Source organism: Panthera onca, chromosome D3 (assembly GCF_046562875.1).
Source record: "Panthera onca isolate mPanOnc1 chromosome D3, mPanOnc1 haplotype 2, whole genome shotgun sequence".
Lineage (NCBI taxonomy): Eukaryota > Metazoa > Chordata > Mammalia > Carnivora > Felidae > Panthera > Panthera onca.
The window spans coordinates 22,815,669-23,969,101 of NC_138350.1; the positions used below are offsets into that span (position 1 = coordinate 22,815,669).

Sequence of the window (1,153,433 nt, forward strand, 5' to 3'; positions counted from 1 at the left end):
AATGCCCATCCACAGAAGAATGAAATGAGTAACATCTGACATATCCATGCAATGAAATATTACATAAGAGTCCAAATGAGTGGACTTTAATGATTCACAACATATGGAATGTACAGAAGAAACTGTTACCAGAATTGTTTGACAATAAGAAAACTGGAAGTCTGGGCTGGGAGAGAGACTGATTGAATCTTTTCTCTCACAGCAACAGAAATTCAACTCAAACCTGCCCTAACCAAAGAAGGGAATTTAATGACTTATATAACTTCAAGGTCCAAGGATACCCAGGAGCTGGTCCAGGGGCTCCAAGGATGTTTGTTAGTGTCTCCTCTCTCCAGCTCTCCACTCCACTTGCCTCTGAGATGTCATTTTTCTTGGTTTCTACACCTTGGCCCCTCTCTTCCAGGCTCATATTATCCATCCTGCCAACACTCCCAGGGAAGAGAGCTTCTTTCCTCTCAGCTCCAACCCAAGTCATGCACTGACTCTCATTGGCCAGAATTGGTTGACACATCTCACTGAACCAATCACTTTAGCCAAGGCAATGGGATATGCTGATTAACTAGACCTGGCTCATTTGCCCTTCTCCCAAGCAGGACAGACCGGGGTCAGTCCCTTTTAACCACATGAAGAGAGATTGGCTGACTGTTTCCTCTTAGGAATGGTTGAATGGATGCTGGGCAGGCAGAACCCACCAAAGCAAAATCAGATGCAGCCGTTGCCTTCTCTTTGCCTGGCTCCCCACCCCTGGGTGGGCAGATGCTTCTCCCCCTGCTCCTGTGGCACCTTAAGCAGATCTCTTTTAGAATCTGGATCCTGTTGCCCAACATGCATCCATTTCTGTCTGTTTCCTCCTGTAAACCATTCAACTCCTTCAGGACAAGAACCATGCCTTTTGCTTTGGTAGGTAATCCCTGGCAAAACGCCTTACATACAGTTGGCACACGATAAATATTTGCTAAATGAATGAATGGCTCTTGAGTCTATGCCAAAATAAAGTCCTGACATTCAAGGTTTTTCCTGATGGGGCCCCACACCATCCTTCCTGCCCCTTCTGTACTTTCCATGGCCCATAGGTGAGCAGCCAACAGACCTTTTCCCACCTTTAAGCCTTCATCCTGCTCTTCCCCCAGCTTGACTGCCCTCCCCCTATACCCAAAGGGATCATGATGGAGGAAGCTGGAAAGTTGGCCAATCAGTTTTCTGATCACAAGACCTTGCAGTGGAGATTTCTATAACAGAAACCCTTTAGTCTGCTCAGCTTCTTGACTTCACTTTTCTTAAAACTAGCCCCCACACACCCAAGACTGTGCGTGAACAAAAGGACCCTGCCACTCTCCCTTGCTGTGGTTGGTTCTCTGGCTGAAGAAGTCAGAGCCGGGTGCTAGTAACTTGATGGGTAGTGCTAAAGCCAAGAGGGCTGGGGAGGCTATTTCCTATCATGCAAAATGATAACAGCAACACCAATATTGAGCATTTATAATGCACCCAGCCTGTGCCTAGGCCTTTGTGCATGTTTTCTCCTTTGATCCCCACACGGGGACCATAGAATCCTCATTTTATAGGAGGGGAAGTGGGGAGGAAGCGGCTTGCCTGAGGTCACAGAGGTAATAAATAGTGAGGCCAGGACTGGATCCCACTCTGATGTCAGAACCCTTGCTCTTGTCCCCAAAAGAGAGGGAAGAACAAAATAAGTGGCAAGTAGAATTGGGAGACTCAGCAATCCCAGAAAGAGGAAGACAAGGGGACAGTGGCTACCTTACCCCATGATGGCTTTGCTGGTCCTGACCCCTGTTTTCTAGGAGGCCCAGCTCTACTTACTATCCTGAGGTTCCTAAACACACCCTGAATCCTAACAACTCATCCTCCTTTTTGCTGAAGCCAGCCCCCTTTGTCTTCCTCCACCACTGGTGAGCTGTGTGGCTGGACAGGTTCTCTCCCTCTCTGGGCTTGGGTTTCCTGGTCTATGAAATGTAGGCAATCCTCACACAACTCAGGGGATCAGCATGAGGATGATGAGAGATGATGCATGGGCCATGGAGGGCACAGTGAGAGGCTGTGAGTTTTGATTACCTCCAGTTTGGAGCGGAGGGCCGATGCTGACTGTCTTTATGCATCTGTTCTCCTAGAGCCTGGCACCATGACTCACTCGTAGAAGTTTCTCAGGCCATACTTGGACTAGCCTAGGGGAACCACTCCTGATAAGCAGCACTTCTTAACTTCCATGAGGCTCCTGGTGCTGGCGATATGGCCTACACTCCTGTTTGTTTCTTCAATGAGTTAATAATTTACCTCCGGTGTTTGATTTTGTTTAAACAGACATGACCCCATTGGTGCTCAAGGCTCTGTTCCTGCCAAAGTGGCCCAGGGATCAAAGAAGCCCAAAGACACAGAGAGCCCTCCCCCTGCCCTGTCCCAGAATTGTCCTTTAGCCTGCTGGCATCTACCCCTGCCTCGTTGCCCTCTTGACCTTCCCCACCCTGCTTTCAGCCATGCTCGGCTAGCCCTTAGCTTCTCTTTGAGATTATTCCACCTCTGTGGTCCACCGCAGCAGTCGACATGTCGACTTCCTCACTGCCCAGTGCTCCCTGAGCCTCTTTGGGGTCCCTACGGCCTCTCTCTACTGTAAATGAGGTATCTCAAGGTGTCTGGAGTGTATTCACTCATTCCACTGAGGATACTGGGAGCCCAGGGTCCCTCCAGTGTGGCCCTGTGATTTACATTTATGGCTGCTGTTTCCCCTCCTCAGCCTGGGGGAGCGAACTTGCCTCCTGGCTGGGGATTTGGACCTACCTCATCTTCTCCAGCCCTCTAGTCAAGGCTCCCTGTCCCCCAGCCTTTCCGGCTCCCTACTCCAGCTTATATTAGTGTCCTAGGGCTGCCATCACAAATCACCACAAACTCGGTGGCTTACAGTGACAGCAGTATATTCTCTCACAGTTCTGGGGACCAGAAGTCTGAAATCAGGGTGTCACCAGGACCATGCTCCCTCCAAAGACTCTAGGGGAGGATCCTTCCTTGACTCTCCCAGCTTCTGGTGGCTTCTAGGGTTCCCTGGCTTGAAGAGTTCCCTTGACTGCATCCCTCTAGTCTCTGTCTCCATCTTCGCATGGACTTCTCTTCTCTCTGTGTGTCTCTTCATCTTCAGTTTCTTATAAAGACACCTGCTATTGGATTCAAGTTCCCCCAGGTAATTCAGGATGATCTCATCTTGAGAATCTTATCTTAGTTACCTTTGCAGAGACCCTCTTCCCAATAAAAGTCCCAGAAAGAGCATAGGCAGTAATTTCTTTGACAGTGGCCATAACAACATTTTTCTAGATATGTCTCCTAAGGCCAGGGAAACTAAAGCAAAAATAAACTCTTGGGACTACATCAAAATAAAAAGCTTCTGCACAGCAAAGCTAAAAGGCAACCCACTGAATGGGAGAAGATATTTGCAAATGACATATCTGATAAAGGATTAGTATCCAAAATATATAAGAAACTTGTACAACTCAATGCCAAAAAACCCCAAATAATCCAACTAAAACGGGCAGACATTTTTCCAAAGAAGACATCCAGATGGCCAAAAGACACATGGAAAGATGCTCAACATCATTCATCATCCAGAAAAGACAAATAAAACTACAACGAGATATCACCTCACACATGTCAGAATGGCTAAAATAAAAAACACAAGAAACAACAAGTGTTGGCAAGGATGTGGAGAAAAAGGAACCCTCTTGAACTGTTGGTGGGAATACAAACTGGGCAGCCACTGTGGATAACAGTATGGAGTTTCCTCAAAAAGTTAAAAATAGAACTACCCTATGACCCAGTAATCACACTACTGGGTATTTACCCAAAGAATATGAAAACACTAATTCAAAAGGATACATGAAAAAAACAAAAGGATACCTGAACTCCTATGTTTATTGCAGCATCACTTATAATTGCCAAATTATGGAAGCAGCCCCAGTGTTCATTGATAGATAAATGGAAAAAGAAAATGTGAAAGAATATATGTATATATATGGATATATATATATATATATCCATATATATATGTAATTGAATATATATATATACATAATGGAACATATATATATAATGGAATATATATATAATGGAATATGGATGGAAATATATACATATATAATATGAATGGAAAAAGAAAATGTAAAAGAATACATATACATATATATAATGGAATATTACTCAGCCATTAAAAAGAGTGAAATCTTGCCATTTGCAACAACATGGATGAATCTAGAGGATATAATGCTAAGTGAAAGAAGTCAGTCAGAGAAAGATAAATACCACTGGTTTCACTCATGTGGAATCTAAGAAACAAAACAAATGAACAAAGGGAAAAAAAGAGACAAACCAAAACACAGACTCCTAACTACTAAAAACAAACAGATGGGGTTACCAGAGAGGAGGTGGATGGGGGAGGGGTGAAATAGGTGGAGGGGATTAAGAGTACCCTTACCTTGATCTCATTCTTTTTTATGGCTGAGTAATATTCCAGTGTGTGGGTGTATCATGCCTTCTTTATCTATTCATCTATCGATGGGCACTTTCACTGATGGATTCCATATCTTGGCTATTGTAAATAATGCTGCAATAAACAAAAGGATGCATGTAAAAAAAAAAAAGGGTACACTTACCTTGATGAGCACTGAGTTAAATATGGAATTGCTGAATCACTATATTACACACCTGAAACTAACATAACACTGTATGTAGGTCAACTATACTGTAATTAAAATAAAATTTAAAAAAAACAGGTAAGATCAAATTTACAGATTCTGGGTGGATATATCTTTGGAGGAGCCACGATTCAACCCAATACAACTAGAACTGACACCAGAAGATTATGGACATGCCAAGTAGTATAGGAACAAAGCCAGTGGAGGTTGGAGGGAATAGTCTGGTTGGTTGGCGCACAGGAAGATGGTAGGAGGGAGTTTGTGCAATGCCCAGTAGAGTGAGGCAAGAAGACTCAAGCTTCCCCTTGCAGCACTGGAAAGCCACGGGAGAATTTTAAGTAGGAGAATGGCATTAGTCAATGTCACTGATTGCTGAGCATCTGGTGAACAGACAACTTATTATCCAAATAGGAAAACGAGGGAGATCCCCTGCATCACCACATACCCACAAATCAATTCCAAGGAGGTCAGATTCCTAAACTTGAAAAGCAAAACTTCAAAAGTTTTTGAAGGAAATAGAGATGAATATTGTTTTGACTTTGGAGTAGGAAAAGATTTATTAAACAAGTCATACCATAAAGGAAAAAAGAGACAAATCAAACTTTAAATCTTCTGTTTAAAAAAAAAAAAAAAGACACTGGGGGCTGGGTTGGCTCATTTGGTAGAGCATGCAACTGTTGATCTCAGGGTTGTAAGTTTGAGCCCCACGTTAGATGTAGAAATTACTTAAAAATAAAATTAAAAAGGGATGCCTGGGTGGCTCAGTCAGTTAAGCATCCGACTGTACCTCAGGTCATGATCTCACAGTTTATGAGTTTGAGCCCCACATCGGACTCTGTGCTGACAGCGCGCAGAGTGCTTGGGATTCTCTCTCCCCCCTCTTTCTCTGCCCTCCCCCCTCTTCAAAACAAATAAATAAACATTAAAAAAAAAAACACATGATGAGATTCTACTTCCTACCCAATAGTCTGGCCATAACCAAAAACAACAAACCCAAAGACAGACCAACAAAAACAAAAAACATAAAATAACCAGTGCCAGTGAGGATGTAGATAAATTGGAACATTCTTGCACTGCTTGTGGTAATGTAAAATTGCAGCATGTGCACAAAAGTTTGGCAGGTACTCAAAAAGTTAAGCATAAAATCACTGTATGATCCAGCAATTCCACCTCTAGGTACATTCGCAAAAGAATTGAAAGCAGGAATTTGTACACCAACATTCACGGCAGCATTATTCACAATAAGCAAAAAGTGGATCAACCCAATGTTTATCAACAGATGAATGGAAAAACAAAATGTGGTATATCCACACAATGGAATATTGTGCAGCCTTAAAAAATTAAGTCTTGATACATGCTACAATGTGGATGAACTGTGAAAACATCATGCATAGTGAAACAAGCCAAACACAGAAAGACAAACGTTATGTTATTCCACTTGTGTGAAGTACCTAGAATAGGCACATACACAGACAGAAATTTGCAGAGACAGAAAAGTGAATGAATAGTGGTTTCCAGGGGCTGCGAAAGTCATTGCTTAACGGGGACAGGGTTTTTGGTTTGGGATGATGAAAATGTTCTGGAAGTGGATAGCGATGGTTGCTGTGCAACATTGTGAATGTACTTAATGGCACCAAATTAATTGTGTACTCAAAATGGCTAATATGGTAAATTTTATCATAAAAATTCATAAAAAAATAAAAGGATGGGAAAAAATATATACCAAGTAAATTCTAAGGAAAAAAACCTGTAGTGACTATATTTAAAAAAAAAAAAAAAAGACACTATAGATGGGCGCCTGGTGGCTCAGTTGGTTAAACATCCAAGTCTTTTTTTTTTTTTTTATGTTTATTTATTTTTGAGGGAGACAGAGCATGAGCAGGGGAAGGGCAGAGAGAGAGGGAGACACAGAATCCAAAGCAGATTCCAGGCTCTGAACTGTCAGCACAGAGCCCAATGTGGAGCCCAAATTCACAAACCATGAGATCATGACCTGAGCTGAAGTCAGACACTTAACCGACTAAGCCACCCAGGTGACCCAAGCATCCAACTCTTGATCTCAGCTCAGGTCTTGATCTTAGGGTTAGGAGTTCAAGCCCCATGCTGGGAGTGAAGACTACTTAAAAAAAAAAAAAAAAAAGACACTATAACAAAGAGGCACACCTCTGAATCCAAGCTAGTTATCACCAATATTTGCTTAATAAATATTTTAGCTTAAAAAATTAACTCTTTTTTAAGATTTTTTTTATTTTCAAGTGATCTCTACACCCAATGTGGGGCTCAAAATTAGAGCCCTGAGACCAAGAGTCACATGCCCTGCCACCTGAGCCAGTCTGGTGCCCCTGAAAAATTAAGTCTTGAAAATAAAGTTTCTGGGGGCACCTGAGTGGCTCAGTCGGTTGAGCATCCTACTCTTGACTTCAGTTTAGGTCATGATCCCAGGGTGGTGGGATTGAGCTCTGTGTTGGGCTCTGCACTGAGTAGGGAGCCTGCTTAAGATTCTCTCTCTCTCCCTCTGCCCCTCTCCCCTACTTGCACTCACTCTAAAAAAAAAAAAAAAAAAGTTTTAATTAAAAAAAAAAAAAAGTAGAGTTTCTGGTCAGGGCATGAACATTATTTACTAAACTTTTTATTGAAGGTTAATATACTTGCCAAGAGGTACAAAAATCCTAAGTGCACAGCTTGATAAAGTTTTATACAATGAACATATCTGTGGAACTAAATCAAGAAACAACATTATCCTGCCTCACCAGCAGCCCTCTTAATACTTACTCCTTGCCCTACGTTCCCTGTAGGTGTAACCAGCATCCTGACTTCGATACCCCAAAGGAGTTTTGCCTGTTTTTCAACTTTATATAAATGGAATTAGATGATATATAGTTTTTTGAGGTGGCACTTTTTTTTTTTTTTAAGTAATCTCTATATCCAATGTGGGGCTCAAACTCATGACCCGGAGATCAAGAGTCACATGCTCTACCGACTGAGCCAGCCAGGCGCCTGAGATGGTACTTTTGTGTATTTTCTAAACATTTTTTATAATTTTCAGAGAGAGAGAAGGGGGGGAGTGGGGCAGGGGGAGAGAGAGAGAGAGAGAGAGAGAGAGAGAGAGAGGATAGTAAGCAGGCTCCAAGCTCAGCGCAGAGCCTGGTGTGGGGCTCCATCCCATGACCCGAGCCGAAATCAAGAGTCAGACTGAGTATGTGCTGTACCAACTGAGCCACCCAGATGCCCCTTGTGTGCCTTTTTTATCTGAGCCAATCTAGTGGGTATATGGCAGGCACGCACATTTTTAAGGCTTTTGATTCATATTGCCTCTGGAAAGTTGCCCTGATGTACATTCCTGCCAGCAATGCATAAGAGCTCCAAAATCTTTAGTTCCTTGACCGAGTGCAAGATGATAAAAACGTCCCCCATGGTCCCTATAAAATTCCATACCCTGTATCGTGCATTGCCCTTTGCAGTATAATCTCATTTGACCCTCAGAACCTCAGATAGATAGAACAGGTACAATTACTCCCATTTTACAGGTGGGAGGACTGAGGTTCTGAGATGTTTAGTCACTCAGCTTGTAAAGGGTGATGCCAAGAACAGAACCCAGTTCTGATTTCTACTCCAGTAATACTATTAAGAGGACGCATTTTTCTTGCACCCATTTTTAAGTGGATAGTGGTAATATCATAGAATAGAGACATCTTCCAGGAATGGAGTCCAAGTTAATTCCAAATTTACTTGGAAGAGCCTGATCTTCATGCCTAAAGGTACCACATTCTGCACCTGGACCTGGAAATTTCAAGCTAAGATCTGAAGGTCAGGGCAAAGTTGAGTACATGCTCTCCTACCTCTTAATTGCTTTGGAACATGCCAACCAACCTCTCCACACAAGTAAAGACTTTTTGCTAAGCCAGTGGGCTACAGCATCACATTCTTCAACCCTTGCTAAGCATTATAATCACATAAAGCAAAAAAACTTTCCTGTCTCTACCCAATGTACAAAGTCATTGAAATATTGACCCAAACAACCCAGAACCAGCCTAAGTTGGTCAATGCAGAGAGGTCTCGGCTATTAAAACCCCATTACCATAAAATGCTGGCACTGGAAAGAGTTTGAGAAATATTTCAAGGTCAACAGAGAGGGAAAAAATGTTTCACTTCACAGGCCAACTCCCACCAGATGTAGTGCTGAAAAATATTCTGAGGCTGTGTCTAGACTCAGTAGGGAAAGTTTCTTAAGACTGGTGAGATACCTGCCAGATACAGGAGGTGGTGGGAAGGCATACAGGATATGCATTTGCTATGTATAGGTCTCTTTTTCTTATTTAATATGTAGAAACTGATATTTGGAGGGGAAGTCACTTATCCAAGGTCACACAAATGTGTCACTGGATGAGCATTTCAGGCTCTATGCAGTAGACCTTCCCACCACAAATGGGTCTCATCTGGACATCATAGCAAGACAGTATTACTAAACTATTCTCTCTTCCAAAGAAACATCTCCGTCCATATCTCAGTTTTCTTCCTTCTGGGTGTCTGTCATTCACAGGCAATTCATTATTCAGATGCCATCTTTCCAACCACATCCATGTTCCGTGACAGAAAAGTGATGGGTGCAAGATTTCGTGCGTGATCCAGCCCCGTTCCCTTTGATGCAAGTCTGATCTCTGACCAGCCATAGAAGGCTTGAATTTGTGGGCTTATGACCAAAGCGGAGAGCAATCATTTTTCTGCATCAACTCCTTTATCAAACAGCAGGAACTGTAATAGCAGAATGCGTGCCAATACTCTGGTTGTATTGCCCCCTGGTGGCAGAAACAAAAACAGCACTCTAGGAGACTTGTAACATTTTCCAGCTGCAAAGTGATCTCAGAGATCTTAATTCAATCAAAACCCTTTATTTCAAGTTCTTATAAGGACACTAATCCTAACAGATTAGTAAGGAAGTTCAGGAAGGAAAGGGAATCACCAGAACATATGGCAACGTAGTGATGAAGTAAAAAAAGTGGAACCAAGTCCTAAAGTTTAGCTCCTGTGCTCAGACCACTTAGCAGAATGATAAACTAAGAAATGATTTTCTTGGGGCACCTGGGTGGCTCATTCGGTTAAGTGGCCAACTTCGGCTCAGGTCACGATCTCACAGTTCATGGGTTCAAGCCCTGTGTCGGGATCTGTGCTGACAGCTCGGAGCCTAGAGTCTGCTTTGGATTCTGTGTCTCGCTCTCTCTCTGCCCCTCCCCTGTTCATGCTCTGTCTCTCTCTGTCTCTCAAAAATTAACAAAGGTTAAAAATTTTTTTAAAAAAGAAATAATTTTCTTAAAAGAAGTAATGACCCAACATAATACATGCTATAAAACACACAGCAAAATGAACATAAAAATCTTTCTTCTTCTAGAATGTAAATTCTTTGATGGCAGAAACTTTGGGTGATATACTGAATACCCTGAGGCTTAAGAAAGCACAAGGAGCAACGCACCTGGGTGGTTCAGTTAGTTAAGGGTCTGATTCTTGATTTTGGCTCAAGTCATGATCTCGTGGTTGTGGGATTGAGCCCCACGTCCACATTGAGTGTGGAGTCTGGTTGTAATTCTCTGTCTCCCTCTCCCTCTGTACCTCCCCAGCTCACGTGCTCTATCTCTCAAAAAAACAAAAACAAAAAACAAACCCAAATAGTTTTATGAACATTGATTGCTACCTGTCCTGTCTGGGAACAATAAATCTGCTGTTCTGAGATGACTTCCCTCCTACACTTTTGTTGTTAAGGTGACCTTCTTAGGAGGAGGTTGTATATGACAGCGGATTTGGTTTTTGTCTGTTCATGGAAAATAAAAAGTTGGCAAGTCTCAAAAACAAAACAAAACAAATACACTCTTACTGATTTAAAAAAGAAAAGAAAAAGAAAAAGAAGAAAAAGAAAAAGAAAGAGAAAAAGAAAAAGAAAAAGAAAAGGAAAAAGAAAAAGAAAAAGAAAAAGAAAGGGTGCCTCAGTGGCTAAGTTGGTTAAGCATCCTACTCTTGATCTCGGCTCCGGTTGTGATCTCACAGTTCGTGAGTTTGAGCCCCACAGCAGCCTCTGTGCTGGTATCGCAGAGCCTGCTTGGGGTTCTCTCTCTTTCCCCCTCTCTCTGCCTCTCTCTCTCTCTCTCTCTCTCTCTCTCAAAATAAATAAATAAACTTGAAAATTACTTTTAAAAATAAAGAAAGAAAACATAATGACCATGGTAGCCCTTATCACCTACTTCGTATTTCCATGTGCCAGACGCTGGGCTTAGTAGCACTTAGCTCATCCTTCTTTCATTTATTCAACAAACACCCAAGGAGCTCCTTCTCCTTGCTGGGCACTGTCATTGGCATTGGGGTTGCCACAGTAGCCAGAACAGAATCTCTACCCTCAGGGAAACTACGTTTCAACTGGGGGAGATAAATGATAAATAAGTCAGTAGCCGAACATGTTGGTGTCACCGACTGGATATTCATGTCCCCCCCACCCCCCCAATCCATACATTGAAGCCCTAAACCCCAGTGTGACTGTGTTCGGAGATAGAGCCTATAAGGTTAAATGAGCGAGGCCCTGATCCGATAGGATCAGTATCCTTATAAGGAGAGACACCAGAGAGCACTCACTTGATCTCTCTGCCCCCAAGTGCACAAAGAGATCACGTGAGTACACAGTCAGAAGGCGGCTGCATGAAAGCCACGGGAGAACTCTCACCAGAAATCAGATCAGCCAGAACATTGATCTTGGACTTCCCAGCCTCCAGAACTGTGAGAGAATAGATGCCTCTTGTTTAAACCTCTTATTGTGTTATGGCAGCCTGAGCTGACTGACAGCTGAGTAATAACCATAACTACTATGGAGAGAAATAAGGCAGGGCCGGGGCATCAGGACGATGGAGGGGATGTGGTCCTTCCACTTAAGTGTTGAGGAAAAGGTGCCAGTGTATAGCTCGAGGAATTTTACGTTTGTCACACCCATGTAATATCCACTCAGATCAAGATTTGAAACATTTCCAGCATGTTCTCTCATGCCCCACCCCTCCTCAGCTCTCACCTAAGGGTAGCCATTATTCTGACTTCCATCAGCATGGATTCAGTTTATCTGTTTCTAAACTTTATAGTAGTGGAATCTGATAGCATGTTGATGGACATTTGGGCTGTTTCCAGTTTGAAGCTATTATGAATGAAGCTGCAAAGAACATTCTTGAACATGTCCTTTGGTAGACGTAACATTCACTTCTGTTGGGTACATGCCAATGAGTGGAATTGCTGGGTCAGAGTATGCACATATTTCGACTTAGTAACTACTGCCAAATATTTTTTCAAAGTGGTTGTATCGATATGTGTTCCCATCAACAAATAAGAGAATTATGGTTCTTCTTCATCAACACTTTGGAAGTCAGTCTTTTTAGTTTTAGCCATTCTGGTAAGGATGCCATGGTATCCTTTTACGGTTTCTATTTACTTTTCTCTTGTGGAAAAAAAGATGTTGAGCAGCTTTTCATATTTTATTGCTCATTTCCTATAGTGTATTGGTCATCTTGATATTCTTTTCTGTGAAATATCTGTGCAGGTTCATTGCCCGTGTTAAAACTGTGAATTGTCTACCCATTGAATGGGAAGAAATATGTGCAAATCATATGTAAGAGTCTAGTATCCAGAATATATAGAGAATTCCCACAACTCAATTACAAATGGGCAAAAACTTGAATGGACATTATTTCAAAGAAGATACACGCACAGCCAGCAAGCACATGAAAAGATGTTTGATGTCACTAGTGATTAGGGAAAGGCAAATCAAAACCACAGTGAGCTACCACTTCACACCCACTAGGATGGCCATTAAAACAAAGAAGGGAAAGTAGCAAGTATTGGCAAGAATGCAGAGAAGTCAGAACCCTCATACATTGTTGGTGGGAATGTATAACGGTATAGCCATTGTGGAAAACATCTTGGTGGTCCCACAATAAGTTAAATGTAGAATTAGCATGTAACCTAGCAATTCCACTCCTAGGTATTATCCTCAAAAGAACTGGGGCGGGGGGGGGGGGTGGCAACTGGGTGGCCCAGTCAGTTAAGCGTCCAACCTTGGCTCAAGTCATGATCTCACAGTTTGTGAGTTCGAACCCCACGTCGGGCTCTGTGCTGACAGCTCAAAGCCTGGAGCCTGCTTTGGATTCTGTGTCTCCTTCTCTCTCTGTCCCTCCCTCACTTGTGCTCTGTCACTCTCTCTCTCTTTCTCTTAAAAATAAACATTAAAAAAAAATAACAAGAAAAGAATTGAAAACATACATCTACACTTGTATAAAAACTTGTATACAAATGTTCATAGTGACTCTATTAACAATAGTCAGAATACAGAAATAACTCAAATGTCCATCAACTGTTGAATGGAAAAACAAAATGTGGTACATCCATACGATGGAATATTATTTGGCCGTAAAAAGAAATGAAGTACAACATGGATGAACCTTGAAAACATTATGTTAAATAAAAGAAGCCAGTTCCAAAAGGCCATGTGTTATATGATTCCATTTATATGAAATGTCCAGAGTAGGCAAACCCATAGAGACAGCAAGTCAGTGGTTACCAGGGTGTGAGGGGAGGCGTGAACGGGGAGTGACTGCTTCATGGGTATAGAGTTTCTATTTTGGGTGATTAAAAAGTTCTGGAATTAGACAGAGGTGATGGTCGCACAACATTGTGGATGTATTTAATATCACTGAATGGCACATTTTTAAAAATTTAGAGTGGTGGTGGTGCCTGGCTGGCTCAGTTGATAGAGCATGCAAATCTTGATCTCAGGGTGGTGACTTTGAGTCCCACACTGGGGGTAGAGATTACTCTAAAAAACTAAAAAAATAAAAACTTAAAAAAACACAAAAATTTTACAATGGTAGATTTTATGTTATGTGTATTTTACCGTAATAAAAAAATGGATTGTCTTGTCATTTCTTATTGATTTGTAAGAGTGCTTTATATGGTCTGGATGTTTGGCTTTTTCCAGACACATTTCTTTCTCTCTGGGTCTTACCTTTTCACTCTCTTAATGTTCTATTTTGATGAGTGGAAGTTATTAATTTTAATGACCTCTTAATCACAAAACTTTTCTAGTTATGCTTTTCATGTCCTATTTAAGGAATCTTTGCCTACCCGGAGGTCATGAAATGTTCTCCTATTCTGGATGCTTGATTTGTTTCAGATTTAAGTCTATGATGTATCTCTAATTAATTTTTGTGTATTGGTGTGAAGTATGAGTCAAGGTTCATTTTCCTCCGTACAGAAATCAACTTTATCCAGATTGTTTACTGAAAAGACCATTGTTTCTCCCAGAGTACTGTAGTGTCACTTTTGTGATAAATCTGGTGACTGTCTATGTGGGGGTCTGTTTCTGGACCCCATGTTCCATGGGTTGGCCTATTTGCCCACCTTGTACCAGTACCACATTGTCTAATTTGCTGTAGCTTTTTAGAAAATTTCAAAATCCCGGGTGCCTGGGTGGCTCAGTCAGTTGAGCATCCAACTTCAGCTCAGGTCATGATCTCGCGGTTGACAAGTTCCAGCCCTGCGGTGGGCTCTGTGCTAACAGCTCAGAGCCTGGAGCCTGCTTCGGATTCTGTGTCTCCCTCTCTCTCTGCCCCTCCCCTGCTCATGCTCTGTCTCTCTCGGTCTCAAAAATAAATAAACATTAAAAAAAAATCTTTTAATAAAAATAAAAAATAAAAAAAAAGAACGTTGCAAAATCTGGTAGTTTCTGTCTCCCAGCTTTGTTCTTCTTTGATATTACCTTGGCTATCCTAGGTCTTTTGCATTTTCATATAAATTTTAGAGTCACTTTGCTGATACACACACACTCACACTCCCTGCCGGGATTTTGATTGGGATTATTTGGACCCTATAGATCAATTTGGGGAGAACTGACAGAGGTAATGGGCCATCTGCAATCTTTTTTTCCAGGGAAGCATGAAAATATCCTGCTTGCCATCAGGCTCAAATGCCTCCCTGCATGTCCCTCTCCATTTTCTTGTAATCTGCAAGGTTCCGTTAATGCTACTTTCTCCCAGGGATGCTTGCTTCCTCCTCTGAACTCCCACAGAAAGCTCTCCACATCTTGTGAATGTATCTCAACACAGTTCTACATAATATTAAAGTCTTTTGGGGGTGCCTAGGTGGCTCAGTCAGTTAGGCAACCAACTTTTCATTTCAGCCTAGGTCATGATCTCATGGTTCGTGAGTTCGAGCCCCACATGGAGCTTCACCCTAACAGCCTGGAGCCTGCTTGGAATTCTCTCTCCTCTCTGTCTTCCCCTCCTCCTGCTCCTGATTGTGCATGTGTGTGCTCTCTCTCTCAAAATAAATAAATAAACTTAAAAAAAATTTTTTTTAAGTCTTTTGGTTACCTGGTTGTGAGCTTCTAGAGAGCAGGGAACCATATTATTCATTTGAGACTGGGTAGGGGAACAGAATAATAAAATAGAAGAGGTATAGATCACCACATTCCAACAGAATTTCTATGATGATGGAAATGGGCTATATTTGCCCTGTCTAATACTATGGCTAGAAGCCAGGGATGGCAATTGAGTGCTTGAAATGTGATCAGTATGACAGAAGAATGGAATTTTCAATTTTCTTTCATTGTAGTTAATTGAATTTTAACAGCCATGTGTGGTTGTTGGCCACTCCACTGGACAGCACAAGAATAGACTTGGGAGGAAGGCAATTGACTCCCAGCTCTGCCACTCAGAAACCGCCATCAAGCCCTATCCATTCTACTTCCAGAAGGTGCTTCAGATACACTGCCCCCTCTCCATTCCACTGCCACTCTTGCCTAGATCACTCTGGGCCACACCTTGGCCCGGTGTGTTCTTCAGGTGCCAAACTCATGTTTGGGATAAAAAATCTGATCCTGTCCCTTCTCTACTGCCCCCCACTGGCCACAACTGCTTCTTAAACCTGGAGCTAATAACCTATTCTTGGGGCTCCCTGAGTTCTCTAGATTTCTTTAAAATTTCAAACTCACAGAAAAGTGGACAAAACAATGTATATAGCTGTCATTTAGAATCGCAACTTACCAACATTTTGCCCTATCTTTCTGTTTAATTTTTGCTGAGCTGTTTGAAAGTAAGTTGTTAATATGAAAACATTCTACTCCCATTTACTTAAAAATACATCTCTTAAGAATAAGGATGTTTTCTTACATAACTGCAGTATCATGTTTAAGAGCATTTTAATGCTTTGTTTTAATAATGTAAACAACTTAATATAAACACATTCTGGATCATCCAAATGACCTCTATATGTTACAGTATTGCCACTCAAATTCAGTGCCTGTATTAGTCAGGATAGGCTAGATTTTGCCGCCGTAACAAATAGTCCCCAAACTTCAATGTTTTGTAACAATCAGAGTTTACCAGTATCTCATGCTACATATCCTTTATATGCTGGCTGGTGCTTTGCTCCATGTCACTTGCCTCCAAATGCCAGGATGATACCAACGTAGCCCCTATTTGGAAAATTACTGGCTGCCATGACAGAGGGAAAGAACTCTGAAAGATCTCACACCAGCACTTAAATGCTCTGGCCCAGCTCACAACTCATTAGTCCATAGGTGCTCAGAAGACAGAGGCAGAAATATTTTTTTAAGTTTATTTATTTATTTTTGAGAGAGAGAGCGAGCATGTGCATGAGCAGGGGAGGGGCAGAGAGAGAGAGAGAGGGAGACAGAGAATCCCAAGCATGTCCACACTGTCAGCACAGAGCCCAAGGTGGAGCTTGAACTCACCAACCATGAGATCATGACCTGAGCTGAAATCGAGAGCCAAACACTTAACCAACTGGGCCACCAGGATGCCCCAGGAAATTTTTAATTGTTACTTTTTAATTTTGAGAGAGAGAGAGAGTGTGCACAAGCTGGGGAGGGGCAGAGAAAGAGGAAGAGAGAGAATCTCAAGCAGGCTCTGTGCCCAGCACAGAGCCAGACAAGGGGCTCAATCTCATGACCGGGAGATCATGACCCAGAAGCAGAAATTTTGATGAACAAAGTTAATATGCACCAAAACAGTTTTTGTTGGTGTTTGCTATCGCCGTGGAGAGGAAATAGCACTACTTTAATTGTCATGGGCTAATTAAAAAAGAACAGAGTTGCACTTAATGCTTAAAATTTGCATTTTATATAAATCAAATTTATATTCTCATCAAGTGAAATCTGGTGCCATCCCAGCATGGTATACAGTGGGGCGTTTTGGAGACCCCCTTCTCCTCTCTCTCTCCCTTCCTTCTAGAACTTATACTACCACGAATGAAAGCACACTGTCCTAAGCATTTTACACTAATTATTTCATTTCACTCTCCCTATGAGGCAGGTATTATCACCACCATTCTACTCTTGAGAAACTGAGGCTGTGCGATGTGAAGTCATCTGCCCAAAGCACACAGCTGGTAAGTGGGGGAGCCCCTGATCTACCACAGCAGGTGACTCCAGAGCCCACACTACGAAGAACAGATGTTGTAAATACTCAAATGGAGGAAAGCTGTGGGCAAACAGAGCCAGCCTGACCAAGGTCTCATAAGCAGAGCAAACTCAGAGAACTGAGCCATTGCAGTCAGCAGCATCTCCTCGCTGTGAGTGGTAATTCAGTTCCAGCAAAATAACATTGTCTGTCACATGAAATCGTGGACAACTGCACTTTTTACTTGTCAATGTGGTTCTATGGTTCTGTAAGGAGTTCATATCTAGTGTTAAGCTTCGACATTACAATAAAAGTACTTTCAGTGAATACTATGGTGGCGAGAGGGTCAGGAAGACGTTTTTCCCCTTTAGAACGGTCTACCTTCAGTTTCGAGGAAAAGCCTCCAGGATAAAGCCCAAGTTCCTAAGCAAGCCTTCAAAGACTCTTTGTGATCTGGTCCCTGTACATGCCTCCAGCCTCATCATCTCTATCTTTCCTTCTCTCCAGTCCTGTGAACCACTTGTCGCTCCCCACCTTTCTTTCTCAAGCTTTGTACAAGTTAGGAATTGGTTTGGCTCCATATAACAGAAAATCTTGGCTTAACCAAGTAGAGGTCTTATTCCTCTCATGTAACAAGAAGTCCGGAGGTGGGAAGCCTAGAGCTTGTAACGGTGGGTCCTCGATGCCAGCAGATACCCCCACTCCATCTATTATTCCTCACCCTCAGTGTGTAGGCTGTCAACCTCGGGATCATCTCCTCCTGGTCACAAGACGGCTGTTCTGTCCCTACCACCTCCTCTACATTCCAGGCAAGAGCAAAAGACATGCCAGTTGAGTCGACCTCCTTAAAAAAATTTTATGAAAGCCCCTCTTGGGGTGCCTGAGTGGCTCAGTCGGTTAAGCGTCTGAGTTCGGCTCGGGTCATGATCTCAAGGTCCATGGGTTCGAGCCCCACATCGGGCTCTGTGCTGACAGTTCAGAGCCTGGAGCCTGCTTCAGAATCCGTGTCTCCCTCTCTCTCTCTGCCACACCCCTGCTTGCTCTCTCTCTCTCGCTCTCTCTCTCTCAAAAATAAACATTAAAAAATTAAAAAAAAATAAGCCCCTCTTAACATCTTCTGTTCACGTTGCATTGGCAAGATCTCTGTAATCTTTTTCCCTTGATGCCTGAAGGCTCACTTACCTGCTGGTGGTGACTATACTTCTCTCTGGTGAAGCTGAATAAATTAGCAGGATTTCCATACCCTGGACAATGCCTGCTTGGCATTGGAACAAAAAGTTCCAAAAATACGAATATATCTGTTCATCTGCTCCAAGGAGCAGACACCGGGATGGGATTAGATGCGCAAGAGATTTATGGGAGAGACACCTGTGGACAATAAAGGGTCAGGGGCTAGAGAAGGCAGGGAGAGCCTTGATGCAGGTCTCACACCTGCAAAAGGGAGGGGAAGGAAAGAGAATTGGGTAAGAAGAGTCTCAGGTGCCTCTACAGTTCTAGTAGTTTCAGCTAGGCCAATCAGGGGTCCCTGAGCCAAAGTAAGCATCCCATATCTCCTAGGAATGGCACCAGTACCCACACTGTGCTCGCTCATTGGCTGGGAAGCCTCGACAAGCAAACACAGGGTGGATTCAGAGGGGCAGCACCTGGATCTGCCAGTCAAACATGCTCCCCCAGCAGAGGCTCTAAGTGGGACAGTTTAACGACTGCCATACAACATTGGATAGAAGAACCTCTAAAAACCCTCCCCCAACAATACCAACAGAAACAAGTCTGAAGATGGGTGCCTGGGTGGCTCAGTTGGTTAAGTATCTGATTTCAGCTCGGGTCATGATCTCACAGTCCTTGGGTTCGAGCCCCACATCAGGCTCTGTGCCGACAGCTCAGAGCCTGGAGCCTGCTTCGGATTCTGTGTGTCCCTCTCTCTCTGCCCCTCCCCTGCTCACACTCTGTGTGTGTCTCTATCTCAAAAATAAACATTAAAAAATTAAAAAAAAAAAGAAGTCAGAAGTTCAAACACACATCCTGGATGTTCTGTGCTCCTCTCCCCTTCCACCATTCCCCAAGATAGAGAAAGGAGTCACAACTACTGAGGGTCAAGTATGTGTTGGAGCTGTTTTGTGTGCTTTTTGACCCCATGTAGTCATCAAAGTGATTCTGCAAAGCAAGTACTGCCTTGGTTGCAGTAGGGTGGCTAAGCCTAGACACTTAGGGGCAGGGGTAAGCTGGTATCTGGTGTTTGGGGGTTTCTGGGGTGGGAAGTGAGTGGGTTCTTCCAAAACTTACATAGTAAGAAACCGCATGAGCACAGAAAGGGATGGGGAGGTCCATATGCTGGGTCGTTGGGGGGTGGGGGAGGAGGAAAGAAAGAGAAATGCCCCCTCTACCTTTCCTGATTTGGACCCTCATCTAGACAGGGCTGCGATCTCCCCTCCTGCCCCCCAGTGGAACTGGTCCACGTCCTTATTGTGGCCTTGGCCATATCTGTGATAATTGCTTAGGTTTATCTCCCCCCGTTTTAACTCCTTGGTCATATGCACAGGGTCCTGGTCATTATCCATTCAGCCCTGTGAGCCCTGGGGATTCGGTGGTAAAGGTGATGGACACTATCGCTGCCCTGCACAAACTTCTGGTCTGGTGAGGAAGATGACAGACATGAAAGATGCAGAGATGGGTGTACAGAGTCCCATGGAGGGCACAGCAGATGAATGAAGCTGGGGTAGGGGGGAGAGGAATTATTTGAAAGCCAGTGCTAGCCGTATATCTATTACAGCATGCTCTCCCCTCTCAGCCTACCTTTTCCCAGCTCCTGTGGTCCAGGGAAGGCTCTCATTCACAAGGCTCTGTCCCTGCGCCACCACCACCCAGCTGAGCCCTGAGCATGTGGTCTAGGCTGGCCAATCAGAACACCCATCCCCATGTCCACAGGGACTGGTTTAGGCCTGGGTATGGAAGCCTAGTAGGGCCAATCAAAGTCTTCCCTGAGCTTTGATGTAAGGAAACATAGGGACTTCTCTTCCTTTAAGATCATAAGTGATAAGCTCAAGGTGAACTGGAGCTTCTTGCCATTTTCTCAGACCACATGGAAAAAGCCATCTGATTAGGCAAGAATGAGGCCGATGCACAAAGGGAAATAAATAAAGATGGGGTCAGGGGAGCCACGGTGATATCTTTCAAGGGCCTGGAACCATTCATGCCTGAAGTCCATCTCTAGACTTTTTAGTTAATGTGAATCATTAATGGGTTGTGGGGTTTTTTTGCTTGTTTGTTTTTGTTTTGTTTTTGTTTGTTTGCTTTTGTTTACGCTAGCTTAAATGGAGTTCTGTCACTTGTTAACAAAATCATCCTGACTGATCCATTGAGCCTTTCATCCTGAATTTTTGGTGCTTAGCCCAGAGTAAGATAAATACTTGTAGATGGATGGGGGCTGTGGGCAGAGGTTGATATTGTTTTTTCTCCATCCTGTTTTCCACCTTTTGAAGACGAGTAATTGAAATGCTCTGTGAATAATTCCTAAATTCACTTTATTTTTATTTTAATTTTTTTAAATGTTTATTTTTGAGAGAGAGCCACAGAGCACGAGCAGGGGAGGGGCAGAGAGAGAGAGAGGGAGACACAGAATCTGAAGCAGGACCCAGGTTCTGAGCTGTCAGCACAGAGCCTGATGCGGGGCTCAAACTCACAATCTGTGAGATCATGACCTGAGCTGACAGTCAGATGTTTAACCGACTGAGCCACCCAGGTGCCCCTCACTTTATTTTTTAAAAACATTTTATTATTTATTTCCTTACATCTCTAGTTTTACTGAAATATAATCGACATATAACGTTGTGTAAGTTTAAGGTGTACAAAATGTTGATTTGATACACACTTCATTTTTGATCTTTGAAAAATGCAGCCACACAACTACGGCTTTGTGGCAGCTTGCAAGGACTTTTTCGTTAGGCACAGACGATCATCTTTAGTAACAAATGAATTGGTTTTGCTGTAAAAAAAATTTTAAAGATCCAAATGTAGCCCTAAGATCTGTAATAATAAAAAGGACCATGACTGAGCACATCTTGAGTCCAGATCTTGGTTTCTAATACCATTTTCCAAGTAAAGGAACCGGAACTCTTTGGAGAAATAGGGGATCCTAGGACTGGGGCAGGAAATATACAAGATGAGCCTGGATCATCTTGTAGTGACAGGATAAGGAAGAGCCCAGCAGCAATCATACGTTGATGGAGACATGTAAAAGGGACACAGATCAAAACGATCGAGGCTGGAACAATTTGAACAATAAAATAAATAAAGTCGTAGTGTTAGATCATAGCCCAAAGTGTAAAATATTTATTTACCCTTGAGTCAACACTGATATAGTGATTGAATAAAGAAACAAATAGGAAAGAAAAGACAAATCTCCCATGCAGTAGAGTTCTAAGTAATAGGTAGCAACTCTGTCCTCGAGGAGGGTGTAACTCCTTCTTCCTTAGGTGTAGGCTGTACATAGTGACACCCTTCCAAAGAGTAAAGTCTGGAAAAACAGGCAAAAAGAGAATCTTAACATTTGGGAAAGCTGACCTGTGCCACCTCAGCCAGGTAATCAAGGTCAACATCAACAGTGACATAAAAATGAATCATGTCCAGGGGCACCTGGGTGTCTCAGGTTGGTTAAGCATCCGACTTTGGCCCAGGTCATGATCCCACCCTTCCTGGGTTCAAGCCCCTTTTCGGGCTCTGTGCTGACAGCTGAGAGCCTGGAGCCTGCTTCAGACTCTCTGTCTCCCTCTCTCTCTCTGCCCCTCCCCCACTTGCACTCTGTATCTCTGTTTCTCAAAAATAAATAAATATTTAAAAAAAAAAAAAAGATGAATCATGCCCAGAGGTACGTGGGTGGCTCAGTTGGTTGACTCCTGATCCAACATTGGATCAGGTCATGATCTAAATAAAATAAATGATTTAAAAATAAATAAAGATTTTTTTTGCTGTTTATTTTTTTTATTCATTTTATTTTTTAAATTTACATCCAAATTAGTTAGCATATAGTGCAACAATGATTTCAGGAGTAGATTCCTTAATATCTCTTATCCATTTAGCCCATCCCCCCCCCACACCTCCTCCAGTAGCCCTCTGTTTGTTCTCCATATTTATGAGTCTCTTATGCTTTGTCCCCCTCCTTGTTTTTATATTATTTTTGTTTCCCTTCCCTTATGTTCATCTGTTTTGTCTCTTAAAGTCCTCATATGAGTGAAGTCATATGATATTTGTCTTTCTCAGACTGACTAATTTCACTTAGCATAATACCCTCCAGTTCCATGCATGTAGCTGCAAATGGCAAGATTTCATTCTTTTTGACTGCCGAGTAATACTCCATTGTGTGTGTGTGTGTGTGTGTGTGTGTGTGTGTGTGTATATACACCACATCTTCTTTATCCATTCATCCATCGAGGGACATTTGGGCTCTTTCCATACTTTGGCTATTGTTGCTAGTGCTGCTATAAACATGGGGGTGCATGTGTCCCTTCAAAACAGCACACCTGTATCCCTTGGATAAATACCTAGTATGCAATTGTTGGGTCGTAGATTAGGTCTATTTTTAGTTTTTTGAGGAAACTCCATACTGTGTTCCAGAGTGGCTGTTCTAGCTTGCATTCCCAATAAGTAAAGATTTAAAAAAAAATTTTTTTTAATGTTTATTCTTGAGAGAGAGAAACAGAGTGTGAGCAGGGGAGGGGCAGAGAGAGAGACACAGAATCTGAAGCAGGTTCCAGGCTCTGAGCTGTCAGCCCAGAGCCCAACGTGGGGCTCAAACACAGAAACCGTGAGATCATGATCTGAGCCAAAGTCAGACACCAAACCAACTGAGCCACCCAGGATGCCCTCTTTCTCTTTCTAAAACAAAAGCAAAAAACAGTCAAGGTCTTCAAAAACAAGGGGAGTCTGAAAAACTGTTCCTGTCAAGAGGGGCCCAGAGAGACTCAACAACTAACTGCACTACAGTATTGCATATGGAATCCCAGAACAGAAAAAGGACATTAGGTAGGGGTGCCTGGGTGGCTCATTCGGTTAAGCATCCGACTTGGCTTGGTCATGATCTCACAGTTCATGAGTTCAAGCCCCATGTCGGGTTCTGTGCTGACAGCTCAGAGCCTGGAGTCTGCTTCGGATTCTGCATCTCCCTCTCTCTGCTCCTCCCCCACTCACACTCTGTCTCTCTCTTTCTCTGTTTCAAAAATAAACATTAAAAAAAATTTTTTTTAATTAATTAAAAAAAAAAAAACAAACCTATAGTCTGTGGCCACCCAGGCCAGCCCTGCTGCAGCTGAAACTTCAAGCAGGCTTTACAGGGCAGCGAGAAATAAGGCCCACATGTGACAGGTAACAAGGAGATTTGAATTTATAAGTCAGACAGACAGGCTCACATCACAATGGTTGACATACTCCCTCTTCCAGAATAAAAAGGGACACATGATCCCCAAGGTTCTAGATCCCTCTGCTGGGGAACATTCCTCATCCCCCTAGAAAAGCTGAGGCCACTGGGACTTCAGGGGCACCTCTGAGGACCGGGGACAAGGGCACCTTCCGTGTCAAATATTCCCTTCTCACTCACAGCTCTTTTGCAGCTTCTATAGAAAAGCCAAGTGAAAATGATTTCAACTGGGTCCCAGCCACCTGCTTCACCAGTTCTCAAACTTGGCCCAAACTTGGGGGGATCTGGTTCACAGTCTTGCCCATTATCGGTGGTCACGGACAACAGGGGAGGGGAAGGGTGACAATATGGCTTCAAGGGTAAGACCCCCCCCCTCCAGGCAGAAGGCCTGTGAGTGAGACCCACAAAGTAAGTTGGAAGCTGCCATCTGATACTATCAAGACTTTTGCTTTTCATTTTATGATGCATCTGCCATACAGATACTTTTTTTTTAAGTTTATTTATTTATTTTGGGAGAGACAGAAACAGTATGAGCAGGGGAGGGGCAGAGAGGGTGGGGGAGAGAAAGAGAATCCCAAGCAGGCTCCACACTGTCAGCGCAGAGCCCGATGTGGGGCTCTCATAAACTGTGAGATCATGCCCTGAGCCCAAACCAAGAGTCAGATGCTCAACCAGCTGAGCCATCCAGGTGCCCTTAAATGTGCTTCTTACATTTTCTTCTAAAGTTCTTCTGAAGTCATCAGGTTTCATTTTTTTTTTAAACGTTTTATTTATTTTTGAGACAGGGAGAGACAGAGCATGAACAGGGGAGGGTCAGAGAGAGGGAGACACAGAATCTGAAACAGGCTCCAGGCTCTGAGCTGTCAGCACAGAGCCCGACGCGGGGCTCGAACTCACAGACTGTGAGATCATGACCTGAGCTGAAGTCGGACGCTTAACCGACTGAGCCACCCAGGCGCCCCATCATTTTTTCATATTTAGAGGTTTGATACATCTAAAGTTCATTTGTGGTCTCATGTGACATAGGGAACGAATTCCACTTTTTTTCAAAAGGTTTATGTATTTATTTTGAGAGAGAGAGTGAGAGAGGCAGAGAAAGAGGGAGAGAGAGGATCCCTGGCAGGCTCCATACACTCGGTGCAGAGACTGACACAGGGCTCGATCCCACAAACGGTGAAGTCGTGACCTGAGCCGAAACCGAGAGTCGGACACGTAACCGACTAAGCCACCCTATTTTTTTCCATACGAATAATCTGTTGTCCCAATGTCACCCCTTCACCCCTGACCTGCTGGTCTGGTGATGTCTGGGCTGAGTTGCAGTGAGCCAGGTAGAGTCAGTGGAGGCTAGAGGAGGCCACTCCCCTGGGTGTTAAATATTGGCCTTATAGCACCTTAGAAGCTGTGCCGATGAAGGAAGACACCTCTTACTTTTTTTCAGAGAGAGAGAGCATGTGCAAGCAGGGGAGAGGGGCAGAGGGGGAGAGAGAGAATCTCAAGAGGCTCCACACTCAGCTTGGAGCCTGATGAGGGGCTGGATCCCACGACCCTGAGATCATGACCTGAGCCAAGATCAAGAGCCGGACGCTCAACCAGCTCAGCCACCCAGGCGCTCCATGTTTTTTTTGTTTGCTTGTTTGTTTTGAAGTTGATGTATTTATTTAAGTAATCCCGAGATCGCTCCTTCTTCCTGAGCCAGCCAGCCACCCCCTCATCTTCCGGCTTTTAGAAAAGTTGTGACTTGGGGGCGCCTGGGTGGCTCAGATGGTTATGCGTCTGACTTCATCTCAGGTCATGATCTCATGGTTTGTAGGTTTGAGCCCCGCGTTAGGCTCTGTGCGTCATGACAGTGCCTAGCCTGCTAGGGATTCTCTCTCCCTCTCTCTTTGCCCTTCCCCTTCTCTGTCCTTCTCTCTCTCTCTCCAAATAAATAAATAAACTTTTTTTTTTTTTTTTAAGTTGCTACTTCAACCAGTAGAACGTTTCTAGGCCCTGCTCCAACCACCTCTGCCCCAGCTCTTCCCTGGCTGCCTAACAGGTATCCCCTCCCCAAATCACAGAAGGCACAGATGGGCCCTGGACAAAGGGAGACCACCCTCAGAGACTTAAATTCTGGCTCCCCAGAAGCAGAGACTGAGGCAGGTGGGGATTCTCTTGCAAGTGACTGACTGAGGGGGGCCCTCGGGAGAAACCTGTGCAGAAGTGAGGGGAAGCTGGACGGAGCCGGGGAAGGAGCCAAGCAAGTAAGAGCTTTCAGGAGAGGTCTAGCCGCAGCCTGACCCCACAGGGAGCTCTGGGGTATTTATTACACTGCGTGGTTTGTCCTGCCTTGAGGCCAGGGAACTGGGCTTTATACCCCACCCTGTTAGTCAGTCATTGGCCATGGGCCAAGCTGGCCGTCTGTGTAACCTCCCAGGCATCTCCTGGCAGGGCAGCTCCCATTAGCTAAGAGAATCTTCCAAAGAAGCCTGGAGCCCTGCGCTTTTAGCGGCCAACACCCACACCAGCTGGAAGGTAGGTGCACTGGCCTATGAAGAGGACTGGGCAGGACACCAAGAGGATCCGGCACAGAAGCCAAATCTCGCTATATGCTGCAATCCAGGGTGAATTAGAAAGAAAGAGTCTAAGCAGAGACTGAAAACACGATGACGAGAAAAAGTTAGCAAAAAAATATGTACTTGGACAGATCATCACATCAGCTCTGAGAATGATCTGTTTCACTGTTTGATGCTTGTTAACGTTTTATTGGCTTAATTATATTGTCCTTTGGCTTTATTTTTACTGATGACAAAAGAAATCTGTTTGCTGTCAATTATTCAGATGCTAAAGTAACTTATCTTCTAGAAAATAAAACTTTGCCAGGACACCTGGGTGGCTCAGTTGGTTAAGTGTCTGATCCTTGGTCTCAGCTCAGGTCTTGATCTCAGGGTCCTGAGTTCAAGCCCCATGTCAGGCCCTGTGCTAGGCGTGAAGCTGACTTAAAAAAAAAAAAAGCTCCCCATAATGTCATACAACTTCTTCCCACACTCCCGTCCTGATATAGCCGCTGTTTGTTGTTTTTTTTTTTTCAAGATTTTATTTTGTTAAGTAATCTCTACACCCAGCATGGGGCTTGAATTTACAACCCTGAGATCAAGAGTCATAAGTTCGGGGCGCCTGGGTGGCTCAGTTGGTTGGGCGTCTGACTCTTGGTTTCACCTCAGGTCATGATCTCGTGTTTTGTGGGTTCAGGTCCCACATCAGGCTCTGTGCTGACAGCATGGAGCCTGCTTGGGATTCTGTCTCCCTCTCTCTGCCCCTCCCCCACTCACTCTCTGTCTCTCTCTCTCTCAAAAATAAATAAAACATTAAAAAAAAAAAGTCACACGTTCTACCAACTGAGAACTGAGCCAGCCAGGTGCCCTTGATGACCACTGTCAAGAATTGGAAATATATTCCCTCCAGTATTATCTACAGAAATCATTGTTTGAAAAGGCCTAGAAAGCAGAGATCTCATTAAATATGATCTAAAAACTTTTAGCGAACATAGTTAATGGTAAATTTGAAAGATCTCTTTCTGGGATGGAGAACCAGACAAAGGTGTCTGCTTTCATCACAGATATTACCAATGTCCTAAAGGCCTTAGGCCATGCAAGATGGCAATAATTAAGAAAGGTTTGGAGGCACCTGGGTGGCTCAGTTGGTTGAGTGTCCGACTTCAGCTCAGGTCACGATCTCACAGTTCGTGAGTTGGAGCCCCACATCAGGCTCACTGCTGTCGGCGCTGAGGAGCCTGCTTTGGATCCTCTGTCCCCCTCTCTCTCTGACCTTCCCCTACGTGCCCTCTCTCAAAACTAAATAAAATATTTTTTTTAAAAAGGAAAGTTTGGAAAGAAAGAGGTAAAACTGCGACTGTTAATAGTGACATGATTGTGCACAGAGAAAGCCCAAATTAATCTAAAAATAAATTATGAGAATAAATTACTTTAACAAGTTTGCAAGATACAGATCAAAAACCTACTTCTATACACAGCACCAATTATAAAATGAAATGTAAAAAAAACACAATATACAATGGCATCAAAAATGAAAATATCTAGAAATCAATAAAAAAATTTGTGCATGGGGGCACTTGGCTGGCTCATTTGTACAGCATGCAACTTTGACCTCAGGGTTGTGAGTTTGAGTCCTGCATTAGGTATAAAGATCACTTAAAAATAAAATCTTAAAGGGGCACCTGGGTGGCTCAGTCTGTTGAGCGACCGACTTTGGCTCAGATCATGGTCTCGTGGTTCAAGGGTTCGAGCCCCACATCAGACTCACTGCTATCAGTGCAGAGCCTGCTTCGGATCCTCTGTCTCCCTTCCCTCTGCCCCTCTCCTGCTTGTAATCTCTCTCTCAAAAAGAAACAAACCTTTAAAAAAAATTAAATGAACTAAAATATTTTTTAAAAATGTTGTGGGGCACCTAGGTAGCTTGGTTGGTTAAGCAAGCATTTTTGGCTTAGGTCATGATCTCGCAGTTCGTGAGTTCGAGCCCTGCATTGGGCTCTGTGCTGACAGCTCAGAGCCTGGAGCCTGCTTTGGATTCTGTGTCTCCCTCTGTCTCTGCCTCTCCCCCATTCATGCTCTGTCTCTCTCTCTCTCAAAAAAAAAAAAAAAGAATAAACATTAAAAAAATTTTTTTAGGGGTGCCTGGGTGGCTCAATCCGTTAAGTGACTGAGTTCGGCTCAGATCGTGATCTCACGGCTCTTGAGTTCGAGCCCCATATCCATCTGGCTCTTTGCTGACAGCTTGGAGCTCAGAGCATGTTTCAGATTCTGTCTCCAACTCTCTCTGCTCTTCCCCCATCCACTCTCTCTCTCTCTCTGTGTGTGTCTCTCAAACATAAATAAACATTAAAACATTTTTTTATTGAAAATTTTTTTTCTAAGTTGCGTATGATCTCTATACCAAACAAAAACAAAAACAAACAAAACCCAATAAAACATTACTGAAAAGAAGTGAAGGATTTTTGAGATACTGCTCAGGCATCTCAAACCTTTTACTTAGGCCTGTTTCGGGGGTGATTTTCTGTCCCTTACCTGGACTACACCATCTTTCCATAAGCATTGAACAAATCAATAGCAATGCTCACCTATCAGGAACAGCCAAAAATACATGACATGCACACTTCCCTTTATCTTCAGAACAACTCTGTCCACTGTTACTGTCTCTGTTGTACAAGAGGAAATGGAGGGTCAGAGGGTTTAAATAAATTGCCCAAAGTCACCCAGACAGTAAATTCTAACCCAGGCCTGTCTAACTCAGGAAACACTGCTCAGAATCACCATTCAGTGGCTGGAAACTCACTCTTCAGATTTATGGTGAAGCAATCTTTTGAAGTCCGAGACTGTAGGAACATTTATAAAATGAATTTCAAAACTTCCATGAAGTAGCAAAGATTGATCTTCATGCCAGAAACCCAAGGTGTGAGTTCACCATTTGGGGGAACTATTGGCAGGAAAGGCATTCACTTGCATGTGCATTGAGGACAACTGGCCACTAGATGGCCTTGCAGCTCTTTTCAGCGCCATCACCAGGCGCCCTAGTTGGTTTGTTTCTGGAGGCCAAACCACAGGAGAGCAGAGAAATGAGAAAAATAAGCACAATGTAGGGCATTAAAAAAAAAAAAAAAAGCTTAATATACTAAATTTACAAGGTCAAGGGCGCCTGGGTGGCTCAGTTGGTTCAGTGTCTGAGTCTTGGTTTCAGCTCAGGTCATGATCCCAGGGTCAGGGGATTTGGCCCTGGAGCTCCTCACTGAGCATGGAGACTGCATGAGAGTCTCCCTCTCTCTCCCTCTGCCCCCTTCCCCGCTCTCTCTCTGTCTCTCAAATAAAAATAAAAATGAATAGGGGCGCCTGAGTGGCTTAGTCGGTTGAGCATCCAGTTTCAGCTCAGGTCATGGTTTCGAGGTTTGTGAGTTCAAGTCCCACATCGGGCTCCCTGCTGTCAGCTCAAAGCCCACGTCAGAGCCTCTGTCCCCCTCTCTCGTCCCTGCTCCTGCTTGCGCTCTCTCAAAAAGAAAAAAAAAAAAAAAACATTAAAAAATTAAGAATAAAAATAAAAGGCCATTCTATATTCTGAGAGTGTGTCCTTTTTATCTGAGTGGTAATAGATGGGTATTCCTATTGTGAGGGCCTCCCTGACCACCACCTTTAAAAAAAAAATCTTACTAGGGTGCCTGGGTGGCTGAGTCAGTTAAGCATCTGACTCTTGATTTCTGCTTAGGTCATGACCTCCCAGTTTGTGAGTTAAAGCCCCACATCAGACTCTGCACTAACAGTGCAGAGCCTGCTTGGGATTCTCTCTTTCTCCTTCTCTCTCTGCCATCCCCCCCCCCACAAATAAATAAATAAACTTTTTTTTTTTTAACTTTTATTTATTTTTTTGAGACAGAGAGAGACAGAGCATGAATGGGGGAGGGTCAGAGAGAGAAGGAGACAGAATCCGAAACAGGTTCCAGGCTCTGAGCTGTCGGCACAGAGCCCGACGCGGGGCTTGAACTCACAGACCGTGAGATCATGACCTGAACCGAAGTTGGACGTTCAACTGACTGAGCCACCCAGGCGCCCCAAATAAATAAACTTTAAAAACCTCTTACTGAACTGTGAATTCTGGAAGTCTGGAATCAGTCAAGTACCAGCTTCCCATGAAAAATGGATCCAAGTCAAATATCTTAATGTGGTTTAAAGATTCCTAGCCCTCCAAGCAGCATTTCTTGAAATAAACAAGCTGCAAAAGTTAAATACAGTCATGCACATTATATTTAGAAGCTCTCTTATTTTTTATTGATAGTGACATGAAAAGATGTTGATGAAAGAGTCATGAAATTGAGGAAACTCAGAGTCAGTAGGAACTTCCCAAAGGAAATGCTGACATGAATTCTTAAATAGTTGGACCGTCAATGGGGAGTCAATTCTAGAGAAAGTAAAGCAAAAAGTCTTTTAGCCCATCGAAGGTCAAGGCACAATTGAGGTGTTGAGGAGAAGGCGCAGACCTGCTACAGGGGACTGGAGATGTTCTGAAATGGAAGGGAGGGCAAGGCGGAAGAGGAATCCTGGATGAATATAGCCTTGTTTTGCTCTTAAAGATGGTGACTCTCTGTGTCTCTGTCTGTGGCCAAAAGTGTCAGGGTCCCAAGGATGGGCATAGAAGACCATCCAGTTATAGACACAGCTCTGCTTTGTTTTGTTTTGTTCATTCAGAACTGTGAAATCTTAAACTTTCTGCTTGGATTTGCTTCTAGAAATTTCCATTTATTCCTGCTGCCGTCATGCACACCAAGCCAGCTATCTGTTGCTATTTCTCAGTGTTACTTGAAATTCTACTTCAGTGTTTCTCTTTCTTTCTTTCTTTCTTTCTTTCTTTCTTTCTTTCTTTCTTTCTAGACAGAGAGAGAGAGAGAGAGCATGCATGGGGGAAGGGCAGAGAGAGAGAGAGAGAGAGAGAGAGAGAGAGGCAGAGGATCCAAAGCAGGCTCCTCACTGAGAGCAGAAAGCCTGACATGGGGCTTGAACCTACAAACCATGAGATCATGACCTGAGCCCAAGTCAGATGCTCAACCAACTGAGCCACTCAGGCACCCCTTCAGTGTTTCTTTACCTGATAATTTCCTCAAGCCTACTATGTGCCAGTCACAGTTCTCACTGCTATACATTTTGAATCTTCACAATAGAAATCATTTCTCCCAAGTCACCGGTGAGGAGCCTGTGATTACAGACAGATGTGACAGTTCTCTCAGCATGACGTTTCTTCTTGGTCAGGCAGGTGGATCCTGGCTTCTACCCAGGCCAGGGCTCCAGGGACTGGTCTGAAGGTGGGGTTGCCTGTAGCTGTGGGGGGTGGAGTATCAGGGAATTTAGAGTCTGAGTACCAGTGAGGAAAACCAGGGGAAGTCCCAAGCATCAAGTTCAGGAAAGTAGGTGTTGGGCAAGAGTCCTATAGGAAGCCAAGGCTGGGCACGTGAGAGCAAGCAAGATGGTCCAGCAAGTTTGGGAAGAGGTGCTGGAAAGATTCCCAGAGGTACAGGAGCTGAAGGGCAAGAGCGTTCTGGGTGTGCCACTGTGTGGCACCCAGAACCTGTAACTTCAGATGGTGAAGAAAAGAGCAAGGAAAGAGGCTAGCCCAGTGTCGGGTTTCCTGTAGGAGGCCCCAGGCATTAGACACAGCTGAGAAGGTGGAGGACAATGTCCTCTGCTGGGACAACTCTCTTCCAATTCTCCCATTGGTCTCCTCCCTCTAGGTGCTCTGAGCTCTAAAATTAACCCCATGTTTCCTGAATAGGAAATGGCCATGCAAAATAGGTTCTAGTTTCCATTTTTTAAAATACATTTAAAAACACGTGCATATAGCTTGTTTTGTTTTTAGTCGAGGCAGATTTAAAAGGCTTACAACAGGGACACCTGGGTGGCTCAGTCAGTTAAGTGTTCAACTCTTGATCTCAGCTAAGGTCTTGATCTCAGGGTCATGAGTTCAAGCCCTGCATTGGGCCCACAGTGGGCATGAAGTCTACTTAAAAAAAAATAAAGGCTTACAACAAAATCCAGGTTTGCCTATCCCATCCCTCTCCTCTTCCCAATCTTCCTCCTCAGAGGCAACTTCCTTGCTATTACTTCCTGTTATATCATCTCCATTTCTTAAATAATAGCCTTACATTGCTCTATCTCAATTATCAATCTTTGACATCATTAATTGACTTGCACATGAGGAATTAATTCTCTTTTCACAACCTCTTCCACCTTCCTTCATTCTCCCAATGATTTTTATGTCATTATTTTTATTAATGGTGAGCAATGTTATGATGATGTAATTATTCACAGGTGAGATGCATAGTATATGGTAATTAAACATTTTCTTTTTTTTAAGTTTATTTATGTATTCTGAGAGAGAGAGAATGCGTGCATGTGTGTGAGTGGGAGAGGGGCAGAGAAAGAGGGAGAGAGAGAATCCCAAGCAGGCTCTCTGTTGTCAGTACAGAGCCTGATGACACAGGGCTCAATCTCATGAACCGTGACATCATGACCTGAGCTGTAATCAAGAGTCAGATGCTTAACTGACTGAGCAACCTAGTTGCCCCTAAACTTCTTCTTTTACAGCTTTTTGTTTTTCCTGTAATTAATAACTGCCTTGGTTTTTCATTGCCTTACTTTTCTATGTATCTATTGTTTTTTTGTGTTTTTCTTTTTTTAACCAAGCACTTAGTAGATTTTTTTCTTTTTCTTTTCTTTCTTTCTTTTTTTTTAGTAGATTTTTTTCTATTCCTATCCAGAGCCCTCCTGTTCCGATGCAGGCCACTTGCTCTCTTAGCCTGTGGTACCACCTTTCTCCTCAGATTCCCTTTATCCCAATCCCATCCTATGTGGGAGTCTCTGTCTCCTGGATCCCATGCCATTCTTTCTTGGGATAGTTCCTTATTCTCATAAAACACATCCAGTCTTTTCTAAACATATTCAACATACATTATTAACAGCTCAATTTAGATAAAAGTCACATTCCATACCATTAACTGGCTTAAAGTATAAAATTATCCTCCTAACCCCTCTCACCATACCACCACCCCAGCCCCTGGCAACCACTTTTCTGTCTGTATAAATTTGCCTGTTATGGACATTTCATAATATGGAATCATAGAATATATGGCCCTTTGTGACTAACTTCTTTCACTCAGCATGAAGTTTTCAGGATTCATCCATGTTGTAGCCTGTATCAGTACTTCATTCATTAATTCATTCATTCATTTATTCATTCATTCATTTATATCATGGTAAAATACACATAGCATAAAACTTACCATATTAACCATTTTTAAGTGTATAGTTTAGTAATGTTGAGTACATTCACACTGTTGTACAAGCATCACCACTATCCATCTCTAGAATTCTTTTCATCTCATAAAACTGAAACTCTATACCCATCAAATGGCCCCCTATTCTCCCTTCCCCCAGGTCCTGGCAATCATCGTTTTACTTTCTGCCTCTATGAACTTGGCTACTCTGAGTACCTCATATCAGTGGAATCATACACTGGCTTGTGACTGGCTTATTTCACTTAGCATGATAACCTCAAGGTTCACTCTTGTTGTATCAGAATTTCTTTCATTTTAAAGACTGAAAAATATTCCATTGTATGTATATGGTACATTTTGTTTATTCATTCATCCATTGGGTTGCTTCCACCTTTTGGTTATTTGTGAATAATGTTGCTGTGAATATGGATGTACAAATATCTTGAGTCTCTGCTTTCAATTTTTATTGCCAAATAATATTCCATTGTATGGATACCATACATACATCTGGATATACCAAATTTTATACCTCCATCCATCATTTGATGGACATTGGGTTATCACAATTTTTGGCTATTATAAATAATGCAGCTATGAAAATTTGTGTACAGGGGCACCTGGCTGGCTCACTCAGGAGCATGCAACTCTTGATCCTGGAGTTGTGGGTTCAAGCCCTGTGTTGGGTGTAGAGATTACTTAAAGATAAAATCTTGAAAGAAAGAAAGAAAGAAGGAAGAAAGAAAGAAAGAAAGAAAGAAAGAAAGAAAGAAAAGAAAAGGAAAAGAAAAGGAAGGAAGGAAGGAAGGAAGGAAGGAAAAGAAAATTTGTGTACAAGTTTTTGTGCAGACATATTATGTTTCTTAGGTATATACCTAGGAGTGGAACTTCAAGGTCATATGGTAACTCTATGTTTCATTTTTTGAGAAACTGACAGGCTGTTTTCCAAAGCAGCTGCACTATTTTAAATACTGTACCTATTAGCAGTGGGTGAGGGTTGGTTCCAATTTCTATCCTCATCAACGCTTGTTATTATCTGTCTTTTTTATTATAGCCTCTGGGTATGAAGTGGGTACCTCATTGTGCTTTTAATTTGCATTTCCCTAATGACTAATGATGTTGAGCATCTTTTCATGTGCTTTTTGGCCATTTGTATGTCTTCTTTGGAGAAATGTTTTCCTCAGATCCTTTACTTATTTTTTATTGGGTTGTCTTTTTATTATTGAATCGTAATACTTTATGTATTCTAAATACAAGTCCATTATCAAATACAAATGTGCATTTTTCCCTCCCATTCTGTGGGAATGGCAAGACACACTTTTTTTAAAGTTTATTCATTTATTTTGAGAGAGAGAAAGATGGGGGAGGGGCAGAGAGAGCAGGCTCTGTCAGTACAGAGCCTGATATAAGGTTCCATCTCACAAACTGTGAGATTGTGACCTAAACTGAAATCAAGAGTCAGATGCTTAACTGACTGAGCCACCCCGGTGCCCTAAGATACACTTTTTGAGTCCTCAAATGTTTTAAGAAATTCTTTATTCTATCCTGACACTTGATTAGTCGGTTTGGCTGAGTCTCAAAGTTCTAGAGACTGAGAAGTCCAAGATCAAAATTTTGGCCAATTCTGTTTCTTTTCTTTTTTTTTTTTTTTTTAACGTTTATTTATTTTTGAGACAGAGAGAGACAGAGCATGAACAGGGGAGGGGCAGAGAGAGAGGGAGACACAGAATCTGAAACAGGCTCCAGGCTCTGAGCTGTCAGCACAGAGCCTGACGAGGGGCTCGAACTCACGGACCGTGAGATCATGACCTGAGCCGAAGTCGGATGCCCAACTGACCGAGCCACCCAGGCGCCCCGGGACAATTCCGTTTCTGATGAGGGCTCCCTTCCTAGCTTGCATGTAGCTGCCCTCTCATTGTGTGCGCATATGACCTCTTTGTGCAGGGTGTTGGGGGCACAGAGAGAACAAGTGAGTACTCTCTGGTGCTTTTTTTTTTTTTTTTTTTTTTTTTTTTTAGAGAGAGCACATGAGTGGGGGAGAGGGGCAGTGGGAGAGAGAGACAGAATGAGAGAGAGAGAGAGAGAGAGAGAGAGAGAGAATTTTAAGCAGGCTCCATGCTCAGCATGGATCTGGACTCGGGGCTCAATCCCATAACTCTGGGATCATGACCTGAACCGAAATCAAGAGTCAGATGCTCAACCAACTGAGTCACCCAGTGCCCCTGGTGTGTCTTCTTATGAAGACACTAATTCTATTGGATCAGGGCCTCACTCTTAGGTCTCACTTAATCCTTCCTCCAAATACAGCCACACTGGGGGTTAGGGCTTCAACATATAAATTTAGGGGTGGGGGTGGGGTATAAACATTCAACTCATAACAATCGTATGCCAAAAATTATTTGCTGTTTATTTGAAATTCAAATGTAACTAGACATCCTGCATTTTACCTGGCAATCCTACTCACCTGGCCATGCTTTCTGTGCACTTTCCCTGTGCCAGGCCCCGGGCATTGGTTCATTCAGTCCTCACAACAGCACTGCTAGGGAGATGCCGTCCCTGCTTTTGCCTCAGGAGGAAGCCACGCCTTGAGAGGTTAGGCAACTTACCCAAAGTCACACAACCACCAAGTGGCCAAGGTGGATGGATGAGGCAAGAATCAAACCACTCCGGAAGCAAATCCAGAGCATCTGACTGCCAAGCCAAGGCTGGTAACTACTTTGTTAAAGTCTTTCTAAACACAATGTCATGCTTGAGACCAGGCTCTTTTAGCCCAAAGTGTCTGAAGTTATCAGAAATAAAACTATGGGGCCGCCTGTGTGGCTCAGTCAGTCGAGCACTGGACTTTTGATTTTGGCTCAGGTCATGATCCCAGGATCATGGGGTGGAGCCACCCATCGGGCTCTGCTCTGAGTGTGGAGCCTGCTTAAGATTCTTTCTCTCCCTCCCTCTGCCCCCTCCTCTGCCTGCGATCTCTTTCTCCCTAAATTAAAAAAAAAATTAACTAAAAAATAAAGAAATAAAATTACGTACAAAAGCCAAAAGCCCGTGAGTGTCAGAAGACAGTTCTTCAGAGTAATACATTAAAAAAATTTTTTTTTAAGTTTATTTATTTATTTTAAGAGAGATGAGACTGCATGAGTGGGGCATGGAGAGGGAGAGAGAGAATCCCAAGCAGGCTCCACACAGCACAGAGCCGGATGTGGGGCTAAAACTCATGAACCGCGAGATCATGACCTGAGCTGAAACCAAGAGCAGGACACGTAACTGACTGAGTCACCCAGGCACCCCTGGAGCAATACATTTAAAAATGGATGAATCGGGGTGCCTGGGTGGCTCAGTCGGTTAAGTGGCCGACTTCGGCTCAGGTCATGATCTCACAGTCCATGAGTTCAAGCCTCGCGTCGGGCTCTGGGCTGACAGCTCAGAGCCTGGAGCCCGTTTCAGATTCTGTGTCTCCCTCTCTCTCTGACCCTCTCCTGCTCATGCTCTGTCTCTCTCTGTCTCAAAAATAAATAAACGTTAAAAAAAAAATTTTAAATTGAATGAATCGACTCCAGGGAAATTTGAGTCGGATATCACCGGGTCCTTGCCTTCTTTTTTTTTTTTTTTTTTCTTTTCTCTAGGATATTCACCTTTCCTTTTCTTTTTCAACTTAAAATTTTTCCCATTTTATTTATTTATTTATTTATTTAGTTAGTTAGTTAGTTATTTTTAAGTTTATTTATTTATTTTGAGAGAGTGAGAGAGAGCTCGTGCACACACGCAAATAGGGGAGGAGCAGAGCAAGAGGGAGAGAGAGAGAATCCCAAGCAGGCTCTGTGTTCACAGCACCGAGCATCATGAGGAGCTCAGTCTCATGGTGGTGAGATCATGACCTGAGCTAAAATCCAGAGTCAGACACTGAGCCACTCAGGTGCCCCTCCATTTTTATTTTTATTTATTTTTTTCCCATTTTTATTCTTTAAATGAGGTATAATTAACATCAACAATTCACAGATCTTTTTTTTTTTTTTAAATGTTTATTTATCTTGGAGAGAGAGACAGAGCACAAGCGGGGTAGGGGCAAAGACAGAGGGAGACACAGAAACAGAAGCAGGCTCCAGGCTCTGAGCTGTCAGCACAGAGCCTGATGCGGGGCTCAAACTCACGAACCACGAGATAATGACCTGAGCCGAAGTCGGACGCTCAACGGACTGAGCCACCCAGGTGCCCCAACAATTCACATATCTTAAAAACGATCAAATTCACAGATCTTTACATATGATTTGATACTTTGGGGCTCTGTAACCACTGCCCAAAACAAGATGTAGAGTATTTTCACCACTGCAGAAAGTCCCCTCCAACTTCTTTCCTCTCCCCTCATGGCAACCATTTTTCTGATTTCTATCACCATAGGTTAGGTTAGCCTGTTCTTGAACTTCATATAAACAGATTCATACAGGTTATACTCTTTTGTACCTGGCTCCTTTCATTTAACATAATGTTTTGTTCCTTTTTTTATTTAAATGAAATTCACATAACATAAAGTGTACAAGGCAGTGGCATTTAGTACATTCAGTGTTGTGAAACCACCACCTCTATCTAGTTCCAAAGTTCTATTTTCATTCACCCCTAGAGAAGACCCCGTTCCCCACTCAGCAGTCACCCTCTGGTTCTTCCCCACCCCCAGCACTTGGCAACCACTGATCTGCTTTCTGTCTAACCTTTACTGTCTACGGTTCATCAGTTCTCAACAGTCTGGTAAAATCCCACAGGCAGAGGGGAATTACTAACAAGGGCTCTAAAGAAAGGGAGGAAGACAGAAACAACACTAGGTAAAGTAAAATTAAGCCAGATGATCAAGCCATGATCCCTACTCTTCAGCCATGAAGCCTACTCTTCATCTTAAGCGGAAGGTCCCTGCTCAGATCAGTCTTGAAGGTTAGGCTGGCGCTATCTACGCGAGCGGTGTTTTATTTTCTGACCAATAAAGCACAATTCAGTGCCAATGTGGAAAGAGAAAAAAAGCTCCACAGCTGGCTCATTCTACAAATGGCATTGACATAAAGACCAAAGTAAATGTTAGCAACCCGCAAACAATAGCAGGTGTTTTAAATACAGGAATAGCAGCAGCACTGGGGAGAACTGTGGCCACCTGCTAAGTTGCATCTACTCAGAGTTCACTTTGAAACAGTCATAATAGGGATGATTTCTGACTTGTAGGTGCATCCTATTATTGGTTTTGGGGGTGTTTGTTTACCACCATACCCTTAGGACCTACTACCTAAAGTTATGCTTGGCGCACAGTAGGTGAACAATAAGACATTTTGGAATAAATGAACGAATAAATGAATTGATTATGTGTCCTACCGACTGTAAAAATGGAATCATACAGTTGTTGCATTTTTTTTTTAACATTTATTTATTATTGAGAGACAGAGAGACACGGAGTGTGAGCAGGGCGGGAGGGTGGTAGAGAGAGGCGGAGACACAGAATCTGAAGTAGGCTCCAGACTCTGAGCTGTCAGCACAGAGCCTGATGCGGGGCTCGAACTCACAAACTGCGTGATCATGACCTGAGCCGAAGTCAGTCGCTTAACGAACTGAGCCACCCAGGCACCCCAGTTGTTGCATTGTAGACTCAGAGGAGAACTAGAGAGAAGGAAAACAAAATGAATAATCTCTCACAAGGGACTACGCAAGGTGGTTTTTATACATTATCCTATTTAATCCTGTTCTTAGCTGAAGGCACGATATAATGATCTTTGAAGCAAAATGCCCATTTGTGTCTAAAGCACAGAAAGTTTCAAAAGGCAGCGTATTTGTTTGTAAAAAAAAAAAACAAAGCAAAGCAAAACAAAACAAAACAAAAACGATGGAGGGGCGCCTGGGTGGCTCAAAAGGTTAAACATCCGACTTTGGCTCATGTCATGATCTCGTGGTTTGTCAGCAGGAGCCCCACATCGGGCTCTGTGCTGACAGCTCAGAGCCTGGAGCCTGCTTTGGATCCTGTGTCTCCCTCTCTGTCTGCCCCTCCCCTGCTCGCTCGTTCTCTCTCTCTCTCTGAAAAATAAATAAACATTTTTAAAAAATGGAGTACAGCTTCCTGGGCAGGTTTTAGGCAAATAAGCCTTTACTGGTTACACAAGGTGGATTCATATTTTAGGAATCTCAGAGATGGTCATGAATAAGCAGCAGCAGGCAGGACACTTGGGAGGCCAACAGGCTTGGCTCTGGAGCATCAGGGATTTGCCAGTGGAGCCTGGCCAAGACAGCCTTTCTGTGCCTCAGATAAGCAACTGATTAGGGCTGTGCTCAGTGCCTGCCAAGCACTCCCCCACAAAGGGCAAATTCAATCAATAATAATGACTCAGTGTAACCAAGGGGCTCAAGGGTACACAAGCGCCTAAAATCCGGTCCCTGCTTCCTTCTCTGATAGGACAAACAACCATCCTGGTTTGCTGAGACTATCTCAGATTATCCCAAGAAACGTCCTATATCCTGGGAAACCCCTCAGTCCTGGGCACACCAGGACAGCTGGTCACCTATGAGAGGACTTGATGGGCAGAGGAAACCACATGCACAGTAATAAAGAATACTATGAGTAGCATGTGATGCTGTGTCTAATACAGTGTGTCCAACAGACATAGGCAACTGACCACATCAGTGTCTACAGCAAAAGGAAAATCCAACAATCATGATCCTTCTTTGTTTAAAAATGTGATACTTTGGGGGCGCCTGGGTGGCGCAGTCGGTTAAGCGTCCGACTTCAGCCAGGTCACGATCTCACGGTCTGTGAGTTCGAGCCCCGCGTCAGGCTCTGGGCTGATGGCTCGGAGCCTGGAGCCTGTTTCAGATTCTGTGTCTCCCTCTCTCTCTGCCCGTCCCCCGTTCATGCTCTGTCTGTCTCTCTCTGTCCCAAAAATAAATAAAAAACGTTGAAAAAAAAAAATTTAAAAATGTGATACTTTGGGGTGCCTGGGTGGCTCAGTTGGTTGGGCATCCGATTGTTGATTTCAGCTCAGGTCATGATCGCAGGGTCGTGGGATCAAGCCCCATTGTCGGGCTCCATGCAGAGGGTGGAGCCTACTTGAGATTCTCTCTCTCTCTCTCTCTCTCTCTCTCTCTCTCTCTCTCTCCCCCCCCCCCACCTCGCCCCTCTCCCCAGCTTGTGCTCTATCTCTAAAAAAAAAAAAGTGATACTTTGTGGGGGTGCCTGGCTGACTCGGTAGAGCATGTGACTCTCAACCTCAGGGTCATGAGTTCAAGCCCCACATTGGGTATGAAGCCTACTTAAAGAGAAAATGTGATATTTTGTGCATTATAGTTTTTTGCATTAATTTAGATTTTTAAAAATATTGCAGCAAAATATTTTAAAATCTCAATTACTGAATTTGGGGGCACTCTCTGAAATTTTGCACCCAAGGCAAATTTTACTCTATGCCAACCTTGCAATGCAGCCCTAAATGTTAGCCCCATGTCTCCAGTATAGTCTTTGAGACCTGGGACAAATTGCTTGCATTCTCAATCTGAATGTCTTCATCTACACATAGAGGAGGGCGAACTACACAGCCACTAAGGGCCCCTCCAGGTCCAAGTTCTTTGCTTTCATGATGAGGTGTCAGGGAACTGAGAGGACCAAGGGCTAGATGAGGTTGGGGACAATCAGGGAAGTGAAAGAGAAGTAGCATTTCTGCTTGCCTACTCTCAGAGAAACAGAACTAGTAAGATATTTTTACATCTATCATAGATATGTGATATATATCATACAGCATGTGTGTGTATAGACACAATCGCATATGATATATAAATGATATATATATGATCTACATATACATGATTTTTTAACCTTTTAAAAAAATTTTAATGCTTAATTTTGAGAGAGAGAGAGAGAGAGAGAGAGAGAAAATGCAAGTGGGGGAGGGGCAGAGAGAGGAGGCAGAGGATCCAAAACGGGCTCTGCACTGACAGCCGGGAGCCTGATGTGGGGCTTAAACTCATGAACCATGAGATCATGACCTGAGCTGAAGTCGGATGTCCAGCCAACTGAGCCACCCAGGTGCCCCTACATACACATGATTTATCTTGAGGAATTGGCTTATACGATTGTGGGCTGACATGTTTGAAATTTTTAGGGCAGATTGGCAGGCTGGAGACTTGGTGCAGGAGCCAGCCAACACAGCAATCCATAGGTGAAATTTCTTCTTCTTCAGAGAAACCTTAGCTTTGCTCTTAAGGCCTTTCACTGATTGGATGAGACCCACTCAGGACAGTCTCCTTTACCTAAAGTCAGCCGATTGAGATGTCGACCATGTCTACAAAATATTTCCACAGCAACGTCTAGATTACTCTCAATAGAATAACTGGGTCTTACAGTTTAGCCAGATCGACTCATAAGATTAACCATCACAAGAGGAGAAGATAGCTCAGAGAAGTTATGTAAATTGGGGGCACCTTGGTGGCTCAGTTGGTTGAGCGTCCACTTCAGCTCGGGTCATGATCTCGCAGTTCGTGGGTTCAAGCCCCGCGTCAGGCTCTGTGCTGACAGCTCAGAGCCTGGAGCCTGCTTCAGATTCTGTGTCTCCCTCTCTCTGCCCCTTCCCCGCTCATGCTCTGTCTCTATCTCTAAAAAATGAATAAACATTAAAAAAACAAAAATTTTAAAAAAAAGAAGTGATGTAAATTGTCCAAGATTATCCAGCTGATTAGTGTCAAAGTTGGGACTGAAAAAGTGCTATGTGTGACCACAAAGGCCATGCCCTCCCAGGAGTCTTACTGCATCTGGGCCTCCGGAGAATTTCCTGAAGCATCAGGGCAGATTCCTAATCCCCTCATGACCCTGTTACTTCTCTGTCATAGGTATTTGTGTGTGTCTCCTCCTAGACTGGGGGTTGTTTGGGAAAAGGTCCATGTGTAAATATCTTTTTATAACCGCCAGAACTAGTAAAAAGCCCCACATCTGCCAAGCATTCTGTGAATATCCGCAGAATTAGAGAACCACTAATAGTTCCCAACATGCCGTGTTTCCTATGTGCCAGCGCTGAACTGAGACTTAACTATGAGACATCAGCTGTAACTTCTAACTTCTCCTCCTCCTTCTAGTTTGTTCACTTTTGCTTTAATTGCATTTCTAACTCCCCACCAAAACAGAGTCTAAGGAAAGGACCCTTGTGGCCATGACAGTATATTCTAGAATTGTGCTGGGCATTCTTACATAACGTCTTGGCAACCCTATGGGGTGGGTTCTACTAGTATTCTTAGATGTATGATAGGAAGATAGGGTCCCTGAAAAGTTAAGGACTTGTCTAGAGTCACAGAGTTTGTAAGAGGTGAAGCTGATGCTTGAACCCGGGCAACTGGATTCTTCTACTCTCTGCATGCCCAACCACTGTGCTGCACTGCTCCCGCCAAACTCCTGCAGCCACATTGGACCCGAGACCTCATCAGGCTGAGTTCCTCTACCTCGAGAGGAGGGACGGAGAGGCACGCGTGTTAATAATGGCAGCACCGGGACCAGAGCTCTGAGCTTCTGGCTTCTAGCCCAAGGGTACATTCTCTTGGTTGTCTCTCAAAGCAAGGCCGCGCTTTGGGACCTTGCAGGCCCTGCCTGGGCCTCCAGGTGCTATTTACTCAGCTAGGTGTGGGCTCTGCCTGGTTCCCAGTCTGTTTGCACAGTAAATGTCACCTAGGCCCCACCATCTACTCCCCAACCAAGGAAGGACAATGGCAAAAGAGACAGAAAGGTACATCCTTTTGCTGGTTTCAGACACCTTGGCTTCAGTTTTCAGTTTCTATCGAATAAAATGCAAATCACTGAAAGGGGAGGGGGTGGTCGCCTCAGAAGCCTCAGGGCCTATAAGCAATGAGCCTGGCCTGTGTGTAACCTCCAGGATTCCAGGCAATAGCTGAAGGCACAGGGATCTAGGCTCCAGTCCCCATTCTACCACTGACAAGTGGCATGACCTTGGGCTTGACCTCTCAACCTTCCTCCTCTGAGAAATGGAGGCAGTTCATACCCCGCAGGAATAAAAGTCAGAACGGATGCCAGGGCCTTGCATGGCATCTGGTACACACCCCGTGCTCGTCTGCTATTGTTTGCACTACTGACTTATTTCACACACCCTCGTGCCTGTTTCCTTGACAATAAAAAGGAGCTTTAGACTCAGGAGGACAAAAACAAGGCTTGATGTTCTTCACTGCCCTGACTTCCTCCTACCAGGCTTCTTCCTGGAAAAAGGTTCCAAGAACTTTTCAAAGTAGAAAGTGAACAAACAAGGGAGATTTTAATCAGTAAAAACAGGTTCTGTCTTTCTCTGGGGAGGCGGCTGCCTGCAGCTCTAAGCAAATCCACTCAATCCCGAACGTTACCTCCCCGATCGATTTCCAACAGGAGGTTCCTGTTCTGGAACCAGGATATGCAAACAAGGGCACTTTCCAGAAGGGAGGTTTCAGGGCCTCTGGATTTCATCAGCTGCCCACTCTCCCAGGAGAGCCAGCGGGACCTGTCAAGCCAGTGGCTGAGCCCAGAAGGCAAGCAGAACGTTTCAAAGTCTATGGGGCCTCTGTCTTTTGAGTTTTTAACTGAAGTTCGATACATTTAAGAATTGCCAGGGAGGTTGGGGGCGCCTGGGTGGCTCAGTCTGTTGAGCCGTCCGACTCTTGATCTCAGCTCGGGTCACGATCTCACAGTTGTGAATTCAAGCCCATGTTGGATTCCATACCATGGAGACTACTTAAAATAAGTAAATAGGGGTGCCTGGGTGGCTCAGTCACTTGAACGACGGGCTCTTGATTTTGGCTCAGGTCATGGTCTCACAACTCCTGAGTTCAAGCCCCACATCAGGCTTGAGCTGACAGTGTGAGGCCTGCTTGGGATTCTCTCTCTCCCTCTCTCTGTTCCTCCCCACCATGTTCTCTCTCTCTCTCTCAAAATAAACAAATAAACTTAAAAAATATTTTTTAATAATAAAACTAATTAAATAATTAATTAAACCCAAGAAACGCCAAGGAAGAAATAGTGTTGATTTCTGATTGCCAAGCCACCACGTGGGATGTAGAGGAAAAAACAAAACAAAACAAAACAGGATGAAATAGAAAAGGTCAGAGCTACCTCACTGTGCAAAGTGAGGAGGCAGGATAGGTCCAGGGAGCACGGTCTTAGGAGCCCTGAGTTCCCATGCCAACTCCTGACCCCAAGAGATAGCCTCTCCCTGGGACTCCAAGGGAGAGGAACAGAAGGATGTGAGCTCAGACACCCGAAAGTCCCTTCTGGCTGCTTTAGAGAAAGAGAGCAGGAAACGGGAGAGGGAGTGACTGCAGAATTGAAAAGCCAAACAAGGGCAGAGTGGGGGTGGGGGTAAAGAAATCCTCCCCCACCTTTTCTCCCTTGTATCCTTGCTTCCAGTTTTTAGGAATAGTTATTGGTTAAATGAGAAATATTAAGGACACCTTCAAGAGTGCTGAGGATGAGGGAGAGGAGGAGCAAGGCGTGTCTCAGAAGGGTTAAAATAAGTACAAAGAAATTCAGAAGGATCTTCTTACCCACTTAGTTTTGAGAATATTCACAGATGTTAAAGGCTGAATATATTTTTTGTGTGTTAGTTTCAGGTCTTTTTTAGCACCAGATGAACTATCAGCGCTTCTCTATCTCAGGGGCCAGATGGCGTCTAAGCTTCTCCAGAAAAGAGAAGGGTCAAGGGTAAAAGAAAAGTTAAATCTTGTGCAAACTCCTACTCATCCTTCAAAGCCCATGAGAATATCTCCTTTATGAAGCCTTTCCTTATGGCCCTCTGCCTCAGTACCACCATAGGGCTGGGTGCAGTTATACTGCACTGGAAATTATTTATTTGTCTCTTTGCTCTTCTAGGCTCTTCTCCCTTGAGAGCAAGGGAGAGGTAGGACAGAGCCCAGGATGAATGAATGAGCTGAAATCAAGGTTTTCTGGCAGTGAATCCGATCACGATGCTGGAAATAACAGTGTACTGTGTGTGGACACCCAGTTCCTGGAAACCAGGTAAAAATCATCAAAAGCAAATGGTTGTACATTGGGTCAGGGTGGAGATGTTCAGGAGAACCTCAAGTCGATACAAAGGCAAATTGTTCTCTCTCTTCTTGCTGGTAACTGGGGGGTGTGGGACACTTGGATGATCAAGATGAGAGAGTCCCTTTAGAAAACTTTGTTGTGAATCCCCCCACCCCAAAGTTTCAAGTAAAACTTAGACAATCCACTTCCTGAAAGCCCGAGATTTCTTTCTTTTTCTAATTTTTAAAAAATATTTATTTATTTATTTTTGAGAGAGAGAGAGAGAGAGAGAATACAAGAGGGGGAGGGGCAGAGAGAGAGGGAGACACAGAATCCAAAGCAGGCTCCAGGCTCTGAGCTGTCAGCACAGAACCCGACACAGGGCCTGAACTCAAAAACCATGAGATCATGACCTGAGCTGAAGTCAGACGCTTAACTGACTGAGCCACCCAGGCAACCCTAGCCTGAGAATTCTGAGTTTTCAAGACCCGGGTGAAACACGTCAATTGAGAAATGTTTATTCCCATCCGGAGCTGTAGCCAGGAAAGCTATCTCTGTCCTCCTTTATCTGTCCCAGAAGGTAGGAAAAAGTCAGACTCACAGACCCTTTGAGCTTTAAAGTCATCTGGTCACCTGGGAGGTGACTCTAAAAGACACCCTGCCCCCTAGTTTGCATCTGTGGGATGTCAGAGAATCTGAGTTCATTCCTTCAGCTGCTGCACCTGTCTCTGTACAGAGCTGCCCCCCTGGGTGGGCTCAGAGACCAAATTGGTGCGCCCTCCCGTCCCCTACACAGCATTGCCATGTGCCCAGGAGGCCATTTGTGGGCAGGGAGAGCTCAGGAGCAGGTGTTTGTTCCTGTTGCAACCACCTTCCTTTACATATCAAGGCAGAGCCTCCTGAAGTGAAGACAGAGTGGCTCAGGCTGGGTGAGCTGCACTTGCTCTGAAGCCTGGAACTAAACAAAAACAAGCTCCTTCCTGTGTTCCGGTCACTCTGTTGGGTTGCTTTCATGCACGCACGTTCCTGCCTCTTCAAACAACAACAAAGGAATCTTTTGAAGAGGTTCGCAGTGTACTCCAGGTCCTCCTGGAGTTAGAGCCAAGCTCTAACCTCCATTGTATCCATCACTCAGGTGCTAACCTCCATCGTACCCATAGCTCAGGTGCAGCAATGGGTCCTCTACCCCTCAGCTCCCCAAGAGGCTGCAGGTTGCCACAGGTACAGACAACGATAAGTGTTTTTGGAAAAACAGTGTAGGTCTTTTTTGCTTTTTAAGTTTATTTATTTATTTTGAGAGAGAGACAGAGACAGCATGAGTGGGGGAGGGGCAGAGAGAGAGGGAGACAGAGAATCCCAAGCAGGCTCTATGGTGCCAGCGCAGAGCCCAACCTGGGGCTTGAACTCACGAAACTGGAAGATCATGACCTGAGCTGAAACCAAGAGTCAGCCCGACGTTTTATGGACTGAGCCACCCAGGTGCCCGGAAAACATGGTAGGTCTTAAGGGCTATAATAAATTCTATAATTCCGAGAATATATGCTGGAAAATACAAGTCATTTGCAAACAGAAAATGATTGTGTCTTGTAAAACACAATGGGGTCCCACTTGAAAATCCCAACTTCTTCCCCAGACCACACAGCTTTGCTTGCCTGTTCTGTGCAGAGCAGGCCCCACAAGCCACCAACCCTCAGCTATGGTGTAAGCCAAACTCAACCCCCGGAATCTCACCATAGGTCACGGGTCCGTGTGCTCAGCAAATGTTTGCAGCCCTCTGCTGGGAATGTTATCCCAGGTCACACTAACAGGGTAGATCATTGGCAGCCTGTGGCCAGACCAGGGATCAATTGTTCTCAGGGTGGGGGAGGGAATAACTGGGGAACACTCACCTGGTGTCCATTGCTATGACACTTTTCCTGCTTTGTAGACTCTGTCCCTGCTTACGACGGGTGACCAAATTTTATAGTTACTCATATGTTTTTTTTTTTTTTTTTCAACGTTTATTTATTTTTGGGACAGAGAGAGACAGAGCATGAACGGGGGAGGGGCAGAGAGAGAGGGAGACACAGAATCGGAAACAGGCTCCAGGCTCTGAGCCATCAGCCCAGAGCCTGATGCGGGGCTCGAACTCACGGACCGTGAGATCGTGACCTGGCTGAAGTCGGACGCTTAACCGACTGCGCCACCCAGGCGCCCCGAGTTACTCATATGTTTTTAAAGACTAGACCCTCAATTGTTCTGCTTAGCCTTCTGGGACCTGTCAAACCTCTGGGCTACCAAATACCAAAAGATGGAAGAAAGGATGAGATTAATGGTAAGCTAGAGAAAATGTGAGAATGCCAGGAGGCATTAGGGTAGACGGCCCTTGATAACTATGATGCTTCACACACATATTCATGCTTTCCCTGTGTCACCCACTGTGTTAAGTGCATTATCTTGTTCAATATTTGATTCTCAGGGGCACCTGGGCGGCTCAGTCGGTTAATCATCCGACTTCAGCTCAGGTCATGATCTCACAGTTTGTGAATTTGAGCCCCACATCGGGCTGTCTGCTATTGGCAGAGTCCACTTTGGATCCTCTGTCCCCCCCCCTCTCTCTCTCTCTCTGTCTCTCCCCAACTCGTGCTCACGCATGTGTGCTCTCTCTCTCAAAAGTAAACATTAAAAAAAATTACTTGAGTCTCATTTTACTGAGAAGGAAACTGAGGCTCAGAGAGGTTAAGTAACTTGTCCAAGGTTACCTAACTAGTATGTGTTAGAGCTGAAAACCTACACTGTGTCCATCCATGTCACAAGCCAAGGCCCACACTCCCCCCTTTCCATCCCCAGGCTGCAATGACCATTCTTACAGGGCCTAGAAATGGAAGACGGATGGCCTCTGTCTCGATGTTCTCTGAAGCAAACATAATTCTTTTTCTTCCTCCTCTCTTAAAGCTTTTCTCTTCTCACATCCCCTTTATTCACCAAACCAGAGTTTGGTCTATATTTTACCCAACTGGCTCTTGGAACCACATAAATCTTGGCTGTTTTCATGAGAAAAAAAAAAAAAGTTTATGACAGAATGAAATGGTATAGCTTGCTGTCTTTTCAATGGTACATGAATATCAAATGTACAAAGTCAGCTATAAATAAAAAAGAGGAATGGGACACCTGGGTGGCTCAGTCTGTTGAGCATCCGACTCTTGATTTCAGTTCAGGTCATGATCTCAGGGCCATGGGATCAAGCCCTGATTTAGGCTCCACACTGAATGTGGAGCCTGCTTAAAATTCTCTCTTTCTCCCTCTGCCCCTCTCCCCTACTCGTGCTCTCTCTCTAATTAATTAATTTTTAAAGATGATTTATGTATTTATGTATTTATATATTTATTTTTAGTGAATTCTGTCCCCAATGTGTGTCTCAGAATCACAACAGGAGATCAAGAGTTGTAAGCTCTACCAACTGAGCCAGCCAGGTGCCCCGGGATTATGTTGTTGTTGTTGAGAACCCCTAGGCCATTCTCCCTTTGGCTCATGTAAAAGCTCACAGCATCACCTGCAGACAAAGCCACCTGACCAAAGGGGGGTGGGGTGGGGGGAGATTCAGTCTATTATTTTGGAGTCAAAGCCTCGGGTTATGTATGTGTCTCAGAAGGTTGAACCTGAGTCAAGTCAGTTCCTCAAATAAATATCCTTTACTGAAGTTAGTCATGAAATATTTTGGAAAAACAGATATACCACACAGAAGCTAAGGAATCAAAAACAAGGCAGGATCCCGAAATGGAAAACAGATATTAAGGGAAAAACTGGTGAAGTCCAAATAAAGTCTCGAGTTTAGTTAATAGCAATGTGTGAGTGTTGGTTGCTTAACTTTGACCAATGTACCACTGGTAATGGCAGGTGATAACATTAGGGGGAACTGGTCCTGGGTGGGGAAGGGTGTATGGGAATACAGTAAAACCTTGGTTTGCGAACATAACTCGTTCTGGAAACATGCTTGTAAGCCAAAGCACTCGTATATCAAAGCAAATTTCCCCATAAGGAATGATGGAAACTCAGATGATTCGTTTCACAACCCAAAAATATTCATATAAACATGATTACAGGGACTCCTTGGTGGCTCAGTCGGTTAAGTGCCTGACTTCGGTTCAGGTCATGATCCCGAGGTTCATGAATTCGAGCCCCAGACAGGCTCTGTGCTGACAGTTCAGAGCCTGGAGACTGCTTCAGATTCTGTGTCTCCCTCTGTCTCTCTCTCTCTCTCTCTGCCCCTCCCCTGCTCAAGCTTTGTCTCTCTGTCTGTCTCTCTCTCTCAAAAATAAATGAACATTAAAAAAATTATTTAAGAGGCGCCTGGGTGGCTCAGTCGCTTAAGCATCCGACTTTGGCTGAGGTCATGATCTCGCGGTCCGTGAGTTCGAGCCCCGTGTCGGGCTCTGGGCTGATGGCTCGGAGCCTGGAGCCTGCTTCCGATTCTGTGTCTACCTCTCTCTCTGCCCCTCCCCCATTCATGCTCTGTCTCTCTCTGTCTCAAAAATAAATAAAACGCAAAAAAAAAAAAAAATTTAAAAAAATTATTTAAAAGTTATTACAATACTGTAATATAATACAAAATAATAAAGAAAATACAAAAAAAAGTAAAGAAAAATATATTAACCTGCACTTACCTTTGAAAACCTTCGTGGCTGGTGTGAGGGAGACAAGAGAGAGGAGGGTTATTATTGTGCAGGAAAACTTTCACTATCACTAACTGATGCTGACTACAGTACAGTATTAATAAACTCTTGTCATCTACTGCATTTAATGTACCCGGCAATAAGGCAGCAGAGGAAAGGGTCTGTACCTGCAGGCAGCCTGACCTAGAATGAAGCAAAGCATTCCTAAGCTTGCTCTTGTAGGAAAAGCAAAGGACTGTCCCTAGGTGCTTCGAAGGGACAAAAAACACACTAGTGCCAGTTGTGGGCCCCTTCCGACGTTCCGAAAAATCACTGATTTTTGCCAAACACCATGGCCTGAGACCGAGCATCTGAGCATGGAAGATGATCACCCACAATCCCCCAGAGAGAGAGAGAGAGAGAGAGAAGAACCATTGGCTCAGCTGTGATCATGTGATGTTCGTTATCAAGTACTACTCATATTGTAAGTCATCGCTCATTTATCAAGTTAAAAACTTATTAGAAATGTTTGCTCATTTGGTGGAGCACTCGCAGAACAAGTTACAATCCAAGGTTTTACTGTATTTTTTTTATCGTACACTGTACTGGCTTTGCAGCTTTTCTGTAAATCTAAAATGAAGCCAAAACAAAAAGTTGAATGTTTGAAACCAGGGGTGCCTGGGTGGCTCGGTCAGTTAAGTGTCTGACTTTGGCTCAGGTCATGATCTCACGGTTTGTGAGTTCAAGCCCCATGTCGGGCTCTGTGCTGACAGTTCAGAGCCTGGAGCCTGCTTCGGATTCTGTGTCTCCATCTCTCTCTGCCCCACCCCCGCTCACACTCGGTCTCTCTCTCAAAAATAAATAAACATTAAAAAAACTTAAAAATTTTTTTTTGAAACCAGTGAATTGATATTTATTCTCCCAGTACTAATGCAGGGAGCCTGCGGCACTTAAACTCCTTTCAAGTAAGATAAGACTTGCTTCTCTAGCCGCCTTTGAACCTTGGTGTCAATAGAGGTGTGGACAATGGAGTGTTTGCACTTTCTTTAAAGAGACAACACCCGATGCAGAGCCATTTACTGCTCTGGGTCAATGCCAGGTGAAAGAAGAGAGGCAAGTGATATCTTTCCACTTCTCAAACGAATCTTTTCCTTTTGTTGTTGTGTCCTTTAGCCCCTGTTTAGCTTACTGGGCAAATGAACTGCAGCGTTTTGCAGAAACCACAGGAGTATTGAATTTCTTAGAACCTTAATACACACAAATAAAAGTCAGGAAGTGTTGCAACCATTCTCCAGAAAGGGGCGGGCAGCCGCAGGATTGAAGGGAACATTCATCAACGTGACCAGGAGGATTTCCTGTCCACAGGCTCAGAGTCTCAACATGACTTAAATGGTTCACAAATGTCCTGCTTTAAAAACACACTAGTAAAATTAAAAGCACTTGGTTCACTAGTCCTACAAACCAAAAGACTTCATTCCTAGCAGGTAACAAAGCCCTGTGCATTCAAGATTGGTTTCTTAGTTGTGACAGATGTACCACGGTCTTGTAAAATGACAACATTAAGGGAAACTGGAACTGGAGAGGGGGTACATAGCTCCTTCTGCAAGGCTAAGATGCAACTTTGATTTCATTAGGGAAACAAAAATATTATATAGGACTCTGCTCTTCAAGCTTCCCTGTATCATTAAGAGTTTTTCAGAGGCACCTGGGTGGCTCAGCTGGTTGAGTATCTGATTTTGGCTCAGGTCATGATCTCACAGTTCATGAGATCGAGCCCCACATCGATCTCTCGCTGATGTTTACACAGAGTCCACTTCAGATCCTCTGTCCCCCCTCTCTCTCTGCTCCTCCCTTGCTCATGCTGTCTCTCTCAAAAATGAATAAACATTCAAAAAAAAGTTTTCGGGGGCGCCTGGGTGGCTCAGTCAGTTAAGTGTCTGACTCTTGACTTCCATGCAGGTCATGATCTCACAGTTCATGAGATGGAGCCCCACATCAGGCTCTGCACTGGCACTGTGGAGCCTGCTTGGGATTCTCTCTCTCCATCTCTGCCCCTCCCTGCTTGTGCTTGTGCACTCTCTCTCTCAAAAATAAATAAATAAGTAAATAAGTTTTTCATTTTTCCTTGTGAGAATATAAAGTTGTCTTAGAATATTTGCTTCCCGGGGCGCCTGGGTGGCGCAGTCGGTTAAGCGTCCGACTTCAGCCAGGTCACGATCTCACGGTCCGTGAGTTCGAGCCCCGCGTCAGGCTCTGGGCTGATGGCTCAGAGCCTGGAGCCTGTTTCCGATTCTGTGTCTCCCTCTCTCTCTGTCCCTCCCCCGTTCATGCTCTGTCTCTCTCTGTCCCAAAAATAAATAAACGTTGAAAAAAAAAAAATTTAAAAAAAAAAAAAAAAAAAAGAATATTTGCTTCCCTTTTCCAGTGTAGTTGGTGTTTCAAACAAGAGCAATTAGCACATTTTTGCTAGAATCTGCCTCTTGACTACAGTATGGGAGTCTATAAAACATGATGCCAAGCAAAGCAAGGGGACACATGAGTCTTTAACAATGAGTATCAAAATCATGGCATCAGAAAGCCAGAATTCCTGAATTTTATTCCCATTCTTCTCCTGAACCATTTTTTAAATGTGTATTTATTTATCTTTGAGAGAGAGAGAGAGGGAGAGAGCGTGTGAGCAGAGGAGAGGCAGAGAGAGACAGAGAATCTCAAGCAGGCTCTATGCTGACAGCGCAGAGCCCGACTCAGGGCTTGAACCCACGGAGCATGAGATCATGACCTGAGCCGAAATCAGGAGTCAGACACTTAACACCTGAGCCACCCAGGCGCCCCTGAACCATCTTTAAATCTATTGAGTCAACAAACAGGGGAATATTAAGATGAGTCAGATGCAATCCTCACCTTCAAGGAGCTTATGGCCCAATAGGGAGATTCAGGCAGGTAAATTTGAACCGTCAAGTGTCACAGGTGTTTTGCTGGGCATCTGTGGAGGACCACATGGGAACGAAGCAGGTGCAGAGTGGAGTGATTTTTGGCACAAGTTTAAAGCAGTGGTTCTCGATGGGTGGGGGGCAGATCTTGGCTCTCAGTGGGCATTGGTAATGTTTGGAGACAATTTTGGTTGTCATAACTGGGTGGGGGGTGCCGCTGGCATCCAGCGGGTAGAGGTCTGAGATGCTGCTAAAATCCTATGATGCACAGGATAGTCCTCCCACCCCACCCCACAACAAAGAACTGTGTGGCCCCAAATGTCAATAATGTCGAGGTTGAGAAACTATGGTTTAAACAGGGAGAGAAACATGCGTTTGCCAAGCAAACTCAGGGGGAAAGGACATTCCAGGAAAAACGGTAGGACTGGTGTGTGGGACGGACAAATAAACTGGAAAAGTAATCTACAGCCTTAGGCTGATTATTTTGTCCTTTTGAACCCCAATTTTCCCGGCCACAAAATAGTGATGGTAAATGACCATCTCTTTTCCTGGTATCAGAAGAAAGTGCCACTGATAAAAATTATGTCCCTGGGACCCATCTACTTCCAGTTGTCCTATTCAAGAATACTTGTTCCCCAGCAGGGCTAGTAACCCATTCACAAGAAAAATAAGGACAGTGTTTGGGAAATCTCACTTAGGGCAATGTGGTGGGAAAAGTGCCCGTATGAAGTGAGGACTGCGTTGTATGGTGTGTATCAACAACCTAGCCACCACTATTTCTCGCATGACTTGGGATTGGGAAGAGCTAGGTTCGGGCTTGAGGGTCACTCCATGATGCCATCAGGAACCCAGACTCCTTCTGTCTTTCTTCTCTGTCATCCTTAGCAAGTGGCCTCCTTCCTCATATTGCAAGATGGCTGCTGACTTCTTAGTCGTTTGCCCTTTTATCGGCATTCCAGGCAAGAAGAAAGGGTTAGGAGGAAAAGGGCAACAGGCAAAACATGAAAGGAATCCCAGTTGAGTCTACATTTAACAACTTTTCTGGAATCCTCTCTGCCTAGAACTTCCACTTTCCATTAGCATAAATTGCATTATTACATGGCTATCCATAGTTTCAAGGGAATCTGGAAACTGAATGCTTTCAGCTGGACACTTTGAACAATTGTTTTTTTCTTAATAAGGAAGATTGCCTTAGTGTCTTAAAATGAGCACATTCCAGGCTTTTTGTAATGAGTCCAGTATAAACCAATCTTATGTTGAATTCTGCGTTTAAGAAAATGGTATTATGTAGCAATCTTCCAGGGTAATATAAAAGATTTTCTATCTTTTAAAATATATTGAAAAAAAAAACCATATTGCAGACAACCTAATAGTTGAATAATCATTCAAAAAACATTTTTAAAATTTTATTTATTTGTTTATTTGAGAGAGAGAGAGAGAGAGAGAGAGAGCACATGAGCTGGTGAGAGGGTCAGAGGGAGTGAGAGAGAGAATCTCAAGTAGGCTCTACAATCAGTGTGGGTTTGATCCCACAAACCTGAGCTGAAATGAAGAGTTGAATGCTCAACTGACTGAGCCACCCAGGTGGCCCCCCCAAAATATTTATTGAATGCCTAGTACTCAAGACTATATTAAACATAGATGAGCAAAGGAGGTTAGCACATGGCTTCTACTTCTACTGAGCATATTGAAATCCAGTTGGAAAAAACATACAACATGATGAAAAGTTGAGTATTAATGAAAAGTTAAATAACTATCTACAATAATGACATAAGAAAATAAACAGTACATCGAGGGGTGCCTGAGTGGCTCAGTGGGTTAAGCATCTGACTTCCGCTCAGGTCATGATCTCAAGGTTTGGGAGTTTGAGCCCTGCATTGGGCTCTCCACTCTCAGTGTAGAGTCCGCTTTGGATCCTCTGTCTCCCTCTCTCTCTGCCCCTCCCCCACTCATTCCTTCCCTCCCTCCCTCCCTCTCTCTCTCTCTCTCTCTCTCTCTCTCTCAAAAATAAATAAACATTAGAAAAAAAGAAAAAGAAAACAGTACATCACTAGTGGGAATGTAAAATGGTAAAACCAGTGTGGAAAACTGGAAGTTTCTAAAAAAGTTAAACATACACCTACCACACCATCTCACAATTTCACTCCTAGGTATTTAGTCAAAAGAAATGAAAATACAAGGATTTCTTTCACACAAAGATTTGTACCCAGGGGTGCCTAGGTGGCTCAGTCAGTTAAGCGTCTGACTTCGGCTCAGGTCATGATCTCCAGGTTCGAGGGTTCCAGCCCTGCCTTGGGCTCTGTGCTGACAGCTCAGAGCCTGGATCCTGCTTCGGATTCTGTGTCTTCCTCTCTCTCTGTCCCTCCCTTGCTTACGCTCAGTCTCTCTCTCTCTCTCTCAAATAAATAAACACTAAAAAAATTAAAAAAAAAAAAAAAGATTTGTACACAAATGCTCACCACAGCTTTATTCACAGAAGTCAAAACGTGAAAACAATTCCATTAAAAAAAAATTTTTTTTAATGTTTATTCATTCTTTGAGAGAGAGAGAGCGAGCGAGCATGCCCAGGGGGAGGGGCACAGAGCCACACACAGAATCCAAAGCAGGCTCTGGGCTCTGAGCTGTCAACACAGAGCCCGACCTGAGGCTTGAACTCATGAACCATGAGATCAGGAACCACAAGTTAAACCAATGGAGCCACTCAGGCACCCCAGCAATTCCATTTCTAAACCTATAGCACAATGGTCAGTCTCATTCTTCAAGAGTAAAATGGGATCAGTCATGAGGAGGAAAGATTCAGCATAGGGAATATAGTCAATGATATTATAATAGTGATGTGTGTGACAGATGTCAGCTCTGCTTGTGGTGAGCACAGAATAACGAATGTATTGAGTTGTCAACCATTATGTTATACACCTATAACTAATGTAACATTGGGTGCCAACTACACTTTAATAATAATAAAAAGAGTAAAATGGGATCAAATTTTGGAAATGTTTCTCATTTGAATAAAAACATGTTTTTGGTTAGCGGCACCTGGGTAACTCAGTCGGTTAAGCATCTGACTCTTGATTTCAGCTGAGGTCATGGTCTCATAGTTTGTGAGATCCGACCTCATGTCGGGCTCTGAGCTGATAGTGCTGAGCTTGCTTGGGATTCTCTCTCTCCCTCCCTCTCTCTGTCCTTTCCCCACTTGTGCACGCACACTCTCTTTCTCAAAATAAATACATAAACTTAAAAAAACACAACTTGTTCTTGGTTGGGGGTGTTACATTAATTAAACAAGGGGCTATTAGACTGGGGTGGCTCTAATGCTTTAGTAGCTTATGTAAGCATGTAGGCAAACTAAAACCTAGGGCCGTAATGTCTTGATGTTAAGAAATCAAAACCTAACATTAAAAAAAAAAAATTAACAAAAAGGGGGCACGCCTGGGTGGCTCAGTCAGTTAAGTGCCCGACTTCTGCTCGGGTCATGATCTTGTGGTTCAGTAGTTCAAGCTCCAGGTCAGGCTCTGTGCTGACAGCTCAGAGCCTGGAGCCTGCTTCAGATTCTGTGTCTCCCTCTCTCTCTGCCCCTCCCCTGCTTGCATTCTGTCTCTGTCCTCTCTCAAAAAAAAAAATAAATAAATAAACATTAAAAAAAATTAAAAACAAATCAAAACCTAAAGACAACAAATCACTAATAGCCTACTAAGCCTTCCCAAATAATGCAACAATTTTATTTATTTATTAAATGTTTATTTATTTTTGAGAAAAAGAGCATGAATGGAGGAGGGGCGGAGAGAGAGGAAGACCACAGAATCCAAAGCAAGCTCCAGGCTGTGCACTGTCAGCAGAGCCCGACATGGGGCTCGAATTCATGGGCTGTGAGATCACGACCTGAGCTGAAGTCGGATGCTTAACCGACTGAGCCACCCAGGCGCCCCATAATGCAACCATTTTAAACTCCGGCCAACCGAACAATTCTTGCTTTGCTTCTACCTCTTCTCCACCAAAGTCTTTCCCCAGCTCCTGTGGGTGGTATCCTCCTAACCACTTCCAGCTGGGCACTGCCCCATTCGATTTTTGCTCAAACTCTTAAAAATGTTTAATATGCCTCAGTTTATCTTTTAACAGGGAGAAAGTTCTCTGTTCGATCAAGCTTGCTAATTGCGCTATTCCAACTTGTCTGTCTGCTCCATCCGTTGTTTCTGAGAGAGGTGTATTCGTCTCCCCTTGTGACTGCGGATCTGTCACTGTCACCATTTATTTTCAGTCTCTGTTTTGTTCATTTCAAAATGATGTTACTCTATAAAGATTTATGACTGATAACTTGTGCCTTTAATCATCATGAAATACCGTTTTTTGTCCTTTTTTAATGCCTTTGCCTTAAACTCTACTTTGTCTGATTGTTAATATTGCTACGTAGGCTTTCGTACTGTGAACATCTGTCCAATAAGCCATTTTCCATTCTTACCCTATTTGGTTTTATGTGTATCAATTGTAGACAGCATATGGTTAGATCTTGGATTTTTCACTCAAGAGAGGCTTTCTCTTTTACAAAGATAATATAATCCATTCCCATTTAATTTTTATTATTTATATACTTGGCCTTATTCCTTCCATATTATTTCCTGTTTTGTACTTACTATGTTTCTCATGTTTTCCTCTTTCCTTGTAATTTCTGGAATGATGCTTTCTTGTTCTTTGCCTCAGTTGCTCACCTGTCTTTGTCTTTCCTAATGTTTTGGTTCTGCAACAAGGGTCTTAAAACTTTTTTGTTCACCTGGTCCCTAAAATAATTTAGTAAAACTACATACCCCCCCGTATATTTTAAATTTAACACCTAAAGTTCCTCAATCATAAACTTAAATGTCATTTCTAACATAACTGGGAGTATTGACATTTTAAAATAAAACTTTTTCAAATCATTCTTTTAAATGTGTTCAATGAAATGTGAATACGCATTTTAAAATATGAGCCAAGGATTTGACCAAGAGTGGCTGGCTGTGGTGGAGGGTTGGTACGTTCCAGGTCTGAGGATTCAACTAACCATTGCTAATAGGGTGGTTACAAATATTCGCATACATGAGGATTTAGCAAATAAGTAACCATATTGAGATTAATGGGAGCCTGTGTCAATTAACTGAGTTAAAATTATGAAAAGAGGAAAGGCTAGAATAAACTCTTTGGTGCTGGACTGGATTGGAGTCATTGGTGTGCACTCATGAGCTTTTAATACAGATAGATGGATATAAAAATAAGTATAAATGTACATAAGTCTCTTTCTATATCTCTCTATATATGTGGATATGCATATGCATGCACAATAAATATATCTCCTAATTCTATCCACTGAGAGGACCTAGAAGCGATGATCCCCTAGAGCAGGGAGCACACCTAGTGCCCATATCTGTGTCACTAAACATCATTTTCCACTAAAAGGAGTCAGAGCTCATTGGAGAAATGGCCAATTCCAAGGTGGGGCCTGTGAAAGAATGAGTATGGAATATCTTATTTTACCAGAAAATAAAGATATGCTCAAACAGGGATTAGGACATGTCAGAGAGGACACATGTCAAAAAGAGACTCTGATACATGCTACAACACACATAGCCTTGAAGACATTATATTAAGTGAAATGAATCAGATACAAAGGGACAAATGTTGTATAATTCCACTTACACAAGGCACCTAGAAGAGGCAAATTAACAGAGACAGAAAATAGAATAGAGGGGCTAGTCTAAGAATAACTAGGGGCTGGAGGGCTGGAGAATTATTGTTTCATGGACACAGAGTTTCTGTTTGGGATGATGCAAGAGTTCTGGAGATGGATGGTGGTGGTGGTTTTACAACAATGTGAAAGTACTTAAGGCCACTGAATTGCATGCCTAAAAATGGTTATGATGGTAGATTTTATGTTATGTATATTTTACCACAACTTTAAAAGGCGGGTTCTCATTGGCTGAGCCTGAGGCAGTTTGAGAATAAAATAATGTAGTAATAGAGTCTTTTTAACATTTATTTATTTTTGAGACAGAGAGAGACAGAGCATGAACAGAGGAGGGGCAGAGAGAGAGGGAGACACAGAATCTGAAACAGGCTGCAGGCTCTGAGTGGTCAGCACAGAGCCCGATGTGGGGCTCGAACTCACCGGCCGTGAGATCATGACCTGAGCCGAAGTCGGACGCTTAACCGACCAAGCCACCCAGGCGCCCCAGTAATAGAGTCTTTTTAACCCACTGAGTAAAATAAGACTTTATAAGTGGATAATGATATAAGTAAATAAATAAGAAAAGAAAGTTCTACTTCATGGTAGAATTCCAGGTAAAAATGGAGAAGGAATGATGGAATTAGGAAATCGCTATTTGGTAATCATTATAGTAACAATTAATTTAGGCAAGAAGCATCAATGGATACTAAAACTGTGGGTGAAATCTAATAAAAACTAGGATGGGGGGGGCGCCTGGGTGGCTCAGTCGGTTAGACGTCCGACTTCGACCCAGGTCACAATCTCACGGTCCGTGAGTTCGAGCCCCGCGTCGGGCTCTGGGCTGATGGCTCAGAGCCTGGAGCCTGCTTCTGATTCTGTGTCTCCCTCTCTCTCTGCCCCTCCCCCGTTCATGCTCTGTCTCTCTCTGTCTCAAAAATAAATAAACGTTAAAAAAAATTAAAAAAAAAACAGGATAGGTAGATATCTTAAAATATCTTTCGATAAAATACTTATTAATAAGTGTAATACTTAATAATTAACTTCAGAGTGGAGAAACTTAACAGACATCTTAACCAATTTATAGTTATAGGTATAATCACTGGTTATGGGACAAGTCAACATCATGTACCTCCTGATATGATGCACTAAGAAGAACACAGCAACACTGTGATATTGCTACCCTAAATGCATAAATCATGAAGAAACATCAGACAAACCCAACCTGTGGCTTATCTGTACATTTCAAAATGTCAAGGTCAGAAAAGACAAGAAAAGACCAAGGAACTGTTCCCAATGAAAGGACACTAAAGAGACATGGTCATCACGATATGCCATATTTGATCTTTGACTGGATATGGGACTTTAGAAGACATTATTGGAACAATCAGAGAAATTTGAATGGAGTGCGAGGACTAGATGGTGATGTTGCATCTATACATATGTTAATTTCCTGATTTTGATGGTTGTGCTGCAGTTATGAAGAGAATATGCCTTGGTTTTTAGGAAATATGTGCGAAGTAGTTAGGAGTAATGGGGCATCTTATCTGCAACTTATTCATAAATTGTTCAGGAAAAAAACGAATACACTCTTACATACATACATACAGAGAGAGAAGGGAGAGAGGGATTGATCAGGCAAACACAGTAGAAAGTTAATTGGGGAGTCTGAGTAAGGCATCTGAGTGAGAAGTATGTCAGAGCTCTTTGTTCCTTCTGTCTCTCTGTCTCTGCTCCTCTCCCGCTTGTGCTCTCTCTCTTTCTCAAAATAAATAAATAAATATTTAAAAGAAGAAGAAAACAAAAAATCAGAACCAGTGCAGCTGGAAAGAGATTTGATACTCACTGATGACTGTCATTTCCTTTCTCAACACCATCACTAATAGTTAAACTGACCTATTTGTTTGGACCCTCAGAGATTTTTCTTTTCCTTCTTTTTTTTTTTTTTTAAGATTTTATTTTTAAGTAATCTCTGCACCCAACGTGGGGCTTGAATTGTCAACCCCAACTCCTGAGATCAAGAGTCACATGTCCTACCAATGAGCCAGCCAGGTACCGCATAGACCCCCTGAGATTTTTCTACCTCAGGGCAAAGCACCGTAGGAAGATTAAACATGAGCGAGAAGAGGGTCTACCCTTCTGCAGAATGCAAGAATGGTAACTCAAAAAACAAGGTGAGGGGTGCCTGGTTGGCTCAGTAGTTAGAGCATGTGACTCTTGATCTGGAGGTCATGAGTTTGACCCCCACATTGGGTGTAGAGCTTACTTAAAAAACAAAACAAAACAAGGGCGCCTGGATGGCTCAGTCGGTTGGGCATCCAACTTTGGCTCAAGTCATGATCTCGAGGTTCACGAGTTGGAGCCCTGCATTGGGCTCTGTGCTGACAGCTCAGAGCCTGGGGCCTGTTTCAGATTCTGTGTCTCCCTCTCTCTCTGCCCCTCTCCCACTTGCACTCTGTCTCTCTCAAACATTTAAAGACAAAACAAACCAAAAAAACAAGGTAGGAAAAAGAAGCTGCTTCAGAGGTACCATTCTCAAGGATTTGGACCTTGGAAAAGAGATTTTATCCATGTACCCACATGTTGCTTGGAAAATCTTTGTATATCCTTAGGGGTATATGCACCCCAATTCTAAAATCAATATTAACACATCTACTTATTCTTTTTTTTTTTTAATATATGAAATTTATTGTCAAATTGGTTTCACATCTACTTATTCTAATAGCATCTAGGATTAATCATTATGCATACCTTTTCCCTGAATGAGGCAGGCAAGAACCTTAGCACACTTTCATTTCCCTTTCTCCTCTTTATCTGTGTCATCTCCCACATTGATATCATGTAGACCAGTGCTACCCAACAGAAACAGATTGCAAGCCACTTGCATAATTTAAAATGTTCCAGGGGCGCCTGGGTGGCTCAGTCGGTTGAGTGTCTGACTTCAACCCAGGTCACGATCTCATGGTTCATGAGTTCGAGCCCCCTGTTGGACTCTGTGCTGACAGCTCAGAGCCTGGAGCCTGGTTTGGATTCTGTATCTCTCTCTCTTTCTGCTCCTCCCCTGCTCACACATTCTCTCTCTCCCAAAAATAAATAAAGATTTAAAAAAAATTTTTTTGACGTTCCAGTAGCCAATTTAAAAAAAGAAACAGGTGAAACCAATTTCTAAAAAGCAGTTTAACTCAAAATATCAAACATACTATCACTTCAACATATAATCAATATAAAAATTGATCAACCAGATATTTTACATTCTTTTTTTTTCATACTAAGTTTTCAAACTGAGGATGTATTTCACATTTGCAGCAAATTTTAATTCAGAGTAGCAACATTTCAAGTGCTTAATAGCCACATGTGGTTAGTGGCTACCACATTAGAGCAGTTTTTGAATTTTAGTTTCAAATTGCAACTGGGTTTTGTTTTGTTTTGTTTTGTTTTACACTGACATCTATTTAGACTTAATGACCTATGGCTTCTCATTACTATTTCCTGCATTTCACAAAGACTAAGAACTTTGTGTTTTATATATCTCTTATCACAAGTGCCTAGTAAATGTTTTAAAATATTAATGGCACCTGATGCAAGAAACATCAGATTACTCTTACAAAGAGGATATGAAACTGTTCAAAGGTTTGGACTTCAGTGTTTGAGACTTCATGGATAGTAACCTGCATTGGGTCAAATTACTGTTTTTGAGCATGATTTTAAACGTTTATCAAAAAGATAAAAGCCTTTGGGGCGCCTGGGTGGCTCAGTCAGTTAAGCGTCCGAATTCAGCTCAGGTCACGATCTCGCGGTCAGTGAGTTCGAACCCCCTTCGGGCTCTGGGCTGATGGCTCAGAGCCTGGAGCCTGCTTCTGATTCTGTGTCTCCCTCTCTCTCTGCCCCTCCCCCATTCATGCTCTGTCTCTCTCTGTCTCAAAAATAAATAAACGTTAAAAAAATTTTTTTTTTAAAGATAAAAGCCTTGAAAAAGCCTTGAAAACAAAACTGGAGGAGTCAATTTCAACATTCCATTTCTACCCCATTAACCAAGACCAAAACGCACTCCATCCACCTCTTCTTCTCTGCCCTTCTCCACATGGTTACTCAAGTACACCCTGCTGGACTAACAGGGGCTTCTCTGATCACCTCCCAACCCTCTTTTCCAGTTCTCTGAAGCAGTGTATGTTCAGGTCGCCCTGAGGTGCACAAGCTCAGTGTACTGTGGGAGACTCATGGCCCAGTTCTGGGAATAACAGAAATTGTGCCTCTTGAGAACGGATCTGTATATCAAAAAACTGATTTGATTTAGTTCCCTCTTCCTATCCTGTTTCCTCCCCACCAAAATATAATTGAAGAGCTAATCCGACTTAATGACACTGAAAAATCACCTAGACCCATTCTATCTTTTCACTTTTTGAGTAGTGCCAGCCACCAGCTAGTTTCACTAATGTTTGCATCCCTGGAACCCATTACGGTGCTAAGCACAGGGGAAGCGGTAAGTACTTGCTAAAGTTAAGTATCACTTTGTAATTCCAGGGAACTTAACATTTTGTAATTTGCTTCAAAAGAAGTGAACATGCCTGTGGGGAGTGATTCCACGGATTTCTCGAGTCTAATAAATTTATGTGCCTAAATTGCTCCTGAGCTGTCAGGGCAGGAGCCTCGATCCTCTCCGCGTGCCAGGGGGGATGAAGGTAGACCCCGGGACCCTCGTTTTAACACCTGAAATGAAAAAAGTATGCTCATAATAGAAAATTTAGAAACGCAAATTAAAATTGCATGTATTCCTTCCACTCGGAGATCACAAGCCTCAGTTTATGAAACCTCACCTAAGAGCCAAGCCTAGTTATAAAACGCGCTATCTCATTCCCTAAACACTCTTTATTTCGCGGAATTCCTTGCAGGCTTTTCTCTAATCCAAGGCCCCGCTGGCGCGCTCTCCCGACTTTCCGCTCCACTTGGAGCCCGACGTGGCGCACGACATAAAATATGTTCGGGCAGAGGTGACAGCCGGCTGGTGACAAGCGGTCTTGGTATAAAATCATCAGTCTGGAAATCTCTTCGTTTGGAATTAAACACAGTTGTTCTAGGTGGAATTGCGTCAGCCTAGGGGGTAAAAACCCGTCCGACGAGGAAATTCCGCGGGGCTCCGGGCCCTTGCAGAAGAGACCTGGAATCTCCAGGCCCTCCAGGCCGCATCCCGGGGTCCTCCCGGTCCGCCCCCGCCCCCTCCTGCTTGGGCCTCGCAGCCGCCACGCTGGACGCTCAGGCCCCGCCTCCTAGGGGCCGGCCGGACCAATGGGTGCCGAGAGCGGCCACGCGTCATGCGGCGCTGACCAATCGCGGAGGGCCACGACCGTAGAAAGTCTGGGTGCGGCGGGGCCGCCCCGAGGACGGCGGCGGCGGCGCGCACTGGCGTACACACTCTCGGGCCATGGTGGTGGTGGCATCCGCGCAGAGCCCGGCCGCCGGGGCCCCCAAAGTGCTGCTTCTGTCCGGCAAGCCCGCCGCCGCCGCTGCCGCCGCCGCCGCCGGAGCCCCGGCCGGCCGGGCTCTGCCACTTATGGTGCCGGACCAACGAGGGGCCAGCCCGGAGGCGGCGAGCGGAGGGCCACCCCAGGCGCGCAAGCGACAGCGCCTCACGCACCTGAGCCCCGAGGAGAAGGCGCTGCGGAGGTGGGCGAGGGTCGGAACGCGGACGCTGAGGGCGAGGGGCCGGGGACTGGCCGCCTGCCGCGCTTGGGCGCCCTTGGCCTGACCGGTGCGGTGCCAGCGTGGCGTGGGGCGGGGCAGGAAGTCGGGAGTGAGGGGCCGCCTAGGCCTTTTTTTTTTTTTTTTTTTTTTTTTTTTTTTTAAATCCCCCACTAGCCCAATTTTGTCTCTAATGTCAGAGATACATAGAGCTGGGTGTTCGGGCACATGGGTTCCGAGTCCTCATGCTCTGTGACCGCAGACCTGTCATTCAGTGTTTCTGAATTTGGGCAGTAGCAGGGAGTCGAGGAACCTTTTCCTGGTTTACCTACTATTTTGGGAAGGCGCGGAGCCGAAATGACAATTGTTGGAAGGTCTGTGAGGCTCACTAGTCAAACTTAGTCTCCGCGTTCTTAAGATGGTATCTATTTCATGAGGTCTTTGGAAAGATCGGCCGAGAAATGCCACGTATTCACCTCTCCTCAAATGTTAGTTCTTCTGTGATCAGTGTGCCTTTTGTGACCTAAGTGCCTCCTTGAGCAGACACGGGCCCAGGCGTCCCGGGACTGCCCAGAATATCGGCAAGGGCGAGAGGCATCCGCCTCTCCCTTATTTGAGTTCTACGAGGGAGTGAAAAAAGGGGAGGAGGAAATCTCTTATGATGCAAGATGAGTAGTATTTGTGTCCAGCGTCCTTGCTGTGGCCGGGATGCGACGGGGGTGTGGATGACGCAATATGGGGGAGAATGAAGCAGTTTTTCAAGCTAGATCCATGAAAAATGCTGTATTTTTTGTTTCGTTTCATTGAGGGGAGGAGCCTGGAGTGTATTTTACCTTAGTCTACCGTATACTGTAAGCGAAAATGAAAGCAGCAGCTGGCCAAGTTTTCAAATAAAGATATAAATAAGGTTTGGGAATGACTCTGTGGTATGTCTCTTCTGTTCTCAGGAAACTGAAAAACAGAGTGGCAGCTCAGACTGCCAGAGACCGAAAGAAAGCTCGAATGAGTGAGCTGGAGCAGCAAGTGGTAGATTTGGAGGAAGAGGTAAAAATACTTAAGGTGGAACTCTTACCTTTTATTGCTCGTACATCCTTCCTTGGTGAATATTCTGATGTTTGCTGCCTATCCCAAGTTGTTTCCATCTCTTTAGAATACAATTGGACAGTTAATTGGAAGTTAAACTAGTCTAAATTAGGGGAGCTAGGTAATTAAGTGGTTAAGTGGTGAAGCTTGAGGAGAGCAGACGTGATCACCCGCTTCGACCTGCTGGCATCCATCCATGTGAGATCTGTCTCAAAGTTGACCAGTTACAACATTACAACAACATTACGTTTATCAAGTTAGTACTAAGAAATTCCTAAAAGCAGATAGGAAATTGTCGCTTAAACCTGAGACCCTTCCTGGCTTGGCCAAAAGTCTGCTAACGTTTCCCTTCCCCTTCCATGGTCCACTGATTACCTAATCTTAAATTGTTGCCAGCAAACATATTTTGATTTTATGGTTCGCTGTTGTCACTTCTATTACTTGCTAGTTCAAGATAGGGGTTTTTTTTGCCATTATATTTAAAGTCACAAGTCACCCTTTGCTGGGTCTATATTAGTAGTTAGAGGCATTGTGGTATTTGTGACCCCACAAAATGGCACTTCTTAGATTATTTTTCATAACTATGACCTTTCCTTAGAGTACCTACTGTGAACAACTGTCTGTTTTCCAAAAGGTGAAGGAGAAGGAAAGGAAACGAGCTGTAGTGAAACTTCACCAGGTGGACCCTTAAGTGAAAGAACTGGATGTTTTAAAAGCTTCTTACGAACTTTTTCACAGAACCAGAAACTCTTGCTAGAAAATCAGCTTTTACGAGAGAAGACGCATGGCCTTGTAGTGGAGAACCAAGAGTTAAGACAGCGGTTGGGGATGGATGCCCTGGTTACTGAAGAGGAGGCAGAGACCCAGACCAAGGTGAGTTGTCTCCTATATCTGATGTCCTGTGTGAGAACTGGTTCTAAGTGACATGACCCCTTAATGACACTTAAACTCATTTTTCAACTGGGTAGTGAATAGTACTAGAGCCTAATAATTAAAATAAGTTACACAGCTCTCTAAAAGCAAGTACTAACAAATACTGATAGCCAACAGAATGTACCATGTCAGCATTAAGGAGAACTAGAGAAACAGAGCCAGTCAAATCTGACTGAACGCTACTAAAACTAGAGTGGTTTTTTGATGAATATGAATAAGTAGGGAAAGGATTCATTTTGATGGTGACACCCCTCTGATAGAAGGTGATGCATGGGTTTTAATGTATGGACCTGGCCCATTTATTGAGATCACTTAAGTGGTCTAAGATTGACAGTAGGGCCGTTCTAGTCTGTAAGAAATTGCTGTCCAGAAAGATTTGGGGCCTAAATGCACTGCAGTACTTTATTAAGGACATTATTATGGATGGGGGCCCTGGGTGGCTCAGTCGGTCAGAGCGAGTCAGAATCTTCAGCTCAGGTCAGAATCTCACAGTCTGTGGGTTCAAGCCCTGTGTGAGGCTCTGTGCTGACAGCTCAGAGCCTGGAGCCTGCTTGGGATTCTGTATCTCCCTCTGTCTGCCCCTCCCCCTGCTTGTGCTCTGTCTCGCTCTCAAAATAAAGACATAAAAAAAATTTAAAAAAAAAAAAAACATTATTATGGAGAACATCTCTGAAGATATTATTTAAGAATTTCAGTCCTTTGTGAATCTTTTCTTGGGGAGTGAAAATGTTTCATTGCATAGAAAATGACAATGAAGTTAGTCTTAACCTTTCCTCCTCTTCTTGTGGAGGACTCCATAAAATGGAAAGGTAACAAAGGTAAGGGAAAGGTTTCAGCTCTAAAGAATAGTTTTCTAGCTTTCTTGAAAGTAGAGAACCACAGTTGCCTGGTGAGTGTTTCCTTGAGGACTCAGCAGTTTGAGCTGTTCATCCACGGTGGTCTTTCCTCCTAGGGGAATGGAGCGAGGCCGGTGGCCGGGTCTGCTGAGTCCGCAGCACTCAGACTACGTGCACCTCTGCAGCAGGTGCAGGCCCAGTTGTCACCCCTCCAGAACATCTCCCCATGGATTCTGACGGTGTTGACTCTTCAGACTCTGAGGTAGGGGTTATTGGGATTTAGTGAAGAGGTCTATAACTTGTTAATTCCATCTGTTTGATGGCTGATATCCCTAACCAGGCAGAGGAGGGCAGGAGAAGTTGGTTTTGGTTGGGTTAGAAGTGAATATTGACGGTCTTCCCTATCTGCGGATGGTTTAGAGCACAGAGTGAAGCGTAGGTAAATGGGTCTGTGGGTCTCGGAGGTCGTCCTATTGCATGATAATTAACTTACATTGTGGGACCTAGTAGTGTTCTAAGGTAGATTCTTGGGTGCATTCTAATGATTGGATTCCATTGAATTTTTGCCTCTTGCAGTCTGATATCCTGTTGGGCATTCTGTTCAACTTGGATCCAGTCATGTTCTTCAGATGTCCTTCCCCAGAGTCTTCCAGCCTGGAGGAACAACCAGAGGTCTACCCAGAAGGACCCAGTTCCTTACCGGCCTCCTCTTCTCCGTCACTGGGGACGTCATCAGCCAAGCTGGAAGCCATTAATGAACTGATTCGTTTTGACCACGTGTATACCAAGCCCCTCGTCTTAGAGATACCCTCTGAGACAGAGAGCCAAGCAAATGTGGTAGTGAAAATTGAGGAAGCACCTTTCAGCCCCTCAGAGAAAGATCACCCTGAATTCACTGTCTCAGTGAAGGAAGAACTTGTAGAAGATGACTTCATTCCAGAACTGGGCACCTCAGATCTACTTTCACCCAGCCACTGCCCGAAGCCATCTTCCTGTCTACTGGATGCTTATAGTGACTGTGGATATGAGGGCTCCCCTTCCCCCTTCAGCGACATGTCCTCTCTGCTTGGTGTAGACCATTCTTGGGAGGACACTTTTGCCAATGAACTCTTTCCCCAGCTGATTAGTGTCTAAGGAATGATCCAATGCTGTTGCCCTTTTCCTTGACTATTACACTGCCTGGAAGATAGCAGAGAAGCCTATGCTTCATTCAAAAAGCCAAAGTAGAGGGTGTACAGTCCTAGGGAATTCCTCTAAAGTATTTGTTCAAACTTTATAGGTCACCCCAAGTACTGTCTTTTGTCATCCAGCAGTCCAAGGTACTCAGATTTATTACTATAATCTAGAATCACAGCTTTTGAGGTTGTACCTTTATCTTAAGGGCAGAAGTTTGCCCTAAAATTCTCCTGTAAGGGTCACTGGACAAGTGTCTTAGACATGGAATTTATGAATGGCCCTTTATAATTTTTCTCCCTTCTTGGCATCCCAGGCTTGTCTCCGATTTTAGGTCCTTTAGTTTGCTTCTGCAAGCAGAACACCTACCTGAGGGGACTCCTTTCCCTCATGTACAGTTCAAGTAAAGATCAAGAATCTTTTGTAAAACTATGGAAATTTACTATGTAAATGCTTGATGAAATCTTTCCCTGCTAGTGTAACTTTTGGAAGGTGCTTTCTCCATTTATTTAAAACTACCTGTGCAATTAAAAAGTGCAATGCAATGTCTTTGTTCTTTGATTTCTTCTTGGGCTTTTTAAGTCTTACTGTTGTGTTTCACTGATTGCCACGATAGTAATTTATCCAACTTCAGGGAGCATAGCATGCCACTTTTTAAAGCGATGGAAAGTTTTACCCCCTTAATTACTGCCTGCTTTGATTCTTGGCTGCCATAAGTGATAGGAACCTATTCTTTGAGTAGTTACTGTATTTCTGAGCTTCTTTAGCTTTACTGACCAATATTACAGACGTTAAGTGACCAAGCTAGAACACTTAACCATTATTTTGCTATATACCATCTTAAGAGAAAAACATGCCATTACATATCAAGATTCTCTTGGCATTTTTACAGGGATAAACGTTTTCTAGACTCAAGTTTAAGTCTGCCACTGGTTTGCCAGGTAATCCTGGACATGTAATATCACTTTCTCACCTGTAAAGGGGCATAATAGTCACTATCTAAAGGTTGCTAGAGGTGATACATTATAAGTTCTTGGTATATGTACACTTAGGCACCATCCCAAGCGCTCAAAAGTTAGCTATTTTCCCCTAATCCACTTAGGGATTTTAATCTTACAGTATTTTATATACCCTGGAATTTGTTTCACAGAATGAACCTGTTCAAGGAAAAATCCGACACATCAACATTACCCCAAAGCTATAGAGATGATAACCTCATCCTTCATGTGCGTTTTTCCTTGGGAATCCTCTTAAAAGGTACTGAAGGGCTTCCCTCAGAAATCATTTCACCTATGCCAGCATCCTGTGCCAATATTAAGCCTACCACTGGAGAGGTCAAAGTAAAGGAGTGTAGACAAAAGGATTCAAAGAATCCCAAGCAGCAAGACAAAGCAGGCTATACTTTCAGCCAAGTATAAGGGAATATGTCTGGTGTGATTGGAGGCAAGTCCACACGACAGCCTAAAATCCCTGGTCACTAAGGCCAGAGCTCAATCCTATTATTAGCAATGCAAGCTTGCTTAGGCTCAGTTTCTGTATTATAAATGTACAACAGCCTCCAGCTGTCCCCATGATTAAAAATCTGATCACCTGATTTTCTATAACTGAAAACCTAAGTGCTGGGTGTCTATTTAGGGATTGTCTAGGCAAATGCAATTACAGATGCATTTTAGCCACTCTCCATCATAATTGCAGAAGCATCTGGAGATTGAGGCTCAAATAATTTACATTGAATGACATCACATGAAAGAGTCAGCTGTACGAACAGGGATAACACAGGACGTACATAACCTGCGTTGATCTTCAGGGTTTTCATTTCCTGCACAGATGGGTGAAAATGACCCAACACTGCTCAGCCTTGACAAAACACCTGTTATTTAAGGATATCTTACTGAAACAAATTGGTCAGAAATAAAAATCAAGATCTCCTTCTGCAAAACCAAAGCAAGATTTCTATTAGATGCAGAGGGCTGTCCATAACTGAAAGTGAATCAGGCGACAAATGTCTGCACACCATTTTCCTGGGTCTTGTAACACCAATGTATATGTGCCCCCTTGCTTTTCTACTAGGTATGCTACTGGAGCAGACATAAGGTAGGAACAGAACTGTAGGCAAAAGGTAACCCTGCCTACTCCAGAAAGATTTTATCAGTTAAATTCTAATATGCTAAGAATGAAATCTTTACCTGGGGACTTCTCAAGTTCATTAAAGGACAGGAAGACGGGCCTGTTTACCCACTAATCAGTTGTTGAAAGACAACATCCTTGTCTTGCTGGAGCTGTAGTCTAAATGCATGCAACTGAGCTCTAAAATGCCACTGGCAGAGTATTTGGACCAGACAGATATACACAAAACTGTATTTTCTCAAGGAGTTTAGTATCACACTGACTGAACCACACTCTATCGTAGATTATTTCAATGAAATTTAAATGACATTTTAAGGTATTCTATGAGAAGACTGTAAAACCAATGGTCAAGTAGGAAGAACACTGAACCTGCTGAGTTTGATTCTAATACTAAAAGGTCATTCACTAATTAAGCTTTAGTTTCCAAATCTGTAAAATAACGAGGGTAGGTAACTTTTAGCTGTGATTTCCAAATTTTAGTGAAAAACAATATCTTGAATTTTCCACAATTGCACCCCATACTTAACTCCGCCTGCCCACGATTCAGGGATTCAAGGTTATCAAGATTGTAAATATGCAGGCAACACTGCCACCCAGTGACCTGTCAACTCATAGGGAATGACCACTAACCAAATACCATGCAATTTTCTTATTCCCTATTTTTAAAGGTCCCCAACTTGTAAAAACAAAAATGCTGTGAAGTCCATATACTGTTTCCAACTCTATATTTAAACAGTTTTGAAGACTGTCACTACTGCCATCTGAATACTGGCAATCAGTCACGACTGCCAATCAATGCTAGTGACTGACAGCAGCAAATTGCTAAGTAGAGTGGAAAGCATTCTGTGGGTTTTAGAACGGCAAAACCTAGTTTATTTTGGAAATAGCTAATTCATTTATGAAGCTTACTTATAACCCAACACAGTCATCTCTTCAAAATAAACTTAAGCCCCTCACTAATATGAATGCTGCTTTAAATACAATTTAAAAGAAAGAGGTCGCTAATTTTGTTTACTTATGTGCAGGAATACAAATACCTCAAAATCAAAACACTTAAGAAGTTTTATTGAAAACAATAAAATACAGAAACACCAGATTCTCATTTTAAAGTTGACAGCATCTTCCAGAACCTTCCTAGTACTACACCATTCTTGTCACTATTAAATAATGAAACCAAATTTCAAATCCAAAATAATTAACGAACCTGCTTATAAATAAGCATTTCTTCTCATGGTTCTAGCCCCACACCCTAGTTTGTTTTTTTCTAAATTTTACATTTGCACCTTTTTTGAAAATGAGTTTGTTTTTTTTTTTTAACGACTGATTAATATTTTTGAGAACTGGACTTAACTTTATATTAAAAAAAAAAAACCCACACACACCTACTCAAACTCAGAGAAAATACACATTTGTTCATTAAAGCTCACCTGCTTTAGATAGTTTTTCTCTTCACACATTAGCATAATAAGCCAATGTTTGATCCATGCTTCAAAGCTGTACGAAATGAAAAGACCTGTTGATTCCCTAGGGAAACCTTAAGGCAAAAGCAAAAGCCTTACACTATAAAAGAAAAACAAAGAAAAACAAAGCAGAGGCATGGAGACTGTGGAAACGGCTCAGATGAATAAGCACCACAAGGATGAAGAAAATTTCTGTACAAACATATGCAAAAGGATAAAGTTTAAAAAGGAGCATTAAACATCCATTTTCCTGCAGAAATAATTAATCACGTCAGATAATCTGACTCCTGAAACAAGTTGTTTGGATTTTAATGAACAGATTCTTAATTCTCTCCTATAGTTACCAGTGGTATCAGAGCCTTGTTTTGGAGCTGTTCCTCCTTTTCCTCATACAGACCTTCGAGCAGAGGCTTGCCCCACAATTCCTATCGAAGACACTCTTAGTGTGTTTTGGGTCCTTCTCTGGAAAGTCGTCACCCCTTCCACCCTAACACTGGGACGAACTCCAAATTCTGGATGGTCACTTCACGTTTTTAAGTTACACCAGAACAAAATTTTTTAGCACGGCGATTTCTTTAAGGCTACAAACTTTGTAAGTTGGTCCCATTAAACAGTGACCTAAAGGCAGGAGTTTTTCAAACAGCATGAATCAAACACTTGCACATTTCAACAGAATACAGTTTACATTCATCTCTAAATCTGAGATTAAGAAACTATTAGCTGGTTTCCAACTGGTTTTAATACTGGTTTGAAGTTCGAATAATTTTACTGTGTAGACATTAAATATTGTTTAAATATTAAACATTAAATCTTTTCCTGACTGTCCAGACAGAAATAGAGAAAGCAGGAACAACAGGCAAAGGAAGAAACAGTCCAATGAACAGACTTGTTACTTCTACGCCATCTGTTACAAGGGGAGGGATTTCAGCATGGGTTTCAAAAATGCCTGGGAGCTGGTTTCTCAAAAGTCACCTCTACTTGGCATAAACCATTTTTTTTTTCTACATAAGATATCTGATTCCTACAAAGGAGGAAGAAACCCGGAAAACAAAACAGAACAAAAAGAACTGGGGTGGTCTCCCATTGTGTTTTAAGGGCCAGTATTACACTATTACACTCATTTAATAAGTTATAGTGGAGATTCTGTAGCACTAAAGGAAGTGTTGTTTTAATCGGCACTACTGAGTCCTTGCCACACAGAAGAGCCCTTCCTGAGAAATAAAAAAACTTGAATCCTGGTTATCCCCAAAGGACACCTTGAGCCTGGTTTAGTTCCTCAAGATGAAGATGTCCTATTAGCAGGAAGCTGTTCTCTATTAACTCTGAGGTTTACTGCACCAACAGCTGAAGCACCGGGCAAAATGGCTAGTTCAGTACATCTCAATGTCACTCACCCATATGTTCTCAGTTCATTATTCTGTCACTGTTTTCTACGTTAACACTAAAATACTCGACTTGCTAACATAGGCATAACCTTTTAAAAATATCTATCAATGCTGGGCTTAGCTGACACAGCAGTTCCTTGGGATTACTTAAGGGAACTTTCTTCCGTAGCCAATTTACACATGGGTTACCTCACAATCACTTTTTAACTATCGTTCAAAGTTAATTACGTTGTAAACACTCCTGAAGTGTTGTGCAAGGGAAACCAAGGAGCAACAGTAGCACAAGGCAAAAAAGCCTTGAAGGAAAAACCTTTTCTATTTTCACTGCATTTGCAGAGGCTAAGAGGTGAGCCACAGTGCTACCAGCTATTAAATCAATATAGATACACAGAACGGACAACATACAAGTTTCAGAGCCTCTGTTAAATCTCTTAGCAATAGGCTTAAGCTACTGCTTTTCTCCCTCCTCTTCCCAATCATACACAGTCACCATTGTAAACAGAGCTCCTATATCCATAGATGGAAGTTGTGACTCAACTGTCAGGGCACAGTCATAGTAGGAGCATCCTTCTTTCTTAATGCATCTTTTTCAGATTCAAGCATCTGCATTTTCTCTGATTATCTGAATGGTTTAGATAATGTAACAGATGACTGAAGTCACCCTTGGATACACAGCTTTTATACTTGCCTCTGCAGGCCGCAATTTCACATTCCCTTAATAAGCCCCCTGGAAAACTGCTTTTCCCTTGAGACAAGCTTCCTTGGCAAAAAGTTGGATTCAAGAAATGGCTACCCAAAATGAGAGTCCCACCCCAAATCACAGGTGGAGATATTATTACACCCGTTTTATAAAACTTTCAAGTCCCTACACTATACAAGTAGGCTCACGACTAAATACATGAGCCTTCTAAAATTTGACAACTTTAGCATAGAAACTGGTTTCTAGAGTTCCATCTCTTCTTCTGTGCAAGCGGCTGTCTCCAAACCACTGTAAACAGGCATCCCTGTTTGCCGAGGTTCCAAGAACAGTTCAGTTCTCCCAGGGAAGGCAGTGCCGGCAGCTGCATGCTTGGTTTGGCTCTCTCCTGTGTAGTTCTTAGCATTAGATGACGGCTTTGGCTTATCAGAAAGGAGTTCAGGGAGAGGTTTCCAGAGCACAAGCTCCATGGAAGGACGGCTCCTAAGACACAAAACACAGACTTTATCAAAACTTTTAGGATACGGAAATAAAGGATACATGTTGAAAAGCTAACGTTTGCTACCAAATATCTAGAGTTAAGAACTGATGGCATCAAACTAGGAGACTTATGGGGTAGGGTACCTGGATGGCTCAGTCAGTTGAGCATCCAACTTCAGCTCAGGTCATGATCTCATGGTTCTTGAGTTCGAGCCCTGCATCCGGCTCTCTGCTATCAGCACAAAGCCCACTTCAGATCCTCTCTCCCTCTCTTTGTCCCTCCCCTGCTCGTTCTCTCTTTCTCTCTCAAAAATAAGTAAGCAAACTTTATTTTTTTTCTTTTAAAATTTTATTTATTTTGAGAGAGAGTGCGAGTGAGAGGGGAAAGGGTGGGGGTGGCAGAGAGAGAGAGAATCCCAAGCAGGCTCTGCACTGTCAGCGCTAAGACCCATGCAGGGCTCAAACTCACAAATCGTGAGATCATGATCTGAACAGAAGTCAAGAGTCAGAGGCTTATCTGACTGAGCCACCCACGTGCCCCAAGTACATAAACTAAAAACAGAAAGAAAAAAAAAAAAAATAGACTTGTGATGATCCAAACAGATCTTTAGAAAGACACTCAAATACATATAATTTTACAGTTCTGCATGCATTTTTAACCAAACCAACCAGCTGTACTGATGCTGTGATTAAAACTAACACAGGGGTAACTGACTGGCTCAGTCAGAAGAGCATGTGACTCTTGATCTCAGGGTTAAGTTCAAGCCCCACACTGGGCATAGAGATTACTTAAAAAAAATTTTTTTTTAATGTTTGTTTATATTTGAGAGACAGAAAGAGACAGAGGGCAAGTGGGGGAAGGACAGAAAGAGAGGGAGACAATCTGAGGCAGGCTCCAGGCTCTGAGCCGTCAGCACAGAGCCCCACGTGGGGATCGAACTCACAAACCATGAGATCATGACCTGAGCCGAAGTCGGGCACTTAACCGACTGAGCCACCCAGGTGCCCCGAGATTACTTAAAATATTTAAAAATAAAAGCAATATAAACATGCAATGTGAAAAAGAGGCCCCTTATTATGCTAAGTGAAATTAGTCAGAGAAAGACAAATATATGACTTCACTCATGTGAGGACTTTAAGATACGAAACAGATGAACATAAGGGAAGGGAAGGGAAGCAAAAGCAATATAAAAACAGGGAGGGAGACAAAACATAAGAGACTCTTAAATATAGAGAATAAACAGAGGGTTGCTGGAGGGGTTGTGGGGGATGGGCTAAATGGGTAAGGGGCTTAAGGATTCTATTCCTGAAATGATTGTTGCACCATATGCTAACTTGGATGTAAACTATAAAAAATAAATTAGATTAAAAAAAGAAAAACAGAGGCCCTTGATTCAATGCCGTTATAAGTTTCTCAAATTGTGGTTAATATTAGTAGATATGAGCTACCATCTTCTACTAAACTATTATAAATTTGTTTATGTTTATTTATTTTTGAGAGAGAGAGAGAGAGAGAGAGAGCGCGAGCACAAGAGGGGGAGGGGCAGGAGAGAGGGAGACACAGAATCCGAAGCAGGCTCCAGGTTCTGAGCAGTCAGCACAGAGCCCGATGTGGGGCTCGAATCCACGATCCATGAGATCATAACCGGAGCCGAAGTCAGATAGATGCTCAACCGACTGAGCCACCCAGGTGCCCCTAAACTATAAATGAAACACTGACCAAACACATTAAAAGCATCTCTGTATACCTTTTGCTTAGTATAACTATGAAGTATAATGCTTTTTGCAATAAGTCTAAACGATTATGTTGCCAGGGCCTGCCTGCCCCTCAGTCCTCCTCCATCCAGTGATGGTTTGATGGTTTCTGGAACCTAAAGGCAAATAAAACTAAATAAACCACAATGAAGAATACTCCCAAAGGTTAGCTTCTGGAAAACTACTGAGAGCAGAAAGTGCTATTTTTTTTAGGTTGTAGGGCAAAATGACCTGTTTACTCTTGGCTATTTACCCACTCTCAGGGCTGGTTAGTTAATTATAAGCTCAAGCTAGGGGGCTAATGCAAAACCTCTGTGATCTAACATCAAGCAGCAGCTGAACCCACTGTGGCCAAAGGCAATAATGCCTCATCTGCTTGGCATCACTGGGGCTGGTGTCCTGAGAGGTTTTTTCAGATATCTGACACTTACCCTCACAAAGTATCAAATCTGTCTACGGTATTTTCCAGGCAACACCTAAATGGCACTTTGTGACTTGACTATTACTTTACACGTGGATAATGATGGCTTCAGATCTTGTAAGCTCAAGGACTATAGGAATTACAGACTAGCATTAGTTTTTACGTTAATGGCCCCAGGCTGCTTTGCTTTTTAGGTTATGTGTGCTTTCTAGTTTCCGCTCTAGTCCTCACACTGTATTGTCACTACTCACTACTATGAGTTTGTACTGCTCTCACTTGCTGTTTCTTCGTTTCTACTCTGATGCTCTAAGAATCCAGGTACCTGAGGTCAGTAAACTGGGTCTAACTTAAGAGCAAACTGGCTTAGAGCTAAAGCCCTGAGAGACTATCCACTGTGAGACAAGAACACGAGCTTTGGATTGTGGCCTTTGTGGTAACTGTTTTGGCTGATGGTAGATTTCTTCTGGTTTATTTTTAAGGTCTTTTTATTTTTTATTTTTATTAAAAAAATTTTTTCTTTAATGCTATTTATTTTTGAGAGAGAGAGAGAGAGACAGAGTGGGAAAGGGGCAGAGAGAGAGGGAGACACAGAATCCAAAACAGACTCCAGGCTCTGAGCTGTCAGCACAGAGCCTGATGCAGGGCTCATGAGTGGTGAAATCATGACCTAAGCCGAAGTCGGACACTTAACTGAGCCACCCAGGCACCTGTTTTCTAGGTCTTAATGGTGTTCCTGAACAACTGAGAGAGGCTGGTAAACAAGAGCTTTTGAAATGTGGTTCCATATCCTACGACAATACTTTAAGAGAATAGGCTATTGTCAATCCTCCCATCCCGAAGTATTAGATGGTCACCCACTTCAGAACTTCAAAAGAATCTGAGGTTAAGAAGGTATGTATACTTCAAACTTGTCCATGCACAGTATCTTGTTCACCCACAGTTAACTAAGAAAAAAGTCTGTATCCAGACTAAGCTAAATAGAAAACCTATTGTACTTTCATTGGGCTGGTGAGCAGGAGACATGGCGAGCAGGAGACAAGACTAGGATAGCACGGGCCTTGTCAGGAGACACCACCAGGTCTCCCTTCAAGATCACAATTAAAAGGAAACCAGGAACCAACACTTACATGGACTCAATCATTTTCTTTGTAAAGACTTCATCAAATTCCCTCTTCAAACCTGTTTTCATGGTGTCAGAAAGAACAAGACTGGGGAGATGGTTAATATTTCTGTCAGCTTCAACTTCTTCATCTTCATCAATTATCCTAAATAAAGGCAGCAGAAGCAGAGAAAGAAAAATTAGTCAAGCTGTTATGTACTGTAGCAATTGAACAAAATTTTAAAAATAATAATAAAAGCAACAGATGCTATAGGAAAAGATCAAGTAAAACATGAGGCTGAGTGAAGAAAGTACAGGCAGAAGAGTTACTCAGTATTTAACACAAGTTTTACATCAGATGCAATCAAATTTGAAGAACATGTCCCTGAAAACTCCCATAAACCAAAAATTAATATTCAGAAACACTAACATCCAGCAAAGTTCTGTGAGAAGAACTTACTTTAACATTGAATGTGTAAACTTTGAGTTACTAGTCTGAGAGATTGAGAATCACCATTATGACCAAACTGACTAATTAGACTAGCTTAAGAGAGCAGAGATGGCACATGAGACCAACAAGAAGCCAGCAACATACACTACCCATTTACCTGTCCTCAATTTCCTGAAGCCTCCTTCGGGCAACTTCACACTGTGGTTCTCCCGTTGTCTGATCCATTTCTTCACAAATTACATCTAACATGCCAGGTGCAGAGAGGCCACTAGTACACGGATTTACTCCATGACTCTCTATATCCTGATGTGCACAAAGAATCCAGTCATTAGGACCAGCACACAGCCCTGCTTCAGTTAGCCTTTTCTTTCTTACTGGACAACTGAAAAAAAAAAAAAAAAATCAATGAAAATTCAGAATCATATAAATAAAACATTTATCATCCCTATGTCTAATCCCTATGCCTAAACTCTTATACAAAAAACTCTAATTTTTGATAGTGTGTGATTGCAAGATGGAGAATTTTGCATTTTGCCATTTTGACAGCCTCCTTGAGATGTTTTCTTCTACTGCTCTCTACTGTATCAGACTGTACCTGCAAGATTTTGCTTTCTCAGATTAGAAGTAGTCAATGTGGGAACTTAAAATCATTCCTATTTGGCTCTGGGTAGGTCACGTGGAAAGTACAGAAACCAAAACCACAAGGCAGCAATTCAGCACCAGCCATATTTTGTCACAATTCTGCTTGCTCCACATGGGGAGATAGTCTACAGGTGTTCTATACTCCTGCAGGACGAAAATACATGCTTGATCAGGTATGTTCCAATAGGCTGTAGATGATTCTCTTGATCCTCTCCAGAATGTCAGAGACTATGATTTGGCTCTGAGTCTCTTTGTCATATAAGGTAGAGTTACACGTTGGGCACCAGACACCAAAGCTCCCAAGTCCTAGCTCTTATGCCATTCTCACTGGAACTTGCGGCCTCCTTACAGGAAGTTCAACAGTTCAAGCTTATGCCATGAACTAGTATTTGCATGTACTACAACATGCCCAATTTAGTTGAAAACACTCTGAAGCAGATAAAATAGACAACTGGTCCTATTCTATTTAAGTATTTAGACCAGAAGTACTTTATTGCTTGGGCATCAGCAAGTGCAGTGTCAGAAACAGAACACAGCTCTGCAACTAAAAAAAAAAAAAAAAAAAAAAAAAAAAATTTGTTAATGGTTACCACAGCTTCTGACTCTCTAAACTGAAGGTCAAAGGAAGTGGTATGTATTTTACAAGAAATTTCTGTTCACGGTACAACTACAAAAATCAACTTTAAAAAAAAGGATACAAAAAACAACATTAAAGTCTCTGGCAATATAAAATCTGACAATGCTCTCTTGAACCTAGACTTTTATTGGAATCAACTATTAAATGTTTTTAAAAAATGGTTTAGTTTTTTGAGGTCTTTTTTTCTTTTTAGCATAGTTGACATACAGTGTTACATTAGTTTACGGTGTACAACATAGTGATTCAACAACTCTAAATCTTATGCTATGCTCACAACTGTAGCTATAATCTGAATATATGTAACTCCACGAATCTGTGTATCATCCTTGCACAGGAGCCACGCTAATCTCTGTTATCATTCCAATTTTTAGTACACATGCTGCTGAAGTGAGCACAATATGTTTAGTTTATAGTTGGTTTTAAGTGATAAGAAAGTATTAAAAATGTCTAGCTATACATCAAATATTTCTGTAATAGTGGATAGTTTTATGGTGTGGTGTTTTGGAAAGCAGGAGAAACTATACACACAAAACCAGCTAAGAAAAAGAATACATCTATCTGGAGAGAACAGATAATTTCCTAGCACATCCAATAATTCAACTACGAAATGCAACTGAGTGTAAGAGTTGCGTTCTGATCTCTAACCTCCAACACGATTTGGACTAAATTATCTCATGCCTTGTAGGTCCATTTGCAAGTAATTAGAGATCAATGATAATTAAGCTCCAAAGAAAATGTGATATAAAAGACTTCAAAGTACAGATAAGAGCTATGGAAGTGGCAGGTGGGCAGTACGCATTAGATATCCAAATGTCAAGTTCCTCATTCTCAGGGCCTCAATCTCTTCATCTGTAAATTAAAGATGGTTTTGTTTATTTTTTAAAGTAAGCTTTACACCCAATGTGGAGCTTGGACTGTCAACCCCATTGCATGCTCTACCAACTGAGCCAGACAGGCACCCCAAAGGTGGTTAACTTTTTAAGCCAACAGATTTTACGCTTCAAACTTTTAACACTGGGACTCTTTATTCAAGTATGTCTTATAGAGTACTCCAAAAGACAAGGGCAAAGAGGTCCCTATGTATGCGCAGCAATCCCAAGGCAATTAAGAACCTAAATCCTGTCTGGCCTGATGGTTTTTAAACTGACACAACTTTCGGGGCGCCTGGGTGGCGCAGTCGGTTAAGCGTCCGACTTCAGCCAGGTCACGATCTCGCGGTCCGTGAGTTCGAGCCCCGCATCGGGCTCTGGGCTGATGGCTCGGAGCCTGGAGCCTGTTTCCGCTTCTGTGTCTCCCTCTCTCTCTGCTCCTCCCCCGTTCATGCTCTGTCTCTCTCTGTCCCAAAAATAAAATTAAAAAAAACGTTGAAGAAAAAAAAAAAAAAAAAATTTAAACTGACACAACTTTCAAATCTATTTAGCCTGTGCTTCAAAAAGTTAGAAAATCCAAAGTTTCTGCTGGCCAAAAAACAAACAAAACCTACACAAAGTTAAAAGGCAAATGACAAATTTTGGGGAAGCATAACACACATAAACAAACTACTGATTTCTTTCGTAAAGATTTCTTATGGATGAACAAGAAAAAGATCAATACGGCAATAGGAAATCTGCACAAACATGAACTGACACAATGAAACACGAATGCATTAAATGAAAAGATATTCGACGTAACTTTAATTTACAAGATATAAGTTAAAACAGTGATCATATTTTAACTATGAAATCCTACACTTACACAATTCAATGAATAATTAGAAAATATGCATCCATAAAGATAACATTTGTAGGAGCGCCTGGGTGGTTCAGTCGGTTAAGCATCTGACTCTTGGTTTTGGCGCAGGTCATGATCTCAGTTTGTGAATTTGAGCCCCACATCAGGCTCTGTGCTGACAGTGCAGAGCCTGCTTGGGATTCTCCCTTCTCACTCTCTGCCCCTCCTCTGCTCTCTCTCAAAATAATAAGCATTAAAAAAATAATAACATTCAAGATACAGACCTCTGCCAACATCCCAAAATGGTACTCTATATTCTCCATCCTACAGGTAAACACTGTATTACAGTATTTACTTCTTTTAAAAAATACATTATCAAGCACGTAAATATGCATCTCTAAACAGTGTTTAGGGCAAAACTATGCCTGGCTTTCAACCTTATACTTAGGAAATTGTACTGTATACATTCTTGGGATTTTTTTTTTTTTTTGCTCATATTATGCTTATAAGACATATCCATGTTGATAAATGCAATACACTCTCTTTTGCCCCTTTGTACTGAATAGAATTCCTTTGTATGAATTTAATTTACCCATTTTACTGTTGAGGGACCTATGGGTCTTTTCCAGTTTAGAGCTATTATGAACAAGGATGCTATGAACCTTCTTGTACGTGCCTCCTGCTGCGAGTGTGTACCTACTCAAGAGTGGAACGTTTGGGTAACAGAGTAGGTATGCCTTCAACTTACTAGATAATGCCAAACTATTTCCCAAAGTGCTTGTACCAATTTACATTCTCATCTATAGTATTGCAGAGTTACCGGGTGCTCCAATATCTGGTGGTAAAGTAGATCACACTGCGGCTTTTACTAGGCATTTTCCTAAAGACTGATAAAGTTAAATGAACACCTTTCTTTTGGTTGGTCATTTCGATATCTTCTTTGAGAGATTCTTTCACTCATTTTTCTATTATACTGCCTGTCTAGGAGATGTAATTATTTACCCGGAAGTGAGGGTAAAAAAAAAAAAAAGTTTGAAAACAAACGGTTTGAAAATACAGTTCTGGTGACAAGATGGAGAAGCAACCATTTCCACTGTTAAAAGGAATATAAGTTGGCAACAACTCTTGTTCAAATTTAAAATGCATGCCATACCCCATCTAGAAATCCATTAACCTACTTGTACATATATACGAGGAACTTTTTTTTTTAATGTTTATTTTTTTTTTTAAATCTTGTTTTTATTTCTTTTTTTAAATTTTTTTTTAACGTTTATTTATTTTTGAGACAGGGAGAGACAGAGCATGAACGGGGGAGGGGCAGAGAGAGAGGGAGACACAGAATCGGAAACAGGCTCCAGGCTCTGAGCTGTCAGCACAGAGCCCGACGCGGGGCTCGAACTCACGGACCGCGAGATCATGACCCGAGCTGAAGTCGGCCGCTTAACCGACTGAGCCACCTGGGTGCCCCTTTAATGTTTATTTTTGAGACAGAGAGAGAGAGAGACAGACAGACAGAGCGAGCGCAAGCAGGGGAGGAGCAGAGAGAGAGGGAGACACAGAATCCGGCAGGCTCCAGGCTCTGAGCTGTCAGCACAGAGCCCGACGTGGGGCTTGAACTCAGCAACCGAGAGATCATGACCTGAGCCGAAGTCGGACGCTTAACCGACTGAGGCACCCAGGCGCCCCTACAAGGAACTTTAAAAAAGAAGGGCATGGTAGATTTAACCTACAGTAAAAGCAAAAGACTAGAAAGAATTTAGAAAGCCATGGACAGGAGACTGGTTAATGATCTATACCTACTTACAACAGAATTCTATTCAATGTTGCAGAAGAAATTAGGTAGAAGTCTACCTGCCCATATGCAACAAGCCACAGGATAGCAAAATGGAAAGATCCAAGTGTTACACAATGTGAAGTTACCTTCTTAGAAATGTAGAAAACCTGAGGTATATACAGTTATAAACTCGCTAAGTTTTTAGATTATCTTCCAAAGGAGAAATTGGAAACAGGTAACAGGGGTCGCATCTGTGGAGAAAAGGGGAGCATGCACTCTAACACTTCACAATTTTTACCCTTTTGCACACTTGAAATTCTTTTACTTTCTGCACGTAATAATATTTACATGGATGAAAACTCAAACATTGCTAAGGATTACGGAGAGAAGTCTCCCTCCGGCAGGCCAGCTACCCAGTTACTTTCCCTAAAAGGCGACCGACGTTAGCAGTTCCCTGTGCCTCCTTGCACAGCTACCTAATGTTTCACCTTTTCACTTTTAGGTAACTGGGAATATAAAATAGATGAAATGACCATAAAGTGAATAAATGGCACCTGAAACTTACTCATCATCCTCCTCCTCTCGCTTGTGTTTCTTTTTACAGCGAACTGAAACACTGTTGAAACAAACAAAATCAGTCAATTGAGAAATTTACTGAGCCCGGGCTTTCGGCATCCACTCTTCCTTTCCCCAGTAACCTTGCCGATGCCACAAGTACTGGCTTGTCCCCTTCCTTCCCGACTGGGATTGGATATCCAGATCACAAGGTCGGTCTGGTTGGGTGGTCCCGACCGAGTCAGAAGTTGAAATTTCAACTTCCCACTTTGTCGAGAGAGTGGGAAATGAATCCGGAGGGACCGACGTGGGGAAAACGTTTCCAGGGGCAGGCACTGTGCTAAGCACTTTGCTTCCACGGTCTCACTAGCAGGACCCATTTCTGTCCCTCTTTGCAGATGAGAGACCGAGTGTGTGTCTGAGAAGCCCTGAAAGTTAGCACTGGCGGCCGCGCCGAGGGGACGGCCGGGCTCCGGGCGGCCCGGGTTCCACCCCCGGCCCGAAGTGGACAAGCTCGGTAAAGTCTGCTCACTTTTCGGAAGCGCAGGCCTGCCGCGGTCCTCCCCGGACTCCCGGGCTGTGTGGCCCCAAGCGACTTACAGTTAACGTCCCTGGGGATCAGTTTCTCATCTGCTATGTGGGGGCTCAGGAGCCCCCCCCCCCCCCCCCCCCGCCCCGCGGAGGGTCATGAGGATTAATGAGCCGGAGCTCCGCGCCCGCCCGCCCCGCCGGCTCCTCACCGTCCGCGCGCCGCGCTCCCGCCGGGGCTGCTCGGGGAGGCGCGGGGTCCCGGCCGCGGGGCCAGCTCGGCGCCGTCCACTCCCGGCGGGAAGGCCCGGCCGGGGAAGGCCGGCGGCGGCTGCAGGAAGTCCGGGCCGCCGCTCAGAGGGAGGCCGCTGAAGGGCCGGCCGAGCGCGGCCATGGCCGGGGAGACGAGGAGGCTGCGTCCGCGGCCCCGGCCGCCCGCGTCCCCAGGCCCGGCAGCTGCGGCCACAGCGACTGCCGAGAGGCGCCCGCCTCTGAGCCCGCTCTCGACCCCACGTCACGCCTTCTAGAACCCTCCACCCCGGGCCGCCGAGGGGCACGCCGGGATTTGTTGTGTGTGGAGAGCTGCCGTCGCGAAGGGTGCTGGGAGTTGCAGTCGAAGAGGACTACAAACAAGATGGCTGCCTCGGCTTAGCTGGCAGGGGCTGGAGGGTGGCTCTGAAGGGCCTTGAGTGGGAAACGGGTTCCAATTCTCACACCTTTGTACCTCAGTTTTCTCAATAGTAAAACCTGGTAATAATAGTACCTATCTTCTTAGCGTTGATGAGAGAATTAAGTGAATAAAAACATGTAGCCCTTGGGGTGGCTGACTGGCTCAGCGAGCTTGCGACGCTTGATCTCCAGGTCATGAGTTCGAGCCACACACTAGGCGTAAATCCTACTTTAAAAAACAAGCAAAGAATAGATCCCTTAGAACAATGCTTGGCACCAGAACAATTCTTGGCACATAGCACATATTCGTTAAATATCAGCTATTATTTCTTTCCACGTTTTAATGTAAATGAAGTTAGTGTTTCCTTAGTGAGACCTGCTTGGCGGATCAGGAAAAACCTCAGGAGGCTTGTGAGAGGTACTGGCAAGTCCTCCAGCCTGTGACTGGATCCACAGACACTCTGGCCAGAGGGCCCATTAGAGTTAGTCCACCGCAACCACTGATCATACCATTTTTCCCATCTCAGAATGACAGTATCATCCAGTCTACTTGCTTAAATGCCCTTTAGCCAAAGACCACCAAGAACATACCTGTAATTGAACAAAGATAGATTTACTGATTGCTTACAGTGAGGGAGTGTCTCGGTAAGAAGGTGTTAGAAAAAGCTTCTTCTGGGGCCCCTGGGTGGCTCAGTCGGTTGAGCGGCCGACTTCAGCTCAGGTCATGATCTCACGGTCAGTGAGTTCGAGCCCCGGGTCGGGCTCTGTGCTGACAGCTCAGAGCCTGGAGCCCATTTCAGATTCTGTGTCTCCCTCTCTCTCTGCCCCTCCCCTGTTCATGCTCTGTCTCTCTCTGTCTCAAAAATAAATAAACGTTAAAAAAAAATTAAAGAAAAGAAAAAGCTTCTTCTAGGGCCACCTGGGTGGCTTGGTTGGTTTAGCATCGACTTCCGCTCAGGTCAAAGTCTCACGGTCTGCGGATTCCAGCCCAGCACTGGGCGCTTTGCTGACAGCGCAGAGCCCACATCGGAGTCTCTGTCCTCCCCCCTCTCTGTACTTCCCCTGCTTACTCGCTCTCTTTCTCTTTCTCTGAAAACATAAACATAAAAAAAAAAAAAGAAAAAGAGAAGAAAAAGGAAAAGCTTCTTTTAGGATTTGGGACTGTCTTAGGTGATTTGGGGGGAAGGATCAAGGAAGCAGGGCTTTGTTCTAGAAATTATATTGTCAGAAAACAAGGATAATTCTATGATTGGGTAACTTAGTCTTTTCAAGAAGGTGGGAAGAATGAAGGCAAGCTAAACCTGGTGAGGAAGCAACAGTCCTTCATATTAGCTAGGGGGATGTTTGGCCAATTTTGTGGTTTGCATGATGTTCACATTTTTGTCTGTGTTCAGACACAATTACGAAGTGGTCTTGTTTCTATCTTGATCCGTCAAAGTCACGTCTCAGTCCTTGTTTGATGGTGATGTCCTGTGAAGTTGTTTAAAAGGAAGACACTGGGGCCCCTGGGTGGCTCAGTCAGTTGAGCGTCCGACTTTGGCTCAGATCATGATCTCGGGGTTCGTGAGTTCCAACCTGGCATTGGGCTCTGTGCTGACAGCTCAGAGCCTGGAGGCTGCTTCAGATTCTGTGTCTCCCTCCCTCTGCTCCTCCCCCATTCATGCTCTGTCTCTCTCTCTCAAAAATAAACACTAAAAAAAAATTTTAAAGGAAGACACCAAAGCCTATGTGATAGATAGTACCAAGCCAGTTACAGCTGTCAGAAGATGCTTTTCTGTTTCTAACCCAAAACCTAAGCGTCATCATTGATGCCTCCTTCTTGTTCACCCCCATACTTAATCACTTAGAAATTCCTATGGGCTTTATTTGTGAAATGCTTCCAAATTCTCTTCATCTTTCTCCATTTCCCTTGCCCTCATTATAGTCTAAGGAAAAAAAAAAAAAGAAAAGAATGAACCTCTTTTGCCTAATGTAATATCCTAGATTAGGTTTAAGTTTTCTTAGTGGCATTTAGAATCCAGTTTTGCCTCCATAAGGTAACACCCTACTTACCTCAATTGGATATAAAAGATAGTCTCCTGGGTCATTTCTGCAAATGGCCACCTCATTCTTCCCCTGAAAAAATACCCTTTCAGATGATATTATATACACATGTAAATATAAATATATATTTATGAAAAGGGAGTGTTGGGGAGGAAGAATTTTCTCCTGCCCTTCAAGTCCCTCTAGCTGGACTGAATCAAATTGACATGGGACAGATTAACAAGAGAATATCAAATTTAATTTTGTGCATAGGGGGAATCTGCATAGATAAGAAATTCCAAACATAGGCAACAAAAGGGGCTTATATGAGGTAAAGAGAGGGGTGGGGATCAAGGACACAAAGGGGGGGGTCTCCTCAGTGGATCAGACAGTTAAGTGGCTGACTTCAGCTCATGTCATAAGCTTCCGGTGCCTGAGTTTGAGCCCCACATCAGGCTCTCTGCTGTCAGCACACAGCCTGCTTCAGATCCTCTATCCGCCCCCCCTCTGCCCCTCCAACACCCCCCCCAAAAATAAAAAAATAGGGGCACCTGGGTGGCTCAGTCAGTTAAGCATCTGACTTTGTCTCAGGTCATGAATTTGTGATTCCTAGGTTTGAGCCTGAGTGTCTGAGCTGACAGCTCAGAGCCTGGAGTCTGCTTCAGGTTCTGTGTGCGTCTCTCTCTCTCTGTACCTCCCCCACTCATGCGCAATCTGTCTCTCTCAAAAATAAATAAACATTTTTAAAAATTTAATAAAATAAAATAAAAATAAACAAACAAAACGAAACAAAAAGGATACAAAGTGAGAGGGAGACCATTAGCAAAAAGGTGTAGGGAGATGTTTCTGGAAAACAAAGGTTCCCTTATTATGTATGTAAATTTCTTGGTAAAGAAGAATCTCTGTTAATGGCTCTCTTCCTGGTAAAGCAAGCAGTTTAGGGGGTGGTAAAGAGCTTTTCTTAAATCTGTTGGGTTTCACTCTCTTTTTTTAATTTTTTTTATTTTTTTTAATGTTTATTTTTCACAGAGAGACAGAGCATGAGCGGGGAGGGCCAGAGAGAGAGGGAGACACAGAATCAGAAGTGGGCTCCAGGCTCTGAGCTCTGAGCTGTCAGCACAGAGCCCGACGTGGGGCTGGAACTCACAGACCGGGAGATCATGACCCGAGCCCATGTCGGACACTTAACCGACTGAGCCACCCAGACGCTCTATTTTAACTTAAAATAACATTCACGCAAAAGTGGCTTGTTTTGTGGCATTGACCTCTACAATTGTCGTACTCTAAATATCATTGTAAAACCACTGTCCACCTAATTGTATTTCTTGAAAGCCCATCCAAATTCATTCTTTAGTTCACACTTCTATACTAAGTTGTATATCCCTTATCAGGCAATGTACTAGAATTAATAATTTATTAGGTTCTTCCTATTTGCAGGTCAAATATTAGGTCAAGTATTCTTCACAATAACGCCACGAGTTAGATGCTTTTATTACTCCCCATTTTACAGATAAGAACGTTGGGGCAAGTTACAGTTCCCAGTTTCCTTATGTATAAGTGAAGGAGTTCAACCCCACGTCAACCTTAGACACTGACGTAACATGCTAGGCTTTGCTCCATCTGTTTGAATTCCCTGGCAGAAAGCCCTGTGTCTCTGTGAGACACAGACTCCTTGGGACTTCAGACCCTAGAAGCAAAAGACTGAGGATTATTGTGCATCGTCTCCTACAGTAGACTGGGAAGAGCGGGTACAGAATTTGATGGTGGCTGCTGAGAGCATCTCTTCTTTTCAGTGACAATCCAGGCCTGCCTCTTTGAAGTGACTTCCAGTCAATCTCTCATGCAGTTGCTGGGTCAGACATACAGACATTTAGACAATACCCTCCTGACTCTTCTCCTGGTGACTCATCTTATCTGTCGTCTTTAAGAACAAAACCAGTATTTTCTGGTTATAAAACTAACACAGACTCTAGTAGAAAATGAGTGGAGGTGGTGATAAAAATATAGAGAGCCAAAAAATAAAAATAAAAAGCCTTAGTACCATCCCACAGGGAGCTCCATTATATGAATATCCTCCGAGTCTTTTTCTTTTTTAATTTTGTTGTTTTTAAATTTTATTTTAGAGAGAGATCGTGCAAGTAGGGAGAGGGGCAGAGGGAGAGAGAGAAAGAGAGAGAGAGAGAGGAGAGAGAATCCCAAGCAGACTTCACACTCAGTGCAGAGCCCAGCGTGGGGCTTGATCCCAAGACTCTGGGATCATGACCTGAGCCAAAATCAAGAGTCTGACTCTTGACTGATTCACCCAGGCCCACCTCTAGTCTTTTTTCTTATTTGCGTGCATGTGTACACAGAAGCTGTCTTGCTCATTTATAGACTCCAAACAGTTATTTCTTATTGCCCTTTCTTGAGGCATTCACAATTACCAGAACATTCCATTTACGAGACCAGTAAAACCCTGATAGCAGTGGAATGCCTAGAAGACCTCCACACCCCACACATCCCTTTCCCTGCCCTTGGTAGGCTGAACACTCCAAATCCCACCCACGATCACGTGCTCTCTGCTTGTTTTCTTACAGGTACCCCCTGAACCTCTTTCTACAAAACTCTAGGTATCCATCTTGGAATTGGAAAGGTCAGGTGTTAAGGCTTGAGTCTTCTACCTCTGCCAAAATAAATTTCTCTCTCTTTTCCAGATCCTTGACTTTTGAGTGATCAGCTTTCCTAGCAATGAGTTTATCAGAGTTTGTTTAGCAACAGTGTTGGCAAACCCAAGCAGCAGCTATGCTTTTGATTTGTCCAGCCCCCTTGGGATATCCCGGGACAGAGCAGTTGTTTGAGCAGCTCGCCAGAGCTCACCTGTTCATTTCCTGAGTCAGTGGCTATGACAGATCATTCAGTAACATGTGCACACACATATCTGTGTGCTAGTGAATAACACACACACAAAAACTCCACATTTTCTCATTTTACTCTCATAACAGGGCCACAGGTACACGTACGATTCTATATAAAGGTGATAAAACTAAAGCTTAGAGAGGATAAGTAATTTGTCTACCTAATTAATCACAGTAGTTAATAGAACTTAGCAAGAAACAACCTTCACAGGATATTAATACAAAAGTATTAAGCTTCATCCTTTCTGGAAGAAAAGATACCAAACCAAACTTGATGGCAATGACCCATGAGGGGTGGGGTTATCAGAACTTGCACTTTGTGGGTGTAAATTTTAAGCTTTTATTTTTTCCAAGGAATATGTGTTACTTTGTAGTCAGACAAAGGATACATGGTTTTGGTTTTTACTTAAGATTTTTTAAATGTTATTTAATTTTAAAAATTTTTTAATGTTTATTTATTTTTGAGACAGAGACAGAACACGAGCAGGGGAGGGGCAGAGAGAGAGGGAGGCACAGAATCCAAAGCAGGCTCCAGGCTCTGAGCTGTCCACACAGAGCCTGATGCAGGGCTCAAACTCATGAACTGTGAGATCATGGCTTGAGCCAAAGCCGGACACTTAACCAACTAGCCACCAAGTTGCCCCAAGGTTTTTTTTTTTCATTTTTAAGTAGTCTCTACCCAGTGTGGGGCTCAGACTCACAACCTTGAGATTAAGAGTTGCATGATTCACCCACCAAGCCAGCCAAGTACCCCAGATAAATGTTTTTGAAATAAATATGTTCAATATGACAAGTGCAATGGACTGAATGTTTGTGTTATTCCCTCCACCCCTACCCCCCCACCACCAAATTCATATGTTGAAATATGAACCCCTAATGTAGTGGCATTAGAAGTTGGGGCTTCTGGGAGGTGATTAGGTCATGAGGGTGGAGACTTCATGAATGGGATTAATACTCTTATGAAAAAAACTCCCTTGCCCCTCACATTAGGTGAGGACACAGCAAAAAGATGGCCATCTATGAACTAGGAAATGGGTCGTGTGAAAAATCAGTAATGGGAAACCACACCAAAAAATGAAGTCGGGGGGGTTTTGGCAGGGGGAGCTCTCATGCCCTACTACTTGTAGTCAATTGCAAACCCAACAGGAAAAGCCAGACTTGATCTTGCAGGTGGATACTACTCTACTATTCCAGCCCAGGAAGAGATGCTTTCCTCATCAGGCAACAGCTCAGCCAATGAAAAGCCACCATACTTCGAACTCCCAGTTTACTCCAATGGACTTCTAGTTTGTAACAGCCTCCACAACATATCCCTTTTCTCCTTAAAAAGGGACTTTTTGTTCCCTGGACTTGCCTATGGTTTTGCTGCAGCTTTTTTCACCCAAATTGCAATTTTCTTTTATTCCTGAATAAACGCATCTTTTGGAGGTAAAATAACTGGAACTTTTTACTTTATCTTATTTTTAAAGTTTATTTATTTATTTTGAGAGAGAGAGTGTGTGTGTGAGCAGGGGAGGGGCAGAGAGAGAAGAAGAGAGACAATCCTAAGCAGGCTCTGTGCTGTCAGCATAGAGCCTGACATGGGGCTTGAACTCACAAACCATAAGATCATGACCTGAGCTGAAACAAAGAGACACTTAACCAACTGAGCCACCCAGCCACCAAAGGGCGCCTTCTCAAAAGCAGCATTTGTTCATAAATGTTCAGATCATAAAAGTATTGATATATTTTGACTACAGGTATGAAAAAAATGTGTACAGGAGTGCTTGGGTGGCTCAGTCAGTTAAGCGTCTGACTCTTGATTTCAGCTTGGGTCATGGTCCTAGGGTCAGGGATTGAGCCCTGTGTCAGGCTCTCCTGCTTGGGATTGTCTCTCTCCCCCTCTGCCACTCTTCCCGACTTGTGTACGCTCTCTCTCTAAAGTTAAAAAATAAAAAAGTTCATATGAGGATAATAAGGGGGTATGATATGTAAATAGGAAATACTGTATTAGGTCATGGGAGTTTTTCATGATTATTTTAAATCAAATCCCAGAGTCATATTTTATCTGTGAATGTTTTAGTGTTTATCTCTAACAAATGCTTAAAAAAGAAAGAAAAGTAACCAAATGCTATTATCACACATAACAAAAGTAATAATTCTTTAAAAACACCCATGGCACATGGGTGGCTCAGTTGGTTAAGTGTCCAACTCTTGATTTTGGTTCAGGTCATGATCTCGGAGTTGGTGAGTTCAAGCCCCACATTGGACTCTGTGATGACAGTGTGGAGCCTGCTTGAGATTCTCTCTTTCTCCCTCTCTCTCTGCCCCTCCCCTGCTCTCACTCTTTCTTTCAAAATAAATACATGAATTTTTAAAATATATATAAAAAATAAAATCACCTAATCTGTAATCACATTTTCCCAAGTGTCTCTAAATGTCTTTTTATAGATGGCATCATGATTCAACACTGCATTAGGTTTCCTTGTCTCTCGAGTCTCCTTTAGTCTAGGTCTCCTGTCCACTTTTTTCCTTGTTTATTATTAGTTGACTAACTGGGTCATCTTGACATTGGCATGGTCATGGTGAGCACTGATCGTGGTGATGAGGCATCTACACGTGGCTTCTCAGGTCAACATCAACAAGAGAGCCTGGGGCAGAAGAGAAGGGGCAAGACAGATAATATCACTTGCTTGGTAAGCACAGTCCCAGTGGGTGGCAGCTTCCTCCCATAAGCAAGTAGGACTTTGCAGAAAGCGGGATATTGGTACCACTATGACCCTGCAGGCTCCATGAACCTTGCTGGAACCGCCTAGCCAGTCTTCCTGCTCTACTCTAGCTCCTCCAGCCTGTTAGCCATAGCACAGACAGAGATACTTGTCCACTATGCAATCCTGATGTGTTCCTCCCCTGCCTTAAACCCTTCCATGACTCCCTATTACTCTCGGGTGAAGGTCTAGCTTCCTTACCAGACTCCTATTCCTTCAGGATCCCTCCCCTGCCTACCTCCCAGCTTCATCTCTTCCCACTCCTTACCTGATGTCTGCAGCCAGCAGTTTGGATTTTCCTCTGTTTTCCATTGAATTTCTCTGTTCCTCCCTCTCACCTCCAAATTTTTGCATACATTTGTCCTTTTCTTGAATAACAACTGCCATCTTTTGCATGCAAACAGACCTTTCCAGTATAGGAAGTGTTTGTGGTGTTTTTGGAGCCAGAAGGGGAGTTACTGTAGATTGCAGGCAATGACAAGCGCTCCCACTCTAAACTCTTGGAGCACCTTGTAGAATGGATTCTGGCAAGAGTAGGCTTGAAATTAGGGATTCTCACACGGCTCTTTGGAGTTAATGTCAATGAGAATACCCACGAAATTCCTTGGTTTCTTCGGTGTCCATTACCGGGGCAGAATAAATGGGCAATTAGTCTGAGAAATGAAATACCTTCCTTGTTTCCACATTGTTCCAAGAACAATGGAAGGGCTACTGTACAAATTCTTAGCTACTCATTAAACTTGGTTTTCACAGTCCTCGCGTGTGTTTTAAAAAACCCAAAACTTTATTAATGAAGTTTTACCCAGAGATGTTTTACCTGCATAATACGGTGATGTGGTCTATAATTTGTTTTTTTTTAGTTTATTTATTTTGAGAGAGAGACAGAGACAGCATGAGTGGGGAAGGGTCAGAGAAAGAGAGAGGGAGAGAGAAGAGAGAGAGAATCCCAAGCAGGCTCCATGCTGCCAGCACAGAGCCCGATGCCGGGCTCCAACCCACGAAGCCGTGAGATCACGACCTGAGCCGAAACTAAGAGTTGGATGCTTAACCAACTGAGCCATCTTGGTGCCCCTACAATTTTTTTTAATGTTTATTTTATTTTTGAGACAGAGAGTATGAGCGGGGGAGGGGCAGAGAGAGAGACACACAGAATCTGAAGCAGGCTCCATGCTCCGAGCTGTTAGCACAGAGCCTGACGCGGGGCTTGAACTCATGAACTGTGAGATCATGATCTGAGCCGAAGTTGGACATTAACTGATTGAGCCACCCAGGAGCCCCTGATGATTCATTTCTGATGATTCTTCTGCCTCCTGACTGTGACCCCGAGAAAGGACAAGATGGTGTGTTGTATTTTTTTTTATCTGGCCACCTCTGATACATTCTACATGTGACATAACAAGTGACAGAACCAGAAGAATTCTTTGTCAAAGTAAAGCTTTACCTGCAAGTCAGGCACAGGCTCTGTCACCTGCTATTGAACACCCTAGGAGGCCTGACTGCTACCTTGACTCAGAGCAGCATCCTTCTCTTTGCTTGGTGGCAGCCACAGAGATGGGAAAAAGCCCTTCAGCAATGGAGGCGCCTTCCTCTCTGCTTTTGGATTATTTGTTATAGAATTCCCTCTGCTCTGATGCGAATGCCCTTGGCTTTTGCGCAGAAAAAAAGTTAACATAGCAGTCCTGAGATTGCGTATCCTTAGAAAGGCCTGCTGACAAGGTTGGCCCTTGGCTGGGAATTTGGATTTGGGGAGAGTGTAGTTATTCCCAGGATTGATAAGACTGGCCCACTGTACCTAAATTGTAGAAACAATGTAGTTTATGCTGACTACCTGTTTTTCCTTCTGGGAGTCTAGAATTCTGGCACATGCTAGGCAATCAGTGCTCATATGACCAGTGCTCAAGAAACAGTCCGGGTCCTGAGTCTCTAATGAGCTTCCCTTGAAGATGACATTTTCACAGAGGTTGTCATAGCTTGTTGCTGGCAGAATGAGCGTGCCCTGTGGGACTTCCTGGGAGAGGACCCCTAAAAGCCTGTGCCTGGTTGCCATTGGACTTCATCCCATGTGCCTTTTCCCTTTGTTGAGTTGGCTTTTGATCCTTTCATTGTAATACATCGTAGCCATGAGTAAGGACGATATACCAGGTCCTGTGAGATTTCCTAGAGAGTCATTCAACCAGGGGATGGGGCTTGGGGACACATGATACAGCTTCTCTCTGCCTGTCTGGACTCCACTCCCCCTCTTCCCTGAAACCTGCTTACCTGAGAGCGATCCCTCCCTATGCCCAGTGAAGCTGTATATGCAGGCCTTGGAAATAGGGACTTGGGTCAAGTCCTGCTTCTGTTTGGCATGATGTGGGCCCTGGTAAATGGCCCCTGGTGTACAAATTGTTTTATCTTCTTGGCTGGTACTTAATCTGGTGGGTTCAGCCTCCCTAAGAGCACAGGCTGAGGTAGACTTGGGTTTGAATCATGGCTCTTGACTCTTATATTCTGGGAGCTTGTTTCTTCATCTGTGAAATGAGCTGAATTGGGTGTAATTTGATGGATTCATGCAAAATATTACACATAGTAACTATGGAGCAAATAGGAACTTTTTTTTTTTTTACTGATTTTTTAAAACTAATCTCTGAACCTAATATGGGGCTCAAACTCATGACCCCAAGATCAAGAGTCACATGCTCTACTGACTGAGCCAACCAGTCTCCCCAGCAAATGGGAACTTTTATTATTGTTTTGATTATTGGTATAATCCTCAAATAGACAAGAAGCATCTGTTTATGTATTTCTTCCAGGGCTGAACATTCTCTTGCACAAAATAGGTGCTTGAAACTCTGCTGAAGGGGTATTGTTTACTCTGATGCGAAAAGATATGACTTTGTTGCCAAATAATAAAAGTAGTCATTATAATTTTATTTTAATTAATTAATTAATTAATTGGGCGCCTGGGTGGCTCAGTCAGTTAAGCGGCCGACTTCAGCTCAGGTCACGATCTCACGGTCCTTGAGTTCGAGCCCCCACGTCCGGCTCTGGGCTGATGGCTCAGAGCCTGGAGCCTGCTTCCGATTCTGTGTCTCCCTCTCTCTCTGCCCCTCCCCCGTTCATGCTCTGTTTCTCTCTGTCTCAAAAATAAATAAAATGTTAAAGAACTTTTTTTTTTAATTAATTAATTAATTAATTTTTGTTTAATTTTGAGAGAAAGAGAGACAGAGTGAAAGCTGGGGAGGGCCAGAGAGAGAGGGAGACACAGAATCTGAAGCAAGCTCCAGGCTCTGAGCTGTCAGCACAGAGCCCAACATGGGGCTTGAACTCATGGACTGTGAGATCATGACCCAGAGCCAAAGTCAGTCACCTAACTGAGCCACTTAGGTGCCCCAGTAGTTATTATAATTTTAAAAGTCACATTTCAGTGCTTCCCATATGCGATGCACTGGGCTAAACAATTTGTTTAGATAATTTATTTCATTTGATCCTTACAACAATCCTGTGAAACAGGTATTATTATCACCATTTTAAAGATAGGAAATGAAGCTTAGCGTAATTGTGGACTCAAGCAAATGGGTGGCAGAGTTAGGATTCAAATCCAGGGGTATCAGACAGGTCAGATCCCATAACAAAATACCTCAGACTGGGTGACTTAAACAATAGAAGTTAATTTTCTCATGGTCTGGAGGCTGGAAATCCAAGATCAAGGTGCCAGCATGGTTAGTTTCTATTTCCGGTGAGGAGTCTGTTCCTGGCTGCCTTCTCTCTGGCTTTCTCACAAGATTTTTCCCTAGTGCATGAGTGTAGGGAGAAAGTATCTTTTCTCATAAGGACATGAATCCTGTCTGATGAGAGCCTTACCCTTATGACCTCATTTAACCTTAATGCCTTGGAGGTACCATCTCTGAGTATAGCCACACTGGGGGTTAGGTCTTCACCATGTAAATTTTTGGGGGGACCCATCCAATCCACAAGACTGGGCCTGTCTGAACAGCAGAGTTGGAGAAGAAATAATCACAAATTAATCAAAACCTCTTATTGTTCTGATAATTTTTTTCTGTATTGGGAATAATGTGGGGAGGGAGGTGAGTGCTTAATTTGTTTCACTTGGTACCTGGCTGGCTCAGTCTGAAGAGTATGTGACTCCTGATCTTGGGGTTGTGAGTTCCAGCTCCACATTGGGTGTAGAGATTACTTAACTTAAAAAAAAAAAGAGGGGTGCCTGGGTGGCTCAGTCAGTTAAGCGTCTGACTTTGGCTCAGGTCATTATCTTGTGGTCCGTGAGTTGGAGCCCCACTTCAGGCTCTGTGCTGACAGCTCAGAGCCTGGATGGAGCCTGCTTCAGGTTCTGTCTCCTTCTCTCAGCCCCTCCCCTGCTTGCACTCTGTCTCTCTCTTTCTCAAATATAAATAAACATTAAAAAAATAAAAAAATAAAAAAAACCTTTAATCCAAATAGGGCTACTAACCTTGCAGATGCCAGGAAGTATACTTCCCCATAAGGGCTTTGTCAGGGAATACGTGCAAAGGTTCCTGGATTTAGAGGTCCCACTAAACTTAGACTTTACACTAACAGGGAAAGAATTTGAAAGAGTGAAGGAAAAACAAAAAAAAGTAATCCCAGACTCAGAAATAATTTTTTTTTTTTTTTTTTTTTTTTTTTATCCCTTAAATCAGAAGTAGTTTGCCGGGAGGCATAGTGAGCTTCCTAGCTCATGGCAACAGGTAGGGGAAAAGTTTCTTTGAAATTCCTCCAAAGATGTTTATCTGATCTCCTTTTGTGGTCAGATTGTGCTGGTTCTGGTCATTGTTCTGAAGGAGGAATGAAGATTGTCTGCAGAAGTACTTCAAGCACTGCTGTCATCTCCTATTCCTTTGCAGAAGCACCCAATTTAATCAGGACATTTGCTTGCATTGTAATTGTTTACTTAAAGACTCCCTGTGTGTTTTTAGACAAATCACTCATTCTCCTCCTAAAATGTGAGAGAGTTGGTGATCGTGCTGATATTCCTAAATACCATTAAGCCAGACAGCTGCTGTGGTTAATTTGCCTTCAGAAGATCCATAAATCCTAAAATGTTAACAAACTCAGTATAACAGGATTAGGATTCATGAGATGTAAATTTCTTAGACAAGGATGAGGGAGGATGCAAAGGAGTCACAGTTTTTAAAAAAATTTTTTAAATTCTTTTAACGTTTATTTATCTTTGAGAGACAGAGCATGAGTGGGGGAGGAGCAGAGAGAGAGGGGGACACAGAATCGGAAGCAGGCTCCAGGCTCTGAGCTGTCAGCACAGAGCCTGATGCAGGGCTCGAACTCATGAATCCAAAGATCATGACCTGAGCTGAAGTCAGACATTCAACTGACTGAGCCACCCAGGTGCCCCAAAGAGCCGCAGCTTTAAGCTCTAGGAGTTAAACCTTGGTTCTCACTTTTCAATTATAAACAAGTAATTCTCTCCAAGAGTTGTCATTTCTTCAGATTCCTTCCTTCCTTCCTCCCCTCCCTTCCCCTCCTCTCCTTTCCTTTCTTTCAAGTTTATTGATTTTTTAGTAATCTCTACACCCAATGTGGGCCTCAAACTCACAACTCTTGAAATTGAGTCACATGTCCCTCCGACTGAGCCAGCCAGGCACCCATCTTGGAATTTGTTTCTATTTATTATTATTTTTATTTGAGAGAGAGAGAGAGAGAGCGCGAGCACACCAGTGGGGGACAAGGGCAGAGGGAAAGAGAGAAAATCTTAAGCAGGCTCCAGACTCGGAGCAGAGCCCGATGTGGGGCTTGATCCCATGACCCTGGGATCATGACCTGAGCCAAAATCAAAAGTTGGATGCTTAAATGACTGACCCACCCATTCAGTTCTTGGAATTTTTTAAGCAGAATTTTCTATTTTAATCTTCCTTAATCCAGAGATTTAAAAAAAGGGGGGACATTTTTTTCCTTCTAGAAATGAATCAAGAACTTAATCTGAATTTCCAAGGATCCAAAAGAGTAAGCAGGAGTTGCTCTTTGGGTGGATTAGAGGAGTGGGGGAATAGAGAAGAGAGTGTCAACTGTCCAGAAAGAAATTAAAACTGCTCCAACCCCACCAAGGTGGAGCTGGAAATGGGGTTGGTGTTAAATACCAGACTAACTGGTAATAAATATTGTCTACATTCTGAAATGTAGGCCTGAGAGATTCTTAGGCAGCTCTGCATGGTTACCAAACTGAATGCAGTTTGTGGTAACAAGGGCACTACTAATTAGAAAGAAGATGTAGTTCTAGGGTGGACGTTGGGAAAGCCTGGACCAAATCTAGTCCCCTGCCTGTTTTGTAGACCAAAAGCTGCAATGACAGAGTTGAGTAGTTACAACAGAGGCAGTATGGGCCACAGGGCCTGAAGTATTTGCTATCTGGCCCTTTGTAGTAAAAACTTGCCAACCCCTTCTCCAGGGCCTCGAGCTGGCCACATCCCCACTTCCTCACTTACTGGCCTAGAGGGGGAGCATGCTGTATTAAATATCACACAAAGAATGGACCACCCAAGCTCTCCCTACACTGTTTCCTCTCATGACAAACTTTGACATCCCGTGATGTTTGAGCCACGGGTTTAACTAAGATGCTATAAGCGGTCAAAGCATCTCTAGTCTCAATTAGCAGAAGCCAGAAAAGAAATATATAAGAACTTTATTTTTAAAACTTTTAAACTAGTAATCATTAGAGAGGTATCTTCTTTAACTTGATCTTTTCTTCTACATTTGAAAAGTATCTCATCTTTGTTAAAATTTCCTTGGCTTTTTCAAAATCATCTGAAATAAACAGAGACATTAATGTGAGGCTTCATTTCAAACAAGAATAAACCAACTCTGTTGACCAAGGTAGCCAGTCTGACTTACAGATAAAATTTAAAAATGAAAACTGAACTATCTGTATTTGTGTCTATATATATATCTATAGATATACATATATCTATATCTATATCTATATCTATAGATATGTATATACATATCTATATCTATAGATATATATATACATATCTATATATCATATATATCTATGTATCATAGATATATATCTATATCTATATCTATATCTATATAGATATATATATATATATATATGATACATACATATATATATGTATATATATGAATGATATTTCTCTATCTCCAGATGGGATTACCAAATTAATTTATAAAATCCCTTAAAGGAGTTGTATCTTAATTGGCTTAGAAAGAAGTTCTTATGTAAACGAAGTCTTCTAAAACTTCCAGAATTATAGGAGCCAACTCAAATATTTTTCATTGCCACGTAATTTGTATAAATCTTTGGTAAATAAGACTAACTTGATATTGTTGGGTTTAATAAAATAGGCATGTTTATAGAGTTGCTAACATTAAATATAATGCAAACATACATTTTCATTCTATTTGGACTTACTGGTCAAATAACCTAATATTATATTTAACTAGATGTTTAAGATTCTAGAGATGGTAAATCTGATATTACTCAAATTAAAATCATTCTGACAAACTTTATTTTCCCAACAAAAAATATGTTTTATAATATGCTGCCTAAAAATCATGTCCAAAATCTTCCTGGCAACTTGAAACCTTAGTCTTGCTAAGTAAACTAAGTTAAATAATGGATATTCATGAAATATCTAAATAATTTCTAAATAAGATAAAGTGCTAAAACATTTACTATTTTTTAAACGTTTATTTATTGTTTAGAGAGAGAGAGAGAGAGAGCGGAGGAAGGGCAGAGAGAGGGGGACAGAAGATCCCAAGTGGACTCTGCGCTGACAGCAGAGAGCCTGCTGTGTGGGGCTTGAACTCACCCTGCCTGATGGCATGGGGCTGAGATCGTGACCTGAGCTGAAGAATGATGCTTAACTGTATGAGCCACACAGGCACTACTAAAACATTTACTATTAAGCAAAAGTTTAAGTTTATATACTTTTTTTTTTTTTAAGTTAATTTATTTTAGAGAGAAAGAGGGGAGGGGCAGAATCTAAAGCAGGCTCCCTGCTGTCAGCACAGAGCCCATGCCGGGCTCGAACTCATGAAACCGAAACCGTGAGATCATGACCTGAGCTGAAATCAAGAGTTGGACGCTTAACTGACTGAGCCACCCAGATACCCCGAAATTTATATATTTTTGTCCATTTATTTATTTACATATATATTTAAATGTTTATTTACTTTGAGAGAGAGAGAGAGAGAGAGAGAGAGAGAGAGAGGGAGAGAGAGAGAGAGTGTGAGCTGGGGTGGGGCAGAGAGAGAGAGCGGGAGAAAGAGAATTCCAAGCAGGCTCCATGCTGCCAGTGCAGGGCCCAACTTGGGGCTCAATCCCATGACCTGAGTGGAAATCAAGAGTTGGATGCTTAACTGACTGAGCCACCTAGGTGTCCATTGGCTATTTATTTTTATATGGTCCAGAGAGGCCAAGGATTTTGAGTCTCTTAATAAACATGTTCTTGCCATATTAAAAAAAAAAAATGTATTACAGGAAGCATATACACCTCTACAGTTTATGAGATGGTATAGTCATAAATTTGCTTACTACTACAGAATACTGGCATATTATAGTTCTCAATTGTCTACTTCCTAGTAAAATAAAGCTTACTAATGGTTAAAACTTATAATCAATATATAAAAAAATATGACTACAACTTCAGGGTACAAAGATTGGAAGAAACGTAGGATGTGTTTTTATATGAAAAGTACACGAAGAATGAAGAATATGTTTCTGCTAAGATAAAGGAGTAATTGTGTCCTAAAGTAGAATGTGAAGGAAGAAAGGAATACAACAAAATATGAATGGATATTGAAAGTTGTAGAGCATTTGTGGAAAAGGAATTTTATGTTGTGAGGTCAAAGCTGGTTAAGATTAAGTGGATTTATACATATTTTTGAAATGAATTTCAGTTTTTTAGTTTTATTTTTTTTTAAGATTTTATTTTTCTCAAGTAATCTCTACACCCAATGTGGGCTCAAACTCATACCCCTAAGATCAAGAGTCGCACACTCCACTGACTGAGCCAGCCAGGTGCCCCTTGAAATGAACTTCAATGTCAATAGTGCACTGATAGAAAACCAGAGTTTGGTTTTCGTTCTGTTAAAATGACAAATTTCCTTGGGTCATTGGTCTGCTCTTAATAAAAGACTGCAAAATATTTTTCTTAACCTTTTGAGTAATCTGCCTAGGAAACAAACATTGTGTGTCTTATCAAAGTAACTTCCTGTGCTTCATGTTGTCTTTATCATGTCCTTCATTGCTTCAGAGAAGAGTCTTCTCTCTATTTGGAGCTAAGGATCTTTATTTTTCATGTTACCGCTTGTATTTGCCTTTGAAATATTTTATCATCACATTGTTAAGTGGATAACTAAGTATTGTTTCACGATGACCTATGATCCTAAAATATTTAAAGCATTCGACACTTCAGACAACTTCCCAAAATCAAATTCTAAATAAAGTCTTCCTGACCTAAAACTAAGTTTGAATTTTCTGAGGGTCCCTGGAGAACCTCAAAGGATTTGTTCTCTCACCTTCTAAAAGGAGAGATGTTAAACTAATTAGGTTTATTCGATGAAATTATATTACATGGGAAGCATTGTCAAAGAAGAGATACTTAACTTTCTGGAGGTTATATTTGTATGGGTAGAATGCTATTATTTCAGAAATCTTATAAAGTTCCCAGAAATTTGTCAATGCTCTATCTATAATAGGTTCTTGCATATTGTGATCAGCCTAGTTATTATTTCACAATGTGCTGACTTACAGAAACAACCACATTTCCCTGTCAACCGTAGTATTTTTACAATGATCTTTCATCAGGTCTTTAACTGTGGTCACTTTAAGTCTTCTGCTATCCACAGAGAGTTGTTGCTTTACGCTGATGCTTTCCTACAAGCTCTTGCAACCAGCTACATGGCATGGCAGACTACTGTAGTTAACAAAAAGGGCCTGTCTCAGAGACCCTCGAAAAAAGATTGTACCAGGTACTCCTGAGGTATAGCCTTCTGATGGCATTGCTTAAATAACCCTGAGACTAAAATGATAAACGAAGTTAGGATTTTCAAAACTCTAAAGAAAAAGCCATTGGGGTGGGGGTGGGGGCATTCCCGGGTGGCTCAGTTGGTTGAGTGTCTGACTCTTGATTTTGGCTCAGGTCGTGATCCCAGAGTCACGGGATCGAGCCCTGTGTTGGGCTCCATACTGATGGTGCAGCCTGCTTAAGATTCTCTCTCTCTGTCTCTCTCCCCACTTGTGCTCTCTCTCTTTAAAATAAAAATACATACATACATACATACATACATACATACATACTAAAAAAAAACAACCAAAAAAAGCCTATGGGTTTATGACTTAATGATCCAGGAAGTTTTAGTCTTGTTTTTAAAAAAATATTTAGGGGCTCAGTTGATTGAGCACAGATTCTTGATATTGGCTCAGGTCATGATCTCATGGTTCATGGGTTAGAACCCTGCAGTGAGCTCTGTGCTGGCAGCAAGCCTGCTTGGGATTCTCTGTGTCCCTTTCTGTCTGCTCCTTCCCTGCTTGTGTGTGTGCTCTCTCTCAAAAATAAATAAATAAATAAATAAACAAACATTTAAAAAATATTTATGTATTTATTTAAGTTTTTACTTAAATTCCAGTTAGCTAACATAACGTGTCATATTAGTCTCAGGTATACAATTTAGTGATTCAGCACTTAAATACAACACCCAATGCTCATCTCCTTAATCCCCGTCACCTACTTAACCCATCCCCTCACCCACCTTCCCTCTGGTAACCATCAGTTTGTTCTCTATAGTTAGAAGTGTGTTTCTTGGTTTGTCTTCCTCTTTTTTTCCCATATAATCATTTGTTTCATTTATTAAAAAAAAATCTTAACGTTTATTTATTTCTAAGAGAGTGCACATAACTGCCCCCTCTCCCACCACACACACACATGTGGGAGCGGTGGAGGGGCAGAGAAAGATTGGGACAGAGGATCCCAAGTGGGCTCTGCTCTTACAGCAGAGAGTCCAATGCAGGGTTCAGACTCATGAACCATGAGATCATGACCTGAGCTGAAGTCAGATGCTTAACTGACTGAGCCACCCAGGCACTTCTCATTTGTTTTGTTTCTTAAATGCAAACTGGTACAGCCACTCTGGAAAACAGGATGGAGATTCCTCAAAAAGTTAAAAATAGAACCACCTTATGACCCAGCAATTGCACACTACAAGGTATTAACCCAAAGAATACAAAAATACTAATTCGAAGGGAGACATGCGCCCTGATGTTTATAGCAGCATTGTCTACAATAGCCAAATTATGGAAACAGCCCGAGTGTCCACGACTGATGAATGGGTAAATAAGTGGTATATACATATACACAATGGGATATTTCTCAGCCATAAAAAAAGAATGAAATCTTGCCATATGCAACAACATGGATGGAACTAGAGAATATAATGCATAGCAAAATAAGTCCATCAGAGAAAGACACTATTATTTTCATGGCACTATATCTATTTGCTAGGCTCAGGAAAATAGTCAATAGAATAGAACATAATTTAAAACATTGGTTTTATGACCAAAGCTTTGATAGGAATGTCACATTTGAAAATGATGCATAAAATCAGACAGAATGGACAATTTTAAGGAGGTAAGGTTGACTTTATGGAGCCAAGCTTACAAAGCCCTCTAGGAAAAAACTGGGTTGGCACCTGGTTTATAGGGTTCCCAGCCTTACAGGTGAGTAAAGTAGGTCATTTCCCAATAGGCCCAGGAAATTTAGGATGTTTTGGGAAACCTCGAGAAAAGAGGAATTCACCCAAGTCCATAGGTAGTGCAGGTGATGTCTGACAGTGAATTCTTCATTTGAATTCCTAGCATTAAGAGGCTTTTTAAAGTCCAATCTGAGATTCCTTATAAAAGGTTCCATAAAGGAAACTTAATCTGTATGGGTGATTACCATTCTCATTTCACTCATGCTAATAATTAGGCCAACTTTAATGAAACTAAAATTATTTTGCAAACAGAACTATTCTTACTCTGATAACCTTTTTTTTTAAGTTTTTAATTTTATTTGGGGGGAGGGAGGGGCAGAGAAAGAGGGAGAGAGAGAATCCCAAGCAGTCTCCAAGCTGCCAGCACAGAGCCCAATGCGGGGGTTGAACTCACAAACCGTGAGATCATGACCTGAGCTGAAATCAAGAGTCGGAGCCTTAACTGACTGAGCCACCCAGGCACCCCACTGATAACATTTGATTAAAAAGGGGGGTGACTGTAGAGAGAAATTTCATGACAGTGGAAAAGTATGTCACACCCGGAATCTATTTCTGCTCATTGTCTCTGAGGTTATTATCTTCCTGAAAACCGAACTGGATCCTTCCTGCCATCTTACACATTTTGTCAGCCCTTAGCAAATTCTTTTTTTTTTTTTTTTTTTTTTTAGCCCTTAGCAAATTCTTAATCCTCCTAGTTTCCTTCAATATTTGCCTACAACTCTCCAAATTTGTTTCCCATTTTTCTCCTTCTCTCCTGACTTGGCATCACTGAGAACTAAAACCTGACTGCCCAGGTCCTTACTGGGACTCAGCTTGTCTTGTGGTTGCCCTTTCCTCCAGGATCTGAAAAAGCCCCGTAAGCTGATGCCAGACAACTTGATATAAACATCAAAGAACCTGTCACTACAAATCACGTGTGGGCAACCATTGCTGCCACTTGGGCTACCCAGAAAATCCACCAGAACTCCTGTGTCTTCCATGCTCTGCTCTGGGAAGTAGCCATGACTGTGACATTGATGTCTAGGCCATCACTACTGGCATTCAAACTATAAACTAAGATATCTATCAGATTGTCATTGCCATCCTCATACCACCATGTAAAGATGCTTAAGAGTTCAGAGTCTTAAGCGACTGCCCACCCTCTGGACTCAGAAACTGGCTTTATAGTCTGCTCCCACCATTAATCTTTGTTTTTCTTTTTGTTTCCATAGAGATGCTCCTCATTAAATGCCTGACTGCTCATGTCATCCAGTAAATATCTTCTCCTACCAAGTAGCAACAGATGGTTCAGCTAGACCTTAATAAACAAAGGGAGATCGAATGAGAAATGGACTTCCATTGTTCCGAGAAAGAAGAATGTCTCTTGCTGTCTCTTTCATACTGTTTGTTGCAGCCAACACTAGAAAATAGGGCCTGTCTCTTAGTGTCTGAGCCCCACTCTAATTAAGCCCCAGTTAGCAACCCAGGTCAGTTTCACATGGACCAACCCCCACTACCTTCCCATTTTTGTAATTTTCATTTCCCAGACTCTACTGAGACAACACTCACCCCCCTCCCTATTCCCTCCTTCTCCCTTTAATTTAAAATGCTCAGTCATCTCTGTACAAATTGGAGTTCGGTTCACACCGCACTCTTTTCCCTATGGCGATAGTTATTACTGATTAAAACCTATCCTTACAACTTTAACTAGTATATGGCTTTATCTTTGACAGTATGCAAGTATCTCTTTGAGTCAATTCTTCAGGGGTAAACTCAGAAGTGGAATTGCTGGGGGTGCCTGGGTGGCTCAGTCAGTTAAGCCTCTGACTCTTGATTTTGGCTCAGGTCGTGATCTCACAGTTGGTGAGTCTGACCCCCACATCGGGCTCTGCGCAGAGCCTTCTTTGGATTTCTCTCTCTCCCTCTCTCTCCTCCCACTCCAACAAATAAATAAAGTTAAAAAAAGAAAAAAAAAGAAGTGGAATTACTGGATTGTATGGTAATTCTATTTTTAACTTTTTGAGGAAATACCGTACTGTTTTCCACGGTGGCTGCACTGTATTACATCCCCTTCACTAGTGCACAAGGGTTTCAATGTCTCTAGACCCTCACCAATACTTGTCATTTTCTGGGTTTTCTAATAGCCATCCTAATGAGTATGAGGTAGTATCTCACTGTGGTTTTGATTTCCATTTGCCTAATCATTAGTGATGCTGCACATCTTCCCATGTGCTTATTGGCCATTTGTATATCTTCTGTGCATGTTCTATTTCTTAAGCTGAGCGGTAGGGACATGGGTGTTTTTGTTTTTATTCCTTAAATTGTACTTATGTATTGTGTAGTCTTCTTAAAAATTATATTTCATAATCAAAAACATAAAAATCTGCCAACATGTGCTAGGAGATGGTGGAATACGTGAACATCTTAGCCAGTGGGCTGGGTTCATGGATTTCAGGCAGATGTATCAGGCTAGGTTCCAGACTCTTCTGCTGTTAATCTAGCTTTCTCTCACATCTTTTTAGAGACTTTCCCTCTGCCTGTGCCTCAGAATGGGCTCCTACAGTCCCTGCAAACTGGGCGGCACACTGTATAAGCCTATGCCCTCAGCACTAGCTGGACTGCAATGGGCATCTGGCTCCATCAAATCCCCTCTCTCAGGAATCCGGAGATGGGTCTAGGGGACTCTAATCAGATGGTCAAAGTCTTTGTTCTTATAAGGTAATAGACCAAGGAGGACTAAAGAGTCATCCCATGGGGGAGGGCATTTTGGAGCACTGCACGCTAATGAGGAAGGTGATGGAGCTGGTTTACAGTGAGGAGAGGATGGAAAGGAATTGCCAGAAGCACCGAGTCCGTGACCACAGCTTTGGTTCCAGACTGTTTTCTGGTCCCCAGGCTTTGCCCCAGAAGAGCTCTTATCACACTATGTACTATAATCATCACAGGGACTTTCTCTTTGGATTCTGGGAGATAGTCCCAATTCATTATAATAATCTCCTTTTGATCTGGGCTAGCTTGAGTGGCCTTTTGCTTCCCACAATCAAATGATCTCTCAGGTAAAGGGTAAAAGGCCATTATTTTGTTATTTAAGGGGTGGCATAAGTCTGGGATGGAGAAAAAGACTGTTCTTGCTTCAAAATAGCTAGAAAAAGACCCAATCTCTTCAACCTGGGAACCAGGAGCAATGGGGACCAGGATGAATAGCCCATATTTGTAATTTGGGCACAGCTCTGCCACGGGCTTCTCCTCCTGGGCTTTGCAGAAGAAAGGGGTGTGCAGGCTTTGCCAAATGTTGATTGTGCAGCCTTGCCCTCAGGATCTGTCTCTGTTGGCTTCAGCCTACAACCCTCACCTTCACTTCTCCTACTTGCTAAAGGGGAATAGAAGCACTTTCATCTAATCTTTCTCTGGCATATCACTGTTTTTTGGCATACCAGTTGGTTCTCTAGCAAGGCTGTGAATCCTTGAAGGGAGAAATGTAGGCTTGCCTATATTTTATAGCTCCTCATGTACCTATCCTAGGATGGATATATAATAGCTACTTATTGAATGGTTATACCTCAGTGCTTACAATCTATTTTCATATTTAAGAAAGTCAAGAAATGAAGAAAGTACCTTGTTCAAAAGCTTTGCTCACATTGTCACTCAATTCCTTCTGTTTAGCTGAAAGAGAAAATCAGTATCTTAATTTTTCTATTCAAATAGACTAATAATGTCAGGGTAACACTTTGTAGCTGGTTACAGCACAGCACAACACAACACAACACAACACAACAGGGAGCTTAGATTCCAGGGTAAGGCCTCATAAACTCTGTCTCCACATGTCCCATGAAGACAGCTCCTGTTTGGTGCAGCTGACCCTAGTTACATTATGTTTTTCTACTTACAAAAGGTCTGAGGGGTGGGGGCGTCCGGGTGGCTCAGTTGGTTAAACAGCAGATTCTAGCTCAGGTCATGATCTCACGGTTTGTGAGTTCGAGCCCCACATCAGGGTCCTTGCTGTCAGCATGGAGCCCTCTTGGGATCCTCTGTCTCTCTTTCTCTGTCCCTCTCTCTCTCTCTCAAAAATAAATAAACATAAAAAAAAAAAAAAAAAGGTCTGAAGGGCAATCACTAAGTCATGTAAAATGGCTATAGAGTCATAAAAATAAATAAATAAAATAAACAGGACAAGGAAATGCTTTGATTATCTCCATCAAGTAGTATGAATCTTCCAGATTTCAAGCAGGAGAAAATTAGCAAGCTAGGATTGCCTAGGGCAGGGCATTACAGTGTTTCAAGCAATCTCTTGCAACTTCTACAGCCGCCCAGGAAAATGAAACATTTAGATTATGTTGTACCATAAGAGAGAAGATGCCAAAGGAGGTAGAGAAGCGGCCACCTGATGTTTCTGCTGGGTCTTCATTAGAAAATGAAGAATTTTATGTGTGTTTTCCAGATATAAATAGTATCAATCATTTATATGGTGCCTGCTTTCAAAGCATTTTCAAACATGTTATATCCGCATTGCAGGCAGTTACAGGTATTGGGAGATGGCCCTATGGTCACATGGTCGGTTGAGTGGAGGAGCTGGGAACAGACCCCAAGTGTCCAGATTCTCATACAGTGGCGGGAAACTGGCAATGTGGTGTTGGCAAAAGAACACTGGCTTAGGAGTCTAGAGGCTCTGAAGTTCTGTCCCAGATCTAACTAGCCCTATGCCCTCGAATACGCACTCACTAACCTTGGGCCTTAGCAGGTGCCTATAGGGAAAGAAACTTAGGAATTAATCTAAACGAAGGTCAGTGACCTGCTCAAAACCAGACATTTACTCTAGGGCTAGAATAACCTCCACCAATGACTGAGCACCTGCTACAGGCCAGACACTGTGTTAAGCGTTTTACATGTTTTATTTCATTTACTTTAATCCTTGTAACAACCAGTACTGATGTTATCTCCATTTTACAGATAAGGAAACTGAGGCTCAGAGGGTGAAGTCACTTGCTCAAGGTCACACATAAATTCAGTGGCAGTGTTGACAGTGCACCCAAGACTCCCTTACCGTACAGCATCATAGTCCTCTGCCTTCCAAAGCTGTGCAGATGGGGCTTCTAATTGCAAGCACTGAATTCTTCTCCCAACACCACCCAGGTGTAAGGCTGTTGATACACTCCTGGCTGATAGACCTCCCCTCACCAATTGTCATTTTACTGCTTTTAAACAAGTAATTCTTTGATCATGATTCACTCAATATTTACTGAGCCCCTGTTATACGCCAATATACCCTGTGGAATAATATTCCATGGGCTGAGGATATGAGGGGACCAAAAAGCAGATACAATTTCTGCCTCTGCAGAACTTCCAGTCCAAGGAGGGAGGGAGGTTGAAATTGGTCAAATAATCTCATGTACAACAGTAAGGTTACAACTGTGATTGGTCCTACAAGGGGGGAGTGTCCACTGTCAAAAGGTATAGATAAAGAGGTTCGCTGAGGATTCTCTGAGGAAGGGATGATTGCCCCCAGATCTGGAGCAAGAAGAGTTAACTAGAAGTAGAAGAGGGTTTCAAGCAAAAGAACAGCCTGTGCAAAGGCCCTAGGGTAGAAAGGTGCTTGATACAGATGGAGAACTAGAAATAGCCTGTGTGCCTAAGGTGGAGAGGCAATTGGGAGGAAGAAGCCCCTGGAAGCCCATAAGACTTTGATCTTTAACTGGGAAGCCAGTTAAATTTTAAAGTAAGACCAAGGGTAATGTGATTAGACTTGGGTTTCAAAAGATCACACAAATCACAATGTAGGAATATATTTGATTGAGGGTACAGCTAGACCAGTCTAGAGCTACTGCAGTTGTCCCAGTGAGAATGAATGGTAGCTTGGAACAGGGTGCTGGCAGTGAAAACACAGATTTGGGTCACATTTAGAAGGTTGGCATTTCGAGATTTGGTGATGACTGTCTACGGGGGTAAGGGAGGATAAGTTGTTAAGAATGCCTCCTCAGTGTTTTGGACTTTGCAACTGGATGGTGTCATTTACTTAGGGAACATCAGCAGAGGAGTAGTTTTTTTTCAGGAGGGAGGGGAGAGGCTCATGAACTCCATTTTGGACACAATGAGTTGAAATATATAAACTCCATGAAGACACGGGCCGGTGGTGTGTTTCTTATTCACTGTGTCGTGCACAATGCTTGGTACATAGTAGGCATGCCACAAACGTTTGTGAAAGTACATACGTGCATACAATCGGGAGAATTTGGAAACTTTTGTGCATGGCATGGTTAATTTTATGTGTCAACTTGGTTGGGCTATGGTCCAGTTGTCTTGTCAAATGCTAGTCTGGATGTTGCCGTGAAGGTATTTTGTAGATGTGATTAACATTTACAGCCAGTTGACTTTAAGTAAAGATTAGCTTTGATAATGTGGGCATAGAAGTCCTGCCTGAGTTTCCCAGCCTGCTGGTCTGCCCTTCATATTTTAGACTTGCTAGCTCTCACAATTATGTAAGCCAATTCCTTAAAATAGGTTTCTCTCTTTCTCTCCCTCTCTCTCTCTCTCCATGTATACATATATACTATTGGTTCTGTTTCTCTGGAGACCCCTGACTGATACACTATGCAATAAGATGGAAAGCGAAGCAATGAGATCAGAAGTCAGTTTTTCAGTCTTTGCTCTGCAAGGTGACCTTGGGCATTTCCATGAACTTTTAAGGCCTATTTATTCTTTTTTTTTTTTTTTTTTAATGTTTATTTCCTTATTTTTGAGACAACGAGAGAGAGAGCAAGTGAGCACAAGGGGGGAAGGGGCAGAGAGAGAGGGAGACACAGAATCTGAAGCAGGCTCCAGGCTTTGAGATGTCAGTGTAGAGCCTGATGCAGGGTTCGAACCCATGAACCATGAGATTATGACCTGAGACCAAGTTGGATGTTCAACCAACTGAGCCACCCAGGCTTTTTTTTTTTTTTTTTTTTTTTAAGTTTTTATTCATTTATTTTACCAGGGGAAGGAGTAGAGAGAGAGGGAGAGAGAGAGAATCCCAAGCAGGTTCCACACTGTCAGTGCACAGAAAGCCCTATTTATCTTTGTCAGAGACAATAATAACATCTAAATGATGTCATCGGGGGCGCCAGGGTGGCTCAGTCGGCTGGGCAACCAACTTCACTCAGGTCATGATCTCACAGATTGTGAGTTTGAGCCCCGCATCGGGATCTGTGCTGTCAGCTCAGAGCCTGGAGTCTGCTTGGGATTCTGTGTCTCCCTCTCTCTCTGCCCCACCCCCACTCATGTTCTATCTCTCTCCTTCAAGAGTAAATAAAAACATTTTTTTTAAATGATGTCATGGGTAGGAAGGAGGATTGCAATCTGCAAAATACTATTACATTCTTGGTTTAGGGCTGCCTTCCGGCAAGCTACGGATGTTGCAAGTCTAAACTTCAGACAAAATTGCTTTCAGTATAATCAAGAAAAAACATACTCCCTGAATCATTATGATGACCAATATGTAGTTTTCATATTCGTTCTCCACTTAACCTTGGGCATGTACTCACAACAGCAATAAAATGCATTCAGTGGTATTTTATCTTTTACCTCTGACAATAGATTCAATCTCTTTCATAGCAGCTTCACTTTGAGCTTCTGCAAGTTTTTCATTGATTTCCATTATTTCCATGAGGAATTGTTGGTCCATTGCATAATCTGTCCCTTCGGCAATCTCTACTCCATGGAGCTTTAGCTATTGGGACATGAAGCAGAGAAAGTAAGGTTAGTTGAAGAAACTGTGGCCAGAGTCATAAATCCTACTCACCCTTCAGAACAGAATACCATGCATAAAAACAAAACAAAACAAAACACGGAACTGTCTTAATAGTGAGAGTGTGAAGGTAGGGTATGAGAAAGTCACACTGACATAAGAGAGCTGGGACAGGATTCCTCTCTGCTCCCTGGGACTGTGTAACCCTGGAGGAGTCATTCCTCCACTCGGGAGACTGAACTAGATATTTGTAAAGATTCTACTAAATCCTAAAATTCTAAGGTGCTAAACTCTTCCCTCTGCTCCTCCCCACCAAAAAACCAAACAAACAAAAACCCAAATTACTCTTCCCTAAATGCCATCACCATCCAACCCTTGAAATTTAGAGAAAATGGTAAAAAAAAAAAAAAATGCAATCAGGCAAGCAGATTTACAAGTATTCAGAGAAAACTATCTCCATTCAGTATCTTTGAGGCTAATTATTTTTGGATCCCTAGACTAACTCAGGTCTCAAGCACCCTTCTGCTGAATACAGGGGAGCAGCTGTCCCACAGCACAATGGATACCATGTAGGCAGGCATAGAAGGGTTGGGAAATCACCTTACAAGGTATAGTCCCCTGCTCAGCGGGGCCAGGAGGGTCTTATAGGCATCATTCACCAGGGTCGCATGCTTCTCTGAGAAGTCTTTTTCAGTCTGTTAGTGGAGATGAAGATAATCTTATTACCATCGGTATAGCCACATTACATTCACAAACTGTTTCATAAAATGCTGATGGGCCGGCACCTAAGGAAGTCATCAAAGTAGAACTGGTGTGGGATGAGCTGTCTTTATTTTCAACAGATGGGTTCTAACTCTTCTGGGAAGTCAGGTAAAAGCTGTGAGTGCAGGGTAGATCCAGGGCCTGGCAGTCTGGGGTCAAGCTGTCCCCGGGTGGAGCTGGCTGTTTAGCTCTGTCTCTGATAATCACATCACTGCAAAGCCACGGCTACCCACCCCACCACGCACTAGTGTTTGGGTATGATTAGGGGTGGCTAACAGGCTACCTGAGACCTCTGGCTGAAGAAATCAGGGTGGACAAGACGCTGTAGCTGCTGGTACCTATTCTGGAGCTTCGCTGTGTCCACTGCGAAGGCACGGTTGCTGTAAGGAAATTGGGAGATAAAATTCATGCCTCAAACATTTTTGTATTTTTATACTGTGGGCCTGGTTCCTGTTCTCATGGGGGAAGATGCAATAAACATGTAGAGAGAGAGAGATAACCTTAAAAAGTGGTAGGTGCTGTGAAAGAGAAAAGGGTCGAAAAAATTAAAAAAAAAAAAAAAAAAAAAAAAGGAAAGAAAAGGGGTGCCTGGGTGGCTCGGTTGGTTAAGCAGCCGACTTCGGCTCAGGTCATGATCTTGCCGTCCGTGAGTTCGAGCCCCACATCGGGCTCTGTGCTGACAGCTCAGAGCCTGGAGCCTGCTTCCGATTCTGTGTCTCCCTCTCTCTCTGACCCTCCCCCGTTCATGCTCTGCCTCTCTCTGTCTCAAAAATAAATAAACGTTAAAAAAATTAAAAAAAAAAAAAAAAAAAGAGAAAAAGGTCAGAGAAAGGGGTAGATGTGGTGGACAAAGAGATGACATTTGAGCTGAGACCTGAATAATGATGAAAAATAATCAGGGGTGCCTGGTTGGCACAGTTAGGCGACACACTCTTGGTCATTATCTCAGGCTTCATGAGTTTGAGCCCTGTGTTCTGGAAGCTGCCTGGGATCCTCTCTCTCTGCCCAGCCCAACCCCACCACATAAATAAATACACTTAAAAAAAAAATAATCAAAGATGAGAGGAAAAAGTCATGCAGAGGCAGAGGGAACATGCAAAGGCCCTGAGGTGCGAACGAGATGGGCGTGTTCCAAGAACTTAAAGGATAGTGTTACTGCAGCCCATCATAAGTATGCAGTGACTGGCAGGGGCAGATCCCAGAGTTAAGGGGACCATTTCGAATCCCACCCGATCTTTTGAGAGGCCAGGTCCCTTCATCTTGGTCTCCCACTTTATTTTAACCCAGTCCCTTTCACTTTCTATTCGTGGAGTCTGCCCTGTCATAATAGTTTGGCTCGGTCCAAACTTCACCTCTCTCCAAGCTCCTCGACCATTGGAGGAAAACAGGAAAAAGTCATTTCTCAGTCTCTCTCCTTCCAAATCTCCCTTCTCTCTCAGACTCAGACCACAACGTTCAGTTTTTCGGTGCTTTTACACCCTATTTTGTTTGTTTTTCTTACTAGATTACCCATTTATTATAAAGGGATGTAACTCGGGAGCAGTCAGATGGAAGAGATGCGTAGGTGGAAAGTTCCGGGGAGCCCCCAAGCCCTCTAGGCGCACTATTCTCCCAACATCTCCATGTGTTCACAAACCTGGAAGCTCATTTACTCCCTTATTTTGCATAACACCTCAGTACCCCTTTCTGAAAATCCTCACTCCAACTTTAACCATTTTGACCCTGTCCTTCCAGTCTGCTTTCCCTGGCACTCCAGTTCATTTCACTCAGGCCCCGCCCCTCAGCTTCTCTTCTCAGGTCCCAACCCTCCCTCCACTGAAGCCTCCTTCAGTTCCCCCAGAACTCCATCCCCGCCCTTTCAGTCCTCCCTCCATTCTGGTCTCTATCGATCAAAAGCCTATCCTTAGGCCCACCCCTCAATTTCCTCTCTCACCGGCCGCAATCCCACCCTCCCAGTCCCCGCCCCCAGTTTTCCAGGGCTCCGCCCATCGACCTAACAGGTCCCGCCCTCTCCTTCCCAAGCATGATCGGCCCTCCACGCTAGTTCGCCAGTCCCGGATGTGTCTCTCGCCCGGCGCATTTCCTGAAACCGCCTTTCGTACCAGTCCATGAGGCTGAAGTAATCTCGAGTGAGGTCAGGTGGCTGCAGCGCGCGGCACTGTGGGCAGAAGAACCCGTCTCCCCGCTTGGGGACCCCTGGGCCGCCGCAGTTCCAACACTGGGGGGAATTGTTTCCGGCCAGAGACGCAGCATTGCAGCCTAGAGGTCTCCGCCCGCGGACCCCTGCGGGCCACAGCCCCCACACCCGCAGCAAGGCGCCGGTCCTTCCGCCCCACATCTGGCCGCGGCCTGTCTCGCCACGGTCACCTGTGGAGGGAAACCGTGAGCGAGGGCCCAACCAGACTACTGCTGCTGATTGGCTGGGCAGCTAAGGGGGCGGGATAACCCGGGGGAACCTGGATTCTGGGAATCCCGCTCCTCATATTAAACTACAACTCCCAGAAAGCATTGAGGCTACGCGTAGACGACCACATCGGCTGCTCTTCATTGGTCTGGCGGCGGCGGAGGGCTGTTTTGATTGGCTGAGGGTGGAGTTCGTATGTGCTTGTTTAGCGCCACAGTGCTGGCTGCGGCTGCTGTGAGTCGTGTGGCTGCAGGTGGGCTCACGCGGTGAGTCGTAGCGGGGAACTTTCTCTTGGGTGTTTGGGGGGTTCGATTCCCGTTCTTGGGGTCTTGATGCGAGCTGAATCTCCCGAATTTTCACTTTGGTTTTTGAGCTTGGTTTGGGGGAGGAGAGGAACGCGTGGGCGACTGTCTTCCTTCGTAGATGAACTTCGAGGTGAAGTTCACTTCCCCTGTTGCTTACAAGCTGAAACTGGCCCAGACGTGCATGGTAAGAAAGAACAAAGTTGTGTTCTTCAAAATCAGAGGGAAGTTGCTTTGTAAAGATTATATAAATGTTAGTAATTATTACCATATTTTAGATTCAATTTCGAAAAAAAACCTATTGAGAACTCACTCTTAGCTGCTAGGCGCTGCAGGAACTGGAAACACACTGACCTGTGTAAGAGGATGCCCTGCGAGTGTCCATAAGTAAGTGTGTGGGATGGCTTGGCGAGGAGAGGGTAGGAGGGCACCAGTCCACCATGGGATTCAGTTTCTCTATTTGGAAAAAAAAAAATGTGTTACACTTGTAAACCCTTTTCCGGTTGTCTGATTCTTTGGGACTGGAATTCTGTTCTCCCAATTATCAAGCATTGCTGGGGGAGGAACGTTCATGTGTCATCTCATTTAATCCTCAAGATCTATCTACTCCAGATTTGTTTGCCTCTAACCTTTCCATATACTTCCTCCTCATGGCTGAGAGTAATGTGTTTTCCGTTCGGTGGACCCTTACCAATAAGCAAGGATAGCAGCCACTACTTGACTCAGTCTTTTCCCAGTTTTCAGGGTGGAGAAGTCTCGCTCAAAAAGCTGAAAGAGGTTGCAACCTTGACCGAGGTAGTATTAGAGCTGGCGTACTCAGCTCTGGCATCACCTTACGGGTGTGGCTTAAGAAGAAGTCATCAGGATCTTTGTATTTGGAAAGCTATATAAATGTCAGTGTGAGTAATGTTTACTATGTTCTCCTGGAGGAATACCTGAGTATGGATATCTGGGGAGAAGAGAGAATGCCCCTCTCCCCTCTTTATAAAAATCACATTAGGGATTTAAAGTTAAGGATTGACTTTGTTATAATTTCTGTTATTAAGCTGTCCATCAAGTTAATTCTAAATAAGGGTGGGAACCTCTTATGGTTTCTGCAGAATTTTGTTGGGCTGGAAGGCCATTTAGGATGCTGAAAAGATGAGCATAGTAACTTAGCATCACAAAGTGCTAGGTGGAGTTGTTTAGAGCAGTCTTCTTTGTGTTCTGTCTCATTAAGTAGCCTGGCCCTTAGTTAGGAGTCAAGGAATCTAGATGAACAAACAGGATGTGGTCTGCACAGTCTTGGGGCAGGTTTGGGGGAGGAGGGGCATTAGTGACATTTTACATAAATGGTCACCTCTTGAGTGGTGCAGTGAGTTAGTATATAGTTTCTCTTTAATCATCTTCTACTCCAATCCTCACCAACATTCCCTTTCTTTCTTGTTCCAAAACATGAAATTTAAGTGTAGTGTTGATTGTATTAGTGAATACCTTTTAGGTTTCATTCCTAATTAAAAAAAAAAAAAAATTAAAAAATTAGATGAATGTAAGCTGTTATCAGTCTTCCCTCCCACCCCCAACTTAGTTAATTGCTTTTAGCTTATTTATAACCTTCAAATATTTTTTTTCTTTCTTTTCCCTGTGGTTTGTGGCTGCCCTACAAAACACTCATCTGGTGAAAGTGATCTGATGGCAACCTCAGCCCACAAGAACTATAGATCTATTTAGATCTATATTTTTGAAATATTTAATGTTTTTTTAAAGTTGATTGATTTTGAGAGAGAGAAAGAGAGTGTGCACTCATGTGTGGAGGGGGAGGGGTGGAGAGAGAGAGAGAGAGAGGGGGAGAGAGAGCCGAGCAGACTCTTCCATGTCAGCACAGAGCCCAATGTGGGGCTCCATCTCACAAACCGTGAGATCATGACCTAACCTGAAATCAGGGGTCGGATGCTCAACTGACTAAGCCACTCAGGCTTCCCATGGACTGTTAGAATTTTAACTCTTGCAGAACATGCATGCTCCGGATTTTTTTTTTTTCTGATGTAAATATGTCCGTCCTTCACTCTTGACCTTCAAGTCTTGTTCCTTGAAACTTATCTTATTATTGGCCACTTATTTTTGAGGTCGTAATGTCTCGGGAGACGGATGTGGAGGGTCAGCCGCCCCATGGCAGTGGTGCCTGTTCACAGTCCCAAGGCAGCTTCTCGCAGTCTCAAGGCATCTCCTCCCAGACACATGGCTCCTCCTCACATTCTCAGGGCACGTCCAGCTCTTCCACCAACACAGCACCCACATCCAGCCAGTCCTCTCATTCCAGCTCGGGGACTCTGAGCTCCTTAGACACGGTGTCCACCCAGGAACTCTGTTCGATTCCCGAGGACCAAGAACCGGAGGAGCCTGTCCCTGCCCCTTGGGCTCGATTGTGGGCTCTTCAGGATGGATTCACCAATCTTGGTAAGACCCTTGGTTATATTGTGTAATATTTTAATTGTAGAGAGTTGTAACAGAAAGCTTAAGACCATCTGGAATGATCCCGGAGTTGGAAGGTGGTGAAAGTTGGAACCAAGAAAGCAGTTTTGGGGGAGTTTACTGACTCTCACTTGCTGTGGATCCCCCTTCATTTATTCTTTCAACAGGTATTATTGGGCGTCTGTAATGTTCTGTCTGTCTGAGGAGAGCAGTGGACCCTTTCCCAAGAAAAATGCTGATTCATTCAAACTTGCAGACAGTTTTGAACTCATCACAGAAACTTCACCACTTAACCCCTCCTGTGGCAGCTTTAGAACATCCCTCTTACAGTTTCAGAATATGTAAGGCTGTTTGTTGACTGTTACTTGATTTTATCTCAAAATAGTCAACCCTGCAGTTTAAATACATTCATCCTCTCTGACACTTCCTGATTCCAGTAGGAAGGCCTTGCTATGTGTGTGTTTGAAATAGCATTTTAATATTAAAAGTGAATGATTAATGTATTATTTGTACCTTATCACTCTTTATTTCATGTCCAACTTTGATGACCTGAAAAAGAAACAGTAGAAAATGGAGAAATAATATAGGAATGTTTATAGGTACAACTTTAAATTGAGAAGTAAGTATCTGAAGCTATTTTGTACTCATTTAAGCCATAGTTTTAAGATAGGGGTGGGGCTGATGTATGGTGGGTGGGAAACAGATAAGGGGAGAAAGGGTGAGTGGGCTGCATCACTTTTATTGATTTACTTATTATTTATTTATTTTTAATTAATTACTTAAATTTTTTTTTTGAATTTACACCCAAGTTAGTTAGCATATAGTGCAACAATGATTTCAGGAGTAGATTCCTTAATGCCCCTTATGCATTTAGCCCATTCCCCCCCTCCCCTACAACCCCTCCTGAAACCCTTTGTTTACTCTCTATATTTAAGAGTCCCTTATGGGGGCGCCTGGGTGGCGCAGTCGGTTAAGCGTCCGACTTCAGCCAGGTCACGATCTCGCAGTCCGTGAGTTCGAGCCCCGCGTCAGGCTCTGGGCTGATGGCTCGGAGCCTGGAGCCTGTTTCCGATTCTGTGTCTCCCTCTCTCTCTGCCCCTCCCCCGTTCATGCTCTGTCTCTCTCTGTCCCAAAAATTAAAAAAAAAAAAAAAAAAAAAGAGTCCCTTATGTTTTGTCCCCCTCCCTGTTTTTATATTCTTTTTGCTTCCCTTCTGCATGTTCATCTGTTTTGTATCTTTAATTCCTCATATGAGTGAAGGCATATGATATTTGTCTTTTTTTGGCTAATTTCATTTAGCACAATACCCTCTAGTTCCATCCATGTAGTTTTAAAAGTGAGATTACATATATCTGAGGATCCTGATAGGGTGAACAGCATAAAGTATATGATGCTCCATTAGGAGCTATCATAATTAGTTATTGATTCACACCTGTTTTCTTCTAGATGTTTTATATGTTTAGACCTTACCCTGATCCATTTTGAGTTGCTTTTTGTTTATGGTATGAGGCAGAGGTCCACATTTATTCTTTTGCATGTGAGTATCCTAGTTGTTTGAGCACATCCTTTTTTCAAATTTTATTTTGTTTATTTATTTTGAGAGAGAGAGAGAGGGTGGGGTAGGGGTAGAGAGAACAGGGGAGAGAATTCCAAGCAGGTTCCACACTGTCAGCACAGAGCCTGATATGGGGCTCAAATTCATGAACCGTGAGATAATGACCTGAGCCAAGATCAAGAATCAGTTGCCCAACCGACTGAGCCACTCAGGCACCCCGTGTTTGAGCACTTTCTTGAAGAGACTATTCTTTTTCTGTTGAATGGTCTTGGCACCCTTGTCAAAAATTATTTGGCCATAAATCCGAGGGTCTATTTCTGGACTTTTCAATAATATTTTATTGATCTATGTCTATTCTTTTTTTTTTTTTTTTTTAATTTTTTTAATGTTTGCTTATTTTTGAGACAGACAGAGCATGAGCGGGGGGGGTGGGGGGGGTACAGAGAGAGAGAGACACAGAATCTGAAGCATGCTCCAGGCTCTGAGCTGTCAGCACAGAGCCTGACGTGGGGCTTGAACTCATGAACCATGAGATCATGACCTGAGCTGAAGTTAGATGCTTAACCGACTGAGCCACTCAGATGCCCCTGGTCTATGTCTATCCTTTTATGCAAGTACCACAAAAATCTTGATTACTGTTGCTTTGTAGTAAGTTGTGAAATCCAGAGTGTGAGCCCTGATTTGTTCCTCTTTTTCAAGATTGTTTTGACTATTCTGGGTCCCTTACATTTCCATATGAATTTTAGAACAAAGTTGACACTTCCTGCAAAGAAGGCAGCTTAGATTTTGATAGGGATTACACTGAATCTATAGATTAATTTGGGGATTATTGACATCTAATATTAAGTCTTCCAATCCATGAACATGGGATGTTTTTCCATTTATTTAGGTATTCTTTAATTTCTTTCTGTGATGTTTTATAGTTTTCAGTATACAAATCTTGTACTAAAAAAAGAAAGTATTCCTAAGTATTTTTAATGTTGCTTATTATATTATTATTATTATTATTATTATTATTATTATTATTATTATTACTAAAGTGAGCTCTGTGCCCAAAGTGGGGCTTGAACTCATGGCCCTGAGATCGAGAGTTGCATGCTCTACTGATTGAGCCAGTAGGCACCAGTGTTTACTTATTTTTATTGTGGGAAAATAGATACAACAAAAAGTTTTGTCACTGTAACCATTAAGTATACAGTTTAATGGCATTAAGTACATTCACAAAATGTGCAACTATCACCATTATCTATTTATAAAATTGTTCCTCTAGGGGCGCCTGGGTGGCTCAGTTGGTTAAGCGTCTGACTTCAGCTCAGGTCATGATCTCAACATCTGTGATTTCAAGCCCTGTGCTGGGCTCTGTGCTGACAGCTCGGAGCCTGGAGCCTGCTTCAGATTCTGTGTTTCCCTCTCTCTGCCCCTCCCCCGCTCATGCTTTGTCTGTCTCTCAAAAATGAATAAATGTTAAAAAAAATTTTTTTTAATTGTTCCTCTCGTAATTGTCCTCTTCCCCTCCCCTACCCAAATTTTACATATAATTGACATGTAACATTGTGTAAATTAAGGTGTACAATGTGTCAATTTGATGTAGTTACAAATTGGAAAATGATTACCACCATAGTGTTTACTAACATTTCCATCACATTCCATAATTACCATTTCTTTTTTGTGGTGAGAACATTTAAGATCTATGCTCTTAGCAGCTTTCAAGTATATAATGTAATATTATTAACTGTAATCACCATGCTGTACATTAGATCCCCAGAAGTTACTCATCTTATATTTGGAAGTGTGTACTCTGTAATGAATATCTCCCCATTTCCCCTACTCTCCAGTCCCTGGTGACCACCACTCTTGTTTATATGAGTTTAGGTTTTTTATTTTTATTTATTTACTTAAAAATTTTTTTAGTGTTTATTTTTGAGAGGGAGAGACACATAGAGGGTGAGCAGGAGATAGGCAGAGAGAGAGGGAGACACAGAATCGGAAGCAGGTTCCAGGCTCTGAGCTGTCAGCACAGAACCCGATGTAGGGCTTGAACTCACGAGCCTTCAAGCTGTGAGATCATGACCTGAGCTGAAGTCAGCCGCTCAACCAACTGAGCCACCCAGGTGCCCCGAGATTAGGTGTTTTAGATTCTACATATAAGACACTTAAGTGAGATTATACAGTGTTTGTCTTTCTTTGACTTATTTCACTTACAATGCCTTCAAAGTCCATCCATGTTGTTGCAAATGGCAAGATTTCATACTTTTTTAATGGCTAAATAATGTTCCATTGTGTGTATTTGTGTGTGGGTATATACACTTAACCGACTGAGTCACCTGGGCGCCCCCCCCTTTGACTGATTTTTATAGATATACAGTAAAACCTTGGTATGCGAGCCTAATTCATTCTGGAAACATGCTTGTAATCCAAAGCACTCGTATATCAAAGCAAATTTCAAGAGCCATTGGCTCAGTTGTTATCATGTGACATTTGGCGTTACATACTACTCATACACATACTACTCTTGCAAGACATCACTTGTTTATCAAGTTAAAATTTATTAGAAATGTTTGCTTGTCTTGTGGAACACTCACAGAACAAGTTACATGCAATCCAAGGTTTTGCCGTACTTAATTTTACTGCTTTTGTGCTTTTTACTTTTCTTACTTTGTCTATGGTCTGCTTATGACCTTTCCTTTCTACTCAAAGTCCCTTTTAACATTTCTTGGGGGTGGTTTAATGGTCATGTATTCCTTTAACTTTTGTTTGAGAAACAATCTGTTCTATTCTGAATCCTAGGCTTGTTAGAGAGAGTATTCTTTGCTGCAGGTTTTCTTGTTTCAGCACTTTGAATATGTCATATCATTCCCCTCTGGCCTGTTAGGTTTCTGGTGAAAAATCAGCTGTTAGCCATATGGGTTTCCCTTGTATGTAACTGTTTTCTTCTCTCTTACTGCTTTTAAAATTTTCTGGTTATCACTACTTCTTGTTCTTTTTTTTTTTTTTAACGTTTATTTACTCATTTTGAGAGAGAAAGAGCTTGTGTGTGCAAGTGGGTGATGGGCAGAGAAAGAGGGAGAGAGAGAGAATCTCAAGTGGGTTTTGTAGTGTCAACTCACAGCTGACACGGGGCTCAATCTCATGAACCATGAGATCATGACCTGAGCTGAAATTAAGAGTCAAATTCTTAACCTACTGAGCCATCCATGTGCCCACTACTTTTTGTCCTTATAATTGCTGTGTCTTGGTGAGGAAGTCCTTGGGTTGATTTTGTTGGGGGCTCTTTGTGCCTTCTTCATCTGGGTGTCTGTTTCCTTCCCCAGATTAGGGAAGTTTTCAGCTATTAATTTTTCAAATAAATTTTCTCTCTCTTTTTCTCCCTTTTCTCTCTCTTGTCCTTCTGGGATCCCTATAATGTGAATGTTATTATACTTGATGGTCTTGCTGAGTTCCCTAAGTCTTCTTTCATTTATAATTATTATTTTTCTCTCTCCTGTGCAGCTTGATTGCTTTCCATTACACTGTCCTCCAAGTCGTTGATCCATTTTTTTTGCTTCCTCTAGTCTGCTCTTTATTCCCTCTAGTGTATTTTTAATTTCAGTTATTGAGTTCTTCATCTCTGATTGGATCTTTTCTATATTTTCCATATCTTTGTTAAGGTTCTCATGAGGTCCTCTACTCTTTGATCATTATTTTTATTATTATTTTAAGTTTATTTATTTTGAGAGAGTGTGCAAGCGGGGGAAGGACAGAGAGAGAGAGGAAGAGAGAGAATCCTAAGCAGGCTCCATGCTGTCAGCACAGAGCCCCGTGTGGGGCGCAAACTCATGAACTGTGAGATCTTGACCTGAGCTGAAATCAAGAGTCAGAGGCTTAACTGACTGAGCCACCCGAGTGCCCCAATCATTATTTTAAGTTCTCTATCAAGTATATTACTTATGTTTGTTGCAATTAGCTCTTCTGCTGTGATTTTGTCCTGTTCTTTCATTTGGAAAGTATTCATCTGTCTCCTCATTTTGTTCAACTCACTGTGTATGTTTCTATGTATTAGGAAAGTCAGCTACATCTTCTGCTCTTGAAAGTAATGGCTTTAGGAAGAAGAGGTCATGTAGTGCTCTGCAATGCAGTGTTCCTTGTTCACAGAACCTGAAGCTTCAGGGTGTCTCATATGTGTGTTTCCTGTACCCTACTGTTGTGGTTGAGCTAATTTTTCCTTCATTCCAGTCATCTGTGATGGCTGTCTTTGCCTGTTGTGGGCAGGGACCGGTCCCTGTGTTGTTAGTGGGCCAATTTGAGGCCGCCTAGGGATTCAGTTGAGTCAGACCAGGCGTTCGCCAGAAATGAGGTAGCATCAGGCTGCAGGTCACTTTCCATGTGTTGTCCCCTGAGAATCTTTCATTGGTGGGTGGGGCCTGTAGTCAGATCAGATGTTTGCTCCCAGCCCACTGCTGAGGCCCTAGTTGGACTGGTGTGTGTGGTTATTGTCTTTCCCTCCCCCTAGTGCAGGAGTCACTTTGGAGTGGCGCTGGCCCTTGTCAGGACTACTTGCACACTGCCAGGCTTGTGGCACCACTTTGAACGGGTTCCGGCCTAGGGCCTATTAGAGGGTGGCAGGTCTGCAGGGCGACATGGGTGCATGGTGTAAGCAAAGTGTGTGTAGGTCTGCTGTGGGAGGGGACCTAGAGCCTGGGCCTGGCTGGAGCAGGCGTGTCCACAGAAGAACTTGGGGCAATGTGGTGCTATTAATAACCTAGGTACCAAGTGTTGGTGCTACACAGGTTCCTGTAGCTGTAGGTGTTTTTGTGTGTAGGCCAAGGAGTGGGGGAGGGAAATGGTGCCTATCCCCTCCTCTGTTCCTGGAGAGAAGTCTCCCAAATATTCCTGCTTCTCCAGTATTTGTTCTGAGATTAGTAAAAGTCCTTCCTGTATAACCCACGTACTTTTCACATTGCTGCTTCTATGCTGTATCTCTGCCGTGGTCTTTGTTGTGCTGTTTCCTTAAGGGCAAGGACTCAGTTTCCTCTCACCCTCCCAGGGAGACTGCTGAATTTTTAAAGTTCCAGGTGCTAATCGCTGCTGATTGTAAGAACTCAAAGCAGTATGTTATAGGGATTCTTCTTCCTCATGCATGCTCCCCAGTGTGAGGGTCTGTTTCTTTCCTTTCTTTGTGCTACGGTGTCCCTACCTCATGGACAGTCCTACAAGTTTGTTTGGCTCCCTTCTGCATCTCTGCCCTTCCTACTCTCATCGGTATGACTTCTTTTCTACATTTAGTTGCGGAGGGTCTGTTCTGCCAATCGTTGGGCTGCTTTCTGAGTTATTTACACTAATGTGGGTTATCTAGTTGTGTCTGACATGAGGTGAGCTTAGGGGACTCCCACTTCAACAGCTTCCCATGGAAGACTCTATGATTAATATTTTAAGGAACCACTAAACTGTTTTCCACAGCAGCTGCACCATTCTATATTCCTACCAGTGGTGTATGAAGGTTCCAACTTCTCTACATTTTGCCCCAACTTACTATGTGTCTTTTTAATTATAGTCATTCTAGTGTGAAATGATCTCATTGGGCTTTTTAAATTTTATTTTTGTGGGGCGCCTGGGTGGCTCAGTCGGTTAAGCGTCCGACTTCGGCTCAGGTCATGATCTCGCGGTCCGTGAGTTCGAGCCCCGCGTCGGGCTCTGTGCTGACTGCTCAGAGCCTGGAGCCTGTTTCAGATTCTGTGTCTCCCTCTCTCTCTGACCCTCCCCCGTTCATGTTCTGTCTCTCTCTGTCTCAAAAATAAATAAACGTTAAATTTTATTTTTGTTTCTAAATGTTTGTTTATCTATTTATTTTAGTTTAGCTTCTTTTTTTTTTTAACTTTTTTTTTTTTTTTTTTTAATTTACATCCAAATTAGTTAGCATATAGTGCAACAATGATTTCAGGAGTAGATTCCTTAGTGCCCCTTACCCATTTAGCCCATCCCCCCTCCCACAACCCCTCCTATAACCCTTAGTTTGTTCTCCATATTTATGAGGCTCTTCTGTTTCGTCCCCCTCCCTGTTTTTATATTATTTTTGTTTCCCTCTCTTATGTTCATGTTTTGTTTCTTAAAGCCCTCATATGAGTGAAGTCATGATTTTTGTCTTTCTGTGACTAATTTCACTTAGCATAATACCCTCCAGTTCCATCCACATAGTTGCAAATGGCAAGATTTCATTCTTTTTGATTGCCGAGTAATACTCCATTGTATATATATACCACACTTTCTTTATCCATTCATCTATCTTTTGGGCTCTTTCCATACTTTGGCTATTGTTGCTAGTGCTGCTATAAACATGGGGGTGCACGTGTCCCTTCGAAACAGCACACCTGTATCCCTTGGATAAATGCCTAGTAGTGCAATTGCTGGGTCATAGGGTAGTTCTGTTTTTAGTTTTTTGAGGAGCCTCCATACTGTTTTCCAGAGTGACTGCACCAGCTTGCATTCCCAATGTTTGGTTATTTTTGAGAGAGAGAGAGAGGGAGAGAGAGTGTGTGTGTGCGCATGAGCGGGTGAGGGGCAGAGAGAGAGGGAGACAGAGGGTCTGAAGTGGGCTCTGCACTGCCATCACAGAGCCTAGTGCGGGGCTTGAACTCACGAACTGTGATCATGACCTGAGCTGAAGTCAGGTACTTAACCGACTGAGCTACCCAGGCACCCCTCATTGTGGTTTTGATTTGCATTTTCCTGATGACTAATGATAATTGAACATCTTTCTAGGTATTTATTGGTTATTTTATATCGTCTTTGGAGAAATTTCTATTCAGAGCCTTTGTTAATTTTTAATTGGATTTCTAATCTTTTTATAGCTGATTTAAAAAAAAATTTTTTTTAACGTTTATTTTTTTTTAATTTTTTTTTTTAACGTTTATTTATTTTTGAGACAGAGAGAGAGAGAGCATGAACAGGGGAGGGTCAGAGAAAGAGGGAGACACAGAATCCGAAACAGGCTCCAGGCTCTGAGCTGTCAGCACAGAGCCCGACGCGGGGCTTGAAGTCACAGACCGTGAGATCATGACCTGAGCTGAAGTCGGACGCCCAACCGACTGAGCCACCCAGGCGCCCTGACGTTTATTTATTATTGAGAGACAGACACAGAGCATGAGCATGGGAAGGGTAGAGAGAGGAGGAGACATAGAATCCAAAACAGGCTCCAGTCTCTGAGCTGTCAGCACAGAGCCCGACACAGGGCTTGAACTCACAAACTGAGATCATGACCTGAGCCAAAGTTGGTCACCCAACCAACTGAGCCACCCAGGCGCCCCTTTTTATAGCTGATTTGTAAGTGTTCTTTATATGTTCCAGATATAAATCCCTTATCAGATATATGTTTTGCAAATATTACTTCCATTCTTTGGGTTTCTTTTTTGTTATCTTTTTTTTTAAAGTTTATTTATTTATTTTGAGAGAGAGGGAGAGAGAAAACTTCAAGCAGACTCTGCACTGTCAATGCAGAGCCTTACATGGGGCTTGAACACACGAACTGAAATCATGACCTTAAACCAAGACCCGGGTGCTCAACTGACTGAGCCTCCCAGGTGCCCTTCTTTTTTGCTTTCTTGATGATGTTCTTTGATACACTAATTTCAAACTTGAATTGTGGCCAATTTCTCTCTTTTGTCACTTGTGCTTTTAGTGTCATATCTAAGAAGGCATTGCTTAACCCAAGATTACAAGGCTTCATTACTATTCTTTCTTCTTTGAGTTTTATAATTATGGTTCCTACTACAGTTAGCCTTTGATTTTGTGTAAGTTGATTTTTGTATATGGTGTGAGGTAAGGGTTCTAACTATTGTTTTGAATGTGGATATCTACTTGTCCTAGTACCATTTCTTGAACAGACTATTCTTTTCCCAGTGAACTGTTTTGGCACTCTTTTTCAAAGTTAGTTGACTATAAATGTGGTTTATTTTTGGTCCTTCATTTCTTCCCTATTCATCTGTATGTCTGTCCTTATGCTAGTACCATAACATCTTAATGATGGTAGCTTTGGAGTAAGTTTTGAAATTGCAAAACATTGGTAACTCTTTCAACTTTGTACTTCATTTTCAAGATTATTTTGGATAGTCTGTGTCTTCATATTAACATAAGAATTTTAGTTTCAGATTGCTAATTTCTGCAAAGAAGGCAGCTGGGATTTTGGTAGGGATTGTGTATGTCAGTAGTATGGGCATTTTGCTATCTTTGCAATAGTATGACTGATTTATTTATTTATTTATTTATTTACTTATTTAATTAAAACTTTTTTTTTTTTTAATGTTTATTTTTGAGAGAGAGACAGAGTGCAAGCGAGAGAGGCAGAGAGAGAGGGAGACACAGAATCTGAAGCAGGATCCAGGCTCTGAGCTGTCAGCACAGAGTCCAACGTGGGGCTCAAGCTCATGAATCTCGAGATCATGACCTGAGGCAAAGTCAGTGCTTAACCGACTGAGCCACCTAGGTACCCCATCCATGAACATTTATAAAAGTCTTTCAAATTCTTTCTCAGCAATATTTTATAGTTTTTATAGTATTAGATTTGTACTTTTGTTAAATTCATTCCTAAGTATTTTATTCTTTTTATGCTATCATAAATGTACTTATTAGTATTTTTAAATATACATATGTTTTTTTAACTCTACATCCAACATGGAGTTTGAACTCATGATCCCAAATCTAAAGAGTCACATGCTGTACCAACTAAGCCAGTTAGGCACCCCAAAAGGAATTATTTTTAAATTTCATTTTAGGTTAGTTAGTTCATTGCTCGTGAACAAGTGGGGTTTTTGGGGTTTTTTTTTTTTTGTATATTAATCTTGTATTCTGTAATGTTGCTGAATTTGTTAATTAGATCCAATAGTTTTTAGTGGGTTCTTTAGTATTTTCTGCATAAGATTATGTTATCTGTGAATAGAGATAGATTTGCTCCTTCCCTCCTTCCTTCCTTCCTTCTTTCCTTCCTTCTTTCCTTCCTTCTTTCCTTCCTTCTTTCCTTCCTTCTTTCCTTCCTTCCTTCCTTCCTTCCTTCCCTCCAGTGCCCTGGTTTGAATCTCTAGTACGATGAAGAAAAAGTAGGGGCACCCAGATTGCTCAGTTGGCTAAGTGTCTGACCCTTGATTTTAGCTCATGTCATGATCTCACAGTTCATGGGATTGAGCCCTGTGTTGGGCTCTGTGCTGACCGTGTAGATCCTGCTTGGGATTCTCTCCCTCTCTCTCTGTCTCTCCCCCAAGCTGTGTTTCAAAAATAAATAAATAGACATTTAAAAAAAACATTGTAAGAGCAGATATTCTTGTCTTATTTTGATGTTAAGGGGGAAGCTTTCACTATGCAGTTAGCCATAGGCGGTTCAATAAGTGCTTTTTCTCAGGGTGAAGAAGTTCCCTGCTATTCCTCATTTATTTTTATTGTTGTCACTATTGTTTTGAATCATGAAGGATATTGGATTTTGTCAAAGCCTTTTCTGTCTACTGAGATGGTCTTGTGGTTTTGTTCTGTATTGTATTGTGATTGCATGTTACATTAATTATTTTTCAGATGCTAACCCTAACCCAACCATGTTTTCCTGGGTTAATTCTCACTTGGTCATATCTAATCCCTTTTACATGTTGCTGGATTTGGTTTGCTGAGGCCTGTTGGTCTGTTGCTGTCTTCTGATGTCTTTGCTTTTGGCATAAGTGTATTAGTAGCCTCAGAATGAGTTGAGAAGTTTCCTTCCTCCTGTGTTTCTTGGAAGAGTTTGGGCATTGGTATTAGTTCTTTAAATGCTTGGTAGAATTTAAAATGAAGCTATCTTTTAGACTGCTTGGTTCAGTCGGTGGAGCATGTTACACTTGATTTTAGGATTGTGGGTTCGAGCCCCACATTGGGTATAGAGATTGCTTAAAAATAAAATATTAAAAATAAAACCCAGCTTTTGGCTTCATTATTATTTTTTAAAATTTATTTATTTATTTTGACAGAGACAGAGATAGCATGAGTGGGGGAGGGGCAGAGAGAGAAGGAGAGAGAATCCCAGGCAGGCTCCACACTGTCCACACAGAGCCCAACGCTGGGCTTGGGCTTGAACCATGAACTGTGAGATCAGGACCTGAGCCAAAATCAAGAGTCAGACGCTCAACCAACTGAGCCACTTAGGCTCGCCTCCCCTGCCCCCCCCCCCCCCAACTTCTTTTCTTTTTTTTTTTTTTAATTAAAGGTTATTTATTTATTTTGAGAGAATGTGAGTGGGGAGAGGGGCAGAGAGAGAGGGAGAGAATCCAAGCAGGCTCTGCTCGGCGTGGAGCCCAACACAGGGCTCAGTCTTCTGACTGTGAGATCATGACCTGAGCTGAAACCAAGAATTGGATGCTCAACTGACTGAGCCACCCAGGATCCGCAGTTTCATTGATTTTCTTAATTATCTTTGTATTTTCTATTTTTTTCTGCTCTGAATTTTTTTTTTTTTTTTTTGAGAGAGGAAGAGCATGCAAATGGGGAAAGGACAAATGGGGAAGGGGCAGAGGGAAAGAATCTTAAGCAGGTTCCAAGCTCAGCATAGAGCCTCTTGCAGGGCTCAGTCTCATGACTGTGAGATCATGACCTGAGCTGAAATGAGTTAGATGCTTAACCTACTGAGCCACCCAGGCGCCCCTCTGCTCTGATTTTTATTATTTTTTTCCCTCTGCTTGTTTTAGATTTTGCTTGCTTCTCTTTTTCAACATCTTAAGGAAGGTTAGGTTATTGACATAAAATCTTTATTTTGTAACTTAGACATTAACAACTGTAAATTTCCCTAAGAAATGTTTAAGCTGCATCCCATAAATTTTGGTATGTTGTTTTCTCATTTCATTAATTTCAAAGTATTTCTTAATTTTCCTTAATGATTGTTTTTCTTTGTCCCTTTGGTTTTTTTAGTTAATTCTGCTTAAATGGGAATTCACTAAATTTCTTTGTGTTTTTGAGCTCCAATTTCATTACATTGTTATTAGAGAACATACTTTGTGTGATTTCTGTTCTTTTATGTTCATGGAGTAGGTTTCTCGCTCTAGCTTATGTTCTATCTTGGAGAATATTTTTCATAAGCATTTGAGAAGAATGTACGTTTTCTTTTTGTTGGGTGAAGTGTTGGGACTATTTTATTTAAATTTCAAAATAATCTAATGAGAGACTATTTTTATTCTTACCTCCATTTTACAGAAGAGCAAACTGAGGCTCTAAGCCTCAGTTGATTAACTTGTCTACAGTCATATAGCCCAGAGTTGGTAGAGGCAGGATTTGATCCTACAACTTTTCAACTTTAAACCTATGTCCTTAACCTGCCATTGAGAAAGAAGTGAGTATGCTGTAAGAAATGTGATGAAAGTTAGCAACCAAAGGGGAGTGTGGAGCCCAAGGGAGGCTTGTTCCTGTTTGAAATGAGCGTGAGAGAAACTGGTAGAGGAAGAGATTAAAAATGCTTGAGTAGGAAGAAAATAAGGGTGAGAGTGTAGCTTAAGGGCTGAAGCTGGGAAAGAGTGAGGGTGCTGTAGTCAGAAAGACATGGGTTCAAGTCCTAGCTCTGTCATCATCTAGCTGTGTGACCTCAGGCAAGTGATGCTACCCCTCTGAGCCTCACCATCCTCATCTGTAAAATGGGGCGGCGGGGGAGGGGATGTTAAAGCAAAGGTGAAGATGATAGGCCAAAGGTCAGAGCTGAATGGGGATCAAAGGGAGAGATGGGTTAACTTTTCCCAGATGGTTTTAATTTTTTTGTCTGTGATATAGGATCCTTTGAGAGGGAGGACAGTGAATTCGAACTTCAGAGAGGAGAGGTCTAGAATCCCTAAAAGAAAATAGCTTACCTAAATTTTCTTTTTCTTTCTTTCATTCTTTTTTTTTTTTTTAACTTACCTAATTTTCAGTTCACTTGCCAAAACCAGTGTATCTGTTGCTCTCCCTACACACCTTCTCACCTGCACCCCTTCCCTACTGGGAAGATGGACCCATCCTTCCCTGGATTCATACCCCTCATTGCCTTTCTGAGAACTTCTGGTCCCCTTGCCTCCTCCCTTGTTCTCCCTGCCCTCCTCCACACTTCTGCCTGGGGGCTCTCCTGATCAGCAAAGGTCAGAACAGACCCTTTTGTAGGGGCCCACTTCTTACAGTCTCTGTCCACCATCCTTGTCCTGATGAATTCTCCATGCCCTTCCTTGTCCCAGCTGGTGCAGTAGTTCTGCATTTCTAGTAGAAATACCATGGTTCATTTATTCCTTCCCCTATTAACAGATACTTAGGTTGTTTCCAGTTTTCGTTCCTGTAAGCAAGACTCCTTGAACATCCTTGTGGTTGTCTCCTTGGTCAATTGGCAGATGTGTCTGTGGGGTAGAGACTGAGTTGAATTGCTGGGTCTTTGAGTCGGCATGGCTTTACTTTGTAATGGATGATGCCATATTGCTAAGTGCCTGTATATTCTTATTTTCCTTTTATTTTTAGATTAATTATAATTCACAACACATTGCTTGCAACTGGCATTTAATACTCAGCATTGTATCTTAGATATCCTTATCTCAGAATGTAAAGATTCTCATTCCTTTTTATAGATGTAAGTTTTTTTGAAGTTGTCCCTTACTAATGGAGATTTAAGATGTTTGTAATCTTTTGCTGTAAGAATAATGCTATAGTGAATAACTTTTTAGTTTTGTCCTTATATCCTTTCATAATACATATGCCTCTATCCGTAGGATAAATTCCTAGAAGTAGAATTTCTGGGCCAGTTATGTGTGTCTATGTAATTTTTAAAAATTGACGTGTGGGGTGCCTGGGTGGCTCGGTAGGGTAAGAGTCCGAGTCTTGATTTCAGCTCAGGTTATGATCTCACGGTTCGTAAGTATGTGTGCTCTCTCTCTCTCTCTCTCTCTCAAAATAAATAAACCTAAAACATAAAAACCTCACAGTGAAATGCACATGACATAAAATTAACCACTTTATTGTTCTTTAATTTTTTTTGAGTCTCTTTATTTAATTAATCTTTACACCCAGTGTGGGGCTCAAACTCGTGGTCCTACAATCAAGAATTGCATGCTCTTCTGACTGAGCCAGCCAGGGGCCCCAGATTAACTATTTTAAAGTGAACAGTTCAGTGCCATCACAACCTTTGTCTAGTTCTGAAAAACACTTGTGTTACTCCAAAATAAAACCCTGCACCTGTTAAGCAGTCACTTCCCTTTCTTCTCTCCTCCTGCCCCTGGCAACCAGTAATCTGTATTTCATTTCTATGGATTTAAGTATTCTGGATATTTCATATAAATGTAATCATACAACTCATGGTTTTTTTGTGTCTGGCTTCTTCTAACTTTTTCAAGGTTTATACATGTCGTGGCATGTATGGGCTGTAGCATTTATTTTTTACGGCTGAATAATATTCCATGATAGGGGCACCTGGTTAACTCAGTTAGTAGAGCATGAGACTCTTGATCTCAGGGTCATGAGTTCAAGCTCCACATCAGGTGTGGAGCCTACTTAAAAAAAATGCATATATATATCTACATATATATATTCCATTATATGTAAGTACCACAATTGTTTAAAAACATTTTTTTTAATGTTTAATTTCTTTTGAGAGACAGAGACAGAGAGACAGAGGAGTGAGTGGGGGAGGGGCAGAGACACACACACACACACACACACACACACACACACACACACACACAGAATCCCAAGCAGGCTCCAAGCTGTTAGTGCAGAGCCTGACTCAGGGCCCAAACTCATGACCCGTGAGATCATGACCTGAGCCAAAATCAAGAGTCGGACACTTAACCAGTTGAGCTACCTAGGCACCCTGAAATATGAAATTGTAATGTATTATTGGTTTTTAAAATTTCTTTTTTTAAAATGTGTACATGTTTATGCATTTTTTAATTTCATTTTTAAAAAATATTTTATTTTTAGGTAATCTCTACACCTAACGTGGTGCTCGAACTCACAATCCCAAGATCAAAAGTTGCATGCTCTATGGGGTGCCTGGGTGGTTTAGTCAGTTAAGCATCCAACTTCAGCTCAGGTCATGATCTCACGGTTCATGAGTTTGAGCCCCTTGTCGGGCTCTGTGCTGACGGCTTGGAGCTTGGAGCCTGCTTTGGATCCTGTGTCTCCCTCTCTCTCTGCCCCTACTCTGCTTGCGCTCCGTCTCTTGCTCTCTCAAAAAGTAAGCATTAAAAAAGGAAAAAAAAGAGTTGCGTGCTCTACCAGGTTCCCCTGGTTTTTAAATTAAAAAAAATTTTTTTTTACCTTGGCCATTTTTTCGTATGTTTGAGCCATTTGTATTTCTGTCTCTTGTAAATTGTCTCTTCATATCTTTTACCCATTTTTTACTGGATTGTTTGTCTGTTTTTATTTGTAGGAACTTGACATACATTAGGGAAATTAGTACTTTGTGATATGAGGTGCTAACATTTTGCCTGGTCTGTCTTTATCAACATTTACTTGCCTACTACATTCATTGTCCTTGGTGCTGGAACTAAAACACAGGAGACCCAAGGCTGCCCTCCTGGAGTTTGTTCTAAAAGGGGTGTGTGGGGAGACAATATATAAATAATCAAGATAACTTCCAATTATGGTCCATACTTAGAGGGAGACAAAACGGGATGTCATTATGATAATGGATGACGAGGTAGGAGTCTGCTAATACAGAAAGCTGAGTGGAAGATGACAGTTTGAGTCCAGACACAAAGCAAGATGACTATGCAAGTAGCTGTGTTTGAACAGAGAATGCAAAGGCCACAAGGTGGGGGTTGAACCCGACATGGGGCAATGGAAGCCACCAGAGGGACTAAGTAGAGTGATCAAGGGGAGCGGTGCAAGGTGAGGCTGGGAGGGAAGCAGGGGCTGGATCCTGAGCATCTAGCCTGCTATGGGGAGGAGTGCACATTTTATAGTAAGTACGATGGGAAGCCTCAGGAGGGTCATGAGCAGGAAGTTATTTGATTTTAAGTGTTTTTTGAAATCATTAATAATTGCTTGAGAACTTTTAATGACGGCTTGTTATTTCATAGGTATGTATAAGTCACGATTTATTGAACTCATTGGAAAATTGTTCTTTTCCTCCTCCCTCATTTTTGTTCCTATATCATTTTGATAAAGGTATCTGTAAGCTTGATTGCTTTCTTAGGTTATTTTCCTCTAATTACATTTTATAAGCAGTTTTTAAAAGTGTTTGATGCATGAAATTCGACAGCACTCCGGTGTATACTTTTGTGTTACAGACTGTGTTAATGACAGCTACTGGTTTGGGAGAGATAGGAGCTGCGAATACTGCTTTGATGAGCCACTGCTGAAAAGAACGGATAAATACCGGACTTACAGCAAGAAACACTTTCGGATTTTCAGAGTAGGTGACAGAAATCCATATGTTTGGGAAAATTGGTAATCTAGTCCTTCACCGTGAGATATCTTAGCACTGTCACTCCCCACTGTTAAAACTTTGAAATAAAATGTTCTCTATTTTAGGAAATGGGTCCCAAAAACTCTTACATCGCATACATAGAAGATCACAGTGGGAATGGAACCTTTGTAAATAGAGAGCTTGTAGGGAAAGGAAGACGCCTTCCTTTGAGTAACAATTCTGAAATTGCACTTTCAGTGTGGAGTAATAAAGGTAACATTACTATCTTCTGGTTACTGAATCTTTTTTTCCTCTCCTGTAAAGGGAAGATCGACATTATGCCCTTTGCCGAGTATGGTTTAGTTACGTAAAGTAAGACGGTTAGTATTCAGGATTCAACTCAGTCCTGGGTGCATCCTTAAATTAGGAAAGATTTCTATCAAGATTGAATTTCTAAAGTTTAACTGCTGTGATAAGTTTTATTTAAGGCTGTATGCTGTCAATGGGATGATATTGCTTAAGATGTTTCATTGTTCATTGATTGATCCAGTTTGTACCACATCAGTCTTAGATGTCAGTGAGTTGTTGTTTTAGACCATTAATTCTTCTCCCTCCCTCCCTCTTTCCTTCTTCCCTTCCTTTCTCATTCTTCCCTTTCATTCCTTCCATTCATTAATTGCACATGTATTTATTGAAGTTTGTTTATATGCCAGGCATTAGGTTTTTTCTGTAAGAATCTCAGTTTAAACCTTCTTCCTTCTTGGGGCACCTGGGTGGCTCAGTCAGTTGAGTGTCAACTTCTCATTTTGTCTCAGATCATTGTCTCACAGTTCATGAGATTGAGCCCCATGAGATTCTCTCTCTCCCTTTCTCTCTGCGCCTCCCCTTTGTGCACACATGTGCTCTCTCTCTTTCTCTCAAAATAAATAAATAAACATTAAAAAAAACCCCAAACTGTCTATTTTCTTAGTTACCATTTGGTGATTGTCTGAAAGTTTTGATGTTTATTGTCATCATCAGGCAGCATTTTATAAGCAGCCGTTCCTAAAACTACTAATATCACATCTAAAATGAACAGCTGTCATTCAGCACAGAAGGAATTAAAGCAACCTAAAGAGTTACATGTAATCTCACAGTGATTTTAAATCCTTGGACAAAAGGAATACTTTTGTTTCTTTGATTAAAAACAAACCCGCAGAATTTCACAAAACTATCTGAGGGTTGAATGAATGGGAAGGGAGTGTGTGTGGGTAATAACTTAAAAATAATAGATCTCCACGGGGTGCCTGGGTGGCTCAGTGGTTAAATGTCCTACTTTGACTCGGGTCATGATCTCCTGGTTTGTGCGTTCAAGCCCCACTCTGGGATCTGTGCTGACAGTGTGGAGAGCCTGCTTGGGATTCTCTCCCTCTCTCTCTGCCTCTCCCCCACTCGTGTGTGTGTGTTCTCTCCCTCTCTCAAAATAAATAAACTTAAAAAAAAAAAAATAGATGCTCACAAACGCTGTCCCACAGATCCTGGTCTAGTAGGTCCAGGGATTTAAAAAATCTTGCTTAGGTGATTCTTAGGCAGTCAGTCTTCAGCCTGGCATCTGGGAACGATGGCCACGCTGGGCATCCTAAAATGCATTTTATGACAGTTTTCCCCATTTCTGACTATTTTGTTTTCAATCTGATAATTATAGTCAGGGCAGCTGCATAGGGTTTTGCTGTTTGAGAGCACCTGGTGCAGGCGACATCTGAATGCTGAAATTTGGCCTGTCTCACTTGACCAGCTGTGTGCCACCTTTTCGTAGTTGGTCCATCTACGGGGCAACTGTTCTGTTCTGAACAGATGTGTTATATGGGCTAAAGGTGGCCTTAATTGAAATAGATCAGACTGGCACTCTGCAGATGGCATTCAGTTTATTGACATTTTATTAGGCATTTGTTATTTGTACTTTAACGTCAAAATCTAGATTGCTTTGAAAAAGGTGCACTGCCTGGCCATACTGAGCCTATAATTCCATAACTGGAGGATTTGCCAGTGCTCAGTAGAGCCTTCCTGGTTTAGATGGACGGCATGTTTTCCCCATTCAAGTCCTCATTGCTCCACGTTGTCCCACCCTCAACCCAGCCTTCCCTGTGTACATGACCTTGGCTTGTGTGGACAACTGAATTTGTAGCCCTTGAAGTAGACCTTGACATCTGTGAGATGTAGCCCTCCAGAGCCCCTCAAATTCCCAGATTCTCAGATGCCACTGGAACATCTAGGTTCATAAATATCCATGAACACAGAGAAACTGTCGGTTTGCTGGAAGGTTTCCTTCACTATGCAAGTGTCTGTCTTGTGCAGACCAGCCTGGAATGAAGCACACTCAGGTGGCTCAGATTTGTGCCAGAGACTAGAGCTCTTGGTTACTCCAGGGAGGTCAAAACCTGTTGCCTGAAATCTGAGAAACTCAAGGGTCTTAACACATTTTACTGTTTCAAGATATTGCAGGCAGTTGCAAATTTACTATTGATTTTGTAGAATTGAAATGTCGATAATTGATTGCAGCCTTGGTTCACGTGGATGGTTAAATTTTTAAATGAGTGGGGTTATATTTTTTCTTTTTCTGGAATACAACCCAAATAATGGAGAAAAAGGGGATTTGGGGGGAAACGCTACTTATTTAACTTTACAATCAGGTTCAAGATGGTTTGCACTATAAAATGCCAGACATGTAAAGGTCTATGAATGGCAAAGAGAAATAATACTAGTGTGATGACCTATAGTCTAATTTTTTTGGGATGTTTATATGTCTAGAACATTTTTTTCTATGCTTGAACTGATTGCTTTTTGGTTCTGGGTTTCTGCTAATCTGCATGGGTGTTTTATATCAGTTGCAGTTGACTAATATTTTGAGACTGAGGAATAAGATTAGCATATATGTATGGATTTCCTGCACTAACCTGAGATGATGTTGTGTATTTCTATTGAAGAATGAGATTTGACTGTCATTGTCCATGGGTTTCTCTGGGTTTCATAACAGGGGTTAAACTGGCTAACCAATTCCTTTAGGGTTAGGTGTTAAATGTAATTGAAAACAGTTGTCTTATATTTCATATGTTTACTAAATTTTAGGACCATTTTATCTTTATCGAATGAATTAATGAGACCTATTTCTGCCCTTTCCCCCTTAGTTTTTGTATTTTTTGACCTGACTGTAGATGATCAGTCAGTTTATCCTAAGGAATTAAGAGACGAATACATCATGTCAAAAACTCTCGGAAGGTAAATTGTTTTTTTTGTTGTTACAGAAATTGCAGTTCATTTTTTTTCTAAACATTTGTCATTGATTAGGTTCTTGTTCCTGGTTTATAACATTTATATTTGTAGGACACCTATTTGTGATAGGCATGTTATTCATTTACTTGACTATCATCAGTTGAAATGAAGAGTTTTCCTTATACACTTTACCTTTGATAGCTCAATAAAGTGGCTTTAAAAAAGTTGGTATTCACAGGGGCGCCTGGCTTTTACTCAGAAGAGCAACTCTTAATCTCAGTTGGAGGAGCATGCGACTCTTGATCTCAGGGTTGTGAGTTCGAGCCCCATGTTGGGTGTAGAGGTTACTTAAAAATGAATAAATAATAACATTTAAAAAAAAGTTGTTACTCACATACCATGCAATTCACACATGGAAAGTGTACAATTTAGTGATTTTTAATTTTTTTAATGCTTATTATTTTTTATTAAAAATTTTCTTTTTAATGTTTATTTTTGAGAGAGAGAGACAGAACATGAGTGGGTGAGGGGCAGAGAGAGAGGGAGACACAGAATCCGAAGCAGGTTCCAGGCTCTGAGCTGTCAGCACAGAGCCCGACATGGGGCTTGAACCCACGAACAGTGAGATCATGACCTGAGCCGAAGTTGGACGCTTAACTAACTGAGCAACCCAGGCACTCCTACAATTTAGTGATTTTTAACATTCACAGAGTTGTGAAACATTTTCATTACCTTCTAAAAAGAAACATTTACTGCGTTTCTGCCTTCTTCAGAATTTGTGACATCTTGGGAACTGAAATGAAACTGACCACTGAATATAGCAAAGTTCTCAAAATTTTTGGTTTCAGGACCCCTTACATTCTTAAAAATTACTGAGGGCACCCAAGAGCTTTTGTGGCTGATATCTGTTGATATTTGCTATATTAGAAATTCAAATGGAGACATTTATAATATTTGTTAATGCATTAAAGAACCCAATTTAGGTTAAGATAACTGTGTTTTAAAATTTTTAAATGTTTATTTTTTTGAGAGAGAGGGAGAGAGCCAGAGACAGAGCACGAGTGGGGGAGGGGCAGAGAGCGGGAGACACAGAATCAGAAGCAGGCTGGCTGCAGGCTCTGGGCTGTCAGCACAGAGCCAGACGTGGGACTCGGATTCATGAACTGCGATATCATGACCTGAGCCAAAGTTGGATGCTTCACTGACTAAGCCACCCAGGTGCCCCCAAATAATGTTTTTAATGCAGAATAATTGTTTAAATAAAGATCAGTGAGAAGAGAGGCACTGTTTCACATTTTTGCCTATCTCTTTGCTATCTGGCTTACTAGAAAATGGCTAGATCCTGATATTTGCGTCCTTGTTCAGTCTGTTGTCACATGCCACGTAGCCTCTGGAAAACGCTGTATCCTCATGAGAGAATGAGGATGAAAAAGGCATATGATGTCTCAGTATTACTCTGCAAATAGTTTGACTTTGTGGACACCCTGAAAGCATCTTGGGGTTCCTTAGTGGTTGCCTAATCCTACTTTGAGAGCCACATCCTTAGGGACACTTTTACCACATTGTACCATGTTCTTCACTCTCCCACCCTTCCCCCTCTCCCAAAGGCCTTTCTCTTTATTGACATTTTTGGAAACTTGGAAGTAGAAGTTAATAGAAGGAAATAATCACCCATATTCCTGCCACATAGAATCAAACACAGTGTACTCTTTGCAGCCATCTGTGGGAGATATTTTAGTTTATGGATATTAAATTCAGTAACTCACTGTATTTTCACAATTGCATTGGTGCTTGGAAGTTTATAGCCAAATTTTGTGCGCACCCCTAAGAAATGCATGGGACTCTTATTTTTTCTAAGGGAGGATTCAACACAAATCTTCTATCAGGTGACGGAAACTTAACTCACCTGAGTCAGGTAAAAAAAGAAATTTATTGGCTCTTGTAAGCGGGAGATACATGGGCACAGCTGTTTTCAGGTATGACTGGACCAGGTGGCCTTTAGGGCTTTATGTCACTCTTTGAATTCTGATGCTCTATGTGGCTGTATGTGTGGCTGGATTTAAGGGCTCCTCCAGTGTTGCCAGGGCACTGGCTCCATGTATTGATTTAGCTACTACTGGTTGTCTTCCTATAGATTTGTTTTCTCTGTGTGGCAGGAAGAATGGCTTCCAGAAGCCCCACATTCATATCTTCTTCCTGGTAGAAACCACTGCAGAGAGAACTTTTCCCCAACATCAACATTTGATTCCAGGGGAAACGTTGATTGGCTTGATTTTGGTTACACGTCATCCCATAGTACTCTTACAGACTCTCCATTAGAGCTATATTGACTCAGGGAAGATTTCTCAGGCAAAAGGTGACTGTGATCAGAAGGGGAATTGGAAAGTGTTTTGAGCAGATTTTAAACAATAATAGTTAAACGGACCATTTTCTCACACCATATACAAAAATTAACTCAAAAGGAAAAAAACTAAATGTAAGAGATACAGCTATAAAACTGTAAAAAGAAAACAGAGGTAACTCTTCAGGACCTTAGGTTTGGCATTGGTTTCTTTTCTTTTCTTTCTTTTTTTTAATGTTTATTCATTTTTAAGAAAGAGAGAGAGAGAAAGGGAGATACAGACACCGAAGCAGGCTCCAGGTTCTGGGCTGTCCGCACAGAGCCCGATGCGGGGCCCGAACTCACCAATCGTGAGGTCATGACCTGAGTCGAAGTTGGACGCTTAACTGACTGAGCCACCCAGGTGCCCTGGCAGTAGTTTCTTAATTATGGCACCAGAAGCACGAGCAACAAAAGAAAGAAAAATAGATAATTTAGACTTCATCAAATTTAAAAACTTTAGTGCATCCAAACACTATCAAGGGAGTGAAACATAACCCATGGAATGAGAGAAAATATTTGCAGATCATTTATCTGATAAGGATCTAGTATTCAGCAAAAAGAACTCTTATAAGTCAACAACAAAAACAACCCACTTTACAAATGGGCAAAGGATTTAAATAGCCTTCTCCAAAGATCTACAAATGACCAAAAACCACATAAGAAGATGCTGGGCATCATTTATCATGAGGGAAATGCAAATCAAAACCACAAGGGTTACTGCTTCACAGCCGCTAGTATTACCATCATAAAGAAACAGAAAGTAGCAAGTGTTTGTGAGGATGTAGAGAAATGAAATCCCCTGTATACTACTGGTGGGAATGTAAAATGATGTAGCCACTGTGGAAAATAGTTCCTTGGTTTCTCAACAAGTTAAGCATAGAATTACCCTATGACCCGTGATTCCCCTTGTAGGTATATAATTTCCGTCTCCCAGTTGACAATAGGTGTTTAAGTAAAAATTTATGCATGAATGTTCACAGCATGTATCCAAAAAGTGGAAACAACCCGAATCTCCATCCACAAATAAACAGGTAAACAAAATGTGATATATCCATACAATGGAATATTATTTAGCCACAAAAAGGAATGAAATATTGACCCATGCTACAGCATGGGCTAACCTTGAAAACATGAGTGAGAGAAGCCAGACACAAAGGGCCACATATTGTGTAATTTCATTGATACGAGATATTCAGAATAGGCAAATCTATTGAGAAAGCAGATTAGTGGTTCCCAGCAGCTGGGAGAAGGATAGAATGGGGGTGGAGTTTCCATTTGATCTCATGAAAAATTCTGGAGCTAGATGGGGGTGATGGTTACACAACATTGTGGATGTGCTTACTGCCACTGAATTGTAGATTTTAAAATGATAACAGTGGTAATTTTTATGTATACATATAATACACAATAAAAAGGGTGTCTTGACAAACCTACCTTCCCACCCCAAACTCACAATAGTTATAGTCTGCTTGGGGCATGTAATGAGTGATTGATATGTGAGTAGCCACTACCTTGGGCTGACCCAGGCTTTGGAGAACAGAGTCCATTGGGTTACCTGTATCCTGGGTATTATTCCTCTTCCATTATAGTATCCCAATTAATTGCAAATCTTTAAGAGTTTGCTGCAATTAAGTTAATCGCATAATACTTTTGGTTGTTATTGTGATTTTATTTAGGGTGCAGTTTATGGCATCAACTATGGCACTTTGAATAAGAAAGAGCATATCAATGAAAATAATTCATTTACAGTTATCTGCTGTAACTTGGGTCAGGCACTCATTTTTGTTTAGGACTTTGTTCTCAGTGATGTTTCTCTGCCTCTAGGATAAGTAATTTCTGTCTTATTTGTTCTTAGTGTCTTTCTGAGGATTTCACATTCTGGGGTGCCATTAATACTTAAGTCTGTATCACTCAGCTCAAAAAGTAGAATTTGGAGCTGACTCAGCACTATTGGATGGTCCACATTCACTTATGCCCTTGACATTTTACATTGGTTATGTTTCATTGTGTTGTTTGAAAACAGGGACAATGGAAGTGTTGTATGTGGACAGCGGTTAACTTCTAAACTGATCTCGGCTAAAGTTAAGCCCAGATCAGGAATGATGAACCATTCTGACAATTGATCATTTTATGTTTCTCTCCGTAGTGGTGCCTGTGGTGAGGTGAAGCTAGCTTTTGAGAGGAAAACATGTAAGAAAGTAGCCATAAAAATCATCAGCAAAAGGAAGTTTGCTGTTGGCTCTGAGAGAGAGGCAGTAAGTACCTGTGTTTGTGCATGCTCAGCTATTTATTTTTATTTTTTTAATGTTTATTTTTGAGATAGAGAGAAACAGAGCATGAGTTGGGATAGGGGCAGAGCAAGAGGGAGACACAGAATCCGAAGCAGCTCCAGGCTCCGAGCTGTCAGCACAGAGCCCGACGTGGGGCTCGAACCCACCAACTATGAGATCATGATCTGAGCCGAAGTTGGACGCTTAACCGACTGAGCCACCCAGGCTCCCTGCTCAGTTGTTTTTAACACTTCTTAACTTCCCCCAAATAATTTTAGAGTGGTGAGTTTTTTCTTTTTTTTAAGTTTTTATTTATTTATTTTGAGAAAGAGGGAGAGTGAGCAGGGGAGGGGCAGAGAGAGAGGGAAAGAGAGAGAATCCCAAGCAGGCTTTGCACGGTCTGTGCAGAGCCCATTGCCAGGCTCAAATGCACAAAACCGTGAGATCATGACATGAGCCAAAGTCAAATGCTTAACCGACTGAGCCACCTAGGTGCCCCTAGAGTGGTGATTTTCAGTGTTAGGAAGAATTCATTGTTCACATACGTGAATTTGTATTAAACAGCATTGAAATATTTTGAGTATATTCAACTAACCTAGAAAGTTACTTATCCATAATTTGGTTCCAGAAATATTTTGTTGTACATAATTTACCAGCAAGAAGTGCTTCCCCCCCCCCCCCCCCCAGTTGTTACAAGTTTTACAGTACATGAAAGGAAATTGGGGGGTGCCTGGGTGGCTTAGTTGTTTGAGTGTTCCTCTTGAATTCAGCTCATGATCTTACAGTTCGTGAGTTCGAGCCCCACGTGGGGCTCTGCACTGAGCACAGAACCTGCTTGGGATTCTCTCTTTCCTCTCTCTGCCCCTCCCCTGCTCATTCTCTTTCTCTCTTTCTTTCTCCCTCAGGCGCTCTCTCTCTCTCTCTCTCTCTCTCTCTCTCTCAAAAAAAAATCAATAAACATTAAAAAAAAAAAAAAGGAAATTGAGGGGAAAAAACAACCTGGCTATATATCCCACCATTGTAACTCCACAGCTGTTTGCAGTTTTCTTTTTCCTTCTAGTCCTTGTTCATACAAATTTGCATTTTTAGATGGTTGAAGTCATACTGTATATACAATTTTGTGTTCTACTTTTCCACATAAGCATTAATGCATAAACTTTCCCCTAATTGATGCTTTTTGATGATGGAGCCTCTATTTCATGAACTTTATTGTAATTTATTCCCCCATTTCTCTGTTTGATCATTTAGGGTAATTTCCAATCCTTTGCTCTTCCCAATAATGGAGTTAATACCTTAGCATCTATAGATTTTTAAAAATCCTAATTATTTAACAGTCTCTATATAGTAGCCATTCATTTTATTGCATTCTGTAATATACATTTACTGTGTTGGTGAAATGGTCAAATGTATTGGTCTTTCAACACACGACCCAACAGAATAATGTAAAATGAGGTCTCTAGTCACATTTTCCTTTGTGGCCAGCTGTTTCTGGCCATTATACTTTAATGTTCTTTAAAGATCAATTCCTCCCCCCCCCCCCCCCCACCTCTGCCCCCAAGACAATGCCATTTTCACATGGCAAGAGGAATTTCCTTTCTGTGTTCACTTTGTTACAGATCTTTTTCCCCTGTGATTCTGGATTTGTTTCCTGTTGGGGGTGTGTGGTGGGGAAGAAAATACCTACCATTCTTGAAGACTTGGAGCAAAATTTTACCTCTTAATTTCATCTTTCAAATCAGATTGGACTCTTTTAGACCTCTCTATCATCAGAGTATGTCCTGCCATGGTAATGAGTTTAACAGCTTACAGGAAGAGGCAGACTTTTAAAATTAAACATCTGGGTTTCTTAGCCGAAGTCCATTTTACATAAATATGTAATTCTATATCCTCTTTGCTTTGGAGGGTGTAGCCCTTGAGGCTGAGTAACTCGATTCATCCTTTTGGAATTGGAACAGAGAGCAACTTCGGTCCCCTGATGCTTCCTCTCATTGGTGTCTCACTAAATATGTTAGCCTGCAGTAAATTGGAAACTGTGTCTGCTCTATTATTAGAAATGTGGCTTGACATTTTCCTTATGTAATTTAATTAAATACCTCTTGTCTGTGGTGTTTATTTGTTGTATCACTTTTATGAGTATAAACAATTGTACAGCCAGAGAGAGCTTACAACTAATATTACATTGTATGTTAGCTAACTGGAATTTCAATAAAAACTTAAAAAAAAGAGAGACAGAGACAGAGCTTACCAGGTAAGCATGAGAACAGTGGAAACACACTTGTTTCTGATTGTGAGAACTGGAGCAAGTGGCTTCCTTTCTCTGAGCCTCAGTTACTCCATCTGTGAACTGGGGATAATTCTAGAACCCAGTTCACTTTGGGATTTTGAGACCTATTAAGTAAAATGATTCTTTTTCTTTTTTTAAATATTTTTTTAAGTTCACTTTTTTGTTTGTTTTTTTTGGGAGAGAGAGCATGAGAAGGGGAGGGGAGAGAGAAGGGGAGAGAGAAAGAGAGAGAGGGAGAGAGAAAATCCCAAGCAGGCTCTGCAGGGTCAGTGCAGAGCCCAATGTGAGGCTTAAACTCACAAACCATGAGATCATGACCTGAGCCAAAATCAAGAGTCTGATGCTTAACTGACTGAGCCACCCAGGCGACCCCCAAGATGACTCTTAAATAAAGAGGTTGGCATAGGGCCCGGTCGTTTACTGAATGCTTACTATTTGCCAAGCACTTTGCAGAGTGATTTTTAGGGGAGTTATTTAATTGATCGACCTCTAATCCTTGATGAGTAGGCGCTAAGTGTGGAACTCAGACAGCTTTTACTCAACTAAGCTTTAACTAAGCATTTTCCAAGTGTTGACTATTATTATTATTAATAAACTTGAATGTTATTTTTTTATCAAAGGATCCGGCTCTCAATGTTGAAACAGAAATAGAAATTTTGAAAAAACTAAATCATGTAAGTATTGCTGTAAAATCTGACCCAGACTTACATTCTTTCCTCTCAAAATATGGGAGTTGTATAAAGTATTTCAGTGTAATCAAGCTAGTATTAACTTGCATTCCTTAAATGTGTGTGTGTGTGCGCGTGTGTGTACGTGTATACATGTGTGGGTACACATGTATGGGTGTATGTGTTTAGCTATAATGTAGATGGGAAAAGCTTTGCCCTGAAATTTTGAGAGGACAATACTGTATAAAGATTTCATGATTAAATAACTGTGATATTTCCACTGAGTGAGTTTTTGACCAAAATGCATGGTAAATTTCCCTAATATTTTATCTCATATTGTTTATGGGAAGACAGTGCCAATTTGGTAAATTTGGCTTAATTATACCTGTTTTCAATACCTCTAAATACCTTTTGGTGGTACTGATTTCCATTTACCTCGGTGGGTGTGAATAGTTGCTATCGTTTTTGTGCCTTGTCTCACTGGAAAGTGAGTCTGTCTTTTTTTTTTTTTTTTTTTGAATGTTTATTTATTTTTGAGAGAGAGAGAGAGAGAGACAGAGCATGAGCATGAGCATAGTAGGGGCAGAGAGAGGGAGACACAGAATCCAAAGCAGGCTCCAGGCTCTGAGCTGTCAGCACAGAGCCGGATGCGGGGCTTGAAACCACGAACCATGAGATCATGACCTGAGCCAAAGCCAGACATTTAACCGACTGAGCCACCCAGGTGCGCACCATTAAGTCTGTCTTTTAAGAAGTGAGAAAAGAAGCAGGCTCTGTGCTGACAGCAGAGAGCCCAATGTGGGACTGAACCCATGAACCATGAGATCATGACCTAAGCTGAAGTTGGACACTCATTGACTGAGACACCCAGGTGCCCCATGAATTAGCCTCCCCCCCACCCCAAGGGATCTGGAATCTCTTGTGAAAGAGAGGAGCCCTCTAATTTTCTGGGGTGGGGTTGCTTCAGACATACCCCTAAGATAAACAGAATCCTCAGAGTTTTTTCTGATGTCGGAGAGGATCCCCAAACATAACATTTATGCAAATCCAATGTCCACTGCAGTCGAGAAGAATTGAGAACCCTCAAAAAAGATCTCGAGAGAATTTCTTGGCAATTTACAAGGGCATGTGGAAAGCTCTTGGAAATGAAACACAGGCTCATGAGTGCATTTGGGGGATAATGAGTGGAGCCTGGCGTTTGGAGCCAGGCATTGATTCAGTCTGTTGTTAAACACTTACTGTGCCAGCCTGCCTTCTAGGCCCGGGGGTGGTGAGCACAGATGGGACTTGGCCATCCCTCCCCTCCTCTGGTTTCAGCCTAGTGGGGAGACAGACCAGGGTTCCCACTCCCATCTCTCTTACCTCCTGGCTCTGAGAAGGTCATTTCATTTTTCAACGCCCCTGTTTCCTTATCGCTGCAGTGGAGACAATATGGATACATACCTTAAAGGTCAGTGTAGGAATTCGATGAGATGTGCTTGCCAAGCTTTCCGCATGGAGAACACGCTTGGGGGAATGTTTTGCGGTCTGGAGAAATCACTGCCATTCCCTAAACTTTTCCCTGTGTGATCTAACTGGAAGGTTTAGGGTGGTAGCCTCCGGTTCATGAGAGACACCTTCAGCCGCGACACTCCAGCCAATGAATGACCCTAGAGACGGTGGTACCTTAGAGGATGCAGTCCTGCAGGCTCTGACTGTTGGGCACCTCCTCGTGCTCTGCCAGCTCCCAGACCAGTCCATTCCCAGGTGGGCGCTGGCCTGATGATGCCAGGCAGAACCAAGCAGCTCTCCTCTGTTCCTCTCAATTTCTGTTCCTTTTCCATGTGTGTCTTTTCTTCTACTTCTGCTTTATTATATCGGGATATCACGTGCATGTGATCTAGAGAGTCAAATATTGCTCAAAGGTTCACACATAGACTGTAGGTCTGTAGCCCCCACGGCCCCCCCCACAAACATTTTAAAACTCTTGGATCTCTTTTTTGTTTGAATGAATTTATCTCCGTATTTCTACATAATACACATAAACTGCTATCTCTTGGTTTATCAATCTTATTTTTTTATGATCAAATTCTTCTTTTTAAGTTCATTAACTTATTTTGAGAGAGAGAGCGAGAGCGCATGCGTGTACAGGTAGGGGAGGGGCGGAGACGGAGGGAGAGAGAATCCCAAGCTGGCTTTGCACTGTCAGCGTGGAGCCTGACGCAGGGCTCAAACTCACCAACTGTGAGATCACGACCTGAGCTGATGTCAGACTCTTAACCGACTGAGCCACCCAGGTATCCCTATCGATTTTAGATAGCCTGTTGCCTTCCTGTGACAGCATAGAGAATCTTGGTTCCCCTTTCCATTCCTCTTAGTATAACATTACAGTGCATATCCAGTGTCTTCATTTTTGTGGCAATACAGCTGGTCATGCAGAGCCAAATGTGCTGGGATCATAGGTAAGGAGTGGCAGAGCTGGTTTGCTCTCAGCCTCACTCTCATGGTGTGTGTGCCATGACCAACATGTGGTGGTAGAGTCTGCCTTCAGTGGTGTTTCTGTTACTGCCATTGTTCTCGTTAATCTGCGCAGCACATGAATGTCTCCTGTGTGCCAGCTGCTCTGCTGAGTGTTGGTTCTAGAAAGAGAAATAAGACTTGACTCAGCCTGTCAAGCGCCTGATGAAAGGAGACCCGTGGTGGGTGTTAGTTTCCCTTTTCTGCCCTCCTGGAGGTCGCAGTCTGATGGGGAGACAAATGTTGAAGATGCAGCATGAGGCCACATGGATGAGAACCAACGCAGGGGACTGCGGATGCATCCTGAGGGTGACATTCGAGCTGGGGCCTGATGCTTGAGACCAGGTGTGCCCAGAGGGCTGGATCACCAGGCAGGAGGGCAGCAAGCAGAGGTGTGACATTGGGAAAGAACACAGCAAGTCTGGGGCAGGCAGGGTGTTTTGTGGTCTGGAGAGGAGGATGCATGGGACCAGGAGCAGGAGATTTGGCCATGGTCGGGGGGTAGGGGCAGGACAAGGCTGGGTCTCCAGGGTTTGCTAATTCCTGCTGAAAAGTTAGGTTTCCGAAGGTTTGCTTTCCTCTGTCTTTCTTCTATTTCCTTCCATCTCTCCCTCCTGATTGGTCTCCTTTCCTTCCTTTAAATATGTTTAAATTATGTAACATTTGGCACATGTAAAACAATAAATTATGAAGCAAAGCAATGAAATGAACACCTAAGAACTAACCAACTTAAGAATGAAAACTTGAGGGGGTGCCTGGGTGGCTCAGTTGGTTAAGTGTCCAACTGTTCATTTTGGCTCAGGTCATGATCTCATTGTCGTGGCTTCGAGCCCCACACTGGGCTCTTAGCTGGCAGTGCAGAGCCTGCTTGGGATTCTCTCCCTCTCTTTCTGCCCCCCCCCCCCCACCCCGCTTGCACTTCCTCTCTCTTTCAAAAATAATAATAATAATAAAAAAGGAATGAAAACCTGACCATGCAATTGAAGCTACTCCATACACTCTGAAGTCTTTTGTGACTTGCCTCTTCCACTCGGCATTATGTTTCCAGGATCCATTGTGCTGGGGAAGCAGTGGGGCATCCCTTCACTGCTGTTCAACAGTTCATTATGGGAAGCTACGACTTGAAGGATTTTAAAGTTTATTTATTTATTTTAAGAGAGAGTGAGCAAGCAGGGGAGGGGCAGAGAGAGAGAGGGAGAGAGAGAGAATCTTAAGCAGACTGCACACTGTCAGCACAGAGCCAGATGCAGGGCTCAATCTCGTGAACCATGAGCCGAAATCAACAGTTGGATGCTTAATAGACTTAGCCACTCAGGTGCCCTGTACCACTAGGAGGACTTTAATCAGAGCATTGGGTGTGATGAAATTTGCTTTGTAGGACAGTCACTCTGGTGAGTTTTGCTACTCTTCTTACTCTAAAATCTAAAAATGTAACTCTCTTCCCTTTAATTTATTTTTTATTTTTTTTTAACGTTTGTTCATTTTTGATAGAACGTGAGCAGGGGAGGGGCGGAGAGAGGGGGAGACACAGAATCCAAAGCAGGCTCCAGGCTCTGAGCTGTGAGCACAGAGCCTGACGCAGGGCTCGAACTCACAAGCTGCGAGATCATGACCTGAGCTGAAGTCGGACCCTTAACCCACTGAGCCACTCAGGCGTCCCTTCCCTTTAATTTTGATAATAACTACAAGCCTCCTCTCTGCTTGGGGTGGGGTATGTCCCTGAGAGATACTTACCACATCTTTTACTTACCCAGACCACTCAACTCTACTGTCTATCTTCACATTGTAAAAACAATAGGTGTGCTTTCTAAGTATAAAATCATAATATTAGGGGTGCCTTGGTGGCTCATTTGATTAAGCGTCTGACTCTTGATTTCGGCTCAGGTCATAATCTCATGGATTTGTGAGTTTGAACCCTGCATCTGGCTCTGTGCTGACAGGCTGTTTTGCCTTTTCTGCTATATGAACTTTAGAGTGCCTTGAGGTAGGGGGGCAAATGCCTCCATTCTGCTTCTGTGGTTTTCCTCTTGGGAGTTTCTCACTACATTTCCTCTTTTTTCCCCTCTTAGCCTTGTATCATCAAGATTAAAGACTTTTTTGAGGCTGAAGATTATTATATTGTTTTGGAATTGTAAGTAATAAAGTTTTCTATTTGTTTCCATTCAAGTGCTTATAAACCACCAAAAAATCCAATGCTGGCTTGCATTTCTCATCCTGGGGACTCTCATCATATGTATGTGGTGGTGGGGCCCACAAAGTGTGCATGTGGGGTTAGTACTAAATCTAAAGTCCTCCCAATGTTTCCAAAGGCATGTGGCTTAGAGGTTCCAGGCCCTGGGTCTGAGGTCTGGGTTTGAATCCCGCTGTGCAGGTGACTGCTTGTGAGTTAGTTTACTTCATGTCCTTGACTCTTACTTATTTTCCTAGTGTTGGTGGGGGTGGGGTGCTAATAGTGATACTCCCCATATGTAGAGTCATAAGGATCAGATACTATGAAGGATGGAAAGTGCCCAGCAGAGTACCTGGCACACACAGTTGTTCAACCACAGGTGGATATTACTACTCTGAAATATCTGCCTGGGTGGATGTTTCTGCTTGGGATCACAGTGCTTAGGGGCATGGTGATACCTCGTTATCTTTTCAGTACTGGTTTACTTGCTGGGTTATTTCAGTAACCACAAAGTCCTGTCTTCTGTGGTGTGACCAGAATAATTCCCTGGCTCATTCATGGAAGGGGCCTGTCTTGATGTTCATTTCTATGTAAATATGTAGTGTTTCTGGGAGTGGCTGTTGGAGCAGACAGGCAAGGCTTTGCTCCTGAGTGGTATCCAGTGGCTAAGGAGGTTGGTTAGTAAAAGATTTTATAGTAAACATGGGAATGCAAGCTGGTGCAGCCCCTCTGGAAAACAGTATGGAGGCTCCTCAAAAAACTAAAAACAGAACTACCCTACGACCCAGCAGTTGCACTACTAGGCATTTATCCAAGGGATACAGGGGTGCTGTTTCGAAGGGACACATGCACCCCCATGTTTATAGCAGGACTATCAACAATAGCCAAAGTATGGAAAGAGCCCATATGTCCCTCGATGGATGAACGGATAAAGAAGATGTGGTATATATATACAATGGAGTATTACTTGGAATCAAAAAGAATGAAATCTTGCCATTTGCAACTACGTGGATGGAAACTGGAGGTATTATGCTAAGTGAAATTAGTCAGTCAGAGAAAGACAAAAATCATGACTTCACTCATATGAGGACTTTAAGAGACAAAAACAGAGGAACATAAGAGAAGGGAAACAAAAATAATATAAAAACAGGGAGGGGGACAAAACAGAAGAGACTCATCGATATGGAGAACAAACTGAGGGTTCTGGGAGGGGTTGTGGGGAAGGTGAATGGGCTAAATGGGTAAGGGGCACTAAGGAATCTACTCCTGAAATCATTGTTGCACTATATGCTAACTAATTTGGATGAAAATTAAAAAAAAAAAAAAAGCATTCAGGGAAGGAGAAACCATAAACTTAAAAAAAAAAAAAAAAAAGATTTTATAGTAAACAGCCTCAATCATAGCACTGGGAGAGACTGAATGGCCCCTGTGGTGCTTGAAGGAATATCTGTTGCTGTCTGACTGGACCTAGTTAAAACAGAAGTAATACAGTAACAGTCACTGATGCTAATTACTTACTATGAGCCAATTACTGCTCCAAGCACTTTACATGGATTGACTCATGTACCCTTCATTAACAGTCATCCATGTTACTTACAGGTTACTGATGGGTTACGATCTTTAGTCCCACTTTACAGAAAAGGAAACTGAAGCTCAGAGGAATTGAATAACCCTGCCAAACAGCCACTTGTGCCAGGCGCCTTACCTCCATGAATTATCTCTTAATTTTTACCACAGCCATCAAGGTAGGGGGAGGATTGTCCCTATTTTTTTAAGAGGCAGAAACAAGCTCAGAGAGGGTGTGTAACTTGTCCAGAGCTCCAGAGCTAGGAATGGTGGGGCTAGGGTTCAGACACCCGTCTGATTGTGGGCTCCAGTTTGCCGCTCTGGCTCAGTCTCTGAATCAGCTGGGGTGCATGATGAAAACGCGGACTCTTGGGCTCTGCCTCCCGTCTGCTGAGTCAGATTCTTAAAAGCTCCTGAGTGTCTAGTGCCCACTGCCCACCCCTTCCATCTTTCCCCATTCCTTAGTTTCCAACAAGGACATCTTCATTGTGGAGAGGAGACTTCCTACCTCACTGTTTGTACACACGGGAGTCCTCATGAGAATAAAAAGGGCAGCTCTTTGCCTGTCTGCATGAGTTTGTTTTGTTTGTATTATTATCTTCCACCCAAGAACCACCCCCTGCTTTGCCTGTTTGTTTCAGGATGGAAGGAGGAGAGCTGTTTGACAGGGTGGTGGGGAATAAACGCCTGAAAGAAGCTACGTGCAAGCTCTATTTTTACCAGATGCTCCTGGCTGTACAGGTAAGAGAAGCCCTCAGTTCTTGGTTTTTTTTTTTTTTTTTTTTTTTTTTTTTTAAGTTTATTTATTTATTTTGAGAGAGAGAGGGAGCGTGAGCCAGCATACATGTGGGGGAGGGGCAGAGAGAGAGAGAAGGAGAGAGAATCCCAAGCAGGCCCCACTCTGTCAGCACAGAGCCTGACACAGGGCTGGCTGTCTCACAAAACGTGAGATCTGGGCGCCTCCGTGGCTCAGTCAGTTGAGCTTTTTCCACTTCCGCTCAGGTCATGATTTCACAGCTCATGAGTTCAAGCCCCCGTTTTGGGCTCTGTGCTGACAGCTCAGAACCTGGAGCCTGCTTTAGATTCTGGGTCTCCCTCTTTCTCTGCCCCTCCTGCACTCATGCTCTGTCTCTCTCCCTCTCTTAGAAATAAATTAGCATTAAAAATATTTTTAAAAAAATTCTCAGGAAGTGAATGACCAAGTACATAATTTTGGTGGAATTTTTATGCTTTAATAAATTCTCAAAATACTTTAATCACTCATTTACATTTTTATAAATGAAATTGACACCTTAGATTTCTGCCTATATGAAGGGATATTTACTAATTTGAAGAGTGAAATGAACGGTCTATTGTCATAAGTTGCATTTTTCATCTTTCCTACTTTTTAAATCTTTTTAAATTTACATCCAAATTAGCATATAGTGCAACAATGATTTCAGGAGTAGATTCCTTAGTGCCCCTTACCCATTTAACCCATTCCCCCCTCCCATACTCCCTCCTGTAACCCTCTGTTCTCCATATTTATGAGTCTCTTACGTTTTGGCCCTCTCCCTGTTTTTATATTATTTTTGTTTCCCTTTCCTTATGTTCATCTGTTTTGTCCCTTAAAGTCCTCATATGAGTGAAGTCATATGATATTTGTCTTTCTCTAATTTCGCTTAGCATAATACCCTCTGGTTCCATCCACATAGTTGCAAATATCATTTTTCCTACGTTTTAAAGATTTTCTTTCTTTCTTTTTTTTTTTTTTAAGATTTTCTTTTTAAGTAATCTCCACCCCTAATGTGGGGCTCAAACTGACAACCCTGAGATCAAGAGTTGCAAGATCTACTGCCTGAGCCAGCCAGGTGCCCCTAAAGATTTTCTTGAAAACAAATTTATAAACACTAAGCCCTTTACCCAGTAGTTTTCTATGATTTGGGGTAATGTGGTTGTGAGTAACCTGGCTTATGGTTTCATCCCAGCTGTAAGGGGGGTGTGTGTGTGTGTGTCTTGTCTGTCTGTCTTTACTCACATACCTACTCCATAAACCTGAGGGTCATGCCTCCTTTTCTGTGTAGTACCTTCATGAAAACGGCATTATACATCGGGACTTAAAGCCAGAGAATGTTTTACTCTCATCCCCAAAAGAGGACTGTCTTATAAAGGTAAGAAAACTCTTTCTGTGGCCACCCCAAATTTCTATTCGTAAACTTTAAAGATTCATCAAGTAAAAAGTGGGAGCATAAAAAGGTAGAGAACTTGACCCTTCCACTATTAGCAATTATTTAAAAAAAATTTTTTTTTAACGTTTTATTTATTTTTGAGACAGAGAGAGACAGAGCATGAACGGGGGAGGGGCAGAGAGAGAGGGAGACACAGAATCGGAAACAGGCTCCAGGCTCCGAGCCATCAAGCCCAGAGCCTGACGCGGGCCTCCCTCGAACTCACGGACCGCGAGATCGTGACCTGAGCCGAAGTCGGACGCTCAACCGACTGAGCCACCCAGGCGCCCCAAAATTCACCTTCCTAGCAATTATTTTAGAGACCAGGTGGTATTGCTTTGATTCAGATTCTTATGGGCATTTACTGAGCTCCTCTTTATAGGAGCCACTTTTGTTCTGAGAATGGAAGGAGGGATCTAGATGGATGAGAATCACATTCCTTATCTTCTCCTGCTTTCTAAGGTGGTGCTTCCCAAGCCTGGCTTCCTATAGAATCTCCTATTAATTAAAAATAAATAAATAAATAAATGAATGAATGAATGAATAAATAAATAAAAATCACGACACCCACACTGCATCTCACAATCACTGAAGGTGGCATCTGGGTGCCAAGTATTTTTTCCAAGCTCCTCAGTTATTCCAGTGTTGGGATATTGGTTGAGAAACCAGAGCCTAAAAGAAACCATGGATAACTGATTAGGACCCTAGAGTCTATGATAAGGGTCACAAACCTTTTGTAAGGTTACAGAGAACCACGGAAAAGTTGGAGAAAAAACCTTCAGCTTTGTTCGCTTGGAAATTTTAGTTTAAACAAAATTCCAGATTTTAACAGCAGGCATGGACTGTATAGGATAGGAACTGATCTAGCCTGCATAGCTTTTGGGACTGGCAGACTATGCTGATCGTTTAATTTTATTTTGCCATTAAAAATGATTCCCTTTTGTCCTTAATTTTAGATTACTGATTTTGGGCAGTCTAAGATTTTGGGGGAGACCTCTCTCATGAGAACCTTATGTGGTACCCCTACCTACCTGGCTCCTGAGGTTCTTAATTCCTTTGGGACTGCTGGATATAACCGAGCTGTGGATTGCTGGAGTTTAGGAGTTATTCTTTTTATTTGGTAAGAAAAGTTTTATTGCTTCAGAGTCTGGTTGGAAGTAGTTAGGTGAAAACAGAAACGTGCCCAGGTAGAGAGCTTGTGTTTAATTTGGGTGACTTATCTTGACCGTTGATTTAAAGAAAAATCTAATCTATAAATGTCCAAATGCCACTGAGAATGCTACTTGATTTCTTTTCCTTTCTTTCTCTACCGATGTTAAGCCTTAGTGGGTATCCACCTTTCTCTGAGCATAAGACTCAAGTGTCCTTGAAGGATCAGATCACCAGTGGAAAATTCAACTTCATTCCCGAAGTCTGGGCAGAGGTCTCAGAGAAGGGTATGGATATGAAAAGGTTAAGAATTTGTCGTTTGGTAAAATGTGTGTGCCGTGGTGGGAATTTCTTTTCAAGTTGTTATGTTTCTCCTGTTACTTCTTATTTTCTATTGTTTGTTTTGCACCTTTTGAGGGGCAGAGCAAGTTATTAAGAACATGGGCTCCTCAACCAGGCTAAGTGAGACTCATGTTTTGGGTTGGCTACTTCCTAGCTATGTGACCTTAGGCAAGATACCTAACCTCTCTGAGTCACCCTTTCCTTTATATGTAAAGCAGGTACAATAAACTTTACCTTAAGGGGTTTTTGTGAGGCTAAGTGGAACAGAAGCATGTGCCCTGTACCTATTTAAGGGTACAAAATAATAAGTAACTTTTCAGTTACAAAGTCTCCTGTGAATGAGCATGTAAGAGCTAAAGTAATTACTTTGTGTTTTAGGATGTAAAAGTGTAACTTTGTAATTCTCAAAAGGGCAAGTAGAAAACTAAAACTAAATGTGAAGTAACATAGGTGATTCTGTTAAATCTTAGAATGTGAAAGGAATAATACTGTTGCAGTAGAAAGGCAGTCTCAGCATGGTGATTGCTGTTAAGCTTTGTTTCTGCCAAGCCTTCAGTTCCAGGGAGCCTGTTGCTGGCCGAGAAACTCTCTCTGTCATTCCATGGGTCTCGGGAGAGTTGGCCGAGCATCCTGAGCGTCTTAGAACGAGGCAGAAGTTCAGATTTAATTAGTTTGAAGTTGAATCCAGCAACGAGCGAGGGAACAGGGGGCGAAGAGGTTGTGATGTGCAAGCAGGGAGAGATGGGGGGCATCGAGGTCATTCCTGGTTTTCTCAGAGAGCTCTAAATACAAAGAGGAGGACAGGGGACACTGTCCACCACACCTGTTGGCTGGCAATGACCTTAGCCCCCCTCTCTTTCTGGATGTTGGCCTGTGATTCTGGCATACTTTAATTTTGCGGATTTAATGTATCTACCATTTTTACTGTGATGTGATAAATTATCCTATTGCTTTAGCTCTGGACCTTGTCAAGAAGTTGCTAATAGTGGATCCAAAGGTGCGTTTTACGACAGAGGAGGCTTTAAGACACCCATGGCTTCAGGTGGGTATGGGGCAGTGCTCGCTAGCATGAACTATATGGGCAGCCCTCAGCTGTGCCTGAGGGATGAGGAAGAAGTTGCAAACACGTTTGCTTTGTTGAGTCTGTTTAGTGCACTTGCTTGAGATTGAGCTTTAAGTGTGTCGGGTATGTTTATGTGTGTATATGGGTCGTGAGTATAAGCGTATCTTTGGGTATAACCGTCCCAACTTAACTTGTGGCTCCTGGGGTAGACAAGCTCACTTTATGGCCTGTCCTAGGCCCACTCGGGTTCCCTGAGTGTGCAGTTTGGCTGTGGTACTTTGAGAGGTTGTTCCAGCTGTAAACCTCCACCCCCAGCTGTGTCATCCTCTTTCCTCAAACCTCTCACCCTGAACAGGTGGGGTTGGCTGCATTCCAGCTGCCTTCAACCTTAAGCCACGGGAGGAGGAGGGCAGATTCTCTGGGGGAGAATCTGGCTATTTGTTTAAGCCTAAGTAATTGGGCATACAGGGTCTCGCTTCTTTTTTGGGGGGGGGGGGGGTGGAGGGCAGGACCAGAAGGAGCATCTTAAGCAGGCTCACGGGCACATGAGCCTGATGTGGGGCTCGATCTCATGACTGTGAGATCATGACCTGAGCCGAAATCAAGAGTCAGACGCTCAATAGACTGAGCCACCCAGGTGCCACTAAGGGTCCCACTTCTTATTCATGGCGAATAAACATGCCATTACTGCAAAGTTACCTGCACCTTTGAAGTCTGTATTACCTATGTGTCCCTCTAGGGGTTTGTGGCTGCTGTTAGATTATACCCTGACCTCATTCTAGCTGCCAGACTTGGAAGTCCTTTGTGGCTTTGCTGGACTAAACTTTGGTTTTAGAATTAGCTCCAGCATGGTTGGGCAGGTTTTCTGATGGATGTCAGACCTTCTGTTAAGTACGGTTCCATTCAAGCACAGACATACCCATTCTTGTTAACTTCTAGTTGGTCTGTTTCCTATTGGGATGGGGAACTTAACCAGCTAGCTTGAGCTAGAGGCTCAAGTACTGTGGGGATCACCTGGTCCAGGAACTCCTTGGGGCCATCCATTCTCAGAACTCTGCTTCTGGAACTCTGGGAAGACTGCCTCTATTCTTTTTCTGTTCCAGCCCTCCACACTTAACGTGTTGCTCCCGCTAGCTCAGGTGGAGAAAAACAAATCCTTAGAAGAAAAAAAAAAAAAAAGTAGATACATTTGTTTGGGCTATTGCCCTGGAAACAGCAGTCTCCCTCTGCCCCCAAGAAATCTGTCAGATGATTTAGCACTTAATAGACCACACAGATTTGAAACAGCAGGACCCTAGAGAAAAGGAATTTGGAAACAAAGGGTGCCTTTGCATGTGGGGATTTAATTTTGGTGAAAAAGAAAAACATGCCTCTTGGCTCTTTTTATGTGCCCTAATAGGGAAACTCTTGGGGCCAGATGTGGAGGTGGAGGAGCTGTGTTAATCTTGAAAAAAACAGAGCTTGCCAGTTAGGTCAGGGAACAGGGTCTGTAGCTGCCTGAAATTTACGAAGGAGCATAGCCTGTTTTTCTTGTTATGTTTGTCTCCAAAGAAAACTGTTACTAACAACTGAGGAAAAGGTGAAGTTCAGCCCTGCCATGGGGGTCTCACCTGAATATTCTTTTGTCCGCATTGTGTTTTTGCTGCAGCATTGTGTTTTTGCTGCAAACGGTGGAACTGGACACAGAGTGAGGACCAGAGTGCAGACGCTGCCCACATAAATCATCTGCTAGTGATAGTTTAGGTTTTATTTTGGGAAAATCCAGTATTTTTGAAGAAGCCAAATGGTTTTGTGGGTCTGGCCCTGGATGGAGTGTTTGGAATGTGAGTTCCAGTCTCTCCTGTTATTAACAGTTCAGTTTGGGGAACATCCTTTATGTCGACTTTTTGGCCTCATATTTACCTCTTGAAATAGAGAATTCCTTCCTACTTGTCTTTGAGGCATATTACAGTTTAATATTTTTGAATAGGTTGTAAAGCTCTGAAAGGAAGGCTATTTTCAGATACCCATTGCTACCTGCCGTATTTAATGAGCCCCTTTTCCATGTTATTGCTAACTGATGACTTGTTTAAACACAGGCCACAATAGGCGTGTGGTCAGTTCTGTTTGGCTGTACTGAAGAGTTGCCATTTGGGGCATGGGGTGTGGTTTCATTTCCTCATGCATTCATTCTTTCAGAGGACAGTTAATGAGTTCATGTGTCAACACTTACTGGGGATGCAGAGAAGAGTAAGTTAAGTCCTGGACTTGCGGAGCTGATGGTCTGGGTGGGGGCCAACCCCGACCACAGTCACAGGCCAGCAGTGGGATACACGTGGTAACAAGGGTAGGTGCAGAGTATGGGGGGGATGCTCAGAATGAGATAGGGGCTTCAGGTGCTCACAGGTTCACACAATATGAAGAGCATCTAAAGGTTCAGTGGCCTGGGGATGACATGCGTGTATCAGTTTGCTGAGGCTGCTATAACAAAATAGCACAGGCTGGGTGGCTTACATGGCAGGAATTCATATCCTCACCGTTCAAGGGGCTAGAAGTCCCAGTTTCAAGATGTTGGCAGATTCGGATTCGGTTTCTCCTGAAGCCTCTCTCCTTGCCGTGCAGATGGCTGTCTTCTCTCTGTCCTCACGTGGTCTTTTCTCTGTGCTCACATCCCTGGTGTCTCTTTCTCTTCTAATGAGGACATCCTTTGTATTGGATTGCGGCCCCACCCTAACAGCCTTATTTTAACTTAATTACCTCTTTAAAGGCCCTGTCTCGGGGCGCCTGGGTGGCTCAGTCGGTTAAGCATCCAACTTCGGCTTAGGTCATGATCTCGCGGTCCGTGAGTTCAAGCCCCACATCAGGCTCTGTGCTGACCATTCAGAGCCTGGAGGCTGTTTCAGATTCTGTGTCTCCCTCTCTTTCTGACCCTCCCCCGTTCATGCTCTCTCTCTGTATCAAAAATAAATAAACGTTAAAAAAAAAAATAATAATAAAATAAAATAAAGGCCCTGTCTCCAAATAGTCACTGGGGGGTTAGGGCTTTCACATATGAACTAAGGGGGTGGAGGTGGACATATCTTAGTCCATAACAATGGGGAGCAGCATTTTCAGTGTTGGTTTTGTCCCTCTGACATGGAGGCACCTGTGACTTTTATGGTACCTGGCTCCTAAGGTTGCTCACAAAGTATTTGTTCACTGAGTAAATGAGAAGGTGGTTGAGGTGGATGGGCAGGAAGGCAAGGAGGGCATTGCCGGTGGAGGCTGTGAGCAGGTATAGGAGGAAATAAGGGAAGGAATTTTGAGAGTGGCATTACATAGGAGGTGAGATTCTAAGGGAGATTGTAGAGCAGAATCCGGATGAACCTGGTGCTCTCAAAATGGGCAGTGGGCGCTACATGGAGTGATGCAGAAAACAGTGTGATCGAAGCGGGTGATCCAGCTCCTCGATACACAACAGGTGTCTTAATCCCCAAGCACTGCAGTTATATACACCTCGAACTGCTGAATGTTGGAGGCCTTCACCCCTATGTCCTCTGCTCCCCGCTACCTCCACCCTGTGTTGCTCTTGGCTCAGTGTGGGGAGTGGGAATCATGGGACTTCGGAATCAGGCAGCTGTGGGTCCATATTGTGCGCACACTCCTCGTTAGTGGCTGAGCCGGGCTGTTAGCTGGCCCCATCCTAGTCCTGGATGTTCACCTTTCTGAAGGTGGGGAGAGCTGTGCCTGGTTACCTTTCAGGGTTCCCAGATGCAAATCCTTGAGCCTTGTGGAAGTGAACATTCCTGGAGGTGGGAATTACCCTCACAGACATGTGGGCAGGATTTCTGTGTGTGCACATGCACCCCTCTCCCTGCTTCTCTGTCTAGCAGCACAAAACCCCTGTAATGCTATGTATGACCTGTTCATCTGTCTTCCTTTCTCATTAGCTCTGGGATATTGTGGGCTTGAAGTCCTTCTGGTGACTTGTGTAGCCCTTGCTGGGAGAATTTTTCTGGGGTGCTGTGTTGCTTGGTTAGGGTGGCCCTAGTAAATGACCTTATTGTTGGCACAGGGAGTGGGCACCTCCTGGAAAGATTTGGGGAGCTGCAGGGAGTCAGCCCTCAGGGAACTGAGCTAGTCCCAGCCTCTGGCTTCTCGATTGCCATCTCTCAGGATCTGGGATGCTAGTCCTGAAAGTCTCTTGACTGCTAATGTCTGTGGTTGTCTCTGCACTCCTGACAGCTCTGAGGCCTGTGGGTTTGATTCAGCCAGTGTTGACTAAGCATTGACTGCTGATTAGATTCCTCTGGGAAGGCAGAGGAGAGGAGCGCGTGGTCCTTTCCCTGCTGGAGCCTTAGCAAGAGCATGCCTTTTGGTGGACTGACTGGGTGTCCTTACCCACTTTCCTCTTTCCAGGGGCATCCTAGACCTGTCTTCCTAGGAACTTTCGTTCTTTCAGACACAGCCCACTTAGGTTTTTTCATTTCTTCACAGGATGAGGACATGAAGAGAAAATTTCAGAATTTGCTTTTTGAAGAAAATAAGTCGATGACTGTACCCCAAGTCCCAGCCCAGGTATTTCGGATGATGGTCATTAAATGTAGTAGCCTCAGTTTTAAAGAACTAACGAGCAAGGGTGAGGAGCTTGAAAGGTCTCCTTAGTAGCAATTGCTTAATATTTTTTGGAATAACGTCGTAGATATTTTGTTTCCACTTGATTGGCCCTAGCACCCTTAGAAGATTTAATAATGAAGAGTGTTTAACGCATTAAACAAGCACAGCTAGGGATTGTCATTCAAGAGGTCTCCTGCAAGGCAGAATTGGAAGACTCTAGTAGGAGTTCAAATTTAAACTTGTTGAAAATTTAAAATCTGGGTGAGTGGTTGATTATTTATTGGTTACAATTTTATTTCCCCCAAAGTTGTTAGTATACTTCAATATCTATTCATTACTATCCTGCCTTCTTTTGGTGAATAACATTCCCTTTCCTAATGTCCCCTGGGTATTTTATCAATGTGAAAATAAAGACACACACAAAAAAGATGGTCTTCCCAAAAAAGAGCAAGATTTGGGGCTCCCAGCAAGAGGTTTTGTAGTCCCTTTAAACTTCATAATTTAGGAGAAGATGACAGAGAGGAGGGAGGGCGGTTATGCTGCTTAATGTCAGTATTATATCAAGTGCTCACAAGCCACAAGGGAGAGAGAAATGTCCATTTGATAAGCATGTCTGAGTCCAGGGAGGCATGGTGGGGACTCAGGTGTCCAGGGGGACGACTCCTAATTCTTGGTACTAGAAGTTGCACATGAAATGCTCCAAACTTACCAGAAGCATTAGTGGGACACTTTGATAATCTTAAAGCCGACAGTTCTCTTTGATCATTCTTCCCTTTTTATTTCCAGCCTTCCACGAGTCGAAAGCGACTTCTTGAAGGGGAAGCAGAGGACGCTGACACCACAAAGCGTCTGGCTGTGTGTGCTGCTGTGTCGTGAACACTGGCTGAATGAAAGCAACCTGCCTTCTTGGACCCTGCTGCCACTTTTTTTGAAGTCTGTGTTTTATAGTTTGTATCGTAATTATGGGGACGGTTCCTTTTCCACGATCATCAATACACAATTCTAAACCTAGCGGAACCTGGGCTTTGTGCTTCTGCTTGATGTTGAGCTCTTTACTTTCATTGCCTTTTTTGTGAATTTGAAGTTGCGTGCTTTTTTTCTGAAATGCTTATTTATTTTTGAGAGAGCATGAGCGAGTGCATGAGCGGGGGAGGGGCAGAGAGAGAGGAAAAGAGAGAATCCCAGGCAGGCTCCAGGCATGCTGTCAGCACAGAGCCTGATGCGGGGCCTGAACTCTCAAACCTGGGATCGTGAGCTGAGCTGAAATCAAGAGTTAGACGTTTACGGGGCGCCTGGGTAGCTCAAAAATAAATGAAAACATTAAAAAAAAAAATTAAAAAAAAAAAAGAGTCAGACGTTTAACCGACTGAGCCACTCAGGCGCCCCTGAAATTGTGTGCTTTTTGTCTGGTGCTCTATGTTGGCTGGAACCTGTTGGGTTTCTCAGAACGTATCCCTGGTCTCAGCCTGGGTGAGCCGCATACAAATTTGAAAAGCCCTTCAGAAAGTTGCAGGGAAAGCGGCACAGCAAGGCTGGGGTAGAGTTAGTAGAGACTGGCTGGCTGCCAGAGTCCTCATAAGATGGGAGGAACCTTGATACCATATACCGCGGGCCAGTTTTAGATTCTCATCTTGACCTTCGTGAAGATACAGGTCCATGGTCCCTGAAACAACCAGAAAAGTTGTAAAATTTGAAATTTTTCTCATTTTAGGAAGAATACACTGACCATTATGTGTAACACTCAGCAGAGTCCTGTAACCAAACATTTAAATATTTTGCAGTTGGGGCGCCTGGGTGGCTCAGTCGGTTAAGCGGCCGACTTCGGCTCAGGTCATGATCTCATGGTCTGTGAGTTCGAGCCCTGCGTCGGGCTCTGTGCTGACAGCTCAGAGCCTGGAGCCTGTTTCAGATTCTGTGTCTCCCTCTCTCTGACCCTCCCCCGTTCATGCTCTGTCTCTGTCTCAAAAATAAATAAATGTTAAAAAATAAATAAATAAATAAATAAATAAATATTTTGCAGCAAATATACAAAATAAAAGGGTTAGAGAAGACTTAAGTAGCTTCATGTCAGTTCAGGTCAGTTTTTCCAGTGAAATGAGTTATGGATAACTCTCAGGTTTTAGAGCTGTTTGGGTTTTTTTGTTTTTGTTTTTGTTTTTTGTTTTTAAGTTTATTTTGAAAGAGAGCTTGTGCCAGCTGAGGAGGGGCAGAGAGAGAGGGAGACAGAGAATCCCAGGTAGGCTCCACACTGTCAGCATGGAGCCTGATGCAGGGCTTAAACCCATGAATAGCGAGATCGTGACGTGAGCGGAAACCAACAGTCAGACGCTTAAGTGACTGAGCCACCCAGGTGTCTCTGAGCTGTTTGGATGTTGGAAATGTAAATAAGGCATGTGAGCATGTCTAAAGCCCCTCCCTTGGTTGGTCTATTCCAGTTCTCACAGTGATTTCTTTGGGCTAAGTCCTCTGACTGCCCTCATGTTGTAGGTGAAGAACCCAGGCTGAAGGAGGAAAGTGAATTGTCCACTGTCATACAGCAAATGGCAGAGGTGGGACTCAACCCAGATCTTTCTGATTCTAAAACTAGTATTCCTCATCTCCTCAGGCCCATATATAGTCAGACTCAGGGATATTGACTCACACTGACAAAACTCACAAGAGACTGATCTCTAAATCCTGAATGCCAGTGTATCCAATTATTATGAATGGGTACAGCCCCATGATCTGTGGAAGTTGGGACACCTTGGTGGCAAGGAACAGAAATCCATTCAAGTCACTTCATGAAAAAGGAGATTTATTTCAAAGTATAGGTGGCTGGGCCTGGGATCCATCAGGAGCCCAGGCAGTTGTAATGCCTGGCTCGTCTTGTCTCTTTCTGACTCACTGATTTTTGCTTCTGTTTTAACTTTGGCTGGTTGGTCACATTGTAGCTCACCTGCCATGCCAGGAGTTGCTTGTCTTATAACTTTGGCTAGTAGCTACATTGTAGCTCACTGGCCATGGCAAGAGTTGAATGCCTTGGTTCAGATGCCACTGATAAACCAGCCAGGGCATCAGGGGCACATAGCTGTTGCCCTGGGCAGTTGGGTAGTGGTTGGTGATTTCCATTAGAAGGGTGTGCAAGCATTCTGAGGCTTGGCTGGCCTGGTGTGTGTGTGTGGGGTGGGGGTGGGGGGTAGATGGGGATTTGAATGGTTTGCATATTTAAAGGAATGAGGCTGAGATTGCCAAGTTAGATGGGTTTTTAGCTCATTTGAATATTTAATGTGAAGGCTGTGGTTTCTTAGGGCATTTTTTCCCTCTTGGTGCAGAGTCAGCCAGCCCTTCTCCATTTCCAGAGCACTTTACATTAGCTCCCTCTGATTATACCTACCGTAGTAGCAGAATAATGTCTCCCAAAGATGACCTCATCCTAATCCCCAGAATGTACGAATCTGTTCCTTTATGTGGCAAAAGAGATTTTACAGATGTCAGTTGAGTTAAGGATCCTGAGATGGGAAGATTATCCTGTCTTTTCTGGAGGGGTCCAATGTCATCACAATGTTCTTTTACGAGGGACACAGGAGTCAGAAGAGATGAATGAGCCACTTAGAAGAAGGAGGAAGGGGCCACAAGCCAAGGAATACAGGCAGCCACTAGAAGCTGGAAAAAGGCGATGAAATGGATCCTCCCTTCAGCCTCTCCTGAAGGAAACAGTCCTTTACACTTTGACTTTCACCAGTGGAAATGGTATCAGACTTCTGAACTACAGAACTAGAAGAGAATAAGTTTGTGTATGTGTGTGTGTTTAAATGTTTATTTTTGAGAGAGAGAGGGAGCGAGAGACAGACACACACAGCGTGTGAGTGGAGGGGCAGAGAGAGAGGGAGACACAGAATCTACAGCAGGCTCCAGACTCTGAGCTGTCAGCAGAGAGACCGACGCGGGGCTCGAACTCACCCACTGCAAGATCATGACCTGAGCCGAAGTTGGACGCTTAACTGACCGAGCCATCCGGGTGCCCCAATTTGTGTTGTTTTAAGCTACCCAGTTTGTGGTAATTTGTTATAGAGACCACCGGAAGCTAACATTCATCAATAAGGAGATTTCTGCTGCTTTTTTGGGGCCACCACCTGGCATCCACTTCCTCTTTCTGACCTCACTCTAGTTTTCTGTGGAGGGAATTCTTTTTCCTTTTCCCATGAAGTATGGGGAGAAAGGGGGAGATGGTAAAGCTAAGGGTCTGCCTCTCTCCGTACTATGGAAGCTGATGGGGTGCCAAGGGTTTCCTTCCCTGGTGGAGCTCCTCCCACTGGCCTCCCACCTGGAGATGGGCCCAGGGCTTTGAAAGGAGCAAGTGGAGCTGGGGTGGCAACATAAATGGTAGCAGTATTGTGCGAATCTGAGCTCTCTGCGCTTCCTGACTTTGGCTTTGGAGTTGATGAGCTTTTCTTTCTTTATCTGTACGGTGAGTGCAAGAAAACTACCAACCTCAAATGGTGTTTGTGAGGATTCGGGGGTGGGGGGTGGTCCATTTGAAGTGCCTGGCATGTGATTAGCAATCTATCCGTGTTGGCCTCCATCATTAAAGATGGGAGGGCCGCATAAGTGGCCGTGAGGGAGCCACAGAAAGTCCTTGAGCAGGGAAGTAACATAATCTGTTGGGCTTGTGGGGGGTGGGGGAGGGGGAGGGCACACAAGATGGGCAGATAATTGAGATGCCTTTGACCAAACATTTGGGAAATGTCAGGACTGGGTGGATGGTGGGAGCAGAGGTGCAGGGGCATTTCCCAGTGCCTGAAGTAACTGCCACTCCCTTGCAATGTTGCCCCACGGTGGCCTGCTGCATGCCTGGATAATGGTGCAGTAGACCATTCTTTTTTGTGCCTGTCCTCACCTCATGTCTCTTGTGGTAACTGGCTTGCTATTTTTCTGGGAGAGGCATCCCTCCTCCCACTCGTCCTCACCCCATGTCCTTCTGGAAGGGCTGACCCCATCCTCTTCCTAGAGGGGCTCAATCTAGCCAGGTTTGGCCAATCTTGCTGTGATTGGCTCAGGTAAGGACTTGTAATCCAAATGAGTACAATGGAAGTCAGCCCTGAGACTGGCTGGGATTGTTGGCAAACAGCTCCTGCTTTCCTGGTCATGTGTGACCTTGGTGCTGCCCCGGACACTGGAGAGAGCTGTAAGAGAAAGAAATCAAGGAGGGAAGCAGAGCTGAAAGAGATTCAAGATTTAGGTCACTGCTTGATCACCTGGATCCAGCTATGCCTGAAGTGTGGTACGACCCCAGGGCTTTTAAATAGGTTTCCCTTTTTGTTCTAGTCCAGGTTGAATTATTGTTGTCACTTGTATCTGTAAAAGGTCAGACTAATAAATTCAACCATTTACAAACTCCCAAGAAACCCTTGGAGACTTTTTCTAGTAGGGAAGACATTCACTGCTGTTGTTTTTCTGCCAACTTCAGGGTTTTCAGAGAGGTTTGGGGCAGAGGCTGGAAAGCGAAGATGTGGGAAGTAACAGTCCCTCCAGCCCCAAGGTTGAGTGAACCCCTCCCAGCTAATTATACCACAGAGTTTGGGAGCAGAGCCCCTTTCGTTAAACTTTTAGGAGTCTTGGAAGGATAGGGCCAGAATTGTACCAGAGAAGCCTGGAAAGCTTGGCATCATCTGAAAGGTCACGTCGACCCTGTGAGGCATTACTGCCCTTCTCCCCATTTGCTGATTTAGAAACCAAGGCCCTGTGGCTCAATCAAGTCACCTGGTAAAGGTTTCTTTTCGCGAGAGGTGGAGGCCAGACTTGAACCGAGACTTCCCTTCTCCAGAGCCCCTGGCTTTAACCAGTACACAAAAGTACTTAGGTCTTGTCTCCCGACTACCAATTGGTAAGTACTAGGCTCGGTGCCGGCACCACCTGGATTGTTCCAAACATGCCTTCGTCGTTGGCCTTCCTGATTAAGGAGAAACAGGCCCCCAGAGACATTACCCGAATCACGCAAAGGATGGTGGAGACGTGGGACTCGAGCTCCAGCTTCTGCCTTGAGTCTGGCTGTCCCGGGGACACGGGCATTCACTGTACCACCTAACTCTCGCGCACGTGCTTGCACACTTCCATGACGGGGATCTCATCACCTTAGCGGCGTTCTCCACCCACCTCCTCCCCCGGCATATATTAGGGCTAATTCCCTCCTGGCCCAGACCCTCGCCGCCAGCCTGGCGTGACGGGAGAGGCAGAAAGGGCAGTGCAGGGGCTGGGGGCCGGGCCGGGGGTCGTCCGCAGTGCGGCAGGCGGCGGCGCTCAGTACGGAACGGCGAGCGCTCCAGCCCGGCCGGACGGGTGCGGCGGGGGTGGGCTCGACGCCGGGAACAGCGGCCGGCTCCGGAGGGCGCAAGGCGGGGCGCGCGGGGAAGGGGCGCGGCGAGTGCGCGCTTGCGCGGTTGGGGGGACCCTCGGAGGCGCGCGGGGAGCTGGTGCGGCGCGTGCGCGCGTGCGCGGTTGTGGGGGGGGTGGTGTGGGTTGCCGCGGCGGCGCGCGGTACGGCGGGAACATGGCGCGCGGGGCCGGCGCGCGCGCCTAGCTGGCGGGACCGTTAGCTCGAGGCGGACGCGGCCCGGGCCCCGCGGGGATGGAGCAGTCGCCGCCGCCGGCTCCCGAGCCAACACCGGGGCCGACCCCGGCACGGAGCCGTAGGCGGCGGGAGCCGGAGTCGCCGCCGGCGCCGGCGCCGGTGAGTGCGTGAGGGGCGCGGGCCGGGAGACTTTCTTTGTGAAACTCCGTCGGTGCGAGCCGGGCCGGGCCTCGGCGACTGACGAGCGCCCGCGAGGCGGAACCCGTCCCGCCGTGCGGCTTCGAGTTGTCCCGCCTCGCGCCGTTCTGCGGCGGGATTCGGTCCGCCGCCTGCCCAGCTCGGTTTCGAAAGAGTGTGTATGTGCGCGCTCGCGCGCGCGGTCGGGGGGTGGGGGGGTGGGGGGTGTATACAGTAGGCGCCTACTGCGCACCGCGTCTCCCCTGTTGCCTTCGCTCCCGCAGGGCGGCGGCTGCCCCCCGCCCAGGGCCCACGGGAGAGGGAGATGGCAACCGCTCGGAGACAGGTGTCGGTGCAGCCCTGGGAGACTCAGGTGCCGATAGCCCCAGGTGGAATCACAGGGAGTAAGCGGTCCGTCCCTGGAAGCAACCAAGTCTGTCGGTGGCTCGGCGCAGCGTGATTTTGGAATGCTTGACATCCTTCCTGGCTTCATGGTGCCTTTGGGGGTATCGGTCGGGGTGAAGGATGCTGAGCAAAATGGGCTTTGGAGGTGTGGCTCTCAGAGGGCGGGACGGGATGGCCCTGAGGATTTGGCTTCCCAAACCGCCCAGGCGGAGGAAACAATCCGTAGCTTGGTAAAAATACTGGCGTCACAACTCTTCCCAGGGCCGTGGACTCAGACTCTCCAAGGCAGAGGAGCAGAGTTTGAATTTTTAACACACTCCCAAGTTGTTAGGATCAGGCAGGTTCGACAGGCACTGTTTCAGAGTAAGCTTCCAGCAGCCAGGGACCTGTTGTTTGGAGCTCACCATGGCATCCTGGTACCGGCGCAGTGCTTGGCACACGGTAGATGGTCATTCATTATTTGTAGGAAGACTGAATAACTCAGAGAGTTTCCAAAATAGGAGTTCTTGAGACATTTTCAGGAGCTTTTGAGATTAATATCTCTGTCAGATTTACTGTAAAATGTGATTTTTCTCAGGTCCCAACTTCTGTGACTGTTTATGTTGTAGGCAAAATCAGAGTATACATTGCTTAGTGTAAACTATCAACTTTGTATACCCTAGCTGTGTTAAAATTAATTCTAAAACAACGCCTGAATAAAAAAAATGCGTGCTTCTTTCTCTTCATCATTTGGGAACACTAGGCTTAAAGGATTTTGTTCCTTTGAGGCAGGTAAATATTTACATTTTATCAAAGCAAATCTGAATTACTGTTTATTCAGAAAAGTTGGCTATTTGCTTAGACCTTCTGAGCATTTGTGGTTTTTATGCAACATTTTGAAAGTGAGATTAATGTTTAGTTCAGAGTTAATGCTAAAGTAGAATTGTTTGAAAGTGATTTGATATTTCAGGGCTAGTTTTTTTTGTTTTTTTTGTTTTTTTTTTTGAATTTCAGTAGTTGATTTCATTTCACTCTCTTTTTTTGACTGGAAAAATATGAATATATAGGAAGACAGGACTTTAGGAGTTGAGATTGCATCTGAGGAAGAAAAATTAGGTTCTTTATTCTTTGAGTCATTTTTGCAGTTTATGTGGATTTAAAAAAAATTTTTTAATTGAGATACAATTGACATATAACATTAGTTTCAGATGTATAACATAATGATTTAATTTTTGTATATTTTGCAAAATGATCACAATAAGTCTAGTTAACATTCATCACCATACATAGTTACAATTTTTTTTCTTGTGATGAGAACTTTCAAGATCTACTGTCTTAGCACCTTTCAAATATATAATTCAGTATTATTAGCCATAGTCACCACGCTGTACATCACATCCCCATCATTGCAATTTTTTAAGTGTGTTAAAAAGAAAAAACAAACTCAACTTTGTTGAGGTGTAATTCACCTACCCTAAAATTAACCTTTTCAGTGTAGATTCACTCTATGCCCAACATCACCATTATCTGCTTTTAGAGCATTTTCATCGTACTTCAAAGAAATTTCGTGCACGTTACCATTCTTTATTCCCCTTTGACCAGCTGCTGGCATTGAGCTATTCTGGACATTTCACATGATGTGATCTTATAGTAGTCTGGCTTCTTTCACTCCGCATGGTCCTTTTGAGGTTCATCCATGTTGTAGCATGTATAAATATTTCATTCCTTTTTATTACTGGATAATATTCCATTGGTGGATATACCACATTTTGTTTATCCATTTATCCATCAATAGACGTGTGGGTATTTTCCTTTTTTTTTTTTTTTTTTTTTTGGTTATTATGAATATTGCTGCTGTGAACATTTATGTATAAGTTTTAGTGTGGACATATGTTTTATTTTCTCTTGGGCATATTCTAATCGCTGGATCATATGGTAACTCTATTTTAACCTTTTGAGGAGCTGGCTGACTGTTCCTATGGCACTACTACATTGTTTTACATTCCCACCAGCAGAGTATGAGGGTTCATTTCTCTACATCCTTGCCAATACTTGTTACTGTCTCTCTCTGTATTTGTTTCTCTTTAGCCATCCTAGTAGATCTAAAATCGTAACTCCTTGGGGCGCCTGGGTGGCTTGGTCGGTTAAGCGTCCGACTTCGGCTCAGGTCATGATCTCACAGTCTGTGAGTTCGAGCCCCGTGTCGGGCTCTGTGCTGACAGCTCAGAGCCTGAAGCCTGTTTCAGATTCTGTGTCTCCCTCTCTCTCTGCCCCTCCCCTGTTCATGCTCTGTCTCTCTCTGTCTCAAAAAATAGATAAACGTTAAAAAAAAAAAATTTTATAAAATCGTAACTCCTTGCCATTTTGATTTACGTTTCCTTGCTGACTACTGATATTGGGGAGTTTGTGTGTGTGCTTACTGGCCATTTGTATATCTTCTTTGGAGAAATGACTATTCAGATCCTTGGTCCATTTTTTAATTGAGTTATTTGTATTGAGTTGTAGGAGTTATTTAAATATTCTGGATACTAAACCATAATCAGATATATGATTTACAAATACTTTTTCCCATTCTGTAGGTTGTCTTTTCACTTTTTTGATACTGTCTTTTGTTGAAAAACAAAGTTTTTAAGTGATGAAGTCCAATTTATTTATTTTTTCTTTTGCTGCTCATACTTCTGGTGTCATATCTAAGGATCCATTGCCAAATCCAAGGTCATGAAGATTTACCCCTGTGCTTTCTTCTAAGAGTTTATGTTTTTTTGAACCCTTATATTGAGGTTGTTGATCTATTTTGAGTTAATTTTTGTGTGTGGTGTAAGGTAATGGTCCACATTCGTTCTTTTGCATATAGTGATCCAGTTGTCCCAGGACTATATATTGAAAGGATTGCTTTTAAGCCCATTGAATGGTCTTTGTACCCTATTGAAACCCAGCTGATTATGTGTTAGGTTTTATTTTTATTATTTATTTGTTTTAAGTTTATTAATTTATTTGAGAGAGAGGGAGAGCACGAGAGAGTGGGGGAGGGGGAGAGAGAGAGAGAGAGAGAATGAATGAATATCCCAAATAGACTCCTTGTCGTCAGCAAGGAGCATGCTGCGGGACTCCATCTCGCAAACCATGAGATCGTGACCTGAGCTGAAATCGAGTTGATGCTTACCTGACTGAGCCACCCAGGTGTCCCTGCTAGGTTTTATTTTTGGACTCTGAATTCTATTCTATTGTCTACCCTCTACCAGTACTATACTATTTGATTATAGTAGCTCTGTAAAAGGTTTTGAAATTAAATGTAAATCCTGTAACTTTGTTCTTTTTCAAGACTGTTTTGGTTTTTCTGGGTCCCTTACTTAATGGATTTTAGGATCAGTTTTTTAATTTTTGCCAAAAAATTAGCTTGGATTTTTATAGAGATTGTGTTTAATCTGTCCTTTCATTGGTGTTTTGTAGTTTTCAGGCCCAAGACTTGACCTTTTTTCAAAAATTTATTCCTTAGTATTTTATTTGATGCTACTATACATGGAACTGTTTTTAAAATTTCATATTGTTATTGTTTATCACTAGTTCATTGCTGGTATGTAGAAGAAATATAGTTGAATTTTGGATAAATCTTTTAATCTCATCATTTAGTAGTAGACCGCTCACATTTTCTAGATTTTGGCTCTGCTACTTACCAGTTGTATGTGTTTTGACAATTCTTACCTGTTATACATTTCAGTGTTCTCATTTGTATAATGGAACAGTAATATCCATCCCAAAGAAGTGTTAAATAAGAGAAAATGTTGATAGGTATTAAGAACAATGTCTCACATGTGGTGGGAATTTGATGTTTGTTATCTTATTCTGTTAAAATAACTCAATTTAAAATTAAGCCAAAAAACAAAAAGCAAGCAAAACACCAAACCCAAACAAACAAAACCAAAAAAAGCTCCCCAAACAAACCCAAAACCATAGACCAAAAAAAAAAAAAAAAAAAAAAAAAAATCCCCTATAGACCCCAAAGCCACAAAGAAAAGCCACAGGCAAAAACCTCAAACCTCTTCCTGTCCCCATTACTTTTCTGTGATCTAAGACATCCCTGTGAGTACTTGAGGAGTAGTGAAAGATAGTCTCTAACACCTCACAATTGTATTGTAAAAGCAATTACCTAAATCTAGGCTACTATATAGGGTATTTGATAATGCATTATTTTGGTAAGTGTTATTAAAAATAATAAAAGTGTAACTCAAAAATATTTCTTTTTACACTATAGTTCTTATTAATGTGCTGTTCTTTTATTACCTATTTCTCCTAAAAGCAGAATATATTTTTCATTGAATTTGATGGTTACAATTCTTGTTTATTTTGAGCGATTGCTGTTTTTAAAAAAAACCCTGTTAGAGCTGTGGCACCTAGGTGGTTCAGTAGGTTGAGTCCTGACTTGTGATCTTGGCTCAGGTTGTGATCTCACAGTTTCATGAGTTTGAGCCCACATCTGGCTCTGGCTCACTGACAGCGTGGAACCTGCTTGGGATTCTCTCTCTCTCTCTCTCTCTCTCTCTCTCTCTCTCTCTCTCGTCTCTGCCCCTCCCCCACTGGGGCTGTGTGTGTGTGTGTGTGTGTGTGTGTGTGTGTGTGTCAAAAATAAATAAATACTTGGGGCGCCTGGGTGGCTCAGTCGGTTGAGCGTCCGACTTCGGCTCAGGTCATGATCTCACGGTTCGTGAGTTCGAGCCCCGCGTCGGGCTCTGGGCTGACAGCTCAGAGCCTGGAGCCTGTTTCAGATTCTGTGTCTCCCTCTCTCTCTGCCCCTCCCCCATTCATGCTCTGTCTCTCTCTGTCTCAAAAATAAATAAACATTAAAAAAAAAAATTAAAAAAAAAAAATAAATAAATACTTGAAAACAAAACAAAACTCTGTTAGAGCCAAACCTGATGCTTAAATTTAATATTACTCTTATTTTTGTGTTTTTTTCAGTAGCCAGAGTAGGTTGCTATTTGGGAGGAAAACAGAGACACAGTGTAATCCAAATATGATGCTGGAACATATCATATTCATTGAATGTGTATTCACTATGATCCAAAGAAAATAATTATTTACCTTGTAAATATTATTTTGACAATAAAAACTTACCTCCAAATTCACAACTGTAATTAAATTTACAACCCACAAAACCACAGGTTGATAACTCATAGACATGTCTATAAGAAAATTTTAGGGGTGCCTGGGTGGCTCAGTCAGTTAAGCAGCCGACTTCGGCTCAGGTCATGATCTTGTGGTCCGTGAGTTCGAGCCCCGCGTTGGGCTCTGTGCTGACAGCTCAGAGCCTGGAGCCTGTTTCAGATTCTGTGTCTCCCTCTCTCTTACCCTCCCCCGTTCATGCTCTGTCTCTCTCTGTCTCAAAAATAGATAAACGTTAAAAAAAAAAATTAAAAATTTTAAATCAAAATTGATCTTTGTTTAAAAAAACCCTTTTATTATTATGACAGTTGTACATATACATTGCATAAAATTTAAAAAACAATTTAAAATAATTTAAAAGACAAGACAAAGAAAAAAAAATAAAGTTATAGTACTACCAATATGGGGATTACTACTATTAATACCTAAATAGGTATCTTTCTTGGGGCGCCTGGGTAGCTCTGTCAGTTAAGCCTTAGACTTTGGCTCAGGTCATGATCTCACGGTTTGTGAGTTTGAGCCCCACATTGGGCTCCATGCTGACAGCTCAGAGCCTGGAGCCTGCTTCGGATTCTGTGTCTCCCTCTCTCTCTGCCCCACCTCTGCTTGCACTCTGTCCCTCAAAAATGAGTAAATGTTAAAAAAATTTTTTAAATACATATCTTTCTCAACTTTTTTGTGCATCTTTTTATCCAACAATATTTGCATACATATACACAAATGTTTATAGGTATTTCAACTAAGACAAGATAAAAATACACAAAATAATCTTTAAAAATCAGCTTTATGGGGCCTCTGGGTGGCTCAGTCAGTTAAGCATCCGACTCTTGATTTCATGCTTAGTTCATGATCTCATGGTTCATGGGATTGAGTCCTGCCACGGGCTCCACGTTAACAGCATGGAGCCTGCTGGGATTGTCTCCCTCTTTCTCTGCCCTTCCCCTACTCACATACACACTCTCTCAAAATAAATAAGTAAACTTAAAATTTTTAATTAAATTTAAGTTAGATTAAAAATTTTAAATAAACTTTAAAAATTGGCTTTATGTAGGTATAATTTGCATACAATAAAATTTACTAATTTTAAGTGTATACTTATGTGAGTTCTTTTTTTTCCCCCCAAGAATCATTCTTCATTTTTAATTCAAAATAGTAACAATGAGAATAATATAGGAGTTACACCTACACTCAGTGGACATTGAGGGACATTCATGATCAATTTGCAAATGACTTGAGTTTGTATATCCCAGATATGTTGAACTTTAATACCACCAAAGTCAGCAAACCCTTTCATTTTGCTAAGATCTAGTCCTCAGAGGTCCAAGGCAATATAGAAATTGTGACCACATATATATATCAACATTTGGCCTTAGACCTTGCCCATACTTTTCTGTTGTAGTTGTGTGAATTCTGACAAATATATATAGTTTTGAAGTCACCACCACAGTCAGTAGAAGTAATAGACTGTTCCTTGTTATTACCGAGTACTACTCCATTTTATGTGTCCTGCAATTTGTTATCCATTCACCAGTTAATGGACATGTTTTTCCAGTTTTTGGTGATTGTGAAGAGAGCTATGAACATTCACATACAAGTCTTTGTGTGATATATATATATATATATATATATATATATATATATGAGTGTTATATATATATATATATATATATATATATATATATATATATATAAGAGTAAGTATTTAAGAATGGGATTGCTGGTTTGTGTGATAAATATATGTAGGTACTGTTTTGAAATGTTTTTTCTTCAGTTGATCCACCCCCCACTTTCCATTTAAGTAGTTCCTCTTACTAAGTGCTTTTGCATTATTCAATTATTGTTTTCCCAATCTGTCCCAAAATATTCTTGAAAGATTTTGTGTCAAAATCAGTATCTAATCTAGGATCTAATCCAGAATCAGTATCTACTCATATCTTAGTTATTGTCACTTAAGTCTCTCTTAATCTCACATGGTCCCGTTTTTCATAACACTGACTCATCAAACAGACCAAAACAGTTGTCCTAAAGAATGTCCTATTTTCTGGCTTTTTCTGGTGGTTTACACGTGGTGTCATTTATCTTGTTCCTCTGTTTACTATGAACTAGGCACTGTATAAAAAGACTTCATGGATACAAGTTAAATTTTTTGACTAGATCATACAATTTACCGTTGTAACATAAGGCTCGTTTTATCATTAGTATTTTCTTGCTGTTGAGAATGGGAAAGCAGTGGTGATATGGTAAAACCTTGGATTGTGAGTAATTTGTTCTGCGAGTGTTCCGCAAGATGAGCAAACATTTCTAATCAGTTTTAACTTCATAAAGAAGGGATGTCTTGCAATATGAGTAGTACGTGATGCCGAACGTCATATGATCACAACTGAGCCCAGTGGTTCTTCTCTCTTTCTGTCTCTCCCTGCGGGACTGTGGATGATCATCTTCCATGCTCAGATGCTCGGTCTCAGGCCATGGTGTTTAGCAGAAATCAGTAATTTTTCAGAACGTCGGAAGGGGCCCACAACTGGCACTAGTGTGTTTTTTGTCCCTTCGAAGCACCTAGGGATAGTCCTTTGCTTTTGCTACAAGAGCAAACTTAGGAATGCTTTGCTTCATTCTGGGTCAGGCTGCCTGCAGGTACAGACCCTTTCCTCTGCTGCCTTATTGCCGGGTACATTAAATGCAGTAGATGACAAGAGTTTATTAATACTGTACTGTAGTCAGCATCAGTTAGTGATAGTGAAAGTTTTCCTGCACAATAATAACCCTCCTCTCTCTTGTCTCCCTCACACCAGCCACAAAGGTTTTCAAAGGTAAGTGCAGGTTAATTTATTTTTGTTCATATTTTCTTTATATTTTATATTATATTACAGTAGTGTAATCATTTTTATATGAATATTTTTGGGTTGTGGAACAAATCATCTGAGTTTCCATTGTTTCTTATGGGGAGATGCGCTTTGATATACAAGTACTTTGGATTACAAGCCTGTTTCTGGAATGGATTATGCTCGCAAACCAAGTTTTGCTGTAGTGTCTTTTTATTTTTTAACTAGTCCCTTTTACTAGAGGTCAGAAGTGGTATTAGGAGGTTGATAAGGCAGTAACAGTAACTAGAGAGTAGGACAGAAAATGGGGGAGGGAAATAGATGTGACAGTGTGTCTCTAATTGCCTTATTTTTCATCTTGAGGCTATATTACCTCTAAGGGAGGATATTCCAGTCTGAAGAACGTGCATTATTTTACTGGGTATTTATTTTTTATTTTTTAGGATTTACTTATTTTTGAGAGACAGACCACGTGTGGGGGAGGGACAGAGAGAGAGGGAGACGCAGAATCCAAAGCAGGCTCCAGGCTCTGAGCTGTCAGCACAGAGCCTGGAGCGGGGCTTGAACCCACGGACCATGAGATCATGACCTGAGCCAAAGTCAGACGCTTAACTGACTGAGCCACCAAGGAGCCCGGGTATTTTCTTTTTTAATTAAGTAAGCTCTATGCCCAATGTGGGGCTTAAACTCATGACGCTGATATCAAGAGTCACATGCTCTACTGAGCTAGCCAGGTGCCCCTAACATGCATTATTTTAAATGATGAATAGAGAAAAGATAACTTCCAGCAATCTGAAATACGATTTGTTGAGATTCTGGTTGACAAATGATAATTTATAATGAGGATGTGGTACTATTTTGTGGATAAAGCGCAGAATTGCTAAGAAATAGCAGGTGTTTGGGGCGCCTGTGTGGCTCAGTGGATTAAGCGTCCGACTTCAGCTCAGGTCATGATCTCACAGCTTGTGTGTTTGAGCTCCACATTGGGCTCTGTGCTGACAGCTCAGAGCCTGTAGCCTGCTTTGGATTCTGTATCTTCCTCTTTGTACCTCCCCTGCTTACACACACTCTCTCTCTCTCAAAAAATAATAAACATTAAAAAAAAAAAAAATAGGTGGTCTAAGTAACAGCAAACCTGGCTTTGTGTTGTAATTTTGCAAGGGTAAAAAATAGGTTAGCGTTTTTTAATAGTGAGTGTTAAGCAAGGGAAGGCATATAATTGTATGTGGCTTCTCCTTCCATGATTATACATTTGGCATTTCTGTGCTATCATTGGGTAAGTTTACTATTGTGGAAGTTTAAAAATTGCCATGGTAATTAATGTTTTAACTTACTATAACTTAGTTCAGCAAAGGGTAGGAAAAGTTTGTCAATATTCATTGCATTTGTAGAATTGCATGAAGAATAGCACTTTGATGGTGAAAATTACTCAGATTATTGTCCTCTAATGTTAGCCATCGTAGGAATCATATGCTCCAGATGTATTCTTATTTTAAAACTACATTCCTTGGGGTGTCTTTCTCTCTGCCCCTCCCTGGCTTGCACTCTTTCTCTCTCAAAAGTAAATAAACGTTAAAAAAAAGATAAAATAAGAATATGTCTAATCTTGACATTCCATGTTCATGGACCAGAGACTTAACATTGTTAACTTAACATGGCAGTGTTTCCCCAAGTGATGTACAGAGTCAGTGCATTCCCTATCAAAATCCCATCTGCCTTTTTTTTGCAGAAATCTATAAGCTTATCCTAAAATCCAGATGGAAGTGTGGGCTACCCAGAATAGCCAAGACAATCTTGAAAAAGAACAAACTTAGAGAACTCACACTTCCCTGTTTTAAAATCTATAAAACTATAGTAATTAAGTCAATGTGGTACTGGCATTAGAATAACATAGATCAATGTAATTGAGAGTCCATTGTGTAAATTGTGTAAATTTCCCACATTTATGGTTAGTTGATTCTCAACAATGGTGTAAAGACCATTCAGTGGGGGAAAGAAGGGTCTTTTCAACAAATGGTGTTAGACAACTAGATGTCCACATGCATGAATTTGAATCCTTGCCTCACACTATACACAAAAATAAACTCAAAATGCATCAAAGACCCACACATAAGGGCAAAAATAATGAAACTCTTACTAGAAACAAAGCAGTAGGGACTCCTGGGTGGCTCAGTTGTTTAAGCATTTGGCTTCTGCTGGGGTCATGATCTCACAGTTCCTGAGTTTGAGCCCTGCAATGGGCTCTCTGCTGTCAGCACAGAGCCTGCTTTGGATCCTCTCTCCCCGGCTTTCTCTGCCCCTCCCCCACTTGTGCTCGTGTTCTCTCTCTCGAAAATAAATAAACATTAAAAAAATTAAAAAAAGGGGGGCGCCTGGGTGGCGCAGTCGGTTAAGCGTCCGACTTCAGCCAGGTCACGATCTCGCGGTCCGTGAGTTCGAGCCCCGCGTCAGGCTCTGGGCTGATGGCTCGGAGCCTGGAGCCTGTTTCCGATTCTGTGTCTCCCTCTCTCTCTGCCCCTCCCCCGTTCATGCTCTGTCTCTCTCTGTCCCAAAAATTAAAAAAAAAAAAAAAAAAAAAAAAAAAAAAAAAAAAAAAAAAAAATTAAAAAAAGAAAACACAGGAGTAAATTTTTGTGACCTTGGGTTAGGCAGTGATTTTTACTTTATTTTTCTTGAGTAATTTCTATGCACAACATGGGGCTTGAACTCACAACCCAGAATACAATAGTTGCATGTTCTGTTGACTGAGCCAGCCAGGTGCCCCGTAGGCAGTGATTTCTTAAATACCAAAAAGACAAGTAACAAAAGAAAAAGTAGAAAAATTGGACTTAATTAAAAATTGACAACTTGTGTGTGTCAAAGGACAGCATCTAGAAAGTGAAAAGAGGCCTTCCATAGGAGGCCTACATGCTGCTGTTAGAGCCTCCATCATGTCTCTAGTGATCCCTGAGAGTTCCAGCACGTTTTGCAAGTAGTTGGTATTGATGAGCAGTGGAAAATAGACTTTGCTATCACTGCAGTTAAGGATGTGGGGTAAAGATATGTGCATGTGGTGTTGAGGAAAGCAGAGACATCCACCTTACCAAGAGGGCAAAAGACTCTTTGAGGATGAGGTGGAATGTGTGATCAGTATTATGCAGAATTCACACCAGTATAAGATCTCAGACTGGTTCTGGAACAGACAAAAGGATGTGAAGGATGGAAAATACAGCTAGGTCCTGACCAATGGTCTGGACAGAAAACTTCATGAAGACTTAGAATGAAGAAGATTTGAGCCCACAGAGGGCTGCACCATTTCTAGAGACTTCGTGTCCCAGGCCAGCATGCTAAGACCACTTAGCTAAGCATGCTAAGGCTGCTTGTGGCTGCACTGTGGGTGTGTCCAAGAAGAAGTATATCTACAGGCCTTGTCTGTTAATCTGTTAATAGTTTATGCACCGATGGCTTCCTTATTAAAAAAAAAAAAAAAGGAAAGTGAAGAAATCCCACATAATGGAAGAAAATACTTACAAATCTGTTTGTGGTAACGGACTTGTGTCAAGAATACATAAAGAACTCTGGGGCTCCTGGGTGGCTCAGTCCATTAAGCATCCACCCCTTGATTTTGGCTCAGGTCATGATCTCACGGTTCATGGGATTGAGCCCTGTGTCCAGCTGGTGCTGACTGCACAGGGTCTGCTTGGGATTCTCTCTGTCTCTGTCCCTGTCCTGCTTGTGTGTGCCTGTGCATGCGTGTGCTCTCTCAAATAACATTAAAATTAAAAATATATATATAAAGAACTCTTACAACTCATGATAAGACAATCCAATTTGGGGCGCCTGGGTGGCTCAGCTGGTTAAGCGTCCTACTTCAGCTCAGGTCATGATCTCACAGTTCATGAGTTCGAGTCTCATATCGGGCTCTGTGCTGACAGCTCAGAGCCTGGAGCCTGCTCTGGATTCTGTGTCTCCCTCTCTCTCTGCTCTTCCCCTGCTTATGCTCAGTTTCTCTCTTCTTCAAAACAAACAAACGAACAAAAACATTAGAAGACAATCCAATGAAAAAATGAACAAAGTCTTTGAATATATGTTTCTCAAAGAATATGTACAAGTGACCATAAACACACGAAAAGGTATTAGTCATCAGGGCAATAAGGTCAAAACCACAGTGAGATACCACTTCACACCTACTAGGATGCCTTAAAAGTAAAAATGATAATAAGAAGTGTTGGTCCCCTCATACATTGCTGGTGAGAATGTGAAGTGGCTCAGCCATTGAGGAAAACAGTTTGGCATTTCTTTAGAATGCTAAACGTGGAGCTTGCATATGATACAGTAATTCTACTCCGATTATATATGTAGAGAGAAGTGAAAAACTTTGTCTACACAAACACATGAATGTTCATGGCAGCATGGACATTTAGTTGATACAACCTGTAAGTATATCAATTAACGCTTGAGTGAATAAACAAAATGTGGTATATTCATACAGTGGAATATTACTCAGCCATTCAAAAGGAAGAAGTATTAACACATGATATGATATAAACCTTGAAAATATTCTGAATGAAAGAAGCTAGTCACAAGAGATCACATATTGTTTGATTCCGTTTATGTGAAATATTCAGGATAGGCAAATCCACAGATGCAGAAAGTGGATTAGTATTAGCCAGGGACTTGGGGAGAATGAGTGGGGAATGACTGTTAATGGGTATGGGGCTTCTTTTGTGGGTGATTGAAATATTAAAATTGTGGTAATGGTTACAAAACTCTGTGAATAAATAAAAAAACCACTGAGCTTCACAGTTTAGTAGGATAAATTTGGAGAGCCTGGGTGGCTTAGTTGGTTAAGTGTCTGACTCTTGGTTTTGGCTCAGGTCATGATCTCATGGTTTAGTGAGGTCGGGCTCTCTGCTGGCAGCGCAGAGCCTGCTTGGGATTCTCTCCCTCCCTCTCTCTCTCTCTGCCCCTCCCCTACTTGCGCTGTCTCTTTCTCTTTGAAAATAAATAAACTTTAAGAAAATAGGATGAATTTTATGATATGTGAAATAGATCTTACTAGAGGTATAAAGAAAATCAACTAGAAAATGAAAAGAATGTCTAATCTTTTAAAATGCCATTAAAGATATTCTCCTAAAAAAAAAAAAAAAAATCTTCTCCTACAGTCTTTATTTGCCCCTGTCTCATTTTTGTTTTCCCTAGTACATGATAAATGAGCATGATTATACCTGTCATCTAAGATGATCCTGTCATCTAAAGCTGTCTTATGGAGTGACAAATGAAACCCAAAAGTAATAGTTTAAAAATAGAGTATATATGTATCAATAATTTCAAGCATATGGAAAAGTAGATTGACTCTAATAATAATGTCTATTTATTTTTGAGAGAGAGAGAGAGAGAGAGAGAGAGAGAGAGAGAGAGAGAGAGAGGGAGCGCACATGAGCAGGGGAGGGACAGAGAGAGAGGGAGTCACAGAATTCGAAGGAGGCTCCAGGCTCTGAGGTGTCAGCACAGAGCCCGACTTGGGGCTTGAACTCATGAGCTGTGAGATCATGACCTGAGACAAAATCGGACGCTTAACTGACTGAACCACCCAGGTGCCCCAGATTGACTCTAATAATAAACCCTTACATTCTCTCATTAGTTTGACTTAGATTATTAATACTTTGTAATAGCTAGATATATTTTGGGAAATAGTTGAGATTTGTAGAATCTGTCTTTACATTATCTAAAATAAAATGTTCACTAAGCATTTATGTAGAGTGCATCTGAAATAAATAGGAATGAGAGTTTCTGTGAATTAAATGTTGCATGGACATGTTAGGGTGTGTGTCTGAACTTTGAAATAGACAGGTCTGTAAGTGACAACATTTTTAATGGTAGTATATTGACCCTCATGTGCTTATAAGATTACTGTGCCAAGTTGTAGAACAGAGGACACTGTCAACTTCATAAGACTTTCCCTGTGACCTGTCCTCTGAGACTAGCAGCTTAGTTTCCTGATATTTTGTTAGTGCAATTTGATATTAAGGAGTACATATATTAAAAAAAGCTAAGCACTTGGTTGGCATAGTACCTTTTATTTTGGAGTTAACTGGTTACACATCTGGGTATGTTCTCTCAGGAATTTGCATGTTTGTAACATGATTTTGGAATTCAGGCACCTTCGTAGGGCATTTGGCCTTGTGTATAGTTTCTTATCATTAGGAAAATTGTATTATAGCAGATTGCACAATTTCCTGAGAAAGTACTAAAAACACTGCCACAATTCCTTTTGTTCTGTATGTAATGTTTTTGTACTGAGTGCTGTCTTGGATCCTCATGGTTTTAGCTTATGTAGATACAGGAGTTTTGAAAGTTGTTCCACTGTCAAATAATGCTCTTGTTAAGTTCAAGAGCTTCCCAATCTCCACAAAGATTTATGAAAACCATTTATAAAAATTGTTCAGGAAATTGGCCATAAATTCCAAATATATTAAAAAAATAAAATTTCCATCAGGTATATTTGGGAGAACCACGTAAATTGTAGAGTAGTTGTATGGAGGCAGTGTTCCTTTCATAAGTATAGAGTCTGTCCCTTTGTCCCTGGGAAATGGGATGCCACTGGTAAGGGGGCCGCCCCCTCGACACCCATCAAGCAATGCTTGCTCCTTGGGAACCTGGTGCTAACCCATTCAAAGATGACCTGCTTCTGGGTTGGGATTTCGTTGGTAGCAGAGCAGCTCCCTTGCTGCAATCTGTTGAAAGTCAGCCCTCCACACAGGGTTTGTTTAAAAAAAGAAAAAAAAAAAAAAAAGAAAAAAGTATAGAGTCTGTTGGGTTCAGATTATTGTAGCTAACATATTGTGCTCGCTATGTGTCTGACACTGTTCTTAGTCCTTTTTGCATATTAACTCATTTAGTCCTCCTAACTACCTTATGAGGTAGGTACCGTTGTTATTACCATTTTACATATGAGGAAACTGAGGTACAGTGAGGTTATCAAGTAACTTGCTCAAGATCACATATTATCCTGGACTGTGATTTAGCACTCTAGCTCTAGAGTCTATATTCTTCTTTATCTTTATTTTTTACATTTATTTATTATTGAGAGAGAGAGAGAGCATGAGCACGGGAGGGGCAGGGAGGGGCAGAGAGAGAGGGAGACACAGAATCCGAAGCAGGTTCCATGCTCCGAGCTGTCAGCACAGAGCCTGACATGGGGCTCAAACTCACAAACTGTGAGATCATGACCTGAGCCGAAGTCAGACGCCCAACCGACTGAGCCACCCAGGCGCCCCTAGAGTCTATATTCTTAAACATTGTACTAGTTGGTCTTTGATTTGAATGGTCATTAAGCAAATAGGATCAATTATAACTATCTTTTGCTATTAAATGTTAGAGTTATTGCAAGACAGTAATATAGGCAATTCCTTGAATGTCTTGTTAAAAACTAGTTTTTTACTGTGAGGTTTAAGGTTATGTTGGCACAGTATTCTGGAATTCAAGTTTCTATAATGATAGAGCAAAGGGATGACTGTTTGATACTAAGTTTATTCTTGAATTTTATCATCTAGTAACTTTTTATCAGTCAAAAGTTAAAATTAACTACAATGTAAGTGGTTTAATTCTTTAAGTATTTGAGGTTACAAAACGGTTATTAAACTAATAATGTAGTACCTAAAATAAATGTTTCTTGAATGAAGCATGGGGATTAACCCAGACAAGGAAGAAAAGTATTAAATGAAATGAGGCTATAAATAAAAACGATTTTTAAGATAGTAAAGGAATGATTCTAATTTCATATATATCTCTGAAATAAAAAGAATTAGAAAATAAGACCACTGCTTTTTTTTTGTTTTTTTTGAGGTTGTCTTCATTTATTATTGGTGAGGAAAATCCTCATGAGTTAATATGCGTCCACTTTCCCCAGAGGTGTGTGCTGAGGGAGGGGGCCCTACAGCACTCCAGAGATAGCTTTTAGCAATAGTGCTTTGGCCAGGAGCTGCTGGACACATTCCTGGGGAATAGGCAGTTGTCTCCGTTGGCTTCTCCTCTCCCATTGCCAACTCAGTGGGGTGAGTGGTCATCAGTCTTTGAGGGGGGCAAGTTGGGAGAGAACAGACAGTAGTCGAGTGTGAGAGGACATGAGGACAAGACTGGTGATGGCCACGTACAGGGATGGGCCCACCATCCCCACCCCTGGGGTCCAAGTGAGGGGTCAGACTGTACAGTGTGTTAAGGAACCAGGGGAAAATGACTGCTTGTATCTTCCCTTCTTAATGTTGATGAGGAATCAGTGTTTATAGTGCAAATTAAAAATTGTTAACTAAAGACACAGCATATTAATACTGTAAATCATTTACTGATTCAGGATTTTAGCCCAAGGCTAGGTTTGCAAAATGGATGTATACAATTCTAATTTCCTGAAATAAGTTTTTATGTTATTAAAAAATAGATTCTAGAAATTCTTCACTGGAGTATTCTTCATTTGAATTTCCGGTGGCACGAAAATGTAGGTATTTACTTAATAAATATTAATCTTTGAGCTTATTATTCTTAAGATAAAGAGAGTTGAAATAGTTGAATGTCTGGAGGCAGTTTACGCTGCTACATTTTTTTATTAATTTTTTTTTAACGTTTATTTTTGAGAGAGAGAAAAGAGTGTGAGTGGGGGAGGGATAGAGAGGGGGACAGAGAATACCAGCCAGCTCTGCGTTGTCAGCGCAAAGCCAGATGTGAGGCTTGAACTCTCAAACTGTGAGACCATGACCTGAGCTGAAGTCACACACTCAACCAACTGAGCCACCCAGTTGACTCCTCCCCCCCTCGCCTTTTTTTTAAGTTTATTTTATTTTGAGAGAGAGGGAGAGAGAGAGCGAGAGCGAATCTCAAGCAGGCTCCGTGCATCAGCAGTGCAGAGCCCAATGCAGGGCCCTTTATAAACAGGGCAGCAGGTGTATAGACATATGATTACTCTTATACTTTGGAGTACATATTTATTTCTTATTGAGGTTGGAAGAGCTGGAATTAATTCATGTGTTTACATAGTTAAAATTTTTTAAAGTGTGCTTGTTTTCCTACCTTGTAGTAGTTTGATTGATTTTACAGAGGGAGTTGTGAAATTTGTATTGATTTGCCTGAAAAAAATTTTCTTTAAGTTTATTTACTTTGAGAGAAGAGAGAGAGAGAATGTATGCAAGTGCAAGTAGGGAAGGGGCAAAGAGAGAGAGAGGGAGAGAGAGAATCCCAAGCAGGCTCCACACTGTCAGCATGGAGCCCGATGCAGGGCTTGGTCTCACAAACTGTGAGATCATGACCTGAGCTGAAATGAAGAGTCGGTCGCAGGTGCCTCTAATTTTTTTTTTTTAAATTTTGTTTCTTGTGTAGTGTTTTATTACTTTTTGTAAATAGTGGCTTAAGATGAAGCAGTATTTTAACATTGGCTTTTGTAATCCTGAATCCTCAGTCATGACACTAAAAACATATATAATTATGGTTAGCAGTACTGCAAGAAAGTAAAAAATATTTTATTAAACTTACACTTATGCAAAGTTTGTATGTAAGACATGTATTTAGTATTAAAAATCAGAGATTCTTTGTTTTATGTTCTCACCCCAGGATATTTGTGAGCTTCAGTCTATTTAAGTAACAATTTATAAAATAAATTGTATGCATCTACCATGAATTAACTTACTTCTGATTTCTGAGTGTGACAGTAGTGAAGGTGGTAGTTTTATTTCGCAGTGTGGAAGATCATTTCATTGCTTAATTTTCTGTCCATTTTATCCTTTATTGCTCAGGGTACCAGGAGTTTGTTGCCAGGTTGGATGTTCTCAGCAGAGAGTCTTAAAAAATACTCCACATGTGAGAATATATCTATAGATAGATTTTCTGTCTAGCTACAAATCCAAATATGAACTTTAAAAAGCATGTAAGCAAGTTGTGTTCAACCAGTGTAACACTTCGAAGGCTGACTTCAATTTAGAGGAAGTTGTGTATCGTGGCCTTGTAGCATATATAGTGATCACAAGCATAGGATCTGAACCTTATTGTCCTGTGTATAAAGTGAGACTACTACCATTTCCTACTTCACAGTAAGGCTGTTGTAAGGATTAAATGAATTAATACATATATGCTATTTAAAACCGTTCCAGGAATGTAGTAAACGCTAAATAAATGTTTGGTGTGTTTTTTGCTGTTGCCGTTATTACTACCATCTTTCTTACTCCTCAGGGTAGTGGGAGGTCATTAAGTGTTGGATACAGATTGATATCATTGATTTTGATGCCCTGCACAAAGTTGTAGATTAAACAGTTTATGTGACCTTAGAGCAGAAAGTATTCTGCCAATTAAGTTATCTCTTAGCTCCAACTCTATCTTGTTTTTTCTGCTTTGTGAACCTGGGGCCTGGGACTCGCAAGCCACATTTCTGCATGGCCTGCCGCTCCCTGTGGCTGGCAGATTGGGGGCAGTAAAGGGCTGGAAGGGCAGGCAGGCAGGGACTGGTCTTTCTTCTTTGCTTCCTGTGGCCTTCCTCTCTGCTGTTTTTGTGAGTGACACCCTAACAACACTTCTTCATCCTGGCAGCAGCAGGACCTGCCTGTAGCTGTGACTGGATGCTGTTTGTAGTTTTTCCAACACTTGAGGACTGGTTTCATCAAGCTTTCTTCAGAGACCGCTTGCACCAGCAGCTAATGCTCCTCTTTAGAGGTCTGGGTGCCAGGCCCATGGTTTCTCTCCTTGGAATTCAGAGACACCTGCCCCAGCCGAGCAGCGCCTTCTCCTCAGAAGTCTGACTTTAAGTGCCCTGGACCCCTCCTCTAAGCTTTTGTTAGCAGATCCCTGGGCGTGATACCTGCTTTCTGCAGTTGCTACTTCTGTGATTCCTTAGAGTTCTCTTTTTGCCCCTTCAGCCATTTACCTAGAAACTTCCTACTCATTAACAAATCTTATATTAAGTTCTGTCTTTAAAAAAAAATTTTTTTTTAACGTTTATTTATTTTTGAGACAGAGAGAGACAGAGCATGAATGGGGGAGGGGCAGAGAGAGAGGGAGACACAGAATCGGAAGCAGGCTCCAGGCTCTGAGCCATCAGCCCAGAGCCCGACGCGGGGCTCGAACTCACGGACCGCGAGATGACCTCCACATGAACTATCTTCAATTGCTAAGTTAATGAATGCAGTCTTAGTATTCATTAGTGACAATATTGTTACAGTCTTAGTATCATCATTTCCTGTTCTTCACCTAAAGATTTACTGGTCCACTGGGGATGATTGAAGTGACAAATTTGTGATAACTTGTTTTCTTGAGAAAACACTCCACAGTGAGGGAAGGGAAAGGAAATACTAGGGAGACTTTTTTAGCAGCCTCTCAGTTCTGGGAAGGCATAAGCTGGCTTAGGTGTACATAGTCCTTAATTAAGGATTTACTAGATTGCTACTTTTCAGCCCTTACAAATTACTGAGGGCACTTGGGCTTTTTTTTTTTTTTTAATTTATATCCAAATTAGCATATAGTGCAACAGTGATTTCAGGAGTAGATTCCTTAGTGCCCCTTACACATTTAGCCCACCCCCCCCACACCCCCTCCAGTAACCCTCTGTTCTCCATATTTATGAGTCTCTTCTCTTTTGTCCCCCTCCCTGTTTTTATATTATTTTTGTTTCCCTTCCCTTATGTTCATCTGTTTTGTCTCTTAAAGCCCTCATATGAGTGAAGTCATATGATATTTGTCTTTCTCTAATTTCGCTTAGCATAACACCCTCCAGTTCCATCCATGTAGTTGCAAAGAGGGCACTTGGGCTTTTAAATGGGGAAGTGGTGGGAGAGCTATACCTTATCAAATAGAAATGAACAGGCCCAACCAGCCCTTTTATAATGTACTCGTTCCTTTTCTTCTCCTCTCCCTTGCTCTTTCTCCCAAGTGAAAAGGAAATGTTGCAGGGACAGAAGTTCAGCACACAACTGTCTTAAACCACACATGCTATAAGAAGCATACAAAAGATGTGAGAGTTGGGTATACTGTCTGAAGGCAGAACACTTAATATGTTGTTGAGGGCAGAAAACTCAGACCAGTGTGTGGAAATTAATCAGGAGGCAGATTTAGGCTAATGAAAGTGTAACTGAACCAACATGGGTATCCTCCTTGGTGGGTCATAGAAACTATACCAGGTGAGTTGTTGCACAAAGTTTATTTGCAGCAAATAAGGAGATTACGGGAAATAGCTTCCAGAGCTGTGACTCCCAGAATGAGAGAGAAAGAGAGAGAAGGGGCTGGCAGGGGGGAGAGAGAATGGGTACCTTTTGTTTAGGATTAGGATGAATATTTAGAAGGGAAGCCTTGTCATCCTATGTAGAGGTGGGAATAAGGTCCCACATGCGCCTTAAGGAAACATGCCTATACTTACATTGTATGTTATGTAAATGAGGCTTGTGCTCCTCTTTGGATGGGGATTTTAGTATAATGAGCTAAGGGTAATTGCCATTCATTCCAGGGGTCACTCGATGGCCCATCTCTGCAGGCGAACGTCAGGGGTTTAGTTCAAGCGGTCGAGGTCTGGAGGTCTAGGTGGTCTGAGCCGGTGGGAGGTCTTGTCAGGACAGTTGCTGTCACCTGAGGGGTGGTTTTGGGTTTCCTTCCCCTGAGTTAAGAGGTAAGCTGGAAAGAAGGAAAGAAGAGCTCAAGAAAAAACCGTAAGACAAAGGTTAGTGAGTACAAGCAGGTGGGCAGTAAAGATCAGGTCTTGGGATCTGGCTGGTGACAAAAGAAAAAAACCTTTCTAGACAGCAAAGAATAGGAGGTTGTATTTTCTGATGAGGGCTTGGGACAGGGTGTACCCTGAGGGCATATTCATACAATAGGGATCAAATGGGCAAATGGTAAAGATGCTGTCAATTTCCTTTTTGCAGTATTGTGATGTTTAACCTGGTGTCTTATCTGATTGAAGGACCATCCTATTGGCTGACAGCATTTTCTGAGGAAATATTTGTCTATTTCAGTTCTGGAACAAATGATAATCTCAAAGTTGTGCAATTAAATCATGGCTTAGAAGATTTTGATATGAAAAATTTCTAAGCAGACATCCACATAAACCATAGAACAAAATCTCAAGTGTTTCTATAAACTTTCAGTTCTGTGTAACATAACTCCCCTTTGAATTCTCCAGGTCAGATTACTACGAAATATTCCCTTAAGTAACTAACTAAATAAACCAAGATTACTGAGGTTTTTTTACATTTTAAATGACGTCTGGTAAAAACAATTGAATAGTTGATATCAATGGTGAGATTTTGCAGTGGTGGGGGTTCGAAGCTGACGGCCAATAAAGAATTCTTGAAGACGTCTTTGGTTGAAAAAGGTGATTTTATTAAAGCACAGGGACAGGACCTGTGGGCAGGAAGAGCTGCACTAGGGGTGTGAAGAGTGACTGATTATATATGATGGATTTGGGGAAGTAGAGGCAAAAGGGAGGCCTCCAGGAGGACTTCCGTATGCTAAAGAGGACTCCTGAGTTACTGAGGGCTTGCTATTGTCAAGCTATTTTTTCTCTAATGAGGGATTAACATTAGGACAGTAGGGGGTTCCTGGAGAAATGTTATACTCTGTATTTATCTCAAGTATTTGTCAACGGGCTGCAGGTTATAAAAAATTTAATTTTACCTGCCATTTCCTCCTTGCCTTTGTTCCCCACATCACTATGGAGGGAGGGTGATATTAAGGGCTTCTAAGAAACTGAGTCTATAGGTTTCTGGAAATGAAGCTATTGATAAGATTGCCTTTTTCTTGCAATTTACTAAGGTATTGGTAAACTGATGGAGACTCATGTTCTGTATGACTGTGATCTCTATCAGTTAACCATTTGTTTCCTTTCCTTTGTTCTTGGGCTGCCGGGAGTGCCTGAGGAATATCACACATATCCCACCTGGGGGTGGGGGGTGGGGGTTGTTGGCTTGTGCTTTGCCCTCAGCTTGCCTTATGTTCCTCATCATCAAGCTATTTCTGGTGACAATTAGCAGAATTGATTAGGCATCATAGCCTTTTATTCTCCGTAGCCAGGAAACTCCCAGCAGTTCACTGTTTTGTGGACTCCAAGTGAAAGACGACTTAACTTCCGTTTTGACCTCAAACTTTCTAATTGATTAAGTTATTTGCAGCTGCATCTCTTAACTCAGGCAAAAGACCCTGAGCAAAGTATCCACTGGGGGAGGGGGGATGAAAATGATATGCCCCGATTCGAGAGACACCCCCCCCCCCCCCCCCCCCCCGAAAACAAACCACCAGAGTCCAGAGCCAAAGCCAAGCGGCAAGGGTCGTTTATTGCAGGTTCGAACCCGGTCCTCCGCGCACTCGTTGCCGGTGAGGCAAGAGGCCCCGAGCAAGGATCTTACAGCTTCTTTTATAGACAGGCACAAACAAGTTAGGGATTTTTTTGAGGTTACAGAGTTGTTATAGGTTGACATTTAAATTTGAACGCTCAGCAGAACTTGATTGGTTCCCGCCTTTATTTCAAACCATTCACCAGAACTTGATTGGTTCCCGCCTTTATGCGCCCTGGCTGGTTTCGGGAACGGCGGGGGAAGGGAAAGATCTTTTCTTTGCAGTTGTGAGTACACCTGGTAATTTTTCTCTTAGCCTCTCAAAAACTACCCCCTCAAGCAATAAGGACTGCTCTCAACCAGCAAGACCCCTCCTGATGGACATCCTTATAGTGGCCTGACCTTTACTGCCCACCTGCACACATCACCGACTTTTGTCCCACATTTTCCTTATATAAACCTGCAAGTATTTTTGGCACTTTGGAGACAGCCTTTGAGACTCTAGTCCCCCGTCTTCCCGGTGTTGGCCTCACTGGAATAAATTCCTCATTTGATTCACCACTGTTGTCTCTCCGGCTTTGGATTTTGGCAGCTGCGAGAGGCGAAACCTGGTCTGCGTGGGACACCTGGAGTCAGGTGTACTTTCATCCCAGCACCCCGGCTGCACAAGGGAGGTCCATGGTTCAGTTCACAGGTACACCAAGAATTACCTGTAGACTGAGTAAACAAAATAACTTGTTTACGTGCATGCTTCTTTCCCCCCAAATTTGTATAGATACTGTTTGATTCATAAAATATACATTTATTTAAAGACAGTACTGAATTCAGAGTAGCCTTTGCTGTTTGTGTTTCTCAATTAGCTGTCTTAAAATGTACAGCTAAGAAATCAGAAAAAGGTTTTGATGTCTGAAAGGAGTCAAGAGAGGAGAAAGTATTGGCAATGATTGATCCAGATCAGATGGTGACAAACTTTTAAAAAGGGTCTGACAGTAGATACTTAAGGTTTTATGGGCTGCAGTCTTTGTTGTGATAGTAAAGTCTGCCATTGTAACACAAAAGCAGACTTAAACAATGTATAAATAAATGGAGGTGGCTACGTTCCAATAAAACTTTATTTCCAAGAACAGGCAGTTGAAGTTTTCTGAGCCCTGATCTAGATTTTGTGAAAGTGACTTCAAATTCTCAAAATTAACTTTAAAACAATGGAAGTGGGGGCCGCCTGGGTAGCTCAGTTGGTTAAGTGGCCGACTTCAGCTCAGGTCATGATCTTGCGGTTCGTGAGCTCAAGCCCCTCGTGGGGCTCTGTGCTGACAGCTTGGAGCCTGGATCCTGCTTCGGATTCTGTGTCTCCCTCTCTCTCTGCCTGCCGCACACCCTCTCACACTCTGTCGATCTCTCAAAATAAATAAACGTTAAAAAAAAAAAAAGATGGAAGTGGACGAGGGGTTAGACTCTAATCATTTTTTATACCTTACACAACACTTGTTGATGAGGTGGACAAAGTCAAAAGAAATAGAAAAATTCAATTTCCTTATAATTTGCAGCCCATTGACAAATACCTGAAATGGGCAGAGTAGGACATTCCTCAAGGAATTCACAACTGCCTTAATGTTAATGCTTTGCTAGAGGCAAAAAACAACATTAGCTTGACAATAGCCAGACCTCCAGGATCCTACAAGTATTCTTTAACAGATGAAAATTCCTTTAGAAACTTCCTTTATGTCCTACCCCTCCCCCCATTAGAAGTATGTAATCCATCTCTCCTCACAGAGGAGCTTCTCCTGCCCATGGGTCCTGTCCCCATGCTTTAATAAAAATACCTTTTTGCACCACATATGTCTCAAGAATTCTTTCTTGGCTGTTTACCCCTGGCTTACATCACATCAGGGTGATCAGGGACCTTTCCTGCCAACCATGACCCTTACATTGGATTAAAATATCCACTTTGTAAGTCTACTGGTAAGTGTCAAGTTTAGAATCCTGTATTTCTATCCTTTGACCTTCGTTTTATTCTCCTCTCGTTGATGTTGAATACACAGAGATTTATATTTTCATCAATTATGCATTCCTAGGTTCTGGATTGAGTCTGTTCATTTGCAGCATTCTTTCCTTCTAATTATCTCATGGTGGGCTTTTTTTGGTCATATTTATTTCAATAAAAGGTAGTTCCTTTTCCTTGATTCTAGTGCACTTCACTTTGGGACTTTCTGGTAAAATAGTGAAAGACTTGAAATGGATTTGGAAAAAGATTACTAGGTGCCTTCGGTTGAGTAGGTTGCCTGGAATGTGTGTACCTTTCTGGATTATCTGATTCTATGAAGTTTTCACCTTTCATGGTCTTTGAACTGCTTTATACTTCTGTTCATTGTCCAAACTGATAGCAATGCAAATTATTCTTGTCCATAGATATGCAAATGATTATTTCCAGGTGGAGGGGCAATTGATTTCACTTTCTTCCTCTGGAAAGGCCAGTTTGCATCTATTTGCAGAGAAATTTATTTCAGCATTTTTGATTACCTATACATGGGGGGTACTTTGAACATTTTACTGGGTTACTCATTAATTAATGAGTTAAGTAAAGTCTTTGAAGTGTGTTCATTTCGTATTTGTATGAGAGTCGTAGTTTTACTTTTACAAGAATGGATATTATAACAGGAACAAAGGCTACTTAGTGGTTTTTATTCACTAGTTCACCTGTCATAAAATGCATTTCAAAAAGAACATGAAAGTACTAGTAAGCTCAGAGATAAATAACACCCTCAGGAATTTTATTATTTGTCGTAATTGCTGAAAAATGGTGTGAAAATTGCTGAAAATTTAAGGGCATGATATAACGTAAATTATGCTTATATGTTAGTTTAAGTTGCATGTATTTGTAACTTGGTTGAATTTGACATTTTAATAACTAACTTTGACATGTGTGTTTTGAGTATCTGTTGTTAGGATGGGCTGGAGCGGGCAAATGCTGACCCCCCAGGCATGGGATGGCTTTGCTATTTTCCACATTAGTCTTAAAAGAAGGGGCTTGGCTGTTTACCTAATAAAATGGTATCAACTTATTTATAATCGTCTGAAGTTAATAGAACAGTGTAGAAACACAAAGTTATGAATATCAGATTTATGTTTGTTAAAAAACAAAATTCATCTGAGTAGATGTGAAGATCTAATGGCTTTATTCAGTGATTCTTGAATCAGGCAGATTCTGACTAGCAAGTAGAAAGGAGCTCTGGGGAGACACCGAATGGAGGGCTTTTATAGGCAGAAGGGGTCAGAAAAAGGAAGTTTCTAACAAAGAGTGGATTGTTTCAGGCAAGGTCACCTTCCTTTGGGGGAAGGGTGGGGGTGGAGGGCTGTCATGCAAATTATCTCACTAGTGCTGATCAGGTAATTCCAGACTGAGTTGTTACAGGTTACATCCCTGAGAGAGGTTGAAACTACAATTAGGTTAGATATTAGGTCTTGATTTGCTGTCATGGGGCAAGTGAACTCCATTTTGGGCCTGTTATTCCTTTTTTGAGGGGGGAGGATGCAGGCAGGGAAGGGACAGAGAGGGAGGGAATCCCAAGCAGCCTCCTTGCTGCCAGTGCCAGCTTAGAGCCCGATGCCGAGCTGGAACTCATGAACTGCAAAATGATGACCTTGAGCTGAAATCAAGAGTCGACACTTAACCAGCTGAGCCACCCAGGCACGCCTAATCATCCCTTTTGATCAGACTCTCACATTAACTGAGAGACATGATAAAAATTTAAATCATTAATGTCACTCCCATCTATTGCTCTGAAGTTCTTGAAGTTTTTGTGGATCCTTTGTGTGGTGTTCATGACATTTGTTGCTTAATCTCATATTCACAGGGCACAACTTCAGGTTCACATTTTTTTAAAGTGGGTCATTCTCTTTGTTCCTTTTCTGATGTTCCAGTCTTAGGAAGATCATTTGCTTGGTGGTAAGTGTGAGCAAAGGCGTTTAAAGCCTTTGAGAGAATACAGCATGTTAGGGAGACTGCTATGACTATGATAAGCAGGATAATTCCCAACATCTGGAGTTCACTTACCGTGGTCCCTAAGACCCAAACAAATCAAAATCAGGTAGGTCAAAGAAAGACCTCATTGGAGGGGTCACTTGAAATTTTTTTTTTTTTTTTTTAGTATTTATTTTTGATAGAGAATGAGAGAGTGTGATCAGGAAAGGGGCAGAGAGAGAGACAGAGGGAGACACAGAATCCAAAGCAGGCTACAGGTTCCCAGCTGTTAGCACAGAGCCTGATGAGGGGCTCGAACTCACGTACCTCAAGATCATGACCTGAGCCAAAGTTGGATCTTAACCAACTGAGCCACCCAGGCGCCCTGAAGGAGTCACCTTTTCAAGCCAAGTGGCTTGCTCAGTAATCTTATGTACCTGAGTTTCAGCTTCCCCGTGGGTGTTAATCCAGGTGCAGCAGGTGGTGTTGGCCAGGGAAGTAGGGCCCTGCCAAAGGAAGCAAATCTAGAATCATGAGTGCCTCCTGGTAATTCCCATTTCAGTCCGTGGTTCAGTACTGGAAAGGTGACAGCCGTGGAAGCCAGTGAAATTTTAAGGGTTTGTAGACCACACGTGCCTTTTTATTCTGGTTATCCTTGCCTATGTTCCTTTCTTTGTATAGAGCTTGTACATAAAGTTCCCCAAGTTTGGGGTTGTTAACCAGAGACAGGAAAAAGACCAGAGTGGGGTGGGGGGGAGTGTCTCTAGCATCATGGATAGATCAGAGCTCTTGATGAAAAATCCAGCAGTTGAAAGTTTGTTACTCTTAACAATGGTCTGGGATACATGAATGATGGCATTGTGTTTCCAGGCCAGTGCTGAGTAAAGGAAAGAAAGAAGAGGATTTCATGTTTAGTTAAAGTATGTAGTCTTTTTTTTTTTTTTTTTAATGTTTTTATTTATTTTTGAAGGAGAGAGAGACAGAGCATGAGGGGGGAGGAGCAGAGTGAGAGGGAGACATAGAATTTGAAGCAGGCTCCAGGCTGTCAGCACAGAGCCTGATGCGGGGCTTGAACTCACGAACTGTGAGATCATGACCTGAGCTGAAGTCGGATACTTAACTGACTGAGCCACCCCGGCGCCCGGGAGAGTATGTAGTCTTGATGTGTGGCATTGGGAGCAGTTTATCTTGAGGTCAGTTCCTGCTCTTTTTAGTTAATTTGATTTTGAGGTGTCCAGCTGGTGTATAGGACCAGATGTCAGGTGGAAACTTACTCAGCTGTGAGGTATATACCCAAGATTCAAGGATATATCCCAGAGACCCGAGTCTCTGAGGTTTGGCTGCCGACTGGGTAGTGAGGAAACCCTGGTATAGTCCTTTCCAGGGAGATTTGTGGGAAGTCTTTGTTCTTAAGGAGACTAAATTAGAAGGTGGGAGAAAACTGGAAATGTTAATTTGGAGAGTTGTAGACAGATATTTGAGGAAACTTAGAATTCAGGATCTAATCCAGTCACATGTATATAACGAAACCTCAAAGGCAATTGACAGGATTAGAGGCTAATATAGGTAAAGGTACACAAACATAATTTTTCTCTCTACAGTTACCCCCATTTTTTTCTTCTACAAAAGATGATTATAGTAAAACTAATTTGTTTGCATCTAACTTGGCTTGATTACTTACATAAATGTAGCAAGAATAGTGATGGACCATATAAGCTCTTTTTAAGGCTGTTTGGCTGAAACTTTTTATCTCGGGTGGGATTCTTTTTTTTTTTTTTTTTTTTTAAATTTTTTTTCACGTTTTATTTATTTTTGAGACAGAGAGAGACAGAGCATGAACAGGGGAGGGTCAGCGAGAGGGAGACACAGAATCTGAAACAGGCTCCAGGCTCTGAGCGGTCAGCACAGAGCCCGACGCGGGGCTCGAACTCACGGACCGCGAGATCATGACCTGAGCCGAAGTCGGACGCTTAACCGACTGAGCCACCCAGGCGCCCCTCGGGTGGGATTCTTAAAAGCCTCTGAGGCTAGGAAGCCAAGCCAAGCCAAGGACTGACCATCAGATTTTGCTTGCAGTACTTTTCCAGTCAAAGCCTTGGCAACGTTTCCAATTGTGTCCTGTTATATGGAGAACATATTCTTAATGAACTTATGTAAATAACTGGGGGCACCTGGGTGGCTTAGTCGGTTGAGCGCCTGACTTCAGCTCAGGTCATGATCTCACAGTTTGTGAGTTCTAGTCCCTTATCAAGCTCTGTGTTGGCAGCTCAGAGCCTGGAGCCTGCTTTTGATTCTGTGTCTCCCTCTCTGTCTCCTTCAAAAATAAATAAACATTAAAAGAAAAAAAAAAAAAAAACCCAGCTAAAGTGCTATGAAGATAATACCTCAGGAGTTTCTGAATTCTGGATGGATCAAATGGGGAGAAAAAGTAAGTCTTTTATCTTTGTTTACAATGGGGTACATTACCAAATTGTAAGTCATAGGTAGCTTAAGAGAAAAAGTATATTTAAAGCTGGGAAAAACCCAAAACATTAAAAAGCCAGCAATGTTTCAGACAAAAAGTCATACAAATTTATAATATTCCTCCTTAGTTAATTCAGTCCCATATAATTAGTACTTTTTTTGCTTGAATCCAGTTTAGTTTATGATTTTAAAGCTTTCAGAACTCTGTACTTGTCAAAATCCTATCCATGAATCTTCTCCTTTTTTTTATTAAGTTTATTTGAGACAGAGAGAGAGGAAGAGAGAGAGAGAGAGAGAGAGAGAGAATGCATGTGAGCAGGGGAGGGGCAGAGAGAGAAGGAGAGAGAAAGAATCACAAGCAGGCCCCATACTGTCAGTGCGGAGCCCCGATGCCTGGCTTGAACTTACAAACCATGAGGTCATAACCTGAACTGAAATCAAGAGTTGGACACCCAACGGACTGAGCCACCCAGGCACCCCTCCATTAATCTTCTTGACAATGAAACACTTTTGCAAAACATTTGAGTACAACAATAACTCTGTAAATGATAAAAGATTTTAAATCCCCATTGTTAAAGATCTGATGAGAGAGTTCGTTACAGTGGAAACAACAAGGAAATTTGGTTATTTCTGTGATACACAACATTTAAAAATAACTGGAATTATGACTGATAACATTATATACCAGGGCATATCAGATTTCTAAGAATTTCATACAATTTCGAGCATACTTATAAGGTATACATATACAAAGATAACAGAAAGAAAGCTTAGTATTATTTTTTGATAATGCTTCCAATATAATGTAACATCAAATAGCCCTAATTATTTTAACATTTCCTTTTTTAGAAGGAGAGAGAGAATAAATCTTTTGAGATATTCCAGAGACCCTCTGAAAAATCCCAAAGTTAAAAGAACTCCATTTAGGATTTGGTTTGGGGAAGTTTGTCAAAAATATCAAAGGTTTTAAAATACTTGGTCAGGGGGCGCCTGGGTGGCTTGGTCGGTTAAGCGTCTGACTTCGGCTCAGGTCACGATCTCACGGTCCGTGAGTTCGAGCCCCGCATCGGGCTCTGTGCTGACAGCTCAGAGCCTGGAGCCTGTTTCAGATTCTGTGTCTCCCTCTCTCTCTGCCCCTCCCCTGTTCATGCTCTGTCTCTCTCTGTCTCAAAAATAAATAAATGTTAAAAAAAAAAAACAAAATTTTAAAATACTTGGTCAGGTAGGTTGTTGTGAAACAACAGTTACCCATCTAAGCATAGTGACATAAAAGACTTGCAGGCAAATACAGAAAGTTACCTCATTGTAAAGAAACCCAACTAACAAAACCCAAAAAACCATAGCTCTTTTAACAGAGAGGATTTAGGGGCACCTGAGTGGCTCAGTTGATTAAGTGTCTGGCTTTGGCTCAGGTCATGATCCCATGGTTTGTGGGTTCGAGCCCCGCATCGTGCTCTGTGCTGACAGCACAGAGCCTGGAGCCTGATTCAGATTGTGTGTCTCCCTCTCTCTCTATTGCTCCCCCACTCGTGCTCTTTGCCTCTCTCTCAAAAATAAACATTTTTAAAAAATTAAAAAAAAATAGAGAAGATTCAGCTTTCTTGAGTAATTAAACACCTGATAAAGTCAACACAGGAAATTATTTTGCCAGGACACACAATCTTTGTTTTCTCTGAAGATTACGTTAAGAGGTGAAGAAAAATCTTTCATACTCTCTTAGCAAGAACAGACCAAGAGTCCAAGAAAACTTTGTCCTTTTAACAGAGAGACAGCCAAATTCTAATTTTGCACCAACTTACTTTTTATATTAAAGCTTATTTGCTTGGGGTGCCTGAGTGGCTCAGTCAGTTGGACATCCAATCTTGATTTCTCCTCAGGTCATGGTCCCAGGGTTGTGGGATTGAGTGCTGTGTTGGGCTCCACGCTGAGCGAGCATCTTGCTTAAGATTGTTACTCTCTCTCCCTCTGCCTCTCTCCCCCTCTTGTGCTCTGTCTCTGTCTCTGTCTCTCTCTCTCAAAGAAAAAAAATAAAAAATATATTAAAAAGTTCATTTGCTTAATTAAATTTATTCTAATCTTAGCCAGTCATAACCAGCTTAAAATTCTTTTCTGAAGATTCCTTTTCTGCAAAACTTAGTGGCTTTAATTGCATATGTTAAAATTTAAAGCCTTCAAAAAGCCTGAATTTTTACTGAAAATAGAGAAGTAAACAGTTATGAACTATTAGCATTTTGTGGGTTGAATGAAGTTCTTAACAGTTGGTTCAATATTCTGTGCGTTGTGTTTCAAATTATACTTTTTATAATTTCTAGAAAACATGCTTTCTCATAATGACTTTCTCAGTCTGACATAAAACATGTTTTGTTATTGATCTTCATTTATTAATTACCTCCTGTATTTTGTGTTATCTATCCATCTATCTTAAACTTCACAAGTAATTATAGTTAGAATAATAGTATTTATTTATATTTATTTATAACTATTATTATTTTTATTCCTTTCTTACTACATTTCTGTTTTCCTTCAATATTTCTTTTAGTGAAGGCCTATTGTTGATGCATTCCTTTGGTTTTGGTTTGTTTGTACAAATAGTTATTTTACCTTTTGAAAAATTGTGATACATTAGCATACCATAAAATTCACCATTTGAAAGCATACAATTCAGTGTTTTTTTAGTATATTCACAACCATCACCACTAATTCCAGAACATTTCCATCACCTTCAAAAAAAGCCCTCATTGGGTCACCCATTTTCCCCTACCTCTAGCCCCCTGGCAACAAGTAATTTGCTTTCTGTCTCAATGGGCATGCCTTTCATGGACATTTGATATAAACGGAATCATACAAAGCGTGGCCTTGTGTCTGGCTTCTTTCCCTTAACATAGTGTTTTAAAGATTCATCCATGTGCTCATGTGTGTCAGTAGTTTATTGCTTTTCATTGTTCCATTGTATGGCTATGCCACATTTTGTTTATTCATTCATCAGTTGATGGACATTTGAGTTGTTGGCTTTTATAAATAATGCTTCTGTAAATATTTGTGTACAAGTCGTATGGAACGCAACAATTCATTTGGGTAAATGCTTTGGAGTGGAATTGCTGGGTCATATGATAACTCCATGTTTAACTTTTTGAGGATGTGACAAACCGTTTTCCAGAGTAACTTTACCATTTAAAATTCTACCAGCATTGTATGATGGCTCCTGTTTCAACTTCATTTTTGAACAATATTTTCTCTGGGTATAGACTTTTAGATTAGCTATTTCATCTTCCCTCATTTCTGTTAAGCTTTGAAGATAATGTGTCTTTTCCTGTCCTCTATCTGTTTTAATATTTTCTCTTTGTTTTTGGTTTTTAGGAGTTTGACCATGATGTGTGTAGGTCTAGTTTTTTTGTTATTTTGGGGTTGAATGGAGTTCTTAACATTTGGTTCAGTATTCTATGCGTTGTGTTTCATCGGTTTTAGAAAATTCTTGGTCATGAGGTATTCAAATATTGCTTCTACTTCCTTCTCTTTCTTCTGAGATTTCACTGCAGGTGTGTTAGACTTCTTAGGCATGTTTCTTATTATGTCTCTTGTGTACCTATTTTCTCCCCCACCCCTTTCTTTTTGGGTGTATTTCATTTTGGGTATTTTCTATGGACTTTTCTTCCAGTTTATTAATCCTGCCATTTGTTATGTCACATCTTGTAAACCCATCCACAAAGTTGCTAATTTGAGGTATTATATAGTTTAGTTTTGGGATGTACATTGAATTCTTTATTATAAGGTCACTTCTCCAGTGAGATTTTGTCTTAACCTATTTTGTTTTTGAAATATACAACTAATACGTGTTATCCATATGGGACTTCGGTGTAAATTCAAAAAAGGTCCTACTCTCTAGGCATAAGAATAACTTGGTGAGTGGAGAATAACTTTGTAAGACTTAAAAAGTGGTAGCCCCTTTCCTGTAGGCCATGCAGCTCTGGGCCAGGGGACAAAGGCTGGTTTTGTATCTCCCTTTTGTCTTCTCATCCAGACATACTTAGAAAGTGAACAGATTCTACAACTATATATATATATATATACCGCTATGCTCTGTTTTCAGAGGTTTTTTTTTCATATTTTGAAAAAAGCTAATATATGCATATAGTAAAATATCAGATAGTATAAAGTGGAAATGTTGGGTACCTTCCTAATCCTTTCCAGTCCTGAAATAATTTTCTATTGAGGCAGTTACTCTACTGGTTTATGTATTGTTTCCGGCATAATTAGTCCATATATATTTAAGCATGTAACTGTGTGTATGTTTATGTATTATTTCCTCCCCCCACCCCTTTTTTCATGGGATATAACATATTCTGTATCGCTGTTCTGCAACTTGATTCTTTTCTGTTTTTCCATATCAGTATGTAAAACCTGCCTCATTCTTTTGGCTGGATTTGTAGTGTCAATTGTTGATCTGATTATTTTGATGTAATGAAAACTGTTTTTCTGTTGTCTAACATTTAGGTTATTTCTAACCTCATGCTAATACAAATGATGCTGTTGTGAATATCTTGCATATGTGACTTTGCTTACATAGGTAAATGTGTCTTCAGGATAAATGACCAGAAGTGGAAAAAATTTCTAGAATTCAAAGGATACGTACCTTTTGTAACTATTCCTTAGTTCTATAATGAAATCATATCATTTACCACTTCCATCAACAATGTATGAATGTAACTTTTTCTTTATTCCCCTTACTATGAAAATGTACTGATAATTTTTTTCCATTAGTATGAGAGAAGAAAAATAATATCTCAGGGTTTAATTTTCTTTTAAAATAACTGAAGTCATGGGGTGCCTGGCTGGCTCTGTTGGTTGAGCACATGACTCTTGATCTCAGGTTCGAGAGTTTAAGCTCCATGTTGGACCTGGAGCTTACTTTAAAAGAAAAAACAAAAAAACTGAAGTCACACATTAAAAAAAATGTGCTTAAAAGCCATGTGGATCTCCTTTCTTACTGCCTGTGCATATTCTTTGTCCATTGGATTTTTTATTTGTAGATTTTTATATAGTAAGAAAATTAGCTTTTTATTATATGTTGCAAAGAGTTTTAAAATTGATTTGTTACTCATATTTTCACTTTTTTTAAATTTATTTTTTCTTAGATATTTAAAGCTTTTATGTTGTCAGATTTATGTCTTTTATGTCTTTAGGTTGTGTTATAATTAGAAAGGCCTTCCTTAGCTTAGATGATAAAAAATTCTTCTATATTTCATTTTAATAATTTAATAGTTTATTTTAAACATTTAATTCTTTGATTCATGTATCATTTTTTGATATAAAGGATGATAAGTATTTTTCTGTATCATTTGAATGCTCAAAATTTATAACTGGTCTGGAACTATTACAGTTTAGTAATTGTACGTGGCTGAGTATTCTGAGCCTATTTCATTTATGTTATTGCCACTATCATTTCAAGATGAGTTTGTCAGAGGATCATTGAAAAATATCGACCATGTTAATATTTGTTGACATCCTTAAACTGTAAATACTGGAAATATATGAGAAAAGAAAGAATATTATAATCAGTTAATCTAACTAAATTAGTGATTCAGAAGTTTATTTTAGTTTAGTTTAGTTTATTTTTTTGAGAGAGAAAGAGCACAAGTGAGTGAGGGGCAGAGAGACAGAATCCCAGAAGGGATAGAGAGAGAGAGAGAGAGAGAGAGAGAGAGAGAGAGAGAGAAATAAGTGGGGTTCACCCAAAGTGGGATCATGTTTTTACCTGAAGTGGGGCTTGAGCTCACCTGATGAGAGACTTGAACTCACGAACTGTGAGATCATGACCTGAGCCAAAGTCAGATGCTTAACGACTGAGCCACCTAGGAGCCCTGAAATTTCATTTTATTTTTTAAAATCTCCATGGTACTATCCACTCTGTTTCTGAATTTAATATGGCCAGTTTTTCCAAGTACTGTATATATAATCTGAAATACATGCAGGGGCCTTTTTTCCCCCCTCTCTGTCATGCCAAGGTTATTAATAGCAGAGAAGATAAAGAGGAACTAGGTAGATTATATTCCTTTCTTTAACCATACACAAAATGCTATTTATTAGCCTCCTAAGGATAACACCATAACTAGCTTATTAGAAACAGGCATAGTTTGACAGTTTAGAAGCTTCTGTGGACACTTATTAGAGTGCTTTTTTCTTTTAAATTTATGGACACGTGGTGGTGGTGATTTAGTATTTATTTATAATCTAGTATTTATAATCTGTCTGCACTAGCACTTTTCCATGGTGTTTTACTTTGCTCTCAGAGGCTTTATTTAGTAGTTTATACCAGAGGGTTTTTGTTTGTTTGTTTTTTAAGTAGGCTCTACACCCAACATGGAGCTTGAACTCATGACTCTGAGATCAAGGGTCACATACTCTACCAACTGGGCCAGCTAGGCACTCTAGTTTATAACAGAGTTTTAGCAACTTCCTGTCTGGGAACATACTCTACCAAAAAGATCCTTTGATCTCATATGTATGGTATCTCCTGTCTGAGATTCACAGTATGTAAAATAAAAGCTCTGAGGTCTTCCACTAAAGCAGAAACTCGTTTTCCTTGTTCCTCCAAGTATCCTGAGGACCTAGGGTTCTTAGGGGTGCATAATTTGGGAAATGTTACTTTATATTACTGTATATGGAGGTAGTGGAATGCAGAACTTTTCTTAATTTGATTCTTATTTGTGTTGGCATTGAACCAAATTATTACTCTGAGAAGTAGGGAGGGGATGCTCTAATAGTAGGATCATGTCTTTTTCACTTTTAAGCTACATTTGAAGCTAACCATTTTACTGTTAAAGGCTGTTATTTATATTTTTATGTCATACCCTTGAGTTTTCAAATATAGAATTGGTTTTCATAACTTATGGCTAGTACTGCCCTTATTTTGGACTCCTGATGACTATATTTTCCAAAATGAAATCAGTTTTATACATTGTCAGTATCTCAATACATTGGTTTGATGATGTGGATAAAAAAATTAAGAATCAAGCCTCTTTAAAGGAAAATCCTTGTTTGGTAAATGTTACATAGTCCGTTAATTTTCAAACAGTATGTTTCATGATCATAATTTAAAACAGCAACAACAGACTAACCAGAATACAATCTTGGTTTGTCACTTCCAGTATGAGGAAGTTGAGAGATATAACTTGAACACTGATATTGGACATTTCTAGAATATATTTTATTATTCTTATTTTTTTAATTTTATTTTATTTTGAGAGAGAGAATGCACAGAGAGAGAGAGGGAGAGAGAATCACAAGCAGGCTCTGCATTGCCAGCACAGAGCCCAATACAGGGCTCGAATTCTCGAACTGTGAGATCAGGACCTGAGCCGGAAACCAAGAGTCGGACACACAACTAACTGAGCCACCCAGGCGCCCCAAGAATATTTTTAATGTTTCAAATTGTCATGGAAATCTAGTTCATGATATTCCTGTAAACAGGAAAAATAGTAATTGTCTGTGTGAAGATTAGCTCTGCTTTTTTCCTCCTTTCTGTGGAATTTGTCCTTTGTCCTCTGTGAAGAGTCTGGTACTTTTTAAGTATTGGTTGTGTTACATCTCAGATCTGTCCTCTTTTTTTTTTTTTTTTTAAGATTTATTTATTTAAGTAATCTCTATACCCAACATGGGACTCGAACTCATAACCCTGAGATTAAGAGTCACATGCTCTACCACTTGAGCCAGCCAGGCACCCCTGTGTTCTTTTGAATGGAGGGACTTAGTCTTAAAGAAAGACATGAGGAAGAAAATTATACTTTACACTTTTTGTTTTAATTGTACTCAGGGCAAGTCTGCTTAGAATTGCAAACTGTCTCTCTGGAAACTGATGTCTTAAGTTTCTTCTCTTGGCACTCTGATGCAGTTCCTAATTTTCCTATTTTAAAAATAAGTAACGTTTGACTCATTCACCACTCCCTTTGGTTTTAAGGTCAGTGTTATTAAGTCATAGGAAACTTAATGATTTGGAAGAAATCAACATAAAAAACGGGTCTTAAATTGCCAAGATACAGTTTACGGCAGGTATTTTGTTTTTCTTTTTGGTGATTTACAAAAACTGGTGTTTGTCTTTGAAATTCCATGGTAGAAGCCCAATTACCAAATTTGTCAGTCTAAAAGATTCATTGATACATTAAAATTTATGTTTTTAAATTTTTTAAATTTTTAAATTTTAGAACTCACATATACTTACTGTATAACATTTGGATAAGAAAGGTAACTCTGGGGTGCCTGGGTGGCTCAGTTGGTTGAGTGCCTGACTTCGGCTCAGGTCATGATCTCGCGGTCTGTGAGTTCAAGCCCCGCGTCGGGCTCTGTGCTGACAGCTCAGAGCCTGGATCCTCTTTCAGATCCTGTGTCTCCTTCTCTGTCTGCCCCCACCCCTCCTCTCTCTCTCTCTCTCTCTCTCTCTCTCTCTCTCTCTCAAAAATAAATAAACATTAAAAAAATAAAAAAAGATAACCCATAATTTTATATCCAGAGATAACTTAGCATAGTTATTATTTTGATCATTTATTTCATTTTCTGAGTGCAACTATCTTAATATAGTTTAGATCATGTTCTCTGTATTGACTTGTATTTGTATTTTTTCCCTTAATATAAATAACTTTATGCACGTGTGTATGTAATCTCTACACCCAACATGTGGCTTTAACTCAGGTCCCAAGATCAAGAGTCTCATGCTCTACTGAGTGAGCCAGCCAGGCACCCTCACTTAGTAGAACTGTAAATTGCCAGGAAAAAGTCTAAGTATTCTTTTGCATTCACTCATTCATTCATTCATTCATTCATTTATTCAGTCATTCTGTCAATCCAAAAAGTATGAATATAAATATGCATGTTTTTTAAAGTTTGTTTTGAGAGAGAGAGGCAGAGAGAGAGGGAGAGAGAGAATTCCAAGCAAGTTCCTCCGTGAGTGCAGAGCCTGATGTAGGACTCCATTTCACGAACCACAAGAACACAACATGAGCAGAGATCAAGATTAGGATGCTTAACCAACGGAGCCACTCAAGTACCCCTAAATATGTATGTTTATAACTATATATATATATATATATATATATATGCATTCAAAGTACTATGTTGGCTGCTTCTTTGAAAGGTTATTAACTTTCAGGCTACAAAAGTTTACTATATAAAGCAGACCATGAAGAATGTCTCTGTTCTTTTATTTATTTATTTTTACTTTTGAGAGAGCACAGGCAGGGAAGGGGCAGAGAGAGAGGGGGACAGAAGATCTGAAGAAGGCTCTGCGCTGACAGCAAGAGCCTGATTAAGGGACTTGAACTCACGAACCGTGAGATCATGACCTGAGCCGATGTCAGACGCTCAACAAACTGGACCACCCAGGCACCCCAGAATGTCCCTCTTCTCTTGAAATTCAGACAAAGAAACCCTCTGGATTATCTGACAAAGTTTCTTTGTTTGTAGATTCCTCTCTTTGGTGCTAAGACTATTGGTCGGAGAAGTCCTGATGGACCAGTGTTGAGCAAAGCTGAATTTGTTGAGAAAGTTCGTCAGAGTAACCAGGCCTGTCATGATGGAGATTTTCATACAGCTATTGTTCTGTACAATGAAGCCCTGGCTGTTGACCCTCAGAACTGCATCTTATACAGCAATAGATCTGCAGCCTATATGAAAATCCAGCAGTATGACAAGGCACTGGACGATGCAATCAAAGCTCGACTTCTCAATCCCAAATGGCCAAAGGTAGAAATTTCATTTACTTTCACAGAATCTTTTGTGCTGATTTCTTATTTTAATGTATCATTTCATTGAATTTGCAGTTGTTAATATTTTGATACTCTGTACTTCAGCAAAATGTTGAATGGCCTCATTGAGCTGGTATGCTAGTGAATGGCTTCCTTTTTTATGCTTTGTAATAGTGCTCTCCATGTTCAAGTTTAATTCTTTTCCTGTATGTTTGAAATTTGAAATTTTTTTCTACTCAGCTTCTTGATAGGATACATTTTAGTCATTTATATAGGTTTCCACGTCTCCTTTTTACACAGATGTTTTAGATGGTGATGGTTTTTTTCTTTGAATTTAAAAGAATTAATTTTATTCTGTCAATCGTTGCTTGTTTTCAGAATGGTATTTAACCAGAAAAACTTTTTTTCCTAATACATCATTTTAATTATCTATGTTCCCTTGGATAGTTTTAGGTTTGAATGATCTTTGTTTTGTATATACTTTATTTTCAGTGTGCCTGTTTGCTGTCTAACCCCCATTAAGATGTACTGAAGTGTTTGAGATCCTTTTTATTGAGCCACGAAACCATTTGATACCATTTTTGGCTTTCTGTTGCATTAACAAAGGTTCATGGATATTTGCTAGAGATTTAAAAAATATTCTTACTGTCTTATTAATGCTATAGTTACATTAATTTATACTTTAACTGTGGTAGGTACTTTTGGCCTCGTTCAGTGGAATTTCCAGTATTGCTGCTGCCTCATGAATTGTTTAGTATTGTGTAATTCCCTAACAGAGTTGTTTTGTAACTATAATTACTGCAAATTAAACAAAATCTATTTTAAAAAATTGTTATAGGACACCACTTGGGGGTTAGAATGTTGTTTTCAAAGGACAGACCCAGGTTCAAATTCCTTCTCTTTTGTTAATGGCTCTCTTTTGTCTGGCTTTTGGTAAATTTCTTAACTTCTTTAGGGTTAAGATAAATGGAATAATAATACCTATCTTGTGAGGCCATTTAAGAGTCAGAGATAATTTGTTACTTGTACATAGTATGCATTTGATAGATAATAGCTATGATTGTGACATTTTTATCGAAGGTACAAGCAAGTAGGTTATTCTAGCAAAGCTTGGCATGTGTCTTCTCTTTCTCTTTCCCTTTTTCTTTTAAACCTGTGGTTGATTGCAATGAGCCTGATAAATAGCTTAATTCTCAAATTAAGTATTTCCATTCTTTCCTTTTTTGGATCCACTTATTTTATGTCCTTCCTATATTTGTGAACATTTTAAAACTTTCATCTTTTTCCTTTTTTCTGTCATTCTACTTTCTTTTGTCACCCTCTTGCGATTTAGCACACACACGCACAAAATAGCTGAAAAAGGTGCACTTTTATGATTATAGATAAAAAAAATCAACCTTTCAAGGTAATCTTACCAAGTTTTAGTCTCTGATGTTTTTCCCCTTATGATAAGTGAAGTTGTTCTATGTTTACCACTTGCATTAATATTTCAGCTCCATATTTGGCTTCAAGGAAAACTAATTTAGGAATATCTAGAATTATGTAACATGTAAATTAGTTTTTATTATTGAAATCATGAAAGGGTTTTCATATACAATGTGATTCATAATAAAATTAATTTATAAAGAAATTTCCACTACCGTATAAATTCTTTCCATTTCATAAAAACTTTATTTTATACTTAGTTTTCTAGGAATATACTTACAATATAAAAGAAGGTTAAGTTGTACTGTTTTGTTGTAAAGATATGTCTGTTGAAATTTTATCAATTTTTTTTTCCTTTGCTGAAAAGACTATCTTTTCCCCATTGAATTATCTTTAGTGCCTTTGTCACAAATCATTTGAGCATAAAAGTGTGGGGCTATTATTGGTCTTTCTATTTTGGCTTTTCTAACTTTCTCATTAAAATCTTTTTGCCTTTTGAAGTCTTTTTCTGAAATGTCATTATTGTCTAGTTTGATTAGGGAAAACATTAATTCTAATTTCTATTTATGGTAATTAAAAAAAGTGTTTTAAAAATGTTTATTTATTTTTGAGAGAGAGAGAGAGACAGAGTGCGAACAGGGGAGGGTCAGAGAGAGAGGGAGACACAGAATCTGAAGCAGGCTCCAGGCTCTGAGCTGTCAGCACAGAGCCTGATGCGGGGTTCAAACTCACGAACAGTGAGATCGTGACCTGAGCTGAAGTCAGACACTTAACCAACTGAGGCACCCAGGCATCCCTCTATGGTAATTTTTTATGTAAATATCTCAGGGCTCCAGCGATTGGATAGAGTCTTTTATTTGTGTCTATTTTGTCTGAATGAGAAATGATTTTGGTGTGTTATGGGCTGCAAAAGAGGTTATGAAAGCCTCTAAAAAGAATAAGCTCAGTGTTATTACCAAATTATGATAGTTATCTCCAACTGCCTCTTAGCTATTGTCTGTTTATGTTCATTCTTTTGTGTCCTGTTTAAGAAATATTTATCTTACTCGGGGTTATAAAGTTTTTCTAAGGTTTTCTTCTAGAATTTTTATAGTTCTTACCTTTCGGTCTTTGATTCATTTCAAGTAAATTTTGCGGTATGTTGTGAGATAGGGGTCAAGATGTATTATTATTTTTTCAATATAGATAACCATGTTCCAGCAACATTTGTTGAAAAGACTATCCTTTCCCCATTGAATGATCTTTGGTGCCTTTGTCACAAATCATTTGACCCCATAAAGTATGGTGCTATTATTGGTCTCTATTTTGTTCCATTGACCTATCTATCCTATGCCCTAAATGCACTGTCTTGATTACTGTAGCTTTATTTATTTATTTATTTATTTATCTATCTATTTATTTATTTATTTATTTTTAACGTTTTTATTTATTTTTGAGACCGAGAGAGACAGAGCATGAATGGGGGAGGGTCAGAGAGAGGGAGACACAGAATCTGAAGCAGGCTCCAGGCTCTGAGCTGTCAGCACAGAGCCCGACGCGGGGCTTGAACTCATGGACCGCGAGATCATGACCTGAGCTGAAGTCGGCCGCTTTACCGACTGAGCCACCCAGGCGCCCCTACCGTAGCTTTATTGTAAGTCTTGACATCAGATATTGTGAGTTTTCCATCTTTTTTTTTTTTTTTAATGTTTATTTGTTTTGAGAGAGAGAGAGAGAGAGAATGCATGTTTGAGTTGGGGAGGGGTAGAGAGGGAGGAAGAATCCCAAGCAGGTTACTTGCTGTCAGCTTGGAGCCCAACGCGGGACTTGATCTCACGAACTGAGATCATGACTTGAGCCAAAATCAAGAGTTGGACATTTAACTGACTGAGCCATCCAGGCTCCCCTGAGTCTTTCATCTTTATTCTTCTTTTCCTAGGTTGTTGTTGATATTATCAGTCTTTGTATTTTTATATAAGTTATGAAACCATCTTATCAATTTTTTCAAAAAGCCTCCTGGGAAATTAATGGGGTTGCATTGAACTTTTAGAGCAGTTTGGAAAGAATTGCCACCTTAACTTTATTCAGTTTTCTAATCATGAACATGGTATCTGTCCCCATTTATTTAGTCCTTCTTTCATTTTCCTTTGTAACCTTTTGTAGTTTCTAGTGTTCAGTCTTGTACATATTTTATTAAATTTATTCCTAAGTATTTTGCTTTTTGATGCTATTATAAATCGATTTAAAAATTTTTATTTTCTATTTCTTCATTGCTAGTATATGGAAATGGAATGGATTTTTGTACTTGGTATCATGTGACCCTGTTAAATTCACTATCAAGTTCTAGTGGGGTTTTTTGCAGATGCCTTAGGATTTTTTCTGCACATGATCATATAACCTGTAAGTAATGACAGGTCTTTTTTTCTTTTGCATATGCTTTTTATTTCTTTCTCTTGATCCATTGTACCTGTTAGGATATCCAGTCTAATTCTGAATAGAAATGGTGACAGCAAACTTCCTTATTCATTCTTTTTTTTTTTTTTTTTTAATTTTTTTTTCAACGTTTTTTATTTATTTTTGGGACAGAGAGAGACAGAGCATGAACGGGGGAGGGGCAGAGAGAGAGGGAGACACAGAATCGGAAACAGGCTCCAGGCTCGGAGCCATCAGCCCAGAGCCTGACGCGGGGCTCAAACTCACGGACCGCAAGATCGTGACCTGGCTGAAGTCGGACGCTTAACCGACTGCGCCACCCAGGCGCCCCAATTCATTCTTGATCTTAGTGGGAAGGCATTGAGCTTTTCTTTGTTGAGAATGATGTCCTTAATCTGGTGGAGGATGTTCCCTTCAATTTCTGTTATGACTGAGTGTTGAATTTTGTCATTTTTTCTTCATTAATTGAAATTATAATTTTTTTCTCATTTAGTCTGTTAATATCATAAATTAAATTGATTCTGTTTTGGAATGTTAGGCCAAGCTTACCTTCCATGGGATAAATACCACTTAGTTATTATGTCTTAATCCCTTTTATGTATTGTTGGATATGATTTGCTATAATTTTGTTAAGAGTTTTTGCATCTTTGTGAAAGATCTTGATCTGTTTTCTTTTCTGATGATGTCTTTGATTTTGGTATCAGAGTGATACTGGCTTCATACAATGAAGTGTTCTCTCTTCTTGTATTTTTTGAAAGAGTTTTTGTTGGATTGGCATTGTTTGTTTCTTAAATATTTGGTAGAATTCACCAATTAAGCCATAATTGCATGTAGTTTTCTTTATGAGAAGTTTTTATTTTTATCTTTTTATATTTTAAAGTTTATTTATTTATTTTGAAGGGGAGGGAGGGATAGAGAAAGGAAGAGAAAGAATCCCGAGCAGGCTGCACGCTGCCAGCACAGAGCCTGATGCCAGTCTTGACCCCATGAACCTCAAGATCAATACCTGAGCTGAGATCAAGAGTTAGACGCTGAACTGACTGAGCCACCCAGACGCTTCTGTGGGAAAGTTTTAATTATGAATTCAATTTCTCTGATTGATATAAGACCATTCAAGTTTTCTGTTTCTTCTTAGTTTGGTATTTTGTTTGTTTCACTTAATTTTTACATTTAATTTGGGTTGCAAATTTATTGCTGTAAATTTGTTGATAACATTCCCTTACTATCCTTTTAATTTCTGTAGGATCTTTAGTGATGTCCTTTCTTTCATTCCTGTTATTAATTTGATATTAATTAATTTCTCTGTCTTATCTCATTAGTCTGCTTAGGGATTTATCAATATTATTCATCTTTCCAGACAATCAGCTATTAATTTCATTGATTTTGGATATTATTGTACATTTTCTCTTCCATCAATTTCTGTTCTTTATTTCCTTCTTTATAATTATTTTACATTTAATTTGCTCTCTCTTCCTTTTTCTTTTTTTTTTTTTAATATTTATTTTTGAGAGAGACAGAGTGTGAGTGGGGGAGGGGCAGAGAGAGGGAGATACAGAATCTGAAACAGGCTCCAGGCTCTGAGCTGTCAGCACAGAGCCTGACATGGGGCTCAAACCCACAAACAGTGAGATCATGACCTGAGGTGAAGTTGGACACTTATGATTGAGCCACCCAGGCGCCCCTTCCTTTTTTTTCTTAAGATGAGAACTTAGGCCATTGATCTTAAATATTCTTTTTTTTTTTTTTTTTAATTTATTTATTTACTTTGAGAGAGAGACAGAGTGAGTGGAGGAGGGGCAGGGAGAAAGAGAGAATCCCAAGCAGGCTCTGTGCTGCCAGTGCAGAGCCCGATGTGGGGCTCAACTCATGAACCATGAGATCATGACCTGAACTGGAACCAAGAATTGAAGACTTAACTGCCTGAGCCACCCAGGCGACCCTTAAATCTTTTTTTTTTTTTTTTAACTTTAATTTAATTTTTTTGTGGGGAAGGGCAAAGGGAGAGGGAGAGAGAGAATCTTCAGCAGGCTCTGCACCCAGCACAGATCCTGATGCAGGGTTTGATCTTACGACTGTGATATCTTGACCTGAGCGAGTTGGATGCTTAACCAACTGAGCTACCCAGGTGCCTTTTCTTTTTTTAAGAAATATAAGCACTTAAAGCCAAAATTTTCTTTGCTAGTACTGCTTTTGCTGCATCCCACAAATTTTGCTGTCATATTTTGTCATTCTGTTTAGAATAGTTTTGAATTTTCCTTGGCGGTACTTACTTGATCCATGGGTTATTTTAGAAGTATATTGTCAAATTTCCTAATATTTCTTATTTTTAAAGTTATCTTATTGTTGATATCTAACTTAATCCCATTGTGGATAAAGAACACAATTGACATGATATTAATTTTTTAAAATTTACTGGGGCTTGTTTTATGGCCCATCATGTTTTATCCTGGTGAAACCTGCTATGAGTGCCTGAAAGGAATATGTATTCTGTAGTTGTTAGGTGTAGTTCTATAGATATCAGTTAACTCAAGGTGATTGATACTGTTTATGTCTTCTAGGTCTTTGATGACTTATTATTTTTTGGTCTAATTATTCCATCAATTGTTAGAATAGAGAAGTTAAAATCCACAACTAAGATTTTGGAATGGGCTCTTTTTTTTTAATATTGTGAATTTTTGCTTCATGATTTTTAAAGCTCTGTTATTAACATATACCACTTTATTATTATTTTGTGTTCTTGATGAATTGATCCTTTTATCATTGTGCTAGGTCCCTTTTTATCTTTGGTAGTAATTATTGTCGTAAGGTATATCTGCTTGATTCTAATATAGCCACTTCAGTTTTTTTATTCTTACTCTTTGCATTATGTATCTTTTCTATCCATATATTTTCAGCTTCTCTGGGTCTTTACATTTCATATTCATCTTTTTTTGACAATATGTATTATTTCTTTTTTTAAAAAAAGTTTATTTTTAAAAAAAAAATTTTTTTTTTAACATTTATTTATTTTTGAGACAGAGAGAGACAGAGCATGAACAGGGGAGGAGCAGAGAAAGAGGGAGACACAGAATCTGAAACAGGCTCCAGGCTCTGAGCTGTGGCACAGAGCCCGACGCGGGGCTCGAACTCACGGACCGCGAGATCATGACCTGAGCCGAAGTCGGACGCTTAACCGACCGAGCCACCCAGGCGCCCCAAAAAAGTTTATTTTTGAGAGAGAGAGACAGAAAGAGTGAGCGAGCTCAGAGAGGAGCAGACGTAGAGGGAGACAGAGAATCCCAAGCATTCTCCATGCTGTCAGCACAGGGCCTGATACAGGACTCAATCTCATGAACAGAGAGTTCATATCATGAGTGGAAATCAAGAGTTGGATGCTCAACTGACTGAACCACCCAGGCACTCCTGTTTCTTGCTTTTTAAATCAATTTTTTCAGTCTCTGCCTTTTAATTGGAATCTGTGTTTATTAACATTTAATATAATTATTGATGTTGATTTTTTTTTTCTGTACCATTTTATTTGTATTCTCTGTTTTTTCCTGTTACTCTTTTCCTGATGTTTATTGGTTTATTTGACTACTTTTTGAGTTGATTTGTTCTTTTCTTTTGAGAGTTTTTCATTGTTTTTGATTGTTATTGATGTTGTTTGGCAGGTTGTTATTATTTTGATTGTTATTTTTTTAGAGACAGAGAGAGGGAGAGGGTACAGGGGCAGAGGAAGATAGAGAATCTTAAGTAGGCTCCACACTCAGATTGTGGGCTCAATCCCACAACCCTGGTATCATGATCCAAGCCAAAATCAAGAGTCAGACACTCAACTGACTGAGCCACCCAGGGGCCCCTGGCAGGTTATTATCTTGGTTAGAATAGAATTGCATACTTTGTTTCTTGAATTGCAGCTCTAGTTTCAGTACAGATATTTTGTCTTTATTTGAGCTACTCAAGGATTAGCCAAAGATGTGGGTAGACAGAATTTGAGTATCCCTTTTCTGGTTCTTGTCCTTCTGGGATTCTTTTCCTCCTTGGCCACAGGCAGTGGTTTCCTGTGCTTCAGTATTCTGATTTCCCCAGCCAGAATGACAGTGCTCCAGTCACCCTGGTCACCACTCTGATTGGGAACTCACTTAACAGCTCTCTTCCTCCAGAATCTGTTGGCTTCTATTCACTCTCCAGTGCTTTCAGGTAGGTTATTTTTGTGTTGTATCTAGATTTTGTAGTTGTTTTCTTTGTGGGAGTGGGTTCACTAGGATCTTGCTCAGTAGTTAGTGGAAACAGAAGTGATGTCTTCTCAGTGATCTAAGGTTCCTCATTTTCAGTGGATCCCAACAAAGTCATCTTGCTTCCTTAGGCCCAGTAGCTTTCTTGATGTTTTGAGTTCTCTTTTTAGGGTCATTGTTCCTAGTTACTCATCTTATTCATTTACAATATTTATTTCTGTTTCCTTTTTCATTCATTCATTATATTGGTGAATAGCCCTTCTGCATTCTGTATTCCTTATATATCTTATGCAGTGTATTTCCACAGCCAGTATTATAGTCTAGGTTATTATAGTTTCATTCTTACTTTGTTGTGAGTTTAAAAAAAGTTTTTTTAAATGTTTTTATTTATTTATTTATTTATTTATTTTATTTTTTTTTCAACGTTTTTTATTTATTTTTGGGACAGAGAGAGACAGAGCATGAACGGGGGAGGGGCAGAGAGAGAAGGAGACACAGAATCGGAAACAGGCTCCAGGCTCCGAGCCATCAGCCCAGAGCCCGACGCGGGGCTCGAACTCACAGACCGCGAGATCGTGACCTGGCTGAAGTTGGACGCTTAACCGACTGCGCCACCCAGGCGCCCCTGTTTTTATTTATTTTTGAGACAGAGAGAGACAGAGCATGAGCAGGGGAGGGGCAGAGAGAGAGGGAGACACAGAATCCAAAGCAGACTCCAGGCTCTGAGCTGTCAGCACAGAGCCTGACGCGGGGCTCAAACTCACGGACTGTGAGATCATGACCTGAGCTTAATTCAGACGCTTAACCGACTGAGCCACCCAGGCGCCCCTGTCGTGAATTTTTTTATTGTAACAATATTCTAATGAAAAACTTTCTGTTGTTTCGTGTTTCCAAGTAACCTGATATTCAAGACTCTGCACAAATGGTTATATTTCCCCCTTTATTACCTGCTGCTGGGATGACAAACCTGCTCTTTTTGTTGATTGTGTCTTTTCCTTTTTTTTCTTCCTTCCTGTTTATGCCAAACTGTGCCTGGAGTTTTGTTCCTTGCTTCCGCTTGTCTAATTCAATTCTCATCTTTCCCTGAAAGCTACATTGAGCTTCTGTGAATATGATAGTCATTTTGCTAATTTCAATTAATTATTTATATTGTTTTACATATATATATATATATATATATATATATATATACACACACATACATATACACACACATACATAAAAATGTATGTTACTTAAGTGTATCTGAGTCTTTAGCTTGAAAGTGCCTGGAAAGCTTGTCTTCTACTATAGCCCAGACATTGCAGAGAGAGAGAGGGACAGAGGATCTGAAGCAGGCTCTGTGTTGAAAGCACAGACCCTGATGCAGGGCTTGAACTCGTGAACTGTGAGATCATGACTTGAGCCGAACTTGGACGCTTAACCGACTGAGCCACCCAGCCATCCATCCTTAAAATTTTCTTTTCACTTTAGTGTCTAAGTCAAAGAGAAAAGAGATATAATTGTGCATTTCCGTCTTGAAGACTTCTAAGGAAGTAGATGTCACAGACCATAAGCTTTGACAATATAAGTTTTCTTTTTTTTTAATTAGCCAATTTTCTCAATAGATTTAGTTCACTTTTTAATCAGTTGTGGAAGGGATCTAACATTTCTTTCAAATCTCCCACCTTAAAACCTTTCATGTATTTAGTGAGTTAGCATAGTATAATGTAAATAGGATGTACAGGCAGTCTTCACTTTGCATGGTAGGACAGTACCATAGAGGCAACTGTACAAGCTGAAAAATCTTACATGAACTTTGCAATGATTTCAACTGTTCTGTGGCCTTTTTAAAATTTTTTAAATTTTTTACTTAAAAAACTTTTGATATTTATTTATTTTTGAGAGAGAGAGAGAAAAATTGTGCCTGCACGCGCACGCACACAAGCTCACACACACACATATGCACGTGCAAGGGGGAGGGGCAGAGAGAGAGGGAGACACAGAATTGAAAGTAGGCTTCAGGCTCTGGGTGGTCAGCACAGAGTCCAGTGTGGGGCTCTAACTCATGAATGACAAAATCATGACCCGAGCCAAAGTTGGACACTTAACTGAGAGCCATCCAGGTGCCCCAAGAATGGAAAAACTATTAAAACAGATATTTAGTACATTGTGCTTTAAAATGTTAGAAACATTGAGAATTTGTTTTATTTTTTTGTAAAAAACTTCTCTGTAGTTATTTGAATTGTTCTTGTTGCTTTCTTCTCATCGTATAAATTACAGTACAGAGTATCTTTTCTGTGCCTTGGTGAATTGTCATACTACTTTCTAGTTTGGGTCAGCTTATAAAATGTTAATCTTCAGTGTGAAATATCTCTGAGCATTCCTGCAGTTACAGTAATTTTGCCAGAATAATGTTCTCTGGAACATTTTAGCCTTTTGGTCACAACCACTTTCCTCATTTACGTTGACAAGTTCATTCTCAAAGTTCTTCTAACTGGACCTCTTCAACAGTGGCTGTGTCAACATTCCCATTGTCCACTATTTCTTCTATAACTCTCTTTGTGTTTGAGCTGAATTTTATCTTCAGCATTATCACTCTTTATTTCTTTGCTGCATTCATCTTTGTTCCTCAATTCTCCTTTTCCAAAACCCATTTTTATAAAATGTCCACACGGGTTTGTCACTGGAAGATAAAGGGGCAACACAACCACCTTTTTGCTGTTTCTGTGTGAGCTGAATAACAGAAGTATGCAGTGACCAATCATCACAGAGTTTGAAACGAGTGATGTGATTGGTCATTAATCATGATGCATAACTCTTAATTATATAGCAATTGTGGACTGAAAAACCAGCAGTGGAATTTGTACTTTATGCATTTACTCACAGTTAATATACCATGGTAATTGAAATTTGAATTGTGGTATTAGGGAATTGGTGTAATTTAACTGTGGTAACTGAAATCCTCATATATTGAAACAACATACATGTGAAGCAAGAACTGCTGGGTTTTTGGAGTTGGATCTAAGTTATTTCGTCCTTACACGTTGCTTCACTTTCATATGCCTCAGTTTTCCCATTTGTAATTTGGGTTAATATCACAAACTTGAAAGGGTTGTATTGAGGATTAAATAAAATAATGGTAGGCACTTAGCAGAGCATTTTTCACATATAGTTTTTTTTTAATATATTATGATTATTAATGGTGATCACCCTCATGGTGATATTTGTATTTAGACACACATTAATTTTTTTCAAACTATCCAATAATTTTTTGACCATTTCTTTTCACTTTATAATAATCTCAGTAATTTTCTGAATCTTTCCAATTTCTACTGATCATTTTTCAAAAAGTGTGATGACAAAATGGGTAAAATATTCCATTAAGATATATCTGTTGCAGAGGGAAGGGGAGGAATTATTTTTTGCCACTTATAGAGGACATATACTCTTTTGAATAACTTATCAGATCCTACTGGTCTTTTTAAAGTATGCTATATTTCATTTATTTGATTTCAGTAAATATCTATTAGGCATTTACTATAAATGCAAGCATCGTTCTGCTTTTTCCTCTGATAATGGTATTCAGTTGATTTGTCTCCTTTTTTAAAATTTAGCATATTCATCTTTTTTCATTGTTTTGGTATTCTGCTTCTTTTCCATGATTAAAAAAAAATGCATCATTGAACTGTACTTGTATCCACTGGTTTTTGCTTTGTAACAAATCACTCCAAAACAGTGACTTAAAATAACAACCATTTATTTAGCTCAGGATTCTGTATGCCAGCTGAGTGACTTTTCTAGTCTGGGCTGACTCAGCTGATTTCTGCTGGACTTGCTCATGTGTTCAAGTTCAACTAGAGGTTTGCCTGATGGTTGGATCATTGAAGATAGTCTTACTCACATTTCTGACATTGCTATGCTGTTGGCAACAGCAGCTGGAGAACAACAGTAACTGGGCCTTGTGCCTCTCATCATTTTCCCGAGCTTCTTCCCATGGCAATTGTAGGATTCCCCCAACTACAGGAGAGTGGAAGCAGCAATGTGCAAGCATTTTCTGACGACTCTCTTTCTACCAAATATGCTATTATCCTCTGGGGCAGAGTAGGTCACATGGCCAAGCCCAGAACCATGTAGGATGGGATTACCCAAGGGCATATATATAGAAAGGGAAGAATCTACAGCCATCCTTGTAATTTTCCCCAGTATTCTTTGTCAGTCAGATTATACACTTAGTGTGGTACATATTCACGTACCCCCCTTCCTAGAACATAACCCTCTTTAGTTGTTTGTATTTTGTTTTAACTTTTTACCCTAGATCTTTCTGGTCTGGAATTTTCTTGAATCACATCTTTTCAGACAAGTCTATTGTGAAGTAGTTTATATCATTTCAGTGTGAATTATGAGTTATAAAAAATAGTTATATTCTTTAAGGGTACCATAGGAAAAGAAAACCAAAGGAATGGTAGATTTTCATATGGTGTAACTATATAAAAACTATATAAGGGAAAGTTCCACAGCAGGACTTTCCCATTAATTGTAAAGCATACCACGAATACCTTGTCTTTCTGTATGAATTTAAAGCTCTTTCATATTTTCATTTTTTGATTATACTTGATGAGAGAATCCTATTATCAAGTATAATTCTTAATGAGAGAATATTATACATTGTCAGGTATTATACCTGATGACAGTTATATGTAAAAAAAAAAATGTGAATATCTTGGCCCCATGTTTCCTTTTGGTTTACCTATATTATAATAGTAACAAAATATAATAGCTTTTGTTGAATGGTTATTTACCAAAAGATTGTCTGAATCGTTTTATTTGTGTATCAATTTTATACTCACAATCTTAGAAGTTAGATATAATTATTAGCCCAACTTTACAATAGTGAACATTTACAGTTAGTGAGAGATTAAATAACTTGTCTAGTACATCCAACTAGTAAAAGAGTTGGACTTTAACCCAGGTCTGTCCTATCTGAGTCTAAAGAATTTTTCCTTTATCCGTATACTGTACTACTTGCCTAAACAAAAGAGTTCATCAGTTAAGAGATTTTAAGAGTTCAGAATTCTCTTTTAAGTTTTAACACTGTTATGTTCATAAGATGTTGAGGATACTATTCAATTTCACTTTTCTATAATATAAACCAGACTCTGACAGTGCAGTTTTTTTTGCCTTTTACTTGTCATTACAAGTAAACAAAGTGTTTTAAATGCATTGAATTTTAAAAAGAAGTTTGTAAATGTATTGGAGCTTAATAACAGAAATGCATAAAATAATGTTTTTAAGCTATATATATATATATATATATTTTTAAAAGTCCAGCATGGAACACATCCAGCATGGAACCCAACACAGGACTTGAACTCATGACCCTGAGATCAAGACTTGAGCTGAGATCAAGAACCACACTTAACTGACTGAGCCACCTAGGCACCCCTAAGTTAGATAATCTTAATAGTATGCATTCATTATATACTTTTGAGACCATATATGTTTTTATAATTAACTTTTTTTTTTTTTTTTAGCAAGAATTAAGTATATTTATTGAATAGTTCTGTGATGCTAGGCAGTGTTCTAAACCAAGAATACGGCAGAACAAAGTTACAACTAATGTTTCAGTGGAGAGAAGCAGAAAATAAAGTAATATATGAAAAGATTTTAAAACAATAAGCACTCTGAAGATAATTTCAAACAGAGTAAAAGAATTGAGAGTACTGAGAAAAGAGGATGACCGAGTTATGGAAGAGTTTGTGGGAAGAGATGATTCAGATGAGACCTGAGAGAACCAGATGTGGGCAAAGTGCATTGTAGGCATAATAAACAGCTAATGTGAACTTGGCTAATTGAAGAAAATAGCACAAAGGCCAGTGGAACATAGTGAGTGAGTGAGTGAAATGGAGGTGGTAGGATAAGGTTGTTGAGGTGGGCTGTGGCCAGGTCATGCGGGGCCTTTTAAGGTATTATAAGGAGGTAATGTTTTATTCAGATACTTGATGGATGTCACGTGTGTGTGTGTGTGTGTGTGTGTGTGTGTGTGTGTATTATATATGTTTATATATAATATATATAAAATACAATATATTATATAATATATAATATATATTATGTATGTATTTATTTTGAGAGTGAGAGAGCAAGAAGAGGAGGAGCAAAGAGAGAAGGGAGAGAGAGAGAATCCCAGGCAGTCTCCACACTGTCAGCACAGAGCTGGATGTGGGGCTCAAACTCATGAACAGCCAGGTCATGACCTGAGTTGAAACCAAGAGTCAGAGGCTTAACTGACTGAGCCACCCAGGTGCCTCAGATCTAAGGTAGACAGATGACATACTTAATTTATGGTCATTCTAGTTAAAGATTAAACATATGTTTAATTTCCTCATATTTGTGACTTTCCAAATTTCCTTCTATTATTGATTCCAAATTTCATTCTATTATGTATGATTGGAGAACATACTTTGTATCATACCAATCTTTTAAAATTTATTTAGGATTGGTTATAGGTTTAGGTTATGGCCTTACATATTATCTGTATTCAAGAATATTTCATGTGCCCTTAAGAAAAATGTGTATTCTGCTGTTGTTGGGTAGGGTGGTCTGTAGATGTTCATTAGGTCTAGTTAGTTTATAGTGTTGTTCAAGTCTTCTGTTTCTTTGTTGATGGATGATCTTATTCATTATTGAAAGTGGGATATGAAGTCTCCAATTATGGTTGAATTTTCTATTTTTCCATTTAATTCTATCAGTTTTTGCTTCATGTATTTTGGGGGCTTTGTTGTTGGGTATTTGTCACAGACTTTGAGTCTGGAGTTCTCTCTTGTCCAGCAAGAGAGTGGATGCAGAATTGAATATGAGAGAGGCTAACGTCTGGGAGGAGACAAGAGCCCCAAGTAAGGGTCCTTGCTCTGTATTAGGATCAGAAGGCTTACAAACGTCATGGGCATGCAGAAAGAGACAATAACACAGTGATCATTAACTCGTGTGTGAGAGAAAGGGGGTTTTGAAGATATGCAGTGTTAGGGGTAAGAGTCAATACAAATGAAAATCATTTGTAAGGGGTTAAGAGTCAATTTGTTAGGGGTAAGAGTCAATACAAATGAAAGTGCTGAGCAGAGGGCCGATTACTGCAGGCAGCAGGCACCGTGTCTGTTTATCTTAACTTTTCTAGGCTAAGACAGATAGAATATGCTACCACAGGGTTAACAAGGCATTTTTCTTGCTAATTAGCTCTGGGTGTTTTCACCCTGTTGCTGCAGCTTTCCAATTGTACCTGTTCTCGGATGCTTTCTTCCTGTGGAAGCAGCTTTCTGCTCTGCACTTTGTTCTATGCTGGGGGCACTCTCACCCTGTGGTGGCTTTCCACCCTAAACCTTGTTAACCGATTGGTGCAAGCTCAGAGAATTCTTAAACTTATTCCCCACAGGTATTTATATTTTTATGATTATTATATCTTCCTGGGAGATTGATCCTTTTATCATTATAGAATATTCTTCCTTGTCTTTAGTAACAATTTTGGTTTTAAAATCTATTTTGTTGATATTGATATAGCCACTCCATCTCTCATTTGGTTACTGCTTGCATGATGTATCTTTTTCCATACTTTCCCTTTCAACCTATTTGTGTCTTTGAAACTAAAGTGAGTGTCTTCTAAAACTTTTTTTTAAGGTTTATTTATTTTTGAGAGAAAGAGACAGAGCATGAGCAGGGGAGGGGCAGAGAGAGAGGGAGACACAGAATCTGAAGCAGGCTCCAGGCTCTGAGCTGTCAGCACAGAGTCTGATGCAGGGCTTGTCAGCACAGAGTCTGATGCAGGGCTTGAACCCATGGATCATGAGATCATGACCTGAGCCAAATTCAGACATTTTAACCGACTGAGCCACCCAGACGCCCCATAAAGTGAGTGTCGTCTAGACAGCATATAGTTACATCATTTTTAAAATACTTTTTAAAAAAGCTTATTTACTTATTTTGAGAGAGTGTGAGCAGGGCAGGGGAAGAGAGAGAGAGGGAGAGAGAATCCCAAGCAGACCTTTCAGTGTCATTGTGGAGCCCAATGCAGGGCTTGAACCTACAGATTGTGAGATTATGACCTGAGCTGACCAGAAGTCAGAAGCTTAGCTGACTCAGCCACCAGGCGCTCCCATTGTTTTTTAAATCCATTTTTCTAGTCTGCATCCTTTGATTGTAGTGTCTCAATATAACTCCATTTATATTTAATGCCTTTTTGTTACTTATTTTTTTATATGTCTTTTTTTCTATATGTCTTTGTTAATTTGTTTTCTATATACCTTTTTCTTATTCTTTTATGTTAAATATTTTGTAGTGTACCATTTACATTCCCTTGTTTCTTTTACTATATATTTTCTTGGTGGTTGCCCTAGAGATTGTAATTAGCAGTAAAATATGTGTCAACTTAATTTTATTTTTGTATATTTATTATTTTATTAAAGTTTTATTTATTTAAGTAATCTTTACACCCCCTGTGGGGCTCAAACTCATGACCCTGATGTCAAGAGTGGCACATGCTTTTGAGTCCACCAGATGCTCCTCGACTTGATTTAACAGTGTACAAAAACTTTGGTCCAGTATATCTCTATTCCCTTTTCTTTTGTTGTATTAGTGTCATACAAACTGTATCTTTCTATATTGCAAGGTAATCAGCATAGTCTTATATGCCACTGTCTTTTAAATCATAGTAGTTCTGTCTTTTTATTGATATTCTCTATTTGATGAGACATTGTCCTTTAATTGTTTAGGCATGGTTTTCTTTACTACTTTGAACATGTTTATAATGGCTGATTTAAAGTCTTTGCCTAGTAAGTTCAATGTTAGTATTTCTTCAGGAACAGTTTCTATTGCCTGCTGTTTTTGCAGTGTTTGGGCCATGCTCATCTGTTTTTTTCTATGTCTCATCATTTTTTGTTGAAAACTGGACATTTTAAGTAATATGATGTGTCAACTCTGAAAATCAGATTCTTCCCCTCCCATCCCCCCACTGGGTTTACTGTTGCTTTTGTTGTTGCCTTTTTGAGTTAGTTACCTCTCTGGACTAATTTTTTAAAGTCTATATTCTTTTTCATGTGCATCCACTGAAATCTGTGCTTGGATAACTTAGTGGTCAGCTTTGATGGGACAGAGATTCTATAAATGTCCCCCCCGCCCCCCCCCAGCCAATGCCTCCCCCGCCCTCAATGAATGCCTTGAATGAATAAGTCTTCTAGCCTTTGTTAAAGAGTTCCCTGTGTGTGTTGGGCATATCTTCAGTACTCTGGCAGTTTACAACCTTGTCTTAGCTTTTACTTCCTGTTGGTTTGAACCTCAAGTTCAGCCAGAGGTAAGAGATTAGGGTGTTCTTGAGTCTTTCTTGGGCAGGTGTATAGCCCTATACGTTCCTACATTCACAAGAATATTCTAGAGTTTTTCAAAGCCCTCTAAGAACATCTAATTTCCCAGATTTTTCTTTTAATTTTTTCGTTAGCCTGTTTTTTTAAGTTTTGTTTGTTTGTTTGTTTATTTATTTACTTATTTAGAGAGAAAGAGAGAGGAAGGGAGGGGCAGAGAGAGGGGGCGACAGAGAGAATCCCAAGCAGGCTCGCAGTGTCAGCAAGGAGCCCGATTTGGGGCTCAAACCCATGAACCATGAGATCATGACCTGAGCTGAGATCAAGAGTTGGATGCTTAACTGACTGACACACCTAGGTACCCTAAAAAGGAATACTTTTTATATGTTAGATTTGCAGTGTGTTTATTTTTCTCTGTTAATTTATATACCTAATTATTATTTTTTAAAGTTTTTTAAATATTTATTTTGAGAGAGAATGTACTCGTGTGCAAGTGGGGGTGGGGAAGAGAGAGAGGGAGAGAGAGAATCCCAGGCTCTGTGCTCACAAACGGTGAGATTATGACCTGAGCCAAAATCAGGAGTTGGTTGCTTAACTGACGGAGCCACCCAGGTGCCCTATACTGAATTATTTTTAACAGGTATATAATATTGCAATTTAATATTTTTGACTTTATTTAAGAAGAAAATGGTAATCTTTAACAAGAGATGAGGCAAAAGTAGTTTGCAAGGTTTTTTTCTTGGGTACATTTATGAAGGCAAAAGTAGTCTTTGTTTCTTTGTTATTCAAGAAAGATTTCAAACAGACTACAGAGAAAAGTACATTTTCTAGTTGCCACCATGTGACTGGTAGCTTTTTCCCCTTGGTGTTGAAGTGAGCCTTTCTTAAAGCTCACTCGTCATTGTTTACTTATTTATGCATTTATTTTTTATTTTACTATTGTTGATTGGAGATGAAAAACCAGTTTTTCACTGAGAGGCATTTTTCTCATAAATTTCAGCCTGAAGTAGTGCTGATCCACAGCATCTTATTGGGAACCAGGCTTTTGTGGGATAGAACCAACTACTTTAAGGTGCATGCTTTGTCCTTGGGAAATTATTCAGGAAGTCTGACAAGAAGGGAAGTCTTGCTGTAAAGGAAATTCAGGAAATAGGAGCTCAGTTATTTAAATTCTCAGATTTGTTTATCATAATTCATTTTTAAGAATGTTTTAATGACAAAGTTATAAACATGATAAGTATGATAAGTAACAAATTTCCTTCCAGCTCCCAGATGGTATGTATTTACCACTAAGGAATGTGAATGCATTGTTTTAAATGAAGTGAAAGTTTTCTTGTCATTTATACTTGACAGTTGATTAAACTGTAGATAAACACTTTGTGGGTGATATTATTTAAAATGTATTAGAACACCCAGCCTTTTAAAGGTTTCTATTTGTCTTGGTTCCTGTAATAAAAGCTTGGTAGCATTTTTCATGTTAACGAAGAGAGTAAACTATCCCAGGGATTTTCATAGTCATTTCATAAAAGCATGTTTCAGTAACTCTCAAAAAAAAAAAAATTCAGATTAGAAGTTATGAAAGCAACTCCAGAAACAACGTCAAAGAAAGTTTTTCCAAAAAATATACATACTTTAAAAAATATTTATTTATTTTGAGAGAAAGAGAGTGTGTGCATGTGTGTGTGTGCAAGTGCAAGCAGGGGAGGGGCAGAGACAGAGGGGGAGAGAGAATCCCATGCAGGCTCTGCGCTGTCAGCATAGAGCCTGATGTGGGGATTGGTCCCACAAACTGTGAGATCATGACCTGAGCTGAAATCAAGAGTTGGTTTCTTGACCAACTGAGCTACCCAGGCACTCTCCCAAAATAGTTTTAAATGATAAGATTGGTAGATGACCCATATATGTAAATAAGATTTATCTTTTTTTGGAAATTGAAGTATTACTACTACCAAAATTAGAATGTTTTTTATATTTGTGTTACTATAGAAACACTGGAAGTCATTGAATAAATCTGGTTATTGATTAGATTTAGTAATTTTTTTCTTGAGATTAATTACATAGTTGCATTTTTAAAAAAGTTTATTTAGTTTGAGAGAGAGACAGCGTGAGTAGGGGTGGGGCAGAGAGAGAGGGAGAGAGAGAATCCCAAGCAGGCTCTGCACTGCCAACACAGAGCCCAACAATGCAGGGCTCAAACTCACTGAACCCAGAACTGCGAGGTCATGACCTGAGCTGAAACCAAGAGTTGGACGCTCAACCGACTGAGACACCCAGGTGCCCCATACAGTTGCAGTTTTGGAGAGGGCTATGAAAAGCTTTATTTTTACAATATATTTTAAAAGGCACTTGTAGGTAACTTTATAGAATATTTCTGTTGTTGTGTTAATTTGCATTCTCTGGAAGGAGTATCTTGTAACTTAATTTAAAGGAAATATTTTTTCTTGCCAATTGAAGTCCAGTGAGGCTTTTAAGAACTGCAGTTATTATTGCCTCATGGGTTTATTAGTTTAGACAATTTTTGAGATATAATATATTGTCAAAACATTTATTTTAATTTTTAACTTTTAATTTTGAAATAATGTCATGTGTTTATTAGTTTAGATACTTCTTTTTAAATATGCTACACTCCACTGTTAGAGCAACTATAAATTTTATTTACTTATGTTTTTATATTTTAATTTTGGAATAATGTGAAACATATAGAAAAGTTGTGACATGAGTTCGAAGTACTTTTTAAAAAAATGTTTATTTTGAGAGAGAGAGAGAGAGAGGGAGAAAAGAGAAAAGAATCCCAAGCAGGGTTTGTGCTGTCAGCAAAGAGCCTGACGTGGGGCTCTATCCCATGAGCTTTGAGATGATGACCTGAACCAAAACCAAGAGTCATACACTCCAGGTGCCCCTAGGTCAAAGTACTTTTGTATATATCCTTCCTCTGGATCCTCCAGTTATTAACATTTTATCATATTTGGCTTATATTTTCCCTTACCTATTATTGTTATTTTCTCAACCATTTGAGAGTAAGTTGTAGATATGATGTCCCATCATCCCTAAATCCTTAGGTATATATCGAGAGCACGCTGATATATAACAGTAATAAAACCATTAAAATCAAGACATTAACATTGATGCAACACTGCTATGCAATCCATAGACCCTATTAAAATTTCAGCGATTGCCCAGGATTATACTTTATAGATGCCCTTTCTTTTCTGGCTCTGGATGATGAACCTGGCAAGAAATATATTAGGAGTTTAGTTCAGATAAACTCTAGTATCAGGTCTGTACCACCTGCTCACGTTATGAGTAGTTTATTTGATTGACTAGATTTTGACCATTAGTGGGTTCCTTGGTTTGTGCCCTGACCTTTGATCACTAAAATAATATATTTTTAATCCTAAAAGCTGGACTGGCAGCTTTTACCTAGCCTGAGGCTCACTGCTACCGGTCTGGACTTTTTGCCTGACTCTTAATCCTGGCAGCCAGTTCATCTCTCATTTTTGTATCTTTAGCATAGTTATATAAAAATAAAATATTTTTGTGCCTGTTCAGTATCATGCCAGGCCCTCTGTTGGGTGCCTCTTCTCTTCTCTGTAGGAGTTAGGCACAATATAAAACTATTGGCATTTAGAATAATTCCATGTGTCACACACAGTCAATTATTATTACTGTATAAAGCTGAATAGAGCTACTTACCTGGAACTCTGTGTGTGGGTATTATATTCTCCTGTGAATCTTGGGGCAGGGAGAATGTGCTCTGGAATTACTTTGGATTATGCTCCTGCCTATAGGCTCCATCTGACTTCAGCTCAGGTAGTGATCTTACGTTGGGGAGTCCCAGTCCTGCATCTGGTGATCTCACCTGCTTCTGGTGAACAGGAGCCTTGCTTTAGGTGAGCCCAGCTTCCTCTCTCTCTCTCTCTCTCTCTCTCTCTCTCTCTCTCTCTGCCCCTCAGTCACTTGTGCCCTATTTCTCTCTCTCTCTCTCTCTCTTTCTCTAAAAACAAAACAAAACGAAAACAAAAACAAACAAAAACCTCCTCAGGTAGTTTGTTATTTCACGAGGGAATGAATTAATGAAATCATAGCCTACCGTTTGGGATTGGTCGGCGACTCTTGGAATAGTTATTGTAGACAGAATATTCAGTGCTTGAGAATTAAATAGTGAATATTAGTATGATACACATTTGCATCAATTTCTAAAAGTCAGAGGTCTATTTCCTATGGTAAGTTTATTATGGTTCTAATAATACAGTGAGTAATTTTCAGTGTAATTGGCCTCTTGTGCATGCATAAAGTCTTTTATACATCCATATGATCTTGCATTAAAAGCTGCACATTTTTGAGTAAAATTCAACTTGCCTTTGGTTTTATGAATCTTCTAGACTTGTGCGCCCTCTTGTGTCTAACTTACAGTTAACACTGTTCTATATTTTGTGGCTTTCAGGAGTTCGATGTATCATGTTAATATATGTGCATTTTTTGAAGAGATTAAAGATTTACAAGTAAAATAAATATTCAATGCATTTTACCCAATCTTGTTATTGTAAGAGGAAAGAATGTTGTTTCCTGGTTTTGTTCCTTACATTAACTTTCACACACTTGACATCAAATTTTATTATATTTAATTAATGCATTTATTGAAGGATATGTCCTTGATCATAAATTATTTTGAAAAAGGCTTAGAAGGTTTCATTATACTATTATTTTTACATGAAGGTTTTGTGACTGTTGTCAGCTATGTTGGGTGGTCAAGCTAGTAATAGTAAGTGTTTGGCATATTGTAGACCTTCAGTAAATATTTGTTGAGAGGAAGAATGGAAGTATCATAACCAAAGACTTGTATTTTCTTATTGACTGGGAGAATTGAAATTAGTTGGATAATTGCTAAGTTTTGCTATATTCTGAAGGATAATTTGTTACTCTGGTTACAAAGACACCTGGAAAACAAGTGACTTTTGATTTTTGGGACCATATTTAATTGAAGTAGCACCTTTATACCTCATGATATTTATGATCATATTAAAATCTCCATGTATACGGGCCACTGAGTGTGGGTGGCTCAGTCGGTTGAGTGTCCAACTTCGGCTGAGGCCATGATCTCACAGTTCTTGAGTTCAAGCCCCGCATTGGGCTCTGTGCTGTCAGTGAGGAGCGTGTTTGGGATCCTCTGTTGGCCCCTAACCAGCCCCTCCTCAAAAATAAATAAACATTAAAATATTTAAAGTCTCAATGTATAGCCCTCTTCTGATCACCATGGAGCTAGAGCTCCCTTTATCTGGAGCCATCATGGACTGAATTGCTTTGATTTTGTGGATCCCTTTGGAATCAGATCAACTTTGGTGTGGGTTTATGAGCCATTGTATCAAGTGATAATAGAAGATTAGCAAATAGTGTCATAAACAAATCATTCCTGGGTAGGTGATGGGTATTGAAGAGAGCATCTTTTGGGATGAGCACTGGGTGTTGTATGGAAACCAATCTGACAATAAATTCATATACTAAAAAAAAAAAAATACAGATGGAAAAAAAACCAAATCATTCCTTTTAAATGGGGGTGGAATTAAAAAGGTGATTATGAAGAGTTTGTTATCAAAGGTTCAGAATTTGAGATTGCCTTGCCTGCCTACTAGATAATAATAAAACCCTCTTACATTTGATTTGTGTAGGCAATTATAGGTTAAATTGGTACAATTTAGAGATGGAGATAAAAGACTTTGTATGGCTTTCTTGATTATATTCTTAAATTTAATATATTAAATTTTAAAGAGTGAGATGTAGGATTCTTCCTGTAAATCCCACATAGCTTTATAAATATATGGTGTCACAGAGAAATAGATATGTTCTTGATTTTAGTGTTAATTTGTTCTGTACAGAATCATGCCTGTGCTTGTGCCCTTGGAATTTTCATTCAACAAGGAATTCACTCATAGTTTTGCAATTTACCAAATCACTAAATCAAAAAGAAATTACTTTTGGAAAATTTACTTACATATAGTGTATTTTTCTAAAGATTTGCTGCTCTGTGTCGTGAATAACCACACCCATAATCCTGCCTCTTTTTGTTCGTATTATATGTAGTATGTAGATTGATATTTTGATCTTCTTTTAACTTTCATCTCACAATTAACAGATTTAAGAGAGCTCATTTTCTGTGCACCAAATTGAGGAAATTTTGCTCTCTCTATATATTTAGGGTACTGTATACATTATTTGACAAATTTTTAGTAAATAGTAATTGCATGCATAATACCATGTCAACCATTCCATGGTTATAAGCAATACATTTTTTGATTTACCTTTAGACAATTTGTATATATGTAGAAGTGTTTACACCTTTCAAATTACATTTCCATTTATTATTACAGCTTTTTCCTTGTTTCAACCCTATGAGGTCAGCATGGCAGGCATTTTATTTTATTTTAATTTAAAAACATTTTTAATATAATTTTTCAATGTTTATTCATTTTTGAGCGAGAGAGACAGAGTGTGAGCGGGGCAGGAGCATAGAGAGAGGCAGACACAGAATCTGAAGCAGACTCCAGGCTCTGAGCTGTCAGCAAAGAGCCTGACACAGGGCTCAAACTCACAGGCCATGAGATCATGACCTGAGCCGAAGTTGGATGTCTAACCGACTGAGCCACCCAGGTGCCCCAGCATGGCTGGCTTTTTAATCCCAGTTTCACAGAGATTGTGACTTGACTCGATGAATTGGTGTATGTGGAATTTCCTTGTAACGTATAAAAGGATTAAAAATGTAAGGGAATTTTATTATCTATTAGGCTATTCTCAAATTTTAGTCTTTTTTATTTTAAGTCCAATATTCATTTTCCCTCTGTATGTACTGTGTTTTTCCATACAGAGCACATCATATTGGCCTGTTGCCATACTGCTCGTGGCCAGTAATTCTGCTTCTCTTTAATAGTTTTGTTAATTGGAAATAGTGTCATGTACCTTGCAATATAATTCTCAGGCTCTTCTTTTGTGTTCCTGTCCACATAATGGAGGCAGTTTTAACCCTTCTACTATCCACATTTTGGTTTAAGAAACAGGGATAAAATTGTGTTTAAACAAAAACTAACTAAAATACCAATATCAAAAGCTTGTACACAGGGGCACCTGACTGGCTCAGTCAGGAGAGCATGCAACTCTTGATCTCAGGGTCATGAGTTCAAGCCCCATGTTGGGTATAGAGATTAGTTAAAAATAATATCTTAAAAAAAAGTTTGTACACATAGGTTCTTTTAGAGTGGCTTGGGTACTGTTACAACGTGATCTTAGCAGTGAGAGTGGCATAGAAACACAAAGTGGAAAGGTGGTTGCCAGTGACTAGAGGGAGGGGGAAAAGGAGTTGTTCAGTGGGTATGGAATTTTAGTTTTGCAAGATGAAAAACGTTCTGGGGATTCATTGCACAACAATGCAAATACACTCAATGCTACTGAGCTGTACACTTAAAAATAGCTAAAATGGTATTTTTATATGTTGTGGGTTTTTTTAACCACGTTTAAAAAACACATTAAAAAGGGTAAAAAGTACACAAAGTTTAATATATCACATGTTCAGGAACCTCCTAACTAGAAGGAGCTAATGATAATATACTCTGCAGGGATTTATTTGTGAAGTTAAATTTAACTGGATCTTGGTGGGATAGCCTGGTATTAGCCTTGAGGCTTCTGCAGCACCTCTGTCATTTCAGGTGAAATATAAACTAGCCCTTAATTTTTAAGCCTTTTCTGTATTTTGTTCAGTTCATATGGTGAGAACTGTTCTTCTAAGTGTATGTTACCTTTTCCATTCTGGTTTCTTGGGTAAGAGGAAGAGATTTATCATGTTTAATGACACTTCCATTCTTTCACTCAGGAACCTCCTCTCCAGATGTCTGTCTGGCACTCATCATGAGCTATTTGGAGCTATCTTAGGTTTTGCAAAATTAATAAGCAATTAGCATGGGATCCTACTATAGTCACATCTATAATGTACAGCGGTTTATGCAGGAGCTCTTCAGTTCCTTCCAATAATGACTGTCAAAATCTCATTATTCTAACTTCTATTAAAATATTAGTAGACACTGCTGTTTTATCCTTTAGTCTGAAGATTTAATTATAAAATAACTTTTCACTAAAAAGTAATTTATTAAAACAGAAAGGCTCCCTAACCAATAGCACAGTAATTTTCCTTTCTCAGCATTAATTTTCCTTTTAGTGGTACCTAATACTCAAGTGCAGCAATTCAAATGGGCAGATACATGTGATGGAGTCTTAAATAACTTCTCATCTCACTTAGAATACAATTCTTGTCATGGCCACAAAAAAACCTTTGTTTGGCTCCTACCACCTCTCTGATTCATCTTCTGTCCCTCACTCATTGGCCCACTTTAACCACAGTCTTTTAAAAAATTTTCCTGTTCCTTGGGGTGCCTGGGTGACTTAGTTGGCTAAGTGTAGACTTCGGCTCAGGTCATGATCTCACAGTTTGTGCGTTTGAGCCCCACATCGGGTTCTGTGCTGACAGCTTGCTTCAGATTCTGTCTCCCTCTCTCTCTGTTCCTCCCTTGCTCACACTCTATCTCTCTCAAAAATAAAATAAAACATAAATTTTTTTTTCCGGTTCCTTGAATATTTGTGTTTTTTTGCCTTTTTGGACCTTTTGCATTTGCCACTTGAAATTGTCTTTTCCCCATATAGTTATGGCTGATTCTTTCTTTCTTTCTTTCTTTCTTTCTTTCTTTCTTTCTTTCTTTCTTTCTTTCTTTCAATATTATGTTGAGAGAAAGAGAGAGTGAGTAGGTGTGAGAGCTGGGGAGAGGGAGAGAGAGAATTCCAAGCAAGTTCCACACTGTCAGCGCAAAGCCCAGTGTGGGGCTTGATCCCACCAACCATGAGACCATGACCTGAGCTGAAATCAAGAGTCGGATGCTTAACCGACTGAGCCACCCAGGTGCCGCTGGTTGTTTCTTACATTCAAATATCAGCTTGAATATTACTACCTAATCTAATGTAACTACTTATCTGTCTGTGGTCACATTGCCCTCATTAATTTTCTCTATAGCTCTTACTACCTGATAGTTTTTTTTTTTTTTTTTTTGTCACCTGCCTTTGTCTCCTAGCCTGTATTCCCCATGAGAGTAGGGGGCTTGGCTCTCTCTCTTTAAAAAAAAAAAAAAAAAAAAAAAAAAAATATTGTTTAATTTAAATCCAAGTTAGTTAACATATAGTGTAATAATGATTTCAGGAATAGAATTCAGTGATTCATCACTAACATATAACACCCAGTGCTCATCCCAACAAGTGCCCTCCTTAATGCCCATTGCCCATTTAGCCCATCCTCCCACACAACATCCCACCAGCAACACTCAGTTTGTTCTCTGTATTTTTTTTTTTTTACCACTGTACCCCCATGTCCAGAACAGCATCTGACTATAACAGCATTAACTATAGTTAATGCTTAATAGTTGGACAGATGGCTGAATGATTCATTGTTGTCCCTTGTTATATGATTGACACTAGGCAAAGTCTTATGGAGGTACAGAGTTTAGTCACAAAGACTGGCAATTCAATATCTATAATGCAAAAGTATTAATCCTTATAATAGACGGATCTATAAAATGCTAAGGGACCACTGATAAAAGAGTAACTAATTTCTCCTAGAGGTAGGTCATGGGGTATTAGAGATGAGTTAATGTATTAGTGCTTCATATTTCACATTAGACTATTCTGTGGCACTTTTCTGATTACTTACTGATTAGTTCTTGAATTTCTAATACTTCACTTAACCTTGCTATTTACTTTTCTGTAAAAAAGATAGTGATGATATTGACCTCAAGAATGTTACAAAGATTAATCGTTTAATGTTGGTTAAGTGCTTTGAAAATGCAAAATGCTGTATAAGCCCTGATGTTCTTAATCATATTAACAACCACTTTCTATAATTAAGTTTTATTGTGTACTTTATTCCCACTTATTCAGATAGAAATAAATATGATACCATACTTAAAAAAAAAGAGATTATTTAGGACAGGCCTGTTTGTTATTTGACGTATTTTTGCATTGTGTTTTTAGTAGAAAATAATATCTATATTTTCTGTTTACACCAGTGGTTTCTCAGAAGAGTAGTAATGTGCTGTAGCCCCCAGGAGGCAGTACTATACTAAGAAGATTTTGTGCTTAGGCAAGCTAAAGAGCAGTGTGAACTGTTAGTGATTAGTGACTTGATTTAACATGCAGAGACTCCCCTTCTTATTGATCAGATAGTGAAGGTTTTAACAGATATTTTAATATTCCTTTTCCCATAGTATTGTGTTATCTTGTGTTTAAGAGTTTTACCTTCCTCAGAGAGAGGATCCTGTCTATTACAGTACTTGGAGTATAAAGATATCTAGGGATTGTTATATTCATAGGGGTACCTCATTTTATACTATATTATACTATCCTATTCTATCTAGTTGAGTCTTGAACGACGACGCAGGGGTTAAAGTTGCTGACCACTGTGCAGTTGAAAATGGATGTATAACTTTTGACCCCCCAGAATTTAACTGCTAATAGCCTACTGTTGACTGGAAGCCTTACCAGTAACGTAAACAGTTGACTGACACATATTTTGTATATTATATATATTATATATTGTATTTTTACAATAAAGGAAGTTAGAGAAAAGAAAATGTTATTAAGAAAATCATCAGGAAGAGAAAATACATTTATAGTACTGTAAAAAGTCCATGTAGTTCAAAACCACATTTTTGAAGGTTCAACTGTGTTATAGACTTTTTTCTAAAAGTTATGAATAGATTGGAATTTCAATACATTGAATCTTTAAATTTATTTTGGCATTGAGTTTCAACTTTTTTTTTCTGCCATAAATTACTAAGGGATAAGATACACTTAATACTCTTAGTTAACAGTGGCTTATAGCTTGAGTGATTCTCAACTTATGGCATTTTTTTCCCCCACGTCGTAGAGGCCTTCATGTTTTAGTATCTCCTTAAAGAGTCCTACTTCAGAAAGTTAGCGTTAACCATCTTCACAGAATTAGAGTTAGCGACTATCAAAAAGAATATTATTCTTAGGGGCACCTGGCTGGCTTAGTTGGTAGAGCATGAGACTTTTGATCTCAGGGTTGTAGTTTTGAGCCCCACACTAGGTGTAGAGATTACTTAAAAATAAAAAAAAAAGATTATTATTTTTAGTATTTTATTCTTGTATCCCACTTAAGGGTTTTTTGTATTATAACAGTGTTTTCTAAATGCAAACATTTTAAAGATTTTTTTTCTTTTTTTTAACAGTGAAGCAGTTGGGCATTTACAGGTTCTTCTTGGGAGCCCTTCTGTGTGCTCTCATAATGTCCTACCCTTATCCCTACCCTAAGTACTGACTTATCACGCTGTATTATAATTTTTAGTTTTATCTGTATTCCTAGACTGTGAGCTTCTTGAGGGCTGGGATATTGTCTTCTTCATTTATATCCTCCAGGGACAGTTTGGTGCCTGACACATAGTAAAGTACTCAATGAATATTGTAAAGGAATACTGAGTTTGTTAGACTTGAGATATTTTAAATAAAGATAATTAGTGCAGAAACAAAAAGATGCCATTTACAAAGGTTTTCTGTTGTAGAGGGTGTTTGAGAGTTGTTTTTACACAATGCAATGTATCAGTAAAATTTTAGGAAATTCTCATTGGGAATACTGGTTTCAGAGCTTCCTTAAAGTACCAATGGACACTTAAAAACTGGTTTTATTCCTTTGTGACAAAGATCTGGATGCTGACAGGTTAGATAATATTTTTAGAAGGTGGTTTGGCACATTTTTTCTTTTCTTTTCTTTTCTTTTCTTTTCTTTTCTTTTCTTTCTCATAACTGTGAGAGTGCAAGTGGGGAGGGACAGAGAAAGGAGAGAGAGAATCTTTTTTTTTTTTTTTTAATGTTTATTTATTTATTTTGAGACAGAGTTAGAAAGCAAGAAGTGGAGGGGCAGAGAGGGAGACAGAATCCCAGGCAGGCTCCACACTGTCAGTGTGGAACTCCACGCAGAGCTCAAACTCACAAACCGTGAGGTCATGACCGGAGCCAAAATCTAGAGTTGGACGCTTAACTGAGCCACCTAGGACCCCATATTGTTTAATTAATTACTGTTTTTTGGAAGTTATGTGTTGTTGATGAGAACTAGCATTTTAACTAATTTCAGAATAGGCGTTGAGACTTGATTTTGATGTTTTTGTATTAACCACCCCCCCTTTTTTTTCCCCCAAACACTCTGTGACATTATATACTTTATGGAGACGTGAAGGTATGAAACTCCTCATCTTCCTCCCTGTTATTCTACCCTTATACTTCCATGAGTATTTTCCTGATACTAATTTTAGAGTCAGCACATACATAGTTTAGGTCATGCTGTCAACCTAGGTAACTTAAGCAGATTGGCAGTGTAAGGTACCAGTTCAGAGATAGGGTCTTTGGCTAAAGCTTGATTGACTGCATTTTCACCTGCCTATGCATCCTCATTACTATAATCTGTACTAAAAACTGCATAGCTTTATGTTACATAGGCTGTTTTTTGTACTCTTTGTCTTCTGTCATCTAGAACACAAGGAAATGCTTTTAAAAATATTTGAGCTCCAGCATAAGACTTCCCATTACTATTATTTTAATTTGTTTGGGGCTCACTAACAGGTAAGTGCAAGGAATATATTTTCCTCCATTGTAATTTATAAGAATTGAGAAAGAACAATATCCTTTTTTGAAAATGTTTACTTATTTGAGAGAGAGCGAATGAATGGGGGAGAGGGCAGAGAGAATGGGGGAGAGAGAGAATCCCAGGCAGGCTCCATGCTCAGTGCAGAGCCTGTCCTGGGGCTTGATCCCATGACTGTGAGATCATGACCTGAGCTGAAATCAAGAGCCGGCCACTCAACCGGCTGAGCCACCCAGGCACCCCAAAACTATTCAGTTTTAATTTTTTTTAATGTTTATTCATTTTTGACAGACAGAGAGAGACAGAGCATGAGCGGGGGAGGGGCAGAGAGAGAGGCAGACACAGAATCCGAAACAGGCTCCAGGCTCTGAGCTGTCAGTACAGAGCCCAACGCGGGGCTTGAACTCACAAGCCACGAGATCATGACCTGAGCTGGAGTCAGACGCTTAACTGACTGAGCCTCCCAGGTGCCCCTTGTCTTTGTATCATTTAAAAGTAGTTGTTAAATATAACAAGGAATGAATGAGAAAAATTCTTCCAAACTAGAGAAGGCTTGACCAATAGATCTTTTCTCTGGGAGTACAAAACCTCATTCCTGAGAAGTCATTCTTCCCTTCCTATACCACTTCTCCTTACAGTTCAGACGTTTGAGCAGGGACCATGGACAGAAAAAACTTCTGGGTCCATGGGGCCCATAGGGGCATAAAACAATAATTATGTGGGCATATAACTTTTAAGTAATTATTTCATATTTTAATAGGTGTATATGCTTATAGTATGAAATTCAAGAAGGTTCAAAAGGGTGTATAGTAAAAAATAAGTTTTCCTTCCATTCCTGTCCTCTGGCAATTCAGTTTCCCTCCCCAAAGGCAACTGCTATTTATGAAGTTGTTTCTATCCTTCCCAGGGTATTTGACAAATGTATAAATCTCTACATCCACATAAGGTTAGATCGATCTATCTATCTGTCTGTCTATCTATCTATCTATCTATCTATATACCTAGTCTATATCCATGTCGTTGTTAAGTTTGCAATTGGTAAGGAAAATGGGCTATGTTAGGAATGATCTGGGAATTAGGGCTTACATGAATCTTGGAAGAGCTGGCAGAGTGAATGTCAGAGGAGTCACCTTGGGAAGTCAGGAAGGCTTCTTCTGCTGGAAGGTCAGGAAAGTAGACACTGAAGACCTCCAGAGTTCTCAAAAGCTGATTGGGAAACTGCTGCAATTATCAATCATCTTTGAGGATGCTTCTCTCGTGTGTCTTGGGCTGCAACAATAAAGCAAGTGATTCTCAAGCAAAAGCTGCCGTGCTCCAAAGCTGCTATGAATCTAACATCTGCCTCCATCCACCCACAGTGAGTAATGGCTTCTCCTCTTTCCAGATTTCACTTGCATTCCTTTCACCTGCAAAATCTGACCCAGATCTATATGGGGAAGGGGTTTCTGGGAAATATAGAGGTGTCTTAAAATAGTAGAGGGTTGTGCTAAGTAACCCAGACAGTGGTCAATAGATGCCGACCTGGAAAAACTGCTGTGTTCCAAATGGGATTGTGAGTCTTACCTGTACTTTAAGAAAGGATTCAGAGATTTTTGATAAAAGGTAATAGGTTATACACAACAGAGAAGACCACAAAAAAAGGAGAATTGAACGAGTGCAGTATCCTGAAAGCAAATGATGGAAAAAGTTTCCTTAAGAATCAAGCAGGTTGTAAAGACTGTCATGAAGCAAAAGGGAGGAGGAAAAAGAAATATACTGAGTTTGAAATTGACAAATGGTCATTAGTGAGACTCATTACTTTTTGTGAATTATCCAGAGCAAAGATGACTTTATAACTGGTCGATAGCATCATCATAACCAACCACATAAGTGAAGAAAAGTTTATCAAATCAACTTTGCCCACTTTATCATCTTCTAATCATAATTTCATATCTTCTAATCATATCTAATCATATCTTCCTTTTCTGCTATATTATTTATATTATTAAACATAAATACCCAAATGGAATGTAATATTCCTATAGTTGTCAGGGTAAAATAGTGTATACCTAGTAATTACCTGTTAGCTCATTTACATAAGTTATCTTCACTGGAGTTAAGAAAAATCTTTGAGTCATATTGTTTGTGGTTCATTATCATGAACCAGGCACCATAATAAAAAGTATACAGACCAATATGAATTCATGGTTTTGATATCATACTATATTTATATAAGATGTAACCATTGGAGGGAACATAGTAAAGGCTGCATGAGTATGTATTATTTTTACAACTTTTCTGATTCTGTGATTATTTCAAAAATTTAAAAAAGTACATGGACTTGGAATTGAATCTAGGAATCTCTACTTACTAGCTGAGTCACCTTGGAAAGTTCACCTAACTTCTGTTAGCCTCAGTTACCACATCTACAAAATGGGGTTGATAATACACCTATATAAGATCAAATTAGAGTTTTTCTGAAAACAGTTTGTAGACAGCAGAACTCTAAGTGAATCTTACTTAAAATTGTATACTTTTTGCAATTAATATTTTTACTTATTAGGGGCCATCTTGCTCTTTTTTTTTTTTATGGACCATTTCACAAATTTATTAAAATCACTTTGAAGCTTTAAATTTTAATTCCACTTTCTAAAATTATAATTCTTTTTAAAAAATTTATTTAAGTTTATTTTTTAGTTTGAGAGAGCAAGCAGGGGAGAGGCAGAGAGAAAGGGGGAGAGAGAGAATCACAAGCAGGCTTCACACTGTCAGCATAGGGCCTGCCTGACACAAGGCTAGAATTCATGAGCCATGAGATCATGACCGGAGCCAAAATGAAGAGTCACATACTTAACTGACTGAGCCATCTAGGTGCCCTGAAAATTATGATTCTTTTAAACTTGGTTTTACTTGCAAACAACGAGTGTACTCTCAATACTATGTGTATGCAAAATTTTGCAGTCAGGTATGGTCCCTTTTGGATTAAAATCATATTTTTATTTTCTTAAGAACAACAGCTTGAAACTGTCACATGCAAAGGTGTGCCATTAATTGCAGGGCCACAGTACTGGCCCTACAAATAATGTGAGGGTAGAATGAACAAAAAGAATCATGGCTCACGGCTCTTAGCAGTTGTGGTCTATTACATTCCTTAGCCACTGGCAGGCCATTGACTTAAGATTTTTGGGAATTTGATTCTGCAAATGTTAATTGGGTATCTATTATATGCTGGATAATATAAGCACTTGGGATATATCTTTGAACCAAAAGAAAAAGTTGCCATCAGCTCGGACATAGCTTTCTAATGGGACAGGAGAGAAATAAACAATAATCAAAGTAAATATATGGTACATTAGAAAGTGGTAAGTGCTGTGGAAAAAAAGGAACGTAACGGGTGGGAGTGAGGGTAGGTTTTATACAAAAGGTAGTATTTGAGCAATGAGTTGAAGGAAGTGAGGAAGTTAACCATGAAGGTATCTGGAGAAAAAGTAGAGGGAACAGCTAAAGCAAAAGCTCTTAGTCAGGAGGGTACTTGGCACATCTGAAAAAAAGAATTTCATGTCGCTAGAGTGAATGAGCGAAGGGGAAATTAACAGGACATTAGGGGGACCAGATCATGTAGGTCATTGTAAGCCATTGTAAGAACTTGAGCTTTTACTGGGGATATGTGGAGCCATTAGAGGGTTTTAAGCAGAGAAGTGATAATCTAACTTACCTTTTAAGAGGATTACTCTGGCTGCTGTATTAAGAATGGGTTTTGGGGCCTCAGAATAAGAGCACAGAGACCTGTTACGAGGCCACTGCGGTAATCCATGTGAGAGATGGTGGTGGTAGAGAAGGGGTAGTGAGAAGTGGTCAGGTTTTGGATATCTTTTGAAATAGTGCCAACCATATTTTGTGGCAGTTTGGAGGAAGTCCGAGAGGATTCCTAGGTGTTTTGCCTGAGCAAGTAGAAGGATTAGATTGCCATCACCTGCAATGGAGAAGTTTGTGGTTGGAGTTGGATTGGGAAAAAGATCAGGGGTTTAGTTTTGGACATACTGAATTTGAGATACCTAAAAGATATCCAAGTGAAGCGTTGAGTAGGCAGTTAAATATGTAAGTCCAGAGTTTGACAGAAGTGGGAGCCGGAGATATATATTTGTATTTAAAATGGTGATACCAGATGGAATTACTGAGGAGAGTTAAATGGAAAAGAGAAGTGGTCTAAGGACGGAGTCTGGAGGTGCTCTTCCATTCAGAGGTCAGGGAGAAGACAGACAACAAGCAAAAGAGAGTGCTGAGTGATGCAGAAAGAAATGAGAGAAAGTGGCATCTTGGAAGCATTGTTGGGCTGGTTATCATTGAACACGGGCATGATCAAGTTACATGAAAATGTGTATGATATCAAAAGATGCTGTGTGATTATCACTCCTAAAGATAGTGGGTTTAGTTTAAAGTGGGTGTGGAAGTTTATGATAGCATATAGAAAACATTCTAGAAAAAATTTTTTGAAAAAATTACAATTTCTGTAATTGTCTTGCAAAGGTTCATTGATCTTGCTAATTCATTGCATAAGCAAATATTTTGCATCATTGCTGGGAATTTTGAAAGTTCTTGCAGATTTATTCTAATTTTTCATGGGGAAGATTACTGAGACCCCATATAAGATTTAGAAATTGGAATATGCCCATGAGATCAAATAGGAAGTTATAGGAACCTTTTTGAGTTCATTGTTATTTTTATAATTCAGCTGGAGATAATTGAAGGAAGTTGCCAAAACCCCCATAGGCTCTATAAAACTGGACTTATATATAACAGTCCCTTTAGAAAAAGTGTTGTGAAGGATGTACAAGATTATTTAGATAAATTGGAGGTTGGAAAATAGGGGGCTGGTAGTTTTATCTTTTAGGAGTTAGGAATGCTTGAGGTAAGAATTGGAAGGTCTCAGTTAAGAATATCTCAGTGCTGCTTTATTTTTCTTAAGTGGTAAAAGAGAAATGAGCTAAGAAGGCTTGAGCATAATATGTATATAAGTGAAGGATGATGCTCAATGAAAGATGTGTAGTTTTTTTTCTCTAGGATCTGAAAATGTGAGATGATTTTTAGAAATACACCTCATAAGTTATTTTTACATTAGAGTCATTTACTTAAGGATTGTAGTCTTTAGAACAGAATAACCAATCAAAAGGCAGTTTCGTAATATAAATGAACAAGTTTTCAAGAGCTCCAGGAGCAGCATGCAGACCCTGGGTTTAGTTATTCATAGTCAGTTTAGAAAATTACAAGTAAAAGTGCAGAAGTCCACCCAAAATTGAAGCCCTGTCTGTGGTTCTGGGATTGAAGTTTGGCTTACTACTTTGTCTGCTAATGGCAGTTGAGGGTCTTCAAGTTCAAAAATGTATTTTATTTTTTGTACTGTTGTGCTAATGTCAGATCTGCTGGTTGTGCTAGATGCTAGGGAAGCAAAGAGAAATGAACTTGGATCCTGCTTTGAAGGAACTAAGAATCAAGTTGGGAAGATAGACCTAAAGCTATGCCTTTTCCATTTCAACTATTGTAATTTTTAGACAGGCTTTTCTGGGGATGCCTGGGTGGCTCAGTCAGTTGAGGGTCCAATTCTTGGTTTTGGCTCAGGTCATGATCCCAGGGTTGTGAGATGGAGCCCTGTGTTGGGCTCTGTGCTCAGCGTGGAGCCTGCTTGATATTCATTCTCTCTCTCTCTCTCTCTCTCTCTCTCTCTCCCCGCCCCCCCTCTGTCCTCCTCTGCCCCTCTTTCCTGCTCATGCGCTCTCTTTCTTTAAAAAAAAAAAAAAAAAGGATGCTTTAAGGAAAAAGGCTTTTCCCACTATTCTACCATGTTAATCTCAGTGATTTTAAATTCCCTATATGTTAGTTCCAATATCTGGGCTGATTCTATTGATTGCAGTGTCTCCTGACAGTATGTTATCTTTTCTTGCTTCTTTGTGTGTTTCATGTTTTGATTGAAAGCGGACATCTTTGTGTAGAAGTCACTATTATTTATGCCTGGAAATGGTCATTCTTCTTCTTTTGCTTGGCCTTTGTTGTAGGAATTGTGTTAGGTTGGACAGAAGCTGAGCTGAGTTTGGGTTTCCTTAGTCTTCCAAGGGCTTCAGATTCATCTAGTGTTTTATCTTGTGCCCAGGCGAGGGTTGGTTTACCAGAGACTTTTCCTCAAAATCTGATCCACCCTCAGCTTCCCTCTGAATCTGCACTTCAGAGAGGGCTTTTTTCCACATTCCTGCCTTTCCCCCAGCAGTGGATCTGCTATTATTTGTTACTCAGTGCCTCCTAACCTGGTACTGGGGGTGGGGGACGGGTGTTTTCTGTTGTCCTGGTTCAGCCTCAGCCTTAGGCAGTTGCTGGGTTGGGGTCCTATTAGTGTTCCTGACTCCAGTTCTCTCAGAGGTGGAGATTTCCCTGTCTCTTCCCCTGCCTTGTGTGTTTTTCTGATCCCTTCTCCCAGTCAGGTTTTGGCTTTTGTTCTGTGGGGTAGAACGATCCAGAAGGGGCTTGAGGCATTCCTTGGAACAGTTGCTGCTTCCCTTTCCTGGGCCTGCAGCTCAAAGGAGGCCTTCTTTGGTTTCTTACTTTGCCCCCTCACTTTCTCCCCAGCACCCGGTAAGGTCTCTAGAGAAGAATCTGTGAGTAGGTGCAGGCTCCTCTTGTTCTGTGGCTCCCAGGGGTTTTCCACTCTCATGCTAGCCCACATTTAGCTTTTAGCAGTTAAAAAATTCAGCTGAATTTTTTTCTACAGGTGTAGAGCACCTTGGTATGTGCCCAAGTAAGCGTTTGCCTCCTTTTTCTCTTTGGAGTCATCTGTCTTTCCTTAGATTTCAGGGTAGTTGGTTGTCCTACAACCTTAGCTCTCTAAGTTATAGTCTCCAGAAAAATTATATTTGTTTAGATTACCCACTTTTTTCTTATTGGACAAGTGGGAGCAACTCTGTTTCAAGCATTATACATCCTAAATGGAAGCCAGGAATTATTTATGATGTTTAAAAAATTTTAACTTTGTTTCTATCATAGCCAAGCTTAAATGATATATAAAGATAAATGGGTTATAGTTATTAATGCCAGAAAGCATAGTGCTTCATTACTGAAGTTTATAGCTTTATACATATTTTAACTTATATTATGCTCTTAGTAACATCATGTTTTTATAAGTATATATTTTTTCTGCTTTAAGGAAAATCATTGATACTTTAGAAATTAAAAAAATAATTAATGTTTATTTAATTTAGGAAGACCATTTTATAGTTCACAATTCAAGGTCTGAATAGGTCTGGGGGCATCTGGGTGTCTTGGTTAGGTGTCTGACTCTTGATTTTGGCTCAGGTCATGATCTCACCGTTGGTTGCTAGGTTTGAGCCCCATGTCAGGCTCTGCACTGATAGTGCCAAACCTGCTTCCAATTCTGTCTTCCTCTCTCTGCCCCTCCTCCACTCGCATCTCTCTCTCACCCTCTCCCTCCCTCCTTCCCTCCCTCTCTCTCTCTCTCTCTCTCAAAAATAAATAAACATTAAGACAAAATTTTGGGGGGGCACCTGGGTAGCTCAGTTGATTGGGCATTTGACTTCGACTCAGGTCATGTTCTCACAGTTTGTGGTTTCAAGCCCCGCGTCGGGCTCTGTGCTGACAGCTCAGAGCCTGGAGCCTGCTTCAGATTCTGTCTCTCTCTTTCTCTCTCTGCCCCTTCTCCACTTGTGCTCTGTCTCTGTCTGTAAAAAAATAAATAAACGTTAAAAACTTAAAAAAAAATTTTTTTTTTTTGGGTCTCAGGCCCATTCCTCCCTTTCTCTCCATCATGGCTAGGTCAGACCATCCTCTTTAAACTTTTGCTCTCATCTTCTCACGCAAGGTCTTGCCTTCTGCTTCACAGGGAAAATAAAGATCATCAGGTTTTAATTTCAGCTGTTTCCTGTCATCCCTAAACCCCTTGTAGTATAAACATGCACACATTCACACTTACTGGATTTCTGTTTCCATCTCAGAGGAACGGATTTTCCTGTTCTCATCCGAGGTTAATATCTCTTGTCTAGACTCTATTTCTCCCTATCTTCTCCAGAGCCTTGCTCATTAATTACTCTATCACTCTTTCCTATCTTTAATCTTTCCACAGATCCGTCCTGCATTTCTGCTTGACCTTTAAGAGAATGAAGTTTGGCCTGAAAAAGACTCTAGTTTTATAATCCCAGACCTACCAGAGTGTCCCTGAGCAAGTCAGCCCCTCTGAGGCTTCATTTCTCAATTTCTGTAAGAGGAGGTTTATTGCAGGTTTGAAGATTAAGCAAAGGAAATGGAGTAACCAATGTGAAGCTCCTTCTTTAAAATTCTGGCACACGAGAGGTTCTTCATGATGTTTGTTCCCTACTTCCTCTCTTCCTTCAAAGCCAGACTCCTTGAAAGAGTGGTCTGAATTTGCAATCTCTGTTTCCACTGAAGTTTATAACCCCGCTTCTCCACTCTAAATTCTCATTCTGAGATTACCAGAGACCTTGTAATTGCCAAATCCGATGAGTACTTTACAGACCTTTAGCATTTTCTTTCCCTTCCCAGCCTCTAAAATCATACTCCCAAAAAGCAGCCAGAAAACACTTTCTAAAATGTTAAGTCCAACCTTTGAGTAACTCTCCCATCATCTACAGGATAAAATAAATGATTTCCGGTAGGAAAAGAAGCAGTCTTGCTCTAGATTTGTGCTGTCTCTGGTAGGTTACTAGTCCTATGCAGCTATTTAAATTTATATTTAGTTGCAGTTGAATAAAATATAAGAAGTCAGTTCCTCAGTCACACTAGCCACATTTCACGTGTTCAGTAGCCACACATGATTCATAGCTACCACAGGCAGCTCAGATACAGAATATTCTCATTATCACATAAAGTTCTTTTGGACAGTGCTCATCTAAATTCAGATTTTTTTTTTTGAGAGAGGGAGACAGATTGGCATTATACCAGACCTGGTGAGGTTGGCCAAGAGGTGATGATGCTCGAGAGCTCATATTGTTAACCTGCAGAGTCAGGGTTCTCAGGGAGAAGCTGGAGCTGCCTTGAAATGAGGAGTACTTTATTTTTTTAAGAATGTTTTTGTTCATTTACTTTGAGAGATAGAAACAGAGAGAGCATGTACATGACTGGAGGAGGGGGAAGGAGATAGAGAATCCCAAGCAGGCTCCGTGCCACCAATGCAGAGTCCAGTGCAGAGCTTGAACCAGCAAACCGTGAGATCATTACCTGAGCCAAAATCAAGTCAGACGCCCAACTGACTGAACCATGCAGGCGCCCCTGAGGACTACTTTCAAAGATCCGCAGGAGTGATGATGGTGTCGGGAGGGGCAGGAGCTTCTGTCATTATATTGATATCAATAACTTGTGCCATTATATTGAACTACGAGGAATAAAAAGAATCTCATTGATTAAAAGATACTTTTTTGCATCAGGTTGAGCATTTATCTCAAAAAAAGTACTTTTATTATTATAAGAAAATAATAAGTTGATTGAGAAATAGTTTCTTGGGATTTTAACCTTTTGGTAAATGTTACCTTAGACCTGATATTAATCTGTCTCCTTTTTTGGCTTATAGGAAAATTTTGCAAGTATAAATGCTTTTGCCAAGCTGAAAGAGATAATTTTGCTCTTATATTCTGTAAATCGTCATCATTAGTCTTTAGATTTATTTTCTGTTCAGCTTATAGTTAAGAATGCTGTGACTGTTTTACTCCCATCTGTGTAAGTTATTAGTGCTGTGATGTTTTTAAGCTCCTGGATATTAATGTTTTAAGTTCCCAAACTTCTACAAGACAGGGTCCATACTGAAGGAGGCAGCTGTAAAATGCAGATGCTGACAAGCAGAAAAACAAAGAGATTTTCACAAGGAATTGTGGGTATTTAATGTAACTCTTTAGTTCACAGTTCAGTAAAACCATGTTGTTTCCATAGTACTGCATTGTGTATTAACCTCCTGCCTTACTGCACAGCCAATTTTAAGAAAGAAAGATGTGTTACATTTGTCATCCGCTTCCTATCCTGCATTTGAACATTGGATCCTCAGAAAGCAGGCATTCTACTGTCCCAGCACAATGTAATCTACTTAAAGTAGTTTGTCCACATTTATATCTTTTACTCACGTGGAAACTTCAATTTGTATTTTGTCGTGCTTGTGAAAGTGAAAACGAATCACAGATTATAAGTGAAGCTGACTTTTTATTTACACTTGCTCCATTTCCTCATAAAGTTCTTTTAAAAAATGATGTTGTAAGATGAGAATACTGCAGTGCTGCAGAGGAAGAAAGGGAGAAGTGGTTGTACTGTGAGGGTGGATAAAGGGGCAGGCATTGAGATCACTAGGCAACAGGCTGTGAGAAATGTAGCATTTCTCATTTGTGTTGTCATGTAACTATGGAAGAACTACCATAGCGCCTAACCTGGTATTTCTTTTTAATCAAGTCCAGCTGTTGGTCATGTGACCACACTCCTTCCTTTGGGTATTTAGGGTGTGTTTTCTCCTTTCTTACGGTGTCTTACACGGCTACTTATCACCTGGAATGTACTCATGTGCTCTAGGAGCCCCTGTTAAACTTGTCTTTACTTACACTGATTCTTTATGAATCACAAGCAAAATGCTCACCCCAAGTTGCATATAAAAACTTCAGAACAAAGAATGTGACTTGACCACATAAGTATTCTTTTAAATTTTTTTTTTTTTTTTTTTTTTTTTTTATGAATAGAGCTCTTGTTTTTAATTTGATGAGCAGGGAACTTTCCAACTCCAACCCTCTCTTTACAATCTGTCTTTAATTTGTAAAAAAGATGCATTCCAATTTTTTAGACATAAAACTTTAATGGACTTTTTTGGATTTGCTAGTTCTCTAGTCATGATGGGTTATCCTGAAATTCAACATATACCATTTCATGGATTTCAATCTCCTTTTCTCATTTGCACATTTACTACTCTGATATTAAAAAATAATTAGATGTCATCTCACCTTAGTCCTCCTTAAATAATGCACAGTTGCAACTGTTAGACTGTTTTTATAGAATGTTGTTACCAACCAGGTATTCCCTGAAAGAAATATGGAGCATTTTCAACATCTTGGATCATTTGGCTCATTTTATTTATCCTCTGTGAGACATAATCTGTGTGTATTTTTAAGGCTGCTTGGTGTTTAACCATGGAACTTTTTTATCATAGCTTCTTGGTGGCACTAAGAAGCATTTTCCCCTTTGTTTTCTGGGATCTTCTCCCCATCACTCCTTAATGTTATAGCAAATATTTTTAAGACAGTCTAAGTCTCAATACTAGATGAGCTTGGTCATCAATCACCCATTCTTAGCTGAGAAAAATAGATGGTAATTATAGGCATGAATATTTGCTTATAATAATAATAATAATAATAATAATAATAATATTGCTTTGTTTAAAAAAAATGAAACAGATATTATTTTGAGATAAAAACATCGTGTTTGCCAAAACATTCTAAATAAGACACTCTTTCAAATACACTTGACTCTCTTTTAGGCCTTATCTCAGGTACTTGAGATTCCACATACATCAGTGTGTTGTTTGTGATACATGATCTACTAATAAGATCATGCCAGGTAACATGGATACGTAGGAAAATAACTATGTAGCAAAAGGAAGAAATGTTCTTGTGGTGATATCTATAGATAAAATCACTGAATTCTGTTTGTTAGTGGTATCTTGCTCTTACTTGTTGAAATTTCAGATTGTATGCATGTGTCTGATAATTACTCATGATTATTAGTTTCTTTAAATACTTTTTTTAGACCTATCTCCATGAAATCACAACATACTACATATTTATTGTTTGGAATTTCCTGATATTACTTAATTTGCTAGCAGATTGCTATTTTGTGACATTCTAAGGTATATCCGTTATCTCAAGGATGATGTAAAACTATTAAAGTAAAACTTACTATTTATTTAACATAAATATATTTTTAAAAATTATTTTTAAGGAAGAGCGCTATTGCAAAATCAAACAATGATAGTATGAGAATATTTGGTCTAAACAAATACTAATTTTCACTAGTCCTAGAAGATACACAGTTGACCCTTGAACAACACAGAGGTTAGGGGCACCGACCCCCCCCCCCCCCCCCCCAGCGCAGTTGAAAATTCCATATAACTTTTCACTCCCCAAAGAGTTAACTACTAATAATCTACTGCCAACTGGAAGCTATACTGATAACATAAACAGTTAATTAACATATATTTTGTTTGCTATTTGTAGTATATACTGTATTCTTACAATAAAGTAAACTAGAGAAAAGAAAATGTTACTAAGAAAATGTAAGTATTTACAGTACTGTATTATATTTACTGGAAGAAATATGCGTATAAGTGGACTCATGCAGTTCAAAACCATGTTGTTCAGGAGTTAACTATAGTTTGAAACCCCTGGGATTTTAGCTTCCTGAGACAGCCTTTGTAAAACCCAACGAGCCAGTTCTTTTCTCCCAAAATATCATATTTTATAGATTACTTTAGGAATTAATACCAGATTTATCAAAGAAAAGCAGGTAAAAATAATTTTGATTCTGTATTCAGTGTGAAGAATATTTTATTCTACATCTTATATAGTGTTTAGCATTACTGGTGTTTGGTAAATATTTTTTTAGTAAATGCTTAAACATAGCCATGTTTGAAATTTGTGTAAAAATGGTATTAGTTCTAAGGAGATGGGTGAATTCAAGGGACTCCTGAATAAATTGAATATGTCATAAAGGGAATCTCTGTAGAGAGGTAAAGAGATAGAGTAGCCTCTCTTTATCCACAGGGATACATTCCAAGACTCCCAGTAGATGCCTAAAACTGTGGATAGTAACAAACTTTATACATATTTTTTTCCTGTACATACATACATACCTATGATAAAGTTTAACTTATAAAATTGTTGCAGTAAGAGATTACCAATAACTAATAATAAAATAGAACAATTATAATAATATACTGCAATAAAAGTCTTATGAATGTGGTCTCTCTCAAAATATCTTAGTGTACTCTTTTTTTTTGTGATGATATGAGATGATAAATGCTTATGTGATGAGATGAAACGAGGTGAATGATGTAGGCATTGTGACTTATCATTAGGCTGCTGTGGACCTTCTGATGATGTGTTGGAAGGAATATTATATGCTTCTGGACCGCAGTTGACTGCGGACAACTGAAATAGTGGAAAGTGAAACCGATGATAAGGCTTTGTGGTGCAAGATGGCCACAGTTTGTTAAAGAACATATTGGTAGTTATTCGGTGGGGGTGAGGGACAGGGAAATGAATGAAGGTGGCCAAAAGGTACAAACTTCCAGTTATAAGAACTAAGTTCTGGAAATTTAATGCACAGCATGGTGACTGCTGTATGGTATATTTGAAGGTTGCCAAGAAAGTAGATCTTTAAAGTTCTATTTACGAGAAAAAGCAATGTTAACTGTGAGGTGATGGGTATTAACTTATTGTGATAATCATTTTGCAATATATGCATATCTCAAATCATTATATACCTTAAACCTATATAATGTTATATGTCAACTATATCTCAATAAAGCTGGTGGAAAAAGTAGAAACATTTCACTGAGGAAAAAAATGAAAAGATGGTATGGTTCTTTAACAACATTTGGAGAAGAATCACATTAAAAGACATAGCACTGTAATGAGGAAATCAGGAAGGTACACTTACCCTTCCAACCTATATAATTACCTATTATTTGGTGGAGTAGGAGTATTAAGTAAAAAACTACCTACAGGCTGGACAGAGTTTCTATTCCCTGTGTTTTCTTATTACCCTATGTGTAGCCTTATTGCTTTTTGTCATACAGTACATTGAAATTATCTGTTTGCCTGGATATATATTTTAAAGAAATAACATGAAATACAAAGATAATTCAAAAAAATAATGAAAAACCGAAGACAACCCGAAAGCCCTATATTAGGTAGATGGTCATATAAATTTCAGTTTATCTATTTGAGGCAATGTGCTATGTTGGCCTGTCATCAGGCTGGTAGCCAATTGGCCACAACAGTTCCCAGATATGAGAACCTCCAGAGAGTGAAGAAGAGCTCTCTCTTCCTGTTTCTCCTTTAGGAGTGTGCACATCTTTCCCAGAAGTTCCCAGCTGACTTCCCTTTCTTTCTCATAGCCTCGAATTGGGTTTCATGCCCAGGCATTGGCAAGGGTGATAGGATTTATGGTGACGAGGATTCAGTGACAATTACTGGTACAAGATGTTCAAAGTGGTTCTATTTTTGTAGTGGGAATAATAGAAGTATTTTATTACCTCATTTTTACTTTGAGTTTATAAGGTTTAAATACTGAAAGAATACTGCTTTAATCATCAGGATAAAATAGATATTAATTAAAATATTTTTCTGTTTGTGTATCTTTGTCCTCAGGCCATTCGAGGGCAGGGCTGTGGGCTATGACTTCTTTGTCATGGTATCCCCAGTGCTTAATCCATGCCTGGTGCATAATAAGTTCTCAGTAGTTGCTGAACTGAGTCAAGTATTTAATTAAAGTTAAAAAGAAACAAGCAATAAAGTAAAATTTTATTACTTTTAGGTACAGTTAACATTATGAACTACACTGTATTTAAATGCTAATATGTGAAATAATTAATGAAAAAGTTACTCACAATAGGCTCACATTAATGCAATGCATTTTTCTCAATTTTTAATGTTCCTCTTTTTTTATAGGATTAATTTTTCTTTACTTTTTATGAAATATTACATAACTATACATAAAATGTGTATGTGTACCTTTAAAAATAATTATAACATGAACAGTTCTATAACTACCTTCAAAAAGAAATAGAACATTACCAGTAACTGGGGCGCCTGGGTGGCTCAGTCGGTTGGGCATCTGGCTTCAGCTTGGGTTGTGATCTCGTGGTTTGCCAAGTTCGAGCCATGCATTGGGCTCTGTGCTGGTGGCTCAGAGCTTGGGGCTGCTTCAGATTTTGTGTTTCCCTCTCTCTCTGTCCCTCCCCTGCTCATGCTCATGCTCTGTCTCTCTCTCAAAAATAAATAAACATTAAAAAAAAAAAACAAAACCAACATGACCAGTACCTTACATACTGCCTTACCTTACATGCTGCTTCCTGCGTATGTCACTCTCCCAATATGGTAAACAGTGTTCTGGTTTTTATGATAAATCATTCTCTTAATACAATACCTAGAGTTTTTTGTTCTTGAAATTTTTTATAAATAGAATGATCTTTTAAGTATTCTTCTGTGACCTATTTCTTTAGGTCATTGTCATGTTTTCATATTCATCAATTTTGATGAATATAGTCAATGCTTGTTCATTTTTACCTCTTTATAGAATTCCATTGGCATAAACACACTACAATTTATTTATGTATTTCACTATTCGTATTTGCAAGTTTTCCCTATTATGAACATTCTGAATATTGCTATGAACAATTCTTTGTAAGAGAGTTCCTCTTACAGTTAAATTGCTGGGTTGCAGAGCATACATATTTTCACCTTTAATACATAATACAAAATTGGTTTTCAAAGTTTTGTTCCAATGTACCCTGCCACCAGCAGGATAAATTTGAGAGTTCTTATTGCTCCATATTCTTGCCAATACTTGGCTAACACAGTTTAAATTGTTTGCCAATTGGATAAGTTGTAATGCACTTTTAACTACTTAAATAACTAAAACTTATGGCTGATTCTTGATTTGAAAGCATAGTAAATTAATCTCTAATTTCTAAACATGTTCTTAAAAAGAATGTATCTTTTCTGAATTATTGTAAATTCTGAATTCATGGTATCTAAATTGCTAAGGGAATGTAATAGAGAATTTGCATAGTTTCATGTTAAATTCATTTATCCAGATTATTTCCTTCAATTAGAACAGATATACAGGGCTCTAGTTATGATACAGAAATTTGAGTCAGGGAGAAGAGGTGGTGCCAGAGATTTATTCTGCATAGTTTTATTTTGCTTAATCTGGCTAATGTCCAAAATTGCATGTAGCCTCATATACTTTGCTTTGGGTAACAGGCATAAACATATTTATGAGCATAGACCTATTCAGGACATACGCTTTCCTCAAATGTTCATGCATATCATAATTTTGTATGTTGAACTTTATTTTATTTAATTAATTAATTAATTTATTTATTTAAAAAAATTTTTTTAACGTTTATTTATTTTTGAGACAGAGAGAGACAGAGCACGAACGGGGGAGGGTCAAAGAGAGAGGGAGACACAGAATCTGAAACAGGTTCCAGGCTCTGAGCAGTCAGCACAGAGCCCGACGCGGGGCTCGAACTCACATACCGCGAGATCGTGACCTGAGCCGAAGTCGGACGCTTAACCGACTGAGCCACCCAGGCACCCCAAACTTTATTTTATTTTAAAGTTTGTTATTTTCAGAAAGAGTGAGCGAGTAAGCGTGAGCAGGTGAGGGGCAGAGTGAAAAGTTGAGAGAATCCCAAACAGGCTCTGCGCTGACATTGGACACCACCCAGGCGCCCCATGTATGTTGTACTTGAAAGATCAAATTAAGAGTAGTCTAAATCTTACCTATATAGACAGGAAAAAAAGGGCCAGCTTTAAAATTTCCTGATTAGTTTCTTAAATTTAATTTTAATTTTTATCAAAGTTATATATCTTTTTTATTTATTTTACTTAGTTTTTAAAGTTTATTTATTTTTGAGAGAGAGTGAAAGAGTGTGCGAGCAGGAGAGGGGCAGAGGGAGAGAGAGAATCGTAAGCAGGCTCCATGCTGTCAGCACAGAACCCCACGTGGGGCTCAAATTCATGAACCATGAGATCATGATCTGAGCTGAAATCTAGAGTCTGACGCTTCACTGACTGAGCGACTCAGATGCCCCCATATAACTCTTTTAAAGGCCTGAGGAACTCCTACGCTCCCCTGCAATATCTTGCCGCTCCTTACCCTCCCTCAACCATCTAGCTTCCTTCTCTTTAAAGGCAACAAAGTTCAACTCTTAGCAGTTTGTTTTGTCATTTACCTCCTGTATGCTTTTGCTTTTACCTTTTGTTTTTTAAAGAGGAGGAGAGTGTACATGTAGGGGAGGGGCAGAGTGAGAGGGAGAGAGAGACTCTCAAGCAGGCTCTACACCCACTGTGGAGCCCTACATGGGGCTCCAAGAGTCTGACGCTTAACCGACTGAGCCACCCAGAGCCCCTACCTTTTCTTTTCTTTTTGGTTGCAGTTAATATATATAACATAAAATTTACTATTTTAACCATTTTTAAGTGTACAATTTAGTGGCATTAAGTACATTCTCATTGCCACACAGCCATCATCACTTTTGCTGTGAATTCTTAATTTTAAAGTATTATCTATTGTCCCACATGAAAGATGAGGATTCAACTCTTTTTCCCCCTCTCTCACTTATATACACACTTCCTGTACTCTCATTCTCCCAGTGTAATTATATCCAAAATTTGTGTGGATTAGAATTGATTATTTGTATTGGTATTACTCTGAACAGGTAATTCACAGCTGAATTATTTGGCCTGCTCTTGAGTCATTGATAATTGTCCCCCAGTTTTTCTGTGTATGTATTACTTATCCATTACCAAACTACCCCCTAATTCTCTAAATGTCTTCTCATTGCATTTAGACACACTGAGTGTTCCATCAACCTCCTCTTCTGGAGGATGGCTCTGCTGACTGGTTTCGGTTAGGACCCGTTGCTCTTTCCCCAAATGTGCAGTTGTCATTTTTGGATCTCCCTTCTCCATCCGCCTGAAAATTCCCTTTGCTTGAGTTAAATATGGAATTGATTCCATATCTTCTTCACTTGTCATTCATTCCCTCCATTTGGTGGTATACTTTGGTCAGTAGCTTCCTGAGAATGAGCGGATGGGAGGTAAGTTGGCTGAGACACTGCAGGTTTGAAGAATACCTGTTTCTTTTGACTTACACTTGATATTTTGACTGCTTATAGAATTCTAGGTTAGAAGTTATTTTTCCTCAGGTTTTGCTTGTCGTTTGCCTTGTCGTTCCACCAGACTTTCTCAATCTGAAGACCTTCTGAATCCTTCTTTGTGTCAAACCTGTTTATTCCATATGGAAGTTTTAAAGCATTTTCTTTTTAATCATAGTATTATGAAATTTCTTTTTTTTTTTAATTTGAGAGAGAGAGAGAGAGAGAGAGAGAGTGCATGTGAACAAGGGAGAGGGGCAGAGAGGCAGAGAGAATCTTAAGCAGGCTCTCGACTCAGCATGGAGCCTGACATGGGGCTTGATCCCACAACCCTGGCATCATGACCTGAGCCAAAAACAAGAGTCAGCTGCCTAACCAACTGAGCCATGCAGGGGTCCCCATATTATGAAATTTTTTGGTGATATTTTTTATTTGAAGAATACTAGTTTGGGTGTATATTATTTGATAATCTCTTTTAATTTGGAAATTTATGTCATCAATTCTGTTTTCTTTATTATTGATTTACACCTTTAACATCTTGTTACATTTTCTTTCTGGCACTTCTCTTTTACAGATATTGTAATTCCTAGACTCTCTAGTTTTACTATCTTTTCTGTGATTTTTGTCTTTTTGTTCTGCTTTGTAGGATATTTTCTGTTTTATCTTTTAATTCTTATGCTGAGATTTTTGTTTCTGTTATCTTATTTCTAATTTCTAAGAACTTTTCCTTTGCTTTTTTTTTTTTTTAACTACCTTGTCTTGTTTCATGGAGTAGTGTCTTACCTGAGGATGTTTATGATAGTAATTTTGAATTTTGATTTGTTTTTACAAAATGGAAACAAAAGAAAAGGAAATGAAAAAAGGAAAATGAAATAAAAATTACTAAACATTGTTAGCAAGTTTGAAAATTTTGCATCTTACTCAAAGAAAATATAGCTTCTTTGTTTTTTGTAATGATTCTAATCTTCCTTACAAGTCTCTCACCCAGTTGGGTAGTGTTAGGCAAGGGAACAAAGCGTTACACAGCTTGAACTTGCTCATTAATGTCACTTCCATTAGCTAATTCAGCTTCTCTTAGGTATATGCTCAGTCTTTCAGATTATTCCCACTGCTTGCCCCTGCTGTACATCAAGATGCTGTTTAAGTGCTATGGGGGTGGGTTCAGGTGATTTTGTGAAGGTGGTAGAGAGTATCTTGAAATTCTGTACTGGTCATTGGTCTTCATTGGTATCCATTGTGGGTTGCTTCTCCAATCTTGTCTTGGACTTACTTGATTGCTTAGATCCTTTTGGATTGATACTTCCAGAGCTTATGAAGCTTCTGGATCCTCTTTATATATGTAGGTCATAGGAATCAGGAGTGTTGCCTCAAGCTCATTTATTTGCTTCTTTCCTCTGCTAAGATTCTGTTGTTCCTCCTTCCAGACCATACTGCCCCAGGAGCATCCTGCATGATGGTCTTTTCTCAGGGCTTCATGTGGGGATCTAGGCAAAAGCCTTGTGCTATATTCGATTTTTCCCTTGTTTACATACTAGGCATAGAGGGGGTGGGCTTTCTCTTTCCTCCTAACATTTGGAAGGTCCTTTATTTCATTGCTGTTTCTTTTCTGAAGTGTAGTATGTGTCCTACCCCCTTGACTGGAGCTACAATGGCAGGTATAGGGAGAGAAATTTGCCAGTAAGGGAGAATCCAAAAATATCATCCCAATTATATTAATTAATCATTTCATTATATATCAGGAAAAATTTTGTCATCTCCTTTTAACATGATTTCAGCACTACTGAACTTTTTCCATCTGTAATAGTAAATATACTTTTCCAACTCTGAATCAGTCATTCTCAGTCATGATTTGTGAGATGTAGTCTCAAAACCGAATTTGAAATTAGTAAGCAGTTAGTAAGAGCTATTTTTATATTCTTATGGCATTTCCAGAAGTTGGCTGGGATGTGCAGATTCCATTTTAGCTGCTTTTCATTTGGAAACTCTTGGATCAGATCCAGTTCTTTGAAAGATGGATTATGTGAATATATGTGTTTTAAGAATATATCAAAATGTGTAATCAGGGAATTCCTTTTGATAGTGTTACTAGCCACTCCAGGCACCATATCTTATTAAATTCAACCAGGTATCCTAAAATGTCCTTTTTGGTACATTTGGAGCAATTTAATTTTTTGTGGATATTTTGGTAAATTAAAATTGTTCTTAATTTTCTTTTTCTAGAGACAGAGCATAGGCCTGTATTACCCAGATATATTGTTTCTCTTGTCTTCCCAGCTGAAGTGAGTGATAGTTGTTCTCTGCTGTGGATTGTTAAATTGTCAGCCTGGAGAACTGTACTATATATGGATGATCCTCGCAGAATGTAGCAGGGATTTTCACCTTTGGTGGAGATGGGTCATATTTCTCTTTTGAGAGCCTAATGAAGGCTATTGATCACTTCCCTTCCTGTACCTTCACCCCAAAATAGTACGTCAACACATTTGTTTCCACTTTAGTGTTTTGCATTGGAATAAATATAATTTGTAGACCAGTGAGTGGTTCTCAAGATTGATAGCAGAGGTGGGGCAAGGTGAGATGAGCACAGGGAGAGAGGGATCAGAATGATTTGAAATATTTTGAAGTTTATATATGTTCTCTTATTTTCTTTGAAGTATTCTCATATTCCTTGAAGTATGACTAGCTCTTTGAAAATTCACTGCTAGAGTGAGCCACTTTATGCATTGTGTAGTGTTGTTCAGATATTTAGAGTGTTGGGTGGAAAACGTATGGAGAGACTATCTCAGACAAAAATGAAACAATTGTGTGTAAAGCATTATGGTAATATCATTTTAATGTAAAAACTAAAAACTTAGTGGTTACTTCCTTAAAAAATTAAAGTAAAACCAAATTTGGCAAATAAAAGAATTAAGTCTGAATAGACCATTAAATCTATTTTGTGGAGTACTCCTTGAAGTGGCATCTTGTAAGTTCTTTGACATTAATTTGGTTTCAGCTTTAGAGCGGTGCCTGGCTGGCTCAGTTGGTAGGGCATGTGACTCTGGATCACAGGGTTGTGAGTTCAAGCCCCACATTGGGCATGGAGCTTACTGAATAAATGAGTGAATGAATAAAAATAAAGATACTGCATCTGATTTCAACCTTAGAGTTTAAAAAAATTACTTCAAAAATTTTACACTTAAAGGAGGTGAAATTGACATTAAATAGAAGTAAACCATTCAGTGGGATTTAGTACATTTGAAATATTGTGCATCCACCACCTGTCTTTAGTTTTTCCAAAACATTTTCATCACCCCAAAAGGAAACTCCATACTTCGTAAGCAGTTGTTCCCCATATCTCCCTTCCCTTGCCCCCTGCCAGCCACCAATGTGCATCCTGATGGTGGATTTACCTATTATGTAAATTTCACATAGCTAGAATCATACAATATGTGATCTTTTGTGTGTGGTTTCTTTCACTTAGCATAATGTGTTTGAGATTCATCTACTTTGTAGTATTTATCAGTACCACATTCCTTTTTATTCCTGGATACTATTTCATTGTGTATATACATTATAATTTGTTTATCCATTGGCAGACTTTTGGGCTAGTTACACCTTTTGTTTATTGTGAATATTGGTGCTATGAACTTGTGTGTACATGCATTTGTTTGAGTGCTGTTTTCACTTTTTTTTTAAGTAAGCTCTGTGCCCAACGTGGGGCTTGAACTGACAACCCCGAGATCAAGATCGCATGCTCCACTGACTGAGCCAGTCAGGTGTCCCTGTTTTCACTTTTTTAAGAGTATATATCTAGACATGGAATTGCTGGGTAAAAGAAGAAAACTATCATTTCCTTTTACACTTAACACTTTTATACTACCCCTGACACCAAATGTGTGGATTCTTCACCACAAGCAATTTTCTTATTCTCTGTGGACACCAACTGGATCTCTTACAGTTTAATTCAGTTCTGACCCTAACTACCTGGAGTTGACATAGATTCCACAGTTAAGGGTTCAGTCCCATGAGACTGCTCCCCACTTCAGATATTAATTCCAAGTCCTAGGTTGTCACTTGAACTTCTGACCAAATGGCTATAAATTGGGGATTCTCACAAACCCCTCTTGGGTTTGTTAATTTGCTGGAACAGCTCACGGAACTCAGGAAAGTGCTTTACTTACTGGTACTCATTTATTATAAAGGATACAACTCAGGAACAGCCAAATGGAAAAGCATAGGGCAAAATCTGTGGGAAGGGGCATGGAGCTTCCATGGCCTTTGTGAGCATGCCACTCTCCCAGCACCTCAATGTGTTTACCAACCCAGAAGCTCTCTGAACCCCTTCAGTTAAGGTTTTTTATGGAGGTTCAATTATGTAGACATGATTGATTAAGACATTGGCCATTGGTGATTGAAGTAAGTCTTCAGCCCTTCTAGTCTCAGAAGTTGGGGGTGGAGCTGAAAGTTCCAACCTTCTAATCACATGGTTGGTTCCTGTGGCAAGCGATCCCCATCCTCCAAGAGCTACCTCATTAGCACAAATTCAGATATAGATGAAAGGGGCTTATTATGAATAACAAAAGACTCTCCTCACTCCTGTCACTCAGGAAATTCCAAGAGTGCTAGGACCTCTGTGCCAGGCCCTGGGGATGAGGACCAAATATGTATTCCTTATATCACAACATCACATGGGTCACGTAGTAATCCTACATGTAACTTTTAGAGAAACTGCCAAACTGTTTTCCACAGCCATTCGACTATTTTACATTCCTACTAGCAGTTTATAAGGGCTCCAATTTCCCTACAACCTCACTTGTTATTTCCATTTTTTAAAATTATAGCTATCCTAGTGAATGTAAATTGGTACCTCCTTGTGGTTCTCATTTGGATTTCCCTAGTGACTCATGATGTTGAGCATCTTTTCATGTGCTTATTGGTCATTTGTATATCTTCTTTGCATCAATCTTTGGTTTTGATGGTAAGAATTGTTGAACACCTTGATTTACAAAGGTGTTTATAGTAGTCACAAAGCACATCATTTCAACTCATAATTTCTTTGACAGGAATTACTTGCCTCATATCAAAGAATCCCAGAAATTTTCAAGACTTGATTTCTATATATGTTATATTGTTTGCTCTGCCCTTTAGCATGGTCACAGCATTATTGACAGTGTCATTAGTAAGAAATGGATAACAAATATACATATCCCATTTAAGGTCTTTGAGCAAAAGAATTCTTTTAAAATATTTCTATAGATTTCTATTATTTTTTTGATTGACTCTTTTTGTTCATTAATAGGTGTTTTTTTTTTTTTTTTTTTTTTTTAGAGTGAGCAAGTGGGGGAGAGGGGAAGCAGGAGGGGAGAGAGAGAGAGAGAGAGAGAGAGAGACAGAGACAGAGACAGAGAATGAATCTTAAGCAAGCTCCATGCTCAGTGCAGAGCCCGATGCAGGTCTCAATCCCATGCCCTGGGATCATGACCTGAGCCAAAATCAAGAGTCAGACATGCAACCAACTGAGCTACCCGGTACCCCAGTATGTATTCATTTTATTTTTATTATTGAAATCTAGTTGACATATAATGTTATATTAGTTTCTTTTCTTGAAACACCTTAACAGCCTTCCTCTGATGGAGTGATTGGCTTTAATGTTAGAGGACTTCTTTTGGGCTTTTGGTAATCTTTGACACTAAGCTTGGTGTGCTGGTTGGTCAACTATTGTTTCTCAAGCTCCAAACCTACCTTGTTATACACTGTGATCTTGGGGATGGGACTCTGCAAACTACTTTTTTTTTTTTTTTTCTTTTTTGCCAGCTGCTCTCTTTTTCTAGTGCAAAGTGCTAGAAGGAGACTGGAAGTCAGGAAGTAGGAGAATTTATATGCTTATTCTTGTTTGCTTGCATTTTTCAGTGTCACTCTAACAATGATATTTACCCTGGCAGTGGCAGTTGGTTTGAGTCTCTAGTTTTTACACCATCCTTGAAACCAACTTTATGTTGCCCTTTCAGAGATAAGTCTTCAAAATTAAATCTTCATGACAGTGTCCCTCAAACTCATCTTTACATGTCATAAATGTAAAATAACTTATTTTGCTCAAACACATATATTTTACAATGTCTATAATGAAGATACAAATACAAAGTAGTTGTTCCTATGTCTGTCTTCTATGAAGTCATTTTTAATTAACTTCAATAAAGGTGGCTTATTCTCTTCTGCACATATTACATGATTCATTTTCCATTACAAGGTTTTTGCCTTTATTTATTTATTTATTTATTTATTTATGAATGAGAGAGTGAGCACACGAGCAGGGGAGAAGGCAGAGGGAGAGACAGAGAATCTTAAGCAGATTCTATGCTCAGCACAGAGCCTGATGTGGGGCTTGATCCCACAACCGTGGGATTGAGACCTGAGCCGAAATCAAGAGTTAAAACACTCAAGTGACTGAGCCACCCAAGTGTCCTGCCTCATTATTTATTTTTACTAAAAGTACTTAATTACCATGCTTACTCAGTATTTTAAAGGTGGTCTAAGCATCTATTTCACCTTTTTGTGTGAGTGTACATTTTAATGATTCATTCTGGCATTCCATAAATACTTGAGCATCCCATATGTGCCAGATGTTCTGTTCGATATTAGAAATATAATGATACACAATTCAGACATGCTCTCAAAGAATACTTTATTTTGGCAGGGCATATAACTATTGAATAATTACAAAGCTAATACTTCCTGATAGGGAAAAAACAGGATAGTATAAGAGCACACGGCAGGGATTAAGCATGGTTCACCTAGTTGGGTGATTCAGGGACAGCATCTCTTAAGTGATATTAAGTCTCATTTAAGATGAGACTTAAACAATGATTAGAGGTTAGCTGGATGTGAGAGAGAGAGAGGATATGGAAGAGCATTCCAGGTTCAGCATTGAGAGAGTGGTTCCAGTTGAGACAGGAACTGTATCATAGTGGGTTTTATAATTTATGTTAAATAGATTGGAGTTTATCTAAAAGCCAATGGGAAACCATTGAGGGTTTTTTCCTAGCAGAGGAATAACATTATATTCATTAATTACATAGAGCATGTCAGATGCTCTTCTAAGCCTGGGGATACAAAGGTAACATGGCAAAGTTCCTGCCTCCTGGAATTTGCATTCTGTTGCAGGCAACAGATGGACACACAAATATACAGTATAATTTCAGAATCATCTTGATAAATGCTATAGAAGAAACGAAGTAAGGTAAGGAGATAGAAAATGAAGGAGAGGAAGTAATTTTAGGTGGAGTGATCAGGGAAGTTCACCCTGAGGAGATCATCCAAGAAGATTTCTCTGAGTAGACATTTGAGCAGAGACCAGAATGAAGTAAGAAAGTGAGTCCTATGAAGATCTGTGGAAAGACTTCCAGGAAGAGAAAACAGATTGTGAAAAGTATCTGGGTTGGAATGAGCTTCATATGTTGGAGGAATTACAAGAAGTTTATGAATGAGAAGACAGGTATGGAATGAGGTCAGAGAGATAGGTACAGCCCGAGTCCTTGCTTAATAGGACCCTGTAAGCCATAATAAGAAGTTGGATTATATTTTAAATGTGAATGAAAGCAATTGCAAAGTTTTGAGGGGAGCAATGTGACTTAAGTTTTGAAAAGATCACTCTGGCTTCTCATAGAGGATAGAGTATAAAGGGGTGAGGTTAGAAGCAGGAAGTTCAGTTAGGAGGCTTGTTGCCACCATCTAGGAAGAAAATAATGATGACTTGGACCAGGGTATTAGCTGTTGAAGTGGTGAGAATAGTTGAATTTAGGATATATTTGGCAGATACAGTCAATAGGATTTGCTGAAGAATTTGAATGTGGATTGTAAGAGAAAGAGAGGATGACTGTTAGATCCTTGACCTGTGAACTGAGTGAGTGCTGAAGCTACTTCTGAGATGGGAAAGATTGAAGGAAAAGTAGACGTTTTTTGGAAGGGAGTAGTATAAAACCCAGAGTATTTTTAAAAATTCTGTTTAAATTTGAGATTCCTCTTAGGTATCCAAGTGGCGATGACAAGTAGGTATTTTGGCCCATGGGAGAGAATCAGTGCTCAGGCTGTAAATTTGGTGTTCATTAGCACATAGATGGTAATTGAAGTTATAATAAAACTCGATGAGATCCTTAGAAAAAAATATAAATACACACACACACACACACACACACATATACACATACATACACACATACAGAAGAGAGAAGACCCCTATGGCACTTTGACATTTAAGATTTGGGAAGAGGTGGACAGATGAGCAAAGGAGCCTGAGGAAGAGCAGCCAATGTAGTAAGAGAAAAAACTGGAGAATATGATATCCTGGAAGTTAAGTGAAAGAGGGACTGATCTATTATGTCAAATACTGAGATATGTTCTGAAGAAAGGCCACTTTGATATAGTATGGATGGTGGACTACAGAAAGGCAACATTAGAATTGGGGAAATAGAATGTTGTTGCAGCTACACGGAAGAGAATTGACAAATAGTGCCTTATGCTGGGACATTGGCAGTAGGGATGGAGAGTTGTAGGCAAATTCAGGAGGCAGAATAAACAGACTTGATAGTTGGGTATGGGGTGAGTGTTATGGGTTTTAGGTATAATATTTGAAAAGATTGAACTTTAAAAACTAAAGTATTTAGGGGCACCTGGCTGTCTCAGTTGGCAGAGCATGTGATCCTTGATCTTACAGGTTGTGATTTGAGCCCCATGTTGGGTGTAGAGATTACTTAAAAAAAAACTTGGGGTGCCTGGGTGGCTCAGTCAGTTAAGCGTCTGACTTGGGCTCAGGTCATGATCTCATGGTTTGTGGGTTCAAGCCCCACATCGTGCTCTGTGCTGACAGCTCAGAGCCTGGAGCCTGTTTCAGATTCTGTGTCTCCCCCTCTCTCTGTCCCTCCCCGACTTGTGTGTGTGTTCTCTCTCTCAAAAATAAATAAACATTTAAAAAATTAAAAAATAACTTTTAAAACACAAGTATTTAAGCAAGCAAACAAAAAGCTAAAGTTATTGCAGCTGGAGTATATTTTGATACATTAGAAGCTGAGGTTTTAGTATTATTTGAACTGGTCAATTACACAAGTTTGGCTAAAACAAACTACAGTTGGCCCTTGAACAGCATGGGTGTTGGGGCACTGACCTCCCCCCACCAACCCTGTGCAGTTGAAAATTCATGTATAATTTTTGACTCCCCCTCGCCCCCCAACTTAGCTCTAATAGTCTACTGTTGACTGGAAGTCTTACTGACAACATATGCAGTTGACTAACACATATTTTGTATGTTATATGTATTATATACTATATTCTTACAATAAGGTAAGTTAGAGAAAATGTTATTAAGAAAATTATAAGGTAGAGAAAATACATTTATAGTACTATACAGTAGTGAAAAAAATTATGTATTAAGTGGGCCCATGTGTTTCAAACTTGTGTTGTTCAAGGGCAGCTGTATTTAATGACAATTTAGCCAATATTTTGGATTAGGGCATATCAGTTAACCTTTGCAGAAAAAGTATTCCTAAGCATGTTGATTAGGTAGAGATTGCTATAGGCATTATCAACTCATGTAAACCATTTTTTAAGCAATCAATTTTGAGCAGGCCCTCTACATAGCAACTCTTTTTAGGTTCACTATGCAGTTGGAAATAAACTGAAATTCCTCAGGGAATTCTGTTATTCAGACTTGGCAGTATTTCTGACATGCTGTGTCCTCATTACATGTTAATGTCTACATTAATGACATCCACATTAATGAGGTGCTATATGATTAAAATACTGAAATATTTTTGGGTTTTGGTGATAATCTACATCTTACTATGCAAATGAACTCTAAATGATGAATTGTTTATGATCAATATTAAAATGAATCCATGGTAGTTTCTCTGGAATTGTTTGTCTGGTAAAAGGTGAATGGATAAGAAAAGGACTTGAGAACTTTCACTTCTGAAAGAATACTAGATAAGTTAGGTTAAAGGGACCTTTCGCTGCAAGCCATTGAATAATGCGTTGCTGGGCTTACAGAAATTAAGGGAAATGTGACATCTTTCAAATGCAAAGCAAAACAAAACAACAAAAACAACACCCCAACTAAAAACTGTGAACTGAAACAGGCACAGTAAATGATAAACATACTTGAAATGTTAACTCTGCAAGTAAATGCCCATATCAGCACAGTGGTTAAGAGTCCAAGCTTTAGGCTGATGACAAAGTAAGAAAGCTGAATGTGAGATTCTAGCTTTAAGCCAAGTATCATAGAAGGGAGCTAAAATGAGATTGGTAGAGCCCCATGGTTCCTGGCAGAAGCAAATATAAATTCTCTATGAAGGAAAAGATTCTTGAGTTGCCCCCGCCCCCCAGGATTCTCTCAGATTAAGATCAAGTACATATGAAGGTCATAATCAAAGATCACCAACCATGCAAGGAGACAAGTTATTGTTCAGGAGTTTGCTGAAAATACAACAGATTTAGACCTCCGAGGACTTCAGATATTGGAAGGATCAGGTGTAGAATATTAAATAACAATGCATAAAATATGTAAAGAAAAGCTTTATCAAATATGACTAGGAAAAAAACCAGTTAGAATATCTAGAAGTGAAAAATGTTGTTGGAATAAAAACTTCTTTGTGGCTTGGTTAAACAGCAAATTAGACACAGCTAAAGAGAGAACTAATGAACTGGAAGATGGATTTGAAGAAATCACAGAATGCAGCACAGAGGCAGAAAAATGGATTATATGATAGGTTAAGAGAAATGGAATAAAAAGGTATAATGTAGGTCTAATATCAGAATTCCAGAAAGTGAGACTAGAAAATGCAGGAGAGACAATATTTGAAGAGTTATTGGGTGAGAATTTTCAAGAATTGTTGACTTGAATGTATAGTTATAGGACACACAATATATACAAAGCAGAATAAATAAAATAAATTCATACCTAAACACATAGGAGGTAAAAACTATATCTCATAGGCAGCTTCCAAGATGGTCCACAATAATTCATTCCGTCTTTTATCATTCACACTCTTATGTAGTTCTCTCCCACACTTAACAGGGCTGACCTTCATAATAAATAGGATATTGTGCAAATGAAGAAGTATGACTTCTAAAGGCTAAGTCATGGAAGAAATTGTGGCTTCTACCTTGCCCATTCTTGGATCACTCATTCTGTATGAAGCCGGCCACCATATCATGAAGACATTCAAGCAGCCCAGGGAAAGGCTCAAATGTCAAAAAGTTGAGGCCTCCTGCCAACAATTAGCATCAATTTTGGTCAAGCCTTCAGATGATTGTTTTTTAACTGGAAATTTCCAAGACTACTTCATATTGTATCAGATTTACATCGGTGAAGGGCAGGTTGTGAAATGTGAGTTAGAATGAATATTTTTACCATTTCCTTCCACTTAGGTAGCATAAATGTCCAGATATCCCTATATTTCACCAGTGGCTCAGGTAGCCATAACATTCTATATTAGCAGATTATGGTTCTAATTGGCCAATAAAAATGTAGAACATCTGATCTATTTTAAGTGAATGACTACTGAATACACCCAGGGTTGTCCTTTGAAATAACTCAAAATAACTTCATTGGGATTGTTCCACTAGTTTTTTATTTTTATTTTTTTAGTGCTGGGAGTGGTAGGTAAACTTCTGTCAAGATTCATCAAATGCTTTGCTGAAGTGCAAGTCCATTAAATCATTCCATTGATGTTATTCTACAATAAAATAGAACTTATGGAACATGAATACCTTTTAATGTTTCATTCTTCTCTTTTCATAGTTTTATATAGAGCAAAATAATTTTAGAGACCATTTTTTATGTTAGCTTTGCCACCATGCAAAGGGGAAAGGTGAACTCCTGATAGAAGCAGGGCATGGAAGCTTGATTAATCATTAGCAATGTTGGTTACAGCGGATTCCTGGACACTAGTTATTTGAATAGACGTGTAGAAATCATGTGATTGATGAAATGACTAAAACCATCTTGTCTTTAAAAAATTATAGCTTGAATAAGGAATAATGAAACCATACTAATGTAGATAAACCTTACTGACATTTTACACTTTTGAGGGGAAATGAGGTTTTAAGCTGCTTTGACTAAAATTTCAAAATGAATTATAGTCACAATTCTGGCATTATGACTCTCTGGCCCTAAGAAATTCTTTAAAAGAATTTACTGTCTGCTCCTGCAAAATGTCAATAATATCATTTACCTCATTTTTTTTTTTTTCAGGAATATAGTGAAGAGTCACTCTTTATAAATGGAAAAATGTTATCTGTTAAATTGTTGTATCTCATCACTACAAAATATCATTTCACTGAACAACTATACAGAAGATGGTTATCCTTGATCTTAAGAATTTATCACAATTCTCAACGCACTAAAATTTTTGGGAAATTAAAGTGCAGATCTTATTTGTGAGAAGAAGTAATTTTAAAACTTCAGCTTATGAAATATAGAAATGTGGAGATTTGGTGTATGATGTAATTATGTTGTGTTTTATAAAACTAGTGATCTCTGATCTTTAGATTGAGGAAAAAGGTTAAAGGCCATGATTTCTACAGTTATTTTTCTCTTCCTGTTAGCAAATAAAGCACAGTTTTTGTTTTATAGATTTGTCAAATGTAATAGGCATATAACATAGCTCTTCATTTGAACAGGTATCTGAACTATAAGATACAGTTGTGTATTTTTAGATTTAGTGATGTTCTTGTTCATCACTAAACAGATATTTGGCAAATATTTGATGACTTATTAACATACTAGGCACTGTGATGAAGACAAAAGAATTAAGATACACTTGAAAATAAGAAGGGTAGACTCTAAATCCTTGGAGAATAGGGCTGTTTGTTTTTATTTTTGTCTTCCTGGTACCTAGCAGAGGGCCCAGCAACAGTAAACATTTACTGAAGGGTAGTTGAGTGAATGGGAAGGACTTGGTGGTTGCCCTCAGGAAATTTAGAGCCCTCAGGTATCATAAGATGCAGAAAACCAGACTGAACAATAGACAATAATCAATAATTATGTGCTAAATAATTAGAATATAGAGGCATTACCATTTGGAGGAAACATTAAAACAATTTTCAAACATGATATTTGGAGTGCTAATTATCAGAATTTATAGTTGAAAGGTCAGTTGAAGTGTTCTTGAAGAAAGTGGGACTTAAATCTTAAAGGATTGTTAGGAATTGGATGTGAATATGGGCAGCATTATAGGTGAGGAGAACATCATGGCTGATAGGGAAATGAGAAAAGACGTTTATGGGCCTATAAAAAAATAACCTATTGGAAAACGTTAAACTGTAATAAGGTGGTATTGGTAAGTGGTGTTTTGAGCAAAGAATTTAGATTCCGAATTGTAGTTTTGCCATTTACAGTCAAAACTGATCTGCTCTTAGCTATATCCGTCTGCCAGTAGCCTGCCTCACCCACAGCCTCTCAGCTAGTTGGTTAGATGGTTCAATAGAGGTATAGGCGGCAAGATATGGTACCGTTAGTGTCAGTAAAGCTGCCCACTGTGAAAACTGGCAAACCAGCATCACTTCAAGATTTATGACTAATATTTCATGATGACTTAAAAAAATATAATTTTAAATGGTGTGGGATAGGCCGAGCTTGCCTGATTATTCAGAGGTTACCACTGTGGTATGATATCAGACTTTAAGGTCTCTTTGCTCACCACACACCCTATTTCCTCAACACCTTGAGGTGCCAGAATCAACTGATTATTTTTTTTGCCCACCAATAAAACACATATCTTTGGAGAAGGGACCATGCTCAACTTACAGTGAATTTATTTTTCAGTCTTTTCCTAGATTAGTATTTAATAGAAAGGTGGTAGAAAGAATATAAACTCTTTGAATGCTGGTGAAGTATGAAAAATGGTAAGGGAGCACCACAAGGTAAAGGACAAATGGCAGAGAAGAGGCTTGAAGAACCAATGACAGATTTTCTCCCCGTTGCAGTTTTTTATTTTATTTTATATTTTAAAAGTTTATTTATTTATTTTTGGGAGTGAGAGAGACAGAGCATGTGAGCAGGGGAAGGGCAGAGAAGGAAAGAGAGAAAATCCCAGGCAGCCTTCATGCTGACGGTGCGCAGGTCTCAAACTCACGAGCCGCGAGATAATGGTCTGAGCTGAAACCAAGAGTTGGACACTTAACCGATTGAGCCATCCAGGTGCCCCATATCCACATTTCGTTTTTTAATTAATTAATTATTTATTAATGTCTACTTATTTTTGAGAGAGAGAGAGAGAGTGCAAGTGGGGAAGGGGCAGACAGAGAGGGAGACACAGAATCCAGAGCAGGCTCTAGGCTCTGAGCTGTCAGCACAGAGCCCAGTGTGGGGCTCACACCTACAACCCATGAGATCATGACCTGAGCTGAAGTCAGACGCTTAATCTACTGATGCTTAACCAGGTGCCCCCACGTTACGGTTTTTTAAAAAAATGTTTCTTTCTTTATTTTGAGAGAGAGCGAGTGTGCTCGTAAGTATGCACGAGTGAGCAGGGGAGGGGCAGAGAGAGAGAGAGAGAGAGAGAGAGAGAGAGAGAGAGAGAGGAAGAGAGAGAATCCCAAGCACAGTGCAGAGCCCAGTGCATGGCTCGATATCACAAACCATAAGATCTTGACCGGAATGGGGAGCAAGAGTCGGTGACTGAGCCGACTGAGCTGGTGACTGACTGAGCCACCTAGTCACCCCCCACATTGCAGTTTTGCTCAGAGCTTCACCTGGAGAGAATTATAGGTTGGTATAATGTTATCATGGGTCTTTGTAGTGTAACAGTCAGGATTGAATTTAGTTACTGGATGGAACTGTACAATATAGACTGGTAATGAGAAGAACTGAGTTCTCTCTCTGCCCTTGCCTGTTAATTAGTTATACGCTTTTTGAATAAAATTGTTCATTTTCCTTATTGCAGAAACCAGATTATGAGAACCGAGTGAAGTAATCTTTGAGTTTTCTTTCAGTTCTAACATTTATGAATCTCTGTGGGCAATAAATTCATAGATATATATATAATAAAATACCTAACAACTGCAATATGGTTAAAAATACTCAATTGGGGGATATGTTTATGTTCCTAACAGAATGAAGCTAACAATTGTTCACAAGGTATATACTTTCACTTTTATGAGCCAGAAGTATCTTTTTGTCGTACTGCTCAGTTCTTGATTAGCTTTACTTATATTTTTATTTTTATTATATATTATATTCAAAAGTAATACAATTTGTATGAGCTGTCCAAGTGCAAGCATTGTTGATTGATTTTAGCCTCTCAATATTTATTGATCTAGTACAAGAAGAGTTAGTCTGAACTATCTATCCAAATTCTGAACATTAGGATATAGTAACAGTTTAATACTAAATACACCTTCTAACAGATACCTACTTATCAGATTACTCTAGTTTGGTAGAGCCTCCAGAATGTTGGTCCATGGTAGAATAGATGTGGGATGCCCAGTCTAGCTTTAGATGCCTCTGGTCGAATCTCTAGGAAGATATTTTGGATGGAGATTGATAACTGAAAGCACAAAACCGAGTTTACTAATTCTTTGTATTGGAGTCTGCCTGTGCCCTGTCCCAGAACAGAGTTGAATCCTTAGGCTTGCTTTAGGGACTGTGTTATCCTTCCAAGATGATTGGGGACTAGGCTAGATCCCTTATGGTGACCATAAATTGTACTCCTCTCCCTTAGTATAAGTCAGTGTCAAAGACGTGGTTGTTGAGGTGGGGGAAGAAAATCAAATGTCACTTGATAGAGCTTTTGTCCTTTGTTAGACAACATTTAAGTAATAATAAAAAGACTGGTTCATTAGAATTATGTAACATAAAATAATTTAAAAGAGAGCAGCAGTGTTGGGTGATTAGAAAGAAATTAGAGACCTACAGTTTTCATACATAGTATTCTATTTTTTTTTAATTTTTTTATGTTTTATGTTTACGTTTTTTTATGTAATAAATTATGTTTTATTTATTTTTGAGACAGAGAGAGACAGAGCATGAGTAGGGGAGGGGCAGAGAGAGGGAGACACAGAATCGGAAGCAGGCGCCAGGTTCCGAGCTGTCAGCACAGAGCCCGATGCGGGGCTCGAACTCACAGATTGTAAGATCATGACCTGAGCCGAAGTCGGACGCTTAACTGACTGAGCCACCCAGGCGCCCCATACATAGTATTCTTGATGGAGTGATTGTAGTGGGTAAAAAAACTATAAAGATGTCTTCACTTTAAACACTGGCTAAAGATTAAGTAATTTTAACTATCCATTGTTAAAACACATATCTTTAGAGAATGGTCCTTGTTAAGCTAACTATGAATGATTTTTCTTAATCTTTCCCTAAGAACAGGATTTAGTAGGAGAGATGGGTAGAAAGAACATAAACTCTGGTTTTGCACAGTTTAATTTTTTTTTTTTTTGGGCTATTGAGAATTAAGTGATACATGTCTCTAGAATTATCTTATTATACTCTTTTTACATTTATTTATTTTTGAGAAACAGAGTGAGACAAAGCGTGAGTGAGGGAGGGGCAGAGAGTGAAGGAGACACAGAATCTGAAGCAGGCTCCAGGCTCTAAGCAAGCTGTCAGCACAGAGCCTGATGCAGGGCTCCAACCTACAAACTGTGAGATCATGACCTGAGGCTGAAGTCAGACGCTCAACTGACTGAGCCACCCAGGTGCCCCAAGAATTATCTTATTATACTCTTTAAAAAAAGTAATCTTCACACCCAACATAGGGCTCGAACTCAAGACCCTGAGATCAAGAGTCACATGTTCTTCTGACTGAGACAGCTAGATGCCCCTTATTCTATTTTTCTTTAACATGCCTCAGCCTTAAAATGACCTTAAGAATATTGCATTATATCGTAAGAGTCTGACTGTGGAAGGAATCCAGCCATATTACAGTGAGTAAATTTTTCATGACTGCAGCCCATAGATGTTAAATAAAAAATGATAGCTTCTTGGATTTGATTGCAGTATAAAGTTGTGACTTAGAATACGAGATTCATAGACTAGAGGTGGAAAGACAACAGACAGGACACTTAGTATGAGAGGCAGGAAGTATTTTGCATACTTTATAAGACAGATGAGAATCTTGAGTGGAGTTTTACATCATTTCTTAATGGTAGAACCACTTAGTTGAAATAAATTAAGTGTAGAGGCTTCTACTATTTCTCCTTCATTTATTCAGCTGGTATATAGGAGGATGATGGTGATTAAATGAATCTTTGGCTGCATTTGTGCTGGGAAAAATTTATTTGGCAGTCCCAGTCACCGGACAGCACAGCCATAGAAGGTTGTAGCATAACTGAAACACACACACACACACACACACACACACACACACACGGGGTGGGGGAGGAGGGGGAGAAAATGCCCGTCCCCAGATAAGTGCCAAAGTGTGTGTACCATTTTATATTCCCACTAGCAATGTAGAGTTCCAGTTACTTGACATACTTGTCAACACCTGGTGTGCTCAGTCTTTTTAATTTTAGCTATTTGGATGCGTGTATTATGATACTTCATTGTGGTTGTCCTGTGTTTTAGCCTGATTCCTAACGTTTGGCACTTTTTCATGTGCTTACTGACCATTCAAATATCTTTTATAAAGTGTCTTTTCAGTTTGTGTGTTTTTAAAAAAAGTTTACATTTATTTTAGAAAGAGATTGGAAGAGAGAGAGTGTGTGCGTGTGTGGAGGGGAAAGGGCAGAGGGAGAGAGAGAGTGGATCTTAAGCAGGCCTCACGCTCAGCGCAGAGCCCAATGCGGGGCTTGATCCCATGACCCTGGGATTATGACCTGAGCTGAAATCATGAATTGGACTCTCAACAGACTGAGCTACCTAGGTGCTCTAGTTTGTGTTTTTTTTTTTTTTAAATTTTTTTTTTTCAACGTTTTTTATTTATTTTTGGGACAGAGAGAGACAGAGCATGAATGGGGGAGGGGCAGAGAGAGAGGGAGACACAGAATCGGAAACAGGCTCCAGGCTCCGAGCCATCAGCCCAGAGCCTGACGCGGGGCTCGAACTCACGGACCGTGAGATCGTGACCTGGCTGAAGTCGGACGCTTAACCGACTGCGCCACCCAGGCGCCCCTCTAGTTTGTGTTTTTAATGGGTTGTTTATAGTTTATACTATTGGTTAGTAGGAATTCTCAATATTTTCTGGAATCTTTTCTTGGATGTATATTGTGAATATTTATTCCTGGTCTGAAACTTACTTTTTCATTTTTTTAATTGAGATATAATTGACATACATAACACTAATTATGTTAGTTGTTAGATGTACAATATAATGATCTGACATTTGTATAGACTGCAAAATGATCACCACAACAACTCTAGTTAACATCCATCACCACATATAGCTACAGACTCTTTTCCTTATGATGAGAGCTTTTAAGATTACTCTTATAGCAACTTTCAAATATACAGTTCAGTATTATTAGCTATAGTCACCACGCTGTGCATTATATCTCCATGACTTACTTATTTTATAACTGATGTTTGTGCCTTTTAACCACCTTCACTCATTTTGCCCCTGACCCCCTCCATTCTCTGCCTCTGGCAACCATCATTTTGTTCTCTGTATCTATGAGTTCTTTTTTTAGATTCCACACGTAAGTGAGATCATAAGTGTTTGTCTTTCTCTGTCTGAATTATTTCACTTAGCATAGTGCCCTCAAGGTCCATCCATGTTGTTGCAAATGGTAAGATTTTATTCCTTTTTGTAGCTGAATATTTTCCATTGTATATATATACTGCATTTTCTTTGTCCATTCATCCATTGATAGACACTTAGGTTGCTTCCATGTCTTGGCTATTGCATAATCCTGCAGTAAACATGGGTGTACATATATCTTCCAAGTTAATGTTTTCATTTCCTTCACTGAGGAACCTTCATACTGTTTTCCATATACCAATTTACATTTCCATCATCTGTGTACAAAGATTCCTCTTTTTCCACATCCTTGCCAAGTTTTCTCTTGTCTTTTTGATAATAGACATTCTAACAGGTGGTGAGGTGATATTTCATTGTGATTTTGAGTTGCATTTTCTGATGATTAGGGATGTTGACTACATTTTCATGTACCTGTTTGTCATCTGTATGGGGAAATGTCTATTTAGGTCCTCTGTCATTTTTTAATTGGATTTTTTAACATATTTTAGATATATTAACCCCTTGTCAGATACATAATTTGCAAATATTTTCTCCCATTTGGTGGGTTGCCTTTTAATTTTGTTGATTGTTTCCTTTGCTGTGTAGCTTTTTAGTTTGATACAATCCCACTTGTTTAATTTTTGCTTTTGTTGTCTTTGCTTTTGGTGTCAAATTCAAAAATTCCTCACCAAGACTAGTGTCAGGAAACTTATTTCCTGTGTTTTCTTTTAGGGGTCTTATGGTTTCAGGTCTTCTTTTCTTCTTCTTCTTCTTCTTCTTTTTTTAAAGTTTATTTATTTTTGAGAGACAGTGAGAGAGCACAGAAAGGGTAGAGAGAGAGAGAGAGAGGGAGGGAGTGAATCCCAACCAGGCTCTGCACTGTCAGCATAGAGCTCGATGCAGGGCTTGAACCCACGAACTGTGAGATCATGACCTGAGCTGAAATCAGGAGTCAGACACTCAACCGATTGAGACACCCAGGTGCCCCTCAGGCCATATTTTCAAGCATTTATTTCGAGTTGATTTTTTTGTTTCATTCTTTTGCATGTGTGACTGTCCAGTTTTCCCAACATCATTTATTGACGAAACTGTTCTTTCCCCATCATATGGTCTTGGCTTCTTTGTTGTAAGTTGTATGTGGATGTGACCATGTATGTGTGCATTTATTTCTAGGCTCTTTATTCTGTTCCATTGACCTATGTGTCTGTTTTTATACCAACACCATACTGTTTTGATTACTTTAGCTTTTCAATATACTGTGAAATCAGGAAGCATGATAACCTCTAGCTCTGTTCTTCTTTCTCAAGATTCCTTGGTTATTTGGGGTCTTTGGTGGTTCCATATCAATTTTAGGATTGTTTGTTCTATTCCTGTGATAAATGCCATTGGAATTTCGATAGGGATTGCATTGAATCTGTAGATTGCTTTAACAGTATTCTTCCAATCCATGAATATGGAATATCTTTCCATTTGCTTGTGTTATCTTCAGTGTTACTTTTTAATTTTCTTAACAGTTTATAGAAGAAAAATTTTATCATTTTGGCAAGATCTAATATATCAACATTTTCTTTTATGGAGTATGCTTTATGTGTACTGTCCATAAAACCTTTTCCCACCCCAAATATTTTCTCATACGTTTTCTTCTGTAAGTGTCATGTTTTTCACTTTTACATTTAAGTCTATACCTGCCTCAGGTTAATTTTTGTGTATGGCACAAGGTAATATTGACATTCATTTAATTCTCCATTGATCCTTTGACACCTTTGTCAGCAGTCAGTTGACCATATACATAAGGTCTATATCTGAATTTTCTACCATGTTCTACTGATACATCTATCCTTTTTAAAAAGGTATTTATTTTTTAGAGAGAGCTTGCAAAAGTGGGGGGAGGGGCAGAGAGAAAGAGGAGAGAGAGAATCCCAAGCTAAGAGCACAGAGCCTGACACAGTTTATTTCATAAACTGTGAGATCATGACCTGTGTTGAAATCAAGAGTCTGACGCTTAACCTATAGAGCCACCCAAGCGTCCCTATATTGTATCGATCCTTGCGCAAATACCACAGTTTGGATTACTGTAAGTTTATAATATGCCTTGAAATCAGGTAGAGTAAGCCCTCCAACTTTGTTGTCTTCCACAATTGCTCTAGCTAGCCTAGGGTCTTTGCATTTCTGTATAAAATTTAAAATCAGCTTACCACTTTTACAAAAAAAGTTTATTGTAGTTTTTATTGTGATTGCATTGAATCTATAATGTGGATACCAAATGACCTCTTAAGAATATTGAGTCTTTCAATCCAGAAATTTGGTATAGCTCTCTATTTCATTTTATTTAATTTCTCTCAGGAGTGTAATTTTTCTTATATATGTTTTGTTAAATTTATCTTTAACTGTTCAATGTTTTTGGATGACGTAAATGATATTGTCTAAAAGTATTTTTATTTGAAATTAGGAATTGAAATTTCAAATAACAATTGTCTGTTGCTAGTATAGGAAATACAGTTGACTTTTATTTATTGACCTTCTATCCTTTGACCTTTCTAAATTCACTTATTTAAGGTTTTTGTTTATTTGTAGATTCCTTAGGCTTTTTGTTGCCTTATTGCACTGGCCAGAATCTGCAGTTCATTGTTTAAGAGAGGTGGTGATAATGTATATCCCCATCTTAGGGAGAAAATACAGTCATTCATATCCAATATGATGTTAGCTGTAGATTTTCTTTTTTTAAAAAAAAGTTTATTTATTTTGAGAGGGAGGGAGAGAGACAGAGAGAGAGAAAGAGAGAGCGCATGCGCAAGTGAGCACAGAAGGAGCAGAGAGAAAGGGAGAGAGAGAATCCCAAGCAGGCTCTGAACTGTCAGTACAGAAGCCCCAATGCAGGGCTCAAACTCACAAACCATGAGATCATGACCTGAGCTGAGACCAAGAGTCAGATGCTTAACCGACTGAGCTACCCAGGCACCCCAGTTATAGATTTTCTTGTAGAAGCTCATATGGTATTGAGAAAGTTCCCTTCTAGTTATTTGTTGAAGGTTTTTAAAAAAAGTTATAAATGGATCTTGAATGCTGTCAATTGTTTTTTTACATCTATTGAATTGATCACATGGTTCTCTTTTTTAATCTAATATGGCACAATTACATAATGAATTACATTAATTCATTTTCATATGTTAAACCGATCAGGTGGGATGTGTTCTAGGAATGCAAGATTTGTTTAACATTTGAAAATACATCTCACTTGGTCATGATGTATTACTGTTTTTTTAGATACTATTAAATTTGATTTCCTAAAATTTTGTTCAGAATTTTTCATCTTTGTTTATGAGAGATATTGGTTTGTAGTTTTCTTGTAATATTTTTGTCTGCTTCCAGTATCAGTGTAATGTTGGCTTTATCAGCAGTGTGAAAGTGTTTTATCTATCTTTCCTGAAAATGTTTGCACAGAATTGGCATTTCCCTATTTACGTATTGATAGAATTAACCAGTAAAGTTTTCTGGGCCTGGAGCTTTCTTCATGGGATGGCTTTTAGATTATAAATTCAACTGTCTTACTAGATATAGGGCTTTTCAGATTTTCTGTTTTTTGAACCAGTTCTGGTAATCATGTTTCTCAAAATGAAATTTGTCCTTTTCCTTTAAGATTTTTAACTTATTGGCGTAATACTGTTCATAGTATTCCTGTAATAGCCTTTTAATGTCTATAAAATCTATAGTAATATCCCCTTTGCCATTCCTGATATTGGTAATTTATGCCTTCTCTCTTTTTTTTCTTAATGACTAACTAGCATTTTAACACTTTTATTAATTTTTCAGAAAACAGCTTTTGGTGCAATTGATTGTCTTTATGTATTTAAAAAATTTTATTGATATTTGTTCTCTTTTAAGTTTATGTATTTATTTTGAGAGAGCATGAGTAGGGGAGGGAGAGAGAGAGAGAATCCTAAGCCGACTCCACACCATCAGCATAGAGCCTTACATGGAATTCGATCTCACCGATGTGGGGCTCCAACTCATGAATCGTGAGATTGTGAGTTGAGCCGAAATCAAGAGTTAGATGCTTTCTTTCTTTTTTTTTTTTAAGAGTTGGATGCTTACCCGACTGAGCCAACCAGGCACCATGATAGTTGTTCTTATTTTTATTATTCCTTCATTCTTATTTTGAGTTTACTTTGCTCTTACTCTTCTTTCATTGATTTTGGACTTGACTTCTCTACTGTAACCACTTGAAGATATATGTTTCCCTCCAAGCACTGCTCTAGGTATATTCTACAAATTTTTAAATGTTGTGTGATTATTTTCAACCACTTCAAAAATATTTCTGTCCTTTGACCCTGAAGAGTGTTTTAATTAAAATTGCAGGATTTCTGTGATAGCTTTTTGTTATTGATGTCTAATGTAATATTTTTAATAAATTTATTTTTATGGGGAGCCTGGGTGGCTCAGTAGGTTGGGCATCTGACTTTAGCTCAGGTCATGATCTCATGGTTTGTGGGTTTGAGCCCTGCATTGAGCTGACAGTTTGGCCAGGAGCCTGCTTCGTTTCTCTGTCTCCCTCTGTCTCTCTGCCCCTCCCCATCCTGTGCTCGCTTGTGCTCTCTCTCAAAAATAAATAAATATTTAAAAATAAATAAATAAATAAGACATTTTATTGTTTTAATAAATTTTGTTTTGAGCATATAGTTTGGGGCATTTAGTACATTCACATTTCTGTGGAACCCTCACCACCATCAACTCCACAAGTTTTTTCCATCTTGCAAAATAGAAACTTTGTATCCATTAAATAATAATTCCCATTCCAGAATGTATATTCTGTTTATATATAATATTTAAAAATGTAGTTTTAAACACTTGAACGTAGTTATAGTATTGTTTTAAATTTCATTGTCTGCTAATTTTATAATTTCTGTCATTTTGGGTTATGTTTATTGATTGTTTTTTTCCTGGTTATGTTTCACATTCTCCTTACTTTTTAACATTTCTGACATTTTTTTTTGTTTTTATTTTTCTTTATTTTATTATTTTTTTATTTGTCAGTATATGAAGTTTATTGTCAAATTGGTTTCCATTCAACACCCAGTGCTCATCCCAAAAGGTGCCCTCCTCAATACCCATCACCCACCCTGCCCTCCCTCCCACCCTGCCCTCCCTCCCACCCCCCATCAACCCTCAGTTTGTTCTCAGTTTTTAACAGTCTCTTATGCTTTGGCTCTCTTCCACTGTAACCTCTTTTTTTTTTTTTTTTTCCTTCCCCTCCCCCATGGGTTTCTGTTAAGTTTCTCAGGACCCACATAAGAGTGAAACCATATGGTATCTGTCTTTCTCTGTATGGCTTATTTCACTTAGCATCACACTCTCCAGTTCCATCCATGTTGCTACAAAGGGCCATATTTCATTCTTTCTCATTGCCATGTAGTACTCCATTGTGTACATAAACCACCATTTCTTTATCCATTCATCAGTTGATGGACATTTAGGCTCTTTCCATAATTTGGCTATTGTTGAGAGTGCTGCTATAAACATTGGGATACAAGTGCCCCTATGCATCAGTACTCCTGTATCCCTTGGGTAAATTCCTAGCAGTGCTATTGCTGGGTCACAGGGTAGGTCTATTTTTAATTTTCTGAGGAACCTCCACAGTGTTTTCCAGAGTGGCTGCACCAATTTGCCTTCCCACCAACAGTGCAAGAGGGTTCCCGTTTCTCCACATCCTCTCCAGTCTATAGTCTCCTGATTTGTTCATTTTCATTTCTGACATTTTTGATTGGATTATGGGCGTTGGTAATGTTTTCCTGTGTGTGTTTGGATTTTGTTGTCTTCCTTTAAAAAGTGTTTGGCTGTGTTCTAGTAGGTAGTTATTTACAGATCTGTGTAGCTTCCTCCTCTTTGGGAGTCCGCTTTTCACCTTCAACTGCTTTAGTCTTGAACCTTGACCTCTGACTCCTACTCAGCCAGACCTTTGTGCCTTGTTTTGGATTTCTGTCTGTGCTCCAGAATATTCCTAAGAGGCAGAAGGTCCTAGAAGGCAGAAAGTAGGGCCCACCATAGGGCTTGTCTCGGTTGTTCCCCTTCTTTCAGGCATCACAGTTTTGTGTTGCCTGTTGTTCAGTGCCTAAAAACAGTTGGTTCACATATTTTGTTCAGTTTTCTAGTTGTGGCAGAGCATAAATGTGGTCTCTATTACCTTATTGTGGCTGGAAGTCACCACTGGTTTTAATGTAGTTCATAACACTTTTGAGAATGTGGTAAAGAACATACAAGTCTGTCAGAGATTCATTTTGAATGAAAGTCTGTGAAGGTAGTCTGATCTTTTCTTATTGCCTTTTAACTAGTCTCCCCTTGTTTTATGGTAATTTTAGGAGAGTGGAATGATACAACCTGACATGTGGAATGGAGATTGGATTTGGAAAGATTCATTCTCATTTTGCCATTGATTTGTGGTATATGTCTTTAGACATACTGAAACTAGTAAAATTTCCATTTTTTTCCTGTATAAAATGAAGGAAGCCTATTAGACTGACCTAAGATCTTAAGTTTTTCAGTTGCAAAATTCTGTCATTTTATATTATATCTATAAATGTCACTGCAGGTTGAATTCCAAGTTTTGAAGCCAGTTAAACTGTTTAAAAATGAAGGATCTGGCTTCTGGCTCTGGCAAAGTTTGTTCCTTATTTGATCTAGTTAAATAACAAATCAAGGATGAATATGGTTTTAGAGTATCGGATATCATAGTACAAAGGGCATTCATTCATAAATGTTGCACATTCTAACTATCTGGTAAAATGCTATTTTGATATCTGTGAGTTTGCATAGTATCTCGTTTAGAAACAGCCTCCTGCACAGAGAGGCACAACTGCATAAATGGATATTAGTTCTTTTTTTTTTTTTTTTTTTTTTAAATTTTTTTTTCAACGTTTTTTATTTATTTTTGGGACAGAGAGAGACAGAACATGAACGGGGGAGGGGCAGAGAGAGAGGGAGACACAGAATCAGAAACAGGCTCCAGGCTCCGAGCCATCAGCCCAGAGCCTGACGCGGGGCTCGAACTCACGGACCGTGAGATCGTGACCTGGCTGAAGTCGGACGCTTAACCGACTGCGCCACCCAGGCGCCCCAAATGGATATTAGTTCTTAATTTCTGTTAAAGTTTATCACCCAAATCCTTTAAAAATTAACTATTTTAATTATGTAAAACGTGCACATAGTTCTAAGTATGAAATGAGCTAAAGATTATCTATAGAAATATGTCTATCACCTTATTACCCCACCCCAAATTTGATGAATCTAGTTTCTGTCTCCAGAGCCCCTTTCTAGAAGTAATACTCCTTACCAGTTTCTTGTTTGTACTAGCACAAATAGCCTATGCATATAAAAGTATACCTCTATATGTATTAAAATTATATGCATATGCACATGCTATTACCTACATTGTTGTGTCCCATGTTTTTATTCTTTCTGTATTTAAAAATTTTTTCTGTATCTGTTTATAGAGAACTACTTTTCAGCTGCTTTTTTTAAATGTTTGTTTATTTTTGAGGGAAAGAGAGAGAGAGAGAGAGAGTGTAAGCTCCGGGGAGGGGAGAGAGAGGGAGGGAGAGAATCCCAAGCAGGCTCCACACTGTCAGCATGAGCCCGACTTAGGGCTGGAACTCACAAACCATGAGATCATGACCTGAGTTGAAATCAAGAGTTAATGTTTAACCCTAAGCCACCCAGGCTCCCCTCAGTGGCTTTATATTGAACACCTGGATGTATTATAATTTAACAATCCTCCATTAATGGATTATTTTCAAGCTCTTGCTATTATATACAGGGCTATAATGGATAATTTACTTGTAACTTTTATATTTATCTTAGATTATTATTTGCCTTTGACTTTATTTATGCTGGGTTTTTGTTTGTTATTTATTTTTTACCACATAAAAATTTCAATTTTTATGTATTTTTATCTTTTAATATTTTATGTTTCTGGGTCTTTTAACCATTCCTTAAAAGACCTTCCTTACTGTAAGATTTCTAAAATGCTCATTTTAATATTTAAATCTCTAATTAATCCACAATTCATTTTGGTATGAGAGGATTCTTTTTTTTTTCAAGGTGACTACCCATCTATCTTTTTCCCACTGATACACAATTTCATCGTTATCATGTTCTAAATTTTTATGTATATTTGACTTGTCTCTGGATTCTCTTTTCTTTTTTGTGTGTCTGTATGTTCATATAACAATGCTTTTAATTATCGTAGCATTATAATATAAAATGAAAGTGTAATGTCTGAGTTGGATTGGTATTCCTTATTACTTATTGTTTTGAATATCTTCCCAGTTTTACTCATATTTTTTTTGTTCTCTTTAGAATCAAGTTGCCTAATTAAAAATTCTGTTGGTATTTTTTGAGATTGCATTACATTTATAAAACAATAAAATTATAGATAAAAAATTGATACCTTTGGGGCGCCTGGGTGGCTTGGTCGGTTAAGCGTCCGACTTCGGCTCAGGTCATGATCTCACGGTCCGTGGGTTCGAACCCCACATTGGGCTCTGTGCTGACAGCTCAGAGCCTGGAGCCTGTTTCAGATTCTGTGTCTCCCTCTCTCTGTGACCTCCCCCGTTCATGCTCTGTCTCTGTCTCAAAAATAAATAAACGTTAAAAAAAAAAAAATTAAAAAAAAAAATTGATACCTTTATGTCGTTGAGTCTTTCTGTCCATTATAGACCATCATGTTTATTTTGTCCTTAGTAGTTTTAAAAGATTTTATCATGTAGATCTTGTCCTTTTCTTGTTAACTTGATTCTTAGGTCATTCATCTTTCTTTGTTACTCCTGTAAATGGAATAATTTCACTCCTTATATCTTTAATTTAGATTACTGCTTATATATTTGAAAACCATTAATTTTTATATTAATTTTATTGGTTTTTTAAAAAATAGTTTTTCTAGTTAATTTCTTTGCATTTTCCAGTAATTTAACCTTATTATTTGCAATATAGCTTTACTTTCTTCTTCCCAAGTTTAAACTTTTATTCTCTTACCTAATTACATGAACTGTTACTTTTAGAACAGTGTTGACTTTGTAGTTCTGAGGTTTCCTCATTAAATAAGATGCTGGTTTTTATGTTGGGCTATCTATACATACATATATCTCTATGATGGTGAGGAAGTAGCTCTGTCCTTTTAATTTATTGAAATTAAAAAAATATAAGCTTCCATCCTTTTTTATTGATTACATGTTATTGGTATTTTTAAACTTATGTGGCTCCTTGCTTATTTATGTGTTTCACTTTGATTTCTATGTATACTTCAGATGTATTCAAGCTATTCTCTTTAAAGTAGTCTGTTTGAAAATGAAACCAAAAAAATCAAAGCATAAAGTGTATTTCAGAAATTGAAAAGCAAATAAAATTTACAAAATCACCAGTAAAGTGTAAATCAAAATATTTTTGCATGTTAAAATATTACAGAATTATGACATGTGAACTTTATTCCATTTTAAGTCCTACATTGACTTTTTTTGGGGGGAAAGAGAGAAAGAGGGAGGGAGGGAGATAGCACGCAGTCTTGCTGGGGCAGGGCAGAGGGAGAGAGAGAATCTTAAGCAGGCTTTATGCCCAGGGCGGAACCCAATGTGGGGCTTGATCTCACAACTGAGATCATGACCTGAGCCAAAACTAAGAGCTGGACACCTAACCAACTGAGCCACCCAATCGCCTCACCTATATTGACTTTTTAAGCAAACTTCCTTACAATGCTTAATATGCCACTCTAGGGATTATAATATTTATCCTTAATAATCTACTGAGAGGTAATATGGTACCAACTCACATAAAAAGTGAGAACTTTATCACAGTATAATTCTGTTTATTATGTCCCTGTTTTTTGTGATATTTGTGATATTGCACCATACAGTATAAACCCTACAATATAATGTTTTGACTTTTGCTTTAAACAGTCATGTGTCCTTTAGAAATTAAGAGAAGAAAAGATATGTTTTTATATTTATTAATTAATTAATTAATTAATTTATTTATTTTGAGAGAGAGAGAGAGAGAGGGCATAAGTGAGCAAGGGGCAGAGAAAGGGAGGGAGGGAAAAGATATGTTTTTTCTTTTTTTTTCTTTTTTTTTTTTTTGAGAGAGAGAGGGCATAAGTGAGCAAGGGGCAGAGAAAGGGAGGGAGGGAAAGAGCGAGAGAGAGAGGGAGGGAGGGAGGGAATCCCATGAAGGGCAGAGAGAGAGAAGCCGGGGTCACTCAAAGCAGGGCTCATGTTCACCCAAAGTGGGACTTGAGCTCTCCCATTGAGGGGCTTGTATTCATCCAAAGCGGGGCTCATGTTTACCTGAAGTGGGGCTCGAGCTCACCCAAACTGGGGCTTGAGCTCACAAACCATGAGATCATGACCTGAGCTGAAGTCAGATGCTTAACCAGTTGAGCCACCCAGGTGCCCAAAAAAAGGTATGTTTTTCATATTGACTCACACATTTACCATATTTTCTGCTTTTCATTCTTTCCGAAAAATCTGAGTTTTCTTGTGGTATCAATTCAGCTTGAAAATTTTTCTTTAGAATTTTCATAGGGATGGCTTGTAGACCTCAGTTTTTACTTTTCCAGAAATTATTTTGCCTTAATTTTTGAAGAATTCTAGATGGACAGTTTTTCTTTCAACATTTAAAGATATTGTCTTCTAGTCTCATTTCTTTATTTTTAAAAAATGTTTTATTTATTTTGAGAGAGAGAGTGCACGTGTACAAGCGTGTGCACTCATGAGCAGGGAAGTGGCAGAGAGAAGGAGAGAGAGAATTCCAAGTAGGCCTTGCGCTCTCAGCACAGAGCCTGATGTGGAGCTAGATCCCAGTTATCATGAGATCATGGCCTGAGCCTAAATCAACAATCGGATGCCCAACTGACTGAGCCACCTAGGTGCCCCTGGCCTCATTTCTTTAAAAAAAATTTTTTTAACTGAAGTGTAGTTGGCATGGAATATTACATTAATTTCAGGTATGAAACAATGATTTGACAATAGCCTTATTATTTCTTATATGTAGTCTTCCTATTTCAAGTTTCAATATCCCATTCTTTCCCAATCACTGTCCTAAATTTCAGATGAAACACTCGTTGAGACTATGAATTTAACAGTTGTTGTCATTCAGCAACCCGAACAATTAAATTGGGTGTTTGATTTTAGCAAGATCTGCCCTGTGTCTATAAGAAATAAAATATTTTTTTAGGGCTGTCATGGAAGCTCAGACCATGACTTGAGCTGAGAGTGAACAGACTTGAGTTTGTCATTTTTCTCTCTGTAAGCACTGAAGTGCACTTAACAAGAATTCATCCCACATCACAGTCCTTACAGTCACCAAAATTGTGGAATACACCAAGGCAGCTGCTTCAGTTGTTACTTTATTATAAACAACTACAGGTGATATTTTGATCAACTGTGATGTTACTGCATGCCATGGGTTATTAGCATCTCATTTCCCATTGGCAAGGAGCTCATTCTTCCTTTAAACCCAAGGACCCAAACAGAGCAATCCCAGAATCCCGTAGTTGGAAGTCTCTTTCGACCACATCCTGTAATAATCCGGTATCAGTCTGGGTCCAAGGAGGAGACAGTGATTTAAACATGGGAAGTTTAGTGTAAAGAATTATTAAGCTGTGATAATAGTGTGTCTATAAGAGTTAGGAGGATTCTCTAGAGTACCCTAATGTTTAGGGAGAATACCCAAGAAAGGACAAACCTGGAAGGGTGTCCCTTCCTCAGGACTGGGGACCTTGTTGGACAAGGTGTAGTTGTAGCCTATTGGATGGTAGAGGTTTCTGGTTTGCCTGGCCCAAAGCTGGTCTGCAACTTAGAAACAAGCACTAAGCAACTCTTGGGCATAGATAAGCCTTACACTGGTCACCTGAGTCTGGTGACCAGTCCCATGGGAATGCAGATGAGCTGTGGTACCAGTCATGCAAGAAGCCTGGAGTACATGGTGTCCACATTGGTTGGGATATGGCATTGGGAGGGTTGTAGGAACCTCCAGGGGAAGGAGCAAGCAGCAGTTGAGGCATCATTGTGGGCAGGAGGCCTAGAGTGTGCAGCATCTATGTGGAGAGGGCTGCAGAAAAGTAATCACCAGGATGAGTCAGGAGCTATGAATTTGCTAAGGGACTGTATGTTCTTAACACTTGGCTGGGTCAGAGCACCACCAGATGTCCTGAGACCACTGATCCCCAATGCAGCAGTAAACAAACCAATCAGGAGAACTCCTTCTTCTACATTGGTCCTCTGGTGCCCTCTACCAAGAAAGCTCAATATCAGGTTGACTGTAAGGGAGACTTCCATCCATTATTGCAGAGCAGGCATTGAAGGGTGAGTTTGAGGCTGAGAGACAGTAAGTTAATAACGGACAGATTCATTTTCTAATTCTCAGGTCAGTAAGACACTTTGTGTTTGAGTCTGAGCTGACCCGCACTGTGTGGTTGGGAGTGTTCTTAGACAGAAAGCCATGTATATATACATACATATATATATATACATACATATATATATATATATATACATATATATATATACACACACACACACACATATATATATACATACATATATATATATATACACACATATATATGTGTGTGTATATATATATGTATATATATGTGTATATATATATATATGTATGTATATATATATATGTATGTATATACACATGTACAATTCTTGCCAACTGCAGTCCTCTTCTTTCAAGGGTTGACTCCTTTCCACCTTCTGCCTGATCCTGGTGGTTATTTTCCTTTAATAGTTATTTTTTACAATTTGTTCATCATTTGTGACATTTATTTGGGAGGGACTCTATTAACCCCTCTGCCATTATTGGAGGTGGAACCTGCATATTTTTACAGAAAGAAAAATTTTTTTAAAAAAAAAAATTTTTTTTTTTCAACATTTTTTATTTATTTTTGGGACAGAGAGAGACAGAGCATGAACGGGGGAGGGGCAGAGAGAGAGGGAGACACAGAATCGGAAACGGGCTCCAGGCTCCGAGCCATCAGCCCAGAGCCTGACGCGGGGCTCGAACTCACGGACCGCGAGATCGTGACCTGGCTGAAGTCGGACGCTTAACCGACTGCGCCACCCAGGCGCCCCTACAGAAAGAAAAATTTAAAGCTGTGAAAGATAATTTGGTAGCGTAATTATATCCAGCATATATTGAACATTTACCATGAATGAAATGAAATATGTTATTTTATTTCAACCACAATATTAGGTAGTTGTTATCTCTAGTAGTTAAAAAAATTTTTTTTTAATGTTTTATTTTTGACAGAGAGAGACACAGGGCATGAGCGAGGGAGGGGCAGAGAGGGGGGTACCCAGAATCCAAAACAGGCTCCAGGCTCTGAGCTGTCAGTACAGAGCCTGACGCGGGGCTTGAATCCACGGACCGCGAGATCATGACCTGAGCTGAATTCAGATACTTCCAGCCAGTCAGACTGAAGTTGGACTGAGCCACCCGGGCACCCCTCTAGTAGTTTTTCAGATCAAGGATATTGAAGCTCAGAGAGGTCCTTATTTTACTAAGATCATACGGCACAGCTAGTATTTGAGTGCAGATATTTCACAGTGCATGTCCCATACTTACAGATGTATGAATAAGCACAAATTTGTTCATAGTGTTGGTATAAGAAGTCAAAAAAGTGTCCTGTAGTGTCTGGCTTGTTCATTAGAATGGCAGCCTCTTAAGTGCAAAAATGGTGTGCCATCTCTTCTTGTTCGATGAATTCTTATGTTACAGGGAGCATAGCAGATTCTCAGTAGGTGTTTGCTAAATTGGATTTCAATCTAGAAAGCCATGCAAATATTTCTAAGTATTGTACTATGTACTTATAAGTAAAAAATACTGTTAGGTTTATAATAGGTCAGTTAATTCTTCTTAAAAATGTATTTTGTTGGTTTACAGATTTATTTTCATGTTCCTGTGTTTTTAAATTAATATTTAGGATATAAGAATGAATTTGTTACATTCATGACACCTGCACAGACTTCATTTGTAGTATTTATGTCCTTCTTGTTGGAAACCTCATGGAATATAGATAATCAGAATTTAAATAAAATTATTTATAAAAGGAGAAATGTTGTCTCAGTTTAAAAATTTTTTCCTTTCCCCAGAGTGATCCTACTTTTAATCTAAGTTCACCTGAAAAATATGTGAATGAATTTCTGCCTGAACGATTTGTGTTAGAGAGTAACTAAATAAAAACAAAATTTTGGATGAAAAGATTTTTTTAAAGGCCAGAAGGTTTAGTTGTGACCATTTTAAAGATATATTAAGTATAAAGAAAAGTTACAAGTAATTTAAGTGCTCACCAGTAAGTCCAATGAACATTTTTTCCATCTGATATGCCCTGAACAACTTTTCATTGTTATAGAAAGTTTTGAGAAATGTGACTTGGAATAATTAAATACTGTTTTATTATATGCAGATATTATAATTTTGTTATTTATTTAACTATTTTTCTATCTGGGGTCCTGCAGATAGCTTCTAATTTTCAACATTAAAATAATACATGCCCATGATTATTCCTTAGTATAAATTCCCTCAATTATAATTACAATTAGAACGTGCTCTGATTTTTGTGGCCAATGATATATAATTCCAAATTGCCTTCCAAAAAGGTTTTATTAATTTATATATTCATCAGAGGCATATGAGAGTGCTTATTTTCATTGTGCCTTTGCCAGTGCTGCAAGTTATAATTAAAAAAAAAAAACTTTGGGGGCGCCTGGGTGGCGCAGTCGGTTAAGCGTCCGACTTCAGCCAGGTCACGATCTCGCGGTCCGTGAGTTCGAGCCCCGCGTCAGGCTCTGGGTTGATGGCTCCGAGCCTGGAGCCTGTTTCCGATTCTGTGTCTCCCTCTCTCTCTGCCCCTCCCCCGTTCATGCTCTGTCTCTCTCTGTCCCAAAAATAAATAAAAAACGTTGAAAAAAAAAAAAAATTAAAAAAAAAAAAAAAACCTTTGTATTTTTTGTAGGTAAAGAATGGTTTCTTTGTCAATTTACATTTCTTTGATTCCTAGTAAGGGTAACATTTTGCATATATTTACTGGCTACTGTTAATTTTTTGAGGGTAAATTACTTATTCATGTTCATTCATCACCCCTCAAAAATGACTTTTTAAAATTTCAAACAGACTGTGTTAAAAATAGTTTTAATAAGGGGGAATTTTGATAAAACTGTGAATTATTCAGGATCTGTTTTTTCACACTATTCCTCCTCCAGGTTTTCTTACTAACTATTATTTTGCCTTCATGTAGATTTGAAGACAGCAAAGGAAAAGTAGGGGAAAAGGTAAAAGAAGGAGGGAACACATATGAGATAATCAATGTAAAGTTCTTGGCATTTATTAAGTACCTCATGAAAATCCTTAGTATTGCCACTGCTATTGTTATTATCATTAAAATATACTTGTTTTCTATTGAATTTATTTAGGTTCCTACTTTTTAAGATTTTAGCTATTTGGGTTCTGGCAGATCAGGCTTCAGTTCACTGTTTTACTACTTACAGATGTGACTCTGAACACATTACCTAATCTATCTGAGCCTCAGTTTCTGCCTCTGTAAAATGGAAATAAAATGTTTATCTCATAGGTTTCCTGTGAGGGTTAAATGTGGAAATGAATGTAATGTTTAGCTCAGTGCCAGCACATAGTAAGTGATCAGTCATTGCTCGTATTTGAAGATATATTCCTTTTTGTTTTTAAAGTTTATTTATTTTGAGAAGAGAGAGAGTGAGAGAGGGAGAGAGAGAGAGAGAGAGAGAGAGAGAGAATATGAACCCATGCTGAGCGGGAGAGAGAGAGAGAGAGAATCCCAAGCACGTGCTGCAGAGCCCCATGTGGGGCTCGACTTGGGGCTTGATCTAAAAAAACTGAGATCATGACCTGAGCTGAGATCAAGAGTGGGACATTTAACTGGCTGAGTCACCCAGGCACACCTAAAAAGATACCCTTGACTTGACAGGTTAAATCTCACCAATTATATATTTTCTTATTAAAAGGGTCTTTGTGAAAATTATGCTTCCACCAAAGAAGTAACTTTAGTAGAGGGGATTTTGGACAGTATGGCAGGTGGTAGGGGAAAGCTTTTTGAGTAAGAAGCATCTTTTGGGAGCATAAGCAAGCCTAAGGGAAGTAATTATATTTTTGAAAAGGAAGGAAAATTCACTAATACAGAGAAAAATTTTGTATGAACAATCAGCTGTTCCCAAGCTTGAAGCTCTCACCTTCATAGCTGCCCTGTTGTGATGTATTTTGAAGGTGCAAACAAGTACTCAGCAATGACTGCATAGATTGATAGGAGAGGACAAAAAACTATTAAATAATGGCATCATTAGCTTTTTATTTTCCTAAAGCAGGTCCTTTAGGGAAGTGACTTACTAATGAAGCTAGAATGGCTGATTTATCTTAATCTAGGTTCTGATATAATAGGTTATGATTAGTCTCCATAGTTCCCTGCCACATAGTATTGCAGGCTTGAAAGTTTTTATTGATAGAGGTTTCCAAAAGGCATAGGGAGACTGCCATATAAATAATATTTGGCTGGTTAATTCCCCTTCTCCTGAGACTCAACAGACTTCAGGCCTTGGTAAATTATAAGGAACGGAAACAAATGAAAAATGGAGGGGCAAAATCATCATTATCTCATTCCTTGTTAAATAATTATTAATATGGTCTTCTGAGTAATTTGCATTTTATGGCTTTCAGTTAAAGGCAACTTGTCCAATTTTGTGATTTTGTTTGGCTTAAAAACTTACACTTTATCTTGTTCCTTAGATTTCCAATTTGCTTATCTTCATCACCAGCCTTTTTAATTCTCTACTTTTCTGATGAGAAAATTATAAAAATTTAAAAACCATTGTTCTCTTTTCCCTCATGTTACCTAAATTATTACTTAACCGAGGATAATTTGCTTAAGTGCTTCTTAAAGTTTTCTATCAGTGTATCCCTAAAGACAGAGTTTATTACTGCTTCTTGTGAAGTTTGTCCAGAGCTGGCTGATGAGAGTGGGTGAACTCTTTTTTAAACTTAGTGATTCATATGAATTTTGCATTTTACTTCATAACATGTTGTATTTAATAATAGATGATTCAGGTTACTTTCCAGTGAGCAACATTGATACTGCAAGAAGATGCACCATGTTTTTCTGTGGTTTGGTTTTCTTCTCCACCACTGCCTCTTTGCCAAGTGGTTTTCATAATAGTTTGTGAAGCACAGAGTGTTGTTTCTGTCTTCTGGGTAAAACATAAATTAGATGGAGGGCCTACTGGAAGGTTATGGAGTATACTTTTTGCAAGGGCTTCAACTAGGACTCGCCTTAGATCATATTCAGGCTAGTTAACCTTTTTTTGTGCCTCCCTTAGGTTTCTGAAAAGAGTAGTCATTTCAACAATAGGCTTGGCATTGAACCGTGGGTCTGCTATTTTCTTTGCTCGCTGAGTGACCATGAGTAAATCATCTAATCTTTCTGAGGGTCTGTGTCCTTGCTTATAAAATAGGAGTAATGATGCAGCAGACTCATTGGGCTATTTCGAGGCCCGATGAGACAGTACATGGAAAGTGCCGAGCACGTAGAAGACTCGCGGATACTGCCTTTCCTGCCTTGTCCCCACTGTCCTGCCTTCCCTTTGAGAGCCTGAGAGAGCAGGGCTCATTGAAGGGCCTGAAGGGCGGATCTCTGTGGCTTCCTCGGCCGAGTGTTGTTGATCTGTGCTGTCTGGAAGAGTGTCTTAAGGGATCAGCCTAGCCCCATCCCGGTGATGGTGGCAGTGATGATTCAGGTTGTGTAATGTTTCCTTTGGAATGGGCTCACACCTTTTTTGGGGGCTCACACCCTTTTAACTGAAAAATTTCTGTTAGTAATAGGGAACACTTGGATAACCTGGCTTCCAATAGCATGGAGCCAACCAAAGGGTGGATAAAAACACACCAAGATTCAACTACGAGGTCTCTTGGTAAACGCAGTGGGAAGGCCTCAGTGTTTCCAAATTGTCTCCTCTTTAGATTTCAGAATTGCCAATCCTCATTAGGGTTATAGTGTAAATCTGTTACGAGGTTAACTGAATTATTTATTTTAAAATTAATACCCTGAATACGTGAGAACAGGGATCTTTGGGCTCCTTTTAATGACACTTAGCAGCTTCATATGCTTTTGAAATTTTACCTGCTTTGCCTTTTTAGGCACTGGTGATATAGCAGTGAAAAAATAGACTTAGAATCTGTGATTACAGAATTTTCATATTTATATACTAGCTGAGAAGACAGACAATAAGTAAAATAATATATGTTGTGATAAATACTAAGAGGTAAATGCACAGTATTAGGGAATAATAGGAGAGAGCTGATTTAGATAGGCTGGTTAGGGAAACATTCCTAAGAAGATGACTTTTAATATGAGACCTGGAAACTAAGAAGCATTTAGCTTTGTGAGGAGTCTGGAGCGTGAATTCTTTGAGGTAAGAGAGATACTTTGTGTTCTGTGTGTGTGCTGACAGAGGGGCTCCAGGATGCAGTACAGTGCTTGAGGTACAGAGTGGTTGGAGATGAGATTGGGCACGTGGGCAGGGGCCAGAACATGTAGAAGCTTTATTTTTAGAGCTGTAAGAAGCCATTTGATGGGTTTAATTAGAGAAGTGGCATGAGCTGAATTGCATTTTAAGAAGGTCACTCTGGAAGCTGGGAGGAGAATAGATTATAGGGGGGACAAAAGTGAAAATGGGGAGATAGGAGTCTACTCTGGTGTCTAGGTGAAATGTGGTTATATCTTGGACTTTGGTAGTAGCATTTGGAAAGAAGTGAGCATATAGGAGATAAATTTTGGAGATAGCACTGATGGGACTTGCTAATGAAATGTGGTACAGGGCAAAGAAAGAGTCAAAGATGACACCTGTCGGGATGGCTAAAACCAGAAACACAAGAAACAGCAAGTGTTGGCAAGGATGTTGAGGAAAAGGAACCTTTGTGCCCTGTTGGTGGGAATGCAAACTGTGCAGCCACTGTGGAAAACAATATAGAGGTTCCTCAAAAAATTAAAAATAGAACTCCCTGACTAGCAATTGCACTATTGGGTATTAACCCAAAGAATACAAAAACGCTAATTTGAAGGGATACATGCACCCCTATGTTTATAGCAGTGTTATTTATAACATCCAAGATATAGAAGCAGCCCGTTATATATGTATGTATCTGTGTGTGTGTGTGTGTGTGTGTGTGTGTGTGTGTGTGTGTGTAGTATATATACATGCAATGGAATATTATGCAGCCATAAAAAGGAATGAAATCTTGCCATTTGCAACAACATGGGTAGAGCTAGAGACTATAATGCTAAGCGAAATAAACTGGTCAGAGAAAGACAAATACTGTATGATTTCACTAATATGTAGAGTTTAAGAAAGAAAACAAATGAACAAAGGGGAAAAAAGGAGATCTTAAGTATAGAGAACAAACTGATGGTTACCAGGGGGGAAGTGGTTGGGGGATGGGTGAAATAGGTGATGGGGATTAAGGAGGGCACTTATCATGATGAGCACTGAGTAATGTATAAGAATATAGAACTGTTGGGTCCCTATATTGTACACCTGAAACTGATTTAACACTGCATGTTAACTTTGCTGGAGTTAAAAAACAAAACTTGATAATATTAAAAAAAATACATATATGCTGAAAGAAATTCACAGATCGAAGGAAAAGTAGTCAATACCACATGGCAATAATATTAAAAAAAAGAAGGCAAAGATGTCTTTGAGGTTTCTGGTTTTTTTTGTTTTGTTTTGTTTTGTTTTGTTTAACTGTATGGAGGGACAGACTAGTGCAGGAGAGGAATGAAATCAAGAGTTCTGTTTAGGACATGTTAAATTTGAGACACCTTGGATAAACTTAAGGGGAGATACCAAATAGGCAGTTCGATATTAGAATCTGCAGCTCAGAGCGGAGGTCAGGGCTAGAGATAAAAATTAGGGATCACTGGCACGTAAATGGCATTTAAAGCCATGGAATAGTATGGGCTCACTATGGATCATGTGTAGTTTAAGTAAGAGAAGAGGGCTTTGTACTGAATCCTGTGAATCTCTTGCATTTAGAGCTTGAGCTGGACAGTCAGTAAAGGAGACTGAAAGGGAAATGCCAGGGCAAGAGAAGCAACAGTGGAAGAGCACAGTGTCATTGAAGCTGAGAAAGACTGCTGTTTCAGTGAAGAGTCACAGTCAAATGTGCCAAAGGCAAGTGAGAGGTTGAGTGAGATGAGTTCAGAGAAGTGACCATTGCATTTGCCAATGTGAAGATATTGTTGGCTTTGGTAGGTGGTGTCAGTGGAGTGGTCCTGCCAGACACTATATTCTTATGAGAGGAAGAGTGAGGGGGGTTTTGAGAACGTTGGGGGTTAGCCAGATTGGGGGGCAGTATCTTGGAGGAAGCATAGCTGTGAATGGAAGCAGAGAAATGGGGTGACATCTAGTAGTTTACATGCCTAAGTGTTGTACGTGACTTTATCCCAAACCTGTGAAGCAGGCATTGAAGGGCACATTTTCTAAAGCTAAAGCTAAACCTCAAGCTAAGAGTGAGCTATATGTAGGACTTGAACTTCAGTTTTACCCTTGTTTGTGAGAACATGACAAATCTTTTCTGCAATCTTTTCTGCAATCTTTTCTGTTGAGGTTACTCAAATTTTATTATTAACCAAGGAGATATAATGCTTTGTTATTTTAAACCCAAATGGATATTCAGTTCCTCAGTTCTCTTGTGGATTTTCTGTCTGCTCTCTCTGTCAGCAATTATAAGAAGTATTTGAAGTTTTCACAGTAAGTGTGGGTTTGTCTGACTTGCCTCTGTTTTGTATATATTTCGATATATTTTTGGATTGTATTAGCTAGCTTTTGCAGCATGAAACAAAAGCCTTAGAAATCTGTGCAGCATATAACAGTAAGCATATATATTTTTTTTTTGCTCATGGGCCTGGGGGTGACTTTGAAGCTCTGCTTTGGACTGCAGGTTGAGTTTGGTTCCACTCCTGGTGTCATTGTTTTGTAGCTCCTGCTGATGGAGTAAGACTATTTGGGACATTCTCTTCTTGTGGTAGATCAACAGGCACAAGATTCAATCTAAACTGCGTAGCACATTTAAGACCTCTCGTGTCATGCTCACTGAGAATCTATTGGCTAATGGAAGTAACATGGCCAAGCCCAACATTAGAAAGAGGAGGGGAGAATACCTTTAGTGAGATGCAGAAAGAAGTGTATGTTTATAATAACCCAGTGTATCATGTGAAAGTATATAGTTTTTTTTAGTTTTTTTTTTTTAATGTTTATTTATTTTTGAGAGAGACAGAGACAGAGCATAAGCAGGGGAGGAGCAGAGAGAGAGGGAGTCACAGAATCTGAAGCAGGCTTTAGGCTCCAAGCTGTCAGAACAGAGCCCAGGGTGGGGCTCGAACCCACAAACGGTGAGATCATGACCTGAGCCGAAGTTGGACACCCAACATACTGAGCCACCCAGGTGCCCTCAAAGTATATGGATTTAAAATTGTGATATCGTATTGCTGGATTAACTTTTAATATTATTGCTATCAAATGTCTCTATCTGTGGTAATGTTACTTTTGTTAAAGTCTGATATTCATGTTGCTAAACCAGCCTTCTTATGATACTGTTTATGTGTTGTATCTTTTTCTATCCTTATACTTTTGATCTTTCTGTATCTTTATATTTAAAGTGTGTCTCTTGTAGGTCACATATTGGGTTTTGTTCCATTTATTTCCAGCAACAGGTTTATTGAGATATAATCCACATACCATTATGTATATTTTTTTAAAGTATATAATTCAGTAGCTTTTAGTATATTCACATAGTTATGCATGCATCACTACTGTCTAATTTCAAGGACATTTTTAGCATTGCAAAAATAAATCTTATACCCATTAGCAATCACTACCCACTTTCCCTATCCCCCTCAACCTCCCAGCCTCTGGCAATTACTAATCTACTTTCTTTGTGGATTTTCCTATTATGGACATTTCTTATAAATAGAATCCTCCAGGAGTGTTTAGTTGTCTCAGTTGGTAGAGCATGTGACTCTTGGTCTTGGGGTTGTGAGTTATAGAGCCCCATATTGGGTGTAGAGATTACTTAAATCTTTTTTGAAAAATGTTAATTTATTTTGAGGGGAAGGATGGGCAGAGAGAGGGAGAGAATCCCAAGAAGGCTGTATGCTTAGCAAGGAGCCCAACACAGGCTCAATCCCATGACCATGAAATCATGATCTGATATGAAGAGTCAGATGCTTAATTGACTGAGCCACTCAGACAACCCCAAATAAAATCTAAAAAAAAAAAAAAAAAAAAAAAAAAAGAATTATACAATATCTGGTCTTTTGTGCCTGGTTTCACTCATTTAGATAGTTTACTAGGCTCACGTATATGATAGCATGTATTAATACTTCGTTCTTTTAAAAATTTTTTTCTCCTGCTCGGCCTCAATTCATTATTTTCTATTGGCCATCTTCTAGTTTAACAGTAATCTGCTGTTAAATTCATCTACTGAATAGGGGCACCTGGGTGGCTCAGTCGGATAAGCGTCCGACTTCAGCTCAGGTCACGATCTTGCGGCCAGTGAGTTCGAGCCCTGCGTTGGGCTCTGTGCTGACAGCTCAGAGTCTGGAGCCTGTTTCAGATTCTGTGTCTCCCTCTCTCTCTGACCCACCCTGTTCATGCTCTATCTCTCTCTGTCTCAAAAATAAATAAACGTTAAAAAAAATTTTTTTTTAAAATTCATCTACTGAATCCAAATTTCAGATGTTTTCTGTTTGATTAATTTTATATTTTTGGTATATTTTAATTCTCAGCTGAAACTCTCAGTCTTTTTTCAGTATTTTCCATTTGTTTCTCCATTTTCTTAAACATATTAATCATGGTACTTTAAAAGTTTTTGATTACTAACTCTATTTTCTGAATTATCTGTGATTTTATTATTTTTTAATTTTTGATTTTTTTTTTTTTAATTTTTATGTTTTGAGAGAGAGCCCAAGTTGTGGAGGGGCAGGGGGAGAAAGAATCTTAAGCAGGCTCCATGCTCAGCACACAGAGCCCGACAGGACCATGAGATCATGACCTGAACTGAAATTAAGAGTCGGTTGCTTAACCAAATGAGCTGCCCAGGTGCCTCTATTTTCTGAATCACCTGTGATTTTCTTGTTTGTGTTTTCTCTTGGTTGTCTGCCTTGTCTTTCCTGGCATATCTGGTGAATTTTGATAGAAAGGTAGACACTGTGTGTAGAGATGATGTTTTCTTCTGGAGAGGTTCTATTTCCTCTGCTAGGCAGATAGAGTGGGATTGCTTACTTTAGTCCAATCAGATTGAGCTAAAACTAGCCTTCTGGAACTTCCAACTGAGAGCTCTTTGTGTTCACCAGAGCTTCTTGGTCTGATAGGTGCTGAACTCTAATTCTTGTCTTTTTTCCTGCTTTTTGAAAGTTTTCTGCTTAGCCTTTTGTCCTGCGCTATTTGGCATGTGTCTTAAGGAGAAAGCTGGCTGTATGTCAGGTTTAGTTCTCTACCTCGTTCTCCTCTCTGAGATCTTGGCCCTTCAAGTTTCTAATTTTGTTTTACTAGCCCTAGGAGACAAGCAAACGCTTTGCTTGTTTCTGTTTTCCAGAAGCAACCTTCTGTCTGGAGGGAAGCCTAAATGGATTCTCAGTCTCTTGACCTTTGCCCAGAATTAGTGATGCCTCTGGGGAAAGAGGGGCAGCAGATTATCTGCTCACCTTTCTATTCTTGTCTCCTCTCTGGAATCTTGGATTCTCTAGTCCTAGTTGCTTTATCAGCTCTCCGATGTCAAACACTTTTAAAAATATATATTATTTGGGGATGGCTGGCTGGCTTAGTTGGAGGAGCATGTGACTCTTGATCTCAGGGTCTTGAGTTTGAGCCTCATGTTGGATGTAGAGATTACTTAAATAAATAAACTTAAAGCAATATTTAAGGGGCGCCTGGGCGGCTGAGTTGGTTAAATGTCTGACTTGGACTCAGGTCATGATCTCATGGTTCATGAGTTCGAGCCCTGCATTGGGCTCTGTGCTGACAGCTCAGAGCCTAGAGCCTGCTTCAGATTCTGTGTTTCCCCTCTCTCTCTGCCCTCCCCTGTTTGCTCTCTCTCTCTCTCTCTCAAATATAAATAAACATGAAAAAAAAAATTTAAAAATATTTGAGGGGTGCTGGGTGGCTCAGTCAGTGAAGTGTCTGACTGACTCGGTTTTGGCTCAGGTCATGACCTTGGGGTTTGTGAGTTCAAGCCTCTCACTGGGCTCTGCACTGGCAGTGTGGAGCCTGCTTGGGTTTCTTTATCTCTCCCTCTCTCTCTGCCCCTCCTCTGCTCATGCTCTCTCTCTCTCTCAAAATAAATAGGTAAACTTGAAAATATTTTAAAAAATTGGATTTTTGGGAATACTTTTGATGGAAGAGTTGGTCTGTAACAAACTACTTCATTGTACCTGAAATCAGTGTTTTGACCTAGCTGAGTAATCTTGCTGCTTTTGTTAATGAGTGCGTTGAGCAGTGTTGCTTAGAGAAACGTACTACTTTTATAGTTTATTCATATCTATTCATATCTATGCATATCTATACCAGTTATTCATTGTAAGTAGGTAAAATTTTGATATGAATTACTTCACACCTTGGAGTTAGAGATTTATAAGATGTGCATATGAGACACTAGTTTGTGAAAAGTTTTTTTTTTTTTTTTTTTAATTTTTTTTTAACATTTATTCATTTTTGAGACAGAGAGAGACAGAGCATGAATGGGGGAGGGTCAGAGAGAGGGAGACACAGAATCTGAAACATGCTCCAGGCTCGGAGCCGTCAGCCCAGAGCCCGACGCGGGGCTCGAACCCACGGACCGCGAGATCATGACCTGAGCTGAAGTCGGACGTCCAACCGACTGAGCCACCCAGGTGCCCCGTGAAAAGTTTTTATATAATTATAAAACACTTTGAAAGATTTACATTCATTTGGTCCTTTCAACTTTGTGAAGATAAACGTTACTGTCTTTAATTTTCCAATTAAGAGCTGAACTTGAAAAGACTATGACTTGCCTTCTGTCTTCTATTTGTTGCTTTTGAGTAGAATTGGGTCTCAAACCCAGGTCTGCAACCCAATATATTTTTCCTACCTTCCCCCATTTGGAACTCTAGAAATTGGTTCTCGTGTAAATCAATTTGTCTCATTGCCTAATAAAGTATTGTAACTATCAAGTAGTGTATAGCTTACAGGCATACTCACAGGATACACTTTCTCTTTTTCTCTTTAATCTGTCCTAAGGAGAACATAGGCTCACAAATAGTTTTGGGTTTTGCTTTACCTGTCAACACTCGAAGGTGATAAATTTTACTTCTGTCTTGTCTGTTTTTCTTCATCCTCTAGTTTGGTAAAATGACCAAAGCAAAACTGAAGTGACAGAAGAGAAATTAGGCCTATTAAATACTCCATTGAGAGAAGAGTTGTTTTCTTCTATTCCTAACAGACCCAGATCACTGTAAGGATCCCTGGTTGTTAAAATATTTTGGTCAGCTTCTACCTATGCCGTTACCAATGGTTTGCTTCTGTTGCACTTTCCTCTTCCCTCTCTGGTTCACTATCTTTGATTTGCTACTTCTTAGGAGACTAGATTACCAGGGGTGTTCAAATTCTCCTAAAAAATAAGAATATCATTTTAGGACATTAGAGGGTAGCTGGGCTGGCTTTTTAAAATTTAATGGGTAATGAAGTTGAGGTCCAGAGAAATTAAGTGCTTTGCCTAAATACATAGCCAGTTAGTTAACAGGACAAGAAGAACTGAATCTTCTTTTCTACAGACTATAGCCCGGTCTGTAATTTTTCCATCGTTTTTATTTTTTAGGCCCCGAGGCTAGCAGCCTCTAATGGGTTAAATCACATCATTCCTGAATGTTTAGAGACCTTTTACTTGTTTCCTAATTGATAGATGAAGTCTGTCAGACATTTTACTTCAGCATCAGTTCGGTTTGTTTCTGTGTTAAGTGTTTAGACTTGTTTAATCTTACATACTAATATGTCTGTCATCTGTGATCGTAGAACAGTTATCTGTTAATATAAACCAACCACTTAACATCTCAATTCACTGAAATCTATGCTGAAGCTCCATAGCAGTCTTCATTTTCGTGAATCTGAAATTTCCATGCTGAAGCCAGAAAAAGCCAATGATTGGAATATTTGAAGATTTCTGCTAAAAATTGCTGAGCATAATATATCTACTGTTTATTGTCAACTTCTTGATCTTTGCCCGGCTTTAGCAATGCCCACAGAGAAAGAGAGACAGCAGAATATTTGTTATTTATAGTAGATACATTATAGATGCTTAATAAATGTTTGAAAATCCTCTGTCTAAAAACTTCAGAGAAGTTGCTCAGTAGTCATTTTGAATGAGTTCACATTTGATATATTGTGAAGTATTGAAGCAGTGTTGGGGAAGTAGAGTTGCAAGAATTTTCTTCCCAGTTTTAATTAGAATAGTCAGACTGTTGCTTTAATATGTACTTAACAAGTATTTTTAAGAAATTTAAATGACCTTATGAAGTTTTTTCAGTTGGATGAACTGTGGGACTCTAAGTTAACCTGGCTATTGGGAAAGGAAGATCTTGAATTCTTGAAGTCTGATGGTTGAGACCTTATATAGTTTAGGGGTACACAAGAGTTTTCTTACCACAAAGATAGCCTTGCCATTGGCTTGCATGCTGGACCTGAGTGGAAGTTCACTAGCTATGATTCTGTCTCCACTAGCTCTACCTAGAGTTCTCTGTCTGTATTCCTTTTTGGGCTGGAGGAAAGTGGTTCGGGGGAAGTGAGAGGGTAGGTACTTGACTATCTTTGGTGGAAATTTTTCTTTTTCTCTTTAGATTGGTAATTTTGTTGGGTATGCCATGTCATTACTGAAGCTCTACTTTGGGCAAACGCTGATTGGAAGATATTCTTTAGCCACTTCTTTACACTTGATTGTTTTAATTAGGGCTCATTAATTTTTACCTTTGGGGAGGCAGTTTTATCTCTTGGTTTTAGGGGACTATTGTCCTCAACACTGGACAACAAATAGAATGACAGAACTTTAGAAATGAACTATGTCTGGGCATCCAGTACATACTGGGAGTTGGGGAGTAGTTTGAGTTACATATATTTTGACTGAACAGTTAGTATTTATTTGATCTTAGTTAATAGATTTATCTTTACCTGGCTGTCAAAGAATGCTGGAAGATTTCTGCTTTTATTTTTTTACTTCCATATTACAGAAACTGTAGTTCTTGTCCCAATCTTTTCTACTAACTAGTCCTTAGAGAATTGGACCTTTATACTTTTATAGTCAGTCTCTTTAAATTTGGTCAGTTTGGTGTAGAGGAAAGCTTTAGAGTCAGAAACACTTGGTTTGAAAACCTAGCTCTACCACTTACTAACTGCAACCCTGGGCAAGGTATCGTTTCGGAACCCAAGTTCCTCAGCTACAAAATGGGTTGTAGTGAGTATTATCTACTTGTTACAGAGCAGTGAGTTGTACTGAATATTATTGATGACATATGAAAACTATTGTTATCCTGGAGAATGGCATGTATTTTACATTTTAATCATTGATTTTTCAGAGCCACTGTTGTCTTACATTTCTAAATAGATTTTGGTTTTGAAATGCTTAAATAATTCTTAAGAAGCATCACGATGTCTAGTAGACATGATCATGCTTCAGAAAATTCATAGCATTGTCATATTTGCTTACTATTTACGTAAAAACGTGGATAAAATAATCTCTTTTCCAAGTCACATGAATTCACTGAAAATTTTCTTATAAATAGAAATATGTTACCATCCATTTTTATAAAAAATATATAATAAGTTTGTTATATAATACCTGACTTGGGGCGCCTGAGTGGCTCAGTTGGTTAAGCATCCGACTCGATTTCGGCTCAGGTCATGATCTCACAGTTTGTGAGATTGAGCCCGATATCGGGTTCTGTGCCGACAGCGCCGAGCCTGCTTGGGATTTTCTCTCTCCCTCTACCCTGGTCTCTCTCTCTCTCCCTCTCTCTCTCAAAATAAATAAATAAACATTAAAAAAAAACAACCCGGACATATTTTGTAATTTGCAAGATTTGATGCCCCACTGCATGTACACATGGATAGTGACTAACCTGTGTCCCAGCCTCCTGTGAAGAGGGCTCAGTGAAGAGGTGCTGAGGCCCTTCAACAAAGAGTGCTCTCCTCTAAACTCTATTGCATTGCTCAAAGCTTAGGTTTCTTGACATTTGCCTTAAAACCCTGAACAGTTTGTGCTAAGGGCTCTGCTATTTACTAAACTATCTTAGTAACCAGCATGCTATGAAGCAAGACCCCACCTGAAATCTTTCAGCAATATCTTTTGACTTTACTTTTCCTGCACTTACATGTATAGCTGATTATTACAGAACAATGGAAAACAAAAATTTTATGTGAGTACTGTTGCTTTTTCCTCCAATTCTTTTACTGGCTTCAGAATAATTAAGGGCCTTTCATACCTCTTTGAAAATAATTACCAAGGTTTCTAAGTATCTTGAAAGATCATATAATCCATTATACAATCATTTAAAAATCTTTTAAGTGGATGTTTAAATTAGAAAATCAGAATGTTATTGAAAGCTTTTCTCTGATAGAAAAGCTGCTTTGATTTTCATTTCATCATCATTAATTAAAAATTTCAGTTACACGGATTATGATTTACAACTCGCCTAGTAATTTTCATCTGTCTTCGTAATAAAAATTCACTCTGTAATCTCTTGCATAAAAAGACAGTAAACAGCACCTGCTAGAGCACTGTAGCACCAAGAGCCATCGAGTCTGCATTCGCTTCACTATGCAAAACAACAGTGAAAGAGTTAATAAAAGCTGAATACATTACAAGATTACAAAGGTTTTTATTTATTAGGGGACAGGGAGGGTATGGAGTATATGGGATGAAACATTAATAACCTCTTCATTCTGCCGGACTGACCTGTTGCTTTGGAACTACTCTTTTAGCCCCACAGGGACTGTGAAACTGTGTTTTGGTGGTCTATAGGAGAGGTTCGACTTGGCAAACGTAGTGGTGAATGATGTCATTGAATGCATACCATATGTATTGAGAGTCAGTGAATGCTATTCTCACTGCCGTGCACAGGCATATGTAAGTGTTGGAATGGAAAAATCATTTTTATGAAAATACAGAGAAGTAAAACAAGAATGTTCTGTCCTGAGCCTGATCAAATCACCAGTAGCTGCCAAGTACGAATACTCCATGTAAGGTTTTCTCTTCTTAATTCTCCAGCTTCCGGCCTTTTGTTGGCTCTCAAAGTAGTCCATTCTGAAGGCCTTATTCAGCATGTTCTTTCTATTGATATGATATGAACACCAAATGAAAGTTCCATTTTCTCCATTAAAGTAGAGCTGGGAGAGTATTTTAGCGTGCGTGGTCTACAGCAGATGGAAATGATTAATTGATTCAGCTAACTTGCCAAATTGTTCTCCTTTTCCCAGTAGAGCTGGGTTATCTGAGAGATTCGTGGTGCTAATCATTGTTCCACTCATTAATATATCAGAAAGGATATAATTGTTGTGTTTTAATTATTCTCATTACTATTATTTAAGACGTTATGCACTAATGGTACATAATGGATATGTCAAATAAATAAAGCAATTGATTCCTGTTAGGAATTTATAGCCCATAAGATCGAAGAATACGTGGAAATGCAAAAATGTGAATACCCAGTTATTTCATTCTTAATTTTTTATTAGCGAGTCACGGTGTCCTTAGTAAAAGTCCAATGTGATTTTCCTTAAGCCTGAATATACGTGATCTTAAAATCTTCAACTCTTGTTTTATACCTAAAGACCATTTCATGTAACAAACGGTGTGATTTTAATTTTATGAAAACAAAAGCCATATTTGCACATTTGGGCATTAGATCTTATAGTAAATACAGAAAACATAAAAAAGTATATAATAGAATTTTAATAAAATAATAAAATATGTAACAAAACTTTAACATTTTGATCTATTTCCTTCTAGATTTCTTTTTGTATATGTACACATGCTTGTATACATGAACACATATGTGCGTGTATATACACATAAGTGTATATTTTAATTTTTATAAAATTCAGAAACCCTTTGAAATTAATATTTTCTTGACTATTTTTGCTTAATAGTATATCATGAGATTTTCTCATGCCATTAAAATGTTTTTAGAAATCTTGTTTTTAGAAAGAAATCAGTTTCTGTTTTAAAAAGGAAATGCTGCCTTTTGGACTAGAGTCAATGCGCCCTTCCATTTCAGCTCCCAAAATTTGAACCAAGGGAGCAGTGGGTGGGATTAAATAGTGAGGTGGCTGAAGCTATTACTTTACACATTAACTCTCACACTGAATCTTTTCATTTTGTATCAGGGCATGACTACTATAGATAAAATACAGAAGCTAATATCTTCCTGACTTTGCATCAGAAATTCAAAGTATGGACTGGTTAATAATCACCACTTAGTGTGTAGTTCAAAGCATGAGTACTAAAGAAAAAAATTCCAGGTGAAAATATTGAAAAAAGCAGCATAGTATGCAAAATTTATATGGAAAATTACTCTTTTTCAGGTAAAAAGTTCTATTATGGAAAATTTCAAACATATGCAGATATAGGGAGCAAAGTATAATGAATCTGTATAAAAATTTAAAAATTATCAGCTAATAGACAATCTTATTTCACCTTTATTTTTTTTTTTTAATTTTTTTTTTTAACGTTTATTTTATTTTTGAGACAGAGAGAGACAGAGCATGAACAGGGGAGGGGCAGAGAGAGAGGGAGACACAGAATCGGAAGCAGGCTCCAGGCTCTGAGCCATCAGCCCAGAGCCCGACGCGGGGCTCGAACTCACGGACTGCGAGATCGTGACCTGAGCTGAAGTCAGACGCTTAACCGACTGAGCCACCCAGGCGCCCCTCTTATTTCAGCTTTATATCACCCTAGCCTTCTCACTGGATTTTCTTTTTCTTTTTTTAAAAATGTATTTATTTTGAGAGAGAGGGAGAGAGAGAGAGCACGCACGCAAGCAAGCGTGAGAGCACACACACACACAATCAGGGGGAGGCAGAGAGAGAGGGAGAGAATCCCAAACAGGTTCTGTGCTCTGAGCACACAGCCCCACGTGGGCTTGATCTCATGAACTGTGAGATCATGACCTGAGCCGAAATCAAGAGTTGGAGGCTTAACTGACTGAGACACCCAGGCACACCCCCATATGTGTGTAATGTCTGTCTGTATGCTAGGAAAGCATTTTTTGTTAAGAGCATGTCTCCCTTCAGAGTTGGGAGTGGACAACCCTAGAGGGTGACTGTTATAAGGTATGAGTCAGGTGTCAGAAACAATGTTATGATGGAGAGAAACTTTAAAATCCATTAACAAATATTCACTGAATGCTTACTATACTGAAACACTGCTCTAGGTGCTGAGAGTACAGATTTTTTTTTTTTTTTTTTTTTAAAGTAAGCTCTATATCCAGTGTGGGGTTTGAACTCATGACCCTGAGATCAAGAGTTGCATACTCTACCAACTGAGTCAGCCAGGCACTCCTGAAGATACAGATTTAAAAGATATCGACTATGACATCAAAGAACTCACTTTCTAGGAGAAGATACAGATAAACACCACATAATTATAATATAGTGTAGCAAGTATTGAATTTATACACACACATACATGTGTGTGTGTGTGTGTATAGGTATGTATAGTATCCTATATATGTGTGTGTGAGAGACGCATGTGCATACATATATATACATGTATACGTACATACAGGCATATATACACATTCATATATGTATAGGATACTATAGGAATATCTAGAAGTATATAACCAAAGATATAAAATTACATATGATTAATGATTACCCTTTGTGCATCTAGCTTTTAGTTGTTTACATACAATTTTTTAAATCCTTTCATGAAGACAGTTACCAGAAAAAAGATACCAAAAGGGGTTAATGAACAGTTGGTTTTTATTTACTGCACAGGTGACAGGGAAAATGGTTTTTTTCCTTTGCCATATTCATGATGAGATTACTGTAGAACACAGGAAAAGAAATGTATGTTGTTTTAATGCCAGGTTTATATTAAAGATCAAAATCCATAAATGTAACAAATATAACAAATTATTGATTTACATGAATCTATTGACTCAAGTATAGTTGTGAGTGAATTGGAGAAGCTCATCTTTCCACTATTGATCCACACTTTAACTGGTGTATTTGCTCATAAGGCTGGCTCCACAGAAAATTCTTCTTTCTGAAGCATGAATTACAGTGGGCCTGCCAGGCTTTCATGTGAGATGGACAGTTATTATGAAACTGGCAATTGTTACACAGTGCTTGGACTCTGTCACAAGCTGCTACTGACTGGAACTGATGACTGCTTATTAATTTTTGTCAGACAGTTCCATTTTGTATTAGCATCTTGATAATCTATGAGATGTTTTAAAAGACTTTAGCTAATACTATTAAGATATAGCCAAAGACAACATTAGCTATAGTGCAGTATGAAGTATCATTGTTGAGAATAATAATAGATTAACATTCTGACACAACATTTTAAGGTTTGGTTTTCCATAAATCCCAACAATTCAGGAAGATAGCCTTTTCGTTATCATCACTTCATAGATATGGAAACTGAAGCCCAGTGATATTAAGTGGCCTTTTCAAATTTACTTAGTAATTTGTAAAGCTAGGGTTCAAACTCATTTATTTATCAACAGATACTCATTTTGAGTCTGCTTGTAAAAGGCACTGGGAATAAAGTTGTGAAAACTCGTGGCACTTACATCCTAAGGGAGAGCCAGATATTAAAGCAATCAATCATGGAATTAATTATTTAATTGCAATTGTGATTAATGGTGTGAAGGAGTACAATGCAAAATGAGAGTGTACAATGCAAAATGAGAGCATACAACCAGGAAGACCTGACCTACTCTGGAATTCCCTGGGGAAATACTTCATCTGAATTCTGAAGAAAGGGGAGGAGGTGGGGGGAGTGTTCCAGGTAGAGGGAGCAGCATGGACGGGAGAGGAAGAATGTTGTTATATTTAGAAACTGAAATTAGGCAAGTGTGTTTGGAGCACAAAGAATGAGAGAAAAGATGTCTAAAGAGGTAGCTGGGATTAGGGTCCAAATCTAATGCTTTTTAGCAAAAACTTCAACACAGCTTTGTGTCTACTATCCATGAGGCAATGTGTGATACAGTATGAAGGAATACAAACTTCTGGTCTAAATACAAACTTCTGGTCTAAATTTAAAAATGCAAAAAAAAAAAAAAAAAAAAAAAAAAAGCTGCCAGAAGCCAGCCCTGGACTTTTATGGGTACATTTATGGTGTTATCATAGGGTATTATATGGTCAATTTTTATTAATAACATATATAACCCAAACTAGGATACATTTGCTTTTATGCTTACTTTAAAGGATTACTCCCTTTCCTCTGGCTTTTGAAGAATTGAGGATGATCTGTGTTATCCACAACTTCTGCCACGGCAGCCTTAGTGACACAATCTTGTAGGGAGCTCTTTAGAAGGAACTCTGGGTGCTGCCTTTACATTTTCCTTTGTAATTTCTTTAGAAAGGAGCCTGCATTGATTCTCATTGTGGTGCCAGTAAGTAAGTGATACTTAGGGATACTGAAATCAGTTGACAAACATTTTCCGGGCTGCACCTCTCTCAGGTGCAGGAATAATGGGGGTTAGGCTACAGTTGACAGATGCTGGTGCTACATTGCAGAAACAGCAGCTCTTCTCTGACTGATTGTTACAGACCATCGCCAAAAATAGTAATTCTGTTCTGTTACATTTGGGAAATATGTATGAGAGTACTATATTAACTATGTAAGCCTTAAAAAGATTTGGTGAAAAAACATAATGCTTTTATAGATACTAAAGAAAGCTTTTAGTAACAATCAGTCCTTTAACTTAAAACATCAGAACATACTATGAATTTCAAAACTTAATGGCATTTAAAAAATTCATTGCGTGAAAAGAGAATAGATATAAAAAAGTGAACAGGTAAGTGATGATTTTAAAAAAGGATATTTTTTAACATTGCATAGATTATGTAAAAAAGCCAAAAGATAGCATATTGAAAACTGTTAACTCGTCTTACCTATTTGCATTATCATGAAAATAAGTTTTGAAATTTACTTGGGAAAGAACTCAGTAAGATTCTAATTCTTGATTGATTGCTTGCTTGATTGATTGGTTGTAGGCTCCATACCCAGCATGGACCCCAAAAGGGGGCTTGAACTTATGACCCTGAGATCAAGACCTGAGCTGATATCAAAAAGTTGGACGCTTAACTGAGTGAGCCACCCAGGCACCCCTGTAATTCATTAAAAAAAAATCTGGATCAATAGATAGATTTATTAAAAATAGTCAAAAGATTTATTCAGACTTATATAAAAGTTGTTCTTGAAGGAGATCTTGTTAAGTAGAATAGGAGGGGTTCTTGGCTGGCTTAGTCAAGCCAGAGCATGTGACTCTTGACTTCAGGGTCATGAGTTTGAGCCCCATGTTGGGTGTGGAACCTACTTAAAAAAAAAGTAGAATAGGAATAAATATCATATATTTCAAACTGACTTTATCAGATCTGTAGTATAGCTGTTCTGAGATTCAAAATGTGAAGTGTTGGGGCACCTGGGTGGCTCAGTCAGTTAAGCATCCAACTTTGGTTCAGGTCATGATCTCACGGTTCATAGGTTCAAGCTCCACATTGGGCTCTGTGCTGACAGCTCAGATTCTGTGTCTCCCTGTCTCTCTGCCCCTCCTCCACTTGCTCTCTGTCTCTCTCTTTCTTTAAAACATAAATAAACATTTATTTATTTATATATGAAGTGTCTATATAGGAATGTACAACATAAGGTATATGTGTTTTGAAGTAATGTTCTAATCATATTTATTTTGTATCCCTTATTACATCAAATAGAGCATCCTGCAATTAAAAAAATTTCATGTTCTCCTCTCTATTCCCACTGCCATGGTTGTAGTTATGACCCACATTAACTTAAAACTCCCATTTTGTTTATATATAATATAGACAGAGAAAAGTGCAAAATCATGAATGTACAAGAGTGAACATACCCATATAACCACCACTCATATTGAAGAAATGGAATATTACCAATGTTATAGAAGCATTTATTTTGCCCCCTCCCAATCATTACTTCGTCACCCAACTCTGAAGATAACTACTGTTCTGATACCTTACATGATAGATTTAGACCTTTCTTTATTATTATTTTTATTTTTAAAAGATTTTTGATTTATTTATTTTTTTAAGTAATCTCTCTGCCCAGTGTGGGGTTGGAACTTACAACCCAAGATCAACAGTCACATAGTCCACAGCCCATAGAGCCAGCCAGGCACCTGACCCTCCTTTAAATGGAATCCAGCAATACATGTTCTTTGGTGGCTTCTGTGTGTTTGCCTCCTTTAGCTTCACAGAATGTTTATGAGGTTAACTTATACTACATAGGTCAGTTTGTTACATATGAACAAACTGTAGTCACTTTTAATGCTGTATATACAAAAGTGTACTTTTCCATTCTATTGTTGTTGGATATTTGGATTGTTTCTAGGTTTCGGTTATTATGAATAATGATGCTGTGATCATTTTTGGGTATATCTTTGAATGCATATGTGTACGCATTTCCACTGGCTGTACCTGGGAATGTAATTAGTGGGTCATAGGGTAAGTGTGTGTTCAACTTCATAGGTAATGCCACACAGTTGTGCGAATTTGAACTCCCACAAGCAGTTTATGAGACTTCAAGATTTTCCACATCCTTGCTGACATTTGTTATTTTCAGTCTATTTAATTTTAGTCATTCTTGTGATTGTGTAGTGATATCTCATTATGGCTTTCATTTATGTTTCTTTCATGATTAGTGAAGTCGAACATGTTTTGTTTACTGGCCATTTGGGTGTCCTAATTTGTGAAGTGCCTATTGAAGTCTCCTGTTGATTTTTTTTTTTTTTTTTTTTTGTCTTTTTCGTACTGATTTGTGGTAAAAGCTCTTTATATAATCTGGATACAAACTCTTGGTTAAGATATGCATTGCACATATTTTCTTCTACTCTGATTTGCCATTCTATTTTTCTAATGATAGCTTTTGATAAACAAAAGTTCTTAATTTTGATGTAGTCTGATGTACCATTCTTTTTCCTTATGACAGTGTTTTTATATCTTTGTTTACCTTCATCAGGGTCATGAAGATGTACTCTTGTTATATTCTAGAAGATTTATTATTTTACATTTAGATTTATAATTCACCTGAGTTGAATTTATGTAAATGGTTAGAGGTGGGGATAAAGTTTTATGTTCTTCCCAGGGTGGATAGTATGCACATTTAAACAATATGAAGTTTTTCAATCCATGAATGTGGGATGGCTTTAATATATATTTGTATCATCTTCAATTTCTTTCAGCAATATTTTAGTTTTCATTGTGTAAGTCTTTTGCCTCCTTATTTAAATTACTCCTAAATATATATTTTCTGATGCTAAATGGGATGTATATGGGATTCTTTTTTTTTTAAATGCTTATTTATTTTGAGAGAGAGAGAGCATGTGTGAGTGTGCGTGGGGGAAGGTAGAGAGGAAGAGAGAGAATCCCAAATAGGCTCTGTGCTGTCAGTGCAGAGCCCAATGTGCAGCTCAACCCCATGAACCATGAGATCACAACCCTGAGTGGAAACCAAGAGCCGGATGGATGCTCAATTGACTGAGCCACCCAGGTGCCCCTCTTTTTTTTTTCTTTTTATTTTTACTTGGATTGTTCATTGTTAGTGTATAGAAACACATTGATTTTTGTGTGTTGATTTTGTATCCTGCAACTTTGCCGAATTCATTTATTCTAACATTTTTTTTTGTAGGAGGAATCTGTAGGGTTTTCTATATTTAAGAAATATCATGTTATTGTAATTTTACATCTTCCTTCCCAATTTGAATCCATTTTATTCCTTTTTCTTGCCTTATTGCTCTGGCAAGGACTTCAAGGACCATGTTGAGTAGAGGTGGCAAGAGTGGGGAACTTTGCCTTGTTCCTGATCTTAGCAGGAAAGCTTTCAATTTTTATCATTGAGTGTGATGTTAATTGTGGGCTTTTCAGATATAGCTTTTATATTGTTGAGGTAGTTTCCTTCTACTCCTAGTTTGTTGAGTGTTTTTTATCATGAAAAGGTGTTGAATTTTGTCAAATGTTTTTTCTTTAAAAAATTTTTAAAATGTTTATTTATTTTTGAGAGAGAGAGGGAGAGACAGAACATGAGCTGGGGAGGGGCAGAGAGAGAGAGGGAGACATAGAATTGGAGCTGGCTCCAGGCTCTGAGCTGTCAGCACAGAGCCGATGCGGGGCACAAACCCATGAACTGCGAGATCATGACCTGAGCCAAATTCAGATGCTTAACTGACTGAGCCACCCAGGTGCCCCTATTGGGAAGTTTTTATTGCCAGTTCAATCTCCTTACTAGTTATAGTTTTGTTCATACTTTTTCTTTGTAATTCAGTCTTAATACGTTGTATGTTTCTAGGAATTTATTCATTCTTTTAGGTTATCCAATTTGTTAGCATATAACTATTCATAGTAGTTTATTATAATCCTTTTATTCTGCAGCATCCATTGTAATGTCTTCTCTTTCATTTCTGGTTGTAGTTACTTGAATCTTCTCTCTTTTTTTTCTTATCTAAGAAAAAAGGGTTTGTCAATTTTGTTGATCTTTTGACTCATTGAATTGACTCATTGACTCATTGAATTTTGCTATTATTTTTATCTATTTCATTTCTTTTCCCTTTAATCTTTACATCTTTTTTATTTCCTTCTGCGAACATTGGGTTTAGTTTGTCCTTTTTTTTTTCCCCTCTAATTCCTTGAGCTGTAAAGTTAGGTTATTTATTTGAGAACTTTCTTACTTTTATTTTTAAAAAATATTTATTTGTTTATTTATTTATTTAGAGAGAGAACATGGGGGAGGGCCAGAAGGAGAGGGAGAGAGAGAATACCAAGCAAGCTCCATGATATCAGTGCACAGTCTCATGTGGGCATGATCTCACTAACCATGAGATTGTGACCTGAGCTGAAATCAAGAGTTGGATGCTCTACTGACTGAGTCACCCAGGTGCTGAAGAGACTTTACTTATTTTTAAATTTAAATATTTATGGCAGTAAACCTCCCTCTTAGTACTACTTTCGCTACATCCCATAAGTTTTGGTAGGTTGTATTTTCACTTTTATTTTTCTAATTTGGGCACCTGGGTGGCTCAGTCATTAAGCATCTGACTTTGGCTCAGGTCATGATCTCATGATTTGTGAGTTGGAGTCCACATTGGATGAGCTTGAGCACTGCCTTGGGTGAAGACGATTCCCGCTTTAGTTAGCTTGAACCCCTCCTGGGATTCTTTGTCTCTCTCTCTGCCTCTTGCTCACTTGTGCTCCCGAAAAGATATTTTCTAATTTCCCTGATGATTTCTCCTTTGACCTCTTGCTATTGTTTTTAATTTTAGCCATTCTTTTGGATGTCTAATGGTGTTTTATTGTGGTTTTAAATTTCCATTTCTTTGATGAATTATGCATCTTTTTCTGTGCTTATTGGTTATTAGTATATCTACTCTTATTATTTTTTTTAATGTTTATTCTCTTTTGAGAGAGAGAGAGAGAGAGAGAGAGAGAGAGAGAGAGATACAGAGAACAAGTGGGAGAGGGGCAGAGAGACGAGGAGATAACAGAATCCAAAGCAGGCTCCAGACTCTGAGCTGTCAGCACAGAGCCTTATGCAGGGCTCAAACCCATGAACTGTGAGATCATGATCTGAGCTGAAGTTGGATGCTTAACCAACTAAGCCACCCAGGTGCCCTGGTATATCTACTCTTGTAAAGTGTCTGTTCAAATTTCTTGGCCAACTTTTAATTGGGTTGTTTTCTTCTTGTTATTGAGTTAAATATATATTCTGGATCAAATCCTTCTTCAGTCATATGCATTGAGAATATTTTCTCCTAGTCTAGTTTGCATTTTGATTTTCTTAATGGCATCTTTCAAAGATCAGAAGTTTAAAATTTTGGTGAAGTCAAATTTATCACATATTTCTTTTAATGATTTCATGCTTTTTGTGTCATGTCTAGGAAATCTTTGTATACTTAAAGATGGTGAATATCTTCTAGAGTTTTATAGTTTTAGCTCTTACATCTGGTCTGTGGTCAACTTTGAGTTAATTTTTGTGTATGGTGTGAGTTAAGGTTTTGAGATGCACTTTTTTTTTCTATATAGATACCAAGTTGTTAAAGTACCATTAACTGAAAAACCATCTTTTTCACAATTGACTTAACTTGCTAATTTTGTTGAAAATGGGTTGGCTTTATATACACTTGAGTCTGTTTCAGAATTCTTTATTCTGTTCCTTTGATTTATACATGTATCATGACAATATCATCACACTGTCTTGATTACGGTCTCTTTACAGTTAGTTTGGAAGTGAGGTAGTGAGTCCTCCAATGTTGTTCTTTTTAAAAACTATTTGGCTATTCTAGGTCCTTTGCATTTCTACATAAATTTTTGAATCAGCCTATCAGGTTCTACCAAAACTAGCTAGCATTTTGATTATGTTACATTGACTCTATAGATAAATTTGGTAAGGACTGACATCTTAATAGTGAATCTTCCAATCCATGAACATGATACAGGTCTTCCTTAATTTTTCATCAGCATGGCATTCCAGACCCTTCATGACCTGACTGCTACTAAAATTTTCAGCCCCAATTCTTGCACTCCTTGTCTCTAATTTGTTTTTCCATGTACTCTGAACTATTCACAGTTTCCTTCACATATTATATCATTTCCTGCTTTGAGATTCAGGTGATTTTCTCACCTGAAACATCTTACATATCTACATTTTCATATGATTAACAACAGGCCCAGAGTCAGAGAGCCTGGGTTTGAATCCATCTAAAGATTTTAATATAGTTCCTATCTCATGTTAGTTGCTCAATAAATGTTAGCTTTTATGATGCTTATATTTCATGTATTCACTAGACTGTGAACTCCTTGAGAAAAATGGTCATTTTTATTTCTTTATTGGTACATCTAGTGCCTAATATGCTTGGCATGTAGTATTCTGTAAGTTTTTATTTTTTACCAGTTTTTGCAGAAGTCTAGAAATAGACACCAAGAAATATTTTCTGAAATGTGCAAATTTCACACCAGGAAGAAATATTCCTCTGGCCTCTGAAATTTTATCAGATAAGATACCTTGGTTTTCAGTATGGTACTGGCAGAAAAACAGACACATAGATCAACGGAACAGAATAGAGAGCCCAGAAATAAATCTATGCTTATATGGTCAATTAATCTATGACAGAGGAGGCAAGAATATGCAATGGAGGAAAGATTTTTCAACAAGTGGTTCTCGGAAAACTGGACAGCTACATGCAAAAGAATGAAACTGGACCACTTTCTTATATCATACACAAAAATAGGCTCACTTTGGATTAAAGACCTAAATGTGAGATCTGAAACCATAAAACTCCTAGAGGGAAACATAGGCAGTAATTTCTTTGACATTGGCCATAGAAACTATTCTTTAGATATGTCTTCTAAGGCAAGGGAAACAAAGGCAAAATTAAACTATTGGGATACACCAAGAACCTTTTGCACAGTGAAAGAAATTATCAACAAAATGACAAGGCAACCTACTGAATGGGAGAAAATATTTGCAAATAATATATTTAATAGGGGATTAGTGTCTAAAATTTGTAAAGAATTTATACAACTCAACACAAAACCCCCCAAATAATCCAATTGAAAATGAGCAGAGGACCCTAATAGACATTTTTTGAAAGAAGATACAGAAAAGGGCCAACAAACACACGAAAAGATGCTCCACATCACTAAATGTCAGGGAAATGCAAATTGAAACCACAATGAGATAACACCTTACGCTTGTCAGAATGTCTAGAATTAAAAAGATGAGAAATAACAAGTGTTGATGAGGATGTAGAGGCAAAGGAACCTTGGTGCAGCTTTGGTGGGAATGTGAACTGGTGCAGCCACGGTGGAAACCAGTGTGGAGTTACCTCAAAAAATTAAAAATAGCATTACCATATGATGCAGTGATTCCACTACTAGGTATCTAACCAAAGAACATAAAAACACCAAGTCAACAAGATATATTCACCTGTATGTTTATTGTAGCATTATTTACAGTAGCTAAGATATGGAAGCAACCCTAGTGTTCATCAATAGATGAATGGATAAAAAAGATGTGATATCTATATCTATATATCTGTATCTGTATCTATATCTATATCTATATCTATATCTATATCTGTATCTGTATCTATATCTATATCTATCTATATCATCTATATCTATAAAATGTGATATTAGTCAGCCATAAAAAGAATGACAATGAGATCTTGCTGTCTGCAACAACATGGGGATCTAAGAGGGTATAATGCTAAGTGAAATAAGTCAGAGAAAGACAAATACCGTATGATTTCATTCATATGTGGAATTTAAGAAACAAAACAACAAACAAAAAACAAGAGGCAATACAGAGAACAAACTTATGGCTGCCAGAGAGGATGTCGGTGGGAGGGTGGGTGAAATAGATAAAAAGGGGGCGCCTGGGTGGCTCAGTCAGTTGAGCGGCCAACTTCGGCTCAGGTCATGATCTCACAGTCTGTGAGTTCGAGCCCCGCGTCGGGCTCTGGGCTGATGGCTCAGAGCCTGGAGCCTGTTTCCGATTCTGTGTCTCCCTCTCTCTCTGCCCCTCCCCCATTCATGCTCTGTCTCTCTCTGTCTCAAAAATAAATAAACATTTAAAAAAAATTTTTTTAAAGATAAAAAGAGGGGCGCCTGGGTGGCTCAGTCGGTTAAGCGTCCGACTTCAGCTTAGGTCACGATCTCACAGTCTGTGGGTTCGAGCCCCGCGTCGGGCTCTGGGCTGATGGCTCAGAGCCTGGAGCCTGCTTCCAATTCTGTGTCTCCCTCTCTCTGCCCCTCCCCCGTTCATGCTCTGTCTCTCTCTGTCTCAAAAATAAATAAATGTTAAAAAAAAAATTTAAGAAATAGATAAAAGGGATTAAGAGTACACTTACTGTGATGTAATGTATAGAATTGTTGAATCATATATTGTACACCGGAAACTAATATAACACTGTATGTTATTTATACTTAAAAAAAAGGGGGCACCCTGTTTTTCAAGCTTGTAACCAAAATAAAGGCAAGTATAGTGGAGTGGTGGATGTGATTTTTATTCCAGCCACAAAGTGCAGTACCTCAAGTGATCTGTTTCTAGTTTTTCTTCTTCTTGTCTCATTTTGTGAAATTGTTATCTAAATCTTTATTTTATTCTTTGTACAGCTTTATGAAACTCAAGTTGTCAGGAATCATGTGGAAGATTGTTACTGCTAACAAATAGAAATTATTACGGCTAATGAAAATTATGGGATTATTGTGATAAGAAATTGTCTATTATAAATGTTGAGGTTTCTGCATATTGTAGACTTTAATGTAATTAACTGTGTCCTAGCAAGATTATATATTAATCAAAGGATAAAACTAATCTGAATATTAAGGGCCAATTGGACCTACATTAGAGTACTTCTGCTATGGCCATTTTGTAATCATCTTCTGTTTGTAATGATGGATCCTTCTGTAAGAAAAATATTTTTGAAAGATTAGTACATGTCTCTGACATTACCTCTGAATTCTTAACTTCCTGTTTTATGAGCGAGCTTGAGAAAGCCATATAGACATAATGATTAAAATAAATTATCTGAGCCACACTGACCGTGGAATTCTAACAGCAAAACATGTGCATGGATGATTCCAGACAAGTGCGGGAGCTGTCAGCTCATGGAAGTCTTTTAGGTTAAGGCAGTGATGATTCCTTCTTGGAGGCTTCCCTCACTTTTGCAGGCTCTCCAAAGGATTTAACATTAGCACATCAATTGAACAAATATTTATTCAGTACTTTATATTGTTTGGAAGGATGTTAGAATTAAAGTACAGTATTATTTTTTATTAGCTTCATTGAGATATAATTAACAAAATTATAAGATATTTGAAGATACATCATAGTGATTTGATATACATTGTGAATGGGTTCCCCCCATTTAGTTAATATATTTATCACTTCATGTATTTGTTTGTTTTTGGTGTGAATGTTTACATTTTACTCTCAGCTAATTTTAGTTATATAATACAATGGTATCAACCAAGGTCTTTTTCATCTTATAGCTGGGAGTTTGCACCCTTTTACCATCTCTCCCTATTTTACCATCCCCTAGCCTCGGCAACCACTGTTTTACTCTCTGTTTCTTTGAGTTTGACTTTTTTTTTTTTTTTTTTTTCAATTTTATATATGTAAGTGATACTATGCAGTATTTGTCTTTCTTTGGCTTATTTTGTTTAGCATGATGCTCTCAGGGTTTATCCATTATGTCACAAATGGCAGGATATTCCATTGTATGTATGTGTGTGTGTGTGTGTGTATATATATATATATATATATATATATATACACATACATATATATATATATGTGTATATATATATATATATATATATATATATACATATATATATCATATCATATCATTGTTTATCCACTCATCCCTTGATGGAAATTTAGTTTTGTTTTCATATTTTGGCTGTTGTGAATAATGCTCCAGTGAACATGGGAACGGAGATGTCTCTTCAATATCCTGTGTTCATTCCTTTGGATATCTACCCAGAAATGGGATTGCTGGAGCATATGGTAGTTGAATTTTTAATTAAAAAAATTTTTTTTTAAATATTAAAATTTTTTTTTTAATCTTTATTCACTTTTGAGAGACAGAGAGAGAGCATGAGCGGGGGACGGGCAGAGAGAGAGGGGGACACAGAATCTAAAGCAGGCTTCTGGCTCTGAGCTGTCAGCAGGGTGGGGCTTGAACCCACAAACTGTGAGATCATGACCTGAGCCGAAGTCGGACGCTCAACCGACTGAGCCACCCAGGTGCCCTGGAGTTTTAATTTTTTGAGGACCCTCCATACTGTTTTCCATTGTGGCTGCACCAATTTACATTTCCACCAGTAGCACACAAGGGTTCCCTATTTCACATCCTCATCAATACTAGATGTTATCTGTTGTCTTTTTTTTTTTTTTTTTAATTTTTTTTTTTCAACGTTTTTTATTTATTTTTGGGACAGAGAGACACAGAGCATGAACGGGGGAGGGGCAGAGAGAGAGGGAGACACAGAATCGGAAACAGGCTCCAGGCTCCGAGCCATCAGCCCAGAGCCTGACGCGGGGCTCGAACTCACGGACCGCGAGATCGTGACCTGGCTGAAGTCGGACGCTTAACCGACTGCGCCACCCAGGCGCCCCTATCTGTTGTCTTTTTGATGATAACCATTCGAACAGGTATGAGGTGATATCTCATGGTTTAGATTTTTATTTTCCTCTTTAGTGATTTTCAACACCTTTTCATGTACCTGTTGGCCCTCTATATGTCATTTTTGGAAAAATGTTTAGTTAGTCTGAAGATGTCATTTTTGGAAAAATGTCTATTAGTCTGAAGATTTAAATTGGATTGTTCTTTGCTTGTTCTTTGAGTTGTAGGAGTTCTTTATATATTTTGGATATTAACCCATGATTTGCAAATAAAGTCTCCTATTCTGTAGGTTGCCTTCTCATTTTGTTGAATTTTAGTTTGATGCAGTCCCTAAGGGGTGTGTGTGTGTGTGTGTGTGTGTATTTCCAGTTCCAACAATATGTGTACCTCATTTTTTCCAGCTTTATACATATAACGTTGTGTAACTTTAAAGAACACAATGTGATGATTTGACATACACATATATTGTGAAATGATAAGATGTATTTTCAAAAATTATAGTGTTGGGCCCACTGGGATGGCTAAAATGAAAAACAAAAGGCAGTGACAAATATTCATGAGAATGTGGATAAACTAGAACCCTCATACACTGCTGGTGGGTGTATAAAATGGTACCACTTTGGAAAATTGGCAGCTTCTCAAAACATTAGAGAGTTACCATATGACTCAGTGATTCTACTCCTAGTGATACATCAAGGGAATTGAAAACATGTTCACACAAAAACTTTTACAAGAATGTTTGTAGCAGCATGATTCATAATATTCAAAAATTAGAAACAACCCAAATGTACATCAACTATTGATTGGGTGGAGAAAATGTGATATAGCCATACAATAGAATATTATTCAACCATAAAAAGGAATAAAGTATTGATACATGCTACAACGTGAATGAACCTTGAAAATGTAAGTTGTAAGTGAAAGAAACAAGATCATATATTGTATAATTTCAGTTATATGAAATTATCACAGTAGGCAAATCAGTAGAGACAGACAGTAAATTACTGGTTTCCAGGACCTAGGAGGAAGCAGAAATGGGGAGTGACTGCTAATGGATATGAAGTTTCTTTTTGGAATGATGAAAATGTTCTAAAGTTGACCGTGGTGATGGATTATACTGAAACCACTGAATTGTATACTTTAATGAATTTTATGGCGTGTGAATTATATCTCAATAAAGTTGTTATTTAAAAAATCATGATGCTGCTATTAGATATTTATCCAAAGGGTACAGTTGTGCTATTTCCAAGGGGCACGTACACCCCAATATTTATAGCAGCAGTATCAATAATAGCCAAAGTGTGGAAAGAGTCCAAATGTCCATTGACAGATGAATGGATAAAGAAGATGTATATGTGTGTGTGTGTGTGTGTGTATACATTTATATATATACATATATACACACACATATATATACACACACACGCACATACATACATACATACATACATACAAACAATGCAGTATTACTTGGCAATCAAAATGAATGAAATCTTGCTGTTTGAAACAGCCTGGATGGAACTAGAGTGTATTCTGTTAAGTGAAAGTAGTCAGAGAAAGACAGATATCATATGACTTCACTTATATGTGGAATTTAAGATACAAATGATATGAACATAAGGGAAGGGAAGCAAAAATAATATAACAACAGGGAGGGGACAAACCATAAGAGACTATTAAATACAGAGAACAAACTGAGGGTTGCTGGAGGGGTTGTGTGTGGGGGGATGGGCTAAATGGGCAAGGGACATTAAGGAAGACACTTGTTGGGATGACCACTGGGTGTTATATGTAGGGGATGAATCACTGGATTCTACTCCTGAAATCATTACTGCACTATATACTAACTAACTTGGATGTAAATTAAAAAAAATAAAGTTAAAAAAACTAAAAGATTTCTATAAAAAACAAATCATGGTGCTGGAGTTTACCTAATAGGCTAATTTAGAATTGAAATCTTATGTTGTCTTAACCTGTGTATGCTGTCTCCTTAACTATAGTTTAAGTTTTTTCAGGACAGGAGCCATGAATTTGTGCATCTTTATTTTTAAGGGCCTAGCAATTTCTCTCTGTGTTATATTCTCTCTCTCTCTCTCTCTCTCTCTCTCTGTGTATACACACAAACACACACATATATACACACATATACATCATATCTATGTGTGATTTTATTTGAGTCTTCTCTGAGTTTTTCTCAGAGTTTTTTCTCTTGAGTTTTTCTTAGTCTAGCTAAGGTTTGTCAGTTGTGTTGATTTTTTCAAAAAACAACTCTTACCTTTGTCTTTCTGTTGCTTTTCTGTTCTGTTTCATTTATTCATGCTCTGACCTTTATTTGTTTCCTTCTGCTAACTTTGGACTTAGTTTTTCTTTTTTAAGTTTGCTGACCTGTAAAATTAAGTTATTCATTTGAGGTCCCTTCCCTTAATGTAAGTATTTATTAAACTTTCCTCTTAGAACTGTTTTTAGCAGCATCCCATAGATTTTTGTATGTTGTATTTCCATTTTCTTTTCATTCAAAAAATTTTCAACTGTTGGATCTGGCAGCATGGAACTTAATGGCTGTGACACAAGGAGATTGGGGGTGGTGAATATATATTATGAATTAAGTCCCCTAAATCTTCCTGGGTGTGTGAAATTTATATTAATATGTTCAGACACATGAGACATTCTAACAATTTTCTATTGTTGAAGAAATCTCTCTGGAGCCTTCCAAACTGTTTCAGTTGGTACTAGTTCCTCTACAGCTGTTGTTACACTCATCATTTACTATAACTGAGGGATACCTCTTATCCCTCTCTTATGTTTGATTCATTATTTTTTGGATCCCATGTCATCTTCCCATCGTTATTGTTTTAGAGGTACACATTCTTTAGCTGTTGTGTGAGAAATGAAACCAGTGAAGACAAATGTTGAAACCTTGCATGTGTTGCTAGCCATGTCTTTATTTTACTCTCACAAGAGATGAATAGTTTGGCTGGTTATAGTAATGTAAATTAGGAATTATTTCCCCTCTGAGTTTTGAAGTAATTGATTACTCAGCCATTGTTCTCTTTTTGCTGCTGAAAATTCTGATGCAATTTAAAATCTTAATTTTTTATATGAAAACTTTTTTAGCTCTGGAAGCTTATAGAATCTTCTTTGTATTTAGTGTGTTCTTTTTTTTTTAAGTTTATTTATTTTGAGAGAGAGAGAGAGAGCGAGCGAGCACAAGCAGGGGTGGGGCAGAGAGAGGGGGGGAGAGAGTATCCTAAGCAGACTTCGCACTGTCGGGGCAGAGCCCGACTTGGGGCTTGAACTCACGAACTGTGAGATCATGACCCTAGCCGAAATCAAGAGTCAGATGCTTAACGGGCTGAACCACCCCAGGCACACCCTGTCTTTTATGTGTTCTAAGCAGTTTGTTTTCTTAAATTGTGCAGGACACTTAATGGCCAGCTCCCAATACTAAAAACTCATGTACTTTAATTCTGGGAAATTTCTTTAATTTCTTTAATTTCATTTTCATAGTTTTCTGTCTCATTTCTTAAACTACTTCTATTCTGATATCTAATCTCTTAGCCAGTCTTTTTTTTTTTTTTTTTTTTTTTTTAATGTTTATTTTAGAGACAGAGGGAGAAAGAGTGTGAGTGGGGGAGGGGCAGAGAGAGAGAGGGAGACACAGAATCTGAAACAGGCTCCAGGCTCTGAGCCTTCAGCACAGAGCCCGACGCAGGGCTTGAACCCGTGAACTGTGAGATCATGACCTGAGCCGAAGTTGGACGCCAAACCGACTGAGCCTCCCAGGCACCCCTAATCTCTTAGCTAATCTAATATTTCCTTTTCCCTCTTGTTTTCCATCTCTCTTGTTCCTAAATCTGTTTTCTGCAATATTTCTTCAGCTCTATAATCTTAACTCTTCTGTTTAGTTTTTAAATTTCTCTTATTTATTTCTAAGAACTTTGTTTTCTGATTTTTCCTTTTTTCTAGCTTTCCATTCTTGTTTTATATATGCAATGTTTTCTCATTTCTCAAAGGGTATAATAGTTGTCTTGAAATTTTCTTCTTTAGGCTATTTCTTCCAAGTTTCCCCTCCCTCCCTTTCCCCCTCTTCCTTCGGTATTTTAAATTTTTATCTTTTATATTCAAATGCTTTTCTCAAATGTTAGATGGTCTTTGAATTTTGTGCACTATTTAAGAGTACATGCTGGTATTGGTTGACTGGCTGGGCTGTGTCTTTGGGAGGAACTCCTGATGTCAGTCTTTTTATGCCTTTTCTCTTAGGATTGTGAGATTCTGTAATGAAGACTGTTTCAGTTTCTGGCCTGAAGTGTAGTCGTCTTACTGCCAATGCTCTTGAGGTCAACTTGAAGGAGGTTAGGGGAGAATCTCAACATTCATTAAATAAACTTTAATTTTTCCTTTTTTTAAGTTTAATTATTTTTTTTAATCTCTACACCCGCTGTGGGACTGGACCTCACAACCCTGAGATTGAGAGTTGCACACTTTTCCACCTGAGCCAGCCAGGTACCTCAAATTAATTCTCATTTCATGCAGTATCCTACACTTGATTGTGCCTGGTGCCCCTTATACCAGAGACCCAATGTTTTAACCTCTCTAGAGGACAAATCTATGCCATCTTCTGCTGGGATGGGGGAAACAGCTCTTACATAGTTTGAAAATAGATATCTGGGTGACTGGGGAGGTCTAACTGCTTTATAAACTTTTTATTATGAAAACTTTAGGTATATACAAGTAGAGAGAGAGCAGTTCCTATGTACAATTACTAAATCCTGGCCAATCCTTTTTTATCTGTTATTTTGAAGCAGTCTTGGACATTATTATTTCATTTAAAAATATTTCAATATGTATTTCTAAAGGCAAAAGATATTTTTAAAAAATGAGGAACATAACCACACAGTCATTACACATAAATATAATTAACAGTAATTTCTCATTATCTTCAGATAGTTTAATCAGTGTTCAGATTTCCCTCATTGTTTCATTAATGGTTCCCATTTTCATCCCATAGCATATTTGACTCATGATCTAAATTAAGATCTACATATTGCTTGCTATGTCTTGTAAATTTCTTAATCTCTCCGCCCCTCCCCCCCCTTCAAATGTTCTTACTCTCTCACTCGCTGGCTTTCTTGCTCTCTTGCTTTCTCTATCCTCTTGAAAATTACTTGAAGAAACAGAGTCAATCATCATATTGTTTTTCAATCTGGACTTTGCTGATTATATCCTTGTGTTATCTTTAACATGTTATGGTGTCTCTTCCGTTTCCTAAAAACTATAACCTAATAGTTTGATTTAGATGCTTTGTTAGACTCACTTGCAGTTTTGTGTGCGTGTGTGTGTGTGTGTGCACGTGTAGGGGGGCAAGACCACTTCGGAAGTGTTGTTGCATACCTCTGTCATGAGGCACTAATGTCTTGTTTTCTCATTTGTGCTGTTAGCAGCCACTGATGATCATTGCCTGGACCCTTACATTAATTTGGGGTTGCAAAATGAAGATATTCTAGTTTTGTTCCATCTGCATTTATTAGGTAGAAACTTCTATAAACCTATCCCCTGCACCTCCCCAGTCAGCTGTTTGGTTACCTGTGTTGTGGTTCCTGTAGAGAAGAAGGATGAGCGCTTCTTTCCCTCATTTTCCTATTTTCACAGTAATGAATCGGTTCCTTTACATTCTCCAAAGACTAGTGAATTGTTGTTGTTATTATTATTTCTTCTCCTCCTTCTTTCTCCTCCTCCTACTGTTCTTCCCCTTACTCTTCCTTCTCCTTTTCCTCTTGTTTTATAAGGTAGAAAATCTTGCGGCTTTTATCCCTGAGTGAGAACTGTGAAGAGCAGAGTAGTGGACATAGAGGGAGAGCCATGAAAGCAACCTTGTTCTTTAAAGCCACAGTGATTTAGTTACTCAGAAAAACAAGGTACTGTTTCCCCTATTTAGGCAGTTAAGAGCAAAAAGTTATAGATGACTGATTAAAAAAAATCATGGCTATTTTAAAATCAAGCTTCAGTTCATGAAGGGTGAAATTTTAAAGTACTCTCAGGGTGAGATTTTGGAGGAATATGTTCCTCACATGCTTGACAGATACAGTGGTATCATAGGAAACAGAAATCTTTGACTTCTGACCTTCTGGAAGTGTAAATATCTTTTAATGTAGAGATAAAATATAGTTTTTTTTTAAAAAAGCAATATGCTTTATTTCTGTTTCCTATGATACCACTGTATCTGTCATTTTATTCTAGTTGTTGTTCTTATGATTTTATATAGTTAATAAAAGACATTCAAAGCCTATTTGAAGCGTGTTAATCTCTTAGTTTTTATTAAAATCTATGTATACATTTGCACAGAGAAAGAAGTCTAAGATGGAGGGGTGTGTGTTTATGTTTATTTATAGATCAAAGCCTTAACCATTATTATCTCTGGGTGGTAGGATTTCAAGTGATTAAAAAAATGCTTCTTTATAATATTTTTATAATATCCAGCTTAAAAAAATAAGAAAAATTTATTAATTTTATAATTATAAACATGATAAGGTATTTTAATTTTGGAAAATAATGTCTTATGTGTTATAAAAGCTAGGGTTTGCTTTAAAATTTTACCTTTTACTGGGGCTGAGGAAAAAAAGTTTATGTCCAGAGGAAAAGGAAATTTATAACAAATCTTTCCTAAAGTCTTACCTCTGTGGTGAAAGTACATAAAAATTGAAGACTAAATTTCTCAACTAAATGTTGAGCGAAAGTCATTTGGCTACAGAAGATCACATAGTAAACTCAAAGTTTTGAACATTTAACAGTAAATATGAAACATTTAAATGAATATTTGCCTGACGTGTGTACTTTATTAGGGGAATTGACATTTACAAAGGTAAGAGTCAGGTAATTTATATATATGATGTTGTCATGATCTTCTCACCATGGCCCCACAGTGCTGGTGTATCCTTCATCTTGTATGTTTGTGAAAATGGAGACTTGAGGTAGTAAATAAATGGGGCAAAGGCATTTAACTGGGAAGTGGAAGACTGAGAATTTAAACCCAGTTCTGAAGGATTTGGCTTTGCCGTGTCCACTGTTGCCTCCCACCATGAGTGGGACCTTCCTGCTGTTTGTCTTATTTGATTTTGCTCTGTATTTCTGCCATTTTCATTTGGCACTTGGTTGTTTCACCAAAGGAAGATATTGGAAAATACACATAAAAGTTGATTAGTTGTAATTCTCCTAAGATTTGAGAGATCCTTTCCCCTCCTTTTTTTGGCAGACTGCAAATGGTTAAACTTGATGAAATACTAATGAAGAATTACAGAGTTATTTGTTTGACTTTGCCACTTGGGACACTTGGCAAATGAGACAATTCATCTCAGTGTGCAGCTAGTCTCATTTCTTAAAGAAAATTAATTAATGCACTTTGTCTTCCTCCCATATCTCTGATTATAGTCCTTTTATTATACCTTCACTTTCCTGCTTTACTTTTCTTCCCTGGAAATACCTGTTTTTCAAGGCTTTCTTGTTTCTTTCCACCTGATAAGTAAAAGCAATTTTCCTCAGTATGAGTCTGTATTTGTAATTTTACTATACTTAAGACAAAGACATTTGTGCAATATCCATAGGAAGAAAATGGCATGCTAAAGAACTTCAAAGGTGTCCACCTCTCTTTTAAAGTGATTTAACCAATTTTAGAATTGTCTTTATTACTCTTTGTCTTTTTTTGGCAAGATGGGTTAGTGTTGTGTATATTTTACCACAGTTGTCATCCAGCACAACAGCTCATTACTCACATTTATTAACAATGTAATTTTGCTCTTAATACCTTTACATTTTCAAAATAATAATACCTATGATATGGGGGACATAATTTAGTGGTTTTTGAAGAACAGGGAGTTGTTTTCTATAATTTTAACAGTTACAACCAGAAATGCAATTTCTTTTCAGAAAATGGCTTGAGCAGTTTATCACTCAGTCTCTTTGAATATATCTTTTCTCTATTTTCACAGTGGACTTCTCATTTTAAAGGTAGAATGACTACATGCTCATTTTCTTTCTCTTTTGATACTCATCTGAAAAACTGGGATTTCAGAAAATCTAGCATTTAAATCACTTTTAACATTTTTTTTCACCCCACAGACCCAGCAAGGAAACAATTTGAAAAAAAATCAGATTGTTATCAATCATCTCCCATACCAGTGCTGTATAAAAAATTTTTAATCATGCTGGTGAGAACATGGAGAATTGGCATGAATATATTTAAAGTCGACCAAATGAGAAAAGATATAGGAAAGAAAAGGTGGAAGTGAAGTCAATTAGGAATTAAGCAAGGACTTTGAGTTAAGATAGCAGTTTATATTTTTATATTAAAATTAAATAAAGGCTGTAGAAAAGCCACTGTTACAGATTATTCTGGTTTTCAGATTATTTTATAATATATATAGGATATTGACTTACATATAACTAAAAATGAAATGGAATCGAATGGCTTGATTCAGTTATGATATGATACCAGTTTAACAGTGGAAGGACTTTAGTTTTCCTAAGATTTGGAAGTCTTTCTAATTTTCTCATCAGACTAGGTTTTAGAATTATTGAATCATCTCATTCACTCACAACCTTTTAAAAAAATGTTGACTCTATGTAGATTACAGAAATGCTGTTCCATTATTTGCCTCTGTGATCACTGATATCTGGCAGTTGAAGGAATGGTAACCTTTAAAATGAAATAACCCTGTCATAATATCATGGCAGAAAACTGACAGCATAGTAAAAATATACTGGACTTTGAGGGGTATTCTAGGGGGAGCAATTTACAGATATTTTTATTAGGGAGATTTACAGATGCTATGCTATTCAGTGTACTTAGTGTCAAGCCGAGGAGACAGATCAGACACATAAATCATGTTTGAGGATTCTAAGATAGCCCAGAAGAGTGTGGATTTCAGAGAATAGTTGAAAGGTTGGTCTGCTATTCTTTTCTCTTAACCTTTTGCTTACTTACTCCTCTTGTTGTATATACTTTCATTGGATTATTTCAGTGAAAATGTACATCGTCTTGTCATTCAAGGTTCTTTTGGGGATGGAGGGTTTTCCTTTCTGGCCCAGGCTATCGTGAGTTAGGATCCATGCAGTGATCTTTGGTAGAGGACCTGGAGAAGCAGAGGAAGAGAATAATTATAGACTTAAATTTAAGGCATGACTATAGGGAACATTTTTGAGGTTGTCCACTCCTGAAGCTTCCAGGGAGGGATCAGAGGAGTTCCAGATATTAAGCATGGCAAACCATGGGTTTTGCCTCTTTTTACAAGTAGGTTTGGCATTCTGAAGTGCTGGAATCTTAAAACTTTAAATAGAACAGTTGGGTGATGACTGTACCAGAGCTTTTGAAGAGCAAGGACAAAAGGCTATTGCTTATCAGTCTTTATAGAGTTGAATGATATGTTATGAAAAAATAGAACCTCTTATTAACTTTTCACCAACCCTGTTGTGAAGTGGTATATTTCATATCACTTTTCGTATGTGTAGCCAAACATTTCAGAATTTTTTCCACTTCTGCAGTACCCTGTTAAATTTCACAATGGATCATATACTTAATAGTAAGCTATAAACCCAATTTCTCCCTCCAGTGATTATGAGTTAAGTTTATGCTATACAGTTCTTTCACTGCTCACAGATTCTTCTGGCATTGCCTGGGACCTCATAGCAGAGAAAACTATTCTATAAGGTTACCTGTTCTGACATAAAGTAACAATTAGGTGAGACTATCTCAAAACTGTGAGCTAAATAAACTTTTGTCTTACTTAAATTTGGAAGAACCACACGTTCTCTGAAAAGACCTAAGGCCTAAGTTTCTTAGAATATTCATGTAGCTGATACCAGTACTTATGAGGAGAAATGTCTAGGTTCAAATTTTAGCTCTGCTACTTACCAGTTGTGTTATGTTGGGCAAGTTATTTCAGCTCTTTATTTAAAAATTGTTTTTATTTATTTTTATCTTATTTTTATTTACTTATTAAAAATTTTTTAATGTTTATTTATTTTTGAGAGAGAGAGAGAACGTGAGCGGGGTAAGAGCAGAGAGGGGGAGACACAGAATCTGAAGCAGGCTCCAGGCTCCAGGCTCCGAGCTGTCAGCACAGCTGACACCAGGGCTGGAACTCCTGAACCGTGAGATCATACTCTGAGCCGAAGTTGGATGCTCAAGCAACTGAGCCACCCTGGTACCCCCCAGCTCTTTTTGTTTAGACCCTACATCTGGAAAATGTGGATAATGATATTGCTTACCTCATAGAGTTGTTAAGAGTATCAAATGAGATAATACATAAAGCATTTGGAGCAGAGCCTGGTGTATACTACTCAATAAATGTTAATATAAATGTATATAATTAAGAATATTGTAAGTATATAGTTAAGGATATTCTAAACACTTTAGAACATAATTTCCTTCATTGTTTCAATCATTATTTTTTGAACATGTCCAGTGTACAAGGTACTGACTGTAGAAATTCTTTGGAAATGGAAAGGTGAGTTAGACACACATTCTGCATTAGTTGGTAGAGGATAGTTTAATAATTTTTAACTATATATTGGGGTGCCTCAGTGGCTCAGTCAGTTAAACGTCTGACTTCGGCGCAGGTCATGATCTCGCAGTTTGTGGGTTCGAGCCCTGCATCAGGCTCTGTGCTTGTCAGCATGGAGCCTGCTTTGAATCCTCTGTCCCACTCTCTCTGCCCCTCCCCTGCTTGCTTGCGTGCTTTCTCTCTCAAAAATAAATAAATGTTAAAAATACAATAATTTTAACTTTTAAAAATACTTTTTAGGTTTATTTGTTCATTTATTCATTTAAAATTTATCAAGTGTCTTCTATGTGGTAGGGATTTTTTTTTTTTTTTTTTTTTTGTATTTGGGATACAACAATAAACAAAAACCAGATTTCTGCTATCAAATAACTTACATGTTTGTGAGAGGAATCTAGTGATAAATACACTAGAAAAATCATTCCAGATAATGATAATGCTTTAAGAAAATAAAATGTTTGATGAGATAGAGAGTGATATGGTCTCAGTGAGGAGATAACATTTTCAACTGAGGCACGAATGACAAGATGGAGCTAGCTACATACAGATTTGGGGACAAAGTTTCCTGATAGAGAAGACAACAAATGCAAAGACTGTGAGAGAGAAATGAACTTGGTATCCTTGAGGTCCAGGAAGATCAGCGTGCAGGAACAAGGAGAGTGAAGAGTTGTGATAGGCAACTGTGTCAGGGAGTTTGGCAGAGACCTGGTCATGAGGCTTTGCAGTAGGCTTTGGTAAGACGTATGGATTTCATGTTAGTGCAGCGGTAAGCCACTGAAGAGTTTTAAGCCTCAAAGTGCCGTCATCTGATCAGTGATTTAAAAAGATCACTGTGGTCGCTGTGCAGATTATGGGAGGTCAGGGAAGGAGATCAGTTAGGAGGCAAGTCTTAGGGCAGTAGTTTGAGTGTGTGCCAGTGCTGACTTGAACTAGGCAAGGAGCAGAAGAGAAGGAGAGACAAGGACGTTGGTTGTAGAGCTGACAGGACTAGGTGGTAGGATGGATATAGGGAGGAGAGAAAGGTAAGAATCAAGGATGAATTATAAGTTTTAACCTGGAGTGATCAATTGGATAGAGGTACTGTTTATAGTAAAGGAAGACTGGAAGAGGTATAGATATGGCAAGGAAACTACAAAATTATGTCTTGTCCTTGTTAAAGTTGAGATGCTCTGAAACATGTAGCTGGAAATGTTTGAGAGGTAGTTGGACATAGGAGTCTGTACCTTAGTAGGGAGGTTAAGGCTCAGGATTAATGTGGGAGTCATAAGCACTCTAATGACAGTAGTCCGTGAAATCACCCGGTGGGGGACAGAGTGTGGGTGGAAAATATGTTAAGAACTAGCATTCTACAATGGAGAATTTTATTCTAAAAGATATGTTGTCTGTGAAAAAAGGAAAGTCAAATAAGTAGTTAATAAGGGAGTTTGAGTTTAGATTGAAGAAATAGAAGAGGCAAATTTTAGATGAAAAAACTTAAGAAAGTTGATTTGATTTTAGCCAGGATATTGGATTTTGTTTACAACCTGAGTTCATTTATATAAATGAAATATTGTGAACTTAAGTGAAAACTTAAGTTTTATCTATCTTTTGTTAAGGTCTTTCACTATAATAGTGTACTTGGAATCATTCAATCCTATCTGAGTTAGAATCCCACTTTTACTGTGTATATCTTTAACATATACTTTATCAGTCTTAGTTTCTCATGTGTAAAATGGGATTTCTCTCTCTATATATTCATATGCATGTATATGTTATATGTAATGTATGTATGTATATTTGCTTAACTATACCAGACATGTATTAGGCACTCAGAAGACAGTTTTATGATATTCTGTGCTGAGCTAAAATTCTTTCTGTACATTACTACCCTTCAATATATGTTACGTTGATCCTAGAATTCCTTGGCAGTGTAGATGGTGATCCTGATTTGGGGTATAACCTTCTGATTTCTCACTTCATCTGTATAAACGGGGGCTATTTTGTAAAGTAGGATTATGGATAGCCATCTTTTCACTCAACTAAATTGACTTAAAGATAGCCAAGGCACTATGTTATTATAGTGTTATGTTTGGGTTTCTTTACCTACCTCTTAGTGACTTCTAGATGTACTATTCAAAACCTATCTCTTCAAATTTAGACCAGAAGGAAACTTGGACATTATTTCTGCCCTCTCCCCACCACACTTTCTGAAAATTGAAATCCGGAAAAGGTAACTGACTTTCCCAAGGTAGTGGAGCAGGAAGTGGGGTTTCTAACCCTTAGCCAAGTGTATTTGCCCCACATTTGGGGTTTAATATTTTATCTGAGTTCATAATTTGCTAGTTACATTCTTTTGGGAAATGGATGGTTTGAGATTATAGAGTCTTGACATTACATAACATTTTATTTGGTAATTACCTCTAAACTGTAACCATATCAGAAATGTAGGTTTGTTGCCACAGGGCATACAGAATTCACCAGGTGGGTTTTATTTTGTGTTGAACAAAATAAGTAGTAAGAATCTTTATATAGAGTTACCAGTCTGAATTAACATTCAGAAAAAAGTCACAAAGGGAAGATTATTCTAGCCAAAAAGATGAAGGTACTTTGAAAAAATGTCATATAAGCAATCACATTTCATAAAAAATAATGTTTCACTGACTATTGAGGTGTCTAAAAGTATTTAATGATCTTGTTTCATGTCGTTTGTGTATCAGAGAGGTCTTTCTTGATCACTCTGCATGAAATAGTACCCTTCCATAACTCTCTGTATCCTACTCTGCTTAATTTTTTTCGTATCACTTACCACCAGCTGATATGATCTTTTACACACACACATATATACACACTATATATGTGTGTGTATATATATATATATATATATATATATATATATACATACACACATGCATATATTTACATATATAATTAGTAATTAACTAGTTTATGGTGTTTTTTTCACACTAGACTCTAAATGTCATGAGAACAGGGACTTTAGCATATGGTTGATGCTTAGAAATGCTTGTTGAGGGGCTCCTGGGTAGCTCAGTGGGTTGAGCGTCTGACTCTTGGTGTCGGCTCAGGTCATGATCTCGTGGTTGGTAAGATCAAGCCCCACATTGGGCTCTGTGCTGAAGGCATGGAGCCTGCTTGAGATTCTCACTATCCCTCTCTCCCTGCCCCTCCCCCACTTGCACGTGTGCTCACTCTTTCTTTCAAAATAAATAAACATTTTAAAAAGAGAAATGCTTGTTGGGCTGTGGAAACCAGTTTGACAGTTTCTCAAAAAGTTAAATGTAGAATTACCCCGTGACCTTGAAATTTCACTCCTAGGTATACACCCAAAAGAATTGAAAACAAGTACTCAAATAAATGCATATACATCCATGTTTATAACAGCACTGTTACAGAAGCCAGCACATCCATCAATGAATAAATGGATAAACAAATTGTGGTATATGCATACAATAAAATATTATTTAGCTATAAAAAGAATGGCAATCTGATAAATACTACCACATGAATGCGCCTTAACAACATTCTGCTAAGTGAGAAAAGCTAGACACAGAAGGTCACATATTATATGATATTTATATGAAATGTCCAGAATAGACAAATTCATGGAGACAATACAGAATGATGGTTTTTAGGGGCCAACAGACAGGGGCCAATTGGGGAGAAAATGCTTAATGGATGTGGGGTTTTACTTTGGAGTGATGGAAGTGTTTTGGACCCAGATAGAGGTGGTGGTTGTACAGCATTCTAAATGTACTAGATGCCACTGAATTGTTCACTTTAAAATGGTTAATTTTGGGGCTCCTGGGTGACTCAGTCAGTTAAGCGTGCATCTCTTGGTTTCGGCTCAGGTCATGACTTCAGTGGTTTGTGAGTTTGAGCCCTGAGTCAGGCGCTGTGCTATGTGTGGAGCCTGCTTGAGATTCTCTCTCTGTCTCTCTCTGTCTCTCTCAAAATAAATAAACATAAAATGGTTGATTTTATGTTATATGAATTTTACTTCAATAAATTATTTTTTAAAATGCTTGCTTGCTGAACAATGAGTGTGGTCTGTTTTGAGTGTTTGCTGTGTATAGGATACTGTGTAAGACTTCCAATTACTAGCTCTGGGATCTGAGCAAAATGGGAGAGTGGGAACAAGCAATGATGAAACTAAAATTCTACTGAAGTTTTGATTCATATGGGAGAAGGAAAAGACTTGAGTGACATGGAGCACATACAGAAATAGTTCCTAAAACCCATGTCATATGAGGGACAGAGCAGCCTAAGTAAGATTGCTGGTGCATACAGAATCTCCGTGACTGTGCTGCTCACTTGTCAAGTTCAGAGATGCTCATTCTTTGGCTCTTTCCTTCCCAGGAGACTGACTGCCTATGTGACAGAGCTCATTTTACCTACCCTTCCTTACTTTATCCTTACTGTGGATCTTATATTACAGCTGAAATATTTCCAGCTTGGAGGTGAATGGAAGCATTGCAGCCCAAAACCATCCTTTAATTGGCTAGAAGTATCACTGTTGAGTGACATGATCTTTCTTCCAAGGGGAATGAAGGAGAAATTAAAATTCTGTCTCAACATTTGAATCCAGTCATTTTACCCCAGCAGCTAGGGAAGCTTGCTCTTCTTCAAAATAGAACAAATTCCCTATACCCATACTTTCACTAAGTTTCATTCTGTAGCTTTGTTGGGCTCCACAGTGATTGTCACATGCAGACTTTCTGCATTTTGCTAATCAGAATCCAGATAAATTTGGATTATTGTAAGTTATAACCAAGTGTCCAGACTTGGTGTTTTCAGAACTAAAGTACAGCCTTGTAGGTATGTTCTTTAGTTGGAAAGTACTTTTTCCCCTCACTTTACCCATGTTTCCTTTCCTGTTTGTATTCCCATGTGTTTAATTATTGGCAATGGTTGCCCTATTATAGGCATCTCTCAAAATGGGGGAACATATAAGCAGTAAGCCCAGAGTTATTCTAAAATGTAGATTGTAACTGCTTTTCTATGGAAATTAATAATGAGCAACTAAAATTTCTGTGGTATGTCACCTGTCATATAAATGACAGAAATAGAAGTTAAAAAGAAACATTTCATTCTTTTAAAAGCACCTATCTTGAAATAGATTCTTATGTTGGGTAAATTTTATAGATGTAATATAATATATAACAAAGAATAGAATAACAGAGTAGCACAGTGGTTAAGGGCACAGGCTTTTGGAAACAGACCTGAACTTGCATGCCTTCTCTGCTATCTGCTGGCTGTGTGACCTTGACCTTGGAGAAACTATCTAACCTCAGTAATCCTCAGCTGATCCATTTACGGAATGAGGATGATCAACCTATCTGGTATGTACAGCCATGAAAAAATGGGGTCTGCCCTGTAATAAGGGGTGATTATTCTTTTAAATTAATGAATTTGAAAATACAGTAAGAAAATCAGCAAGGTAACTTCTCTTTTTTTGTAGCTGTGAACACTTGACTCTATTTTCTCTTTCTTGGTTCGTTTTCTTCCCTAGCTATTCTTGCCATTGTTTCATTTGATAGGGAATGGGCTTAAAAGCATTGAAAAACATTAAAAGTAGGCTAAGTGACAAATGCAATGCCCCTTCTTCCTCCAGAACCTCAGATTTTGACTTGGTTCTTATGTATGTATGCAAATGAAACACTGAAGAACTGTAGAAAGGACCTAAATAAAACATCGGTTTACCAGTCATCAGATTGTTAGCATGCTGGAGAAATGTGCCAGACTGCTTTTGACAGAACCAGAATGAAAGGCTTTTTAAACGGCATGCCAAATACTAATTAATTTTCTGAGCATTTCAAGATTCCTACTGAGCTTATATTCCTAAGTCTTTCTGTGGAGTCTGTGACCTGGTATTATTGCCAGAAAGTTGATGGTGAGGTCACAAGTGTAAGATTTTAATTTTATAGCAAGATAGTTGGCGTAAAACCTCAGGCTCTATGCAGAGTTTAGTTACATGAGAAACAAGTGTCTGAAAAACAAGAGAAAGAAAATTGTTGGATATGTTTGCAAGAATTTTCCCAACTCATTAAACAAATGCTTTTAGAATGAATGCTTGTGGCAGCATTCTTGTTTCTCATATATAGCCTTTGTGAGATTGCTGTGGTAATCATTGTGACTGACAGTTCACATCTGGAGACTTGTAAAATCTGCATATTGATAACCCCCATTTGGCTTTGCCTCGTCTTCTGTAATACGAGCTTGCTGTTTGCCTTTTTCTCTCCCTCAGGAGGGAGATGCTCAATGTGATAGGTAAAAACCATATCTTTTTATAGTTTTATTTTTCATTTCTTATATTATTCAGTAAATATTTAAAAAAACAAAAGAGTTCCTTTTAACAGAAGCTTGGAGGGGAAGGGAAGAAAGGATAAGATGAGGGACTGGAATGGATATGGCAGAAAAGGAGAAAGGGAAGAGATAAGTTGAGAATGGATGGCAGAATAGTAAGGATGAAGAGGCTAGGGGCACTGGATATACGAGTGGGGGGAGATGATTATTTTGAAGTTAGTGTCAGAATTTACACACTTGTCATTTTAAGCTTTGAGATTTATGATTATCACCTGTTACCTACTGTCCTTTGAAAAAGTTTATTAAGTAATTTTGATTCACTGACTTGAATACTTAATTCATTAGAGGTTTAATTCTGAAAGGGGAAATCAGAGCAGCCTACTAGAATAGAAATTCTCTTCAATTCAACAAGGAGTCAGTGGTGTAAAATCATATTAAGGTCAGATTTGTCATCCTCCTGTGATTAGATAGGTCTTTATAGTCCCGAAGCAAAAAATATTTACTACCTTTAGCAGGAAAGTTTATGGTGAGGATATCTGTGCATTAGCACTCAACGTCCCCCTAATGGGGTTGTACTCCCCCCTGATGTAAACCCTGGAAATGCAGTGGTTATTATGGAAAAACCATCCTGCTTGTAGTTCATAACCTAAGCTAATATGACTCTCCTCATTCCGTCTACTGCTTGTATATTATCAAGAGAGACCATTGATTCGATCAGCTTGCTACTCTGCATTTACTACCCCATGTGGTTTTAGCTCTATAAAGACATCTTGGAAGTATTTCTTCTCCCTTGTACTTAGCCCACGTACACTGCCTCAACTTAAGCATTTGAAAGTCAGTTCAGGCAGCTGTGGTTTGATTTCTTTCCTTTTTTTCTTTTTTTTTTTTTTTTTAAATTTTTGAGCACCTATGAGTCAAACGTGTGCTAGATGCTGGAAAATCAGAAGTGAACAAGATAGGAAGTTACCTGCCTCCTAGAGTTTACATTTGGGAGTGTGGAGGTGGTGAAACAGAAAATAACAAATAAGTGAACAAGATGATTTTAGACGATCAAAGTACAGAGAAGACAGTCATCAGGTGTGCTACAGAGTGACTTGGAGAGGGTCTACTTTAGACAGGGTAGTTAAAGAAGCCCTCTCTGGGACCGTAATGTTTTAACTGAGACCTCGGTGAGCTGTGGCAGAAGTACTAGCAAGTGCAAAGACCCTGGGATTGGTTAGCTTAGATTGGAAAAAAAAAAGCGCCACTTTTTATAATGGAAAGATTCAAACATACAAAAAAGTACAGTGTAATGATGTACTCATCATCAGTTTCAGTGATGAACCTTCTCACCCCACCTTATTATTTGACATCATATTATTTTCTAGACCTCATATTGTTCTTTCTAAGAATATTTCAGTGTGTATCTAAAAGATAAGGGCTCTTTTTAAAAAATGACCAGAATATGATTATAACTAGAAAAAAATTAACAGTGTTTTAAAAAATATCATCAAATATCTGGTCAGCATTTAACTTGCATTTGTCTCATAAATGCTTCACCAGTTATCTGTTGTCACAGTTATGCAATATAACAACCATAAGACCTCAGAGGTTTACTAGAGAGTAAACAAGAGTCTGTGGATCAGCTGGATGGTTCTGTTGCTCCAGGCTGGGCTGGAAGGACTTACTCGTGTATCTGTGGCCAGCTTTGGGTGGACTAGGTGATTTTGTTGATCTTGGTCGGGATTTTCAAATATTGAGGGTCTTGACTGGGCACCTTGATTCTGCCCCACGTATCTTTTCTTCCATTTGGCAGTCTTGGGCGTGTTTTCATGATGAAAACACAGGAGCAAGAGCAAAGCTCAGTTGTTCAAGAGAGAAGGTACAAGTGAATGAATGTTTTTCAAGCCTCTGCTTGCCTCACCTTTGCTAATGTGCCACTGAGCAGAAACCAAGTCAGAGTGGGAGGGGGCGATAAGGATGCAGGAGCAAGGGGGTGAATTCACGAAAGCCTTTCATTGAGTTTATTAATGCCATCAGTGTAGCATAAATGCTGTAAATAATTTTCTTTTACATTTTGTATCAGTCAGAATCCAAGTCAAGTTCATACATTGTGATTACTGCTTTTTCTTGGTTCTTCTCCCTTCTCTTTTTCACCTTGTATTTTATTTTTTAAAAGAGAATTTTGAATTTTTAATAAACATTGGGAAGGCCAATATTATTGGAATGTAGTAACAAGGGATAGAAAAATAGGCAAGGTTTAGAGGAAATAGGCTAATTCATTCATTGCCCTGTAGATTATGGGAAGGAGCTTGAGTTTTAATCTAAGAGCAGTTGGGAAACTATGCTGGATTTGGAGCTGGGAGATGACATCGTCTGATTCATGTTTTCTTTTTGATAAATCCAAGGTACATTTAAGTTTTTGTAAATGTTTGTTTATTTTTGAGAGGGAGAGAGAGAGACAGAGTGTGAGCAGGTGAGGGGAGACAGAGAGGGAGACACAGAATCCAAAGCCGGGTCCAGGCTCTGAGTTGTCAGCACAGAGATTATGACCTGAGCCAAAGTCGGAAGCTCAACTGACTGAGCCACCCAAGTACCCCAATCCAAGCTACATTTAAACGTAGTAAAATTTGGTGATGAGTTTTGACAAATGTGTGCACTCATGCACCCACTATACCAATCAAGATATTGAACATCTACCATCTACATTAGAAGTCACAGATTGGTTGTACATGTTACAGAACTTCCTATCAGTGGAGCTATTCTGACAGAATATTTTGTATCTGGCTCCTTTCACTCAACATAATGTCTGTAACATTCACCCTTATTGTCTCAGGCATTAGCAATTCATTTATTTTCGCTGCTAGGTAACGTATACTGGTTTGGCTGTACTAAAATTTCTTTATTCATCTGTTGATGGACATCTGAGTGGTTTCCAGCTTTTTGACTATTATGAATAAAATTGCTATGAATATTTTTATGTAAACAAGTCTTTTGTGAATTTTTTTCCATTTTTCTTGAGCAAATACTGAGAGTGGAATTGTTGAATCATATGGTTTAGTGTATTTCAATTTTATTGAAATTGCTTTTTAAAATTGTACCATTACAACTAGTAATCAAGGAAATGCAAATTAAGACGAAGTGAAATACTACGTTCTCCTAATAGATTTATAGAAGTGCCATTATAGGGGCACCTGACTAGCTCAGTTCGTAGAGCTTGTGACTCTTGATCTCAGAGTTATGAGTTCAAATCCCATGTTGGGTGTAGAGATTACTTGAAAATAAAAATCTTAAAAAAAAAAAAAAAAGAAGTGCCATTATAGAAGTGCCATAGTGGGAGTGTTAACTGGTATAATTGATTTTGAAACAATTTGGCAATATTTTGAAAGTTGAGTTTTAAACTTTATACTCTACAGCCTAGCAGGTTTCACTCCTAGATAGACAAACTCTTGTACAAGCATGCCATGAGTACAAGTACTACCCATGTCCATGGACAGGACAAAGGATAAATTGTGCATATTCATGCATTATAGTATTACATGTTAGGGAAAATGAGTGAACTACAATTGTATGCATCATTGATAAAGTTAATAAGCAAACAAAACTGAATAATATTTTGTTCAGGCATAATGTGATAAAACTATGTCAAAAAAGGCAAGAAGATGATAAACACTACATTAAGAGTATTTCCTCAGGCAGGAGGCAGGTGGAAAGAGTGGCAGAGGTAGATGCAAGTTGTTGGTAATGTTCTGGTCTTGGATTGGTTTATAACTTAAATGTAATCTTTAATATATCTCTTGTTATATCAAATATTATATTTGAAGAGATCATACAAATTAAATAATTACTCTGGCTTTTATGTAGAACTATGGATTATAATGAGGCAAAATAGGGACTGATTTCATTGACAGCAGATTTTGTTGCAACTATTATAGGAAAAAACTAGTTCATGCCTTCTCCTTGGAAGGGAGGACTGTTTTTGACAGAAGCAGACAGACTTGGCGGACCCATCCCATACACTATGGTTCTTGGGTTAGTGATTCCCCATTCATACGTCTTCAGTATGTGGGTCCAAATTCCCGTTAAGTGGGCATTTAGAAACTTGGGTAACAACTTACTTCAGGTACATTTATAGCATTAATTCCTCATTTATTAATTCATTCGGGGTCTGAGTGGCATCTTCTTCATTACAACATTTATGTTATCACTTGGAATATAAATAAGAATAAACCTTTATTGATGGATTGATGAATGAAACCTGAATCTTCACATATACAAAAGCCAACCAAAAAAGGTAGTGCATATTTTGCTTTGTAATTTGAGCCTCCCTTTCTCTTTTTCCTTCTCTCTTGTTTTATCTCTGCAGTATAGCTGTTGTCCAAGGATTTCCCTTTATCATCATTGGGGGAATCTATCTGCTGCTCACCTTTTGGATCTTCTTTTCCATGAATGTTGATTCTCTCATTTTGGTAGAGCATGCTCTCCAGTTCTTTCCTAAGAAAAGAAGCATAAGAGATATATTTTATTCTCACAATTAATTCTAGCTTAGAAATTATTTTCAGAATTCTTAAGGCACTGATTCATCATTTTCTAGTTTTCATTGTGGCAACTGAGGAGTCCAGTACTATTCTGATTCCTGATTCTTGGTAGGAAAGCTGTTTTTCTGCTCCTCTCTCTTTACAAGCTTCTAAGATCTTTTCTTTATCCCTAGTGTTCTGTAGTTTCACAACAATGTACCTTAACATGGATGTTTTGATTCTCTGTTTTCAGGTAAATGTTTTACAGAACTTATAGGCATAGAATTTTATAGTTTACTCCTTTTGTCTACTCTCTCTTCCTAGAATTTTTATTACTGGGATTTTCAACCTTATGGACCCGTCATTTAATTTTCTTACAGTTTTTGTCTCCTAATTTCATTGCTTTGCCATTTTGCTCTACTTTCTGGGACATCTCCTCTACCCTGTGTTTCAAATCTTCTTTTGAGTAATTTCTTTAATTTCAAAAATTTCTTTTTGGGGTGCCTGGTTGGCTCAGTCGTTCAAGCCCCCTGTTGGGTATGGAGCCTTTTTAAAAAATCTGTTAAAAATTCCTTTTTAGGGGCACCTCAGTGGCTCAGTCGGTTAAGCATCCAACTTCAGCTCAGGTTGTGGTCTCATTGTTCGTGAGTTTGAGCCCCATATCAGGCTCTTTGCTGTCTGCGCAGAGCCTAATTTGGATCCTCTGTCCCTCTTTCTATCCCCCCCCTACTCGCGCTCTGTCTCTCTGTCTCTCTCTGTCTCAAAAATAAATAAACATTTTTAAAAAAATTCTTTAAAAAATTGAGATATAATCCACATACCATAAAGTCCACCATTAAAAAAATATATCCAATGCATTGGTTTTCAGTTTACTCATAAGGCTGTGCTACCATCACCATAATATAATTCCAGAACATTTTCATCATTCCAAAAATCCCTACTTATTAATTATTCTCTTTTCTCCTTATTCTCCAACCCCTGGCAAAACCAAATCTACTTTCTGCTTCTTTGGATTTGCCTATCTGGACATTTCATATAAATGGAATCATATAACACATTGCCTTTTATTTCTGGCTTCATTTAGCATAGTGCTTTCCAGGTCAGTTTGTGTTGTAGTATGTATGTCCCCTTTGCCCCCTCCCCAATTTTTTAAATTTTTTTTTAATAATTTTTTTTAATGTTTATTTTTGAGAGAGAGAAAGAGACAGAACATGAGCGGGGGAGGGGCAGAGAGAGAGGGAGACATAGAATCTGAAGCAGGTTCCAGACTCTGAGCTGTCAGCACAGAACCCAATGCGGAGTTTGAACTCATGAACTGTGAGATCATGACCTGGGTCGAAGTTGGCCGCTTAACCGACTGAGCCACCCAGGCACCCGCCAATGTTCTTTTTTAGTACACTCTGTTCTTGTTTCATTCAGGCAGTATTTTCTCTTACTATCGTTGAGGTTATTGATAAATTTTTGAAATTTTTACCTGTGTACATATTCTCTATTTTTTCCCACCTTATTTTTTTCTGTTGGTTTTGGTGTCTGCTTTTTATATTAGATGTTTTCTAGAATATGTCTACCATCCTATTTTCTGCTTAGATTTAAGAGTGAGGTATGGTAAAACTTAATGGACTCTCTAAGCAAAGGGTAAGACTTATTTTCTGTGCTTTTCATCGGATGGTGATCTGGCTGAGCTATAGAATTCCTTTGGGTCTTTTTTAACCCCTTTTGGGTATAGATAGATTCTCCAGCAACAACTCTTCCGTTTTCCTGCCTGAAGATTTATGTTTGGCTGCCTGTCAGTGTTCTGAGAGCCAAATATGTCAGTCTTTAATTCATCCACCTGTTTTCACCCTGGAACCCTGCAACCATGACTATTACCTGTCAGCCCAGAGACCCTTGCTTTCTTTTCTCCAGGCTTCTGCCAGAAGAGGGAGGAGCAAGTGTAACTGCTTCTTAAACAGATTTTCAACTCATCTTCCTGTTGCTAGCCTGCCTTCTCAGCTTCCAGAGGTAGGGGGTGCTGCCACTTCCTGAGCCTGATGGGCTCCCTGCAGTCTAAATTGGGTCGCTTCACAGTGTTCCTCACTGGCTTAAGTTTTGGTTCTGCTAAGTCAGTTCCACTTGTCCATGTGCTTTCTAGCTTTAAAACTTTACTGGTTTTGCTTCTTCTCCTGATATTTTTTTCATTGAGTTTATGCCATTTATAAAAACCTTGTATTGTCATTTTAGTGGCATTTTGGAAGACAAGAGACCTAAATGCATGTGTTTAATTCACCATGTTCAGCCACTAGTAATTATCTTAACAGGGTATTAACAAAATTGTATTAACTTGCCAGGGCTGCCAGAACAAAGTACCACAGACTGGATGGCATACACAATGGAAATTTATTTTCTCACGGTTCTAGAGTCTGGAAGTCTGAGATCAAGGTGTCAGCAGGGTTGATTTCTTCTGAGATTTCTCTCCTTGGCGTGTAGATGGCTGCCTTCTTCTTCTGCCTGCGCATGGTCTTTCCTGTGTGCGTATCTGTGTCCTAATCTCTTGTTCTTAAAAGAACACTAGCATGTTGGATCAAGGCCCACCCATATGACCTTATTTTACCTTAATTACCCTTTAAACATACTGTCTCCAAATACAGTCACATTCTGAGATACTAGGGCTTGGGATTCAACTTATGAATTCAGCCCATGACAAGAATATTTTTGACACGTATCAAATGAATTGATTTTATTATTTTTAGCCATATACCATTTTATTTTCATTTCATTATAAAGATATCTTTTCTGTTTATAGGAAAAATTATGGGTCACTTTTTATTTTTTGAGTTATACTATCCTCAAATACAATGAGATGGGTAATATTTTAGTTAAGGTTCTTTTGCCATTCTTTTGCAAGACTTAGAAACTCACCCAAAGCTTAAGTAGAGTGTTGCTGTTGAGAGGTCTAAAGCCATTCTGATTCCAAATACTTTCTTCATGATACTTTAGTATCTTCCTTTCTCTAGAAGCTCATAAGATTTTCAGTGTTCTCAAATTTCTTGATATGATGCCTTGATGTGAGTGTATTTTTCTTCATTGTATTGGGCACTTTGTGGGATTTTTCAATCTGGAAATTAATATCCTTTGAAATTTTCCTTTTTTAAATTATAGTTGACATACAACATTACATTAGTTTCAGGTATACAACATAGTGTTTCAACAAGTTTGCATTTTCTGTTATGCTCACCACCTTTGGAATTTTCTTGAATCATTTCTTTGATGATTTTCTCCCTGTGTTTTTCTTTATTGGCTTTTGCCGGAATATTTGTTATGCATATGTTGGCTCTTCTGGATTGATCTTTGAATTTTTTTCCCTGTCTTTTCTCTCTTGATTTCAAATCCTTTTCCTTCTTTCTTTTTATCTTTCTGTCTTCCTAGTGCATCCTTAATTTTCATTATATATTTAATTTCCAAGAGTTCTTTTTGATACTCTGAAGTGTTGTGTTGATGTTGTTTTTGTTTTAAAGTAACCTGTTCTTATTGCATGCTTGCAGTTTCCCTGTTTATGTATTTGAGGATACACACACAAGTATACATTTACAAATGTATAATGGTCAAAGTGTAATTTACAAGTGCAAAAGTATACAAAACAAGATGTGTAATTTATCACTGAGCAAACACTTGGGAAACTACCACCCAGGACATATAATAGATTGCAGTTCTCCTATTTTACTTCCCATCTCCCACAAGAATTGTTTCTTCACTGCTAGAGGCTCATAATCTTCACTGGTTAAAGAATAACTATACGACAGTCTTTACTACTATTCTTTGTAAAGAGAATAGCAGCTATTTAACCAAAGAAATGTCATTGTATTAAAAAGAGAGTGATAGGGACATCAGGAAGAAAATCATCCAGGATCAAGCATTGGAATGTGAGAGGTAGATATGATATTTGATATAAATTAGTAAAGAAATGATAGATATAAGTAGATGCTCTTTTGTGTTTCTTAGTTGGTTAGAGTATGATTTTATATTTGGGGCTTTAATTTAGCTGTACAAGAAAAACAGAATCTTCGAAGAAAGGTTTTTGATGTTAACTTGTGTCATTTATCAACCAATCATACATCATTTATTAAGCACTGAAGATTCAAAGATACATTGAGCACAGTCACTGCCCTCCAGAAGCTCAAAGATGCTTTCTGACTTCAAATGGACCTTTCTTTAACAGGTAGATCCTGGTAAAGGTCAGAACATGAAGCATTAAGTTTTTGTCTGAGCAAAAGAGATGTATCTGAGACTGGCCTGGCAAGAGATTGGAATATTATGTTAATGATCTCAGTGTTCTTTCTCATCTCATACAGAATTGCACTTCACTGATTCCAAGGTTCAGTGGATTAGAGTAAAATCTTAAACCCAGGAAGATTAATTCAAATCCTGTATTAACCTATTTGATCATTTCACAGTATTAGTGGATAATTTGTAATTAGTGACAAGCATTTAGAGTTCACGAATAATCCTGTTTGGGTGATTGCTCCCTTGCTCTGACCTTCCATACTCTCTGTTGTTTCCAAGTGATAAATGGACACTTTAGCTCTTGATTGTTCATGACATTCTGCTTTTTCTTCACCAAATGATACAATATCTTTCCAATTTATGTTAAGGATGCAACCCCATCCGTGCACCGCCCCCTTCCCCCCCCCCCCCATCATTTTGTTTTGTCACAGATTCCTTTCTACGTTAGTATATCTTTATTTCCCATGATTTTAGCCTTAGTATTTAAAACTGGATTAGGTTTGTGCTATGTTAGGATTTTGTTTTTCTGCATCACCAATCAAACAGTTCCTAATGACATCTTGCCTTTTAATGTGAATTGAAGATTGAGGTACTAGGAATTCCAGCACTATAATGGTCTGCCCCATTAAGGTACTACAAGAAAGGAGAATACTCTTTGGAAAGAGAGCTGTGCATACATTCCATTAAAAAGATAAATAACAGACGGACAAACTAATAATTATTCATTAAAAAAGTACAACTTCTAAGCTTTGAAACATGAAAAGATTTAGTGAACCTATTTGTTTCTCCTTGTTGAAAATGGAAAACTGCTTCTCTTATTTTGAGATCTAGTGATTCATATTGGGAGGATATGATTTCTGTAATAAGCTTTTAAAATAGGTGTGATTTGTATAGCACATTATGGTTTCTCTGTTGATCCTTAAATCTGTAGTCCTTAGGCTGATATGTGGGCAAAGTCTGCTCATTTCACCTCTGGGTTTTGTATCTAATTTTGTTTGGGTACCTACTTCTCATCGACTGTACTCTGACTGTACTCTTCCTGCTAAAACGTCCTCCTTTTTCTTTGCAAGCATGTGGGGTTTTGCTGCACTAGCAACTGGTTCTCTGATTCTACAGACCCCATGTGGGGGTCCTACAATTCATTTCCGTTATGACACTAAGTAACTAGAGTTAGCACAAACTACTGGTTAAATAAGAGCTACATCCCACAAAACTGCCCCACTTTAGACACCAGTTACAAGTCCCAGTTTGCCACCTGTACATCTGACCAACTGACTATAAATCAGGGGTTACTATGACTCCTCCTTAGGTTCAATAATTTGCTGTAACAGCTGACACGACTCAGGGAAACATTTTATGGAAGCGATGAATAGGCCAAAGTATGGGGGCAGGGGCACAGAGCTTCCATATCCTCTTTGGGTGCACCACACTCTCAGCACCTTGAGGTGTTCACCAACTCAGAAGCCTCTTAGAACCTCATCACTTGGGGCTTATAGGGAGGTTTCATTATGTAGGTGTAATTGATTAAATCATTGGTCCTTGATGATTAACTCAGCCTCTAGTTCCTTTCCCCTCTCCAGAGGTCAGAGGGTGGGGCTGAAATTTCCAAATCTCTAAGCATGTCTTAATCTTTCTGGATACTAGCCCTCATCAACCAGTCATCTCATTAGCATACCAAAGACAAATACCGCTCCAGAGATGCCAAGGATCTTAGGAGCTGTGTGCCAAGACCCCAGGACAAAGACCAAATATGTTTTTCTTACTGTATCACAACCACCTTACTGAATTTTCCTTTTTTAGTTGCTATTTTAGGTTCCAGTCTCTTCCAATGTCCTTCTTGCAAATATACCTTTTCTTTGTCCTATTTTTAGGGCCAAATATAATAATACTTTGTTACATTATTTTGTTGACAAATCCATAGTGATGTGTTCGGTTGATGCATTTATATTGGGAAATTCCACTTTCAGGTAGAAATAGAGTTTCATTTTAAGGCAAGACATTCTAGAGATAATATTTATTAACTACAGAGTGACTACTGTGGTAGAAATTTGGGGCACTGTTTTTGACCTTGTGGCAAGTACATTTTTATCTAGAGACCACGCATTATGGTTCTTTTCCAATTATACGACATAGCTTCTTTTTAAAAATTTATTTATTTAAATTCAAGTTAGTTAACATACAATGTAGTGTTGATTTCAGGAGTAGAACCCAGTGATTCATTACTTACATATGACACCCAGTATTCATCCCAACAAGTGACCTCCATTTTTTCTTTCTTAAATGTTTATTTATTTTTGCGAGACAGAGTGAGAGCAGGGGAGGGGCAGAGAGAGAGGGAGACACAGAATTTGAAGCAGGCTGCAGGCTCTGGGCTGTCAGCGCAGAGCCTGACATGGGGCTCAAACCCACGAACTGTGAGATCATGACCTGAGCCGAAGTCGGCCACTTAACCGACTGAGCCACCCAGGCGCCCCCCCAATAAGTGCCCTCCTTAATGCCCATCACCCATTTAGCCCATCCTCCCACCCACCTCCTCTCAGCAACCCTCAGTTTGTTCTCTGTATTTAAGAGTTTCTTAGGTTTGCCTCCCTCTCTGTTGTTATCTTATTTTTCCTTCCCTTCCCCTATGTTCATATGTTGTGTTTCTTAAATTCCACGTAAGAGTAAAATCAAAGATATTTGTCTTTCTCTGACTGACTTATTTAGCTTAGCATAATGCATTCTAGTTCCATCCACGTTGTAGCAAATGGCAAAATTTCAGTCTTTTTGATCGCTGAGTAAGTTTTCCATTGTATATATATATATCATATATATATATATATCTCGTGTATATATATATGATATATATATATATATACATACACCAGTCAATGGACATTTGGGCCTTTTCCATACTTTGGCTATTGGTTGATAGCACCACTCACTATAAACATTGGGGTGCATATGCCCCTTTGAATCAGCATTTTTGTATCCTTTGGATAACTACCTAGTAGTGCAGTTGCTGAGTCGTAAGGTAGTTCTATTTTTAATTTTTTGAGGAAACTCCATACTATTTTCCAGAGTGGCTGCACCAGTTTGCACTCCCAGCAACAGTGCAAAAGGGTTCCCCTTTTTTCGCATCCTTGTCAACAACTGTTGTTTCCTGAGTTGTTAAATTTAGCCATTCTCACAGGTGTGAGATAGTATCTCATTGTCATTTTGATTTGTATTTCTCTCATGATGAGTGATGTTGAGCATCTTTTCATGTGTCTACTAGCCATCTGGATGTCTTCTTTGGAAAAGTGTCTATTCATGTCTTTTGTCCATTTATTCACTGGAGTATTTGTTTTTTGGGTGTTGAGTTTGATAAGTTCTTTATAGATTTTGGATACTAACCCTTTATCTGATATGTCATTTGCAAATATCTTCTCCCATTCCATTAGTTGCCTTTTAATTTTGTTGATTGTTTCCTTCACCGTGCAGAAGCTTTTTATCTTTTTTTTTTTAATTTTTTTTAATGTTTATTTATTTTTGAGACAGAGAGAGACAGAGCATGAACGGGGGAGGGTCAGAGAGAGGGAGACACAGAATCCGAAACAGGCTCCAGGCTGTGAGCTGTCGGCACAGAGCCCGACGTGGGGCTCGAACTCACCGACCACGAGATTATGACCTGAGCTGAAGTCGGCCGCTTAACCGACTGAGCCACCCAGGCGCCCCCAGAAGCTTTTTATCTTAATGAGGTTCCAGTAATTCATTTTTGCTTTTTATTTCCCTTGCCTCTGCAGACATGTCTAGTAAGAAGTTGCTGTGGCTGAGGTTAAAGAAGTTACTGCCTGTTTTCTCCTGTAGGAATTTGATCATTTCCTGTCTCATATTTAGGTCTTTCATCCATTTTGAATTTATTTTTGTATATAGTGTAAGAAAGTGGTCCAGTTTCACTCTTCTGAATGTCGGTGTCCAGTTTTCCCAGCACCATTTGCTGAAGAGACTGCCTTTTTTTCCATTGGATACTCTTTCCTGTGTTGTTGAAGATTAGTTGGCCATACATTTGTGAGTCCATTTCTGTGTTTTCTATTCTGTTCTGTTGACCCGAGTGTCTGTTTTTGTGCCAGTACCATACTGTCCTGATGATTACAGCTTTGTAATACATCTTGAAGTCTGGAATTGTAATGCCTCTAGCTTTGGTTTTCTTTTTCAACATTACTTTGGATATTTGGGGTCTTTTCTGATTCTACATAAATTTTAGGATTGTTTGTTCTAGCTCTGCAAATAATACTGGTGTTATTTTGATAGGGATTGTGTTGAATGTGTAGATTGCTTTGGGTAGTATTGACATTTTAACAATATTTGTTCTTTCAATCCATGGGCAATAGTTTTCCCATTTCTTTGTGTCATCTTCAGTTTCTTTCATAAGCTTTCTATAGTTTTCAGTGTAAAGATCTTTGACCTCTTTGGTTAGGTTTATTCCTAGGTATCTTATGGTTTTTGGTGCAGTTATAAACGGGATTGATTCCTTGTTTCTCTTTCTGCTGCTTCATTATTGGTGTATAGGAATGCACTGCCTATCTTCTTATACTTCATTTTATTGGACTTGCTTTACATTTTACCTGATACTCTGGTTGGTGTGAGTAAAATGTTGATATGATATAACAAAATACTGGTATCTTGTGGAACCTAATGGCAAGATGTGCAAGCCAGCACTTGAAGGAATGGAAAAAAAAAAGCAGTTAGGAACTCAGGCAACCACTTTCTCAATGTCTCTCTGTGGGGCCACCTGGTCTCTGTATTAGTTTCCTGTTACCACTGGAAACAAATTACCATGCAGTTAGTGGCTTAAATAATAAATTTATTCTCTTTAAGTTATGGAGGCTCAGAAGTCAGAAATCAGTTTCAGGGGGCCCAAATCAAGGTGTTGTCAGGGCCATGTTTTCCCAGAAGCTGTAGGAGAGAATCTGTGTTCTTTGTCTTTTCCATCTTCTAGAGCTACATTTCTCACATCCCTTAGCTCATGTCCCCTCTTCCATCTTGTTTCATCATTACATTGCCTTCTTCTGTGGTAACGTCTCCCTGTGCCTCTTTCTCTCTCTGTTTTTTTATTACATTTTTTTTATTAGAGATAGAGAGAGAGGGAGGGAGGAGAATACATGTGAGTGGGGGAGAGGGGTAGTGGGAAAGAGAGAGAGAATCTTAAGCAGGCTCCATGCTCAGTGTGGAGCCTGATGAGGGGCTCCATCCCATGACCCTGGGATCATGACCTGAGCTGAAATCAAAAGCTGGACGCTCAACTGATTGAGCCACCCAGGCGCCCCATGCCTGTGCCTTTCTCTTATGAGGACACTTGTAATTATATTTAGGGCTTACCTTGATAATCCCCATCTCAAGATCCTTCACTAGATTACATCTGCAAACTATTTTTTGCTATATAAGGTAACATTCACTAGTTCTAGGGATTAGGACCTGGATATATTTGGGAGCAATTATTCAGTTTACCAGTCTCTTATTGCTGTACCTCTGTCTGCAGCTCTTCATGCTTCTTTTTCTGAAGACCAGCTTTCTCTGTTTTGCAATATAGGTACCAAGCATACCTAACCCACAAAGGCAGCTTTACGTCCTGGGTTCACAAGAGAATAGTCCAAGCTAATGGGATTGTAGATAATAGAATTGAGTGTCAGTTCCAGATTCCTATTTGAAGCCCTAACTTGGCAAGACGTCCAACCCTAGTCCATCTTCCTGGGGCGGGAAGCAGATTCACGTGGAACAAACATGGTTTCAAACTCTCAGTCATATTGAGGAGGTGCAGTTCTCAGAGAAAGAAGGGTAAGTAGGAGACCTAAACTGAGGTTGTTAATTTAGTCATAACCAGAGACAGAATAAATACATGTTCTTAAAAATCATAATTGGAATGCTTTGGTTGTAATGAGAAGGATGGCTCTACCACAAAATCATTGAAACTGAATGATAATTATCCCTTTGCTCTCAAAGCCAAATGAGAGCCAGTTCTACAATTGGGGCCCTCAACACAGCAGCATAAGAGGCAAACTCTTACATGTGTGATAGAAGGAGAGGAAGAAAGAAATGACAGTCCAAGTTTAGAGGAGGGATAGGACACATAGACTGAGAATTAGATAGTTCCCCTGAGATTGTTGATTTAAATAGCTTTTTCCAGTCAAATAAATAGATTTTGTGGATCTTGGGGTTGCAACCTGGGCAATAGGTGCAGCTCTGATTTACATCGTGAACCTGAAGATCCCCTCCCTTAACTGCTCCCACCATTTGTAGACTGGCTGTGGATTTGCCATGGGGGTCCATTCAGCTTCTTCTCAGAGAGAATTGTGTCTGTGGCTCCAAAATCATGCCTGCATTCTTTGGGGATGTTTTCCTTTTGGACACACAATTATATTTGCATAGCATCCTTACTTTGTATTTTATTTCTTTAAAATAAAACAGATCTTTTCTGGGATCTTACAGATTTCTTTTATTGTCAGAGACAAAAAAAATTCTAAGCTTGTGAATGCTTGAGGCATGCCTTTCTTTGATATATGCTTGTCATGTATAATTCCTAATATGACAATTCCATATGGAAGACTAGTTGATGATCCATTAATTGATGGCACTTGAGATAGAAGAAAATGACCATATTCAACAGTATATTGTTAGTCTAGAAACAAATTGCCACCACAGCTGCCTTACTGAATAGGCTCACATGATGTGTCTGGTTGGAGCTAGATGCCAACAGATCAATAAGTACAGAGTTATTATAATAATTGAAAATCAGTATTAAAATTTAACAAATAAAAGTCTTGGCTTTGTAATTTTTATTGAATTTTCAAGAATTCTAGTTATTAGGATGGATTATTCTTTAAAAGATGGAATAGGATTTATAACTAGTACAACATAACAATTCCTATTTCTTGGTAAGGATGCTAATTTTTCACAAATAGAATAAAGTACCCATTTTCAAAATTGTCTGATGAATACGTTCTAAGTTAAAGTAATAGTTGTCTCTTCACATCCCTCTACTATATTACTTAGAAAGTTCAGTAGATACTGGCCTAGGTATAGTGGATGTGAGAATGCTGATTATGGGACATGGGGAAATAAGAATAAAGGGGTTATGCTAGGAAACTAATGAAGAGTGAGGGGTGGTTGCTGCCAAAGCCTGGGCACCCAGGCTTCTTAAAGTGCAGAAGATTTGGGTGCTGACCCACGAGTACATGCAGAGTGCTGGTCTCTAAAACCATCTGGCTTAATGCATTTATATGAGCAAATTAGAGATGTAAATGTGGCCATGCAGGATTAATCACGCACTGTGCTGTTCTTTGATAGTCTTAGTGCCAAGTCACATTTCACATTCTTGGTACGCTATGATTTCTTTAGATTTATTACTTTTGTTTGGTATACCATCTTTTATACAGCATTCATGCTGTATAGTGGAATTTTTGATGTCTGTACCTGTAACACAGAAGAGGGAATCTCAAGGGGAAAGAAGAAACAGCATCAAATCATCGTGGTTTTTTTTTTTTTTTCATTGCTCAAAGGCTACCCAAAATCCTTAGTAAATTTACTGTTGCCTCTAGGTTATGAATCTCTTGGTATTCTCAGTATAACCTTATAATTTCTGCCATTTTTTCATCCACCCCCCCAGCTTTATTGAGATATAGTTGACATAGAACATTGGGTAAGACACTTATAGATTGCAAATGATTACCACCATAGTGTTAGCAAACATCTCTGTCATGTCACATAATAACCATCTCTCTCTCTCTTTCTCTCTCTCTCTCTCTGTTTTTGTAGTGAGAACATTCAAGATCTACTCTCTCAGCAACTTTCACGTGTACAATGCACTATTATTAACTGTAATCCCCATACTGTACATTAGATCTCAAGAACTTATTCATATTATGACTGGAATTTTGTACTCTACGTATTTCTAGTTGATGTTCTTCATGCTAAGAACTGAGAGACTTTGAGTGAGAAATTGTAAATTGACTTGCCTGAGGTCACAATCTTAAGTTCTGGTGCTCAAAAACAGTGAAATGTGATCATCACTGTGGCAGAAATTGCTCACTGTTTCCCAGTATTCACTTCCTTTTCTTCTGTTAGCAATAAACTCTGCAATGATTAACTGGACTTTTGGCCACCCAGAATAGAGATCTCCATAGGGATTTCCCACCTTCACAGCTAGGGTGTACTCATAAAATGAAATTCTGGCAGGTGGGATATAATGAGAAGTGTCATGTACAATTTCTAGGACATATCTTTATAGGGAGGGATATGCTTTTCTTTGTGTTTCTCCTTCCTGTTGGCTGAAATGTGGATATGATGGCTGGTGCTTAAGGAGCTAGCTGGACTGTAGTGGAAAGCTGTGTGTTGAAGATGGGGATAGACAAGAGAAGGGAGTGGACCCTTGATGGTATATCAGCGTTAGGCTTCTGATCACTGAACTTTGTTTATATCAGAGAAAATTAAACTTGCCTCTTAGTTAACCCACTGTTATTTTGAGCTATCTGGTACCTACAGCTAAATCTAACCTTGAGTAAAATAATCATCCCAAGATAGGACTTATTTTGTGTCTGTAATAAAGTTGGGGAATTGACCATCTCTAGAATTTAGATATATATTAAAAAAAAAATTAAAATCTGGGTACCTGGATGGCTCAGTCTTTTAAGTGTCCGACTCCTGATTTTGGCTCAGATCATGATCTCACGGTTTGTGAGATCAAACCCTACTCTGTCAGCATGGAGCCTACCTGGGATTCTGTCCATCTCTCTATCCCCCCAGCCCCCCCTGCTCATGCGAGCCCTCTCTCAAAATAAATAAATAAACTTAAAAAAATATTTAAGGAAAATTAAAATCTGGCTTCTGGTTTTTATCTCAATATCTATGTCCAACCTATTATATTCCTGCAACTTTTCTACACGTAGAGTTTACCTTAATAATTGTGTTTAAGGAAGACAACTAAAGAAAATAGTTTTCTTCCAAATGAGAGAAATTACCTAACTCCATAACCAGTTTTATAGTTCTGCTGATTGTATATGATCACTGGACACAGAGGTGCAGAAATGCAGTAAGAAACTGAAGTTTTGGGGGAGTCTATAAAATGGAAAGCATCTGGTGTTAAGTCTATAAAAGACCACAGTATCAGGTCAGGTTCTTTTGTGAGTTGAAATGTGGCTTAATATAAATGGCTTCCAAGTGGTATTGCTTCCTCCTTTTCTGGAAGAGGATATTAAAGCAGTGAAGACTGCTGTAGTTCAGTTAGGTGGATATAAAAATCCTGGGAGGGTCAATACTGGCAAGTATCATCTTTTCTCGTGTTGAAAATGAAGTGATAACAGGGGAGATAGTAGAAAAAGCAGAGATATCCTACAAGTCCTGATACTGAGAGAGAAAGAGGAGATTTCATTTTAAATTTTGTTCTAAAGAAGATACAAGTCTGAGACATTTTTCTCTTCTGAAATGAGCAAATGAAGACCAATAGAATCTTATCACATTATAATTTAGTCTTTTTCATAGATAGGAAAAGCCTTTCGTAAAGAAAATTGAAAAGTAAGCATCATCAAGAGATTATAAAAGATATGCGTGTAATCAGGAAAACGAAGGTGCCGATATGGTAAATTAACATCTGGCTTCTTCACCAATTCTATGGAGTGCAAACATGACATGTTTTTCCTTTTTTCTACAATCACTTCTTTCAACCACGCTCTGCCAAATCCCTCTTTCTTGGCAGTTTCCAGATTCCATAACTTTCTGTGTGCTTTTGGGTATTAAAAAATTCATTCTGGTCCATTTTAAAACTCCAGTATTACATACGGTTTAAAGTTCTTCCCTTCTCCTTTCTCTGAGGCCAGTGGCCCAGGCTTCATCTGGAAAACTTCTTCCCCATGTCTTCTGGGTCTCTAGGATTTCCATTGTATTAGAAGGAACAAGTTGGAAAGGGTTAAATGTTTCTCTCACTTTATTGGTCAGTTGTAGCTCACTCACTGTTGATGGTTGCAGTTTCTCTGGTCAACATTGGTAGGTGTCCAGAATGCTGGTTCTCTTACGGAGTCACATGTATGAATATTTTGGAGGACCCTTCAGGAACTTCTCCAATGCAGTTTCTTAATATGAGAGACTAAGTTCCACTTCTGTGTCTTCCAGCCTGTCAGCCTCCACCTCTAGTGGTACGCTCAGAAGCTTCCTGCTGCTGGAATGTCCTTGCCACTAGGCAGTCTGCTGGGGTGGGATACCAGTAAGATGTCCCAAGCTATCTTGAGTGGTGTCTATATTTTGGAAATTCTTGCATCTTTGCCATGCCAGTCATGGGAGTTTAAGGTATTCCACTGTTGCCCCCTCTCTGCTAGTTCTTTCAGATTATCAGGCCTGATCAATTATTCATTGCCCAAGCCAGTTGTTCTTCTTTGTTTTTCTATTTTGTTTTTTAAAATTTACATCCAAATTAGTTAGCATGTAGTGCAACAATGATTTCAGGAGTAGATTCCTTAGTGCCCCTTGCCTGTTTAGCCCATCCCCCCTCCCACAACCCCTCCAGCAACCCTCAGTTTGTTCTCCATATTTATGAGTCTCTTCTGTTTTTTCCTCCTCCCTGTTTTTATATTATTTTTGTTTCCCTTCCCTTATGTTCATCTGTTTTGTCTCTTAAAGTCCTCATATGAGTAAAGTCATATGATTTTTGTCTTTCTGTGACTAATTTCACTTAGCATAATACCCTCTAGTTCCATTCACATAGTTGCAAATGGCAAGATTTCATTCTTTTTGATTGCCGACTAATACTCCATTGTATGTATATATACATACAATGTATACAATGTATATATGTATATATATGTATATATATATACACATATATACATATATATATGTATATATGTATATATATATGTATATATATATATATATATATATATATATATATATATATATATACACACACCACATTTTCTTTATCCATTCATCCATTGAGGGACGTTTGGGATCTTTCCATACTTTGGCTATTGTTGATAGTCTAAGCCAGTTGTTCTTAAAAAGTGGTACCTAAACCAGCAACATCAGCATCACCTGGAAATTTATTAGTCATGTAAATTCTTGGGTCTGATGGGGCCCACAAATATGTGTTCTAAAATGCCTGAGCAGCTGGTCTAACTGATCTTCCAAATGGGGAATGAGATGCCAGTCTTCTCTTACCACAGGTACTCTCAATCTTTATGATTAATTTTCTTGGAAGCCCCCAGCTCTACTTGGACTAGGTTTAGGGGGAATGCCATGTGACTCCCCAAGTATTCTCTTGGAATTTCTAATGTTGTTGTATAGACTGGAAAGCTAGGGGCGAGGAAAGCAACAGCGTGAGGAGTATTATTTGGGAGTATTCGCTTATGCTATATTATGCTGGGGTAACAACGCCCAAATCTCAGTGGCTTACAAGTACAAAGGTTTAGTTCTCACTCACGTTGCATATTCTACATTGGCTACAGGTCAATTGCCTGCTCCACAACTTTTTTCTTCCAGGACCCAGACTGGGCTCAGCCCTATATGAGACATGCCGGTCTCATAGCAGAAGAAAAAGAGATGTGATGGAACTATGTGATAGATCTTAAAATTCTGTTCTGATGTGGTATATGCCATTTCTCTCATTCTGTTGGCCAAAGCTAGTGATATGGCCAAGCCTGACATCACTAAAGCAGGGATTTTACTCATCTCAAAGGGAGGGATTCTGGATGTGAGGGTGATCTGGCTGTGACATCTGTCACCCCATTGATTGCTGGGGTTGATTTGGCTGATCTGGCTGGCTGGGCAGTGTCCCCTTCTTCCCTCAGTACTCCATGTATGTCCCTCCTGAAGCTGCAAGCTCAGTTGAAGAAGACAACCTTCTCCCAAAGAGGAGGACCATTCTTTGATTCAAGGGTATATGTCAGGGTGTGCTCCCCTACTAGAATCTCCAAACAATCTCTCAGAAGGAAGGATTCTTTTAATTTTTTTATGGTTTATTTATTTTTGAGGGAGAGGGAGAGAGAGAGAGAGCGAGAGAGAGAGAGAGAGCACGTGCACGCATGAGTGGAGGAGAGGCAGAGAGAGGGAGATACAGAATCCAAAGCAGGCTTCTGGTTCTGAGCTGTCAGCACAGAGCCCGACGCAGGGGTCAAACTCACGAACCATCAGATCATGACCTGAGCTGAAATCGGACACTTAACTGACTGAGCTACCCAGGTGCCCCTAAGTACAACTATAATATGGGTTTAGAGAAGAGAAGATACGAGATAAGTTAGCTGGCAAATGATGGCTGTGATGGGGGTGGCAGGACACGAGAAGGGAGAGAATTCCAGGTTATGCCATGGTCTGGATCAGTGTGAGCATAACTGGTAGAAAGGGCAGAGAAGAGACCACTGTTTATAGACTAAGGTAGCCTGATTTAGAGTTAGGGAGGTTAGGGTTGGCAAGAGAGAATAAGCCCAGATTATAGATGACCTTATTAAAAACCAAGGGAAAAATTGGATTTGATATTGTAGGTAGCAGGGTATTTTTAAGATAGACTCAATAGAACCATAAGGTCCAATGGAAAGAGGGGGCTAGATTGAGAATTTATAGTGCTATTTCTGCCACTCATTAGCCATTTATCTTTGGATAGGTCAATGATCATTCATTTATTCAACAAAGTAAGCAATTAAGTATCATTGTTTACTAGGCACTATTGCAGGTACTAGAGATATAAAGATGAAATGACAGAAATTCTGCTTGTAACCAAGTTTTAGGCAATTGGAAGATAACTATAGAAATGCAGTAATGACAGTAGGCAAGGAGGCACAACGGGGAACAAGCATGGAGTGTGCCAGATGTTCTTTAAGAGGCAGACCGTAGGTAATCAGATCCTATGGTTAAGTTACTGTGTTTTGAATATAATGTAGCCATTTAAAATTAGAGGAGGTACCTCAGGAAATGTCCTAGATATTCTTTTTTTTAAGTTTATTTTATGTATTTTGAGAGAAAGAGAGAGAGAATGTGTGTGTGCGCACGCATGTGTGAGTGGGGGAGGGGCAGAGAGAGAGGGAGAGAGAGAGAATGCCAAGCAGGCACCACACTGTCAGCCTAGAGGCTGACTCAGGGCTCAGACTCACAAACTGTGAGATGATGACCTGAACTGAAATCAAGAGTCGGTCACTTAACCGACTGAGCCACCCAGGTGCCCCTGTCCTAGATATTCTTTTGGGTGGAAAAGCAAGTTGCAAATCCGTATGTGAAGTATTCTGTCATGTGAGTTGGAAAAAATGTTTCTATATGCATACAAGAATTTAGCAGTGATAGAAAGGGTGAGTTTAAATTTTTATTTTATACCTTTCTGTTTGCATTTTTATCACAATACATTTTTAACTTTTTTTTTAAAAGTAGGCTCCACGCCCAGCATGGAGCCCAATGTGGGGCTTGAACTCACGACCCTGAGATCCAGACCTGAGCTGAGATCAAGAGTCAGATGCTTAACTGACTGAGCCACCCAGGTGCCCTGAATTTTAACTTTTAAATTAAAATTAGTTAAATAAAAAAATATTTCACTGTAACTAACCTTTATCTTACCCATGACTTTATCTGTGTATTCAAACATCCTGTTACTAATGCCAACATGTTAATATACTTCAACTCTGACCTGACTTTTTTCATTTGTTCTTTCATCCCGATAACAGTAGTTGGCTTTACAGTCTCATCAAATAGTTATTCTCTTCCTATAGATTCTGAGGTTCACTTCTATTATTTGTATTTATTTTCAATTTTTTTATGGTGGCAAAATGTACATGTCATCACAGCATCTTAAGCATTTAAAAATGTATATTTGTTTGTATTGAACCCTTTTTCTCAATGAACATGTTCCTCCACCTCCTCATTTTTCCTCCCAGCACAAGCAACATTTCCCAAAATGACTGCCATAGTGATAGTTACAGCCACACCTGGAGTATTTGAGAATAGAGGAGAATCTAAAAGTTTTTTTTTAATGTTTATTTATTTTTGAGAGAGAGAAAGGGGGGGCAGAGAGCGAGGGAGACATAGTATCTGAAGCAGCAGGGAGACATGGTATTTGTCAGCATAGAGTCTGACATGGGGCTCGAACCCACAAATGGTGAGATCATGACCTGAGCCGAAGTCAGATGCTTAACTGACTGAGCCACCCAGGTGCCCTGAGTGAGAATAGAGGACAATCTAGATAAGAAGGTGCATACCAAATATCAGAGCCAGATAGTAGGTCAGGTGTCAAGGTCTTCTTGAGGGCAAGAGCCAGGCATTGGTTCAGATTTATGGGTATTCAGAGATAAAGAAGAAAACCATTTGGGTAAGGGCACCAAGGAGTCAAGCCTCAGGTTTGGAGACTTAGGACAAGGGCAAGGCAATTGCATAATATGGAGCAGTAGCAGTAAAAAAAAAAAAAAAAAAAAAAAAAAGAAGGGAGACTGCTAATACATACTTCCAGCAAAACGCTGGATCTGGTCTTGGAGCATGGATGGGCCTGACCTAGATGAAGGAAGCAAGTGGCGCTTTGACCCTGTTTTGAGAGAAAGGTTATAGAACAGGGCAGTTTCTGTCAGGTTCTATCCACCTTCTTTAGGCTGTTGGGAAAAAAATAGTATCTTGGAGTAGGAATATAAAACTCCCAAATGAAACTATTCACCACTCCCATCCCCTCTGTCAGAACACACGTAGACACCCATACACACACACACCTGCAGGTAGGAGACCTTCTGGGCTTTGGATGTTGTGTTCAATATCTTTTACTGGGGTACATGAGACATTAATGATCTGATAAAACCAGAGTACGTTGTTACTATGCTGGTAAACATTTTAATGCTATCTTTCAGAAACTGACTTTAAAAAAAGATTAAGCCTCTTATTCAGGAACATATCTTTTGATGTTTTTGTCTTTACCAAAATCCTGGTTTGTATTAGAACTATTTCGGGGGAGATTATCACGAAAGTTATTGAAAACCAGGCTTAGATACATCTGGAATTTTTCAAACTGTCTCACTCATTTAAGAGTGGTTTTTAGAATTAAATTTGAAATAAAGTCCATACTACCTTCAAGCTAAAATCTACTTTCATAGGTTTGGTATTTCTGTTTGGATGAATTTGTTACTTTGTTTAATTTATTTAGTTTTCTATCTCTAGAAATCCTTAGACACTGCTTTCTTATTCATTTAAATGTGCTTTATTATTGTTTTGAATTATACTCTAAGTTTTTTGAGGTAAAATGTTAAAACATATTTTTGTATAAAATTAAAACAAATAGTTGCTGCAAATATATTTTATACTAGAAAAATCCAAGTAAGTTGACTAAGATACTAGAAAAAATAACAGTTCAAGATAATAAGTAGGATTCCACCTAAATTAGAAAGTTTAGTGGGGAAAAAAGGCACATTTATCAGAGAAAAAATTATTTAGGAACAATATGAATAAGAACTATGTATGATTTTATATAACAAAAATGGTTAAAAATATCAACTAAATTTTTCCTGAAATTTGACATGGTTAATTTGAAATTTGTGTGGAAGAATGAATAGGTTAGAATATCAAAGATTATTTTAATTATTTTTTCAAAAATAAAGCTAATAAAAGGGGATTAATCCTATAATATAATAAATCATATTTTTAAAAAAGCAATAGTAAGGGGTATCTGGGTGGCTCAGTTGGTTAAGCACCTGACTCTTGATTTCTGCTCAGATCATGATCTTATGGTTAGTGAGATCAAGTCCCACATTGGGCCCTGGGCTCACAGAATGGAGCCTGTTTAGGATTCTTTTTCTTCCTGTTTCTGTCCCTCCCCTACGCTTGTTCTCTCTTTCTCTCAAAATAAGTAAATAAATATTAAAAACAAAAGCAGTAATGAAAACAGTATGATACTATTTGATTTGACTATTACAACAATTTAAAATTTATATACAGAAGAATAGCTCTAAGAAGCTAGAAATTTCTATGTACAACATGAGTTTTGGATTTTCAGACATGCAAATTGTGACTTATTTGTCATTAAGATCCGACCATGCTTCAGGAAGCAGATTTTTTGTTTTGTCTTTAGGTTTAAAGTTGGAACAGATTTTGACACTTATAATAGGCACTGTGTTTTAGGATTGGAATCTTAAAATTTTATCTTTGAAGTGGTGGGGATTATAAGAAACAACCTTTCCACCTACTTTTTTGTGGGGTTGAGAAAAGGTTTGTGCAAAGGTTGTTTTTTGTAAGAGTTTGTAGTCATGGATGAGATATGTTAGGCTAGTATATGTTGTTATAAAGACAAAGATTAGTTTCAACTTTATTTGGTCTTAGTAGCTTTGTTGTGTTTCAGTGGCTCTAACGTGTCTAAACAAGACACCATATACAGCCATGGCATTCTTGGCAGAATGCTGTGGAATAGTGACATATTTTATTACATCTTTCAAACGCACTATAGACAGTGATAATTACAAAATGATTCTGTGAGGGGCGCCTGGGTGGCTCAGTCGGTTGAGCGTCTGACTTCGGCTCAGGTCATGATCTCGTGGCTCGTGAATTCGAGCCCCGCGTCAGGCTCTGTGTTGACAGCTCAGAGCCTGGGGTCTGCTTCGGATTCTGTGTCCCTTTCTCTCTCTGCTCCTCCCTCGCTCATGCTCGCTCTCTCTCTCTCTCTTTCTCTCTCAAGAATGAATAAAACATTGAAAAAAATAAAAAAAACATAAAACAATGATTCTGTGATACATACTTATAACAGATTTCTATCATCAGCACATATCTGTGAATAAAGTAGCCCATTCAACTAAGAATGTTGATTTGTTTTCTCAAGTTTTCATGCTAACAGTCATTTGCTAATTGTTTATTTTTGTTGTCTCGTGCTAGAAGACAAATTGATAGCTCATGCCAAAGACTTAAAATATTTGTGAGAGAAGTTTTAAGTACAGAGAATTATGTATTAACTTCCTTGTGAATTGGAGAAAGCTGACCACATTTATAACAGCTTTTTTTAAATAACAGCTTTATTGCAATATAATTCACCTACCATAAAATTCACCCTTTTAAGAAAGTGTACAATTCAGCGTGTTTTTCCCCCCATATATTCACAAAGTTGTGCAACTCCTATCCAATTCCAGAACATTTTGGTCTCACCTAAAAGAAACCCTGTACCTGTTAGCAGCCACCCCTCATTTCTTCCAGCCCTAAGACCCTAGCAGTTACTAATCTGCTTTCTGTCTCTGTAGATTTTCCTGTTCTGGACATTTCACATAAATGTAATCATATAATCAAATGTAATCGTACAAATGTGGTCACTCTTATTTTTAGCGGCAGAATATCTGAATCCAAGTCTAGAAACATCAGCATTCTTACCAAAGTGTATTTGAGCAAAACTTCAGTTTTATTGCTAGACTGGATTCCACATCCCAGGAAGTGGGGTGACTCATGAAAGTGTGCATTTGATGGTGAGTGCATCAACCCAATGGAGGGAACATTTCAAGGAGATGCTCTTTTGTTTAGAATTATTGGTGTTACAAGAGGGAGGAATGCTTAGAAGAAATGTGAACAAGGCAACCATTTAAAATATTAAATGAAAAAAAAAAAAAAAACAATTGGGGCACCTGGGTGGCTCTGTTGGTTAAGCGTCTGACTCTTGTTTCGCCTCAGGTCATGATCTCCCCGGTTTCTGAGATTGACCACCCTTCGGGCTGTGCCCTGACAGGGCAGAGCCTGTTCGGGATTTTCTCTCTCTGCCCCTCTCCTGCTTGCATTCCCCCTCTCTCTCAAAAATAAATAAACTTTAAAAAAGGAAAATAATTACAAATAGTATTTGTACATTTTATTTACATCTTTAGCCCTATTTTTGTAGTGTTTTGCTATTCGATTTTTGCCATTTATAGTATAGACCAAACTCCAGCTGCTAACATGGGAAGTTATCTTTTGCATTGTGTTCTATACGCAGATGACTGCCAGGGATTATGTTCCATGGTGTAATTGATAAGAGTTTTTGTAGGGATTGGATCTTCGGAATTACTTACCATGCAGGTCAGTTAGTAGTTGTCTTACATGTACATTCAGAAGAATGGAAAATTCTTTAGGACCTTAATTCCTGTTGCTTAATTTGGCAGAGTGTCCACTGTCTGACCCATTCATATACTTTTGAAATCAGAAGAAAAAGCCCTCTCATGTTTTTATGGGTGGCCAGATAGACAGCACTTAAAAAAATTAGCATATGAATGTTTTGACTATCTTACTTAAGACAGCCTGTCAGTTTGGCAGCTCTGAGCCTGTTATTTCTGTGTCTTCTCTTTTTTCATTTTCATGTTTTGACAAATGAGATTGTACTTTTGACAAGTGATTTGTACTTCATCTAAGGATTTCAGAGTGTTTTTAATTTATTTATTAAACTATCTAAAGATCGTTTTATCCATCCATTTTGGGTAATGTAAGATTTTCCCTAATACAAATGAAAATAGAAAGTGATAGTACTGGAATTCCTTGAATACAAAACATTATTGGACAAAAATTATTTTTAAGAATAATTATTGCTTATTTTCAGAAGCTTGTATTTCTTTTCATTGAACATCTTTAAACTTAGGCCAGATGTTTTACAAATATCCCTTGATAAATGAATAAATTCCTTGCTGAAAATTTTACTGGAAAGAAAACTCTATGTGTTTAATCTTATCCTGTAACTGACATTAAATTCACTCATTCATTCAACAGTTATTTAATGAGTACCTAGCATGTGCTGGGAACTGTTCTAAATATTGGACTCAGTAGTGCTGAACAACCACTCCATAGACCTTATGATCTGTTGGGTGACACACAGATCAAATGAATAAAGAATACAATTACAAATTATAACATGTGCTTTGAAGAGAACAAAGTAATAAACTAATGAACGTGAGAAGGAGAATTAAATTTGGTGAGGAGACTTGAGGACTTGCTATTTGAAAAGAGACTTGCCTATTGTGAAGGAAATACCTATTCTGGAGGAAGAGAATTCCAGGCAGATATAGCTACAACCATCAAGGTCATGAAAGAAGCATATGAAGGCAGGTCTGGCTACAGCACAGTGAAGGGAAAGCATGCTAAGGGATGATGGTAAAAGGTAGAAGTTAGATCATGTAGGGCCTTGTAGGCCATGGTAAAGTCTTCATATTTTATTCTTTGTGCAAAGGGAGGCCTTGAGTGTTTTTTTCTTTTTTAAAGATTTTATATTTAAGTAATCTCTGCATCCAACGTGGGACTCAAACTCAAAACCCCCAAATCAAGAGTTTCATGCTCAGCCACGCACCCCCTTAAGTGAATTTTAAACAGGAGAAATGCATAATCTAGTTTACATTGTAGAAAGATCATTCTGGCTACATGGAGAGACTAAATCACAGGAAGCAAAGTGGAATCTATTGTAGTGGTCCAGTTGATATTAATGGCATAAAGAAGAAGGCGTAGAGGTGATGAGAAGTGGTAGAATATGGATTAGATTTTCTAGGTAGAGATTTGAGGACTTGCTAGTTAGATGTTGAGGGCAAGGCAAGGAGAGCAATCCAAGCAACTGTAAAGTTATCTGGATGATTAGAGATGCTGTTAGTTGAAATAAAATAAGACCAAAGAAGGACCAGATTTGTGGTGGAAAGTCGAGAGTTTGGTTTTGGCTACGCAAGTCTGAGATTTCTGCTAGACTTCTTAGTGAAGATGCTGCGTGGGCAGTTATTTATACAAGTCTGGAGCTCAGGAAAGAGGTAGTAGGTATTTGAGGCATCAGTGTGGGTGCCATCAATTCAGAGATGGTATTTAGAGGCTTGGGAGTGGCTGAGATATCTGAGGGAGTAATTACAGGCAGAAAAGAGGGCAGAAGACTGGGCCTTAAGGCTTTCCAACATATATACATGTCTCTTCATGCAAGAAGAATTTGTGTTTCAATATAAGCAAAATCAAATGTCTCTGTGTGAGTCAGCTGGGGTTCTTAGTTGCAAGTAACAGAAAACAGTTGGGACTGCTTCAATCAAAGGGTACCTAGGTCTCAGTCATAATGGTGCCACAGCAACCTTGGGTGCCAGAGCTGGAACCACCACTGCCTGAGCTGGAAGATAGAGACCGTGATGAGCTCTGCTTGGCACTGAAGATCGTAGTAACTGGATGTTGCTGTGGCTGCTGCCAGAGTAAATTCTCTCCATCACTGTTCTTTGTGAAACTTGCTTCACATTCAAAGTTCTGGCAAAGAATTGAGCCTAGGTGTGTGTCTTCATCCTAGCTATCAGATGGTGGCGTAATTACCCCCAGTTGGTTTCCAGGATGAGAAATACTCCCTGTGTTCATCAAGACTTAGCTAATGAGGAAATTCCCCCCAGACCAGATGGGAGTTCAGATTTGGGGCAGTTCAACAACCGCCATAAAAAAAGTGTCAGTTTTGTGAATGTAATCTGTTTGGTTGCTTATAAATTTATAATATAGAGTTAAACAAGTCATTAGAGGGCCTCCAAATGGACCTCAAGAATAATATTTCTACTCAATTTCTTTTCTCATAGTCTATTTCCTGCCCTAGGATTGAAAAGAGATTCACTTCCCTATTTTTTTTTAACCATAGCCAGAGAAGTATAGCTTCTTTTAGCTAAAAACACTCAAGTAAATAAGGCGCAAGTTCAAGCATCTTTTTAAAGTAAAATTTGACATATTAACACACACACACACACACACACACACACACAAAATTACTACTGTGGCACACTCAGGATTTCTTTAGGAAGGTTAATAAATTCAAAGGTGCATATTCTGACCCAAATATCTGACCACTGAATCTACTTCAGATAAATTCTATATATTCTATTCTATTTTGTTTTAAAGTTTATTTATTTTGAGAGAGAGAGCAGGACAGGGGCAGAGAGAGGGAGAGAAAGAGAATCCCAAGCAGGCTCCGCACAGTCAGTGCAGAGCCCGATGCAGGGCTCACAAACTGTGAGATCGTGACCTCAGCTGAAGTTGGACGCTGAACCTACTGAACCACCCAGGTGCCCCAAATTCTGTAAATTTTAGCTGAAGATAACATATGCTGAAATTTCTCCCAGACTGATACATTATATAACAGCAAAATTACACATGCTCTGAGGCTATGGCTCTCTGGTACAGAGAAAGAACACGACTAAAGTCCCAATAAGTTCATTGATCTTATTTATATGAGAAAATTTATAATACAGTCATAGCATTCTTAGCATAGAAGACTAATTGTTTGCCAAAGAGATATCAGAGCATTTCCAGATTAGCACCATGTTCGTTGGTAAGTGTTATGGGAAAATGAATGCTGGGCTTTCTCAGTGAGTGCTCGATTTTGTTGTCTTCCTTCAAAGAGTGTCAGACTTTGTTCTGGCAGATAGTTAAGTTACTTGTAGATTGAATTTGCCTCTTTCAAGATTTGTTTTGAAGTGTTGTTGAGGTGAATTTAGAGTATACAATTGACTCTTGAACAATGTGGGGGTTGGGGTGTCAACCCCCCTCTTCCTTGCAAGGTCGAAAATCCACGTATAACTTTTGACTCCCCAAAAACTTAACTGCTTATAGCCTCTGTTGACCAGAAGCCATAGTGAGAAGATAAATAGTTAATTAACTCATATTTTGTTTGCTATATGTATTGTATACTGTGTTCTTATAATTAAGCTGGAGGAAAGGACATGTTGTTAAAGAAATCATAAGGAAGATGGGGCACCTGGTTAGCTCAGTCGGTTGAGTGTCCAACTCTTGATTTTGGCTCAGTTCACGATCTCACGATTCATGAGACTGAGCTCCGAGTCTGGCTCTGTGCTAACAGTGCGGAGCCAGCTTGGGATTCTCTCTCCCTCTCGCTCTGCCTTCCACGCTCATGCATGCTCTCTCTCTCTCAAAATAAATAAATAAACTTAACAACAAAAGAAAATCATAAGGAAGAGAAAGTAAGTTTACAGTACTGTACTGTATTTATTGAAAAAAATCTTTGTGTAAGTGAACCCATGCAGTTCAAATCTGTATAGATCAAGGGTCCACTGTACTTTAGGCTAGTTTACCCTTCTGTAAAGACATGACTTTTCTGAGATCTTTCCTGAATGTCCTGGGTGTTCCCCCTATTCTGGCTGTTGGAACATAAAAGTCTTGCAGCCCTGGTGAGCTCTGGCAGTTGTTCAGCTTATGGCTTCCCTTTGCCTAGCCTGTGGTGTTTCACCCTATACTGGGCACCTTTGTATTCAGGCAAAACTTAAGGAGCCCCTGAGTGTTGATTTCTGGAACACCTTGTCCCTGTAACCTCCTTAGAGTTCATCTTCTCCATTTTGCTACCCTGAATGTTCCAGATATTTTGTTCTCAAATTATGATCTCCTCAACTCAGCAAGCCCATTGTGCTCTGCTTGTGATCCCCTTCCTGCTCTGTGGTCCAGAAAGTGCCTCTAGGCAGAAAGCCAGGGTGATCTGATCATAGGGCTCACATCATTTGTTTTGCTTCTCTCAATGTTCATAGTACTGTGCTGCCTGCTGTCTGAAACGGTATGGAAACAGTATTTTTCCTATATTGTATCCAATATTCTACTTATGTCAGGAGAGTAAACTTGGTCCCAGTTGCTCTCTTGTGAACAGAAGCAGAAGTCCTGTTAGAAAAACGATTATAGGGGCACCTGGGTGGCTCAGCTGGTTAAGCATCTGACTCTTGATTTCGACTCAGGTCATGATCTCATGGTTTGTGAGGTCGAGCCCCATGTTGGGCTCCGTGCTGACAGTGTGGAGCCTGCTTGGGATTCTCTCTCCCTCTCTCTCTCTCTGCCCCTCCCCCTCTCGTGTGCGTGTGTGTGTGTGCACTCTACCTCTCAGGATAAATAAAACATTAAAAAAATAATTATACCACTGAAACACATGAACATTAGTTCTGGCAGTTTGTTGGTCTTAAAATAACACCAGGGCAAAATCCATGGTGTGATGAAGAAAGAAAAAAAAAATCAGATTAGCACAGTAAAACAACTACAACAATATTAAACATATAGCATTATGTATGGAACGTATTATATATGTTAAATATATGTAACTTAATCCTCCCAACAACCACGTTTATGTAAGGGCTATTATTACCTACATTTTATAGAATTGGAGATTAAGGTATGGAAAAAAGAAGTAATCAAAGTCGTACAGCTAGTATATGGTGGATCTAAGGTTTGAATCAGGCAGATATTGGCCAATAAAAATTACTGTCTCAGATCTCCCACCTGTCTCCACTGGACAGTCTGGTATTTAAGACTATAGCATTGCTCCAAATTCAATTCTGTGTTCTCTCTCTCTCTCTCTCTCTCTCTCTCTCTCTCTCATCTTCTTGCTTCGAACTCCAACCCTGAGGGGGTCTTTTAACTGAAAACTTTTTAATACCATCATTATGTGAATGACCCCCAAATCTATAGCTATAGATATGTTTCCTTGACTCCAGAGAACACCTCTTTCTACCTACCTACTCCACATTCCTGTGTATCTCTTATCAGTACTCTGACTTGGTCTCGAATTGAATTTAGTACCTACTTGTTCTTTCTGTGATCCCTACCTCAGTTAGTGGGCTGTGTCTTTTCTTAAAGGATGATGAAATATTTTGAGATCCTGTTCTATCAGGTATATAGGACCTGTTTTACTTATGAAATGTCTCTGAAGATCCTTTTTCTGTTTCTGCTGTCTTAATTCAAGGCCTCTTCCTCTGTTATTGAGCAATTGCGACAGAAACTTACTTGGTCTTCCTGTTTTTATTCTCCTGTTCTTTCTGTCACTCACAGTACTTCCTTTCAGAGTTAGCATAAAAATCAAGTGAATTTGCCAATACCTTGATTAAAACCCTCTGCTGCTCATCATTGTGTTCTAAGTCAGGAGTTAGGAACAAGGCTTTAGAATGTGAGTTAAATTTCCTTTTGACACTTTCTAGCCGTAATACTTTGGGAATTTACTTAACCCATTAATCTTAATTTCCTCTTCTGTAAAATGGGCAAGATAATAGTTCCTCCTCATGAAAGTGTTAGGAAGAATCAATGAAATAAAAAATATATGAAATACTTCAATACTTTGTACATACTCAATAAATAAAAGTTATTACTGTGAAGATAATATCATTGACAGCCTTCTCACCTTGACTCCACCACACCTTGCCTTGTGTTACAGGTTTCAGATCTAGTGGATGCTTTGCTAATGTGGCCCACACTTTCCACACTTCCATGTTTTGGCTCATGTTTGGCTCCATTTCTTCAGTCTGGAACAGTCCTCCCCGAGCCTCTTCTCTGCTTGTTGAAAGGATATTGTCCCACCTTACCTGCAAAACCTTTCTCATTTGCCACTGTCAGAATTAATTACCCTTTAGGGCTTCCCTAGTCTTAATGAGAGAATATACCATTATAGTTAGTTCATTCTTCTAGCTCTTAGCTTGTGCCAAGAGTTGGGGTCTAAAGAGTCAGAAAAATAGCAAGATGCGTAAGTGTTAGTTGCTATTGTTATTTTTATTAGTCGTCTGCTTGTCGTGTTCTTCAGACTGCTGTCTTCTCAAGGGCAAAAATCACGTGATGCATTTTTGTCTCCTCCCACACTGTAGTACAGTCCCTTGTTTATAATGAGTTCTTGAGTCGGTGTGTGTTGGAATTAAAGGATTGGACTTTTTTCTCTGACGCTGCCTGAGAGTGGAAGGAAGTGAGATGGCTAAGGTTAGAGGTGATCCTTTCTGGATCAGTTTCCCTCCTGAGGAACGGGAACAGAGTCCTGCATCAGCTTGGCTGTGGTAGCAGAATTCTTACTGTAACAACTTATTTTAGTTTTCTTTTTTTTTAGCAAAGCAAGGCCTTTACATTCTGAAAGCAAACAAATGTGTGAAATATCACTAATGAGGCAAAATTTTTTTTGATCTCAAATACACTTCTCCCTTTGTTCCTTTACTTTCCTACCACCTCTTTAGTTACTTGATACTTGAAAATAATTTGATCTTTAGGAAAATTAGTATATTTTCTAAATACTGTTTTACATTGAGTTGAATATTCTACTTATAAACACAATAAATGTAAATAAATATGAGGCTGGCTTTTTCAGGCATTTACCCTGTGATCAAAGATAGACATCTCATTCCTTAGGAAATCTCAAGAAAATTTACAACAATGAAAAAAGGTATGTTTTCTTCATTCATTTCCTCTTTCTTGCTTTTGTTCAGATTTGAATAGACAAGTAGTTATTGAGGAAAATACAATTTAAAAAGCTGTTTTACAATATCTGCTTTTAGAGAAATGATTTACGAAGTGCTATGTTAAAAAATAAGGCAGTTGTAAAAATGCCTTTTAGTAGCTGTGGATCTGAGAAACTGTGTTCTTGCTGTTTGATATTGGATCTTTGAAACAAGAAGCTAAATTACAACATTTTGAACTGTGTTAGCTTGGTGGTTTTCTATAAATAGTTACTGATGGAGAAAGTATATTGGTATAATAGTAATTTTATAAATATTCCAGATATAATTACTGATTCAATTTGGATTAAGCAAAATAAAGACATAAAATAAATAAGGTGATTTAAGATTGTATTGGTATTTAAAGGCTTCTAGGTAATGGTCCTCTATCGTGTGGTACCTGTTAAATGAAACCTGAAATACTCCCCAGACAGCAGGGGAAGAAATGCCATACAAATAAGTGATCCAAAGGACATACACCTAAATGATTGAAAATGAGTTTAAAACCTTGTATCACTTGGGAGTTTTATTTATTTTTTTTTACTTTTTAAAAGTTTATTTACACTGGAGAGAGAGAGAATGCAAGTGGGGAGGGTAGAGAGAGAAGAGAGAGAATCCCAAGCAGGTTCTGTGCTGCCAGAGCAGAGCCTTGATAAAGGACTCGAACTCACAAACTGCGAGATCATGACCTGAGCTGAAATCAAGAGTTGGATGCTTAGCTAACTGAGCCACCCAGGTGCCCTTCACTTTAGAGTTTTGGATTGAGTCTGACTTTTCATAGAAACATACATATATTTTCTCTTTTTTTTTTCTGATAACAGTCCACTGTTTTCAGAGCCCCCTTCCCCATTTTAAATAACTTTGTCTTTTTTTAACTCCAACATGGTCTGAGTATGGGAGATTACTCTTCAGCCCACAGACCATGCATGGTGTGCATATGGCTTCACAGACGACTTTCAGAACAGCCCCTGGGTTTAGGAACCATGTAGGTCCCTTAATTTACATATGGGAAAGTGAAGCCTTGAGTGGCTTAAGTCAGCAGTCACAAATTATGACATGCAGATGGAATTTAGACCTACAGGCATGTTTTGTTTGGCCTCTTAGGATGCTTTAAAATTTTTGAGCAAACGGTTAAAAATCAGGAAATTTTTAGCTTCTCATGAAAATTTGGAGTATCTGGCACTGTTAGACTGATATTCCTGCATGATATCAATTGATGAAAGTTATGTCTCAGCTTCGTCTTTTACATTATTTATGTATCCTCAAGGTTTACCATATTCACAATTCTCTTTTGTCTTATCCCTGACTATGTTTTACTTAGTCATGTCACCTGCCTTGCCCTTTTGAAAATTTTTGTTATATCAGTAAGTCAGAGGCAGAGTAGAAAATAGAAACTTTTTCCTTGACCCCCTAAGCAATTGTAGGTTCCCACTTTCATCACTGAGGCATTGATTTATAAGCCTTGGGTTCTAGCCCTTCCATTGCCATCGGCTTGCTGTGTGGCATTGAACAAGTTTCTTAACCCCTCTGAAATTTAGTTTTGATATCTGTCAAATGGTCAGAGTAATAAGCATTTAAATAGTTTACATAGTTTTAAAAAATCTAAAGGTTTATATAAAAAACAGCCTTATAATTAATATTTTGGTTTAATATTTTGTTCTATATTACATTGCTTAAAAATGCTGCTTTACCCAAAAAATACAAAAGCACTAATTCAAAGGGATACATGCACCCCTATGTTGACAGCAGCATTATGTGCAATCGCCAAATTATGGAAGCAAAGTGTCCATGGATAGATGAATGGATAAAGGAGATGTGGTATACATACCATAATGGAATATTATTCAGTCATAAAAAGAATGAAATCTTGCCATTTGCAATGATGTGGATGGAGCTAGAGAGTATAATGCTAACCAAAATGAGTTAGTCAGAGAAAGACAAATGCAATATGATTTCACTCATCTGTGGAATTTAAGAAACAAAACAAATGAACAAAGGGGAAATAAAAAGAGACTTAATTGTAGAGAACAAACTGATGGTTACCAGAGGGGAGGCGGATGGGGGAAAATAGGTGATGGTTAGGGAGTGCCCTTGTTGTGATGAGCACTGGGTGATGTATGGAAGTGTTGAATCACTGTATTGTGCGCCTGAAGCTAATGGGACACTGTGTGCTAACTATACTGGAATTAAAAAAAGTAGAACTAGGTGACTGGGAAATTAATAGCAATGTCCTGTAGACAATTTAAATATATGTACTAAAAATGTAAAAATAAAAGAGTGCTGCTTCAATTAATGCCCTTTTCCTACTGTGAACACCTTCAGTGCATTCTATAGGATAAAGTCCAAATTTCTCTGCCTTACAACATCCCCTACCATTTGGTTGCAGAATACCTTACCAAAGTACCTTTTACTTTGTATAGAACGGAACTGACTTTCACTCATTCACCGTTTAACACCTACCCCCACACCCACCCGTCCCCACTCGTTCTTTTTTCCATTAAATATTGAGCACTTCTGCTGTGCCAGGTACAACTTGGGGCACAGAAGACTACAAAAACTGAACAAGACAAAGACTCTGCTTCTAACGTTCTCATACTTAAGCCTTATATTTTAGGCAGGTCAGTATTGTGTATCTTGAATACATCTTATATATGCTTGTCTCTTTTGTTCATACTCTTCTCCTTTTCTCTTTCTTTCATTCAACAAATATTTAATGATCGCTTATTGTGTCAGGTATTTTTCACTGGGTGTTGGTATTATAGCAGAGCATAGTCCCCGCTCCCTTGGAATTTATGTTCTTGTGAGATGAATAAGACATTAAGCAAACAAATAAAATATATGTCATAAGGGCTATGAAGTAAATTGTAGCAGAATAAGGAAGATAGAACGTAGTGGCGTGTGGGCCATGGTGCTATTATTTTGGAAGGAATGGTGAGAGACAGCCTTTCTAATATGGTAATTTGAACAAAGTCCTGAAGGAACCAAGGGAGAGAAACAAGAGGCTATCTGGAGGAAGAGTGATTCAGACAGAGGGTGCAACAAGTATATGTCCCAAGGGTGCGCCCTTGGGACAGTGAGGTGGTCAATAGAGCAGGAGAGCGGTAAGAGATGAGTTCTGAAAGGTAGAAGGGTCCAGATCCTGAAGATCAATTACTGACCACGGTAAGCACCTTGGCTTTGGCTCTAGAATGAGTTGTATCTCCTCTGAATGTTTACTTCACATTCCTTTGTGAAACCTTCCTTGACCATCCCTGTTGACAGTGATTTCTGCCTCTAACTCCTGGCACAACTGCTGACCATGTCCTTTGTTGTTTAACCGACTAAGGCAATGCCTGGTTGTCTTCTTATGTGTCCTCTGTTTTGTCCTAACTTCTTTGTAACTTCCTCTAGCATAGGGACTCGTCGTTACACCTTTCTGTCCTAAATTTTGCTTTGTATCTAGTGTATGTTTGTACCTAGTGTATGTTTGTTTGGTGAGGCTCTTGCTTCAGAGATCAGCAATAGGAGTTTGAAAGTGATGTCTAAGAAAGAAGGGAAAAGACTTGGTGGTTAAATATAAGGAATGATGTCAAGGTTTTGTTATCCTGGGATGATAACAGTGCTATGGACAGATGAAGGAAAGCTAGGAAGAGAAACTGATTTTGGGGTAGATAGATGAATTTGGTTTGCAATTTACTGACCTTTGCATGCTAGCAGGATAACCACATTAAGCTGTGTGGAATGATTTGGGTATGTCAGAACATATACAGAGTATTGGTGTTATTTGCTGGTATTATTTGACTGCTGACTACTGTATGTAGTTTCAAGAGCAGGGACAGCCTCCTACTCATATTTCTAGTGCCTGGAACAAGGGCTGGCAAATAATAGGTGCTTAGGTCATAGGCACTTAATATAGTTCTGCTGAGATGAGAGGTAGCTGTGATGCACATTGTCAATAGCTCATGGGCCCTGGAATCACATTATTGTGGGTCTGAATACCAGCCAAACCACCTTCCGTGCGTTGTGGTCTTGGTTGAGCACGTGACCCCTCTGAATCTCAGTGTCCTCATTTGGAAAATGGAACGATAAGACCTTCCCTGCAGGGCTTCAGGTAATGAATGTAGGCATAGATCCTGGCACGGAGTAGTGGTTTAAGATACAATACCTATTCATTCAGCTGTAATTGTTAATATTATTATTATAAAAAAGGTAATGCTTTCACTATTGAATTTCAGACTCTTAGGCTTAGAAAAGATCTCAAAAGTAACCTGTTTCTGGTAACTGTTTTGTGTATTTTAGTAACATTTATAATCAGATATGGTTAGTGTCCAATCTGCATAGAATCACCTACATCAGCCAATCCTGCCAATGCATATAGAACTCGGAGACTAATAAGTTAAACGTTGCTGGAACTTGGACTCCTAGTACATCAGTTACTGTTATTATGTACATTAGTATTCTAGAAGCTTACACCAGCCATTATATTCCCATCTATCAGAATAGCCTCATGGTGGGATAGGACTTGATAGACATGTTGGATGACAAATAATAGTGGAATTACATAGTATCTTGCGTTTGGAGATGTATCTCCTTAAATAGGATGGAATCATTTTACAGAAGATGAATGAAATCAGTGCTAGATTTAGAGAAGCAGAGTTTTTTCTTGATTAATTTTTTTTATTTTTTAACATACCTGAAATCTTTTTTCTTCAGATCACACATTGAGATTTTGTAGCTTTTTGGACTAGAGTCCTTTTCTATTCCTTTTTTGTTTTCTCTTGATGTAACTCACAAATTGAAATACATCTTTTGAAATGGTTTCCTGATTTTGTAGGTCTCTTCTGGCTCTGATTCCTTGGGAGCTGCTGGGTGCCTCTCAAACTGTATGCTTACTTTTTGCTTTGGAGCAGATGTCGTGGCACTAAGACCCAGAAACCGTTTGCTCTGTGTGGCTGGAGCTGGGCAGGCTGTGCTCACACTGAAGGGAAGGAAGTCATTAGTGCAGACTGAGCTGTGGAGTTGGGTTCTTGCAGGATTTCCTTCCAGCCTTTCCCCACTAAGGTTCTTGGGAATTAAAAAAAAAAAATCTAAACACACAAACCAAGTTTTCCTATTTACAGTGTTCAGGGAAGGTAGGCATTTCGGGAAAGGCAGATCCTTTCCCCAAGTTAGCCAAGAAGGAAGAAAAAGCAGCGTAAAGAAGCTCTGATTACAGATCTTTGGAATTTTCTTTGCTAAATTTTACAAACGAGAAATACACCCAGAATTTTGGGAGTTGCTCCAGGCTGCGCGTGAGGGTTTGATTGCTTGTCTAATCTTTTTTTTTGAGAAGAGGAGAATTCGCCAAAAGGGGTTTGGATGGCAGGAGCCCGGCTCCGTTTCTGCAGCAGCTCTCGTCCTGAGTCTGTTCTCTGAGGGAGGGTCTCTGCAGCCGGCTTGGAGACCCCCTGCCGCAGGCTCCTTTTGCAGGCGCTTGGCTGGGGGGGGGGGGGTGGAAAATGCCCCGCTCTGGCAGGAGTACGCTGGTTGCTGCTGGGACTTCCTAGCCCGGTGGGAAGTGTGTTCGTGGTGTGGGGATACTTTTCATTGAACTGAAGGCGAAAAGACTGGACTCTCCTGGGCTTTTTCCCTTCGCAGTGAATATGGGGAAGAATTAGGGGGTGGGAGGGAGGCAGCATGACTTGCAGTCGCGGCTGCCCTGCATCTGCCCCCAGCCCCCAGCCAGCATCTTGATGTTCCACGTATCGGCTGTACAAATATGATGAAATGGCAGCCCCGGAAGAAGGTAAGTGTCCTGGAGCGGGGACGGGGCCCTGATGCCCGACCCAGGGAAGGGTGACTGGGGGCGGTTGCCCTCGGGTCCCTCCATCCCTTCTGTAGTTTGCTGGGCTGGCCGGTCCAAGCATTTCAGTCCCTTTAGGGACTCGGCGCCAGTCCCCCAGGGACGAGTTACTAAGTCTAGCCTGCGTCCACTGCCCTCTTAAGTTTTTCCTTCTTGGTGTGCCTGGAGTCTCAGGGGTGACAGCTCAGAAACACCCGGTTGCTTTAGAAGCCCCGTGAAGCCAGCGACACGATTACCTTTGCGAGGACCCAGCCAAGAGCTGCCAGAGTCCAAGGACTCGGTGGCGCCCTGTCTCTGGGGGTGCCATTTGGGGCCGCACCCTCCCCCCACCCCATACATTCCAGCGTCCCTGCAGGTGGGTGTTGCAGCACCTACTTCCCCAAGGGGTTAATAGGTTGCGAGCCTCTGGCAGCTGCTTCCCAAGGGCCCCGCTGGGGGGCGAACATCCCCAGCACAACCGCCCAGCAGCTGGTTCCCGGGCAGCCCGGCCGCGGGGCCTCCTGCCCCGGCGCCTGGGGCCGGCCCGGGCCTTCTGCCTGCGGGGCTCCCGGGCTGCCGCGTGGGCCCGCGCGAGTGCGCGCGCCGGCCATTGTGCACGGGTGTCTGTGCGTGTCAGCGTGCACGGGCGTGTGTGCATCGATCGTGGGGAAGAGGGGGAGGGGGCACTTTGCTTTTTGCGAGATTATTTCCTAATATGGCTCCTTTGTTGAGAACTCAAGAAAAAAAAAATCCAGTGGTTCTATCAAAATAAATTGCTATTGGTCCCAGAAATAACGTTTCTAAATGTGGGACTGGTCCCTACCCCAGGACGCTCAGGGAGAAAGACAGCTTTCTTTAAGTTGTTGGCGGCTGTAGGTTTGGCTAGGGTTCCCTTTTGCTAACTTGTCTGACTGGCGCTGTTAGGTGAACCCAGTGGTTCACTGCATAGCAGGACCTCCCCCCCAAATACCTCGTTTGGCCATGGTTTTTATTGACATTCTTCTAAAGGAAAGCACAGCGAACTGAATGTGCTGTGCCCCTCCCCAGCCTTGACCTGTCTCGGTTAGCAGCTGGATGGTGTTTTACTTGAACTAGCCAAACTGACTCCTTCTTTGTGGCATGATGTGCGATACCGTGTTTTATACCAGAGTTGAGATAGAAATCATGTGGGAGATGATTCTCTGATATTGTGCGTTTGCTATATTGCTAGAGAATGTAACAAACCATGCTTTAGTATAGCCTGGTAAATTGAAAGGTTTTCTTTGATATGTAATTAATGCAATTTTGATCTCTGACACTAAGTCATTTCTACCTCCTCCTGAAGTCAGAATCTCTCATATATTAGTTCTCTCGTAGAGCTTCTTTCAGTGAGATTGGTTTCATTTACTTTAGTTAAAAGAGATCCACGTTATCACCTCCTTCTAATCCCCAATCAAATTCAGAGTCAGGTTGAGGAAAACCATAGAAGAAACCATATAATTAAGCAATTTAAACAGACACTGTGTATTCCGAAAGTGCTCCCCCATTTCTTCTATATTTGTAAATTGCATATTTATGAGTACTTTTAAGACGTCTGCAAACTATACATTCATAAATGTCTGTTTTTTCTATTTTACCCAATATGCAGTAACTCATGCAGTTATGTCTGTGGAAACCCCTCTGGGTACTGGTATTGCTTGAACCACGGAAGTATTATTCTTGGCAGTCAGGTGGATTTCTGGACTCTGGAAGATTCTGTTTCAAGTGTTAGGATTCACTCTGCAGTATTTACTCACTCTATGATGCTTAAATGGCTATAACAGAAGGTTGTGTTTATCCACTGTATTCATAATCCCAAACCATCATGTTATAAAGATCCAGATATAATTCTGCAGAGTTCATAGAAGATTAAAAAATAAGCTGAGCCATCAAATACTGTGTGATTTTTTGGTGGTGGCTTGAGAACAATTCTTGATGTTTCTACATTGGAAATGGAAGCTTCTTTGGACAATACTCAGTATTCAAAACCGGTAGGGCAACAGTAAGTCTTTATAAAAATTAGGTTTATTTTCTTATTCTTTCAAGAATACTCTCATGATCAGATCATTGCCATGGTTTCTGGCTGGGTCTGCTAACACATTTGTAGTAGAATAGTCACATGCCATGTGTTTTGCCAAACTGTTTCATAAAAATCCTTTACGCTACAGATGAAAAGTGATACTGCATTGATGTGATTTTAACAAAGCTGGGAAGATCATCTATAGAATGCTGGCTGCCCCAAATGGCATTTGTCTATAGCTGGGCTTTATGACTAGGATTGGTTGGTAACTTGCTGTCCTGGTGTCCTGTCAGCTACCAGTCCTGGCTTTTATCAATTCTGGGATAACTCTAAGAGAATGACCATAGCTTCTAGGCTGCTTTGTCTCTGAGAATACAGCTGGGATACCTGATGGAGGGGAGCTCCTTAGTCCTCTTTCTTTACTTGCTGAGTTAAACTGAATACTAAAATTCAAGATGTGTGCTCCAATATTCATTTAGGGTCTCCTAAACTTTTCACAAAGAAACCACCAAAATGTGATTAATCACGTTTCACCCTCACAACCAGTGAGGAACTTAGGACCCAGTCTTCCAGAGCATAGGGGACCTCCTACCAAGAGCCCTGTAATTCTCCCTAAAAAGTAAGATTCTGTGCAACTGTGATTGCATCATGGTAAGAATGACATTTAATATCATGCTGCCATTTTTTTCATGCCAGTAGGCATCTCTACTTGTTCTCATATCCATTCATTTAATTCTTTTTCAGTGAGGTGGCAGGTGTTCTATGTTGCATTTTACAGAGAAGGAAACAGGTTTAGAGAGATGCAATGACTTAGCCAGAGTCACATAGCATGGCAGGATTGGACCAGCCCTGTTTACTTCAAGATGTGTGTTCTTCACCACTGTACTTGGGAGTTTATCCAGGAAAGATAAAGGCTGATTGCTGAGGTGATCTCAGTATATAAGAAGGTTAGCCATAGCTCTCCTCCCTCATTTCTGGATACTGGCACCAAGATGCTCTTCTTCCCTCTCCTTCTTGAAGAGACACAGTGATTTTATCTACCTCTGAATTCTTGGAGCATTTAGAATCTATGCTCTTCTAGGCTGTCTTTTATTGATACCAATCTTTTTTTTTAATTAAATTTTTAAAGTTTATTTATTTATTTTGAGAGAGACAGAGACAGCATGAGTGAGGAAGGAGCAGAAAGAGAGAGAGGGGAGAGAGAGAATCTGAAGCAGTTTCCGTGATGCCAGTACAGAATCCATCTTGGGGCTCGAACTCATGAAACCATGAGATAGCAATCTTTTTAAAAAAATCTCTTTTCGTATCCAGCCTCTCAATTACACTTCAAATTCCTTGAGTTTGGGAACCATATCTCATACCTCTTTTTTTGGTGTCAAGGATAATATAGTTGCTCAATAAATATTGATGTAAAAGTAAAAAAGAACTATTACTTTGTAAAACTTGCATCTTTAGACTTTCTTATTCTAAGAGGTAGTAGTAAGTTTACATGTAAGAAAAGATATAAAATATTTCAATTGATTCATAGATACTAGACTGTAGTGGATTATTAAAGAGCACCAGAATATTTTGACACTTGATTCTGGTCTTTTGTAGAGAACGTTAGGAAGGGAGGGGACAGCCACACTTCCCACAGAATATCCATGGCATTCATTGTTAAAATGACATACTACCAGGAGCCATGGACCAGACTCCTGATTCAGTGTCATGATCCTTTTATTAATGTAACCTTATTGGCCTGGCAAAATATACTTTCCCCTGTGAGGCTATCGTACCACACATTATTTTTATCTTGTACTTGCAGAAATGATAGTAATTAAAATGCTCATTGCATAGAAACATGTTTGTTTACAATTCTGAAGTGATCCCTGCTCTTTAAAATCCAAGGATTAGTATCAGATAACACTGTGTAAATAAGACTGCAGTCAAAACCTGCAGGAAAGCTGCTGCTGATTGGATTTTTTCATTGCTTGTCTAATGTTATTTTACTGTTCACACATAATAAAAGATCATTAATAGGAATATGTCACATAAGTGACATTAATTATGTCATTTGAGAATCATATGATGTATTTATCTTGTTATACTTGTCACATTAATACAATGTGAATCTGGCTTCTTAAATGACTTCTCTCATAGCACTTCATTTAAAAAGCTTGTTTGGAAGCTCACTTGTAAGGATTCCATCCTGTAAATCTGTGTCTTGGAATAGCTTATTCCTTTTACAGAAGGGTGTATTTCAAATCCCTGTACTTTCTCTATGATAAAGTATTTTGTTTCTGGATTTGAAAGTGAAAAGTCTCATATTAAAAAAAAATTCTTTTTAATGTTTATTTATATTAGAGACAGAAAGAGAGAGAATGAGGCAATGCATGAACGAGGGAGGGGCAGAGAGAGAGGGAGACACAGAATCCGAAGCAGGCTCCAGGCTCCGAGCTGTTAGCACGGAGCCCGATGCCGGGCTCGAACTCAGGAGCTGTGAGATCCTGGCCTGAGCCAAAGGCAGACGCTTAATCGACTGAGCCACCCAGGTGCCCCCCCCCCCCCCTTTAATGTAACAGTATGAAATTAGACTTAAAAATAATCAAACATTGTGGACAAAAGTACGTGTAAAGAGAAGTCTCACAAATCTCATGATAAAGGTCTTTCTGCAAATCCATTGTATACACCATTCCCAGGTCAGTGCAACCTAGAGACCGAGGTTTTTGTTCTGGCACTTCCCATGACTTGTGTCCTTGGGCATGTCATTTAATCTTTCACATGTGACCCCCCACTGTTATAGGTTAGCACCTCATTATCACTTGCTGGATGTCTTGCAAATGGCATCCTAATGATTTTTCTTTTCCTGGTCTCTTTTTTTTGCCTCTGGTTTTTCCTTCTTACTCCTCTTAGAGTTATTGTTAGCCCCCACACATGTGCACATTATTCACCTCCTTAAAACCCTGCTGTGTCTCTCCATTGTTTAGTAGAGGTCTTCCAAGTGGGTAAACACACCTTGGGTTAGGGGATGTGGAGGAAAATAACTGGGTTATGAGGAAAATACGAAAACTTCTGTTTTTATGGTTTTTTTTAATTTAAAAGAATAAGAAACAAATCAAGTTTTGCTGATCTTCCAGTATGGCTTGCCACTTGTGTGCTCACTGGTTCAGAGGCCGCCAGGGATCCTTAGTGGTGCCCCCTCACTGTTCCTGTCAGTCGTTTGTTGACCTTCAGTGTGCTGTGGTCGACTAGTTTCCATCATGAAAGATTGTGCCTTAAGTGACTAATTTTATTAGAAGAAGAAGAAGAAGAAGAAGAAGAAGAAGAAGAAGAAGAAGAAGAAGAAGAAGAAAGGAAATTGTAGTGTGGACTGTATAGAGATGAAGAGGATGGGCTCTGCAGCTAGACGGCGTGGCTTTGAATTGACTGCCTCGCTCAGCCGCTTTGTAGCTGTGTAGCCATTCCTTAACCTCTCTAGACCTCAGATGTCTCATCCACTGAAGGCGAATGGCACTTAGCTCCTAGTATGACTATGAGGATATGATGTAAAATGCGTACGAGGAGCGCCTCGCACCTAAAATGTGCTTACTGCATTTTTGCCTGTTGGTGTGACTGTATCCTACAATGCAGCTGGCCGTGGCTCATCAGGGCATGGCTGCCGTGCATTTGCGTTTACTCCTTCTTTGCCTCCAATCTCTTCTCCTTGTAGTACTCTCCTTAATTTACCTTCCTTTCGTCACTGGTCATGACTCTGAGAGCTAACTCAGTCTTCTTCTCCTTCGTGAATTCTTCTGTCATTGCTGGGCATAGCTGGCAACACTCTCCTTTGACTGTACTTGTATGGGCTACAGTCATAGCCCTGCACTGTAGCTGTCAGTGTGTCCGTCTCTACCAGTGGAATGTTACAGGGTCATAACTGAATGAGTGAATGTTTGAAAAAATGTAATGCATCTATCGAACGAGGTGGTCAGTGATCTTCAACCAGTTGGTTGACTTTGCCAGTTATTGAAGATGCCTAACATGCAAGTTTATATCTGCCCATTTCTCACCCTCTTAGAAGACCATATTGACTCTGAGGGAGGGTGATTCATTGAAGGGGTGATCTTAACTATGCACCCATTAAAAATGAAGTCACAGGGGTGCCTGGGTGGCTCAGTTGGTTAAGTAAGCGTCTGACTCTTGATTTCTGCTCAGGTCCTGATCTCATGTTTTGTGAGATGGAGCCCTGCAGCGGCCTCTGCACTGACAGCATGGAGCCTCCTTGGGATTGTCTCTCTCCCTCTTTCTTTCTGCCCCTCCCCCACTCATTCTCTCTCTCAAAATAAATAAACATTAAAAGAAAAAGAAAAAGAAAGTCACAGTTATGAGGTAGTGGCTGCACAATATTGTGAATGTACTGTGTGCAACTGCATTGTACCCTTTAAAATGGCTAATTTTGTGGGGTGCCTGGGTGGCTCAGTTGGTTGAGCATCTGACTCTTTTTTTTTAATGTTCATTTATTTCGAGAGAGAGAGAGAGAGAGAGAGGGAGAATGAGTGAGCATGAGTAGGGGAGGGGCAGAGACAGAGGGAGACACAGAATCTGAAGCAGGCTCCAGGCTCTGAGCTGTCAGCACAGAGCCCAACACGGCTCGAACTCATGAACCTGAGATCATGACCTGAGCCGAAGTCAGGTGCTTAACCGACTGAGCCACCCAGGCCCCCCCCACCACCTTTTTTTTTTAGTGTTTATTTGACAGTCTAACTCTTGATTTCAGCTCAGGTCATGATTCCAGGGTTGTGGGATAGAGCCCTGCATCAGGCTCAACACTGAGCATGGAACCTGTTTGAGATTCTCTCTCTCTCTCCCTCTGCCACTCTCCCCTGCTCATGCTCATGCTCTGTCTCTGTCTCTGTCTTTGTCTCTCTCTAAAATAAAAAAAAAACCTCTTTAAAATGGTTAATTTTGTATTATATACATTTCGCCCCAATTGAAAAAAAGGGGAGAGAAAGTTAACAGTTATTTGTGACACATCACCTGACATCAGTACAGCAACACCGTGGTTGTAAACCCCCAGAGTAAATCTTTGTTCCCTTTAGCCTTAAATATTTTTGATTCTGTAAGATTGGTAAGGAATGGTCATCTATAGAAAGCTACTTCCGGGAACATTCGCGAAGCTGGGAACGGTGGATAGACTTGATAAGAAGTGAAGGAAGTCAGTGAGGAGAAAATCTGATTTGGCACCTTTAGTGTTCAGGAGCTAGCCAGTAAACATTGCCAGTGTGAGAGGCTACAGAGTTTAATTGGCCCAACCTCAAAAAGGCGCCAGCAGCCACCTTCACTTTGCTAGTCAGTTACAGTGATGACACACTGCGCAAAACACAGCGGGAGCAAGAGAAAACCTGAAGTCCTGGCTGGCCCCGCCAGCTTTAGCTTCCACGGTGAATTCATTGAATCATTAATAACAATGTATGTCTCTGCTTTAGGAGTTTGCTTTTATTGATGTGTTAAAACCATGTAGTTTTATGGAAAGCTATAAAAATTACATCATTTAACAGACATTTTCAGGATTTATGTGAATCTTTTGTCCTGAACTTTTTTGTTGTCTCTCCGCCCCCCGCAGTCCCCCAACCCGCCTTTTAGGTTTTTGTAGCTAAGAGGAGTATTCTCATATGATTGAGCCCTTTGTTATTTATTGTGTTAGGGTATTCTGTCTTTGTGATTTTGAGTATTCTATGCTTTTAGCATATATTTTAAGAAAAAAACAAAATTGTGTCATTTGGCTTATACCTTCTGTGTAATAAATTTAGCATTTTTAGAAAAGATACATGAAATAAGCTTGATGACAGTTATCAAAGCTGCACATAAGCTTTTGCTGGTAGATGTCCCTCAGTTTGGATTCTTAAAGGACTGAAATTTCTCAGGGTTCTGTCTGATTATGTAAGCAACTGTCCATTCTTGAATGCACCCATATTGCTAGCATTATTTAATTTGTGGGAGATAATATTTTGTATTTATATCATGTCAGGGGATTCATACTTGTAGAGGCACACATATGGAGGCAATTCTGAGTTAGAGAGCAGTTGACATTTGGAATAGGGTCAACGTGGAGATGGGAGCCAGGAGGTCATTGTGGGAACTCCTTGTGTTTGGACACATACTCTCCCAAAATGCAGTACGTGTAGACTTGAACCTAGAAAGATGCTAGCTGGGCACAGGGAAGGAAGAAACTCATAAGGAAACTTTTTTGCACATCCTAGGATAACTTTGTTATATCCTATATTGGCATAACAACACTGGCAAGATTAGAAATAGCTTTTTTCCCCCCATTGATAAATTATTCCTTATTCTAGTTTGTCCAATATAGGTGTTCCTTGTTTTGAGGAAAATCAAAATACAATATTTTGAATCTGAAAGCAGACTGAATCCCAACTTACTTTATATAACTAAAAACCTTGAGTGTCCATGGGGCGCCTGGGTGGCTCAGTTGGTTGTGCGTCTGACTCTTGATTTCAACTCAGGTCATGATCTCACGGTTTATGGGATTGAGCCCCACGTTGGGCTCTGCACTGACAGTATGGAGCCTGCTTGGGATTCTCTCTGCCCAACCCCCCCCCCCCCCCCCGACCCTCCTCTCCTCATGCTCTCTCTCTCTCTGTCTCTTAAAATAAATAAACATTAAAACACACACACACACACACACACACACACATACAAACACACACCCTTAAGTGTTCATTATATTTATTTGGATCATACTTAACTGCTCTGACAATTAGTTGTGAAGCATATTTTATTTTTTAAATATTTATAAATGAACATAACAGGTATGCATGCACACATTTCAGTATTATGTTCAACTGTGGTGTCTATGAAAAACTATAGTGCTTAAGCCCAGACCTATCGGATATTTTTGGAGCTGTGTGTGTTTGTGGAGTTGAGATTTTCAGGCATAAATAAGATTGTTGTTTTTGAGGAGTAGAAAGAAAATGTCATAGGGGGTGACTGTGGACTCATTTTCATTTTGGTTGGATTTTGGGTCTTTATTACTTAATAATTAGCTTTTTCTGATAGAGGGTAGGCTTGAGATAGAAAAGATAAAATGCAAACCACTTTGTTTTATTATTAATAATTTTGGAAAAGATTTTAGGTTGAACTGTGAAATTGTTGATGTTTGACCATCTTTTACCTACAAAAATAGAAATTTATTATGGTTTAATTAATATTTGGGGGGTTAGGGATGGTGGTGATAAATATTGAAATTAAGACTAAAATGTGTTTGGGGGATTAATTATGAATTAATTTCAAAGTCACTATGGTTTCTTTGGAAAATCACTACACTAATATTTAATTTATCCATGGTGTTCTTGTGAATTTCTTGTTAATTCAAACTTAATTCATCAACTGCCAACCCTTGTTAAATTTCAAACATTTTTTTTGATGTGAAATTTTCTAAAATGTATTACACATTTCCTGCCTTCTTAAAGAGAAGGTACTAAACGTGAATCAAACTTCTTTTTTTTTTTTTTTTTTAATATATGAAATTTACTGTCAAATTGGTTTCCATACAACACCCAGTGCTCATCCCAAAAGGTGCCCTCCTCAGTACCCATCACCCACCCTGCCCTCCCTCCCACCCCCCATCAACCCTCAGTTTGTTCTCAGTTTTTAACAGTCTCTTATGCTTTGGCTCTCTCCCACTCTAACCTCTTTTTTTTTTTTTTTTTTCCTTCCCCTCCCCCATGGGTTTCTGTTATGTTTCTCAGGATCCACATAAGAGTGAAACCATATGGTATCTGTCTTTCTCTGTATGGCTTATTTCACTTAGCATCACACTCTCCAGTTCCATCCATGTTGCTACAAAAGGCCATATTTCATTTTTTCTCATTGCCACGTAGTATTCCATTGTGTATATAAACCACAATTTCTTTATCCATTCATCAGTTGATGGACATTTAGGCTCTTTCCATAATTTGGCTATTGTTGAGAGTGCCGCTATAAACATTGGGGTACAGGTGCCCCTATGCATCAGTACTCCTGTATCCCTTGGGTAAATTCCTAGCAGTGCTATTGCTGGGTCATAGGGTAGGTCTATTTTTAATTTTCTGAGGAACCTCCACACTGCTTTCCAGAGCGGCTGCACCAATTTGCATTCCCACCAACAGTGCAAGAGGGTTCCTGTTTCTCCACATCCTCTCCAGCATCTATAGTCTCCTGATTTCTTCATTTTGGCCACTCTGACTGGCGTGAGGTGGTATCTGAGTGTGGTTTTGATTTGTATTTCCCTGATAAGGAGCGACGTTGAACATCTTTTCACGTGCCTGTTGGCCATCCGGATGTCTTCTTTAGAGAAGTGTCTATTCATGTTTTCTGCCCATTTCTTCACTGGGTTATTTGTTTTTCGGGTGTGGAGTTTGATGAGCTCTTTATAGATTTTGGATACTAGCCCTTTGTCCGTTGTGTCATTTGCAAATATCTTTTCCCATTCTGTTGGTTGCCTTTTAGTTTTGTTGGTTGTTTCCTTTGCTGTGCAGAAGCTTTTTATCTTCATAAGGTCCCAGTAATTCACTTTTGCTTTTAATTCCCTTGCCTTTGGGGATGTGCCGAGTAAGAGATTGCTACGGCTGAGGTCAGAGAGGTCTTTTGATGGGGCACCTGGGTGGTTCATTCAGTCAAGCATCTGACTCTTGATTTCAGCTTGGGTCATTATCTCATGGTTTGTGGGTTCGGGCCCCACATCGGGCTCTGTGCTGACAGTGTGGAGCCTACTTGGGATCCTCTCTCTCTTGCTCTCTCTCTGTTCCTCCCCCACTTGGGCATACACTCTCTCTCTCTCTCTCTCTCTCTCTCTCTCTCTCTCTCTCTCAAAATAAATAAATAAACTTAAAAAAATTATAAACTTCTGATTGCTTAGGATATTATCACAAACATGAGTTATCCTACTTTGCTATAGTATAGCAATACTATAGGAGTTTTTAAGGAATGTAGAGTTATTTGTTCCTATACCGAATGACCCTAGATTGTTCCTTGATTCTTTAAAAATACTTTTATGTCTTCTTTGTAGAGTTTTTTTCTTTCTCTCCATGTTGCCCACAGTAATGCTGCTGTCATGTGCCTACCTCCTGCGGTTTGTTGTGTGTATCTGTTTCCTGTCTGTGGTGGGTAGGAAACCCAGCTAACTGAGTCTTAGCTTGTGATTAAGACGAAAGTAAGTACTCAGAACGAGGGTTTCTCTTACAAGTATGTGAACTTTAGAGTGTGAACTGTGGCTTTCTATTTTGACAGCATAGAGGTTTTTTGTTTTTTGCTTTTTTAATACTTTCTGGTTTTAGGCTAGGTTTTAGGTTGTTGAGGTGGTTAAATAAGTGACCTTTTGATAAGTGAGATATTTATTATGCTGTTGATTACCAAGAGTTAGATATATATGAGGAGGCATGATCACAGGGTTTAAAAATGAAAACATTTGAATTGATTTGATAAATACCACTGTCGTTTTTCTTTTCTTTGTCTTTGCTTTGGTGTGTCTGGCTTGGCATTTTTAAAAATAACTTGTTCATATATATACACAGAAGGAACCAACAGCAGTAGTTTATGTGAAGGGGAGAATTGCATATCCTAGGGAATGTATGTGATTGCCTTTGAGAAGAAATGACCAAAGGATGTGGGATTTATTTAAATAGTAATTAGTTACACATTAATTAACTAAAACATTATTTTTTTATTGACACAAGTATTACTTATTTTAAACAACATTTTTGGTTTTAGCCTAGGCTAGACAGTATTTATGATACTGAGACTAAAACATTTTTCGGAATGAAAGGACCTTAAGGAGCGCTTCGTGTTCCAGATGAGGAAGCAGAGTCCCAACAGTAGGGTAAACTGGCACCTTTGTTTTCTTTTTTTTAATTTTTTTAAATGTTTATTCATTTTTGAGAGACAGAGTGTAAACAGGGGAGGGGCAGAGAGAGAAGAATCTGAAGCAGGCTCCAGGCCCTGAGCTGTCAGCCCAGAGCCACCAGCACAGAGCCAGATGCAGGGCTCGAAGCCACAAACCACAAGATCATGACCTGAGCTGAAGTCAGATGCCTAACCGGCTGAGTGCCCCAGGTGCCCCAACTGGCACCTTTAGAATCACATAGCTTTTCAGGCCCCAGCTCTGAGTATTCCAAGTGGAGGCCATATCCACTGGGCTGTACTCCTTGTACTTCCCTAGGAATTTGGGCTTCCCTAGGGTTGGGCTTGTTTTTAAAAAAAGACACGAGAAATTTGCTTTGCTTTCAGCTACATCTTCTGTGACTTATTTTCCTAAAATTCCTTTGTGCTCACCCTTTAAAAATCCATAGTAAAATGAATATATGAAAACAAATAGTAGCATTTGTTTGCTCTTAGTTTTGCCGTTACTTAGCAAGACATTCAGATACGGAATCTGTATAACCTCTTATCATAGCTGGTAGGGAGGCATTCATGAACCATCAGGACCTTAGTCACTGAGAGGCCTCACTTGAGGTGGAGGATGGGGTTACTTTGATGGGGACCACGAGTAGCCGAGAAGCAGCAATCAGGGGTGTGGGAGTGCAGAAACACTGACTCCATCTCTGGCCCTGCAGCTTGTCCCTGCCCATGCAACGACCTGCCTCTGTGGTACGTGTTCCAGGCCCCTGGAGGGTAACGGGTGCCTTGACCAGAATGCAGGAAGTCTTGTTCAGATCCTACCTTAAAGGATCCACTTTAGATAACTAGTAGTGAGCCTCTGGTGCACAGATGGTGCCCCTTTGGAGAACTACCCCAGGACCTCACCACTGTCTCCCTACCTTTATAAAAGCTGTGGCTTGAGGTCCAAACAGGGCAGAGAATAGAGGTGGAGGATGGGGCAGAGAATGGTTGCCTACAACCTGGATCATCCATCTGCCAGATACCCCTGTCAGGAAGTTACCCTGAATAAAACTCTTTGTAAACATATGGGGTGTAAACATATTGCTCTGTTTTTTGGTCTTAAAGTGCCTTCTCGGTCTGGGGAATACTTTATCAGTATCCTCCACCTTCTAAGAAGGGGTCTGTGATATGGGGAGAGAGGAAAAACAGTTGAGAGTGGAAATAGAGGATGTGGGTAACAAACTTCACATACTTCATATGGGAGGATGAGTTCTGGGTCAAAGTAGTTGATGCAAAAGAACCAAGAGTCAGGGAAGAAAAAATCATGACTATTAGCAATAAAGATGAAATAACTTATCTGAAAAGTAAATGGTTTATGTAGGTTTACACAAATGTGAAATAGACCTCACTGGTAAGTAAATCATACCAGGATGTCCTTGTCTCTGTTCTAATTATTTCTCATTATAGCTATGGTTCTTGAGAAATTTTAATGAACCATATAAATGCTATCCCATTTATAGTGGTCACGAAACAAACAATTTAGAAGAACTGGGTTATTATGAAAACCAGTATTTTCAGTAAATAATTGTAACTGTGGGTAAATCGTCTGTGTTAATTTGAACAGAACTCTCTTTTATTTTTTAAAGTGAATATATACTGTATCTTTGAATTGCACCATACTGGATTAAGAGTGAATGAGAATGTCAAATTTCTAAAGCCAATTTTTAACTTATAAATTTATATAATTTAAATTTAAATTATAAATCTATAGGCTATTCTGCTGACATTTAGAAGCTGATTAAATGAGGATAAAAATGTGGAGAAAGTGTATAGGTTTATCTCTTAAAAATTTAAACAGAAAAATTCTAACTTTAAGAGATACCAGTTAAAGGAAAGATCTTCAACTATAGGTCACTGACTGTGTTACTACATATGCAAGTATAATTAGCACTTATATTGACCAAATAAACCAGGGAAGTTAATAGGCACAGAGGTTATAATCTCATCATGGGTGAGTTTTAAACACTAATATAAAATTGTACAGTTTTTGGATAAATAGAACCAGATATTTGTTGAGAGTTTAAAATGTGTATAATTTCTTAATGGATTCTGTAGCCATTTTAGAGACTGTTTCCATGAAACATGCTCTTATAAGTTTTTATTTTGAGTTTATTTATTTTTGAGAGAGAGAGAGAGAGAGAGAGAAAGTGCCCATGTGCACAAATGGGGGAAGGGCAGGCAGAGAGAGGGAGAGAGACAGAATCTCAAGCAGGCTCCACACTGACAGTTCGAGACCTGCGATGTGGGGCTCAAACTCAGGAACTATGAGAACATGACCTGAGCTGAAGTCGGATGCTTAACCAACTAAGCCACCAGACATCCCAACAATACATCCTTTTAAATGGGAATAATTTTAAAAATCAATTTTCTTTTAAATGATCAAATTACTGAACATTTACTAAAGCTGTTGAGGATGCAAATATGAAGAAGACACATTTTCTCTAGAAGGGAGGATGAGGCCAGTGCTCAAATAACTGAAATGGGAGGTGGCATATGTTAAGTATCACTGGAAAGAGTCCATAAAAGGAGAAGTCACAGCTGACTTGGTAGAAGAAAGGGAAGAGTTTGGAGTTTGCAACAAGAATTCATAGACCAAGAGAGTCCACGTGGTGGAGAGGCATTTCAACTAGACTTGGTGGGCTGATTTTTACCAGACGGAGATGAGGAAGGCCATTCCAGGCAGTGAGAACAGCGTAGGGAAAGGCAAGCTTTGAGCATGTTTTTACAACATGGTAAGGAATCCCACTTTGGCTGGAGGATAAGCTTCAAATGCCAGCTGAAATCCGGACAGTAATTGGCCCCAAAGATGGTGAAATTAGGTTTTCCCATGCTTATTCTCCTCTTAATGCTTGATGAGTAACTGGTTTTTCTCACACTTTCTTATTAAAGGAAAATGAAAAACTGAGTAGGTTGCAAATGATGGGATTTTATTTGGCTCTGCAAGGATTTTTATAAATACTACAGCAGCTGTTTATATGTTTTTCATGATTGCCTTATGCATATCAGAATGAGTCTCTTCATTGTTTCTGTGTAAGTCCACATTTGACTCAAGTTTATCTTTGAATGTTTGCCATTCTCATTTTGTTTGTACTCTCTTGGGTAGTATTAGTTACCTGATGATAGGAATATCATAAATTTGGAATTCCAAGGCCTTCCAACTTCAGAATGTCATCTCTTTACTACACATACTATGTAGTACTGTTAAACAATCAGTTTGAGGTCTGTAGCACAATTCACAAAGCAACAATCTCTCCTGTATTTCCAAATAAAGTACTTGAAGGGAATGATATTTGCAGAATGTGCTATAGTGGTAAATTTAGAGAGTACAAGATAATTACTTGTAATTATGGCAATTTCTGTAAGGGAAATCATCTTAATTTGTTCCTACTAAGAAATAGAATTGCTCTTCTCATAGCATTTGAATCTTTTTAGGAGATTAATGCTGTGTGCCTTCATTACTTTGAATGGACATTACAGCTTTTCACTACATCTGAAATTACCCTTTTAGTTCATGCTTCTGTTTGAATTTCTGTTAAATGCAGTCTTCACTTAAAAAAAAATCATATTCCAGAGCTCTTGTTGGAGAGAAGTTACATGTCCATCCTAAGCAAATTGCAAAAGAACTGTATGTCTCTACTAGGAGAATAAACTCCCCAAGAAGCCATAGTCTGGGTAGTGAAAAGAGTCTTTAACTAGAACTTAGAGCATTCACCTGTCATGTTATTCCCTGGAGATTTTAAAATTTAGGTGGATGGCCTTTAGGCTGATGGGTAATTATGATGACTTAAAAGGAATGCTGTGTCTTTGGGCATTTTTATGAAGACAACATTCTGACTACTTTTTTATTTTTAAGTAGTTAATTATACCATCTGGGAAAGGTAACTTGTATGTAGTTAAGACAGAAAATTGGATTGGGAAGAATGGATTTATACTAGACTATAATTAATTGGAATGTTGAAAAAGAAATGATGGACATATGTCTCCATAGGTGACAAAGGTGCTAAGTATGGAAAACTAACTCATTGTTAGGCATAGACTGTCTACAAAAATAAGTGATTTCAGTCTTCAGAGCTGCTGGGGTGGCTTAGACAATTCTGAGTTTTCAATTAGCACCCGTTTCTTCACATTATACATGAATTTCTTTTGGCTGCAGTGAGTTGAGAATGGTGCATTGGTGCTGAAATTTCTTTTTCCCCTGATGCCAGGTACAATACTTAGCAGCAGTCAGAAGCCATGCTTGAGTATAGTATAGCAGGTTTTAGGTAGGATCAGGTGGAGCTAGTGAGTGGCCAAAGCCACAAGTGATTCAAGAGCTCTTTGATTTTGGAATGTCCTGCCCTTTCTACTAAGACCTAAGCTTGTCGTCAAACTAGGGTTAATTGATTGAATAATTACTTCAATATGCACTTATTGAGGGCCCATTATGTGCCAGAGGCTGGCTGTTTATTTCATAATGAGGAGGAAAAATGAGTAATGCTCAATGGTAACTCCATTATCTCAAACTTTGGGATAGTTCAGTTTAATCTTATGAATGTTTGCTAAGTAAGTTAGTAATTACTGAATTTGAGAGAACCAACTAATTTACTAAGTATAAGCACACTAATAATTTATGAAGTGTTAGATGTTGGGAGTACAGAATCAGATATAATATGATCCCCATTCTCAAGAAGCTTACAGTCTAGACAGGAAGTCAGAGGAGAAAATAAATTATTACAATACAATATGATAACAACGGTACCACATATGGGGTGCTATGGGAACATTGAAAAGCAGTAGAAAAGAGGAGGAGGAGGTGATGTGAGCTAAGCATTGAATTATGTGTAGAAGTTGTCTAAGTTAATAACCAGTGTGTATATCTAGAATAAAGACTTTCTCAACACTTATTCTTTCATTTTTATTACAGTGATTTTCAAAAGTAAACTAATTTTAAAGGGTTCACCACATTCTGAGTTCATTTATTATTTCCATGTTATATCATAGTTTGATTTCCTTTTAATACTTTGAAGATAAACGTGCATTTCCTACATATCCACCTCCAATCATACTAGTTTTCGCAGTTGGATTCTTAATCAAATGAGTGCTACCTTGAGCTTGCTTCCTTGCTTCCTTGCTTCCTTCCTCCTTGTGACATAATGTCTTCCTTAAAAAAATACTTTAATATACAGACCTTTTGAAATGTGTTATATGTATATTAATTTTTTCCCTTAATTTCTAATTTAAGAAAGCAGTTCTCAAAGTGTATTCCATTAGAGTCACTGAGGAGGAAAAAATTCTATGGTTGAATAAATTTGGAAGAGGTGTATACACGGTCTTCCTTTTGGAGATTTGATTTGGCATAGTGTGAGGGTTGTGTGAAGTCCTACAATTAAGAAAGAAAGAAAAGAAAGGAAGAAAGAAAGAAGAGACTTCTTCATCTTTATTCAACGAAATATTTCCTAAATAAGGCCGCTTTAAAAAAATTTTTTTTTAATGTTTATTTATTTTTGAGAGAGACAGAGACAGGATGTGAGTGGGTTAGGGGCGGAGAGAGAGGGAGACACAGAATCCGAAGTAGGCTCCAGGCTCTGAGCTGTCAGCACAGAGCCCCACATGGGGCTCGAACTCACGAGCTGTGAGATCATGACCTGAGCTGAAGTCGGTCGCTCAATCGACTAAGCCACCCAGGCGCCCCTTATTTTAACTTTTTAAAAATTTATTAAAAAAAATTTTTTTAGTAGATACATAATGTTGCATTAGTTTCAGGTGTAGAGCATAGTGGTTTGACAGATTTATGCATTACACTGTGCTCACCACAAGTGTAGCTGTCATCTGTCATGCTATTATAATTTCATTGACTATATTCCTTATGCTGTAACGTTAATTCTGTGGCTTATTTATTCCATAGCTAGAAGCCTATATCTCCCACTTCTCTTCACCCATTTTGCCCATCTCCCATCCTCTCCCTTCTGGCAACCATCAGTTTGTTCTCTGTATTTATAGGTCTGATTCTGCTTTTTGTTGTATTCACATGTTTTGTTTTTTAGATTCTACATATGAATGAATTCATATGGTCTTTGTCTTTCTTTGTTTGACTTAGTTCACTTAGCATAATAACTTCTAGGTCCATCCATGTTTTTGCAAATGGCATAATCTCCATCTTTTTTATGGCTGTGTGATATTCCACTGTGTATATACACCACATCTTCGTTACTCATTTTTCTACTGATGGACAGTTAAGTTGCTTCTATATCTTGGCTGTTGTAAATAATGCAATAAATGTAGGGGTACATATATCTTTTTGAATTCGTGTTTTCATTTTCTTTGGGTAAATATCCAGTAGTGGAATTATTCGGTCATATAGTAATTCTATTTTTAATTTTTTTTAAAATATATTTTTTTAATATTTATTTTTGAGAGCAAGAGAGAGACAGAGTGTGAGTGGGGCAGGGGCAGAAAGAGGGAGACACAGAATCCAAAGCAGGCTCCAGGCTCTGAGCTGTCCACACAGAGCCCGATGCAGGGCTCGAACTCACAAACTGTGAGATCATGACCTGAGCCGAAGTCAGTTACCCACCTGACTGAGCCACCCAGGTGCCCCTCTATTTTTAATTTTTTGAGGAACCTCCATACTGGTTTCTATAGTGGCTGTACCAATTTTCATCCTCACTAACACTGTATGAGGGTTCCTTTTTCTCTACATTCTTGCCAACACTTGTTATTTCTTGTCTTTTTTATTTTAGCCATTATGACAGGTGTAAGGTGATATCATGTTTTTGATTTGCATTTTCCTGATGATTAGTGATGTTTAGCATCTTTTCATGTGTTGGCCATCTGTGTGTCTTCTTTGCAAAAATGTCTCTTCAGGTCCTCTGCCCATTTTTTAATTGGATTGTTTGTTTGTTTTGGTGTTGAATTGTGTAAGTTCTTTATATTTTTTTGGATATTAACCCCCTGTCAGATATATATTTGCAAATATCTTCTTCAGTTCTATAAGTTGTCTTTTTGTTTTGTTGGCAGTTTCTTCTGCTGTGCAAAGGCTTTTTATTTTGACGTAGTCCCAATAGTTTAATTTTGCTTTTGTTTCCTTTGCCTTAGAAGACATGTCTAGAAATGTGTTGCAATGGCCAGTGCAGAGAAATTACTGCCTGTGATCTCTTCTAGGATTTTTATGGTTTTAGATCTCATATATAGGTCTTTAATCCACTTTGAGTTAATTTTTGTTTATGGTGTTAGAAAGTGGTCCAGTTTCATTCTTTTGCATGTAGCTGTCTAGTTGTCCAAGCATTATTTATTAAAGGGACTGTTTTGGGAATTGCTTCCTTTCTTAATCTATCTTTGTTTTTGGATTAGATGAAAGAATTCATATACATAATCAATATGGAAATATTCTTTTCTTAAGGACTGAAATTAATTACAAGGAAATAACAAGAAAGAAGGTAAGAGAAGGAAATAAAACGAGAAGACTATAGGAGTAGAGAGATGTGATAGAAGAATAATGGTAACAGCATAAAGGTTAAAAAAATTCTTGTAAAGGCTACAAAATGTTATTAAAATGTGACATAGTGAAATCCATTTATCAGGTTCCTGGATTTAACATTTCCCTAGAGATATGAAAATATTGCTAAGTGCCAAAGTATTTTTCTCACATTTAATTTTTACAGTGCTTAAGACATTTCCCTACTGTTTTTCCTGAAAAATATTATGAAGGTTTCACTTTGTTATTAAAGGACTAAAATTTTTAACAATATCAAGTTAGATAAGAGAGCTGAATTACTTTGGTGAATTTCACAATTGGGAAAACATGTCCCTTCCTGACTTTTTTTTTAAATTAAAAAAAAATTTTTTTAAGTTTATTTTTATTTTGAGCGGGACAGACACAGTGTGAGTGGGGAAGGGGCAGAGAGAAGGGGGGAGACAGAATCCCAACAGGCTCTGGGCTGCCAGTGCAGAGGCCGATGAGGGGCTTGAACTCACAAAACCGTGAGATCATGACCTGAGCTGAAACCGAGTTGGATGCTTAACTGACTGAGCCACCCAGGCACCCTTTCTTTTCCTTCCTGACTCTTTAAGGACAGGTAAGTTTGAGGTGGTATGGAAAGAATCTCTGAGTGTGATGCTGCCTATGATGGTATGAACTGTAGTAGTTAAATCTCTGATACTGTATGAATTGTTTGGTTGTCTGGTTACTTCTTGTTTTTTTTTTTTCAATGGGGTGCTATTATTCTTTTGGAGCTTTACTGCATTATCTGAACTTGATTAGCAGAAGGTCAGAGAGGGCCATTGAGTTTGTCTACTCTTGCCAGATAGCTTAGATGAGAACAGGAATTGAGTGGGTGGAGCATGTTTTAAGTCTTGTCAAAATATTCCGGTTAGCTCTTGCACGATGCATAACCAAATGGTCCCCTTCCATCAAAGTAGCCTTAGGAAGTACAAAATAAGAAACCTGAGAAATTGTAGAGGCTGTTTGGGGTTAAAATGTGACTATTTTTTTTCATTTAAATTTTAGCTAACATACAGTGGTTTCAGGAGTAGAATTGACTGATTCATCACTTACATACTACACCCAGTGCTCATCGTAACAAGTGCCCTCCTTAATACCCATCACCCATCTGGCCCACCCCTTATCCACTTCCTTATCCCCTTATCCACTTCCTCCATAAACCCTCCATTTGTTCTCTATTGTTAAGAGTCTCTTGTGGTTTGTTTCCCTCTCTTATATTTTCCCCTCCCTTCCCATATGTTCATCCGTTTTGTTTCTTAAATTCCACAAGTGTGTGAAATCATATGGTATTTGTTTCTCTCTCTGACTGACTTATTTCAGTGAACGTAGTACATTTTAGCTCCATCCATGTCATTGCAAATGGCAAGATTTTTTCTTTTTGATGACTAAGTAATATTCCAATGTATGTATGTCTGTATACACACACACACACACACACACCCCCCACATCTTTATACAGAATGTAACTATTTTAGAAATGAGAGAGACCTCATGCAATTCCTGGGGCAACCCAACTAACTTTATGCAGATGGATTCAGAAAACCAAAGGAAGGTTTTGTCGTTGTTTTTCTCCACTCCCACTAGGTTGGGTCATTCACTGAACAGATATTGAGCAAGTGCTTATGAATTCTGATGAGGCAAACAACACACCTCTTGGTTCCAGTGAGATGGTGACAACAACATCTAAGTGGTGGACCCCAGGGAAAGTGAGACTGAGGAGATACTGTTGGGCTTTGTTAGTGAGGAAGATTTTCCCTTACTCTGCCTCCAAAGTCCCACATTCCATCTCAACTTGATCAAACTGAACTCCTCCTTCAGGGCCTCTCAAGACCTCTTTCTGTGAGGCTCTCTGAGATTCACCAGTTGGAATTGATCCATTCTTTCACTGCACTATTTTCCCTTATTATTAGAATAATATTCGCAGTTTGGTCAATTGATCAATGAATTGATTGATTAATTCATTCATTCAACATGTGTTTGTTAAACACAATATATCGGCCATTCAACATATCAGGGAAGGGGATGATGAGTAAGACTCTATCGCTGTCTTCAGTGAACTAATTGTGCATTGCCGTTGCTTGTCTATATCGCTTTCTCCCACTAGATCTTAAGCCCCTAAGAGTAATGATGGCTCTTGCTCATCTTCCGTGTGCCCAGCATAGTGCCTGACTATGCAAGGCCTCCAGCAAGTGCCTTTGAATATATTGAATTTGTTTTTGTTTCTGTTACACACAACTGAAAATTCATGGATATTACTCCCTTATAGTTGAAATTTGTATAATAGGCTTATATTGGAGGAAACCAGAATTCTGACAGCTTATATTAAGTGACACATCCAGCTGTATTTAGTAAGTCTATAATAGATGAATTCATATTTGATACTTTTTATGTTAGTTTACAAGCCACTGAACTATTGTGCCTTACTTTAGCTTATTTTAAATAAATCAAATAACTGAAGAACTAATGTTTTTGAAATATAATTTGTAGTAGAAACAAAGGGTCGGATCTTTGTTTATATGCACAATGATTTAGTAAGCAATAGAGTCAGATGTCAAAAGGCTTTTAGGTCACTGGTTGAGTAGCATTGTGGTTTATTATTTACCTTTTGCCTACCACAAATGTTCTTCTAATCCAAGAACCCAGAGTAAATGTTTGCTGAGAGTCTCTGCAATGCCTAAACAATGAAATATTCACATGCTTTAGTGGTAGCAAAATTGAATGGCAAACAGCTGCCAAGCAGCCATTCCTTACTGATCTAATCCAGGAGGTTTGTGAAAGGGGAACATATGGATAGGGGCTAACTGGAAATTAGCAAAGATCTAAATGTTTGACTAAATGTGGTTATAGTTTGGTATGGTAAAGCCCAGAGGTGAGAAATGACCTCATATCAAAGCCAAGTGGTGAGAAAGAACTTTACTGGAAACAGCTATGGCACAAACACAGAATCAGATATGAGATGCTCTTTCCTGGGGCTATATTCAAAGGAAGTTGTTATCAGACTTCTACTATGGCCTGAATAAGGAAATAAGACTTTAAAATGACCTAAAGAGGCACGATTTCTGCCAAGGTGGAGTTGGGAAGCATCTATTAGTGTTTAAGTATAATGCAGTGTTCCTATGAAAGTATATACTACAAATATGGGACCACTGAGAAAGGAGCACTGCGGGAAATACAGATGGTTTCCCAACACTTGGCAGAAGGTTTTTGTTTCAGGCAGAAACACCTATACGTCACCATAGGCAAAGGCAGGATGATGTGAAACATTACAACACATTTGTTTATTTACTTATTTGTTTATTGTGGGAGTGTAAAGTGTGATGGGCAAGTAATTTGTAAGAGCCTGATTTTCTGTATTCCTTGATATAAATAGCATGAAAAAATGATAACTAAGCAGGAAAATACATTTCTTAGTCATATTTTCTAATGTTTAATGCAGATCTGTTAAGTCAATGCAAGGACAACCTTTTATTGCATGTTTTCACTTGCAGTTATATTATTAGGTATCTTCCCAAGTTATCTCATAAGGTTAATTTTACACGAGTTAAATAGACCAAACAACTTGGCATTTCCAGATGGAATATTCAACATCCAAATTTAAATTGCTCTAGTGATCCCAAAGAGTGATCTAGAAATTTGTGACCTTGATGAAGCCCACAGTGGCCCCTGTGTCACCTGTGAGTTGCTTAGCTAATGAGTGAGCATGGCTGGCTACCCAGCAACCTCATGTTGAACCTTGTTATGAATACACCCACATTTGGATTACTGCTAGTGTCCTCTGCCTCCTCCCTGCTGTGCGGTGTCCTCCACCCTCCTCTTCATCACGATGGCCTCTGTTGTCTGCAGGGGCCGTCATCAGCACTTGGAAGCATTGCTCTGGTTTTGTGCAGACAGGTAAGGTTAATGTAGCTATTGTAATGATGTAACTTAATGGACTTTAGAGTTTATTTGCACGGCAGGATTTATTTTAATGGCCTCATAAATTATTGAAGTCCGATATTTATAGAACCATTGAGGGTCTGAAAAGTGTTGTCTAAAATTTTCAGTCATATCTTAGTGACTTGTGTGGGGGAGTTGGAATGATCCAGAGATCTTTAGGAATATCAAGGATCTGTAGCAGTCTTCAGGTTTTTGAGTGTTCATCTGGAATCTTTCTCATGTCAGATACATGGTCTGGAAGGGCTGGATTTCCTTCATGAAAAAAACTGACCTGTGCTTTCAGTATTTTGAGTGAAGAAGTAGGTGGCTGGAAACAGTAAACTGCAGTTTATTATTCATTGTTAGGAGTCGTTAATGTTAAAAACACATTTAAAAATATATACAATTGATTTTTAAAATAAAAATTGGACTTTTAGTGGTTATGAAATAAGGGCTTTCTGAGTTTTAAAATGCTTTTAAGCTTCTTCTAGAGGCACAGATAAAACTTATTTAATGTTATTGAATGGCAAAAGGTGCAGACTAGTAGAATTTAGAGATATATGAGGTTTTAGAACACAAATGAAAAAATGTGAGTGTTTGTAGTGTTGAGTTACATGGTTCCAAAAAGGCTTTTGACCATTGACCTCTGAAGCCCGTCCATATGTTTGCCTGTTTGTGTATAGAACCCCTCTCTGACTGCTCATCAAAGCCGTTTAGCAGGGAGGCCATTCAGGTATAAAGTGAGAGGAAGGCCTCTTTCTTTTCATGTTTTTGAGCTTTATATTATTATTATTGTGTTGAGTATAACATTCTGTGCTTTGTGGACTTACCAGAGATACATCTATTCATTTATTCCTTTCCTCTTTAAAAATTCCAGTGATCATTTTTAAGAGAAATAGAACTGAAGATCATGACCTCCCCACTGAATCTGTTTAAAGTGTATATATTAGACCACATTTCTTGCTGTTTTTTGACTATGAACTTATTATTATTTTTTAAAAATAAAATTATTTTAATAATAATTAATAATTATTATTAATAATAATCAAGAGAGTGAGTGAGCTGGGGAGAGGCAGAGGGAAGTGGGAGACACAGAATCCAAAGCAGGCTCCAGGCTCCAGGCTGTCAGCACAAAGCCAGACACAGGGCTTGAACCCACAAACCATGAGATCATGACCTGAGCCTAAGTCAGACGCTTAACTGACTGAGCCACCCAGGTGCCCCGACTATGAACTTATTATAGCTCTTCTTGATTTGAGATAGCACTATAGGCATTTTGGTAAATGCCTTAAACAATTATATAATTTCATCAGTTCTTGTGTAAATGATATTCTTCTTCAAGTAGATAATCATCCATAAAATGGTAATTATTGCTAATGTATATGGAAAAAACATTCCAACTTCATTAGTCATCAGAGAAATATGAGGCACCTCTCTTGGACTCCTATTTTTTTCAATGATGTGCTTATTTGTAGTTTTCTTCAAAAAATGCCAGTAAATTACTATGTAAAATGGAACCAAAATTCTTTTTAAAGGTCTTGCTCTATTATTTGTATTTTCCTAGATTGAGATGAACCAATTTTCCAGGGTTGAAGCTTTGTTTAATTTTGAAAGTCAAGGTATCTTTTATTTTTATTTATTTATTTATTTTTACATTTATTTATTTTTGAGAAAGAGAGTGAGACAAAGCGTGAGTGGGGGAGGGGCAGAGAGAGAAGGAGACGCAGAATCTGAAGCAGGCTCCAGGCTCTGAGCAAGAGGTCAGCACAGAGCCTGACGCGGGGCTCGAACCCACGAATTGTGAGATCACGACCTGAGTCAAAGTCGGATGGACGCTCAACCGACTGAGCCACCCAGGCGCCCCTCACGGTATCTTTTAGGCATACTTTTGGATATGTGTGTATAAGGAAGGAACAGAATAGGATATGCCAAGCTCCTTTTCTGTAGTTAGGTGATAAGGAACAAAAGCAAGGAAGAAAGTGGAAAGAAATAGCTAAAAATACATGGGAGCACAATAGATGTATAGCATCTTTACAGACTGCTTGTCAGGTACACCAGATACGTTATGGCTCTTTCTTGAACACTTGGTCGTTGGTTAATAACAGCACTAGCCTCTGCAGGTTGCAGCTCTGTAGCAGAGTAAAGTCTTTCTTGTGCCATTTTAATGGTATAGAACTTTTTATTTGGTCAGTCATAAATATGGTGTATAGTTGTGGGATGAAATATGGCGTTATGCATTTGAACATACATCAATTAATAAAAAATATAGCAAAAAGAATGAAGACCTCGCTGTCTTCTCCAGGTGTGTCTCAGCTAACCTTATGTCTGAATGTTGTATTTCTTGGTTTCTTTGACTATGAAAACAGAATTAGAGTTGCTTTCTGTCAACTGCTTGGGGAGAAAAAAGAGATAGCCAGAAGGTCAAAGATTCAAGGCATGTGCTCTCTCTCTCTCAGTCTCTGTACTTTTAAGTGTGGTTTTGAGAATTACTACAGCTGCAGAGACAAGAAACTACCAGGAAAGTACTTAACTTTCACCTAGGTTTGTATTTAGTAATTTCTAATTGGTATCAAATTTAGAAAAATAAAATTAGTTTTTCAAATACATACACTTGAGCTTTTGTATTATACTCATGCCATTTTTAAAAATTGCAATCCTGGGGCACCTGGGTGGCTCAGTTGGTAAATTGGCTGACTTCGGCTCAGGTCATGATCTCACGGTCCGTGAGTTCGAGCCCCGCGTCGGGCTCTGTGCTGACAGCTCAGAGCCTGGAGCCTGCTTCAGATTCTGTGTCTCCCTCTCTCTGACCCTCCCTCATTCATGCTCTGTCTCTCTCTGTCTCAAAAATAAATAATCGTTAAAAAAAATTGCAATCCTACTTATTAATAGTGAATTAAAAATAGATTTTTAATATGGGGGGAGAGAAATCAGCATGTTTATTACTCAACATGAGCAGTTAGTCATCCAGCCAAAACCTTTCATCTGTCTTCTTTTACAATTAAAACAAAATCTATTAGTTCTGTCAATCAGCAGTCATCTGGGGTGATGACAAGGGCTGTACAAACACCAGTAGCAGCTGCCAAAGAATCAAAGATGAAACTTTTCAAAATCAAGCTTACCTTATATGAAATAAATCAGCCTTTCATGATAAGCTGGGTAACTCAATTGCTTAACTTCTGATAAATATATAAATGAGTATCTTGTAATATGGATTTGGGAACATTTTCCTTTTACTTATAATTATCTGTAGTTCTTTTCCTTAGAAATGCACTGAATCTCAGACTCATTTTAGAGCTGCTACTGGGAAAATGGCATTCTAAGCTATCTGTATATGTATAATACTTGGAAGAAGCGAAACAGAGAAACTGCAATTTTATACTTAATGGACTGAGATTTTATTTAAAGTGAGAGAAACAGGTGTTGTGTTTTGTCATGGTCAGTTTGCTTATGATTGAGGGCTCTAGTTTAACCAGAATGCTGACATTCCATTGTTTTCTTATTCAGTTGGTTGCTTGGTATTTAACATCCATGTTTTCAGCAAGGGTCCTAAGTCAGCTGTGTTTCTTAATAATGCTCTCAGAAGAAAAGACTAAAGTTCTCTTCTGGTTTGTGAGTTTTAGTTCAATTAATAAAGTATGTGTGGAATATCTGCTTTGAGCAAAGAATTATATGCTCGAGTAGGTATAGAGGTTCTCAGTAGGTGTATCTCAATAGGTGAGGTTGCATCTGTTAAAGCAGTTAACTTCTTGTCAGGGTGACTAATGCAAACAAGCTAGTGTGATATAAGAAAGATTATAAGAAACCTGTTATCAGGTAGTGTGGAACATGGGGAGGGAACAAGTTCTGCCAGGGATCACAGAGAAGGCTTCTTGGAAGAAATAGCATTTTCATTTGTCATGAAAGATGGATGGAATTTCCACAAGTGAATATGGGGGATGAAGGTACTTTAAGAAACGATGTTCGTTTTTCCAAGTAATGAGTTTGAAAGGGGGAAATGTTGATACAATGAGTAATTGTGGCTTTGTAGTTATATAGAATTCTTAGTTATGATTCCATGTTTATTTAATAAGGGTTATTTAGCTTTTTGGTTCTTTAAGAGAGACCAAATATCCAGTGGAAGGGTGATTCTTAAATCTGGCTGGTCATTATAATTATCTAGGCCTAAGAGTCTTAAAAGTGCATGTTTTTGGACTCTGCTCTTAGTTTGTCTCAGTACATCTTGGGTAGGGTTCAAGTTCAAGATTTTAAGTTCTCTGTGATTCTGTCCAGCCAGCTTTGGAAGATAGATTTCCTCACGAGCTTTTTTTTTTTTAATTGCTCACTAAGAATATAACCTTCCTCCTGTCATTCCTAAGTTCTCAAATCAAAAGAAAACAAATAGACATGTTTTATTTCAGTCTATGCTTAGTTATTTGATGCTTGAAATTTCACCGTTCAAGTGGAATGGGAATTTGTTCTTAGCTATAGGCACATAAGTGCTCAATAAATATTTGTTGAATCAGTAAAATGTACTAAAAATAAAAAGTTTTAAGGTCGTATTGGAGAGTACCCCACAGTAAATTCCTCTAAGGGACTCAATTTTTTTTTTTTTTTTTTTTTTTTTTTTGGTCTTTTCTCTCTGTTTTTGACCACAGTATGTAATGCACTTAGATTTTTGGAAAAACCCTACAGGTTCCTTGTGGCTCATGCTTTGAGCATCACTGATAGCTAAGTTCCTATAACATTATGAGGGGCGGCTAAATAAAGAAAGTCCTATTGCTGAAAATTTCTGTGATGTTCAGGCTCTTTTGTAGCCTGTATTTTTGCTTGCTTCTTCACTCAACCAAAAATCTGTTTTCTCTAGATTCTGAAAAGGGAATGTGTGCTGATGAGTATTTTGAAGTTCTAAGCAGTTCAACTGCTGTCATTGAGGGTTGAACTGTGCAGTATTATTTGATTTGTTATAGCTTCTTTATTCTACTCGCTCAGCATTTTCCTGGCAGTTAATTACACAGTGGCTTTAGGGTGCATTCCATAAGATGCTGAAGACACAGCTTCGCTGAAGTCTGACACACTTTCCTCCTTGGTTACATAGCTAATGGCCACTCTGGGATAATTAGTGAGAAGAAACTCCAATGGCCCAATTACTGTCTTCTCAAGGTTTTCCTTCTTAATTCTTCTTTACTCAAATCTTAAGAGATTGCCTCGATTGTGGATTATACCTGTGTGCTGTTTAAAACTGGATTTTCTTAGCTGCAGTCAGACAAAAGGGAAAAGATCTGTATTTTAGTGTGTTGGGAGTACTGTTAGAAGTTGCTTATATTTTAAAGAAACGATAGAGTACTATCATTTGGAGCGCAAATAGCTAATATTTTCAAAGCCACAGTAATTCCTGGGTTAAGAATCATACCAACTGTCCTCATCCATGCAGTGAGAGATCTTGAGGTTTCAGACTCAGAGCTGTTGGGTTTCCATAGCTTTGCCTGATATGTAGATTAGTAATCAAACGTTGTGCCATTTTTCTGTCAGGCAGCTTGACTTGGGGTATTGTAACTTACTAATGTAATGAAAATGCATGTGCATATGCCTTGGTAATAAAACTATGTGAACATGTCTGCCACAGTGTTTGGTAGGTAGATAGAATCTAAATCTTGTAAATTCCTGAGTCATCTAAGTCAGCCATATGTCGTCTGCCTTTTTAGAATTTCTTTCCAACATAGAACACAGTGAGTTCTTTCTTTTTCCTGGGGTTCATGTCAACATAAGGTACTTCTTCTTGCAATTGTGAAGCAAATGTGTTTCTGAATTTTGTGCACACTGGGGAAAAACTGACTATGTTAAAAGAAATTCGCTTTGAAAAATTGCTTTTTGGAAAGTTATTAATATTATGGCTATGCTATGGATGTGCCATTTTCTATGAATGTGTTCTTTATATAGGGAGAGGGTGCTCAGCGAATATTGGTTGATCGAATTGATGTAATGACATTTTATCATAGGGGTTCTAAATCTTTCCTTTCACTGCAGTCTTCCTGTTTGGTTCGGATGTTCCCAGCTATCTTTGTGGAGCATGTTACTATCTCAGCCAGCCTTTTGTTTCGATGTTGCGCACTGTGCTTTCCCAAATGGCTCATAAGGATTGGTACTAGTAACTTAAAGCCTCGGAGCAAGGAAACTGAGCCAGGCCATGTTGCTGGAGCTCACCTAACTTGTTGTGTTTTATCAAAAAGCAGTAAGATTGGGGCGCCTGGGTGGCGCAGTCGGTTAAGCGTCCGACTTCAGCCAGGTCACGATCTCGCGGTCCGTGAGTTCGAGCCCCGCGTCAGGCTATGGGCTGATGGCTCGGAGCCTGGAGCCTGTTTCCGATTCTGTGTCTCCCTCTCTCTCTGCCCCTCCCCCGTTCATGCTCTGTCTCTCTCTGTCCCAAAAATAAATAAAAAACGTTGAAAAAAAAATTTAAAAAGCAGTAAGATTGATGAATGTAAGAAAAGAATATTCTAGGAGTGTAACAACAACAACAACAGCAGCAGCAGCAAATTCCATTTTGTAGCTTGGCAAATCTTCCTCTGGTTTGTCTCCAGCGAAGTAAAAGTTGTTTGGGTGTAGAGGTTTGGGACCTTGTATTCAGTAAGAAATGGCCACAGGATGTCTAAATACTTTCTCTTACTTCAAATTGATACACGGAGGGGCACTGCCTGCTGCGACTGTTTGGAATTCTGTAGGAAACTGTGACTCTGTCAGTATATTTTCCTCTAATATCCTTTCAACTGATTAATGTCTTTGCTAAGAGGAAGTCTTTCAAAGGGTAGAGTTAAAACAACTGATCCATAGAATATTAGGATCTAGTAGGCTGAAATTAATGGAACTAGAGTTGGAGAATAAGACTGTTGAGTGTACTCCTTAGAACCACTGAGAGTGTTGGGGGTACCTGGGGGGCTCAGTCAGTTAAGCTTCCACCTTTTGCTCAGGTCATGGTCTCATGGTTTGTGGGTTCAAAGCCCCACGTTGGGCTCTGTGCTAACAGCTTGGAGCATGGAGTCTGCTTCAGATTCTTTCTCTCTCTCTCTCTCTCTCTCTCTCTCTCTCTCTCTCTGCCCCTTCCCCATTGCTCTCTCTCCCTCTCAAAATAAATAAATCAACATAAAGGAAAAAAAAAAGCCCCACCGAGAATGGCTTCTCCAATGTGGTTTCTCAAGTTCTGTATACTTGCGCAAATTAAAATCAGGCAATTTATGTAGAGTCTTCTTTCATACAGAAATATTCAGGAAAACTCAAATTTTCATCTTGAAATGTTGGAACTTCTTTATGTTTTTTTAATGTTTATTTATTTTTGAGAGAGAGACAGAGCCGTGCGCATGTGCGCACACCACACACACACACACACACACACACACACACACACACACAGGAGAAGGGCAGAGAGGGACAGGGACAGAGGATCCAAAGTGGTGCTGACAGTATAGAGCCCATATGGGGCTCGAATTCACAAACTGAGATCCTGACCTGAGCCGAAGTCAGACGCTTAACTGACTGAGCCACCCAGGTACCCTGAAATGTTGGAACTTCTTTAAAAGAAAGCTTTTATGTCCTTACTCAAAGACTTTTCCAGAAAATTTGTGCCCTTTGTAAATATATACATTCTTAAACTTTTTATTGAAGTTTGCAAAGTGTGGGAAATGTATGCGTTTGGCATTTTAAAGATTTTTTTGGAAATTATTTTGGCTCTTTTAATAAGTTGCATCATTATTTGGATTTTGCCCCGTTTAGAGGCTGAACTGCCTGGTAAAGCACTGAAGGAAGATTTACAACTGTAGGAGCCTAAGCTTTTTCTTCCAGTGATGTTATCCCTTTCCTTTCATTGAGATGTAAGTCAGAAAATTGAGGTTTGCTGGCATTTCGTCTGTGTCCTAGCTGTGTAATCACAGGCACATTATGTACCAATGCAGAGCCTCAGGCTTCATATCTGTAAAACTGGATAAGGAACCTCGCCTGCCTCAGAGACTGTTATGAGGGTCTCAAGGGATAATATATGTGAAAGCAATTGGGAAACTGTAAAGCAATACATTATTATAATTTCTGTGAAAGGGAGTTTCAAATCATATTTACCTTGTGGTCACTATGGTCTATTATAAGTAAATCTCTGTTTAAACTACTCTCTATTAATTTCTAAATGGGATTTCCCCGTAGTTCTCGACTCACATTGAACATATGTTTCATTCTGATTCAATAAAATGATAAATTTTTTCCTTAAATCCGTACCATGTATATTATTTTTTTCTAATAACAATGATAATGCTTATCTGTATGACTCCAAAAGATAAGCTCCACTTTTCTGTAATTATTTCTTTGCTTAAAAATTTTCTTATTTATCTCAAGGGAATTTCATCTATCCGATATTATCCTATTTTTCTCTTGTCATTTAAGGAATGTGTTAATTACACTCAGACCCGATACCAACCCTGGCAAGTGCAGCAGGCCCTCCTCCCATTTGACATATTTTCCTTTATCATTTTCCTATGTGATCTCAGAGCCACTTTTCAATCCATCTGGCAGTGTTCATATTAGGCCAATTTTAATTAAGCTTGTGAATTATACTCTGAGACCCCGTCTAAGTTACTTTACTGGAATACAGTTTTCGATCATTGGTTTTGCCATAATTCAACATATTATGCCATTAAAATATTAAAAGTAAATCGATCAAGTCTGTCCAGTCTGATTACATGTTTTTAAAAGTTGTAAATATTGTACTGATTATTGCCTGTTACACCATTTATTTTTTTATTAAAAACATTTTTTTTTAACCTTCATTTATTATTGAGAGACAGAGAGACACAGAGCATGAGCAAGGGAGGGGCAGAGAAAGAGGGAGACACAGAATCCGAAGCAGGCTCCAGGCTCTGAGCTGTCCACACAGAGCCTGACATGTCCGCACAGAGCCTGACACGGGGCTCGAACTCACAGACTGCGAGATTATGACCTGAGCCGAAGTCAGACGCTTCACCGACTGAGCCATCCACGCGCCCCTTACTCCATTTATTTCAAAGGAAGGTATTTCTTGAAGTTTCTGTACAAAATGGGAAATTGGGGGCACCTGGGTGGCTTGGTCAGTTAAGCCTCCGACTTGGGCTCGGGTCATGATCTCACAGTCCAAGAGTTTGAGCCCCGCGTCGGGCTCTGTGCCGACAGCTCAGAGCCTGAAGCCTGCTTTGGATTCTGTGTCTCCCTCTTTCTCTCTCTGCCCCTCCCCGACTCATGTTCTGTCTCTCTGTCTCTCTGTCTCAAAAATAAATAAACACTAAAAAAAAAAACCAGCAAAATAAGAAATTGAACGATACAGAGTGGGAATTTATTGGACAATTAGCAGGATTTTACTCCACTTTTGGTGCTTAGGTCCTTGCATGTTCACTTCTCCTCCCTCAGGGGACAGGCTTATGTCCTCGTCCTGTCCTCTCTTCACTTCTTCCCCCTTTCCCCACTAATGTGAATATTTGGACAGATAACCTTGGCTCTTGAGACACTTGTTCCTTTTCCATGCTGTTTGTCTACACTGCCCCTGCCTCTCCGAAGCACTTGCCTCTGGGTGGTTTGTCTCCATCAAGAATGCTTTTCCCACCATAGGCTAACTCTGCTGCAGTTTTCAACTCGGAACTAACTTCTCAGTCCTGAGACAGTTTAGTCTGACAAGACCTATCTTCTCAGAACATAACACATTGGGCTCTCCCCACACTCTCCATCACCTTACATTATTTTAGAGGGGTGCTGTCAGCATTGCAGATGTTTCAGATACTGCTTCCTGCAGGCACTCCCCAGTTCCTGTCTGATCAGCTTCAGATTTAATGTTGATCGCTAGAGAACTATGCCGTGTCTGTGCAGGGTGCTTGTTTCTGAAAGGTCATTTCCTGGTGTGAATTCTAACCAAAGGAGTTCAAGCCAGAGGACAGTCGTCTTTCTTTTGTGCACTTGTTTTACTTAGGAGAGGAATGAAGTCTCCATTCAGATGTGCTGCACAGAACAAAAATATTAGACGATGAGGTGACATGTTACTAATAGAAATAGGTAAATCAAAATATTTAAGCTCATCTAAGCTTTGACATGTGTCTAGGTTTCATGGTGAATTAAATAGAGAATTGTTTCTGAGTTTGATTTAGTAGTTTATTCTTCTCATTATTTATAGTATCCCCTTCACAACCTAAGGTGACACAGCTTTTTAAAAAATGTTCATTTATTTATTTTGAGAGAGAGAGAGAGAGAGGGAGAATCCCAAGCAGGCTCCGTGCTATTAGCACAGAGCCTACTGTGGGGCTCGATCCCATGAACTGCGAGATCACGACCTGAGCTGAAATCAAGAGTCAGACACTTAACTGAGTGAGCCACAGGTTCCCCAAGATGACACAAGCTTTGCACCTCTCTGCTGCTTTTTTATGTCATTTGGCTATTCTTGGACTTTGCTTTTGAGCAACCCAAAGCAAATAGTTTTCCCCATTTGTTCTGCTGTTCATATCATCATAAGTGATAGGGACCACATATCATGGGAATGGTAGGGGAAGCTACCCAGTTTTTTTTTGAACCCTCACTTTGAAATTTCTGAAAACATAGATTTGTTTCTTTACCATCCTAAATGATGTTGACAAGGCATTTTGAAGTATAAGGCATTCCTTCTGCATTATACATTTAAAGTAAGTTTTCCTATAACAAAATTGAGTGTAACCCCTGCGGCTGCCTTCTAGGCTGCTTCCAGTATCAGTGTAAGTACTGGAGTTCATTAATAGCATTTAAGCTTTTATCTCCCACTATTTCATGAAAATAAAATGCAGCTCACATTGTTTTTCAATAATACATCAGATGCTTAAAAATAGTCTGATCTTAAAGCAGTCAATTAAGCATGTTGGTGCCTGGATTCTTCCTAGAAGCTCACCTGAATGCGCTCCTAGACATTAGAGATCTAAATAATGCAGCAAGTGAGATGATTTTTTAAAAAGCTGACAACCAAGGGTTTAGATAAAACATTTTAAATGGAGAACGTTTGCCTACAACTGTTTTGCATTCCTGTCTACTCGCAGCCCACCTGCCCCAGTCCCTGCCCATTCTGTCACCAAGCATCAACCTTCCTAAACACAGAAAGAGAAAAGATTATAAGAAAACACAGTATGTGTGAAAACTATGAAGTCAACAAGCTGAGTGACAAACTTGAACCCCGAGAGCAGAGCAGGCATTAAAGGAGTAAATTTTGTCAGGTGGAGGATGGATCCGGGAAGGGTGGATCTGGTGTAGAATTGTGAAACACATGGCCTGCCTGGTAGGTGGAGGTCACTGTGGTGGGATCTTAATGAGTTTGGTGGCAGATCGGAGGGAGGGAGGGCAGGGGAAGATAGATGGGGTCATGTTGTGAAGTCTGTATGCTAAGATTAGGAGCTTTAGTTTTGGTAGGAGGCAGCGAAATCCAAGATACGTTTTCCAAACTTGGGAAAGAACCATGGTCATCTTTTCTGTGTCTGTCACGGTCTGCCTCAGACTGCATGGTGCAAGATGAACTGGAAAGGAGTAGCTGTGGAGAAGGGGTAGCAAGAAGACAGGCTAACTCCCGAGGTATCTTGCAGTAGTTCTTGGTCAAGGAGTAACAGAGCTGGACTACCATGTTGGTTCTGACCATCCGGCACAGCCTTCACTCATCTCCTATGTGACAAATCTTCCGATGCCTGAAGGCAGTCTTTGGTCTTATTAAGACATATTGTTGTCGGAACTTATGAAATCCCAGCTTCCCTCTCCAACTAGAACAGGGTGAAAGGGCCAGTAGTGACTTGTCAACCTACTTGTGAACTTGCCTTCTCTCTTCTCATAACTTTTATGTCACTGTACTGTTCTTATTACTTTGAAATTACACTGCTTTAAAATATTTGATTTTGAAACAACATTGATGTGGGGGTGGTCTTGATTTTAGAAAACTCTGGCAAGGTCTAGAACTTTTAGAGAACAGGATCCGGAAGACTCGTGTGTTTGGATTCTGTTTGCCAGATCTCAGATTGGCAACAAAGGACTTTGAGTTTGGTTGTTTCTCATATCTCTTATAAAGAACATGTAAATGATTTGAGCATTACATTTGTTTCTGCTTGTGTACTGCTCGCCAACAGTAGACGTTGTAGCTGTAGTTCTTACAGTGATTAGGACTGTTCTTTTTTTAAGGTACCACTTTTCACCACCTTTATGACTGTGGAGAGCAGGACTATGGAGTGAAGGCCACTAAACTCACATTATTATAACCGTTGCCATGAAACTGGTACTTTCCTGCTGGCATCATTTAATCTGGTGCCTTTTTGGAAAGGTTGTAGTTCTCATTTAGTTGTCAAGGAACACGGTTCTATCTTGTAAGTGCTGCTTTCTGATGACTTCCTACAGCAGGGACCCTGTCCTTTGGAGAACCTCTTTTTGAGGTTCTGAGGATGGACAAAGATGACCTTCTGAACCCAGATTCCTTTCAACACTGTGTTTGGGGAATGGACTATTAGAAAAGGCTCGCTTTTAGATTACTAAATATGATAAACATGGCTGAACTGTGAGTGGTAATGCCTTCCCTTAAGAGTTGAATAACTCTGCAGTTGCTGTTCTGGCTCTGGATAGCTAGGGTCTGCACGTGTGGCTGTCACTGACTCTGCAGCTGGACTTGAGAGAAATTGTAAGGGTGACCAAGCATCATAAAAATATAATGCTGCTTTTATCTGAAACCTGTTGGAAGAATTTGATCAGGAGTTTTGCTGAATATGTTTAAAAAATTAACACCTTCTGAACAGATTTTCATTAGAATATTTAAAAATTTACCTGTAGGGGCTCCTGGGGGGCTTAGTTGGTGAAGCGTCCGACTTAGGGTAATGATCTCATGGTCTGCAGGTTTGCGCCTTGTTGGGCTCTGTGCTGACAGCTTGGAGCCTGGAACCTGCTTCACATTCTGTGTCTCCCTCTTTCTCTGCCCCTCCCTCGCTTGCACTCTGTCTCTCTCACACAAAAATAAATAAACCTTAAAAAAAATTAAAACAAAATTTACCTGTAAAGCAAGAGAATCTAGTTCATCACTTTTTTTCTTACAAACATGAAAATAATTGAGCAAAAATCAAGTCTTAGCCATAGCGTACCCAAATCATTGTTTTAGAGAGAGCTTATCTAGAGAGGTTATCTTTGTGTTTTGTTTTATCTGTGTCCAAGGTGAAGAGAGTTTTTAATGAAAAAGATTGTATATTGAAGTTTGTATCATTAAAGATGGAATTCTTTTCTTTGAAAAGATTGAGAAAGGATTCTACCCTCTATATTCACTGTATTTGCTGCTTCACCAAATTACTACTTTTCTCTATTTCTAGACATTTTATCTTTTTATCCTCCTAAGTGTACCTAAGCTCTTCATTCAAACACTTGACTGATTTTATCTCACTACATACCAGTTTTGTTATCATATTGCTTTCGCCTTTCTCAGGCTCCTCACAGCCTCCTTGGCTTTCTCTCTCTTTGATCTCGTTCTTTCTGAATCCCAGACATCATCTGGTGATTACGAAGGTCTGTGCTTACAAGTCATAATTTCCTCTTTTCTCTCACATTAATACAATCTATGTTACTTCTCACTCTAAAATGTTTATTAGGGTTCCATAATTTATTTTTATTCATTATTTACCATGTTTATGATGAAGCATAAGTAACTTTGAGATGAGTATAGATTAGCTGGGTATACTCAGAATCAGCACCACAGCCAAAATAGTGGACAACAGGGGTGGCTTTTAGACTATTTCAAATGAGAAGTGACAGAAGGAAGTGGATTTATTTAGTAGCAGGAAGGGGCCTATTGTACTACCCTCAAGTATTTGAAGGATTATCACATGGAAGAAGAATGAGCTATGTTCCACATTGTCTTAAAAAGTGTGCTAGGGGTACATTTTATGGTATATTAATTACATCTTTAAAAAAATAGTGCAAAGACCAGTTGGTGGAAATGACAGGAACATGTCTTGGCTTATTTGTTTCATATAAAGGATAACTTTTGGAAGTTAAAATGGTCTCGAGGTATGAAATTCTCTGCCTCTGAAAGCAGTGAGTTTTCTGTTACTGGAGATGCTCAGTTATGTGCTATAGGGCTGCTGTTGGTGGGATTTAGGCATTAGGTAGGAGACTGAGCTGGATGACCTCTACACTGTTTCTTTGATTCTGAAAGATGTACTTTCTCAGCTCTTTAATAATATAGGAGTCAGTAAACAATAGACATGATTATGAGAGTGACCTCTCTTTTAGTTTTAAGGTTAGAACCATATTATTTAACAATTGTTATTTTTCTTCCCATGATTATCACCAATTTTTCACAGCAGGAGAAGGGTGGAGTGAAACTCCCACATCTTGAAGGCGGATATTGTATAACGTTGCAAGGAGGATAGGGAAGCAATGATAAGAGTCATAAATTGCAGCTGGAAGCTTGGAACTGATTCCTTCACCCTGCGGTAGCTCAGAAAGGATTCGGCTCCAAGTTTAATGAATAATGAAACATGATCTGAAGAAATTCTGTGCAAGAAATACTTTGTTGCCTGGTTCTTAAGTGACTTGTAGTGACTGTATCTTCTGTTAATGAGAAGCAGTTCTCCTTCACCATCTCTCTCAGAGTTTGAGGTGATCAGGATTTGCTTGAAGAGTTCATTTTAATTACAGGTTAATTTCATACATGTTGGTGGTTGCAGAGCAGATGCAGAAAAGCCCTGGCTTTAAGACTGAGCTTTTAAAATAAAAGTTGGGGGGCGCCTGGTTGGCTCAGGTGGTGAAGCGTCTGACTTTGGCTCAGGTCATGATCTTGTGGTTCATGAGTTCGAGCCCTGCATTGGGTTCTCTGCTGTCTGCACAGAGCCCCCTTCAGATCCTCTGTTCCCTTCTCTCTCTGCCCCTCTCCTGCGCGTTAGAGTATGTGCTCTCACTCCCTCTCAAAAAGAAGTAAACACTAAAAAAATAAAAGCTGGGACATTTTTCTCAAAGTATTTGCTAATTGTATTATGAAATGAAACATTACCTTGAGAATCATGGAATCTTTTTTTAAAAAAATTTTAATGTTTATTTATTTTTGAGAGAGAGAGAGAGAGAGAGAGCAAGTGAGCATGAGTAGGGGAGGGGAAGAGAGAGAGGGAGACACAGAATCTGAAGCAGGCTCCAGGCTCTGAGCTGTCAGCACAGAGCCCGACGTGAGGCTCGAATTCATGGACCGTGAGATCATGACCTGAGCAGAAGTTGGATGCTTAACCGACTGAGCCACCCAGGCACCCCAGAATCTTCTTGGTAGAAAGTACCTTAGATGACACTTGATCCAATCACCTTGTTCTTTCTAAAGAACTCAGGCAACTCATTGGTAAATGGGACTGGCAAGTTGTGTGTTTGCCACATTCAGTAGTGATATTTTAGAAACTTTATTGTTTTTTTCAATCCTTTGCAACTTTTAGGAAGCCTGCTTGCTTTTTTTTTTTTTTTTAAGTTTATTTATTTTTGAGAGAGAGAGAGAGAGCAAGCACAAGTCAGGGAGGGGCAGAGAGAGAGAGAGGGAGACACAGAATCCCAAGCAGGTTCCATGCTCTGAGCTGTCAGCTCAGAACCCAACGTAGGGTGGGAACTCACGAACCACAAGATCATGACCTGAGCCAAAGTCAGATGCTTAACTGACTGAGCCACCCAGGTGCCCTCTGTTTACTTGCATCTTATTAATTAAGTCTACTTTGAAAAATGTGTTTACAAAACAGGAGAAACTATAGCTGAGTTTATAGTAATTCTTCCCATGCAACCAGAATATAAGACATTACTAAAAATTCACAAACATCTTTTCTGGAGTATTATCATTGAACAGAACCAGCCTCTACTTGTCATCCTGATAGTTAATTGAAACCCCGTGGCCTTAACTTCTGTATCAAACTCACTTCCCTTAGTCAAAATGTTGACTCTGTGACGTTCAGTTCTGTTTCTTGGGTTGTATACTTGGCATTGTGCCAGATCCAATAGAATGAGTGTTTGGTCATTAAGCACCAATGGAAGAGATTGGCTGTGTGAGAACTAGAAAAATGGAGGAGATAAGAGATTTGTCACTAGGGTAATTCAGTCCTTGTTGTATTTACTATATGTGCAAATAGCAGTGTATATTATACTGCAGAAATACCCAGAGTAAAGACGTTATTATACCTTGTAACAGCTGTAAATTTTTTTTCTTTCTTGTAAAAGAAGATTGGAGCTCAAAAATTTAATCAGTGAAGCAGGTAAATGGATTACTAGGCTCTACTTCCCTTGACCCTCAGCCTTATGGAGAATCAAAAGACATTCTGTTTTATCCAAACACCAAAACCTTATATAAAATGCTGAGAGAAAGAGAGAGAGAGAGAGAGAGAGGACTTGTATGTACATAACTTTTTTCATATTTCCAAACCTTAGAGCCCGGGGAGCCTGGGGCAGGCTAGATAGGCATACCAGGAAAAGACCTTTGTTGTTCATCACACACTTGGAGAACTACTAGGCCCCAGCATACCATAAACCTTGGAAATGAGCATTGCTGTACTTGTGTTTGCTTTTCTCCCTCCTATTTTCTCCAGAAGTATTTTTATCCTAGGTCTAGGAAAAGACAAGACACGTTAGAAGAGAACTCTATTACTTTTCTTCTGAATTAGGCTAGAAAATAAGTGAAAATGAATGGATTTTTAATAGTGTGCCATTTTTGATGGATTTATTCTCAATAGGTGGGCCGATACTCACCTATGAAGTGTCAAAAGGATAGTACTTACCCAGTTGATAAAACATAGAATATGTTAAAAACAACTAAAAGAACGTATCTCCAACTTGCTTCAGGCAGACCACATACATACCTCAGCACAGGTTAGAATTTCTAGGGCATGTGCCTCCCCAGAGGGTCAAAATTGACCCTGTAAATATTTCTGTAAATATATTAACGGCCTTTTCAAAGATTTAAAGCATTTCCATGAATTAGTAGGCTGAAAACAACCTCCTTTCCTACAGGAAGTGAAACATTAGAATGGAACTCTATTATGAGTCCTGTTTCTTGTCTAAGGGAAGCGTCCAGTAGAGGCAGAGCACAAATTCACCCAGGTTAAGCAGAGGACTAGGGTTAGACCTCGGACTCCTGATGTTCTCAGTAGATGTTATATGAGTTTGAAATTTAGAGATTTGCTTCTGAGCTAAAGCATTTCTTCCCATAACTGGATGTTTACTGGTGCCAGGTTTTGAACTTTTAATGTAGCTGATGTTGCCAAAGTTTCTGATTGTCTTTCTGGGTGTCTTTAGGATTGTTTTGCTGGATCCCAGTGGAAAATGCATTTCTAGGCCCACAAGGCTGTTCCTCTGTTACACAGCAGGGCCAGGCTCTTCCCCATCTGTCTCAATCATAGATTTCCCCCTGAAATTCAGGAAAACGTTTGCCGTGTGAAGTCATTAACAACTGTTTCAAAACAGTCTGATTTCTAACAGTTGGTGCATGTGGAGATACCTAATTGAAATAATTCCAGTCTCGTTAATAAGATAAGTGTGTTTTCTAGCTGCTGCGGGATTATTGCTATCAAATACAAATGGATGAATGAATTATGCTTGTATTCCAGTCCCTTTACCAATTTTATTGTGATTTAATAGTTTAAGGAGGGCACTTGTTGGCATGAGCACTGGGTGTTATAGGTAAGTGATGAGTCACTAAATTCTACTCCTGAAATCATTATTACACTATATGTTAACTAACTTGGATTTAAATAAAACTAAAAAATTAAGAAAATAGTTGGAGTCCTTTTTTTGTTTTCTTATATTTTCATTTCAATGAATAGAAGAGGAAACTGAGAAGTGTTATGACCAGGAACACTAACAACAAATGGAGTACCTGTAAATTCCAGAGGGTAAGATTTAGCTAGCCAGAGAAGTTCACAAATATTTAAATGCTAGTACCTGGTGAAATAGCCTCTTGTCTGAACTATCTACTGTCTTTTCTACAAGTCCCTCAACTGAAATTGATTTCTTCCTTCTCTGAATTCCCAGAGTGCTTCCTCTGTATCCTCCTTCTACTTTGTGCTGTAGCTATTTGTATAAACATGTATATAAATACTTTTCCTTAAAGGCAGGCTCTATGACTGACAACTCTCTGGTCTCCCGTAGAGCCTAGTGCAATGGCTTGCACGTTGTGGTTCTCAGTAATGTTTGTTGACTGAATGGACAATAGAAAGAAATGACGTCTTACCATAGACTTTAATCTATTTTATATCATCATATTCCCTGTCTTGGGAAGGGATTGAAAACCTGTTTTTAGGTATATAGTGATGTTTTTATTTTAAAATCTCAAAAACACTAAGTCAAGATCATTTAAAAATTTTTAATGTTTTATTATTTTATTATTTTTGAGCGAGAGAGACAGAGTGCGAGCAGGGGAGGGGCAGAGAGAGGGGAGACACAGAATCCAAAGCAGCTTCAGGCTCTGAGCTGTCAGCACAGAGCCTGATGTGGGGCCCGAACCCACAAGCCTCGAGATCATGACCGGAGCCAAAGTCAGACGCTCAACCAGCTGAGCTACCCAGGTGCCCCAGTCAAGATCATTTTAAAAAGCACTTTTGCATGCTGAATTTTAGAGGAGAAGAAACTGACATGATCCTCTTAGCAGAATCAACAAAACCTTGCAGACTGAATACCAAGTCTATCAAGCCTTCTTTTTTTTTTTAAATTTTTTTTTTTTAACGTTTATTTATTTTTGAGACAGAGAGAGACAGAGCATGAACAGGGGAGGGGCAGAGAGAGAAGGAGACACAGAATCTGAAACAGGCTCCAGGCTCTGAGCTGTCAGCACAGAGCCCGACGCGGGGCTTGAACTATCAAGCCTTCTTTAAGAAAACTCAGTTTGAAGATAGAATTCTTCATTCATCAGTGATAACTCTGAGCTCCTGTTCTGGCAACACACACTATTAAAAGGTAAACTCACTGGCAAACAGAAAAAACCTGCCATGCATTTGAGGAAGAATTAGAAAGTAAAATATTCGATCGAGCCCTGCTTTGATCAGTCACTGCTCATTCCACCCCTTTATGAATCTGAAAATAAATGCTACAGCTGCTCTCCTACTCTTTTCTGACCCTTGGTGTGGTGATCATTCTCATTCTCATTCTCATTTCCCCAGACCCCATCTTCCTTAGAGCTCTGTCCTCCCTCGATAATTCTCATAAAACAAACATTAGGATTTTGGCAGCTAATGATAATGCCACTGTTAATGCTGCTAGTAGTAAGTCCTATAGGGACACTTGAGAAGATAGGAGAAAGGAAATCAGGGGTGAGTAGGAGAGAGGTAGTAGAAAGAATGACTGGAGAGAAGGAGGAAACCAGAGGTGAGGCGCTGGGGTGTGGGCTGAGTGAGAAGCTGTAGAGAGAACAGGCTGGGATGATGGGGAGGCCAGCGCCTTGAAGAGGATATCAAGCATCTGTAGAATAGTGGTCCACATTTGCCAACAACATCATTTCCTTTTTGTGTGTTTGTGTTAAAAAAGCAATGCATATATTCTGGTTTTTTTCCCCATCTTATTTGTATTCAGGTTGTCTTTTTATTAGTGGTTGTGTGCCTTTTGCTTCTAGAGCCTGTCATTTTAGAAGCAGAGGGATCAAAAGCTAAGCCAGTCACATGAGGATGGAAGCTTGTTACTTCAGCTTTTTGGGCAGATGTTTCTTTACTTAAAAAAATCTGTCTTTCCGATTGCCTTTCCAGCTCTGACTGACCTCCTCAGACCTGTGGTGTGAATGGCTGCAGAGATGGTTTTTATGACAAAATGAGACCCATCAGTGCTTTGAAACACACAAAACTGTTCCCCACTTTTGGCAAGAAGCCAAGTAAAACCTGTCTCGTGCTCTCCTGTAGCCTCTTACACTCTTGTTGTATGTAAAACTGAAGAAATAGGGCATTTGTGAGAGAGGATGCTATTTACGGTCAAGAGACAGCTTTGATCAGCTGCTAGGTATGTTGGGAGTCAAGGAGGCCCCTGTTTAGTGCTTTTCCTGAAGGACTTGAGGAAGGTAGGTGGAGGCAGGGCAAAATGGGCTTTCATGGAGACAGCTGACTCAGGATAGTATCTGTACAAAGGGCCTACAACAGGAGAGAACATGGACAAATGTTAGCCAAGCTTTGACTTGAGAACCTGGTGTCATGTTTAACAAGGGATCACGGTAATTGTCCACCTAATAAGTTGAACAGTCACGTGGAACCCATCTGTCCATTCATTGCCATACCCCTTTTGGACTTTAGTATCACTAATCTTATAAGGGGGTAGCAGCTTTGTTAATAACTGAATAGTCTGTGAATAAAACAAAATGTTTTGGGGCCAGTTGTTTTTCCATGTGTCAGCCTTGTAGTAGTCATGCTGGGGATTTGGCCAGTAACCATAGACAATCAGCCAGTAGCAAAGAGCAAAGATTGTAATCTGTGTTCCTTCTGGTAAGTTTGGCAGGAGTCTGTCAGTAAACTTTTGTGTATATCTCTTGGTTTGCTTAATGAACAGATTGATGCACAGTTGAGAGATATGAAATCACGGTATCTATAACCTTTGAAACTGACTACTTCCATAGGTTAAATTACCTTCCAGAGATTGGGAGATTGTATAGAAGCTGTGCAGACCTCTTACTAGTCTGTGACCTGACTAGTCCTAAATAATTAGAACATCTGAAATCTTGGTTGTAAGAGCACGAGTGGAGATAAAACTTTTGAAGTTCATTTCCAGTTTCGCAAATGGGGCTGAAACAGAAGCACAGACGAAGTGGAGGAAAATTGTCAATGCTAATGATAATAATAGGTGCCATTTACTGCGTTCCTCCTGCGTTCTGGGCACTGTGTTGACATCATTACCTACTTCACATCCTAACAATACTGCAAGAGGATTTTAGAATGGCTGCTTTACAGGGGAGGAAACTGAGTCTAAGACTGGGTCAATAACTTGCCGACAATCTTGGAATTCATAATTAGTGATCTGGGACTTGAACCTGGATCCATCTGACACAGGTGTGCTGCATGATTTCTAGAGTTGTGTGCTTTAAGAGGAAGAAAAAAATTAGAGACAGGCTGACAAAGAAGTACTGCCAAGAGTTCTAAGTCATAGAAGCCCAGGAAGGAGAGCTTTCAACACATTATCAAAGATCACAAACCAATAACATGTGATGATCAGAATGAATTATGGAGTGAGTTACTTAACTAACACTCCAGGGTACTTTCAGGTAAAGGAGAGTATTAATAGCTCTTTTTTTTTGCATTTGCCACCACAGGATTTTTAATAATCTTCTATGCTTTACAAATGACAGTGCTTGTAGGCCCGGTGTCTCCTGTCACCACGTTAGGCATTATTCAGTGTGGACACCAGGAACTTATTTTTCCCTCCTTTATCCATCTACCACTGCTACTGAAAACAGATGTTCTCCTAAGCCTACCATCCCAATGCTTCTTCTGACAAGTTCATGTAAAGTGGTGGTATTGTGTATGCACTTCCTACTCTACCATTTCAGGGGTTAAGCTGAAGGCTTCAGTCTCCAGTGCATTAGTGTTTATAGAGAGATGTACTGTTGGGAAGCCCCCGTTTAAGAGTAATTAGTATTGAAATCAGACTTTAAATTTGGGACTGAGGGTAGAGGAACTCAACCGGTAAGCAGATGAGTGGGACATCTTGACTTTTATGTAAGAAAGGGGTCAGTTAGAAAACCCTGTGTCTGAAACATGGCAGCTGTGAATTAAATGCACAGATCTTTTCCAATAAGTTGATAAGTAGGCTTGGCATCATAGATCAGTACATTAGTTGATTTTTGTCTATGCTTTGCTGTGAGTCTAACGGTTTAGTTTGTTTAGTGGATGATAGATCTTCCTTAGGAGACTTGAGCCAATTAAGGATATTATTTGAACTGGATAAAATGATAAGTTGTCAGTGGTGGCTCTTCTTCTTGTCTTAAGGATATTTTATGATTTAAATATTCTACTTCTATGCTGATAAAGAGACTGTTAATTTGCTAATAATTATCTCGACATCAGGGATGTGTGATATGCATGTTTATTGGTCAGCACTGAGCTTGGCACATTGGGGATTTTGACAAATACTTTGGAATGAATGAAGGAGTACAAATAGATTTCTGAATTTGAATTCTCTCGGTTTCCTTTAGGAGCATTTCAAAGCTTTGGATTTTATGTTATTGTGGACATATTGCTTGAATAACCCTGTTGCTGCTAATGTAAGGCAGTGCCTTTAGTGGAAGGGTCATTTTAGCCATTAAATATTTGCTTCTCTCTTACTGGTTCCTCGACTGGCTATAATATGCTTTTGAATTTTACTTTTGTTTACCTTTCTCTCTGGATCTCTACCAACCTAACTTTTTGTTTTCTTTTTAGACTGTAAACTATTCTGTGTTATCTTTCTTATCAGACCTCCCTGACCCCCATTTCTCCTGCCCTCACTACTTCTATCTTCTTTCTCAACTCAAATATAAACAAGAATTAAAGAAGCTGAAACATTAAAGTTTTTTTTTTAATTTTATTTTATTTTTGAGAAGAGAGAGAACATGAGCAGGGGAGGGGCAGAGAGAGAGACAGAGAGAGAGACAGAGAGAGAGAGAGAGAGAGAGAGAGAATATCCCAAGCAGGCTCCGTGTTGTCAGTGTGGAGCCCTACACAGGGCTCGATCTCATGAACTGCAAGATCATGATCCGAGCCGAAATCATGAGTTGGACGTTTAACCAACTGAGCTACCCAGGTGTCCCTGGGGCATTTATTTAAAATAAGAATAAGGGGCGCCTGGTTGGCTCAGTCAGTAGAGCATGCCACCCTTGATCTCGGGGTTGTATGTTCTAGCCCCATGTTGGGTGTAGAGATTACTTAAAAATAAAATCTTTAAAAATAAAATAAGAATAACATGTCTGCCTTTTCAGTGTTTGAATATGTATGTGTATTTTTAAAAATGTTTCAGAGTCTAGGAGTTGAAGAAATTAGATTGGATCTCAATGGATTTCTTGTGTACACACACTTATTTAAAATATAGGGACCTGAAACAGTAATACAAGAAATATATTAATATTCACTACTAATATCACTGCTGCTTTTACCATCTGGGCTGTCCTAAATATTTTAGACAATATTTACATATTGAGTCACAAATTCATTTAGATCTTCTCCATCATTCTGGATGATAGAGCCTCTAACTTGAAAGTTCTGTTTTTTCCAGACTGAGGATGAGTTGCTTACTAACTCAGAAGTTTTTGCTTTGCATTAAGCTCTGTATGTGTATGATGATGAGATGTTTCCAAGTGTAAGGTGGTGTTGTTGTTGCTGCTGCTGCTGCTATTACTACTATATGTAACTATACGTATATTGGGGCTCAGGGGAGGAGTCCTGGCAGAAAGACTTCCCTTGGCAAAGGGAATAAGGCAGGTCATACCTGGCTTGGGAGAGATAGTTTCAAGTAAAAATTGGCTGCTGCTGATTGTAGATTTGATACTAATTTGGACAAATCAGCCGGGGTCCATGGGAGAGAACTGAATTTGGGCTGGGCATTAGATAAGATGGAAACTTACTGAGATAGAAAGGCGAAGCCTTTAAAAATCAGGCTGCAGAAGAGTATGTGGCATATAATGCTTTTTCCATGAAAATAAGCATGTAAGTATGTGTACATGGGCCAAAGGGAAAGACCTAATAAGATATACATGAAGATGTTAACAGTGCTATCTCTGGATGTTGGGAATGTGAAATGTTTATTTAAAAAAAAAAACTTTTTTTTTTTTTGGCTCATTGGCATTTTCTAATTTCCTACAGTGCACATCTTCTATTATTATTATAGAAGGCTGTTTGGAAAATTGGCTGTTGAAGAGAAATATCTGGTAGAATCTCCTTTCGGGTGTTGAGGAGGATGGCTGTTGGTGTGGGGCCAGGTGAGGCACGACAAGGGACCAAGTGCCTTGACGGCTTAAGTACAGTGACTTTGATAATACAAAACATCAAGAATAAAAAAAACTTCTTATCTTCTAAGTGATAGCATTTAAGATAAATTTATCAACTTTTGTGATTATGAGAAATTTGCCTTCCTAATTATGTTTCAGAATGATAATAAAATCAGTTTCTCTTATTATACACAGATTATAGTGGAAAGAGCTCACAAATGAGCTGGGTGGCTAGGGAAGCCAGCCTGAGATTTAAATTTTATAGAGATAATGCCGAGTTCATGGTATTAAGAGTTTGGCAGAAATCCCCAGGAGTTAAGAATTTTCAAACAAAGGCTGACAGGAGACAGTTGGCTGGAAAATGAAAAAGTCTGGTAGAGTTGAAGTGCATCATATATTAGGATCATCAGCAATGCAATGAATTTTCATTGCCAAATCCCTAAAGTTAGAAAATAAAAAATAAAAACAACCATTGGTTTCTTCAGTCCACGTTGACGCTTAAAAACTCACATTTAACAAAAAGTGTTTTTTTTAACATTTATTTGTTTTTGAGAGACAGAGAGAGAGAACAACTGGGCAGAGAGAGGGGAGACACAGAATCCGAAGCAGGCTCCGGGCTTGAACCCACAAACCACAAGATCATGACCTGACCCGAAGTCGGACACTCAACTGACTGTCACCCAGGCGCCCCAAAACCTCACATTATTTTTGAACCAGCTATTTATTGCAGTCCTGTTTTCTAAATTGAAATAGGAAGAGGGATATGGAAAGGATAAACTGTAAATTAGGAGAAGGAATGATGGCAAAAGGCTGGAGATACTCAGGTGGCAGGGGAGTCACATGTACCCTGAGAAAAATGTTATGAAGCTGCACCTTACTTGGGAAGTAGGTTCCAAAGTCAGTACCTAAAGTGATAACTGGAATAGTCAAAGTGACCTTGAAAAGTCCCTCTAAAAATTCCATGTTAGAGATCAGTAAACTCAACACAGCAGATTTTTCCCCCCAGTGTTAGAGCAAAGCAACATTTCTTTTGTTGAGCCCCAGATATACTTGGCTTGCATTTATGGACATGATGTTTAGGGAAAAGTAATGCTTTATACACTAGAACCACTCTCAGCATGGCAGTGTCACACCAGGGGAGGCTCATAGAAACTGAGGCTGACTAAAGGGGGAGCACATTTACAACTTTCATCCCTTAATTTACGTCCACATTTACATTTCTTGTTCCCAGAGTTCCCTCCCCTCACCCCCCATAATCATTCTCTCTCTTTCTGTCTCCCTTCCCCCTCTCCTTTCTTCCACATCTCCCTCCTCTGTTGTCTTTCTCTCCTGGCCCCCTCTTTCCATCTCTCCAGAGCACACATGTGGGGCAACTATAACCACTTGGGCTTCCTGGTTCTTAGGATGACCATTTTAGGCACTTACCAAATCCTCTGTGGTTTGAAATGGGATGGGGACTGGTGTTCTAGCCTCACAAGGTTTATACTGTACCTTACATAACACCTTTGTTTCTGGAGCCATTTTAGCCCTGGGGTCATCTTGTAGATGGGGTTTGAACTGGACTTTCAGAGCTTCCAGTCTGGTCTAGACACCTTTAAGATATTTAGGCTAGGATGCCTGGGTGGCTCAGTTGGTTAAACGTTTGATCTCTGCTCAGGACACGTTCTCAACACAGGTCCATGGGTTTGAGCCCTGCATCAGGCTCTGTGCTGACAGCTCAGAGTCTGGAGCCTGCTTTGGATTCTGTGTCTCCCTCTCTCTCTGCCCCCCTCCCCCCCCCCCCAATAAACATTAAAAAACAAAAGATATTAGGGCTGTGTTCACAAATTCTGAGGATGTGTGAGAGTCTAGGGATTAATTTTGAGGCTACCTGAGACTTGGGACATACCCAGGGATCTTGGACTGAAAGTGCTCTGGAGTATTAAAGGAGTCTTTTCCAAAAGGAAATTCATGTGACCTGAATTTCCTTTGTACAGTGTGAGAGACTGTGTTTTATAATACAAAGAGCCCTGAATGAAAGATGGGAAACTTGGTTCTCTAGCACGACTTACTTGCTGTGTTCTTAGGTCATCATTTCTCAGCTTTTTATGTTTGTGGCGTATTTTCTAATAGAGTTTTGGTGACATAATTGAAGGGAATAAAACAGAATAGCACTAAACAAATCAGCAACAATTCAGTAGAGTTACAATCAGGGTATCACAGACTTTTGGAGCCTGTAAAAGCATCCTTGGTTGGTATATATTTTTTGGTCACTTTTTCGGTGCTGTTTTTCTGTTAGAGCTGTTCACTGCCTGGCTGAGCTTTCTCATATAATTATGATGCAACGGTATTTGTGGTTTCATTAAATGCACTCTTTGTCATTAGCTTTGTGGTGTGGTACTTGTCTTGCCTCTTACTCATAGCACGTCTGGACTCCAAATTTGTGTTTTCATCTGTTAAGAAGGGATAGTAGGAACTGTCTTACCTACCTCAGGACTGTTGTGAGGATCAATGAGCTATAAAGGGATGCACAAGTTTTATAAGACTTTTATAAGGTTATGAAGGGCTACAGAACCGTAGGTGTTTTTGGTAGATTTTTGTTTGTTCGCTTGCCTCTTTGCCTTACTAGACAGTAAGATTATTGGAACCAGGGACTAGACTTTTTTTCTTTACTTTGTTCCCAGTGTGTGGCTCGGTGTTTGGCATATAAATACTCGCCAATAAATATTCATTAAATTGAAATCTCAGATTATTTTTATTCCTAATATTGGGTTGGTTTGCCGCCCAGCCAAGCTCCTCCGTGCCAAGTGGAATGAGGAGCGCAGAGACCCAGCTGCGGATGGGTAGATCTCATCCTGTGCACAGAGGAGCAAGGTGAGTCAGTGGCGTTTTGGGTGGGTTTGGATGTGGAGCAGGGACAAAAAGACCGTCAGAGATTTAGGTGCCGTCTTTTGAGAAGCATTCTTCCTGAACAGAGTCAGCTGGATTCTCGCATGGCTGCTGTGCACAAGCAAGTGGAGAACAGCATTTTGTTTAGTCTGGTTTGAAATGTTCTGAGTGGTTTTTATTATTATAGTATGTCTATTGGAGGCTTTTGCACAGCCTTATAGATTTCATTTTCTTTAATTGGGATGGGGAGGGAGAGAGAACAGCATTTACTTGGCATTCTTGCCTTTTAGAGCTGTGGGTTATTGATTCAGGGGCCTAGAATAGTAATGCTTGGAAGTAAAGGTTCCCTTGGGAGCACCAGTGTTAAAGGGCAAAGGGAAAATGATTAGAATTTAAATCTCCAGACTCCACTGAATTTGTGGCTTCATTAAAAAAGGGGGGGAGGAGGAAATGATCTGGGCTGCTGCTGTAAGCTTTGTTTAACACTTGCATCCACAAACTGATAACTCAGAATTATGGCCTTTACAAGTTGAGCCATGTGGCCAGGTGTGAACAGCCGGGCAGTGGACACAGTGCTTTTACTGCCAGACATCATTTTGGACCATGCTCAGTTAGGGCCAATCAATTCCAGAAAAATATCTCTTATTTTCTAAGGGAGAATGTAACCTTTGGCTTTGACTTTCTTTGAGCTAGTGAAATCTTTTCTGCCCATTTGTGGAACATGTAATCACCAAATTACACACATACTTTGTTCTTTGATGTGTCACTCTTTAGAAATTCTACTTCCCCCAAGTCAGGTTTTCTTTTTATTTATCCGATACCTAGTATTGCTACTTCAAATAGTACATTCGCTAGCTTGTCTGTTAGCAGAGGGGAGCAATGAGGAATAATGGGAAGAACATTAGCCTATAATGACAAATAGGTTCTGTCACCAAACAGCTGTGTGACCTTGGACATATCACTTAACTTCTCTGAGCATCAATTCCTTTGTGTTTGAAGTGGAGGACTTGGATTAATGACTTCTGGGTTTCCTTGAACTTAGAAATTTTGTCATTCAATGAAACGTAGTCTAGTTAATCTTTCAAATTTCAGCTAGTCTGAAAAATAGAAAAATTATGTCCATTATAGGAAAAATAATGTCTATTCTTTTGGGGGGGAATCTATGCTTTTCTTATAGAGAGACCCTGTAGTATTAGTGGTTAAGAGCATGGGCTCTGGAGCTAGAAGGTCTGGGATAGAATCCTTGCTCTGCAATTTCCTAGGTGATATTTGATCCTGGCTAATTATTTAATCTCTTTCTTTCAGTTTCCTCATCTATCAAATGGTGATATCAGTAATACTCACTTCCTAAGATTGGTAAGGGTTAAATTAGGCAATACTCTTATTACAGTGCCTGGTACTTAGTAAGTGTGACTATTAATTGGTTGTTTTCCTAATGAATTTGCTTCCTAATGATTCTATTTCAACAAATATTTAATGTAGCGTATATTTTCTTAGCACATCCCAATAGATGGAAAAGGCTGCCAAAATTGTTTGGAGTTTCAAGGGAATGTCATCTTGGTGCTAGGAATACAGACCACTTTATAAGAAGAAAACATTGTTAACTAAGTACAGATACTAAATTAGCATATACGGTTCAGAAATCTGCAAAAAATTCCTATGGAGGATATTTTACATCTCAAAATCTGATTTAAAATCATTTTTTTCAAGCTGTAAAGAAAAGAACTGTGGTACTCAAGAACTGGCAGACCTGTTAATTCCAGCATTGTGACCTTAGACCAGTCACTTCCACACTGTAGGATTAGATTTTCTTGTGTGAAAATGAGGTGGTTGGAATATCTGATCTTGAGGCTACTTTAAAGTTGATATTTTAGAATTCTAGAACTTAGGGCCTAAGAGTATAACTCGAAGGTGGAGGGCTCCTGAGTGACTCAGTCATTTGAGCATCCAACTCTTGATTTTGGCTCAGGTCATGAACCCAGTGTCAAGGGATCAAACCGTGTGTTGGCCTCTGTGATGAGCACGGATGGAGCCTGTTTAAGACTCTCCCTCTCCCTTGGCCCCTCTCCCCTGCTTGCACACTTTCTCTTTAAAAACAAACAAACAAACAAACAAACAAATAAATAAATAAAATTCAAAGGTGAATTTTTTTGTATGAGTTACAGTTGTATTTTTCAGACTCTAAGAAATATGAAATTTATCAGTGCCTTTCTTGATTTTGCCTGCTTTAATGAAAGATGAGCCACAGTTCATATCCAAATGGTGATTAGGCCTTGGGTACATGGTGTTTAAAAATGTTGCTTTTGTTTGAATATATTTTGTAATGTAAATAATTTGGTTGAGCAGCGTATGCCAGTGATGACATAGCCCTACAAGGACATGGGGGTTGTTTACACAAGGTTTATATAAATACACAATAACAATGAATATTGGGATTGTTGCTGTTTTATGAAGGAAAATGTTTTCTGGCACTGCAACTGCCTCCCTGAAGAATAAAGGAAAAAGGGGGGTTGATTTGCTTTATAAAAAAAAAATGTATGGTAGATATTTGTGTGTGTTCAAAACAAATCCTGTTGCTATATCCTTGAAAATATGCGCATGCATTGTACCCATCTCTAAATTGGGTTAAAGCAGCATTGTCAGACCTGATTGGGGATATGGTACTTCTAATCTCCAAATTTTTCATCTGAAATTCAAGTCCCTGCCTGGGGACTTGAAATTCGGAATTAAAGCATGGAGACTTTTGCCTAAAATGGTATGCTGGTTATTCATCTTGTTGACAAGAAGTAGATCATTTAAGCTGGTTCACAAGGAGTCATAGCGACTGTTACAGCTCCAATGTGTTTCTGACTATCCTGAGGAGGAGAGAGACAAAATATCAAGCAACCGGGGACAATATAATATCCTGAAGGCTGCACTATTGAAATGCTGTGCGTTCTACATGCTCTAGGTTTCATGAAAACAAAGCAAGAGACCACCCTCATTAAGGAGATTGGGCAGTAGCCCAAGCAGCTGTGAAAGTGAATAGAACACAGTCCCTGTTTGTCTCGGCTTTTCCATTCATTTTGTCCAGAAGTTTAGCATCACCAAGCAGAGAGGTCACATTGATTATTGGGGTGTGCGAGTCATCCTGATACTGTTGCAGATTAGGTTTTGTTTATAACAGTAAGTTGAATCTTGCATCAGCTGAAACTGTCTAGGTAGTGATTTTGGTATGAGGAACAAAAACCTTAGCAGTGAAGGACTCCTTATGTGAGGCTGAGGGATTTTAGGAACCCCACAGTTTGGATCTGAGATTTGAGATCATGGGAGCAGCGGTAAAATACAACGTCTTTAGTTGTTTTCCAAATTAAATGCAATAAACTTGTAAGTGTTGTATCCAAGGCACTGTGCTAGTAACTTTGGATAAAAAGGCTTTTGCTATGATATGATATGATATGTATACATTCTACAAAATTATACACTAAAAGTAATAAGGTTTATGGGAAGAAATAAAGGTAGGTGTAGACTACTTAAAAAAATCTATGCAACTCTGAACCACGGAACCAAAAAAACCCAATAGCCTTACAGCCCAGGCAGGCAGCTCAGCCTGAGGGGTGGTGGTGGGGGGCAGTGGGAAGTTGCCATAGATATTAAAAATGTACTAAAAAAAAAAAGAATAAAAAATGTTGACCTGCAGAAGTGTGAGATAATGCATTTGAAAGTGGAGCCCGGAGCCCTGAGCCACTGGTGGGCATAGAAGGAGGTAAGACTAGCCGTGAGACGAGAACCAGAAATTATACCTCTCTTAGCCTTGTGTATAAGCATTCACTTTTCATTTTTCTTAAATGGAGCAAAAGGCCATGTCTGCGTAGCAGCCTAGCTGAAGCCATTTTACTTTTCCCTCTGAAGGTTACAATTCTAGTCTGCTCTTCCAGCTCCTCTTGTGTAAGAGAAAAAAAATCACATATGAACCAATACGACTTCAATATGCTATTGACATGAGCTAAGTGGTGCTATAGAAACAGGGGTTGTTGCAGAACAGACTGTAAAAGAACGAGATATAGACTCTACCTACAGGGAATTGATCATCTAGTTGAGAATATGAGAAGTAAAGTTACATGATGAAAGGTTTAAAAAGGGCTCAAGACAGTACTGCAAGAAATAACAAAAGTGCATGATTATCAAATGACTAACGTTATGGGTTGTCAGAGGGGAGGGGGCTGGAGGGTAGGTAAAAAAGGTGAAGGGGATTAAAGCGTATACTCACCATGATGAGCACTGATTAATGTACAGAATTGTTGAATCACGATATTGTTGAATATAACAATGTCTGTGAACTTTACTGGAATTTAAAAACTTAATAAAAAACATTAATGCTTCTGAGGAGTTCTACAATATTTAAGATTCTATAGCTATGAGATTGTCAGTGTTTTTTCTCCCTCATACTTCCTCTCTTTCACCCCAAGGCATATTTTAAAAAAACTCTCAGTGAAGAGTCTTTCATAGAGTCATAGAGCAGAGAGAATACTTATATCTGACTCAGTACCCATTCAAAGATAAATATTTTAGGGATGGATCTCTAGCTCTCTTTAGTAACTTGTGATTGATTGTATAGGTCAGTGAATTCAAGTCAGCAGTTTTTCTGAACACCAAGTATTGCATAGCACTGTGCTAATTGCTGAGTAAGATGTGGTCCCTGCCCATCAAGAGGGAGTGGGAACAGATGCATAAACAAAGTAACATGAAAGTGTAGGAGAAAGAGAGATAAATGCCAACTGATAAAACTGTGGACATCTTCTAGTAAAAAATGGAATTTGAGTGGGGCTTAGAAGGGGAGCAAGATTTTGGCAGACCTACTGGAAGAGAAAAGTACTTTTGAAGCAAAGAATACACATAGGAAAACGCTGAATGTGATCAGAAATAGTGAGTAGAGTTGTGGGTGGAGTAAAGTTTGTGTGTTGGTTCATTGATGGGGGGTGTTTAGTAAAAGATAAAGTTGGAAAAGCAGAGTAGAGTCAAATTGTGGAAGCCTTTGGATACCAGACTCAAGATTTGGTTTGATTTATTCTGGAGCATCTGGGTGGCTCAGTTGGCTGAGCATCCGGCTCTTGATTTTGGCTCAGGTCATGGTACCAGGGTCGTGGAATCGAGCCCCTCTGAGAGAGATTCTCTCTCCCTCACCTCTGCTCACGTGCTCGCTCTTAAAAAAAGTTTTTTTTTTTTAAATTTAATTTATTCTATATATAGTTGTAAGCCAGTTAAAATTTTGAGCCAGGGAATATATGATCAGAGTTCAGAAAGGAAAGCAAACGCATGATAGTTAAGTGCCTACCATGTACACTGCTACTAACCTTATATGCTTTATATTCTTATTTATTCCTCATAATAGTCCTGAAAAGTAGGTATTCTGTGTATGGTGGTCTTACAAGGGAACTTTTCAAGACCGACCTTTTGTTCGGTCTTGAACCTAAAACTGTTTTTAAAAATAAGGTTTATAAAATTTGTAAGACTAGGTGTTATTCATGGCCTATTTAGAATGGTGATCCTAATATGTTAGAAAGAAAAAGGGTTAGGTGTGTCCATGAACGTCAGCGAACAGAAAAGCCTGGAAAGGCATGGTCGGTGGCTACCAGAGGTTCCCTCTGTGGAGGGAAGTGGGGTTGGAGGTGGTGTTACTGGGGAACTGTCACTTGTTACTTATATACTTACCTATTATTTGAATTTTTACTACAGTGTACTCATGTGCTTAACTTTTTTAAACAATAAAGTTGAAAAAAAGAGCAGGTTTAATCTTCTCTATTTACAAGTAAGCAAACTGAAACCCTGAAATGATTTGTTGAAGTTCATATAGCTGGTAATCGACTGCTCAAGGAAAGTCCATACTTGTCTTATTTTTGAAGTCTATCATCTTTCCACTTGGCAAGTGTATTAGACAAGAGGTTGAATGCAGAAATGTAAGCCTGTTGCAGAAGACAGACAATGGGAAGCCGGTGGTAGTATAAATGGAGTGATATAAAGAAGGATTATGGATGTAGACTTGAAAGAACTTCACAGGAATGAAGGTGATAAGGGAGGGGAAGTATTGAAGATACCCATTTAACCGAGAGACAATGTCTTCATTTGGTCACCAGATATACAATGCGTATTTATCACAAATCCAAAACTGACTTAGGCAATAGGGGGTTTAGCATTGAACAAAACAAAGTCCCTGCTTTCAAGGAGTTTATATTCTAGTATGGAGGGGGGAGAGAGAGAATATGTAAATACGTTGGGATGGGATGCAATTTTATCTTGGGTAGGATAGAGAGGCATTTCTTAAGAAGTGGTGTATGAGCAGACGCCTGGAGGAAAACCATGTGGCTCCTGGGGGGAGATAGAGTAGTTCGGGCAGAGGGCATCAAAGGTAAAGGCCCACAAGAGGAAATATGCTTGTTGCACTCAGACTAGGGAGGGGAACAGTTTGGCTGGACTGGAGAAAATGAAGGGCATAATGATAGAAGATGAGGTCAAAGAGGTTGTTGTGGAGAGGGCAGATCAGGCCAGGTTTGAAGGCCATGGTAGGGACTTTGGACTTTACTGTAATGGGAAGACATAAGAGGGCTTTGAGCAAAGTAGTGACATGGTCAGACTGTTGCTCAACAGAATGATTCTAGCTGCTGTGTGGACTGTAGGTTATATGACACAAGTGTCCGATCCATGAGATCAATTGGGAGGCTCTTGTTTTAATATAGACAAGAGAAAATGATGGCTTGGACCAAAGTGGTAGCAGTAGAGTGGTGGGAATTAGTTGGATTCTGGATATTTTTTAAAAAGTAGGATTAATTAGATTTGCTGAAGGATTTCATATGGGGTATGAGAGACGTCATAGAACCAAGGTATTTGTCCTGAGCCACTGGTAGAGTGGAGTTGCTATTTATTGAGCAATGGGAAGAATGTACATAAAAGAGGTTTTAGAGGAAGGGAGTTGGAATGAAGACTTCAGTTTTTGATGCCTATTAGGTATCTAAGTGGAGATTTGACTATACATTTGGAATTGAATGGAGTTATAAATTTGAGAGTTGCAGATCACAACTGGTCAGTTACCCTGAAATCACAAACTGTAAATAGAGATAGGTGAGGAAATGTGGACAATATGAGATTAACATGTCACTACTGCAGGCAAAGGTTAAGTGTCTCAGTGTCTTTGATTTTCATCAAAGAAAGTGCATAAATAAAGCAATAAACATGATAGAAAAGATGTCTGAAAGCCAAGTATTGGGGACTGGATATTCAGAAGAGAAGTTCAGAAACCAGGAAAGGAAACCAAGAAGGAATGGCCAGTGAATGAATGACTTCAACTGTTCTTTCTGCATCCATCTCTTGTCTAATGCACTTCTTAACTGGAAAGATGTTAGACTTTAGAAGAATGGAGAGAGAATGGAGTCCTTGAGTCCACATTTCAAGAGTGAGGAACTGAGTGGTCAGTTAAGATGAGACTGAGAATTTACCAATGGATTTGACAGCACAGAGATTATTGGTGATCTTGCTTAGAGAAGTTTTTGGTGGGGAAGGTTTCCAGAAAATGTGAGATGAGTTAGTGACAAAGAATAGATAACTTCCTACATTTTGAAGTTCTTTTATGAGGTATGTACACATTTGTGATGATACTGTCTTTTTAAAAATGTTTATTTATTTGGGGGGTGGGACAGAGAGAAAGAGAGGGAGAGAGAATCCCACGCGGGGCTTGATCCCACGAACCGTGAGTCAAGACACTTAACCGACTGAGCCACCCCTGTGATCATAATGTCTTTCTGATGAATTCACCTTTTTGTAATTATGAAGTGTCCCTCTTTATCTCTGTCTCTATTCTTTGTTTTGAGGTCTACTTTTTATCTGATATTAATATGACCATTGGCTGTAGCCACTTGAAGATTGATTTGATCTAGTTTGGCTCTCATATTCACTGATAATTAAGATTTTCAGATGAGGTATTTATTTGCTCAGATATGTGGGTTTGGTCCAGTGTTGTGCATTCCAGCTGTCTTGTTCATTTCTTCATTTACTTGTGTTGGATAGCTGATGAACTTAGAAGCACTTGCCAAAGGTCGGGTCCATAGGTCATCCTGTCAAAAAATAAAATCTGATCTGTTATCTATGCTCTGAAGATTACACAGGTGAATATCATATTTTCTGTGCCTTGTTTATGTCAGAAACAGCTTTGGGGTTGAGGGACTACTCAAGTGATGATGTGGAGAAGCAGCTCAGAGCTCTTGCCAAGTCTAATAGGAAGTAATAAAATGCCTTGGTATAGTTGTCATAATTGCTACTATGATACTATAGATTAGTATATTCACTTTTGTATCTTGAGGGAGAATGCAGATGATTTACTTTAATTTGACATTTGGTTGGTTTGGATGATGGTTTGGTTTATTTCTTTTGATAGCTTGGATCATCTTAACAGTCACGTTCCTTCATGACTACTGCACCCATCCCTTAATAAAGCTCATGTTGCTAGTTACAACAGAGTAATTAAGTTCTATTGGGTCTGGGCTGCTTCCATAATGCTTATCTTTTAGTAAATTTGAATGTGGGTCTGGCTGTCTACTGTGGTCCATTTTGTTCTTTAGCCAAATAACGAGTAGGTACTTTCTCTTCCAGTGCCTCCTGCTAGTGCACGTCAGATAGGTCTTAGAGCAGTGTGGAGATTGAAGGGATACTTAGTTTTTAACCTAATCTGCTGAGGTATCAGAGGAATATGTTTTGAAATATAAATAGAACATAATTTTTAAGGAAAAAATAGTCTTTAAATCTTGCAGTTTTCTTTGGCAGAGGAACAGTATTAACATCTGGTTACCAAACTGTGGTACCCTTAAGAGAATTGGAGGTGGTCCAATTTCCAATAAAATATTGGATTAAGTGACTTCACTTGAGTTTTTATTATTTTTAAGTACATTTTTAAACCTCTGTTCTCCCTATAATTTGCAGTTTGCATTTACTTGCAAGCCGTGATTTTAGTTTACATGATGAATCACTCTCTATACCAACATTTGTAGGATACCACAAAAAGTATCGTCAGAGTGAAAATGCCAGGTTCCTAAAATGCTGCAGACAGGAAGGCACCATTTACTAATAAGGCAGCTCTGTCTTTGAATCTTTGCGTTGGAAGGGAAGGAACTGATATCATTGGGCACTGATCTTGTACCAGGAGCTTTATATATTTTATCTCTTTTAGGTTTGCAATAAGCCTTTAAAGTAGACTCATTTATTCCTCACAACAATCTGCTGAATCAAGAAGGACAGATATTATAATTTCTATGGCACTGGTTTGAAATCTTAGAGAGGTTTGTGAGTTGCCTAAGACCACATAGCTAGTCAGTGGTGGAGCTGGGACCAGACCCCAAATTCCTCATCCTTAGTCTATTCCTTCCACTGGGTCTCCTGATTTTTTTTTTTTTTTTTTTTTTTTTTTTTTTTTTTTTTTTTTTTTTTTTTTTTATGGTAAGAGCTGTGAGAAACTTGAGTGGTTCGTTTTTCTAGTTAGTTCAGCTTTCTCACCCAACAATCTCTCTTTAAACACTGAAAACCTAGCGCATGTGTGTGCCTAATACCAAGGTAAATAGTGTCCCACCCTGTAGTAGTTCAGAATAGGATAGGTAAGGCAGGCGTGAAACAAATGCTGGCAGTGACATTTAACAGGTGTTGGTTTCTGAGGGCCCAGAGAAGTTGTAATTCATGTCAACTTTCCCTGTGACATAGTGGAAAAGTTAGGACTAGGGCACTCATCTATAAAAATGGGTATAATAGCACATTCTCTTTAGGCTTGTTGTGAGGATTAAATGGATTATCAGATAACCCATGTATAAAGTATGTAGACCAGTACCTGGCACAGTGTAGCTGATCAATAAATTTAGCGTCAGTTTCATGCTTTTTCTACTCCATAAAACTGCCTCTCAGGAGTGGAGTGGATAAGAAGGTTGAGAATTAAATACATGTATCCCATGGACAAAAACAGTAGAGGAAAAAACATGCTTTTTCTTATGGAAATTTAACCAACAGATTATTACTCTTTAGCAGGAGGGACTGATTATAAGTAATTGGATTTCCTACAGCATACAGAATTACACAAACCACTCCTTTTAAGCATGTTCCTTATTCTTAGCTCCTCCTGCATTTCTTATGTGCCTGGATCCCCACATTGGTTGGGTTAGTTTTGTGTCACATGTGTCACAACCTTGGGAAGGAGGCATTTTTTATTTTGATAAATGTATACCATGATTTTTGTGTTGTTCCAGCAGCATTTGATGACTTTATTCTCCTGTATACTCCTGTTTAAAACAGACAAAACAAAATTGCTTCTCTTTCCTCTAAGACCTAAAATATGCTCACTTTGGACTTTATTCATGTATATAACAGTGGAACTTTTAACTCTTCTCAGAAGTGGTATGGTAACAATGCTTTCTTCTTTAAAAAAAAAAAAACTTTATTTTGGGATAATTTTAGACTTCATAGAAAATTTGCAGAAACAGAACAGAGAGTTCCTATATAGTCTTCACATAGCTTCCTTTAATGTGCACATTTTGATTAACCATAGTATACTTATCAAAACTAATAAATTAACATAGGTACAGTATTATTAACAAAATTACAGCCCATACAAAATTTCACCAGTTTTTCCACTAATGTCCTTCTGCTCTAGGATACAGTCAAGGATCCCACATTGCACTTAACTGTCCTGCCTCTCCTTAAGTTGCCTCTAATATGTGGCTTGCCTTCCTTGTCTTTGTCAGTCTTTCCTTTAACATTTTTTTTTTGTAGTGCAGTTCTGCTAATGATGAATTTTTTCACCTTTAAAAAATCTTTTTATTTATTTATTTATTTATTTATTTAAGGGAGAGAGAGTGAGAGAGCATGAGTCGGGGAGAGGGGCAGAGGGAGAGAAAGAATCTTAAGCAGGCTCGATGCTCAGCATGGAAACAGATGTGGAGCTTGATCCCATGACTCTGGGATCATGACATGAGCCAAAATCAAGAGTCAGGTGCCCAACCGACCAAGCCACCCAGACATACCTATTTCATTCATTCATTCATTCATTCATTCATTCATCCAGTTATTCAATCATTCATTCACTCATTCAATTTATTTTCAAGTTAGTTAACATACAGTGTAGTCTTGGCTCCAGGAGTAGAATGCAGTGATTCATCTCTTACATCTGACACCCAGTGCTCATCTCGAAAAGTGCCCTCCTCAATGCCTGTCACCCATGTAACACACCCCCATCAACCCTCAGTTTGTTCTCTGTATTTAACAGTCTCTTGTGGTTTGACTCCCTCTCTGTTTTTATCTATTTTTCCTTCTCTTCCCCTATGTACATATGTTGAATTTCTCAAATTCCACGCATGAGATAAAATACGCATAAAATTTACCATCATAACCATTTTTCAGTGTATAGTTCTGTAATGTTCAGTGCATTCACATTGTTGTGCAACCAATCCCCAGAACTCTTTTCATCTTGCAAACCTGAAACTGTGTGCCTATTAACACAGTAGCTCCCCATTCCTGCCTCCCCCCATTCCTTGCCAATCACCATTCTATATTGTCTCTATGAATACGACTGACTACTCTAGGTATCTATATAAGTGGAATCATACCTTATTTTTCTTTTTGTGACAGGTTTATGTCACTTAGTAAAATGTCCTCAAGGTTCATGTTTGTTATAGCAGGAACCTGTGTATGTGTGTATCAGAATTTCCTTTCTAAAGCAGAATAGTATTCCATCGTACATATGGATTTACCACATTTTGTTTATTGGTTCATCTGTCAATAGAAACTTGGGTTGCCTCCACCTTTTGGCTATCGTGAATGATGCTGGTGTACAGATACCTGTTTGAGTCCCTGCTTTCAGATTTTGGGGGTTACATACCCAGAAGTGAAATTGCTGGATCGTATGGTAATTCTTTTTTTTTTTTTTAATTTTTTTTGAGGAACTACTATACTGTTTTCTGTGTCAGCTTTTGTATGTCTGAACATGTCTTCTTTTATTTTTTGCTGTGATGTTTGAAAGATATTTTCCTGAAGTCTAGAAATTTCTTTCAGAGATTTAAAGGTGTTGCTTCACTTGTCTTTGTTGCATTGTGTACAAAAAGAAGTGTGTTGCCATTCTTCTTGTGTTAAATCTTTATTTTTTCTGGCTGCTTTTAAGATTTTTCCCTTTATTAATGCATTTAAGAAAATTGATCATGATGTGCCTTGTTTTTTTTAACGTCTATTTATTTTTGTATTTTCCTACTTATTTGCTTGCCTGATAGTTAAAAAAAACCTTTTTTAATGTTTATTTATTTTTGAGAGAGAGAGAGAGAGAGAGAGAGAGCGAGCATGAGTGGGGGAGGGGCAGAGAGGAGGGAGACACAGAATCCAAAGCAGGCTTCAAGCTCCTAGCTGTCAGCACAGAGCCTGATGCAGGGTTAGAACCAATGAACCATGAGATCATGACCTGAGCTGAAGTTGGACACCCAACCGGCTGAGCCACCCAGGCGCCCCCTGATAATTTTTGATTGGATGTCAGATATGGTGGATTTTACTTTTTCAGATTCTAGGTACTCTTGTATTTACACAATATTTTAAATTTTTGTTGTGGGGGCGCCTGGGTAGCTCAGTCAGTTAAGCGTCCAACTTCAGCTCAGGTCATGATCTCACAGTTTGTGAGTTCGAGCCCTGCATCGGGCTCTCTGCTGACAGCTCAGAGCCTGGAGCCTGCTTGGGCTTCCTCTCTCCCTCTCTCTCTGCCCCTCCCCAACTTATGCTCTGTCTCTCTGTCTCTCAAAAATAAATAAAAATGTAAAAATAAAAAATAAATTGTTGTTGTGAAGTTTTGTTGTTGTAAATTACTTGGAAATTGTTTGATCCTTTTGAGGCTTGCTTTTTAACATTTGTTAGGTAGGACAGAGCAGCCTTTAGTCCAGACTAATTTTGCCCCACTATTGGGGCAGTACCCTTTATTTATTTTTTTTTTTTTTAAATTTTTTTTTTTTTCAACGTTTTTTATTTATTTTGGGACAGAGAGAGACAGAGCATGAATGGGGGAGGGGCAGAGAGAGAGGGAGACACAGAATCGGAAACAGGCTCCAGGCTCCGAGCCATCAGCCCAGAGCCTGACGCGGGGCTCGAACTCACGGACCGCGAGATCGTGACCTGGATGAAGTCGGACGCTTAACCGACTGCCCCACCCAGGCGCCCCAGGGCAGTACCCTTTAGAATACTTCATGTCCCACAAATTGTGAGGTTTTTTTGTTTTGTTTTGTTTTTTCATTCTGGCTGGTGAGAAGAATATTCCTGGCCTTCTCTGAGGTCCAGAGAGTTGGTTCCACCGGCTTCTTTCTGGTGGTTCTTTCCCCAGCCTTGGATAATTTTCTCAAACTGATGTGCAGATCAATTTTCAGATGAAGATTGGGGTGGGAGGACCCTCTGAAGATCTCCGCAGTTTTCTCTCAGTGCAGCTCTCTCCTCTCCAGTATTCTGCACGTGAATTCTACCCACCATAGCCTTTTGAGCTCCCCATGCAGTCTTCTCAGCTAAGGGGACTGCTGGATTCTTCCATAGCCGAAAACTCGCCGTGCCGTGAGCCTGGCCAGTCATATGGCTTACATCTTCCTTCGTCCTCTCTCAGGGCTCGTTGCCCTTTGCTGCCTCTTGTCCAGTGTCTGGAAACTGTCATTTCTTGTGTATTTCCTCCCAGTTTTTCAGTTAAGTAATTAGGTAGATAAGTCTTGTCCCTATTATTCCATCTTTCCTAGAGACAGAATTTGAGCAAGTTATTTAATCTCCTATGTTCTAGTGTACTCATCTATAAAATGAAGATGATATTTATGGATTTGTGAGGATTGAATAAGATGAATCACATAAAGCACTTACTGCGGTTCCTGACCCAAACTAAGTACTCAGTGAATGTCAGTTATTACTACTGGCACCAGAGGGGTAGAGAATGGTTTGAACTAGTCTGGGGAACTAGGATCATGAGCCAGTCTTTTTTATTCAGATTCACTTTGAACTGACTTATAAGTATTAAAAAAACAAGAACTATTAGTGAAAGTGTTTTTCTCCCTCCCCACCCCCCCGTTTGTTTGTTTGTTTATGTATGTATGTATGTATGTATTTATTTATTTATTTATTATCATGCCTAAAACATTATTCTTAATACCCTAATCAATGTAGAACGTAGTAACTTTCTTTGAAACCTTTTTCTGCCCTCAAAGTCAGAACAGTATCGCAATTAGGAACACAGTCTATAGAGTCAGACTTGGACTGAAATCCTTGCTTCCCCTTTTCCTAAGCTGCAACGTAGTTCTTCTGCTTGCCTATTCCTCAGTTGCCTTATTTGTAAAATGGGGCAACACCACATACGTTATATGGTTGTTGGGAGAATCAAATTAATGTACATAAAACCCTTTAGCACAATGGCTGTCACACAGCTAGGACTTAGTAAACGGTAGGTAAATGGTGGCTATTAGCTTTCCTGGTAGTAAAGTTACTGCCAGAGATCTAAAATTGAAATTATCATGTCTAACTCCAACTTTCTAGGTAGTGGTTTTCTGTTAGTGGTCTTTTCTTTCTAATATATAACTCACTTACCAGTATTTGAGTATCACTTTATAGTTTACAGAATATATTCACATACATTATCTTATTTGATGCTTATATCTATATCTCTGTTTCTCAGTGAGGAACCTGAGGCTCAGAAAAGAAAAGTGATGAACTTAGGGCCAAAAAGCTAGTAGATGACAGAGCCACAGGTAGACCAGTGACTATGCAACTCCTGTTTAAGGGTTGTTTGCACTACCCGTGCTGTTTCCTAGTGACACATTTTACTTGTGTCTAGATTTGCATACTGTATCATCTGCAGTGGACATTATATTGTTCCAGGGAAAGGATCATGGAAAGTCTTACTGTTTTGATTTTGCTTAGTGGCCAGCATTCAATGTATAGATATTATTTGTATGATATCTATGAAAAGAACATAATTTTTCTTTCACTTTTACTTCTCCAAAATGAGTGATTATTGAGAAATTAATACATATTTGTGTAGCACACTGTTAAATGATAGTTCTGTCTTCAAAATGTAGATGTGTAACTATACTCTTGAGAGATTTTCATTTTGAAAGCGATTACCTTCTATGTAGGTACATTTATTGCATTGTCTTTTCAGGATAAAGGTCTTCTTTTTAAAAAAAATTTTTAATGTTTATTTATTTTTGAGAGAGAGAAACAGAGCATGAGGGGGGTGGAGGGTAGAGAGAGAGAGGGAGACACAGAATCTGAAACAGGCTCCAGGTTCTGAGCTGTCAGCACAGAGCCCCACATGGGGCTCCAATCCACGAGCAGTGAGATCATGACCTGAGCCGAAGTCGGACGCTGAAACGACTGAGCCACCCAGGCGCCCCAGGATAAAGCTTTTCTAGAATCACCTCATAGAGCTGTTATTTGCCAATTTCATGGAAGTTACAGTAATTCCTTTAGTAGATTCCATTTATAGATCAAATGTCTATGACTAAATATAATTACTTACAGCTAAATCTGATCAAAGCAATAAGCTCGAAATAACTTTTGTGGAATTTAAAGCAAAGAAGGGAGACAGGATGTTTCAAATGATGGACATTTCCAATTGTTCCCTTTGAAAAATAGTCCTTATTTTGAAAATGTCTGTGTTTCTCTATGTTTGCTCTTAGAAACAAAAACAAAACAAAAAGCACTTCAACATTTATTTCACGTTTTTTGCCTGCACTATAATGTTCTTACAGGGAGAGAATTTCCTTTGGGGCAGTTAATTATATGTTAATTATTTATGTCCTATTTGTGGTATTTTATCTTCTTCCCTTTACTTTCCCTAGTATTGGAATAGTTGTATTCTTTTAAAGAGCCTATTTGACCAATTTTTGTTATTTTACCTACACTGTTTATAGATTTAGGCAGAAGATTGCTGTCAATTTCAGAAGCTATTTTTGGTCCAGTCCCATAAACTTAGCATAGCTATTTGGTGGTTACTTATTTCCTTCGCTACTGGTTATATCTTTCATAATTATCTTTAAAACTAACTTTTAAAAATATTAAACAGATTACTCTAGATGATAAATCTGCAGTCAGTGGTCCCTGTTCTCGTAATTAAAATGTCTAGTAAGTGCAGATGTTAAACAGTGGTAGTTTTGAAGATGTGGTTGGAATCTCTGGACTTGAATGTTCTTCATGTTCTTCATGAATGTTCCTCTTCTGCAATGGAAGAATTCTGTCAATAGACCTACAATGCCCTAGGATGCTAAGTGTCACTATGTGAACAAAGCAGCCTGGGCATTTGGGATCCTCTTGATTTTCTCATCTTTCACAAAACATTGGATGCTTGCAAGCAATTAAACCTTTGCCTACCATATTAAGGAGGGGCTTCATAAAGTATCTGAAGGAGTTAAAATGAAAGTCAAACTCCAAGGTGGGGTGTGTGTGTGTGTGTGTGTGTGTGTGTAGAAATAGGAATGAACTTGCCTTATATTTTCATGTTTATGTTGAATATCTGGCACAATACCTGGCATTTAGTAGGCACTTGATCTATTTGAATAAATAAATAAATGAAAGAATCCAGTGAATTATGTAAAGGTACTGCCCTATATGAAGTTATCAGTAGGGGTGAGCTCCCCGATATCCAGTGCCCCCCTACTCTCTTTTAACTTGCTCTCCATGCTCATCTACCCTGCTTTTGTGGTATTCTTCACCCCTTTGCTGTATATTAGAAGAAAAGGGAGAGTCAGCTAAATGCAAACTCCAGTCAGAAGCATAGACTGTTTTGGAAGGTATTAATTAGCTCACCCAAGTTTTACTGATGGGAATATTCCTACCTTAAGAAAGGCCTCAGTTCTTCTGACTGCAGTGTTTGCTCCCATATAGCACAAGTCTTGCTGCTTTTCCCACTTAGACATTTGCTAGCTAGGTCATACTGGCAGGGGCAAGGGGTCATGGCTCATTGAGAGGGTGAAGGGAAAAGGAAGGAGGAGAAGGAGAAGCTGACCATCAGCATCCCAGAGTCCCCACCCTGGCCCCTCTGTGAGGAATAGTTATTGTTTCTACCGAGTGCATAGCACGAAGAGCATAATCTTGGAAAAATAGATATCGGTGTCTTATACTTACTTTCTTCCTTTGGGAAAAAAATGATAAATAAGACAAAGCATGAACAATAGGGAGGTGGAGGAGAGGAAGTGGCAACTGGCAGAGGGTTCAGGGAATATGGCTGGGACTGTGGGGAGAGAAAAACATTGCCATGTGGGTGAGTGAAATGCTGGAGTTTCAAAGCGGGAGTAATTTTACACTGAAAATCCTATAATTATGTGCTTGGCTGTTTAATAAAAACATCCCGTAGTGAAATTACTATATGTTTACTCTGTATCTGAGATGCAGAATATCTTAAATACATGTGTCATCATGGGATGGGTGCTACATCTTAAATTTTTTAAAAAAAGAAATTATATCTTTTTTAATAGCAGCTGCCCAGAAGTTTTCCCACTATGAACAATCAATTCAGAGTTACCTGATTAAATCTGTCATTTGTCAGTCTTGAAGGTTTCCTGTTTTCTGAACTCTTGAAACAAAATTTCTAGGGCAACAAATGGCTATTATTATTAAGTTCTCAGATGTGAACCTACCGTGGGAACAAGGGTGGTTAGGTTGGATCTGTATGTCTGCATGCAGGCTACCTGGCCAGAGATGAACGTTTATACTGGGTTTCCAAGTGATGGAACCCTGTGACTCTGCATATGGAAACAGTCATTTCACCGCTTTAATAACAGTCAAAATGACCTTGAGTAAACAGAGTTAATGGGAGTAGTGCCTGAATCACCTGGGAGATCTTCTTAAAAACACAGATTCTGATTTGGTGGATCTGGGACAAGACCTCAGTTTCTGCCTTCTAACTAATTCTCAGGTGGTGCTAATGCTTCTGGGCCAAGGACAGCGTCGAATAGCAAGAGTTCATCGTGTTGTTTCACTGTTATTCTCCGCCTTTTTTGTACTTCTGCCTTCTGATCTGTGTTTCTCGCCACCTCTGTCTTTCTCTGCTTTTGTTTTTACACATTTTCTGTCTTACCTTCTCCATGTGTTTCTGCCTTGTCTTCCTCTGCTTCTCTCTGCTTGCCCCTCCTCTGCCTTCCCCCTTTATCTCCTCTCTCTGACAACCTGCCTCTCTCTGCTTATCTCCTCCTTCAGCCTATTCCTTCTCTTTCTTTCTCTCTCATGCGTGCACACACCACACTCACAGAATTACATTGTAGGGCACAGTCATGTTCAATGAAGAATGTTGACCAGTATTTAATGATGTTGATGGCGTATTTCCCATTTTGAGCCTAAGCCAAAGCCTTCTGTCTCCCTGTTCTCAGAGATAAGAAGCAATGCCAGGGATGGGTTGTGGGGGTGCTGAATTTTTATTCACCATAGGGATGCTAGACATTAAGACATCCTAGAGGTGATCGTGGTTCCCTCAAAAGTATTAGAAAAGCACATAAATCCCCCAGGCTGGTTTGGTCATTACAGAAGCCTACGGTGGTCATTCAGAATCCAGTAATCCTAGCTGATAGCTGACTTCCTCCCGTAGTCTAATTACTACCTTTCAAGAAGTCATACTTTTTGCAGCCATATATCCATTGGCTCCCAAGATTTAGTCCAGAACAGCTATTTAGCTACTAATTTTAAACCAACTTAGTCTATAACTAGCTAGCTAGCTAGTAATTTTAGACCAATTAAACTTAAATCTTGAGCATTGAGTTCCTCATCTGTAAAATATGAGTTCAACTAGATGGTCTCCAAGGCTCCTTTCAGCTATGACATTCTGTGATTTTTAAAGTCGTTAGGTAAAGGACATTTCAAATATTGGCGGTTAGTTTGTTCAAATTCTTGTTTGGATCATTTCTTCATGAAAATGTAAATTTCTTTTTCTGTAAAAATAGGGCTTGTTATGTTCTGGGTTTAATTAAGATTAATCAATATATTTCATTCATCTCTTTATTATCTCTACTAGTGTTGGTAAGGGGTAATGTAAGCAAAAAATCATTTTTGTATACTTCATTTTTTATTTATAGAGAGAGTGTGTGCAAGTGGGGTAGAGGGATGGAGACAGAGAGAGAGAGAGAGAGAGAGAGAGAGAGAGAGAGAGACACTTAAGCAGTCTCCATGCTGAGTGCAGAGTCCAGTGCAGAGATCCAGTCCAGATCCAGTGGGATCATGACCTGACCTGAAATCGGGAGTCAGACATTCAACAGACAGCCACCCAGGCACCTCCATTTTTACTTACTTTAGAATACACTGTCTAATTACAACAGAATTTTCTTCCCAAACAGTTTGCTTAGGCTGGCATTGGACATAGTTCATATTTGTGAAACTACCTGGAGCTATCACTATTGGGACATAACATCTAATACTTGATAATTTGAAGCCTAAAAGGCCCAGCTGAGTGCTTTTTACTTTTTAGTGCTGTGGACACTCTATACTTATTATCACTAACAGAAGGATAATTAGTAACTATTTTAGAAGATACTGTTGTTTTTGGAAACATATGTTGCATTTTAGTTTTGTTGAAAAAGAAATGCGGATGCAAGGTAGAATGAGTAGGGTCTTGAAAAGCTGAGCTCTTGGGGCACCTGGGTGGCTCAGTCCGTTAAGCGTCTGACTCTGGGTTTCGGCTCAGGTCAGGATCTCGCAGTTTGTGAGATCGAGCCCTGCTGCGGGTTCCATGCTCACAGCATGGAGCCTGCCTGGGATTCTCTTGCTGCCCCTCCCCCACTTTCTCAAAAACAAATAAATAAATAACTTTAAAAAAAAGCTGAGTTCTTTATGAATTTGAGTCTTTTTTTCTATAAATGGTTTGTTAGATGCAGTGGTCTGCATCTGGTTTGAATGTTCCTTGGATTCAGTATTTCAAAGTTTTATGTACTATGTATTTTCTACGAAATTACTGAATTATCAAGAAACTATAGGTGATTATTTATATTCTGCCATAAGACTTGATTTTTTTTATCATTTATAATTATAAATTCAGTGGTATTGCAGATTGGTATGTGCCATCATTGGTATCACAGGTTTGGATAGATGGGGAATATGAGATTGGACAAAATGTAGAATATTCTTTATATAAAATGTCCATTTATCCCTCAAAACAGGTGTATCTTGCTTTAAAGAAGTGCAGTATATAGAAAGCCAGAGTTTACATATGTTAACTAACTTGAATGTAAATTTAAAAAAAAGACTCTTAACTATAGAGAACAAACTGAGGGTTGATGGCGGGAGGTGGGTGGAAGATGAGCTAGATGGGAGGTGGGTACTATTTATTGTGATGAGCAATGGGTGTTGTATGTATGTGAGGAATCACTGAAACCGATACTGCAGTGTATGTTAACTAACAAATTTAAAATTTAAAAATCTTAATAATCCCCCCTCCCCCCCCCCCAAATAAAGAGTTTAGCTGAAGAGAATTTAATGAAGGCACCATTTACAGAGGTTTGTGGACGGTTAAAGTAACTGAAAAAGGATAGTAAGGTATCAGGCACTGGTTTTCTGATGAAGCCTGAGCGCTGGCATTGAAGAAATCTATGTGCTAGAAGTTGTAATTGTGGAGGAATGAAGTCACTGAAACAGTATGTTGAAGCAGAGAGAGAGCTGAGGAGTTGTGGGAGAGGGATCAGGAATACTTTGGTACCTCTCTCCTCTTGCATTATGATCTCCCATTGGCTGAGCCCAACCTGAGGCTGGGGGTAAGAGAGCCATGGTTGTCCATAGAGGTTGGCCTCCTGGTGCATAGAGGGAGCCAACAAGGCAGGGTATGGATAAGGGAGTAGGGGACAGCAAACAATTATTAGCACAGAAAAGGTACATTTTGATTTACACATAGAATTCAGCCTTAATGTAAAATGAAGCACATCTGTGATTTCATCTCATGCTTACTGTTACATTCCTGTTAATCTTATTTATATGTATTTTTAACATCTATCATTTAAACTTTTTACAAATAATTTTTACTGTGCCTTGTGAATACTTTAAGAAGAAGGAGTTCTATATAAATGCCAAAAGCCAAAATCCACTTGTTCTGTAGATTTTATTTACTTTTGTAAATCTTTATTATACTCAGGAAAAAGAGACATGCTAGTTGGTCAAATTGACATTTTCTTCTCAAGCTGATGAAAGATACTTTAAATTAAGCATGAACGTTTGAAGAACCTGCCAGTTCATTTTTAAAACATGACCAGTTCTCTGATGTACATGGATTATATTAAGAAAGGATTCTTTCTATTTTAGCACCTGATCTTTTCATTTGAGTGATGTGTTATTAATCTAATTATAGTACTTGTTACAACTGATCACACAGAATGTAACCTTTTTCAAATATGCCTGTAGCCAACGTACCTTCATGATACAACTTGGATTGCCCTCCAGCCCCCCCCCCCCCCCACTTACTACCTTTCTAGAGGTTTATAAGCCTAGGTTTATTTGTAAGTCACATGTAGTACTGTGAGACCCTACCCTTTGAATGAGAAAGTTCTTTCTTAAAAACAACAAACAAAACAACAATGAAATCCTAACAACTTTTAGTAATTCACAAACAAATAAGTGCTTCAGTCTGCCCTTAAATGTAACCCTTTTGTGTTCAAGATATGAGAGTTCTCTAGCCTTGCTAGTCCCCCTTGCACTGTCTACTTAGAGGGAGCTACACACGATAAGTAATACTCCTGGCCCTGATAATGGGGCCAGTATCTTCCTGACACCCTGGTTCATTTGTAGTCCCTGATCATCATACTCTTTAGAGTATACTACTACTCTAGTATTAACTTTTCAAATCTAAACTTTTAAGAAAAGGGCTGGGTGGTTTTCTTTTGCTGTCGTTTTGGTTTTGGGGTTCGTACGTGTGTGTGTGTGTGTGTGTGTGTGTGTGTGTGTGTGTGTGTGTGTGTGTATTTCATGAAAGTGGTTTAGGATAGACAAAAAAGCAGTTGATACTCCTAAGTGGTGACTCCTTGAAAAGCCAGACACTCTCGTAAGTCTTTGTTTCAGATCTAACGTACACTGTCTTACCAATGTAGTTTGAGAGAGTAACTTCAAGTGTATGCACTCTTGGTGAGACATGATCTCATTCTGGACTATTGGAACTACTTCCTTCTAATATGGTTTAATTTGTTACCCTTTTTAGAGCATTTATTTTTTTAGGGCACATATGTAGGAAAGCTGAAGTATTAAAGGGTATTATTTTGTTGGTATGTTTTTATAAACTTTAAAAAAATTTTATATATTTATTTTGAGAGAGAGTAAGAACATGAGTGGGAGATGGTCAGAGAGAGAGAGAGAGAGAGAGAGAGAGAGAGAGAGAATACCAAGCCGACTCTGCTCGGTCAGCACACAGCCCAATGTGGGGTTTGATCCCATGAACCCTGAACCAAGATCAAGATCAAGAGATGGATGCTTAACCAATTGAGCCACCCAGATGCCCCTCTTTTTATAAATTCTTGAAATGGGTGTTGTTAAAAATTTTAAAGTCTTCTCACTCTCTTAAATGTTTTTGCACATTCTTTCAGCACTTTTCACTGTTGTATCAGTTTAAACACGCATCTTACTAGACAGAGCATTTATATGTTGTAGTGTTCACATTCAAATGGGATTTCACAGTAGTATTACAGCATCCTGTTACCATGATGGGATGGAAACAGTCTTTGTAGTTTTTCGTCATTGTAGTAAAATTAAAAATAAGACTATTACGTATCACTAATCTTTTTTTTTTTTCAACGTTTTTTATTTATTTTTGGGACAGAGAGAGACAGAGCATGAACGGGGGAGGGGCAGAGAGAGAGAGGGAGACACAGAATCGGAAACAGGCTCCAGGCTCCGAGCCATCAGCCCAGAGCCTGACGCGGGGCTCGAACTCACGGACCGCGAGATCGTGACCTGGCTGAAGTCGGACGCTTAACCGACTGCGCCACCCAGGGGCCCCTGGTATCACTAATCTTTTGCAGTCATGGAATAAATAGGTTCCAAATAAATTGTTTGGGTAGTTAGAAAACAAAAAACAAAACAAAAAAAAAAAAAAAAACAAGGAAAAGCAGCTGCTTTATAGATAGCAGATTGCTTCTGGAGGTACCTGAAAAGTTTAAGCTCTTCCAACTTGCATATTCCATCCTTGTGTACTTTATTCACCTTATCATATGTAACCTTGTCACAAATATGGAAAACTGTCTGAAAATGCAAAACTCAGATAGTGCCTTTTTGTATTGTCTCCCATAAGTCAGTTCTCTTGCAAAGAAGAATGAAAGCAGGGTAGAAGTGAAATGATTGTTAATACTCGAATACGACCCTTTAATGCTTTTTAAAAAAATAACTTTATTGAGATATAAGTGACATACAATAAATGGGACATACTTAAAGTGTAGTGTTGGATGAGTGTTGACGTCTGTGCATGCCCATGAAACCATCCTCAAAAGTTTCTGTGGCTGTGCCCTTGTAGTTCCTATGGGCAATGCCCTCCCCACGTGGCAACCAGTATCCTTTTTATAAATTCATCTGCATTTTCTAGATTTTTATAGAAATGGAATCATAGAGTATATATTCTTGTGTCTGCTTTCTCTCACCCGGAATAATTATCTTGAGATGGTAATTCTGTTGTTGCATAGGTCAATAGTTCATTCCTTTTTACTGAGGAGTAGTTCCCATGTATGGATATACCACAATGTTTTTATCCATTCACCTGTTAATGGACACTTGGGTGGTTTCCAGTTTTGTTTTTTTGTTTTGTTTTGTTTTGTTTTTTTTAATATATCAGGCTTCGATAAGAATATGTGTACAAGTCTTTGGATATATATTTCATCTCCTCTTACGTACCTAGGAGTGGAATGGCTGAATCATATAGCAGGCGTATGTTCAACTGTTTAAGAAACTGCCAAGCTGTTTTCAAAGCTGGTTGCATCATTGTACATTCCCACTGTGAGTTTATGAGAGTTTTAGTTTCTCCTCATCCTCACCAACACTTGGCATGTATGGTCAGTGTTTTAATTTTGGTCACTTTAATAGGTGCATAGGAGTAGTATCTCATTATGGCTTTAATTTTCATTTCGGGAGTGCCTAATGATGTTGAACATTTTTTTTCTTGTGGTTATTTGCCATCCATACATCTTTGGTCAGCTAATTTTTAAAAATTGGGTTTTTGGTCTTCTGCTCATTGAATTTTGAGAGTTCTTTTTACCCTGAATATAAGACCTTTTTGGATATATGCTTTGGAAGTTTTCTTTCCATCACTGGTTTATCTTTTTATTCTCCTAATTGTCCTTTGAGGAGCAGCAGCTTTTAATTTTGTTGAAGTCCATTTTTTCAATTTGTCATTTTATGAATTGTGTTTTTGGTGGGTGTCATATCCAAGAAATCTGTGCTTACTCCAGAGTCACAAAGATTTTCTCCTGTTTTCTTCTAGGCATAACTATAGTTTTATGTTTTATGTTTTGGTCTAAGGTTGATTTTAATTGATTTTTGGTCTGAATTATGGATCCACATTTGAGAGGGCATATGGATATTCAGTTGTTTCAGCATCCTTTGTTGAAAAGTCTATCCTTTCTTCACTGCCTTGCCTTTGTCCTTTGTCTAAAAACAATGAATTTTAGAAAATAAACAGGACCTTTAATAATCTGGCCCCATTTCAACTCTCCTTGTTCATCTCCTACCGTGACTAGATTCTTCCCATCTCTCCCTGTTTTACTGTGTGGAATTGCTTTCAGTTCCCCTGACTGTGTCATTGGCTTTCATGCCTCTGTGCTTTCCCACAACTTCTTCCCTCTGCCTGAGATATCCTTTTCCCAGTGAATCATCAACTCCTTTGTGAAGTCCATCCAAATGCTTCCACGAAACCTCCCATTGTCTAAGTTAACTGCTCCCTTTGTGCCACGAAAGCACTGTAGACCTCTACAGAGTACTTGCTAGTTTCTATCGTGATTGCCTGCATTACCGGTCTTTCTTAACAGACTAGACGGTACCAACATCATGACTAATTCATCTTTGTATCTCAATGGCTAGAACTTGCTAAGTAAGAAAATGTTAGAAGAATCGGTGCTTGAGAGAAGGGACAGGAAATTAGAAGTGAGTATTTTAAGAGAAAAACTCATTGAGAAGAAAATACATTGTGTTTACATTTGGTTCACCTTTGTGATCAGAACGTCAAATGGGCTATAGGAAATCTTTGATAGGACTACATATATGTCCATGGGTTTCTTTATCAACTTCAACAGGCTTCTTGGTTCAAATCTGGTATTGTGTCTTTACATAGTTAAATGCAGTTAGTAAATTATCGAGGAAAATAACAAAAGACAGTAACCAAGAAATGTATGTGGAGAATGGTATTTTCAACATATATACCTGTAAAGGAAGAGGAAAGAAATTGTTGAGTTAACAGCTGCTGAATTGTGACACATGCTTATTTATGGGGGGGGGGGGGAGGGGGCAGATTTACATAGTATTTAGCGCTTAACCATGTGCAAATTGGTGTTTACTGAATATACAGTTGATATGTGCCATATTTTGTGGTACTGCTTTTAAGCTACTTGTGGTGAATGACATTCAGTGCCATTGCCTTTTTGCACATAGTTTTTTTTTTTTTAACGTTTTTTTTTTTTTTTTTTTTAATTTATTTTTGAGACAGGGAGAGACAGAGCATGAACAGGGGAGGGTCAGAGAGAGGGAGACACAGAATCTGAAACAGGCCCCAGGCTCTGAGCTGTCAGCACAGAGCCTGACGCGGGGCTCGAACTCACGGACCGTGAGATCATGACCTGGGCCAAAGTCAGCTGCTTAACCGACTGAGCCACCCAGGCGCCCCTTTTTGCACATAGTCTTAAAAAATTCTTTATCCTGATGAAAGAGATTTAATTAGAAATGTCCATGGGATCTAATTTTGGTACTCATTTTACACTGTGTTACTCAGTAATGTTTGGCAAGATTTCTAAAGACTAATAAATTCAAATTAAAGGAAGTGATTAGAAGCAATACACAGACAAATATGCATGTGTACATGTGTTAATGTCAACACACTGATTTCATTTTTTTCTTGTTTATGGCAATGGTCTTCACCAAACAGAACAAGATTTGTGTTCTTCTAGCATTTGCAGAAACAGTCTCCAAACAGAGGCCCCGAGCCCATTAGCACTAATGAAAAGAGTCACCCAAGGGAATAAGATGGATGTCTGGTGTTTGCATGTGGTAATTCCATGTATGTTTTCTGCTACAAATAGTGTCCCAAAGCTTGCTTCTGTGTTTTCAGGTTCCTGTGCCTTTTTTTCTGGTAGCTAAGCTGTTAGGAATGATACTCATTCTTCATTATTGTCGATCATTTCATGACCTTATTTCCTAATTTTGAGTGTCACCTAAATAAATTATCACATTAGAGTTGTTTGTGTATGCTGATGGTATTGAAAGAAAATTAGTGTTTGTCAGTTTCAGATTTGGTTTTGATGTCTTGGCAAGGATACCCTTGTACCCAACTCTGAGAATGTTGGACTTTGTTTTAAAACAAAAAATTAGGTGTGGCTCAGAGGATGTTTAGGGCAGGGACACTCCTCTGCATGATGTTATAATGGTGGATACATATTGTAATACATTGTCTAAACCCACAGAAGGTATAACACTAAGAGTGAACTTTAATGTAAACTATGTATTTTGGATGATAATGATGTGTTAATGTAGGTTTATCAACGGGAACAAATGTACCATTCTGGTGGGGGATATTGATAATGGAGGAAGCTATGTATGTGGGGGGGAGGGCGATGCATATAGGAAAGTTCTGTATCTTTCTCTCAATTTTGCTATGAAACTGAAACTGCCCCCCAAAAATAAAGTCTTGAAATAAAATACACAAGAAAATAACATTTTTAAAAGCACCTGCCTTCCCAATGTATACTTTGCCAGTGTTTCAGAAAATAATACTTTTATATAAAAATATGATCCTAATTAGTATTTGTAGCTAGCTTTATTGCAAGCTATCAAGGAAGAGGTTCCCATGATCACAATGTTCTGCCTAGGATCCCAGAGGAGTTTGCAGACTCAGTTAAGCAGGTAGGATTCTGGCACATACACTGTCTCCCTTCTGTGTTTGCATTTAGGCAGGCCCTAAAAAGTCTATTTTATATCGTGGATTTCTAGCTAAAATTTTGTTTCAAGAAAGACATTGGCTGCTTCAAGATGCTGCTGCTGCTGGCGTGGGATGGGGGGTGAGGAGGGAAGATGGAAGAAGGGAGGGAGAGGAAGAAAGGAGAGAAGGAGGAGAAGTAAATGTGTTGGATTAGGGATTAGATGTTTTAGAACAGACCTGACTTGACTAGTTCCATGTCTTCTTGGGCAAATGACTTCTGGGCTTTGATTTTCTCTTCTGTAAATGGAGGCAGAGAGGTTTAGGTAGTGATCTCAAGGTATACACTATCTCTGTAATATCCTATGCCCTGCTCAGAATAGGGGCAACCTGAGCATATGTAGATCAGAACTCTGCTCTGGCTCTGCCAGTCTCACTCTCCCAGGCCAAACGATCTCATGAAGAGCCATCAAAGCCTGACATTGGTAAGAGCCCACTCCAGTGTCTTCAGAATTTCCCCCTGTAGGCTAGCCTATTGTGATCCATAGGCATGGCTTCTCTGGTTACCAGTGAGTGTCTGCTCAACAGTTGCCTGGTGGCATGTGGGCTTACCATGAGCCATGTTCTGTTTCTTGGGATCTGCCCATACACTATCTGTTAGTTGATAGGCAGGTGAGTGCCATCAGATCCAGAAAGGATTCCACCCCTCTACATGCCCTCCTCCAGCAACATCTTAGGCACAAAGAAAAACCCTGAAGCATATTCAGAAGCATTATTCTGTAACTCCAGTAAAATGTGTCTCATATGAGAAAAAATAGATTATTGGATTCTGGCTGGCAGCTCTTTTCCTTCAATCACTAAACCAAATTTGCTTGATCAATTCAAAATCTGATTTGAGAGGCTATCACAGACAAAGGTTATTGCCTAAGTGGGTGAGGTCCATGACTACAGGCAAACAAACCATTTTTTTTTTTCCCAATATGATCCTGTTAGGACACCTGAGATAAGCACTGGAGATAATGGAAGACATTTCCTTTAAAAGTCTTTTAGACTCCTTTCCTTTACTTAGTGTTTAATTTTAGTCATTCTAATATGTATTCTAAAATCCAGACCATAGGCTCAAATCTGGTAGTAGTTAAGACTATGCCAAAGTGCTTCTATGCCTGGACTGGGTATTCTTACTAATACAACAATCTGATTATTAGCATTATCATTATTACTGTTTTAGGAATGGATCTCGGTGTATAGTTTCAGTCATTTTCTAGAAGGTTAGAGGAACCAGGGTACTTCTCAGGTAAGATCCCATCTCATTTTACTTGGAGAGCTGAAGACAGGAGATATGAAGACCGCATAGAAAAGGGGGCAGCAGAACAGTAAACAGGGACAGGGCCAAGAATAAGAACCCACTGGAGGGGCGACTGAGCGGCTTAGTCAGTTGAGCATCTGACTTTGGCTTAGGGCATAATCTCACAGTCTGTGGGTTCGAGCCCTGCACCAGGCTCAGTGCTGACAGCTCAGAGATCCCTGGAGCCTGCTTCAGATTCTGTTCCCTCGCTCTCTGCCCCTCCCCCACTCGTGCGAGAGCGCGTGCGCACGTGCTCTCTCTTGCTCTCTCTCAAAAATAAATGAACATGAAAAAAAAATAAACATGAAAAAATTTTTGAGGAAGAAAAAAAAAGAGGAACCCACTGGGAACTGAATAGAAGCCACGGTGGGGGAGGGTCAGGAATCATGGTGGTCCTCACTCACTCACTCACTGCCCGCGGCTTCTCCATGATAGGCCAGTGGGAACATGGGTATGTCAGGCTGGAGACAGACAATTACTTCAAAATAATAAGTTCCTTGGCATAAAATGTTTCATCTATTGAGTAGTAGGATAAATTTTGTGATATATGGGGATATTATTGGCTTAGGACAAGGCTTTCTGTCCTAATTGGAGGTGCTTTGTGGGCTCACTATTAGCATACCAGCTGATTCCTCTTGTGTTGCACTGCAAATTGCTGATTAACTGCTTTTATGTATGCAGAGCTGACAAGTTGCCTCATTTAGAAACAAACAGTAGTGCTCCAAGGAACTAGTCAGAAGTTCAAACTGACATTTAGAAATTGTAAACCTACAGACTTCATGACAAGTAATGCTGTCAGTTTAAATTACAGCTTTTCCACCTAGAGATAGGATAAAAAGAGCTAGTAATATAGCCTGTGACCAATGTATTAGAGAGAGATTCTGCTCTAGTGAGCTGAGAGATTGTGCTATTTGGATCTAACATTCAGTTGTACTTCTTTTTCCTTGGATATTTTCTGGGTGATCAGCCAGTGTGAAGGGTCACCAGTGCGAATGGTTGTAACAAATGCATATTAGTTCAACCAAAAATGCTCTCTTTGTGCTTTCAGGGGAAGTTTTTGAGTAACTGAATTAGGAAACGAATGAGTTGAGAGTTGAGTTCTCAAAATAAAGTACTTTATGTTAACATGAAGAAGATTAGCAACAATTTCACCGTCTAGATAAACTGAGCTCTCTAAAGTAGCTGGAATCATGGTAAGGAAGAGTCAGGTTGAAGAAGATAACTCCCTCCTTGCTTTTCATATCTCCTAGCTAAGTACTTCCTGTCATCCCTCATATTACTACCTATCTAGCATTTAGATGCACTTTCTCCCAACCATATCAAGGAATCAGCTCTCCTGTAGTGAAAGTATATTGTAGAACGGTTTCATCCGCTGGCTCTCTAGTCCTTTGTGGCTGGCTACTGGTGATTGATGTGTGTTTAGGGGGTCCAAGATTGGTGAGGCAAGGTGCGCATACTGGATGGAGTACATTGGGGAAAAAACTACCTTTGCAGCTGATACTGTTGTTTTTTTTTTTTATAGACTACATGTTTATGTAAAGCCACTGTATTCTAGAATGTTAAAATACATCAGTTGGGTTTTCAAATCTGACTGGAATTGGCAGAAATTTGACAGAAATAATTTCCAACTAATGATGAAACCAGTGGCTCATGTAGAGAAATGGTCACTGTTCTCATCCCCTCCCATCTGCCCTTTGGTTAGGAAGCACATTACACTGGAAAGAACTTGGAGTCAGAAGGTGTGGGTTTAATACCTGCTTTTCCATGCCTCGGGCAATGCATTTCACCTTCCGAGTCAGTGTTTTATCTGTAAAGTGAGGATATCTATGCATCTCTATTTATAGGTTTATTGTGAGCCTACAATGAAATTGGAACTATTTTGTGGACTATGATGTTTTTTGCAGATGTTAGGTGGGATTATGATTATCATGTAGCATAGCGAGGGCCGGCTTCGTGGGAATGCAACCAGTGCGGTTACCTAAGATCTCATGCTCAGAAGTGGGTCCTGTGCTTGGAATTTAATGTCCTGTGATCGTTGTCTGAAATTCTGAATAATAGTATTTTGGGGGTGCCTGGGTGGCTTCCGGTCGAGCGTCTGATCAATTGGGTTTTCAAATCTCGCAATTTGTGAGTTCGAGCCCCACATTGGGCTCTGGGCTGACAGCTCAAAGCCTGGATCCTGCTTCAGATTCTGTGTCTCCCTCCTCTGCCCCTCCCCCACTCATGCTCTGTCTCTCTCTCAAAAATAAATAAACATGAGAAGAAATTGTATTTTGAAGTGGAAGTCCGATGGGATGATAGAGCATGCACTGTGGGCATGGAGCCTGTAGGATCCAGTGTTTGGCTACTTCTCAGCTCCCTGGGATGAATTCTTGGCTGCCCACTCTTGCTCCTGTCCAGAGACTGCTGCCACCCACCATTCCTGGCAGGAACTTGGGTATGGGCATAGGAGTGGATCCAGCGTGTACCCTGTGCACCAAGTCATTGGTGGTTCCCATCGACCTGTGAGAATCTGCATCGACCCATGAACATCCTCGTGCCCCAATGTGCAGTAGGAAATTTAAAAAATACCATAACTTGTTTAGAGAAAGACGATAGAAAAAAAGGGAAAAGCTCTTTCTCCTTCTTTTAAACAGGCCCCCGATTTTTATTTTGCGCTGGCCTCCACAAATTATGCAGTTGCCCCACAAAATATGTAACCAAGGCCCAAGTATAGTCGTTTTCAAACTCTGCCCTACAGGGCCCTAGGGATTTCTCTGAGCCCCTTCAAGGCCCCAGTGAGGATAGGTAATAGAGACTTTGACAAGAGCAGTTTGGTAAGGGTGGAGTAGGAAGTAGCCAATTAGGAGTGTATGTAGGAGTGAGAGCAAGGTGAGCGTGTAGACAGCAATTGAAACAAACTTGTTCAAAAGACTGGCCTGGAAGAGTAGGGAAGAGAGGTAGCCCGAGGAGGAGATAAAATGGAGGGAAGGGTTCTTTGTTTTTTGTTTGTTGGTTTGTTTGTTTTAAGAGAAATGAACATGTTTGCATGTTAATAAGATGATCGAGAGGTAGAAGTTAAATATATTCATTTCCAAATATTTACTGAAAATGTATTGCATGGTTTTTGCTGTACATTCTTGAACTGAGATTCGAAAGCTTTCATTTTCCAAAGCACCGGAAGATGCTTTAGAATCTAGTCTTTATATGCAAATATGGGAGGACAGTGTGAACCCCCTTAACAGGGCTCAGGGCCATCCGTATTTGGCTGTCTTTTCAGCTGTCATGGGCTAGTGCTGGAGCAGAAGGCCACACAATCCGTTCTTCTTGACTCAATAGTACAGCAGGATGATCTTCTGCCCTTGCACACTGTGTTTGGGTGTGAGATCTGTTGGGCTTTTTAATACTCAGCCATGCGACATGCTGGGGGCAGCTGTCATATTGGCTCCTTCAGGTATCTGGGATAGTTTTTGGCAGTGACTACTATTCTTTGATTCCCTAGGCAATTGGAATTAATTGGCTCCTACTTGAATGGAATATTTATCAGATTTTGAAAGTAGTGAATAGGAGTATTGTGGGTTACTATATTTTTGTTTCTTTATCTGTAAAGTGTAAATAATTCTACCTCCCCAATTGACAGGACTAAATGAGATAAAATACTTAAAATGCTTGGTACAGTGTTTGGCACATGATCTGATGCTTGACAAATATTACTTTCCTTTCTCATTCCTCTTTTTTTTTTTTTAATTAAATGTTGTGTGCATATGCCTTTCTTGGTGCAGTAGAGATGATAACAAAAATTCCAGCGTGTGCAAAATCAGTTTAAAATTTTAAATTATGTTGGATGAAATTTCTAATGAGAAAAAGCTTTCCGTGATAATTCACTTTCCAAACAGGAAAAAATACTTTTATAAATAAAAATATCTCCAATTTATTTTTTGAAAATATTTTCCCTTATAGCATGTATATAAATAAAGGCAAGTAGATTATAACCTCTGTGAATCTCCCTTACTTGTAAAGTTGGGATGATACTAATGTGTAACATGGTGTGGCTGGCCTATTGTGCTCAACAGATAATAGCAGTAATTATTATTTTGAGATTATGTGAAGAGTCTGTGTATTTATTTATGTGTATTTTAGAGAGAGAATGAGCAGGAGAGAGGGGCAGAGGGAGAGAGAGAATCTTAAGCAGGCTCCATGCTCAGCATGGAGCCCAGTGGAGGGCTCGATCCCATGACTCTGGGATCATGACCTGAGCTGAAATCAAGAGTTGGATGCCACACCATTTTACATTTCCACCTGTAATTCACCAGATCCCACTTTGTTTACATCTTCACCAACACTTTTTTTCCTCCATTTTTTGGTGCTAGCCACACTAATGATTGGGAAATGGTATCTTATTGTGGTTTTGATTTTCCTAATAACTAATGACATTGAGTATCTTCTCATGTGCTTGTTGGCCATTTTTGTATCTTTGTTGGAGAAATAACTATTCAAGTTTTTGGCCCACTTTTATATTGGGTTGATAGCTTTTTGTTATCGATGATTGTAAGAGTTCTTTACAGGGGCACCTGGGTGGCTCAGTTGGTTAAGCACTGACTTCAGCTCAGGTCATGATCTCATGGTTCAAGCCCTGTGTTGGGCTCTGTGCTAACAGCTTGGAGCCTGGAGCCAGTTTCGGATTCTGTGTTTCCCTCTCTCTCTCTCTGCTCCTCCCCGACTCGTGCTATGTCTCTCTCTCTCTCTCTCTTTCTAAAATGCAATGAACCTTAAAAAAAAATTAAAAAGAGTTTTTTACATATTCTGGGATATTAATCCCTTATCAAATATTTGATTTGTAAATATTTTCTCCCATTTTGTAGGGTGTCTTTTCACTTTTGATAGCATCCTTTGTTATATGAGAGTTTTGATAATGTTCAATTTGTCTATTTTTTTTTTCTTTTGTTGCCTGTCCTTTTGGTGTTAATAACCACAAGCACATTACCAAACACAATGTCATGAATTCTTTTAAGAGTTGTATACTTTTTAGCTCTTATGTTTAGGTCTTTGATCCATTTGAGTTAATTTTTGTATGTGGTATAAGATAAGGGTCCAGTTTTATTCTTTTGCATATGGATATACATTTTGCCTGGCATCATTTGTTGAAAAGACTGTCCTTTCCGCATTGAATGGACTTGGCACCTGTATTGAAAATCAACTGAATATATATATGAATGTTTATTTTGGGGCTCTGTATTCTATTCCATTAGCCTATGTCTGTGTTTATGCCAGTATAACACTGTTTTGATTAGTGTAGCTTTGTAATAAGTTTTGAAATCGAAATATGAGTCCTCCAAATTTGTTGTTCTTTTTCAGGATTATTTTGGCTATTTGGGAAACCTTGAGAGTACATACAAATTTTAGGATAGGTTTCTGTTCTGTCTGCCTTTTTTTTTTTTTTTTTTAATTTTTTTTTTTAACGTTTATTTATTTTTGAGACAGAGAGAGGCAGAGCATGAACAGGGGAGGGGCAGAGAGAGAGGGAGACACAGAATCTGAAGCAGGCTCCAGGCTCTGAGCTGTCAGCACAGAGCCCGACGCGGGGCTCGAACTCACGGACCGCGAGATCGTGACCTGAGCCGAAGTCGGCCGCTTAACCGACTGAGCCACCCAGGTGCCCCTGTTCTGTCTGCCTTTAATACACTCATTCATTTAAGGAATTTATTTCATTTTATTTTTTTCGAGAGAGAGCACATGTTGGAGTGGGGGAGGAGCAAAGGAGAGGTTGAGAGAGAATCTTAAGCAGGTTCCACACCCAGCTTGGCGCCCAATCTGGGACTTAGTCTCAGGACGGTGAGATTCATGACCAAAATCGAGAGTCAGTCACTTAACTGACTGAGCCGCCCAAGCACCCCTACCTTCATTCATTTAAATTTTAAAAGTAGCAGATTGAAAAAATTTTTGAGTGCTGCAAAAATTTGAGTACTTTAGAAGTTTCCTATAGTTGCCAACATGTAAGGCAATACAAAATATACTAAACTGATCAATAATTCTTTTTAAAAGATTTTTTAAAATGTTTATTTATTTTTGAGAGACAGAGAGACAGAATGCTAAGAGGGGAAGGGCAGAGGGAGAGGGAGAGGGAGACACAGAATTGAAAGCAGGATCCAGGCTCTGAGCTGTCAGTACAGAGCCCATCGGAGGGCTCATACTCTCAAACCATGAGATCATGACCTTAGCTGAAGTTAGACGCTCAACCAACTGAGCCACCCAGGCAACCCACTGGTGTATAATTCTTAAAATAAAAATCATGCTCCAAGTATGCAGTGACACTGTTGTGTAATAAATTTGATCTTTGTAACTTTTAGAGATGCCTTATTATTTTAAAGCTGTATCACTATAGAGGCATTGTTATATAGTGAGTAAGAGTATGGTTTTTGGGATCAGACATACCTTTGTCTGAATTCAGGCTCTGGCATTCGCTACTTGTAGGACTGGGCAAGTGATTTCTGTTTGAGCCTCAGTTATCTCAACTGTAAAATGAAAATAAAAATAGGGTTGTTATGAAAATTAAATGTAATAACATATAAGGATTTCTAGTGCAAAGTCAGACACACTTTAATACTCAGTAAGATAGCTAAAAATATTTAGGCTTATGTGGTTTCTTTTTAATGGGATTATCCTTTGGGTTTATGTTCCATAATGGAAGAGTGGGCAGCTGATGATTTGTTCTGCCGTCTTCACCTCTAACAAGCTTGTATGATTGAAGATGATTCTGGGCTGGAGTTTTGTCATTTGTAAAATAAGGTCTCTCCCAGTTATAACTCCTCACTGATGTCTTTCTCTTATTTTTCTCTGTATTCTCTTCCGGAACCCTTGTTAGATGTGTTTTGAACTATCGTATTCTGTCTTCCTTGCTTCACCTTCTTTTTCCTGTATTTATCTCCTCATCTGTCGTGCATTTTGGGTGATTTCCTTGTGTTAATCTTCCTGGTCGCTAATTATCTGCTTTGTATTGTTCAGGCTACCTATTGAGGTCCTCTCCACCAAATAAGGTCCCTTCATCCTTTTATTTCTAGAGTTTCTATTTGATTCTTTTTCAAACATGCCTTGTCATTTTTCATACTGCCCATTTTTACCCTATTACTTCTCTTACGTTGTTGGTCTTCTTCAACATTTTAAACATAGTTGTCTTAAAGTTTCTTTTAGTCTGTTGGATGATGCCTAACTCTTGTGGTGCAAATTCTGCCATCTACATCACCACTCTGGGTGGTAGGTGAGGTTTCCCCAGTCTTCATGGGCAGACCTTGGTGATTCTTGGTTTTACTCAGGTAGTTCATGTCCACTGAGCAGCATGCATGAAAAGTGCCACCCGGGCACCTCTCCCCAAGGTGGCATCACTGTGCTCTTGTAGTAGCTAAAGCCTATGACTAATTCCAGTACTCACTCTTCCTGGGAGCTATTGGCTTTAGCTCCTGCTCACCACTCTGTCTTCGTATTCTTTGTTTCTAGCACTTGGGGAGTTCCCTTCCTTAGATACAAGCTTGGACATGTAGCCTAGAATTATTTTCATAGAATCTACCCATTTTGTGTTTTCACGTTGCCTGCTGTCTTTCCAAAGGAGCCCAGTATACCATTTTTGCCATATTGGAAGCCTCTGCAGATATCTGGACATGTACATGTACATTTCTCCAATAAGTCTTTAGAATCTTTGATGAAACATTTCCTCTTTTTTCAGCTCTAGTGTAATACTTTGTATAGAGTTGGTACTCAGTAACTAGTACCAACTAGTTGAATGACTGAATGAATGTATGAGATCTAAGGCATTGGTTTCCAGTTCTGAAGTGTAGTAGACCATTGGTGAGACTTTAAAGTTTATTGTTGCTTATTGGTTTTTTGTTTTTGTTTTCTTTTTTTTAACTGCCTTTCTCTCTTTTTAGATGAACTACATACCGTATTTTAATTAAAGTGAACTGAATTAGAGGGTGGGTTGTAGAAAGAATACCCAGAAACCAAACACAGTAGAGAGTTCAAAACTGCATCAGGAATTAGTGATCCAAAGAGGGAGGTACATATCAATAAGCCACTAAAAGATATTCTTAGACAGAATCAGTGAAAAGCCCCCAGGGACTCTTCTGAAAGGAAAGAGCAGTGTTATCAGCTCCCCCTGTACCAACCATTTGTGTTTTTTCATGAAATTCACCTCCTTATCTTTATAAGCAGACTTTGATAAAAGATTGCCGACTAAGTAGTGTGTTTTTTCTTGATTTCCAAAGCTGCTTTAATTTTCTCATAAATACCAAGATAATCTCACTTAAACTAAGTGCCTCTTTGCATCTCAGGCAGAGCCTATTTTTCTGCTCTTCAGCTTGAGGAGGGTTAATATTGGCTTTGAATGAACATCTGCTGGCCCCATATTGACACAGGAATAAATTATTCAGCATGTAGTATTTGGGAATTTAAAAGCTCCATGATGAATTCTACAAAACTATATTATGTCTCTGACATTCTAGGGTTTCATTATTTTGTCTTCAATTATTCACAAAGGCTTTTCACCTCTCAGAGCATATATGGAATTCTTCAGATCAAGTGAGCCCAAGGCTGAAACGATGGAAGACTATATTAAGACATGATGTTCTCCTTTTTATTTAGGTGGTATTTTTCCTTTTAGGTGGACTAAACAACCCTTTTTCTACACATATAAAATTGAGATCTGTTTGTTATGAGAGTGAGTTCTTTTGTTTGCAGAGCACAGGTTGTTAGGATGCACTCTGTGTGCTGTGTTACCAGTCCTTTCTTAACAGCTTTGAAGAAATGTTTCTTGAAGATTATAACGGTGATTCTCAAACTTTATTTACTATAAAAATTATCTGTTCCTCTATGTTCATAGAGTGGTGCTTTAAAATCTAAAGTTGGGTAAGGGTGGGGGGTCTCCTAAATAGCTCTTGAACCATTTTTTGTTTCTCCACTATCGGTGCATTAACTCCAGCCGTCTTTGTTTCTGATGCAATTGTTGTGATGGCTTCCCACGAACTCAGGGATTCTTAAGTGTATGTGTGTGTATGTGTGTGTATGTTGGGGTGGGGGTGGGGTGGGATGGACCCCTTTAGCAGTCTGGTGGAGCCTCCTGTTACAAAAAAGACAGATTATAAAAATACAGCTTCATCCATGGAGTCCTGTACAGCTCAAAGTGTGAAATATATTCTAGTTTAACCTAATCCAGACCTCAAAAAATATTTCATCGAAGCTAAAACTTTCCATTCTTGTGATTAACCCCAAAGCAAATTTTTGGAGCCTAAGCAAAACACATTAAACCATGAAAAAAACAACTTTTTTTTTTTTTTTTTTTTTTTTTTGATGAACAGATAACTAATACTATTAGTACTTCAAAAAGCCTAGAAACTAAGAATAAAGATCCAGGTTTTCTTACAGTATAAATTCATGTACACAGTCCCTTCAGTTCTTAAGTTGCTAGTAAATCTGCTAGGTGCACAGAATGCATAATAGAAAAACAAGTTGAAATACCTATGAGACAACTGTACTTTATCTGGAATGTGCTTCATGTTTAAACTTGCCACTTAAGTACCACTCTTACAGCCTTCTTTAGTTGCTGTTTTATATACTGTGTGTGTAGGAAGGGACAAAGAAAGGTGAGAGATAATGGATCTGATTCTCTCCAGTGCTTATGTTGCTCTCTGCTAATGAGTGAGACATGAAAAAAAGTACATTTACTTACTCTTTCAACCTTCTGGGTGCATACTGGACAGGTATGCTTGTTTTGTACCTGAAGATAACATTACTGTCTCCTGTTCACTGTAACACATGCTGGGTTAGTTTTTAAAGTGTCAGGGATTCTGGGGGATTAAGGGAAGTACACTGGGATCATGTCATTCATCCACTTTCTTTTTTAAAACAACTTATTAGTGGAAAGATAATTCAGATCTTTTCTGGGTTACAGTACAAAATGATTTGTTTTCCTATTTTGCCCCCAATACATAATGGCATGAATCATCATAACTGCATATATTTGTGTCTAACTGTTTACAGAACATTTTTACTTATTTGATCTCATTTTGTCCTCATAGTAACTTGTGACACAGGTATGTCAGGGGTTATTGATCTCTGTTTCACAGAGGAGGAAACTGAGGCCCAGAGAGGTTGTGACTTGCTTGAGGTCACAGAGTAACTGGTAGCATTGCGATGGGAACTCAGGCCCCTTGGCTCCTTTCCAGTGCTCTTTTCTGTAACTCCAGGCAGAGAGCGTTTGCTCTTCACTTTCTCTGCAGTATCTTTTTGTACTGCTCAGGCAGATGGATGGGCGTTTGTTCAGTCTTGGTAATGGACATGGATTATGTCCCCATCTGCTTGGTAGAAAATCAGTCACTATGCTGAGCAATGTCCATTTAAAATATTAAATTGCATCAAAACTTATGACATTTAAAGTGCATTTACAATTTAGTTAAGATAACAATTTCATCTGTTTCTATGTAATTACAGAGGTTTTCAGTCACTTTAATTTAGCAGACTGGAAAAATATGACCTCTGGCTACATGGCCTTTTCATTTCACGAGTGTGTGTGTGTGTGTGTGTGTGTGTGTAACTCATGAACTTGGGGAGGTTTCATTACTTTCTGCTCTGCTTTTCCAAGGGCTCTAATTGTCTCTACTGCAACCCCCAAGCCTCTTCCTCCTGTCTGCTGACAGCAGTCAGGATTTCCATGTGACATAGAGCAGCAGATTATTGATTTTGTTTTTTGTGTCAGGGCACTGTGTGTGTCACTTGAGGTGGTCTTGTGGGCATTTAGTTCATCAGTGATTATGCACAGGGCCCACTTTAGCTTGAGCTGGGAAGGAAATGTCAAACAGGAAAGGGCCGGGATGATTCTTTTAAGAGGGAACATCAGGGAATTTATACCAGAGAGAAACACTGAGCTGTCACTTCTCCTTCAGCATTTCACTTTGATTTCCATTTGGCATGTTTAAAGAGCCTGACATTTCGTTTCTCCATGTTCACTTGAGCAGGGAGTATGGGATCAGAAGCCATCGATTGGTTGGCAGTAGTCTATAACTCTTAAATAGCATTCGATCATGAATGAAAGCTCCACATGTTTGAAAGTCAGCCCCCAAATAATTGGGTATATCTTCAGCCTGTGGACATCTGCCCTGTTTTGATTCAGACATGGGGAAGTTGGTCTAGTTCCACTGAGCTTCAGTGAAACCTCACCTCCTCTAAGGTGAGAGCAAATCCAAGGACTTTAGGAAATCTGTGTGTTTTATCTTGGGCTCAGATAACCTCAGGAGGTCTGTTGGGCTAGGCTTATACCTAGTATCTTCTTGGAGCCTCAGCGAGCCTGAGCCCCTCAGCTATAGTCCACCTTTCAAGGATAGGAGGCACATGAGAGGACTTGAGGGCCACCATGCATGTGGACAGGGCCTGAGGGTGCAGCTACTTCTTTCATATTTTCTTTTGACAAACTGAGACCTCTCTGAGTTTTGCAGTTCTTGGTGGCTGGGAGAGTAATGGTTGTTTTCTTCTATAACTTTTATGGGGGATTTTTCTCCTACCACAGCCCTCCAGCACCAGGTGGCCTGTCTGAAGCCAAGGCACAGGTTCTAGACTAACTTGGAACACTGGAAAGGCGTGTGCCTGGCTCCTTCCTGTTTGCTTCATATTTGAGTGGCAGGCCTGTCTTTCGTTTTGATTGGTTGATACCAATCTAATAGTTCTGAAGGGAGATGTCAAAACCCCATTGCGTTAAGACCCTTTCTCAAAACGTGTGAGTTGGCATGGGTACTGTTCTTCCTGCCATCCTTCTTGGTAGGCTCACCTGCCCTGAATTGGTTAGGAGTAAATGTGTTGATCTGGGGCAGTTAGGTGCTTTATGCATGCACATTAGTGCTGAGTAATATATTGATCATTGTATCTCAAGCTACCTGTGGTGAAACTCTATTAACGAAACCCTGGGGATGAAATATGAAATTGAATATGGAATGTGCTGTAAATGGAGAACAGTGGTAAGTAAAAGGAACTGGAGGAACATGTACAGAAGAGAAAAGGGCGGGGACTTTGAAGAGCTTTTCCTTTAAAATCTTCAGTTTGTTTCCGCCCTGAGTACCTCACTGAATATTTTTGGGTTTGGCTTTTTTTTTTTTTTTTTTGCTTGCTTGTTTCTTGATTTTCACGAGGTTTTTTTGTTTCTATTTATTTATTTATTTATTGTTGTTGTTTCCTTTTAAGTTGGTTGCTCACTTTGTTGCTGTGCTATGCAGTGTGCTTGTCCAACTCTCAGCCCCTACCCCATCTCCTTGGAACAGTGGATCAGACATTGTTTGTGCGTTTGTTTGTTTTTAATGTTTTATTTATTTTTTGAGAGCAAGAGCATGAGCGGGCGGGGGGGGGGGGGGCAGAGAGAGAGGTGGGCAGAGGATCCAAAGTGGACTCTGAGCTGACCGCAGCGAGCCCAATGTGGGGCTTGAACTCAGGAACCATGAGATCATGACCCGAGCTGAAGTCGGATGCTTAACCCACTGGAGCCACCCAGGTGCCCCTGGATTGGGTGTCTTTATTTCACTGTATTCTCTCCCTACTCCCCTTCCTCTAAAATACCTGCGTTGTCTATGTGTGAGAAATCTTGCACGTTTCGGAGACTGGCCATCTGTGGAGTATGTACCAAGCCCCGCTGTTAGGCCATTTTCATGGCTACTCGAGGAGGTTATATCAGCAAGTCCCACTCCTTGTCACTTGCAGGGGCTTTTGTCAGCCACCTGCCCTGACGGGTAGTAGCTTTTGGATATTTCCCTGATATTCTGTGGCCCATTGCCAACCAGTTTAAATACCATTCTCAGACTCTGGTGAGAATTTGGAGCTGGTGTTGCCCCTCCGGGCTCTTAGATCTTTCTCCAGGGAGCATGAAGTAGAGCCAGTGTTGCGAATAAGAACTGTTGTCCAACACACAGCTTCAGCCCCAGCTTTTCAAGTTGCTGTCCCTAATCCAGCATGACACATTAGAATGAAAGCAGTGTGAAACTTTTGTGCCCCATTTTGACAAGGTTGGTCATATCTGGTATAAACAGTGATAGACTGTGAACCGACATGTGAAGAGGTAGACAGACCTGGGTTCCTGTCCCAGATCTGCCACCTATTACCTCATGGCCTTGGGCAATTTATTTACCTTTCTGAACCTTAACTTCTGCTCAGGAAGTTGGGCTAATCATACCTATCTCACAGAGTGTTACAGAGGTTAACTGATAACATATATATAAAAAACATCCAGGGTAGTTCGTGCCTGACATTTAATGTTTGTTTTCCTTTCTTCCACACAAACCACCCCTGCCACCAACTCCTACCCTGAAGATTTAATAAGAACGTACAGGTTTGTAAGACAGAATGAATGATTCAGTTTAGTTATATATGAAATAATTTCTTGCTGTGAATGCTGACTTTTTTTCTGAGAAAAGGTTTTAACATTGAATGAATTCTCAGTTATTTTAAATACTTTAATATAATTTTGTTTGAAGTGAAATGATGGACTATGTAACTATTTAAGATCCCTTCAAGCCCTGTAGTTTTATGGCTCTTTGTAGTTTTTGAAAAACCAATATAATATGCCTTTCTGGGTTTTAGGTTCTGATTTCTATGCAGTAAAAGTCTTTGGAAAAAAAAAAAGAAGAGTGAGCTTCATAAGAAATTTTTCTTGTTTATGTAACCGGAGCATTAATGTTTTTGTGATGATGTTTTCTTTTAAAAATAAAAACAACTAAAACTGAGTTTCTTTGCCAAATGCTCAAAGTTGCTTTGCCTTGGGCTCTGTGAGCAAGCTCAGGCAGATCCATAAAAGGTCATTGCAGGCACCTCAGCTGACTCTGTGTCCTGAGCTAAGGGGAGTGGGGCTTGAGGGAAACAGGAGAGCAGGAGGGCTGGCTGGCGAAGGAGATGGTTCTGGACTCGAGGAGTCAATAGTCCCGTGTACTGTATAAGGAATTTTAGGGGGTGATTATTAGCATTTTGGCAGCAGTTATTATTTTTTTTTTTCTTTCCTGTGAGCTTTTATTTTGGGGGTCTAGCTTTGGAAGTTCTGTTAACTAGCCCTTTATTGGCTGTAGTATGACATATTCCTTTGTGGTTCCAAATATTTGTGGCTGTTGTGGGTTTTTCTTTTTAATTTCAGTTCCTGTAATATTAAGACCAGCTGGTTAAAGCTATTTATTTTGATACAGAAAGGTATTATGACTAAACCGTGCTAAATAAAACTTCAGTCGGGGAGGCGGCATACTACAATGGGAAAGAACAGAGGCTTTGAAAGTTAGATCTGAGTTTGAATCCCAGCTCATTTGGTAATAGAGTGTGTGTGACATAGGGCAATGTGCCCAGCTTCGCAGAGGCTCCTATCCCTCACTTGAAAAAATAAATGACTAATTCTTATGTTTCAGGGTGGTTGAGAGCATTAATTTATATAACATGTCCTATATGTAAGGGTCTACCCGTGTTAGTACTTTTCTTTCTTATCCTTCCTCTTCCACTCCTTATTCGTAAAAGAATTCAGCCTCTGATTTTCATAGAGCTAGAGCCTTACCAGTTCCTCTGGAGATGAAAGAAGAGAAAATCCCCCTTCCTCCTCCTAATTAAGGTTGGGGAGACTCATTTTCTCATCCCTTTGGGAAACTTCCTTATCCCAATGGTGAGCTATATCTTATTTCATGCAGATTATAGAATTAGGATGATTATAAAATAACTTTGAGATTGGCGCATAAATGGAGCGCCTGTGTGGTTGTTAATTATAATAATTCTCATTGCTAATAATTCCAGTCAGAAGAATGGATTTATTACTCTCAGTTATGTTTCTTTTAAACATTCCCTGTTTTTCAGCATGTTAGAGGCTCAGCCCTACAGTTTCCTTCATGCTTTCAGACTCTTGGGTTTGGCAGGTAGGATCATGGTTCAGTACTAGCGGCAAGGTATTTGTCATGTGTTGAGTCTTAGCCATGTTTCAAAAATATCTTGAGATCAGATTCTTTGTATCAGGAAGGAAAGCTGAAGAAATTTTGAGTTAGGTTAAGAGAACACAGTTGAATTGGCTGTTATTTTCTTGGGAATATTGCTTCGGGGGATATGTGTTTCACTCTCTCTGGTTAGTGGTTCTTCTTCAAAATGCAGCTTAAATGCACTTGTTTTGAACATGGGCTAATTTCTGAGTTATAAGACAGTGCACTAGATTGTTAGACCAGTAATCACAGGATGGCTGTGAGTGTGGTTAGCACATTCTTTCATGGGCATAGACCAGACACCAAATGACTAGTAGAATGACTAAGGCTGTTTAAAATAACAAGTGTTATTTGTTTCTGTTGAATTCTATAATATTACTGAAAAGCAATAGTGATATATGTATATAGTGATATGTAATGATTATGTTTATGTCTGTCTATATCTATATCTGTGTCTGTGTCTCTATATCTATATCTATATCTATATCTATATCTATATCTATATCTATATCTATATCTATCTATATCTATCTATATCATCTGTATCTATATCTGTATATATCTATATCTATATATTTCTATCTATCTTTGGTTGTGTTCACATATAAACAACAGCATATACTTAATGTTGAAGTAAAGAATCCTTCCCTTCATCCTTTCTATAAGCTCCCAAGGAAATTAAAAATACCAGAACACTGGATTAATCCAAGTTTTTACTGTTCATGTAATTTTTTAAATAGGTAGAAACTAGTTTTATACCAGCATTTGAAAGCTGTTGAGCAGCTGTACTGGTGCGCAGAATACAGAACTCAGTGAAAATGTCGCTGCAAACAGAATGGGCTTCAATAGATGTTTATAGACGTTTGCACATGTTCCAAATGAAATTATATTCATCTCCAGTGCCACATTCTACAAATCTCACAAAAAGGACTTACCTGTGCTCCATAAAAGTAATCCTTTGGAATTCTTGAATTAAACTGAGGACATTGTTACTCCTTTGTATAGGAAACTTCTAAAAACACACATGAGTTTCCCATCTGGGTTTTTCTATCTAATCTCTACTGCATTTTATTCTAAATTTAAACAACTTTTTGGATTCTGTATTTTGGAGATAGTTGACTATTAGGTAAGTTTATAAGTTTTGTATACATCATTTATAAGGTGTTGTATTTTTTCACTCTGTGTACATGTGTACATGTATTCCCTTCTGCCACCAACCAGAAGTTGTCAGAGTGAAAAAAATTCTTTTCATTTAACTTTTTTTGTAAGAATAGCCTGGTTCTCTACTAGCAGAGGCTGATGTGAATTAAAAGGTGTTTGGAATTTCCTCTTGTGGGTCTAATAAAAATTTTAGTGTAGGTCTGAATGTGTATGTTAATTTCTCACATTTGTTTGAAAAATACTTTATAGTTTAAGCTATCCTAGTTTCTCTTATCTGTTAGTCTCCATTCTGTAATTATAATATGATCAACAATTTGCTTTACAAATTAGACATGCTGCATGGATACATTTATTTGACAAAATTATGGTGTGATTTCAGCTCTGAAATATAAATTTGATTGGATCTGTATGAAAGATGAGTTTCTAACATATGATTTTACATACATGCAGGTGTGCATATTTTTAATTTTATACACACTTTTGTGTGTATCATACATACATACATACGTACATAAAATCATGGGTCTTGTAAGTTAACTTCATCTTGCTTTGTCTACTTTTGTCTGTGAAGATTATATAACCAAATGACTATTTTAAACCAATTTAAGCCCAAAGAAAAGGTTAGAGTAATTCCAAGTTTTATAAGATAATATATGTCTTAGGTCTGAATAGAAAAATATTGACAGTATAAAAGCTAAAATCAAAGTGATCTCTGTGTGGTAGGATTAAACGATGGGCTTACTTTTTTGTGCTTTTATATTTTTCTTAAATTTTCTAGAATGAACACATATTCTTTAATGAGAATACTACAAATACTTTAAAGTAAATGTAGTTTAAATCCCTTTGAAAGAAAAACCTTAAACTTATTCTACCTTTTTGTTGAGAAATACATGATTTTACTTGATTAATAATATGAAAAATGTTTTAGTGTAACGAACTTGAGTCCAAATTGCAAACTTAACTGTAAAATAGGTAATATTACCTTTTCACGTCACCATCACATTAACATGTTAATTATGCTCTGAGAACACATTTTTTTTAACCTAGACCATATGTAGCAATTAGGAAATTTAACACAAAACAACAGTTTTTAAAAGTATGTCCTGAGTGCAAATACATACCAAAATTTGCTAACATGAACATGTTTTTATGATATAGGCTGAGCTAGTTCAAAATTGAAAAAAACAAAAACAAAAACCCATAAGAATCAGGAAGTCTGACAGATTTCAAAAGAAACATGAAATGTACCCATGTTTTTATGACTTTGCAATTAATTGAGCAGCTTTTTCCCTTGCTCTACTGCTTTAATATATTGGTCTCCAAATGCCCACAATTCTTGTTTTCATTTATCTTCAATTCATCTTAATTAGCCAGTTAAACTAAGACAGTACTCTTTTGACCTTGAAGATGGATGCACCTTCGGATCGTCAGCGCGTTAGTTCTCATTGTGATCCTTGTAGGCTTTTGGAGATGCTGGATGTTGTACTCTTTGGAGACCTTAAAGTATTTTCTCTTTCTGGTCGTCTAGTTTAATTCAATATTTCAGGGTATGTTTAGTACTGGAAAAAGGCCTCTGAGCCATGAAAAATGTGGTTATTTTCAAGGGATTCATTAACCTGTAAAATGTTATTTTCTTTACTCTGGTCATTTTAGAGAGGACCTTGGATGCAGACCCTATTTATTAGAGACTCCTGAGTGCATAAATCAATTTTGACGTTTTCTTTGGTCTGATGATAATGTGACTTGTTAATAATTACTGTAGTAACTTCCAATTAATGAGAATTGTGACTTCAGATTAGGTTCCTTCTAATTAGTACTTTGTCATTTTACTTCATCAGAAAATGGTGTTTGCTGGTCTGGAATTAAGGAAAGAGTTCCATTTGGCAATAGGTGGTTCATTAACACATGGAAAAGAAATAGACTGGCTCACACCCTTCTTTGCCAATTGCAAATGTTTTGTTAAAAGGAAAAGCTTGCTTTGCTTTGTGGGGGATGGGTGTGGCAGATTTCTTACACAAAACTCTTACATTAGGTTTTCTCTTTAGGAAGAAGGTGTTTGAAAAGGAGACATTGAAATGAAACCAAGTGTGGTAATCACAAGGCTCTAAATGGTTGTGAATGTGGAAGTATTAAGGAGATATTTGGAATGCCTCAGTAGTTAGCCACTCTATAAATAAAGATCTCATTTCATAGAAGAGGTAGGGTTTTAGAATGTTACAGTTTTAAGGAACCTTAAGAGATTACTTAACCCAACCCCTCACTTTAGAAATGGTGGAATGGAGGCCCAGAGAGGGAAAGTAATTGACATTAACATAGCAGGTCAGTAACAAGGGTTGGACCAACCCAAGGTTTCTTTACTTCCTGTACAGTGTTCCAGTTTGCTACCATATATCGTTACTGTTTTAATTGCTGTGCTATCAGGAAGATTAATCTAGTCTAAATGTTTTACGGGAAATGCGATTATGATTGAACTAGAGACTAGAAAATACAGCAATTTATTTTCTTTAGGTTTGTAAAAAATTTGGTAACAGAGAACGTTAATTTCTTTCACCACAGTTAACAAAGTAAGTGATGAATAAGTATAAGGATTTTGAATTTTGGCAGGTAAATGCTTTTTAAATTAAATGTCATTTGGAATAAAGGAGACCAAATATGTAACTTAAGAGATTTTCCTAGAGGTAGGTGTAGCTACTACTAAAGGCTGGATGGAAGCAGCGAACACTCAGGTCTGAATTGAACGTTGGCAGAACGATGAACATAACCTCGTTCATTTTCACCTAGAAGTCACCCCTTGGCATCATGGGGCAAAGGGACATTCTGACCTCATCGCTTCAAGGGCTCTTTCTGCCGTTGCAACGTGAGACAAAACTAAAAGGATCAGGTTTTGAGCGGATGCTGATGTCTCCAGACTATTTTGATTTCCAGTACACTGATATCCGTATACTAAGTTCTATCTATTTATGTTGAAATCTAGAGGCCTTCACTCTCAGGGGAGGATGAGTGAGACAGCAGGAAGAGATCAACTTTCGAAGCCTCCCTTTTTGTTTTGATTACAAGGTGTTTTTACAGTTGTTACTTTTGTCCAGTCTTAAAGCAAACTATTCACATTGTTTGAAATAACCATAAGAAATTTTGAATGATTTTCAAATAGACTAAATTGAGCTCTTGTAATTTAAAATCGTTTTATTTTTGTTTGCGTTGGCTCGGCTTATTGCGCTGAAATATTTCTTCAGGAAGGACCTCTTCTGATCTGTGGTCTCCCTGGCCAGTGAAATCAGTGTAAGCGCTTGAATTTCAAATGCATGTTTTTTACATTTAAATTGCTGTCCTCTGCTATAGGAAGAGCTCACGAAAACCATCTATAGTTCATAAGGCTGGACTCTTGCAGTGAAATTAGAGGCCATTAGAACTATTGGTCTTATTTCCAACTGAATTAGTTAACTGCCTGTTAAGGTTCAGAGCTTATTGACCAATAGGCATTTATTACCCTGGCCATAATGACACAATGATTTCCATTAAATTCCAGAGTTTATGGAAATAAAAAAGAGATCTTGTGAAGAAAGTGGTTAGTGGTTGCATTTAATTATTAGGATTAATTAGGCATTTAAATGTAGATATAAAGTATGTTTTAAAAACAAGTATTTCTCTTTCTTGGCTCTGAGCCAACTGTGCTGAAGGGGATGAAGATTTTGTTGTTGTTCTTGAAGTACTGCTGGTTCTCTTGTGTCACCAAGTGTATACACTGAAATTGCTGAGCCCTGTCTTTCGAGAGTACTTATCAATATTACAGGATATTTGGTCGCTTAACATTTGCCATTGATAATACTCAGGATGATTTTGAAAATGATCAACATGGTTGGTATAAGGATATTAAATGCGTTCATCTGGGAGCTTGAGAAAATGATTTGTCTTTTTTTCGAAGACTTCTAGTATGAGAGTTTCAGAACCTGTGTTTCCATCACATCTATATTTTTATTTAATTATGGTCACAATTTTATAATTAATAAGGATCCTTTACATTGGATATCAACTAAATTAGGGGCTTTGCATATCGTTTTTGAACTTGTAGTGGTTAAAAATGTATCTTAGGAGCTACTTAAAAGAACTTATTAAAAAATTAATGTATCCTGCAAGAAGGTAGAGAGAATGACAGATTATGAAGTAGAACCTAGTTTTTAAGCTTTGGGGATTCTATCCATTACATTAAAAATTGATGTAGGATCTGAATATTCATCTGTAAGATCATTTGAAATGATAAGCTGCAGAATTAGAGCTGCTTCTCTGTAGAAGACTAATTTGCAAGTGTCAGCCAACATTCCTTTCAAACAACTTGAAATGGGTTTCTTAATTTGCTTTAGAAGTGTACTTTCAGAAAGTTGATGCAACCAAGTACATTTGCATTTCCTCTGGACAGGATAAATCCACTTCATTGATATTAGTTTGGATAATTTCTCCCCAAGGGGCAGTGCATCTTTTTCAAACTCAGATATCCAAGAGAGTTATGGGTAAAGCTTGCTAGGTTAAATTCATATCTGTCCTGGCTGGGGAGCATGCTGAGCCATATAAAAGATGTAAATATGGATTTAGTCTTTCTGGATTTCAACGTCTGAGCAAAGGAAGGAGAGAGCTGAGATTGTGAAAGACATGGAGTTCAAGGCATGAATGCGGAAGCAGCTAGGATTGCAAATTTAGGAAAAGCAGAATGAGAGAAGGCGTACTAGTGCAATGGAATTATTAGGTTAATAAATATTTATTGATGGATAGATTATATCTCTGTGGTAGGCTGTATGTATACAGATATGAATAAAAAACAACCCCTGCTTTGAAAGAACTCACTTTCCATTAATTCGTTCGTTCATTTGTTCGTTCATTCAGTGTCAAATAACCACCTTGGAAACGCAAAGATGAAAAGGCATTGTCTCTGTACTTCAAGAGCATTCAGTCTGTGGAACATATTCTTGACATTCCTATTTGGAGCACAGAAAAAGTGTTTCCTTGTAAATGTTTTAGCGGGAAGCTGCACGCTATAGGAATGGAGACCTGGCTTCAGAGTTAGACAGTTCTGGGTTTGAATCTGTGTTCTGTCGCTTACAAGCTATTACCTTGGACAAGTGACTTAACCTGTATTAGCCTCAGGACTCTTATCTTTATGTTTTTAAATAATTTTAAAAATTTTTTATTTATTTGAGAGAGAGCATGAGTGGGGGATGGACAGAGAAGGGGAAGAGTCAGAGAGAGAGAGAGACAGAGAGAATCCCAAGCAGGCTCTGTACTGTCAGCGTGGAGCCTGATGTGGGGCTCAAACTCATGAACTGTGAGATCATGACCTGAGCCAAAGTCAGACGCTTAACCAACTGAGCCACCCAGGACCCTTATCTTTAAAGAAAGACATAGTCTGCCTTACAGGATTATTAAGACTCAATAACATTACTTATGTGAAGGAGCTTGCCACATACTAACAAATACCAATTTCATTTTTGATCCTTACCTTAATATTGCTAGTCCTGTGGTCCAGTGACATTTTGTTTGAAGTAGATCATTGTGAACTGGCTGGGTAATATACTTTAGAGGATAATTTCTTTTTATGGTAAAAATGCTTAAAACATGCTGAGTAACTGACTCAAAAGTTAAGTTTTAGAAGACAATTCCTTTGTAAGTTGGGGAAGACCCCTATTCAGTCTTTCCATGCACTTGTTTATATGTTGCTTTGAAATAATTCCTTAATTATTTAATGTGCAGTTTTTATGTATCTCCCCAGGTTGATTATTTGCTTTCTGAAAGCTGAGATTAATGATCTCTTCTTATATACCCCTGTAGCACTGAATTCATTTATACACAGTAGGTGGAGAACACATTTTTGATAAAAGGTGATAGAGTTACAGAAAAAACCCATGAACGATTAAATTAATAAAAAATGTGAAATCATTTTGATTCTGCAGTTTGAAACTTGTCAGTGAATGATGCTAGAAAATGTTTCAGTCTAAAAGTTTCAGAGAGAGCTTAAATGATAGAGGGAACCTCCAGTGTTAGCAACTTGTAACGTTCGGGAGAGATGCAGAATCCATCGTTGTTCCAACAAAAGCTACGCGTCCGATGGCGTACCAGAGTTATGTGGTGCAAGTGACCCTACCAGGTCAAAGAAGAGCATTAATCTGGAACTGTTTAGCCAGTCCAGGCACCAGTTGACTGTGAATGTTACTGTTGGTGCACGATTACCAAGACCTAGGTTTATTAATAGAGTTATGTAGTTGTTTTGGTGGTTGTGCTTGTTTTCAGATGATTTTGTAAGATATAGATAATCCCATTGAATAGGTATTTGATATTATGTTGATCATATTTGATATGTATATTACATTTAAATGATAACCTGAATGAAATTTCTGAACATTTCTCAATCAAAATAATGTTTTAAGTTTCTAGTTATGTAGGAAGTGCTATGCTTTTCTGATGGCTCTTTTTGAAAGGGAATTCATTTGCCCCATCTCTGATGTTTCTTTTTTGGAATTGCTGCCATAATTTCAATAGGAATGCATCACCGAAAGGACTATTATGCTGATGAATGAGAGCTTCCTGTGCCTGTTGGCAGGCACTAAGTAGGCTCTAAGCAAACTGAAATTCATTGAATCTTAGCAAGGCTATTAAGAAAATAAGTGCAAATTGTCAGGAGAAGAGAGGTTTGTTCCTTAACGTCATCACTTGACTCTTGGGTAAGAAATGTTAGGCAAGAAAGAGACTGTTTCAATTTGTCATCCTCCTGAGACTTCAAGATGTTATCTGTAGTGCTGAAATAAACCATTCCTTTCTATAAGCAGAGAAAATGAGAAAATGGTTTATGCCCAGATTGGTCCATTTAGTTAGGAGGACAGTCACATAAATAACTACCTAAGAAAACAAAAACAAAGAAAGAAAATGGGAAACCTGAATCCCTGGCATAAACCCTTTCAGGATTAAAGTCTCTGTAAATAGTATGTGCAAAAAAGAACTGCCTGTTCACAGGGGTAATGTGCTCAGAGGACAGCACTGTGAACTTGAACCTTTTTACCTTAGTTTTTCCAACCATAAAATAAAAGCCATTTTCTTTTCTAAGGGGAAAGCTAGATTAGCTCATGGAGTTTTTTGTTGTTTTGTTTTAATAAACAATTGACAGTTGGTTAGGTTTAGGGTATAAGCCCTGAGCCACGTTTTATGGACTTTGGTTCCAATGTCAAGTTAAGTTTTCAGAACCTTTCAAGTTCTACTAGGACCTTTCTTTTTGTATGTATCTATCACCTGTTGGCCAGTCTGAGAACTAGGTGGTAGTTTATATCCTAGAGTTTTGTTCTCAAAGCCTTTGGTATGATATTTAGGGTCGGATCCATAACACCTCTCAAAAGCTCCCTCCTATCATCTGATCTCCTTGACACTTCCCAGCTCTCTGGCTGTCCACCTCCCTTCCCATCCTCGAGCCCAAACTGGGACTTTCCCTGCTTTGCCAGGCATATCCCATCATTACTTCTATATGAGGCATCAAATAGTAAGAGGGCAGAGAGAGAGAGAGAGAGAGAGAGAGAGAGAGAGAAAACACACTGGGACTCATCCTGTACTCTTGGGACCATAGCTCTTGTGACCAGAGGAAAGGGTCCCCTTCATCAAAATTTGGGCTGCCTGTCCAGCAACTATTGCTATCCCTTGTTACTTGCCTGGAGTGTTAGACTGGGAAAGAATGGAAAGAGGATTTAAAACACAGGATTTTCTCCACTCTTACCCTCAGGAGTCCTCTTTTTTGCTTCTTTGACCAGATGGAAGAGACTTTTTTTGGAGTGGTTTCTGTTTGAATCCAATGAGTACTTCCTTATTTTGAGCTGCTTTTGAATCCAAGCCAGGTAATACCAGATGGGAAGGATAAACAAAACAAAATGGAAAACCCATTGCTGGTTTGGTACTACTTTGAATTCTGGACTCTTTCCTTAATTCATCAGCTACCGTTGACCGTTCAGAGTCCTCAGCTGTTCCATAAAGTCTTTCTAGGTTGTAGTTGTATTCAGTGGGAAATACTGGATGCTTACTCCATGTTGCCTAGAAATGGAATCCCCTTCTCTTTTGAAAAGATATAAAGTGTACAGTCACATTTTTGTGCTAGTAAGTATCAAAAGGCAGACATTTTCCTTTTTTTTTTGTTTTTCATTGTGCTATGTGCTGCCTGAACACACATGCACCAATGTGGAAAGATTATATAACGTAGGAAGGGGAAAGATAGAGGCAGCGAAGTTTGTCATTTAGAAAAACACGAGTGAAATCCTTGTGCAAGCCTTTTGAGGGCATGTATTCTTACTTTCAGCTCTGCTCTCACCCCTTGCTCATGTCACCTTCTTTATGTCCCTTTCCCGAATACCTACTCTTTCCTGGAGACTCCTCCTGTGAGCTAGCAGCCGAAGCCATTGACAAAGGTTAGGTTGCCCGTAGTGTTTGCAGTGCTTCTCAAATTTCGCTTTGCCAAACATCTCAAGTCAGAAGAGAGGGGTTCTTCCAGGGATTAGGACTGTCGGCAGAGTAGAGATGGGCATTTCTTTATGTTTTCCTTTTTAAGAAATTATGTGAGTTCTTCATTTTCTTCTAGAATTTCTCATATAAAAATAATTCCCCATTGATTGTTTAAAAAAAAAAAAAAGTACCACTATGTTGCAGGATGCTGATAGTGGGGGAAGTCCTGAGTGTGTCAGAACAATGCTTATATGGGAATTCTTTGTAATTTTCATTCAGTTTTGCAGTGAATCTACAACTGCTCTAAAAATAAAGGTCATTAATTTAAAAAATTCTCTCCCAGAAACTTCAAATAAATGTGACGTCTCAGGAGATGTGTTATGGCATTGTATAGCTTTGCCTTTCTCCATGGTAGAATGCTATGGACTCCCATTTAAGTTATAATTTTATGAGAAAAACAAGGGTTGATAGAAAAATTATGGAGTGAGTTACTGATGGTGGAGTTTCATGTGCTTCCAGAAACCTGAGGTAGAACTCCTGTATCCCAATACACAGCACTTATGGCAGTCATTTCTGTTAGGCTGCTTTCTGGAAGGAACGCATTCCCATTAATCTGGCATGGTTTACGTATAGCTACATTATGGTAGGTGACATGCCAACTGTTTTTTTTTTTTTTTTTTCAATAAGTAGGTGAGAATTCAGTCTTTTTTAATTCCCACAACGTTGGCTTCACTGTTTTTCCACATCCACCATTCTCTCTATCCACCACTATTTTCTTTCCGTTTTGCTTCTGGTCTTAGCACATTCCCCAGGAGCAGGCTGTGTGTGTGAAGGCACACAAACTCTGTGTTCCAGGATTAATTGAGAATTGGTAGGGTAGGGGCATAGAACTCATGTGAAAGCCAGATGATTTCTTGGAGAATGTTCAGGAAATTCTCTGGTTTTCTTCTTGGCATGATTTTACACCCCTCCTATGCCACACCCATAGAGTGAAGGCACAAGATATGGAAAGTTCAGAACCATTGCTCTAAGGGACCTCAGACTTCTTTCACTGTTTGTTTTTAAAGCTTAGAAGAGAAACTCCAGATGATGGTACACACGTTTTATAATCTGACATAAACATTAACATTGGGAGTCCCTCCAACACTAGAAAATGACACCTACTTAGTTATTTAACTCCTGGTTGTCATTTCATCTTTTCTTTAACTTCTTATCAGATTTCTAACTTCTTATTAAAATAGGATTTCCTCGTAATTTTTTTACCTAAACACTTGATACAATTAGTTAAAAATTAATTTTGGGAAATAGGTGATACAATATGAAACAATCAGGACTGAGAGACGATTTCCTTTAGAAATTGATATTAAATGAACCCAGAGCCGATGTTGGGGAGAAAAACAATTCACAGCTGCAGATTTGGTTAGAACATTATGTTTAGGCCATTTGGGCCTCTGACTCTGGGTTGCAAACTCAATAATGGTGTTTGCTAAAATAGCTTCCAATCTCTTGCATGTGCTTTCAGCATATAATCAGGCAGACTAGTAAAAAATAGAAGTGTAGTTTTCTGGAGAGATAGGAATGATTACTCCCAGCTGAGCAGGTAAAACATATTGCTACATGAAGAATGTGTTCTTTGCTGATTCTCAGGGTTTTCTTTATTTTTATTTTTACTTTTAATATAAAGTGTCAGCAGACAGAAGCAAGAGAAAATTCACTTGAAAATGTCAGAAAATAAAAGAAGCCTAGCAAATTGTATTGCAGGTAAAAATCCATTTCAGCCAGCAAACAAACAAGCATTGGCTGAGAAGCTTGCTGATGGCTCCTTTTGTTTCTTGATGATTTAAAGCCTCATGCTTGTAATCTAATTAACATCGAACTGAGTTGCAAGTACAGTGGCCTGTTTGGTTCAATAATAATACATTTATATGAAAGGTTAATGAAATGAATTTTTCCTCCATTCAATTCATTAAAAATTGTTCTACAATCAACGGTTGCTAATGGAATAGAGATTAAATATTCATGTTCATAAATTTTCTGTGTCATTTCTGATTTTCCTTCATTTCTGCCTCCATAGAGTGAATTTTGTGAGCATAAGAGTTCCCAGACAAAAACCTTGATTTAGAGGTTAATTGCACACCATTAATTCTTTTATCAAAGAGGTAGTGTGGAATACTGGAAAGAGAAATAGTTTGGCAGTGGGTCTGTCTCACTTTGTAACTGTGTGATTTGGGGCAAGTTTCATAACCACCAAAAGATTTGGGCAAAAGGTATTATAGGAACTTCTTGCAAGATAGCATGAGGGTTAGTGATAAACTATGGAAAGCACCTAGCCCTGTGCAGGGTACAGGATTAGCAGTTCGACAAATAACCAGAAAAACTGGGGGGAAATAAAACACCTACTTATATGCCGTAGAACTTAATGATGATTTACAGTGGCGGGACTGCTTATAGCAAGGCAGGGCTCTCATTAATTCTAAAATAGGTGTCAGGCTTGGGCCTTACACCTTGTAATTCTCATCAGTGTTATCAGTATAAAGTCTCTGGAAGACTGTTTCATGTTTCTATAGATAGATTTTTTGGTCATCTATTTTCTGCCACCTCTTTCTTCTTTTTCACCTGAGTCGATGGACCTTATTTAAACTGCATATGATGTTTTCCCAAATAATGAATTTACTAGAATATTGAAGCTTATGCAATCAACTGCCAAAGTGTAGACGTTTTATTTTTTTGTGTGAGAGAGAATGAAAGTGAGCGAGAGGGAGTGGGAATGTACGAGGGGCAGAGGAGAGGGAGAGAGACAATCTTAAGCAGGCTGCCCATGCGGGGCTCCATCTCATGGTCTTGAGGTCATGAGATCGAGATCTGAGCCAAAATCAAGAGTTGGATGCTTAACCAACTGAGCCACCCAGGCACCCCAAAGTGTGAACATTTTTAAAAACACTTATGATTATGAAATTTCCTTCAAATGCATTTCCTACTTTACAGGCTTCTTAAACAGAAGATGCCAAGCATAACTATTTTCCTAGTGACTCAAGGTGATCATTATGATCATTTATTTTTGTTTTATGCCTAATTTTTATCAGTCCCTCACCCACTTCACCAAAGGTGATTTCTGATCAAAAGCTGGTGAATCAGGGGCGCCTGGGTGGCTCAGTTGGTTAAGCGTCTGACTTGGGCTCAGGTCATGATGTCACGGTTTGTGGGTTCTAGCCCCGTGTCAGGCTCTGTGCTGACAAAGCCTGGAGCCTCCCTTCAGATTCTGTGTCTCCCTTTCTCTCTGCCCCTCCCCTGCTCATGCTCCCTCTCTGTCTCTCAAAAATAAGTAATAAAAAAAAAGTTAAAAAAAAAAAGGTGGTGAAGCAGATGAGCTACTTGATTAAACAGCAAATACCAAATAAGAGGAAGGTTAGTGAGAAACCACAGGTGCCTTGGGAGTAAGGCACATAGCTCTCGTTCAGAGCTTTAGTTCAGTAGTTATTTGTCTTGTTTAATATCTCCCCTTTCTTTTTTCTTTTTATTTTAGATAGAGCACGAGTGGGGAAAGGGACAGAGGGGGAGAGAGAGAGAATCTTAAGCAGGCAGAGCCCAATGTGAGGCTTGATTCCATGACCCAGAGATGGTGATCTGAGCTGAAATCAAGAGTCGGACGCTCAACCAATAGGCGACCCAGGTGCCCCTAATAGCTCCCCTTTCAACTTTCAGTGTAGATTTGTCTTTGGAGGTCTGTTGCTAGAGGAGGACCTAATTTTAGAACTGCGTTGTCCAATGCAGTAGCTACTAGCCACTTGTAGCTATTTAAATTTAAAGTAATTGAAATGAAATAAAATTTAAACTTTAATTTCTTAGTCACTTTAGGCACATTCCAAGTGCTCACTGGCCAAGTGTGGCTGGCTAGTGGTACCATTATTAGATAGTACAGAGAACAGTTATATTACTGCAAGAAGTTCTAGTATTCTCTCCCTTTGTCTAAGGGAAACTTACACAACAATATACATAACAAAATTAATGTGCATGTATGTATCCATATGGGTATCTATGATGTAAGATGGTGAAAACTAAGTAAGGATATGGGTCCTGTGCCTTCATTTTTATATATCACAGTTTTATGTGATATTGTGTGTAATTTATATTATATAATTTTATGGTCGGTGATGTGTGCATATTTACATTTTGCTCATATGCATATCTTTTAAGTAATAGTCTTTTATTTTCCCATACAAAGCATTCCTGGAGAAGTATATGAAAGTCAAATATATAAAATATTAAGTAGGACAATACTAAACTAGAGATTGACAGGTTCAGTGAGTGGGAAGTGTTCATTCCTAGATAACTAAAAAATAAAATATCAAATCAGGCCTTTCCTTTTTAAGAGTCATTTTTACATAGTCTCTGGTTTTATTCTTTGCCATCACAACAAAACCGTACTTAGTTGTACCGTGTACATCCAGGGATGTGAAAGTTTTTCTGCTTTTGGCACCCTGTAATCATTTTCATTTTTCAACCAGTTGTGTTAAATTATAGATTAATACAGCTGCCTTTTAAAAAGCTAGAATTGGCATTTCTATTTTCCTTATTTCTACTCATTTTTAAATAAAATAGTAAAGGAAAGCTCAGTAAAATAATTACACAATTTATAAACATCGTTGAAAAGGGTGGTGATGATGTAGCAGGTGGTATGATTGGCTAGAAAGTATATCACCATGTTATAGACTTATTTAATCTTGAGAAAATGTAAAAATGTTCAAATTCAAACAGTGAAAGACAGATTAGGAATATTAGAGTATATAACATGAGAAAGTACAGATTAAACTGAAGCAGAATATTTGTGAATGATTGAACTAAGTAATAGATTGTACATGTAAGCAAACACACTTAATTTTGTGTAGCATTATATATTACATGTATTTGTCTATATTTTATGTCCTGAATATACACATGAACCTACATGCATAGTAATTTACCTTATCACTCATTTGAGCTGTGGGAGAGTAGGATGTTATGTTATTACTGAGTTCAGTGATGCTTTAGAATTGGAAACTAGGGGTGCCTGGGTGGCTCAGTCGGTTAAGCATCTGACTTCGGCTCAGGTTGTGATCTCACAGCTCATGAGTTTGAGCCCCACGTCAGGTTCTGTGCTGACAGCTTAGAGCCTGGAGCCTGCTTTGGCTTCTCTGTCTCCCTGTCTCTCTGCCCCTCCCCTGCTCACACTCTGTCTCTCTCGCTCTCTCTCTTTCAAAAATAAATAAACATTAAAGAAAAGAAAATAAAAGAAAAAAATAGAATTGGAAACCAGAAATGGAATGTTGGAAGTAAAGGCTTATGGTCAAACTCCAGGGGTGCTTGAGGGGTGAATAACTTACTGTTTCCCATGTTTAGTTTTTGAGTATTTGTACTTTAACCCTGTTTTAGTCCATCTGGACTGCTATAACAAAATACCATAGGCTGGGTGGCTTAAACAACAAACATTTATTGCTTGCTTGGAAGTCCAAGATCAAGGTGACGGCAGGTGTCCAGTAAGGGCCTACTTCCTGGTTAATAGCTTGCCGTTTCCTTGCTGTGTTCTTAAATGGCAGAAGGGGTACCGAGCTCTGGGATCTCTTTTTTAAGGATGCTTGCTAATCACGTTCATGGGGGGCTCCACTCACATGACCTAATCACTTCCCTAAAACTCCACCTCCAAATATCATCACCATGGGGATTAGGTTTCAACATAGCAATATGGAGGGACACAAACATTCAGTCCATTGCAAACTCTCTGAGATGAGAGGAATGGCCACATAATAAAAAAGCAAGTATCAACAGTTTTAAAAACAGGGCATAAAGACTTTGGTCATTAGTTACATTTTTTTCATTATTGCTAAAATATTACAAGCCCTTACTATTAGTAAGTGGTTACTGAAGGTAGCGGTCAAGATATTTAGAGCTTTTCATATTCTTCCTCTCTAGACTGTGCATCGCTTGAAGGTAGGAGCCCTGACTGCTTCTTTGTATTTGTGGTACACATCACAGTGCCTAATGCTATATATTTTTAGGGAATTTAATGGAAGGAAGGAAGCATGGAAACTTATTCTGGTAACCCAACTGTATTTTTATTATTTGTGAGATCATTTAGTGGCATGTGTGGACTGATCATTGAGGGTTCTTTGTGATGAACAACAAGAAATGAATGAGTGCCAGCACTTGAAACTCTAGGCATCCCACTTTTAGTCCCGTGTGTTCACCAACTCCCTCCAAATTTCTCTTCTTAGCTAAAGCTTCAGGTTAAAACCATTGTTCTCAGGTATAGGTGCTCTCGGTAGTGAATCCACATTGCCCTTCCTTTTCCATCTGCTGCATTGCCCTTCCTTTTCCATCTGCTGGCCAGAATGTGGTGTATGTGAGGGGGTTGTTGAGACATCAAGTGTTCGACCTGGCTTCCTGGGCCTCACCTTCCCTCGCTGCTGCCCATATACTGTCTCTACTCAATCTCAAATGATAAAAATTTGCCCCTTTCCCAGATGAAGCAGCTTCCTGTGAAATCTGTGATGGTAAGAGAAAAAGCAGTAGCAGGGACCAGTAGGGAAGAAGCAGATGGGCTACAGCAGATCACATGAGTTTTCTTGAAGCTGTGGGAAATCCTGTGGATCTCAGCACATCTTGACCTTTGCTTTGAAAAAGACTGGCATAGGATCCTGTGGGTGGCTGCTACATCTCCCAAGACCTGATAATACTAATTTGTTTTAGTCAGGTGGTTCAAATTTTGTCTGGGAGCAGTGGGTTCCCAGTTGCAGACAGTCTTTTAGGGAACAAGGAGAGAAGTGAATGAAGCATTGATAGGAATTGAATGATATTGAACAATAAAATATTTAAAATATTTACTGGACTCCCCTTATATTCTGTTGGTCTGTATATGTGTTCTTTTTGTCGTTCTTTTCTCATTAACTAATTATCAGAATAGCTAATTTTATTGTGTACTTACTCTGTGTCAGGCACACTGCGAAATTCTTTTTATTCAATCACAGTAACCCACAGTCTATCTTATCATCATCAAGTGAACTCCATAGTAGCATTTCTCTCACAAAAGTATAGAGAACTAATTTTTATTCAGCAGCGATTTGTACATACAATGAATATATGAACATATGTACATGCAATGAATATCTTATAGAAAAAAGTTGGGGGAGTCCAAATCTATGAGTTTGGACTATTTGTGCTTATGTCTTGACAGGGATACAACTTTTAAGCTTTTCACTGAGGAAATCTTATAAAGTTGAGTTGGGGATTCTGGAGGGGCATAAGAGAGACCTTTAAGTCTTCTCTCTTACATCTCTTTTCGAAACCTTCTAAAGAAAAGAAGCCAGGTTGTGGGCAGTATGGCCAAGTCATACTTTTTCTCATCTTATTTTTGAGTGCCCTAAGAAAACAAAACATGCATACTCTTCTTTTTTGTAACTACTGTGTAAAACTTGAGACCATAACTTACATTTAACACTGGACTTTGCTTACCTACACAGAATAGATAAATGATTTCATTGTCTGACAGGGAAATCGGTTGTTCTTTCGGTGAAGTAATGAATGATAATGTTTTGTTTTAAATATACAAGAAGTTATCAGAATTCATCAAGACTACTATAGGATTTTTGTGTGTTTTTCTCCCCCCAACTTCACTGAAATAACAGCACTATGAGTTTAAGGTATACAAAGCATGATTTGATTTACATGTATTGTAACTGTAATTGAAATGATTACCATAATAGATTTTTGTTTCTTAAACTATATACCTGAAATCAATAACCACAGAGATTTTTATCTCTTTCCATGAATAATTATAATTTACAGGTATTTGGCATATATACATGTATATATATTATATAAATAAGTATACTTATTTTAGTTTACATTTTCTACAAATGCTGCATTAAAGCTAAAACTATAGCTGTTTTTATTTGGAATATTCATTGCATGTACATATATTCATATATTCATTGCATGTACATATATTCATATATTCATTGCATGTACAAATAGCTGCTGAATAAAAATTAGTTCTCTACACTTTTGTGACAGAAATGCCACTATGGAGTTCACTTGATGATGATAAGACATAGACTGTGGGTTACTGTGATTGAATAAAAAGAATTTCACACAGTGTACCTAACACAGAGAAAGTACACAATAAAATTAACTATTCTGATTATTAGTTAATGAGAAAAGAACGACAAAAAGAATACATAATTACAGACCAACAATGTAAGGGGAGTCCAATAAATATTTTAAATATTTTATTATTCAATATAATATTATTCAATTCCTATATGTTATATATTGCCTCTTGGATTCTAGAAATCACCTAAAATGTGACGTGCAAAGTGTAGTGAAAAATATCTATAAACACATTAAAGATTAAAACAGTGGCTGAGTCCATTGAAAGGAAATGATCTTATGAATTAGTAATGAAGGTGCATTTACAGGTTATTGTCGTACTAGGGTCTGAGTTTTAACAGCTGCTGGTAGTTTAAACTAATAGGACTCTGAATAGCCCATAATTGAGGATTCATTCTGTTTATGGATTGTTTCTTAATAGAAACACTTAATAGTATTACCTGTCTTAAATTACTTCAAAGAGTAGTTATAAAAATGAAATAAGGTAAGTACATATGTTTTATAAACATGATAAGTGCGAGAGATCTCAGTGTGTATGTAATATACAAAATTATAAAATTATTAAGTTTATTGAGTGATAGTTTTAGGAGTTGTTTGAAGCTTCATTTAGATCCCATGAATATAATTAGTGACAATTTCAAAGTGTATTGGACTGAAAGAGTTAAATTTGTGTTACAAACATCTAATATTAGAAGAGTATTTAAGTTAAATAGGAGGCCAGGTATTTTAGAAACAGATGCCATATAGGCCATGAATATGTTAATGTCATTTAGAACATGTTTTTAAGTTTATTTATTTTGAGAGAGAAAAAGAGAAAACGCAAGTTGGGGAGGGGCAGAGAAAGAGGGAGAGAAAAAGAATCCCGAGCGGGCTCCACACTGTCAGCACAGAGCCCGATACGAGGCTTGAACTCACGAACTGTGAGATTGTGACCTGAGCCGAAGTTGGATACTTAACTGACTGAGCCACCGAGGTGCCCTAATTTTTTTTTTTAAATGTTTTTATTAATTTTTGAGTGAGAGCATGAGTAGGGGAGGGGCCAAGAGAGAGGAGGACAGAGGATCTGAAGCAGGCTCTGTGACCTGAGCCGAAATCAGACACTCAACTGACTGAGTCCCCTAGGTGAGCCATTAATGTCATTTTTATGTATCATTTAATCAGGTACAAGGTCCTTACCTGGTTATATACTAGTAACATTTTGCTCCTTTCTTCTTTTGACTCTGTGTGCTTGAAAACAAACTGCATGTTCTTAAGACTATTCTAAAATTTAAATATTTTATTAATTTTCTGGCCCTTTTTGCAATTAGCTGGAAGGAAGGATGTTTTCTTCTAATCAGAACTGATAATACTAGTTTTTCAAACTAATCCAATTAAAGAACACAAAGGCCAGTAATCTTATTTTGTTTCTAAGCAAAGCATACATAGATAACAGCTTTTAAATACTATGTCTGAAACACCACATGAAATGTAGCTATATTAAAGCACTCATTATTAAAATTATCTTAATAACCATCACACATTGATTTTTCCCTTTAATTATAGAAAAGAGGAAAATTTGAAATAATCAGAATTTGAGTGTCTCTCATTTATCTTGCTCTGTACCAGACACTTTGGTGAGATATAAAAAAATTTCCAAATACCTTCACTTTGAGGAGCTTAAAGGCGGGCTAAAATATATTTTAAAAATTATCAAAAAAACATTAAAAGGGATTTGTAAATAAATGCCAAAGAATGTGATAAAATTAATAAATGTTCTAGAAGTGACAAGAGTGAAAGTTTAAAAAATTTTTTAAGTTTTCAAAATTTATTTCAGTGATCTCTACACCCCACGTGGGGCTTGAACTTATGACCCCAAGATCAAGAGTTGCATGCTGTGGGTGCCTGAGTGGCTCAGTCGGCTAAGTGTCCGACTTTGGCTCAGGTCATGATCTCACGGTTTGTGGGTTCGAGCCTTCAGATTCTGTTTCCCTCTCTGTCTGGTCCTTTCCCATTCAGCCTTGCTCAAGTGCATGTGCGCACTCTATTTCTCTCTCTCTCTCAAAAAGAAATAAACATAAAAAAAAACTTTGTTTAAAAAAAAAAGAGTTGCATGCTCTTCCACCTGAGCCAGCCAGAAGCCCCAAAGAGTGAAAGTTTTAATATCATTTCCTTGAAAGAAGTATGCTAACATTTTATTATGCTGGAAGAAATCAGAATTGATTTCAAACTATTTACTAGGTTTTGAACCAAGATGATGTCAGTTTTAGGTCTGCTGACCGGTTTTTCTAATAATCACCATCAGCCTTCTTGGAGCATAGTATATAAGTAAAACGCGCATTATCTTTTCTTTCTTCCCAGGCATACTTCCGACAGGGTGTTGCCCTCCAGTACCTCGGACGTCATGCCGATGCCCTGGCAGCCTTTGCATCTGGACTGGCTCAGGACCCCAAGAGTCTCCAGCTTCTGGTGGGGATGGTAGAAGCGGCCATGAAATCTCCCATGAGAGGTAAATATGATGAAAGTGTTTGGTCTGACACTAATTTAACTGATTTAAGGACATTCCTAGCCTTTGAAGACTTTGGACATTGAGAATTGGTAGGTTATTGCTGTGGCCAAGATTGGACATTTTACACAAAGGAAGATCAGGAATCACTGTCCATGGCTGGTGTTAATGAGGCAGAACAGGATGGTGGTAAGAACACTGGTGCAGAAGCTTATGGACCTGGATTATATTTTCAAATTTTTCATAAACTAACTTTATGACTAGGGTGAATGAATGAACTTTTCTGGATTTCAGGGTTATCCAAAGAATACTTTTTTAAAAATAGTTCTGAGATTCCGTACCTCTAAATCACAACACCTCTAGTAGTAAATTGATTTGCTCAGTTGGACCAATATGCCATCTAGAAATAAATGAGAGAAGATATTAGATATTCTAACATTGTGTAAAAGGAAATAATGGATCTAACTGTAGGCTATGTCTAACGTTTTTCAGAGGAACATGAAAAAACCATGTTGAATTAAAAGGAAAGAGAAGAGACAGACACTAGTTTACATGGTTTTCTCCTGTTGTTACTTCTGTTTTATACCAATTGGTATTCTGGAAAAACAGTGGATTGGAACTAGTATCAAAGGTTGGAGGAGTTCTGAGGCCCCAAACTGATTGACTTCACTCTGAGAAACATGGATTTTTGCTGAATGAGCTCTTGGACAGATTAGGCTGAAAGGGTACACCAATAGTCATCTTTGCAGTGATGGATACACTGAGGCAGATTGGTGGCAAATAGTAGACAGCGAATAATATTCCATATTAGATTATGTCAAACAGAACTTTATTTTGTCTCTGAAATGGTACGTTTCTGAATGAACCTAAAATTTTTGATGGCAGTATCATTAGACATCTAGTTTCAAAAATGTTTGTGGCATTATGTAGTTTTAATATACTGGCTCATACACTATTTGGCTCAAAATAAAAGCTAAGTAAAAGTTTGATGAACTAAATGGTACTCCGTCTCTGGGCAATTCATAGCTATAAAAAATGTTTTCCTGAAAGTTGAATATTTCATGTTTTAGAAAAAAAGTGATAAGGAAATCTCTCCTCATGTGATTTTATAACCCCATACAAAGCTGAGTCTTAGCTTGTAGGAACCTAATGGCTTCTCCCACTGGGGGACCTGCTGTTAATAAACTCTGACTTAGAACAGATGCGCTTTGGAGCTCCAGGGCTTGGGGCGGGTGGGGGAAGTGGACAACAACAACAAAAATCAATCTGTCTCTCCTTGCCATTTTCTGGCATTTTCTCATTCTCTCCCTACATCCTTCTGCAAGTAATTTACATGGAATATATATATATATATATGTATATATATATAGTTCTTGAAGATATCACTTCTTTATTCTGAGGTGTTTCTGCTGCTGCCTTAGAATATTGGAGTGAATGTGTTGAGATCAGCAGAATCATACTTACCATTTTGCCTTTGAAGCAATTTGTTTAGATAAATGTAAGAAAACCTTCCTACACTTCGAGAAAGAGTTCAGTGGTGCTGTCCTGTCCCCCTTAGGGTTTTCTGTGCTGCATTCTCTCCTATCTTATACCGAATGACCTAAGGCTGACCCTGGAGAAAGCCGCATCTTACAGGTGCCTGGAGCGCTTCAGTATTTTCTTCTCTTTCCTTAAGGCGATTTGATTTATCTCATTTATTTTTAGCATTGCCTTTACCCCTGTACCTATTCCAGGTGGGCTTCTCTTATCAACATTTTATAGAGGCTGTTCCTTGGCACGGTGTTGTTCTGTGCATCATTTCACATCTTAATGACCTCTCTTTTTGTCATATGGTTGCAATTCACAAAATCTGTCATCATTTGCTGCCCATTTTTTACCCACTGTTTATTTTAGCCTCCTGCAGCTTTCTGAGTTCCTGCCATTGTTGTGTATCTGTGCAGTTTGGATCACTTTACATAGAGGTCTGATCTGTTACATCGTTTTTCTGGTTTTGGTTTTCTTCTTTTACAATTCTTAAGTGCAAAAGAGAAAGCTCCCTAGTCCAGGTGCTTCTATAAGGAAACAAAACTCTAGTGGTGTGCATAGCATCCCTGTGGTTTGGTCTTTTGGGGAAGTTTCAAGATTTCTTTTTTTTTTTTAAGTTTATTTTTATTTTGAAAGAGAGAGAGAGGGAGAGAGAGCACGTGCAGGGGAGGGGCAGGGAGAGAGGGAGAGAGTGAGCATCTCAAGCAGGGGCTCCAACCCAGGAACTGTGAGATCATGACCTGAGCTGAAACCAAGAGTCGGACACTCAATCAACTGAACCACCCAGGTGCCCTAAGATTTCATTATTTTTAAAGGTAGGGCCAATCTACGTTAATATGCCCTGTTCCCACATAAATATGTTCTATTTATCCATATTGAAACTTACTTGATTTTTTTATAGTGTTGCTGATACTGCTAACTGAATTCATAAGTCTATTTTACTTTATTTTTATGATTTCACTCATGTTCACCAACCAAGAGATCAGTTAAACTACTTCTCCTGTGGATATATTTACATCCTTATATATAATGTATTTCCTTAAATCATTAATGAAAATGTAAAAATAAGCATAAATATAAAATGATACTCTTTTTCATGACTTCTCAAGTTATCCTTTCACTATTTTCTCTTTCTCCTTTTGAGATAGTCTGTCAGCAATCTCAGCACATTGTATCTTATAAATGCTTATGCAAATTTGGATGGGATAGGACAGTGCTATTGCCACCCAAATTCAATAATATAATTACAAAGTGAGATTGAGTTTACCTTTATTTGTTCCTCTAAAGACGCCAGGGCTGCTTCTTGCTGAGGGTTCTCTTGTGTATATTTTCTCTCCTCCCGTTAATTTGGTAATCTAAAGACTATTACATTTATGGGCTATCACCTGTCGTGGTGTTTCTACCAGCTCCAGAGGATCCAGGGAAGCTAATTTAAGGAGTGCTGGTGGAAAATGGCTGTTGAATGTATAAGCTTTTCTCTGAGGGTCAAGTTGGGGCTCACCTTTTATTTGCCTAATTGCCACCCCCCCTCGGTGAGCTCTTTCCCTCTGATTTTCTTTTAGGTGGCAGTCACTTCACAGGAGGCCTGTTTTCTGAAATGTTATGTTAAAAAAAAAAAGACTGGAACCGAATCCCAGTGCTGCCCTTTGCTATTTCATTGACTGAGCAAGGTTGCTTCCTTTCTCTACACCTCAGTCCTTACCCGTAAGAGGGAAATGACAATATACACCTCCTGATGTTGTTTTGAGAATCCAGCACCAGAAAGCGTAAGTTGGTCCTTGCAGGCCACCTTCCCCTCTTCAGTGCGATGTGCTCCTCGCTGAGGAGTGCACGTAGCAGCAGTAGTAAGCCTGCTCTTGGATTTTTGACAGGCACGGCGTTGTGTGGAATGAACACTGTGCTACTGTATGTGGTCCTCTTGCTACGCACTCACTGGAAAATTTGGTCTCAGGTCTCAGTGTCAGGAAGAGTGTATTTCTCCCGAGTAGGTATATTTTTATTTAAAAGATCTGGGAATTTATGTAAAAGATCCGGGTGGCTTAGTGGGTTCAGCTCAGGTCATTCATGATCTCGCGGTCACAGAGCCCCATGTAGGGCTCTGTGCTGACAGCTCAGAGCCCGGAGCCTGCTTTGGATCCTGTGTCTCCCTCTCTCTCTGCCACTCCCTCACTCACGCAGGTGTTCCCTCTCTCTCTAAAAAATAAGTAAACATTAAAAAAAATTTTTTTGAAGGTCTAGGAATTTTATTTTATTTTTATTTTTTATCCCAAAATTATTCCTTTTGTAATTTTTTTTTATTTTTTAAATTTACATCCAAGTTAGTTAGCATGTAGTGCAACAATGATTTCAGGAGTGGATTCCTTGGTGCCCCTTACCCATTTAGCCCATCCCCCCTCCCACAACCCCTCCAGGAACCCTGTTTGTTCTCCTTATTTAAGAGTCTCTTATGTTTTGTCCCCCTCCCTGTTTTTATATTCTTTTTGCTTCCCTTCCCTTGTGTTCTGTCTTAAAGTCCTCATGAGTGAAGTCATATGATATTTGTCTTTCTCTGACTAATTTCGCTTAGTATAATACTCTCTAGTTCCATCCACGTAGTTGCAAATGGCAAGATTTCATTCTTTTTGATTGCTGAGTAATACTCCATTGTATGTATATATATATATATATATATATATATATATATATATATATATATATAAAGATCTAGGAATTTTAAAAGTGATCCCTGCTCCTTTTGCTTTGTCCTCTATGAAGCATAGAGCCCAGTGTCCTGGCCACCTTAAGGAACTGGGCCAGGTCTTACAGTCGGCCTGTCTGTATGCTGAGTTTTATTGCCTTTTCCTGACTTTCTACCCATTCTGACTTCTGTGTTCTCTACCTTTATTTCTGTGGAAGGCCTCTGAATCCTTTTAGAAACCTTATACAGACAAACTTGGGAAAGTGTGACAAAGCGCTTAGACAAAGTACTGAACATGTCAGTTATTTTTCTTTTCTTTCCTTTTGTTTTCTTGAGGAGGGTTAAGTTTGACTCTTTGTATAAACCAAAAGTTTTCTAATTGTGGTACAATATATATAACATAAAATTGTCCAATTTTAACCATTTTTAATGATACAATTCAGTGGCATTATGTCCTTTATAGGGTTATGCCATCATCACCACCATCCAGAACTTTTTCATCTTCCTACGTTGATACTCTGTCCCCATTAAATAGTAACTCCCTACTCCCCCTCTTCTCGGCTTGGGGCATCTACCATGCTGTTTTTAGTCCTGCATTTAACTACTCTGGATTCCTCCTGTAAGTGGAATCATACAATAGCTGTCCTTTTGTGACAAGCCCAGCAGTCTTTAGTTTCCTTTTTAAGGAATTACCCTAAGGAAAGATGAAAATTAAAATTAAGTGCATGTTATGAGCCTTACCTCTAAATTTTGTTTTTTGGGAATACTTTACCCTCATCATACTTTGCTTACTTTCTTACCTTTCGATAGTTGCTGTTCTCTCTTTGGGTCACTGTTTTGGAGTGAAATTTATCCCTTGTTCTCCATTTCTTTTGTCGTTGAAAATTCAGGACTTTGCTTCTAACTGGTTTTTTTGGCTTTTATCTCTTCTAAACCAGTCCATGCTTTGTTTTTCTCCCAGAATGAACTTTCTAAAATGTAAGTCTGATCGGTCGTTCTTTTATTCATAATTCTGTTTTCTCCATTGCTTACAGGATAGAGGCCACAGCCTCCTTAGTAGCAGAGATCTTTCCTCTCTTTCATTCTCATCTCCAAGACATCCTCAACTAAAACAACCTGCAGTTCCTGAAAAACAGTTTCTTATATCTTCAATTTCTTTTTTTTAAATTCTTTTATATGTTTGTTTATTTTTGAGAAAGAGAGAGAGAGAGAGCAGGGGAGGGGCAGAGAGAGAGGGAGACACAGATCTGAAGCAGGCTCCAGGCTCTGAGCTGTCAGCACAGAGCCCGAGCGGGGCTCGAACTCCCGAACCGTGAGATCATGACCTGAGCCGAAGTTGGACACTTAACTGACTGAGCGACCCAGGCACCCCCTTATATCTTCAATTTCTAATAAGAGGTCCCTTCCTGTGGAAAGAATTCCCAGACCTACGTGGGTAGGGTTAGCACTTTTCTCCTTTGGGAAAGGAGAATGCCAAGAATTCTGGCTCAAGAGTTGTATCATTATTTTATGTTACTAAGAAAATGTTGATGTTTAAATGATGACACAATTCTTGTCATTTAACTTTTTATTTTATATAAACTGAAAGAGCTCTGTTGGAACCCTTTAGACACAGAAGTGGCATACCACTGTGAGGCACTATCATGTTCAGAGACATTAAATCCCAAATCCAGAGATGTTGATATGTGAATAAATGTGTATCTCAGAACTGATGAAATATAGTATCTCTCTTAGCCAAATGTGATTGTTATTAATGGTCTCTACTACATTCCTAAAAGCTCTTCACATGTCAGGAAATGTGACTGTGTTCATCTTAAATTCTTAAAGGCTGTGCATTTAGAAAGCACATAACTGGTGTTCAATGAATGTTGTAGAGGACCTCTACATTCTTATGGAGTTGGCTTAATATTGGCTATTTCATATATCATGCATAGTTTCTAGAAGGAAAAACATCCTAACAGCTGCCAAATCTTTGTTTAACCTAGCCTGATAAAATCACAAAATTAGTCCCTTTACTAAGAGTCTGCGTTTACTCTAGAATAGGAATTAGAATAATAGAATAGTAGAGTTGGAAAGAATCTCAGAGACAACTAATCTAGCCTGTACTTTTTATACATCAGGAAAACTTGTCCTACCACTTTTATTTATCAAAAGCATGCACGCCTGTTAATTAGAACTTCTGACTAGTGAGTGTGGGCCAAGGGGACATAATTACCTCCAAAAGCAGAGAAATTTGACATTAAAAATGTTAAATTTACATAAAGTGAAATGGACTTTTGTGTATATATCTGTGCACATGCATAGATGTACACACATGTATATATTTATGCATACAGGTACATAATATGTATAGACATATACATATCTATCACATGTATAGATTTATGTAACCGTCACCAGAATCGCAATCTGTACATTTGACACAGTGAGACCGAGGCTGTGTGGCTTTGAAATCCAGGTCTCTTTATTCTTCACTAAGTGTTTCCTCCATTATTTCATATTTGCTTCCTTCCTCGTAAAATAGTCTCTGGTCCATTCAAGCTGGACTCTTCATCATTCTCTATCATTCCATGTACCTATCTTCTTCTGGGACCTTTCTTTAGGATAAAACTTCTACTTAAAATACCCTCTACTCTCAGAAAAAAAACAAAGACTTGTTTAAGTCCTACCTACTCTTTCTTCACTTAATCAAGTTATACTTCCATGAAGCTTTCTGATTACCCTTAATAGTCGCTCCCTTTTCTAAACTCTTGTAACATATACTGTATATGAGCTTGCATTTAATTTATCTTTTAATGTATTTACATTCTCCTTCCTATATACTGCAAATGGAGATTTTATCTTTTACCTCTTGTACCTCCAACTTCATTTTTATTTACTGAACATTTGTAGAATTGAAGATTTCTTTTTTTTTTTTGGCGGGGGTAATCTTCCAGGTATTTCCCTCAGTCCTCCAACTGTGGCAATGTTCTGTCTTCTTTATACCATTCTGTAGTTTTAGCGGCTCAATTAGAAGGCTCCTCTTTTGACCTTGGCCATGGCTGCCATGTTTAAAAGAAAAATCACCAGCTGAAGCATGGTGTCTTTGCAGGCCATTAGTCATTTTGGGCTCTCTGTGTCTGAACCCTCTTGCTGTGTTTTGGCAATTCCCTATGTTATACTTCTGCCTACCGCCTTCCTTCCACAGTAAAAGCTGAGAATATCAGATCCTAATTTTCCCATCCTCCTGTGAAGCTAGGACCCACCTGTGAATCAGGAGCTAAAGGTTCAAAGAAGAAAGGGTAGCACAGAATTTGTTCTGGTCGTGTTGGTTGGCAGTCGTGACATCTGTTTTCTAAGGGTGGCATGGAGTAGTGATGGAGGCAGCCGTGGAACCTGTGGTCTCCTGTGTTGAGTTGCAACATTCATGTTGTTTTCACTGTGGAGCTTTTGTGGCATGATTTTGACTGTGGGTCTGGAGGCCTGATTTTTCACGTTTGGCAATAGCTCCTCTGTGCATTTCTTTTCTACTTATAACCAGCCAAGACTGGTTTCTTTTGTCAACAACTAAGAATTTTGCCTGGTATGGTGTCATACAGCCTGGACGTAGAGGCCTACAATGGGTTCTTGTCTTGGCTCTGTCCCAAAATGTCTGACCTTGGATGAATCACTTAAATATTTAGATTCATCATTTTTAAAATGGGTATTTTCAAGGTCTTTTCATCTCTAAGTTCTATTATTTTTGCTTCTGCTAATTGACTGGTGGGACGCTAATGTGATCATCATTGGCTGCCAAACCCATCAGCGGGTACCACCAAATTCTGTTCACATTTATTTCAGTATGGTACTGGTCTTTTCTATTCCAGTAATTCCTGGGTTCTTGTGCCTGTATTTAACCCTATTGGTTAGCTAGTGTTTACTGGTACTGTGCGCGCTTGCATCTTGACAGGTGTAAAAATGTTCTTTGTTCTCTGTTTAGTGATCTGATTGAAGGGGAAAAATGCTTTAGGCACCAGTAGGTTTCGAGGTTTCTGTGGTAATGTTGATTCAGACGAGAGCTCCTTAGTGTAGAGCTGAAATTCAAAGTCATAAATTGTAAAAATTACATTTTAATGCAGTACTGTTGGCTGAGAGATTCAAGATTTAAAGAGACCAGCCTTTTAATAGTTTTTTACATGTGCACACTGGAACAACTAATGTGAAATAGTTTTTCAGGAAAGCTAACAAATGCGTTCTAAGTGCCACATCAGTGTAGGGTTATAGCCATTGGCTCTGCAATTGTCTTTTGAAAAAATGGGAGAAGAGGGAGAAGGCACTTAGAGGTCATCCACATTCAAACCTAGCTTCAGAAGGAAAGAATCTTTTCGTGGCTTTCTGACCCCTAGTCTCTGTCCTTTCCAGACACCACATGAAAATAAAACGCGATTAACATTAATTTTGTCTTCTGTCTTATCTTAGCAAATGCACATGATTTTATGGTTTCATTTGTCACCACGGCAAAAACTGATAATACTTTAAAATTTGCTTTCTTTTATGTTTTATTTATTTTTGAGAGAGAGGGAGAGAGAGAGGCAGAATACAAGCAGGGGAGGGGCAGAGAGAAAGAGGGAGACATAGGATCCGAAGCAGGCTCCAGGCTCTGAGCTGTTAGCTTAGAGACCAACATGGGCCTTGAAGTCATGAACTGTGAAGATTATGACCTGAACTGAAGTCAGATGCTCAGCCGACTGGACCACCCAGGAGCCCTAATACTTTTTTATTTGGTCATACTCGTCTTAGAAGCAGCAGTGGACACTGGGCTGCAGTGAGGATGATGGAGATTTTGTTGGGAGAGCGTCTTTTATTGCATCATCTAGGGAAAAGGTGGATGGAGTTTTATTAATCAGACATTCAGATTCAGATTGCACAAACATTTATTGAATGCCAGATGGGTTAGGGACTATCACCTATGCGGCAATGGTGTGGCAATGGTAAGTTTTCAAGTTAGTGCCCACATTGTGCCAATTGCTGTGGAATTACTATAAACCTTTAAACACTCCTACAGCGGTCTTCAGATTTAGCCAGGGAAATGTCTTAAAAATTAACACACATGGAACAAGTCTAAAATAGTTAGGGGTCAAACTCTGCAATATTAACTCTAAAAATGCGGCAGAAGTTTAGATACAGAGTAATGTGGGCTGGAGGGCCTGAGAATACCACGTGGTAGAGTCAGAACTTGAGGGGTGTGCTTGTAAGATTTTTTTTAAGTTTATTTATTTATTTAAAGACAGAGCATGTGTGACTAGGGGAGGGGCAGAGAGAGAGGGAGACAGAGAATCCTGATGGAGGGCTCAGACTCATGAACCGTGAGATCATGACCTGAGCTGAAGCAGACCCTTAATTGACTGAGCCACCCAGGTGCCCCGTGCTTATAAGATTTTGAGAGGACAGCAGGACAGAGGAGGGAGAACTGTTCAGGGAAAGTGGCACATCATATTCAAAGAAAGAGTGGAAGGGAAGGTGAGTGTGGTATATGCATGTGCAGTGGAGAGAAGGAAATTACCGGACTAAGATTGGGGTTACCGAGTCCTATGTATAAGCAGACACTGAGGGTAGTGCTAGAGTAAAGGTTGAAGAGTTTGTACTCGAAATAGCCCATAAAAAGGTATGACAAACAAATGTTTTAAAGCATATTACAAAAGATTGTTTTGTATATCATCCTACATTCTCCTTTCCATTTTTTTTTTCCCCAGACTCCCTCGAGCCCACTTATCAGCAGCTTCAGAAAATGAAACTGGACAAGAGCCCCTTTGTGGTCGTATCTGTGGTTGGGCAGGAACTCCTGACAGCTGGCCATCATGGCGCCTCTGTGGTTGTCTTAGAAGCTGCTCTCAAGATTGGCACCTGCAGCCTCAAACTGAGAGGTTCGGTTTTCTCTGCCCTGAGCAGTGCTTACTGGTCTCTTGGAAACACAGAGAAGAGTACTGGATACATGCAGCAGGACTTGGATGTAGCCAAGACCTTAGGTAGGGTATGCTTCTGTCTTTTATTTCAGTACAGAAAGGAAATAAAGAAAACTGATTAGCCTGACATGGATAGGGATACCACATGCAATGAAAAGTGAGTGCGTCTCTAGAACATTCTGTGTTTTAGAGTGCTTAGGTCTCCAGCGCTTTTCTTATAACAAGATACCAAGGCTCCCCAAAGGCCAAGATATGTGGATTAACATATTCATTGCCCTCTTCAGAGATTTGGGCTCACAGATTTAATATCCCAAATGATAGTATTGATGGGTGAATCTTTCATCTTAATTTTAATTTTTGCCTCCCTTAGGAGGCGTCAGCATTTTGTCAGAGGCAGTAGTACAGTGCACTGGTTAGGAGTGGGGCCTCTGGAGCCAGACTGCTGAGTTTAGCACCTTGGCTCTGCCGCTTACTAGCCATATGACCTTCTGCAAGTTGCCTCAGCTGTCTGTGCTACCATTTCCTCATTTGTAAAATGCATGTGGCTTATGATTACGGTTGTTGTCACAGCAATTATTCAGTGACTTGCAGGGTTGCAGTAAGAGCAGAGACACGGTAATTCTGCCATCAGCATACTTGCAAAGAAGCAACACATCGTAGTAGGTTTGTAGTTAAATCACTGAATCAACAAGCTGATGGTTGTTCAGATCCAGAGGTCATTAGCAGAGCATTGAGCTGACTCCTAACAGCTGGTTTGTGTCAAGTTCTTTATCCTCTCATTTCTAGGACCCCTACATCCCTGACTGTAGTTGTATGTTATAACAACAGTTACTGTCCAGAGATTCGAGTTCTAGGACCATAACTTACTACATAGAGTCTTGGAGAAGAAGCAAGTACTTTTCTAAAAGAAGGGAAGTGAAATCTTAGCTAGTAAATCTATGGTTCTTAAATTAATATGGGCATTACAAATTATAATTAACACTATAACTTAGAGAAATTTTATCTTTTTTTAAAATCCAACCCAGGTGACCAGACAGGAGAATGCCGAGCTCATGGGAATCTGGGCTCTGCATTCTTCTCCAAAGGAAATTATCGGGAGGCTCTCACTAACCACAGGCACCAGTTGGTGCTCGCCATGAAACTCAAGGATCGAGAGGTAGGAAGTTTACCTGCAGACCTTATACATTTTTTTGGAAACATGGAGTCTTTTTTTGCCGTTCAAAATGTTTTAGGCACCCTAAAATGTTGCTTTTAGAAGTTGATGATCATTGACTCTTTCATCACCAATCAGGTATTGAATGTCTACCACATATAGACCTTAAGGGTACAGAGATGGATAAGACTTGGCCCCTGACTTCAGGATCTAACAGCCTGCATTGTCAGATACATTGCTCTTATTCAATTCAGATATGAAAGGAAGAGACCTATGTAAAATTAACAAAAAATGTATCTTCATGATATATCCGTTAAGTTAAAGAAACACACATTTGCTTTATTTGAGATGGGGTATTTTTACTGCAAGCTCTTCATGTTGTGTCTTTGATGGACTTTTAACTCAGGTGGTAGAAGCATAGTAAGTCTGATTGAGAGACATGAATTATAATGATAAAGAATACTGTCTATCTTTATTAGAGAAACGGAATGTAATCTTCTCAGAGAGTTGGTATCCAGTAGATGCAGCATGATGAGAAAGTGCCTGCCAAGTGGAGAGAGGGTAGGGTTTGGAGCGAACTGTTCTGGTACTTCCTGGCTCAGAGATCTTGGGGAAATTATTCCTTAATTCCTCTTTGCCTCTGTTTTCTTATTTAGAAAATAATGATTGTATTTATCCCATATGCAACTGTGATAGGATTATAAATAATATATATATGTAAAGTGCCTAACATGGTACTTGGAATTCCATAAATGGTAGCTTCTATACTATAATATTATTAACAAGAGGAGGGTAATAGGAGAGGTAATAACAAATTTATGAATCAATCTATGTGTTGGGAAGTATATTTAGTTATTATATTTAGTTATCTTAGAATTTCACTGTGGGACATTATAGAGATTAATTATATTATTTAAATGACTCAGCATCTTCAAGTCTCTAGAACACGGTCAGTCACTAGGAGCGAACTGGGGAAGAAAAAAAACCTTTGTTTCAGTGGTGTGCTGGAATCTCCCCTTGGGAATGGGAGAGACTTCCATAAAGTCTCTCTCATCCATGGATGTCAGAAAAAAGCCTTTGAAAGCTGCCAAAATATATCATTCAAGGGAGATGGACTTCAGGTGATTTTATTCTCAAAATAATACTAAAGACTTTTCTCTTTGTTTATTTACTCTTAGTTTACAAACAGTTCTTAAAAGCCAGATAATCTGACTTTTCCATGTTAAGGGAATGAAAAGAGGGATCGGACTTCTAGATGCAGATATACTGGTGGCATTAAGTGAGAGCCAGGTTTAAGAACTAAACCAGCATAGCTGTCTAAATAGGGCCATTTAGTGAAGGCTCGCATGTCTATAAATATGTCAAAAGCTGCATTTGTACTCTATTGTCCTGACCTTTGGGATGCATATATATTAGCCCAATTACTGAATTGGGTCCAAAGACTTGTAATTAGGGCATAGGATTATCATAGGTATTAAAAAGGAGAAGTGAAAATTTTCTGGCTTCCCTCTTCTTAATAGTGTAATTTTCTATAGCCTGTGTTATCTGGGTTTTATAAACCTTTGCTGTATAATAATAAGAAATCATTAAATTATAAGCATGGAAGGGACCTTGAGATAATACTAGAACCAGTTGCCTCCCCAAATCTTCCCATCTTCAAATTTCTGCCTGCCACAGCCACTCCATCTCCCCCTCTTTTGGCCTCTACTTCACCACCACACTAGTTCACAAACCTGCCTTTTGGGAAACCCTTCTTATGTATAAGTAAGACTGATTTTATCCCCTCTGGGACTAGACAGAGAATGTTCAGCCATAATTAATGGCCTGTGGCCTCTCCTTTTCCAAGCTGAAAATCCCATTAATTTTATTTTTTTCCCATTAATTTTCTCTTCAAAGTTTCTCATTATCAAAACTGGAATAATTTTTACACCCCCCTCCTGACTATTTCATTTTCACTGTTGCCCATTCTGGTTGCCGGTTAGCATCGGCCACAGGGGAAGCCTTGTTTTGGGATGTTCTATCTAGCCCATGCCCCTGCTCTGTATTGCCAAAGCGTATTTATCTGATTTCTAGACTCACCTGTAGAATTCCTCTTTTCTCTCACGGTGTCTCTTCTGTTGTGTTTGCCCCTGGAATCCTAGGGTACCATTCATTTTCTTGAAAATTTAATGCTTTTTTCTTACCTTGTCCCTTAATTTTTAAGGTTGCAGTTGAGTGCTGCTGCTTCTCTGCCTGCATTAAACTGGGAATCTTCATTCCCACATCCCTGAAACCAGCCAATGGTTTTTAAGACTGGAGTTACTAGAACTTAAAGGAACATACAAAGAAATTATTGCAGTAATGCGTATTTCATTCAGTTTCAAAGTTTTAGTTGGCCAGTCTTCTGTGATGTAATTCAGTGAAGTGTGATGCCTGCTCGCAAAGCACCTAACATGCGTAGAGCACTGTGCTGAGGGTTCTGGGTCTAGACAATGGGTGTGGGGGTCTCTCCTCTTGAAGGGCTGATGTTTTCTTTGAGACAGAACTTGAATATAACAAAAGTATTATTAATACAGTGCTTGAGCAATAAATAATGAGCATTCTCTTTAATCGCTGCCAAGGTTCTCGAATTCCAGAGGAGACAGAGACTCCCAGGTATAGACCTGGGCGAGCTTTGTGAAACAGGTGGAACTCAAGTTGGCCCCTGAGTGAGATGCAGAAATTGGCGTGCGGGGTTCTAAAACCTGGTCACCATATCAGTCATGAGGGATAAGATAGTTCATACCATTAACAAAGGTCTGATACTATTTTGTACCATCCTGTTTGTTTTAGTCACAGACTCCTAGTTTTTTAAAAAAATAATAGTTATTAATTTCACCCAGTTATATAAAAAATTCATGAAAATAACCAGCCATAAACCTACCATCCTTTCAATATTTTGGGTATAATCTTTTAGCAAATATGCACATGTAATTGTTTATTCAGAGAAAAATTGAAATCCTACTATGATACTTTTATAACTTGTTTTTTTGTTAATTTTTTCCACTTAATTTTTTACCTTTCTGCATTGTTTATTTATTTTTAATTAAAAAAAATGTTCATCTCATTTATTTTTGAGAGAGAGAGAGAGAGAGAGCAAGCAGGGGAGGGGCAGTGAGAGAGGGAGACAGAGGATCCAAAGCAGGCTCTGAGCTGCCGTTGCAGAGCCTGATGCAGGACTTGAACTTACAAACTGTGAGATCATGACCTGAGCCAAAGTTGGACGCTTAACCAACTGAACCACCCAGAAGCCCCCATTTCTGCATTTTATGAAATTTCTACTGAAGTCGTATGGTTTTATCACAAATTATTTCATCTCTACCCCTTTTGTTATATATTTAGTTTCAAAATTTTTGGTATTATAAAATCTGGAAAAACATCTTTGTAGATAAATCTTTGAACATATTTCTCATCATTTCCTTTGGCTAAATTATTAAAAGTGGGCTTGCTTGGGAAAATCGTATTAAGGCTTCTGATACTTAATGTTAAATAGCTCTCAGAAAGGCTATATCTGTTTTCCGTCCTACCAGCAATGTATCAGAGGTTCTATTTCCCTGCACTGGCCAACACTTGGAATTACTAACTAATAAATAACTTAAACTAAAATGTCAGCTTGATAAGTAAAACCAAAAAGTGGTATATTGATTGCTGTTTTACTTTGCATTTCTTTAATTGCTATTGGGGCTGACTATTTTTTTTTTAACGTTTATTTATTATTATTGAGAGAGAGAGAGACACAGAGTGTGAGCCGTGGGAGGGGTAGAGAGAGGGGGAGAACAGAATCTGAAGTAGGCTCCAGACTCTGAGCTGTCCACACAGAGCCCGATGTGGGGCTTGAACTCACAAACTGCGAGATCATGACCTGAGCTGAAGTTGGTCGCCTAACCAACTGAGCCACCCAGGTGCCCCTGGGGCTGACTATTTTTAAAAATTTCTTTTACAAAAAGCTTGAATACTCATCCTTTTTTTCCTGTTGTGATATTTGATGATTTTATTTTTTATGTTTTTTTTTTTGATGTTGGTTATTTAATATTGATCTGATACTAGGCCTTGCAGTATCAGCCCAGTGAGCTGTTGGACAATTTGTGTTCTAATGCACAGTTTTAATTATTGTTGCTTTATTGCACATTTTATATCTGCTATAAGCTTCATGACATTATTCTTTTAAAAAAAAATCTAGAATATTCTTATCTTCCCTCAGTACCCCCAAATGAACTTTAAAATCACTTTGTTGAATTTTGGAGACTCTTCCATTGGTATTTTTGTTGGAATTGTATGAAATTTACATATTAATCATGGATAAATTGATGTCCTTTCAATAGTTGGTCTTCTGTTCAGGAGCCTGGTCTGCTCTTGCATTTCACCTTGTATGCCCTTCAGCGATCGATACTTTTAGGGAGAGTTTTTCCATATTTATTTATTTTTATTTGAATATAGTTGACACACAATGTTACATTAATTTCAGGTGTACAACATAGTGATTTTACAAGTTTATGTATTATGTTCTGCTCACCACAAGTGTAGCTACCATCTGTCACTACACAACACTATTACAATATCATTGACTATATTCCCTATGGCTGTGAAGTTTATTCCTGCAACTTCTCATTCCGTAACCGGAAGCCTGTATCTCCCACTCCTTTGACTCATTTTCCCTATCCATCCCCTCCCTTCTGGCATCCATCAGTTTGTTCTTTGTATTTTTAGTTCTGATTCTGCTTTTTGTTTGTTTACTCATTTGTTTTTTTAGATTCCACATATGAGTGAAATCATATGGTAATTGTCTTTCTCAGTCTGACTTATTTCACTTAGCATAATACATTCTAGCTCCATCCATGTTGTTGCAGATGGCATGGTCTCATCTTTTTTTTTAGGGCTACATAAAAACAAAGCTGGAGATATCGCAATTCAGATTATAAGATATACTACAAAGCTGTAGTAATCAAAATAGTATGGTACTGGCACACAACAGACACATAGATCAGTGGAACAGAATATAGAACCCAGAAATAACCCCACATTTATATGGTCAATTAAAGTATGACAAAGGAGGCAAGAATATGAAATGGGGAAAAGACAGTCTCTTCAGTAAATGATGTTGGGAAAACTGTACATGTGGAATGAAATTAGACCACTTCTGGGACACTTGTGGGGCTCAGTCACCTAAATGTCTGACTCTGGCTCAGGTCATGATCTCTTGGTTTGTGAGTTGGAGCCCTGCATTGGGCTCTGTGCTGACAGTGCAGAGCCTGCTTGGGATTCTCTCTCCCTTTCTCTCTGTCCCTCCCACATCCTTCTCTCTTCCAAACTATATAAATAAACTTAAAAAAAAAAAAAAAAAAAAAAGAAATTAGACCACTTCTAACACCATATACAAAAATAAACTCAAAATGGATTTAAGACCTAAATGAGTCCTAGAAGAGTGCACAAGTAATAATTTCTCTGACATTGGCTACAACATTTTTTCTAGATACGTTTCTTAAGGCAAGGAAAACAAAAGCAAAACCAAAAAAAAACAAAAAAAAACAAAAACAAACCCACAAACCATTGGGATTACATCAAAAAAGGAAAAAAAGCTTTTGCACAGCAAAGAAAAGCAAACAAAACAAAAAGGCAACCTACTGAATGGGAGAAAATATTTGCAAATGATGTATTCAATAAGGGATTAAGATCTAAAATATATAAAGAATTTACACAATTCAATGCAATTTTTTCCTAGATATTTAATGTATCTCATTGGAAATAGGATATTTCTTTCCATTGTGTGTAGGTTTCTAAAATTAGGTACTGATGGGGGCATGTGGGTGGCTCAGTTTTTGATTCATGCAATTCTTGATCTTGGGGTTGTTTGAGCCCCACGGTGGGTGTGGAGATTGCTTAAAAATAAAATCTTAAGGAAACACAACAAAGCAAAACAAACTAGGTACTGATGATATATAGGAAAGGTGTTTGTTTTACATGTTTTGCATGTTTTGGCGCATGTGAAAATTCTCTCATAGCTCATAATTTTTTGTTGATTCTTGTGAATTTTCTTGTAATGGAAATTTTTTGCAAATAATGATAGTCTTGTGCATTTCTTTCCTTATGTTATATCTCTACCTTTTTTTTCTCTTAACTTTTGCACTGGTGGAACTCTGAGAACTCTCCCCAAAAGAATCACTCTTCCTCTTGAGTACAAAAAGCTAGAGAATGTACTTTTTTTTTTTTTTTTTTAATTTTTAGAGAGAGAGAATCTTAAGCAGGCTCCATGCTCAGCGTGGAGCCCAATGCAGGACTTGATCCCATGTCCCTGGGATCATAACCTGAGCCAAAATCAAGAGATGGACATTCAGACAACTGAGCCACCCACGTGCCCCATCAGAGAATGTGCTTTCTATGACTATCCTACTCTTACATTGTATCTGTGACCTCAAAATGTACCTTGGTTTCCCTTTTGCATTATTTTGATATTGAAATAAAATATAGGACACTGACTTTTGAAGCAAAAGCTAACCACTGTGAATGGTGTGGTTATGAGGATACCAAGCTACATCTTTCTGCATTTTATATCTTTGGCTCTAGTATATTTTAATATTTTCTCAAATAGTGAGGTAACAGCCTGAAACCACTCTGTCCACGTACTTAAAAAGCAGTAGGTTTTTCTTTTATACAATTACTCTCAGAAACTTAATAGGGGAGGTGATACCTTCTCCACAGGAATTTTTCATTCTAACTAACCTTCTATCTGCTCTAATGGTTTGAAAATTAATTTCAGGTGCCCATAGAGACCTTCCTATGAGCTAATATTAATTGCCAGATGAGTGCATAAATTATACTGTATTAGAGATGTTTTTCTCTATTTAGGAATCTGATATGCAAATATGCTGATGACTCTGAAGCTTTTTTCATCAGTCTGATTTCTCTCCTGGGTGTCATATTTCTTTATCCAACTGCTTCCTGGACACCCACCTTCAATTCCTAACTTAGCCCTCAGTCGGTGCCTATTTCTGCATTCGCTGTTTGTCCTCCTGTTGCCAAGCCACCTAACTCTCACCTTTGGCTTGTTCCCGGGTTCTCTTCTTTCTGGCAACCTCTTTTCTGGGTCCTCCCTTCCACCATGCCATCTTTTGCCTGGACTGTTGTAGAACTTCCCACTCTTCCTACCACGTACTCTCCTACAAGTAAAGGAGAGGTTTCAACTGCTTGGACCCATGAGCATAGCCTGAAGTTGCCGCCGTTAACTAGGTAGTTTCTTTCAAGTGTAGTGCAGTGCCTGAGAATGTGAACTTCAGTATTAGACAAACTTGAACTTTGGCTCTGACACTTATTACCATGTGACTCTGAACATTATTTAACTCTTCTAGGTGTGATGGACATGTGAGTTATTTCTAATGTTTGGCTTTTATGAAAAAGCTGCTAGTAAGCATTTTTGTAGATGTCTTTCGGGAAACATCAGCAATGTTTCTTCATACATACGTTTAGACTTATTAATTTTTACCAGCTTTCTGAAGTAGTTATACCAAGTTACATCATCAGCAATATAAAGGATGTGAAGCCTTAATAGCAGATAAATAAAAAGTAAAAAGGGACACCTGGGTGGCTCAGTTGATTAAGTGTCCAACTCTTGATTTAGGCTCAGGCCATGATCCCAGGGTTGTGAGATCGAGCCCCACGTCGGGCTTTGCTCTGACAGCATGGAGCCTGCTTGGGATACACTCTCTCCCTCTCTCTCTGCCCCTCCCCCCTCTCAAAATAAAATAAATAAAACTAAAAAAAAAATAAAAAGAACAAGGTATATGGAAACACAAATATCTGAGTAGATAACTCTGTGTGTGTAGTTAACATTTTTATTTTGTTTTTTGAGAGACAGGGACAGAGCGCTGGTTGGGGAGGGGCAGAGAGAGAAGGATACACAGAATCCGAAGCAGGCTCCAGGCTCTGAGCTGTCAACACAGAGCCTGATGCGGGGCTTGAACCCACGAACTGTGAGATCATGACCTGAGCTGAAGTCAGGCGCTTAACTGACTGAGCCACCCAGGCGTCCCTATGTGTGTAGTTACATAGAGGAAGCGATTCTAGTAGTAACTACTTTGTTTATTGTTGTGAGAATCAAATGAGTTCGTGTAAAGTGTTTTCTTAGCACAGTGCCTAAGACACAATAAGAATTCAAAAATGGTGCTACTGTTATTATTGGCATTATCTTTGGCACCATCATTTAAATGAGTCACGTGCAGTTGCACATGCCTATGTAATATTAGAGTTTAATTCAGTGTAAAATTGTTTTCCCCCAGATAGTCAAGTAAACTCAACACTCTTGGAAAAAGTGCTATTTATTTGCTAGGTAGCTTTGCGTACTTCTTGTCATACTGGAAAATGTAAATACTGTAATTTGTGAAATCTGTTTTACCTCTGCCCTGATGCTAGTTTCTTCTCGATTTGATCCATCACCTACAGAGATCTATGAGTTACCCCCCAAAAATTTAGTTCTGATCACATAATTTTCCTGCCTAAAATCCTTTGACAGCTTTCTCTTGCCTTCAGGATAAAGTCTAACCCCCTTCATAACCTTTTCCCATTGCTTCAGCCACTCAGTATGTCACACGCCTTAGCGTCTGTTCATACTAGCCTGCTTGTCATACTTTGTTAAATGTGCCTTATACTTTCCCCTCCGTATCTTTACTCTTTCGGGTCTGCATAGAAGACCCCATCTTTGACCCCTCAGCAATGTTTTCCGTATTCGGGTTTCATTAAATTGCCTCTGCACCATGAAAGCTCTTTTAAAAAGTTTTACCTTTTTACTCATTATCATACAAATGTTGGTGAAGCCCACTTTACCAATCCTTTTTTTTTTTTTTTTTTTTAATGGTTAATCCCTTTTGTGTTCTGTTTAAGAGAATGTTTGTGTATCCCAAGGTCATCAAAATATTTTTCTGTGAGGCTTTACTGTTCTACCTTTTGCATTTAGGTCTCCTGCCACTTGGAATTTACATTTGTGTTTGGTTTGGGGTAGGGATCAAAGTTCAGCTTTTTCCCTCATATACATATCCAATTAACACAGAACCATATATTCACAAGACCACACTGTATGCTCCTTTTGTCGTAAGTCAGGTGTAAGGTATATAAGGACTCTCTTTTCTGTGTTGTTGATTTCTTTGCCTACTCCAGTGGCGTAGCTGCTTTACTGCAGCTTTTTTTTTTAAAGTATTTTTTTAACGTTTATTTATTTATTTATATTTATTTATTTATTTATTTATTTATTTATTTTAATATATGAAATTTACTGTCAAATTGGTTTCCATACAACACCCAGTGCAATGAGAAAAAAATGAAATATGGCCTTTTGTAGCAAAGTGGATGGAACTGGAGAGTGTGATGCTAAGTGAAATAAGCCATACAGAGAAAGACAGATACCATATGGTTTCACTCTTATGTGGATCCTGAGAAACGTAACAGAAACCCATGGGGGAGGGGAAGGAAAAAAAAAAAAAAAAAAAAAAGAGGTTAGAGTGGGAGAGAGCCAAAGCATAAGAGACTGTTAAATACTGCAGCTTTTTAATGAGTCTGGAATTCTAGTAGCTTTGTTTTTCTTTAGGATTGCTTTGGCTATTCCAGGTTATTTACATTTATATACATGTAAGTAAATATATGTATTTTAAAATAAGCTTATTGTTCCCCTTTCCTTCACTCAAATATCCTGCTGGGATTTTGATTAGGATAGCATTGAATCTATAAGTATATTTGAATCTAATAGTCCATGAACATGGTATATTTCTGCATTTATTTAAGCCTTGTAAAATCTATTACAGCAATGTTTTATAGTTTTCAGTGTAGAACTATTGCATAATTTCCTTTAGTTTTATCCTTAGGTGTTAGGTGTGTGTGCGTGTGCACATGTGCCTTTTATTGTAAATGATATTTTATTATTTTCCTTTAATTCAGCAGTATTTTATTTATATTTAAACTCTAGTGTAATTAACATACAATGTTATATTAGCTTCAAGTGTACAATATAATGATTTAACAATTCTATACATTGCTTAGTGCTCATCATGATAAGCGTACTCCTAATCCCCTTCACCAATTTCACCCACCCCCATCCACCTTCCCTGTGGTAACCATTAGTTCTCTATTGTAAATGGTATTTTAAATTTTTATTTTTCCCAGGTTTTCCTCCTTGACCCCAGATATTCAACAACCCTTGGAACAGGTCAATTTGCTCATACATTTATATTCCCATACCACTTTGTTTTTCATTCTTATGTTTTTACCATTTTGTAAGTAATATATGAATTAATTATTGATGTAAAAGATTCAAACGTTATCCTTTCCAGAAGTGACCCCTGTTGCCAGTTTGAAGAATTTCCCTTCTACGGGGTGCCTGGGTGGCTCGGTCGGTTAAGCGGCCGACTTCGGCTCAGGTCACTGTCTAGCGGTCTGTGAGTTCGAGCCCCGCATCGGGCTCTGTGCTGACGGCTCAGAGCCTGGAGCCTGTTTCAGATTCTGTGTCTCCCTCTCTCTGTGACCCTCCCCCGTTCATGCTCTGTCTCTCTCTGTCTCAAAAATAAATAAACGTTAAAAAAAAAAAAACTAAAAAAAAAAAAAAAGAATTTCTCTTCTAGAGTCAAACGTTATCCTTTCCAGAAGTGACCCCTGTTGCCAGTTTGAAGAATTTCCCTTCTAGATCTACACTGCCCACTATGGTAGCCGCTACCACATGTAGCTGTTCGCATTTAAAATGTGAATAGTTTGAATTGAGATGTGCTGTAAATGTAAAATACACACTAAACTTTGAGGACTTACAATGAAAACAAAGAACGCAAAGTATCTCATTACTAAGTTTTTACATTGACTGCAGTATAATAATATTTTGGATACATTGGATTAAATAAAATATGTTATTTCCACTTTTCTTGTTTTACATTTTTATGTGGTTACTAGAAAGTTTAAATTATTATATTTGTATTAGGCAGCATGGCTGTAGCCCATTTTCTGTTAGGGTTCTGTTTTTCATATGTGAAAATATGATATTGTTTTACAAATAGTTTTTTCACTTAATAGTCTTAAACCTCTTTTCATGTTAGCACATGTAGATCAACCACGTTCTTTTGAACTTCTGTGTAGTGCAATGTATTATGCATATACCACTCATCTGCTGATGGAATGTTCAGGGAGATTTGTTTTCTTTTTACAAACATGGTCGCAACAAAAAAGACCTTGTACAAGTCACTTTATATACATTTAGGAGTAGTGTCTAGTAAGTGGGACTCCTGGGTGCACAGCTATTATACACATTTTAAATTAAAAGATTTTCCCAAATCGTACACACAAAAGGTTGTTCTAAGCCTGTAAGCACTTGATATCAGTCTTTTAGTTTGGGTTTTGTTTTTTTTTTTTTTTTTTTCAAATTGACTGGCAAAGTGTAGCCTCTAGTGATATCTCAGTTATAGCACTTATCATTTGTTTGTAATGGTGCTCTTCTCCCCATTGTGTAATTGGCAGCTTCTGGAGGGAGAGGAGAATAGCTTATTTATATCTATAATCTCATTCATTCACTCATTCAACACATGTTTACTATGCCCCAGATGCTATAATGCCTTTGGGTATAAAGGTGAATGTGCCATTGTTCTTGCCCTCAAGGGGCCCAAATATTCTGGTAAGCCATCTGCCGTGTTCCAGTCCAGTGTCCATAAATGCCTATCAGCCTGGAGGAAAAACATTGAGGGTTATAGGAGGTAAAGAGTGCTTTCATCATCTTGGTTCTTAGGAATGGTGGTCTTCATTTTATTCAGAGCTGGAGAGGAAGACTTATGGAAGCCCAGTTGTAAATACCAACTAAGTTTACTCTCCTTTTCTGCAGCTACTTTGTGTCAGTAACTAAAATCTAGAGTTTACATTCAGAAGACTATATTTTGATAATATCTATCACATAAAAGATGAAAAAAGATTTTTTTAATCTTCATTTACTTTTGAGAGAGAAAGAGGCAGAGTGCAAGTGGGGGAGGAACAGAGAGAGAGGGAGACAGAATCCGAAGCAGGCTCCAGGCTCCGAGCTGTCAGCACAGAGCCCGATGCGGGGCTCGAACCCACAAACCGTGAGATCATGACCTGAGCCGAAGTCGGACGCTTAACCGACTGAGCCACCCAGGTGCCCCATTAAATTTTTTTTTTTAACGTTTATTTATTTTTGAGAGAGAGAGACAGAGCATGAACGGGGGAGATGGAAGAGAGAGAGGGAGACTCGGAAGCAGGCTCCAGGCTCTGAGCCATCAGCCCAGAGCCCAACGCGGGGCTCGAACTCACAGACCATGAGATCATGACCTGAGCTGAAGTCGGATGCTCAACCGACTGAGCCACCCAGGCGCCCCGACATAGAAGATTTTTAAAATGAAATTTCAGGGGCGCCTGGGTGGCGCAGTCGGTTAAGCGTCCGACTTCAGCCAGGTCACGATCTCGCGGTCTGTGAGTTCGAGCCCCGCGTCAGGCTCTGGGCTGATGGCTTGGAGCCTGGAGCCTGTTTCCGATTCTGTGTCTCCCTCTCTCTCTGCCCCTCCCCGGTTCATGCTCTGTCTCTCTCTGTCCCAAAAATAAATTAAGAAAAAAGTTGAAAAAAAAAAAAAATAAAATAAAATGAAATTTCATTCTTTGTGATTTTGAAAAGTAAAGATAAATAATAATCATTGTCAATTTATGAACGTGTGGGTTTACAGAAACTGTTACTGCCCCTGTCCTTCTCCCTGCCAAAGGACTACTTGACTTTTTGAGAAAATTGATCCTTCTAGATTTCCTTTAGGATGTAGCTACAGGAAATTAATTAGACAATTTTTGATGACATCATCGTGACCACAACTCGTTCTCTGAAAACAATGCTATTTTTCTTGGACCTTTTTGCAGTATTTTCTATACTGTGCATATTAGTATATTAGTATGAAATCCACACAAAAATTTGTGGGGGGGAGTGGGTGAGAGAGAGACAGAGGCAAAGAATGTAGTGAAATAATTATTTTACTTCCAGTAGTACAGGAGTGTAGGTTAAAAGGTAAAAAGCATTCCAGTTTAGCAGAGAACCATGTCCTCATAGGGAGTATTAAGTTCAGGAGGGGAATGCTTGGCAATCTTTTCAGTGGTGTGTATCTTACAGGCTTTTAAGAAACAAATAAGATTCTTAAGCTTGTAACTCTTCAAATCACTGAAGAGTTGGAAAGTAGACACTTGTGAGGAATGGAGATAGGACATCAATTTCTTGATTGTGCTCTTTGTACTTTGTATTACAAATTAGCTGAGCCAGAGCTTTTGAGCCTGTAATGACTTATAAAAAGCTCTTTTTCTCATACTGATAAAATAGCTCTTGCCTCAAAAGAAATTGCAAACCCAGTGAATACATGAGTATGTATGTGTAATGTCTGATATATTTGCAAATCATTCTGCCCCTAGCTGTTCCATTCTCCAGCTAATTTTTTCAAGTTCTGCTTTATCATCGCTTCACCCATTACCCATTTTGGGTATCCTCTTCCAGGCCTGGTGTTTTGTAGTCTCTTCTACAGAGTAGAAGAAACTTCAGACTAGGAATAAGGAGAGCTGAATTCGAATCCTGGTTTTGCAACTAGTGGCCATATATAGACCTCTTCTGGGAGCCCTGATTGCTGGTTCACCATCTGTAAACAGGAAGACCAGATCAGATAATGTTTTATTGTTCAGTGTCATAGCCATTAGCCAAGAGTAGTTACATTAAATTAATTAGAATTAAGGTAAACAATTCAATTCCCCAGTCACAACAACTACATTTTAAGTGCTCAATAGCCCATGTGGTTAGTGGCTGCCATATCAGATATCACAGAAAAAAAAAATCTATTATCTCAAAGTTTTATCAAGTACTACTATTGAAGTTTTTTGTAGTTTTAATCTTTAATCAGAGGGAAAAACGTGCATCAGTGTGAATCACAGACCACCTTCATTTTTCCATAGTACCTGACATTTATACTAGACTCATCTGTATTTTCTGTTGATACACAGGAAAAGAGGGAAGATTCTGCTTCGGATAATGGCAATGTAGCTAGCCACATATAACAACTATGAACTTTGGGAAAAATATAAAACAAACAGTTACATGGAGGTGCTGGAGAGTGACCAAAAGCCAGCAGAAATTGAAGGAGAATTAACACTTGGAAGAAGGGAATAACACTAGATGAATTTCCATTTTTTTAAAAATTGCATTTTAATACCAGTATAGTTAACTTACACTGTTATATTAGTTTCAAGTGTACAATATAGTGATTCAGTAATTCTGTATATTACCCAATGCTCATCAAAATAAGTGTACTCTTAATCCCCTTCACCTATTTTACTCATCCGCCCCATCCACCTCCCCTCTATAACCATCTATTTGTTCTCTGTGGTTAAGAGTCTGTTTTTTTGGTTTGTCTCTCTATTACTTTTGTTCATTTGTTTCTTAAGTTCCACGTATGAGTGAAATCAAATGGTATTTGTCTTTCTCTGGCTTATTTCATTTATTAGCATTGTGCCCTCTAGATCCATTCATGTTGTTGCAATGGCAACATTGCATTTTATGGATGAATCATATCCCACTGTGTATATATATACCACATCTTCTTTATCCATTCATCTACTGATGGGCACTTGGGCTTTTTCCATAATTTGGCCATTCTAAATAATAATTCCCTATTTTTAATGTTTTTATTGCCAGAGTGTCAGCACCATACACCACAATGCTACTGAAATGTATACAGAAACCTGCAGCATTACTGGTTGTAGAATCAGAGGACCGAGTTGGCCTCAACAACAGTAACCAGAAAGCAAGGAGGGTATCCTGGAAAGGAGAGATCTACAAAGAGAAGACCCAGATTCTGTGTATAAATTATTTTTTCCCCTAACATTTATTTACTTATTTTTGGAGAGAGACAGAGATAGCACAAAACGGGGAGGGGTAGAGAGAGAGGGAGAGGGAGAGAGAACCCCAAACAGGCTCTGTGCTGCCAGCACAGAGTCCAATGTGGGGCTCAAACCCATGAAGCTGTGAGATCATGACCTGAGCCACAACCAAGAGCTGGACGCTTAACTGACTGAGCCACCCAGATGCCCCTCTACGTATAAATTCTGATCAAATTTCTGAGTAATCTTTGAAGTAAGCATATGAGGGCAGATTCCAAGCAATTTGGCTAAGGCTGAAGGAACTGAAGAGATTTCAGCTGCTGCTCACTTTAGGGCAGTTTGGTGTTTGAGTTTGTTGGGGTTAACTGCCTGCAAAAACAAAAAAGTTGATACTCTGTAGGGGTAATATAACAAAGTCCTGGGTGTCTACAGTGTATCATTCACAATGTTCAGGATATATTCTAAAATTATTAGTCATAGGAAGAAACCGGGAAATGATTTATACTGAAGAGAAAAGGCATTCAATGAGACCAACCCCAAATGACCCAAAGGTTGGAATTAATAGATAAGAGTTTTTAAAGTTATAGCTATATTCAAATATGGAAAGTAAAATACGCTCATAATAAATGGAAAGAAAATATCAGTAGAGGAATAGAAACTATAAGAAAGTAGGGGTGCCTGGGTGGCTCAGTTGGTTAAGTGTCTGACATTGGGTCAGGTCATGATGTCACAGTCTGTGAGTTTGAGCCCCGCCTCAGGCTCTGTGCTGACAGCTCAGAGCCTGGAACCTGCTTCGGATTCTGTGTCTCCCTCTCTCTCTGCCCCTCCCCCACTCACACTCTGTCTCTCAAAAATAAATAAACATTTAAAAAATTCGTTAAAAATATACTAAAAAAAATTAAAGAAAGTAAAATGAAAATCTTAGCCCTGAAAAGTACAATATCTGAAATAAAAACATTCACTGAGTGGGTTGAATATTGGAGATGACAGAGAAGGAAATATGAACTTGAAGTTGGGTCAATTGAAATGATCTAATCTGAAAATGAGAGAAAATAGATTGAAAAGAATTAACAGAGCCTCATTGTCTTGTGGGACAGAGGATGATACACACACACACACACACACACACACACACACACACACAATGTTGTGTGGAGGATCAAATAAACAAAATAATGAAAAAATGTTGGTAGAAATATGACTAAAATTTCCCTAAACTTTTTAAAAATAAATTTACAGTTTCTAAAAATCTAGCTAAACTCCAGCAGAATAAATACAAAGGAAACCACACCTACGCAATTTATAGGGAAATGACTATAAACCAATTATAAAGAAAAAACTCTTGAAAGTAACCAGGGAAAAATTACCCATTACATAGAGAGGGACCAACTGTACTAATGATGGCTGATTTCTTATGAGAAATATTAGAGTCCTGAAGACAGAACACAAGTTTTAAAATGCTGAAAGGAAAACAAACAAAACCCTGTTAGCCCAGAATTCAAGAATGAGCAAAAAGAATTTTCAAGAATGATATTTCAAGAAGATATATAAAGATAAGTGAAAACCAAGAAAACTCAACAGACCTGCACTATAGGAAAGATTGAGGGAGGATTTCCAGGCTTATGGGAAATGGTATCAGATGGAAACTCAAGAAAATGGATCTTCGAGAAAGAGGAACAGCACCATAAATATTAAATAGGTTGGTAAATATAAAGTACTGCTTTTACTTTTTTCCTTATAATTTAGAAAATATGCATATGGCTGCTTAAAGCCAAAATTATAGCATCAAATTGTAGGATTCTAAGGCATACGTGGATGTCACATATTGGATTTTCCTTGTTAGAAATGTGAATGGTAAAAGCACTTTAGGAAAAGGTCTTGCAGTTTCTTTAAAATCTAAACATACGTTCACCCTTTGGCTTACCAAGTCCTCGCCTAGGTATTCACCCCAGAGAATTGAAAACATAAGTCCACAAAATGACCTGCACAAGAATGTTCATAGCAGTTTTATTCATAATAGCAAAATCTGAGAATAGCCCAAATATTTCTCAATGGAAGAATGGATGGATAAACTGCTATATAGTTGTAAAATACATGCAGCAACATGAATGAATCTCAGAAACATGAGATTGTGTGAAAGAAGTAAAAAACAAAAGAATGTATTTTACGATTGCTTTAGCAACAAGTTCTAGAACAAACAAAACTAATCTGTGGTGAAAACAGATCAGTGTTTGCCTTTGGGAGCCAAAATGGGGGCCAGGATTGACTGAGAAGGGATATAAATGAACCTTCTGGGTAAAGCACATTTTCTAGATCAAGCACATTTAGTAAATCGTTAGTAATTGCAGAATCTTTATACATGCATATATGATATATATATGTATACAATGTACATATATATGATATGTATACATATATATATATTTTATACTTCAGGTTTTAATCCAATACTATTTTTTTAATATATGAAATTTATTGTCAAATTGGTTTCCATACAACACCCAGTGCTCATCCCAAAAGATGCCCTCTTCAATACCCATCACCTACCCTACCCTCCCTCCCACCCCCCATCAACCCTCAGTTTGTTCTCAGTTTTTAAGAGTCTCTTATGCTTTGGCTCTCTCCCACTCTAACCTCTTTTTTTTTTTTTTTCCTTCCCCTCCCCAATGGGTTTCTGTTACGTTTCTCAGGATCCACCTACCCTATGACCCAGCAGTAGCACTGCTAGGAATTTACCCAAGGGATACAGGAGTACTGATGCATAGGGGCACTTGTACCCCAATGTTTATAGCAGCACTCTCAACAATAGCCAAATTGTGGAAAGAGCCTAAATGTCCATCAACTGATGAATGGATAAAGAAATCGTGGTTTATATACACAATGGAGTACTACGTGGCAATGAGAAAGAATGAAATATACATATATCTTTTAGTTCACACGTACGAATTTTAGTTCACTATCAAAAAGTCATGTTTTCAAAGCACTAATCAGAATGTTTTATTCTCCCTGAATAAAATACTTTAATATACCCCTGTATTATATATATATATATATATATATATATATATATATATATACACACACACACACATATATATTCACTGTATAATTCTTAAAACTTTACTTTGTCTTTGTGATTTTTCACCACAAAATGTTGGAAAAATTGAAGAATAAAGGATTAGGTGGTAAAAGAGGAATAAGCAGTATTTCTAACGATCAGTCTCTTGGTGGGAGCTGACCCATGTGGAATGAATTTCACTAGATGCTGCTATCTCTGCCCCCCATGCTACGAAAACAAGACCTTACCACAACTCCCCACTCCTTTCTGTCTCTTCTGTCTCTCCAGCATATCCTGGAGTAGCACTGCAACAAAATATTCATGTATTGGCAAAACCAGGTTTAACTAAATGTCAGAAATCTATGAATTACACAATAGCCTTGTAAAGTACTTTGGGTGTGTGAGTGGAAGGAGGGAGTGCAGTCTGATCTCTGCTTTAGTGAAGGTGGGGGCGCTCACCTTGATTGCATGGCCAATGACCTTTTCTTGTAGTATTGGCTGTGGGGATTCACCTCTTCTTTACCATAAGGTGGTGGGATGCGGTAGGGAGTAAGATACAGGTCTCATGGAAAAAAGTATTTTATGCAGCTTATTAGAAATCACCAGAGCTAACCCTTTCATTTTATCCTAAGGAATAGGGAATCTATAGAAATGAAGTGACTTGCCCAAGATCAACAGTGAACTGCTTCAATTTGCTATATTTAAGAATGGTTTTCTTTTGTGATCACATGTGGCACTTCTAAAGATCCTAAAGTGGTCAAATGTGTTCTCTATAATGATGCTATCTGTAGAATGTTGTGTGTCCTAGTCCTCTAAAATGACAATCAGTGATAATGAATTATGTGTATGTGATTAAAATATTTACTATTTACAAAAAAATTCTTATTTTTTTCATGTTATTCCCACACATCCTACAATAAGGAGTAGATTTTTATATAATGTGATGTTCTTCAGTAGTTTCCCAAAGAGACAGGCTCCCTGGGCTAACATACCAAAAGCCTTCTGCTTGATAATGCATATGGTACCATTATTAGGGACAGTGAGCTGAAGCAAGAGTGAAGAAATTTGAGCACAAAGAGTTGAAATTAAAGGATTTAGACTCTGACCTATGGGAGGCAGAAGCATTATTGCCGGACTGAGAGGAGTTTGAGGGCTATTGTTCCTAAAGTCACTAAGGACCATCTGTAATGGTAAGACACTGCCATTCTGGTCTGATGGGGGGCCCAGATGGGGCCTCTGCTCCAACAGAACAGCTGCTGGACTCACTGGCACTCCGTCGATTTTTAACCTTGGACTTCTCTTTTCCTGGGGACCATGGAAACTTGGAGAAACTGAAGCGAATTAGTGGTATTATTCCTACTATCTGGTTGAGAAGACGAAGGCTACAGAAGGATGGGTGATTTTTCTTTAGATCACACGGCTAGCTAATAAGGACTAGAATCATGGTTTTGGAAAACAATATGAAACACATTCTGCTAGCTACTTGGAATAAAATTTTTTTGGTACAAATCATTAATCCTTGTTGAAATGAAATCTATCCTGGGTGTCCAGCTTTTAAAAAAGATAATTTCCAAAACAAAAACAACAACAAAAGCCATAATTTCCGACAGTCCATTTTAATTTTGTAAGGACATCACTGAGGTTTGTTTAATTTTATGTCATTGTGGGTTAGAACAATTAAAATCTGATGAGAATAGATTGTAAAAACAATGTCCTTCCCATCCACTGCTACAGATGATCCAAATTAGGAATCCTTTCTTATTTTGAATTTTAGTTCACTATCAAAAAGTCTGTTTTCAAAGCACTAATCAGAATCTTTTATTCTCCCTGAATAAAAACACTTTACTCTAATTACCATAAAACACGTATGAATCTCAAAGTTCTTCTTTTCTACAGAGAAATCACATCCCAAAGAAATCACCAGTGAATTGTTTATTGCTTTTCTTTCTTAATCCACATTATTCTGCAGACTCACTAACCAGGTGTCCCCTGGTTTCTAGAGGTATATCAGAGTATGTCTGTGGGCCTTTCTGCAAGATCGAGGTTAAGAGTGCCAAGAATTTTCTCCCTCTCTCTCCCTCCCTCTCTCTCTCTCTCTCTCTCTCTCTCTCTCTCTCTCTCTTTTATTACCATTTGAGTCTCTGATAATACTTTACTAATTAGTTAATTAAACTGATTCTATTTAGAATTTGTGATCATTGGTTAAGCCTAAATTTTTACCTTTTAACTCTTTCAGGAGGTTTTACTAGGCAAACCAAGAGGCTAAAATGATTACAAGATGGATAAAATTCTCAAGACAATAGGATTCCCAAGTTCTCCAGAAATATGAGGTATATAAGGAATTAATTATGCTCGTCAGAATTTATAAGCAGAGTATGATTAGCATCACACAGACTTTGGCTGGGTCCTCACTCTGACACTTATCTAGTTGTGTGACTTTGAGTAAGTTACTTAAGCTTGTTTTAGCCCCAGTCTCCTAATCCATAAAGTAGGGATAATATGCAATAAAGTATTCAGCATAATGTTCAGCACAAAGCATGTGGTCAGTTGGTAAGTGTTAGCTGCTGTGGGAGTCCCTGCCAGTATTCTTCTTTAGCCGTGAAAGCTATTAGGGCAGTTCTGGTTACTGTCTATATTTGACAGTCTCATACCTCTATCTTGTCTAATCAAATCTTACCAACTCAGATTCATCTCTCTCCTGAGTCGAAATCGGTGAGGTGTTTATTTTTCCTTTGATATATAATTTTACTGTTTCTTGGTCCCAGCAGTTTAGGCTAGCCAAGATTTGAGTATCGACACATTTGAAGTACCCCTATAAAAACGGTGGTGAGGCTCAGTCGGTTAAGCGTCCGACTTCGGCTCAGGTCATGAACTCGTGGATTGTGAGTTCGAGCCCCGCGTCGGGCTCTGTGCTGACAGCTCAGAGCCTGGAGCCTGTTTCAGATTCTGTGTCTCCCTCTCTCTCTGACCCTCCCCCGTTCATGCTCTGTCTCTCTCTGTCTCAAAAATAAATAAACGTTAAAAAAAAAAATTAAAAACGGTGGTGACAGTCCCTATTTTGTTGATCTCTTAGCCATCTATAAAGCTGTCTCCAAAGCCTGTCACTTTTTGTATGTCATGTAATTTGTTGTCCTGTGCTGCTTCAGCTGGAGGATCAGAACCACTTGGCCAGCCTTTCTAAACCAAACATGCCAGGTTCCTTCTGGCACCACAGCTACTGGTTCAGTCTTCTCGCCGTGTCAGTATAATGGAGCGTAGCGGTCAAAAGCATAGTTTGAAAACAATTCTTTTCAAAGAAACTTCCTCTTTTCCAACCATAGGTTAACACCTATCACTTTTCTTTAGTGCAGAATACCTTCACTCTCTCCAGAAAAACAACCGGAGTGCCTTCTTTCAGAAGGGAGAGGTTGGAGGGGCCGTTTTGATGTAAGAAACATTTTAAGTTCAAGTAGGAATAGTTCTATCAGTGACTGTCTTTCCCAAGGCTCAGCAGAATCTGGTAAGAGCTTCCTTTACTAAATGACTGGAATGGAAGAACCGTCAGTACCTGTAAAGCCTGTGCTGGGTTTCTGGTTCCTAACATTGTCCAGTTTTAAAGCCATTTCATTTACAATGAAATGACTGGAATGGAAGAACCGTCAGTACCTGTAAAGCCTGTGCTGGGTTTCTGGTTCCTAACATTGTCCAGTTTTAAAGCCACCTTCACTGCATACGAGAGCCCGGAAGAATGGCTAGGAAAGAACAACTGCCAGATTGAAAGACAGCTTTGTTAACAGTCTTTATCGCAAAGCATGTCCTGATTTTGTCTTAGACAAACTCATGATGGTGGTGGGAATTTATTAAGGGTGCTCTCTTTGCTTCAAGTGAAATATACGTGAGGTGAGAAAGGGCTTTGCTAAGGCTTTTACAGCAGACTGATGGATTTTCTGAAAGTTGCCTTAGGAATGTAGAATTTCATAGAAGGCTTAGGTAATGCAGCCTAATAGTCCATCCTATTTTAAAGTTCTTGGTCGTCCAGTGATTGCTGAATTTTTGGTCTATCACGAATGGACCCCTTCCTGTGAGGTTCAAGGTATTTGTATTTATTTTCTTGATCCATCCTATCCAATTACTCACCTCCTAATACATCCTTACGAGCATCTTTCCTACAATCCATATTCTTTTCTTTGGGGGGCAGGGGGCATTGCTCTTAGTAAATAATTATTTTCCTCTTGTTTTAGAGTCTTTTTGTTTTGCTTACATTTGTTTTTTAAAATTAAAAAAAATTTTTTTTTGGTTTTGATTTATTTTTGAGAGAGAGACACAGAGTGTGAGTGGGGGAGGAGCAAAGAGAGAGAGGGAGACACAGAATGTGAAGCAGGCTCCAGGCTCTGAGGTATCAGCACAGAGCCCAATGTGGGGCTAGAGTTCCAGTGAGATCATGACCTAGGCCGAAGTCAGATGCTTAAATGACTGAGCCACCCAGGTGCCCCTTGTTTTGCTTACATTTGAAATTGTTTCCTTTTAGATGGGGCCCCTGGGTGGCTCAATTGGTTAAGTGTCCCACTTCGGCTCAGGTAATGTTCTTGCAGTCTGTGAGTTCGAGCCCCGCATCAGGCTCTGTGCTGACAGCTCAGAGCCTGGAGCCTGCTTCGGATTCTGTCTTCCTCTCTCTCTGTCCCTGCCCCTTCCCCCACCGACAACCCTCCCCCCCTCAAAAATAAACATTAAAGAAATTGTTTCCTTATAGAAACAAACATCTTATGTGATCAAGTTTCCAGTTTGGCCCTCAGTACCTTGGTCACTTTATAATCTGTAGATGAACTTAAAGCTTTATCTTCTTTTTCTGAGATTATCTCATTCTTGAACCCAAGGAATGGATAGTTCAAAGATAGGTTATTAAACAGTAGGTAGAAAGGAATCAAATTGTGTATGGATCATTTGTGAAATCAATTTGCAATTTAAGGACTACAGTTAATGTGTGCATATGTTTAAGGAAACTTAAAAATTTTTATGTTTATTTATTTTTAAGAGAGAGAGACAGAGTGTGAGTGGGGGAGGGGCAGAGAGAGAGGGAGACACAGAATCCAAAGCAGGCCCCAGGCTCTAAGCTGTCAGCACAGAGCCTGATGTGGGGCTTGAACTCATGAACTGTGAGATCATGACCTGAACTGAAGTTGGATGCTTAACCAACTGAGCCACCCAGGTGCCCCTTAAGTAAACTTTTATTGAAATACAGTATATACACAGAAAAGTGCACACATCATTTTTTAAAATGATTTGTCACATAGTGAACATACCTGTTTAACCTCACTCAGATCAGGAGCTAGAATGTTACCAGCAACCTGGTAGTTTTGTTATCTCCTTCCAATGTTAACTACCCTCAAAGGATAACCACTATTCTGACTTATAATAGTGTAGGTTAGGAGTTAAAAGTTAGGTTAAAAGTCCTTTTTTGAAGTTTATACAAAAGGATTTATATAGTATGTCGATACTTTTTTGTGCTTGCCTGCTTTTTTGCTCAGCATTATATTTGTTAGATTCATTAAGATTGATGCCTGTAGCAATATTCATATATTCTCACTTCTATGTAGTTTTCTATTATATGGATATATATTATTTATTTATTTATTCATTTTGATCATTTCTATTTTTTCTTTTGAAAACTTTTTCAGTGTTTTGTGGATCCTTTGAAGATGTTTTTTGCCCCCTCTTCTTGCTTTTTCTTGTCTTTAGTTTTCAGCACTTTTACTATGATATTTGCTAGCCGCGGTTTGCTTTGTATTTATTCTGTGTGACGTTCACTGAGCTTCTTAAATTGTGGCTAGATGTTTTCATCAGTACTGCAGCATTGTCAGCTATCACCTCTTCAGATATTGCGTCTATACTGTTTTTTCTGTCTTCCTGTTCTGGGCCTCCACTTGCATGTGAGTTATACCTTTTCACCATGTTCCATTTGTATCTTATGCTTTCCATTGTATTTTCCATCCTTTTTATCTGTGTGTTTCTGCCTAGATGTTTTTACTGTCCTGTATTCTAGATCACAATATAGATCTTTTTTTTTAAGTTTATTTATTTACTTTGAGAGACGGGGAGAGCATGTTTGGGGGAAGGGCTGAGAGGGAGAGGGAGAATCCCAAGCAGGCTCTGTGCTGTCAGTGCAGAGACCGATGCGGGGCCAGAACTCACGAACCATGAGATCATGACCTAAGCCAAAAAATGAAGAATCAGACACTTAAATGACTGAGCCACCCAGGTGCCCCACAAATATTCTCTCTTTAGCTGTGTCTACCTTTATATGAAGCCTGTCTACCACATTCTTAATTTAGGTAATTTTATTTTTCTAGAATATCAGTTTGATTACTGTTTCATATATTCTAGTTCTCTGTTGAAATTCTCCATATTATCATTTTTTCAAGAACATGTTAATCACAATTAGTTTAAATTTCATGTCTGATAATTCATGGGCTTGTTGCTATTTTCTTTTTCTTCTATTTTCTCTTTGTCCTTTTTTGTTGTGCCTGGTTCATTTTTTTTTTTTTTTATTGAGTACTTGCCTTTTTGTGTGAAAATATTAAGAGATCTCAATGATATTATCTTCTCCCAGGTAGAATTTTCTTTAATATCTGATAGGCATTTAGGGGAGGAGAAGATCATCTTAATGCAGATAAGAATGAATTATTTCAGAGCTGGGTTTCAATCAGATCAATTTCTGGTTCAACTTTACTTGGAGGCTTTACTCCTTCAGCAGTCCCAACTGTAAACCTGAGGGTCCTTTCCGGGCCCACCACCATGGCAGAATGAGCATTAATTTTTATCTTACCAGTACCATGGGAATGCCAGTAACGTGGTTTATTGCAGTTACTTTCTACTGGTCTTCTCCTGTAGGTGCGTGCTAGTTCTAAAATAGTGAGTGACTGTCTTGAGGGTAAAGATGGCTCAGGCTCTTGGACTCTCTTTTCTATACTATTGGTCAAATCCCAACTTCGTTGGTAGTCCTGAACACCAGGTTTTATTTCTTTAGTCCCATGTGATTGCTGAAAGATCTACTCAATTTCTGTGCTTCATAGTAGCCCCTTTTTGCTTGAACTCTCAACTTTTTTTCCATGACCCTTTCAAATTGGAAAATTTCTCCAGAGAACATCATACTCACCTAAGTGAGTTTTCATTTGTCCAAGTTCTTGGTCACTTAAGTCTTGAATGCCTTGATACCACAACAGTACCTTCAAATGGTTTTTTTTTTTAATCCATTTTCTTTCCAGTTGTGTTTAGCAAATTAACTCTTTTGCTACAGATTGGTCTGTCATAGCTGGAAAAAGTTTATTATATACTTTTTACCAATGAATATTTTGATTCCTGATGTTTATTTATTTAGAATCACAGCTTTGGGGTCATATAAAGATCTTAGAGATACCTTGACTTCATTTTGTAGCAGAGACAGTGAGGACCCTATGACAGAAAGACCTACCATCCAGCCCATTAATGACTGTTCTCATATCAGAGGCTCTCAGCTTCTAGTCCATTGGCTTTTACACTGCATCGCTGATAATGTAGTATTTGTGACTTCTACTCACTTAACTGAGGTCATAAACCATGTCTAACCAGCATTCTATAAAATCAATTCAACCTTGACCCAGTTGAGTGATGATAGTGCTCTGATGGACTTTATATAATATAAAAAAAGAGCTTACATTTTGAAGTTGTTATAACATTGTAAAGTCACAAGCACATCTAGGAAGCCCTACCTATACTCTTTAACATACCCACATTTAAGATGAAATGTTCCCCCTTTTGTTAGATTCTATATATAAAATGAGTTTTTTTCAATCTAGAGAGGAGAATTCACAAAGAATATTACCAGATTATGCCCATCTCTAGCCCTATAGAAAAGTATTTATTAACTATAATAGCTTAGCTCTGTGGGTGTGTCAGAGAAGAGTAAGATATGTATGACTTATCTATAGAATCACGTGCATTGGTGCTAAACCAAAGAATATTGTCTGGGACTTTCGCAGTTTACTTGCAGAATGTTTGGATAATCTTTTTAAATTTTTTATAATTTTTTTTAATGTTTATTTTTGAGAGAGAGACAGAGCACGAGCAGGAGAGGGGCAGAGAGAGAGGGAGACACAGAATCCAAAGCAGGCTCCAGGCTCTGAGCTGTCAGCACAGAGCCCAACTTGGGGCTCAAACCCACGAACCATGAGATCATGACCGAAGCTGAAGTTGGATACTTAACCGACTGAGCCACCCAGGCGTCACAGAATGTTTGGATAATCTTAATCTTATTTATCAGTCATGTTGATACCCTCTCTTACAAAGGATAAAGTTATTTGTAAATTCAGAGGATACACCATAGAGTGAACAGAGCTGACTCTGCCCAGAGAGTTTGATCTGGTTTATGGATCCATAGATCCATAGAGGAGCCATTGTCAGTTGCTTTACAGCAGCATAGCTTGATTACCTGGTTTCTCGTGCTGTACAAGGAAGTACAAAGTAGCATCTGGGTTGCATTCAATTTACCTTTTAGTTTTTATGTTAGGAAAAGTAAAACACAGGTAATGGAAATATGTAAATAGAAGAAGACATTTATGGAGAATAAATACTGCTTCGTGTTTGACCCCTGTATGTAGAAGCTACTTTAAAGTGTTTGTTTGTTTGTTTTATTTTTAAAATGGCAGAGTGTAATCTGTACTTGATGACAGTCTGGGGAAGAATTCTCGTGTTGCTTTGGGCTCACAGCTTTTCCAGACAAAGTACATTTGTTAGGCAATGTCTGATCCAGGGATTATTGCTATTTAATAGTATTGCCAGAGCCATAATTTTATGTGCTTGTGACTTTTCTCATCTCTCTGTTTTTTTTTTCCTTTTTTTTGTTTTTTTTTTTAGAATGAATGTAATCCTGAAGACTAACATTCCTAATATTTGCTCCTTTTTTTTTTTTAATGCCATTTTAGGATTCAAATGTTTCCCTAGTGTGTCTCTTTTTTGTCTTTTGCCTTTTACTTTCTTCATAAGAATTGAGACAATAAGAAATGAAAATAGCTAAGGTAAGCAACAGGAAATAAATTAGTAATTCCATTAAGGTAAGCAACAGGAAATAACTTGGTGATTCCTTTGTATCCAGGCCTGGAGACACATAAAAATTCCAGAAATAGAATTTTAGAGATGGAAAGGACTTAGGGAGATCATCTCTGGCACTTTTCTCATTTTATAGGTGAAGAAACCAAGTTGCGTGGGTTGTCTATGTAGCTAGCTGATTCGGGATAGATTTGGAACTAATCTGCAGGCTTTCTGATTCCCATCTCAGTTCTCACTTTTTCACATATGTTTTATTCTAACTTAAAGTAAGGGTGCTTCTTTGGTATTTATCATTGTGCAGCTTGGGCTTTATCCTGGGCTTCTCCCCACTTTTCTGACTATAGAGATTGATTGGTGTAGTACAGGATGGGTCCAGGACGTTCAGTTATCACTTACCTATGTGAGAGCTCTGCTTATCTCAGTTATTAAAAGTAAGCTTTTAAGAAAAGCACACAGTTCTTCCCCTCACCATTTCATAAATGTTTTTCTTTATCCCGACAAATGATCCTTGAAGAATCAGTCTACTCTCAACTTTTTTTCTGATTAGCATATATCAAGCTAATTCAGAGCCAATCTTTCTGAAAGCTTGCATCCCAAAGTTTCATGTAGCATGACATCTAGTAACTTTGGCATTCCTTCTTGCAAAGTCTCGTTCACATCACAAGCCGCCTTATTGTTTTACAGCTGTCAGTATTGGTACATGATGCAAGAAGTCAAAAACTCATCCCCCAAGACAATGTTGTTAAATGTAGCTAAATAGGTCTGGCTAGGATGGGCAATGTACAAAAATAACTTTAAAGAACAAAACTGGGAAGAGTGTTGAGAGACCACAACGACTTGAAAGCAGAAATTAAAAGGAAAACGAAGAGAGCAAAGCAATGTGTTTCTCGTTGGGCAGAGTTCCCCTGAGGGACCCTGTATTCAAATACTCTTTGACATTGCATTTGAATTCTTAGCTTCCAAAGGCCACCGATACCACAGAGACCCAACAGTGTGCAACGGTTCCTTCATCTCTTGGGCCTCTAGACGCCTCCTATTACAGCCCCACATTTAAAAATAGCAGGGAAATGAGAGAAAATCATAAACTCGCTGTAATAAAATTAGTGCTTGCGTGAAAGACTATTGCCAGAGAACAGCTTTTAGAAGGCCCACGGCTGCCAGAAGGCCGCTGGGTATTGGCAGTATGCAAGTATTCACTGGCCAGCACGTTAAGACCTGAATTAGGCATTTTATTAAAGATAGGGTGTCTTTTCTTTATGATCCTAAGTGTAAGGAGATTTTTTTTAAGTAATAGAAAATGGATCAGAAAAAATAGATTGCCATTGTAAATAAACGTGTTACTCTTCCTTGCCAAAATAGAGAAGTAGAAATTAAACAATTTTGACGGAAGAAGAAATGTTACTGCTTTTCTCAAAAAGACCGATGAAGTGAAGGGCGTCTAGGAGCTAATAAGTAAGAAACTAGATGTCTAGATAAGGAACACCACCACCATTAACAAAAAACTAATTCTTCATTAATCTGTAAAAGGGGGGAAAAGTAGGACTTAGACATGAAGGTATGGTGAGGATCATTGCATTTCCCATTAAATGCATACTTGTAGAAGATCTGGAATTCTCATTACAGCTTGAAAGGAAAACTGATTCTCTCTTAGAATCAGATATTTTCAAACTACAATGTCACAGAGCCTGCTCTGGTTCAATGGTTCTTGCTACTAAGTATGCATTACCGTGGCAACTGGCTTTCATTCCCACATAGATCATTCACATAGATGAGTCTCGAAGTCAGTCTGCTTTCAGGGATGTGTTTCAGTGACCTGGATGAAAAGATTTTTACCCAGCCTTATGAATCAGTCTTTTAAAAGGATTTTTCTTGGCATACACCCCACCCTGTCCCTGCTGTTGAACTTGTAGTATTCCTTTCCTGCGCCCACTGCAGGCAGTAGTCTGGATCACATTTCTCTGCAATATTCTTGTTTCTAGTGGCCTTGGAAAGAATGAGCTGGAGGATTTCAGTGCTAATACTGTTACAGGGGCCGTTCGAGTGAGAACCTTGGTTAAATCTAAAAAGTTGGATCAGCATCCAAAGCTTTCATTTTAAGTAAACTCTCTGCTAGGGCTGCAGGGACCAGACCATTAATCTGGTTCATATACTCTATTTGCTTTTAATCTCTTGAGTGTACAGAGTATGCATCTCTATTCTAAGTGGACAAGAAAGAGCCTGCTCTTTTTTTTTTTTTTTTTTAATTTTTTTTTAATGTTTATTTTTGTGAGAGTGACAGAGCACGAGTCGGGGAGGGGCAGAGACAGAGGAAGACACAGAATCTGAAGCAGGCTCCAAGCTGTCAGCACAGAGCCTGATGTGGGGCTTGAACCCACATACTGTGAGATCATTACCTGAGCCAAAGTCAGACGGTCAGCTGACTGAGCTGCCCATGCACCCCAGAAAGAGCCTGTTCTTGATGGCAGCTAGACTTTGACATGCCCTTTAGGTTTAAATAAGACAAAATACCTGATATTAAACTTGCAAAATGTCAGTAAAAGGATTTCACTGAGGCTGACCAGCCCTAGTCCCAAAGGACTTGATCTCTGTCCTGTACTGTTACATAGGAATGTGGGATATAAATCATTTTAGAGAGATTGCAGAAGCAATTACTGAAACCTTGACAAAAACATTTGACTTCAGAGACATTCTAATTGATGTTATTGGCTTTAATATGTCCAGAAAATGCCCACGTCTGATTATGTACTGCCCGGTTTAATTCATGTGTGGTGATTGGACAATAGGATCAATAGTGCTAGGTTAATTTATATGATGATCCTCTGAAGAACTCCAGATATTTTATATCCTTAGCACATTCGGTATTATGACTCTCAGACATCCATGTTTTCTTCTTCTATTTTATTTCTCCTGGTTACATAAAGAGCTGGACATAGGTAAAGGATCGCAAGAAAGCAATGACTTGGGCCTTCCTCCCACCCAATTTCAGAAACAGATATTTGGCTTGCCTTATTCCAGTTTGCTAAGTGTGATTTGCCCTGGCACCTAGCTGTTTTAGTGTCCTGCATGGCTATTAAAAGGAATGAATTTCCCAGCTTATAAAGTTTCTTCTAGATTGATATGCCAAGATTAGACTCTCGAATACTGGAGAAGTCTTTCCAGGAAATAGGACTAGAAATCCAGCTGCTTTTCCTTCTCACTAGAAACTAATGTTTCTGTATAGTTAGGTAACTGGCTTCTTTCAAGGTGTAGAATAAACAATCACAGAAATTGAAAATAGGAAAGATACTGCAGATGATTTAGCCTGTGTTTAGTATGATACCTTACTACTCCCCCACATGCATCTAGGAAATCAACTACTTGCATCTAGGAAATGCAAGGTAATTTTCTCAAACGGACAGAATCTTGGCAACTCAATGTCATTGATGCCTTCTGATTTTGAGCTTAAAAGTAGCATAATAGGAAAGGTCCCTTACTTGATACAACTCTATGTTAAAATCTAACTATTTACAAACACCTGAAGAACAATGATTTCCCAAATCCTTGTTCACACACACATAACTTATATCACTGTTGGGATGCTGTCATATAGTCATTCTGGTGGAGCCTCGGCTTTTATAGGGTTAGGGAGTAAACAATTTTCACATGCTTAATAATCATGTATATCATTTTCCTATTGCTACAGTAATACCCTGTGACAAAACAACCAGAAAAGCTCAGTGGCATAAAACAATATGCGCTTATTTTTGCTTGCAAATCTCTGGTCAGAGCTGGGCTCAGCAGCACTTACTTCCATGCCTGCAGTCAGCTGAAGTCAGCTAGGTAGTGGCTAAGTAGCCTTTCTCTTATGTCTGAGACTTTCCCTGGGACATGTGGATCAAACAGGCTCTGTTCCATGTGTCTCATCCTCCAGTGGATCATCCTGGGCTTGCTTTTAAGGTGAAGGCAGAGGCACAAGTGCGTGCCAAGCTTCTGCTTCTGTCACATTTGCTAACATCTTATTGGCCTAAGCAAATGGCCTTGACTTACATCCTCAATGGGAGGCGTGAAGAATTGGGGCTATCAGTGCAGTCACTGTACCACAGTGCGGTGGTGGCTTCATCATCTCATAAATGAGCATGACTGAAAATGATACCTCCAGGTTACAAATACCTTAATATGTATTGTTTTCAATATGATTCCTTTTGAGGAAGTAATATAACTTACTGTTCGTGTCCTCAGAAGGAAGAGCAGAACAACAGTTGACTAGAATTAGCTTGCCTGGCACTTTCGTATCTTTTTCCATTTAATGCCCACAAAAATCTACAAGAACTCTGAATTACCCTAATCACTATTGCTATCCCTGAAATGTTTGGGCTTCTTCACCTCTCTCTGGGTGTGTTTGAAGGAATGTGGATAAGCTTTTAAGGCTATTTTGTATGGTGAGATTTTTATGATTCGGTGGCTACTGCATAGTTTTTCTGAGCATATGTCTCATTTACTGTGTTGTCTTGGCCAAATGACTTTGACTTTTTGTTGCAACATTACGCTTTCTAATATTAGTCTTGTCAGAATTCTAAGTGTATAAATAAGTTGGTAGAGGTCAGTCTTTAGCAACCTGGCATAGGAGATGGTTTTTGAGTAGTGCAGCTGGTCGTTTGGCAAAACTGTGACGTCATAACATTAGCTACCGTTTACCAAGCCTCTTGGGTCCCATGGGGTACATGCAGTACCTTCTCAGAAGTAGGCTTTGCACGTGTGGAGACTGGGGTGCCTTCTTTGAGGAAATATTTCAGCAGCTGATCCGGTGCTCACCTCTTCTCATTGCTTCCCTTCACAAAGGCTGACTGGGAGGGAGTGAATTAATGAGCACTGAGAAGCCATTTGGAAAGCTGGAGCTACCAGTTCCTCACAGAGGCAGAAAACTCATAGGATGGATGCATTGTATGCCTGACCCCACAAAAGACATTTGCTTGAAATTACAATTGAGCAATCCATCAGTCTTTACAGTTCCATTAATTGTGTAATTTGTGTAAGTTGCTAATAAGAATAATTTTTCAAAACCACATTAAAAAAACAATGGGCACAGTAAACACACGTATATGTTAATCACTTTATTTTTTTCAGACTCTTTGTGAAATATCTGTTGCAGAGTCCATTTTACAAATACTGTACATTCACGTATTGTACTCATGGATCAAGTAGATCATTTTGTTAAAATTGTCATTTTTGTAGGTCAGAAAAATAGAACATTGGTAGTTTCATGTGGCTTACCCTAATATCGAGTACTGTTATCTGTGAGGGAAGATGAGGAATCATTAAGAAATCACCAGATTTATATCTTCATCCAAGACCTTGCTCCTAAATTTCAAACCCTTGTTGTAGACTTCCTGCGCTGCAGCTCTGCCTGTGTGTGTCATGATCCTCAGTTCATCAGGTCCAAACCTGAGCTCTTCATTTCCTCTCCCTCCCACGTGGTCTCTCTGATTTCCTGGATCCCCTGATGCCCAGTGCTGAGACCTGGCAGCCACACTCCCCTCTCACGTTCTCCACAGCCAAGGCAGGCATTGGGCCCTGTCCAAGCTCTCATCATCTTCTGCTGAACACATTTAAAATTGTTTTTAGCTTCTGTGTTGTTCCACAAATGACGGAAGAGGCAATCTGAGGTGGCAGTCTCTGAGTTGGTCTTTCTGTCTGTGCTGTCAGCACGGAGCCCAATGTGGGGGCTTGAACTCATAAACCGTGAGATCATGACCTGAGACGAAATCAAGAGTCAGACACTTAACCAACTGAGCCACCGAGGTACCCCAAGATTCATTCATTCTTTCTTAGAGCTGAATAATATTTCAGTGTGTGTGTGAATGTGTGTGTGTGTGTGTGTGTGTGTGTGTGTCTGTGTGTGCATATATGTGTATAATTTTTATTCACCCACTGATGGACACTTAGGCTGTTTTTATACATTGTCTATTATAAATAATGCTGCAGTGAACGTGGGAGTGTATACATCTTTTTGAATTAGTGTTTTCATTTTCTTCAGATAAATACCCAGAGGTGAGATTGCTGGATCATAAGGTTGTTCTATTTTTAATTTTTTTGAGGAACCTCCATACTGTTTTCCATAGTGGCTGCACCAATTTACATTCACACCAACAGTGCACAAAAGTTCCTTTTCCTCTACATCCTTGCCAACCTTTGTTATTTGTGTGTTTTTTTTATTTTAGCCATTCTGACAGGGTAGGTGATATCTTGTTGTGGTTTTGATTTGCATCTCTCTGATGATCAGTGATGCTGAACATCTTTTCACCTACCTGTTAACCATCTGGATGTCTTCTTTGGGAAAGTGTCTATTCAGATCTTCTGCCCATTTTTTAATTGGGTTGTTTATATTTTGTTATTGAGTTGTATGAGTTTTACTTTTTTTAAGAACTTGAGTTAACTTTTCAGCATCTTTAAACCTTTGTTTACTTACCTGTAAAATGGGGACAAAAATAGAAAATACTGCACAGGGCTATTAAAGAGATTAAATGCATGTAACACATTAGCCTCATGCATAGTCCCTTGTAAGCATGTAATAGATGTTTGTTATTATTACTGTTTATTTCTTGATGCCAGAAACTGTCTCATTTGCTCTTACTTATCTCACTCAACACCTAACATAAAGCTTCACCATGAAAGACTATCCCGTGGCTTCCTTAAAATTTACTTTGTCCATCATAACCTTTATTCTGGAATTCTTCCAGACCACCTTCTCTGCTTACCCGCCCTCCTCTTCCTATTATTTTCCAGTCCTAATTCTTGATCTACCCCTGCCTGCCATCCTAATTTAGGCTCTGTAACTTGGCTCCCACCTTGTACCTACTAAGTTCATTTGTCAACCATATTAGACCTCTCATGGTCTCATGATGGACTGACCTCTGGTAGTCCTTCTCCAGACTCATGAACCACCTCTCTCCTTGAGGAAGGCCCTGGTTCGTCACTGTCAGTTGGGGTTTGTGGGATGACAGATTGTTTATATTTACCTGCCCTTAGGACAGAAAAGTCAGACCCTTTAGGCTAATGTTCGGTGGCCAATCTCCGCCTGAGGGCTTCACTGAGTGATTTCTGTATCATGACTTGTTGGCATTCTTAACAAAGAGTCCTATGCTAGGTCTGTCAGTCTAGATCTCTTCATTAAGACTGATTTTACTTCATACATATTTTTTAACTTTAAAAGAAAAATCTCGTAGTTAATTGTATCACAGATGAAGCTATAGAAATAGGCCGTTCGTTTTTATTAAGTTTCAGTGGCTAAGAGATACTGTGGACATGTGAGACTTATTTGGGATACTTTGATGTGAATAAGAGAAGATCAAAGAAACCAATTGGATAATGAATATATTGCTTTGAAAAATGTAATTCCAATTTAGCCTTGCTGCCGTGTGGAAAACTCTGTTTTTCTAGTTTAGTGACTTAGAACTATTGTTTGCATAAATTCTAATTTACAGAGTCAGTAGCTGAGATCAACATTTGTGTCAGATACAAATGGCTGTGGGGTTGTGTCAAATGCAAGTGGCCGCAGGGTTGTGTTAGTTGTAATAGTTCAAGCTGTACAACTACTAGGTGACAAACAAGAGCCCGTGAGGAGTCTTTGCTCGAACTGGTGACCTTCACTTTGAATTTTGCATGTGGAGGAATTTTGCTGATTTTGCTGACCTCGCTTCCAAGTGTTCCTGATTCCCTTCTCTTTGTCATTGTTTCACTGTAGCAAGAGAGGGAAAGGATAGATATCTGAAGCCTGAAGTTGTTTCATCTGTTTTTCATAATTCATTTTGTTGACCCTGTGTAATAGCGGTTTAGTTAGGAATCTTCTATTAAAATATTTCTGATACAGAAACTAAGGATGTTAGATCTCAAACGACCTTAAAAGATCATCTAGCCCCGTGTTTCCTGGACTGGGTTCTAAACTGGTTGTGTAAGATGTGAAAAGGTGTTCTAATAATAAAAGGGTTCTATGGACATAGTGGGTATGTGATGCCTAAGGTTTAAAAGTAAGCTTAGTAGGCTTTTTTCCAGCAGAGTTCTCAGAGCTTTAAGTGTGTTAAGGCGCTTTGTTAATCATAAAGGGATTATTTGGAGAGGGTTAATAAATTCAAAATTTATTTGAATTCTTTTTATGTGGAACACCTGTTAACATCTACCAGGAAGATCCAGTTAAAATAGTAAACTCAGGAGTGCCTGGATGATTCCGTCGGTTAAGCGTCCGACTCCTGATTTCAGCTCAGGTAATGACATCATCATGGTTCATGAGTTCCAGCCCCGCGTTGGGCTCTGCGCTAACGGTGTGGAGCCTGCTTGGGATTCTCTCTCTCTCCCTCTCTCTCTCTGCTCTCCCCCATTCATGCTTGCTCTTTCTCTCTCTCTCTCAAAAATAAATAAATTTGCTTAAAAAAAAGTAGTAACTCAGACAGAGTGTGCCTCTTTGCTGCTCAAAACCACTAAAACAGGGGCGCCTGGGTGGCTTCGTCGGTTGAGCATCTGACTTTGGCTCAGGTCATGATATCATGGTTCGTGAGTTCAAGCCCCACGTCGGGCTCTGTGCTGACAACTCAGAGCCTGGAGCCTGCTTCAGATTCTGTGTCCCCCTCTCTCTCCGCCAAACTCCTGCTTGTGCTCTCTCTCTCTGTCTTTCAAAAATGACTAAATATAAAAAAAAACAAAAAACACTAAAACAGGTTCACATCAGACAGTGGCCTCCAAGACCCTTCAAGGTCACATCTTTTGTTTCTCTCTAACCTCTCTTGCTACTCCCTCCCCTGGTTTAGGCACACTGGTCCTTCTCGGTGCCGCCTGCTCAGATCACCCTGTTGCCAGTATTCCCTATCCCTCTTCCTGCTCTGTTTTTCTCCAGGGCAGGTGACGTCTTCTACTCTACTAACTATATCCTTACCTCATTTAATTTTTTTATTGTCTGTTTATTCCTACTAGAATGTTGTTGCATGACAACAGAATTTTTTGTAGTATTTTGTTCCCTGTTGCATCCACAGCATCTAAAATAATGCATCACACATAGTAGATCCTCAGTAAGTATTTGTTAGGTGAGCTAATTGTCCTTGGGAGAACTCAAGAATCTAAATAAGGGTGATCTCAGGCTAAGAGAAAGGTACAGATTTTTACCATCTGCATTTCCAGCGGGCCAGGAGGGGGATCAGAGTCACAAACAGAATGGAAGGATCCCCTCCAGGAAGTTCCTGGATGAGGAGACAGTAGGCATATTATGATCTTGTACAGTGAATGCAGTGACAGTTTCTTTCTCAGGACCAAGGGTAATAAGGAGAAGTAGGAGGAAATTAGGAATGATGCTTTGGAAATAGGAGTAGGTGATGTAGAGTACTGTGCTATTCTCTCCTGTAATTACGACTGGTGTCACATGAAAGGACAGGGCAGCCCTCTGGCATGGCCTGAGAGTGACCCCCTAGTCCAGAGACAGATTGGTCCCGAGTCCAGGAGACACCAGCCCATCTTTCTTTTACACAACATATTTACAGGATGCCCAGTCATGCCAAACAAGTTATACAAAGACCAGATTAATTCAGAAGATGCTGTTATTCCATTGATAGATTTGGTTGTTGCTATTGTTGTTTTGTTCTGCTTTGTTTTTGCAAAGCCTGTTCATTTGGTTTCTGGATTTTGACAATTTCACCTTTTATTTTCCAAATCTGTCATGTTAAAATGAGTTCCTTTTTTTGTCTTTATTTAAAAAAATTTTTTTTTTTTTAATGTTTATTTATTTTTGAGACAGGGAGAGACAGCATGAACGGGGGAGGGTCAGAGAGAGAGGGAGACACAGAATCCGAAACAGGCTCCAGGCTCTGAGCCGTCAGCGCAGAGCCCGACGCGGGGCTCGAACTCACGGACTGTGAGATCATGACCTGAGCCAAAGTCGGCCGCTTAACCGACTGAGCCGCCCAGGCGCCCCCCTTTTTTTGTCTTTAAAAAAAAACAGTCATAGGCTACGTTGGAAACTTACTTCGTACTATGATGTTAATTCTAGTTCTTGCCACAAAGAAATAGAGGCTTTATTTTTTAGCTGTCTGACTTGTTGGGATTTCTTTCTATCATATATTTATCAAAAGGAAATAAGAAGGAAACTTCCAGCCCCATTCTTTTCCAGATGGATAAAACACACCCCTTCTGTTCCATTAGCTAAAAAGAATGGACACAGTAGTGTCCTGGAGAGTTAGTCCAAAATTTGTCTTCTTTAATACAAAATTTTATAGTTCAAAATCACAACTACCAGTTTTTCACTTCTTCCACTGCTGCTTCATAAAAAGAGAATTGTTCAGACGTACATTTGTGTCCCACGAGATTATGCTTTAGGACATGTGCGTGCCCTAAACAAAGCACAAACTCTGCTAGTTCCTAATAAATTATTACGTCTTCCACATCTGTTACCGTCTTTTCTCTGAAGCATTCATCTAAGAGAACACGGCATGAACCAAAAAGACCAGAATTGTGGCAAGACATTTTTCTGATAAATGCATTGACAGCTGATTTGTTGTGATTAGAGGAAAACCTCAGGAGTCAGGGTTTGGGGCTAAAGACTGACTTTCTGCCTCGACTGCCAGACGCTGTCTCCTACTGTCCTTTTCCCCTTTCCTTGCAATTTCCTCCGAGAGAAATCATGTGACCCTGTCACCACAGTTTTTAATGCCAAATATCTAAGTGTCTTTAAAATGCAGCCCAACACTTTTAAAGGCAAATAGTGAAGTAGTTTCATCTGACATTTCCATTATAGCTGCTCTTAGTGGATTCTAGACATCATACATAAAGGTGGCTGGCTGGTTCTTTTTAAAAAAAAAAAAATCATGATGCAAACCCATTGAGCTGTCTTTTCACATTTGATGCTCCATCCATTGAACATGAAACACATTTTTTCCTTAGAAATGTGATTTGATCTGAGGATATCTACAATAGTCTGGACTAAATTTTTCTAGCATTTGTCTTACATTTTAGAGATACAGCCATTTCTCATAGCTTTGTGACATACCTAAGCATTTCTGAACCAACATCAATTACTTTGTTATCTCTAGCACTCTGAGTACAAACGGAAAAAAACAAAATGTGAAATTGCCACCGTTCTTGCTGTTACTGTCAAATTGTTGTTTTATGTAGAAGTGAAAATTGTATTCTCAGACTTTGTATGGTTTGTTTTTGCATCTTAAAAGTTTTATTAAATTCATTTTTATTCATTCATTGAATATTTAATGAGCATCTCTTATGGGTTAGGAATAATGTATGATGACTGTGATACAAAGATGAGCAAGATCCAGTCCCCGCCTTTGAAGAGCTCACAATCCAGAACGAAAGGCAGATGAGTAAACAGGGAGGTTACAACAATTATAGCAATAATAAATTGCTTCTGAAGAGCTATGGCTTGTCCATGATATGTCCACATCTGCCACATTTTACCAGTTGACTCCCCCGCCCCCCACAGTGATGCAAAACCAGATATTGTCTTCAGTTTCCCATCACCACAGGCAGTGCTTTTCACCATTGTGTTTGTTCCTTTCTGGGCCTGTGTGTCTGGACCTGTATGGGAATTTCTTTGAAACGTACACTCAGAGGTGGAAGTGTGAGGTCACAGGATATATATATACTTGATTAACCCCAAACTGCCACATTCTTCCCTGTGGTAGGTGTATTCGTCTGTACATCTACAAATATGTTCCTGTGTCCCACATTTCCATCAACACCTGGCATTCCTCAACATTCTAATTTTTGGTGCTGTAACAAGAATAAAAATGCTTCCTCAGCATTTTAATATGCGTTTCTTTCATTACTAAAGAATTTGAGCAGCATCTACTGATAGTCTTTGTTAGCCTTTGAGTTTCCTCCTTTATAACATTTTAACTTTTTTTTTTTTTTTTTTTTTTTTATTTATTTGTGGGACAGAGAGAGACAGAGCATGAACGGGGGAGGGACAGAGAGAGAGGGAGACACAGAATCCGAAACAGGCTCCAGGCTCTGAGCCATCAGCCCAGAGCCCGACGCGGGGCTCGAACTCACGGACCGTGAGATCGTGACCTGGCTGAAGTCGGACGCTTAACCGACTGCGCCACCCAGGCGCCCCTTAACTTTTTTTTAAGTTCATTTATTTTTTTTTTTTCGAGAGATACAGAGACAGCGTGAGTAGGGGAGGGGCAGAGAGAGGGGGAGAGAGAGAGAGAAAAAATCCCAAACAGGCTCTGCACTGTCAAGCGCAGAGCCCGATATAGGGCTCGAACGCGTGAAACTGCAAGATCGTGACCTGAGCTGAAACTGAGAGTCAGATGCTTAACTGACTGAGCCACCCAGGCACCCCAACTCCTTTATAAATTGTTAGCCATTTTTGTTACTGTCGGGGTTACTGTCCAGTGAATTTGCAAGCATTTTTCATATGCTCAACGAAAGAGTTCAGGTCACTCTCCAGTTTTAGACATTGCAGATGTCTTGTTGGCATCTGTGTTGCAAGTGAGGTTATGTAATTATTTATATGTTTTGCATTTTGCCCTTACTTTATACAAATAAATGGGAAATTTAAATATAAAAGTGCTAATACTAGCAAAAAACATATGTAGGTCTCATAAACTAATACAGTTGAGATAAAGGTGAAAAATTACTGGCCCTGCCCAAAATAGTACATCTTTGTCCTCAATTTGACTGTTTCTTTGACTTCTCCTGGTAAATGAAGGAAAAGAATAAGGCTGAAGAACATATGTAAAATGTTGAAAATGCGTCCTTGAAGATCCCAGCTTGGATGTAATTGTAGAACAGGAACTTCCCTTGTAACATGAAATTCCAGTCTGACCTGTGAACATTAAGCCTTTGTTCACAGTTTCAAGAACAAATTACCCATCGTAGGGCACAGCTCTCAGAGACCAGTTACAAGAGCATTGCTAAGTAGTGTCCACTACTATAGGGCTCCAACTAATTCCAATTACAGTATGTTTATAAAATTATATTTGGCTTCAGCTAATGAATGTGGAAGATAGGAGGACTAAAAAAGTGTATAGAGAGCAAGTATTTTATTCTTTGGGGAAAATTCTGGGGGTCTTTTACCAGTGGCTGTTAATTAGTGTAAAGAAAAGAAGTAAGATTTCTCTGAGGACAGTGGTGGTAAGAATCAGCTAAGACTTTTTTTCTATTTAAAAACAATTCTTTTTAAGTTTATTTATTTTGAGAGAGAGAGAGAGAGAGAGAGAGAGTGAGTAGGGGAGGGGCAGAGAGCGAAGGAAGAGAGAATCCCAAGCAGGCTCCAAGCTGTCAATGCAGAGCCTGATGTGGGGCTCCATTCCACAAACTGTGAGACCATGACCTGAGCAGAAATCTAGAGTCAGACGCTTAACTGACTGAACCACCCAGGTGTCCCAGAATCCACTAAGACTTTCTATAAGATTTGCTTAAAAAGCTTAATAAATTGAGTAAGTGATACGTAGTTTTTCTTTTGTCTTTAACACTTAATGTTAACCTCTTTCTCCTCACCACCATCCTTATGAATATCTTCAAGTCTCTTCTATGTTAAAAAATTCCCATGACCTTCTGTCCCTTTTTAGTTCCTGTGCTATTTCTTTACCACCAGTGTGGGCTACATTTCTCCATAACATAATCTATAGGTCTACAGTTAGTGCTGACACTTTCTGACTTTGTAATCACTCTTTTTTTAAAAAAATCTCGTTGATCATGTTGAAATTTTTATGTTATAAGCTTTTGTAAACCAAACTCCTTTCACACAGGACAGGCTAGGGTATCCCACAATAGCAGCCAACCCTAAAATCTTAATGGTTTGGAACAACAAAGGTGCATGTATTTTTTTATGCCGTATGTTCTTTGTTGGTCACCAGAGAGTCTCTGCTCATTGTAGTCACTTGGAGACCCAGACTGAGAGATCAGCCACCATCTTGAAATCACCATCTTGATCAGCCATCACTGGTTGCTGCTCAAGGAGAGTGAAAAGAAGGGTCTTAAAGTGGAACGAACACATGTTGCTCACCTACAAGTGGGCTAAAAGGTGCAATATTATGTGCCTCGAAGGCAAAAGGCTGGAAATATTTGGTATTAGCACTAATGACATCCACACTTATATACTGTCACATTTCAGGGGTTCAAATTCTCTATTTGTTGTGTCTTGTGGCTCCCTCATGGTGAATGACTTTCTTATGTGGTCTATGCCTTTTTCAAATTGTGCACCCATCTGTATTGGGAGTGATTGTGGAAGAGTTCCTGCAGATTGACTTTGCATTGGCTTCTGCTGAAGAAACTAGGGTTTTTCCCTGGCCTAGAACTGGTTCTTCATATTGGTTTCTTGGTTCAAGATTCCATACAATTTGGGAGGTTTAAATTCAGACTCAACAGCTGTGCATCACTCAGACCTGGGGTTTTCATTTTCCCCTGGATGTGGTGTTTGTATGCAGAAGACAGATGACAAGGTTTCTTGTGTCTTCCAGGGATAGGTTTTCTCATCCCATTTCCGTGGAGTTGGTCGTGGGGAGTACAAAGGGGAGGCCTCTCCAGGGTCCTTGCTTTATAATAAGAGTATCAGTTCTGGTTGTCTGCCTCCTTTGAACCTCAGGCCAGCTTTCCCCCTCTCCATTCAAGTATTATTCCTCATCAGGGCCCTGGACCACCACTCTACCGGCTCCCATATTTAATATTTTGGTTTTGGGTTCCCTCTGCTTGTAGCACCTGGGAGATTTTAGCATATTATTATATCTGACATTTCTATGTATTTTAATGGGAGGTGGTCCACATCCAGGCTTTAGTCACTCTCTGTAGTGTGTCTTTTCTTTCCTTACTAGACTACATCTTTTTTTCAGTGACTGATTTCCATTTTATCAAGTCCCAGGGATACTTTTCAGCCTCTTATCCTACCATACGTTTCCTGCTCGTTCAGAAGTACTGAATTTCTTTTTGAGATGTTCTTCTTCCTTGGCTTTTTCTCTTCTGATTCTTTCAGCACTTTGAATTTTTTTACTTTCATTCTTGGGCTTTCCCAAAGATACCCACTCACCAAATGTTGATGTTCTTCAAGTTTATCGTTCACTGTGTTTTTCTCTACATTCTCTCTTTGTATGTTCCCCTGTATTTTCAGTATTGTAACTATTAACAAAAATGTGTTTTCAGACTTACCCTTCCTTTCCTCGTATATCCATTGGCCCACCAGACATACACATTTAGGTGCCCCAATCTAAGCTTATCTAAACCTGGGCTCATTACTTTCCTCTCAAAACTCATTTCTCTGCATGAATTCCTGATACCCCTTAATGATGACACTGTTTTCCTGGTCATTCAAAGGAAACCTGGCCTCTTACCATAGATTTGTCCTCTCTTTCTCCCTCAACTCCTCATCTAGCCAGATACCAGGAAATGCTATTCTAGTTCTTAGATATCTCCTCTCTATTCCTACTACCTTACATAGTTACGATCCTCATTATTCATTCATATTATACTCATATAGGTATAGATAGGATACCTACTATGTGCCAGGTATTGTGTGCTGAGTGCTGAGGTCACAGTAGTGACTAAGACAGCAAAGTCCCTGCCCCATGGAGCTTCCATTCATATGCAAGAGATACTGAAGAAATAAATGTATAATGTATAATATGTTAGGGAGCAATAAATCATTGCATTGCAGGGACATTGTATTGTTACCTAGTGGTGATTTAGGTAACTTGCAGTTTTGGTGTTTTGGAATGCGAATAAAATCTGACTTGATGATTCAATCTGTTATTAAAATAAGTTCAAGAAAATGCCATGCTATGACTATTTCTCTAAGTTTTAGATATGTAAAACTTAAATTTGCTTAAAATTTGAAAGTCAAAACAGTTGTTTCCATTACATTATTAAAATGTGTTCCTCTAAAAAAAACATTAAACTATACAGATATTTTATATGGTGGATTTTTCCTTAAGTTATATTTAGAAAATTTCCCAGAAGTAGAAATATATACTCCTCAGGAGTATTTAATTTTCTTTTAAAAAAAATTATTTTTTGAGACAGAGCATGAGCAGGAGAAGGGCAGAGAGAGGGGAGACACAGAATCTGAAGCAGGCTCCAGGCTCTGAGCTGTCAGCACAGAGCCTGACGCGGGGCTCGAACTCACGGAGTGTGAGATCATGACCCGAGCTGAAGTCGGACACTCAACCAACTGAGCCACCCAGGTGCCCCAGGAGTATTTAATTTTCATTTAATATTTTGTTTTCTAGTCAATTCTCTGAAATATCTATGTAAGCTTTTTGCAAGTGTCTTTAAAATGATGTGACTTTTTCAGAAAACACTAGAGACAGCAAACAGTATTTATAGAACGAGTGAGCCCTGGAGTACCTAAATCCTGTCTTGTCATCTAATGGGAAGGTGTATATTTGGGTATCTTTACATCCACGTTATGCTGTTCTTTGGCTTCCTACTGTTGGTGCTGAAATCAGTCATGTTTCTAAAACAAGTATGTAACTAATAACTCCTATTGGGGGAGGAGCAGAGGGGCAGAACATTGATCTGGGCTTGCCAGGTGAGTTAACTACCATCATATCTGCCCCCATAGTCTGCTTCTGCCAAAGAATGGTGCCAGGTCTTTTGTGGCCTTTGAACACGAACCTGAGTCTTTCCGCTAATGCCCTCATCTTTCAAAGACTCCAGCAGTGCTAAATAGAGATGAACCTGGCATTCTGAAATGAGGGGAAAAAAAGATTCCAGCATCCAGCTTACTGCAGATGAACAGCTTCTCTCTGGTTTCAGCTGTTTCATTTAGATAAATGCTTCTCAAAGATGAGACACCACCATTTGCATTTATGGGTTTAATCATGGCAGTTAGAGCTTAATTATCTGGCTTCAGTTTTATAGAAATACATGCCATCATCCACCTCCTCCCCTCCTTTCTTGATCTTGCGGCCATTCTCAACTCGGACCATTTCAAGAGCGGGTGTGGCAGGTTAAAAATGGTGACTGGAGACCTTATCATCTTATTTCTCAGTGCCATACTGGAGTTCTGTTTTTGTTAGGGAGTTGTCAGTGATGTTAACCAGTGGTGTCGCTACTCTTGGATAGCGGGACGGAAGTTGTTGACCCTGTTGGAATTGCCTTATTTGAGTTGGAGAAAAAAGTAGCAGTGAAATCACTCTATATCGGATCGGCCCTTGGCTGTTCTGGAAAGAGAGTCGTAGCATGTTACTCATATGCACAAGTTACGATGCTGAATAATTTTGTAGCAATTTCTGACTTGTGTCCTTACTGGGTATAATACAGTTTGATTTCCTCTCCTAAAACAAGTTAGTAACTGAGTGGAGAATGTCTTACAGCTAGCTGACATGGATAATAACCAGTTGTCTTGGGGGTCTAGGATAAATGTTCATGGTCTTGGTATGTGTGTGTTTTGCCTTTAATCACACGGAATATGGAATACTGAGAGACAGGCAGGGAGGGAGGGAAGAGTTTTTTGATCCAGGATATTTTTTATGGATAATGGAATGGAGGTAACCTATTTCATAGCCCTTTAAATGTTTCAGAGTAAGCATTTTCTCATGTTTTCATATCGTTGGTTAGGATAGATATTACTGTTCTATACATTAGACTGTGAAACACAGCTCAAAATAGGTTGAATAAATTGGTTAAGATTGTTCAATTAATTACTAATCATAAGCCACCATATATTTGTGAATCACTTTACCTTTTAGTTAGTGATTCATACATATTATATTTTTGTTTCTTCTAGCAGTATCAGAGTCCAGTTCTCATTTCCAGTTCTGCGGCTGTTCCTCTAACCCTGGTGTTGGCAAACTTTTTCAGTAAAAGACCAGGTGGCAAATACTTTAGGTTTTTTGGGCCAGTTGCAATTATGAAATTGTGCCGTTGTAGCATAAAAACAGCCATAGACAAACAAATGGGTGTGGCTGTGTTCCAATTAAACTTTATTTATAAAAATAGGTGGTGGGTGGGATTTGGCCAATTCTTTGTCTAAACCAGTAGCTTCCAAACTTCTTACTAAAAGGCCTTTTATGGTTCCCATCTGTGTATCTCTTCAGCCTCTCATTTTTTTTTTTTTTTTTAAGTTGGGCTTTCAAACAAACTCAGTATTGAATAATAATAAGCTCACTCTCTCATTTTTAAAGTAATGCCAATCAAAACCCATCATGGCCATGTTTCTTAAAAGCTCCGGCTATTGAATCAAATATTGCCTTATGACACTCAGATGCCAATTTCCTATCAAGGGCACAGCCACCGAAATGATGATTTGAAAATGAGAGAATCATATAACTCAAGCCCTGGGCTAGTTGCCTACCTCCTTCTTTAGCTTCTGTTGTCTGCTACATGCCAACCACAGAAATGGGCCTACCCTGCCATCAGGTTGTGAGAATGAGCTCCTGATGTCTGCATCTGGAGGCTCACATCCCAGCCAGCCTCCCAGTCACTATGCAGCCTCAAGCCGCTAACTTAACCCCTAAAATTTCTTCCCAAGAGAAGCCTCAATATTGTTCGGGATGGCATAAGCCTATCCTCAGTGGGCAAGCATCATTTTAGAATTATATATTAAAATAAAGAAGTTATTCAAATTCAAATATTGATATTTTTGCATTAGAAAATATGTACTTTGAAAATTTAAGAGAATTTGGCCTAGTAGACTAATGGGTCAGCCTTGTGATTCTTAATACATGTAATTGAGTAATTGATTAGACTTAGGATTTTGAGTTAGAACACCTAAGTTCATACAAATTTTGGAATATTTTAGAGAGCCCAAGAATTATCATATTTGAACATTTAGTTATAAGAATTACCCATACTCTCTGTCAGATAACTAGAGAACTTCTAAAGGGAACTGAATATATTAAATTTATAAATGTAGTTTAAAGCATTTTTAAAGTTTATTTATTTATTTTTGAGAGAGAGAACATGTGCAAGAAGGGGAGGGACGGAGAGAGAGAGACAGAATCCCAAGCAGGCTCAGCAGTGTCAGTATGGAGCCCAGTGTGGGGCTCATTCTCAGGAGCCGTGAGATCATGACCTGAGCTGAAATCAAGAATCAGAGGCTCAACTGACTGAGCCACCCAGGTGCCCCTGTAGTTTAAAGCATTTAAGTGAGTTTTAAGTTAAAATTAAAGTAGCCTTTCTTTAAAAGTGATGCTATAAAGAGAATAGTCAGAAAACTAAACTTGAAATCTGAAGAGTGTAGTGGAGTTCTGAATTTTGAAATATGATAAGTGAATAAATAAATAAACCAAAGAATGCCTGTATGGTCTTCTCTGTTTATGTCCTCTAAGGACATTAAAAAAGAAAACATCACACTGAAACGATCAGTATGAATATCATCATGACTGTACTATGCTGATGCAATTCCAGACACAGTAGAGAAATGTGACATTTTAGTTACACTGCACCGTTTACAGTTTCCTAGAGGCCTTTGAAATATTGAAACTGGTTTATGAATCTCACAACTGTCTTCCAGGACCATGATTTGCCAGTTACTTACATCCGACACCTCTCTGATGTGTAGAATTAACTTCTTAGTTGAATGTTAATTGAAATGTTATATTTAAGTGGCTGAGAGTCCTCATTTTAATCACTACGAGAGGAGCGAAATCTCAAAGATGCTGCTCTGAGGAACAGTGAATTGGTCTCAACATGAAATAGCGAGTGAGTGGCTGGTCTTCAGGCCTGACCTCTGAGGTAATGTCTCAGAACTGAGTTTTCAATAAAATAGATAAAGAATTTTTATTAAGTTTCCTGAGCTGGAAACACATCCATCCTCTCATTTTGTTGGACAATGTGTTTACCATTAAGGGCCTGCCCGTCTCAGTGAGAGCTCAAGGCGGCCATGGAGGGCATACAAGGCTGCCGCGGGGGAAGTGAAGCTTGGCTGAATCCCAGTTGCATTACAAGTCCTGGCGGAGGTGCTGCCCTTTTGCCCTTGTCCTTGGGAAATTCATCAGTTCTTAGAGCTCCAAGAGATTATAAGACATTATCTCATTCAGCCCTCTGACTCCCAAGTAGGAATTCACTTAAATTATCTCTGGCAAAGGAGAATGTCTTCATGTACTACTTGCATAATTCAAAATTAATTTTAAAGATGTATTTTTTAAAAAAAAATTACCTGTGGGAGATTTTGTTCTACCTACTCCTAAGATCTGCAGGGGTGGAGAGTCACCTCGCTACCCTTTGAGAAGTAATGATGGTAAAGATAATTAGAGCTTATATATATTGAGCGTTTTCAATGTGCCAGATACTGAAGCAAAAACTTTCTATGCACGCACTTAGTTAATCCTCACAGCCACCCAGTGGAGCAGATACTGTTCTTGTCCTCATTTTACAGATGAGCAGGCTCAGGGTTAAAGCTCCCGAGCGGTGGAGTTGGGGTCTGAAACCTGGTTTGTCTCATTTCAAGAGCTGTGATGTCAAACCTTTATGTTATTCTCACTTCCCCAGTTATGGTACTTCGTTTGTCTTCTTGTGGTTTTCTTCTGGGAATAGATTATTAGGCTCTATAAAGAATTAAGTTATACAATACAAATGGAAGAATTGGGGGCATTAAGGAATTAATATTATTCCTGCGAGTCCTACCTATTATTAATGAACATGAGTAGTATTTATGTTTGGTAAGGTTGGTATAAAAGGAAACAACTTTCATGGTTCTGCATTTCCTCCCTGTGTTAAATACACCATAGGGCTTTAAGTTTCTCGTTTGTTCTTACCATGTGGAAAAGTGGAGAAGCTAGGCTAATGAATTAGGAGAACTATGATGTGAGATGAGAGTGTGGATCTTTATTCTTAACCTTATGGATCAGAAGCCATATAGGTTTACAAGGCACTTTGGGTAGGATCCTTTCTCTCTCCCTAAGTAAACATGAGTGGAGAGCTCACTCTAGTGTGGCTTCAGCGGGTGTATATTATGAAGGACAGAGCTACAACCAGAAAATGGGATCATATTCCAAGTCTTTCTTCTTTACTGATTATTGAGCTGGAGATTAAAAAAAAAAAAACCTACCTATTTATTTGGGTAGTGTATATGGTAGGGTATATATTGGCTACCTTCACAATATTTTCATAGTTGGCAGTGTTGAGAATTGTGCTTTGTTTTAAATTCTAATGTCCTCCTTAATTAAAGAGCACCTCTGGAATCAACTCTCATTTTTTCCATGGCGAATGAGACCCCAAGAAAGAAGTCGAGATTAAAGTAAATTCAACCCCCAGCCTGGCCCCTGGTTTCTAAGCTGGCTACAGTGAGAACTGTCAGGGAGATAGATGGGGGCTCTAAGGTTTCCTGGAGTTTTCAGCCATGTGTGGGCACCACATGTGGTGTGTTCAGTGAATACAAATACAAGAACACATGCTGTTTCCATTAGGGACACTTCAGACCCCTCTCTGTCCCTAGCCTTACTACAGAGTTGAATGGGTCATTTATCATAGGCCACTTACTGATACTGACTGGCGCTCGGGCCCTGTTACAAGGAAGCAGCAAACAGTGTGACTTAGTTCTTTTAGAATGTTTATTATACAAGGATATCATTTCTTAAGAATATCCAAACTCATTTGCAAAGAACACGCATTTTGTTAGGTGCTTCTGGAGGGAAATGTATTTAAAATGCAAATCTGACCATGTATCTACCTTGCTGAAACCTTTCAATGACTCATGATAGTCAACATCATTCAAGACCACGTTCTGCCTTCTCTGTGGCCCCATCCCTTTTGTTACCTCTAGAAGGCTGAACTGCTATTAGCTAGCCACATATATCAGACCATTTTTGGCCTTCCCTTGACCTCTGCTTATTTCTGCCTCTTGTTGACAAGGCCTTTCTCCTATTAGTGAAGGTAAAGTATTCTCATTTTGTAAGACTTAGATCAGCCTTCCCTATTTCTCTTCCCTCAGCCTGAGTTTGGCATCCTCCTCCTCTGCGTGCTGGGAAAACGGTGAGATGTCATCTGTCATAGGCAGGCCCTTCTCTTACCCTACTGATATTGAAGCAGTGTTCCTGTCTCTGTCTCCTGAAGGCTGGCCTACATGTGTTTCCCCATGCACCCTTAGGTGCCCAGCCCAGTGCCTCGAATAATGCACAGGCAGTCACTGGTGATTCTTGAACTGAGGTGAACTGCCTTGTAAGCAACTCTGAGCCTCACTCAGACACCGTCACATATGATTCTCATTATATCCCTTATCCCAGTGCCTCGCACACCCACATCATGAGAAAGTTCCTACTAAAGAACTGGCCAGCAGTGTGACTCTTTCAATTTTCCTTGATTGAAGAGCCCAGTTATACAAACCGTACAATCTGTTTTCCTTCGTAAAGGTTGTCACTAGAGACACTCTTTATTGAGTGTTGTCTCTCGTGGGCCTCGGAGGCACCCAGCAGCCACATCTTCTGTTGTTTACAGTTAGCAGAAAAGTCGTATCTTAGGAGGAGTGCCTCATATCTCGATCTTAATCATTGTTCTGTTTTATTTGGCATGGCTGTCCAGAGTCGGACAGATCTTGTTCTGAGCCTGGGCTCTGGTAGTTTCTTACGGCTTCAGCGTGTGCTTGCGTGCTGTTTACCCTCAAGAAATGCATTTTCCTAACCAGGTGCTGGGATGTGTACACAATGGTTTAAAAACTTTTAAGATGGAAGTATAGCATACCCTCGCCTTTTATTCTATCTTACTGTTTTTACTGGTTTGCCATACTTGGCCTTCCCTCTCCTTACTATTCCCCCAGGAGGCCATATAGCGAAACAGGAATGAGAGGAGCTTTCAAGTCTGGGACCTGGGGGGAAAGCTGAACTCACCACTTACTAGACTATGATTGGCATGCAGCTTGGCCCTTTTGAGCCTTAGCTTCTTGTTTGAAAATGGGGATAGGGTCACCTGGGTGGCTCAGTTGGTTAAGCATCCAACTCAGTTTCAGCTCAGATCATGATCTCATGGTTCGTGAGTTTGAGCCCAGCATCGGACTCTGCTGTCATAGCACAGAGCCTGCTTGGGATTCTCTGTTTCCCTCTTCTCTCCACTCCTCCCCACTTATGCTCTCTCTCTCTTTCTCTCAAAATAAGTAAACTTGAAAAAAAAAATTTTAAAAAGAAAATGGGGATAGTTCCTGTATCTTTGGTGTGAGGATTCAGTGAGTTTATTTATACATACGAAGTTGCCACATACTTGGTCACTGCGATCATTACCACATACAAGTCTGCTAGGGTCTATGGGGGATTTAAAATACTGACACATGAAACAAGTAAGTAGTAATGTAGGGTATTGTATGCAAAGTGACAAAATTAGCTCCTCTAAGAATCACAGAGTGTTAAACATCGGAAAAGGGCCCCAGAGACTATCTAGTCTAATCCCCCACTGAAAAACACGGTTTAAGTTCTGACTATATCATTTATTAACTCTATCACCTCAGATTCAGTTCCTTTCCCTGTAAAATAGGGAAATCATTAATATATACCCCTTTACTTTACAGAAATGGCCTAAGGGTGAAATGGCATCATTATTGTGTGCTAACAAATGATAGTATTGGTATTATGGTAGTTGTTAATACTAGGAGGTATGTAATTTTCCTACTGCATTTTGGTTTTATATTAAAAATAGTTGCAAGTCTATGATTTTTTCCCCATCATGAAGCCTGGAAAACTGTTAAAATAGTTATTCAGTTTTCATGTATCTGTTAAAGGAAATTTCTGCTTCTAAATGTTATCATAACCCCAAAGGGAAGCTACTGTTCCCTGCCATTTGTGAATGTAAGCATGACTTCTGAAAAACAACTTTCCACAATATAAAAATGAAGGCCTGGCCTGCTTTCTCTTTCTGCATTCTGTTCTAGCAAGCTGTAAGGGCATCTGAATGATAACTGCTCTCGCTCTTAATACATAATGTCTCCACTTGAACTTATCTTGCTTGTAGGCATGACACAGGGAACATCAAGGCTGGGCACTCTCAGTAGACCTCCTCCTAGGTGTGTGTGGATGGCCAGCTAGATCACTTTCACTTCACTGAGCTGTGAAATTGACACCAAATTGTGCCATTAGCTTGTTTCTGAAGGGTATGTTGTGCTGGATGTTCTCTTCTTGCTTGCACGGTACATGAAAAAAGATGACAAGATAAAAATGTCCCATAAATGAACATGAGTGAGGAAATTTGGATGTAATTTGTCGTGAATTAAAAACATTGAATAATGAATGTATCAAGAGGCCTGGAAGCAGAGGTGCTGAGAATTCAGAGCATGCATTTAGTACTTGGGGAAAAGAAAATGTAGAGCTTCAGGTTTCTCTTTAGAAGCTTTTTTCAGATTTTTATTTCCCTTCTTTATACCCTGCTGGCAAGAGAATAATCTTGTGATCAGTTAAGGCATTTGATAGCACGTATCTGTTCTCTGACTTAGGTGTAGCGGTGTGTTTATGTGAGTCTTTTCCTCTCCGTAGTTAAAGCGTTCTTGGCCTGCCTTTTGATTTAAAAAACTGAGGTAAATTATTTCTCAGTGAAATATTTCTCCTAGAGTTGAAAGGAGATAAAGGCGAACTGTAAATGTGGTAGGAAGAGATTTCTCAGAGCAGATCCACATCATCCTGTGAAAGCATTCTGCACGGTAAAGCAGTGGCTCATCTCCGTTTAGACTTTGTGCTTTTGCTGTGTTTTCTCCCAGCTCTCTGCTTAGCTCACTCGCTCGCTTGCTCGCTCTCCTCCTCCAGGCCTTTATTCAAACCTGCCCCAACCCTGCCTGGCCTCCCTCCCTGCTTTATTTTCTCCTCTGAACTTAGTACCGTCTAACTTATTGCCATGTTGTTTGCTTCTTGGCATATATGTATTTCATGCTTTGACATTTCTGACATTCTAATGCATCTAACACTCAATGACATCTTAGATCTGAAAAATAAATTTGTATAGTAATTGATTTTTCTTACTGTCTCTTTCTTACCTTCAGAATATGAACTCCAAAGGGGCACCTGGGTGGTATAGTCAATTAAGCATCTACCTCTTGATTTCAGCTCAGGTCATGATCTCAGGGTCATGAGATCCACACCCAGTGTGGAGCCGACTTAAGATTCTCTCTCTCCCTCTGCCCCTCCCCCCCACACTCTCACCTTTCTCTCTCTCTCTCTCTCTCAAAAAAAAAAGAAAGAAAGAAAAATGTATATAATCTCCACAAAGGCAGAGATTTCTCTGTGTTGTGCCTGTAACAGTGCATGTCACATGATAGGAGCTCAATAAATATTTGTTGAATGAATTGATGAACTGTCTAGGTTCAAGGGAATTGGGGAAAAAGCTATTCTATGTTTACTCTGCTTTCCTTGTCTTATCTTCCCCTATCCCCTCTCCTGTTCACTTTTATCTTAGCCTGCTTGTCTTCTCTATACCAGAGGATACTCTCACTTGGCCTGGTTCCCATCCCCCTCCACATAGCTTGTGAGGTCACTAAAGCAGTGAGCTGGGTGTACAGAAGATATCTGTTCCCTATTCCCTGTAATTCAAGCCTAAAACTCCAAGAATTTCCCTGCCAGCTCAGATCTTACTTTGCCTAGCTCTGTAGTTGTCTATAGTCTGTAGTCATGATAGGAGCATTAAAGCTTACACTGTACTAGGGCAAGGCTTTTCACATTCTGTGGCCAAGGATCAGTCTTTTTATTTTTACTTTTTTTAATGTTTGTTTATTTTTGAGAGAGAGAGAGAGAGAGAGAGAGAGAGAGAGAGCGTGAGCCAGGGAGGGGCACACAGAGAGGGAGACAGAATCTGAAGCAGGCTCCAGACTCTGAGCCGTTAGCACAGAGCCCAACACAGGGCTCGAACTCACAGATTACGAGATCATGACCTCAGCTGAAGAGGGATGCTTAACTGACTGAGCCACCCAGGCGCCCCCGGGATCAGTCTTAAATTAACAACCCATCGCAGGGTGCCTGGCTGGCTCAGTCAGTGGTGTGAGACTCTTGATCTCGAGGTTGTGGGCTTGAGCCCCGTGTTGGGTACAGAGATTACTGAAGATAAAATCTTGAAAAAACAGAAAACAAAAAACAATCCATCCCAAATGTACACATTTGTAAAATACAACAAAAGCAAAATCAAAACAAAGATGAGATAAAATTTTTAAAAGATATATAAGCCAGAATATTTAAATTAGGTTAAATAGATAAATGACTATGCCGATTCGATAAAAATGTTTCTATACTTACTCTCAATTTCTGTACGTATCTTATTGCACACCAGTAACAAGTAGTTTGCAGATCAGGGCCAGTATAGGAAGCACAGCTTGAGAAGCACTGTCTCAGGGCGTGGTGGCCCAACTTTATGTCAGTTCAATTTTAACATGCCATCTGAAATGAATCTGTTATTATTACCTCTGTCTTTACAGGTTATTGGTCTTAGACCTTACGTAAAGTTGAAACTTCTCTAAACCAGTCAACACCAGTAATTGGTTAATGGGAAAAGTCGTTTAGAATAGAAATCATAACAAGGATACGTACATATCAAGGCATATTATTTCAACTAAAACAAACTAGAAAAAACACTCACCCAACAACCCAAGACCTTTTCTTTTAATTTAGTCCCTAGATTTCAGTAGACTTGCTCTTACATAAACCGTACCCGCTTACAATTTCAGTTTCTTCAAAGAGAAGGAAGAGTTGAGTATATCATTTGCAAAGAAATCTGGGTACAGAACCTCTCTAGATTTTTATGATTTAAAAGATTTTTGATAATTATTTGACGTATATTGAATTCACCTTGAATTCATTATCTTTCTAAAGAATTTAGTGTTGTTTTCCAAGAAATAAGAGCTTTGTTTTTGAGCTCATGGTTCATGAGTTTACCTTATATAATTACTGTAACAAATAAATGTGACATGAACTTGTTTGGGAGCAGTCATGGCAGAGTTCTGGTAAGTGTACTGCTCCATTAGTTAAAGGTGCCAGGGAATACTGGAGAGTAGACAGCAGTCATAAGTGACCAGTATGCTGTGGCACTGGGCATTGTGTCCTATGGAGGGAACAGGTTAACCGGGGATAATCTGCGTCTTGGTAGGAAGATCCCTAAAAATAGTTTCTGCTGTGCCATTTTATTTATTTATCTATTTGTTTGTTTATTTATTGGGTTAAATTTAAAAAAATAATGTTTGTTTATTTTGAGAGAGAGAAACAGAGAGACAGAGCATGAGCTGGGGAGGGGCAGAGAGAGAGGAAGACAGAGGATCTGAAGCGGGCTCAGTGCTGACAGCAGAAAGCCCGAGATGGGGCTCAAACTCACAAACTGTGAGATCATGACCTGAGCCAATGTCTGATGGTTAACTGACTGAGCCACCCAGCCGCCCCTGCTGTGCCATTTTATTAATGAATCCTTCCTTTCTTCAAAGTACTCCTTTTAAGCTTCTGGTACTTCTGGTGTTCAGCCATCCTGTTTGTGATTATAAATGCTTCATTCATATCCTCGCTTAGTGGTTTTTTTTGTTGTTTGTTTTGTTTAGCTTCCAAAAGAGTGTGGTCTTTTTAGTATATAACCATGTGATACCTCCCAATCCTTTGATTGTTTTATTTACCTTTCTCTGCTTTCATGATCACTTTCTTACATTGTTATAACTGAATTACTTTAAGTCCCGTATTGGAATCATGAGAAGAGAGGAGGCACATTTTTTGGTGACTTGTTGTTTCTAAATAATCCCAAACTTACAAAAAAGTTGTAAGAGTAGTACAAAGAGTACACTTACCATGATGAGCAGTGAGTAATGTATAGAATTGTTGAATCACTATATTTTGTACCTGAAACTAATAATAACACTGCATGTTAATTATTCTGGAAATTAAAAAAAAAACTCTTAAAAAAAAAGAGAGAGTAGTATAAGAACTCTTGTGTGCCCTTTACCCAGGTTCAATCATTATTTTGACTATATTTTGTTCTCTCTCTATATATATATTTTTTTATTATGAAATTTATTGTCAAATTGGTTTCCATACAACACCCAGTGCTCATCCCAATAGGTGCCCTCCTCAATGCCCATCACCCATTTTCCCCTCCCTCTCACCCTCCATCAACCCTGTGGAGGTTCCTCAAAAAATTAAAAATAGATCTCTGTATATTTTTTTATCTTGAAGCTTTTGAGAGCATATTATCAACATTTACCTTTTACCCTTAAATTCTTTGATTTGTATTACTGGGAATAAGGAATATATATATATATATATATATATATATATATATATCACAGTTAACCAAATTCAGGAAATTTACATTGATTTAATACTATTATTAATTCCACAGCTCATACTTAAATGTTGTCAATTGTCCCAATAACATTCAGTCTGGCTGTTTTCTTCCTGGTCTAGAATCCAATCCAGGATTATTCATTGCATTTAGTTTTCATTTCTTCTTAATCGTCCTTTTATCTGAATAATTTCTCAGTCTTTCTTTGTCTTTCATGACCTTGACACTTTGGAAGAATACAGACTCTTTCTTTTGTAGAATTTCCCTCAGTTTGGGTTTGGCTGATATGTACTGATGATTAGATTCCAGTTATGCATTCTGGGGACAGGAATCCTACAGAAGTGATGCTGACTTTTCTCAATGCATCCTCTCAGGAGCCACAGGGTTTTGGAGTGCCTCATTCCTGGGCAAGTGAATTTTGATCACTTATTTCAGGTGGGGGTCTGCCAGGTTTCTTTACTTTGAAGTTACTTTTTATTTGTAATTTTTAAGTAACTTGTGGGGATACATTTTGAGAGTAGACTACATATATTTCCTGTTTATCCCTTCTACTTTTGTTAGTTGACATTTACCAGAGAAAACAGAGCTTTCCCTTTTCTACCCTTTGTTTATTCATTTATATTGGCACGGTCTCATGGATTCTTAATTTATTTTTTATTTTGGTAAATGGATTAAAAGTCTGTTTCTATTTTTGTTTAATTTGATTTGATTCTCAAGTTGTCCCAGACTTGGGAACCCTTTTAAGCTGATTCATATGTCCTTTGACATTTTCTATTATTTTTTGAGCATTTCTTTACTTTCTGGTGTAACAGAATATTCCAGGCTCATAAGCTACATTCCCTGCCCAAGTATCAGAACCCACCATTTCTCCAACTATCCTGGGTTCCTTTTAGAGGAGAAAATGGATTTAGAAATCAAGATTTTAACTATAGGTGTGCTCATTGCTAATGTGTTATCAGCATTCCTCTCTGTAAACTAAGGTGGGGAAAAATAGATGTATACATAATATCTTTCTCTTTTCTTTCTATATATCTTTGTGTATATGCAGATGTATATACAGATACATATGTTACACATGCACATACATGTGTATATATACATACACATATACATCTATAGCTATTTCTACATTTAACTGTTTAAAAAATCATGTGTTAAAAATCTTTACTCCCTGCAGATACCTCCAATGCCAGTCTAAACCATAACAAGTATTCATTCTAGGCTTCCTTCTTTCTGTGTTTGTAACGCCTTTCTTCAGTAGTGAGAAACCAGACTTCTGTTATCCTCAATGCATTTTCTCAGTCCTTTTGAGTACAAAAATTTGTTGCAGAAGTACCAGTTCACACTACTGTGAAAAACAAACTCCCTAATTGGATTCAGTATTTGTTTAGGGCTGTTTTTGTCTTTGTCTGAGGGTGCATAATCAAAAGTTCAAAAGTTTGATTCACAAGTTCCTTGGGTTCGCATTCTTTGATATAATTATATTATTCATTTGAAATACAGTTACATTCATTTGTTTCTGTCATATAATGAATAGAGTCCAAGGATGTTGCTAAAAATAAATATCCTACAATACACAGGACGCCCCCATAATAATTATGTATCTCCCAATATCAATAGTGCCAATGATGAGCAACCCTGATTTATAAGCAGTGAGATGTGGTGGGGGCATGGGGATTGGGGTAGGTCTCAGGAAGATTCGCCTCTCCTTCAAGGCAATTACTTCAGGAAAGGCAACTATGGGCTCTCAGACAAGGGAAAGCTAACCCTTGGGGGGCTTAAAGTCTTCTACAGCGTCATGAGAATATGCCTGTTATCTCCATTCCTTTTTTCTTGATCTCTCCTGTGAGAACCTGGTAGTTTCTGGAGGAGAAGGAGGGTGCAAGAGGGTGATAACCCCTCTGTGTAGACCACACTAAGCCTTTAGCAGTTGATTAAAAAGTTTTAGTTTAATCTTCTTATTGACTTTATGGTGTTTGACAGCTTATGTCTCAGGTAGCAAATGCTTAGGTCCTGTTTCTAAAGTTGCTTGTCTTTCTCTAGATTTCAGGTTAGTTGTCTGCCCTGTGACCTCCATTGTCTGATCAGTTCATGAAAACACAGTGATTTATATTTTGTCCAGTTTTAGGATGGAGTGATGCTCTTTCCAGTGTTCTACATTTTTAAGCTAAAACCAGAAGTTACTAACCACTTTTAACTTCTCAATGGCCACATGTGGCTGTTGGCTACCATGTTGAACAGAGAAGATTATAGAATATTTCTTTCATTGTAGAAAGTTCTATTGAACAGACTCTGTTAGATAGAAGGGAAGTGGGGGGACAAAAAGGAAAGAAAAAGAATGAAAATTCTGATTTGATCATAATGAAATAACGAGGAATAAATTAGTCCTTGCACTGTAAACAACTAGAACATTGCCCAATACCCATGAAAAAAAACTGTTTTCAAACATTAAACAAATAGTACAGGACTCTGATCCCTGAGAGAGAGGAAATAAGATAATTGAATCTTAAATTACCCTGGTTCTACCTAGAGGCACTTAATAGGTCATGGTGCAGGGAATGGAACCCAAACAGTACACAATGGTCTCACTGAGTAGAGGAAAAATAGATCATAGTTTGAGGAGTCTGAAGTATTTGGAATTTGTGGAACAGCAACAGGAAGGGGTGAAAAAAGAAAGACTTCTGGAAATCAAGAGGACATGTGGATCTTCTGGGTCTTGGATGTGCACTTTGGATGTGCAAAGCTGTGTTTGCATAAGGTTGGTTTCCGTGAAGCCAGACAAAACAACTACTTGGGAGCTGTATTGATCAACAACTAAAACTACCATGGGGACAGACTGGAAAGACCTGGTTAAATGCCCACAGCATTGAGGAGAGACTTGAAACTTGAAAAACGCCAGGAGGAGGACTAAATATCCCTGGTAAAGGCTATGCTGGGCCCATCCTAACAAACTTCAAAGGAAGTCTTGAAATGAATTGATCTGCAAATAAGTGATACACATGTTGGAATTAACAGGTAGGTACTTTAAAACAGGTATTATAAATATGTTCAAGGATTTCAAATTGGTGATTACTACAGGGGAAGGGGATGGAGGAAATGGGCAGAGTAAGTCAAGGGGGTTACAAGATCCATACAAACTTCCGGTAACAAAATACACAAGTTACGGTGATGAAAAGTATAGTGTAGGGAATATGGTCGATAATATTGTCATGACTTTGTTTGATGACAGAGGGTAACTTCACTTATCATGGTGAACATTTCCTAATGTTATTGTCAATTCTCTGTTACACACCTGAAACTAGTATGTCAACTATGCTTTAAAAATAAAAAATAAAAAAAATAATATGTTCAAGGATTTAAAAGAAAACACTTGCTATAATGAAGAGAGAGGTGGAAGCTATCAAAAAGAACCAAAGGAAACTTCTAGATTGGGAAAACACAACATTGAAGATGAAAGATTACCAGGTGGGCTTACTAACAGATTAGACACAGCTTGAAGAAAAGATCAAAGACCCTAAAGGTGGAACAGTAGAATCCATCCAAATTGAAGAAAAGGGAAGATGGCCAAGGAAAATTAATAGAGCCTCAGTGGTCCATTGGAAATTTTAAGTGTTCTCTCACATGTGTAATTGAATTCCCCAAATAAGGCATACAAATACTGAAGAAATAATGACCCAGGAATTTCCTAATAATATGAAAATTATATAACCAAGAAGCTCAGTAGACACCATCTATGCAGGATAAACATACAGTAGACCCACATTGAGGCATACGACAATCAAACTGTTGAAAATACAAGACAAGGAGAATGTCTGAAGAGCAACCAGAGAAAAAAAGGTATTACATACTGGGGAACGAAGATAAAATGCTGACTTCTCCTCAGAAGCAATACAAGCGGGAAAACAATAGAATGGCATCTTTGAAATGCTAAAAGAAAAAAACAGTCACCCTAGACTTCTATACGTGGCAATATATACTTGAGAAGTGAAGATGAAGTAAAGACCTTTTCAGACAAACGAAAGCTGAAAAAAAATTGTTGCCAGCAGACTTGCACTAGGTGACTATTAAAAGAAGCTTTTCAGGTGAAAGGAAAATGATACCAAAGAGAAACTCGGGTCCACACAAAGGAAAGAGCTTAAAATGCAAATATGTGGATAAATGTAACTGACATGTTCCCTTGTATTTTCCATTTATTTAAAGATAATTTACTGTGTAAAGCAGAAATAATAGTAATGTGTTGTGGGGCTTATACATGCTGAAGTATGTATAACAATACTAGCTCAAAGGACAAGAGGCTGTCGTAAAGTTCTTACCTTCTATAGGAAGCAGTGTAATATTATTTAAAGGTAGACTGTAATAAGTTCAAGATGTATACTGGAAACCCTAGCAGCCTTTTTCCAGGGGAGTTCCTTACTGCAACTGCAAAACCCAGAAAATTATTTGAGTGACTGTTGTCTCAATTCTCCTAAGGGTGGAATGTAATTAGTACCATTCTACAATGCAGAGAAGAAGAGTTAAAGCATTACATACGTGCCTACCTTAGGGCATTAGGGCTTCATTCTGTCCTAGAATCCCAGTTGAAGAGGCTGTGAGAACATCCACTGAGAGAAAGAGAGAGAGAGAAAGAGGTGGGGGGGCTGTGTCAATGGGGGTAGGGATGGGACAGAGAATAAGAGAGAGAACTAGTAAGCCAATAGAAGAGAGAAAACGAAATCCTAAAAATTGCTCATTGATCCAGAAGAAGCTGGGATAAAAGTGGGGGAAAAGGAACAGGAGGAGATGGAAGTACCAGATTTTAGTCAGATATCCAAATTGTTGAGCCTGCTGCCAGTTGCTTGGGCTCACTGAATTTCCACGAATCAATTTGTCCTTCATTATATTCCTTTCACTGTGGCACCATTAAGATCAGTTCTCAAATACAGTCCTCAGGTTTCTGGTGGTATGAACTACAAAATCTTTTAATTCTGCTGCTGTTTGGTTCCTCCTCACATGTCACCCCTGCAGCGGCCAGTACTGAGACTAGTTATTGGCCTAGAACACTTGTTCTCAAGTGGAGGCAATTTTGCCCCCCAAGGGGATATTTGGAGGTGTTTTTATTGGTCACACCTATGGGTGGGGTGCTACTGGAATCTAGTGGATAGAAGCCAGGGATGCTGCTCAGCATCCCACAGCGCATAGGCAGTTATTCATCCCATATGACAGTTATTCATCCCAAAATGTCAGGAGTGCCAGGATGGAGAAGCCCTAGTCTAGAGGCTATGGGAGGTGAGAGGGGTGGGGTCAGGGCTCAAGGAAGATTAGCATCTTCTTCAAGCCAAGTGCTTCAGGGGAGGCTATTCATTATAGGTTATCAGGCAAGAGAAGACTAACCCTTGGGGTTTGAGGTCCTCAGTTTCATTAGAATATGCCCATATGTCTTTATCCTTTTTTTCAGTGGCCCCATTTCTACCTACTAATGCCAACATTACTTTTCAAAAATCTTAAACCTGGCTTCCGAAAATAAGAGCTTCTTTCAGGATACTCATAGAAGCTTTCTGGTTTCCTAATCTGACCTTGGGCTGGGAATTTAAAGTGCTGAGCTCATAATTTTCTGTCTTCAGGTTCTCCAACTATGCTTAGAAGCAATCAATCAAGCCCTCAGTGTTTATACTCTATTTCCACTAATGCATGCCTTGCCAGCAGCTTCTTGCCCTGGTGACTACAGGTAATACTTTTATAATCCATCTCCCCACTACATGCCATGCATTGTCAGTATCCCATTTGACACTGGCTACAGGGTTGCTAACCCCTTTAAGTTCAGTCAGAAAAAAGAACCAGGGGCGCCTGGGTGGCTCAGTCGGTTAAGCGTCTGACTCTTGATTTCGGCTCAGGTCATGATCTTAGTTTCTTGAGTTTGAGCCCCACGTCTGCATGCTGGCTGCATGGAGCCTGCTTGGGATTCTCTGTCTCCCTCTCTCTCTGTCCCTTCCCTGCTCATGCTTTCTCTCTCTCTCTCAAAAAGAGAGAGAGAGAGAGAGAAGCAATTCTAGATTCTCTGTCATTCTGTTACCTTAGAACTCCATTTCCAAGACCAATGGTTGCAAGAGCCGTGCAAACAAATCCACTCTGAGTGTTAGGGTATAAAGGGTTTAATAAAGGAGTTAGACCTTACACAAATGTGGGAGTCGCTAAGGAAATGAAAGTCCAGATAGGAGGGCTTGGCGGATCAGTGGAAAAGTCACTAATCTTTCCTCCTAAAACACTGGCACAGCAGACACGTTGGAGCTTGGAAAGGAATCTCAGAAGCTGAGCACGTTCAGCTGCTGAGGTGGGATTGTGAAGGGGAAGTTCATGGAGGGGTCTGTGGGGAAGCTGTTGCCTTGGTGTAAGTACTGCCTGGCATCTGAGGGTGGGGGGAGGAGTGCTGGGCCTGCTATTGGTCAGCAGTGAGAATGAAAACCTGGATGGGGAGCAGTGGAGAAAGATACATTCTGGAACATACCAGGCGGTTCTCCATCTGCTCACTACCATACTAGACCATGACGCCTCTCTGAGAATAGTGGCTGCTGCTTCAGTTCTGCCTCCCGAATTTTTCACAAGTTTCTTTTGTGGCCCTACTCGAACTTGAAACCCTGTGGGGAAGAGGGCTCTGGGAAATGTAGTTCCAAGCTTAACCAAGTGAACAGTGGAACAATCCTGTGATGTCAGTTTTTACATTTTTATCTAGGATCCCTTTTGAGTTTATTCTTGTGTATGGTCTGAAGTATGGAACCTATTTTATTTTTTTCCAAAAGCTCTTCGGTTTTCCCCATCAACATTTATTGAAAAGTCCATCACTGCCTCAGCGCCTTGAGATGCTGTGATCATCATATTCTAAATTTCCTTATGTACTTTGTATTCTGTTCTGTTGTTCACTTTGTCTGTTCAGTTGCTGCTACCACACTGTTTCATCCTAGAGACTTTTGGTGTGTTTTCATAATTGATAGGGCTAGTCTTCCTTTATACCCTGAAAGCCCATATTTAAATGCCACTCTTACCCATTTTAGTTAGAACCTCACTTAAATCAGTGTTTCACCTTAAATATACGAAATTGTTAAAGGCAAGGAGAACATTGAGTTTTCGACATCGTTAACTTTGCCACTGATTCCTGTGGAGATTCTGTGGGGGAGAAGCATCTTTCCTACATGCAGCTGAGAAAGGCAGTAGATGAGAGATCAAGTGCTAGTACAAATGTTACTTCCTCCTCTGGTCTCTGGTCTTGCCTATTTTAGAATGGAAAAAATAAAAAATAAATAAACCAATGAGATATTATGAGAATAACTAGAGGAATAGTAAAGTCTGGCCTAAGAGAAAGGGATTCTGGAGACTTGCCGTGGCTTTGACATGACATCCTTTGTGACTCTGGAAAAGTTGTTTCACCTCTCTGGAGTTTGATTTCCCATCTGCCTTATGAGTGGGCCAGGTTAATCACCTCAGTCTTTCATTTTCTAATATTATTTGACTCAAACCTCATCATACTGTGTATCCAAAAAGACTCCAAGAAAAAGCACTCGTAATACATATTCGCCCTTCCCTTGAAGGTAATGTAAAAGATCACAACTTAAGTTGGAGGTAATCATTGGCTGATTGCCTATCAGTGAATATATTTTAAGAGCTTATTATGTGTAAGTTCTCAACTCCACTGGAACAGTTCAGCATTGTAGGTCTAATTTAGACGTAAATTATTTACCCCTTTGTTTCACTAGGTATGGATAAATACTTCAGGGGATCTCTGCCTCTCCCTAATTCTGTAAGGTCTTTAAGTTAGAAGATGAGGCTAGTATAATAGAAAGTGGAGTTTGGGGTCCTGGTGAATTCCCTTTTCCCTAACAATTTTAGCAAATTCTTCCATTGTCATTTAGCCAATGATGTATTAGGCTGTAGAATGCACATTAGTTATGGGTCCTTGTGCTCTTGTAACAAATACAGCACATGGCTTTGAGTAGTGTAATGCATTGCTGGTAAATTTTTAATGTCTGAACAATACTCAGAATATATATGTGCAACTAGAGAATCAACGGCCTGGGTTGGTTTTTTATTATCATTTTATTTTTCACTAGTTCACTAGTTATATAATGGACAAATATTCACATGGTAAATAACATGGCAGTATTCTAGAAGAGTGTATAAATAGTGCAATAATAAAAATGTGTGCATGGCATGAGGTGTAGAGACATCTTCTTGTAATGAAGGGAAATTAAAATAATTAAAATATGAACATAATTATGTCATCTATATGGTACTATCTAAAAGCAGTAAGGTATGAAGAAATATCCAAAACTCAAATATAGATTTATTGAGTGCACTTTACATTACTCTTTCTACCAATATACTTGATTTTCTCCCAAATTATCACTGAAAAAATCCAGAATTTTAATGCTCAAATAATATGGTATTATCAATAATCATACCACAGTAAAGGAAATCTAAATTAAATTTAAATGCAAGCTTTAAAAAACTACAGCGGCGCCTGGGTGGCTCAGTCGGTGAAGTGGCCGACTTCGGCTCAGGTCATGATCTCGCGGTCTGTGAGTTCGAGCCCCACGTCGGGCTCTGTGCTGATAGCTCAGAGCCTGGAGCCTGCTTCTGTTTCTGTGTCTCCCTCTCTCTCTGCCCCTCCCCCGTTCACGCTCTCTCTCTGCCTTTCAAAAATGAATAAATGTTAAAAAAAAAAATACATTCTCATCTTTAAAAAAAAAAAACACTACATAAACAATGTAATGTCATCAAAGGAACCCCAAATAGAAGAAAAAGCATTTAGTCATAAATCTGCAAGATACATTAGTCAAACTATTTTATCTGTTCATGCTATTTTCTGTCTTGAGCCACATACAGGAATCAATCTTAGCCCTACCACTAAACTGATTATATAATTACACTAAGTCTTAGTTTCTTCCTTTATAAAATGAAGATTGTACTTGAGTTCTTTTGGTTTCAGGAAACAGAAATTTGTAAGGGGCACCTGGGTAGCTCAGTCGGTTAAGCTTCCTACTTTGGCTCGGGTTATGATCCCGCAGTTCGTGAGTTTGAGCCCCGTGTCGGGCTCTGTGCTGACAGCTCAGAACCTAACCTACCTCGGATTCTGTGTCTCCCTCTCTCTCGGCCCCTCCCTGACCCGCGTGCACGCTCTCCCTCTCTCTCTCTCTCTCTCAAAAATAAACGTTAATTTTTTTTAAAAAAAGAAACAGAAATTTGTGAAAAATGCATGAAGAGAACAGAAGTTTAGTATGAGAATACATGGACCCTGGAATAGAAACTCCATTAAGGACCACCAGCTTTGGCTGCTCCATCCCATGAGCCAATCAGTGTCTCTTGAGGACTCTGCTGCTCTCTGAGAGTCATCCTGTCATCACGTGGCTCTGCTGTGAGTGCCCATGGCGCCAAAGCTGCCCCGTGAGGCCTCTCTTTTCATGTATCCTTTCAGCTTTAGCTTCACTCTTAACTGCCTCATTCTCTTAATATTTATTAGTTTAATTAATTTATTAGTTTAAATTCCTGAAAGTAGATTAATCTGATTGGAGCTCTCTTTTTTTTTTTTTTTTTTTCCCTTCATTCCGGACCACGAACCAGGTCATTTTTTGGTCAGATGCTGATGCCGATTCAACCAGCTCTGATGGATGGTTGAAATACTGTGGTACTCAAGATGGCCAGCTGTGGCTCTCATCAGGGGCTGGGATAAAGAAGCAGTTTCCCTTAACAAGGACTTGGAGGCTGGCATTCCCCATCAGTAGCTTGTCTGATGTAAGAAAATCTATACTTGACTTACATGGCTATAGGTTCACACTTTAAACAATTATCCGTGGCTCCCAGTTCTCTGCTAGATACTTTCTCAGCACTGCTGAGAACTACCGTGGCCTGTAAGTGCCTAAGTCTAGAATAAATATTTAAGCCTTGTAGCAAATCAGAAAGAAAACTTCCCTTAAAATTTCAAGCCATTGATTGCTACTTTAAGTTTCCTTGAAATAAACCATTTTTCATTGTTTCTTTGCTATTATCAAAGCTGGAATTAATATATGGTTAGAGGGAAATGACCTGATGGTAGACTTCTTTTATTCCTTGGAACAACAAATACCTTCCTTCCAGACATTTATTTTCATGGACTTTCCTAATGGCCATGCCTGGTCAGAGCTGAGCTCCTGACGGCCCTTGTATAGCCTCTCCCCATCAGCCATGTGTAAACTGCTAACATTCCACGACCCCCCATAGGACTTGTAAACCAAACAGAATTCGGAGCTGTTCCCAGCTGTGATCTACAGACACCAGCCCCTCTTATATCGGGTTTATCTTGTGACTCTAGGAGGAGTTAGAAGAGTTATTAGATACAGGCTGTGCATTTTGACCTCTGCAGGGATTTGGAATTAAAAATTAGGAATAAGACTCTGGGCCCATTCTCTTGCCTTGTGTTCAAAACCCAGACTCGGATGCTATGATTTTCTCTTTGGATTTCAATAGCGCCTGTATTAAAGCACTTATCATCTTATATGGGCATTCGTTTTATGTATCTGTCTCCTCCTGTGGACATTTGGTTCCTCATGTGCAGAGACAATGCTTAATCCATCTGTGCGTGCTCCCCCCAACCCAATCTCTAGCCCACTAATACACATGCTGGATTCTATAGTCCACATCTGAGGCATGAAGAGGTTTGAAAGAAAAGCTAGAGATACTAACGTTAGAACATACCTAAGTAAGGTCAGATAGAGGGATCAGCAATGTTATATACTATTATTTATTATCATTCATACCTGGAAAATACTTGAAACATGTTTTACCAGTACAAGCTTCCCTTGTAGTCATACACATCTCCCTTACTTATGTATATTTTTTGTCTAAAACTCACACAAAGAATTGAATAATGTGGTTAGACTTCCTATTAGGTCACTGCTCTCAGCTGAGAAGGATTAGAATCCTAGGACTAGAATGAACAAGAGCTCAAGGGTTTACAGGTCTGGGAAACTTTTCCTGCCAATAAAGAAAAAAAATGGGATTCAGCTCACTCTTGACTTAGTGTTCAGACCCTTCCCAGCTGGCATTACAAGGATATACTTCCAAGGGAAAATAATCCTGTTTCTGCTAAACCCCTCCCAGCCTCTCTCTATGTCCCCAATTATTAGTGTAATACAAGAAAAGCCCATGGATGATTCTGTCGTGTCATGTGAAGGAAATGCTCTTGAGGAATCTCCTTTGAAGGATCTCCTGTGATGTTCCAGGCATCACTTGAGAATGAGAAGGGGGTTTTCTTTTCTAGGCAATGAAGAGACAAAGAACTTGCCCCTGGTGTGAAGGTGCAGTCTTCTGTTGCATTCACCTGTGAGTGGATTGTAATAAGTCTTGTCTGGATCTCTTGAGTTAGATTTAATAACCTGCAGAAAGCTTCAGCAGGATCAATAAGCCTTTTACAGCCAGCAGAGCTCCATATGAACTGCTGCCCGTCCACTAGAAATTCTGCCTCAGCTTAGCTGGAACGGGCCTTTCCGTGGCCAGGGATATTTGCCTTCAGTGTTTCACTGTCTCTCTTGTACGTCATACTGCCACTTGGGCTGATGTGACCATTGCAAGTAGAACAAGAGCCTGCATTTTTCTTTGTCAGGATCTGTTCCTTTTCACAGAAGTGACGCCAATCAGAATCTGCCGTTGCAGCATGCAGGCTACCGCCACAATGGCTTTTTCCATTCTTTAATTTCCAACTGGCGTCTGTCAGCTGGTGACCAGGCTGGAGAGCAGGTTCCCACTCTTTGAATATTCCGTCTGGAACCCAGACACACTGTGTGTGTGTGTGTGTGTGTGTGTGTGTGTGTGTGTGTGTGTGTGTGTGTGTGTCCTATTTATTACCACATCATGAGGTAGTCATTAACAATAGAATTTTTCCCTTTTTAAGATTTTTTTTTTAATTTAAACATCTCAAAATGTTTCCTAGACCCGTAATTCTCACAGTCCTCTCATTGAGAATGGAAAACATCCTTTATAACTGGAAGAAGAGATTTTTGAGAAGTTATGCTGTGTCTAAGCCAGAGAGCTCAGAATGAGGCTTTAGAGTTCTTGCTATCCATCCTGGGTGATCATTCTTCACTCCTAATTCTTATGCTTATAGAATGGAAGGGGCTGGTGGGGAACAAGCTTTCATGACTAGCAGCTCTTAGAAAGCCCTGCTTTTTTGCCTTCTACTAACCTGGAACATTGTTTTGAGGATCCCTTGACTTTAATTAGACAATCTCAAATAAATGGTTAGGAGAATAAGAAAATGAAATTAATTGAATCTAGAGTATTCAAATGAGCTAGTCCGTTCCATATCTTATTAGTTTGCATTAGTATAGGGCTACCAAGTTGAACTGAAAAGTTTTAGAGTTGGCCTTTGCTGGAAACATTGATAGCAGTTCATTAATACAGCTCTTAAAAGTTCATTATCTTCTTGAGCCACTCGTCTCCCCTTATTTTAGCTATCTTAATTTTTTAGCTTGTATTTTAAAGAAAAGTGGAAGGCTTATGTGTTTTTTTGTGTGTGATTTTTTTTTAATGTTTATTTTTGAGAGAGAGAGAGACAGAGTGTGAGCAGGGGAGGGGCAGAGAGAGAGGGAGACACAGAATCTGAAGCAGGCTCCAGCTGTCAGCACAGAGAATCTGAAGCAGGCTCCTGGCTCCCAGCTGTCAGCACAGAGCTCGACCGGGGGCTCAAACTCATCGACGGTGAGATCATGGCCTGAGCCGAAGTCAGACGCTCAAGCTGCTGAGCCACCGTGGTGCCCCTTTTTGTGTCGTTTTTAAAGGTAGTAGATAATCTATTCAAGAGATCCAAGATGAGCTATTTTTCCTTTGAAACTAATTCGATTATCTTATTGCAGGGTGTTTTTTATTTTTAAATAATCTGGAATATATTTTTATTCCATTTGTTGATTTAAGTAAAATTTAAAAAATAATTTCTACCCATAAAGGGGCCTTCATTATCTTAGAGTAACTCTTCTCAGATCCGGGTTATAGTCTGAGCATGTGTCCTTTTTTTAGTCTACTTTTTATTTTGGTAAAACATAACAGAGCTTACCATTTTAACCATTTTTAGGGATACAGTTCAGTGGCATTAAGTGCATTGACATTGTGCAGCCATCACCACCATCCACCTTCAGACCTTTTTCATCTTGCCACCTTAAACTATGTACCTGTTAAACCCTAACTTCTCATTCTCCTCCCCGTCCCCTCCCAGCACCTGGTGACCACCATTCTGCTTTCTTTTTCTACCCTGTGTATCTCTTACAAAGGAATATGACTACCCTAGATATCTCTTATAAAGGAATTGTATGTTTGTTCTTTTGTGTCTTCCTTATTTCACATAGCAGGATGCCTTCAAGATTCATCTGTGTAATAGCATGCATCAGAATTACCTTCGTTTTTTACTCTGAATAATATTTTATTTTATGTATATACTGCATTTTGTGTATCTATTCATGTGTGATGGACACTTGGGTTGCTTCTACCTGCTGGCTCTTATAGAGAATGCTGCTGTGAACATGGCTATACAACTGTCTTTTTGGGTCCCTGCTTTCAATTCTTTTGGGTATTTTCCTAGTAGTGAGATTGCTGAGTCATATGGGAATCCTGTGTTTAATTTTTTGAGGAGTCATCATACTGTTTTCCACAGCTGCTGCATTGTTTACATTCCCACCAGCAGAGCACAAGGCTTTTAATTTCTCCAGGTCCTCATCAAAACTTGTTCTGTCCTTCCCTTCCCTTCCCTTCTCAACATAATAGCATCCTAATGGGTGTTAAGTGGTATTTCATTGGGATTTTTTTAAAGATTTATTTTAGTAATCTCTATACCAACATGGGGCTCAAACTCATGACCCTGAGATCAAGAGTCACATGTTCCTCCCACCCAGGCAGCCAGGCACCCTCATTGTGCTTTTGATTTGCATTTTACTAATGACTAGTGATATCAAATGGCTTTTCATATACGTCTTGGCCATTTGTATAGCTTCTTTGGGGAAATGCCTATTCAAATCCTTTGCCTGTTTTTGAACTGGGTTGTTTGTTTTTTTGTTGTTGAGTTGCAATTCTTTATATATCCTGAAAATTAATCCTTTATCAAGTGTATCACTTGCAAATATTCTCTCCCATTGTTTGCATTGTCTTTTCACTCCTTTAATAGTGTTTTTTGCATAAAATTTTTAATTTTGATGAATTTCAGTTTTTCTATTTTTTCTTTTGTTGCTTTGCTTTTGGCATCATATTTCAGAAACCACTGCCAAATCCAAGGCCACAAAGATTTTCCTATATATTTTCTTCTAGGAGTTTCATAGTTTTAGCTCTTTGATTTAGGTGTTTGATCAGTTATGATTGAATTTTGAATATGGTGTAATCTGAGGGTCTAACCTCATTCCTTTGCATTTGGATATCCAGTTTTGCAGCACTATTTGTTAAAAAGACTGTTATCTGCCCCACTGAATGGTTTTGGCACTCTGATGGAAAAACTATTGATCATGTATGTGAGAGTTTATTATTAGGCTCTCAATTCCATTCCATTGGCCTATAAATCTGTCTTTATGTTAGTACCACACTGTTTTTGATTGCTCTTTCTAGATTTGTAATTAGGAAGTGGGAGTCTTCCAACTTTTTCTTTTTTTGAGATTATTTAGGCTATATAGGGTCCCTTGAGATTCCATATGAATTTTAGGATGGGTTGATTTTTTTTTAATTTCTGTAAAAGATGCCATAGAAATTTTGTAGGAATTGTATTGCATCTGCAGATCATTTTGAGTAGTATTGTAATCTTAACAATACTAGGTCTTCTAATCCACGAACATGGAATATGTTTCCATTATGTGTGTCTTCTTTAATTTCTTTTAGCTTCTTTTAATTTCTTTTGTGGTTTTCAGTGTATAAGTCCTTTGTTTTCTTAGTTAAATTTGTTTATTTACTTATTCAATTTATGTCTATTTTTATTTTTTATGCTATCACAAATGGAATTGTTTTCTTGATTTCTTTTTCGGATTGTTCATTGCTAGTGTATAGTAAAGCAATTGGTTTGAGCATGTACATTTTTGAAAGCCTTTTAGGAAGTTGTGATGCCTGTCTTTGGTTAGGCACCCTGCTCCTTGACCTTCTCAAACTCCCCAGTAGGATTTGGAGCTAGAAAATGGTTTAAATCTCACATCTGCCTGGCTTATAACTTTGGACATTTCCTTACTATTAAAATGGGAATGATACTATTGATCATACAGCATTGCTCTAAGGATTAAATGAGATAGCTGTGTGTATTTCTAGGAATTTAGTAACCCCTCAACAATGAACAGCATTCATTCTGTTTATCTATTTATTTTAAAAATGTTTATTTCACTGTTGTTCCTAAAAGAAAGTGCAATTGCTGGGTCATAGGGTAGTTCTATTTTTAGGTTTTTTTTTGAGGAACCTCTGTACTGTTTTCCAGAGTGGCTGCACCAGCTTGCATTCCCAGTTTCCTAAAAATTTAAACACCTACCATACTATCCAGCATTGTCACTCATAGGTATTTACCCTAGAGAAAAGAAAGCATTTGCGTACACAAAGACTTGTACATGAACATTCATAGCAGCTTTGTTTGTAATAGCCAAAAAACTGGGAAGAAAATCTCAAATGTCCCTCAACAGGCAAATGGATAAACGAATTGTGGTTTTATCCAAACAATGGAATGCTTCTCACTAATAAAAAGGAACAAACTATTGATACATGTAACAGCATGGATGAATCTCAAAACAATTAAGTTGAGTAAAGAAACCTACCCCCACCCCATAGAGTACATACTATGTGATTCCATTTATATAAAACTCTAGAAAATGCAAACTAATCTTTAGGCACAGAAAACAAATCAGTAGTTGCCTGGGGGTGGGGACAAGTGGGGAGGGTCAAAGAGTAGGGATTAACAAGGGGCATGAGGAAGCTTTGGGGAGTAATGGGATATGTTCACCATGTTGCCTATCATGATGTATGCATAGGTCAAAGCTTATCAAATTGTACACTTATTTCAAATATATGCTGTTTATTTTATGTCATTTACCTTAGTAAATTATTTGCGTGCTGTTTTGAATTATCCATGCCGTTCTACCCTTCTTCAGATCCCTATACTTTCTTTTAATATATGTGTTATTGTTCACCCATGGCAGGAAAGTTAATCTCAATTTGAGGAGTTGACTGGGGACTTCCCCCCCACCTCCCACCCCCAGTGGAAGCAAGAATGAGTAACTTGGGCTCATGGAATGAAAATTTGAGGAACTCTTGTCTTTCTCTGAGATATGGCATAATTGTAAGGTTTGTTATGGGATCATTGATAGGCAGACTGTGTAGTTTAATAAGCATGGGGTTTGGAGGTAAAGAATTTGTGCTTTGCCACTTACTGATTCTTGCTAATGTTGGGTATGTTTGTTAACCTCTGAGCCTTAGTTACACATTGCAACGTTGAAGAGGGTCATTGTGAACACATTTTTGTCAGGAATCAATAATCTTAAGCAAAGAAACCTTCTTAAACTAGTTTAAGCAAAAAAAAAGGAATGTAATCACAGGATATAGAAGTATCTAATGAATTCTGGGGCAGGAAATTCAGCCGGAGCCTCAGGAGGGACTGGAACCAAGGTGAGATCACTCTCTCATATTTGTCTCTCATCAGGCATTCCCTCCCTTCCTCCTTCCTTCCTTCTCACTCTCTCTTTTCCTCCCTAGTTTAGAACCTTCTGTTTGCCTTTGCATATTGGCCAGGTACACAGCCATCCTGAACTGTGTGTTCTTAAACTAGCTCTACATAAGTTTCTAGTTTCTAGAATTGATTGCTAGCTCCTAGTCTTCAGCAAAAACTCTTGAGTCCCTGAGGCCTGATACCAGATTCTCACAAGAGGTCATCCGACTGCCTCAGCTGGGATCTGGGATTCATCAAGGTATAACGAACCATGGCTGGAAGGATGGAGTCATGTAGCCCACTCACCTGGGGCTCTGGAAACAGATTCTTGAGAAGGGCTGCATAAGACAGGCACGCTGAATACTACATGTGGTGGTATAGAACCTTGGTACTTTATGGATCAGCAACGTCAGTATCACCTGGGAGCTGGTGAGAAATGCAGAATCCCTGGCCCTGCCCCAAACATTGCATTTTAACCTCATGTGATGAATATGCACACTAAGGAAGCACTGCTTAATGCAGGACTTCTCCACCTCAGCATTGATCTATGGGGCTGGATCATCCTTTGTGGTGGGGGCTTTCCTGTGCTTCATAGGATGTTTAGCAGCACTCTTGACCTCTACCAACTAGTTGCCAGTAGCAACTCCCACCCCCACCCCAGCTGACAACCAAACATGTTTTCAGACATTGCCAGATGTGCTCTGTAGGAACATCACTTTTGTTGAGAACCACTGCTATAGAGGATTGAAAGAAATAACATGGAAAGTGTTCTATGAATTATTAATATCTGTATGAATATTAGTCTGCTGGGATTTGGCCACAAAAGCCAAAGGTCATGTGAAAGGATAGGTTTAATATCAGGATTTTGGTGAAATTTTATGTCTTCCTAATATTAGTTTATGTAACATTCTTGTATACTGCATTAATTTAGAAAGCTATTCCTTTTTATTTTCCGTTTTTCTGATATAGTAGCAAATGTTTATTCACATAGATATCATGTGCACATTAAATCTTGAAATTAGCCACTTGTTTGGTTGTTGTTTGTTTGCTATAAAATACTTCTGCCGTTTGCCAGTGAGACCTTTTCAAATAAACCTCTTTAGGAAGTTCAAGCTCTAATCATTCAGGAAGTTCCACTACTGTGGCCAACTGTAGAGATGTAAAAACAGATCAAATCCAGTTCACATAATTAAGTTCTAATGCACAGATGTTTGAAGCTCATGGAAATGGATTATAAAAGCCAAAATCATTATAATAGCTTTCCTTAAACTTTTAACAATGAACAGTGGAAATAAATATTTTCTCAATTTCAATTTTCTTTTGGAGACGTAAGCCAAGTATGCTTTCCAAAGGGACTTTGTTGGCTTCACCTACTGTGATTTAAAACTTCCTTTTTCACATCCTTAATTTCTTACTTATGCTACTATGTAAATTCTGTTTTTGGAGGCAAGAGTCTATTGTAGTGATAGCACGGAGTAAGCTCTCAATGAATATCTGTGGAATGGAAAGAAGGAAGGACTGAAAAGCAAGCAGACAGCCATGATGGTACAGGAGATGCTGGCTCTCGCCAACTCTCCCCATGGAATGCACCTGCTATGTTCAGGGTTGTGCTGAGAGCGTCTTGACAGAAGGGCCTTCCAGTTCCTGGACATGTTCTCTCCACCAGATCGACTCTAAGGACATATTAAGCAAATTAGTTCTCTCTCTCTCTCTTTTTTTTTTTTTTTTTTTGGTCAGCATATCTAATGCTTATTCCTCATTATGAATGGAGTTTTTATTGTCGTAGGCCAAAGGGCCATTTTAAAACCTGGATCTATGCATATTTTAAAATAAAATGAAAAGATGTGTGCATAATTTGTTCCCATTTCCAGGGTTTAATATCCATATTAAGAGACCAAAAAGGTATCATGCAGATTAGCTGAGACCTTGTTTCCAGCCACTCCCCGTAGGGGTCATCTTGTACATTAACAATCAGATTTGAAGGATTCATTTCAACTTAAAATCTTTTGCCATAGAGAAGAATTGACTGATACTGTTGTGTATGTCTGAGGATGATGAATGACCCTTTCCTCTCTTGCCCCAGTGAAGGTACAGAGCTTCAGAGCATTTTTTAGCACTGAACTCAGTAGCCAGCCTCAGAAATAGTCATTGCCGTGTCTGCGATCCAACTTTGTGCTTGTATGTTAGGTTTAGTCATTAAAAGCTCACATGCAAGGGCAGAAGGAAGCCATTCTCACATGCAGAATGAATTTTGAAGAGGAAATACTTTTACTGTAGCTTCATATGCTAAAGATACCAAGTGCCAAGGCTTATGTTTTTCTTGTCAGCAAAGGGAGAGGGACTTAAAATCACCTTCAGGTCATGTGGATTTTCTGGGTTACCCACAGTGGCAGTTGTGAACTACACTTGGGATTTTCTGCCTTTTGAAAACATGTGGGTGTTGTGTTCTGCTTTACTTCTCACATCTGGTGATCAGAGCTCAGGGTCAACAGGGGAAATGTCTGACTGTGCACGCAGATTTGCAGTTTGTCCATAAAAGATTTAGTGCTGTTTTTTCAGCCCACTGTGTCAGGCTTCAACTGCATTAATGCCCATTAAAGAGCAGCAGTTATGTGAACCCAGGCATATACATAGAGCTGCCGTCAATATCTCAAGAAGTGGGTGTGTAGCAACAGGATGAGGGGTGTTGGCGAGGGTAGGGGAACAGAATTAGGCTCCTAATGCAAGATCAGTAAAGCATGATTTAATTGTTTCCTGGGTCTGTTGTTTCAGTAACTTTTACTGAGTAACCATGAGATGCCAGCCACTATGCCAGGTGTAAAGGATACAAAGTCAAGTGGGCAGATAAAGCCTTTTCCTTCTCATCCCCCTAGACTATTAAGATAAAGACACACAAAGCAAACAATCGTTAAGTGCTGCAGCAGCAGTCTGAATAGTGGGCACATTTTACAGAGAAAGTACCATTTGAACTAGGTCCTGAAAGGCAAGTAAGGGTTCCCCAGATGTAGATGGAGGAGATAGGGGGCACTCCGGGCAGAGTAAACAAAGATAAGACTCAGAGGCATTCAAGTTCAAGCTATGTTTGGGACACGGCAGTCTGTTCAGTGGTTTCAATCTAGGGAGTGTCAACACAGAGGGAAATAAGACTAAATGGGCCAACTGAGGCTGGATTTGGGGGGCATTTATATCGTACTGTGGATTTAGACTATAATGTGCTATGGACTCCTGTGTCCTATGAAATGACAGACTATCAGGGACCAGTTCTGTCTCCTCTTGTCTTCTCTTGCTTCGCTCTCAATATCAATATCTTAAAGTTCAGCCTCACCTTAGTCCCTGGGCCAAGTCAGTGTTCTGGAGCAAAAGTGGTTCTGGGTTATTAACCAATGGAATCTAGAATTCGTTTTGCTGCCCTGGACTGTAGTATGCCCAGACACTCACAAGCTTCCTGAGCTCTGTAATTGGACACTTGCTGTATGCTTATTCACCGGGTCCTATGTGACTGGGCTTTTGCTTGGTTTCCTAATTAGCTTTACAATTCCCAGAACTAGAACTTGCTGTAGGCTTCTGCCTCCTCAGCTAGAGCCCGGACAAGGAGTGTATGTCTTGTCAGCCCTCCTCCTAGAGCTTAGGTTCGTCTTTCCATATTCCCACGGCTCACCAGAGTCCTGTTCCACCGGACAGCTTTTCTGGAGCTACACCACATCATCACCTACTTATTGTGAGTGCCTCTTAATTCTTCCAGTTGTATCCAACCCACCAAATCAGACTTTCTTATACAGCAATACGATCTCACTTCTCACCTAGATCTATTGATCTCTATGGATATAAACTTATATTGATAATAAGCCTATAATCTTCTTCCCCATAACTGTCAAATTCATGAATTATTATCACCCTAACCTGGGCGTTTTTCAACGTCTTTCTATTCCCACTGGCCACGTTGCATGCTCCAATGTATCTGGTACACACACTCTTAACATGGTCCCCATGAACACTGCTTCCTGGTGTTCATGCCCTTGTATGATCCCTTCCCCTTGAATGTGGGAAGGACCTGTGACCTGCTTGTAACCAATAGGATGTGGCAAAAGTGACAGGATATACATGACTCTATGTATGTGATTATGTTCTATAAGACCATGACGCCCATCTTGCTGGAGTCTCTCCCGTACTGGCCATGAGGAACTAAGCAGCCATGTTGGGGATCTCTGTGTGGCAAACATTGCAGGTGGCCTTGAGGAGCTGAGGGCAGTCTCTACTGACAGCCAACAACAACAAACAGAATGAAGCTCTCTGTCTTACAATGGCAAGGAACTGAATACTGCCAATTACTACAGGAACATGAGAGCAGGTCCTTCCCCATCTGAACCTCCAAATGAGAATCCTGGCGGACACCCTGATTATAACCTTTCAGGGGACCCAGCTAAGCTGTGCCTGGACTCCTGAGTCAAAGAACTGTGTGAAATAAATGTGTGTTATTTTAAGTTACTAAGCCTGTGCTAATGTTGTTATGCAGCAATAGATAACTAATACAGTGTCTCAGTGGAGCAAAACAAGATAGAACAATTAGAGTATCTGTTCTGGTTAAATACTTGACATCTGGTAATTAGATGTGTAGTTGTGCTTTATTAAACATTTTCTTTTCTCTCTCCTACTAACATTCCTAAGGAAATGGGAAATTTTTATTTTCTACAAGGAACTGGCTCATCACCTTAATTGTCTCATTCCTGAAACAGGTGTCCTAGATAAGGGACACCAGATGGGATCCAGCAGCTGGAGTAGGGAAAACTAAAAAATCGCAGAGATTATGTTGAGTTCAACCTTGTGTGTGGCAGAGAACAAAGAAAAAACAAATGAATTCTTAAAGGTATTCTTGAAAGTGTTGGGGAAGGTGCCAGTAATGTCTGAAATACAGTAATAAATGCTTCAGGATGAGTATTTACTGTCCCATTTGAAGTGAGACAGTTTACAAATGTTTGCTGGCAGAAAATGTAAACATTTGTCCAAAGCATTTTAAAATCTTTAGGTTTCAGAACAGATTAGATCTATTATTTAGGCATCATTCTTTTTTTAATGTTTATTTATTTTGAGAGGGAGAGAGCATGAGCACAAGCAAGGGAGGGGCAGAGAGAGAGGGAGGGAGAGAGAGAAGGAGAGAATCCCAAGCAGGCTCTGCACTGCCAACATGGAACCCCACCCAGGGCTTGATCCCACGACCCTCAGATCATGACCTAAACTGAAATTAAGAGTTGGTTAAGCAACCAACTGAGCCACCCAGGTGCCCTTATGCATCATTCGTATAGTGATTTTCCTGTTTATTCTTAGTGCTTCTGATCTTCATTCATTTAACCTCGTTAACATATATGTAAAAATGGGATAATCTGTATTTTTTTGAGGTTTATTTATTTATTTTGAGAGGGGTAGAGAGCAAGCACATGTGAGCAGAGGAAGGACAGAGACAAGGAGAGACAGAATCCCAAGCAGGCTCCATACTGCCATCACAGAGCCCAACATGGGGCTCGAACTCACTAAGTATGAGATCATGACCTGAGCCGAGATCAAGAGTCGGACACTAAACTGCCTGAGCCACCCAGGAGCCCCTGGGATAATCTATATTTTATGTAGGGGAAAGAGAGTTAAAAATAACATTTTATGGACACCTACTGAGTACTTTGCTACTTGTTTAACATCTCATATGATCTTCACAGCAGGTGTAGGAAATGGAGTTATTTTTAAATCTTCATTTTGTTAAGTGAGCAAACTAAGGCCAGAGGGGTTAAGTAATGTGCCCAAGAGCGCACAGCTAGTAAGTCTCAGAGACAGAATTTAAATCCTAATGACTTCAGTACTTTTTCCTATGCACCAGCAATTCTCAAATTCTGATCTGTGTACCCCTTGGGGTCCCTGAGATCCTTGTAGGGAATGTACGATGTCAAAATTACTTTCATAATGGTTCTAAGGTGTTATTCATGTTGTTGGGCGGGGGGGGGTTGTTTCGTTTTGTCTTTACTGCATTGATGTTTGCACTCCTGGTACAAAAGCAATGGTAGGGAAAACCACTGGTTCCTTAGCATAAATCTGGGCAGCAGCACCAAACTGTACTAGAAGTCATTATATTTTTCACTGCTATAAACTTGCAGTTAAAAGGGGGGGAAAAGGCCAGTTTCACTTAAGAATGTCCTCAATGAAGCAGTAAAAAACATTAGTTTTGTTGAAACTCAGTCCTTGAGTACATGATTTTTTAATATTCCGTGTGACCAAATGGGTGGTATATATAAATCACCTCTCCTGCATGCCAACCAAAGTACTATGGTTGTCTAGAAGAAAAGCACTTGGGCAGTTGTTTGGGTTGTGAGCTGAGTGGCTGTTTCCCTCCCCACCCATGTAACACATTTATTTTATTTTATTTTTTTACTTGAAAGAATGACTGACAGAAAAACTGGTTATCCAGACTTCAGTGTATGGAGAAATTTTATCCAGAATGAATGAGTGACAGGCAAAGGCAACAAAAGCTAAAATAAACAAATGGGATTACATCAAGCTAAAAAGCTTTTGCATAGCAAAGGAAACCATCAACAAAACGAAAAGGCAGCCTACTGAATGGGAGAAGATAATTGCAAATCATTCTCCCAATAAGGGGTTAATATCCAAAATATATAAAGAACCCACACAACTTAGTATCAAAAACAAAACAACCTGATTAAAAAATGGGCAAAGGACTTGAGTAGACATTTTTTCTGAAGAAGATACACAGATGGCCAACAGCCACATCACTAATCATCAGGAAAATGCAAATCAAAACCACAATGAGATATCACCTCACATCTGTCAGATTAGCTATGTATACATATATAAAGCTAAAATAAACAAATGGGATTACATCAAACTGAAAAGTTTTTGCCCAGTGAAGGAAGCCATCAATAAAATAAAAAGACAATCTACTGAATGGGAAAAGATATTTGAAAATCATACATATCTCTCTCTCCCTGTCTCTCTCTCTCTCTCTCTCTCTCTCTCTCTCTCTCTCTCTCTCTCACACACACACACACACACACACACACACACACACAGGAATATTACTCAGCCATAAAAAAGAATGAAATCTTACCATTTATGGCAACATGAACAGACCTGGGGTGTATTATGCTAAGTGAACTCAGTCAGACAAAGATAAATACTGTGTGATTTCACTTACATATGGAATCTAAAAAACAAAATAAACAAGATAAAACAGAAACAGACTCATAGACAGAGGAAACAAACTGTTGGTAACCAGAGGGGGAGGAGTTGGAGGGCAGGCAGAATAGGTGAGGGGGATTAGGAGGTCTGAACTTCCAGTTATAAATAAGTCATGGAGGTGTAATTTGCAGCATAGGGAATATCATCAATAAAATTATAAAAACTTCATATGGTGACAGATGAGGTAACTAGACCTACCATGGGGATCATTTTGTAATGTATAAAAATATTGAATCACCATGATACATACCTGAGGTGAATAGGATAGCGTATATCAATTATACTTCAGTTAAAACATGAATGAGCCTATCATTTCAAGAAAAGTAGTATTTGTTACCAATTCAAGGTTTTAAGGAAAACTTAGAATTTTGGAAAACTTGTATTCATCAGTGTGATTCTGAGCTTGACTCCCAATACTTTTTTTTTCTGATGAGATTGGTGGTGAGATATTCATATTGTATCATGAAATGTGTCAACATTTGAAAGATTTGTACACTCAGTGAATGTATTTTCCAAGTAACCAGTGGGTGATATTCCAAATGAATAGGTAAAAGATCCATTCAAAGTGTAGGATAGACCAGTGTATTTTACTCTGAGTAAAGAAAGTTTGATACAGTCCCAAATTCCACACTGTAACTAACCTTTAAAAAATTATCGCTTGTCAAATTTTTGTATAGTATTGCAGAATAATATCCACAGTTACCCCTTTTCTACTTCCATATATGTGTGAGGCTGGATTTTATATATTTCAAGCCAAACACCAGTTGCAACAGATTGATTACAGAAACAGATAGCAAAATCCAGCTGTCTTCTATTAATCAAACATTAAAGGTTTTAAAAAAATGTAAAATTATGCCACTCTTTTCATTATTCTTTTTTTTTCCAGAGAATCGAGTTTCTTATATTGTGTATGATGGGTTATTATTTATATTCACCTATAATGGGTTTATTATTAATAGTTAATATTTAAATCTTCTTGCAATTTTAGCTTCTCATATATTGAATATTGGTGTGTAAAAGGGGTTCTGAGATCAAGAAGTGTTTTTGGAACTGATGCTTTTATACTGTGTTCTTTGCTATACCTACATGTTTATTCTGAAACAAAAATGGAATGTTATAAGCAGACTAACGTGATAAGGCACTTTATCTTATTTATGTACTTATATTTTTATTCTCTAGTTAGCTAACATACAGTGTAGTCTTGGCTTCAGGGGTAGAATCCAGGGATTCTACTCACGTATAACACCCAGTGTTCATACCAACAAGTGCCCTCCTTAATGCCCACTTTAAAGATACATAGTCCCATCACTAAAGATGATGAGCCTATTTCACCTTTATTCTATATTAGCCTTGATTTTGCTTTTGAGAGAGAAGTCTGATGATATTTGGAGATTATATACAATTACCACTTTCCTCCATCACAACAATTTCTTTCTCCTAAATAGAATCCATAAATTAGACATGACTTGGCTGAATAAATAAGTATGTAGTGAAACTTGTTGTATATTCATGTCTGAATTTATTGTTAGGTTGTTTGTAGATTTTTCTAGCAAGTTACAGTCCATTTTAATGGTGCAAAACTGTAGACTGTTCTACTGACCAGTTTATGTAGGTTGTAGCCCAACTTGCCATTGAAATAATTCCTTAGCCTTGCAGTCTAGAAGCAATATAAATTGGGGTTGTTAATTATTTCCCTTCCATCTTTCTTGTGTAGTAGAATGATTCTTGGGACCACAGCTTTAGGACGATGTGTATCTTGGGTAGTCATTAACACTCAGCTTTTAGGAGCAGTGAGTCCTCTGACTTGGACCACTTAATGACACCTAATGAATATGCTAGAACTGACTACAGCAAACCTCTTGCCTATATCTGTGGGTATTTAATGTTTTCTCCACATTTGAGCCAAATGTTTTCGTCACATGAAATTTATTATTGAAACTAATATTTATTGTCATCAACAGCTTTAGTGGACATCAGGATCATCAGTGAGTGTGATGTTGCTAGGCCTTTGTGGAAACTGCCAATATCCCCTCTTCCTCAGTGACTACCTTTTGCTTTGTTCTTTTAAACTTTCCCCCATATATAAATGAGGCCATGTAAGGCCTACAAATTCAGCACAGTAGGAGTATGCAGAGCAAAGATGACATAAACACCCCACTCTACAATGCGTAACTACCCTCCATTCTGCAACACGTAACTGCCCCCCACTCTACAACACGTACTACTCCCCACTCCACAACATGTAACTACCCCCCACTCTACAACACGTAACTACCCCCATTCTGCAACACATAACTACTCCCCAATCTATACCACGTAATGACACCCTACTTTGCAACATGTAACTACACCCCACTCTGCAACACGTAACTATACCCCACTCTCCAACACATAACTACACGCACCACCACATATCTCGCTCTGATACCTTATGGCTAAAGGAGAGTTGGACTCTAATGATTTTATGCAGTGAAGGCTCAGTCCAAGTTCACCTCTTCTCCAAATGTTTTTCTGACTTTCTGCACTTGATCTTAGCCAAAAGGCCGAGAAGCGATTGGTTTTTCTGACTTTCTGTCCGTACCCAGTCCAAATTGAACTGATCACTCCCTCATTCATGCCCTGAACATATGAACTTTTTTCCAAATAAGCAGTGATAATTACTGTGCTTGTCACGTGCCAAGTCTCCATACTGTAAACAATTCAGTGATAGGAACGTCTCATTCATCCATTCTGCAAATGGTCGGTGTCCCCTGCCCCTCTCAGTTGTTATGCTGGGTGCTGAGGATGCAGCAGTGACCCAAAGTGCCTGTCCTCTCAGAACTTAGGCATGTGTATACCTAAGCACCTAGCCCAATAAGCTCTGCTATAGGGTAAGGGCTTACCAAAAAATGTCTCTTGAATGGTATGGTGCTTTTCATTCACAGTCTTTTCTAGTATGTAAGTTTTTCGTGAGTCAGAATTTAGTGGGCCTGTAGTCTGTGTAAGTCTGGATTTTTTCTGTCTGATTTTAAGGGACCCTTCGTATACAAGAGTAAGAAAAGTTAATAAATACATGCCTTATATATGCACTATGCCTAATAATTAACAGAGTTCTTTCCATACTTCTTTATTTGATTCTTACAGTATCCCTAATAGAAGTAGAGAAGATGGGTTTATTCCCATTTTGTGCATGGTCTCTAGGATCCTGGTCTTCTGATTCAACCGCAGTATACCTATGCTTACAAACATATCGTCACATACATATGTGTGCATGCTTTAAAATCATTTTAGAGATTTGCCAACTTGAGATGGCCTTGCTTTAATTTCCTTAGAGGTAAATTCCACAGTAAGGCCACTATTGTAGGGAAGAAAATTGCCAAATAAGGAGACAAGGAGCAAAGAGGGCACGGGAGACATTTTCCACAATAAAAGGCAGTTAATGTGATCTATCATTAGAACTTCTGCCTTCTTGGGGCGCCAGTGTGGCTCAGTCAGTTAAGCATCCACCTTCAGCTCAGGTCATGATCTCACAGTTTGTGGGTTCAAGCCCTGCATTGGGCTCTGTGCTGACAGCTCGGAGCCTGGAGACTGCTTCAGACTGTGTCTCCCTCTCTCTTTGCCCTTCCTGCCCCTGCCTCTCTGTCTCTGTCTCTTTCTCAGAAATAAATATTAAAAAAAAAAAAACTGCCTTCCTTTGGTAGTGTATGAAATGGTAGCACTATAGTAGCAGCTATGAGTGAACATGGTATTTCAGCATTAAAAGCTACCACGTAGAGCATCTGATCCCGTTTCCCTTTTTACAGCTAAGGAGACTGAAGTGTAGAGAAGTGAAATGATTTCCCTAAAGTTTCTCAGCTAGTTTGGTGGTAGCCTGTCTATAGATCTCTATGAAGCAATGAGAGCAGTGATTTCTCGGTGTATGCTAAGTCTGATTAACAAGAGTGTGTTTCTGAGAAACCTTTGAATTCAACGGGCCTGTTTTGAGTCAGTGGCTATAATTTTCCTTGGCGGGTCCCAGATGATTCTAATGAGCGATCGCTCTTCTGAATGATTGGCGATTGACCCTCTAGTAGGTAGAGGGATCAGCACCTGTAGTCTAAAATCTGAGCACACAATTATCTGACATTTCAGGTCTATCAATCTTAGTGTCAGTTTCAGGTTGTTGAGGATAGCTTTTTCCCATCTTTGAGGTTGGAAAATATGTTTTTTACATTTTGGTTAGAGGTCAAAATACTGTATTTTAGAAGACGATTGGGTTGTTATAACCTGAATTCATAGGTTAATTTCTGTAGAAAAAGACAAGTGAGTGTTGTGCAAGTGTAGACTCTAGCCATGACCTGTGAATCAGGGGAGGTCATATGTAAGTGTGTGGCCGGTTGTATTCCTAGATGTCCAGAATCTTTGAACTTTATGGTTTTCTGGCTGTGGCACAAGGAAGTTAGAAATTGTTCAGACTGAGAGCTGGGACTTGACCCTTGTTCTGCCGATGCCTCTAGTGTGGTGCCCTTTATACCAACCCACCCTGTAAGTGTGCAGCAACTCCAGCAACCTCTGCCATTCCTTTGTTTTAGTCACATATCATAGGGCTGAAGAGCCTAATGTAGGGTGGAGTGTTCATGAGGGCTGGTGAAGGAGAACAAGAAGCATAGTAAACACTATTAGATTTGACTAATACTAAGTTACTTTGTCTTTAGTCATTAAGAAATTGGATTGGTAGATGTCAGTGCTTCTTGGGAAATCTGTGTGTCCCTTATTTATTAAATCCTAAGCACCTTGCAGTATTTTAGGCAAGTTGTGGAATGGGGGGAAGAGACTACACATACAACCACGCCCCTCCTGCAAGCTCTAGATTTACTGTATCGTGTACATAGGGCTCATAGAACCGAGGTGGCTAATGCAGAGTGGTCACGGGTGCAGCCTAGTGTTTTTCTTGCCCCTTGGTTGCCTACAAGGTACACAGCCTCCTGAGACCATCCTGGAAGTCAAGTTCTACCATGTTGAGTACCTCCTACTTTATAACCCTTTTAAAAACTATTATACTTTATCTGTTATTTATTTTAAACCACTTTATTGATGTATGATTGATATCCACAAAGCTGTATGTATTTAATGAATACAAGTTGATGAGTCACACACATCCTTTTATTTTCAAGATGAAACCACGGCTCCAGAAGCTTACGCTTACAGCATATGTGCTTCTTTTAAGTATGTTTACAAACTAAGGGTGCTCCTGTGTCCTCCACCAGGCTTAGTGGGAGCAATGTCAACCCCTTGCACGAGAGAAAATAGAGAGCATTCCTGTGTGTCCCTGAACCATGTCTCTGCCTCTAGCTTCCCAGTGTCTCTGAAACCCACGCTTTGGTGTTGATCTTGACAGCTCTAATGCTGAGTTTAGAAACATCTTTTTCTTCTGTACACCTGCTGTGTTCTAGGTGCTCTGCTGTGGGTTTCCATAGTTAAAAGTCTACAAGGGTAGGTGTTTTTGGCCTCATTTTGTAGCCTGAATAAACTGAGACCCAGAGGGATAAGTAACTTGCCCAAGGTCATGCATGTTAAGTAGTCTAGTAGAGCCAAGATTCATTTCCACATCTTTCTGATTCCAAAGGTGGACCCTTGCCCTTTTCACTATGCCATACATTCAAGGATAGTGTTTGCAGGTCAGTGTTTTCGGAGTTTTTTTGTATTTTTCTACTGGAATGCTACAGTGATTTTTAGGATGAATGAACTCATAGTGATTGAAGTTTTATTGAAGGCCTATTTTTTGTGCCTCTTTTTACAGCTACTCAGCCCCATGAAATCAAGTGGCATCTACTTCAAAGCGCTTAGTGGTTTGTTGGTTATTTGCACTCAGAATTTTCTTCTTAAGGGTACTATATTCAACTCATAGATAGCCTCGGTAATGGATAATCCCCAACTGGAACAGTCTAAATATCACTTACATTCGGAGGATTGTCCCAAATTTACCTAATAACAATTTATATTATCCAGTGTTGAAATGTTAGAATGAATTACTTGTCCTGACTAGCCCTTTCTCTCTTTGTCCTTCAAGTTTTATTGCCTTGGCCCCTCCCCCTCTTCTGCCCGGAGTACAGACTTCTGGCCATTATCTGTAACAACATGAGTCAATTGCACTTAAATTACTTTTGAGTGGCTGTTTCTTGCAATAGTGCTGAGTAAAGTACTAATGAGGATGGCAACTAGAATCCAGTGTGGCTCCCAGGATAGAAATGTGTCACTTTTCTTTTTTTGGCCTCCCCATAGCCAAAATTCAGTGACTTTTCAAAGCCCTGATGAGAAGACCCATCTCTTTTGTTTATGCAGCCCTAGTGCTATTTAAGGCAAAATGCAGCTCCCAGGTCTTAAATGATTTAACAGAGAAAATACTAATCAGAGCTCATCTATTGCAAGGGACATATTAACCAGATTTGTACATCAGCAAAGTAGGCTAAATTTTCCTTTATGGCCTAATGTCTGAGCTATATGACAAACTTTGTTCTCTTGCATTGGCTCTAGACACTTAACTGCTGCTTGGGTTAGCACAAATACTGTAATTAGCATCTAATGTTATTAAAGTTGAGAGATGATTAGAAAGTGGACACATTTTGCTACTTCTCCATAGAATTAAACAGCAAAAGATCTGGAGGTGCTATATGATCATAACTTGTGCCAGGGCCCATAGTAAACATAGATTTTATACAAAGAAATCTGAGGAGACTAGAGCATTTGTTAACCAAAACCTTAGGATTTTCCCATCCTTCTATAAATGCATATATTTATCATCACTTACCAGTGTGCGGTCATAGACTTTTGTATTTTAATTAGCAATTACTGCAGAATATCTCACAGCTGACCCAATTCATAATTAGAATAATCATGGGAGTAGATTTTGCAAGCTGGTTTCCAAGGGACTTAGGTGGAATTTTAAAGCAATGATGTTTTGCTTTAGACCCTAGGACTCTACCTCTCCCTTTCTCAATTTCTAGTAACGTTCCCCTCTTTTTTGACATTTCATGAGTATTTAGGGGTTTGTGCAGACAGAGTCTGCAGTAACCCTCTCGTACTCATCATATACTTAAACCTTAGCGTGAATCAGTGGGGGAGGAGGGGAATCAATGTTTTTCATGAAAATCAATGTGCTACTTCTTCCAAGAGGTTATTTCCATTTCAGCTGGATCTCTAATGGTGAAATAAATGATTCTGTGGCCTGTTAAAGGAATTCATGCATGAGCAAGGGAAGACGATTTGGGGTTATTGGGCTCCTTCCCTGATCTAGGAAATCATAGCTTAATTTCAGAGTTGGCTCTGCCCTGTTTAACTTGTATATATCCTATCAAATGTTTTATTCTTTTGTTCATTTAACATCTTCATTGTTGAAAATTCTCATTTAATTCGTACCCGTCAAATAGGTCAATCACTCACCTCTCTGATATTTTCCTATGTTAATCGCAATTCCTTCAGTCCTTTGGAAGCCGCTAGATGGAAGTGTCATTTTATGAAAATTTAATATCAACTTGACCCTGGAGTACGGGCAGCCAGACAGAATTATCATCAGGTGTAAATTCTCATCTGGGCTTCAGGTGCACATGATCTTTTGTGGTCTTGTCACATGTATTAATTATTTTGTCGCAGCACCTTGAACAGAGGTTCTGAGAAAAATGAGTCTTAAAAATTTGAGGATATTTGTAAGAAAAAAACCCCCAGATCTATGGAGAAGCGAATGAGGTTCAACAGAGTTATGCGTGTGTGTATGTATGTGTTTCTGGCATTTAAGTAAAAGAGCATCCCTTCATCTTCACTGTATTCATCTAAAAGGCTTAAGCCCTTTTTATTCCATTTCAGTCCAAGAAGGAGCCAAGAAATGTGAAAAAACTATAGATAATATTTCACAAGGACCCTTATGATAGGAATAGGGCCAATAGTGAGTTGGTTGTATGCTCTCCACTAAGATCCTGTTTTGCCTGAAACGTATTAGTTTTTGGCATTTGGTCTAAAATCCAAGAGACTAAATAAACATTACACAGGTTTTGTTTTGTTTACTGTTTATTTATTTAATTTTTGAGAGAGAGAGAGAGAGAGAGAGAGAGAGAGAGAGAGAGAACAGCAGGGGAAGGGCAGAGAGAGAGAGAGAGACACAGAATTGGAAGCAGGCTCCAGGCTCTGGGCTATCAGTGTAGAGCCTGATGCGGGACTCAAACCCCTGAACCATGAGATCATGACCTGAGCCGAAGTCAGATGCTCCACTGACTGAGCCACCCCGGTGCCCAATAATACACAGTTTTAAAGAGAGGGTCGGGGAATTGCAAATGATAAAGTAGTATTTACTGCTACCTGGAGTCCTCATCATTTAGACACTTCATTTTCTTTGAAAAGAGCATAGGTACACAGCAGTGTTTTTCTTGCATTCCCCGTAGTGTTTAGCACTTACAAGTATTTAATAAGTTTTTATCATAATTAATATCCTAGATGGATTGGGATTTTTTCTGGGGGTTGGCAGTACTAGGGGCTTAGGAATCTTGGGAAAGATTATGGGTGTTTTATGACTTAATGTTTGGCTGTGTCTGAGGATGTACTGATTTACTTACTCACTCTACCCCTTGCCTCAGTCCCAGTTCTGTATGGCAGGTAGTTGTTCCACGATGAGAAGTGAGTGTTTATTATGTTGGACACATGGAGTGGGAGGAGAATGGGCTTCATAGGTAGACAAACCTGGATGTGAATTATAGTTTTATCACAGTCTGGAAAATGGGGACAATTCCACTTCTCTTGCAGGGTTAATATGAGAATAGAACTAACACGGATAAAGGACCAGGCATGGTAGAGGTTCCTGCTGGTTGTTATTATTAACGCCCCTCAGACAAAGATCTTTAATCCTAGTGGATACCAGAATAAGCAGATTGGCCTTCTCTACATGGTAGCTGCGGTTTGCGTATGAGCTAACGTCCCATCGTAGTGTCCCAAGTCTTAGTAGTTACTGAGTTCAACTTGGCACATTCATAATGAGCACCTCTGAATCCTGCGAGAAGTGAGGAGGATGTCTTTCCTCAGAGGAGCTTGCAGAGAATCAGGGCTATGCAGAGCTAACTCCTTGCCGAGCTCTGTGCAACAGGCACGTGGTCGGGTGTTGAGAAGAGAGAGAAGTCATTACCCCTGTCAGGGAGGGGAAAGTCAGGATGGATTTTATCAAAGAGTTGGTAGTTGAGAGGAATCATGAAGAATGGATGACGTTTTGACAGGCAGAGGTAGGTCTGAGAAGTGGAATCAAGGCCTTAAAAAAAGGCAACGAATCAACATTTTTCTTTTCTTTATGGAACAGTAACATAATCAGGAGAGCTTTTGAAGGCACAGTGTCGGTCTTCTTGTGAGGGTGAGGCAGAGATGACGTCAACAGCAATGCTGGTGTTAGTACTGGGCTGAGTTGAGCATCTTTATTGAAAACACAGATGGATGCTCATCAGATATATGGATGACACAGAATTGTAGTGGGATGGGTTAGTCCACAGGGGAGGTGGGCAGGAGAAGGGGCTAGGGGACAGGATTAGGCTTTTAGTATGGTATTCAGCAGAGATCAAAGATATAGCGGTTTAATTTGGCCATTAAAGTAAACAAGCCAAACCCCGCTGGATAGGGGAATATATAAAAATTCACAGAGACTTGACCTGGAAATTATCACTCCTCCTGTTACATGAGTACAGTCAGACATTGGGGATCTTGGTGCTATTCTAAAATGTAGGATTCCTGAACAAATGGGAAGAGCTTACAAATTACAATGAAAATAGGTACCATTTATTGAGTATACACTATTCTATTGTGACAAATAATGGTTAACATCCATTGAAATATTTGCTTTGTGCCAGGCCTAAAGATAGGAACTATCTTCCACCCTCATAGCCTTGCTTAGCTCTTTATCCCCATTTTACAAATCACAAGCTCTGGACTTGCCTGAGGGCCTCAGTGAAAAAGCCAAGATGCCTACCTGGCCATCCCAAAGTCCATGCTTGCCTCTCTTCACCATGTTGTGTTCCACTAAAAAATACAAGTATGTACAAATAAGCAGGGGGAAGCAAAGCTGCAGAATGATATGTACAGTGTTACCATTTATATAAAATTTGAAAACATACAAAAACACTAATAATTTTTAGGAATTCATAATAACAGTAATAGTATCAAATGTGCATGGAGATTCAGGATAATGGTTACTCTGGAAAGGGGAGAAGGAGGTAAACTGTATCTGTAATGTTTCTTTTTCTTAGAAAAGAAAAATCTGAGGCAAATATGGGAGAATGTTAAGATTAGTGAAAGCTGGGTCATAGGTATTCATTGTATTATTTCTTTTTTCATGCTTTTCTTTGTCAAAAAATTAGGGGCTCCTGGGTGGCTCAGTTGGTTATCCGTCTGACTTCGGCTCAGGTCATGATTGCACAGTTCGTGGGTTTAAGCCCCTCACTGGGCTCTGTGCTGACAGAGACTGGAACCTGCTTCGGATTTTTTGTCTCCCTCTCTCTCTGCCCCTCCCCCACTTGCACTCTGTCTCTGTCTCTGTCTTTCAAAAATAAATACACATTAAAAAGTTTTTTTTTTTTATGTCAAAAAATTAAAAACAAAAGGAAAACCAGCCTTAAATTACCACATAGAAAGCTTTGGTGGCAGACTCAACACTCGAAAAACAAATAATCCAGTGAAGAAATGGGCAGAAGACATGAATAGACACTTTACAAAGAAGACATCCAGATGGCCCACAGACATATGAAAAGATGCTCAACATCGCTCATCATCAGGGAAATACAAATCAAAACCACACTGAGATACCACCTCACACTGGTCAGAGTGGCTAAAATTAACGACTCAGAAAACAACAGATGTTGGTGAGGATGTGGAGAAATGGGAACCCTCTTGCACTGTTGGTGGGAATGCAAACTGGCACAGCCACTCTGGAAAACAGTGTGGAGTTTCCTCAAAAAACTAAAAATAGAACTACCCTATGATCCAGCAATAGCACTACTAGGAATTTACCCAAGGGATACAGGAGTGCTGATGCCTAGGGGCACATTGTACCCCAATGTTTATAGCAGCCCTTTCAACAATAGCCAAATTATGGAAGGAGCCTAAATGTCCATCAACTGACTAATGGATAAAGAAGATGTGGTTTATATTTACAATGGAATAATACTTGGCAATGAGAAAGAATGAAATCATGCCGTTTGCAGCAACATGGATGGAACCAGAAGGTATTATGCTGAGTGAAATAAGTCAGTCAGAGAAAGACAGGTGTCATATGTTTTCACTCATATGAGGAATTTGAGAAACTTAACAGAAGACCATGAGGGAAGGGAAGGGGAAAACAATAGTTACAAATAGAGAGGGAGGGAAGCAAATCATAAGAGACTCTTAAATACAGAGAACAAACTGAAGGTTGGTGGGGGGTGGGGGTTTGGGGAGAGGGGGAAATGGGTGATGGGCATTGAGGAGGGCACTTGCTGGGATGAGCTCTGGGCGTTGTATGTAAGCGATGAACCACGGGAATCTACCCCCAAAACCCAGAGCCCACTGTACATGCTGTATGTTAGCCAATTTGACAATAAATTATATTTTAAAACAAATAAAGCTATACTCAGGGTAGAAAAAAGAGAGCTTTGGTGGCATTGGCATTAGGAGGAAAGAGACTGTGCGTACACTTCAGAAGTCCCTCTAGGATAGCTATAAAACTCAATGGTTCTTGGATGACCAAGGTCCCGGCTAGTGTGACATCTTTATAGCTTTATAAATCTAAGGTACAGAATGATGAGGCAAGGAAAACTCTACCTATCCTTGTTTCTCTCTTTTTCTAAACTCTTGAGTGAAAGGAGGATTTCAGACTTTTGGAATCTGTTTGTATGTTTATGTATTTGTTTGTTTATTTATTTTGAGAGGGAGAGGCAGAGAGAGAAGAAGAGAATCCCAAGCAGGCTCTGCACCATCAGCACAGACAGAGCCCAATGCAGAGCTTGAACCCACGAACTGTGAGATCATGACCAAAGCCTAAATGAAGAGACGTTGAACTGACTGAGCCACCCAGGTGACCTAGGAATCTGTTGAGATGCGGGGTGGTATTTTGAAAAGAGCCAGGGCTCTGTGAAGTCAGACCGACCAAGGTGACCAAAGTCTGAATCCCAGCCGTGCCACTTGACAGCTGTGAGACCGAGGCGGAGTGACAAAAGCTATCTGAGCCTCTGCTTCCTCTGTGAAATGAGGTTAAACGCTATCTCACAGGATTGTCATGGGATGAGACATTACAGGATCTCTAACATGACATATGACAGGCAACATGTAAAGACTGAGCACAGAATTCGTCCTCATAGTAGGTTATTTCATTTGGCCACTGAAGCTCTACTCAAATGCTAATTTCATTTAATTTTGTATCCTAAATTTTTCTCAAATCTGCTCACTTCTCTCTAATCCCAGGGCCGTCACCTCCGTTCCAGCTACATTCATCTTTCACTTGGACTTGATACACCCAGCCTCTTACCTGATCATTCTGTGTCCGCACTAGCTCCCCTCCAAGTTTTTTGCTTCCAACCCAGAACACACCCCTTCCTTGCTCATTTCCTCCTTTCATCCTCTCTGCTGGGCACTCTGCGGGCTGTCCCTGTCATCCTGTCTCATCTTCTTCCTCACAATTCTCTGTGCCATCCAATGGCTCACCTATACTGAGTTTTTTCCACTAACTCGGAAGTTCCATGCTCTCCCTTGCCTCTTGCTTTTTGTCCACCTACCCTGTCTCACTTCACCTTTCTTTTTCTTTTCCTTTTTTATTTTTGAGAGAGGACACAAGTGAGTAAGGGGCAGAGAGAGAAAGACAGTGGGGTGGGGGGAGGAGGGAGGAAGAGAGAGAGCAAAGTGGGGCTTACCTGTAGCAGGGCTCGACCTCATCTGATGCAGGCCTTGAACTCAGGAACCGTGAGATCATGACCTGAGCTGGTCATATGTTTAATCAACTGAGCCACGCAGGTGCCCTCACCTCACCTATCTAATTTGACTCACTCTTCAAGCTTTATTCCACACACTCTTTTTAAAATTGAGGTATAATTGAGGTATAAATTAGTTTCAGGTGTACAACATAACAATTTGATATCTGTATATACTGCAAAATGCCCACCTAATAATAAGTCTAGTTAACATCCGTCCTCACAGTTACAAAATTTTTTTTCTTTTGATGAAGACTTTTACGATCTACTCTCCTAGCAACTTTCAGATGTGCAGTACAGTGTTATTAACCACAGTCACCACACTGGACATCACATCCCCATGACTTACTTATTTTATAACTGGAAGTTCATGCCTTTTGACCTTCTCACCCATTTCACCTCCCCACCCCTCTCCCTGCTCTGGCAACCACCAGTCTATTTGTTCTCTGTATCTACAAGCTCCTTTTTGTCTTTCTCTTTCTGACATATTTCACTTAGCACGAATACCCTCAGGGTCCATTCATTTGTTACAAATGACAGATTTCCTTCTTTTTTAGGGCTGAATAGTCTTCCATTGTGAGTTTATGTGTGTGTGTGTGTATACAGCAAAATTTTTTTATCCGTGCATCCCTTCAGGGACACGGAGGTTGTTTCCACATTAGCTATTGGAAATAACGCTGTGATGAGGGGCACCTGGGTGGCTCAGTTGGGTAAGCATCTGACTCCTGGTTTCTGCTCACGGTTCCTGAGTTGGAGCCCTGCATCAGGCTCTGCACTGACAGTGCCACAGCCTGCTTGGGATTCTCTCTCTCCCTCCCTCTCTGCCCCTTCCTTCCCTCTCCTTCTCTCTCTCTCTCTCAAAATAAACAAACATTTAAAAAAGAGAGAACACACCACTGTAATGAAAATAGAATTCCCTGTATCTTTCTTTTCGAGATCGTGTTTTCATTTTTTTCAGATAAAACCCAGAGGCAGAAACTGGATGGTAAGGTCGTTCTACTTGTTAATTGTTTGAGGAACCACTGTCCTGCCTCCCATATTGGCTGCACCAATTTACATTCCCATAAACAGTGCACCAGCCTTCCCTTTTCTCCACATCCTGGCCCACGCTTGTTATTGCTTTCTTCTCTCTCTCTCTCTCTTGATAATAGCCATTCTAACAGGTATAAGGTGATAGCTCATTGAGGTTTTGAGTTTCATTTCCCTGATGATTGGTGATGTTGAGCATCTTCTCATGTACCTGTTGGTCCAGGCTTCATTTTAAATTTCAGTTTCTCTAGGCCTTCTCTGATCCCTACCCAGAGTTAAGTATTGCTGTTTTCCCCTCATCTCTGGCACTTCCCCAGGCTTCATCAAACACTGTACAGTAACTTCTTGTTCGAAGTCTGTGCTCTCTGCCAGCCTTTCACTGTTAAGGAAAGCAGAGTGTATCATGGTCCTTGTTCTATTCCCAGCCTAGCTGACAGGTAATGGGCACTCAGAAAATTTGGTTTGGTTGTTGGAATGAATTTCGAGAGCCATTAAATGCTGCTCCTCCACGTTCCTCGCTGTGTGCGCCTTGTTGGAGGACCTGAGTGGCCCTCAGTTTCCCAGCCTTTGAAGTGAGACAACACCATCCAACTCCAGCATGTTGTCAGCGAGCCAGTGTACGTATACTGCCTGTCACACAGTGTGTGCTGAATGAAGTACTGTTTTTCCTTCACAAATGGATTGGCCAGAAGACAGAGGTTTCCCAAAGAAATAAAACTGTGCTTTTTAAAAATAAAAACTAGGGTGCCTCAGTGGCTCAGTCTGTTGAGCGTCTGACTTTGGCTCAGGTCAACATCTCACGGTCCGTGAGTTCGAGCCCCGCGTCGGGCTCTGTGCTGACAGCTCAGAGCCTGGAGCCCGTTTCAGATTCTGTGTCTCCCTCTCTCTCTGACCCTCCCCCGCTCATGCTCGCTCTCTCTCTCTCTCTCTCTCTCTCTCTCTCTCTCTCTGTGTCAAAAATAAAGAAACATTAAAAAAAATTAAAAATAAAAACTAAAATTATTACTCATTTATAGAGTAATGTACAACCTAACTTTCCGACTTGTAAATCAAGTAGAGCAAGTCTCTGAGAACCTATTATGAACTGCTTATCGCAGCGGAGTTTTTAATCTGTCTCCTACCTAGTGGCGTCCCCAGGCCATTTCCAGCCTTCTAACCAACCACTCTGTTTATATTGCTCCTTAATTGCTAGCTGGAGATGGGAGCCTTCAAGACTGTATTACTGGTTTGTTTGTTCCCCATTCTGGGCCCTAACTGCCCTCCTGTGGCTCTTAAGTTCTCAGAGGAGCTGTCTTCCTAGCCCTGCAATTCTAGACCCAGTTCTAAGCTGTTCATTCCCAACCCTGGGAGTGGCTAGGATTTTGAACTGCCTTGTAAAGAGGAGCCAGGTAACAACTCTTTGACCCCATTTAAAGGTCCTAATTTATTCTTTTGGAACTGTTCTTTTTAATTCAGAGTTAAGAAGACTACGATTTCTAAAAAGCAAAACTTTTTTGAATTGTAAATTAGTGCATACTGCTATAGAAAATATAGAAAGCAATGATCAAAAAGACAAAAATGACATGTCAACTCATTTTCCATCTGCAAGCATTGTTAACATTTTGTATTTTTTTCAGTCTTTGTCATTTTCTTCAAAAATAAGGTTTATTTAAAAATTTTCTGGATCAGTATATGTAAATAAGTTATACAGAAACAACAAATGTCAACCATTGTTTTATGACTCAAAAATAATTATTGTTAATATTACTTTACATACTTTAAAAGGTATGTAGATATACATGGATAGATTTTCATGGTAAATTTTTAAAACATCACACGTAAAATGAATGTACCTTTTGTTCCTATTCCATCTCTTCCCCTCGTCCTCCCAGAATAACACTTTTGTCCATTTAGTGTGTATTTTCTGGGTGGGGGGGAGGCAGGGGGGGATGTGGGCGGAGTTGTTATTGGCATCTGGTGGCTAAACATCCTCCAAGGCAAAGGACAAGTGCTCCCTATCCAACAGAGAACTATTTTGTCCTAAATGTTAGTAGTGCCACTGTTGAGAAACCCTCTTCCAGACCTTGTTCTATGAACACATGTATGCTCACACATACACAATTTAGTGTTATGCTTTTTATTTTTTAGTTTTATTTAAAAATTTTTAATGTTTATTTATTTTTGAGAGAGAGAAAGGGGGGATGGGGGAGGGGCAGAGAGAGAGGGAGACACAGAATCAGAAGCAGGCTCCAGGCTCTGAGCTGTCAGCACAGAGCCCAACGCAGGGCTCAAACCCACGGACCTCCACATCATGGCCTGAGCCAAAGTCGGACGCTTAATTGACTGAGCCACCCAGGTGCCCCTAGTTTTATGCTTTTTAAATGTGACACCATACTTTATTGTTCTACCTCTTACTTTTTTGCCTTTAACAGTATGCCTTAGAGATATCTCCAACATGGTTCATAAAGTTCTACCTTTTTTCTTTTATGGGTAGTATTCCAGAATATGGGTTTGCCATAGTTTGATCTGTCTCCCATATGATCATTTAGACTGTGAATTTTTTTTATTATCTTTATACCTATTTCTTTGTGTGTATCTCTCTAGAGAATATATTTAGAAGCAGAATTTCTGGGTTGCAAGGTATTACTCTCGTTTCTGGGAACGTGTAAAAAGAAATAGATTGTGATTGCATTATATACACAGTGTATCATCCCACTCTGCTTACTTAACATTATATCATGACTTGGACAGAGACTGAGCTATTGGTTTACCAAATCTATTTTCTCTTTTTTCTGGACCCATGACTAGGTTACATATACCACCCCCCTATGCCGTTAGTAGTGGCCTGTGACCCAGTTCTGGATAATAGAATGTGAATGTCTAGGTCTAGGTCTGACCCATAAAAAACTCCCAGCCGCGATCATTCAAGCTCTTTTTCCAGCTGCTAGCTTGACATTGACACTACAGAGTGAAGATGGCAGAACTGCTGGAAGCCAGCGTTTCTGAAAGCCTGTGTGGGACTGAGCCCTGCCTCCTCCCCGCTCTGTGTCTGCCAGTCTGGCACCACCTTGGACTGTACAAGAAATAAACTTTTTTGGTGCTAAATTAGTAAAAATTTGGCGTTCATTACAGCAGCTGGTGTTATTCTCACTGGTAGAATTTTTTTTTTGTTTTATTGTTTTGAAAACACCATTTGAAATAACTATATGGGGATGCCTAGGTGGCTCAGTCAGTTAAGTGTCCAACTTCAGCTCAGTCGTGATCTTGCGGTTTGTGAGTTCGAGCCCCGTGTTGGGTTCTGTGCTGACAGCTTGGAGCCTGGATCCTGCTTTGGATTCTGTGTCTCCTTTTCTCGCTGCCCCTCCCCCTCATGCTCTGTGTGTCTCAAAAATAAATAAACATTTTAAAAAATTAATAAAAAAAGAAGTAACTGTATTGTACCTCATAATATGGTCATGCCATAATTTATTTAACCATTCTGTTATTATTGAGCATCTAACATGTTTATAATTTTGTCTTACAGTGTTGTGACAACTTACCTGCAAAAATCTTCATCTAATTTTCTCATTATTTTGTTTATATAGAACAGTGGTTCTCAAATGGGAAAGATTTGTTTACTGCCGCCCCCCCCCCACCCCCACCCCTAGGGGACAATGTCTGGAGACGTGTTTGGTTGTCACAACTTGGTGCAGCACTGGAGAAGGGAGGCTTGGAGGAGAAACTGCTGGCATGCTGGCATCTAGTGGGTGGAGGTCAGGGATGCTTCTAAACAGCCTACAAGGCCCAAGACAGCCCCCCAACAGTGGAGAACTATCCAGCCCAAAATATCACCTGTGCCACAGCCGAAAATTCCTGGTCTTGAGACTAGAAGTAAAAATACTGCATCAAAGGACATTTTTAGGACTTTTGATTTGTTCTGTCAAGTTGCTTTTCAGAAAGGCTTCACCAGTTTGTCTTCTTATCAGCAGCCCATGAGAGTAACTGCCTCACTTGTTGTCACGGATACAATGAGTTTTGTTTTAATAAATTTTTTTTTTATACTTTGCTACTTGAAAGTTGAAATAGGATCTCATTTTCTTTTGTGCTCCCTTGATTACTAATGAAAAAGAATTTTTCCGTGTTCGGTTTTTTACTTTCTGTTGGTGAATTGTATGTTTTTTTCATCCTTTATTTATGGCACCTGTTTTTTTCTTGCCGTTTAATTTCCTTTGTGATGTTTGCCAGGTTTTAGACATAGCGAAATCAAAATTTTTTGTACAGTCATATCTTTTGATTTTATTCTCTGGGACTTTTATTGTTTTTAGACTTAGCAATTCCTTCCCCGTTCAGAGATTAAGTAATCACCTATAATTTCTTCTAGGTTTTTGTGTTCTTTTTTTCATGTTTAACCTTTTTTTATTTGTCTTATTTATTTTGAAGAACTGTATATTTTTAACCAATTGTTCCATTTCCATTTTCTTGATAATCCTTTATTTCTCCATTGATCTTATAACCAGGATTTTTAAAGAAGCCTTTAGCATGATTTGAAAAGATAAACTTGCATTTAAATATGTTTCTTATGATTAAAAATTTAACACAAATATGAACCATGGCCTTGAAGCAGGAAATTTTGTGGATGTTTAGAGAACAACAAATATGCCAGGAGGTCTGGGTTGTAAGGAGGGAGATAATAGCAAAAAGGAGGTTGGCATCACATTGTGAAAATCATTACTTGCCAAGCCTAGGGGTTGGATTAGTATGCATTGGGAAGTCATCAAAGGTTTTTAAGCAAAGGGATGGCATAATCAGAGCTATGCTTTAGGGAAATTAAGTGAGTAGTGTGGAGGAGGTAGAGGCTGTAGGACCCATTAGGAGGCTGTGAAAGCAAATGCACTTGAGAGGCAAAGGCCCAGAGTAGGAAGGGTCCGAGGTAAGAACAGGGGTCTCAAAAAGTGGATGCCCAAAAGCAGCCAGGCTGGGTCGCATCTAGTGGGTAGATGAATGAACGAAGTATGCTTAGACGTGGGGACTGGTGGAAATGCATATATACACTGTCTGACCAGAACAGCGACTCTTCAGTTAGATGGGTTTTCCTATGTGAGAGTGTTGGTTGGTGTTGTCCTATCTCGATTTTTATGTTGTTCATAGGGAAGTTGTAAACCTGGACTTTTATGTGAGGTTTCCTGATTAAAAAAAAAAAAAAAAGAAGTAACTGTGTGCAAACCAAATAAAACATGTTTGCTGGCCAGCATGTGCTACATTAGGCATACCTCAGAGGTAGATTCAGTAGGATTTGCCAGTCATTGGATATAGGGAAAGAAAAAGATTGAGAGGAATCAAGACAACTTCGGAGAAGGTGATATGGTATAGTGATAGGGGCAGCCCCACACTGTAGCACAGCTCATTCTGGAGCTGGAATGGCTGGGCTTGAATCCTGGCACTATGACTTACTAGTTGGGTGGCCTTGGCAAGTGACTTTATCTCTTACCTGTGAAATGATGATGATAATAGTATTTATCTCATAGGATTGTTCTGAAGATTACGTGTGTAAATATACGTAAAATGTATAGGCCAGTGTCTGGCACAGAGTCCTCTGATACTAGGTGATAATTATTATTTTTCAGTTTTTAACTTTATTTACTTGGGGGAGGGGAAGAGCAGGGAAAGGGGGAGAGAGAATCCGAAGCAGGCTCCCATGCTTAAGCGCAGAACCCAATGCAGGACTCGAACCCACAAACTGTGAGATCATGACCTGGGCTGAAATCAAGAGTCAGACGCTTAACTGACTGAGCTGCCCAGACACCCCTAGGTGATAGTTATTATGTTAAGTAGTTATTAGAGTAAGCACTGCAGTTAAGAGAATAGGTTGTAGACCCAGCTGGCTTGGGTTTGAATCTCTTAACACTCTTCAGCTGTGTGACCATGGGTACATTACTTCACCTCTCTATGCCTGGCCTATAAAATGGGGAATAACAATACTTTCCTAATTCTGTTGTCTATTAAAGGAGCCAATAGAGTGGTCTAGTAGTAACTAGATTTGTTGAGTTCTTTTGAAACTACTTAGGCTTGTTAATGAGAAAAGCAAAATTGAGTGCTCTACCCAGTTAATTAACTGTGATTGTGATGACTTTATTTTCTTTAAAAATTCTCCCTTTGCCTTAGCTTCTTATCAGCAACACTCTGTGATTAAGGTTACAGATTGAGGGCACCTGGGTGGCTCAGTCAGTTATGCAGCTGACTCTTGATTTCAGCTCAGGTCATGACCTTGCAGTTCATGGGATGGAGCCCCGCATTGGGCTCTACGCTGTCATTGCAGAGCCTGCTTGGGTTTCTCTCTCTCTTTTTCTCCCTCTTCCCCCGCTCGCATGCATGTTCGTTCTCTCTCTCTCTCTCTCTCTCAAAACAAATAAATAAACATTAAAAAAAAAAAAAAAAGGTTCCAGATTGAGCTTGAAGTTACCTTCCAAACTCTCCATTCCCTTAAGTTGGCCCCACCTCCGTCCCCTCTACTGTTGCTCTGGTTCAGGCCTTACAACTTCCTCCCACCTTTGTCACTCAACTCCTATGTTCCTTGTCTCCAGTCCTGTCCCTGCCACAGTTCATCCTCCTCACTGCCCGGGTAATCTTTCTGTATTGCAAAACTAGAATTAATTATTACTTTCGTTTTTGTTGCTGTGGTTTTGCTTACATGCCAATCACTAACATAAGAATTTTTAACTGAATTATAAAACTCTTTTCTAGAGCCAGACATATCAGGTAATCCATACCTTTTATTTTTTCTAGAGAAATCCTTCTTGCAGGCTTTTGTGTCCTGCTCCAAGCTTGACTAGTTGTCCTGTAGGGCCCTTCACAGCTCCCCTTCTTCCCTTCCCGACTTCCCTCCCCGTGATCCTGAGAATTCCTTTGCCTCTTTCCTGTCTTGTAGCCTCTGTTTCCTAAATTGCATTTTCTTTTTTGGTTTACACACATATGTTGCTAGAGCACATTCTCATTAGTTCCTTGAGAAAAGGTGCATGACAGGGAAAGTTTTTGAGACTTTAAATATCTGGAAATTCTTTAATCTTGCTTTCAACTTTGATTTCTAGTTTGGCTAGGAGTAGAATTCTAGATTAGAATGTTTTCCTCCCGAAGTTTTGACTGTATTTGAGCCATTGTCTTTTTTTTTTAATGTTTATTTTTGAGAGAGAGGGAAAGTCAGGGGTGGGGCAGAGAGAGAGGGAGAGAAAGAATCCAAAGCGGGCTTTGCACTGTCAGCACGGAGCCTGATTTGGGGCTGGAACTCATGAGCCATGAGATCCTGACCTGAGCTGAAGTTGGACGCTCAACCGCGCAGCTGACTGAGCCACCCAGGCTCCCCGACCCATTGTCTTTTAGCTTTCAATTGCCTTTGAGAAGTCAAATGCTACTGATTTCTAGTTATTTGTGTATCGGCAGATCTTTGTCTCTGGAATATTTTGGGATCTTTTCTTTACTTCTATCGTCCTGAAATTTCATAGTGATTCTTTTTTATTCTTCTTCATTGTCTAGAACCTCATGTGCTTAATTTATGGGAAATTTTCTTTAAACATTTTTTTTATAATTTATTCCTCTCCATTTTCTTTGTTCTCTACAGCTAGAACTTTTTATTAGTCAGATATGAATTTTCTTGGGTTGATGCTCTAATTGTGTTATTTGTTCTCTCTCCCTTTTCTGTTTGTTTTTAAAAATCCTACTTCAATTTGCTCTACTTTGGCTATTTTCTGCTGTCATGTAAAACATTGAATGCTTCTCTCTTGTCCTCTGAAAGTTCTTTTGTGTGGCATTCAGAAGTTCATGGCTACACTCTTATTTGATTTCCCTGAAGACTTTATAATTTTTTGGAAGTTTTTTCTCCATCCTTTCATTACATCTGTTCCCTCTTGAGCTCTTTGTTTGTTTGGTCATTTTGGTCACTGTCTTTCAGTGACCGTGTCTTTCTTTGAGGAAATATCCCTCAAATGTCTAGTAATCTTTGGCTGACTGCTCATATGAGGAGTGAGGCACTAAAAACTGATAGGAGACTCTGTATGCTTGGGTGGGTCTTGTGCACAGAAAGATTTCAAGGCAGGTTGAAAAGACTGTGAGGGGTTTTGTTTTGTTTTGTTTTGTTTATTTTTTAATTTGGGGAATCCCCTCATGTTTATTTTTAATTTTTTTTTAATTTTTTTTAAACGTTTATTTATTTTTGAGACAGAGAGAGACAGAGCATGAATGGGGGAGGGTCAGAGAGAGAGGGAGACACAGAACCCGAAACAGGCTCCAGGCTCCGAGCTGTCAGCACAGAGCCCGACGCGGGGCTCGAACTCACGGACCGCGAGATCATGACCTGAGCCGACGTCAGCCGCTTAACCGACTGAGCCACCCAGGCGCCCCTCCCCTCATGTTTATATGTGCACCATATTCTTTGAACCAATTTCCCCAGAAACTTCTAGTCTGCTGCCAGAATATATACATGTAGCCGCCAGCATAGTAGAAACTGAGCAGAGGAGCGCCTGGGTGGCTTCTGACTTCAGCTCAGGTCATGATCTCATGGTTCATGAGTTCGAGCCCTGCTTTGGGCTCTCTGCTGTCAGTACAGAGCCTGCTTCGGATCCTCTGTGCCCCCTCTCTCTGCCCCTCCTCTTCTCATTCTCTCTCTCAAAAATAAAGAAGTAAGCAACAACAACAAAAAAAGTCTTTAAAAGAAGAAACTGAGCAAAGGGGCTTGTGATATGGAGAGGGGTGTCCAGTGAAAAGAATCTCACCATTCAGAATGCAGATTTTCACAATCTCCCTGTGGTTTAGTGTAGCATTTCATTTCTTTTTCTTTTTAATTTTTTTAATCTTTATTTTTGAGAGAGAGAGAGAGAGAGAGAGAGAGAAAGATACAGAGCATGAGCAGGGGAGGGGCAGAGAGAGGGAGACACAGAATCTGAAGCAGCCTCTAGGCTCTAAGCTGTCAACGCAGTGGGGCTTGAACCCACAGACTGCGAGATCATGACCTGAGCCGAGGTCGGACGCTTAACTGACTGAGCCACCCAGGTGGCCCTGTAGCCTTTCATTTCTATCTTCACCTCTAAATGTCTGCAGAAAGTAGGTTTCCATCTTCTGCCAGGTTGGGGAAGCAGATCTAGGCTCTAATTGCTTCTTGCTTCTTACATAAGCTTATATTCCATCCTGTGTTTCAGCTCTGAATCCCTTCCCCTGAACTTCAGAAGCCTCAGTGCCTCAATTCCCTCTCATTCCAGCGTTCTGCAGCTGCACTTGGCACCCCTCCCTGTAGGCAGTTTGGTTTCCGTTCTTCCTGTCCTAGTGAATCAGTTACCATCCATCCATCTGCTTTCCATCTTCCAAATTTTTGAGGATCTCTCTCCTCTGCTGTCATCTTTCTCAATCTTCTTGTTTTTATGGGCTTATAGCTTAAAAAAAAATTCTTTCACTGTTGTTTTACTGGGGTTTCTGACCAGAAGTTGAGAAACTTGGGGGTTTCCATTTGCCCAAGTCACCCAGAGGTCTAGTGCACTGACTTTTTGCCTGTCTGTCTCCTAAGCTGGGCAGATGCCTTATCTCATTTTACTCTCTATCCCTAGGGCCCAGGACATGGTGAGCACTCCAAAGTTTGTTGAATGAACAAGTGAATCAATCAATGGTAGCTATTCTTTGGTAGTTTTGCAAAGCATTTGTTTTCTTGATGTTTCTGGAAGCAGAGTGCCTGCAATGCCAGGCTAGATTCTGCCATTGTGGTGAGGCCCGGCTCCTTTGAATGCAGCTGTTATTCACAGTATGCTCGAGTTACTTATAATTCCCAGTGGGCATTGTTATGCAGAGGATTTTATTAAGTATCCAATGATGAATATATCTCCCCTCTTCTTATTACCAGCCCCCTGAAGCACATCCTTGATGCCCCCAGCTGACTTAATCACCACACAGCTCTCAAGTACCCAACGCATGTTTAATGCACTGCTCTGGTTTTGCCTCTGATGGCACCCATGAGAAGTCTGAGGGCCACTGTTTATCTTGTTAGAGAGAAGAGGTAGCAGGAAGCATCCCAGGGGGGAATGTAACATCTGCATTCTGCTGGGAAAGACGCAGATCCCTGAATGGAGCCCAGAGTGAGGTTGTGTGGATAGTGGCCTCTGCCTCTTATCACCGGTTCAGCAAGTTTAATTTTGTTACACTAAAAATGAGGCTAAAAAAAAAAAAAAAATCAAAAGTTCTGTCTTTTGGGCAACTCCTTGAATGCAAAGCAAGTTTCTCTGTTTCTTTTAAATTAAATTCCAGGTGTCACACTTTCACATTAGTGAAATTTGTGATAGATTAATGTTTTAGTATTAGTTGTTTGTTTGTTTTTTTTTTTTTACTTTCCATTTTAAAAAATTTTCATTACTTCTATATGTTCATCTTAATCCTTACTGTCACTTAATGCCTCCTTTTTGGCATTTCTACCTGTTTTTCATAAGTTACAAGTACATAAGCAAGTACCTGGAGAGTCACTACCAGTAGAGTAATCTTAGATCTTGGAAGCAAAACTTTATTTATCCTCTGGTTTTCTCCTTATTTCTTCCCTCTCTCTTCCTCTTCTGAGCCATAAAAGTAAGTAAAATAAACTTTCCTTGTAATCGGATATGATACAACATGTGTGTATTCTGGGGAAAATGTGCTGCTACTTTCTTGGGGAGAAGCCAGAACAGGAAGAGTCTGTATCCCCCCCTCCCCGTGTGGAAGGGGGCGTCATTCCAGGTGTCATCACTCACTGCTCCACCTTCTCCCTCCTGGTGCTTTCTCTCTGTAGCGGTGACCCAATCATTACCTCCCCTTTCAGCATTCACTAGGAGCCAGGTAAACCAATCCACTCCTAATCCCAGGTTTTTTCTTAGAAGCTTCTGTGGTTTCCATAAAATGATACACTTTCCAGTAGTCTCTCTTTAATGCCATAAGACTTTGAATAGAACCTTCTGGAGATGGATGCTGCCATTCTAGGAGTTGGGCTAATTCTTCTTTCCTGTTCTGCTTCCAGCATACATACATTACTAAGGGACATTTAAATGGTCCTGCCTGAACTCACAGCCCAATACCACTGTGGAAAATCATCTCTGTCCCTACATAGAGTAAACTTAAACCTGAATCAGAACCTATCCTCTGAATGTCTGTAATTATAGACGTTTGGGAGCTACTTTCTGGAATGTTTCAGGCACGCCAGACACATTAACCAGTCCTAGACTTGGCACACTGTCTAAACTTTTCACATTATATGCCAACATTTACATATAATCCTGAGGATAGTATTAATCAAATAAAATACATCTCTTTTTAGACTCATGGTAGGCTGGCAAACTGGAAGATGTCTACAGGTCATTTTTCTATCTAGGGTAGAGGGAATAAAAAATTGTAAGGTGCTACTACAGTGTAGGAGAATTGTTGCAGGTGTTTTCTCCCTCAGTCTTAATAAAATTCCAAGTCTGTATCCAGTTTGTGATACAGTTGGACAATAGCCATTTTTTATTAAATATGGCAAATTAGAAACACCTGCCCGCTAAGCTCTTCTAAGCACCTGATTGTAAACAGCAATAGTAATGAGTCCTCTTCAGAACCGGTGCCTTTGCCTTCTTCTTCAGTTTTTGCTCTGAGATTTCTGGAAGAATTGCAACCTGATAGAAATACTCAGATTTACAGTCAGGTAGGCCTAGGTATAAATCCAAACCATGCTGTCTATTTGACTTTGAACCAGTTGCTTAATGCTGTTTCCTCATCTGCAAAATGAAGGTAAAATTTCCTACCATATAGGTCCTGGTGGGGATTAGGGATAATGTAAGTAAAGCACCCGATACATCATAATTCACTGACTCACAGATGTACATTTTTTTTTCACATTTTAGTATCTCCGAAACCCGGATGATCTTAAATTCAATGAGTAAGCATGCCGTCATTGTTGAATTGCAACACTGTTGTCCCTTTATTTGTGGTACCTATTGTAAAGTGCTTCTTAAATTGATGACAACTTTGAATTGACAAAATGTGGCGTGCCTCGCTCTCACTGAATAGTAGTCATACTTATGACATACTTTTTTTCTAAGAAAGATTTTAATGGCACCCAGAAAGAACCTGAATTTTTCTAATTTTCCTAGACTTTAATCTGGAGTACCATAATAATTCTTAGGAAGAATAGTAATATATATAATAGTAATATGACAAAAAATAATAGTGGCTCCTGTTTAATCCCTTTATGTCTCATGTGAACAATGCGAAGGTAAAAGGGAGATTTCCTACGATTTAGCAAGAATATGACTGACTGAGGGGCGCCTGGGTGGCTTGGTCAGTTGAATGTCTGACTTTAGCTTAGGTCATAATCTCGTGGTTGGTGAGTTTGAGCCCCACATCTGGCTTGCTGCTGTCAGCCTGTCAGTGCAGCACCCACTTCGGACCCTCTGCCCCTCTCTCTCTCCCCCTCCCCCACTGGCACTCTCTCAAAAATAAATAAATATTTTTAAAAAAGAAAAGAATATGACTGATAGGATGAGGAGTAGCAAGTAGAAGAAGGGCACGGATGAATACGGGGGCGGGGGGGATTCATGACTTCTGCATAGACAAACACCAAGGTGGCACCTGAGTAGGAAGGTTTTAGTGAACCACAATTTTGCTTACAGAGAGGTGCTGGTACCACATACTCTTTCTGGCATTCTTACTTTGGAGGATAGAATTTTCTTCCTTTATATCCTTGGGCAGACCGCAAGTCCAGTGACCATCAGTTTTGTTCTTCAAGTGTTTGTTGAGTGCCAGGCAGTGTGCTAGAGGCTGGAATTACAGAGATGAATAAGACAACTCTTGGCTTCCAGAAGCCCCCATCTAAACCTGTCTCCTGCTATGCTCCTTTCCCCTTCACTCCTTCCTACATCCTACATGTCTTTATTGCTTTAAATAGAAAATATATGAATCATCTCTTTTTGCTTTAGAACATATTTCCTTCAAAACTTTAATACGTTTTCTGGTGTTCACTTTCATCCAAAACAAGCATACCACTGAAAAACAAACATAAAAACTAACATGGTGAAAATTTTGATCATACTTGTAATTAGAAATTCTATCTATCGGTGTAACCTATGTTTAATGTCAATTTGGATATTTGTATAGTAAGCTAATATTTAAAAAATAAGCTAGGATATTAATTAAAATTTTGGTTTTCTTCAGTGACTGTGTTATGTTCCTTTTTTAGATCTTGGTGTAATGTCTCCTTTCTTTGGGGATTCCCAAAAAGAATGTTATGTGCTTGCATGCCCAAATAAATTTTGTGCCAAAGGAACAGTGACAAATGCAACACAAGGGAAATGACATTTTCAGGTTTTTTTAATTAATATAATGAGAGAGATGAAGGAAGGCACTAATTTAGTGCATTTAAATTTTAAATAAATGTACAAAACAGATTAAGTGAATATAAATATATGACTTTAAAATTACCTAATTTACTCAATTTTATTAGTATTTAGCATCTGTAATAACAGCTAGCAGTAACTGAATACTTGTTACATGCCAGGCACAATTCTAAGCTCTTTAAATGACTGCTTATAACAATCCCCTGAGACAGATATCATTACCCCCACTTTATAGATAAGGAAACAAGGACAGAGACAATAACTTCCTTAAGGGAACATAGCCAGCAGAGAGAGTATTCAAACCTAGATAGTTCTAATCACTGTATTACCTTGGCGTTGCTAAGTCCATTATTATTCAGGAGACAGAATCTGTAGCTGTTAGAAAAGTTACTAAAGTTTAATTAAAGTTTGCCATTGAATTTGTCACTGAATAGCCAGCTGGGATTTTAGAGAGAAAAGCAGCATGTATTTAAAATGTATCACCAACCTTTTCTGTTAACACTGCCACATAATTTTGAAGAATAATATTTATTATTTAAAATAAAACTGTCAGAAATTCATTCTAAGTGGATCTCGTATATAAACCATTGGCATTAGAGTAAAGATTATTAAATAAAAACTAGTGTAATAATAATTTCAGAAATCTAATAAAGCTGGTCTTGGGTGGTCACTGAATGTGAGGGCCATAAGACAGGGAAAAGTGAATGACAGATAATGCTGAACTTTTGACTGGTTGGAAGAAATAGTGATAGCATTCACTTCTTTTGTTTATCATGGAAGTCACAAGAGTGAAGGAGACTTGGGAAAGGCAGTGGGGGCTTGAGGTTGAGGTGACTGTGAGATGGCGTGGTGGGATTTTGCAAAGCAGAGTGAGGAGGTACCAGTGGGGGGACCTGAAGACCTAGGTTCTAGACTTGCCCTTGCTGGTCATTTAGTGGGTTGATCCTTGGACAAGGTACTTGACATCACTTGGACTTAATTTCTACATCAAAAGACATTGGAGTTTTATTGGTAAGTGGTTTTCAAACTCTGCTGTACAGAATCCTTCAGGGTGCCATCGATTCTCTTAATGCTTGGGGAGAAGAGTAAACCCTAGTCCAAGTTAACCTAAACAAGTATACTTTAATCACACAAATCACACATATTTGTAATTTGTTTTAAGCAAAGTTTGAAAACTGGTGGATTCGGTGATCTCTTCCAGCTCTAAAATTTTCCGTCTCTTGTTCAGAAATCTGAGTTTGGAATCATCCAACAGCAATAGAATGGATTTTCTGGAGTGAGCAAATGTACAGAGAGCTGAGATTGTGGGCCATTTATTCTTGAACAGTCAGAAGCCATGCATTTCAGGTCTAAGTCTGCATTAGGACCTATCCTTTACAGTGAGCGGGCTGTATTGATAATTCCTTCCTGAGTGGTAGCAGAAGTTCTCAGTTGTTTCTTGATTTCCTAACATATTTCCAGGACCCCTGGGGTCTCCTTTCCATCCAGTTTAAAAATTTCTTGCTTAAACCATTATCTGCTGGCCCCTGCAAATAAGCTGTCCTTTCTTGGGCTTTCATCCCTCTAAGAAATGTCTCTTCTGCCCCTTGTATATGCGCTCGAACGCATACATGCTTTCTGTCTGTCTCTCTCTCCAAATTTCTCCGTTATATCCTGCCCAGCCAAAGCCAAGATTTTACAATTCAGTGTAAGTACCGTCTTCAAAGGGTGACTGAGTACACTCCAACCCCCTACAGAACAATGTTTTATAGCCTACTCAAAGTCAGGTTGGCCGGCAAGTGTAGAACGGAACAGTTTTGATTGGACTGAGACAGCATTTTGGCAGAATATGTCTCCTAACCCAGGTCAAATTATTGCATAAGAAACTTGAGTGGATTATGTCATTTAAAAACTTATTTGGGACTAGGTTATCTGCCTATCACTCCCCCAAATAAAACTGAAGATGTAGGTGAAACTGAGAATGGGAAATAAGTTTCCAAAAATGATCTTAACTATTTCAAGGAAGTAAGGTAAAGTCAACTCCCTAAAAGGACTACTAAGACTCTAGGATTTTTATGGGGTCATCATTTCGTGGCCCAAGAGCTATGTAGAATGGAGACAGTTGTTTGGAAAAAGCATCCTAGGTGGATAGCATGGGGCTGTAGTGGGAGGTGTTAGGAAGTTGAAGGAGGGAGAGGAATCCTTAAGTTACCTGGAGGAGATGTTAGGAAGTAGCATTTCTTTCCTCTGGTGTTCAGCATCGACCTTACTGCTTGAGGACCTTCGTGAGAAGTAGCACACACTCTTCCGTAGGCTGCAACTTGGCAGTTACAGCACATAGTACAGATGCCTGTTGTATTGCATCAAGTTTACATGGAGCATCAAGTTTTTTAAAAAATGAAACCATTATAAATTCTGGCAGTTTTTATGGTATAATTAAAATGTCTAACAGGATACCTCTGGGAAACTAAATGCACTTTTACTATTTATAGAGCCAGCCGAGGTGGTGTTTCTTGCCAACTTTCATATCTTATGACCTATAAATTGCTCTTAATAGCTAATCTGTCATCTCAGCTTCTCATACAAGAAAGCTTGTTTCCTTATTAATCTGTTAATTTGCATCTGCAAAGGACATTTACAAATCCTTGGTTCGAAAACATTGCTGTATTAATGCTGGGCATTATAAATAATTTATCACCTGTGATAGCAACTCTTAGGTCTAGGTAATAGATCTTTCTGACACTGTGTTATTCTTCCAACCCTAATATAATTTTGATAAAAATAATTATTATGAAAGCTCCTCTGGCCCCACACTATTAGAAAAGGCTGACAGGTTACTATGGAGAAGCTGTAACGACCGCTAACCACTCTCTAAGCTCAGAGTCATAGATTCAAACCAACTGTTCCCACTATGGCATAGTACGTGGTGGAAAGAATGCAGATGTGCACAAACCACCCTCTTTTCTTTTCAGTAACAAGTGCACGACAGTCCTCCAACCCTAGCTTTAGGTATTGGGACAAACTAGTTAGATTGAGTATAATAAAGCTGGCACCAATTATTGAGCACACACACACAAAAATGATTGAAGAATCCCAAAGACCATATAATTAAAACTTGCCGGTTTGGGTGGTATTTAAGTCTCTTCCTCAGGCTGTTGGCTGTTCACAAATCTTAGAGATCCCCTTTCAGGAAGCATTCTTCTTACCAACAGCTTCAGTATTTAATTATTTTGTTTGTGTTTTGTTGATTTATTTTATTCTCTATTTAAATCCAAAAAGGATTTGTGGGAGCAGGGCATAAAACATATATGGGAGGAAATCAGAGTAATGAGAGCATTAGGATTATGTCATAAGGCTGAAGCCAGGACAGAGTCCACACATATTATGGGATTCTGTCTGGGGAAACTCTGCATCGAGCCATAAGCTTCCTGGTAATCCAAACAAAAAGGTAAATTTGACCACTTATAATATTCACAATTTTTTAAAAAGATAAAACCATAGCATCTCCTTGGTAGAAGCATTGAAATCTGAAAGAAATGTTTCCATTGGTCTTTACAAAGATGACATTGGGTGATATCGTGGACAATGTCCTCAATAATACAGATAATAATTTCTTTTGATTATTTTTGTCCAGTTGGTTTTGTGTGACTGTTGGGTAGGTCACTCTGAGTGTTCATGACCATTAACCTTTTACACAGACTTACTTTATCAGCTCAGTTGCTGATAACGGTAACTTTTCAAGCTACAGTACACTTATTAAATAGAGTGTGTGTCATTTCAGACTGTAGGAAGTGCACAGACCCCATAGAACCTAATTCAGTCTTCTGTTTCTGTAGTTTTCTATTGGGGTGGCTATTGATTCCCTCTAAAGAGGCCTGCAGTTTGGCTAAAGTATTACCAAGTAGACACTTGTCTCTGGGTTGAGACCCCTCCCCTGCTCATGCTCTGTGTCTCTTTCTCAAAAAATAAATAAACATTAAAAAAAAATTTTTAAAGAAAGCTTTTTTTTTTTTATTTTTTTTAACATTTTATTTATTTTTGAGACAGGGAGAGACAGAGCATGAACAGGGGAGGGTCAGAGAGAGGGAGACACAGAATCTGAAACAGGCTTCAGGCTCTGAGCTGTCAGCACAGAGCCCGATGCGGGGCTCGAACTCACGGACCGTGAGATCATGACCCGAGCCAAAGTCGGCCGCTTAACCGACTGAGCCACCCAGGCGCCCCTAAAGAAAGCTTTTAAGAAGATAAGCTAAGTTCTGATTTTAGTACTTAAATCTTCTCAGATTTAGTTTTTCTATAAAAATATCTAAAATGTCCACATCCATAGCCTATGGTAATTGGTAAATGCCTAAACTCTCATCATCCAGAAACATGATAATTCAAATAATTGAATGACTAGGTAGTGCTAACTTTAACTATGATGACTAGAGCATGAAAATTACTGATTTATGCTAAGTATCATATTGATAAGGCCTAGGCCAGCTTATGCTATAATAACAATAAATCCCCAAATCTCAGTGGCTTAAAACAACAAAGAGTCCTCTCTTGTGCCCAGTGCATAGTCATTATGGGTCAGCCAGGGCTCTGTGCCATATTGCTCTGCTTGTCACTTGAAGTTCAATCCTGGTGAAGCAGTGTGTGGCAAAAGGAAGAGAGGACGCAGTGAAGCACCCACTGTTCCTAAAGTTTCACCTGGATGCGATTACATGTATTGGCCAAAGAAGGTCATGTAGCCACTCACACCCGACTTCATGTAGGCAGCGATGTGAATCTCACCTGCTTGGAAGGAGAGAAGCCAGAATATTTGTGAACAGCTCGAAAGACTGCGTTAAATATCAACGGTGCTTAAAATACATCTTATTATGTTCTAACTGGTTGTTATTTCAGCGAAGCATTGTGTTGTTGGGACTACTGATCTCCCCTCTTTTTACCTGTTTCATGGAAATACATGAAAGTATGGATCTGATCATGTCAGCACCCTGCTTATACTGGTGGCCATTATTGCCTCACTGGGTGGATTGTAAATTCCTCAGTGGAGGCTCAACTGTAATGTAGTCAAACGAGCATGAGAACTAGGGTCTGAAGTGTGTGGGTCCGAACCCTGGTTTTGCTATTAACTGTATACTTTTAGGCATGTCACGTTAACACTTTGAATCTAGTGTTGTCTCACAAATGTATATAATAATAACAACACACTTCAAAGAGTTGTCATAATGATCAAATGAAGCAACATACACGGAAATGGAAAATGCTTTAGATTTTGCAAATTGACGGGCAGATAGAACTTCTCCATACCTGCTCCCCTGTAGCTACTGTCCCTACTCCCAGGTCTGAGTGGCTTCTTGCTCTCCAATAATTACACACGCTGTCAGACGTCATGCCTTTGTTCATACTGTTACCATTTCCCAGAATTATCCACTCCTCAAAGGAGCAAAACTCCCAATTTATTTATTTTTAAATTAATAGACTTCATTTTGTAGAGCACTTTATAGAGATTTATAGAGAATTGAGTAGATAGTACAGAGAGATCCCACTTGCTTGCTCTCCTCCACTCAGTTTCCCCTATTCTTAACATTTTGTGTCAGTGTGATACAGTTGTTACAAATGACAAATCAGGGGTGCCTGGGTGGCTCGGTTGGTTGAGCGTCCGACTTCGGCTCAGGTCATGATCTCACGGTCTGTGAGTTCGAGCCCCGCGTCGGGCTCTGTGCTGACAGCTCAGAGCCTGGAGCCTGTTTCAGATTCTGTGTCTCCCTCTTTCTCTGCCCCTCCCCTGTTCACGCTCTGTCTCTCTCTCTCTCAAAAATAAATAAACGTTAAAAAAAATTAAAAAAAAAACAAATGACAAATCAATATTGGTATATTATTGCCAGCTGAAGTTCACAGTTTACATCGTTTACATTAGGGTTCACTGTTGGTATTGTACAGCCTACGGGTTTTGACAATGCATTATGTCCTGTGGCCACCATTTAGGTATCATGCAGAAGTGTTTCACTGTCCTAAAAATTCTCTGTACTCCACTTATTTATTCATTCTTTCCCTGCAACCACTGATTTCCTGTTTTCTTTTTTCTTTTTCTGTAGTTTTGCCTTTTACAGAATGTCAATAGTTGGGATCATACAGTATGCAACCTTTTCAGACTGGCTTCTTTCATTAAGCAATGTATATTTAAGGGTTCCTGGATGTCTCTTTGTGGCACCATCCTTTCTTTTCAGCACTGAGTAATATTCCATTGTAAGGATATCCCAGGGTTTATGCATTCACCTTTTGGAGGACGTCTTGGTTGCTTCCAGTTTTTAGTAATTATAAATTCATATGCAGGCTTTTGTGTGAACATAAGTTTTTATTTCATTAGGGTCAGTACATGGGAGCAGGATTGCTGGATCATATGGTAAGAATATGCTTAGTTTGTAGGAGACTGCCCAACTGTCTTCCAAAGTGCCTGTCCCATTTTGCATTCCTACCAACAATGAAATGAGAGTTCCTGTTGTTCCACATCTCACCAGCATTCTGTGTTGTTAGTTTTTTGGATTTTAGTTATTCTAATAGGTGTGTAGTGCTATCTCATTGTTTGAATTTTCAATTCCCTGGTAGCATATGATGTGAAGCATCTTTTCTTATGCTTATTTGCCATCATTATATCTTCTTTGGTGAGGGTGTCTATTCAGATCTTTTGCCCATTTAAAAATTCTTTTTTAAAATTTTTTATTGTTAAGCTTTTAAGGTTTTGTTTATTTGTTTGTTTGCATATTTTGGATACAAGCCTTTTGTCAGATATGTGTTTTGCAAATATTTTCTCCCAGCCTATGGCTTATCTTTTTATTTTCTTAACAGTATCTTTTGCAGAGCAGTTTTTTTTTTTTTACGTTTATTTATTTATTTGAGAGATACACTGCATGAGTAGGGGAGGGGCAGAGAGGGGGAGAGAGAGAGGATATCAAGCAGGTTCCACACCGTAAGTGCAGAGCCCAGTGTGGGGCTTGAACTCATGAAACCGTGAGATCATGACCTGAACCAAAACCGAGAGTTGGATGCTGAACCGACTGAGCCACCCGGGCGCCCCTACATAGCACTTTTAAATAAAGTTCAACTTATCACTTTTTTCCCCCATGGGTCATGCCTTTGGTCTTATATCTGAAAATTTAATTGCCAAACCCCAGGTCCCCTAGATTTTCTCTCATGCTATCTTCTAGGAGTTTTATGGTTCTGCATTTTACATTTTGATCTATGAGCCATTTCAAGTCAGCTTGTGTTAAAGATGTAAGGTCTGCGTCTAGGTTGACCTTTTTGCATATGTGCATGTCTGGTTGCTCTAGTACCCTTTGTTGAAAAGACTATCCTTTATCCATTGAATTACCTTTCCTCCTTTGTCAAAAATTAGTTGGCTATGTTTATGTAAGCCTAGAGACTTTTCATGAATGGACGAAAAGATGAACAAATCAACCGACAGACCCTAAATATGCCAATGTCTGTGTCAGCTTTGACCACTTGAAGTAAAGTGCTTTTAGCAATATTAAGTGTTGGATGTGCCAATGATTCTAGAATACCCCTGGGTAAAGGGCGAATTTTCTCATGCCTACATTTGAAGAAGAATATGAGTAATGCACTTCAGTATATGAAAATGATTATACATCTTACCATCAGTGGGGCAAGCGTCTTGTGTTGTCTTTTTAGTTCTGGTGACATAACTTCATGTTCTATTTTCTGGTCATTTTCTACCACATCTTTAAACTTTTTATTTAGTACTCACCACAGCACTGGAAGGTATTGTCCCATTTTACAGACAAGGAAACTGGGGCTCAAAGACGTCACATAACTTGTGCAGCATCACACAGTTTGTCATTGAACCTGTGTGTGCCTCATCTGAGAGTCTGTCTGTCCCTTTTCTTCTACATCTCTCTCCCTCTTGGGTTCTAGTGGGTTAACCTAGGACCTTGGGATTGTGGATGCTGAACTCGCAGGCATGGAATACAAGGTGCATGTGGATTTAGTCAGTAAAGAAGAAAAACCACATTTCTGGTACTAGCTAGTGTATTCCTCCCCCTCCCCCCCTTTTTTTTAATGTTTATTTTTGAGAGAGAGAGCCCGCAAGAGCAAGCAGGGGAGGGGCAGAGAGAGGGAGACAGAGCATCCAAAGCAGGCTCTGCATTGATAGCTCGATGCGGGGCTCGAACTCACAAACCCTGAGATCATGACCTGAGCCCAAGTCGGTCGCTTAACTGATTGAGTCACCCCGGTGCCCCTTTATTTACCCCTTTAAGAAACTACCTGCAGTATTCTTTGTATGTGCAGTTAATCTCCCCACAAAATATAACCCATATGAAAAATACATACAGTAAGAGTTGGGGGGGATTGCTGGATGTGAAGGAAAACAATCATAGGCTTTAAAATAATCTTTAATGGAAAATAAAGTAAAATAAAATAATCTTTAATGGTCATGTTATCAATGTGGTTATAGTTTGGGTAGTTTAAACTTTCTCTATTTTATGCTCAAGCTAAAGGTTTAAAGGTGGTTTGAAAATGTATGAGCAAATTTCCTTCTTTAGTCTCATGAAACAGACTTGTCAGATGTGGTTCTTCTGCAAATATTCAGGTCACAGAGCAAAGGGTGAGGACTCCTGTGTGCTATGTCTACAGCTGATATCATGCTTTGGCAGGAACATGAGTAATTTATATCCTGTAGAAAGAGAAAAGTATTGTCTTATCCCAACCAGATAGTTTGTTAGCATAACTGTTTGTGTGCATTTTAGTATTCAAATACAGATGTTCCAAAATGTTTCCACTGTGGGAAGCAGCTGCTGCTATTCTAGCACAAAAATCTCAAAGAGATTAATCTACAAAGGCAGCGTGAACCTTAGTGGCAAATGTAGCATCTGCTTGAGGTGGGGCCTGTGATTCCCCATAGAGGGTGGATCTTCAGATTCTCGTTAACAGCCCGAAACCATGTTTCAGATCTAAGCTTATTCTACAGGAACAGGAACAAAGACAAGTGATTAATTTGTAATTCACTTAGCTGATAAATATCATCCCATGTTATTTGCCCAAGGGCTGTAAAACACTGGACTTTATTTCCTGTGGCAACTGATAGGAATATAGTTGTTTGGTCATAATGACTGATGTTTTCAGTTGCCATTACTGGCTTCTGCTAGGTGACAGAGCTTCGCCCAGCCAGCTTGCAGTCATAAACCATCCATCCACACCTTAGTGAGGCACTCACAGAGAACTTTATGGTTTCTGCAGGACACTCACATGCACTGCTTCATCTGTCCCCATCCTTGCCTTGGAAAGTATGTACACTGTCCTTATCAGTCCAATTTACATATAAAGGAAATCTGGTTGAAGGAGTGAAGTGACTTCTCAGGGTTACACAGCCAGGGCTTCTGACTAAATCGTGTTCCATCCTTATATTGCATCAAGACTGCCTCTCTAATTTGTGTGCTTCATAAATTATATTATCCTTTCTAGAGATGCTGGTTTTGGGACACCTGCCATGGAGAGCCGCAGCCTGATGGCGCTGCCTAGTAACTGGAGGGTGCCCCAGGAAGAGCGAATATAGTAGTCCTTCCCTCATTTTCCCACACCCCAGAGGGGAAATGCCCCAATACTCCCTTTCCTTATGTTCAGAGAACTTCAGCCATGGAGCTCCTGTGTCTCCGTAGCATTTAGAGAAATGAAAATCCGAAGCAGGAGGTCCCGTGGCTATCATTTGCCATAAGCTGGAAGTTCCTAGGATCAGAGATGCCTGGGGTGTTGTGCCTGCCCCAGGCCTTATAAAGTCCATCCCCTGCAGTGTTTGAGGGCTCATTGCCTCCAACCAGATCTACGATTTGGAATTATCTAGTGAATTATTTATGCTTTTTACATTTGACGGAGGCTCATGGCTGAGTTTGAAAACACTCAATTCCTGGTGCACTGCTGGGACCTAGAACTGTCTGGAAAACTGAGGCTCAGAGCAGTTAAGTTTCTAAAGGTCCCAGAGCTAGTAATGGGCAGTACAGTTTTAAATCAAATGTGTCTGATTCTCTTTTTTTTTCTTTTTTGAAGTTTCTTTATTTTGAGAGACAGATAATGTGAAAGGGAGTGGGGCAGAGACAGAAGAAGAGAAAGAGAATTCTAAGCAGGCTCCACACTGCCAATGCAGAGCCTGTCGTGGGGCTTGATCCCATGAACCATGAGATCATGACCTGAGCTGAAATCAAAAGTTGGGCGCTTAACCATCTGAGCCACCCAAGCACCCCAAGTGTGTCTGATTCTAAGTTACACTAGCTCTTTAGTGAAAAATCTGTGTGCAACAAAGATTTCTAGGTAGGAGGGTTAGTGGACTGTGTTCTGCTCCTTAACCAGGCTTGGGTGGAGAACCCCAGAGAGTGAGGTGGGAGGACCCATTACAGAAGAAGAGGAAAGAGGCTCTGAGTCCCTGGGCCTGCAGCAAAGGAGGAAAAGGAGACTGTTGGGTGGGGGGAGGGGAGTTGTGGGCAGCAGAAAGGCCCGTGTGCAATGTGCTGATGTGCATTTCTAACCTTGTCCCCAAGAGACTCCTCAAGTGGGAAGCTGAGTGGTGTGCTCTTTGGTGACATCATTGCTGCTCCTGCTAGAAACACACTACTGCAGCATTGTGACCTCTCTGGAATCATTTGTGCTCTTCTCTACTCAGAGAAAAACCCAAAAAAGTAAATTTCTAAGTATTTATTTCCCCTCTGTATTCCCAAATCTCTTTGTTGGAACATCTGTGAAATGATAAAAGCAACTTAAAATGACATGGAACCCTTTGCAAATACACAATTTGCAAACACCATAAAGACGGTCAGTGCTTGAGTTATTTTGATCAAGAACTGCTATTTCGCAGGCAAAGAAATAGAGTGGCAAATCACTCACTTGTATAAAATATTAATAAAAGTGTTCTGAAGTGTACGAAGAACACATCTCATAAAGAAATACCCTTACTCCAGGTGGGACAGCCTTGCTTCCTTGTTATTCCCTAGCCTTGGGGCCCTAGTGGAAACCATTTGCCTACCTGTGACTGAGCACACCCTTGGTTCTGCCAGGATCACAGGCTCCTGTCGAGAAGAGGGTTCATTATGAAGAAAGGAGGATACGTGGGTTTAGCTGTAGGCACAGTATGAAGGAAGGGAAGGGTAGGCAAGTCTCCAACTTGTAGAATCAAAGGTGGGTGGGGGATGGGTTAAACAGGTGATGGGATTAAGAAGGGCACTTGTGAAGAGCATATAACCGGGTGTCGTATGAAAGTGTCGAATCACGAAATTCTACACCCGAAACTAATATTACACTGTATGTTCGTTAACTGGAATTTAAATAAAAACTTAATTATTAGCAATTAAAAAAATAAGGAGGTTAGAAAAAGCCCAGTGTAACTTCCCTTTCATGTCTCTGCAAAGGAGTTAGAAACCAAAGACCTAGAATCCAAGACTATATACACTTGGGGAAGATTCCAGAACCCTTGTAGCTCTTTTGTTGTTTTTGTTGTCCCTATTGGGTTCACTCTATCAACATACAGTCCTTTTCTGAAACCTTTAAGACAAAAAAGGCTCATGTACTTTTCTTTACACAAGAACCACAGGTGAGGCCAGCATTGTGAGGAGACGAGGGATATAGCATCTTTGTGCACAGAGGCCAGGGTCAGAAGAGCCTCTAGGCATGAGGAACAAAGCTGGAAGAGTCAGTGTGGGCCTGAAAAGAGGTGGTGAGGCCAGATGGTCCTCCCCCCCCCAGTTAGAGGCCTGGGTTGAACCACCCATTTTTTCCTCTGGGGTTTGTCCAAATCTAAGCCCTCCGTGGTAATCAGCACTGCTAGAGTCCCACTGAGGGAACAAAAAGATAAGAGAACAGGATCCTCCAGTGGGTCCTGAGTCACAAAATTATCAATCATCATCCTAAACATCTCCCTTACCACTAATCTATCCATTTGCTTTGGGAGAAAGCATTAGAGAAATGCCCAGGAATGCAAAGACCCAAGCATGGATTTTTCATGAATTTCCTCGGCTATATTATATGTCATAATTAATTCTGGTTTTCCTCAACATTTTCTTACACTACAGAGGTTAGTGGCCATTAACAGAGTTATAGCAGAATACTAGAAATGTCAATAAGTCTTTAAACTAAAATGAAGGTTATATGGAACACAGCCTTTTTCTATGTTTCTATGAGATTAGGTATTAAAAGTTACTGATTAAGTTACAGTTGTCTTTTATTAGGAACTTGCTGTTTGAATGGGCTCTTTTTCAGTTGTGCACAGGTCTGCAGCCCACTGATAGAAACACCATTAGGAGTTGAGTTGGATGGTCACAGGCAAACCCTGAACGTTTTATCTGCTAAAACAAGCCAAAGCCACTTTCTGATGTGCTTTTCATTCTCTGCTTTATCCTTTCCCCATCCAGGCAGCTTCATCAGCCCTGAGCAGTCTGGGCCACGTGTACACAGCCATTGGTGACTACCCCAATGCACTGGCCAGTCACAAACAGTGTGTTCTTCTTGCCAAGCAATCCAAAGATGAGCTTTCGGAGGCCCGAGAACTTGGCAACATGGGAGCTGTGTATATTGCCATGGGTGACTTTGAGAACGCTGTGCAGTGCCATGAGCAGCATCTGAAGATAGCCAAGGACCTGGGGAACAAGCGAGAAGAGGCCCGGGCCTACAGCAACCTGGGCAGTGCCTATCACTACAGGAGAAACTTTGACAAGGCCATGTCTTATCACAACTATGTGCTGGAGCTGGCACAGGAGTTGATGGAGAAGGCCATTGAGATGCGGGCCTATGCCGGCCTGGGCCATGCTGCCAGGTGCATGCAGGATTTGGAGAGAGCTAAACAGTACCATGAGCAGCAGCTGGGCATTGCTGAAGATCTCAAGGACCGGGCTGCAGAGGGGCGAGCATCCTCCAATCTGGGTAAGGACAGGATTGCTTGCAGGATTTCAGGGTCAATGCCACGGGGCTGGAAATAGCTGAGGTAGCCCACTATCTCTTACAGGAATCTGTGTGTTTGTAGTCAAAAGAATCTCCACATTGTGTGTGTTGTGTATTTCTTTTAGATATATTTCCTTAGAGCCTGCCTGGTCTAAATCACACGGTCCTTCCTGCCATCACAGTGCTGCAAGGATTAGAATTCTGAATACTGGAAAAACAAAACACCCCAACCTTGTAATCTGTTTAGAGAGAAGAGCAACCAGATTTATCTAATTAGAGAGAAAGAGAATGAAATCAGGATATAAAAGCTATGTTTGCTTTAAATGAAAGAGAAGCTGCTAGGAAGTCATCAATGGAAGGGAATTTGAGAAGAATTTTGTTTAAAGGGATTTCTTTACTTGGTGACTTTAATGCCACAGGAAACCGTATTTTTTCCTCAAAAGTGTGTGTATTCACAAATGACGCTGCTAGTTTTAGTATAAATGCAAAATTATTTTTGAAAGATCTATTTAAATAAGTTAGATTTGCAGTCACTGTTTGATAGTACTTGGTTATAATTAAGACATAAATTTGGTGGGATTTATGTGTCATGGTGAGAGACAGTAAGTATTGGTAACTGGCTGCTTTTTAGAAGACACTGTTACCTTGTTTCTACTCAAACAGATGTGGGTACACGTACACGATGAATGGAGGGAACAGATGCATTTGCAAGTATGAGCTGAACTCATCCCTGAGTCCCATTGTTTGTTCTGTGTCCACATGGACTCAGGGCAGGGAGAGGACAAGGAGAAGGTCGCCTTATTGCTATTAGTGTATGTTTATCAGGTATTAGTAGCAGCGGAAGGTAAAACTCAGCCCCCTTTTCTTATGACCTACAAAACCAAGGCACCCCCTTGTCTATTTATATAATTTTAGCACTCCCCCGTCACCTCTACCTCTGCTTATTGTAACCATATGTTTCCTGAATATAGTTGTTACAAAATGTCTGGCAGATCCCCGGAGATTACTCTGAAGATAGTATCGAGATCCGAATGAGAGTCTAGAGAGTCTGATAAGAACGGTAGAAATAAGCTCTTGGCATTATATATTCATTCAATAGATTACAAGTATTTATTGAATCATTACTCAGTGTTGAATCCTGGAATAGTTGCCCTAGGGATAGAAATGTTAAAAAAAAAACCAAAAACAAAAACAAAAAACTTTGCCCTCAAAGAGCTTACAATTTAGTAGGGAAAATAAGACAAATACATAGGGCAACAGTGGCTTCTCTACAAGACAGTATTAGTGATGCTGGCGTTTCCGTGAAATTGCAAGAAGGAAGACCCCGAGGGCTGGGAATAGCCTGGAAACTTCTTGGAGGAGATTATAGACCTCTTTACACCTTGAATAATAGGGGAGATTTGGCCAGGAATGAGATGGCGTTGATGGGAAGGCATATGTAAAAGAATGGATTGGCATGTCTGAAGGACGGTGGCAGAGTACCCTTCAGGAATACACTAGAGGATGGCAGATTAGTATGAAAACTAGGCAAGAGATACGCTAGCAGAAACTCCTGAGGGTTTTGAAACGTAGGAGTAAGAAGATAGACTAGATATTTAAGGAAGGCAAGTGAGCGGCACGTAGGATAGATTGGAGGGCTTGGAACCTGGAGTTTAGAAGGCTGTGCGTATTGACCATTCAGATTTTCTTTATCATCTTGTGTCAGGTTTGATAAGTTGTATTTTCCAGAGACTTTGCTCGTTTCATCTAAGTGTTGAATTTAGTGACATTAAGTTGTTCATAATATTTTCTTATTTTCCTTTTAGTGCTTGTAGGCTATCTAGTGAGGTGCCCTCTTTCAGTTTTGTTATTGATAGTTTGTATTTTGTACCTGAAAACCACCTCACCACCGCCCCCTTCCCCCCCCCCCCCCCCCCCCCCCCCGTTTCTGGATCATTCTACTTAGAGATTTATCAGTTTTCTTGATCTTTTTGAAGAACTGAGTTTTGCTTTTGTTAATTTTTTTATTGCTTGTTGTCTCTTTTCTATTTCACTTATTTCTGGTTTCTTTTTTATCATTCTCTTCTTGCTACTTACTTTGCTAGCTTCTTAAAGTCAAACCTCAGGTGATTGACCTTGACCTTTCTTCTTTTTAATACAAGCATTTAAAAATATAAAATTTCTTTAAACACTGCTTTACCTGCATCTAATAATTTTTACCAGATTATGTTTTTATCTTCACTGAACTTAAAATATTTTCTAAGATCATTTGTGATTTCTCTTTACCTCCTAGATGGCTTATTTAATTTTAAATATTTTGGATTTTCCTAGACACATTATTATCATAAAATTTAGTTTATTTATTTTTAAATTTAGCTTAATTTCATTGTGGTCAGAAAACATACTTCGTAGGATTTCAACGGATGTAATGTCATAGATGTCAGTCATGGTGGTGATGGTGCTGCTCAGGTCATCTTTGTTTTGATTTTCTTTCTTTCCTTTTTTTTTTGTCTATATGTTTTGTCAATTGCTAAGAAGGAGATTGTTAAATCTCCAATTATTATTGTGATCTTGTCTGTTTCTCCATTTGCTTCTGTGAAACATGGCTTCATAGACTTTGAAATTCTGTCATTGGACAAATGTTCATTTGTGTGTTTGTCTTCCTGACAGATTGACCCTTTTATCATTATGAAATATTTCTTTTTTTGTCAATGGTCATACCTTTTTGTCTTGAAGTCTACTTTATCTGCTACAAATATACTCACTCCTACTTTCTTATACCTGTTGTTTGTATGGTCCATCTTTTTCCATCTCTTTACTTTCTATTTAATCTGTGTCTTTAGTTTGTTAACAGCAGATAACATCTAGTTTGATTTTGCTTTTTTATTGATTTTGACAATTATGGCCTCTTAATTAGAGAATTTCACTCATTTAACATTTAATGTCATTATTGATGTTATATTCAGGTCTGTCATTTTACTGTTGGTTTTCTGTTTGTCCCATTTATATTTTGTTTTCTGTTCTTCCTTTCCTACAATCTGTGGTTAATTTAATCAGATAGGTTTTATTTTAACTTGTCTATTGCTCTTTAGCTCTACCCCTTTGCATTTATTTTAGTGGTTGCTCTAAGATCGCGTTATATTATCCTTAAATTTTCACAATCTACTTTGAGCTAATACCATACCACTTCCCTTAAAATGTAAGCACCTCACAACTTTATAAACCCATTGATTCCTTACTCCCTGTTCTTTATGCTGTAGTTGTCACAGATATTACTATGTCTACATTCTTTTTAAACTTCACAATACAGTGTGTTTTTTTGTTCTATACAGTTATATTAAAGAGTTAAGAGGAAATATCTTTTCTGTTTACGCACTTATTTATCATTTATGGTACTTGCGGTCATTCGTAGAGATCCGAGTTTCCATCTGGTACCATTTATCTTCAGTCTAAAGAACTTCATGTAGCATTTCTTGTAGTGCAGGTGTGCTAGTGATGAGTTCTTTTCATTTTTACTTACTTTAAAATGTCTTTATTCACCTTTGTTCTTGAAGGATATTTTTGGCGGATACAGAATTCTACGTTGATGGATTTTTTAAAAAAAGCAGTTTAAAGTAGTCTTTCCATTGTTTTCTGGTCACTATTATTTTGATGATATGTCAGTAGAATTGAAAGTATGTAGAGCATGTGCTAATTCTTTCTTGATTGCTTTCAAGATTTTCTCTACTTTGGTTTTTAGCAGTTTAACTGCAATATGCCTAAATGTGGATTTCATTATATTTTTCCTTCCTCTGCTACTTTGAGCTTTAGAATCTACAGATACAGATGTTTCCCCAAACTTAGGAATTTTTTACCTATTATTTTTTCAAATGTTTCTTCTTGCCCATTCCCTCTTTCCTCTGTTCATGAGACTCTGCATTACTCTTAAGTCTTTCAATATTGTGCTATGTATTACTGAGGGTCTGTTCACATTTTAAATCTTTTTTTCTCTATATTCTTCAGATTTGAAAATTTCTGTTAATCTGCCTTTAAGTTCAAGAACTCTTTATTCTGTCATCTCCAGTCTGCTTTTAAACCCATCCAGTGATACCAAGTTTGAGATTCCCGAAGACTATTCTCACTTCAGACATCAACCATGAGCATGGGTCTCCAAGACCACCCTCGGGTTCAGTAATTCACTAGAAAGACTCCCAGAATTCACTGACAGCTGGTATACTCATGGTTATGGTTTACTACAACGAAAGGATTCAAAGTCAGCCAAGGGAAGAGACACATGGCAGGAGAGTTCTAAGCAGGAGGCTTTCCGTTGTCTTCTCCCAGTAGAGTCACAGACAGTGCCAGTGCCTGAAAAGCAACAATATCTGACAATATGCACAGACTATTATCAACCAGAGAGGCTCACTTGAGCCTCGCTGTCCAGTTTTTATTGGATCTTGGTCTCATAGATAGGTTGACCACCTGCTTGGGCGATCTTCATTTCCAGCCTGCCAAAGGTTGAGCTGAAAAGCCCCCCTGTAAATCACACGGTTAGCATCAACTATTTGGCAATGGTCAACACCCTCACGTAAACAAAGACACTCTTAGAGCATTCTAAGGGCTTAGAGATTGCTTCCCAGAGCTGAGGGTAAAGTCCAGACCTCTCTTTGGGCAAGGTTAATTCTTTACTGCGTAAGTGAATTTTTTATCAGACATATATTGTATTTTTAGCTTTAGAATTTCCATTTGTTTCTATTAATAAACATTTCAGTTTTTCTGCTAAGATTTATGTTTGTTCACTACATCTATTTTTCATGTACATAGCCAAGCCTATTTATTACAAAAGCTTTTAAAACCTTGTTTGCTAATCCTATGTGAGTCACCTCAGAGTTAGACCCCGTTATTTTTTAGATCCAGTATAGTTAACATACAGTGTTGTGTTAGTTTCAGGTGTACAATATAGTGATTCAACCATTCTATACATTACTGCGTGCTCCTCATGGTGAATATACTCTTAATCCCCTTCACCTGTTTCACCTACCTCCCCACCTGCCTTCCCTCTGGTAACCATCAGTTTGTTGTCTGTAGTTAAGAGTCTATTTCAGAGGTAGACCCTATTGATTGCCTGTTGTTAATGTTGTTTTATAACAGCTTTATTGAGATATAATTCACATACTGTGCAGTTTACCCAATTAAAGTGTATAATTCAGTGGTTTTTAGTATAGTCACAGAAGTGTGCATTGATTGCCTTTTGTTTTGAATATGAGTCACATTTAATGTTTCTTTGTATATTTAATAACATGGGATTATATCCAATATTGTGAATGTTACTTTAGAGAGACTATGGATTCTGATATATTTCTCTTAACAGTATTTTGTTGTTGTTGATCTTTTACCCGTTAACTTGGCTTAATTCAAGCTCCAAATTCAGTCTTTGTGGTGGGCTGCAGCTTAAATCTGTGTTCTGATCTTTTAGCTTTAACTGGGCTGCTTAGATTCAGCCTTGCACATGCATATTTCAGGAGATAGAGATTGGGGTAGAATTTATACTCAGAATTGAAGGCTTCCCACTGTGGCTCATTCTTCTAGCTCTTCAAGCCAGTAACATTGTGTTTCTACCTGTGTTGTAGCCTGACCACATGTCACTAATTGGGACTTTACCTCTGGCCACGACACTACCCCCCCCCCCCCCAAAAAAAAAAAGGTTCCCTGGCATTTCAAAAATAGGAGACTTAACCAATGCTATTCCTTTCTTCAAAGGGTCAACTCCAACCCTTCTACAGTTCCTCACTGATTTTGGTTACATGGTGTCTCTTTGTGGATTCCTCCCCTTGCATCCCTCCCGGCCACTCCCCACCCCCTGAGACCTTATAACTATAAAGTTGGGCTTTATATAGACGTGGGCTGGTCTGAAAGGCCCTTCTCCTCCATTACTGGAAGTGGAGCTCCTCCTATTCATTTTGGACCATTAAAGTTTGCCTTGGGCACCTTTGTCCCCTGGAAAGATCAACAGTGATCTCCTCATGGCTGAGTTGAGAGATCTTTTGACAGTTCTGAATTTCCCTAGTCATATGCAGCATCTGTATGCTCAAACTTTTCCTTGAAATTCTCTCCTCTTGTATTGTCTGTGAAGCACTGCCCTCCTGATTTTCTTCTTGACTGCTCTTTCTGGACCTTTTACATTGGCTTTTATTGTCCCTCTTTTTTAAAAAAAAATAAGCAATTAAAAAAAGTTACAAAAGTGATACTCACTTCTGTTAAAAAAAAAAAATCTTATGATACCAAAGTGTATAAAGTAGAGAAAGGTCCACCTTCTTACATTATTTACCTTCCCTGTTCCACTTCTCACAGTTAACCACTGTTAACAATTTGGTTAGAATCTTTCCAGACCTTTTTAGTATGTACATAAACACGTGGCAATACAATCCTATGTATAAATATACACATGTCTACAGATTATTCCTTTTTTTCCAAAACTTCCATCATAGTACATAGACTTTCCTACAGCCTGCTTTTTTTATTCTACCTTCTAAGGCCTTTCTCTGTGTCATTCAGATAACCTACCTTATTTTTAACGGTTCCTTTCCATTGTATTGCCATTTGTTAAATATGGGAGTTCTTGTCTTTTGTTCCTTGATTGTTTTCTGTTCTTTCTTTGTATATCTCCCTTTACTATTTTTACCAGCCGTACCTTCAACTACAGCTTTAGTGTACATTGTTTCTCAATCCATATGCACCAGCGCTGACCTCCTGCCTGAGCATCATTTTCAAATTTCCATTGGCCTGGCGGATACTCCTTCCAATTTTCATGCTGATCTGTCAGAGTTAGTGAGTCCAGATGTGAAGTATCTTTGTCCTAAATTGAATTCTTCTAGCTTCTCTAAGTTTGGTGATGACAGCCTTACTCCTCTGGCTATCTGTACTAATTTTCTATCGCTGCTGTAACAGCCACAAACTTAGTGGCTTAACACAAATTTATTTTATCAACAAGGCTGGTTTCTTCTGCAGGCTCTAGGGGACCGTCAGTTTCCAGTGGCTGCCTGGATTCCTTGGCTTGTGCCTCTTACTCCACGTACAGCGTGCAGCATTCCTTTCTGCTTCTGTCACTGCACTGCCCTCTCTGCCGCCCCGACTCCTTTCGCATCCCTCTTACAAAGACTGTCATGATTACATCAGACTCACCTGCACAATCTAGGACAGTCTCCTCACCTCAAAACCCTTAATTTAATCACACCTGCAAAGGCCCTTTTGTCATATAAAGTGACATTCACAGGCTCTAGGAACTAGGACGCGGACATATGGGGGCGGGGGTGGCATTATTCAGCCTGTCTTAGAAATCTAAAATCATCTCTGATTTCTTCCCTTTTTTTCTCAGTTGACTGACAGTCTAACAGTTGTCAAACAAATATTCTCATAAGGGTTCTTTTCTTTCATTGTCCCTTCCTGGTTGCCCAGGTGGCTGCATTAGCCTACTAGTTGGGTTTTCCTTACCACCATGCCCTCCCTTCCATGTTTCCTCCACCCCACACATCAGTATGAGACCGATTCTCCCAAAACTGCTCTGCGGGTAGTAGTTACTACACATTGCACACAACATTGTGGTCAGGGTCCTTACCTTAAAGTGGGGTTTGTCACGATTTCTAGTATTTAATTGCACTGTTCCTCTGTACATACTATTTACTTTCCCTGAAATTGGGCTTTTCCACCTTCCCTTATCTCACCACACTGGCTGTGCTCTTATCCTTTACTATATTTCCTCAAGCTGTTTTTTCCACTTAGGCCTTTTGCATCCCTATCTTGCTTGTCTAACGTTTACCCATCTTTTTTTTTAGGATCATTCTAAATACTGTTCACTACTTGAAGTCTCTTGATAAAAAGTAAATCTTTCTCTCATCTCAGCCCTAGGAATACTTTCAAAATTTCTCTTATTTATATTCAATCACAAATTTTGGTTATTTGTGTACTTGTATAGGTACCTCTACTGGATTAGAACTCAATGGAAGTATGAAGAGCATTCTATCTACAGTCTCTGTATCACTGAGTAGAACCCCTATAACTATATCTACATAGTGGATACTCAGTAAATGCTTATATAGTTAGATTGAATGAGTGAAAGCTTACCCCCAGATGTTGTGCCCAGATGATTAGAGGAAGAGTGGTGCCTTTAAAAGAAACAGGAAGGCTGAGAGGAAGAACTAGTTTGGGGAAGCAGATGATGTTTGGTTTTGTGCATTTCCCATATGCATTTCTCTCATTTAATGTAACATGATTAAATGCTACTGGAAAGAGGTATTAAGAGGGCATCATCTCAATGGCATTATAAGATAAAGACAGAAAGCCAGCCAGTGAGACTGAGTTAGGATCACAGAGGGTAGAGGGGATCCAGGTTGAGGTTAGGGAGAAGAGAGCTTCAGGACGTGGAGGACATATCACTTTGATATCACAGAAGCCAAGGACAATGAGATTTGAGCCATTAAGAAGGTTTTCTGACAATAGAAACTTCCTGTGCACATCTGAGGGGGAAGTGGCTAGAACTTGTGGAGATGGAGAGGAGAAGGTAGAGAAGACAAGAAATCTTTGTCCTTGGTGTTCAGCATGTACTGATATTTGTTATCCACCTTTATTTATTTTAAGATAAAAGAAGTAGAAATGAACTTAGACTCTTCAAATTTCTTATGAACAATAACAAATAGCTTAGCTGTTTTCTAAGCATGTGTCTTTGTGAAAATAATGTTAATGCTAATTTTGGCTTAGAAAATGTCCATCTTTTCTTTTATACTCAAAACAACTGTAGTCCTAATTTAGGCACTTTGGAGTCAGATCTCAGGCAGTAGAGTAGGTCACTGGAACATAGCCTCAGTTAAAGTCCTCAGTCATCATCCTAGGTCTTCTCATTCACTGGGGACAATTGCCTCTCATCTTACTTAGGGTGAGCTACAGTCAGGAAAGTGAGAAGGGAGACCACTAAAAGGATGGCTAGTTTTCTTTCCTTCCTCCCTCCCTTCCTTCCTCTTTCCTTCCTTTTTTTCCTTTTCTTTGTTTTTTTTCTCTCTTCCTTCCCTTCCCTTCCCTTCCCTTCCTTCCGTTCCCTTCCCTCCCCTCCCCTCCCCTCTCCTCCCTCTTTTCCCCTCTCTCTCTCCCTCCATTATAGCCTTCCTTCCAGATGAGGGTGACCTCTTAGTTTGCCACTATGCCCCTGGAATATGTATAAAGGTGAACACATTTCAGAAGCTACTTCCCACATACAACAGTGTCCAGGCTGGTTTTTTTTCTAGTATTGGGTCAAATATGAGAGAGAGAGACCCCATCAAATCCTGGGGTCAAATATCTAATAATCCATCTATGGAAAATAATTGAAATTTAAAAAATAACTGTCCCTTTTTAGTCGAAAAGACAGATCTAGAAGGTAGCTTCTTTGGGAGAGAAAAGGAAATGGTTCATGAATTCATTTGTTCATTTAATCATTCATTCTTTTGTTCAACAAACATTTATTGAACATTAGTTATGAGATAGGCACATTAGTGCCTACATTTTAATGAGAAAAACCAATGTAGTTCCGGCCCCTATGGAGCTTATGGTTTTCCATCTAACAAGCATGTACTGAGACCTGCTCTATGCCACATTTGCATTCACTCTCATATTTAATCCTCTCCACAAACCTATGAGGTCAGGAGTATTAATTAATTTTACATCTGAGAAAATCACAGCCCAGGTAGGTTAAAAAAACTCGATCCATTTAGTCTCAGGAGATCCATAGTGTGAAAGACTCATTAAGATCTCATAAAATAATGCTTGGCCTTTTTGTACCATGTTTTCAAACCATCCTGGGAGTCACGTGTCAGAGTAAAAGTTTGGTAGCACTTCTGGCGGGTATACGTCAGGCCTCTCATTTGCAGTGCAGCAAATGATAAATGATAATCGCCAGAAGCGCTGACTTTCAGCTGTTCTAATTCTAAGATTTAAGAAATGTCACCTAAATAACTATATTTAAAAATTAAATTTTGGCAACGTGAATCAGAAAGTTCTGAATCCCCAAGGAAAGGGGAACAACACCATCTTATAGGTCTACATAATAGATGCACATATTGTACCTTAATTATATATTATTCCTGAGTAAATTTTATGAATTAAATCATGACTATGAAGATATGTAGAACTCAGTATTCTAAAAAATCTTATGATAAATTTACTTCGTATATGAAAAAATATTCTATAACCTGGCACTCACTCTATTTCATCTGTTTTTCACATTTCAATTTTTATGTGTTGGAGAGAGGGAGAGAGACCTGGCTTTATAAGTAAAATGTTTATAATAATTGTGGGTAGTAATTAATTTACACTAATTGAGTGTTTTCTTTGGAAATCCACAGTGTGATTTATGGGGCCATCTTCATTTTTTTTTAACTTCTTTTTAATGTTTGTTTATTTTTTGAGACAGAGAAAGAGAGAGAGAGCATGAGCAGAGAAGGTGCAGAGAGAGAGGGAGACACAGAACCCGAAGCAGGCTCCAGGCTCTGAGCTGTCAGCCCAGAGCCTGATGCGGGTCTCGAACCCACAAACCCATGAGATCATGATCCAGCCAAAGCTGGACACTTAACTGACTGAGCCACCCCGGTGCCCCATATGGGGCCATTTTCAAAATAACTGCTCAAGATGCCAAAGGGTCTTTGAGACATCCCTTAGAAGTTCTTGGCATGGCAATGTGATTTCACCATATTTGTGTTTTACAGCACTTGTTGGTCTTTCTAATAGCCCTGTGAAGTAAACTATTGTTATTCAGAGATTACCGAATGTTTGTGCCTCACCCAAGATTATAGAGTAAGAGGCAGACTTGAGGCTGGACTTCAGGTCTCTGATTTCCATGTCCAGACCCTTCTGTGAGAGAACATACCCACTAGAAGGGTGGACTCCAGTAAGGAGCTATGCTAGGATTACCCCGCCTGGGGCTCAAAGCCAATGATGCTTCCTCTTCTGCACACCGTCCCCCCCACCCAACCCGTCATAGTAGAAGATGGAAAAGAAGAAGCACCACTAGAAGGGTTATAGGTCACCTTGAAGCAGTGGTCCCTGCTTGTGCCCAGGGACAAAATAGCAAGTGCTCCTAGAGAAGTATAGGCACCATCAGAACAGAAGAGCCCTTTCTTCTCTTTTCCCAGAGAAGCTGTTGTCTATTGAGTACTTGCACTGAGATAGACACTTTGCATACATTATTTCATTCTCACTACAAAGCTGTGTGGTAGGCCTAGAAGGAAAGATGCTGGCTCAAATTCAGTGGCAAGATCCAAACTCAGGTCCGTACTCTGTCCTTTAATACAGCTCACAGGCCCCCTCTGGGACCCACACATTCACTGAGCAGTTAGTTCTGCTTGAGAAGTGTAGCTGAGACTACACAGATCGTCAGAATCTAATAATGTCCATGATATAGGAAGCCAAAGCACGCACCTCTGCTTTCCATTCAAAGCAGTTCCTGTTAAGTGTCGTGAAAAGGGGAAATGTAAATAGCAAAAAAAAAAAAAAAAAAAAAAAGTGACCCAGAGATGGAAAAAGATATTTCTAGACATCTCAAAGAAAGTAACAGGAATGTGCTTTCCCTGCCTGAAAGGAAAAATGAGAAATGGGGAGCATCAACCAAGACAGGAGTTTTTCTGATCAAGCACCAGAGGATTCACGGAAGATGATTCAGACCCTCATTAAGGTTGTGACATGCACATCCCGTGCTGTGCCCCACACCTATCAGTGCCTAATAAATATTAATAATATTTACTCTCTACTTTAGGTCAAGATTTGTCACCCTGCTTGTCTAGACATTGCTATTTAAAAGGAGCTGTGATTTGCTTACAGATACAGTGCATCTGTAAACATGTGAGCAGAGGCAGACGGGGCGGTAAATCTTGGTCAGAGCCGCACTTTGGACCGTTGCAGGAGAGGCTGCAAAACTGTTGTTGGAATAATGAAGTGGATGCTTGCTGCCAGATCCCAGAGTTCTGTCTCCAGCAGGCAGAGTCTCGCAGTAAATTAGCTTATGTTTCAGCTTGGCAGTTGGCACTTGGTTCATTTGTAGATGCTAATTGTAATCTGATGTTATCAGCAGCAGGTAATTGAAATGGGCTTGATGAATTACTTAATTTCTTTTAATAGCTGAGTCTTCAAGAACTGAATAAAGAAGATAAGGTGATCCGGAGGAAAATACAACAACTCTATCTTTCTAATTAGTGCTTGGAGCTTTTTTCTTCTTTACACAAATGATTATGAACATGTGAGGCTGAATAGGTTTATGAGTCAAAAGCCCCCATGGGGGCATTTCCCATTAGGCAGCCCGGTCCTGAGCATTGATAACACTTCTGTTAGGACTTCAGAGAGGAACCCTTGAGTGATCACTTTGAAGAACATTGATTTCTGAACACAGTTGTGTTTTCGCAGACTTAGGTGGGCACCGCCTGCCAGGAGCACTGCCACTTTGGCACACGTCCTACTTTCGGTTCCTCTTCTGTGGCTGTTTCCTGTGAATGGTGCTGCCTGGCACCACACGGTGAGCAGGGAAGCCTCACAATGATGTTAGTCATGGGCTCCTGCCACCCACACCTGGTGCTGGCACCTCCCACACCTGCCTGTCCCTGAGTCTTTCCATCTGTAGCCGTTCCTTTGTTACCCCTTGCTTTGCCAGCAGCGATGGGTGCAGATGTGACCCTGGGTCCTGCCATCTGTGCCGGGTGCTGCACGCTGGACCCTGTTACGTGACGGCGATGAGCTTTGGGGTCTTTCTTCCAGAATCACTTGGCTCTGCTCTTAGTTTCATGTTGGTTCCTTAAGGAAGCCATCTGTTTAGGGTGACTTTGGAGGAATTTACGTTTGACCAATTTTTTCTTCAGAAAATTGAAAGAACAGCAGAAAAGGTAGAGTATTAGAATCGGGCCTCTTAGACATGAGATGGCATGGCATGTGATTGTTCAGACCGTCTCTGTGGTTCTCCGGCCCGGTGGGTTCTGTTTACAGACATCTTTGCGTTAGAGGTGCAGACTCCAGGTCTCTAAGCCTCCGCCAGGATTGTGGCCGTGAGTGCCTTTGCTGGGAAGTGCATTGCAGGGATCCTGGTAGTGTGCTGCTTCCTGATCTGAATGGTAGTTATGTGGCTCTGCTCACCTTGGGAAAATGTGCTGAATTGTATGCCTGCAATCTCATACCTTTCTGACAAAATGTTATACTTTAAAGGTTTACTTTTAAAAACACGTTGCATTCAGGGGTAGAGTGCACCTGGAAATGTACGTTTTTCTTGATTCCACCCAGGCCCGTGGCTTTCACTACCATGCACCACCTTCCCAAACCCAGACCTCACCGCCTTTTTTTTTTAAATGTTTATTTATTTATTTTGAGAGAGAGATGGAATGAGAATGAGTGGGGGAGGGGCAGAGAGCCATCAGACCTCCTTCTGAGATACCCGTCTATTCCTGCTTCCCACACACCCTCATCCAGAGGCCCCAAAGAGGTCTCTCTGAAAGTCTGTGACCTCATGTTGTGTGTTCCCTTTTTCTGAACATGGCAATGCAATCTCAGTGCCCAACCCAGAAATCTCAGAGTTCTTCTGGGATCCCTGCCTCCTTCCCTCATGGCCCAGACCTGCTTGGTCAAAAGTCCTGAGGATTCTGCCTCTCCATACAACTTGCATCTGCAAGACTGTGTTTTCAGACTCTTGTCATCTCTTGCCTGGGTCATTACAGCATTTTCCTCCATGTTGGTCTCCTAGTTTCTCCAGATTATTTTCCGCATTTCTTCCATGGTAACCCTCTCAAAACCCCAACTGCTCAAGGCTCAATCTTATCAAATCATTTCTCTACTTACAACCCTGAAGTGGATCCCCATTAACTTCAGGATGAAGTCCAAAATCCTATGCCTGGTGTGAGATTATATATATATATATACTATATATATATATATAGTATATATATATATATATATATAGTATATATGTATTACATACATACACATATTGTGTATATGATATACATATCTGCCCCCAGTTCCTGGCACAGAGCACCTAAAACTCATTTAATTCCATACATGATAAGAACACTATGAGCACCTTTGTTCTAATGAGGTGACTGAGTGAACTGGATGGCTCCTGGATGGGGGCCTCATGACCAGAAAGACCAGGCCAAGAAGAGAAGGTTGTAGTTTTCAGCGCCACCTAGAGAGTAGGGAGGGGCTGGAAATGAAGTTAATAATTGATCATGCTGACCAGAGGGAGCCTCCATAAAATCCCCGTGGTAGGGGGTTTCGGAGAGCTTCTGGGTCAGTGAACACGTCCATACCAGGAGAGTGATGCACCCCAACTCCAGGGGGACAGAAGCTCCTGGGCTTGGGACCCTCCCAGACCTGCCCTGTGTATCCCTTCATCTGATTGTTCATCTGTGTTCTTTATTGTATCTTTTTTTTTTTTTTTTTTTTTAAGAATTTTTTTTTTTTTTAACGTTTATTTATTTTTGAGACAGAGAGAGACAGAGCATGAACGGGGGAGGGTCAGAGAGAGGGAGACACAGAATCTGAAACAGGCTCCAGGCTCTGAGCTGTCAGCACAGAGCCTGACGCGGGACTCGAACTCATGGACCGCGAGATCATGACCTGAGCTGAAGTCGGCCGCTTAACCGACTGAGCCACCCAGGCGCCCCTATTGTATCTTTTAATACGCTGGTAAATGTAAGTAAGCGTTTCCCTGAGTTCTTGCTCTAGCAAGTTAATCAAACCTGAGGAGGAGCTCATGGGGAACCGCCAGCCCGTAACCGGCCGGTCAGCAGCACAGGTGGTAACCTGAGCTTGCAGCTGGCGTCTGATGTGGGCCTGGGGGGCAATCCTGTGAGACTGAGCCCTTCCTTACCTGTGAGGGCTGACGCTGTCTCTGGGTGGATCGTGTCAGAGTGACATTATAGGACATCCAGCTGGTGTCAACGACTTGCTTATCGTTTTGGGGAAAACCCCCTACACGTTTGGTGACCAGAAGTGTCTGAAGTCTGTTCTGTGTGAGTAGTAAAGGAGGCTCCGAGGACAGAAACACAAAAATGAACGACTGGATTTTTCCTTGTGTAGGAAGGATAAAACCGAGTTTCTCTGTTTATACCTGGCATGTGTATTTTTCGACAGCCCTCAGCATTCAAAGGAATGGTATTGAGCACCTACTGTGTACCAGAACCAGCCAGTGGCTGTTTGGTAGACAAACCAGGCAATTCGAGTGCTCACAGGGAAAGTACTTTGTGATTTCAGAAAGGATTACGGGGGTGTAAACTTAATAGGGAGGAGGGTTGTCAGAATACTCTTCTGTGAGGAACTGGCCCCCGTTCATCTCACTGATGCCATTTTCTGCCATTATCACCCCTCACACTCATTGCTCTCCAAACCTCTGAGCACTTTTATACCTCCATGGCTTTTCTCATGTCATTTCTTCCACCCTGAATATCTTTCTCTTTCTGTCAAGCTTTTGAAGTCTTATTTATTTGTTCATACTTCAGACAGATGTCCTATACTCTTAATCAAGCCCCCCAGGCTCTTCTAGGAAATTTGGTGTTCCCCTTATGTTTTGTGCTTGGCACTTATTATCGTTATTTACCAACTAGATCATAAATGCCAAGAATAGGTAAGGTATGTATCTTAAATTTTTTGTGTCCTTATTACCTAGTGTCCAATGTTTGGTCCACAGTAGGCATAGCACATGTTGTAATTTGGATGGATGAAAGATGATAAGAGCCAAGCACTATGGAAAATGCCTGGAGTTACTAACTGGAGTCTGAAGTCCAAATAATTTCTCACCTCTTTCGTATTTACTGTGTTCATCCATTTGTGCCTTACTGCTCCCTTTAAGTTCCGATATCGTTCCGGCTGCCCCTGATCCCGTTGCCAAGAAGGCTAATTCTGGGAAACAATGGCAGTTTCTGTATATTTTATATTGGACCTTCACATTCTCATCGGTGTAAATGATCACTAAAATTCTTTATTGCTCTAAAAAGTTGAAACTCTACGATCTTTTCATGGAAAGACAATGTATATGGAAGCTGGAACTTGATTCCTAAAGCCTTTTAAATGAACCAAAAATATAATCAGCTTGAGAAATAGTGAAACCAGCAGGCAGTGATTAGGTTTTATGATGCCATTTTAATTTTACTCCCCGCAGTTAGGAGGAATACTGAATCGAGCAGATTTTTCTCTTTCTTTTACACAGTCCTTCTCCCGATAGCTAAATGAGACAGTCTGATTAGCCGGCTAACTAAATAATATATTAACCGTTTTGGATCTTCAGCCAAGAAGTTTACAAAGCAAGGCCCTTTGTGCAGGTTTGAAGAACCCTAATATTTGTTACTTTTGGACAAGAAGATCACTAGAGTATCACACTGTTTCTTCTTTTAAGTACGTGAACTTAATGGTCTATTCTCTGCATTTAACACTTAGCCTTAGGAAACTGATACTAGCTGTACTTTTTAGGTATTCAAATAACAGGTTTCATAGAGAATGTATGAAAAGGCCTTTGTGATCTCTCCAACACACCCTTGAAGTAGCACAGAAGTCATGATAATGATGAAAGCAGTGACACTCCTGGAACTCCTCCAGTGTGCTAGCGCTGTACTTGATGTAGCTTCTTCGGCAGTGTTTTATTAGCTCACTTAAAAATTCACAAAACCTAAAGAACAGAGAGGTTAGTTGTCAAAGGTCCCCCGGAAAGTGTGTGGCAGAGCTGGGCTTTGAGCCCAGAGCCGTCTGAACCTGGATTCCGCGCTCTTTACATCATGCCCCACTGCCTCTCTAAAGCGAATGCCGAAAATTATTTAGGAAAGAGCTAAAGCTCTAGCACTTTTGAGTGACTAGGACCATTTGACATTGTAACTGGGAAAAATGGAAACTGAGCATTTCCCTTCATCCACGGCTTCTTTTCAGTCTCACTCATCCCGCTTTCTACGGGACACGCATACCACACCTACAGACTGAACGCAGGGCAGAAGTGTGGCTGCTCACATACCTCAACCTGAACTCTCCTCTCTTTTCCAGCATGAAATCCACAAGAGGCTCAAGTGTTTAAGACTCTCTTCAGCATAATTAGTAATTTCTTGGTGCCGTCAAAACGTAGCTTTCACCAAGAGCCATTTTCAGCATGTTGTTCCGCAAATTCTTCTTAAGGCTGTCTCTGACACAGCAGAAATTGCATTTGTTGAATTGGATTAAAGCTGGAATGCAACTTCTAGTGGGTATTGCTGACTCAGCGTGTCCCCACTTGACTCTGAAACAGCTTTGTTAGCTCCTGAATACAGGCACTCAGTTTTCAATGAATTTTATAAAGTGGTCCTTTCTGCCCTCCTTTGAAGAGTTAAGTTACTTGGGGAAGTGAACGCTTTCATTTTCTAGTAAAGATTACATCGGTGCCATTTAAAATGTTTCCAAGAGCAATTAAAAAGTGAAGTAAATGCTTTGTTGTTATGTGTCCAATGTGCTTGTAAAGCAAGCCCTCATCAGAACAACCCCACTGGCAAAAAAGTAACGGATTTGCGTGCTTGAGCCAGAATGTCAGAGTTGGCCACTTATTGGAAACAACCGCAATTCTGTAATTGCATTTCCTTGATTCAGATGGAAGGTCCCATCAAATCCATTATCTAATACCGAATAAGACAAAGACAGCTTATAACATGGCCCAGCTGTTGGAGTGCTCTGGAGGGAGATATAATATGCTCTGTGACTCAGTAAGCAGAAGGTAATGGACTAAAAGTTATCAAGCCCTTCACAACAAGGAGATCTGGAGTTTAACCAGAAATTTCAGACTGTCAACCTGAACAAAACAGATGGTGTTCTCCAGTTCACAGCACCATCCGGCGAGCTGGCATGTCTGCCTTGACAACTCCTGGTGCTTCTTAAATGCCTGATGGAGAAAGACACCCTCTTTGTCATCAGTGAAGAACCTGCCCTACTTTGTGTGTGACAAAGGGAGTCAGAAGTACCTATGTGCTAAATCCTTTGGTGAATATGCCTTTATGACCTTTCTCCCCTACTCCCTTTCTGCCCTCTGATGCGGTGATGTTCTGTGTAAGAATCCTTTCGGACTGTTCTTTTTCCTTCCTGGTACCATAGAAACCACTGAGGTTGTATGCTGGTTTCTCCATTTTGATCACTGAGATGTGCCATTCACAGGTGGCTCGTCTTCACTGCTAACACTACAGGCTTTTACAGTATAGTACAGCAAGGATGACTGTGTAATTTGTCAGCGGGACAGTCCCAGGCACCCCCGGGATACAGGATATAGAGTCACCCTGCATCTAGCATGCTTATGAAACACCTGACTGTTGGAGTCAGATGGCCTGACTTTGGATCCCAACTATGCCACTTACGGGCTTTGTGATATTGGACAATGTGCTCAGTTGTTCTCTGCCTTGGTTTCTTCATCTGTGAAATCAGCATAATTATAGCACCGTGAGTTAATGTGCATAAAGCCCTTAGAACAATGCCTGGCACATAATAAATGCTCAAAAATATAATCACTATCATCATCATAGTTTTCTATTATGTGTGGGAGGAGTATACCATTTGTTAATCCAAAACTAAGATGCTAAGAGAAAGGTGAAAATACTACTGAAATCCATAGCATTTCTTACCCTTCAGACAATTCTGACCCATTGAAAGTTGAAGGTGGTTATCAAGGACCAGCAGCACATTTTATTTCTTCATCTCTTTTTTCCCCCCTCCAGCTTTCTTGAGACAGAATCGTCGACACGTCAACTGTTGTATAGGTTTAAGGTGTACGATGTGATTGTTTGATACGTGTATATATTGTGAAATGTTTTACCACAATGAGGTTAGTAAACACACCCTTCACCCCACACAGCCACCGTTTTGTTGTTATGCTGAGCTCATTAAAGCCCTACACTCACCGCAGGTTTCAAGTGTACAGGATAGTGTGGATGACAATAGTCATTGTGCTGTACATTAGATACTCACACTTATTCTTATAACTGACCAAAGTCTCTCCACTTCCCCCACCCCTCAGCCCCTGGCAACCACTATTATCCTCTGTTTCTGTGAGTCTGATATTTCTAGACTCCACATATAAGTGAGATTATACAGTATTTGTCTTGCTCTGTCATTTCACTTAGCATAATGTTCTCAAGGTCCATTATGTTGTTGCAAGTGGCAGGATTTCCTTCTTTTTTATGATTAACATTCCATTACGTATGTACATGTAATATATATAAATACAAAATTAATAATATATATTGTATATAATTCATGTCAATGTAAAACATATTTTTAAATATATATTTTGTATATATTTTTATATATTACATGTGTTATGCATTTATTATATATTTTACATATATAATACATTTTCTTTATCCATTCACCCATCAGTGGATGCTTAACTATTTTCTTTGTCTTGACTATTAAGAATAATGCTGTAATGAACCTGGGAATGCAGATTACCTTTTTGAGATAGTGTTTTCATCCTCAGATATGTACCCAGAAGTGGGATTGCTAGATCATAAGGTAGTTCTATTTTTAATTTTTTGAGAAACCTCCATACTGTTTTCCATAGTGGCTGCACCAGTTTACATAACCAACAGTGTGCCAGGGTTCCCCTTTCCTCTGCATCCTTCAGCATTTATCTCTTTCTTTTTTTTTTTAATTTTTTTTTAATGTTTATTTTTGAGACAGAGAGAGACAAAGCATGAACGGGGGAGGGTCAGAGAGAGGGAGACACAGAATCTGAAGGAGGCTCCAGGGTCTGAGTCTCTGAGCTGTCAGCACAGAGCCCAACGCGGGGCTCAAACTCACAAACCATGAGATCATGGCCTGAGCCGAAGTCGGACACTTAACCGACTGAGCCACCCAGGCGCCCCGGCATTAACTCTTGTCTTTTTGATAACAGCCATTCTAACAGGTGTGAGATGATATCTCATTGTGGTTTTGATTTGCACTTCCCTGATGATTAGAGATATTAAGCATCTTTTCGTGTGCTTGTTAGCCATTTGTATGTCTTTGGAAAAACATCTATTCACATCTTCTGCCCATTTTAAAATTAGATTGTTTCTCTGCTGTTGAGTTGTGTGAGTTCCTATGTACTTTGGATATTAACCTCTTATCAGATATGGTTTGCAAATATTTTCTCCCTTTCCATAGGCTGCCTTTTCATTTTGTTGATTGTTTCTTTTGCTGTGTGGAAACTTACTAGGTTGATTTACTACCACTTGTTGATTCTTCTGGTATCGTATCCAAAATAATCCTTGCTAAGACTGATGTCAAAGAGCTTTTCCCCTGTGTTTTCTTCTATGAGTTTTCTTCTGTGAGTTTTCTTCATGTTTTATATTTAAGTCCTTTATCTATTTTCACTTAATTTTTTTGAGTAGTGTAAGATAGGGGTCCAGTTTCATTCTCTTGCATGTGGATCTTCGGTTTTCCCAGCACCATTTATTGAAGAAGCTATCCTTTCCCCACTGAGTATTCTTGGTTTCCTTGTCAAATATTAGTTGACCGTGTATGCATGGGTTTATTTCTGGTCTCTCAATTCTGTTCCATTGGTCTGTGTGTCCATTTTTATGCCAAATACCATAGTGTTATGATTATTATAGTTCTGTAATATAGTTTGGAATCAGAAAGTGTGATACTTTTGGCTGTGTTCCTTCTGGAGATTGCTTTGGCTATTCAGGGGTTTGTTTTGTGGTTCCATGTGAATTTTAGGGTCGCTTTTTATATTTCTGTGCAAAATGCCATTTGAATTTTGATAGGGATTGCAGTGACTCTGTAGATGTCTTTGAGTAGTATGGACACTTTAAAAATATCAACTCTTCTAATCTATGAACACATGATACCTTTCCATTTATTTGTGTCTTCAGTTTCTTTCACCGATGTCTTACAGCTTTCAGCATATAGATCTTTCATGCCCTTGGTTAAATTTATTCCTAAGTATTTCATTGTTTCTGATACTATTATAAGTGGGAGTGTTTTCTTTCCTTTTTTGATAGTTTATTGTTAGTATGTAGAAATGCAACTGATTTTTAAAAATTTTATTTATTTAAATTCGACTTAGTTAACATACAGTGTAGCACTGGTTTCAGGAATAGAACCCAGTGATTCATCACTTACATGTAACACCCAGTGCTTATCCCAACAGGTGCCCTCCTTAATGCCCATCGCCCATTTAGCCTATCTCCCCACCCACTGCCCCTCCAGCAACCCTCAGTTTGTTCTCGGTATTTAAGAGTCTCTTATGGTTTGCCTCCCTCCCTGTTATGTTATTTTTCCTTCCCTTCCCCGTGTTCATCTGTTTTGTTTCTTAAATTCCACATATGAGTGAAATCATACGATAGTTGTCTTTCTCTGACTGACTTATTTTGCTTAGCATGATACACTCTAGTTTCATCCACATTGTTGCAAATGGCAAGATTTCATTCTTTTTGATCACCAGGTAGTATTTCATTGTGTATGTATGTGTGTGTGTAAATATCACATCTTCTTGATCCATTCACCAGTCAGTGGACATTTAGGCTCCTTCCGTAATTTGGCTATTGTTGACAGTGCTGCTATGAAGATTGGGGTGCACGTGCCCCTTTGAATCAGGAAACCAAATCAACATATAAAAATCAGTGCTGACCCTGCAGGTGCCAGCAAATGATTTTTTTTAATGTTTTTAGTTTTGAGAGAGAGAGAGAGAGAGAGAGAGCATGTGCAGGGGAGGGGCAGAGAGAGAGGAAGACACAGAATCCAAAGCAGGCTCCAGGCTCTGAACTGTCAGCATAGAGCCCGAAGCGGGGTCGAACTCACGAGCTGTGAGATCATGACCTGAGCCAAAGTCGGATGCTTAACTGACTGAGCCACACAGGCATCCCCACTCAACATATAAATCAACATTTATATGTTGATTTTGTATCCTGAAATTTTACTGAATTAATTCATTAAGCCTAACAGCTTTGGGTAGAGTCTTTAGGGTTTTCCATATGTTGATCCTGTCATCAGCAAACAGAGGCAGTTTTACTTCTTCCTTTCTGATTTGGATGCCTTTTGTTTGTTTGTTTGCCTAACTGCTCTGGCTAGGATTTCCAGTACTGTATTGAGTAAGAGTAGTGAAAGTGGGCATTCTCATCTTGTTCCCGATCTCAGAGGGAAAGCTTTCAACCTTTCATCACGGAGTATGGTGTTAGCTGTGGGCTTGTCATTTATGACCTTTATTATGCTGAAGTGCATTCTTTCTATACCCAATTAGTTGGGAGGTTGAATGTTGAAGGATGTTGAATTTTGTCAAATGCTCTTTCTTCATCTACTGAGATGATCATATGATTTTTGTCTTTTCGTTCTGTTAATGGGGTGTATTATATTTTTGATTTGCATATGTTAAATCATCTTTGAGATGATTCATCCCAGAAGTACATCCCACTTGATCATGGTGTATGATTCTTTTCCTGTGCTGTTGGATTCAGTTTGCTAGTATTTCATTGAGAGAATTTTTGCTTGTGTGTTCCTCAGGGGTATTGGCCTATAGTTTTGTTTTCTTGTAATATCCTTATTCAGCTTTGGTATCAGGGTAATGCTGACTGTGTAAAATGAGTTCAGAAGTGTTCCCTCGTTTTTAATTTGTTGCAAGAGTTTAGGAAGAATTAGCATTAATTCTTCAAATGTTTGCTAGAATTTACCTGTGAAGCCACCTGGTCTTGGACTTTTCTTTATTGGGAGGTTTTTGATTACTGATACAATCTCTTGTTATTGTTCTGTTCAGATTTTGTATTACTTCATGATTCAGACTTGGTAGGTTATATGTTTCTAGGCATTTATCTGTTTCTTCCAGATTGTCAAATTTGTTGGCATCTAATTGTTCATGATAGCCTCTTTTGTATTTCTGTGATATCAGTTGTGATGTCTCCTTTGTATTTAAAATTTTATTGATCTTGGGTCCTCTCCCCTTTTTTCTTGATAAGTCTAGCTAAAAATTTGTCAATTTTCTTTATATGAAAAGAAAACCAGCTCTTAGTTCTGCTGATCTTTTCTATGACTTTTCTATTACTGATTTCTCCTCGGGTCTTTATTATCCTCTTCCTTCTGCCAACTTTGGACTTAGTTTGTTCTTGTTTTTCTAGTTTGTTGAGGTGTAAAGTTAGGTTATTTATTTGAGATCTTTCTTCTTTCTTATATAGGCACTTACCACCATCAACTCACCTCTTAGTACTGCCCTTGCAAATTTCTGTAAGTTATAGCATGTTGTGTTCACATTTTCATTGTTTCAAGATATTTTTTAATGTCTTCTCTGACCAGTGGTTGTTTAGGGGTGTGTTAATTTTCACATATTTGTAAAATTTCCAAGTTTCTGCCTGTGATTAATTTCTTAGTTTCATACCATTGTGGTCAGAAAAGATATTTGGTATAATTTCAATCTTAAAATTTGCTGAGACTTGTTTTCTGACCCAACATATGATCTGTCCTGGAGAATGTTCCGTGTGTGTGAGAAGAATATGTTATATTCTGCTGCTGTCGGATGGAATGTTCTGTAGATGTCTCTGAAGCCCATTTGGTCTGAAATGTTATGTAAATCCAGGATTCCCTTATTGATTTCTGGTCTGGATGATCTATCTATTGTTGAAAGTGAGGTATTGAAGTCCCTACTTTTATCTTATTGTTGTCTGTTACTCCCTTCAGATGTTAATGTTTGTTTGTTTAATATGTGTAGGTGCTCCTATGTTGGATACATATCTATGTACAATTGTTACATCCTTTTGACAGATAGACCTTTTTATCATTATATAATGAACCTCTTTATCTTTTATTACAGTTTTTTACTTAGAAGTCTATTTTGTGTGATATGAATGTACCTACCCCTTCTGTTTTGGTTTCCATTTGCTTGTAGTATCTCTTTCTATCCCTTCACTTGGAGCCTCTATGTGTCCTTGAGGCTGAAGTGAGTTTGTTATTGGCAGCATATAGTTGGGTCTTTTTTTTTTTTTTTTTTTCATCCATTCAACCAATCTATGCCTTTTGATTGGAGACTTTAATCCGTTTACATTTCATTGTGTTCTCTCATGACTGCACAGTCTTTCTCTGATTGTGTGCGTGGCACTGGAGGCCAGTGATGGGAGTTTGGCCAGGGGCATGCAGGTGGACAGCTGGCGGGGCTAGCCCTGAGCATGCATATAGTGGTGGGGGTCAGTTGCAGGGGAGTAGGCTGGTGTTTTGCACTTGCACAGCAGCATGGGCCTAGGCTTCCTTCTTGTGCAGTTCCTGGGCTCCAGTGAGGGAAAAGAGAGGGGGGGAGGCATTCAGGTGGCTGGCATCGGCAAACTTGAATGGATACGGGTTGAAAACCGGTGAAATCTGTAGATAGTTTGCAGCGGCTATGCTTGCTCTTGGTCTCTTCAGTGTTCATAAAAGCAATGCAGTCTTCTACAGAGCAATTCACTGTGAATCACAGACATTCCTACTGTGTGGCTGCTACTGGTAGGCCCTACTTTTCTTCCTTGTTCCTTCTCAGTATGTCTCCAGCTTTGCTGGCCTCTAGGTGGGGTTAAACTGAAGCAGGGACATCATGTGGTACACCAAAAGACTAGGAAGCTAGTTGTTTATCCTGCTCTTTTTTTCTCAGCGAAGGGAGAAAGTTCCAGTGGGAAAGTTCCCTTCTGGCACTGAGCAGTGCTGGCTTGGGGGATGGGATGATGCAGGCAAACTGAAGCTGTTATTCCTTTCCTTTGTATGTGATTATTCTCAAGTTTTTTTGTCTCACTGTGTTGCTGAAGTTTTGTAAGTTGACTCCACAGCTCTCCCAGAGCTGTTTTGTTCATGGACAGCTGCCTGTTGATCTTTGTTGGGGGACAGAGGCTGGGGTCTCCTACTCTGCCATCTTGGTGACATCACTCCTACTTCTGATCTCTTTATCTCTGACTGAAAAACTGTTGTCACTGGCTTGCATCCTTCTGACCAGAAACATTTCAAATGAAAGAGACCCATGGAAAAAAATCCAAATCAAAACATTGACTAAGAGAGAACATACCCCAGATTCTAACATGGCTGCCACCTTTCACTGATCTTTGGGGTAAGGCAGTCAGTTTTGGATACCAAGAAAGGAAAAAGTTAAGCAGGTGTGATAAGTTAATGTTCTGTGACTCAGAGGTGGCTGGACTGGGAGTTAGCCGTTCGAGGGCCCAAACCAGAGCTCTGAACCCTACCTTTCATGAATCACTTCTCCTTCTGGGCCTCAGTTTTCTGACATAGAGAAGGCCATCTAATGTGTTCTTTTTAAGATGGTGATTAAGCTCAAAATGAAAATGTGAACGTGACAATGCTTTGATGACTGTTAGATAGTAAACAAGTAAGAGTCACATTGATGTGACCCTACTGAGAACTTTGAAGTCGACGTGTTCTGTTAGTTCAGCCTCTCCCTTGTAAGATAGAAAACCTGTGGGAGAAGCTTTAAGGGGGACATTTCCCTGCGAAACTGCAGCAAGTGATGGGCGGAGCGTGGTTTTGAAGTGAGGTAAACCTGGGTCAGCCCATTTCATAGCTATGCACCTTTCACATTACTTCATCTTTTTGGCTCTCAGGTTCCATCCTGCGGTGTTATGAAGCTTTCACAAACCCACATCGGCGCTCTTCTGCACCCTCGCAGTGCTCTGTGCCTGAGAGGCAGGGAGCATGCTCGCTGCCCTGCCTGCCCCGCCTCCTGGTCTGTCTCTCCCTTCAGGCTGCAGGCCCTTGGAGAAACTGCGGGCTCCCCATCTGATGCATTTGTATTCCCCGTGCTTAGCTCTCTGCTTGTTAATCTTTGATGCCTCATGAATTGATGAGTAGTGCTTAGCACATAGCAAGCACTCAGTAAGTGGTACTGCTGTTGTTATGCTACGAGAGATTTGTCTCTTTTAAAATAAGCTTACAGATGTCTCCACTCATCTCAATTAGCTGGATGTTAAAATGCAGACGTGGGTAAGGAATGACCATAGCACAGCAATTTTGGCTTCCCAGAAGGCTTTTACCAAAGAAAGACAAAAACTGCCAGTTGTTTCATAATGATGAACCCAGATTTTTAAAACTCTGACCAGTGATCTCAAATCATAGTCTTGACAGAACTTGAAGGCATACCTGGTAGATTTCTAAACCATCTTCTACTATGAAGCCTGGTAAAGCCACAGCTTCCTGGGATTCTCAGAGGGCAGGGAGGCTGTGTCAGAGAGGACAGGCCTGGGTTTACATCCTAGCTCTGCCATTTAGGAACATGTGGCCTTGGGAAAATTCTAGAAGCTCTTCATTTTTAAACCTTTGTTTAGTGTTTGTTTATTTATTTATTTTGAGAGACAGCAAGAGAGAGTGGGGGAGGGGAGAGAGAGAGGCGGAGAGAGAGAATTCCAAGCAGGCTTCGTGCTGTCAGTGCAAAGCCCAACGTGGGGCTTGAACTCTTGAACCATGAGATCATGACCTGAGCTGAAATCAAGAGTCAGACGGTCAACTAAATGAGCCACCCACACCCCCCTAGAAGCTCTTCAGACTTCAGTTGCCTCGTCTGTAAAATGAAGTTAAGAATAGAACCTTCTGGGTGAGGGTCCAGTCTGCAGCTCCTGCAAGGATTAAATGAGACAGCGTATGCCAAGTGCTTTGCCCGATGCCAGGCACACAGAGCAGCCTCAGAAAATCATGGCTGGTCTTGAACTGAGACCTCCCTCTGTGCGACATCACTAGGACCTTTTCCTTCTTCTGCCCTCCCTTTCCCTCCTCCTGAGTGATGTCAAGGCTCTGGAGAAATTTAAAGTAGTACCTCTTTGTGGAAGATTTGAAGATTGCCGACGTAGACAGATGATTGGAGCTAGTTCCTTTTGAACTGTGGGATTTGCTAGAAGAAGAGCTTCCTCCCATGTTGGAGAAAAAAATAACTCTTCCCTTATATGGTTTTAACTTGTACTGGGCCCCCCTTTTTTCTGTTTTCACATTTCAGACCTTCTATGTGATCTTGAAAAGCATTTTGTTTTGTTCTAAATATGATTGTAATAATTCCAGAAGCAGTAGTGTGCTTATGAAGTATGTGCCTGACCCTTAGTCTGTCTCTGTACTAGGGCCTTTGCCCACTTCGCCTTCTTTGCTCTCCCTTGTTCATGGTGCATCTCCAAGAATGGAGTCATACTCAGTGTTGTCAGGTAATATTAGTCCCATTTAAGAAACATATTGACCTATACTCGTTCTCATACTCATTCTTTTGGGGACACACGCACACACACACGTACACTAGTGCTCTCCAACACAAAGTTAGACTTGAAAAAAAAAAGAATTCTTGGAGTCAGATTAGCAGTGGTTGCTAAATATGATCTGTCTGGCTTTTCAGTTCTTTATTTCTAAAGTATTCGAACGGTGTGTTCTCTTTGGCCTTTTCTGACTACGAACCACACAGAGGTTGGCTTTGTTTTTTTTCATTTATTTGTCCGTTTATCCATTTACCCAAACATCGACTTACTCTTCCACCCATCTGCCCACCAAATAACTTTGGACACCTACCATGCTTGAGGCATCACTTAGGCAAGAGAAAACTCAGTGGGTTGGGTGTGAAGAGATGAGGGTTTTAGTTCCAGCTCCACCATTAACCCAGTTTCCACAGAGAGGAGAAAGGACTTGTTCCAGATTACATAGTGACATAGAGCTTCTCCTCTTCTGCCATTTTATAATACATCCCAACAGAAAATGTGGCCACTGCCCAGGTGCCGTGGTTGAAGGGCATGTCCCCTTCTTTGAGACTCATGAAAAATGTACGGATGGCTCTGTTGTACATTTAAGGACTTTAATTTATGTCAACATTCACACTTTCTTCAAAAAGCTCACTTTATTCTGGGGAATCTCGTGGTGGTGTTTATGAATGACAGTATGCCCATCTTATCCTTTTTGGCTTGTCTGATGGCTTCCCAAATGTGACATTTTCATTTTGTCAAACCACTAACAATGGTGGACAAGGACTGTCAGAGAAGTCCAACCCTGATTTTCCTTCTTTGCCTTTCCTTTGTTCTGTTTTTATGGCTCCAGTAACAGGAATTTTATTATAGCAGTCTGTGTCCTCAGCTCTTTTGCTGAGGCTCTGCATAATTTATGATCTAGATTCCAAAATGTTAGTGACTTGCTCCACCAGAAATAATGGAATGTGACAGCAATGGATTCCACATTCTTGGCCCAAATATTTGTGTCTGTGGTTTACAAGTCATTTCAGAGCATGATTGCTACATTGCTCAAGCTGTTACTGAGAATGAATTCTGACAAAGGAAGAGAATTTGGGCAATTATAAAAACACACAATGGGTCTGTGCAACAGCATTCTGCTTATGGGTATCGGGGAGAAGAGCATATCCCCTTCCCCCAACATCTCCCCACCACAGACACGGTTCACCCCTCTGTTGCAGGCCACACTGCTGAATATTAGGTATGTGATTCACAGCAGAGTGTCTGTTAACGTTAAAGCTATACATGTTTAGCGAATCGACATTTATTGGATGCTCGTCCTATCTGAACAAAGTAAGTGTGTGCCCTGATGATGTACCCTTGGAGTCATCACTTTCTTTTTAAAGTTTTATCTTCCTGGGGTAAGTGCCTGATGAGATAGTGAATGATAACTCCCACATAATCCCAGATGACCCAAAAGCTCCATAATCTGTTTAATTCCTCTTTGTTGAAATGCGTTTTTACTACGTATATCTTCCAACTATTTCAGAAAGACCTGGAAACAGAGCCTCCTTTAAATGCAAAATTATTTAAATGGGCCAAAAATTGCAGTTACTTCATAAGCACTGAAGAGACTGTTTTGTTGTAATAAATGAAGCCCTTGTTCCCATGTTGATGTGGCTCGTGTTGGTGAGTCAGAAGAGGTTTAGTGGTTGTGGAATCAACTATATGAAGAATCTGGGAGGTTTATATGGTCTTAAATGGTCCTTGCGTGGTGGAAATAAGATAAAAATCATCCCACCAAGTTCTTGGACCCTTCATGAAAAGGGTCCTGTGTATCAATTACTGTTACAGAGCTGATAGAAAGGACATAAGAAGATAAGAGCTACATTCATCTGTTAGTACAAATACTGATGTGTTGTCTCCACAAGGTTCAGTTTGAACCTTCACTCTATGATCAAACCATCCAGAATATGGACAGAACTATGAAGTAAGACATGTATATGAATGTACATATCTGCTTTCTTAACCATACCCTCCAGTAAGATGTGATGAAAAATGCATGCACTTGGGATTTTGTATTCATTTGTTTATTTACTGTTTAGTGAGCACCCTGTCTCAGGCATGATTATAGGCACTGGAGATAAAGCAATGAATGAAACAGAACCTCTGCTTACGCTCCAGTATAGGAGATCTGGATTTTAAACAAATAAGTGCCATGTAGGAAAATGAAGGCAGGTTAGGGGATAGAAAAGAACAGCAAGAGGATGGATAGAAAGGAGGGAATTGGAGTACGGATGGGATATTTTACATGGTGAGGTCAAAGAAGGCTTCTGTGGGGATGTAAAGCTTGCGCCAAGACCCGAAGGAAGCAAGAGTGCATTTCGGAGTGAGCCAAACTTGGGTTCAAATTCCACCCTTGTAACTTACTTGCTATTGGACCTCTTTAAACCAGTTTCATCATCTGTGAAAATGCAGCGAATAAAGCCTCGCTTGCATGAATATATTTAGTGTTTTGTCGATATTCTTCCTCCTCTTCTTCCTACTCCTGTTCTTTTTCTTTTGCATTTAAAGATTAAATATGGGGCACCTGGGTGGCTCAGTTGGGTAAGCATCCAACTCTTTATTTTGGCTGAGATCATGATCTCAGGGTCATGGGATGAAGCCCCGCATTGGGCTCCACACTGAGAGTGGAGCCTGCTTGGGATTCTCTCCCACCCTCTCCCTCTGTCCCTCCTACCCTGCTTGTGTGCTAAATAAATAAATAAATAAATAAATAAATAAATAAATCAGATTTATACTCTATGACCATGCTGGTTAACTCAGAGTTTATAATATTTATAGTACCCATATTTTCCAAGTAAAAAGTCGAGACTCAAGAATCTGATCTGAAAAAAAAATACTAATTTCTGATTATGAATTTATTTATATGCATAAATATTCAAGGGAGTTATAAAAATTAACTATATTTAATTATGCAGTTAATCTTTTCCTTTATTGAGAGGAAGAATACGTGAAATTGGCCATTTCAGGAAAGTTCCAGCCTGTGGATGGATGGCTTAGTGACCCTAAATGCCCATTGTCCCATGAAAGTCTTTTGGGGAGTCCAAAAGTCAATTTTAACAAATAGAGATCTTAACTCCTTGGAACTTCACACGGGACAGTGGGTGGTATGAATGTTGACCCAAGTGGGAAGTGACAGAAAAGTTCTACAGTTAGAATTTCTAACATGGTGTGTGCTAGAGACTGTGATCTGAGTCAGGCTGATGTGGACAGTGTTGCTGTCAGTTCACGGTAACATTAAAAGCTTCTTCAGAGAAAGAGTCCACTGGGACCTTATTACTTCTAGAGCCACTAGCTGCTCTGGGGAGTGATTCAGCAGCACATCAGTCATGAGGCTGTGTCTGTTTCACGTCAAGTTTCCTCTCAGGGAGCAATACAGCACACAGCTCTGTCCCAGCAAGACTTCTGGCCAAAGGAGCCCCCGAATCTAGAGCACTCAGCCGTCATGGTCATCATTGTAATATTCTGTATTTGTGCAGTGCTTTATGAACCACTTCATTTTATCCCCATTAACAACCCTGTAGAGAGTCAGGGCAGACTCACTTGACCTGATGGGCAGGGAATGCACATATCCAGGATCACCCAAGAAGCCAAGACTATACCCAGATCCAAGCCCATGAGCAACTTTCCCCCAGGGCCACCATGCTGGAGGACCACCCTCCTTAGCACAGGAGATATTGACCTGTGGCAGATGGTTCCACAGAAATCATCTGGGTCGGTGCTATGATCCTGGTTACTGGCATGGGGTAAGCCGGGAGGGAAGAGAAAAGAGGTTTGGCTTGGGTCTGAAGCCAAAGAGAACCATGTCGGGGAGAGGTGGCACCTAAGAGGGAAAGAGACTTACCTTGAGCACTAGGATCACAAATTTTAGAGCAAGAGGAGGACTGTGGTGATTGCATAATCCAATCCCTCTAATGTTTAGAAAAACAGAACAGATCAAAACTAAATGGCAGCTCAGAGAAGTTGAGGGATTGAAATCACAGATCTGGTTTGTGGCCAAGCAGTATGAAAGCGTGGCATTTCTAATGCCCAGGCAAATGGGTTTCTGTTTTATTTTCCTTCCTTGTATTGGGCTTACTCTCCTTAATCTCCCTCCTGCCGTGGATAGCCTTTGAATTTCTGACAGTTTCCTATTTCTCAAAACTGTCCTGATTAAAATGTCTTAATTGAAATAACAACAGTGATTAAGGCCATCCTATCCTGGTTACTGGATGGTAAGGGTTTGTCCTCCTTACCATCCTCTCCTTGATTCAGGAATGTACCACAGAAGTGGCGCTCACTGGGTATTACAGGCACTTGCTCATTTCATAGAAGCGTGTCTTCTTTTTCTGTTGCTTCACGTATCATGACATGGTGTTCTTATTTCCTTCATGCCTCTCCTCCCATCTAGGCTGTGAGCTCCCTGAAGGCCTGGCGTCAGGCCCTTTGAGCTTGGATTGTGCCCCCTCGTGCAACACATGACCCTCAGAAGGCTTTCATTAAATGTTTCTGTTTTGGTAACATGCATCTCCCTCAATCCCCTCAACTCCACCCTGTCCTCTTTCCCACAACACTCTACCCTTCCCCCCACCCCCCACCAAACTCAGGATGAAAGCAGTTGTTCTGTAATCCTGATAGTTAGCCGGAAAATTTGGAGCCTCGTGATTCATGCCCGTGTTTGTCTTTTTAAGTATCTGTGTTTTGAGAACTAGTGGTCATTGTTATTCTTTGTTCATTTGAAGTGTCCTCTATTTTTGTTCGTATCTTTGAGTTCAGTTCAACGATATTGATTTCCTTTTAATGGAACAGAAGCCACCTCCGATCTTTTCCTGCATATTGAGTTATGTTTTGGTGCTTAGGAGAGGCACCGCCACCTAGTGATTAGGAGCTCAGGCTGTGGAGTCGGAGGGGCACAGGGCCTCTCCTGTCCTCCCTGTGGGGTTATCTCTGGGCCAGTTGTTTGGCCTTGATAAGCCTCGGGATTTTCCCAAGCTATTAAAGCCAGAGCTGCATTGACCAAATCATTACGATTCTAAACAGCAATGTGTTCCTGGATTGTTTCCTTCTTCCGTCATCCATGCAGGTGGAGAGATGGGCTTCTGCTGGAGTGGGCATGGGTCCTGGGTAGGAGGAAAGATGCAGAATCTCACACTTTCAACTCGCTTACTTTAGTAGTTACTAAAGCTTTCCCTTGTGCAAATACTTGTAAACATTTGCTCCGTGTTTTTTAAAAATTTGTGGCAGAAAGAGATTTATTGGAACATTTGAAGATTTTTGGATCTCATTTCCCAAGAGTCTAGCAGTTCATCCTGTTACCCGTTATTAAACATTTATAAAAGCAGAGTTCTGACAGCTTTTTACAGTATCTTGAGATTATAATGATTTCTGTGTCAGACATTTGTTTGCTTCCGAGTCTGGCTGGTTGATACGAGTTCATTCCCACAGACTGAATTAGAAAGGGTTTAGGAGTGTGGTGATTTTAAAATACATCCACATATTCCCTGATCCTCCTTCTTTCAAAAAGGGGAGTCTCATTCTCCTTCCCTTGAAGGTGGGTCATTAGGGACAACCTTCTAACTGATAGAATATGGCAGAAGTGATGCTGTGTGACTTTGGAGGCAAAGTCATAAAACGGATACAGCTTCTGCTTGGCTCTCTCCCACTTGGGCCACTCACTTTGGGGGAAGTCAGCCCCATGCTGTGAGAAATGTTCCAACTTCATCTCCTGGTAGAGGAACATAGTGGTATTCCCTCCTTCAAGCCAAGAAGGAGCCGCTAAGAGAAGTATTCATCACATCTGAGGTACCTGAGGGAATGGGAGTCATATTCTTCAGACAGATGTCTGATTCTGTAGTGAATTTGTTGTTCTGCTGTTTGTACCTTCCTGAGAGGGAGAGAAGCAAAGTGGAGATGGGCCAGCAGCAGAGAACAGGCACTCGCTTACTTGGCAAACCAAATACACACAGATTTCCTATGACCCAAAGGGTGTATAAGTTGGCTTGAGACAACTCTCCAGAACCCCTCCCACAAGAGCTTCCTTTGGCTGAGGAAACCCCAGCAGCATGAAACTGTGGGGTGTAATTCTACAGGTGGGATCTGTAAGAGGGTTCCCATATCAGGGATCGCATGATGGGTAGGTCTCTGCCCAGAGGCTCTCAACAGTTTATACAAGACTCCCACGGGGGTGCCAGGGTGGCTCCGTCGGTTGAACATCTGACTTTTGATTTAGGCTCAGCTCATGATCCCATCCAGGGTCATGGGATCGAACGCTACTCGTTGGGCTCCACACTGAGCATGGAGCCCACTTGGGATTCTCTCTCTCCCTCTCTGCCCCTCTCCCCTGCTTGCATTCTCTCTCTCTCTCTCTGTCTCTCTCTCTCTAAAAAAATAAACGACTCCCACAAATGGTAGTCAGCATTTGAATGCCTACGCAAAGGGCAGCATTGCCAAGAAAATACTGGTTAAGTAAGAGTCACCTGTCCTTTTCTGTGCCCCCTCGCCCAGCACACTGGAGTGAGGGAAGAGAGAAGTAGTTCTACACTAGTTGTTTTCCAGTCGAACTTGGACAGACCTTTCTCTTTGTTGTTTATGGTTAAAGTGGCACGTCTGTTCCCCAGCTTCCCTGGGAAGGATGGATTACTACGTCTAGCCAATAAAAGGGGAAGCCATGGAAAATGCACAGTGTCTGTGTTCCTGCCACAGCCACTGAGTGGGGGAGGGGTGTAGAACAGAACCTCCTGCCAACTCACCTTGGACGTGCGGGGTGAGCAAGAATCAGACATGTGGTAAACCTCTGAGCCTGGAGTGTTCTTTGTGACAGCGTAACCTAGCCTACCCTGATTAGTACAAGCAGGGGCACGGAAACAGAATGCCCTCACGTTAGACATTTCCCGGCACATCTGGAGCTCAATTGAGAAGTCAGGCTTTGAATTGGAGATCTGTGCAGCCCCAAGTCCAGCTTCAGGGAACAGTGGTGCTCTAGGCGCAGGCTGGAGCCAGTCTGGGGACTATTTGTTCCTGCCCCTGAGAAGATAAGGAGAGAAAAGCAAGAGTAAGCAGTACAGCAACTGGACGTTGCTGTGATATTTTCTTGCATTTTACTATAGTGGTAACCTGCAACAGGCTGTGGGATGTAAAGAGCCCCCAAACTAGCCCTTCACAAGATAGTTTGAGGAGCACGACTCTAGTATATAAGGTTCAAAGACTAATCAATTTTGGAGTTATTTCTTCGCTGTATTTATTCCATATATCTCTTCTGTTTGTGAGGCTTTTTGATCTTTCTTCAGAAATGGCTAACAGAATGACAAGTACCTAGTACTCTCAGCAGCTCTCAGGTGTAAATGCCTGTATTTCCTCCCCTCCCCTTTCAAACCTGGCTTCGCCTCTCTGTTCCCCTTCCTGTCCTGTTCTCCTTTCTCGAATCCCATTTATGTTTCAAGTGCCCTACAGCTGCCTTCCCTCCCCCCAACCCTCCCCCACCTCTCTTTTCAGTTTCTTTTGCTAAAGTATCCAGTGTTCTGATCTGACGCTTCCTTTACCTGAACTCTTCCCCCTGTCTGCCACCCGTGACACCCTTCCTGGGATTCCTCCTTCTCTTGGCTTCTAGAGCTCCTCTTAGTGCTGGGGTTTTACTTTTCAACAACTCTGCTTAACAAAAACTGGGAATACATCGTCCAGAGGGTAAAATTTTTTAAATTCAGCTCATTAATGGAGTTAATAAACCATTGGGCTTATTTTGTAAAGACTGCTTTTATAATGTGAATAAGCACGTTTTCAGTTGTAAAAGGTAAAGTTGTTTTGTTTTGTTTTGTTTTGTTTTAAAGAAAGTAATACTGGAAATCAAACACAGAGTAACATGAACTGATTCACTCTTAATTTCTCTTCATCCCAAATCAGGATGAAACTGTCATCCTTTTTAAAAAAAAAAAAAATTTAATGTTTATTTTTGAGAGCGAGAGAGATAGATAGAGCATGAGCAGGGGAGGGGCAGAGAGAGAGAGAGAGAGACACACAGAATCGGGAGCAGGCTCTAGGCTCTGAACTGTCAGCACAGAGCCTGACCTGGGGCTCGAACTCACAAACCTCGAGATCATGACCTGAGCTGAAGTTGGATGTTTAATCGACTGAGCCACCTAGGCGTCCTAGAACTGCCATCATTTTAAGACATTTCAATTTCATTTGATTTACCTTAGTTATCATTTATTTACCTTTCCCTTTGTTAAGCACTGGGCACATTAATTCTTTATTAGGGAGGTGAAATGACTTGCTCAAGATTATGCCACCAACTTCCATTTCTAAGAAAATGGAACAGACATACTTTTCTTATTTCTTCCATTAAGACCAACTAAAAACTCTATACATTATATATAACACAAACATAAGAAGACTCAGAAAGGTAGAGAGAAGAAGGCAGATGACTTAGGGACCTTAGGACCCAAGAAATGACATGATGGTGAGTTCCCTGGTCTCTTTTTTGCTTCATATATCCCAGACTGGACTTTGGAGAAAGTAGCAACCTGGAGAGCCAATGGGTGCAGACAACCCCTCCCCTCCCCCAAAAGCCCCAAGTAAAGCTTACTCTCCAGCCAGAAACTCAGCCTACCAAGACAGAAAATTGTTAGCCTTCTGTACTCCAGCCAACACCACTGAAGGAACTGAGGCCCCACCCGCACACATCAGCAAAAGCTGAGTGGAGAGCTGAAACTTTTTACCTTTGCCAGACTGTGACAAGGCCCCCCAACTCACCTGCTGGGGTACTACCAGAGAAGACAACTGAGAAGCCAGAAATTTTATCCTATCAGGTGCAACTTTCATCTCCCACCATGTGAGGAGCTTAGATTTCCACTGTCACCTGCTGGTAACCATGTATTTTCTTCCCTCCCCTTCCTGGGGCGGGGTCCAAGGAGACATAGTAGAGAGTCAAGACTTTCATCACTAATCAGTGGTAATGAGGCCAATACCCCCTTGCTGTTCCAAGTCGGTGGGTAACACATGCTGAGTCTATACTTACACCCTTACCCACCAAGAACAAGGTACCCCTCCTATCTCTTCTCTGAAGGCCTACTGGAGAGTCAGGACTTTTGCCACCTCTCAGTAGAGTGTAGTAACAAGGCCACCCCCTTCTCATGGTATCAGTAGAGGCCATGTGAGACATAGTAATGAGGTGACCCTACCCTTCCCCACCAGGCTAATATCAGTGGTGGCCTAAACTTCCATGCCCACCCAGCAAACAAAAATGCCTCTTCCATCCTCTCAAGTAAAACTAAAAATCCTGGATACATAAAGCAAACAACACTCAGAAAGGTAGAAAGAAGAGGGTAGACCAGCTAGGGATCTCAGGGCCCAAAGAACAACATGGTGATGAACTCCATAGTAGAGAGTTCCCTCAACAGAGGCTAAGTGCACAGACCTGGGCTTCTACCCCAACCTGGCGGTGACAAGGTGGTTCTCTCCTCTTTACCTGCCAAAACACAAGATTTAAATAAGATTCAGAATGTTTTCCAAAAAGGTCAGGTTTCAATTGAATCTCACTCATCATACTAAGAACCAGGAAGATCTCAAACTTGATGAGAAAAGATAGCTAATGGATGCTAACACCAAGACAACACAGATGTTGGAATTATCTAACAGAGTTTTAAAGCAAACATCACAAAAATGCTGTAATGAGCAATTAGGAACATGCTTGAAACAAATGGAAAAAATGAAGAGCCTCAGCAAATAAATAGAAGGTATGAAGAAGGACCAAATGGAGATTTTAGAGCTAAAAAATTACAGTAACAAATAAAAGCACAGCAGATGGGCTCTACAGCAGAATGGAGAGGACAAAAGAAAGAATCAACAAACTTGAAGATGGAGCAATGGGAATTATCCAATCTGAGAAACAAAGAGAAAACAGACTGAAAAAAAATGAGTAGAGCCTCAGGGACACGTGGGACTACTTTGTGTTTTTTCAGTTATTTGAGTTATTTGTGTTATTTGAGTCCCAAAAAGGGGCTAAAAGAGAATAGGAAGAAATAGTGGCTGAAAATTTCCTCAAACCAGCAGGAAACATGAACCTCCAGATTCAAGAAGCTGAACAGACTTCAGTAGGACAAACCCTAGGAAATTTACACCAAGACACATCCTAGTCAAACTTCAGAAAACTAAACCCAAAGGAAAAAAACCCTGAAAGCAACCAGAGGGAAAAAACACATTACCTATAGGGGAAAAACAATTCAAATGGCAGTCGAATTATTGGAAACCATGGAGGTCAGAGGATGTGGCATAACATTTTTCAAATCCTGAAAGAAGAATTGTTTCAACCCAACATTCTATAACCAGTAAAAATGGAAATGAATACATTCTCAGTTGAAGGAAAACTAAGAGAATATTACTCTAAAATGGCCAGAGGAAGTGCTTTTAACAGGAAGAAAACGCTGAAGGAAAGCGTTTTGTAACATTAGGAAGGAAGAACACAAGAGCAAAAATACAGGTAAAAACAGAGGACTCTTCGATCAGCAAGAATTCATACGGAAGGACCCAACAACGCCATCAGCCGACAGGATCTGACATTTACAGAACACTCCACTCAGCAACAGAAGAATGCATTCTTTCCACACACCTATAGAACATGACAGGGTAAACCGTATCCTGAGCCATAAAACAAACTTCCACAAATGTGCAGTAATTGAAATCCGAGTATGTTCTCTGGCCACAATGGAATCACGCTAGAAGTCAATAACAAAGATAGGTAGAAAATCTCCAAACACTTGGAAACTGAACACACTCTTAAATGACAAATGGGTTAAAGAGAAAGTCTTAAGAAAAATGAAAAACATACATTGAACTGAATGAAAATGAAAATACAACATGTCAGAATTTGTGGGAATCAACTAAAGTAGTGCTGAGAGGGAAATTTATAGCACTGAATGATTACATTAGACAAGAGGCAAAGTCTCAAATCAATAATCTAAGCTTCCATGTGAAGAAACTAGAAAAAAGAAAAGCAAAATAAACCCAAAACAAGACAGAGGAAGGAAATATAAAGGCAAGAGCAGAAATCAAATGAAATTGAAAACAGAAAAACAATAGAGAAAAATCAATAACACCAAGAGCTGGTTCTTTGAAAACATCAATAAAATTGGCAAACATGTAGTGACACTGACAAAGGTAAATAGAAGACACAAATTACGAATATTGGGAATGAATCAGGGAATATCACTATAGACCTTGTGAACAGCAAAATGCTATGAACAACTCTACACCCATAAATTTGACAACTTACATGAAATGGACTAATTCCTTGAAAAGTACAAGCTATGACAGCTTGCCCAATGTGTACTAGAGAATTTGAATAGTCTTTTAACTGCTGAGCAAATTGGATTCTTCATTAAAAACTTCTTCAAAAAGAAATCTTTAAGTTTAGATTGTTTCACTGCAGAACTCTGCCAAACATTTAAAGAAGAATTAACACCAATGCTGCAATCTCTTCCAGAAAATAGAAGAGGAGGGAACACTTCCCAACTGAATTCTGTGAAGCCAATATTACCCTGATGCCAAAACCAAGCAAAAACATTTAAAAAAATCATATGCATATATATGCACGTATATACAATGAACATAGATCCAAAATTCTTAACAAAATATCAGCCAATAGAATTCAGCGACATATAAAAAGAATTATAAACCACGACTAGAGGGGTTCATACTAGGAATGCAAGACTGGTTCAATATTTGAAAATAAGTCAACCCATGGGGGAGGGGAAGGAAGAAAAAAAAAAGAGGTTAGAGAGGGAGGGAGCCAAAACATAAGAGACTCTTAAAAACTGAGAACAAACTGAGGGTTGATGGGGGGTGGGAGGGAGGGAGGGAGGGTGGGTTATGGGTATTGAGGAGGGGACCTGTTAGAATGAGCACTGGGTGTTGTATGGAAACCAATTTGACAATAAATTTCACATTTAAAAAAAAAAATAAGTCAACGTAAACCACCATATTAACAGGCTCAAGAAGAAAACTCCCATGATCATATTAATTAATGAAGAATGGAAAAGTGAAAACAAAAATCTGATAATTCCAAATACAGTGAGGGAGCAGAGCAGTAGGAACTCTGCTACTTTGCTGGTGGGAATGCAAAATGGTAAAGCCACCTTGAAGGATGTTTACTTACCATATGACCCAGAAATTCCCTCCTAGGTATTGATTCCAGAGAATAAAGTCTCCATACTGTCTTTCCAACTTTCTGTGGAAGTGTAATTATTTCAAAGTAAAAGATTTAAAAAGAAAAAGAAAAAAAAAAAGATCACTGAGCCAGCCAGAGTCAGGGCTGGGGTTGAGAACAGTGCTTTTTTGCTCTTGTCAAAATCCTGGTTACCATTCTGAACCCTCATGAAACAACTGATTTTGCTCATATGGTCTCAGAATGCCAAATCTGGATGCCCAAACTGGTGAACTCTTCTAATTCTTCAACCTACTTGACTTCCAGAAGCACTTGGAGGCATTTGCAAAAGCCACTGGCATATTCTATAGTTTACTGCATTTTTTTTAAATGTTTATTTATTTTTGAGACAGAGAGAGACAGAGCATGAACGGGGGAGGGTCAGAGAGAGAGGGAGACACAGAATTGGAAGTAGGCTCCAGGCTCTGAGCTGTCAGCACAGAGCCCGACGCGGGGCTCGAACTCACGGACCGTGAGATCATGACCTGAGCTGAAGTCGGACGCTTAACTGACTGAGCCACCCAGGCGCCCCTAGGTTACTGCATTTGTATTTGCTGAAGAATTTGAGGTGGCTTCTGCCCTTTGGTACAGTTCACTCATCACCTGAATCAAGCTGTTAGTGGGGTGCTTCCAGACACTGTCAGAGACCTGTGAGAAAATCAGAATATTAGCATGTTTTAGTATTAAAAGGATCTCAGCACCATGAAATGTCAGAATTGAGAAAGCTTTTAATAAAATATTATTTAGTCTAACTCCTCCATGTTGCTGATACGAAAACTTATTTTGGGGGAGACCTGTGGCTAGTCTGAGCTCACACACCAGATTCATGGTGAAGCCAAGAGAAAAACACATGTCCCCCAGCTGTATGTTTCAGTGCTATATTGCAGATCCTATTGAAGTCACCAGGCTGAGAGTTTTGTTTATGATGGATATGGAGATGACTGGATGAGTGGCCACCAATGCCTCTCTCTCTATTCCGTCTCAAAAGGGCCGCCTTATTAAAATATGTAATTTTAAGGAGCAACAAACGTGATAGCACCTGATGGATTCTACCTCCCCACCCTCAAAGGATATACATTGGAAGCATTCACACATTGATACCCAAGGACTTTTGCAGTTGATTTTTAATATCTCCTCATTCTCTTCTTTTCTATTTTTTTTTTTTTTAGTTGCATATAGATGAACATTTTTCCTTTTCCCTAGAGTGTGACCTTGGAGACGGTGGTCACGGAGATGTCATAGCATTAGTAGTCTGTCTGTAGCTTACTTTGCATAATGGCCACAATTTTCTGAAATCCAGATTTCTCAATCTTTCTAATGAATGGTGTCTTCCCCCAGTGCTGTTTTAGGGATTAGTCCAGGGACAGAAGAAAATAATCATAACAACCAATTGAATATTCAGTGCCATATAATAAAAATTATAATAGCTACCATTTATTGAGCATTGATTCCATACCAGACACTGTGCTAAGCCCTTAATGTGCATCTCACTTAATCCTTAGAATAAGCCTTTGTAGTAGGTGTTATGACCATTTTATGGATATGGAAACTGAGGCTTGGAGAGGTGTTACTCAAGGTCTTACTGAGGCTTACTCAAGGTCAGAGAGTTGGTACATGGTAGATATACAAATCTCATAAAATTGATCAAGGAACTGGTCTTTAGCCAAAAGATATTTACCTTGAAGAAGCTTTTTTTTTTTTTTAACCTTAGAAACAGAACGAAGCCTCTCAACATAATACCCAATTATCTGATAAATCTTTTTTTAAATTTTTTAACCTTTATTATTTTTGAGAAACAGGGGCAGGGCATGCATGGGGAAGGGGCAGAGAGAGAGAGGGAGACACAGAATCCGAAGCAGGCTCCAGGCTCTGAACCCCAAAGTGGGGCTTGAACTCACAGACTGTGAATCATGACCTGAGCCGAAGTTGGACGCTTGCCTGAACACCTCCAGCACCTGGCACTGAGTTATGTACTTACATAGCAGGCATCACCAGTGCATGTTTGTTGGGCATCCTGGCCGTTGTTATCCCAAACCACCAAATGCCTACTCCTCTGTGGTGACAGATAAAGTTGTATTCCCCCCAAAAAGCAAGAAAACAGAATCGATAGGGCTGGGGGAACCTCTGTAGAAGTGATCACTGGTGGAGGTGAGTCGCTCCACTTGTGTAGCAAAACGGAAATCCAGATTTTCCAAAAGCCAGAGTAGATTTTCAAGAGTGGTTTTCAAAATTATTTTACATGGAGACCTTAACTAGCCAGCTGTTTTTCTGCATCTAAAATAGTGTTTGATTTACCCAGAAGTTTATTATGCACAATTTTTTGAGGACATTTCTATGTAAAGCTGGGTCCATATGTATAAAACAAAAATTCCACTATCATTGTGATAGGGAGCACACAGATTATTTTAATGCAAGATTATTATGCTAGAACAGAACTATGGGTGTTGGGAAACACCATTGTCATTATGAAGACAAAATGAGGGAGGTTTCTGAAGCATCAAAGAGGCAGCTTATTGTTTTCCACAAGGCGTGGGAGAATCCCAAAGCTCCTTGGAGTTACTACTGTATCTTCTGCTTTTCCTCAGAAGCAAACAAAGGGAGGAATATCTTTAATTCTTGGGGAAAAGAAGGGCAAGGGTGTTTTCCACACTCTTGTGATCCAGATATGTGTGCCTTAAGTTGAATCAGATGTTGACTAATAGCAAAAAGGAAAAGACTATTAAAGAGAAAACCAACGAGCTTAAACCTTTAAAGTTTTCATATAAGATCTCTGATTTAGACTAGTTTCTTTATAGGTGTTAAACTTGCTATAAAGCCTCTCAAAGAAACATTTTGAAGATTCAAGAGAGTAGGTATATGATGATATTTCCCAAAGGTACGTTAAGGAAATAGTGGTGATGTTTCACTTCTGTAAAGAGCTGTCCCATTTACAGGCTTGGTACTCAAAGTGTGGCCCACGGATCAGTAGCATCTCATCTCCTGGGAACTTATTAGAAATGCAGCCCCTCAGCCCCACCTCAGACTTAGGAAATCAGCTTCTGTATGTTAACAAGGTCCCCTGTGATTCTCATGCACATTAGGGTTTGAGAAGCCTTGGTCTGCAAAGTACTTTTATGTGTATCACTCCCCTGCCAGCATAGCATGAACACAGGAGAAAGTGATAGTGACCTCACCACATGCAGGAATCACTTCCCCTGAGGTGAGGGAAATAATAATGATGGCAACAGCCATTCCTTAAGCCCCCGCTATACACCATTCACTCTGCATAGGTGATGAGACCCATTTACCCTCACCACACCTCGTGAGGAAGGGATTATTAGCCTCATGTTACAGTTGAGGAAGACGAAGCTCAAGAGGGTAAGTGAGCCACCCAAGATCACACAGCCAAGAAACGCTAGAGCCTGAGCCTGCGTAGTTCCCTGATCTCAGAGCCCCTGCTCTTTGCAAGTGTTCGAGAACATGCTAGAATAAGAAGGAAATACTACAGCGGACTTCAGCCTTGGCTGCATTTTGGACTGCCTGGGGGACATTACAGAACACGGATGCCCACTCCACTGTCTTCGTGCGTTCGAGCTGCTAGAACAAAATACCACAGATGCGGTAGCTTAAAAACAGAAATTTACTGCTCTGGAGGATGGAACTGGGAGTTGAGGGGTGGGGCGCCTGGCTGGCTCAGTTGGTGGATCATGCGACTCTTGATCTCAGGGTTGTAAATTTGAGCCCCACATTGGGTGTAGAGATTACTTAAAAATAAAATCTTAAAAAAAAAAAGTCTGAGATGAGGGTGCTGGCATGGTTGGGTGTGGTTGGGTGATTTTCTCCCGGGTCATGGCAGAAGGGGCTGGGGATATCTCTGGAGCCTCTCTTATAAGGCACACCTCCCGTTCATGAGGGCTCCACCCTCATGACCTAATCATCTCCCAAAGGCCCACCTACTAATACCATCACCTTTGGAGGTTAGGGTTTCAATATATAAATATCACAGGAATATAAGCACTCAGACCATAGCACTCACCCTCAGAGGTTCTGATTTAATTGGTCTGCAGTCTGAGATTTTTAAAAGCTCCCCATATGACTCTACTGTGTCCTTCAAGGTTGAGACCCACTGATTTACAGACAGACTAAATGTCTGTTTGGCACTGTTGACAGTTCCTCCATCAGGAACAGCTCACCTGCCTCGGTTTACTTGTTGTATGAGTAGACTTTGAGGTGGCTGACAGAGCAGTGGCATAAATACCTAAAGCATTTCATGCATTGTTAAACACAACAATCGCATTGTGTCCAGGGAAAGAAAAATTGACTGCGTCCATCGAGATACAGCTAAATGTCTAAAGGCAGATAGATACCTTCTGTTATTTTTATGATGAGCACAGTTCTCTTATCTTACTCCTTACACAGCCTGGCCCTCAGCTCCAATCACCCTTACTTAAAATCTGGTAAGTCTGCAAGTGGGTCTCAAGTATTAGGCACGGAAATGTTTAAAAGGGCAAAATTCTAATCCTCCATCATTTGGTGATGGGATCTGGCTATGTGCTTTATATAAGTATTTCATTTAGTCCCCACCTTACCCCGCTTCTCAGGTGAGCAAACCGAGGTTCAGAGAAAGTAAACAATTTGCTGGAGCTTCGATTCAACTCAAAATAATGTCAAACAGCCCATGTGGTATTCTCTCTGCCACACTTTTTAATAAGAAGGAGAGTCTAATGGTACAGAGTCTATCCCTGGGAATTCAGGTTAGTTCAACAAAGACTTTTGGTGGCTCTGATGTGAGCCAGACACTGAACTCTAAGAATGAAGAAGGTAAGGTCATCTGACTCACAGAGCTCACAGTCTTGAAGGGTAGGCAAACGGCTAGAGCAGCAAAGCCCAATAGATAATGGGAGCCACATTTGTAATTTAAATGTGAGTCACATTTTTAAAAGGTAAAAAAAAAAAGTGAGATTCATTTTAATAATACATTTTACTTAACAATATATTAGGGGCGCCTGGGTGGCTCAATGAGTTAAGCATCCAACTCTTGATCTTGCTACCATTTTCTACTTTAAAAGGTATTTAAAATCCCCACATTGGGAAAGGTGTAATGCTGTGTTCCTTAGGCTGTTCTCTCTACACTCAGCGAAATAATACAGTTATGCTTCTTAGAGACCCTCAGCTGTAGATGCTCTCATATATCAAAATTTCAGCAAAATGACTGATTCCAACTTCGACAGACTGTTTGTCAGCCCAGCCTAGAGAAAAGTTACCTGTGTCTCCCAGGCCTGGTGACCCCTTGGTTCCTCGTGTCAGTAACATGTGTTTTTAATAGGGCTTAACTTTGTAATGATTATAGTCATATCAAACTTTTTAAGAATCTATCTGAACAATAGATGTTTTACTTTATTAGAATATTTTTAAAAACTGGCTAGATCACAAACTGTTCTATAGAATCCCTCTTCTGGGAGATGTGGGTAAAAGCTATCGTTCTGTGATGAAATAATTTGGGATAGTAGATCCCCCTCCAGGAAATTCATCCTGCAGATATTAGCGTCTGAAAGGCGCTGAGAAGTCCTACATTAACTTCGTTTAATCCAGTGCTTCGTATACAGTCGACCACAGAAGACACATGTGTCTCAGGACATCTGTTGGCCTCTCATGGGACACAGCTGCTCTGTGGAGCAAGGTATGGAAAACACAAAACTAGATGATTACTTTGCTATGACCCTGTATTTACATAATGGCAGCCCTTCCCACTAGAAGGGTAAGGCATAGACCTTTCCATTTTCGATCTACATTTATATAGTACAGACTAGAGAGTGACTCTAAAGGCCAACAGATCTCAAGAACTACCATTATTTTTGTGGAGATATTGTCTTTGCACCTGCTTAGATTGGAGTCACTCTGTATTTGAATGAACTGTTGTAGAAATCAGGACATGAAGAGGAATAGGGAACATGGATTAACCTCACATACCAGGAGAGGCTGGAACTCCTGCCCAACGTTGGGTTAAAAGACACTGGAAGCCCATAGTACCCTATCATCCAGCCAACTATAGTTACATTTGTGATTTTGATCAACTTGCATGATATGTCCAGCCTAATAATTAGATTAAATAATTTCACAATTAGATTACATTAAGGAAAGACCATGCTTATTCCTTGGGGAAACGATGCTTGTCCTTCACTGGCAACACCTGGCAGCTTGTCGTTTAGGAACTGTTATCAGGATGGGTTGTTCATTACTTCAGAAACTGGGAGACTCTGGTCAGTGTAGAAACCACTCAATGGTACCGTGAATCATTTCACATCTGCCTGTCTGGAGAGCCAGATTCACTCTCTCCTTTCCTCTCCAGTCCGCTCTAGGACAAAGTATTCTCTCTTGCTTTGTGTGTTGCTTTCTGCCTCAGGGATGCAGTGTCTTTCAGTAACAGACAATGTAGTGACTTTGCTGCTTTTTAATTTCCATTTCCCCAGACCCTTTAAGAATTGTAGATGGGTACGTGTAGTCTCTAAGCCCCAAGTGTGGTATTTTTTTTTCACCTAATTTATGCAGATGCCTCATAAGAGAAAACTCATCCTTTTGTTTCTTACCCAGTTTTTTGTAATGAGCTATGCAACATTTAAAAAAAATTTAATGGATTGGTATGTTTAAAGTATTTGTGTATTACTTATGAATTCATTTTTATGCCAAATAAATTTCATTAATGATTGTTTTAAAAAATCACCATTAAGCCAATTAACATGTCTTAATGATTGGTGATAATCATTTATTCAAACAGACCTTTTTGAACTATTGCAGATAAGCCCATATTAAAAATATTTTTTTAATGTTTTTATTTATTTTTGAGACAGAGAAAGAGCATGAGCAGGGGAGGGGCAGAGAGAGAGGGAGACACAGAATTGGAAGCAGGCTCCAGGCTCTGAGCTGTCAGCACAGAGCCCGACATGGGGCTTGAACTCACCGTGAGATCATGACCTGAGCTGAAGTCGGACGCTTAACTGACTGAGCCACCCGGGCACCCCCAGATAAGCCCATATTAAAAGGAAATACAAATCCTCCCCATAGGCTAACACAGTATTGATCTGTACTATTTTGCATTACCAAAGTTCAAGGTGTGAAAGCACTTTTTTAAATATCTATTTATTTTGAGAGAGAGAGAGACAGAGACAGAGAGAGAGAGAGACAGAGAGAGAGAAAGTGGGGGAGGGACAGGGAAAGAGGGAGAGAGAAAGAATCCCAAGCAAGCTCCATATTGTCAGCACAGAGCTGGACACAGAGCTGGCTCGAATCTACAAACCACAAGAGTATGTACCTGAGCCAAAATCAAGAGTCTGATGCTTAACTGACTGAGCCACCCAGGTGCCCTATGAAAGCATTTTTTATTCTTTTGTCCCCCACTTTAGAAGAGACTTGAGCAGGAGATCAGGTCATGATCTTGGAGTCCGTGGGTTCGAGCCCATGTCGGGCTCTGTGCTGACAGCTCAGAGCCTGGAGCCTGCTTCAGAATCTGTGTCTCCCTCTCTCTGTCCCTCCCCCCCACACTCTGTCTCTCTCAAAAATAAATAAACATAAAAAATTTTTTTTAAATTAAAAAAAGAGAGAGAGAGACTTGGGCAGCATCAGTGTGCATCAGGACGGGCACCTGGCAGTGCTTGGAGGCTCTGTGTTTTGTTTGCAGGCATCTTCATTCCCATACTACCCTGTGTTGTGATCGTGCTTCCCCATCCAGGTTGTGAGCAGGCATCTCGTGTTCATCATCTCTTATCCCTGAGACCCACTGTGGCACTACGGTAAATGTTTGCCGAAAGAACGATAAAGGCAGTTTAGCGAATTATGTCCAGGCCAACAGAGATTAATAAATCAAGTTATTTTGCACTCTGGAGGGCTCTCAGGACCCGAGCCTAAAGAGATGAGATAGGAAACAGGTACATACTAACCGTCACCAGCTGTCTGACTTTGAGTAGGTTGCTCCCCTTCTTTGTACTTCAATTTCTCCATCTGGAAAATGAATGATTAATAACCTTGCATCCCTCCGAGTAATACTATAAAGATAAAGGGAAGACAGAGATGAGAGCATAGTGAGCTCTTTGGAGGCAAGATCTATGTAACACTCAGTCATCATAATTGCCACTGTTATTATTTCTCTAGGGTGTGCAATGTATTCAGTTCACTCCTTTGAAGAACACAGAGGAGAGCTAGCTGGGGTGGAGGGTTCACACTGTGAGACGTGGAAGGTGAGGCTGGATATGCATTTTAGAATCCATCCAGTTTCGGATCTGTCTTCTCAGTATTAGAGAACCTGCAGGACTTTGTCCTAAAGGATCACCTTCCCCCACCCCCATGGCAAGTTGATGAAATGAAAACCTGACACAACTGAAGACCCATGACTTTATCTCAGGTGAGCAATCTAGAGATGATTTAGAAGCCACTAAGCATAGGTAGTGCTTTCCCCCCAATTTCCCATTTTCTACCTGCATATCCTGCCCACAGAAGCATTGGTTTATTGCCCTGGTACCATTAAATGCTATCAAACATAATGGTTAAGAGCTTGAACTTTAGGGATGCCTGGATGGCTCAGTTTGTTAAGCAGCCAGCTCTTGATTTCGGCTCAGGTCATGCTCTCACGGTTCAGGCTCCTTGCTGACAGTGTGGAGCCTGCTTGGGATTCTCTCTCCCTCTCTCGCTGCCCTCCCCCCACTCAAAACAAATAAATAAACTTAAAAGAAAAAAGAGCTTGGACTTTAGAATCAGACTGCCCGAGTTCAAATCCCAGCTTGTTGCTTTCTCATTGTATGACCTTGAGCAGAAATTCCTTAACCTCTCTGACTCATCTGGAATGTGAGGATAATTATAGTACTCAACTCATATGCTCTTGTGAAAATTACATCAACACATATAAAATACTTAGAATGGTGCCTGGCACATAGTAAGTTCTCAGTAATTTTAGCTCTTTAAGTGGCTATTACTGTATACCAGGATTGCTCCAGACACTGTATTTATCATCCTTCTGTCATCTAACTATAGATCCGAGACCAGGATTTGGCCAGCGCCCAAGCACATGGAGAATGGGGCCAAATCCCATTGGAGCACAAACCACGTACTTTATTTACGAGTAAATATTAGATACAGCTTGCCTTATTTGAAGGTCAGACAGAAAAAAAAAATAGAGATAAATGAAAAATTTCTAAAGAATAAGACAGAGGCAACCTTGATTTTCAGAAGGTAAGTAGAGCTTTAAAAATTGTCTACTGTAGGAACTAAGAGAAAAGTTTATACCAGTTTGGTATCCTTGGTAGATGCAAAAAGACACAAAACAGGATAGGAAATCATAAGGAGAACACAGGTTGATATGGGGGACAAGGAGCAGCTGGAAAAGAAGACGGGTTATAGAAGGAAGAATTGCAGGGGTTCCTGGGTAGCTCAGTCAGTTACACCTCTGACTTGGTTTCCGCTCTGGTCATGATCTCATAACTTGTGGGATCGAGCCCCTGCATCAGGCTCTGTGCTGACAGTGTGGAGCCTGCTTGGGATTCTCTACCTACCTCTTTCCCTGCCCTTCCTCCCTCAAAATAAATAAATAAACGTTTTTTAAAAAAAGAAGGAAGAATTGCAAGGAACCTAGCCATATAAAACCCATAATAAAGGTGGAACTGGGCATAACGGATATAGTGGGAAACCTAATCAGTGAAGTGGAATATTCTAGCTCTGCTAGAATACAGAGACAAAGACAAGAATTAGGAGATATTAGCATAGGACTTGAGGGTCTTCTTTTTCCCATCTTGCTCCCACATTGTAGTTGGTTGATGTCTACCAAGAGAAGTTTGAACCTGCCACGTTCCTGTCAACTGCCCTTCTTTGGCTCCTTGACCGATACCAGAAAATGTGTTTCTTTTGCCACATCCTTCACCCCAGGTCTCGAATGGAGTCTCTTGTACAGTATGATATCCCTGAAAGCCATAATTGATATACTTCTGGCCCAGCACCTGGTTGAGCATCCAACTCTTGATTTTGGCTCAGGTCATGACCACATGGTTCATGAGATCAAGCTCTGCGCTGAGCATGAAGCCTGTTTGGGATTCTCTCTTGCTCTCTCTCTCTCTCTCTCTCTCTCTCTCCCCCTCCCTCCCTCCCTCCCTCCCTCTCTCCCTCTCCCCCTCCCTCCCTCCCTCCCTCTCTCCCTCTCCTTATCTCTCTCCCCCCTGCCATGCCCCTCTCCCCTGCTCATGCTCACTCAATTCTAAGTAAAAAAAAAAAAAAAAAAAAAAAAAGCATAGTTACTTTTACATTGTCAAAACACTGTCAGAAGGGTTACTGAACTGAAAGCATTCTTTTATTCTACAAAGCAGAGCTTAGAGAAATGGTCATTTTCATTACCAAGAAATGAGAAATGATGATTGTCTACATCCTTTAAATTCATATCAAATGACCTAATTTTTTTTTTTTAATTTTTTTTAACGTTTATTTGTTTTTGAGACAGAGAGAGACAGAGCATGAATGGGGGAGGGCCAGAGAGAGAGGGAGACACAGAATCTGAAGCAGCCTCCAGGCTCTAAGCTGTCAGCACAGAGCCCGACACGGGGCTGGAACTCACAGAGCGGGAGATCATGACCTGAGCCAAAGTTGGACACTTAACCAACTGAGCCACCCAGGCGCCCCGTCAAATGACCTAATTTTAGACAAAGACCTGTTGGCAGATACCTGTCATCAAAATTCTTTTTATTACTATCTTCCTTTAAGGAAGGACCTGGCTTTGTTTTCATTATCTTTAAAAATCAGCACATGTAATATGATCTTGATAATATAACCAAAACAATGGAAACCAACACCAAAACAGATTGTCAGGAACCATACTAGAATGTTAGCAATGATTATTTCAGACAGTCACCAAGTAGGAGAGAGCTCTTCTGTATTTCATATTTCTGACATTGAATATGGTAACAGTAATCCCTTGGCTAAGAAATAGGAAATCTTATTTAAATGCCTGAAGCCAACAGGGGCTTATTTTTCTCACAACACAGTGTGAGGTATCTGACATTGGTTCAGAGGGTAAGAATAACAGGGGCTATTACTCTGCAACTAATTCTTTTGGCCTTTTACTCAGGCTAGTACCTTATGCTTCATGGTCACATGGTGGCTGCTGAAGTTCCAGGCATCATGACTTGTTCAAGTCAGCAGAAGCAAGAGATGCTGAGCCAATTGCTTCAGTATCCTTTTATTTATTTCAGAGAAGCGATTGCTTTTCTAAAATGCCAGGACACTCCTGATTTTGTCTACTGACCATGATAGTGTCTCCCTAACTGCAAGGGAGACTGGGAAAGCTTTCCAGCCCCACAGCCAGGGACAGCTAGGGGAAGCAGGAAGTTGAAAATGAGTGTTGGCTGAGCCAAACTTTGCTGTCTTCTGGAAGCCTTTTTTTGACATGTATTATTTGTATAATTGAAAAAATATACTTGAGATTATTATGTTCAATTTTGATCATTATGGAATCCCAGTAATGTAAAAATATTCACACCAAAAGGACAAAAAGAAAGCCACAGAAGCTTTAAAATTGTCTGCTCTGGCTCTTGACACTAATTGTATTCTGCATTAATGTTCCTGTATATAATCAGAGGAGAAGAGGTTAGGTGGTTCTTTTATTTATATGTAGGTGGAAGAAGTGGTTGGCCAGAGGTAAGAGTGTAGATGGACAGCTGACTGATCTGGCCAGATGGACAGACAGGGACCCACCCCTTCCTAACGTAGCAAGGTTGAGATATGTTAAGAACTAACAAATGTTCTGGGAAGCCCGAGTTCCGGTGGTTTCTACAGGTTCCCCTTATCTCGTGAGTCTACAACTTGAATAAAGGAGGTAAATGGGACTTCAGATTTAAAGCGGTTCACAAGAGCTTTCTAGTACATGTTTAAATATCATCTCTGTGCTATGCATGAATGAGCCAGCCTCAGGAGCCTCTAATTTCCCAAGTAAATCCCTCTCAATTAAGCAGAAAGAGAAGGAAAACTGAAAGCAGTAAATGGATTCACAGTTTTAATCCCATCTTGCTCTTTTCCATGTTTTTGAAATTGCCCTCACCAAAAGCCCATGTACTAATAGAAAAATGAGCAGAATATATGAATCACTTGTTTTGATAGCATTATGCTTAATCTAGCTAGAACACTTCACACAATCATAGAGTTTGAGTTTTCTACCCAGTGTGAATTTTTAAAATGAAGCCTTTCAGACCCGATTGCCTTGGGAAAGCAGATTTTATAATTTGCTCTCCAGCCTGGCTGGAAAATCCATCTGTCTTTGCAATTGAATTTGCAAAGTGAAATCATTTTTGAAGGGCTGTTCTTTTGGCCAGCTCTTCTGCTGCTCCTCCCTTTCCCTGTCTGTTTCCAGGGCTCCCTGTTGGTCTGGGCACACTGTGCCATCTTCTTGTCCTCTCTGGGCCGAGGGAATGGCGCATTCCTGGGGGATGGGCTTTGTCCTCACCCCAGATTGCACAGCTGAATTCTGCAGCACTTGCTGCCTCAGACTCTCAGAGGGGCAAAATAATTCAGGGGGAAGGTGCTGGGCGGGGGTAGGGGGAGGCATTGAGCCTGGGTTCAGGTCCTAGCTCTGTAACTTAGCGGCCCTGTGGCTTTTGTGAGTGTCTTCGAAAGCAGAACCCCTCCCCCCCCCCAACCCTGCCTTTGTTCTAGAGTCAAAGAAGTTAATGGAGGCCCAAGGACTTTGAAAACTGACAAGTGCCATGAAGTGTTTCATTGGATTCTGCTCAACAATTCAACAAACAGCTTTGGAAACATTGAGTTTTAGGTTACTTGAGGTCCATCCAGTAGACAGATTTAGGAGACTAACATTTCAGAGAGAAGTCCGAGCTGGAAATGCATCTTTGGGAGCCCACACAGTTGGTTCTTGGTGTCAGGAATTGAATCAGATCACAAAGGAGAGTTTTGTGTATTATTGTCACTATTATTAGTGCTACTACTATTTTTATGATTTAGGAAGGTTCCCCTCTCCCTTATTAGTTATCATAATGAAATTGGAAAGAAGCCCCGTTATAGGTGTCTTTTTTTTTTAATTTTTAATGTTTTTATTTAAATATCTCTACACCCAATGTGGGGCTTGAACTCATGACTCTGAGATCAGGAGTCAACACACTCTTCCGACTCAGGCAGCCAGGCACCCCTGTAGGTATCTTTTAATTTATCTTCCTAGTGAATTATATTTCATGGGTAAGAAACTGGTGAAGGCAGTCAGTCAGTAAGCCGGATTTTGACATTAAGATTCATCCAGTAAGCCAGATTTTAGAATTAAGGTTCCTAGTTTCTCAGTGTTTTGCTTAAATTATTGGATGCCAGCCAAAATACTTCCCAAATAATTAATTTTGATGATTTATTTTAACAACTTCAGCTGGATGACAGGACAGAAGTTGTCTTTTTTTGTTTTTTGTTTTTCTTTCAGATTATTAATTAGTGCCAGGGTATAAAATCACCTCAGAGTATCCAGTGTTGCTCACTGTGGTGTATTGACATTTGAGGGTGTGATGTTCTTTATTGTGCAGGACTTCTCCCACGTGGTGCAGGCTGTCTGGTCCCTCTGGCCCCACCCCCAACCCGACAGTGTGGGCTCCCAGATATTGTGACAACCGAAAATGCCCCATCTCATTTTCAAATGTCCTTGGGGGTGGGAGGAGTCTCCTCTCCTATATGCACAGACTGAGACTCTTAAGGAAATGGGCCCCATTCTCATGTCACATGCAGAGCTTGGCTATAATATTCTCAAGAGCCCATAACTTTGTGTTCTTCTTGGTTGAGAGAAGCTGTTATCAACTTCCCTTTGGTGTGCTTGCTTTGAAAATAAGATGGCATCTAAGACTTAGAGCGAATTACACTCTACAGTAAAATAATGGTGTAGGGAGTGGCATATTTTGATTTTGTTATTTGTAATATCGAGGACGGGGGTAACTGAAGCTGTTTGAAATAATATCAGCCCCTGGAAAATGGAGTATTACACCTTGGCACTTCACTATTTTATTTGATCTTCATAATCATCATCTGAGAGAGGTGAAAACAGGAGGCCAGGAAAAGTAGTTACTTTCCTAAGGGCACGAGACAGTGTTAGCCTCTACAGGCTAACATGGTTGTTATTATTAGAATTTCATATCTAAGTGAGAACTTCCTTGTGGCCAAAGCAAAAAGAGAAACACATGATTCTTATGAACCCAAAAGATGGGAGCATAGAATTCCTCAGGAAAGCTGAATTCTAAAAGAAATTTCTGGAGACATTTTTATATATGGGATTATGGTAACAAAGTTTATATTATAGCTAAAATTTTAGCAGCAAAGATTATAATAGATTTCAGTGTGCTTTTTCTAATAACAAATTTGAAGAAAAAATCAACTAAGCCTAGGGTGTTAAGATTAAACCTCAATTCGCTGAAGCCTGTTCAGTGTGGGTTCACGGTCATTTGTTCAAGTTATAGATGTCAGTGGTCTCGCTTGATTCAGGGCTAGAGTTCAGGACATCCAGAGGAATGGATGACTCAGAATCCCTTCAGGAAACTTCTGTTAGTAGGTGTCTTTCCCCTGACACGGACAGTTTGAAACTGTAGGTTATGACAAGGGCTTGGAGGGTTGATATCGGATGGTACGTCCATGAGGATGTGCTAGGGTCTGGTGCAGTAACAACAGCCCACAGATCTCAGTGGTCCAAAACAACAGAGTATTCTGTTCACACCCAGGCTACCACAGGTTCATGTAACGCTCGGATACTCCTCACGACTCCGGGCCTGCCACGGCTCCATCTTCCAATAGCAGCAGCGCCATCTGGAACGCGCAGCTTCGGCAGGCAGGCAGGCAGGGGAAGAGAGAGCACGGAATATCGTACTCCAGCTCTTAAGTGCTTCTGTCTGGAAGGAACACATCGCTTCCACTCACATCCCATTGGGCAAAACAAGTCCCTTGGCCATGCCTGAGTTCTTCTGAGTAGGAAATACACATCTGGGTGTAGAAGAGAACCAGAGGAGGGAGCATTATAGAGTCAACCCCAGATGAGGGGAGAAAGGCAGTTCAAACCAAGCAAATGCGATGGGAAAGTCAGGCATACCAGGTAGGGTGGGACTGAGCCACAGGGCCAGTGGGGCTGCTGCTTTGGCTGGTGTACCATACTTAAGGAGCACGGGGCGGGAACGGCTGGGTTGGTACCGGGTCCGCGCAAAGTCTGTAAATGCCATTGTCACTGGTGTGCCCTCTACTCTGCAGGCCAGAGGGACTCTGCAGGTGCTCCCAGGAGGTGGGACTGGCCCAGTTTTCTATGGCTCAGCTCAAGGGAGAAGCAGAACCAGTTATCTCTGCATTTCAGTGATTGAACCCCAGACCTTGAAACAAAAGAAATGTTTGTTTCGTATTGAAACGAACTCCCTGTAACATTCTCTGCATTGTTAACTTATGAGGGTGCTTCCCTCCTCTTATTGTGATTCAGAATGAAAACCAGGCACACTTTGCCTTCTCCAAACAGTGACTAATGGCGGGGCTGCGCCAGGCAGGCCCAGCGTATTTTTCACTCTGCTCCGGGCTTCCTACCAAGTTCTCTCACAGTGGCCGGGCCACAGCCGTTAGGGATGACTGTGCCTAGCACTTCCTACCTCATCATCCATCTCCGGAGCACCCCTCTCCAGCCACCTCCTTTTTAATAGGTTTAATTATTACTTCCCCTACTTCATGGTACAATTAATCTTCCCCACTGCCTCAGGATTTACAGCCGTACAGGCCCCGGGAATTTCCGAGCTGTTCACCTGCAGTCTTGGTTTTAACTCTCTGAGGGAAGTAGGAAGTGGGGCCATGTATGAAGGCAGTGAAATAAGTGTGGGCTCCAGTGGACTCCGGGCTGGCTTCTTGTCACTGTCATTCAGCACACGCCCTTGGGATGGTGGCAAGAGGGGGTGACAGAGGAACTAAACTGTGCCTCTGTTCAGCCTAAGGAGAGCCTTGGGGGCCAGGGGTTGAGCAAATAGGGTCTCTCTGTTTCTCTTTCAGCAGCATTGTATTTCCTGCAAGTTTGGTTGTCAGATGAATGAATTCTGAGGATCTAACGCACAAGGCGGTGGCTGTAGTTAGTCATATCTATTGTAGCTAAGAGAATAATAGATCTTTAGGTATTCACACCGCAAAAAAAGGTGATGGATGTGTTAATTAACTTGATTGTGGTAATCATTTCACAGTGAATATGCATATCAAATCATCACATTCTATCCTTTAAATATATACAGTTTTGTCAATTATACCTCAGGAAAGCGGGGTTAGAAAAAGACAGTTTTCAGTGGAGTCTGTCTGTGGGGGGGAGAGGTGGCGTATGAGGGATTTCCTCAACCTTATTATAGTGGGCTCCTCAGAACTGAAACAGAAGGGGAGGGCAGTTGGCACCTGGGACAGAAGTGCCACTGAACTCAGTGTCACAGAAGACATCCCCAATTGCTGCTGAAGCAAAAGAAGATAACAGGCCCTTAACTTCACTTACCCTTTGGAGGAACAGGAAGAGCCTGGTGGGTTGCATAGAAAAGGTAGACAGATGTAATTAAGATAAATGATGGCGGAAGAGACTCGTGGTGGCCCAAGAGTTCTCCAGAGGTGACGCCCCCACGAATGATTACATCTGCCTACTCCTCCTGCATTCCTACACCTCTTAGGATTTCCTGTTCTCTGATGTACACCTCTCTGCTTTAGATATGGATTTAGCCAGACCAGCAATTTGTTCTTTTATAGCTGCCACAAGATTGGTTTGCCACAACAGAATCCTAACATTAATGTAGAACGAGTGGGTCCAAAATCATGACCGCCTTTCACTGGAAGGCATTCCAGCTTCATTCCAGAAGGGCAACGGGTGAGAGAACACAGACTCCTGAGTCAGAAGAACCTAAGTCCCAGTATCAGGCCTGTCACTTGGAGCTCTACAGGCCCAAGTGAGTTCTTGAAACTTCTCTGAGACCACAATAGTGACCTCACAGGTTTGTTTTGAAGCATGAAGGAGATTGTCAAGTAGAGGGCCAGGCACTGGTTTTCAGAAGAGCTTACCTACCAGGAACATGCTTGTGGCTAAAATCACCTGAGAAGTTAATTTCGAAATTAAGTGCATGTAAAGATTTCTGTACCTTTGCTGTCCTCCAATGGCAAAAATAATGGGCTGGTCTCCAGGCTCATAAATAGTAACCTGAAAATGAGATAAAACATCCAGTTGGTTGCATTTCCAACACAGAGCACTTTGCTCTCGTGCCTTCGGTTCCAGCCATCTGTTTACTAGGCAGCTCTGTCCCCTCCTCCCCACTCCAAGCCTGGGGACATTTTAGGTACACTGTGGGTAAACTCTGTGTGGAGGCTTGAGAGGGAGAGGATTCAGGGAGCCAAATGAGCTGGAATAATGGGTGCCGATCTTTTGAAATTCAAGGTAAAACTCAATATTGTGAGCATAAATAAATCACAGCGGCAAGACAAGGCACTGTGTATTCTCAGTCCTCTCAGCCCAGAGAAGGGATATGGAGGCTGGTATACCCATACACGCTGGTGACCAGCTGATTTCTTTCTCGCGAGGTCCCAAAGACAGAAAAAATGAACTTGAATATCCACATCAGGACTTAGCTATGGGGAAGTTTCCTGACCCAAAAGGAACTACAGAAGGATGTGCCAGCACGGATCTCTCTGAACGTCTTGATTACTTGGCTTATCTTTCTGTTATGGAACTTGTCACACCCCCACACACACTCCCACACATGGTAGAGGGGATGGTATAATGAACCCCCACGTACCCATAGCCCAGTTATCACCATTTTGCTAATCTGCTTTCATCTATTTTCATAAATGCACCCACACCCACCCACCCACACGTGCTCACTTCTCTCCCCTCCTGGAGTGTTTTTAAAGCATACCACAGCCACTATGTCGTCTCATCTGTGAATACTTCTAGATGTATTTCTAACAGAGGAGAACTTCTTAGCACAGCTGCTGTCCCATGTACCCCCCCTCCCACCCAGGAGACTGATAACAGTTCCTTTATGCCTCCTGTTTGGAAGCAGATGGGCTGGTACAGCTGAGGGCCCGTGCACCTAGAGTCCCTCCCTCCACTCTGCCATGGCCTCACTTCCTCTCACTGGGAGAGCCTCTTCCGGCTCCCCCAGCTCACCATTTCCCTTGAGAATAGCTGGGGCTTTAGCTAGGCTGCGACAGATCCCACCCCGCTGGAAAGCAGTGGGAGAGAACAGATGAGCTCTTAAAGCCCCACTTGGATCACATACTATTCATAAGTAGAGCAATCATATTTTCAGTAAGTGAGAGGAGCACCTCCATTGTTTGTGGAGGCAGGCTGAGGCCCTGCTTCCAGAGAATTCACAAGAGAAAAGGCAGCCAGATGGAAGTCACTGCTGAAATGCTAAATGTTCTAACCGCAGTAGAAATTCTGCTTAGCTCATCCCATACCCCTTGGTCTTAGCTGGTCATGGCTAATCATACAAAGCAGACTGTATTGAGCATTTACTATGTCCCAGGCCCTTGTGCTGGCTTGTCTTAAGTATCATCTCCTGGGGCCTCCCAACAGCTTTTGAAGTAAGTATTCTTAATCCCAGGCAGTGACCATTCCTGATGCCAAGGCAGAGGCCTACCGTGGTGATGTATAAATCCATACGCATGTGTCCTTTCTCCACGTGCCCTTGTAGGAATGCGGCTTTGTGAGGATCTTCTGCCCCACTAATCTTCATTTAATCCCCCTCCCCTGCAGCACGTTGTCACCTAGCACACCCCTGCTGACAGGCTCTCTGTAAGTCTTCATCTGAGTGACGGCCCTGGAAAATCAAGCTGTGGTCTCGAAAGGGAAGGAGGATCTGCAGATTATCTCCTCAGCATGTGCAGTCACTCTGCTGGCAGTTCTCAGGGCCGCTTTTATGTTGCCTCAACAAAGAGAACGGCTGCCAAGAGTGTGTAATGTTCTGTTCAGAATTCTCCAGGCTGGCAGAGGCTGCGACAGTAGAGACACAGGGCAAGATGAAAAAGTTCCCATTTCAGCCAGGCCCATCGCCTCTTACCCTCACCCATGTCCAGAAGTCTGTTTTTGAGAATCTTCCGATGATTCTCTATAGAGCCTTGGAAGTGGCAGACGAGGAAGAAGGGGAGGAGGAAGGGGAGTGCGCAGGAGAGCTGGCTGGGGGTCAGATCATTTTGCCATCACCAGCAGGCAGTTTCTTTCACAACTCATTGAACCCTGGGTAGCCATTATCATCCCAACTGCTCCCTATTAACTAGGCCAGACTCTTGAGGCCATGCGAGGAAACAGAGAATTCCTTTCCTTTCTGTCTCTGTCTAAATACCGCCGGTACTGCGTTCAGACAGCACGCTGCAGGTCACAAAGCTTATTGATACACACTCTTATGATTCTCATACCATTTCTCTGAGATGGTGTAACCTGACCTAAATAAGAAAACAAAAATACCAAAAAGTTTTTAGTTAGGAAAGAAAGGGAAAGGAAGGGAGGGAGGGAGGAAGGAAGGAAGGAAGGAAGGAAGGAAGGAAGGAAGGAAGGAGGAAGGAAGGTTGGTTCAGAGACATCAGTTGACTATTTCAAAGGTACCCAGCCAGATAAGATGGGAGCCATTCCCATTGTGCTTTAAAACACAACTGCTGACTTCAAGTTCTGTGCCTTTTCCATGGTCATGTGCCTTCCAGACACTTAGCCAATTTCCTGGAGGATGGTGTATGGGGGGACTAGCAAGGGAGACCTGTGTCCTTGGTGGCAGGGAGCATGCAAAACACTCAAGCTTCCTCCACTGCCTCCATTGCCTTCTCTGAAGGGCTCACATGGCTTAACATCTTAACATCATCTTGGAAACCTACTAATGATCATATTGGCTTTAAAAACCATTGCAAAGAAATCTAAAAGCTGTGGGGGAGGGGAGGGATCAATGCAAAGGCTTTGCTGTGGGAGCAAGTGCTCAGGGAAATGTGGGCACCCCTGCTGCCCTCCCCAGCTCTGACTCTGTTCCCACCCACGGACTCTTGTCTGGGCAGATATTTTCACTCTTATTTCAGAAACGCAGAAGCTGGGGACAGAGGGAGCAAATGATTCATATCCTTGAAGAATTCCCGGCAATTTGAAATCTAAAAAATTTTCTTTTTATGTAAAGGCAGTTTAGGGATACAGGCCAAAATCAGGTCTTTAGAACTGAAATGTTTGTCACTAAGAATTTTTCACCACTAATGGGGTTCTAGGTGATGCTAAGGTATTGCCTCTTGGTTAGCTTAGAGTTTCTAACCTTGAGACAGGTTCTGAAAAACTTGATCCTTCCAGCAAGGATACCGGTGACATCTCCAACCCAGGGAATGACCTGACCCAATCCCCAGGAGTATTACTTTGCTCAATGGATCAGAGCTTTAAAAATACTTTCAGTAATTTTTAAGCCAAGTGTTATGCATTCATCATAGGAAAAAAAAAACACTTAAAATACAGGTAAGCAAAATGAAAAAATACCTGCAATTTCACCACCCAGATTATTACTGTTAACATTTAAATAAATTCTATGCTGTATGTGTACATACAAATGTAAGCATGCATGTACACATTAATGTTTTTATTAAAATGTACTGTTTTGTGGCCATATATTCCATTAACATTGTAATTTTTCCATGTCGTTATATAATCTTCTACTTCACCATTTTCTTTTAAATTTTATTTTGGAGAGAGTGAATGGGGGAGAGGGGCAGAGAGAGAGAGAATGAGAATCTTAAGCAGGCTCCACGCTCAGGGAAGAGCCCACCATGGGGCTTGATCCCACAACCCTGGGATCATGACCTGAGCCAAAATCAAGAGTCAGACAGACAAGGAGAGCCACCCAGGTGCCCCACCATTTTTTTTTTAAATTAAGTTTCATTTGTTCTAGGGCAAACTCAAAAGGGTTTTTTCCTACTTCACCATTAAAAAAAATTTTTTTAATGTTTATTTTTGAGAGAGAGAGAGAGAGAGAGAGAGAGAGAGAACGAATGGGGGAGGGGCAGAGAGAGAGGGAAACACAGAATCCAATGCAGGGTCCAGGCTCTGAGCTGTCAGTATGGAGCCCAACGCAGGGCTCAAACCCACAAACTTCAAGATCATGACCTGAGCTGAAGTCGGACACTTAACTGATAAGCCACCCAGGCACCCCCCCACCTCCTTCACCATCTTTAATAGAACTATGTTATTCCATTATATAGAAGACCATGATTTACTGAGTTTTTTTTTTCCTAATAAAATTTATTGTCAAGTTAGCTAACATACATTATATACAATGTGCTCTTGGTTTGGGGGATAGATTGGGTTATTTTTAAATTGTGAAATATTTTACACTCATAAGAAAATGCACAGACTAATTAACCATAGTTTGTTTAATCTCTACCACCTTGAGGATTTCCTTTCCAGGAAGCCTATTTTCAGCCTAATTTCAGTTACTAATATTTGAATTTCAGTCTGCAGTTTATAGTGCCCTTGCACATACATTATTTCATTTGATCCTTACCACTGGCCTCTAAGATTGGCATCGAGATTATTATTTTCCTCACTTTATAGATGAACTATGAAAAGTCCAGAGAGGCTAAATGATTTATCCAGTATCCTGAGTCTAGTTAACATCAAAGAGCTGGCTGGGCCCAGGGGTACACGCAACTCCTATGGAGGGACAGACCTCTACCCCAGGCAGGAGAGGACGTTGGCCAGAAGGGCAGCCCTCATGCGCTCCTCTCTCCCCATCTCGCCTCAGCGTTTCTGATGTGTGCTGACATTATTTGTTTCCTGACTGTCCCCCTTATACACCCTGTGTGCTCTCTGAGGGCAGCCTTGTGTCTGGTTTCACTGTCTGCCCCCTCTGCCTACCACAAGGCTTAGCACGCAGTAAATCCCGGCCCAGCGCATGAGCGAGTGAATGAAATGTGTCACAGAGATAAGCAAATTGTGGGGGCTGCATTTTGACAACTTTCTTTCTCGGCGTGTCTATTTTCAGTTCAGATGTTTAACAAGAACCCAGCTTGGTGTTTTTGTGTTTTTGTACTTCTGCAAGTTTAGGTCGTCACTGAAAAAGTCACACACTAAGTCGTGGAAGAGTGTGTTCAAAGCCAAGGGCAAGGAGAAACCTGTTTGTGTACTAGATTCTCTCCATCTTTTCCAGTGCCCCCTCCCCCACCACCACCTCACCCCAGGCCCCACTGGGATGAACCAGGCTCTGCTTAAAGGGGCCTGCCAAGTTACTTTGATGATATCCCTCCTTTGGACTACTTTATATTTTTTATATTGATGATCTATCCCATTTTGAACTGCTTGTAGAAACAATAGCTTAGCAGCTATAGCATAGTTTATGAGGGTTGTTTAAAGTGCTGTTATTATCGACTGTAAAAGCTATAGACAGAATTACAAGAAATTTTGGAACAAAAAAATCATTCAAATGCCATCACCTCACAAGGCGACAGTTTCCATTTTTGCATAATCCCCTCAAGGTCCTGTCCATGTGCGCACATTTATTTTCCTAGATGTTGTCACAGGGAGCGTGCGGCATTGTTTTCTGCTTTTTCCACTTATTAGCGGAAGAACCTTTTCCCCCCATTTTTCTACATAGACTTCATAATTATCTTTTAATGACTGCATAATCCTCTGTCGAGTTGATATACCAAAATGTACTTCCACAGCCCCCCAGTGTTGGCTGTTTCAGATGTTTCTGATTTCCCACTAATCTATAAATGCTGTAGTGAAGATTGTTATGTGAATAGCTTTTGCATTTGTCAAGTGATTTCCTGTGAATATATTCCCCGGAGTAGGATTGCAGAGTCTGAGCAGGACCGTGTTTGTGGCTCTTGTCATCGCGCTCCTGTACGGTCTTTTCTCCTTGATGTCCAGCCAGTGATGTGTTTACCAATTTCGGGGCAACCTCCTCAGTATAGGGTGGTTCCTAAGTTTTTTGTTTGCTAATTAAGTTGAAGGAAAATGGTATTGCAGGATGGCTTTATTTTGCATTTCTTTGATTATTAAAAGAAATTAGCATTTTCCCCTGTGGTTACTCTTTGTATTTCTTGGATGTGAGTTGTCTGCTCACACTTACTGTTCTTTGCCTGTTTCAGTAAATTGGGGTTTTGATTTTTTTTTTAATCAAACCAAGTGAAATCTTTATACACAATAGCTACTGGGTTTTGTCATGTACGTTTCACATATATTCCAGCATTGTGTTTGCCTTTAAATTTTAGATATTTATTTCAGTACAAAACTTCTTAATTTTGCAATCAAATGTGTCCTTTTTGTTTGTTATTTTGGTTTTCGGTTTTGTTTTCCTGTTGCTTCAAAGCTTAGAAAGCTATCTCCCCTCTGGAGAGCTGATAAATATTTAATGCTACCTTCTGTTACTTTAAATTCTCTAATTCATCTGCATTGTATTTGAGTATAAATTGAGTTGCGAATGACATTTTTTCCCCCAAATTGCTCATCAGTTATTCTAACCTCTTTCTATTCCTTTATTCTCTTTCTCAGGAATCATACACCAGATGAAAGGCGATTATGATACTGCACTGAAACTCCACAAGACCCACCTGTGCATCGCCCAGGAGCTGAGTGACTATGCTGCCCAGGGCCGTGCCTATGGGAACATGGGTAATGCCTACAGTGCTCTGGGCATGTACGACCAGGCTGTCAAGTACCACCGGCAGGAGCTGCAGATCTCCATGGAAGTGAATGACCGTGCCTCCCAGGCATCCACACACGGGAACCTGGCTGTGGCTTACCAGGCCCTGGGTGCCCATGACCGGGCCCTGCAACATTATCAGAACCACCTGAACATTGCTCGGGAGCTTCGTGACATCCAGAGCGAGGCCCGGGCCCTCAGCAACCTGGGCAACTTCCACTGCTCTCGGGGGGAGTATGTCCAGGCCGCCCCCTATTATGAACAGTACCTGCGTCTCACTCCTGACCTTCAAGACATGGAAGGAGAAGGGAAGGTCTGCCACAATCTCGGCTATGCCCATTACTGCCTTGGAAATTACCAGGAGGCAGTAAAGTACTATGAGCAGGATCTGGCGCTGGCCAAAGACCTTCACGACAAATTGAGCCAGGCGAAAGCTTACTGCAACTTGGGCCTAGCCTTCAAGGCTCTGCTGAACTTCAGCAAAGCTGAAGAGTGTCAAAAGTACCTACTGTCCCTCGCCCAGTCCCTGAATAATTCCCAGGCTAAATTTCGAGCCCTGGGGAACCTGGGTGATATATTCATCTGTAAAAAAGATATAAACGGTGCAATAAAATTCTATGAGCAGCAGCTGGGCTTAGCTCACCACGTAAAGGACAGAAGACTGGAAGCCAGTGCGTATGCAGCACTGGGCACGGCGTACCGCATGATCCAGAAATACGACAAGGCCTTGGGTTATCACACGCAAGAACTAGAGGTCTATCAGGAGCTGAGCGATTTGCCGGGGGAGTGCAGAGCTCACGGGCACCTGGCTGCTGTCTACATGGCCCTGGGGAAATACACAATGGCGTTCAAGTGTTACGAAGAGCAGCTGGATCTAGGGCAGAAGCTGAAGGACCCCAGTCTGGAAGCCCAGGTCTATGGCAACATGGGCATCACAAAGATGAACATGAATGTGATGGAAGAAGCCATCGGCTACTTCGAGCAGCAGCTGGCCATGCTGCAGCAGCTAAGTGGAAATGAGTCTGTGCTCGACAGGGGCCGGGCCTACGGCAACCTGGGAGATTGCTACGAGGCCCTGGGTGACTATGAGGAAGCTATCAAGTACTATGAGCAGTATCTGTCTGTTGCCCAGAGTCTTAATCGCATGCAAGACCAAGCCAAGGCTTACCGGGGGCTAGGAAATGGACACAGGTAAAAATGACAGGGGACGAATGTGGTCGATGACACGCACAAAGAGCATCTGTGGCAGTAATGGCAACTTAAGTCTGCATGACAGCTTGTTAACTACAAAGCATTTTCATACGTGTCTTATTTGGCTCCTCCGATAATTTTGTGAATGTAGCAGGGATGTTATTACCCTTATGTTACGGAGGAAGAAACTAAGGCCCAGAGAGGTTGAGTCAACGTCCAAGATTGCACAGCTTAGAAAGGACGACCCGGAGTCGAACCCAGGGCTCTCTGACCCAAAATGCAGTGCTTTTTTGACTGCATTCATAGTGAGCGGGATAAAAGGGATAATGGGAACAGGAAAGGTGAATGCATCCATTCAACTGACGTTTACCGAAGGCCTCTCACATTATACGAATTTGTGTTTATTAACATAACATCTATCCCCACCAATTACTAGGACTCCCACTTTATTGCTTTTAGGGAAAGCCATCTGAGGATGGCAGGAGTGAGTAAACATATGCTATCATCATCATGCCAGGCACCTTGCAGTGATATCTTGCTTAATATTTATGGCAGTCCTGTATTACTCTACACTTACTATGATCTGCTTTGGGATGTGGGATTTACTATCATCCAGAAACGGAGGCTCGGGGAAAGGAATTCATGTGCCCCACACAACTGGCTTGGTCTGCCGCCAACATCCATGCTCTTCCCAGCCTTATCATGTCATCTCTTAGCAGCACAAAAAAGACACACTGTTGGCCAAGGTGATGCTTTCCTTCTGAATGTGGGGAACACAAGAAGGTGTCTGTGTCTGCAGAATTTACGGCCCTTCCAGATCAGCAGGGGATTAGGGCTCCTGGAGTGGAGGAAGGGCAAGGGTCAAACTAAATCATCACCCACAGAGTGCTCTGAGGAGCTCAGGGTGAAAGATTTATAGCCATTGTAAAGTGATTTCAAAAACATAGTCTAAGCGGTAGTGGAAATTGGGAGGCCCAAAGAACCAAACAGTTCACTTGCTATCATTGTGCCTATTAATATATTTTATGTTTCCTCTGGGGTGTATATCCCATTGAATCTCAAGCTCTTGGGAAGGTCACTAAGAGATGACTTTTGAATTGCTTTCCAGATTATGAAATTCCCCTGTATCTCACTCTAAGGGCACATGATAGATTCTAGCTAGAAGAGGAGTTAAGAGCTTCTATAGTAAGTGACAGTGACAAATGCTTTTCATTTTCTCAGGGGCTTTAGCATGTCTGCACCTGCACAAAATAATATCATTGCTTTTCTGTCTACATCCCCACAGGGCAATGGGGAGCTTGCAGCAGGCCCTCGTGTGCTTTGAAAAGAGGCTCGTGGTCGCCCATGAGCTCGGGGAGGCCTTTAATAAAGCCCAGGCCTATGGAGAGCTGGGAAGTCTGCACAGCCAATTAGGGAATTACGAACAAGCCATTTCCTGCCTGGAACGCCAACTGAACATTGCTAGAGAGATGAAAGATCGAGCGCTGGAAAGTGACGCGGCCTGTGGCCTCGGTGGCGTTTACCAGCAGATGGGGGAGTATGATACAGCCCTGCAGTACCACCAGCTTGACCTGCAGATAGCAGAGGAAACCAATAACCCCACGTGCCAGGGGCGAGCCTACGGGAACCTGGGCCTGACATACGAATCCCTGGGCACCTTCGAGAGGGCTGTGGTCTATCAAGAACAGCACTTGAGCATCGCGGCACAGATGAACGACCTGGTGGCCAAGACGGTGTCCTATAGCAGCCTTGGAAGGACCCATCATGCCTTGCAGAACTATTCCCAGGCAGTAATGTACTTACAGGAAGGTGAGTGAAAAGGTCTGCGGTGGCCTCTCGGTGTACTCTGAGATCGAGTTCAGAGTCTACTCGGAAGGAAGGGTACACAGTTTGAGTGACCGCCTCTGCTTGGAGTGAGGAGCTCAGAGGCCGTATCATTAGTTCAACCCCAAACCGCGGTGCCCCCCCCCCCCCGGTGTTCCTTAACAGCACAAAGGCGTTCCATTGCCCAGAACATGTTACCCGGGTTGTGTAACACTGGTAGCCAGCTGCCCAAGGAGCTGATGCCCTCTCTGCTCTTCAGAGCCCTTGCCCTTGAGAGCAAACAACACTTTCCCATATAAGAGGAATCGTGTAAGATTTAGTCATGTGAAATTTAAGGGCCTGAATCCTAGGAAAACACCCACCTGTTGCAAGCCCTGTTGTCCTTCTAGAAAAGACGTAAACTGTAACAAAACTGTATAGAAGTCAATTTTGATGTGGCAGCTGAGATCTAATCCAGTCTGAGGGTCACTCCAGCAGTTGGCCAGGCTTCCTTCCCAGTGTATATTGTCCACAGTGCTTGAGCTGGTGCTGTGGCAGCCTTGTGCCTGGCACAAGTGACAGAAAGTGATTGCCCCTGCCACGACCTTCTCTTCCTCCTCCTTCCCTTCCCCCTCCACCACTCCCAACCCCCACCCCCGCCTCTGCTGCTGTCAGTTTCCACGAGGCTACTACTCGGGAAAGCACTTCCCCTCACACGGGCACATAACATCTTCCCATCCTGGGCGGGAAAAATGGCAGATACGATGTTCTTGGCTCACTAGTCAAAGGAAATAGTTGCCGACTTGAAGTAAAAACTCTCATTTATAGTTTCTAGGGCTCTTCGCATATATAGTCTCTTTAATCGGATTTAATTCTCACAGTAGCCTTGGGAGGTGTGTCTTTATTCCCATTCACAGCCAAATGACCTGAGGCTCAGAGAGTCCAGTGGCTTGGTCCTGACCATACGGTCAGTCTGGGGTATAATGGGGCCCAGCCCAAGGTTTCTAAGCCCAGGAACTACACAAGACCCTGTGTGGAGTTGTTTCTAACCTCCCAAGCCTCCTTGGGGACGCTGGAGCAGTCAGATATTCCCCCTTACTCCTGAGCCCCAGCTGGGAAGCCAGGAGCGAGGGAAGCAGGAAGCAAAGTGGAGAATGGGCCAGGAGCTGACGGTTTGCTGTCATCCTCTGCGCAGACCAGGGATTGCTCTGGCCTGCAGGCTGAGAGGTTACCGAGAGGCTGGGAGCCACTTCCCAGACCTTCTCTGGCTCCCACTCAATGGCAGCTCTGCCTCAATGCATTAAATATGAGAGTTGGCTTTTGGTTTCCCGAAACTTGACTGTGGTAAAATTCCAACAGACTGGGGGCGATTTTCAGTTGAATTTGGGAAACCTATTAAATTCAGACCCAGCATATGACAACCTCTCAGCTGTGTTCTTTTGTACTTCCTGAAATATTGTTTCCATAAAGCAGCTGCTTTTGCCCAAGACCTTGTAACATAATTCTATATTTATGGAAAACTCTCAATTTCATTTTTATTGTTTCTTGTAATTTTAAGTCTTGCAGAGATCTAAATTCTTATTGTGGCATCTCCCTGATGTCTGTTCCGTGGCTGTGCTCCACCAGAGAGCCTGGTGTGTCCCCTGAGCCAAGTTAGATGCCTCTTCTCATGAGCTGTTACAGGTGCGGACACCTGGGAGGCCCTTTCTTTTTTTTTTTTTTTTTTTTTTTTTTTTTAAATTTTTTTTTATTTATTTTTGGGACAGAGAGAGACAGAGCATGAACGGGGGAGGGGCAGAGAGAGAGGGAGACACAGAATGGGAAACAGGCTCCAGGCTCTGAGCCATCAGCCCAGAGCCTGACGCGGGGCTCGAACTCACAGACCGCGAGATCGTGACCTGGCTGAAGTCGGAAGCTTAACCGACTGCGCCACCCAGGCGCCCCAGCCCTTTCTGAGAGCTGAGTCACGTCTGCAGCATTTTGCACTGGGGGAACGGTTCAGTCAGAGACCACCTTGGCACTGCCTCCCTCTCTGGCTTTCGGAGAGGGCTGTGAGTCAGCGTCACCTTGCCCAGTGCACCAGAACCTCCCGGGTGGGACCTGCTCTGAGATTTCTGTATAAGTGCTCCAGGTGATTTGTATAGACATCCCCAGTTAAAGCCACTGGTCTTGTCCAGCTTTCTCTCTTTTTGCAAATGAAGAAAGAAGCCTAGAGCAATTCAGTGACCTGCACAGAGTTACATGCAGCTAGTTCCTAGCAAACCAGACTTCAGGGATGCTGGACGGGTGGGTTAGATTCCTAAGAGGCAGAGGCAGATAGGAACAGGCAGGACAGGTGCTATGTCTGCCTAGTAGTGGCTTTTAGTTCTTCATTGTTGAACCTGACTTTGGGCTGGAGTGTGTCCGACATGAGGAGATCCAGCGGGGAAAAAAGTCCTTGCTCACACAGAACTTTCTAGGGAGGCTAGCTACCTCAGTGAATTTTACTTCCGACTCATAGACCCAGATCTAGCAGGGATAGTCATATTGAAGAATGAATATGGTCAGCATGTTGAAGATTAAAACAACCAGTGTTCCCCTGGTTGTCACCAAGAACCATCTTCTTCCATCTGTGTTCCTATTCTAGGAAGTATTTTAAAATGTGAATAATTTCCAAGTATTATTTTTGTTACCCAGTGACATGATTTAAACATAATGTGGTGTTTCTAAGTTTTCTGAGCTATGTGCATTTTGAAATGCATACATTTTATGAGCGGGAACCTGAATATCACTTCTGTTATCATCTCAGCTGACTCCGTTCCTTTTCAAAAGTCAGAAATTGCATGGGCCCAGCATGCTCAGAGGCAGGCTCCCATGCACTCTAAATTAGATTCAAAAAAGGAAGTCCTTCCTTTGTGTGTATAGCTATAGTGTGGGAGCCTTCATGGTGTCTTCTGCACAAGGGAACTCCTGCGTACAGAGGGCCAAATCATGAGGACAAAGCCATCCTGAGAACCACTGAGTGGCCAGTACAATAAATGGTTGCCCTCAGATTTGGCTCCCACAAAGCCCTGGAGGTGGCTGGTGTCCTGGAAGCCAGAAGCTTGCTGTAGGTAAGTGACCCAAGCTGCAGGTGTCCCTCTGAAGGCCATTAGAATGAGGACAGTCTCATTTAAGGCTTTCAACTCATAATAGCACTTGTTCTACAACCCTGCTGGGGCACATCAAAGTCTCAGCCTTAAAGGAAAAACAGATTGGACATGAAATGCATCAGCGGCATCAGTAACAGAAGGCAGGGTCAGACTGTGTGAGCATTCTGCTTTGGGGAGAACATCAGATGTGTCTCCCATAAACACTGACTGGATGCTATGTACGTGAGATAGGAAGAAGTATTAGCTTGGCTTCTGCACTTGACTCTGGAACTGTCAGGAAAAAGCCTTTGCCTGCCAAAGAATTAAGTTAGATAAATTTATAGGCCAGGAGTTTTCATTTGCAAAGCTGGGGATTTCACATCTGGGAGGGGGCCAGGTTAGGTTCATTCATTTCACTGTTTCTGCCTGCCCTGCAAATCTGTTTCCTGCTGAGACCCATCACCTGAGCTCTTGCCGGGGCATCTTGGAGTGTCCTGGAAAGGTCGCTACCAACACAGAATCTGAAGAGAATGCTTACTCTGCCTTGGCTGATTGTACTTTTGTCCTGCCATTTATTTAGCTGTGTTGTTAGCATTCTTTATATCCACCTGAGGCAGAATGCCCTGCCAGGACTCCTTGGCAGGGTGGAATTGTCTTTTATGTGTCCTTAAAATTTCTCTGATTTCAGGTTTAAGGTTAGCTGAGCAACTGGGCCGAAGAGAAGATGAAGCCAAAATTCGCCACGGTCTTGGTCTGTCCCTTTGGGCTAGTGGGAATCTGGAGGAAGCCCAACACCAGGTGAGCGGAGGAACACCTGTCCCAGGTGGATTTTGTTTCCAGAAGCACGGAAGACCTTGGGATTACTGTCCTGGTAGTGATGACATTTGCTGGAAGGTGCTATAACCTCTACCCTTGGGTCAGTGTACAGGATCTCCGGCCCAGAAGTGTTGAACCATAGTGAAGATTCTTACTCACTTGTATGATAGATTTCTCAATGATTTCTTTGGAATTCCTATATTATGTGCTACTGTTCCTCATTAAACCGTAATATGAAATTACATGCATTTTATGACAGAAGTAATTCAGGAATTCGTGCCTTGGCATCCTAGAATGTTATGGTATTTTACTTTACTTTTTAAACTATTTTTTTAATTTTTTTATGTTTATTTATTTATGACAGAGAGAGACAGAGCATGAGAGGGGGAGGGGCAGAGAGAGAGGGAGACACAGAATCCGAAGCAGGCTCCAGGCTCCGAGCTATCAGCACAGAGCCCGATGTGGGGCTTGAACTCACAGACCGTGAGATCACGACCTGAGCTGAAGTCGGACGCTCAACCGACTGAGCCACCCAGGCGCCCCTTTACTTTTTAAACTATTAAAGGCAGTTTAAAGAATTAACTATTTCCTTGTTTTAAAAATTAAAACTTATATTGCTATAGCGATTTTCAATTTTTCAAGTACAGTCACTCACTGAATTTATTCTTCACATAACCCTGTGAGGTAAAATGACGACCATCCCGTTTACAGAAAAGAATCTGAGGCTCCAGATCTTGCCCAAAGTCACATAATTAATTAGTGGTAGAGTTGGGGATACTAAGTCTAAGTCTCTTAGTCTTGGAATTCTTTCCATTAAAAAAAATTGTTTTAATGTTTATTTTTTAGAAGGGGGGGAACCACGAGTGGGGGAGGGGCAAAGAGAGTGGGGGAGACACAGAATCCAAAGCAGGCTCGAGGCTCTGAGCTCCCAGCACAGAGCCTGACGTAGGGCTCGAACTCTAGCCGCGAGATCATGACCTGAGCCAAATTCTTTCCATTTTTTAAATTTGCATGAACTTAAAATTCTATGCTGTTTCCAGCATATAAATATTAGAGAAAAGTCTTGAGGCACCTGGGTGGCTCAGTCACTTGAGTGTCTGACTTTGGCTCAGGTCATGATCTCACAGTTAATGAGTTCCAGTCCCGCATCAGGCTCTGTGCTGACAGCTCAGAGCCTGGAGCCTGCTTCGGATTCTGTGTCTTCCTCTCTCTCTGCTCCTCCCCCACTTGCACTCTGTCTCTCTCTCTCTCTCTCTCTCTCTCTCTCAAAGAAATAAACATTAAAAAGAGAGAAAAGTCTTGTAGTCTCATTGGTGGAGAAACCACTTAAAGCAGCAGGATGGTGTCTTTTTTTTTTTTTTTTAAGTTTTTTATTTATTGAGAGAGAGAGAGTGAGCGAGTACGTGCATGCAGAGGGGCAGAGAGAAAGAGGGAGACGCAGAATCCCAGGCAGGCTCCATGCCGACAGCACAGAGCCTGATGTGGGGCTTGATTTCATGAACCATGAGATTGTGACCTGAGCGGAAATCAAGAGCCAGCTGCTTAACCGACTGAACCACCCAGGCGCCCCAGCAGGATGGTGTCTTTTTAGGAGCGTCAAGCATCTGGTCCTGCGGGTGTCCCTGTGATCGGGTGTGGCTCCGGAGGTGTTTGTCCAGGGAGGACCTGACCCTGGTCACTGTTGTGGAGGGTGGTGTTTGATTCGGCTGAACTGCCAGCAAAAAGCTGCCCTCCTCCTGAAAGTGTGGCTGCCTAAGCTCATTTCCCCCAGCCTCGGCCATTTCCAGCCTGCCTGCTCCCCACTTGTTCTCATTCCAGTCCTTGGGCTCCCTGAGGCCTTGGTGGTAAATTACGGCCACTTGATGACAAGGGGAGAGGCCTTTTGTTTGTTTTAATCCAAATCCGCACTTGACTAGATTCATAGCTGGGTTTTTTCCTCCCCCCCAACTTTCACACTGTAAGTCCATAACCTTTGTGTTTTAGATCCCCTATTCTAATTGAGCACATAAACTATAATTTATATGGTGTGATCTGATTGATGCCTTTTCAGGCTCACGAGGACCTAACTGGAAATAAAGATTCATCCTTTGAAACCTTCTAAAAAATCGTTTTTACGTTGTGCACCAAGTCGTGTGCAGAAGTTGTCTCTGGTCAGTGGACAGCTGGACGGTGGTTTCCAGGGAGTGAATAACGTTCTCTGTGTCCTGCTTGCAGCTCTACAGGGCATCGGCCTTGTTTGAAACAATCCGACATGAGGCGCAGCTGAGCACGGACTACAAACTGTCCCTCTTTGACCTGCAGACTTCCTCCTACCAGGCCTTGCAGCGGGTGCTCGTCAGCCTCGGTGAGAGCGGCTGGGGTTCCCGCTTCGTGCATGTGCACCTGTGTGTCTGAGTCGTTCGGTGATGGCTGTGACCAAATACGATCTGTTGTTACGACAGACAGTGAAGCCACGACTGCAACCCAGTCATTGAACCTTTGTTCGTTTCATTCAACAAATATCTGTGGGGCGCCTACTATGTGTGGGCTGTGTGCCAGCCCTGGGGGCCTGGTTCCTGACCTGAAGAAGCAGTCACCCCGTTGAAAGGCAGAAGTCAGTGAGTCCGTATGGTGTGACTAGAGCGAGGGTAAAAGAAACTCGGGTGCTGTGAGAACAAAGCGTTTTGGCAGACAGACCCAGGAGCTAGAGAAAGTGTCCTGGGGATAGAGATGCTTGAGCCAGGCGTTACCCCCTCAGGTTCCCTCTCACCGTTAATACCTGGGGGGAGTACCTGAGGAGATGCCTGGCCTCTTCCCTGTCTCCTCTGCCACACAGCTTTTACTTTGCTGTCAAGTGAATGTCTTTACCGTCTGGGTCTGCCCTCCGGGCTGGGGCGTGGTCAGGGGTAATTCTCCCGGGCCTGGGCGCTGCATCGCACTGGGGCAGCATGTATCTCCCTCACCGGTGCCTAAACAGTCGCCTCTTCCCGCTCCTCTGCCCTCTGCCTCTTCTCAGGCCTGTCCAGCTCTGCAGACCGTTTCCCCAAACCCAGAACTCGGGTGGAGGAGGTATTCGGCAGAACTGACAAGGTCTTGGAAGTTGGATGTCGAGGCCTCGTCAGTAACCTGGCCTCTGCTGCGTGTCTGTGAATGCTCAGAACTTCCCCTTGAAAAACGTATCTATTAAATGTGCTCATTGCCTGGGATTACAATTTATTATCTATTATAATCACAGTGTTAAGTCTGCCTAACACTTTGGGGCTGATTTTCCAATGTGCACAGAAATCATCCCTGCTGTTCCAGTTAATAACTTAATAGGGTAAAAGAACACATTTGCATACACACATATAAATCCCCCCTTTCTACTGATGCTGGAACTGCAGGAAGCTAGGCATCCTTGACGTGTCTGGGAGTGGCAGCATCTGGTCTCCTGCCTCTGCCTGCTCTCGCTTTGGACCCTCATTCCGGCAAATCCTCTATATCTCTGTTTATGATGCAAGCAAAGCTTCTGCATTATTTTCCTTCTAAACACTCTAAACAGCCCTTGCTTGAAAGCATGTTGCTTTCTATTTTTTTGTGCCCTCATGTTTGTGCATTAACTTCTAAAGTAGATAACAGACTAGTGTCTTAGGGAAAGCGAGCTCAGAAATTGGATTGAAAGACTAAGAAGAAGCTCTGAAAGAGAGAAGCGGTTTCAAAGAACTAAAGGCTTCAGAGGTTTAAACCCTTTCCCCCTGGGGACAACAAAAGCAGAGAAGAAGAAGTGAGTGTGTGGGAGCCTGGAATGGAATGAAGGATCAGCTCTCACCATAATAATATCACCTTTCTCTATGTGGTACTTTGAATAAGCTATCCAGGCATCCTCACACACAGCACCGCAGTTAATCTTTACAGTAGCCCTTCGAAATAGGCAGGGTGACTGTTAGGACCCTCCTTTTGAGACCAGGTCAATGAACGGGGAAGGGACACACTGAGCAGAGAGCCTGGCTTGTGTAAAGGCAGAGAGGTATAACTTGGGAGTGGGGGGCCGGTGTGCAAGTGGGGCTGGACAATGCGATGCATAGAGGGGCCACAGCTAAGGGAGATAGAAAGATGGTCAGGACTTTGCACATCCTGGAGGGTTTGTCTGCCAAGGCCAAATCAGAATCGAAGTTGAGCAGCAAAGCGAGAGGGGTAACCGAGTGCAAAGCATTAGGTCCAAATAGCTAAAGTGAAGGGGGTCAGATGCCAGGAGGCCAGGGAGCAGCTCAGGCTGTGGGTTGGAGAACGAGCGGGGCTGAGGACCATCCTCTGAACAAAGTTGACTCTCTTGGGGTGTGGCTGCGGATGGGGGGAAAGTGGCTTAGGGTGGTGTGGAATCTGAAACTGTGGGGTTTTATTTTTTTCTTCTTAATGTTTATTTTTGAGAGAGAGAGAGAGCATGCATAAGCAGGGGAGAGGCAGAGAAAAAGGGGGACAGGGGATATGAAATGGGCTTGGGGTGTCAGTAGAGAGCCCGATGCAGGGCTTGAACTCATGAACCAGGAGATCATGACCTGAGCCGAAGTCAGACGCTCAACAGACTGAGCCACCCAGGTGCCCCTGAAACTGGGGTTTTAGAAGAGTAGGCACTGTCCTTAGCATCTGAGGCAGGGGGTTGGGTTTGAAACTGAGACTCGGCCCCACATAGGGATGCAGAGACCGTGAGGTTTCTGCCCAGGGCCTCTGTGGCCGATGGCCCTCGGTGGACAAACACACTCCCCAGGGATTCCTCACCTTATGACTTTTGTGTCCTAGGCCATCATGATGAAGCCCTGGCTGTGGCAGAAAGAGGACGGACGAGGGCATTTGCCGATCTTCTGGTAGAACGACAGACAGGACAGCAGGACTCCGACCCGTACTCCCCAGTCACCATTGATCAGATCTTAGAGATGGTTAATGGCCAGAGGGCACTAGTGCTTTACTATTCCCTGGCCGCTGGCTACCTGTATAGCTGGCTGCTTGCTCCTGGGGCAGGTAAGACCTCTTTCTGTGGGAACCGGCAATTAAGACGCTAGACTGCGAAAGTCTGAGGAATAGAGGTGGAAGAGGTGCATTACCATAGATCAGACTAAGGAGCTGACGTCGGCTTTCAGCAAAACCTCAGCCACGGCGGATATTCCATGGCGGGGTGGTCAATTAATAAGACAGCCCAGCTTTCCCATTCGCCCAAGAAATTGCTGCTCCTCGCTGGTGAATGTGGAAGCATTTATCAAGGAACACGAAGAGCAGGAGGAGTAATTTCACCAGCAGCCCTATTTTTAGGCAGCTGTTGTTCATTAGCTAATAAAGCGCTGACTGTAAGTCCTAACGAGTTCTTTCTAGATATGATTTAATAATTGTGACCCTTTGTCATGGTAAACAGACTAAAATGAGAATGGCAACTCTTGTCACAGTATATAAATGAAGTCTTATGCTTGGAATTTCTGAGTTTAGCAGAACCCATTTTAACCAGTTCTGTTGTAAATCTATTTTAGAAGTAAAAACCCCCTTTGATTAAATCGGCATTAAATGTTCAGGCTGAAACAGTTTCACTAAATACAGAACCACTAATTAGCTGTTAGGGCCATATTTTTTGCATAATAAAATGCTGATGGCTTTACCACGTTGGAGACACCAGATCCAATTAGAGTTTATTGACTGGGGAAGTGGATCTTATAATTGGGAACCTTGAAGAATGGGCTTCTTGACTATCTGTAAGCCAGTTTCAAAAAGTTCAACTGCCAGAGAGAATTGACAAGATTTTCTTGATTGTGTTTCTATCCCTTTGATTAAAAAAAAAAAAAAAAAAGATACGATGGCTAAATGACAACTCTCAGATGCCTCTTGGCTTCTGAGCACTCCTGCCCATACATTCTGTGCCTCAGCCTTATTTTTTATAATCTTTTCCCCTTAATCCCATGTTTTTTTATGGGCTTTCCATAAAGAACATTCTGACCTTTCTATGCTGAAGGTTTTAGTTGTGATGTTCATGGTGACTTGGTGAGTGTCAGCTACAATGGAATGGATCCCTGTGTATCCCAGCCCCCCCAGAAGGACACCGGTACCTCGGAAGACACGGCTGGTGATGGAGGCATCAAGCTCTTTCTCTCTGTCATTGTTATGTTTTGGGGACATGATTTGACAGGTGGTATATCCAAATCTCTGTAATAATGAGCCATGTATAATGAGGCTCCTATTGTTTCTCTTTCCCTTCCTCTTTGCTCTTAATGAGACTCTGAAGCTTTCACTGGGGCTCTAATCCAATCAGAGAGGACCAGCATTTTCCGGGGCTGACACACCTCATTACCATTTGAGAATATGTCCTGTGTTTATTGCCAGAAAACCACTATGGATTGCTTCAGTTTCATGCAGCCATAATTTTTTGCTCCTTTAATCCATTAATGATGGTTGACCAGTTAGTCTTATTTAAAAATGGCTGAAAACATTTTTTATCTGGCCTTTGTACTACACATTTATTTTGCCTTGCTTTTGTGAAATGAAAGGTCTTTGAGTAACACAGTTTCCACTTGGCTAGTTGTATTTGTGTTCAGGATTTCAGCTTCTGGGGAGAATATACCTTGGCATGTTCATGCACTATTCGAGAAAGAAAACCTTCCCTATTTGGTGCTTCTGAGAAGCCGCTATTTCAAAATACATATGAAGTCACCATTCCATGAACTTCTGAGTATATCTACAAAAGCAGAAGCCTTATGTTGAATTCCCTGGTTTCAAGCACCAAATTTGATGGTGGAAGCTGTAGAAAGGGGTACTGACCAAATTTGGGAAAGCCCTCTCGTGACCTTGGATTTCAGGATTTCTTCACATTTCTTTGTGAAGGATTTCTTTCTTGATTGCTTTGGATGGCACGCTTGCCAGAGAAGGCTGTGCCCCACCCTCCACCTCTCCCTCCTGAGACCCCAATCTTGCATAATGTTGGCTGTGCCTGTCTTGTTTCAGGAATTCTGAAGTTTCACGAACACTACCTGGGTGATAACACAGCGGAAAACTCCGGCGACTTCCAGACTGCCAGTAGTGCGGCCCTTCCAACAGCCACGAGCTCGGCCCTGGAGCAGCACATTGCCAGTGTGCGGGAGGCCCTGGGGGTGGAGTCTTACTACTCAAGGCAAGTGGTACAGCGTCCCTAGCCCCTTCTTCAGATACAATCCTAGCGTCGTTGGTTTTTTTCTTTCTTTCTTTTGTAAACAGCCTGTTCCAGCTAAATGGAAGAAATCTTTGGGAATTTGCACTTTTGTGCTTAGTCTATTCACAGTTGCTGCAGGAGAAACAAATATGTGTCTCTGGAGTGCAAACCCCTTTGTGGGCTGTCTTTATTCTTTCTGGTAATTTCCTTTCAGACAGGGAAAGGCCTCATCGGAGATGCCCATTTTCTAAGGAGGGTTTGTAGAATGTTTAAACATAACACAGGACTTCAAATTTAACATCCCAGCTAATTAAAACTGAGATGATTTGGGGGTTATAAACCGATTAATAATGAGTTTGTTTGTTGTAGCTGAACGCCTGTCTGGGAAAGTAATTTGACACTAGTGACAGGATCTGTGCACAAATCTGTGTGCTGTGGGGATGAGGTGAAGGAAGTTGAACTCCTAGTATGGAGAACAGAGAAGGCACGTGCTTTTTTGCAGAGATTATAAAAGCTGTATGCTTATGGAAACATTTTATCATGATCGACTATTTTACATATGGAAAATCACTTCTACAAGCACCCTGCTTCTGGGGAAAATCAAAAGAAGGGGGTACCATAGAGCTGGGTGGTAGCAGAATTTCCTGGCGTCCCAGTCTATCCTGTGCTTAACAAGTGTCGAGAAGGTCCATATGTCAGAGAATCTGCTGTGTTAGCTGGTGTCAGGTCCCCAGGACATCTGCTTGTCTCTTGAGTGATTTCAGTTGCAAAATCATGGAAATCCTAAGATATCCCCATAATTCTTTAGAGACGCTTATCCCAGACTCCCGAGTGTGTGTTGGTCAATGCCAGCAGCTGGATTGATCTTTGAGATATTTATGAAGTTGGAGACGAGTTCTTAGATGCACTTGGATAATGTCATGTCAAGTGTGGAAGGTGCTGGAGGGTCTTCTAGCTGAACTCCTTTATTTAACAGAAGCCAGCATGGAATAAGACTGCTGACAGCCAAGTTAGTGTCAAAGCCAGGATCGCAACAACAGAGATCTCACCCAGACTCCCAGGCCACTGCTTGTTCTGTTTTTAATTATCAAAATTAGTATCATATTTTGAGAAAATAGCCGAAGCATGTAAGAATGTCATCTCCAGCTTCTGTGTGCATAAAGTATGAACAGGCTTCAGCCACATGCACACAGTGTTGTCTTATTTCTTCTAAGGCTGTGGTGCATCCTGGGGCATCCCCTTCCTTAACCCTGGGTAGTAGTGTGGTGATTACAGGGGCTTGACAGTGTGGTAATCCCAAGAACTTGGAAGTAAGGCTGTTCTCTGAAATTTAATGATACATGACCATAAAATAGGTTAATCTAGGGCTGTGCAAAGCTGCTTCAGCAGACAGAAAGGCACATCAGCCAGTCTGATTCCACTGTAACCTGACCTAAGGTATTGCATATCCCAAGCGAGTGTTAAAGAGGATGGTTGGCCAGTGGTGGAAACACAAAATGAGGGAGAGAAAGGAGAGCAGATTTCGGCAGTGCCCATTTCTTTCACTGTCAAAAAGAGAATCGTGGCTAAGGGACTTGAAGTTCCATTGGAAGTCTGTTCCCATAGTAGACCTGCAGTCTTTATGCTCTCTTATCCTCCTGCCACCTCCCACCCCCTTCCACAACTATTGGAATACCTGCTTTGTACCATGTGGCACCATCGTGGCCACACCTGGGTCAGCTCAGTCCAAACCAACCCTGATGGGGCTGAGCCTGTGTGAAAATATAGATTTTACTTGATCCCAGTCTAGATTAATATTCATCATAAGGAGGAAGGGGACTACCCTTGGACTCTTCCCAATGCCTACTCCCACCTCCCATTGGGTACCATGTTTAACTCCAAACACTTGTGTCCAAGCTGTTCTTTTATATGATACTAGAGGTTGAGTAATTTTGCTTCCAGGTGACTTTTGAATTGAAAAAAATGGCTTTTGGGTTATAGTTCAATTCTTCATCAATGGGAGAGTGGAGGGACCGTAACTGGCTTATATTCCCCATGTTAATCTTTTCCTCTGCTCTATACAGACAAGTTAGGATGAGTCTTTGGGGATCTCTAGGTCAGGTGGCTTGATGCTTAGCATGACTTTGTTGGGCTGTCCTTGGTAGCTTCGATACCCAGTTTAGACTGCCAGAAGTAAGGTCTTTTCTGCTGCTTTGGACTAGTCTTACTAGAAATGTGTTCATATTTTGTGAGCTCAAACTCAAAATTGAACAGTTCAGTAGCATGATTTGAGTTTACTAGAATGGAGTTTTGTGAGACTCTGGTTTCTGCCTCACAGTTTCATGAAAACAGTATGAAAATTTCAATGACAGATAGATTATTTTTCATATATTGAATTGTTAAATATTTTTAAAGTAGTAATGCTTAATAGTAACAAAGATGCAGTGAATGAGCAGTCTATACAGTAGGGATATAAAGTGTTCTAGCCTTTCTAAAAATAATTTGCCAGTAGTATCAAAAATCTTTAAAATGTTAATGCTGTGACCCCATAATTCTCATTTTGGAAATGGAGTAAAGAAGTGTACATAGGAATATTTGTAATAGGTCTATATATTATAGAAAAATTTAAAAACCTGAATGTCCACAATAATTGAAGGTCAAATTATTTTACATACATTAATATAATATTACACTGTAATTAAATTATGTTCACAGCGAACTTTTAATGACATAGCCAAATGTTTGTGACAAAATATTGTATGAAAAAATAGGATATAGATTTATTATATATAATATAACTTAAATTTTGTAATATATGTAAAATATGGGTATGAAAAGTATGAAAAAAATCCTTGGAGGGAAACAGACTATAGTGTTAGTGGTAATTATAGGTGGATGGTAGAATTACAGATGCTTAGTATTTTATTCTTTATACTTTTCCTTATTTTCAGTTTTTTCACAATGGGCATATATTACTTTTTATATTAGGAATAAATAGCCACGAATAAGCAATTCTATCACTCAAAGAGGGGGAAAAAGGAAACCTTTCTGTAATAGGTTTACAGAGAATAAAATCCAAGTTTTGAAGCCTGGCACCATGATCTAGCTCTAGGAAGGCATTCTGGGTTTATTTTCCATCTTGTCTCTTGGTGAACACCATGTTCCAGCCACGATACCTTTTTCTCTGTCCTCTGAATGTACCCTGTGCCTTCTCCCCCTTCACTCTAACTCAGGCATCTTTAACCACTGAATCTGTAAGTGCAGATGCTCACTAAACATCCCTGCATGGGTATCTTCTGGGTATCTCTCATCTAAAATATCCAAATCCCAACTCTTGAGTTTCTCCATTTCTCTCCTAACTCAGTCATTGTAATACATACCACATCAACAGAATTAAGAACAAAAACCACATGACCATCTCAATAGTTGCGGAAAAGACATTTGACACAATTTAACGTCTTTCCATAATGGGGGGGGAGGGAACACTCAACAAACTAGAAAAAGAAGGAAATTACCTCAACATAATAGAGTCCACGTATGAAAAGCTTGCAGCTAGTATCATACTCAGTGGTAAAAACTAAAAGCTTTCCCTGTAAGATCAGGAACAAGGCGAGAGTGCCCTCTCTTGCCAGTTCTATTCAACATAGTACTGGAAGTCCAAACCACAGTAATTAGGCAAGAAAAAGAAATAAAGTCCTCCAAATTGCAAAGGAAGAAGTAAAATGATGCGTAGTCAAAGATGACATGATATTATATGTAGAAAACCCTAAAGATTATACCAAAAAAACCCCATTAGAACAAATAAACAGTGGCGCCTGGGTGGGTCACTCAGTTGAGCATCCAGATTTTGATTTCAGCTCAGGTCATGATCTCACTGTTCATGGGATCGAGCTCCACATCGGGCTCTGCACTGACAGCATGGAGCCTGCTTCTCTCTGCTCCTCCCCTGCTTGCAAATGTGCGCGCTCTCGCTCTCTCTTTCTCTCTCAAAAATAAATAAATAAACTTATAAGAAAAAGAACTAATAAACATATTCAGCAGAGTTGTAAGATACAAAATCAACACTCAAAAATCAGTTGCATTCTATATACTAACAATGAATAATTTTAGAAGGAAATTAAGAAAACAATCCCATGTATGATAGCATCAAAAGGAATGAAATACTTAGGAATAAATTTAACTCAAGAGGTGAAAGACTTATATACTGAAAACTGCAAAATATTGCTGAAAGAAATTAAAGAAGACACAAGTGAATGGAAAGACATGCCATATTCATGGGTTGGAAGAACTGTTGTTATTAAAATGTCCATACTACCCAAAGCAATCTACAGATTCATTGTAATCCCTATCAAAATTCTGATGGCATTTTTTTGCAAAAATAGAAAAAAAAAAAAACCCTAAGTTCATTTGGAATCTCAAAGGACCAAAAAAAGCCGAAGCGATGTTGAAGAAGCAAATCAAAGCCAAAGGCCACAAACTTCCTGATTTCAGAACATCACAAAGTTGCAGTAATCAAAACGGTGAGGTACTGGCATAAAGACAAAGACACACAGGCTAATGGAATAACATAGCCCGGAATGAAACCCCGACATACAGATCAAGTGATCTTTGACAAGAGTGCCAACGCTACACATTAGGGAGAAGGATAGTCTCTTTGACAAATGGTGCTGGGAAGACTAGATAGCCACATGCCAAAGAATGAAGTCGGACCCTTGTCATACACCATATTTGAAAGTTAACTCAAAATGAGTTAAAAACCTAAAACATAAGACATGACAGCGTAAAACTCCTAGGAAAAGCTTCGTGGCATTGGACTGGGCAACAGTTGCCTGGCTATGACACCCAAAGTACAGGTAACAAAAGCAAAATTACACAAGTGGAGCGACATGAAATTTAGACTTCTGCACAACAAAGGAAGCAATCGACAGAGTGCAAAGGCAACCTGTGGAATGGGAGAAAATATTTTCAAACCATGTCTGATAAGAGGTTAATATTTAGAGTATATAAAGAACTCTTACAACCTAACAACAAAAACAAGCAATCTGACTCAAAAATGGGCAAAGGACTTGCATAGACATTCTCCAGAGAAGATTAACAGATGGCCAACAAGCACAGGAGAAGATGCTCAATATCACTAATCATCAGGAAAATGCAAATCAAAACCACAATGAGAGGGGCGCCTGGGTGGCTTAGTGGGTTGAGCATCCAACTCTTGATTTCAGCTCAGGTCATGATCCCAGGGTTGTGAGATTCAGCCCTGCAATTGGGCTCTGTGCTGAGCGTGGAGCCTACTTAAGAAGATTCTCTCTTTTTCAAAATTAAAAAAAAAAAAAATCACGATGAGATGTCCCCTCACACTCGTTAAGATGGCCACTATCAAAAAATCAGAAAATAACAAGTGTTGGCAAAGATGTGAAGACATCAGAACTCTTGTGTTCTGTTGGTAGGAATGTAAAATGCTGCGGCCACTGTGGAAAAATAGTATGGAAGCAAAGGCGTGAAAGATGCATGTGAATCTGTCTACTCTGTCCCCACCATGATAAGTATAGTGCAGCTCCCCATTGTCTCTATCCTGAACCACCGCTGCTGTCCCCGCTCTCTGCCTCCCAGTCCCCTTCAGCCAGAGTGACCCTTCATAGATGGATTTGGGACTGTGCTTCCTTGTCCTCCCCATCACAAAGTACCCCAAACACAATTATCCCCTTCAAAGGTTCTGAGGGTTTTTAGACTTCACATTCCTTGTTGGCGGCCTGCAAGCCAAGGTGACCTGGCCTCTGCCCTTTGAATGGCATCTCTACTCCTTCAGCTTGACATGTCCCTGTGTGCCCCCCTTTATGCCCCTCCCCTTTCAAGCTCTTCCAAGGGCTTTCCTACCTTAAGGTTATGCTCATGCCCTTCCTTCTCTGTAAATTTCTTCCTACTGCTGTTGGCATGGCTGGTTCCCTCTCAGCCTTCCAACTCCTGCTTCAGTGGTAACTTTAGAAGTTTCCATGTTGATTTCATTCACCTCTGCATACCCAGGGCCTGGGGCAGTCCTGTGACATCGTATATGCTTATTAAGTGAGCAACCAGCTGACTCTGTGAATGAATTGAGTCCTTCTCCCTGCTGCCAGAATTGCCTTACCTTTCCTACAGATAATTCTGATCACCCATTAGAGCCCTGTTCAATCACACCGTTTCCACCAGGACAACCCAGAGCCCCAGGTCCAAATCTGGTTTTTGCTCCCCCTCAATGGTGCCTAATAATAGCACTTACTTCGTTCTTCCTTGCTTCCTAATCACCTGACTCATGTGTCTTCCCCAGGAAGACAGTGCTACCATGGAAAGCAGGTGCTGTGTCCTCTCTGAACACGCACTGCTAACACACTGCCTGGCCCATAGTGAGATGCCCATAAATTTGAGTTCCGGTCACCAGAAGATGTGCTGTGAGCAGATTCTCTGTCCCTGCTGGGCTGATTTACTGATTCTCTCTAGTGGATGTAAAATACACCGTGCCCCTAGAAATTGAGTCTCCGTGCCTTGGGGAACACCTTCATTCAATTACCCACAGCCTGGCTGTGGTGTCCTTGTTATTCTGCAGACCGTTTTTGCTTTCCTTAATGGCATCTTGCTGCTGAAAGGAAGTACAGTGCTACAAAGGAGTTTCTGAAAATGGATTTAAAATAAAAGAACCGCTTTTATTAAGTGTTTAATAAGAATTCCAGTCCCTTCCTTCCTCCCAGATCAAAAGAGGCAGAGATTGAAGCCACTGTACAGAATATGAACCTCCCATAAGGGAGATGTTATGAATTTCAAAACACATCTTCAGTTTTTAATTCTGATATTTAGCCAGAGTCTTGCTGTTTGCCTGGCACCTGGGACAGGGCAGTGGCACTTTGGCGACGCTAAGCTGACTGGCGAGAAGACTAGTAGGTCTGGAAGGAGTGCTCCCAAGGGATTTTAAATAAATTGTGATTATAGACTGCACTCATAATAGGGGAAATATTCCTTCCTGGTAATGAATATTAAACCTTGATAAATTATAGCTGTTATTTTTGTTTCTTTCAGTGCTTTTCTGTATTTCTAAATTTTTTACAGCAAGTTACTTTTATAATCCAGTACATTTTCTGACTTCATGGATTAATTTAGGTTGTGCCAATTTGTAAATGCTGATGCCTTCAGTTCTAGACTGGTAACAAGTGGCAGCGGTTAGGTCTGACTAGTGTTGATGTGGGTCCACGCGATACCTCATATGCGGCTGGTGGAGAATAAACAGGAACAACTGCATCAGAACACAGCTTGGCATTACCTTTGAGCGCTGAGCATTTACATAGCCTTTGACCCAGGTATACACCGTAGGCATAATATCCAAGAGACACTGTTGTACATGAGTAAGAATTTTTAGAACTGCGCTGTAAACAACAGCAAAATACTGGCAACTCACATGCCAACAGTGAGAGAGTGGATGAATAATAGTCCCAAAATGGAATATTAAGTAGCAAAGAGATGAGCATCGGTCAACCCAAACTTGCAGCTACATCTTAGAAATAGAATAATAGGTGAAAAAAGGCAGATCCCCAAATATGACCTATGGCTTGCTGTCCTCTTAATAGAGTTAAAACAACTAAAATAAAAACATGCTTTTAGGAATACAGTTAGATGCAATAAAACTTGTATAGAAAGGACAGGCAGGGGACCATGACCATGGGATTTGTGATGGAATTTTCCTCGGGCTGGGCAGGCAGGGGATGGGCTCCATGGGAGGTAACAGATAAGATATGTGTTATTCTCTGGCTTTTGTTTTGCATAGTGGTTTTGTGAGCACTTATTAAGTTATTAAAAATTACTAAGTAAGTCAATGAAAGCAGGCCGTGCATGGATCAATCAAAGATTATGATGAATCCAATCCCAAAGAGATTCTCCCAACCCCCAGAAAAGAAAAAGAAAAAAAAAAAAGGCAGGTTTCTTAAACAAATTGCAAAAGCCAGATTGCAACTAGGACATATTTAATCCATGTAAATGGACAATTGACAGACTGATTTAAATTATTTGTATCTGTTCTTTTAAGCAAGTACCCAAGACTGCCAATGTTATACTGTTGGCTTATTTTAAGTTACGGTTGGTATTTGAAAGTTTAAAATTATTTTTATAATATTTTCTAACTCTGGCTTTTTGCTAATCAAGGCTGACCTTCCAGTTAATCCAACCTAGTAAGTTTTTCTTTTAAAAATCAAATATTGGGGCGCCTGGGTGGCTCAGTCGGTAGAGCATCCGACTTCGGCTCAGGCCATGATCTCACAGTTCATGAGTTCGAGCCCCGTGTCGGGCTCTGTGCTGACAGCTCAGAGCCTGGAGCCTGCTTCCGATTCTGTGTCTCCCTCTCTCTCTGCCCCTCCCCTGCTCATGCTCTGTCTCAAAAATAAATAAAACATTAAAAAAAAATTTAAAAACTCAAATATTTTTTTTCTTATCCCAAATCGTTTCCAGAATTAAGTGAGGTTAGAGTGGATATAATAATTGGGGGGCATTTATTTTGTTTCTTAAAACAAAGAGTTTCCAATTTCATTCTAAATTAGGGTAGTACCATTTTGAAAATGTTTTATGAGCATGTAGTCAATCTGTGCCAGAGCTGGTTCTGAGCCTGGAGATACATGCATGAATAATAGCTGGAATTCTTGGCCTTGCAGTAGCTCGCAGTGTGAAACATGCAACAAATGTGTAAATTATTAATCCACCACGTGCAAAATGTTATGGTAAAGGTCTAAACAAAGAAGGCTGCACCTCACTCTGGCTATTTGGAGGTAAGGCAGTGGTTCAAGAGGCCTCCAGAGAGGTGCCATCTGAGCTGGGCCCTGAGGAGTGAGGGGAGAATAGTCGCTGTGAGCAAGGGAATGCCTCCCCAGGTGAGGGCACAGAGGAAGAAAAGGCCCAAGGCCTCCTGATGATGAATGGCGATTTGCAAGAGGAGGTCCACCTGTCCTGTGCTGCAGAATTGTCTCCCACATCACAGTCACTCAGCTGCTGCCTCCTGAGGCTCACCTCTTTGTTGCAGGATCTGAAGTTGGGCTCCTTTTCTGTTGGGTGGGTCTACCTGTCTGGGTCTCTTGTGTCCTGTCTTCTTGGGACATGGCTGGGTTCCAGAAGGCAGGCTTCATCCATCAGGTGACTCACTTGGGCTCACTATATGTGTTTGAGGGGGGGAAAAAAAAAAAAGATGATGCCAGGTTAGGGATTACATCACTGAAGAGACACAGCTGCAGAAATGAGTGGAACACACTATAGACTCTGGTCTTGGGCCCCTGATTTCCCGAATTTAGCTTCTTCCCAAAAGGCTGAATACAAAATAAGCTCAGAAACTTCGTTTGAGGGGCACCTACGTGCACGTCTGACTTTGGCTCAGGTCATGATCTCACGGTCTGTGGCTTCAAGCCCCGCGTCGGGCTCTTTGCTGACAGCTCAGAGCCTGGAGCCTGCTTCCGATTCTGTGTCTCCCTCTCTCTCTGCCCCTCCCCCGCTCATGTTCTGTCTCTCTTTCAAAAATAAGTGAGTATTTTTTTAAAAAATTTTTTAAAAAGAAACTTTCATTCGGTAAAGCTTCTTAGTGTGTCAGCAGCTTACCAAGAAGGGTAAGTGTAGTTGGTCTTCTCGTCTGACCTCTGACATAGCTAAATTGAATCCCCTTTCACATTTTTCATGAACTTTTTTAAAAAGCAAAATTCTTGAAATTGCCGAGTTTCCCATTATCCATGGCGGGGATGATCTGGCAAATGGTAGAATCAGCCTAAAGACAAAAAGCAGACAGCAGTGATGCAGAGGAAAGTGTTACATGCCTGTCATTCAGCCCATGCGGGGCCTGGAATTATGAACAGCCTGGGTTTTCCTGGGCCAGGACCTGACATTTCTGTACCCAGGCCACAGTTGGGGGTGGGGGGGCATTTGGTAGATGCCATGAAGAACTTGCAGGGACACTATTAAACCCCAGAAATTTTTTTTTAAGTTTATTTAGTTATTTTGGGGGAGAGAGAAGCAGAGAAGGGGAGAGAAAGAGAATCCCAAGCAGGCTCTGTGTTGTCAGTGCTCAGCCCAATAAGGGGCTCGAACTCATGAACTGGGAGATCATGACCTGAGCCAAAATCAAGAGCTGGATGCCCAACCGACCAAGCCACCCAGGCAACCCCATACATTTCTTCTTTTGTCTCTTGTCTCGGATCCTTTGTTCATGGCCCCAAAGCTTTGTTCATTGGCCCCAAAGGGTGGGGCAAATCTATTGACCAATCAAGACATTCAGTTCTTCCTTCTCAGTTTCACTTCAACTGTTGGCTGGCTGTTGCCATGACCAATTTTGTAAAAATTCTTTGAACTAATCAAATCTCAATATCCCTGACTCTGTGTATCCTGCCCTTTGCCCCAGTGAAATTCCCTGGCCTTTTCTTTCTGATTGATTCTGTGCAGCTTTATCTAACAATCGATATTTAAGACATTTAATATATAACTCTTGACTTATCTTGCTTTGGGAAAATGACCCCAGTATAGCCACCAAGTTTCGTCTTTGAACTGGCTAAAATAGGCATTGTTTTTCATCCTGTTTGTACTTTTATGATTTGAGCACAGTGGTAAGGAGGCCCTGGAGGGGGGCCATCCTTAAAAGAGCGCATTTTACTGTGTCAGGCCCACAGCTCACATTGTGCGAGTGAGGTTTGCCTCCAGTAGTGTCATGAACACTTGAAGATTTTAGAGACTTCTAACCACAAACATGTATTTCTTGCTCTGGGGCTGCAGATCACCTGGGCTGGTTCTCCTTAGGCTGCCTGTTGGGCTTAGGTCCTTGTGTCTCATCTTTCTGTGACCAGTGGTGACTAGATAAGACTCTCCTCATAGCAGAAATCAGGATTGTAAAGGACCAAGGAAAACAGACACTTTTAAAGCCCTGCTCACCTCTCATCCACTCATGTTCCATTGGCTAAAGCAAGTCACATCTTAAGCCGGACATCAGTGAGGCAGGAAGTATCTCTCTCCCACAGAGTGAATATGAGCTCAACAGTAACACGGTCTCCCACTGTCCCCGACCCATGGAGACCTGGAGAGAGATAAGGATGATCCTTGCTGGGGCGCCTGGATGGCTCGGTCAGTTGAGCGTCCGACTTCGGCTCTGGTCACGATCTCATGGTTTGTGAGTTCGAGCCCCACATCGGGCTCTGTGCTGATGGTGCGGAAACTGCTTCGGATTCTCTCTCTCTCTTTCTGCCCCTCCCCCGCTCGTTCTCTCTCTCCTTCCCTCTCTGCCCCTCCCCCACTTGTGCTTTCTCTCAAAATAAATAAATAAACTTAAAAAAAAAAAAAGGATGATCCTTGTTCAGGCCTCATGCTTTGGGTCCCTTCGGCATCTGATTGTTGACCCTTTTTCTGCTTGTATCTCTCCCCTCAACGCAGCACACACACAGGCGGGTGAGGTTTTGCAAGCACATCTTCATCTCCTTAGACGGTTTTCCATCTTCTTCTCACTCGCCTTTGGGCTTGCCCTTGGAAACATAATCTTCTGCAAGGGCACACATCTACATCCCTGGCCCCGTGTTTCCTGTGGTTTCTAGGCTTGACCTTCCCCCTGGAATTCACCTGTATCTCAGCACATGCAAAATCATACCTTTTCTCAGGCAGCTCCCCCGTCTGTCACTGTTAGTCCCAATTTTTCCCATTTGTTTTAAAGGCTCCATCTTTCCTCCCCAAGTTCTTTAGTTTTGAGGACTTTGAATCATTTGTCCTGAAGTTTCCCTTTCCTCTGTTGCTGTTTCTGTAATCAGTCACTAAACTCCATTTGATCCTGCCCATTTGCTCTCTTCTCTCCTGCTCTGGGCCAGGCTCTTACTTCGGCATGCATGCCCCCCATGACCAGCCTGGCCTTTCTGTCCCCTTCTCCTCCTTCAGTGCTCCTGGCCCTTTGCTATCTGAGCACTTCTGTGAAAGCCCCTCTGTCATCCGAGCACTTCTGCATACAGCACAGCCCACAGAGCATGGTGGTGGCCAGGGAATACCTTCAGATAAAGCTGGTCCTCGGGCTCCATTGTCCTGTACAGCCTATCCCCCTCTGTCTCCTGGTGTGAACTCTCTGTTCGAATAGGGGCCAGTTCTTCCCCCAACCACCTCCACACCGTGCATGTAGTCCCCGTGACTACACATTTGCTTTCTGATTCTGCCAGCTTAGGATCCCCTGGGGTTTTCTCCCAGGGCGTTGCTTTTTCTGAAGGTGGGAATTACATACACAGGTGGATAGAAGCCAAAATGCGGGGAGGTACCAAGGAGATGAGACAAAATAGGGGGTGCTGCTGTGGAGCTCACCCACCCTGCCCCTCCCCTCTTTCTACCTCCCATCCAGGATTTAGAAAAGTCTGGGTACACAGTGCATAGAACTCTGATGTATCCCTGTTGTTTAACTGGAATTCAATTGTATAAATCAGCTCAGTCTGCCAACGAGGAGGGTCCGTGAATGCCATGTGCTCACGTCTTATCTCTACATTGCTAGCTCTTAGCAGTGCCTATTACCTAAGAGGCCTCCAGGAAGGTTCACCGGATGAGTGGGTAATAGAAAGAGGGCAAGAACGAACTGCGGGGGGCACCTCCAAAGTGGGAAGACACCTGCTCCTGACACGTGGTCGATAGAGCATCATTAATGTATGCTTGGTGTGTCATCATCCGTGTAGCAAAGCATGACACAAGTGCTAACGCGTGTTTCAGAGTTAGCATCTGGCCTTTTCTTTCCCACTCCCACCCCTGCACAGTAGCGTGAAAGCAGGGTATTATCCCAGACACTCGAAGAGGTGGACTTCCCCAGATCTGGTAGTTAAGGCAGACCTCAAACTAACATCCACATTACACAACTCGATCCGTAGGCCAGCACATGAAACTCTTCGGATTCACTGGAACCCATTAAACTTGTTAAGGCTTCAGAAGTAATGAGATTTTCTTTCCTGGCTTTTGATAGAGTTATGCTAATGCAGTGAGGAGTCAGTGCTAATAAGCAGGGAGAGGCAGAATTGATTTAAGGATCTGTCACTTCCAAAAACATACCGTCTGATGGAGACAAAGTTATCATCATAAACTTGTCTTTTTCTTTATTCCTGCGCATGCCGCTCATCTCACTGCTAATTAGAAACATCAGGAGAGAACACTTCATTTTTCTGGCAGCCCTCACAAAAGCTTCCTGCTTTCAGGAAGGACTCGAGTACCTTCCCATCTCAGGACTTGGCTCAAAGCTGTCCCACACTCATTGCCCTCCCCTGCCTCATCACGCAGGTCCCCCTCGAGCATGTTGCTAATATGGGCTGCAGACCGTTTTCTGTGTCCTCACCCTTAATGTCACAGGTCGGCCAAGCAACAGTGGATGCCTCCATCTAAAACCAGAAGTCGGATTAACATATCCTGTCCATGAAAGGATATAGGCATGGGATAACTTTCAGATCTTACTGTAAGTTAACATATACATTTATTTTATTTTTTTAATGTTTATTTATTTTGAAGAGAGAGAGAGAGAGAGAGAACATGAGCAGGGGAGGGTCAGAGAGAAAGGGAGATACAGAATCTGAGGCAGGCTCCAGGTTCTGAGCTGTCAGCACAGAGCCCAATGTGGGGCTTGAACTCACGAACTCTGAGATCATGAGCTGAAGTTGGATGCTCAACCGACTGAGCCACCCAGGTGCCCCCATATACATTTATTAATTAGAACCGACCAGGTTGAAACAGTATACATCACATATCGATTATCACCTCAAGGTTGCAAACAGCCTTTCTTGTGAAGATGAAATGGAAAAACTAAGTGGTACCTGACATTGATTTCCTTTCCTGTAGGTATCCACTGCAAACCATCTCTTCTTTTGGGCTTGTTCCTTAATGATGCTTTGGGTGCCACATGCATCCCTTGTGTTCTGTTGAGAACGTAGAACGTCTCTGTGGGGTTGTTTCAGGAAAAGCTATTTGTCAGGTCCGGGTAGTTCTGCTGCTGTGGGTTTTTGGGTTTCCCTGTTTCCTTCTTGGCTGCCGCTCATCACAGTATTATTTATTATGTAGGGTTCATTTTCTAATGTCTCCCCCACCCCTTCTGGACTAGAGATCCATTGAGGGTGGGGATTGGGTCTAATTTATTGTCAGTACAGTTCCTGGAACGTAGCTGGCTCTCAGGGAATTAGTCACTGAATGACTAAATGAAATGGGCCTCCCTTTTCATTTTTCCATATAAACATGGCTTATTCATAATTACATGAAAGCTGAAGCTAGGAAGGTTTCTTTTTTTAATTTTTAAATTTTATTTAAATCCAAGTTAGTTAAGATACAGTGTAATAATTATTTCAGGAGTAGAATTTAGTGATTCATCACTTTCATACAGCACCCAGTGCTCATCCCAACAAGTACCCTCTTTAATGCCCCATCATCCATTTAGCCTATCCCCCTGTCCAACACCTCTCCAGCAACCCTCCATTTTTCTCTGTATTTAGGAGTCTCTTATGGTTTGCATCCCTCTCTCTTATTTTTCCTTCCCTTCCCCTATATTCATCTGTTTTGTTTCTTAAATTCCACATATGTATGAAATCATATGATATTTATCTTTCTCTGACTTATTTCACTTAACATAATATATTCTAGTTCCATTCACATTGTTGGAAATGACAAGATTTCATTCTTTTTGGTCACCGAGTAATATTCCAGTGTGTGTGTGTGTGTGTGTGTGTGTATGTGTGTATGCTACATCTTCTTTATCTATTTGTCAATCGATGGACATTTGGGCTCCTTCCATAATTTGGCTATTATTTTTTTTTTTTAATTTTTTTTTCAACGTTTTTTATTTATTTTTGGGACAGAGAGAGACAGAGCATGAACGGGGGAGGGGCAGAGAGAGAGGGAGACACAGAATCGGAAACAGGCTCCAGGCTCCGAGCCATCAGCCCAGAGCCTGACGTGGGGCTCGAACTCACAGACCGCGAGATCGTGACCTGGCTGAAGTCGGACGCTTAACCGACTGCGCCACCCAGGCGCCCCTGGCTATTATTGATAGTGCTGCTGTTATAAACATTGGGATGCATGTGCCCCTTTGAATCAGCATTTTTGTATCCTTTGGATAAATAAAGTTAGGACCATTTCTGATCAATGCTAGAATTGGTCTGGCAATGTATGAGAAAAACCATTTCCAAAGAAGGGTACAGAATGAGCAAACTGGGTTAACACCACAGTAAAATGAAAAAGTATAAGAAGAGTGTATGCGTATGTGTGTGTGTGTGTCTGTCTGTACAAACTTTCTTTCAATCAAGCATAAACTAAAGTTTTGTTGTATTTCTCTTGTCTCCTTCCTCCTACTTTGGTTCAGTGTTGAGTTTTAAGCCCCAGAGATAAAAACTCAGCATAGTTTATAGTGGGTAAGGGCTTTGGATTACAGCATTTTTGAATGTTGGAAATGGCTAAATTTAAAAGAGATAGAGTTATAGTTGGAAGAAAGTTGCAAGGAGGAAAAAAAACTATTTGTCTAACTTGTCTTCGAAAATGAGTCAAACAGGCAAAAGAATCTGGAGTCTGTAAAATACGAGTCATTTTCCCATGGTAGATAGGATTTTCCACTAGATGGATACAGCTTTCATTTCATCTTACACTATTAAATAATATTAATAAACCAAGATGCATAACATGCCTTGGTGGGTGCTCTGTCATGCCAAGTTAATGGTCCTCCCTATGAGGACCTCTCAGGTTGCAAAGAAGAGGGAAATGGCCTCAGGTGGCCATTTTCCACATGTCAGACACAGGTGTACAAACTCATAGATGTTTTTAATATCCTCTAAGGCTGTGATTGTGGTCCCCATGTTACATAGCTGAAACTTGGAGCCAACTCAATGAATTGTCAAGGGTTCATAGCTAGTTAAATGCCAGACCTGGAATTCAAGGGTGGGCTTTAGAAAGAGCTTCTCATAAACAAAGAGTGCCAGCATGCCTCCTGGGACTCTAGAATTCCGTCTTCAAATGATTTTGTTTGAGGATGAGAAAAAGACCTACAGAAAATGACTCATTCACTGCCTTTGCAGACTTTTGCTGTCCCTGTGGAGATTTTGGTCGACTTTTCTCCTCCCCTTCTGAAAACTTCCATTGAGTCTCCAATACTGGGTATTCTCTAGTCTCACTGGCCTCAGCAGTAAAATGGAAGGAAGAAAAATGTGGAAAAATATACAAGATGAAAAAGTAGAAAAACATTCTGTTCCAGCGCAGTCAAACACATCATTTAAATAATCTTACTATGGTGAATTTGAGAGCAAGGAGACTGGTTTCTCATTGAGAAATAAAAGTCCTTTGACTTGAAGAATACTTTCAAAAAAGAAATCCTTCATTACCCTAGATACTTCTTGAAATGAAAATAGTCCGTATCAAGACATATCATGAAAGAAATAATTCAACAGTCCTTGAGAAGTTACGTATTTTCTGTTCAAACATTAAAGTGATCGTTTAATCTTACATACAATTCCCTGAACTCTCCCTAAATAATTGCCTTGGTGATTTTAGCTCAACCTTGAAACAGACTTGGATCTGTTGTATATTTGACTTTATTTGAAAGAGAGACGCAATTTTAAAGAAGTAGAGACTTCAGAGGTTTAAGCCCTTTGCCCGTGGGGACTAGAAGAGAGGAGAGAAGCAAGCATCTGGGAGCTCAGAGTGGAGTGAGGTATCAGCTCTAACAATAACAGCACCACCTGTTGTGTACGTGGTACTTTCTAGAATGTCTGCCAGGCATCTTCATATATAGTGCCTTGGTTTATCTTTACAGTAGCCCTTTGAGATTGGTAGGATGCCTCCTTTCGAGACAAGGACACATCCGGGGTCACACAGCTAAAGAATAAAGTCAGAACTTGAACTCAGGCCCCCAGCCTCCAGTCTGCAGCTCTTTCCATCAAGCCATTTGTCTCTCTCAGGAGGCAAGTATTTATTGTGGATAAGCTCTTGTTAGATTTGCCAAGGCCTGTGCAAAATCTTTGACTATAATAGAGCTTTTCCTATGTTTGAGACATGGGAGTTTGCCTGGAGTTTGTAACAGTATTTATAGAAATGGAATTTGAGCTGAGATAATGAAGTTCTGAATTGTTTCCTGTGTAACACTACGCTTTAAGATGAGCTCAATTTAAGTCAATAGTGTATGAGTAGACTTGTCTCCTTCTACATAGCTTGGGCATATGGGTTCCAAGATGCATCTGAAGCTGGATAAGAAAAAGATAGAAAAGAAGAAGTAAATAAGGAGTCGCTTAGTGTGATGCAACTCTGGGGGCAAGAACAGCTGGGAAGTGTTTGGAATAAAGATATCGTGGACAATTTTAGAAGCATCTTTCCAAGTAAGTTAGCCTTGCGTCCAAATAAAGCTTGAAATCTTTTACCCGTTTATTCATCCAGCAGCTATTTGCTGACTATCCCCATAATGCCACTCACTGTGCTGGGGCTCAAGAGTTCAAAGGAAAAGACTTATTCCCTGTCCTTGGGGAGACAGACCAGCAGGTTTGTGGGTGTCATGAATAGAGACATCCAGAAGCACAGGTATAAGTTTCACAAAGGGCCAGCATTCATCTTACGGTGGGCACCAAGTTTACCTGCTCCCTAAATTTCCAAATCTTTTCTAGAAGCTGGAATTTTTAGTATTTCATATTAGAAGACATATTGCCATCAGTTTTATTTGTGAGAAACCTAATTTGTGAGACATCCATTCAGCAAACATTTGTCAAATGCATACAGTCCTCTGCTGGATATTGGGATTACAGGGATGAAATCAATAGATTTCCTGCTGCAAGGTGCTATCCACCTTTTTTTTTAAATTTGTTTATTTATTTATTTTGAGAGAGACAGAGTGCAAGTAGGGGAGGGGCAGAGAGAGAGAATCCCAAGCAGGCTCCATGCTGCCACTGCAGAGCCTGACATGGGGCTCGAACTCACAAAACTGCAAGATTTTTGCAGTTTCGAAACCAATAGTTCTGGCTTAACCAACTGAGCCACCCAGGTGCCCGGTGCTCTCCATCTAATAGGAGAGAAACAATACACAAACATACCCAACCCTGACTCTGCTGCTTACTAGCTGCATGACCTTTGGCAAGCATTCAATCTCGTGGAGTTTTTGTAACTATAAAACAATAATGCCAAAAAGCAGTACAGTAGAGCTGGGCACATAAGCCTACATGTAATTGCCAATTACTGTGGTTGTCAATAATTATGAGAAAATTGGGAGAGACACACAGAGGTCAGAGAAGCCACTTGTGCCTCAGGGAGAGCTCAGTCAGAAGAGGCTTCCTGGAGGAGGTGCTGCTTGAGCTGAATGCGAGACGCAGCAGGTTTTTGCTTGCCAACAAAGCAGCATGAAATCCAGGTAGAGGGCACAGCATGAGCTGAGGCAAGGGACGGAGAGCTGCCACACTTAAGGAGATGTGGGGACGGCAACACAGTTGAAATACAAAGTATCGGAAGAACGTTGACCCAAATACCCTGTTATTACAGGTGCAAAGGAGCCAGATGTTATGTGGCCGTGGATGCAGGCAGAGGGGGGTGGGGGTCGGGGTGGCTCTCCCTGTAGCCAGGGGCCAGATGTTTGCATCTGAGAAAAACCTGTGGTCCAAATTGTCCAGTGAGATCTCAAGATCATTTTGCCCTTTCTTTCTGAGGCTCTTGGGTTAAATATTTTACATTGTCTATTATTTTAAGGAAAAGAAGAGAACCATTTTAAAAACCTGCTGGACAGCTAAAAGTCATGTTGAGCCTTCAAGCAAGAAATACTGTGCATGCCAGTGGGGGAAGGTTCACTTTCTAGTTTTAGAGGAAACCAGGAAATAATATTCTAAGTTGGTCTAGCAAATGCTCTGAGAGTAAGTCACGCATAAAATATATACCTTTCCTAAGTAATGTCTTTGTGTTGATGGAAAATTACCTATCCAGGATAAATATTCAGGGGACCAGCAAGGTTTTAGCCATGCATAGTGCAAACCAAAACCCCTTTGCTTTATTTTTTTTCCCCAATCTTTTTTTAATATTTATTTATTTTTGAGACAGAGCATGAGAGGGGGAGGGGCAAAGAGAGAGAGGGAGACAGAGAACCCAAAGCAGGCTCTGTGAGCCCAACACAAGGCTCGAACCCACGAACCATGAGATCATGACCTGAGCTGAAGTTAGACACTCAACCTACTGAGCCACCCAGGCGCCCTCAAAACCTCTTCTCTTTCAAACTACCAGCCACAACCAGGGCCTGACTCAGAGACAGCCTACTATCTGAAATGGTACCAAAGTCTCTTTCTAGCCTATTTACACAAAAAATCAAAAATAGATCTACCCCATGACCCAGCAATAGCACTGCTAGGAATACAGGAGTGCTGATGCATAGGGGCACTTGTACCCCAAAGTTTATATCAGCACATTCAACAATAGCCAAATTATGGAAAGAGCCTACATGTCCATCAACTGATGAATGGATAAAGAAATTGTGGTTTATATTCACAATGGAATACTACTTGGCAATGAGTAAGAATGAAATATGGCCTTTTGTAGCAACGTGGATGGAACTGGAGAGTGTTCTGCTAAGTGAAATAAGTCATACAGAGAAAGACAGATACCATATGTTTTCACTCTTATGTGGATCCTGAGAAACTTAACAGAAGACCATGGGGGAGGGGAAGGAAAAAACCAAAAAAGTTAGAGAGGGAGGGAGCCAAACCATAAGAGACTCTTAAAAACTGAGAATAAACTAAGCGTTGATGGGGGATGGGAGGGAGGGAGGGTGGGTGATGGGCATTGAAGAGGGCACCTGTTGGGATGAGCACTGGGTATTGTATGGAAACCAATTTGACAATAAATTTCATATTAAAAAAAGAGAATTAAAATTGAATACTTTCGTCATGGTGTCAGTAGAAAATAAAAAAGAAAACAGTAGGAAGAAATGGTCTCCTTTTTCTGCAGGGCAGAGAGGAGTAATATGTGAGCTGTCCTAAAATATTACAGCCGCAGAGCTGTCAAAGAAGCTCACGGGCCCTCAGTTTAGCCATAGAAAACATGTTTTCTTAAATTATTATGGCCTTATAGGGTGTTTTCTTAAATGAAAAATGATCACAGCATGCCTGACGCTTGTTGGCCCGATCATTTTATGAAGAATAATGATGTCATTATGGCAGCGCAGTCTGGAAAGAATGTCCGCTAACTTAGGTTAAAGGTTCTCAGTGACCTCAGAGCACACACCAAGTCAGTGGAGAAAGAACCGAGGGCTAAGTATGTAGATCATGAACTGTGGCAGAATAACCAGTACTTTCTTCTGCATCCATGGGTTTCCACTTCCTTCTTTGGAAGAATCTCATCTTGGTGGGAAGCATAATGACCCTTGCATGTGCCACTCTGGGAAGAGAATGTGTGTCCATAATCACTGAAAGGAAATACCCTTGCGTGGTAAGAGTTCAGCCTGGCTGGCCTCGTGAGGTTTAGCGGCTGCTGCCAAGACTCTATGCAAGGGGGTGGCCTGGCCAGAATTCTGGAGGCACCGTTGGTTTCTGGATGTGATAAGGAAGGCCACACATTCCTGACTATAATGTATCAAAATGATGCATTGATGCCTGATAGCTCTCGTAACATTCATCTTCTATTCACTCATTATTTACATTTTTATTTTCGGTTTTGAAGAAGTTGTATGCACACATGGTACAAAATTCAAGCGTTCCAAAGAGAAAATGGTGAACGACCTCCCTCTCATCTCTTTTTCTTACCACCTAATTCTCCTTCTTGGAGTTGCCAATGTTGCAGTTTCCTCGGTACCTTTCCAGACAAGAAATCTCAGCCATTCACTCCTTTTTTTTTTTTTCAATGCTTATTTATTTTTGAGAGAGAGAGAGAAACAGAGACAGAGTGTGAGCGGGAGAGGTGCAGAAGGAAAGGGAGACACAGAATCCGAAGCAGGCTCCGGGCTCTGAGCCATCAGCACAGAGCCTGAAGCAGGGCTTGAACTCACGGAGTGTGAGATCATGACCTGAGCCAAAGTCAGACACTTAACCGACTCAGTCACCCAGGTGTCCCACCCATTCACTCTTGATTCGTCTGTCTCCTTGCTTCTGGATGGCAGCCATAGTATTTGACAATACGTGCAGTAAACCCATTTTGCAACCTTACTTCTCAACTCGGAGCTGATGTTAAAAGTCTGAAGTTATTTGGGGGAGGGGAATCAGGCCTGTTTAACAATAAAACATGGATTTTACCTGATATTTTATAGCCATAACATATTTATTCCATGTCTCGTTCTACCCTTATTACAATCTAGAAAATAGGTAAGAGCAGGTATTATTATCTTCATTTTACAGCTCATAAAACTGAGGTGAAGAGAAAGTAAGTGCCTTTCATTATGTCTTACGGCTAATCAGTGGCAGCATGAGACCAGAGACGCTCAATTGTTCCCCCTTGAGTTCATACTTCTGTCCAGTGATGCAGGTCTGATGTGAGGGGGATTCTTCTCCATGACCACACACTTAGAGTTGTAAATGGACTCTGTTCTGATTTTAGAAATCCTTTTGTTTCTCACCTGCAAGAAAATATTGGAAGAAGCAGTACTGTGAGGGGTCGTTAACGACCCACCCCAAGAAAAATATCTCATTATAACCAACCTCAGCCCTTCTCTGTTCTAGGCATTGTGCCAGGTGCTTTACAAATGTCATTTGATGCCGCACAGCCTTGTCAGCTGGATGGTATTAACCCATTTTACAGTTGAGGAAACTAAGGCACGGAGAGATGAAGTAAACTGCCAGTGGTTATACAACTTGAAAGTGGTAGAGCTGGAATTCAAATCCAGATCTATGCCTATTTCTGCCACGCAGTGTTGCCTCCTAGATTGGGTGGCCAGAGCAGAAATGGTTATAATCCCTGTGACAGAGATACTTTATTTATTTAAAGATCCAACAGAGAGCTGCAAGTCTTGATTATTAGTAGTTATTAAAAAGATGATAAAAACTCCAGTGTTGAACTCTGTTAAAATTATCATAGAACATAGGGGCACCTGGGTGGCTCAGGTCATGATCTCACGACTTGTGAGCTCGAGTCCCACCGCGGGTTCTGTGCTGACAGCTCAGAGCCTGGAGCCTGCTTCGGAATCTGTGTCTCTGTCTCTGCCCCTCCCCCGCTCGTGCTCTGTCTCTCTCTCTCTCTCTCAAAAACAAATAAACATTAAAAAATAAATACCAAAAAAAATACCATCGAATATTAAAGAAGTAAAAGCTTACTTCCTGGTTTCAGGCTGTTACTTACCATCAAGATGAAGGCCTAGAAGTAACACAAATAAGCTTGAGAACATAAATACCGGGATCATAAAACCACACTCGGAAACATGGAATCAGAGAGGTTTGAAGTTAGGCCCGGGAGGTTGTTTGGAGACTCCTTCCCAGCCTGAAGTCATTCTCTCTCCCCCATCTGTGGTGTCAGTGATACCATCAGCCTCCCAAGATATCAAACCACAGACACGGAGCTCTAGTACATTCCTTCCACTCCCTCATCTTCACGCTTCTGAGGGGCAGCCTCGCAAACTAAATTTCGAGCGCCCATCGGTAGTGCACCCGTCCCTCTTCCACAGAAACAGCAGTCCGCCCCTGTCGGTTCTACATCTACCCCTGGCCCTGCCGAGCACGCTTCTCCTGGTTTATACCCCATCACAGCCGAGCTCAAAAACGACACCAGACAGATTCGTGGGCCCCAGTCTCTGTGCTGTCCAGGACAACAACCCCCCCTGCAGGGACAAGGATTCGCCTAAACCGCAGCCCTCCTGCCGCTCCCCTGATGACAAGGCTGTGGTGACTCATTTCAGCACTTACTCTGCCTCCTCGCGTGCCGGCTCTTTGCTTTTGTTTGGGGTGGAATCTTCACTCAGATGCCTTGCTGCCACAGACACGCGTGGTGGAAAGGCACCGGAATGTGTTGTTTATGTCACCGGGGACTTGAAATCAAGCTGGGCCTCCGTGCCCGGCAGGGCAGCTAGGTCAAGTGCGGAAGTGCACCACTGCACATTGTGCGGGGACGCGTCGTAATGGTTCCACTTCCGGTATTTCCAGGACGAAAGAAGTTCCTTCCAGGACAGTCCTCCCACAGGTGACCACTAAAATCTCAGGCGGGGAGGCGAAACCACCTACCTGAAGGTACTAGAGAGTGAACACATGCAAGCAGATTCCGGAGGGGCGTCAAAACACGGAAGAAAGAAATGGCACGGAAGGTGTTTGCCATTTTTATGGCTTTTAGCCTAAGATCAGACCACACTCAGCAGCCACATGTGGCATTTAAAGCTTGGACAGAACACTGCAGCCGTTCTGCTCTGAAGAGTAAGATGACAGTATTCAGGGCCACTACAGCCTGTGTAGAAACTCTGCCCCCATGTCTGGCTGACCCCTGAACTGCAAATGCTTGGGACAGATTCTGGCTAAAGATAGAACAAAACTGAGATTTGAATTGGTACTCAAGAGACAGATTTTTCCATCTGAATCCCATCAAGTCAAGTGCCTACTTAACAACAACAACAACAACAAGATCAATACTCTTTAGAGGAAAGTAACAGAATTCACATCTTAACTTTCACAATGTCCTGGATACATTGAACAATTAGTTGACATTTAAAGAAGCAGGAAAAGGGGACTCAATTCTAAGAGAAAAGACAGTCAACTGATAACCAACCTTGAGATGATGCAACTGTTGGAATTAGGGATTTCAAAGCATTTATAACTCACAACGAATGAAAATATAAGAGAGAATAACATATAAATATATAAAATACATAAAAATATGTTATCAGGTATATTTCAAATATAAAGTAATGAAACATATAAAATATAATTCAACAGACAACTAGAAACTTTGAAAAAGAACACTGTGGAAATTCTAAAACTGAAAAATAATAATATCTAAAATTAAAAATTCACTGGATGAGCTTAACAACAGAATGGGACTGGCACAGGAAAGAGTAAACTTGAAGATAGACCAATGGGAAATACCTAATTTTAGGAGAGATAAAAAGATTAGAGGGAAAGAAAAGAAAAGAGCCTTATAAATCTGTGGGACAATATCAAAAGATCTCACATGCATGTAATCAGAGTTCAAGAAAAAAAAGGAGAATGAGAGTATGAAGTAGGGAAAATATTTGAAGATGATCAAAACATTCCCAAATCTGGTGAAAGGCATACATTTAAAAATTCAAGAATCTCAGAGAACCCCAAGCAAAATAAATTTTAAAAAGCCATGCTTTGGTACATCGTAAGCCAAACTTCTGTGAATAAGATAGAGAAAATTCTGAAAGCAGCCAGAGCAAATCAACATTACTCAGAAGGGAACAGTGATTCAAGTGACATGAATTTCTAATTAGAAAGAATGGAGGGCGGAAGGCTTTGGAATGATATCTTTAAAGTGCTGAAGGAAGAAACTGTCAATCAAAAATTCTATAAAGAGCAGGGGTGACTGTGTGGCTCAGTCAGTTAAGCATCCAACTCCTGATTTCGGTTCAGGTCACTATCTAATTTGGTGAGTTGGAGCCCTGAGTCAGGCTCTGCGCTGACAGCATGGAGCCTGCTTGGGATTCTCCCCCTCCCTCTCTCTGCCTCACGTGCACACGCTCTCTCTTCTCTCTTCCAAAAATAAATAAGTAAACTTAAAAAAAAAAAATTCCATAAAGAGCAAAAGAATGTTTCAAAAATGAAGGCAAAATAAAGATATTTTCAGATTAAAACCAAAAAAAGCTGAGGGTATTTATATCATAAGATCTAAGTTACAAGGAGTACTCAAAGAAGTTCACCAGTTGAAGGGAAATACTGGGTGGAAACTTGTATCTTCAAGAAGAAATAAAGACCATCAGAAATGGAAAATAAATGGGTAAAAACAAAAGACCAGTTTCCTGTTATTTTTTTTTTTTTAAGTACATAAGACGATATATAACAGGGGCGCTGGGGTGGCTCAGTCAGTTAAGCGTCTGAGTTTGGTTCAGGTCACAATCTCACAGTTTATGAGTTTAAGCCCCATGTCAGGCTCTGTGCTGTCATCTCGGAGCCTAGAGCCTGCTTCGGATTCTGTGTCTCCCTTTCTCTCTGCCCCCTCCCCTGCTCGTGCTCTGTCTCTGTCTCTCAAAAAAAAAATAATAAAAAAAAAATTTTTAACAGATGTTATAAAACAAATTTAAAAATCAGAGCATTCCATGATGTTTATACTATAGCTGCATGACATATCCCAGGTATATGATGAAAACTGGAGGTGGTGTGAAATGGACCAATCATTTGCAAGGTTTCTACTTTTTTACTTGAAATGATGCTTTGAAAAGGATGTATGTTGTAATCCCTAGAACCACCACTTTAGAAAACAAAATGATGTATAGCTAAAAAGCCAATGTAGATTAAAACAGAATTTTAGAAAACATTCAGATAATCCAAAAGAAGGTAGGAGAGGGGGAAGAGGGGTAAAGAGCCCATAGGGAACAAACAGAAAGTAATAAAATGGTAGGACTTACATCCAACATATTAGCACTTTCATTAAGTATTAAAGTGAGAGATGTTAAAATGATTTTTAAAAATTTTTTTTTCAACGTTTTTTATTTATTTTTGGGACAGAGAGAGACAGAGCATGAACGGGGGGAGGGTCACAGAGAGAAGGAGACACAGAATCTGAAACAGGCTCCAGGCTCCGGGCCATCAGCCCAGAGCCTGACGCGGGGCTCGAACTCACGGACCGCGAGATCGTGACCTGGCTGAAGTCGGACGCTTAACCGACTGCGCCACCCAGGCGCCCCTAAAATGATTTTTTAAAGCAGAACCAAAATATCTGCTGTTTACAAGTAGATTGAAAGTAATTCATGGTAAAAGACACACCATACTAGCAGGAGGTGTAAAGAAAACTGGAGTGCCTTCAGTCAGATAAAATAGATCTCAGGACAGAGTATTACCAAAGATAAAGAGGGACATTTCTTTCTTTCTTTCTCTTTCTTTCTTTCTTTCTTTCTTTCTTTCTTTCTTTCTCTCTTTCTCTTTCTTTCTCCTTTCTTTCTTCCTTCCTTCCTTCCTTCCTTCCTTCCTTCCTTCCTTTCATTTTTGAGAGACAGAGACAGAGCACGAGCAGGGGATGGGCAGAGAGGGGAGAGACACAGAATCAGAAGCAGCCTCCAGGCTCTGTCTGAGCTGTCAGTACAGAGCCCAACATGGGGCTTGAACCTGTGAACCACGAGATCATGACCTGAGCCAAAGTCAGATGCTTAACCGACTGAGCCACCCAGGCACCCCAAGAGGGACATTTCTTAGTGACAAAAGGATTAATTCACCCAAAATACATAAAGACCATAAATGTATTTTTGCCTAGTGACAGAGTTTCAAATTACATGAAGCAAAATGTGATAGAATTAAAGGGAGCAGTAGATATTTCTGCAATTCTATTTGGTGATTTAAACACTACTCTTTATTGAGAGAACAATTAGAATTTGATAAAACAATTAGAAAAAAACTAAAAACCAGTAAAACATAGATGATAGAAAAACACCACCAAACACCTTGACCTAATTATATTTATGGACCACTACATCCCCAAATCAAAGAATACACATTCTTTTCAAGCACCCTATAGTACCTCTAACAAGATAGATCATAAAACCAATCTCAATAAATTAATTATTGAAATACTATAGAGCATGTGTTCTGACTTCAGATATTTGGAAATTAAACACACTTCTAAATAATCCATAGGTCAAAGAGCAAACAAAAAGGAAATTTAAAAAATATTTCTAATAAATGGTCATGAAAATCAACATATCAAAATTTGTGACCTGTAGCTAAACCCACATAGAGGGACATTTATAGCTTTAAATATTTATATTACAAATAGGGAAAGATGGAAAATCAATGACCTACGTTTACACCTAGAAAAGTTAGAAGAACACAGCAAACCTAAAGTGAATTAGAAAGAAGGAAATGATAAGGATAAAAGCAGAATCAATGAAAGAGAAAACAGAAAAGCATTATAGAAAAAAATCACCAAGCCAGAAATTGCTTCTTTGAAAAGAGAAAACAATTGATAAACCCCTAGTGAGACTGGCTGAGAAGAGACAGAGCATGAATTATGAATGTAAGAGCTGAAAGAAACATAATTGCTTCAGATCTTATGGACACTGAAAGGATAGGAGAATATTATGGACAACTTTATACCAATTAATATGGCAACTAAAATGAAATGGAAAAATTCCTTGAAAAGCGCATTGTACCAAAACCAATACCAGATGAAACAAAATATGAATAGCCCCATATCTATTAGAGAAATTTTAACTCATTAAAAAACCTTTTAACAACAAGCTCGCTTAAAGCCTGGATGGTTTCACTGATTAATTCTATCAAAGAGTTAAGAAAAACCCCACCATTTTATACAAATCCTTTCAGAAAGTAGAAGGGGAAATGCTCTTTCATTTCTACTATGAGACAAAAATCTGACAATGATATCAGGAAAAAAAATCACAGAAGAATATCCCTCATGAACACAGGTGCAAAAATATTTAGCAAAATATTAGCAAACCGAATGTAGCATGACCAAGTAGGGTTTATCCCAGGAATTCAAGGGTGGTTTAACATTAAAAAATCAGTCAATATACTTGACTGTATTAACATATTGGGAGACTCAGTACTGTTAAGATGATAATTTCCCCTAAGTCATTTATTGGTTCAACATTATGCCAATCATAATCCCCAAATTGATAAGCCGTCCTAAAATTTACATGGAAATGCAAAGGACCTAGTACAGAGAGGTTCATAAACTATGGTCTGTGGACCCGCCACAGTTTTGTAAATAAACTTTTATTGGAACAGCCACACTCATTTGTTTACATATCATCTGTAGCTACTTTTATGCTGTAATGGCAGTGTTGGGTAGTTATGACACACACCATCTGGCCATCTGGCTCTAGATAAAAGTTTGCTGACCCTTGACCTAGAATACCCAAAGCAATATTGAAAAAAAATAAAGTAGAAGGATTTATACCACCTGACTCCAAGATTCACTACAGACCTATAGTAATCAAGACAGTGTGGTGCATGAGAATTAACAAGAAGATCAGTAGAGCAGAATAGAGAGCCCAGATACAGACCTGCACTTAAATGGTCATTTGATTTTTGACAAAGATGCCAAAGCAATCCAATGGGGGAAAGAAAAGTCTTTTCAACAAATGATGCTAGAACAAATGGGTATCCCCATGAGAAAAAAAATGAATCTCAACCCTTACCTCGTACCAAACACAGAAGTCAATTCAAGATAGATCATACACTTTAACAGAATAGCCGAAAATATCAGAGGAAAGTACATTCTTGATTTAGGGGTAGACAGGTCATAAAAAATAATAGGTATAAAAGAAAAAAGTATACATTAGGTTTCATCAAAGTTTAATACTCAATGGCCCTAAAAAGACATCATGAATAAAATGAATAATCAAGCTACAAATCATATATCTGACAAAAGACTGGTACCCCAGAATATGTGAAGAGTTCCTACAACTCAATAATAAGATGGCAAACAGTCCAATTTAAAAATGGAGAAAGTTTCAAACATACAACTCATAAAGTTATGTGACAATGGCAATGTGCCCATCCAAAAAATATTTACCATCACATGTCATCAAGGAAATGTAGGTTAAACCACAAGAGAATACCACATTCCCACCAGAATGGATCAGATTTAAAAGACTGACAACACAAACACTGGTGAGGTGTCAGGAACATTCATGTATTATTGGAGTGGCTATAAATACATATTCACCCTGGAAAAAGTTCCAGCAGCTTTTATGAAACTAAACATATATCTACCCTATGTGCTGGCAGTTTCACTCCTAGGTATTTACGCAAGGAAAATGAAAATCTGCGTTCACAAAAAGGATTCTATGTGAATGTTATTAGCAGCGCTATTCATAACATCCCAAAACGAGAAACAGCTCAGATGTCTATCAACAGGAGTCATATAGTATAGTCATACTCAACAATCAAAAGCAACAACCTGCGGATACAGACAATGGCATGGATGAATCTCAAAAATACTTTACTGCCTGAAAGCCTTCTACAGAAGACTATGTACTGTACGATTCCATTTATCGGAAGTTATAGAACATGCTTAATGGATCTATGGTGGAAAAAAATCAGAACAGTGTTTGCCTCTGGGGTGGTAAGGGCAAAGATTAACTAGGAAGAAAGCTGAAGGAACTTTCTAGGGGGAGACTAATACTCTATATCTTGATAGGTTTATGGACACAGTGCATACTTTTGTCAGAAATCTTTGAATGTACGTTGAGATTTGTGCAGTCCTTTTTATGTAATTGTTTTTACTTTTTTACTGTATATAAATTTTAAATTAAAAACTATAAACAAATATTGTACTCCAGTAACATACCTTCTGAAGTATTTAGGGGAACTTTAATTGAAGCCTGTAAATTTATTTTGAGTTGCATCCAAAATACAAAAGTGAGTTTATGAATGGAAAGAGAAAAATAGTTGGATAGATATGCAATAAAGCGATTTTACTAAAATGTTAATGTTAGAATCTAGGCAATAAGTATTTGGGTATTTATTATAAAATTCTTTCAGGTTTCCTTTATGTTTAATTTTCTCATAATAGAGTTTTTGAGAAAATGTAGAACTGCAGCATGGACATGTGTATCTTAAAAACATCATGGAAAAATAAAGGATAAAAGTATCACTTTTCACTTACATGATTAAGTATCACAGTATCACTTACATGATTAAAATGCCTGTGTCTAGATTTAGGGGTAGAAGTTCAGACAAAATTATATACAGTAAACACATTAGAATAGTTGCCAATGGGGAAAGAACCAGGAGTGGGATCTAGGGATGACGGGATGGGTGCCAGGTGGGTGTTGGATAGAGAAGCCTTGTGTGGACAGTGATGGTAATTGGGGGGAGAGGGAGGGGAGGTGGATGGTAGATGGAAAATCATTAAACTTTGCCAAATCTTGGCCTCACCAGTTACTAACTATGCCATTTTAGGCAAATTGTTTAACATTTTTTAGACTCACTTTTCACCTCTGTAATATGGGCATTCTGATCTCTACTTCACAGAGTTGTGAGCCTTAACACTAGAGAATGTCCAGGAAGTTCCCAGCACAGCCCTTAATCTCTGCCAGACATTCAGCAAAGGTCTATTCCTCTTCTTTTCTTTCCATTCATCTAAATCCTTGGTGTCCTTCAGGGGGCTTACCTTCTCTAACTCCACAAATAGCATTCCTCTTCTTTTTTTCCAAAGACCACCCATACTTGCAGCCCATTCCATTCTGTCCCACTTTGTCCCACACATATGGAATTGCTTTGTGACTGTGTCCTTTATGTCTTTCAGTAACCATTCCATAGCTTCTTGAGGGCTCCGAGTGTAGCTTGAGTGTCCGTCTGCCCACCGGTCACCCAGCACTATTTTGTGTAGTTCCTTGTGTCCCTCTGTCTTGAGCGGCAGCTCTAGGAGGGCAGAGATGGTGTCTGGGTAACTCCCTCTCTTGTCTCCGCATGGACAGGGCTTAGCAGATATTTGATGCATGAATGAATAGAAATCACCTGTTTTTCACTGTGCTTTTCATTCAGCACTGTCTACTAAATATATTGATTTATCATGGCTTTTACCCACTTGCCAGAGTTGCTGAACTTGTCCAAACACACAGAAGCAGTAGAATGGACCCAGCCCAGATTTGCTGCAGGATGGCACTCCAGAAACACAGTGACCTCAAAGACAAGGACCCTCTCTTTGCTGTCGGTGCTCTTTCAGCCTTTCTGTGAAACTAATGATAACATTTTAGAGCAGAAAGTCGGTCTTATATTTCACATAATTAAACCGTCAAATGCTAACATTAGATCAAAGGATCTGGGTGTTCAAAGGCAATCGGGAGTAGTCAGAGAGATTGCCTTCATACAGGAGGTGAGTGTTAGGCAGAGTTTATTGGTGGGGGTGATGTGGGACGTCTAATGAGACGGTGGAACATTCCGAGGGTCTAGAGTGACATGAGCTGGGGATTGATGATAGCAGCAGATATGTGCTGGAGGGGAACCCACAGTGGGGTGTTGGCTGCTTATCAGGCTTATCACATGACATAGAGGGACAAGATGGCGGGTTCGTGAGTTGAAAGCCATCACCATCCTCTCTCTGCTCTGTTTCTTTGCAACACCCTTATCTCATCTTTGATTTGGTCCCCACCTCCTTTTCTTTTTATCTGGGCCAAAGACAGGCTCAAACCCTGGTTGTAAAATGAAATCCAAATGACACACTTGGAACCCTGTATTTCAGCCCGGAAATGTTGGTTTTGCGTTGTGTTTGGCGCAGAAAACAGCCAGCTGAGATGGCCTGACACCCAGGAGGGTCCTTTGGCAACAGCCTCAGCCTGATATTTCCATGTCTTCAAATCAATCCAAACTACTCATTAGGAGGCCTCGTTTCGGCAAGCGCTCTTCTGCGCGCGGGACCGTCGTGGGATTACCACTGCCTTCCCTTTGGTCCATCTCATCATTCCTGCCTTCGCCACATTTCTGGACCCCGGGAGACAGCTGAGAAAAGCAGCTTCCTTACATTCTCTTCAGGAGGGCCAGATATGCATATATGCCATTTCTTCTGCTAAAGGGGTCCCTATGCTATTTTCCTGACCCAAATCATCCCTTTTGACTGACTGGGTAAATGTTCCAGGGATTTAAGCCTTCATTTGGCTAACAAGCACTAGATTACATTTACATTTAAAAGAATTGTTTAATGTATTCTGAAAACCTTAAAAGCAAAAGTGTCCATCAGCAGGCATTACTCTTTGCTCCAAATGATACCAGGGAGCACTTTCTTTGGGTAAAAACAGTCTTTCCAAAGGAGCATGCTTCTTTTTTTTGCCTAGGAGTTCTTGACCTGCCTTCCTTTTCTTCTCTCTAATCATTAAAAAGGAAAAAATAAATGTAGCTGCCTTAGTTACTACTTTCTAGGATCCTGAGCCCCTGGAATATGTGCAGTCAAGGGCAGGCAATCTGTGAAACCCTTCAGGGTTAAGCAGGGAGAGACCACAGTCTAGGGTTTTAGGGATTCTGTTTAATGGGCAGCAGCATTTCTCCATTTAACATTGCTTCACAATTCATGCCATAAAAATAGCTCTGGGGTGATCTAAGCTGTTATTACCCTTGCTCTTTGAATTTGGATTTTGCCAATATTCTATCCTGAGCCTTAATGATGCAGGATATTGCAATTTGTTGCTTCTCGTGATACATGCAGTAAATCCTAGATTCAGAGGTAGTAATTCTCAACTCTATCCTATCTTGAATGGAAACTACTTCCCTTATTTGGTTTCTCAGCAGCCACTACCGAGTTATGCTTCCTTAAGGTTTAAAAAAAAAAAAAGAAAAGAAAAAGCAGACCACTGGCAGAATAATTTGGATCCAAGTAGATTCTGTGCAGATGCCCAGTGGGAGAAGATAGGCCATCCTGATCCAGAGGGACGATGGATAAAGCCTCTGCCTCACGTGGCTCACTAAGGCCTGGTTCTGAAGGCTGACACAGCAGGAGCCATTTCATTCTTTGCCTTTCTTTGTGACCAACATGCCGATACAGCCACCGAGCTATGTAGGCAGTCTCTCGAGCACTGCTCCTACCCTGTTGTAAACCTAGAAACAAATATTTAGCTGGCTGTGGAGTGCCATCTACATGAGTGCTCTCCCTCTGGGGGTCTGCTGCACACACAGCGCCTGGCTGGTCCTTTCACGTCGCACAGGACATATAATATATTTACGTCTCGCGTAACCATAGAAACCTGTTGTGTCGGAGAAGACTTTATGATTTTGCTGCTCTCCGGAAAGAGATGAATAAAGCCACAGGGCAACCTGCCACCTCTTGTTTAGTTACTTTGTAATCATTTAGCAATTAAGACTGCAGAACATATTTACTATAATTTTCACATCTGTAGACATTTTATAGAGTATTGAATATACATAAGGAAATAAAAGCACTTGAGACATTATTTTAGAAGCCCTATAGCCAACTCAATTTTTCTTTTTTTGGTATTACTTACACAATTTGTACTTAATTAATTATTCTTGAAAATGGCTGATCTTTTTTTTTTCTTTTCTGTGGTAGGATTTATTTTAGGGAATCCTTGGAATAAGGAATTCATACATTTCGGTATGCTGGCTATACAAAAGGGGTGTAGAAAGAACACCATTTGGGAAGGGTTGGATGGAACGCCCAGTTTAAACCTGAGCTCTTCCACTGACTGACTGGGCTTCCTGGGGCAAAAGTGACTGAATCTTGTAGAGCTTTTAACAAAATGCTCTATGAATTGGGAATAATAGTAACGTCTACCTTGATGGATCATTGTGATGAAAATAATAGAAGGAAAATACCAGACACGTGACAGAGGGTCACTATGTGGCACTATCATCAGTTCTCTTATTCTTACTTTTCATCTCTTTAATCTAATGTGGAATGTACTACAAGTATATTCTGATGCTCACAAAAGCTTGTTTCGTTTAGCACATATATGGTACTTCATACTTATCAAAGGCTTTACAAATATTTATTAATTATAAAACCCCCAAGGGAGCTGAGGAATACAAATTCCATCTCTTTTCCAATTAATTCTGCACCTTTCCATTTGGCAAATACATGTGTTTCAGCGCTTTTAATAGAGCAAGGAACCCCCTTGGCTCTTTTGTCTATGCCTTGGATTGTTTAAAGGAATTATCCAGGATGTCATGGAAAGCTCCGGTTTGGCTGCCGGATGACTCGGGCGACCCCTGCTGGCCAGCTGCAAAATCAGGCTTGCGCACCAAGCCAAAGGCTGCACCCTCACCCCCTGGCCCCGAGTAAATTAGCTGTGGACCGAGCAGGCTATGGGTAGTGGGGTATAATCATGGCTGCGAAGGCATGGAGTTTACTCTTATTGTTATTATTTGCTCTATTATTGTTATTTAAATGGAGGTATTAGAATGCAGGGGACGTTTCCCACCAGCTAATAACCATTTAAGTTGCATTTGGGGGCTTTCACGACTTGACAACAGCTTTTCAAAATCTCGAGCTGTTAAACCCCCTACCGGGTTAATGTGGCAGAAAAAGACAAGAACGACACCAGCCAGCGGCTTTTTGTACAGTGCTGTACCGCAAGCATCTGGAATAGAGAAGAGGAAACGGATCCTTTTAGAAAATCCAATTAGAGAGAGGGAAATATGCTTTGCTGAGAGAGTGGGTTGGGGTGCAGGGAAAGGTTCTCCCCCAGAGGTAAAAGCCTTCGATATTCACAAAGGCAAAGCCCGTATTACTTGGACTTGTTTCCGAAAACTAGGGTTCCTGGAGATCTTCTCAGGAAAACACTGCTCGTGAACAGACAGCTGTTTCCGCCCAAAGTTCAATCTAAACAATAGCAGAAATGACTATTCAAAACCAGCACAGAGATGGGGAGATCAAAGACTCACCGTGATTCCTTCGGGAAGCATGGGAGTCACTTTCCCCCTGGCTTCTTGTTTTTCCATTTTCATTAAAAGGTCTCACAAGAGATCTAGGGAATCGGGATTTTCCAAGTCACCCTAGCTTTTAGGGACTACACCTCATGTGAAAAATAACTTCTCCCCACACCTTTTTTTGAGCCTCTAGTCATACCTTGACTTGCTCTGCCAAGAGGTCTCATTATCCACACCGAACAGACTCCATTGGGTAGCTCTGGTGACATTATTTGTATAAGAAATTTCAAAGTTGTGCAATTCACCTAGGTTTGGAGGACTGTAGGTAAAACTACCACACAGCCCTTCCAGTTTTCCTCATTAAGGAGATCACATAGCATCGGAATATGCATTTTCATTACGCTATATTAGGGCTGATTGCATTTGTAACAACTCTGAGGGGCATTCTCACAGCTTTCCGTGGAAGGTTAGCTGCAGGACTCACATTACAAGCAGACACAAAAGGAGCTTTGCTATAATATTCTCATTTTCCTAAACCCGTCATCTCTTTTTCATTTGTTAAAGGAGCCCTTTGGCTTTTTAACATAACCTGTATTAATGCCGTTGTAGGAAACCAAAATCTTTAAACACTGACCCCAAATCTTTAAACGCTGTCTCTTGTTAACGGCCAGTAAAAGGTGTGCCCAGACTACACTCTACCTTTGTGCTGCTCAAACCCCTCTCCATATAAATGCCTCTGAACAGTATGTAGTGTGTATGTCACATATGCAAATGTTCCTCCCAGCGACCTTCCTGGGTCTTAGTGTTCAAGGGAAATGGACCTCATGGTGATCTTTGAAGACCATTTTCTGTTCTAATAGCCTGTTTTCCACAAGAACATAGAATCAAGTGGAATTTAAAAGCATGCATAGCATATAGGAGCTCCTGCTGCTCGGAGGGCTGAGCTAATGGAACCACCCCTGTAGACTTTGGGCCTCAGAGTCCCCGATTGCCTTTAGAAAATGTGACCATGGATCAGGCAGCTTCTGAGCCCTTGGGGGCTGGGTTGGTGTGTGGGAAGACACAGGCCTGGACTCGAGCTCCCCTAGCTCCAGAGCCCAGTTCTGCTGCTTATTGGCAGTAGAGCCTTGGGCAAGTGCCTGAAATTCTGAGTCTCCCTCAAAACACCTTTAAGAGAGGTAAGATGTACCTCCCAGCTTTGCTAGAAAGACTAAGGCTGGCAGGGCCCTGGTGCTCAGCTATTTGCTTCAGCTGTTATTAATAACATGAGTCAACGCTATTGCCCTCTGGGTCTGGAATTGAGGGGCCCTACAGATGAGAACGGGTACCTGATTTCAGATGCCCAGGGGAAGGGCCCAGAGCCTCTCACCTGATAGGATACTCTGTCTGCACCCACCCTCACTCCCCCCCATGTGACACGCCCTCACAAGACACACCTCTCCCACACACAGCGCTCATTCTTCACACCGTGAAGACGCTCTCACTTCACACTGTGACTTGTTCACACACACCCCTCACGCGACATCTACGTGACACACACTCTCATCTCATGTCCTCACTGCCACACACTTGCAGAAACCCCCAGCCTGACAAATGCACACCCTCCCCATTTCACCCGTGCCCACACGCGGGCACCCGCAATGAGGAGAGGCGGGGCCCCAGTGAGCCCCTAGACAGTCCCCGACTGGGGTGGGGAAAGGAATAGCCGAGGCCTGTTTTAGAAAGTGCCGCAGACCAGCCTCCAAGGGCACAGTGGCCTCCAGCACTCCAGAAGTTTTGCCCAAGATCCAACTCTAGTTTTCAAAAAATCCTTCTGTAACAATGGCCCCTTTCTCTGGTCGCCCTATAGAAGGAAAGTTCAAGATTCCAGGAAGGAAATGGAAGAAAGTCATTTTACAATTACCTGACCCGCTATTTATGTAAAGGTGCCCGTTTCCTTGTTCCAGTGACTGATTTGGTTCCCTGGGAGGGGCTGAGGCTAAACTTATGGTGGGGTTTTTGGCATTGGTACCATTTCGCAGTTATTGCTGTCTTTTAATTTTTTTTTTACATTTATTTATTTTTGAGAGAGAGAGAGAAACAGAGCGCAAGCCGGGGAGGGGCAGAGAGAGAGGGAGACACAGAATCTGAAGCGGGCTCCAGGCTCCGAGCTGTCAGCACAGAGCCGGACACGGGGCTCGAACTCGCGAACCGCGAGATCGTGACCTGAGCAGAAGTCGGACACTTAACCAACTGAGCCACCAGGTGCCCCAACCATTTCACAGTTGTATCAATGGCACAGTGCTGGTGCTGAGACACATCTCCCAGGCCCTCTGATGCATCCAGAGAGGCCCTCGGTAGTCCCTATGCAGCTACCCAGCCTGTGCGGAGCTTGCCCTGTGCTAGGCCTTGTGAGGACCAGGGACATGTGAGAAAGGGTTCCTGCCTCCACACCTGTCTATCCAGAGAGGGGGTAACCAGCTCTATGTCTGGAGCTTATGTCTGGAGCTTAGGAGTTGTTGCCCTGAAGGTATGAGGAGCTCACTTTTGGACAGAGGTGCCCAGGGGAAACTTCTAGAGGAGAAGGCATCTGAGCTGGTTTTGAGAGAGAGACATAATTCCCACTTGCGTGGGAGGGTCAGGAGTGATGTAGAGGGGGAGTCCAGGTTGAGGGCACGGTCAAAGCAAACCAGAAATGACACCTGCAGTGTGGGTTTGTGAGATGGAGAGTAGGCTGGTCCGGATGGAGCAGGCCTGGAGAGGATGACAGTGGTCTCCAGCACCATGCTTCTGCACCCTGTCTTCTAGGCCAGCATGTGTGGTGTTCGTGCAGCTAATGCCTAATTGGGCTGCTGGCTTTAGGATGATTCCTCTGACAATATTTTATCTTAATGCCACCTCTGTCCTTTTGCTTTAGCTGTTTCCTCCCCCAAAATACCCTACTCTGTCCCTCCCACCTGCCCCAACCCTCATTCCTTGAGTCGTCCTAAAGTCCACCACCTCTGAGAGGCCATACAAGGTCACCCCTCCTGCCACTGGCCCCTGTGTCCTTCTGCATCGGACCTTTGCAGCTCCTGGCTTGTGGTGTGGTCACATCCATCCGTATTTCAGCTCTGCTTTTCATCTGGGAGCTCCTGAGGCCACAGACTCTTAACACTTTGTGGGATCTCCCAGAGCAGCTTGTGCCTTGCAGGCCCTCCAGTCCAGGAGGACCCGGGACTATGTGTTCTTGACACTTCGGCTCCCTCGCCTTCCCTTCTCAGAGACCAGGAGCCCAGTCAGTTGTGGGTTTCCCAGGCAGAAAACATCTCCCATGTAGACAAGTGTGGCCTCTTGCTCAAGAGCTCAGGAAGCTGGTTCTGAGTGCAGAACCCCATTTTGGGGAGTGGGAGGAACAGAGCAGTTCTGCCTTCAATTTTGGCCAAAAGCTCGACTCTAGGACATCATCCAGGAGGAGGATATGGATGCCTCCCTTCCTCCACACCGAAAGGCAGTGGTTTCCTGGATCCAGGAAGGGGAGACAGCCAGAGTGTATTCTTCTTATCAAATAAATTACAAGGCCACGTTAGTCTTTCTCCCACTCACCTGAATGTGGTCGGACACAGCAGCGAGGGTCTGTCCCATGATGGCCCAGGAAAGCGTCACACCTGGCTTGGTCTGGGCCGGAGATTTGCTGAGGGTGAGGGGCAGGCCTACTCACTCACTGCTATCACAAGGGGTGGAGGGAGGGCAGATAAGGAGACAGGACCCTTGTTGTGTGGTTAGGCGGCTTCGGTTAGGTGTGTGGTTAGGTGGCAGATGGTTAAAGTGGAATCTTGCTTCATATGGGTGCTTTGTAGGCTCTTCAGAGTTGTCCTGCAGCTTGCTGGACTTGGGGAGATGTGCCTCTAGTCCTGTCTTCTTCTTCTTTTTTTTTTTTTTTAAGTTTATTTATTTATTTTTGAGAGAGAGACAGAGCAGGAGCAGGGGAGGGGCAGAGAGAGGGGGAGACAGAGAATCCCAAGCAGGCTCTGCACGGTCAGCACAGAGCCCATTGTGGGGCTCGAACCTGCAAACCATGAGATCATGACCTGAGCCGAAATTAAGAGTCAGACACATAACCGATTGAGCCACCCAGGAGCCCCTTCTGTCTTTCTTCTGCAGAGACCCTGAGACATCTTCTCAGCCATTGGCATCCTACGGTCCACCTCGTCTGGCCTCTCCAGGTGGCCTTGTTGGGCGGAGCCTGAGATGAGACGTGCCAGCTCCCCGCCTCCACCGTGGACCACATCTGGTTGCGCGAAACACTCTTGTATCCCAGAGCCCCACAAACTCTAGCAGTGACGGCCGGTCCCCTGCTCCCAGCTGAGCAGTGAGACTCCACTTAGCAACAGTCGGTCTCTCTCCTGCCTTCAGGGTGCACATTTCCAAGCTCTCTGAGTGGTACCCCCCACGAGAACACGCCCTCCAGGCTTAAAGTAGGAGAGGTGCCCTTCACTCCTTGCCCCAAAGGGATTCACTGTATGGGGGTAGCTCTCTCCAAAGAACTCTCTTCTCCAGCCTCCTCATTCCTTTTTCTTGGGGTCCTCTCTGACCCCTGATATGGCTGGGGACCCAAGATCCGGGGGCACAGTCTCAGAGCCACCTCCTGTGTGCATCTGTACGTGGAGCTGAGGCCGAGCACCCGTCCTCCAGTGGCTGGTATTTGCTGTATGGGCATCTCAGAAAGGTCTCGTTCTGAAACTCTGCTCCCTATACATGTGTCCAACACACCCACCGCCCATATGCGCACATTCGCACACATAATAGCTGTCCTACGGGCCGCTCGAGTCACACACAAAGGGAGCGGTGTCCACTTGGTGGGAGCACAGAGCAGCTTTTACGTTTTCACTTGGTTACCTTTTGAACCAATTTAAATATTTGCCGCAAGTATATTTTACTTCTACTTTTGCTGTTTTCACCAAGGAAAGCGCACATTGCTGCCAAATATTAGTATGGCTAACATTTCCATTAAGTGCTTGTCACGACACAATGACGGCTTCCGTCTGTACAAAGGGCTTCACCTGTGCTCTCATCATCTGGTGCTCAGAGCAACCCTGTGCAGCTGGGATGGCTCTCTTTCCTGGACGTATCTGGGCGTGTACACAATACACATGTGTGTTCACAGAAGTTCACACCCGGGTCTCCCAGATTGCAGGGCTGCGGCCATCTCTACTGCAACAACTGTGTCCTTATGTGTCGACTTGGGCATTACTGATGTGACAAGGCCAAATTGATGGCAATGAGTTCCAGGTCATCAGGGGAGGAGGACCCCATGGCCAACACTTCGTCAGCAAAGATTTCAAAACTCAAGAGCCCAAGTAATGGGGCCCTCCAATTGATTACACTCTTTCCACTTCTTGCACACAGGCTATTGAACAGGTGGAAGTAAGACCTTCTCATTTGTTGGATCGCTGTGTTTACCAAGAGAAGAAAAGCTGGGAAAAAAATCCCGTGTTCTTCCTCACAACACTTAAGTACAGACTAGATAATTCCAGGTCATAAAATGAGCAGAGTATTTACAAAGGGCTTTCGAGTTAAAATCACACATCTGTTTTGGACCCCAGACACCAGGGCTTTTTGGTTTTTGATTTTTAAATGATCATCTGAACAAGGCACTTCAGAAGAAGAATTTTTATTTATTTCGCTATCTACATATTAATTAACATGTTAATTAACTAATTAATATTTTTTGAGAGAGCGAGAGCAAGCATGGGAGAAGGGGAGAGGGAGAGAGGGAGAGAGAGAATCCTAAGCAGGCTCCATGCTCAGCGTAGAGCCCAACACAGGGCTTGATCCTACTTCCCTGAGATCATAACCTGAGCCGAAATCAAGAGTCGGATGCTCAACCGACTGAGCCACTCAGATGCCCCAGAAGAGACATTGTATTATAATCTTAACAACCATAGCACATATCAGAATTTACTGCTTCTGTGTATGTGTGTGTGTGTGTGTGTGTGTGTGTGTGTGTGTGTGTGTGTTTTATGTGTGTATAGATTCCTGGCAGGTAAACAATCATTTGTCTTCAGATCAACAGAAGGTTTGTTCTCTGGTAACTGTTAGATAATAGTGTGGATTACCAATCTTGAGATGATACAGGGAAAAGCAATTTCTAGAGTAATAGACAAGAGAAGCATTTCCAGAGAGAGGAGTGTATGACAGTGACTTTGGCTTTCTGATGAGAAATGCTAATACCCGCAGGGCAGTGTCAACACGGAATGCTGGAGGGGCCACTCCCTAGTGTGGATTTGATCTAGTGGGTTTGACTTCACAGTGTGTGCTTGCTGGATCACATCCCCTGTGGTTGTAAAGTCTGGAAAATGATATGAGTGCACTCACAGGGAGGGATTTTCTGAGAATAGCCTTCACATTGTCCTTGTCCTCATGGGTGATTCTAGCACCTTCCTCCAGCATGCAGCTCACATTCTTCCCGCCCATTGACTCTTGCTGGCCTACTCCCCACATGCCCCACAGGGTTGAAGGATGCCAGAGCAGCTTCTAGCTCTGCAGGAAGGCCACATAGTCCCTGAGGTCACCTTCCAGTCCCCCGCCCCCCACAGCAGGCCTCTCAGAAGTTTGCTTAAACCAAAGAGGGGGGCTTAATAAGGTTATGGGGATGAGGAGTCCCATGAAATCCAAGGCAAGCCTGGAACAGAAAAGGAAAGCAGTGGGGAGTCCCGGGGCTGCATGGGGCAGGCTCGTTCTCACCGCCACTCGGCCATCTGCTTCATGAACACTTCCTACTGCAGATGTCCAGTTTGCAGTTGAAAGTACAACACACTCCTTGCTGCCTGCTCTCAGTCCCAGAGTGGGAGAATGGCCCCTGGGCTCACATACAGCTTACTGAACTAGCCACAGGAAGTCACGCTCAGATCTCCCTGAACTCCAATGCACAAATGTTGGGGAAAGGAACCTGATTGGCCTAGCTCAGGACAGATGTCCACCTCTGGCCCAGTCAGCACTGGGGGTCCTCGGGTATGAACTTGGCACTGGGAACTCACGCCCGTGACCCTGTGGATCAGGGAGGCAGTTTATAGAATAGAATCTTTACGATCAGGGCAGATGCCCCAGTGCTGCCTAGTACGCCACCACCTTCTCTCCTCCTGAAGGAATAGCCTGCTTTCCTGCTTTAAAGCCTCACATCTCTGCTTCTGGATTTTTCTCTTATGTCAGACAATGCATGGAATAGGATGCTTTTTCTCCAGCTTCGCCTTTCCTTGTTCTCCCTAAAAGTAAGCCCAAGGCTCCTTTTATCTTAAAGGTTCACTTCTAGTCTCTATTAAAAAAAACAAACAAACAAACAAACCAGACAGTGTCTAGCAAATAATTTGCATGGGAAAATTTCAGAGGTCTCAGAAATCTTGAGTTCCCGAAGTCCCAGAGTTTCTGGGATTCTTGCTAAGTGGCTTCTGGGATAAATGGGTCTTTTTCAGCTATTGGCAGAGTGGCCGTGTAAAGCCTGGTGGGCATCCACATTACTTATCATAGGCACTTCTGTTCGTATCTTTAAGACATGCCCTGCTGTGCAGTCCTGCGGTTCTCTAACCTGGGTGCACCGGTCAGACGTGGCCTCTTGCAATCAGGAAGCCCCACATGATCATACGCAGTGGCGGCAAATCGAGTAACTCTTGCTTCCTCAAGTTTTGTCAATTACACAGAGGTCTTTGCTTTGCAAGAAGGGGCATTTTCCTGCCCCGATGTGATCCCAAGGGCTACTGGCATACGAGCTGCCTCACCGCCCTGTGCACCAGAAACCGAAGATGGGTCGGTCTCTCATGCATCATTTCTAGCTTCAGGGTTGCAAGCGGCTCGTCTTTGGCAAGGAATTGGTTATCAGTGCAAAAGAAGCCAGGAGATGCTTTCGGGGGGAGGAAGAAAGAATGAGTTAGCAAGGGGTCTCGAGACATAAATAAAAGTGTGGAGCTTCAGTCACAACTGTCAGAGTGATGACGGAGAGTGTGTACTTGGAGAGATCAGGAGGCCATACTTACAAATGAAAATCCTCTCCCGAGCCTCTTGCCAAGCCCTGTCCCTGAGAAGAGAATGGGCTCTGGCACAGCTCTGTGGTGCTTGATTCATGGGCCGTTTCCATCTCTTGGGGGAGAGCTGCATGTGAACAGCATTCTGGAGCCTGCCTGTGGCGATGGCATGATTTATATTCCCTGGAGTAGGCGGGGGCTGGGTTTCTCCTGGGGTCCCGGGAGCAGATGTTGGCAGGGCAGGTGGGCACCACAGAGAAGCTGCGGCCCACCTGCTGGACCGTCCCCTCTCAGCCCCGCTCCAGGTCCCGTGCTGTCGTCCTCTACTGACTTTAACCTTTCGCCTTCATTGTTCTCTGTGACTGAGATGATCTAAACCTCAGCCATCCACCCAACTCCATGCAGGGGCTGGGGCGGGATCCAGCCTGGACTCCGGCCAGTAGGGAAATGCCAGGTCAGGGGCCTGGAGCAAGAACAGAGACCTCTGCCTCTCTCGGAGGTCCAGGAGTAGAAAGGGCCAAGTCCGAGCCAGAAACCTTAGGCCTCAAGAGCCGCAGGAAAGAGGAGATAGTGTGGTGATCAGGCCCAGAGGGCAGGACAGATAGGCCAGCCAAGAGTCCTAAGCTGGGTCAATAGGACTGGAATGTGAGCAGAACGGGGAGAAGAGAGGTTTGGTGCATCCCCAGCTTGCCATTGCTGGGCAGCTGACTGGGTCAGGAGTGCCCCCCTCCACTCCTCCTGCCTTGCCACCTGGCTCCCATCCTCTCCCCCGAGGCCTTCTGGTCTCCCGTTTGCTGAACCGTGACTACTGGTTTTATCTGCAGAGCCAACACTTCACTGTTCCTTCTATTTCACAACACAGCCCTTGGAAGAGTGGCCAAAGCCAGGCCATGAGTCGAAGTGCTCCAGGGACTCTTTCTGCACGACCCCTGGCTATTTACTTATTCATACTCTCACCTTTATCCTCTCTCTCCCATCACCTGCCGATTGTTCATTTAGCCTCTCTCTGTGTACACACATACACACACATCTACATACATACACCACCGTGTCAATTTATTTTTTTGTGTTGCAGGGATTAGTGTGCCCATCTAGCACCTTCTCAGAGCTTTTCAGGGGCAGAGGCTTGTTTTCATTTGGAATAATCCCAGCCAAGATCTGGGCACACACTGGTCACACAATGAATGTTTTTGAGGTTGGTTGACCTGATGACCGGATGGATGAATGTGTGGCACCAAAGTGTATCTTACCTTTCTAAATCCCTCTCAGGATTTGGTGCTAGCAGGATTTATTTTATTTTATTTAAGTTTAACTTACAGTATGTACCAGCCAGGACCAAAGCAGGAACAAGGAACCACACTAATTCGAACAGGGATAATTTAAGATAAAGAATTGTTAAGTGTGGGGCACCTGGGTGGCTCAGTCAGTTAAGCGTCCAATTCTTGATCTCAGCTCAGGTTATGGTATCACAGTTGATGGGATCGAGCCCCGTGTCAGGCTCTGTGCTGACAGTGCAGAGCCTGCTTGGGATTCTCTCTCTCCTGCTCTCTGCCTCTCTGCCTCTAAATAAATGAACTTAAAAATCCTTGTAAACTGTAACAGATTAGATTAGAGGGATTCACTAGTGAAAGTATTCTAAAAAACACAGGAATCACAGATACAAGGAGCAGTCACTGCCCTTGAGGACTGAGACCAAGGAAGAGGGTCCCCACTCCAACTGAGGGCTGAGATGTGGACCTGTTTGGAGAAGTTGCTGTGGTCTCACATTAGTGGAACTTGCTGGAAATCCACCCTCAGAATTTGCAAACATATGCTCTCCAGGGTGCTGTGGAAAGGGAGATACCTTCATCTACTACAGAACCACCCAAGGAGTGGTTACCACGGGAGGCTGATGACCCCTGGGGCTGCCGCTGCTGTGTTTTGTAGAAGTGGTGCTGTGGAGAAAGCCCCCCGCCCCCGCCGCTGCAGGAACGAGGTCCTGGAGAAACCTCTGGTGGGGCAAAAGCCAGATGCCAGAGAAACTGCTTGCACCCCATGAGCTGCACACTGGAGAAGCTGCCCATGCAGAAGGAGCCAGACCCCAGGGAAGCTGCGCCTGCTTCAGGAGCCTGCTGAACCAGCACGCTGCAACCAGGAAGGCAAAACCTCTTCCTCCTCTATGTCTCTCCAGCGCCCTCTGCTGACAAAGCTCAAAACTGTGCCAGCTGGCCCTTAAATGGCCATGATCCATTATTTTGGAGCAGGCAATGAGGGATGAATTTGGAGCACAGAGGCAATAAATGGGTAACTGGCACACAGTAAAAGTTACTCTTTTGGTGTACGGTTCCATGAATTTTAATCCATATGTGGGTTTGTGTAACTGCCACCACAATCAGGATACAGAACACTTCCATCATCCTAAATAACTATTATCTTTTTCTTTAATGTTTATTTATTTTTGAGAGAGAGAGAGACAGTCTGAGCGGGGGAGGTGCAGAGAGAGTGCTCTGTTCAGACAGAAGAGAGCCTGATGTAGGGCTTGAACCCATGAACTGCAAGATCATGACCTGAGCCAAAGTCGGACACTCAACCAACTGAACCGCCCAGGTGCCCCAAATAACTATATCTTTTATAGCTCTACTGTATAACTCCCTCTACCCCTAATCCCTGGCAACCACTGATCAGTTCTTTGTCACTATGGTCTTTTCCTTTGGAGAATGTCCTATAAATAGAATCATACTATTTATATAACCTTTCAACACAGGCTTCTTTCACTCAACCTCAAGTTTTTGAGTCTTCTGTATTGTTGACTGTATCAGCAGCTCATTCCTCTTTATTACTGAGTATTCCATTGTATGGATATACTTGTTTGCTTACACTCATAGAAGAACCTTTGGGTTGGTTCCAGTTTGGGGCAATTACGACTAGAACTGCTTGAAGCATTCACTGGTTACTACCTGAGGGTTTGCAGGGTAAATAAGTTCATTTCCTCAGGAGTAGAATCTCTGGGTCATACAGTAAATATATCGTTCACTGTGTAAGAAACTTCAGAGCACGTTCCAGAATGACTATACCCTTCTGCTTCCCCCACTTGCAGTAGATGAGCGTTCCAGTTCCTCCATCTTGTCAGCACCTGATATTGTCAGCATTGTCAGTATCTTGTCGTGGTTTAAATTTGCATTTCTCTTATGGCCAAGATACCGAACACCTCTTCATGTGCTTATTTCTTACATTGTGCCATTCTTATATTCTCTTTGGTGAAGTGATCATTCAAATCTTTTGCCCACTTTTCAAAATTGAGTTGTACGTTTTCATCTTGTTGAGTTTGAAAGGTCTTTATATATTCGGGATACATGTCCTTTGACAGATATGTGGTTTGCAAATATTTTCTTTTGGTCTGTAGCTTGTCATCTTCTTCTCTCGACAGTGTCTTTCACAGAGCATAAGTTTAATTTTTATGACATCAGTTCTATCAATTATTTCCTTATGCATCATGTTCTTGTAAAATGTTGAAGAAGTCTGTCATTAACCGCAGGTCACATAGTTTTCTCCTATATTTTCTTCTAAAAGTTCTAGAGTTTTACATTTTTATATTTAGATTTGTGATTCATTTTGAATTACTTTTTGTGTAAGGTGTAAAGTTTAGTCTGAGGTTCATTTTACAGGGCTCTCTCTCTCTCTCTCTCGCTTTTTTTTTTTTTTTTTTTTTTTTTTTTTTTTGGTATGTGGATACCCAGTTGTCCCCAAGCCATTTATTGAATACTCTCCTTCCTCTACTAAATTGTCTCTACATTTTGTCAAAAGTTAATTGGCTGTATTCAGGTGTCTATTTTGGGGCTCTGTACTGTTCCATTGATCTACATGTCCATACTTTTACTAATACCACACTCTCTTTGTGACTGTAACTTTATAGTAAGTCTTAGAATCTGCCAGTCATTCTTCCAGCTAAGTTATACTTCTTGAAAAAATTATTTTTTCAAGAGAGAGCACAAGTAGGGGAGGGGTAGACAGAGAGGGAGAGGGAGAAGGAGAATCTCAAGCTCCATCTCAGCACAGAGTCCAATGTGGGCGCTTGATCTCATGACCACAAGTTCATGACCTGAGCCAAAATCAAGACACTTAACCAACTGAGCCACCCAGGTGCCCCTCCTTCAGAATTATTTTACCTGCTTTAGCTCATTTGTCTTTTTATATAAATTTTAGAATCAGCTTCTCTGTAGCTACAAAAATGTCTTGAGATTTTGACTGGAATCATGTTAAACTTGTAGATCAGTTTGGGGAAAATTGCTGTCTTTATTATATTGAATTAAAACCCATGAACATGATATGCCTCTCTGCTTATTTACATCTTTGATTTCCTTCATCAGCATTTTGTAGTTTTCAGCCTACAAATCTTATGTATTTATTTTTAAATTTTTTTAATGTTTACTTATTTATTTTGAGAGAGAGAGAGACAGAGCACAAGCAGGGGAGGGGCATAGGGAGAGGGAGAGAGAGAATCCCAAATGGGCTCCATGCTGACAGCACGGAGCCTGATCTGGAGCTCGATCTCATGAACCATGAGATCATGACTTGAGCCGAAACCAAGAGTTGAATGTTTAACTGACTGAGCCACCCAGGTGCCCCTCTTGTATATATTTTGTTAGATTTATACCTACATATTTCATTTTGGGAGCTATTATAAGTGAGATCATTTTTAAAATTTCAGTTTGGAATTGTTTGTTGCTAGTATGTAGAAATACTGACTTTTTGTGCATTGTTTTTCTTTTTAACATTTATTTGTTTATTCTTGAGAGAGAGAGAGAGAGAGAGCACAAGCCAGGGAAGGGCAGAGAGAGAGAGAGAGAGACAGACAGACAGACAGACAGAGAATCCCAAGCAGGCTCTGCACTGTCAGCATAGAGCCTGGTGTGGGGCTCGAACCCATGAACTCTGAGATCATGACCTGAGCCAAAGTTGGATGCTTAACCAACTGAGCTACCCAGGCACCCCTTGTACATTGCTTTTATATCCTCCAACTTCATGAAACTCAATGGCTTTAGTAGTCTTTTTGTATATTCCTTAGCATTTTCTACATAGACAATCATGTCTTCTTTGAATAGATACTTTCTTTTCTTCCTTTCCAATCCATAGGACTTTCGTTTCTCTTCCCTTTTTGCACTGATAAGGACTTCCAGCTCTGTGTTGAATATGAATGGTATGAACTGACATACTTACCTTGTCCCCAAGGTAAGTGTGATATTAGCTGCAGGCTTGTTGTAGTTGCTCTTTATCAGGTTGATGACATGTTCTTTTATATTGCTCATTTGCAAATTTTTATCATAAGTTGGTGTCAGATTTTGTCATATGCTTTTCTGTATCAATTGATATAAACATGTATCTTTTTCTTTAGTCTGTTAATATGGTGGATTATATTGACTGATTTTTCAAATATTGAATAAGCCTTACGTTCCAGGATTAGCCCTACTCCCCTCTGACTGTAGTGTATAATTCTTTGTATATGTTGCCAAATTCTATTTGATGATGCTTTGTTGATTGTTTTTATGTCTGTTTTCACTTGATCTATGGAATATTGGTTTGTAGAGTTTTTTTTTCCTCATGTTATCTTTGTCTACTTTTGGTATCAGGGTAATACAGGCTGCATAAAATGAGCTGGAAAATGTTCTTTCCTCTAGTTGCCAGAAGTGATTGTGTAGAGTTAGTATTATTTCTTCTTTAAATGTTTGATAGAATTTACCATTGAAGCCATCTGGACCTGGATGTCATTTTGGATAGTTTTCAACAATGAATATAATTCTTTGGTAGTTGTAAGACTATTCAGGTTATCTGTTTTATTTTGGATGAGTTTTAGTGGTTTGCGGTTTTTGAGTAATTAGTCCATTTCATCTAAGTTGTTGAATTCATATGTGTAGAGTTGTTTGTAGTATTCTCTTATTATCCTTTTAATTTCCTTGAGCTCACTAGTTAGGTTTCCTCTTTCATCTCTGACATTGATAATTTTTGCATTCCCTCTCATATACTTGGTCTATCTGGACAGAGGCTTATCAATTTTATTGATTTCTTTTAAAGAGAACCAACTTTTTGTTTCATTGATTTTTTTTTTAAAGATTTGTTTTAGGGGCACCTGGGTGGCTCAGTCAGTTGAGTGTCCGACTTCAGGTCAGGTCATGATCTTGCAGTTTGTGAGTTTGAGCCCTGTGTTGGATTCTGTGTCTCCCTCTCTCTTTGCTCCTCTCCCACTCGCACTCTGTTTCTGTCTCTTTCTCGAAAATAAATAAAACATTAACAAAAAAATTTTTAAGGTTTGTTTTCCTCTTTCAGTTTCATTGATTTCTGCTCTTTTTTCCCTCTTGTTTGGTTTGTTTTGCTTTTTTTCCCCCTAGTTTCTAGAAAGCTCAAGTTTAGATTATTAATATCAGATCTTTTTTCTTTTTTTGTTTTACATTTTTAATTTTAAGTAGGCTCCATGTCCAATGTGGGGCTTGAGTTCATGACCCTGAGATCAAGAGTCACATGTTATACCAACTGAGCTAACCAAGCACCCCCAGATATTTTTTTCTAATATAAACACTTAATGCTATAAAGGTAACTCTAAGGCTTTATATATAGCCCACAGATTTTATGTTGTATTTTCAGTTTTGTTCAGCTAAAAATATTTTTTAATTTCCCTTAAGTCTTCTTTGACAGTTATTTAGAAGTGTTGCTTAGTTTCCAAGTGTTTGGAGATTTCCCTGTTATCTTTCTTTTCTCACTTTCAAATCTAATTGCATGGTGGGCAGAAGCCATGTTTTGCAAATTTTCAATTATTTTAAATTTGTTAAGGTCTGTTTTACCACCCAGGGTATGGCCTATCTTGGGGAATGTTCTGTATGCATTTGACAAGAATTTATATTCTGCTGTTATTGGGTGTAGTGTTCTCTAAATGTCAGTTTTATTCAGTCAGTTGATGATGTTGTTCAATTCTTCTATAATTTTGTTGATTTTCTGTTTACCAATTCTGTCAGCTAGTGAGAAAAGTATGTGGAAAGCCTCTGCCAATTCAGCCACTTCTTTCAGTTCTGTCAGTTTTTGCATCATGTATTTTGAAACTCTGTTGATAGGTAAATACACACTTAAAATAATTTTATGTTCTTGGTGAGTTGGATCTTTTGTCATTGTGTAATACTCCTCTCTATTCCTGGTAATTTTCTTTGCTCTGAAGTCTAATTTGATCTTCATATACATAACCATTCCAGCTTTGTTGTTTTTTAATTTTTTTAACATTTAGTAATTTTTGGGAGACAGAGAAGGAGTGTGAGCAGGGGAGGGGCAGAGAGAGAGGGAGACACAAATCTGAAGCAGGCTCCAGGCTCTGAGCTGTCAGCACAGAGCCCAACTTGGGGCTCAAACCCACAAACTGTGAGATTATGATCTGAGCTGAAGTTGGATGCTTAACTGACAGAGCCACCCAGGCACCCCAGCTTTGTATTGAATAGTGTTTGCATGGTATATCTTTTTATATCTTTTTACTTTTAACTTACCTATATCATTTTATCCAAAGTGAATTTCTTGTAGAAGCATTTAATTGGGTCATATTTTTTAATTCCATTCTGTTGATGTCATGTTTAGACCATTTATATTTAATATAATTATTGATACCTGTTGATTTATGTATGTCATATTAATATTTGTTTTGTTTTTCAATTTACATTACTCTGTTTTCATTCCTCCTTTTGGGTTACTTGAACTTTTTTAAAAAACCTATTGTAATGTATCTCTTATATCTTTGACTAGATCTCTTTTTATAGCTCTTTAATGGTTGCTCCAGAGATTATAATATACATACTTTTCACAGTCTGCAAGCTCTATACTATTGATATTTTATTAATTCAAGTGAAATGTAGAAATCTTACCACCATGGAGTGACCTTTCCCTCCACCCTCATCTTGCATTTGTCCTGTATACTGCATCTACATACATTAAGATTCCATCGAACAGTGTTAGGAGAAGAATAGTCTATTATATTTACTCAGACATTTAATATTTGTTACTCTCCCTTCTTCCCTGATGTTCTTTGTTTCCTTCTGGTATCATTTCCCTTCTGTCTGAATAAGTTTCTTTAACAATTATTTTAGTGTAGGTCAGTTATTAATGAATTCTCTTACTTTTTGTATTAGTTATATATTGCTGAATAACAAATTCCCAAAAATTTAGTGGCTTAAACAATAAAAATTTATTATCCCACCATTTCTATGGGTCAGGACCCTGGCATGGCTTAGTTTGGTCCTCTGTTTCAGAGTCTGTCTTGAGGCTGTAATCAAAGTATCAGTTACAGTTGAGGTTTTGTCTAAATGCTTGACTGGAGAAGAATCCATTTCCAAGCTTACCTGATTATTGGCAGCATTTATTTCTTTTTAGCCTGTTGGACTGAGAGTCTCAGCTCCTTCCTGGCTGTTGCCAAACACTGTGCTGGATTACTTGCCATGTAGTCCTTCCCAACATGGCTGCTTACCTCAGCCGTGTACAAACCAAGAGGCAGTAGAAGTTAGAGTCTTACATAACATAATCACAGAAGTGACACCTATCACTGTGCCATATTCTGTTGGTTAGAGGAAAGTCATAGGTCCTTCCCACCCTCAGGGAGGGGATAGATTGCATAGGCATGAACAAGAGAGTATGTCTGTAACCTCCAGGTGCCAGTTTTCCTTCATCTGAGAATGTTTTTATTTCACTATCGTTTATGAAGGATATTTTCACTGGACATGGAATTCTAGGTTGGTCATTCTTTTTTTTTTTTCAACATTTAAAAAATAAATTTCCATTTCCTTCTGAGTATCCACGGTCTCTGATGAGAAATCCTCAGTTGTTTGAATTATTATTTTCCCTATGCATAATGCATATTTTATCTCTGGTTGCTTTCAAGATTTTTTTTTGTTTGTCTTTAGTTGTCTGCCATTTAATATGATGCATCTGGTCATGCATTTCCCTCGGTTTATTCTGTTTGTGGTTCACTCAGCTTCTTGATCTGTAGATTTATGTCTGACACCAAATTTGGGGAATTTTCATTCATTATTCCCTCCATGTTTTTCTGCTCTACACTTTCTCCTCTCATTCATGGGCTCTGAATACATAAACGTTAGGTCTTTTGGTATAGAACCACAGGTCCCTTGGGTTTGTCCATTTTACAGAAAACAAAACAAAACAAACACAACTCTTTTTTTTCTACTGATCAGATTGGATCATCTCTATTGCTTTTCTATCTTTAGGTCCATCGATTTTCTTCTCTTATCTCCATTCTGCTATTGAGCCCCTACTGTGAGATTTCATTTCAGCTATTTGTTTTTAGTTCCAAATTTTTCATTTGCTCCTTCTTTTTTTAAAAAAAATTATTATTATTATTTTTAAGTAGGTGCCATGCCCAACATGGGGCCTGAGCTCACAGCCCTGAGATCAAGAGTCGTGTGTTCTACCAACTGAGCCAGCCAGGTGCCCTTCATTTGCTCCTTCCTAATAGCTCATGTGCTTTGTTGAGATCTTCTTTCTTGCCATCTTTGCAAGAGTCTTGCCCTTATGTGTAGCACTATTAAATAGTTGCTTTAAGGTCTTTAGCAAACAGTTCCAACATTTGTGTTATCTTAGCACAATTCCAAAAGGCATCTGGTGATTGCTTTTTCCCCTGCAAGTTGAGATTTTCCTAGTTATCCAGATGCTGAGTAATTTGGGATTATATCCCAGACATTTTGAATTATGTTATTGAATTGTGTTAAACTCTGGGTCTTGTTTGACTCCTATGGAGGATATTGGTGTTTTTGTTTAGGTAGGCAGTTGGGATTCAGGTCATAAGCTCTGACCAGCTTTCATTGTAAATTCCATTTTCAAAGTTTTTACCATGCTCCTCAAGTCTGCCCCACAGGTACACTGTTTAGTGGCCTGTTCAGGAACTGGGCAGCGGCCCATCTTGTGTTTAGGTTCTCATAATCTTTAGGGTCAGATCTATACATGTGCAACTTGGGGTGAATCCAGGAATTCATAAACAACTATATGTGTTCCCTTTCCTCAATTCCTCCCTGTGTTGTCACCAGTGGTTTTCAATTCCCCAGGGCTCTTCTTTTTAGCCCACTCATCAAAAAGCTGGAGCTTTATTTACACTGTCACCCCACCCCTTCGCTACACCTTTCCTGCAGGGCCTTTCACATCATGGACCGAGGGTCAGTGGGGGAAAGGAAGAGAAAAAGCAGAGGGGTTACCCTGCCCTTATGGGGCCACATTTCCTCTGGTTACACCCAAAGTTTTCCTTTCCCTTAGGGTTGGACTCCTTCCCGCCCCCGCTGCTGCTCTCACTGCCACTACTAACTCAGGAACGTTTGTGGCCTAGAACATGAGAACAGAGATGAGAGAATAAGAAAAAGGGGTGGCTTTTTTCTGTTCTCTCTGAGTAAGAAATATAGGGCTCCTCCCAGAGCTTTGTCTGTTCCCACTGATGCCCACTTCTGTGTTTGGGGCTGCATGGAGACCTGTCTGAGGGATTCCAGAGACAGAACAATGTGAAGCTCCCTATTGATTTGGTGGCACTTTAGTTTCTGGCCTTCTTCCCCAATCTGCCTGATATTATTTACTTTTCACATTCCTCAGATAGCTGTTTCATGCAGTCTATCCATGGTTTAGAGTTGTATCCAGCAGGAAGGATGGGGTGGAATGTGCTTACTCTGTTTTACCTGGAGCCAGAACCCAGTATAGCAGGATATTTATAAAAAATACTTAGTAACATTTGTTGAGTGAACAAATGAATGAGACATCAGAGAGTTGATCTTGACCTCTCCCCTGAGCACCAGACCTGGATTTCCATAGCCTACAGGCATTCTGGAAGGAAGTGTCTAAATAACTGAGTCAACATCTGTCTACTTGGCGTCACCAACTACCCTTCTTGTCTGCATGTTCAGCATGTCCAAACTGAACCCACTCCTCTTCCCCCTAAGACCAACTTCAACTTTCAGTTTCTCCATTTGCCACCAGTTGCCCATCCGCCATATTGTAACTGCTACTTGTCCCTTCCGTGAGTTGCCCAGGCAAATAAGTTCTCTTTCTGGTAACATTTCTCCTGTCAGTTTAGCCTTGCCACCCTAGTTCATATGTCTGGACTAACGGGGCTGGCCCAACCACAGGGCAAGCCAGAACCATGTTGGTGACAATATAGAGAAACAAAAGTGGGGGGAGCCAGCCCAGACAGTCTGTTTCTACAGGGAACAGAGGCTTAGAGCAGAGGAAGGAGCTCCTATCAAGATTTCAGAGCCCAGAGCTCTATGGAAAACTCGCCTCACCTGGCTTGTTGAAGCCCAGGCACCTTAATGTATTAGCACAGTAGCTCCCAAGAATGGGGCTTCTGGTGGGTTCCCAGGGCTGATCAGGCTTCAGTGAGCTTAACCCTGGGCCTTCAGGGCTGCTTCTGAGTGGGTGCTGGTAATAGCCACCCAACTATCCCACATTCTCCTCTCTGGGCCTGTTGACTGTCTCCCAAAAAAGCAGCCCTGAGCCCATCACCCCATGTTCAGAGGCCTGGGCTGACAGTTCTCAACTGCCTTCCAAGTTCCAAGCCCTCCACCATTTATTCCTCCTCCTCTCCCACTCGTACCCTCTGCTCCAGCTCAGCTGGACTATCTCCTTGGCCCCAAAGAGTCCCCACACTACCTTGTCTCCACACCTTTGCTCATCCCACTTTCTGTGCCAGGAAGCACTCCCCCCAAGTCTTTACCTACCAAAGTTGTATTCTTCAAGATGCCTCTCAGCTGCAGCAGATTCTTTTATGCCCTCCCTGTCTTGGTCGTAGGCTGGTACCCTCCATGTGCTCCTTCATAGTCCACCTTAGCCGGTAGCCACTAGTCATATGAGCTTGTAAGTGCCTTGAAGACAGGTGTGGTGTGACCCTCCTTTGTTTAGCCTCTGCAGTCCTTGCACATGGGTCCTGCCCAGTAATCTGTGGAGTCAGAGTGAATGGAATCAGACTAGGTGACGTGCCATCTCTAGAAGGTCTCTCAGAGAGATGGGGGGTGGCGGCGGTGACTGTGACATGAAGGCACTCTTGGGATCCCTGCTGTAGAGACGAGGCTTGTTTTGTAAATGGAAGAGTCCTTTGTCTGTGACATCGCCTGTTTGTTTTTCCCTTCGGTGTTAATACTCTGAAGGGTCAGAAAATAGGAAACAACCCCATTAAGCATGAGATTCTGAGGGCTCTGTCTGCGGCTGACAGCAAGAGTGGAACTGCAAGATAATGGAGGCTGATACTGGTTCCGGCCAATTCTTCTCCCTTTTGCAAAGCACCGAATGACAAGCAGATTTCTCAGCTCCAAGCAGGCAGTCGCATTCAGATGATGAATGTGTCCCTGGACAGAGGAGCTTGTTGAGTGATATTTACCAGGGTCTGTGCGAAGGGCCCTTGGCCCCCAAGGGAGCATTTCAAACCTTCAGCTGCTCGCCTGTTCAGCTGCTGCCCGTGGGCGGAGAGAGGAATGAAATCTCACTCCCTGCTCTCCAGCAGGGTGGAAGCCAGGGTGATTTGTTTAGGTGCTCAGATGGTTCCTGCTTTCTCTTGCTTCCCATATTCACCCCTGCCCCCACCTAGCCAAACGCCAGCTGGGAGGGACAGGCCTGGAGCCTTAGAGGGGAGAGGATGAGTGGGGAAGGCGACACCTAAGACCTGGGTTCACGCCTGGCTCTACCACTTGGGGCTCTTTGGCCAAGTTCCTTGGCTTCTCTGAACTCAGTCATCTCAGAAGTAAGTTGGGGACAACAAGAGCCATGTCACAGACAATAAAATGGAAACTACTTTGCATATTAAAAAGTGCTCTCTGGCTTACCCCATTCATTCATTCACCAGTTTCTTGTTGCATACTCATTGCATGCCCGGCCCTGTGCTGGCTTTGAAGTGCTGTCCAGATAGTGTGCACCCGGAAGGAAAGCGGGCTAATGGCCGTACCAGCTGTTGGCATGGTTCTGGGGCGAAGCCAAGTAGCTGGCCCGCAAAGCATACCTCTGTGCTGTCTTTGAAGACTGTTCCACTTTTGACACCTTTAGGGCTTCAGTCCTTGGGAACCTTTCCCAGGGACCAGGCCTTTGCACGACCTTCCGTAAGGAACATGGCTGAATCGGGGCTCTGGTGCCTAATTACCGGCTGTTAGTGTGGGTTCTCCAGAGAAATAGAACGAATAGGGCAACACACACACACACATGCACACACACACACACTCAAGAAATTGGCTCACATGGTAAGGAAGGCCGAGAAGTCCCAAGATCTGCCATCAGCAAGCTAGGGACTCAGGAGAGCCAATGGAGTAAGTTCCAGTCTGAGTCCAGGTCTGAAGGCAGGAGAAGACTAATGGCCCAGCTTGAAGACAGTCAGGGAGAGATGGAATTCTCTCTTACTCAGCCTCTGTGTTCTGTTCAGGCCCTCAGTGGATTGGACGGGGCTCCCACACGGTGGCCAGGGCAGTTTGCTTTCCTCAGTCTTCAGATTCAGATGTCAACCTCATCCAGAAACACCCCCACAGATACACCCAGAGTCATCCCGGAGGGACCCAGTCAAGTTGGCCCATCACACCAGGCTTAACATTCACACAGAGCATTCAGGCTCTTCGGGCAGCTTCTCACACTGTGTGACTCCATAACGACCCAGTGAGGGGCTCATTGCCCTTCCTGTCATGACATTCTGATGTCACAGGTTCACCAGCCTGTTTTAAGCAGGTCAAGTTCACCTTAAACCCACATGTTGATGTGCAGAGCCTGTTCCCTCTGGGTGCCGGGATGCCCATCCCTCTCTAGGCCCCACTTCTGCAGCATTGAGAGGTTTGTGCCTGCCGGCTGTCTTCTTCCTCCAGGGCCCTGATGCCCTCCTCTCTTCCACCCTGGTTCTTAGTCAGCAGGAGACCTCAAACAGAGTCATTGTCTGGGCAGCACAAAGTCTGAGTGTGACTCTTATGCTAAGGCGGGCAGGCAGGGCTGCTGTATCAGCCTCAAGGCCCTGTGAGGTGTGGCGACACCTGTGAGGTGTGAGGGGGACAGGCCCCAGATGGGCAGATCTGGGCGCTGCCTCAGATGCACTCGCTCCTTCGCCCACTTTCTGGGTCACGTTGGGCCACAAGTACTCAGCATTTACAGTTCATAAGCCTTTTGTCATTTTAATCGTGCTGATGAATTGAGGCACTCCTGGGTATTTCTGTTTATTTAAAACCCATTGTAGATGTTCTATTGCAGTCTGTCATAGGGGAAATATGAATTTATTAATTTGAAAATTGCAGTCTCCTCATGGTGAGCTTGCAAAATGGGCCCCAATCAGCAACGCTTCTCAAGCCTCCATTTCAAACAGTGCCCGCTCTGCCTGGCATTATAGCCACTTGTACGTGTATCCGTCTTCTTGCGGGGAAATCGCCTTTTCAGGCCACGTGTCCCGTAGGCCCGGCATGGTGCCTGGCGCACGTGAGGCTCTCAGTTACCATTTCTGGAATGGGCTAGACCGGAACGTGGGTTGGGGAGTTTGCACACCGCCACACCCACCCGGGCTCTGCTCCGGCTGTTGAGCGCTTTCGGGTGTCTGTTGGATGCCGGGAGCGCGACACTGGTTCAGGCACAGCACCTACTGTCGATAGAGCTCACAGCCAAGTTAGGGTGACAGCCAGCAACGACCAACCACAGTGCATCTTGAGAAGCCCTAGATGGAGGAGGGAAGAGGGCCACAGGGACACCGAGGGGGCACTGGGCAATGCCGCCTCAGGGAGGCCCTGAGTACCAGGCCTGCGCGGGGCAGGGAAGTGGCACGGGCCCTCGAGCAGACTTCCACAGCTGAGCGCGTCTTTCTCCGATTGGCTGACCCCGCGATTTCCCTTGCAGGCCCTGTGCCAGCAGTGAGACAGAGAGCGAAGCCGGAGACCTCACGGACCAGCAGTTTGAAGAGATGAACAACAAGCTCAACTCGGTTACCGACCCCACTGGCTTTCTGCGGATGGTTCGCCGCAATAACCTCTTTAACAGGTGCGTGCGGGCTCTGTCCTCCAGCCCGGTTGCAGGATCACACGGACGCTCCTTCCGGCCGGTTGGGCTTCTGGCCCGTGTCATGAGTTTCCAGTGAGTTTCCACAGCCCCGCGCTCGTCAGGGCCTCGGGGCCACAGCAGCACCTCTGGGTCGAGTGAGGAAACAGTGACAGGCTAGATGTGAGAATCTGCGTTTGTGTGGGATGGGAGGCCCCTCTTCACATAGCAGAGAACCACCCGGCCGCCCAAACAGCAGGCAGAAGCCACACAGAGCAGAGCCACCTACTTCTGGGCCACTTTTGTCGGTAACCTGTGGGCCAGACGCCGGAGATCGAGGGGAGCCACGGAGAGCAGGGATGCCAGCCTTCCTGGGGGAGAACTTGTCCAGACCCCAGCCCACCCTTCCACCCTGACACCCAGTCTCTCCAGTACTTGACCAAATAGGGCTTGAAACTGCCAACCCGCATACCCCCATCTTTTCATCATGGGTAATAACTGAGCTACATCCAGATAAATGGGGCCAGGCAGTTGGGCGGTGAGGGGCAACTGTCCTGTTTTCATTTGGTTGCCCAGCCACAGTCAGATAAACTTTTCCAGAAAGACATCCCAGACACTTGGGTCCCTGCCACAGCCTTGACTTTAAAGGGCAGCAGGTCGAGCCTGGAACGCAGGAGGGAAGTGACTGTACCCTGCCTGGAGGCCCTGCTCTGTGGGCTGTGGTGTGCCCTGTCCGCTCCTGCTGCAGGCCCTGGTTTCCTCCCGTTATTGTGCTGTCGGGGTGACAAATGTGTGTTTACTTTCCCAGGGGCTTGCTGAATGGGATGGAAGCCAAGGGCCAGGGATGTAGGAATTGGCAGCTTGGTTGAAGGAGACTACAACTTTAAGCTGGTTCATTGCCCCGTCCTTTTAGTTTCGTGTAGGGACATAGCCAGGTGGGAGGAGGCAGGGGACCGGGCCTGGGCTCATGTCACCTTCTGCCAGGGTCTCCGCCTGGGAAGCAGGTGACTCTTGACTGCCAGGCGTGGCCATCGTGGTTGGGGACCACGGCGTGAAGGGCTCAGGTTCTGCTTTTGCCGCTCGCCAGCTGTGTGAACACTGTCAGGCCGTTTCCTCATCACCGGAACGGGGACAGGCTTTCTACCTTGAAGGGTTCCCTTAACATGGGTACTAAAGGAGCTAACGTATAAATAACATACTGACAGACTTCCTAATGCATAGGAGGTGCCATACACCTGCTGGCTGTACTGTTTTGAGTAAAGTGGGAAGGACAGTGCTAAGCTTGAATTCCTAAGATAAGGTGGGGAGATAAACTTGGGAAGGGATGAGATTTGCGTGCAGCAGGTGGGGGCCACCTAGGGCTGTGGCCTCACCTCCTCTTCCTCTTCCTCTTCTGATGGCACCTCATGTCTTTCACGTGAGAGAATGCCAAAGGCAGGCCATCAGGCATCCGTGGCCGGCCTGATCACAGGCCCGCCAGCGGTCGGGAGCCCCTCGTCCGGGGCTTTGGGCGTATGTTAAGAAAGGGGTCAGACCAGGTATACCTGAGATCCTAGTTCATCATCCCTGGGTGTGAAGTGGTGTGAATTGTGGATCATGGAGCTGATCGTTTGGGAAAATGGTTTTTGTCCTTCAGATCTGTTCTGACATGGGTCCTATGAGCACAATCAATACTGTGGATTAATTTGTGGGTTCATTTAAACAATGCAATCTCAGCCTCGGGCTGGGTGGGGAGCCTGGACCTCACTGCCCACTGCTCTACGCTTAGTTCCCTCAGCAGCATCCACAGATACTTCCGATTCTCACCTTCTAGAGGTTTCTGAGGGCAGATTGCATGAGGGAGACAGCCTGTGTTTGTTCAGCTTCCACGCAGCAAGCCCATGAGGCCTAGGACAGTTTGCCATGCCAGGTCCCCTCTGCCGCCCCCCCGCCCCCCGATGCACCCGGGAAGGAGGCTCTGGCTTCCATCGAAGGGGAGCAGAGCTAAGGGAGGGACCACAGAGGCCAAGGTGTCCTTGTCAGCTGGAGCAGCGCAGGCCCTTGCGTGCATCCAGTCCAGCCTTGCATTTCACAGCTGAGGGGCACACGTGGGCCAGGGGCTGGAGACCTGCGCAGGAGCAGTGCCAAAGCTGGATTTCAGGTCACTCCTCCCAGCTGCTCTGCCAGCCCGCAGCCCCCACACATTCCTTGCACCTCAACGGCTGCCGTGTGCCCTGCCCTGGGGTCCCAGGCCTTCCTCTCTGCCCCTTCCATGTCCAGCAATGTTATTGAGGAGGTGAGCTGGTTTGTCTCTGAACAGAAACGGCTAAGAAGTGGCTTTTCTGCAGACGCCTGATCCTGACTAAGGGCTTGCAGAGTGCTCCCTTCCCCACTCTCCCCGCCCCCCCACCCCAGGAGCCCGCAGAGATGAAGTGGAGGCAGCCATGTGTGTGGGGCCTTGTGCACTGGGGCAGCACCAGCTCCCCTCGCCGGGGCTCTCCGGCTCGGTGATTCGTGGGCTCTTTGGCCTTTTTGTTCCGGGATGGCTTGCTGGCCTGGTTTGGCAACGAGGCTGCCACGGCTGGTGCAAGTCACGTGAGACCTGCCATCAGAGTCTTCTCTCTTGCCTCCCCAGGACTGGCTCTTTGTTCTGTCTTTGAGTTTGAGGTCTCCATACCCACTGTTTTTCTCGTTGCCTGTGCACTTTGGTAGAAAACACTGCTTGAGCGCAGGGCAGGGACCACTAACGAGAAAAAAGGAGGACTCTTCTCTTGTTTAGCACCCTGACCCTGGTGCAGGCCCACACGACGAGCTGCAGGCCTCAGAGAGGCTGCCCCTTATCCTGCAGAGTGTTCTGGAACTTATGCTGAAGACTGGAAGGCCAGTGCCCATGTGCGTGTGGCGGGGGGTATGTGTGTATGAGGAGTGTGTGTGCATGCGCGTGTATACACGTGTGTGTGCACATACACACACACACATATATGTGGGGCCGAACCTGGGAGCAGTCGGATCACAATTGCTACAGGAAAGCGGAGGAAGAATTGGACAGCTTTCGACTGCATTATGGATTCAAGGCCCAAGGGCAGTGCCTTGGCATTGAAGGTGCACCCATCCAGGATCAATGAGGACAGGTCTCCCAGAGAGGAATGTCCTCCTTTCTGTTGCTACCATTGGTATAGTGTGCACCATATGTCTTTACTTTTCCACATGTATGGCTGTGTGTGACACGGTGTGCCAAGGGGCTTCCCTGTTGTCCAGAGATGAGTGGCTAGAGCCTAAACAGTGGACAAAGAAGTGTTAAGTGTCCTCATTCTAGAGATAGGTGCCACAAGGCGCCAGGGCCCTCCCTCAGGTCTCTGCAACCTCTAGCCAGCACCCTAGCCACGCACCCACTGCCTCTAAAAGAAGACGGGTAGGGGAATTGGCAAGTGAGGGTCCTGGGCCTGGTCAGAGTGCCCCAAGAGAGTCCCTCACAAAGGCTGGGTTCCTGTAAAGAAGAGGAGAGGTGTCACCATCCCATAGAAACCAGCCCCCTGTGACTGTCAGGGCAGGAAGAGGAGAGCCTAAAGGAAGGCCCTGGCAAGAGTGGGCAGGCCATGGTGTGGTCTGCACGGCCATATCTAGTGTGGCTCTGGCACAGGCCTTTTCCGATGGGTATATCACGTGGACTCGGCCACTGAGGGGCTGCCTGCTGGGCAGAGGACCTCAACAGTGAGAGTCACGGGCTGTGCAGCCTGGGGCAGCACTGGGGGACTGCCCCCCCCCCCAGATCTGACTGCCCCATGTTGGGGACAGGGAGTCACCTGGAGGGGCATCAGCAGCACTTGATTCCTCCCCCACCCCCGCCCTCAACCCCAGAGAGTCAGACCTTGGCAGTGGGGAGGGAGGAGGGCTCCAGAGCCTGCCCTGCCCTTCAACTTCATGAGCAAAAGCCTGGTCTGCGGGGGAGATGAGATGGGATGAGATGTGCACTGGACAAGAGGCTGGGGACCACTTCTGCCCCAGATTCCTAGAGGCCTGGGGAAGAGCAGGGACCGGAGAGGAAGAAAGCTGACTCTGCAAGGTCAGCCCAGTCAGTACACCGGAGAGTGCACAAACCCATGTTTCTCTGCATCTGTGTCATGCATGGGTCTGCATGGACATGTGCTTACAGTTCTTTATAAGCATCCATATCACACCTGCCTCCGGCACCGCCCTGAAGCAGGCCGCAGCAATGCCACAAAGGTCTGCAGCAGACTGGGAGGCCCCGTACAGACGGCGTTCTGGTTATGCCTGTGTTCCGTACGCCTGGGCATTTTTCTGTGGTGCAGCAGAGTGGGGGGTGGGGAGGGGACTTAGGGCTCTGGGGCTAGGCAGACCTGGATTTGGGAGCTTTTATTGGTGGGTGACCTTGAGCCTTTTATTTTTCCATCTGGAAAATGGCGATGACAGTGGGAGTTGTCAGGAGGATGCCATCAGTGAGGTGATAGACAGATCTGCTGTGTAGTAAGCCGTTTCTTTCTCTCCTCACCTGGGTCTGAGGTTCCTATGGCACCAAAGGCCCATTTTGTGTGTGTGTGCGTGGTGGTTGGGGTGGGGGGTGGTGAATTGAGTCTCCACCCTAGAACCTGACTGGATAGCTTGATGCTTCCTTCCCTTACAGCCTCTCTCTGGCCCCCAAATACCAGAAAGACTGAATAAATGATGCAGACCCAATGAAATGTCTATTATAGCCACAGCCCTGACCTTGAGCCTCGAGGTTCCAAACTCGCAGCTTCTGGCTGGTGTCCCGCCAGCCCTGCCCTCTGCTCTTTGGTGGTGGCCCCGTGACTCTGGGCCAGGACTCTATTCTGCTCTCTTGCTGGCACCAACAAGGGGGCTGAGCATTCTCCCCAACTCTGAGCTGGGCCAGCCCCTCTGTATCTCCCCCTGCCCAGAGGCCTTCCTGCCAACAGCTGTTGCAGAGGTGGGTCTCGTCAGCAGGCCTCAAGCAGGAGCCCCTGTCCTGGCGTCCAACTGAGTGGTAGGCACAGCTAGCCAGCCCTCCTCGAGGCCCCTGCCTGTCCAATTCCACTGCCGCGAAGCATCTGCCAGGTTAACACATGGGCCCCCCACGCCCCAGTCTGTGCTTCTCCGCAGGCGGCACAAATACAAGTGAGGTGCCACTGTGACATCTGGAATGCTCTACCAGAAGTCACTGTACAGTGATGCCTACCGGGTAGTGACAAGTTTATTCAAAAATGCAAAAGGATTCCCCGCAGGTTGCCCCTAACCATCAAGCTTACCAATATATAAGGCACAATTTAATTTATAAATGTTTTGTCACTCGTTTATTCATTTTCTTATTCCAGGACTTACTTAAGACAGTTTTACCAAAATATACAAATGCCACCAGATCATAGAGAAATAAATGGAGGAGAACAGCACGAGGGAGGGAAATTAAAGGTAGAGGAAGGGGAATAAAAATTATATATGGAACGTGTGCCAAAGCAGAGAGGCCAGCCCAGCCAGTGTTGGCCCGGCCCCGGCCCGACCCCGACCCAGACTGACCGACTCACGGTCTGGTGTTAGCAGAGTCCTCAGGTGCTTCATACGGAAGTGCTGCTCCAACTTTGCCTGAAGCCCATGCCCAGTGCGGTGCTGAGGCTGAGCCTTCCTAGGGGCTCCTCCTACCTTCCCAGTAACCGCTAGGCCACCCCCCTGCCCGCACACCCCCTGGGGAACTCTCTTCCCAAATGCAAGTCACTGCCAAGACCTGCCGGGTCAACCCTGTAACATTTATGGTCTCCATCCCTCTGTCTGTTCCCACTGCCATGACCCTTCCTGGGGGCTCCCTGTCCCCCTGAGATGGCTATTTAATGCAGTCCTAGGGGCATGCTTGCAAGGTTGCCATTACTCAGCAGTTAGTGGCCCAAGTCTCCCACCCTGTCAGCGCAGAGCTGGGCTTGGCCCTCTCGCCGTCTGAGCCCCCATTGCCCATGCTACTGCCCTCACCACCCACCCAGCCTGCGGGCCGCTGGTCTTCGCTGTCCTGCTCTGGCTGGAGCTCATGTTCTGAATAATCACCTTCTCTCTTGGGGTCCCAGGGGACTGAAGTGGCAGGGTTTGGTCTTTGAGTCCTCATGGCCCGGCCTTGCCATCATTCCCACCTCCCACTGCATTCTCCAGTACCCTCTGTCCTAACCTGAAGGGACCCTGGCCCTGCCCCTTCTCACCTCAGGACCTTAGCTTGGGCATGGGACATGGCCAGGGAAGGCTTTCCCCTGAGGTGCTGTCTCCAGCAGCCCTATTCACAAATCCATCTTGGGTTGCCCTAACTAGAATACTTTTCTCCTTCTCTGAAATTCCCTGGCACTCTATCTGTCGAGAAAGGAGCCACCGCCTTTTGCCTTGTGTTTTAGTTACGAATATCCGTGTCCTGTCACGACCCAGGCCCCATGCTCCTCCAAGGCTGGATCACATCTGATTTCTCTCTTTATCCCCTGGGGCACCTCACCACCTGCCTTATGTTCAGTGGGTGCAGGTACTTGTTTATTTGTGGAAGGAAGGGAGGGAGGAAGGAAGGAAGGAGGGTGGGAGGGAGGAAGGAAGAATGGGTAGAAGAAGGAGAGAAGGAAGGGAGGGAGGAAGGAAGGAAGGAAGGAAGGAAGGAAGGAAGGAAGGAAGACCAGCCAGGATTGAGACAGACATTAACTGCTAACAATAGTGATGATGATGATGATGATGATAGTGACGAATGCCTGTTGATTACTTCCCAACACTGTGCTTAGTGCTTTACATGTATTATCTTAGTCAATCCCTACAACAGCCATGAGGGGTACAATTGCAACCCCTTTTTACAGATGAGGGCCCTGAGGCTCAGAGAAGCTAAATTAGTTGCTCAAGGTCACGCAGCTAGTAAGTAACAGAGGCAGCATTAGGATCCACATCTGTCAGTCTCCAGAGACAATGCTCATGTCCCCAGATCACCACCCATCTAACACCCCTACCACATGATCACTGCCTTTGCTTAAACTCCTCCAGTGACAGGGAGCTCACTACCTACGGAGGTAGTACTTTCTGTCTTTGGACGATACTAATATGGCCCTGGAGGTTTTTTATGAGCTAGTAGGTGAGACTTCATAGGCTTGTTAGGTGCAGGGGAGGCAGACAGGTTTGACTCACAAACTGTATGAGGGCAAGGTCCTCTGGAGAAGAGTTTTCCTGTGTTGCGGGACACGCATCAGCTGGACAGGCCAGCACACACAGGATCATCTTTTCTTCTCTCCATCCCAGAGTACACGATAAAGCTGCCCCCCACTGACTGCCTGGCTTGGGCCATCTGTCCCGAGCGCTGTCTGTAGTCAGCGGGTAAAGCCCGTGCAAGCCTGGCCTGGGCATAAAGTTTTCCCAAGGCGACCATCTGCAGGTTTGGCCATGGAGCCTCATGCACGTTATGGCAAAGGACAGATGGCCACAGCAAAGCACCCCAAGTGGGCAGAGGCCGTGTCTCCCATGGGAGGGTGGGCCCAAGCCCTCTTGGTAGAGCTTTGTGCCACAGCCATTCACCTAGGCCGTGAACCTGCCCGCAAACCCAACATTCCAAGAGCAAGAGAAGAGAAGCCACGTGGAATCCCAGGCTGGTCCTTGAGCTAAAGAGGAGCCAGCATTGCTGGGAAGCCGGGGTCCCTGCCTGGGCCCACCCAGCTTCGTGGCTCTTCTCCTGAGGAGGGAGCCAGACCTGGTGAGCCAGCCACTTGGTAATTAAGGAGGTGAGTAGGCAGAAAGTGCCGACAGCTTATTGAATAAGTACTTAAAATGCATTTGACAGCCTTCATCTCCCAGAGGAGACAACCCTTCATGGGAGGATGTTCAGCAGGAGTCACTGAATGGTATCAGAGTCCTTTTTAAATTGAATTGAGGCATCTCTGGCTACTTGAATATAATGGATTTGCCAATTAATTTTTTCCACTAGTACCTTAAACCCCAGGTACTTATTCAAATCTCGGGCCGGCTCCCATCCCTCAGAAGACTCAGTTCAGCATTCAGAGTCCTGGAGGGGATTTTGAAGCATCCTGGGCAGGGCTGAGGGCAGGGAGGACGGAGCCACATGGCTCCGCTCACTGTCTGGTGGGGGCCTCTCCCAAGAGCAGTGCTCGGCTGTGAGGAATTCCCCGCTGACCAAGGTGGAGGGGCTCTCAAGGCCTGAGAGGAGCAGAGGCAGGACTCCCCCGGGGCCCAGGACAGGCCGCCTGACTTACCCTGCGGCTGTGAGCACAGAGAGTGAGCTGCCCAAAGTGGCCGTTAGAAAGTGAAAATGTGCAATGAAGACATCCCGAGAGGGTAAGGAGCCCTTAACCGGGCCGAAGAGGAAATACAGCTGAGAAAATGCAGCCACACTTGCAGCAGGCTCCCCACTACGGGGAGCAGTCTCCTCCTCCTCCCTGCTCCCTGCACAGCCCTGACCAGGAGGCCAGGTCCGCTCACGAGGGTCCCTGGAAACTGGCGCTCCGTGCAGGGTCTGCCATGTGGGGGGAGAGGGCACACTCCAGACGGAAGTTCGGGGCCTGAGATCAACACAGCTCTAGGCCTTGGGCTCCCCAGAGAACACAGGCCACCCCCCAGGCTGCAGGCTTCCTGTTGCCCGACCGCACTGAGGAGGGGCACCCACCCCAGAGGATGCCCCCCATCAGTTACTTCCCTTCCTGCTCCTCCCCTCCTCTCCCTCCTGCTGGTCCTGAAGATGCCAGGGCTGGGTGTGCCCTGTGGTGAGTGTTCCTGGTTCAGCTTACTCCACAGCCCTACATCCGGATAGACAGACAGGTGGGAAGGCCCCGAGTGTCTGGTGGGAAACATGGATGGGGCCCAGGAAGGAGGTGGGGAAGGAGAATGTGCTCCATGGTGGCCTCAGCCCTCCTGCCTGCGGCCAGGCTGTAAGGCCACATATGCACACGCACACACTCTGGCCATCTCAGGCCTCGCTCGGTCTTCAGGAGACTGACGCTTCCTCCCTTCACTGATGCCCGTTCGCAGTCACCCTGGGTGACCAGGAAGCACGCGCTGCTTGAGAGACTGAGCAGTGGATTTTCCTGGCACTTGAGGGCCAGAGCCCCAGCAGTGCTAGTTTGCCCTGGTTTGCCCACCTCTGCATTTTCATGAAATGGCAGCTTTCCTAGCGGCTCCCCTGTGCTCTGCCGGGGCCTCTTGCCTCCCCCCCAGAGGGAGTCCTGTTCACAGTCCCCCAGGGTCTGCCCTCGAAGGCCTGCCTGCCTCAGGGTCCAAGTGCACGTAGGGGAAAGCCAAAGCCCGTCTGTTCATACGCAGTGAAGGCTTCTGGTTGCACTCAGCTCTGGGTCGCTGGTTCCTGTCTCCATGCCGCAGGGACAGTGGGATGGAATCTCCAGGCCCGGTGGCTCTGGCCGTTCCTGGAGTTGTCAAGCTTGAGCAGGAACCCATTTTAGTCTCTCTCTCAAGCGAGAGTCGGGCCCCCGCTCCCTTGTTTCCACCTGCTTATTCTGCTCTGCATGTTTGGATATGAAAGTGCGAGAAACCGATGTGTGTGGTGCGGTGGGGGTGCCTAGCCCACTCAGCCGTGTGCACAGTGACCTAGCTCCCCTCCTCAAATGGAGCCCTGACGGGAGGGGCGACTGGCATGGTGCCCACGCGGCGCCGTGGTTTGGATGGGGACTTCCTCCCCCCAATGCCTCCCCTCGTGCTGGGCTTGTTCACACCGGGCAGGCACACGTCTAGCCCAGACACGGCCACAGCCTGGGCTGCGTCGGTGTGTGTGAGCCCGAGCGCGTCCGAGCTCGCGGGGTCTTCTGCAGGCCCATCCCAGTTATAAATCGCCCTGCATGGGGAATAGATCTCTTCATCCCCGAAGGGAGATTCATGAGCGGCGAGTGCCGCCCAGGCCGCCTGGTGTTTGTCATCATTCCCGAGACATAAACTACACCCCAATGCCTCTGCCCTCCCCGCTAGTGCTTCACACATCATCTCCAGCTCTGCATCCTGTGCGTGCAGAGACCCGGCAGCTTCTGCCTTGCCTGCCGGCCTCCCTTCTCCCTGGATCTGGGCTCGCTCCCTCTCCTTTTCCCACCACCACGCAGACAGCCATGCGGTGGAGAAAACGAATATTTCTCTGGAAGTAAATTAATAAAAATCATCTGAGGAATGAGCTAATAAAGACGGTGTGGTGTGAGAAAATCTCTCTGCCGAGAGTTAGGCTGTCAATTAGCCCCACGGGGTCCCTGGCAATAAACGGACAGGCCTTGAGGAAAGGGGGCCAGTGCCACCTGCTGGAGCTGCGCGGTGGTGCCGCCGTGAATCCCGGCAGCCTGGCCCTTCCTTGCAGATCCCAAAAAGCCCCGAGAAGCAGAGCAGCCCCCAGGAGAGGCTCCCGACTGTCAGCTGCCCAGCACAGACCCAGCAGCGGGGAAGGCGGGGGGGGGGCCAGAGGCAGGTGCAGGTTGGCAGGTCACTCAGTGTGAAAACCCCTCCCCCACCAGGTGGGAGGCCCAACTGGCCCCTGGCCTGCTCTGTGCCCTTGTACAGGTCTCTTACCTTCTGGGAGCCTTGGTTCCTCGTCTGTAAAGGAGGAACAACCATGCCTCCTAGGACCCTGAGAGAGGCATGTGGACGTGGCCAGTCTGGCAGGTGCCTGGATGCACCCCTCCTATGGCTCACACTCCTGCCACGTGGGAATCATCTGCATCTCAGTCAGCCCTCCCATTCTGATAAGTGGAAAGCATTTTTCTCTGTCTTAGAGTCAGATTTCTGAGGCACAGAGAAGTCAGCCAGCCTGAAAGGCCCCACAGAAGGCAAAGCAGTTCAGTAACCAAGGTCCCACCCCAGAGGACCCCCAGCCCACTCCACGGCCTCTCCTCTACCATGGTGGCCGCACCAGGGAAGAGGCGGGTGTGCCTGCAAGGAGGACGACAGGGGGCGTACCGTCCCACACGCCCCTTCACACCCACCACCCACTGCCATCAGGGGCTCAGAGCCTGGGCACCCGCTGCCATTTGGCCGTGACTCTGAACTTCTCCCCGGGACAGGTGCCACACCGGGTGAGCACAGAGAGGGCTGCTGGGCTCTGGGCCCTGTCGGTCAGAAAAGCCACCATCGCCTCAGCAGTTTCCTAGACTGAGTTGATTTTTAATTTATTATGAAGACTAGAAGAGACCCACAAGGACATTAGTCCAACCCCTTCGTTTTACAAGCAAGGAAAAGAGGGAGGTAGGAGAGTGACGTGCTTGCCAGAGTCCCATGGCCAGTAGGGGACAGAGGCCGCCAGGAGGTCTGCTGCTGTGGGTAAGCGTTCCCAGGCTCAGGGCTAAGGAGCCGCCTGCTTGGCTGTTTTGAATTATCGAATAGGCCTTTATGCAGATGTCTGGGCAAACGTACCCCGGTAAATAGCTGTGGGAGGTCACTGTACATGTTGTGGGGAAAACAGAAGCAGCACATGAAGGGGGGCTCGTTGGTCGCAGTCTACACAGGGTGGCAGGGGCACCACCACTGCCCCCAAGGTCCTGGCCTGCGATCCTCCCCGGGCCTGCACCTCCGGAGGGCCCTGGGGTCCACGGGGTGCTCAGTCGCTTTTGGCCTTGGTGTGCCGCCTTCCGATTCCCTCCCCCAGGCCAGCTGTCCGGCGGGGACCAGGGCACACTGCTGCTGTCCAGGCACAGCCCGGTGTGGCGGGGGGGACGGGGGGGTGCCAGAGCAGGAAAGCAGCCGGCGGTCCTGCCTGCAGAAGACACGTGAGCCCCCCACAGTGGCTGGCTCAAGCATGAGCAACAGTATGCCTCTCGTTCAGGGAAAGAAGGTCGAGAGGATTTACTTTGACCTCAAATTGTGGTTTCAGGTTGGTCAATTTCTTTTTAAACACAAACTATTTTCTCGGCTTTTGGTTTTACTTTGAAAATGGTGTCTCTAGGGATAGGTGCCTTCCACTGAATAGAAGCGCAGGTCAGAGGCTTGATCTCTGGGGCTTCCTGCCTGACCTGTGTAAGAAGCCATGTGTTCAGGTGCAGGTGTGCCCGCCCAGGCTGGGCTGGCTGGGGTCAGTGCCCAGGAGCTGTTGCTCCAGTGGTGGCTCATCTGTGACCCAGCAGGCCTCGCGAGGGACCAGGGTAAGAGGCTGAGAGACGGCACTCCCGTGGCATCCAGGGGCAGCAGTCAGCAAGTACAGATGATGTGTGGGTGGGCTCGACAGCCTGGGAGAGAACAGGACATAGTCAGGTGCCCCAGGCAGGGTGGCTCAGCTGAGGCTCAAACATGGGGCATCCACTGCGGGTTTGTGTGACCTGGGGTGCCCAGGTCCTGGTTCTTGAAGAATCTGCACTCCCTAGAAACAGATGCCCCAAGAGTGTGTCCCAGGAAACCTCCTCAGAGTAAACAGGCACCTTGATCGTCCATGTGTCTACCAGCCCCAGCCAGAGACATCTGACTGGTTGTCCACTGAAGCCGGCCAGGGGCGAGGTGGGCTGTACACAGGCTGATCACGGGGGCTCTGCCAAGCCCAGCCCCGGACACTAGTGGGGAAGTTCTGAGGGAAGGATGTAGATTGCAGACGGGCCTCCTCGGATCACCCCAGGGAAGGAATTAGCCTGGGTGGAGGAGCTTCCTGTTCGGGCAAGCCTGATGCTTAAGGAGGTTCACGGCCTCCCCACAGCACAATCTCAGAGCCACAGGCCCACCTGGCATGCTTGTCCCCCCACACTCACTGCCCCAGGCACCCCGGTCTCTGCCCCTGACATCGGTGCCTTCCCCCATGTTGTTCCCTCAGCTTGGAATGGCCTTCTCCACCTTGTCCACAGGCAGCTAACTCCAGATGATGGTGCCCACATCAAACGGCCCTCTCCCAGAAAGCCCTCTCTTGGCTCTGCCTGACCAGCAGTTGGTCAGCGTCTTGTGATTTGGTGCCCCCAGACCCCTGCTGGAACCGTCCCCTTTCCTTGCAGCCCGGTGCAGGGACCCCGCAGGCCTGTTCCATCGAGGGCAGCGCACGTGTGGAATAGGTCAGCGTTGTTGGTCCCTTTAGATGCCTCTGGCACTCTGTGGGTTTCAATAAGAAGACGCCACGGCCATCTGTGCTTGTGATCTGGAATCCCAGCCCACATCCCACCCTCCTGCCCAGGCCTTGGCCTCACTCGCTGTCCCGTCAGCTAAGACTCCCAGTGACTTTCAGTGCTGCGTGCTTTGCAGCCCTTTCTCCCATCCTGCCACTCCATGCCCGTGGGCAGCATTTCCCGGTTGTGCAGGTGCAGAAAGCGAGGCCTAGAGCCCCAGGCTGGGATTCGCACCTAGCAGGTCTGTTCCCCGCGTACCTCCCCATCTCCCTAACTCCCTCCAGACATCTTCCTTCCCAGGCACTTCCTTGGCCACTTCCAGAATCCATATTTCAGCACCTCACACTGCCAGCAGCGGGGGAATCAGCACGTGGTTCTAAGTTTGGGGAGTAAGTGGAATGCTTGGGGCTCCCCCATGCAGCTTGGATTGTGCTGGTCTCCTGTTACCCCAGAGGGCAGCTCATGGGGGTCTCTTTCTCCAGAAGAAGCTTGTTAGTTCAGAGCCTTGGGATTTGTGGGATGCCCCGTCAGTCGATGTGAAGACCTGTGGCCACAGCCTCGTCTGGGGACCTAGCACTCTCCCTGGACACCTGCAGCTGGACTGATCAGACTCAGAGGCCTCCCGTGGGGTCACAGGCCCACCATCCGGGCGGACACCTGTCTAGGGAGCGCAGAGGGCACCCAGCGGTCTGTTGCCGCCCTGTCCTGCTGACCCGACGGCAGGGCCGTGATCTCCGTCTGCCAATAACACGCGTGTGCACACAGGCCCGTGACAGACTGCGTTCCACCAGAGCGGCTCCTCTGGACAGCAATTTGGCGCTCTCCTTCGGGGGAGCACTGCTCTTTGCGGTGTATCCTGTGGAATTAAGAGAGCCTGCGAGTGTCACTCCAGGGTTATCTCTGCTTCACTGGCTCTGATGGCAAAGATGCACCTCCGCCCAGTCGCTTGTAATGACATGTTTCCTGAGCAGGCGAGACAGAGGGGCGGACGTGAGCAGGCTCTCAGGCCTCCGAGTCCTCTGCCCTCCCTCCTCTTGCAGGGGGTAGGGGGTGCCAGGGGCGCTCACAGCTCGGCTTGGCACAGCCCTAGAATTTAGGTCAAGTGGGACGTTGCCAAGAACACTGAGCGGGGGGGGGGGGGGGGGGGGGGGGGGGGGGAAGGCCAGGGGGTAGAAACTCTACCTGGAAAACGCAAATTGGATCTTCTTTCGATAGTTGTGGATCCCGGCCAGGCCCAGGAGGGAACGCTGCCTTTTGGTCTTTTCTCAGGAAACGACCCAGCTGCCACCACCGCCAGCAGCCCAGAGTATTTACCAAAGCTCGGAGGTGTATCTCGTGTTAGAACTGGTCTTTCCCCTTAAGCATCCTTGAGTACGAAGCGGCAACTCCAAAGATGAGCAGAGTGTCTGAAACAAGGTTGAGAGACTCCTGACTGTCCAGCCGTCGTGCAGAGAGTGTCCCCAGAGGCTGTGCTGAGGCCACACTGGCCGAGTGACGGGGCAGGTTCAGAGGGAAGAGTGGGGGCAGCCCGGTCCCTCCATTGTAAATAGGCGTGTTTCCCTGCCTGCTGTCTCTTCTGCTCACCTTTGCTGTGTGTCCTCTGTAGGTCCCCAGGGCCGACACCAGTGCCTAGCAGATTACTGGTGCTCAGGAAACACTTTCTTTTCTTTCTTTTTTTAATGTTTATTTATTTATTTTGAGAGAGAGAGAGGGAGAGAGCAGGGGAAGGGCAGAGAGCAACAGGGGGTGAGAGAATCCCATGCAGGCTCCGTGCTGACAGCTCACAGAACCATGAGATCATGACCTGAGCCGAAATCAAGAGTCGGACATTTAACCGACTGAGCCACCCAGGTGCCCCAGGAAATGAATGTTCTCGTCCTGTGTTGGGAGTGTGAAACTCGGGGTCCTTGGATCAAGAATGCCACCTGTACCAATAAAACTGCCTGGCAACACCGGAGCACAAGCTAAAAAGCAAACAGAAGCCTGCAGCCGCACTACAGACCCACTTGAGCAGACCCGCTGCGCAGGGAATGCCCGGCCAGGGGGTCTGCAGGGCCTTGTGCCTCGAGGGGCTCAGGCGGGTACCCGGCGGCTGACCTGAGCCCTGGGTTGGGGCCAGCACGTCCCTTGTCTTGTCCGCAGCTCCGGCCCAGAGATTAGTTGGCACGGTCCTCCCCATCAGCCTGGGGGCTGCCGCTGATTCCAATGGTCCTCACGTTCGTTTGCCTGCACACGGTCGCTCCACACAAGGATGTAATTAAATCCTTTGAACAGCACTTTGGGACGTTTGAGGATGCAGGAAAACTCTATGGAAATGTAAGCTGTTGTGTGCAGCTGGTTTGCCCTGCGGTTTCTGTCAGTGCTCACTGCTCTGTGAAAATCACCTGAAAGGAAGGTGAGGAAGGCGAAGCTGGGAGGGAGGCCCGGCCGGCCCCCGCTGTGCAGCCTCCAGCCTGCCCTTTCCGGGACCCGGAGCACTGTGGAGCAAGTGGCGAATCCCCGCCCGCCCCGCGTGTGCCCTGCCTAATCCCCTGGCCCTTCTCTCCCCAGGAGCTGCCAGAGCATGACGAGCTTGGTCAGCAACACCATGTCGCCGATCAAGGACGGGACCTCCTCTCTCCCCCGGAGGCAGAGCTCGTTCGCCAGGCCCCCGCTCCGCGCTCTGTATGACCTGCTCATAGCGCCCATGGAAGGGGTAAGTGCCTCCCGGGGCCGAGAGGCTTCTAGGCGTCAGGACGCATCATTTACCGCTCAACCCCCATGTGTGCCCCTCAGATACAACATGGGCTCCTGAGACAACCGGGGTGGGGGGTGGTTTCCAGAACACAAATCTTCTCTGTCCAGCTTCTCAGTCGGTATTTGGAAGCGCTTTCTGGGTTGGCTGCTGGTTAGTGCGTGACGCCCCGGGTTCCAGCTGCCAGGCTAAAGTCGGAGCTCTGCTCCTTTCCAGCCAGGAACATCTGGCCTCAGCTGCGTCAGGTACACGGTGAGGTGCTGCCCTCCTCCCTCCTCTCATCAGACCAGACTCCGGGAGGCCCAGGGAGGCGCGGGGCTGTGCACACGCCCACGGTGGTCAGCAGCGAGCGCGCCATCGGGGTGGGCCCCGAGCAGATCCAAGAGGGCTGTGCCCGTGGCTCGGTCTCACCCTGCGGGACTGCTTCCCCACCTCCCACCTGTCGTCCGAGGGTCTTGCCAGAGCAGCTCATGCCAGGGCCGTGCTGTCTGCCGAGAACAGATCCGTCGGCCCCTGCCACCGTCAGGGGCCACTGACTCCACCCCAGAGTCCAGCATCAAAGACACCCTTTCACTTTGGATGTCTTGAAAAGGTTGAGAACGGCCCCTGATGGGTTTCTGTGGCTCTGGTCTTCGCACATCATCCTTCCATCTGGACACGGTTCTCCGCCTGGGTTGGGGAACCCAAAGGGCTCGGGGATCTTTTGAATCTGAACGGTGAGCCTATCAGATGCGTTTGTATGTGACTGTGTGTTAGTCTGCTCTGGCTGCTTTAACAAAACGGTGTGGACCGGGTGGTTTAGAAAGCACACATCTATTTCTCATGGCTCCAGAGGCTTCAGGTCCCAGGTGAGGGTGCCAGCATATTCAGTTTCTTGGCGAAGCCCCTCTTCCCGGGTACAGACAACCCTCTTCCCACTGTGTCCTCACACGGAGGCTCTGGTGCCTTCCTCTTCTTGTAAGGGCACCGGCCCCATCATGGGGGTTCCGTTCGCATGACCTCATCTAAACCGAATTATGTCCCAACCCCCCCCCCCCGCCCCCCGCCCAGTACCATTCCACAGGGGGCTAGGTCTTCAATGTGTCCCTGACAGGCAGTCCTTAACAGACCCCACGGAGAGCCCAGAGTGCCTGCATCTGGGGCCTGGCTCTCAGACAGGGAGGACGTGCTTGACGGGCCCTTGGACAGCAGGCTGCCGGCCTTCCCAGCCCGCACGTCCTGGCCGCTGTGTGCAGCCAGGTGGGAGGTTTGTCTTGCAGACGTTGGGGTGGCCCCTCGGCAGCACCCTCGCCCACTGCAGCCCGCTGGCAGAGGTGATGTGCCTCCTCAGGAAACCCCGCATTGACAGTGATTCCTCATCCCCAGGAAATGCAGAAGCATTTGGCCAAGGACACGTGGCACTCGCCCGGTATTTTTCAGGAGGCCGTGCCCCCTGCCTGGGCCCTCCAGACTTCCCTCGCTCAGGGAGCCGGGGGCGGCTGGCCGTCTGGACTCCTGTCTGACGCTGCCCTCCCCTGGCTGGGTGACCTTGGCCAAGCTGTTTCTCCTCCTCGAGTACCTGTGTCCTCATTAGAAAATGAGGACGACCCCACAGAGTGTGTCAGGTCAGAGCAGGGCTGGGCTTAGCGGGATCTGAGGGGCATGCAGGGCAGCAGAAGCAGAGAGAGTCCCTGGTGAGAGGTGGCTGCTGTGACCCGGTCACTGCCCCTCCCAGCACCCCAGGCCTCTGGGCCCATCAGCACAGAGGCCCAGTCCTGTCTCCTCCTTTCCTGAAATGCGCTGGGCTGTCCTGTTCTTCTTAGGACCATTGTCCCCTTGGCGTCCTCTTTTTAAGGAAGGGCCAGGACTGCAGAGAGCGCCCCAGCTCAGAGCACCTCTGACAGCATGCTATCAGAGTGTGATTTGTGTGCCACATCTCAGGGAAGCAATATACACCTGTACCCTTAGGCTGATTTTTCAGGTTTTCTTTACTGCCATCAGTCGTCACAAAGACCGTTTTGGTGACTTACTACCACTCCCTGCCGCCCTGAGCTCTGCATCGTGCACTGATGCCCCAGCCCCTCTGAAGGCTATTGGGACCCTCCATTCTTTCACTCACTCGGGCCTTCTGAGTGAGTGCATTTCTCCTTTTGCACCTGGGTCCCAGATTACTTAGTCCCTGAACGTGCAAGGGGCCGGTGGGAGCGGTGAAGAGGGGCAGGGAGAGGAAAGGACTGGTGGGAGCTGTGAGGAGGGGCAAGAAGGGGCTGGTGGGAGCGGTGAGGAGGGGCAGGGGGCGGAGGGCAGAGGGGGAGACTGGCTGTGACCAAGCGCATACTTGGAAACTCAGGTCATCTGGAGTTGACGAGCTCCTCGCCTCTCTCTGGGCCAGCTCAAGTGCACCCTCCTCCTTGAAACCTTCCTTGCCCTCTTTTCCCACCACCCTGCAGGCTTCATCCCCCTCCCCACCCGCCACTGGGGTTCCATGTATGCCCCGTGTCTTTCATGGCACCCCATACCTCACCGGACTCAGAACTTAGCTCTTGGCAAGCCTCACCTTCCCTCTCTTGCTGCCCACCCCACACTCCCTGAAGGCGAGGATGGTCCCTCATCTGTGTCCTCAGCAGCTGGCACAGGGCCTGGGACACGTTGACACTCAGTGATGTTTGTGGAATGCTGCACTTGCTGTTTGGGACTAGTCTGTCATACAAAGCAGAGGACCCAAGGCACAAATCAGCCCTTGGGTTTTCTGTGGCCACTTTGCGGCACTTGAGAGCTTTCCCGGAGGTCGGGAAGCAGGAGGAAGGGGCTGGGCCTGCTCTTACACACCTTGGAATCCAGTGAGACCCTGACCCTGCCAACCCGCAAGGTGCCAGGATTCTAGCTTACTTCAGGGTAGGATCATGCATGCCCGCAGGGGACCCACACCCACCCCACCGAGCCAGGGGAAGGTGGTGACTGGGGAGGGGAAGACTTACGGCCCTCAACAAGTTATAACAGCGAATGAAATCAGCCTTTGTGGCATTACCCAAGGAAGGGAAAAGCCCCGCCACCAGACCCACTGGCCAGCATGCAGTTCAGGAACTACACCGTACGAACACATGTGACAGAGCCCCACGCGCCCACCTTCAGGGTGCAGTCTGACCTTGACATGGGGCATTAAGTTCGAAAGCGTATCCTTAGTCCCTGATAGTTAAACTCTTCTCTTTTGTGGCCGAGGTGTTCAAATACGGTGAAGGAGTGTGGGCAGCCTCAAAGGAGCCAGAGTGAAACCTGTCAAAGGCCATTAAAGTAAATGGTCAGAGCAAGAGCTTTTCCTAGGCTCTCTGAAGGGATCCGTGGTGTTTCAGTAAAAACACTTGACTGAGAAGTTTCATCCATTCATTCACCAGGTACTTGTTGACATGTGTTGGGGACACACCGTCCCGGACACGGAGGAGGAGGTGCGAAGCGGGTGGCTATCCCGTGTGGGAATGTCAGGTGGGATGGGCTGCAGCGACGCCTCCTCAGTGGGCCGCCTAGGTGGAGGAGGGGGCCTGGAGCTTCCTCTCACTTCCTAAGGCCAGCACACCCGCCTGCTCTGGCGGCCACTAGAGGGCGATAGGACACCACCCGCCCGCTCCCGGCCCCGTCAGCTCCCAGGCAGGGTCAGACCCTCTTCCACATTTTCAATGAAAAGACAAATCAAAGCCTAAGGTCCAAGCTTATGAATCACTGACACTTCAAGACTAAAACGATTAGCCTCTTCACATGGGGCTTATAATTATTTGAACAACTGCCTTTGTTTAGCCCCAGTCCTATGGCTAAGGGACTAGGTCAGACAGTATGAAAAGTGGAACAAAATAATATTTTACCCTAGGCTTCTACCAGTATTTGATTTAATCTGGCTTAAGGGAAACCCTGCCGTGGCTCTTTCCTGGAACCACGCCGTCCTTTGCTGTCAGGGACGAGCACGTCCAGCTGTCTTCCAGGAGGGCCCGGCCGCGTCTGCACGTGACCCATCATCAGACATTAAGTGAAGTCCTGTCTGACACCCACGAGAGGAAATGTCACCGAAGAGAAGTTGTAAGTGCTTAGTGTGAAAGGGACTGGACCCTGTTTGTGTCCCTGGCATTTATTTTTAGTCAAACTAGAGTAAAAGACAGTAAGCCATGCTTCTGGGCCTGGACTTAAGAGGCTCCCCTGGGCTGCTCAGGGGAGCCCTTGTTCACTCAGGTCCCAATTCACCCCCTCAGTTTGCACACAGGGCTTCACCCAAAGCCAGAGGCTGCTTGATCAAGGTGCCAGACGTAGAACAGGGAACTGCCCAGGATTTGCTCAAATCATTGTCCACAGGTCCAGATTTGGGGCCCTTTCAGGATCACTGGAGTTTGGACTCCTTCTAGTTATAGTCCCCTGTCATCCTTATCATTACTTCCATTTACCGAAATTCCCCGTTTCCTATATTTACAGTCGTAAAACCAAGGTTGTAGGACAGACTGAAAGAGTGAATGACCAGGATAAGAAGGAAAAGTATTCCTGGCCTTCCTGTTGACGTGGGCTTACCTGTTTCAGGATCCCCAGAAACGTGCTTAAAACTTGCAGTTCAGGTCTGTTAGGTTGGGAAACTGCCTTCCTGAGCACCAGATCTCTGGGAAGCATCTGAGACCTCTCATCAATGTCTGCAAGGTGCGGTGGGGGCGGGGGGGGGGGGGGGGGTGCGCAGCTCAGCTCTGCCTGGGTTGTGCCTTGAATTATTGCTCTGGGGAAGAGGACTCTTGCAAAATCCAGTAGCCTGATAAACCAGTTTACCCCAGAGCAATGCCCCAGGAGACAACCACCTGGGTGCCTGTTTTGTACATAGATTGAGGGTTTGGAGATGGCCAGGGAGTATTTGTCCCTAGAAACAATCAGACCTACACTCCAGACTGCGGAGTGGAAGATGAGGTCCTTGAGACTGGCACGCTTAGGGCTGCCCGCCCCACCACCAGCCTGTCTAATGGATTTCTGAGTGAGACATCTGCAGTAATACTCAAACGAGGACAGCAAACATTTCTACAACTGATTAGGAGATGGAGGCAATAAGCTAGCTCCATTTGGTTTCTGGGGCACCAAAACCGGTGGGGAGAGCAGGCTCCCACGAGGTGAGTGCTGTTCCCACCTGGGCCAATGCTGGGTTCTGGCTCTGTTCGAGTGGATGTTCCACAGCGGCTGTCTCAGCCTCTCCTGGCAGGTTCCTGCCCCTGAGGGCACGAGGGCTCATTGTTACCAGGTCTGTCGAGAAAGAGAAGGCCAATTTTGTCCAAGGCCCCTGCGGCTTGCGCAGCCCCTCTGGCTGATTTAGCTGGAGCTGAACACTCCTGGCCGGCAGACCCTTCCGGCTCTGGCTGGAGGATGGTCACTTTTCCCCAGGACCTAAATTCCGAACCCCTCCCTTAATTTGGTTCTTCAGGCAAACCAGTGGTTTGTTGTCTGGCCAAAGAATATAGTCGAAGGGGTTGACCCGTACTCCTGCTTTTCTTGTTGGATTGCAGTGTGTACAGTCTATAGATTTTAGTCATGGTCTGAGCATTACTTCCAACAGGTTTGTGATATTTGCTGAGACCGTGTGCAGCCTTCCCTGATGCCGGGATCTCCCAGAAACATCACGGAAGAGGTTTCCCTACCTTAAAAAGGTCTGATCAAGTCACTTGAGCAAAAAGATGAGTCAGGAAGAAAATCCCAAGCCTGTAACACAGCTCTGTAGTGGCCAGATTCCAAGCAGTTCTTGCTTCTGGAATCCTTGTAAACAGTAAAGTCCATTTTATCCCAAATCGAATCTGCCCGAAAACTCACGGACCCAGGATCAGGGGTGTTTATTCCTCTGGCCTGTGATGCTGTGGCACTCTGAGGGGCTTCCTGTATCCTCTAGTGACAGCGAAGCTGCCTGTACATGGAGGGTGCAGGCAGATCCTCCGAACCCTGGTGACCTGCGTGCAGCACATAGCTCTTAAGCCAGAAGCCAGGACACAGACATCATGGAGTTTACCCAAGAAAAGGTGGACACCAGGGAAGGTGTGGTTCAGCCCACTGGGTAACAGACCGCTGGTTTGGCCAGGCTGGAGCACGTCTTGAGCTGCCGGCAAGCAAAGGCCATCTCTGCATGGGAGCAGGCGGGCAGACAGTCGGCTTCCAGTTGGCAAGGGTATGCAGTGAGAGTCCAGGCGCCTGCCGGGGCAGGGGGCCTGCTGAGTGCACAGGGTCCCCGGGACCTGGTTTTCATGTGGAAAGGGCTGTGGGAAGGTTATCGCCAGACCAAGACTGCAGGGTCCTTAACAGACACGTCCTGGGCTCCACTGCACGTCCCTGCACCTACTGCTGACCTAGGCCTTCCCTTGGTATCGGCCCTCCGTGCCTTCCCCTGAGAAAGCTCGGCAGCGAGCTTCCTCCACAGGAGACCTGGCTGCAGGAACCCAGTCACAGGGCAGGTGTTGACAAGGTGCTAGGAGCTGAGAATCTAACAGCCGCCCACACCCACCTCCAGGGTGCCCACTGCCTGCCCTGTCTAAAGGAATAGTCCCCCCCCCCGTGCAAAGACTGAGCTTAGCCTGAGTCCACTCATTGCCAGGCCTGCCTTTTGGGGCACTCAGTCTCTCCCTTTTCCATCCTGGGCCTGGCACACAGTGGGATGGGCAAGGTCACTGGGGGAGTAGACAGGTTTTAGCACCCCTGGCCTTCTTATCTTATGCTATTTCAAAAGATCCATTTCTAGACACTTCAGAAGTCAGAAAGTCTGAGTCTTTGCTGGAATTTGTTGGAATGTATTAGTTGCTGGTGTGGGGCTGATGCTGATCCCGTTATCTTACAAGCCCAGGACTCTTAAGAAGCCAGCAAATACCCTTTCTAGAGTGACATTCGGAGGCACAGAGGAGCCTTTCTTTGAATTGTCTTTCCTTTTTCCATCTAATAGATGATATGTAATTTGGATAGAGACATCACTTTATTTTCCATTTTCAAGTTCACATTGGATTATAGCTAATCTTTTGGTAAAAAGGCAGTGCACGTGTATCCTTGGAGGCAGAAAATTCAGAAGACAGTTTCCAGGGCATCTTTTCCAACACGTTCAGTCCGTTCCCCGTATCTTTTAACTGGAGCTGTCAGTCTGCTGTGGGGCCTGTCTGCCCACAAGCCGGTGCTGCTGTCGCCTGCCTCCTTCCACACTGTCTGGACAGGGGTCCCATTCAGGGCCCCCACCCAGGACTGTGCGCATGTGCAGCTCAGTACCAGGAGAACCCAGACCTCTGTATCAGACCCAGACGCAGTCCATTCAGAGAAAACTGTCCCCATCTCCAGGCTACAATTCCAGAGACTTCCCTCTCCTCACGACCAAGGTCACTCTTCACCAAGTCCCGGCAAGTCTTCTGTCCCGTTCTCTCCGTGCTGTCTCCTCATCTGCATTAGCATGCACAGCCCCATCCCCTGTGACGCAGGCCTACCTCTGCACATTCATCGGAGGCTCCTCAGCAGAGAATGTATGGCAGGTGCTTATAGCCGACATGAGCCGTGCTTTCCTCGGGTGGGGCCCTCCCCAGCCTGCCTTCCACATCTCTCCCCAGCCTTGTTCTCCGCTGACCTCACGGGCCTCCTCTGCCCGGGCCAGGCCCTCCCCAGCCCTCACCAGCCAGGGCGGCCTCCTGGCAGGGCCCTCGTCATGTCCTGGGTGGGCACCGCCACCCTCTGGGGCTGACATTTTAGGCTTCTGTGGTGATGTCATATTTAATACCACCTCGTTCAGTAAGGGATTCTTAGGTACATTTTCTGAGTACACCGTTGTAAGCTTGCGAGCAGGCCCGGACTCCTAACTTCTCTGGCTTCCCCCCAGTCCACAGTCTTCCTGGCTGATGGAGAAGCTGTCACCTGGTGAGGGAGAATGACTCCCAATAGCAGGGCCACATGACGCTGACTGCCCCTCGTAGAGATCAGAATTTATTGTCAGAGAAGACACCCATGCTGCCTTCGGGGACATGACATCACCCACGTTTAGGCTGGGGCCCCCGATAAGGTCTTGCAGGGAGAGTTCACAGAGTCCGTACAAAGACCCTTCCAGTGACGCCTCTCTGAATGGCCTCCAGCCTCGGCATTACAGCTCTCACTGGCCCAGGACCCCTCTGTTCATTCTGATTCCCGCGTGTGCATGCTGTCGTGACCGGGGGCTTGTCCGAGAGTGGTGTGGGTCCCGGGGAAGCCAGGGACCTATGGGGTGACAGCCAGCAGAGACTTATCGGGGGCTTGGGCCCCCGGCAGCTGGAGTCCCAAGAGGGCCTCTGAGGGTGCGGCCTGTATCTCATCCACCAAATGCCTGGTGACCCTGGACCAGCCGAGAGTGGGCCCGGTTTTGCACATGGCAGTAGCCCAAGCCCCCACATTGCCCACGTGTCGGGCAGGGAGGCCCCCGCTGAGCAGTGAGTGGTTGTCTCTGGTAAGGCTGCTGACCCATCAGCAAGGTCGGGGCACTGCCATCCAGGGCAGCTTCCCGGGGCCGCCTCCACCTGCAGGGCCAGGGGGGCCCTCAGCATGGCCACAGTGGGTGGGGACTCCCACCAGGCCCAGGGGACTCCCAAGCCCTCAGGCACCCGGCCCTCCTTGCCTCCCTGGGCCCACCCAGAAATTCATCACACAGTGTGACACAGCCCACTTCCTCCTCCCTGGGTTATACAGTGATTCCTTACCCCTTCTTGGGCAATAGCTCTTAAAGTGAACAGCAAGCAAATTGGCCTAATAGTTTTTATCTCTGCTTTCTTTCGATGCATCTAGAATTTTTAAAAAGTGAAAGAGCCACAGGGGGGTGTGTACGGACTGAATGTCCCGCCGGGCACATGTCACTTTGGGTTAGCTGAGTGCCTTCTGCAGCCTCGGTCGAGCGCCCACAGCAGCACGTCAGACGGATTAGGCGCGCACATTCACTCCTGCAGAGCACAGGCCAGCGGGGGTGGGGGTGACGGGCGTCTGGCTGTGACTGTCCCAGAGCCAGGGCCAGGGCCAGGGCCAGGCCGGCAGCCGGACGCCCCGTGCTCTCGCTCAGTCTTCTCCCCGGGTAGGCTCCGGGTGGCGTCCCCTTGTGTGGCAGCGGCCTTGGCTTCGTCTCTGTTCACACTCAGCCTGGGCCCAGTAACGGTGTCACAGAGGAATCACGCCTACACTGCTCTTAGGGTTTCCGGACCAATGTGGCATCCTCTGGCCTGGCCCTCGGTGGTAAATGACTCACAGGGCTCTTTCTGGAACAATTCCCTGCCTCCCATAGACCTACTGGGGCCAGCCCTGGTCTTCGTGGGACACTCCCCTCCTTGACAGGTGACCTGGTCTCTCACCCTGCCCTGCTGACTTAAAAAGACCGGCCCCCTGGGGCGCCTGGGTGGCTCAGTCAGTTGAGTGTCCGCCTCTTAATTTCAGCTCAGGTCATGATCCCAGGGTCATGGGATTGAGCCCCGCGTCGGGCTCTGCGTTCAGTTTGAGATTCTCTCTCTCCCCCTCTGCCCTTCCCCCACTCGCATACACTCTCTAAAAATAAAATAAAACACAGGACTGGCTCCCAACCTCCCCCTTGGGTGGGGCCCGTGAGGCGGACAGAAGCCCCCACGGGGTGGTGCTCCCGTGGGCAGCGCCCCAAGCCACCACCCACGCTCCCCACATGGACGCTTTGGGCCTGCCCGGTGCTTCCTGGGTACATCCGTGTACGTGGCTCGGCAACGCCCGGTGCAGGCAGGTCCCCACCTGCCGGGCCCCGGCTCAGGTGTCCACGCTTCCCGACAGGGCCTGATGCACTCCAGCGGCCCCGTGGGCCGGCACCGGCAGCTGGTCCTGGTCCTGGAGGGGGAGCTCTACCTCATCCCCTTCGCCCTCCTGAAGGGAAGCTCCTCCAACGAGTACCTGTACGAGCGCTTCGCCCTCATCGCCGTGCCGTCCATCCGCTCCCTCAGCCCGCAGGCCAAGGTAAGCCTCGCGCCCGCCGCGGTGCCTCGCGGTGGGGTGGGCGCCCGGAGGACGGTCTTCCTGGCCAGCCTGGGCTCCTGGGGGTTAGGGTGTGATACCTTCACAATGTTAATTTTGTCGTTTGCGGCCCGGTAGGTTGGCCTGGGAGTAGATCCGTCCGGAGGTCGGGGGGCAGCCCTCCTGACCCCTGACCGTCCTTTGCTGTCCCAGGAAGCCGTGATGTGTGTCATTTTTCTCCAGATGTCTTTGCCGTGACATCAAGGTTGGGAGCTACTCGGAGGCACCGGGTCAGGCCCGAGGCCAGGCTGAGTATCTGAGGAACGTGGTTTCCCCCGGCGCCCCCGACCTCATGCTGACCGGGCGCTGAGTCTGCCCACGGCGGAGGGGGCGCAGACAGGGCTGGCGGACACATGAGATTACCGTCAAGTGGAAATGGGTCTCACAGGCCAACGAAAGAACTGAGCACAAACGAGGTGGCTTTCAGGGGACAGACAGGGATTTGGGTCTCATTCCGCACAAGAGTCAGCGTGAGAAGCGATGTCCACAAAAATCAAGAGGGCGACAGTAGGCCATCCACAGAGTCATGGGTCTCACCCCACAGCCACCCTCGGCCCGTCCGCCTGATTGGAGAGCCTTCCAGCCAACCCCGATCCTCTTCCCCTTCTCCAAACCCGCAGACCCTCACGGCCCCCGACCCGCCGGGCATGCACTCTGGCGGCCCAGCTGCCCTGCCCAGTCTTCAAACTTGAAAATGGCCTCAAGTGCCGGCACTCTCGGAGCCCCACAGAGCCGGCTCAGACGGGGCCCCTCCTAGTGGGAGAAGGTGACTCGTTTAGGAACCCAAACCCCACACCCTGGGTGTGGACAGCCCCCTTGGGATCTGCCTTCGCCCCTGTTGACCTTGGTCATTGACATGGTTCAAACCAGGTCAGCTTCTGCCTCGCGGGGCTTGGGAAACCTTAGTTGTTTGACCGTTTTCGGTGGCTGGATTGTAACCTTCTCATGGAACAGAATTAGTTCGAAGTGAAAGAAATTATTTCCTCTGAGTATTTTGTGTGGCCGTGGCTGACTCTGAACCCCAGATGCGAAGGGAGCTGGCCCCGTTGGACACTGTCCCGCACGGAGGGCCTCTCGCTGCACCTGCTGCCAGAGGCACCCTGAGGGGCAGAGGCGGCCCGTGTTGAGAGAGCTTCGTGCTGATGACAACAGTGAGCTGGCTGTTTGCCACCGTAGCCAGGAAGAGGGAGAGGCCCGTCTCCTGCCCGACGCCCGGCAGGCGCTTCTCCTGCCGAGTCCGAGGTATCCACGTAGTGGAGCCACCAGCAAGTTATTCTGAAATAACTTGATACTTGATGTTTCCCCCCACAGCATCGAAAGGCACCTCTGGGGGGCAACCAGAACTTCGCTGGACTTTGTGCGATTTTATTTTATTTTTTTTTTTTTAATTTTTTTTAACGTTTATTTATTTTTGAGACAGAGAGAGACAAAGCATGAACAGGGGAGGGGCAGAGAGAGAGGGAGACACAGAATCCGAAACAGGCTCCAGGCTCCGAGCTGTCAGCACAGCTCCCGACGCGGGGCTCGAACTCACAGACAGTGAGATCATGACCTGAGCCGAAGTCAGACGCCCAACCGACCGAGCCACCCAGGCGCCCCTGTGCGATTTTATAATCCAGTGATGTTTCTATTTTGCAGCACAGGGAGCAGAGGCCAGCCGTGATCTCTCCAGTACAGAGTGTGTGAAGTTAGCTCTGGCTCCGCCGAGACTGACTTGCCTTTGGTCACTCCCAGAGCCCTGACTCCTCGGGAATGAGTGTCCCCCTTATTTCAGGGCCCGCAGGGAGGTCTGCGGGAGTGAGACGCGTGACGCAGGCGGGTACCACATGCCCTCACCTCCTGCCCCTGGGCCCCCAGGGCTTCACAAACGGGAGAGGCCCTTTCTCCCGTTCGGTCCCAACTGTCGAGAGCTTGTCACATGGAGAATCGCCGTGTGATTCTCCGTGAGATGAGCACCCGGGTCTAAAAGGTGTGGAACGTTTGAGCGAACGAGGTCAGTGGGAGAACAGGTGCAGCCGAGCTGGGCCCAGCCCTGCACTGCCCGGAAGCCTGCGGCCGAGCCGGCTGCCGCCGCTGGGGCAGCGGGCCACCGTCTGACGGGTGGCCCGCTGGTCTGTCTTCCCTCCCTAGTCTCACCTGAGGAAGAACCCGCCCACGTCCTCCAGCTCCACGTCCATGGCGGCCGTGGTCGGTAACCCCAAGCTCCCGCCGGCGGTGATGGACAGGTGGCTGTGGGGGCCGATGCCGTCGGCTGAGGAGGAAGCCTACATGGTGTCAGAGCTGCTGGGCTGCCAGCCCCTGGTGGGCAGCGTGGCCACCAAGGAGAGGGTCATGAGCGCCCTGACCCAGGCCGAGTGCGTCCACTTCGCCACCCACATCTCTTGGAAACTGTCGGCCTTGGTCCTCACCCCCGGCGCTGACGGCAACCCGGCCGGCGGCAAGAGCTCCTTCGGCCACCCTTACACGATCCCCGAGTCCCTGCGGGTGCAGGACGACGCCAGCGACGGGGACAGCATCTCAGACTGCCCGCCCCTGCAGGAGCTGCTGCTCACGGCCGCCGACGTCCTGGACCTGCGGCTTCCCGTGAAGCTGGTGGTCCTCGGCTCCTCTCAGGAGTCCCACAGCAAGGTCACGGCGGACGGGGTCGTCGCGCTGACGCGGGCCTTCCTGGCTGCCGGCGCGCAGTGTGTCCTCGTGTCCCTGTGGCCCGTGCCTGTGGCCGCTTCCAAGATGTTTCTCCACGCCCTCTACTCGTCCCTGCTGAACGGCCTGAAAGCCAGCGCTGCCCTGGGGGAGGCCATGAAGGCGGTGCAGAGCAGCAAGGCCTTCTCGCACCCATCCAACTGGGCAGGTAGGAGCACGGGCCGCTGGTGGACCCCGGGGCTCGGTCCTCACGGCCAGCCCCCCGCTGGGGGTGAGGAGGGCAGCGCGGGGCCCCGAGGAGGCGCAGGGAGAGGGCAGTGTTTGCGGAGACTCTGGCCTTCTGCCAAGTCGGTCATTTACCCCCATGGTGTTAAGGTGGTCTTTTTGACGAGGGAGCCGCAGAATAGTTTGCCATTGGAGCATGAGGGTCGACCTTTCCTGAGACGTACGTGTATGCTGGACGACCCATTTTATGGCACCTTCGCGTGAAGTCCCTTGAGGGACTGTAGGAAAGAGCCGTGTGGTAGAAGGACCCTGGGTTTGGTCATTGGGAGACCTGGGCTTGACCTAGCCCCACGCCTGGGCTCTGTGACCGGAGCCTCACCCTTCCTGGAGCTCAGCGCCCTCACTGGTCACAAGAGGGTGAGAACTGCTCGTCCGTGTGTGGACCGTCTGGGGAGGGGGCGGGTTCAGTGTCTGTGACACGTGTGCTACGACAGCACGTGCTCTGGGCGGACCTGCCATGGGCTTGGAGGTCTGGGAGCGAGGGGACAGTGTCGTCTGTGACATGTGGTCACAGGTGGGACAGGGGCTGACCTGGGGACCCTCCCGTGCGGGAAGCCCTCCCTGGCAGACTGCCAGCACCAAGAGTCCGCCCCGCCCCCCAGCCTCACCCAGCAAGGGCCACGTCGCTGACGCACCCCACGATGTGTCAGCCTGTGGCTGTCTCTCAGGGGCGGCCCCTGCACCTCCCAGGATGCTCCAGAGCAAAGGCCAAGTTCCCATCAGTGCCGTAGCAATGGGACCGACCCGTAAACAGAGTGTCTTAGTCTCGAGAAACAGAAATGGCAAACACACCCCTTTCAAACATTTATATATCGTTTTAATCCACGTATACGTTTAAAAACCGGGAACAAGATGGCTTTCGCCTCACCCTTCCTCTCCAAATAAGTCGGGTTTGCGTCTGCCGACAGGGGTGGCGCCATCTTGCAAAGGAGGGGAGGCCCGAGGCGGACCGGCAGCGGCGAGGGCCAGCGGTGGTGCCCGGCCACCAAGCCGTGTTGTTCAGAAATGGAAACGTTTGCTTGCTTCATGCAGCGGCACAGCCGTAGCGTTTTCCTAAAAGGTGTCCGGAAGGAACAGGACAGAAGCTACCGTTTCCTCATGCAGCTGAAGACAAACCTCCTGGCAGCGGCTGTTCCGCGGGGGGAGGGCCGGGGGCCGGGCTGTGCTGTTCAACTGCTTCCCCACCGGGAGCCGCGGCAAGCAGGGCCGATGGCGGCAGCCCCATGACGGCTGGCGGCACTGACATCTGCTTCTGTGTGCTCCCCACAGTCAGAGGGGCTTGGGCCCCCGTGCTTGGCGCTTCTTCCTGACGGCACCCTGCGCCTCTCTGGGGGATCCCTCCCCCCCATCTTCCCAACGTGTTTATGGATGTGGCGTCTTTGTCCTTGTTTTAGCGACGGACAACACACAAGTCACCGCTCAGTGCTGGGGACAGCGGTGTCTGAATGGTGCTGCCCTGCTCACCTTAAAAACAGCCCTGCCTCCTTCGTGCCCTTGGAAATCCCCTTTTCTCCATTATCTGGGGGCAGCTTGGCCCTCAGCTTGCTTGGTGGCTCGAGGAGACCCCTCCCTCCCTCCCCCAGGCACTGTGTGGGTCCCCCCGCCCCGGCTGCCTGCTCGTTCCTTCGGCTAGAGAAGGGTGCCTCCTGCCCCGCGGCTGGTGGCCCCGTCCCCGGACATGTTCCAGACAGACACAGGGGTGTCTCCGGTGTTCCTGGGGATGGTGGCCAAGCCAGGGAAGGGGCCCCGGCCCGTCAGCCCAGGGACCCCCACGGCCTCTTCCTGCCCTCACTTCCTGTGCAGCAGGAGGACGGAGGTACTTCCCCGAGTGCCCACCGCTCCCCGAGCAGCGAAACAGTATCAGTTCCTAAAAGGGAGGGGCCAGAAAGGCACCTTAGGGTCCCCCGGTGAGTTAGACATCCCCGCCGTCCGTCCTTCCGCTTTGCCGCGTGGGCCCCTCTTGGCCCGGCGGCTGTGAGGTACCGAGGTGAGGGCGGGCTCAGAGACGCCCTCCTTGGTTCTCCGCAGGGTTCCTGCTCATCGGGAGCGACGTTAAGCTCAACAGCCCCTCGTCGCTCATCGGCCAGGCCCTCACGGAGATCCTCCAGCACCCGGAGCGCGCACGGGACGCCCTGCGAGTGCTGCTGCACCTGGTAAGCGCCTCACCCAGGCTCCCGGGGGCGGACGCCCTCGAGAGGAGGGGAGACTGTGGCGTTTCCCTGGCACCGGGGGACACGAGCAGGTGGAGGGGGCACCGTCCCCAGACGTCCACGGGTTGAGCCAATTGGTCGAGTGGCAGGCACGACACGTGTCCCGGGCACGGCTGTGGCAGTCTTTGCCGAGGTCCTGGGGCCCACGTCGCGGCTGCTTCTGGGCCATGTGGCCTTGGGCAACTCGCCTGGCTCGCTGAGCCTCAGTTTCCTCATCCGGAAGGGGGGATAAAACTTTGAATTTTTCAAGGTCATCGGGAGGATTAGAGAACAGGTGAGTAGCTGGAACACAGTAGGGTCCTAGTGGCTGAGAGGTGGTATTTTAGAGTCAAACGGCACGGGCCTTCCCTGAAATTGGGTTGGAGGAAGAGTCCAGCGCTGACCCTGCATTTGGCCAATCCCAGCCTCTGTGGGGCCGGCGCAAGGGTATAGACAGAGGCTCCACATCAGCGTCCACACATTTAAAAGTTACACGTCGGGCCAAGAAGCAGTGACACAACATCCCTTCCGCTCTCCCACTTGGTAACCTGGAAGGCGGCTTCTAACAATTTAGAACCGTCAGCCTCCATGGAGCTCTGCGCAGGGAAGACCGGCCCCGCCCCAGCCCGGGGGGTCCACGTGGGTGGACAGTCCATGCCACATCCACGCTCTTTCCAGACCCGATGCAAACAGCTGCCCGCTGCCACCCCGGAGGACAGAGGTGCACACGCCATGGCTCTGTCCGAGCTCGAGAGACAGAGGACGTGGGGCCCTGGGATCCACACAGGCCCTGGGAGCAGGCTGGGGGCTTTGAGCAGGGAGCTTACTTTGGGGGCCGGGTTCCGGTGGGCACGTCCACTCAGCTGGGCACGCTTATTGCCCCCATGGGCCCGGGGCCCGGGCGGGGGCGCTCAGTGCGATCCTGGTGGTAGGTCGGTCCTGTACGTTTCCTGAGCTCAGGGTCTGCCTGACATCAGTGTGTGGCCAGGTAGGAAGGAGGTCACCTGCAAACCCCAGGCGGCCCACGGGCCAGACTTGAGGCAGCCCACACCGCCTGCTCCAGGGTAGCTGAGCTCACTGCTCTGAGAATTTGGGGAGACTCTCCCGGCTGATTCGGACCTGTGCCTGGAAACCGCACAGAGTGATTCGGCTGCTCGGCTTAGGACCCTCTCCGGCCCCGTCGCCCCCCCACCCCCACCCCCCGAGTCCCCTCCTTCCTTGCTGCGGCCCCCAAGCTGCTTTTCTGAGAGAACCGAAGTGCTCTCTCTACCCCTTTGGCTTTCTTCTCCCAGACCAGGCTTGGAGCCAGAGCCAGGTCTCTCCACTCCCCACTCAGCCCTGCGGCCCCTCAGGCACATTTAAGGGCTGTCTCTTCTTTCTTGGCTTCGTTTCCCAGGGTGAGTACAGGGGCCATGGGTCAAGTTCACCAGCCCTTGCCTCCTAACTACCCTGGGTGCCCCCCGGGCCCCAGTGGGCAGCATGTCTCCAAGGCGTGCCAGCCAGCCAGCTGGTTGTCCTGCCCAGGAACACTCCTGTCCTGCCTGTGAGGTCAGTTCCCAGCATCCCAGGGTCGTACTGTGAGAAAATTCTCAGGTGACATCCTGGACGGCTCTTCTGCCCCTCCAGTGATGTCACACATGCCCCAGGGCACACGGGATCTCCGGAGGGACGGAGCTTTCCCCTAAGGAGAGAAACCTGCAGGGAGGCCGGAGGCTGTGGGAGGTGCTCACGGGAGAGCGGACTCAGTAGTGACTGGACACACTGAGCCCAGCGTGTGCCAGGCATGGCTTTGGCCCTGGCAGGTGGGAGGGGGACCTGAGGTAGAAGGGGAGGCATAGGTTCTAGAGGTCACTGCCGAGGGATGAAGGGGGAGTCGGGCACGGGGAAGAAGGGCGCCGCCAGCCAGAGCCCCACGATGGGGACCGCTTGCTGTGTGTGAGGTGTGTGGGCCAGCGAAGAGGGTTCGGGGGCCTAAAGGTTTGTCCTAGTGATGGGGCACCGCTACACGGTTTGAGGCAGCCCTGAGAGCGGGTTTTAGATGAGTCATTTGAGTGTCTGTGGGGGAGAGCCGGGAGCAGAAGAGTGGGCTCGGGAGGGGCCAGAATTCTTCCGAGTCTCCTGGCCCTCGCTGGCATGGACCGGAACCTTCTTTCCCTTCGTGCCCTCCCCTGCGAGAAGCCGGGCCGCTGCTGCAGTGTCAAGATCCCCAGGCCTGGGCACCCAGGGGGCAGCAGGCAGCCGCGTACTGGCTTCACACCTTAGGCTTTGTGTGTCCCCAGAGCCACCGGGAGAGAAACCGGGGCTGGCCCCTGCCCCTGCCCGGAGTGGCCCTTCACTCCCCCTCGCCCTTGCAGGTGGAGAAGTCCCTGCAGCGCATCCAGAACGGGCAGCGCAACGCCATGTACACGTCCCAGCAGAGCGTGGAGAACAAAGTGGGCGGCATCCCCGGCTGGCAGGCCCTCCTTACCGCCGTGGGCTTCCGGCTGGATCCCCCTGCCAGCGGCCTGCCCGCAGCGGTCTTCTTCCCGACCTCCGACCCGGGCGACCGGCTCCAGCATTGCAGCAGCACGATCCAGTCCCTGCTGGGTGAGCCTCACGGTCCCTGCATTCATAGGGATGCTGGCTCTCACAGCTGGAAAGGAGCGAGTGTCCCAAAACATGGCAGGGTCGCAGACACAGACCTCTCCTCACGTGGAGGAGATCTGAAATAGCAAAGCATTCTCTGCCCCAGCAGGGCACGGCCCTGGCTCTGCCTCTTCCTGGAGTCACACGGAGGAAGGCTGGGCAGACAGTAGCTGCCTTAATATTTCCTTGGCAGCTTCGGATCACAGCCAGATTCATTGGCTGTGTGGCCAAACCCCAGCATCAAGCAGGCTGCAGGCGCTCAGAGCTGACTTTTGTGTATCACTCAGAGGAGGTGATGCTGCCTGAGCCAGGGCTGGGATCCCAGGAACGTGACCACACACCTGGAGGATTGCAGCAGGGGCAGGACTGGCCTTTCTCTGAGCCCCTTCTCTCCTTTCTCAAGTCAGACATAGACCCACATGCCTGGCTGTCCCACACTTTTGAAAATGCCACTGACGCAGAGCGTCTCAGGCTCTTAGCCTGGGGAGGGCTATGAGTGCAGAGGCTCTTCTGGGTAACACGCACCTTCTTCTTGGTTTAGGTCTGCCCAACCCTGCCCTCCAAGCCCTCTGCAAGCTCATCACTGCCTCGGAGACTGGCGAGCAGCTCATCAGCCGGGTGAGTTGAGCTAGCTAGGGCGGCTGAGCCCAGGCCTGAGGGCTGTGCCAAGCTGGAAAGACGGGGTGATTTGGCCCTAAATAGGAATCTGCAAGTAACACTGTCTTTTGCTTTTTTCAGCCTTTGGGATTAGAAAGAAAAGGCGAGGGCTGGGGGTGAAACGGCCCCCCAGGCATGTGCATGCACAGGGGGCAGATGCTTGTGCTGTCCCCCCGGGCACTGGGTTCCGAGAGCAGTAAGGCATCAGAGGATGCCTAAGGGGCCCCTGTCCCCTGCAGTCTCAGGCCATTTCCTGAACTATTCAGTGGCCTCCTGCACCTTGTCATCCCCAACCGCCAGCTTTTTCTGCTGACAAGTGTTAGAGCCACATTCCCTCAGCCAGCAGGTATAGGGCTAGCCTGCCAGGTCCACTACAGGTGTCCAGATCAGAGTACGAACCCTGCCTGAAACAAAGTAGCCACAGCTGTGAACACAAAGTCAGCTCTAATGCAAGATATTGGTTAGCAGGTTTTTAAAAATGTGCTTTCTTTGAAGGGAACATAGATCTAATTCAGCAATCAGGAAGAGTCTAACTCTCAGTATCATGTAGGCCCTTCCCAACTTGGCCTCAGAGCTCCTGACCTTCCTACTGCCAGTGAGGGTCTGGAACAAGGGGAAGAAGTGACATGGTGAACCCCAGGGTGACCGCTGTGTGTGGGAGGGCTTCCAGATGGTATAGTGACCATGAATTACACAGGACAGTTGTCTCTGGTCATCTTGTAGTGTAATAATTTGAAAAAACAATATATATTATTTATCAGCTTTCATGTTAAATGTTAATGTTTCTGTGCAGAAATAAAGCTGTTCTGTCTAGGATTAACCTCTGAAAATCTGAGTGCCTGGAGCCCCACACCTACCTGGGGTTGTTTCCAGCCCAGATCTGGAACACCGTAGCTCAATGACATGGCCCCTTCTTTAGTTCCTGCTCGCTCTGCAGTAAGCGTGTTACATCTCCTTGTCGGAGAGAATCAGGAAGGCACTTCTAGAACGTCCTGAACCCAGGAGGGCTGGAAGCCTGTGCTCTACAAGAAAGAGAATTCTAGAATTACATCTGCAGGGCAAGGCTGAGTCCCAAAACCCAGCTGCTTGATTTCTTGCTTTGGGTGGCATCACAGGGACTTTCTGCCTCCTATCCCGCTGGGCCCCAGGCACCATGTCCGGGGCTGCCCCCCCATGGCCGGCAGACGGTGGATATTTCTTGAGTCACTCTGGAACCACGGACGTTTCTAGAGTGGCCTATACATGGCCTGTGCACCCCCTCCCCCCGCCTCCCACCCGAGTCCTGCCTGCCCTGCTCCTCTCCTGGCAAGGAAGGGCAGGGCCTGGCTACCCCTGACCGCGTCTGGCCTGGTGTGGCTGTTTGTTTTCCTGTGTGTCCCTGCTGACTCTCGCTCCTCTCCCCTCCCGGTCAGAGCCGCGGGCCTGGTGTGGCGCTTCCTAAAGCAGTAAGCAGCTCGTGTTGCATAACAACCTGTGCTTGAGTCTAAACTCTCTTCTTTCTCTCTCTTTTTCTTTCTTTTTCTTATAATCTGCTGGCCGAAGGCTGTTAAAAATATGGTTGGAATGGTGAGTAACTACTTTAAGTAGCAACTGTTGTCAGGTGAGCCCCTGCACCCGCCACCCCCGCGTCCCCTGGGCCCGCTGTGAGCTCAGGCGCACGTGCTGTGGGAGCCCCGTGCACCTGCCCACACGCGCCCCGGGCTGGGCTGACCCCGGCCGCTGGCCACCACCTCGCGCGACTGCCCTCTTCCTCTGCTCTGGCTCCCCCTTTCCTGCTCCACCCTTCTTGTGTTCTTGATTTGACCTCTCAAGCTCCACCAGAACAGCAGGGGAGGAAGTGACTTTAAGTGAGTGACCCTGACCCGAGTCGCCACGGGCACTCGAATGGGTCGTGTGGGTTCTTCTGTGAGCGCTAAGGCTCTAGAACATACCTTCACCATGTAACTCGAGATCATCAAGAGGGTTCTAATAAAGACTAACGAGGGGGCCGGCCAGTCCTACAACCCACCCCTCTTCTAGCCCCCGAACCCCAGCACCAGTGCGCAGAGGGAAGAGGTGCGTCTGCCCTGACCTGTGACCCCCCCCCCCCCCCGAGCCTCCCCAGAGGAGCCAAGACGGTAGGCGTGAGGTGCCATACAAGGAACTTCCAGTGCTGGGCACGTGTGAGGTCATTAGGGATGACAGCACCAGGTGACGCAGAAGTGATACAGGGGACAAATCGCAGGCGGGCTGGAGGGGACAGAGGTGCTGGGAAGGCACAGGGCTCACCTGTTCTTGTCCCTCAGCTCCACCAGGTGCTGGTTCAGCTGCAGGCGGGCGAGAAGGAGCAGGACTTCGCCTCGGCCCCCATCCAGGTGTCCATCAGCGTCCAGCTGTGGCGGCTCCCGGGCTGTCATGAGTTCCTGGCGGCTCTAGGTAGGACGGGGCACCCTTCGCCCACGTCTTCACTCCCGTTTTTCAAAACCCTGTTTCTCCCGGTTTCTACTGGAGAAGGCTGGTAGATTCTTAGGGGTCTTTGTGTTTTCTTAGCTGTTTTGTTATGTAAAGATGGTTCAAAGATTCCAGCACTTTAGCCCAGTTTCCAAACGGCCCTCCAGCCTGGTTCCATCTCCCCTACCTACCTTTTGGTCTCATCTCTCATTTCTAGGCGTCATCTTAATCTAAACGCGCTAGCTTTCAGCACCATTGGGGATCAAGCCATGATTAAAAGCTAAAGAAAACAAAGTCACAAAATAAGGGTTTTAGGGTCGGTCTCTATCCTACTGTTGAAACTCCGTTAGATTTGTTAGATTTGGTGCTGGGGACCTAGAACTGCACGCACCAGGATTCTTGTGCACCCAGATGCTTTCTGTTCCTTTTGTGACACTGAAACATGGCTGAGGCAGCTTGACATCATTGCTCCTTTACTAGATGTGTTTCTGGATACGAAAACCACAAGAGGCTGTAGGCTGCTCTCCTGTCCCACTTAAGTGCCTGTGTGATTTGCCCGGGAGCCATTCCCTCCACCAGCTTCTCTGCGAACGCCTGGGTCCTGTGAGGCAAGGTGCTAGGCTCTGGGGGTGCAGCACTGAGCAGAGGACCGTGCGCTCCTAGAGTTGTCAGCCTGGTGGGCAGATATGGTAGACACTTGGCCTAAGGGGAGCACCTTAGGTCACAGGCAGAAGCATTAGGGTCCTAGCGATGGCTGCAGGGGTAGGAGGCAGGGAGGCAGGGGGGTGTCTTCAGGGGGAAAGACCCAGGCAGAGGGAAGAGTCATCGGTGAGCATATGTGTGAGGCACCCATGCTGGTGCAGGAGGCACAGGGACAGATGAGGCCACGGGAAGGCCTTTGTCTGAACCTGAGGGAGCGGGGGTTCCGGAGGATGACACAGCTTCAAGTCACTGTCACGGGGACCAGGCCATCCGACATGGCAGAGCAGCCAGTCCTTAGGCAGTTTTCTTCTGCTTGTGAAACCTGGATATTCAGCATAAGGCCTCATTTATAACCCATTTTGCAGGTGACCTTTCCCGGCCCGCCTCAACTTAGGGCTGGCTCCATTTGCTTTTTTGTTTTTTAATTATTATTTTTTAATGTTTATTTATTTTGAGAGAGAGAGAGAGGGAGAGACAGAATCCCAAGCAGGCTCCATGCTCTCAGCACAGAGCCCGACGCAGGGCTCGATCTCACGAAGGGTGAGATCATGACCTGAGCCAAAATCAAGAGTCGGACACTTAACCGACTGAGCCACCCAGGCGCCCCTGGCTCCGTTTGCTTTTAATGGGGGAACCCCCAAAGCCCCATAGGGACTCTGAATCTCTATAAGTCAATGCTCTGACATCCTTTATGATTTGTACTCTTTCTGTGGACTTAAAGCACAGTCTTCTTGGTATAAACATAGCAAATTAATATCTAAGTAAATATAGTCAGTAGCAGTTAGCCAGGTCCACACTCTGGAGGAATCTCGTTTGACCTCTAGGACAGGCCTGTCCCTGGAGCAGTGACACAGGACCCAGGTGAGGGAAGACGGAGCCAAGACCTTTCTTTGTAAAGGAAAAGCTGTCTTCCTCATGCAGGGCCCACACCTCCTCCCTTCAGTGTGGGTCTGACAGCCAGCCCTCCTCACTGGTGAACTGGATATTTCCAAGTGGATTGTTAGCTCTCCTCGGTGTTGGGAATTGTGGGTAATTTCCTACTTCCTGGCGCTTTCCAAATCCACTGATATTCAAGGGGCGACCCAGTGTGCCTGGACTGGGACCGGAGGAGGAAAAGTCTCTCCAGGCTGGGCATCTGGACAAGTGACTCCCTCACTCTTGAGGGCTCTGAGGCACCGGGTGCCCTCTTTCCAGCCCTCAGCACCCAGCAGGAGCCATCACAACCCATCACAGGGCTGTTGGCTATTTACTTCAGTGCTGTCGGAGGAACCAAGTCACATCGTTCTGCTAAAAGTAGAGGTTTCTAAGCAAAATCTTACATTTAATATGAGTTGGTTATTCGCCCTGAAATGCTGAGTTCTCGGAGACCTTCCTACTGCTTCCAGGGACTGTTTATTTCTGAGTCCAGAGGGGAAAATGTCTCAGAGCAACCGGAAGGCCGAGGTAGCTCCTCAAGTGAACCGAATTCCCACAGGAATTAGCGCCAGACCCGTATCAGAACCCTGGAGTAAGAATGAAAACGTAGACACCCTTCTGCTTTGGTGAACACAGCATGCAGGCTACGGCAGATTGTACGTCAGAGGAGGGAAGGGCCCGGGATCACAGGTGCCTGCCCCCTGGACCGTCGGCACTAAGTGCTTCCGCGGTTGCAGGCGGCGCTCAGTGATCTGCTGCGGGAGGCCGGACGCGGACGTTGGGTGCCGAGGGCTCTGCGGGCCCTACATCCTGTCTGTGCACACAGCCTTTGGCCACGGCGTCTGCGTTTGGCTCCTTCTTCCCGTGCGCCTCCCAGGGAGAAGTGCGCCGGGTGCCTTTGCGAGGTCTCTAATAAGTCTCCGTGCGCTGGTGGCAGCTCGGTAGCTCGCCTCCTGCTCGGGCGGCTCCTGCCCTTTGCTGTGCCCGCTTCACGTCTCAGTAGAGCCGTTGGTGTCAGGGAGCGGTCCCCCTGGACTTCAGCAGAACAGAGCGCAGTCCCAGTGGGGTGGCTCGGCCCAGAAAGCAGACGCTCCGTCGTCAGGCGCCGCTCGTTTCCACGCCCTTGGTGGCAGACGCTGAGCACGTGTGAAGACACCGCCCCTGCCCTTAAGAAGCCTCCACCTTCCCGGGCACCAGCTTTAAGTGTTGGACCCCGGGCCGAATGGAGTGGCCGGTTTTTGTCCCTCTTCAAGTCTTTTTTAAGTGCATCGGTTCTTGGAAGGAATGAGCCCGACTGATTGGGACCAGGGGCTCTCGGGAACACAGCTGAGGGCGGGAAAGCTGCCGGTGCTCCAGGACGGGCAGAAGGGGGGCAGCCAGGCCTCCAGGTGCACACTCTGCACTCGGGAGGGGGGGGACCCGCACCTGCACCCGGGGCCGCCCCAGGCTGGGCGCTTGCTGAGGGGCCCGCGGGGCTTCCCGTGAGACCGTCCAAGGAGCCCCAACGGCTCTCAGCCTTTTCCAGACGTGGACTCTTCCCTACGGAAGCAGATGTTTACATTCTTTGCTCCCCTAGGGTTCGATCTCTGTGAAGTGGGTCAGGAGGAAGTAATCCTGAAAACCGGGAAACAAGCCAACCGGCGAACCGTGCACTTTGCCCTGCAGTCTCTGCTCGCGCTCTTCGGTAAGCGCCTCTCCCCCGCCGCCCCCTCCATGCCGCCCCCCGCGCGCCCGGGGTGCAGACGCCCGTGCCAGCCTGGCTGCATCTTGGGAAGGGAAGGAAAAGTGAACATGTAGTTTTGGCATAAGTGTTCGGAACTGTCCAAAGGCGGTCAACACACCAACTCATGGTCACAACGCGTGGTAGAGACAAGGTGTCGCCTAGCGCAGTGAAGATGACACGCAGAGGATGGGACGAGACGGGGTGGCAGCCGCTGACTTAGGGAGGGGCAGGTCCCGGTCATTCATGCTGGAGGCAGCTTTCAGTCCCCTGGGGGCACTCTGCCTGCCTGCCGCGCTCAGAGGGTGGTGCTGGCTGCCACTCAAAGACCGGATGCTGGCAAGGATGCTGGCCCTGGTCTGAAGGCAGAATCAACGGGATCTGCTGAAGGGTGTACGTCACAGGAAGGGAGGGTCGCAGGCAATACCTTGTTTGGGGGAACAAACGCCACCTTTTGCTGAGACCTTGGAAGTGGCAGGAGGAACGGGCCTGAGTTCCGTCTTGGACACGTTCAGTTCTGAAATGGCCGTTAGACACCTGTGCCGACGGCTGGTTACAGGAGTCTGAAGTTCAGGGAGAGGCCAGCGGGGAGAGGACTGTGTCCTGTGATCACTCTGGGGTTCACAGTTTGCAAAGACGAGGAGGTCCCGGGAAGGAGTGGTCAGTGAGGGCAGGGAGCGACCAACTGTGAACCTGGGCAGTGAACAGTGGGTTTGGCAGCATGGATGCTGCTGGTGACGTTTACAGGAACGAGGGAGGGCAGAGGTTCGAGTGGAGGGGGCTGGGGGCAGGGGGGAAGAAGGGGCTAGGGGAAGGGGGAGGAGGAAAGGCAACGCAGAGAGAGAGTGTAAATGACCCTGAGGGGACTGCTGGAATCCAGAAGGTAGTAGCTGTGGGTTCAGGACAGGGGGCAGCACAGACGGCCCACAGGCCCCGCTCAGAGCACGAGCCACGACACTTACCCTTCCCGGCGGGACCTCGTTCCCCAGGATTCCGGGGTAAATTCAGATCGTGTACACGCAGCACATACACAGCCCCCAGCTAGCTCCTGCGCGTAAGGGGATGCTTGTGACCTTGAAAAAAACATCGAAGCCACAGAGAATTCTAACTGCCCTCTGGGCACTTATGTCTTGTCTCAGATTCTACCGAGCTGCCCAAGCGCCTCAGCCTCGACAGCTCGTCCTCCCTGGAGTCTCTGGCCTCGGCCCAGTCCGTCTCCAATGCCCTGCCCCTGAGCTACCAGCACCCGCCCTTCTCCCCCACCGGTGCGGACAGCATCGCCTCGGACGCCATCTCCGTGTACAGCCTGAGCTCCATCGCCTCCTCCATGAGCTTCGTCTCCAAGCCCGAGGCGGGGTCGGAAGGCGGGGGCCCCCGCGGCCGGCAGGACTACGACCGGTCCAAGAACGCCTACCCGCAGCGGTCCACCCTGCCTCGGGGCCAGCTGTCCCCCCAGACCCGCCCTGCGGGCGGCAAAGATGAGGAAGAATACGAGGGCTTCTCCATCATCAGCACCGAGCCGTTGGCGGCCTACCCGGAAAACCGGAAGCTGCGCTTCTCGCCCGATCACAAGCAGTCGCGAGTGGGGACGGCCGGGGGCGTGAAGGTTTCGGTAAGCTCCAAGGGCAGCGTGAGCACACCCAACTCTCCGGTTAAAATGACTCTGATTCCCAGCCCCAACTCTCCCTTCCAAAAGGTTGGAAAACTAGCAAGTTCAGACACGGGAGAATCGGACCAGTCGAGCACAGAAACCGACAGCACCGTGAAATCCCAAGAAGAGAGCAACCCAAAGCTCGATCCACAAGAGTTGGCCCAGAAAATTCTAGAGGAGACGCAAAGTCATCTCATCGCGGTAGAGCGGCTGCAGAGGGGCGGCGGCCAGGGCAGCAAGAACAGTCACCCGGAGGACGGCAGCGGCCCCGGGCCCAACGGCGGGGCCGTCTTCAGGGCGTCAGAGACCAGCGCGTTCAGCAGGCCTCCCCTCTCGCACCCCAAGGGTCAGCCGTCACCGGTCGCTGCTAAACCAAAGCCCCCAGCCAGAAGCTCGTCCCTCCCCAAGGTGAGCTCAGGGTACAGCAGCCCCACCAGCTCGGAGGCGTCCGTCAAAGACAGCCCGAGCCAGCACGGGGGTCGGCCGTCGCCCGGCGCGGACTCCCACACCTCCCTCCCCGACCAGCCTCTCTTTAAACTCAAGTACCCCAGCTCTCCTTACAGTGCTCACATTTCCAAGTCGCCGAGGAACGTGTCCCCCAGCTCCGGCCATCAGTCTCCTGCCGGGAGCGCGCCGTCCCCGGCCCTCTCCTACTCGTCGGCCGGTTCTGCCCGCTCCAGTCCCGCCGACGCCCCCGACATAGACAAACTGAAGATGGCAGCCATCGACGAGAAGGTGCAGGCCGTGCACAACCTGAAGATGTTCTGGCAGAGCGCACCCCAGCATTCCGCGGGACCAGTGAAAATATTCCGGGGCCCCCCTGGGACGATGACTTCCAAAAGAGACGTCCTCAGTCTCCTAAATTTGTCTCCTCGGCACAACAAGAAGGAGGAAGGAGTGGACAAGCTGGAGCTTAAGGAACTGTCCATGCAGCAGCCTGGAGAAACGCCACAAAAGGCGCCTCCCAACGGCCACTGGCGCACGGAGACCACGGCACTGGGCACGCTGCCCCTGCCCGCGGGCCCGCCCGCACCGGCTCCCGCCCGCCCTTTCAGACTTCCCTCTGGCAACGGCTACAAGTTTCTGTCCCCGGGGAGATTCTTCCCCTCCTCCAAATGCTAGAGCGAGTCTCACAGCCGCGGGCTCGGGCTGCAGCAGCCGCGGAGACAGGCGCACGCTCACGGGCCCACGCCCGCACTCTGAGCGCGGGGGCCCCACCAGCCACGTCTCGTTGGGTGCTCCCTCGGGGCGTGGGCCGCCGCCGCACCCCCCGCGCCCCCATCCACGCGGCCGGCGGCCACCCTGGGCCAGAGCCACCACAAGCCAGAACTTCCGTGGTGTCGGTACCGGAGGCTCGTGGAATCTTCTACATGCTTCACCCAATGTTTACCTTGAACTCCCTGCTTCTCATCTCTGATGTGACTCTTCGACAGGATTTTTTTTACAAAACGGTCATGGTTCCGGGTGGGGAGAGGAAAGGGAGCACATATTTTGCTAAGAGGCATATATGCAGTACCTTTTATACACAAATACAAATAGAGCTTTTTTTTAAGGCTTTCAGGTGCTGGTTCGGGGAGGGATATATAAAATCTAAGTTGAATTCTACATGAAAGTGTGGTATTAGCCAAAAACAGAATGGTTTTTAAAATGCCAATGATTTGTAATTAAACTGTAGCAATTCTGGTCGAGTGATCGCGTAACATCACAGTAGCAATGCAATAAACTCACTGTCCAACAGCACTTCCGTCCTGAACTCCACAAACGTCCTTGGGGCCCCACTGTCAACCAAACTTGAATTTTCTAAAAAATTTTATGTAACTCTCTTCTCCAGGCATTTTAGAACTATGCAATTGTGATTTAAAATGCAACTTTGTGCTTTGAAAACATTATTGACCTTTTTTGTACGTGGATAAACAACTTGGTTTTATTACCGATAGTACTTTGCATTTATAGCTGTTATTTTTAAAAAGCTCAAATTTTTTAAAATGTCAAATTTTGAATAGTCATCAGTGAGTAATTATCAAGTTTGCGGGGGAGGGGGGAGGTTGAAATTATTCAGTTTCCTTGTAAGCAAAAAAAAAAAAAAAAAAAAAAAAAAAAAGAAATACACAGCTAACTAGATTTAACCAGAATGGAACTTCCAGCTCCTATTCCCTTCGGCAGCTGCTTTAATTTTATTCTCTTTTCCCAACTCCAGGCCTCTGCCACCTCTCCCATCTAGAGCTGTTCCCGGGCTCCCGCAGCCCCAGCACCCCATGTCTGTGAGCGGCACCCTCGTCATAGCGGGGACCACGCTGGACTATGTCCACGGCCTAAGAAGCCGGGGCGGGTGGGGGGGGGGGCGGCTTTTGCTGGGATTTACATCCAAACGGTTGCTGAGCAGGGACATAGATATTCCTGAAAGTGTTGTCCTGAACAAACAGGGTAGGCATCTCCTACAGCCGTGACCGTGAGCCCAGGTTCTCGTCAGCAAGGCTGTGACAAAAGACAGTCTAGGTGGGGGTAAGCATTCGGACTTCTAAAGAAAGAGATGAAATGCTAAAAATCACACTAGGACTAACTTTAGTTGGAGAATTTGAATACACCTCTTTTACAGAATTCTAAAATTAAAATCCTCCCGCCCTCCCCGTGGGCAGTGTCACACTGAGGTGGGCGGCCGCTGGGCCCGCAACGCCTGGAGTGCACGTGAGAGGCGTGGCGGGAGGGGCGCCAACATTAAGACCCCCAAGTAGAGTCTTTAGCCTCAGGTAGGATCTCACTTTCTCAGCACACACTGACCGCTTGCCCTGTCACTCGGTGGACCCTGAAGAGAGGGAAGGAGACTGTTTCCTCGGCGCGTTACTCCCCCCCGAGCCCCATCATCGGGCCTCTTTCGCCTTCACCCCGACAGACAGCGAGGGTGTCCCGTTCGCGCCCTGACCCCGACACTGGAAGACAGACACTTCACGAAGAAGCAATCACGAGGTTCTCGGTGTCAGGAGGGAAAAACCAAACGGTAATAGAAGTCCCAGAGTAGCCAACGAAAGCAAGTTCATAGCACTGTGCATTTAGATAGTGAAATCAGGTCCCCACAACAAACACAACACCTCAGAGTAAATTTCTGAATCCCGATGTAGATAGTCAGGCGGTTCCTTTCTTAGCCATCTCCGCCCTTTCCCAAGTGCCGAGTGGCCCTGGAGGACCGGCCTGGGGTGTGTGCTCCCTGTGTGAGCCCACGCACCCCCGTCCACCTCCAGGGCACGCCCCTACCACCCAGACCGCTTCCCGTGGCGATCGAGCCGGCTAGGAGGTCTCGTGGACCCTGACCTGGCGTTAGTCGTAACCACACTATTGTTTTAGGTTTCGTGTTGAAAAACCAAATGGTGTACGTGACCTTCTTTTTTTTTTTTTTTTTCCCTGTCCTAGAGATAAGCTTCAATGAAGGAAAGCTTAACATGATGAAACAATAAGGACCAATCTAAAAATCACTGTAGAATCGTCACTTGCTTATGTTTACTGTCTTGGTGTTTTCTTTATGAGTGAAATGGATGTCAAGTCACAGGAGATTTTTCAGGCTCCTCCACGGAAAAAAAAAAAAAACATGCACTTAAAAGTTATGTGAGACTGTATAATTCACAGATTTCTTTGTACAGATCAGGGGTTCGCAGACCGTGACCCACAGGCTGAATCTGGTCGGAGGCCTCGTTGTTTATAGCCATGAGATAGCAATGGATTTCACATGTTTAAATAGTTATAGAAGTACCTCCATAATATTCTCGATTTTGCCTCTCGGCCCACAAAGCCTACCATACCGGATGCCTGACCTTTTAAGAAAAAGTTTGCTGACTCCTGGTGCAGGAGACAGAAAACACAATTAGAATGTTTTGTTTCTACAGTGTAGGGAACGTGAGTGTCGAGTCGTGGATAAAGTTGGCATGCTTGGGAACCCTGAGCCATGGGGTAGAAGCAAAGGACTCCCGCACAGTCCGTGGCTCTTTGCCCCGCTTGGAATGATTCAACGGATGTGGGTGAAATGAATAAAACCATCTTTTCCTTACCGTGTGCAGAAAGCATTGGATACGTTTCGTTTTCAGCTCAGGAAACTGGAACGTCCTGCCCCCATCCTCCTCCATCAGATGCAGATACTCTGAGCACAAGCAATAAAATCTCCCTCCTCGGCATGACCACAAAGCAAGGGGTAGATCCCATCTGAATTCTCACCGGTTGGCGACCTTGTTAACAACCAAGTCGAAACACCAGGACAAAATGAGCTACTGAAACTTACGTTTTGATCCGCCTTGGCGTGTGGTGAAACGAAAATGTTGGCACTTCATCCTGTCTGATCCTCGCTGGGTCTCAGCAGGAGACAGGGTGCTGCACACGCTGTCCTTGTGTCCCAGTGAATCTGGGTAAGTGGTCATTGCAGCAAGTCCCCAGCACACGCCCGACCCTCCCCCCCACCCCACCCCCACCCCCGACCCCCCTGCCGCCTCCCACCGCCACTTGGTTAGTTACTGCTCAGTGTGGAAGAAATAGGGCCCGGTACTCTGGTTGCTTTCAGTAAGGAGGCAGAGGGTGAAAACGGTGTCAGTTTCATCCCATATTCTGTTGTTTCACCTGAAAGGATCGTTCACGTGGTTTGTGAGCTGGGCCCTTGCTTGTCACGGTTCTTTCAAAGATGTGAGGACACATGCGGTCACCTCTCCCCGCCTCAGACGCCTTCCCCACTTGGCACTCGCCCCCCACCCCCTTGTATGCCGTGTTAGCCATCCTTGGCCTAGATGGACTTTTTTTTTGTAAATTACAGTTTCCAGATGGCATTAAACTTTTTATATTACGAAATTTACCATGTAAAAAGAACTTCATATTTTTATTGAGATTGTTAAGGCACTTGGCCTTCCTTTGTGATTTCAGTGTCTATTAAAGCATGAGTTCCCACGGTTTTAAGTGCTGTGTCTGAGTCACTTTCTGCACACATTCTGCGCTTTCCAGGTTTCCTTGCGGGACACAGAATGGCCCTGGGTCGTTAATGAGCAGTCTGTCATTCTGGAGTCCTTATAAATAACACTGTAGCCTCACGTTTGCCAGGAGGAGAGCCCAAGCAGGTGCACAGGACCTGCCTGTGGGTGGTGAATTAGAAGACTGAACGCCTCTGATCTGCGATCCCAGTCCGAGGACCAGAAAATTCCACAGTCGTGGACGTGTGCTGACAAACAGAGTTCACTACCACCAGACCCCTGTAACTAAAGAAACTTCCAAAGGAGGTATTCCAGAAAGAAGGAAAACAGTCCTACCTGTAAACGTCTGAGAAGCAGGAAGGAAGTGTGAGCAGCGAAGTGAGTGTGAATAAATTAAAGACAAATACTGATTGTATAAACATTAACATCTTATGCGAATAGCAACAAAAAAAATACCGGGCAATACTATGTAACACACGGATGTTAAAGTGCTATAGGTTGTTTGGAACAGAAGAAAGCATAGACTATTTTTAGAGTAAGTTAAACACATGCTAGACACACAAATAGAAACAGAGGATTGTACCAAACTAGTTAATGGAGGAAGAAAATATTTTTGTTACACATGCTGCCAGAGGGAGCACAGAAAAAAATATTTTTAAAACTTGCTTGATCTAAAGGAATAGAAAAAAGAACAACAGAAACCATTTTTTAAAAGCAGGACAAATATAAAGTAAGATGAAAGAAAACTACTAGCAACAAATCTAATCGAATGAACGGAATTTAACAATTAAAAAGGAGAATGGGGGTGTCTGGGTGGCTCAGTCAGTTAAGCATCCAACTTTTTTTTTCTTTTTTCTTTTAATTTTTTTTTAATGTTTATTTATTTTTTTTAAATTTTTTTTTTCAACGTTTTTTATTTATTTTTGGGACAGAGAGAGACAGAGCATGAACGGGGGAGGGGCAGAGAGAGAGGGAGACACAGAATCGGAAACAGGCTCCAGGCTCCGAGCCATCAGCCCAGAGCCTGACGCGGGGCTCGAACTCACAGACAGCGAGATCGTGACCTGGCTGAAGTCGGACGCTTAACCGACTGCGCCACCCAGGCGCCCCTAATGTTTATTTATTTTTGAGAGAGAGAGAGAGAGCACCAGCTGGGTAGGAGCAGAGAGAGAGGGAGACACAGAATCGGAAGCAGGCTCCAGGCTCCGAGCGGTCAGCACAGAGCCCGATGCGAGGCTCAACGAACTGTGAGATCACGACCTGAGCCGAAGCCGGACGCTCAACCGACTGAGCCACCCAGGCACCCCAAGCATCCAACTTTTGATCTCAGCTCACCATATCATGATCTCACGGTTCGTGGGATCGAGCCCCACATTGGGCTCTGCACTGACAGCATGAAGCCTCTTTGGGATTCTCTCTCCCCCTCTCTCTTTACCTCTCCCCATTACACACTCTCTCGAAATAAATAAACTTAAAGGGGAATAATGATGGCAATATGCCACATGCTCTTTAAAAAAACGATATGCCACTGGACGCCTGGGTGGCTCAGTCAGTTAAGTGTCCGACTTCAGCTCAGGTCATGATCTCACAGTTCGTGAGTTCGAGCCCCATGTCGGGCTCTGCGCCCCTCCCCCACTCGTGCTCTTTCAAAAATAAATAAATGTTAAAACAAACAAACAAACAAAAACCCGATATGCCTCTTTTGGGGGGAAAAAAAAAAACCCTATCAAAGCACAAGGCCCAACAGTTGACGATAAAAGATCAACAAAATAGAAAGTAAAAGGCACTAATAAAAACAAAGAAGATCCATTCTCTAATGTTAAAAAACCTTAGCAGAAAGGCAAAATTCTAATTTGTATGCAGCAAATCATATCATTTCAAAATTGATCAAGTAAAACTGGGCAGAACTACGTGTGTGGAGGACAGCACTGTTATCATGGGATCTCACCTTCTGCTCTCAATAATGGATGGATCAGGAGTACAAGCCAGCAAGCCTACGGCAGGTTTAAATAACTCGGCAAACAGGCTCGTGAAACGTCAGAGAACCTGGTCTCTGCCAGGGGATCCACGTTCTTCACGAGAGCACATGGGACACACTACGGAAACAGATCCTGGACAGGCCATGCAGCAAGTCTCAGCAAAGACTGAGGAGTCTGTATCCCGGCCTCCATGTGATGAGAACACAGCACCACGTCAGCACCAATAAGAAGGCGAGAAGGTTCCAAACACTTGGGTATTTTAAAACGCACTAACAGAGCATATGAACCATAGAAGTGAAGGGAGAAATGAGAAAATACTACACATCTAAGCCGATAGATGCCTCCAAAGCCACCCTGGGTGTTCGGGGGCTTTACTTTTATTGACAGAAATGTTTCTTACTTGTTTTATTCAAGACTGGAAGTTCTCACAGCGGACTACAAAGAATGTCACTTCCCCTCCCAGTAAAAGTAAAATATATAATTTGATTTCTGTTTCCATGATTTCAGGAATATGTAAATTATAGAACAACTTAAGAATAAAATTAGGGGCGCCTGAGAGGCTCAGTCGGTTGAGCATCTGACTTCAGCTCGGGTCGTGGTCTCCCAGTTCATGAGTTCAAGCCCCACATCAGGCTCACTGCCATCAGCTCAGAGCCTGCCTCGGATCCTCGGCCCCCTCTTTCTACCCCTCCCCCCGCTCGCACTCTCAAAAATAAATAAGATATTAAAAAAAATAAAATTAATTTAAAACCCCATAAAAATGAGTGGGATGCAGTTGAAGTGGCATTTCAAAGAAAAATGCGTAGCCCCTAACGGTTCATATTCACAGCTAGTGTTCAAAATATGTACCTGCATGAGCCCCAACCAGTAAGAAGGGGTGAGTGTGACCCTACTCGCGTGTACAGACATGTTAGGAGAGAACCCCACCACTGAGCTAGCCGACCGATCCGAGAGGTTAGCAAAAGAATGAACCCAGAGGGAACAGAAGAGAGGGGAAAAGAACAGAAAGAAATTAAAATGCAATATAGAAGATTGAGAAGGGTGAAGTTTGCCAAAAAGATAAAGTACACTAACTGTTAGGAAGACTGGTTGTGTGTGTGAAGACCGAAGAAGAAAAAGAGAGTGGATGTAGCTCAAAGTGCTGCAGAGATGAAAACCTGAAATACTATGGGGCCCCTGGGTGGCTCAGTCGGGGAAGCGTCCGATGCTTAGTTTCGGCTCAGGTCATGATCTCCGGTTCATGGGTTCCAGCCCCGAGTCAGACTCTGCACGGACAGTGTGGATAGAGTCTGCTTGGGATTCTCTCATTCTCTCCCCCCACCCGTCTCTCTGTCCCCTTCTCTCTGACCACCCCCCCCCCCACACACCCCGCTCTCTCCCTCTCACACACACAAAGAATAAACATTAAAATACTACGATTTTGTGCCAATATATGCGAAAATGCAAAGTAGCGCCTCATATGGTTTAGGCCCACACACGGGGCTCAGGTTTCTAGAGCCGCGGAGAACGACGGACTTCGACTGCAGGACGACAGCGCCTTCACTGGGGAGGGAAACGGCGGATTCCGCTCCAAAGCAGTGACCACGAGGGACTCCACACGGCACGGTGCCACACAGCTCTGCTCACTCGTACGTGTGCACGCTTCCATAAGGAATTCAAGAACGGGTGCAGTGTTTGCAACTGCACAACAATAAATTAGATTCTCTCGACTTTTAGGAAAAAACATGAGAAGGTCTGGCGCAAGAAGGGAAAAATAAAGAAACCAAAGCCCATGAAGCTACAACGGCAATCGTGCCTCCTCGCCTTTTACCCGACTCTTCAGGTATCATTAGAGACTTCAAAACCATGCAGGCCCAGATGGTTTCACGTGTATCCCAGCAAACTTCCAGGGCCAGAAAAATCTCTTTTCAAATTGCTTCAGAAAACATAAAAATAATAAAAGATATTCCCATCATTTCATGATGGTATTCTTTTTTCTTAACTTTTTAAAGTTTATTTACTTATTTTGAGAGAGAGAGAGAGAGAGAGCAGGAGAGGGGCAGAGAGAAAGAGAATCCCAAGCAGGCTGCGCACTGTCAGCACAGAGCCCGATGCGGGGCTCGAACTCACAAAGTGTGAGATGATAACCTGAGCTGAGAGGAAGAGTCAGATAACCGACTGAGCCACCCAGGCGTCCCTTCATGATGGTATTCTTAATTCCAAGATCAACAGTCTAAAAAAAGAAAGCAATAGGCCCATTTCATTTATGAATCTAGACATAAATATCCTACATAAAATACTGGCCATTAAATCTCTGTGTCTTTAAAAGTAGGAAAACAGATTCAAAGTAGATGTACGGATTAGTTACTGGGGCATTATCAGTCTTGCTGACGGACACACACATGGCATTGCTGAGGGGCCAGAGTCCTGACCCAAAGGCATCTGTATACACCCTCACGTATGGAAAACCAGTCACCATCTGACTACGGAGAACAGGATTACCCTGAGAACTGGATCGGCTGAACTCTATGGTTTACGTTGTAATTAGGCAGGAAGCAGCTCTCTTAGACTCCTAATATAAGAACCATAAAATACCTGTCAGTGTAAAGGAAACTCTAAGCCTTTCTACATCTCTTAAGAACTCTACCCTATTACTGTCGAAGCAGGAATTGGCTTTAGTATAATCATCTACGGGGCAAATCTCGGGACGAAGGTTACCATGGCGCCATGCAAGGATTTACGAGCATGGCAGCGTGGTCCCTATTACCGTAGGAGACACGGTCTGTGGTCTCTGGTACTGTTAAAAAATGCTGCATATCCAATTGCGGAATATATGTCTTGTTAGATGTCTTCCTGGAAGGACAGAATGGGCCTCAAGGAAGATTTGGTTATGCGCTTGAGGACCTCAACTGAGAGCTAATACAATACAAAAGACAGGTGCAGGACTGTTTTTCACTACTGCAACTGCTTTAAAAAAATTTTTTTTAGGGGCGCCTGGGTGGCTCAGTCAGTTAAACGTCCGACTTTGGCTCAGGTCATGATCTCGCGGTCCGTGAGTTCGAGCCCCGCGTCGGGCTCTGTGCTGACAGCTCAGAACCTGGAGCCTGCTTCCGATTCTGTGTCTCCCTCTCTCTGACCCTCCCCCGTTCATACTCTGTCCTCTCTCTGTCTCAAAAATAAATAAACGTTAAAAAAAAAAATTTTTTTTTTTAAAAAGTAAAAAAAAAAAAAAAATTTTTTTTTAACGTTTATTCAGTTTTAGACAGAGACAGAGTGCGAGCGGCCGGGGAGAGGCAGAGAGAGAGGGAGACACAGAATCCGAAGCAGGCTCCAGGCTCGGAGCTGTCAGCACAGAGCCCGATGTGGGACTCGAACCCACAAACCATGAGATAATGACCTGAGCCAAAGTCAGACGCTTAACCGACTGGGCCACCCAGGTGCTCCCGCAACTGCTTTTTAGTATTGGTATTCCAATTCTTTATTTAGTCGCTTTATTTTGTTGTTTTTAACCTCAGAATTTCTGGGCATGGACCCCAGCTTGATACCTTTCTCAGTTTAAAGCCTTTTTTACACACACACTCACAGTCTCTAATGATACTAAATAATGGTAAACAGCAGGGAACTGACAGGCTAAGGCTGAATCCACCCCAGCAAATGAGGTTGAAACATCTGGATCTGAATACATTAAAGGGACAAGTTAACACTGAGGAAGCCCTTTGCCTCTCAAATGAATTTGTATCCAATCTCAAGATATTTATGAAATTTGTAGCAACTGTGCATTTGGGCTTTAGAGAATAATATTCTTAAATATATAAATATTCTCAATATATTTATATTAAATAAAACGTTTTAAAATTCTACAATAACTTTATTTTTTTAAGTTTATTTTGAGAGAGAGAGAGAGAGAGAGAGAGAGAGCGCGCGCGAGTGCATGAGCCAGGGAGGGGCACAGAAAGAGAGAGTGAGGATCCCAAGCAGGCTCCATGCTGTCAGGGCAGAGCCCAACGTGGGGCTCCATCTCAAGATCATGACTTGAGCTGAAGTCTGACTGAGCCGCCCAGGCACCCCTAAAATTCTACAATAACTTTACAAAATCCCAGTAGCAGAACTCCAAAGTCTACTTGGAGTCTAGTTGGCTGATTGGAACAGGTACATGAATTTGACTTCTGATTTGCCTGGCAACATTTTGCCAAAAGCCTAATTTTTTTCTCTCTTGCCTACAGAGCTTTCTTAAATATGTAGCCATTTTCTCTTTGAACCAAAAATGCAGAAAATAAAATTGATATGTGATTAAGGGGGGGGGGGGCAGTTCTTATCTATCATTTCAAATCATTCTATCATTCTACAAATATTTGCTGAGGGTTTGTAGTGATAAATAGAACGTAGCCATTAAAAAGTAAATAAACAGAGGGGCACCTGGGTGGCTCAGTCAGTTGAGCGTCCGACTTTGGCTCAGGTCATGATCTCACAGCTCATGAGTTTGAGCCCTGTGTTGGGCTCTGTGCAGACAGCTCAAAGCCTGGAGCCTGATTCGGATTGTGCCTCCCTCTCTCTCTGCCCCTAACCCACTTGCATTCTGTCTCTGTCTCTCTCAAAAATAAATAAACATTAAAAAAAATTTTTTAAGTAAATAAAAAAGTAAATAGAAAGTTAAAAGAGATGTTTAAAAGCCTATAAAATAGGGGCGCCTGAGTGGCTCAGTCAGTTGGGCATCCAACTCTTGATTTCGGCTCAGGTCACGATCTCACGGTTCATGAGTTTGAGCCCCACGTCGGGCTCTGTGCTGACAGCGCGGAGCCTGCTTGGGATTCTCTCCCTCTCTTTGCCCCTCCCCCCTCATGATCTCTCTCTTTCTCTGTCTCAAAAGTAAATAAATAAACATTTAATTTGAAAAGTCAATAAAATAAAGCTTGTGCACTTCACTTAATTAGACACTGTTCTCTCCTGGATTATACACAGTTCAAATACCTCACTGAATAAACATGCCCCCCCCTGCCCCGGCCCAGCCCTGGGGGATGAGGCCGAGCACCATAGAGGACTCTATCCTCCTGCCTGTAGCTGACTGGGCTAGAACAGGGCGATCCCAGAGGAGGTCAGAGCCTCAGAAGTCCCTGCAATCAGATTCCTTTTCTCACTAATTCAGTCCAGGTCTAGATCAGGTCTTTGCAGCCGAAGCCAAAGCCAGAAGCTGATGATGTCAACTGTGGTCAGTGGGGCCGGGATGGCCACGTGCAGCCAGAGTCACCGAGGTGCAAAAACTAGACGTGAGCAGAAGCCGGTGGGAGAGTAAGGAGAAAAGACCAGAAGCAAAGACCCCTTGAGAGGCAAAGAAAGTCCCTGAAGGAACCACGTTCCAGGCTCCACTACGGTTCCACGTCTTGTGACTTCCCAGTTGGGGAGACTTAAATGGGACTCTTTTCTTTTTCTTCTAATGACCATAACTGTGGATGTTTGAACCTGTGGCATCATAAAAAAAATTCTTTTTAATGGTTTATTTTTGAGACAGAGAGAGACAGAGCACGAGCAGGGGAGGGGCAAAGAGAGAGGGGGTACAGAGGATCTGAACTGGGCTCTGCGCTGACAGCAGGGAGCCTGATGTGATGTGGGGCTCGAACTCATGAACCACGAGATCATGACCTGAGCCCAAGTCAGATGTTCAACCAACTGAGCCCCCCAGGTGACCCTCCCGAGTGCCTTCTTATGTATGACTCATGCTCACCTGCCCCGTGATTGTGGGGGGACCCACTGGGCCCCTCGCCCTGGCCAACCCCTCCACTTGCCAGACCCGCTCTCACTCGCCTACTAAGCGCCAGCGTGTCAGGAAGTCTCCCTTTCTGGCCTTGGCAGATTTTTCCTCGCAGGTGCCTCGTGCCTACCAGCGCGTTAACATGCTGTAATCCCTCCAACTGAGCCCCAGATTCCCATCCAGCGAACACACCATTTCTCCCCTCCTCTTTCTGTCACTGTTGGTGTCACCAATTCCATCCTCCTCTTCACTCCTGACCCACCCCCCGGAATCAAGATTTTGCCCCCAGTACAGGACCAATAACTGTATCCATGTAGCAAAATCCTTGACCAATTCTTAGTTCTTTGTGATTCAGTACAAAGGATACAGCATCACTTGTGAGGTAGTCTTCAAATAAAAGCTCAATCTGGGGGCACCTGGGTGGCTCAGTTGGTTAAGTGCCCGACTTTGGCTCAGGTCATGATGTCATGGTTTGTGAGCTTAAGCCCCACATTGGGCTCTGCACCGACAGTGTGGAGCCTCCTTGGGATTCTCTTTCCCTCTCTCTGCCCCTCCCCCACTGCTCTCTTCCTCTCAAAATAAACTTTAAAAACAAAAGTTTAAGCTGCATTTGATTAAGCTTTTAAATGTATGTATATCACTTTCAATTCACTGTAAATACAGAGATTATTAGAACAAGTTACACAACATCATGAGACAACAATAAGGCAAATCCAGAAGTGGGGGGGGGGGGGCACCCAACCACTCCACACAGTGCTTTTCTTTTCTTTTCTTTAACGTTTATTTATTTTTGAGAGGCACAGAGTGTGAGTGGGGGAGGGGCAGAGACAGACAGTGACAGAATCCGAAGCAGGCTCAAGGCTCTGAGCTGTCAGCACAGAGCCCGATGCGGGGCTCAAACTCGTGGACCGCGAGATCATGACCTGATCTGAAGTCAGACGCTTAACTGACTGAGCCACCGGGTGCCCCCACACAGTGCTTTTCAATACAACTTCCTGCAATAATGACAATCTGTGCTATGTAACACAGTAGCCATTAGACACATGAAGCAACTGAAATACAGTGTGACTGAGGATCTGAATTTTTAATATAATTTTAATTTATTCATATGTATAAACAAGCCAGTGTCATAAAGAAGAAATAGAGGCTATGTACTCTTGAAGAATAAAAGAATTTTAAGAGACATCACAACCAGATGTTTCTATTTCTATAAACTAGCATCAAACATTGGAAAATAAAACCAGTCCTGTTTACCATTACATCAATAAACATAATCAACTAAAACATATTAAACTGTAGAGTTAAAATGGGCACAATTTATAATATGTAAATTATACCTCAGTAAAGTTGATGAAAAAAAAACACTTAGGGATAAAGTTAACGAAAGAGAAGACTTCTACGTTGAAAACTACAAAACACTGCTGAGAAAAATTAAGACATAAATTGAGAGTGATACTATGTTCATGGATGGGATACTTAAGATCGTTAAGACATCACTTCTCCCCAAACTTATCTATAAAGTCAACACAGTTGCAAACGAAGTACTGGCAGGAAAAAAAAAATCTTAGCAGACTGACTAATCAAAAACTGACTAATTAAATCAGTTTAACTAATCAGAAACTGACTAATTAAATCCAAAACTTATTTGGAAATGCAAAGAATCTAGAATAGTCAAAACAAACTTGAAGTTGACTTCAAAATTTACTTTAAAGTTACAGCAACTAAGACTATGTGGTTTTGGCATACAAACAAGCAGATAAGTGGACAGGGTCGGGAATATACGGAAACAAAAGAGTACAGACATACATGGTCAACTGATTATCAATAACGGGTGGCAAGGTAATTCAACAGGGGAAAGAACAGTATTTTCAATACATAGTACTAAAACAACTACATATCATTTAGAAGAACAAAACCTCAACAATTACCTCAAACCATACTCAAAAATTAATTCAAGATGGATCATAAACCTAGACATAAAGCTGAAGTCATAAAACTATATACATACGAGAATATCTTTGATCCTGAGTCAGGCAAAGATTTCTTGAGAGCACAAAAAGCACTGAACATAAAAGGAAAAGTGAAAAGGGGCGTCTGGGTGGCTCAGTCTGTTAAATGTCCGACTTGGGCTCAGGTCATGATCTCAAGGTTCATGAGTTTGAGTCCCGTGTCGGGCTCTGGGCTGACAGCTCGGAGCCCGGAGCCTGCTTCGGATCCTGTGTCTCCCTCTCTCTCTCTGCCCCTTCCCTGCTTGCCCTCTCTCTCTCTCTCTCAAAAATAAACAAGCCTTAAAAAATTTAAAAATAAATAAATTGCAATCTATCAAAATTAAAGCCTTCTGCTCTTCAAAAGATATCACTGACATTTATGAAAAGGCAAGTGCAGCCTAGAACATGATATTCCTGGTAATTTTTCACGGTGGTACCTTTGCCTGAGAAAAGACCTTCATCTGGGAAATATATATATTCACATATCAAACAATAAAGGCAAAAGATTTGAACAGACGCTTCACAAAGGAAGATATATAGATGATCAAAAAGCACATGAAAATGTGCTCAGAATCATTAGCCATCTGGGCATGAAAACTGAAATCGAAATAAAGACACACTTCTCACCTTTAGAGTGGCTGAATTAAAAAGATGGGTCACACCAAATGCCAGTAACTATGCAGGACAACCAGACCTCTCACCCTTGTTCACGGGTGTGTGGAATGATACAACCGCTTTGGAAAATGGTTCAGCAGCGTCTCGTGCAACTTCACACACACACGCCCGATTCTATGCCCAAGTATCTGCCACGAGGAATGAAAAGAGATGGCCACAAAGAGACTTGTACAAGAATGGTCACAGCTGCTTTCTCAGCATAGTCCCTAGATGGAAGAGAGCCAAGTGCTATCTGCATCTGAACAGATGAACGAGTTGGGACCAGTCCTGCAGCGGAACATTCTCTAACAGTAAGAAGGGCTGAACTGATGTATACCACATGTGAATAGCAGAAACCTTATGGGGGGCCAGATCAGTCAAGCACAAAGGAGCTCATATTTTGATTCCACTTATACGAAGTCCTAGGAGAGTCAGAACCAACTTCCAGTGATACAGATCAAAAGTGTGGTGGTCTCTGGCAGGAAAAAGGGATGGACTGCAAGGGGGTGGGACAGAGCTTTCGAGGGCAATGGAACTGCTCTAGATCTTGACTGCAGTGTTGATTTACATGAGTGTGTACACAGTGGTCAAAACTCATCAAGCTGTGCCCTTAAAATGTATACATTTTATTGTGTGTAAATTATATAAAAAGCCCCAGGAGGGGCTTGGGGAGGGTGAGTGGGTGGAAATTAACGGGGTTGATTCTAAATTTTATCTGGCAACCCAAAGGGGCTGAGAATATCCAAGGCATTCTGGAAAAAGAACAAAGCTGGGCAGGTTCTGCACCAGAAATTAAGCTCTATTAAAAAGCAGTAAGAATTAAGACCGTAGGTGATTGGTACAAGGACAGACAGATGAATGAAACACATCAGGAAGCCCAGAAACAGATCCACACACTTGCCTTATGACAAAAATAACACTGTAGTACCATGGAGAAAGAATGGACTTTTCAGTAAATAGAGCTGGGTCAATTGGGTATATTTTTCAAAAATCAGTTGTGACCTCTACATACAAGACACAAGAATCAACTTTTTTCTTTTTTAATTTTTTTGAGAGAGAGAGAGAGAGAGAATCCCAAGCAGCCTCCATACTCAGTGTGGCCCCAACACAGGGCTCGATCCCATGACTCTGGGATCATGACCTGAGCTGAAATCGAGAGTCTGAAGCTCAACCAACTGAGCCACCCAGGTGCCCCCCCCCCAAATCAATTCTTGGTGGGTTGCGCATCTAATTGTAAAAGGTAAAACTAAAAGGCAGAAAATCTGGGGAAAATATTTCGAAGAGAACACAAGAGACTGTCTCCGTGATCTGAAGGCAGGCAAATGTTTCTTAAACAGGATGTAAAAAGTAATAACTATAAAGGAAATATTTGATCAATTGGACTATCCACTGAAGCACAAATTAACAGTGGTGTATTCATCCAGTGGAATGCCATATGGCGACCATGTGGAAAACATGGATGAGTATCTCAAATAAAACATTGATCTGAGGAAACCAGACAAAATACATATCGTATATTTCCACTTACATAAAGTTCTAAAACTAGCAAAACAAATTTATGGTGTAAGAGTTAGGATATCATTTACTCCTGTGGAGGGAGACTTAGACTTGTTTACCTGGATGGGTTCATTTGGAAAAAAAATTCATCACGTGGTACAATTATGATTTGTGTACTTTCCTATATGTGTGTTATAAGTCAACATGTATAAAGTTAAAAAAAAAAAAAAAAACCCTGATTTTTCTCCCCAGTCTTCTTCCCTCTGAAATCTTCTACATCTCAGTAAAATGGTAACTCTGTCCAGTTGTTCAGGACTAGATCGATGAGGACATGCTCAACTTTTTCCTCGCTCTCACCCACCGCGAACAGTCCCCTGCAGGCTGCTGGCTCTGCGCCCCGCATCATTGCTCTCCTGGACTAGCGTAGCTGTTTCCCCGCTGGTCTCTCCTGTTCCTGCCAGACTTCGTCCCTGGGGGGCTGTTCCGCCCATGGTGGCCACAGCAGCCACTGTAAAGCATGTCCGCTCACCTCATCTGTATGCTCCGAAGCGCTCCTTTTAGCCTTCTAGAATGCCTGTGAACTGCTAGGGGATCTGGCCCCAGCGCTCACCTCGCAGCCCACTCCATTCCAGCCAGAGGCCTTCTTGCTGATTCTTGGACGTGGTAAGCACGCTCCTGCCCGGACATCTTGACCAGTTCTCCTTCTCGATTGTCCGCATGGCTGGCTCACCGCCCCCTGCAGCTTTCTGTTCTAATGCCCCTCCTCAGAGGACTTCCCTGACAATTTTTCTTCAGTTTTTATTTCCCGGTAGTTAATATACAGTGTTCCTTTTTATAGATTAACACTATTGTATTATATAGAGAGACCACATCTTCTTTATCCATTCATCAATCAATGGACACATGGGCTGCCTCTGTATCTTGGCTATTGTCAATGATGCTGCAAGAAACAACAGATGTGGAGAAAAAGGAACCCTCATGCACTGTCGGTGGGAGTGCAAACTGGTGCAGCCACTGTGGAAAACCATGTGGAGGCTCCTCAAAAATTTAAAAGTAGGGGCTCAATCAGCTAAGCGTCCAACTCTTAGTTTAGGCTCAGGTCATGATCTCATGGCTCGTGGGTTCGAGCCCTGCATCAGGCTCTGCGCTGATGATGTGAAGCCTGCTTGAGATTCTCTCTTTCTCTCTCCGCCCCTCCCTAGCTCTCTCCAAAATAAACAAACGTTAAAAAAATTATTCCCTACGTCCCAGCAATTGCACTACTAGGTATTTATCCAAGGGATACAGATGTGCTGTTTCGAAGGGACACATGCACCCCCATGTTTAGAGCAGCACTAGCAACAATAGCCAAAGTATGGAAAGAGCCCAAATGTCCATCGATGGATGAATGGATAAAGAAGATGTGGCATATATATACGATGGAATATTACTCGGCAATCAAAAAGAATGAAATCTTGCCATTTGCAACTACGTGGATGGAATTGGAGGGTATGATGCTAAGCGAAATTAGTCAGAGAAAGACAAATATCATATGGCTTCACTCATATGAGGACTTTAAGAGACACAACAGATGAACGTAAGGGAAGGGAAACAAAAATAACATAAAAACAGGGAGGGGGACAAAACATAAGAGACTCACAAATACGGAGAAAAAACTGAGGGTTACGGGAGGGGTTGTGGGAGGGGGGATGGGGTAAATGGGTAAGGGGCACTAAGGAGTCTACTCCTGAAATCATTGTTGCACTAGATGCTGATTAACTTGGATGTAAATTATACAAGATAAATTATTAGATAAAATAAATAAATACATATTTTTTAAAAAGTTGGAACTACTACTCTATGATCCAGCAATCACACTTTGAGTATTTACCCAAAGGATACAACAACGCTAAATCAAAGGGATCCATGCACCCCAACATTTACAGCAGCATTACTTGCAAATTCCCAGATGATTTATAAAAGCTTCTTTGCCATGATGTTCAACCCCCTTTGCGCCAGTTTACTTTTCCTTGTAGTTCTTACTATTACATGGTCACGTATTAAATCACAATTAGTTCATTGTCTGTAAGGCCCATTAAGAGGTATTTTGGGTCCACAACTATATCCCCAGTATCTAGAATAGGGCCTAGCACATATTTTTTACTGAGTGTTGTTGAATTACAGCGGGCCCTCATGCAGAAAGTCCTAAAGCTTTACTAACAAGACCTTAGAAAGAAAGATGGATTATTCTCATGACTAGGAAGCCCGAATATCATAAAGGGTTAATTCTCCTGGGGCGCCTGGGTGGCTCCGTCGGTCGGGCGTCCGACTTCGGCTCAGGTCATGATCTCGCGGTCCATGAGTTCAAGCCCCGCGTCGGGCTCTGTGCTGACCGCTCAGAGCCTGGAGCCTGTTTCAGATTCTGTGTCTCCCTCTCTCTCTGCCTCTCCCATTCTCATGCTCTGTCTCTCTCTGTCTCAAAATGAATAAACGTTAAAAAAAAAAAAGGGTTAATTCTCCCAAAAATCTGTCTAAAAATTAGATAGAAGTCCAGTGAAAATCCTGAGCTTTTCAGAAAATGTAACACAACCACCTTACAGCTCACACGGCAGGTACGAAGCCCACACGATGGCCCTGCCGGCCTGACAAAGGTGTCAGTGTGGAGAGAGGACGGCCGCTTCACCACGCCAGGGTCCAAGCAACATAGATCGATGCCAGAATGTCTGCAGAAGACCCATCCTGTCATGCCCCTTCTCTGCTCTCCTCTGACGCACAGGACCGGACATCTGTAGGAGCTACGTTTGCCTGGACTCTGCCAGCAGATTTCTGGTCGGCTTCTCAATGCGAGGCGCCCCTCTGAAATGTGGGGGCACACGCATGACGGGCATTAGCAGATGTGAGACTGGACCATCATCAAGGGGGGATTTTTGCAAATGGCCAGCCTAAGTTTTGTTGACAACTGATCACTTCTAGAGATGTCCTGTGGTTTCGGCACCTTCTCGACACCCTGAAAGTTAGGGGCAAACCTTGACAGGTAGAGGTTGGTCGCTTCCCACATTTCTTCTTCCAGGTCCTGTCACTGGGCTTGTAAGCACCCAGTTCTCCATACTACCTCTGCTCAAAAGCACTTGAGGGCCGTTTGCTTTCCTGACTGGACCCTGTCTGAATGAGAAGTCCTGGTAAACAAGACAGAAACCACCAGACTAATACAACACAAAGCTCAGAGTTAGACCTGCATAGATATGGAAACTTGATACTTACAGAACTGAGACTGCAGAGCAGTGGGGAAAACATGAACCATTCAATAAACATTGCTGGGACCCACTTCAAAAGAAAAAATAGGGGCACCTGGCTGGCTCAGTTGGTAGAGTGTGTGACTCTTGATCTCGGGGTTGTGAATTCGAGGAGATTGGGTGAGGAGATTACTTAAAATCTTTTATTTATTTTGAGAGAGAGAGAGCAAGTAGGGGAGGGGCAGAGAGAGAGGGAGAGGGAGAGAATTCCAAGCAGTCTCCACACTGTCAGCACAGAGCCTGATGCGGGGCTTGAGCTCAACAAACCATGAGATCATGACCTGAGCCAAAGTCGGACACTCAACCGACTGAGCCACCCAGATGCCCCAAGATTACTTAAAATCTTTAAAAGAGAAAAGAAAAAACACTGGATCCCTACTTGTTACCACACATAAAAAAAAATAACGCAGCTGAATTAAAGTCTTAAATGTGAAAAATAACTTCTGTAAGCACTATAGGCTGTTCTTAGGATTGCAAAGTAAGAAGAGACTTCACAAGACACGCGCAATAAAATATAAACCATAAAGGAAACCAACTTCTGTGCTTCAAAAAGGCATCTTAAGCATGCTCTCTCTCCTCTTTCCCCTCCCCAAACATTCAGAACAAAAGCCTGAGGTGGTTCTGAGTAAGGTAGGCGTCCCCATGGGAAGGCGAAGAGTCTGAGCAGGCTGAGGAGGGCATCATGAGGGGTGGGAAGGTGGTGCAGGGTGTTGGAGAACAGGCTGGGTGAGAAGGATTTCCACACGGAAGGTGGTGCGGATGGCCCCACGTGGGAGACTGGGGGCCGAGTGTGTGAGGGGAGCATCCATCCAGGGAAGCAGACGTGGAGGCAATAGTGGCCATGGGACACGTCATACACAGCAGGACTGATCAAATACACAAATATATTAAGGATAAGAGGAGTTGGGTGTCTCACTTGTTGGAGGAGACCCAAATACAGAAAACTAGAATGAACCCTATACGGTGCTGGATTGAAATGGGAGCCATTGATGTAAACTCATGGTTTGTACTACTGACTGATATATCTATCAGTTGAAGAATCAATCAATTGAAAGGCATAGATACATGCCCTGGTTCTGACTCGGAAGGCCTGGCAGCAGCCACAGCCTCATAAGAATGAAAACACCTAACGTTCAGATCTTGGCTTCTAAATACCGTTCTCCGCTAAAAGAAACCAGAGGTCCTTGGAAAATGGATGATTTCAGGCTGATTTTCAGAATGTGTGGCGCATGTCAAAAGTGCACAGATGACAACTTTTGGGGCGTCCACTGGCCAGATGAAGTATAATTTGAATATCAAAACAAATAATGGTAGTAACAAATCACAATCCATTAAATGGAAAACGGAGTCCATAGAAAAAGTGCAAAAAAAATTGAACATATTGAAAGTAAATGAGGAATAAGATAATTTCTATCAGTATAAATATTTGGGGTGGGTTTTTTTGTCTGTTTTTCTGTGTTTGCTTATTTGTTTTTTAAAGATTTTTCCATGTGACTCTTTACCACGCTCATTTTGTCCTCAACCTTCTGGAACATGAAGTATACTTAGAATTGCTCTTTCGATGTCTTTGTTTCTTTAATTCTATCATCTGTGCCATTTCTTGTCAGATTTGAAGGAGCTTTCTTCCCCTTAAGGGTCACGTTTTTCTACTTTGCATGTTTGATGATTATTGGTTAGATGCTAGACAGTGTAATTTTTACATTGTAGGGAGCTGGGGTTTGGGGAGAAGGGCTGTTCTGTAAATACTTGTGCACTTCGCTCTGAGACATCATTAAGGTACGTGGAAACAGTCTGATCTTTTGGGGGGGCTTGCTTTCAATCTTTGTTAGGTTAGGAGCAGAGCAGCCTATAGTCCGAGGCTAATTCAGCTCCACCACTGAGGGGATCATCTGAGAGCTCTATCCAAAGCCATGTATCATGATGTTTCTCCACTCTGGCTGTTGGGAACATAGACTATTTCTAGTCTGGTCCTTGTGAGCTCTACAGATTGTTCTGTCTGTTCATTATGGTGGTTCTATTCCCAGCCTTGGGTAGTTTCCTCACAAACTTGCTGCAGGCTTTTTGCCTATCTCCAGAACTCTGTTTTTGCTCTCTCCTCTCCTCTTAGCGACTCTGCTCTATGAACTCTAGCCACACTGACTTCCCCAAATCTTCAACCTCAACTCACAGACACCACTGGACTTGTACAAATGCCCCTTCCCTGTGTTGAGGTCTGGAAACTCTCTCTAGGCAGTGAGCTGAGGTAATCATGGGCTCACTTTATTTGAAGGTTCAATACCCAACACTGCCTGGCACCCAGTGTCTCAAATCTACTGTTTCCCACATTCTGTTAGATTTCTGTTACTGTTTAAGACTGCAGGGTAAGTCTGGACCCTGTTATTCTATGACGGCTGGGAAGTGGATATGGAGAATGGGATATTTACATTGTTTCAAAGTATCTCGCCACAAAATATTTACCAATTACAAAGAGAAAAAGAGTAACTTTACACAGGGAAGCCTGGCAGACAACATTTTAATAAAGGGATCAAAACAAACTTCATCAGAAATGGGACAAATTGGAATCATGTGCCATTTTATAACAAAAGTCCTCAATGGGATGCACTGAGAAGATCACAGCTTTACTTCTGGGATATTCTTGCCAAACCTGAATCTAATCACAAGGGAACATCAGACAAACTCAAATTGAAAGACATTCTATGATACTATTGACCTGTGAACTGTGTAAACATTTTGGAAAGTAATTTGATATTGAGTATGAAAGATGTTTATAGCCTATGACTCAGCAATTTAACTCCTAAGTACATAGTCTATAGAAACTGACATGTACCCAAGAAGAGACCTACTGGAATAGCCATTTGTTATATTATTATAACAAAATGTTAAAATCAACTTAAATACCCACCAAGAAGAGAATGACGAAATGCATAGCAATGGAAAAGAATGAACCAGAGCAGCACATACAGCATGGGTAAATCCCATCAACAGAGATGAGTAAAAATAATCTATTATGGTCATGCATGAGAATTGTAAGAGCAGATTTACAGGGAGGGTATGGAGATAAAGATACAATCTGGAATATGCCAACATTAAACAAATTTTTTTAATGTATATTTATTTTTGAGAGAGACAGAGCACAAGTAGGGGAGGGGCAGAGAGAGAGGGACACATGGAATCCAAACAGACCCCATTCAGGCTCTGAGCTGACAGGCTGGCAGCAGTGAGCCCGGCGTGGGGCTCGAACCCACAAACTGTGAGATCATGATCTGAGCTGAAGTCAGACACTCAACGGCCTGAGCCGCCCAGGCGCCCAGCCAACAGTTTCGATCCTACTTACGGTGTTTTATTTCCTAGGGTGGAGGGTACACGTGGCTTTTCATTATGTTATTCTCTCTACCTTTCTTTACGAGTGAAACTTTTTTATTGAAAATTATTGCTAATCTAAGTGGAAACCTTTCCGTTCAAAGAGGTTAAAATAAAAACCTTGCTTCATTTATCACGGACTTTCTGGAAAACGTACCTCTCAGGAAGTTTGATGCAGGCCGTATTCAATAACCTTCATTGTATTGACAAATAACTTCCAAAACACCTGGCTAGTTTTGACATTGTGTCAAGGTTATCAGTTTACTTTGGAGCCTGTCCGAGTAACTGTCCAGATTTGAATAACTGATAAAGCTTTATGATATCTTGAAAGGCTGAGTGGGATGGCCATTATCAAACAGGACTTACGAGTAATAGTATATAGGCTATTTGCCATGTGGCTACCGACAGCTATATACATTCAGCTTCGTCAACAGACACGAACTTACGAACCAAAATTTATATTTTTAATCAGGCATTGTGGACACACACCAGATGAGTGTACAGGAGGACATTCTGGTCTAAAGTTTCCCATCAGAGGTAACGGGGTGGGGTTGTTTCTTTCCTAGTCTTTGGGCAAAAACAACTGAGTGAGAAATGAAAAATTCCTTTGGGCTGGCTATGTAGGCTTAAAAATGGTTCCTTTCATTGTAATCTTTAAACAAAAGAAAACAGTAAACGTGGTTTTATGGGTATAGGTTCTAAAGATACCAGTGATCTCACAACCGAGTAGATACCAGATTGCTTTCTGAGATCATCCCAGTCCCTAAACCACTATACCCCATTCCTACCCTGATCCTAACACACAGAGAACTTCTCTGGGACTGTTCAAACTTTTGGAATTCACAGAAGGACGCTGCCATATTGCTATAGAAGGATATGTTTTGGATACATCTTCCTGGCCACAAAACAACATCTGGCATTTAGCATATTCTTTTTGGAAAAATAAGTTGTAAACAATGGCTTTTTTTTTTTTTTTTTGAAACTCTGTAATCAAAGGATTCTTTTGAAAGAAAACCCACATGCAGTAAGATTTACATAATGCCTTCCACAAATCATGAAAAACCTGTTTTTATAAGTGTATCAATTTGGATATTCTTGTTAAATAACACATGGAGAGACATATATATTCTTCAACTTCCAAAGGGCTTTGAGCGCTGTAGGCGAACGTACAGAATAAAATCCGTTGACACAAAAGTTAAGAGTCAAGTAATGGCAAGGCACCTGGGTGGCTTAGTCAGTTGAGCCTCCAACTTCGGCTCAGGTCATGATCTCGCGGTCCGTGAGTTCGAGCCCCGCGTCGGGCTCTGTGCTGACAGATCTGAGCCCGGAGCCTGCTTCGGATTCTGTGTCTCCCTCTCTCTCTGACCCTCCCCCGTTCATGCTCTGTCTCTCTCTGTCTCAAAAATAAATAAACATCAAAAAAGAGAGAGTCAAGTAAAGGAGAGGGTGAAGGGAGAAAATGAGTTACAGACAGGCTTTTATTAAATCGTGGTCTGTGATCATTCACATAAGGCTTCTTCCCAAGAGTCCCTTTGAGTAGGGATGGTTTAGAGCAACAAGGACAGCAAGGTGCTCTTCTCACTGAGAAACTCAGGGTTGACATTGGCAGAAAGGGGCAGTACTCTCCATGCTCAGAGACTTGGCTTGTGGCCCACAGCCTGCTCCTTCTGGAGGCTTCCACCAGCAGCCCCAACAACTAGGAATGACCAAGTGACTCCTCAAAGGCCAGAGCCCTCAACGTTGCTCTTACCTTTTTTTCGTCTTCTCCTTCTCCTCCGCCTCTTCCTCCTCCTTCTCCTTCTCCTTTTTTTTTTTTTTTAATGACTAAGGTAGCTTTGGGAAGACTTCCAGAAAACGTATTTGGGAGTCTCTGAATCCTTGAGACCACAGACAAGTTACCAAGTCACTGGGAGGAAGTGTCACCCCAGCCAAGAAGCACTGGACATTTGTCATGAGCTTGAGGATCAAAAGGTTACCGAACACTTCCCGCTTATTACTTTCTGGAGTTTCTGTTCTGGCTTTTTCCTCTCTCCCTTGCTGTGCTCTGAACTCCAGGCAGAGGATTTTATGATTATTGTAGAATGAACCGATAAAGGGAAATGGTGGAGAGGACTTTCTGTTAACGTGACTCATAAACTTTAATGGTTTATTACCCTGAAAGACATCCAATTACCGCAGCTCTAATATCTTGCTAATCTTGTATTAAGTTTTTTTAAAGGGCAAAATGCCAATGAAGAGTAACTCTACTTTCCATTTTCTGAAAATTAAGCTGAACCTTAAAATGATATCATGAAAGTAAAGTTTTTAACTCAGATTAGATTAGAATATGGTTAACACACAAACATTTCCCTACTATTATTTTCCAGATGAGTTTAGAATTCTTCTTTCAACACATCATATCATAGGATAATTTGCCGAAAAGAAAATTCGGCGTGACTTAAGGAAACATCAAGACATTCTAAATTTTTTTTTTTTTTAATTTTGTATGTTTATTTATTTTTTGAAAGAGAGAGAGAGAGCAAGCTGAGGAGGGGGAAAGAGAGAGGGAGAGAGAAATACCAAGCAGGCTCCGCAATTTCAATGCAGAGCCCAATGCAGGACTCAAACCCACAAACTGCGACATCGTGACCTGAGCTCAAACCAAGAGTCAGTTGCTTAACCAACTGAGCCACCCAGGTGCCCTCATTCTAAATTTCTAATTTGAGAAGCACTCTGGATTCACTGGCCCACAGTTGCCATAAAGCAGAAACGTTACTTAAATTGAGGATTTTTTTCTTCAATTGATCATGAAAAAGAGGTAACACTGTCCTTCAAAATAATGATCTGTTCCTTTTTGTCAATTAAACGATGTTTACAAATGCATATGTACAAAGATAAACTATAACCAAATCGACATGTTACTTTAAGTCTGGCCTTTGTCAACTAATTCAAATTCTGAAATTATGCCTAAAAATAGAACGGATAAGTGTTTTTCAATAAAGCTGCACACTAGCACAATCAAGCACAAAGTAGCAGTTCCAGAGGTTGGATTTTTCATAACTAAACGAAATCATTTGGCATTTCCAATACTCCGTAAGGGTAAAGAATGAGAATCTAAATTTGCACTTATTTCTAGGTTACATTTTTAAAACAGAATTGGCATGCTCTACTAACACTTAACAGAAAATTATGTCTCATTCTGAAGAAGATACGATCTTCAAACATCTGAATTACAAACATCCAGACCCCTTAAAGAAGAAAAACAAGAATAAACATTTTAGGGTGGGAAAAGTTTCACTAAGCTTCTTCTGTCTTATCAAACTGGATGTCGTGAAACTAGGTTTCATTTTCCACTAAAGATGGAACTTTGAATGGAGAGAAATCTACTTTTATATATGCTCTTCCTAAGATTAACTGTAAAAAAATATATATTTTTATTTGAAAATAACATACAACTACCGAAGAGAAAGGGAAAATCACCCACATCCCACTATCACTTAGAGAAAACTACATGTAACATTTGCTGAGTGTCCTTCCAAGCATTTTTTAAAAATTGTTTTAAGGTTGATTCGTTATTTGAGAGAGAGAGACAGAACACGAATGGGGGAGGGGCGGAGAGGGAGGGAGACACAGAATCCAGAGAAGGCTCCAGGCTCCGAGCTGTCAGCACAGAGCCCGACGCGGGGCTGGAACTCACGAACCGTGAGATCACGACCTGAGCTGAAGCTGGAGGCTTAACCGACTGAACCACCCAGGCGCCCCATCCTTCCAAGCATTTTTAATTGTCATGAAATATACATAACATAAAATTTACCATCTTAATCATATTAAGTACACGACTCGGAGGCATGAAGACCATGCACAATGTTGTGCAACTGTCACCACTGCACGTTTGCAGAATTATTTCTTCATCCTAAAGAGAAGCTCTGTATCCACTTGTTACGGGTCATGTCCCTCAAAAAGAGACGCTGAGGTGCTAACCCCAGAATGTGACCCTACTTGGAAATATCGTCTATACAGAGGTAATAAGATGAGGTCATCAGAGTGGGCCTCATCCAATGTGACTGGTGTCCTTAAAAGGGAAATCTGGAAAACATGGAACGATGACATGAAGACAGAGAAAATGCCACGCGAAGATGAAGGATGGGAGTTATGCATCCACAAGAGACACCAAAGGATGCCAGCAAACTACCAGAAGCCAGAGAGGCAAGGAAGGACTCACCTACAGGTTTTAGAGGGAGCAGGGATTTGCTGACACCTTGATCTTGGACTTCTAGCCTCCAAAATGGAGACAATAAATGTTTTCTTTTAAATTTCCTTAACACTTATTTGAGACAGAGAGAGACAGCGTGTGAATGGGAGAGGGGCAGAGACAGAGGGAGACACAGAATCCGAAGCAGGTTCCAGGCTCCGGGCTGTCAGCACAGAGCCCGACGCGGGGCTCATGAACTCACGAACTGCGAGATCACGACCTGAGCCGCAGTCGGACACGCAACTAACTGAGCCACCCAGGCGCCCCATAAATGTCTGTTTTTTAAGCCAGTGCAAGTTCGTGGTAGACTCTTATGGTAGCTCTTGGAAAGGAACACATCATTAAGCAGGAACTCCTTCCCCACTCTCCCAGCCTTTATTCTCTCTGTCACTATGAATTTGCTCTTCTAGGTACTTCATGTTAAGTACAATTTGTCCTTTTGTGCCCGGCTCTTTCACTTAGCATAACGTTTTTGATGTTCGTTCATCTATGTTGTAGAAGGCATCAGAATTTCATTCCTTTTTATGGACGAGTGACATTCCATCGCGCGTGTGGACCACATTTTGTTGACCCATTCACCTGCTGACAGACACTTGGGCTATTTCTCCCTTTTAGCTACTGTGAATAATGCTGCTGTGAACACCAGCATACAGCTATCTGTGTGAGCCCCTTCTTTCGATCCTTTTGGTATATACCTAGGAATTGCTAGGTATAAAGTCCAATTTATTACCCTTCTATGAGTTGTATTCTGGGGCCACACGTAAAAATCACTGCCTCACTGAAAGTCATTTTCTTCTAGACGCTTTATAGTTTTAGCTTTCACATTTAGGCCTATGAATGACTCATTTAGGATTAATTGTAGTGAATGGTGCTAAGGGTCTAAGTCCTCTCGCTTCCCCTGTGCCTCCTTTTTGCACCTGAACAGCCAACTGGTCCACCACCATATGTTGCAAAGACAAGCTTTTCCCCAGCAAATTGCCTTGTCAACTTTGCTTAATATGCCACATGCTCCTGGCTAACATGGAGTAATAGTGACCACATTTACCCCCCGGCCTGAAACCAGGGAACAGGCAAAATATATGAAACCATAGTTTTCAAGACGCTACACGTTAGGCAACAGAGACCCGTGACCCTGAGAGACAGGAAACAAATGAAGAGAGCTCTCCAGCTGTCCTAGCTTACTGCCTTGGTAGTTTCCAGAACATGATACCAGTAGTGCAAACCTCGTGGAGTCTGGTGGACTCCTCACAGGTGCAGAAAGAGAACAAGGTGACTACTTTGCAGACCAGAACACCAGAGAGGAGAGAGCTGTATTGAGAGACCTCTGGAGATCTGGGGACAACCGACCTTGAGTACTCGGCTGGGTAATGCTCAGCACGTGCATGTGAAGAAGATGCCCAAGGCCTGGGAGCGCACCATCTGACAGGATTAGATGTAACTGTGTCCACACAGGATTAAGAAACGCGCCTGCTCTCTCCAGCCAGCCAGATTCATGATTCAGGAAGCCCTGGGTCTTGCCCAGGAGCGGGCAGTAATTAGTCCGAAGCTGACCACTGCTCTGGTCATGTGTGACAAGTCTCTAAAGCAATACCCAAAAGGTGGGGCGCCTGGGTGGCTCAGTCGGTTAAGCGTCCACCTTGGGCTCAGGTCATGATCTCACGGTCTGTGAGTTCGAGTGCCGCGTCGGGCTCTGTGCTGTCAGTTCGGAGCGTGAAGCCTGCTTCAGATTCTGCGTCTCCCTCTCTCTCTGTCCCTTGCCCACTCACACTCTCTCAAAAATAAACATTGAAAAAAAAAAAAGAATCAAATGGTTTCCAAGTACTTTAACTACTTTCACTGTATCCCACAACAAAGCTCAAAATATGTCCCAATACAAAAATATTCAGCACCCCAAAAAGGTAAAATTCATTATGTCTGGCATCCAAAAAAATGACCAGGCATGTGAAGAAACATGCAATTATGACCAACAATGAGGTGAAAATCATCCTTGTCTTTTTTCCATTCTGTCTTTCATCATTAAGTATGATGTTATCTGGTTTTTTTAAAGATGCCTTTATAATATTGAAGAAATTCCCTCCCATTCCTAATTTGTTGAGTTTTTAATCAAACATGAGTGTTAGATTTTGTTAAATGATTTTCCTGTATCGAAGATGATCCTTTTTTCCCCTACTTCTATCAACATGGTGAGACATTTTTTTGTAACAGCCTTGAGATATAATTCACACACCACGTGATTCATCCACATAAACTAAACATTCAATAGTTGCCAGTATATTCAGAGTTGTGCAATCATTACCACAATTTTAGGATATTTTTATCACCCCCAAGAAAACCCCTATATTCACTCCCCATTTTCCACAAGCCACCAATCTATTTTATGTTTCTGTGGATTTGCCTGTTCTGGACCTTTCGTATAAATGAAAACGTAACAATATGTGGTCTTCATGACTGGATTCTTTTATTTAGCATAATTTTTTTCAAGGCTTATCCGTGTTATATCCATATAGGAGTATCTCTTTTTATTGCTAAATAATATTCCATTGTATGGATATACCACATTTTACTTAACCACTCTGGTTGACAGACATTTGAGTTATTTCCACTATTTGACTGTTATGAATCATGATGGCTTGAGCATTTATGAAGTGCTTTCATGTGGATGTAGGTTTTCATTTACTCTTGGAAATTACGCCTAGGAGCGAAACTGCTGGATCACACAGCCACACTATGGGTAACATTTCAAAGAAACGTGGGCTGTTTCTGAAAGTGGATACACCATGTTACATCCCACTGGCAGTGGATGCGGTTTCTGATTCCTCCCCATCCTCACCACCACCTGTTAATTATCTGTCATTTTTCACTAGTGCCATTCTAGTGGGAGTGAAGGCACTGTGGTTTTTATTTTTTTTTTATTAATGTTTATTTATTTTTGAGAGACAGAGCACAAGATGGGGAGGGGCAGAGAGAGAGAGAGAGAGAGAGAGAGAGAGAGAGACACAGAATCCAAAGCAGGCTCCAGGCTCTGAGCTGTCAGCACAGAGCCCAACGTGAGGCTCTAACTCACTGAAGCTCCCAGGTGCCCCATACTGTGGTTTTAATTTGCATTTCTCTGATGGCTCATGACTTGGAACATATTTTCACAGGCTTCTTACCCATTTGTATATACCTTGGAGAAATGTCTATTGAGATCCTTTGCTCATTTTTAAATTTGGATTGGCTTTGTATTACCGAATTGTAGGAGTGCTTTATTCTAGATGCAAAACTCCTTATCAAATAAATATATGGTTTACAAACAGTTTCTCCAGGTGCATAGGTCATCTTTCACTCTCTTCATGGTGCTTTTTGAAGCACAGAAGTTTCGATTTAGATGAAGTTCAATGCATTTTTCTTTTATTGTTCATTTTTGATATCACAGCTAAAGCAAACCATTGCTGAATCCAAAGTCGTAATGATTTTATGCCTGTGTTTTCTTCTAAGAGATTTATAGTTGTAGCTAACATTTAGGTCTTTAATCCATTTTCAGTTCGCTTTTGTATAAACAGGGGGTTCAAATTCATTCTTTCTCATCCTGTCTTCATACCCTTGTCAAAAATCAACTGACCAGAGACATGTGGGTTTATTTCTGAAGTCTCGGTTATTTTCCATTGGTCTATCTGCCTATATTTTTGGCAGTAACACATTGCTTTGATTATTGTAGCTTTGTAGTAAGTTTTAAAATCAGGATACTTGAATCCACCAACACTGTTCTTTTTCAGGATTGCTTTGACTATTCTGGGTCCCTTGAATTTCCACATGAACTTTTGATCAGCTTGTCAATTTCTGTAAAGAAGGAATTGAATTGAATCTGTCAATCAATTTACAGAGTACTACTAATCTTGTAAGTCTTCTGATAGCCATGACTGTGTTTCATTAGAGGGCAGAGGAGGGTCAGCAACGTAGCATCCAGAGTGAGAAGGCACTTTAATGCTGAGATATGAAGCAAGCCACTCCATGCCATTTACACATTTTATTCAAGGTCACTTCCTGGCGGACGATCAGGCAGGTGTATGGACGATCCAGGCCGTCCACAGCCATTCTCCACCCAGTCTGGACCTTAATCCCCAGCTTTTATGGAGTAAGGGGCACAGAGTAATTACCTAAATGGTAGTTGCCACTGGGTAGGTAACTACCATTTAGGTAACTACTCTGTGCACCAGAGAACCTCTACTAGTTATCCAAAGTGGTGTCTTCTGTATCACTTTAGGGAAGATCAGAAGAAGCCTCCTTGCATTCTGGTCAGGCATACATTAACCTCCATGGGGCCAGGAACACGTAGCCACTAGGGAGGTCATCGCGCAGGCAGAAACAAGATGGAGGGCCGAAGATGGATTCCATGTTGTCAGCACTCCTGCAATCTCGCCACAGATTTAAGTCTTCTTTAACTTTGATGTTTTGTACTTTTGGAGTACAAGTGTTATGGGGTTAAACTGTGTCCCCTCAAAAGATATTGAAGACTTAATCCCCGGGACCTGTAAATGTCATCTTATTCAGAAATAGGGTCTTTATAGATCCGAGTTAAGATGAAGTCATTAGGGTAGGCCCTAATTCATCACGACTGGTGCCTTTATTAAAAGGGGAGACTTGGAGGCACATGGGTCGCTCAGTTGGTTAAGCATCCAACTCTTGATTTTGGTTCGGGTCATGATCTCATGTTTGTCAGCATGGAGCCTGCTTAGGATTCTCTTTCCCTCTCTCTCAAAATAAATATTTTTTTAAGGGGGGAAATTTGGACACAGAAAGAGACAAACACACTGAGTATCGGGGCGATACAGCAGAAGCCAAGGAATGTGAAAGCAAACCACCAGAAGCAAACCACCAGAAGCTATGAGAGAGAAATAGAACACATTCTCCCTCACAGTCCTCAGAAAGAACCCACCCTTGATGACACCTTGATTTTGGATTTGTAGCCAACAGAACTGTGACCAAATAAATTTCTGTTGTTTAATCCAACCAGTTTGTGGTGCTTTATTATGGTATACCCGGCAAGCTGATAAGTTTTGCACTTTGTGGGGCTAAATTTATTCCTAAGTATTTTATTCTTTTTGATGCTACCATACATGTCATGAATTAGGTTCTTTTTGTTTTTTAAATATTTAAGTTTACTTATTTTGAGAGATACAGAGATAACGCAAGTGGAGGGGGGAGGGAGAGAGAGAGAGAGAGAGAATGAATCCCAACAGGCTCCACACCATCAGTGCAGATCCTGATGCGGGACTTGAACCCATGAACTGTGAGATCATGACCTGCGCAGAAACCAAGAGTTAGACACTTAACGGACTGAGCCATCCAGGTGCCCCTTTTTAAAAATATTTTTTAAAGTTTATTTTCTGGGGGTGAGAGAGAAAGAGAGAGAGGGAGGGTGGGAGAGAGAGGAAGAGGAAAAGAGTGGGGGAGGGGAAGAGAGAGAGAGAGAGAGAGAGAGAGAGAGAGAGAGAGAGAGAGAGAGAAATAATGAATCTGTTAGTGTGGAACCCAATTTGGAGCTGGAACCCACAACTGTGAGATCATGACCTGAGCTGAAATCAAGAGTTGCGCCCTCAACTGACTGAGCCACCCAGGTCTCCCCTGAATTCTTAATTTCATTTTTGGTTTGTTCATTCAAAGCAAATAGCAATACAACTGATTTTTGTATACTGATCTTGTATCCCACCATCTTGTTGAACCTGGTTATTTTTTCAGTGTATTCCTTAGGATTTTTAATGTACAAGATCACAATATCTGCAGAGATCTTAACTTCTTCCTTTCTAATAAGGATGGCTTTTATTTTTATTGCTTAATTGTCCTGGCCAGAAGTTCTAACACAACGTTGAACAGAAGTGGGGAGAATAGATGTTCTTGCTTTGTTCATGATCTTAGGGAGAAATCAGTCTCTCACATTAAGTATAACCCTAGCTGTGGGTTTTTATTCGATGCCCTTTACCATGTTGAGGAAGTTCCCTTCTATTCCTAGTATGCTGAGTGATTTTTATCAAGGACTGTTGAACTTTTTCAAATGTCTTTTCTGCATCTACTGAAATGATGTTATTTAGCCTTTATTCTATTAATATGGGATAGTACATTAATTGATTGGGGGATATTAAAACAACCTTGCATTTCCACAATAAGTCTCACTTGGTATTGGTGTAAACACTTTTATACATTGCTGGATTTGGTTTGCTAGCATTTTGTTGAGGATCTTTGTATCTATATTTGAGATACTGGTCTGTAGTTTTCTTTCCCTGTGATGTCTGTAGTATCAGAGTAAAAATGGCCATACAGAATAAGTTGGGAAGTGTTCCCTTCTATTTTTTTTGGACAAGTTTGTGAAGAACTGATTTTTTAAGTGGTAGGATTCATCAGCAAAACAATCTGAGCTGAGGCTCTTCTTTGTTAGATGATATTTAAATACTAATTCAATTTCTTAATGATACATGTATATTCAGAATACCTATTTCTCTTTTATTCAGTTTTGGTCATTTGTGTCTAAGAACTTGTCTATTTCATTTTAATTGTCTACTTTCTGACTTCTAAGTTGCCCAATGGCCATTATGAATTTTGAGAAGTTCATAATATCTTCTTACAGTTCTTTATAGGGTTTATAATCATGTCCCTTCATTCAGTCCTCATTTTGGTAATTTGTGTCTTCTTTTTCCTTGGTTAGTAAAGCAAAAGGCAATATTTAAAAATATTTTCAGAGAACTAATTTTTGGTTTCATTGATTTTTTTATGTTTATCAACTTCTGTTATCAATTTTATTATTTCCTTCCTTCTAGTTACAGGAGATTGATTTGGTCTTCTGTTTCTTTTTTTCTTTATATATGTTTTATTTAGTTTTGAGAGGGGGTGTGGGGGCAGAGGGAAAGGAGACATGGAATCTGAAGGAGGCTCCAGGCTCTGAGCTGTCAGCACAGAGCCTGACGCGGGGCTCGAACTCACGGACCACAAGATCATGACCTGAGCCGAAGATGGACGTTCAACCGAAAGAACCATCCAGGTGCTCCTGGTCTTCTAACTGCAGGTGGAAATTTAGATTATTAATTTTGGATCTTCCTAATGTGTTTTAAGTTATAACCTTCTAAGCACGGCCTCTGCTGCATCTCATAAACGTTCACGTGTATTCATCTTAATTTGGTTCAATGTATTTTACATTCATTGTGATTTTTTGACTCATAGATTTAAGTGTATGTTTAATATCCAAGTATTCAAGGATTTCCCAAATTTCTATTGTTAATTTCTAATTTAATTATGTGTGGTTGAAGAATATAACTTGTTGATTCCTAACTTAATTCTCTTGCATTTCAATACATGATTTGAATAACTTCAATCCTTTAAGCTTGTACATGATGCCCCATATGCACCTGGAAAGCATATACTGCCACTCCTGGGTGAAGAGTTCTCTGTGTTTCAATTAGACAAAGTTTGGATAATACTACTCAAGTTTTCCCTATCCCTACTGACTTCTGTCTAGGTTTTATATTAATTACTAAGACTATTGAAATATCCAACTATAGCTGTTGAATGTGTCTCTTCTTCCTTTGAATTTTGTGTTTTTGCTTCATATATTTCATGCTTTGTCATTCAGGTGCATTCATGATATTTAAAATCTGAATTTTTGGCCCTTCCATCGTTATGAAACATTGCTCTCCTTTGTTTCCAGGAGTATGTTTAAGTCTACGTCACTTGAAGTTAATGCAGTTCCTCCAGCTCTTTTGTGGTTACGGCCCACATGGTGCACATCTCTCTATCCTTGTATATTCAACCTATTTGTGTCTTTGAATTTCAGGTCTTTTGAATACAGCATAGATTTTGGATCTTGCAGTTTGGCCTACTTCATCTTTGATTGGAATACTTACTTCGTTCATATTTAATGTAATTATTGATATGGCTAGCTTTACACGTGCCAATTTATTTGTTTTCAATGACTCATCATCATTAATAGATCCACAGACCCAACAGTATAAATGGCCATAATTTACTTTGTCAATTCCCTATTTTGAGTTTTCAATTTTTCATTTTTTAATTAAAAATTTTTTTAATCTCTAGTTTTGAGAGAGAGAGAGAGAGAGAGAGAGAGAGAGGGGGCATGAGCTGGGGAAGAAGAGAGAGATAGGGAGACAGAGAATCTGAAGTAGCCTCCAGGTTCTGAGCTGTCAGCACAAAGCCCAACGTGGGGCTTCAAGTCGTGAACCACCAGAGCATGGCCTGAGCTGAAGTTGGATGCTTAACCAACTAAGCCATCTAGGTGCCCCCAATTTTTCACTCTTATAAATGATGTTATTAAATAACCTAATATGTATTTTTCCTCGAAACAAATTTAAATGGAATTACTAGGTGAAAGGTTTTGCACAATTTACACACGGACATATATTAGCAAACTACATTCCAAAGAAGCTGAATTAATACTCTTATAAACAACCATTGAGGGTGCTTGTCTCAACTTCTTGACCAAACTGGGTTTTCCCTATGTTTAAAATCGCAATCTTTGGGGTAATCTGGTGGTATTTTATTAATTTTCATTTATTTACTAAGGTACCTGATGTTTCCCTTTAAAATTTCATTTTATGATATGCTTAGAAAGGTCTACCTTGTTCCAAAATTGTAAACATAAAAGCCCCCATTAAGAAAAGAACATTCCAGTTAATAATACACATGCTCAAGGATTTAAAAAGGGGAAGAACACTGATACCTGGTTTACTTTGAAACAAAAAGAAGGTTAGACTGAAGGAGGACTACATGGATAGACAGAAGACACAGCAAGAACACTAAAAGGTTAATGGTAGAATCTAGGTGCCGGGCATGTGAGTGTTTGCTGTAAAATCCAACTCTTCTGCACGTTTGAAGATTTTCATGATAAAATGGTGGGGAAAAGCTGACACATGCTCCGGGTATGTTATGGCTGCTGCTGCTTCTCCTTCTCCTCCTTTTCCTTCTCCTCCTCCTTTTTTAATCCAATGCTCCTGACAAATATCCACACTGTTTTACACACCGTAGCTTTACAGTACATTCTAATATCTTACAGGGAAAGTCTTTTGCATGCTCTTCAAAATTTTCCAGGTTCTTCTCTTCTTGATAAACTTTAAAATAAACCTATTAAACTAAAAATGTCTTGTTTTGTTCTTAAAATAAACTCTTAAACTTCCAAATGATACTTTTGTGATTTTTGTTGGAATTGCATTACATACAGATATTATTTTAGGCAAGTTTTATAATACTGTTTTCCAATTTCTTGTTCTATTTATTCAAACATTTCTCATTTATTAAAATTTTATAATTTTCTTCAAATGTATATTTGTATGTGTTCTGGTTAAATTTATTTTTCATAGGTAATTACAGTTCCATTGCTATTGTAAACGGGGTCTTTTCTTATATGATATTTTCCAAACTATTAGTTCTGGTATATAGAATAACTGGCAAGTTTTTTTTAAATGTTGCTTCTACCTGGTAGTGTTCCTGCTTTTTGAGTTGATTCTTACAGATTTTCAAAATATTCATATAATATTTGTGTCTTAATGATGCAATTTGATCTAAACAAGTGGTAAAGATAAGGGATAGAGGGAGACAATAGGAATAGGTGAAAAGTTTTATCATAATATCAAGCTAATACCTAAGAGCATTTATGACAAGAAACTGCTTCCTAGGACATATGGAGACTAGTCAGAGAAGTAAATAGTTACACACAAAAAGGGACACACTGCTAAAAGCATCTTAGTGAATGTAATTGTGATGCTTTCATAGACATTGTGAGACGCTATTACATTAGTGGTAACTGTATTGTAGCTATTGCTATTGTACTATCTAATGTTATTTTGAGTATTTTAATCATTCAAACGTGAAGCCAAAAATTCTAGTATTTGAAGCATGAAGTATGCTATGTGCTCGCTTAGGAAGAAAATGTAACTTCTCTCGTTGCTAATTTATACATTTAAGACAATTTTAATTTAAAAAATAAGTTTCTCATATAAACTACCAAAACTGAAACAGGAAGAAATAGAAAATTTGAACAGACTCATAACCAGTAAGGAAATCGAATTAGTAATCAAAAATCTGCCAAAAAACAAGAGTCCAGGGCCAGATGGCTTTCCAGGGGAATTCTACCAAACATTTAAGGAAGAGTTAACACCTATTCTCTTGAAGCTGTTCCAAAAAATAGAAATGGAAGGAAAACTTCCAAACTCATTCTATGAAGCCAGCATTACCTTGTCCAAAACCAGACAAAGACCCCACTAAAAAGGAGAACTATAGACCAATTTCTCTGATGAACATGGATGCAAAAATCCTCAACAAGATATTAGCCAACCAGATCCGACAATACATTAAAAAAATTATTCACCATGACCAAGTGGGATTTATACCTGGGATGCAGGGCTGGTTCAATATCTGCAAAACAATCAATGTGATTCATCACATCAATAAAAGAAAGGACAAGAACTACATGATCCTCTCCATAGATGCAGAGAAAGCATTTGACAAAATACAGCATCCTTTCTTGATAAAAACCCTCAAGAAAGTAGGGATAGAAGGAGCATACCTCGAGATCATAAAAGCCATATATGAACGACCCAACGCTAATATCATCCTCAATGGGGAAAAACTGAGAGCTTTCCCCCTAAGGTCACGAACAAGACAGGGATGTCCACTCTTACCACTGTTATTCAACATAGTACTGGAAATCTTAGCCTCAGCAATCAGACCACACAAAGAAATAAAAGGCATCCAAATTGGCCAGGAGGAGGTCAAACTTTCACTCTTGGCAGGTGACATGATACACTAAAGTTGCAGGATATAAAATCAATGCACAGAAATCGGTTGCATTCCTATACACCAACAATGAAGCAACAGAAAGAGAAATCAAGGAATTGATCCCATTTACAATTGCACCAAAAACCATAAAATACCTAGGAATAAATCTAACCAAAGGGGTGAAAAATCTATGCACTGAAAACTATAGAAAGCATATGAAAGAAATTGAAGAAGACACCAAAAAAACGAAAAAAGATTCCAATGTCCTGGATAGAAGAGCAAATATTGTTAAAATGTTGATACTACCCAAAGCAATCTACATATTCAATGCAACCCCTATCAAAATAATACCAGCATTCTTCACAAAGCTAGAAAAAAACATCCTAAAATTTGTATGGAACTAGAAAGGCCCCGAATAGCCAAAGCAATCTTGAAAAAGAAAACCAAAGCAGGAGGCATCACAATCCCAGAATTTAAGCTATACTACTAAGCTGTAATCATCAAGACAGTATGGTACTGGCATAAAAACAGATACTAAGATCAGTGAAACAGAATAGAGAACCCAGAAATGGACCCACAAATGTATGGCCAACTAATCTTTGACAAAGCAGGAAAGAATGTCCAATGGAATAAGGACAGTCTCTTCAGCAAGTGGTGCTAGGAAAACTGGACAGCGGCATGCAGAAGAATGAACCTGGACCACTTTCTTACACCATACACAAAAATAAACTCAAAATGGATGAAAGATCTAAATGTAAGACAGGAAGCCATCAAAATCCTCGAGGAGAAAGCAGGCAAAAACCTCTTGACCTTGGCTGCAGCAACCTCTTACTCAACATGTCCCCGGAGGCAAGGGAAACAAAAGCAAAAATGAACTATTGGGACCTCATCAAAATAAAAAGCTTCTGCACAGTGAAGGAAACAATCAGCAAAACTAAAAGGCAACCGATGGAATGGGAGAAGAGATCTGCAAACGATGTATCAGATAAAGGGTTAGTATCCAAAAATCTATAAAGAACTTCTCAAACTCAACAAGAAATGGGCAAAAAACGTGAATAGACACTTCTCCAAAGAAGACATCAAGATGGCTAACCGACACATGAAAAAATGCTCAACATTACTCATCATCAGGAAAATACAAATCAAAACCACAATGATACAACCTCAAAACTGTCAGAATGGCTAACATTAACAACTCAGGCAACAACAGATGTTGGCGAGGATGTGGAAAGAGAGGATCTCTTTTGCACTGCTGGTGGGAGCGTAAACTGGTGCAGCCACTCTGGAAAACAGTACGGAGATTCCTCCAAAAATTAAAAATAGAACTACCCTATACCCAGCAATTTCACTACTAGGTATTTATCCAAGAGATGCAGGTATTCTGTTTCGAAGGGGCACATGCACCCCCATGTTTTACAGAAGTACTATCAACAGTAGACAAAGTATGGAAAGAGCCCAAATGTCCATCAAAGGATGAATGGATAAAGAAGATGTGGTATATATACACACAATGGAGTATTACTCGGCAATCAAAAAGAATGAAATCTTGCCATTTGCAACTATGTGGCTAGAACTAGAGGGTATTACGCTAAGTGAAATTAGTCAGAGAGGGACAAATACCATATGACTTCACTCATATGAGGACGTTAAGACACAGAACAGATGAACACAAGGGAAAGGAAGCAAAAATATAAAAACAGAGGGGGACAAAACATAGAGACTTAAAAAAAATTTTTTTTAATGTTCATTTATTTTGAGAGAGAGAGAGACAGAGTGTGAGCAGGGGAGGGGTAGAGAGAGAGGGAGACACAGAATCTGAAGCAGGCTCCAGGCTCTGAACTGTCAGCACAGAGCCTGATGCAGGGCTCGAACTCACGGACCATGAGATCATGACCTGAGCTGAAGTCAGATGCTTAACTGACTGAGCCACCCAGGTGTCCCAAGAGACTTCTAAATACAGAGAATAAACAGAGGGTTACTGGAGGGGTTGTGGCAGGGGGGATGGGCTAAATGGGTAAGGGGCATTAAGGAATCTATTCCTGAAATCATTGTTGCACTAGATGCTAACTAACTTGGAAGTAAATTAAATAAATAAATAAATAATTAAAAAAAAAAAGTTTCTGGTTAGTACCAAACACTATTTTTGGAGGGTTTTGTCATTCAACTAGATAGGACAACTCAAAAGTTCATTTGGAAATAAAAAAGGTAGAGATATCTAAAAAAAATCTCTGATGAGGGAGGAAAGGAAGGAAGGAAAGAGAAGAATGGAATGAAAGAATGAAGGAACGGGACACTAACCTTACTGAACAGTAAAAGCCTCAACCTAAAAAGTGTGGTTCTGGCATGTAATAGGCAAACAAATGAAACAAAACTGAAAGAACAGAATTGGAATCTAATGCATGGAAAGTTAATACACGGTGGAGGCAGTATCACAAGTCACTGGAGGGAAATAGGTTATTCAATAAACGGTGTTAGGATAACTAAAAAACCAGCAATAGAATTGAATATCTCACACTATATACCAGGACACCATATGAAATCAAAGAGTTAAGTGTAAAAAATGGAAAATCACTTTGATAAAGACGCTAGAAAAAAATACGGCAAAGTTCTGTAGTAACTTTAGATGGGGAAAGGCCTTTTTAACTAGGCTCAAAACACATAAACTATGAAAGGAAAGATATTTAACCTCGTAAAAATAGAAGACTTGTTTACAGGAAAAAAAAAAAATCCCTAAAGGCAAACTCAAAACATAATGGACAAAGTGGAAAAAATATTTATAAGTCACAGTGCAAAGGGCTAATGTAATATAGGAGACCAACAGCTTACTAGAAAACCAAAGGGTAAAGCTAAAATAAGGTAATTTTGGTAAAAATCCAAATACTTGATAACACAGTTTGTTGGCAAGGCCGAGGGGAAATAGTTCTACGATAGTGGTCAGAGTGTAAATCGGTACCATCTACACTGGTGGCAATTTGCTAACACTACTCTTCGAAATTAAACACGCACCTTTCATTTTACCTAGCAATTCTATTTCCCAGAATTTTCCCTACCGATATACTGCATATGTGTGAGATGGTTTTGCCTTGCAGCATTATTTGTAATAGAAATAAAGTTAAAAGGAAAGTTAAAAATCTTAATGTCCACCAGAAGGGGACCGGTTACATAATAAATTATTTACTCAATGGCATATACGCTGAGGCTGTCATTACAACTTCTAGGTCAATGGATAAAATAAATGCATATATAATTTCCAAATCCCCCTACAAAAGGGTCGTGCCATTATGCACTACCAGTTACTTGTGAGAGTGCCTGTTTCTCCACAGCATCTCCAAAAGTCTTACAAAATGCTTAGGTTTTTGCTAAGCCCGTAAGAAAGAAATGCTATCACAGTGTGGTTTTGATTGTTTTCAAATTCAGGGTTTTTTGAGGTATAATTTACATACAGGAACATTCACCTTTTTTGGCTCACAGTTGGATGGGTTTTGATAAACATGTTCGTGTAACCACAACCAAACTATAGAATATTTGCATCACCCCATACATTTCTCATGTCCCATCCCCCCACCCCTGGTCTCTGACAACCACGGGTCTGATGTCTGTCCCTAAGGTTTTGCCTTTTCCAGGACGTCGTATAAATGGAATCATAGTATGTGGATCTTGTGTTAGGGCATCTCTCACGTAGCATAATATTGGTACCTATAGTTTGTTCCTCTTTATTGCTGAGTAGTTTTCTATTGTATCACAGACTGTGGTTTTAATTTGAACTTCAGTTATTATGAGTGGGTTTGAGCATCTTTAAATGTGTTCAAATGCCATTTGACTCTCTTCCCTGTGAACTGAATGTTCAAGTTTCTGCCCAGTCTTCTGTTGGGTTTCTGAACTCATTTTTTGAGAGCTCCTCGTAGATAAATAAGATTAGCCCCTGTAACATAGGTTGCAAATACTATTTCCCAGTTTGCTATTGACTTTTAGTATTTTTGGTATGCAAATGCTCTTTGATTTTTATAGAGTCACAATCATCAATCTTTTCTTTGATAGTTAGAATGAGTCAGAGTTAGAAAGGCTTTTGACACTACCAGGTTATAAAGGAAATTCATCCATGTTTTTCTTCCAGCTCTTGAATGGTTTCACTTTTTACATTAAATCTCTGATCTATTTGAACTTATTTTGGTATACAGTGTGAGGTTTAGATCCAATATCCACCTCCACCCCCCCAACTGCTATCCGGTGATCTTTTCTCCAATGATTTGAGATGGCAATATCTATATACCAAATCTCCATGTTTATGGGCCTATTTTTGGAGTTTCTATTCTGTCCCATTGATATGTAATGTTACCACATCTCTCTTTTTGAATTATAAATGCTTTATAGCATGCTTCAATATTTGGTAGGGCTACCCAGACTCCAATCATTCATTACCTTTCTTTTTCGAGGATTTCCTATTTTTGCTTATTTATTTTTCCATGTGAATTTTATATATAATCTGTTTCCTTGAAAAAAAACTTGTTGGTATTTTTTACTAGGATGTGCTTATTTAAAAAAATTTCTTTTAATATTTGAGAGCGAGAGAGAGAGAGAGAAAGAGAGAGAGAGAGAACGCACAGGGGAGGGGCTAGGGGAGAGGCAGAGAGAGAGGGAGACACAGAATACAAAGCAGGCTCCAGGCTCTGAGCTGTCAGCACAGAGCCCGATGCGGGACTCAAACTCATGAACTGTGAGACCATGACCTGAGCTGAAGTCAGATGCTGACTGAGCCACCCAGGCACCCCAGTGCTTATTTTTTAATATGGAGAGAAACTGACATCTTTGCAATACTAAAACATCCTTTTTAAGAACACAGAATGTCTATTTGTTCAAGTCTGCATTTGTTTATTTCAGGAATGTCATAAAGTTATCTTCATATAACTTTTAAACATTTCACTAACTTCATTCCCAAGTACTTGATTGTTTTGGAAAATGATAATTTCTCTTCCACCGGTCTGAATAGTCATTGTATATATGAGAAGGTTATAGATTTTTATGTATTGATTTGAAGAAAACACACTCTGAGGTATATAACTTAGAGTAATTTGATTTTGAATTAGAGTAAAAATTGTTGAATTCAAAAGCATCTTACCCTTGAGTTCAGCAAATTTAGAGTTTTGGCCTCATTCTTTATAGAAAAGCATTCACATCAGAAAATCATCAATAACTGCACATTCTATTAATAATCCTAAGCAGCTAATGACAAAAAAAAACCTAAAAGAAAACTAGACATTTTTTTAAATGTTTTTTTATTTATTTTTGAGACAGAGACAGAGTATGAGTGGGGGAGGGGCAGAGAGAGAGAGGGAGACACAGAATCTGAATCAGGCTCCAGGCTCTGAGCTGTCAGCACAGAGCCCGACGCGGGGCTCGAACTCATGGAGTGGGAGATCATGACCCGAGCTGAAGTCAGATGCTTAACCAACTGAGCCACCCAGGCGCCCCAAAACTAGACATTTTTTAAGATAGTCTTTTGAGATTAAAATTAATACAAATAGAAAAGAATGCTTATATCATCTATGTGCAGAAAGGGTTTTAGAAATAAGCATGTTAATATTGTCACTTTTTAAAAATATGAAATGGACTTCAATTAGTGGAGAGAAAAAAAAGCACTTCGTGTTTCTTTTATATGACGTACTAATAAAAGTATTTGAATTAAGATCTGTCTTAAGCTGATATAGGGTGTTTAAGGGTTATACTAATATTTAATCTAAAAACATTTTCATCTTGAATACTAGACTTACCATCAACCAGCCACAGAAATGAAGACTTAATTCTAATGGAAAAATCATAACACTTGAAGTAGTAAAGACATGTCATAACAAATTCACTATTGATGCACACAACAGCAATAATTTTACTATGTATCCGTTTTTATAAGGTAGAACATGGTTTCATTGGCTATGATTTTTGTATTATTATCGGCAGTAAAAAATTGTATGTTTTTTTCCTTTCTTTTTCCCCCACCCTGTTTTGTTTTTCACTTTAATTTTTATTATTTTTTAAATGTTTATTTTTCAGAGAGAGAGAGAGAGAACACAAGTGAAGGAGGGGAAGAAAGAGAGGAAGACAGAGAATTTGAAGCAGGCTCCAGGCTCTGAGCTGTCAGCACGGAGCCCGATGTGGGACTCGAACCCACGAGCCACGAGATCATGACCTGAGCCAAAGTCGGATGCTCAACTGACTGACCCACCCAGACACCCCTTGTTTTTCACTATATAGGTATGCCATCAGGTCCTCTAGTGTTGCCATGCAGGCTCAAGGATTATTTATTGATTGCTTCCTAACCAGTTTAATAACTTTTTAAAAAATTAGACACTTTCAAATTTAAATTTTTAAAATTTGACACTTAAAATACTATGTATTCTGGAATCTCTCTCCTGCCACTACTTAACCTGATGAGAAGTGAACTGTAAGAAAAATTAGAGAAACCATGAAACTTTATTTATTATAAATGGCAGGGAAAGGAGAGCTCAGAAGTCACTGTACTCCTCCAGTTTAGCAGAATATTCCCTCCAGCACCGAGTCCTCTCTCTAATAGATAATATGTGAGAAGATTCTACACCAGTGAAAACAGAAAATGCAATTACATTTTATTGCAAGAAATTTGGAAAACGTATTTTTAACAAAGTTAGCTATTCAAAAGTGTTACCTTAGGCTGTCTCTTAATAGCTCCTTTTCACAAGTGTGAAATTTAATGAAGGCAACTGCACTTACAAGCAAGACCAAAATGGTATCTTAATTACTAGCTGCATTTTCTTAGGCAACAAGAGATTAAATGGAAACAGAAATTAGTTTTACAAATGGCATCATACATCTTTATGTTACACCCCCCTCCATCAAGTCACAGATGGTTATGTATCTGAAACTTCCTCATATTGTGGGCAATTTTCTTTTCCTTGGGCACACCCAAACCCATCACTGCTCTAAATTATATAGTATTTTGAATCATTTATAAGACTGAAGCAGTCTCTCATAATGATTTAACATTTACTGACCACATGAAATGGACTTTTCCTTACTTGACTCCACAGGACTATGAAATGTAAGACTTGTTGACTGGCCCTAGAAGGCTGCAGTGTACTCATGACCTGTGGGTCAGAGAAATAACTTGATCTAATGTTAATGGAAGGTCCCTGGCCCAGTTACTACTGCCAAATGCAACAGTCAAAGCTCAGGGTAAAGTCACGTCTAATATTTTTGGCTGTCATAGAATTCATGTCTTAAAATAGGGCCCAAAAGGCCCATGTGAATCTGCTCTCCTCAAATGTCTATAAAACTAAGGCATTAAAAAGAGTCCAGAGGGCGCCTGGGTGGCTTGGTCGGTTAAGCGTCCGACTTTGGCTCAGGTCATGATCTCACGGTCCGTGAGTTTGAGTCCCGCGTCGGGCTCTGTGTCGACAGCTCGGAGCCTGGAGCCTGTTTCGGATTCTGTGTCTCCCTCTCTCTCTGCCCCTCCCCTGTTCATGCTCTGTCTCTCTCTGTCTCAAAAATAAATAAATGTTAAGAAAAAAAATTAAAAAAAAAAAAAAAAAAAAAAAAAAAAAAGAGTCCAGAGATTTTTGCCTCTAATAATAGCCAAGTAACACCTACAGAAAATAATGATTCCACAGATAACAATTATAAACTCTGGACAAAATATATTTTTAAAAGTTACCTAAAAGCACTGGAGAGCAATCAAGAGAAGGAAGGAAGAAGATTCCATAGTGGAGCATTGAGCAGTGGGGTGAATCTTCCACTTTCAACTTTGGGCAGGCCCCAATCCATGCCATGTCAAGAGGCAAAAATTCAGATTTTAAAAAATCTATAGACTTTCTTGTCTAATAGGAAAAAAGTCAGGGCAAATACCGCAGCTGGTGAGAAAGAAAATGCTTCAAAGGAGAGAACAAGAGAGGAGTATCCTCAAATTGTGTCATAAACACTGCCCAAATATCTGGCTAACCACCAAAGCACCCACATGAAGGGCAGACTCCAAGTAGCCAATAATGGTAAAAGGACCAAACACAATTTTCAGCTGCTACCTATTGCAGAGAAGTTTCCAGTACCAGTTCAGCCAACTGAATGGACTGATTAAAAAAAAAAAAAAAAGAACAAAAAAACCCCCGATACTCTTAGGAGGAATATAACAGAATCCAAAGTCTTCATATCATTCACAATGTCTGGGATAAAATCCAAACGTACTTCACAGAAAGAGGAAAGTACAAACCATACTCAGAGGCATTCAAGTGAAGGCTGATCCTGAGAGGACCCCACATGTTGAAATTTATAAACAGGGAATTTAAAGTAGCTATTACAATTATGTTCAAGGACACAAGGAGAATATATTTGTAAGGAATGAATAAATTAAACAGTCAGCAGAGAAATGGAAACTATATAAAAGGACTATTGAAATGACAATATCTAACAGAGAAAAAATTTTCTGGATGGGTTAACATCAGTTTGAAGATAATAGAAGGATATATGAACTTGAAGAGACATCAGTAGAAATTAGACAATATTTATAGAGAAAAATATATTTAAAAAATTTTTAACATTTATTTATTTTTGAGAGAGACAGAGTGTGAGCAGGGGAGGGGGCAGAGAGAGACCAGAGACACAGAATCTGAAGCAGGCTCTGAACTGTCAGCACAGAGCCCAACACAGGGCTCAAACTCACGAGCTGTGAGATCATGACCTGAGCTGAAGTCAGATGATTAACTGAGCCACTCAGGTTGAGAAAAAAATATTTTATTTTATTTATTTTTTTTAAACATTTATTTATTATTGAGAGACAGAGACAGACAGAGCGTGAGCATGGTAGGGGCAGAGAGAGGGGAGACACAGAATCTGAAGCAGGCTCCAGGCTCTGAGCTGTCAGCACAGAGCCCGACGTGGGGCTTGAACTCACAAACCAGGAGATCATGGCCTGAGCGGAAGTCGGACGCTTTACCGACTGAGCCACCCAGGCGCCCCGAGAAAAAAATATTTTAAAAAATGAACAGAGGCCTGGGGACTTGGGACAAAATGAAAAGGTAAAATTGGACTCCTAGAAGAGAGAAAATTAAAAAAAAAAAATCTAAATGAATAATGGCCAAAAGCTCACTCAACAGGGTAAAAGACATTAACTTATAAGAAATTCAGAGACCCCCAACAAAGACAAATACGAAGAAAAATATGCCTAGTCACAAATGATGAACACCAAAATTAAATAGAAAAATCTTGAAAGCAGCCAGAGGAAAACACATTATACATAAGGGAATAATGAATGATTCAAAATGCTGATTTCTTATCAGAAACAATAAAGGTGGGGAGAGGATCAAGAGAGAAGGATAAGAGAATCCTGAGCTCACCTCCTTCCACAGACACACCAAGACTACAACTATATAGAGAGCAACTCTCTCTGAGGTCAGCCTAAAGACTGGCAGAACAGCTCTCCCACAGCTAGAGATATAAAGTAAATGACACATCGAAAGAGGTAGAAAGGGCAGAGACATGGTCCGCTCAGAACCTACAACCCAAGTGGGAGGGATACCCCAGGTACAAAAGCCTTCCCTGCAGAGTGAAGGGTTCAAGCCCCACACTAGGCACCCCTGTCTGGCTTTGAAAATCAGTGGGTCTTAACGGTGGGAGAGCTGGACGGCTACAGGAAACAGAGACTCTGCTCTTAAAGTATCCCACACAAATTCACTAGCTCCGAGACCTAGCACAGAGGCAGCAGTTTGAAAAGCACGTGAGCCTATGTGATGATCTAGTAAGTTTAGGGCATGTGCAGGTGGGACAGGGGTCTGTAGGATACCTTCTCTGGGAACAAAAGTGCTGGTGAGAACCATTTTCATCACCCTCCTTCTACCTAGCTGGTGTAGCAATGGTAGGTGCTATTTCTACCACTTTCCATCTACCTGGCTAGAACTGCTCTCCTGCCCTGGTGTTCCCCTGTGGACCCGTGCAGCCAACCCATGCACCCCAGCAGGTGCCCCTCCAATGTGGTTCCCATGCCGCTGCACAGTAGGGAGCCTTGGCTGAGACTGCTTCACCCCCCAAGTGGCTCTCACCCACCAGCACACCTGCAGTAATTGTGGCGGGCCCTGCGGTCAGCCACACCAGGGGCTAGCCCTGCACACCAGTATACCCACAGTCACTGAGGCTGGGCCCCTCAGCCAGCTGTGCCAAGAGCACCCACCCCCCATTGCCCCCCACCCCCCGCCGCAGTGTGCTTGCGGCAGTTGTTGCTGGGTGCTGCAGCCAGCAGGACGGTGCACACAGCCCGCACAAGGGCCACTCCTGGAGTACCTGGTTCCGGTGGCCAAAGGGAATTGTCCTTTCGGGCTCCACGGGACACCTTCTATATAGGACCACTCCTTCAAGACCTGGAGTTGTAACTGATCTACCTAACAGATATAATAACAGTAATGGACCAGCCACTTAAAGGGCTAGCATGAAAATTAAAAACTGCAGTAGTAAAAACAACTATAATAATGTATATTCACAAATAAAAAAGATGTAAAATGATATCAAAAACATAAGATGGAAGATTAAAATGTAGCACTTTCAGAATGTGTTTGAACTTAAGTGACCATCAAAAAATAGACTGCTGGGGCGCCTGGGTGGCTCAGTCGGTTGAGTGTCTGACTTCTGCTCAGGTCATGATCTCCCGGTTCGTGAGTTCGAGCCCCACATCGGGCTCTGTGCTGACAGCTCAGAGCCTGGAGCCTGCTTCGGATTCTGTGACTCCCTTTCTCTCTCTGCCCCTCCCCTGCTCATGCTCATGCTCTGTCTCTCTCTCTCTCTCTGTCAAAAACAAACGAACATTAAAAAAATTAAAAAAAAATAGACTGCTATATAGGAGGGTATCATAGATGAACCTTACGGTAACCACAAACCAAAAACCTATAACTGCATGCATGTGCACACACACACAAAGGAATCCAAACATAACACAAAGTCATCAAATCACAAGGAAGAGAGAAAGAAAGGAACAGAGAAGAGGTACAAAAACAACCAGAAAACAACACAATGGGGAAAGAACAGTCTCTTCAATAAATGGTGCTGGGAAAATTGGATAGCCAAAGCACAAAAGAATGAAACTGGACCACTGCCTTATACCAAACACAAAAAATTAACTCAAAATGGATCAAAGCTTTGAAAACAACATCTGAAACCATAAAATTCCTAGAAAAAAACATGGCAAGCTCCTTGACTTTGGTCTTGGCAATGATTTTTTGGGTTTGACACCAAAAGCAAAGGCAACAAAAGTGAGACTAAATCAAACGAAAAAGCTTCTGGAGAGCAAAGGAAACCAACAGTGAAATAAAAAGGCAACATACCAAATAGGAGAAATTATTTGTAAATCATATATCTGACAAAGGGTTAATATCCAAAATAAAGAACTCATGGGGCACTTGGGTAGCTCATTCGGTCAAGCATCTGACTCTGGATTTCGGCTCAGATCATGATCTTCCGGTTTGTGAATTCTAGCCGCACATTGGGCTCTGCGCTGACAACCCAGAGCCAGCTTGGGATTCTCTCTCTCCCTCTCTCTCTACCCCTCCCCAGCTCACATTCTCTAGCTCTCTTTCTCTCAAAATAAGTAAATAAATGGTAAAAAAAAAAAAAAATAATAATAATGATCTATCCCCATTAACCTCTAAAAAACAAAGAACTCATGCAAAAAACCAAAAAACTTTATTGAAAAATGGGCATTTGGGGCGCCTGGTTGGCTCAAACAGACATTTTTATAAAGACAACACAGAGATGGCTAACAAGTATATGAAAACATGCTCAACATCACTAATCACCAGGGAGATGCAAATCAAAACCACAATGAGATATCTCCTCACATGTTAGAATGTCTATTATATTAAAAAGACAAGAAATAACAAGTATTGGCAAAGATGTGGAGAAGAGGGAGCCCTTGTACAGTTAGTAGCAAAGTAAACTGGTGCAGTCCCTATGGAGGACAATATGGCAGTTCCTCAAAAAATTAAAAATAGAACTATCACATGACCCAATAACTCTACTTCTGGGCATTTACCACAGAAAATGAAAACAAGGACTCAAAAACACATATGTACCCCCAGGTTTACTGCCAGCATTGTTTACAATAGCCAAGGTTACAATGGAAGCAAACTAAGGGTCTATCGACAGACAAAGAAAATATGGTGTATATATACACAAAGAACTATTACTTGGCTATAAAAATAATGACATCCTGCCATTTGCAACAACATGGATGGATGGATCCTGAGGGCACTATGTTAAGTGAAGGAAGCAAGAGAAAGACAAACATCATATGATCTCTCTTATATGTGGAATCTTAAAAAAATAACAAACAAAAAAACCTAGTTCATGGATACAGAGGACAGACTGCTGGTTGCCAGAGGCAGGGGAAAGAGGGGGAGTCAAACTGGCAAAGGGGATTGAAAAGTACAAACTTCCAGAGGCACCTGGGTGGCTCAGATGATTAAGCATCCAACTCTTGATTTTAGTTCATGGGTTGGAGCCCCACATTGGGCTCTATGGTGACATTGAGGGCTTGCTTGGGATTCTCTCTCCCTCCCTCTCTCTCTCTCTCTACCCCGTCCCTGCTCACATATGCTCTTTCTCTCAAAATAAACTTTAAAAAAAGTACAAACTTCCAGTTATAAAATAAATAAGTCATGGAGATATACAGCATGGTAACCACAGCTAATAGCACTGTATAGCATATTCAAAAGGTGCTAAGACCATAGATCTTAAAAGTTCTCATCACAAGAAAAAAAAGTTGTTACTGTATATATGGTGACAGATGTTAACTAGAATTACTGTGGTGATCAGTTTGCAATCTATACAAATGTCAAATTATTATGTTGTATACCTCAAATTACTATGTTATATGTTGCTATACCTCAATAAAAAATGGGTAAGAAATTTGAACAGATGCTTCACGAATGAAGATATATGAATGGCCAACAAGCACATTAGTCATCAGAGAAATTCAAATTAAAGCCACAGGGAGATAACATTATCCATCCACCACAATAACTAAGATTAAAAAGATTGAGAACACCAATGCTGATGAGTTTATGGAGCAAGCAGAACTTTCATTTATTTCTGTTAGGAGCATAAAATGACACAACCACTTTTGAAAATAATTTGGCAGTTTCTTACTACAGTAAGCAATTCTCCATCTATGTATATATACAATAGAATTAGTACAAATGTCACTAAAGAATAGTGTCACTATTTGTAATAGTCAAAAATTGAAAACAACTCAAATGACTATTAACAGTTAAATGGCTAAATGGTATATATTCCTGTAATGGAATATTTTACAGCAATGGGAATGAACAGTTGTAGAGGAATCTCACACAGTGCTAAGCCAGACAGACACAAAAGAAAGCTTCTTTTATTATTCCATCTATGTAAAAGTTCAAAATAAGGAAAAACTAATCTATCATGATAAAAGATGAGAGTGATTACCTCTGGATGGTAAATCCTGAGAAGGACTGCAGGAGGGACTTTGGGGCTCTGTTTGATCTAGCTGTGTTTATGTGAGTGGTTGTTAATTATTAAAAACTCACCAAGAGATATATTTATGATTTTTTGTACTTTTTGGATGCAAGTTACATTTTAATAAAACTTTCCTTAAAAAACTAGAGGGGAAAGAGGCAGCTGGGTGGCTCAGTTGGTTGAGCATCTGACTTCAGCTCAGGTCATGATCTCACGGTTGTGAGTTCAAGCCTCACATCGGACTCGTTTCTGTCAACATGTAGCCTGCTTCGGATCCTCTGTCCTCCTCTCCCTCAGCCCCTTCCCTGCTTGGGCTCTCTCTCTCAAATAAATAAACATTTCAAAAAATTGAAAAAAAAAAAACTAGAGAGGAAAGATGAACCACCTACAAACGATCAGGAGTTAGATGACTAACATCTTTTACCTCAATAATGAGAGCTAGAGACAGGGCCATGGTATCTGAAACAAGCCAAAAAAAAGGAAAACCAAACCTCCCTCCCAAAACAACAACAAAACCCTGAAATCTCAACCTAGAATTCTACATCAAAGTATTAAGAATGAAGATAGACTATTTTCATTTCAAATACTGTCATTTTCAAGCCAAAAATATGTAATTTACCACCAAGAGATCCTTTAGAACATGACCTTCAGGGAAAAGTAAAATCATCCAAGATTGGGGCACCTGGGTGGCTCAGTGGGTTAAGCATCCAACTTCAGCTCAGGCCATGATCTCGCGGTCTGTGGGTTCGAGCCCTGCATCGGGCTCTGTGCTGACAGCTCAGAGCCTGAAGCTTGCTTCAGATTCTGTGTCTCCGTCTCTCTGCCCCTCTCCCACTCATGCTCTGTCTCTCAAAAATAAATAAATGTTAAAGAAAAAAAATTTTAAATTATCCAAGATAGTAGGGCTGTGATGCAAAAGGAATGACGAGCAGACATACCAATAAATATGTAAGCAAATCCTAATAAATGTTGATCGTATGACATGGGTACAAAAATGTTTGATTTGTAAGAGAAAAGAAGGATGGGACCAATATAAAGTCCAGTATAATTGTTCAAACTCTTGTTCAAAGTTAAACTATTCTAAGGTCCTTGTATTATTCATGAGGAGAGTAAAAATACTGCTTAATTTTACTGCTCTCGCTCTCCCTCTCGCTCTCTCCTCTCTCTTTCCCTCGCTTCAAACATTCATGTCATAAAAGCTAGGATAAAAATTGAAATAGACAAAAACATATAAATTCCAAAAAAGTTGGCTGAACAAAACTGAGTAAGAAAAAGGGGATAAAACTCCTTCAATCCAAAAGATGACAGGGAATACAAAGAGAGAGTGAAATGGAAAAATCCACCATTTGAAAGAGTATTAGAATGTATTAAAAAAAAAAATCACAGGGGCGCCTGGGTGGCGCAGTCGGTTAAGCGTCCGACTTCAGCACAGGTCACGATCTCACGGTCCGTGAGTTCGAGCCCCGCGTCGGGCTCTGGGCTGATGGCTCAGAGCCTGGAGCCTGCTTCCGATTCTGTGTCTCCCTCTCTCTCTGCCCCTCCCCCGTTCATGCTCTGTCTCTCTCTGTCTCAAAAATAAATAAACGTTAAAAAAAAAAAATTAAAAAAAAAAATCACAAAATAAAGGCTAACCCAATAATCTGGCTATAATCTGTCAACAAGAGCCACATAGAAGGTAAGGATGAACAGTCAGGAAATGGAAAACAATAACACTTGTAGGAAAAGTACACGATAGCTTGGGTTTGCTTTAAAATATCACCGAAGTGTGGGGTGCCTGGGTGGCTCAGTTGGTTAAGCGTCCGACTTCAGCTCAGGTCATGATCTTGCGGTCCTTGAGTTTGAGCCCTGCGTCGGGCTGTGTGCTGACAGCTCAGAGTCTGGAGCCCGTTTCGGATTCTCCGTCTCTCTCTCTCTCTCTCTCTCTCTCTCTCTCTCTGACCCTCCCCCGTTCATGCTCTGTCTCTCTCTGTCTCAAAAATAAATAAATGTTAAAAATTAAAAATAAAAAAAAATCACCAAAATGAACTGGGGAGGGAGAGTAGAAGAAACAAGAATGCCAAATTGATAATTGTTGAAGGTAGGTGATGCACACATGAGAATTCGTTCCAATCTTCCAACTTGGATATTACAAAATTGCTTTTGTAATAACAAACAAGTTTAAAAAGGCACAGAGAAAGATATTCCAAAAGAATACTAACCCAAAGTAACTTGGCATAGCTACATAAGCATCAGATGAAAGGTAAAAGCATTGCTAGAGGGGTATTACAGATCGTAAGAATATCAATTCACCTAAAAGATGTAAACGTTCTACTTTTTATGCACCTAATCATATGGGCTCAAAAATATATGGGAAAAATTGAAAGAACTACAAGGAAAGAAAAATACATCAATCACTATATTGGGGAAATTTTAACACATCTCTGTCAGCAGTTGTATCTCTCTCTCACACACACACACACACACGAGTTAGAAAATATGAACAACACAATGAATAAGTTTAGCCTAATATAGTCCAAAAACTGGAGAAAACCGATTTTTCAAGAATAGTCACACATTTTACAAAAATGTCACACATAAAGAGATCTTGGGAAAAGTTTGATATACATCGGAGTTAGCATATATATCGGAGGAAAGACTATAAATTATGGTAAGATTGTTATCCATGTGGGGAAAGAAAATATTGGATCCTTATACCTCACACCATACACAAAAAATAAGTCCAGGTAGGGCCACCTGGGGGGCTCAGTCAGTTAAATGTCTGATTCTTGGTTTTGGCTCAGGTCGTGATCTCATGGTTTGTGGGTTTGAGCCCCGCATCGGGCTCTGTGCTGACTGCAGATCCTGCTTGGGATTCTGTTTTTCCCTCTCTCTACACCTCCCCTGCTTGCTCGCTCATTCTCTTGCTCTGAAAATAAATAAATAAGTAAACATTAAAAAAAAATAAGTCCCAGGTAGATTAATGACCCAAATACAAAATGTGAAGCTTTAAAACTTTGAGAATATCTTTATCATCTCTGGATAGAGAAATGTGGTATTTTTGAATCTATAATAAGTCAGGATGGTGACTCTTTGGGTAGAAGGCAAGAAATAAGAGAGGGAGACACAATCATACAGGTATACATGAGGGCTTCAACTTTACTGGAAATGATTGCTTCAGTAGCTGGTAGGCATATAGATATTCATTGTATTAGTCTTTTATCTTCATGTCAGAAGTATTTTACAAAGAATTCTTTAAAAAATTTTTTTAATGTTTATTTTTGAGAGAGACAGAGCATGAGCAGGGAAGGGGCAGAGAGAGAGGGAGACACAGAATCCAAAGCAGGCTCCAGGCTCTGAGCTGTCAGCACAGAGCCTGACACGGGGTTCAAACTCATGAACCACGAGATCATGACCTGAGGTGAAGTCGGATGCTTAAGCGACTGAGCCATCCAGGCACCCAAACGAGGAATTGTTAAATGTAAAACAAACACCCTTGTACACCAAGCAAAAGATACTAACCAGTTCAATCATGAGACTAAGGTGAAATAGATTAGATAGTATCCATGTAAATGGAAAAGAAAATAATGTGAAAAACTTAAAGGAAATCCTAGTTAGAAGGTAGAGGAAATGGGAGTAATTAAGAACATCTCTTCAGATATGGAGACCAAGAGAATGAGTGGAAATTCAGTCTTTGAATAGTGTCCACTCTATTTACTTAAAAAAAAAAATCTTCCATTTAACATTTCAAATTATGTATTATTACTATATTACAGATAGGACTAAGATACTATAAATGATGCAGAGTTTTCTTGGCTCCAAAGCCAATATTCCCTTCCATGATAACACACTGGCATTAACAGAAATGGTCCAGAGGGGAAGCTAGCACACATGCACATATATGCACAATTATTAAATAGTCTTTAAAAGACGTTTGCATAGAACAAAAATTGTATGGTCTTTGAGTACGGTAGTGTTAGTTGCCTCACTGGGATCTAGTTATAGAACCAGCCTCAACCAAACATTCACAAGATTCTGGAGGCTATTCAACCTAGCATAGTTCTAAATGGAAAAAAATAAAACTTCTCAAGCTACACTTTTAGGTATCGTTTTCCCCTCTTTCTAAAGTACTGTCTGAATATCCTAATACTACTAGTTGTCTTAAACCACATTCTGCCATAAAATATGAAATTGGGAAAATTCAGCATGTTTCAATAGTTACGAATATTTCCTTCAATAGAATATTGAGGCATCTGAATCCTTTTTCATGGATATTTGACTACGTCAATAAGTACCATCAGCTACATGAGGGCCTTAATAAGTGTTAACTCAATGAAAGAATAAAACAGAGCCTGGGTGGCTCAGTCAGTTGAGTGTCTGACTCCTGATTTTGGCTCAGGCCGTGATCCCAGGGCTGTGGGATGGAACGCCACGTTGGGCTCTGTGCTGAGTGTAGAGACTGCTTCAGATTCTCTCCCTCTCTCCCCCTCTCCCCTGCTTGCATGTTTGTTCTTGCTCTCTAAAATAAAAAAGTAAATAAATAAAACAGAAAATGAACGAATGCACATAAAACATCAAAACTGGCCTTCCCACCTTCATTCTAGTTCGCCAAGGTTCCCAGGTAATTCTCAGTGGTACCACTCTTCTACGCTGGGAAAACCTGAGGCAGGTATGCCCAAGGCCCGCTAAAGCTTTTTAAATTCTATGGTTTCTTTTTAAGTCAGTATACCTCAAAATATACACTTAAATCAAATAATCTAGTGACAAAAATTCTGAATCCTTTAAATCATAAAAGTAATAAAACTGAAAGCTAGTAGAATTTGGTGGAAGAGAACTGTAAGCAGAATGGGAATGGAGAAATAGAAGATAGTAAGTTCTTCAGTGGAAACCAGGATTTTCGGTGTTGAGGAGATAAAGATACAAAAGAGGTTAAGTAAAAACTCTATAGTCCTGGATTTTAATTAGTATCAAATCATAGGGTACTTTATCTTCAAAAAGCTATTTTCATATTTATATAATTTATAGTTTGTACGCTTGGAAATTCTATCACTTATACATAATACCTATTCATAACAAAATATGTTAAATTATATTTAGATGATATACAAATCTTATTTACATAATTGCACTAACAAGAATTCATGTTCTATTTTTCTGATTCATACATTTATATGTTATCTATGCTTTCAAATGTACAAAGTCTTTTAGCTATACCTATCAAAAAGACCAAAAAACAATTACTAGCCCATTAGCCATGACTTACCCAAACACAAAGATTACATTCTGGAAATACTATTTGCCATCAAAAGAAACCAAAGTTTCTTGGCAAAATGGGAGAGTCCAGTCTGGGGCAGCAGAAAATGTACAAGATCGGTCTTTTCATGTCAGATCCTTCCATACGAGATACAGAGAAAGTTATCAAGGACTACCCGGAACACTCAAAAGGACTCAGAGACGACTTGAAGAGGCTCAGCTGGCCCAAGATAGGACAGTGTGGGCAACAATAAAAACAGTATAGAAAGCAGTACTTCAAATGTGTTTAAATCTACACTAAAAAATAGTAATTGATCACTTTTAGGGGAAGATAGAAAACAAATTCTCATTTTGAAAAGTGGTTAAAAAAAAAAATGGGCAAAAATCAAAGGTTTTTTTCCTGCCTTTCCTACATAAATTGTACCTACCACTAGATGGCCAGTTTCTCATTATAGAAGCATTCCAGCCAACACATCAAGAATAATAAAAATCACCATTTTGCAATCCCCGATAAATTAGTGGATCTAAGCATTTAGCAATAATGGAAATGGCTACTATCACTGCAAAAAGAGAAAATATCCAAGTTCTTTTAATGGAAGAACACACTACCACCTATGAAGTAAGTTTGCCAAAAATATCGCAGCTGAACCTGGTCAGCTCTCAGTTTGCTGAGAGCAGCAAAATCCAGAGTGGGGGAAATTCTACAGATCAAACACGATTTCCTGAACACACTGCATGGGGGGAAACAGGATAGGATTATATGCAGATTAAAAGAAGCAATTATTAGACAACAGAATTTGAGGGATGCATACTAAGGTGAGCAAAACTATAAACAAAGGCAAAGAAGTGATTCCTGTAAAAGTCAAGGAGGGAGAAGGGAGTTGTAGCCGGAACAGGTACATGGAGAACTTATGAAGAGACTGGCAAAGTTCTATTTCTTGGTCTGGCAGACATAACCAAGTGTTGTTCTCCTTACAATTAATTTGCAATTAATCTGTTTTGTGTAAAATTTTTGTATCTGTACTCTATTTTACAATTAAAAGTTTTTAAAAAATGTTTAAAAATACATTGGGATAATTTGAGGAAATGGGTACTCTCATACACTCCTGGTAGGAGCATAAATTGGTAGTCTTTATGGAGAACTTTTTGGCAGAGTCTGTAAAAATTACAAAAGTACATACTCTTGACTTAATTCCACTTTCAGGAATATACCTTACAGTTACTATTCTACATGTGTGATGTTAAAGGCAATTTATTACAGGACTCTTGTAAAGGGAGACTACTGGATACAACCCAATGAGGCCAGGTAAGAAACTATAGTACACTATACAATGGAATTATCATGTATCCACCCATAAAATGAAGCAACCCAAGGTCACCTACACACCCAGTGGAATCTCTATCAAAATGCCAATGCAGAAAGGGAAAAACCTATCCTAAAATTCATACAGAGGGATCCCAAATAGCCAATACTACAAAGCTACAGTAATCAAAACAGTGTATTACTGGCATAAAGACAGATAGATGGATGAACAGAAAAGAGCCCAGAAATAAGCCCCTGCATATATGGTCAAATGACTTTTGACAAGGGTACATGACCATCCCACGGAAAAAGGAGATTTTACAACAAATGTTGCTGGGAAAATTGGATGCCCACATGGAAAAGAATGAAGTGAGAACTTAACATATAGCAATTAACTCAAAATGAATCAAATATCTAAATATAAGAGTTAAAACTTAAAAACTCTTAGAAGAAAACACAGGGCAAAAGCCTCGTTACCTTGTATTTAGCAATGATTTCTCACATATGACACCAAAGATACAGGCAATTAAAGAAAAAAAAAGATAAACTGGACATCATGAAAATTACAAAAATTTGGGCACGTGCAGACAATATCAACAAAGTAAAAACGCAGCCCACAGATTGGGAGAAAATACTTGTAAGTCTTCTATCTGATACGGAATTAATATCCAGAGTATATAAGGAACTCCTAAAACTTAACAGTAATGACAAAAAAACCCAATTTGAAAATAAAGGACGTGAGTAGACATTTCTCAAAAGAGATTCAAATGGCCAACACGTACATGGAAAGATGCTCAACATCACTGATCACTAGGGAAATGCAAACCAAAATTACAATGAGATAGCACCTCATACCCATTATAATGGCTACTGTCTAAAAACCTGAAAATAACAAGAGTTGGAGAGGATGTGAAGAAACTGGAATCTTAACACACTAGTGTTGGAAACACACACTAGCACAACAGCTATGAAAACCAGGACGGTGGTTCCTCAAAAAATTAAAAACAGAATTACCATATGATCCAGTAATTTCACTTCTGGGTATACACCCAACAGAATCGAAAACAGGGTCTCTAAGAGGTACTTGTACACCCGTGTTCATACTAGCATTATCTACAATAGCCAGAATGTGAAAGTGACTCAAGTGCCCATCAACAGAAGGACGAATAACCAAAACATGGTCTATACATACAAACATGGAATGTTATTCAGCCTTAGGAAGGAAATTCTGATACATGTTACAATATGAACCTTTTTTCTGTGAAATAACCCAGTCACAAAAGGACAAATACTGAATGATTCCATTTATATGCTATTTACAGTAGTCAAAATCATAGAGACAGCAGAATGACGGTTGCCAGGGACTAGGGAGAGGGAAGAATGGAGTTATTTAATGGGAATAGAATTTCAGTTTTACAGGATGAAAAGAGCTAAGGGGATGAATGTGTAACATTATGAATGTATTTAATATTACTGAACTGTACCCTTAAAAGTGGTTAAGATGGTAAATTTTATGTGTATTTTACAATAAAAAAATTGAGAAAAAACTTATGTGAAATGTATCACAGACCTAAATGTAAAAGACTTTAAACCTTCTAGAAGAAAAAATACTAACACAAAGCCTTTGGGACTTTGGGGGTAGGATAAACAATGATTTCTTCGGCAGGATACAGAAAGCATAGATAATAAAATAAAAAACTTGATTGGGGTACCTGGGTGACTCGGTTGGTTAAGTGCCGGAATTGGGCTCAGGTCACGATCTCATGATTTGTGAGTTCAAGCCCTGCGTCAGACTCTGCTGTCAGCGCCAGTCTGCTTTGGAACCTTTGTCCCCACTCTCTCTGCCCCTCCCCCCAAAAAATAAACATTAAAAAATGCTTAAAAGATAAAACAACAAAAAAACTTGATAACCTAGACTTCCTCAAAATTTAAAACTTCTGCTGTTTGAAATATGCCGACAAGAAAATGAAAAGGCAAGGTACGGACTGGGAGAAACTTTGCAACACCTACGTCTGAGAAAGTACTTCTATCTAGAATATGTTAAGAACTATTATGACTCAACAATAAAAAGAAAAACCAATTTAAAAATGGGCAGGGGCGCCTGGGTGGCTCAGTCAGTTGAGTGTCCAACTCTTGGTTTTGGCTTAGGTCATGATCTCACGGTGTCATGAGTTCAAGCCCCTCTTCGGGCTCTGAGCTGACCACACAGAGCCTGCTTGGGGTTCTCTCTTCCCTGTCTCTCTGCCCCTCCCCCACTTGTGCTGTCTCTGTCTCTCTCAAAATAAACTTAAAAAAAATGGGCAAAAGATCTGAACAGATGCTTCACACAGAAGCTACACAAATGACCAATAAGCACACAAAAAAGTGCTCAATGTCATTAGTCTTCAGGGGGATGCAAATTAAACTACAATGAGATACCACAACACATCCACTAGAATGCCTAAAATGTGTTGGTGGGGATGTGGAGGAATCAGACTCATACATTGCTTGGTGGAATGTAAAATAGCACCACCACTTTGCAAATCAATTTGGCGTTTCTGCTAGAATTAAACATATACTTCCCTTATGATCCAAGAAAAACTTTCCCAACAGAAATGAAAACATATCTACAGAAAGACTTCTGCACAAATATTCATAGCAACTTTATTTATAATGGCCAAACACTGGGAAGAACTCTAAAGTCCAACAACAAGTAAATGGATAAACAAAATCTGATGTATCTATACAGAGGAGTATCACTCAGCTGTGCTAAGTAGTGAACTACACACTATGTGATTCAATGATAGGATATGCTAAAAAATGTCTAGTTTACAGCAACTGAAAGCAGTTCTATGCATGCCTGGGGCTGCAATTGTGGGGTGACTGACAGGAAAAAGACAAGAGGAAACCTTTTATACAGACTCAAATGTCTTGCACCTTGATTGCCATAAGGATTATGAAAGCATTTGGCATAACTCTTAAAACTGTGTATTCAAAATGGATGCGTCTTATTGTATGTAAATTACAGCCTAGTATAGTTGGTTAACATTTTCTGCACATTAGAAGACATAAACAAGGTTTCTCCTTTTTAACATAGGGGTAATAAGAGTACCTATTTTATATATGTGCTACGATGAGTAAACGGGTTAGGGTTAGGTCATGTGAAACATGTAGGGCCTGGCATATAAAAACTCAAAAAAATGTTAGTGAGATAAACTTTTGCTAAAGATAAATAACTGCACAAGAGTCACTATAAACCAGTGGTTTTCAACTTGGGCAATTTTGCCCCCTCCCCCCAGATACCGGGCAATGTCTGGAGAAATATTTAATTGTCATGACTGGAGAGGTGCTACCAGCATCTAGTGGATAGAGGCCAGGGATGCTGCTAAACATCCTACAAGGCACAGAACAGTCTCCACAGCAAGGTACAATCTGACCCAAAATGTCAGTACTGCAGAGGTTGAGAAGCCCTGCTGTAAACAAAGTGATACAACAAACCCCAGATAGAAAAAATATATATAAAATGCACCTGATCAACACAAAATTCAAATGCAAAATGACTGTGTATATGAGTATACACACACATACACACAAATATATATATCCTCTACAAATCAAGAAGAAAAAAATAGGAAAACAACAAAAAAACCCATGAACATGGATAGTAAACAGCGAGATCCACACCCTGCAGGGAATTGCCAAGTGAATAGGTGAGATGGCATTCTAAAACCAACAAAGTGGCAAAAATGAAAAATTCTGACAATGCCAAATGTCTGTGATGATACAGAACAGAAATCTGTAGTATGCACTGCAGGTGAAAAGGTTAGAACGACATATGAATCTGCAGTGAAAGGGTTATAGCCATATATGAATGTATAAGAATGCATGTATACATACATGCATTTTTATTCATGCATTAGGATCAATAGTGATTAATGATAGTAGCTACCTCCAGGGATGAAAGGAGATGGTTGGGAGGAACTCACAACAAATTATTCCCCACAACAAACCTATGTTGTAGATTTTCCTTTTACAGTATCTCCAAACAATTGAATAATATGCTCAAGGTACAGACCCAGCAGCAGAGCCTGGATTCAGGTCAAGGGTTTTCTACTGCAAAGCTCAATCCTGTCACCAACAGTGGTAAAATATTATAACCAATGCCCTAAGGTTTGACAAAATTAAGGCATTCTTGAAAATATTTCTAGTTTTCATAGAGAGTCTCAATCAAGAGAAATCTAAAATGGGAGTGCGGCAAAATGGGACAGACCCAATGCAGAGTAGGCAAGGCAAATGTAAGCTACAGACCTCTCCCCCAGAAAAAAGACGTGAAATAACATATATATTATCAGTGGTTCACAAATTCCCTGAGCACCCGCTAAAAAGCCTTTGGTGAAGAACATCTGGTTTAGGAAGAAAAAAAAAAAAGAGGGGAAATTCAATTACAATATTTGAAAGACCAAATGTCTTTGACCAGAATTGTACTTTATCAACTACTGCAGAAGTGTTCCAAACATTGCTCATGGTCAGAAATCTCTTGATTTGCCTCAATAAAATCTACCATTATTCTTACTATAATGAGCTCTTTGCTCCAGAACAATACAAGAAATGAGACTGGTGATTATAGGAGGCTTGTACAATTGAATTTAACTAATTCTACATCTTGTGTGTAAAGGTTACCTTTGTTGAGGGCTGAAAGAACAAAGAACAAGAGACATTAGGCTTAAGTTGGATTTTTTTTTCTACATCCAGTTAGAAGTTATATCCCGTATTACGCCCATATTTGCAAAATGCATAAGATCTAACATCTTTAGTTTTAAAATAAGACTATGCCACGCAATCTGTTAGTTGTTTATTTGTAACATCCTTTTTATTTGTAATTTCTCTGTATGTCCTTTTTCATTTTGGGGTAATGGTTCATGTCTTTGCTGCTTTCTAGTTCTCTTCAATATTCCCTCATTCTCCCACTTTTATCTCTAAAGCAGATATAAAGCACAATATCTTGATTTCATGTATTGTCAACCTAATTTTAATTAGTATGTTTCTTTCCCTCAATAAATACATCTAAACTGGTTACTTTCTTAATTTATCCTTGTGGTCTGTAACTGAATGTTTTAATACGAATCTGAAACAATATGCATAGGATATACTGGTTCAAAGTTATGCTCCATCCAGCACACTTTTACAAACATTTGAGTGCCAACTATGAGCAGCAATTGTGCTAAGCAGACAATGGAATTAGCATACACTTGTGGGAAGACTCCAAGAGTTACGCAACATCCTAATTTTCTTAATGATTGATAAAAGCAGGTCAACCACAAATTCATCCACAATTTTTCAAATATTTATTTTTGAGAGAGAGCGCACAAGTGGGGGAACAGAGAGGGAGGGGGACCGAGAATCCCAAGGTCACACAGACAGCAGTGAGCCTGATGCAGGGCTGGAACCCACAAACTGTGAGATCGAGACCTGAGTCAAAACTAAGAGTTGGATGCTTAACTGACTGAGCCACCCAGGAGCCCCTCATCCAAATATTTTAAAGCTGTTATGCATATTTTCAGCATGCATGACATTTGGGGAGAAATTACTACATAAAATGACTACTTACAAGTTTGGCAATTAATATTTATCTCCTTGGACATTTTCTAACTAACATATTTCTGTGTGTGTAACTCTAATACATATATGTATATATATATGTACAGGAGCATACTATTCAAATTTGTACTTTATTATCATCTCTAAGTATCTTCTAGATTTGGTAACTTTCTTTTTTCCATAACTGAGAACAATGATTTGTTATAAAGATTGTCTGCATGCCCCAACCTCTTACTCACTTTTTTCTAAAAAAAAAAAAAAAAGAAAAGAAAAAGTGCAGTGGAAAGACCAGACTTTGAAGGTTTTAACACCTGGATTTGAAAACTAGTTCTGTAAACAAGCTGGCTGAGTGATTTTTGCACAGTTCACTTAATTTGGCGCTCTGTACCTCATTTTCTTTCCTTTCTTAAGCATGCTAAAATACCTATCTTATAACGTTGCTCTAAGGAGGAAATGAGATAAAGCATCTCCATCATCTCGCACAATACTTAGCATATAATAGGTGCGCAATCGATGGAAGCTACTCCCAACTTCTAAACTCCCTGAAAAGGGCAGGTTTCCGTGAACGTTCGCAATCATAGTAACTAGCAAAGGGCTTCATACATCACGAAAATGATCCCCAGATACTGCTTTAGGAGGAAATCTCTAGCTTTTTGGCAAATATTTCACTTCTATTACTTTTAAGGCAGCCCTAACTGCATTGAGTGTATTCCAGTATCAGATACTATACCATCTGGTATCTATCATATAGATAGTAGAACAGTTTTAACGTTCATGTAATTCTTTTGATAACCTTTTAACAGCTTCCCGTGGTTCTTAGAATACAATTAAAATTCTTTACTATGGTCCAGTGACCTATTTAGTCCCAGCTTATTTCTGCCCCCTCATTTAAAATGTTCTAGCCACACCTACCCTCCACCTGCCCTGAAATACTCCAAGCTTATTCCAGCCTCGGGGACTATCCTCCTCCAACTGGAGTGTCTCCTCCACTATCTTCACAGGCTAGGCTATTTATACCACTAGGCTCAACCATAGCCTCCCCAGAGTCCTTCCCTTGATGAGTCTGCCTCCTCCATTACCCTATTTTAGCTTATTTATAGGAAGCCAAATTCTCTCATTTGTTTCCAAGGGAGGTCAGGGGGCGTGCCCCCTGATTTTGTTTCCAGGTATATCCCCAGCGCCTAGAACAGTGCCTGGCGTTAATGACTCCTGGGGCCACCACTGCTCCTAGGCTTTCGGGCAGAAGGGCGCCTGGGGGGGTAGGGGTCGCGTGGGCGTTCTCTATGGCCACGCGACTGTCCTCCCAGCCCAGGTCCCTTTCCTGGGTCTTAAGTGCGAGCACCTTTATTCCCCGCGGGGGCCCTCGCTGCGAGTGGTGGGCACTCCTCCCATCGGGTCACTGGATTCTGGGGTGGATTCGGGCGTTGGGGAGCTCTGTGGCCACACCTGCTGGCCCTGGCTGCACCCACGAAGCTGCTGGTACAAGCACGTGAGCAGTGAGCCAGGTGAGCCTCTGTGTGTCCCGCGCAATCCGACCGGGCCCGCGACGGGAACAGAACGCGGTGGCGTCGGCCTCCCCACCGCGTCAGCAAGACTTTCCTGTAGAAGTCGGAACGACAGGCCAGTCAAGGACAGGGCCTCTTCTCAAAAGCAGCGAGAGAAAGCTTAGCGCTGGTCACCACAACACGACTTCCAGGGAACTGACTAGAAAACTCACCAGAAACCTTAGGCTGCACACACGACCCGAGGAAACTAGACTGGAGGGAGGAGTGGCGAGCGCGAGCCCAGTTTGCGCAACCGCAGAAGCCGCACGCTTTCCTACTAGCCGCGCAGCCGCAGTGGAGGCTCCGTGAGCCTAGGGTGGGGCTCGGGACTGGGGCGGAGCTAGCCCCTCGCGCACGCTGACGCGACGAGTCGCGGCGGAAGGGTGTGGACGCGCAGGCGCCGCGGTGGTTCGGGTGGGGGCAAGGAGGCGGGGCCGCGCAGGCGCCGTGAGGGGCGGTAGCGGCGGCGGCGGCGGTAGCGGCGGCAGCGGCGGCAGCTGTGAGGGGGTTCCGGGAAGATGGTGCTGATCAAGGAATTGTGAGTGGGTCGGTGGGCGCGTGCGGGGCTACGGGACCTCGGTGGTGGGAGACTCATTGACTGAGGAGTGGCGGAAGCGGAATATTCCTAGAAAGGAACGAACCTCCAGGTGGCCGCTCCCTCCCCCCGGCCCGCGCCCCCGGCCCCACTGAAGGCCTTTCCACTGCGCGCCCCCAGACCCGCTCCCTTGACGTTGCCGTGATAACACCGCCGCCTTCTCCCCTGGGGCGGAGGCGCCTGGGTTCCCGGCCGGAGCGCGTGGCTCGGGAAGGCGAGGCCGGGAGTTTCCGCTGGGACCCGCCTTCTTCCCACCCCCCACCCCAGTCTCAGTCTGGGCCCACCCGCAGGCCCGCCAGTGGGATCGAGCCGGACCCCGAGGATGGGGAGTCGCGGTGGGTCTGACAGTGATTTGTCGTCTGGGGTGGAGCCTACCTGTAACCCGCGGAAGACAGGTCTGCCAGGTGAAGACAGCCCTGGTGCCCCGACTCGAGGTGCGACGTAGGCACCCTGAAGTTCAAGCAGGAGCTGGGAGTTGGCAAAAGTGCGCTCCCCAGGGCAGCTGTGTTGACTTACCAGGAGAGCCATCTCTGCTCTGAGGCTCAGTTTTCACATCTTTAAGATGGGGTGATACTCTGGGTTCCACCTACTTCACGGGGTTTAGACGAAGAGTTAACACGTGGTCTGTCAAATGGAATGATTTTCAGGTGCATCAGGACGGGCAAAGTGATTTTGCTGAAAAGTTACAGCATTTCCCACCGGCAAGGGCTGTGACTATCACAGGAAATCTGGTTAGGCATGATTGTTGAGCTGTCACAGCTGGTTCGTATCGTCAGCATCCTGTGGGCAAGTAGGGATTTCGAGTGTGGCCCGTTCCTTGGCTTTTCAGTTGCTCTTCTCTTTATAAATTCTTAAACAAATTTCAGCTTAATTTAGCCATCTCCAGACACTTTATTTTTAATGTTCTCAAACTTCTTTTAAAAGTCACTCCTGTCATTTCTCTACTTGCCTTCCACCCCGCCCCCCCCTTATTTCACGGTGTATAAAAAAGCGCTGACAATAGCCCACAGAAGTCTTCCGCTATTTTCTTTTCTGCTCTGATCACATTTACTACCCTTCCCGTGCCCATTCCAAGCTTGCAAGCTTCCTTATCATTTTCATTAGTTCAGGGAAAACGCTTGGTTCAGGGCCTTTCTGCTTGCTGTTCTCCCTGCCTGAAGTGCTCTTCCCTCATCTCATTAACTAACTTGCCTCCTTCAGGTCTTTGCTTAAGTATCACCTTCTTAGGGAGTCCCTCTCTGAGAACCTAATTGCAGTCCCCACCATTTGGTATTTGCCTTTCCTGTGTAATTGTTGTCAGTAGCAATTCTCACTGTCTAACGTGCAACATACTTTTCTAAAATCTATTTTACTACACGTGTTCTTTTACCATATGTAAGCTCCATGAAGCTCCTTTTTGCTCACTTTTTGCTCACTTCCACATCCCCAGCTCTTAGAATAGTCCTTGGAACATAGTAAGGGCTCAATAGCACTTGTTAAATCAATGAAAAGTTACAACTTTAATCAGTGACGGGGTCCTGAGAAAAGACACATTTTCACTTAAAGTTTATAGTATTGAATTTTGGATTTATATAAACCTTTTCTTCCAAGTCATTTATACACTGTATCGTGAAAGTTTTATTTATTACTCTGACATCTTTGCAATGTAGGTAGGTGGCAGAAATAAAGACAAATGGAGGGAACAAGACAGAAGGAAATTGACTTGGCCCAAGTCACATAGCAAGTGGGTTGCCGAACTGATCTTAGATCACCGATCTCGTCATTTTTATTAGAGTTATTTCCTCTTTCCTAAAATATGAATTAAGTGTTCAGTAGATCCCTTTGACAGTTATGTGAGGAGTATCCACCTAACTCATGGAAAGCAGTTCCCACTGGGAATCTGCACAATACGCTTTTTGTGAACCATTACTTTCATTATAAAAGTTTAAATGCACCGAGGTAATGAATGCTGTAATGTGCCCAAGTGTAATTTTTTTCCTGCGGAGTTATAAATTACATTTGGTGTTCACTCTTCATGTGTGTCTCCCTAGACTTTTTTTCCTCTTAAACTTTTTGAGAGCAGAGAGTGTTCTAAGTATTCCTGGTATCCAGCATAGCATCTAGGCTAGCATACTGTAAGTGCTCAGTGCTGTTAGACGAAGAGAAAATGATTCTTCCTGCTTGCAAGTCAACTTTCTAAAATTGTTTTTGGTCAGGAGCAATGAATAGGTCATTCCTATGTGAAGATGTTGGTAAACTGTAAAATACTTTGGCGAATGTTTGTTTTCTTAAAAATGTCATCTATTTTTGACATGGATTAAAAGTTTAAAAATGACTTCTCAGGGTGGGGAGTTCCCTTCAAGTTGTTACTTGAGCAATGGATGAAGTTGCCGTTCACAGAAAGGCCTGATTTTAAAGAACTAGTTGTTAGTTTTATTTGGACTATTATTTTCCTGATGATTTTCAGAGAATTTGGAAATTTTCAAATCACTCTAAGTTAAATACTACTTTGAGAAGAAGAGAAAATCAGAGCCTATCTATTCCTTTCACTTTTCATTAAGCAAATGTTGAAGAATTTATTTGACTCATCATTCATCCAGAATGTCTCGATCAGTCAACTTAGATTTTGTGAAATAAGTCCCTGAAAGTGCTGTTGTATGAAAATAGGGATCTTCCTACCAGTGAGTAGTTGTTAAAGTTACTCAGCAGTGATTTTTGGTTTTGTGGAAGTTCAGGGAAGTCTTTAACTCTTTCCTCTCTATTCCTTTCATTTCCTCTGCAGCCCATCTTCTTGGTTCAGGCCTTTGTACACCCTTGCCCAGCTTTCCCAAAGATGGCTTTTCCCCCACATCCTGCTTCTTAATGGTTTTTAATTACCTACAGATGGCTTCTTCAGATTAACTGTAGTCATGTCACTTCTCTTTTGGAGCAACCTTCCTGGATTCCTTGTTGCCTAATAAACGTAATAGATTTCTTACCATTGTATTCCAGGTTCTGAAAATATGCTCCCAACCTGTATCTTTGTATTTTTCTCTATCTTTCGAAATATACTCTCCATCTGTATCTTATTTCCCCTCTGACCACTGCACCCGCTTGGCCCTAGTTTATTTTGCGTGACTGAGATAGCAAGTTAGTGTGTACTCCGAGGAGACAGTTGAAAGGATTAGGTATGGAAGGAGTTTTTGTATAACAAGTTTATCCTTGATGAGAATCGGAATTAGTAGTCTTGGTGACTTGTCTTTAGGTGACCATTCTCAGAAAGACAAAGAATGCTGAGTGATCCCCTAGTGAAGGAGGGGAGAATAACAGGAGGCATGTTTTATGCTGTTGGAAATCAAGGTGATTTGAGCACTCCAGCATAGCTGTTTGAGGAGGATAGGGAGAGGGGTGGGTGGGCAGTGCAGCCAAAGAGAAGTTGGAATGAGGAAGAAGTTGTGAATTTTCTATAAAATGAAAATCGAGGTGACCGCTGTGAGATTTTTCTCTCCTTTTAATAGAGTTAAAACAAAATTTTACATGACGTTGCTGTGTCATTTAACGATTAGTAGGGAAAAGTCTGAAAAGGATCAGGCCAAAAAAAAAAAAAAAGTTGCTATCTTGGACACCAGCTATTCTCATGAGACAGTTGATACTCAGGGATTTTCAGAGTTTATGCTGGAAACAAGTGAAGATACTTCCATATAAAAATCTGGTGATAAAATGCAATATTCTGACATAAAATAATTCACCCCGGTATTCTTTTTTGGAATATATTTTCAGGAGCATTAGCCTCCTTTTAGGTCCTTTTGTATGTCCAGTAACAAACTCTTGGACAGGATCAAACATCTGTCAACCTTAAAGTGAATCTACCCTGGAAAGGTTTTATTTATAAAGTTTAAAGTGTTTTCCTTGGTAAAGTTTATTCTTGTTAAGTCTAAAGGACCTTTTTACTTGTTTTTCTCTTAGCAAAACTGAGGAATAGTTGGGGAACGATTTTTTGGAAGTGTTCGTTCAAGTGGTTCAAGACCTATGTCCAATGAGAGATATCATGAAAACAAAATTCATAGTGTACAGATGGAGAATGAAACCATACCAAAAATTTCCTGAGGGCAACCTGACCACACAGTCCAAAGATAATATATTCGGCACCCTGCAATTTTCAGTGATGAGTTTTCACTTGTTCCTTTTCTCCTCACCAGAATCTCTGCAACTGCATTTGGGGTCCTGGTACAATGAGGACACTAAATGGGAATCATCATCGAGACCCAGAAACAGTAATCTTATTTCCCCGTTTAAAAATTCTTATTTAAAAAAAAAATTTTTTTTTTAATGTTTATTTATTTTTGAGAGAGACAGTGAGACAGAGCGCGAGCCCGGGAGGGCCAGAGAGGGAGACACAGAATCGGAAGCAGGCTCCAGGTTCTGAGCTGTCAGCACAGAACCTGACTTGGGGCTCGAACCATGAACTGTCAGATCATGACCTGAGCTGAAGTCGGGCGCTCAACCGACTGAGCCACCCAGGCGCCCCACCGGTTTAAAAATTCTTATTTAGAGCTGTAAACATCGTGAAGACCCTCTTCTGTAAATGACGTTCTTGTATTGGATGATCTGCTATCATCGGATTCAAGTAAAAGTTATTGTAAACCTAGAGACCTGTGTTCTCATACATGATAAATATTTTTTTTTTTTCTTTTGTCGTTTTAGCCGTGTGGTTTTGCCATGTTCTGTTCAGGAGGTAAGTCTCGCTTGTTTTCTGTTTGTTTTGTTGATACATTGTGTTTTGGTACATTAATCTCAAATCATATTTTTGTTGTGTTCGCTTACCTTTACATTTGTACAAGTGAATTATGGTGTATCACAGATGCTTAATTATAAATGAATTCTGTTACACTGCCTTGTTTCAGAAGGCTTTTAAAGAATGTAAGTTTAATCTCCTGCCCAGTTCAGGAATTCTGGCTACAGTATATCCCAGAGAAAGGAGGTTCCGACGTCAGTGTGAGCACTGTAAGGCTAAGAAACTTGCTGCTTAGAGAAACAGTCTGTTTTACTGTCGGATATTTCAAGCCTTTGACTTTATGCCCAAATCTGCTTTCCTGTAAGGCTTGTTGTCTCCAGTCCCTTCCACTCGTGCAGTGGGAAATAAGCCTGTTCTGACTGGCATATGGTAGCCCTTTAGGTTTTCTTTTGGCCATTCTGGCTCCTCCCCTTGAGTTCTTTTGTTCCTTCTCCTCCACACGAGGTCACAGGGTTAACCATTCCCAGTGCGTTCATTTGGCCTGGTCTAACATGACCTCTAGACTTCCTCACCAGCTGCTCTCACTACATGCGTCGTAGTTGGTGCTCCGCTGAAACCACTATTCCAAACACAGCCTGACCGGCACGTAACTGTGAGAGCTTATCGTCTCCCTTGATCTGCACATGGTACGGAAGTACACATCCAATCCAGAACTCATACATCCTTCGGTGGTAGGCGTCTGTGGCATAGCCGGGAATGAGGATAAAAGGAGAGAGACATCTGTGTAGCAAACCCCACAAAGCCCGCTGGGTCCTTCTAGAACTCGCATACAGTTTGCACTGGCTCAGTTTTCTTGTTTTCCTAGAGCTGACAGTAGATTAGAAGCAGTGAATTGGAAGTGGGACAAAACAAACTGATAACCTAAGAAGTGACAGCTGACAGAAGACAGAAAGGAAAAAAAAGCGCAGAAACAAAAAATGAGTAGCTGCTGGCATAGTTGAGAGCAGTCTTGAACACAGCTGTATACATCTCAGTAGTGCCTCAGGTTTCCCTGTATAAAAAGACTCAAGCCAGACACCCCTGTGCTTTACTTGTGCAATTGATTGTTTGAACTTGAATGTGGAAATTGACGTTTGTTTTGGTTAAATTTTTTCTTTTGGTTTCAGTTGGTCAGATCAATTTGTTGAAATCTTTTTGAGTCTTGATGTTGTCATCCAAAATAATCTTGGCTTTTTCCTCTATTCAGATTTACTAAACACCTCTCTTGTCTGTCTTTAAGTTACTCTTAAAAATGAGAATGAAAGCCTAGTAGCATGCCACAGAATATCAGTTCATTAATATATATTTTTTTGGATACTGTTTAGTTGTTTCCGTGTGAAGTTTTGTTACTCTGTTCCTGCCTGAGATTAAATTTATCTTCTGATTTGGAGACATTTTAATCCTTCTTTAAAAATATGACAGTGTTGAAAAGTACATTTTGAAGGACTTAATTAAGGATTGTAGCTTACTGGACCAACCCTGGTGGTGTTATTACAAAAACCAGAGAAGAAACATCTCCTCCTGCAGTCTAAAACCCCTACAGAAATTATTTTTGTTGCTCTTAAGAAACGTGTTTGGTTCTAGCTTCCTAAACCCAAATTGAGTGATTGAGTTAGTGTATATTTAAATTAACCTTTAAGACAGTATCATAACTCCCATGGGCTTTTTAGATAATGAGTGTTTACTGAGCATACCACTACCCCTATTTTTGTCTCAAATAAAATGTTCATTTTGAATGATTTCATTTTTAGAGATAGCTTTGCTTTGAAAACATGCCTAAAAAGAAAAGAAAAACGTTTCTTTAGGCCTTCCTCACCAGGAGGAAGAAATTTAGCCAAATTTGAAGAGATTGGAGATAGCGCCATGGTCTAGTCACTAGAACAAATTAGAACATGAGAACTTTGTTCTTTATTATTTGTTGGAACTGTTAGCAGCTCCAAATTGACACAGAACAATACTCCCCACTCACAGGTATTGGTTCAGGCCATTGAGAATTCTGGTTCACTTTAAAATGCAGTAGGGGCGCCTGGGTGGCTCAGTTGGTTAAGGGTCTGACTTCGGCTCAGGTCATGATCTCACAGCTCATGAGGTCGAGACCTGCGTTGGGCTCTGTGCTAATAGCTCAGAGCCTGGAGCTGCTTCAGATTCTGTGTCTCCCTCTCTCTCTCTGTTCTTCCCCTGCTCTCACTCTGTTTCTCTTTCTCTCAAAAATAAATAAACATTAAAATTTTTTTTAATGAAATAGAAACTACTGTCAGCAGTTCCTTGCCTTTTATAGTAATTCTTGTATATGTGTAATCCTTAAAAAGTATTTCTGTTTACTGGAGAACTTTACAATAAGCAGTTTTGATCCTGAGTACCCACCATCGCCTCTGTTTTGGTGGACAAGGGCCAAATTGGGCATGTCAGGCAGAAGGTATGGGAAAAAAACACCCCAGAGGTCTACCAGAATTTGGGCTGTAATGGTTCTCTGCGTTTTCAGGGTTTATTTTTATACTTCGTGCATCTCCTCTTTATCATTAAGAATAGTATTTTGGTTGCTCAGCTTTCTTAATTGGCAGAGTAACAATTATATTCCTGTCATTTTCAGAATTTTGTGAAATTAAATGAGATAAAATGGATGTGAAAGTGCTTTGGAAAACACAAATGTATATCATACAAAAAGTTGGGCCAAGCATCAAGGTGTTTTTTTTGATAAGTGAAACGGTACATATTAAAGCGCCCCAGAGTGTTTGTAACTAGCAGTTTTCTCAAATAATGGAAATCCTGTAAAATATTACAGAGTTTTTTAAAGCTGTATGATCATCTAGTGTTTGTCTTCCTCAACATACTGATTTCTAATTTGAGTCCTGTTGTCACATGGAACAAATGCGCTGAGTGCTTTGGATATGCTTTTCAGTATCATATATGGTACTATTTTAGCACAGGAAGTTCCCACAGTTACTTCTAGCTTGCTGAAATTCTGTGCTCTGAAATTCCAGTATCAGGTTGGACAGCTTTACTCTGTTGCCGAAGCTAGTAAGAATGAAACTGGCGGTGGAGAAGGAATCGAAGTCTTAAAAAATGAACCTTACGAGAAAGATGGAGAAAAGGGACAGTATACACACAAAATCTATCACCTAAAAAGGTAAGCTGATTGTTCACATTTGATGCTTACTCATTCTATTGAAAATGATGCCTTAACTATCCAGTTTATTGTTGATCATGTAACCCCTTAACTTCCTGGCAGGTGTGCCGAGGTATTTCTTAAAATTTCACTCCGACAATGCGTTGCATTTTAATTTTTTGAGAGAACCTCCCCATTTTATTGGTTATTTTTAAATTATAAAAGTAATGACTGCTTATTAAAAAATTCAGACAACGGAGAAGGTTATAAAATAAAAACTTAGTCCCCACCTCTTGCCATCACATACCCGTAACCCCAGGGAGAAACACTAGAAGCAGTTTCTCCTTCCCAATCATTTTCTATACATATGCAAATAAGCCTTTAAAAACAAATATACTGAGAGCTCTGTTACTTGTGTTCTTGTTTTCTATGACAAATGGGATCATACTATAAGTACACTTCTGCAGTTGCCTTTATCTTTTGTGCAGTGACACATCGTGAACGTCCTTAATGTCTGTGGCATTTTTTTTTTTAAGGCTGAGTGAGATTTCCTAGGGTGAACAAAGCATAGTTGACTTACCCATTCTGTAAATGATGAGTCAACATAGGTGCTTTAGGTATTTTCCTTTCTGTGTGTTACATACAAGATTTCTGGGAATGTGGTTGTACATGCCTTCATGCCTTCGGTAACTGTTTCTCTAGGAGAAATGTATAAAAGTGGGATTGCTGCAAGGACATGTTCATTTAAAATTTTGATATTACTGCCAGATTGCCCCCAAAGAATTTGATAGTGTTCATTTTCCATAATTTTCTCTGTTTAGTTTTTTGCCAGTTAGATATACAAAAATAGTTTCTTGTTTCAATTTGCATTTATTAGCGAAGTTGAATGTTTATATCAGTGGACCATTTGAATTTCTTATGTGACTTGACTGTTCAGATCTTTTTTGTTCATTGTTTTTATCTGTTTGGTTGATAGAAGTTGTTTTCTGCATTCTCCTAAGTTTGGCCATCTGATCTCTATCTTTGGCATAAATATTTTAAACCGAAAAAGCATACCAGTATTTGTCCAAGGAAGGCAAAAGATCATCAATGGTTTTTAAGAGTCCATTTTTTCAGTAGTTCCCCCCTAATTTATTAAAGGTAGGAGAGATCTTTGATCTTTTCTTGCCTTTATTCTTTTCATACTGGAATGAATAACACCCATGTTTTTTGTAGAGCTCCTCAAAGTTGTAGATGAGCTATGATGATCAGTATTTTTCCTATTGTTTCAGTTTAAGACCGCTGCTTGATTTATACTGACACGTGAATATAAAGAAGGTTATGACTTTATCGAATCTTAAATTTTATTTATTTATTTATTTATTTTCTCCTAGAACACAACATTTCTTTGTTTCTGATGCAGGTTTGAACAATGGCAATAATTCTGATCAATCAGTTGTCCATAGAGACTGCCTTATTCATGGTTCCTGTTAATTTGTTAGTGCCCTAAGTATACCTAAAAAAATATGTCAGTTGAGAGAAAAATGTGGCATTCTAGATGTTATGATCTACATAACATTTGTAATATTGAATTTGCTTGTGTACAGTCCTATTTTTAGAGTATTGTACGCTTCCTCATTAATTGAATTTTAGCAACATGTAAAACTTTTTTTTATTGTAAACATTTAACTCTCTGGGGATTCTAAAATTAACCAGAATGTTTGATACATAAAACTTTCTGTTGCTGTATGATATCCATATGTGAATAGTCTTGAAACAGATTCAAAATACCCTTCATTTGAAAACAGAGTGGGCAATTGGGGAAATGTTTGATATATCATTACATGGAAAAGATTAGTTGCTAGATATGTATGTAAATATAAATATGCAGTGCATATATTTTTAAAAAACTAATCAGAAAGCAGTCTATAAAGAGATTCATTAAAATGTTAAGAATGTTTTTCTCTTGGTGGTGGGATTATGGGTGATTTAAAAAAAATTTGTTTTGCTCTTCTGTATTGTTTAATTAGGGAAAACAATAACTGTTTTGAAACATCTGATTCAGATGACATTCCAGCCATAAATAGGAAATCTTTTGAGTTGAAGAGGGCCATATAAATACGGGTAGTGCAAGAGTTGTTAATATTCTGAAGAGCTTATTTGGGGGTGACTATTTCTCTCAGGCTTTTAATAGATTAAATAAAGGAAAACCGGCTCTCCGGAGGCCAGCCTCCCAGTGAACTTATGGCTTCTTCATTCCTAAAAAGAGCTAATATCATTCCACAGTGCCCTTTGGTTTTACCCTGTCACGTATTCATTTACTTCTCACGGCAGTCCTGAAAAATAAGCAATATACATGTTGTACATCAGAGGACACTGAAGTGCGTGTTTACCCAAAGTCACACAGCTAGTAGATGGCAGAATGGTGACTGAGACCTGGATTTTCTAGATTCTGATCCCATGGTCTTTTGGTCACAAGTAGGCAGTCCCAAGTCCTGGACAACAAGTGCTCAGGACCTCAAGAGCACAGGTGTCCTGTGAGAAGGGAGGAAGGGGGTCTGATTGGATGGTAAGGGCTATCTGATGCCCATAGAAGGCTGGTTTTGTCACACAAACATAGCAGCTGTGGACAGCAGCATGGAGAGGCCTGAAACAGGAAAGGAAAAGGAAAGAGGGTGGCACTAATGGGTCCCGGTCAGCGTGGCAGGTAATAGCCTCTCTGGCAGTGGTGAAGAACCACTGAAAACCTGTCTGGGAATAAAGACAAAACCAGAACCGATTCTGCTGTAGTCCAGGGGAGAGAATGGTCCAGGGCGAGGCAGTCAGATGTCCACACTCAGAGTCATCAGTGTCATGCCGATGGCACAGTAGCCACAGGATAATTATTTTATGGAAGGGCAAAGAATCATTTAGCAGTAAGTGCTGGGGCTTCGCTGGGCCATAAGAAAGAAGGCAGTCACGACACAGGGCTGGCAGCATAGCCTGTCAGACTTGTGTATCCTGTGCGGGCATCCTGCAGGTTTAACGTGCTGAAGACCTACCCACAGTTCCTAGAGAGTTTTAGGGTTCCTTCCCTGAGGAAGTTGTGTCCAGTAATCCCTGTTCCCCTTTTAGGCATTTGCTCCATTGGGTAATCTCTAGGGCTGTGTGCACTCTCACTTTATAGCATCGCTAGAATTGCAAACCTGGCTGGCGAAATTTGTTGCCCAGGGCCGCCAACACCTTATTTTACGTTTGAGATACTTGAAATTTGAGGTTTGCTTTACCCAGTGGAATCATCGTCTCTGGATTCCCTGGCCAGTATGCTTTCCCATTTCAGCAAGACACTTCTTGGTAAGATATGTACACTTCATCTTATACAACTCATCATGTGTTGAGAAACAGTCTTGGCAAGGTATTAAAAAACCCATAATTTAGTGACCACTGCAGGGGACTTTTCTTTCCTTGAATCTCAAATAATAATCTTTTTACAGGATAATGAGATATCCTTTGACATCCTTTTCCATGTCCTTTGATAACTTACAGTAAATAGTTGCCCATGGTAATTGTAAGCAGAAGATCTAGTATTCTTACTAGATCTTCTTATTTACTGTATTCTTACTGTGTGCTGGTCACTGTAAGTATTCTAGGTGGGACTTCAGTGATTCCCTGTAGCAGCCTTTTCCAGTGAGGAAACGAAAGTCCAGAAAAGTGTAAGTAACTGGCCCCTGTGTCACTACTGTTGGTAGCAGAGACAGGCCATGACCCCAGGCAGGCATTGTGATTCCAGAACTTACCCTTTTAACCACTTTGCTCTACTGCTGGGCTCTGTGGGAGGGTTAGAATATTTTCCATTTTCTGAAGTGAACACCAAAGGAGTTGACTGAGAAATTCTTCCAAGACGATGGGTTTCACCATATCCCATGTTCTTGTAACTCTTTAAAGTCTCAAGCCTTCTTTCAGAATAAAGTTAAGCTTAATAAGGTGTACTTCTCCATGCCTCTTAACCGTTACAACTGTCCAGAGTGCAGACTATTGGATCTAAGTAAGCCCGTCTCTTCATTGTCCTTCAGAAGTGCCATGTTCAGCTGGTTAGGTTCTTTTCTTGTGATACGGGCTTGCCCATAACCTCAGTTTCCCACGCATAGTCAGCGCTGTCCTTTGCAGAGACATCCCTTGACTACTTTTATTCTTCCCATTACTTTGTGTCACATCTACTCATTTTGACACCCGACCATGTGTTTCATGTGTACGTATTTGTCTTGTATCCCATTTACCATAAAAGTTTTGAGTATGTTTCCTTATGATGTTTAATATACACTTAACAGTGGACGGTGGGGAGGGAGAAAAGACTTTATTGGGCAAAGAATTTTGAAGCAAGGCAAGGAAGTGTGTTGCAACTTTTGAGATGGTTATTTCAGAGAAAAACTTGCAGCTCTCCTGAGACTTTGTAGGAAGGAACACACTGACCAGTCCTTTTGTTTTTTGTTTTCTCTCCCTTCTTGGGGAAGATCAGCTTTACTCTTTTATTCTTCATAGTAAGCATTATGTCTTCACCATCTCCAGTCAGTCCTGGATGATGCAGAATTCTTAAAGTTGTGCCAACTTCTGAATGATCTTATTCCCCAAAGATTGGAACAGCAGAGGTTTAATTGAACATCATTTTAAAATTTCATGTGGTTCCAGTAAAGACCTCATTTTTGTAGGCAAAAGAGTCATTTGCCAGGAACTAAAGTTAGTTCATGTTTAAAAATGAGAAGTTTAAAGTCACCTGAGAATACAAAGATCGATTATATGAGATGATTCACATCAGAGAGCATCTTTGAATAAGTATGAGATTGATGAATATCAGGCAAATATAGTAATTCATTCTTGAGTCCAGAATTAGACATCAACACAAAATTTTTTCTTTGTATGTAGTTCTGAGTCATAAATTTTCCACAGCTTGCACTTAAAAAAATATTTTTTTTAATGTTTACTTTTAAGAATGAAAGAGAGAGAGAGAGAGAGAGTGTGCACGCATGATTGGGGGAGGTGTAGAGAGAGAGGGAGACAGGCTCTGAAGCATGCTCCAGGCTCTGAGCTGTCAGCACAGAGGCCAGTGCGGGGCTTGAACCAGTGAACTAACTGTGAGATCATGACTTGAGCTAAAATTGGACGCTTAACTGACTGAGCCACTCAGGCGCTCCTGCACAGTTTTCACACTTCTGAATCAAGAATGATCCTGTTCCAGAAGATTATCAGAAATAACTTCTGTTGTGTATTGTTTCCTCATTGTATGTTAACGTTTCTTATGGCTGTTGTCTTTTGTTATGTGAAAAACACTTCCTTCCCTCTCTCTTTTTGATATTTCTTCAAAACTTTATTTTATTTATTATTTAAAAAAATTTTTTTTAATGTTTATTTATTTCTGAGACAGAGACAGAGCATGAGTGGGGGAGGGGCAGAGAGAGGGAGACACAGAATCCAAAGCAGGCTCCAGGCTCTGAGCTGTCAGCACAGAGCCCAACACGCGGGGCTCGAACTCACAAACTGTGAGATCATGACCTGAACCAAAGTTGGTTGCTCAACCGACTGAGCCACCCAGGTGCCCCTATATTTCTTTAAAACTTTAAAGCCTTGTCTTACCTCCTGAAAGTTAGCCAGTTTGTGTCTGGTGATTTTACTCCTTCCCACAAATCAGGATTTTAACTCATTTTGTAAATTTTCCCCGTTAAATCTACCCATTTTTTCCATCTCCATCCCCACCACGTTAATGCAAGTTATCATTGTCTGTTTTCTCTTGAACTTTTCCAGTTGCTTCCAGACTGATCTCTTGCTACCCATTCTTTTGGCTCTTATAAATAATGCTGTTGTGAACACTTGGGTACAAGTTTCTGTGTAGCCATATGTTTTTAGGGTGTGTATATACATGCATGCGTGCACTCTCCTACAGTTGAAATTGTTGGGTCATATGTTCACGCCTCACTTTTTGAAAAACTACCAGACTGTTTCCAAAGCCACCGCACCATTTTACATTCCCACCAACAGTGAATGAAGGTTCCCTTGTCTCCGTATCTTTGATGATATTTGTTATTTTCAGGTTTTGTTTTGGTAATAGCCATCTTAATGGGTGTGGGGTGGTGTTTCAGGGTCTTGATTTGCATATCTCTGCTGATTAATGATGTTGAGCATCTTTTCTGTGCTTACTAGTAATTTGTAGATTTTCTTTGGAGAAATATCTGTTAAAATATTTTACCTGTTTTCTAATTGTCTATTTTGTTGTAAGTTTCTTTATATATTATAGAAACTAGCTCCATCAGATATATGATGTGCAGTTTTTTCTCCCCCATTCTGTGAGTTTTCTTCCCACTTTCTTGATAGTATCCTTTGAAGCATAAAAAGTTGATAATTTTGAAAAAGCCCAGTTTACTTATTTTTTCTTTTGTTGTTACTTGGTGTCATACTTAAGACACCATCGTCCAACCCAAGGTCCCAAAGATTTCCCATCTACGTTTTCTAATAAGAGTTTTATAGCTTTAGCTCTTATGTGTAGATCTTTAATCCGTTTTGAGTTAATTTTTGCCACTCTTGCCCACTCCAGTTAATTTTCATTTACTAACGTGACTACTAAAGTGACAAAGTTTTAAGTTCTGAAAATTTAAATCTGTTTTTGTCATTCTCCTTCTTTAAGCCTTCAGTAGCTTCTCATCATACAAAGAATAAAACCCAATGCTTTTAGTCTATAAAATGGGCCTCAGTGTGATCTGTCTGCCCTCTGCTCACCTCACCATCATCATTTTGTGTCCGTCCCTCTCCTCCTATACTGTAGGCTAGCCATGCCAGAGACCTCAGAGGGACCCAAGCAGGCCACGGCTTTTGCTATTTGATGGGACTCTGGGGCCTGTCTCTTCATGTGCTGGCCCTCCTCACCCTCAGATCACCGTTGTAGTGTCACTTCCTCAGGGAGGCCTTGAGCACCCTTACCCCAGTATGTACTTGTCCAGTTCTCTGTTCCTTCACTGCACTTCGGGAGAGGTATTTCACTGCCTTTGGTTATATACTGCTCTGTTTCCTGCTCCTTTCCCTGGAAGGTGAGCTCAGGGTAGGAATTGTTTGCGTACTGTTATTTACATAGCCCCTGATACAATGGACAGTAAATACTTGAATGAATGAATGAATGAATGAGTGAGGTGCCCAATGTATTTAAGGTATGTTTCAGTTGATTATAAAATGAAAGATTATTTTATTTGTGACAGATTAATCTGGTCTTCAGATTTTTTCATAAGGTTTTTTCTACATTTTGGTGTTTATCCACAGTAGGATGTAGGATGGAAAAATAGAAATGAACAGTTTTGCTCATTTTGTTTATAAGTAGGTATAAAACTTTGATGGGAAAAGTGCAGTTTGAAATGATTTGCCAAGGTATTACATATCTCAGGAACAAGATTTTTAAAAAAAACTATGCTCCTAGATCAGGAGTTCAGTATACATTATGGTCATTTATTACACATCTTTTAAACCACATAAGCCCTTTGTTTTCCCGTACCACTATGACAGAATTGTCTTACCCACTTAATAGGTTCGCAGCCATTCTTATAGTGACGTCAGATCTTAGTATTGTCTCCACAGTTGTCTCCACAATTTTCTCTTAGTGTTGTCAACACAATTGATGACACATTTTGGTTGAATTTTTCCCTGAAGTTGGATATCCTTCGTGTGCATTTAGAATTGGGGTGGGGAAAGGGCTATGTATGGCAACCTTTTGTGCTCTTGGACATTATTTTTTGCCTTAATTTTTTTTTAATGTTTATTTTAGAGAGAGAACGTGTGTGTGCACGTGCAGGAGGGGCAGAGAGAGAGGGAGGCAGAGAATCTGAAGTAGGCTCTGCACTGTCAGCACAAAGCCTGATGTGGAGCTCAAACCCACGAGCCTTGAGATTGTGACCTGAGCCGAAGTCAGATGCTCAACTGACTGAGCTACCCAGGCACCTCTATTCCTGACTCTTAAACAGCTGAATCTAGAGGTGTCTGTCTTGAGTTAAGCACTGTCATGAATGTTGGTTTATCACAAGAGTACATTTCATGATAGTTGGGAAAACAAGAGGAGGAATGTCCTTGTTAATTTGTTTAAGGCCTACCTGCATCTTGGTAATTCAGTAAATATATGTCCCTTTTGTGAGACCCTGAGCTTCCAAAACAAATTACTTGCTAGGTAGGTTGATAAGTGAGGTAGAAAAGCCAATTACATATAAATGGTATGCTTGAACCACCTTGTTAGGAAAATTTTAAAGTTGCCACCAGTGAAGATTTTTCTCCCTTAAAGCAGAATTGAAATTTACTTACCCTGTTTATGTGTTTTCTCTGTTTAGTCCATAAGTTCGATTCACTGAGGAAAGATGTTTGTTAGTATTAAATGTAAAAAGCCAGCCAGTTTGAAACAACTGGCTCAAAGGTTTGGTCATTCTTAACCAAGTCGGAACAAAATCTGTGGTTAGAATTGGTATCGTGGAAAAGTATCCTGGAAATAAGGTAATAGGCATTCGGGAGGAAAATGAAGAAATGTCAAAACTTTCTTGTAGATTTGGTTCTTGCTGGCCTTTAGTGACTACCGATTTTCTTCTGTTTGGGTCAGCAAGTTTTAGAACTGTGGATGAATGTTTCAAGTTTTTAGATTTTTGGGCACTATAGGGATAAATAGGATAGTTAAAATATGTTTCTGAGCAAGTTGACCAAATGAATCCGTGATAGATCTTTTTGTCATACTCTCAGATGGATAGGTAATCTGGTAGCTGTGTGTAGAAAATCACCCATACGTGTTACATTATACCCCGAATAGACCTCTCCCACGGTTGAAGGGATTTTGGTTCCAGTTCTTCAGCAATGAAAGAAGTAATATGGACTCGTTGACTTTTAAGGTGAAAGTATTTTCGGTTTCTTAGCTTTATTTTTATGACGCCATGCCCCTTTACATGAATCTTCCCAAGATTTGGAAAGAATGAGTGCTCAAAGAATTAGTTCCTCTTTATTACTATGTTTTCGGGATGTAAAGGCACAGGTAAATCTCTTTATGCCTTTGGAATCTTGCTCTAATGTTGTATGTAATGGTGCTTCAGCTTTTCTTTTCCAGTGGTTTAATGGGCCACAGGAGGGGAAGCTCCAAGACATATGCACATTCTTATGTACTGAGGAGACAGTGGAAGGGCTGTCCGCCTCTTCTGTCACTGCATGGCTCTCTGGCTGGTGGGGTTCCTTTCATTTACCTTGCTTAGCTTCCAAAATTCAACAGGTGTGTGTGTGGGGGGGGGGGGGGTCCTCTGGTCAACTGCTGATTCTTAGGAGACAGAAGTCCTTTCTGGGGCCCAAGTTTCCCTAGTTTGTTCTTTCTCTTACTTTAGGAAATCAAGTTGTGTTTGAAAGTTCTCAGAGAAGCAACTTGGATACAGAAGAGAGTGTATGGGACTTCAAGTTGGAGGATATAGTTTTGACCTGCAATTAGCCACTTAAATGCTGGTTATATGAAATAATAAATTAACGTGTACCTCACAGCGCTATTGGATATAAGAGAAGAAAGGCACGTTGAAAGTACTCAGCTCCAGGTCAACTGATAATTAAAAAGCAGTACGTCCCGTTAATTGGGCTCTCACTGTACTATGCAGTGTGCTGAACACATTACAGGTGTTATCTGATTGGATCCTCCCAATAACCCTGTAGAGTTAGGTAATAGGGACTCTGTTCAACTCATGAGCAAGTTCAGAGAGCCAAGTAATGTGTCCAGTGTCCCACGGCTTCTAAGTGGTGATGTTGGGATTTGAATCCGGTCTGGATAAAAAGCCTGTGCCTATAAAACTGCCTTCTTTACAGTAGGCTTGAGCCATTAAGAGTGGTCATTTCAAGGGTGTCTGGATGGCTCAGTCTTGGTTAAGTGTCTGGACTCTTGATTTCAGCTCAGGTCATGATCTCATGGTTTGTGAGTTCAAGCCCCGCATCAGGCTCTATGCTGACAGTGCAGAGCCTGCTTGGGATTCTCTCTCTCCCTCTCTTTCTGCCCCTCCCCTGCTTGTGCTCTCCCCACCCCCTATCTCTCAAAATAAATAAAATAAAAAATAAAAAAAGTGGTCATTTGGACTGGAAAGACTGATTTTCCCATTTGTTGGTTAGCCAGTTGTGTTTTTTATTTGTAATGTGTCCCTGCGTGTCTTTTGCCCACTTACTGTTGGGATCTTTGCTGACTGTCCTATGAATTGGCACAAACTCCTGTGTTATGTACTTAACCTTCCTCCAGCTATACTTGAGGCAGCAAATAACATTCATCTTCCAGACATATAAAATTTTTATTTGATATGCTTTAGATGTTTTTCATTTTGTTTTTGGGAGAGGGAGGGTATGAGCAGGGGAGGGGCAGAGGTCAGAAGCAGACTGCACTGACAGCAGCGAGCCCAGTGCGAGGCTCAGACCCACCAACTGTGAGATCATGACCTGAACTGAAGTTGGACGCCTGCCTGACTGAGCCATCTAAGAGCCCCTGTACTTGACATGTTTTACTATCACATTTCTACATGGGTCCTTCACATCGTCATTTTTCTTTAGGTTTATTCTGTACAATGTACTTGAAAGCTTTCATTCAGAGACACTCCAATATTCTGGGGGCTGTTTTGTGTTCCACAGTGAGTGTGGTCTATCTAAACCACGTAAGAGAACTTCTGTGCTGTATTATCTACAGGTTGAATAGCCTCAGTTAACTTTTGGATTTCATATCAGGGAGTAGAGCACAAGCCCAACACAAACTTGTTTCTTTTCTCCCCCCTTAAATCCTGCGTACGGTTAAATGTTCCTAATCATTTTGTTGTTTTTACATTAATTTTCCACTTAGTTACTTTGGGATTGAAAATAAAACTGTTGATAACAGTCTTGAACGTGGATTATGAAACTCAGAACGTAATCACTGTTGACGATGGTACTCCTTGAACTAGCCCTGTGGATGCCAACAAGGAAGGAATGGTAGTACTGAAAATACATTCACTGTTTCTCTCCTCACAGCAAAGTTCCTGCGTTCGTGAGGATGATTGCTCCAGAGGGCTCCTTGGTATTTCACGAGAAAGCCTGGAACGCATACCCCTACTGTAGAACAAGTAAGCCTGGTCCATGGCAGCCGTTTTACCCCTCCGCCCCACTGATGAGGGGGAGAGGGACTCCCAGTATCGAGACCTGTGAGAAGGGTGACACCTGAGAAAGCCCTCTGTGGGGTTCTTGGGGAGTCACGGCAGGTGCTGTGGCAGAGGAGAGATTGCGCTGGGTTCCTCTCCTGAGACCTTTGTGAGGGGCATTGATTCATTCCCTGCTGACAGCCACCTGGAGGTCCTTGCTGATGGCACTGGCTCCAGGGGTGAGACCTTAAAGGTCATCCGCACTCAAAAATGTCTTTCGGTGTAGTTTCAATAGTATTGTACTCATCTTGCCACATACTAGGGGAGGAATATGGCAGACTTCTGAAACAGTTTCCTGTTGTTTGCTAAATTAGCCTTAAAGTGATGTATTGCTTTTGTGACCTCATTCCTTTTACCATTGTTTTAAAATTACGTTATTAATTTCATAACCTAAGGTATCCTGTAGTGTCACTCGTGTAGAAACTTTGCAGACATGAACTACTAATTGTTCTGTGTTTTCAGGTAGTTTAATCTGCGTGATATTAAGTAATATGACAGATTGTTTTGACTTTGATTAATATTCTGAAATTTTTCCCCTTTTATTGCCTACCTGCCCATTATGACTCAGTTGTAACGGTGAGTAAAACTATTTTCGTGTCACATACTCTGCATCTTTAAATTTTGCTTTACATAGTTTATTTTCAGTCATTGCTTACTTTTTAAATTAAAAGTGTCCAACGCTGCATGGCTCCTCTGTGCTCTTTCCACCAGCCCACACTCTCCCGCATGTTCCCAGTTAATGGGGTTTTTTTCCAGCCTTGTCTCAAACTCTCCCTGTTGACTTTATTTTGCTTCTGCTACTTCCTTCGAATGCCGTATTTGCTCACCAAACCTCTCAGCTTCTTTAATATTAGCCCCGTATGCTGCATGACAAGTAGAGTTGTTTAAATTATTTAAAAGCATGCAGCATTTGGTTTGCCTGGTGAGTCTATAAAAATAGGTAGCTAGTGATTCTTTGTCACTTGAGGATCAGTCTTAGAGAGTCAAAGCGCAGATGCTTACGCTGGGGAAGGCTCCCGCAGACAAAAGCCCCAAAGAACCGGTGAAAGATCACTGTTATTTTGCTGTTGTGTTTTCTACAGAATGAATATATGAAAGATGATTTCTTCATTAAAATTGAAACATGGCACAAACCAGACTTGGGAACATTAGAAAATGTAAGTTTCAACTCTGGGCTTTCAGTGCAGAAGCCTGGAAATGGGAATACCGTAGTTCATTTTGTCATGGACAGACCATTTGTCACCAGGGTGATCTACCTTAGACCTACCTGGACCTACCAGGGTGCGTTCGATTGCGGTGAGGCAGGCAAGCAGCCAGCAACAGATGGGCTTTCCCTGTCAGCCCCCTTGCTTTGGTGCGAGAGTGGACTGGTGAGGTTGCCGTTTTTTATCTGGGTCAGGGAGAGCAGAGATAAAATTCACAGATCATCCCCAAACCGATTTTAGCCATTAATTTCAGGTTTTTTTCACCTTTTCATCTCTGTGTTTGCCAGAGCTACTCTACAAAGCAAACTTGACTGCTTTAATTTTCACCTCTGCTCCACTTGGCTGGGGCTGGGTTGATGTCAGAGAAATGGCCAAAAGGCGAGAGGGAAGAGCAGCTTTCAATATTTTATAAAAATGTTGACAAGCTTCTGGTTTTTACAAGTTGGTGCACATTGATCCCTAAAATAAATTTCAAGAAAATCATTATTTAGGACTCAATGTAATCATTAACTTTTGATGAGGCTTGTCAAAGAATTTGGGGAGGCGTCTGGTATAGATTGATGCCCTCGGCCCAGTGGCTGTCCAAAGTGTGGCCTCTGGACCAGGAGCAGCATCTGGGAGCTTGTTAGAAGTGCACCTTCTCAGCCTCCATCGCATACCTATTGAACTAAAATCCCCAGTTGGGGGGGTCCAGCATCCTCTGTGTTGTGGTGCACGCTCCAGTTTGAGAACTACTGTCCAGCCTTGTGCTGCGCTGTTACAGGAGAGAAAGTTCATGTTATGGTAGATTCTGCTTTTATGTGATTGGTGCCAATTAATAGAACTTTTGAATTATGACTTGTATTTGATTTGAGTTCTTCTTCCTGAAGATCATTTGACATTTCCTGTTGTTTTTTTCATAGTGATTCTAAAATTTCGAGTCTAAATGAGAAGATTTGGTATGCTGCAGTCAGTGTATGAGTTCATGTACCTTTTCCAGCTCTCAAATGGGCGTATTTGTGGCAGTTTTTAAACCGTTCTTAATTGGTTCATAGAGGGAGTTTCAGAAATAAATGATTAATCAACACAAGGAATGGAGGAATTGATGATCCTACTGAAACTGGAAAGCTTTAGGATAATCAGATTCAGGATAGGTTTTAAACCACACAGTGCAGCTTCTTGCAGTCTAATATGTCACCTTATGTTTGTCTAGGACTCAAGGCTTGCAAGAACATTGTTGTGTATCGTTGGGCTAAACATAGATTCGGTACATTTGGTTATATGGCTCATGTCTAAGGACTACCAGGAAGTAATGGTGATGGGTTTCTGTTAATCGGCAGCATCCTCACACCTCCCCCTTCCCCACACTTATTTTTTAGGGCTACAGGGGGGAAAAGATTTGTAGATCCCTTAAGACTTCAGACAACTAATTTAGTGAGGTAGGAATTTGGGTTTCTTTTATTCTTCATAATGTGCTCCAAAAGGCTCAGATAAAGATTATATACATAACTGTAGTAGTTTTGTCTGGTAAGAATAGTCTACAGTTTGTTGTGTTTCATTTATCTTTGTCATTTTTAGGTACACGGTTTAGATCCGAACACGTGGAAAACTGTTGAAATTGTTCACATAGATATTGCAGATCGAAGTCAAGTTGAACCAGCAGTAAGTACTGCATAGTCCTCCGTGACATTTTAACCTGCTGCCTCTTAAAGCTAAAAATGATCTTCACTCTTTCTTTTACGGCCTGCATTTCTACACTGAAATGAGTCTGGAGGTCAGGTGTCGGTCCGTACAACAAAGAGACCAGCGAGTAGGAGAGAAGGTTGTCTTTTGTGTGGATTTCACCTTTACACAAATGATCCCTTTGAGAAATGCTGGTATACCTGAGATATATAGAGGTTTGTTTTCATTGGGGGGGAAAGGGACTAACATTATTTTACAAAAGAATTCTCCCTTGAACTTCTATAAATAATGCAGGTCCCTTATACTTTTAAAGAGTGGTTAAGAAAGCTTAACAGTTGTACAGCTTCCTAATCTTGATTTTTACTAGATGTAAATATTTGTACTTTAGGCTTTTGACTTAATAAAAACACCCCCCGCCCCCAAAGGTGAAGACCTGCATTCTCCCAAAGTAAGACCCTTGTATTACTCTGCTGCAGCTTGTGAAAATTAACTCAGTTCTTATCTTGGAGTGTGGTGGGTGCTGCTTGGTTTTGCAGGGCACGTTGTGGACTTTTTATACGTTAAGATAACCAGTGTCCCTTTTCCTGCTAGTCCAGAAAGCAGAAGCTTTGAAACAAGAGTGGCAGGCATCCCTTCTTTCTGTCACAGAAAAGCCCAGTGTATTCAGTTAGATTTTTATTTCATGGCCTTTACGTTTCATTTTCAGTGCTTATTGTCTGAACCTGAGCAGTGTTGTAAGTTGAACAGAAATAACCTCAACAAGTGCCTGGGTGGCTCAGTCGGTTAAGTGTCTGACTCTTGGTTTCGGCTCAGGTCGTGATCTCACTGTTGGTGGCATTGAGCCCTGCGGCGGGCTCTGTGCTGACAGCGTGGAGCCTGCTTGGGATTCTCTCCCTCTGCCTCTCCCTCTGCGCTTCCCTGCTCATGCTCTATCAAAATAAATAAGCTTAACAAACAAACAAACAAACAAACCCCAACACTAAATGTCTGGTTTTGCTGTTGCAACTTAAAAGTAACCCTTCTAAAACAGAGGTCTCCCACCTTTTCTCTGCAATCACTGGGGTCGAGACTGCCAGCAGTGACCTGCTAGACTGGATCCTGTTTTGTTAGGATATCCTCCCTTAATAGAAATGTAAGCACTCATGAGGGACCCTTGTCATAGAACTTCTTAAATTTTAGTTGTGCTATGATTTGAAGTTATTTTCAGTTCTAAGGAGAATTCCACCTTTGAAGTTATATAGGATTTTTTTTTTTAAATCCTCAGAAGTGAATGTATTTTCTGTTTTAAAAACAATATTCAAGTGTCTGTTTTGCCTTTTTTTACCTCTGTGTCTTTCGCAGCCACGATTCACTGAGTGTGAAAGAATGGTGGTAGGAGGACAGTGTTTGGGAGTGAGCAGTGCGTGAGTCAGTTAGTGGGCAGGGGCAGGCTGACCTACATGCCTGCACCGACAGATCACCAGATCATGCCGAGCAGCCGTACGGGTGCCCCAGGGAAGGCATTCAGTTGGTGTTGTTGGTGTTTGGAACAGTTGTGCTGGCCAGACAAAATGATCGGATCTTGTGGTTCATGGGTTTGCATTCCAGGTTGTTCTGCAGAATACAAGACACCTTTGGTCTTGCTGGCGTCATAAGAGCGGTTCTTTGTTCTTGTTCTCAGGCTAAAATGGGTGCTCAGTGTTTGCAGGCATGAATGCAAGTGGGAAGAGCAGTGAAGGCTGATTGTGCAAGAACCCTGGAGGCCCTTGGTCTCATGCCTTCGACCCCAGGCTAGCCTTCAGCGAGGAGAGAAAAGGCACTGTTGGCCCCGAGGACACATGACAACAGCACTTGAGATAGCTGCTACGCTAAGGCTGAGCGGGTGCTTCCCTGTGTGGAATGTTGTTTGGGATGGATCCGTAGGGAAAGAGCTGGATTGGGCCCAAATGAGAAGAGTCTGTATCGTGAGTCCATGGAGCTGTGTCTAAAAACATACATTCTGAAACTAGATTGGCTTCAGATTCAAATTTTGAGGTTCTGCCACCTGCTGGCTATTCAGTCTCGGATGGGTTGCTTTCTCTCTCTCTCTCTCTCTCTGCCTAATTATCTCACAGCGTTAAATGTGAGCACTTAGAGCACCACCTAGTTTAATAAATGTTCGCCATTATTGTCTACAGTTGTGCAGGAGTTCTGAGACCTGTGTTCAAACCAAGCATTGTTGGGGAGTAAATAAATATGTATATGTGGTTTTATTACTCAGTGTTCGTAGCTCCTGTTTTCCAAGTTACATTTTAGAGATTAGTGAGATAGAAATTTATTTTAAAGTTGACTGAATTCACAGTACTTTTGAGTTGAAGCACACATAACATTTACCATTTTAACCACTTTAAAGTGGACAGTTCGGTGGCATTTTGTACAAGTATATTCTCACCATCGCCATCACCCAGTTTCAGAACGTCTTCATGACTCCGAAAGGACGCCCTGCACCCATTGACTGTCACTCCCTTCTCTGCCTTCTCCCCAGCCGTTGGCTACCACTAATCTGTTTTCTGTTTTCATGGATTTACCTCTGCTGGATAATTCATAGAAGTGGACTTCATAACAGTACATGACCTTCTGTGTCTGGCTTCTGTTACTTCGGCGTGTTTTCATCCTCGTTGTAGGATGTGCCATCACTTCATTTCTTTTTATGGCTGATAACAGTCCAGTCTGTTTATGTGCTCATCTGTGCATGGACATTGGGTTGTTTCCACCTTGTGGCTCTTGTAACTAGTGCTGCTGTGGACATTGTGTCACAGTAGTTGTTTATGTGTTTTGTCAGTTGTGAATACTAAAAATACAGCTGATACCATGTAGGGACGCTCAGACCTTTTGACGTCCAAAAGGAACCCTGACATACACATTTACCGCTGTGAAAGGGGAGAACGGAACTCTGTGCTGGGAGGTGAGGATACTCTGAGCAGTTGTAAACCCAGGGGTGTGTGAAGCCCTGGTGGGTGGGGGGTGAATTGTGGGGCCGGTGCCCATCCCAGCAAGGAGGTAGGGAAGAGACGTAGTGGGGCAGGGGCTCTGGGTCTGCCCTTTTCTTCCACTCATCTTCTTCTTTCCACACTTCAGGCACAGACATTCACCCTCACACCCTCCCTTCAGCTTCCACCCCATCTATTTGGCCATGAATAGTTAATGTTTGTCTTAGGATTAGCGTCTCATGCAAACATCTGGACCACCTGGCCATCTTTACTTCTTAACCAGATCCACTTTGGTTTTCTGTTTTGATTGGTTCATTTGATTCTGCTCTTTCATGTTCCTTGAAAATTCTGGTCCATGGTGTTGGGAAAAGTACACATTTGCAGTTCTCAAATGACAGCGTTGTCTTAGCAGTCCACAGGTACTGAGTGCCTGCTCTGTGCTGCTGGACTAGCCCTGCAGTAGCTGTCCAGGGTGGTACAGAACCTCCCAGAGGCTTGCAATCTGACTGAGACCAGCCCAGTGCAGTGAAACGGTGAACAAACGGCAGAGCCTTATGCATGGTCCAAAGTGCTGCAGGATTTCGGAGAGAAGAACAGAGTGTGAGGACGAAAATCTGGGAAGACCGAATGGAGGAGGCGTAACATGAGGAAAAGTACGATTTGATGGGTGGAATAGTCTACTCCCACCCTCGTTACATTTTTCTCTCTTACCCTCATTACTCTGACATTGTAAGTTTGTTTTTCTCTTCTCCCTAAGTAGAGATTGCACCATGGAGGGAAGCGTCTTTTTTACTCCTAACTGTTGTCTTCCCAGCTCCTTGAACAGTGCCTGAGCTATGTTAGGTAGTCAGTGAATGAAGGCATTGTAGGCAAGTGGAGGTGCAGGTGCGTTATCCGACACTGAGGGGAAAGTTGGAATAGTTTTTAGAGTCGAAGGGGACCTGAGCTACCTCGGCCTCATTGCTTTCAGACCGTGTTTTGTGTAATCCTAAGAATTTCTTGGAGCTCACCAGTTTCTCCGGCTGTCAGGATGGAGTGACTAGAACATGGGGCTGAGGAGTTCCCTCTGTCCCCCTCTCCCAGCATAGTCCTGCCTGTCTGACATTAGTCTTCACCATAAAATGGACTTTGAACACACAGTTCTGCAGCCACAGAAAGTTTGATTTCGGGGCTAACCACCCTGTTTTACAAGTCAGGAAACTGAAGCCCAGGTAAACGAGTCTTTTCCCAAGATCGTCTAGCCAGTGCCAGCAATGGAAATTCTGACTCTCAATCCAGAGTTCTTTCCACCGATTTTCCAGTCTTCCATTTCAGAGCTAAGGCCCTGCTTTGTCACTCGTCAAGCTGCTGGCTTCGTTTCCCTGCTATTTGTTCTGTCCTGCCTTCCGGTACTCCTTCCTCTCTGTCTGAGGCCTGTGTGTCCTGAGGGTCAGACAGCATTTCTTCCAGGGGATTTCATTCACGTTGGAATCCTCTACCCTTCTGCTCTTACTCGTTTCATTGATGTATCTTGGTCTCCGTGTTCTCAAACTCATCCCCTTTTCAGAGTGAGGACTTCATCAGCATTTGTTGAGTGAACCCGATGAGCTTGAGAATGATGAGGAAACTAACCTTTGTGAGTCAAGACATTTTATAAAATCAGTTTGATGTTAACTTGACACCTGGGTTGGCAAGGAGGGAGAAGAAACAGGCACCCACTTACATTGCCCCTGGGTGTGTAAATCGGCACAACCTGTTTTGCGGAATTACAAATGTACAGCAGAATTCCATTTCTAGGAATTGATCCTACTCAGTATGAAGTGACAAAGGTATAAACATGACTGGAAACAGTCTGACGTCTAAATGTTTCTCCATCAACAGGGACTAAGCACCTTATGGGTCACCTGTATAGTGGAGTTCAGTTTGATCATTAAGAGGGAGTGAGCTCTATTTGTACTGATCAGGAATCCTTCACAAGGTAATGTGGGAGAAAGATAAAAAAGAGTACATATAGGATGCTTCCATTTGTAAGAGCATAAAAGGGAGAAGAATAGATCTGTATGCATGTACTTGCTCATGTATGAGACAGTCGGGAAGAAAGTGAAAGGCGGTAGTGATTCCTTCATGAACGCTGGTGAGGGAGCCAGATGGCTGGGGAACGGGGTGGAAGAGTCGAGGTCTGTCGGACGTGTGTGCAGCGAACTGTTGGGGGACGTCTTCTTCTTGCTTAGCGTATCGGTTTTCTGTTGCTGCACGACGCCTCACAAATTTGGTGGCCAGGGAAGGCAACCTCATCGAAGGAGTGCCAGCCCTGTGCCGCACATACGTAGCCTGCTGGTGAGAAGCGTGTCGTGGGTTCCAGCAGTGCTCGGGGGAGGAGCTTGTACAGGAGTGTGACTCGTTGTGGGAGTCCCCTCGGGACACGTCTGCCATGCCATCGGTCAATTTTTAGTACCTAAACCTCGCTCTTCAAGGATTAAAGTGAACACTAGAATCAAGAGTTTAGTAACTATGACTGGACCAACGATGTGGATTTTTAGTAGGGAGACCTTGAGGGTGTGGTGATCTCTCAGGAGTTCAGGCTGTGGCACCTTAACCCCTGGAGGTTTTGGTCTCGGTCTGACTGAATCCATGATTTTCATCTGGTGGGTAATGAACTCTGGTTTTTCTTGAATGAGCTAGTTTTTCTAAAAACTTCTTGAATGACTGAATTTCTTTCCTGCCTATTAACATGCTTTAAAAGAAATAAAAGCAGTTAATTAGTAATTTTGAGAGGATTAATAGCCAGGTCTCCTCCCCAATCAGGAGTAATGTGAAATAGTTGGGAGTTCAGGAAACCCAAGAATTTGGGGGGTGCCTGGGTGGCTCAGTCGGTTAAGCGTTTCACTGGATTTCTGCTCAGGTCATGATCTCAGTTTGTGGGATTGAGCTCCATGTTAGGCTCTGTGCTGCTGGTGTGGAGCCTGCTGAGGATTCTCTCTCTTCTCTCTGCCCGTCCTCACTCACGCATGCATGCTTCTGCACGCTCTCTCAAAAGTAAATAAAATCAGCTTTAAAAAAAAAAAAAACAAAAAAAAAAAAACGTTGAAAAAAAAGGGCGCCTGGGTGGCGCAGTCGGGACTTCAGCCAGGTCACGATCTCACGGTCCGTGAGTTCGAGCCCCGCGTCAGGCTCTGGGCTGATGGCTCGGAGCCTGGAGCCTGCTTCCGATTCTGTGTCTCCCTCTCTCTCTGCCCCTCCCCCGTTCATGCTCTGTCTCTCTCTGTCCCAAAAATAAATTTAAAAAAAAAAAAAAAAAGTTGAAAAAAAAAAAAAAAAAAAACCCAACCCAAGAATTTGCAAGTGAATCTTGACTGTTAACTCCACCTGGTGGGGGGTTTCTGTCACTGCAGGGGCATTTAACACAAATACAGCCCTGGACAGTTTAATTCAGAGTGACTGTTGATTACTTTAAGGATCAACTCTCTGCTGGGTTGCTGGTGTCAGACAGCTCATATATCACTCTTGTTGTAGACTTTGCTGTTTTTTGGTTGTGCTTATGAACTGTACCTCACTGTACACAGAAAGGATGTGAGAAGACCCACAGAGTAACTAAATATTTGAGTGGATCCTTTGACATATTTACATAATTGAAGGGTGACATTGTCACAATAACTCTAGGAACAAGAATTTGACCCAAGGTCACAGTAATTTGCATATATATACACACACACACACATATATGTTTAAATATATGGTTTATCCACTTTTTTTTTTGTTGATTACTTATGGAAAGTCTGTATAGGACTGTTACTATAGCCACCATTCTCTGTAGTTTCCTAGAAGATACATGATTGCCTAATGAAACAAGCTAAGGATTCTGGGATGTCTGCATAAATGTCTCCTCTCCCCCCTCCCCGTTACCTTTGGCCACTATACAAAACTGGTTTCCTGTTTTGGGGGAAAGAGGCATTGTAGTGAAGTATTAAGGTGTTCCATCCCTTAAGAACGAAGCCGCCTTCTGCTTGGCAAGCCATTCCAGCAGAACACATCCCTGAGCCCCCTCCCCTCCTCCATCCCCACACTGTCCCAGCCCCTCTTCCATTTCAGATCTAACCTTGGCATGACTCCTGAAAACCCTTCCTCTTTTCCACGGTAAATTGGGTACCCTTTGGGGGCCCAGTCTCTGTTGTACTTCATCGTCTCTGTGTTTCCAGGAGATGATGAGGTACGACATCATCTCTTTCTTTCCAGCAAGATGCTCAGTGCATGATACCGAGTGAACTTTTAATAAAGGCTTGGTGAATCAAAAAGAATTTGCAGATTATTTTCCTTTGTGTTGTCTAAAAAAAAGAAGGGGGAGAAGACAGTTTGGAGGAATTGATGTTTTTATCATTCAAATATTAAATGAACAAAATGCTGCGTTCGTTCCTTCTTTACTAATCCTAGGTGATGAAGTAGATGATACGCTCTCGGTTCTAAAAATTCATTTCTGAATGAGCATATACCTTTCTGTCAGATTGAAAAATGTTTTAGTTAGAGCACATTGTAATGAATCAAGGTTTTCTCTAGCATACGGAGGATACCAGAATATATATATGTTTTTTTTAAATTTTTACAGTTGTTGTTGGTACAGAACCACAATAAAAAAAAGTTGAGATTTCTTTAAACGTCCTGATGAAATGCACATGCATATCTTCAACTCATTTCCAAAATATATACAAATGAGTCAGTTGACATCTGCTTCTGCTTTTTTTTTTTTTTTTTTTTTAAGGTATAAATGTGAATCTGGCCCCTTTTAATCATCTCCAGCACTTTGTCTAAGTAGCTTTTCATGATTTGTATACAAAAGTCACTTCCCAGGAGAGGAAGACCCTTTAAAGTGTAAGCCGAAGTGTACACACGATTAACATCAGAGAGACCTTCGTTTTTGGAAGTAATTTGAAAGAAAATGAGCACGGTTTAAAAAACAGAAAGAAATTGGAACCACATTTTTAGGTATTTATGTGTAACCAGAAAGGACTGTATCAGCCTTCCTCTGTAGTATATGCTTCCTCTGTAGTATATGCTGTGACTTTATTGTTATTTCCAAGAATTGATTTAAGTAGAAGTAGTGTTTAAATCAGGATTTTAAGGCTCACAGGTCTAAAAATGACTTAGTTGAACATCTGTTTTTTAAGTGTCTGTAATAAGCGAATACTTGTAGGAAAGCATTGTTTGGAAGACATAGTATAAAAGTACAGATCTATTCCCTGTTAAAATGCAGCTCATATGAAGAGGGAATGAGGTTTTTTTCCCTCCTATTTCAGCATGTTGGAGTATATCCACTTGTGGTGAAAGATTTTTTCCAGGTGAGGCATTTCAAAACCAAGACGTGCCCAGTTTTGTGACTGTAGTGGTGTTTCACCACACCAGGTTGTGTCTGGGTCACAGAAAGGATGTGGAGGGTGTGCTCCGACTGATGGGGTTCTTCTCGGGGACTTCCCTAGAGAGCTTGAAGGAGCCCCTTTGAATGTGAGTGACCCAGTAGGCTTGTGCTCCTAAACTAAAGCTCAGATTTCATGCCTCTTCTTTCTTTTGTTCTTTCTGACCTTCCTTTTAACCTCTTGTTACTCATTACCCTCAGTCCCTTCATCCCGACCTGCCTGTGAGTGTAATTGCCCTGTCGGATTTACCCCAACTCTCCGCCTTTTCTCCCAGTCCCTGTCATTTGCAAATGCCCCCCTGGGGGGCGGTGGGGAGGGCGTGACTTGCAGCTGCTCTGCAGCCCTGATGCCTGCCCGACCGAGCTGGACATCCTGAGCTCTGGGCCTTGGGTCCCCACACACTGCTCAAGTCTGGACTGCCCTCTGGGCCACCTCTTGGCAGTAGAACCCTTCTCCCCAGCAGCTTTTCCAGCCTAGCACCTGGAGTAACACGTGGCTCCACTCCCTTGTCACAGTGGGGTCCTCCACACTCCAGGGGACCCTGACACTCCCAGGTGAGGGCGTGGGCTGCCAGTCCAGCTCACCCTTCCTGGAAGTTCCTGGAATCCAGCCCATTCGGCCTCACCCCCCTTGTTTGTTTTCCTTTGGAGAAGACCCCCCCCCCCCCCACCGTGGCGAGGGGGGCAGGTCTGTACTTGTGGGAGTCCCAGTTGTGGGCTGGATCTGCTCACAGGTCCAGTTCTCTGACCATTGGAAGCGAAGAGGTTCTTTTCAGGGCTTCTGAGGCCTTCTGGGGAGCCTTGTAACTAACTCCCAAGCCTGCCTCTCAGTGCCTTAGCTAGGACTCCAGCCAAAACGCTTAAGTCCCTTTCCTTTCAAGCTTGGTCTGTCCAGGGACAGCTTGTTAGAAATGCAGATTTTTAGCTTCCTCCCCAGTCAGTGTCCAGGTAGCACTCTGGGCTCCACGTAGCTCTCCAGGAGATTTCTGTACATGCTCACACTTGGGACATGCTCAAGTATACACGATACAGGGTGAAGATTGCACAGTGGGCACTCTTTGAGGGTCATGGTCCAAAACATTCACCCCAGCCTTTATTTTCACTGTTAAGGAGTTTGAGCCCAGAAGGAAGTGCTGTAACTTCCCTGAGCCACATAAGTACTGGAAAGAGGAATCAGGACTTAAAAGTGGGGATGCTGACTTATTTTTGTCTTTCTAGAGCATCTTCTCACCATATGATTTTCCTTCCTTTGCAATATGTTAAGAGCATGCTTAATTTATTTAAAACAAACAATCAACCACCTGTTCTTTCCATCTCCCCTGGTTCCCCAAAATAGCAGTTTCATTAGTGGCCTTGGTCACCTCCTCCCGCAACTGCTAGATGCTGGGATATTTGGAAATTTGCATCTGTGCAAGAGAACAGAAAAGGATTGGAGCCCCTAAGATGTCTTTTGGTGTGGGCGCTTACAGAGAGCACCATACGTTTTCTCTTATGTGCACTTAGCTAACATCTTTTGGAACTCACTGTTTGCTTTGTGTTGGTATGGTAAATATTTTTCCAGATAAAGAGAAATTGTATCTGTCTGAAGGGAGTGCAAGATTCTTAATGTGCAAACACATTAAAGTGTTCCTAAGTGACTTGGAGTTGGTTGCTTGTGTAGTGAGTGTGGTGGCGCTAAGTGCCCCTGTGCCAAAGGACGCCCCCCTCCCCCCTCCCCACCCCCACCCACACAACTGATACAGACCAGTGCTGGGCTCCAGGCTGTAGCCAAAGTCCGAGTTCGAAGGCTGACTAGAGCCTAGAGGTTTGGGGTTTTGTACTTTACTAAAAGAAGAGTTCTGGCCCATTTTAGTTGTACACCAAAAGATGATAATGGAATTGTTGGGCTCTTCTAAACTGCTCCCTTAAGCCGTTTGTGGAAATTCCATGGTAAGCCCTTTAAGGATTGTGATGTTCAAAGAAACAAGTTTGGGCTTTTTGCTTGTTCTCTCTGGCGTTGGCCATTTGTTCTTTGTTTATGATCCATTTGTTTGGTATGTTTTGGTAGGCATTTTAGTTGAGAGTAGAAATGTGCTAAGCAGTACCTGATTTTCTGAATCCCGTTTGCCTTTGAAAAATGAATATTTAAGACTTGCTTTTCCATGCATTTAGCTCGTTTTACTTTGAATGCACCGTTCCCTTGAGTGTGTGACATTCTGACACTTCTAAGTTTATTTTTTTAGAGAGCGGAGGGGGGAGGCCAGAGAGCAGGACAGATAGAATCCCGAGCAGGCTCCATGCTGCCAGCGCAGAGCCCAGTGTGGGGCTCAGTGCCACAAACCGTGAGACCATGACCTGAGCCAAAATCAAGAGTCAGATGCTTAACCAACTGAGCCACCCAGGCACCCTGAACAATGACCCTTTTTAATTGTTTTAAACCACGAGTGTATGTTGTGTTTAGTTACTGCCCTTTTTTTGTTTTTGTTTTTTCTTTTTTAAAGATACTTTTTCCTGAATGTCAGCCTTGGAAAGCTGATGAAACTTGGTTTGTTTATTTAGGCATGTAAGTTTTGGTCACACCTTAAGCAATGCTTGTTTCTCGTGCTCTAGGAAGGATTTGGGCCTATCTTTTTCTTTGATCAGGCATTCTGTGAGACAGTGACCAGATGTTACACATTTGAGTGCATAGTCTTGGCAACATATGCTTTACTGTACTGCCTTTAGAAAAAAACTTCATTAATTTTAAGGAAATGCAAGAATCATAAATTATGCTTTCTATGTAATCTTTAAAAGATGAAAGTTTTTTTTAAAAACAGGAAATCTGGCTAGAAAAAGTTAAATATTAGCTCCAACTTTGTGAAATTGTTCATATTTGTCAGCTTTGAGCCACACAAATGACATTTTTGGGGTCAACCTAATAGACCTTCCAAATTAATCTTTGATGGATAATAACCCATAGCAGTCAGCACCGACCATTACTTCACTTCACCGTCTCTCCCGGCTTTTCAAAAAGGTCTGCATTCTAGATGTTGCTTTTGTTCCAGCTGTAGCTGCTTGCTTCCTAAGAAGGGCTTTCTGCTTGTCGGAGCTGTGCAGGGGCTACCTAATTCTTCAGTCCTGAAAAGAGCTTTTGTTTATTAGAAGTTTGTGACTGAGAGCCAGCGAGTCCAAGGAGAGCCTGTGGTTGCCAAATGCGGCTTCAGTTCTCTTTGGTGTGAGCAGACACTCGATCTAGTAGAGTACCTCTTCCTTTTGCTGTTAAAATGAACGTAGACTAAGCGTTAGAAACTTCTCTCTGGTGTATGTGCGAGAGCTCCAAGAGCTCCTTATTAAAGCGTGTGCAGAGTAAGGAGGGGAGACGTGTGACCCAGCTCCTAACTGTAATCGTAGCCCCCTTGAACTCGGGGGAAAGAAAAAACCAAAACAACTCAAGTATAGCTTTTAAGGTAGCGGTGATTTTGCATTTGCTTAAGAAATTTCCCCTTGTCAAATAAATGCTCGTCTTGTCCCAACTTTTCTATGCTGGGAAGCAAGCCACTGTCGAAATCCTTTTTGTAGTAAGTTATAGAGGTTTACCCCCCATCCTTAAAGGAGATACAAATAAACATAGGCATGGTTTTTATTAAAAAGAAATGTAAAAACGTTCCCCACTTTATTCTGCTCCCTTACATGGTCAACTTTTGGAACTCTTAGAAGATTTACATCCAGCCGGGGATTTGGAGAATGTCCTAGTGTATTTGAAGGCATAGTTGCATGGCAGTGCCCCCTTGTGGGAAAATAACATATTGCTTCGTTCATAGCTTGGTTAAATCTTAGCAAGGACTTTTAAATTTCCCTTAAAAATCTGCATGTACAAGTCTATTTTGCACAAAATGCTTTTTCACTAAAACCTGTTAACTTAATGTTTACTTCTGATCTCTTCCATATTTTAAAAATAAAAAAGTAGGGGGGCGGTGGAGGTGGTGAGGTGTGAGGTCGAGTTGCTCCAGTTTCTGGATTGGGGGGAAAACGCCATTTTGAGCAGCTGAAAGAAATTCGCATAAATGGCTTCAAATCGAGTTTTTTTTTAAGTGTATTCCTTATAAAAGCCTCCCACCCCCCTTTTTTTTTATTAAAAGCAGTGCAACTCTTTTTTTTTTTTTTTTAATTTTTTTAATGTTTATTTTTGAGAGAGAGGGAGAGAGCGAGAGCACGTGCACACATGAGCTGTGGAGGGGCAAAGAGCGAGGGAAACAGAATCTGAAGCAGACTCCAGACTCTGGGCTGTTAGCACAGAGCCTGACTTGTGCCTGGCTTGGGGCTCAAACTCATGAGCCCTGAGATCATGACCTGAACCAAAGTCAGATGCTCAACCGACTGAGGCACCCAGGCACCCCAGCAGTGTAACTCTTTCTTAGGGAGAGGGGGAGCAAAGATCCCTTCATTACTTGAGTACTCTCAGATGATAAAGCGTAAATCACATCACATGTTTGCATTCAAAAGTGTGGTGGTTGGCCAGGTTGTTGTCAGAGCTGCCTTGAGTCTTGGCCCGTCTGCTCTGCAAGGGCAAGGGATTTCACTTCTCCACCCCCAGAAATGGTGGGATCACCTGTGTTCCAGCATTGTGACGGTTAGCTGGGAGAATGCATGTGCCTGGCATATAACAAGTTCTCCAAACATAGTAGCAAGAATAGTGCTGGTTATTGGATTTTGCTCTTGCTGTAAAAAAAAAGAAAATGTTTCCCTGCAATTATTTCCTACTTAATGTTTGTGAAATTAGGGCTAATGGGTTAACTGGGGTCCTGGGGCTTAGGAGCAGCTGTGTCTGAGGTCAGCTCATAAACCAACATGGACGTTTTGCTGGAAAGGGCTCACCTGAATATTCATTAGGGCTTTCCCCTGGTTTTAGTTTAAGGAATTTGATATGATAGGTTTTATGATCTGTTGTCATTTAAGAAATAAATACATTTTGTGTTAAGTAAGACTTTTCCTGAACATATTACATACATTTCAGGCATTTGTAATTTAATCTTTAAAAATGTAATGTTCAACATTCGTATCAAGAGTATTAAGAGTTATTCATTTTAAAATGCTCTAATAAGTATTTAACTGTAAATAGGTGGTAGTAACAAATATTTTGTATATTTGTGCATGAAACATAGGGTTACCCAAACCAGTAGCCCACTTATCTGAGGGCAGGGCTCAGGAGTAGCCCACCAGCCCTGGGCTATCCAGGAACCCCTTTTCCCGCCCGCCAAGGGCTTACTCCTCCCCCCCCGCCCCCCATCTTTCCGAGTCTCATCTAGAACACAACTATCTGGTTCCCCTGCAGGTGTGCAGGAGGAGATGGAGTCTGTCACTTTAGGGTTGTTTTTTTTTGTTTTTTTACTTTTATTTTATTTTTATTTATTTTTTTTAGTAGCATGGGGCTCAAATTTAACGGCCGCTAGATCAAGAGTCGCTTGCTCTAACAACTGAGCCAGCCAGGTGTCCCTGTCACATCAGGCTTTTGGTTGCAACTTCTTTTCAGGGCTGAAATTGATTTCTTTCTGTTTCTCTATTAATTTGTAGCCTTCCAAAGGCTTTGGGGGGTCTGCCTTCGTAAGCGTGACAGTGTTGGCGGTCTCTGAAAGAATGGAAGAGGCACCCAGCCCACTGTGCCCCTAGCCTGGCTGTGCCCTAGCCTGACTATTCTAAGCTATGGCCACCTTTTAGCATAGAGCTCTGTTGACAGCCTCTGCCCCCTTCCCATGCTCAGCCCCACCGCTACTCCCACCCCAGATCTCTATGCAGGGTCTCCAGGAGATTAAAAAGATCACAAAAAAAGTGTTCTCTTCAGCCCTGTAGGTTTGACTGCATTTCTCTGTTCTGAGTGCAGTTGTTTAAAAATTAGCCTTTTAGGATTCATTGGTGGGAAGCCGGTAAGGATTAATGAGAAGGCTGAATTAGAGAATATTTTTTAATGCAGTTTTGTTCCTCAGAGGTACATTCAGTAACAGAAACTAGGCCAACAAGTTATTGACAATTAGTGGTCCTTTGGGAATCTGCTTTAATGAATAGATAAGAATGATTTGTAATTAGCATAATAATTATATGCAAATGAATGCTTCTGAATTGCTCTAAAACACTTCTGAACTGTTTAAACAGCCCTCCTGAGATCTTGTTACTCTATTAATTTGTGTAGCAAATCTTTTTTTCATAGATCACGCAAAGATAAACTTCAGTCCAGCCCCTGTCCGAATTATTATAAATTCCAAGGTGGTAGGACCTGAATTAATGAGATTTACTTATACTATATTAATGGTGCTCTGTGGGAACCTGAAAGGGTGAGGGGTCCTTGGGGAGCTGTAATTAAAAATAGGAAAGAAAGCTGCTTATTTGAAAATAACCGTTGAAATGAGTTTCTTAAACAAGTTCGTAAATGTTATTTGTCTTTACACCTCTGTTACTTGCTGTTGCAAAATTTAATGCAAACATTTTTTTTTTCATGGGCTTCCCCTCTGGAGTCTGGCTTGGATTTTGTCAGCTCCAATTAGTTATGCGCTGGGGTCAGCGGTGATAGGATCCAGGAACGCCTTGTTTTCCAAGTGCCACAATACGTACTGAGAAATGAAGCGCAGTGCTAATAGATGATGTTTGTTATTTATCTTCATAGTTAATTTGGTTTTCTCCCCCTCATCCTGGGCTTTACTTTTAGGATGTGATTAGAGGAAATAAGCTTTGCTAGGTTGAGCGGTGATACCCGTGCAGTCTCAACTTCGTGATTATCTCTGAGCTATTTGAATAGACACCTAATTAATCATCTTGTGCTCAAGGAAAGCATTTTACGGCAGGCTGCGGGATCCTAATATCTCTCTCAAGTTTTTATTTTTGACCCCATAGAATGGTTTCTTTGTGCTGGGGGCGGGGCGGGGCGGGGGGCGCGGTGGTTCGCGCAGGGTGCCCTTTTAGGAGCAGGTGCGGAGGCTGCCAATGCTGTGGCTTAGGCCCTCTTCTTAGCCTCCATTTCGCCTCACCTGTGGCAACCCATGCCTGGTTCTCCGAGCAGTTTCTGGCGTGTGGCGCTCATTTCGATGTTTCCACAAGCTGTCAAGAATCTCCTGCCGGTCCCCCCCCTCCTACTCACTTCCCATTCATAATCATGAGTTAAATCTGGGCTCAAGGACATTTAGGTTGGCTCAGCACAGATTTTGTACTTGCATTTGGGGGGACAGCCACTATGCTAAGAGATTCATAAAACTAATATTCTTTGTCTTCAGAATGAATCTGGTTTCTGTTGAGAGTTTCTGTTGAGAGCTGTAGAGACTAACAGATGTACACCCAAGAGGTAGCACAACTTTTGTATTCCAGTGACAGAAAACAGCTATTTATAAGAATTTAATGAACGTACTCTGTGGCTCCAGCATGGAGACTCAGTAAGCCATTTATTTCCCATATTATATTTTATTTGTTCTCCAAAGGGTGTCTTGACTTTCACTTGCCTCCTTTTTTACTTAAGTGAGAGTTTTCAATTAAATAGAGTTGTATTACCACTAATCCGAATCTACCTTATGCTGATACCATTGTGTTTTTCTGTCGTCGAGGCCCTGGTATTGGTGGAGCGAACGGGTGTCCGGGGACGTTACACCTAACTTGATAATGATGGTTTTACCGAGCCCTTATCCTGGCCAGGCCTCTGGGCATCATACAGATAATTAAAATTTGATCGTAAAATTTTTAAACACAGTGCACCTTAGCAATAAGATTTTTCTACTTTTAAACGCGATTTTAAACCTCGTTTTAAAAATACACTTCCTTGGCCTGGTGAATTTGCTTGCTTTTTTTTTTTCCCAAGGATTACAGAAAGTGCATAGCAAATTCAGCCTTCAGAATACCCAGGAGCTGAAGACTCAAGTAGGCTACAGCTGTCTTCACCCACAGTATTCTAAAAGAACTAATGAGATGAGAAGTCTGCAGCTGGTGGCAAGCACAATAAACCATGAGCCAAGGGCTTCTCTTCATCAGAGCCTCCCCTTTCCCCATGGGATCCCGAAGGAGACAGAATACTAACAAAGCCAGCAGGCTGTCTCATTCCACACTATTGCTCATTTGCAGCTATAATTGGTAGCTGAGGTTGCATTCTGTATGCCGAAACTGTCATACATGAAGGAATATATTTGTTCATTGTGATACGGATATGAATCGGCCAGTTTTCAAATGCAGAAAGACCAAACCAGCAATCCAACAATAAAATTGTAGCGAAGAAGGTAACTGTTCAGAAAAATTAAGTGTTTTGTTATAAAGGTACAAAACCGACGTTGTTAAAACCACACCTGCCTCCTGCTTTGTAATACCTTGGCACTTAATTCAACTGATTAAACATTTACGTATGCAAACTAACAGTAAAACACAAAAAATTCCTGGGTTTTGACAAGATGCATTATCCTCATCTGTCAGGGTTAAGGTGCTATTGTTAATAATTGGGTCTTGTGACACTTTCAGTGTTACACCTTTAATGTTTGCTGCTTTTTAGTCAAGAGAAAACAGCTGGGAAGACTTACCTTGGGAGATACATGAGTGCGTGTGTGTGTGTGCGTGTGTGCGTGTGTGTGATATTTTATACGCACACACTCCTGCCTTACAGGCAAACCCACTTTGATGCCTCTGCTGCTGCTGCTTCTTGGTGTTTTTGAAATGGGTTTTGCTTATCTGGCAGTTGTGGACACCCTTCTGCTGCCTCCCGTGTGGTCCACTAGAACGAGCTGGGGACAGAGGCCAGGAAGGCTGGAGTTAAGTCCTGGGCTAGGAGAGCCATACCACTTGGTCGTTGGGACCGTGGCTTCCTCATCTGTCAAATGAGGCGGCTGGGATGGTCTTCATGGGCGGGTTTCCCTCCGTAATTCTGTGGATCCTTTAGTTCCGAAAGGTGTCGCAGGGTATGTACCTGGTAGTCACGACGAAGGCTCGGAAACAGGCTTTTTCTGCCACGGTGTGACAGGTACAGAGCGGAGAAGCTCTGAGGCGTTACTCTGCCTTCTTCAGTTAGTATGTCAGACAGGCATTGAAAGGCCCGGAGGTGGGCACCCTGGTACGGAGCTGGGCTCGGGAAGGACCTGAAGGGGTGTCGTCAGCAAAGCCCACCCGATCCATCTGTTCGTTTTGACCTCCACTGGTGCCATGATCGTACAGAAGTTCGTTCTGCGGGCTCCGTTTCATCAGTTCTGAGGTTCCCCTGCCCGCTTTTCCTCCCGTTCTAATACACTGAGAATTAGGGCTTGTCTGCCAGGTATGGCATGTTTCACTGGCTGAGTGTGTTCCTTCTTCTTGTCACATAAAATGGCGGAGCGTGCTCTGACAGTCCCTCGGATTTAGGAAATGTGCGATTTACCATTCAGCCCATGCCAGGCTCCATCATGTGTCACATTTTGCATTAAGAAAAAATTTTGAACGGCATGCCCACAATGAGGTCACATCTGAGATGGTATTAAAAAAAAAAAAAAAGTATTCCCCCCCCCCCCCCCCGCCCCCCGACTTAAGTGGGTTGAAACACTGGCCAGGCCTCTGGACGTTATGCAGGTAGTTAAAAATTGAATCCCAAGAATTTTTAACATCTACCTTTGCAGTTAAGGTTTTTCTGCCTTTTAAACACGATGTTAAAACTGATTTTAAAAATGCCTTTCCTTGGCTTGTGTCCGTTGATTTCGGTTCTGACTCTCATTCTCTCCATTCTCTGTTGGCGGTTAACTCCTACTCTCTGGGGTTTCGGTTCTTTTCTTTGTTTGCCTCTTCTTTCTCCCAGCTCCACTGCGACTTCCTAGGAGCTGGCACCAGGTAGGTGCTGCTTCTCCTTGTGTCCTCAGACCCCTCGGGCTCCCCTCTTAGCATCCTGCACGCTACCTTCTACGTGGTGGCTACCGAATAAATAGATTCGATTGAGGGACATGGTGTCAGAAGTGATTATTTGATAGGATGTTAAACACTTTCAATTTTGGGGAGAAGTAAGCTTGTCTCTAGATTTTAATTCCAAGCCTCAGACTTAGAGAAAACATTTGATGGCGTTACATGACGGTTTATATCGGCAGGATGGCTGATTGCGCACTGTGAACCTTGGTGTTGAGACTGCCTGTACGATGGATACTTTTCTCAGCAGTGAAGTTGTTAATTTTGAGGGTGCGGCTCTAAATTGGAATTTAAGAATTCGCGTTAGTTGACAGAAATTGAACTTTCTGTGATGTGCCCAGACACATGTAACTCCAGAAGTCCTCCGGCCCCTTGCAGGCGGCTTGTTCTGGTCTGTCGTAACTGGATAGCGCTGCCTGACCTAATGCCTACTACCACATTGCAGATCTTAAAGCAGTAAGACTCAGTGTAGCCAGCTCAATGTTTGTGTAATAATTTTAGCCACTGTTGGGCCCTTTTTGAATTTTTGTTTTCTACTTGAACCTCACATTTTCCCTTCTTCACACAATTTACGTCTAACTTTCTCTTTAGGAATTACTGACACGTCATGTGCATCTACTGAGTAAGTGTTGAATCTCAAAGCGGCTGCCTCTCAACATGCTTTCTTTGATTTGTGAAAGTTTGTATTATACTTAGAGATGTTCAGTGCTTGCCTTTATCTCTAGAACAGTGATGTTTCACATACGACTTGCCTGGGTGTTTTCCTTAAAGTACATGGTCTTTCTGTGAATGTTGGGAAGGACCCCAGGCTCAGGGGCTCAGGAATTCTGCGTGACAAGGCAAAGGCTCTCCCTTTGTAGTATTTTCAGCTCACCAGCTGACCTCTGCTCACTGTGACCGTTGAAACTCATTTCTTTTTTTAAATCTGAACTTTACTCTTTAAGGTAGTTTTTTTCCTATCTGTAGGTTGTGTGTATGTGTAGAGCAGGCAGGTTGAAAAAGATTACGTCTTTCATTTCCTCCATTCTATAAGGAAGAGGATGTTAGGGAAATAGAATTTACACACACTAGAACTTTGCATAAAAGCAGTCTTAAGGCCGTTCCGCTGTGACGTGATACAACTGAGGTAGTTCTATGATGGAGGCATAAACCCCTCGCTCACCTCCTGTGACGAGGGGCTTCCATTAGCAAGCCGAGGGATTTGCACCCTACCGGTCTCTGAACAAGGGTGTGGACAGGCTGGCCTTGTCATTGAGGCACCCAGCACAGACCCAGCCATGGAAGAGATCAGGGCGGGGCTGGGGGGTGGGGGTTGCTGCCGCAGGATTGATAGTTCTGATCTGCGTTCCCGGCCACAGTGGTAGCTCTCAGTCATCACCGAGGGATATTGTCAAGACCGGGATGGTTTTATTTCTTGAATGTGCCTGTATGTGTATCGACATGTTGAAACTGTTAAAAGACGTGGGAAGGTTTGTGGAGCTCTTCAGTAACCAGTGGCTTGCTCGTCAAGACTTTTGTTACTAAATATTGTGTAGTCGTCTTGCCTTAAAGTGTAAAACAGAACCAAACCCAAAACTTACTATCATAACGAAGCGTTTTCCTACTTTTCTGCAAAGGCACAGTAATAAGCCTAATCAGTTTCTGTCCTGTGTTTTAGTAGCTGCAAAGAGCTGTTCTGGCAAGGTTAAAGAAATTTCTCTGGGTTCCTTCTCTGCCTCTGACTTTGTTTTGCTTTGCAGGACTACAAAGCTGATGAAGACCCAGCGTTATTCCAGTCAGTCAAGACCAAGAGAGGCCCTTTGGGACCCAACTGGAAGGTACTGGATGCTGACCTTTCTGACAGGCAGAGTCTTGGCAACAGACCACTTGACAGGTCCCGGGTCTGGGAGAGCTGGTGACGTTTAAGTGAAAAATAGAAATGGCACAGAAATAGTTGTATTTGTGATGCAGTTGGCCAGCATGTCTGTGCTGCATTAACAAACAGAACATAGCCAGACTGTCACTTTCAGCATCATGCTATTCTGATAACTCTTAAAAAGAGACAAGTGATTTAGTCTTTGGGGATTGTAGTGTTCTCTTTTGAGACTTGAAGCAGTACAAAAATCCATGTTAAATGAAGGTTTATAGTTTAAATTTAGTCTTAGTGGAAACCGAACAAGTTCCCTTCACCTGAGCTCGTGTTCCTGGCCTCTTAATAGTTACGTCTTGGAAACCGGAACACCAGAGAACAATTTTGATGGCAAGTAGTCACTTTCTAATAAAGAACACGCCCTTACTTTATTCACGGGAGTGAGAAAAGCAATGTCAAGGTAATAATTTAAATTGCTATAGAAATAGAAGGCATTTTAAAGACATCCACTAAACTAAATGAGAGACCCTTAAAGAGGGCTTACTGTGGTGATGGCAAGTGATTACAGGTAATTTGACAGGAGCAGGGGAACATTAAAACCTAAACGTGCCGAGAGCACATTTCCACCAACACGTTTTATTTGGTGACCAGTCTGTTTATGCCGAAGCCGGTCACCAGTCATCGGTAGAAGACCTCTAGGTGTTAGTTGTTGTTTGCAGATAGGGGATTACTGTGACAGATAGCCCCACAAGTAACCCGTGGAGTGGTTCTTGGTGGGTGTCAGACTGTTGTGTGGACTGTCGTGCACGTCAGCTAAAATGAAGGATGGATCTGACTGTTCTACAAGAAATGATTCAGAACTCTCTTATTTTTACATTTGTTCTCTGGGTGGAGTTCAGTTCAAGATTCTCCCAGTTGAATGGCCATGACCGTAGACTTTTACCTTGAATTCACAGGAAGTGATCTATGTCACTTACAAATCAAGGAACAAATTCAGTATGTGTGATCTAAACTTAGTTCAGTGGATTTAAGAATTTCCCCGATCCTTGTGCAGATTTCTATATGTGGACCTTAGAACTTACACTGAGTCAGAGAAGAGGTCTTTCCCCTTTGAGATTTAACCTGGCCTTCCAAAAAGGAGTGCCGTGTTGGAGCAGCAGATGGGTGGCTGCCTCTAAGGCAGCCATATCTTCTCAAAGGCCGTCTTGCTCCAGTAAGTACTAACTCTAGCTAATGATGCTTTTACAAGGGAAGAGAGGGGCCCGAAGTTGAGACTCAGGTGAATTAGACATTAAATTTTTTTGAAATTGTCAGCTTTTCAAGTGCACACTTGAAAAGGCGATGCTCCATTTTATGCTGGGCTGTCATGCTTGAGCTCCAGTCTCTTCTGTCGGAGCTCCCACCCAGTTTGAGAACAGGCAGCACATGTAGTTGGACACTGTGAGTTTTACCTAATTTCCAACGTTTTAGGAACCTAGAAGATGATTTTTATTCTTTTTTTATTTATGATTTTTGACTGCCATTGCTTTGTCTTTTATTATCAATTAATGATTAAAATTCTAGAATAGGTTTACTTTCTAGAAATAATGTGAATTTTACATTTTTTTCAGGTTGCATTTTAGCAGTCTTTTCCCCCGGTGTGTGTGTGTGTGTGTGTGTGTGTGTGTGCGCGTGCGCGCGCGCCGGGGAGGGGGGAAACAATAGCTTATTATTTCTCTGGGAGAATGCTCACTGATAGTGATCCCTTTTTACCTATTTAACTCTTGGTTATTAACCTTACCCAAATGATGGTGAGTGTAGCTACCCTTAAAAGTTCAGTTATAGCTTAACTAAGTTACCACGATCCCAGAAATAACTAGTAGTTCCCCCCTGTCTCTGCGGTTTTTCTTTCCACGGTTTCATTTATCCGTGGTCAACTGCATTCTGGAAGCACATGATCCTTCTGATGTCAGAAGGTCAGTAACCTGACGCTGCATCACAGTGCCTGTGTCATCCCCTCCCTTCATCTCAATGGTCATTTTATCATCTCACATCATACAAGAAGGGTGAGTTCAGCACAAGAAGATATTTTGAGAGAGAGAGAAAGACCACATTCATGTAACTTTTATTACAGTTTTTGTTATAATTGTTCTGTTTCGTGATTAGTTGTTGATCTCTCACTGTGCCTAATTTATAGATTACACTTCATCAAAGGTACACATATAGGAAAAAACAGTATATACAGAGTTCGGTACTGTCCATGGTCTCAGGCATCCATTTGGGGGTCTTGGAACATATTCCCCGTGGATAAGGGGAGACTACTGTAATCATGCCATCCACGTATTCCTGTGAAGGAAAGAAAAGTAAAAAGGATGACGGTGGCTGGTAATACAACATATAGAAAAATAGGAACCTGTGGATTGACTTGATCTTATCAGCATCTCCTGTAATTGTGTTCAGCAGGCCCTGGGGCGCCTGGGTGGCTCAGTGGGTTGGGCGTCCGACTCCGGCTCAGGTCATGATCTCGCGGTTGGTGAATTCGAGCCCCGCGTCGGGCTCTGTGCTGACGGCTCAGAGCCTGGAGCCTGCTTGCGATTCTGTGTCTCCCTCTCTCTCTGCTCCTCCCCTGCTCATGCTCTTTCTTTCTCTCTCTCTCTCCTTCAAAAATAAATAAAAACGTTAAAAAAAAAAATTTAAGTTGTGTTTGGCAGGCCCTGTTTGCCAGTGACGATACCCACCATGGCACTGATGGTAGGGCTGGGTGGTGGTTGGGGATTTCTGTACGTCTGAACTAGGAGAGAAGGGAGGAATGCGTGGTAATTAGGCAAAAAGGAAAAAGAAGTCCTGTTCTGGACCCACTTGCCCGAGAGTGTCTGTCAGAATGCTCCTGTGCAAGAGCGCAAGGGCTGCCCGCTCCCTCCGCAGCGGCTCCGGGCCTTCCTTCCGTGTGCCGTCCCATCCTCTCCCTTCAGTCTTCTTTCCCATCGCCCCTCAGGAGAAACTCCCTTTCACGAGTACAAATTCAAAAGTGCATTCGGCACCAGGTTCAGACTCTGTGATCTCTTGGAAACTCTTCCTTACTTACCCCACGCTGGCGTGTTCCTTCTGAACTCTCACAGTATTTACTGGCTGTCTACGCCGGACTGGAGAGTGGAAAAGACACTTTTCCTTGGTGCCAGGCGCTACGCGAGGTCGTGTTTCATCTTCACGACCTTCCTGTGGGGTAAGTACAACTGCTTCATTATATAGATGAGAAACTTGGCCAGAGAGACACAGGTAATAGTTGTAGGAGAAACAGCAGGATGTCTGACATCTCTATGGCACCTGATTCAGCGCCAGTCACAGAGATGCGTAGTGGGTGGAGACGTGACGCTTTCTGACCCCCACATCACCAGTAGGCATCTCTTACACCCTGTTGCATCAGGCCACGTGTGTGTCTCTCTGTACTCATGGTATTTGCTAGAATTTGATAATTCCTGTTAACATTTGTACGTTTCCACTGGTCAGGGAATCTGTAGGTGACAGTGGCACTGAGGGAAATCCATTTCCTTATCGCTTGTGGTATAGGCTGTGACTTCGTTAACTTAATCCTAGTTCTGGGCCTGGGTTTCCACATCTCTAGAATGGGAAGGACATTGTCACTGCCTTAAAAGGTCGTTGCCAGGACTGAATGAAGTAGTGAGTGTTACGTTCCCAATGCGGAGGAAGCTTTGGTCTTTGGAAATGAAAAGCCACATCATCTCTGGGGGTTGGTGAGATCTATACACAAGCTGCCCTATTAATGACACAGTTATCCCTTTTCTGTGTCTGGTATCCAGGGGTTCTCTTGTCTTAATAGCTGGGAGTCGTCAAGCCCATCTTGACTCACTTGTCTGTCTGTACCCCTTGTCTTTAACGTGTGTGTGTTACGAGTGCTTGATGTGGGTCAGCTGAAGAGCAGAGGCCATATGAATGCTAGAGAACCTTTACTAGCAAGTGGTCCTGAGGGTGCCAGGGGAGCACCAGTGAGTAGATTTTCATATTTTCCAACTGGGTTAGAGTACGGACTTTTTTTTTTTTTTTTTTTTTTGCCTATGGTATGATACATACCTTTTATTTTTTAAAAACTACAAACCCAGGGATGCAGGCTTTAGTTATGGATTCATCTTCCTTCTGAAAAGAGAATTTTTTAAATCTGAGCACATGAGTTATATTTTGTTATTTAGGGTTCAACACTTAAGTGCTTTTGTACATACTGATAGGGGAGGGATTTATAACCTGGTAAAGATTTTTGCTTCAAGGTAGATTAGTGCATTTCTTACGGATGTAAATGTTTATTTCTTTATAGCACTGCATGCACATGTGTGTGTGCACATGTTTTGGTTTCTTCCATGTTTTGAGGGCTTTGTGTGTTCTATGACATTGGTATGGCTGCCTGTTCTAATGGTTTATCACAAACCGTGTACGTGTGGATGTCTTTAGCTTTCAAGTTTACCTCTTCCGATCTGAAGGGTTGTCATCTTAACAAATTGAACCACCATCTTTGAAGATTATGGTGTCGTTTGCATCCTATGGCAAGGCCGAATTTCTTTCTTCATTTAATGCTGACGCTTCCTGAAGACTTAAAGTTCTGTGTCTCTATAAGATAGTTAAGAATTAGGCCTATAAAGGTCTTTTGTAGGAGACTTTGCCAGAGTATCTGGCCCTTAGAGTGCTTGACGGGTCTCGGAACCATCCAGTGTCTGAACATTGTGGTATAAGGTGATCAGGTCAAATAAAGAAGTTGATCTAGAAATTGGGATTCTTTTTTTTTTTTTTTTTTTTAATTTTTTTTTAACGTTTATTTATTTTTGAGACAGAGAGAGACAGAGCATGAACGGGGGAGGGGCAGAGAGAGAGGGAGACACAGAATCAGAAGCAGGCTCCAGGCTCTGAGCTGTCAGCCCAGAGCCCGACGCGGGGCTCGAACTCACGGACTGCGAGATTGTGACCTGAGCTGAAGTCGGATGCTTAACCGACTGAGCCACCCAGGCGCCCCTAGAAATTGGGATTCTTTAATGTTATCTTTGTGTGCGTACATTTGCTTTTTCTAGCCATAAAGGCACGTCCTATTGATGTTCGAACTCCAGTCTGGAGCGAAAGTTCTGGCAGCTGGAGCTTTCACAACAGTATGTCGTGCTGTTTACCTGCTCAGTCCTGCTTTAGACTCATTTTAGAATTACCCGTGAAGCCGATCTGGATCCTTCAAGCTAGTGGAGGGCAGCCATCTGTGGATTGTAGGGATGCTGATTTGTTCCCTGCCACACTACCAAGACTCCTTTCTCCTCCCGCCTCTCATCTGTGGAAAGAAGGTGGGAGCCTTGTCAGTGGCCCGAAGTGAAGATACCACAAGGTTCTGTTGGCCAGGGATGGGAGGAAGGGAAGCGGGGGTGAGGGAGAGCTCAGAGCCCAGCTGTGGAAATCTCTTTGAGATAGAGCCTTGCGAGAAGGCAGCCCAGAGCCCTCAAGAGGCTAATGAGCACCTGATAGCCTCTCGAGGAGAGAGACCGGGGGTCCTTTCCTGTCTTCATCTAGACATGGCTCTGAGTCCTGGGAAAGATGTGAAGACATTAAAACATGTTCCCTCCCTATCATCTCATTTTCAAAAACCTATAGTGGGTGGCATACAGAGACTTAATAATTAGTGTCTGGTTAGACCTCATTGTAGCTTATGTATAATAAAGCCGACCTGAAAACATGGCTAGGTTTTTTTGGTTTTGTTTTTGTTTTCTTGAGCACCTGGTTTGCAAATGAGGTTTTTAATTCAGTATAAAAATAAGTAGCGCTTGGTCTGTGTGAATTACCCAATTCCTACAGAGGACAGCAAGAAATCTGTCCCATGTCTTCAAGAAGCTAAGTGCCCGGGAGTGATACACGATTAGTTCTAACCTTATCGTGGATACTGACTGCCTCTGTTCTCAGGCAGCACCAATGGACGCAGGCAGGGAGACAGATGGAGTGTCTTACTTGGGTTCGAGAGGTGATCCGACAGGATGGGCCCCTTGCAGGGTTCTTACTGACACTGTCAGGGACAGTGTTTTCTTCACGAGCATTATCTGAAGAGTGAACCTGTGGTTTCACTTGCACGTGGTGTCACTCCTAGAGTAATTGGACACAAGCACGAAGCACATGTCATAGTTCTGATTAGGAAAATGGGTGTGAGCTCCACAAACACTAAGTTTGGAGACATGGAAAATGTGACTGATTATCCTGTCACAGGCAGTAAGCTTTCCTGTCTTCACTTCATTTTGCCTGTTTTCATGAAATTAGTTTAGCCTGTGATTAGTTTAGTCTTTTGAACTTCTTTTTCGCATTTGCTTACTCTCTTTAACATTGCCCATTTGCCGAGTCAGATAAGAATCTTCCAGCCCTGGACTCTGCTGAAGTCCTCTGTTGATGACCTTCTCATGGTACTTGGTGTGTCCCCTGTCAGAGCGGGGGTCTGTGTGCTCACTGGGCCTCCTTCCCCACCCCCTTTGTCCCTGTTACAACACTGAGTTTTCGGCCATGGGCTCTGTATCTGACCTACTTAACGTGGGGCACTGCCCAGCACCGAGGTTTGTGCCTGGGAGAGGCTTAGTAAGTATTTGCTGGATTCAAGTTAACTGCCTTGAACCAAATAAAAAGCAACCAGACGTTGGACTTGCTGTGTACTTACAGAGAATGTGATGTCCACCGTAGGTCTGTCTAAATGGCTGCCAAAAAAAAAAAAAAAAAAAAAAAAAAAAAAAAAAAATCCGGTCAAAACTGAGGGTGTGGTGAGGCTGAGTTGGGGAATTGGGTTTTGCTTGAGAGTTAAGTACACATACTTCACATATATTCTGTAATCTTCTGTTGATATTTACTGATGCGTGCACTGGCAGCAGCCCCAGCAGTGCATTTATTTTTAACTTTCTTAGTGAAATCTGGGTTGGAAACTTACATTATGAAATCAACAGCTGAAATTGAGCATTCAGATTGCCTAAAATTGAAAAATTAAAATATGAAGGCAGTATGAGCCTTCCAGAACCTGCCACGTACTTCCAGAGTATCAATCTGGTGATCTGTAGCACATACCAGTTCCTTCTCCATCCCCACGCATTTTGACTAGAGGAAGGAGAGTGTGTGGAGTTGACGTGTAGCGTGGCATTGTGAGAGGACTACGTTTTTAGGAAATGAGTTTCCATAATGCCTTTGGGCCTGTTTCATTTGTTTTTCCTAATTGTCTTTTACGTTTGTTTATATTTGTTTGTCACAGATACAAGAAACTAGTTCTTGTGGATAACTCGGGCTGATTGCTCGCCATTCCGGTTAAACACGCTGCGTTTTGTTTAGTTATGCTGCGTGGCTCCAGTATACATTACTCTCCCTTAGGCCTCGTCCACATACCTCAGAGTAACCTAATATGCGTTGTTAAATTAAAAACATGATTTGCGTTTGGGGGTTTCATTTATGGTTAGAAACATGAAATGTAAGGAATTCAGTGAACACACAAACGAAATACAATTTTAGAAACCTTTTCTCCACTAGCTTGTGCTTGCTGCATTACAGATGAAATTTAAATTATGTAAAGATGAGTCATAATTTAGGGTTCTTCTGTTAGCCTGTTGTTTTCATTTTATAGAACTCCTGACTGCTCTTGTCTTTTGGTAACCAGCTAGTCTTTACCTTTTATTTTCAATTGTTCTTTTAAATTTTCGTGCTTTCATCTATATAAAACTCATATTTATCAGCAAAGTAATTTTATTTACAACTCGATTTAGGAAAGAGTTAATCCTGTTTTGCTTTAGGTTAGCAAATGTGAAGTTTGAGCCGAGTCGGAATTAATGTGTGAATGATCTGAATTTTGATTTTGGCTTTATTTGCCTTGGGCTTATTTTTCTACCTGATCAAGAGGAAAACGTTTGTATTGTTCAAGGCGAGAGAGGAAGCTTTGCTTTGCCCCAGTGAACATCCTGAGAACTGGACAGACAAGCTGAAACTCCTTTGGGTTCTGTGGATCCTAGAACAGTCCTCTGAATGTGGAATGCCAAATATTTGCCCCATTGAGATTTTTCACGTTTTGAAAGTCACACATTTTTTCACAAGAATATTTCTGATGACTCTGAAGAATATGTCATATTTTACTTTGCATGTGTACCTCATTTTTACTTTAGAAGTTTAAGATTAGGAAAAATGTAATATGGACTGGACTAAGATTATCTGTTTAAGATCTTAATTCAGCTTTTAGCTTGATTTTGTTTAGCTTTTATGTATTAAATCTCAAAACCAAAGGCAGGAAAACATTTAGATTATTTATAGTCAAAAGAAGAGTGAAGATTTGAAATAGTACCCAGATAATTTAGGGCAAAGGAATTCATTGTCCTAAAATAGTCACCTTCGGGCAAAAACTCTTGTATTGTCGAAGCGTATTGGGTTTTTTTCTGATTACGAAAGATGTATACTTCTTAAGTTTCAGAAATAAAGAATTGTACACAGAAGAAAGTAAAAATGCATTACATTCTCACGATTTAATTCTTGTTATCTGTTACATATCATGATTTATGTACTGTATTTTGTTAATAAATGTTTATACCATGGATAGATACCTGTTTATGTTCATATCGTGCCTTTAAAAAATGTTTACATTATTAAGCATTCTCTGAAAAGATGGTTTTTAATGTCTATGTGTGTAGCAGCCCATTGTTTGGAAGGCTTGTAAAATACTTCACCATTAAGTCCAGGTTGTTGCTGTTATAAGTAAATATGTAGTGTTTTCTGATGAATCGGGATACGTTTCTGGAAGTGGAATTACATGGTTAAAGGGTTATACATAGGATATGGACAGCTTTAAGGCTTTTTAATGACAGAGGGTCAGATTCCCTTCCGAGAAGATGGTGCCACAAGGATTGTTTCAGCTTTTACTTAACTATGTCTAGGCAGTCTCCCTATTTTCTGTTTCATTACATGTGGAGACTTTTTCTAAGTGTTTATTTATTTTCATTGTGTATGGAGACTTTTTTTTTTTTTTTTTTAATGTTTGCTTATTTATTTTGAGACAGAGCAGAGGAGGGGCAGAGAGAGAATCCTGTGCAGGCTCCGCACTGTTGGTGCAGAGCCTGACCTGGGCGATAGATCTCACAAACTGTGAGGTCACGACCTGAGCCGAAATCAAGTGTCAGATGCTTAACTGACTGAGCCACCCAAGGCTCCCCTGGAGACTCGTTTGTTTGTTTAATCTCCACACCCAACACATGGGACTTGAACTCAGTACCCGGAGATCAAGAGTCACATGCTTTTCCGACTGAGTCGGCCAGATGCCCCTAGGTATAGACACTTTGTAAGCCATTTCTTAACCACTAGTCTTAAGGTCATACATAGCTGAAATTAAGAGGCAAATCGCACAAGTCATCGTAAGAACTGAATGAAACCTTAAATATTGCATATATTTAAAAAAAAATTTTTTTTGAGAGATGGAGGGGCAGAGAGAGAATCTTAAGCAGGCTCTATGCCCAGTGTGAGCCTGACGCGGGGCTGCATCTCACAACCGTGAGATAATGACCTGAACCAAAATCAAGAGTTGGACACCTAACCAACTGAGCCACCCAAGTGCCCCAGATTTCACATATATATTAATAATATATAATATATATTAAAAATAGGTAGCTTCCATGTTCTCCGTTTTTTCCTGTGGTTGACATTATGTTTCTGTAGGTCCCCTCACCTCATACTGTGAGGTGTTGACACTGTAAAGAATTACGCTAAGAAATAAAGGCAGCAGGCTCTTCGTTGACTTGTTTCTTAACTTGTACGTATTCTGTGAATTTTTTTTTTAATCACTTGTAAGTTGTATGGAAAAACAAAAAAAGCAGATGAGACTGGAATGTATATTTAAGGTCCGAGGAAGATAGTTTGGAGAACGGGTTCATTTTGTCCCATGACTTAAACTAAATATTATAGATCACTGTTTGTAAATTACCACTATTCCTTTAATTGATTTGAGCAGACTGCCAGAGTCACTAGAAAGCGTGTGAGAAACAAACTTAGGTAATTGTTGGAGTCATGTGTGTATGCTCTGCTCTTGGAGCCCAAGTGTGGTATAAGCATATTTGTGTTAAATTCAGCTTACCCTTTAATTAGAACCATGCTTCATCCTGCCGTTTTTATAAAATGGTAGAATTCTGAGGAGTCGGTGTTCTCCTGGAAACAACCAAGGTTTTCATTTAGCACACTAAGGTGTCCAGTGATTTGGAGTTTCAGAACGAAGCTATCAGCGGCCCATAATTAATAGGGCCTTGGAATGTTCCGTCTGGAAGGTATCTTAGGGCTAATCAGTGGTGCATCAGAGGTTCTTAGCTGCAGAGGCGATTCAGCCCAAGTGCATAGGCAGGAGGATATTTTGCTAATAAGCCCATTATGGAATAAAATGCAAAATTATAGGAAGTCTTAAGCCACTGAATGCCAAGGACATGTGCCGTCCCTGACCCTGGAGGAACTAAGTTCACTGACCCTTTTAGCGTCGCATCAGTGGAAGACGAAAAGTTGAGCCCAGTGTTTCCTTTTATTGGCAGAAGCAAGGCCCAGAGAGGTTAAGGATCCTACCCACCTAACATAGGAAGTTACTTTGCATAATGGGAGCTGCAACCCACATCCCCTTACTCCTAGTCTAAGGCTACTGTTTAGCAGGTGTATTTCATAATTTTAAATACTATATTCTTCATATTTTCTTCAAATTGTGTTTCATCATGAAGGCTTTCATTGATACTTGTTGAACGAGAGAGTACCTCAATACTGGCTCATTGCTTACTGAAAAAAAAAAAACGATCTGTGAAAGACCAGCCGTGTGATAGTCTCGGTGAGGCTGGGCACTCAGAAGCTAGTTATGTCTTGTGGAAGGCTGCTGGGCTAGTTCCACACACAGGAGCCCAGCTGAAGTGCGTGGGGTCTGCAGGCTAGGGAGGGGGAACTGCAAATATGTTTCAGGCCGGGGCCACAGCGACAGAAGGGTGTCCCTTCTGGCAGAGATCCTTAGCACCAAGGATAGTGGTTTTGTCGTTATTTGTGCACATGTAATTACTCTCCTCTCTCCCGGCCGCTTTTGTGTCCTCTTACAACACCTAGCACAGATGGGGTTGTAAGTGGCACCCTCTTAATACTTGCCGAATTAAACCTGTTCATAAAGTGTATGGGATTGGATACGCGTGGGTGTGTACATACGCATCCCTGCTGAATTATGATGTTAGTACTCTGTTTTATGGGAGGGAAGTCATGGGGAAGTAGAGCTCAGCCAGCCAAGTTCTTCTGTTGACCTAGAATTCACCCACACCAGGACAGTTTGCTGTATATCGTGTTTTTATTTAAACGCTTGTGGTGGTACCTCACCGATTTAACCCCTGTGCCAGCTCATTAATAAGATGAAATGTTACAACCGAAGAGATTTTCTGAGAGAAGTTGATGAATCACGCAGGACTCTGTAGAACTTTGGAGTCATATTAATAAGACCAAGATAGAATTTTTCCATCTATCCTGTCTTTAGAATGCATTTGAGACTGGAACGTTAACTGAGGATTTGGGGGGAAATGTGGTCTGGTGCTGTGATTGCTTAAATGAAGAATCATTTTGAGGTTTTAGAATATGACCTAGGAATTCATCATTTTTCGAATTTGTGTACATGATGGCTGCATGGAACGAATCCTGGCTACACACAGTGGACGTACTGAAAGTGAGATGTACGAATGGGTTACAGCTGACAAGAAGGGACCGTGGCACACGGTGTGACCGATGCTGGCGTCGTGATGTCCTGAATGTGGCGTGGAGCTGAGAGCAGTGGTGAATGAGGGGGAAGAACCCCTAAAAGACTGCTTCATCTCTTCACCTGGCCATCCCGTTTTTATAAAAAGGGGATGTATGTTATAAAAAGTACATGACCTTGTACTCTTTGGAGAAACATCATCTAAAGTTGTTTTGCAAATTGAAACCGGTAATCCCTACTCTATGAAAGAATAAGAGAGTGAAGTAATATGTGGTAAGCCCTTGAGTTCCCCCAGCTAAGCACGGGGCTCGCACCACCTGGTTGAGTCCCCACAGGGGTCCTGAGACGTAGCGTTTGTCTTGCAGGTGCACCAGCCCTGGCCCGAGAGTTTACAGAATGGCCCTTTCCCCTGTCGGTACCTGCAGTCTGTGATTCTTTGATACCTGCCTGCTTTCCATACAGACTGGGAGCCCCAGAGCTGGGACCGTGTCTGCTTTTGCTCGCTTCCGTGAGCCCGTCCCAGGCGCTCTTCTGGGTCGGCCCAGGACTGTCTCGGGCTCCTGCACGCACACCTTGGGAGACCCACGTGAGCTCCTGGCTCACCCACTACTTAATCCTTCCCCCGGAGTAAACACGCTAGCATCCTGAACTTGCTAATAAGGCAGAAGCCTGTACTAAGTTTCACAGAAACGGGCAGTAGTAACCATAGATTGCAATCCCCTGCCTTATTTTTACAATGAAAATTTCAAAATTAGCCGAAAAACCGAAAGCGTCTAACAGTGAGCACCTCTACCTAGGTTCAGCCGTTGTTGATGCTTCACCATCTTTGTTTTCCCTCTCTTCCCCTCCTTCCCTCTCCCCCTCTCTCGACACAAGTACGTATTTAAAAGTTTTTTTGGCTCAACCTAGGGTGACATAATCTAAGGTTCCAAATTCTAATTGCTTTTTAACATTGTTTTCTGAAAGTAAATTGTAGACATTATATACTTCTTTAGTCTCTTTCCATCCAGATAGCCCCTCATTTCTTTCCCTTGCTTCTTTAAAAAAAAAAAAATACACCCCCCCCAACCACCTTTTTACCCTAACAACTCTTGATTTGATTCCCTGACTGTGCCATTTCAACTATGAGGTGTGACCGTTTGTACAAATTCAAGCCGGGATGTCAAACACTTGGTAATTGTAGACCGTTTTTCCTGCTTGCCGTGTCCCTTTTCGGATCCCCCTTGTAGTGAGAATACCTCAGTTAATAAACAGTGCCACTCCACATGCCAGCGTTAGAAAGACACAGAAGACGGCTAAACTTCCTGATCGTTCTTTATTGTGCCTCACCACATCCATGGGGACGGTGCAGTAATGGCGTTAGGTGAACCCTTATGTATTAAAGCTCACTACTGATACGACGTGGATAGAATTTGGTATTTAATAGAAAATCCGAACAGTGTAATTTGAGGCAGAACAGTGCACCTATTAAACTGTAGAGCCAAGAAGTAACTTCATCTGTGGAAGGAGGGTTTGCAGCAGGGGAATACTGCTGCTTTTGCTAAAATGATTTCGAATTTCCAAATACCTAAACTAAACCCATGTGAGATTGTACTTTTCTTCACCTGTGTCTGTGATGTCACTACACAACGGTCACTTTTCATCAAAACAAATATTGAAGTCACGATTTCTCCTTTTCAATTTTCGTCATCTAGAAGGAGCTGGCAAACAACTCTGACTGCCCTCAGATGTGTGCCTATAAGCTGGTGACCATCAAATTCAAGTGGTGGGGACTGCAAAGCAAAGTAGAAAACTTCATTCAGAAGGTAACGTCTGTTCAAAATGCGGAGACTTAAATTTAGGTAGCTATTAGTGGGATATTTTCTGTTACCATGTCTTTTTCTCGCTTATTAGGTAACAGTTATTGTCTCTGTATAATTCCTTTCTACCCTTTTCTGCCTAGAAACAGCAGACAGATACCAGCAGGTTTTAAGGAGCTTTCTTTGGGGAGGAGCGTAGCCGTGTTTTGTTCAACATGCTTTCCCGATGGTTTGCCCAGCTGTTTTCACAGAGAGCCCTCTCCGTGTACAGCATGTCCCCAAGGGTTCCTGGGGTCTTGGCACTGGCTGGAGGGAGAGGCCAGGCCTTGCCTGCTGAGGGGCTCCTCTGTCCGACCTCGGTTGGCTCCCGGCTCACATCCTCCACAACATCTCTCTCTCTCTCTCGACACACACTTTCTTACGTACTTGGCACTTTCTCGTGGGAGGTCTTCTTAGAGGTCCTTACTGAGAATAGTTACACTCTGAACCTAGGGTGACGGAATCTGAGGACCCGAATCCTAATTACCTCTTTCGGACATTGTCTTTATTAAAGTGAAAGTAACAGGGACACTTTGATCTAGAAGGAGGAGAAAATTGCAGCTGTATAAAGAAACACACATGTTGTAAACACGTAAGAAATATGGAAAGTTTCTTTGGTGTTTACTTTTCCTGTAGTGTGACTATTTCTTCTATTATCGTTATAAAGAAACCCTGTTATACCTTTGAATCCACAAATGGTTGTATCTGTCCTACCATAATTTTCCTACTTTTTAGCTGTAACCACTCTGACATTTATTTTAAAAAAAGGGTCCTAATGTGCTGGACACTGAGATTACTGTTGGGCCTGCTTGCAGCTGGCCCATGGTAGGCACTCTGTAAATACTGGCTTCCTTCCTTCCTCTTGGATCATAGTAATAGATTAACAATCTAGTTCGTCACACATGTAATTGATGAAGTCCCTTCTGTTCATGGAAAGAAATTTTAAAGTTGAAGATTGTCCAAAAGTATTAAAGTACTGTTTTTGTTCAGTGAGCTTTTCTCTCTTCTTGGGAAATTTTAGTAACATTTAAATAACGTAGCAATTAAAACCACTCATTAAATGTATGGTTTTTTATAGAGAGTGAGAGTAACGTTAGAGTAGAAAAATTGATGGAGAGTATGTAATAATCCTTAATTTAAATAAACGTCTTATTCCAAAGAACCCAAGATTCTTTTGTCTCCGTACACATTATATTCAACCTCACAATATTCTTTGAATCGCAGAGAAGTTAAGAATGACCATGTATTGTTTTATAGTGGAAGAAATGGAGTTGACCCTTGGTCACCAGATTTAGAAAAAGGTACAAATAGACCATGTCTAGCGGGAGTTTATGTTGGATCACAACGTGCACATCACATTTTTTTCAGTTCCTGACATGTTGTGCTGCCTTTGCAGGGAGAGATTTCACATTTCACAGGGAGATTTTTCTTTTTCTTTTGTTTTACAAAATGATACAAAAGACACAGTGGTCTTTTCCAAGTATATGTAGATTGCATGGGTTAATTGGGATGTAGAAAGTTAATATGTTACTAATCTTCTATTTTTGCCATCTTATACTACTTTTCTTCTTTGTTTTAAAAGCAAGAGAAAAGGATATTTACGAACTTTCATCGCCAACTTTTTTGTTGGATTGACAAGTGGATTGATCTGACAATGGAAGACATTAGGAGAATGGAGGATGAAACTCAGAAAGAACTAGAAACAGTAAGACTTCCCACTCTGTGGAAACTCTCATTTCCCCTTTCTAACTATGTATGTGCTTATTAGTAAGTGTAGACTTAGAATTAAGAAGAGTGTCATTACAGGCCATGTTTAAATATATACCTCCATCAGAATTGGGTTTCTTAGACACTAACATCCTTTTGCATGTTCTGATTTCTCTTTATTTGAGCATCTTCCATGAAAGTAGACTAGAGCTTTATGGACTTGGAGTCTGTACCTGTAAAATGCCCAGGGGTTTCATACTTTGTCATGCAGCAGCTCTCTGTGCTGGGACCTGGTTCATAGTCCTTTTAGACACTCACTTTATCAGACCAAGTTGCCTTTGGCTCATTTTGTTATCACTGTCAGTTAGATAAGGCTAGCCATATTGTCACACGTTCCAGAGATTCCCTCCCACAGCTAGCACTTAATCCTTAGCTCTTTAGCAAGCTTTAGGCAGAAATTCGGGTGATGCTTGGGCTGGAGGTCAGCCAGCCCTGCTTGGCAGTTAAAGCCTGCCCCAGCTCCTGCCCAGCCCCAGCGGGCAGGGCAGACCCTGCAGCGCGTGAGCGCCCCCTTTCTGCCCGGGATGGGTTCTTCCCACTTCCTCTTAGAAGTGTCTGCTTCTGCTTTTGCTCTGGGCCACGCTGCTTTTCAGTTGAAAGTAAGGCCCTCTTGGGGGACGTGAGCCCAAGGAATGTCGGGGATGGGCTGGTGGTTTCTATGCAGCCGTCCAGAGTCCCGCCAGCGGTCCTAGTTTTGGAAGCCCTGAAGGCGGGAGCGTTTGACGGACGCTTGTGTGTGAGGCAGGACCTCCACTTAATCACAGGAGAGTGGCAGCAAATCAGGTTCTTTGGCACAGAAGGAAATCTATTTGGCACACAGCATCATAAAGAATCTGTGTTGAAAATTGCTTACTTTTGGTGATTACGGCAGATCTGCTTCTAATTAGCTTTATACAAACCTTCTGAGAGGACTAGGACATATTTTCTTTATAAGGCAATAAAATGTTTTAACCTTATCTTATACAGAAAGTAAACTTTCAGCAGTCTCCAGTTTATGAATGGATTTTGTTCCAAAAGTTTTTAAGTTGATTTTTTGGAATTTGGAACCTGTTTTGCCATGGAGACAACATTGTAAATTGGAGTTCGGTTTCTAGGCCAGACAATAGAAACCTCTTTAGCCTCCGTTTCTCACACTGAGAGTATGACTTTCAGTTCTGGGTCTTGGAAGTAGGGTGGTAGAATGGCAAGTGTGGAGGACTCTCCCTCACCCCCTTATTTTTAGGCTGGCCCCTAAATATTTAAACAGCCAAGAGTAAACCATGGTTTACTTGCCCCCTTTTTTTCCCCCATGCCCTTCTCCCACTTCTGTCTTCCCGTTTTCAAGAGTCCAATGCCCTTCTCTAAGAAGCACTCCTACCAGCACCCAGTTTTGGTCCCTCCTCCCCTGCCTTGGCTGGCTCTGCTCCCTCCACGTGCTCCAGAGACACCTGCCAGCCCTGTCTCCAGCCCCTCTGGGCAGCTAGACTCAGCTGAATGTTAAAAAAGAAAGCAGCATGATTACATTCATTCTCACTAAGCTCATGGCACAGCCTTGGTATCTTCAAAAAGGATTTACCAGCGCTCAGATAAAACCTGTTTTTCTTAGTTTGAGCCCGTAAGATGGAGGTTGGCTTTTGGTTCTCATTTTTATGTTGCAAGGACTGTCCAGAACATGAGGAGAAGAGGTCACGGTTGAAGGGTGAGGGATGAAGCCCTCTGTGGTCTGAGCTCTGAACCCCAAGACAGAACTTGGCTGGGACCTCTTCCCTTCCCTGCCAAGTTCAGTGTCAGGACAACAGGAATCAGAGCAGTCCCAGTGTACTCACAGTGAGTGCCCTGACCAGGAGGTAGAGGTGCCCGCTCCCACCTCTTGCCATGGGCCTTGCAGGCTCAGCTTCTTGCTTCTCCAAGCGGGTCCATAAGGTAGATGCGTAGTTACACAGAAGCCCCATTTATCCGAAGATACCATTGTCGTGCCTGTACGGCTCAGACTGACGGATTCCCACATGACGTCGGTAGAAGTCTCTTGCTGGTTCAGGGCTTGGGGGGGACGTGGCAGTTTCTTTGTTAAATATTGCAAAAACGTTTTAAGGCAATTTCAGCATTGTATGCTGATCATCGTCACGTAAAATCCCATTTAAGTTATTTTGCTGTGGGTCATCGGGGAATGCTTTATTCCGCGTCACATTGCTGTTGCTTTGAGCCCTAACGGTTGGTTTGTGAGCGTCTTCAGGCTCTGGGCGGCATCGTGCCTGCAGGCCAAAGCGCCTACCCAGAAAGCACCTGCCTCACGGTGGGGCTTGAGGTTGCCGAGTCCTCATCACCACAGAGGGATTTCCCCTTTTCTTGACGTCCTGTTTCCCTGACACCTGACGATGGAGTTTGATACATTATAATTCTCTTCTTAATTCACAAATATTTTAAGACCTGGATTTCTTTCAAATGGGTTTTGGCCCCGGAGAAAAGGAACTGCATCTTGAGAGCTTAGGCATGACAGGAATGCCCTGCCTGGAATCCTGAAGAGAAGTGCGGGGTTAGGCTTAGCTGCTGAAGAAGTGCTGGGGGTGAACTTAGTGCTTGTATGTCACAACTGGCACTTCTGGGGGTCGGGGAGAAGTGTTGAGTTGCAGAAGTGTGTTTATTACATCTGTTCCTTTTCTGTCCGCTCTTTTCTGATTCTCTCATTGAGTTTTTTAAAAATCATCCGTAGGCTACTGTAATGAATGCCTGTCCTTTCTGATGCGTCCTTATGTCCTTCTTTGTTTCTCATACATTGTGCCTGTGCTCACTTGTTCTTCCTCTTGTCCTCCCTCTTATAAATAAACTTCCCATAAAGAACTCCTGTCAGGGACTCTGGTCTCAGAAGCAGCAGAGGTGGCCACCCCTCATGGCTTCCTGTCTGGTCTAGGGACTATGAACATATGACTCAGACCGTCGGGGCATTTTCTCACATTGTATTGGTGAACAGTTCATTTACCCTTGGCCGTCTTTGATAATTCCACATCATCAGTCTGCAGGCTTCCATTTCCTAGATTCAAGAATAGATACACATTTTTTGTGTGTGTGCTGTTACAAGAAAAGCCTTTTGCAGGATTTTCCTTAGATCAGTGTTACTGGAGGGGCCTCAGAACTTCATTCTCAATGTGGATGTGGTTATAAATAGGCAGTGGTCATTCACAATCTTTCCTAGATCTTTTTTTCTCCCCCTGCTTACTAACCCAATTTAGAGTCTGTGATTTTGGCAGCTCATGATTTTATTTTACGTTTAGATGCGTAAGAAGGGTACCGTCCGAGGCACGTCGGCTGCTGATGTCTAGATGAGTCCCCTGTAGGGTCAGAGACAATATCAAACTGTGTAAGTGAAGACCCGGGTAAAAAGAATGTTTAAAAACCAATACCTTTTTGGTAATGGGTAGTTAACTTGCTGAGCAGAGACTAAGTGTTCAATGTGGTTTAATTTTTAGAATTGAAAGAGATACATATGTTCGAGATTGACACGGAACACTTGAGTTATTATTCTGTAAGAGTTTTATCTGTGGGAGCAGGTTGAATGTAGTCATCTCCAGTTCTTAGTGTTAGGGTCAGACACACACCAGCTGCCCGGCATACCGTAGTGTTATCCTAGAAGCCAGCTGATTTTTCATTGATGGCCACTTAATCGACCTATTTCTCAATAGGATCATATGTCATTAGTAAGGAAATATGTAAAAACATTTTAAACCAGAGCTTCTTCGTCCCATACCATAAAGGCCAACCTCGGTGATTCCTTGTAGCTGAAATTTTTTCTGAACATCTGGATGTCTTCCATCATGTTGAATCTTTAGTTAACCTTTATAGTTAGCTTTAATATGGATAAATACACTTTGGTTTTCACTGTAATATAAAATATTTCTACGGCCTTATTTCCCTAACACAAATCTATACACCCAGAGAAGAGATTTTCCTCAAAGGGGAGAAAAGAGCCTCAAAATCTCCCCCACGTACTGAAACTAGTGTGAGTAAACACAAATCATCAGTTGTTACTATTGAACTATAATGTTTATTGAGGAAAAGAACAAGATTAAAACACTCTCCTCACTCACTGTGGCTCTTTGCTGCCCCCTCACATGGGCTCCCTGCTCTCGAATTATCGAGTTATTGAACACGGGAGAAATGAAGTATTCAGTCATGAACAGAAGTAGTCATACGAATGAGAATGAATGAACTCTGCCAGGATTCCTCCAGAGCCCTTTGTTTAAATTCAGTGTTCATTTAAAAAAAAAAAAAAAAAATTAAGGTACGGTTACTTTTGTTAAGTTCTAAGTTCTGTGACTTATTTCCACTTGCAATTTATTTTCCCTCTGATGAAACAAGATGTTATACCATTAGTAAGACCAAATCTTCAAGAGATTAAAGTTTTAAAATGTAGTATATGGGGTACATTTTCTGCCAGAAGTTTTACCATGTTGAGGATCCCCCCCACCCCCACCCTGGAGAATGTGTGACAAGATGATAACATTTTTTGGTGTGTCTCTGTATTTTAACACATGGCACTGTCTTTCGCTTTTCTTACAGTTACGTAATCAAGGTCAAGTGAGGGGAACAAGTGCAGCCAGTGATGAGTGAAGAAGAATCTGACCAGTATCTTGCAGTGTTGACGTTTCCCAGACGTGTGCTTGTGATTATGTACTCACGTGCACAGATTCCCAACCACGTGTGTGTATATGTTTGTGTGTGTATGTCTGTAGCTGTATATAAGACGCATGTAGAGCTACAGATCAAAACACACACACGTGTATATTTGTACATACAAACATACTGAAGGGATTAGTACAATTTCTCCAAAGTACTGTACCTATCTTCAGCAAGAATGCAAAAGAAAATATTTTCAATATATATACCTGGAACAGATTTTAATAATTATCAGAGTAATACCATTAATGGACAAATTGACTGCAATGTAATACTAGCTGGTATGTTTCATAAATGTCGAATTGTGGACCAATATATGTGTGTGTGTGTGTGTGTGTGTGTGTGTGTGTGTGTGTGTACACACACAACATAGCCTTTTATTACTTTTCTGTTCTTTTAAATCCGTCTCTTATAAAATTTTATTTTAGTCTCATAAGCAACAGACTCCCACAGAAAAATTTATTCAACATCTTTTGGTATTCCAATGAATCTGGAATGTAAACTCTGAATGTATTTATACCGATTTATTTCTGGATGGTTATTATCTTAAATTCAAATTGGACAATGTCTATTAGTAAGGAGTGTAGTTACCTGCCAATTTTTAACTTGTTTGCCCTGAGGGAAAAATCGTTTTAAAAAAAAAAAGTTCCGGTTTTTATTGGATTTTTGTATTTTAAATTTCAAGTATTTTTCTACATCAAACCTAGCAAAAATGGAGATGACGGCTTGTGATTTATAATAAACACTATACAATTTTCAGGCTCCTGTTAGGCAAGCAAAGGAATTGATGAAGAAATTAATAGCATTGTAGGCTGCAGGAAAACTTGGAAGTAGAGCATTTCCGCAGAGTCTTGTTTCTGGAATGACTGTTTTCTGAAATTAGAGCTTGGAAACTATGCAAATGATCTCGATTCCTCACAGCTTACGAGGTAGAACGCAGATAGTGATGACGGTTTGCTCTTTTCATATTGAAATACGCCCTAAGAGAGAAGGCGCCTTTGAGACAGCAGGGAGGGAGGGAGGAACTGGGGGGACAGCACTGGCCTGTCCACACACCTTCCTGGGCCGAGGCCCTGCTGAGGGCCTAGCCCTCACTAGAGGTGCTGTCTAGTAGGGTGCCACCGGAACCCGTCACGAGTAAGCGTCACGGACATGCTGGTTAGCAGCCGCGGCCACCTTGTCTTCTTCCTTCTTCTTCTTCCTTCTTTAAAAAAGGAAACGAAGCTAGGTAAGATTTTTATCAGCTTTCTCTGTCCAAACCTGTTTTCTCCTGTCAGTCCTGGAAGCTTGACTAGAATGATATTGTTGAAGCCTTCCGGTCACAAACCGTCTTCTTTAACCTCTCGTCCCTCCTACAGCACACCGGCCCCTGTGGTCATATCAGTTTGTAATCTGATTTGCTGACAGTCCTGCCCGCCCCGCTTCTCGTTTGCCCACACGCCCTGTGTCCCCACCGAGGCGGTGGCAGTGACTCGGACCAGGGTGTTTAGGATCACTGCCGCACCCACGATGCCCTGTTAGCCTTGGCTACGGACCCCACGTTGCACATGTCCTCCGTGTACTCAGGATCAAGACTGATGTTTACTCTCTGGGCACTGTTGTAAGATAGGTGTTGTCAAAGCATAATCATTTTTGTCTGCAGAGTGTTTGGTGCAAGGAAGATTATTGCTAATTTTGTGAAATAAAGAGTCTCGCCCTCTCCTTTTAACGGACTTAACTCTCTGTAGCATCACCGGGAGCTGGGGCGCACATGGAAATGAGAGCCCAGCGCATGGATCTAATGTTTTTCTAACAACTGTGGAGATTGGAGGGAATGCGTGGTGAATGTAAAATATCTAGTTTACTTGGCAGTCTCTTGTGTAAATTACAGTAAAACAAAGTAAATGAAATTTAAACAAAAAATAAATTTGATCACAAAATGCCACTTGTGTGCTTGAGTGGTTGTTTCCCTGATGCCCCGTCTGGTTCAGACCACCGTGGACCACTTCTCTGCCGTTTTCTCAACAGTTCTCTAATTTGCGGCACTACCACTCTGGGAAAAATAAAGAAAAGATGTGGGTTTTTTTTTTTTAATTTTTCACTGCAAACTCTCGTTCTTGAAATGTGCCTGTGCCACGTTGAACTGTTAGGTTTGGTTTCTTAATTTTCTGCCTTTAAAAGCTAAGCAGTAAACTAAAGAAGGGTTATTATTGGTCTCCGAGGTTCTTTAAAAATTACATTTCAAGGGGATAAATACGGAGAACGCGTAGTGTTTCCAAAAGCACTCAGTGAAGATTTTGTCGTCAGAGTCTGATGGTTTCAAGATGGCGGCTTTTCGGTTCAGGGCAGTGCTTCACAAACTCTCGGGACTTCGCCGTTTCCACTCTCCTGTTTCTGGACGCCTCGCAGCTCTTTTCTCATGGTCTCGCCTTACACTCGAGAGCCGCTCAGCGTCAGCAGAGGTGGCCGGCCACACGCATGGATGCGTGTAGAGTGTTCTGTTTCCGAATGTTCTTTTCCGAGGTGATCTTCTTAGTGTGCTATCTCAGACTTCGTGTCTGCACGCGTGGGGCCGGTCTGCCGTTCAGGATGCTGAGCGGCAGGGCTCAGCGAAGGCCCCCAGGGGAGTAAACGCCACAGCCCGGCGTGGGAGACAGGCGCGTGCACAGCTGATTACAGCTCGGTGCAATAACGGAGAGAGCGCTTAGACCTCGCCCGCTTCATACAGACGACAAAGCAAACGTTCGGGTTCAAGGCAGCTGGGCGGGCACTCGGGGCCCGAGGAGCCCAGAGTGCCGCTCCCGGGCCGGTGCTGCCAACAGCGGGCCTGGGGTCAGGCGCACCCCTCCCGGCCGCTCGCTGAGCCCTGGAGCGCCCAGCTGCAGAGTGCTGAGGGTCAGCTGAGGCGTCGCATCCCCGAGCGTGTGGTGCGCCCTCTTCGGTGTGATCGCTTCCTCCTTCTTCCGTTCATTTCCCTCCTGGTTGATCTGAAATCACCGTGGACCCAACACCTGGCTTTTCCAAAGCTCACCTCTCTCTCCCCTCGCCAACTTGCTAAGCTGGGTGGTTTCGCAGCCCAGCCTCCTCCTGACATCTTGTCTCTGAGGAAGGAAGAGACACTTCACTGACGGTTGCTCTGTTCATCTCTCAGCAGCTGCACCGACGGGGTCAGTGTGGGATTCCCTGTTCTTGACCGTTTGGAAGGAGAAAGTTCTGCCTGTTCTTAGACCCTGAGATCTGATATCATGAGAGCCACCGAATGTTACAGTGTGTTAGGACTTCTGAGTTTTTTCAGGTTGTGCACACTGGCAAGTGTAGATTTGGAGACTACCGCGGTCGGGGGAGGGAGGGAAGGTGCTAGGGGACAGGTTGAAGATTGTCCCTCCGAGCTCGGGGCATCTATTGCCGACAGAGTGCTTCCCGGGAACCCCGCCAGTGTCACTTGAGGTTATGTCCTCTGACTTGGAAACGTTAAGCAACAGCCGGTCTCTTCAAAACCAGTTCTTCAACCAGATTGGATGGGGGAAAAGTAGAAATTGCAGTTATTCCAGAGCTGCCTCTCACAAGGCCGTGTCATCTGAGGCCACGCTGAGCATTTGAAGCCGTGCTCGGCAGCTGGAGGCCCCTGGTGCTCTGATGCCCGGCCCTTTCTTCCTTCTGGAAGTGCCATGTCGTCAGCCTGTTGTTTAAGGAATTCAGAACTGCTTGCCTCCACTGCTTCCTGGCTTCCTCGTGTATGTAAACCAGGGGTTCCCAGCCCTGGCGGCCCGAGAGTCACGGAAGCCTTGAAAAGCGCCGGCTGCCCACCGGTCGCCTTTCTCTGGCTTGGCTCCGGTGTGTCCCGTGTTCAAGGGACAGGGAACAAGAGCTGAGAAGATGCCCACTCTCTTCCTGGGGGATCACTGAGAAAAGCCCTTGGTCTCCGTGCAGCCAGCCTTCCCCCTGGCGTGGTCTCCGCAGCAGTCCTCACCCCTCGCTTGGCACCTGCAGGCTCCACGCTGCCCTAATCGGGGAATTGACGCTTCATCTTCTGTGCCTGGATGGTTTGCATCCCAGGTTAGCTCGGGACCTCAGCACGGGCAGGGGCCGCAGCCGTCCCCCGCCCCACCCTGTCCCTTGTTGCCTCCTTCCCTGTGAGAACTTGGAGTCTGAGACTGCCCAGTCTGCCCACAGCAGATGCCTGCCCGCCCTGTGCAAGGGTCCCTTTGGAGCCCTTGGGGGGAGGGGAGCGCAGCCCCCAAATCCATACGCTCCGGTTCTAGCTGCCACAGGAGGTGGTAGTTCTGGAAGCTGACGGTAGTGAGTGTGGCAAGAGGACAGAGGAGGGAGCTCCAGGCCCACGTTTCCTCCTCTCTTCGGACCTCTAAACCGGAGTTTTGGTCGACTCTTGCACCTCCAGGAGTCTTCGGCCAAATCCGCGTCTGTCCTCCTCTTCCCAGATGTGTGCTCTTCTGTCCGTGACCTGCATCACCGACGGCGCTGCCCGAGCCAAGGACCCTAGTTGGTCACCGAGTCTCAAAAGTGCTCACAAACGCCTGTGAAATCCTGCTCCTCTCATACGGCCTAATCCAGGCTGTGCTCTGATGAGCCACCCTCTTATGTAGCGCAGGGGTCCGTCAGCTTTCTGCAAAAGGCTGGGTGGTGACCATTTTAGACGTTACAGGCTCATGCGGCGTATCACAGCCATTCTCCTCTGCCCTGGCAACGCAGAAACGGCCACGGGCAGTCTGTAAACAAATCTGTGTGTCTGTTCTGACAAAACTTTACTTACACAAATAGGCAGCCGGCTGAATTTGGCCGCTGACACCGTAGTTTGCCAAGCTCTGGTCTAGAGCGCGGACGCATACCCTTAATCAGGCTGTGCTGGACGTGACTTTTCTAGAAGACCCCGGAAGGTGCCGCACCCCTGCTCCGACACCTGCGTGGCTCCCAGAGGCCCAGGAGACCAGTGCAGCCAAAGCCCATGACCAGCGAGAGGCTCATTCTGCTGTTGGTAAAGTGGGGCCCACGATACTCCTCTGCCTCGTGGCCGTTGGATGGTCAGGCGCGGGTGGAAGGGACTGAGCTGCTGTCTGCTCTGCGTAGTGTGGATGTCGTCCACAGAAAGAGCGCAGCCTGGGAAGACAGTTGCTGTTGTTTGCCGTCAGACTCCCAACCAGTACCAACTGAAAGCTGAAGGGCAGAGCTATGACGGGCTAACAAAAGCTGTTGGTGTTCGGGATACAGCGAAGATAATGCTGCTTAGCTAAACTTCTCAACTGGCATGTTTTAACGTCACTGTCTGTCGTCTGTCGTCCAGGAAATACCATCTGTGGCCGCTAAGCTAAATGCTACACCCCTGGAGAAGCTCATAGATGCCCTCCACGTTTTCCGTGATTGAGATTTGGCTCTCTGGATACCACTGCGGACAGGTTAACCAGAGCTTGGCTTCGTGACCCCCTAATGGGGCGCAGTAAAGCCGGGCCCCTGCCCAGAAAATCAGCCCTGTTTCCCAGAGTCCGTGATACTCGACCTTGGGTCGACTCTGTTTACTCCTGGAATTTCTGAGAAGCAGTAAAGCACCGTGACATGCCTCTGCCTCGTTGATCCCTTATATATTCTGACACCACCTGCTAATCAGTCGATGGCAGAATTGCCTCGCGCTGCAGACTGAGGGAGGTTCATGAAGTGGAACGGAGGAGTGGCTTACAGTGTTTATTAATGTATGTGCTAAACAAAAGCTTCGCCTCTGGGCATCCCGTTGCACGCTGGCTCCCTGCAGCCTGGAATACTGATGGCATGTTGTCGCAACGCTGACTCCCTTTTCCCATGGCCTGGGAAGCCCTGAAACAACTCAGCCTTACCAAGAGGTTCTGTGAGTGTTTTGTAGCCGTCGCTCCAAAATGTCATTCCCAGAGAGGCACCGTGTAGGACAAGAGACTTCTCCCAAGCAAGGCCGGAGGGAGGCTTAGAATCGGGCCCCGAACAGCCGCGCACAGACCACGCACAGGCCCCCTCGTTCCTTTCTTTAGATGAGGCGTTGGCAAACCTTCTCCCTAAAGGGCCGTATGGTAAATACGTTGGACTTTTGGGGCCACGCAGACTCTGTCACAGCTACTCAAGTCTGCCTTTGTAGCACGGAGGTAGCCTTAGACGTGATGTAAACGGGTGAGTGTGGTGGGGTTCCAATAAAACTTTATTTACACAAGCAGGTGGGGGGCTGGAGGTGGCCGGCGGAGCCGGGGTTCTAACCCAGGGGGCTGCACCGGAGTCACTCCTAACCGCTGCCCATCCCGCCCCCTGTCTTTCAGGACCCGCCGAGTCCCATGCCTGTGGCATTTACCAAAGGTCGAGGGAGGGAGCCGCCATAATGATAGAAATTCTGCTGAGGACCCTTTGTTCTTAAACACCACTTAGGAGCACCCTTCCATAACTGATTCTTCCCAGAGCCCAGAGCCGAGAAAACGTTTTTTCCTAGACCATGTCCGGTTTCCCCCTGGGTCTGGGGTGTCAGGCAGCTCCCATGTTGCACCTTATGTCCAAAGGAGGCAGCCTCTTTAGGCAGGGCTTCCTGGTTATAAGTCCTTCACCCCCATTCCCCCGCCTCCCGACACACACCCCTCCGCTCTCAGCCCTCCCGCTTGGTTTCTGTGACAGTGCTGTGAAAATTGAGGGTTTGTGGTTCTCCATACCCATGCCACCGCCGAGTGCTCGGAGGGTGCGGGGGGGTGGGTGGTGGAAGAGATTTAGTGATAATTCTGAAATGCGTGTGGAAACACAAACAATGTCTGCAACGTGGAGGTGAGAAATCAGAGCTGCAATCACTCCTCAGCTGCAGGAAATCTCTCGGCCTGTGAACATCTGGAAGGGAGCCACCGGGGTTGTTTTGTTAACGTGGTGGGATTGTGGGTAGCTCTCCCCCGCCCCGACCCCCTGAGCCGTCTTCAGTGTTTCACTTCACGGGAGAACCTTACTGAAAACTCTTTCTGTAACGCGCGAGGCCTCGAGAACCCTTCCCCGTCCGCGAATGCCCAGCAGTGCCTTCTATCACTGGGGATAAGATCATCTGGTGGTCCATGAGGTCACTGCTCTTCCGAGGCGCGTGCCAGAAAGCCGTCTGGGGGGGTGGGGGAGGATTTCAGGATTCCTCCCGGCCCCTTCCGAGCCCGACAGGCTCAGATTTTCCACTTGTGCGATTGAGGTCAGCGCCTGCATTCCGGCTGGCGGGCTCCCCGCACATGCGAGCCCCAGGCTTCCAGCGGGGGCTTCTCCCCCTCGCCCTGGAATTCACCCCCACCCCCACCTCCCCCACCCCGGTCGGTCCTCTCGATCCCCAGGCTGTGTGTGTGTGTGTGTGTGTGTGTGTGTGTGTGTGTGTCTGTGTCTGGGGGTGCTCTACCGGTGACTGAGGACAGCCTGGCCCAGCCCTGGCTCTGGGCCACCAGGATGCAGTGCTGGTTTGCTCAGGCCTTTTGGCCAGGATGCAGCCCCTGTGTTTGCTCAGGCCTTTGTGTGAGTCGGCAAGAGTCGTCTGGCCAGGCGAGGAACAGGGGGATTACTGTTGCTTGCGAAGAACTTTGTTCCCTTCCTTGTCAGCCTCCCCAGAGAACGTGGAGCTTGGCAACCGCGACCGCTGCCATTGGGTTTTACTAATGGTCGCTGCTGTTGTCTCTCCGAGAGGCCACGCCGGACAGGGGGTTTCGGCGTCCGACGCCTGTGTTCCGAGTCGGCCACGTCCGCTTACCGCAACGGGCCAGTGAGGAGTCTCGGCCCCCCTGAGCCTCTGCGTCCTGCCCGTGAAGGTTGGGGTACTAACACCAGCATGGAGTGTGGCCATGAGACAGGAAATGTGTAAGTAATGGGTGAAAGTCTCTGCAGCATCGGATTTACCCCTTCATTGGTCTCCTACTAGTCAGTGAGGGCGACCAGCCCATCCCCGTTCACCCAGGAGAGAGGAGTTTCCTGGGAGGCTGAACTGGGACAGTCCTGGGCTTAGCTTGCCCAGGACTTTGTTTGCCCTGCGCTTTAGTTAGGACAGTTGGTCACCTTATTTTCAGCCCCAAATGTCCACATTCTTTAAGCCAGCAGCACTCATTTAAAAGCAAGTACAAAAGCTGAACTAACATTTTTTAGGAGACAAGCAACTTCCTTTTGTAGCCTGATGTGCCCCCAAACCAGCCGCCTAATCCTTTCTCCAGCCTTCATTAGGGCACAAAAGTTTCCCATGTTAGGGGTGCTGATTGGGTGGAGGTTGGTCTCTGATCAGGTGCCGGCCCCGGCAGCATTTTGCCCAGGCAGGGCCATTCATGGGGGGAGAGAGCGGGCCTCTCCTCCACCTGCACATCCCCTGCCGCGGCCCACACTTGCACCCTGACACCGCCCCTGGGGAGAGTGGGGCGTTCTCACATTTCCCGATCCTTGAGGACACTAGGGCACACACAGGTCAAGAAGCTGCCCTCAGCTGAAAAGAGTCGGCACTTCCTGCAGGAAGGGCTTGCTCCAAAAGGAAGGTTGATTGCGTTATCCCATCTTTGCTTTGAGGACAGAGCCAAACCTCCTCCCTGTGCCCGAGAGGCCCTGCGTGTCGGGCCTGGCCACCCCATTCATCCTGGCCCCTCGCCTCCGTGATCCGGCATCTCGTGAGCAAAGCCCACGGTGTCCTCTAGGCCTGGAGTCCCTTCCCCTCCCCCTTCCGTCTTCCACCTCAGCCCGGGGTCCAGGTCCTCAAAGACGCTTCCCCTGACCGCCCGACGAGGCCAGCATCCCTAAGGGCAGGTGCCAGGGGCACCCGCCACTGTTGTGGTCTCCGGGCCTGCGCACCGCGCAGTCCCATGCTCCACAGATCTGTTTGGAGTGAAAGGAGCCGAGGAGCCCCGATTCAACCCCTCTCCTCCCGTGCCTTTTTTGTGGAGCAGCCACACAGTCTCCCTTCACCGCTGACCGTCCACCGTTCCCCTGCCCCTGCCCGCAGCACGGCTGAGGCCCCTTCCACCCCGATCCCCTCCCATCCTTGGCGAGGAAATATTTCTGTTTTATGACTAACTCTGCTCCTCATTTCTCTCGCGTTATCTTAATGAATTAACTGGGTCCCCATCGTTCCCCCGGCCCCCCGTGGTTTATGTGCTGTACGACGATATCTGCGATCTTAGTCAACCCCACGCAGTTGTTGTGCTGGTTCCTATTACAGTAATTGGCATAAACTTTATTCTTTTGCAGAGAGATTTTTTGGCCCGCTGAGACTGCATAACCATCTGCCATAAATTGAGACTAGTACGGCTTATTTTGGTGAATGCAAAATTGGAGCCCATTCTTTACTCTGTGGCTTGATTCAACTTCCAGATGGTTAATCCACATGAAGTAATAGGAATGCACCACAACTCTGCTTAGCTGAAGATGGAGACGTAATATTTATTTGCCGATGTGGAGGCCTCCGAACGCTGCCCTGTCGGGATGTCGATACATAACACAGCAGCACAGAAATGTCAGCTTGTTTCATAGGAGCGACAGCCTTCCTCCGAGTTGCCATGGGGGGACCCCTGGATATCTTTTTTTTTTCTTTTTTTTTGGGGGGTCTGCCCTTGACCTAATCTCAAGAGGTTTTTTTCTCTCCCGGGCTGTTTCTTATCAGCTATGTCTGCCTGTGTAGCTGGCTTCGCATCTGCTTTGACTTTAGTGCCTGTGACATTTTCATTAATACTTCTCCAAGGTTGAGCCTTTACTTCAAATATCCTGCAGCTCACGGAAGCCGTAGCTCAGCTGTGCCCAGCTAGGGGCCGCCGGGAAATTTGGCTCAGCTTCATCGACAAGCTCGGTCTTCTCCGCCCGGTTGGGCTCGTCAATCCATTTTCGTTTTTGCTTCTCCCCAACATTAGCCTGCCACGCTGGGAATGCCTGAAGGGGATCGAGGTCAGCAGATTCGGGGTGCTTAGACCCCACTGGCACTTTTACACCCAAGACTGGCTCCTGTGCCTGGATTACCTGCCCCCGGGCCAGCCAACCTTGCCCATGCAAACTCCCCACCTACCTCAGGGATGACTGGGGCTCAGGGCCTCCGGTCGGCTGCCACGATACCCTGTGGACCGCCAACATCTCAATCACCTGGGGTTGCATTTTAAAAATGCAGACTCTGGGGCGCCTGGGTGGCGCAGTCGGTTAAGCGTCCGACTTCAGCCAGGTCACGATCTCGCGGTCCGTGAGTTCGAGCCCCACGTCAGGCTCTGGGCTGATGGCTCGGAGCCTGGAGCCTGTTTCTGATTCTGTGTCTCCCTCTCTCTCTGCCCCTCCCCCGTTCATGCTCTGTCTCTCTCTGTCCCAAAAATAAATAAAAAACGTTGAAAAAAAAAAATTTAAAAAAAAAAAAAAATGCAGACTCCTGGGGCGCCTGGGTGGCTCAGTTGGTTGGGCGACTGACTTCGGCTTGGGTCATGATCTCGTGTGGGTTGGAGCCCCGCGTTGGGCTCTGTGCTGACAGCTCAGAGCCTGGAGCCTGCTTCCGATTCTGTCTCCCTCTCTCTGCACCTCCCCTGCTCGTGCTCTGTCTCTCTCTGACTCTCAAAAAATAAATAAATGTTAATAAAAAAAATTAAAAACAAAAATAAAATAAGAATGCAGACTCCTGGGAGCGCCTGGGTGGCTCAGTCAGTTGAGCGTCTGACTTCAGCTCAGGTCACGATCTCACGGTCTGTGGGTTCAAGCCCCGCGTCGGGCTCTGTGCTGTCAGCTCAGAGCCTAGAGCCTGTTTTGGATTCTGTGTCTCCTCCTCTCTCTGCCCCTCCCCCACTTGCACTCTGTCTCTCTCTGTCTTTCAAAAATAAAAACTTCAAAAAAAAAAAAAAAGATTTAAAAATGCAGACTCCTGGGCCGAGGGAGACCAACCGTGCCAGTTTGCTCAGAATTATGCTGGTTTAGTGCTGGAGTCCTGCGTCCCGGGGAAAACCCTCAAGTCTGGGCAAATGGGGACAATCAGTCACCTTACGTGGGCCGTACCCCGGCCCTGCAGAATGAGAACCTTTGAGGTCTCAGGCCCAGGGTCCTGCATTTGCATCAGTTTCCAGCAGTGATGCTGGTGCACACCTGAACTTGGGGACCAGAGCAGGGAGCCCCAAGTGCCCGCAGAGCCCATGTTTTCTCGCTTGTGTGCCTGACACAGAGTGGATTATAGGACATTTTGCATGAATTTAGCACCAGATACCATCATCGTTTACTTCTGTGGAGTGTTTGCCTCCCTGCCGGCCGTGAGACCCGCAGGAGAAGAGGTTCTGCCCCGTTCACTTGTGCATTCTTAGTTCCCAGCTCTGTGCCTGGCCTACAGTCGACACTCCAAACAAACTGGAGGAATAATTAGATACAAGCAAATAGCCATGGTAGGGAAAGTGACCCAGACCTGTTTCCCACGTACTTTTCCAAAGTTCTGGGATGGACTTGATTAGAAATGAGATCAAGGACATTCTAGTTAGGGCAGGAATTAGATCTAGGATTTTTTTGTTTTGTTTTAAGGGAATGAAAACCTTAGAAGTCCCAAGATGGAACAAATAAGGAATTAGATCTAAGAAATTCTAAAATGGAATGGAGTGGAACTGTGAACGTTCTAAGACGGGATTGCTCTTTCTTCCTTGATCGTCCTGGGAGCTTCTGTAGGCACAATGAACAAGAGGCCGGATGCCTTGTACCTGATTGTCACCACTCGACATCCCTGAGTGCCTTCAAATGTTTTAAGTCTGCGTCTCCCCAGATAATCACAGCTGTGCACGAAGACTTACTCATGTGTGAGATCTCCAGGCTGGGGAGCCGGGTGGGGGTTGTGGGGAGCAGGGGCCAGGGGGCCCAGAAAATAAGCTGAGCCAAGGGGAAAGGCGTGGGAACTAGTATCTGGCCCCAGCAGGATCTCAGCACCAGGATCCTTCACTCCTCCACGGGCAGAGCCCAGCCACGTGACCTCCCCATCACCTGAGCGCCACCCCCCGGTGTTACTCCAAGTTGCCCGGGTGCCTTAGGGTAACAGACCTGCCACCTCCTCTGTCCGATAAAGATGGAAAGGCTCTCCTCTTCTCTGGTTTGTGGTGCAAACACAAAGGATTGTTTGCATGGGGTTTTGTCTGTGAGCACGCCGCCCTAGCCTCAGGATCCTGGTCCCACAGCCTGCTCGGGATCAAGCTGGCAAGAGGGAGCCGATGCAAAGAGTAGAGTCTGCGACTCTAGGAGCCAGGCGATCACCTTCCGGGATTGAACCCGCCTGTGCGAACCCGTGAGCGTGCTTGTTCAAGTGCATCAAGGCCCCAGCGACAGGCTGCAGTGGAAAGAAGCTGGAACAGCCAAAGAGGAGACCTGGCTCAACGCCCCACTCCCTGACTGGGTCAAGTGCGTCTCTCCCTCTCCACTTCAGATTGTGTGGGCTCCACCTTCAAAATAGGTCCAGAATCCCGACCCTTCTGAACCTCGTCCGTCACGACGACGCTGACCTGGCCCAGCCACCATCCTTTCTTCCTGGGAGGTTGCTCCAGACCTTCCTATCTGGCCCCTTCCCCTCCCACAGAGGAGCCAGAGGGCTTCTTTAAGTATCAAACAGGTCACATCCCTCCTCTGCTCAAAGCCCTGCCATGTAACTCAGACGGAAGTACAGATTCCCTCTACTCTGACCCTCTTTCTGCCCTCACCCCTCCTAGGCCTCTCCCTCGCTCCACTCCAGCCACACTGGCCTCCTGCTGGCTGCTTCTCCAACACTCCAGGCAACTCGCCTCAGGGCCTTTGCACTGGCTGCTTCTGCTGTCTGGAACACTCTTTCACTCTCACAGCTCATGTTCCCTTTTCAAGGGGGCTTTCCCAGGCTAACTCATATAAAACCAGGCCCTGTGCCTATGTGTCATAGTTCTTTATCCTTCACAGCTCTTATGCGTGTGTGTGTATACTGCTCGTCTCTCCCAGCTGGACTGGAGGTTCCACGAGCGTCCATTTTTCCCTATCCTCAGTTCCCGGAGCCAGGTGTGGTTTGTATAAGGTTCTCAGGACGCATTTGCAAATGCAAACGTTTCTCCCATGTTACACTAGGCTGGCGACTCTCAGTGAACCACACGGTGGTTGCAAAGATCACAATATAACCGAACGGGGCTGTCCAAATGTAATGATGGCCATTAGCATCTCTCTACCCCAGAGCAGCGATTCTGGAGCATTCTGTGTAATTGGAGCACAATTAAGCATATGGCACTGCTTTCACCAGGCCATACATCCGATTCTGAGCTTCCTCGACCTGGGCTCTGGTTTCTTTCTTTTTCCCCTGTAACAACAAACCTGGATCCACCATCGGGCGGGCCCCGTGGTCTGGATCCCAGGGGAGTGCTGGGGAATGAGATTCATACTAACAGGATTTAATCCTGAGACATTGGGCTATATATCCAGTGGCGATTTCCTGGATTTTGCAGCCAACGTAAATAACAAGGAGAGGACTCCCGCTGCGTGATGTGAGATGCGTCCTGCTAGTCTGGGGCAGGAAGTTGCCCAGCCCGGGCTGTTATTGATGGACCAGGCAGGGCCTCCCTACGAAATCAGCGGAGCTGCACCCCACCCCGCCCCACCCCCACCCAGTGCCAGACCACTCACTGGCCTTGTTCGTTCTTCCAGGAGGGCTGGGCACCGTGGAAAGCTTTCTCAGGGTGGGAAGAAGTTTAGAGACCGACGGCAGAGATGAGAATTAAGACACGTGTTTGGCACCCCGTTCCGCTGTGCAGTGAAATTCCTTTTTCGCAAGTCCCATCTCTCCCATTGGACCGTGAACTTTCGAGAGGTGAGGTCTGTGCTGCAGGCGGCCAGGTCATGGAAAGTTGGAAGTCATCTGTGGTACCTCATTTTTATAGAACAGATAACTAAAGAAAGAAACGGAAGTGTCTAGCAAGGCAGGCTTAGAAATAACCTACATGTCCATCCGTGGGGAAATGGACAGATAACGTAGGGGGTGGTCACGCGATGGAATGTTATACGGTAGTTAAAAGGAGGAGTTATAAAAAAAAGGAGTCAAAAGGGAGCTGCCTCTATACTTTCCAGCAAGGATGAATCTTGAAAACTAGTATTGATGGAGAAAAAAAATGCAACAATGATGAGAAGATGATGTCTCTTACGTTCATTTAAAAACTACCTACTCGGGGCGCCTGGGTGGCTCAGTCAGTTAAGCGGCCGACTTCGGCTCGGGTCATGATCTCGCGGTCCGTGAGTTTGAGCCCCGCGTCGGGCTCTGGGCTGACAGCTCAGAGCCTGGAGCCTGTTTCGGATTCTGTGTCTCCTTCTCTCTGCCCCTCCCCCTACTTGCGCTCTGTCTCTCTCTCAAAAATGAATAAATGTTAAAAAAAAAAATTTAAGGGGCGCCTGGGTGGCTCAGTCGGTTGGGCGTCCGACTTCGGCTCAGGTCACGATCTCGCGGTCCGTGAGTTCGACCCCGCGTCAGGCTCTGGGCTGATGGCTCAGAGCCTGGAGCCTGTTTCGGATTCTGTGTCTCCCTCTCTCTCTGCCCCTCCCCTGTTCGTGCTCTGTCTCTCTCTGTCTCAAAAATAAATAAACGTTAAAAAAAAAATTTTTTTTTAAAAACTACCTACTCAAGGCATCCTTCTTTGTTCTTGGATACATAAACGTGTACATAAATGGGTGACAGGTGTCCTGGAAGGAGGCAACTACATTAAAAATGTGATGGCCCATTTCTATGGTAGCAGGAAGGGGAATGGATTGGTGGGGAGGTTCTGTCCAGACTGATGATAATGTCGAGTACTCCTGGATGAGTGTCCTTGAGGGAATCCATTAATTCCTGTGCACCTGTCAGTCAAAAATAAGTCACTGAGGTGAGCCCCGCATTGGGTATAGAGATTACTTAAAGAAAAATGTTCAAAAGGGGCGCCCGGGTGGCTCAGTCGGTTAAGCACCCAACTCTTGATATCGGCTCGGGCTCTGTGATGACAGCATGGAGCCTGCTTGGGATTCTCTCTCCCTCCCTCTCTCTCTGCCACTCTCCGCCTCTCAAAATAAATCAACAGACATTTAAAAAAATATATTCAAAAATAAGTCAGGCTCCCAATGTCCCCCAGCCTACGGTGGCACAGTCCGGGCCTGGCTTCCATGAGCCTCAATCTGCCTCCTCTGTGGGAATTGAATACCTGTTCAATTCCCAAGACTTGTGCATTCATAAAACCAACGTAGGGGAGTTTTCTTGGCCAAAAAAAAAAAAAAAAAAAAAAAAAAGATGCTTTACGGAATCCTGAATATAAAAACCCACCTCCTAGTGGGTCCTCCTCCTGTCTCCCTGTGAGATTCTGCTGATCCCTTAATTTGCATGGAACACTGCTGCGTCGGCCTGTTCTGGCTGTCGTGTCTGTTGCTTTTGCTGTTCGGTCTGCTACAGGAATCTGGTCAGCTGCAGCACCCCATTCCTTGGAGGTCTCCTTTTCCCTGGCCATGACTCAAGTTTCCCTTTGGTTCTTGGTTGGGTTTTTGGGTTTTTTTTTTTTTCCCTTCTCTTTATCCGACCCACGTGTCTCGAAAATAGCTTCTCTGTGCCACTAGCTCTGCTGGGTGGGATCCAAACGTCAATGCAAGATCATCCCTCCCCTCAAGGGGGATTCAAATCGAACGCTCCCCCTTCCTTAGGTCACCAAACGTAAGGCAAGGGTCAGGGGTGGAGAAGCGGGGATGCCCGAAGGGAGAGGTCCTCTGTTCCAAGCAGGAACTCTCATAAAGGCCCCTGACACCCAGGCACGCATGCAGAGGGGTGGGTGGACGGAAGGCGGAGGGAAGCGAAAACCGACTGGGTTTGTAAGAACGCTGGAAGGGCCTGGAAGTCCACATTCCATTTCAGAGACGGCAGATCTTTCCTCCTGTCTGCAGCCCTCAAGGACTGGCTCTGCGCGTTTGGGGGAAGGAGGGCCCCAGCTGGGAGTCCACACAGGTTGAGACAATTAGGAGGATAATTCGGGCTGAGTCATCTTGGCAGAGGCCGGGAGGAGAGTGTCGGGTGGGTGGGGTCCCCAGTCAGCGTAATTGCTCCAGACTCCTGCTTCTCTTTGACACAGCAGTAAAATAAGTTAATCCACGGCTTGCAAAGGGTTGAGTCGGCTCATGCAACGTGGCATTAACGGCGAAATCTGCCTGAACCTGACACCCGGGTGGCCTGGCGGGGACCCCGTCCTGGGCCAGGAAGCGGGGAACGTAGCGGGGGGGGGGGGGGGGAAACAGGCGTATTCTATCCCTGCCCCGAGTCTCCGTGCCCGGATAGGGAAAACGGGAATAAGGCTGTCTTCTGTCAGTTCTAAGAAATCCTCCCCCCGACCCCCCACCCCCCACCTCCCCGCCAACTCTGCATTTTAATAGCTGTAAAATTGGGATGTGGTTTACAACCGATCATGTCCCAGATTTGGTGAAATACGGTGCTAAGAAGAAACAAAAAAGAAAGAGAAGCATCACCACAGGTGACGGCGTGCTGCCTCTGTGCCTCCAGGAACTCTCCAGTTTAATCGTCTCCACAGCCCTATGAAACGAACGCTGATTTCGTGCCCGTTTTATGGATGGAAGAACTGAGGCTCCGAGGTGATTCTCACACCCGAGTTTCCAAGGCCAGCCAGCAAGGGATGTAAAATCTGGCGAAGTGGGTTTTTTGGATGCTTACGCGCGCACCCGTTAATTTGAAGACAGCGCGTTTGAATTTTCAGCTTGGTGCGTGACGCATGGTGGGCACTTGATGGTTTCTACCGTACCAGGCTGGCGAGCATAGCACCGCCAGGCACATGGAGGTCCAAGAAACGTTTGCTGCCTGCCGGACTAGATGGCCGTAATCGATGACTCAGGTTTCCGGAAGTTTACAGAAGTTTCAAGTTTACAGAAACTTACGATTCCTCTAATCGATGCCCTGCCAACGTGTCCTGGCCCACCCGGGAGGTCACCTGCACACGGCGGCTGCACTCTCTGGCCAGGTGAGCGAGCAGGCTGGCTGGACATGCTGTGCAGTTAACCACCCGCCCCAGCCCCACCCCAGGAGCAGCCTTCGTCAGAGCAGGATGGGCCTTGGGGGATAAATACCCCAGCTCCCTTGTCTCTCAGGCGGGGCACCGCGAGTCTCATCTGTACAACCTCCCAGAGGGCCCCCCCCCCACAGTGGTACCCCACGCCTTAACGCATCGTTCATCGGCGTTCCTCTTCTCTCACGTCCCCGCTCCCCGCTCCTGTTCTGCTTCCTGGACCACCTGCCAGACAAGGTGCTGACCCCCAAATCCCTGCCTTGGGGTCTGCTTTTGGAGGAACCCAGACTGAGAATGTCTAGCGGCTGGCCAGCGTTGGGGGTGTCAAAGGAATCGAATGAAAATCCAGGAGACCCACCGGGAGGACGAGAGGGGGGCCAGGCCCTGAGACAACCGTCGGCAGACCACTGCACAGGATGGTCGGTTCTGGAGCGGGGGTGCCGCTCAGCCCAAGGATCTGCCGAGGGTGCAGACACAGCCACAGTGGCAAAAAGACGAGGAATCCGGTGTGCTTCTGTGTGCAGGGGTGGGGCTGACGTCGGGGTGAGGCCTGTGCTGGCCCTCACAGACACTTAGAAGTTACTGCAACTCTACTCGGGGCTCAGCTCACCTGGGTTTGGATCCCAGCTCTGTGGCTTTCCCGCTCTGTGACCTTGGACGGGTCCCATGCCCTGTCTGAGCCTCACTTGTCTCATCTGCGCGATGGGGGTGATAAAGGTCTCTGTGTCACGGGTTGCTGAAAGGAGGCATCGAAATAATGTATAATAAATAAAATATCTCACACAGAGCCGAGTACAGAATAACCCCCCCCCCCCCCCAAACTGTGCGGGCTGAGGAGGCAGGTGGGGTCGAAGGCCAGCTTTGGGGACTCTCGGTGTCTGAGTTTCCATTTCCCTTTAAAGATAGGAGGGAAATACCCTCCCCATGGAAGTGTTGTAAAGATTTAAAGGGATCAGGTACAGGAAGCTCAGGGTCAGTGTGCAGCGGCCACACGGCAAACGTTAGCTGGAACCACTGGTGTTAGGAGCTAATCAAAACTTACTCATTAATTAATTAAGTACTTAATTAAATGTTCATTATTTTGAGAGAGACAGGGAGTGAGAGATTCCCAAGTAGGCTTCGTGCTATCCGCGCAGGGCTCCAACTCATGAACTGCAAGATCATGACCTGAGCCAAAATCAAGAGTCAGACGCTTAACCGACTGAGCCACCCAGGCGCCCTTAGTCAAAATTAATTTTATTTCCTTGACATTTTCTAGGCTCCTATCACACTGACCTTTTGGGTCCTACCACAGGGCCTTTGCACATACTGTTTCTACTGCCTACAGTACTGTTTCCTCCTTTCTTTATCACCTCCCAGGACCTTCAGCTCTTAGCCCATGTGGCACTTCCTCAGGGAAGCCCTCTGTGGCCCCACATTCTCATGGCGTCATGTACCCTCCTTGCCATGTGCTTGGCTGACTGCCAGCTCCTTGTGCTTGTTGAATGTTGCCTCTCCATTTAGTCTATGAACCCCATGAAGGCAGAGGCTGTCTCTTTTATTCACACCGCCTTCCTTACCTCCGTGCAGATTCTGGCAGTACAGTCATCATTCCACGGATGTACGTTGAGTATCTGAGGAGGGGGCTTATGTCTAAAGAAAGATCCTGAAAGAGTGACTCAAAAGCAAAGAACTTGGGGCTGGGAGGGGTGAGAGAAGTGAGTTGTGTTCGTTTCTGCCGTGCAGCTCAGAGCTGGAGGGAAGGGTCATGTTTGGGGCTGGTGCGGGAGGAAGGGGGGGGGCGGGGCGCTCGTTCAAAGCCCAGCTCTGACTCTTACCGGTCTGGTGACGCTGCCCACATGCTGTTTTTCGGTTTCCTCCTGTGTGAAACGGAGACAACCACGTATCGCGATGAGCTGTCAGGGAGGGTAAATAGGATTATCTGAGTGCATAGCCTGGCAAAGCCAGCCCTGTCTGCAGACAGAAGTTACTTCTTCCCCTTAGAAGAAGGGTCTCTTTGCCTAGCTGGCGGGTGACACCCTAGAACTCCCCGCTGAGCCTGGTGCCCGGGGACGCACCACGGTTCTGAGGCCTTCGCCGCCCTCAAAGTCATAATTGCCGGGTCAGATTTAATTCTGTACTAGAGAGCAGATGGCCACCCCGGGCGGCTCTGACACTTTGCTCTGTCTGCTCGCCTGGCGCTGCGGCCCAAGTGGGCACAGGGGCCTTTGTTCTCGAGATTCATGCAGAAGTCAGGCTGCGGCGGTGTGGACATTTTCCAGGCCAGTCTTGCCTGTTGCAGAGCCTTCTCCGGCCGTGCTCTGTGTGGTCTGCCATGGGAGACTTGGGACCGAGTCTTGGGGCAGGGGGGTGCAGGGCGGAGGGTGGGGGGGTGGAGCGAGGGTGCAGGAATGGTCGGCAAGGAGAAGAGAAGGCCCCAGAGGCAAGAGTTTTGTCTTCAGCTCTCAGGAGGGCTGCAGAAGGGGCTGGCCCGGGCCCCGGGGATGGCTCAAGGTACCCACTCAGGGTCAGCTGCTCAGTCCGTCCCTGCAGCACCACGTGCAGAATGGCTTCTCCTCCCTGGCCTCAGTCTCCTCATCTCTGAAATGGGAATAACAGTACCTATGGGATGAGGGAATGTAAACGTAAAGAAACTTTTTTTTTTTTTTAAACGTTTGTTTATTTTTGAGAGAGACAGAGACAGAATGCGAGTGGGTTAGGGGCAGAGAGAGAGAGGGAGACACAGAATCCGAAGCAGGCTCCAGGCTCCAAGCTGTCAGCACAGAGCCCGACACAGGTCTCGAACTCATGAACCATGAGATCATGACCTGAGCCAAAGTCAGACGCTTAACCACTCAGCCACCCAGGTGCCTGGGTTTGAGGTGATTTTTATGTTTTTCCCACTTTTTAGTACATTAAATTTTTTTAACGTTTATTCAATTTTTGAAGGACAGAGAGAGCATGAGTAGGGAAGGGGCAGAGAGAGAGGGAGACACAGAATCCGAAGCAGGCTCCAGGGCTCTGAGCTGTCAGCACAGAGCCCGACGCCGGGCTCGAACTCCTGAGCTGTGAGATCGTGACCTGAGCCGAAATCAGGAGCCAGACGCTTAACCAGCGGAGCCGCCCAGGCGCCCCTCGTGGCTCACGTTTTTTCATGGTTACTAGCGGGTCCGTTCGGTGGTGTTTCAGGAGTAACTAAAGCACACACACACACTCACCCACACATGCTCATCCATATACGCACACTCACACATATACACCCGCGTACTCTCTCACACACACGCACACACACACACTCATGCATGCACACAATCTTTGCCACCAGTGAGGTGTTCGTAGACTCCTGCCATGACGCCACCACCGGAACGAGTATCTTCGTGTGGATCATTTGACTTTGCTACTTTCGAATTCTCTCCTGAGGAGCAAATCCAAAGTGGGAGATCCCTGAATCTTGCTGTCATTTTGCCATTTTGCGGGGGGTTGAGGGTGGCATTTCTAGCAGGGCTGTTCAACCAAGGGACAGACTGTCTCGCGTGGCAGTGAGCCTCCCGTGCCCGAGGTGTGCAAGACCATTAGGGCAGCCGCCCGTTGATCTGACAACTATTCTTTGGGCCTCACGGTGCGCCGGGCGCGTGCTGAGGACACAGGCGACACGGTCCCTGCCTTCCTGGAGCTCACGGCCCAAGGGAGGGGGCCCAGGGGTCAGGGGCAACGACCTCGCAGTGCATGTCATGCTGTGCTGGGCCGTGAGGGGGCGCCCAGCGCTGTTTTGCTCCCCTGCTCCTGTCGCGAGGACCCCACGCGAGCTCTGCGTGTCGAGGTGCATCTGTGCCTGGGCCGCCAGTCCCTCGGGTATCACATGCTTCCCAGCACCTCAGCTCCACCGACCTGTGGCCCTTTCCTTCATGTCTCCCACACGAAGCCATTTGTTCTGGGGGCTTCCAGGCTCTGTTCAAACCCGGCTCTAGGCCAGAGGTGGCTTGAGGCTTTACCTCTCTGTTTCCACTTGAGGGAAATGGGGATGGTAATCCAGTGGGATCCATTTCTAGCCCCTCATAGGTCATGATCAAGGTTCCTGGAAAACAGAATCCAGGTTTTCCTTTGGGGACCAGTCTCCCTCCCATCCCAGACTGTGGATTTGGGGTGGGGCCGATCCCACTCCCTCACTCCAAGTGTGGGCCTTTGTGTAGACCTGGCCAATGAGATACCACTGTGATTGGTTGAAAAATGGGCCTATGAGAGCCAGCAAGTGGTACCACTATGACTTAGGCTGAAAGTACTATGGGACAGACACACTCTTTCTGGTGGGGTGGCTAAGCCACAGGAGGCAAGCCTTGAGCTTCTGGGGGATCTCCTATTGTCAAAGAGAGAGGATCTATCTGGAAAGACACCAGAACGGAGGCAAGACAGGGAGAGAGACTGGTTTCTAAATTGAGCACCTGGATGCAGCCATGCCTGAAGCTAATGCAATTATGTAAGTCAATGCATTTCCAAGCCAGTTTGAGCACGGTTTCTTTACTTCCTTCCTAACTGTTCTCTTGACCCCAGTCACAACCCCTTCCAGTGTAACTCCTGCATAGGAGCTGGAATCATCTTGCCAAAGTACAAATTTGACCTTGTTACTACTCTTTAAACCCTCTCGTGGCTCCCAGTGCCTTCAGGATAAAGTCCAGATTCCTTAGCCTGGTGCTCAAGGACCTGGGTCTGTCAACAGCAGTCTCCTCTCCTGCTCTGTCCCTCAAGGGCCTTATATTCTGATACACACTCATCAGTCCCCACAACTTTATGTTCTTCCTCATGCTGTTCCCCTGGCTTGAATACTTGTCCCTATTGAACTTACCTTTCTGTGTTCAGTTCCAAGGCCATTCCCAGGGGAGCTTCGTCGAGCTTTGCACATTGAAATTACTTGCTTGTAAAATCATTAGGAGGGTGTGTTATAAATGTAGATTCCCCCAACCACTGAGCTGGATTCTCTAGGGATGGGGCCCAGAGATCTCTGATTTTAATAAAAGCTCCTGAGGATCTTCCACTCTCTTGCTGTTTGACTTCCCCCTCAGAGTCTCAGTTGCCTGGTCTGTAAAATGGGCATAATCTACCTGAAGAGGTAGCTGAGGGAATGAAGTACAACAATGTTTTTATAAAGCCTTAGCACGACAAGGGCACTTAGAAGATACTCTATGCTGGTCATCGTTATTACTCCCTCTTGTAGGGTGACCACCGGCCCCTGGCTACCCCGGATTGAGGGGTTTCCTTAAAGGTGAGCCTTTCAGTATTTTTTAAAAAAAATTTTAAAGTTTATTTCCTTTTGGGGGAAAGAGACAGAGTGTGAGCGGAGGAGGGACGGGGGGGGGGGGGGGGGGACACAGAATCCGAGCAGGCTCCAGGCTCCAAGCTGTCAGCACCGAGCCCAGCGTGGGGCTAGAACTCACGAACCGCGAGGTCATGACCTGAGCCGAAGTCGACGCTTCACCGGCTGAGCCAGCCAGGCGCCCAAGCCTTTCAGTTTTGAAACAGGGCAGGTCTCAGGCAAGTCAGGATGAGTCGGGCACCCCACATCTCTTGCTTTCCCCCGACCGGATGAAAGATCTTGCTTACTTGCCTTGGTGTCACCGGCCAGTAGGAATCACTACATCTGGGGCCCCGACAGAAGGGATGTAAACTTAGTGAACAAAGGCACAGTTTTTGAAAATACTAAGGATTGGTGTTTGCCTTCCAGGAGTACTGGGGTCCCACTGAAGGGGTCACACTATGACCCCACCCCACCCTGCCCTCCCTGGCCCCTTACTGTCAGGCATGCGCATGATGGGGCAGAGAAAACCACGTTGGCCAAACTCTGGCCCGAGTTTTCGGAGTTCTTGACGCTCCAAACTATACATCTGAATATTCCCTCGATTAGAGTCTTGAGGACTTTTTTTTTTTCCCCCTGCATTGAGTTCCTGGATTTATTTTGAGCCAAATGGCTCTTCACCCAAACTCCTCTGCCTCCTTTTAAAACCCAAGGCCACGTCCAACCTCGCAGGCCCAAACCACGCTTACATAACCTGCAGTGACACTAAGTGTTTGTGAGGCCAGCCGGAGCGGGGCTGGGGCCGCCCGCTCTGGAGCACAGGGGACATTTTGTCCTGCAAAACGATGCTGTTTGGTGTGTGTATGTGTGCGCGTGTGTTTTTCCCCTCCCGACATTCAAAAACAGCTCCTTTTGCTCAAGCTGTCAAAAAAGGAGGAGGAGGAGAAGAAAAAAGTCTGCAGTAATTTCAGTGTTGGGCCCGGATCAAGAATTGCAAATGCTAAGAGAATATTTTCCAAAGTTGTGAGGTGAGTAGGAGTCGCCAAGCTACGGGAAATCAGAGACTGACCTTGTGTAATTTCCAGGGGCCCTGTCTCCTGGCTCGCCCCTCAGCGGCGATGGGGGTTTTTCTCTGCTCATCATCGCTCACAAGGATCTGGTCCTTTCCAGACCAGACCACGTGCCTGGCGCTTCTCCCTTATCTCATTTCTCCCTCGCAGGCAGGTCCTCTTGTCCCCAAATCAAGTTCGGAGAAGTCGATGGGACTTGCCCAAGGTCAGCAAATCATTGATTACGGGAGAGCGGCGATCTGAATCTGGTTCTACGTGACTGAACACATGATGTGGATGTAAAGCACCCACTGTGTGCAGATAGTAGGGTTTCATCTTTCATGCGTCTTTCCTTACATTTATTTATGTTTGAGAAACAGAGTGAGACGAAGCGTGAGCGGGGGAGGGGCAGAGGGAGAAGGAGACACAGAATCGGAAGCAGGCTCCAGGGGTCGAGCCGTCAGCACAGAGCCCCAGGCGGGGCTCGAACCCACAAACTGTGAGATCATGACCCGAGCCGAAGTCGGACGCTCAACCGACTGAGCCACCCAGGCGCCCCTCATGCGTCTTGCTTGCTGCATATCCAGCGAAGACGTGGCCTTCAAGCTTGCAACCGGTCTTCTGAAAGTGGGCATTTGGTGCTTCTGTTGGGGGAGTTATGGTCAGGGGGGTGGCACCTGCAACCACCTAGCTGAGGCCGTGATGAATGCCCCTGTGACCTGCTTCTTTGATGGAGAAATCTGAGGCCTGGGATCCATCCCAAACGGTCACCTAACTCAGAATCCGCCTCTGTGGCACAAGACAAAGACACAAAGAAACTGTTAAACACCTACGGTGTGCAGGATGAACCTCGCCTGGTTTAATTCTTGCAACAACGCCTGAAGCCTGGTGCTGCTGTGTATAGCCACTTTAGAAATGGCAAAACTGGGCTGAGAGAGGCAAAGGGATTGTCCAAGATCACACAGCCAGGAAGCAGTGAAGCCGGGATAAAGCCCAGGTTCCCCCATTCAACTCATGTGTCCTCAGGGCCCGCTCTGCGCCAGACGGGGGCCCTGGCACTACGGAAGTGAATGAGACACACTCCCTGACCTTAAGGAATCCAGTTGAAGAGATGGGCTGTTGACTTTACAAGATGATGGCACTGGGCTAGGGGGAGCACAGAGGCCTAGGAGCCCCTCGGATAGTCAGGGAGGGCTTCCTGGAGGCAGTGATCGTCTATACTGAGACCCACCAGTCTGGGAGGTCCATTTGGCAGAGGCTGCGTTTGTCCTGATCGCCGCTGTGTTCCCCAGTACGGTGGCACCCCAAATGTACTCAATAAATCACCGAATGAGTGGGAGAGGTCAAGGTAAGAAGAAGCAGTCATCATAGACAGAATAACGGCTCCCCAAGATGTCCAAGTTCTAAGCCCCAAAACCTGTGACTACGTTTCCTCGCGTGGCACAAGGGACTTTGCAGATGCGATTAAGGTTAAGAATCTCTAGACGGGGGATTATCCCCGTTTATCTGGGGGTAGTCGGTAAGGACGCTGTAATCACATGAGCCCCTCAAAGCAGAGCATCTTTCTGGCCGTTCAGAGGGAGATGTGACTACGGAAAGAGGGCCAGAGAGATGCAGCGTTCCTGGCTCCGAAGGTGAGGGAAGAAGGCCTCTAGAAGCTGAAAGAGCCCAGAACCCAGATCTCGCCTCCAGCCTCCGGAAAGAAATGCCTTAACTTTAGCCTAGTGAGACCCTGACCTCTGGAACCGGAAAGTAATAAACGTGTGTCATTTTAAGTCATGAGGCCTGTAGCAGTTTGTTACAGCAGTGACAGGAAGCTAACACAGTGGAAGAGGGTTGCAGGCACGGGGAACAGTATGTGCAAAGTCTGCAGGTGGGAAGGGACACACTGAGCCAGCAGGTGCCCCGGGCCTGCCACCCCTCACCTTACTTACCAAGACACGTTGTCAGTGAGACGGGGGGCATTTACCGGCACGGGCAGGCTCCAGAAGGCTCCCCTCGTGCCTCCCTGTGTGCACCCACAGGGCACGTTCTCGAAAGCAGACCCCCCGGCAGGTCACACACAGAGAACACCCCTCACCTCTGGCCTCCCTTCTTTCCAGGGATTTTGTGAGCACAAGGTGAAATAGGGCCCTTCGGAAAAAGGAAGAAGGCTTGACCAACCTAAGGGGGGTCAACTGTCTTCACGGAGCTCTGTTTTGCTCTCGTGGTCACAATACAATGACCACAATGTGAAACATTATGCGGTCTCCTGCCTGAGCTTCCCCTGAGCCCTGTGAGGTCTGCGGGGCCGAGAGCAACATGAAGGAGGACAAAGATGCTCAGAGAGGTTCGCCGGCCTGCCCAAGGGCGCCCAGCGTGTTGGGCAAGAGCTCAGCTCCGATCTGTGTCCTCTGATGCTCTTTTCCCTCCCCCACGCCACCTCTTGCCTGAAAGGGGAGTGATATGCAAGTGTTTTCTTTTCTTTTTTTTTAAGTTTATTTGTTTATTTTGAGAGCGAGCGAGAGCAAGCGGGCCAGTGAGTGCACAGCGGGGGAAGAACAGAGAGAAGGAGAGACAGGATCCCGAGCAGTTTCCGCACCATCAGCGCAGAGCCGGATGCGGGACTTGAACTCACGGACTGTGAGCTCATGACCTGAGCTGAGATCACGAGCCGGACGCTGAACCAACTGTACCACCCAGGCGCCCCCAAGTGTTTTTTTCTTTTTTAATTGTGGTAAAGTACATATAAAATGATAATTTTGGCCATTAAAAATTTTTTTTAAATTTATTCATTTTTGAGAGACAGACAACGAGTGGGGGAGGGACACAGAGAGAAAGGGAGACACAGAATCTGAAGCAGACTCTAGGCTGTCAGCCCAGAGCCTGATGCGAGGCTCGAACTCACAAACCAGGAGATCATGACTTGAGCCGACAGAGCCACACAAGTGCCCCTCAACCACTTTAAAGGGAATGATTCAGTGGCGTTGAGTACATTTACAAAGCTGTGCAATCCTCGCTTCTTTTTTTTTTTTTTTTTAATTTTTTAATGTTTATTCTCGAGAAAAGGAGAGAGACAGAGTGTGAGTGGGGGAGGGGCAGAGAGCAGGGAGACACAGAATCCCAAGCAGGCTCCAGGCTCCGAGCTGTCAGCACAGAGCCCGACGTGAGGCTCGAACTCACGAGCTGCGAGATCATGACCGGAGCCGAAGTCAGACACGCAACCGACTGAGCCACCCCCCGGGCACCCCTATGCAACCCTCACTTCTAACTAGTTCTGGAACATTTTCACATCCAAAGGAAACCTTGAATCCCTTATACCAGTCACTCCTTTCTCCCTTCCTCCCCGAGCTCCCGGCAACCACTAATCTATACTCTCTGTTTCTATAGATTTGCCTGCTCTGGACCACCCCACACAAGCGGAATCGCACAACACGCGGTCTTTTGTGACTGGCTCCTTTCACAGATGCGTAATGATGTCAGGCTTCATCCATGCGGTAACATGTGTCTCTACTTCATTCCTTCTTAAGGCTGAGTAATATTCCGCTGGGCGGATAGACCACGCTCTGTCCGTTCATCTGTCGAGGGACATTGTGTTCCTTCCACTGAGCACTTGGGTACGAGTTTTTGCTGGAGCACCTGTTTTCAGTTCTTTGGGGCCTATACGTAGGCGCGCGCTCGCTGGGTCGTAGGCACGACTCTATGTTTAACTTAACCGAGGAGGCTACAGGTTGAACTTGGGGCAGCACAGATTCTGGGGCACCAGTGAAGGTCGATAAACGAATGCGGACACTTACGCCTCCTCGTTAACTTGCACGCTGTTTGGACACTTCCGTCGGGGCTGCGACAGCTACCAAGGCAGACGTGTCCTTCAGCCACATGGACAATGGGGACTGTGATGTGTCCCCTGAGGGAGCACGGAGACATGTAACATCGGGGCTTCCACCGGGAGGTGAGGTTCAGGTGATGTGTAACAGGTGAGGCAGAGCCATCGGCTGGCGAACAGGGATGAGGAGAGAATTTTGGGCAGAGGGGACAGCACCGCAAAGACAGGTAAGCTGGGTGTCGCCCAAACTCACCTTTTGTAAAGAGGGGGAGACTGACGTCAGCCCCAGAGAGGGGAAGGGACTGGCTCAAAGCTTGTTATGGCTAAAATCCAAATGATAACCAGTGTCCATACCTGAGACTGATCCCAGCTTGGGACAGAGGATGCTGGCCAGTTTTAAGAGAGCAGGGAGCAAGCCTCCAACTCTTGATTTCGGCTCAGGTCATGATATCACGGTCTGTGAGTTCGAGCCCCGTGTCAGGCTCTGTGCTGACAGCTCGGAGCCCGGAGCCTGCTTCGGATTCTGTGTCTCCCTCTCTCTATGCCCCTCCCCCACTCGTGCTCTGTCTCCTTCTCAAAAATAAAAAACCATTTTTTAAAAATTAAAAAAAAAAAAAATAAGCTGAGGTCCAGACTGAGCTGGATTAGAGTCCTGCTGCAGCCCCTGCCTAATTGTGTGACTTCTGCCAAGCCCCTTCCCCTCCGAATCTCGGCACAGGGGAGGAAGAGTGGTGTTTGGGGACTAAAATAAAATAAAAAGAGTGGCCGCTCTTGTTTATGGGGTATGAAGCTCCTTAAATGCCCCATTTGGCTGTGTTCTCAAAAGAGCCGTGTGAAGGGAGGGGACGCGGAGGCACAGAGAGATGACATCAATTTTTTTTTTTTTTTATTGTGGTGACATTCCCGTAACATAAAACCCACCGTTTTAACCATGTTAAAATGTCTCATTCATTGGCGTTTAGTACATATACATTGTTGTATAACCACCACCTCCGGGGTAGTTCCAAAATGTTTACGTCACCCCAAAAGAAGACCCTGGACCCATTAGCGGGAACTGCCCCCCTCCCCTCTCCTCTGAGCACCTGGCAAACCACTAATCTGCTCGCTGTGTCCATGGATCCGCCTATTCTGGATGTTTCGCGGCAACGGAATTGTAACAATATGTGACCTTCTGTGTCTGGCTTTTCGTTTAGCGGAATGTTTTCAGGGCTCCTCCATATTGTAGCGTGTGTCTGTCGTTCTCTCTCTTTTCACTGCTGAATGATACTCGATCACACGAATTCACCACATTTTGTTTATGCATTTGTCCGTTGGCGGACGCTGGGTTTCCCCCCCCCACCTTTCAGCTGTTAGGAATAGCGTTGTTATGTACATTCGTGTCTTAAGTTTTTGTTGGAACAGACATCTGTGTTTTTTAAAGTTTATTTCTTTATTCGGGGGGCGGGGCAGAGAGAGGAAGAGAGAGAATCCCAAGCAGGCTCCCCATGGTCGGCACAGAGCCCGATTCGGGGCTCGATCCCGCAAACCGCGAGATCACGACCTGAGCCAAAATCCAGAGTCGGGCGCTTAACCGACTGAGCCACCCAGGCGCCCCCAAATGTCTGTTTTTTCATTTCCTCGGGTATCTACCGAGGAGTGGGCTTGCTGGGTCATCTGGTAATTCTAAAGTTGAACTTAGGAGCAGGAATCTATTTTTAACCTCTCCTCAGCCACGCAGCCTGTGAAGCTCAAGGTAGAGCTGGTGTTTCCGATTCGAATCCAAGCGGTCCTCCACAGCGCTCTCCTGGTGCTGAGGAGTCCTGAGGTGTCTGTGTGTGTTAGGGCACGACACAGCCTTGGAGAACTGTCACGGTCCTCGATTAAGAGCTCAGAGGAGGCATGGTCTGGAGCCAGTGGAATTGCCTCGGAGGAGGTGAGACGGTCGTCAGGAGAGGTGCTCACGTGTGATCTTGGAGGAATAAGGTGTGTGAGGGGCCGAGCGGGTGTCAGATGTCCTCGCGGATGACCGGTGGGGTTTAAAGCTCAGAGGGGGGGATGTATTCCACATCTGTGACCGTCGACAGGATGTGGAGGGGGCTGGAAATAGTTAAGAAGGTCCCAGAGACCCCGTTCAAGCCCGGCTGTGTCGCGCGGGCCAACACGTGCCTCCACCTTGGTTTTCCCATCCACAGAATGGTACTGCCAGTCGAACTCTCTCTAAGAGCTGAGGGATGGAAGTAACATGCGTAGGCGGCTGGCACCTGTTAAAGGTTCCGTGAATCACAGCTGGCACCGCTGTGCTGATGGCTGTTAGGATTATTTCACCTTAGAGACTTCCCAGCCCGGGTCCAAGGCCCACGTCTGCCCTGAGCTAATCTTGTTCCCAAAAAAGCACGGGGCAGATTCCATTCGAATGAACACCCTCGCATTCGAAATACATTCCTTACACAATTTCTGCAGCGTTTTCGCAGTGTGATCTCCCCTTCTAACATCTTTAGGGATTTAAAAAGTATATTTGCAACAAAGAGGCCTTTGTCTGCTGGCCTGGGCAGTCTGGTGGGGATATTACTCGAAATCTGATCGGCGGTCGCCGGCCACAAACCTGCCGTATTGTGCTCCCGCCGTGGTAGTGGTGACTGCCGCTGGGTTAAATCGGGCCTTTTGTCAGGGCAGGAAGGGCCAGCAGACATGTGATACAGCAGGGCTTTACCCTTGCAGGGGCCAACAATCCCTTCCCTGAAGTGGCTCGGCCATGGTGATCCGTCACAGCAGCCTCAGGAGGGGCAAGAGCTCCAGCCCAGCTTTCCGGATGAGGAGTAGGCAAAGGACTTGGTCAAGGCCACCCAACATGTGAATGGCACAGCTGGGATTTGAACTACGATCTGAACGTAAGCCCCATGCTTCTCTGTGGGACCAGACACTGGGTTTTGGGTCCAATCATTTAGCAAACATACGTAGAATACTTACTACGTGTGGCCCCTGTTCCAGGCACTGGGGATCCAGTAATGGGTTAGACAAAAACATTGGTTCATTCACTCAACTAATAGTTATTGAGCTCCTACTATGTGCCAGGAGCTGCAGAACCAAAAGAGGAACTGTCCAGCAGGAGATCCGCTTTATAATTTTACACACCTCGTCATCTCATGCTGTGTGGCACAGACCCAGAGCTCAAGGGAACAGCCATGTTCCTAGCTTTTTCCCTGTCGCTTTCCCGATGCCCGTTACCACGGCTGGCCCCCAGTCGGTTGCTTCGACAAGAAGCAACTTGACGAGCACAGCTGTCTGCCCGAAGTACCATCCACAACAACCAAAAGGTAGAAATAACCCAAGTGTCCGTCAATGGACGAATGAACACACAACACGTGGTCTATCCGTGCAATGGAATATTCTTCAGTCATGAAAAGGGATGAGGTACGGACCCCTGAATGAACCTCAAAGACCTTACGCTGCATGAAGCAAGCCTCGCGCAGAGCTCATATGTTGTACGGTCCCGTCGACATGAAATATCCAGAACAGGCAAGTCGGGAGAGACAGAACACACAGCCTGGCGGTTACCAGAGGCCGGGGGAAGACGGTACAGGGAATGACTGCTTCATGGGAATGAGATTTCCTTTAGAGAGGTTGAAAAAGGGGTTGAAAAAGTATCCAGCCCCTCTGGGTGGTTTCCCAAATGGCCGGAGGTCAGGGTGAGTGTGGGGTTCTGTCCGGAACTCGTCTTAGAAATGCAGCCCCCAGAGAGGTCTGGGGGTAGGGGGCTTGTCAAACCAAGTTGAAGGGTCTGTTGTTACTGAAACGTATTTCCGTGAAGCAGTGTGAGCAGGGCTCACCTTCACTCGCTCCTTGAACTGCCAGGAGGCACCCAAATATCTGCGCCTGGGGGGCTGAGGCTTCCCTGGGCCTCTGAGGTGTGGTGGAGACGCGTCAGCTTCGAGATGAGCGGAGCCCTTTCTTGGGCTCCAGCCTGGGTTCTCCCGGGAGACTGGAATTCACCTCCGTGCTCTGGGTGCCTCCAGGGCGAAATTCGACTCCGCAGAGCTACGAGGCCTTCTCAAGTAGCTGTCTTTGGTTGGAGGAGTTGTGCAGACGTTAGTCCTTCTGGGGGTTGAGGGAGGGGTTCTGATTTCCTGGGTCTAAGGAATTTCACAAGCGAGGGTCAGGAAAGCTGGTTCTAGCCCGGGGTGGAGACTGGTTTTGAACTTGCTGGCTGATCCCCAGAGGGCCTCTCGACTCTAAACTGGATCTTCCTCACTGTGCCACGTCTTGGCAGGAACAGAAAGGTCCAGAAACATGACCAGGATCTCAGTGGGTTAGCCCATGAAATATTACTGTAGAAATATTACTGTCACCACCCAGACTCAGTCCTCACCGTTGTCTCCAGGCCAAACTGTTACACACAGATTATTTAGTTATTATTTTTATTTATTTATTTTTTATTTGAGAGAGAGGGAAGGGGGGGAGAGCACAAGTGGGGGAGGAGGCAGAGAGAGGGAGAGAGAGAATCCTAAGCAGGCTCCCAGCTGTCAGCACAGAGCCTAATGAGGGCCTGAACTCACACACCATGAGATATGACCTGAGCCAAAATCGAGAGTTGGACGCTTACCGATTGAGCCACCCAGAAGCCCCTGCACACAGATTATCTATGTTTGTTTGTTTGTTTATTTTTATTTGAATTTATTTATTGTTTTTGAGAGAAAAAGGAGAAAGAAAGCACGAGTGGGGGAGGGGCAGAGAGCGGGAGAGAGAATCCCAAGCAGGTTCCAGGTTCAGTGCAGAGCCCAACTCAGGGCTTGATCCCATGACCTTGGGATCATGACAGGAGCCGATATCAAGAGTTGGATGCTCAACCCACTGAGCCACCCAGGTGCCCCTGCACGCAGATTTTTAACATTTCAAAATATTTGTCTTATTTTCTGTTGACTATAAAGCTCTAAGGGTTAAAGTATTTTGTTTTTTCTGTTATCTGATTTTGAGTTATCATTACAGTTATCAGTGGCATACAGTTGACCAAAGTAACAGAAATAGATTATACATTTTTAATAAAATTATTATAAAATCATTATTATAATGATATAATTGTTATAAAATACTTGTCATAATAACATAATTATAAAAACAATTCCATTTTAGGAAATAATTATTAACTCTTTGGGGGAACCTGTCCCGTAATTAAAGACTATGAGGAGAATCACTATCAAACTCTTCCTCTGCCTAGAGGACAAGCTAATGTGTATGTTGCTCAAACCCAACGGGTCGGCAGCTAGCTTCTTTTAAAAAATTTTGTTGTTAATTATTGGCTGAACCTATTAAATGTCACGTGAGATGAAATGTGGATTGACTGTAATAGAATGAAATGCTATTATTTATGTGTTTGTTCGTTTAGAGAAAGAACAGGGGAGGGTAAGAGAGAGAGGATCCCAAGCAGGCTCTGCATTGTCAGCAGAGCCCGACGCAGGGCTTGAACTCATGAACCGCAAGATCATGACCTGAGCTGAAGTTGGACGCTTAACCGACTGAGCCACCCAGATGCCCCCCCCCCCCGAAATGCTTTCTGATATATCTAATAAAATATATTTTAGCACCTAATTGGATAACACATGCTGAGTCTGGACAATTCTTATCCATGGGTTTTACCCAGTGTATCTTGGAAAAGTCTCTGGAAAGCATTCTAGTTGATTTAAAAGACCCAGAATGTACCGAGTTGAATAGTGTACCCCCAAAATTCAGGTCCACCCAGAGCTTGTGGGTGTGACCTTATTTGGAGGTAGGTAGGGTCTTACTTGCAGACGTCATCAAGTTAGAACGTGGCAGGCACTGGATTAGGGTGGGCCCTACCTTCAGTATGACCGGTGTCCTTGTAGGACAAGGAAAGGGAAATTTGGATACAGAGACACAGGAGGAGGAGGCCACGTGGGGATGGAGGCAGAGACTAGAGGGAAGGCTAAGCATGGTTGGTGGCCACAGAAGCTGGAAGAGGCAAAGAAGGACCCTCCCCTAGAGCCTTTGGAGGGGGCACGGCCCTCCAACACCTTGATTTTGGACTTTTATCCTCCAGGACTCTGAGAGAATACATTCCTGTTGTTTGAAGTCACCCAGTTTGCGGTGCTTTGTTATGGGAGCCCTATGACGTTACTGCACGGGGTCACTACCCATCTAGCAGCTGCTGGAAGATGGTTTTCCTCCAGCTGGTGACATGACACAAGGGTGAGCAGTGAGGCCCTTGGGGAGGGAGGGAAGAAGGAAGCAGGAACGGAGGAAGGAAGGAAGGAAGGAAGGAAGGAAGGAAGGGAAGGAAGGAAGGAAGAGAGGAAGGGAGGGAGAGAGGGAGGGAGGCAGGAAAGAAAGAAGGAAAGGAGGGAGGGAGGGAGTGAGAGAGGGAGGGACAAAGGAAGGAAGGAAGGAAGGGAAGAAAGAAGGAAGGGACAGAAGGAGGAAGAAAGGGAGGGAGGGAGAGAGGGAGGGAAGGAGGGAGGAAGGAAGGAAGGAGGGAGGGAAGGAGGGAGGAAGGAAGGAAGGAAGAAAGAAAGAAGGAAGAGAGAGAAGTGGGAAGGAAGGGAGGGAGGGAGAAAGGGAGGGAGGTAAGAAGAAGGAAGAAAGGGAGGGAGGAAAGGAAGGAAGGGTGGGAGGAAGGAAGGAAGGAAGGAAGGAAGGAAAGAAAAAGATGGTTAATGAAATATCACAAATCTGGTCTCGAAGGGGTCAGCTCTGCGAGGGGTGGGATCTTGTCAGTCTTATTCAGTATTGTTTCTCCGGGGCCTAGAACAGAGCCGTACAAAAGGCAGGCCCACAGTAGATGCTAAATGCCCAGAGAGGCGGTGACTCACCCAAGCTCACACAGCGTAACAGTGGTGGGGCTGGGACCTGAAGTCAGGGTGAATCCCGACTTGGGACTGTTGGCCTCACCTACATCTTGGTCACGTGTCGGCACCTAGCCTGGCGTCTTGAGGGCATGGAGATAACTGTGACACAGGCCTGGGCCCTCATGAGCTTGTGCTCCAGTTCTGGTGGCCGACAGAGACACGTGAGGCTAGACCACAGGGATGCTTGCTGAGCGCTGAGACTCGGTGCAAAAGGGCCTGAGAACAGACAGCGGGGAGCTGGTCACTGTCCCCAAGGTCAGGGCAGGCTTCTGAGGATCCGTGCCCCATCTGCCCCAAAGGCAGTGTTTTTCAAAATTACTTGATCTTGACCCAAAGTAAGAAACATATTTTATACAAATACACTAATAAACACACAAATGAAACAAAAGTTTCACCAGATAAATCTTACTTGGGTACTTACCTGGGTAGTTTAAGGCTTTTATGATCGTTTATTATTAACATACATAATGTACAGTTACCATGTTAACCGTTTATAAGTGTAAGGTTCAGCGACGTTAAGTATATTCACAATGTTGTGCGACTATCACCACTGCTCATTTCTAGAACCTTTTCATCACTCCGAACAGAAACTTTGTACCCATAAAATGGTGACTCCCCACTGCCCCCTACCCCAGCTCCTGGTGACCTCCAGCCCACTTTCTTTTTTCTAATTTTTAATTTTTTAGAAAGAGAGAGTGAGTGCACAAGGGGGAGAGAGGGGCGGGGGGGGGGGGGGAGAGAGAGAGAGAGAGAGAGAGAGAGAGAGAGAGAGAGAGAGAGAGAGAATCTTAAGCAGGCTCCATACTCAGTGTGGAGGCCAACACAGGGCTCAATCCCATGACCCTGGGATCTTGACCTAAGCTGAAATCAAGAGTCAGATGCTTAAGTGACTGAGCCACCCAGGCACACTCACACCCCCAGATGGATTTTTAACGTATCAATCGGTCACAACCCTCCCATGAAGTGGGGTCTTGCAGGATGAATAGGAGTTTGCTGGGCCCAGAAAGACAAGTAACAATGAGACCAGGGGAAGGCCCCAGAGCCGGAGGGACTGAACAAGGAAGACTGAACTGCAAGGGCCCTTGCTGGTTGGCAAAACTGTTGGGCTTAATCTATTGCGTTTTAGAAATGTTCTGGACCCCCAACCTTGCCACTTTCTCTGGATGGCACAACGTCTTCATTCATTCATTCATTCATTCAGCAAATGTATGTTGAGCAGTCCCTACCTGGGGCCAGCAAACAGTAGGGACCCAGAACCAGGGAGAGTCCCTCCCTGCCCGGCACTCACTATTGAGTGGGGTGGACAGAGATTCGTCGAACGATCCCACGAGCTAAAGCTGCATGGATGTCCACTGTCACGGATGTCACGCTACCCAGGCCTGGGATGAAGAGGACATTCTGAAGTCAGCTTTTGGGGAAGACTTCCCTAAGGATGTGGTAGCTGAGCTGAGGGAGACTATGCCTCACCTGGGGAAAGGGGGCAGGGGCGGGAAAGAGCCCCCCAGCTGTGGGCATTGCACCTGCAAATTCTGCGAAACACAAAAACAAGGTGTGGCTGGCAGACCGTGGCGAGGAACTTGATCGTCATTGCCCAACACTGGGATCCACTGTGCACGTTAAGGGTGTGGGGAGGGTGGGGGCGGGGCAGGGGAGGGGTGTGTGTGATCTGATCTGATCAGATTTAGGTCCTGATTGCGGTCCAGGTGTTGGGCGGGGTGGGGGGGGGGGGTGGCCAGAACCGGGGAAGGGAAGGAGCCAGGAGACGTGTCGACAGGGCCTGGGGATGTGGATGTGAGAGAGTGCGTGCGTGTGAGTGCGTGTGCGCGTGTGCATGGTCACGGCTGGGCGAGCCCCTCCAGGCCTCGCTTCCTCCTCCTGACATCCCTCCAAAGGAGGCGTAGGCAGGACATCGGTGGCAGGAGGAGGAGGTCCGGTGTCTGGAGAGAGTCCCTCCCTCGTGGCCCCACACCCGGGGTGTCACGAGGTCCTTGCTCTCGCCCGAATCCCTGTGATTTAAGAGGCGTTCTCCTTTTGGGTGATACAGATTCCAAAACGCGGCGTTCATCTCCTCGGCCTGGAGAAGCCAGCCTGTCTGAGTTATAGCAGCTTGCTTTCCGCATGCACAAGCGGGGCCGGGGGCCCCGTTCTGCTCTTTCTGCTCCCCGGGCCTGGAACATTTGAGCAAACATTCCTGGAGGCCTTGGAAGTTACCAAACCCAGATGAGCTCATCCGAGCCAGAGGTGGGGGCAGCTGGCGCCCGGGAGCCTGCCCGGAGCTCACCAGGTGGCCTGGTGGCAAATGTCAGAGGTGGCTGGGCCCCAGCTGGGGGGGAGCCAGGGGAGGGTGGGCCCTGTGCAGCTGGGGCCTGGCCCAGAGGACCCGGGGTGGGGACGCCCGGCCTGCTGCCCCTCCTCGGAGCTGGCGGTGTGCTGGTCTCCGGTCTGGATGCAAGCTCGGAGCCTCGAACCGCACAGCCAGGGTCTGAGAGGGAGCAAAAGTGTGACACAGGCACCTCATCAATCCTTCTCAGGGCCGCCCTGTGGGAGCCGGGCCCGCCCTGCAGGGGCCTCGCTCCATGCGGTAGCACTGCCGTTTATTGAGTGTTAACTACGTGCTAAGTACTCCGTGCAGGGTTCGCCCCCCCCCCCCCGACAACCCAACCAACTGCTATTCTCCCCATTTGACGGATGGGGAAACCGAGGCTCAGAGAGGTAAAGCGACTGTGAGCGGCCGTGCTCGAGGCTGATCCCGCGCACCTCTAGACTGTCCGGGCCTCCCTCTCAGAGGGAGAGCTGTTCGAACTGTCACGGGCCAGACAGCGATAATTTGTGAACTTTTCCAAGGATCTGACTCCAATCAGCACATTACTGACTCTCTCTGGGCTCTATTGCCTCACTAGAGCGGGAAGGGCATTCAAAACCCACCAGCCCCTGGTCCACTCCACAGCCTGAGGGGTCGGGTGGGCTGGGGAGAGTCTGAGCCTTCCCCAGGGAGTTCTGTTTATTTCCTGCCTGGGTCTTTTGCCTGAACAGGCGAAGGTGCCTGTTTCAAAGCAATTCTCCCCAGGCTCCTTCCCAAAGCGCCGCACCTTCCTCTAAGGTCCCTCTATAAAATGGGCACATACACAACCCTGTGTCCTCTTGCCTTAGGAATTAGAAATAACCTACGGAGGGGACTCAGTGTGGAGGCCAGCACAAGTGAGCACTCAGAACTGGAGACCGTGTTCCTCCTGTTGTGAGTTGCCAGGGCCCCCCCCCCCCCCCGCCTCCGGTTTTCTGCACTGGCTCCCACTTACCTCCTAGGGGAAGTTCGAGACATCATTTCATCTTTTTCACACAAACACCATTTGGTGTAGGGATGCTGGGACCTGCTTTTACAGATGAGGAAACTGAGGCACAGGGGGCGAATGACCTGTCCAAGGTCACAGATCTCACATCTGTGGGATGCTCTGAGCCACACCAGCCCGCCCCTTCCCTTCGCAGTGGAAAGCTAAGGGGATCCAGCTGGCAAACCCTAGCGGCTGTCGCTGCCACTGACCCACGGGACAAGGCTGCAGACTCCAGGTCCTTGCAGGAATCGTCCCCGGAAGGAGTCCTCGGCTCCAGGCGCTGCAGGACCAAGTCTGGGTGACCTTCTCCCTGCCTTGGAGTGGCTTCCCCAGTGCCCCAACTCCCAACCCCAATGGAGACCCCACCATGTTGCAATCTTCCCCAGCGGGGGTGAGGGAACAGACAAAGTAATGTGAAAGGCTTTGGCTAACGACTGGCTGGTCCAAAGTTTTCCCATCGTATGTATATGCTTGTTTGACTCCGTTTACGAAGCTGGTTTGCCAGCTAGATTCTCAGTGGTAATGAGCTCGCCCTGCTGACTGCTGCAGGGAGGGAATGAAGGCGGTGGGGGCTGGAGCGGGGGGGGGATCATGCTAAACAGGTTTGTTGCATAATTATGAACGCTGCCGACCTTTCGCATTTTCTGACTCACCGTGTGGTGCGTGACGCTTCGTGCGTGGTCTCTGTTGTTTTGCTGCGGGAGAGAGAACTTTTTCGGAGGGAGGCTGGACCAGGCGATGGCGTTGCCGGGACTTCGGTTCCAGCCCATGGAGCTGGTTTGAGTTATTTTGGGACTGGGGCCTGGGTTCAGCACACTCCGCTTAGAGAATGGAAAATAGAAGCTCAGAGCTGGATGCTGTCTGGGGGAAGAGAAAACCTCGGAGATGGAGAGATTGGCCGGATAGCTTGGGGATCCTATGGACCGCGGTTTGAGACCAGTCCCCAGCCGTGTGGGCTCCAGCGAGTTCCCAGGGAATGGTGGAGGGACCCGGCTCCTAGGATCTCTTTCAAGATAAAATGAAGCCTAGGCGGGTTTCTGTGCTCAGAAGAGAGGCATCTCTCATCAGTGTTCATACCTTCAAGCAGTGGGCCCGCTTCTGGTCTGCCAGGTCACAGCTAAGCCTGCATGGACTGGCTCTGAGCTAGACTCATGAGAAGGGAGCATGTGCCAGGGATGGCTGGGCTTCAAGGACGGCCCAGTGCTGGAAGCAGGTCACAGACTCGGCCCCCGGGTGCCTGGGTCCCCGGGAAGCTGCAACGCTTTCTGGCGGCAAGAGCTCTTTTCCCGTATAGGTGGCCCTGCCCAGCCCTGTGAGCAGCAAAGCGGCCAGTTCTCCAGGTCTGGTTCAAGGGGAAGGTCACTGGCTCTGTCATACTGACGTGCTGTGATCGGGCCCTACAGGCCTCTGGGAGCAGGGGCTGGGCAGGAAGGAGAAGAGAAGGAGGGGGCCCTCAACCCAGGCTGGGGGTCCTCAAGGGCAGTGGAAGGAGGAGTTTCTCTGGCTGGGCCAATTCTCCCTCCTGCCTCTGGGGGGCTCAGACCTGGGGGCGGGGGCCGAGGCTGCATAGATTGCGGACAGGTATAGAGGCCGATGGGGGGGTCAAGCCAGGTCTGGTGTGAGTCCTGCTGTGCCTCTTACTTGCTGGGTGACCCGGGGCAAATCCCTTCACCTCTCTGTGCCTCAGTTTCCTCCTTTATAAAATAGGAAAAATCATAGAACTCACCTCACAGGTTAGCTACTTAATATAATATAATATAATGTAATATAATATAATATAATATAATATAATATAATATAATATATATAATATAATATATAGCTACATAATATAATATATGAGGCACTATAATGAAATATAATAATTATATATAATATATATTCCATTGTGTGACCTGGGTGCTTTCAGCCTCCCTGATACCCTTGGAGACAGGTATGATTCCAGATTTGGAAATTGGAGCTCCAGTCCAGGTCTTGCCCATGGTCGTGCGGTCAGGGGTGGGGGGACTGGGCTTCGAACCTAGGACACCTTGTAAATGTCCCTAGGCCTCCTCCTGCTGAGGGCCAGGTGGGAAGTCCTAATCAACAGGTGACAGCATCTGTAGTCACTGAAGTGAGGGGCCCCTGTCCGTGCAAACAACCCCGACATGGGGAAGCCGGCTTATACTGCCTGGGTCTGTGCTGGCTGCCTGGGGACAAGCACGTCACTCTCCCCATCCCAGGCTCTGTTTTCCAGGGAAAGCAGTGAGGATGGCTTTTGGGTCCACCTTGGAAAGCCAAGAAAGGGGAGACCCTCAGGGTCTCCAAGGATCTTTTATTTAAAAACAAATTTTTTTTTAAGTTTATTTATTGGGGCACCTGGCTGGCTCAGTCGGTTAAGCATCCGACTCTTGATTTTGGCTCAGGTCACGATCTCATGGATCCGTGAGTTCGAGCCCCGCATCAGGCTCTGCACTGACAGTGTGGAACCTGCTTGGGATTTTCTCTCTGTCTCAAAATAAATAAATAAACAGTTTGTTTTGAAAGAGAGAGAGAGAGAGAGAGAGAGAGAACGAGAGAGCGTGGGGAAGGGGCAGAGAGAGAGGGAGAGAGAGAAACCCAAGCGGGTTCCATACTGTCAGTGCAGAGCCTGATGTGGGGCTTGAAGTCATGAACTATGAGATTGTGACTTGAGCCAATAACCAACTGAGCCACCCAGGCACCTTCCAAAGATCTTTTAAAACTCACCTCTGACTATGTCACTTGGCTTTGCTTAAAACCCTTTCATCATTCCTCAGAACGATGTGCAAACTTTCCTAGATGCCTTTGTGGTCCTCTCAACCCAGACCCTCCTGATCTCTTGACCTCTAGACAAGCCTCTCCCTCAGCCAGCCCTGAACAAAGTGCTGCCCAAACCTCCCCCGCGTACCGTAATCAGATGTCTCTGCTTCGAAAGTCCCTTGACTCTGTGCTGGTCATTGAAGTTTTATTCTACCTTCCAAGCCCACCTCTGGGAATCCCTCTCTATCGTCCCTCCCTCCCACCACAGTTATTTTACCCCTTCTAGCGTGTAATGTAGTCCCTTTTGCTTATACTACGAGGCGGTTTCTTTGATCTGACTTGAGAGCTGGGGCTGCAACTTCCACTTTTTCCTGAGCCCTGGCACATAGTAGGCACTTGATATACATTTATTCAATGGACAGATGGAGGAGAGACCCCCCCCCCCCCAAATATCGGGCATCGTGCATAGAGAGAGGGAGGAGATGTGGTTGCTTAGCAACCGGCAGCCTGTGGCTCCTTGAGGGTCTCATCCCTTCCAGCCTCTAGCGAGCTACTGGGCCCTCCTGGAGGCCTCAGCCCTGGGTCCTCCCTGGACAGGTGCTGGGCCTGCCCCCAGTTACACCAGCACAGTGTGTGAAGTCAGGGACGTTGAGGCGACCACCTAACAGAGTCATCCTTTCCCTCAAAGACTGGCTGGTGAGGCAAGACTGATTTGTCAGATAAATCCGATTTCTCTGGGATCACTGTTTCGCCTTCCGCCTCCCCGGATCCAAACACAGAAGAAATAATAACGACAATAATGGTAATAAGAGAGGTCATCTGTCAGGCTCTGGGCCACTTTTTAAACGTTGCCTCCAAACCTTACGATCCGCCCGCACTGGCCGTCATTCATTCCCCTTTTCACCAGGGGAAACTGAGGCCAGGAAGAGGGAAGTATGTGGTCCAAGGTTGCCCAGCTCAAAAATGGGGAAGACAAGATTTGAATCTGGGTATGGAATGCCAAAACTCATGCCCTTTCCACCGCTGACTCAGGAGAGGGAGTCATTCCGTGGACGCTCTACCCTTGGCCTCGGGGGAAGTAGGTTCCCGTCCGGGGCTCCTGGGAGACTAACTGCAAGAGGGACTCGGGCCCCCTGGGAGTCCTGTGCGCTCCCAGGCTCTAAAGGGCAAGGCGGTTAGGGCAGAAAAGGCTGAGGATGTATGTGGGCGTGGGCGCTGTTTTCTCATGTTGTGTGGGAGAGAGGGACCCACAGAGACTGCTAATACTCGTCACGGCCACAATAATTCGGATAGTGATAGTAGTGGAGTTGTGATAAAGGTAGCCAACATTTCTTGGCGCTCACCCGTGTTCCTGACACGTGCTAAGTGCTGTACCTGAACGTTGAGGCAGCGGTTAAGCGCCGGGACTCAGGGGCAGGTGGACTGGCGCAGAATCCCAGCTTTGCCACTGGTTGACTTTGGGAGACTCACCTGGCTGGTGTGAGGCTCCATGTCTTCATCTGTAAAATGGGTCCAGAGCCCCCGTCTTGTGGGCCCCTTCTGAGGAGGAAATGGTACCCTGGACGTAAAGCAATTAGCACTGAGCCTTCTGTCCCCAGTAGCCATTATGGTGTACAGACACGTCCACTACGGAGGTGTGTGTGAATGCACGCGTGTGAGCGTGTACAGACACGTCCACTACGGAGGTGTGTGTGAATGCACGCGTGTGAGCGTGTACAGACACGTCCACTACGGAGGTGTGTGTGAATGCACGCGTGTGAGCGTGTACAGACACGTCCACTACGGAGGTGTGTGTGAATGCACGCGTGTGAGCGTGTACAGACACGTCCACTACGGAGGTGTGTGTGAATGCACGCGTGTGAGCGTGTACAGACACGTCCACTACGGAGGTGTGTGTGAATGCACGCGTGTGAGCGTGTACAGACACGTCCACTACGGAGGTGTGTGTGAATGCACGCGTGTGAGCGTGTACAGACACGTCCACTACGGAGGTGTGTGTGAATGCACGCGTGTGATTGTGTACAGACACGTCCACTATGGGTGTGTGTGAATGCACGTGTGATTGTATACAGACATGGCCACTATGGGTATGTATGTGAATGCACGCATGTGAGTGTGTACAGACATGTCCACTATGGAGGTGTGTGTGAATGCACGCATGTATGTACAGACACATCCACTATGAGGGTGTGTATAAATGCACACGTGTGAGTGTGTACAGACACGTCCATTATGGGTGTGTGTGTAAATGCACGCGTGTGAGTGTGTACAGACACGTCCAGTACGGAGGTGTGTGTGAATGCACGCGTGTGAGTGTGTACAGACACATCCACTATGGAGGTGTGTGTGAATGCACGTGAGTGTGTACAGACATGTCCACTATGGAGGTGTGTGAATGCACACATGTGTGTACACACACGTCTACTATGGATGTGTATGTGAAGGCACACGTGTGAGCGTGTACAGGGGCGTTTGTGTGCTTGTGTTGGTGTTGGGGACCCGATGGGCAGGCGTGAGAGCAGGGTGTGTACCGGGTGAAGGGTGTTGAGTATCGGTTGTTTTGCGTTTTTGTTGAATGGGGTGTTGGCTGGTGGGGGCCCCCTCGTAGACTGGGGCTCCTGGGCTCTTTTGAACATGCCAGGTTCTCAGCCCCAGTAGGGAGGGTTCCAGTAGCTGACTGGGGGCCATTCCAGGCAGCCCCCTGCTTGTCACGAGCTGGGAGCGGCTCTCTTCAGCTCTGGGGCCCCAGTTCAGCTGTCCCCTTTCTCCATCCAGGGGGCCCCCCTGCCTGGATGCGGGCCCATGCAGCCCCCCTCGGAAAGCAGGGCTGGAGGAAGGGGAGTAGGAAGGAGGAGGGTCCGGGGGTGGACCCTGCTGCTCCCGGCTCTGCGCCGTGGGGACTTTGAGTCGTCTGAGCGCTAGGGGGCAATGTGTCTGTTCCAAAGAAACTGCAGGCCCTTGCAGGCCGAGCGCGCACACAGGCACACGCAGGGGCGCCCACCCCGTGGAGGCACACACACCGGCACGTCCACGGGCACCGATGTCCACTTTCACACTCACAGAGAAAACAGACATGCTCGAGCAGAGACAGAGCCGTGGGTACAAACGCAGGCGTTACACACACGCAGAGGCATAGGGTTGGGGGACAGACAGCACCTCTCCTGGGGACACTCAGGGAGACATCCGGAGACCCGAGAAGGCCTGTACCCAGATACACGCAGGTGCCCTGCCGCGCTCGCCCAGGCGGAGACATGGACGCAGCCGCACGTCGCCCTCCCGCACATTACGGAAAGGTGACCCAGACACATCCTGGAGAGAAACCCAGCCAGGCCCCAACACACCCTCCTTTCAGACGCTCACACACCTTGTAGACTGAACTCTTGGAAACAGCCCCAGAAAAATAGTCCCACACCCCCTCCCTGGAGCACACAGTTATTCCACAGGAAACCTGCCCAGGTGTTCAGGGGACCCCCACCCCCGTGTGAAGTCATGCCTTGGCCTAGGACACACCCCAACGGGGGGCTCCCCGGACTGCAGGTCTGTGGGCCATTCTTCCCACTGCCCTGGCCCACCCAGGTCTCCAGACAGGTCCGACTGCCACTATTTCCTCCAGACACGCACGGAGACATAATGCTCCTCACAGAGGGCCTCCTGAGACGCACAGCACCCGGCACCGATGGCTCTGGATGAGGTATGTGACCAGGTGTCATGAGCTTTGCACGGGCCTTTGCCCAAACTGGGTCTTCCCCTTGGCCACCATCCCCTCTAGCTGTCCCCTTCCTGACCAGGAAGCTCAGGGTCTCCCCTGCTCTGGCCTGGGGCCCTGGGTGGGTGGGTGGGTGGGGTCACTGGAGGCCCACCCAGTACCTCTATTTCTTTGTGCCTAAATCAGCCAAGCCTCAGTCTTTTCCGGCTCCCACTTCCCTGTCACTTTGCTAAGTAATAATTTCCATGTCCGATTCCATTTCTTTCTAGTTCTGAAACCTCTAAGCTATCAGCAAGAGGATAGTTCACATGAAAACTAATTACACAAAATCAATATTTAATCACAGACCAACAACCTGATCCTGCAGAAAAATCCTTTTAAAACTCCACCGCCCTGTACAAATACTTCTTCCCGATGCTTATTTATGGACCCCATTTTTGGTGGGGGTCATTTTCATTTTTAATTTAGAAAAGAAAAAAAAAATCTGGGTAGACATCCACAACAGGAAGGTCCCAGGAAGGGCCCTAGATCTGAACTGGCTTCGGCTCTCTGAGTTTCAAAGTTGCAAGTTTTTATTGCTTGTTTTCATGTTTATTCTTTTTGGGAGGGGTGTTATTTTCTCCTGGAATCCCTCAAGAGACCCCCGTCACTGTCCTCCCCTCACCCGAAGTTGAGTGGTGTCCCTGGCATTTTGGCTCTGGAACACCCAGAGTCTGCCTTCCCAGCAGTGACTCCAGGGAGCAATGAATCCGTGTGCACACAACGTGGTAACTTTTTAACTCCCGCCCGCGACGGTGGAGTGCTTAATCTGAGGTTTTTAAATAAAAAGGGCTCAGGGGTTGGTTTTATTATAACGTTTATTTCATTTCAGATTTCATGCGCAATTTAGCAAACGCTAGACAGACTTGGGCGATAAACACTTTCTTTTGTGGGGGGAAAGGCATTTTTATACACCATGCTTAATTTTATTTAGATTTAATAGCGATATCAGGGGCACTTCAAAGAAAGTTCTTTTTTTTTTTTTTTTTTTCCTCCCCTTCTCCTAAGAATGCTGGTCTGCTAGCGAAATCGCCTGGCGCTATTTTATGGCAAGGGAAATTACAGGCCTTCTCCCCCTTCCTCCCTGACGCGCACTTTAGGGAGGAAAACACACACACACACACACACAGGCACACAGAATAAACACCTTCCCTACCCTCCATCCCCTCTAACTCCCAACTTCTAATTGCAAGATAGATTTCAGCCTCAGTGGGGATCAGGAAGATCTAAACATTTTAACTAAGATTATTGGGATAAATATTTCATAAAGAGCAGGGCAGATATTAAATTACTTTTATTGATTTTAGTATCACAACCCAATTCCGTTCTTTGGCCTCTTCAGTTTAATTGATCTCTTAAGGAGGCCAACCTCGCGCCCGCAGGGGGCCTGGGCCTTGGCCCGGGTGTCCGGGGTAGGATGCTCCAGCGGGTCGGTGCACCTTTTGCGCGCGGGTCTTCTTTCTGGCTCTGCGATCATCCGAGGTGCACCCCCCCCCCCCCCCCCCGCTCCACACTCCCCCCACAAGTGGCCAAGCGGTTAAGGCTCCCCTGGGCTGAAGCCGGCGACCGAGAACGGGGAACCCCGGGCAGGGAACAATTGTGCGCGCCCTAGTGAGGAGGAGTGAGCAAGCGCCCGGGTCTTTCGAGGAGAGCCCTAACTTCGGGATCCCCCGTCTGCTTTCACCTCCAGGAAAATCCGAGGGCCGGCTAACTTGGGTGCCACTAGTAGGCAGACAGCGGTGGAGAACCGAGGGTTCGCCCCGGGGCTGAAGCGCAGCTGACTCTTAGCGACTTTCCGTGCTCAGTCCGAGAGCTTTGCTTGGCGACCCCATTGTCTAAGCGCCCCGCACCGCTTACCGCCCACCTCCCCGCCCCCTGCCCAACCCGCAGGTCTCGCTTCAGTTAGGGGTGGGGAGTTGGGAACTGTGTGAGTGGGCAGGGGGGCGAACAAAGCCAAGCTCCCGCCATTCTCCGCCGGCGCCCTCTCCACCCCGATGCGCCAGGAGGCCAGGGCGCGCCCCCCAGCGCACTGGCGCCGGACCCCGAGGCAAAACCCGAGCGGGGTACTCCGGAGCTGGCGAAGTGCGGGTTCATGGCGGGGGCCTCAGCAGCCAGCAACCAGGACCACCTTAAGAGCGAGCCCCGCCCCGGGACCGGAGCTCGGGCTGCGCTGATTGGTGCAAATGTAATGGCTGAAATTGATTGCTGAAATGCAAAACTTGTTGCTGCTTCTCCCGGCGCTGGGCGAGAGGCAGACACCGAGAGGGGAGCCGAGACCCTCGGAACGCCCCACGCAGAGCCCCCCCCGCCAGCCAGGAGAGGGGTGCACGGACCCCCCCAGGATTGCCCCCGCCCCCCCATTCCGGGCTCGTAGAGCGTAGCCGGAACGCCTCAGCCCGCTCGCCCAGCGTGGCCCCCCAACCCGCGTACGCCCCCCTCCTCGGGTCCGAGGGGGACTCGCGAAGCACCTCGGAGCGGAGGCACGGAACCCGAGACTCGGAGCGACCCAACCTCTCGTCTCGCTGCCCGCCCGCGCCTGGAACCGGGCGCGGAGACCCCTTTGAACTCAGAGACCGAATAGAAGAGGACAAGAAGCGGCAGGCGGCGGACGTGGCCGCGAAGCGGCGCGCCGGGGTGCAGAGCACCCGCCGCGGAGCAGGGGGAACCGCGCCTTCCCTCAAACCTCGGCTCGGACCCCGGGCGCCCGCCGCCTCCCCAGCCCCGCTTCGCCCTCGGCTCAGGGCCCGCACCCGTGATGCCGAGCCGAGCGTCCGGCCCTCCGACCCGCTGAAGAAACAGTAGCAGCTTGCTCGGGGCCGACGGAGACTGTGCGAGCGGATCGTGCTCGGCGGAGGCTTGGGCTGCGGAGCGCGGGGACTCCGGGGGGCGGGGGGGCGGGGAGGGACTGCTCTGTCCATGCCCGGGCGCCAGCCACGGCTTTGAAGGGTCTCCTCGCTCGGCCCCTTAGCAGCTCCGCCACGGACTCCAGGAGGCTTCGGGAGACGTCCTGGGGCTTCCCACCCGACCCCGATCGGACTTAAGAAGGTGATCGCTCCGCTCTCCCTTCCTCCTTCCCGCCTCCTTCCCCCCCACTTAACTTTTTGTCTCCACTCGCCCGCAGCTCCGTCCCCTCCGCGCAAACCCACCCGCGTCTGTGCCAACTGCCGGGGCATGGGTCCCCCAGCACGGCTCCTGGAGGCCTCGCGGCACTGCAAGATGTGAGAGGCCCGGGTCCGGCAGAGCCAGAGCTTCGGGAGAGGAGCTGATAGCCCCCAGCCTCCACACGCAAGCGAGGTGGCCGTGCGCCCTGCGCCCCCGCGGTGCTGAGCGTCCCGGAGCGCCCAACCCTGGGCCGGAACGTTTAGCTGGCCGGAGGCGCGCCGCGGAGAGCAGGCTGTCATGCCCTATTGATCCCCCCGCCCCCCGCCAAGTATGTTTGGGCTGGACCAATTCGAGCCCCAGATCAACAGCAGGAACGCTGGCCAGGGCGAAAGGAACTTTAACGAGGCCGGACTAAGCATGAATGCCCACTTCAAGGCCCCGGCTTTCCACGCGGGGGGACCCCCTGGCCCCGTGGACCCTGCCATGAGCGCGCTGGGCGAGCCCCCGATCTTGAGCATGAACATGGAGCCTTACGGCTTCCACGCGCGTGGTCACTCGGAGTTGCACGCGGGGGGGCTGCAGGCACAGCCGGTGCACGGATTCTTTGGAGGCCAGCAGCCGCACCACGGCCACCCGGGAGGCCACCACCCCCATCAACATCACCCCCACTTTGGGGGCAACTTCGGCGGTCCGGACCCAGGGGCCTCATGCCTGCACGGGGGTCGCCTACTTGGCTACGGGGGCGCCGCCGCCGGCCTGGGCAGCCAGCCGCCCTTCGCTGAGGGTTATGACCACATGGCGGAGAGCCAGGGGCCCGAGAGCTTCGGCCCGCAGAGACCCGGGAACCTCCCGGACTTCCACAGTTCGGGCGCCTCGGGCCATGCGGTGCCTGCCCCATGCTTGCCGCTGGACCAGAGCCCTAACCGAGCCGCCTCCTTTCACGGCCTGCCCGCCTCCAGCGGCTCCGATTCCCACAGTCTGGAGCCCCGAAGGGTGGCGAACCAAGGAGCCGTCGACTCGCTGGAATACAATTACCCTGGCGAGGCGCCCTCGGGACATTTCGACATGTTTTCGCCCTCCGATTCCGAAGGGCAGCTGCCTCATTATGCGGCGGGTCGCCAGGTTCCCGGGGGCTCCTTCCCCGGTGCCTCGGCCATGCCCAGAGCTGCAGGCATGGTGGGCTTGTCCAAAATGCACGCCCAGCAGCAGCAGCAGCAGCAGCAGCAGCAACAGCAGCAGCAGCAGCAGCAACAGCAGCAGCAGCAGCAGCAGCAGCAACAACAGCAGCAGCAGCAGCAGCAACAGCAGCAGCATGGCGTGTTCTTCGAGAGATTCGGCGGGGCCCGCAAGATGCCGGTGGGTTTGGAGCCGGGAGTAGGCTCCAGGCACCCGTTAATGCAGCCTCCCCAGCAGGCCCCGCCACCCCCTCAGCAGCAGCCCCCGCAGCAGCCGCAGCAGCCTCCGCCGCCGCAGCAGCCGCCGCCACCCGGGCTTCTGGTCCGACAAAATTCGTGCCCGCCGGCGCTCCCGCGGCCCCAGCAGGGCGAGGCGGGCACGCCCAGCGGCGGCCTGCAGGACGGGGGCCCCATGCTGCCCAGTCAGCACGCACAGTTCGAGTATCCCATCCACCGGCTGGAGAACCGGAGCATGCACCCTTATTCGGAGCCTGTGTTCAACATGCAGCACCCCCCTCCCCAGCAGGCGCCCAACCAGCGGCTGCAGCATTTCGACGCGCCCCCCTACATGAACGTGGCCAAGAGGCCGCGCTTTGACTTCCCGGGCAGCGCGGGAGTGGACCGCTGTGCTTCGTGGAACGGCAGCATGCCCAACGGCGCTTTGGACAACCACCTCTCGCCCTCCGCCTATTCGGGCCTCCCTGGCGAGTTCACGCCGCCCGTGCCCGACAGCTTTCCCTCAGGGCCACCCCTGCAGCATCCGGCCCCGGACCACCAGTCCCTGCAGCAGCAGCAACAGCAGCAGCAACAGCAGCAGCAGCAGCAACAGCAGCAGCGCCAAAACGCGGCCCTCATGATTAAGCAGATGGCGTCGCGGAATCAGCAGCAGCGGCTGCGCCAGCCGAACCTGGCTCAGCTAGGCCACCCCGGGGACGTGGGCCAGGGCGGCCTGGTACACAGTGGCCCGGTGGGCGGCTTGGCCCAGCCGAACTTTGAGCGCGAAAGCGCGGGCGCGGCGCGCCTGGGCACTTTCGAGCAGCAGGCGCCTCACTTGGCGCAGGAGAGCGCGTGGTTCCCAGGTCCGCACCCGCCGCCGGGTGACCTGCTGCCCCGCAGGCTGGGCGGCTCTGGCCTGCCGGCTGACTGCGGCCCGCACGACCCCGGCCTGGCGCCGCCCCCTCCCCCCGGCGGCTCCGGAGTGCTGTTCCGTGGCCCTCTGCAGGAGCCGCTGAGGATGCCCGGAGAGGGCCACGTGCCCGCGCTGCCCTCCCCCGGCCTGCAGTTCGGGGGCAGCCTGGCCGGTCTGGGCCAACTGCAGTCGCCCGGGGCTGGGGTGGGACTGCCCAGCGCTCCCTCCGAGCGCAGGCCCCCGCCGCCGGATTTCACAGCACCGGCGCTCGGGGGCCAGCCTGGCTTCCCGTTCAGCGCGGCGAACCGGCAGGCCACGCCGCACAGCGGCCCGGGCGTGAACTCGCCCCCGAGCGCGGGCGGGGGCGGGGGAGGCACGGGCGGCGGCAGCGGAGGGGGCGCCTACCCGCCGCAGCCCGATTTCCAGCCCAGCCAGCGCACCTCGGCCAGTAAGCTGGGCGCGCTGTCGCTGGGCTCCTTCAACAAGCCCAGCTCCAAGGACAACCTGTTCGGCCAGAGCTGCCTGGCCGCACTCTCCACCGCCTGCCAGAACATGATCGCCAGCCTCGGGGCCCCCAACCTCAACGTGACCTTCAACAAGAAGAACCCGCCCGAGGGCAAGAGGAAACTGAGCCAGAACGAGACCGACGGCGCGGCTGTGGCCGGCAACCCGGGCTCGGATTACTTCCCGGGGGGGACCACCCCTGGGGCCCCAGGGCCTGGAGGCCCGTCGGGGACTAGTAACGGTGGCTCCAAAGCCTCGGGGCCGCCCAACCCGCCCGCCCAGGGGGACGGCACGAGCCTCTCCCCGAACTACACCCTGGAATCAACATCCGGGAACGACGGCAAGCCGGTCCCCGGGGGCGGCGGCCGGGGACGGGGTCGAAGAAAAAGGGACAGTGGTCACGTGAGCCCGGGGACCTTCTTCGACAAGTACTCGGCCGCGCCAGACAGCGGGGGCGCGCCTGGGGTGAGCCCAGGGCAGCAGCAGGCGCCAGGCGCAGCCGTCGGGGGAAGCTCCACGAGCGAGGCTCGCGGGGCTCCTACGCCTCACGAGAAAGCGCTCACGTCGCCGTCGTGGGGGAAGGGGGCCGAGTTGCTCCTGGGGGACCAGTCGGACCTCATGGCTTCCCTGGACGGCGGGGCCAAGTCGGACGGGAGTTCCCCGCACGTGGGCGAGTTTGCCTCGGACGAGGTGAGCACGAGCTACGCCAACGAGGACGAGGTGTCGTCCAGCTCCGACAACCCCCCAGCCCTGGCCAAAGCGAGTAGGAGCCCCCTGGTGACAGGCTCGCCCAAACTCCCTCCCCGTGGGGTGGGCGCTGGGGAACACGGACCTAAGGCGCCCCCGCCCCCGCTCGGCCTGGGCATCATGTCTACCTCTACCTCCACCCCTGACAGCTACGGCGGGGGCGCGGGCCATCCCGGCACGCCGGGCCTGGAGCAGGTCCGGACCCCCACGAGCAGCAGCGGTGCGCCACCCCCCGACGAGATCCACCCCCTGGAGATCCTCCAGGCGCAGATCCAGCTACAGAGGCAGCAGTTCAGCATCTCTGAGGACCAGCCCCTGGGGCTCAAGGGTGGCAAGAAGGGGGAGTGCGCCGTTGGGTCCTCGGGCGCGCAGAATGGCGACAGCGAGCTGGGCAGCTGCTGCTCCGAGGCGGTCAAGAGCGCCATGAGCACCATCGACCTGGACTCCCTGATGGCAGAGCACAGCGCCACCTGGTACATGCCCGCTGACAAGGCCTTGGCGGACGGCGCGGACGACGACAAGACGCTGGCACCTTGGGAGAAGGCCAAACCCCAGAACCCCAACAGCAAAGAAGGTATATGCGCTTGTTCCCTCCTCGGCTCCCCCAGACCTGTCCCCACCCCCCACTGCAGGCCTCAGCCTCCGCCTTGAATGCTCCATCGAAGGGGACCATCCCTTGGGGCTGAGGAGGGCACAGGGCCCTCTTGGTGCCCAGCCTGGGGCTGGATACCCTTCCTTTGGGTACAGCAAGGGCTCTGTGGGCAGATACCCCACTTGCCCCTCCCCCAACCTCCAGGCACTGCTGGGTAGATTCGAGGTACACACTCACATGGGGACTTAGATGGCAGCCCTTTGGGGATTATCTTAGAGTCCCTTCACCAACTTTTAGCTGAGCTGCTCGGTGGTGCTCAGGCCACTAGGCAGGCCCCTTTCCTTTCACACCAAGACCCCTCCTCACCCTCCTCATTTGGGCCGCTTCTACTTTGTAGGAATTGCGTGCCTCTCCCCGGCCCCCCCCCCCCCTTTCCTGGTAGGATACCTGGGAAGTTGTGTTAATAACTTCCCACCTTTTCCTAGTCACCCAGAGCCTCCAGCTTGAGGCTGTGTGTGCCAGCATCTTTAGGGGGGAAAAAAAGTTACCAGAGCTGGCGTCAGCAGCATCACTCAGAGGCAACGCCTAATTTGACATTTGTTCCTAATGAATAGCTGTTTTGTCTCTTCTTAACTATTAGAGTTGCATTAGAAACCTGGAGACCTGTCTGGTGGTGGGAGGCAGGCCCGCTTTCCCTGGGCATCTCCTTGACATTTGGTTGGGGGGGGTGCTGGGGCCGGGGTGGGGTCTGCTTGGCTCAGCCAGGGCATCATTTGTGTAGGGGGGATGTGGGTATATATTCTTAAGACACAAAGGACCCGCGTTTGTCAATATCTCTCCAGGCTTTGGTGACAGATGTCTGGTCCCAGCTCGTGTTTGCAATCTGAGCGCAGCCTCCCCACCAGGCACGGGGTTGGGGGGTGGGGTGGGGACTTTAAGGTGGGTGGGGTGGGGGTTAGTAAATGGACCTCCACTGCAGTTAAAGTACTAACAGGTTTGTTTTGTTTTGTTTTGTTTTGTTTTGTTTTGTTTTGTTTTGTTTTGAACCAAAAGAGGACCGGACTGCAGTAGATAACCATTTTGTTTTAATGAGGCCTTCCCCCCCCCACACACAGATAATTGCTTCTTAAAATTAGGTAACATCCTCATTCCCTCTCCCCCCCATCTGCACTTTTTCTTTTAAGCCCCAGTTGCCTCTCCTGGGTTTCACCAGGCCCAATATTACTGTGGAGGCTGGGCCAGCCGCTGCCGATAGAACCCTCTGCCTTTAAAACCCGCGGCCCCAGATTCTTGCTCTCTCTTAGAGTTCTCTTCCTCGGTGTTGGTGTGCCTGGTCCTCCCGACCCTGGGTTTAAGGTGGCCGGCAGGTTTTAGGAGGGACAGGGGGAGGGGAAGCGCGTGCAGAGTTGGGTGGCTCGGGGAACTCGGGGCTTTCACCGCGCCGTCCCGGGGAGCTTTCCCGCTTAGGTTTTTCTAATTCATGAATGCGGCCTCGCGGCTTTTCTCTTTGTTCGCCTCCTGCCCAGCCCGGGACGCCGCTCTCTCATTTGAAGCTGGGTGTTTAGCATGCACAGCAGACGCCGAGGCTAGCATCAGCATTCTCCAGGCTTCTCCTAGGCAAGGCCATAAATTGGTTAGTTTGGGACCCTCCGCTTCTGCTCCTTGTTTCTTCCCCCCCTTCCTTTTTAAAATGGAGTTGGACACCGCACCCTGCATGCCCAGGGCCGCCTCCCCCACCCACCCCGTCTCTTTTATTTTCTTGTACACAACATCTCGATCCTACCTCCCGATGGATGGATCGATAGCTGGTTAGCACAAATCCCAGCCCCTGTCACTTCTACCTGGCTGGGCCTGGCTGCCCCTCCCCCTCCCCGTCCTCCCCTCCCCCCTCTCCCAGTAATTAAGAACATATTGGCCAAAATAGGGGTGAGAAAAGTTTTTTAAAAAACCCTGATTCTGAGAATTAAGTGAAGAAAAACCAGTAGCTGGTGGCCTTCGAGTCTTCTGAAGGGCCTCCAGTAGACCAGGAGAGAGGAATTGAGTGGTTTTAAGATTTTTTTTTTTAAGGTGTCACAGAGCCCTCTCTTCCCAGCCCAACTAATCTTCCTTTCCAGGAAAAAAAAAAAAAGAAAAAAAAAAGAATGCGGGCTGTGCATGAAGAAATGTCACTAAAGATACGTTTTGTTTTGTTTGTTTCATTATCACAGTCAGAGGAGCGAAAATATTTTTTTGGAAACAGATGCTAGGCACTTTAGGGTTGATTTCCCCTGTAAGCTAACCGCAGCCCTCCCCTGCACGCGGAGGGGGACTTCCTTCAGGGACCGGCTGCGGGGCTGGCCTCCTTAGCAGCATAGGCAGGGACAGCCACTTGACCTCCTTTGTTTTCCACTCTGTGATGTGGGAAGGACAGTTTCCTAGATAAAGCCCCGAATTGAGGTCACTCGCAGCTTCTGCAGCCTTGGGGCTGCTAGTTAAGGCTTTATAAGGTATCTGCATCTGATTCCTGCTCTCTTACTGGTAGTAAATAAGGATGATTAAACTTTTCATTATGATAACACCCTGTAGCTCACAGAGCCTTCAACAGGCCCCCGAGTCCCCTGGCTGGAAATCAGAGTGAAGTGTGCCACTTCAAAATAGAGTCGAAGAAGAATTTTTAAAGTAAAACGTTCTGCTTCCCCTTAAACACATGCCTGTGGGCCCGTCAGCCGTGAGGCAGGGTGTCCGGCAGCTTTGAATGTACCTTCTGGAGGTTCCGGCCCCCAGCAAAGACCTTCCCTGCCACCCCCTCTCGGGCAAAACCCGTTTTGGTAATGATATTTTATTTTGTCACGCTGTAAAACACGCCAGTACTAATGTGATTAAATATTAACACCGTTTCTGAAATTCTTCGCTCCGATGACAAAATGCTCGTCGGTATTTAACGAAATGATCTGTGCTGGGATTGGAGAGAACGAATAAGTCTTCAGAACTGCACAAGCCGTGGAGTCAGTGGGACGTGCCCAGATTGTCTTATGGGGTCTAGATGTCCTTCAGAGGGGAGGGAACCCAAGTGGCCAGTTGTAGTTCTGGCAAAGTCCAGGCCAGGATCACGTGTGATTAGGATTTTTTTTTTTCTACCAGGTAAGCGAGCTTCTCCAAATGACGCTTCTCCCGACTTCTTCACCCGCCAAACAACTTTTATAATAATGAAACTCTGCATCTCATCTTGAGGTTCTGTTTGCACAAAGTTGGGGTGGGGGAAGGGTGAGGTTGTGCAGAGGGGCGGGGGGTGGGGGGAAGAGAAAAAAAGCCAGCTTGAGTTCGGGACCTATTCAGACATCTGTTATATCAGTGAGGATTACATGAATTTGAGACTAGTTTGCAACATCGTCTACCTATCCTTGTAATAGGTGTGTGGCTATTGGAGGAATTCCAAAACAGAGGAGGAGGAAAAAAAAAGCCCCGAGAGATTGCAGATAAAGGGAATTAAGTCTGAAAAAAGTACGTTCACCCCCTCCGGGCCCTGAAACGATTTTCAAAACTTGAATTAACCGTATTCTGTGATAAGTGTATCCCTGCCAAACTTCCACTCCGTGGCTTGCTCTCTGTCCTGAAATCCGGAGTCGTCTCGAAACGTTCCTTCACACACACTGAAATAGGAGAGGGCTCCATGTATGCTTGTGCATGCAATCCTGCCCTTTTTGGAAGTATGATCTTTTTACAGTGATGCGGGAGAAATTTTTGGAATTTCATGCTTCTCTCAGCGTGCCGGTCGGACAGCAGTAAGCAGGGCTGAGAAATAGTAGGCAGGCAGGATCTGGACGCTGAGTTTTCTTAGACATGGAGCAGGCTGGGGCGGGGGGGAGGAGGGAGGTCCTAGGGCTGTTTCCTGAGTCGTTTCCCCCACTGCCCACAGCGTGGAGAGAATTTTTTAGGCTCACTCAGACTTGTTTTGGGAAGGCAAGGCTCCTTGCCTTCCCATTTCCCTGCGAAATCACCCAGCACGGGTTGCATGCCTTCATGTGACTTTTGCGCCTCCGGAAGATGTAACCCAAAACTTCGCAGGTGTTAATCAGGGGTAATGTAAACAGATAGGAGCCCCCTTTGTGCAGCTGACTTTCCAGCCAGCTTGCTCCCCGGCTAGTCCGGGACATTCTACTACTGTTCTTTGGTGCTTGTTTAATATTTCATGGCTGTAATAAACCTGTCTTCTTTGCCCGCCTCCCGACATAAAACCCCAACATAGCACACACATCTGCAATTATACATTTCTACTAAATATTAATAAAGGACAAGGATTTTTTTAAGGGTTTCAAGCTTATCGGTGTTGAACTTGTTGTGGTTTCCACCGCTGGGTTTTTCTGGCTGTTTTGATTTTAAATAGCCGCTGCCTTCTGATCTATACCAAAGACCTCTGTTCTTTTTCCATGTGTGTATCTGTACCTGTAAGTATATAAATGTATACGATTTTTGTAGATTGAAGGGTTTTCCTCAAGGATGGCTTTCTTTAATATAAATTCATTTAGATTTCTTGTGAGGCCCTTCAGACCGGAAGTAAGGGACTGTTGAAATGTACTTCTATTTTATTGAAGTTTCTAGGAAGGGAGCGAGGGCTGGTTAATCTAATATCTCTTTCTAGCAATGAAATTCTATGATTCCTGATACGATTTTGTTTGCCTGACAGAGGTATTTAAATTTCCACACAGAGTCTTAATAGGCCCTGAAAATCTTAATAGGTCCTGAAAAATAGATCCTGCCCTTGCCAAGAAGTTACTTGATACTCTCTGCTGATATAAAATATACATCTTTAATAAACAGTCCGGGAGGACCAGGTGAAATTAGAGGAGGGGAAATTCTTCCTACTCTGGCAGGACAAACTTGAGTGTGTCCTTGGGATTTTTCACAGGCTCTCCTGAACCCACTCCACGCTGGAAGATTTAGCAAAATCACCTTTTTCTCCGCTTGGCCGGCGATCACATAGGGTCGTGTTCTTTGCCCCGGGAGTGATCTGCTTTGCCAAAGGCATTCAGGAGATAAATACTCCTAGTAAGGAACACTGTATTTACCTCTGTTTGGTTATTTTTAGAGAATAAAAAGCTATAGCTTTTATGTCACAGGATCAAGTGTCCGGGGACGGGGAGTGTGCGGGGGGCCAGTAGGCCTCGCAGCAAATTGCAGCATAAAACCCCAAACCTTCTGATGTCGGAGGGGACCTGGGTCTGTCCGGCGGGGATGGAGGGAGGGCAGGCCCTGTAACCAGTGGGTGTACCTATGTCCTTCCGTCTCTGTCCCCCTGTTTGTTCCAGCCAAATATTCAGTCTGGAGGGTCTGGAATAACGGGCTTCATCATTTTGATTCAAGTCGGGATTGTGACTTGCCGAGCGGTGTGTTTGTTTTAGGACGGTGTCTATTTTTAGGCCCGACTTGGGTGGACAGATTTGAGTGTGGGTTTTGATTGCTGGTGGCGGAGATGTTGGTATATACATGAGAGTGCGTGATTGAGAAGAGAGACATTTGGTGGAAAATTTTCAAGTTTCCTCACCTTCTCGGACACACGGAAGCCAGATGAAGTGGTCTGGGGGCCGGCTCGAAAGAGCGTGGCGAGGTGGGTGTCGGGTCTGGGCCTGCCTGTGGCCCATGAGAGGAAAGCAAGGCTCCGTGCAATTCAACATGTAAAGGAGCCCCCCCCTCCTTCCCCCACGCGCCCCCCCCCCCCCCCAGCACACGCACATATACATATGCATGGCCAAGTGTGTCTCCATCAAATCATCCAGCCACTCCAGTTTTCCCTTAATCTGCTTTCCCAAGGCAAGTGGACAAAGTTGCTAAACCTTCAGTCTCAATGGCGTCAGCTGACAGGTTCTGATTCTGTAAAGGACTGAATGAGCACAAGTCCTAAAAATAGACAGAGGATTTTGAAGATCCTAATTATGAAATCTCGGCCTCCCAGGCCTCCTGGGCTGTGGGTGACTTTGATCTGGAGTATTTCGGTAGCAGACGCACATCGCCCCTTGCTGGGTTGTGTGCGTGAGTGTGTGTGTGTGGAGGTGTCTGTCGGGCTGAGTTCAGCTAACCCCACTCTCCAGCCGGGAGACGAATCTTTGAATCAGTGCCCACCACCCACCCCCCTCCCCCTCCCAGTTGTGGGAAGCGGACGCTGCTTCTCATTTATGGAAATTCCTCTCCTTTATTGTAATCTTTTGGTACCAACGTGGAGGAGACGACGCCGGGCTTTCGAATTAGTCACGGCCTTGCCTTCGGGGACCCTCTGTGTCTTGATGCACGACGGCTCAGCTGACCGTCCCCAACTCCACGCCACGCGGGCCCTGAGGAACTGCAGGGGACCCAAAGGAAGAGATGATTTGGGGACCCCGGCACATTTTGCCCGATTGGGTTGCCCAGCGAGGAGGTGGCCCTGATCGTGTTCTGTCGCCTTGCCACGGCGTGACAGCAGGCAGGGACACATGGCCTCAGCAGGGCAACCGGTTACCTCAGGGTGTGAGTGAGGAGGGACGGTTGAGGGACGGCGTTCTCACGGGGTACAATCCTTACAGGACGCCGAGGCCCGCTTTGTCTGCTGGCCTGCATTTTAATCAGCGGCCTCCAAGGTTTGGGAAGCAGATGAAGGGTCTTCTCCCAACATGGTGTTTGCCGAGAAAGGACACGGGAGAGGAAGCAGGGAAGGAACTGCTACGGGTCCCCCCTCCCCCGTACCTTGAAATCTGAGGGGCTCTTTTGGGTTCTTGATGGCTTTGAGCTTTGGTCCGACGAGGCCACATTGGACTGGCAGCGCCCCCTCCCCCCCCCGGCTCCCGTACCTACTGAGTGGGGGTCCGTCCTAGCTATGGCGTCCCAAATTCTCATTCTCCCTCTTGGCTGAGAAAACAGGTAGGTTTTCATAATCACCGCTTCCTTGCAAAGCTGGATCCGAGGGAGAACTTTATAGCGATCATGTGCGTAATCCTTTCACGATTTATCCATCATCGTACGGACCCAAATGCCCTTTTAAACATAAAAGCAATTGAGTTTAACAGTTTGGAGGTCTGAGTGTATTCGCAGTAACCGATTGGCTCTCTCTGAAGGCGCACCTGATGTGGAATAGATTTGTCCCCCAAAAGGGGAAGACCCTCAACGAACACCCTAACACAGGCTCACCTTGTGACCAAGCAGGTTGGTGGTGTTCTGCCCTTTAAAGCTCAGCGGTCCAGAGACCTCAGCCTAATGGCTGGTGGGATCCACTGGCCGACCCTGAAGCCTCGGTCTCTGTCTCCTTTCCCACCTTCTCCCTCTCTGTGCAAGATCTTGGGCTCCTCGTGAAATGTTTGGCCCTGGGATCCCCAACCTTTCAGCGGCCCCTGGCTTTCGGGGTTGCAGGCTGACTTATCTGTGCCAGGGTTTGGTTTTGCCTTAGGAAATGTGCCAGAGAGTGGTTCAGGGAGACAGGGAGACCCTTTGGCAGAGACCTATTTGGGGCCCATTGCTGTGGACTTCTTTGGGAAGTCGCGTGCTTTAAAGACCGCCCCCCTCCTCCTCACCGCCACCGCCCCGGGAGGGAGGGAACCAGGTCTTGCTTTTATCCTGCATGTCTCACAAAAACAAAAAACAAAAACCAAAAAAACCCCCAAACGATCTCCACGGTTAGTCAGAAATAGACGGTGATTGTCAGACTTTGGAGGAAGCGTGGACTAACTTTGGTACTGAGGCACTCGGTGGCCCCTGTCTCCCCCATTTCCCCCTGCCGGCAGCCTGTCTGGTGAGAACCGAGTGGCTCGTAGATCGTAGATCGATTCTGAGGATTTAAAATTAGGTTTCCCTTTTTCTCGCTGGTAATAATTTAACAAGTGTCGGGGCACCAAGATTTAATTTGATCATAAAGGTTGGGTCCAAAGGGTCTCTGGGCCAACACGGGCTCGGGCCTTTCTGACGCAGCTGGCTTTGCATGGCGTGCCCCGGAGTTGAGCGAGGGCCCCAGTGTGGTGTCCCTGCTTGTATTTGGGAGCTCCTGGAACGTGAGGTGACAGTTAATGAGTGAACCCCTCCACACACACTTGCACACACATGCGCACGGGCACACACACACACACACACACACGCACACACATATCCATTGCTCCCTGTGCTTCCAGTCATCCAGGGCAGGGTAGGGTGTCAAAAAGATAGGACCCTTTTCAGTTACCGTGGAGCAGTGTTTTCAAACGCCCTTGGATCTTGGAACACAAGCATTGTCGAATGATTGGCAACGACCACCAGGAGTAAAATACTTCTGAGGGACCATCTTATGATCAGAGAGGGGGCGGGGAGTCCGAAGAAAACATAGCCTGCTTTGAAATCTCCTAAGCTCAGCCTTCCTGCGAAAGCGAGGGTTGGTTGGGAACTCACAGAGAAGTAAGTGGGTGCTGCCCTGTCTGCGTGGGCTGTCGGAAGGGTCCTTTTGCAAATGTTAGGACCCGAGAGGCCTGATATGTATATCCTTGCTCTCTTTGCCTAGGAGTTGGAAGGCGAGAGAAAAACATCCCTCGGTGGGAAGCCTGGATGGAGGTTGGGGTGCGGTTGATTTTCTCAGAGAGGGTAGTTAGACGGGTGGGTGGAGCGGGGAGAAGTGGGTCCGTATGAGTCGAAATGTTATTTACCGATACTTGGGATTCAGGAGTGGAGAATAATTTGTCAGTGTGGAAGTCATTCCCAGAACACTTCCTGGGTGAGTCTGGGGGTGACTGAATTGCTCGGGGGCTGTCGTTGGCCATCACGAAAGCACACAAAGTTCCTGCTTTGAGCCTCCACATGGACCCAGATTTTGGGGGAGAATCTAGATGTGGAGGGATCCAGCACGGGACTGGTGACCGAAATGGTGGGTCTCTTAGCAATCAGAGCCCGGTTTTGGTTAGGGAGTGGCTGAGGCAGGCGCATGGGGGTGGGGGGCAGAGGACGAAGACCCAGACGGACACTGGGTGGGTCAAGCCCTTGTAAAGTGCCTGTGGCCACCTTCTGCAGAGGAGTTGACCCCATGTGGCCCCCTACAGATGCACGGAGTTTCGCAGAGGGGCCTGGACCTTTCCATTAAAGAGGGACGATGGGGGTGGGGAAAAAGGAGTGACCTCTCCCCTGGTGACCCCATAAGGTGACCACTGAGGCTTTCGTCCCAGCACCCAACCCCTTTGGGGATAACCTTGCCTTTCACAGACCTCGCAGGCAGGCCCCAACTGCCTGGAAACGCAGGCAGTGTCCTCCTACACAATGTATATTTTTTTCCTTTTTCTGAATGGTAGGCAAAAAGGGAAGGCAAGTCAGTTGATGAATTCAGCAAGAGGAAGATTTCCCTGACTCCAGATAAGCCAAGTGGGGAAAGGAGCCGCAGAGATTCGGGTCTCCTTTTTCTTCCTCTTCCGGAGGGAGACCCACGGTCCAGCCATCAGCAGCCTTTAATGCTTTTGTAGCAAGGCCTAATAGGCTCAAAACAAATTGACCATTTTCATCCCCTGCAATGTAACTTTTGGTGGTTGTTTAGTATTTGAGGGAACGGAGGCTGTAGACCAAAATTTGGCTTTTTTAAACACGAGCAATTTCACGATCCTTATGCCGTGACTATTTCTAAATTGTCTGGGCATAAAGCTTTGGATGCCTTTTGCCGGTTTCTGCTTGTGCACACACACACACACACACACACACACACACACACGCACACACAGGCCTGAGAAGTCTTAATAAGAAATGAACAAATAAATGGTTTTTTCCCCCCAAGAAGAAGCTCATACAAAGTTTTGGCTCCTTTCAGTTTTAAGTAGAGGCTTACTGATCTCCGTGTGGTCAATTTTTGCCGAATTTGTAATCCTGTCAGGCCTCCGGGAGAGGCATGATTAATTTACTTGTATGTTTCACTATTTTGGGTCGGTTTAGTTAATAAGCATTTATTTTGTGCTCAGTGTGGAAAGCATTTTGCTGGGATTATAATTGTGGGTGCGCGTGCGCGGGGGCCCTGCTCCCCAAGATGGAGCAGAGACCCCCGGTTGCAATTCCCATCACCTCCCCAGGATAGGAAGAGAGGGCGAGTGGCCCCTTCAGCCATCACTTGTGGGGTGGTGGGGAGCGGAGGGAGAAAAAGCCCAGTTGTCCAGCAAACCCAGCCTCCCAGAGCCTTGGAGACACGGGTTTCTTCCTGGTGCCTTGGTCCCTGGAAAGTTTTCGAGCATTACTTCTGTTAATTGCCTGGGAGCTGAGTCCTGCCATGGAGAAGACTGACGAATCGTAAACCTTTTTGGAGCGCCCTCCATGCTGCTTCCTTGACAAATGGAGCTGCTGGGGGTGTGCGCGCGCGTAACTTTTCGAGAAATGCATGGCTTGACTTCCAAAGAAGGAAGAAAAAGTATGCATGAGTCTCAAAAGCTGGGACAAGGCAAAACAGAGCCAAACAGCCCTCAGCTTTGACCTTTCTGATCACTTGAGTCTCAGAACGGGAGCGTGTGTCCTCTTGATGGTGAGGGCTCTTCGGCAGGGCGGCTCGGGGTACCCCCCCCCCCTTCCTCCCTGGGCTCCCCACAGCCTTCCCGGCTCTCTGCTTCCAGATGATGGGTTAAAATTCCACTTCCATTGTTATTTGTTTTTTAAAAGACGGGTTTCGGCCATCACAGTTTTAGAGCGAATGATTTCCTGCCCCCCCCCCCCGCCCGCCCCCACCAAGACCCCATTTGCTTAATTCCTTGTACATCGGTTTCCACCGAGGGCCTTGCCTTTGTGGAACGAGGGCAGGACAGGAGTATTTTCGGCGTGGAGCCAGCCCGAAATGAACCTGAGTCACCGAGGAAACAGGCATTTGGAGAGATGAGGATACAATTTCTTTTTTTATGTGGGCCCGTTAAAGTCTAATGGACATTGGTGTCTGGCCTTAAATTTGGAGAGGGTCTTTATCTAACCCTTAAAACTAGAGTCGTTTCCTGTAGTTACAACACCCCAGGCTAGACCACTAAATCTTCCAGAAGCTCATCTGGAAGATGGTGGTGGGAGGGGGTGGGAGGGAAGGAGGGGCACACCTGTTACCTGTATCAGCTATAATTATGCCATTTCTGGACTCCTGGTTTGAAAGGAAGAATTTATGGACCCAGCAAAGCCGGAAGAGAGCGGCCCGAGGCGTTCTGGCTCTTGGCAGTGAAATCACAGCCACCGCCCCGCCACCCTCCAGCTCCGTGCCCATCACAGTCCCTACATCTCTTTAATGAATTAATTTAGCTCCCCGACATTTGGTATTAAGTAAGTAGCTATTTTGGGAATCCAAGAAAGAAAGAACTGGAAGACTTTTTTTTTTTTTTTAACTGTTTGGAAAAAAGAAAAAGTATTGCATTTTGAAGTTGGAGACGCCTGAACATCCAGGCACGCTGGTGTGGAGCAGGACACGTTTGGTGGGACGTGGCAGGACGTGGCAAAGAGGACTGGCCCCGTCCCTGCTCTGTTTTGCTTTGCTACGGAGGGTTTTTTTTTCCGTTGTTAAGAACGAAGGAGGCCACAACCCCCAAACTCCATGCATTTTGTTTGGAAGCATTGTTTAGATTACTCTCGCTTTTCAAATTGAGAGGAACTTAGTTTAATGGGAAAATAGCAGTATTACTCTCTTGGCGTGTTTGCTTTAGCGTTTAAAAATAGTTTGTTTTCATATCCTGAATTTCATCCTTTCCTTGTTTGCTCGTCTGATGGAAACCCGTGAGAGTGTGTGCGTGTGTGTGCGTGTGCGTGTGTGTGCGTGACACCAGCACACACATCTCTACACACGCAGCCACGCAAATGGTTGCAATCGTGCAGCCAAAGACCCGTTGCGATTTTACAGCTGCCTAAAGGGACCCGGAGCATTTGCTTTTAACTTAAACCATCTTGTCCCCTCTCTCCCCCACCGGTACCCCACTCCTAACCACCGCCCCCCGCCCTCAGTCTCCCTCAGCAATATTTATTTCTTCCTTAAAAAGGGACTGCCAGGCCTGTTTGCTAAGGTCCCTGTTGGAATAGATTTTCAGGGGTTATGTATCAAATGTGTTTGAGGGGGATTTCAGCCCTCAGCCTGGTCGTCCCAGTACTAATGGTAGCAGGGACCTATTAGAGAGAGGCAAAGAATATTGTAAATGGCTTATGCAGAAAAACCATTTAGATAAAAATGCAATTTTCCCTTCTGCATAGAGTGCAAAGAATTAATAGCACATTCTTTCTAAATGGGTATTTTTATATTATATTTTCCTCCTAATGAAATTCTTTTCCCAAACAGGGGTATGTTTCATTTTAAACTTTAGAGTAAAATTGATCTGTTTTTAAGCCTGCAAAGAAACTGGTGTCCCGGATTTCAGGAGGCCCCTTCCCTGCTCCCCCTGCACCCAGGATTTTTTGAAGTTAGGTCATGCAGGAGGATGGAGAGAAATGGTGATTCTGTCACAAGGAGAAGGGCTGGGTTTGCTCACATTTTTTTTTCCTTCCTTCTTCCTGGGGTGGGTTTTGGGGGGCGGTGTTTGGTGGTTTCCACAAGTACGGAAACTGGTCTTGAAATTCGAGCTGTTCGTGCCGGGCACCCCTCGCCCCCTTAGTGCCCTCCCCCCTCCTCCCCTCCCCTGGGGAAGTTCCCCAGCATCCTGTCTCCCTGACTCGCAGGTGCCCACTCTCTGCTCCCCAGTATGTGGGGGCTGTGCGAGGGGATGCTCTTAGCCCCTGAGCACACGCTGAGGAGGGGTCCTGTGGGCCAGCTCTCTGCCAGGGCCTGTGTGGCCGTTTTGGGGGTGGAGTGAAAATTCAGACCTTCTTAGAAGGCCTGCTTCATGCATTCCAGCAGAAGCTTGCGGCGGCCTTGTCTTTGAGAGCTTATGGTTCTGGCTGCCATCGGCTGGTGTCTGCTGACCCAGTTTTTCCTGCCCGGGTGTGCATATGTGGAGATACTGTGTGGACTTGTGTTGGCAACTTAGACGTGCGGTGTCACCATAGGTGAACATCTTAAAACACACGCTTGTAGTTTTCACTGTTGAAACAGCGCTGAGGGGGCGCCTGGGTGGCTCGGTCGGTTGAGCATCCGACACTCGATTTCGGCTCACGGTTCCGTGGGTTCGAGCCCCGCATCGTGCCCTGCGCGGACAGTGCGGAGCCTGCATGGGGTTCTCTCTCTCCCTCCCTCTCTGCCTCTCCCTGGCTCGCTCTCTCTCTCTCTCTCTCTCTCTCTCTCAAAATAAATAAGCTTAACAAAATAATAAAAAAAGAAACAGCGCTAAGGGAAACATTGAGGTAAAATTTTAGACCGGGAAAGGACTTCTTCCAGTTTTGGGCCCCTTCTCCCAGCCTTTGCCAGCTGAGATAGCCAAGGCCCAGAGAGGGCAAGCAACCTGGCCATGGTCACACAGCACAGCTGCAGAATAAGGACTGGACTACAGCTAACCCTTGGCCTTGGCCTTGCCTTACTAGCTCTTGACCTCCTGATTTTGCCTGGCTAGGCCTTGTGTCGACTAGGGCTGGGGACCTCTGAAACCGGAAGTCTCTAGAACTTCTGTAGACAGCACTGTGACACATATTCCCGATGACAGCCACGCTTACTCCCTTTCCTCTTACGGAGGTAGGTGTCGTTTAGGAGACAATTCCTGACCTTGGGGAAGCCGCAGGAGCACTGGATCCCGCCAGACGAGCGGTCTGGGTCTCGGGCGTGGGGCTTTGACTCTTCTGAGCTGTGTGACCGTACCCACCTTTCGGTGCTTTTAGCTTGGTTTCCTCCGAACATTGAGCAAAGCGAAAAAAGTAGTCCCTACCTCCTAGAAGTGTTGTGCGAGCTAAATCAGACGATTTTAGCTGAATAAGGCAAAATAGGGTGATGATAATGATGTGGTTAGGAACACAGGCTCTGGAGCCCGACTCCCTGGGTTCAAACTCCAGCAGCTCCCATTTCCTGGCTGTGTGACCTTGGTAGGCTGCCTAACCTCTCTGTGCCTCTGTTTCCTAATGGGCGAAAGGGGACACCAATCATTCCTATCTCACGGGGCTGGGAGATTCGGCGAGTTAATATATACATGAGCAGATACGCAGAAGACTGCCTGTCACAAAGGAGGCACTGTGCCAGCACACGGCTTTTATGGACCACCTACTGTATGCCAGATGTTTCATATGCACGATGCTTGGATGTCCAGCTTGGTGTTGCCGCTGTGGTTTTTGTCCCATCTTGGGGACGAGACGACGAAGTCACAGAGAGGCCGTGTGTGTGACTTGCCCTCTGCCATCAAGTGGTGCAGGCTGGAGGGCACCCAGCCCCGGCTGTGCATCTGGCGCTTAGCACGGGGCCGGCCCCTGGGAACGTGCTCAGTAAATGTTGCGGGGTCCTCGGGCACGGCTGGGCTGGGACTCCCTGCTCCCGCAGCCACGATCTCGGGCCTCGTTGCCGGACCCTCTCCTTGTGTGGGGCGGTCAGACCCCCGTGGACCGCGGTGGGCTGGTCCCCGCCTGGTGCGGTCAGCCGCGGTCAGGCACAGGCTGCTGGCGGTAGGAGAGCAGCGCTGTGGTATTTTTCTTCCTCCTGACGGCTCTCCCCGGGCGCTGAAGGAACAGTTCCCTGATATGCGTGAGTAATGGTCAGCCTTCTCATTGAAGGAATTCATGAGATGAGCCGGTCCCCGGCCTCCGAGCACTTTGCCAGGAGCCTGCGCCAGCCATAAACAATTTGAGAGCCGGCGATAAAATATTAAACCCTTGTGTCTGGCACCTCAGGTGGGGACTCGGGAGCCTGGCAGACTTGGGCTGAATAGAGAGAGAGAGAGAGAGAGAGAGAGAGCGAGTGAAAGCGAGGGTGCGAGAGCTGGCGGTCGAGGCCTGAGTTCGAATCCCAGACCCACTGCTGGTGCGCGGCGTGACCTCGGGCAGGCGGTTTGCCTCTGTGAGCCTCAGTTTCCTCACCTGGCACACGTGTGTAATCCCTTTGCTCCTCTATTAAGATGGTTGCTGTGGGGGTCAATGAGCCCTGTGCCCTGCGGGGACGGTGAGCAGCGGGGGCGGGGGGTACGTTGGTGAGACTTTGGAATCTCCTTTCTATGGAAAGGCTTTGGAATCAACTGGAGGGGAGTCACTCTCTGTTCCCACATTGGTCAGGTCACGGCGCCTCCCCCAGCCTCAGTGGCCTCGGCTATATGCTGGGGAGAGGAAGACACCTCCCTCAGGAGTCTGGCCGTGCTCCTCACCTGGGGATGATGTGACACCCGCTCCCTTACCCCCCATTGCTTGGCAATGTCTGGAGATGTTTCTGGTTGTCACAACTGCAGAGAGGGAAGCCGTTACTGGCATTTAGTGGGTAGAAGTCGGGGCTGTTGCTAAATATCCTACAATGCGCAGGTCCCTGCCCCAGTCCTCTCCGGAGAAGAATTACCAAGCCCCAAATGTCAAATGTGCCGGTGCAGAGAAACCCTGAACCATGCTGAGTGAGGGATTGGGAGGGTGGAGGGCTGGGGTTCAAAATAATCAACACATGATAGCCAGGTCTGGATTCCTTTTTTTTTTTTTTAATGTTTATTTATTTATTTTGAGAGAGAGAGAGCAGGGGAGGGGCAGAGAGAGAGAGGGAGAGGATCCCAATCAGGCTCCATGCCGTCAGCACAGAGCTGGACGCGGGGCTTGACCTCACAAAGTGTGAGATCATGACCTGAGCCGAAGTCAGGAGTCAGAGGCTTTACCGACTGGGCCACCCAGGCGCCCCTGGCCTAGTCTGAATTCAAAAGCCCCTGGCATGTGTATTTATTCAACACACGTGAATGAAACACTTAGCCTGTGGTAACACTGTCCTAGGTGCTGGGATGCAGCCAGGGGCCAGGCGGACCATTCTAGGAGAGTGGACAGACGGACGGACACACAGCGAAACAGGCAGAATGATACAGCGGGCAGGACCGGGTATGGAGACTTAAGAGAAGGGGGCGTGCACGAGAGTTTCTAGGCTGGGCCACCAGGGATGCCTCTGTGGGGTGGTGACAGGTAAGGGAGACGCTTGAATAATGAGAAGGGACCCGCCAGTGTTGTGCTGGTAACTGCCCAACACCCGGCTCTCTGGGGGAGGAGGGAGGAAGTTCTGCTCAGTAGCGTTCGCCGATTCCCTAGGCGGAAATACTCCCAACCGTGGCCGACTTCAGCCCTCGGCCGGCGTGCAGAATCCCTGAATATTGAACAGTTTCCACATCCTGGAGCGAGCCCCGTCAGGGTGTGCACGGATGGGCTTCCAGCTGGGGGCACGGCAAGTGCGGGGGCTGGGCCTGAGGCAGGACGGAGCGGGCAGTGTCCTGGGGCAGGGGAGGGGCTGGTGAGCGGGGAGAGATGGTCCAGGCAGGCAGGGGCTGGGCCACTCTGGGCTTATCATCACGATCAGGTCAGGAGTGTGGATGACAAGGAGCCTGGGGAGGGCGTTGGGCGCCAGAGGGATGGGATCTGATGGCACATTGTAGATGTGCAATTAACAGGGGTTGCATCTGAGCCCAGAGTCTCTGAGACAATGTCGGGTTCCCTTCTCTTTCTTCACTCCCGGCCCCTTCTGAGGAGGCAGAAACTCTCTTCCCCTGGTTTGGCAGCACTGGGGCCACAGGTTAGGGCAGAGGGGGTGTGTTCCCCCTCCCTCCCCCCCCCCCCCAGGACAAGGCACTCGAAGCCCAAGGGGAGTGCTCAGCCTGCCACAGGTGGGGGGCGTGGGGGATGTCCGTCCGCTCCCTGATCTGGGCAGGCCACGATTTATGTCCCGGCCCAGGGAGACTCTGTTTCCTTCTCTTCCCAGGCATTGTTCTCCATGCCTGACAGAGGTCACCCGGGCAGGAAAGGCACGGGCCCTGCCGAGGCCGGCCCGAGGAGGCGCAGAGGGCTGAGCCTCTGGGTGACCCGGGCCTGGCGTCCACCTTCTGCAAGCTTTTCTTTTGCTTTCCTCCCTGACTCTCTGAGCTGCAAAGCAATTGTAACAGGCCACAGTCACCGGGCACCAATCATACCAAGACCCATTTTATAGATGAGGAAACTGAGGCTCAGAAAGGCAGAGTGACCTGCCCAAGGTCACCTGGCTAGGAGTGGGGGCAGAGTGCAGGTTCACCCCTGGGCCCATCTGACTTGGGATCCCATGCTCAGGACCGCTAAGGACAAGACAGGAAGCTGATTTCTTACCAACAGGTGCCCGAAATAGAACGGGCTCCTGGTCTCGCCCTCTATTGGCAAATGTCAGCCACACCATTGACTATTGAGATCTTCACCGTTGGTTCCCCGCAAGGTTGAAGGGGCAGTGACCTGGGGGCGGGCAGGTGACTTGGTGTGACTGGGGCAAGGCCGTGCAACCTGGCTGAGCCTCAGTCTGCCTGTCTGTCAAATGGGTCAATACTGGTATCTTCTGGGAACCCCATAGGCAGGGACTATCTGCCTGTGTATCTGTCACCTACTTTCTCTGTGCCCTGCACCATGCCAGAACCATAGCTGTGAACAAAGCAGGCACCATGCCTGTTGGGGGAGGGAATTACCCAGGAAACACAGGTAAAACGAACAATCGTTAATGTTCTCTAGGAAACCGGCCAGTGTAAGGAAAGAGGGTCTGGGGTGGGCCTGCTGGGGTGCCCAGGATGGCTGGGCAACTCTGACGTATGTATCGAGACCAGAATGAACACCATGTGATAGCTCTCCCAGCCGCTTGGTGGCCAGTAGGTGCCCAGTGACTGAATGAACAAAGGCTGGGGCTCTGTCAGATGCAGGGGTGCCTCCTGCCTGGTCCCAGGGCTGGGGGCTGAGTGCCACCCCAACAGCCCTGAGACCTGGGAGGGCTGTGAGGGTTTTCCTCCAGAGGGACTGGGGTGAGTAGGGAAGGGAGGGCGCCCTGGACACTGGAATTCTTCGTCCCCACCCCGCTGGCCCCGTCACCATCCCCAACACTGGTCCTCACCAGCCCCTCCTTTCCATGGGTCATGCTTGCCTGAGACCCAGGGGTCCGGGACACAGCCCCTGTCTCACCTGAGGCTTGTTACCGATGCCAGCGCCCCCCCCCTGACCTGGGTGGGCCGTCACAGGGTGCCCGAATCTCTTCCATTAGTCCCCTGACTGCTGGCCTTCAGCGCTGGCTTTTACGCCCCAGAGATCAGGGAGGAGGACAGCACACGAAGTCTGGGCCAGCACTGCCTCCCTCTGGACCCGTCCCTTCACCGCCCTGGGCCTCCGTGTCCTCATCTGTTTTTTTGGGTCAAACAGGGTCTTAGTGAGGATTACAGGAGTTAATGAATTTACCCAGCATTCGGCACATCCTAGAGGTCACTAAATTCTGACATAAAGATGGGCCTTGCACCCGCCCCCCCCCCCCCCTCAACCGGCAGGAGGAATCGGGAGCCTTCAAGGGGAAAGGGCAACGCCCTGCAGAAAGTAGGTGGGGGGGGGGGGTGTCCCTTTACCAGGCGACTCAGTTTCCAGCAGGCAGAGAGCAGTTTGCAGGGTCTGGGAAGGTGATCCTAGGTGCCGTGGCGGGTGGAGATGGTGGCCGCTGTGTTGGGCAAGGATTCCCCAGACGGCTGGGGGTTTTAGAACACAAGGCAGTGAGAAAACGGATCCGTGATAGGAATCGTGCACTTTCCCGGAGCCCCTTGGAGTTTGCAAGTACCCTGGTCCCACGCACCCACTTCGTAGGTTCCCTGTTAGTGCAGGGCTTAGAAAACCAGTCCCTTGCTAACCTTAGAAACTTTTCTAGCAATTACGGCAGCAACGCTAACAAAGAATGTAAAGAGTATTAATCACATTTTGACTCTGTAGGTGGACAGTGACGTGTTTCCATGGGCTGTTAGGAGACATAGCGTGAGTAGCCCTTACAGACCGTGCCTGGCCGCCAGGAACCTGCTACGTTGTCGTCGGCCTGGGTCGCCGACTAGGGACAGAAAAACCGGACTTTTCATCTTGCTGGGGTTTCCTCTCCACGTGATGCTGAGCAAGCTCGTCTGCTGGAGTTTTCAGCCTCAAGCATTAATTTACAGTTCAATCAAACAAAAGTGGGGTGGAGAAGAGTGTGGGTAGGAAGTAAACTCCTATCTGCCCAGGGTGGGGTGGGGGAGGGACAGAGAGAGAGGGAGACAGAGGACGGGAAGCCAGCTCTGGGCCGACAGCAGCGAGCCAGACCAGGGGCTCGAACCCTGAGATCCCCTGAGATCGTGACCTGAGCCAACTGAGCCACCCAGGCGCCCCCCTTCCTTGCATTTTAAAAACCGGCACAAAGACTCTTTGCCCTCCAGTCCCTGGGGGACAGAAAAATATCCCCAGCTGTGGTTCCCCAGGTGTTTGCTCTGTCTCCCAACCCCCACCACCCCTTTTTTCAACCCTCTCCCTTTCATTCCTGGAACAATGTCCCGGCCAGTTCCTTTGGGTTCCTCCACATTCCCTGCCAAAAACAAAAACCATTCTTAACCCCAGATGACCAGGCCTGCAGTCGTTTTTGTCTGGTATGTAGCATCCACCTGGGGTTGGGGGGGGGGCATGCATGCTTCCAATTTATATTCCAGCGTGCCAGCCTCAAGCGGGGCAGGGGCCGGAGGAGAAAAGGCCTCGAGGGCCAAGAGTCCAGAATCACCAGATCTCAAAAGAGGAGTGGGTGAGGCAATGCCGGCCAGCTCAGGGGTCTGAGGCCAGCCCCGGGGATGCGAGCGTGAGGGGATTCTGGGTCAGGCCAGGCCCCCGGCCCTTCCCACCCCCCCTGCCCCCCGAGCCCCACTCCCCTACTTGTTAGCCACGTTGTGGACTTGGGATTCTGCTCTGTATTCTATTTGGTTATTATTATATTTTAATGAGGTCAGACTGAAAATCCATCTGTCTGGGCCTGCCTGCCTAGGTTTGAAGGCAATTAAACTGGAGACTAACCTCTTAATTAGGGTTTCCCTGTGTAAATCTCGTTTGATAAATTCCTTATCATCTTTGGCTTTAACTACAGCGAGGCCTCGAGAGGGGATTGAGCACCCCACCCCCCGGGGCCCCTGAGTGAATCCCCCCACCCCCCAAAGAGGCTTGCTTGCTCCGCAAACAGGGCTCCGCCAGCCAGAACCTCCCCCAGGAAGGACTGGGAGAGAGGCCCCTTTCAGGGTTAATTAATCAGAAAATTTAGTGGTGCCCTGTGATTCCGGAGAATTTGTCTGCCACCTTTTTTATTCTGTTCTCCCCCTTCTGCCTCCCTTCTAGGTCTTTCTTTAAAAAAAAAAAAAATTTTTTTTGGCGGGGGCGGGGGGGTGGTGAACTGGACTCTACAAAAGGAAATCTGCAGCCCCCCCCCCCACCCCCGTCTTTCCTTGCCACCCCCCACCCCTACCACCACCCAACCTGTTTGTCTGTGTGGATGGTTAAATTTTCTTCCTTCCCTTTTTTTAAATGCAAGTGCGGCTGGGAGTGGAAATGTCAGGGGTCAGGCTTCAGGCAGCAGGGAGCAGGGCAGCGGTTTTTAGCTTCTGTCTTTGCCATTTGGGAGAAATCGGAGCCGAGCTTAACCCTTTGGAGCCCAGCCCCTGCCTGTGGGTATGGGTGCTTCTTCCTGCTGTCTTCGCTAGAGTCGGGGGGCTCCAGTTTTTAGAGTGTTGGGGGGGGGGGGAACCGAGGCCCTGGAGGCCGTGGTGACGTGCTGAGTCTCCCATTTGGTACCAGGCAGGGATGGGACTAGGGCCCTTCTTCTGAACCCTGATCCCTAGAGCTCTCTGGGGCCCAGTAGGAGGACGGGACTGACTCAGAGGTGGTGTTTGGATTCCTTGAGAGGCCAGCCTGTGCCAGAGCCTTCTCTGAGTCACCCACGGCATCCTCACGCCCCTGTGAAGCAGCTGCTTCTGTGGACCCATTTTACAGATGAGGTGAGTGAGGTGCAGGGGTGGGTGTGGCTGGCAGGTGGTAAAGCTGGAGCAGCACCCCCATCTTTCTGCCCACCGGGCCAAGCTGCGCCGCACCCCCCCCGCCCCACCAATCCATGGAAATAGTACAGAGTTCATGCCTGGTGACCAAAGGTCTCCATCGTCTGTGGAGTTATCCGAGGGCAAGGGTCACATAGATGGTCTGTAAAATGGGGCTCAGGAGAATGCGCGTGTGGCTGAGGCGGTGTCAGGGTGATATGGGGTCAGATCAGCGGCTTAAGTCAGCACCTGGCAGAGCTGCTCCCAGCACATGAGGTCCATATGGTAATGGCCACAAATACTCTCTTCGAGCCTCGGTTTTGTCATCTGTGAAGAGGGCACGATGGCAGCATCCACCTCGGGGTTCTGTGGTGACTACATTCGCTCATGCCCGTAACCCGACCGCTCGCAGCTGGCAAGACTCGGTGCATATTAACTTGTTATTGATTTGTAATCCCCTAATTACCCTGAATGCAGGGGGCGGAAAAACTATAGGCAACCACAAACTCCCAAAGAAACCCCTTGGCACCTGTGTGGATAGCCAGGAGTGTGAGGGTTTCCGGTGGGAGCCGGTGAGAGCTGGGAGCAGGGTCAGGGGGTACGCAAGGGGCTGACTTCAGAGCCTAGGCCGTGTGGCCCTGGGGAAGTCACCCCACCTCTCTGTGCTCCGGAGGTGGGAGGGCATGCCAGCTTCCTCCGTCCGCGGGGGGAAGGGGTCCGGACCTTGAATCTGCAGGGGGAGCAGAGGGGGATTTGCGTCATGCCTTTGCCCTTAACTGGGCAGTGGCTCTGGGATCCACTCTGCTGGCCAGGCCTCAGTTTCCCTGCCTGGAATGGGTAAATCGCAGCGAAGCTTAGAGGAAACAACATGCCCAGACGTTTCTGTAGCCTCCAACAAAGCTGTTCAGACGTCAGAGATTATTATTAGAATGATAGAAAGTGGGATCATGTCTCTGTCGAGTGGAGGGAAATCTGAACACACGGGACACTTGGAAGCTTCGGGTCTGCCCCGAGACCGTTTGCTCAGCGTCTGTTTCCAAGAGGGTGCTGTGGGGGTGGGGAGAGATCAGAGGACCAAGGTGATGTTTGAATCTCAGCGCAGCCGTTTTGCTGTGTGGCCTTGAGTGAGTCAGGTTGCTACTCTGTGCCTCGGTTTTCTCCTCTATAAAATGGGCATAGCACATTTCTCGCCTCGTGGCGGGGGCTGTGAGGACTAGGTGACGTGAGGTATTTGGGGGTGCCAGCCTGGGCTCCCACTGATGCCATGCATTTGGTCCCTGGTCACCGGTCACCGTGGCAACGGCTCAGGCTGAACCGAGCCTAGAAAGGTCTTTGGAGCTGCCTGAAGGGGAACTTGAATTCTCCCCTTGCCGGCCTGTGGCCTCCCATCCTCCCTCCCTCTGAAACCGAAGCCCAGCATCTGTTTCCCCAGGAGCTGTTTAATATTCTGCTGGGGTAAAATGAACTCATCGGAGCCACCCGAAAACAGCTAAATGAACCCCCGGCGCCCGCGGCCTTTCAGAGCGGCTCCAGACCGCCACCCCCCCACTCCCAGACCTCTGGGAGGCTGGCAACCACAGCAGCTGTGAGAGAGGGGGCCCTTTTCTTCTTGGTGCCCTGGGGGAGCCTGTGCCCCCAAATGGGGCTCCTGGAGGGCCGGGTGGAGAGCTAGAGCCTGGGGAGGAGCAGCCTGGGTTTCTCGGCCTGTTGGGGGCCTCATCTGTACTTCTTGGCTCGGAGGTTCTGTGTGTGGGGTCTCCTCGGGGAGGCTGAGAAAGCCAGGCCTTCCCCAAATTCTTCTTCCGATCCTCCCCCACCCCTGGTTCAGACGGGGTTCCGTGGAGACAGGAGGCCCCAGCTCGGAAGCAGCATTTCTTGATGACGATGATGGTAGTCGCGGTTGCCTCCGTGGAGCGCTTGCTGTCATCTGGGCTACTTCGTTGACTCCTGGAAACCACTGTGGCAGTTCACCCATCTGACAGATGAGGAAACTTGGGCCCAAGAGGAGAGCTGGCCTGTGCAGGGTCATGCCCCCAGGAAGAGGCCGAGCAGGAATGCAGGCGATTCCAAGCAGGAATCTCTCCCCGATGGCGCGCAGATCTCTGCCCGGGATCCTTTGGGACCCAGTGGCGTCTTCTGCAAAGCAGTGGCGGTCGGGGGGTGGGCCCGTCATGCCCGCCTGCAGGGTTGTCCTGGGGTTGCGTGACCGCCGTGCCGCGGAGCGTTTCCCACGTGCATACAGTTGGTGCTCACTTACGTCATCGCCTGATTACCTTGCCCGTTGCCTGCTCCACGCGTATGTCGGGGCCCTGTCTCTCCCTCATCCTGCCTGCCTGCCTGCCTGCCTCCTTTTTCTCACCCCAGCTACTTGGGAAAGCGAACGGTAACAAAGTGCTTCCAGGTAGAAGCTGAATTAATTTCATGTAATTATCCCTGATAAAATTAAATATTACTTGCAATTAGTCTTGGGCGATTTCTCTACTGAGAGGCGACGAGGCAGTGGGATAAAACAGGCCGAGCTGGTGCCCACCGGGCCAGGCGCCGGGCCTGTTGGCGGCTGGGCGTGAGCTGCCCGTGGAGTGGTGAGCTCTCCCCGAGGCCAAGGCTGAGAGGGCGTGGGGCGGTGGGCGGCCCTGGCTGAGAGGCTGCGTGTGCCCCCTCTCCCCCGCCCTTCCTTTATGTCTGAGGAGCCTCAGCGAGTACCGCTGGGCTTGGTGCTTCCAGCAGGTGGCCTGGCACGTGTCTCGACCCGCTTTTCCTGGAAGATCCCTGCGGGTCGACCTCCAGAAACGGAATCCAGACTTCCGCAGTTTCTGCCCAGCCGTGGGACTTCGGACAAATCACCTCCCTTTGTTGCGAGCCTCGGTGTTTCATTTGTAAAACGGGGGTAGTTTTGCCCCCTCGATGAGTTGGCGCAGGGGTCAGCAAACTTTTTCTGTGAGGGGTCGGATGTGAAGGGCTCGTGGCTGTGCCGGCCGCTCGGTCTCTCATTTCTACCTAACCTTGCTCTTGTCACGCGAAAGCAGTCATGGCGTGTGGCACAGAGAAGCTGCTCAAGAAATGGAACCGGTTGGTCTTACCGTTTTCGGGACTCGAAATCCCTTTGACGGTAGATTTAAGCGTAAGTTAAAAACAGGTTTGGACTGTAAAGTCTGGCTGATAATCATTCCTTTTTACTGTGGATACAACATCTGCACGTATTTTTGAGTTCTTTGACCGAGGCAAGACCTATTACCCCCGTGGCAGGGAGACTAGACCCAGAGAGTGAAAGTGCCTTGTCCAAGGTCACAAAGCCGGGGAAAAGCGGGGGGGTGGGGGGGCTGAGCGCATCCCTCGTTCTCCGCTTGGCCCAGGGCCTGCCTGGGAGGGCTCCCCGTTAGCGAATGTGTGACCTTGGGTGGGTCCCCTTGGATCTCTCCATCTCCCTTCACTCATCATCTGGAAAATGGAGAGATCATAATGCATACGTTATAGGTTGTCATGACAATACAGGATTGCACCAGTGTAAATGGAGGCTCGGGGCTGGCCGCGGAGCAGGTGATCAGCCCAGAGGCATCACTGTCATTATTGCTACCTTTTTTTTGTTTTCCGTCACTGCACATCCAGGCACTTTTTGAGGGTGTGAACTTCAGCCGTCCAGAGCTGTATTTCCCTGGGCCTCAGTGTCTCCCTTCCTGGGACTGCACAAGGTCAGTCAGATTTCTAGACTGAATATCGCCTGCTAATCCGGATCGATTCGTTCTGGCTGCCTCGAACGCTGCGTTGAGAAAGACTCGGAGGCTGTGTCTGGGCTCCATGGAAGGGAGTAGCTGTGGGCGGTCAGCGGGCCGTGCTCTGCTTTGGGCTCAAGAGGAAATATGTTTTGGTGGGAGTCCCTAGTGGTTGATAATCCGGGAAAAGGATTATCCCAGCCCCCCCGTTTACCTCCGTCTATACAAACTTCTATTGGAAAAACGATGGAGCTTGCCTTTTGTAAGAAAACCAGTTGACAGAGACTGGGACCTCGTAGATGATAATTCTAGACCGGTGCCGTCCAATAGAACTTTCCACGATGATGGAGAGGTCCTCTGCCTGTGCTGTCAGGGACAGTGACCACCGGCCACAGATGGTTGTTGAATACTAGCAGCGTGGTTAGTTATGAATCAGGAATTGATTTTTATTTTATGTTTTTAATTTTTTTCATGTTTATTTATTTGAGAGAGAGAGAGAGAGAGAGAGAGAGACAATGAGTTGGGGAGGGGCAGAGAGAGGGAAACACAGAATCTGAAGCAGGCTCCAGGCTCTGAGCTGTCAGCACAGAGCCTGACGCGGGGCTCGAACTCACGGACCGTGAGATCATGACCTGAGCCGAAGTCGGATGCTTAACCGACTGAGTCACCTAGGCACCCCGAGGAATTGATTTTTAAATTTAAAAGGCCACATGAGACTAGTGGCTGCCGTGTTGGACAGCCCAGTTTTATTATTTTATTTTATTTTATTTATTTATTTATTTTAAAAATATAATTTATTGTCAAATTGGCTAACATACAGCATGTACAGTGGGCTCTGGGTTTTGGGGGTAGATTCCCGTGGTTCATCGCTTACATACAACACCCAGAGCTCATCCCAACAAGTGCCCTCCTCAATGCCCATCACCCATTTTCCCCTCTCCCCCATAACCCCCACCAACCCCCCGTTTGTTCTCTGTATTTAAGAGTCTCTTATGGTTTGCCTCCCTCCCTCTCTGTTTGTAACTATTTTTTCCCCTTCCCTTCCCTCATGGTCTTCTGTTAAGTTTCTCAAGATCCACATAAGAGTGAAAACGTATGATACCTGTCTTTCTCTGCCTGACTTATTTCACTCAGCGTAATACCTTCCAGTTCCATCCACGTTGTTGCAAATGGCAGGATTTCATTCTTTCTCGTTGCCACGTAGTATTCCATTGTGTATCTAAACCACGATTTCTTTATCCATTCATCAGTTGATGGACATTTAGGCTCTTTCCACAATTTGGCTATTGTTGAGAGTGCTGCTATAAACATCGGGGTACAAGTGCCCCTATGCATCAGCACTCCTGTATCCCTTGGGGAAATTCCTAGCAGTGCTATTGCTGGGTCATAGGGTAGATCTATTTTTAATTTTTTGAGAATCATCCACACGGTTTTCCAGAGCGTGGACAGCCCAGTTTCAGATGCACAGAGCTCCTGAGCTATGTCATAGGGGCCCCCAAGATCAGGGACTTGTTATAACCCAAGCATGTCGTGATCTCTGGGTAGGTTGTTGGTGCAAGCCTGTTGCTTAGCAACAGATGCCCTGCCCCCTGCACCCCCCCCCCCCCCCCCATGGCAACTGGAAACCTCCCTCTGCAAGAGTTTCGCTCAGGTGGGTGACCCACGCACCTGAGGGCAGAGGCTTTTCCCTATTGTCCCGCTTCCCTCCCTAGAGGCCTGGTTCCCCAGGGCTCAGACCCTGCAGTGGGCGGGGCCTGGCCTGGATCAGATGCCCTCATCGGATGGCATGCTAGCTTCTTCTCACTCCCGAGAAAGTGGCAGGTGCTTCCAGACTTACAGTGGGCGGACCGGGAGGGAAGGGAGGGTGACAGCCCTTTAGGAGAGAGGGAATCTTCTTTTTTTTCTTTCCTTCTCCTCTCTCCCTTCTTTTCGCTCCCTCTTCTCCTCTGTCTTTCTGGCTTACTGTGCAAGTACCCGAGCCTTGGGGAAAGGACTTGACTTCATCCTGTCTCAGTTGCTCCCTTGCTGTGTGGTGTTGGGCGGGTCATCTCGCTTCTGTGCACCTGTTTCCGCCTCCTTTACGAAGGAGTAGCAGGCCCTCCTTCTGTAGGTTGGTGGGAGGTCCCGATGCAGGGATGGACATGGAACTTCTAGAACGAGTGTCTGGAATCTGGTCTCCTTCCCTGAGGAAGAAGGGAACACAGAGATGGTGGGAATGTTGGAGGTTATTCAACGGATTCCCTTGCCCGGTGTCCGCGTGAATACTCATCTCAGAGGTTGTCTGACTGGGTTCAGGGGCTCGGGGCCAGCAGGCAGGAGAGGTGCCTAAGATCACGGTGGGCTGGGTGGGGGTGTTGGTTGGGAAAGGGGTCTTCCTGGGTAGTGGTTCTAAGGTGGAGGGAATTTCTGGCATTTGTCAGCGGACCCCTGCCTCTCCCCACCGAGTTTTTCTTTCCGTTCAAAAGGCATTTGCATTTTGTGGCTTCCCCATGCACGAGCAGGGTCTAAAATAAATTGGGCGAATTGTAGCCTCCAGACTTGGAAGGAAGTGGATGTAATTCCCCCATTGCTGGATAATAAGTCTGTGAGGGGATGTGGCCCCTCTCAGTAAATTTTGGGGTGGGGGTCAGTGGGAAAGTCTCCTAATGAAGGCTTGCTTCATTGGCACCAGGAAGCCTTGAAAAGTTCTTATGCAGGTCTGTCTGGAGGCCCAGGCGATGTAGTTTCAGCTTCCTTATTTCACTGATCCTTTAGGGTTTATGCCTGCTCCTAGGAATTGATGGGTCAGCACAAACTGGTTGAGGGTCTACCATGGGCCACAGTGGTGATTAAGGGAGACCAGGCTCTGATTTCATGGAACTCGTGTTCTAGGGGTTGAGGTAGAGGGTAGGACAATTATGAGAGGTCAGGGTTAGCACCGGGTGTTATAATACAGTGCACTTGGGAGTCCCCTGAGGGTCTTGGAAAGACCTACCTGAGGAAGGAGGAGACAGAAGGGTTGACTTAGATGAAGGTAGTGGTCCAGAAAGAGGGGAGAGCAGGCATGCGTAGTGTTGCCACCACTTGGTGACAGCATACTGCAAACTCCACTGTCAGACCTTCCGGATGAAGAGAGGACTGAGTGCTGGCTTGGGCAAGCAGGCAGGAGTCCTCTGATCTATTCACACTTCTGCTCCTCTCCGGCCTCAGTTTCTCCAATTTACAGCACGGCTAGCCCAGTCTTTTCAGAAAACCACAGGGACAAGGGGTTATGACCTCTGCCATGGAAGGAATGTGGTGGCCCCCGCCTTCCCCTCAGAATCCATACCCTACCTTCCTCCCAGGTCAACCCCAGAGACTCACTCTGGGCATTGCAGGCCCCACTGGGCACACAAAGGGCGGAGCCGTCCCCTCTCCGTCCTCGAGGTACAGCTTAGCCAGCCTTTCCCATCAGTCCACAGCAGAATTTGGGGTGGCAGTACCTACTTGGATGGCCTCTTTAGGTCACAGAATCACAGGCCTGGCCGTAGGGACTCCTGCCACTTACAAAAGGGAACGGCGGCCCAGAGAGGGTGAGTGATGCATTTGAAGTCACACAGCCAGCTTCTGGCAGAGCTGGGCCCCGGTTTCCTGCAGCAGGGGAGGGAGGGAACGCAAGCTGGGGTGGCAGGCACACCTCCCCTCTAAAGTGTAGGCCCGACCTGCCAGATCCCCCGGAACACGGGAGCTCAGGATGTCTGTGCCTGCCACCGGCGATCCAGAGGCTCTGTTCCCTCTTGTTTTGCTGGGAGTGACCGACCGGCTCCCCCCAAGCCCAGACCAGCTTCCCTGGTTCCACCCGTCTCTCTCCCCCAGGCCAGGCAGATGCCACGGGTGGGTAAGACAATACGGTCCTGGGTTTGGATTCCAACGCTTCGCTTTCTCGCTGTGTGACCTTGGCTCCGATAGGATCGCTGAGGGAATAAACGAGATGAGCCAGTGAGAAGACCCCGGAGCCTGACATAGGGCCTGTGCTCTGTCCACCGGTGTCCCCTCGGCCCCGCTTGTGCCCAGCCCGTCCCTGTCCTTCCACGAGGGGAGACTGAGCTGTGACAACCTCCTTCTGGGGGGTGGCCACCCGTCTCCCCTGGCCTGATGTGGCTGACTCACTCTGCCTTGGAGGGCCCACGTTTCTCTTTGGCTGCGTCGTAGACACATTCTGGAATGATTTTTTTTAATGTTTATTTAATTTTGAGAGAAGGAGAGCGAGCAGGGGAGATGCAGAGAGAGAGAGAGGGGTCAGAGGGATCCAAAGCAGGCTCCGTGCTGACAGCACAGAACCTGATGCAGGGCTCGAACTCACGAAGAATGAGATCGTGACCTGACCTAAAGTTGGACGCTCAACCGATTGAGCCACCCAGGTGCCCCTGGAACGATTTTTTAAAAATAACAACCCCGACCCTCCAGTACCCCTGGCCAATATTTGAATGATTTACTGACTTTTATTTATTTTTTAATTAATTATTATTTTTTTAACATTTATTTATTTTTGAGACAGAGAGAGACAGAGCATGAACGGGGGAGGGTCAGAGAGAGGGAGACACAGAATCTGAAGCAGGCTCCAGGCTCTGAGCTGTCAGCACAGAGCCCAACGCGGGGCTCAAACCCACGAACCGTGAGATCGTGACCTGAGCCGAAGTCGGACTCTGAAACGACTGAGCCACCCAGGTGCCCCTACTGACTTTTAAATAAGAAGGCAGGGAGGAGGGAGGTGGCCCGAGAAGGAATACCAGGGACACAGTGAATAAGGAGGACATTTCTGATTCCTTAAGGGTCTTCACAGATTAGCAGCATTGTTCACATATAAACATGTTTCTAGGAAGCATGTATTGAGTGCCTACTGGGTGCCTGGTTGCTCCTTCCTACTTGTGTGAACTTACATAGACAAGTAACGTCATCTCTATAAGCCTCAGGTTCAGGGTCAGCCAACTTTCACTGTAGAGGGCCTGAGAGTGAATACTTTAGGTTGATGGGTTATAGAGTCTCTGTCACAACTACTCAAATCTGCCCTCGTAGCATGAAACAGCCATGGACTAAATGTAAGTGTTTGAGCGTGACCGTGTACCAATAAAACTTTATTGATAAAGTCAGACAGTGGGCCGGACTTGATCCATGGGCTGTAGGTTGCTGACCCTGGCAGGTCCTTCACCTGTGAAAAAGGGGTTGGGAGAATAGAAGCCATCCTCCAGGGTTATGGTGAGGGATGAAGTTGTGACAGGTATTAACTGTAATTCTTGTCTGTTATTGTTAATGTTATTGTATTCATTCTCCCAGCTGCTCTGCCCGGTAGGTGTGTGGTCTCATTTCACACATGGGGAAACTCAGATGCAGAGAGATCAAGGGACTTCCCCTCGATGCTTCTGCTTACCATTGGATAACCCGGGATGTGTGTCTTTTGTGCCTCGGTTTCCCCACCAGTGTCCTCAGAGAGAATTCGTTTATGTAAATGCACAGGGCACGATGTTCACATCCATCGTGTGGAAGGGAGGTAGAGGCACAGAGAGGTGGAGCGGAGTCCCTTGCAGAGGTCATCAGCTGAGACATGGCAAGACTGAAGTGGCGTTCTTGGGGACCCGGGTTATAGGCGTCTGACTCAGAAGCTGCTGGGGAGGAATGGCCTGTGCAGTTAGACCAGAGCTCTCCCAGAGTACCATTCTCTCGGGGTTGGGATCGGACCCCCCTCTTGTTGAGAGTGGTGGAACACAAAGGACCCTGTCCCCAGTGGAATGTGTTTCTAAGTCAGGTGTCCCATGCTAAGGCTGGAATGGATGAGGTGGAAGCTTCTTACTCGTTTTGACAGATTCCCAACGCCCCTCTCCGGCTCACAAGCCTACTTTGGCTCCCTTCTGCTCTCAGGAACAGAGCTACTTCCTGGGGCGTCCAGGGTCCCCTGTGACTGACTTCATTTCAACTTTGCAGATTTCTCCTCCTCCCTGTCCCCCACGCCTTGAATCGGGGCCCCTGAGCTGGCCTCTTGTTCTTTCCAGTGACGGCGCTGGCCTGGGGCGTACCTCTTGCTTCTCTCGCTGCGAAGCTTTATGTTCATTCGTAAGCCCCCTGTATGCCCTTTCCTCTGTGAATTCTTCCCGGATACCCCCACCTGTGCCCTGCGTCGATGACACAGGCCAGCCTTTTGCTGTGGGAGCGACAACGCTCTGTTTTACGCTTACGTGTCTGTGGAGTAACTCTCCATCAGTCTGAGAACTCTGGGTGGGAGTGCTGGGAGCTCTGTGCTGGGATCACTTCTCCGAGTCCCGTGCCCCGCATACAGCTGGGCACAACTGCTCAGTAGTGATGCTTTGGCCCATCGCCCTCCTGTTATTGCTGTCTCGAGGGCCCCCTCTTCCAGGCTGCCCGAGGAAGCCTCAGGTTTGGAGAATGATGATGGGAACGGGACATTGAGGGTCCTGTGGGTACCAGGCACCTGGGTACCAGCCCGTTGGCCCTGTTGGCAAGGCAGGAATGACCGGACACATTTTTTCAGGTGAGGAAGTGGAGACTCAGGTCGAGGAGCTAATGCAGGGTCCCCCAGCCTGACGGTTGGCAGGGGTGGGATTTGAACCCAAGCCCCTGTCTGCAAAGAGTGTGACTCTTCCACAACTGACCCCCGTGCAGAGCCCTTCCTCGGGGACGCAGAAGCACTACGGGACACACAGCCCCCCCCCCCCCCCCCCCCGTGGGAGGACCACAGAGCTCCCGCAGGCCCCGGGTGGGTGGGCAGGGCAGGTGTCCCCCAGAGCCTCCACCCAAAGCATCAGCACTTTGAAAACTGTTTTAAATTCCGAGGTGTCGCTAAATCTGGCCTCTCCTTCCGGGGGCTGAAAGCGACGAGGCTCTACCTCAACAGGAACGTGTGTGTGTATTTGTTTTAGTTTAGTTTAGTGTATTTGTTGAATGGCCCGCCGCACGCCAGGCAGGGTGCTGGGGGCTCCGGGGAGGTGTCTACCCAGGCGCTGGGTCGCTCCCAGGGCACAGGTGCGCAGGCGGGAGCCCGGAGAGGGGCGGCATCCTGTCCAGGGCCACCCAGCACTAGGTTGGCCAGGGGTGGCCAGGGGTGGCTCCGGTGCCAAGGGGAACGAATTGCCAGTGAGAGGGCGAGAGAAAACAGAGGGTTGGGAGCGCTCTGCCAGAGACGGGGCTGGAGAGTGTCTCAAACCTAACAATCCTACTAGAGACGCCGATAGCAGCATCTGTTTGTCCCGGCGTCCTTGGTGCCTGGCAGGGTGCTAACTGCTCTGCTTGAGATCCCGCCGGACCCTTCCGGTGGTTCTCTCAGAATAATACTGCCTCCGTCCCCATTTCACGGATGAGAACACAGGCTGGGGGGGCAGCTCGCGTCCCCAAGGCCGAGGCTGAAACCTGGCGCTTTGGACTCTGCAGGCCGTGAGTGGTCTTCCTGCTCTGGCCCCCTTGCTGGGCCACTGTGGGCACTGTCAGAAGGAAGGGGCAGGCTCAGGGGTCGGCCTGCAGCCCCCCCCCCCCCCCCAGCCTGTCACGTCTCTGCAGCACACAGGCCAGGAGTGGCCCGGGGGGTGCACGGGGCTGCATCTGTCACAGGTCACTGGCTGTGTGTCCAGAGGCACCAGGAGAGGGAGCCCGATCGGAGGCTCGGGCTGGGGTGAGGGGCCTGCCCCGTCCATCCCGGGGAGTCTGGGCCTCCGATGCCACCCCGTCTCCTCCTCCAGGGCTGGAGAAGGTCTCCCGCATTCAGCCCCCGCCCCCCATTCCCAGCGCTCAGCAGCCTGGTCCCCACGATGCCCTTGCTGCTTCGCCTCAGTGGAGCCCTCAGCCAGTTCTCAATCTAAATGACAGCTGCCCTCAGCCAAGTCAACTCCAATTAATTTCCGAAGCCTTCCAGGGGCCTGGCCGAGCCTCGCACCAGACTCCGTTGCCCTGGCGGGCCAGCGTGAGCCCCTTCTTCACCCTCGTGGGGCCGGGGAAGGTGGGGCCTCACAGGGTCCCTCCTGATCGTTGGTGGGGGGACGCTTTCTACCTCTCAGGAGCCCCCGTGCAAGCTCCGTGCCGCCCCCATCAGAGGGGGCTGATGTGGAAACTCAGGCAGCGTCCGTGGAGAAAGCATCGGATGGGGCCTCGGGTTTTGTCCTTGGCTACTCTGTCACCCCGGGTCATTCTCATCCCATCTGTGAGCCTTAGGATCCTTCCCCAAAAAGCGAGCGTTGGTTTTGGGGAAAGACGGGGAAGAGGGGAGGGAGGGAGAGAGAGCACCAGAGACTCAGAGAGAGACAGAGAACAAGGGAGACTGAGAAAGAATAGTTCGCGGGTGTTGAGAGGGAGACGGAAAGAGGAGGGACGGGGGTTGGGGGGGAGGTAACACCTGCCACCTTGGCTAGGACATTTTACTTTTTCATGTGCCTTTGATGCACCCACACACATTGGCATCAGACAGACCTGGGAGTGACCCAGGCTCGGCCACTGGCTAGCTGTGTGACCGTGGGTCAGCGACGTCCCCTCTCTGAACGTCCGTTTCCTCCCCTGTGAAATGAGCTGGGGTGTCGGGCCCTCTCTCCCCAGGTGTTGGCGTCATCTGATGAGATACGAGCCGAGGCCCGGCCCGCAGGGAGCCTGAGGTCAGTGCTCCCTCTTAACATCCCTGGAGCTGATGGGACTGGAGACATGGGACATGGTCATCTTTTTCCTTTCCTCATTTGTCACAGTGACACAGAAGCCGTCCTTGAAGGGCGGGCAGAGAAAGGGTAGGGGGTGCCGGCAGATGCCCGGATGGAGAGTCAGTCAGGCCTCCAGCCACCAGCCCCCCGTTCCTGATCCCTGAGGTTGCGGGTGCTGTTTCCTGGGGCTTATTCAGGCTGAGTATCTTAGTGCCCCTCACGTGGGGATACTTCCTGCCCACATCGAATGTAAAATCTCATTTCCCCAAAGGAATAAAAAGAGTCAAGTAGTTGTATATCTGTCTACTGTCAGTCATCTTAGAGAGGCCCAAATAGGCCCAGAGGAGGAGAGTGACCTGCCCAAGGTCACACAGCCAAGCATAAAATATGTAACAAATCCTTATCAGGTGCCTACTGTGCGCCAGGGACCAGAGGGACAGCTGGGATCCTCGTGGGTGTGTCTGCCTTCAGGGCCCCTAGGCCAGGCACAGGAGGGATTGTCATCCCCTTCTACAGATGGGGAAACTGAGGCTCAGCAAGTTGATCTGGCCCAAGGTCACGGAGCTGGTGAGATTCAGATGGAGGGTGGGATGTGAATCTAGGCTTCAGCGCACACAGAGCCTCGACTCCCCCAAAGCTGCCGAGTGTGGGGGAGGGTTGGTGTGGGGCTTTGGGTTTGCCACTTTCCGGCTTGGTTCGTGGCTCTGTGGATGGACTCTCTTTGTGTAGCCCAGCATCCGGTTTAGATTTGCTGTTCCTGCTCTGAGCCCAAAGTGGGTGAGTCTCCTGGAGCCTGTGTACCTCCCCGGAGGAGGGGACACGGCCCGGGGACGCACTGTGGACGGGCAGCCGAGGAGGGGTCCGCTTTGGGGTTGTGGGGCTCTGCGGAAGGGTTCCACCTGGGTGGTAAGGGTCCCCCACATCCCCAGGGGCGGGTTCTTGGAGATGGGCCTTAGTGCTGCCTTAGAAAGGGGACTTTGGCCACCCCGGGCAAGACTCCCTTGCATGGCTTTTGTCTGCTGTGATAGCTGGTGGCCGTTACCTGAGCACCTGCCGCGTGCCGGGCACCGGAGAGCCTGGTGTGACTGGGCAGCGAGTGGGGTGCTGTCCTTGTCCCATTTCACGGGGAAGGAAGCCGAGGCTCAGAGAGGGACAGTGATTTGCCCGAGGTCAGCCAACCACCCCCACCCCCACCCCCCCATGATGTTTTCCATCTTTGGCTGCGTGTTACAGAGGGGCCCTGAACCCAGGACTCCCCCTCTGCCAGGGTGAGATGTATCAGTGCTAGGGGGTCACTGGTGCTATCCTTGCCACTGGGGGACCTGGGGACAGAGGTGCCATCTGTGAGCAGGGAGAGGGGTCACATGCCTCAGAGTAGGGACGTCAGAGAAACGTTGCCAAAAGGCTGACAGCCAGGTGGATGGTGGGAGTCATCAGGGGTGAGGAGGAGAGGGTGTTCTAGGCAGAAGGAACGTCAGGAGCAGGGTTGTGGAGGTGGGAAGGATCAGGGCTTTGTTGAGACTCTGAGGCTGGAGGCCCAAGAGGGGAGCAGGCCAGGTTATGCGGAGCTGGGAGCTTTATCTTGGGGGCCCTGGGGAGCCATGGAAGGTTTAAGCAGGAGAGGGGCCTGCTCTGGTTGACGCTTTAGGAAAGTCACCTGACTCACAGCGGGGGAAATGGGCTTGGGGGCCAGCACAAGGCCACCGTAGGCGGGAGACAGTGGGGGCCTGGACCGGGGTGGAGGCAGGGGGGCAGGAGAGAAGCAGGTGGATTTTGGAGGCAGCCTCTTCCCTCCCTGGTGCCTGGACTCTGGGGCCTGGGCAAGAGTGAAAGGCGATGTTCGATGTCCAGAGCTAGCCGGGCCTCTCTTGGAGATGGGGAACAGGAGCCAGGAGGATCACAGATGTGTCTGGGGGCCCACGGGACTCCCAGGCTGCAGGACAGAAGGGCCGATGGGACGTGGCCCAACCCCGTGGCTCCCCGGCCTGCTTCTGCTTCCAGGCCCAGGGGCCCAGCTCCCCCCCCCCCCCCCCCCCCAGCTGAGTGGCAGCTGTCAGACGCCAGTGTCTCCCCCTGCCAGGTCCAAATAAAGGAAAAACCAAAATACATTTCCCTTTGTCGGAATCCGGCGAGGGTGAGTCGGGCGAGAGTCATTCGCTATTGTGTGCTGGGGCCCACACTGCTCCTTACATAAGCTTTGAGTTAAAAATACGCACGGAATTCTAATTTGCCTGCTCCGCCTGGGATCGCACCCCGGTCCCCCCACCCGTTGGTGGGCAGGGGTGGGGCAGACACCCCCCACCCCTCCCCTGCGCCCACAGAGATGAAGAGACGGTCCCATGGCCAGTATCCCCTGCTGGCGTATGGGCAGTATTAGGTCTGATGCCTGCAAGGCCCTGGGCTGTTGAAGAACAGTGAGGGTAATAATCCTGAGAGCAGCTAACCTTTTGGGGAGGCTCCTCATGTGCTCAAGTCTTCACCCGTGTTATCTCCATTAATCCTCCCAGAAGCCCATGAACTTGGTTCCCATTTTACAGCACAGATTACCACCTTGCTCAGGCCACACCCTGGATCAGCACCTGGGGGGCCCTTGATCTGGGCGCTTAGTTGGGAGGCCACCCTGACCTCCACAGCCCCCTCCCCCATACCTCCGGCCTTCCGTATGGAGGGCGGCAATGGGGGGGGGGGGGCGGGCAGGAGGTGGCCAGGCAGAAGTCCCCTTTCTGAGGGATCGAGGACAGAGGGGTAGGTGGTACTGTGTCACCAAGCCCTGCCTCGGGGCGGGGAGGCGGGGGGTGGGCAGCTGCCCCCACCAAGCTCATGACCCCTGGACCACGTGCCTCGTGCGAATTGGAACCCAGCCCTGGGGATACTGAGTGCAGGGCAAGGCGGTGGCAAGGTCTGTTTTGCGGACTCCGAAAAAGAAAGCTCAGTCAGTCCCCTCCGTGGGTGTGGGCGGCCTCCCCAGAAGTGAAATCAACAATGAGGTGTCCCCAGGGAAACAAATGTCTTTTCCCCTCCTCCCTCCAACCCAGGCCAAAGGGTCCCCGGGCCGTCCTGGCAGGCCCCGCGGGTCTCCCCGCTCAGGCAGGGAGTGTGCTTGCTGTGTGCTAGGCCGCGTGCTAAGCCTTTTACATGGATCATTTCCTTTAATCCTTGTAACTGCCTCCGTGGCGGCCAGTCCTATTATTTCCCCCATTTTCTGGGGCTGAGGTTCTGGGGGCTCAAGTGAAGTTCGCACAAGTCCTGTGCTCCACCGACGGCAGGCGCGGTCATTGTCGAACCCGGTAAGGGAATATGGCATCACTTGGGTTACTCGTGTGCTCGCTGCTTTCGCACCGGCTCGGGGTCCTGCCTTTCCCCTCGTGGAATTTACTGACCCCTGTCGTGGCTGGAGAAGCACAGAAGGCAAAACCCGACGCGGTCTCATGTTCACAGTGGGGTGAGCCGGAGGCAGCCGGTACCCCGATACCGTGATTCCAAGTTGGTGGCAAAAAAGACCAAGTCAAGTGCTGTGTTTGTTAAGGGAGGGGGAGCTGAGGAAGGGCGGGATAGCTCAGCCAGGATTTGTTCTGTGGGTGAAGGAAGACCGGCGGGTGGGGGGGTGGGGGTGGCCAGCTCCAGGCCCTGCCCCTGGATTGGGGACTGAAGTGCTCTGTTCTGGCCAAGAGGGGAATGTCCTTAAAAACTGCCCCGCAGCCCTTTCTTGCTGGGCGGGCGTGACATCGGGTCCCGTGACCCCAAAGCTCCTCCCCTTGGCCCCTGTGCTGCCTGCACAGGGGGGAGGCACATTCAGGGTGACACATTTTGAGTTGATGCCTCAAGGACTGACCCCCACATGCACACTGTTATCCCCTCTTTTTCTTGTATGGTCTCCCCAAGCTGCTCTGAGATGGGCCTGCCAGGGATCACCATCCCCAAGTTACAGATGGAGACACTGAGACTCTGCAGATGGGGCCAGCTGCCCAGGTATGGGGGATCTGGGATTCCACCTCAGCCCAGCCCTTGGGGAATCCTGGACTAAAAGGAGAGGGCTGGTCCAAGCTGGTGGCCTGGCCCCCGGCGACCCCGGGGCAGTTCCATGCCCTCCGGGGCCTCAGTCTTCCCATCTGTCAAATAGGGATGAGGCTCACGTCGCAGCCTACAGGTCCCAACAGAGCACCTCCTGTGCATGGGGCGCTGTGGCAAACAGACAGACCTTGTCCCCTCTGCAGCCACAGTCCGACAGGGGAGGCCGAGAGCTAACAAGTGGAAAATTTGACACTCCACGTCAGTTTCCGCGGTGCGCTGAGTAGCTGCAGGGTCTCCCCTGACCCTGTGAGCTCAGCGAGGGGTGGTTGTATCTCTGGGTCCTGGCCTGGGGGGCCGCATGCCTGCCCCCCGGGGGAGCGGGGAGTGAGGGCCTCTCTCGAGTAGGGGCAGGCCCTGACTTGAGGCCGCTTCCATGGGACTGATTTATCCGCAGCCGGAGGGGGGTGGGTGGGGGGGGGTGGGTGGGTGGGGGTAGCGGCAGACCCAGGGCGTGTTGGGTCCCCCCGGCTGGAATGAATCCGGAGGGAGGATGAGTTTGGTCATGCTTTGGGGTTGTCAGGAGCTGAAGAATAATATTCTCTCTTAAAAATATTCCCCGTGGATATCAGACTCTCTGGCTCGTCCCAGGCAGAGGCTGAGGAATCGTGGGCCCATGCTCTGTGACATTGGGTGAGGGCCTCCCCCACTCTGAGCCCCCAGGTGGGGAGAAGGGGCACCCAGCTGCTGGGCTTGCGGGGAGTGGGGGGACGGGATGAGATCACACACGGACAGGTTCAGCTGTATGCCTGACACTCCCTCCTTAAACCCTCCCCAAGTAAGAGGAGCAGCTATTTCTAGAATCGGCACACGGCGTGTTTAGGAGTCATCCATAACTTGGCAATAAAGCGTCTTTAGGAAATGTGGCCGTTTGGGTCAGTCTGGAAGCGTCGCTCAGCAAAGCCCGCTTCCAGAAGGGCCCCCAGGCCTCCTGTGTCTGAGCACAGAACTTGGAGAACGTTCCTTCATCTCGCGCCCTTCATCCTGCAGCCTCAGGGCAAGGGAGCCCGGCGGCAGGGCTTGGGCCTGGGTCTCGTCTTTCTCTGGCTGTGCAAACTTTGGCAGGGGGCCTCGGTTTCCCGTCTGTAAAATGGGCCCAAGCAACTGCTCTGTTGGCTCCTTGAGACGATGTGTGCGAAATGAAGTGAGGAAGCCCCTTCAGAATTTTCTCTCTCTCTGTCTCTCTGACAGATGCTCCCCTCCCCCAGTCCAGATCTCACAGTGCTTGGAGAAAATCCCTTTTGCGGAGACCAGGGAGCAGGGCATCACTGGGAGCAAGGCAAGCTTGGGCTCAAGAGCAGAGGTGTAGGGGCTGGAATCCGGGGCCCACTGTGTGCTAGGGGACCCTGAATCTGATGCCTCTAGCTTCGTGGGGAACCTTGTCCCCAGGAGGCCCTGGGTGTGGCATCAGCAGTGACACCACCACTAACAAGCTTTGAAACCTCTGGCTCAGCTCCCCCTTCTGTGAAAGGGGAGCAAAGACTCCAGTGGGCAGGAGCAGGCCCACGTGGCTAGTCCTAAGGTGGGGACGAGGCTTGGGGGCCTCTGGAAGGCCCCTCTGCAAGGACCCCTCACCTCCTGGCCGCCCCAGAAACGGATGGCAGTCCCAACAGCCCCGTCTGGGGAGTGCTCTGTGCGCCAGGCCTTTATAAGGCCCGAGGGAGGTGACATTGCCCCCACCTGGGGGGTGATGAGGAACTGAGGCTCGGAGAGAGCCGGGGAATGTGGCAGGGATTAGGGGTTCAAGCCCCAGCCTGTGACTCCACCGAGGCTGTCTCCTGATCTCGCTGTCCACCCCAGGAGGGGGAGGTGTCTGCCTTATCCGAATCCTCCCTGATCCGCAAGGCTAGTGCCGTGCCTGGCACATAGTAGGGACTCCGTAAAGGCTTGTTAACTGGATGAATGAGCCAGGGAGAGAGTCCTTCTCCCCAGTCCCAGCTCCTCCCAGCATGCCGGTCCTAAGCTGGGTGTCTCTGGGGCTCCAGGGTGGGAGCTCACTTAGTCACAGCCTGGCCCATTCTCTGGGAGGATTTTCTCTGCAGGCCGTGGCTCGGCTCCCAGGGGAGGCCTCCCCCCCTTAATCCCGGAGGGCGGGCTGGGCGGGGTAACTCCTGCCTGGCACAGGGCCCTGGCCGGGCCTGCGCAACAGCACGCCGAGGAGGGCGGGCCGGTCACAGAGTTCAGTATCTGGGTGTGCTCCCTCGGCCGGAGCTGGGCCCCCACCCCCAATTCCAGCGTGTTAGCAGCCCCCGAAATGACTGTTCCATTCCTTCCTTGCCTTAGAACTCCCAGCTCGTGCTCTGAGTGTCATTCATACTAAGTGATGAGTGGTTGTCAGACTCTCTTGCCCCTCAAGTCTGTCGAACCCAGACATCACTATGATCGGTGGTGTTTCTGGTGCTGTGCGACTGAGAAGGAAATTGAAGGGATTTTCGCTGAGGGTGTAGGGGAGGAACCGACTCCCTCACCTGCACCACTGCAAGTCCCTTCGTGAAGCAGCTGGGGTGGGCAAAGGACACCGGTCTCAGCAGTTTGCTGCTGTTTCAGGAAGTCCCCAGCACGTAGTAGGCCCTTAGCGAGTGTCTGTCCAGAGGATGACAAGAGAATGAGCCGTGTTCTGGACCCTGACAGTCCTCCCCTCCACCCTTTGACCGTATAGCCGGCGAACTCCTACATATGCTTCAATGCCCAGTTTAGATACCCCTCCTCCAGGAAGCCTTCCCAACTTATTCCACATCCAGTTAATCTTTTGGGAACTCTAGTCTGTCAGAGATGGGCAAACCCTGCCCCATTCTCCCATTTCCTGAAGGGAAACACCCGACACCGAGCCAGGGGCCTACCCTTAGCAGAGGTCTCCCAGCCACGTCAGAGGCAACCTCAGGGGGATTTGAACCAGACATCTCTAGATCTCCTCGGACGGTCTTCAGGCAGGAAAAGAGGGCGTGGGTGGTGTCTCTCTTCCCACGCACGTCTCTCCGACTCTATCCCCCCCCCCCCCCCTTAGGGCCTCCTGCAGAGCAGAGCAAGCTCCTAACCTTTCTTCCTTTTTTCTCTGCAGCCCATGACCTCCCTGCAAATAAGGCCTCAGCCACCCAGCCGGGCAACCACTTGCAGTGCCTGTCTGTCCACTGCACAGACGACGTGGGTGACACCAAGGCCCGAGCCTCCGTGCCCACCTGGCGGTCTCTGCACTCCGACATTTCCAACAGATTCGGGACGTTCGTGGCCGCCCTGACTTGAATTGACAAGAAATGCCCCTCCCCGCACCCCCCCCCACCCCGCCCTTTCCTCCCCCCACCCCCCTCTCTTCCCGCCCCCCCCCCGCCCCCCTCCGCCCACCCCCACCCTCCTGGTAATTTGAAAGGGCCACTATTGCTGAGTGGATGATTTTTTTTTTCTAGGTTGGTACCTGCTTAGTGGCATATGGACCGGAAAGGGTTAATTTAAAGGGGAAAAAAAAAAAGCCTCAAAAAATTTTTTTAAAAAAGAAACTTGTCTGCCACAGTATGTTACCAGTGTTAACCCTTCTGCAGTTAGCAAACTTTTGCTTCAGCCTTTTTCCTGCTAGATATAATTCCCGTTTTTCTGTAATCTTGGCATACATTTTTTAGATGACCTCTTTCCTTGTTTTATTTTCATGCTGCTGTATGTCAAAAGCATTGTTATTTCATAATAAGACAAGAGTTACTTTCTTTTTTTATTCTCTTTTAGTCTTGTCCCTCTCCCCCTCCCCCCCACCCCACCGCCTTTTCTTTCTTTTTTTTTTTTTTTTTTCTTTTTGCTTTGTTCACTGCTTATTAAAATGGAAATCCTGGAGAATAGTAGTTCTGGAAGATTGCCGGGTGAAAGTCAAATTGTCATCACGATATTATATATTGACACCCAACTGTCATCAGTCAGGCAGGAGCCAAACAATTAATGCCCCCCTTAGGTCTTCCGCCTGGGATTTTGTTTTGTCTGTTCCCTAAGAAAATAGAGAGAGATATATTTTTCGTTCCTACAAACACACGCTCAGCCTTCAGCTCCGTTCTGTCTTCTGCTGGAAGCTGTCCTCTCTGCAACGGAGGTGATGATGTGTCCAGCCCGCTCAGTGGGAAGGAGTCGGAATGTTCAACAGTGGTGTTTTTTCTCTCCTTTTCTGGGCCTCTGTGCAAACGCCCAGGCTCTGAATTTTCATGCTATGCTAACCAGCCTTAGTGTGCATGGGGGATGGTGCCTTTCCAGCTTGCAGAGCCTCTGGGGGCTCCTGGCTCCCGCCCTGCTGCAGCCGGGCCCGGCTGGGGTGGTGGGTGCCCAAGTTAGAGGAGGATCAGTTCTTAGCCCTTGACCTTTGCCGACAGCTGTTCCCATGCAGGCATTGTGGGAGGAAGGAGGTGGGATGTGTGTATCTCCCTCACCTCTCCCATTCTGTCCCCACCTCCCTATCTGTGTTTTTCCCCCTCCAACCTGGGCAACCAACCTCCCATCCCTGGGAGGAATGGGGCATTTGCTAGGGCAGGGAAGGAGCCCTCAGGCTGAGCCTGCCAAACCCCCCCATCTCCGAACATGGGTGTATTTCTCTGCAGGGGTTTGCGGGCTCCTGCGGGTTATAGGAAGGAAACAATGAATAGAACCAATGACTTTGATTCCTGGGCCTTTTTATGTAAGCCCCGAATACCCCCCACCCATCTTTTGATTTAATCTTACCCTGTTGCAAAACTAGAGGCAAGTCCTATGCGCCTCACCAAGAAATAATCTCTCAGAGCCGAGAGGGGGGGCGGCTAGGTGAGTGGCATCAGAGAGCGGGGCTCCTGGACCCAGTGGGGGCCCCAGAACGGCAGTCATTGGAAGCCCAGAGTTGGTGGGGCGGGCACCTTTGGGTGCTGTGGACGCCTACAAAAGGCTTGTATGGCTCGGCGGGGTGGGGGGGCTGTGGGGAGCACACAGATCCTAGGTGGGCCAGACAAGAAGCCGCGGATAGCCTCTCACCCACGTCAGTATCTCCCCTATTTTACTTCAGTTTTTTTTCAAGAGCAAGTCTTACTGAAAGCCCCGTTTTGAGCCTTGCGTCCCCTCCCCTCTGCCCCCAGGTCCCCAAGAGTTCACAGACCTGGCTTTTTTGTTGTTGTATTTTAGCAAGTGACCTGAAGGCTTGGGGCTCACCATACAACACCCACATTTTATTTCAAAGAACTTTTCAGCGAAGGGAGAAGAGGGTCATCTCACTCTTTCCCCTCCCCCTCATCTTTCCGGCCAAGGCGGGGGCGGGATCCTTTTGGCTCGGGTCTTGAGACTAGAAGGTCCTTGCATGGACTGTCTGACCAGAGCCCCGGCCCCGGGCCCCGTAGAAGGCAGGCAGAAGCAAGGGGTTGTGAACTGATCAGCCTCCAGAAGGTGTGAACCGTTTTCTGCCTCCAGAGGAAAGAAAGAGAGAATGTCCCCCTTCCCCGGGCTGCAGGAGGGTCAGTCACAGTCTGAGCAGAACTCCACACCCCCTCTGATTCCTCCATGTACAACAGGTTGAAAGCTGCATCGTTTTATTTTATTTTTTAAACAGGAATGATTTCTCCTTAATTGCTTAAGGCCGGGGAGCCAAGCGTCTTGACTTTCCCTGTGTTGAGTTCATTAGCACCTGGCCATCAGCTCAAGGTCCCCGCAACGTCGGAAACCCCTGAAGTTTTAAACTTCCTTGCTCCCCACGACCCCAGAATGGAACAGCTTTAAAAATAGCCTTAAGCAAAAGGATGTTATTTCATTAAATTTGGTTTAATGGAAAGAATCAAAGCAAATTAAAAACACGCCCAACCCACGAGACTCCAAACACTGGTAATCGGTACTGCATAGCAAACTTTTTTTTGGGAAAGAAAACGAAAACGTTATTGCACATGTAAAATATGAAATCTTAACTCTGCTGTGTGTTAGGCAATCCTGTAATCTTTTTTGACTCTTAAAAGAAATTCATTTCTGAAATGCTTGGTTGGAAGACTGTGACAATAGCTCATGAAATTGAGTGTTATTTTTTTCTTTCTTTTTTAAAAAAAATATGTAAAGTGCAGTCTTCTGTATTCATGCATATTGTATATACCTGTATATGTTTTCCTGAGCAGCTAAATAACAATAAATATGACGTTAATGGTGACTGTGGTACCTTTGTGGGCGGGGCTTTGCTTGCTTTTCCTCCTGCCCCCTCCTTTTTCCGTAGGTCTGTCCCAGGTTCCGTGGGGGACGGGAGTGCAGGTCTGGATGCTGCAGGGCGTGCTCATGTGCATGCGTGTGATGATGCTGTTCTAAGTTGGGTCATCTCCGAGTTTTGGAACCTGGGCACTGTTGATGCCTGGGCTGGATGATTCTTTACGGTGGGGCTGTCCTGTGCACTGTAGGGTGTTCAGCAGTATCCCTGGGCACTACCCACTGGGTGCCACCTGGGACTGAGAATCTCTGGTATCTGATGGGTGCCGGAGGGAAGGGGCAAGGAGAGACCACCCAAGTGGCCTTGCTGTGGCTATTCTTTGGGGTCCCAGCACTGAGTTCAGATCCCAGGGAGCTTTGCGACCTCCCGCAAGCGACATTTGGAGACTCCCGCTTCCCCTTTTTCCTCATCTGTGAAATGGGTCAGATTTGTGGAGTTACAGGAGACGACGCATGTGGACCCAGCAGGTGGGAGGGCTCCATGTAGATAAATTGCTAACGCTGTATCCTTTCAGAGCGGGGCACAGCTGACAGCCTGTTGGGTTCGGGCTCTCCTGGGCTGGATGCTGCTTCCTCCGCGAACAACCATGGGCTGTGGGCAGGTGGTTTAAGCCTGGTCTCCATTTTCTTGTCTCAGAAATGGAGCAAATGCCATCTAGCTTGAAGGTTACCATGAGCGCCAACCCTGTTCCAGGTCCCGTAAAAGCTCTGCCACCTTATGGGCAGCAGCTTCATTCTGGTACCTGCAGCCTCAGACTCAAGGTCATTGGAAAACAGTAGTTTGCAAAAGGGGGTTTGGGGGTGGAGAGACAAAGTAAATTGCAGTTAAAAGTGAGAATATGCCCCATAGCCCATGGAAATATGAGGGATGAATGTCACTCTGTGAGATTCATGAATCCCATGTAGGGGGCTTAGGGAGGGTTTCCTTTAGCAAGTTATGTCCAGGTGGGGTTTTGAAGGATGAATAGGAGTTCGTCTTACTCATCCCAGCATATAAATTGACCCTAATTGGGCAGACATTTTGTTGTATTTCTTCCCTTTATCAGTTCAGAGTCTCTTTATATACGCAAAGGCATATTTGTCAGAATATAGAGTTTTAAGGACAAGGCTCGTATATCCACTTTAATTTGGAGACGCTTAAAAATCTCTCTAACCTTTAAAGGTCTCCTGCTCAAAATGACAGTGGTATATGATCACGTTCAGTACCCAAGGAAGGGAAGCGATATGACAGAATGATGAGCATTGGGTGTGGGCATTTGGGAGACTTCAGGTCGGTGTGAAATGACTGAGGGGCTGAGTCCCCTTGCTGTCGCAGAGGGCCCAAGGACCAGAGAACCACGGACTGGCACATCACTGGGGGGGGGGGGGTGGGAACATGTGATGTGGGGGCTGCCACATGGGGGTGCATGTTGGCCTCGGGGGGGCTCCAGGGGAGGGTACAGGTTGCAGGTTGACCTTTCCATCTGGACAGAGGAACACTGTCTTAGCCAGATGTCCGGCCACATAGCTTCTCCACCCAGCACTGACCTTCCGGAGGCTTGAGGCGCCATCTCAAGACAGGGGATGAAGGACAGCCTAGGTGGCTCAGTTGGTTAAGCATCTGACCCTTGATTTCGGCTTAGGTCATGACGTCACGGTTTGTGGGCTGGGGGCGCAGAGCCTGCTTGGGATTCTCTCTCCCTCTGCCCCTCCCCTACTCGCACTCATGCTCTCTTTGACTCTCTCTCTCTCAAAATAACTATCAGATGCGGGGCTCGATCTCACAACCATATCAGGACCCGAGCCACGATCGAGAGTCAGACGCTTAACTGACTGAACCACCCAGATGCCCCCGAAATGACTTTAAAGTGTATAGTCCAGGGATTTTGGTAAAAACTTACAGTGTTGTGCGTCCATCCCTGCTATCCATTTCTAGAACATTCCTATCACCCCAAAATGAAATCCTGTACTCATGATCACTAAATGCCCGTGATCTCCTCCTTCTAGCCCCTGGCAACCACTAATGTATTTCCTGCTTCTATGGCTTTGCCAGTTCTAGACATTTCAGATAAACAGAATCGTACAATATGTGGTCCTTTGTGACTGGCTACTTTCACTCAGCCTGAAGTTCTCAGGTGTGTACCTTTTTTTTTTTTTTAAATATTTTTGGAACGTTTATTTATTTTTCAGAGAGAGAGAGAGAGACAGAGCATGAGCGGGGAGGGGCAGAGAGAGAGGGAGACTCAGAATCCGAAGCAGGCTCCAGGCTCTGAGCTGTCAGCACAGAGCCCCATGTGGGGCTTGAACCCACGAGCCATGAGATCATGACCTGAGCTGAAGTGGGACGCTCAACCGACTGAGCCACCCAGGCACCCAGGTTTGCACCTTTTTAATGGCTAAATACTATTCTGCTCTATGACTATAGCACATTTTTATTTAGCCACCAGCATGGACATTAGGGTTGCTCACATTTTTTGGCTATTGTACATGATATTTCTGTGAACATTCAGGTAGAAGTTTCTCTAGGAACATATGTTTTCAATTCTCTGGGTGTATACCTTGGTGTGGAATCACCCGGTCCTTTGGCAACCCATGGTTAACTTTTTGAGGGACCACCAGCCTGCTTTCTAAGTAGCTGCACAATTTTACATCTTGGAAGGGGATTTTTGCTGGTTTACTTAACCCATCGTTCCTCACTCTCCTTTATCATGTTTAAAAAATTGAGGTATAATATACAATATATACAATGAAACACACAGATCTCAAGTGTATAATTTGATGCATTTTCACAAATGTCTGCACCTGTGTAATCCAAACCAAGATCATAGGACAGGACAGACTCCCCCAGAAGGTTCCCTCCTGCCCCTTCCAGTCAATAGCCCACCCCTCAAGCAACAACGGGTCGGACTTCCTTTTTTTTTTATTAAAAAATTTTTAATGTTTATTCTTGAGAGAGAGAGAGAGGGAGACAGAGCTTGAGAGGGGAGGGGCCGGAGAGAGAGAGGGAGACACAGAATCTGAAACAGGCTCCAGGCTCTGAGCTGTCAGCACAGAGCCCGACGCGGGGCTCGAACCCCCGAACCGTGAGATCATAACCTGAGCCGAGGTCGGACGCCCAACCACCTGAGCCACCCAGGAGCCGCTTATGGGTGTTGATTAGCTTATCCCGTTCTTGCATCTTGATGGCCTATAAAAGGAAGCACGAGCCAGGAGCCCCTCCCTCTTCATTGTTGAGTAGCATTTCCTCCTGTGGACATAAGCAGTCTGTGTATTCATTTACCTGTTGATACATATTTGTTTCCAGTTTTGGGGGAGCTGGAATAAAAGTACCACTGAACATGTGTATACGAACTTCTGTATGGACTTAGGCTTTTATTTTTCTGGAATGCCTGGGTCATATCACAGGTACATGTTTCCCTTCTTAAAATACCAAACTGGGGCCCCTGGGTGGCTCAGTCGGTTAAGTGTCTGACTCTTGATTTCGCCGCAGGTCATGACTTCACGCTTTGTGAGATCAAGCCCCCCCCCCCGCCCCCCATTGGGCTCTGCACTGACAGTGTGGACCCTGCTTGAGATTCTTTCTCTCCTCTCTCTCGGTCCCTCCTCTGCTCACATACAATCTCTTTCTCTCTTTCTCTCCCTCTCAAAAGAAATAAACTTAAAAAAAAGAACCACCATTTTTCAAAATTGTACCACTTTGCAATCCCAGCATGGGAGTTCCAGTTCCTCCTAATACCCTTGCCAACTCTCGATATTGTCTGTCTTTTTAACCTTCAGCCATGCTAATATGGGTGTAGTGACATCTCAGCGTGGTTGTAATATGTATTTCCCTAATGACGTTGAGGATATTTTCATGTACTTATTTGCTATCAGTATATCTTCTCTCATGAAGTATCTCTTAAAACCTTTTGCCCAAGTTTTTCTTTCTTTCTTTCTTTCTTTCTTTCTTTCTTTCTTTCTTTCTTTCTTCTTTCTTTCTTTCTTTCTTTCTTTCTTTCTTTTTCTTTTTTCTTTTAAATTTGGCTGAGTGTCTTTTTATCATCGCCTAATCCAAGCTCCTTCTCTGTGTTTCGCAAATATTTTCTCCCAGTCTGCGGCTTTTTGTCACGATCTTTTGAAGGGCGAAGGTTTTAAAATTTCACCATACGGTCCATTTTATCAAGTTTTTTTTTATGGCAAGAGCTGTGTCCTCCCTAGGGTCGTGCCTGACGGTCTTGCTTTAGCTTGCTTGCTTGTTTAGCTTTCGATGGTACACTTTGGTTTAGGTTTGAGACAAAGGTAAGGGCTCTTTGTTTCCAGAATGTGCAGGTGTCCTGTGGCATTGCTGGGAGAGCTTTTCCGTTCCTCCGTAGACTCCTCAGCCATCTTGGGTGGGGGTCATTTTACTGTGCGTGTTGGGCTATATTTTTGCACCCTCTGTGCTGCTTGTCTACCTTTCGGACATATTTTCAGCTGGGGTCACATGGAAATTTGGGCGTGCCTCCTCTGAAGAATGGAACAGAATAGAGGGAGTCTAGGGGAAAGGTCCCAGGGTGTCCTACCATAATCCTAAAATAAACGCCTTGAAAACACGGCCATGTCGCCGTTGGCTGATGAAAGCTCTCGGCCCAAGGACTTCTGTCTGTTGGAAAAGTGTTAAAGACCCAGTAGCACGAGCAGAGACCGTTCCCTTGCAGCCACAGAAAGGTTTGCAGAGTTGAAAAAAAGGGTGACTGCGTTGCTGGGAGGTTGGGAGTCGCTCAGGGCTGCGTTTGCGCACCTCTCGTGCCACCGTGCCTCAGACTTCCCAGAAATGTCGCTCCGTGTCTGCATTTACATGGGAAGAAACAGACGCTCAGAATGTCCGGTGTCTTGCTCAAGGTCACGCAGCAGTCAGCCATGGGGTCAGAACCAAATGCCCTGCCTCCCTGCCGTCTCCTGTTGTCCCTCGTCCGGATATCTGGCTGCAGGGTAGCTGGGAGGGAGGGTAGCTCCTCTCGGGGGGAGGTTTGTTTTGTACCCACAGCAGCCGGCACAGGGCCTGGCACACAGTAGGACCTCACGAGATACGGGTTGAAGAAAAGGGGCCGATCCTGGTTCTCTTTTCTTGCTTGAGGACCTCTTCACCTTTGGCTGCTGTTGAGGTTAAGGGGTGAAGAATGACGCTTGTGTCTGGGGATGAGAGCCGATTGCTCAGACTCTGCCTCTGGCTGATGTACACTCCTGGGGCCGCTTATGGCTGTGCTCACAAAATATACAACAGGTCCTGAGTGAGCCCTGGTATGAAGACAAGTAGGAATAGACGGTGACATTAGACTGCTGAGGGAAGCTTCCTCATAGAGGGCCAGCAGTAGAAGCTGAGAAAGTAGGGGAGCAAGCCAAGGAGATATATGGACAGCAGGAACAGCATGTGCAAAGGCCCTGTGGTGGGAGCCTCTTCGGCACGTTGGAGGAATAGTGAGGTGGCTGTGGTGATAACGATTGCACTGGGCCCGGGCTTTGTAGGGAAACACAACAGCAAGGGGTTCCAGAATCCAGTCCCTACCCTCTGGCCCTCTTACTCTGGGGCATTTCAAGACTGAAACTGAAGTAAGCTCCCAGCATCCTCTTTGCCTTATGACTCTCTCCTGAGATCCCACAGTGTTCCCTTGAGTTTCTCTGTCCTGATCCCGACCCACCTGCTACCTCATTCCCTGGGTTGGCCTGTCTGTCGGGTTTGTGCATCTCCGGCTCCCATCAAAGCTCCCTGGGTGTCAGCTGTTCATCTCACTTTATTTTGGCGAGGGAGGTGATACAATCACCTCTGTGTGCAGAGGCTGCCAGGCCAGAGGCGACAGCTTCGGGGCCTGTGGCTGCAGGCAGACCTGGGGGCACCAGGGAATGGCCGTGAATGCTCCCGCACTCGAGCTAGAAGCTCTCCTTTTATCCTGGGATGGTTTGGGGTTCCCGGTCCCATTTCTGATTTTCCGGGGTGGGAAGGAGGGCGGGAATAATGCTGTCACTGCGGGTACTGCCTGCCTCTCACTGCGCACGTGCACAGGGACTTCCGATGCTCCAGCTGTAAGCTCAGGCTTCTTGTCCCCATTTTCTGGGATTTGAACCCAGGCCTGCCCGAATCCCCATCCCAAACTCTGCCTGTGCTCTGTGGCCACCAGGAAGCCCCAGCCCAGCCGGGTCAGGGCCCACGGTGGGGTCTGAACACGGGGTGCGAGGAAGCCAGTGCCAAATTCCCCACTGACCAGCCAAGAGTCGCCTCTCTGGGCTTTACTTTCCCCATCTGAAAAATGGGCTTCAACCAGTATCAGCCTTGGATGCCTCCCAAGGCAAGCTTTCTCCGAGGGAAAGATAGAAGGCGGACATTGAAAATGGCGAACTCCTGGGGGCATTGAGGGAACACCCTAGCCCGTTAGCAGAACCTGTCTAGCCAACGGTTATTGATTGCCTGCCGTACCCCAAGTGCCGGCTAGGCACCCATCCTGTACATTTAGTGCTCCGCCAGCCGTGGGAAGTGAGGGCCTCAGAACCCTTCCTCGGTTACAGATGAGGAAAGGAGGCTCAGGCAAACATCTGTGGGCCAAGTTCGCCCAGGAGCTGTGTGGCTGGCCGATGCCCGGAAGATCTGAGCTCCCAGCTTGTGGGCTGGCAAGGGGTCATTTTCTTCTACTTGTGCTTTTTACAGAGGTTTGAGCAAACAGAGGACAAACTCATCCCTCCTAGCAAAGGCCCTGTGGTCACCTTGTTTTCCTAGCGATGGTGGGGACTCAGGAGGAACCAGAACAGAGGCACAGAGAGGTGAAGCCGCTTGGCTCAGGTCACCTGGGCAGCTGGCGGCACATCCCCCTTCCAGGGCCATGAAGATTCAATCGTGCTCGGCCCAGGGCCAGGCCTGGCCAGCTCCCACTGGGTGAGAGACAAGTGAAGCTCAGAGAGGCATAGCCACTTACCTGAAGACACACAGCCCGCCAGGCTTTCAGGTTCACGGGGACAGGTTTGTTTTGTTTTTCCTGCCCCACTTGGTGCCCTCCGTGCAGTAATCCCTGGATAAATGCTCTGTTGCCTGCTCAGGGCAGGACCTGGCCAAATTTTCTTCCTTCCTTTTGGCTGTTGTCACCAACGAAGTGGGGAAGAGAGGCTGGGCAGAGAGGCTGGGAGGAGAGGCTGGGAGGAAGGGGCCCTCGACTTTGGTGCCCCCTCCTCCTGGCAGGGCAGGGTGTGGTATGGGCTAAGGGCTCCTGGCGGCCACCCCTCTGGCCCTCGGCCTCCAGTGGGAGGTAGAAACTTCTGCCTCTCTGACTCCTCCTCTTGCTTGAGCTAGAGCCCTGCAGGTCTGGCCGGATGTATGAGGCCTGGAGTGGGGGCTTGTGGGGGCTGCGGGGACCGCCCGGACTGTGTGCGCTTTGGCTGGAACCTTTGTCCCCACCATTACAGCCCTTCCCCAAGGGTGGGAGGAGCCTGACCCCAGGGGAATCTCACCGCAGGAACACATTCTTCCTGGCCCTGCCTTGGAGGCCCCCCCACCACCCCAAGCAGCCTCTACTCCTCCAGCCTTTGTCCCAAGGAGGAACCCTCAGGAGTTCTGAGCCCCTCGGAGGACAAAGGGCTCATTGAGGCACCAAGGCCAGGCAGAGGGGGAGGGGAAGCGTATAGGGAGGAGCAGAGGACAAGAGCTAGGAAGGGCTGCTTCTGCTGCACAAACCCCTTGCGACCCTGAGGACTCGCCTCTGGGGTCCTCCATTTACCCATCTGTGAGATGGGGTGACTGGGGGATATGAGGGTTTGCGGTGGCTGGTCATTGCCTATATGTATAGCGTGCGGAGTTGACTATTGCTGACGTAGAAGCCAAGGCGACCCTCTTGCATGGAACCCGTGGGGCCACCTGTATTTCCAGATCCAGAATTTGGGAGAACTTAAAAAGGTGAGCAAGGTAGGATGTATCCCATGTGCTCAGTGACCCTTCCGGGGGCTGCCATCAAATATAAGAAAGCACTGGAATAGTCTCATTAGGGTGCAAAATAAAGAAAGGCTTCCGGGCACACAAATCTAAGAACTTGCTGATTTTAGAACCTTTCTGGATTTCAGGATTGCGCGTGACAGAGTGTGATCCTTTACTGCTAGAATTCATTCATTCACTCATTCGTTCATTCAGCAAATATTTATTGAGAATCTGCTAGATGCCGGATACCGCGTCAGCCTCGGAGGACCCAGGAGCAAAGCCCCTGCCTTGCGGAGCGCACCCTGGATTGTGCGGCCTAACGTCTACACCCGTGTCTACACGTAGCCGGGTTTGTGGAGTCACCAGACCTCATTTAAGGATGAGGAAGCCAATGTTCTCTACGCTGAGCACTCAGGTTTTCTCAGAAACTTTCCCTGGTATTGTGTTAAAGGTGGGTGTGGGCATAGGATAGTGAATGGCTTGTGAAATGGACACCATGGTCACGACCAGCTTGAAGATAAGAGAACAAGCCTGGGCCATAAGCGACTGGTGCCCACGGCGGGCAAGGCGGTGCCGGAATGAATCGTCAACGGTCCCCAGAGCCCGGCTCCACTGGGGGCTGGAGGCATGTGTGTGGGACGCTGGAAGGTTGTCGGCTAGGCCTGAGTTCAAATCCTGTCGGAGCTCCTGCTGGCCCTGTGACCTAAGGCAAGCCCGGCTGTCCCCGCCCTCAATCTCTTCACCCCTCGAATGGGCTCAAGGAGCCCTTTGGAGGACTTCCAGGACTGAATGACAGCTACTGGATGTGGAAGGCATTTATAGCCGCTCAAGCTCGGAAACAAAGTAGCTTTTCTCTCTGGGGTCTGCAGGGGGGTGTCTCCCTTGTGGTCAGAAGCTGTGCCACTTAGGGCAGGGGCCGGGGGATGGTTAAAAGGCCACAGAGGGGTGCCTGGGTGGCTCAGTCCATTGAGCGCCTGGCTTCGGCTCAGATCATGATCTTGCAGTTTGTGGGTTTGAGCCCCGCATCGGGCTCTGTGCTGACAGCTCAGAGCCTGGAGCCTGCTTCGGATTCTGTGTCTCCTTCTTTCTCTGCCCCTCCCTCTGTCTCTCTCAAAAATAAATAATGTAAGAAATTTGAAAAGAAAAAAAAAGGCCACAGAAGGGCAGGTCCCCCATCCAGACTCTCTGACTTGATTGTTGGGATGTGGGGTGTAGACTTCTTGACATCTGGGCCAGATGGTAAAGCTCAGGTTGAGAGCAAACCCCAGTCATCCAGCTGTTCCGTCCCGGTGACTGCCAACCCCTTGTCGTGGGGAGGCCAGGCCAGCTCCTTCTGGGACTGGAGGACCAAGGGCTGTGGGCCGTGCGCTGGGCTGGCCTTCTTGCCAGTTAAGGGCAGGTCGGCTACATAATTGACAGGGCCTGGTGCGAGATAAAAATACGGTCCCCTGGTTCAAAAAGCAGGAAAAAAGCGTACTAAAATATAAAGTTTTCTGTTTCCTCTGGAGCCTCTGCCTCGACTCGCCATGATGGTTTTTACTGGCTGTTCAGTGCGGTTCTAAGCCAAGAAAAATTAAGCTTTTATTGTTTTCATTTTTTAAGAAAGTTTGTTTCTTTTTTTATTCAGAGAGCGCGAACGAGGGAGGGTCAGAGAGAGAGGGAGAGAATCCTGAGCAGGATCCACACCGTCACTGCAGAGCCTGATACGGGGCTTGAACTCACACACCGTGAGGTTTTGCCCTGAGCGGAAAGCAAAAGTCAGATGCTTAACCCACTGAGCCACCCAGGCGCCCAAGACAAATGAAAGCTTTTAAGTTATCAGCATGAATGTGGCCGCTCAACCTTATACTGCGCATGGCCAGCTTGAAGCAGAAGTCGAAGAGCGTTTAGTCCCTCCGCCGAATCGCCAAAACCACACGCTTTCGCATTCGGAGTGCGCATGCCCGCATGTATTTTGTTTTAATGAGAGCGTGGCGATGTTGCTCCAACCGAGCTCGGCTGTTTTTATTTCACTTCTTGAGACACGCGCATTCTGCCAACACTCTGCCTCCCGCTCCCCGATGAGAGGGGGAAGACTGGAAGGAAGAAGAATTAGAGGTTACTCTATGTTCTAGCTTCCTTTTCAGCATCTGGGAACGTGAATCAGAAGGGAGACCAGGAAGTTCTCTGGCTGTGCGTCCGTGGGTGTTTCTCCTGCTGCCGTCGCGTGCAAAGTGGGGCCCCTCGGGGCTGCCACAGTCTTAGGTGCAGACTGCTTGCCTTCTTCTGGATTTGCTTTTCACCCGACACCCGTGCACAGTAGGAATCTAGAAAGCCACACATGGGAACCGGGCAGCGGGAGGCAGCAGCAGACGTGTGAATTACGTGTATCTCCTCGGCTCACCTGGTCTCCGGGAACTTCACTTACAAAACCCAAGTTCAGGGGCGCCTGGGCGGCTCAGTCGGTTAAGCGTGGGACTCTTGATTTCAGCTCAGGTCACGATCGCCCGGTTTGTGAGTTTGAGCCCCGCATGGGGTTCTGTCCGTGTGGAGCCTGCTTGGGATTTGCTCTCTCTCCCTCCCTCTCTCCCTTCCCCCGTGCTCTCTCTCTGTCTCTCAAAATAAATACACTTAAAACAACAAGAAGAAAACCCAAGTTCAAAGATAAAACTAGTATGAACTTTAAGACGGGGACAGCAGAACCTGAAACGAAACATGGGCCCCTGTGAGCGCGAGAGGTCCTGTGGACCCTGTAGGTCATCTGCTCGGGAAGCTGGTGGCCCTGTTCGCGGGCACCGTTCCCTTACGGATGGGGAAGCTGAGGCCCGAAGAGGCCCAGATGAGGTTGTAGACTGCCAAACTAGGATTCCCCCCTCCCCCCGCCGGGACCTCAGCTTCTGGTGTTTGGATTGAAAATCAGGCTTGCCTCCCAGGGAGGGGTGCTGGTGCTGGGAAGGGACAGAAGTGAAAATGAGTCTACAGAAGCCATTCATTTCCCTGCCTCCCGTAGTTCAAACATTTGCTTATTTACTCGGCTAACAAATGTTAGCTGACTCTCTACTATGTGCCGGGCAACACTGACCCTATCCCGGTCCTTGAGGCACTCCCTCTCTGGTGGACGAGGCCCTCTCCTCCAAGCCTAGAGACGCTGCCTAGAAGCTCCCAGACCCCGAGACCGGAGGCCACGACTCGGATCACCCCTTGATTCAGTGGCCAGAGGGTGGGACATTAGTGACAACGTCTGACAGAGGTGTCGTTGCTGAGGGTTCCGGTAGCTGGAGAAAGGGCACTTCTGGAGGAGGCCGCGGCCTCGGCAGAGGGTTTCGGGGCAAAACTGCCAAAGCCTAGGACCTTGAGGACGGGAGGTGAAGGCATGGATAGAGGCTTGAGCTGGAGGCCCCAGAGGGGAGACGCAGGGGTCATGTGACCCCAAACCCCATCCCCAACCTGGTCAATTCTTGGACCACGTCCCTAGCCCAGATTTTTCCTTGGAACCCGGCTCTTCGGCACAGCTGAAGGCCGAGATGTGTCAGGTTTTCCCTCCCTCTCTCCCTCCCTCCCTCCTGCCGCCTTCCCCCTCCCCCCTCCCTCCCTCTCTTCTTCCCTCTCCAGTTCCCTCCCTCCCTTCCTTCCTCAGCTGAGTCTCTGCATGAAAATCTCAGCTGCTTTGTTTATGCAGCTGACTGCGAGCCCAGCACCATGCCAAGCCTGCGAATCTTCTCACCAAACCCTGCCCTATCAACCTGGAGATGAGAAAACTGAGCTCAGGGAACTGAGCGACTCCCCCAAAGTCACTGCGAATGGGGGAACTGGCTTTAAGCCCAGGCCACTTGAATCTCACCCGTGGGCCCCGAACAACAGGGCCACACTGCTATAGGCCTGTTTGCTCACATCCCTCTGCTCTTTCTGCCTCCACTACCTCTCCCCCCGCCCCCCTGACCTGGTGAACTCTTACTCATCCTTCAAAACCCTTCTCAGATGGCCTATTCTTTGTTTCTTCAAGCTGCCAGGCAAGGAACATCCCATTTCTCCACCTCACAAATATTCGAGTACCTCTGCGTTCCTGGCATGGCGCGAGGTCCTGGGGAAACACTGGTGAACAAATAAACTTAGCTCTACCAGTTAACGAGCAAACACAATCCGGTGCACTGTTACTAGTTGTGAAAACAGCCACGAAGCACATGAGCTGGGTACTTCAGTAAAGAATCGGTTGGGATTATTGTGTATTGGGGGATCAGAGAAGTTCTTCTGAAGAGGTGAGATTTAAAGTTGCCTTCAGCCAGGGAACTGGCAAGTGCAAAGGCCCTGAGGCAGGAAGAACTTGATGGGGGCAGAGAACAGCAAGGAGGCCTGAGGGGCCGGAGTGGAAGGAGAGCAGGAAGGGTGGTAAGGAGATGGGTCAGTGAGGTAAACAAGCCTCACTTGGAGTTGTCCTTTAGGGCATCGAAGTTTTAGAGCCTCAGCCTCTCTCCTGGGGCAGAGAGGGACCAGATCAAACCCTCATGGCATCCCTGGAGCAGGGCCTGACCCCTAGGAGTGAGCAGCTGAGGTGGTTTGAGGCAGTCACGGGTCAGCAGGCAGATGACAGGCAGGTCTGGCCCCTCCCTCCTTTCCTCGCTCAAGTAGGCGACTGCTGCGCCCTCCCCCCGCCCCCTACTCAGCTGGCTACTCTGAAACTCCCTCCTAGGGGGCACAGTGGGTCAGCTGGGTGGGGAGGGGGAAGGGTGAGGGGTGCTGACGTAGGGCCCAGTAGCTCATTTTCATGGGTCGTTTGCATTTTCTCTGAAATTATTATTATTATTATTTTTTTTTTTTTATGGTTCCAGCCAAACCCTCTGTCACGCAGGCTACTGCTTTAAAGGCATATCCCCGGAGCGGACGGGCATTGGGTTTGGCCACTCCGGGCTCGTGGCCTCCCCGGGGTCCCTCCGCAGCCCGCTCTCCTGCCCCCGGCCTCCCGGAGCGGAATGGATGCGAGCCAGGAGGCAGGCACAGCCAGTGTCTTCGGCGCTTTCCCGGGTGCCGGGTTCCGTGCTCGGAGAGCACCGTTCAGGCCCCACAAGAGCCCCGTGCAAGGAGGAGGGCATTCCCCTCTCCAAGTCTGCTCACCTGGAGCGGAGGCACAGTGGAAGCTTCCAGCCAACCTGCTGGGTAGGTCGGTCCTGTTCTCACAGTCAGGGTGGGCGGGCCTGCCAGATCCCCCCCCTGTGTCTCCCTGCCTGGGACGGGAAGGGCTCCCCGGGGCCCTCTCGTACCACCACCGTATGATTGGGGAAACTAAGTCCAAAGAGACGAGAAAGGGTGAGGTCGAGATGTGAGCCAGGGATGTCTGCTTGAGAGAAGGATAAATGACATAACCTCAGTCGTGAAAAGGCGAACCCCCTAAAAATATAAGGCTGGCTCTGCCCAGAGAGGACGGCAGGGGAGGCTGAGTCCTGCGTGAAACATCCACAGGATGCGTGACACGTCCTTCCTGTCCTGAAGGGTGGGGTGACAATCCCCTCCATGGGACGTGGGATAAATGATCAAATTCCCTAGTGAGACAGCCTCGTCCTACCGGCTGCTCCCATGACACCCGGGAGAGACGCCTGTTGGTGCTAATGTGTCTTTAGCAATCCCCCCCACCCTGCCTCTTGCTCAGCTCCCTTTGTGACAAAGAAGCCCAGAATCTTCCGCAGGCAATGCTGTGTAGCTAGACTTTAGTGGCAGTTGTATCAAGAAGGAGCCATTTGAGCCGAACTCAGGGGAGTCACTGGGAGTTTGACAGGGAACTGGGAGGAACGTTCTGCTCTGTGCGTGGAGGGAGCTGTCGGCGCATGGCCTGGAGCAAAGCCTCTACCTGGGAGAGAGGAAAACCATTTGATGTGCCTGAGACTGCAGGGTGTGGGTGACAAAGTGGGGCGGGGTCTCGCGAGGGAAGGACCCTTGTGCTGTATGAAAGGGCTTGGGATTTATTCTGTGGGCGGTGGGAGTCATGGCAGAGCTTTGAGCAGGAGCAGGGGTTTTGGAGGTAGTGAGACCGCAAACAGATCCTATGGGTGCTCTGGACTCCACGCCTCCTGCTTTCAGGCTGCTGGTGGGAGAGGCTGTGTCCCCGCCTTCCTCCCAGGCGGGGGGCACTGAGGTGGCAGGGTTCCTCTTGTCCCGGGCTTTGTCCTGCTCTGATCCTATGGGTTCAGACTTTGAAGGCACCGGCTGCCCCTTTGGCTGGGGGCTGGTCATCCCCTCGGCATTGGAGGCTGTGCTCTGGTCCCCGGGGAAGGTGGAGAAGCCTTTCCACAGCCCTCGGCCCTTTCGTGCCAAACCCTGGCCCGTGTGAGACGAGTGTGGAGGAATTTGGTGCATATGGATCCAATTTCTTTTGGAATATACAGCGAATGACTCTGGACAAAGGCAGGCTGCCTTGGCCGGACCTAAAATATGTGGGCAATTGCTTCTGAGATGTTTGACAACTCAGACGCAGCGGAATGGGACCGGCAGCACTGGGGCTGTGGCGGCTCGTCCAGGTGCCAGCAACCGAATACCACGGCTCATCCCGCGAGCATGCCAGGGACACGTGGACAGGGACCAAGATTCAGGGGAATTTGGCCAGGCTGGGCGAGGTGCTGAGCAGGGCTGCCTGGGTGCGAGAGGCTCTTCCCTGTGGGAGACACAGGACCACACGGTGTTGGGAATGAGGTTTTATCTTCCTGCTGTGTGACCTGGGTGAGTCTCTTTCCCTTGCTCGGACTTAGGGGATTCTATCCGCTCAATGGCACAAGCAGACCCTGGAGAGTAGGGCTGAGCAGAGCCAAAGCAGACCTTTTGGGTTTATCCAGACTCCCTTCCCTTCCAGACACCTGTTCTTGCTTTTTTCAACATGTGTTTCTGAATGGGGCTGCCAATCATAATATCCCACCCCCGGACTGCAGTGATTGGTTTAAAGATGGGCATGTGACTCACACTGGGCCAATCAGATCCCTTCCCTGGGATTTCTGCTCTTGGGCAGGATGGAGAGAGCTCCTTTTCCTCCATAGAGAAGAGCCCTGAGCTGTCAGGGGTGGGGGTGGGGGGGGGGATGTCCGCAGCTCTGAAGAGAGGTTGGTCTGAGAGAAAGAAGGTGTCCGGTAAAGAGAGAAGCAGGTGAAGACAAAGGAAATGTCCAGGTGAGGTTGGCATCCTCGCACCTACCCGCCTCACAGAAGTTTTGGTGACGAGAGCCGAGAACTTCTTCTGTTTTGCTTAAGCTAATTAGACTTCCGTTTCTGTCTCATACGACTAAAGCGGTTTTGATAAATGCAAGCCTTTCCTGGCTTCCAAGGCACCTCCATGGTTCATTAACCTCATTGTTTCTTAGAGTTGCTCTCTAGATGGGTATTAATATTCCTATTTACAGATATTAATAATCATAATCACCCCCACTTCTGAAGAGCTCAGTGCCGTGCCAGCCACCGTGCTAAGCCTGTCGTAGGAATTATTTTATTGTATCCTACAGTGCCCTCGGAGGCGGTGTTTAGTGTGATCCCCATTTTACAGATAAGGAAATGGAGATGCAGAGCGGCCAGGGGGCTCCCTCCAGGTCCCACAGCTGGCAACTGGTGGAGCCAGAATGTCTATGCTATTCTGCTGGTGCACACAAATCCAATACTGTGGGGTGGGTGGTGCGAGGTTGAAGGAAAAGGCCTCAGTTCCTCTCCAACCCTTCTCTTATCTATGCGTATTTTTATTATTATTTTTTTCGTGTTTTATTTGTTTTTGAGAGAGACAGAGAGAGAGCATGGGAGGAGCAGAGAGAGAGGAAGACACAGAATCTGAAGCAGCTCCAGGCTCCGAGCTGTCAGCACAGAGCCCGACGCGGGGCTCGAACCCACGAACCGTGAGATCATGACCTGAGCCGAAGTCGGACGCTTAGCCGACTGAGCCCCCCCAGGCGCCCCTCCTATCTATGCCGCTTAATAATGTGGCTTTGCCGCTCCTTCCATGGAGAGTTGAGTCTCTCTCCCAGGCCCTGAAGCCGGGCTCTGCCCTGTGACTTGCGTTAGCCAATAGAACGTGGCACAAAAGGGCACCATGGCGGGTCTGCCCTGGGCTTTCAAGGGGGGGTTGCTGTCTCCACTCTGTCCTGAACCCTTGCCCAGCTGCCACAGGGAAGAAGCCTGGGCTAGCCTGCTGGAGGATGGGGGGGGGGGGCACACGGAATGGAGTGGAGTCGCTGAGACCGGCCTAGATCAGCCAACGGCAGTCGAGCCCCGGATACGAGAGTGAACCCAGCCAAGAGGAGCCGAGCTACCTGACCAACCACTCCGGATGTGGGAGCACTCAATCAGGGCTTGGCACTGGATGCCTCTGAGGTTATGTCATTATTTCGCCGTGCAGGTTCACTGCGACAGAGAACAGGCAACGCCAGTGGGGGGAGAAGGGGAGAGTGTCTTCCCTGAGCCATGTCTGGCTGCTCCCCCTTTGCTGGTGCACGAGACACCGTCTTCGTCCACCGCCCCCTCAACGGCCACACTTTCCGCGGCTGAGGTGTGACCCAGGCTTCCAGAACTGCTTAAGTGCCTGCAATTCATCGCAGGGCTGACTCGGAAGGCCGGTCCTGCCTGCTCACCCCGCCTGCCCACCCCACTCGGAGTGGGGTTTGTAAGGGTTGAGTAATTGTATTGTTTATCGCACTAAATGGAACATTAATCAAGCAGCTCGAAGGCACCCAGGCTGTCCCCGCGGGCCATGCTCTCTGCCGAGAGCCGAGGTGGGAAGTGGACCTGTGTGGACGACGTGGGGGATCCGGCTCCAGCCTCCCAGACGCTGCCCCCCCACCCAGTGCCTCCCTGGTCTCCCTGGTCGTGGGCCCCATTTTACAGATGTGGAAACCGAGGCCCAGAGAGGTTGTGAAATCAATTGCTCAGGGTCACCCAGCAAGGAGGGGAGAGGGAGAAGGCTTGAATCTAGGCGCACGGGTGTGGCGAGCCAGGCTTTGAGCGATGGCTCTTCAGCCTCCCCTGGATCACTGCTGCCCCCCCTCCCCACGATGATGGCTGCAGGAACTTCTTTCCCCACACTCGCTGAGCCCCAAGAGGAGAGAAGCGAAGCTGGCAGATGTCCCTGAACGCCGAGATGATTTGCATAAGGCACAGCAGAGGACTCCTGAGCGCAGGACGCCAGGAAATCTGCACGAGGGTGCCCCGATCTGGCTCAGGGTGACGAGGAGGGGGTGGCCCCCCGCCGGCGCAGCTCTGTGAGGTGCCGGTGACTTTCCACCTCTCTCCTGTGGGTGGGTGGGTGGGTGAGTGGGGACGTCTCTCTTCCCTGCACCTCGTGACAAGGCGGCTATTTTTAAACTCCTCTTTTTAAAGTTAAAACATGTTCCTGTCAAAGCCACCACGTGATGCTCAAGCAGTCGGGGCCAGGAAGAAGCCTCCGGCTGACGTCAGAGCACCCAGGCTGGCAGTTTTGGGGGGGGGCTCCGGTGAGTCACCCCTTTTCCGAACATCTATCTCATGCTATGTCCCTGGGAGCTGTCATGTTGGGAGTTTCGTAGACACAGGGACAGTGGCCCCGGCTAGAAATGACCAGCCACCCAGTCCCCCAACCAGAGAGAGTCCCAGGCATTCTTTCCCCACCTGCTCTGAGCACCAAGGGCCGGTGGTCCCAGAATGACTGAATCCCCTCCAGTCCAGCCACCTCCGCCCCCTCCAACCCCACCCCTGCCAATCCACGGACATAGTGCTCCTTCTGAAGATGGGATGTGATCCCAGCTCTCTCCGCTGCTCGAAACCCTTCTATGGTTCTGCTCCCCATTGTCTGTAAAATAAAGTCCTTCCCACCTCCCACCCGCCCCCCCCTTCTTGCCATCCTGCCAGCTTCAGCTTATGCCACTTCCTGCTCACGCTCCGTGCCCAAGCTACTCTGTACTCTGGGTTTTCGTGCATGCTGGTCCCTCCACCTAGACCACCCTTCCCCCACCCTCCTTCACCTGACCCTCCTTTACCTGTTTTAAACATCACCTCCAACGAGGGGCACCTGGGTGGTTCGGTCAGTTACGCGTCCGACTCTTGGTTTCAGCTCAGGTCATGATCTCATGGTTTGTGGCATCGAGCCCTGCGTTAGGCTCCTCGCTGACAGCGTGGAGCCTGCTTGGGATTCTCTCACTCTCTCTGCCCCTCCCCCACTCGCATGCACGCACGCGCTCTCTCTCTCTCTCTCTCTCTCAAAATAAGTAAATGAACATTAGAAAAAACCCACAAACCCACATCACCTCCAATGAGAACCAGGAGATGGGATGGGGGGATGGGGCTAGGATAAGCAACCTGGGTCGTGAGGATTATCGTGGAGGAGAATCAGAGACTCAGGAGGCCCATAAAACAAGACGATGGGCCCAGGGATGAGGAACGGGTGGACCAGCTAGATGATGGATGAGGTTTCCTCGTTGCCTAGATGGGACTTGGGGAGAAGCTTACCTGGGGGTTTTCAGACAGTTTCTTGGGAATTTGGGTTCCTGAGAACATGGAGACCACAGCAGGGCCCTCGCTCACTTTGTCCCCTCCACTTCTGCCTTTCAAAGATCTTCCCTAGAAGATTTTATCAGAAAAAAATGCTTTGTAGCTAAAAAAGAGAAAAAGAAAAGAGTACAAAAGCCCTAAGTTTTGAAGTCAGACTGCCCGTGTCCAAATCTCTGCTCAGCCACTTGGCCGTGTGGCTTTGGGCAGATTGTTTAACTTCTTCTGAACCTCATTTTCCTAATCTGTGAAATGGGGATAGTGATATCCGTACCTACCTCGCGGTTGTTTTGAAGAACGCAACAGACCGTATTTTCCAAAGATGGTCGTGACAATGTTTTTCGTCCGTTGTGCCCTGGTAGGAGCTCACCACTCCCTCATCAAAAGGTAGAGTCTAAATCCTCTCACCTTGAATCTGGGTGGGCATGTGCGACTGCCTGGACCGACAGGGAACAGTGCGGGTGACGTTGTGACTTCCAAGGCTAGGTCGTAAAAATGCCACACACTTGCGACTGGTTCTCTTGGGACGCTCCTTCCTGGAACCCCGGCCACTGCGTTCCGAGGAACCTCGGGCAGCCCGTGGCTAGGAACGTGGTTAGGGTTAGGGTTAGGCTAGGGTTAGATCTAGGGTTAGGCTGGGAGACCCCAGCCGAGCTCCCAACCAGGACCGATCTGTCAGCGGAGCGAATGAACCAAGTTGACCCTCTACTCCGTTGTGGTTCTGCCTCAGCTGATGCTGGGAGGCGCAGAGGTGAGCCATCTCTGCTGAGTGCCTACCCCAAATTTTGGGGTGATCTGTTACATGGTAGGAGATTGCCAGAACAAGGCCTGGGTGCGATTTTGCGCCCGGGCGGCTTGGCCCAGGACCGCGTGCATTGTAAGCTCCTTTTACACAAGAGGAACCCGAGCACAGAGACAGTGGTGGGTTGGCTCAAGGTCACACAGCTACTGGGCGTGATTTCCATCTATTCTTTCTGCTTCTTCTCCGCATGGGGCTGGTGAGAACACAAGTGTTGGTTTGAGCCCAACCTGGGGCTGGGCTCTCATGTCTCTTGCCTAAGACTTACACCCATAGCTCAGAACAGGGTTTATCCATCAGCCTTGGTTACCTGCACACAGGTTTGCCGCAAGCCGCTTCTGAATCCCTCCCGCCTTCGTTGGCTGCCCTGGGGGGTGGGGGGAGGTGGGGCGGAGCGGCCCAGCTGGGCATTGGCAAGTGAAGCGCCCCAGAGGTGGGGAGGGGGCATCTCCTGGCACCGGCCCCTGCTTCCTGTCTGCCTGCGGCTCGTACTCCCAAGCGAGAGTTGCTATGAGAAAGGCTCTAGGCGATCTTTCCTCTGAGCATTAATAATACTGTTAATTAAGCGGCCAAGAGAAGACCACGGCTGGCGCCAAAGAGACGACAATGGTCTGAAAAGGGAACAGAGAGCCACATCAACAGCTTCCCATGCGGGGCTTTCAAAAGAGCAGCTGTAGGGAGCAGGCGGGCGGAGAAGAGAGCGATCACGGCGCGGATGGGCCGGGAAGCACTGGGGTGAGCCCGTGCCAGCTGCCCAGCTGTGCTCCTCCCTGGCACCCCCCGCCCTGCCCAGCTGGATGAGGGCTGCTCTGGAGCTTCTGGAGCGGCTGGGTAAAGCGGGCAGCCAGAGGGTACCAGCTGGCCCAGAGACTCCTCCCGCGAGCCCCTGTTCCCATTTCTTCATCCACAGCATAGGCAGGTTGAACTTCAATCCCATTTCTTCTCAGTTGTCGACCTCGATTGGAGGTGGCTGCCTTGGAGGCTGACTTGAGAATCTGGAAGCCAACTCGCTGCTCTCTGGAAAAGCGTGCTGGGATTGATTAGTGATGTCTGCCACGGGTGTGGGATTAGCAACTGGGGGTATGGGTGCTATCCATGGATTGGATCTCCAAGGTCCATTCATTTACCTCATAAACGGTTAATAAAACACCCTTAAGTGCCAGTTAAGTGCAAGTTCCCCTTCTTCCCCTTTTCATCTATAAAATGGGTCCCCAGGGAACAGGATGTTCTTTGCCTCCGGGCTATGGAGATGAGAAAGTAGGAAGAGCTTTCTTTACGTAGGAAGAGCTCAGACAGAGGATATGTCAAGGGTGAAAAGGAAGGCTTGGTATCTGCATATCAGTTTATTTTTTAAATGTTTATTTATTTTGAGAGAGGGAGGGAAGGAGAGAGAGAGAGAGCGCGGGAGCATAAGCAGGGGAAGGGGGAGAGAAAGAGGATAGACAGAATCCCAAGCAGGCTCCGTGATGTCAGTGCAGAGCCCGGTGTGGGGCTCGAACCCACGAACTGTGAGATCATGACCTGAGCGGAAATCCAGAGTTGGACTCTTAACGACTGGGCCACCCAGGCACCCCAGTGCGTATCACTTTAAACCAGGAGTTGGCCAGCTCCAACCCGCGGGCCAAGAAATAAAGTTTTCTTGGAACACAGCCATGCCCATTCATTTGTGTATCGATCTGTGGCTGCTTTTGTGCTACAAGCAACAGAGACCTTACAGCCGGCAAAGTATTTATTCCCTTTACGAGGAATATTGCTTTCTGCTGCTTTACCCTTTTCCAGGCACTGTCCCAGTCACCCCTGCACATAGTTTTCATGCCAACCCTCTGAGTCTGGCAGGGCACATACTATTCAGCCCCGCTTTCCAGAGGAAGAACTTTACGGCCTGGTCGTTAGAGGCAAGGCCTTGAGCTTGAGATCTTTTCCCTGGGCCTCCTTTCCTACTCTGCCTTGGATCTCCCCCCCCCCCCCGCCCCCCCCCTCCCGCCGCCCAGGCTGCTGCTTCTGCCCCTGGAATCTGTTGTGTCATTCTGACCCCAAGATCACTCACTTGAAGGGCTCTAACGGCCTCCAGGGTTTCTCCTTCTACATTACCCTACAGAGCCAGAGAGATTTCTCTTGAACCCCAATCCAGTCAGGCCAGCCCTTGCTCCTAGCCCTTCCATGGCTCCCTAGTGCCCCAGTTAAAACCTGCACTCCTTAGCGAGGTCTGTTAGGCCCTGATGTACTTGGAGTGTCCCCATTTCTCTGCCTTCCCTCCTTTCCTCCTCCTGCCCGGAGCAGAAGCCTCTCTCCACCCCTCTTCCCCTCATCTGTTAAGGCTCAACTCAGCTCACAAACAACCTCTGTTCCCTCCCCATGTGGAGCCAGGTCGGCCCCTCCCCTCACCCCGGCTCCCCCACACTTCTTCCTGGGACTGCTTGCTGACCTGCCCGTCTTTTCCTTTAGACTCAGCCCTGAGTGAAGGCAGGGCTCTGCTACTCACCACGGTACCCCCAGCATCCGAGCATCCAGCAGGCATACACTAAATGCACTCATAGCCCGACTACCCCCGCAGATTGGGGCGTGCCCTCAGCTCTCGGTCCCTAGCACCCACTGTTGGCGCGATGGAGACGTGTCAGCACCCGAATACCTCTGAGGTTCCCTATCCCCCTCTCCCCACCCCGTGGCTGTCCCAGGGCCTGAATGTCTGGAAGCTATGAATTTGCCAGGCAGAGATCATGGCAGCTCTGGGCCTCATTATTTTCAGCATCTGTCTTGTCCCCTGAGTGTCTTCAGTGGGGGAAGAAGAACAGCTTGATGGGAAAATGCTCTGACAGACGTTCCGTCATTAGCACATTTTGCTCATGCCCTGAACGGGGCCCCACGATGCACTGTGAAGCATTTGTAATCGGCAGAAAGAGGGATGGCAGTAATTCTACAATGTTTTCAGGGGCATGGGAGTGAAAGGAGAAAGGAACTAACATTGCCAAGCACCTACTGTCTACCAGACTCTATGCTGCTAACAGCAGCCACCATTTGTATCATACTTACTATGTGCTAGGCACCAAAAAGCTCAAGTCCGCCTTCAGGCATAGCTGGATCCAGGTGGTCAAATAATGTCATTAGGACTTGGCTTCTCCTGACTCTGCTTTCGTCTTCAAGCAGGCTCTATTTACAGGACTCTGAGCAGTTCCAGAGCTATCTTATTCTCTCAGAACTGTAGCAGAAACTCCCTCACTCCCACCCCCAAACACACAAACACAAATAACCCCATGAACAGACCAAAATAACTCTTTCTCAACAGCTCAAGCACAAGTTCCAGAGCTCATTATCACTGATTGCACTTGGGTTACATGCACGTTCCTGAATCAATCATAAGACCAGGGGGTGGCGTTCTTTGATTGGCCACGCCTGGGTCCTGTGCCCTTGAGACAGCTGGGGGAAGGGTTCTCTCTCAAACTTCACCGACTGCAGGAGGCGGGAGGATGGTCCCCAAGGAAGAATCAGTGTGCAGATCCCGGGAGAGAGGATGGGTGGTGGGCAGGCAGGTGTCCATCCCAGCGGCCTGTGAACCTCGTATTCACGTTACCGATGAGTCACAGAGAGGTAAGTGACCTGCCCCGGCTCACAAGGCTGATAAACGACAGAACCACGGTCCGAGCTCAGCGCTTGAGGACTGACTTAGAAAAGCCTTGCGGAGCAATAAACTTCTCTCTCCCCTCCCCCACAGTTTTAGAGCACCTGCTACGGTGCTAGGCTCTGGGGATGACAAAGGTGGATGGTACCCATACGACCTCTGCACTGGTAGAGCTGGGATTCGAGCAGATCAGTTTCTTGGCTCCCAGATCTCGCTCATGCTCTGCCCCTACCTGGAACACGTACCCCTCCGCCCCTCCCCGCTTTTGTCCTGTGTGATAATCCTTTTCCTGTCCTTCCGGGTCTAGTAGAAGGGACCCCATCCTCTGCAAGCCTGCCCTGCCGGCTGAGGCCGGACCTCCCCACTCCTTGCCTGGACCCTTCACCCTCTCTCCCCCGTGAGAGCACATGAGGTCTGTCCCTTCGGGGATGGGGCTGGGGTGCTCCAGCCTTTGGCTCCTGGTGCTCCACACGGAGCCTGGCCGCTTGTAGGAACCTGGGAAAGGCTGGCTAAGTCGAACCCACCCCGGAGAGCGACCTATGTGTCCTGCTCTGCTATGCGAAGCTGCCTCATGACGAGTTCAGGCTGGACACCTGCCCTCACGAGGGAGAATAACACAGATCGTATCTCCGTTCCGTGTTGAATGGAGGGGCTCAGTCGTTGCTAGTTGCCCCCAGAGGCCCGAGCGCCCTGCCTGCCAGAGAAGATGGAGAGGCTGCCCCATTCACTAATTCCTGCACTCATTCACAAACATTTATCAAGTGCCTACCGTGTGCCAGGCAGTGGCGGTGGCAGTGGCCAGGCGGGGCAGGCCCTGGCCCAACCAGGAGCCCACAGACTCCCGGGAGAGACAAAGTTCATGACGTGAGCATATGGTGCTTCAAAAGCGAGACATGTGGAGGGACGAGAGTCTGTATCAGGGAGGGCTTCCCTGAGGAGGCGGCGGCTGAGAGCTGAACTAGGGAAGGAGCATAAGGGACAAGCATTCTGGGAGGAGGGAACAGCATGTGCAAAGGGCCCGAGGGGAGAGGAGGTGTAAGCCTCATGACAGGTTGAATGGGACATAGGCTGAGGGTGCTAGCCATGGGAAGGAGGGGGTAATGGGGCCACAGGGAACCACTGAAGGCTTTGAAACAAAGGAGTGACAGGGTCCAATTTGGGTTTGGAAAGATGGCTGCATGGAGAAAAGCCTTGGGGGGGGGGGCAGCCAGACAGGGAGGCAGCTGTACCCTCCAGATGGAGATGAGGGTGGCTGGAGGGAGGGACGAGGCAGCAGGACAGGGAGGAGCTGAGAGATTCAAGACAAGTTTCCGAGGTAAAGAGGAAGGAGCGCAGGTGCGGCTAGTCCCCGTGTGGCAGGGTGCCGATCTTGACCCCTGCCTGACCTGGGGCCCCGGGGACAGAGCAGGCACACGGCGGTGGGGGGCGGGGGGGGGGGGAGGTGTCCCTCACAGTGGCTTCACTTAAGAAGAATCCAACTTCCCAAAGGATTATATGGCCAGAGCTTGTCAGCAATGGCTTGGTGGGTTATCCTCACACACACTCTCACGCGCGCCTTAATTCTCCCCCGTCCCTGCAGCCGCGAGGACACTCGGTCCCTGCATCAGCCGGCGTGCGCTGGGTCAGGCGGCTGTAACAAACACCCCCAACACCCCGACCGCCGGGGCAACAGACGTTTCACGCACACGCACACTGTCTCGCCTGCTCACCCCTACGTCCCCTCGCGCACATGGACACGGTCAGCGGGGGCTGGATTATACCGCAGCCCCAGCAGCCCTGCGCCCCAGCACTGCAGCGCAACAGCAGCGGCCGATTCATGCCCCCCACCGCCCCCCCGACCGCGCTCCGTCTCCAGCACGCGTGGGCGTGGCCTCTGCTCCCCCTCCCCCTCCCCCCTGGCTGGCAGCGAGGACTGTCTCTTCCCTCGGTGGTGGCAGAGGATAAGGGAGCACCATAGCCTGGCTCTTCGAGCTCCGCCCCAAGGGAACACAGGGCATCTTCACAGTCTCTTGTCCGCAGCAAGTCACGCGGTCACCAGGATTGCGAGGAAGTGTCATCCTTGTGGCGGGGGGGGGGGGAGGAGAGTGGGGAGCGGAGGTCTACACCTAATAGTGCGGTGGTGCGTGTGCACATGCGCACCGAGAGCCCCCTGCGAGCGCGCGTGTTCCCACCGATTCCCGCTCTCAGCACCTGCTCACCTTCCACCCCGTGCCCATCCCTCACACCTCCTTTTTTTTTTTTAAATAATAATTTCATTGTTTTAAGTTTATTTATCTTGTGAGAAACAGAGACAGCATGAGTGGGGGAGGGGCAGAGAGAGAGAGAGAGAGAGAGAGAGAATCCCAAGCAGGCTCCCCACTGTCAGTGCAGAGCCTGACCCGGGGCTCCAACAGGAAACCGTGAGATCCTGACCTGAGCAGAAACCGAGTCCGAGGCTTAACTGCCTGACCCTCTGGGCGCCCTCCGCTTGCACCTCCTCACCCTCTTCCAGCCGTGTGCACCTGCGCTCAGCGCTGTCCCTCCCTCCCGTGAACACGACCCCTCCTGCGGCTGGCATCTGCACGCTCGCTTTCTCACCGCCCCCCATGCTCACACACACACACACACACACACTCTTCCTTTCACACATATGCTCACACTCAGCCCGGCCCCCACCCATGTCCACCACTCACCACATCGTGCTCTCAGACGCGAGTGTTCACACCCACAGCTTCCGGACTGCACGCGCTGGCACACGTGTACCCACAGCCACGTCTGCACACGCCCGTGCCTGCACACACACCTCTCACACTCTGCTGCTCGCATACAACAGCACGCAGGGAAATCGGGTCGTTTGAGCGGCGCCTGAGCGGCTCAGTCGGGTAAATGTCAGATTCTTGGTGACGACTCAGGTCATGATCTCGCGGTCATGAGATTGAGCCCCGCATGGGGCCCCACGCTCAGCAGGGAGCCGGCTTGGGATTCTCTCTCTCCCTCTTCCTCTCTGCCCCTCCCCTGCTCGTGCTCTCTCTCTCTCTCTCAACATAAATAAGTAAACTTAAAAAAAAAAAAAAAGAAATCAGGTCACTTTCTTCCTCCCAAGTGAAGCGGCCTCATGGCACCCTGCCCTCTGGGTCTTGGTGTCCCTACTCCGTCCGCTTGAGCCAGCCAGCCGCCCCTCAAAGATGACCAGGTGGGTCTGTGTGAAGCCTCGCTCCGGGACAAGTCCCCAGAGGCTCACCCCCAGCCCCCACCGGCACCCAAGCCTTGTCACCTCCCCGCGCACCCCTCCCCGGGAGCCTGGATGCTGTGATGCCTCCGTAATTGGCAGCCCGGGGCCGATCGATCGGCCTCTGTGTACACGGGCCACGGGAAACATAATTAACAGTGTTTGGGATCTGTTAATTGCACCGGTTAGGAATTCCAAACAACCTAATTTGGAACTTCACTTCTGAGTGCATCTTTGCCTGGATTGAGCTCCAGGAGACTGAACAGAGCGGCAGAGGGCAACTTATGCAAAGCAGGAGCCCGCAAACCCAGGCCCAGGCTGCAGCCTGGCGGACAGAAGGCCTGTGCGTCACCACAGGAAGGGTAGAGGGCGCCGAGGCCAGGGGAAGAGAGACTCCTCTCCTCCAGGGAGTCTTCCTGGATTGCACCAGCCCCCTCCAGCAGCTTCTGCAATCTTCCCTCGCCCCAGCTCGGCTTGTATGGCCTCCTGCCTCCGTGGTTGGAGGTTATTCGGCGTGGGTTTGCACGCCTTCTCTTGTGGTCAGAGGCCTTATTCTCCAACACCCCCTCAAGGATGGGATCCTGCTGTCCATTATTATCATTATTGTCATTGCTTTCATTTACCTCTGTCTTCAATCTAGTCAAGGCTCCAGGACAGGGGGGTTTGTGTGTTGACCTCTGCGAAATAGGGTTTCCTTGGTCCTAAACGTTTTAAAAGCTCAGCTCGGAGGAAATAAAAAAATCGGATCCGTCTGGCTGTCTTAACGGCACTAGGAAACCTTATCACTGAAAGTGTCTGGAGCTTCTTAACCTCTGACACTGGCAGCTCTAATTTAAGAAAAAAAAGTGGGGGGAGGGGCGCTCGGTTGAACGTCGGACTTCGGCTCAGGTCGGGATCTGGCAGTTGTGAGCTCCAGCCCTCGTCAGGCCTTGGATTCTGTGTCTCCCTCACTCTCTGCCCCTCTCCAGCTGGCAGTCTGTCTCTCTCTCTCAAAAATAAGAAAACGTGAAAACAATTAAAAAGATAAAAAAAAAAAATTGAAAAATTAAAAAGACAAAAAAAAAAAAAAACCATTAAAAAACATCCCCCAAATAAAAAAGACATTAAAAATTAAAGGAAGGAAAGTCTGCAAGAGGTTTGGGGCCACCTCACAGGTGCACGGGGCTTGCACGGGCTGTGCTGCGACCCGCGCTTTCCGCCAGCGCTTCTCAGACGTGACTGTGCTCACACATCCCTCGGTGGGGGCGGCTGCTGACATGCGGGTCTGCGTGCAGTGCGGGGCCCCGGGTCCCTGCGCCAGTGCTACTGCTCCACGTACGACACGTGCCAGGCTGCTGGCACCCAGAATGGGCACACGACCCGCCACAGTTTAACCAGCCACGGAACCCTTGGGCGGGGACCCGGGCCTCTGTGCCCAGTTCCGGAAGCAGCTGCGGTCCCGGGCCTTCCGCGGGGCTCCCACGGGGGCCCCCGTTCTCTGCCACCCCCTGTTTTACGGGCTCTCCGAGGGCGGCTCCGGCGTGGAGGGGCGTCAGCGGGTGGGTTTAATGTGCCCGGGCGAGTCTCACAGCACGGGTGCCGGCAGCCGTAATTCACCCACTAAATTATGGCCATAAATTTCCTCAAAGAGATGGGTCCCCAGGCAGGTGGGTGGGTTGAGGCTGGTATCATTGAGCAGAGTTCAGTCTTCTGTCCTAATTAAACAGGGGCCTGAAGGTGGCGGGACGGGCAACAGGGGTGGGCTCCTGTGTGTGTGTGTGTGTGTGTGTGCGTGCGTGTGCGTGCGTGCTCATCTAGAGTAGGGAGATCCAGAACCCTCCGCTCAGAGTATCAATCCTCACCCCGCTTGTAGTGGGTGCAATGGTGGTGCCCCCGAAAGAGGTCCCTAGATCCTGTGAATGTAACTGTTTGGAAAAAGAGTCTTTGCAGATGTAATTAAGGATCCTGAGATGAGATCCACTTGGGTTAAGATGGCCCTTAAAACCGATGGCAGGTGTCCTCAGAAACAGAAGGAGAGATGCCACAGAGGAGGAGGTCATGTGAAGGCAGAGGCAGAGGCTGGAGGGACAGTCACACGCGGAGGAAGGCCTGGGACCTCCAGAAGCTGAAGGAGGCCAGGAAGGCCCCCCCCCACCCCCAAGCCTTTGGCCCTGCTGACACCTTAATTTTAGACTACTGGCTTCTAGAACTGTAAAAGAAGACATGTCTGCTGTTTTCAGCCTCCAAGTTGGTGGTCATTCGTTACAGCAGCCACAGGAAACAAGTCTGCTGCCCCGTGGCTTTGGGAATGTCCCTCAGCCTCTCTGAGCCTCAGTCTCCTCTGGCCGCTTGGGCTCATGTCGCGCCCTCCTCTTAGGCTACGGACGAGGCGCAGTTTGGCAGAGCCTGTTAAATGCCCGCCCCGGCCTGTGACTGACGTGGTCTGGGCGAGGCCTGCGGAGAGGGGTCACTAGCTGTGGGACGCGTCAGCTGAGACTGAGCTTAGGAAGGGCCCTTGTAAACTGTGGAGTGAGGGGCTGTTGTTCAGGGACGAGCGGACCGTGCAGCTGGCGGCAGCCACGCGCCCCAAGAGAGCCCTTCGGCCAGGGCCGCCCCCACATCTACCGTTCACCTTGCAACTCACGACTTTCCTCGGCTTCACGGCCACCCGTGCTCACATGTATTTGGCGCTTTTCTTTATATCGACCCGTCCTTTTAACTTAAAGGTGCGCATTTTAAAAGGACACGTTATATTGCTATCGTAAACGAGAAGTGCGTTTCACTTGCCCTAAATAGTCGGTGCCCTTAAACCAAAATGCAGGGAAAACAGAACGGAGCAGTTTTGCGAGAACCCGGCCAGGTGCTGCAGTCCCGGAGGGCTCCGAGCCCGGGGTCTGCTTGTCGTCTGTCACAAAGGGACAGAGCCAAAGGGGAGGCACCAGACAGAGACTTTGTTTTCTCTTCCTCCTTCTCCTCTTTCTTTTTCTCCTCCTCCTTCTTCTTTTCCCTCTCCTTCTTTATACCCAGAGACTTTCTTCTTGTTAAGTAATCAGAAAGTGATCAGGAAGGAGGTAATGCCTTCATTAAGTATTCCATTTTTCAAAAGTTTATTTATTTTGAGAGAGAGAGAGCACACGGGAGGGGCAGAGAGAGAGAGGGAGAGAGAGAATCCCAAGCAGGCTCGGGACTGTGAGCCCAGAGAATCGGACGCCTAACCGGATCTCGGTGAAGGTCCACGTGATGTTCTGGTACTCCTCCGGCCTGCTCCCCACAAACCACACCCTGGGGTGCTTACTCTCTCATACGAACAGTGGCTGTTCTCCCAACTTTCCCTACAACGTGAAGGACGGTGTCTCGTGTGAAGGTGATGGCAAATACACCTGCTGCTTCCAGATAGCGGCTCTAGCCAGCACCCTCTCCCCAGCCCCACTGGGTACCAATCTGGCTGCAAAACGGATCCCTCTAGGGACATGGCGTTCAACCACAGAGACTCTTCCAGGGGGAAGAAGGTTCTTGCAATCCTTTTTCAGACCGTCCAGCTACACCGAGGAGAAAGTCTCAACTCTATGCTGATGCATCGTTTATGCCTTTCTAGTCCTGGCTGGCCCCCCTGCCCCCCTTTCCGACAGAGACAAGGCGGGCTGCAGGCTCAGAGCTAGGCAATCGGTAGTTCTGGTTGTCTGCGATTTGGTGACAAGCTTTTGTTTTGTTTCATCGTGTTTGTTTTTATTTCCTTTTCAGGGCTGGTTCCACTGCTTTTCCAGTTTTCTGTAATGATGATATAAAATATCCTTGCAAAGTGAATTTTTCAAAGCGCGTCAGTTTGAAGACAACGTAACGTAGAGACGCTGTTCGTTCCGATGCCACGGGGATAAAGCAGGACTCAGGAAGATGAGCCCTGAGTTTAGGAGCTGCTGTCCCGGGAGGTGGGAGCCAGTGCAGGTCTGTGAGCAGGGGAGGGACGGCCCATGACTGTCTCCTCGGAGGTGCCGGGCACCCGGAGTCAGGCCCAGGCCTCTCCTGAGTCCATGAGGCCCCAGGCCCTGAACTTCCATGGTGATGGAAAAATATAGAGAGACAATAAGGCAGTGAACCATGGCGGAGGGTTTATGAGGCGGCCATGCTCGAATGGTTGAAAGTTAGGGAAAATGTATTTATTACAACACTTTTCATGGGCAAGTTATCATTTTGTCAAACTTTATTAGAGGGACTAATTAATGGGTTGTAAAAAGTACTAGTGCGTGGCCAGAGAAAGAGCTGGTCCCGGGGACATTGGCAGCCCCAGGATTTATGACCCCTTGGTTCCCCATTTATTAATGCAGAGAAGGCACGTGGAGTGGGTTATATATGGGCTGGTGCAGAGCTGTCTCCCCTCTGGGGAGGCTGGTGGGCCTGGGAGGGGATGCAGGCAGGGGTCCCTCAGCCACTGCCTACTGGGGAAAATGGCGAGGCAGGTGGAGAAGGGCAGGGGCCCGGGTGAGGAAGGGGACACCGGCTGTGTGACCTTGGATGCCATTTTCCCCTCCGAGCTTTAGTTTCCTCGTCTATGCATCTTACGGCGGATGTGAGGAGCCTGGAGGCTCTCGAGGAGGAGCCTGTCTTACAAACTGTCGAGTGCTTTGCAATGGGAGACCAGCCGCTGAAGGGTGGTGTGGTCAGATGGTGAAGGTCAGGTGGCAGACGCGGAGAATGACCTTGATGGAGCCTCACTGCGGGGCAGGGGCTGCGCAAATCCTTCTCACTCCTCTCCCCCAATCCAGGATCCTCCCTCGGCCCTTTGCATGGCGGCGTCTTCTCCTCTAAGCTCTCAGCTCAGGGACCTCTTCCTCCAGGCAGTCCCCTCTGACTGTACACTTAACCATACTCTCTGCACGGTGCTCAGCTCATTCCCCCCCCCCCCCCCCCGCCCCGGGCAATCTTGACTTACTTAGTGATTGGCTGTCTCCCCCACATGGTAATAGAGAAGGGACTGTGCCCATCTTGGGTACCGCCCTGTCCCTGAGGATCAGTGGGTGTTTGCTGAGAGGATGGGGGGGGATCCGACCAGCAGGCATAAAGCCTGGGAGGTGGGACCATGAAGGCACATGCGAAGAGGTGCCAGAGAGCCACTCTCTGGGCAGCAAACACAGTAGGCACTCAATAATTGCAGGTCACTGGGTGACAGCGTGGATTTGCACCTCGTCCTGACCCACCCCAGGCAGAAGGAGGGGCCAACTAGGGCTCAGCCTCCTGGCACAAGCCTCCTCAGGCCGCGAGTTATGGGGGCGGCTCAGCTGGACTCCCCAGGGGAGGAGCCCTCGGACCCTTGGTGGAGGGACCAAGGGGCCTTGATGAGAACCCACGTCTTTATTTGCTATTTCCCAAAGGCCTCCTCACTGCACCCAGAGAACAAGCGGTCCCAACGCGGGGGTGTAGAAGGGTGTCCCCGGGCTACCAACGCTGACCGCAAAAACTTTCACTGAGTTTTAGAAGCAAGGAGGATCAGAGTGTCTGACAGAGGTGGGTTCAAGTCCTGTGAAACCTTGGGCCCATCATGCAACACTCAGACTCAGTTTCCCCATCTGTAGAGTGGGGATGCCAGAGGCGCATACTTCCCTGGGCTAGGGTGGGGATTTAAGGTGATGCGTGGGAGGCTCCTGGTACCAGGAGGCCCCCTCCCCAGGACCCGGGGGTGCCCTGCCTTGTTCTGTGTCAGCCTTGCCGAGGGCAGGAGGCGAGAGCCTCGGCTACCCTTGGGTTCAGTTTTCTGTGCCGAGCCTCGTGACTCCTGTGAGGACAGCTGGCCCTTGGCTGGGCGCAAAGTTCTCCTTTTGGTCTCTTGACCGGTGTGGTATGAGGTCAGCGAGTGTTAGCCTGGCAGGGACTGCTCCGTAGGGTCGGGGGAGGACAAAGGAGGAAGGTGGCTCTGAGCAGACCATGATCCGTGGTCTGTGCTTCTAATCGTTGCTTTCTTCCCCCACCCTAGGCCGAGGTCCGCGTTGCTCTGGCCTCCCAGGCTGCTGTGAGGGGCAGCCACTTGCTCCTCTTGACCTGTGCGCCTTCCATGTGGAGCTCCACACGCCTAGCTCCCCACAAGGCTGGGAGGCTGAAACGATGATCCCATTCTCCAGCTGAGGAAACTGAGGCCCAGGAGTTTAAAGCGCATGGACCAAAGGGACTGCCGGTACTGGGTGCTGGCGGACTGTGAGGGCATGAGACCCCAGGGTCCACCCCGGAGGATCTCCCTGTCCGATAGGGGGGTGTCATCCCCAGAATGACAGATGAGGATCAGAGTCAGGCTCAACACTGACGAGCTTCCCAGAGAAGGGGACATTTTAGCTGGGTATGGAGCATGAATTTGCCAGGGACAGAAAGAGGGGAATGGTGTTCCACGTGGCCAGGCCAGCAGGTGCAAAGGTACAGAGGATGAAGAGGAACCGTGGGCTGCTTTGGTGAGGCTGGAATTAGGAAGCAAAGGTGGAATGTGGAAGGAGGGGAGGCTGGCCAGATCAGCAGGCGCCAAGCCACGAGAAGCCCTGGAGGGCAGGCCCAGGTGTGCGGCAGATACAAGTCTGATGGAGGAATCGACAGCCACGCCACTGACTCACTGCTGGGTGAGATCATTCCAGAATGAGTGCGCCGACCTTCACCGGCTCGGACAGCTTCAACTCCTTCCCAGCTCTGTGGGTGAATCTAATTCCCAGCGAGGAGGAAGCCCAGACAACTCACGCCATCGACCCCGGGGGCACCCAGCTGGGGGAAGAACAGGGGCCCCTGCGATTCCCAAGTCATTACTCACCAGCAGATGGCTGGGGATCCTTCCCCAGAAGGCCTTTAAAGTGGGATCGCCCTCTCCTTCTGGCCAACCAAGCTTCATCGTGGCACATACTGAGAAGGTTTGGTCAATGGCAAGGAGCACCATTGTTAGGAGGTGAAGTCCAAGGTCAAACTGACCCAAAGAAAGATGAGGTGTTTGCTGGAATGAGCCAGAACTCCCCCTGGAAGTATGTAAGAGAACTGGGACAGGGCGGGGCGCAGTCCACGCAAATGGTGACCAGATACGAGGAGAGACGGCCATGGATTCTTTGTTATGCCGTGTTGTGGTTCTCGCCGTCATCCCCGACTTGTTTAGTGTCGTGTCTAGTGATTTAATCGTTTTGACAGGGTGGCCAAGGATTCTAATTTTTGAGAATGTGCCAGGAACATTCAAGAGTTGGGAGCAGCTGCCCACAGGAAGGGGAGGCAGGGTTTTTTTTGGGGGGAAAGCCCAGATGTCTGCGAATGCCAAGGCGAGCAAACACCTGTTTTGAGCTCCTCTGAGGGTGGGTTCCGATTTTGCTCAAAACTTTCCCCGGGCTTCTTTTGGTCTTTATTTACTATTATTTTGTTTAACGTTTCTTTATTTATTTTGAGAGAGAGAGAGAGAGAGAGAGAGAGAGCATGAATGGACGAAGGACAGATAGGGAGACACAGAATCTGAAGCCGGCTCCAGGCTCTGAGCTGTCAGCACAGAGCCTGACTCGGGGCTCGAACTCACGAACCGCGAGATCATGACCTGAGCCGAAGTGAGATGTTCAACGGACTGAACCACCCAGGGGTCCCAACACCCTCCTTACTCTTTCTGCCCATTTCGTTTTATGCCGGATCCTCAGAGCCTAGCACGGTGCCTGGCACGCAGTAGGTGTTCATCCAATGTATACCGAGGGGATGAGTACATTTTTGCAGGTCCCAGGGAGTGCTTTAACCACACGTCTTGACCTGTCACAGCAGCCCTGCCGGAGGGCCGAGACAAGTCGGGCCAGGCCCTGCCCAGGATGCGTGGCTGGGGTGTGTGTGTGTGTGTGTGCACTGTGTTCGTTCATTTCTTCCAGTCGAACCACTCTGGTTGTCTGCGTGGACCTTCTGGGGCAAGTCTGGCCCTGGATCCAGAACTCAGTGTCCCTGTCTTCATCTATTTGTTCAGCAATTTGGAGAAGGGTGTCTTCATAACCCCCCTCCCCTGGAGCCCTCCAAACACCACCCAGGGGGAGCTTGTGAGCAGGATGGAGAAGCTTCTTTCCAGGACCATCCATGCTGATGGGGCACAGAGCGAGGGTGCGTCATTCTGACTTAGGGCCTGGGATATGGGGCTGGGGGAGGAAGGGGTTGCCCTGTCCCGCTGTGCCAGTCCCTTGGCTCCGCCTCCCCATCTCTTTTGCTCTCCTTCTAGAGGCTTCTTGGAATCTTCTTAGCATGTTCAGATTCCAGCTGTGGCCAGCTGCTGGGCCTGGGACCCATCATGGGACAGGGGTGTGGGAGGAGCTCCCAGGCCTCTCAGGCTTGCAGCCAAGGAGGGGAGGCTGTACAAGTGAGCAAGCATTGGGCGCTTACTGTGTGCCAGACATTAGGGAATGGAGAGGAACCGGCAGGGTTCCTGCCAAGGAACCCGTTTGAGAGCCAAGGCACCCAAATTAGTAAGTGTCAGAGGAAGTGGGCCAAGGGGCTCAAATGCGTTGTCTACGAAAAGGCAAGAAAGGAAGACCTAAAGAGGTCCTGCTTGAGATGTGTCTGGAAAAGATAAACTGCTTTTTTCTTTTTAATTGTTTTAACGTTTATTTATTTTTGAGAGAGACAGACCGCGAGCCGGGGAGGGGCCAAGAGAGGGGGAGACGCAGAACCCGAAGCAGGCTCCGGGCTCTGAGCCGTCAGCACAGAGCCCGACGCGGGGCTCGAACTCACGAACCGCGAGATCATGATCTGAGCTGAAGTCGGACGCCTAACCGACTGGGCCACCCAGGCGCCCCATGAGTCCCTCCCCCTTTCTTTTTTTTTTTTTAATTTTTTTAACGTTTATTTATTTTTGAGACAGAGAGAGAGTATGAGCAGGGGAGGGGCAGAGAGAGGGGGAGACACAGAATCGGAAGCAGGCTCCAGGCTCTGAGCTGTCAGCACAGAGCCGGACGCGGGGCTCGAACTCACAAACCACGAGATCATGACCTGAGCCGAAGTCGGCCGCTTAACCGACTGAGCCACCCAGGCGCCCCCCCTCCCCCTTTCTTAACGAGGACCTTCACGATGGCATCGGACCCACGCTGATAATCCAAGATAATCTTCCCATCTCAAGATCCTTAGCTGAATCATGCCTGCAAACTCTCTATTGCCAGGTAAGGTCACATATTCACAGGGTCTGGAGTGAGGGTATGGGCATCCTGGGGGGGGGCGCGGATCATTACCACAGATACCCACAGCGTCTGCTCTAGGCGGGCGCAGGGAGACTTCCTGAAGGCAAAGGTGTTTAGCCTGAATCTGAAGACCGGAAAGAGGTTTCCCTGCGCGGGGACATGTGACCAGGCAATGGGTTGTGCCCCTGTGCAGGCGGCCTGGGCTGTGTGGTCATAGGCCTGGCACGAGGCCAGTGTGAGTGGAACAGGGTGAGTAGAAGAAGGTGGACAGGAGGGACACAGTGGGTGATCGCAGGGGCCGGGCCAGTGGGGACCGGGTCACCCAGGAACTTGTAGTTTATTCTGAGCGACAGGGAACCCACTGGGACGTTTCAAGAGGGCGAGGAATCCGATTTGCATGCTGGGAAGAAGACTCTGGCTGCTGGCTGGTGGATGGGCTGGAGGATGGTGGGCAGAAGAGCTGAGAAAATATGCTCTCAGAGCAAGGCATGAGGTGTGTTGGGGACGGAGGAGGGGCTGGGGAAGGAGGAAGGGGGTGGGGCTTGAGGGATCTTTGAGGGGTAGAGACAAGGAGATTGGTAATCGACTGATGCCAGGAGCAAAATTAAAGGGATTCTGGGGGAGGAAATTTAGGGCCACAGACCCCAGTGATGGATTTTACATGAAGTAGCCGATCACTACATATGAAAACATCCTTGGAAAATGGGAAGGATCCCAACTCGGTCCTAGGAAGCATCACCAAGGCCAGGAACCGTGACCAGAGCTGGGGGGGAGGGGTGGGGTGGGGGAACAATCTTGGAGGTGGGGGGAGTGGGGCCACAAAAGCTTTTTCCCTCTCTTTTTTCCCATCTCTCTCCTGTCTTCCTTCTTGTGTTTCTGTGCAGCTTAAATATCTTGTATTTTATTTATTTATTTATTTAAAAATGTTTCTTTATTTTGAGAGAGAGAGAGAGAGAGAGCGAGCAGGGGAGAGGCCGGGAGAGAGAGAGAGAATTCCAAGCAGGTTCCTTGCTGTCCGCGCAGAGCCTGATGCGGGGCTCGATCTCACGAACCGTGAGATCAGGACCTGAGCCAGAATCAAGAGTCGGACAGTCAACCGACCGAGCCACCCAGACGCCCCAAATATCTCATATTTTTAAGCCGAAGAAGAAAGCAGTATGAGCTCCTTCTAAGAAATTCAACCTGCCTCCGATGTGTATTAAGTAAAAAGCCACAGTCTTGCCCCACACTATCCCTTCACGGCTAACTCTTCAAGGGAAATCTGTTCCTCTGGTGTCTTGCCAGACATTTGTGTCGTGGTTTGTTAATCTGGGGTTGCAAACTCATCTTTGGCGTGACCAGAATTTACGGGAATCCTGGATGCTGTGCTTGCGGGTGTGTGTGGTACCTTCCAGAAAGATTTAGCATTTGCTTCTGCCTGGTTCGCCACGACGTCATCCTTCCTGGTCTCAGTTTGGAGCTTCCTTTCCATGTGGGGGATACAGCTTTAAATTCCAAAGTGGTGTCATTGTAGGTCCACGGTGACAAATTCTTAAGGGAAACTTTTTGTCCTCATCGAGTCTAAGCCAAGCCAGACAAAACTCTGTGTTTCTTTTCTTTAAAAAATTTAAAAAAATTGTTTATTTATTTAGAGAGAGACAGAGAGCGAGTGGGGGAGGAACAGAGAGAGAGGGAGACCCAGAATCCAAAGCAGGCTCCAGGCTCTGAGCTGTCAGCACAGAGCCCGGCGTGGGGCTCAAACTCACAAACTGCGAGATCCTGACCTGAGCAGAAGTCAGACGCTTAACTGACTGAGCCCCCCCAGGCACCCCAAAAATCCATGTTTCTGCCCTTCACTTGTGTGTGCTGTTTTTTTCCCCCTACTTCCATTATTTCTTCAAGTCTCTTGCCCTTTGGGGGTCCTGGTTTTAGGTAGGAGGTCTTGCTCCCAATAGTTTATGTTTTGAAAGCTATAGGCTTTGCTTCCTGCCTCTATATGGCTGTTAACACTCGATCCCCTTGATTTCCAGCAACCTCCCGCACGCCCTGCACCTCCCACTCTCCCCATTTCGAAGAAATGGAAATGTCCTGTCAGCCACGATGCTCGTTTGTGTCTGGGGAGGCTGTGTACCTTCATGGTTAGCCGTGGCTTTCAGACTTCCTGGGTGTGAATCCCAGCCCCGCCCCTCACTAAGGACGTGACCCTGGGCCACGCGTTACTGAACTTCTCTGAGCTTCTGTTTCCTCCTCTATAAGGTAACAGCTCTTACATCATAGGATTCTGGCAGGGGTTGAGTGAGGCCATGAATGGGATCCCCCGAAATAGAGTATTTTACGCTCTCAAAATATGCTGGCTGTGACGGTAACCATCCTTTTGTTTTGGAATGGGAGAACAGGAGGCGCATTTTCCCGCAGGCAGCTTTTTCTTTTGGATTGTTCTGTGGCGGCCCAAATGGCTCCAGGGCGTTCTTTTTAACGACTGCATAGTACTCCCTTACACCTATGCACCTGTTTATTTAACACAGGCCCTGACGCTGAGCATTTTAGATGTTTCCAATATTTCCCTTTGGCAACACTGAGCCGAATCACGAGTAGTATTCTCGCCGTCCGTCTTCACCATTCGCTTGTTCCCGTTGACCTCCAGATCAAGTCCACGGAGCGGGAAAGCTGGGTGAAAGTTAAAGCCTCTTTCAGAGACGGTTTCCCTCCCTCCTCATTTCTCTGCCCCCCCTTCGCTGACCGAGACTCAGGGGATGCCATGGCTGGGAGGCGATGCCCAACGCTGGCCGTGAAAGTTGCGCGCACGGAACCCTTCCCCCTCTCTCCTGTCTGATTTTTTTCTGCGGTGAAAGATATCTTGATTAGACAGTAATTAAGAGTGTTTTGGACAGCGTGAGGCACTCACAGCCTCCCAGGTGCTTAATAAGCGCCAAGGCCGCCAAGAGAAAAATTTATTTAGCATCGTAACAGGCTCTATGGATGCCAGGGTCGCCGTTAGCCATGGCACCGTAACACCGGTGGATGGAAACAGGGCCAGGGCTTTAACGCCTATGGAAGAGGCAGCAGCTGAGGCGGCCGTGTGGATGAGGCAAACACACTAGGAGGGGAGCTGGACAGCTCTGGGTTCTAAGCCAGCCTCTGCCACTTAGTTCTGTGACTGCGGCCAAGTTAGGGGCCTCCCGTGAACCTCTGTGTCCTCGCTGGTAAATCTGGGCTTGTCACACCCACCTGCGTGGGTTCTGGAAGGCCAGGGAGCACAGCAGTTTAGGATGTGGACTCCGGCTTCTCACCTGGCTACTTGCACTTCCCCGCTGATGACTCTGGGCAGCTCTTTGAACGTTTTTGAGTCTCAGTTCCCTCGTCTATAATGTGGGAATACCAATAATCCTATGAGCCTAGCTTATAACTTAATAGAATTGTGGTTAAGATAAAGGAGAAAATAGTGCTTGGCCCCAACTAAATGCTCAAAAAAATTAGTGGCTTGCGGGGAGCCTGGCTGGCTCTGTCGGTAGAACACCCGACTCTTGGTGACTGGGCCGTGGGTTCGAGCCGCACACTGGGTGCAGAGATGACCCCCCTCCCCCCAAAATGAGCGGCTTGCGTTATTGGTTCTAGAAGTTTGCTGAGTGTTAAAGCAGATGATGCACATACGACATTTGTATATATGTAGTCATTAAGGAGATGCTGGCTGCATTGACATTGAAAATGGGTGCTTCTGTGGTCTGGCACAATAAAACTTTATTTCTCATTACATCACACCACTGCTGGCATTCCCGGTTGGGTGGCCCCCCTCTATGCAGTGATTCTGGCACCCAGGCTCCTTCCTTCCGTCTGTGGTCCTACCTTCTTCAGCATGTGGCTGGGCGTCCCGTCCGTTCGGCTGGCAGATGGGGAAACAAGGGATGAGTAAATACAGGCACTTGTTAACCATGCGGGTCCTGAAGTGATGCACACCACTTCCTCCCATAGTGCATGGGCCAGAGCGAGTCACGTGACCCGACCCGGATGCCAGGGGTGCTGGGAAATGTAGTCTTTGCCTGATCAACCTCCTCCCGGCGACAATTCTGTGGTAATGGGAAGAAAGGAAGAATCTAGGGTAGTCACCTCTACTTAGCTCAGAACTCTCATTTCCGGAGAATGGCCTGGAAATGGCCCCGGAGTAGGAAAATCCTGTCCCAAATCATTCAATGGTGAGCCCAGGCTCCTACTGGTGCTGGAATCATCATCATCCTCCAGACGGACACAGATCACCTGTGTGCTAACACCCCGCGAAAGAGCCCTGATGGAGCCTTGTCATTGTTACCATCACCCGTGTCATAGATGAGGACACTAAGGCACAGCAGGGCAACGTACTTGCCCAGCGGGGCAGGGGCAGGCCCAGGACTTGAACTCAGATCTTGAGCTAAGTACAGTCATCTTGGAGGCCAAGGTCAAGGCAGAGGGTCCCACATTCGGGGGGCGGAGATCAGGTCCCCCCACCTCCTGCCCAGCAGATTTCAGACACCAAGGCATGCTGGACAAGGCCTGGGGCCCTGCAGAGCTGAATAAACAAGCCAGTGGAAGAATAAAGAGGCTAGTTTGTTCTTTGAGCCGGTTAAACATGCCCCGGCCACCTCAGTGACCCTCTTCATTGGCCCTGTAAGCCCTTGGGTGGCCGTCATGGGCATTTTTGTGTACCTAGCACTTAACACAGAGCCAGACACATCAAGGGGCTCTGCATCTATTTGCTGAAGAAAAGAAAAGAAAGCCTCCGGGAACATCTGCCTACATTACAACTAATTTCACATTTACACGTGTCCTTGTAGACTGGGGAGGTGGAACAGGGCCCCGCCTAAGTACCAGGCCCTTCTCTGAATCCTCACAGAGCCCCGGGGAGCAAGTTGCATGGGTATTTCCCCTCGGCAGATGGGGAGAATGAGGCGCCCCCCCTGCCGCTCCTCATCGGTCAGGCCAGCCCGAGCCCCTGTCCCTTGCCCCCTGTGCTGCCTGCTGCACGGTCTGGCTCGGCCAGGTGCCGCAGGGCCAGCGGCAGAGGGGGAGTGGGCCAGCCAGCTGGCAGAGACCACATGACCGCAGGGAGAACCTTCCTCGCTTGGGCAGCCCGAGCTTCCTTGGCCCTTGTCCCGAGTCACAGGAGCTGAAAAGAGACCTTTTGGGCGTCTATAATTAGGCCTTGTCTGGCGTCAGGGGTGATGGATTTTCTGTCTTGGCTTAATGTTGGCCGAGTACTCACCACGAGGCGGGCATCGTGCTAAGCCTTTTACACCCCTGCTTTGACCCTCACTGTAAGCCCCCGGCAGGTGCGTGAACCTCTCCAGTTTTCAGTGAGGAAACTGAGGCCCAGGAGGGGCCTTGCCTGAGATCACTCCACTGAGAACGGATTGAAACAGGATTTGAACCCAGACCCTTGCACCAGGCGCTGTCATTGAATGACAGAGCGGGCAGGAGACAGGCACTCAGAGGGCTGTGGGGCACTGACTGTTCTCGCGGGCTTTTCCCTCTGCCTGGAATGCCCCTTGCCCAGACCTGCATTGCGTCTGGCTCTTTCCTTTCCGTAGGGTTTCTGGGTGCTTGCCACCTCCTCCAGGGAGCCCTTCCTGACAACACCTCCTCCCAATCTGTCCAGTTATTTTTTCCTTAAGTGATCGCCAAGTGAAATGGTCTTTACTTAGTTATTGAGCGTCTAACCAGACATGAAGTCCATAAGAGTGGACCGCGTTTCTCTTCCCCCCTCTGCCTTCAGCAACCCAGACTGTCACGTAGTAGGTCCTATAAATAGTTGTCAAGTGAGTGACTGGGACTGAGGGCTCCTCTGGGAAAGAGGCCACCAGGATGGATGATGGGCAGGTGCATCGGGCTACCCGTGGGCCCAGAGTGGAGCCTCCTTCAGCTGTGGGGTGACAGGGGGCAGGATCCCGTGGGTGGGAGTCTGGACCATTGGGATGGGATGCCGAGGGCAGCCAGGGCCAGCTCTGGGACAGCCTCTCTCTGCCCAGCTCACTCCGGGGACATCAGACAGTGATAGCTCCTCAAGACTGAGCCCTGGGTATCCTAATGAGGGGGCAGGCTGCGGGGACCTGGAGGTGGGGCGGCTGGAATATAAGCAATGGGGTAGGACCTGGGGGGTAAGGAAAGAGAGGTGCCTTAGCCAGTCTGCCCCCTTTCCCAAAGCCTGGTGTCGCCATCTGTGAAGACCGTTGGAGGAGTGAATGAAGGGGCGGTCATAGGCCGACTCCAAAGTCCTTGTTCTTTAACCAACACCAGATGCTGAGCACTCGTTGCTTTAAAGTGCTTTTCAAGCACGACTGGATGTTATTTTCCCAACAACCTGCAAATGGGGTCCCATCCTTCACCCCATTTTTAACCAAGAGGGAAACTGAGGCACAGGGCGGGGAAGTGACTTCCCCAGATTCACACAGCTAACACGAGGATCTGCACCTTGCCTTCTGGCCCTAGAGCGTGTGCTTTTGCCTCTCCGCTCTGCCGCTCGCTTTGGGCTAAAACACTCCAGCGCCAAGAGGCAGCGGTTTGAGCTGGAGTATTTCCACAGGTGAGTTCTTACTCGGAAACCCAACGTGCAAACTATAGAAGATGGGAGGAGCCCCGGCCAAAGTGGGAATTAGAGCCTCAGAAATTTCCAGGCTCAGCCCCAGTCTCATCCCACCCCCCCGCACCCCACCCCCACACCCGCCAGAGTTCCGTTCCAAGTCCTGCCCTGTATCAGCTTCTCTCAAGGATTCTCACATCCTTAAAAGCCACAAACACACAGATTGGACCTTTCAGACGCTCTCGTTGTTAAATTTTTTTCTCAGCCCCCAGAACCCTTCCGAATACTACGGGTCTGGTGAAGGGGGTTGCGCACGGGAGGCCCCCAGGCATCTTCCCCAGTTGGGAGGCCTCCGAAACCCCAGTGGGGTCCCATGCGATAAGACTGCTCAGGAATCTTAAAGGATTCTGACATTCCAAGATAGTCTATCTCCCTAGGACAGTCTCACATTCTAAAGATTTTTTGAAAATTGAGAGACAATTTGTAGACGCTAAAATGCACAAATATCACGTTACCCCATAGAACCATCCCCTGAAACAAGATACGAAATGTTTCCAGCCCTTACACCTGTACGTGCCCTTTCTAGAGTTCTACCACGAATATTTCTTCTTTGTTTTTTAATATTTATTTATTTTTGAGAAAGAGACAGGCTGCGAGCCAAGGAGCGGCAGAGAGAGAGAGAGAATCCGAAGCAGCCTCCAGGCTCCGAGCTGTCAGCACAGAGCCCGACGCGGGGCTCGAACCCACGAACCACGAGATCACGACCTGAGCCGAAGTCGGAAGCTTCACTGACTGAGCCACCCAGGTGCCCCCAACACTGATATTTCCAACCTTCTGAGACCCTTATGTTTTCTGATGAAGCCACTCAAGCAAGAGTTGGATTATGGCCTGTGGGCCAAATTCGACCCGATGCCTGTTTCTGTAAATCAGGTTTTAGTGGAACACACATTTGTTTACATACTGTCCCTGGCTGCTGCTTCCTTTTTTTCTAAAGCAGAACTTTCTTTGCTGACAGAGTGCGCTAGGCCTCCGCTATCCAATATGGTGGCCATGGGCCACACGTGGCTTATTGAGCGTGTGGAGTGTGGCTCGTTTGACAGAGGAACCCAATTTTTAATTTTAGCTAATGACAATTACTTTACATTTAAATAGCCTCGTGCGGTCCCAGTCCTACAGGGTTCGTTCCAACACAGGGATACTGGAGATTCCGGAGAGAGACTAACGCTCTGAGAAGGGACACAAATGTGTCCCCAGGTTGAGGCTCCCAGAAACGGCCCCACAAACTCAGGCCAGCAGCTTCGGGGTTAATTAAGAAGCAGCTTGGTGTTTTCTCCAAAGATGTTGTTTGTATTGATAGATTTTTGGATGATGCTCTAGCATTAAAAAAAAGAGAGAGAGAGAGAGAGAGAAAGAAAAAAAAAGAAAAAGAGAAAAATCAATGCTTGGCTGATTGTACCAGGAAGGGCAGTCGATTGGTGAAAAAGCTGGAGCCACGTATTGGGAAATAGATTTTTCTGCCCTCCAGACATTAGCTTGAAATTCTTTGAAATGAGGGACCACAATCTGTGTCAGAAATGAAAGATTAAAGAAGTTAATATGCTGGGCCTCCCCTCCTCCTTTTTAATTTCCACGTCCCGGGTGCCCTTGGCCTCCTGAGGAAGGCGCAACGGGCCCCTGCCACTCTCCCCCCCCCTTCTTCCTGCCCTCCCCCTGCAGCCCCCTTCCCCCATCCCTCGGCTCCTGGGGCTGGGTGCAGACAGGAGGGAGAGGTTGGCTGGCTTTTGTTCCTATTGCTGGTGGCGATAGGGGGCTCGGGACCTCCAGATCTGGCGACCTTTTCCCTGGGGGTGCTTTTCCTGGGGCTGGTGGCCAGGCCCTTGTCCCAACGCCGGCTCGTCCCAGACCTGCGGGGTCTCTGGGGCAAGCTGTGGGGGCGGCCCGTGTTGAGGACACCGCTCCCTCCAGCCCCCCAGATTCACGCCTTACTTGCGTGCGTGATATGAAATCCCAATGTGTGACTATCAAGCAGTACGCTCTCATGATATAAAGAGGTGAGGATGTTATCCCCAGAAAGCTAAACTGTATTATTAAATCCTCGAGTAGGCTGTGTTTACACCAAGTCATTGATAGCCTTTTTTCCAGAATTTTGTACCCGTCCACTTAGCTGACTCTTTGCCTTCACAGCTGAACATACGGCCGGCTGACTTTCAATCCAATAACGGCTGATCGGGGTGAAAGATCTGGGGGAGGGCGGCCGTTGGACATTTCCTCCGGTGGACAATTCTACCTTGGGATCCAGAGACGGGAAGCGTGGAGGCCGGCTGTCACCCGCAGCCACTGACCCTCCTCCGCGTTGGGCTCTCCCCATTCGGGGGGTCCCCCGTCTCAGGGAGGCTGCTGCAGCATCGGGTTGGTGGGGAACGACAGGGCCGTGGGTGCTGGCATGGGTCGGATCTCCTGGGGTCGGGCCGGCTCTGGGCACCCGCCAGGAGAAGGGCCTGTCCGGGGGAATGTCCCCACTGCAGGTGCCCCCAGCGCAAACTGAGGGTGCGCGCGCGTGCGGGGTCAGAGAGGGTGAGCCAGACCCGACCTCTCGGCTCCACGGGGCTGGGCCAAGTCTCTCGGGGCGCTCTGGTAGTCCTGACACCTTCCTCCAGGCGGTTTTCCTTCCGTTGGTGCCATTCCTGAGTGATGTCGGGGGGCCAATTGATGTCTATTGTAATTCTCCAGCTCCATCCTTCTTGTTCACTGCCAGTTTCCAAGAGCTCAGCGAAGGGCAGGGACGGGCACCGGATATTGGGTGAATGCATGGAGTCCCTGGGAAGGATGAAAAGGGTAATGCTAGCGAGCACTTACTTAGGGCTTACGGTATGCTAGGCGCGCCCTGAGCACTTCCCAGTTACCAACCCCGGGAGAAAGGAAGCAGCCCCAGAAAGGCACTCAGCGAATATTTCCTGATGCCTATGGAGGTAAGCTAAACTCCCTGGAGAGCTGCCCTCCTATCCCCCCGAGGCGAGGCGGGCTGTATCCCAGGCGGAGCCAGACTCAAGTCTCCCTTGCCCTGCAGGGGCGAGGGTTGCTCCGTGCAGGCACCTCTCAGCAAAGCCCAGATCTCTGGGTTGCTGAAGCCTGGATCCAGCACCCTCGCTGCTCTGGCTGTCTGTTCCTTGGGCTACGCATCTGGGTCCCGGCATGAACTTCCATCATTCCAGCCGTGCGGTTATAACAGGACAGGTAGCAACTGGCATTGGATTTCCTGGATCAGCAGGACTCAGACTTTTATAAGGGATCTTGAATTGCGAGATACGTAAAAGATCGTTTTCTTTTTTCTTTTTTTTTAATGTTTATTTTTGAGAAACAGAGAGAGAGAGAGAGAGAGACAGAGCACAAGTGGGGGAGGGGCAGAAAGTGCGAGACGGAGACACAGAATCCGAAGCAGGCTCCAGGCTCTGAGCCGTCAGCACAGAGCCCGACGCGGGGCTCAAACTCATGAACCGTGAGATCATGACCTGAGCTGAAGACGAGCTGACTGAGCCGCGCAGTTGCCCCAAAAGGTCATTGTTTTCATTCATTCATTCATTCATTCATTCACCCCTGTGGCTGAGACCGCCACCTGCTCATCCAACCCATTTCCCTTCCTTCCAAGGCAAATAGACCGTATTTCCAGCCTCCTTGGCTCTTCAGTGCGCCCATGTGACTGAATTCTGACTAACAGAATGTGGGCAGCAGCCACATAAGCCACATTTAGGCCTGGCTCACAACCCCTCCCCCCAACCCCCAAATCCCTTGCTCTCTCCCCTTTTCCATCTACCAGCTGAATGTGAGAGTCTCTGGGATCCTAGGGGAGGAGAGAGCCAGAAAATGGAAGGAGCCTGGGTCCTTGGAGGGCTGTCTACCGACTGAGAACACCATCATTGTGTCAAGCCACTGAACTGGGGTCTTGCCTGTTCTAGCATCTAATGTTATCCTAAAACACACACCTCAGTCTGCAAATACTTACTGAATATCTACGGTGCGCCAGGCCCCGGGCCAAGCTCTGAGATGTAGCAGGGAACAAGCTTGCATTCGACTTGGAGAGACAGGGGACAAAACAATAGGATTATTACAGACGGTGGCAAGCACAACAGATAAAAATAGAACAGGAAAATGGTGCAGAGAGGCGCGGGGAGAGGAGAGCAGTTCCTTAACGAGGTAGTTAGGGCAAGCTTCCTTGGGAAGGGACTATAGCATCTGTCCTGAGATCTGGAGGCTGGCCATGCCAAGATCTGCAGGAAGGGCATTCTGGGCAGCGAGAGCAGCATGAGGAAAGCCCTGTGCGGGGAGAGAAAGGAAGCCGGTTGGAGGGAAGTGAGAATGGGGAGGAGACAGTTTGGAGGGGAAGGTGGGAGCCAGATCGGCAGAAGCCAGAGAGCACAGAAAGAAATTCAGATGCCACCTGGGAGTATTTTAAATTCTCTTACAAGGAGCGCCTGGGTGGCTCAGTCAGTTAAGCGCTGACTTTGGCTCGGGTCATGATCTCATGGTTCTTGAGCTTGAGCCCCGCATCGGGCTCTCTCTGTTCCCTCTCTCTCTGCCCCTTCCCTGCTCATGCTCTCTCTCTCTCTCTCTCTCTCAAAAATAAATAAGCATTAAGGATTTTGTTAATTAAAAGAGTTAAAAAAATAAAAAATAAATAAAAATTCCCTTACAAGCCAAGCGTTGCGTCAAACCCCGACCATAAAATGATGAGCAAAAAACAGACGCCGCCCAATTCTCCTGGTGCCCAGATTCTAGGTCACCGACTGCCTGTCTGCTGCTTGAATCCTCTCGCAAGGGTCTCCCTGCCAAGCTGCCTTTGCTTGTCTGCCTCCAGTGACAGGGAGCTCACCATCTAACAAGGCAGGCCTTTGCATCTCTCTATAGTTCTGATGGTTCAGTGCCCTTCCTGAAAGTGCCTTCTGGGGGCTTTCGCTTCCACTCAGTGCCTCTGGGAGTAAATAGAGGTGTCACTCCCTTCTGTCTTATGGGAGCGGGGCAGCTGCTATGTGCCAGGCATCGGGGACACACAGGAGAATAAAATAGGCCTTTGCTGGCCAACAACTCATGGTCTTTTAGGAGAAGAGATCTTATATGCCGTACTATTAATTTGCAAAGCCAGGTTGCCTAAAGCATGGAGAAGGAAGGAAAAATGGGAACCATTCTCATTTGGATGAACCAAGGAGGGCACTATGGAGGAAGGTTATTTCAGCTGATTGGAGGGCAGGAAGACCCAGATGAGGAGGGGTGGGGTGGGGTCTTCTTGCTGGGGGGACTTGGTGGGATACGGATTTGGCTCAGGGGGAGTCCCAACTATGTGGGGGAGGTCCCAACTGTGTGCTGAGCCCCTGGATCCAGCCATACCTGAAGCGAACTTTTCAGGTCTGTGAGAAAACAAATGGCTGTGGCTTGAGCTACTGTGAGTTGGGCTGCTGTCACTCATGACCAGGAGCTCTGATCACACCAGAGAGCGGAAGGGAGCAAGAGGAGAAATTAGCGTGTGTTGAGTCGGGCAGGATGTTTTCTCACTCAAGTTTCCCTTCGGCCCTGCGCACCGGGGAGCTCTCTAATTTTACAGACAAGGCAGTTGAAACTCAGAGACAGACAGCGTGGAGTGAGCCCAGGCACAGCAGTGGCTCAGCCCAGGTTTGAACCCGGCTCTGTTCTGTAGTGCAGACCCCCTCCGTTCCCTGAGCGCACCCCTCCTGTAGACGGCCCTGCCGGCCGATGCTGCAGCAAGAAGATGGGAGAAGGGGGGTGTCGGGGGTGTGCGCCGAGTCGCAGAAGTGAGCCACGAGGTGGGAGAGAGCCGCTGAGCGCATCTGGATGGGGGAGAGCAGCAGATGGCCCAGAGACGCCACCATGTTCTGGAAGTTTACGGCGGCAGGTTCTCCTCCCTGCTGCGTTTACAGGGATGTCTTCAGGATTTCCTTTTTGATATACGAGAGAGGCTTGTTGGCTGGGGCCCCCTCCGCCGGAGTAAATCACGGCAAACCGGCGGCCAGTGCTTGCGCGGGGCCTGTGCCCCGTGCGTGCTTTGGGATAAATCTTCTGAGCAACGTGCTTCCCCGTGTGACCCCGGGGACCAAACAGCATGAAGAGGTCAAGTACCAAGGGCAAAGAGGAGCTTGTCCTCGGCTCCTGCTCTGGACCACGACACAGAGCAGGGAGACGGTAAGAGGGCATACTGGTTTCTCTGGGCTGCTGTAACAGGTCCCACAAACTAGGTGGCATAAAACAACCAAGATTTATTCTCTCGCGGTTCCGGAAGCCAGAAGTCTGGAATCGAGTGTCCACGGGGCTCTGCTCCTTCTGAGGGCTCTAGGGGAGAATCCTTCCTTGCTCCTCCCGGCTTCTGGTGGTTGCCAGAAATTCTTGGGGGTCTTTGGCTCGTGGATACATCCTTCCAAACTTGCCCCTGTCGTTACGAGGCAGGCCTTCCCCTGGCATGTCTCTGTCTCTGCACCCAAATATTGCCTCCATTCTCTGCTAAAGACACCGGCCACTAAATAAGGGCTTACTCTAACCCGTATGAGCTCATCGTAACTTGGGGGCATCTGCGGGGACCCTGTTTCCAGAAGGTCACATGCCTAGGTTCTCAGTGGATATGAATTTTGAGGGGGGGGGGACACTCTGTTTTTTAAAGTTTACTTATTTTTATTTATTTATTTTTTAAAGAGAGAGATAGAGAGCAAGCAGGGGAGAGGCCGAGAGAGAGGGAGACAGAATCCCAAGCGGGCTCTGAGCTATCAGTGCAGAGCCCGATGAGGGGCTTGAACTCACGAACCGTGGGCCGAGGTCAGGAGTCCGATGCTTAACCGACTGAGGCACGCAGGCGTTTCTGGGGAAGTGGGGGCACGCTTTAATCAACCACAGAGGGTGACTGGGCAGTTCCTGCATGAAGGAGGAGCTTGTCTGGAGGTGGGCGGGGCTTCAGAATGTGCACATTTCCCCTTTGGGGGATTTCCTTAAGATAACAAATCTCCTAGAAGCTTCTGCTTAGCCTGACAAACAGTTCGGCCCCTATGGGGTCTATGTAGGCTGAATGAAGGCATTCTTTATAACCCAGCGACTCCACTCCTGGGAACATCCCCAGCAGAAACGAGTCCTGTGATCATCGGAAGACATGCACTAGAATGTTCACAGCAGAATTATTCATCTGGGCTGTAACTGGAAACTACCAAATGCCTGTCTCGGTAAATTGCAAAACCAGCCACAATCCTTTGCAGTCCATCCCATGAAGAAGCAGAGTCAATTTCTTTCCCCCTGGAACCTGGCCTGGTCTTGCAGCTTGCTGTGGCCAATAGGACACGGCAGAAGTGATGCGTGCTGGTTCCAAGACTTCGAGAGGTGTTGCACGCTCCCCTCTGCTCTCCGGGAACTCCGCAGTCACCGTGTGAGAAGTCCCGGCTGCCCGGCTGGAGGATGGGTGAGCTTCCCCAGCTGACGTCTTCCTCGACCAGCCAGCCCCAGCCACACGGATGCAGACACGCGAGCGAGCCCAGCTGACATCAGCCCAGCTCAGCCCGGCCCAGAAGAACCTCCTAGATGACTCCCGTCCAAATCTACCAGCCGACGCACGTGCTAAGTCAATGGCTGTTGTTTGAAGGCACTAAGCTTTGGGGAGCTTTGTTACCCAGCAATAGCTAATTGATACATCACCAAGAGTAAAACGGTTACATTGTGGGATGTCATGTTCCCGGAAAGCAGCTCATTACAGCAGAGGGCATACTAGGTGATTCCTTTTATACACAAAGTACAGAAGTAGGTGAACCGGATCTATGGTGAGGTAAGTCAAGATATCCGTTCTCCCCAGCTCCGGGGGGGGGGGGGGCAGTGATTAGGAGGGGGTAGGAGAGGGGACTTCTGGGGGCCGGTTATACAGGTACGTCTACTCGGTGAACCTTTGTTGAGCTGTAGACCTACCTTCTTTGTACGTGTAGGTTATACTATGGTAGAGATGGGAAAAAAGTGCCACGTCTCTTGTTTTTTAATTGCCAGAGAGCCCATGGGATTGCATCTCACGCGGAGGACGGTGTGTAAGGGGAACATCACAAACAGCCAACACACCCTGGAAAATTCCTTGGGAAGCTGTCATGTGGGGGCCAACTGCTATCTCTCCATAAATCCGGTACGGCCAGTTTTTCCACCCGCGTTGGGACAGATCACTATTTCTCCTGTCAGACTCCAGACGAAGCAGAGGTTTGTGTTTAGGGGTCACACAGCGAGCCGCAGTAGGTAGGTATTCACACCCAGGCAGATGCGTGGGACCAGAAGTGAGGGCTCGGCTTGGGGCAGGCACCCTTCAAATCCTGGGGGCCGGGGGATTTGCTCATCCTACGTAGCCTCCCGTTGGGGCGGGGGAGGGATGTGTTTAGTTAAGTTGACCTTGACTCGTTGTAACTAAGTTCTGATGCAAGGCCAGTGTGTTAAGGACTTAACTCTTGATCGACCGGTTGTTCTTCACCTATAACCCCAACATCTCCTGCTGCAGCTGGGACATCGGTGTTGTGTCACGAAGCCTGAACTGTGGTCCTAACGCGGTCCCAGGCAGGTCACCTAACCTTTCGGGGCCTCGGCGTCCTCATCTACAAATGGTGGGGCGGTAGACTGGGACAAAACGGGTGCCCTCTGCCAGTCTGGGGTTCTAAGTGGCCCTTTGGGAGATAAAAACACCCCAACCTCGAGATCCTAGGGGCTGCCATCGACTTTCTGGGTGACCCTGGGTAGTCCTGGCTTCCCTGCTTTATTTTCTCCATCTGTGCCTTGAGTAGTTTGTCCCATGGTTTTCTTTTTGCAGGCGTTGGACAGAGGCAGGGGCTGGGGCTGTGGAGGAGGGCTGTGATCACCAGGTCCGGGAAGGAGGGATTGTCTGGAATAAAGACGGGCGACCATGCTCTGCAAGGTGGAACCCCGGGGTGCCGGCAAGGTGCTTATGGCTTGAGGGTGGGGTAAGGATGCAGCTTCTCCAGCAGGCTGGCCCTCTCCTTAGCCTCGACATTCCTTCCTGAACTTGTAGAGTGTCCCGAACCTGGCTGGAGAGTGGATGGTTCCAGGTACCGCGGGTGGGCCGGGGCGGGGGCGGGGTGGGGTGGGGTGGGGGAGCTGAGAAAGAGCGTCGCACAGACTTGCATTCAGTGAATATTCACTGAACGACTACTAGAGGCTGTGCTTGAGGCAGAGAGTGAGGTAGAGAGAGAGGGGAACAGAGACAGAGAAGAGATTGAAAGACAGAAGAAGAAGAGCAAAACCGAGGCACGTTTCGTCCACTCATTTCACAAGCGTTAACTGAGCACCTACTTTGTGTTAGAGGCAGGCTCGGAGTCGGGGCAGAGAGAAGCCGGCGGACTGAGTTTGTAGCTGGGCAAACTCTGCCCCCTCGGTTAGAGCCGGCTATCGTAGAAACACGCACAGACTGAGGTCTTCTGACTGCAAAGCGCCCCCCGCCCCCATCCCTCCCGTGGATGGCTCCTGCCTTTGCCCTCTAACCTCCCACCCCTCACATTCTACCCTGAGGACCTCGCCTGGGGCTGGGTGGGCAGCGCGGGGGTCCCCGGGCCTGGTTGCTCACCAGAAGTGTTTGGGGGACCCTCGAAGAAACCATAGCGTCCCGGGACCGCAGCATTCGCCATTGGGCTGTGGGGTTGTGGCCCAGGGCCTGGGAATCTGCATGTTAGCAGCTGTTCCTGCTGGGGCTCAGCGGGCGTGGGAGCCCAGGTGGTGGACACGTGTCCCCGGGGGGCCTCCCCTGGGGCTCCCGCTGCTGTCACAGCCACACACGTCCTTCTGCAAACACACACGGCCCATGATTGATTCTCTGCCGTTCCCCTCCCAGCCCAGCGGGTCTGATTGAATGGCCGACGTGCTGCCCAAACACCCTCCTGGAACCACTTCCCTGCCCTCTGCCCCGGAAGTCGTTTGTTTGTTTTTAGACGCAGCCTTTATGTCCAGCTGAATGGCCACCGGCCTCCTGGGGGCCGCCCATCCAAGCTGGAGCCAGGCTGGAGACTGTCTGGGGCTGGGGCTGGGTTGGGAAGTGACCGTGTGCGGTCACTCCGTGAGCCTGGGGAGGACCCCCGTGCTTCCTGCACTTACCTGGGCATCTGTCCCATGTGGACACAGACGGGGGTGGCCCTTGAGTAGCTATTTCTCCCTTCCCCTAACCAGGGAAGGTGTTTATTAAGCACCTGAGCCAGGCTCTTGCTGTTCCGGTACTTTCTGGTCTCTAGGAAAGAATCCACAGGCCACTTTTGTTGTTAAAAGACCAGCCTCTGCAACTCAACAGACTGGGGCTTGAATCTCAGTCTCACCCCTCCCTCCTGTGCCTCAGTTTCCTTATCTGCCCCATGGCAGGGAAGGGAGGCTGGGAGGGTTCCTGACATCCTGGATGAGAGAGAAATGCCCCGCCCCGGCCTGGCACACACTGGGCGCTCAGAACCTCTTCCTTTCTCCCTCTCCCCCAATCCCCACGTCTCTTGGTCTCTGCCACATGGCCTCCCGTCCCACCCAGACCTGCACTGGAAAAGAAGGGAGTGTCTTGGGCCAGGAGTCTAGAACCTCAGGTCCTGATTCTCACTTTGCTGTACTCTGCTGTGTGATCTTAGGCAAATATCTGCCCCTCTCTGGTCTGGCCAGATCATCTCAACGTTGCTCTCAGACTATGGGTCCAGGTTGTGAGTTCCTGGGGACAGTGGAACTTTCTGTCTTGTCTGGTACATAGCAGGTGCTCTGGGAGTAAACATGGCAATGGGGTAAGTGCCTCATTAGCAATATCTGGGCACTAAATTGTACAGATTTGGTTGGAGGGCTTTGGCTCTCAGAAGGGGGCTCTTTCTCTTGGGAGAGCTGTGCGGGGGCGGGGCAGGAGAGGAGGAGGTTCCTGTATTTCTTCTTTTCACGGAAACCCTGTAGCCTGGCCTCCTCACTTTTGGGGAGGCAAAAATGGAGATGGAATGGGGTTAGGGGGCCAGTTCTAGCTGTTGGGCTGGAGACATGCCTGACCCTGCCCTCCCAACCCTCCTAGGGATCTCCTGGGCCTTTTCCCTCCTCCCTTTCTGGGTTTAGCAGGTCTGGGAAGCAGGGCCTTGCACTCATCTGTTACTTCATCCATCCATCCATCCATCCATCCATCCATCCCCTTTCTCCACAAGCACAGCTGTGGATTTGCCCTTAAGAGACTCAGCCTGGTGGAGGGAACAGAGGCAGTGATGATTCAGGCTGTTGGGAGCTGTGATGGGGACTCACAGGGCATGTGGGAGCCCACGCGAGGCTCCTAAATCAGCTTGGGGTGTTGGCTATCAGGGCGGGCTGCCTGGAGGAGGGGGTGTTTAATAAAAACCCTGCAGGAGTTAATGGGGAGGAGATGAGGGGTGGAAGCATTTTGGGTCAAGGGAATGAACAGCATGTGTAAAGTTCTGAGAATGGCACTCTAAGGAACCGGCAGCAACTTGAAATGGCTGGAAACGGGGAGCCAGGAAGAGTAAGGACAGCAGCAAGGATCATCTTCCCCAGATGTGTTAGCTCACTGAGCCCTCCCAGCCATCCATCCCCATTTTACAGACAGGGAAACTGAGGCCGGGAGAGGTGGAGACTTGCCTGAGGCCTCAGGCTGCCTGAGCCCCGCCTCCTCACCAGGCGAAGGAGCTCAGCTGCAAAGGGGCAAGAGAGGCAGGGTTGACAAGCCTCCTCCCAGAGCTCCCCTGGGCTGGGCTGGAGGCCCCGGGGAGGCCCCCGCGGGTGGGGGCAGGGCGTGGGAAGGCAGTAAACTGGTTTGGAGCGGCAGGGCTTTCCTGTCACTGCCGGTGGCCCCCTGCCTTTGTCCTCATGTGTCACTGAGGAATGTGGCTAAGGTCTGGATAAAGGCATCTTTGTTTGGAGGCCTCAGGAGGGGGAGGGGAGGGACGGAGAGAGGGAGGAGCATGGCCAGGAAAGGGTTACAGTTCCTCCCTTCTGGCGGCCCCATGTCAGGTCTGGGCAGGCAGCACCCGTGCCCTGTGGACACCCACATCCTCTGCTATGCTCTTAATGCACTTTCTGACTTTAGATGGGTAGCTTCCTTTTCTCTGAGACTCAGTTTCCACATCTGGGTAATGGGACTCCGCTTCCAACCTCTATGTATGGTTTCGAGGCTCCAGCCAAACAAGCTGCGTGGTTGACTCGTGGGGCCAGGTCTACTGATGAGTGAGAAAAAGGCAGTCCGGAGAGGTAAAAAGACTTCCCCAAGGTCATGCAGCTTGACCTTGCCGGGGGGGTGGTGGGGGACAGGTGGTGGGGGATGAAGTCAAATGCCTGCTGACGTTGGTTGAGCAGGGAGACGGGCACCTGTCTGTCTCCTTCTGCGAGCGGCTGGGCTCTGGGAGGGGTCTTATGCCTCGGTGAGGGTGAGGAGTGACAGGGGTCACTTACATGCGTGTACTTGCTCACGGCAGCCTCTTGAGGGCGGGCACTGGATTTACCCTTGGCCGCCAGTGCCCCCCAGTGCCAGCCCAAGGTGGGCGGCAAAGCCCAGTGCTTCAAGCCAGCCTCTGTGTGATCCCCAGCTGGTCTCGACCTTCTCGGTGTGTTGGTTTCCGTCTCCGTGAAATGGATCTAACGGGAGGGACACAAGTCACGGGGTTGCGGGGAAAGTTCAAGGAGAAATAGGCACAGAGTCGGCCCAGAGCCTGGCACCCGTTAGCAGGATTAGTGGGACAATGGATATCTGCTTGATGGCTGCACAAAGGATTTTCTCAAGGTCACAGCACGGGGGGCTTGGATCAGCCCTGGGCTCCTCCTGGCTCTTCCTGCCCAGGAAGGAAGGGCGTGGACCCTGGAGGGGCTGTGATCCTGGGAGGTGGGGGGGGGGGGGGAGGGACAGTGGAATGCCGAAGTAGGTAGCCCCAGCCCAGCCGCCAGCTCTCCCCTTTTGGGAGGAGGTGTTAGTGGGCTGGAGCTCGGAGACATGGCTCCACACCCCTCCCCACGGTGACAGACTTGGACGGACAGATGGGACAGGGTTCAGCATGCTTAGTCATGGCCCAGATATAATCTTGGCCCCAGGGGGCAGCTACCTCTGTCTTGCTCCCTCCCAGCCGCTTCAGCCAATCCCGGTAAATCCGAGCCTGTCTTTGCTCAGTGGGCAAAGGGAGTGGGGCTGAGCTCACTCCCTTTGGATGCAAGAGGAAATGGAAGCCCAGAGAGGGGGAGTGATTTACCCAAAGCCGCACAGCCAGCAATGAGCAAAATTATGCACTCGCTCATCGACTTGGCGAATATTTTTGGAGTGCTAAGGGCAGATGAAGTCCTTCAAGAAGGGCGTTCCTGGAGGAAGCGTTGGCTTGTGCAAGAGAATGGAGAAGTCCTGGGATGGTTAAGGGTGCGGGTGCCGGAGCTGGTCTGTGAGGCTCAAATCTAAGCTCTGCCGCTTACTCTGTAACTCTGAGCAGGTGAACGGACGGCTCTGTGCCTCTGTTTCTTCACCTGTGAGCTGAAGAGACTCAGAGCGCTTATGACATGGGACGCCTGGGAAGATGGCAGGGAGATGACCCACAGAGCGGGCTCCGCACGGGGGCCTGGCGCACAGTAGGTGCTCAATAAACGGGAGCTGTTAAGAGGCAATCGACAATATAGAACGTCTGGAACTTAAGCACCGTTAGTCGGAGGTGGCAGAGGGAACATCTGGGGCCCAGAGTGGGGTGTCCTGGCTCAGTGTGGGGGCTGGGGCAACCATGGAAGGGGTCCCGCAGTTTGACTGGCTGCTCTGAGGGGCATGGGGGGGCAGGGAAGAGGAGGGGGCAGGAGGAGGAGAGGGGAGGGAGTCATCCGGGGCAACACCCCCGGGGTTCTGATGGAAGGGGGAAGAGTGGAGGGAAAGGGGAGACGACGGAGCCCTTGCCTGGAGCGGGGAGGCCCTCTAGGTGCCAAGCTAGGGGCTCAGTACATAAGAAAGCCACGGGGCTCCGTGTTCAAAACAGGAGAAATAGTGCCCATAAAGGTACTAAGATATAAAGCTTGTTCTTTCCTTCTGCCTGTCCTGTCTGCTCGCCCACACGCCGCGCTCCATTGCCCCGCCGGCCCTCATTTACCAAACACAGGTTCAGAAGATAAAATTAGGAAGAATTTTAAGACGGCAACAGAGAAACGTTGAAGCTGGTGCGGACCCTTCGGGGCCCTGTGTCACCGCAGAGATCGCACGTCCATAGATGAACCCTGACCGGGCCCATTTTCCAGATGAGAAAACTGAGGCTTCAGGGAGTTAAATGCCGGGGGGGGGGGGGGGGGAGACGCAAGCCCTGCAATTCTCACTCGCTCTGGAGCGCCCTGTTTTTCTCTGCTTGTGCCTTCTCCTGTCTAATTTCTACTGACCAAGCTCCCGCGGAGGGTCCGATGCCAATTTACGGTAAAACGCTGTTCGTAAGGACGCAAAGGGAGAGGCAACATAGCCCTGTGGGAAGACCCAGCCTAGCCCCAGCTGTGTGACCACGGACGGGCCACTCTGTGCCCACGGTCCCCCTGCGGACACGGGCTTCGAGCCCAGAACTCCTGCCCACACCTGTCTTTTCCTCCAAGCCTCGCCCACCTCCACATCCCTGTCAGTGTCTGAGGCTTGAAGCAGCCGTAAAAAATAAAACCACAGTCCCCCTCCCCCCCCCCAGGGTGCTCGCCGGCTTCTCAGGCCTTATTTTTTTTGGCTGCTAAGGAGACTAATAAATGGCTTGCCACTTGACGTAATCATTAAGGGCTCCACTGAGCTGTGGGCAGCGTTTCCTCCCCTCCTTGGCCGGGCCTGGGGCGCCCAGCCATCGAGGGTGGCAGTGATGGATGGTGTCATCACGGGGCTTGCCCAGGGGGGGAGCGCGGGCGGTGGGCGGGCATAGCTCTCTCTCCTGCGGGCTCCCGAGCTATTCGTTATGGGAAGGGGGAGTCGCCGCGTGGGGGTGACGGCTGGCTTCCAGAAGGGGCACGAGCGGGACTTCCGAGGGGAGCGTGTTCCAGGGCGGATGTAGAAACTAGCGTTTGGGTGCAGGGAGCCCCTTGACGAATGGCCAGTAATAACAGACGGAAAGGAAAGGGGGTCTTGTAGGCGGTAGGTGATCCATACATACACACGACGATGTGTGTGTGTGCGTGTGTGTGTAAGTTACAAAATTGTAAAACCGTTTCGAAAATGTCACTAAAAATATGATAAAGTGATCACAACCATTTTCTCAGTTCTCTGACTCTCCCCTGGGTCTGGACCCTTTGCCATGCGGCTTTACGGTTCTTCCCATCAGAAGATGATCCGTTTCCAGGGATCAGGGCTCAGTCACATGACTTGTTTTGGCCAACAGAACGTGGGACATGGGGTGCCTTGCCTGTTCTGAGCCTAGGCCTCAAGGGGCCTCCTGGCTCCTGTGTGTTCCCTGCGGACCCTGCCGCCACCAGGTGGACCCAGCCGGGCTGGCCCTCGGGAGGGAGAGAGACCACGTGGAGAGGACATCGGACAGCCCCCGTCAAGACGTCAAGATCACTGAAGCCACCCAGAGATGCCTATGTGAGCCCGGGGAAGACCCGCCTAGCTGACCCGCAGATGCAGGAGAAATCCTAAAAGCGTACCGTTCGAAGCTCTTGGGTTTTGTGGTGGCTTTGTTACGCAGCAGTAACTAACCGATACAGATCGTGATACCCAGTGCTGGTGATGGTGTGAGTGAATAGGTTTCCTCACGCAGAGCCAGCAGGAGGGCGGTTTGCTACAATTTTGCATATCCATTGAAGTAACTAAAAGATGAAAAGCACTATGCTTTCTTTTAATGTTTATTTACTTTTGAGAAACAGAGAGACAGAGCGTGAGCGGGGCAGGGGCGGAGAGAGAGGGAGACCCAGACTCTGAAGCAGGCGCCAGGCTCTGAGCTGTCAGCACAGAGCCCGACGCGGGGCTTGAACCCACGAACCGTGAGATCATGACCTGAGCCGAAGTCGGACGCTTAACAGAGTGAGCCACCCTGGGGCCCTGAATGTCCCCTTCTTACGAGCCCGTCCTGGGGGCAACAACACTCGGGGAGGTGTATTGGCAGTCTTGGCTTTGGGGATTAGTTCCCCTGGAAATCCGAAAACATTTGTTTCTTCCAGACAAAGATTTATCGGCGAGGATGTCCATTGCGGCATGGTTTACAGTGAACAAATAAAAACAAACAGAATGGCCAACATGAAAGAAACTGGTGTTGCTTATTTTGCTGCTTTTTTATGATGGCTTATTGTTCACAGAGTTTTCCTAATAGTGCCCAAATAAATTAAGATATGTTATAGGTGGAAAGACGGTTCGGCCACAAAAATGGGGGTCTGGAAGAAAATCTGCTGACATTAACATTTTCAGGCCGTTACTTGAAAGTAAAAATCAAGTTGCAAAAGAGAATTCTGTTTGTTACGTTTATTTATTTATTTTGAGAGAGAGAGTGCACATGCATGTGTGCGAGCAGGAGGAGGGACAGAGAGAGAGGGAGAGAGAGAATCCCAAGCAGGCTCCGTGCTGACAGCGTGGAGCCCGATGTAGGGCTCAGTCCTATGAACCATGAGATCATGTCCCGAACCAAGAGTTGGACGCTTAACTGACTGAGCCACCCAAGTGCCCCAAAATACAATTCTCATGCGATCCTGATTCTTGTAGAAAATTGTTTTATCTCTCTCTCTCAATCTGTGCAGAGAAAACCATGGGGAGGAAACGAACCCAAAATGTTGTCTGGGTTTGTTCCTTGTGGTGGGGTTATATGCACCTTGTTTTTGTCTTCTTTGTATTAATGCATTTATTTTGAACTTATTCGGTGCCAGGTACCTTATGAAACACGTTTGGGTCTCCATGAGTTCTCACAGTGAATCTTAGAGGTGGATACTGGCACCCCATTTCACAGAGAGCTCCCCATTTCACCGATGACACCCTTAAGACGGAGGGATGCTAAGCAACTTTGAGTTAGGTGAGAGAGTGAGTGAATGAATGAAGGAAGGAAGGAAGGAAGGAAGGAAGGAACCAGAAGCCTGTAGCCAAGATGAGGAGGAGTCTGGAGACCTCAAGTAGAAAACAGTGAAGGGGCACCTGGGCGGCTCAGTCGGTCATCAGCTCAGGTCAAGAGCTCATGGTTCATGAGATCGAGCCTCACATCAGGCTCTGCGCTGACAGTGTGGAGCCTGTTTGGGATTCTCTCTCTCTCTCTCTCTCTCTCTCAAAATAAATAAACTTAAAAAAAAGCCTCCACCAAAAAAGAGAAAGGAAGGAAGGAAGAAAGAAAGAAGAAAGAAAGGAAGGAAGGAAGGAAGGGAGGAAGGAAGGAAGGAAGGAAACAAGGAAGGAACAAAGAATAAAGAAAGGAAGGAAGGAAAGAAGAAAGGAAGGAAAGAAGGAAGGAAGGAAAGAAGGAAGGAAGGAAAGAAGGAAGGAAGAAAGGAAGGAAGGAAGGAAAGAAGGAAGAAAGAAAGAATAAAGGAAGGAAGGAAAGAAGAAAGAAAGAAAGAAAGAAAGAAAGGAAGGAAGGAAGGAAGAATAAGGAAAGGAAGGAAGGAAGGAAGGAAGGAGGGAAGGAAGGGTGAAGGCCTTCTCTGCCATTCTCTCTGAAATGCCCCCATTTCCTTTCCTCCTTTCTTCTTTTAGAAAGGGGACCAGAATCCCTCCTGTTATCTGCTCAAGCATTTTCCAGACCTGGAGGAACCCTGAGAAATTATCTAGCCCTACATTCTCAGATGTTTTTAGGTTTTTTTTTTTTTAAGTAACCTTTTCACTCTGACGAACAAAGAACTATTCATCGTGGAAAATTTGAAAAATGATAAAAGTATGAAGGAGCAGAACACCCCCCCCCCTTCCCACCCCCTATTTCCACCATCAGAACTGTCAAGGTTGACATCTGGCTGTAGTTCCTCGCAGAGACTTTTGCCCTCTGGTTTTCTCTCTACGTGGTTGGCATCACACCGGCTGTATAATCTTATAACCCGCTAGTGCTACGTCACGTCACTAAAAATCCACGTAGACGTAAACGCAGCAGTGGGATATTCTAAGTGTGGGGATCCCCAGTCAACCTAATCAGTCCCTGGGGGCTGAGGAACCCCCCCCCCCAGTTTCATGGGGAAGCTCCCCACTCTGAGCCCGAACGACTCTGTGTCTGGCTGCTTTAGATATTGGTGGGGGGGGAGGGGGTGTCACCTACAATTTTGATCAAAAAGGAGAAAGAGCCCCCTGTCTAAAAAGATGTGGCTCATCATCTAAAGAGGAAGTGTGATCTGTTCAACGTCTTGCAGCAAATCAGGGGCAGGCCCGGGTCTGGGAGCCGGGACGGTCGCTAGTGGGCACCATCTGTATACCTGGAACCGTGCTCAGCCCTGGGGCACCAGCGCCAAATCAGACAGACTTGGTGTCTGCTCTCCCGAAACTTCCGGTCCGCCAGGGAAGCTGTAAAATCCGGGTCTCACCCAGACAAATCGCGGAGCGGTTTGCAGTCCTCGACTGGGGCTGTGGGAGCTGAGGACGGGGTGGAGGTGGGGGAGAACAGAGCGGAGCGGGGGGAGAAGTGGTGTCTTTGGGGGCCGACCTCCCGGCTGAGGCTCAAGGGTTGGGAGAGGCGAGGAGGCCAGAGGGAGGGCAAGGGCAAAGGCCTGGGGACTGGTTGGGCATGAGCGAGGGTGAGCGGGAGGGGACAGGGTGAGGGCACACAGTCTCACGGTCCGCGGTAAGAGGGTTTGAAGCAGGGGAGGGACGTGACCGGATCCGTGTTCTAAAAGGTCACTGGCCGCCCCGGGGCTGTGGCTGGCCGTCTGCTGAGGCCCTGTAGGCCGGCGACCGGGTGCATGGCTCTGTCGGGACCCTCTCCCACCCCTAGCCCTCTGGCTTCCCTCCCGGGGGGACAGCACAGCGGGGGGATCCATCAGTTCGGCCACAGGCCAAGGCCCCCTTGCACCCGTGAGGGTCGGGGATCCCCCCCCCCGCCCCCACCGCAGGCCCCAGTCTTGTCACCCCTGTTTCTGGGCGTCAAATGGGGCCGGGCTGGCTGTATCCTGCTTTGCTCAGCTTCCCGGCCACCCTCTGGCCTCAGTGTCCCAGCAAGATGTGGCCCAATCACCACAAGTCACTGGGCACCCAGTTGAGGTCAGAATCTGAGTTAAGTGTCTTCCGCTCAGCTCCTCAGCTGATACCTACCCCACGTGCTTGGTGTCAGCAGACGCCCAAGGCTGCAGAGTGACCTGTCCGGGATCACACAGCCCGTCAGGGGTGCAGCTGGCCTACATGTAGGACAGCTCTGTGCAGAGCCCACATGCCCCACCGGAGACTCTGCATCTCAGCCCCCAGAGGGATGGCAGCCATTGTTCAGAGGAAGGAGGGTGGGGAACAGTGTTCTCGCCAGTGGGAACAGCATATGCCAAGTCTAGATGGGATAGCGTATACATATGTGGGTGTTTTTTTTTTTTTGGTAATGCTTTATTGAGCCGTAAATCACATACCACAAATTTTACCCATGTGAAGTGCACAGTTCGATGGTTTTTTTCAAGATGGTTATTCAAGGGGCGCCTGGGTGGCTCAGTCGGTTGAGCGACCGACTTCGGCTCAGGTCATGATCTCACGGTTCATGGGTTCAGGCTCTGTGCCGACCGCTCAGAGCCTGGAGCCTGCTTCGGATTCTGTGTCTCCCTCTCTCTCTCTCTGCCCCTCCCCACTCATGCTCTGTCTCTCTCTGTCTCAGAAATAAATAAACATTAAAAAAAAATAAAAATAAATGGTTATTCAAGAATCTTACAAGCATCACCATAATGGATTCTAGAACGGGGTCATCACCTCAAAAAGAAACCCTGTATCCTTAGCTCTTAGCCCCCAAGCCCTTCACCCACCCCTGCCTCTGGCAACTTCCAATCTACTTAGTTTCTGTAGATTTGCCTAGTCTAGACATCCCGTGCAAATGAAGCCATACGATACGCGGTCCTCTGCCACTGGCTGCCTTCACACTGGCACACACACTGCGTGATGTGTTCAAGGCACCTCCGAGCTGTAGTGTGGAGTGTATCACCCCCTTTTGTGGCTGAATTAAGTTCCGTTGTACGGCTCGACCACACTTGATCTGCCGTTTGTTGGTTGACGGACACCTGGATTATTTTCACCTTTTGACCATAACGAATTACGCGGCTATGAACATTCACGTACATTTTCATCTGTTCGTGTGTGCTCATTTCTCTCGGGTCTGTCCCTAGGGGAGGAATGGCTAGGTCACATGGTAACTCTAGGTTTTACTTTTTAAATTAAATTAAATTGAATGTTTTCTTTTTATTAGAGAGAGAGAGAGAGAGAGTGAGCAGGGAAGGGGCAGAGGGGGAGAGAGAGAGAATGTTAAGCAGGCTCTGCGCTGAGCTGACTCGGGGGCTCACAGAGTGCAAGCAGGGGCAGGGCAGAGAGCGAGGGAGACACAGAATCCGATGCAGGCTCCAGGCTCCGAGCTGTCAGCACAGAGCCTGACGTGGGGCTCGAACTCACAAACCGCGAGATCATGACCTGAGCAGAAGTCAGACGCTTAACCGACTGAGCTCCCCCAGGCGCCCCATTTTTGTTCTACTTTAGGGAGGTAGGTAGGTGGCCATTCCTGGCCGGGGGACAAGTAAGGGCAAAAGCTGAGAGGTATGAGAAGTGAGAGAGAGAGGTGAGTTCTCTCCTTGGAAAATGCTGGAAAATGGCCAGGTCCACAGCAGCCCCTCTCCCCCCCCCCCCCCCCATGTCTTCCTTCCCTGCCAGGGCCACCAAACCCACAGCATCTCATGCAAATCGTATGCAAATCTCCTGCCTCCCATCAGCCCTGCGGCACCCAGAGGAGTGGGAAATATTCTCATTTGGGTCCTTCCCTTCATTAATTTCCGAGCCGTAGTACATTACTCATGGATAATTAAGAGTGAGCTATTAATACAACATTTAATATTCAAGTGCAGTGAAGAGGAGAGAGCTGTTAAGGCACAGAATCCTATTTCGCAAGACATTGCGGCTTAGCGATGAGATATTTTTTTCACCTTCCCGAAGCTCAGGATTGCTCGCCTCAAAGTGTGGGCCTGAGAACTTCATTTATTGATAGAATTCGGAGAAGACCTTAAATCACCAGGAAATCCATGCGAAGAGCCCCGTGGAGATGGCCGGCCGGATGTGGGACTGTCTCTGTGGGGCGTGTCTGGGGCCAGGGATGGTCCAGCTGTCCCCTGGCTGACAGGGGACTGACGGCAAGCGGGCCGGGCAGAGGCAGAGATGAAGGAAGAACCGCGGAAACGTGGTCTACACCTGGGGCGGGGGATGAGATGGGCTGTGGAGCAGCCGGAATCCGGCTACCCACAAACCTTGTTCATCCCGGCTGGAGGCTAACCCAGTTTCGACTGCCCCAACCCCCTCCCCGTGTGACTTTGAAAATAAAGATGCTCCTGTGTTTCAGCCTTACTGGTCCCCAGGGCCTGACACGGTAAAGGAGCTCACTGAACATATTTGAGCGGCCTGAGGCCTCAGTTTCCAAAGCCATAAAATGGGCGCTTAGTGGAACCATCTCTAAGGGCCGGTTCCCAACTTCTTGGAAGGGGGTAGCTGCATGCGGCACGGGAGGGTCCCCTGAATGCCAGTAGCTGTCCAGTCACGGAGGCCGTGTGGCCTGTGTGGGCCGCAGAGCTGGGTCACACCCTGGGCCAGCTCCTCACTCGCTCTGTGGCAAGATCTGTCACCTGCTGCAAAGTGGAAGTTGACTGCCGAGTGAATGCACGGGCAGGACGGGGCGCCCCGTGGGTAAGTGATAACCCGCCGCTGGCAGAATGCCGTTCTGTGGTTTTGACGGTGGCTTTGCTGTGCAAGGATTGAGCGGCCCAGGGAGACGGGGTTGGGGTATCGGGGAGGGGGCGGGACCCGCGGGCAGAGGGATGGAGGTGGAACAAAGCCACTGTTCGCCAGGCGCGAGCTGGGCACTTCCACATGGACGGGTCCAACTCCCACACCCCAACCTGCAGGAGCAACTTGGGGCCCAGGAGGCCCAGAGACGTTGAGGAACCTGTCCGAAGCTGCTCAGCAGAGCCCAGTCCTCAGGCTCCTGGATCTCTGTCTCCAAGGCCTGTGCTATGCGTCCTCACCTGGGTCTCCGGGGAACTCTTCCCAGGCGGGTGTAACAAGCTGGGGCTCAGAGTCAGATGGACCTAAGTCCTAATTCCAGCTTCGCTCTGTGTCATCATAGCAGTTATTTCTGATTTCAGCACGCAGGCCCCTCATCTTGAAATGGGACTAACAGAATGAGAACCACCCTGCGGTGGCCATGCGGAAGGGCCAGTGGAGCACAGCTCTCTGGGCCCGTGGGAATTGCCCCACACCTCTCCTCACCGGAAATGACCTCTCTACCCATTTCACAGATGAGAAAACGAAGGTTCGTAGAGGCAAAGCAGCCCTCGGGGTCACAAAGTAGCAGGCTTGTGTTTGAACCCAGAGGTGTCTGAACCCAAAGGGAGCCTTACTACACCCGCGTCAATACTAGATTAGTTAATATCATGATGACGGTGATACAATTACCGATCTCTTCTCCTGCTGACCCCTGGGGAGGCTCCCTGTCCCCACCACCCTCCGAAGTGGGTGGTGATAAGCCTCTGGCGTTTCTCAGGGTGGGGATCCTGGTGGGACCCCTCCAACTCTGCGGGGCAGAACACAGGTGGGCAGAGCAGTCCGTCCCCAGCCTCATCCTGGCCTGAGGCAGTGAGAGGGACCTGTCACTGGTCCTCCTTTCTTGCCCACCATGGGCCTAACAGGTTGTCACCTGTCTCCTGGCTTGCCCGTGCCTCCTGGACCTCCGCCAGCCTCTACTGCCTGCCTCGGCCGTTGGAGAAGGCTGAGGGCACAACTTGGCCCCGGGGTCTGGAAGCGCTGTTGGATGGGGAGAGGACTCAGGGGTTCCCCGGAAACTTTTTCTCTCTGCTCCAACTCTAGAGTCATGGTTTTGGGTGAAGCAAGAATTTAGCAGAGAGGCTGGGATCTGAGGCACCAGAGAGGAGGCAGAGCTCCGCCGAGGGGTTCCTAAGCCTACCCCAGGTGAGTACTGGAACTTATTTGATATTGCCTTGGTTGGTCTTCAAAACGTCTGTGGCCCCTGGGCCCCTTGGGACCCAGGGACAAAACCGAGCCCCAGAGTGGGACACGGCGTGCCCAGGCTGCACGGCAGGCTGGCCGCAGGCTTAGGGCATTTGAGACCAGGATGGGGATCATGTGCAGCCACGTGGAGCTGGGACTGTATCTCAGGGTGTCTGCCTCCCTGACCGGTGCTTCCATGCTCTCTGGGATGGCTCACCTTGCAGAATCCTGGGGAAACTTGATTTTCCAGTGGGGTACCGATGCCTGGCAATGTGGCAATGAGGCTATGAATGGGTGTCCTTTCTAGGGTGCTAGCAGGGAGAGTTTGAGTTCCTATGTTAAATGAGAAGCTCTCTGCGCAGTGTGGCCCCAGGGGCACTCACTAGAGGCAGGAAGGGAGCTGTTTCAGGACCCTACCACAGGGGCCCTCTGGCTCTCACTGGAAGGTGGAGAATTAAAATGAAGTAACGCTGCTCTCCGTGATGGTGGCCATATTTGATAATGGCTGCCATGATGGTGGTTACATTTCGCGTTGGCTGATGGCTGTGACATAATTGTGGAATTATGATGCTGGGCGAAATTATGCAGTGGGCTGACAAAATTCCTAGATTTTCTGCTGAGTTCCCCAGAGGTAAAGGGAACATGACAAGAAAAAGGGAAATCGAGTAGTTGGAAGGAGCTGGATGTGGTCCAGCTCCTCGTTTCATGGAGGAGGAAAGGGATGCCCAGTGAGGGACTGTATCCAGGGCTGTGCAATGAGTCTCCAATGGCAGCCAGTCTCCGGGAGGAAGCATGACCTTCCCTGAGGGTATGCTTTCCTCCAAACACCTTGTGTGGCAAGGGTCACAGCCCAAGGTGACTCAGCTGGTAAAGGGCACGGCCTGGATCTGAAGGCAGAATGTCTGACCCTGAATCCAGGCCCTTCTCTGCTAGGCTCTCTGAGGAGGGCAGCCTACATATTCTGTGAACTTTGTGATGGTGGGGACCAGGCCTGCCTCCTTCTCTGTTCTGGTCCCAGTGCCCAGCCTGGCCCTCGGTGCAGATGTTTTAGAAAGACTTATTGAGTGAATGAAGAAATAAGAGAAGGATGTTATGTTCATTGTCTATGCATTCACCCACCTGTCCACCCATCTACCTTGGACTGAATGTTTGTATCCCCCCCAAAATTCATACTTGGAAGCTATAACCCCCAGTGTGGCTGTATTTGGAGATGGGGACTCTAGAGGAATCATTAAATTTAAATTAGGTAATAAAGATAGGGCCCTGATTCCATAGGTTTAGTATCCTTAAACGGAGAGACCCCAGAATGCTCTCCCCACCCCTTTCCCTGAACACATACAGAGGAATGGCCATGCAATGACACAGCCAGAAGGCAGCCATCTATAAGCCACAAAGAGAGGTCTCACTGGGAACTGAGTCAGCTGGAACCTTGATCTTAGACTTCTAGCTTCCAGAACAGCGAGAAAATAAATTTCTGTTGTTTATGCCATACAGTCTATGGTATTTTGTCCTGGTGGTCTGAGCTGACTAGTGCACCTTCTATTCCCCTTTCCCCTTTTTTCTTTCCTTCTTTCCTTCCACCACTCATCCTGCCATCATTTCATCCTCCCTTCCATCCATTCATCCATCCATCATCTATCCATCCATCCATCCATTCATCCACCCATCATCTATCCATCCATCCATTCATCCACCCATCATCTATCCATCCATCCATTCATCCACCCATCATCTATCCATCCATCCATTCATCCATCCATGCTTCCATCATTTCATCCATCCATCCAGCCATCATCTATCCATTCATATATCATCCTTCCTCTCTCCCCCTCATCCTTTCCTTTTCCCCTTCTTTCGCTTCTCCCCTCATCCACCCATCCTTCTGCCTTATCTTTCCTCTGCCCACCCCTTATCCATCCTACCCTGGCACTGCTGGGATGTCCCGACACCCTCAGCCCACTCCCTGCACCACAGCATTACCCCAAACCACATCAAAACCCGCTCCTGGGGCTTTCAGCCCAGGGATCTGATGGGACACCTTTGTATATTTTGTATCCATAACACCTAACTGTGGCAGTCTTTCTTACTCGGTTGTCACACAGCAAAACTTTGTTAAGTCAGATCAAAATTACCCTCTAAATATAATAAAAAAAAATCCAGCCAGCCATATGTTCGTACGAGGTAACAAATAGAAAATTAATTTTATGTACATAAGTAGGAATGATTAAACCCCCAGCAGCTGTCCAGGTATCTCACGCTGCAGAGGCTCGAGCATTCAGGGAGGACTTCTGGAGGGGAGGCTGGCCTGGAGAAGCCAGGTACCTGGGGGAAGGGCCCCCAAGGGGAGCTTGCCCAGAATTCCCAGCCACCTGTCCCGCCTGCTCCACCTCAGCCCCTCCCAGGCTGGCTCCATGCAAATCACCCAGGAGCCTCATTTGCATACACACCAGCTCATTTCCATATCCCCCAGCTCTGGGTGGTGCAATTGCCACAGGCTGGCTGAGAGCAGCCCTTTTGTTTTCACGTGCCATTCAGGGAGCTGCTCCTTCCTCCTCCTCCTTGGGGGTGGGGGGGGGGGAGAAAGAAAGAAAGGGAGAAGAAAGAAAAGGGAAGGGGGCAACCCTTCAAGACAAAGACACAGGCGCCATCTGGGCGACAGGAAGAAAATGCCACTGTCTGGAGTTTGGACCCCGGGGGAAGCGGGAGACAGGGGACAGGGCCTTGGGGTTGGCTGGAGTGGGGGACATCTTAGACTTGCCAGAACTGGCTGGAGTCTCATCGTTTACTTGGCTCTGGCGTCCTGGGCAGGTGAACTTGAGGCCCATGCCTCTGTTTCCCGACCTGGGAAACCGCAGCCCCCCCCCCCCGCCCACCAGTGTGGGTGTCGCTGGCACTTAGCAGCTTCCCGGGCTCTACTCCTGTGTGGACCCCTGGCTGCAGGCCCCTGGTGGTGAAGGGTCCTAGAAGTGTCCCAGCTCTGCCCTGCCCCTCCCCCTCTCCGTGCCTTGGTTTCCCTGGGGGGGGGGGTAGGACCTTCAAGGGCGGGTTCCTCAGGTTCTCCCTTCCTTCCACTGTTCAGTGAATGGCAAAAAAGCCAACATAGAGAGCGATGATAACAACAATAGGAATGTTAACGGTGCATGTAAGTGAGAACCCAGCCCTGGCCAAGCTCTGCACCTGACTTTCCTCATTTTATCCTCCTCACCACCCAGTGGCCCAGATTTTACTACCGTGTCCATTTTACAGATGAGGACACGGAGGCCCAAACCGAGGCCTCGGACCGTAATTTCTGCAGGCAAAGCTCTTGCCTCCTAGAGGACTTGGCTCCTGCTTCTTCCTAGTCCCCTCCCCACCAGGCCCCTGCTTGCAGAGCAGCGGCTGAAGTGGAAGGGGGTGGCACGCTGGCCATGCCAAGGATCAGGAAGCTGAGGGTTGCCCTATCTCAGTGAGGCAGACCAGGCACGAGGGGCCTGGAGTTTGCTGGGCTAGAAGTTGGAATGTCTTATGGGTGGAGGAAAGACACAAACGTGGGCTCTCACACTTTGTTCCTGACCTTGTCATGTCCTTTCCATCCCGGATCCTGACCCTGCCTCTAAAAATACTTGCCCCTCATTTCTCATTACACCTCTCAGTTTCTCTCCTTTTCCAGGTTCCTGGTTGAGCGAATGTGGTGCAAAGGTCCTGTGGCCCACACATCTTTGGGTCTTTCTTCCTCTTCCTCTCATACATTTGCTTACATAGTGTGTATATGCGTGTGCGTGTGTGCGTGTGTGTATGTGTGTGTGACAATCCCACGAGCGGAAAGAACAGTTTTCAGTGCATGTATTTGTGTGTTCGTGTATGTATTAGGGCCCTTGTTTCTCCGTGGGGTTTAAGAGCATCGATTCTGCTGCCAGCCTCCCTGGGTTCAAATCTCAACCCTGCCAGCTGCCAGACGTGTGACTTCAAGCAAGCCATTTAACCTCTCAGAACCTCAGTTCCCTTGCCTGTAAAATGGGGATGATCATAGAACTTAGCCTTGTCGTGAGGATTGAATGAATAGCGCGTATATAACCATGGAGAATGGAATTTGGCTCGTATGAAGCTCTCCACGGGGGGTCAGCTGTGATGACGATGGAGTGTGTTTGCATGTATGTGTCGGCGAGGGAGGGGGGAGGTGGGTGCAGCGAGCTGGGTCCAGAATTTTATCCGAGCCGGCACATATGTTGGGCTTATCACACGAGCATATTCACACACGCCCGTGTGGGCGGATGTCTGTACACACATATGCTGGAACACATGAACACGCCTGTATTTTGTGCACCTGTGTGCGTTGCGCGTGACATACTTATTCATGACGGGCAGACGCGGCCTAGTCGTCCAGGGACGCTTGTAAGGTATGGATTTGTGCTTGCTCAGAATATTTCATATCAGTGTTCATTAACTTGATTAATACCTTCATTTGTCTGGAAGGGTTTGGAGGGAAATCTAGCCAGCTCTTTCTGCAGGAGGTGTTAGGATTTGTCTCGAGCCCTGCTGAAGACACTCATTTCTCTCTCTCTCTCTCTCTCTCTCTCTTTTCCTTCCATCCTGGAATCCGGAGTGATCCCCGCTCCCCGGTCAGGAACCAGAGAGTGGCTCATAGGACCAGGGCAGGACGGCAGAGCCCTCTGGGCGGGCGAGTAAGGCTTCTGCTGTCTGCAAGGCTGGATCTAGGAGCCGCTCTCTGGTCGCACCTGGGAACTACGTCCCTCCGCTGCACCCCGGGGGCCTGGGGCGGCGTCCGAAGCTCTTTATTTGGCCCCCGTCCTTCCCCCAAGTGTTTTCCCGAGGTTCACATTGCCGTTTTAAATTTAGCAACATGCAAAGCCTTGTGTAACCCTGGCTGATTCATCTGTCCAGGCCTGGCTCCTGTGTGGGATCCGGGGACCTCCTGGAACCTTTTTGGAAGGGATACAATTGGAACGATCAGGAGGGGGGGCTCGGAGGGGGACCCTCGAGTTCTCATCGGTCTCCTCCTAGAACACATCTCCTTTCTTAATCGTTCCTCCCTGTCTGAAAGCCTCCAGGCCACCTGGTCATCTGCCTGTTTTTAGGTCGGATGAAGCAGGTGCCAAGCCAGGAACATTCAGCTAGGCATCAGACATGCGGGTCTGAGACCTGGCTCGCCTCAGAGTCTCTATGCAAGCCGGCAAGACCCTTTGCCCCCGTGGACCTCAATTTCCCCATCTATCCAATGGGCTCTCGGCTCCTCCCCTGGTCTCCTTGAGGATGGTGTGAAGACAGAATGGATGGGAGCGTGTCTGCGATATGTGATCTTGAGTTTCCCCGGAGGCCCTCACTCTAGAAATCCGTGTGGATCCGTCTGCTGCGGGGCGGGGACTATAGGGTGCGGAGTGGGGGAGGGGGTCCCGAGAGGTCTTAATTTTTGTTCCCTCAGAGTCTGACGTGCAGAGGTTGCTATGCACGGGGTGGCCGCGGCATGACGGCCCCCAGGAGTGGTCACTTCTGGAATGCGGCCGGCCCAAGGTCACACAGCCGGCGAGGGCCAGCTGGTGGTCGCTCTGTCCGCTGTGAGGGCATAGACCCTGGTGGTGACACAGGTCACCACTGTGCAAGTCCTGTGTGCGCCTGTCCGGGCGGAGGAGGGTGAGGGATTAGCACCCAGGGACACACGGCCACTCGAGGAGGCTGCCGGCTCCCTGGGAGGCCTGGCGAGGCGGTCATCGGGCCAGCTGCTCTCGGGGGAGGGGAGAGGAGAACCTGACACCCCAGAACACTTGGCCGTGTCACTCCCAGGGGATTTGGTGGGTAAGCTAGTTGGGTACACGCTGTGCTGGGTGGCCAGGAGGTGGGGGAGTCGGTACATTCTTTGTGAGTCCAGCACGGTGCCAGGCACCCAGGAGACCCTCCACCCATATTTTGTATGAATAATAAAGAGGAAAAACTCTGGCTCTCCCCGCCTGACACCCCAAGCCAGGCTTCCCCAGTTCAATATATGCTCCCACCGTGATCTCACAACCTAGATCCAGAAGCCTGGGGGGCACCATGGCCCTCCATGCACCACCCACCTCCGAGGCCCGGTGGCTCCGCCTCCCAGTGTATCCAGACCCACCCTCTGCCCTCTCGCGCCCTCACCACCGGCTCTGCCTGCTCTGCTCCTCCTGCGCCTTCTGGTCTCTTCTCCACCAGAGGCGGAGGCCGTCCTGGCCAAGTGTAAGCGGTCACGTCAGCCCCCTCCTCAAAGCCTGTGGCTTTTAAAACCAAATGTAAACTCGGCCAACCACATGCCCTCGGCTTCTCGTTCCTCACGAGGCCCCGGGCCCATTGCTCTCAGCTGTGCTCCTTAGACATGCCAAGGTCAACTGGGCTCCCGCTTCAGACCTTTGCTCAAGGTTTGCTCTTTATGTTCCCAGGGCTGGTTTCTTCTTGTCTGGCAGGTGCCACCAGTATTTGAAGCTTTGTTCTTAGCTCCTTGTGGTTCTTTCTTGTGGTCATTATCTTGATATTAAGTTATAGGGACATGTCTGGAACAGGATTGGGATGACTCTGGGGGAGAGGAGAGGCCTCCCGTACTAGGATGGGCTATTTGCCATGTAGTCCTCCATTAAACTGTTATTCTCTCTCCTTCCCTTCTGTCCATCCATCCATCCATCCATCCACCATCCATCCATCCAATCATCTGTCCACCTGTTCATCTCTCCATCCATCCATTTATCATCCGTCCATCTGCCTATCTATCCATGCACCCATCTGTGGATCCACCCACCCATCCATCTATCCATTCATCTGTGTATCCATCCACCATCCATCTGTGTGTCCTTCCTTCCTTCCTTCCTTCCATCCACCCATCCATCCATCCACCCACCCATCTATCCATTCACTTGTCCATCCGTCCACCCATCTACCTGTGTACTTGTCCACCTACCATCCACCTGTGTATCCATCCATCCATCCATCCATCCTTCCTTCCTTTCATCCTTCCACCCATCCATCCACCATCCACCTGTATATCCATCCATCCATCCATCCATCCATCCATCCATCCACCCATCCACTGGTCCATCCATCTACCCACCTAGTCATCTATCCACCCATCCTTTCTTCCATTCATCCATCTACCCACCCATTCTCACAATGTTTATTAAGCTCTTTTTTCTCGACTGGGCCAAGATATACAATCTTGCTGTGCCTCAGTTCTCTTTTCTTTAGAATGGGACAAACATACCTCCCTCACAGGGCTGCTGTGTGGATCACATGGGAAAGGCGTGCATGGTTCCTAAGGTGTGCCTGGCACAGAGGAAGGGTTCAGCCAACACGTGTCTCGGAAGCCCTGGCACCACGATCCGGATTCAGGAGACGGGTGTCTACCCCCTCCTCGAGCCCCTGTGCCTGGAGAGCCTCTACCTAGTCTTCCTCAGCAAGTTCATGCTTCGAGGGCTCAGCCACGTCACACCACACCTGTGGAAGGGGAGGGAGGCCCCGCTGCCCAGGTGACCCCTGGGGCGTGGGGGCAGCCTGTCCCTTAGTCCTGGTGAAGGACCGTGGGGAGGAGGCGTCATGAGCGGCCAGGCTGTGTGTGGATGTGGGGCCTCTGTCTCCTCCGTATCTCTGCTCGCCTCTCTCTTCTGCCTCCCTGCTTCCCTTCTCTCGCCCTCCCCTCCCCCCTCCTCCTCCCCTTCTCCCTCCCCTTTCCCAACGCTCACTCTCTTCCTCTCACTCAACATCAGCAGCACCACCTGCTTCCCCAGTCTGGACCTGCTTGTCTCACAGCATCACACAATAACAGCCGTATTCTTAGACCCCGAGAGTGACCGACCGCCTATCACAGCTGAGCCGCACAAGGGCTGAGGCGCAGAGAACGCTGGAATCAGACAACCGCCGAGTGGAGAATCCTGGGAACTAAGCACTTGGAAGTCTGCAGTAGGGGCTCATCGAATCTCGGAAAACATGAGAACTTTGGGGCCACAGGATTTCAGAATCACGGGAAGCACTCCTTGGGGCCGGCTGCGCGAGGTTGCGACACCCCACCCCTGTATCGCCGCCATCTTTCTTTCGCGAATATTCAATGAGCACTTATTATGCGCCAAGCTCTGTTCCAGGCCACTTGGGGATAAATCCCTAAACTAAGCAGGCAAAAATTTCCTACCCTCTGGACTTCCCTCACAGAGGGGTCGTGACCACACGTAACGACCGACCTGGCAGGTTAGGACGTGAGTGCTGTGGGACTTGGCCATAGCTCAGTACCCCTGGTATGGTCCACTCCATAGTTTTTTGTAAGTTGGCTCACTTTACACACACAAATATTTTTTTAAATATATGTATATATATATATTTTTTTTTTAAGAGAGAGAGCACGCACGTGCGCACGCACGTGAGTGGGGCAGGGGCAGAGAGAGAGGGAGACCCAGAATCGGAAGCAGACTCCAGGCTCTGAGCTGTCAGCACAGAGCCCGACGCGGGGCTCGAACCCACGGACCGGACCGCGAGATTGTGACCTGAGCGGAAGTCAGACGCTTAAACCCCTGAGCCACTGGGGTGCCCCCACAAATATTTATATATTTAAAGGAAGTTTCCCATTGCTGATAATAATGGGAACCCAATATAAGTGACCACCAACAGAAACACCATGAAAATAAAACGCTGTGCTGAGACACCTGACTGGATGGTGTGCCTCCCCTTCCCTGAGATCTCGGAAGGCCTGCACCCCCTCTGTTGTGAAAGGCAATTGGAGGGTATGGGAGCCGCCGAAGACAGGAAGTTGTAAGGACAGAAAATAGTTGAGAAAGCACACGACAACGTTTAGACATTCCCTTCAGGCACCACTGAAATCCTCAGGCCTTGCTCAGCCCACCCCTCTGGGCCACTAATTAGCTGTGTGACATCAGGCATGCCGTGTTACCTCTCTGAGCCTCAGTTTCCCCACCTGGAAACAGGTGCATGACAAACGCACCTTCGTCCCGGTTGGTACAGGGGTGAATCAAAAGGGCTTCGGGTGAGCTGAAGGCTCAGAGGGGTCAGTAATCCCTCCCCCTGCGCCCCCACGTTCTGGGCACATCTGTACAGCTGCAGGGGAAGTTCCTCAGACCCAACCCCTCGCAGGCCACCCATACCCCTCAAGCCTTCTCCTCTGCCTCCTGATCAGCCTGGCCCCAGTGGGAGCCTCCTCTGGGCTGAGCCCTCCGGGGCAGCGGCTCCGGGGCAATTTATGGGCCTGCTGTTTGGTCCCGCCTGATTGCTCTCGGCATTGGTGCTGACACCCACCCCCAGGGCTGTATTTCATGCCCGCGGAGACTTAGGGTCCCAGCATTTTCCTGCAGGGAAATCCGGGCCGAGGGGAACGCTAATGCTCACGCCCACTTTCCTGGTGGCGTGAAGTCCAGGGGTGGTTCGTTCATTTGTTCACTCTCTCACTCACTCACCTGTTTAAGCCGTACCTGACCTGGACAAAGCGCTGGGGTGCGGTCACGAGTAGAACGCGGTTCCCGTCCTGCTGTAGCTCCCGCTCCTAAATGTGACAGGCTTTGTTGCGGGAACCCCAGGGTGCGGGGGCAGACTGAGAAGGCCAGGAAGGCTTCCTGGTGGCAACGGCGGTGGGGGGCATATAAGCTGAGTTGCCGAAGGACAAGGAGGAGCCTTCCAGGGTTGGTGACTGGGAGCTGGGAGGAAGCGGGGGGAGGGGAGGTGGGGAGGGACCGGCATGTGCAAAGTCTCAGAGTGGGGAGAGGGAGGGGGGCGTCTGAGGAGGCAGCTGGGGCACAGGGTGAGGGGGGTGGCGGTAGGGGGACGATGCTGGGAGCAGCAGGCCAGGTCTCTGGCCATGGCAAAGACTGTGTCCTGAGGGCTGTGGGGGCCGTGGAGGCGGGGCCAGGAGACCGGCCCGGTCAGCTCTGAGGAGGGGGTCTGGGGGTGTCGGGGAGGTGACAGGGAAATGGCCAAGGATGCTGTTGCAGCGTCCAGGAGAGATGGGGACCGGCAATGTGTGTGTGTGTGTGTAGGGGGGTAGGGGATGCACCTGTGTTTCTTGGGCTACTTTGATGCAGACGACAAATCTCTTAAATACCAGACAGGCAGAGTCCCCGTGGCCCTCGAGGCTCTCGCCTCCCGTGTCCTTTACTGAACTGCCCTTGGGGTACACATTCTGCTTCCAGCTCCTGGAGCTGTTGGGCACAGCGGTGGGGGGAGGATGGGGCCACGGGGTAGGGGCGGCACCCTGGGTGGGGGGCAGAGGTGCGAGAGGGAATGGCCCTTCTCCCTGCTCTGGGCCACCCCTCCGGTGTCACCAGGGACTCTGTGGTGTTTCCTTCTGTGTTTCTCTCCGCAATGCTAATTTCTCCCTCCCTCTCCACTTCCTTTCGTTCAATATATATATAAACGTTTTAAATGCTTATTTATTTTTGAGAGACAGAGCACGAGCAGGGGAGGGGCAGAGAGAGAGGGAGACACAGAATCTGAAACAGGCTCCAGGCTCCGAGCCGTCAGCCGAGAGCCCGACGCGGGGCTCGAACTCATGAACCGCGAGATCACGACCTGAGCCGCAGTCAGATGCTCAACCGACCGAACCCCCCCCAGGAGTCGCCCATTCAGAACATATGTATTGAGAGCTCACTATGTTCCAGATGCTCTTATAGGCACTGGGGACACAGCACAGAGCGGATCAGGCCGAGGCCCCTGACCTCACGGACCTTCCATTCCAACAGAAGGAAGACCAGCGGGGAACAAACCAGGTCAAACTAGAGAGTATGTGGGCGATAAAAATAAAGTAGAGAAGAGAGCCAGTGGGCGTTGGGGAGGTCAGTCCCCCAGGAGAACGGATTCTCCCGAGTTGGATGCGTGATTCCTGGGCTCACTCTTTGCTCGAACCACCTTATGTGCGGAGTCACAAATGGTACACGGCACGGCTTGGCATGTTTCTAAACTTTCTGCAAAGGCAAGCATCCCATATGTATGTTCCGCGATTGCTTTTTTGGCTCGACGTTCTCGTTTGAGACTGATCCTCGCTGATACGTGACGCTCCAGCTGACATGCTGTCACCGTGATAGACTCTTCCACGGTATGAATATGTCACTACTCATTGAATCATCCTCCCGGTGATGGACATTTAGGTTGTTTCCAATTTTTTTTTTCTTTTACCACCCAAGCTGTAGGAACTTTCTTGTACCCGTCGACACCCTCGGCCTCCAGTGTTCTTTTAGGAAAGAAAGCCACCTGGTGACAGAAAGCCAATAGTTCCTGTCAAGCCGCTCAAGGGTGCTTCACGATGACGGCAATGACGAGGAAAACGAACAGCTCCCAGGTACTGAGTGCTTACTTCATCCGGGTGTGTTGCAAGCCCTGTAGCTGACAGGCTCCTTTCTCCCTTCCCACGCCACGAGGCAGACCCCGGCGTCGATCTCAAGTGACAGGCATCGGTGTGGAGACCAGAGAGGCTAAGCAGCTCTCCCAAGGTCACCCAGCTGGATTGCAAGCCCCATGAGTGTACCCGCTGCCTTGCCCCATCTAGTCCCTCTTCCTGCAGCACGCTCCCTGCAGCCACAGCGGCCACCGTCGGGTCCCTCAAACACCTGCATCTTGGTCCTAACGCTGAGCATACTTAACTGCTATTCCTCCTGCCCAGAATGCTTTTCCAGCCTCGTCTCCCATGTTGTCTCCCAGGCCCCTTCCCGGACCCTTTATTGTTTCTCCTACCCAGCACTCGCTACAGGTATAAGTACCTGGTCGTTGGGGTCATGGGGTATGTGTATGAGTTCCATCAGCTGGTTCCTCGATTTTCATCTCTGTCCTTAGCACCGAGCGACGACATCTGGCACACACTCGTGAGGAAACGCCGGGACGGAACGCCCGCTCCATGCCGGGCTGGGTGCTTCACACTTACCACCTCGCTTATCTCTCAAAGTATCCTTCGAACTGGGGGCACCAAAGAGGCATTAAGTGACTTGCTGGGGGTCATACAACATGGACAAAGAAAGACGGGATCTGGAGTAGGACACATAATGCCCCAAACTTTACTGAAACTACCTTACGGGTGGAGTCACAAATGGCACACGGCACGGATTGGCATGTTTTTAAATTTTCGGCAAAGGCAAGAAACGCATATGCACATTCCGTGATTGCTTTTTTGGCTGCACAGTCTCATTAGAGATTAAACCTTGCTGATACGTGATACTCCAGCGGCCAGAAGATCACTGTGATAGATGAACACTAACCCTAACCCTAAACCCTAACCCTAACCCTAACCCGTAAATCGTAACCCTATCAAAAACCGTGATCTAGCCCTAACCCATAACCTGTAAATGTGGCCCTCACCCTAACACGTAAACCCTAACCCTAACTCTAACGGTAATACCTAGCCTTAACTCCTAACCCTAGTCCTAAACCCTAACCCTAGCCTTAAACCCTAACTGCTAACCCTAACCTCTAACCATTAACCCTAACCCCTAATCCTAACACTAACCCTAACACCTAGCCCAAACCCCTAACGTTAACCACAAACCTTAACCATAACCCTTAGACCTAACCGCTAACCCTAACCCTAACCCTAGCCCTAACCCCTAACCCAAGCTCTAACCCATAACTCCTAACCCTAGCCCTAACCCTAAACTGTAACCCCTAACCCTCACCCTAACCAGTAACCGCTAACCCTAACTCTAACCCTAACACCTAGCCCTAACTCCTAACCCTAGCCTTAACCCCTAAACCTAACCCCTAACCCCTAATCCTAACCTACAACCTCTAACCACTAACCCTAACCCCTAATCCTAACACTAACCCTAACACGAAGCCTTAACCCCTAACCCTAACCCCAAACCCTAACCATAATCCCTAGCCCAAACCCCTAACCCTAGCCCTAACCCCTAACCCTAACCCCAAACCCTAACCCTAACCCCTAGCCCTAACCCCTAACCCTAACCCTAACCAGGTCTGCCCAGCTCATGTCACCACGACCTTCACTTGTCTTCACAGACACTTGAGTATAACAGATGTCACATAGCAGAGATCAGATACTCCACCTGCATTTCACAAAAGGGGAAACAGAGGCCCAGAGAGGGACCAAGACTTGCCCAGGGTCACACAGAGCACTGGCAGCAACCAAGGCCCAGCTCCCGTCACCTCCTGGACTCACAGGCCCCCAGCCACCCTGGCCCAGGCCCCACCACCCCATCAGAATGACGGTGACATGTGTCACGCCTGTCTTTCCGCAGTGGGGGCCAGCGGCCAGGGATGTGGCTGAGGAGGTAAGCCCGGTGGCGGAGTACGGGACGCAAGGATCAGAGACATGTCTGTCGCTGTGGCTGGATGCTCACGGCGGCTCCATTATTCAGGTCATCGGGCTGGAGCCACCAGGTGGGGGAGGGAGGGCCCGCTGCAGCCAGGATGGTCAGCTGGCTGGGCTGCGGGGGGCCGCAGGGCCCCGGGAGCTGTCACCGCTGACTGATGGATGGGGACAGCTTCCAGTCGCCGGCCATCCCCGCCACGAGCCCCGTGGCCATCTCTGCGGCCGCCCACGCTGGCCTCCCGCCCAGCGCCTCGCTTTGAACGTCCACAAGGCCTTTTGTTCCCGCAGCGGGGGCTGGGCGGGCAGCATTGAGGGGCCCCTTTCAGAGGAAGGAGCCGCCTGCTGAGGCTTCCCTCTGCCCCCAACCCCCACTGCGTTCTTCTAATTACCTGTGGGCAGGAGGGCCGGCTGAGGGGCCAGCTAAGCGGTTAGGAAGCTGCCTGGGGGTGGCGGCGGCCAGAGAGGCCTCGAATTCCAGCCCCCCCCGGATCCCAGATGGGAAACCGAGGCCCAGAGAGGGCAGCAGCCCTGCCCGAAGTCACACAGCAGGTCGGCGGTAGGGCTTGAGCCGGACCCAGGGGGGTAGAGGCTCCCCAAGGTGAGAGGAAGAAGGAGGGCGGCACTTAGCATGAATTAAACACCAGCTGTGTGCCAGGGAGTTGACACCCACTGTCCTCGTGAATCAGACCTGTTTCAGGTTACCCTCACCTGCCAGCTGTGCATCCTCAGGCACGTCAGTCGCTGTCTCTGGGCCCCAGTTCCTTCATCTCTGAAATGCGCCTACTTTGCGAGCACCTCCTAGCTTGAGGACCACGAGGCATCATAAATAAGACAGTCTCTAACCTTGGGGAGCTCTGTGCCAAGGAGGGGGACAGGTGAGTTAGAAGAAAGCCCAGCACACCAGGTAAGTGCCGTGGGGGGGGGGGGGTTGGGCAGAGGCGACAATAGGACCTCAGGGGGACCCCCGCCTAGCCCGGCGTCCTGGAGGGCCTCATGGAGGGCGCCGTGCCAGGGGATTGTATCCAGAGAGAGCGCTGGGGGGGGGGGGGGGCACGTATCCAAAGGTGCGGTGACATCTTCCCAGCTTCGAGGGGCTGAGGCAGAGGCAGGGAGGGCACGGTGTCGGGTCTCCTGGGAAGGTCCAAGTGAGAGGTGACTGGAGCTGGGCCCCAGGCGCCGCAACTTCCCGCAGGCTGGGCTCTGGGCCAGAGGGTTGCGGGCCCCTGGTGCAGTCCTAGTTTGGCTTCTCAAGAAGCTTAGAGTTCCCCTCTGACCCGGCAATTTCGCTCCCAGGTAGACACCCGAAGGGACTGTAAACGGGGACCGGTTTGTAGCCGCACTCTCCACAACAGCCGAAAGGCGGCAGTGGCCCAGGTGCCCATCGCGGATGGACGGGGACAGAAAAATGTGGGATATCCATACCGTGGAATATCATTCAGCCTTAAAAAGGAACAGAGTACTGCCCCATGCTACAACATGGGCGAGCCTTAGAAACATAATGGAGGGGCGCCTGGGTGGCTCGGTCGGTTAAGTGGCCGACTTTGGCTCAGGTCACGATCTCACGGTCCGTGGGTTCGAGCCCCGCGTCGGGCTCTGGGCTGACAGCTCGGAGCCTGGAGCTTGCTTCCGAATCTGTGTCTCCCTCTCTCTCTGCCCCTCCCCTGTTCATGCTCCGCCTCTCTCTGTCTCAAAAATAAAATAAACGTTAAAAAAAAATAAAAATTAAAAAAAAAAACAACATAATGGTAAGTGAGAGAAGCCAGACCTGAAAAGACAAATATTGTGGCTCTGCTTACACCACGTGTCTACAATGTAGGCAAATTCGTCGAGACAGAAAGGAGAGGAGAGGTTCACAGGGGCTGTGGGGAGCCGGGGGAGGGGGGCAGTCATTGCTTCCTAGGTGCCCAATTGCCTTGGGTTGGTGAAAAAGTTCTGAAAATAGACAAAACGTGGGGGTGATGGCTTCCAACATTAGGATACCGTAAACGTAAATGACGCAACTGAATTGTCCAACGAAAATGTTCACAACGGCAAACTTTGTTATGTGTGTTTCACCACAATTAAAAAAAATAATAATCATATACCAACCCCCTTGGAATTTGTACTTTAAAGGGGTATATTGTGTGGTGTATGAGTTATAGGTGGGGGGGTAGGCTGGGGCTCCTCAGATTCCCAGTAAGTCGGGAAGAAGGGGAAATTGCCTTTGGGGAGAAAAAGACCACCGTGTGCCTCGTTTGGCAGAGGATGGCCGGCTGTCTCCGACGCCTCCCTGTGGCTCCAGGCTCTGAGCTGTCAGCACAGAGCCTGACGCGGGGCTCGAGTTCATGAACCACAAGATCGTAACGTGAGCTGAAATCATATGCTTAAGTGACTGAGCCACCCCGGTGCCCCATTCTAGCCCCGCTCTTACACTGACTTGCTGTGTGCCCTTTGGCACATCACACAACCTCTCTGGGCCTCAGTTTCCTCACCTGTACACCGACCCTGTTTGCTGACGCATGGCTGTGTGCTGTGGATGGTCTCTTTCAGTCCCCGCCGTATCCGAGAGGAGGGCACAGAGGCCCAGGGAGGGTGGGAGCCTTCCCGGGTCTCCCGGCAAAGCAGCCGCTGAGCCAGCCTTAGAACCTGGTCCGCGGCTGGTCCGGAGTCTGCCTCAGTTCTCTTTCCCATTGGCCCTGAGCTCTCCCTGGCCAGCCCCCCTTCTTCCCCTCTGTGTCCATTTGGAGCCGGTCACGGATTTTGTTCCTTCTGCAAATGATCTCCATGTGTCAGGGATTGGGTTTCCCCTCGTCTGGCCCTGTCCCTCCTGGGACCCGAGGCCCCCCACGGGCTGATGCGGCCCAGGCGGGGCCTTCCTAGCGGCTCCATTGCTCATTCGGACCCGGGAGGGGGCCCGGGCGGGATGGGGCCCGGGCATCTGGTTTAACGATCAGAGCACGGGCTTGTTTTGGTTTCGGTGACCCATGGCGCCCCTGGGAGAGGGAGAGAGAGCAGACTGGCAAACGGGGTGCAGTGAGGCAGCAGGGGGGTCGGAACTGAGCAAACAAATACTGGAACGTTCTGTGGCAGAGGAAACACACTCGGTCTCACGCACGCGTGCGCGCGCACACACGCATGGATGGAAAAGACCCTTTCCGCATGCTTCTCGGCAGAGCTTCGTGCGTCCTTGGGCCTGGCCATTTAAATGGTCCGCTGTTCTCCACCCATGTTCACGGTGTCCAACTTCTGGGCCTTTGCCTAGGCTGTGCCTCCTCCTGAAATGCCCTTCCGGACCATTCCAGCGATCGCCGAGGCCCCGGCTTCTGTGAGTCCTTCCCTGGTCCCCATTCCCCAACTCCCCCATCCTTGGCAAGGCCCTAACCTTCCACAGACCCGTGGGCGAGGTAGGGGTGGTGGGACTCTCTCTGCTTGGCCGCTGTGCGCGTGCGTGCCCTGTAGGCTCGGGCAAGCCCCTTCTCTTCCTGCCGACTTTCCGAGTTCGGAATTCCGAGGCTGCACCTGTAGAAAGGCAGTTTCACACTTCCTGCCTCGCCAGATTCTCATGAAAACCCTGCGGTGACTGTCCCCATTTTGAGGAGGACGAAAGAGAGTTCAGAAAGGTTTAGTGCTTGGCCCAGGGCCACCCGGCTGGCTCGTAGGAGTCTGTCTGGGTTCAACTCCAGCACCTGTGTTTCCCTCGCTTCTGTGGTTAAGGACGGCCTGCCTGGGAGTCAGGGAAGCTTCAGACATTGCCACCTGGCTCCTCCGTGCTCCTCTGCTCCCCCTTGTCATTCTGACCGTGGGTGCGGTTGGTCCCCGCCCAGTGGGGAACCTTGGGCAACTCCCAGCCCCTCTGGGCCTCAGCCTCCCCATCGGCAGGCAGGGAAGCATATTCCTGCCCGCTTGACCCGACCCTCCACGCTGGGAGGTAGAGCGGGTGGGAGGAGGGGCTCCCACTTCTCAGAAGGGGAAACTGAGGCTCACAAAAGCCAGTGGTGGTTCTAAGGAGCCACGGCTGGGCCAGGGTAGGGCTGGGATTTGAACCCAGGCTTTTGGCTTTGCTTACCAGCCCCAGACTGCTTTCTGCTTCCACCTGGTAGGTGTGAACCAAACCCCTCGGGGCTTCTGGCCTCGGGGCTCCCAGTCAGAGCGGGCAATAGGGAGGGATTGGGGAGGTTCTGGGGACAAAAATGCTCCCTGGGGACCCTCCTGCAGCCCTTCCGGGTGGGCTGGTGGCTTTATTTCATCTGTCAAAGGGGCATACTATTAGCACCTGCTTTGTAGGTGGTCACGAGGATGAAAACGAGTTGGTAGTCAAATGGGTCCAGTGCTTAGAACAAGACCATGCGAGCTGTTGGCTGTTGCCAACATCGTCAGTCATCAGCTCGGCCCGGTGCTCGCGCTGTGCTGAGGCTGCCTTTTCGGCAAAAAAATCTAGTTCATTGTCACCAGGCCTTGGATCGATCGGGTCCGGCTACGACACTGGCCTTGACATCTCCAGACCTCAGTGTCTGCATCTGAGAAAGGGGGAGAATGGCCCGCTGACTTCACCATTCGCTCACCGTCAGAACCTCGAGGTATTCGGAGGCACCACGTGACAGGCCTGATGCGGGCCACACGGGCTCCTCCTCCCCATCCCTTGACTGCAAAGCCCCCAGTGCGGGACGCCGTATAAGCCACTTCTCCCGGGGGGGTGGTGGGCAGGATCAGGTGTCAGCACCCGGTTTCTCCTCCTGCAGGGCTGGCTAGCGCCAGCCTGACCCTCCATCCGGACCGAAAACACCCACGCAAAATCCCACTTGTAAAATACCCAGCCTCTCCCCCCCCAGCATCCTCCCTCTCGCTGTGCTCCCTCTCTTCTTTCTGCCACTCCTGTCACATTTTTTGGAATTCTCAGGACTTTCTCCAGCGCCCCCCCCCCGCCCCTCCCCCCGCACCACATGTGCTGTTCCTTCTATCTGAACTCCCTCCCCTCTAGCAAATTCCAGTCCTCATATCTCCACTTTGGTGCATCAGCTGTCAGTGGGGCATTCCCTGATCGTCCCCCTCCAGGGCCCCGGTCCTGACTGAAGACGCTGTCTTTGCACCTGAAGTGTGAACTCCTCCAGGCACAGGCCACGTCGGCTCGTCTCTGCTTCTCCCGCTTCCAAGTGAGCTGGGAATGTTTGTTGAATGAATGCATGACCTTGTTGGAAAACCACAACTAGCTTCTTTTTCTTTTCCTTTTTTTTAAAGTTTATTTTGAGAGAGACAGAGTGTGAGCAGGGGAGGGACAGAGAGAGAGAGAGAGAGAGAGAGAGTGAGAGAATCCCAAGCAGGCTCTGTGCTGTCAGTGCAAGGCCCGATGTGGGGCTCAAACTCACGAAACTGTGAGATCATGAGCTGAGCCGAAATGGGGCTCAAACTCACGAAAACTGTGAGATCACGAGCTGAGCCGAAATCAAGAGTCGGACGCTTAACCAATTGAGCCACCCAGGCGCCCCAACTGCAGCTTCTTTTAACGTTGGTTTTCAACCCCAGTGTGGTTGGGGGACTTGAGCTGGGGCCTCATGGAGGTGGGGGAGTCGTGACGGCTGCAGGTACCATTTTGGGGCAGGGCCTTTGATGGGTCCCTGAGGCCTGGCAACACTCACTAATCAGCCTGTGATCAGGGGACATTTGTTCTCTGGGCAGGGGCTCCTCGACCTGAGTCTGCTCAGACACCCCCAGGAGGCCGAGATGCTTGTCTATCCCAGAGCTCAGAGAGGGACAAAACCGGCCAGAGGTCACACAGCAAGGGGTTGAGAAGCAGAGGGCAAGCCTACTGCCAGAAGCCCCGGAGTCATGCTGGAGAGAGAGAGTTCTGGCCCGCACCTGCCCTCAGGACCGCTCCTCAGGAAGAGGAAGGGGAGGCGAGCGGCACCCAGGTGGATCTGCGTGACTGTCAGGGGCTGTTACCGTCACACTGAGCCCCGCCCACTGCCAGCAAGGGCCCGACCCGTCTTCCTGAGTGATGATGGTGATGTATCAGTTCATTGAGAGCACACGAGTGTCCCGCCTGGCGCCGAGTGCCCGGGGCGGGGGGCAGAGAATAGGAGTCACATAATGACCACATTCACGGAGCATTTGCAAAGTGCAAGATGCTGTCCTAAACCTACTTCCTGCATTAACTCATTTCACCCTCTTGGTGACCCATGTTACAGATGAGGCAAGTGGGGCCCAGAGCAGAGAGGGGAGTCTCGTGACGTCACGGAGCTGGTAGGGGGTAGAGGCAGGGTTTGGCTCAGGGCCTCCGTGCCCCCGATCGCGGCCACCTGTGGCATGTGTATCAGCCGTGGTCCCTGCCTCGAAGGGACAGGGCCCGATAGCGCTAATCTCGCCAGCTCCCGCTGTTCCTGGATCTTTCGTCCCAACAGATGCACGCCTTCCCGTCTACTCTCACACTCATTCGAGCAACAGACACTTACGGAGCACCTCCTCTGAGCCCGGGGCGGTTGTCGGTGCTGGGGTACAGCTGTGGATAAGTGCGCCCCATCTGGGGGACAGGAGTTTCGAGCTTAGCCACACGCCGGTGTGTCCTCTGAAGGGGAAGCCCGGGGAGATGGGGGGGGGCTCACCCTGTTTTGTTTCCTTTGTGGGACACCAGGGGAGGCTTAGACGGAGGCCTGGAGGGGCACCGGGAATTGGGGGGAGCCAACAAAGAGGTGCCCCCAGGGACCTGCTGTGCTGGTTCATCCCTTTCACTCGGAGGCCCTCCCTCCTCTCGCTTTGCAGGTCTTTGCTCAGACACCCTCCCCTCCAGGAAGCTGCCCCCTGTCCCCTTGGCTGGGCTGGTGGCCCCCTCTAGGCCCTGACCGGTCCCTGTGCCACCCGAATTGCTCACTGGGCTGTGAGCTCCCCGAAGGCAGGGCCGGGTTTAGTGGCCACCCTGGTCCCCATCGTTACAACGGGGCGGGGGGCTCCATGTGTTTGCGGACTAAAGGAAGGAGGGGGTGAAAACGTTCCCCGGCCACTTTCTGCTGACGGTGAGTGAAGGCTGCCGATGCCAGCCCCCGGAGGCTCACGGGCACAGTCCCGTTCTGCCTCCAGTAGCCCCGCTCCGGAAGTGTACCCAGACCCCAACCGATGACTTCACACGGACCAGTGGGGTAGGGTGGGGGGGGGCTGGGTCCCATCTTTCAAGGGCGGGAGGGAGGTTTCACCAGCAGGGGTGAGGCTTCGCCTAATGAGTCAACTGCTTTTGATTTGGTCTTTGTTCTCAGTTGTTTGAAAACGTCCCCCAGGATGTGTACATAAGGGCCTGTAGAGATGCACACAGACATAGACACACACAGGACCACACACACACACACACACACACACACACAAACACACACAGACACACACGGACACACACACGGATGCACACACGGATATGCACACACACACACACGGATGCACACACGGATATGCACACACGGACAGACACATAACATTGACTCACACACAGACACATGCACGGATATGCACGCATGGACACACACACAGACACACACACGGCCGCACACACTGCTCTGCCCTGAAGCAGGAGGACCACTACTGGGCACGCCCCAGGCCTCCGGCTCTGCCCTGCGGCTCTCACGCTTTCCCCTCCGGGCTGGGGGTGAAATAGCCTAGCAGCGGCTACCTGGCACACAAGGTGATTGTGAGCATCATCGGGCAAAAGCAGCGAAGACCCCAGCCTCCCGCCAGCTCCTAGGAGGTGCTCAGCACGTGGGGCAGGATGGGAGCCCCGGGGCCCCCTCTGCAGCCCCGAAGGGCCCCGTGCTCAGAAGGGCCCGGGCTTGGTTTCATGCTCTCCCACCACCACCTTGACGTTCTTAGTAAGTCCCGACCAAGGCGCCTCACGGAGTCATGGTGCACTTGGCCTTCGAATAATGCGGCTGGTGCTGCGTGTGTTCCCCGGGGGGTGGGGGGCTGCGACCTGGACGCCCCGGGGGGAGGGTCCACCTGCGCCCAGATTTGTGTTGGGATGTTTTGGAAGGCCGTGGGACGCCAACCAGGAAGGGCGCGGCATACGGGGCTCGGAGGCGGGGGTGGGGAGGCTGGACCACCGCAGAGGATGAGAACCGCAGCGAGCAAACCAGTGGGCTGGGGTGGATTCAGTGGTGGGTTCAGACAGGGGCACAGAGGGTGGGGGCCCTGACACCCTTGGGATCCAGGCCCTGACCTTGCCATTGCCTTAGACAAGCAGCAACGCCTCACGGGGCCTCAGTTGTCCCCGTCTCTGCGGTGGGTGCTGACCGCAGACTGGTCTAAACGTCGGGGCCCCGTCCGAGCTCTGCCCAGCCCGCTCCGCAACCCAGAAGCTGGGGCCTGGTGCCATCCGCATGGCTAATCTGGCCTCGGAGTGTTCTCCTGGAGATCAGCCGGCTGGCCGGCCCGAGGGGGAGGGCAGGGCATTATCTGGCTCGGAGCAGGTGGAGGGCCCGAGCGCTCAGGGCCTGCGGCTGCCTGGTTTGTATTTTTAACACCCGGCTCTTGGGCGGTGACAAGGTGTCTGCTAAGTGAGGTAATAGGCAATTGAGTGGGTTCCGCTTTGCCGAGGGCCCTCATAAATCACGTCTGTCAGGGGCCTGTGTCACGGTCCAGGGCAGCGGCCGCGCGTCGGCAATTAGCCAGCCTGTGCCCAGTGGCTGGACCGCAGCCCGCCGGCCCGAGGGGAGCTTCGACCCCCGCCCTCCTTTCTCTGCCCTCCCAGCCCACCCCAGCTCGGCCTCAGACAGACGAGGAGGAGGCTGACGTGACGCGGGACCAGACCCCCAGGGGAACGGTTGCTTCACTGCTCAGGAAGCGGCCGGGCGAACTCAGCAAACATCTTCCTCTCTCTGGGACTCAGTTTCCTCATCTGTAAAGTGGGTGAGATCATTCTTGCTTGAGCACTAATGAGCGGAGGTGACAAGGGTCATGGTTTTGGTGACAATAACTCCTCTCCACACCACCCTGCCCTGGTTCCAAAGCTTCCTTTCTTGGTGGAGACAGCAGGGTGGTGGCTTACGAGCAGCTCAAATAGCATTAAGGGCAGCTTCAAAGGCGGAGCTGTGTTTCCCTAAATCACCAAAAATCCTGTGAGGTGGATAGCCCCCTTTTGCAGATGGGAATACTGAGGCACAGCTAGATTGGTAACACGGCTACGTGAGGAGAGGCAAGTCTCAAACCCAGGCAGTCTGGCTTCCCAGTCCACACGCCTCTCCCATGTGGTTCAAGTGGCCAACTGTGCAATCTGATGTTTTGGGAGGGAGTGAGCTCCCCATCCGGCAAGGGGGGGTCAGCGGTAGCTGGGCAGACCTCTCATCGGTTACTGGGGGACAGGGGAGCCCTCTATCAGGACAGAGATCTCTGTCCCTCTCTGAGGTCTAAGCTGTTGGGGGCGGGGGTGCTGACAGGGAAACAGGACCAGAGAGGGTAAGGAACATGCCCGAGGTCACCATGGCCAGGGGTAGCAGGTGTCAGACTTAAAGCCTGCTGGACTTGGCTTCCATTTGATTCGACAAACATTGTTGTGATGGGCACCTGGTGTATAAAATGACCCCCCCCCAAAAAATAAATACAATGAAACCCCCAAAGCCACCAGCCCCACAGGAAACCTGTTTCTTTGTGTCCACCGGGCAGCCTTTTCCCTAAGGCCTGGTTTGTATCCCGTCCCAGCATCTCCAGTCGGCAGCTCAGCCCTGAGCCCAGCCTCACTCTGCTCATCTGTAAAATGGGCTCTTGTCGGTACCTGCCCCCTAGGCCGTGAGAACACAGGGAGGTATGTGGCGAGGGCTCAGACTCAGGCATCTATCTTGGGTGGGGTAGGGTGGGGGGTGATGTCACGATAAGCGATGTTTATTTTATTCTTATTACATCATTTTCCCCCAAGTTTGTGTTTCACCAGGACGGGGGCTGGGAAGCTCCCCTAGCAGGTCCATAGCAGGTGGTTGAGGCCTGAGGCCCGAACATGGTGGGAGCTCCTGGGGCTGGAGTCTCCAAGGAGACAAGCCCTGAGGTCCTTTCTTAGATATATATCCTCAACCTGAAGAAAAAATGCCACACGGCCTCTCTCTCACACACACACACACACACACACACACACTCCCTCACATGAGCTCAGAAACACAGATTCTACGCTATACCCACACTGCAAATAGTTCCTAGCACCTGCTGCGTGCTCGTGGGTGATACGGTCATCCAGACCCAGAGAAATTCCTGCTCTCAGGCAATGTAGCCTTGAACCCCACCCCCGCACGGCCTCATACCCCAGTCCCGCGCACAAACAGGAGGCCCGTCACTTCCCCGAGTCTCCACCGCCACCCCCCACCCAGTGTCCCCTCCACGCCACCCTCCCTCGGTCCCCAAACTTCCATCCCTGCTTCCTGGGGGGATGGGAGTTGGGTGTGGGGCACCGACAGCACTGATGGCCGAGTGGGGGTCCCGCCCCCTCCCCTCCAGGCCTCCTCACGATCCCTGGATGGGGGAATCCTGTGCCTGCTTCCGGTCCTCTCCCTGTCCCCTCCCACCCCCCACCTGCCAGCCTGACCAACCTTTGTGATGGGGAAGGGAGCGGGGAGAGGCCCCCCTGGGAGAAGATTCTTCAGAGAAAGCCCCTGGCCCCGCCTGTGCCCTGCTGCATTCAGAGCCTCTGGAGTGGCTCCCCAGCGGGCCTGGTCAGAAGAGGGGCCGGAGGGGGCATCTGGGTGCTTTGAAGAGATGAAAAATACCCCCATCAAGGGGGGCGCTTGGACCCCAGCAGGGCAGTGTTTCCCGAATATTTCTGCCTCTTTTGGGGGCACCAAACACCAAGGTCCAGGCTCCAAGCTCATCTGGGGCCCATCAGGTGCACCGGCCAGCCCTGGCTGGGGGTGGGGGCAGAGGGCCCTGGAGACCGCCATCTGCGTGGCCGTCTTGGCTGCCTCGCCTCCCTGGGGGTCACCGGGGGCCGGGATCGATGCCGGGCCCAGCTGCCCAGCGGCACCCCATTACGAGCCGGGCCCGGCCTGGCTCTAATTGATTACACTGGGGCGTCTGCGCGGGCCCAGGTGGCAGGCCCTGGGCAGCTTTTGGCTCCCTCAAGGCACGGCCCGGCTGGGGACAGGGGAATAGCAAAGAAAGAAGCCACGGGGTGAGGACGTCTGTGAGCCCCAATTAAGCCACGAGTGGCGCGGCCCAGGCTGCTCCTAATTTGGTTTGGGATAATGAGCTGGGAAAATTGGCTCCTGTCTGACTGGAGTTTAAGCCCCATCTGGGCTGGGCCCTGGGAATAGCCTCTTCAGTCCCTGGCCCGGGGAACGGGGAGTGGGGGCTGGAGCCGGCTCCCGTGGAGGGCACGAGTCTCTTTAGCGTGCACACACTTTGTCCTTTGTGCTCTCAAAGGCATCTGCTTGTGGGGGCGGGGGACCCTCATAGCCCCATTTCACAGACGGACAAACTGAGGTCCAGAAAGGGGAAATGAGGTAGTCCCGGCTGACTCCTGTCTGGATCTAAGCCTTGGACCCAAATCTTCTCATTCAGGTGCTTCTTTTTCTTCCTGAGATATTATTATTATTTTATTTGGTTTTTAGCGTTGCCAGATGTAGCGAATCGAAACATAGGCTGCCCAGTGAGATTTTAATCTCAGATTAAACGATGAATAAAATTTAGTATAAGTATATCCCATGCACTATCTGAGACATACTTATATTAAAAAATTATTTGCTCTGGGGGTGCCTGGGTGGCTCAGGTGGTTAAGCGTCCGACTCTTGATCTCGGCTCAGGTCATGATCTCGCAGTCAGTGAGTTCGAGCCCTTACCTGGCAAGAGAAACTTTGAAATTGAGGATCTGGAGACAGGGAGATTATCCTGGGCTGTCTGTGTGGGCCCAGCACGAGCAGGAAGGTCCTTCTAATAGGAAGAGCAGAGGGTCAGTGAGTCAGAGATGTCCTGACGGAGGCAGAGGTCGGAGCGATGCACTTTGGAGATGCAGAAAAGGAGCCTTGAGTCGAGGAACGCAGGCGGCGTCTAGAAGCTGGGAAGCGCAAGGAAACAGATTCTCTTCCAGAGCTTCCGGAAGAAACACAGCCCTGCCTTCGCCTTGCGTTTACCCCTCGAAGGCTCATTTTGGAATCATGACCTCCAGAACTATAATACATTTGCGTTGTTTTCAGCCACCGAATGTGTGCATGTCTTATAGGAGCCATACGAAGCAAATACGGGGGCCTTTGGGGAGTTGCTTAAGCACTCTGGGCCTCTGTTTTCTCCTCTGTAAAATGGGAACGGTCCTCTTTCCCACACAGGGTTGATGTGAGGTTTTACCCAGGGCAGGAAGCGGCATGTCCTGCTTGGCTGTGGTTAGTGTAAAACCCCAGTGGGATCCTGAGGGCCCTGCCGCAGCCCCCCATCCCCCAGCACCAAGCAGACAGCAATTTTGGATGCCCCGGAGGGAGCTGGAAAGCAGCCCGGTCTTCCTGGGGAGTGAGCTGGGCCCCGACTCCAGAGGACGGGGCTCATCGTTCCTCCCAAAGCTGCCTTCAGAGACCACAGAGCACAGGTCCCGGGGTCCCCCGCCGTTTCTCGGCTGTGTGCCTGTGGGTAACTGAGCCTCTGTGCCTCAGGACACGCCCCCCCCCCCCCCCCCCCCCGGGTCCTTCAGAGGATGAAAAATCAGATGCCACCCCAGGCCTGCCGATGGGAGGCACCCAGCAGGCACTCAGTGAACACTAGTTCTCAGGGACCCTAGCACGTTCCCATTTCGCGGGTGGCAACACTGAGGTCCAAGAGGACTCGCTGAGGACCGCCCAGGGCGTGGTGGCCAGGCCCTGGGCCAGACCCTGGGCCTCCTGATGTAGCCCTGACTATTGTTGTATGACCTGATGCGCTCCTTTGGTCTGGGGGCTCCACAGGTATTATTTAGTGATTTATTTATTTTAATGTTTATTTTTGAGAGACAGCGAGCACAAGCAGGGGAGGGGCAGAGAGAGAGAGGGGGACAGAAGAGCCGAAGCAGGCTCCAGGCCACCAGCACAGAGCTCGACACGGGGCTCGAGCTCACAGACAGCGAGATCACGACCTGAGCCGAAGTCGGACGCTCAACCGACTGAGCCACCCGGGCGCCACTCTGCGTGTATTTTAAAACTCCGGGATGCAGGCTCGTCAGGAGGGAAAAGAGCGCGTCCTGTATCAGACCGAGGGAGGCATCTCTGAGATGGTGCTTGTGAGTCCGCGTGTACAGAGACCTGCATGGGGGCATCCAGGTGACTGCCGACCCTGCCGCGTGGTCCCCCGAGGTGGGGTTCTCGTGGCGATGAGGAGTGGGTTTGCTCATATCGTACCTGGCATCCTCTTTGGGAGCGAGTTCAGAGCCAGAAAACCTGCCGGCCGTGCGCCAGCCCTGCCCTTCTCCTGGGCCAGCCTCTCTCGTTTCCCTGCTGGATTTGGTCACAGCCCTCCTGGCCTGCGGGGGGTTGTGGGCCCCAGAGGGCTTCCCCTCACCCCGGGAACACCCTCTAGGTCCGTGGCAGGTGTCAGTCTCCTGATTCACAGATAGAGACGTGAGGCTGAGGGAACTTGCCCAGACCACTCAGCTGTAAGGTGTCGGGTTGGAAGGGGGACCCGAGGACTTCTGGGTGACCCCCAAGCCTCCTGCTCTCCGGTCACCGGGAAGGAGAAACGGTTTTAGTTATCGTGAGGCTTTTGGTGCCGCGCTGCCTGAGTTCTAATCGCATTCCCGCTTTGCACGTGCTGTGTGACCTCAGGCAAGTCCCATAACCTCTCTGAGGCTCTGTTTCCTCATCTGCAAAATGGGGGCTGATTGGCAATCGTTCCCACCTCGAGGACTGTCGGGGGGGCTGAGTAAGCTAATAGGAGGGAGGTGCTTGGAATAGGACGTGACATGTAAGAGACCCCTCTTTAAGCACTGACATCCTTGTATTCATTTTACAGTGAGACACATACTGCTCAGCAGACTAGGGTGGCTGTTGCCCGGCACACCGGATGTGAGAATAAGCAGCAGCAAACCCTGATGAGAAATGGAGTCCCCTTTTATTTTGTAAATTTATGATGATTTTTTATTTATTTAAAACTTCTAAAAATGTTTATTTTTTTTTTAAATTTTTTTTAACGTTTTATTTATTTTTGAGACAGGGAGAGACAGAGCATGAACAGGGGAGGGTCAGAGAGAGGGAGACACAGAATCCAAAACAGGCTCCAGGCTCTGAGCTGTCAGCACAGAGCCCGACGCGGGGCTCGAACCCACGGACCGTGAGATCATGACCTGAGCCGAAGTCGGCCGCTTAACCGACTGAGCCACCCAGGTGCCCCAAAATGTTTATTTTTGAGAGAGAGAGAGAGAGAGAGAGAGAGAAACAGAGCACGAGCCAGGGGAGGGGCAGAGAGAGAGGGAGACACAGAATCCGAAACAGGCTCCAGGCTCCTTGCTGACAGCCCGACGCGGGGCTCGAACTCACAGACCATGAGATCCTGACCTGAGCCGGAGTCCGATGCTCGACCGACTGAGCCACCCAGGCGCCCCTGGTTATCGGTATTTTCTAAAATTTATTCCATTAGTGTATTCTTTCGGACACTGTGAACGCACATGCGAGGGGGGGATGACGCACTCCTCCAATCCTTTTGACGAGGTCTCTGGTGCGTCGATTAGGAATTGTCTGATGTGAGGAGCACACATTTTTCCATACTTCTGAGATCGCAGCTCCCGAGAACCTGTGGTTCCAAGCCCCGGGGGCCACGGGTCCCCGCGGTTCAGCCCGGGGTCTATGGTCTGACGGCCAGTTCACAGCCCCATGACCAAGATGTCAAATCTGGAATTTTAATCGATGACAAAGCAGGGGATTTTCTCACGTTTCCACTGTGGAAATCCTGGACTGTGTGCACCAAGGAGCCTGGCCCCCCCTGGCCACCTCAATCTGGATAAAGCGCCCAGCATCCGAATGGATGGGGTTGGCCTGGACCTCACAGCTGGCATCAGCTACCGACCTTTGATTCTCCAAAGTCCCCTGATGTCCCGATGTCCTCGATGGCCTATCGGAACGCACGGAAAATATTTGGGGGGTGGGGGAGGTTAAACCCGATAAAGACTAAGAGGGCTTTATGAACAAGCAAACAGTGTTGGTGAAAGGGATTTCAGACCTCAGGGCATAGAAGGGAGGGGAGATAGGGAGGTTCAGGGGTGGGCTGAGGGCAGGGGGGAAGGACCCCCTTGCCCCTACCCCGTATGAAGGAGGCTTTCTTCATTTGTGGGTAAATAAGCTACCCCAGACACATAAAAAAATTGTTAAGAGATAAGGAAAATCCCTGTCATTGTCTTTTTCTTTTTTTCTTTGTCTGGACATTTTCTTTCTGTCTTGCGACTTGAATATACTAAGGTAAAAATCGCATCTGGGGCCCCTGGGTGGCTCAGTCAGTTAAGCGTCCGACTCTTGACTTCGGCTCAGGTCGTGAGCTCACGGTTCGTGGGGTTCGAGCCCTTTGTCGGGCTCTGCACTGACAGCAGGGAGCCTGCTTGGGACTCTGTCTACCTCTCTCTCTCTCTCTCTGCCCCTTCCCTGCTTGTTCTCTATCTCTCGGAACAAATACAAATAAACTTAAGAAAAAAATTGCCCCCAACTCACCATCGACTGGACTGTGGGTTCCCTCACGGGACCTTTGGGGGAAATTCTTGAGGGCCATTTGGAACGGGTATCAGAAACCAGCCCCCATTTCCAACGGGACGGGGCCTCCGCAAATCTCCCAGGCATCGCCGCCCCTCCCCCCGGCCTCAAGATGAGTCCCTGTGTTGACCCCCAGGGAGCCTGTGGGTCCTTGGTCACAGACGGTGCCATCCTTCAGCAGTCTGGGTTGAGGCTTGAGCGCCCCATGGGGATGGTAAGGGCGTGACTTGTGTGTGGGCACTTGACGAAGGCTGAAGGTCACCTCTGCGCGTGTGGCTGGGCTCAGGAGTGCTGGGCTGGTCCCAGGATGAACCATGGATGTGCCCAGTCAGCCCCACAGGCCTGGAACTGCCTGGGATGCCTGGCTACTCCTTCTGGAGCCCCCTGCCCCCCCCCCCCCAAGCAGTTCTTAGAGCCCCCCTGCCCCCACAAACAGTTCCTGGAATCCCAGGCCTGTCGAGGGTCCCGGGTTCAACAAGCATGCTTGGGATGATGCCCGTGTCTCCCCACCAGGATTCCAGAGGGAGCCCCTTGGACCCTTCCTTTCCAGCGGTGGGTCCCCTTCCTCCCAGCCAGGGTCGGTGCCGGAGGCAGCATCCAATCTTGCCAGTCAAGTTTCCCCAGGGCTAGGGAGGCTGTGTTCTTGGGGCGATGCCCGCTGGGACAGGAAAACGAATGCTCCCTATTTCTCTTCAGGAACCAGGAACTGCATTAAGGAAACCAGCCTTGGGGAGGATGCGAGCCGACTGTGTTTCCTGGAGGAAACCCTCATTTCCTTTCATGTTCTCCTCTCCTCTTCCATTCTGCCTGCTTTGATCCCGTAGGTCTTATTTTGTCTTCTTAGCCGTGGCACCATGGGTTCCAGCAAAATCGAGGAGAACCCCAGAGAGAAGACCGTTGGGCAGGGCTGCCCTGTATGGGGGACGGGGGTGGGTGGGTGGCTGGAACGCCCTGCTTTGCTTTCTCCCACCCATACCCCACGGCGGGGTGGGGGGGGCTTGAGGGGCTTCATGGAACCCCCAGGGTTCCACGGAAGACAGTCTGAAAACCACCAGTGGGAACTCGAGCTGTTCCATCTGAGATTCAGTGTTGGTCTGAGTGCCAGCTGGCCTTGCCGCGTGGACCCCCTCCTTTCTTTCCTGGGTCTCTATTTCCCCACTTTTTATAGAGCCTCAATGCTCAGAGGAGCCGAGGCCAAAAAGAAAGCCCTCATTTGACCGTGAGGAAAGTGGGAGGCCCAGAGAAGGCACTCCACTTGGCCCAGGGCACACAGCTTTGTCCGGAGGCAGAAAACATCCCTGCCTGGAAGGTCAAGGCCGCTCTCCGAATTGAGGGGCGTCCCCATCTTGCTCCATGAATCTTCCCTCCAGGCTGCCAGGGGGATGGGCTCCTGCCAGATGTCCCCACACCGGCCCCAACGCCCCCCAGAGCTCCAAGGCTGGCTTTCCCACTGGAAGGAGTGGCCCTCTCAGGGTATTTATTTTATTTCTGTAGAAGCGGGAAGCGGGTCTCTGGGGCCGTGCTGCTGATATGACTGGTAGGAAGTCTTCCTTGGTGTTTCAGGATCCAGACAGTAAATTCCTTCTCTGGGGTGTAATGGTACGAACACGGGGCTCTTAGGGGGTGGAGGGGGGTAGAACAGCCACTGGACCCTAACCTCGCGTGTGTGGCCCAGGTGGGGACTGGGGAAGGGGCTGTAGACCTTGGGATGACCCCGCCTTGCCAGGGGCCTCCCCCTCCCCATTGGGGTTGGAAGCAGGAAGCAGCTTCTGTTTCCTGGTGACAGTGAAGGGTTTGGGAGCCCAGCCCACATCGCATGGGCGGTGAGTGGCTTTTCCTCTCGGCTCTTTGGTAACCTCATTTCTTCTTATTTTTTATTAAAAAAATTTTTTTAATGTTGATTTATTTTGAGAAAGAGAGACAGTAAGCAGGGGAGGGGCAGAGACAGAGGGAAAGAGAGAATCCCGAGCAGGCTGCAGGCTGTCAGCGCAGAGCCTGATGCAGGGCTCGAACTTGTGAACCGTGCGATCATGACCTGAGCTGAAATCGAGAGTCAGACGCTTAACCGACTGAGCCACCTGGGGGCCCCGGTAACCTCATTCCTGAAACAGGAGTAATGGTAAATGGCTTAGCGCTCGATAATCCGTTGTTTTTACGATCCGTATTATAAAGTGAGGTTGAGTGGGACATACTTGCTGCCCCCGTGAAGTTCATGGAGGAACTGGGGAGAGAGAGGTCAGGATTACGCAGCAGCCGCCTGAGGGAGGGGTGCTGGGGAGAAGGGGTGGGTGGGCCAGGTGAAGAGGCACGGAGGGAAGGAAGGGTGTTCCAGGCAGAGGGAAGAGTGTGGGCAAAGCCTTGGCGAGGTAGCAGGTCACTGCTTCTTCACGGGTGGAAGGGGGACACCAGGCGTGCGGGGCGGTGGCTAAGGCAAGATGGGGGCGTCCTCAGAGGCCCCATCGACCCGTCTCCCCAATCCCATCGTGTGGGACCCTGTCTCCCTGAAGACTTGCAGGTTAAGCATCGGAAGATATGTTTACACCAAAGGACAATGGCCAAGGGCAGGCTTACTGGCTTGGATGAGTGATGGAGGGCTGCTCTTAGGGAACACGGGGCTGGGGCGAGGGCCGGTGACACAGTGTGTGATCAGGCGGGGCTTTCCAGCAGCCTCGATGCTGAGGGGCGCAGGAGGCCAAAGGCAGCGCCTTAAGAAGCAGGTCAAATAGGGGCATCTGGGTGGCACAGTCGGTTAAACGTCTGGCTCTTGATCTCGGCTCGGGTCATGATCTCACGGCTCGGAAGTTCGAGCCCCAAGTCAGGCTCTGTGCCGACGGTGCGGATCCTGCTTGGGCTGCTGTCTCTCCTTCTCTCTGCCCCTCCCCTGCTTGCGCACTCTCTCTCTCTCTCTCAAAATAAATAAATAAATAAACATAAAAAAAATCAGGTCAAATAATGTGGTCATCGTTAAATGGAGTATGGAGCGTGGCTCCTCATCCGGACTCTGTGGTTAACGTGTCAGTGCTATAATCGACAGCCGTTGTGTAGGGGACTTGTGGGCCCCACTGAACATGCGGAATGGGGAACCCGCTCAGCGGGGTGGTGGGCAGCGGGGTTCCCAGGCGTGGCTGCTGGGGGGAGAGAGGGCAGGAGCAGCACCAGCCCCGTTCTGCTGGCGTCTAGAGAGGGAGGGTGGGGGGCGCCCAAGAGGATGGAGGTCTGGCCTTGGAAAAGCCAAATACAGCCCCCAGTTGGTAGCCCAGGGGCCCAAGTGGTAAGGACCCCCTGTAGGCACAGGGATTTTTACTTTACAAAGTGCCTCCTGAGGGGCGCCTGGGTGGCTGAGTCGGTTGAGCGTCCGGCTTCAGCTCAGGTCATGATCTCGCGGTTTGTGGGTTCGAGCCCCGCGTGGGGCTCTGTGCTGACAGCTCAGAGCCTGGAGCCTGCTTCCGATTCTGTGTCTCCCTCTCTCTCTGCCCCTCCCCTGCTCGTGCTCTGTCTCTGTCTCTCAAAAATAAATACACATTAATAAAAACAAACAAACAACCAAAGTGCCTCCTGCGTCCTCCAGCATAGTGTGTTAGTGGTGGTGATTCCGGGCTCTGAAGCCAGAGTTTTGGGCTCCAATCCCTCCCCCCGCCCCGCCTTGAGAGCTAGCTGACCTTCTCTTTCCCTCTGGGTATATTTTCTCATCTGTCAAATGGGGTTGTCACACTCTTACCACCTGCTGTTATTGGCAAGGGCGCGTGATAGGCACGCAAAATGCCCTCAGGGCTGGTGCACGCAGTAGGTGCCCAAGGAATAGCCCTGTGATAAACGATGATGATTCCAAGGTGGTGTCTTTGCTCTATGCCGGGCCCAGGGAGTGGTGGCTATGAGGCCACGACAGAGCAGTTACGGTGGGGAAGCCATTGCTGGATTCATTTGACCAATATTCATGGGTGGGGGGAGAGCTTGACAAGCGGCAGGCCCTGTGCCTACGGGAAACACAGCCAGGACGGAGCCCTGGTGCCACGGACAAGCCAGGGCCCTCCTCCCCTGCTGTCTCCAAGGCTCCACACTGCTGATGTCCCCACCATCCCTTCCCTCCCCGACCCGAGACTTCTTCGCCCTGGGGCTCCGTTTCTCCGGTCACTCCTCTTCAGATTCCTCCGTGAGCTTTTCTTCTTCTTGTCTCCTACACTGGAGCTCTCAGGGCTCAGCACAGATGCCCTTTCTTGCTCTTCCTAATCTTACCTGCCTCATTGCCCGCTCCCCCCTTTAGTTTTTCCAAGGGGGCAGGCTTTTCCTGCCCCAGGGCCTTTGCATCTGCCGCCCACCCCCAGGGCTTGATGTCCATTCTCTACCAACCCCTCCCCAACCTCCATTTCCAGTCCAGACTCATGCATTCGCCCATCTATCTATCCATCCACGCATGTGTTCATTCAGTCACAACTATTTGTTGCTGAAACAGTCACTGTAACGGAAGCTCCGTCAGGCAGGAACTTTGCCCTGCTTGCCAACGTCTTCCCAATCCCGGGAGCAGGACTGGCGGATAGCAGACCGGAACCACGCTCGCCGTGAATGAACGAGTTGTGAGCCTCCCAGGGAAGGCAGCCTCACTCCCCGGAGAGGGGAGGCCTCGGAGGAGACCCAGCTCCCTAAACCCCAAGGGACTTGCGCGAGAGCTGGAAATTTCCTCAAAGATCACCCATCACATCCCTCTCGCCCCCATTTAGCAGATGCGGAGGCTGAGGCCCCGGGCAACCCGACGATTTGCCCGAAGCCTGAGCCGGGACCTGGCTTAGAAAGCAGCGCTCTTGCCTCTTGCCCGGGAGACGCGCGGGGTCCAGGCGGGCCTGGAGGCATTTCGACCGCGGCGAGCCGTGTCGTATTTCTGTCATGTTACATAATGGTGGGCAGGTAATAACCACTCAGTCAATGCCGTCTCGGCGCATAATAGGCAGGAAAATGAATTCAAATGTCATTCGCTACAATAAAAGAAAGTATTCTTAGTGCTCGCGGTGTTCAGTGGGGCTGAGGCGAGGGCGAAGCGCATTCTCCATGAATCACCAGGTGCCGCGGGAGCGAGGGGATCTCAATTATTCGCTGGCGACGTCAGCTCGATGAAGTGTAATCGCTAAGGTTATTTTTACAAGCGAAGCCGGCGGGTCGGCGCGTGTGCAAAGGTGAAGACACCGGGCGTGTGCGTGCGGGCGCCTGGGGCAGGTGCGCTTGTGTATGGGTGTGGGCGTGTGGACCCGAGAGAGGGGATTAGTGGGCTCGTGCACACGCGTGTGTGTGGCGCTTACAGATCTGGGCGGACAGTGCCAGGTGCACAGCCCCTGGAGAGTCAGCCCCCGAGGACAGGATTCCCCGTGGGTGTCGTTCGGCAACGGTGAGGTTTCCCCGGAGGCCGGATTGGTGTCGGGCACACAGCAGGCGCTTCCTAAGTGCCTGTTAGGTGCCTAAATAAATCACCCGGCCCCGTCGCTTCTTCCTCCAATGAAACCTTCAGATCTGACTGCTTTTCTGGACCCCAGTCGAGGCCACGATCTTCTCGACCTCCTCTCCTCTGTTGTGACCCTTTCAGTGCATGGTCCAAGGGGTGGCCGGGGGGGGGGGGGTGTGGCTGGGGGTCTCGTGAAAGTCCAACTGGACCGAGCCCCTCTCCTGATTAAAAAACAAAACGGGGGCACCTGCGTGGCTCAGTCAGTTGGGGTTCTGACTCTTGATTTTGGCTCAGGTCACGATCTCATGGTTGGTGAGATGGAGCCCTGTGCTGGGCTATGTGCTGACGCGTAGAGCCTGCTTGGGATTCTCTCTCTCCGTCTCCCTCTGCCTCACTCACGCTCCTCCCCCACCCCAAAATAAATAAACTTAAAAACCAAAGCAAACAAAGCGAAAACAACCCAGTGGCTCCCCATTGCAGCCAGAACAAACCCCCAACTCCTTCCCCGGGGCGCGCAAGATCCTCAGTGGGCTGGAGCCTGCCTACCTCCTCTGCCGCTGCCTCGAATTCTTCCAGGGAGGTGGCCTTTTCCTGCCTCAGGGCCTTTGCCTCTGCTCCCAACAGAGCCTGCTTAAATACAGCACCTCCTCTGCGGGGGCCTTCCCTGCCCCCTCTCTAATCTCCACCCCCCACCGCACTCACAGTCCATGAGGATCCCAGGTATCAGTTTCCCTGATAGACTGCGGGCTCCGGAGGGCCGGGCCGTGTCTGCTTGACTGCACAGAGTATTACAAATCCCCGACCCGGCACCAGGCGCCGGCAGCTGCCGAACGGGCGCGCGTGGAGTGCCCTCCTGGGGAAGACGAGGCCTGAAAGCCACCGGTCCAGAGAGCTGGGCAACACCCTTCCCAAACGGCCATCCCTCCTTCCCAGTGCTGACCCCATCCACACCCCACTGCACTGTTTCTAACTTAACCTGGGGCTGTTTGTTTTTTATTCTTAAAAATTTTAAGAACGTTTTGTTTGTTTCTGAGAGACAGAGACAGAACGTGAGTGGGGAAGGGGCAGGGAGGGAGACGCAGAATCCGAAGCAGGCTCCAGGCTCCGAGCGGTCAGCACAGAGCCCGACGCGGGGCTCGAACTCACGGACCGCGAGATCATGACCTGAGCCGAAGTCAGACGCTCAACCGACTGAGCCACCCGGGCGCCCCTCAACCTGTTTAAAGAGATTCGCTTTTGGTTCCCTCGGGAAGCTTTCTACCATTGCTTCGAACTGCAAACTTGCGGTAAAGGAAAAGTGACTACTGAATTAGAAATGCAGGGGTTCCTCCGGCCCAGCGCCCTCCCTGGGAGATGTGGGAGACACAGGAGAGCCCAGATGAGGCCTTCTCTGTAATCAGGAGAGCCAAAGAGGATCAGGTGGCCTTGCGTCGCCCGGATGTTCAATGGCACTGGTCTCACGGTCTGTGCATCGCCCCCGGGTCTCACGGTCTCATGGTCTCACGGTCTGTGGCACCTGCTTTCCTGCCCAGAACGTTCAGATCCTCCAGAAAGAGCTAAGCACTTTCCCGGTCTCTCCTCCTCACGCCCCGCCACTCCTAAGTGTCTTTATGTTACACTCTGGGGTGTGTGTGTGTGTGTGTGTGTGTGGGGGGGGGGTGGTTCTGTGTCCAGAAGGCTCTCGAGCAGCTATGAGGATGCCCTGGGATCCGAGAGGACGAGTCCCCTGGGCTCAGGGGACAGGGTCTTCCCTGCAGTCTTTCCTGAGTCTCCAACTGCCTCCTGGGACAGTTTGGAATTTTTATTTTTCGGTCCTTGTTGGCAAGGGAGAAGCATGGGCCTCTTCATAATTTTCATTCCATGAGGCTGGAAGGGAGGGGTCGGTCCGCACAGGTGTTTTCAGGAGGGAGCCGGGACCCCTGGGGCGGCTGGCCTTGGCAGAAGGCCTGCTCTTCAGGACAGAGGAAGGAGCTCGGCAGCATGACTGAGTGCCTACTGTATACTCACCAGAGCACCAGCTGCCCTCCACTCCCCACTCACTGACTCCAAACGGCTCACGAGGCAGGGGCTGCTGACACCCGTTTTGCAGATGCAGAAACCGAGACTCCGAGAAGGAAGGCACCTGCCCGAGGTCACCCAGCTAGGAAATGGCAGAATCAGGATTCGAACCCAGGTCTGCGTGGCTCCAAACCTGTAACCTGAACCGTCTCCTAGCCTTCTTTTCACACAACCACAAGACCACACACAGAAATAATAATACCCCTTTGGTCTGAAAAGCTCCCCCTGGCTCACAGAAGGCTTTGGGAGCAGGGGGGAGGACGAGAGAGACCAGGCAACTCGTCGAGGGTCACACAACATCTCTGGGCACCCTGCCCCCGCCCCCCTGACCTTGAAGCCTCTTGTCGCTCAGCAGCTGGTTCTGTCACTGCCCCGTTGCTCCCCGTCTTTTCCTGGAGAATGCGGCCCAGCCTGACCGGCAGGACAGTAGCTCTTCGGCACCCAGGTGCTTGGGGACACTTGTTTGGGAACCCCCTGCCCACCCATGGCGTCGAGAGCCCCCTGACTGCCAAGGCCTAGAGACGTTATTCTCCACAGACAGAACATCTGATGGGGAAGTCACTGCTCTGATCCTCTCTCATTGAGCGACTGTGCTCTAGGGGGAGAGAAGGCGGGAGACTTTACGACAAAGTCCAGGGGTGTCCCCTACAGTTATGGATTCCACTGGGTCCCGCTCGCCAGTGGCAGCTTGGGCCTTCAGAACCCTGCCTTCTCTGCTTGCAGGGATGAAAATCTGTGCCCTCAGCCTGGCCAGGGTCCCACTCCGGCGCTGTTCCTTCATTTGTGTCTCTTCTCGCTCCGCGGTCTCTGCCAGTCTGTCTCTCTCGTCTCTGTCTCTGCTTCTGTTTCTCTGTCTCTTTCCTTCTCCGTCTCTGTTTCTCAGCGTCATCCTCATTTCACTTCAAATCCTGTTTTGCCCCAAAGGAGAGACTCGGAGAGCAGATGTAAAAGGACACAACCCATAGCTACACAAATAACCTGTTTGTTTTCTTTTTCCTTTCTTTTTTTTTTTTTTTTGCTTTCTGGAGGGGAGTGAGGCGAGGACCCAAAGGGGAAAGAAGCCACAATGAACAAGATACATATTGTACGAACTGAGTAAAAGAGGAGGAAAAGGAAGGTCCTAAGACAATTGAAAAGAACTACACGGGTCGCCTGGGTGGCTCAGTCGGTTAAGTGTCCGACTTCGGCTCAGGTCATGATCTCGCGGTCTGTGAGTTCGAGCCTTGCGTTGGGCTCTGTGCTGACGGCTGAGAGACTGGAGCCCGCTTTGGATTCTGTGCCCCCCCCTCTCTGCTCCTCCCCTGCTCATGCTCTGTCTCTGTCTCTCTCTCTTCTTAAAAAGTAAATAAAAACATTAAAAAAAAGAACTACAGACAGGGGCGCCTGGCTCTTGGTTTTGGCTCAGGTCATGATCTCATAGTTCGTGAGTTCAAGCCCCACATCGGGTTCTGTGCTGGCAGGGTGGAACCTGCTTGGGATTCTCTCTCTCTCTCTCTCTCTCTCTCTCTCTCTCTATCTCTCAAAATTAATAAACTTAAAAAAGAAAGAAAACACGAACTGAAATTCAGCTCCTTCTTTCCTCTCAAACCACTTCTGAGTCTAAGACACTCCTGAGTCTAAGTCTCTCCTCTGAGCCCAGTTCCTTTCTGAGACACAGAAGCAAGGCCTCCCCCTCCCCATGGGTGGCGGGAGGGTGAGATGCTCAGGAGAACGTGGGATGTGTGTGTCTGTGGGGGGGGTCCTCCCTTCCCTGCACCTGCCGCAGAGCAAGTTCTCATGGGGTGGCTTCTGCTGTGTGGTCTTGGGCAGGTTGCTGGCCCTGTCTGAGCCTTAGTGTCCTCATGTACAGAATCAGGCCAGGTTCAGAGTCCTGGCCGTGCCTCCCGGGAGCGTCTCCCTTCTGACTCTGGAACCTGCCAGAGGTGGGGGGACATGAGAAGGGGTAAAGTTCACAGGAGCCAAACTGGGCTGGGAGCCAGGAGGAGGTGGGGACGGCTGCTGAATCCTCCTGGCTGGGGGCGGGGCAAGGACCCCTGACAGGCAGCTCTGGAACCTCTCTCCATGCCCCGGTCCTGAGTTCAAATTCTGCCCCCCTTTTGCGACTCCCTTCTCCTGGCTGGATCCACTCCAGGCACGTGTGTGTGTGTGTGTGTGTGTGTGTGTGCACCTCGTCTTTACTGGCCTTCACAAGCTGCCCACCTCCTTCCTACCACTTTGTTCTGGCTGTTCTCTGCCTGGAACATTCTACCCACCGCTCCTGGCCTGATGTTTCCGGCCTCTACTCCAGCAGTCTCCAGGTTGACCCTTCAATCCCAACTAAAGTCCCCCCTCCCCCCACTCCGTCTCCCATCATTGCTTTTCTGCCGGGAAGGGCCGGAGTAGGGGCTGGTACCCAGGTCCCCTGGACAGGCCAGTCTGGAAGCTCATGCCGCCTCACTGCCAGCCCGAGGTAGTCAGGGGAGTCACTGATCCAGTCCCCTGCTGCAGTCTAGGTGATGCATGCCCAAGGGTCAGAGAGGTTAAGCAGCTGGCCTGAAGTCACACAGCGCGTTGCTGGGGGTCCTCGCTAGAGCCCGGCAGGCCCCCACCCCCTGGGGCTGGGACAGAGATGGAACTTCGGCCCGAGGTCCCTGTGCACTCTCTCTCCTTGGTCCCTCCGCTGGGGACGGAGGGAGGAGCCAGTGACATGGGCTGGGCGTCCAGGCCATATTGAAGCCCTCACTGCCTGGCGGCTTGAGCGGGGCTCGGGAACTTCGTCAATAATAGATGTGGCCGCAGCTAACAGCCCCTGCAGCGGGCGCCCATAAATCAGCCTGACCGGGGTGATCCCGCTGGCCGGTGCCTCACAGCCTGAGCACAGCCCTCGGGAATCAACCCGGTAGCCGGACCGGCATCCCAGAGTCCCCATTCCGGGTCAGGGGTGCAGCCGGCTCTGGTCTGCCAGTCTCTGGCTCCTGTCGCTCTCCCTGTCCCCAGGCGCCCCCGTCCCTCCCCACAGTCACCCTGGTCCACGGGGGGCTCACCCCAAGCCCGGCCCCTCCACGCCCACGCGAGACTCTTCCCTTGCCACCCCTTCCTCCCGCTCCACCTCCTCGATGGGTGCAACCCCTCTCCAGCGAGTTCCTGGGTGCCTCGGTTTCTCCCCACATTGGGTTCGTGGGCTAACGCGCGATGATAGGCCAGGCAGCGCCCACCAATGGGAGCGCTGCCCCCTTTCCCAGGCATCTGTGGCCACACCGCGCACTCGCACCACGTGGTGTCCCTCCACCAGAGGCCCCTGATTTTCCTACTCGTGCCCATGCTCTTCACACGCCCAGATGTGTGCCAGGTGAGTCACAAACGCACTCACATACGCGTCTTGCACACACGTGTCTACATGCGTCAGAGCCACCTGTGCATCCCTCCGTCTGTCCATCCATCCATCCGTCCATCCACCCATCCAATAAATATTTGTGAAACACAGACGATATGCAAAGCACAGAGATAAATGAAAGAGCTCTGCCCTCAAGGAAACAGACCGATGATGTCAAGGGAGAAGGTCTGTACACGCCCCTAAGGCACCCACTGTGTGCGGAACAGCGCTGAGTACAGGGGAGGGGAGCGTGGCAGACCGGCGGGGGGGGGGGGCGCCCATCACCTGCCATTGCTCTCAAGCTCCCTCTCGTGTGCCGGAAACTGCGAGGAGCATCTTTGTAGAAAACCACACATTTCAGTCATGAACCTACTATGCGCCAAGCCCCATGGTTGATCTAATTTATTGATGTCTTCGGCTCGTGGCATCCGGTGTTTTGACTCTTGTGTGGGCAACCGGGACCCGAGGCTGGTGGGATGGGGCAGCTGAAGGGCGCGGGGGGAGCCCGCTGGGGCGTGCGGGGCTCTGTCCCAAGGTGGCTGGGGCGCAGACCTGCACAGGAAACATCTTTGCCTGGCAAACAGGATGGTCGTTTGCTGTCTGAGCTTCGGGGCGCAGGGGTGCCGGAGAAAGGCCCAGAATAGTTCCTACCCTCACCCTGCCCCCCTGGCCCCTGCTTGGCCCCTGCCCGCCCTCCAGCAGCCTCCACCCCCCTCGGTGCCCACAGCCGAGAACCTTCGACAGCGAGGCTGCTTTCCCCGGGCTTCCCGCGGACCCGAGCCTGCAGCAGGGGGAAAGCAGAGGTTCCGACAGGGGGAAGGGGCTGCCTGTGTGACCTCACGGTGCGGGCCGGCCTCTCAGTCACATGGAGATTCCAGCTCCAGCCCCTGGGTTCTTTCGGGATCTGGGGGTGGCGGGGAGAAGGAGCTGCACTGGGGGGTTCCCCACCTCTGGCAATGCTTCCATGTGGGCAGAGCCAGGTCCCCCTTTTCCTGGGGCTCCCAGCCCTCATCTCTGCACCCTGCTCGCCCAGGGCGCTGCCCTCTGGGCTCCAACCATTGGGGGCAGCTTGCGCCAGACCCTTTCTGTGTCCTTCGAAGGCCCTTCCTGAAGGCAGGTGGCTCTCATGAGAGATTTCTGGCACAGAGCGCAGGGACACAAAGGGACACAAAGGGTGTGAGTGTGTGGTGACCGTGACTCTGAGAAGCTCTGAGTCTAAGCCAGCCTAACCGCTTCCCCCCACCCCTCCGCACACAGTGCCTGTGCAGGGGTGTCCAGCTGGCGGCTGTGTCCAGATTTGAGAGGCAGGGACAGGCTGTCCACCACCTCAGACTGCCCCCAGGGGGCCAGGACCCTGCCCCTACCTGCTGGGTGATCTGGGGCAGAGCACACACCCTTTCTGGGCCTCATGATTGCCTTGGAAAGGACATCGGTTGGGAATCTCTCTTCCTGCTCTTGAATTTTTTCTTTTCTTTTTAAAAGAAAGTTTCTAAATGTTTACTGATTTTTGAGAGGGGCAGACAGAGTACAAGCAGGGGAGGGGCAGAGAGAGAGGGAGACACAGGATCCGAAGCAGGCTCCAGGCTCTGAGCCATCAGCACAGAGCCCGACGCGGGGTTCGAACCCACGGACCATGAGATCATGACCTGAGCCAAAGTCGGACGCTCAACCGACTGAGTCACCCAGGCGCCCCTCGCTCTTGAGTCTTCTAACTTGATGATTTGAAGATCCCATCAGCCTCTGCTAATCTGAGTTTATTACACGAGTATTCTGTTCCTAAGATTCTGTGATTCTCAGACTCGGCCTTTCCAGAATTTTCTCCAACCACTTGGTCTGTCACTTGTGCACAAGCGACTGTTCTGAGAAGCACTGCAGGGTCAGCCGAGGCCCCCAGGTGGGTGCTGAGCCTCCACGGTCACACCTCCCCGGTGCCCCTCTGCTTGGGCTTTGCTTCTGCATATCTAAAGTTATTTGGGCTGCAGTGTCTCAGTCAGCTCGGGCAAGTCACTTCACCTTTCTGGGCCTCAGTTTCCCCATCTAACAAATGGAGATGAGGGGGCGCACCTTTCAACCTTTCCAGCCTGCGGGGGCAGTGGTGGTGGTGGTAGGGGGTGTTTCTCCTCCAGGGGATTCTGGACCCTAGTGAGACACTGCCACCAGGGCTACTATTTTGGTGGGGAGACCTGGCATCAATTGGCAATGAAACCGTCCTGGGAGCCCAGCGGTGGGGTCTGAGGACCAGGAGGCACCTTGGCCTCCTGGGGCCCAGCCTCAAAGGCCCTTGTGGGGGTGAAAGGCTGAGCTCCTGCGCCTCGCTAGCCGGGAAAGGGGGCGTAAAATCCGGGCGCATGCGGAGAAGCAAGGGCCGGGAGGATTCGGACCATCCTTTGATGTGCTTTTGGGGTGTGTAATTAACTGTAACTGAAATATTATTTGATCTTTTATGTGGAAAATCAAATTGTGTCGTGTCAGACATGAATAAATACGCACCGTCCGTTCCTACAGCGGTGGCTCCTCCCAGCCCCCCTCTCCTCCGGCTCTCCGCCCCACCCCCTTCGCCAGGGTGGAAACATAATTCTCGCCTTTTAAACTTTTTCCCTTTGTCTGGTTGTGAAAGACCCCATTGTCCTGGGGAAGTGGCGGGAGGGGGCTGGGGCACCGAGCCGAGGGTCCGGGGAGGGGTGTCCCGCCCACAGACAGGGCTGGGGCTGGGAGACTTAGCACCGGGAGCTCCACGTCTCTGTCCCCGGCACTGGGTGACTTTGAGCAAAGCGCTTCAGCTGCCTGAGCCTCAGTTTCCCCATTTGGGTTCCCTCTGAGGAGAGCACTGGGCCCCTGGGCCCCACTGAGGGGGGGTCACATTTTATAAGTGATGGAGTCTCATGGTGGAATCTGAGGCACTGACAGTTACTTTTACAGAGGAGACAACATCTCTGGACATAGTAGGTGGTCCGGTTCTGGTCTTTTCCCCCAGCGAGGCCAGGGCAGGAGGTTGGGGGCAGGGAAGAGCATAGTCTAGTTGTTACGGATGGAATTTAAAATCATCCAGGCCCATGTTCAAGCGGTGTTTCCGCCATTTACCGGGTATGCGACTTCTCTGAGCCTCAGTTTCCTCACCTGAAAAATGAGGCTAATGTCCCTCACGGGGTTGGAAAGCAACCTTCACCTTTGCACATTCCATTCCACCTGCCCAAGACTCCCTTCCCTCCCCTCTCCTCCATTTGTCAGGCCTCAGCTTGGACATCACTTATTTTTAGGAGGGACCTTTGCTGGGACGTCTGCCCTGTCCTGTCCTCTGCTTCTCCCAGTTCCCTTCCCATTACCCTTCCATGCCACCCATGCACTTACGTATTCTATGCCTGCCTTACCCTCTGCACTGCCTCCCAGAGATGCTTCTTGTCTCTTCTGCAGAGTCCCAGCGCCTGGAACAGCATGAGGCACAGAGTAGGCGCTCAGGAAGTGGTAGCTGCGATTATACCCTGCAAACTCCGGCTCCATCAGGAACGTCCCCCGGCCCAGACTGTGCTCATCAACCCACTGGAAGAGGTTCTAACCAGTCCCCATAGGGAAATCTGGTGCCGGGAGCAAGAATCAGAGATGGCCAAGTGAAAACACTGGGAGCTGGGTCTGGGCCAAATCAAACATCCTGGAATTAAAAAAATAAACAAAAAAAAAAAAAAAAAAAGAGAGAGAGAGAGAGAGGCGCCACAATTATTGTCTGAACTGGTAATATTTACCTGAGTGGGAGACAATATAATTTTGAAGAGTGAGCCTTCCAGTTTCAAGCTGGTCTGCCTCCCCTGAGGGTGTGGGGGTGTGGGGGTGTGTGGGGGTGTGTGTGTGGCTTCTTCCTTCTCCGAGCAGAAAGGCAGAGAAAGAGCCGGAAGAGGATCCCCGGCCCTGAGACTCTCACCTGGACAGCTGGGGAAACTGAGGCCAGCCAGGGGACAGCTTCCAAAGATCACACAGATCAGACAGATCACACAAATACAGCCCAGAATGGTTTCCATGTCCTGACTTCTAAACCAGTGCCAGACTCCAAGAACCACAGTAAAAACATTTGTTGAGCATATAGTACGTCCCGGATCCCGGGCCAAGAGTTTTTCACGCAGGCACGTTTCTCATCCCCGTTTTCTAGGGGGTCACGTTTTGGTTTTCATGAGCCCCTTTCTCCATTAAAAAAATACTAAAAATTATATTTTATGACTATGTTGGTATAATGATGAAAGTATTAATTTTATATATAGAAAACTGTTGTGTTCAAAAATTCTTTTTTTCCTCCTGATTTTAGAAGAAACCAGGGGCGCCTGGGTGGCTCAGTCGGATAAACGTCTGACTTCGGCTCAGATCATGATCTCACAGTTCGTGAGTTCGAGCCCCGCGTCGGGCTCTGTGATGACAGCTCAGAGCCTGGAGCCTGCTTCGGATTCTGTGTCTCCTTCTATCTCTGCCCCTCCCCTGTTTGTGCTCTGTCTCCCTCTCAAAAACAAACAAACAAAAAACATTAAAAAAAATTTTAAAGAAACGAAAACATTTTCAAAGCCCCAAATGCTATCGTGGGCCCTAGGTTCTGTGACTGCCGTGCCTGATGGATAAGTTGGTTCTGTACAGAGGGGCAACTGAGGCACAGGGGGGAAGCCCAGGCTCAAAGAAGTAAGGCTGCTAACTCAGGGACACATAACCTGATAACAAAGGAGCTGGACAAAACCGAGGTTCCCAGTGTGTGTGTGTGTGTGTGTGTGTGTGTGTGTGTGTGGAGAGAAGGGTTTGCCACAAAGAACGGGGCAGCCCCCCTGGGGCCGGAGCTCCTGCCCCTGCCCCAAGCCTTTTGCTGACCCCCCACGTTCTCCGAGGTCTGGGCTGCAGCCAGGCTGGCTGGCGTTCAGGGTCTGGGAAGCCTATGGTGGTCTGTAAGGTGACACATTCCCAATGTCCCCAAGTTTAGAGGCGTTGCATTCTTGGTTTCTGCAGTTTTGGGACTTCCTGCACTGGCTGGTCAGTGGGGGAATGTGGGCCAAAAGCCACTGTTGGAACTCTATAGATCATTCCCTCCCTGCCTTGGTCGCCGTAGGTCAGGACTTCCCCGAGGGCTGGACCACCTGCCTAGGGCTGGGAGGGATGCCCTGGTGGCACAAAGGGTGTTTTTTTTTTTGTTTTTTTTTTGTTTTTTTTTTAACGTTTATTTATTTTTGAGACAGAGAGAGACAGAGCATGAACGGGGGAGGGTCACAGAGAGAAGGAGACACAGAATCTGAAACAGGCTCCAGGCTCTGAGCTGTCAGCACAGAGCCCGACGCGGGGCTCGAACCCACGGACCGCAAGATCATGACCTGAGCCGAAGTCGGACACTCAACCGACTGAGCCACCCAGGCGCCCCACAAAGGGTGTTTTTTAACAGTTCATGTCCTCGGGCACTGAGAAAGTCGCTCCTTCCTAGTTTACCCTTCAACCTCCTGGTAACACCAGCAAGAAAGTCTCAGTTGGGTGCTAATGTGTTGTTAACTCCTTTCCTGGTTTATCTCCTTTTGTAAAGTGAGGTGGAGAAGTGTGTTTGTCTCTAAGTTTTTCTTCCTTTTGATGGTTCCTTTTTATCGATGGCATCTAATGCTGGTTTCCCATTGAAGGCAGGGAGAAAAAGTTTCTTTGAAAAATCATTTTAGGGACACCTGGGTGGCTCAGTTGGTGAAACATCCGGCTCTTGAGTTCAGCTCAGGTCAGGGTTCGTGAGTTCGAGCCCCGCATCGGGCTCTGCGCTGACAGAGTGGAGCCTGCTTGGGATTCTCTCTCTCTGCCCCTCCCATGCTCTCTCTTTATTTAAATAAATACAATTCTTTTAAAAATAACATAAAAATCACTTCAAGTAGAAGATGGAGGTCAGTTTAGAGGCATATCCTAAGTAGATCAGCACAGAAATCATGCCAGAGGCGCATAAACCAGCGAAGTTTGGAAAAACTGCTGGGAGCCACAAATACATCCTTGTTGGTTTGACTCTGGGGCTCAGAGAGAGGCAGCCACTTGCCCGAGGTCACACAGCAAGTCTGTGACATGTGGAAAAGGACTCCAACTCAAGTCTTGGTGACTGTAAAACCTGTGTTTTTATTTTGGGAGTTGTTCTCATTTTGGCATGGGGTGGGGTGGGCGTCAGGGTTGGTAGACTGCCCTCAGAAAAGCTTGCAAACCAATAGGCCTGACTTGGCTAAAATTTCAGGGACGTCGTGATGTAGGCTCGGAACTTCTACTCTTCAAACCCCCTCCCTTGTATAATGGCAGACGTTTTCCCGGGCTGACTCCCCCCTGCTCCTGATTACATTTAGGGTGTCCAGTCCTTTCCTTAAGCGTCACCGTGGGCCCAGAAGAGGCCGTAGGCGGTCGGGGGGACGCATGTCCCTGTCGGTGTCCACAGGGCCCCAGAAGGCAGTGCAGGGTGCCGGGCCTCCCTCGGCAGAACGAAGCTGGTTCTCACAGCCAGAGCTGTTCCATCCAACGGGGCTGCCTGGCTGGGCAGTGATCTCTCCATCACCGGAAGTATGCAAGCAGAGGCTGGGGTTGGAATTCTTTTTTTTTTTTAAATTTTTTTTTTTAACGTTTATTTATTGTTGAGACAGAGAGAGACAGAGCATGAACAGGGGAGGGGCAGAGAGAGAGGGAGACACAGAATCCGAAACAGGCTCCAGGCTCTGAGCTGTCAGCACGGAGCCCGACGCGGGGCTCGAACTCACGGACTGTGAGATCATGACCTGAGCCGAAGTCGGACGCTTAACCGACTGAGCCACCCAGGCGCCCCTGGGGTTGGAATTCTTGTCCTAGGAATGAGACTGTCTGTAAGGCTCCCCTTCTCCTTCTCCTTCTCCTTCTCCTTCTCCTTCTCCTTCTCCTTCCCCTTCCCCTTCCCCTTCCCCTTCCCCTTCCCCTTCTCCTCCTTCTTCTTTTTAATGTTTGTTTATTTACTTATCTGGAGACAGAGTGATAGGCAGTGAGCAGGGGAGGGGCAGAGAAAGGGGGAGACAGAGAATCTCAAGCAGGCTCCCCGCTGCCAGCTGCGGAACCCAGGCGCGGCTTGAACCCACGAACTGTGAGATCATGACCTGGGCCGAAATCAGGAGTCGGGCGCCTAACCCCCGAGCCACCCGGGCACCCCTCTGAGGCCCCTCTTCTCTAACAGACGTGTTCCTGGCATGTCCGTGGGGGTGGTGGATGCCGTGTGGGCCCTGGCGTCAGGCTGGGCTGGGTGGGAGACCCGTCTCTGCCCGGCTCCACTCCCCCCTGCTCCTCACCTTGACTTTGCGCATCTCCTCACCTGGCTTGATTCTTCTTGCTAGCGCTCGCCCCCACCGGCGTCGTGGGGCCGTGTTGCCGGGTTGAGTACCGCGTAACTCAGTGGCTTAAAACGGCGACAGCCATTCCCTCGGCTCTCGCACCTGCCGTTTGGGGGGGTGGGGGTGACTGCTGTGGTCATGTCTGGAAAATATAATCTGCCGCCTCTGTCGGCTTCTTGTGTACTGTCTCGTGAACACAGGGACCGCATGTTACTGCCGCATCCCCAGCTTCTGGAAAGTGCCTGGCCCACAGTAGGCGCTCAATATGTGCTTGTTGGATATGTAAATGCAGAGAGGGAGGAAAAAAGAGGCGGAGATATAAAGAGGCAGGAAGGTGCTGGCAGCCTGGAGGAGAGACGGAGGCCATAAAAGGCAGAGATAGGGAGAGACCGGGAGGGGACGGGGGACAGGACTTGGTGAGACACAGTCAGCACCTGGCAGAGGGGGAGCTGACATCCGGCAAGACCTAAGGCAGGGAGCCCGCCATGGAGAGGCCTGGGGTGAGGTGGGGGCAGCCTGTGGGGTCTGGGGCCTGTGAGCTGGGGGCGGTCAGCAGCCCAGGAAGGGGGTGGGTCACGGTCCAGGCAAGCGAGGACCGCGTGGGGCGCAGGCAGCCTCCCCGGGCTGGCAATTTCCCTAACGGCTGGGCAGGACAACCAAGAGTAATGAAACGGGGGAATGTCAGTGACATGTTTCTAAAGAGGAAAAATGTGGAGTTTCGAATCAAACGGAAAGACTTATCCGGTTGGCCGTGAGGCCAGCGCTCACATTTGAGAACAAGCTGCTCGATTAAGGGACACGATTGAGTCCTGGTGATGTCCCAGCTGGGGCGGCGGGCAGACCCTGTGTGGACCAGGTGGCTGGCAATGATCGTCCCCCAGCCCCTCGGAAACACAGATTGGGGCATCTCTGGGGGTTGTCGGGGAGGCTGAGCCGTCTCTTTGCCCATCTGGGCCTAAGAAGCTGGGGCCTGGGGGCGCCTGGGAGGCTCAGTCAGTTCCACGTCTGACTCTTGGTTTTGGCCCAGGTCACGATCTCACGGTTCATGGGTTCAAGTCCTGCATCGGGCTCTGTGCTGACAGGGTAGAGACTACTTGGGGTTCTCTCTCTCCCTCTCTCTCTGCCCCTCCCCTGCTCACTCTCTTTCTCTCTCTCAAAATAAGTAAATAAACATTAAAAAAAAAAAGGAGGCGGGGCCGGAGGGGCTGGTGGCCGGGCAGGTGGCTGGCAGTTGATAACAACGCCCAGCACGGCTTGCCTAGCACTTTCCCTCTGTCCCCCCGAGAAAGTTCTCTTTCCCCTTCCCACGCACCCTCTCTGGTTTCCGACCCCCGTGACGACCCTGCGAGGCCTGGAGAGCGGCCGCCAGGGCAAGCCCGGGTCTTCTGGCATCTGGAACTGGGCCTTCCAGTGGGTACAAGACTCTGGTGGGGTGAGGGCGTCCCGGCCAGGCCTCGGGGTCTAGACGGCTCTCTGAGCCTTCGTGGAACACCCCGGCCCCCTCTCCACTGCAGTACGTCCATTCTGTGGGGCTTCATTTACTGGGCCCTTGGACCAGCGTGGCTATCGGCACCCTCCTGTTTGCTCTGGAGCATCTGCGGTGTAGACAGTTGATGCCTTGAACCCAACGCGTCCCGGACTGCACCCACCACCCCCTCCCCTTCCCTCCTCGCTCTCCTCTGCGGTGGTTTGCCTTGTACATAGGAGGAACACTTCTGTCTTGTCAGGACGTGCCCTCAATTCCTCTCCCCCACGAATCCCCAGGCATAGCCGTCCCCAACGCCTTGACAACCTACCTTACAAAGCTGTCTTGAGTCTGTCGGCCTCTCCCTGCCCTCACTGCCACCGCCCTACTGGTCCCGCCGAGTTCCTTGTCCTCGAGGACTGCACTGGGCACTCCCCGGTCCCTTCTCCCCGTTCACTGGCCACACAGCGGCCAGAGACACCTCCAAAATGCAACTCACCTTCCCCTGCCCAAAATCTTTCCTCTAGCTTCTCAAGGACTTACCGGATCTGGACCCCACCCGCCTGCCGGCCCACACTGGCCCCTGCCACTCACCGGCCCGAGCCCCACGCTCGCGACCAGATCGCCAGCAATAGCATGGGTGCCCTCTCTCCTACCTCAATCTGCACATGCTACTCCCTTTGGAAAGCCCTGGAAAACCATGGTATATGGAAACAATGTGCTCCCATCCTCTTGCCCCAGGCCATGAGCTCCTTGGAGGCAGGCCTGGACTTCACGGCTTTTGCTTCCCCTCGGAGCTGGGAGCCTGCGGTTGTTCGGGGAAGAGCCTCGGGCAAAGGTGGTTTGGGTTTTGTTTCAAGGACGGGGAAGGGAAACTGGACTGGGAACAGCATCCTTTGGAAGGTAGAGGCTCTGCAAGGAAATCGCCCCAGGCCGAGGGGAGGGAGATACCCAACAATGAGGCTTGTCTGAAGCCAAGACCTGTGCAGTATCAGAGAATCAGACTGCAGGGGCCTAGGTGACTTGGTGGGTTGAACTTCCGGCTCAGGGCGTGATCTCAGGGTCTGTGAGTTCGAGCCCCACATTGGGTTTGCTGCTGTCAGTGCAGAGCCTGCTTTGGATCCTCTGCCTCCCTCTCTCTCTACCCCCACCTTGCTCTCTCTCTCTCTCTCTCTCTCTCTCTCATTCTCTCTCTCAAAAATAAATAAAACATTAAAAAAAAAAATAAAGTCAGCCAGACTCAGGGTTAGGAGACCCTGTAGGAACCTCAAACCCAGCGCTCCATTTATAGGTGGGGAAACTGAGGCCAGGGAGACTTGCCCAGTCTTACAACAGACCCAGCACTGAAAGCCAGGACTCCTGACTCCGGGTCGACCTCCTCTCATTCGGGAATGAGCTTTCCACGTGGCCCAAGGAGGAAAATGGGAGATTCTTGGCCAACAGAGAAGCATTTGGGGCCAACGAGGGAAATGCCACTTCTCAGACCTGTTCAGATCACCTTCAGTTTTGCTGAAGGGGTCACAAATGCACAGACTGCAATTTCCTCAGAGGAAACGAGCTGCCGTCTATGGGGAAAAATGTCTGGGGCCGAGCACTCGGGGCCCGGATGGTAGACAGAGGGGAGGGGAGGGCGGTGCACGTTGCGATATCTAGGTCACTTCTGCCACCAGCTGTCCCAGCCCTCTGGGCCGGCCCTGCCTTCCGTGGCGGAGATGACGGGAGCTCGCCCGGTTGGGAAAGCACTTCCTTTCCGATCCCGTTCAGGTCCTGTCCAGAGGGGCTGGGTGGGGCTGTTGCCTTCATCAGCCGAGCCCCCGAGATAATATGAGCAACAATAAATAATAAATGTCACCATTGATAGAACATTTCTTCCGAGCTTGGCATCGTGCATGGCTTTAATCCTCAGGAGTTAGAAACTTGTGCTCCTTCCCAACTCACAGACGAGGAAACTGAGGTTCAGTTGTTGTGTAGGATCAAACCCAGATCTGCTGACTTCAAAGTTCTGAGGTATTAGACTGAGTGTTATGGACAGCGTCAGGCTCAGCGCCCTACCTACAGGTGCACGTTGGGAGCCAGTTGGCCCCCGCCTCTATTGGGGTGCATTTGGCCTTCTTGTTTTGCGATCTGAGAATGTCAGGGCACAGTATCTGCCACCGGATGCTTAGTCTTGGGGGAAGACAAGGCTGCCTTCTAGTGCACCTTATGGAACATTCTGGATACCTTCCCAGAGCCTCCCCCCATGGCACACCACGGCGGGTCGCTCTATCTAGCCCTCCCTCACAGCTCTGGCTCACAATGGTTTGCAAGTCATTTGCTTGATGTACGTCCCTCTCAGTAGATCTGAAACTCATCAAGATAGAGATTGCGTCCCCAGCACAATGCCTGAGCCTCATAGGTCCTTCATTAATGATTATTTAATATTGTAAAATATTGTAAAATAAGCACACACGCACACACAGACACACACAGACACACACACACAGACACACACACAGAGAGATACAAGCTGAAGCCAGGATATATAATGAAATAAGCCAGGATATGTAACGAGTGGATTTCAAGCAGGAAGTGCTTTGGAAGAATTATTATTTTATATGTTTTACACAAGTGAGCCATGTTCATTATGAAAATACTAGAACATCAAGATGAGGATTAACAATAAAATCACTCTCACCAGTAGCCACTCTTCCTATCTTGGCAGATAACCTTTCATACTTTTAAAGCTATATGCAGGGGCGCCTGGGTGGCGCAGTCGGTTAAGCGTCCGACTTCAGCCAGGTCACGATCTCGCGGTCCGTGAGTTCGAGCCCCGCGTCAGGCTCTGGGCTGATGGCTCGGAGCCTGGAGCCTGTTTCCGATTCTGTGTCTCCCTCTCTCTCTGCCCCTCCCCCGTTCATGCTCTGTCTCTCTCTGTCCCCAAAATAAATAAAAAAAAAACGTTGAAAAAAAAAAGAAAAAAAAAAATTTAAAGCTATATGCAGGGATGTTGCATTGCCCACTGCCAGTGGCACGTTTCATACCTCATTCTTGAGTGATCATAGTTGTCCGGTACACAACCTGGGCCACCGTGTAGGGCAACCCTGCGTACGTATATGTCTGTCCGTGTTTATTTTTGTGGAAATGACACCAAACTACATATACTGTTTGAAAAGTTGTACTTGTTACTAAAAATAAAATATTGTTATCATCTTCTGTCGTAATAAATCTCTTTTTTTAATGTCTTTAAAATCATTAAAATTGTTAGGCTATTTTCAAATTATTAGGCTATTCCCTCTGGGCCTTTGTCCATTTAAATTCTTGGGATAAATCCTAGGAATTCTGAGCAAGAGGATATTTCATGCTGAAGGCTTTCGATACAGACTGCCAAATTGTTCTCTAGGAGAGTTGTACCAATGGGTTGTCCCACCAATAATGCAGGAAAGAAAAGGGCTAGTATAAATTTGATAAGGTGGTTGGAGAAGGAAAAGGAGAGAGGATGATGGGGTATTTGATCTGCCAGGAATCTGTGGAGAAAGCATTCTCTTTAGCAGGTTAAGACAGGAATAGTCTGTCAGTGGGGGCTCAACCTCTTGGCCTGTAGTGATAAAGCCACAGCATTACGACTTCTCTTTAGACTCTGCCCTGAATCTCTATTTGACTTTGAGCAAGTCATTTCCCTCTCTGCAGCCTTTTCCTCTCTGCAGTTTCTCTCCTGGTTAACTTGCAAGATTGGGCTAAATTTGCAACGGTAAGCAAGAGCATGTTGTGATTGATTGGTAATGCCTGCCTGGGCGGGAGGTGTTGAGATTGCCAAGATGTCTGCCCTTGGCAGGAAAGAGTTCTGTGATCAATTAATAATGTCTGCCATGGGTGTGGGAAATGCGGTGATGGAATCTTTCCCATGTATTTGCTATTTCAGGACTAGACTCTCTTACAGGCTATTAAAGCTCCAAACAGGTGGGGAATTTTTCCTGGTACCTTGTTTCCCATAGACATCTAGATTTTGAGGGATGCTTCGTCGAGCTAACCAAGTGCTCCTACCCTGGTCTGTTACATTCTGGGTATATCACGATGCAGCTACGAGGCAAACGACACCCAATTTCTAGCTCTCGACCCTAATCTGCATCTCATGACATTGTCTCCAGCCTGTAGAGGGAGGATTGGGGATTTCCTGCAATTTCAGTATTCCATTCGGTTTTTATCATTTTAAGGTTCATGCGTTTCTAATTGTTATGAATACCATGGCAAAATTAATAGTTCTATGGTTGGTTTATTACATTTAGTAAAATTATGTGCATGCAGTGTTTGCCAAGAGAAGACGCGGCAGGCTCCTTAATCATGTAAAGATGATAATTTAGTTGTTACACTTGTTGAAATGATGGGATTAATTTTTAAAAAGTTTGCAAACTGGAGGAGAAATGTAAAGCATTAATTTAGTTCGACAAGCAAGCCGACAACTGACAAATCCTTTCAGCCAAACTGGGTAATGGAGATGCTGTGGACCCAGCGGGGAAGAGACTCATCAAGGAGGCTTTGGGCTCTTTCAGGATTGGAGGTGTGGGGATGGAGTGTGCTGTGTGACTTTTGGGGAGCCACTTTCCCTCTCTGGCTTTATTTTTCCTTCTGTAGAATGGGACTAGATGTACGGTTTTCAAAGCATGTCCTGCAGAGCCCCCGGGTTTCAGAAAAGGTCTTGGGAGCTTAAGAAAAAGGCAGATGGGACATAAGATTTCAGCAGAGTGGGCATCAGTTTGGGGGAGACCATCCAGACTCCTTTTTTGGGGTGTTAGAACCCTGATTTTCCCTTGGGGAATCTCTCTTCCCCCACGTTTATTAGTCTATGTAGCTTTGGAGGGATTAACCCACCTCTTCCCTTTAGAGCATGGCTCTGACCCGGGATTAGCCAGTAAGACCAGCAAATCGCCCTGGCCACGGTGATTGGTTTAGAGCAATCACATGACTCATGTGTGGCCAATCAGAACCACTGAACGTTTTTCCTGGTATTTTTCCTAGAACTAGCTAGAATGAGTCTCTTTTTCCTTTGTGGTGGCGAGCCAGGGGAATGAGAGACTAGGGCTTTGGGGGTCATCTTGGTCATGATTTGGGAAGAGCTTCTCTGAGAACGAAGCCAATGCAAAAGGAAATAAAACCAAAATACAAAACAGATTCCCAATGCCGTCTTTCCAACTCCTGGATCCAGCCATACCTGATGGCTAGGACTTTTCAGTTATAGGAGCCTATGAGCTTAAACACTTTTTTTTTTCCTCTTCAGCAATTATGAGTTGAGTTTCTATAACTCGTGACCTAAAGACTCCTAACTAATGTGGACCCTTATCCCACCTCCACTGGGGCTGACCTACGTTTATCCATTTTATACTTTGTAATTCCACTTTAAAGTTAGGTTTGAACAAAGAATCCTGTTACTGAAAAGTAGGACTGAGACTAGATGATTCATAAGGGCCATTCTATCTGTGACCTCTTGTGTCTCCGTGGGTGACGTCACAGCCTTGTGTGCCCACGGTTGTATGAACTAGGTCAATTTCACTGAGCCAATGCCAATTTCTCTGAGAAGGCACCATGTGAGGTGGGTCTTGAAGGATCAGTATAAAAGTTCTCCAGAGGGAAGGAGGAAGCAAATGGAATTCTAGGCAGAGGGAGCAACCTGTGCAGATAGTCTGGAAGGAAGTTGAAGACTGGAAGGCACTGGGGCAGGCTGGACAGCCTGGTGTGGCTCCATCTGTGGCATTTGTGGGTAGAAAGAGCATGGAGACTCGAGGAAATGAGGTGGGAAAGCAGGTGTAAGCCCCCTGTAAAGGGCCTCACGTGTCAGCACGAGGAGTCGGACTGTGGCCGTGAGGCTACGGCAGCCATGGTGAGTTCTTGAGCGGGAGAGAAGCAGGACTCACTGAGAGCTGCTTGCTGGGAACAGGACACACTATGGAGGGGAAGTCAGTCTCGCTGGGTGGCTTTACCCGAGACTTCTGGTCCTTCTGGCAGCTCCGGAGGGATCCCAGGTCCCCACGGGCTGCATACCAGAGCTGGCTGGGCCTCACCATTCCCAGCCCTGGAATCTGAGCATTCTTTTGAGGAAGGGGGCCTGGGAGGCTGCTTTGGTGGAAATTGGGAGGGTGGGGAAGGCATTTCCAACTCTGCTGGCTCCATTTAACCCGGTGTGATTTACAGGGATGTTGTGCTGGTTCCCGGGGGAAGCCAATCTTCTCCCACCACACCGGGAACTTTGATGGCATCTCAGAGTATTAGGAAACTTCGTACAAGTTTTCGGGGGCCTATTCTCTTCGCCCTTGGCGGTCTCCTCCCTGCAATCCGCCATAGGAGCCATGTTATATTATATTTCAGAGACGTGTCCCTTTTCCCGATCACCCTGCCCTGCTTTCTCTTGCCCAAGGATGATAGTAACAGTAATAACAGCAGGAGGACGGGCAGCCATAACAGGCAGGAGCATATACTGAGTGCCTGCTAGGTGCCTGCACAGTGCTAAGCGCCTTATGTATACTTTCTCACGAAATTCCCTCAATAGTCCGATGAGACTAAGACTTTTATTAGCAGCAAGCTCAGAGAGATGACGTAATTTGCCCGAGGCTTATAGCCGGGACGGGAACCCAGGGCTACCGGAGATGGGACAAGCCTTGGATTTGGGGAGTTTGAGGAATCTGGGAAGAGGGAAGAGGAGGGGAAGGGAGGGAGGAGCCAGAGGCGGGAGAGAAGGGCAAGGGGAGGAGAGGGAAACTGAGTCAGGTCCTGGCAGCCCTGACTGGGACAGTTTGAAGAGAGGAAGCAGAATTATTTGCAAAATGTTCACGAGGCTCCAGGCACAGAGCAGTAGGGAAGGAAAGACATGGGGACTCTGTGTTGGGAGAAAGGTGAGCAGGTGACCCACTGTGGGTGAGAGATGGGGTGCAGAAAGCTGGGGCTCCCGGGGGCCCCGGTCAGGAAGGGGGCAGAGGGCATGGTGCTTGACCCCTGGGGCTCCTCAAGGAGAAGGGCCCGCCCCCTGGCCACTTCACCGGCTGGCCTTTCAGATCTGTATTATCAACCAGAGAGGGGCAATGGGGCTACGGGTGTCCAGGTGCGTTTTACAAGTTCACCTTGACCAAAGTGCAGCTTTAAATTTTTTTTAGTGTTTTTATTTATTTTTGAGAGAAAGAGAGAGACAGACAGAGAGCAGAGGAAAGGGCAGAGAGAGAGGAGGAGACACAGAATCCCAAGCAGGCTCCAGGCTCCGAGCTGTCAGCCCAGAGCCCGACGCGGGGCTCGAACCCACCAACCGTGAGACGACGACCTGAGCCGAAATCAAGAGTCAGATGCTTAACCGACCGATCCACCCAGGTGCCCCTAGCCAGGGATTCTTAACGAGCACTTTTCATGGATTATCTTGTTGAATCGTGATGGCACCTCTAGGAAGCAGGTATGCCTCCATTTTACAGATGAGGAAACTGAGGTTTGCGTTGCCGCAGAGGAGGGCCTGGGATCCTGGCCCCGCTTACATGTCACCCTATGGCTGTGCAAGATCCTCCGGATGGACGGGTTCAGGAGCACGCGGAAGGAGGGCCACGGCCGACACGACGTCTCGGGCCGCGCTGTCTGCACACCCTCCGTGCAACACTGGACAGCGTCAGCCCAGAGCTGACCGGGCCGTTCAAGAGGGATCTGTGGGTTCCGGGGAGGAAGCGTCGGTCCAGACGAGGTGAGCGGGCCCCGCGGGGTTCCCTTTCCGAGGTGGGGTTTGGCCTCCAGATCTGAGCTCGTGGCAGCAAAAGAGAGCAAACCACAGGAGCAGGGAACGGACTGCGTGGAGCCAGGTCCTTGCTACTTCGTCTCATCTAATCCCAAAACCCCTCTGCGAAGTGTGACCGATATTCCCATTTTACAGAAGAGAGAGACCGAGGCTCAGAGGGCTCAACTGACTTGCCCGAAGATGCACAGCACAGCTGGGGCAGGAGCCCCGGGGCTCTCCCTCCGTTCCTCTGACCTTCCAGCATCTGCCTCTAGGGACCTGCCCAGCAGGTTCCGGGCCCCACACGGATGGCGGAGACAGTGACCCCCGCAGACCGCACTGACCTAGCACCTCACCTAGCCTGGCCCAAGTCCAATTCGTGCGATTTATGCGGAAACAAGCCGCCGGGTGTGTTTAATCCCGAGGCTGTGATGAGCGCAGCTTTGGCCTGATTTATGAGGCTGTCATTTTTTTATATGAAAATCACTACCTGAAAATATCCGTCCTCCTGGTATTGACGGAGTCGGACCATTGGCTTGAGAGGCATTGAGAAGAGTAGCGAGGCCGGTCTTCTAGCCTCTGGGGCTTGCGCCGGAGGTTGTTGGGGGGGGGGGGGTAGGGGATGGCAGGAGACGCGCACGTGGGGAGACCTCCAGCCTTCCGGGGACGCACGCACACGTGCCTGGATCCCCCATAGCAGGCGTTCATGCCTGTACGCATGCGTGCACGTGCATACACACAGGCAAAGGAATGCAGTCACACGCACGCGTGCTCAGGGCTTATATGCAGCCGCGGCGCGTGCACACAGGGGTGCACGCGTGCGCATGGGCCGTGGTCAGGCCCACGTGTACACGCACGGGCACCCACACGCGCACTTACGCCTGGCCGTGCGTTACCCAGGCTTGGCGCGTGCACGTGTTTGCGCAAACACACACCAGCACGCGCAGCAGGCACGTGTCCATGCACACGCGCATGCACACATCTACCCAGACATACTCGTGTGCTCATCCACGTGTGCCCACACTGCAGGCAGGCCCGCACTCACACACTCACGGGTGCTCGTGCATATATTTGCGCACACACGCGCACGCCCACATTCGGACAATTTCGCGTCACCCACACTGCCCCTGGCCCAGGCCTGCATGCGTGGAGAGGCGCGGAGTGAGGAGACCCAGGGACCTATGTTTGAATCCTGGTTCTTTCCCTTCCCGGGCTGTGTGGCTTTGAATAGCTAGATATTTAACTCTCCGGGCCTCAGTTTTCCCATCTGTCCGAAGGATGATATGGAAGCCAGCTCCGACTGCTGGATAATTAAGGGAGGCAACATCAGTAAAGAGCCTGGCACATAGTAGGGCTTCGGTGACTCTCCGAACCAGTGGTTGGACCGTTAGGAATCAGGAGTCTGGTTAAGTGTCATTCCTTCCCAGCTTTGTCCATCAGGCCTCATTGATTCCCTCGTCCCCGTATGCACCTCACGTTCAGCTGTCTGGAACTCCTTCTCCTTCCCTGAGTCTAGGAGGCCTTTGGAGCCTCCGGGCTATTAACCGTGATCTTCCCGTTGTGTGCCATGCCTTTCCCTTACTTCTCTGCAGAAAACTCCTACTCGTTCTGCAAAACCCAGCTTAGGATTCCTCCTCCAGAAGGCCCTCCGTGAATACATCCGCCTCTGTACCCTCCTACAGGTACCTGTTTCTTCGCCTGTCCCTGGGTCAAGCTCCAGTGCCTGGCATGTAGTAATTACTCACCCAGTCACACTCGTTAATAAGAAATTAGCTCATGCATCTGCTCCCAGGATCGCTGTCTTCTCACATCGCTGAATTAGAGGCCTGATGGTAACTACAAGGGCTGATACCAGCCGCTTCCTGCTGGGCCCTGTGCTACACACAATAGCCTCACCATCGAGCTCTTATCCCATTTTACAGATAAGCAAGACGAGGCACGGAGAGATGGACGGGGGGGCCCAACGTGCCTGACGGGGAGGAGCTGAGCCCAATTCCTGCCGGACTCCAGAATTTGAGTCTTTCCCACACGCCACGGGGATGAGTCGATGCTGACTGAGTGAGTGAGTGAATGAATGAATGACAGCCTGAATGAATGAATGAATGAATGAAGCGACAGGCAGGCAGACGCAGAAACCAGTGCCTGCCTTACCTTCTCAGGCACACATGGGTTGCCCCGGGCAAGCTGCATCCCCTTTCCCTGGGCGGGTGGCCTTAGAGGCCCTGGATGGCTTTGACTCCCTGACAGGCCTCATCCGCACCCCCGACTCATGTCTAGAAGCCAGTGGCCGCTGGGCCGTGGCCATCTGTGGGCCGTGGCCGCTGGGCCCTGAGCTGCGGCCGGCACAGTCGCCCAGGACCAGCCAGGTGCCGCCCCGGTGCCCAGGCCTCCATTCCCGTAGCTGATGGACGGGAATCCACCGACAGCGAGTTAAAACCCCCTAGGCCGCTGCCTGCAGCCCTCCTCCCGATCTGCCTCGAGAGGGAAGTAGGTCAGCTGGAGCCTCTCGCCTGAGACGCGGGCCCATAATTCATAAGGGGAAGGCGTCAGGGGTGTATTTTGACTACAGAGTCATAAGCTCTAGGATTCGGGTCTGTGAGTGCCGTCCTGACAGATAAATTGGTTGGAATTCAATTGTCTGTGACAAGGAGGGCCGATCTCCCCAACTGCTTTCTGCCTGGGACCTCGCGGCTCACGGGAGGGAGAGTCGGGAGGCCCGAGTTAGTCTGGCTTCTGGCCAGCCACCTGCCAGGTGCCAGCCTTCTCGGCCGCTGGTGCCTAAGATGGGGGAGCAGGACCGGCCGGTAGGGCTGTGCTAGAGACTCTGAAACTTGGCTGCTGTCTTGCTGTGTGACCTTGGGCAAATCTTTTCCCCTCTCTGGGCTTTAGGCTCCACTATTTTTTTTTTTTTAATTTTTTTAACGTTTATTTATTTTTGAGAGAGAGAGAGAGAGGAAGAGAGAGAGGGAGACACAGAATCGGAAGCAGGCTCCAGGCTCCGAGCTGTCAGCCCAGAGCTCAAAGCGGGGCTCGAGCTCAAGAACCATGAGATCGTGACCTGAGCCGAAGTCGGACGCTTAACTGACTGAGCCACCCAGTGCCCCTCCCTCCCTCCCTCCCTCCATCATTCCCTCCCTCCCTCCCTCCCTCCTTCCCTCCCTTCCTTCCTTCCTCCCTCCCTCCCTCTCTCCCTCCCTCCCTCCCTCCCCTGGGTGCTAAGAGGATGTTAAGACTTATAAGGGGTCTAGTCTTCAAGGCAAGGCACTCATTCATACATGCGTTCATTTAACAACTATTTCTTCAGGACCCACTCTGTGCCTGGAGCTGGTAAGCAGCAGGGAGCCAGGAAGACGGGCCTTTGACCCTCACGGAGCTGCGGAGTCAGGGGGAGACATTCATCGGGTCAACCCGCCGGTGCAATCATGATTACGAGTTCTGCTGGATGGTTCCCTGGTAAAAACAGAGAACGAGAAAAAACAGGGGTCTCACCTGCAGAGGCTGCTCAGGGAAGCATCAGGGACGGGGACATTTAGGCTGAATGGCGGTGGGTGAGTTTGGGGTGAAGAACATTCCGGGAGGAGAAAGGCCTTGTGCAGAGGTCAGGACTCCAAAGAAGGTGCTGTGGCTGTTCCAGGGTTTCTTGGGCAGGGGGTGGTGGGCGGGTGGTGAGGGAACTTCTTTTTCTGCAGCCGCTGCTCCCTCCGCCTGTCTCCGGCTGGCCTGGACCTTGGCCCACCTGAGAAGATTCTATGCCTCGGTGCAGTAGAAAGATTCATCCATTTTCCCTGGCTTCTTCACTGAGCGGACATTCCCCCTGTCATATCTCAGAAAATGACGAATATCTCAGGAAGCAAAACAAATGTCATGGGAAGTAAAAGGTACACAGGTGTACGACAGCATGCAAGTTGGAGAAGTGCCGGGAAGGCCCCTCGGGACTGCCAGCGGTAGGGGTCGAGGCGGCTCGGGGTCTGCCCGTGGCTGGGTGATTCGCCCCCCGGGGCCTCAGTGTCTGCATCTGTAGATGGGGAACCCCGATGACTGGGTGACGCCTTTCACCTCTAGCAATTTGCCATTGCCGAGCGGGGTTGAGAGGGTCCTGGCACGTTTGGCTTCTTGAAGCAGCAGAGGGAAGGGCTTTGAGCCCAGCCTCAGCCTGTCACACAAGCCCTGGTCTGAACCGTGTCTCTGCCTCTCTCGGGCTGGTGGCCCAGGCTACTCTGAGAGCCCTTGTGGACCTCCATTTGCCTCATCGCTGAAATGGGCATGTGGTCTCCCCACCACGAAGGGTTGTCGTGAAGGTTAAGGGCAAGCTCACGGCGCTCGTCGAAGGGCACTTTGCATTCAGTGGGAGGGGAGGGGGGCACCGTTTCTGTGTCCTCTTTGTGTGTTTGTTTTCGTATCTTTTGGGCACACACCTAATGCGCGCATCCCGGAGGTGGTTTCGTGGACGTTATTGCTTTAGATGAGACTCAGGTGGGAAAAAATGAGTAAAAAAAAAAAGACAAAGACGAAGTTGGGGAGGTATGGGAAGGGGGCCGAAGTGGTAAGATGGCCCAAGGGTGTTAGATTCTGAGGGCGCTCATGTGGAGCCCTTAGCGTTGGGCAGGGCCTTGGCAAGACCTCCAGGATGGGCCATGGCTGCCAGATGACAAGGAGGAGGGGGAGGAGGGGGGAGGACGGGGAGGAGGGGGGAGAAGGGGGAGGACAGGGAGGAGGGGGGAGGAGGAAGGGGAGGAGGAGGGGGGGAGGAGGAGGAGGAGAGGATTTTTGTATGCGAGGTGGCCTTCTCCTGTGTTATTGGGGAGTATTGGCCGCTTTGGTTAGATTGCTGTGTGGCCTCAGGCGAGGCGCTCCCCCTCTCTGGGCTGGCACTCACCCAGTCAGAGATCTTAGTGGACAGCCACGCCCTACGATGGCCCATAGCTCCCCATCTGCCTGTTCGGCAGAGGCTCCGAAAGATAAGGCCTTGTTCAGGCAACCTCTGTCCTCAGGCGCTCGGGGAAACTTCTGGCGTAAACAGCGGGGGCAGAGCGCGACGACAGGAGCATCTGATTAAAGCCTGGCAGGGACCCGCCCCTGCTTTCCGGCCACAGGCCCGGCTGATTTATGTACCTGCCCTGAAGGTCACGATGCTTGTGCTTTTCCAGCAACGGGAGGCAGGGAGGTCGGGAACCGGCAAGAGGCTGTTCAATGAGGCAGGTAAATATTAGGTGAGCAGTGGTGACGGCCACAGGCAGGGGGCTGGGCCGAGGGCTTCTCCCTGCTGGGAGGCGTGAGGGGTCCTGACCACGTCTACGCCTGCGGTGGCTGCTTCCACTCCTGGCCCTGCGTTTCCAGAACATGTGTCTGAGCAAAGACCCCAGCCGAGATGGGAGAGTCTAACCCTCAGATGGCTTTGTCTGGACCAGACTCACGTCTTGTCCTCCTTCTCTGAGGAGCAGTTTTCTGTGGAAGGGAAGGAGTCCAGGACTAAGGGTCAGAGCCCTGCACTCAAATCCTGTCTCACTAGCTATGTGGGCCACTCTGAACCTCAGTTTCTTTCTCCGAGAACGGGAATCAGTCAGACGCAGTTGAGCGTCTAGAAGGAAAGGCCGCTTTGGACGGAGGTGATTGAACTTGGTAAGAACAGTATGGATCAGAACAGAGACGAGTAAACCCAGGGCCGTATGAGGCTGACGAATCAGCTCAAAAAGCCCCACAGCTGGCCTGGTAAACAGTAGGTGCTGTTTACAGAGGTGGGGGAACCCGTGTATGTCTCCGTGGGAGCCTGGGAGACCAGAGACAGGACGTGTGGCAGGACGGGGGGCCGGCTGGGGTGGGAGGTGGGGAGAGGCGTGATCAGACGAGTTTCCTTTCTGTCCAGCTTTTAAAATCCCCTGATACCCTCCCCGTGTATGTCATTTCAGAAACCCGTGTAACTGTCACGTCGCCCTTGTGTTTCTTGGGTGCTGACGGTTTTATCTCCCCTTCCCTCTTTCCTCGGCTTCCTCCACCCCCTCCTTCCACCTCAGACCACCTGCCCGACCAGGTGACCCGAGTTAACGACCTGGTCCTAATTCCTTTACGATTGTCATAACTGTCCCGGTGCTCACATCATCATAACCAGACACATACAAAAACGTGGGTGAAGGTTTGTGACTGAGGCTCCCTTCACAGCAAAGGGAGCCTGTCGCACGCACTTTCCTCCGCTTTGCTTCTCCCACTCAAAACATCTCCTGCAAACCCTTGAGCTGACTGGTATAGCCTTTTCCCCTCCTGTCAAGGGCTCTGTAATATTCTGTGGTGTGGACACACCCTCCCGCACTCACTATTTCCTGACTGAGAGCATTCGTGTGGGTTTTTGCCTCTCTGGTTTTTTGCCATCACGCAGGATGCCGCGGGAAACGTCCTCAGAGCACATGGCCTTAAGTGCTGCACATTTATTTCTGTGGGAGAGACTCCCGGGAGGGGGATTCACAGGGCCCTAAGGTAGATTTTACATTTTCAGGGCTGTAGTACAATCACTTCTCAAAGGCTATAACACCTTCCGTCTCTGGCAGTGATGATCGAGAGGGTATTTTCTCCGCAGTCTAGAGGGGGTCATTGTTTCCAGCCTAATGGGGGTCAGGGATTTGGGTTTTCCAAGGGTTTCTCTGGGCCCACCGGGGGGAATCGGTTCGAAGTGAGAAACGGTGAGGGGCACCTGAGTGGTGCACTCGGCGAAGCGTCCGACGCTCGATCTCTGTTCAGGTCATGATCTCACGGTTCGTGAGTTCAAGCCCCACATCGGGCTCTGCCCTGATGTTGCAGAGCCTGCTTGGGATTCTGTCTCTACTTCTCTCTGACCCTCCCCTACTTGTGCTCTCTCTCTCTCTTTCTCAAAATAAATAAAAAAAAATTGAAAAAAAAAGAAGTGAGAAACAATGATTCAGTTGATTATTTGATTGATATCTGCAAGATTGTGAACTCTATGAGGGTAATGTCTGGTCTATTTTCAGCCCTGGATTTTCCGGTAGTAGTAGAACATACAGAGGAGGTACTCAATGAACGTTGGTTGAATGAAAGGAGGGATGGGTGGGTGGGTAGGTGGATTGATGGATAGATAGATGGGTGGGTGTGTAGAAGGATAGATGGATGGATGAATAAATGGATGGATAGATGGATGGTTGGATGGATGAATGGAAGGATGGTTGGGTGGGTGGGTGGGTGGGTGAGTGGATGGATGGATGGATGGATGGATGGATGGATGGATGGGTGGATGGATGGGTAGACAGATGGTTGGCTGGCTGGCTGGCTGGTTGGTTGGGTGAGTGGATGGATGGATGGATGGATGGATGGAAGGATGGTTGGTTGGTTGGGTGGGTGAGTGGGTGGATGGACGGACAGGTAAATTTTGAGAGCAAGCCATGTGTTTTTGGAGATTACATCTTGCCCCAGTTCTGTGTGGACAAATGAAAAAATTACTTATCAGTTCCGCCCCTCAGACTGAGGAAGTGGCAGAGGGACTGGCCATTGGCAGGGAGCTGGCAAAGTGTTTCTGAGAGGAGAACTGAAGAACAGCTATGGAGATTACGACTAGAGTGACTTGGTTCACCTTGCCCTGCTGGAGCTGGCTGGAGACTCGAGGGTGCAGCCCCAAGCATCTGTATCCCCAACACCTCCCCTGCCCAGACCCCATGCCCTGCAGCAGAGGGAGGGCTGTGGAGGGTCAGAGATGAGGTTCCTGGTGGGGGGGCTCAGCTGTGGAATGAGAAGCTGGGCAGATGTCTCTTTTCTTTTTCTTTTTTTTTTTTAATTTTTTTTAACGTTTATTTATTTTTGAGACAGAGAGAGACAGAGCATGAACGGGGGAGGAGCAGAGAGAGAGGGAGACACAGAATCGGAAGCAGGCTCCAGGCTCTGGGCCATCAGCCCAGAGCCCGACGCGGGGCTCAAACTCACAGACCGAGAGATCGTGACCTGAGCTGAAGTCGGACACTCAACCGACTGAGCCACCCAGGTGCCCCTGGATGTCTCTTTTCAAGATTTGAAAAGAGGAACCAAAATGGGGCGCCCGCCTGGGCGGCTCAGTCGGTTAAGCGCCCGACCCTTGGTTTTGGTTCAGGTCATGATCTCGCAGTTTGTGAGTTCGAGCCCCATGTCGGGCTCTGCACTGACCTCACGGAACCTGCTTGGGATTCTCTGTCTCCCTCTCTCTGCCTCTCCCCCCGCCCCAATCGTTAAACATTTAAAACAAGAGTAACCAATATTTATTCATTGAACACTTACTGTGGGCAAGGGACCGTGCCTTGTGTATGTCCCGTCACACCCACCACAGCCCCGTGGGCAGCTACTCTTACTGTTGCCGTGTCACAGATGAGAACACGGGGGCCCGGGGAGGCTGGGGCCACAGCAAGGAAATGAAGAGATAACCGAGCCTCGAGCACTGATGTTCTCCACTGCTCTTTGCAAGCCTGCCCAGTGCTGTCCCATCTGGGCAGGAGCAAGCCCAGACTCCTCCCCTTCACATTCTGGCCTCAACCTACCGACCAGCAGCCCCAAGTAATCTCTCCTAAGGATCCAGGCAGCTCCAGCCTCTCCCAGCCTCCTCTGCCCTCCAGAGGAGGAAACGTGGCCATGGAAAGAGAAGACCCACGTTCTAGTTCGGCCTCTGCCAGTTCCTAGCCTCGGTGTTCCCATCTGCAAACTGGGTTTATATCTGCCCTTGAAAGGACGCTATGAGGGACTGCTGTGTATTCACAAGGGATACCGTCATCCCTGATCTGCCCCCTTCCTGGGAGGCTCTCAGGGTCATGGCTACCATGGCCCCACAGAGCATAAATATGAGACCCACCTCACTCCCAGCCTCCCAGACCATGCTCTTGGCCTTCCTTGCCTCCTCCTGCTCCTACCATTCTGACTTCTAAGACCTTGTCTCTTGCTTTTGTGTTTTTGTCATTGTCTTGCCATGGGCTCAACACCCAGGCATCCCTACTCTGACTGCCATTGGCTTCCCGGGGTAAATACTCTTTCCCAAAGCGGTCCAGTCTGAGAGCTTTGGTTTCAATGCCCAGAGCGGAATGCTTCCCTGCATTGTCACTAGAGCCTCAATCAATCGTTCACTCATTCATTCATTCATTCATTCAATCATTTGCTAAATATCTATTGAGTGTCTACTGTGTACCAGGCACTGTGCTGGGAACTAGGGATATGGCAATAAAAGCACTCAGATAATTCTCATGACATTTCTATTTTTCAACAAAGGCATAACAAAACCTTTAGAAATGGGATCTGGGCATTTTTCAACCTTGGTTCTGTGTGGTCCGAAGGGTGGATGAATAGTACAGGCTGATTAAGCTCAATATGACTATAAAACAGATTTTTTTTTCTGCCCCTGAAACGGGGAGTGAGCTTCCCGTCACTGGAGGTGTGCAAGCAAATCCTAGACAACTCATTGACAGGCTCAGGCATCAGTGGAGGGAGGGGGTTGGGCTAGGGGACTTTTAAAGCCCCACTCAGCTCTGGGTGTCTGTGACGAGGGGCTGGACCCCGGCCAGCGTCCCCTCCTACTGAATTGCCCCGAGCCTAATGGCTTTGAGCCCATTTGCGCTCAGGCTTCCTCGCTCCCAGCGTCACACTGGCTTTTGGCTCCTCAAACCTGTTGGGTTCTGCTAGGCACCCCCCATCCCTGGGCTAGGAGGGGCCCCTCCCGGCCTGCCTCCTCCTGGGCCTGTCCTGTTTATGAGGCTGTTGTCTGGGGTTGCTGGGGCAACGCTGGATCCGTGCCCCACTCGGAGCCCCCCGACGTTGGGCCCTTTCCACGCTCTTTGGACACAGCAGCTGCTCCCGCCTCCTGCCCGGGCCGGCCCCTTGGGTGGAAACCCAGCGATGTGTGTGTTTGCGAGCACCCTGAGCTCACAAGCTCGGGTTCTCCCATCCAGCTGCAGCCAGGGGACCTTCTTCCTGCCCTGTCGGGTGGGGTAGAAAACCCAGCCTCCGCCGCTGGGCGGTGTGGGTTTGAATCCTGCCGCCAACGGCTGCTGCCTTAACCTCCCAAAGGGGGTGCTTGACCCCAGAGCGTCTGGGCCCGCTCTGCGTCTGTCTGAATTATGACAAAGCTTTTGCCTCTCGGGGGAAAACTGGACGGGCTCGGGCGTTGAGGAAGTCCTCTCTGGATGAAGGAGCAGAGCCCACGGCCCCTGTCTCGACATTGCCGCCCCGAGGGGGCTCCTCCTTGATTCCTGGAGGGAGGCTGGGTGTCTATGGTGACCGATGGGCCCGCTTACTCCCTGAGACCGGTTCCCACCCCCCACAACCAACATCACTGTTTATTTCTCTGCCGTTTGGCACCTCGCCCTGTGCCTGAGGTGGGACTGGCTTCTCTGCACCTTAGTGTCCTGTCCAAAGGTTTGGGTTAGGTCAAGTCCGTGAGCTTCGAGCATCCTTTCTCTTTTTCTTCCGCCGCCCCCCTTCCCCCCCGCCCCCCCCTGCCCCAACCTTTTATTTGTGGCAACTTTCTTCCTTCAAACCAAATCTTAGGCAGAGCAGTAGGAACGAGGGAGGGGGCAGACCAGGACCCAGTAGGGATCTAGAATCTTTTTCCACAGAGATAAAGGCAGAGATGGGGGCTGGCGAGGAAAGGGGGGCCCCGACAGGGAAGCTTTATAGAGTCACCGCCCCAGACCCCTTGTCCTATCGCCGCCCCTGCCTCGGCCTTGTCCCCTTCCCTGGCTCCTGTCCTCTGGTGACAGCCAGCCCGGTAACAGGCCCAGCAAAGGTGAGTGCCTTTGCCTTTGGACGGTGGGGAGGGGTGGGGGGCTTCCTGGAGCTGTGAGCAGAGAGCGGCTGGCAGGCGGGGCCAGGGACTGCTGGCGGAGGCGTGAGCAGCTCCTTCCCAGCCCCGAGCAGCACGTTTTGTTTATGTTGGTAGGGTTTCTGACTTCACAGACAGAGTATTTTGGGAGAGGCTGTCTCTCCTACATCTGGATTGGGGTAGGGACCAGCTGTTGCTCCCGAGTCTGTGTTCACGCTGTTGTCACACGTAGGAACGGGCTGCCAAATGCGGGGCTGGGGGCTGGGGGCTGGGGCCCGAGACCCGAGGAATTCTCTCCCTCCCACTGCCTTCTGTGAGTCCCTTGGTCTCTGCCATGCTCTGGCATGGGCCCGGGTGTGGATGCCAAGCCCCGCTCTCCCTGCGGGGTCTGGGGCGAATGGTGTCCCCTGGGGGTCCGGGTTCTCTCTTGGATGATCGGGGTGGTAAGTGGGGCACACCCGGCATGGAGCAGGGAAGGCGATTCGAGGCCAGGGTGCCTGGGGGCCAGCAGCGGCGGGCGCCCTCTCTCTTCGGGGCCCGGGGCTTCCGCACGCAGGGGTAGAACCAGGAAACGTACACGGAGACAGGGCCCTTCTGGACGCCAGCCCGTGGATGCAGTTCCGGGCCATCTTTCCCCGACACACACACTCTCTTTCTCAGACACACACGATGTGGACACACATCCATGTCGAGATGGACACAGACCCTGGACAGACACACACACACACACACACACTCGGTCCAGTTCAGTCCAATGAGTGTATCTTGGGCTGGTAATGCTAGACAACGCTTCCCAACTCTGACGAGGGCAGACGGGTGCCCCCTGAATGTCTAGTCTAATGGGGGAGGCAAGCGCTTCCGTGAGCCCCCGGCAAAGCCCAGAAGCCAGATCATTCTGATTGGAGAAGTGCTGTGGTGGAGATGAGTGGAGTTGTGGTGGGAAAGGGGGGGGGGTTGTCCCAAGATGGCGGGATCAGGGAGGCTCCCCACACCCCCATACAAGGCCATATTGAAATCACGAGGAGGAGCTGGTCGTGGGCAGATCTCGGGGGCAGAATGTTCCGGAAGACGGAACCCGAAGGGCAGAAGTCATGAGGAGTGGGGAGATGGTAGGACAGAGCAGGCGGAGGTGACGAGGGAGCCCGTCCAGCATCCTGTGGCTGTGGGACCGAATCCAGATTCTCCTCTACGGGTAACGGGAGCCGTCGGGGGCTGTGTGCATAGAACCTTCTCAGGGATTGTTCAAAGACCTCTACACCCACCGAGTGACAAGTGCGTGGTGGGGACCCACACGTGACCCACACGCGTGGAGCCTGCTGCAGCACACAGGCGTGTGGCTCTCATGCGCGTGCTCACCCACGCCTGGCGCCTGCTGGGGCACACGCACTGTCCCCCCAGCGTTCCCACCAGCATTTGGGCTCAGCAGAAGTGGCCAGGAGGCGACTGACCCTCAGCCTGCCTCAGTGTCCCCACGTGGGAGCTCCTAGGGCTGGGGTGAGGGCATGGCCCAGGGGTTTCCTGGCTGGAGAAGCCGAGGGACAGCCTCAGTCCGGTGGAAAGGCTAGTTTCGGTGATGGGCCACCTGCCTTTGCTGTTTCTGGGAAGGGCTCTGTGAGAGGCGGGACCACAGGGCCAGGAGGAGCAGGGCGAGGAGAGAGAACCACGCTGGCCCCGCATCTCACCCTCAGCCCTCTGTTTTCTCACGAGCAGGGACCTGGTACCACTACAGGCCCCCAAGCCTGAGAACACGGTGCTGGACCCGTGTGCGGTTAGGTCCCTTTGGAAGGAGGCGGAGGGCCCCCAGCGTTTCTAATCACCTTCAGCCCGGGTGGACTCCCTTCATCCCTCGGTGATGCCCTCGCACGGGCGGGGGCAGGGGGGGCGAGCCATCAGCCCGCAGGCCGTGGGGCCATCCCAGCAGGGATGACAGAGAGCGCGCCGAGGACCACAGTCGCCGTGGCCCGATCTCCTCCACGGCTGCCCGCAGGTCGGGAGAGCCCGAGTGCTGGAGTCAGACGGACCCGGGTTCGCGTCCTGGCTCTACCTTGTCCTGGGGCTCTGTCTCTTCCCCGAGCCCTCCCGGCTGGCACTTGGGGACGAGGAAGAACATCTGTGACAACGCGGGGCCTTGCCTCTCTGTCTCGCTCGCTCTGGTGTCTCCTGTGACTGCAGTCAAGTAAGTGCTCAGTAAACACCCGCTGGAAGTAGGACCCGTAGAGTCAGTGTAAAGTGCCTTTGACTTGAGTTCTGCAGAAATCGTGTGACTTGATCGTGCCACGGGACATCTGCCAGAGTCACGTCTGCCAGAGGCCAGAGTCACGTCCGATGCTTTCCCAGCCTCGTTCTCCTGAAAGCTTCCTCCCCCACCCCCACCAGCCTGGGAGAGGGAGGGGCACTTTTTATCCTTCCCATTTCCCCGAGGGGCAAACTGAGGCTCCGAGATGCCACGATGGGCTCCGGATTTTGAAGCCGGGAAAGGGAGGGGCCAGGATTTCAACGGAGTTCCTCTGTGGAATATCTAGGGACCGTGTCACCCACCTTGGTCCTTCCTGGGCCACCTCAATGGCTCTCGCCCCGTATTTTACCCAAGGTCATTCTTCAAAACCAACTTCACATCGACTCACTTAAAAAAACATCTTAGCCTCAGCGTTTGCAGCTATATATCTCTATCACTATCTCTGTATCTCTGTATCTCTGTATCTATTTCAACATCTCTTGGCCACTGGGATGTTTAAAACTCACACTCGTTTAGGGACTCGCGGATCCAGTTCAACCATCGTATTTCATGGGAAGGCACAGAGAAGTTCAGTGATTTGCTCAAGGCCACACAGCAAGCACAGTTCAGGCCTCCTGAATCCCAGGCCCAGGGCCACCCTCTCTCTCCCTCAAACACCTGCGGGTGTCAGCAGAGCAAAGCTCTCCCAGGGTTGGGCTCGGCCTGACTCTGGAACCAGAGCAGGCTGAGCGTCACAGATATCATCTCTCTTTACCCTCCGAGACATCTTTTCCAGACATGTCTTCTTGTTCTCATTTCCGGCTGGGGTTCAGGGGTGCCTGGCGGGCTCCGCCGGCCGTGTGTGCAACTCCTATTCTCAGGCCTGTGAGTTCAAGCTCCACGTTGGGTGTGGAGCCAACAACAAACGGATGCTCAGAGAGGTAAAGCAACTCTCTAGAGGACACACAGCAAGTGAGAAGCGGAGCTGGGATTTAAACCCCAGAGCCTAGTGCTGTGCTGCAGAGACTGTGGCTGAGGGCACTTGGACCCCGCAGACGGGATGCTGCTGCCCGGGGTGATGATGCGGTGGACACAGGCCAGCTGGGGGCCTTTGGTTTGGGGACCCACCAACCTCCTCTGTTCCCCAGCCTGAAACCGCCTGTACCTTCCTGCTTTCCGTTACAGGTTCGGGTCACACAGGGCTTGGCTGCAGCTGACGTGCTGCATATTTTTAACTCGGAGAAGAATGTCCCAGCCCTTCTGAGCTTCCCGCCAGCCGCCCCTCGTTGGGACCAGGAACGCGGCTTGCTTCCTGCCTTCGGTAGTCTCTCATTATCTCCCCAGCCCCAGCAGCCCCGACTTCTCAAGTCGAGACGGCAAAAGGTCTTGGGAATTTTCATAAAACTCTCGACTCTGGCCGCGGGCCAAAGGGAAACAGCCCTGAGAGGGGCTGGTGCTGTCGGTGACATGATAGAAATACGGCATTCCTGCGGCGGGCAATTCCTGGGTTTACTGGGGGCCGCGGGCGGGCCCGCGAGCCACCGGGCCGGCCCCCTGATGGCCGGATCTTCGCAGCCCCCAGAGGCACAGAGAGCAGGAGAACGGGAGGAGTAAGGGTGGCCGGTTATGCAGCCTTTGCCGTGGGTCCGTGCTCATCGGTCTTCCTGCGTCGTCTCGGCGAAGCGTCACGGGGACGAGGCTGGCGTTAGAGTCAGCTGACCGGCATCACGGACGAAGACACGGAGGCTCAGAGAGGTGCAGCCACTGGCCTGAGGTCACACAGCCAAGAAGCGGCGCACCCCGACGCGCGCCGACGCGTCCGCACCCGCACGCACATGGCGCGCCGACGAGCGCGTCCACGCACGCACAGACGCGACACATGCACGCGCGTGGGCCCCGTAGACACACGGGGGCACAGTCCACGCACCCACAAGCCCGGCGGACTCCCTGCTGGTCGTGCAAACGCGTGCACACACGTGTGCGTGTGTCCACGCAAATGCGCACAACGCGCACTGACTCACACGCGCTCCGAAGACCCGAAACGATGGCGCTCACCTGGCTCCCTGGAGCGGGGCCAGGACCTTGTCCCTCGGACCCCAGGAGCTTCGGCCTCCTTCCGCCCCTCCCTCCCCCAGATGTTCGCCGTGGCTCCCGCCAGCCGGCCAGATGTGCTCAGCGCCCGAGGATGTCTCAGAGATCCACAAGCTGAGGGGGCTGCCAGACGTTCGGGAGGGACCCGTGGCCCCTCAAGGTCGCGGGCTCTTATCGGGCAGGAGAAACAGGCCGGTAGGAGCCCCGGGGCTTGAGTCCAGCTGGACGCCAGTGGGGGACAAGCGGCCGGCCCTCTGCCGTCTCTGAGCCCGGTTTCCGCATCGGTGCAAGGGGACGGCATGGCTGGCCTGTCTTCCCGAGGGTCTCACGGGGACATGGGCGCTGGGAACCGAGAAGAGGCCACAGCGCTCCCCGTGCAGGCGGGAAAACGGGCCCCCGATCCCGCTCGAGCCTGTGGCAAAGCTGGGCTCGGAAACCGGCTCCCGCCAATCCTGGCCGGCTAACTTCGTATTCGACTTAACCGGTTCCTTGGGCGTAACATGCAAAGGAACACCGGAATGAAAAGACTGCTCTGTTTTCTTGCGAAGGGCCGAGAATGTTCTTACATTTCCTTTTTGCCCCAAGACATTTTTCTCAGGGATTACTGACCAGCAAGGCGGGATTTCTCCAAGAAGCATCGCACTGCCCTCCGTCCCCCCACCCCCACCCCCACCCTGCCATGCTCTTGACCTAACATTTGCCTCTCCCCAGACCCAGAGCAAAGCCTTGCTCTGTTTCCCCACAGCCTCCGGATCCAGTTTTGGGGTTTCAGAGGCTTGGGATCAAGGCGAGGACATAGGGAACACTACCGTGCCGGGGACAGACGTGACCGTATGCCACGCGTGTGGCTGGTCCTTTCCTTCCAAGGACGCACAACGGGGAGGCAGAATATCCCGGAATCCGGAGGACCGGCTCCCGAGGGAGGCAGAGGTGAGCTCAGATCCCCGGCAGGCCTCTTCCCCGCC

At 44.1% G+C, this 1,153,433-nt stretch overlaps 7 protein-coding genes, 1 long non-coding RNA gene, 2 other non-coding genes and 1 pseudogene across 35 annotated transcripts; 8 read left to right on the forward strand and 3 right to left on the reverse strand.

Annotated features, from left to right (window-relative positions):
- The first annotated feature begins 63,947 nt into the window (after positions 1-63,947).
- Positions 63,948-68,836, forward strand: XBP1 (X-box binding protein 1). Its single transcript, XM_060612827.3, is given in 6 exon segments — positions 63,948-64,251; positions 65,214-65,310; positions 66,088-66,222; positions 67,235-67,270; positions 67,273-67,380; positions 67,695-68,836. Coding segments are annotated over 6 exon segments (1,176 nt in total). The 5' UTR covers positions 63,948-64,009; the 3' UTR covers positions 68,253-68,836.
- A 2,626-nt stretch (positions 68,837-71,462) lies between these two features.
- Positions 71,463-84,557, reverse strand: CCDC117 (coiled-coil domain containing 117). The gene is made up of 5 exons (XM_060612828.2): positions 84,225-84,557; positions 83,495-83,545; positions 78,324-78,548; positions 77,744-77,881; positions 71,463-74,443 (listed from the first exon to the last, which is right to left on the reverse strand). Exons 1-5 carry the CDS (start codon positions 84,404-84,406, stop codon positions 74,206-74,208), a joined length of 834 nt encoding a protein of 277 aa, XP_060468811.1. The 5' UTR covers positions 84,407-84,557; the 3' UTR covers positions 71,463-74,205.
- On the reverse strand, positions 79,737-79,840 carry LOC132666139 (U6 spliceosomal RNA). The gene has a single exon (XR_009604518.1). It is a non-coding gene; the product is annotated as a U6 spliceosomal RNA (small nuclear RNA).
- Positions 84,558-92,060: 7,503 nt separating the features above from the next.
- On the reverse strand, positions 92,061-115,046 carry HSCB (HscB mitochondrial iron-sulfur cluster cochaperone). Of its 5 annotated transcripts, none has more exons than XM_060612858.3 (6): positions 114,656-115,046; positions 112,837-112,933; positions 112,397-112,486; positions 111,629-111,773; positions 107,687-107,734; positions 92,061-92,227 (listed from the first exon to the last, which is right to left on the reverse strand). In XM_060612858.3, exons 1-6 carry the CDS (start codon positions 114,889-114,891, stop codon positions 92,190-92,192), a joined length of 654 nt encoding a protein of 217 aa, XP_060468841.1. In that variant the 5' UTR covers positions 114,892-115,046; the 3' UTR covers positions 92,061-92,189. The 5 variants fall into 5 exon arrangements, with proteins under 5 accessions (XP_060468841.1, XP_060468839.1, XP_060468842.1 ...); XM_060612856.3 differs by lacking the exon at positions 92,061-92,227 and adding an exon at positions 98,978-99,118 and having other exon boundaries at positions 114,656-115,045; XM_060612859.1 differs by lacking the exon at positions 92,061-92,227 and adding an exon at positions 98,978-99,118 and having other exon boundaries at positions 114,547-114,658.
- On the forward strand, positions 114,575-162,032 carry CHEK2 (checkpoint kinase 2). Of its 17 annotated transcripts, XM_060612841.3 has the most exons (17): positions 115,098-115,223; positions 115,579-115,650; positions 116,004-116,158; positions 117,365-117,695; positions 134,481-134,605; positions 134,725-134,872; positions 137,764-137,854; positions 142,378-142,486; positions 145,406-145,459; positions 150,019-150,080; positions 152,327-152,426; positions 153,749-153,835; positions 154,849-155,012; positions 155,213-155,328; positions 156,340-156,425; positions 160,902-160,982; positions 161,808-162,032. In XM_060612841.3, exons 4-17 carry the CDS (start codon positions 117,371-117,373, stop codon positions 161,895-161,897), a joined length of 1,638 nt encoding a protein of 545 aa, XP_060468824.1. In that variant the 5' UTR covers positions 115,098-115,223; positions 115,579-115,650; positions 116,004-116,158; positions 117,365-117,370; the 3' UTR covers positions 161,898-162,032. The 17 variants fall into 17 exon arrangements, with proteins under 17 accessions (XP_060468828.1, XP_078291719.1, XP_060468823.1 ...); XM_060612845.2 differs by lacking the exons at positions 115,579-115,650; positions 116,004-116,158 and adding an exon at positions 114,575-114,687 and having other exon boundaries at positions 115,056-115,223; positions 117,559-117,695; XM_060612837.3 differs by having other exon boundaries at positions 115,579-116,158.
- A 5,477-nt stretch (positions 162,033-167,509) lies between these two features.
- TTC28 (tetratricopeptide repeat domain 28) lies at positions 167,510-798,473 on the forward strand. 4 transcript variants are annotated; one of them, XM_078435589.2, is made up of 23 exons: positions 167,510-167,727; positions 206,262-206,540; positions 487,705-487,852; positions 497,762-498,034; positions 498,997-499,127; positions 617,783-618,290; positions 681,097-682,438; positions 683,724-684,247; positions 688,040-688,149; positions 690,382-690,511; positions 692,923-693,141; positions 695,104-695,269; positions 752,475-752,615; positions 768,167-768,311; positions 778,098-778,277; positions 780,465-781,185; positions 783,291-783,415; positions 785,806-786,037; positions 786,618-786,694; positions 788,276-788,299; positions 789,019-789,148; positions 792,357-792,464; positions 793,640-798,473. In XM_078435589.2, exons 1-23 carry the CDS (start codon positions 167,626-167,628, stop codon positions 795,271-795,273), a joined length of 7,449 nt encoding a protein of 2,482 aa, XP_078291715.1. In that variant the 5' UTR covers positions 167,510-167,625; the 3' UTR covers positions 795,274-798,473. The 4 variants fall into 4 exon arrangements, with proteins under 4 accessions (XP_078291715.1, XP_078291716.1, XP_078291717.1 ...); XM_078435590.2 differs by lacking the exon at positions 788,276-788,299; XM_078435591.2 differs by lacking the exon at positions 206,262-206,540.
- Positions 179,042-180,317, forward strand: LOC132665054 (small ribosomal subunit protein uS13 pseudogene; annotated as a pseudogene).
- TRNAQ-CUG (transfer RNA glutamine (anticodon CUG)) lies at positions 257,514-257,586 on the forward strand. Its single transcript has one exon. It is a non-coding gene; the product is annotated as a tRNA-Gln (tRNA).
- Positions 798,474-860,106: 61,633 nt separating the features above from the next.
- Positions 860,107-923,313, forward strand: PITPNB (phosphatidylinositol transfer protein beta). Of its 2 annotated transcripts, XM_078435588.2 has the most exons (12): positions 860,107-860,234; positions 864,954-864,984; positions 868,005-868,150; positions 879,107-879,198; positions 879,842-879,849; positions 880,356-880,430; positions 882,036-882,119; positions 902,048-902,125; positions 915,559-915,669; positions 917,285-917,407; positions 920,718-920,803; positions 922,003-923,313. In XM_078435588.2, exons 1-11 carry the CDS (start codon positions 860,215-860,217, stop codon positions 920,763-920,765), a joined length of 816 nt encoding a protein of 271 aa, XP_078291714.1. In that variant the 5' UTR covers positions 860,107-860,214; the 3' UTR covers positions 920,766-920,803; positions 922,003-923,313. The 2 variants fall into 2 exon arrangements, with proteins under 2 accessions (XP_078291714.1, XP_078291713.1); XM_078435587.2 differs by lacking the exon at positions 920,718-920,803.
- Positions 923,314-967,385: 44,072 nt separating this feature from the next.
- MN1 (MN1 proto-oncogene, transcriptional regulator) lies at positions 967,386-1,013,651 on the forward strand. 2 transcript variants are annotated; one of them, XM_060611840.3, is made up of 2 exons: positions 967,386-973,083; positions 976,222-976,332. In XM_060611840.3, the coding sequence occupies exons 1-2, from the start codon at positions 969,285-969,287 to the stop codon at positions 976,308-976,310; spliced, it is 3,888 nt and encodes a 1,295-aa protein (XP_060467823.3). In that variant the 5' UTR covers positions 967,386-969,284; the 3' UTR covers positions 976,311-976,332. The 2 variants fall into 2 exon arrangements, with proteins under 2 accessions (XP_060467823.3, XP_060467822.3); XM_060611839.3 differs by lacking the exon at positions 976,222-976,332 and adding an exon at positions 1,013,399-1,013,651 and having other exon boundaries at positions 967,388-973,083.
- Positions 1,013,652-1,080,001: 66,350 nt separating this feature from the next.
- Positions 1,080,002-1,089,463, forward strand: LOC132665055 (uncharacterized). The gene is made up of 3 exons (XR_009603941.3): positions 1,080,002-1,080,491; positions 1,081,046-1,081,147; positions 1,088,896-1,089,463. It is a non-coding gene; the product is annotated as an uncharacterized LOC132665055 (long non-coding RNA).
- The last annotated feature ends 63,970 nt before the right edge of the window (positions 1,089,464-1,153,433 follow it).

Coding starts and splice junctions, on each gene's coding strand:
- MN1 (XM_060611839.3), top strand. CDS start 969,285: ATGTTTGGGCTGGACCAATTCGAGCCCCAGATCAACAGCAGGAACGCT. Junction 973,084..1,013,398: donor GAACCCCAACAGCAAAGAAG/GTATATGCGCTT, acceptor TTTTCTCTGCAG/CCCATGACCTCCCTGCAAAT.
- CCDC117 (XM_060612828.2), bottom strand. CDS start 84,406: ATGGCCGCGCTCGGCCGGCCCTTCAGCGGCCTCCCTCTGAGCGGCGGC. Junction 77,882..78,323: donor CTTCAGGAAATTGAGGACAG/GTAAATGGGTAG, acceptor GCCTTTATTTAG/GATAATTGATGAAGATGAAG. Junction 74,444..77,743: donor AAGAAAATGATTGAGTCCAT/GTAAGTGTTGGT, acceptor TTTGTGTCTTAG/GAGCCGTCCTTCCATGGAGC.
- CHEK2 (XM_060612830.3), top strand. CDS start 115,381: ATGAACTTCGAGGTGAAGTTCACTTCCCCTGTTGCTTACAAGCTGAAA. Junction 134,873..137,763: donor TTCAGTGTGGAGTAATAAAG/GTAACATTACTA, acceptor TTTCCCCCTTAG/TTTTTGTATTTTTTGACCTG. Junction 137,855..142,377: donor ATGTCAAAAACTCTCGGAAG/GTAAATTGTTTT, acceptor TTCTCTCCGTAG/TGGTGCCTGTGGTGAGGTGA.
- HSCB (XM_060612856.3), bottom strand. CDS start 114,891: ATGTGGGGCGGAAGGACCGGCGCCTTGCTGCGGGTGTGGGGGCTGTGG. Junction 111,774..112,396: donor TGAGCAGGGGACTATACCTT/GTAAGGTGATTT, acceptor ATGTCCCAATAG/CTAAAGCTCCATGGAGTAGA. Junction 99,119..107,686: donor GAGCAAAGCTTTTGAACAAG/GTACTTTCTTCA, acceptor TGTTTATTTCAG/ATGATTTTGAAAAAGCCAAG.
- TTC28 (XM_078435589.2), top strand. CDS start 167,626: ATGGAGCAGTCGCCGCCGCCGGCTCCCGAGCCAACACCGGGGCCGACC. Junction 499,128..617,782: donor TGAAACTCAAGGATCGAGAG/GTAGGAAGTTTA, acceptor TTCCCCATCCAG/GCAGCTTCATCAGCCCTGAG. Junction 695,270..752,474: donor GTGGAGTCTTACTACTCAAG/GCAAGTGGTACA, acceptor TTTCCCTTGCAG/GCCCTGTGCCAGCAGTGAGA.
- PITPNB (XM_078435587.2), top strand. CDS start 860,215: ATGGTGCTGATCAAGGAATT. Junction 860,235..864,953: donor ATGGTGCTGATCAAGGAATT/GTGAGTGGGTCG, acceptor TTGTCGTTTTAG/CCGTGTGGTTTTGCCATGTT. Junction 864,985..868,004: donor TGCCATGTTCTGTTCAGGAG/GTAAGTCTCGCT, acceptor CTGAAATTCCAG/TATCAGGTTGGACAGCTTTA.